Genomic DNA, 1,153,433 nt, shown 5'->3' with positions numbered 1-1,153,433 from the left:
CGTTAATGTACCTGTAAGCAAACTGTGTCACCCTTAGTGTTGGCCAGAATCATATCGGAAACAATTGGGGAATATTTCCACCAACTTCATCCCCGAATCCAGGACTGGACAAGCCCCGTGTTCATCCTGTACCTTCTTCAGACCGTTCAGGAGAATGCTCATGGAGTGGGTGCCAAAGCACAGTGTATACACCGAAGCAAACCAGGTCCCCCAGGTGGTGCAGTCAGCTAAAGAGGGAATCAGACCACTCGGCAAACTCATTGTAAGGATTTTGTGGATGTTTGCCCATCACCGAGTTAATCATGACAGGACTAATCACAAGTCTACCGCCGAGTCCTTGAGGCGGAGGAGCAGCCCTAGTCGGAACTGCCTGTGCACGTGACATAAACTGTATGACACTTCTGGTAATATGGACCAACTGTGTTTATAACAGACATAGCTCTGCGTCTGTAACATTGAGATCATCGGGATGTGGTGTAAAACCAGCCAAAACCGGCCTAGTGGCCCCATCAATAGATAAGAAGCCCATACGAACAATAGAAACAGGGTGAGGAAGGGCACCATTAAACCAATTAGTATGCTCCCAGGACGTCAACGGAACTTCAATTAATGCATAAGGATGCTAAGCTGCTGGAGGAGCCACTCTCGTATATTCATGATACAAATTATCATTCCCATCTACAGTTGAAAACGTACCCCAAGAATAGAAAACCTCAAAGCCGTAAGCTGACTCCGCCTCAACAACAAAAATGAAGGTAGCCCCCGAATTTGCGACCCCTTGTTGAGTCAAGTGTGCTGTAACCGCAGCACGGTTAGGTACCACAATAGCGATCGGTTGTGCCAAGTTTATAAAGAAAGCAACCAACAAAATGGCAGCATAAAACAGAGCTGAAACCTTTGAAAATTCAAGCTTGAACAACTTTTTGAAATAGGGGCATCCTACAAATACAGGAGGCTAATCCACCCACCACAGATGCCTCCGAGAACTGATGAGAGGGCACTGTGCACATGCACAAGTGCCACTCAGGGGTCTCATGTACCAGACCAAACGTTGGCGGCACCATGTTGCCGCGATTCTGCCCCAAAACAGAATAATGTACACGTTTATAGGACCTTTGTGTATAGGAAAAGAGTCATCCTATCACCTTGGTACCCATGAACCCAGGACCGACTAGGTATAGTGTCTCTCCTACTCACTCATAGAGAAACAAATGATTAGACACCCTAGAGCCCAACACCTCCAGATCTCTCGGCAGTCACAGTAACAAGACACACCCTTTCACTCACACTCCTTTACTTGTCCACAATAAAATCTGACAGAGACACAAAACAGTTTAAAATATTTATTTTAACTAATGTGCCCTAACATGCAGTATACGTGCCACACCAAACAGGATAATGCATAATACAAATACAATCAGCATAGCAGCTAGTCCATAAATCACGAAGGGAGATGTCATCATCCCTCCCCTAAGAAGCAGTGTTATTATATATTAGAAGATCTCTGGTCTATGTCAGCAGACCCCATACCTTAGCCTATAAAGAGTAAATCAACATCATAGGTGCTGTCTCACTCTTCTCCATAGAAAGGTCCCTCTCTAAGTGTGCGCTACCTATTTGTGTATTCTAATAAAACCAAAGTATGTTGTTGTCCAAGCAACAGCTGCATTGGTATGTTTTTTCTAAGGCCTGGCCACAACAAAATAACAAGTGGCATTGTTGTTCGACCTAACTCACAATTTTCTGTCAAAATCCCAGCAACATGCCGAGAGTCATTACAGCGATGAGTTCTCATGTGAAAACAGCCCTAGAAGTTATTGCAAAATAAAGTCATATAGCAACGTGCGCAAAGCAGGAGGCAAGCTTCAGAGTGCTCATGCTAACTTAGAGAAACAACAGTGCCCACATGGGCCATGTGACAGGAGTTTTAATGCCAATTCCACATGGAAGTTTAAAACTTCATTCAGGCTGTGGTGGCAGATGTAGGGCATGGGTTAAAGTGCTACTTAAGTGGGTGGTACAATAAGTGCTGCAATCCCACAAGTGCCATTTAATTTATACACTCTGGGAAATTATATGCTACACCACAAGGGACTTATAAGCAAATTAAATATGCCAATTGTCTATAAGCCAATTTAACCATGGTTTGGGGAAATGAGTACAAGAGCTTTAGCACTGGTGATGAGTCCTAAGGCCAATAAAAATTAGTTCAGCAAAATGGAGGAGGAGAGGCACGAAGTTGGGGGAAAAGCACCCTAAGGGCAACAGGTCTAACAGAATCTGATCATTGAAATAATAAAAATAAGCAAGTAGGAAAAAATAGTTAGCAACATTTTCCTCTGTAATATTTGTCTCATGGCGAGTTATGACTGTTAAATGCTTCTGGTTATAGGAATTGTAAAATAATTCCTCTTTTTGCATGATCACCACCATGAAAACCCCCATGTTGTGGACTGAAGGTATTGGTTTTTGGACACTGTACACTGGGTCTGCCAACCAGGCAACAGTACATGTGATGTGTCCCTTAAAACATGTTCAATTTGTTAAAATTCCCTGATTGGCATATTTCACTTACCTATAAACGTACCTATACACCCCTAGTATATGCTACTCCATGTGCCCAGGGTCTGTAAGGTAAATGGCACTAGTGGACTGCAGCACTTACTGTGACACCGTTTAAGTGACCATGTAAAGCATGACTATGGATGTGCATCAGCAGCCTAGCTGAGCAGTTTCGAAAGTGCCATTTCAACCTGTATTAGATTGTAGTATGTCACCTCTAAAGGAGACCTTACCTCCTCTAAGACAGGGTGCATAGTATTAAAAGTAGGAAATATGTATCTGATGTTTTTATATACCTTTATAGTGAAACAGGGCCAAACGTGTTTTTCACTGTAGCAAGGCTGGCAGTGCCGCAGAAAAATCTGGGTTACTTCATTTGTATTTGGACAAAATTTCAGAAATAAAATATTGTGATACAATAATATTGTATCAATAATATCAGGATATCAGAAATACAATTGATGGTTATATCATTTTTAGTGTTCTTCTCAATATTATTGTGATCAATATTGGAGTGGAAAATATTGTTGATTGTAATATTGTTTGTGTCAATTAGTAGATCTGTTTCTGTAGTGTGCTTAATTAATGTTTATTATTTTTATTTTGTGTTTTTAGTAATATATATTATTAGTTATCAAATTGTTGAAATGTGTTATTTTAGTTGTATCAATGTATTTAAATAATCATTTAGTTGTATCAATGTATTTAAATAATTGTTTAATATTTATTTTAGTAGTGGGATATTGGTTTTAAAAATTATATATATTTTCAAGTACATTTTTAGATGATAATTTTAAAGTTATGCAAATTAATATTTTAGGACATTTATATTTATTTTCATATATTAAAATGTTAAATGCATTTTAATTTCATATGAATGAAGATATATCTTAATCGTATAAGTATATTTAAAAAAAAAGAATTAATAGTATAAAAGTAAAAAATATAAAACACAATTTTTCATAGTTAAATATTTAGAAATATATTTCTGTTAAATGTTTACATTTTAATCATCATCCCTATAAATACTTTTTAAGAAATTTGATAAAATTATTAAATTATTTATTTAAATAAACATGTTTTTTAAGTTGTTTAATTATATATAGTAGTGTCTTTGATTATTTTAATATTTAAATATGTATTCATAGGTTTATAGTTTTGGTTACTGTGTTTTTAATTAACACTTTCTTTAATTACATACCCAAAATTTGTATGAGTTGGGTATTGATTCCATATTTTAAATGTTACATTTGTATTAACTTGTACAAAATGTTATATTTTGAAGTGGATGTTTTTAATTTCACCCATTTAGTGCCCATCACCTTCCCCGATGGTTTAGATTGGAGTGAGAATAGTAAATGTCACCCCTTTAGTGTCCAACACATTCCTTAAATTGGTTTTGATTAGAGTGGGAATAGTAAATGACACCCATTTAGTGCCCAACGCCTTCCCTAAATGTGTTTAGATTGGAGTGGAATGTCAACTGTTTAGTATCCAACACCTTAATCATATTGGTTTAGGTTAGAATGGGAACAGCAAATGTCACCCATTTAGTGTCCAACGTCTTTGCCAAATTGGATTTGATTGAAAATCGTGAAATAAGTTTTGTTTGGAGTGTAAATAGTAAATGTCACCCCTTAAGTATCCAACATATTACCCAAATGTGTTTAGATTGGAGTGGGAATAGTAGTTGTCACGGCTTTTGGGCCTGATTCCGATGTGGTTAGGAAGGCCTCCAACTGGCATTTGCTCCGCTCAAATCGGATCGGGATCGTGTCTTTCCGACCTACTCAGAAAGGTTTCCGACCGACTGAATATGATGTGAGTTAGGCAATAGGTATGTCCTAATCTGAACCCAATGGCATTTGGAATAAACAAGCCTTTCGGAAAAGAATCGTAAGTATCTACGGGCCACTTTTCCGAACGACCGAGTATGATACTGGATTTGGACAACCTTTTAGAATTGTCCCTTCCGACTCGAATCACCAGTCGGAATCAGACTTTGGGGGCCCATAGTGGGCCCACCTGCATCTGGAGTCTTCTCAATCGAGCCATGGGTCTCCCTTACCAGCCATGCACAGTGTGGCAGCAACCAGGGTGTTACCGGCACAGGGTGCCCGATTTTCCCCAGCCACCCCTTTCTTTAATGGTAGCCTATGCATTCGGTCAGAACAAAGGATCCTATTGAACTCAATGGGAGTCGAGCCAAATCGTATCTGGAACCATCTGGATGCATTGCACTCAGTCGGTTGGACTCTTCCGATCCAATTTGGTCAGAAACCATTCCCACACCCATTTGGTCGGGAAGCTTTCCAAAGCGCATCAGAATTGGGCCCTTAGTTTCCAACACCTTCCTCAAATTTGTTTAGAGTGGGGAGAGTAAATGTCAACCCTTTAGTATCCAAAACCTTCACCAAATTAGTTTGAATGGGAGTGGGTGTCCGACACCTTTCCAGAATTGGTTTAGATTGAGAATAGTAAATAATAACCCCCTTAGTGTCCAACACCTTCCCCAAATTGGTTTAGGTTAGATTGGGAATAGCAAATGTCATTCCTTCAATTTGTGTAGATCAGAGTGGGAATAGTAAAACTCACCCTTTAGGGTTTCATCAATACCCTTCCCCAAATTCTTTTTGAAAGGGTGGAAATAGTCATTGTCGGCCCTTTAGTGTCCATTCCTACCCCAAATTGGTTTAGATTGGAATGGGAATAGTAAATATCATCCCTTTAGTGACCAATGCTTTCCATCAATATAATTAGATTGGAGTGGTATTTTTCTGTTTTTCTGTCTCTGTGTCCGTGTCTGTCTTTGTGCTATTTTTCCTTTTTTCTGTCTCTGTGCCTGTGTCTATCTTTGTGCCATTTTTCTGTCTGTCTGCCTTTCTGTGCCCGTTTCCTGTCTTCTTTCTGCATTTTATTGTACCAGTAAGTGTACCTGTGTCCTCTGTTTTACTTGGCTGTTTTCTGTCTCCGTGCCCCATACCCTCTGTGCACTTCTTGGCGCTGCTGCCCCATGGCCCCTACCCCCTGCCAGTTCCCAGTTCCCACCTCCCAGCTGTGCCTCCCTCCCCATCCCCTACTTAATGGCAGCCACTGAGAGGGAGTGCGAGCAAGAACTCTGACCTCCTGGTCAGGGTCGCTCTCCCCCCACAGCTCTGCTGTTTAGGCCACCACTCTGGGCACTATGATCTGCTCACGCAGATAGGTGTTCAAGGCCCTGCTCCACCCGCAGGCTCCTGCCTGTGCCTCATCCCTGGTGATCCAGTGGGAGAGCCTTGCTCTTCTGCTGGCCGCTGTTGTCTGAGCCTGTCTTTGTGCTATTTTTCAGCTTTTCAGTTTTTCTGTCCTTTCGGCTGCTGCTGCCCCCGTGGCACTTCCCCCCCTGCTGGATCCCAGTTCCCGCCTCCCAGCTGGGCTTCCCTCCCATACTAAATGCCAGGCGCTGCGCAGCTGCACTGCCGGCACACCATAGGCAAGTCCTTCTGTGGCTGTACGTGACCCGACCCCGGCCAGTGCCAGGAACACTGGATTTACGACCTCCCACTGCAACAACTCGGCTGATCTCCTCGCACTCAACTCCGGAAGGAATGACAGCTGCCAGCGAGCAACGCCGAACACCAACCATGGCTAGTTCTCCTGCTGACACTGCTTACAATCCTACACCATCAACAGCCCCCCCATTGCCGTGGAACCCATGCCGAATGCCTGTACCACGAAGCCCTGATGTGCATCCTTCTCAACGTATGCTCCTTACAAAGACAAGCCGTAGAGATCTGGGACCTACTAGAAACCCTCTTGCCAGAGGTTGCCTTCTTCACAGAAACATGGACCTATGCCACCTTTGCCCCCAACATCGCCACCCCCGTCCTTGACCAATACAAGATCCAGAGAAAGGACCGCCCCCACCGCCCAGGAGGAGGACTCGCCATCATGCACAAGAGCTCCCTCCAACTCTCCACCTCCAGCACGAACAACCCCCTCTCCAGCACAGAGCACCTCCACTCCCAGATCCAGACCAGCCCCAGAACCACGCTGTACAGAACCCGTATCTACAGATCCCTGGGTCTTGTGCCTCTTCCGCCACCAACATTGCCGACCTCATCACTCCCCATTCCATCGCCTCCATGGACTACATTCCCATCTGAGACTTGAACTTCCACCTCGGCAACAGCAGTAACCCAGACTCCACCACCCTCCTGGACAACATCGCCAACTTTAGACTAAAGCAGCTCGCCACCATTCCCACACACAGAGCCGGACACATCCTCGACCCCATCATCGCAGGAGAGACAAACATCCACTTCAGCCACACTACACATGGACAGATCACCACTGTGTGCACTTCACCTTCAACACCACCACCGCATCAAAGCCTGCCACGAGGAACTGGAGCAAGGTCACAAAGGAACACCTCAACAACACCCTCTTCCATGACCCCCCCTCCGCCACGACCGACTCCAACTCTGCAGCCAAAGAACTACACAGCAGGTTCACCAGCTGCGCAGACAAGCTCGCACCCCTCTGACACCCTCTCAGACAACGCCCCCTGAAGGCCGCCTGGTTTACCAACGACCTCCAATAAGCCAGACACTCCTGCAGACGCCTTCAGAAACTCTGGAGGAACAGGAAAACCACAGAAGACGAGAACACCTAGAGGAACGCCATGACTGAATACCACCAGCGCATAAGAGACACCAAGAGGAGCTTTATCAAGAACAAAATCCACACCAACACCAGTAACGTAAAAGTGCAGTAAAGCTTCAGGGCAATTGTGTGAGTGCCTGTTCCTGAAGGGTTCTCGGAGAGGAGATTTCTTGATGAAGAGGGGTGCTGGATCCCGAAAGTGAGGAAGGAAAACGGATACTTCTGGGATGCATTTAGGGGAAGTTTATGCACAAAGAAATATAATATAGTACATCATGTCATATTTCATTGGAACATATCAAAAATATGAAATAATATAATTATTAAACGGGCATTGCATGCATTACCAACAAAACATTAAACGAGGCAAAGAAAGAAAATGTATTTTTATGCTTTAAACTCAGGTAGCAGGGTTTGACGCTCATGGGTTCGCCGGCAAATATCATTAGTGAAGAGTCAAGGGCAAAAAAACGGCATGAGTATAGGAGAACTCACATGTATACAATCACAAATGAGGAGTAATTGAAGTTACTTTTTCATTGACTTCTATGAGGTGGTGAATATTTTTTCATTTTTTACTAGAACGTGAAGTAGGAGAAATTTAGATCACAGTAAAGAAATGTGAGAAAGTCTGAATACATCCTTCATTATAATGCGCTTATCAAAAGTCTTATTATGTTTTTAATATTTTTGTTTGCCAAGCAATTGTACTTTGTTACACATATTTGGTTACCAGAAATGTAAAAATAATACATCCTTATCAGAACCTTAGTTCCCTGTGTCTGGATTATACTTTCCTTATCTCTTTTTTTAGCATTCAGTATCTTGCATTATGTTTCTTTCATCAATTGTGTGAAGGTTAAGCTGCAGCTCCGAAAAGCTAGGTAAAGTAGAGATCACAGAGAGGCGCTTGCTCCGCTTGTGAACAGCTGACTTCAGGTGGAATGAAGATAAGCCTGCGTGCTCTATTCCACTTCTGCCAACATGTGACTTCCTCTTGGTGGTTGATTGCCTCCTTGAACCGCACGGTCACATCTGCTGCAGCCTTTTTTCTTAAAAAGATCAAAGTGAGAATGCTCACTGCTGTGGCTTCTGAAGATTTTTCTACTGATGAATGGATCTTACATCAGAAGTGGAAGTCAAATAAATGACTGCCTTACGTTTGTAAATATTTTTAGAAGCAGCTATTTGGTTTGTGCGTGGTTAACGAGGAATACATCTGCAAGTAATGAGATGTTGATGTTTTCGTACATGTGTGTGGCTGATTTGTGAAATGTTCACATGTGCAGTTTCCATGTATCATTTAAATAAATTGGGTGATCATTTTAGCATGAACATTTTATGAAAGTGACAATTTATAATGTGCACTTCGTTATTTTACTTACATTTTAAATTACTTGTGTTGTTTTCAATAAAACATTCCAGCTTCCTTTAAAGTGGCAAAAAAGGCCGCCTTTTTGTGCAAAGCATACACGTTCAAAAGCTATTTTCTTTAACTCTCAGAACAAGGAATGCCCAACTGTTAGTTTTAAATCCAAAAAGAGGTACGGACACGTACAAGGTGCATGATGAACTTTAATTAGTCTGTCTCGCTTAGGCTCCATGCTTTGCACAGTTTGGTTCAACAAAAGCTATCCAGGTGGCCAGAGTTATAATTAAGCTTTAATGGAAAGTTCAATTTCCGCTTAAAAAGCACCTTTGGATTCTGGCATCCCTCCAGAATAGTACACTTTCTTATTGTTGGCTCGCATGCATGAAAATGTTAAACACCTGTGTGAGGCTTAAAGTGTCATTACCACTTGTAATTAAAGAAGTGTCTAATTACCAGAGGGAAGTAACCAGACTGGTGCATAGAACATGCATGCATTGGCCACGCTGGATTTAATAACAAGTCTTTACTAGAAAAGAAAACGCTATGTATACTCGTGCACGACAATTTACTTACTGCAGCTAGAAAATTATTTTGAAAACTCAATAAATTGTAAAGAGTGACGAATAGCTTTGGATGGATAAAAACACCGTAGATTGTAAATCTGATCTTACTGAAATTCTTGAAGTCACGGAAAGGGGCTTTATAGGGCTGATGGGTAAAAGTATATGGCACGTTTGCTGCTTGTCAACATTATATAACAATATAATGGAGGGTACAAAACGAATGTCGGTATCTGGGTAATTCCTTCCAAACAGGTAGCTGTCCAAATACAAAAATAACTTTCGAAATTAGCTCTAATGCCACTTCAATTAGCAATTTAATCATGCACTTTGAAGCCAGGCAGGTCGCCGATTAGAGGGACGTTGAAAGCTAATCGGTGTTGCACCCCCTAGAGAAAGCCATCCAGAGTAACGAGAAGCATATTTTATGTACCGACGGATAATGTGCAGAAAATCCCATTCATGTCATATCATTAGAGTTAAAAAGATTCAAAAGGGACCCTGTTCATATGTGTCCAATAAATCTGTGCTATTAGAATGGAAGTGTTCTTTTTTCTCAACATTGTTAGACGTTATAAAAAAACGTATAGCTTCAAAGGTGTGCATTTTAAAGGCTAATTCATTTATTTCTAAATTATTCAGTGGAGCTGAAATTTGGTTCATAGCTCAAGGCACAGCCTCTAAAAACTAGGGGGCATATGTACAAGGGAATGGTGAAGCATGGCATTAAACAGAAATTGCTAACGCACGCTCTGCCATTGTGCAAATGCAGGGACGCATCGTATTTACAATGATATGACGCATCCCTGCATTTTCCCTAGCACTGGCGCTAAACTCAGCTGCCTAGTGCCAACGTAGGCATCCTTGATCATAGTGCAAGGGTGCCTGCGTTGAAGGAATGATTGTTTATGTGCTGCACAGAAACAATCATTCACAGAGATTTTCTGTCTCTAAGTGTGCTGTGAAACGTTTTGCCATGTTAAGACCAGGTTTTCACTGTTAATAGGGGAACGCCTCAAAATCAATCGGTGTTGTGTTGGAACACACACTACAACACCCATTTCCAACCCCTTTCATGCAAAGTGTAGCATGAAAGTGGGTCTTAGTTACAAGGAGGCGTTAAGCTACGTTAAGTGGCTTTACGCCACCTTGAAAATAAGGCAAAGGACTGTGCGCCACAGGAATGTCACAAAAAGTGCAATTACTGTGTTGTTAAGCCGTTGTAAATATGCCACTGCGTTTGATACCAATTAGCATAAGCAATGGAATAAGAAATTACACTGAGTCACAAAATTGGAAGTGCCTGACTATTTTACAGTCAAAACTAATATGTTAACCTTCTATTTTTTCGAAATCCAAGTCAGAGGGTCATATTGTGGGAAACAGAAATTACTTAGCCTCAAGTATTACAACAGGGGTCTTTCGTTTCATGTGTTCTTAGGCCCTACATGAGACATTGGGTTGTTGGTTGACTGGGGTATGAGCCCTGTTCAAGCAACAGCCTCAATTCCAGGCAGGCTGAACCATAAAAATTCACTAAATTAGCCGTACTTTCAACCCTAGATAGTTTGCCACTAAGAGCAGTCTTGATTATTTCAGAGGCAAGGTTCAAAGAATTCATGCAGCACATAAACAGTAATAAAGCGAAAACACAACACAAGGTAAATCCCACAGAAATGTGAAAAAGAAAAATGGAGTACATTTAGATAAATAATTTGACACCTAAGTGACAAAAATCGAATCAGTAGAACCAGAATTATGCATTTGTATCTTTTGTACTAAAAACACATGCCTAAAAGATCAAAGCCCCAACCGTGGACATCTAGTAGTTCGACACCAAATCAAAGTAGAAAAATATGGCTGACTGCAATGGAGAACGATTTGGATACAAGTGGATTGGGCCAAGTCAGCGCTTACCTTTAGAAGTAAAAGAATTTTCTAGATTTTTTTTCTGAGAAGGTAAAATTCAGTAGAGCAAGGCTGCAGGTGGTGTCCGAGGAGGGAGTGTCATCATTGGGGAGCCTTTGGATGAAGTTGCTGTCACGATGTTTACATGAACCTGATCCCAGACCTGAGGCGGAAGCCGGGCTCTGGCGGTACGCGCCAATTTTAAAACTGTGATAGTTGTTTTTACTTTGTGTTGTGTTGAACAAATAACCTGCCAAACAGCTGACAAAAGTCATCCTACCTGATCCCAGACCTGAGGCGGAAGCCGGGCTCTGGCGGTACGCGCAATTTTAAAAACTGTGATAGTTGTTTTTACTTTGTGTTGTGTTGAATAAATAACCTGCCAAACAGCTGACAATAGTCATCCTACCTCTTGCCACGCAGTCGATTAAGCGCTGTCGCGGTAATTGTTTGCTTCTTGTCCAGCGACCGCCATCGCTGGCGTGCTCGCTAGCCACGCCCCCTTGAGGCCACGCCCCCTGCCCTACTTAAAGCGCCGCGTTGAAACTGACTTTCAGAACCTGATCCCAGACCTGAGGCGGAAGCCGGGCTCTGGCGGTACGCGCCAATTTTAAAACTGTGATAGTTGTTTTTACTTTGTGTTGTGTTGAACAAATAACCTGCCAAACAGCTGACAAAAGTCATCCTACCTGATCCCAGACCTGAGGCGGAAGCCGGGCTCTGGCGGTACGCGCAATTTTAAAAACTGTGATAGTTGTTTTTACTTTGTGTTGTGTTGAATAAATAACCTGCCAAACAGCTGACAATAGTCATCCTACCTCTTGCCACGCAGTCGATTAAGCGCTGTCGCGGTAATTGTTTGCTTCTTGTCCAGCGACCGCCATCGCTGGCGTGCTCGCTAGCCACGCCCCCTTGAGGCCACGCCCCTTCCTTCCCCTGTATTATGTGCCAGGGCAGGAAGCGCAGCGGACGAGCGCAGCGGGAGCGCCGTTTGCGCGCCGAAGGCGCGCCTAAGGCAAGCCCGTCTGCGCCCGTCATCGCCAGACCATCGCCTCTCGCCAGTCCCCCTGGCTCGCCCAGGCCCTTTCCACGCATTCGCTATGACGGTAAGGAACTCTTACACCTGAACCCCGACCAAAAATGCTCCAACGCCTCTGGCACCTTAGGTCTTACGCATCTTCACTGCAACCGCTGCCATTTCTCGACTCACATACCCACTAGGGTGCGGAGTGACCCTCTAAATACAATAAACCCGACATTGACGATACTTCAACTTAACTGCAGATCCCTCGTTAAACACCACCCTGAGGTGAATACGCTGCTCCAAGAGGAAAACCCTGACGTACTGTTTCTATGCGAAACATGGCTCCGAGACGGCATAACCAGCATCCCCAACTTAACGCTCCCAGATGAGTTCCACCTGGTCACCATCAACCGTGAATCCCGCGGCGGCGGCATCGCAATTATCTATAAAAGACACCTGACTTGTTCTTTCATAAAAGAACCCCTCCAAGACTGTGAATGCGCCCAATTTAAAATCAGTGTGACCCCCCAATTTACGCTATCTGGCCTTTACATTTATCGCCCTCCAGGCCAGGCCACTAGATTTATCAATGCCCTCCTCGAAACGACCACAGTGCTCATCACTAAATCCGCCAACTTCACCATCCTAGGCGACCTAAACTTGCACTTTGATGCAACTGGCGACAATACCATCACCAATCTCCTCGCAGACCTCTCGGCACTGCAACTTAACTCCCTAGTCCTCACTTCTACCCACATAGCTGGACATACCCTAGATCCGATTTTTTCCAATATACATGACGCAGCTACAGATACCCCCACCCCTTTGGGATGGATGGATCACCATCTTGTTAAACTGAGCATTCCAGCACCTCAACGGCAGATCAGAACTGAATCCAGTCAGCGTCTAAAAAGACCCTGGCACAAACTCTCCCCCCTCGCCCTACAGGAAACCCTTGGAGAGTTCCAATACGATGCGAACCAGGAAATAAATACGACCTATACCTCGTTCACCATCTGGATCAGCAACGGCCTCGACACTCTTATTCCGGCTAAGTTGACCAAAGGACGTAATACTCCTTCCAACCCGTGGTACGACGACACCCTTAGGGCAATGCGCAAGGAGTGTAAAAAAGCCGAGCGCCTATGGAGGAAACATTACGATAACCAGGACAAGGCATTTTATCTATCTAGGCTTAAGACCTACCATAAAGCTATCAGATCTGCCCGTGCTTCTTTTTATTCCAACAAAATCAACTCCAATACGAACCCATCTAAAATCATTTTTAAGCTAGTGAAAGAGCTCCAAAACCCTAGGGCGCCCCTACCTAACATTTCTTCCCATGAGCATTGTGAGCAGCTCGCAACATATTTTGTTGAAAAAGTCCAGAAAATCTATGCGTCCTTTCCGCAGATCGCTCCTGTCTGTGGAGCTCCTAAGACCACAGATCTCGATTTCTTACCTCTGTCCCAAATTTCTGCTATCACCGCTGCAGACCTGATCAGACTAGGTAAGAAAGTGAAATCTGGCTCCCCAGCGGACCCCATGAGTCCCTCCCATTTCCTGGACTCGATGGACTGTTTCCTATCCCCCATGCTGAACATTCTCAACCTTTCCTTTTCTACAGGATCTGTACCCATAGCTTGGAAGCAAGCGTGGGTATCTCCGATAATTAAAAAACCTACCCTTGACCCCTCCAAACCAGAAAATTTCCGGCCGATATCCCTTCTCCCCTGGATTTCCAAAATAGCCGAAACCCATGTCAACAATATTCTTTCGAAACATGTGGAAAACCACGGAATTCTAGACCCTTCTCAAAACGGCTTCCGTGCAGGCCATAGTACGGAGTCTGCCCTACTGGCCACTACGGAGCATCTCAGGACGATTTTGGATTCCGGTCAAAGTGCTGCGCTGATCCTTCTTGATCTCAGCGCAGCCTTTGACACGGTGTCCCATGACATCCTTCTAAAACGTCTGGAGATGACCGGGGTGACTGGTCTTGCCCTCGCATGGTTCCAATCCTTTCTCAAGGATAGATCCTTTAAGGTGTCGGCTCCCCCATTTCTTTCTAAATCCCACCCCATCGCTCAAGGTGTCCCCCAGGGATCAGCGTTGAGCCCCTCCCTCTTTAATCTATACGTCCAGCCACTTACAGACGTGGCTAGAGAGTGGGGGCTCACGCTGGTCTCGTACGCCGATGACACCCAGCTGGTTGTCACCCTCTCGGAAAGCCCGTCCCCCGTGGCATCCAAGTTTAAAGAGGGTATGACTGCTGTGGCCCGCTGGATGACGGACAACTACCTCCAACTCAACGCCGGTAAAACCGAGGTGCTCCTCCTAGGCCGTAACATCAGCCTATGGAACGAGCACTGGTGGCCGTCATCCCTAGGCGCCACCCCACTCCCCAAAAATTGCGTCAAAAATCTGGGAGTCTGGGTGGATGCCAACCTTAGCTTCCAGACCCACACTAAAAAGGTGGCAGCCACCTGCATAGGCCTTCTAAGGAACCTCAGGCCCATACTCGGGCTTTTCGATTCTAAAGCCCGCCAACTTATCGTCCAGGCCACTATTCTATCGCGCCTGGACTACGCTAACGTCCTCCTTTTGGGAGCCAACAAAGCGGAAACTGCTAGGTTCCAACGTATCCAAAATGCGGCAGCCAGAATGCTGATCGGCCTCCCACGCAGATGTTCAGCCAGAGCTACTATTCGTAAACTCCACTGGCTGCCCGTGGATCGTCGAATTCAATTCAAGGCCTTAGTCACGATCTTTAAGATCGTTAAACTAGGAAATCCCCCGCTGCTTCGTAACCTTGCCCAACCTTACGTTCCTAGCCGTGATTTGCGTTCTGCCAACCAACTCCTCCTGACTATCCCTAGGACCCGGCACTGCCGAACTGGAGGCCGTTCCTTCAGCGCTCTTGGCCCCAAGTTGTGGAACGATCTCCCCCTCAGCATTCGCTCCATTGACTCTCTCCCAGCATTCCGCAAAGCAATTAAGACTCATCTCTTCCCCGCTCCCTAGTCTCCCCTTTTTCCCCCTCTCCCCTCAATCTGTGCATCTGTTCTTAGCGCCGGGACACCCCTTTGCCGGGGTAGCTGTTGCGCTTCACCAAATCCAGAAATAGAAATAGAAAATTCCAAATGAGTCACTTTTTTGGAAGTCAAAAATATCCAGCAGGACGAGGCAATAGGGTGTAGCCGAAGACAGTTCCAGTGGATCGTACACCCCTTTGGGGAAGAACCACTGAACAGAAATTGCTGCTTTGGAGAAGAACATAAAAGGAGCAGCTGGAAAGTCAGACTGACCAGCGCTGCACCTTGTGCGGATCAATGAGCAGGTAGGTTCCAGCAGTTTTTAGACAAAATATTTCTAAGTCTCATGTCTTGGATTCTGCCTAAGTGGGCACTTTTTGCACCCCAACCAAAGGTCCAGAACTGGTGAGATACCACTAAGTCACTCAGGACTCACTCAGGCTAGGTCCACCTGTGTGTTCAAGATGGTGGGAGCCATTTATATCCCTATGGCTCTAAATAGGAGGCCAGCAAACTAGCCCTTGGAGTCACGCTGATAGTCCTGGGTTCAGGTGAAGATACAGGGCTCAAAATGCAGTGCTGGCCACTTAGGGTTCAAGGAAGGATCCAGGCAGCAAAAGTGTTCTTTCAGGTGCAGCTAAGCAGTCTTGTGGGGTGCACAAAAGGCCACAGGAACAGGCAGTCCTCTGAGAGAGACCAGAACAGGAAGCCAATCACAATGCTGCAATTCAGCATTGTGATTGGTCTGAGCGCTGTGGTTCAGCGCTCCAACTCTGACTGGGAGCCTGGGCATGTTCTCAAGCAGGCTGCATTGCTGTTTGGCTGGCATTGCGGTTTGGCTGCGCATTAATGTTTGGCTGGCCAAGATGGCCGGCAAAACATTCATGCACACTTACCACTCCCACTGTTCCTGTCGTGGGAGCTGCGCTACCGCGCTAAACTACCGGACGACAGGATAAAATAAAATAATAATAATGTGAGTTATCATAATTTTATTTTTCCTTAATTTCATTGCTAAAAAGTAGTGGGGCGATGCTCCTCTACCTTAGCGGAGGAGCAGCCACTGGTACACCCAGTCATGTGACCTAGGATAGGCTGCAGACAACAAAAGGCTAAGTGCAGGAAGATGCCAACTTTGTAAATGCATTTAACCAGTTTCATGCATCAGACACACAAGAGGCGTCCGAAGCAAATGTGCTCATGTGCGCCGAATGGCACCCACCCCACGCTTCCGATGCCATGGCACTGGAAATCCTTCTGGTGCAGGCCCCAGTCAGACTTCCATCCCCCCCCCAACAACCTCAGGAGCTGAGGAAGAGCTTCCCCGGCTCCCGAGGCTGTTCCCCTTCTTTCTCTGTGATCAATGCGCATGTCGTGCTGACTTTATTTCGGAGAAACTGAAACTAGCCGATAGGCTCATTTCAGTTCACTTTCTGCGTGCTTGTGGGGCTATCTCTGCCTCAAGCACGTAGAAAGACAGGAGAGGCATCATTGGAAAGGGGGGATCTCCACTTTTCAATGGTACCCCTCCCTAGTGGATCCCTGCTTGAGGATCGCCTCAGGACGGCAATCCCCAAGCAGGGATTCACACGCGGGACACCAGGGTGGGGGAGCCTCCCCTTGGGCAAGGGCCTTTGCTCCTTCCAAATAATTTGTGGCATATTCAGTCTTTCTGCCCAGATAGGGCCACTAGCCACCAATCTCCCCCCCAGGGGCAGCAGAGAGAGCACAAGGCACCAGGGATTTATTTGTAGGGCATATTTAGTGGTGGAGGCTGCCCAAGATGATCATGCCAATACCCCCGCAACATTGCACAGTCTTTTGGCCCCCCAGGGGGCAGAAAGCACACTAGGCACCATGGATTTTTTATGTATATATGGGTGGGGCTGCCCAAAATGGGCATGTCAATTCCCCCACCCCCCAAAACTAATTCCACAGTCTTTCTGCACCCCTCAGGAGGCAGATGGGGCAATAACCCCTGATCTGCCCCCCGGGGGGCAGAAAGCTCACTAGGCACTAGGGATTGTTTTTTTTTTATACATGGGGTGGGGGCTGTCTAAAATGGGTGTGAAAATGGCCCATCCCCTTAAAGAATTGTCAGAGTCTTTCTGCCTCCCCTGGGAAGCAGATAGGGGTAATAGCCCCTGATCTGCCCCACTGGGGAGCAGAACCAACTAGGAAAAGGGATTGTATTGGTTTTTATATGTAGGTGTGGGGGCTGCCCAAAATGGGTGTGCAAATACCCCCATCCCCCCAAAAAAAAATCCAGAGTCTTTCTGCCCCCTGGGAGGTGGATGGGGCAATAGTCTTTTAGCTGCCACTCCGGGAGGCGTAAATTCTACTAGGAACCTGGGACTTTGCTTTTTTATGTGTAGGAGTGGGAGACAGGCAGAATGGGCATGCCAGTACCCCCACCTCCCCATAAAAATGTGCCACAGTCTTTCAGCATCACCTGCGAGGCAGATGGGGGCAATATTCCCTGATCTGCCCCCTCCGGGGCGGAAAGCCTACTAGACACCATGGATTTTTTTTTTTTTTTAAGGGGTGGGGGATGTTGGGAATGGGCATGCTAATACCCCATCCCCCAAAAAATGTTCTTGCCCCCGTTAGGCAGAATGGGGAAATATCCCCTTATCAGCACCCCCAGGGGGAAGAAAGCCCACTAGGCACCAGGGATATGTTTATTGGCATGCCAGTGAGAAACAGAATAATCTCTAGGGGTAGAGGGGGTAAAGGGGTAGGTAAGGCAGCCCCCCACTCATACAGTATTCAAACAATTAGAGCCTCACCTACATGTAACTGCATCCACATAAAAGACCAACAAGAACGGGGCTACTTATCATTATTATCCCCAGGAATTTGTCCAATAACATAAATCCTTAGGTCAGGATGCGTGCTTATTATAAAATAACATAGGACCACATGCATTCCACCACAAAAAAAGAGTGAAGAATAGAGATAGTACCTCACGGTAGAACAACCCGAGGGGGTTCCCTGTTAGTAATTACCGGTATACCCACTTCTCATCATTGGCCACTCTCTCTATAAGAAAAGACAAACGTGCACTAGAAATAAATAAGTAGTGCGGATGTGAGAATAGTAGTGAAAAACACAAATAGTGACAGACGTATCAACACTGACACACACCTGTAGTGTTCAGAACAAAAGGAATGAAATGAATAAAAAGACCCCTAACCAAACACACAGAAAAATTATGATGTGTAGTAGGGTTTAGCTTGCTTTACCGTTTTTATTTTGACGCAGCAAACCCCACTTGTTAAAAATGGTTATTTATATACCATAGTGATTTTTGTCCTCAAGCCAACATGTTTCATCGCTCCACGTTTTAGCGATTTCATCAGGGCATAAGAGGGGTGAACTATTCTCAGTCTTTTCAGACAGATATGGACCTGTGTGAAGAGATAAAACAGAAAGACGCTGAAAAGCGCCGTTCAAGCCCCTCAAAATAGGGGGCATCACCAATGCAGCATGGAGATGGCACACAATTTAAGTGCATTTACCTTGAGGGTGCTACGTCAGCACATACCAGCACCACTCATTAGGAAACCATGTCAGGCATACACGTGTCCCACAATGTGACCGGAACTGGTCGCAGTCACCTGTGCAAGTTGGGAAACAAAATGAAGCGTTACGAGCTCGTGCCCTTTTGAAACAAGTAGAGGATTAAAGCTGTAATGTTACCAGTACCCAATCTTACAGTACTCAAAATATTGTTAAGCGACTAGAATGCCCCCTCGATCCAGCCACCTGCTCCCAAGATTCAGAGAGCCAAAACCGTATGCACCAGGCAGGGGTTATGCTAATTGGTAAGATTCCGCTCGTTCGTAAGGCATGTTAAACTCACAGAAAAGTGTTGGTACATTTATGAATCTGACCCGCATTTGAAGCCCGAGAGAATCATTCAGGTCCGTCCCCAGATACCCCGAGTGGACCTACGCTACTCCTCTGCACCCCTCTTACTGTTGCCGAGTCCCTCCGGCGCTTCCGACGATCCTCGCGCTGGAACTATACGCGGATCAGGAAGTAGCCGGAGGGGAACGTGACTCCACCCATCACATCGTGCGTAGCGGCGCGGCCATCTTAGTATGGGCTGGTAATGCACTAGCAAGCAGGTTCCCGGTCTTTGCACTAAATTAGATATTGAACATTGAACAATCCTAGGATTTCCATTCAATCGACGTACCCCACATAAGATGAGTCATACATATAAATGACTCGCGTTCTGGATAAAATAGTATTTAAAATAGACGAATTTTTGAAGTGATTTTTCATCCCAACTACATCCCCACACAAATACCACAAGGGTTAAGGCGAGTTCTGGATAGAGTAATTTGCAGGATGAAGAAATTGTTAGAGTGATGAAATGTTTGATCATAGTTGAATACTCACACAGATGCCATAATGTGTGTGTACAGACCCCCAATACAGTGTCAGGGGGCAGACAAGGGGGGATTCCTTAAAGCCTAATGTGAATGAAAATACCCTGTGCATGTCCCAACCAAAATGTTCATTCGTAAGACTAGGGCCCACCTGGGGGGGTATATGTAAATAGATAGAAGTGCGAACAGAGGATCTACAGTGCTCCGTATTGAGGTTGTATGGTTATACTGGTGGATATCTTCAGTACCTGGCAGCAATTGGTAACAGAGCCCTGTTATCGCCTGCTTAATCTGTTCCATTCAATATTTTCGTTCAACCCCACCTGGTCTGCCTTCTCTAGGAATATCCATTTTGCTTCTTTCCTTGCCAGAATGTTCTCCAAGTTGTGAGTTTCGCCCACCACCTTTTCTAAGACGGTCCATTTGAGATCTTTGGGATCATGCCCCGAGGTGATGAAATGTTGTACCAGGCGGGTTGTGAGTTTCTTTGCTCTAATGGTACCCAGATGCTCCTGCACTCGTATCTTTACTTTGCGAGTCGTGAGGCCAATATAGTAAAGACCACAGCTGCACATAAGTCTGTAGATAACATGTGTCGTATTGCAGTTGCTGAACCGGTTGAGGAACCAGGTTCTGCCCCCGCGTAAAGTTACACTTTTGGTAGCTGATGTAAGCCCACAAACCGAGCAGTTACCGCAAGGATAGTGTCCAGGCGGTATAGTACTAGTCTTGGCCATATTCAGATTGCGTGTGTGGACCAATTTGTCTCGTAAGTTTGGGGCTCTTTTAAATGCAAAGCGCGGGGTAGGCATCTTGTTCCCTCCTGTATCCAGTATGGACCAATTTTTTTTTATGATCTGTCTTATTTTGGTTGACAGGGGGTCAAAAGTTGTGACTACCGGAAGGCACGTTTGTTTTTCTTTAGTGTTACGCTCCAACAGCGCCTCACGTGGTGTATTAAGGGCCCTCTTCTGTGCATGTTTTATCACTTTGGCTGGATAGTCCCGTTGTTGCAATTTGGTAACTAGCTCCGAGGATTGCTCTAGGAAGGTTTCGGTGGACGAGCAATTGCGCCGATATCGTAAAAACTGTCCAACCGGGAGATTATCCCGGAGGGATCTGGGATGGAACGAGTGGTAATGCAGGAGGGAATTCCTATCCGTGGCTTTATGATGCACACTAGTCACCAACCGGGAGTCAGACACCGTGATGCCAACGTCAAGGTATACAGCCGCGCTATTGCTGACGGTCCAAGTGAAGCGAAGACTCTCATCCACTTGGTTCAACCAATGTAAGAATTCATTGAGCCGGTCCTCTGTACCTGTCCAGATACGAAGGACGTCGTCAATATAACGTCTCCACAGAGAGATATTATCTCTGTATGGATTGGACTCATGGAGGACCACATTCTTCTCAACCTGGCCCACATAAATGCAGGCTAGGCTGGGAGCAAATGTGGGCCCCATCGAAGTTCCTTAGGTCTGTAGATATAATTGTCCCCGGTATTCGAAGAAATTTTTTTGTGAGTGCCAATTCAACGCATTGCATGATGAACGTTTGTGGTGTGTCATAGAACCATTCCATCGACCCCAGGGCCCGCGAGGCTGCCACCAGCGTGGCGTCCTGGGGGATGCTGGTATACAGCGACTCGATGTCAATTGTAACCAATAATTGGTTACAAGGGTCAAAAGATGTTTCTTTCAGAATGTTTAAAATATTGGTGGTGTCATGTACATATGACTCCTGGGTGACTACCGCTTCCCTAAGAAAGAAGTCGGAGAACTGGGATAAGGGTTCAAGAATGGATTGGATCCCAGAAACAATGGGGCGCCCAGGAGGCGGACGTTGGGGCTTATGAATCTTTGGCAAGATGTAAAATGCCGGCACCCTGGGATTGTTGTTAATAATAAAGTCCGCCTCCTTGGAAGTGTTTCATTTTTTCGAGACTGCATCTGACACCATATCCTTGATGATATTGGCGATTTCAGGAGTGGGGTCACGCATCAAAGGCTGGTAATTAGTGCGGACCCCCAAAAGTTTTAGAATTTCCGTCTCGTAGTCACTGGTGTTAAGTATAACTACGGCACCGCCTTTGTCGGCTGGCTTGATGGTAATAGCCACATTCCTTTGTAAGGTTCCGATCGCCTGCCATTCTTCCTTTGTCAAGTTGTGGCCTGAAGTGGGTCCCATGGTTTGTTCCAAGGATTCAATTTCTTGGATGACACGTTGTTCAAATACCGCCACTTCTGGTCCAAGGAGTGATGAGGGTGGACAAAAATTGGAGGGCCTGCGCAGGTTGGTATCAAAGAGAGAGAGAGGCGTGCTTTCTTTGTCAGCAAAAAATTTATGTAATTTGATCTTTCTCATCATCTCTGAGATTTCTGTTCTGCATAGGAAAGGGTTGTGTCTCGGTGTTGGAACATATCCGAGCCCCTTATTTAAAACACTTCGCTCTATAGAAGTGAGTTCATAGGAGGATAAATTTACCACGATGTCATTGGTGATGGGAATTGATGGATTATTCCCTCCCCCTAGTTGCGAAATGAGCTGGCCCTGCTCCGTGTGATGCGGGGTGAGAAAGTTTGCCATGTCTGTTGCGTTCTCCCTCTGCCTTGTCCCTGTGGTTGACCCCTGCCCCCGCGGCCACCTCTCTGGGGCTGGCCTAAAAAAGACCTCAGTAGAGCTCCTAGGTCTTCGTCTGATCTATTTTCAGGGGCGAAGTTGACCCTGTTGTTTGCTGGTGCTGTTTGGCGAGCCGGGCCCTCCTCGTCCTCGCTACTCGTATTATCAAATCGCCAGTTATTGGGTGTGCGTCTATTGCCTCCTCTCTGGCCACCTCTCTGATGGTATTGCCCCCGTCTCTGATATGGTTGTGCCCTGGCTTGCTCGGCTGGTTTATCGTAGTACTCGTCCTCGATATAGGGGAAAGCCCAGGTGTGGGTGTGTCGTTCTAGATTCTTTTTTAGGCCTTTGATTTTTTGATTGACCATATATGTTTTGTATTCAGCCAAATCTCCCTGAATACGTGCTAGCTGGTCTTTAGCATCAGTAAGTGCCTGGTTGTTGTTAAGACTTTCCTCCAAATCCAATATTTCTTTGAGCAAAGCCTTGCTAAGGCGTTTTGCCATGTTGATTATTAGTATCAACCAATCACGGGTGCATTTATTTGCAATGAAGCTCCAATCTACCCGGAATTGTTTATCTTCCAGGAAGATTTTAGGCTCAAGACGAACTATTAGACTAGGAGGAGACGTGCCTGCCCGGAGATATTCAGTCATGAGCGCTCCATGCAAAGCCACACGTATCTGGCGCTTCTTTAGCGTACTCAATTTCTCCCACTCTTCTCTAGCTGTCCCTTCTGAACTGAGGGGTGCATCTGATGGAGCGAGATAGAAAACAAAATTTTGTTTAAACTCGTGAAGTCACATTTCCATAACATGAATAATAATATTAATGATTTGTGATATGTCGTGCTAATACAACTTAGATTAAACTTTACACATGGGGGGACTAACATGTGTGCTCATAAACGTGCATAATTGTTGCATCTTTTTGTTCGTGCAAAATAATAAAATAATTTATTGTTTTCGTTTTTGTCATTACTAACTGCTGCAAACATAAAAGAAGCATGTGCTTGTTTTGCTTTTCCTTGTCTGTGTAATGTCATTTCCACTATTCTAGGTGCATATAAGTCTCATGGATTATCGAAGACTGGTAGATATAAACGCTGCTTTATTTGTTTGCATTGGCTAGGTAACATTTGATTAATCGGGTGGGTTAATTAATTAGTAAATCTTGGGGTGGATACAGAATCTACATTATTTCTTACATTAATACTTTTCTTGTGTTTGTTTTATACTAGAAAGCATAAGTTGCCTGCTTTTGGGCCTAGCCTGCTCGAGCTACAAAAAAGTTGAATTTTACTTCTACAAAAGTCACGAGACGCCCATTCTGAAATAAAATGTTCGTCAAAAACTGCGTTCACAAAGCAAAAGCTGACGTGCTATCATCATTCTGTCGGACATGGCCAAGGTCGAAAAAGAACATTTTGTCAGTCCTCAACTTGGCATCCGCGGAAGTCAATTGGAAGTAATGAGACATTTGTAGCAAACCTAGGAAGCTCCTGGTTGCATACAGAAAAGACAATGGTCCTTAAGAAAAGTGACCTAATGGAACTTTTGAAATGTGGGTGACATGTCACTTGTCACTCTCAGCCAATGGGACGTCGAAGATTTCTGAAAACTTTCCTTTGCGTAGTTTAGTTAGCGTAGAAAGGTATAAAAAGTCATGCCCCTAGGGATGGGCTGGCTGCTGCTTTCTGACTTTCCGATGAGGGTGAAGTGCTGTCGGACATTGCGTGGAGCACGTAAGAATCCTCAAAGAACTTTACTTTAATTTCTATCTATTTAGTTTAGTTAGGAACTTAGGTTTTAGAAATGTTAAACTTTAAATATTCACTTTAATTTTGATTCACTTACTTAAATTGTATTTTTCTCACGTTTCTTTACAATCATGCTTGCTTTATTGCTAATAAAATTCATTTATAAAACTATCAACTTATATACCATAATTTAGTAAATAAAATCTTACTTTTGACAAACAAGCTGGTCTTGATTATTCAGGAGTGTAGGTTACTATTAGCTAGATCACGTCGCCAATGGTGGTCGTTTAAATGGTTAGGTTTTATTCTAATGTCAATATTCTTTCCGCAGATGTATAAAATTGTATATATTTTGTAGATAATGTATATATAGATTTAATCTGACCACCTGATTCAGTAGGCCCAAAATATGTCAGGTTTATAAATGGGTCCATAATTTAGTATAGAATTTTGTTTATAGGTTATGAAGTTGGGTAGCGTTGTTTATGATATATTTTCTATAGGCCGCTGGATCAATTCTCTGGTAGCAGAAATTGATGGTTGCTAAGAGTAACCAAGGTAATATGTTGGTTGCTAAGGGTTACTAAAGCGTTATGGTATGGAAATAGGATCGATGTTTTAACACATGTTGAGTTCGTTTTTCGTGCTATCTGTAAGCTATACCGGTATAGATTGTGTGGCGAGAAATTAGTCACGCAAGCCATCTGTTCTGTTTGTAGTGATATCGCCGAGTATCACAAGAGGTATCGCCGTGTACCATAGTGTTGTCGCCGAGCAACACAGTTATAGGGCTAGGTGTGAATCTTGTATAGTGAGGGTTTTCTAAGATATTAAAGCAGCATGAGAATAGGGACAAAGCGCCTTCCATAAAACTCACTGTGATAAGAGTATTAGTTATATCCGAGCTTGAGTGAAGGGTAAATTAGCGTCGGTGCATGATTATCTATAAACAGGTTAGAGTCCTGTACGGGTACATGTTTCATATCTATAAACAGGTGAGAGCCCTGTACGGATAACGTCGTTATTTTACTAACGGTGCATGATCTCTATAAACAGGTGAGAGTCCTGTACGGATTTCATGTGTGTTTGAAATTAGGGAATTTTCAGTGTGAAAGTGCGAGTTTGATTTGTATTTTATGTTCAAGTGGAACTCTTAGAACTGTCACTTCGCGGTGCGTTCAGAGCAAAGCGAGTTCATAATTATACGTGTTAGAAGGGTGGGGTAAGGGTTACTCTACTGACAATTGGATATTATCCTTAGTGTGAATAGCGCCGTCTATTCCGAAGTGTGGATACTTGAATGTATGTAAACTATCCTAAATAGTGAAACGAACAGATGTTGTCCTTATAGTCATTGTTAAGAATTAATTTACACTGAAAAGTGTTCTTAAAATGGCGCTGTGAAAAGATTTTGTGAAGGAGGGGTAAGCGCCAGGAGTGAGAAACGAGAAACCGCAGCTGCTGTGTACGTCACAGAGCCGCGCTGGGATTGGGTGACCTACGTCACAAGCTATATTCTGATTGGCTCTTGAGTCTCTGACGACCTGTAAGTTGATTGGTCCTTCAGAAAAACTCCAATTTTATTGGTTGAGCAAAAAAGTGACGTAGCTCAACTGTCATTGGCTTGTTGGTGTGTTTCGCGCACGGATTGGTTGTTTTGCGGAACATCCCGGAAATATTTTACGAACGATTTTGTGAATTAGATTTAACTCTTAAAAATGAGTTATCATTTTAAACATGTTGAGAAAAAGCCAACATTATTTCAGAAGTTTAAGAATTTATTTTCACCTGATAAGAAAATCGAAACGCGAGGTGGTAAACTACTTCATAAGTATAAAACACCTGCAGCGTATATGGAAGGTGAATATGGATATCATACTGTCTTATGGTTCGATAGTTGGAAACGCTATACTAAGAACGACGGTGTTTTAACTTGGCCTGATGATGGTTCATTTAATGTAAAAGTCTTGAGAAATTTACGAGAGAAAATGAACGCTCTTGTTCCGAAACCGAGACCAACTCAATTTGAAGCTTTAGTTGAGTGGGAAGACGAGATGTATCAGTTACAAAGAGAAGCTAGTGGAATTAAAAGACCTTCTAAAAATCCACCTTGGAGAAGAGAAACTCATGAAGATAGATTACGAATGTGGAGACAGGGAAACATGAGTGAAGGATTATATTTAATTCAGGAAATGGTAATGGGTACTCCTACAGGGAAATCTATGGAAAGTGAATCTGAGGATGCAGTTATGGAAGAAATATATACAACTGCTAGAAAGAATCAGCCTTTGAGACCTCCTAGATCATGGTCTACTCCGGTGGTTTCTACTGAAACTTCACCGAGTGCACCTCCAATTAATGAAGCTCCTAAACTTTATCCAAATAATTGTGAAATCATTGAAACTCCTAGAAGACCAGAATTTGATAATGTTCGAAATGAAGGTAGACATTTTACAATGGCCCCAAGGGCAAGAGAAGCTCCAAAAGATTATACAAGAGAGGCAAGAAATGTTGAAGATGCTGATTATAATGAATATTTAAGATCTAAAGAAGAATTAATAAAAAGAATGACAAAAGGCATGGAAGCTGTGACAGTTCCAGTAACGATTGGTCCTGTTCAGCCTGTATTTGACCAAAAGGAAACAAACAAAACAGGATTAACTATTCCTTTAAATACAGAAATTCAAAAAGCTGCTGAAAATTTTTATTCAGACTTATCTGAAATAAACTCTTCTAAATCGAGAATGCCTGATTTAACCTTTAATGAGGATTTATCTCCAAAAACACCAATGGGTGCTATATCAGATATAGGGAGTCCTGAAGTCAGGGTAACCACACCAAAACTTGATGTGGCCAAATTAAAAGCGAATATCGAAGAATTAATAATTGGAACAATCGGTCCAGATAGTTTAAATTACTATCGAGATGATGAACTACTGTTCATTTGCAAAAGCATACAATGGAAAACAAAAAATAAATATGATCAACTAGAGGATCTAGCAGCAGAACTTGAAATTGATGTGAGTAAACAAAAGAATTTTGCGAAACATTACAGATTAGACTTTTCAGAAAGTGACATTGAGAGTTTGAACTCAATGGGAAGAATAGTACATATAAAAGATTTGATTGTCTATATCAAAAAGCTAGGAGAACTGAATAAATGGAGAGTAAAATGGACGAAAAAGAAGGAAGATGAAAGATTGGAAAAATTGTCAAAACAATTCCCAATGAGAGAAATTGCAGGGGGAGGATATGTTCATGTCCCTTGGTCGAGACAGGACATTCTGTTATTTACAAATGACTTTCCGAAATTGAGGGAAAAACCAGTTGAGTGGTACAGGCAAGTCGATAGATTTATCAAAGTGTCAAAAGTTCTGTGGATTGATTTAGATGGATTTTTTGATATTGTAGTTCCATCAGATCTTTGGACAGAATGCAAGATATCGATTAGTTGGCCAAAAACAGAACCTGAGCGAATCAAAGAAACAGGTGCTCCAAATCCACTTGTAATGGATTTTTATGAAAAAGTGATTGTTTGGATGAAGAACAAAATTCCACCCAAAGAAGTCGATTGGGTTAAAATAGAAAGGACAGAACAGGAAACTAAAGAATCAGTTCATTCTTTTTATGAAAGACTACTGTTAATCTTTAAACAATACAGTGGTTATGAAAAATTAGACGAAAAAGACATGAGTCATTTTGTCTATAGATTTGTTTATGGACTAAAACCTGAAATCGGAGAAATGATCGGAAATAGCATTGTCGGATGGCAATCACTATCTGTAGATGATATTCTAAGAAAGGCTAAGTATTGCAGCGATGAAATAGAAGTAAAACAGAAGAAGCTCAAGGAGAAAGCCATGTGGGCTCAGGTAAAAGTGGCTGAGCAACAAATTGCCAGCATGGGTAATAAGAACACTAATTTTGTTCAAACTGGAAATACAAACCAGATACAAGGAAAGTTTAAAAGTAATAATTTCCCAAAGAAATTTAGCCCAAAAATTGAGGAGTTGAAACAAAGATTACCTTGTTTTAATTGTGGCGAAATTGGACATTGGAGAGACGAGTGTCCTCATCCTCCTAAAAACTTAAAGAATCCCTTATTGAATCCACAGATGCAGAATGGTGTTGACCTGCAGCGACAGCTACAGATGCAACAACAGTAGCAAAACTAATGCTCAGAGAAATCATCCCAAGGTGCGGTTTTCCAGTCACTATTGAGAGTGATGGAGGAAGCCATTTTGATAACAAACTGATGAAGTTAATTTGCGAAGCTTTGAGCATTGAGCAGAAAATACACTGTGCATACAGACCAGAGGCATCAGGAGTGGTTGAACAAATTAATGGAACAATTAAAAACAGAATCGTAAAAATGTGTCTTGAAACAGGTGTAAAGTGGACCGATGCTCTTCCACTTGTTTTGATGTCATTAAGAAGTACACCAGATAAAAAGACAGGTTTGAGTCCTCATGAAATTTTAATGGGAAGAGTTATGAGGCAAGCTTTTGTACCTGTAGGTAAACTGTTGAGCATAAATGACAGTGCTATTTTGGATTACTGTAAAAGGTTATCTGATATGGTAACTTCTGTGTCTAATCAGGTGGGAACTGAAGCACAATCAGATGAAAAGGTTTTGACACATGATCTGAGACCTGGCGATTGGGTCAGAACGAAAGTACATCGGAGAAGGAATTGTCTAGCTCCTAGATGGCAGAATATTCAGCGACAGTTACAGCAACAGCAACAGCAACAGGTGAATAATCGTCAAGACCAATTGCCACAACCACCTTTTCCGAATTGTGGGGGAGTCCAAAAATATAATCCAAACGTGGGATTTCAGGGAAGTGAACAGGTAATAAAACCACAAAAACAGCAAAGGCAGCAAAGAGTTCAAATGCAAAATGCTACACAACAGTTTTTATTAACAGAAAGTCAAGACAGCGATTCTGATGATTATTGCTGACGGTGCCCGAGAGAGGAGGAAGAGTGTGTTGCTGGAGCCACTCTTGAGGTTGACCAGTCTGGTCCTTTTGTAAACGGGAAAGTTAATGATGTAGACATCACTTTTCTAGTGGACACTGGTGCTACCCGTTCTACTGTTAGATCAGTGGAGATTGAAAACCTACCTCTCTCTGGGGATACCATCCAAGTTGTCGGAGTAAGTAATCAGCAAATTAAAACTGACTTAACTGATCCAGTACCAGTTGAAATTGGAAATTACAGAGACAAACACAGATTTGTGGTTTGTAATAGTAGTCCAGTGAATCTATTGGGCAGAGACATCCTATGTAAAATGAATTGTAGAATATATTGTTCTCCTGATGGAGTTGAGTTACAAACAATGGAGGAAGATGGTTTATACAGAATGACAATGATGATGATGGAAGCAGAAGAAACAAAATTGTTTCCTGCATTTGAAGAAAAGGATTTACCTGAAGAACTCAAGGAAACAGTGAAATCTGAAATATGGGATTTTACTGGAAATGAGATGGGTCTGATGAAAAACGTAGATCCAGTAAAAATTACATTGAAACAGGGAATAGAATTTCCAAACATTCCACAATATAAAATGAAAACAGAAACAATTGAAGGTATTACACCTATAATTGAAAAATTAATCAAGCAAGGTGTATTAAAAGAAATGGAGAGTAGTCCTTGTAATTCACCAATTATGGGAGTTAAAAAGTCTAACGGAACATTTAGAATCGTACAAGATTTGAGAAAGGTTAATCAAATCGTCGTTCCATGTTGTCCTGTGGTTCCAAATCCAGCAGTAATTCTATTCCAGATTCCACATGATGCTGAATGGTATACAGTCATTGACCTTTGCAATGCATTCTTTACTGTTCCCTTACATCCAGACAGTTATGAAATCTTTGCTTTCAGATTCCAAGGTAAGACCCTCGGATGGTCAAGAATCCCTCAGGGCTATACAGAAAGTCCTTCAATCTTTAATGAACTGTTAAAAAGATCATTAGAAGACCTAGACTTACCTGGTAGGTCTACGCTAGTGCAGTATATTGATGATTTGTTAATAGCTGCAAAGACAAGAGAAAACTGTGTGACAGACACAATAATTCTGTTAAATCGCCTTGCAGAAGAAGGACATAAAGTGTCCCCAGCAAAACTACAGTTTTGCAAACAAGAAGTAAAATATCTTGGTCACAGAATTGCAAAGGGAAAAAGACAAGTAACAATAGAGAGAATAAAAATGATTCAAGCAATGTTACCACCTAGAACACAAAGACAGGTCAGAATGTTCTTGGGAATGGTAGGTTACTGTCGACAATGGATAAGTGGATTTTCAGTAATTGCAAAACCACTACAAAGACTGACAAAGTCAGATGTAAAAGATCCAATTATTCTCAATGATGCTGAGATGGATTCTTTTGAAAACCTGAAAAAGAGCTTATGCCAAGCTCCTGCTTTAGGTATGCCAAATTATGAGAAAGATTTCGAACTGTATTGCAGTGAGAGAGAAGGATGTGCATTATCTGTGTTAATTCAGAGACACGGAAATTTAAAGAAACCTATTGCATACTTCTCTGCAGTTCTTGATCCAATTGCAAAAGCATTACCAGGTTGCTTAAAAGCAGTTGCAGCTACAAGTATTAGCCTCGAACAAAGTGAAGGGATCATTATGGGATTTCCTGTGAAAGTTTTTGTGCCTCATTCAGTAGAAATATTATTGACAAGAGGTAAGACTCAGCATTTAACAAGTAGCAGACTGACAAAGTATGAGAAAATCATACTAGGAGCAGACAATGTTTCGATTTCAAGATGTTTAAATCTGAATCCTTCTACATTACTGCCTGATTCTGAAATTGTTGATGACATTGAAACAGAACATGAATGTTTAGATGTCATGGAATTCTGCACAAAACCAAGAAAAGACATCAAAGACAGACCTTTGTCTGAATCGGATTTTGTCTACTTTGTAGATGGTTCATGCTTAAGATCCGAAGGAGGTGTCTTAAAAGCTTCATATTCAGTTTGTACAGTCACAGATGTCGAAGAAGCATCATGTCTTGAAGGAGTTCGTTCAGCACAAGTGGCTGAATTAATTGCTTTAATTCGTGCATGTGAAATATCAAAGGATATAAGAGTTACCATCATTACTGATAGTCAGTATGGGTACGGAGTTGTGCATGATTATGGACAACTCTGGTCACAGAGAGGATACATGACATCAGCAGGATCACCAATTAAAAATGCAGTTTTCATTAGGAGATTAATTGAAGCAATACAATTGCCAAAAGAAATCGCCATTGTTAAGTGTGCAGCGCACACTAAAGGAATTGATTATATTTCCAAGGGAAATGCCTTCGCAGATGAAACAGCTAAATACTGCGCAAGGAAAAATTATTCTTACAATCGGGAGAGGAGTAAAGAAACTGATTCAAATTCATTAATGCTAACAACAGTTGTAGAAACATGGCATGAGATTAGAGATTTACAAAATGAAACAGATGATGAAGAAAAAGACTTGTGGTTAAGATCAGATTGTAGACCACGTGAAGAAGATGGAGTGTGGGTTTACAAAGATGGCAGAGTAGTCTTACCAAATTGCTTGATTGCTGACATGGCCAGATTATATCATGGTCCAGCACATCTGGGAAGAGATTCTATGGTTAGACTTTTCAGAGAAACATGGTTCAATACTAAGTTTAGAACTATTGCAGAATCTTTTTGTCAAAGGTGTTTGTCATGCCAACAAATGAATCCAAACAGAAAATCAGTGGTGGGGACAGGAATAATTGGTCGAGAGGGTGGTCCCTTTACCAGATTACAAATGGATTTCATTGAAATGCCCTTACATAATTGTTTGAAATACGTGCTTGTAATTGTTTGCTTATTTTCAAGATGGGTAGAGGCTTTCCCTACACGACATTGTGATTCAATTACAGTAGCAAAACTAATGCTCAGAGAAATCATCCCAAGGTACGGTTTTCCAGTCACTATTGAGAGTGATGGAGGAAGCCATTTTGATAACAAACTGATGAAGTTAATTTGCGAAGCTTTGAGCATTGAGCAGAAAATACACTGTGCATACAGACCAGAGGCATCAGGAGTGGTTGAACAAATTAATGGAACAATTAAAAACAGAATTGGAAAAATGTGTCTTGAAACAGGTGTAAAGTGGACCGATGCTCTTCCACTTGTTTTGATGTCATTAAGAAGTACACCAGATAAAAAGACAGGTTTGAGTCCTCATGAAATTTTAATGGGAAGAGTTATGAGGCAAGCTTTTGTACCTGTAGGTAAACTGTTGAGCATAAATGACAGTGCTATTTTGGATTACTGTAAAAGGTTATCTGATATGGTAACTTCTGTGTCTAATCAGGTGGGAACTGAAGCACAATCAGATGAAAAGGTTTTGACACATGATCTGAGACCTGGGGATTGGGTCAGAACGAAAGTACATCGGAGAAGGAATTGTCTAGCTCCTAGATGGCAGAAACCTAGGCAGATAATTTTAATCACTACTAATGCTGTAAAATGCAGAGGATTGAAACGCTGGATTCATCCTAGTCATACTATTCCAGTACCAACTCCTGAGAGTTCTGATGTTGAAAGTGATACTACAGATGATTCTGATTCTGAAGCAGAAGGCGAAACAGAGAGTGAAATAATTCCAGATTCTGAAGATCGACAAGAAAGTCGACATCTGGAAACTGTGCCAGTGAATGGAAATTTGACAAGAAAAGACTTAGAAATCATTAAAATAGATTCTGAAGGTGAAGAGAATCTGTTGAAAGGAAAGATAACTGAGGATTCGGTTGTCTCTATTAAAGACAAAGAAGCAGAACAAAAAGAAGTTTCAGACCAGGAGAGTATCGAAAGGCAGAAAATAAACTCTGGAGTAAGGAACAAAAATCCGAAATCTGGGAAGTTGGGGGTAATTGAAGAAGAGGAGGAAGAAGAATTACCGAGTACCAGTGATGGAAGACAAAGTGAAGTTCCTGAAGGAGTGAAATTGCCGAATAGAGAAGTTCCTGAGTCAATTGAAATTTCAGACTACGAAACTGAAGAAAGTGACGTGGATGGTGAAAGTGAAAACAGAAAGAAAAGGACTTGGAAGTCAGAATCAAATAATTCTGAACCAAAGAAGAAGTACGTGAGAAAAGCAGACTACTGGCCTGGTGGAAGATTGAGAGTCAGATTGATCAAGAAACCAAAAGAACAAGTTGAAGAAATCAGTAGTCAAAAGAGTCCTGGAAAAGAAGTTGGAGTTGGAAGAAAAATTGAAGTGATATCGAGAAAAGGAAAGAGAATAGTAAGACCAAACCAAAAATACAAGTCTCCTGAGTGGACTTACTTAGTAATTCCACCTGTTATTGACATATATGATAGTAGTGAAGAAGAAAACAAAATCCAAGAAATTAGTGACAATGATTGAAGTACAGATATATTAAAGTGGCAAAAGGCTGAAGAAAAATTGTTAGTTGACACAAGGTCGAAGAAAAACTGTTTAGTTGAAGAAAACTTATGTATGACATAAGGTCGAAGAAATCTTGTTTAGGGTTTTAAAAAAAAAAATATATATTTTAAAAGGGGGGTGTAAATATAAATTTAGAATTTTAAAAATTTATTTTTATTTTTTGAGGCTAAACTAACCAAAAATGCCTTATGTTAAGGAGAGCACTTCAAAGTGTTCTGTTTTTAAAAGATGCTGTAAGATGACTCTGGTGTGTCTGCTCATTTTAATTCTGCTCTGGTTGATTTTAGCTGTGATTATCCCTTTAGAGATGAATAGAGAATTACACAAAGTTAACATAACAAGCAAAGCTCTGGTTAGCCAAACTAAACATAGTGCGTCTGCAAAAGTTATTGATCATCAGCCTAACATTCATCAAGATAAATCAATTGGTGATTTTTCAAGTAATACATTCACAAAGCTATTGAGTGAATATGTTAAGGTAATGGATGCAAAAGACTGCTACGTCTGCGTTAAGTTACCTGCTTCTGTTTCTGAGGGAGTAACATATAATATGCTTCCTCTCACTTATGCTGTAACATGTAGTGTGTTAACTAGTTTATTTTATCAAACTGGACGTTTAGAATATTACTATTCAAATTATGATGAAATTTTTGCAAATATTAAGATTGAAAATGCTTTAAATAAGCATAAGAAAGCAAAGCAAATGAGAGAATTTTTCCTTGTTACTAACGAACTTACTTATGAGTATGCTTATAAAAATAATCTAACTTGTAAATTAAGTGCTGAAGGAAAGAAATTTTTGAATATGGTTGAGGAAAGAAGAGCAATTTATAAGAGGAATGAATTAGTCAAGCAGACTAAGTCAAGTTTCTGGCAGAAAGAGGATGAGAAGTTAAATGGCAAAATGCTTGAAAATATTGCAATTCACATAGACAAACCAGTTAGTGGAAAGCTTTGCATTAGAAGAGATAATACACTTTTTGATAATTACTTTGTAGGTGCAAGTAACTGTGAAGATACTTATCAGATTTTGGGAGGTTGGGGATTCAAAGGTGGAAAAGATCCAATCTTTCCTGGGATTTATTTTGTTTGTGGTGACAAAGCCTACTACAACCTTCCAGACCACTGGTATGGAACTTGTTATGTGGGAATTGTTTTTCCTAAAGTGTTTCATGTTGACAGAGATTCAGAAGGATTGTTTAAAATTCATAATTATGTAAATAGAGTTAAAAGAGAAACTTTTACTGAAGTTCTGGGAGATATTTTTCAAGCAGTAATACCTTTTGTTGGTATAACCTTAAATGCAGGGAGAATTAGAAAATTATCCACTATAGTTGATAGATTATCAACTGACACAGCTGATGGGTTTCAATTAGTGAATGTTGAAGTTATTGCAATTAGATCCATGGTAATTCAAGACCGCCTTGCTTTAGACATACTCCTAGCAAAAGAGGGAGGAGTTTGTGGTATTTTACATGTACAACATTGTTGCACATATATACCTGACGAAAGTAAGAATATTGAAATGTACATTAAGAATATTACACAAATGCATTCAGAGATAATTCCTTTAGAAGAAGATGATTTTACAGAGAAACTTTCAAAAAGGTTTCAAGCAATTAAAAACTGGTTTCATGATATCGGAAGTTCAATTCTTGGCAAGATTTTGGCACCTTTGATTATAATAATATTCATTTTTATTTTGACCAAAATAGGTTGTTTGTTACATAAAAGAAAGAAACAATTGAAAGAAAAGAAAAGAATCTATAAACTTAGAAAAGAAGAAGAAAGGGAGATCGAATTACAGGAGTTACATAGAGAGCGTTATGCTAAATCTAAAGATTATGCAGAAACAGACTTTTAGGTTTACTGATACAAATGAATTTGAATCGATTTCTTAGAAATTTAAATTACCAAAATTTTGAGTGCTAGTGTGGTGATTTGTTAATCACCAGATGAGGGAGTTGATGGAGCGAGATAGAAAACAAAATTTTGTTTAAACTCGTGAAGTCACATTTCCATAACATGAATAATAATATTAATGATTTGTGATATGTCGTGCTAATACAACTTAGATTAAACTTTACACATGGGGGGACTAACATGTGTGCTCATAAACGTGCATAATTGTTGCATCTTTTTGTTCGTGCAAAATAATAAAATAATTTATTGTTTTCGTTTTTGTCATTACTAACTGCTGCAAACATAAAAGAAGCATGTGCTTGTTTTGCTTTTCCTTGTCTGTGTAATGTCATTTCCACTATTCTAGGTGCATATAAGTCTCATGGATTATCGAAGACTGGTAGATATAAACGCTGCTTTATTTGTTTGCATTGGCTAGGTAACATTTGATTAATCGGGTGGGTTAATTAATTAGTAAATCTTGGGGTGGATACAGAATCTACATTATTTCTTACATTAATACTTTTCTTGTGTTTGTTTTATACTAGAAAGCATAAGTTGCCTGCTTTTGGGCCTAGCCTGCTCGAGCTACAAAAAAGTTGAATTTTACTTCTACAAAAGTCACGAGACGCCCATTCTGAAATAAAATGTTCGTCAAAAACTGCGTTCACAAAGCAAAAGCTGACGTGCTATCATCATTCTGTCGGACATGGCCAAGGTCGAAAAAGAACATTTTGTCAGTCCTCAACTTGGCATCCGCGGAAGTCAATTGGAAGTAATGAGACATTTGTAGCAAACCTAGGAAGCTCCTGGTTGCATACAGAAAAGACAATGGTCCTTAAGAAAAGTGACCTAATGGAACTTTTGAAATGTGGGTGACATGTCACTTGTCACTCTCAGCCAATGGGACGTCGAAGATTTCTGAAAACTTTCCTTTGCGTAGTTTAGTTAGCGTAGAAAGGTATAAAAAGTCATGCCCCTAGGGATGGGCTGGCTGCTGCTTTCTGACTTTCCGATGAGGGTGAAGTGCTGTCGGACATTGCGTGGAGCACGTAAGAATCCTCAAAGAACTTTACTTTAATTTCTATCTATTTAGTTTAGTTAGGAACTTAGGTTTTAGAAATGTTAAACTTTAAATATTCACTTTAATTTTGATTCACTTACTTAAATTGTATTTTTCTCACGTTTCTTTACAATCATGCTTGCTTTATTGCTAATAAAATTCATTTATAAAACTATCAACTTATATACCATAATTTAGTAAATAAAATCTTACTTTTGACAAACAAGCTGGTCTTGATTATTCAGGAGTGTAGGTTACTATTAGCTAGATCACGTCGCCAATGGTGGTCGTTTAAATGGTTAGGTTTTATTCTAATGTCAATATTCTTTCCGCAGATGTATAAAATTGTATATATTTTGTAGATAATGTATATATAGATTTAATCTGACCACCTGATTCAGTAGGCCCAAAATATGTCAGGTTTATAAATGGGTCCATAATTTAGTATAGAATTTTGTTTATAGGTTATGAAGTTGGGTAGCGTTGTTTATGATATATTTTCTATAGGCCGCTGGATCACATCCGGAAGTAGTGAAGGGCCAGCCAAAATAAGTGCAATCTGCTCGTCAGAGAAAGCAAGACAGTTCATCACTAGAGCACAGACTAAAAGGGTGGGTAAGAATGGGGAAGTCTGCCTACGATGTGCCTCAAAGCATTAGATGTAAACCAAAAATTGTGTGGCAAAAGATTGCTGCAACGGAGAACAAAAACAAATTTTTTTTGTTTTATCTCTGTTCATTTAAAAAGGGAAGAAACCCTCACGGCTGAGCCACCGTACTTAAACAGAATAATCTCTAGGGGTAGAGGCGGTAAAGGGGTAGGTAAGGCAGCCCCCCACTCATACAGTATTCAAACAATTAGAGCCTCACCTACATGTAACTGCATCCACATAAAAGACCAACAAGAACGGGGCTACTTATCATTATTATCCCCAGGAATTTGTCCAATAACATAAATCCTTAGGTCAGGATGCGTGCTTATTATAAAATAACATAGGACCACATGCACTCCACCACAAAAAAAGTGTGAAGAATAGAGAGAGTACCTCACGGTAGAACAACCCGAGGGGGTTCCCGGTTAGTAATTACCGGTATACCCACTTCTCATCATTGGCCACTCTCTCTATAAGAAAAGACAAACGTGCACTAGAAATAAATAAGTAGTGCGGACGTGAGAATAGTAGTGAAAAACACAAATAGTGACAGACGTATCAACACTGACACACACCTGTAGTGTTCAGAACAAAAGGAATGAAATGAATAAAAAGACCCCTAACCAAACACACAGAAAATTTATGATGTGTAGTAGGGTTTAGCTTGCTTTACCGTTTTTATTTTGACGCAGCAAACCCCACTTGTTAAAAATGGTTATTTATATACCATAGTGATTTTTGTCCTCAAGCCAACATGTTTCATCGCTCCACGTTTTAGCGATTTTATCAGGGCAAAAGAGGGGTGAACTATTCTCAGTCTTTTCAGACAGATATGGACCTGTGTGAAGAGATAAATCAGAAAGACGCTGAAAAGCGCCGTTCAAGCCCCTCAAAATAGGGGACATCACCAATGCAGCATGGAGATGGCACACAATTTAAGTGCATTTACCTTGAGGGTGCTACGTCAGCACATACCAGCACCACTCATTAGGGCACCGTGTCAGGCTACACGTGGTGTCCCACAATGTGACCGGAACTTGTCGCAGTCACCTGTGCAAGTTGTGAAACAAAATGAAGCGTTACGAGCTCGTGCCCTTTTGAAACAAGTAGAGGATTAAAGCTGTAATGTCACCAGTACCCAATCTTACAGTACTCAAAATATTGTTAAGCGACTAGAATGCCCCCTCGATCCAGCCACCTGCTCCCAAGATTCAGAGAGCCAAAACCGTATGCACCAGGCAGGGGTTATGCTAATTGGTAAGATGCCCCTGCCCGGCGTTGCCAGATTCCGCTCGTTCGTAAGGCATGTTAATCTCACAGAAAAGTGTCGGTACATTTATGAATCTGACCCGCATTTGAAGCCCGTGAGAATCATTCAGGTCCGTCCCCAGATACCCCGAGTGGAACTACGCTACTCCTCTGCACCCCTCTTACTGTTGCCGAGTCCCTCCGGCGCTTCCGACGATCCTCGCGCTGGAACAATGCGCGGATCAGGAAGTAGCCGGAGGGGAACGTGACTCCACCCATCACATCGTGCGTAGCGGCGCGGCCATCTTAGAATGGGCTGTTATTGCACTAGCAAGCAGGTTCCCGGTCTTTGCACTAAATTAGATATTGAACATTGAACAATCCCAGGATTTCCATTCAATCGACGTACCCCACATAAGATGAGTCATACATATAAATGACTCGCGTTCTGAATAAAATAGTATTTAAAATAGACACATTTTTGAAGTGATTTTTCATCCCAACTACATCCCCACACAAATACCACAAGGGTTAAGGCAAGTTCTGGATAGAGTAATTTGCAGGATGAAGAAATTGTTAGAGTGATGAAATGTTTGATCATAGTTGAATACTCACACAGATGCCATAATGTGTGTGTACAGACCCCCAATACAGTGTCAGGGGGCAGAGAAGGGGGGGATTCCTTAAAGCCTAATGTGAATGAAAATACCCTGTGCATGTCCCAGCCAAAATGTTCATTCGTAAGACTAGGGCCCACCTGGGGGGTATATGTAAATAGATAGAAGTGCGAACAGAGGATCTACAGAGCTCCGTATTGAGGTTGTATGGTTATACTGATGGATATCTTCAGTACCTGGCAGCAATTGGTAACAGAGCCCTGTTATCGCCTGCTTATTCTGTTCCATTCAATATTTTCGTTCAACCCCTCCTGGTCTGCCTTCTCTAGGAATATCCATTTTGCTTCTTTCCTTGCCAGAATGTTCTCCAAGTTGTGAGTTTTGGCCACCACCTTTTCTAGGACGGTCCATTTGAGATCTTTGGGATCATGCCCCGGTGATGAAGTGTTGTACCAGGCGGGTTGTGAGTTTCCTTGCTCTAATGGTACTCAAATGCTCCTGCACTCGTATCTTTACTTTGCGAGTCGTGAGGCCAATATAGTAAAGACCACAGCTGCACATAAGTCTGTAGATAACTAGTGTCATATTGCAGTTGCTGAACCGGTTGAGGAACCAGGTTCTGCCCCCGCGTAAAGTTACACTTTTGGTAGCTGAGGTAAGCCCACAAACCGAGCAGTTACCGCAAGGATAGTGTCCAGGCGCGAGTCATTTATATGTATGACTCATCCTATGTGGGGTACGTCGATTGAATGGAAATCCTGGGATTGTTCAATGTTCAATATCTAATTTAGTGCAAAGACCGGGAACCTGCTTGCTAGTGCATTAACAGCCCATTCTAAGATGGCCGCGCCGCTACGCGCGATGTGATGGGTGGAGTCACGTTCCCCTCCGGCTACTTCCTGATCCACGCATAGTTCCAGCGCGAGGATTGTCGGAAGCGCCGGAGGGACTTGGCAACAGTAAGAGGGGTGCAGAGGAGTAGCGTAGGTCTACTCGGGGTATCTGGGGACGGACCTCAATTATTCTCACAGGCTTCAAATGCGGGTCAGATTCATAAATGTACCGACAATTTTCTGTGAGTTTAACATGCCTTACGAACGAGCGGAATCTGGCAACGCCGGGCAGGGGTATCTTACCAATTAGCAAACCCCTGCCTGGTGCATACGGTTTGGCTCTCTGAATCTTGGGAGCAGGTGGCTGGATCGAGGGGCTATTCTGGTCACTTAACAATATTTTGAGTACCTTAAGATTGGGTACTGGTGACATTACAGCTTTAATCCTCTACTTGTTTCAAAAGGGCACGAGCTCGTAACGCTTCATTTTGTTTCCCAACTTGCACAGGTGACTGCGACCAGTTCCGGTCACATTGTGGGACACGTGTATGCCTGACACGGTGCCCTAATGAGTGGTGCTGGTATGTGCTGACGTAGCACCCTCAAGGTAAATGCACTTAAATTGTGTGCCATCTCCATGCTGGATTGGTGATGCCCCCTTTTTTGAGGGGCTTGAACGGCGCTTTTCAGCGTCTTTCTGTTTTATCTCTTCACACAGGTCCATATCTGTCTGAAAAGACTGAGAATAGTTCACGCCTCTTATGCCCTGATGTATTCGCTAAAACGTGGAGCGGTGAAACATGTCGGCTTGAGGACAAAAATCACTATGGTATATAAATAACCATTTTTAACAAGTGGGGTTTGCTGCGTCAGAATAAAAAAGGTAAAGCAAGCTAAACCCTACTACACATCATAATTTTTCTGTGTGTTTGGTTAGGGGTCTTTTTATTCATTTCATTCATTTTGTTCTGAACACTACAGGTGTGTGTCAGTGTTGATACGTCTGTCACTATTTGTGTTTTTCACTACTATTCTCACGTCCGCACTACTTATTTATTTCTAGTGCACGTTTGTCTTTTCTTATAGAGAGAGTGGCCAATGATGAGAAGTGGGTATACCGGTAAATACTAACCGGAAACCCCCTCGGGTTGTTCTACCGTGAGGTACTCTCTCTATTCTTCACACATTTTTTTGTGGTGGAGTGCATGTGGTCCTGTGTTATTTTATAATAAGCACGCATCCTGACCTAAGGATTTATGTTATTGGACAAATTCCTGGGGATATTAATGATAAGTAGCCCCGTTCTTGTTGGTCTTTTATGTGGATGCAGTTACATGTAGGTGAGGCTCTAATTGTTTGAATGCCAGTGAGAAACCCCATAAGCAAGGGTTGTACCCTTTTTTTTAGGAACGCATTCAGGATGTTTCAGTGATATTTTTAATCTCATCTGCACCCAAGTGGGGGCAGAAAAAGACTAGAAACCAGCGAGAGTGTGTGTAAACTAGAAGTTGGCAGAAGGTCTGTATGTACTGACCTTTGGCTGGCATTTTGCTGGTGGTGTGTGTGGACCTGCACTTGATGACAGTGTGTGTAGATTGGTGCTTGCCTGGTGGTGTATGTGGACTGGTGCTTGGCTGGCTGTGTGCATGGATGGTGCTTGCCTGCAGGGGCAGACTGGGCTTGGAGGGTACTGGGCGTTTACTCGGTGGGCAGGAGGCATGGGAGATGGTTTTCTAGCTGTGGGGGGCGGTTTTGTCACCGCTGCCAGTTTTGCAGCAGTGCTGCTATATAGGCTCCATCAGTAACAAAAGTGGGAGCAGTGCTTTTTACTAGCACGCCCCCCTCCCAGGGCTGGTCGAGCATCAATCTGCCAGCGCTGGTTGCTGTTCCCAGTCTGCCTTGCTTTGCTGGCTGAGTGTGGTGATGGCGCTTGGCTGATGGAGTGTGTGGGTGCACTTGGCTGGTGGTGAGCATGGATAGTGCTTGACTGGCTGTGTGCATGGATAGCATTTGGCTGACGGTGTACGTGTATGGTGCTTGGCTGGCAGTGGGCATGGATCATAATTGTCTGGTGGCGTGTGTGGATGGCACTTTGCTGGCAGTATGTGTGGATGTGACTTGGCTGGTATAGGCTCTGATGGCACTTGGCTGGAAGTGTGCATGGACATTGTTGTGTGTGTACTGACGGTGTGGATTGCATGGATGCCCCAGTGTTTTCTGACCCAGAATCCCCTGCAAACCTTAAATTTACTTACAAAGTCACATTTCCCCCACATTTCTTTGTAAATAAGCTGCAGGATCAACACACAGGCACACATTTTCTTACCACACACCTTCCCCTTGGTCTCTCGTGAAAAATTATACCTCACTTGTGTGGGAGCCCAAGTAGCATCAGCCTAAAAATGTATAAACAAACTGCCCATTTGGACCTGCTTTGGGTCCCCCTCTATCTCTACACATTTTTGACCCTTCCATATTAAAGGCACTTGGCCCATCCACATAAGTCAAGTATCATTTTTATAGGGAGATTGAGGGGAATGGTAAGTGATTGGAAATATGTGCTGTGCTTCTTGATTCTTCCCTCCCTTCTAATTTCAGACCTATTTCTCTTCTTCCCTACCTTGCCAAAATTCTCGAAAGTTATGCCACCTCCTGTCTTTCTTCTTACATTGAGCAGAACCATCTCCTCGCTTCCCACCAAGCAGGCTTCCGCTCGGGCCACTCGACCGAGTCAGTGGTGCTTGCGGTTCTTGATGAGTTGAAAGCCAAGGCCGACACCAACTCCCCTCAAGCTTTGGTTCTCCTGGACTTATCCGCTGCGTTTGACACGGTCGATCATACCATCCTTCTTGACCGTGTCAGCGCAGCGGGTATTCGGGGCTCTGCTCTCTCCTGGATCACGTCCTTTCTTTCAGGACGCTCACAAGCTGTTCACCTCTCCGGTTTCTCTGCCTCCCCCCTCCCGGTGTCATGTGGGGTTCCCCAAGGTTCCTCTCTCTCCCCTCTTCTTTTCAATCTTTATATTCGCCCCCTTATTGCTTCTCTTCTCGATCTGGGGGTCTCTATGTATAACTACGCAGACGACCTCCAGCTCGTCTTTGATCTTTCTTCCTCTCACTCCTTATCTTTTTTTCGCTCCACTCTGGTTTTTATTTCCGGGTGGATGAGCGCCAATCACCTCAAGCTCAATCCAGACAAGACTGAGCTTGTCTTGACTGGTGGCTCATCCAGCCCCTGGTCCTCTGCTTTCTGGCCCCCTATTTTTGGTCCCCCTCCTACCCCTGTTCCTTTCGTCAAAACGCTGGGCATTAGGGTTAGTCATGACCTGTCAATGCACGGCCAGGTCAGTTCTGTAGTGTCTTCTTGCTTTCTTTCCCTCCGTCTGATTCGTAAAATCTCCTGTTTCTTTTCTCTTGACTCCCTCAAAATTATCATTTCGGCCCTCATTACTTCCCGCCTTGATTATGGAAACAGCTTGTTCGTGGGTATCCCTGCCTACGAAACCCGTCGTCTTCAAGCAATCCAAAATCAGGCTGCCCGATTTATTTTTCATTTTCCCAAAACTCATCATATTACTCCTGTCCTCAAATCTCTCCACTGGCTCCCCGTTTTACAGAGATCCCTGTTTAAACTAGGGTGCCTAGTCTTCCGGGCTGTTGATCACTCTGCTCCGGCGTTCATTAATTCTTTGATCTCCACTCACACCCCTGCCCGCACCCTCCGCTCATCTACCTCTGCCCTCCTCACTCTTCCCCGCTTTTGTGAATCCCGCACTGGTGGAACCAGATTCTCTGTCCTTGCCCCCCGGTTTTGGAATTCCCTCCCTCTTTCCATGCGTTCTATTCCCATTTTTTCACACTTCCACAAAGCGCTGAAAACATTCTTGTTTGCCCAGGCCTACCCCTGCTAACTTGCTCGGCCCTGTCTGTTCTGTCCAGTAGAGCTCTCAGCGCCAGGAAGCCGTTTGGCCACCGTGCGCTCTATAAATACTTTATTTCATTTCATTTCATCATCCCACAACTTTCCCACACAGATATTGGGAGAACATTTTACTTTTTAGTTAAATTTGAGGTTTGCAGTGGATTCTTGGAAGGAAAATGTGGGGGGATCAATGCAAGCCACACCTCCCTGGACTCCCACTGGTGTCTAGTTTTAAGAAATGTCTGGGTTTTTAGGTTCCGCTAGATGTCTGCAAAACTGGGACCAAAAACACAGGTGCCCACCAATCTATCACAAAACAACCTTGGTTTTTCAAGGGGGTCAGCTGCGTTTTTTGTCCCGGGCTTAGCTGCCATCTAGTGAAACCTATCAATCTCAGACATTTCTGAAAACTAGACACCCAGAGGTGTCAAGGGAGGTGTGGCTTGCATGGCTTTCCCATCATTTTCCTACCCAGAATCGACTGCAAACCTTACATTTAGCCCAAAAAATCAAATGTTCCTCATATTTATGTGATGGAAAGTTCTGAAATCTGCATGGATTCACAAACTTCCAACCACCCAGTATCCCCCAAAGTCTCCCGATAAAAATGGTACTTCACTTGTGTGGGTGGGCTATGTGCCCGTGGCAGGGAAGGGGCCAAAACATATTGTGGAGACATCAAAATTACCCATCACAAAATGACCTGGTTTTGCAAGGGGGGTCACTTGCATTTTTCCCCCTGGGCTCAGTGGCCATCAAGGAAAACCTACCAACCCTAGACATTTCTGAAAACTAGACACTCTGGGCAGTCCAGGGATGTATGGCTTGCATGGATCCTCCAACATTTTCTTACGCAGAATCCCCTACAAACTACAAATTTATCAAACCAACGTTTAAGAGCGGTGAGGGTCACAGAACTCATGTGCACAGGTGAGTATTATAGGTGTATCACTTAATGGCTAGGTATTCAAAGAAACCGCTCACTTCTGATGATCCACCACACAGAGGTCATCTAACCAAAGATTAAATCCACACAGAAGGAGGGTACAGTTATTATGAATTCATCCACAATTGATTATTGAAGTACACAAATAATCAAAACTCCAATGCCAGCTTCCTTGTCCACTTGACTTTATTGACATTTGTTCCAAACTCTTCAATACACCGATCAATCAATATTTCAATACAGCCAGCCTATGCATTTCGTCCCCAATGGCACATCATCAGGGATGTAAAAATAAAACAAAAAATAAAAAATCCATTCCAATTTAAGAGTGCACATACAAATTAAAACAAAGTACCAAAATGTTTAGAAAACATGTTCATTACCACCTGCCTATAGAACAGTCTATACTCATCTGCAAAGATATGCCCCACTATCTTTATCACATCAAAAATGTACTTGCAAATTATTTTCAACAACATACCAAAATGTTTTGATAACTTATTCATTACAACCTTCCTATTGAACAGCCTATACTCATCTGATAAGTTATGCCCCACTATCATTAACTCATCCAAAATCTACTTATATCAAACAAAAGGCAGCCTGCCTATATGAAATTTCTTTAGATCCACAATCCTATACAGTTTCCAACTTATATTCACCTATACATAGTAAATACCCATCTTTGTTCAAAATATTGTTGATCAGAATAGTACATGTGCACTGACCATTGAGGTATCATGACTAACCTTGCCTTCAATTATCAAAAGTTTTTATCAGTTTTTATCATCAGTTAGCACCAGTCCTCCTTCTAACTTATTGAAACCCTGAACACTCCACTTAAATTTAACGCGATGCAGAGAAGTAATTGAGAGAAGAAATCAGTGCTATTGAAATGGAGGAAAGATGGGGAGGGTGTAGAGAAGTGTGTCAATCATTTTTGATACGGATGATAGTCTGTCCGATGTGAAATTGAATAAAAAGCACCCTGTGAGAAAGACTGCACCAACTGGTAAGGCCTGTCATAATATTAAAGCCTGCAACACAAGGAAAGAAAAATGAATGAGATATTATATACCACCAACATGAATGAATTAATGCATGAATGAGTTTCGCAAAGTTCACAGCTAGTCACAGAGTGTCCCGACAATAAAGCTAAGGTTTACGCCCATACACAGAGGAAGTCCGTAGTCAGCAGAAGAGAAGAACCAGGCTTTCAGCCAGTGGTGTAGCAAAATGGGTGGGGGGGTGGTCTGCCCCAGGTGGCAGGAGTTTTTTTGGGGGGGCAGCCACACTTCTTACCTGTCACTGTCACAGCTGTCATCATCAAGGGATTCGTCAGTACCCTCCTCCCGCTCTTACATGCCGCCTTGGGAAGAAAACGCAGGGACCACCACGGGCGGCCATTGGCTAGCTATGCTACTGATTTCAGCCTCCTCCAAAAAACCTCCTCTGAAGAAAGCATCAGGAGGACAGGCAAGAAATTATTCCAGGCTTTAGCAGCAAAGTACAAAAATGCTTTACCTCCCCAACTCATGCGCTTAATTTGAAGCACTACCAACAAGGCGGAGGACCCAACCACAAAGTTCTGGTAGGGCAATAAGAGAAGAAGCTGTCAGGGAGATAGCCAGGACTGAACTGAAATACCATACTCTGGACCAGAGAAAGTGATTTAAAAAGGATCCTCTTCTTGATCACCACCTCATGCAGAGATTTAAGAAAGGCGGAGATCGATGTCCATTTAGGCAGTCTCAAGATGAACCTAACAGCAGCATTCTGTGCCACCTAGAGTTGATCCAGCCAATCTTCAGACACCTCTAATAAAAGAGTTTTCATAATCCAGCTGCGATGTAATCAATGCATCATCTTCCTAATATATAAAGAAAGGAGATACAGAAATGTATTGAGGGTGCGAAGGAACCCAAATCACATATTAATTACATCAGAAATCTGGGTTCACATGGAAAATTGATTGTCCAATTTGACTCCAAGTTTTTTGCCACTAGAGATAGAGAGGAGGGAGCTGGCAAAGCAGGCGGCCAAGCAGCTTCCTACCAGTTGTGGGAGCCAAAGAGGAGTAATTCATTTTTCTATGAACTGGATTATAACTGTCCGCTCTGCACCCAGTAAAAAACCACCAACATGCAATCCTTGAAGGACTTTTCTACCGAGACAGGAAATACCTGAAAACAAAGAGCAGCTGGGCATCATCCACATAGGAAATAATTTAATAGTTAAACAACTCCACCAATGAATTCAGCAGAGACATAATAACATTAAAATGAGTGGGCTCAGAGAATAGCCCTCAGACAATCCTTGCTTCATTGCCTTAATATTTTGAAGAAAAAGGCACTTCCCATCCCCTACACCAAGCCACTAACCCCCAAGTTGGTGAGACATTGTAAAAGAATTGTGTGAGGGACGGTATCAAACACTGCAGAAACTTTAGGTAAAATCAGCACATTTTTTAATTGGTCCAGCGATATCTTAATGGTCAGACAAGAAGTGGTGAAACCCTGTTTGACTAGGATGCAGAAGTTTGCCCAGCTCTAAATAGTTGGAAATGAACTGTTTCCAGCATTTTAGCCAACACTAGCAATAGAGAGATAGACCTATAGTTGCTACAAATGTTTGGCTCTAATTTAATTAATTTAATTGCGGGTTTATATAGCGCTAGGAATCGACTCCCGGAGGAGTATCTCCACGCTTCGACCGCTGGGGAACCCGTCCTGGCTCACCCTGAGAGATGGTCCCTGATGGGTATCTCTAAGGTGCGACCAAGCATCCCCGGCGGTCTGGGGGGGCCGTTGTGAAGATGAGGCAAGCTGATGCCCAGAGTTGCCGAGTGTGGTTTCTGACTAGAGTAGGCACCGAGGCGAGAATTATCGAGTCCGCTGACCCTGGTCCACGACCCTGCCGCGTCGGGAATCGAACCCTGGTCCCGGGCCGTTCTCTGCTTACGGGTCTGCCGCCTCTAACCAGTGAGCCACACTTCTCCACTCTAAGGAGGGCTTCTTAATAGAGGAACCACCTTAGCAACACAGCTCGCATAACCCTGGATGATGTAGAAACATTGAACATTTTAGCAATCACTGGATTAATTACTTCAATTGCAACTGATAACTTTGCAGGAGGCCAGTGGGATGCCAGATCTGCAGTTCAAAATAGTCTTGGCAGATTGATACAAGGAAACTGCCTCAAACTACACAAACTATTATCAATATCACCTAGCATAACAAGCTTCTGAACATCCTTCTAAATAGTGAGAGCCTTTTGAATGTCAACTATGCTAGACTCAAAAACATTTGTAAGCTCATTGCACAATTCCTGAGAAGGAGCAGTCACCCTATACAGGCCTTTGGGAGAGATAAATATAATGACCTGGAAAATTACACAAGAACTACTAGATGAAGCACCGATCTCTTCATCAAAATAAGAGAACTGTCTCTTGACTATTTGATGGCGGCATAATAAGCACTAAGGGTGGATTTATATCTTATTTTACTGTTGGAAAGACTAATCTTTACGCCAAATGTTCTCTAATTTTTTTACATGCTCTCCTTTCTGCTGCTAAAGAGGAGGAGAACCAAGGGCAGATACCCCTTCCCCCTTCTTCCCACTCCCAATTCTTCAACTGCGAAATAGGATGTGTTTTAAAAATAAAATAAAATGAAAAGTATGCTTTTAATCTTTTAAAAGTAGGCAGTGGTCCATGAGAGCACTGCCTGGTCTTAAAAATAGTTTTTACAACCATTCACCATTTACAAATGGGTTACCACCTACTTGAAGTAGGCCGTAAAATGAAAATGTTTGGTGGCCACATTCTGGTCATAAAACATTCATACATACCACTGCAAGCTGCTATTAGGAAGGGATGCCCTAAAGATGCTTCTTCCTAATGCAGAATTGCAAACCCATTTTGCGATTTGGTAATAGATTACCATATCGAAAAATAGCGTCTGTACACATAAAAATGCTTGCAGTTGCAAGCAGCCAAGTTCTGCGATTTGGACCATGTGCAAACTCGAAAAATCATACATACGTACTGAATGCAAACAACCTTGGAAATAGTTTTTTATTTTTCCTTCTCCTGGTCCAATGGTATTTGCTGTCAATTTCTAGACCTCCTGCAATTCTGATTACAAAACAGCTGAGGTTCGGGATTTATGAACTTCCCTACACACTCACAGCAGACCATAGCTTTTTTCTTAATCTATCAGCTATTGGTATTTGTAGTTTTCTCTTGTTGGAACCTAATAACCTAATTTAGGTCTCTGTATGAATACATTTTTGCTCTAGTGTTATGCTCAATATTTCAAGAAAGAAAAATGGCTCTTGAAAGTTTATATTAAATATGTATTAGATAGGGAAACTTTCAAGTCTCTGAATAAGTAAATTAAAATTCAAAATATATCTCCATGACTACTCAGGGGAGCTGTACTCATAATGTTAGTGATCTTGATATTGACTTAAGTTATAACACTGGGAAATCAATGGGTCCTGCCATTTCCTTTTTTTTAAAATCATTAATTCACCACTAGTACAATTTCCGGTCTCTGAGGCAACATTAGTCATGTCAAGTAGGCATATAGGTAACTTACATCTATTGAATATGCTTTCGTACACGTTATAGGCAGGAATAAGTCATTGGAGGTACACATAAAATCTGTCAATAAAAGTAGGGGTTGTCTCCTCGGAATTCATCATTTAAAATACCACATGTGACCTACATTGCTTCAGCCACAAGTTGCTTTCCATGTTTGCCTGTATTCTTCCTAGCCGGAGAATCAAAATATCCCAAAACATATCCTGATTCTCATTACGATAATAAACAAAATGGGGAGACGATCTTAGAATTGGCATTTCTTACTTGTAGGAAATCCAAACAAGATACACAACAGTAGCTTTCTTAGATTTCTGACAATATTCCCAAGAAGATTCTATCATTGAAACTTATGTTTGTTTAAACATTGCAAAGAAAGTGCATTTCAATGTATAGCAATTAGTTTGGATATGTTGGAATAACTAAATAGCCCCAAACAGTTTTATGTAGGAGTGGGATTCAATACCTCTAATGGACCTTCCTTACAGAGAGTTGCTTGCTGGTTTGAGTATCATATAGTGTCAAATTATAATTTGTGATTTCCCACATACTAATGGTTCAAATTTCTTGTGAGCATATTGCCAATAACACTTTTCATACTATACGTTGTTCAACCCAAAGATTTCCAGATTCCCATCTGAACACTGCTGTTAAGCCGTGTGGACATGTGGGCATGATGTTAGGGTGAAATTAAAAACTCCAAAAGCCACCCAATGCAAACTGAATGGCAAATGCATATGCATCCTCAAAGCCATACATTTGAGGTCAGCAATAGACTTGCCATAACAATTGAGGCAGACTCTTTGCCCAGAGAGTTGAGATTAAATGTAAACACCCTAAATTGTTTTTCAGTTCATTTTATGCCTTGTATTAAGTAATTATCAATGAGATTAAGTTAATATCACTTATACAAAATGAGTTCAGCTTAGACAATATCAAATTAATTGTCACCATATTTGTAAACTGGACCCTGATCAAGTCCATGATTTTTACGGGATTTGTTCAATCATAATCTCCCTACCAATTAACAAATTCAAATTTGGGCTGCAGTACAATGGCTCAAGTAATCAAAACTAAAGATGTCTATACAATCTACACTTTTAGTGGACATCTGGTCAACATTTGACTTGTTCATGGGAGAATTACAAAAATAGATGTAGCACAAACTTCACTATATGGTTTTACAAAAACATCATAATAATGGTCAACAAGGCCTGTGGTCTCTTGTTTTCTAAAATATTGGACAATATACAAAATGCAGCTCTGTACATTGCAATGTGCCACTAATCGGGTGGAAAATTGCCCATTTTCATATGAATTTGTCTCATTTACACATTTTTGAAATGCTATGAAAAGCAATTTTATCTGTATTGAATGATCTTAGACGAAAATGTTTTAAAATGTCTCTTTTATTGAAATAATTGTCCGGTTTTAATTGATTGTACAATATAAATACCTCTAACTTAATCATTAAATCAGTAGTTAAACAACGTATTACTTTTTGGTTTGTAGTGTCTTCTATTAATATTGGACTTAATCAGAAATTGCCCTGAAAACTAAGGCTTTATAACATCTGGGGAGTGGTTTTTGCAATACAAATGATCATTGTTTACATTTTCCCATGATCAGTATTTTTCTTAGTAAATGTGTTCTCTGCCCTTAAAATATGGGAAAGTGGGTGTATGAGGGTGGAGCCACTTACTGATTTGTCCTCATGGAACCACTTTTCCGCTGACCCTTCTCTGGTGTCTTGAAACGCAAAAATAATTTGGGGTCAGCATATTTTCTCGTTTCTTCACTTCTACGGGCTAACTACAGCTTTGTCATCTTTCTGTGCAGCTGTAGCATTTACCATGTCCCTTTATATGGGGAGCCAATGAATTCCACAGTGCTAAGCATGGTCTTCTCTGGCACCTCAACTCCTCGGGGAGAAATTGACAAGAATCTGGACTTTCATGATTTATTTTGACTTTGAACGTGTGCTAAATGAACTAAAGACTGTAAGATTGATTACTGAAAATTAAAGAAATCATATCTAAAATATAGTTGGAATGTTGTCATGTTTTCTCCATTATATGTAACATAGGTAAGATAATCTTTTTTAAGCCAAGCACACCCTATGATAGACATACTTTGTTCCCTGAAAGATTAAACACAATATTTTGCTTTTAGAATCAGGGATCCACAAAAGGAGAGGAGTGCCGTCTAGCTAGCTTATCTATATCTTTTTTAATGTTGTGGTTTGTTGATGCCTTAGGTAAAAGGTGTTTTTTAATCAATATATTATGTGGAACAGTAAAATAGTTTACAAGGATGCCTACGTGATTATAAATATTTATGCTCTTCTCAGTATGATCCTGCTTTACTGAAGAACACAATATATTTAAATTGTTGAGGATGCTAATACTCCCTTTTCATATCCGGTAAATGTGGCCAATAGAGACTTGTTTTTTTCTGATGATACAGTGAGGACCACTAACTTTGTAGGAAGAGAGTCCCTCAGTTGTTAAATCTTAGCATAAACAACTAATTAGCTGGCAAAAGATCAACATGAAATATTCTACCCCTGGTCCATTTGGTAATAAGCTACAGTATGAAATCCTGTCCTAGAAACGTGTTCACTTTCTTTGATATCATTCAGATCATATGCTTTAAGGAGTATTTCAAACAATAATGTGATGATAAATTAGCATTTGGACTAAATGTGGAGTACAAGATATCTGTTTGTTAACTGTAAGGATCAATTCCTGCACATCGCAGTGCGACTGATTGGCACGTCAGGCACATATTTTTTTGCACTGTTAATCACATATCCGTGACTTTTGGGACAGATCACAACATCAGTTTACATGCCATCATTTATCTAGCAACAAAAACGATTGCTAGGAAAGCTGTGCATACTATTATCTTTCCCTTTGCTGAAAGTGAGCAACTACCAGATTGCATCAAGAAATATTACAATAAATAGTCAACAAAAAAGAAGAAACTTAGAAAACAGTCAAATAAATGTATAAAATAGTAAACCAACCAGAACCTTTGTCCCATTCCCCATCCACTCAGCTTGTTGGCTCTTTGTCAAACAATTTGTCTTATTCACAGAGGAAAGAATCATTAACACCCTCCACGCTATATTGACACATTCAAATAAAAATCTCAAAATTGGAATTCAGTGTCACAAGTAGGCTAGTAAGCCGGTGACCACACTCAATGTGAGAGGATCCATACTGCTCCTACCACCTTAAACTTCCTTTACATTTACAATCAACAGCAAACAAAGAAGAAAATTCAAACATATAAATAAATTAATAAAAACTTAAATTAATAAAACAACAAACAGACCGAAATCTCTGGGCTACAAACCCTGTCCACTTGGATGGGTGCCTCTCGGAGAAGTGATTCGTTCACTTCCTGCACTGATACATCCCTGGCACACCACAGCAGGCAAGCACTTTTAAATAGCAGTCACAAAGTAGGTCTCTGTGTCATTAGCTGGTGGAAAGCCAGAGTGGGCATTGGGCAGGGACCACCTTCCTCCAGTTCCCTTTAGATAAGCAGTTTAAATAGCAGTCATAAAGCTAGAAACGTGTGTTAAAAATCTGTGGGTGGCCAAAATGGGTAATGGGAGGGTTGATACTAGTCCCACATAGGCACCACGTTTCTCTAGTCAACTTCCCTGAGCAGTGACATTGTAAGGCATCAAAACATCAAATAGGCAGTACCTTAATAACCATGTGATCATTCATAACACGCATTGCTGTAGCTGCCATATTCAGTTATTGATTGTAGGAATGGGCCTCTTTTCACATGGTGAGCCCCCACTTTTTGCCTGGTGCATGATGTGATTTTGAATTGGAAGTGCACATGGTCCTTGTTAACCAGGTTGCCAGTGCCATATCTCTTATCTTAAACTGTACCTTGACTGGCACAACTTCAGCCACACCTGCAAGTCCCCAGTACATGGTACCCCTGGTAGCTAGAATTGGGAATGAAGAGGGTCCACTGGGACTGCAGCACCAATTGTGCCAACCCATGGACCCCTCACCAAGATTTTGCACACGGCCAATGCAGACTGCATGTCTTGGTGAAGAGAAAACTGAAGAGTCAACATGGCACACATCCCTGTGTGCCATGCCACCATAAACTGCATGAGGTACAGGTAAAGTAAATAAATCCTACCCTACAGATGCTGGAGCAGAGTACCCTGGATGAGTTAAGGAGCACCCTCCTGGACTGTAAACCCGAGATCCTGGACTCAATTAGAGAAGGGGACAAGACGATCAGCTCATGGCTCAGGAGGGTGGCTGATTTGAAGTGCCCACTTCAGCCTCAACAAAGGCTACAAAGACTCTTTTAGCTCACGAGTTCACAAAGGAACTAGCTTATAAAAGAGCAGCATGCAAGAAACTAGAAAGAGTGTAGTAGCATGCATATCTGGGCTCTGATAAAGTCACGTACATTTTTTTCACTGAAATTCTGTCCTAAAAATCTTTAAAGAACTCGCAGCACCTTCTATTCTCATGACATTAAGGAGGCCGAGAATGATGGGAGGATGATTTTTTAAATTGTAGCTAATTTTACTGATCCTAAAGTTACGTGCCCCGCTGGAACCTGGTCAGTCCCAATAGGCCTGCCTGAGTGACATATTTGAGGAAAAAATCCTCATAATACATGCTAACTTGTCGGGGAGAATAACATCCTGGTAGGATTGGAGCTAGAAGAACCAGTGGATCGAATGCAGCATTTGTCACTGGGTAGCTTTTTGGTGCCATTGGTCAAGGATGTAAATGCATCCTTGTTTGCATTGCAGGTAAGGGTCCCCAATGGATCCGATATCCCCATATAGTAAAGTTAATTTTGGACAGTAGTGCTCCTGTGTATCAGCAGCAATTTGCAAGCTCCCTCGACACAGATATAATACCTGATGACTGGAAAAGAGCTGGGGTTATTCCCCTATTAAAAAAGGCCACTGCTGATCTTGAATGTTTAGCACATTTCAGGCCAGTCTAGTTGCTGCCAGTAGCATCAAAGGTGCTGGAGAAGTCAGTTAACCAGCATCTTAATACCTTTTTGACAGAAAATAGCTTGCTTCACCTCTCTCATCCAGGGTTCAGAGCCCGCCATAGAACCAAGACCACATTATTAGAGGTCTCAGAGTCCATTAAGTTCAATATGGACTCGCGCCTCAATGTGGCTCTGGTGCTGTTGGACTTGTGAGCAGCATTTGATACAGTGGATCACAACATCTTGTTGCACAGCTTAAAACACCTAGGAATATCGAGTTCTGCGCTGAGTTGGTTGGGCTCCTTCCTTGAAGGTTGCGAGCAGGTGGTATGGATAAAGCCAAATGCTTTGTGAGGGAAGGGGTAAACATCCTTTACAACGCAACATTTACCATGCAGTGCCTTAACGACGCAACTTTTACAACGCAAACCATTACAACGCATTGCGCTGGGGGGCGCTCTAGGATAGGGAATAGGTTTAATTTATTATCCAACACCTTCCCTACTATCCACGGGGACTGGAGTTGGAATAGTAAATTAAACTATTCACTATCCAGCGCCTAAATGCACTATGCGTTGTAATGGTATGCGTTGTAAAACTTGCGATGTAAAGGTAGGCGTTGTAAAAGTATGCGTTGTAACGTCATACATCCGAGGGAAGGAGTTGAAATGGGGTGTGCTGAAAGGTTCCTCTCTTAGCCCCACACTCTTTAACATTTACATGTCTCCCTTGGCATATTTGGTAGAATCCTATAATATCAAGATCATCTCTCATACTGATGATACCCAATTCCTGCTTGCGTATGTTGGGGAGCCTGAGAGGGCAAGGTTAGCCCTCACCAATTTTCTGGTTGCACTGATAGATTGGCTGCAGACCAATAGATTGCAGTGCAACCCTGATAAGATAGAAGTCCTATTATTCAGACGGAATCCCCTTCTTGGCTGGTTTGGGGTCTGGCCTGACAGAGTTCCTCTGCCACCCCCTCCAAGTGAAGTGACCGGAAATCTCAGTGTTGTTTGATACCCAGCTTTCATTTGAAGCACAAGTGTTAGCAGTGGTGAAATCCTGTTTTGGGATTTTTTGCATGTTGAGGAAGTTTCTTCAGTTGCTTCCTCATGAGACCCAAATTAAAGTGGTCAGACAACTGGTTTTATTTAGGTTGGACGGCGCTAATGTTCTGTATCTTGGTCTCCCCGAATATCTGATGCAGCATTTACAGGTCATGCAGAATATGGCAGTCCGCTTATAATACAAAATTCCGAAATACACATTGGTGTCATCTTTTCGAGGCAATTTCACTGGCTGCCAGTACATCAGTGTATTAGGTATAAAGCTTCGACCCTTGGCCCAAAGCCCTCCACAATAGGAGACCTAGGTACCTAAATGTATGTGTTGAGGCTTACTACCTGGGGTGGCTATTGTGCTCCAGCTCTGCGGGTCTTATTGTGACTCCTCGCTTTCAAAAACAGCAGAGGGAAGGTTTTTCCTTCACTGTTAAAGCTGCTATTCTGTGGAATAAACTGCTGTATTTCCTAATGCGGATCCGTGAAGAAGGAAATTTAAAAATGGAGCTGAAAACATTTTTATTCAGACCTTAGAGGGGAGTATGGGCAATGATCTCTTGTCGATTCAGCTTTGGCTGCCAAAAAGTACAGGGACTCTCTTTTGAGTAGACGTGAGCTATAAAAAATAATTACTTATTAACAAATTCATTCATACTGCAGCTCTTAGAGCCCTAAGACAATGTGAGGACATATCTGCATGAGCAGATATGACCCTATAAAATCTAAGTCCACTCTTGGATACTACAGGTCGCAGGGAATCTATAGAGAGTACATGGGCTGGATACTCATCATCTCAAGTTTTCTAATTCCACGGTGGCTTCACAGTATCCTAAGAACATCTCTTCTTAATAAATCCTCACTGATTCCAGGGTTGGATTTATTAATACATGCACACAGGGGACACCTTAGAGGGTTCTCTGAAAACCAACCAAGCACTGGTGTGGTCTCTGACTAGTCTTAGCCAGCCTGACACCACCAGACATGTTTCTGACCTCATGGGGTGTGAGCCACAACTCTCAGAGGCCAGGGACAAAGCCTGCTCTGGGCAGAGGTGCTTCATACCTCCCCTGGCTAGGCCATGGTCTTCCAAGGAAGAAAGCTTCACATGTGATGCGGCATTTAACATGTGACCCAGTCATCTCCAAATAGTTGAGGATGCCAACCCCCCTTTCCTGCTCCATATTTGGTGGAAGGACAGGTGGGAAAATTAGATAAATTGGGAGGTAAGTCCCCATTCAGCCAGCACCACCCCTAAGGTAGAGCAGGCGATGTGGAGACCACTTTTCATTTCCCTCCATCTTGGTTTGAGAGGGAATTAGCCAATTGGGTTTAAGGTAGCACCCCTTCTCACAGAAAGTGGTCACTTAGAGGTTGTAGACACCCTAAAGGTAGGTAACCCATTGGCTACTACATGTCACCCCCATTTAACACCCCTAAATTTTGTATAAAGGTGGCATGCATGGGCCCTGAATTTTAGATTTGATGGACACAGTGAGGAAAGGAACACAGAAGAGCTGTTGACCCGAGGACTGAAGCCCTTCTACAGAAAATGTGTGCCAAACGCTGCCTGCTACCTTCAGGACTTGGATCCCAGAGCCTATCCAGCCTTCTACAGATCGCTAAAGCAGAGGTGCCACGCCACTACAGCTTAAGGCACCGAACTGCAGAATCCAGTTTCATTGACTTGCTGCTTCCCGGTGACTCTGAAACAGAACCCAAACTAAAAGTGGTACATCAGCCAAGGAGGATAACTCTGTTTCTACCTGAGCCGTGCTACACCAATACCTGGTATACCGGACCCTCTGCAGCATTCACTGAGATGAAGAGTCCAATCTGGACTCCAACTGCCTAGTAAGCAAGCACCCATCAAGGGATTCCAAGATCCCTAGACCCACTTCATGAGTGGCCCAGCTATCCCAAAATTAACCATGGGCGGAGTATGCATAGTGGTGCTCCGTGTAGTTCCACAGAGTAAAAAAAACCTCAGTGAAACTACGTGGAGCTCGCTCTGCCCCGGGACCACAGTCACACAAAGCAATATATATATTTTTTTAAATACCACTTACCTTGTATTCTGTCTTCCCTGCTCCTTGCTGCTGTGTGTCCCTTCGTCCTGCATCCTCCTTTTTAATCTTACAAAATAGACCCACACTGTCACCTACTTTCATCAGCTGGCAGATAGCTAAGAATAGAGTTCTCTATATGCTATAGATCTTGGCCATCAAAACAATATACAGCTTCTCTCTGAACTGTAACTGTCTTTCATAACTAAAACAGGTGTGTAGATGCATGTTTTCCTGTTCAGAGGGAACTTGGCCTGCCAGTTCAGGCTGGACTTGTTCTATTGAAGCAAGAGGCGAGCGGTTAGCGCTCTAGCTCTCCCAGACTCAAGGGCTATAAAGCAACTCGTCGGCTCAACGCGCAGTGTTGACGCGCAGTGTGGCGCCTAATCCTGCGCCTAAGACGAGCCAAAGACCAGCCCGTCTGCGCCCGTCCGCGACAGGACGGGGCCAGGGGCAGGGGGCTATGGCGGTTACCACCATGTGCTCGGAGTCAGTTCGGCGTCCGGCTCCTTCGTATACCAGCCAGACCCTAATCGACATGGGCAGGGATGTTACTACTCTGTGCTCCCACAAGGTGGGGAGTAACTTGGAGGGACCGTTTACCTGCAGGGAATGCCTAACACAATTTACCATAAGCGCGGTAATTACCTCGCGTCAGTTAAGATCTACTTTATCTGTCACTGCTAAAGACCCTATAAAGTCGACTATCAGCCCTCTTAACGACCCCCTTTTAAACTGTAAGAGCTTATTATGTAATGTTCGCTCCTTGGTTACGCATTGCACTCAGGTCTGGGATCTCCTAACATCAGAGAAACCACATCTTTGTTTTCTGACTGAGACTTGGCTTAAGCCCCACACTGTTCTGGCTATTACATTAGGGGTGCCGTCAGGATATAAAATGGTAAGGATGGACCGCCCTATTAAAACTGGAGGTGGGCTAGCCATTGTTTTCAGGCAGGAAATGGAGGTGGTGGTTACCGAGACGGTGTGTAATCCACAAATGGAGCTCCTAATTTTCACCATTAACCCTAGTTCTAGGGAAACCAGGAAGGGAGCTTTGGTCTATCGACCCCCTGGTCCTCCTGGGAATTTCTCCGTTCATCTTGTTGAAGCTTTAGCTCCCTACATGCAGGTGAACTCAGATTTTATTCTCGTAGAGGATTTTAATGTCCACAGTGAAATAGACACCTGCGTGGAGGCACAGACATTATTGGCGGATTTGGCCACTCTTGGCTTTAACCAAATGAATCAGGGACCCACACATATAGCTGGCCATACACTGGATCTTGTGCTTCATACTTCTACAGTGATTAAATGTCTGCCTCCCACTCAAGTGGACTGGACTGACCACTTCATCATAGAGTTCCATACTCGTTCCAATCAGAGGGTAAATGGCATTCAGAGGACTATGGCGGATGTCAGAAGACCCTGGAACAAATTAACACCTGAGAATTTTAGGGGGAATTATATAGAACCCAATTGGGTTGAATGTGGCGATAACGTCACTACTGCATTAGCCAGGTTTAATGAAGCTGTAACTACAACTATAAATCATGTTGTCCCTCTTAGGACATATAAACCACGGCCTGCCCCTAAACAAGAAGTCTGGTTTACGGACGATCTCAGACAATTAAACATAACTGCAAGGAAGTTAGAAAAACAATGGAGAGTCACACGCAGGGCCGAGGATAGAGATGACTACAGGATTTCCCTAAAAAGCTACCATAAAGCTATTCGGTCTGCTCGGAAACACCATATAGCGGCCCAATTAACAGCAGCTGGGAAAAATGCTAAAGTCCTCTATCAAATTTTACAAACGTTCACTAAGCCCATAGCATGTGAAACCGAGGGGATTGAGTCCCAGGAACTCTGCAATAACATCTCACAGTTCTTTGTTAGAAAAATTGAAGGTATTTATACTAAGATCTTGACCTCAAAAACCACCCCTCATAACACTGAAACTGTTGACAGTCTGCCACACCTTAGTACAGCAGAAAACAAGGGTAACAGACTTATTGAATTCCCACCAATATCTCTGAAGGAGATAACCATTCTAACCACTCAAATAAAAAGTGGGTGCCCTTCAGATGTAATTCCAGCACGGGTCATGTCACTTTTGAGCGACGATCTGGGCGTTGGAATTCAGCAGGTCGTTAATCTATCCTTGAGTACAGGGGAAGTTCCCCTTGACTGGAAGCATGCTCTGGTGCGGCCTCTACGGAAAAACAATTCTATTCCGTGGTCCGACTTGACTAACCTGAGACCCATCTCTCTCCTCCCTTTCCTGGGGAAGCTTACTGAGAAGTTTGTAAACCAGCACTTATCTAAATATATTGAAAGTACGGGGGGATTAGATCCATCCCAATCAGGTTTTAGGCCAAGGCACAGCACTGAGACCGCCTTGCTGTCCGTCGCTGACGATCTTCATATGCTGCAGGATAAGGGTTACTCCGTTATCCTGGTGCTTTTAGATCTGTCAGCGGCGTTTGACACTGTGTCACATGAGATCATGACCTCCAGACTAGTTGACATCGGTCTGGGAGGCAAGGCGCTGGCCTGGTTAAGGAGTTTTTTCACCGAACGTACCCAAAGAGTCATACTGGGTCCCTACCAGTCTGAGGAGGTGGAGATCTCTAAGGGGGTGCCACAGGGCTCCTGCTTGAGCCCAACGTTATTTAACATCTACGTGGCACCCCTAGCTAACATCATGAGATCCCACGGGTTTATTCCCGTATCGTATGCAGACGATACCCAACTCCTCTTCCCGTTTAAAACCATGACTCCGGAAGTACGTAGCTCCTTCTCCCAAGGGATGAAAGAAGTGGCACGCTGGATGGCAGCAAATTTCCTCCAGTGCAACGTCTCCAAGACCGAGGTGATGCTCTTTGGGGAAGCCAAACGTTTGTGGACCCCTGACTGGTGGCCTCAAGACCTAGGCCCAGTCCCCGAACCCAAGGTGGTTGTGAAAGACCTAGGAGTTAAACTGGACCAGGAGCTCAACCTTAAACATCATGCCAATCAAGTGGTGAGCTCCTGTTTCCATGTAATTGGGCTACTCCGACGGGTATTCCCCTGCTACCTGATACTACCAGGAAAACTCTAGTTCAGTCGCTCGTATTGAGTAGACTGGACTATTGTAATGGTCTGCTGTTAGCCGCAAATGAGGGGATTACTGCCAGACTGCAAGTGGTACAGAACACGGCTGCCCGCCTTGTTCTCAATGCCCCGGCTCGCACTCCCTCTAAACCACTGCTAAATAAACTCCACTGGCTCACAGTGAAACAGAGAGTGTTATTTAAAACTGGCTGCATCATCCATAAGTGCATCACGGGTAATGGCCCTCATTACCTATCACAAAAATGTAACCCTTACATTCCCTCAAGATCTTTGAGATCTGGAGATCGTGAATTGTTAGTTGTCCCCAGGTTCTGGAAGACAAGACAAGGGGGAAGGTCGCTATCAGTAGCAGGCCCGAAGTTCTGGAACGAACTACCTTATGAACTTAGATCATGCAAGGAACTCTTTCCCTTTAGGAAAAAATTAAAAACTTTCCTGTTTAACTATTAGCTCTTGTTGGAACATTAATAAATTATAGGATAGGGATTGGGTGCTCTGAGATGCTGCCAATGGCGCGGAGATACTCCTTAGGGAGTCGATTCCCAGCGCGGTACAAGTGTGCAAATAAATAAATAAATAAATAAATAAGAGCAAGGCTGATTTACACAGGGTTGGTTGCTGGCTGAGATAGCATGGAGGGCAATGAATTATGGTCTGGTATGTGGCAAAAGATTTTACCAATGGCTGAGATTAGTTCAAGCATTGCTTACTTTCATAAATTACACCTTGTACACATGGACAAAGTGAGCATCAAACCTATGGGTAAAGATGCAGGACAATATGTTTTTTAAATTTTGAATGTTCTACTTTTTTGCAAATTATTATTATATTTCTCGGAATAAAATATGTTTCATTTAAATGGCATTAAGATAAACCATGCTGCATTGGTCTTTCTTTCCTGTCTAATACTAATTTGTATACGTTTAAGAAGAGGGAATTATGTAATGGTTCCATTTTATAACTAGCTGAGCTGCTTGTGCGATTTTATTGTGAAAACTGTAGATTTGCATGACCTAGGTATTATATTTTAGTAGCTCCATGACTTGTGGTTCTTATTCTGCAAGATATAAATATTAGATGACTTACACCTTTATAATTTATAGCAAGCTAAACTTAAATGTTGCTGTATTTAAATGTTTTTGCCATGCATAAAGTTACTGCCAAAAACAGTTAACCAGGCTGGATGCTGAAAAATTAACAACAAACAATATTAAGTAGATTATATGAATAATTCAGAGTATCACACATATCTCTACTAAACTCCCTCAAACACATAGGACATTAAGGTGTGCATTTCAATGCAGAGTTAGAAAAACCACAAGTGTAAAACTAAGTGAGAAACATTCCTTGTGTACCATACTAGAAAACTGGTTCCGCATTAAATATATTAGCGAAAACAGATGTTAATATCATAATATTCCCAGTATTCCTTTTCAACTCACTTATTATGGTCCACACAAACATTACATCTGTATTTTTCATGATTTGTAACTTTGTTTACAGGAAAACATTTATGATCTTGCATTTTAGAGATGATTTTAATGTGTTTTATGATACAAGCAACATGCACTATAAATACTAGTTTTCATTTTGGTGATAATATGTGTAATTATTGTAATGCAGAAATAGAAACACATGCTCAGCTGGCCACACAATGATGTCCTTACCTTAACAAACTTTAATTTACAAGAAACCTGTTTTTGATATGAGATTTGTTTTATTATGCACACACATTTTCACTGTCTTCTTATTGAAACATCCAGGTTCCTTTTTTGTACTGTATATATTATCATTCGCTCACTTAAACTGCAAAAACCTCATGTGATTTGAAGAAAAATATATTTTTTATGTAGTTAATGGAATTTGAACTTTATGCTGCTATTTTAAATCGTAGGACCTGGTTCGCAAGGATAAATGTGCGTGAAAATATTCCGCTCATATGGTTACGCCTATTCCTTGGCATAAATCTCTGCCATACTGAGTAGAAGTCAGAGTTTCAGCGCATGTATGGAAGTTCCTGTGCTGCTTTGTTTGAATGCCACTGAAAATGTGCTTGTGTCTATGAACCAGTAAGGATTCAAACCCCACACAATGCCAAGTCTCTTTATTAACTGTAGTACCAACCTCAGGATCAAACAACACAATCTGGTACCAACACAGTTTGGTACCATTTCTCTCTAGTCGAGTAGCATGCTAGTCACTGAAAAGTGCTTTAACACCTCATCAGAGGTAGCAAGCGCTATATAAATGCAAACCTTTACCTATTTTTTTTAGCTTGAAAAAGAAATGTTATTGTTTAAAGAATGCAACAAAGTTTACACAATAAATTAGGGCTTAATTTGACTTATTAACAATACATTAACTAATAGTATTATAAAAAGTCAGAAAAATCAAAATAGTTGCATATATGAGAAAGGTTACAACAACTGAAAAGAGAGAAAAAGTCAAAGGGAAATAATATAAATAGCAATATAACTTTACATAGTAATAAAAAAGCAGGAGAGCTTAATACATTTTAAACATTATCAACATTGTGAGAAGTAATGGCTTTAAGGTACACTTAGAAAAGAAAAATTAAAATAAATATTAAAATAGGACAATTCATGGGGGTTTGGGGACTTCATCCAACAATGGGCGATGTTGGGTACACTTTCGATCAGACATATCTAAGAAGATTGTTATAGGTGACCATATATGTTCTCTTTTAAGGAGAAGAGATAGGGGATAGACATATGCATGACCGAGATGATGATTGTAGCAAACACTGTACCACCAAGCCTGGAAAGAAAGTTGTTTGGGTTGCTTCCAGTTCTTTGGTATTTGCTGGAATGCAACTGCAATTCCTAATTCTACAATGGTCATGTTACATGTAAGGGCTTACCAATGCTCAGAAAGTGTGCCTAGAAAATGTTTAAAGGTGAAAATGGAAAATGAGTGTGAAACATTATAATAATTTGAGACCATACCCTCAAACAGAATTAATGAGTACAGGGACAAGAAAAAAGCATATGAAATAAATCAGCGTTTAAAGCGTTAGATCACCAGCAATTTGAGGCAATTGTAGGTTTAAATTTATGTAAGCAAGTTGGAGCAAAAATAAGTTGGTTGTATAGAAAGACAAGTGTTTGAGTTGTACTAGCCGATCTTGAGGTCTTACGAATTTTTAGCCACAGTTTATCCCTAAACTTAGTGGACCAGGAAGTATGAAATTCCTGTTCCCATTGTAATTCAATGTTGGTCTTATTTCTATGCTCTGGCTGTTTATTGAGGAACTTGTAGATAGTTGAGGCACTTGGATGGGCGCTCAATATAGGAAGGATATGATATTGAGATGTTAAAGGGGTGAAATCGAAGAAAAAGAAGATAAAGAAGAGGGCACAATTTAAGTCAAATTCTTAAATTTATTAGAAAATTACTTTGGTAGGTTATAAACAGATTGTGCTTCAGGAAAGGTAGGAAAAGTTTCATTTGAGTAAAGTTGATGAACCCAAAGCTGGCTTTTCTCCCGCCAAGACTTCCAAAATATATATTTATTGTTAATTTTTAAAAGGCGATTATGCCAAATTGAAGAAATTGGTAATTGTCTGAGAGATGCGAGATAAGCATGGTTTGGAAAATGGTATGGGTAGTCTTATGTGTAAGTGAAGATAAATAATGTGTTTTGTGAGTAAAAATAAGAGATTCTTGGATTGAAAAAGGAGAAAGAAAGGAAAGTTCAATGTCTTTTCACAGAAGAAATAGGTCTGAAACCGATTGATTCAAACATTTAGAAAGTTGTTTAAGGAGTAAGGCATAATGGTAAGATTGAAAGTCTGGGAAATGTACACCGCCATGTGACTTGTTGTCTTTAAGCATGACTAGGGACATACATGTTTTTTTATTCCATAAAAAGGAAGACAAAATAGAATACGTTTTTTTGAAAAAATTTGAAGGAATAGTGATAGGAATAGCAGAAATGGTATAGAAGACAATAGGGGCAAGCATAATTTTAATAGTGTCTGGTCTGCCCCAGCTACATAAATACAAACGATGCCATTTCCAAATGGAATTAGATAGCGTCAAAAGGATTTGAGTCATGTTTAGTGATAAGGTATGTTTTATAGACGGAGCAAACCAGAGACATAAATATTACATTTTCGGGGTGTTCCATGTAAATTTAGTAGAAATAAAATTGTGTTTAAAACATAAAACATTCAGAGGAAGGATCTCACATTTATCATGGTTTAATTTATAACCACAGAGTAAAGAAAACGCATTGACTTCTGCAGCAAGACAGGGGATAGAATATTCTGGTTTAAAGAGGTATAATAGGATATCATCTGCATAGAGAATCATTTTGGTATGAGTCGTACCATAATGAAAACCATATATTTTTGGGTTTTGTTTAATTTTAGCACGAAAAGGTTATAATGCAAGAATGAAAAGAAGAGGAAAGAGGGGGCAACCTTGAAGAACTCCTCTTTGGAAGAGGAAGGAAGCGGAAACAGATCCATTAGCAAAAATAAAAGCTTTGGGTGATGTGTATAATAAAAAACATATGAGAAATAATTTAGGGCCGAAACCAAACCAAAAAAGTGTGAGAAAAATAAAAGACCAATCCATGTGGTCAAAAGCTTTTTCTGCATCAAGAAAAATAGCTGCAAGTGATTGGGAATATTTGTTGTATTTGTGCAATATATTAAAGAAAATTCTAGTATTGTCAGAGATAGTTCTACCCCTAATGAATCTGGATTATTCTTTGCAAAGAATAGGAAGTAAAAATGGTTCTAGATGAAGTGAAAGCATTTTAGCAAATAATTTATAATCAGAATCGACTAAAGAGATTGGTCAGTAATTTTTACAAAAATAAGGGTTTCTTCCCTCTTTAGGGATCCTGGAGGCTTTAGATGAAATTAAATGCATAAATAAAGAGTGGCAATGTGGAAGGAGAGATTTAGAAAAGTGGGAGCAAAATTCGACAGGGCATCCATCCGGAACAGGTGCCTTCCCTGTTTTGATGAGTTTTAATGCATGAGAAATATCTTTTGCATAAATATCGTTCTCCAATCTTTGGGAAATTGTTTTTGTGGAATGCAAGACAATTTTGAATGTCAATAGGGTCCGGAATGATATTAGGGGTATAAAGAGAGTCATAATATTTCTTGAATTCCTCTAAAATGTCAAAATTTCTAATCACTGGAGACGAGTCGGAATTTAAAACATAATCAATATTCGTGCTATCTTTTCTGATCTTGAGATATGAGACAAGAGGTTTGCCTGCTTTATTTTGGCCTCCATAATAGCAACCACTACCTCTAAGAAGTTAGGGGTTAGTGTTTTCAGTAGATAATTTATTATCAGAAACACAGAAAGAGAAGACCAGGTCCAGGGTGGTGTGCTGTCTTGAGTGGTGAATGGGAGTCACACGGGTGCAAGTGTGAAAAAGTATTGAGTCTCGCTGGGCTAAAAAAATCCCATCAGATCACCCTTGTGGCGGCATATCATCATATAGGGGTTGATAGTCGCTCCATGCACCGCCTTTACCATCGAGTGACGGTGCAGAAATGGAGAGCGGCACACTTAGCCACAGTTGTGCTCAAAGTATAATGCAGAAAAAGTGCAGTGGTATAGAAGAAGTGCTTGCTAAAATTGACTATCTAGACTAAAGGAATTGCTTATAGAGATTAGTGTAGGTGTCAGGATTAAAAACACGCCTTGTAGTAGGTAGGTAAAACTACATTGGCGCTGTGCAGAGTGGTCGACTAGTTTCAGCTAGAAGGAATATTACTCCAGCTTTCATCAGGACCTTAAAAAAATAGGCTACTGCAACACGGTGTAAGGAGTGTACACACATAGAAAAGAATCAGTTACATCAATATCATGCAATGTACTTAAGGAAGTCATGTTTCTCCCCAAAACTTGGAACCCCAGTGTCCACTGACGACAGGAAAGAAATCTTCTTCCTGTCAGAAAGACAAAAATTGCAATGTATTCATTTACACACATGAGTCCACATAACCCCACAGACACCATCAAAACAGAGAACACCTGCAAGAACAATTTGCGTTCTGCACAACAAATAAGCATATTAGCTTCATCACAAGGAGGCATTTCCTCATAGTGATTCTCACCCAGCGTTGTGTGGGTGAAGACCTCACCTCGCCCGACAACCGCTCGGGAAATTGAGGCCCCGCTCTGGTGTGTAGAGAAAAGGACACAGTTAGCGCACAATCCTTCTGTGTCCAGCCCAATCGCTATACACACAGAACCCAATGGAAGTGTGATAGACTCCTATCTAACCTGCCAGTAACTAACCCCGTCACTTTACCAACACAGATTGCTTGTGGTAAATAGATGCCCTAGGAGGGAGAACAGAGGTGATGATAATGCCAATGACGACCATATGTTACCCCGTGACTAATACTGTGTATAGCACTGGGTACTGTGATATATAACAGCAAAAGAATGCTGCCGGCCGAAAACCGACCCAAGTCTAAAGCATTTCCCTGAAAGGCACTGCAAATACCGTAATAGGTAGCAGCAAAAGGAAGCAGACGAACCGAAAAAACCAGTCAGAAAACACTACCAAAAGATAATGTGGAGACCACTCGCTACCGGCACTGCCCATACAAGTAGAGAGTACTACAAGATAATGATTGCAAGTTTTCTAAACTTACCTATCCGTCGGTACCTGGCGCTCAAAAACGAGCGGAAGGGGAGGCACCGACGGTCCACTTGATACGTTTAAGTATCGGAGCTTCTTAACTGATCAGCCAATAAAGGCCTACACTGTAGCCATGTGATTATGAGTCACAACTATCTCAGTATGACTTAGAGAAAAAGGTGCTCACCTGCGTTGGTAGGAAGCGTGTCACTGGGAACACGGACAAGCCAGATCTTACAAGTCTGGCATTGGTCTCAACGCGCATGCGCAGAAGTGCTCGGGGATGAAATAAAGGAAGCACTATACCCTCTCTACACACGAGAGCGGGGCCTCAATTTCCCGAGCGGTTGCCGGGCGAGGTGAGGTCTTCACCCACACAAAGCTGGGTGAGTATCACTATGAGGAAATGCCTCCTTGTGATGCAGCTAATATGCTTATTTGTTGTGCAGAACGCAAATTGTTCTTGCAGGTGTTCTCTGTTTTGATGGTGTCTGTGGGGTTATGTGGACTCATGTGTGTAAATGAATACATTGCAATTTTTGTCTTTCTGACAGGAAGAAGATTTCTTTCCTGTCGTCAGTGGATACTGGGGTTCCAAGGTTTGGGGAGAAACATGACTTCCTTAAGTACATTGCATGATATTGATGTAACTGATTCTTTTCTATGTGTGTACACTCCTTACACCGTGTTGCAGTAGCCTATTGTTTTAAGGTCCTGATGAAAGCTGGAGTAATACTCCTTCTAGCTGAAACTAATGGACCACTCTGCACAGCGCCAATGTAGTTTTACCTACCTACTACTAGGCGTGTTTTTAATCTTGACACCTACACTAATCTCTATAAGCAATTCCTTTAGTCTAGATAGTCAATTTTAGCAAGCACTTCTTCTATAGCACTGCACTTTTTCTGCATTATACTTTGAGCACGACTGTGGCTAAGTGTGCCGCTCTCCATTTCTGCACCGTCACTCGATGGTAAAGGCGGTGCATGGAGCGACTATCAACCCCCATATGATGATATGCCGCCACAAGGGTGGTCTGATGGGATTTTTTTAGCCCAGCGAGACTCAATACTTTTTCACACTTGCACCCGTGTGACTCCCGTTCACCACTCAAGACAGCACACCACCCTGGACCTGGTCTTCTCTTTCTGTGTTTCTCATCCTATTCTTAGGGGCATGAGTTGACAGGTCGTTAAATTATTTCCCCTCTTGACCCTCCGCACACTTGTTTTTTCGATAATTTATTATCTTCAAATTGTTTTATATTAAGGTTATTGAAATCACCTTTAGAGTAAGTGGCAGTGTTAGAACTGGGGGTCTCTTGTTGGCTGAGGTAGGTACCTTAGTCCAGTCTTTATTCGGCTATATTGCAAGCCATAAAATAATACTTCATAAAAATGCATTTCTGATTAAAAAACACAATAAAATTAGTCCAAATAGGGACCCTTGCTTCTAGTCAGGGAAAGGAGGGACACACTCTTAGATAACCCCTGCTCACCCCCTGGTAGCTTGGCAAGAGCAGCCAGGCTTATCTCCAAGGCAATGTGTAAAGTGTTTGCAACCACACTTCCAGTAACACAGTGATAAAACCACAAATGGACACCACACTGGTTTTATAAAAATAGCGGTATCTTTACAAAAGGAATACCATGAGACCAAACAATACAAATCCAACATATGCATATTCGTAATATTTCACTTGGAAGGTTATTAGGCCAGCAATCACTTGTAGGTTCTTGCAGTATTAATGAGCAGTTCACGATGATCTAATGCAGTCCTAATTCAATGCTATGCAGTTTGTAATGCAGCTCGTAATGTAGTAATATGACAGTCCTTAATGCACGTACTAATGCGTTCGTAAAGCAAGAATAATACAGGTCGTAATGCAAGAATATTGCAGTTCGTAATGCAAGAATCAGGCAGTTCGTAATGCAAGAATAATGTGGTTCATAATGCAAGAATCAGGCTGGTTGTAATGCAAGATTAATGCGGTTCATATTGCAAGAATCGGGCAGTTCATAATGCAAGGAATAATGGGATAAGCCAATCTGCGCGGTCAACTCATGCACCTCTAAGCCCCAATAGCAGAGACAACAGGTGTAACCTTAAAGGGGTGGCCCCGGTACTGCTGGGCAGGTACGAGCCTCTCGGAGACTCAGCGCGTCTAACTCAGTGCAGCCAGGGAGAGATCAGAGCTCGCCTGTACTTCTCCTGTACGCCACACGCGCTTGCGGCTCCCGACCGGAGTCCAAGCCTTACCTGGGGGGTACGCTGCATCGCTCACTCTCTCTCCCCGCTCATTGGACATCCTGCTGGATGGTCCCGATGACTTTGCAGTTCCGTTGTTAGGCAATGCTGTAGATGGACGAGTTACAGCGCTGCCTTCTCCTTCGTTGACGATCTTTGGCAGATTTCTCTTGGTGAGCAACGATCACGATCCATTTCACCTTGCAGCTTCCTGAGCTTCAAGAAATCCTTTAGCACGTTGCGGCTCGGGCCGGCAACAGCGATACTTACTCATAGCCTCAGTTACGATGACGGCTTGGGCCATAAACAGCAAGCAGCAGCGTGGATGATGTGGGGGCAATGCGGTCATGGGGCACCTCATAAACAGCACCACATACCACACGGCAGTCTCAGGCACACAAAAAGCACATGCACCAAGCGTCGCTGAGTCACGGTTGGATACTTTGATGTTCCTGAGTTTCCGCAAGAGGGGACTAGCTCTCCTCGGGCCCTTGGAGACAAGTTACTTCAGGACACAACACACAGCAAAGTCCTATCAAGCAGGGGGACACAGCACACATCAAAGTCCCTTGCCCTCTCCTTAGTCAAGGCAGCAAACTGCAGGCCAGCACTTGAACACACAGCAAGGGCGGTCCTTCTCTTCAGTCTCTTCAGCTGTTCTTCTTTGGCAGAGGTTCCTCTTGATCACAAAGTAGTTTCAAAACGTTTTCATGCTGCATTTCAGTCTTAAATACAGGGGTTTCAGCTCTCACATATATACCCCCAAATGCCTTTGATGTCTTTGTGTTCAGGGGGTTCTGACCCCGGTCCAAACCAGACCTGGGTGTCTTCTTGCTAGTGGACACCCTCTTCCTTTGATAGTCAGGGTCTGGGCCCCAGACGCTCCGCTGGAGGTGGAGCCATCCTTTGGTGGCAGCAACACAGCCCTCTTCACATCCAGGGGCTACTCCTCCCCCACATTAAATGCAGCCCAGCCTGTTGCTGTTTCACCTGGTGTTAGGACACTTCCCAGACCCTGTCACATCCAAACCCAGACAGTCAACACACAAACAGGCAGAGGCACACATGATGGTTTAATAGAAGAAACCAGCCACTTCTAACAGCGTGGTCTCTAAACACACAATTTAATAACCATCTCCACAAAAAGATGTGTTATTAAATTCTGAATTCAGGCACACTAAACTCCATCCCTCCACATTATGCCTATGGGAAGATATGCTGGAAACATGGGACACAGCATTCCCCTTTATGTCCTATAGGAAAGATGGCCTTGCAACAGTGAAAAACTAATTTTTCAGTATTTCACTGTCAGGACATGGTACACACCTCAGTACATGTCCTACATTTCACATACACTGCACCCTGCCCAGAGGGATACATTGGGCCTACTATAGGGGTGTCTGGTGTGCATACAAAGGGAAAGGTAAGGCCTGGCAAGTGAGTGCACTTGTCAGGACAACAAGGCAGTTAACAAACTGCGCTCAGGCACTGTAGTGGCAGTCCTGAGATCTCTTTTTAGGGCTACTTGTGTTGGTGGCCCAAGTAGTGCCTCAGGCCTACAAAGTAGCATTTGCATTACCAGCCCTGACACACCTAGTGCACTTACTAGGGACTTTGCTAGTAAGACAAACATACTAATTATGGACAAACGCTTTATACAGCGAGCATATGCACTTTAACACTGATCAGCAGTAGTAAAGTGCCCAGAGTCCTAAATCCAATAAAACAGTTCAGAAACAATACAGGAGGAAGGTAAAAATTTCATGGGAGACCCTGCAAAAAGGGCCAAATCCAACAGGCTGTATAGAGCGTTTCTAGTAGTTTAATATGTTTCAGGATTTCAAGTGCTTTTTGGGAGTTACATGTTTTTTTCATAGCAATATAAGATATAATAAGTCTCTAGCTGAGGATTTAACAGCATCACACACAACAGGGAAATATAGACTGGAGGATGTGTTAAGGTTAAAGAATTCAATAATAAAGAAGTTAAGGTTTGATCAATTAATAAAGTATTAAAACACCACCTTCTGTTGGTCATAGTAATAGGGAGTAACTCAAAATCAAAAATTACTGGAGCATGGCCAGAAATCAATATAGAGCCAATATCTGCTTGCAATATGTGTTTTGATAATGATTTAGAAACAAATAAATAATCTACAAATGATTGAGAGAGATGAGTAGGTGAGAAAAATGTATACTCAAGTAGTTGTGGATTACATAGTAATTAGTTTGATAAAGTGTTGGTGCATTGGAGAAGGGACATAAAGTGATTTAGAAGTTCATTCTATGTATAGATCAACAACTAGATTACAATCGCCACGACGAAAAATAACATATGGTGTAGAAATAGACATCAATAAAGTAGATATGTGTGCTTAGTAGGAGCATACACATTAAATAAGGAAATAGGTATATTGTTAACTTAAAGATGAACAACCAACAACGCCCTTCATTATCTGAACGTTGAGAAAGGAAGGAAACATTAAGCGTTTTGTGGCAAAGAACCAATACCCCATCTCTTTGCCACTATCTGGGAGGAGAAAAAAGGTCCTACCCATTGGCGTTTAAGCTTTAAGACCTCTGAGGCAAGTAAGTGAGATTCTTGTAAAAACACAATATCTAATTTAAGATTAGATTAGTGGGTGAGAACTCTTTGCCTTTTAATAAGAGTACCCAAACCTGTAACATTCCAGGAAACAATACGTAGTGTCATTTATCAAAAAGATGCAAAGAAATTGGAAAACAATGCAGCATTGATAATAGAAAACTTTCAATACATAGGATAACAAAGAGTAATGCGCTCCAATAGAAATAAAGTGAGATATGAAATGAAGGAAGATGTAATAAAAAAGAAGGAGACAGATAAGAGAGAAAAAGGAAGCTCTAGTGAAAGGTAAAAAAATAGATAGAAAAAATAAATAAAAAGAACAATGAAACATACCAAACACTCAAACATGATTGGAGGGCACTGAGGCCACAAAAAGAAGAGGGAACAGCCAGGCAAAACTCCAGGAGAAACCACGAAGAGGGAAATATTCCAGACGAACTATACAACAATGGGTGGAACGGCGAAACAGCACCTGATAAGGAGAAATGACAATTATTCAAGAAAAGTGATAAATAACAAGAAGAAACAGCATAAATTATGTTTAACATAAAAAAAATAGAATTAATATCAAGTAAAAGTTGTTACTTCTTTACAGCTGTCGATTAATCCCTGAAGTAGAGCTGGGTCTTCATAAGTGGTTGTTTTATTTCTATAAGTCCCTTTAAAGAGGCAAGGATGGATTAGACCAAATCTGGCATTTAAGTCTCGTAGTGCTGGCCGCATGGCCAGGAATTTTTTCTGTCTGTCTGCCATGACTTTAGTATAATCCTGTGAGAGAAATAACTGGGAGCCTTGCCAGGAAATGCAACGCTTGAATTTAACTGCCTGTAAAACTTTCAGCAAGTCAGTGTATTCGAAAAAGTAATGTATTACACCTCTTGGTTTGTGCAAGGATGACGGTGCATGAGGAATATGACCAAGCCTATGTGCTCTTTGAATGTTTAATAGTGGAGATTGAGGAAAATCAAGGATTTGCAGAAGAAAGGTTTGGAAGAAAGAGATAGGATTGGAACCTTCCAACACTTCAGCTAAACCATAAATTCACAGGTTATTATCTCTGCTGTGATTTTCAAGTCTTTTCACTTGTTTTTGAAATTGAGAGATTTCTGATTTCATAGGATGAATCTGTTGAGAAGAAGTTTGCAGGGATTCAACTTGATGTTCCATTAAATTGATTTTGTTGTTAAGAAGAGACCATTTATCCTCTAAGCTTTGTAAACGTATTTTTGTTTCCTCCATATAGGGTTTGAGAGCCCGTATATCATCAAGGATTAATTCCGAGGATGTTGGTGGTGGAGAATTCGCTGGCAAAGGAGAATATTTTTTGATTCCCTTAGTGGAAGGCAGCACTGAAGAAGGTGTTAGCTTAGATGTAATCTTCCCATTTGGCAGAAGGGAAGAGGAAGCAGGAGTAGCAGTAAACATAGCTGAAATGGTTGACGCCTCCGTAAGAGAGGTGTATATAACCTGCTTCGAGTCTTCCATGTCACTTTGCAATACAGAAAAAGGATTTGAGATGAAGCAGATCCCCTAACAGGCGTGGTTCTCCCTATAGACATGAATATCACAGCAATAAAAAAGCAGGCTTTGAGAAATAATTTAGAAAAATTGCGCAGAACTGTGGTAGATAGAAGGCAGAATTGAAATAGTACGATCACCTTAAATTATGGTAGTCTTTATGAGAAATTAAGTACTCAAAGAAACTTGAATGTCTTAATAATAACTGACCCAGAAGCTATTGAGGCAGTCTACATGCTTAAATAGAGGAAAATCCAACATTTGCTGAAAAACATATATTTGGGTGCCGAAAAGCAGTCCAGGAGCATATTATTGCAAATTTTCCTTTAGAAAAGTTATTCGTTGCAAGAAGCAACGTGCCAATATCTTCAAGAGAAATATCGAAGCAACAAAATGGTGGCTGTGAATCTAGTAACGGAGAGGCGCCACTGTCATTAAAACAAAATGTGCGGTGTCGGGTTCATACCGCAAGCAGGGAAAGACATCCTGTGAAGCAGCGGGTTCTTACAAGTAGAACGCCTTGTTCAGGTCAATTGTTGAGACACTGTCACCAGACAAAGAGACGGCCCTCCCCGGGGTTCCGCGCGGAGCAGCGTCAACCAGTCGCCATCCTCTTCGACGCCAGACCATGCCCCCCAAACATTTACCTCTTCTATCCCTCCACTATCCTTCTCAATCCAAATAACAGAGTAACATATCCACCGCTCAAATTAATTTCATGTTTTACTATACTAATTAATCGCTAATCCTTTTGGGTTCCAGAGTTGTGTGGTACTTGCTAAAAAGCTATTTGACAACTTGTCAGGGGTAGTAAGCACTATATAATTGCAATTACAATACAATTACAATACCACAGAAAGTAGTGGTTGCAGAAGCTTGGATCAATCCCCTGTATTCTTGAATCTCTATAGTGGCAATGCCTGGCCTCCCAGACGCCACATTGGCCCTCCCTAAAGGCATCCTACGCACCATAGCATGCTCATCAAGCAACTGAACAAATATGACCATATCACCCCATAGCGATAGAACTCAAGGGCTCTCCTTGTCAGCCTGAATTATGTTCACAGCTAGCTGCATCATTTAGAAAGCAATTATGACTGACAAACCAGCCTGTCTGGCTGACTTGCTCACCACCTTACAGCACACATTCAGCAAGCATATGCACTCAAAATCTAGAAAACCATTTCCGTATCCATCAAAATTACCCAACCGTGCTGCAATTTCAGAAAGAGATGAAGACAACTCTTTTAAACTACTTTATGCCATGATGATGTAAAAGTCCACCTTCACTCTCAGAACCCTATGACCCATTCAGTCACTTGTCAACTGTATCTTCACGTTTAATCACGTACAACTCTCCACTACTTTTTGGCAAGTTCCCTGCTATTCAAATTTCAAATCTAAATACATTCATGCAGAAAAAAACATATTTCAATGCTTGCACCTCCAAAAGCATTCTATTTTTACTTTTGACCTGCCCCTATTTACAGATGTTCCGTATTTTCCCATCTTGTTCTTCTGCTGTATGACAACTGTATTCATATCGGATTGGAGCCTACTAGTTTCTGCCTAAAGGTGCATCCAATACTCACGCGAAACTTCCTCTTTCATTTTTATGGACAATGAAATATGCTTTCATACAAAAAGTGATACATTACTTTCTGCGGTCACCTCATACCTTGTTGATGTTCTAAACATGTGCTAGGCCTCTCAAAAGAATTAAAGTTATATTGTCAATAGTTGTGCTGTCGGCAATTAATCCAGTCCCTCTATTTTACTTACCAAATGCAGATAATGTTTTGTCCAGTTTTGTAGTCAGCAATTCATATGGGTTCTTAATTGTGCTAAATGGAATAACTTGCTTCTATGAATCTGACTGGCCCAAAAATTGTAATGAACACTGTGTTATTCCGGCAGGGGAATATAATTGGTTCCTTTTGATGTTGATGTTCTCATGGAAGACCTTGATTAGCGCTTTCTAAATGACTGGCCTAGACACAGATCTTGTAAATCGGTTACGTTTCAGTTTTTGAGAGATCAACATGAATTTCTTTACAAATAAAGGGGCATATTATCTAGGGTTGGCAATAATTATCGCCGAGTGTGCTTAGTGCACTTTTCTTTATCGCCGAACTATCTCGCCAAGCTAGCGCTGTATTACCAACGCTCAGCGCTATGGCGATAAATATTCCAGCGATAGCGGGCAAATGGCCAAATATCGCCAAAAAAACAGCGATGTCCCTCCCAAAATGGCGATGATCTTGTTGATAAGACCCTGTGGCCTTAACCCCATAATCCACCTCCCATGTTAGGTATGCCTAACACAGGAATTTAGCAGACGTTAAATTCCTGTGTTAGGCCAGAGTTAGCGCGATTAGTATCATCGCCACCCCTCCTTGCAAATATCGCGAAGCTGCCTTCCCGATATTTTCCCATGTTGTTTCTGTCAGCAAAGCCTACTTTGCATCTCATTATCGATGCGTAGCAAGTGGGGGACAGAAACAGGAGATGAATCAAGGATACACGCGCTAGCGTGTCCTTGTTTATAATGCAATAGAATTATCGCCTCTTTTCAGCTGAAAACGGCCGCCCAAGCGGCGATAATTCTCTTGATAATATGCCCCTCAGAAAGTATAAAGATAGAAAATTCCCAGAGCAAGATTTTTGAAGTGTACCCACTCAGATATTCCTCCTGAACAAGGAAGAGCCCAGTGTTTCACATGTTTTAGGGCGAAAACATGCAATATTAATTTTAGAACGGTAAAAACGCCGTTGTTAACCTAACCGGATTTTTTACTTTTTGTAAATGTTCTTCTTATACTCTTTGATAAATGTATTCAATGTGTGCAGATGTCAAGATATCTAGTGGAATGACATAAGAGGCCTTCATTGTTAAGCAGCGATTAAGATATTGCCCCAATTTTGAAGAATTTTCATGATAATGAAATTATGTCTTGAAATGTGAAAACACAAACTTGTTATTTTGTTTTCAACCAATGCAAAATTCCGATTGAACAAGTGTGTCTTGTTGCATGCAAAGAAAACGGGTGGGATTTATAAACTTTTTGGAGTGTTTTATGATCTGAGAAAGAAGCAAATGCTTCCAATGGATAAAGGAGTGCTTAAATAGAGCGTGGACACACTAATCACAGGAGTACTTCTTCTGCATACATGAATGTTTCAACATCTTGTTTACCAATAGTAAGTTATGCCAATCCGATATCATTTGGAAGAGGTTCTGTGGACATATTTCTAAAATGATCTAAAAGACGTTACTCGGATTGAAATTTGTTTGTTTGATCAAGAGCTATATGGAGTAAAGTTCAGGGCAGATCGATCCAGATCAATATTTTTATGTAACTTGGTGCTTTGAAACCCCCAAGTTCTATTAACAATTTTGTGGACTGTTAAAAACCATTGAATTATTTTTCTCTGGCACAGCTAATTGTTTGTATTGCCAGATTGTATGGTAATTATTCACCTATGCGTGCACGGTACCTGTTAGCAACAGGCAAACACCACCTGGTATTTTATTTAGCCTACAATTCTACTTAGTTTATATTCTGTTCCAAAATGTATGGATAAAATGTAGTTTTGTAAGGTTAAAATAGCAGTGCTTGAAGCTTCATGACATCAAGTCAGTAGATATCTCTTTAGATTCAAAATGGTAGCCTATGCCTTTAGCCCTTTCTCCATGCTAATTTGATAACATTCTTTTATACATCTTTCACACAAAATGCTTGGAAAACATAGTTCGCCCCACTAAAGAAAGTTTGGGTAACTTAACAGGTGTCACAGGCATCCGTCAAAGTGTGATCTCTGCAATTTGCAGACATAAACAAGATGTTCCAGTAGCATTTAATTTCAATGGTGCACATAGTCAAAATCTTGGACATGCAGTCAATGAACTTATTAAGATTTATATTAATGTGGGACACATGCCAAAAAAGAAGGATGTCCTCTCCATTGTATTTAGAGTACATAGGGGCCATGTACCCAGTTAATTGGGTGTACAGGACATCTGTCACTTTCTGAAGTAATTTATTTAGCTATTGCATTTTGCATTCTTGCATCAGAATTTTAATGACAGGGCATTTGCATGTAAATACTTATTTGCATTCGAATACACTTAACCATATCTTGGCCCTTTTCTTTTTATTCTTAACAGAGGAACTAATTCAATAAGTATTATACAGATTGGGCTAGATCAACTAGAAGTCAGCTTTAAACCAATATGTGCACTGTAGAAAACCTTGTGTCTCAGTATATTCTGCAAAAATCTCTGAAGTGCAAGATTTCCCCAAAACATTTATTACAAGTGGTCCAGAAATGATCCGACTCAAGCATTATTGCACCTCTTCCATCGCTTTCACGGTCTCAGTGTGAGGAACTTGCAGAAGTTGACAGATATTCAGCTCGGTCTAACCACACTTTGGGCAGACAAATCTCAATCAGTGAGAGAGAGAGACAGATAATCAGAACAACAATTTGGTGTCACATTTTACCAGTGATGTAAATACCCAGGATCTGGGGCATTTTCCTGCAGGAAAGTAGTTCTGGGCCCTACTGGACTCATCTCTCCTTTTGGCATTATTGCAATCAATAAAGTCTGTCTCACATTCAGATCCTCTTCCCCTGGTTAAACTGAAGAATTCAAGCCCACCCTGCTACAACCTCTGGCAGGACTCACAAACTCCTTTCTTCAGAAGGGACACATACCTAAAGAATGGAAGTATGCAGTGGTTTTAACTTTATTTAAAATAAAAGCGCATCTCGACCCTTCTAAAAGGTCCAATTTCAGACCCATTTCAAGACTGTCCATACTCATGAAAATTATGGAGAAACAGGTCCGTGCTTAAGTTACCATCTTAGTGGAGGACCAAGATGCACTTCACCTTTCCCAGTCTGGTTACAAACCAGCACACATTACTGGATCCACCCTTCCAGGAGCCACATAATGTTTCAGATGGCTCCTAGATTCGAGTGGCACAGCCACACTGATTTTATTAGGTCCCAGTGCAGCCTTTGACACTTTGTCACATGACATCCTTGGGGAAATACTGACTCAGCTTGGTCTTCTGGGGGCACCACTCGTGTGGTTAACTTCCTTTCTAACTGACTGTTATTTTCAGGGTTTTTGGGTGCTGCTGTTTCCAGCCCTCTTGCCCTTACCTCAAGTGTCCCACAGGGGTCTGATCTCAGCCCTATGTTGTTCAATATATAGGTCCACCACTAACAAGTCTGGTGGAAAGCTGTGGCCTCATCTTGTTTTCATAAGCTGATGACACACAAATCATCTTCTCTCTGTCGTAGGTTCAGGAACACAGCTCTGGGTTTTAAACTCATGTCTCTGTCTTGTCACCCTCCTGGATGAGGTCCAACTGTCTTAAATTAAATGGGGACAAGATTGGGGTAATGGCATATGGTTATAATCCCCAACTCTGGGTGCCCCAGCACTGACCCCCTACTTTAGGGGTCCTTCCCAAACCAGCCCAGAAGGTGAAAACATGAGTTATTTGGCTGGATTGCACCTTGTCCTTGAAACCGCAGTTGACCTAAGTAGCCTCTACATTATTTGGCATTAATGAAATAGTTACAAAAAATTTTTTGGCCCAAAGGTCAACCATCTAGGTCATAATCCTATCCAGATTTGATTATTGCAACATCCTCTATCTTGGGACAGACAAGACCATGATCAGACATATTCAAGTGGTCCAAAATTTGGCTTCCAGGCTTTTCTTCTGACTGCTAAAATATGCCTTGGTGCATGGCTTACTTCGTGACCTACACTGGTTTGTAGTAGATCAATGCCTCCAGTTTAAGGCTGCTTTACACACAAAATCAACTCTTGGTCTGGACCACGAAACCTGCAAAAAATGTATATCCCTATACCACCCCTCTCGTGCATTGCGCTTGAGTAATTGGCCACTCTGCACAGTCCCCACAGAGGTAATCACTCTCAAATGGGGGGTCATTCCTTTTTTTCCCTTGGCCCTTAGCTTTGGAACACCCTCTCAGACTCTCTGAGAAGCGTTTTTTCTCTAAATGTTTACCACAAGGGTCTGAAAACGTGGCTATTTTAACATACATGTCTTAAGACTACCCTTCTTGTTGCCTAGCATTGGAAAACCCTCATGGGTAGCTATGCACTTTTAAATTATCAATAAAAACAATATTATTAATAATAATTGGGCTAGTGGGATAAGTTAATGACCTTCTCCACTCTGGTGGAGGACCACATGCCGAGCTGAGATATTCCTAGCTCTTTGTTGCAGGACAACCATAGTTAAGGTGACTCCCTTTACAAGAACTAAAAGTTTGTCACGTGTAACATAGAACGGAATTCAGGGGAAAACTTGGCGGCCGGCTAGACGCGGGTCGCAGGAGCACCACGGAGTGTGTGAAAAGGAAATGAGCAGAAAATGATATCTACTGCCCAGAACTCGGTCTAAAGCGAAGTTCTCTGCCAGAGAAAATAATCAGACTACCAAAGGCAAATTTAATTATACCTGGAGGCTCCAGAGGCGTCCTGGGATTAGCAGCAAACACAGCGAGGGAGCGGTTGTGGGGAAGAGCAGCCCTTGAGTTTCACAGAGGGCGGCTCGCTGCCACAAGGATGCCCATTTGTGGGAAAGAATGCGGAGTCAGCAGCAGAGTGGAAGCTGTCAGGGCCAAGGAGCTGATCGCAGTGATTTGGACTTACGGCAAGGACCCATCTAGCCAGCAAAATTGATCACTGCTCCAGTACCAGGAAGGGGCAGAGCCACAGAACAAACAGATTTCCCTGCACTAAAGGCGGGTCCACGTAGGAAGAGGGCATATGATGGGAGAGCTTGTGTGTAGGGAGTTTCCAGATACACATTAAGGAGCACAGGGAGAGGTAGAGGTCGGGTAGATTCCGACCCATTGGTGATTGCTTTTAAGATGGAGGAGGTAGGGAGGGAGGCTAAAAACTCTGTAAATCAAGAGCTACAGTGACGGGAGTCACCAGTCCTTCAGGCTGCACCAAAATCCCCCCAAAAATAATGAAAAAAACATACCCCTGAGCTAGGATGAAGGTCACTCCATCACTTAGGACCTATTTTGAGGTTCTGCCCAAAACGCTTATTTTGGGCGAAAGTAAAATGACGGGTATAAAAAGGCACCAGGAAGGGGCAAGTAAGGAGCAAGGGGTGCAAGAAAGAACTCCAGAAGGAGAGAATATGGAAGGTATGGAGGATTGGACCAACGACATGACCCTGAATCGGTATCAAGTCCTTGCCTTGGATTCGTCAGTTCCTCTGTGGGGGGACATAATATTCCAGAGGAGATGGAATCTGACCCAGAAGGGTCAAAAGGCCCAAGCCTTAGCACCAAGGGTCCAGCGCATAACTTAAAACACTTGACAAGGAGGACCCATCTAGTGGAAATCACTTAGCAGCCCTGACTACTGAAATTTAAAGCAGATTTGAAACATCAGAGGCAAATCAGAAGGAGATAATGGCTGCCTGTAAAGTACTAGAGAGAAAGATGGATGATTTAAGCAATAGAACAACAACTCTAGAAGCCGAGGTAAGGGAGCTTAGAGAAGCAATGCAGGCCAATAGTGCTGAAATAGTGGAGCTAAAAACAAAGGAGAGGGAGCACCTAGATAGAGTAGAAAGATTGGAAAACTTCCAGAGACGGAATAACTTGAAGATTCTAAAAGTTCCAAAAGGCAGAGATGGAGACGATATTAAAACCTACATAGTCCAACTGATTAAGAGGGAGCTGCAGTTGGAGGAATCAGAGCAGGAGATTCCTAAATACATTCAGAGAATTCACAGGGACCCCTTTAGAATCAACACTAACGGGACCAAGTCCAGGAGAATATTGCTTAACTTTTTAACCTACACATTAAAAGAGAACTTCGTACACAACTCGTGGGTGTATGGGATAAAGACGGCGCTCTTATAATCATAAACATTCTTATCTTTTTCTAAATCAAATTATTTTGGTGCGTCTAAACTTTGCGAAGAGAACACCCTACTTCCCTAGACTCAAACAAGATTGACAATCCACAAAAAACTGAAGTTTTGGAGCACTCAAGTACAGATAACGTCCAAGTTGTATTCAGTCTTACAAAGCAAATTCTCTCAAAATAAACACTGGGGCTTTATGCAGTTCTTGTCTTTAATTTTGTCACATTCCAATCCCTTTGCCAACGCGCTTCGCCGTGGTTAGTTAACTTGCGGCTTCGTCAGGGCTTAGGCTTCTCAAGAGTTATATATACCTCACTGGAGTCTTTTACTGGAATTATCTTCTTCCTCTCTAATTAGATCAGGTCAGTCACTGTTTCATGGTCTGTGTTTAAATTGCATTTGGCAGTCAAATTAAATGCCCAATGAGGTCTTAGTTTAATATCACTGAAGATCTCTATTCCAGCAATTATTTTTATCCGATTTCACAGTATTAAATTCTGGTTCGTTATGTGGACTGAAAATTCCTGTGTTATGTATATGTGCCACGAGGCAGACTCCTTTGTTTATCTCGTATTGTCACACGGGCGGGACAACACGAGGGACAACACGAGAGATGCTGCGCGTTACTATCAATACGAGATAGGAGTCTGCCTCGCGGCACATATACATAACACAGGAATTTTCAGTCCACATAACGAACCGGAATTTAATACTGTGAAATCAGATAAAAATAATTGTTGGAATAGAGATCTTCAGTGATATTAAACTAAGACCTCATTGGGCATTTAATTTGACTGTCGAACGCAATTTACACACAGACCATAACACAGTGTCTGACCTGATCTAATTAGAGAGGAAGAAGATAATTAGAGTAAAAGACTCCAGCAAGGTATAAATAACTCTTGAGAAGCCTAAGCCCTGACGAAGCCGCAGGTTAACCAACCACAGCGAAACGCGTTGGCAAAGGGATTGGAATGTGACGAAATTAAAGACAAGAACTGCATAAAGCCCCAGAGTTTATTTTGAGAGAATTTGCTTTGTACGACTGTATACAACTTGGAGGTTATCTGTACTTTTGGCGCTCCAAAAATTCAGTTTTTGGTACATTAAAAGAGAAGATTCTGTGTAAGTCTTTGAGCAAGAAGTCGATTGAAGTAGATGGAGTTAAATATGAATTCAGATCAGATGTCCCAAGTGTCACTTTTAACAGGCAGTGGGAACTAGGAAAAAGGATTGAACCATTAAGGAGGTTAGGTGCCTCGGTGCAGTAGAGGTTCCCAGCGTTCTTGAAGGTGATGTTTAACAATAAGATGCACACCTTTGGCTCTGGTGAGGAAGTAGACAAGTTTATCGAACGCCTGCAGCCAGGTGGCTAGTAACTCTGGTATAGGATCCAGGCTATACATATATGATTTATGATCAGTTTTTCCTAACTTTTGCAGGGCTTTTCAAATTTCTTTTCTTTTCTCACAAATAGTCACTAGATCAGATGCACACTCTGGGGGGGACCCATAGGGCTCTAAGCCATGAAGAGTCAGGGTTGGGTTTTCAATGGGAGGGGAGAGGCCGGGGTAGCACAAATTGGGGAGCATGTGGGAGAAAACAGAAAAAAACATATCCTCAGAAGCCTTATTAACACTGAACTGGTGCCTAGTTTTAGACTTTAGAGGAAATGGATGAGCAGCGAGAGAATGTAATAAGAATTCTATTGAAGAATGTGAATGGCATTAGGGTGCGAGGAAGACGAGAGAGGATACTTCAATATTTAAAAGATTGCCCTGCTCAGATTATCATCATGCAGGAAACACAATTGATGGAGAAGGAGGGTATGGAGTTTTTTAAAGCCAAAAAAATGGATAAGCCAAGCAGTGTTTACAGGGCAATCAGCCGTAACAAAGGGGGTAGCGGGCCTGGTGCAGCAAGGGGCAAAAATCTGTATAGAAGACAGTGTCTCGGATAAAGCTCGAACATGGCTTGTGGCAAAACTGAAGATCCTGGATTGTGGCGTCACCCTGGTGGGATATTACAGTCTGAATCTGGATGACACTACCCACTTAGTGGAAATATTCACTGAACTACTCAATTTTTTGGGCCCGATTATTATGGCTGGGGATTTTAATGCTGTCTTGGATTATACTCTAGACAGATCCATATACAGCAGGGCCTTGATAAATCCCAAAATGCTGGGGCACATTAAAGAAATGATGGAGAAGCTGGGCCTGTGAGACATCTAGTGTAAGAGGGCAGGGTCGCAGAATGGGTACACATTTTACAATAAAAAGTATAGACATCAGTCAAAGATTGATTACTTCCTATTAGATAGCAGCATGAAGGATTGGGCACAAGAAATTAACCACATGGGGGTACATGTGTCAGACTACTTTGCAGTGTAGCTCCATTTGAATTTAGGCGAGGGGGCTTGCCAAACCAGATGAACCATGGATCGAACGATCTTACTAGAGGAGGAGTTATAGAGGCACAAATTATTATTATTATTTTTTTTTAATCAACCAGGGTTCTACATCAACTTGTATGATCTGGGATGCATATAAAGCCTTTTTAAGAAGCAGACTGGGTGCATTAGTAGCAGCAAAAACGCAGCGGTTTCATAAAGAAGTCTTAACATTAGAATAGCAGGTCCAATGAATAGAAAGGGAATTGATTAACCCTGGAATAGATGAGGGGGGTTGGGGAAGATTGTTACAGGGAATAACAGAAGTAAAATCCAAACTGCCTGTAGTTTTACAAGATAGGGTCAAAAAGAAGTGGGAGGTCAGTCGGTTGACCCACTTTGAATATTGCGAGGTAAGCAGCAAGCTGCTGGCATGGTAATCCAAACATGAGCAGGTGAGGAATAGGATAAAACAGGTCAAATGTGAACAGACGGGGCCCTACTTGGACATAATAAAGGGATTGAGCAAGCCTTCTACAGTTACTTTAGCAAAGTCTATCAGGAATAGCTGGAAACTACAGAAGAAGAGGTGATGACTTGGCTAAGGCAGGACTGGGCTGAACCCCTTACGCCTGATAAGAGTTGACAGCTGAATAGAGAGATCAATATGAGGGAAGTAGAACAGGTTATAGGACAAGGCCAGAAAGGGAAAGCTCCTGGACTGGATGGCCTGCCTCATGAAGTATACAAAGCCCTGACAATACACTTACACCTATCCTAGTTGAAATCTTCAATTAACTGTTTTTGACAGGAGTTAAAATGCCTGTGTCATGGAAAGATGCCATCATCACACTAATTCTGAATCCAGGCAAGTGCTCTAAAAATTGTGACTCTTACATGCCAATATCGCTTTTAAACTGTGATTATAAGATCTTCATAAAAATTATGGCTGATAGACTCAATGGGGTGATGGCTGAGCTCGTACATGAAGATCAAAAAGGGTTTATTCGAGGAAGATCGCAGAAGCAGCTGACTTTACACGTTGACTGGTTCTATAGATCTGGCTACTGCCTATGAGCTCCCACTTACGGTAGTGGCATTAGACACCACCAAGGCCTTTGACCGAGTTAATTGGGTTTATTTACAAGCTGTGGCAAAGTCTTTAAACCTTGGGACAAAATTTGCAGAGACCTGGTATGTTTTTATGCATTACCAGAAGCTAGGGTGCTGGTTAACGACTCCCTGACAAACCCTGTATGGATTTATAGGGGCACGAGTCAAGGCTGACCCTTGTCACCACCCTTATTTAATCTGTATATTGATCCCCATGCCAGGAAAATTAGGAGAGACCCAGATAGCTTACCTTTTCAATTTAAGGGTTTGAACAAGAAATTAGGTTTATATGCAGATGATATACTAATTTATACAACCTACTTACAAAATACCTTGACCTGTGTCATGACTTTAATGGCAGACTTTGGGAAGATCTCAGGCTATGATATCGACAGAGATAAGACGGAGAAAAATGGCCTAAAACATGGAGGTTGGGGATGATGCCAGCAGAGGGAATATGAGATTTGGGAGTTAAGATCCTCCAAGATATCACTAAACTAACTAAAGTTAACTTTGAAAAAGTTTGGGAAGAAGTGGGAGTCCTATTGAAGAATTGGTCTCATCTTCCACTTACCTTATTCGGACGAGTCAACATAGTGAAGATGTTAGTCCTCCCCAAGTTCACCTTTCTTTGTGACACAATTCCCTTACCCTTTAAGGAGGAATGGTTTGTGAAGATGCAAAGTCAGATTAGCAGTTTTATCTGGTCTTCCAAAGGCCCAAGGGTAGTGTGGAAGAAACTGAAAAGGAGGGCGGAGAAAGGAGGGTTCGCATTACCAGATCTGCTTTTTTTATTCTTGGGCATTCTTATTAAAGAATAGGAAAATGCTGTTAAATAGACCCACAGACTCAGAGATTGGGAGACTATTGGTGGTGATGTCGAGGCAGGACGAAGGGGTGAATGTGGCTTTATGCATAAATAATGAGGATCCCAAGTACTTTAAAAAGGTTAGGCTAAAAATTATAGGGGTTCTTGCCGAAACATGGTACAAGATCAATAAGGTCTCAAAACCTCCATACTTTAGCCTTCTCGCCCCATTTGGGATTACCCAGGCTCTCCAGAATGGAAAAAAGGTGTGATGGCAACTCCATTACGTAAGGCTGGCATCACAAGATGGGAGCATATAATACATGAAGTACACTTGACTACATGGGAAATGTGTAAACAAAGGACAGACCATAAGATCTTAATATTCAAATTCCTCCAAATACAGAGTTGGTATCATGCTCCTGGCACAATAATAGGTGATCAAAATGAGCTAGAAGATCGACTTACACAAGGGATCATTGAAAAGATGGAAATCACCATGTTGTACAGGCAGATGATCGAACTGGAGGACGCTTGCCTGAGATTCCGTTGGAGTACCAATGGCAAGTATCTGGGTCTATGATGTATAAAATAGTTAAACCAGCATACCTGAGGAGAAATCATCTTTTCACCATCCACAGGACCTACTGGACCGCGCAGAGACTTTCAAAGTTCGGAAAAGGAGGTGAGGTGGCCTGTCCAAAATGTGGTAGCATGAGAGAAGACAATATGTTTTTGCACTGTCCAGAGATCCAGATGTTCTGGAATTATGTGAGTCAGTCTTTGTCTATCATCCTGAATATCAGAATCAAGGTTTGCTGAATATTTTTGGATGTTTGGACCCACAACTTACAACTACCAAGAACCATGCGAAGTTGGTTTTCTATGCCATTTTACTGGCACACAGAGAGATCTGCAAGTGATGGGTGGTCCATACTCCTCCTAGATATGAGGATTGGCTATGTTCTGTAAAGTACATAGCCAGCTTGGATATTTCAGGACATAGAAGGCACGAGTTCTGGTCACCCCTGCTGAGGTGGTGTGAGCAACAAGATAGAGAATCGGATCAGGGGTCCAATGATTAAGCTATTAAGGTACTTTTTTTTCTAAAAAAGCAGGTCTGCTCTTAAAGAAAGTGTGATTGAAGAAGGGGGCATTTAAATCCGAGGGTGCCATCATGTGAAACCGACCTATTTTCTGTTTCTTTCCCAGAAAAAAGGGCAGGACACCTCGGTCAAGGTGCAAGGGGAATGGTGTTTATGAGGCAAATGAGGACAAAAAAAAAATACTAAAAGTTTGTCAAACAAGTGCCATGTTTAAAGTTTCACCTTGTAAAGAGGATTTTTCCTTTGAATAAAAACCAACAGCCCTCCGTGTCCTTTTGTTTTGGGGGCATTCTTCATTTACACTGACAAGGTCCACCATGCAAGGATATGAGCAGGAAATATTTTAGGACTACAGTCCTGCCTTCCAAAAGCCCGGACAACCTTGACCATCACCCATCGTTCTTACAGAATAGCGACTGCTGTGTGAGAGAGTGCTGTTGATGGAGCTAGCAGGTGCTCCTCTAATGGTATTGAAAAGGTTCTGTTGACTCCAAGCGGAGTGCGGAAATCACGATGTGCTGTGTTGAGGAACCTCTAGTTAATGGCATTCCTCCCACTTTGGGAGTAAGTAGGGCTCGATGTCTCTTTTGAAAATCAATACCAGACACCGCCCCTATGTGTTGTAGCTTACTTCTGGGGATATGCTAGAGGTAAAGCTCATACATGAAACCTCTATTTGCAATGAAAAGTAAAGTTTGAAATTTCAAAGCATCTTTAGTGAGCTGGGTTATAATTCTGCAGCAGGGAGTAGTTGAACATATTGCCTGCAGCAAAAACTAAGACTCCGATCATCAGAGTGCAGTATAAATAAATTGCAAACACAACAGTGATGGACAGAATGTGGATCAATGTCACACATTCACCCCAGTCCAAAGATCTGGGCCCAAATCCATCGTTTTTCCACTCCACACCACCCTGGGTTAGACAATGGCGATATGCAAATCAGCGCTGACCCTGTGCCCCATGGGAACAGTCCAGTCCGAACTACTAAAGCCATGTCCTTCCCAGAACGGAAACAAGCATCCGAGGACCGGCCCGGTTTCGAGGTAACACCTCTCATCAGCCCGGCTAGCTTGATTCCAGTGGTGTGGAGTGCCTGGGACTCACGTCTGAGCATCCCCAGTACACTTAGAGCGGTAATTGCAAACACAACAGTGATGGACAGAATGTGGATCAATGTCACACATTCACCCCAGTCCAAAGATCTGGGCCCAAATCCATCGTTTTTCCACTCCACACCACCCTGGGTTAGACAATGGCGATATGCAAATCAGCGCTGACCCTGTGCCCCATGGGAACAGTCCAGTCCGAACTACAAAAGCCATGTCCTTCCCAGAACGGAAACAAGCATCCGAGGACCGGCCCGGTTTCGAGGTAACACCTCTCATCAGCCCGGCTAGCTTGATTCCAGTGGTGTGGAGTGCCTGGGACTCACGTCTGAGCATCCCCAGTACACTTAGAGCGGTAATTGCAAACACAACAGTGATGGACAGAATGTGGATCAATGTCACACATTCACCCCAGTCCAAAGATCTGGGCCCAAATCCATCGTTTTTCCACTCCACACCACCCTGGGTTAGACAATGGCGATATGCAAATCAGCGCTGACCCTGTGCCCCATGGGAACAGTCCAGTCCGAACTACAAAAGCCATGTCCTTCCCAGAACGGAAACAAGCATCCGAGGACAAGCCCGGTTTCGAGGTAACACCTCTCATCAGCCCGGCAAGCTGGATTCCAGTGGTGTGGAGTGCCTGGGACTCACGTCTGAGCATCCCCAGTACACTTAGAGCGGTAATTGCAAACACAACAGTGATGGACAGAATGTGGATCAATGTCACACATTCACCCCAGTCCAAAGATCTGGGCCCAAATCCATCGTTTTTCCACTCCACACCACCCTGGGTTAAACAATGGCGACATGCAAATCAGCGCTGACCCTGTGCCCCATGGGAACAGTCCAGTCCGAACTACAAAAGCCATGTCCTTCCCAGAACGGAAACAAGCATCCGAGGACCGGCCCGGTTTCGAGGTAACACCTCTCATCAGCCCGGCTAGCTTGATTCCAGTGGTGCGGAGTGCCTGGGACTCACGTCTGAGCATCCCCAGTACACTTAGAGCGGTAATTGCAAACACAACAGTGATGGACAGAATGTGGATCAATGTCACACATTCCCCCCCGTCCAAAGATCTGGGCCCAAATCCATCGTTTTTCCACTCCACACCACCCTGGGTTAGACAATGGCGATATGCAAATCAGCGCTGACCCTGTGCCCCATTGGAAAAGTCCAGTCCGAACTACAAAAGCCATGTCCTTCCCAGAACGGAAACAAGCATCCGAGGACCGGCCCGGTTTCGAGGTAACACCTCTCATCAGCCCGGCTAGCTTGATTCCAGTGGTGTGGAGTGCCTGGGACTCACGTCTGAGCATCCCCAGTACACTTAGAGCGGTAATTGCAAACACAACAGTGATGGACAGAATGTGGATCAATGTCACACATTCACCCCAGTCCAAAGATCTGGGCCCAAATCCATCGTTTTTCCACTCCACACCACCCTGGGTTAGACAATGGCGATATGCAAATCAGCGCTGACCCTCTGCCCCATGGGAACAGTCCAGTCCGAACTACAAAAGCCATGTCCTTCCCAGAACGGAAACAAGCATCCGAGGACCGGCCCGGTTTCGAGGTAACACCTCTCATCAGCCCGGCTAGCTTGATTCCAGTGGTGTGGAGTGCCTGGGACTCACGTCTGAGCATCCCCAGTACACTTAGAGCGGTAATTGCAAACACAACAGTGATGGACAGAATGTGGATCAATGTCACACATTCACCCCAGTCCAAAGATCTGGGCCCAAATCCATCGTTTTTCCACTCCACACCACCCTGGGTTAGACAATGGCGATATGCAAATCAGCGCTGACCCTGTGCCCCATGGGAACAGTCCAGTCCGAACTACAAAAGCCATGTCCTTCCCAGAACGGAAACAAGCATCCGAGGACCGGCCCAGTTTCGAGGTAACACCTCTCATCAGCCCGGCTAGCTTGATTCCAGTGGTGTGGAGTGCCTGGGACTCACGTCTGAGCATCCCCAGTACACTTAGAGCGGTAATTGCAAACACAACAGTGATGGACAGAATGTGGATCAATGTCACACATTCACCCCAGTCCAAAGATCTGGGCCCAAATCCATCGTTTTTCCACTCCACACCACCCTGGGTTAGACCCTGGGTTAGACAATGGCGATATGCAAATCAGTGCTGACCCTGTGCCCCATGGGAACAGTCCAGTCCGAACTACATTCTGTCCATCACTGTTGTGTTTGCAATTACTGCTCTAAGTGTACTGGGGATGCTCAGACGTGAGTCCCAGGCACTCCACACCACTGGAATCAAGCTAGCCGGGCTGATGAGAGGTGTTACCTCGAAACCGGGCCGGTCCTCGGATGCTTGTTTCCGTTCTGGGAAGGACATGGCTTTTGTAGTTCGGACTGGACTGTTCCCATGGGGCACAGGGTCAGCGCTGATTTGCATATCGCCATTGTCTAACCCAGGGTGGTGTGGAGTGGAAAAACGATGGATTTGGGCCCAGATCTTTGGACTGGGGTGAATGTGTGACATTGATCCACATTCTGTCCATCATTGTTGTGTTTGCAATTACCGCTCTAAGTGTACTGGGGATGCTCAGACGTGAGTCCCAGGCACTCCACACCACTGGAATCAAGCTAGCCGGGCTGATGAGAGGTGTTACCTCGAAACCGGGCCGGTCCTCGGATGCTTGTTTCCGTTCTGGGAAGGACATGGCTTTTGTAGTTCGGACTGGACTGTTCCCATGGGGCACAGGGTCAGCGCTGATTTGCATATCGCCATTGTCTAACCCAGGGTGGTGTGGAGTGGAAAAACGATGGATTTGGGCCCAGATCTTTGGACTGGGGTGAATGTGTGACATTGATCCACATTCTGTCCATCACTGTTGTGTTTGCAATTACCGCTCTAAGTGTACTGGGGATGCTCAGACGTGAGTCCCAGGCACTCCACACCACTGGAATCAAGCTAGCCGGGCTGATGAGAGGTGTTACCTCGAAACCGGGCCGGCCCTCGGATGCTTGTTTCCGTTCTGGGAAGGACATGGCTTTTGTAGTTCGGACTGGACTGTTCCCATGGGGCACAGGGTCAGCGCTGATTTGCATATCGCCATTGTCTAACCCAGGGTGGTGTGGAGTGGAAAAACGATGGATTTGGGCCCAGATCTTTGGACTGGGGTGAATGTGTGACATTGATCCACATTCTGTCCATCACTGTTGTGCTTGCAATTACCGCTCTAAGTGTACTGGGGATGCTCAGACGTGAGTCCCAGGCACTCCACACCACTGGAATCAAGCTAGCCGGGCTGATGAGAGGTGTTACCTCGAAACCGGGCCGGTCCTCGGATGCTTGTTTCCGTTCTGGGAAGGACATGGCTTTTGTAGTTCGGACTGGACTGTTCCCATGGGGCACAGGGTCAGCGCTGATTTGCATATCGCCATTGTCTAACCCAGGGTGGTGTGGAGTGGAAAAACGATGGATTTGGGCCCAGATCTTTGGACTGGGGTGAATGTGTGACATTGATCCACATTCTGTCCATCACTGTTGTGTTTGCAATTACCGGTATAAATAAATTGCAACACAGCACTCAATCACACACAATGATCCTTTGAGGTTCCATTTTGCCCAATTTGCACAACTCCTACATTTGATTTATCAAGCCATGCAAGGCCACCTTATGTGGCCTTGTGTGACTAGATAAATTCAGTGTAAAGTGAAACAGCCATATCGCTGCATTGTGTTACTCCATTGTGTTACTCTGTCCAAGGGAGACGTTCCATGGGTGGATTTGGGGTGTTCCCACTCATCTACACACTGATGTTGGTGCATTCACTCCCAGAGTTACCATCAGTGGTAAACTTGGGAACCCATCAAAATGTTATGCCTCCTGAGGTGAGGTGAGGAGTAACAAGGAGAAATATCTTTATTTCTCCTTGTTACTTCCTATTTCTATGAGTGTGGCGTTGTGACAGCGGGAAATGCCTCAGGGGATTGTTTTTGTACAGAAAGGTGTGCTTTCCTACACAAAAACAATCCTCCTTACAACACAAGCACATTGGCACCATGGTTTCATGCTAGGAAGCCGCTTTAGCTGCAGTTTTCTGCCGCTAAAACAACGATAATTTTAAACACCCTGCTTGATAATATGCCCCTAAATTTTAAAGAGCAGACAGGCTTAACTTAGAGTAATAGTTCAAGTATTCATTCAGTACTAAAATATTAACAATGTCAAAATACAAAGCAAGAAAACCCCAATCCAAATTTTAAAAATAGAGTGAAATGTTTTTCGTTTTTACCTCGGGACACTGCCAGCCTCACCTTTGAGTCCCGGTGGGAGTGGAGTCCCAGGGCACACGCACGCCAGTGCACCTTGCATCCCAGAGGCACTGACCATCCAGGCAGGGGACTACCTGTCCCAGCGTGCCTTGCTGCCTCCACAGGTGCTGCCAGTCAGGGTGAGACGCCAGCACACCTTCGCGCATAAAGCGATGCCTTTCCCCCCGCAGCACGGGAGCACAAATATTTTCGTTTTGACCTCGGGACACTGCCGGCCTCACCTTTGAGCCCCGGTGGGAGTGGAGTCCCAGGGCACAAGCACGCCAGCGCACCTTGCATCCCAGAGGCACTGACCATCCAGGCAGGGGACTACCTGTCCCAGCATGCCTTGCTGCCTCCACAGCTGCTGCCAGTCAGGGGGAGACGCCAGCACACCTTCGCGCATAAAGCGATGCCTTTCACCCCGCAGCGCGGGAGCACAATTATTTTCGTTTTTACCTCGGGATACTGCCAGCCTCACCTTTGAGCCCCGATGGGAGTGGAGTCCCAGGGCACACGCACGCCAGCGCACCTTGCATCCCAGAGGCACTGACCATCCAGGCAGGGGACTACCTGTCCCAGCATGCCTTGCTGCCTCCACAGGTGCTGCCAGTCAGGGGGAGATGCCAGCACACCTTCGCGCATAAAGCGCGGGGAAGCCGTTTTCAAGTGTGAGGCAATTACGGAGGGCCGGGCTTTGCTCCGCCGAACAGGACCGCAGCGCCAGCACCAGCAGTAAAGGGCCGGGCTTTGCTCCGCCAGTTCCCCGGCCGGGCTTGGCTCCGCCGGGTCCCTCCACCACGTGACCTGCAGCAGTGACGCCTCTGACCAGCGCCAGGAGGCGCTGAAGGCACCGTCGGTCCCTCGTCCCGCAGGACGCGCGCGGACACGCGCCGGGAGAAGCCCGGGACAAGGGCGGGACCGTCTGTGGCTATCCGGGGACTACAGGGGACGAGACGGGCTACCCCCCTTACCAGTGATTTCACAACCTATAAGGCATCGGCGTCTACTACAAAGGTACTGTTACCTGGACTTTTTTCCTTCTAGCCATTGCTTATTGGCCCATCGGGTTAGCATAAGACTGATAGTGCTATACTTGATTTGTGCGGGACTTGTTATTTATTCAATTCCTTCCTGGTACCTAGTTGTTAATCGACCTATTATCCTGTAGCAAAAATGAGTATTCAGGGTAGGAAATCAAAATTACCAGCATCTCGCCCAAACACTAGACTTCAGGCAACATTGCCACAGCCCTTGCCAACATTGACGGCTATTGACAAAATGTTACAACAAACTATAGGGGTTGTGGCTAATGCAATTGAAAATACTGAAAGAAGATTATCCTTGCCACCCACAGTATGCTTCAAAGATCGTAGCGAGGACTGTTCAGTCATTGCGATCGACCCTACGGTCTTGGACTCTTATTTAACATCCACTTATGCTGAGTTACCTTGTGCACAGATGCCAGCTGAGACCTCAGTAGATGTTGAAATAGTACAGGTCCCAGTAGAGTCCCCTATAAACAATGAGGACCAACTCTGTATTCTGACTTCTCCCCCCCCTGTGGCAATTTCAAAACCTGGTAGGATAGGCCACAAGATGAAAAAAAAATATGGGTAAAAAGAAGCAGACCAACCATAATTTGGTTACCCCGTCTGATAATACTTTGCATTCATCTCCAGGGATTCCATGTTGGGTCACCAATATGGTGTCTGACCTTCAGGCAAGTCTGGAGCAAACTATTGCCTCCCATATTAAACCTCTGGTGTCAAAACTGGATAGACTAACCTCCCTCTTAAATAACAGGATAGTAGGGACAACGAAGTCAACAAATCCCCAAGGTAATCTGGCACCCCCTACATCTGTTGGTACTTCCACAAAGGCACCCTGTCCTGAAGTAGTTAAGCCTACTGTCCCAGCAGTATTGAATAAAAACTCAGGGATAGCAACAACTACTGCCAAGCCTGTAAACCCCGTACCACCCCCTATATCAAACACCAATACACCAGGCCATACCTCTCCCCTTGCAGGGGACCCTACTGGTAAACCTAGACCACACCCCAAGGTGGGTAAAAATCAGGGGACAAATAGTATACTATCCCTAGCTAAACCTTCTTTGCCCAAGGCAGTTTCCCGTCAATTGCCGTCAATAAATTTACCCCCGGAAGCACAACCATATGTGGTTGCCTTAGTGGGTGTCCCGGCCCTTAGTGAGGGGAAAAGAGAACATGAGGTTGATTTATATAATAAGTGTGTCCAGTGGTTGAGCCTAAATAGACCTTTACCACCCAATATCTCGGGTGAAATACTGGCAGTGAGAAGAATAGATTGGATTGGAAGGGGCCCTAAAACAGTTGCAGGAGATGTAGTTACAATTAATTTTAGGGACTCTTCCGCTGTGGACCACATCTGTAAAGCCCCTTCCTATAGAGATTCCCAAATATTCGCTTTGCACCTATCCTATTTCTATCCTACCCCTATTCGTAAATTAACCTTCCATAGTAGGCCCCAACATAACAGAAATCGCCATTCTCCTCCTAACAGGATTCACCACCGTCAGCCATTTGGGGAGGGTATCTTTCCACCTATTCCGACCTACCCGCTACAAGCCCACTGGAACAGGTTTAGTGTCCTCGAAGAGGTTGATTGACTCACCCCGATAGGCACTTCCCCACCAGAACATACCAACGGTAACCTAGCGGAGGGCTTGGCAACAAAGGAAAAGATTTTACCCTCGACTATTGGTGAGGATTCTTATCCTAATGAAGTCACAGGGGTGGGGTTTAGTGCAGAGCAGAGTTTGGATCAGGGACTCCTAGAAGAACAAGGGGATGCGCAAGGTCTAGAAAAGGTAATGGAAGGAAGTATAAAAATCCTTTCATGGAACATAGCCGGGCTAAAGAGTAAGCTACTTGTACCGGAGTGGTCTTCTTTTATGGCCACACATGACATTTGTTTGATGCAAGAAACTTGGTCCCTGGAGGAGAGTGCCAGCCCTGGTTTCGCGACCTACGATATTCCTGCAGTTTCTGGGGGGAAGGGCCGCCCTTCGGGTGGTCTTTCCATATGGGTAGGTGTACACTTAGGTGTACAGGCTACCCATGTGGACACAAATTCCCCAGATATACAATGTGTCTTACTAACGCCCGTTGATAAATCCGGAGTGGCTATTATAAACATCTACTCTAGGCCCACCATGAATGGAAAGGAATTGAGTACTATCAAAGCACTCGACCTTTTTATCCAGACACTTGACCCCACAATTTCGATCATTCTTGGCGATGATTTTAATTGCCAGTTCGAGCCCCTTGGTGGATCCGAGTTGTGCGACGACGATGAGGTCGATTCGCTTTGGCACATCCCTGCCCCAATGATTGCCCCGGTAAGGGCCTGGACTTTGTTAGTACTGCAAATAAAATCCTTTACCCTTGCAATGTCTCTGCGGGCATGCAATGGAAGGGCCAATAACGATAGTTCCGGCCTACCCACATATAATAGGACTAATCGCACTTCCATCATCGACTATCTCATGCTGGAAGCTAAACATTGGGATAGGTTCAAAGACTTTAGAGTTGTTCTAAGGCACGACAGTGACCACAACGCGTTGGTCCTGACGCTCAAGCCTGGTGCGTTTGGACTAACTAACCCTGATTCCAGCCCTAATTTGGTAGTGCCACACTATATTATAACTAATAATAGGAGAAGGGTTAAATGGCCTTCTTGTCTGGACTCTCCCACTCGCCTTTCTGAAATTTACCGGATCGCTACCCCATTTATAAGTGACATGGGGAGTTCTACCTCTCATGGGCAGGTTATAGAGATCCACAGAAAGTTAGTTGTGAGTCTAGGGGATGTATTTTACCCAGTTAGCGGTGCTAAGGCGCCTAGGACTAAAACACACCCCTGGCATGACCATGCCTGTAAAAAATCAAAGAGAGACCTTCTTGCAGCAATCAAATCTAAAGACACCCTAAAAATTCGAGCATCAAGACTGATGTACAAGAAGGAACTCATCAGGGGTAAGAGCGAGTGGGAGGAATCCAGATGGGATGAGCTGAGACAGGCACTCCTCTTAAAAGATGCTAAAACCTTCTGGTCCATCACCACCTCCACGGCGGGAGGTGAGAGAGATGCTGGTGTCTCGAATATCGCTCCCTTAGTGTGGGAGGCACATTTTAAGTCACTCTACACAAGTCCTGAGTTGGGGGCACCTGTGTGCCAAGGTCGGGCCAAGTTGTCTAAAGCGGCTTTGGTCCCTCGGATTTGTATGGCCCAGGATCTCCCGCACGAGCATCGACTGCCGGGGGTCCTGGGGTCCGGGGCTCTTCCGCGTCAAAATCAGGACACCATGCCAGTTCCTGGGATCTCTACGGCCCCAGACCCCCCGCATGAGCATAGACTGCCGGAGGCCTTGGGTCCTGGCTACCAGATAGAGCAACTGGAGGCCCACGAGAGGATCGCCACTAATAATCTCGACTCCATCTCTCTTAAGGAAGTTGAATCCGCAATTGAGAGACTGCTTCCGAATAAAGCCCCCGGCCTTGACAAGCTCCCGGGGGACCTTTTTCGCTCCCAACCAAAAATCTGGGCTCCATACCTGGCGGTCTTGTTTAATGCGGTTCTACAGGGTTCCGCATTACCTGAGACCTGGCTAGGAGCCGAGATTGTTCCGATTTTTAAAAAGGGCTGCCCGCTCGTCCCAGCTAATTACAGACCAATCAGTTTACTTGACACTACCCAGAAGCTGATGGGCCAAATTTTACTTGATAGATTACTGGGTTGGATGGAGGAGAATAAAACATTGACCACCCTCCAAGCCGGATTCAGATCAGGGGTCTCGACCATGGACCAGATCTTCCGGCTCCAGGTCCTATACTGGAAAACTGCAAGAGTAGAGGGTGGCAGCCTCTACCTTGTTTTTGTGGACCTGCGGGCCGCGTTCGATCTGGTACCTAGGGAGAGGCTCTGGACGGTTTTAGAGAAATTAGGTCTTCCCCCCTATCTATTAGACGCACTAATCAGACTTCACACAGGGAATTATGCACAGGTGAGGTGTGGCAGGAACGGGGAATTATCAGATCGTTTCCCTGTCACTCGGGGCGTACGCCAGGGCTGCGTACTGGCCCCCACTCTTTTCAGCCTGTATGTTAATGGTCTGATAGGTGAACTTAACGGTGTTAGGGATAATGATGCCCCGCGTCTGGCTACTGGTAGGGTGCCCGCTCTGATGTTCGCGGACGACACTTTGTTGTTGTCATGGACATCATCGGGCATCCAGCGGGTCTTGGACGGGTTTGTGACCTTTTGTGCCTCGCGGGGATTGGAGGTCAACTTGGAGAAAACCAAGTTTATGATTTTCAATCCCCCGAGGCTCACCCGCCCAAATCCCGCATTGAATGGAACTCCCTTAGAACGAGTTAAGACTTTTATATACCTGGGGGTCACGTTGACTGAGCACTTTGTATGGGACCACCAAGTCTCCAAATCTTCCCTGAGACTGGCGCAGATTATGGGAGGTATAGGCAGATTCCATAGAGCCTCAATTTTTAAACCAGTTACCCCTGTCCTCGAGATATACAAAACACAGGTCAGGTCTGCAGCTTTGTATGCTGCTGAACTTTGGGGACACACTAACGTATATAACTTACTGAAGGTAGAACAGGCCTTCATGCGCCACCTGGTCGGCCTTCCCCAAAGCACGCCTCTCATTCCACTACGCTTGGATTTGGGCTTGGAACCCATTAATGAACTGGCAGCTGCACGACCTCTGCTCTACTGGAGAAGGCTCTGGTCTGTGCCGGAGCTTGTATCCTTTAGAGTAGAATTTATTGCAATCTGGGGGCAGCTAAAGAACAAGAATATACCCTGGTTGGTTCATGTAAAGGCTCTCATCTACCAAATTGGTCTGCCCCAATTATGGGACACACCAGAGGACAGCTGTGCGAGGACGCAAAGGTCTGTATTAGTGGCGGCTGTAAGGTCTTATAACCTCAAAATACTGTATTGCTCGACTTCCCTGGGCAGGCTGTCTACTACTACTGATGAAAGTTGAACCCAAGACGGAGGTATTCCTGGACTTAGTGCAGCCTCCACTTGCAAGAAAACTATACATCCAACTGAGGCATGGCTCTATACTGATTGGGGCATTGACATCCAAATGGGCAAAGTCGATGGAGGCCAACTGTCCTGCTTGTAACTATTGTAGGGAAGACATTGTACATATTTTCTTTTTTTGCCCGGCATATAGTGAAATTTGGAAATGCTGGATTATCCCACTGTGTAGAAATTTGGGTTTTAGAAAATGTGCACAAGCTTGCAGAGTTTTAATATATGATACTGCCCCTCCCATTGTTTTTGCTGTCTCCCGATTTTTACATGGCATGTGGCGAAGAAGAACTGTTTTTATTAACTAAAAATAACGGCCCCTTGCTTTTTCTCTTTCCTCATCCTTGATAACTCATGTTTAATAACTTTTTAAATTGTCAGTATTTATGGTTTTATTTCTGTGCTTGTATATATTTATTGCACTTTTATGGTCACTGACCGAAATAAAGTTATCAAATGAATATTTAAAAAAATTACACAAAAACAACAAAAGTTGGATAAAGGGAACTGAAGATATGGAATTTTTTATGTTGTAAGTACAAATAGCACTAAAAAGCTCTATGTAGCAATGACTGTGTACGGGTGCAGTAGACCAATGACTAGCACAATTTCTGGCTAACTGTGATCGACCGATAGACCTAACCAGGTTTGTCCGGATCAAATATTTTACCTTCTGACTTAGGGCCTGATTTAGATTGCCGAGGACAGGTTTTACTCTCTTTGGATGAAGGAGTAAAATAATCCATCACCTTAATAAAGTTCCTATACTCCACATTTAGAGATGGTAACCAGCCTGGCAAGAATCAATGTCACAGTGGTTCCTGTCTGACGGACATCTTTGTTTAACAATACGGCTGTAAATTATTATAATTTTTTTCATCACAAAACCGCAACATAGTTATTTGTTTTTGAATTTAAACTTTTTCACTTTAGCTTACTGCCAGGTGAAAGCTGGCCATTCAACCCTCTACTCTAAATGTGTTGAGTTGTCAACTGGCCAATGGCCAAAACTGTGTTAGGCCATTGTAGGTGTAGGTCTGCGACGGAGCCAAAGTAGGGGTTTTCACTGACATACTTAAAGGCTTCCCACCTGTAAATCAGGTGGGCAGAGCAAGGTTTAGCAAAGAGGGTACTCCATCGCAGTTGCGAAGGAGTACCCTCTCCATCAAACTCTAAATCAAGCCCTTAAACTTTTCACTCCCAACTTTTCAGAGTTTCTTGCGCATTTCCTGTGCATCACTTCTAAGGTTTACAGGATCTCAGGGGAAGCACTTAGGGATCCGGACTCACTCAAGCAGAGGCCACCAGAAAGGTTCAGCTCATGTCCAGTTGCTACTGGTCAGAGGGCACTCAAGGAAAAAGGCCTCTTGCCACTTACTTTGCACCTGTAACCACATCAGAGTTCAGCCAACTGACCTTTAGTGTCCACTTCTTTGTCCTGGGTACATGTCAGAGTGGGCACAGTACTCCGGGGCTTATCTCACGGTACAGACAGAAGGGCTAGTCCACCTCTGTTCTTCCATATGGTCAAGAAATTGCTCTGTGTGGGTACCTTGGGAAGCCACGTTTATGACTACCAGCTACTGGGTGAGATTAACTCCTGGGCACTTACTAACTAATTGGATAAAAGTTCTGGGGCAACCCTACCTACTTTTTCAGCAGTTCCAGTTTGTCCTACTGCAAATGGGCCCAAAATGCAATGTGGCAAGGCATGTTCAAGATAACAAAAATGCTGGGCCATACTAAACTTGGACTCTCGGCATGTAGGGTAGTGCACTGCTGTAATCATTGGTGTCCTCCCAAAATCTAGCACTAAAATCCAGTTTGAAGCAGGCATTGTATCCACAGTAAACCCTAAGACAAATGTCTGATAGGACAAAAGTAGTGCCCTTCAGCAATTAGAAAGAGGATACACAAGAATTGTCCTGGTATGTTGCTCTCTCCCTTTCAAGTGCACCAAAGGGTTAAATGTGACTCAAAAGACCTGTCATGTAGGCTTTGACCCTGTGGTGTCAACAGAATATCCAAACACCCTACCTTGCATATTCTATTGAGCTCAGAGGAGGCTTTCTTCCCATTCAGGTCACACTATTATGTGCTTCTGGGTGAAATATCACACCTTTTTTAAAGTTACTTTTTCTTAATAATTATTAAACATCAAAATTCACAATTCAAATGGATTTGTAATATTCATTGAAATATGACTGTTATTTTTTTAAGCTGGTCTCATTATTGAGATTCAGTATAAGTATTTTAACATGTAGTCTGATTTTCTGTGTAGGACAGGTAAGCCTGCCACAATGAAAATAGCTTTTGGGGCCTGGTCACTGTGGGGACATGCTAATACGGTAAACATAATTTTATACCTGCCCCACTTTAAAATACCATGTACCCTCTCTTGTGGGCTAGGAGTCATACATATGGGGGACTTACTAATATTTAATAAGTAGGGCTATACATGTCATAAAAGGTTATTTTGATAGGTCGCGCTATAGGTTTTGCACTGCAGCAGTCAAACTAGATAGGCTAGGCCTGTAGCCATGTTTGCACTGCCCTTTTTGTAGAAGGCACAATAGGTGCTGCAGTCCACCAGAGGCATTTACATTCCAGGCCCTGGGTTGACTTTCTATACTATGTATACGGGACTAACAGACAACTATATTGAAAGCAAATTTTAACATGTTTAAAGATGGGGTACAGGCACGTCACTCTTGTTTAGCAGGTATAGAAACAAATAGAACAAAAATCATGGACATCACACAAAAGATGGCCATTTCCTAAAGAACTGTTTCAAAACTGCAGTGGGAGAGGGAGATGCCCACTCATGTCATTAACCACCTTCAGAAGATGTAATGTGTTCACAAAAATATTTAGCTCTACCTGTCATATATACACCAATGTTCAAAATTCCAGTGCTACCATATTGTGTTAACCGATGCCTTTGAAACATAATTTGATGCAGATTATTTCATAATAAACAATAGGATTACCAATTCTATTTATAGCCATATGGGAGGAAAAATATGGAGAAAGTTGGTTCTGTCGGGTAGCAAAATTGATGCTTGGTATACTCAATAATAACTAATACAAAACAACAGTACTCAAACCTTTCAGTAATAATCAATGAAAAGGAAAGAAGAGAAAGGACAAAGAACATGAATCAAAGACACACCAGATTTAAATCAATTAAAGTCTGTATTTAAGGAAAAATCCATGTATTTTACATTTTATGGTTCGACCTGACATTAAAAGGCTGTCAGAGTACGTGAACATACACTTTGTTCTAACGGCGCAAGTGTTTTAGTGAAAAAAGTGCAAACAAGTGAGCTAAATGTGAACAGGATATATACAGTGCTGTAAGAATTGTTGAAACTGATCATTCAGAGGACATCCATCCCTGGATATATGAAGCTCCGAACCGCTTGGGATTTAAATGTCCATTTCACGTGGGGGGGGAGAGAGTAGGGTCAGGATTATTGCAAGTACGTTGACGTTTCGACCCCATAAGGTGCGTGATTTACTAATAAGCACGGCTGGCCTTCATCAGGACAAGGCGATACAAGGGATATCCTGTACAATAAAAAATAGGTGGGTTTTAGAAGAGTGTGTCTGGTATATGGAAAGGAGTAGTCTGATGTAATCAGTGTAGACCTGCCAGAATTAATGGAGGAAACGTCTTCAGGGAATGGTCCACCGTTGGTTGGACTCAAGGGGCAAAAAATAAGGAAAGTTCGTAGATGGTGATAAATCACATCAAAAAAGGCAGCATAGTTATGTCGCTGACAAAGGTTAGTGTTTAATCATTTACTCAAAGCAATTCAAATACCCAAGTGGTGGGCCAGCAGTGTTAAAAAACCCACATAGTAAACAGTTTAAAGAATTTCTTAATCGCTGAACCGCTAAAATGTAAATCCCTTTCAAACGAAAAAATACATTTTTTACATTAAGATGGTGCCAAATTTACACAACCTAAGTGGAATTGGGAAAATAATTATTTCTATGCCACACAGATAAACACCTGGGTATAAGTAAGAAAGAGAAATGGATACAAGAAACAAGGATAACCTAACTGGGATGGGATATTCTTTTCTAACGATGATTTCCTGCACCCACCATAGGAGGCATGCTTCATTGTTGGGAACCTCCTCATACCGTGATAGCTATTCATTGTGTGGAGTACAACTCTTTCACTAAAAAACAGGAGCTCATATTAAGTTTTAAGAGGTATGGTAGGAACCCTACAAAGAGCTGAAGGGTAGTGATGTAAGCAGAGCATGCAGAAAGTGATGTGGGAGTTAAAACTGCCTACATGGTTTGTGCACACCCTTATTTGTGCGCCCCTGGGTCAGGAATAAAACACGGGATACTGCAGGAGTAAACTGAACCTGCTGAAGTGTGTCACCAGAGAAGAACAACATGTTTCTGCCTTTATCCCCTCTGATGAGGTGGTACTGCATTCGTCAGGATCTAAAGTAAAAGTGCTTCTGCTCCAGAAGATGTGCTCAAAAATGAAATAATAGTACAATCCAAAACTGTACAGTGATTTAGTGGCAAATTCAAGGAGGATCCACTGTCAGTCACCTGTAGCAGAATATAAACACCTAGGTTACCATTTCCAAAGCAAGGCAGCTTGTTTAGTTGTGCCACCTATCACACAAACAGTGTGATATTTATAATTGGACCTATTGTTGATACATCTAGATTTGACACTTAGAACAATTAAGAGAGATGCAATTGGAACAACTGCTGAAGTGAGTACTTAGCATATCATAACAGGTCTTTATGTAAACCCACAAAAAGGCTTACTGCAATCGTTGGGTGTGGTGCCTCAAATTGGGGGCCCCAGCATGGGGCTCAGTGTACTCTTTATCCGATAGGATCACATAGGATAGTGTGAGAAAGGAGGGGTAAAAGTTCTGTGGTATTTCAACATAAGGGAGATAGAAAGAAAAAAAGGGGTGGTCTTGTAGGCATGGATTGTGTTTAGAGTGGAGGCCAGATTGGTAAACAAATGTGTACCTCACTCAGTATTGGCCGGTACTAGGTGTACTAGGAAGTGAATATTTCCTCATTCTGAAGGACTTTGATAGAGATGTATCATTAGTTATGCCTTTTGAACTAACCATCCTGTCTCATCTTGTGAAAGCTAAGGGAAAGGCAGGGAAAGGAGGGATGGTGTCCTCATGAGCACCACCATGGACCATGGGGGAGCTTCTCTTGCAGGACCTCATTAAAACATTCTCAGAACTCTTAGCAGTGGTCAGTAGCCTAAAGTCACCCTGGAGCCTAAATTTGGCTCTCTGATGGTCAATTTTTGGTTCTTGGGAGAAGATCATAAAAAGCTCAAAAGCAGGATGCAGGATTCAGAAAAGAAGCTAGCTACGATTTGCCCTAGTGTAACGGATTGAGACACTACAGGAAAAAAGTGGTGCTCTTGAAAGCCAGGGCTGATGAGTCCGAAGACTGGTCATGCCTGATTTTCATCATGGTGGCGTGCCTTCCCGAGGGGGCAGAAGGCCAGAGTATGGATTTGTATCTGGAAACATGGGTGACAGAATCTGGAGACCTTTCCTCCCAGAACATTGTCTTTTTGGTCAAAAGAGCATCAAGGGTGCCTGGATTCCCTCCTGCACCAGGTGAGCCAACACAATTGATGTTGGAGTTTGGGACAATGTACTGCAACTAGTTTGTGCCAAAGGTCCCTGGACTGTGAAAAATAGCACTGTTAACATATTTCTGGATTACACCATGAATGTTCACAGATTACGGGGTGCATTTTGTCATGTGAAACAGTGTCTTCTACTCTGGACATTAAATATGCCTTATTATTCCCAGTGAAGCTGCAACACTTTTTTGGTACATAGATACTGTTTTTTGTGACACCCAAGGATGCATGATCCAGGCTGGAAACTAGAGAGGACCACCAACGCGCACCCTCATCTGAGAGTGGGGATACTGGCAGGCTCCAAAGGAACAGAAGTATCCATGGAAGACCTACTAATGCACAAGCAGCGATGGGCAGAGCTGAGGTGTTGACGGTGGTGGGACAATCCTCACTACTGTAAGAAGACTGAGACTCTGTTGGCAACAATAGGACTTTTTGACACAACACACCAGAGGTTGAGCTCTGAGAGGATCTGCGGGGTCGTCCACAGATCACCCCAATGACTGTGGACCTATTTCAGTGTATTTGAGAATCATATATGTTTCTTTCTTTGATCTGTCTGATCTAGTTCATGTGGGTTGGCGGGGGAAAAAGAGGGTGATAATTGAAAAGTAATTTAGGTTTAATGCCAGTAATTTAATACAAGGATAGATTTCTCTACTGTATGCCGGAGGGGACCAGGATTATGGGCTTTGATAGTGATTGAATTGGCTGGCCCCCATCATCGCACAGACTTTGTAGTAGTTGCTGGATTATTGGTGGCACTAAGTGGCTGTGATGGATTGAGGGAATGGCTGAGGTGTGGGCTTTATTGGGGATTGTTAACAATGTTTTGTGATTTGGTTTTCTTGTTCTGCTGCTCGTCCTCCCTGCTGCCTCATCCAATCCCACACTTGTGTTTAGCAATAGGGGCAGCTCACCCCACATGCTTTACATGGCTTCCAGGGATTACACCATGTTGACATGGAATGTGAGGAGTATGTTCACCTATACAAAAACACCATAGGATCTATTCATACGTAAGGCGGCGTGATATTTAGTTTGTGTGTCTCCAGTTGATCCATTTAACTGTAGGGGAACTCACTAGTCCATGTAATCACTGATGGGGCATGGTACTGGGCATCACTTACTCAGTTTACACTAGGGGGTTCTTACTCTGAGTGCCTCCTGGGTACCATTCATCCTAAAACATAGCTTAGTAGACCCGGGGCTCCTATGTTATCGCAGAAGGCACACTGGATGGTGAACCCCTTACATTTATGGTTTTATATGCCCCAAATGGGAACATATGGTTTAACACAGGTGACCCCATAATGTTAGAGAACCTATATGCAATATTTTAGAAGACAATGGTCTGCAGACAGCAGCTTCTTTTTCTTTAGCATGGCTTCCTGCTATGTTTTTCCTTGCCTCCATGCCCCAGGACTGGCCCCTCTCTGGTCAGTATATTTACAGCTGCCCTAAGTTATGCAGCCCATCAAAACAGTTGCAACCCAAAAGATTTTTTTTTTAAATGCACTACCTTTTCCTCCTAGGATTCCAGTTCTGGAACCAGGCTACCGAGTCCCTGTTACCTGCTGCTGTGGTCCTCCCCTCAGGCTGACTGGTACTGAGGACATTCAGAAAAGTCATCTTATTTGCAGTACTCCCATCATGGAGTACAGGACAAATTGTTTGTACCCACAATATGATTATCCACATTTATAGCTGAGTCATAATTGATATGTTCCTGTACCTGTACTTATCTTATTTTTCATTATATGTAGGACACTTAGGGCCCGATTATGACTTGGCCGTGCAGTGCCGGGTCTGCCCTGCAGCCGCACCACCAAAGTGTTGGTTTGAGCGCCCCGAAGATTAGGAGTTTACTCCTATATGGCGGGCTTTCATTTTGGTGTTCCCACAGCAGTGCTCTGCAAATGAGCACCGCAATCTGAACGCTAAAAACAGTTCCTCCAGAGCATGGACTGAAATGTTCATGCCATACAGAAACTGGTGTGCATGTACACAGGGCATGAGGCACCTCTCTGCCATGTTTTTCATGGCAATGGAACCTCCATGAAAACCGTGGCTGTTAGAAATGGGAGTCTCTAGTTGGCAATGGTTTGCATCTTTTTCCATGTAGAGACTCTTCTTCCTAGTCAAGATAAGGGGATACACTACTGAAATAACCCCTGCTCACCCTCTTGGTAGCTTGTCAGAGCAGTCAGGCTTATCTCAGAGGCAGTGTGTAAAGCACTTGCACATAACCAACAGTAATACAATGACAACAGTACAAAAATACACCACACCAGTTTAGAAAAATATCCAACACTTTATGTGTTCAAAGCAAGACCAAAACAATAAGAATCCACCATACAATACTTAAAAATATGCACTTTGCAAGAATAACCTTAAAAATGTAGTTCCTTGAGGTTGGTAGCTCAGTCCGGTGCTACCGCTGTGCTGAGAACAACAGAATTACACAGTTCCGTCCATCCATGCTGTTCATGGTGTTGGCAGACTCGTAAACAGTACCTTCTCATTTTGGCGATCACATTGGTGCGGGCCAGTCATCGCAACCATTGTGGTTATGGGGTGAAGTGGAGGGGTGTGTCGTGTGGTGCCCTCAAGTCACGGTGCAGGCAGCAGCTCGGTTACAGTCGTCCAGCTGTGTCGGTGAGACCAGGGCTGTGGTGCAGAGTGAAGGCAGTGCTTGTTGAGGTGTTGCCAGATCACGGTGCAGGGAGCTGGCATCGGTCAGTCCAGACTGTGGTGTGGGAAGGGGCAGTGCGCCATGAGACTTACGAGTGGTGCCACCAAGCCACGGTGCGGCCACGGGTGTTGAAGTCAGCAAGCAGCGGCAGCATCGGTGAGACCAGGGAGGCAAAGTAAAGTGAGGTGGTGCAGAGTGCAGTGCCCACAGGTCACAGTGCAAGCAGCTGCTCGGTGGCGGTTGTGTTCTTCGTCGTTAGTGAGACCAGGGATGCAGTGCAGGATGCAGCAGTGATAGAGTCAGTTGGTTGCCCCCTCTGTGGCAACTGACACCACAGTTCTAGAGGCAGGACCTAGAGCTCAGTGAAGTCTTTGCGGTCTCTGAGACTTCAGAACAGGAGGCAAGCTCTACTTCAAGCCCTTGGAGCTACTCAGCAACACATGTGAGAAAGTTCTGTCCAGTCCTTTCACTGCCCAAGTCAGAAGCAACAACTGCTGGCCTACCTAGCAAAGCAGCAACACAGCAAAGGGGCAGTAATATTCCTGGCAGTTCTTCCAGCTCTACTTCTTGGCAGGTTCCTTGATTCCAGCAAATTCTCAGAGGTCTTTTATCTCCCTGAGACTTCCAACAGGAGGCAAGCTCTACTTCATGCCCTTTGAGAAAACTCTAACTACAGGATGATGAAAGTGCAATCCTGTACTTTCCCTACCCAACACATATGCAGCAAGCAGCAGGTCAATACAGCAGAGTATGCAGCAAAGTGCAATTTCCCTCCTGACATCTTCTCCAGGACTTCTTCCTGGCAGGTTCCTTAGTTCACCAGTAATCTAAAGTTCTGGGGTCGGGGCTCCAAAATTTATACCACATTTGTTCTGTTGTGGCAAATAGTCACTCAACTCAGTCCAAACCTGTACTGCCCTCTCTGGCCCAGCTTCCCAGCAGGAGGTAGAGACAGCATTTTGCCTTTTCAGGTGCAAGGGAAATCTCCTCCCATCACTCTAAATGCAGACCAGACCTAATCAGGTTTTACTGAAACTCCTCCCACTACTCTGAATGCAAGCCAGGTCTCTTCAGCCCAGTCCTTACTCATCCAGGAAAGACAGGGCACACCTCAACCCCCCTAGTGGCTGTCTAGAGTGAATGAACATCCCCATCCCATGTCTCTCCAAAGCCAGACAGTCAATCCACAAACCAGCAGAGGCACACAGGATGGCTAAGCAAGAAAATACCCAACATAAAAATCTACTTTACATTATGAGTTCAGGCATACTGAACTCCGTTTCTCTATCTTGTCCCAATGGGAAGTTATACTTGTAAGATGTTACAAAGTACCTCCCATTCTATCCTATGGAACAGATAGCCTTTCCATCATGAAAAGCGAAATACACTGTATTTCACTATCAGCACATATCACATACACCAGTGCATGTCCTACCTTTCACAAACACTGAACTCTGCCCATAGGGGTACCTTGGGCCTACCTTAGGGGTATCCTACATGTAAGAAAAGGGCAGGTTAGTGCTTGGCAAGCGGGTGCACTTGCCAAGTCAACATCACAGTACAAACTGCAAGCAGACAGTGCAGTGGAAGGTCTGAGAACACTTTGAAAGGCTTTTTGTGTGGGTAGCACAGTTACTTCTGCAGACCCACCAGCAGCATTTGACTTACAGGCCTTGGCACTCTCAGTGCACTTTACTGGGGACTTTCCAGTAAATTGAATCTGCCAGACATGGAAACACCATTTCATAATACAATTTACATTGAGAGCATATCCACTTTATCACTGATTGGCAGTGGTAAAGTGCCCAGAGTCCTAAAACCAACAAAACATGGTCAAAAACAGGAGGCGTAAAAGCAAAACGTCTGGGAGTAAACCTGCTGAAAAAACCCAAGTCTAACAGTAGCGGAGAGGAAACTTGTAATATGGTTGGCGGGACAACTGCGGTCCGACAAGCATATTACTCCAGAACCCTGCTACATCACCAGGGAATGGCGGTTCCCTGTCGGCTGTGGTGGGCCTGTGGCTTCCTACTGCTCATATCATAATAGGGCAGGTCGGGAGACTGCCACACCCTTCAAATCTGTTGGTCTGTCGACCACCAGACTCATTATCGGGACCTTAGTGTCACCCAATTGAGGGTGTCTGCTAATACCCCAGGATCGCTTTCCCTCATACCAGGCAATTGATGTAACCATACTATATTCATACCCAACAGGCAAGCTCTTTCACACATTGGGCCATAAGCATCAACACTTTTTTCCATAGACACAGAATGGGCAAATCACTTTGATGCATCTGGCCCATTATTCTTACCTTTGCTTCTCTTTCATTTTTAGATACTGGGTGCTCTTGCTCTCATGCTGATGATGACCTTAAATTAAAATAAGGTAGGAACGCCATCAACAACAGGCCTAAATAGACACCTAACATATTTTTTAAATAACCAAAAAGGAGTCATATGTCATTTTAATTGTGATGCACTTTGTTTTTATATCTTCACTCCTCACTGCACCTTTCTTCACCATAAGCATGAGCACTGAATCTTTTCTACAAAAATGAACTTGAATGAATACTAGAAAAATAAAAAGAATAAATTAATGGAGAACAAGCATGTTTCCATTTATATCTTGTAACTGAATAAGTGGATATACTCTCAGTCTTCTACTACGAGAACCAAACAAATGCTTGAAAAGAAACATCACAATCAGAAAATGGCAGAGGAGATGCCTTCATGCACTACTTGGAAATTTTTGACTGAATGGACTTGTTTACTCTTGATTGCTTTCAATATGAGGTTCCAAGCAGAAACATTGACCATCTGCTTTGCACAACATAATAAGATAATGCTAGTAGGAAGTAGTAGAATCTCTTTGGCATGGGCAGTGCTAGACCTGACATCGTTAGTGCGATATTCTGTCAAACATTTTGCCTTCACCCCTCCTGGGTCCAGAATTCAGTTCTGTTGGCATTAGAACTCTGCACACCTAACCACTCCTAACCAGTGCTAAAGTGCTTGTGCTCTCTCCTTATAACATCGTAAAATTGTCCTACACCTGATTGCCACTTTTAACTGACTTATAGGTCCCTAGTATATGGGACTGTATTTACCCAGGACCAGTAGAAGGCAGCAGGGCTCCAAAAGAGCCTTTCCCAATTTATCATGGCTCCTATAATTCAGGTGATGTCCTTATAGCAACCCCATCTCTGTTCTGGAAAATATGTCCCTCCAGCATTCAAATCTCCAAGAAGTCTGGAGTGACAAACGTCTGGTGTAAGGGTCATTTGTGTGTGCTGGAGGCAAGCTCTTTTAAGTGTATGTGGGCAGGAAACAGCTTTCCCCTAGCCTTCCTGCCCACACCTGGTCCCCTGTTGTCACAGTGCCCAACAGCTGAGTCATTCAATTCAAGTGACCAGGAATATGGTAGTGGCACAAATGATAAGTACAGGAGAATGCCAACTTTTTAAAGTGGCCTTTTTAGAAGAGTGACTTAAGATGTGATTTTACAATAAAAAAAGATGTTAAACTGATGTGTACAGAATATTGACAAATACTATCCAAGTGAGGAAATGTACATAGGTAAGATAAAGAAATACCAGTAAAGAGCTATATCAACAAGGACTTTAAATTATAATTTAGTTGAGTCTAAATATCACCCACCTGCTTCCAATACAAATTTAGTACTCCTTAAATGTAATAAGGTAACCCATCCAATGGGTTAGAGAAAGGCCTTTCATTAGTGAAAAGTTAATTTAATGTTTTTCCCTGGCTCTCATACTTATTGTGCTATCTATGTGTATAACCTAACTTTTTCATTTGGGATATCATGGAATCATTTAAGTGAAAACTAAACATTTGTGCACAACATGTTAACCTGTCCAGATTTGTGAACTACCCTCTGTCCACTAATTGACAAAGCTGTCATCCTGTTTTAAGAACCTTCAGCTTTGCTTCTGTAGGCAATCTAGGAATCTACTAAGGGATAAAGTCCAGTTGTCTGTATCAGAACAACATCATTATGAGGTAACTACTGAAGTACCACAAAAACTGGGCCATGGCCAACCTTTCCAGCATATCCCTTCTCTCACCCTCATTTTCTAGTCCATAGTGAAGGCAATTTCTGGTCTTCAAAGCAAAGCAGTGCTTCAACATTCAAAAAGGGTTGAATTGCCACACCATTGTTATTTATTCTCAAACTCGGCTAGGTGATTATTCTCGGAGTCCTTGCACTCTTAGTATTTTCCAGCTTTTCAAATCAATCTTCCTGGGCTAATATTGAAGTCACTGTGCTATGTAGAAAAATAATCAATGTATCCATCACCTCCTTTTGCTGTAACTGTCCTTTGCTCCTAAACTTGAACTGACCCCACAACCAACCACAATGATGCTTGATAATATGACATCCAGTGTTCTCTCCAGCACCACATATTTGGCATGAAAAGTGTCCCCTGTTTTGTGCAGAAGTTCCTGAGATGCCATCACTGCCTTCTAACCTCTGGATAAGATGAGATTTGTCCTCATAGCCAACCTCTTTAAAAAACCATTGATATTCACTAAAGACAACCAAGGTTAAAGTGAGGTTGTAGCTAGGTGAAAATGTAATTTAAAAAGTAACACTTGATAATAAAAAAACACTGAAATACACCACTTATAGTTAACTTAAGTATTTTGTTTTATTTATTACTTTTTAATTTCTCCTATGTTATTTAGGTTGGTTCCAGTCATATATTTCCTTTTTTTCTTTATTGTTTCATTTTGATGAGTTGCATAAGAAACACTTGGTCTACTCTGAGGGAAACATTGCTCATACAGAGAGCCACTAAGAGTGAGTCAGCTATATATATCAGAAACCAGTTTATAAAATAGTAGATGATTATTTCCAGCTTTGGGAGAGACCAGTTGCAGCTCACATCGAGAATGTGAACTTTACTGGTGCCAAAGGGTGGAAGAGGTGATCTACGGAACCCGTGGCTGACCCCAAAAATAGGAGGATGTGTAGGGGGCCTGGTGAGAATTCAGGGCCACTGATACATGAATAAGTTAGGGAGGTAGCAGGGTAGGGTGTTGTACTCCTGTTGTACTGGTAGTTATGAGTGCCCTCTGTCAAAAACTGTGCTGTATAACCGCCATTTGTGATCGGAACTCCAACGCAACTATTGGGATTTATTGGAAAATTAGGCATTAGTTTTCAGGCCTGCACAAATAACGGGTCTACAATTGTCTTTCACTGGGAACCAAACACCCTATTGTAGCACTTGACTCTCAACAAGCATTTATAATGGAAATACCTGCTATAGTGACACATAACCCTGTCTGAGATCATATCATGCTGACCATAAAGTATACACACTTAAATCAGAGTGGCTGACAGTCTGCTTTTGTTCAACTAATGCAGAAGCAAGAATACATGTCTTAGCATCACTTGGAAAGACAGACACTTATCATATCTGGTAACATGAACAATGCATGTCAATCACAACCCCTAAAAGGCATCACATTTATAATGACATGACTATGTAATTACAACCATGCAACAGGCATATTGCATGTGACCTACAGTGCCCTTAAGGAGCAATATGTAAATGCACCGCCACAAAAGTCACCCGTATTCAAGCTCTCAAACCTCAATGTAGTCCTAAACATCAGCTTCCATCTGAAGAATGAAAGTTCCAGCATTAGGCAGGCTTAAAAACATGGCTGAACCCTTGAGGGGTTATTTCCTTTAAGTCACCAGAGTCTTAGTGTGCCCAGCAGGCCACCATCCCTGGGTGGGCCTCTCATTCCCAATGGGCTGCAAATTGCGAGGCTCATTAATATTCATGAGCCTTGCAATTTGCGATCCCATTGGGAATCACAATTGTACATGCCAAATAGCGCCTCGCAAATTGCGAGTCGCAAATGCGACGCAATTTGCGAGGTGCTATTTTGCAGGTTGTACATCTGGCCCTAGGTATATTTTGTAGTCACAATTTGGTTAGGTTTATAAGTCTGTTCTGATGGTGGGAAATATGGCAAGTATTCCATTGTTATTTTTGGGCCCCGGCATAGATTTGATCTATTGCTTCATTGGAAAGTACACCTTTATTAATCTCTTATTGGTGTGACAGGAGAAGCGGAACATCATTCGGTTCTATTTTCAGCAAGCCTGGGCGTAGAACTACGCTGCACTTGCGTAGATTGTGTAGTTTGCGCAACTACGCGCTATGTGAATTGCATGTAGCACAGTGCAAAAATGTGTAGTGTATCCGGCATGTTTTGCTTGCTCGCGGTCCTCAACATCAAGTTGGCGACTGTGAGCAAGCAAAATGACATCCCGGTGAGACTTTTTCCTCGTTTGCGATCAGCAACATCAAGTTGCCGATCGCGAGTATGGAAAATAAACCTCCCGGCGAGATTCTCAATGCGGGGAGGTCCGGTTTCTCATTGCATGTGATCCCATCCCGTATGCTTGTGACCGCTCGCGATGAGAAAGTACCAGTCCGCGTCGAGAAAACTGCCGCTCAAGTACAAATCTACTTGAGCGGAAGAAAATGACCGCTTCGATTGTTCAAGATGCCGTTTGCAATGATTGCACAGTGCGGACAAGCATCCGGAACTGTGCAATCAGTGCAAACAGCATTTTTCCTACCGCACTACGCAGTTCGCAAAGCTACGTGTAGTTTGCTCAGTGCGAAGTGCACTTTGCGTAGCTACGTGTAGCGCTACTACGCGAACTACGCCCAGGGTTAATTTTCAGTAGAATCTTTAACAATTCAATCACTTTACATACTACCCATTACTTGCACTAGACAGAAAGATGAGCTTGGGCTGTGTTGTTCGGTATCATTTCCTATTTTTATTGCAATCAAGCCATTGTCCATCTACAATTTTACCTCATAATGTAGTTAGTTATGTATTCAGATAGAGTAGGAGATTTCAGTTTTTTGTAATGTAATGTTTTCCGCTACTCTAGATATCTCGCAGGCTTGCCGTAATCATGAGGCTACTGTATGTTCGGCTGATTGACAAGATGCTTTGCTGATGCACTATTGCACGCTACCCCATATACATTCATAGTGCCCACACTCCCAGCGCTCACTCCCCTCTGCGCCCCTTCAACTCACATACCAAGGAAACCATGAGACAAATGGACCAGTGCTGGCGTGCGCGCGGAATGTGGGACTAAGATGCTGTCTTCGCTTAGCTCCCCTTCGCGTCGCGCGGCCAGCGGCATACAACATTACAGGCTGCTGCTGGAGGGTACAAAATTGTTTTAGTAAGAGGTCTTAAAGTCTGTTTTTTCCCCAGATGATCCTAATACGTATTTTATTGCAATTAAGAAAGTGTGTTTTAACATATCAATTAATCTATTTGAGGTTAATTCTCTTTTGCTGATTGGTCAAACCTTGCTACTTTGACATACCATCACTGAAACAAGGACTGTGGCAAGTGAGGGCAGCAATGTCCTCAGTATTTACCCGCATTTTTTCTAACTTCCGTTAATACTCATAATGAAAACACTGCTTGTGATGCTATACCACGGATCCCTAAAATGATGTCAGTTGGCTTGGGCAGTTTACCTATTGAAAGTAGTTGATGGTGGTTCTTGAGTCCTGCTATACTACAGTAGGGGAGGAGCTACCAATTCAGTTGTGCATATATCTGGGAGGAGACAAACCCTCACTTAATTAGCGACTTTGATGAAAAGCAACAAACCTTGATGTAATGAAAAATACTGGAAATTAACCTTAGTATGGGTTATCATATGTACCATATGTAGAAGAGATCTGTGTCTGTTATCGCCATAAAATGACATGAAACGACCTATTTTACAATGTGAAACTCATAGCAACTGTGCTACAATATATTAATCTTTGGAAAGTACTGACTTGGGTCAAACTGGCTATTAAGGAGGGCTGTGTTTCCTAGCAATAAATACGGGTAAGATATTTGCAAAGCACATTCTAAAATAAGCCTTAAACCCTTTCCTTTTTTCCCTAGGTAGAAGAGTGATAATTACATATAGATATAAGAATATTAAGGTAGTTTACGTTAGAACTTGATGATCGGAAACTAGAGCATTATATTCTGTTTTTGTGCACTGAAATGCGCTTTAATATGTCTCCTTTGAATTACTGAATAATTTTGACATGGCATCATGAAAAAATTCATGATTTGTCAGGTCAACACAAATGTATTAGTCTGCTTCTGACATTTTATTATCAAGCTCAGAAAATCGATGACTCATTTGGTTTGAAAACCCGATTGAAGGTCCTTGAATTTAAATCTTAACTTTATCTACTGCTGTTTATCACAAGTGCAACATTGCAGTTGTGATGCAAGGATTTCACATTTAAGTGTATATCCATCACATTGCAAACTCAACAGAAGGCATGGCTATTTATTGTGCGCACACATGCTTGACTAAAAAGAGGAATCTTTTTCCGCTCAGTTCTAAACAGAGGCCTGCTTTTGTCAGTGATCACATTTATTTTAGTTGTTCCTTAGCTAAGCTATTTGCAGTCAAATACCTTTAGTAACCAATACATAAAGTGCTCCTTGGGTCAGCCCTTTACTCATGACTGGATGGCTTTATTATCTATTTTACTTACCTGCTCCTGATTCAGTGACTTTCTTCCTAATTCTTTGGTTTGTCCCTCACAGCACTCACTGTCATTGTTTGGATGGTAATATCCTTCCACTCTATTTGATCCGCACCGCTATCTAATCCCATTCACTCCTTATGTCACACTCCCTTTCTTTATTAAACCCCTTCCAACTCACTGCAGCATCCATTTGCCGCCCCAACCCTTTCTGCTCTTATCATCACCTGCACCGTATCAGCAGGCATCCATCTTAAAATGTTTTTTACCTGTCAAAGATGGTCACCCATGCAGCTCCTGTGAGATGGAACTATTTTTGTTCTTTTTCTTATAGCAAAATCTATTCGTAGATAGGTGCCATGCATGTTCTCACATCTACCAGATTATGTTTAAATAGGTTTTCTTTAAGCATGATAATGTTGTGAGAAATTGGGTTCTTGATTGATGGGGGTGTGAGCTCTAGTCAAACAGCAACCACAGTACTTATCAGGGTGAGGCACAAATTAACCCTAAATTAACCTGTGCTCAACCCTCTGTTAACTTGGCAGAGAGCAGTTAGGTTTAATTTAGAGGTAATGTGGTATGTATTTGTTCAACACTTCAAACAGTAATAGATTGAAAACACCAAACACAAATGATTCCAGACCAAGTTAGAACAATAAACATTCTTTTAATACATAAAACAAAAGCAAAATCACAAAAATCCAATCAGCGGTGGAACCCAAGATAAGCAATGTTAAAGATGTTCGTGAAAATAACTCCAAAACATCACAAATAGCTAACAGCTGTCATCTGCTCGTGCTGGACCAGAACGAAGTCAAAAGCTCAAGCCAACTACAATGAAATGCGAGCCGGCAACAAGGATCCACCCTTAGGGATGCAGAATAAAGTACCTTAAATCTTGATTTGTTGAGCGTTGCGAGGTTCTCTGTCAAATATGCTTTGAGTAGCTGAAGCAATGTGTCTGTTCTGAGATAAAGGTAGGCTGTGATGTGAGGGCCTTAATCGTCAGCGAGGTACCTCTCGGCTTGCGATGCGAAGTCCAGCATCGAGGATACGTAGCCTAGTCTGGGCGATGTGTCAGTTGCAAAGAGCTGCGATGCAGGTCTTTGCAACTTGAACAATCCACACAGCAGCTGCGATGCAGCAGTTCTGCTTGGGTTTGTGCTAGGAAGCAGAGGAGATGCATCATTTCTGCTGGATCCCCAGAGGATGGCAGAGCACCTTAGACCCACTTCCAATTGTTCAGGGCTCCACTTTGCAGGTTAGACTCAGAAATGCTAGAATCTAGGTTCAGGTGCAAGGTTGTTGGAAGGCTATTGTGTCCCTGAGGCTTCAGACAAGAAGGGCAGTCGACTAGCCCTTGGAGTAACTCTGGTTCTTGTCCTCATGCAGCCACGCGAGCAGCAGGCAGCAAGTCAGTACAGCAGGGTATCAGTCCTTCAGAGCATCACTCCAGCAGAGTGGCAGTCCTTTCAGCAATACAGCAGTCCTTCTTTCAAGCAGAGTATCCACAGGTCCAGATGTATACTGAAGTGGTGGTGTCTGAGGTCCAGTATTTATATCGATTGTGCCTTTGAAGTGGGAGAAGCTTCTAGAGTCATGCCTTTGAAGTGCACAGGTGCCATGCCTTTCTGATATTGGCTCCAGATTAACTACAGGAGGTAGGCGCCCTTTGTGTGGAGGCAGGACAAAGCCTAAACACGTGTATATGGGGCTGGGTCCAGCTCCATTACCCCTTCCTGCCAATGATGGCCAAAGCAAGCACACCTAAGCTTCTCATTGTATGTAACTGTCTAGGAGGAATACACAAAGCCTAACTGTCACCCGCACTCAGTCATGTGACCCAGAGACAGACTGTAGGCGCCAAATGGCTAAGGCAAAGAAATGCCAACTTACTAAAAGTGGAGGAAAACTAGGGCCTGTGCCCTAGACACAAGGTGCACTACTGTAGTGCATTCAAAGAGTGTCTACTAATGTATATGCTCATAGTAAGCTGGTTTAAATAATGTGCACACAAAACTCAGAACAAAAACTAAATTTCAATATGCGGAAATTCATCAGTAAATCATCACTGAAACGCTGAGTTTAACTCCTTCGTATTTTCTTGTACGAACACAGGTGCTTCATAGGAAAACCATCCCACATGAATTTAGATGACAATCATGCTGTTCCAGCGTAGATAACACCAGTCACCGGCTGAGAAATCGCTGTGTGTGTTTAAATGTCAAGCCTACATTGCAAGCTCAAAGAAGGAACGCAGTCAGTCCTGTACGGCTGCCTCTCAGATAACTAATTATCCAAACAAGTACTGCAAGGTGGAAACCTCCCTGCCATCACAGGAATGACTCGAGCAAACCTCTACTGCAAAAGCTAAGTGAGACTGCAGTAAGCCTTGTGTGGCGCCCGCTGAGGAAACTGGTGTTCAAGTGTGTGAAAGCCTCCCCAACTTCCCCAGGTGTGAGCACCGCGGGAACTTACATTTATTAAAAGGAAGGTTTGGCCCTGGCAAAAGGTTTACATTGCCAGGTTGAAATGACAGTTTACACTGCACACTCAGGCTTTTCAATGGGAGGCCTGAGACATGCTTAATGGGCTACTTAAGTGGGTGGCATAACCAGAGATGCTGGCGCAGTAGTAGCATTTAATTTGCATGCCCTGGGTACAGGTAGTGCCACTTTACCTGGGACTCATAAGTAAGTTAAATAGGCCAGTTTGGTGTACATCAGTGTTACCATGTTTTGAGCAGAGAGCACAAGTACTTTAGCACTGGTTAGGAGTGGCAAAGTGTGCGGGGTCCTGAGGCCAGCTAAAACTAAGTCAGCTAATCAGGAGGTCAGAAGGCAAAATGTTAAGAGGAAACCATGCCAAGGAGACGAGGTCTAACAGCTCTCTTTTATTATTTTTCTCTCTGCTTTGCAAATGTAACACTTTGATTAAATGTATTAATGGCAACCACGCCAAGCTGCTTATTTATGCTATGCAATAAATGTTCACTTTGCTCATTCAAGTAGACAATGCATTTATTTTGAATGGAATAATGTGAATATTGAATGCTAATGCTCTGTTTCTAAGTGATTCTTGCGTTCTTTCTATAAAGATGGCTTCAATGCAATTGTAAGCCATCTAAGTACCATTTATAACCTTAGAGTACCCACCAAAGGCAGGCATCTGAATTTTGAGATTTACTGCCCCTAAGTAATTATTCTACCAGCCTGATTGTTTGTTCGTGCTTGGGGTTGAGTTAAATGTTTGCACATTCATTAATAATGATGGAATTCCCATGATTTTTCTTTCTGCAGATGCCATGGTATTTTCTTTTGTTTTAGTTAATTTGCCAGTGTCATCAAAATACTCTTTAGTTTATCAACAGAATCCTTTAGAATCCTAAATGCAAGGGTGCAATCAGGACCCAGCTCTAACTTATAAATTGCTTGTTGACTTTGGGTTATATATATTCCCTTGACTAATATGTGTCTGTATATGTGAGGTTATTATACACTTTTAGTTGGTTTTCAATTTTAAATGTGCTTCACATAAAATTTTGCTTAAAGTTGTGAGTCAAATGCATAATGAGGAGCAACTCGCACAGATAAAGGTTCTGCAGAGTTACATTTGGTATAGCGAACTCTTGCTGATACTGTTCCAGAGACACCAGACATGAACTGGTACCTGTCCCCAAAATGAATGTAAGAGTTTTTCACTACCAGAGCAGCTAGAACTTACCTGCACATGTCCCACTTTTTTAATACATTGAACCCTGGTACGGTCCAGGGCCCACCTTAAGGGTGACTCACATGTACTAAAAATGAAGGTTTGGGCCTGGCAAAAGGGCACGTTAAGTTAAGATTAACTTGTGTGGTAGTTAGTAACAAACAGTCATGCTACCAGTTGCGGCGCAAATATTAGAGATTCTAATCGTACATGAACAGCAGGGTGAGTCGATTGTAATTGTTTTTGGTTTGTAAGAGCGAGGCCCACAATGAGGTTTTGCATGACCTGAAATATGGGCAAATTATTTTAGTCGTAAGTGAGCACATAACAATGTTTTTTAATAGGGAAGCCTACAGTGTATATTGTTTTTATGAGGATGTGTTTAAACACAGAGCACATTGCATTGCAGGGCCCAAGTACACCTTAAGGTAATGAAATGGTTTATTTATGTTTATATGCATAGTTATGATGAATTCTTTCAACTGGTGGGCCTTGTTCCAATTGCAGACCCCTGACGAAGGGCTTATCAGCCCTAAATGCATTGGGTATACATATACACGGTTTCCAAAGAAGTAATATGAATTCTGACGTGCTGTAGAATAAGTCCTGGATGGGCATTCCTTAAGCATAAAAAGTGTGGATTACACTGCTTTCGTAATAACATCAAAGTATTCCTGGAATAAATATGGATTATAATGGATCAAACTGTTAAATGTGGTTTCTGAATGTTGTATTCCTGAAATTGAATGTTCTCATAGCTGTAGTGGCTTGAGTCTGGGTGGTGCCTACCCACCAGCCTTTATTGTCAATGTTTTGTTAGTGCTAGGAGGACAGAGCACGTGTCAAGCCAGCACACAAAGGGGCATATTATCAAGGACCGGTGTTAAAATTATCTCCGTTTTATTGGCAGGAAACTGCTGATAAAACGGCAATAATGGGCTTGATAATACGCCCTTGTTAATTCCCATAGAAGCCCATGTTAACATCATAACATGGGCTTCTATGGGAATTAACAAGGGTGTATTATCAAGCCCATTATCGCCGTTTTATCTGTAGTTTCCTGCCGATAAAACGTCGATAATTTTAACACCGGTCCTTGATAATATGCCCCTAAATCCTTGACATTGAGCAGTAGCCAAAAACTAGATCAAACAGTTTAAAACTGTGTGCATCCTAACACCTTGCCTATACAAAAGCTTACTTTTCCAGGTCAAAATGGCAGTTTAAAACTGATCACACTCAGACTGCAATTGCAGGCCAGAGGCATGTTGAAAGTGCTACTTAAGTGGGTAGCTCAATCAGTGCTACAGGACCTCTAGTAGCATGTAACATATAGGCACTGGGCACAGATAATGCCACTTTACTAAGTAAAATAAATATTCCAATTGGGTATAAGCTAACCTAACATGGTTTATGGAGGGAGCACAAGCACTTTAGCACTTGTTAGCAGTTGTAAAGCGTGTAGAGTCCTAAAGCCAGCAATGAAAGAAGTCAGCAAAAGAGAAGGTATGACAGAAAATGTTAGCGGGAAAACCATGCAAATGATGCCAGGTCTAACAAATGCATTTAGGGAAGACCATACAGATTCACAAACATCTGTGGTAGACATCTAGGAAAAAGTGAGCATTGCCAAAGGAAATGTTTTTCATGAGTGGCACCGGAAGGCTTGTCTCGTGTACAACAAATTATTCAGATAATAGCATTCAGTTTAGTATTTCTATGCAGTAATCTAATATTCTGGAAAAACATAGGTCCTGTTTATGGAGCTCTACAGTTTCCGATCAGAGACGTGAGTATGATACAAATATATGTGCATGTCTCCACTGAGGAACTCTCTGTAGTCTAGCGCAGTTTTATACATTTTGCATTAATTGGGAAAGAAAGAACCTCCATCATAAAATTGAAAAAAATCAACATTCATTCTGATGCATACTCACATAAATACATTCTCTACATCACTCACACCATAGGTACAGTTTAAGAGCTTAAGAGAACAAACCGTTAACTCTGAATTGACTGTGTTTTCATTAAACATTTTAAAGAAAGCATATTATGAATTATAAAACATGTTTTGAGTGTGTGGCATTTTGTCTTCACAATTATTTCCAGCTAAACAAGTACTAGAAGGGTCAAAACTTTGCCAGAGTATATGTATTTAGGTATGTATTTGTTTGTTATATAGTAGTGCAAACTTAGCCAAAGGAAGCTGAGCACTGTATAAAGTTAAATGTAAAGGTACAGGTGGTATGTTACATGGTGTTCTAGAGTTTCTGAGAGGGGAGGATGTAGTCTATAAAATTGAGACATAGTGTTCTTTGAAGAAAAGTGTCTTCAGATTGTTCATGAACTGAAAAAGGATGGAGACACTCCTTATAGGTAGGGGGTGCTCATCCAGTTCTTCAATGCCTTCATATTGGTGTATTTTGACATTGTCAGTGAGCAGAGTTTCAAGGGACTCTACTTAGAAGGTAAAGGTCATAGGCTGGATTACCTACATGCATTCTGGGAGTTCATGTAGTCTGTAAGTACCAATGTGTATAACTGATATTAGTTTGATATGTAGGAGGAGAACCAGTGGAGGGTATTGCCAATGAATCTCATTAGGAACTCCAAGGGGAGGTGAAGGTGGTATGGTCCAGAAGAACCAGGGGGTCTTCTTATCTATGCTTTATTGGTAGGCAGGCATTCCATAGATTGTATGCATGTCATCTTGTGGTCGTGTATGGAATGATTTTTAATGATCTTTCAGATGATGGTTGTTAGAAATTGGATTTTTGGCAGGTTAGGGTGCGGGCCAAGCCAGGCAAAACCCACCACTCTAGTCAGGATAAGGAAGTTACACGTCTAAAATAACCCCTGCTCATCCCCTGGGTAGCTTGGCATGAGCAGCCAGGCTTATCATAGAGGCAGTGTGTAAAGCATTTGCACATAACCAACGGTAAGACAGTACAAAGCAAGGCGGTGCGGAGTGCGATGCCCACAGGTTGTGATGTGAGCAGCTGCTCGGTGATGGCATCAGCAGGCATTGTCGGTGAGACCAGGGTCACTGTGCGCCGTGGTGGCAGTGCGCTCTGCGGTGCCAAAGCTTCAGCGTGAAGCAAGGCAGTGTGGAGTGCGGTGACCACAGGTTGCGGTGCAAGCAGCTAGGTGATGGCGTTAGCAGGCATCGTCGGTGAGACCAGGGTCACGGTGCTGCATTGCAGCAGTGCCCTCTTCGGTGCCCTCAGGACACGGGTTTGGCAGGGTCATCGTAGATGTCATTGAGTGGCGTTCTTCGGGTTGCAGGACAAAGCACACAGTCCCCAGTGCTGCAGGTCGAAGAACCTGCAGTCTTTGCTGTTCTTGAGACTTTGTGAACAGGTGGCAAGCTCTACCTCAAGGCCTAGGGGAGTCTCACCAATTCCGTTTGCAGACCAGGCCTTTCACTGCCCAAGACTGAAGCAGCCACTGCAGGTTAGCCCTGCCCAGCAAGCATGCAGCAAAGCAGTCATTCCTTTTAGCAGCTTCTCTGGCTCTTCTTCTGTGCAGTCTTTTTGATCCAGATGAGCTCTAAAGTTCATGGGTTTGGCACCCAGTATTTGTACACAAGAATCCTTTGATCTTCCAAGCAGAGGGTGTCGGTGTCCGGCCAGAACCAGTTGCGCCTTCTCTGGCGTGAATTCCAGGCAGGAGGTGGAGACAGCTTTGTCAGAGGCAGACCAGACTCTTTGAGGTGCAAGGAAATCTCCTCCCTCTTTCCCCATCGTAAGCCAGGGCCATTTAGCCCTTTTCTGACCTACCTAGACTATCGAGAGCCACCCTGCTTCCTAGCCATCTGTCGTCCAAAAACCAGACAGGCAATCCACATTCCAGCAGAGGCACACGGGATGACCGAGCAAAATAATACCCACTTTCTAAAAGTGGCCTCTATGAACTCAGAATGAAAAGGGCACCCTCGCTAAATAAAGGCTGCGTCTTTAGACGCTGAGTTCAGGCATACCGAACTTCATTAACTTATACCTTTTTCGGGCTATGTACATCGGTGGCACAATCCGTGCTGCAGGCCCTCGAGTAGCTGTTGACTCACAAGCCCCGGCACCCGCAGTGCCCTTTACTGGGGCCTGACAAATAAGTCACACATCCAATCATAACACAATTTACCACAGGCACACTAGCGCTTTACCACTGACCAGCAGTGCAAAAAGCATGCAGAAACGTTATACCAGCAAAAACAGAGTCAAAACCGGGAGAGCAGAAAGCAAAAACTCTGTGTAAGCACGCCAAAAGATGCCAAGTCTAACAATGGAAAAATAGTTTATGTGCTGATAGTTAACTAGGTTATCAGAATCTAGTGTTAGCTCTTTCTGTAGATGGAGGATCTAACTTGCATTGAGGGCCACCTATAGTCTTATGTGAAAGAGGAATAAAGGGGCGAGAGAGCTTCTGCAATTAATCCTTTGATGAAGGACGAGGGTACGATTTAATTTATGTAAGAGGTAGCATTGATGAAGTTGAGGATGTTGGGGAAAACATTTAGAAAATCGAGGTTGAAGGATGAACATTGTGGGATATTGCACAGAGGGGTAATTGATCGGAGAAATACATGGCAGTTGCATTTGATGGACTGTCAAATCTTTTATATTTTTTAATTGAAGAAGAGGTTAGCTGTGGTGCACTTTTAGAATTGTTTGATTGGAGGTTGTGGCAAATATTTGCTGCAACGCCTGACTGTATTGAAGAGCTGTCTGCTACTGGTGGCTGCTTCAATGATGACATTGTAGTAATATTTAGTTTTGGTTAATGTAATGAGTTGGTGACAAGTTGTCTGAATTTAGTTTAGCAAACTGAGGGTGTTGGGAAAACTACTGTTCCTCCATGTTATATCTTGTCTATAAATGCTGTGTTTGCTGTTAGTGAGGTCTCTGGCGTACATGGACACCCATGACATAAGATTGTTCTTGTATGTTCTTGTTGGTATGTGGATGTTTATATGAGTCTCCATGAATGAGCTGAAGCTAATGAGAATAATATTCACTTCCACTTTTGTTTGATGGTAATGGGGCAAATGTTAAAAGTGAGCCATAGAATTCTGAAATGGAAGTTCTTCATGATTCTGAAGATCTGCCCTTGTGTCTTTTTATACTATAATCTGCAGGTTGAATTTGAAGCAATGTGATGGGCATCACAATAGTACTGGTTCAATCTCAGAGGTTTGCTTTAGATCGTTCATGATGGCAAGAAGACAAGCTGGGTTTTGTATCTTTTAATAGGAGATTGTTGGGAGATATGCAAAACTAGTGCCTGTTGTTGACATTGTGTTTGTGCTGTCTGTGAGGTTCAATTCACCATGGAGGGTGAAGTGGTTGTCATGGATGGACAATATGATCCAAAAATGTGTTTATACTTTTTCTTCTTTCATGGAGGGCCACAGATGAAGTAGAAGGTAGGATAGGTGGTTGCAGAATAATGTGTGAAGCAAAATGTATGGGACTCCTTGCAATTGAATGGAGTTTGTTGACCTAAGATACAGGACCAAGAGGACTTGTAGATGATGACAAGGTCTACGTCCATTAAGAGTAACCTATCTGAAGGATGGTAGCTGTAGTACAAGGACATCTGCAATGTATGAAGAAGATAGAACAAATGTCAGCAATAACATAGTACCTCAAGGGTCCACTTTATGATGAAGTATGTGATTTCTGCAGCATGGAGTACCGTTGAGTATGCATTAATGTGCTGGTGACTAGAGTGTGTTTTGTAAGTTTGTGGTTGTGTGGCAGCGCATGTAATGGGTATATATGTTTTAGCTATGTGCTGTGCATGTATGGAGAGGATGCTAGTGTAGTTTGAGTCTGTGTGTGATTGTTGTGAAAGGTGGTGTTGTGTACTGAGTGAAGCATAATGTTGTTTAACTTGCAGGCTTTCTTTTTGCCTCTGGCTGTTCTGTGTTCGGTCTCTTGCCCCATCTAGATCCTAATATGTCAAATCAAGTCATGCCCTTGTGTTTTCTGGCCTTAACTGAGGACACTGAAGTGATGGGCTATCTATCAGGAAATGCAATATTGTATTTGTCCCAATCACCTCTAAAGGAAGGTGAAGAAAAAAGGTATGACAGTGCTTTCATGTTACTCAATCTACACAGTCTACACTGAGTAGAACGAAGTATCCCACCTGGGACCAGAGGCTGCACCAGACGTCCCTATGTCTCAGAATACTCTCTGTGGGCTTGTCTAGTGCTGCATGTGAGTGGCAGATACAATTTTGATAACACTGGCTTTGATGAATTTGGAAGTCATTGCCTCTGGAGTCCAACATTGTCTCAAAGTATAGGTGGGAGGTCTAGAAAATAGGCAGCCCCACCTAATATAGAGATAGACAACATGTCACCACCCCGAACTCTCACTTCTGAGAAGCAGCCTACCCATTGACCAACCCTCTGCATCATATTATGGGAATTTGCAAGATACTGATTTCAACAACATGTATGAAAGAACTCTTCTTTGAACCAGAATCATCCAAGCCGCACTGTTTTTTTGTAAAAGGAAAGAAAACCCCTGGGGTGGCTAATGCCAGAGTTCTGCCTGTGCTACCTCTGTCTCTGTGAGAAAAACATGTGCAGGCTTTTCAGAGAGAGATAAGCAGCTAATCAATTTATGCAGATTTCTTCCCTAGCCCTTCCTCTCCCTGGGGAAGGCTAACATTACTAAATGTGCCTTCTGTTTATGGGGAGGATTTAAACTTCTATCTGGCCTACAGAGTACTTATATCTGGCCTACAGAGTAAATCATTTGTATACATCAAACCTGAATGACATAAAGTCTGGCTCTGACATATTGCACATTAAACATTCATACGAAGATGCTTGCAGGCTAGAAATGTAGCCGAAAACACATCTATGTACCAGGAAAATGCAGAAAAAGTGTGTTATCTGCTTTTCTACATTGTGCCAATTAGTTCTTGAAAATGACTTAGTTTTAATCAATAGTTTAAACAAAGGTAAAGCACGGCAGATTAACAATTACGGTACCAAAAAAGACAATAGCAATGAGTGTCATTGAAGATAGTGCAGGCTGTGTAAAGACACCAACTTTAGTCAGCCAGCCGCCTTTCTCACTCAGCCTGCACACATGTGCGCACACATAGGCACATGTAAACTGTTCCAAGCATCTTAGTTCAGCTGCAGAGAAGCAGACCCTATCCTAAGGCTGAAACCTGTGGTCATAGCTCACGTCTACTTAAGCAGAAGCTTACAGTGCATAAGACTCTGTCATGGAGACTTACAATGGCGATCTAAAAACCAAGAGTTCAAAAAACAAAAAGTAGAGAAATTCACAATTTCAGAACTCTCTCACATACACACACACAACTGGAAAGACCTCCATTAGAGTTTCTATGTAGCTCTTTCTCCTCAAAAACCTCCCATAAGGATGTGTGAGTCCTTCGAATAATCCACTTAGCCCATCATAAAAAAATAGAAAAAATTAGTTACTAAATTGCTACTGCAGTGACTTTTTTGCTGGACACTGAAGTCTGTTTTAATCAGTCACAATATGTTTACAGATGTTGATGGATTAACCTTTAATTTCTGTCCAGTTTTTAAGTCTTTCTATGAGGAAAGTACAAAAATATATATATCTCTTTTCTGTTGGGGAGAAAGTGGTAATAATATTAACGGGCTTGGTTCTGCCCGGAGGATCGCACAGCCAGCAAGTGCGCCGCAATTTGCCCGAAAGTGAACCAACTTGAAGCTCGTGGAAGCAAATAGGGCAAGCAGGCGCTACCAAGAACGTCTATGGTATGGCTTCCCTGCAATGTCGAAAGGAGGCATGTGAAGGAGCAACAGTAACACAAGTGAAAATGGCAACAATCATGGCATAACCCACTGGAGGGCTCGAACACGTACCACAATTCCCAGAATGCTTAGTACCAATGAAAAAAAATTAACGCCCACTGGAGGGATGTAAAAAGTTTAAAATGGAAATTACCCTGTTGGTGTGGACGAGATGCCGAGGCAGATATCCTCTGAGGAAAGTCGGAGAACGGCTGAAACGCATCAGGACTGCCAAAATTAATAAATAAACTTCAAGGAAATTGACTGTTGGAGTGTGGCTCGTCTCTTTTCTGTTGGGGAGAGAGTGGTAATAATATTAACGGGCTTGGTTCTGCCCGGAGGATGGCACAACCTGCAAGTGCGCCGCAATTTGCCCGAAAGTGAACCAACTCGAAGCTCGTGGAAGCTAATAGGGCAAGCAGGCGCTACCAAGAACTTCTATGGTATGGCTTCCCTGCAATGTCGAAAGGAGGCATGTGAAGGAGCAACAGTAACACAAGTGAAAATGGCAACAATCATGGCATAACCCACTGGAGGGCTCGAAAACGCACCACAATTCCCAGAATGCTTAGTAGCAATGAAAAATAAATTAACGCCCACTGGAGGGCTGTAAAAAGTTTAAAATGGAAATTACCCTGTTGGTGTGGATGAGATGCCGAGGCAGATATCCTCTGAGGAAAGTCGGAGAACGGCTGAAACGCGTCAGGACTGCCAAAATAAATAAATAAACTTCAAGGAAATTGACTGTTGGAGTGCGGCTCGTCTCTTTTCTGTTGGGGAGAGAGTGGTAATATTATATATATATATATATATATATATATTACCTACTGGCGGTCGCCAGTAGGTATATATAGTTAGGATTTTTTCTCTATGGGTTTTTTGAAAATTCTATGTCTAATAACTTTGGCGTTTGTGGACGGAATCGGCTGAAATTTTCAGGAAAATGGCACATTTTGTTTCTGAGCAGCCCTTGAAAATTTGGGGGGGGTTCGTCCAGTGGGGGCCGAGAAAAAAGGGGGGTCCCAAAACGTGTTTTTAACATTGAGTTTTCCATAGGGCGGTTGGCCTCACTTTTAGCCCGAACGGCTGAATGGATTTGCACGAAACTTGGCAAAATTGTAGGGACTGGTAGCCCGATGTGCCTTTTGTAGGTCTCAATATATGTGCTCCAGTGGATTTTGAGAAATTAACGTTTAAAAAAAGATATATATCTGTAACAGCGGACCGGTTAGCGCTCTGGTTCGCGGACTTTTCGCGCAACGGAGCTTTGTGAAGCGAAGCTGATTGGTTCTCCGGCGTCTGTCAACATTCCAAACAGTCCGTAGCGGCCGCCATCTTGTCTCTCGGTAGGATCGAGAGACAAGAGGAGGTCAAAACAAAGGGGGAAATAACTATAAGGGGGCATAGTAGATCCTCGCTGACCCCCTAGGTTTGATGTGGAGGTTTTAAAAGGGCCCCGCGGGGCAAAAAAAAATAATAAAAATAATAATTGAACGGCTGAATGGATTTGCACGAAACTTGGCAAAATATTAGGGACTGGTAGCCCGATGTGCCTTTGCTAGGTCTCAATATATGTGCTCCAGTGGATTTTGAGAAATTAACGTTCAAAAAAAGATATATATCTGTAACAGCGCTCCGCTTCGCGTAACGGAGGTTTGCGAAGCTGATTGGTCATTCTGTCACTGGGCTATAGTTGGGCTACATCTGGCTGATATTTGGGCTACATTTGTTTTTTTGTGTGTCTGGCGGCCATCTTTGGGCTACATTGGGCTACATTGGGCTTCATTGGGCTACATTCGGCTAATTAGCAAATAGCTCATCGCAAACTAGGAATGGTAAAGAATCGCTATTTATTCCTTAAAGTTCGCTATTTAGGAAATGCAAATAACTTTGATGATACATATGGCGGTTCATCTCTAACAAGATAAGAAGCATAGGGATAGATTTATGATGACTGGCGCATCACCAGGGATGTGTTAGTCATTCTGTGCCGCTGTTCCGTCACCTATGGTGTGCTGCATTTACAATGCGGCGCATCACGGGGCAAAAACAGCACAGATGCGTGATGTATCTGTGCCGTAAAGGTGGCGCATTGCTGGAGTTGTATCGCAAGTGTGATGAAGCTCCAGCAAGGGTCGGGGGTGCCCCTGTCGCAGGGTTTCTGTTCTCACACAGAACTGTGGACAGAGGATTGGAACCTCGGCGAATTAGGGTGTCCCAAAACTCACGTTAGTAATCAAAAACTATTTAGCAAGCTAGGTACAGTGTCACATTGGATATAACAAACTCTCAATGTTTAGACAATCCAGAATATGAACTTATAGTACCTCAGGATACGTGGAACTCATGAACAGTCGGTCGTTATATATTTCTTAGAAACCAGAACATGGAGTTAAGAAGAACACATGTGTATTTGAAATGTTTATTTACTAATGCCGTCTTCTCAGGCGTAGTACCTTAGATAATAAAAGTACACATATTATCAGTAGCAAAATTACCAGCATAGTTACTAGTACATAAAAAGTGAATGGTGATAGTATGTTAACATGCTGTAAATGAATAAGAGTTAGCAACACTTATAAGCAGCCGCGGGCCGTGGAGGGAGTTACGGTGAGGCAGGGAGGCGGGGAGGGGGAGAAGCAGGGTGGAGAATACAAGTACACATATTATCAGTAGCAAAATTACCAGCATAGTTACTAGTACATAAAAAGCGAATGGTGACAGTATGTTAACATGCTGTAAATGAATAAGAGTTAGCAACACTTATAAGCAGCCGCGGGCCGTGGAGGGAGTTACGGTGGGGCAGGGAGGCGGGGAGGGGGAGGGGCAAGGTAGAGAGGGCTCCACCCTGCTTCTCCCCCTCCCCGCCTCCCTGCCTCACCGTAACTCCCTCCACGGCCCGCGGCTGCTTATATCTCACCCTCCCTAATACACATATTATATTATTTGCTAAGAAGGTCTCTTTGTGTTGGTTTAGGGCGTGCCCATACTTTAGTGTCTTAGATTTGAAGGAATCACATCAGCATACACCAGCTCTCTCTTCATGTGAACCGCATCAACTGTTGTGTATGTGTGTTCGGCAAAGCAATATAAAACCCGCCTCATGCCCAGAATTGGCAGAAGTTGCACTTATGTTATGAGTATGAAGTCGTGGAGATCAGACCTCATAACAATTCTGTATCGTGTTGTTCTTGAAACTTTAGCACTCGCTGTACAGATATAGTTTAACAAGTAAAGCAGATAGTAGACCAATAACATATTATTCTCATGTAAACCACGATGAACTACTAGGTGGAAAGCTAAAGCAACAACTAAATGTCGTGTGCAGAAGTTGCAAAAAAGGAAAAATGGCGTTTAAACCGGTAATGAGCCCATGCTAACTTAACACGGTGTAAAGATATCCAGGACCTAGATGACACCTCCCCATGATCCGGAAACGAACTGAATAAGATAATAGAAGTGCCATCTCATGAGAGCAGATTGCAAGTTTATATGTGGACGGTCCGCAAGGTAAAGCATTAAAAACTAGGAAAATTCAATGCTAAAGAAAAATAAAACAGCCAAGTACTTTATCGAGTCTTAAGCCAATAGGCAAGGTAAATAATAAAAACTTGACAATTAAGTCAATGAATTGTCAATGAAATGCTAGTACTCAGCATATGAAACATGAAAAAGGTCTATGACATAACTGTGTATGCAAAATAAGCTGCAACAGCCTCCAACAGGAAGTCACCGTCTTCATCCGAAAACAGTTCAGCCATCCAATTTAAAAGCGGAAAAGAACATACGTGCTCTCCCAGCACCGGATCCTCTATCACCATCAGAGGACAGCTCGGTGGGTTTTCAAGAAAGCTGTGTTCCAAGAAAGACTGTGCTGCCGCCAGTAAATTCCAGGGACCAAGTAGTCCATGCATCAATGCCACAGCCATAATCCTTTCGCCAGGACAAACCAACTCGTGAGTAATGATAGGAGTCATCAGCTGATTAAAGTCGACGTCAGGAGAAACCGGTCCGCAGAGACACAAATCAATGGCCCAATCGAAATCACAGGTCAGGCAGTGAAATACAGGCTGGACACAGGTGAAGTAGGAGAACCGAAAAGATAATCCATATGCCGTGCTTAATATCGCCAACGGCATTGTGCCATAATATTCTAGCATGCGATTGCGGAACAGTGTCAGCAGCTGCAGGGTCGGAGGTTGCATAGGAGGGACATCCATATTTAAAAATGTAAAAAAGCACAAGAGCGTCCGCTGGTAATGCAAGTAAAAATGCAATCCACGAACCAGAGTGGAGAAAATGGAATGAAAGGGAGCAGGGATGACTCCAAAGATTTTCTCAAATGAAGTCACGAGACCACTGGTAACAACTTTAAAAAAGTGTGCCAGGGATTTTGTGGAGGATGCGTTAAAGATAGTCGGAAACATGTTGCTGAAATTGAAAGGCAAACCTGTGTACGGGTGTTCGCTATGTGAAGTACGAAAGTTTCACGGGCCGAACTCAAGGCCACCTCTCTCTGAGACAAAAGAGCTCTTATTCTTGTCATGCCGTTGAAACGTGTCCCAAGGTTGGTATTTGTGGCCAGATTGAAAACTCCCTATGTTCATGTGTGGGAGGAAATAGAACATTTCTGCAGCAAATAACCCGTTCACTTACTGTTACGATAAAAGGAATACTTTTAATTAACTCAGAACAATCTTCATTATTGAGCATCAAATAACTACCATTTTCCAACAACTTGAACGTGGGGATGATAGCAGGAACTGGCGTGCCTTGCAACACGCAAGCCATATTTGGTCGGTGTTTGTTGCATGAATCGTGTAACTGTATGTGCCTACACATTAGTGAATGATCTGGCGTCTCAGTGCATTCCTCTCCATTCAGATAAACTTCTTGATCATCTTTGAAACATCTGTATGTGTATGGAAGCGACCAGACCTCATGAACAAAAGCACTACCTAAAGGTTCATAAAGACCTATTGGTATATATTTCATACAATTTGAAAACTTATATAAAGCAAAAGGCAGCGTTATTAAACCGTGGATAAGGCATGTTGCCAAAAAACCCGCAATCCTCTGCTGATGATGTCACTGAGCATGTCATGAATGATGTAATATGTGACATCATCAGTAGTGGATTATGGGTAATAGTATCTCTAGTTTACTCCCCTATAGCTGTCTTTCTTTTAACATAAGTGTGTGTTTCCTTCCCTTATACTTACTGTTTTTGGTTCGCTTCCAGTTCGCGTACCAGCGAGCGAACTAGGAAGCGAACTAAGAGAAATAGAGGTTGGCACAGTTCCAAATATTGTACCAATTTTTTAATAACGGGGAGGTAGTTCTGAAAAGAACTTTTTTTTTTATTTTTCTGAACATTTTTTTAATGTTTTTGAATTTTTCGGAACAGTTTTATATTTTTTTGGGTTTTTCTTGGAGGGGGCAATGAAAACGATTCATTGTAAAGGGCTCAACAGGAGCAACAAAACAAAAAAAAGAAGTATTTATTATTTTGGGCGTTTCGGACAAACTTGCATATGATAGTCAATAGCTCTGTTGATCAGAGTGATGCTTCTTTCTCCGTAGGAAATGAATCCATCGCAAAATACGCAGGTGTGTTTTACTTCACCAAATCTCATTTGTATATTTGGCACCATCTCCCTGCCCTCTGGTCCCGTTACTTCCGGTACAACAGATCTTCTGGCCATAATAGGGAGATTATCTAGGTCGTTCCGAAACTGTGCAGCACTGTAGTTGTTAGGATGCCACCTAGTCATATGGCGATGCATTGTGTAGTTTCCGAAACTGTATTTTTTGTCGGTCCCTCTGGACAGTCTATCTTGACATATAAGGCAAGTTACGTATCTTGCATTTACTTTTTTCTGACCTTTGGGAATTTTAAAAAATTGCCAAATGAAGTTTTCTTTCCGGTGAGACGTCTTGGGCTGCTCAGGCAAAAACTGCCTCTCTTCGTGCTCGTCCTCCTGTTCCTCTTCTTCTTCTTCTTGTTGAATTACAACTTGAGCAGGTGGTCCTCTCTTCCTTGGAGGTGGTGGAGGTGGTGGGGAAGCACCAGCTGAAGCTACTAAAGAAGCCATTGCTCAGTGATCACAAAGGGTCTTTCTCTCACAATGATGAAAGTCAGAGTGAGGAAAGAAGGAGGGATTTTCATCATTTGGGAAAAACAAGAGTTCTCAACCAATCAAAAGTGTTCATTTTAGATTATATGACCTAGTCTTACATCATTAGGAAACCAAAAGTGAAATGAACCAATGAAAAGTGTTATTACCAAGTCACATGACTTGCTGTGTTTACGTTAAGCGCTTTGCAGGGCCTCCCGGTTTGCTTCCAGAAACCTGCGCTTTGGCACTCGCTTCGCGTACCAGTTCGCTAACGTAGCACGTCATATGACGTATCACGCGACAACGTGGAACGTCATGCGGACGGGAGGCGTCACGATGTTGTTTTCTAACGCGGCACTTGCGGTAAAGAAACGTTTACCGGCTCGCGGTCTATTTCGCGGCATCAAGGTCAGCTAACGGGAAGCTTCCCGATTCGCGAAGCGGGAACGAAGAAAAAAAAATATTTAAAAAAAAAATTATTCATAAACATATAAAATATATTTTTGGATTTAAAGAAGAATACATTTTACAGCTACAGATATTAGCTGTTAAAAAACCAATGAAATTCACAGAAAAAACCATAGGTTATAGACCATATATAGTTAGGAATTAGCATTTACAAAACCTTGAAAATTCACTGAAAAAACCATAGGTTATAGACCATATATAGTTAGGAATTAGCATTTAGAAAACCTTATTTTACTCACACAAAACCATTGAAATTCCATATATAGTTAGTTGCACTAACTATATATCGCGCACCCGCAATCCACTGCTGATGATGTCACATATTACATCATTCATGACATGGTCAGTGACATCACTGATGACATCACTGATGACATCTCAAATGACATCACTGATGACAACATCCAGTGACTGTATGTTTCTGTAAAGTTAAAATATGTCTTAGATATTGAAGAATGAGTGGATGTATAAGTGTCTGGATGAAGGATTTAGTAGGTGCGTGACTGACTGTATGAGTGAGTGATTAAATGTGTCTCACTGAATGCATGGGTTAGTGACTAAACTGTCTTAATTTGTGCATCATTATGTCTGTTGTGATGTAAACTGCTGCATGTGTTGATCATTAGCTATACGAGAGGCTATATGTGTTATTAATTGGTTGCCCAAGTATTTCTATGGGAGATTGAGTTTGTGTGGGGGTGGCTGGGAGGTGTGTGACTCTGTGCATAGATGTGTGAGCAGTTGATTCACTAGGTGTATGAGTTCAAGAGTGCATGTGGAAAAAGCTACATGGGCGGTTGACTGTGTGCATGAGTGTATTGATGAGTGAATGGATATCTCAATGCTACATGTCATAGTAAGTACATATGTAAAACACAGTACATGTGAGAGTTGGCATATATAAATAACTGTGCATGAGAGCCACTGAATGTGTGAGTGGCTGTATGGATCATTGTGAACTTGTATCAGGGATTGTATAAGAGAGTAAATATGTGTTAGTATATGTTTGAATAAGTAAGGTGTGTATAACTGTATAGTTGAGGAAATGGAGGTGAGATTGTTTCTTTGCATGACTGACTAGGTGTGTGAGTAACTCCATGGATGAGTGACAGTGTGTGAGTGTCTGTATACACTGAGTGTATCTAAGGTTATATTAGAGTCTGAAGAGGTTTATCGTATTAGCACAAGAATGATGTCAAATGAGATGTCATCAGTGATGTCATCAGTGATGTCATTTGAGATGTCATCAGTGATGTCATCAGTGATGTCACTGACCATGTCATGAATGATGTAATATGTGACATCATCAGCAGTGGATTGCGGGTGCGCGATATATAGTTAGTGCAACTAACTATATATGGAATTTCAATGGTTTTGTGTGAGTAAAATAAGGTTTTCTAAATGCTAATTCCTAACTATATATGGTCTATAACCTATGGTTTTTTCAGTGAATTTTCAAGGTTTTGTAAATGCTAATTCCTAACTATATATGGTCTATAACCTATGGTTTTTTCTGTGAATATATATATATATATATATATATATATATATATATATATATATATATCCCGCTCCAAAAAGCACCAAGGCAGGGCACTCGCAGGCGGGTGCTTTCCACTGTGGGGGTGCACCCACAAATCAATACTCGCTCCCAATCCTGTAACTCTGGATTTCCATCCTACGGTATAAAGAAGCACTCACGGGGGTCGTTTGGGTTATTTATTGTTCACCAGCAAACAGACACTTCATCAACAGATGCGTTTCGGTACAAAACCTTCATCTATGTTTACCGATGCGCCATCTTGGACACAGTTTTATCCTCATGTGCAAAAATCGCAATCAAGGAAGGACTCAGAAATGCAAAGAATCACAACAAATGGGGCACCATCTTTAAACATGTAACTAAAGACAATCCCATTACATGGTAAATAATGCCCATAGATGGGCTCAATCTGAATTATATACACAATGTATATATAGCGCACCCTAATTGAAAATATAATATAATTTGCGCTGTGAAAAATCAGAGCTTCAGCATATCCTGCCCTAGATGGGCATGCAAAACAAGCACATAACAAATGTCAAATCTCGGCCAACAATACATCGTATATACAATATATACATTAAAGAAGAAAGAAAAAAGAAAAAGAATGTCAGAGCCACTTACGAAAGAGGTTGACCAGGAAGATTGAGGTGGAGAACATACTCACTTCCAGAAAATATATACACACATATGTACAAATATACATTTAACGTTTCAGATGCATGGCAACCTTCGCTAGTATAAATACAGTGAGTTGACATTCCTGGATCACATCGTTCACCATTCATTCAGCACATCCAGGACTGTATGTTACGCCTCAACAGTAGAATAGGACCTAGTTAATCTCCCAAGTGTATAGCAAATTCTTCACTGCTGTTTAAACCTAAAGGGTACTTCGTATGCATGTCGATGATATACCTCGACTCCAATCTACGGAGTCGTAGCAGTCTATCCCCACCTCTAGGGTTGCTCGGGACATGATCAAGCCCAAAGTAGCTGAGCAGATCCCTATTGCGTTGGTGTACTTTGTCAAAATGACGTGCAACAGGGTATGCCTCATCCCCTTTAGCTATCGCCCGCATATGCTCGAGCATTGTCATTTTCATAGGGTTGATTGTCCTCCCCACGTACCGTAGCCCACGCGGGCAGGTTAAACAGTAAACACTGTACGGTGTGGTGCATGTGAGGAACTTTCTAATCTTTTTACGAATTCCTATCTTAGGAATTTCGTAGGCCAACACTCGCTTACTAGTTATGCAGGCTTTGCATTTTCCACACGGGAAAAATCCTTGCATGGGTCCAAAAGCTGATTTAGGGGTTTCGGCCAGGTAACTATGCACAAGGTCGTTTTTTAGTGATCTCGCCTTCCTAAAAGTGATTAAAGGATTGGAGGGGAGATCTGTGCTTAATACCTCATCGGTCTGCAATATATGCAAGCTTCTTTTCAAGATCTTTTTAAGTTCGGTGGCATTCTTAGAAAATGTGGTTATAAGGCGGAATTTCCCTCCATATTTTGATGCTTGTACTCTCCTGTCTTTAGTTTTTAGAAGTTCAACTCTTTCAGTTTGTTCGCTCTTTCAAAAGAATTATTCAAAATGTCATGACTGTAGCCACGTGCCTGAAAACGTTGTAAACTGGTTTGCGCTGCCCTTTGAAACTCTTTCTCATCTGTGCAATTACGTTTGATTCTAAGGAGTTCCCCATAGGGGATACTCCTTATGAGATTTAAGGGATGGCTGCTCGACGCCTGCAGTATAGAATTGCCTGCTGTCGGCTTCCGATATAATCTGGTCTTAAATTCTCATGATTCAATGTAGACATTTATATCCAGATAGTTTACAGTGGCCTCACTTATTTCACCAGAGAATTCCAGATTGAGATCATTCCTATTTAGGATGTTAATAAATTCTTTAGCCCTCTCTGGTGGTCCATTCCATACGACGAACAAGTCGTCGATGAAACGATACCACGCCACAATCTGCTCAGTCCACTCTTTGTTTGCCTCTCCCCAGGCCACCTGCTCCTTCCACCAGCCAACGAACAAGTTCGCATAGCTGGGGGTGAAGCAGGTGCCCATCGCTGTCCCAGACAGCTGTCTATACAGTTGTTTCTGAAATAGAAAAATGTTATTGGTCAAACAAAATTCAACGAACTCCAAAACCATTGAGCTATGTTGTGCATATTTCAAAGACCGTTTGTCCAGAAAATGTTTTATGGCTAGGAGACCATCTCTGTGACAAATTGATGTGTACAGACTAGTTATATCCAACACCATCATAGTGTACCCATCTTCCCACTTTAATGTAGCCAATTTGTCCAACAAATCTGTTGTATCTCTGATATAAGATTTCAGGGTCTTCACATGTTGTATCAAAAAGAAATCCACATAGATAGAGAGATTTTCAGTGAGACTGCCTTGCAATGCCACAATTGGCCTTCTAGGGGGCATAGTCTTGTTTTTATGCACCTTAGGTAGGTGATAAAATGTGGGTATCGTGGGATTTAGACGTCTTAAAAATAGGAATTCATCCGTGTCCAAGAGTCCTTTATTATGCCATCTAGATAGAACCATATGGTAATTCACAGAACTTTGTTGGTAATCCTTGGCAGTGATCTTCATGTATGTGTCTAGGTTGTTTAGTTGGCGGAGGGCTTCATTGTCATAGTTTTGTTTTGTTTGGATGACGATTTTTCCGCCTTTATCTGCAGGCTTATAGACGACACTCCCATCATTACTCAAATTTATCAGAGCTTGTTGCTGTTTCTCCGTGAAGTTTCCACCGGAGATCTCCGATATTTTTGTTTTCGTCTAAATTGGGTAAGATCTTTCACTACCGCTTCCGCAAAGATGTCTATGGCATCCACTGCCATCTGCGGATGGAATTTGGATGCCGGTTTAAAGGACGTTAGTCCACCCAATTGTTCTGTGTCAGTCACTGCCAGTTGTTGGGTTCTACTTAGGGACGTCAGATCTTCTTCAGTTCTTAATTCCTCTAGAGCCACAATCATTTCTAGATCTTTCACAGCCAAAAGATCAGTTACAGGCGCAGCCCCGCTCTTTTTGTTGGATTTGCCAGTTTGCGGTCTAGTCTTAAAATACTTATGAAGTAAATTTGAACAAGTCAATCCGCGTTTGTGTGAATTCCATCGTTTTCTGGGGACAAAAGGTCAAATCTAGCTTAAGTACCGACTCCTCAGTACTAGTTAGTTGTTTATCCGTCAAGTTGACTATGGTAAGATTCTCCTCCCTCGTTACCATCTCTTGTTGTACACCTTCTTACTTCTCGTTGCTGGCGGGGAGACATCGTTTCTTGTGGCCCCTCTGCTCCCTCCTTGTTTTCCTTTTCCCGCTTTTTCCGGAGGTTTGCCCGCACCCCCTTTCTGCCAGGATTGGCGGATCAGTTTGAACTCCTCATGAAAAGGGGTACGGAAACGACCTGATCTCAGAGTTCCCGCACCTTCCTCTTCCGATGATTCATTTTCAGTTACCTCCGACTCCGAAGTAACTGAAGCCTCTGCTGTTCCTGTTGTCGTTTGGGTCACAGTCTTGCTCTTATTCAGCAACTCCTTTCGTGGGGTGTCATATTTTCTTGCGAATGTTAGGACCCTACCCTGAGCATAGTCAGCCCTCCCAACGCGTTTCAAAGCCTGGGCGGCTTCTTCATCAGGGGAAAGTCACGGTGAAATGGAGCTGCTGCCTGGACGAGTACTTAACCACATGCATGAATTAATCACAGGTGGAACTGGACACCACTTGTTGTGGGGCCTCACGACGGGAGAAACCTCACGGCGTATTAAAGGCAAGACGGGGAGTGAAATAATTGCAAAAACCAGCAATGTTTGCTCGGAGGCCCACTCGGGCGTAATACGGATTTTACTGGTTGCGATTGAAAGGAGGCCCACTGAGGTAATACAATTTCCTGAACACTGAACTACGTGTACCAGCATGCTTTATCAATACACACCTGTGATTAATTCATGCATGTGGTTAAGTACTCGTCCAGGCAGCAGCTCCATTTCACCGTGACTTTCCCCTGATGAAGAAGCCGCCCTGGCTTTGAAACGCGTTGGGAGTGATGTTACTGAACTTTGAACTGCAGCGCTGGTTTTAATAAAATCCTGGTGTTAAAGCCACCCTGTTTTTGTCTTGTTCCTGCATCAGGGCAACTTTGATTGGATATATATATATATATATATATTACCTACTGGCGGTCGCCAGTAGGTATATATAGTTAGGATTTTTTCCCTATGGGATTTTTGAAAATTCTATGTCTAATAACTTTGGCGTTTGTGGACGGAATTGGCTGAAATTTTCTGGAAAATGGAACATTTTGTTTCTGAGCAGCCCCTGAAAATTTGGGGGGGGTTCGTCCAGGGGGGGCCGAGAAAAAAGGGGGGTCCCAAAACGTGTTTTTAACATTGATTTTTCCATAGGGCGGTTAGCCTCATTTTTAGCCCGAACGGCTGAATGGATTTGCACGAAACTTGGCAAAATTGTAGGGACTGGTAGCCCGATGTGCCTTTTGTAGGTCTCAATATATGTGCTCCAGTGGATTTTGAGAAATTACCGTTTAAAAAAAGATATATATCTGTAACAGCGGACCAGGCAGCTCCCCGGTTCGCGGACCGGGGAGCGTACCAGAACTTCGCGTAGCGAAGCTGATTGGCTTTCCGGTGTCTGTCAACATTCTAAACAGTCCGGAGCGGCCGCCATCTTGTCTCTCGGTAGGATTGAGAGACAAGAGGAGGCCAAAACAAAGGGGGAAATAACCATAAGGGGGCATAGTAGATCCTCCGTGACCCCCTAGGTTTAATGTGGAGGCTTTAAAAGGGCCCCGCGGGGCAAAGAAAAATATTTTTTTTTTGGTTTTTTTCGTGGGTAGCGCCCGGTCCGCGAACCGGGAAGCGTTCTGGGCAGCGTACTGCAATGAAAAATGAATGAGAGACTTTTCAAATGCAGTATGTTAATTGATTGTTGGTTTTGTTGATTATTTTTTATTTTTTTTAACTTTTTTAAGCAATTATTTATTATTGTGATTGTGGTTGAAAATTTAATAACATTTCTAACATTTAACTAGTTTATTAATTACATATAAAAATGATTAAAGACTCAAACAATTTTTTAATATTACATACAATTTTATTTTTCGGATTGTTTTTCAAAATTTATTAGTACGTCTAGCATTTGACTGTCCGATATGTCCTCTTGTTGAGTGAACATAAGTTCCCACATTTACTCCCTATAGCTGTCTTTCTTTTAACATCACTCTCTGTTTACTTTCCTTATACTTACACTTTTTTTTTTTTTTTTAATTTTTTTTGGTTAGCTCCCGGTCCGCGTACCGGGAAGCTAACCCGGGAGCGAACCAAAAGAAATAGAGCTTGCCAGAGTGCTAAACATTGTAGCAATTTTTTTTGAAAGGGAAGGTAGTTCTGAAAAGAACTTTTTTTTTATATTTTTGTTGTTTTATATTTTTTTTGTATTTTTTGAACATTTTTTGTTTTTTTTGTATTTTTTGAACGATTTTATATTTTTTTGGGTTTTTTTGGGGGGGGGAAACAACAAAAAACAGGCGTTGAAAAGGGCTCAACAGGAGCAAAAAAAATTTACTGGGGGCGGTTAGGGCAATCATGGTGTTCATATGCAAGGTTGAGTGCATTGATGCTCATGTTGCCACAAGCTAATAATGCACGACAGTGCATACATAAATGTATCATATGCCCAAAATTTGGTTGGATATTTGGCACAGTTTCCCGTGCCTCCTCTGGTGTTAAAGAAACCGATGTTGTTGATCTTGCCACAGGAGTTGCTCTAGGATTGTCCATCATATCCCTTAATTCCGCCCGGCTGTAATTTAGGGGATGTTTCCTCGTCATGTGCCTATGCATGGTGTGATTACCATAACTGTATTTTTTGTCCGTCCCTCTGGACAATTGTTCCTTGCATATGAGGCATGTTGCGTACCTGGCATTGACCTTTTTTTGGCCAGGAGGGATGGAAAAAAACTGCCAGATGAAACTGGCTTTCTTTCTTGAAACCCGGGGCAACTCTTCCAGGAATTGTGGTTGTTCTCCCTCCTCATCCATTTCTTCATCTTCCTCCTCAGTGTTGGTAACCACCTGGGGAGGTGGTCCTCTCTTCCCATGAGGAGGTGGAGGTGGTGGTGGGGGTGCACCAGCTGCAGCAATCAATGAAGCCATTTTTACACAACCAAAATAGGTCTTCCAAGAAGCAAAATAGGTCTTCCTCTCACAATAATGAAAGTCAGAGTGAGGAAAGAAGGAGTGGTTTTCATCATTTGGAAAAAACAATACTTCTCAACCAATGAAAAGTGTTATTTTTAGGTCACCTGACCTAGCCTTCCATAATTATGAAACTAAAAGTGAAATGAACCAATGAAAAGTTTTATTAACAAGTCACATGACCTCTAACGCTCATGTTACGCGCTGCGGAACGCTCCCCGGTTAGCTTCCGGTTCGCTGCGCTTCGCGCCTCGGTCCGCGCCCCGGGACACTTCCGGGTGCGCTAACGCGATACGTCACAAGACGCATTTCGCGGCAACGCGATATGTCGCGCTTTCGCGCCGCGGATCGCTTCCGGGGAGTTGCGTTTCGCGCCTCGGTCCGCGCCCCGGGGCACCTCCGGGTGCGCTAACGCAGTACGTCATAAGACGCATTACGCGGCAACGCTATACCGTCACTATGTTGATTTCTTACCGGTTCGCGGACCGGATCGCGGAATCAAATTGAGCTAACGGGAAGCTTCCCGGTTCGCGGACCGGGAGCGAAACAAAAAAAATATTTAAAAAAAATTATTAATAAACATATAAAATATATTTTTGGATTTAAAGAAGAATAAATTTTACAGCTATAGATATTAGCTTTTAAAAAACCAATGAAATTCATTGAAAAAACCATAGATTATAGACCATATATAGTTAGGAATTAGCATTTACAAAACCTTGAAAATTCACTGAAAAAACCATAGGTTATAGACCATATATAGTTAGGAATTAGCATTTAAAAAACCTTATTTTACTCACACAAAACCATTGAAATTCCATATATAGTTAGTTGTACTAACTATATATCGCTCACCCGCAATCCACTGCTGATCATGTCACATATTACATCATTCATGACATGGTCAGTGACATCACTGATGACATCACTGATGACATCTCAAATGACATCACTGATGACATCACTGATGACATCTCAAATGACATCACTGATGACATCACTGATGACATCTCATTTGACATTACTGATCACATCACTGATGACATCATTCATGTGATAATACGATGAAGCTCTTCAGACTCTAATATAACCTTAGATACAGTAAGTGTAAACAGACACTCACAGACTGTCACTCATCCATAGAGTTACACACACACCTAGTCAGTCATGCAAAGAATCAATCACACCTCCATTTTCTCAACTATACAGTTATACACACCTTACTTATTCAAACATATACTAACACATATTTACTCTCTTATACAATCCCTGATACAAGTTCACAATGATCCATACAGCCACTCACACATTCACTGGCTCTTATGCACAGTTATTTATATATGTCAACTCTCACATGTACTGTGTTTTACATATGTACTTACTTTGACATGTAGCACTGAGATATCCATTCACTCAGCAATACACTCATGCACACAGTCAACCGCCCATACAGCTGTTTCCACATGCACTTTTGAACCCATACATCTAGTGAATCAACTGCTCACACATCTATGCACAGAGTCATACACCTCCCAGCCACCCACACACACACTCAGTCTCCCATACAAATACTTGGGCAACCAATCAATAACCCATATAGTTAATCATATTGCTAATGATTAACACATGCTGCAGTTTACAGAACAACAGACATAATGATGCACAAATTAAGACAGTTTAGTCACTAACCCATGCACTCAGTGAGACACATTTAATCACTCACTCATACAGTCAGTCATGCACCTACTAAATCCTTCATCCAGACATTTATACATCCACTCATTCTTAAATATGTAAGACATATTTTAACTTTACAGAAAAATACAGTCACTGGATGTTGTCATCAGTGATGTCATTTGAGATGTCATCAGTGATGTCATCAGTGATGTCATTTGAGATGTCATCAGTGATGTCATCAGTGATGTCACTGACCATGTCATGAATGATGTAATATGTGACATGATCAGCAGTGGATTGCGGGTGCGCGATATATAGTTAGTACAACTAACTATATATGGAATTTCAATGGTTTTGTGTGAGTAAAATAAGGTTTTTTAAATGCTAATTCCTAACTATATATGGTCTATAACCTATGGTTTTTTCAGTGAATTTTCAAGGTTTTGTAAATGCTAATTCCTAACTATATATGGTCTATAACCTATGGTTTTTTCAATGAATATATATATATATATATATATATTACCTACTGGCGGTCGCCAGTAGGTAGTTATAGTTAGGATCGTTTTCCATAGGAAATCTGCCAAGAATGGTTGACTTGTCGCACAGCAAAGTTTTATCTTTAGTTCAGCATATATTAATAACAGGCTAATCTAGGTAAATGAGGTCTGCAGCCCAGGTGTCGTCTCTTGTCTAGGACGACCAGTTAAATGAAACAAAAACAAGTGCCTCCAATATCTATCAGAGGCATCCCTTGGCGCTCCACTCTCAGAACAAGTTTGAAAAAATTCCAAAATAAATCTCCAAGTAATATTTTGATTTAATGTTTTTGTATTCGCGTATTTGTTATTTCGTCAAATTTCATTCATCACAAATAAACAGTTCATTAGACGGTATCGTCATACACAAATCATAGTCAAATGCATTTCGGGCTATGTGCCCTTCATCCGGGACAATCGCTAGAAGCAAGACGAAAAAAATCTATGAGTTTCCCACATTATATAAACAAATTATATACAAAATAATCACAAATCATAGCGTCATTGGTAGTACTTGTAATACACGTGCAGTGCTCCCCTTAACAGTGTATACATGCAATGAAAAGAATAAATAAATCTCACATGTTGTGCGTGAAATCCTATCGCCAGAACATTTTTCTGTAAAAAGTTAGACAGACATGAAAGCACTATTCACTTTGTATCACACCAGCAATTAGCAATATATCTGGCGCTGTAGTTTACTGTTTAAACTTACTTGCAATACGCAAAATGCGCTTGTATGCTGTTCGATAGAAAGTTAGCTCTCGGCTCTAGCGCGAAAAACGTTCAGAAATGTGTAAGCCAATCACGCTAGGTTTAATATAGACCAGTCTAAATCCCATAGTGTGACTGATTTCAATACGTTCCGTGCTCGTGTCACGTGCTTGCCAGCCGGCCAATCAGTGACAGGCATGGATTGTTTACAAATCTCATGGCGAAGGCATATCTTACCTGTGATGTTGCAAACCATGTGGGTTTTGAGCTTAAATATTGTAAAATCATAAATACGGAAAGCATGACCCTGGCAAATTATCCAATATGACTGAGTAACATTTCAGAGATAACATAAAAATTCAATGCGCTCGTTAAGCCCAAAGGGCTTGCTTGAGTTCAATAGGTAAATCCAGTGATTTTCTCTTTGTAGAAGAAAGCGATTGTTGTTTCTGCCTTCGATTTTTTCTACGGTTTCAAGTACCACAAATTGTATTTGAGAGATATTGTGGTTGGCCTCTATAAAGTGAGTGGCAACAGTAGACTTTAAGTTCTTAGTACGAATGCTTGATTTATGTTCGTTCAGTCTCGTTTTAATTTTACGTTCAGTTTTTCCAACGTATGTTTTGCCACACGGACACTTCAGCATGTAGATCAAATTCATACTATCACATGTAGCATTCACTTTGAGTCTAATTTTGTTTCCTTTCATGGGATGGGTTATATGATTGCCTCTTATGATGCTATTGCAATTCCCACATTGTAGACAAGGGCGGGTGCCTCTGTATTGTTTCTGATCCATTGTAGTGTGTTTCAGCATTTCGCCAAAGTTTTTATTTCTAGTAAATGCAAAGATGGGCGGATTTTGAAAAGATTGTTGGAAGTTGGGTTCTGCTTTTAGTATGTTCCAATGATTCTTAATGATCTTTTTGAACCTAAAGCTTGAAGTGGAGTATTTAGAGACAATTGTCATTCTGTCTTGCACTATTTTCTGTTTGACTGTTAGCAGGTCTTTCCTGTGCATGGTCTCCACTTTGTGTTCAGCTTGCTGTATCAAAGGTTCCGGGTAATTCCTGCTGCGAAATCTCTCTCCCATGTCTTTGATGTTCACTGTGGCTTTTAACGGATCTGAAGTGATGCGTTTAGCTCGCATCATTTGTGATACAGGTAAGTTCCTTTTCAGTGATTCCTGATGAAAACTGTGATAGTGAAGGGTGTTGTTCTTGTCTGTTTTTTTCCGGTACATTTCAGTTTCAAGTTTCCCTTCATTGAAAATAATTCGGACATCCAGAAAGGTCACCGATTTGGTTGAAATCTCCCAGGTGAATTGGATTCTTTCTTCTTGTCTATTCAGATCATTCAAAGCTAGTTCTAATGATTCTGAACTGGCCTTCCATAGAATGAAAACGTCATCAATATAACGTACAAACAACTTCAGGTTGTCCTGCCATTGTGCTTTGCTCAAGATATGTTGAGTTTCAAACGCTCTCATAAACAGATTCGCGTAGACCGGGGCTGCGCTGTTTCCCATGCTCGTTCCGATCAGCTGTTGATACCATGTGTTCTCATATTTAAAGTAACTGTGATAGAGCGTAAAAATAACGAGTTCCATAAGAAAAGATTGAAGTTTCAAATCATATTCAGTGGATAAGATGGCTTCTTCCATCGCCTCAATGCCTGAATTGTGCGGGATAGACGTATACAGTGATTTGACATCTGCTGTGCATAATATCAGGGATTCTTGATCATCAAGATCTAGAGCACTCAATTTGGACAAAAAGTCTGTGGTGTCCCGGATATATGTGACCATTTTTTGAACTGTAGGTTGCATTAGTCTATCAATAAACTTACCAATAGGTTCATGAAGACTTTGTCTAGTCGATACAATAGGACGTCTGCAACATTCTATTGGGAATAACGTTGGCGCCGAATGAGGGATCTGCCTGTAATTTTTCTTAACTTTGCCTCGCTGCGCTCCGCTCCTTCCCTGAAAGTTTCGGGGGGATCCGCCAAGAGGGGGCCGAGATAAAAGGGGGGTCCCAAAACGTGTTTTCCCCATGTTAATTTCCATAGGGCGGTTGGACTCACTTTTAGCCCGAACGGCTGAATGGATTTTCACCAAACTTGGCAAAATTGTAGGGACTGGTACCCCGATGTGCCTTTGCTATGTCTCAAGATATATGCTCCAGTGGTTTTTACGAAAATTACCGTGGAAAAAATATATATTGGGCTACATTGGGCTATATATATGTTAGAGCCCAAATGTAGCCCAATGCACCCCAATGTAGCCCAATGTAGCCCAAAGATGGCCACCAGAGACAAAAAAAAAAAATGTAGCCCAAATATCAGCCAGATGTAGCCCATCTATAGCCCAATGACAGAATGTCCTAGAGTGTTCTAAAGAACAACTAGAGCGCTAACAGTCTTACTTATGACAAAAGTATGGCACACCTGAAGTCATCTTGATTGGAATAAAGTGTTAACACTTAAAACATTTAATTTGCAAAGGAAAAAAATGAGGGGGTTCATTTTGCCATAGAAATTATGATTAGTGCTGAAGAAAGAAAAATTAGGGCACATTTTGAGTGACTTCTCAAATCCTCTTATATTTCATTAAAAAAATTCTGATATGCAGTCTCCCAAGATGGCCACCAGAGACAAAAGAGCCCAAATGTAGCCCAAATATCAGCCAGATGTAGCCCAACTATAGCCCAATGACAGAATGTCCCAGAGTGTTCTAAAGAACAACTAGAACGCTAACAGTCTTACTTATGACAAGAGTATGGCACACCTGAAGTCATCTTGATTGGAATAAAGTGGTAACACTTAATACATTTAATTTGAAAAGGAACAAAATGAGGGGTTTCATTTTGCCATAGAAATTTTATATATATATATATATGTATATATATATATATATGTATATATATATATATATTTTATATATATATATATATATGTATATATATATATATATATATATATATATATATATATATATATATATATATATATATATATATGTATATATATATATATATATATATATATATTACCTACTGGCGGTCGCCAGTAGGTATATATAGTTAGGATTTTTTCTCTATGGGATTTTTGAAAATTCTATGTCTAATAACTTTGGCGTTTGTGGATGGAATTGGCTGAAATTTTCAGGAAAATGGAACATTTTGTTTCTGAGCAGCCCCTGCAAATTTGGGGGGGGTTTTGTCAAGGGGGGGGCGAGAAAATAGGGGGGTCCCAAAACGTGTTTTTCCCATGCAATTTTCCATAGGGCGGTTGGCCTCACTTTTAGCTCGAACGGCTGAATGGATTTTCACGAAACTTGGCAAAATTGTAGGGACTGGTAGCCCGATGTGCCTTTGCTAGGTCTCAATATATGTGCTCCAGTGGATTTTGAGAAATTAACGTTCAAAAAAATATATATATCTGTAAGCGCGCTCCGGGCAGCGCCCCGGTTCGCGTACCTGACGCGTAACGGAACTTCGCGAAGCGAAGCTGATTGGCTCTCCGGTGTCTGTCAACATTCTAAACAGTCCGGAGCAGCCGCCATCTTGTCTCTCGGTAGGATCAAGAGACAAGAGGAGGCCAAAACAAAGGGGGAAATGACCATAAGGGGGCATAGTAGATCCTCCATGACCCCCTAGGTTTGATGTGGAGGCTTTAAAAGGGCCCCGCGGGGCAAAAAAATTATAATTTTATTTTTGTTTTTTTTGCGTGGGTAGCGCCCGGTACGCGCACCGGGAAGCGGTCTGGGGAGCGTACTATAAGGAAAAAAGATTGATAGACTATGATATTTTGAAATATTGTATGTTTATTGATTGTTCTTTTTTTTAATTTTTTTTATTTAAGTAGCAGTATTTATGATTATTAAATATAAATTTATTTTTGGGATTGTGCACAGTATACTATAAGTCTGACTTTACATTATAATCAATTTGGTACTAGTTTATGAATTACATATAAAAATGATTAAAGACGCAAACAATTTTTTAATATTAAATATAATTTTATTTTTCTGATTCTTTTTCAAAATTTAATAGAACGTCTAACATTTGACTGTCCGATATGTCTTCTTTTTGACTGAATATAACTTCCCACATTTGACCGTCCTCATATTGAAGTAAGAAATCCACAGATTCTACACATTGTAGAAGTTCATGGTCTCGTGATTCATCCATGAATTCCAAGTCAATGGGTTCAATGATTTCCTCATTGCTCATGTCTAGGACAATTTCAAAGGAAACGTTCTGTTCTCCTTGCATTTTTGTGCTGAAATTTGAATAAAAAATAATTATATCAGTAGAGATAGGGCACTGTTGGGTTTAAGTTCAGACAGGTACTTTTGAGGCGTGAAGTAGTACTATTAAAAAGTGCCTGTGAAAAAACCTAAGTAAATTCATAATTATACCACAGAAACCTAAATCAATCCATAATTATAATAAACAAGCCTTTCTCAATGTCTAACTCTTACAGAGGGATAATATATACCTATCTGAAAATGTTTTCAAATTTATAAAATAATATCTTACCTTTTAAAAACAAGTTTAAGTTGTGAGTGAAAATGATCTTGCAATGTAGTTCAGGAAGTAGTAGTCAAAATGGCTGTGTTTCTCTCTCTTTTTTATATATATTCAGGTACATAACCAATCAAATGTCAGGTAAAAAAAGTAGAAAATGAAAGTAACATTTTAATTGGTTGTCAATTCCAACACTTCAGATGTGTTTTGTGAAGTAATTTACCTCAGGGTATTTAGAGAGGTCTACAGGCTAAATGGCTAAATGGAATTCCAATCAAATTTGTGAAAATGGTAGGGATTGGTATGTAGTATGAGCTAATCTATATTTGGTGAAAGTGTCTCCAGTGGTTTTTCTGTGAATTACTTTCCCACCTTTTTTTGAGCGAGCGCTTCCCGGTGCGCGCCCCGGTACGCGAACCAGCAGCGTTACGGGAGTACCCCATTTTGTGTTTCGGTAGAATTGAGACACAAGATGGAGGGCAAATAATGTTCAGAATGGGTAGAAGGGGGCACGGTAGACGTATCCTGACCCCCTAGGTTTTCTGAGGGTGGCTGAGGAGGTCCATATGTGCGACAAAAATACATTTTTTTTTTAAAATTTGCGTGGTTAGTGTCCGGTGCGCGTACCGGGTAGCGCTCCGGGGAGCGTACTTTGGTGAAAATTAGTGAAAAAAGTTAGAGTAAAATGATAATTGTCAGTGATCAGATGTAGGGTAGCTCTGAAAAGAGCTTTTGGGTCCTGTGGCTGATGTAGGTACCTACAAGTAGGTACCAATGCACAGTCTTAAATTGAGGATGAAAATTCTGTTCCCCTCATCTGAGAAGTGAACTCCATCTCCTCTGTAGATATCTTGCATGTAGTAACGCAAGTTATGGTTGTACATGGAGCCCATTCCATGGTCTCTCATGTAAGCTGAAACAGACTTATTTACATGCTTCCTCGATTTCTCAATTTGTGGACAAAATTGGTTCGACCACCTCCATTTCTGTCTTTGGCATATATTTGAATATACCAAGGCAGTTTGAGGAAAAAGTGCCATCAATTGGTCAAAGGTGTCTTTTAAAAACATTTCCAGACCTACACCAGTCAAAGTGCCCAAGTCATTTCCTCCACAGTGCACAATTAACAGGTCAGGTTTTGGCAAATGCATAAAGGTTTTCACCAATGGTATCAATTGGTGACATTTTAATCCTCTGTGGCCAATCCACTTAATTTCCACATTTTGTAAATTGAGGTTAGGTAAATTTCTGTTATCAGCATACCTTTGAGCCCAGTAGATGTAACTATGTCCAACAATCCAGACAGAAAACATGGTGAGAGAAGGTTCTGCTGCAGTCAGATGAAGTGTGGCAATGAAATGGCAGTTGAAAAAATAAGAGTTTAAAATGAAAAAAACTGTGGAGTTTCTGTGTTAATGAAGCAGTAGCAGTGATTGGTGGATTTTGATTGCTGAAAACAGAAAGTTAGGGTGCATGGATGAGTTCTTTGAAAGATGTAATTTGAATGGTCAAGAAAAAATCATTTTATGAAAGATTGCACTGGATATGCAGGTGTACTAAGAGTTCAGAGTTCAATTGAAACATTGTTGTGTGAACTTGCAAACATCAGAGGTCTTTCAGGAGGTGGTTGCTATGCAAATAAGGCAGAAAGGGCAGAGGGGGGAAGGGTGTTGATTTGAAAAAAGTGAGGGAAGAGTTTTGATTGGGTGACATGAGAGATATGTGTGATGAATTACAGCATTTCTGTGCCATTGATGGTTGCAGGCTATGGAGTGCATACCTTTTGCTCTGCTGAAGACAAATTGGTGTGTGTCTGAGACTGTTTTGAAACTCAAAAAGTATTTGCTAAGGTGAGAAAAGATTCATTTAATTTATATAGAGAATAGTATGCTTTAGGGAGAAAATTATGAAGAAAGTTGTGTATTTAAAATGTTGCTTTGTGTCAAGTGTTTTACAAATAGACTTTGTTTCTTTGAGTTACATAGCCATGTTAAAAGTGACGCAGAAATAGTGGAAGGGTCTTACAAACATGCTTTCATGTGTCTTAGGGCATTTTAACTCACTTTCCCATGAATGTATGAATATAATTGCTTTACAAGATGTGTTTAAAAACGTTTTTTGAAATCAATTAGGTTTCTTGATATGTACTGCTAGAGTTTCATAGGTTGCTTGGGGCATAATTTCAAGGCTTTTGAGTTCCTTTGATGTCATTTTTCCCATTTTATTTTAAGACATTTCCTTGTGGTGCAAGGTCCTTGTAAATACGCCCCCATGTGTGCTTGGCAAATTTAGATTTTAATTCTTTGAGTTACATAGCCATGTTAAAAGTGACCCAAAAATGGTGCAAGGGCCTTAAAAAAACGCTTTCATGTGTCTTATGGCATTTTAAGTCATTTCCCCTTGAATGTAGGTATATAATTGATTTATATGATGTGTTTAAAAACGTTTTTTGAAATCAATTAGATTTCTGGATATGTACTGCTAGAGTTTCATAGGTTGCTTGGGGCATATTTATAAGGCCTTTGAGTCTCTCTGATGTTATTTTTCCCATTTTAATTTAAGACCTTTCCCTGTGGTGCAAGGTCCTTGTAAATACGCCCCCATCTGTGCTTGGCAAATTTAGATTTTGATTATTTGACTTACATAGCCATGTTAAAAGTGACCCAAAAATGGTGCAAGGGCCTTAAAAAAACGCTTTCATGTGTCTTAGGGCATTTTAAGTCATTTCCCGATGAATGTAGGTATATAATTGATTTAGATGATGTGTTTAAAAACGTTTTTTGAAATCAATTAGGTTTCTGGATATGTAGTGCTAGAGTTTCATAGGTTGCTTGGGGCATATTTATAAGGCATTTGAGTCTCTCTGATGTTATTTTTCCAATTTTAATTTATGACCTTTCCCCGTGGTGCAAGGTCCTTGTAAATATGCCCCCATCTGTGCTTGGCAAATTTAGATTTTAATTGTTTGAGTTACATAGCCATGGTAAAAGTGACCCAAAAATGGCGGAAGGGCCTTAAAAAAACGCTTTCATGTGTCTTAGGCCATTTTAAGTCATTTCCCCTTGAATGTAGGTATATAATTGATTTAGATGATGTGTTTAAAAACGATTTTTGAAATCAATTAGGTTTCTTGATATGTAGTGCTAGAGTTTCATAGGTTGCTTGGGGTATATTTAAAAGGCATTTGAGTCCCTTTGATGTTATTTTTTAAATTTTAATTAAAGACATTTTCCCGTGGTGGAAGGTCCTTGTAAATACACCCCCATGTGTGCTTGGCAAAATTAGATTTTGATTCTTTGAGTTAGATAGCCATGTTCCATACAGTGCTCACCTTCTGCGTAGTCTTTGATATGCTAGACTCCATCTGCACAATGAGATACCTAAGCAAAGGAAACACAGGTGATGTGATTGTGAAATGAGGAAAAGAAATTCCACATTTTTCAATTACATCACCTGTGTTTCCTAACTTTACGAATGACATTGTGCAGATGAGGTTTAGGCCTGTCCACGGACACAGAAGAGGTCTGGCCTTTGTTCAAGAGTGAAGTGGACATGACTTACTTCATTGGTAGGCCTTCACATGTATTATCTCCTCTGTACTCTTCAACAAGCGTAAATTTCATCTGCATCCCTGAGTAGGCCTCACCTCAAACAAACCTCTGGATAGGCCACACCTTATCGTCATCCTGAATCAATCATTTAAAATGTTAGGGACAGATTTATGATAGGTGTATGCCTCTTTTGCGCCACTGTGCGTCACTTTTGTGACGCAGCGGCGGTGCAAAAGATGTGCTATGTGGCGACATATTTACAACTTGATGCATCTAGGCAGATGTGTCATGCTGTAAAGTCCCGTGCCACATGAAACCGATGCAGCAGTGATGCAAAAGATGCACCATGTTGCAAGACAGACATCACTTCATCTCCAACAACATAAGAAGCTGAATCTTCTGTAAATGTCAAAATTGTTGTATACAGTGCTCAACTTCTGTGTACTCTTTGATATGCTAGACTCCATCTGTACTATGAGATACCTAAGCAAAGGAAACACAGGTGATGTGATTGTGAAATGAGGAAAAGAAACTCCACATTTTTCAATTACATCACCTGTGTTTCCTAACTTTACGAATGACATTGTGCAGATGAGGTTTAGGCCTGTCCACGGACACAGAAGAGGTCTGGCCTTTGTTCAAGAGTGAAGTGGACATGACTCACTTCATTGGTAGGCCTGCACATGTATTATCTCCTCTGTACTGTTCAACAAGCCTAAATTTTATCTGCAACCCTGAGTAGGCCTCACCTCAAACAAACCTCTGGATAGGCCACACCTTATCGTCATCCTGAATCAATCATTTAAAATGTTAGGGACAGATTTATGATAGGTGTGTGCCTCTTTTGCGCCGCTGTGCGTCACTTTTGTGACGCAGCGGCGGTGCAAAAGATTTGCTATGTGGCGACATATTTACAACTTGATGCATCTAGGCAGATGTGTCATGCTGTAAAGTCCCGTGCCACATGAAACCGATGCAGCAGTGATGCAAAAGATGCACCATGTTGCAAGACAGACATCACTTCATCTCCAACAACATAAGAAGCTGAATCTTCTGTAAATGTCAAAATTGTTGTATACAGTGCTCAACTTCTGTGTACTCTTTGATATGCTAGACTCCATCTGTACTATGAGATACCTAAGCAAAGGAAACACAGGTGATGTGATTGTGAAATGAGGAAAAGAAACTTCACATTTTTCAATTACATCACCTGTGTTTCCTAACTTTACGAATGACATTGTGCAGATGAGGTTTAGGCCTGTCCACGGACACAGAAGAGGTCTGGCCTTTGTTCAAGAGTGAAGTGGACATGACTCACTTCATTGGTAGGCCTGCACATGTATTATCTCCTCTGTACTGTTCAACAAGCCTACATTTTATCTGCAACCCTGAGTAGGCCTCACCTCAAACAAACCTCTGGATAGGCCACACCTTATCGTCATCCTGAATCAATCATTTAAAATGTTAGGGACAGATTTATGATAGGTGTGTGCCTCTTTTGCGCCGCTGTGCGTCACTTTTGTGACGCAGCGGCGGTGCAAAAGATTTGCTATGTGGCGACATATTTACAACTTGATGCATCTAGGCAGATGTGTCATGCTGTAAAGTCCCGTGCCACATGAAACCGATGCAGCAGTGATGCAAAAGATGCACCATGTTGCAAGACAGGCCTCACTTCATCTCCAACAAGATAAGAAGATGAATCTTCTGTAAATGTCAAAATTGTTGTATACAGTGCTCAACTTCTGTGTACTCTTTGATATGCTAGACTCCATCTGCACTATGAGATACCTAAGCAAAGGAAACACAGGTGATGTGATTGTGAAATGAGGAAAAGAAACTCCACATTTTTCAATTACATCACCTGTGTTTCCTAACTTTACGAATGACATTGTGCAGATGAGGTTTAGGCCCGTCCACGGACACAGAAGAGGTCTGGCCTTTGTTCAAGAGTGCAGTGGACATGACTCACTTCATTGGTGAGCCTGCACATGTATTATCTCCTCTGTATTCTTCAACAAGCGTAAATTTCATCTGCAACCCTGAGTAGGCCTCACCTCAAACAAACATCTGGATAGGCCACACCTTATCGTCATCCTGAATCAATCATTTAAAATGTTAGGGACAGATTTATGATAGGTGTATGCCTCTTTTGCGCCACTGTGCGTCACTTTTGTGACGCAGCGGCGGTGAAAAAGATTTGCTATTTGGCGACATATTTACAACTTGATGCATCTAGGCAGATGTGTCATGCTGTAAAGTCCCGTGCCACATGAAACCGATGCAGCAGTGATGCAAAAGATGCACCATGTTGCAAGACAGGCCTCACTTCATCTCCAACAAGATAAGAAGCTGAATCTTCTGTAAATGTCAAAATTGTTGTATACAGTGCTCAACTTCTGTGTACTCTTTGATATGCTAGACTCCATCTGCACTATGAGATACCTAAGCAAAGGAAACACAGGTGATGTGATTGTGAAATGAGGAAAAGAAACTCCACATTTTTCAATTACATCACCTGTGTTTCCTAACTTTACAAATGACATTGTGCAGATGAGGTTTAGGCCTGTCCACGAACACAGAAGAGGTCTGGCCTTTGTTCAAGAGTGCAGTGGACATGACTCACTTCATTGGTAGGCCTGCACATTTATTATCTCCTCTGTATTCTTCAACAAGCCTAAATTTCATCTGCAACCCTGAGTAGGCCTCACCTCAAACAAACCTCTGGATAGGCCACACCTTATCGTCATCCTGAATCAATCATTTAAAATGTTAGGGACAGATTTATGATAGGTGTGTGCCTCTTTTGCGCCGCTGTGCGTCACTTTTTTGACGCAGCGGCGGTGCAAAAGATTTGCTATGTGGCGACATATTTACAACTTGATGCATCTAGGCAGATGTGTCATGCTGTAAAGTCCCGTGCCACATGAAACCGATGCAGCAGTGATGCAAAAGATGCACCATGTTGCAAGACAGGCCTCACTTCATCTCCAACAAGATAAGAAGATGAATCTTCTGTAAATGTCAAAATTGTTGTATACAGTGCTCAACTTCTGTGTACTCTTTGATATGCTAGACTCCATCTGCACTATGAGATACCTAAGCAAAGGAAACACAGGTGATGTGATTGTGAAAGGAGGAAAAGAAACTCCACATTTTTCAATTACATCACCTGTGTTTCCTAACTTTACGAATGACATTGTGCAGATGAGGTTTAGGCCTGTCCACGGACACAGAAGAGGTCTGGCCTTTGTTCAAGAGTGCAGTGGACATGACTCACTTCATTGGTAGGCCTGCACATTTATTATCTCCTCTGTATTCTTCAACAAGCCTAAATTTCATCTGCAACCCTGAGTAGGCCTCACCTCAAACAAACATCTGGATAGGCCACACCTTATCGTCATCCTGAATCAATCATTTAAAATGTTAGGGACAGATTTATGATAGCCGTGTGCCTCTTCTGCGCCGCTGTGCGTCACTTTTGTGACGTAGCGGCGGCGCAAAAGATGCGCTATATTGCGACATATTTACAACTTGATGCATCTAGGCAGATGTGTCATGCTGTAAAGTCCTGTGCCACATGAAACCTGCGTCAGGTTTCATATAGGCGTTTTGTTGCAGGGTGGGCATTCATTTGCATGAAAGCCCTGTAAAACTAACACAGTGAAATTTAGAAGATTTCACTGAGTCAGCTTTATAGCATTGCTGAATCAAATCATTAAGCCTGTTTGAAACAGGCATAAGGAGTGATGCACCATGCAATGTGTGGCTTGCTCCTGTGCATTGCAGTAGACATGTCGCGCTTACGACGTGATTCCTGCAATGTGCTGCTTTTGCGGCACAGATGCGTGACGCATCTGTGCTGTTTTTACTCAATGGTGCTCCACATTGTAAATGCGGCACACCATGGGTGGCAGAGCAGCGGTGCACATTAACTGGTGCATCCGTGGGGATGCGCCAGTTAACATAAATCTGCCCCTTTACATTTAAGTATGAGCAGGGGACACAGAGTCGGTGAGGCTTATCCAAGGTTAAGAAGAGATGAGTCCTGTTCACTGAAAACTTGGACATAGGCTTCACCTCCTCAGCATCGCTGGACATGGCTAACTAATAGCTGCAAAATGTTACTCTTGTTAAACAATTTTACTATTATAGTCTCTGAGATTTGTCTCTTACTCTGCAACATCTCATTGTTGTTCTCTTTCTTTAAAGATAACGACAACATCAACCATGAGTGATAATGAGCAATCAGTTGATCTCGATCTTATCATTGAACTTGTCATTGAAACATCAGTGGAAGTAGATCCCTTGGATGATTTAAATCCTGAGGATGATGAAGAACATGATGAGGATGCCGATTTGTCAGAATTGTATGACATAGGGTGGGAAGCTGACCTGCTTGAGCCTATGGAACTATAAACATTTATTTTTAAAATTTACTGGAAATGAAAAGTAAAAATTTAAACCGTTTCATTTAAAATTAAACACAACTTCAAAAACAGGTTATGTGTAGTGTCTTTAATAAAATAGTCAAATATGCTCATAAAATTAGATCAGATTCACATATAAAACAGCACAGGTAAAATGTAGAAGCATTCCATTTCTTTGCTACTATTTGTGAATACTAAATTTGCCAATGCACTAAAAATTATTCTATGTAAAAATGACAAGTAGTGTGTTAAATTTTTGACGACTGTTATTGATTTACTGTTTGGTAATAGTGGTTAATAACATTTTTTATTATATTTTACCACAGATTCAACTGCAGATCATTTCGAAATTAGAGAATGCCGTCTAAGGGTAGAATCCGAAAGGCTACAAAACGTCAAAGACAGCAGCTTAATAAATTGTTGCAGCAGTCCTCTACAATAAAAACTCGTCAAGTCACCAAGAAAGCTCCGGGTAAGACAACGAAATCATTCATAAGAAACATTTGTAGAAAAAAAAGTAGTACTACAGAAAATGTTTTAGTCCAGAAAAAGAGAAGAAATTTAAACGGAAAGGAAAGGCCAATCAAAAATGTTACTGCTAGAGCAGGAGATAACTCTGTGCATGATAGTAGAAGGAAACAACAGTTTAGGGACATGCGTAGACAAATGTTCCGCAACAGGATAATTGGCAATTTGTTAAAAAATATTAAGAAAGGTCAACAGAAAGTGGTTTTTTATAAGAGAAAAAAAAAGTTGAGAAAGTTATTGATCAGGCATTTGAAATTAAGCGAAAGTTATTTATTTTGATAATCAATAGAATTAGGAAGCTAAACAAGGCAATTTATGATTTCAAAAGAAATAGTAGATGGAAGAGAACAGTTAATCGTAGTAATTTTTGTGAAGTTTTTTCAGGAGAATGGATGCATAGTTCAAGTTGTGAGGCATTTTTTAATGAGGAGAGTTATTTCCAGGATAATGATTTGGTGCATGCAGTTGACACCAGTGGTCGAGCTTATGAGGTGAAAGATGGTTGTCCAGTTGAAAAAGAAAAACTTGTGAAAACAGAGGCAGAAGAGGTGTTAGGTAATGAGGTTTTAGGAAGACGTCCTAAGGGACCTGTGTACACCTGGAAGTGTAGTAGTATTTGCAGTGTGCGACAGGATTCCATCAATTTGCTTTGTGATTTTGTACGGACATTTAATAAGAAAAGTTTGAAGCAGAAAATGATGTTGTTGCAATAATTAGATCCTTGCAGAGTGAGAGAAGTGACAGGTTTGCATGGTCATTCACTGGCTTGTCTTTCCAGGAGAGTATGCCAGAGTGTTTTTCATCATTTCAGGATGCTAGCAGTGCATCATAATAAAGTGAGGAAATTAGTTAGAATGTTGTATTATGCTAAGAGTCCAGCAATTATGCTTAAACAATTATGCACTGCTCTTTTGCATGGTTCTGAAATAGATGTGAAGAATATTTGTGAAGAAATTGAGTTTTGTTACTTTGGAAGTAAAGAGGAGAATGTTGAAATTGACCCAGAAGAAGAGGGTAATGTGGAAGATAGTGTACAGGTTTCCAGTACAGATAATTTTCAGAAGGAAATTGCCACGTTTCAGGTGAAATCAAGTGAGAGGCCTAATTTCACTTGTGTGTGTTGTCGACGCACTTATTATAAGAATCAGACTAAGTTAGTGGATTTATATGCGAAAAGTGAAAGGGAAAATAATTGTGAATGGAAGGATTTCGCAACATACTTGATGGTAGAAAATTGTTTTGATTTGGGATTGGATCAACGTGTGTGTACTTATTGTTGTAACAAATTAAATCAAAACCGGATGCCTGCTAGAGCGGTTCATAATAATCTGGAATTGGTTGAGATTCCTTCTGAATTGAAGGATTTAAATACTTATGAATCTATTTTGATTCAAAGTATCCATCCCTTTCAGGCTATTGTAAGAATGGAGCCAAAGACAGGGAAATTGCCTCCATCAGATTTACAGAGAGGATTAAAGGGAAGAGTTGTTTATTTGCCTCTAGATTTGAAGAAAAACATTAATACAATTGGAGTAGAAAAAGTGGAAGAGGAACCTCTGGTTATCTTAGTTAATGGGGTTCCGACAAAGAGTAAGAAAATATGGCAAGATTTAGTGGATGTTAGGAAAGTCAAAAAGGCAACATTGTATTTGAAAAAAAGCAATAAGTACTATAAGAATGTATATGTTGCAGAAGAGGAAGTAAGTGAAGAAGAGGATAGTGATTTGTGTGGTGGTCAAATTGAGAAAGTAGAACCCTCTAAAAGTGAAGAAATATATGAACATTATAGTGTTCATCCTTTGCATTCCAAGGAAGTCATGGGGAATGCTATTGAGTTGTTTCAAATGAAACAAGCCAAAGGGAGTCCAATTAGTGTTTGGGAGGAAAGTTTGGAAGCTCGGTGTTTCCCACAGCTATTTCCAACAGGTCAAGGAGGAAGATATGATGAGCGACCTCATCAAATTCCTGCTTCTGAATACCGGACTTTACGATTGTATGCAGAAGATCCTAGGTTTCGACAATGCATTCCGTATTTGTTTCATCTCCTGTTTGAAAGCGATCTGTCTGGACTGTCATATGCAGTGAACCACATCTTGAAAAGTGGTATACAGATGCAAAACATCTCGGCAAGTGACTTTATGGATAAAGTCAATGTGCAAGACAGTATTTTGGATTCTCACCTGATTAATCTCATGGCGTGTCAGCGTGGTACTAATGAGTACTGGTACCGTCGTCATGGTGATTTAAAATGTATGCTGAGGAACTTAGGAACTCCCACATGGTTCCTCACTCTCAGCTGTGCCGAGTATGGCTGGGAAGACTTACTTGAATTTCTACGAGAGGCAAATGGAAACATTGAAAATATCGAATTCAAGACACCCGGAGAACTGTGCTCTTTGGATCCAGTGAATGTATGCAGGTACTTCAATCATAGATTTGAAGCTATGATGTCTTTCATCATGAACAAGAAAAATCCACCTCTTGGAGAGGTGTTGGATTTCTTCTGGAGAAAGGAGTACCAAGCAAGAGGTGCTCCTCATATACATATGCTGCTGTGGATCAAGGATGCACCTAAATTTGGAACAGATCCAGAAGACTTAGTGATGAGTTTCATAGAACAGTATTCTACATGTGCTGTTCCAAACGCAAAGGAAGAGAAAAGCCTAAGAGAACAAGTTTTACGCTTCCAAAGCCATCGTTGTGGAAAGTACTGTCGTCGTAAATTCAGAAACAAGGACAAGTTCTACACCAAATGTCGTTTCGCCTTTCCACGACCGGTGATTTCTAAAGGAAGAGTGAACAGTTTGATGTCTTCGCTGCGACATAATGTGAAGAGGAAATCACCCAAAAATACATACAATTTGAAAAGGAACGAAGAGTCCAAGTACATCAACGACTACAACCCAGTGATTTTGTCCATGTGGAATGCTAACATGAATATACAGTTTGTGGCTGATAACTGTATGGCTGTGGCTCGGTATGTGACATCTTACATCACCAAAAAAGAAAAGACAGAATTGAAGGATATGTGTGAGGACATTTCCCATGAAAAGAGCCTCAGTAAGAAGTTGTACAGTTTCAGTCTGAAGATGTTGTCACATCGAGAAATCGGAGCTTACGAATGTTCTGACCGGTTATTTTCAGCAAGTCTCTATGCCAAATCCAGGAGTATCGTTTGGGCGAGTCTTGGTCTTGCTGCAACGCGTAATCGAGTTCTGAAACCTGTGCGGGAAATTGAGTATTTGGCGGAAAAGGAGCCAAACAGTACCGATATTTTGAAGACCAACATGTTGGATACATATTATCCAAATAGAAGCAGTCACCTCGAGAATATTTGTCTGTATGAGGTTCTACAAATTTACATATCAAGAGGAACATCAAAGAAGATATTGATAAAGGAGTGTATGCTGTAATTGGAAGTGAGGGATGTCTCGTCAAGCCAAGAAAATGCCACTTGGTAAACCATCGAAAATTGAGTGGCGAATCTCCTGAAAAAAAAGAGTTTTTCTATTTAGCACTTTTGCAACTTTTCAAGCCTTGGCGTGCAGAAGAGGAACTGCTTGGAGATTTCCTCTGTTATGAAGACTCTTTCAATGCCGCCAAGGAGACCATAGAATGTCCTGTTTTTCCCAAATATCTAGAAATGTTGAATGCGGAAATCGAGCAGGAAGCAACGATTGCAGCCGAGATTGCTAGAGACAGTTCTCAGGACAGTCAGAGTTCTGTTTCATTGAGTCAGGATCCACTAGGAGGACCAGTTATCGAAAATGAAGCTGCCACTCCCATGATTGAAGTGGAAAGAGCCATGGCACATGCTCAGGAGGATGCGGTTAACTTAGAAGACTTGGAAAGACAACTCAACGTTGAGCAGAGGAAAATATATGACGAAGTTACCAACCAAATTGATCATGGATTAAGTCATGAGAAGAAAGAGTGCTCATGTACGTCGTTGAAGCCTGTCCGACTGTACGTGAGTGGAGAAGCGGGAACTGGAAAAAGTTTCCTCATTAAAGCAATTTCATGTTATTTGCAGAAAAGGACTGAGTCATCGCTGTCTTGTGTTGTCACCGCTCCAACTGGACTGGCAGCACATAACATTAAAGGTATTACTTTGCATCGTTTACTGATGCTGCCAGTGGAGCATGATAACAAATTACAATACCACAAGTTATCTGGAGATGCTTGTTGTGAAGTTTCAAGAGTCTTGAAGAAAATGAAACTTCTTATCATTGACGAAGTAAGCATGGTTTCCAATGTCATGCTTGCCTTTGTGCATTTGAGAATGCAAGAAGTTCTCAAAACAGAGTATGATGTGTTATTTGGTGGCAAACACATCATTGTTTTCGGTGATCTTCTGCAGCTGACACCAGTGAAAGGACAACCTGTGTTCAAAATACTCACGCATGAAGATACCAGGAAGTGCCTAGGGAGCATTGGCAACGTTAATATATGGTTAAACTTCAATTATGCTGAACTGCGTGAAAATATGCGTCAGGCGAAGGATGAAGATTACAAGAATATTCTACAAGATGTTAGAATCGGAAAAGTGACCGAGCATGGGAAAGAAGCTTTACATGCACGATTACTGTCAAATTTGTATCCAGAACAAGACGTTGTGCCTGAGAATATTTTTCAGAAAATTACTAAGAAGAAATCTGGAATATGTTTGATGCCAACTCTTGCAGAATGTGCCATCTTCAACAACAAAATGTTGTATTTAGAAAACCAAGAGATTGTGAAACTGGAAGCTATTGACAGAGTAGAGCATATGGGATCAACAATTATTTTGTCTGAGAATTTGAAATCAAAATTGGATTCATTAGAGAAGACTATATCTAAAACTGCAGGTTTTGAAAAGACTCTGAATGTGTGCTTAAATTGCCGTATAATTTTAAGAAGGAATTTACATGTTGAAAGAGGTCTGGTAAATGGATCAATGGGTAATGTTGTTGATTTTGTGAAATACAGAAATAGAGATGGAATTGAATTTTTAAAAATTAAATTTGATGGCATTGAGGAAGTACAGCTAATTGGTCGTTGCTCTGCTAGGTTTTTGCTTGTAAAAGACTTATATGTTCGCCGTAAGTAGTTTCCTGTTTGCTTGGCATATGCGGTGACAATCCATAAATCGCAAGGTTTAAGTGTAGACAGTGCATTGGTGAATATTGGCAGTTCTGTGTTCAAGGAGGGTATGGCATATGTGGCATTGTCACGAGTTAGAACTTTATCGGGATTGTACTTGATTGAGTGTGATGTCACAAACATTTGTGCGGATCTAGATTGTGTTAAGGAATACAATAGGTTAAGAAGAGAGTATGCGCCACATTTGCCTCAATATCCTTTGTTTGAGAAACGTGTGGTAGGCCGGAAACGAAGAAATGTGACCAATAGTAGGGAGGTTGTAGCAAAAAGACGAAAAGTCGATGAACCAGAAATTATAAGCAGAAAGAAAAAGGATTTTGTTGAAGATGTTGTTGGTTTTCAATTTGAAAACAGTTCTGGTGTCAACTGCTATGCTAATGTAGTGGTTAATGTTTTGTTTTCTCTAGAAAATGTAAAACAAGAGATTGTGGTCAATTCGGATCAAAGATTTTGCAGTTTGTTGAATTCTGTGTTAGAGAAATGTAGCACTGATAGAACAAAAATAGAAAGTGTGTCTGAAATTCAAAATCTGTTAGACAGATGTTCAGGTCAAACACAATTCTCTCAAAATATTCAGCAAGATTGTCAGGAGTTTTTAATGTATATGCTTGATGTATTGCATGATGAAGGTGTAGATGTAGATCACCTGTTTGGGCTTTCTTATCAATGGCAGCATGACTGCGAGAACTGTAGGGTATCAAGTACCACCAGTGTAGACTCAGAAAAATTTATATATTTAACTTTGCCAGACAGTAAATCAGTGTCCTTTAATAAGCTAGTAAAAGCAGCTGATCACAACATGGAGTGTAGCCAATGTAAGTCTGAAATGTTGTCAACATTATTTATACGAACATATGGCCAGTATGTCATTTTAATGTTCCAACGATGTAGGCCTGATGGAATAAAATTGACAACTTTAATTAAAAATGTTGTGGCTTCGCAGTTGTCAATATCAGGAAGGACTTTTGTAACTGCAGCAATTATATATCATGACGGTCCTTCAACAACATCAGGACATTACACAGCTTATTTAAAGTCTAGAAACGGCTGGTCATTCTGCAATGATTCTGTTTTAACTTTAAAAAAAAAATTGCCTTTTGACCTTAAAAATTCTTACCTGGTGTTTTTAAAACCAAAATTTTAGGGAAGGAATCTCGGGATTTGCTCTGAGGAATTTCAAGAGGTTCTAATGGCTCCTACACTATTTGGCCTTGAGGATAAGTGTAGTACAGAGTCAAAAGTTAATTTTTAAGTTTTAAATAGTTCCTGGAAAAAAAGAAGGTTTTCTTACAGAAAGTGGTGGGCACGGATTAGTTAAAGGACAACAGAGTATTTCCCAAAGCAAACGGTGTTCTTACCATAACACTTAACGTCATGGAAAAATAACTGCACTTTGAATGAGTTCAGAAAAACTGTTTCTTTTTATAAGCTAATTCAAGCAGCCAATCAAAACATGGAGTAGAGGTAATGTAAGTCTGCAATGCTGTCTAGATTATTTGACCAAACTTTTGGTTATAATGTCATTTTAAAATTCCAACTATATAAACCTGATGAAAGTAAGTCTTCAACTTTAATTACAAATGTTGTGGCTACACAGTCGTTGATTTTAGGAAGAACATTTTTAACTGCAGCTATTATATTACATGATGGTCCTTTGACAAGATCCGCTTATTACACAGCTTATTGAAAATGTAAAAAAAGCTGCTGTTTCGTAAATGATTCCTATTTGACTACGATACAATGTTTTCTTTTTACTTAAAAATATTCTTACTTTCTGTTTTCAGAAAAGAGAATTTAGGGTAGGTAACTGGCCTATAATGATTCTAGGGGTTGATATAATTTTATCTACTGTTTTAAATTGCTTTGTGATTAAAAGTGATGTAGAGAATTAAATAATTGTAGTAGTCATAGAGGTAGTGTAAGTCTGCTTCATAGTAAGCAGTATCAGTGTCATTGGAAATGTGGAACATGAGTGAGCAAGAAGGGTGAGATATTACTAGTACAGGATTGTGAAAGTGATCTTGAACGTTTTCTTTCTGAAAGTTGCGGAAATACAAAATGACGGGATTTGCTTAGAAGAATTCCAAGAGTTATAAATGGCTCTTACACGATTTGGCCTTGTGGAAAAGTGCGGTAGAGAGCAAGAAGTCATTTATTGTATGTAACATATTTGTCAAAACGATGGAGCTTTTCATTCAGAAAGTGGCGGGCTGAAAATAATAACAGCACAACAGAGTGTAAGCTGTTCATAGGATATCCTTCGACGTCATGGAAAGTAAGTTACTTTTCAGGAGTTCTGATTTCTGATTGGTTATGTTATATGGGTTTTTTAAACACAATCATTTTGATTGTGTTTTTTTTCCCCGCTGTTATATGATGAATACCTTCAAGTCACTGTTTTTAGTGAAATTTGATAAATTCTGAGAACAGCAAAAATAAACCATTTAACATGTATAATTAGTTGTGTACTTTTTGTATTTATGATATACATTTAGAACTGTGTAGTAGGCATGGAGAAGCTGAGGCTTCTGTAAGTGTCAAAGTTGTTGCATACAGTGCTCACATTCTACGTAGTCTTTCATATGATAGACTACATCTGCACAATGAGATACCTAAGCAAAGGAAACACAGGTGATGTGATTGTGGAATGAGCAAAAAAAATTGCACGTTTTTCAATTAAATTACCTGTGTTTCCTAACATTACACATCACATTGTGTAGATGAGGTTTAGGCCTGTTCCAGGAGACAAAGGAGGTCTGACATTTGTTCAAGAGTGCAGTGGACATGACTCACTTCGTTGGTAGGCCTGCACATGTATTATCTCCTGTGTACTCTTCAACAAGCCTAAATTTCATCTGCAACCCTGAGTAGGACTTACCTGAAACAAATCTTGTGGATAGGCCACACCTTATCAGCATCTAGAAACAATCATTTAAAATGTTAAGGGCAGATTTATGATGGCCGTGCGCATCTTTTGCGCCGCTGTTCCGTCACTTTTGTGACGCAGCAGCAGTGTAAAAGATGCACTATGTTGCAAGATACGCCTCAGTTCATCTCCAGCAAGATACCGTCAGTTTAAAATGTATATAATTAGGACTGTGTAGGGGGCATGCAGAAGCTGAGGCTTCAGTAAGTGTCAAAGTTGTTGCATGCAGTGCTCCACTTCTGCGTACTCTTTCATATGCTGGACTACATCTGCACAATGAGATACCTAAGCAAAGGAAACACAAGTGATGTGATTGTGAAATGAGCAAAAGAAATTGCACGTTTTTCAATTACATCACCTGTGTTTCCTAATATTATGAATCACATTGTGCAGATCAAGTTTAGGCCTGTCCAGGGAAACAGAGGAGGTCTGGCCTTTGTTCAAGAGTAAAGTGGACATGACTCACTTCATTGGTAGGCATGGACATGTATTATCTCCTCTGTACTCTTCAACAACTCTAAATTTCATCTGCAACCCTGAGTAGGCCTCACCTCAAACAAACCTCTGGATAGGACACACCTTATTGGCATCCTGAAACAATCATTTAAAATGATAGGGACAGTTTTATGATGGCTGTGCACCTCTTTTGCGCTACCGTTGCGTCACTTTTGTGAGACAGCAGCAGTGCAAAAGATGCACCATGTTGCAAGATAGGCCTCACTTCATCTGCATCAAGATACTGTTAGTTTAAAATGTATATTTTTAGGACTGTGTAGGGGCATGGAGAAGCAGAGGCTTCTGTAAGTGTCAAAGTTGTTGAAAAACTGTTTGTCCTTCAATCTTTTCCCTTGTCTTTTCTAATTTTTAAATACATGTTTTAATATTTTTCAAATGTTTGTTCTCTCTTTCACAGATTGAAAGTATAAAAATAACAAGTGATTGAGTTAACGACAATTATAAGGTAAATGTTTTGTACTCTTTTCGTTACATTTCTATCACATTTAACTTCTATTAGTTTCACTACTTCATTTCTTTAACCCTCACTTTCCTGCCTTTGCTACTTCCCTCATTCCTTTCTCTATTACTTACTTACTCTACTCCTTCCACTCTTTTTCTCACTCCCTCTCTTCTCATACTTCCTCACTCTTGTTCACTCATTCCATCTCTATTACCCTCACTGTCTCTGACTGATCACTCTTTCACTACTTGTTCATTATGCTTTCTCTCTGTAGTTCAAGCACACTAAGGGGCATATTATCAACACAGGCAATAAAATTATCGCTGCTTTTATCGGCAGAAAACTGCCGCAAAAGTGGCTTTAGCTGCAGTTTTCTTCCGCAAAAGCGGCTTTAGTGGCAGATTTCTGCCGATAAAAGCAGCGATAATTTTATCACCTATGTTGATAATATGCCCCTATGTTATTTACATTTCTTTGCTGTTTCAATCATTCCTTTTCTGTTACTTCTTCTTTTCTGCTTTCTGTTTTTTCTCTCTGTTATTCCACATGTTTTAATCTTATTTTGAACATTCACTCACATTCTCTAAGAAACTCTTGTTTATTATTCTTCTACTCTCCTATTTTTCTTCCACTTCCTTATCTATTTTGTTTTTCACAATTATACCCTCTTCCATCTTTTCTTCGGTAAATAGATCTATTAAACAGTATCTCTGTGTTACTCCCTATATCTGTCTTTCTTTTAACATTACTCTCTGTTTCCTTCCCTTATACTTACTCTTCTTTTTTTTTTTTTGGTTCGCTCCCGGTTCGCGTACCGGCGAGCGAACCGGGAAGCGAACCAAAAGAAATAGAGGTTGTGAGAGTGCTAAACATTCTAGCAATTTTTTTTATAAAGGGGAGGTAGTTCTGAAAAGAACTTTTTTTAAAATTATTTTTGTTGTTTTATATTTTTTTATTATTTTTCTGAACATTTTTTTACTTTTTTTGTATTTTTTGAACGGTTTTATATTTTTTTGGGTTTTTTTGGGGGGGAAACGAAAATGATTCATTGTAAAGGGCTCACCAGGAGCAACAAAAAAAAAAAGATAATTTATTTTCTGGGGCGTTTTCGACAATCATGATTGTCGATAGCTCTGTTGATTAGAGTGATGCTACTTTCTCTGTAGCAAATCAACTGATTGCAACGCACGCACACTTGTTTGACTTCCCCGAACCTCATCTGTATATTTGGGACCGTCTCCCTCGCCTCTGGTCCCGTCACTTCCTCTACAACTGATCTTCTGGCCACAGAAGGAGGATTATCTTGCTGGTCACGTAACTGCGCAGCACTGTAGTTGATAGGGTGCCACCTCTCCATATGGCGATGCATTGTATAATTGCCATAACTATATTTTTTATCTGTCCCTCTGGACAAATCTTTCTTACAGATAAGGCAAGTTACGTACCGGGCATTGACTTTTTTTTGGCCCCGGGGATATTTAAAAAATTGCCAAATAAAGTTTTCTTTGACATGAGACCTCCTGGGCTCCTCAGGCAAAAACTCCTTCTGTTGCTGCTCTTCCTCTTCTTCCTCTTCTTCCTCCTCTTGCTGAATGATAACTTCAGCAGGTGGTCCTCTCTTCCTAGGAGGTGGTGGTGGTGGTGGTGGGGATGCACCAGCTGAAGCTACTAATGAAGCCATTGCTCATTGATGACAAAAGGTCTTCCTCTCACAAAGATGAAAGTCAGAGTGAGGAAACAAGGAGGGGTTTTCATCATTTGGGAAAAACAAAAGTTCTAAACCACTGAAAAGTGTTACTTTTAGGTCACATGACCTAGTCTTACATCATTAGGAAACCAAAAGTGAAATGAACCAATGAAAAGTGTTATTAACAAGTCACATGACCTGTTGTGTTTACGTTACGCGCTCCGCGCCGCGCCCCGGATCGCTTCCGGGTACGCTAACGCGGCGCGTCATAAGACGTATCACGCGACAACGCGATACGTCACGCTGACGCGACGCGTCACGATGTTGTTTTCTAACGCGGCAGTTGCGCTAACGGAACGTTTACCGGTTCGCGGACCGGGTCGCGGCACCAAACTGAGCTAACGGGAAGCTGCCCGGTTCGCGGACCGGGAGCGAATCAAAAAAAATTATTAAAAAAAAATACATACATTTTTTTTATTAAAAACATATAAAATGTATTTTTCGATTTAAAGAAGAATACATTTTAAAGCTTTTGATATTTGCTATTAAAAAACCATTGAAATTCACTGAAAAAAACATAGGTTATAGACCATATATAGTTAGGAATTAGCATTTACAAAACCTTGAAAATTCACTGAAAAAACCATAGGTTATAGACCATATATAGTTAGGAATTAGCATTTAAAAAACCTTATTTTACTCACACAAAACCAATGAAATTCCATATATAGTTAGTTGCACTAACTATATATCGCGCACCCGCAATCCACTGCTGATGATGTCACATATTACATCATTCATGACATGGTCAGTGACATCACTGATGACATCACTGATGACATCTCAAATATATATCTGTGACAGCGCTCTGGGCAGCGCTCCGCTTCGCGTACTTTTCGCGTTACGGAGCTTTGCGAAGCGAAGCTGGTTGGTTCTCCGGCGTCTGTAAACATTCCAAACAGTCCGTAGCGGCCGCCATCTTGTCTCTCGGTAGGATCGAGAGACAAGAGGAGGCCAAAGCAAAGGGGCAAATGACCATAAGGGGGCATAGTAGATCCTCCCTGACCCCCTAGGTTTGATGTGGAGGTTTTAAAAGGGCCCCGCGGGGCAAAATAAATAAATAAATAAATAAATCGAACGGGTGAATGGATTTGCATGAAACTTGGCAACATTGTAGGGACCGGTAGCCCGATGTGCCTTTGCTGGGTCTCAATATATGTGCTGCAGTGGATTTTGAGAAATTAACGTTCAAAAAAAGATATATATCTGTGACAGCGTCCCGGGTAGCGCTCCGTTTCGCGTACTTTTCGCGTTACGGAGCTTTGCGAAGCGAAGCTGATTGGCTCTCCGGTGTCTGTAAACATTCCAAACAGTACGGAGCGGCCGCCATCTTGTCTCTCGGTAGGATCGAGAGACAAGAGGAGGCCAAAGCGAAGGGGCAAATGACCATAAGGGGGCATAGTAGATCCTCCCTGACCCCATAGGTTTGATGTGGAGGCTTTAAAAGGGCTCCGCGGGGCAAAAAAAATAAAAAAATAATAAAAAATCGTTTTTTTTGGTGGGGTGCGCCCGGTTAGCGTAACGGGAAGGGGACTGGGGAGCGTACTACAAGGAAACAAGAATGATTGACTTTTAACTTATTGTATGTTTATAGACTTTTTTTAACTTTTTTTTCTGCTGAGTGACGTCTCGGCCTATCTCCACGGGATGCAGTCCCTACCATCTCGGCGTTTAAGCCCAGGGGGACCGGTAGTGTGGGAGAGATAACGTCTGTTAATGTTCGATTCGAAGGAAATCAGGAAGTGTTGAAAAACATTGTCTGCGCCATCTTGCCTTTTTTCAAATGCCACACTTTTGTCGTGCACGGCAGCCATTTTAGATGCCTTGACCAGACCCACTCTCTGCACGCTGTCGATCCTTAGCATGGCTCCCCACCCTCGCAAGCATCTCCCCCAGGCACTGGTCACCCCCGCTCTCTGTGTTATGCATGGGCAATAAACCTCCCCCCATCTGCGCTGCTCTTCCCTGAGAATCACACTCTGTGCCCGCCCGACACCTCCCTTTCGCCCTATTCACTACCGCACCCTCTGACACTCCTCTTCCTCTGTGTCCGATTGTCCAGGCCGGTCCCAGGCTATCAGGTAGCCCTGCAGATGTACTTTATGGCCCCAGCTGTAAAGAATCACCCCTCTTCAAAGGAGTTACAGTAGATCAAGGCCCCCACCCGATGAGATCCGTCACACCACACGCGTTCCTACTATCTGAAAACCATCCTGTATTGTGATTGGGGAGGGGACCGAGCCTGAAGCGGAAGATTCCAGGGATGCCTCTTTGTACATCAAAGTTTTTACAATTATGTGTCACATTGAAAATATATAGCACTCCAACAAAGTAGTAGGATTATAAAACTTTAATAACTTATAAATATAAACAACGCAACAAAAACAGTAAAAACATTTAAACATTTTTAGGAAAAAAGAAGGAACAATGGTCAGTAGCGGTCGGTTGTGCGAATAGTCCCAAGGCAGCACAACGTCCTGAGTTCTGGACGGCACCCAGGTGATGTTGCCTGGGTGCTGCACTGGTTTTGGGTATCCTACAATGCTGCTCCGAATAACGGCGTGGGGCGTCCCGGGGGGTGGCTCGTCAGTAGCGGTCTGTTGTGCAAATAGTCCCAAGGCAGCAGAACGCGCTGAGATGTGGATGGCACCCAGGTGATGTCAAGTAAGTTGCCGCACTGGTTTTGGTATCCCACAATGCTGCTCCGAATAACGGCGTGGGGGGGGGAGGGGTGAGGCGGCGTGAACGGGCCTCCCCAGGTGGAGGCTCGTCTGCTGTAGTGGGGCGCCCCTTTACCGTTTCAGTTGCCATTCCGCCCGCTTTTGGTACACTGTGTCAAAATCCGCCATTCAGCTGAGTTGCGCCCACTCTTGCGGTGCAGCGATAGGCGGCTGCCACAGGACTCTCAAAATGGCGGCAGGCTCTTTCCTTTTTGGGCCTGGTCCACTGAAATGGCCCTGGGACACCTTGGAAATCGGACGCTTGTCTGCTAGGTCTTGGACCCCATTCTCGAAAGCGTCCCCTCAGCCTTGAGGATTCTTCAAAAGTCTTGAGGGCCCCCGACTCCTGCAGGCTTCCGGTGGGGAGCGGCTGCCATGATTGCTCGCGGAATGACCACGACGGAGCCACGAGATGGTGGTGCTCTCATGCTGACGCCAGCTTCAGTCTGAAACATCCAGAAACAAGGTGGGGCTTTCATCGTTTGGGAAAAAAAAAGTTTTCATCCAATGAAAAGTGTTATTTTTAGGTCATATGATCAAGCCTTCCATCATTAGGAAACCAAAAGTAAAATGAACCAATGAAAAGTTTTATAAACAAGTCACATGACCTGTTATGCGGCATAGGGTATAAAAAGCGTAGAAAATCCGTTGGCACGTGAGGCGGCGTCAGTAGCGGACCGATGTGCGAATAGGCCGAAGGCAGCACAACGCGCCAAGATCCGGATGGCACCGAGGTGGTGTCTAGCAAGTTGCCGCACTGGTGTGGCCATCCTACAATGCTGAAAGTCGGCATGGGGCGCCCCGTTGGCCTGTGAGTTCGCGTCAGTAGCGGACCGATGTGCGAATAGGCCGAAGGCAGCACAACGCGCCAAGATCCGGATGGCACCGAGGTGGTGTCTAGCAAGTTGCCGCACTGGTGTGGCCATCCTACAATGCTGATAGTCGGCGTGGGGCGCCCCGTTGGCCTGTGAGTTCGCGTCAGTAGCGGACCGATGTGCGAATAGGCCGAAGGCAGCGCAACGTGCCAAGATCCGGATGGCACCGAGGTGGTGTCTAGCAAGTTGCTGCACTGGTGTGGCCATCCTACAATGCTGAAAGTCGGCGTGGGCGCCCCGTTGGCCTGTGAGACGGCGTCAGTAGCGGACCGATGTGCGAATAGGCCGAAGGCAGCACAATGCGCCAAGATCCGGATGGCACCGAGGTGGTGTCTAGCAAGTTGCCGCACTGGTGTGGCCATCCTACAATGCTGAAAGTCGGCGTGGGGCGCCCCGTTGGCCTGTGAGATGGCGTCAGTAGCGGACCGATGTGTGAATAGTGCCAAAGGCAGCGCAACGCGCCAAGATCCGGATGGCAACGAGGTGGTGTCTAGCAAGTTGCCGCACTGGTGTGGCCATCCTACAATGCTGCGCCGAAAGTCGGCGTGGGGCGCTCCGTTGGCCTGTGAGTTCGCGTCAGTCAGTGGGGGTTGTTTGAGGATCTGACTGCATTGGAAAGCAATGTGATGCTGTGCATCGCCCCCAAGATGAAGGTTCCTCGGCTGCAGTGGGGCGCCCCTTGGTGTTTCACTCGCTATGCAGCTGAGTTGCGTGCGCACTTGCGGCGAATAGGCCGAAGGCAGCACAACAATATTTTCTGAATAGAAGACACCACAAGGCGCTGAGATTCGGTTGGCACCGAGGTGGTGTCTAGCAAGTTGCCGCACTGGTGTGGCCATCCTACAATCCTACTCCGAATAACGGCGTGGGGTGCCCGAAGAGGGGGGGGGGGAGGCGGCGTGAACGGGCCTTACCAGGTGGAGGCTCGTCTGCTGTAGTGGGGCGCCCCTTTACCGTTTCAGTTGCCATTCAGCTGAGTTTCGGCCGCTCTTGATGCTACAGCGACAGGCGGCTGCAACAGGACTCTCAAAATGGCGGCCTGTTCTTTGGATTTGGGCCTGGTCCACTAAAATGGCCCTATGACACCTTAGAACTCGGACGCTCGAATTTTTTTTCCTTTCCTCTACATGCAAAAAAGGTAAATGCCCGGTACGTTACCTGCCTCATCTGCCACGATGTACTCTCCAGAGGAACCGAAAAAAAATATAGTTATGGTAACTATACCATGCATCGTCATATGGAGAGGTGGCACCGATTAATTATAGTGCTGCACAAAAGAGAGATTTGGAGGAGAACCCCCGACCTGCCAGTACATTCACCAAAGAAGTGGCACTGACAGCATCAGAGGCAAGGGAAACGGTCCCAAATATTTAGAAGAACTTTGGAAAGATTAAAATGACATGTTTAGATTGTGGCAAATTCATTTCATGTGGACAGATGAGTGTTACTCTAATAAATACAGCATATGAACATCATCATAGTCGATGGTTGGTAGAGACATTTTGACTATATCCTGGACCTGCCCGTCCTCGCCCAAAATGGCGCCGGAATAAATGGGACTCGTAACTCCTTGTTGTGTACTGGTTGCTGAACCTTGAAATCACGAGATACGTATGCAGTTTTGAAGCACATGGCGGGCGGGGACGAGAATTGATTGAATATTTCGACATCCCTATTGATATTAAGTTCTGATGTGTTATTGATTACTGTACTATTGAAAGTTCGAATTAACGTCACCCATGGTACTTGCCCGCAAATGTATATCTAGATAATTTTATTGTAACTGGCTCTGTCGTATTTTAATTATAAAATGTACGTCCATCGATTCCGCAACTGTTAGACACCTTAGTTCTTGCAACCTAATGGCCCGCCCGTTACGTTCCTATACAGTGTAAATGTCTACTCATCATATATGATTACAGTTTGCTCCGTGGCCGGCCCACGTGGTTATAGGCCCGTATTTGTATACTGACATTTTCACAATAAAGGTTTTTAAAAGAAAACATGGTAGTAGTATTTACATTGGTAAAGTTTTTAATAATAGTCACTGTTTTAGAATCAGTAAAAGGCAAGTGAAATAAAGCAGTCCAATTACATGAAGGGTAAAAGGTATAATACGCAGGAACGCAGTAAAGATAAATGGTCAAGGGCTGTTGTGTTTCTACTTCTGCAACATAAAGTGATCGATAAGAATCTGATATTCAGGCGTATCGGCGACTAAGACAGCAGGCCGAGCCTCTTTTGCTCAACGGCTCCGTCATGGGACGAAGAAACGCCCTTTTTCTCGAAAAAGGAATATATTTTACTTGCAGGACAGTTGTAAATTTTCCGGGAAAGTACATTAGCCTGGAACATTATAACATATGTTTAAGAAAAAATAATATTCGAAAGTAATAAAAAGCGTAAGTTTTAGGTCATATGACCAAGCCTTTCATCATTAGAATAAGAAAAGTAAAATGAACCAATGAAAAGTTTTATTAACAAGTCACATGACCTGTTATGCTTACGTTACGCGCTGCGCGCCGCGCCCCAGATCGCTTCCGGGAAGCTGCGCTTCGCGCACCGGAGCACTTCCGGATGCGCTAACGCGGCGCGTCATATGACGCATTACGCGACAACGCAGGTCCAGAATATAGTCAAAATGTCTCCACCAACCAGCGGTCGGAACACAACCCCTTTCAGCAGGCTAAATAGTTCTGTTAAATGACAACAGAAGGGACGGGCAACAAGAACCATCAGTCAAAGAGGGGAGGGCAAGTTCTTCTCTACCGGGTCACGTTGGGGCGCTACCGGAACTGATCGAATTGGTAGTCTACAGTGTTTCTGGATGTTTCAGACTGAAGCTGGCGTTAGCATGAGAGCACCACCATTTCGTAGCTCCGTCGTGGCCATTCCACGAGCAATCATGCTAGCCGCTCCCCACCAGAAGCCTGCGGGAGTCGGGGGCCCCCAAGACTTTTGTAGAATCTTCAAGGCTGAGGGGACGCTTTTGAGAATGGAGCCCAAGCTCTAGCAGACAAGCGTCCGAGTTCCAAGGTGTTGCAGGCCCATTTTAGTGGACCACACCCAAATCTGAAGAGCCGGCCGCCATTTTGAGAGTCCTGTGGCAGCCGCCTATCGCTGCACCGCAAGAGCGGGAGCAACTCAAGTACATGGTGAGCGAGACGCTGTAGTCAAAAGAGCAGGCGGTAAACAGCTGAATAGCGGAAGAGGCACAGTGTAGCAAAAGCGGGCGGAATGGCAACTGAAACGGTAAAGGGGCGCCCCACTACAGCGTGTCTTTAGGTGAAACGGATTGTGGGACAAGGTCAAGAATGGAAGAGTCACCAAAAGGCAAAAAGTTCCTCTTGACCCCGGGAGCCGGCCACCTATGTCGGGGGCGATCTCAGGCCACACCAGGGCAACACGACTTGCGGAGGGGGCCGGAGCCAAGCGCCCCCTCCGAGTCCGCGCCATGACACCGTCCCTCGGGGCCTCCGTCAAGCGGTTCAGGGTGGCACCGCATCACATTGTTTTCAAATGCAGTCACGTCCTCAAACAGCCCCCACTTACATTGAGAATAGTGAAGCTGTAGCAAGTGCAAATAGGCTTCAGACAGTGTTACAAGCACTCCTCAAAACTTTGAATTATCAGAGTGCATGAGTTTCATGCTCGATCGATTGAGCTAGCCGGATCGGGCAACAAAAAGTATAAAATAGTTATGTAAATAGTTATTTAATAAAATGTTTTACCCTGTTACTTTGCTAGTGTGTTGTATATATTTGTAATATTTGCATAGAGTTTATCGTTATTTTGGGCGGGGTGGGTGGCGGAGCCGAGCTGTCTTGCAGCCATCATGGTGTGGAGCTCAGTTCATCTCATTAGTTTCGTATTTCTCATGAGGGGTTGTTCCTAATGTTTCTATTTTAGCGAGGTCAAAAAGAGATCCCATTAGTGGCCTATTGATTTTGCTCGATTCCTTTTGTTTTTTAACACGATTTTTCACTATCTGCAAAGACTAAACAGAGTATTGCGACTCTGTGCTTGTTTGTAAATAGAGAATGAACCAAAGAGAAACAATTCTAAAACAGTAAATGCTTGGATAACAATCAATCAAATGGAGAGAGAAGCAGGCATGACGGATTACAACGGGGGCAAAGGCCTGCGTTAACTACCCTTCACTATCTGCAAAGAGAGAGTACTCCTAATAGAAATGAGGGGGAGGGGGGGCAGCATTCAAAGCAGATCAGTGTGCATAAACACGAAAATGTTTTTACTTACCACGTACTTGACATTCGACAGCTTATGATATTTGCTATTAAAAAACCATTGAAATTCACTGAAAAAACCATAGGTTATAGACCATATATAGTTAGGAATTAGCATTTACAAAACCTTGAAAATTCACTGAAAAAACCATAGGTTATAGACCATATATAGTTAGGGATTAGCATTTAAAAAACCTTATTTTACTCACACAAAACCATTGAAATTCCATATATAGTTAGTTGCACTAACTATATATCGCGCACCCGCAATCCACTGCTGATGATGTCACATATTACATCATTCATGACATGGTCAGTTTCATCACTGATGACATCACTGATGACATCTCAAATGACATCACTGATGACATCACTGATGACATCTCAAATGACATCACTGATAACATCTCAAATGACATCACTGATGACATCTCAAATGACATCACTGATGACATCACTGATGACATCTCATTTGACATCAATGACCACATCACTGATGATATCATTCATGTGACAATACAATGCATCTCCTCACACTTTAATATAACCTCTGTTACACCCAGTGTTAAATACAGAGTATAATTTTTGAAACCATTGACACACCAATACTAGTTACTACATACGCACTCACTGATTCCTATGTTTACACACACATTCACTCATTTACCCATACAATCATTCATACATACAATCACTCATCTTTACAACACTATCATATGCACTCATACACCTATACAGACTCTCACACTCTGTCACTCATCCATGGAGTTACTCACACACCTAGTCAGTCCTGTAAAGAATCAATCACACTTCCATTTTCTAATCTATACAGTTAAACATAGAGCACCTTACATTTTGAAACATATACTAATACATACTTACTCTCTTATACAATCATTGATACAAGTACACATTGATCTGCACAGAGTCACACACCTCCCAGCCAGCCACACACACACTCAGTCTCCCATACAAATACTTGGGCAATCAATCAATAACCCATATAGTTACTCATATAGCTACTGATCAACACATGCAGCAGTTTACAGAACAACAGACATAATGATGCACAAATTAAGACAGTTTAGTCACTAACCCATGCACTCAGTGAGACACATTTAATCACTCACTCATACAGTCAGTCACGCACCTACTAAATCCTTCATCCAGACACTTCTACATCTACTCATTCTTCAATATGTAAAACATATTTAAACTTTACAGAAACACACAGTCACTGGATGATGTCATCAGTGATGTCATTTGAGATGTCATCAGTGATGTCATCAGTGATGTCACTGACCATGTCATGAATGATGTAATATGTGACATCATCAGCAGTGGATTGCGGGTGCGCGATATATAGTTAGTGCAACTAACTATATATGGAATTTCAATGGTTTTGTGTGAGTAAAATAAGGTTTTTTAAATGCTAATCCCTAACTATATATGGTCTATAACCTATGGTTTTTTCAGTGAATTTTCAAGGTTTTGTAAATGCTAATTCCTAACTATATATGGTCTATAACCTATGGTTTTTTCAGTGAATATATATATATATATATATTCACTGAAAAATAAATAGGTTTCACACCAGTTATAGTTAGGAATTAGCATTTAAAAAAACCTATTAAATTCACTGAAAAAACCATAGGTTTCACATCAGTTATAGTTAGGTGGAAATTTTACTCGCATAAAACTATTGAAATTCCCACGTTATAGTTAGTTGGACTCACTATAACTTGCGCGTACAATGCACTGCTGATGAGGTCACATATTACATCACTCATGATATGCTCAGTGACATCACTCATGACATCACTGATGACATCTCAAATGACATCACTGATGACATCATCCAGTGAATGTGTATCTTTCTGAAAAATACATATTTTTTATATATGTATATCTAAAGGTTGATGGGAGAATAAATGGGTAAATAAATGTCTAAATGGATGTTTTTTTGTGTAAAATTGATTGGTTAACTGACTTATTAAATGTATCTTAGTGAATACATATATTAGCCAGTAATGTTTAAATATTTAAATATCTGTATCTGTGTCTCACTTTGTGTATAAGTGGCTGCATGGGTTGGTGAGTAGCTACATGAGTGTGTATATGGGTTATTAGTTGTTTTTTTGAGTATCAGTATCAGTGTCTGTATGGTTCGGTGGGGGATATTACTTAGAGCACAGATGCATGAATGAGTGACTCACTATTTGTATGTATTTTGAAGACAGCATGTGTGCAAGACTGTATGGGTGGATGATTGTGTGTATGGGTGGGTTAGTGAGTATGTGTTTTTATAATTGATTGTTTAAGAGAGTAAATATGTTTCCGTTTCTGTAGAAGTATGTGTAGTGGTGTGTATATAGCAGTATAATCAAGTAAATGTTTTTTGATAGTTTATTTGCATGTGTGAATTTGTGTGTGAGTAACTATATGGATGAGTATTAGTGTGTAACAGGATGTATAGGTGTATGAGTACATATGATGAGTAAGTACATGCATGAGTGACTATATAGAACCGTTGGTGAATGAGTGGATGTGTATGTAGATGTTGGAATTACCTAATAAGTTGTTGTAATTGGTATTGGTTTCTCCTTTTTTAAGAAAATGTTAGTTTCTATTTTTGAATGTGTGTGTCAAAGGTTATTTTATGCTGATAGGAGGTCTGCCACTTTGTCACAAGGATGTTGTCATCAGTGATGTCATTTGAGATGTCATCAGTGATGTCATGAGTGATGTCACTGACCATGTCATGAGTGATGTAATATGTGACGTCATCAGCAGTGCATTGCACGCGCAAGTTATAGTGAGTCCAACTAACTATAACGTGGGAATTTCAATGGTTTTATGCGAGTAAAATTTCCACCTAACTATAACTGGTGTGAAACCTATGGTTTTTTCAGTAAATATATATATATCTATATATCTATATATATATATAGATATATAGATATATATATCTATATATTATCTACTGGCGGTCACCAGTAGATAGTTATAGTTAGGACCAGGTTTCCATAGGAAAAGCGTTTTTTTCTTTTCCCTATAACTTTGGCACCGGTTGACAAATCTTCGCGAAATCTTCAAAACTAGTGGGGCGCTCCGGTCAGCTCCTGTACTGAAAGTTTCGGGGTGATTCGCCAAGCGGGGGCTGAGACAAAAGGGTGTCCCAAAGCGTGTTTTCTCCATGTGATTTTCCATAGGAAACTCTAGACACAGCTACAGCCCGAACTGCTGAACGGAAGTACACCAAATTTGGCACAAGGGTAATGCTTGGTTCAGAAAGCTTCCTTTTATAAAATGGTGTAAATCTGTTCAGTAGTTGCTGAGAAAATCAAACAATAAAAGTTTTGATTTCTAGAGGCGCGGTGGATCCGCGGACCCTCCCAACCACGAGCTTTATTCTAATTGGTTGTCAACACTCCAAACCAGGAAGTGCTGGCAGCCATTTTGTGACTCGTTTGCACAGTGGTGAAGGGAGAGCGTGGGACCTGATGGGACAATCACTCCACCAAAGCCCAAGCACTTATAAATTCACCATGCACTCTCATTGCAGCACTCTAATCATCCAGTCACTACCCATGCACTCATGTAATGACCCATGCACTAACTCATGCACTGCTACGATACCCTGAGCAGTACCAATGCACCCAGTGAGCAACATGTACTTATCCAATCACTCCGCCAAAACCCCGGCACTTATAAATTCACTATGCACTCTCCTTGCAGTGCTCTAATCTTCCAGTCAGTACCCATGTATTCATGGAGTGACCAGGCAATAACACATGCACTGCAGGGAACATGGCGGCCGAAAGCTAAGGGTCACCGTCGAGCTCCCCTGGCGTGCACAGCCAGGCCTCTCCAGGAACCATAGCGAGCACTATAATTATGATTCTTTTTGCTAAATAAGTAGTGCTGGACCCCCCTCCCCCCCCCCGTTTCACTGCTCTCGGCTTGGAGCACATTTTTATTAGAACTTTACTTACGGTCTATTTTTTTCCCTTTTTTTTGGCGGTGCTTTCTCTTGGCCGGATGGTGTAGGAGGATCAAGGCAGTGTGGCGTCCCTCGAACCTTTGTGGCTGCGATTGGTAGGTGCAGCGCGAGAGTGGAGGCTGCAGTCTCCCGGATTGCAGTTCAGGGTTTTCTCGAGCAGAGTCTGCACTCTCCAGTACGCTCTGAGGAGGAGGTATGGTGAGCTGACGCGTGGGAGAGGTTTGGAGAGTGAGCGTGAGACAGGAGTTTACTTGCGGCTTCTCTGCAGGCACGTTATCAGCTCTAACGTGGGTGAAGGAGGAGGTAAGGGGTTGGAATCTCTTTGTGGGGGTCCACCGGATTTGCCGGTTGTCTTGTCTGCCTCTGCCTTCAGGGTGTGTAGTGAGGCTGGTGTAGCGTGGAAGTCGAGCTCTGATACTGTTAGTTCAAGCAGAATTGAAGGTGAAGGTGTAATTTTGGAACTTTCTCACGATTATTTACCGGCTACCTCTAACTTATTCAGAGAGGCTCCTGTAGCGCAGAGTGGTGTGGAAGGGTCGGTTGGGACAGTCTTTGTGGGTGGGCTCCCAGAACTGTATGGAGAATTGTGGGAGTAGCACCCCCGCAGTGCCCACCCAGTGCTACCACGAACCAAACTGCAAAGCCAGCTATTTGTCGCTAAACCCTGAGTAACAGGGCTCCTAATCTGGCTCTAGATTCTGCTAAATCTACCTCTGTCTTCCCACCAGTCACAGAAATAAAGGCCACTGCCAGGCAGGGCAAAGTGAGAGTTACCACGGAGAGCACCTCCCCAGCAACCAGAAGGGGAAGAGGGAAAGCTAAGAAAGTTTTGTCCTCTAAACTTAGAATAACCCCATCATTGAAGACATATTATAAGGTGATGTCTACCACACCGGACAGGGGACAGAATAAAATAACTGCTATGGCTTCCACTGGTATTCAGTCTGGTCTCCCCCACCTAAGGAAAGCCTTCAGCACTCTGCTATGCCTTCTCCCGGGGTAACAAATGAAGTGGACACACTGTTGGGACAGCAGGTGGTTATCCATTCTCAATGGAAGTATCGAATAGATTTGCGGTCCTGGATAATCTAGAAATCAGTTCAGGCCCTCTTTCAGCAATGGAGAATGGGGATGTTCCTGTACCATCATCGGTCACTCCATCGGTTATACCGCCTGACCCTCCCTTGGGCTTGCCCCCGAATACGGTATCACCCGGGTCATTGGCTGATATCTTGTTAAGTCTAAAGGAGGATATTGGGAGAAGATTTTCAATTTCAGAGTCTAACCAAGCTGCAATCCAGACCTCATGTGAGGTATTAGCGCAAAAAATAGAAGAGGTTTTCAGACAACGGATGCTCTTGAGTCTGAGATCCCAAAAATTAAGGAAGCTTTACACTCCGCCTTGAAAATCACTCAAGAAAAAGTAATTTAAAAATATTAAATGTCCCCGAACATTTGGAGGGGGGAGATATAAAAAACTTTGGGATCTGCCTCTTAAAGTTAGCAATTCTTAAAGACTTCCCGGAACTGGATTTGGTTTCGGATATCCAACGAGTACACCGATACCCATATAGGAGGAATTTAGAAAAGCAAAAGCCAAGGAAAATTCGAGTTAATTTTCTCACATACTCCGTAAAGGAGAACATTTTATCCTTGGCTCTGAAAGCTGGTCAGGTCCACAGTAACTCCTTTTCGAGCACATTTTCCTTTTCTGTTCGGTCTGATGTCTCCAACATCACAGCAACAAAGCAGATAGGCAAAAGAATGGTAATCCTAAATTCATTGGGGGCCAAGACACAATTGAGGTTTCCCGCATCCCTCTGGATTATGTAGAAAAATCATATGCATAACTTGCACCAAATCGAGGAAGTTGACGCCTTAATAGACAAAATAAGGAACAGGAGTGGAGTATAAGTGAAATGGGGGTAAAAGTACTCATCTGATTTTCTTTTTCTCTTTTTGTGTAGTTAGTGTATAGTTAGTGTCGCTGGCTCCCTGGAGAGACTGGGTTATCTTTATACTTAAGTGTTCTGCCATGGTCACGTCCAGGGTTCCTCGCCCATAGGGCCTATGCCCAGAGGAGAAGGGGGGGTCCCCAGGGTAGTGAGGGGTCGATGGGGTTACTGGGGGGGAGGTGAAGAAGGGGTGTGGGGGAGCACGGGTGGGGTTGCAGGGAGAAAAAATATAAAAATTATCCTCCTTCTCAACTGCGTCTTAAGATGTAAGCCATCCTCAGAATGTTTGAATATAGCCCTGTCAGTAGGTAGGTTTTGCAAGCCCTAATGAGTACTAAAACTAAATTTATTTTGTGGAATATCAATGGGCTTAGATGTCCACGCAGACAAAGATTAGTTATGAAATTCCCAGGCATCTCCTCAGGTTTGTCTCCTACAAGAGACACACCTGAGCCATCTGGAATGTAGGGCCGTTTTTGGAAAATATCTCTGGGTGGAGCATTATTGCTCATCTGATCAGACAGTCCACAACAAGGGGGTGGCGATTTTAATTAGGTCAGGTGCCAGAGGCATTATTAAATTAGTTTCATCAGATCAATCTGGAAGATGGATAATAGCAAAATTGGAAATTGGGGAAACCGAGCTAACCATAGTTTCATTCTACAGTCCTAATGTCGATGATCCAGTTCATATTTACAAAATATAGGCTAAATTATTAGGAACCACTACTCCAGTAATAACCAAAGGTGATTTTAATGTCCTTCTTAATCCCCTTCGGGACAGATCTAACTACAGTCACCATGTTGGTGCCCCTCGTACTTGTCAGGCAATGATCGATATGATTCATGATCTTGGACTCGCCGATGCATGGAGGGGAAAAAAGGGTGTAGAATCAGGTTTTACCTTTCTCGGTAAGAAATGTGGCCACTCTTCTAGAATTGACTACTTTCATACTGATAGGCTGGGCCTAGAGAACTTAGATCCTAGATGGACATTGAAAAGAGCAATGATGTTTAACTCTGAAATTACTAATGCTCTTAAAGTCTCTACAACGGAATATATCACTGTCAATATAGGTTTGTCATCTTTAAACTATGTATGGGATGCATATAAAGTCCATCTGCATGGACAGTTATATAGTTTGATATGCTCTAAGAACAGGGAAGAGGCCCTGGAATTTCAGAATCTGGAAAGGGACATCTCTAAGCTGGAAGGAGAAAGAACAAGTTATTCTCAGACCCATCCTGATTACCTGACGCAGGTACTCAATGATCTTGAACGTTTGCATCAGGAATATAGGGGGAAGCTGGATCAAAAGGTAAAAGCCCAGTGGTTAGACCATAACATGCAAAACTATGAGTATGGTGAAAAGGCGGGTGCCCTTTTGCCATGGAAAGCGAGGGTTGATCGGGCCAAAAACAACATAAGCAAATTGATCCTCGATGAGAGTGGGCAACCTCTTGTAAACAGGAGGATATGCAAAAGTGCCTCCCCTCCTGGTTCTCTGAGTTATATAAAGAAGAGACAACACCCAGTCCAGGGAGCATTCAAAATTGGATGCAGAATAAGGCACTACCTGAGGGCAGTCGAACAGCTCTTGATGCCCCGATATCCGAGAGCGAGATAAAACTTTATATAAATAAGATTAAGAACAACAAGGCTGCGTGGACTGATGCTCTCCCTGGGGAGATTTACAAAGTGCTCCAGGATGAGCTAGTTCCTAGACTGTGCAAATTATTCAATTACATTTACAGTCTTGATGGTAGAGTCCCTAAATCCTGGAAGGAGGCAACAATTGTCCTTATTTTGAAGCCAGGGAAAGATCCCCTTAAAGCAGATTCATATAGACCAATCTCCCTGCTTAAGGCTGACTACAAGATCTTTATGAGCATTTTAGCGGGGAGATTGGTCAAGATAGCTCCCCAGTTGATAAATATGGACCAAAAGGGCTTTATCCCAAGGAGTTTTATCCAGGAGCAAACGCTGCAATTAATAGGAAGTATAGATCTCGCGGTGGCGCGGTCAGGGCTCTTGGCAGTGCCAGCATTTGACGCAGCCAAGGCATTCGACCGGGTCTGTTGGGTCTTCCTTTGGGAAACCCTAAAGATGATGGGATTTGGCTCAACCTTTATACAGACCCTGATTAGAAGGTACGAGGGTGCCTCTGCAGTTATTCTGTTGAACGGCATGCTAACACCAAGCTTTAATATAAAAAGGGGAACGAGGCAGGGCTGTCCCATCTCGCCCTTACTGTTTGAAATCTATATCGAGCCTCTCGCTCAAGCACTAAGATGGGATGATCTAATCACTCCTTTTCAAGTCCACCACTACAGTTCTAAGCTAGCCTTATATGCAGACGATGTGCTGGTGTATACCAACAATCCAGTCGAGGTACTCCCAAGGGTGGAAGCCCTAATGGAGGAATTTGGTCTGTATTCAGGGTACCTTGTTAATTCCTCTAAGACAGAGGTAATGTGCTGGAACATTGAAAACTTGGCCGGCAGGATAAGTAAGGAATTCAGATATCTAGGGATAATAATAGTCAAAGACCTAGATGATATCCCTCAGATAAACCTGAAGAAGGTAGCTAAAGAAATTGATCATCTTTTCTCAAGATGGCAGAATTTACCTCTGACCATCTATGGCTGGGTCAATCTTGTAAAGATGGTTGTCCTGCCGAAATTGACATATCTGTTTAGCACCATCCCTCTTGATTTTCCAAGTAAGGCTCTGAGTAAAATCCAAGGCAAAGTAGGAAGCTTTATTTGGTCTAATAAAAGTGCCAGGCTGTCCTGGAAGAAGTTAAGATGCAGACTCCTGAGGGGTGGTTTATCTGTCCCGGATTTGCTCTGGTATTCTTTTGCCTTTCAGTTTCAAAACATACGGTCATTGCTCACTATCACCGCCAAAACAAATTGGGGGAAGATCCTGTTTGAGATGGCCACTTTTGAGAGGGGGGAAGTGGGCTTCTTATCTAAGTTCGGGACTCCAAGGTTTTTTAAGAATGTCTGCCTGAAAGTTTTAAGAACAGCACTTAAAGTGTGGTATAGGGTTAGATAGAAATGGGGGATTGGCTACTATTCTGACTTTTCTCCCATCTGGGATCCCAGGTTGCCTATATGTTTGGAAGATAGTCTTGCGTTGCCTATTAAGAAGGCTGGCATCACGATTTGGTCAGACTTTTTATATCATCAGACGGAGTTCTCCCTTGGGAGGTTTTAAATAAGGATGGGCCCAAAATCCATTCCGCTCGTGGATTTTGTGGATTTTCGGCAATTTCGTGATCCTTGAATCTCGCAAAATTGCCGAAAAATGTGCGAATACGCTCGCGGGAGGATTTTGGGCAGTTGAGCACAAACTGTTGGCGTCTTCTTGGATAAATATGAAGGGCAGGGTTAATTTTGGCACAATGCTCCTGTCAAAATAAATTAAACCTCAACAGGAAGCACTTACAGATATAAATAAAGCAGGTGCCCGAGTTGAAGCTCAAATTCAGTAACGCATTCATCAGCCCAAAAACAATCGTGAGCTTTGTCGAGGCAGGGCAGGTGTTCTTTCTCTCCATATCTACTGTAGAAAATTAGCTGTGATGCTGGATAGAGGCCTTTGCGTCCTTCACTTTCACGAGCGCAATCCCCGTGCCGATCCTGTGTCCAGGAGCTTCTTTCTCCTCATCTGCTGCTCTGATCGGTTTCTGACCATTTATACACACAAGAGGCATGTGAACTCGCATAGAAAGGCGCCTGTTTGGCCCCGCCCACACACTCGCGGTGTGCACCGTCTTCCCGCCATTTACCCACTATGATGGACAGCTCACTGAAGGGACAACTGGGCCCTTCAGCACGATGGCATAGTAACACACGCATGGTCACTGGAGACAACTATTCTGGCAGAAAAAGCACTATACATTTTCCCAACGAGGTAGCACTTACTGATTAGCCAGTAGAAAGTACTCCAGTTGAGTAGAGGTATCGCACAAAATGATGGCGTATTCTTGGATAAATATGAAGGACAGGGTTCATTCTGGCACGATGCTCCTGTCCCAAAAATTAAACATCAACAGGAAGCACTTACAGATATAAATAAAGCAGGTCCCCGAGTTGAAGCTTAAATTCAGTAACGCATTCGTCAGCCCAAAATCAATCGAGGCTGGGCAGGTGTTTCTTTCTCCCCATATCTAATGTCGAAAATTAGCTGTGATGCTGGATAGAGGCCTTTGCATCCTTCACTTTCACGAGCGCAATCCCCGTGCAGTTCCTGTGACCAGGAGCTTCTTTCTCCTCGTCTGCTGCTCTGATCGGTCTCTGACCTTTTATACACACAAGAGGCATGTGATCTCGCATAGAAGCCCGCCCGTTTGGCCCCGCCCACACACTAGCTGTGTGCACCGTCTTCCTGCCATTTACCCACTATGATGGACAGCTCACTCCAGGAACCCCTGCACCCTTCAGCGCGATGGCATAGTAACACACACATGGTCACTGGAGACAACTCTTCTGGCACTTTACGCAGCTGTAGTGTAGGAAAAGCAATATACATTTATTCAACGAGGTAGCACTTACTTATTAGCCAGTAGAAGTACAGAAAGTACTTCTACTGGCTAATCAGTAAGTGCTACCTCGTTGAATAAATGTCCGGTCCGCAAATTCGCGTGAAATTGCAAACAAATACGTGAATTTCGCGAACTCGCGGATTTGCAGTTTTGCACAAAAAGCACTTACTGATTAGCCAGTAGAAGTACAGAAAGATAAGTTTTTTTCTATTGTCCTCATCGTATTTAAATTTTGAAAAGGAGCTGCCTATTTTTGGTCTTAAAACTAAGTATGGGCAAAATTTGCGGATTTGCGGTCCGAAAATTCGCGTGAAATTGCAAACAAATACGTGAATTTCGCGAACTCACGGATTTGCAATTTTGCACAAAAAGCACTTACTGATTAGCCAGTAGAAGTACTTTCTGTACTTCTACTGGCTAATCAGTAAGTGGTTACTGATTAAATTTTGCCCATACTTAGTTTTAAGACCAAAAATAGGCAGCTCCTTTTCAAAATTTAAATACGATGAGGACATAAGAAAAAAAAACTAGCACGTGCACTGCTACAATCCCCTGTGCACTATCCATGCAAACCTCTAACCACCTACACAGTACTGATTCACTCCTTCAATTACCGAGCTTGTACCCATGCACTCCAGAAATCCCTCTGTCACTACACATGCACTCCTCCAATCACCCATCCAGCATAATGTACTTATTCAATCACTCCGCCAAAACCCAAGCAGTTACCATGCACTGTCCTTGCAGCACTCTAATCATCCAGTCACTACCGATGTACTCATGCAATGACCCAGACACTAACTCATGGCGAATACAGAGGAGGTCATGCTTATTTCAGGGGTATCCCAACACATAGTGGTCCCTAGGGTACGTAGGAGTTTTCACTTGTATTCTAAGTGTCTTTTAGCTAGCACTTGCTCCGGTCCTGGTTAGTCAGAGTCAGTTACCACCAGTACCCGTCACTAAAAATTTGGGGGCACAGGAGGACTTTCTGCTCCTCTGTTGGTTCTTTCTGCACATCTCTTGTTTCTTCCTGCATTTTTCTTCATCTTTCTGGACTTCTGTTGCCTCTTTCTGCATTTGTCTTGTTTCTTGCTGCACTTTTCTTCTTCTTTCTTCACATGTCCTAACTTTGTAGGCATAGTTAGAAATTAGCATTTAAAAAGCATTGAAATTCACTGAAAACCATAGGTTTCAGGCACGTTATAGTTATAAATTAGCATTTAAAAAAACCATAAAAATTCACAGAAAAAGGCATAGGTTTCAGGGACGTTATAGTTGGACATTTCACTCATACAAAACCATAGAAATTCCCTTATAGTTAGTTCAGCTAGCTATAACTCGCGCCCCTGCAATGCACTGCTGATTATGTCACATATTACATCATTCATGACATGGTCAGTGACATCAATGATGACATCACTGATGACATCTCAAATTACATCACTGATGACATCACTGATGACATTATCCACGTGATAATACAGTGCACCTCCTCACACTCTAATATAACCTTTGATACACCCACAGTAAAATACAAACTACCATTCTCTAAACCATCGACACACCAATATCAGTTGCTACATACGCACACACTGATTCCTAGGTCTACACACACATCCACTCATTCACCCATACAATCACTCATCAATACAACACTATCATATGTACCCATACATCTATCCAGACACTCACACACCGCCACTCATCCATAGAGTTACTCACACACCTCGTCAGTCATGCAAAGAATCAATCACGCTCCCATTTCCTCACCTATACAGTTATACACACAACACCTCACTTATTCAAACATATACTAATACTTACTTACTCTCTTATACAATCACTGATACAAGTAAACACACTCATCCCTACAGCCAATCTCACAATCACTGACTCTCACGTATACTCATTTATATACTCCAACTCTGACATACATTATCTTTTACATATGTATTTGCTTGGACATGTACACTGACACATCCAATCTCTCACCAACACACCCATACACACACTCACCCGCCCATACAGCTGTTTACACATGCACTCTTAAACCCATACACCCAGTGAATCAACCACTCACACATCTATGCACAGAGTCACCCACCTCTCAGCCACCTACCAACATACTCAGGCTTCCATACAAATACTCAGGCAACCAATCAATTGCCCATATATACACTCATGTAGCTACTGACCAACATATGCAGCAGCTTACACAACAACAGACGTACTGATGCACACATTCAGACAGTTTAGTCACTAACCCATGCATATGTTTTTTTCAGTGAAAAAAAAATAAATATATATATATGTATACACACACATATATTACCTACTGGCGGTCGACTCTGAGGACCTTGAGAACAGGTCCAGGCGGAACAATATCCGGGTGCGGGGTGTTTCATCCACAGATGAGGGATCGGACCTGGTGGCCTATTTGCAGGACCTGTTCCGGGAGATTTTGGGAGAGGACACGGACTTTCCGATTCGCATAGACAGAGCGCACAGAGTGGGCCGCCAGCGCCAGTCATCGGCACCCCCCCCTGATATTCTGGCGTTCCTGCCGGACTTCCCTTTGAAGGAGCGCATTATGACAGAAGCCCGCAGGAAGCAGCCTTTAACCTTCAGAGAGCGGCCCGTGGCGCTCTACCAGGACTTGTCCGCCATCACGCTGCAGAAGCGTAGGTCCTTCCGGATCGCTACGGACTTTCTGCGGGAACATGAGACGCCCTACTCTTGGGGTCACCCCTTCCGTCTAATCTTCCGATGGAATGGAGTGTTACATCAGCTGCGCTCCCTCCAAGACATCTGCGGGGTGTTGGGACTCACAGCCACGGAAGAGGACGGAGCGACGCCCGCATGGAGACGTCCCGAGAGACGGGGCCGGCGAAGATCGAGGAGACGACAATCGCCGGCGACTGCGAGTCGCCCTGATTCCCCTACCGTCAGAGCGGAAATGGCGGAGGCCCTGAGGGCGGCGGCCGGGACCTTGCCTGAATCCAGCGGTGTGGCCATGACGGCCTAACTTCACTCCGGGGGGAGAGATTCTTAGCCTCTACGATGCTGGGTTGGGACTGGGGGGTTGGGGGGGGATAGTTGGAGGTGAGTGGCTGAACGTCCACTTGATTGATTTCTGCAGACTTGCCCGTTCGGGCTGGACTGAGACAATGGGGTGTTTTTCTTTGTTTATGGGTTTGGCTAGTTGCCGTGGGTTGGTTCAGGGAGGGTTTAGGAGTTGGTTTGTTGTTGGTGGGGTCCCGTCCGATACTGCCCATGCACGCGCGAGGCCGGTTCTGGCCTTCCCTGCACCCCTGCCCCGCGCGCCCCCTCCACTGCTCCCTCACTTGCTGCATAGCGCTTCGATCCCCTGGGAGCGATGCCGTCCTTGAAGGTGGTGACCCTTAATGTTAAGGGTCTGAACAACCCTGTGAAGCGTAGGGCGATCCTTTCCCTGCTGGAGGGGACGCAGGCGGACATTTGCCTTTTGCAGGAAACCCATTTACTTTCCAATGATTGTCATAGGTTGCGCTCTGCCAAGTTCCCCACCCAATTCTTCTCTTCGGCGGCGACCAAGACTGCGGGTGTAGCCATTCTTTTAGCCAGCTCCTTCAGGGGCGAGGTGTTGTATAAATATGCCGAGCAGAAGGGGAGGCTCCTAGTGTATCGCATGCGGCTTGGAGGTATCGCCTTCACGGTTGGCTCCGTTTACAGCCCGAATGACCACCAGGATCGTTTCCTGGAATCAGTGTTGGTGGACGTCACTGCCTCGCCCGATCGCCATGTTGTCCTGGGGGGAGACCTAAATATGGTCTTCGACTCAGCTTTGGATAGGTCTGCCCAACGCTTCCCGCAGACGGGGGAGCTTTCTCGAGCGGTGCGAGACCAGATTGCTGAGATGGATCTGCATGACCTCTGGCGCACTATGCACCCCACCGATAGGGACTATTCATACTTCTCCCATGCGCACCGCACTTATTCGCGGTTGGACTACCTCTTGGTGAGCGGACCGCTTCGCTCGGCCGCCACGGCGGCAGACATCGGGGTCTTGTCCCTGTCCGATCATGCACCGGTTTCCGGAGTCTTTGCTTGGCCGGCAGCCCCCCCCTCTAGAGGGATGTGGCGGCTTCGGGATACGCTTCTACATAGGAAGTCGGTGGTGACGCGAGTGGGGGAGGTTATTCAGGAGTACCTGGTCCACAATAGCAACTCCGACACGTCTCTAGCGACGCAGTGGGCGGCCTTGAAGGCGGTCCTCAGGGGGGAATTTATTTCCATTTCCTCGGCGGAGAACAGAGAGCGGCAATGTAAGAGAGACGAACTGACGGCGCAAGTCAGGGAACTTGAGCAGGTTCACCGCCGCACGGGGGCTATAGTTAGGATTTTTTCCCTATGGGATTTTTGAAAATTCTATGTCTAATAACTTTGGCGTTTGTGGACGGAATTGGCTGAAATTTTCTGGAAAATGGAACATTTTGTTTCTGAGGAGCCCCTGAAAATTTGGGGGGGGTTCGTCCAGGGGGGGCCGAGAAAAAAGGGGGGTCCCAAAACGTGTTTTTAACATTGAGTTTTCCATAGGGCGGTTAGCCTCACTTTTAGCCCGAACGGCTGAATGGATTTGCACGAAACTTGGCAAAATTGTAGGGACTGGTAGCCCGATGTGCCTTTTGTAGGTCTCAATATATGTGCTGCAGTGGATTTTGAGAAAATAACGTTCAAAAAAAGATATATATCTGTAAGCGCGGACCAGGCAGCGCCCCGGTACGCGTACTTGACGCGTAACGGAACTTCGCGTAGCGAAGTTGATTGGCTCTCCGGTGTCTGTCAACATTCTAAACAGTCCGGAGCGGCCGCCATCTTGTCTCTCGGTAGGATCGAGAGACAAGAGGAGGCAAAAGCGAAGGGGCAAATGACCATAAGGGGGCATAGTAGATCCTCCCTGACCCCCTAGGTTTGATGTGGAGGCTTTAAAGGGGCCCCGCTAAGCAAAAAAAAAAAAAATTTTTTTTTGTTTTTTTTCGTGGTTAGCGCCCGGTACGCGAACCGGGTAGCGCTCCGGGAGCGAACTAAGAGAAATAGAGGTTGGCAGAGTTCCAAATATTCTACCAATTTTTTTATAATGGGGAGTTAGTTCTGAAAAGAACTTTTTTTTTTATGTTTTTGTTGTTTTATATTTTTTTTAGTATTTTTTGAACATTTTTTTACTTTTTTTGTATTTTCTGAACGTTTTGAAATTTTTTTTGGTTTTTTTTTGGGGGGGGGAACAAAAACGATCCATTATAAAGGGCTCAACAGGAGCAAAAAAAAAAAAAAAGAATTTATTTTTTGGTGCGTCTCGTACAAACATTAATATGATTTTGAATTGCTCGCAAAATCAAAGTGATGCTACTTTCTCTGTAGCAGATGAAAGTGCCACATTCCACGCACACTTGCTTTACGTGCCCAAACAACATTTGGATGTTTGCAATCGTCTCCCTCGCCTCTGGTCCCGACACCTCTGGAACCACCGATCTTCTTGCCATTGGGAGGGGATTTTGTTGTTCGTCACGTAGCTGGGCAGCACTATAATTATTTGGGTGCCACCTACTCATATGCCGATGCATAGTATGATTGCCATAACTGTATTTTTTATCAGTGCCCCTAGACAATCTATCACCGCATATGCGGCAAAACACGTAACGTGCATTGACTTTCTTTTGCCCCTCAGGAATTCTGTAGAATTGCCAGATATAATTCTCCTTTCTATTGTACCTCCTGGGCTCCTCTGGCAGAAACTCATGCTGTTCCTCCTCTTCCTCCTCTTCCTGTTCTTCCTCTTCTTGCAAAATTACTTCTGCAGGTGGTCCTCTCTTTCTTGGATTTGGTGGAGGTGGTGGGCTAGCACCAGCTGAAGCTACTAATGAAGCCATCACAAAGTATCAATAAAGGGTCTTTCTCTCACCAAGATGAAAGTCAGAGTGATGAAAGAAGGAGGGGTTTTCATCATTTGGGAAAAACAAAAGTTCTAAACCAATGAAAAGTGTCCATTTTAGATCACATGACCTTGTATTACATCATTAGGAAACCAAAAGTGAAATGAACCAATGAAAAGTGTTATTACCGAGTCACATGACCTGCTATGTTTACGTTACGCGGTCGGCGCCGCGCCGCGGATCGCTTCCGGTTCGCGTACCGCTACGCTTCCGGGTACGCGAACGTAGCACGTAATATGACGTATTACGCGAGAACGCGAAACGTCATGCTGACGCGAAGCGTCGCGATGTTGTTTTGTAACGCGAGAGGTGCGCAAAAGGAACGTTTACCAGTTCGCGTACCGGGTCGCGCCTCCGGATTGAGCTAACGGGAAGCTAACCGGTACGCGTACTGGGAGCGAAACAAAAAAAAAATTGTATAAAAAACATGTAAAAAATATTTTTCTTTTTAAAGAATAATACATTGTAAAGGTTTTGATATTAGCTATTAAAAAACCAATGAAATTCACTGAAAAAACCATAGGTTATACACCATATATAGTTAGGAATTAGCATTTAAAAAACCTTATTTTACTCACACAAAACCAATGAAATTCCATATATAGTTAGTTGTACTAACTATATATCACGCACCCGCAATCCACTGCTGATGATGTCACATATTACATCATTCATGACATGGTCAGTGACATCACTGATGACATCACTGATGACATCTCAAATGACATCACTGATGACATCACTGATGACATCTCAAATGACATCACTGATGACATCACTGATGACAACATCCAGTGACTGTATTTTTCTGTAAAGTTAAAATATGTCTTACATATTTATGAATGAGTCGATGTATAAGTGTCTGGACGAAGGATTTAGTAGGTGCATGACTGAATGTATGAGTGAGTGATTAAATGTGTCTCACTGAGTGCATGGGTTAGTGACTAAACTGTCTTAATTTGTGCATCATTATGTCTGTTGTTCTGTAAACTGCTGCATGTGTTGATCAGTAGCTATATGAGTAACTATATAGGTTATTGATTGGTTGCACAAGCATTTGTATGGGAGACTGAGTGTGTGTGTGGGTGGCTGGGAAGTGTATGACTCTGTGCATAGATGTATGGATTCAAAAGTGCATGTTGGAAACAGCTGTATGGGCGGTTGACTGTGTGCATGACTGTATTGGTGAGTGAATAGATATCTCAGTGCTACATGTCAAATTAAGTACATATGTAAAATACAGTACATGTGAGAGTTGACATATATAAATAACTGTGCATAAGAGCCAGTGAATGTGTGAGTGGCTGTATGGATCATTGTGAACTTGTATCCAGGATTGTATAAGTGAGTAAATATGTTTTAGTATATGTTTGAATAAGTAAGGTGTGTTTAACTGTATAGTTAAGGAAACGGAGGTGTGATTGATTGTTTGCATGACTGTCTAGGTGTGTGTGTAACTTCATGGATGAGTGACAATCTGTGAGTCTGTGTTTACACTGAGTGTATCTAAGGTTATATTACAGTCTGAAGAGGTTCATCGTATTATCACATGAATGATTTCATCAGTGATGTCATCAGTGATGTCATTTGAGATGTCATCAGTGATGTCATCAGTGATGTCATTTGAGATGTCATCAGTGATGTCATCAGTGATGTCACTGACCATGTCATGAATGATGTAATATGTGACATCATCAGCAGTGGATTGCGGGTGCGTGATATATAGTTAGTACAACTAACTATATATGGAATTTCATTGGTTTTGTGTGAGTAAAATAAGGTTTTTTAAATGCTAATTCCTAACTATATATGGTGTATAACCTATGGTTTTTTCAGTGAATTTCATTGGTTTTTTAATAGCTAATATCAAAACCTTTACAATGTATTATTCTTTAAAAAGAAAAATATTTTTTACATGTTTTTTATACAATTTTATTTTTATTTTTTTTTGTTTCGCTCCCAGTACGCGTACCGGTTAGCTTCCCGTTAGCTCAATCCGGAGGCGCGACCCGGTACGCGAACTGGTAAACGTTCCTTTTGCGCACCTCTCGCGTTACAAAACAACAACGCGACGCTTCGCGTCAGCATGACGTTTCGCGTTCTCGCGTAATACGTCATATTACGTGCTACGTTCGCGTACCCGGAAGCGTAGCGGTACGCGAACCGGAAGCGATCCGCGGCGCGGCGCCGACCGCGTAACGTAAACATAGCAGGTCATGTGACTCGGTAATAACACTTTTCATTGGTTCATTTCACTTTTGGTTTCCTAATGATGTAATACAAGGTCATGTGATCTAAAATGGACACTTTTCATTGGTTTAGAACTTTTGTTTTTCCCAAATGATGAAAACCCCTCCTTCTTTCATCACTCTGACTTTCATCTTGGTGAGAGAAAGACCCTTTATTGATACTTTGTGATGGCTTCATTAGTAGCTTCAGCTGGTGCTAGCCCACCACCTCCACCAAATCCAAGAAAGAGAGGACCACCTGCAGAAGTAATTTTGCAAGAAGAGGAAGAACAGGAAGAGGAGGAAGAGGAGGAACAGCATGAGTTTCTGCCAGAGGAGCCCAGGAGGTACAATAGAAAGGAGAATTATATCTGGCAATTCTACAGAATTCCTGAGGGGCAAAAGAAAGTCAATGCACGTTACGTGTTTTGCCGCATATGCGGTGATAGATTGTCTAGGGGCACTGATAAAAAATACAGTTATGGCAATCATACTATGCATCGGCATATGAGTAGGTGGCACCCAAATAATTATAGTGCTGGCCAGCTACGTGACGAACAACAAAATCCCCTCCCAATGGCAAGAAGATCGGTGGTTCCAGAGGTGTCGGGACCAGAGGCGAGGGAGACGATTGCAAACATCCAAATGTTGTTTGGGCACGTAAAGCAAGTGTGCGTGGAATGTGGCACTTTCATCTGCTACAGAGAAAGTAGCATCACTTTGATTTTGCGAGCAATTCAAAATCATATTAATGTTTGTACGAGACGCACCAAAAAATAAATTCTTTTTTTTTTTTTTTGCTCCTGTTGAGCCCTTTATAATGGATCGTTTTTGTTTCCCCCCCCCCAAAAAAAAACCAAAAAAAATTTAAAAACGTTCAGAAAATACAAAAAAAGTAAAAAAATGTTCAAAAAATACTAAAAAAAATATAAAACAACAAAAACATAAAAAAAAAAGTTCTTTTCAGAACTAACTCCCCATTATAAAAAAATTGGTAGAATATTTGGAACTCTGCCAACCTCTATTTCTCTTAGTTCGCTCCCGGAGCGCTACCCGGTACGCGTACCGGAAGCTAACCAAAAAAAATATTTTTTAAAAAAAAGAACAGTAAGTATAAGGTAAGCAAACAGACAGTTATGTTAAAAGAAAGACAGCTCTAGGGAGTAAACTAAGGATACTGTTACCTACAATCCACTGCTGATGATGTCACATATTACATCATTCATGACATGGTCAGTAACATCAACAGCAGTGGATTGTGGGTAACAGTATCCTTAGTTTACTCCCTATAGCTGTCTTTCTTTTAACATAACTGTCTATTTCCTTCCCTTATAGTTACTGTTCTTTTTTAAAAAACATATTTTTTGATCAGTCATAAACAGTGACATTAATAGAAACAGAGAGAGTGAACAAGAGTGAAGAACTATGGTCCTCCTCAGCCACCCTCAGAAAACCAAGGGGGTCAAGATACATCTACCATGCCCCCTTCTACCCATTCTGAACATTATTTGCCCTCCATCTTGTATCTTGATTCGACCGAAACACAAAATGGTGGACTGCCATAACGCTGCTGGTTTGCGAACCGGGCAACTTCCCGGGAAGCGGTCCAAAAAAAAAAAATTGGGAAAGTAATTCACAGACACTAAGAGTAATAGAGATGGAGTGAGTGAACAAGACTGAGGAACTATGAGAACAGAGGGACTGAGAAAAAGAGTGGAAGGAGTTGAGTAAATAGGTAATAGAGAAAGGAATGAGGAAAGTAGCAAAGGCAGGAAACTGAGGATTAAAGAAGTGAAGCAGTGGATCTAATAGTAGGTGAATGTGATAGAAATGTAACGAAAAGAGTACAACTATTTACCTTGTAATTGCCGTTAAATTAATCACATTTTATTTCTATACTTTCAATCTGTGAAAGAGAGAACCAACATTTGAAAAAAATTAAAATATGTATTTAAAAATTACAAAAGACAAGGGAAAATATTGAAGGACAAATAGTTTTTCAACAACTTTGACACTGACAGAAGCTTCTGCTTCTCCAGGTCCTCTACACAATCCTAAAGATATACATTTTAAACTAACAGTATCTTGATGCAGATGAAGTGAGGCCTATCTTAAAACATGGTGCATCTTTTGCATTGCTCTTGTTTCAGAAAAGTGTCGCTTCAGTATGCCAATAACATGTCTCCTATCCAGAGATTTGTTTGAGGTGAGGCCTACTCAGAGTTCAAGATGAGATTTACACTTGTTGAAGTGTACAGAGGAGATAATATCTGTGAAAGTCTACTAATGAAGTGAGTCATGTCCACTGCACTCTTCAACAAAGTAGAAACCTCCTATGTTTCCCTGGACAGACCTAAACTTGATCTGCACAATGTGATTCGTAATGATAGGAAACACAGGTGATGTAATTGAAATATGTGCAATTTATTTTGCTCATTTCACAATCACATCACTTGTGTTTCCTTTGCTTAGGTATCTCATTGTGCAGATGTAGTCCAGCATATGAAAGAATACGTAGAAGTGCAGCACTGCATACAATAAATTTAACACTTACAGAAAACTCACCTTCTCCATGCCTCCTACACAGTTCTACATATACATCATAAATGCAAACAGTACAGAATTAATTATACATGTTAAATGGTTTATTTTTGCTGTTCTCAGAATGTATCAAAATTCACTAAAAACAGTGACTTGAAGGTATTCATCATGTAACAGCGGGGAAAAAAAAACACAATCAAAATGATTGTGTTTAAAAAACCCATACAACATCAGAAATTAAAATTCAGAACTCCTTAAAGTTAACTTACTTTCCATGACGTCCAAGGATGTCCTATGAACAGCTTACACTCTTTTGTGCTGTTATTACTTTCAGCCCGCCACTTTCTGAAAGAAAACCTCCATCGTTTTTAAAAACACGTTACATGCAATAAATGACTTCTTGCTCTCTACCACTATTTTCCACAAGGCCAAATCTAGTCAGAGATATTTATAACTCTTGGATTTCTTGTAAGCCAATCCCATCATTTGGCATTTCCGCAACTTTCAGAATTAAAATGTTGAAGATCATTTTCACAATCCTGGAATAGTAATATCTTCCCCTTCTTGCTCAGTCATGTTCTACATTTCCTATGACACTGATACTGCTTAATATGAAGCAGACTTACACTACCTCTATGAGTACTACAATTATTTAATTCTCTACATCACTTTTAATCACAAAGCAATGTAAAACAGTAGACAGCATTGCAGACTTACATTCCCTCTACTCCATGTTTTGATTGACTGTTTCAATTAGCTTATGAAAAGAAACAGTTTTTCTGAACTCATTTAAAGTGCACATACATCTCCATGATGTCCAATCCTATGATTAGAAGTTATGTCTCTGAACTACACTTATCCTCAAGGCCAAATTGTGTAGGAGCCATTAGAACTTCTTGAAATTCCACAGATCATATCCCGAGATTATTTTCCTAAAATTTTGGTTTTAAAAACACCAGGTAAGAGTTTTTAAGGTCATACGGCAATTTTTTTTTGAAAATTAAAACAGAATCATTGCAGAATGACCAGCCATTTCTAGACTTTAAATAAGCTGTGTAATGTCCTGATGATATTGAAGGGCCGTCATGATATATAATTGCTGTAGTTACAAAAGTCCTTCCTGATATTGACAACTGCGAAGCTACAAATTTTTTTATTAAAGTTGTCAATTTTGTTCCATCAGGCCTACATCGTTGGAACATTAAAATGACGTACTGGCCATATGTTCGTATAAATAAAGTGGACATCATTTCAGATTTACATTGGCTACACTCCATGTTGTGATTAGCAGCTTTTACTAGCTTATTAAAGGAGACTGATTTACTGTCTGGCAAAGTTAAATATATAAATCTTTCTGAGTCTACACTAGTAGTACTTGATACCATACAGTTCTCGCAGTCATGCTGCCATTGATAAGAAAGCCCAAACAGCTGATCTACATCTACACCTTCAGCATGTAATACATCAAGCATATACATTAAAAACTCCTGACAATCTTGCTGAATATTTTGAGAGAATTGTGTTTGGCCTGAACATCTATCTAACAGATTTCTAATTTCAGACACACTTTCTATGTTTCTTCTATCAGTGGTACATTTCTCTAACACAGAATTTAACAAACTGCAAAATCTTTGATCAGAATTGACCACAATCTCTTCTTTTACATTTTTTAGAGAAAACAAAACATTAATTACTACATTAGCATAGCAGTTGACACCAGAACTGTTTTCAAACTGAAAACCAACAACATCTTCAACAGAATCCTCTTTGTTTCTGCTTGTAATTTTAGGTTCATTCACTTTTTGTCTTTTTGCTACAACCTCCCCAGTATTGTTCTCATTTCTTCGTTTCCGGCCTACCAGACGTTTCTCAAACAAAGGAAACTGAGGCAAATGTGGCGCATACTCTCTTCTTAACCTATTGTATTCCTTAACACAATCTAGATCTGCACAAATGTTTCTGACATCACACTCAATCAAGTACAATCCCGATAAAGTTCTAACTCGTGACAATGCCACATATGCCATACCCTCCTTGAACACAGAACTGCCAATATTCACCAATGCAGTGTCTACACTTAAACCTTGCGATTTATGAATTGTCACCGCATATGCCAAGCAAACAGGGAACTACTTACGGCGAACATATAAGTCTTTTACAAGCAAAAATCTAGCAGAACAACGAGCAATTAGCTGTACTTCCTCAATGCCATCAAATTTAATTTTTAAAAATTCAATTCCATCTCTATTTCTGTATTTCACAAAATCAACAACATTACCCATTGATCCATTTACCAGACCTCTTTCAACATGTAAATTCCTTCTTAAAATTATACGGCAGTTCAAGCACACATTCAGAGTCTTTTCAAAACCTGCAGTTTTAGATATACTCTTCTCTAATGAATCCAATTTTGTTTTCAGATTCTCAGACAAAATAATTGTTGATCCCATATGCTCTACTCTATCAATAGCTTCCACTTTCACAATCTCTTGCTTTTCTAAATGCAACATTTTGTTGTTAAATTTGGCACATTCTGCAAGAGTTGGCATCAAACATATTCCAGATTTCTTATCAGTAATTTTCTGAAAAATATTCTCAGGCACAACATCTTGTTCTGGATATAAATTTGACAGTAATCGTGCATGTAAAGCTTCTTTCCCATGCTCGGTCACTTTTCCAATTCTAACATCTTGTAGAATAGTCTTGTAAACTTCATCCTTTGCCTGACGCATATTTTCATGCAGTTCAGCATAATTGAAGTTTAACCATATATTGACGTTGCCAATGCTGCCTAGGCACTTCCTGGTATCTTCATGCGTGAGCATTTTGAACACAGGTTGCCCTTTCACTGGTGTCAGCTGCAGAAGATCTCCGAAAACAATGATGTGTTTGCCACCAAATAACACATCATACTCTGTTTTGAGAACTTCTTGCATCCTCAAATGCACAAAGGCAAGCATGACATTGGAAACCATGCTTACTTCGTCAATGATAAGAAGTTTCATTTTCCTCAAGATTCTTGAAACTTCAAAACAAGCATCTCCAGATAGCTTTTGATATTCTAATTTGTTGTCATGCTCCACTGGCAGCATCAGTAAACGATGTAAAGTAATCCCTTTAATATTATGTGCTGCCAGTCCAGTTGGAGCAGTGACAACACAAGACAGCGATGACTCTGTCCTTTCCTGCAAATAGCATGAAATTGCTTTAATGAGGAAACTTTTTCCAGTTCCCGCTTCTCCACTCACGTACAGTCGGACAGGCTTCAACGACATACATGAGCACTCTTTCTTATCATGACTTAATCCATGATCAATTTGCATGGTAACTTCGTCATATATTTTCCTCTGCTCAACGTTGAGTTGCCTTTCCAACTCTTCTAAGTTAACCGCATCCTCTTGAGCATGTGCCATGGCTCTTTCCACCTCATTCATAGCAGTGGCAGCTTCATTTTCAATAAGAGGTCCTCCTAGTGGATCCTGACTCAATGAAGCAGAACTCTGACTGTCCTGAGAACTGTCTCTGGCAATCTCGGCTGCAATCGTTGCTTCCTGCTCAATTTCCGCATTCAACATTTCTACATATTTGGGAAAAGCAGGACATTCTATGGTCTCCTTGGCGGCATTGAAAGAGTCTTCATAACAGAGGAAATCTCCAAGCAGTTCCTCTTCTGCACGCCAAGGCTTGAAAAGTTGCAAAAGTGCTAAATAGAAAAACTCCTTTTTTTCAGGAGATTCGCCACTCAATTTTCGATGGTTTATCAAGTGGCATTTTCTTTGCTTGACCAGACATCCCTCACTTCCTATTACAGCATACACTCCTTTCTCAGTATCTTCTTTGATGTTCCTCTTGAACATGTAATTTTGCAGAACCTCATACAGACAAACATTCTCTAGGTGACTGCTTCGATTTGGATAATATGTATCCAACATGTTTGTCTTCAAAATGTCGGTACTGTTTGGCTCCTTTTCCGCCAAATACTCAATTTCCCGCACAGGTTTGAGAACTCGATTACGCGTTGCAGCAAGACCAAGACTCGCCCAAACGATACTCCTGGACTTGGCATAGAGACTTGCTGAAGACAACCGGTCAGAACATTCGTACGCTCCGATTTCTCGATGCGACAACATCTTCAGACTGAAACTGTACAACTTCTTGCTGAGGCTCTTTTCATGGGAAATGTCCTCCCACATATCCTTCAATTCTGTCTTCTCTTTTTTGGTGATGTAAGACGTCACATACCGAGCCACAGCCATACAGTTATCAGCCACAAACTGTATATCCATGTTAGCATTCCACATGGACAAAATCACCGGGTTGTAGTCGTTGATGTACTTGGACTCTTCGTTCCTCTTCAAATTGTAAGTGTTTTTAGGTGATTTCTTCATCACATTATGTCGCAGCGAAGACATCAAACTGTTTACTCTTCCTTTAGAAATCACCGGTCGTGGAAAGCCGAAACGACATTTGGTGTAGAACTTGTCTTTCTTTCGGAATTTACGACGGCAGTACTTTCCACATCGATGGCTTTGGAAACGCAGAACTTTTTCTCTTAGGCTTTTCTTCTCCTTTGCGTTTGGAACAGCACACGTAGAATACTGTTGGATGAAACTCATCACTGAGTCTTCTGGATCCGTTCCAAATTTAGGTGCATCCTTGATCCACAGCAACATATGTATATGAGGAGCACCTCTTGCTTGGTACTCCTTTCTCCAGAAGAAATCCAACACCTCTCCAAGAGGTGGATTCTTCTTATTCATGATGAAAGACATCATAGCTTCAAATCTATGATTGAAGTACCTACATACATTGACTGGATCCAAAGAGCACAGTTCTCCGGGTGTCTTGAATTCGATGTTTTCTACGTTAGCATTTGCCTCTCGTAGAAATTCAAGTAAGTCTTCCCAGCCATACTCGGCACAGCTCAGAGTGAGGAACCATGTGGGAGTACCTAAGTTCCTCAGCATACATTTTAAATCACCATGACGACGGTACCAGTACTCATTAGTACCACGCTGACACGCCATGAGATTAATCAGGTGAGAATCCAAAATACTATCTTGGACATTCACTTTATCCATAAAATCACTTGCCGAGATGTTTTGCATGTGTATACCACTTTTCAAGATGTGGTTCACTGCATATGACAGTCCAGACAGATCGCTTTCAAACAGGAGATGAAACAAATAAGGAATGCATTGTCGAAACCTAGCATCTCCTGCATACAATCGCAAAGTCCGGTATTCAGAAGCAGGAATTTGATGAGGTCGCTCATCATATCTTCCTCCCTGACCTGTTGGAAAAAGCTGTGGGAAACACCGAGCTTCCAAACTTTCCTCCCAAACACTAATGGGACTCCCTTTGGCTTGTTTCATTTGAAACAACTCAATAGCATTCCCCATGACTTCCTTTGAATGCAAAGGATGAACACTATAATGTTCATATATTTCCTCACTAGTAGAGGGTTCTACTTTCTCAATTTGACCAGCACACAAATCGCTATCCTCTTCCTCACTTACTTCCTCTTCTGCAACATATACATTCTTATAGTATTTATTATTTTTTTCAAATACAATGTTGCCTTTTTAACTTTCCTAACATCTACTAAATCTTGCCATATTTTCTTATTCTTTGTCGGAACCCCATTAACTAAGATAACCAGAGGTTCCTCTTCCACTTTTTCTACTCCAATTGTGTTAATGTTTTTCTTGAAATCTAGAGGCAAATAAACAACTCTTCCCTTTAATCCTCTCTGTAAATCTGATGGAGGCAATTTCCCTGTCTTTGGCTCCATTCTTACAATAGCCTGAAAGGGATGGATACTTTGAATCAAAATAGATTCATAAGTATTTAAGTCCTTCAATTCAGAAGGAATCTCAACCAATTCCAGATTATTATGAACTGCTCTAGAAGGCATCTGGTTTTGTTTTAATTTGTTACAACAATAAGTACACACACGTTGATCCAATCCCAAATCAAAACAATTTTCTACCATCAAGTATGTTGCAAAATCCTTCCATTCACTATTATTTTCCCTTTCACTTTTTGCATATAAATCCACTAACTTAGTCTGATTCTTATAATAAGTGCGTCTACAACACACACAAGTGAAATTAGGCCTCTCACTTGATTTCATGTCAAACGTCGCAATTTCCCTCTGGAAATTATCTGTACTGGAAACCTGTACACTATCTTCCAAATGACCCTCTACTTCTTGCTCAATTTCAACATTCTCCTCTTTACTTCCAAAGTAACAAAACTCAATTTCTTCACATATATTCTTCACATCTATTTCAGAACCATGCAAAAGAGCAGCGCATAATTGTTTCAGCATAATTGCTGGACTCTTAGCATAATACAACAGTCTAACTAACTTCCTCACTTTGTTATGATGCACTGCTAGCATCCTGAAATGATGAAAAACACTCTGGCATACTCTCCTGGAAAGACAAGCCAGTGAATGACCATGCAAACCTGTCACTTCTCTCACTCTGCAAGGATCTAATTCTTGCAACAACCTTATTTTCTGCTTCAAACTTTTCTTGTTAAATGTCCGTACAAAATCACAAAGCAAATTGATGGAATCCTGTCGCACACTGCAAATACTACTACACTTCCAGGTGTACACAGGACCCTTAGCACGTCTTCCTAAAACCTCATTACCTAACAACTCTTCTGCCTCTGTTGTCACAAGTTTTTCTTTTTCAACTGGACAACCATCTTTCACTTCATAAGCACGACCACTGATGTCAACTGCATGCACCAAATCATTATCCTGGAAATAACTCTCTTCATTAAAAAATGCCTCACAGCTTGAACTATGTATCCATTCTCCAGAAAAAACTTCACAAAAATTACTACGATTAACTATTCTCTTCCATCTACTATTTCTTTTGAAATCAAAAATTGCCTTGTTTAGCTTCCTAATTCTATTGATTATCAAAATAAATAACTTACGTTTAATTTCAAAAGCCTGATCAATAACTTTCTCAACTTTTTTTTTTCTCCTATAAAAAACTAATTTCTGTTGACCTTTCTTAATATTTTTTAACAAATTGCCAATTATCCTGTTACGGAACATTCGTTTACGAATCTCCGTAAACTGTTGTTTCCTTCTACTATCATGCACAGATTTATCTCTTGCTCTAGCAGTAACATTTTCATTTGTCCTTTTCTTTCCATTTGATTTACTTGTCATGTTATGGATTGAAACATTTTCTGTACTAATATTTTTTTTATTAGAAATATTTCTTATGAAATATTTAGAGCTCTTACCCGGTGCTTTCTTCATGGCTTGAGAAATCTTTTTGTTAGAGGACTGCTTCATTTTTTTTTTCTCCTGCTGTCTTTGACGTTTTGCAGCCTTCATCTCTCTTATTTTTGTAGGCATATTGTAATCTTGAAATGATCTGCAGTTGAATCTGAGGAAAAATATAATAAAAAATGTTATTAAACATTATTATCAAACAGTAAATCAGTAATAGTGATCAAAAACATAACACACTACTTGTCATTTTAATTTGAAGATTTTTTAGTCATTGCCATTTTTACAATACAGAAATACCAGAAAAGAAATGACATTTATATTTATGTTACCTATGCTATTTTATATGTGAATCTGATCTAATTTTATGAGCATATTTTAATATTTTATTGAAGACACTACACATAACCTGTTTTTAAAGGTGTCTTTATTTTTAAATTAAACGGTTTACCTTTTTACTTTTTATTGATTATAAATTTTAAAAATAAATGTTTATAATTCCAAAGGCTCAAGCAGGTCAGCTTCCCATCCTATATCATATAATTCGGACAAATCTGCATCCTCATCACGCTCTTCTTCATCCTCAGGATTTAAATCATCCAATGGATCAACATCCACTGATGTTTCAATTACAAGTTCAATGATGAGGTCAAAATCAACTGATTGCAGATTGTCGCTCATGTTGAGGTTGTCTTTATCTTTAAATAAAGATAACAACAATGAGATGTTATAGAGTAAGAGACAAATCTCACAGATTATAATAGTAAAATTATTTAACAAGAGTAACATTTTGCAGCTATTATTTAGCCATGTCCAGCGATGCTGAGCAGGTGAAGCCTATGTCTAATTTTTCACTGAACAGGACTCATCTGTTCTTAACCTTGGATAAGCCTCAACGACTCTGTGTCCCCTGCACATACTCAAATGTTAAAGTGCAGATTTATATTAAATGGCACATCCCCAGGCATGCACCAGTTAATGTGCACCACTGCTTTACCACCCATGGTGTGCCGCATTTACAATCAGATAGGAGAAAGCTGCTTCAAAACCCTGCGCCTGCTTGAAGCTGGCATAGGTCTTGACGCAACATTGTGGAGATGGGGCACCCCTGAGCCTTGCTGGAGCTGCATCGCACTTACGATACAACTCCAGCAATGCGCCACCTTTACGGCACAGATGCGTCACGCATCTGTGCCGTTTTTGCCCCATGCTGCGCCGCATTGTAAATGCAGCACAACATGGGTGGCGGAACAGTGGCGCAGGATGACTGTCACATCCCTGGTGATGCGCCACTCATCATAAATCTATCCCTAAGCTTCTTATCTTGTTACAGATGAACTGCCATATGTATCATCAAAATATTTTACATATTATAAATAGCAAATTTTAAGGAATAAATAGCGATTCTTTACTATTCCTAATTTGCAATGAGCAAATTGCTAATTGCAAATTACCCATTCATTTCCATAGGCTAGGAGGCTCATAGGAATTAATGTTGCAAGTTGTGATTAGCAATTAGCTCATCACAAAATAGGATTTTTTTCAAGCGTGCAGGGGTATCTCAAGAACACCCTGCTGCACCCCTGAAAAAGAAATTTGGGAGCACATGGCACACCTACATGCCCTAATGGCATGTATGGGCGTCATATGGGACCTTTTTTTTTTTTTTTTTAAAAATGCTTTTTGAAAAGAATTCGCAAATTACCACAAACTAGAAGTTGGTGGTAGTTTCCAAATCCTTAATATCATTTTTTACATATTTTTTTTTGATACATTGCATTTAAGGAATCACAAATTTTGAATTATTGACATTTTAAGTAATTTCCACATGTGCAGTGTTTTCAAAATATAATTTGAAAATCGTTTTTGGGGAAAAGTAATGGTTTGCAAATTTATGACAAGGACATAATGGTGTATGCTTCTCTATAAGGCATTTCAGTATCTCTAATGTCATTTTTCCCATATTACATTATAAGACCTTTCCCCATGAAGCACATTCCTTGTAAATATACTCCCACCTGTGCATTGCAAATTTAGATTTTGACTGTTTCAGACACATAGCCATGTTGAAAGTGACCCAAAAAATTTGCAAACGTTTTAAAAAAAAACATTCATGTGTCTTAATGACATTTTAAGTCATTTCCCCATGGACAATGTTTTCTAAGTGGCACAAAAGAGGTATACACCTATCATAAATCTGTCCCTAGCATTATAAATGATTAAATCAGGATGACAATAAGATGTGGCCTATCCAGAGGTTTGTTTAAGGTGAGGCCTACTCAGGATTGCAGATTAAAGTTACGCTTGATGAAGAATACAGAGGAGATAATTTATTGTAAAGGCCTACCAATGAAGTAAGTGATTTCTACTTCATTGCACCAGTCATCATAAATGTATCCATAAGCTTCTTATCTTGTTAGACATCAACCGCCATATGTATCATATAACTATTTTGCATTTCCAAAAAAGCGAATTTTAAGGAATAAATAGCGATTCTTTACCATTCCAAATTTGTTTGAGAAAATTGCTAATTGCAAATTACCCATTCATTTCCATGGGCTAGGAGGCTCATATAAATGAAGGTGCAATTTGCGATTAACAATTTGCTCATCACAAATTAGGAATTTATTCCAAAGGTGCAGGGGTGTCTCAAGAACACCCTGCTGCAACCCTGAAAAAGAAATTTGGGGGCATATGGCGAACATAAATTTTAACAACATTCCTTTACCTCAAAAACGATTTTCAAATCATAACTTCAAAACACTACACATGGGAAAATTACTTAAATTGTCCTTAAGACACATAAAAGCGTTTTTTGATTGGCTTTCCTGCATGGTAGGGTCACTTTTAACATGGCTATGTAACATAAACATTCAAAATCAAAATTTTCCATGTACAGGTGGGAGCATATTTACAAGCAATTTGCGCCACAAAGAAAGGTCTGACATTAAAATGGGAAAAATAACATCAGGGACAGTCAATTGCCTTATAAAGAACCATACACCATTATGTCCTTCTCACGAATTTAAAAACAATTCCTTTTTCCCAAAAACGATTTTCAAATCATATTTTCAAAAAACTGCACATGAGAAAATGACTTAAAATGTCATTGAAACACATGAAAGCGTTTTTTGATTGGCTTTCCTGCATGGTTGGTTCTCTTTTATCATGGCTATGTAACACAAACATTTATAATTAAAATTTTCATGCACATGTAAGAGCATATTTACAAGCAATTTGCGCCACAGAGAAAGGTCTTACACTAAAATGAGAAAAATAACATCAGGAACAGTCAATTGCCTTATAAAGAACCATACACCATTATGTCCTTGTCATGATTTTATAAACAATTCCTTTTCCCCAAAAACGATTTTAAAATCATAATTTCTAAACACTGCACATGGGAAAATGACTTAAAATGTCATTAAAACACATGAAAGCGTTTTTTGATTGGCTTTCCTGCATGGTTGGTTCACTTTTATCATGGCTATGTAACACAAACATTGATAATTAAATTTTTCATGCACATGTAAGAGCATATTTACAAGCAATTTGCGCCACAGAGAAAGGTCTTACACTAAAATGAGAAAAATAACATCAGGAACAGTCAATTGCCTTATAAAGAACCATACACCATTATATCCTTGTCATGAATTTAAAAACAATTCCTTTTCCACAAAAACGATTTTCAAATCATAATTTCTAAACACTGCACATCAGAAAATGACTTAAAATGTCATTAAAACACATGAAATCATTTTTTGATTGGCTTTCCAGCATGGTTGCGTCACTTTTAACATGGCTATATAACACTAACATTCAAAATCAAAATTTTCCATGCACATGTGAGAGCATATTTACAAGCAATTTGCGCCACATAAATCATAATTTTCTCCTTAAAGCACACTATTCTCTATCTAAAGTAAAGAAATATTTTCTCACCTTAGCAAATACTTTGAGTTTGAAAACAGTCTCAGAAACACACCAATTTGTCTTCAGCAGAGCAAAAGGTATGCACTCCAGAGTCTGCAGCTATCAAAAGCACAGAAATGGTGTAATTCTTCACACATATTTCTCATGTCACCCAATCAAAACTCTTCCCTCACTTTTTTTCAAATGAAAACCCTTCCCCCTCTGCCCTTTCTGCCTATTTTCCATAGCAACCAGCTCTTGGAGAAACTCTGGTGTTTGCAAATTCACACAACAATGTTGCAATTGAACTCTGAACTCTCAGTGCACCTGCATATCCAGTGCTTTCTTTCATTTAATGATTTTTTATTGACCACTCAAAATACATCTTTCAAACAACACATCTGTACACCCTAACTTTCTGTTTTCATCAATCAAAATCCACCAATCACTGTTACTACTTCATGAACACAGAAACTCCACAGTTTTTTTCATTTCAAACTCACATTTTTTCAACTACCATTTCATTGCCACACTTCATCTGACTGCAGGAGAACCTTCTCTCACCATGTTTTCTGTCTGGATTGTTGGTCATAGTTATATTCACTGGGCTCAAAGGTACGTTGAAAGCAGGAATTTACCTAACCTCAATTTACAAGATGTGGAAATTAAGTGGTTTGGCCACAGAGGATTAAAATGTCACCAATTGATACCATTGGTGAAAACCTTTATGCATTTGCCAAAACCTGACCTGTTAATTGTGCACTGTGGAGGTAATGACTTGGGCACTTTGACTGGTGTAGGTCTGGAAATGCTTTTAAAGGACACCTTTGAGCAATTAATGGCACTTTTTCCTCAGACTGCCTTGGTATATTCAAATATATGCCAAAGACAGAAATGGAGGTGGTCAAACCAATTTTGTCCACAAATTGAGAAGTCGAGGAAGCATGTAAACAAATCTGTTTCAGCTTACATGAGAGACCATGGAATGGGCTCCCTGTACAACAATAACTTGCGTTACTACATGCAAGATATCTACAGAGGAGATGGAGTTCACTTCTCAGATGAGGGCAACAGAATTTTCACTCTGAATTTAAGAATGAGCATTGGTACCTACTTATAAGTACCTAAATGTACCATAAACCCAAAAGCTCTTCTCAGAGCTACCCTACATCTAATCACTCACAATTATTATTTTACTCTAACTTTTTTCACTAATTTTCAACAAAGTACACTCCCTGGGGCGCTACCCGGTACGCGTACCGGGAGCTAACCTCGCGAAATTTTTTAAAAAAATGTTATTTTTTCGCACATATGGGCCTCATCAGCCACCCTCACAAAACCTAGGGGGTCAAGATAAGTCTACCGTGCCCCCTTCTACCTATTCTGAACATTATTTGCCCTCCATCTTGTATCATAATTCGACCGAAACACAAAATGGTGGACTCCCGTTACGCTTAAGGTTCGCGTACCAGGGCGCTCACCGGTTCGCGTACCGGGTCGCTTCCTGGGAAGCGCACCATCAAAAAAGGTGGGAAAGTAGTTCACACAAAAGCCACTTGAGACAATTTCACCAAATATAGATTAGCTCATACTACATACCAATCCCTACCATTTTCACAAATTTGATTGGAATTCCATTTAGCCATTTAGCCTGTAGACCTCTCTAAATACCGTGAGGTAAATTACTTCACAAAACACATCTGAAGTGTTGGAATTGACAACCAATTAAAATGTTACTTTCATTTTCTACTTTTTTACCTCACATTTGATTGGTTATGTACCCGAATATATATAAAGGAAGAGAAGGAAACACAGCCATTTTGACTACTACTTCCTGGTGTACATTTCAATAGGATTTTCATTAATAACTTCAACTTCTTTTTAAAGGTAAGTTGTTATTTTTAAAACTGAAGTATATTGTGCACTTTAAGTTAATATGGCAAACTTTTTCTGTTAGTTATATACTATCCCTCTGTAGTACTTATAAATTTAGATACACTTTTTTATATTCCTACTTCCACTCTGATACTATACACTGCCCAAAGATAAATTCTCTGTTAAAAACTGCCTATCTAAAATTAATCCCAACAGTGCCCTACCTCTACTAATATATATTTTTTTTATGCAAATTTCAGGAAAAATGGAAAGTGAACAAAACATTTCATTTGAAATTGTCCTTCCAGAGTCCAACACAGAAATCATTGATCCAAATGAGATTGAATTTATGGATGAAACTTGGGACCAAGAACTACTGCAATGTGTACAAGCAGTAGATAACCTCCTTGCAAATGAGGACATTTTACAACCTCAGAGACTACAATCTATATTCCATGATTATGAAATTTCTGACAATGAAATGTTAGAAAGTTTAATAAATTATGAAACACAATAAAAAAAGCTTAAAAAAAAAAAAAAAAAATCAACAAAACCAACAATCAATTAACATACAGCATTTGAAAAGTCTATCATTCATTTTTCATTGTGATACGCTCCCCAGAACGCTTCCCGGTTCGCGTACCGGGCGCTAACCACGAAAAAAAACAAATTTTATTTTTTTATTTTTTTGCTTAGCGGGGCCCCTTTAAAGCCTCCACATCAAACCTAGGGGGTCAGGGAGGATCTACTATGCCCCCTTATGGTCATTTGCCCCTTCGCTTTTGCCTCCTCTTGTCTCTCGATCCTACCGAGAGACAAGATGGCGGCCGCTCCGGACTGTTTAGAATGTTGACAGACACCGGAGAGCCAATCAACTTCGCTACGCGAAGTTCCGTTACGCGTCAAGTACGCGTACCGGGGCGCTGCCTGGTCCGCGCTTACAGATATATATCTTTTTTTGAACGTTATTTTCTCAAAATCCACTGCAGCACATATATTGAGACCTACAAAAGGCACATCGGGCTACCAGTCCCTACAATTTTGCCAAGTTTCGTGCAAATCCATTCAGCCGTTCGGGCTAAAAGTGAGGCTAACCGCCCTATGGAAAACTCAATGTTAAAAACACGTTTTGGGACCCCCCTTTTTTCTCGGCCCCCCCTGGACGAACCCCCCCCAAATTTTCAGGGGCTCCTCAGAAACAAAATGTTCCATTTTCCAGAAAATTTCAGCCAATTCCGTCCACAAACGCCAAAGTTATTAGACATAGAATTTTCAAAAATCCCATAGGGAAAAAATCCTAACTATATATACCTACTGGCGACCGCCAGTAGGTAATATATATATATATATATGTATACACACACATATATATATATATATTACCTACTGGCGGTCGCCAGTAGGTATATATAGTTAGGATTTTTTCCCTATGGGATTTTTGAAAATTCTATGTCTAATCACTTTGGCGTTTTTGGACGGAATTGGCTGAAATTTTCTGGAAAATGGAACATTTTGTTTCTGAGGAGCCCCTGAAAATTTGGGGGGGGTTCGTCCAGGGGGGGCCGAGAAAAAAGGGGGGTCCCAAAACGTGTTTTTAACATTGAGTTTTCCATAGGGCGGTTAGCCTCACTTTTAGCCCGAACGGCTGAATGGATTTGCACGAAACTTGGCAAAATTGTAGGGACTGGTAGCCCGATGTGCCTTTTGTAGGTCTCAATATATGTGCTGCAGTGGATTTTGAGAAAATAACGTTCAAAAAAAGATATATATCTGTAAGCGCGGACCAGGCAGCGCCCCGGTACGCGTACTTGACGCGTAACGGAACTTCGCGTAGCGAAGTTGATTGGCTCTCCGGTGTCTGTCAACATTCTAAACAGTCCGGAGCGGCCGCCATCTTGTCTCTCGGTAGGATCGAGAGACAAGAGGAGGCAAAAGCGAAGGGGCAAATGACCATAAGGGGGCATAGTAGATCCTCCCTGACCCCCTAGGTTTGATGTGGAGGCTTTAAAGGAGCCCCGCTAAGCAAAAAAAAATAAATTTTTTTTTGGGTTTTTTTCGTGGTTAGCGCCCGGTACGCGAACCGGGTAGCGCTCCGGGAGCGAACTAAGAGAAATAGAGGTTGGCAGAGTTCCAAATATTCTACCAATTTTTTTATAATGGGGAGTTAGTTCTGAAAAGAACTTTTTTTTATGTTTTTGTTGTTTTATATTTTTTTTAGTATTTTTTGAACATTTTTTTACTTTTTTTGTATTTTCTGAACGTTTTTAAATTTTTTTTGGTTTTTTTTTGGGGGGGGGAAACAAAAACGATCCATTATAAAGGGCTCAACAGGAGCAAAAAAAAAAAAAAAGAATTTATTTTTTGGTGCGTCTCGTACAAACATTAATATGATTTTGAATTGCTCGCAAAATCAAAGTGATGCTACTTTCTCTGTAGCAGATGAAAGTGCCACATTCCACGCACACTTGCTTTACGTGCCCAAACAACATTTGGATGTTTGCAATCGTCTCCCTCGCCTCTGGTCCCGACACCTCTGGAACCACCGATCTTCTTGCCATTGGGAGGGGATTTTGTTGTTCGTCACGTAGCTGGGCAGCACTATAATTATTTGGGTGCCACCTACTCATATGCCGATGCATAGTATGATTGCCATAACTGTATTTTTTATCAGTGCCCCTAGACAATCTATCACCGCATATGTGGCAAAACACGTAACGTGCATTGACTTTCTTTTGCCCCTCAGGAATTCTGTAGAATTGCCAGATATAATTCTCCTTTCTATTGTACCTCCTGGGCTCCTCTGGCAGAAACTCATGCTGTTCCTCCTCTTCCTCCTCTTCCTGTTCTTCCTCTTCTTGCAAAATTACTTCTGCAGGTGGTCCTCTCTTTCTTGGATTTGGTGGAGGTGGTGGGCTAGCACCAGCTGAAGCTACTAATGAAGCCATCACAAAGTATCAATAAAGGGTCTTTCTCTCACCAAGATGAAAGTCAGAGTGATGAAAGAAGGAGGGGTTTTCATCATTTGGGAAAAACAAAAGTTCTAAACCAATGAAAAGTGTCCATTTTAGATCACATGACCTTGTATTACATCATTAGGAAACCAAAAGTGAAATGAACCAATGAAAAGTGTTATTACCGAGTCACATGACCTGCTATGTTTACGTTACGCGGTCGGCGCCGCGCCGCGGATCGCTTCCGGTTCGCGTACCGCTACGCTTCCGGGTACGCGAACGTAGCACGTAATATGACGTATTACGCGAGAACGCGAAACGTCATGCTGACGCGAAGCGTCGCGATGTTGTTTTGTAACGCGAGAGGTGCGCAAAAGGAACGTTTACCAGTTCGCGTACCGGGTCGCGCCTCCGGATTGAGCTAACGGGAAGCTAACCGGTACGCGTACTGGGAGCGAAACAAAAAAAAATAAAAAAATAATTGTATAAAAAACATGTAAAAAATATTTTTCTTTTTAAAGAATAATACATTGTAAAGGTTTTGATATTAGCTATTAAAAAACCAATGAAATTCACTGAAAAAACCATAGGTTATACACCATATATAGTTAGGAATTAGCATTTAAAAAACCTTATTTTACTCACACAAAACCAATGAAATTCCATATATAGTTAGTTGTACTAACTATATATCACGCACCCGCAATCCACTGCTGATGATGTCACATATTACATCATTCATGACATGGTCAGTGACATCACTGATGACATCACTGATGACATCTCAAATGACATCACTGATGACATCACTGATGACATCTCAAATGACATCACTGATGACATCACTGATGACAACATCCAGTGACTGTATTTTTCTGTAAAGTTAAAATATGTCTTACATATTTATGAATGAGTCGATGTATAAGTGTCTGGACGAAGGATTTAGTAGGTGCATGACTGAATGTATGAGTGAGTGATTAAATGTGTCTCACTGAGTGCATGGGTTAGTGACTAAACTGTCTTAATTTGTGCATCATTATGTCTGTTGTTCTGTAAACTGCTGCATGTGTTGATCAGTAGCTATATGAGTAACTATATAGGTTATTGATTGGTTGCACAAGCATTTGTATGGGAGACTGAGTGTGTGTGTGGGTGGCTGGGAAGTGTATGACTCTGTGCATAGATGTATGGATTCAAAAGTGCATGTTGGAAACAGCTGTATGGGCGGTTGACTGTGTGCATGACTGTATTGGTGAGTGAATAGATATCTCAGTGCTACATGTCAAATTAAGTACATATGTAAAATACAGTACATGTGAGAGTTGACATATATAAATAACTGTGCATAAGAGCCAGTGAATGTGTGAGTGGCTGTATGGATCATTGTGAACTTGTATCCAGGATTGTATAAGTGAGTAAATATGTTTTAGTATATGTTTGAATAAGTAAGGTGTGTTTAACTGTATAGTTAAGGAAACGGAGGTGTGATTGATTGTTTGCATGACTGTCTAGGTGTGTGTGTAACTTCATGGATGAGTGACAATCTGTGAGTCTGTGTTTACACTGAGTGTATCTAAGGTTATATTACAGTCTGAAGAGGTTCATCGTATTATCACATGAATGATTTCATCAGTGATGTCATCAGTGATGTCATTTGAGATGTCATCAGTGATGTCATCAGTGATGTCATTTGAGATGTCATCAGTGATGTCATCAGTGATGTCACTGACCATGTCATGAATGATGTAATATGTGACATCATCAGCAGTGGATTGCGGGTGCGTGATATATAGTTAGTACAACTAACTATATATGGAATTTCATTGGTTTTGTGTGAGTAAAATAAGGTTTTTTAAATGCTAATTCCTAACTATATATGGTGTATAACCTATGGTTTTTTCAGTGAATATATATATATATATATATATATATATATATATATATATTACCTACTGGCGGTCGCCAGTAGGTATATATAGTTAGGATTTTTTCCCTATGGGATTTTTGAAAATTCTATGTCTAATAACTTTGGCGTTTGTGGACGGAATTGGCTGAAATTTTCTGGAAAATGGAACATTTTGTTTCTGAGGAGCCCCTGAAAATTTGGGGGGGGTTCGTCCAGGGGGGGCCGAGAAAAAAGGGGGGTCCCAAAACGTGTTTTTAACATTGAGTTTTCCATAGGGCGGTTAGCCTCACTTTTAGCCCGAACGGCTGAATGGATTTGCACGAAACTTGGCAAAATTGTAGGGACTGGTAGCCCGATGTGCCTTTTGTAGGTCTCAATATATGTGCTGCAGTGGATTTTGAGAAAATAACGTTCAAAAAAAGATATATATCTGTAAGCGCGGACCAGGCAGCGCCCCGGTACGCGTACTTGACGCGTAACGGAACTTCGCGTAGCGAAGTTGATTGGCTCTCCGGTGTCTGTCAACATTCTAAACAGTCCGGAGCGGCCGCCATCTTGTCTCTCGGTAGGATCGAGAGACAAGAGGAGGCAAAAGCGAAGGGGCAAATGACCATAAGGGGGCATAGTAGATCCTCCCTGACCCCCTAGGTTTGATGTGGAGGCTTTAAAGGGGCCCCGCTAAGCAAAAAAAAAAAAATTTTTTTTTTGTTTTTTTTCGTGGTTAGCGCCCGGTACGCGAACCGGGTAGCGCTCCGGGAGCGAACTAAGAGAAATAGAGGTTGGCAGAGTTCCAAATATTCTACCAATTTTTTTATAATGGGGAGTTAGTTCTGAAAAGAACTTTTTTTTTTATGTTTTTGTTGTTTTATATTTTTTTTAGTATTTTTTGAACATTTTTATACTTTTTTTGTATTTTCTGAACGTTTTTAAAATTTTTTTGGTTTTTTTTTGGGGGGGGGAAACAAAAACGATCCATTATAAAGGGCTCAACAGGAGCAAAAAAAAAAAAAAAGAATTTATTTTTTGGTGCGTCTCGTACAAACATTAATATGATTTTGAATTGCTCGCAAAATCAAAGTGATGCTACTTTCTCTGTAGCAGATGAAAGTGCCACATTCCACGCACACTTGCTTTACGTGCCCAAACAACATTTGGATGTTTGCAATCGTCTCCCTCGCCTCTGGTCCCGACACCTCTGGAACCACCGATCTTCTTGCCATTGGGAGGGGATTTTGTTGTTCGTCACGTAGCTGGGCAGCACTATAATTATTTGGGTGCCACCTACTCATATGCCGATGCATAGTATGATTGCCATAACTGTATTTTTTATCAGTGCCCCTAGACAATCTATCACCGCATATGCGGCAAAACACGTAACGTGCATTGACTTTCTTTTGCCCCTCAGGAATTCTGTAGAATTGCCAGATATAATTCTCCTTTCTATTGTACCTCCTGGGCTCCTCTGGCAGAAACTCATGCTGTTCCTCCTCTTCCTCCTCTTCCTGTTCTTCCTCTTCTTGCAAAATTACTTCTGCAGGTGGTCCTCTCTTTCTTGGATTTGGTGGAGGTGGTGGGCTAGCACCAGCTGAAGCTACTAATGAAGCCATCACAAAGTATCAATAAAGGGTCTTTCTCTCACCAAGATGAAAGTCAGAGTGATGAAAGAAGGAGGGGTTTTCATCATTTGGGAAAAACAAAAGTTCTAAACCAATGAAAAGTGTCCATTTTAGATCACATGACCTTGTATTACATCATTAGGAAACCAAAAGTGAAATGAACCAATGAAAAGTGTTATTACCGAGTCACATGACCTGCTATGTTTACGTTACGCGGTCGGCGCCGCGCCGCGGATCGCTTCCGGTTCGCGTACCGCTACGCTTCCGGGTACGCGAACGTAGCACGTAATATGACGTATTACGCGAGAACGCGAAACGTCATGCTGACGCGAAGCGTCGCGATGTTGTTTTGTAACGCGAGAGGTGCGCAAAAGGAACGTTTACCAGTTCGCGTACCGGGTCGCGCCTCCGGATTGAGCTAACGGGAAGCTAACCGGTACGCGTACTGGGAGCGAAACAAAAAAAAATAAAAAAAAAATTGTATAAAAAACATGTAAAAAATATTTTTCTTTTTAAAGAATAATACATTGTAAAGGTTTTGATATTAGCTATTAAAAAACCAATGAAATTCACTGAAAAAACAATAGGTTATACACCATATATAGTTAGGAATTAGCATTTAAAAAACCTTATTTTACTCACACAAAACCAATGAAATTCCATATATAGTTAGTTGTACTAACTATATATCACGCACCCGCAATCCACTGCTGATGATGTCACATATTACATCATTCATGACATGGTCAGTGACATCACTGATGACATCACTGATGACATCTCAAATGACATCACTGATGACATCACTGATGACATCTCAAATTACATCACTGATGACATCACTGATGACAACATCCAGTGACTGTATTTTTCTGTAAAGTTAAAATATGTCTTACATATTTATGAATGAGTCGATGTATAAGTGTCTGGACGAAGGATTTAGTAGGTGCATGACTGAATGTATGAGTGAGTGATTAAATGTGTCTCACTGAGTGCATGGGTTAGTGACTAAACTGTCTTAATTTGTGCATCATTATGTCTGTTGTTCTGTAAACTGCTGCATGTGTTGATCAGTAGCTATATGAGTAACTATATAGGTTATTGATTGGTTGCACAAGCATTTGTATGGGAGACTGAGTGTGTGTGTGGGTGGCTGGGAAGTGTATGACTCTGTGCATAGATGTATGGATTCAAAAGTGCATGTTGGAAACAGCTGTATGGGCGGTTGACTGTGTGCATGACTGTATTGGTGAGTGAATAGATATCTCAGTGCTACATGTCAAATTAAGTACATATGTAAAATACAGTACATGTGAGAGTTGACATATATAAATAACTGTGCATAAGAGCCAGTGAATGTGTGAGTGGCTGTATGGATCATTGTGAACTTGTATCCAGGATTGTATAAGTGAGTAAATATGTTTTAGTATATGTTTGAATAAGTAAGGTGTGTTTAACTGTATAGTTAAGGAAACGGAGGTGTGATTGATTGTTTGCATGACTGTCTAGGTGTGTGTGTAACTTCATGGATGAGTGACAATCTGTGAGTCTGTGTTTACACTGAGTGTATCTAAGGTTATATTACAGTCTGAAGAGGTTCATCGTATTATCACATGAATGATTTCATCAGTGATGTCATCAGTGATGTCATTTGAGATGTCATCAGTGATGTCATCAGTGATGTCATTTGAGATGTCATCAGTGATGTCATCAGTGATGTCACTGACCATGTCATGAATGATGTAATATGTGACATCATCAGCAGTGGATTGCGGGTGCGTGATATATAGTTAGTACAACTAACTATATATGGAATTTCATTGGTTTTGTGTGAGTAAAATAAGGTTTTTTAAATGCTAATTCCTAACTATATATGGTGTATAACCTATGGTTTTTTCAGTGAATATATATATATATGTGGGAGAGCACCTTCCACCGCAGTGATCAGTAGCCTTACTGCGGCCGAGGCAGCGTTTCCAAACAAGTTGGAAACGTGAGCACAGGACTCCCGTGATGATTTTCAGTGTGCCAAACCACCCGCAGCCTACTATAGGCAGTTTAAGGATACATTCAATTCCTAAAGACACTCAACTTAATTGGATATTGCACTAAAACGGACTACAAGTCCCAAGAATCTTGGTATAAAGCTGGACTACACACGCCCACCAAGGGACCTGTATTAATTGGTTCATCCGTAAATATGGTGTAAATACGAGTGCTTCTTGGTTGTAAAGCCCCTGACGACGGGTGAAATTCCCAGAAACGCGTTGGGCTACAGAAATGCCAGGTGGGGAGGCGCATTGCACATGAAGCCCGGAGGGGAGGAGGACTGTCGTGTGCCTCCCGAAATAGCTTCAGGCACATTGGGAAACATATATATATATATATATATAGAAGATTCACAAGTATTAAATTATCACAAAACATCTTCATTCCACTGCAAGGATGAATAGAATTATTGATATTATTGAAATGCTTTTTAAAACTCAAACTATGAAGACACAGAAATCTGTTCCTACTTTGCTATTCTCTGTACACACTTATGCCCCAGGTTTTTTTGTAACCTGGTTTTTGTGATTAAATCATCATCAGTTCTGTTTTCAATAAGTTTCCAATTTATTAAGGTCTTTTTTTGGATCCTTTTTATACTGGGATGTAATAATGAAACACATGTTGGAGCATTCCCAACAGATTGTGCTTACTTTTAAGCAATGTTTTGTATTCATTTGAAATATTTTATGAATTGATTCTTTGATTTCCTTCTGGGCATGCATGGATAAACTACATTTTTGTCATACCATTTATTTCTTTTTTAAATATTGTTTCTTCTTAAACTATCCTCTTTAATCTCATGAATTGAGTAATTCGAAGGTTGTCTTTTCGAAGTTTAATGGTGAAGCTTTCATAGCGCAATAGATGTTTTTGAGGAGTATATTGTATATATACCCTTGTAAATGAACCATCCATTTATCATTATACTCTTGACATACAAACATTTTATTTTTTTGCACATATTTTGTGTGTATTTAAAGCTATTTCTACTTAGTTCAATTATTCAATATTTATCTTTAGTTTTTCTTCTGTGGGTTTCCATAATAGACAACACTTATCAATATGCCAAATATAGCCTAGTAGAATACATTTCTACTCAACATTGTTAAACACAATTGTTAGAAATGGGATTTCTGGTTGGCTAAGGCTTACGCCAAAGTCAGGCAGAAAGCACCACTCTAGTCAGGGCAAGGGAGTCAACGCCAAGATAACCCCTGCTCACGCCCTTGGTAGCTTCGAACGAGCAGACAGGCTTATCCCAGAGGCGATGTGTAAAGCGTTTGCGCGTGCATCCAGCAACAAAACCCAAGGCCCACCACAAAGGAAACTCCACACAGGGTTATATATAAAAATAGCCTTTGTATTATACCAAACACATTAGATAATAAACACACACTTTACAATGTGCCATAGGCACGGGCATAATTTACAGGGGATTATGTACATGGGACAGGGCCACAGGGACCACTGTCAGGAATAAGCACTTGGTAGAACTAGCACTTAGCACATATAATAACTGTAGAACCAAATAACAAAGGTAGCACACAACCAGTAACCAGTGGTAAAAGGTAAGTACCACCTACGCAACACTACACACCATAGGAAAATATCACTCAGGGAACCACAAACTCACTAGTATCACTATACTAGGGAAAACAACCTCCTAGGCATAAAAATACATTTAGGGGTACAGGCATAAAAGCATTGCATATGTCATTACAATCACATTAGGCAGGAAATCGCATCTGCGCAAAACATCACATGAAGCAAAAACAGGTACCCCACGATAGGGCACAACACCAGAACTGTCCCCAAGGCCAACTGGCCTCTCAGGGGCTGAAACGCCCTGTGTCCACAAAGTCAGGGCAGGCTGTGCGGGCAGCCAAGGAAGAAGGTGTAAGGGCCTAAACATAGCAGCTGCTCACTAAGTGCTGGGCAGCGGGAGGACTGAGCCTGGCACCAGCGTGCCTCCTGGCTCTCTTGTGGGGCTCTGAACAACAATGGGGTCCAAGGACACGTGAGAGCCTCATGGGCTCAAAAAACAAATGCCTCCTCACTGGGGGGAGCGGCCCGCTGCCAGCCGAGGCCGCTCTATCCTCCAAAATGCCCCTTTATTATTGGAGTCCCTCTCGGGGGACTCGAAATCAATAAATGCCCCCAGGAGTGATGGAGCCTCTCAAGCTCTGAATAACCGTACTCCTCGTTGCGGTCCCGCTCGGGGGACTCAGATTCACAAAATGCCCGGGAGCCTCTCGGGCTCTAAAACAAATATGCCCCTGTCGTTGGAGTCCCCCCTCTGGGGGACTCGGAATAACAATGCCCCCGGGAGCCTCGTGGCTTCAAACAAGAATGCCCCCAGACGTTGGAGCCTCTCAGGGACTCTAAACAACTGCACACACGGAGCCCCACTCACAGGTTGTGGGACTCCTCGGGCTGGTCCTCTCCTGGGCCCTCGCGGGTGGCGGCGGCACGAGAGCTCCCGCTGCCTCGGGGCTCTCTCTTGGAAATCTTCCTTCGCTCTCCGGGGCTCTCCTTCGCTCTTGGGAGCCTGGGGGGGGGGGAGAAGCCGGCATTCCTTCTCCGGCGCAGGAGCACGGGGTAGGCTCCTGTCTGCTTCCTGCTTGGGGCAGCCAATCATCGCGCGGGTCACCCGGCGAGCCTCCCGCAGCCTCAACCAATGGCAGCGCGGCTCTCTGAGTCACGTCAGCGGCGGCTTCCTCGGCTTGATCTCTGCCCCGGCGCTGCGGCAGTGATCTCTGGGGTCAAAACGAGAGGTAGTCTCCCTCGAAGGAATATAAATGTAGCGCTGCAATTTCTGCAGGGTGGGCACCTGCTAAAAAAAAGGAGTACGGCAAATAAACGGGGTGGGCTCCCGTGTAGTTACAATGTCCCTGGCGGGGTGGGCACCCGTCAGGGGTCAAAACTCGGCATAGATGCGGGGAATCAGAAGCGCGGCCCCTCAAGACAGCGCAATCCTCTTTAGGCAACACAAAATAAAGCGCTCCCCTGGAGGTAAAGATTCAGCGCTCCCCAGGCGCCGGGATGAAAAGTAAAGCGCTATTAGCAAAAGAAGTCCAGGGAACGTCCTTTTTAGACTGTAGGCAACGGGGGGCAAAGGCTGGGCCCAGGGGGCAGCTCACAGGGCCCTCCAGGCAGGGAGGCTGTCCCAGTGGCGGTCCTCCTGGTGCCCAGCAGCAGCAGGCCCCCCTCAAGACAGGATCAGGAAGAGAACCCTTGTATGGTGTCACAGCCCCTTCTTATACCAAGAAATCCTTTGTCAACAAGGGTGCAGGCAAGGGGCAAACCAGATACAACTGGTTCCTGAGCACTTTGTTTTGCTCAGCCCCTCTGCCTATTCACAGGATGGGTAGGGTCATCAGTCGCACCACAGGGGCCGGAGCCAGCATTGTGTGGGGGAAAGCCCAGCTCTATTCAGGTCCCAAGGGCACCCCTCCCTGCAGATCTCTCCAGTCACCACAGGGGCAGACCCATCCTGACTCCTGGAGCCAGGCTCACCAGCCAGCTCCAGCCAATCACAAGCCAGCCAGTCATTTCACATAAATTACACAGACATGCCGACTTCTAGAAGTGGCACTTCCACACTAGACACACGGACGCTGCACACATCATCGCGCAACATTTAATCACACGAGTCCGCACATACCAAACTCGAGCCTGCACACCCCACGCATCAGGAACTAACATGGACACATACATTCCCCATGCATTCTTATGGGAAGGCAGGCCAATCTCACTACACGCACGCACTTTAGCCTGGGACACAGTGGGAAAGTGCACAGAAGCCAAAAATCACTAACACCAAGGCTCAATAAAAAGCAAAAGTTTAGGGGTGAACCTGCCAGAAGGGCCAATTCCAACAGCAATGTTCTTGAAATGTGTTCATAAAATGATTTGCACAAGCAGTTGCTCCTTGGAGAACCTATTGACGTTTTTGATATTTGAAGAAAAAAGTCTCCTTCACTTTCAAAATGCGTAATATGAAATAAATTGTAAAAACTATAGCAATAAACTAGATTGGCACATTTAACCCCGAGCAATGAAATGACCCATTCTATAGCTTCCATCCCTACCTTATGAGAAACAGAGGTGTATATAGATGCCACATCCATCATACACATCACTATATCTTTGATGTTTTTATTAAAGAGCTCCAGCAATTTATTAAAATATTCTTTTAAATCTTTATTTAATTTGAACAGCCAAAAGAAGAAAGAAAATGTGTCTATGCACATTTCCAATGGTTCAGGTTCTGAATTTATAGATGATATAATACACATACATAGAGGATCAAAATGACCATTCATGTGGCTTGGACAAACGATATAATCTAAGACATTAGTCATTCTTGTGTGAAATATTGAGTCATTTGTTTCTGTCATCGAATCACTTGCCAATTGTGGTTATGTTGGATTGGGAGTGACACCTAAAGCGGTAAAAGTTTACTGCCCTTTCCAAAGACTTAAGTAGCCTGAGAGTGGTGGTGGCCGCATACTGTGTTTTTATAGTTGTGATCTGTAAAGTGAACAGACCTTGTTGCCTATGTCTCTGGAGTAAGGATTACAAACCCATTCGTGTAAAATTCCACTGTGTTTGACTCACCCTTGACCTACATGTTGCTCACATGTAGCATTGTGCAGCACACATGTGCATGTGTAGGCTGTGATGTATGTGTCCCGTTGAGTGGTATAATGCATTTAGGCCTATACTTCCATATTAGGAGAGCAGAGTATTGAGGAAGGCAAATGGGGGTAGAGGAGCCATCCAGACAGATTTGTGAATTGCCTGCATTTCTGAGATGTGGGTGACACACACCCGCACACCCAGGAGTACTGGAGAGCCAGGCTCTTTTGCGAGCTTCAGAAAGGTTCTTTGATTCTGAAAAGGTAAGTGGTCAGTAACATCTGGACATATCATCTGAAAGAGATGTGTTTAATAAAGAAATCATGCAGAATAGGGGTGAGGGCCTTTGTAAACTTTTGATAGCATTATATCAGTGAAACTAACATCCAGATGTGATCCTCTACTCTCCCCGATGGCAGGTTTTGTGAGGTTATCAAGAATACAGTCACTCCTGCTGTTACAAACTGCTTCCTAAACACAGTACAGAAGAAAGGAGTGGGCATGTCAAAGAGTGCACCTAGCTTAATATGAACTTCAAAGACTAAGAAACTAAATCACCGGAGTCTCCGGAAGCCAGATTATAAAAATGGGAGTTTTAAGCCTCCCAAAATTGTCAAACTTGAGCAGGGAACAACTCAGCATGACTTTTTCTGTTGTGACCAGGATTGTGGTCTTAGGCCTGCTATTCTCCGTGATGGGGGAGAGAACATCACCCAGGGGATTCAAGAACACTTCCCAGGGAAACAGGAGCATCTGCCTGTTTACAGGGCCAGAGGGCCTGTGGGGAAGAGCAGGAGAATGCCTGGACGGAGCGAGGTCCAGTGGGGATGCTGGCAAGTGTATCCCTGAGCAGACTTAGAGTTTTCATTTCATATTGAGGATTGTTGCATTGATCGAAACTGCACATCCAAATGCTGTTGTTTGTGCCCTCTATATTCCAGGTAGGGTCACAGTGAGTATAGGGGCTATCACACTGGTGCAGTACTGTGACAAGAAGAGGGCCATCCCCCTATGCAGTGATGTATTATTACGTGAAGAGGCCATTGCCGTATGTGCACTATTCACAACCTCCCTATGCTAGGTGGGGTGAATAAGGGGCATTTGGTAAATTGGTGGGACAAGAAAACACTCCATTGCTCTGTGTAGTATTTTGACCCAGGGAGCTGCCACCCTGAGTGAGCTGTTCAGAACCCTTATTCCAGGTGGGTCCATGGTGAGGAAAGAGGGCCATCAACCTAGACCTCCTTTCAACCGTGAAGTGGAGCAGGTTGCAACCCATGGAAGCAGAGCCATGCTTCGATAAGCTGAACCCAAAATCATCTGAGACTGGTCTCTGGACTCATGAAGACTTACAGCACATTAGGAGGATAGTTGTGGGGGACTGTTGCATCACCCACAGCATCCATACTATTTCTCATTGGCATCCCGCTTATGTCCCCTGGACCTGACAAAACGTATCTTCAGCAGGTGCGGGTGAGACTTATTGCTGGGCCACCAAGCTACGGGGGAAACTTGGTCTGACTGAAGGCGCTACCATGATGAGATACTTTGGCATTTAAGAAACAATCCTGTAACTTCTAAGACTTGTGCTTACTAGCATGGCCTAACCTAAATATTGTGTCACATGAATGGAGACTAACCATGATCCTTAGACAGGGAAGTGTGACTCAGGGACTTACCCAGACAATGCTAGAGTGCCTTACAAAGACTGTGTAAATTATTTGTTGTACTTTATATTTTATTTTGTGTTCATAAGTAAATATTTCTTTTTTTCATAAAAACAAGTATCTGGCCAGACATTCATTTTTGGGATGGCTGCATGTGATATTGAGTTGTGAGTCTTTGTATGCCTTGCACCTACTCTCCTGAGAAGCCTTGGACTGCTTAAACCTTGCTCCCACTCATAGTCAAGTGCTGAAGAGATTGTACTTCGTCTAGTTGCTGGGGACCCATATTAAATCTGGCCCCAGACATTAGGAGGAAAAAGCCACAGCCACCTTTGTTGGGTCCAGGAGCTCCTCCTTGTCCTTTGGCGCCCTGAAACGAGTTTGACAACTATATTGTGTCCAAACTTGTTTGACAGTACTTGAAAAGATCTCTAATCATAACTGTTCTTCCTTTATCTGCAATTGTAGTCACAGGAGTTTGTTGTTTCTTAATTTCAGGTAGATGGTTTGTTCTTTTATAAAACACCCAAAAGGTATTAGGTTGCTTGTGTTCTGGCTCAAGGAAGGCCTTGTGTGGCAGTTCCGTCTGATTGTCCCGATTGGAGCGGAATCAAGACTCATTTGCACAAATCTCTGAGTACAAGTCAGGTAGCATTGTGGGCAAATGAACAATTGGTTGGAATGCCCAGTCATGTGTTCTGTGCTCATTATGGCACTGGAACCAAGCTCGACCCAACTGAGGAGCTCCAATCAGAGCATATCCAATGTTGGATTGCTTGTGTTCTGGTCAAGGGAAGATCTTGCCTTGCAGTTATGGCTGGACTATATATTCGAGCAACATCGGGAATGATTTGCAAATGACTGGGTCCAAACTGAAATGGGATTGTGGGTAAAAGAATGATGGATTGGAATGCTAGCCTGAGTGATTGCCAGTGGTTAGATTTATTGCAATCTTTCCTCCCATTTATTTTTATGTAATTATGTTTGTGCTTTTATGTCTTATTCCCAAACAAGGTAATGGATGGAATGCTTGAATTAGTCCCTGTCCCCCAAGCCACCTCTGTATGGTTTCAAACTTCATCTATGATGTGGTGCAAAAATAATCATTATCAGCCTGATTCATGAAAAACGGCATTTGCGAGTCTCAAATAGCGATAAAATGCGATTCGCTATTGAGAACTCGCAAATTAGAATTCATGTACATTACGGGGAAAAAAAGCGACTCGCATGCGGGTGCTAAATCCGTTAGCGACTAACTATAATCGCAGAATAATCGCTATTTCCGGCTACCTGCGTCGGGAATGCGAGTCGCAATCTCGTGCGATCGGGAATGCGAGTCGCAATCTCGTGCGATCGGGAATGCGAGTCGCAATCTCGTGCGATTGGGAATGCAAGTCGCAATCTCGCGCGATCGGGAAAATGGGAAGTCGCTTTTCGAGCACAGTGATGACATCACAACCAGGAAGCAGGCAGTTCCCACCCCCAAACACCACAGTGAGGCAAACCTCGAGGGAGCAAGTCGGAAAGCAGCAGCTAAACTAGTGATAGCGACTTTACTACCAAACTGCTGCCATGTCTGAGGAACCTGTTCCTGGCCCCAGCAACAGCGCAGGGCGTAAGAGGAAGCTGAAGTTCTCAGAGCAGGAGCTCGAGAACCTGATAGAAGGGGTGGTGGCCAACCACGACAGACTCTTCGGGATCAACTCCAGGAAGGTCCCAGAGCAAGACAAACGGAGGATCTGGCTGGGAATAGCCTCCAGTGTGAACTCCGTGGGTGTGGCCGATAGGTCATTGGAGGAGCTCAAGAAGCGATGGTATGACCTCCGAGGTCGTGCCAAGGAGAGGGTGGCGGAGCGCCTTGGAGAGGCATCGGGCACTGGAGGTGGCGGACCTACAGTCCCTCCCAACACACCCTTGGAGGACCAGGTCGAGAACACCCTTGAGAGGGAGGCGTGCGTTGGCGTCACACCTCTGGACTCCTCCCGCCCCACCCAAGACACCCAAGGTAAGTGGCATGCGACTGCGACCCTGTCCCCTATGACCGTCCCTGACCAAATAGGCTCACATAATGGCCCTTAGTCATGCCTTTGTTGCGCATCAGGAAATGCCCTGAAGCATTGTGGGAGATGTAGTATGTCCACAATGTAGTAGTACCACAATGCAGCCAGACAGGTTCCAAAGTACGCAAATCCACAGCCATCCAGGGAATGTCACCCAGCATGCATGTAACATCAGCACGTCTGGCAGTCACATGCAACTAATGAGTATCCACTTACCCTCACAGGTGGCGCAGAAAGCAGTGACAGCGAGAGGCTGCAGATAGATGAGGAGGCCCAGGAGGAGGATTCACAACCGGAAACCCAGGCACCAGCCCCTGCCGCTGCAACAACACCAGCAGCCAGGCCCCCCACCGTTGTGGCCCCTGCGTCTGCCGTTCCAGCCGCAGCCAAAGCCAGGCCCCCCACCGTTGTGGCCTCTGCATCTGCCGTCCCACCCGCAGCCAAAGCCAGGCCCCCCACCGTTGTGGCCTCTGCATCTGCCGTCCCACCCGCAGCCAAAGCCAGGCCCCCCACCGTTGTGGCCTCTGCATCTGCCGTCCCACCCGCAGCCAGAGCCAGGCACCCCACTAATGTGCCTCCAGTCCCTGCCGCACCAGCAACGCCTGCTGTGACACCACCTGCAGCTGGTGCTACGACATCTGGGCCTGCGACAGCGGCAACACAGCGGCCAGCCACTGTGACAGGCCAGCAGAGCAGGCGTGGGAGTTCTCGCCGTCACACCACAGCTCCAATCAGCAGGAGGGGCAATGGACAGCGCCATGCCTGTTTGAGCGTAGAGAGGCGCATGCTCAGGATCCATCAGCGCCAGTCACAGCAGCAAGGTGCCATACAGCTCCAGCTGCACAAAATTGGGCGCAATGTGGCGGGAGTGGGAGACCGCATGGACCGCATGACGGCGGCCATGGGCCGCATGACTGCAGCTATGGAGGCAAACACTGCTGCGGTGATCAAGCAGCGCAGTGCAGCACGCCGGCGCCACCACCAGCTCATGAGCCGGCTGGCCTCCTACAGCAGGTCAAATTATGTGGCTGCAAATGCCACCTCACAGTTGTCGCGCCGGTCACTCACACAGCAGCACCAACTAGTTCAGTGCTGTGAGGACATCACCAGGGTCCTGGAGCACCTAACCACCGCGGTAACGGCACTACACCCTCCTGCTCTACCTGCCACTGTAGGGGGTGACGATGGCAGTGAGGGGGCTTCCAGCGTTAGCAGCCAATCTGCCACACTTGTTCCGCCACTTAGGCGCAGCACCAGGGCAACGCCTGGTACAGGTGCCCTGGAAGAGGATGAGCCTCAGAGGCGCCTGGGCATAACGCGCAGTAGGCGCCCTTGACTCTGTCAGAAAAACACTGGCACAGGCTGACTATAAGCCTGCCATGTACTTTCACAATGCAGTATGAAGGGATACTGTTAGTTGTAAATAGTTGTAGTGATTACCTTTTTCTTGTGAATGAAACAAATATATTTATTTTGCAGCACACATTAGCCTTGTGTAATCATTACATTTTGCATGCAATTGTGATATGTGGGGTGGGGGAAGAGGGTGGGCTAGAAATTGTTCTGTGTGATGTGGTTGCGACGTCTGTGCCCTTCAGCTGGGTTCTCCCCGCGTGCATGGTGCGCATGTGCTGGTGGCCGGTCGTCCCCTTCTGATTCACTGCCTGAGATCTCAACAGGTATCCGGCGCTTGGTTGCAATGTTATGAAGCATTGCACAGACAGCCACAATGCGGCAGCAGGCAGCAGGACTGTAATACATGGCCCCACCTGTCTTGTGCAGTATACGGAACCTGCTCTTGAGCAGGCCAAATGTCCTTTCTATACAGTTCCTTGTCCGGATGTGCGCAACATTGTAGCGCCGTTGCTGGGGTGTGGCAGGGTTGAGGGAAGGGGTCAGGAGGTATTCCCGTAGGGCGTAGCCACTGTCACCTGAATGAGAGGAGCAGATGTTGATTGCCTGTGCAGCGCAGTGACTTCATTGCAATGTGACATTGTCGACAAAGTGTACTTACCAAGTAGGTGTCCTTCCCCAAACTCTCCCCTGAGCAGTCGTGTGTGGAGTCCGCTGTGCCTGAAGATAAAGGAGTCATGGGTACTCCCTGGGTACTGGGCGACAATGTCAGTGATGATGGTCTTGGCATTGCAGATCATCTGTATGTTGAGGGAGTGGTAGGACTTCCTGTTGCGGTACATATACTCCGTGGCAGCTGGTGGGCAGATGGCGACGTGGGTACAGTCTATGCAGCCGAGGACATGGGGAAAATGGGCTACATTGTAAAATTGAAGTTTTGTCAGGTCCAGTTCCTGTTGGCTCGTGGGAAATGTGATGTGGCGGTGGAGCTGGGTGAGCATGGCGTCAACGAAAGTGTGGAGGCAGCGTGACATGGTGGGCTGGGATATCCCCCCGGCAGCCGCTACTATGCCCTGGAAACTGCCGGAGGCCAGGAGGTGCAGGCTGCACAATACCTTCACATGTTTAGGCACCGAATTGTTTCGCCTTGTTGGGTGCTGCATGAGGGGGTCAAGTTCATGTATCAGCCAGATGATCATTTCCCCATTCAGCCTGTATTTAGCATATATCTGTTCTCTGGTTTGGCCCAGCAAGGTGACCCGCTGCCGGTAAATCCTTTCCTGCCTCATGCGTCTCCTCCGTGCTGCTCGCTGTAGCCTTCGCCGCCTCACCACCATGTACATTCCTGGCATTGTGGAACGCCTAATGCTGCTGCTGAATGTCCTTATGTGTGATTGGTCAGGCCTGGACCTGTTGGTGATTGGCCAACTGTTTTTCAAATTTTACTTAATCATGGCTTTTATGGTTACCACCTGCTTTGAGTTGTCCTTAATTTGCGCCGCGCAAAAGTGCGATTTTGGGGTTTTTCGCTATTGTATATTTTTCATGAATGCCGATAGAGAATAAATTGCGTTTCGCTATTCATTTCGCAGATTCCGTGGTTGGTCGCTATTTCCGTATCGCTAATGCTCGACTACCGGGAATCTGCGACTATTATAGCGTAATCGCTATTATAATCGCTATTCTGTGTTTGCGAATTCGCTAATTTGTTCTTGAATGCCAATTCCGTATTTTGCACCCGCAATTGCATTTTCGCAGCCATTGCGGGCGCTATTTCGCTTCATGAATCAGGCTGTAAATCACAGTGTCGTTTGCCACTCCACCTCTAGAATTGTGCACTCCTAAATTGATCTCCGAGAAAATTTTATTCCAGATCTTGGTCTAACAAGTTGGCAGACTGTCAAATTTTTGGCAAATTTATCAAATAGTGCCAGTGTATACATATGTGCACTTTTTCCATGACTCTGGAGACTGCTGCATTTTCCTCTGTACTTCAACAGTGATCATCAGGTCTCTCAGCATTTTTTATATCACTAATATGCCCGAATTACAATGTCGGTCCGACGAGCATCTAACCGACCTCTTAGTGGAAACGGGACTGCCCCACAAGGAGTCAGTGGTCCCAATTCCCATATTATGATGCAACAGCCATCTTAGTATGATGTGAGCTGCAGCACAAGCCTCAATAGCAAACATACACTTTTAAAACATCCATACACTCTGTGGCAGGCACCATGTGGTGCCTGGCATGCGTAGTATGGATGTTTGGGGGGGCACCACAGGTCTCTCACAGGCCTCTTAGCAAAGGCTGTGGAGGGACGGGGGCCTTTCTAGGGACCCACAAAGTCTATTTCCGACAGCCTTTCAGTGGGAGCCTTTCAAGGGACATTGTAATCCTTATGGTGGTGTCTGAGCATGCCTCGCCCAATTGTAGGGTTTACTTTCGGACCGCTGCCATAAAACAGGCTCTTTGAGCTCGTCAGAAAAGCAGCAATAGATCCCGCCGCCCCATTCCTCTGACCGCCACATCATAATTCAGTGGTTGGACTGCTTAGCTAGATGTCGGTCAGACCACAACCAACAACTTCGGTTGCGTTCTGACAGAGATCCGAAGGACGTCCATAATGTTTATTGAAAACAGTAAGTGAAATACTGCCATGGTATTTTTTAGCATCGTAAGTGAAATACTAGACATTGTCTTCAGTAAAAAAAAATTAATAGAATTGTAGTAGGTTAAATTTTAAAAGAAAGTTTTTTACCGAAAACTAGCATTGCTTCTTTAAATTGCATTCAAGTAAGGACATCAGAATATTCCTGTTTGCAGTACGAAATATCAACTTTCATGAATAGACTGTTGATAAATGATGCAGCTGTGATGCTAAAGCTATTCATGCAATGTTTGGCTAACAATAGGTCCTGACATTCAGAAATACCTTTGCTTTCGTGAGCAGATTGCTAATTAAGCCAAGAGTTATGGCTAATGTCAAAGACACTTAAATGTCCTCCAACAATTTTCAGGTAACAATGGACTTTGTTTACAATTTGAAAGATCCAAGGTTCATTAAGTGTTTACTAAACAAAAGGCAATGATGAAGCTTTGCAGAGGCTGTCATTTTTTTGGATGTAAATTCTGTAAAATATGGAAATTATTTCATGGTCCTTTGAAATGAGGGTTTTTATATCACTGTATTTGTTGCATTACAACACCCAAACTTTTCTGGTAACACCATATCATGGTCCCATATTGAAGGTCTCTGCTGACATCACATTTCTTTGGAAATTGTCTGTGATAGAGAATCTGTATTTTTGTTTCAGACACACTCTTATTGCAAATGTGCTTTTGTTTGTTTATGGTTAAAGCTGTTGATGAATTTGCATAAAATGTGTGACCCTGTTCCTGTAGCAAAAATGAATACGTTTTGGCATGCTAAGTTTTTATGCAAATTCATGCAGAGGAAAAAAAAGTAATAGTGGGCGAGGTCAAAAAGATGCATGTTCCATATTTGCTTATAAGACATTTACCTCTGGGCTACAGCTAAAACACTGAATGCATTGATATCAAACTAGACATCAACGTAAAAATTTAATCAGAATATTTTTTTTATTGGTGTTAATCCTTCAGTAGCCTTTGAGATATTAGTGTGTGAAAAATGTGTCTATGCACCAAGAGTTAAAATTGAAAGAAAGCTTAAAAGTTGAAGATGTGTTTTTAAATGTAACATATTCATCAGTGAGTGGTAGTTAAAAGAGGGTCAATCAATCAACATTTTTCTTTACTCAACACACATCAGCAATCATAAAAGTGCAATAAAAACAATCATAAAAGTATAATGAGCACATCAATTAAATAATTTCATATAGTTAATTCCATATGGACACAAGCATAGGCATGGTACACAACTATAGAAAATCTCAAGACATACCACAAGTACAAGTACAAGAAATGGGCTGTTGGACTTGGCCCTTCTGGCAGGTTCACCCCTGAACTTTTTGCCTTTTAATGTTACATCATTGTTGTGATTTCTGGTCTTTGCGCACTTTAGCACTGTGGCTCAGTGTAAAGTGCGTGCGCTTTCTGAGTGCGTGTGTGAGAATGGCCTGCCCTCCCATAGGAATGCATGGGGAATGTATGTGTCCATGTTAGTTCCTGATGTGTGGGGAGTGCAGGGTCGAGTTTGGTATGTGCGGACTTGTGTGATTAAATGCTGCGTGATGATGTGTGCGGCATAATTGTGTCTAGTGTGGAAGTGCCACTTCTAGAAGTTGGCCTGTCTGTGTAAATTATGTGAATTGGCTGTCTGGCTTGTGATTGGCTGGAGCTGGCTGGTGTGCCAGGCTCCAGGAGTCAGATTGGGTCTGCCCCGGTGGTGAATGGGAGATCTGCATGATAGATGTGAGGGAGGAGTGCACCTGGGACCTGAATAGGGCTGGGCTTTCCCCACACAATGCTGGCTCCGCCCCCTGTGGTGCGTCTAATGTCTCTAGCCTGGCCAGTGAATAGTGAGGGGGCTGAGCACATCAGAGTGCTCCAAAACCAGCTGTAACTGGTTTTCCCCCCACCCTGCACCCTAGAGACAAAGGGATTTAGTGTATAAAAAGAGGCTGTGACCTCTTGTAAAATGTTCTTGTTTCCTGACTTGAATCTACCAGGGGCGTGCTGCTGCTGGGGCCCAGGGGAAGGCTTGCCTCCCTGGGCCCTGCCCAGCCCCTGGATTGCTGATGGACTTGGGTGCTAGGGGCCCTTTTCTTTCTTAGGGGTCCTCCCTTGTGGGCTTGCTGGTCTCCGTGCCCCCTGGCGCCTAGGAAGCACTCTTTCCTAAACTGCCCTGTTGCTGAGGGAGCCTACCCCTCTTAATTTGATATTAGCAGGTGCCTACCCTGCATTGTGCCCGATTCTTGCTATATTTTTATTTAAGGGTGCCACCCCTTTTCAGACGTACCTTAACGGGTGCCCACCCCGTTTCTATGTTTATTTTGTGTTTTGAGGGTGCCTACCCTCATTATTTCCCCCCGAAAGTGATGCCGCGGGAACCGGAAATCAGGCGGCCGGGCGCCTGGAGCGGGGCAGGACTTGCTTCCAGGAAGTCCCGCCCGCTGCCGCGCTAGTATTGGCTGTCCGGGGCCGCCGCCGAGAGGGGGAAAGAAAAGCAAGCTGAGTGATGGCCGCCTGGGACCACCGTGAACTGGGGAGAGCCCCGGGGCCACCAAGAGACAAACGCCGAATGCAGTGGGGCTCCTATTCCCAGGAAGGAGCCCCAAAAAAGGAGTTGACCCAGAGCCTTGCGGCTCCACACTGAGTCCTGGTCCCGAGATGGGGGACCGGGTGAAGATGCCCCCGTGGCTGCCCCGCCGCATCTATCAAGAGGAGTTCCCGCCCGTACAAGTCCAGTGACTGGGGGCTTGTGTGTTTTGCCGGAGTCCGGCCCTGGGACTGTGGTGCATTTAGGGTGGTCCGGGATGGCAGTGGGCCACAACAACGTTGTTACTGAGCCTGCGGGGCTCCAACAAGGGCACCTTCGGTCACAGAGCCTCGAGTGGGCCCTCCGGCGGGCATAATGATATTAGGGGCCAGCGTGCTCCACAAGTGGTGCAATCTTTGTTTAAGAGCCATGAGGGCTCAAGCCTGGCCTCCCCCTTTTCTCCCTGTTGCCCCTCGGGGGCATGTTTACAGCCAGTGCATTCCAACCTTCTGGGGGCACCTTTATTTAAGAGCCTAGAGGGCTCCAAAAATGCGCAATGTGGATTTCCAGAGCCAGATGACTCAGTTTGGCGCAGTGGTTGTTCCTGAGGGGCCAGTGAGGGCCCCTGTCGCAGATTTGTTTCTCAGCTGCCCGGCATGTAGTGGCCAGCTGCACCATTTAGGTTTTCCTTCCCAGGGACATGTACCTTGGACTCAGGAGTGAGTCGCACTCCTTCATCCCTACATTAGCCTTCCCCAGCTGCGCAGCACTTAGTGCCAGCTGCAGCGTTTAGGCCCTTGCTATTGTCCCCAGCTGCCCAGCAAGTAGTGGGCAGCTGCTACATTTAGGTATTGGCGCAGTGGCGCAACCTGGACTTTGATGTGAGTTATGTGCTAAAGGTGATTTCTGCGCTAAATGTTACCTACACCGCTGAATGTGTTCTTATGCATCATGTGTTTTACCTACACCGCTGAAGTGTTTTTATGCGTCATATGTCTTACCTACACCGCTGAATGTGTTCTTATGCATCAAGTGTTTTACCTACACCGCTGAATGTGTTTTTATGCGTCATGTGTCTTACCTACACCGCTGACTTTGTTCTTATGCATCATGTGTTTTAGCTACACCGCTGAATGTGTTTTTATGCATCGTGTCTTACCTACATCGCTGAATGTGTTCTTATGCATCATGTGTAAAGCTTCTGGCCTATACCCCTAAATGTATTTTCATGCGTAGGTGGTACTTACCTTTTACCAGTGGTTACTGGTGGTGTGCTACGTTTGCTCTTTGGTGCTTAAAACTATCTCCAATGGCTTGGTACTGAGCTCGCCCCCTGACCAGAGTCCCAGGACTAGTGGACTCTATTGTGCCTTCCCTGGCAAGTTGCTGGGACCCGCCGCCAATTATTATATGTTCTATGTTCTAAGCGCTATTCCTACAAGTATTCTATTCCTACAAAGTGCTATTTCTAACAGGTGCTAGTTCTAAAAGTGCTTATTCCTGACAGTGGTCCATGTGGCCCTGTCCCATGTATATAATCCCCTGTAAATTCTGCCAGTGCCGATGGCACATTGTAATGTGTATGTTCCTTATCTAATGTGTTTGGTATAATACAAAGGCTATTTTTATATAACTTTGTGTGTTGTTCCTTTTGTGGGGGGCCTTGAATGTTGTTGCTGGTGGGTGCATACGCAAATACTTAACTTCCATTGCCTCCGGGGTAAGCCTTACTGCTCGTGTCACGCTACCAAAGGGATGAGCAGGGGTTATCTTGGTGTGCAACTCCCTTGCCCTGACTAGAGTGGTGGTTTCTGCCTGGTTTTGGCGCCAGCCTTAGCCAACCGGAAATCCCATTTCTAACATGGGCGAATATAATTTTGTCGTAAATTGGACCATTTAGGACAAAGGAATGCAATATGTAAAGTGTCAAGTGCAGATAAATCATCATATGGGGGTGTCTTGTAGCTCATGCCAGCCTGCTACAAGTTGCAGAAACATGTTCAAACAAAAATATGTTAAAAATCTTTTGTGATTAACCAGCATGTCCAATTTTGAATACAATTCCATCTTATCAATCGATTTCACCATAGTATTGTGTGTACAACATATTTTACTCCCTGAGTCAAGCATTCTCACTTCTTGGGTAAATTCTTGACTCCTGCAATATCCAATTTAGAAATTTGCTCTGGCAAGTCAAAAACATGCAATAGGTCCAGATTTGACAGGGTAGTTTTTATGTTGCTCAGCCATGGTATACCCAAACTATAGTTCAAATTCAAACAAGCTCTTAATATTAATCAGTTCAAATTCAGTTATTTTTTAGTCCATATAGAGCACCATAAAAGTATAGAGTGCAAGTTTATATATTCAGCTTTATAAAGTGCCCCTAGATCTTCATGTGCTATTTCTGCAAGGACATTCTGTAGGAGTCGTAACAATTTCCTTAGATATTTATTTCCTGCTATGTGTATTGAAATGTCTGATTTATATCCCCAATTTTCAGCCCCATAAGTAACAGTTGGGACACACTTTGAATTATAGAGGCATAATGTAGACTTTATGTGACTATCGCTTAAACGCCTAGAAAAATAATTGATGCTAAAAGTAATTCTGTTAATATATGAGTGTATATGTGATTTGAGTAACGCTTACCAGGATGATCTCCCATCCAACAGTATACCTAAGTAGCTGAATCTATCCACCTTGCCTATAGTATTTTCTTTGATTACATATTATTTAGTCTTAGTGCCTCTGGGTCCTAATGTCATAGTATGTGATTCAGAGTAATTCATTTTTAAATACACACTAAGGATCTGAGGTATGCCCCTAAAGATACCGTACCACTCCCTATCAATATAAGAACCTCACAAAAGGTACTTTGTCATGAAAAAAAAGTGTTTTGGTGATGGTTGCTAAATAGCAGCTACCTATGAACAGGGTGTCTATGAAGTGGGTTTAATGGAAGACCTTTTCTTTAAGGATTAGAACCTTCACGCACCCGAAGATGACATGCTTCGTCATAGGGTTCCCTCCTCACACCGGGGCCGCAAGGTCCCAGGTGTAGGGTTCAACTCTCCACCCAAAAATATTTTTGGAAGAGAAGCTGAGGTATTTTCAGTAGGGGAGACCGAAGAAGTTGGTGAGTGAGGGGCAGAGTACAAACGAAACAGGGACATGTTAAAACTGTCTCAAGGGGCCTAAAAACTTGGGGGTATATTATCAAGGGGTTTATCTCCGCTTTTTTGGCTTTAAAAGCCAAGAAAGCGGAGATAAAATTATCTCCCTATTACCAAGCTGTCGCTAACACCAGTTAGTGACAGCTAATAGGAGATAGCGACCATCTTGGGCCCCGCTTTGCATGTCAGTGATATTTATCACTAATGACATGCAAAGTGGGCGTGCCAAGATGTTAGCGACTGGAAACAGTCGCTAACATCGCTATCTCCTATTACCAACTTTTGGAGATATTCGCGCTAAGCGCGAATATCTCCAAAAGCTAACACCTGCCCTGAGCAGTTCTTCACCATGTTATCCAATGGGAGGTGGATAACATGGCTAAGAGCATTTGCTCGATAATGCATGAATATCGCTGACTTTTCAGCGATATTCATGCATTGCGGCCGTTTTTTATCGCATTTGCGATAAACCTTGCTAATAGCAAGGTTTATCTGCGATAAAAATCGCCGATGTGCGGCGATAATTTTTGTCTCTAAACAAGACAAAAATGATCGCTAGTTGTTGGTAATATACCCCTTTATTCCGTGGTAACCTCATGCAGGATTAAAAGAGGAGAGGACTAGGGGTCAAGAGCAAATATATCCCTTCCAGAGGTCAACATGTTTTTGCCCTACCACGACTCCAGCCAGAGTTCATGGGCATTCCTCAGGACCAACAGAAAAAGCAAGTCACTCTGCTAAAAAATGTATGAAAACAAAAACAAAACACAGATGATTATACTGGCGGTCAAGGTTTGTAGCCGTTATATAAGGCGGGTGGTGAATACACCGTCTCATCTGGTGGAGGGATTTAGATTACCTCTCTTCAGCCATAGGGTACCCCACATCAGGCTTGGCTGTATAGCATTCCAAGTGATACTCGCTATGGCGGGGTCGCCATATATAACCTGCCCCCAGCTCTTCATGTGCTATTTCTGCAGGGACATTCTATGGGATTCATAACAATTTCCTTAGATATTTAGTTTCTGCCATTTATATTGAAATGGCCAATTTATATCCCCAGATTTCTGCCCCATAAGTAACAGGTGAGACACACTTAGCATTATAAAGGCATAATACAGACTTTATATGACTATAGCCTAAACGCCTAGAAAAAGCATTGATGCTAAAAGTAGTCCTATTATTTGGTTGTATATGTGCTTTGGGTAACAGCTCCCAGGATGATCTATCATCCAACAGAATACCTAAGTAGCTGAATCTATCCACCTGGCATATAGTATTATCTCTCATTGTATACTTCCTAGTCATAGTGCCTCTGGGTCCTAATGTCATAGTTTGTGATGTACAGTAATTCATTTTTAACTCTAACTTTTCCATAAAATCATGAAAATGATTTAGCAGAAGTTGTAAGCCATTTGCTGTCCGGGAAATAAGAACGGAATCATACGCATACAACAAAGAGAGAACCAATCTATGTCCTATTCTCGGGGCATCTATGTAACGATCTCTTAACTCTTTAAGAGCACGTATCAGCCAAAGGCCGGCGCAAGGAATACCTCGATAGTGCTGCGCACGGCCGTTGGCCGACGCGACCCGTCCACTTAATAGAACTCCCGCACCGTGACGGAACTGCTGCGGCACTTAAGGCCTTAAAACGTATCTAATTGATTTTTATATAAAATAAAAAGTAAAGGAGCAAAAATGCATCCTTGGCGGGCCCCTCTCCCTATATAAAAGTGCTTAGTGCATTCTCCATATGGGCCAACACTTACCTTCGCTTCAAGCCCAGTATGTAAGTTGTGCAAGAACGCCACTATTGCTTTGTCCATTCCCAGCCCACAGCTTAGACCTTACCACTGTATCAAATAATTTGCTGAGGTCCATAAAGGCTAAATGTATGCTTTCTTTTTTAGCCACTGTATTCTTGTTAACTAAAAGATACCAATTCAAATTTTGTTCTATTGTGCCTCGTTCTGACATATACCCAGACTTTCTTTGCATGTGTTCTTTGTAGTTTGGGAGATGGGTTTTGTTTTACAAAAGTGCCTGTGCTGGGAATTTGAGGGAGTATGGGGCAGGCTAGGACTTTGAGCCCTAGGGGATGGAGAATGATTCAAAGAGGGACTGTAGGTTGCTAACATTAAGTCTTGTCTGTGAGACAGTTGGAGTGCTGTTTGAATGGCATCAGTTAATTTCCTCATTGGAGTGTTATTGGAGAAGTCTGAGCCTTTTCAACAGGTTTTTATTCCTTTGGGGAGGAATAAGGGGACTAGCAGGCGGTAGCTGGCAAGTTTGGGGTAACAGCACAGTATATAGAGCAAAGATTCTCTGCAATGGTTACACAGCCTACAAGTTCTTGCCTTGCCCTTGGGGGATGAAGTTCAAAATTGGTAGGGCGAGGAGACGCATGTATCAGATTTTCCTGTGTGTTGACTGTGGGGGTTTGGTAAAGGTAGGGCTGTGCTTTAACCACCATGTAAGTGCCGAAGAGATGAAGCTACAATGGAGTTGTTCTATGTCCAGTTCTAGGAAGGTTTACTTGACATGCAATGTCACTGTCTTTTTCCAAGTTAAAAATGATATGCCTGGGCGACGTAAATTGGTGACTTCAATTTTCAAGTTGTTGATTGCCTCAGCAAGATACACTTGCCATGGGGAGGCCCCTGCCTCAAATGTGTTCTCGGGGATCACAGGATCTTGGTGTAGTATTTTTGTAAGTCCGCTTGGCATTCAAGGTCCATTCTCAAAAGGTCTATCTCCAGTCTTAGCCTCGCTCTTCTAGCTTGCCGATGTGCATAGAAGATTTGTTTGTATGCTGAGAATTTGATGTTCTTTAACTGCATTACCATTGCAACAGCAAAGGCTAAGTGGCTATAATTTAGAGCTAGAATCAATTTTGCTTTGAGAACTTTTAGCATTGGTTCGACATTTGGACTTTGTAGGTGACTATTGAGGCATTTTATATATATTTAAACAGGGGGTACCCTAAATAATCCTTGGCATCTGGGTCAATACACAGATATACACACACAATAATGCCTTGGGATAAATAACCAACCCTAAGTAGGTTGGAGAGATACTTTAATTAACTCTCCCTCCTGATACTAATCTTTAGACCAAATCTGACAATTTAAAAGGAATCACTAGCCATAGGGTAACCGAAAATAAATGTCAAATGCTTTAGATAGCAAAGTGTTTATTTATTATCACTTTTCTTTCTTTCTTTTACATGTTTTAGTAAAGACTCACAAAAAAGTAATACTCTGACTTATATATATCTGTACAAAGATTTACAACACATAGACATGTATGTATACAAGATATTTAAACAACAACATTAACAAAAAGTATACAATTCACTTATTGTTTCTCGTAGCCCTACTATTTGATTAGGATGCTCTTTAAACAAAATTCCATACCAAGCATTCCTTGTACAGATTACCCTATCAATAGAGCATTTGAGGCTATCAACTTATGCCCTTATTTTTTCAACAATGCTCATGAACTTATTTCATATATTTTTTTAGATTTTATGAGCGTCTTCAATAATACTGTCTAACAGTATTATTGAAGACACCCATAAAAAGTAGCAAAACAAAGGCAATTATTTGCTCCATGTTGCTTGGTGCGACAGATAGGCTCGTGCAGTGACATTGTCGATTGTCAAGCTTGCCGTCCTAAAGCAAGATTGGAAGAATTGAAGGACGATGTTTTCTGTCACCCAGGCTTCTAGATCATCTAGCAAGGCAAGTGCATATGCCTTTGCTTCCAAGTCTAGGAGGGCATGTTAGAAATGGGTGTCTCTAGCTGTCAGGAGAAGTGATGTGTCGAAATCCAAAGATGTGTAGTGGAAACCTTAGGGCACAGCTGCAAAGCATGGTAATCCAGAGACGCTGGAGGTCGATGCGGCATCAGCAAACATGGTCTGTATTGATTCTTTCAGCCACGGACTGGTGATGCATCAATTCTTTCAGACACACAGTAGGGCCAGCATAGGAGTCAGTGCAGTGGTCTCGGATGTTGGAGACATGGTGTGATGGACTCGGGCTGTTGCGGTTCTTCGGGCCATGAACAGGTGCTGTGTCAATTTCTTCGGATGCACTGCAGCAGTGCATTGAAACTTCTCCTGTTTTGTGGTGCTATGGCAAAAGAACAGGAGAAAGAAGGGTGAGGCGTACATTTTGCAGTCTTTTTACAGCAGGAACAACCTTCCCAGGGCTCAGAACTGGAATTGGCACCACTTGGCAGGTCTGAACTCCCAGCACTGGAGTTCAGGGATGCTGCAAGTGAAATCTATAATGGCCCTGATACCAAGCACACACAAATCTTGGAGAACCTTGGAAAAGCAGGATTTTAAAGCAAAGTACAGTAGCTTCACTGCCTGCAGACAGAAGCAGCAACTACAGGCCAACCCAGCAAAGCAACATATAGCAAAAGAGCAGTACTTATTCTGACAGCTCTTCAACTCAATCCAGAAGTGTTCTAAAAGTCTGGGGCGTTAGGTCCAATATGTATACTCCTTTTGGCCTTGTAAGTAGGCATACTTCAAAGGTAAGTCTTTGTTGTCCACAAGATCCTGCTTTGGCTCCAGACACATGACAGTGGGTGGAGACAGCATAATGAGAGACCAGGCACAGCCCTATTCAGGTGTCAGTGACAACTCCTCCCACCACTCTAGCTCAGTAAGGCCTATCAGCCAGCTGATAGGCCATCAGGATATGCAGGGTACACCTCAGATCCCTTTGTGTGACTGTCTACAGTGGTTGCACAAACAACCCCGCTGTCACTCTAAACCAGGCAGGCAGATAGTGAGGCAGGAAAATGCCTTCCTTTCTAAAAGTGGCATTTTCAAACACACAATTTAAAAATCACCTTTCCTAAAATATGTGTTTTTAAATCCTGAGCTCAGAGAGCCCATACTCCATATCTCTAGCTCTTCCCAAATGAAAGTTACACTTGTAAAATGTTACAAGTCGGCTCCAATGCTAACCCGTGGGAGATTTGTTCTTCCAAAAGTGAAAAACACATTTGGCAGTATTTCACTATCAGCACATGTAAAACACACCAATACATGTCCAATCTTTCACATACACTGCACCCTGCCTCTAAGGGTACTCTGGGTCTTCATTAGGGTGCCTAAAAAGGGAAGGATTGGGCCTGGCATGTGGGTACACTTTGCAAGTTGACATGACAGTTGAAAACTGCACTTGCAGATACTGCAATGGCAGGCCTGAGACAGGTTAACACGGCTACTCTTGTGAGTAACACAACCAGTGCTGCAGGCCCACTAGTAGCAGTTGATTTACAAGTTCTGGGCAAACCCAGTGCACTTTAATTGGGACCTATCAGTAAAACATATATGCCAATTATGGATAGCATATCATAAACATAATTTAGACAAGGAGATCTTGCACTTTAGGACTGACCAGCAATAGTAAAGTGCCAACAGTGCACGAACTAGCAAAAACAAAGTCCATCATACAATCAATAATGCAGAAAGTAGAGACAAAAGATGCCAGTTCTAACACTTGTCCCTTCCAGCTGAAAGTACGGAGAACTACTAAACCTCTTGGGAGTTCTCATCAATAAGGTGGAAGAATCTGGACAGACCATCAGCATTGACGTGTTCTGTACCACAGCGGTGTTCCACTGTAAAGTCCATCCCCTGTAGGGAGGTGGACCACCTCAACAGTTTTGAGTTCTCACCCCTTATCTGCATTACCCATCTGAGGGTCCTTTGGTCTCTCAGAATCCCAGAAGTGGGTCCCAAACAAGTAAGTTCTTAGCTTCTTCAGTGCCCAGACCACACAAAAAGCTTCTGTTCTAGAACTGACCCGACACCAAGCTCTGAAGTGTCTGTCTGCACAGCATCACAAATTCCTTGGAGTGGTTGGGCGCCTTACGCATGGGTGCCATCAGGGCTTCGAAAGCGGTCTGACAGGCCTCAATCAGTGAAACTAGGAAAATTGTGGTCTAGGCCTTGATTACATCACGGCTTGAATATGGAAATGCTCTATACCTAGGATTCCCAGACTACTTGGTTACCTGGATACAGGTAGTTCAGACTGCAGCAGCCAGATAAATTCCTAATCTCACTCCACGAGCATACATGTCTCCTCATTTGAAAACTCTTCATTGGTTGCCCATCAAAAAGAAGATACTCCTTTAGACACTGACCCTGGCACACAAATCTCTCTATGGGAAAGGCGTTGGGTATCTGAGGAAGAGGATATGTGTGTATGCCCCCTCATAGAACTGTGTTCCTCCCATAGGTTCCTAGCCAGGATTCCAAACATCCCTTGGGAAAAAAATGATGGAAGGTCGTTTTCACTCCTGGGAGCAAAAACATGGAATAAACTCCAGCGAGAATTCAGGGCCACCCCAGAGCTTCAGGTGTTTAGGAAGAAAACAAAACCTGGCTGTTCCAGCAAAATAGGTACCACGATCATCCTTTTGGCAGTGGGCAGGTTTTCCTCAATGTTCAGTGCTGGGACACTCTTTTGGAGTATGCATATGCTTTACAAATGCCATTTAATGTATTCATTCAATCCATATCACTTTCCTGGGCTGCTTCCTGGAAGTCATCTGAGTCAAGGCGACCACAATGGTGCCATACTTCTTAAGAAATCTCATGTAGTAACTAGTGAGACCCAAAAAGGCTCCCATCTCAGTCCAGCTCATACGAGGGGAGGCTCCCAAGCCACAATGGTGTCAATCTTGGGTTGTAGGGGTACCACTTGGCCGCTTCCTACCTGGAGTGCCAAGTACACCACAGACCACTGCCCTATCTGTCACTTACTGGCCTTGATAGTGAGGCCTGCATTCTGGAAGGACTTCAACATTCCTCAGAGGTGGTGCAAGTGATCCTTACAACTGGAACTGAACACTGCAATGTCATCCAGGTATGCAGCGCTGAAATCCTCTAGCCCAGCCAAAAACTGATTCACCAATGTCTGAAATATGACAGGGTCGTACTTCAACCAGAAGGGCATGACACAGAACCGGAAGTGCCCCTCCACTGTTGTGAATGCGGACCTCTCTTTGGCCCCATTGGGCAAGCAGTCTGCCAATACTCAGAAGTCAAGCCAAACGTAGTGAGGAAGCTCCCAACTGATATATGAGCTCATAGGTCCTGGGAATGGTGTGTGCATCAGTCTTAGTGACCGTCAAAGGATTCCTGGGAGTCTTCAAGTTCACCATTTATATTACATCACTTTTGTGCTCCACCCCATCAAATGGCCCTGTCAACATGTCCTGTACAGCATGCTGCTCCACTGAGTCCATGTCCCTCGCTTTCTGGCCAGGCTGAAAATCAACCAGAATGGCATTCTGATCATACCAGCATTTCATAACCTCCTGGCTGGCTTCTAGGTTTACCTGAATGAGTTTCCTGAAGCAGGCAGTCTGGTTTTTAAAGGCAGCATGTAGCTAAATACATCCTGGCAGGCTTACAATGAGCTTCCTCCCAGCCTTCTTTCACCGGACTAAGAGGTCCCCTCACAGGGTGCCTGTACAGCAGTTCAAAGGTTGTAAAACCAGCCCCTTTTGCTATGACTCCCAGTAAGCAAATAGAAGGCATGGCAAGAGGCTGTCCAACGTATGCCTTATAGAGTCTTACACACCCATAGGCATGCCTTTTAGGGTTGAACCATAAAACTAACCCTTCACCTTGTGGGTAGTAGTGACTGGTGAATGTATAGGTCACCCTACACTGCTCCCACAGGGGGAACAGCGTTTACAACGCAACTTTTACCACGCAGTACCTTTAGCACGCAACTTTTACAACGCAAGTCGTTGCAACGACTTGCGCTGGGGGGCGCTGTAGGATAGGAAATAGTTTAATTTACTATCCAAAACCTTACCTACTATCCACAGGGACTGGAGTTGGAATAGTAAATCAAACTATTCACTATCCAGCGCCCCTCAACGCAAGTCGTTGTAATGACTTGCGTTGTAAAACCTACGTGGTAAAGGCATGCGTTGTAAAAGCATGCGTAGTAACGGCATACATCCTCCCACAGAGACTTCATATGTGTTGATATAATGTTGGCACCCCTGTTGGACACCACATCCTTGGGGAACACCAAACAGAAAAAGATCCCCATTAAAGCCCAGTATACCATGGTCACAGTCATTGTTCTTAGAGGGATAGGCTCCGGGTACCAGGTGGCATGGTCAACCAAGAGCAGGATAAACCTGTTGCCCATGGCTGTTTGGGGTCCAGAGACCCTACAATGTTGATGCCCACTCGCTCAAAAGAGGTGGTCATGACAGGTAAAGCTGGATCAGAGCCTTTCATATCCCTCTACTCTTGCCACTTCCCTGACAAGTTTGGCAAGTTTGGCAAGACTTTCAATGTCCATTAGAATGCCTTCACATTTGAGGCAAAAGTAGTGGGTGGCAAGCCTTTCAGAGGCTTCTCTTGCCCTAAATGCCCTGCCAAAGGCACATCATGAGCCATTCCCAGTGTGAAGGCACTGAAAAGATGGGGTACCACCAGCACACAGGCTGCTCCAGGTTCAGCAACCTTTGGCTCATTATATAGGAGATTATTCTCCCAGTAAAGCCAAGGTGATCCAGAATCCTACTCAATTTATGAACCAAAAGCAACTTTCTTTCCTCCAGAGCAAGGGGTTGATACTTCTCCCTCTCCTGTAGCCTTTGCTTCATTTCTAGCTTTTTTTATTTCCATTTCAGATTTGAGCTACTCAAGGTCCAGCTCATGCTCTCTGGCCTGTCACCTGTCTCTCAGTTCAGAATGTGTTTGTGCTATTGGGGGCCCGGCCAGGATGACCACATGGTGCCTGTACGTGGTGTGAGGATTAATACTGGTTGGGTGCTTGTGTCCAACCTTTCCTGGTTTATCAGATGGAGAGGAGTTGTCTTGCGGCCTGATCTTTGTGCAGCAATGTCTTACCTTTCCTTATTTGTTGTTGAGATTTAGATTGTTTTAGGGATTGCAGCATGTTCTTTTGTTCTGTTAATACCTTACCTGAGGATAAATATCAGGTATAACTGGTCAGTGTCACACTGCAGTTGGATTTTGATCTTTGGTGGTTATTAGAGGCACTGATCTTTTGGCCATTGTGGCCCTTTTATGCTGTTTCTTATTTTTTTATTTGCTCTCTTGGATAGTGAGAAGTCTGGCTGTGTTGGACTGGGTAGTACCTCCTATTATCCCCCCCCCCTGTTAGCTGGTCTCTGGTGCTGGGGCTACTGTCTGTGCTAGGTAGTGGTTGGTTTAGCTGAGGCATTGAGCTCTGGGTGCAGGATTTGACGGAGGACTGTCTGATGTCTTTGTAGTTAAGGTGTGAGTTATCCCTTGTATGTCTTCAACTGCCATTTCTTTGCTGGGATTTTCAGAGGGCCTGCTGTCCGGAGAAAGGTCAACTTTACGTTTGACTGTGGTAACAAGTTCCTTTAGGATCTCTGGGAGTGTGGCCAGTGGCTTGGCATTTTGTGCGGTCTTATTGGTGTCTTGAATGTCAGGTGAGGATTGTCTTGTTGAAGCCATTGTTCAGAGCAGCTTTGGCATGATCTCAATTCAGGTGAAAAGATCACGGTCGTTCTTGGGCTGAGTAAATCTGGGGAAATAGCCTGTGAGGTGGCCAAGTTGAGCTGAAGGACTTGTGTGGTAATCACTTTGGCACTTTTATCTGGAATTTCAAAGTTAATCATGTAGTGCCCCATTGCACATTCACGCACCTTGTGCCAGGCACCACACGGTGTCTGGCACACGGTGCATGAATGAACACAAAGTGCTTAATCACTCTACAGCTTGGGCTGCCACAATTTTCCAGACCTGTAGCGCAAACTACAGTGTTATGAAGCACTCTTTTGTCCGTCAGGCACATCCTAATTGGGCGGTCAGACTGCCGCCTGCTTGTCAGGTGGCCCATGAACTGCTGTGGTTTCCGGCGACAGTCCTGCTGCCCAACATCATAATGAGGACCTGCGTTTAGACCTGAAGTCTTAGTTTAGATCAAAAATCTAATGTTACTACTTTTCTGTATTCACGAAGGTAAGTTACTACTAGTAAAATTAACAATAGTAAGGTTACATGTAGCAAACAGTTGAGGGATTAGGAATTTACAATGGATATTATTATAATTTAAAGTAGAGCCTATATTATTGCTTGAAATAATATCATGCACAATAATTTATTACCTTGAATCAAATATTCTAAAATATTTTTTACTTAATAAATGGTTTCATAGATGAATGTTGCAAGTGATATATATTACAATACAATTGTTATGCAAATACCAGCTAACAATAGTTGTAAATAAATATATTATCAATTGCTGCAAAATATAACAAAATATATATTTATTTATTGACAGTCAATGTTTATTTTGGATACATAGATCTGTAAATCAGTACAACAAATCCAATAAAAACAATAAAAACAGGTGGAATAAAAGAAATAAATGCCAGCAATTACCCTAGTACAGCAATAAAACTATCATTAAAAAGGCATATTAGAATATGAGAGAAAAAAAAAACCAGTAAGACTCTAGCAGCACTCAGCATAGCCAGCAAGGACAAATGCTCCAATTAAAGATTAATGCTTGTGTGCTTGGCCACTGCACATTCAGATAATCCAGGCAACATGAAGATATTTTGTCATTGCAACGATAATTACTTCTCTGGTATATGAACGTAAAGTGCATAGTACATGTTCATAATGACGAAAACTCAGACATTTACTTATTTGTCTAACCCATAGTTTGCCTGGTCAGTCATGGGCTAGGCAGAAAAAAGCAAAGTGGTGCAGGGTTTCAAATGCCAAATTACACGAGGTATACTTGTTGGGAAGCCTAGGCGGAGTTCGCAGAGGTCTGCCACGGGGATCTCCGCGAAGTGCAAAAAACCCTCTGTGGCGCTACACAGAGCACCGCAAGCAGCGTGTCTGCACTGTGAAATCATCGCGAATGGCACCAAGCACAGAGCAAGCATGCGCTGCTTCCTTTCTGCCACTCGAGTGGATTTTTACTCGAGCAGCAGCTTTCTCAACCCGAGTGGACACTTTCTAAATGTGAGCGGTTGCAAGCATATACAACCACTCGCAATGAGAAATCTTACTGCGTTGTGAAATTTTGCCAGGAGGTTGATTTTTCACGCTCCCACTCCCCATCTTGATGTTGACAATCGCGAACAAGGAAAATTCTCGCCGGGAGGTGGATTTTCCTGGCTCACGCTCGACAACTTGATGGTGACGAACGCAACCTCCACGTAATGTGGAGTGTGGAAATCTCTGCAAACTCCACGAGTGGAGCGGAGTTCACCACCCAGACTTACTTGTTGGAGCTACATTCCTGAACGTCCAATTTTATACGAAAGCTATTCAATGGCAAAATCCCATATCTCCATTTTAAAAAAGTATCAAAAGGATCGGACCTGGAAGAATAGTTAAAAATACTTCGTAAGCAGGGGTGAGCTTGATATCTAAAAAATAATCAGTCAAACTACCTGCTTTACCAGATTTCATTTCCCTCACCCACAGGTGCTCTTTTAATTGCTCTTTACAAAGAGAACAGGGGACTTGTATAGCTATAGCAGGGGTATCCCAAAGTGAGGGAAGGGCATGTTGTACAATATTGCCTTAATTTGGGTGAACCAGGGAACCCTCGCACAGCCTGGAGTTTTTAAAAGGACCATAATCACAGAGCTATAGGACTCTAATTCAGTAGGCCATAGCTAAAGCAAGTATATTACAGGGCGGGACATAATGAGATTGTTTATGGGGACAATCCCCAAATCCAAAAACTGGGGAAGGCAAGGGGCACCATGCGGGAGCTTAAGGATGCTTCTCACAAACCTGTTCTCAGTTTTACTAAGATTGTCATTTTTAGCACGACCCCCCAATTCTACACCATACAGTGCTCTTAGTGTTAATGTTGTATATCCCCATCACAGATTCTAAAGAGCATGGAAGAGCCTGCTACAGCACCATATTCTTGTTGGAGCTGTAAAGAATATCTCCTGATATGCGCGGACCAGGTAATTTTATGATTCAAGCAAACCCACAAATGAACAAACTCATTCACTTTTCTAAAGCAACTCCTTGGGTCATAATACTTGCTCTAAAAGCTTTAAAAGGATTAACAGCTATGATGTTTTTTTCTATATTTGAAAGTTTTGTATAGCGCGAACAAGACCCTTACGGGTTTCAGAAAGCTTTAAAGGGTATTGAGTAAAACAAAACAAGCATAGAAAAATGAGGGTGCATCTCTGCCACTGCCACTGACCCCCAAGGGGGATCAGTGGCAGTGGTCCTCCTCGATTTAAGCGCCGCGTTCGACACGGTGTGCCATAAACCCTGCTGTCTCGACTAGCCGATCTGGGAGTCTCCGGAGACGCTCTTGGCTGGTTGGGTTCCTTTCTGAGCGGAAGGACCTTTCAGGTCTTCGACGGTGACTCCTGCTCCACTAGCAGACCTCTAAACTGCGGGGTACCCCAAGGTTCCTCCCTGAGCCCCACGCTGTTCAATGTGTACATGAGGCCGCTGGCTGAGGTCGTCCGACAATACGGTATCAAGATCATCTCGTATGCGGACTACACTCAGCTGGTGGTCTCTCTGGCACAGAAGAACAGCGGGCCCCCTCAATCCAACCTGGCAGCCTGCATGGAGGATGTTAGAAGATGGATGACAGCATCCTCATTAAAACTCAACGGCGACAAGACTGAGATAATGCTCCTCGGCCCCCCTACCCCCACCTCCATCGTCCAGCTATGGCCCTCCAGTCTAGGCCCACCTCCAACCCCGAAGGAGGACATTAAAAGTCTGGGGGTCTGGCTGGACAAAACCCTCACCTTTAATACTCAGGCAACCAAAACAGCAGCAACCTGCTTCGGGATTATCCGAATGCTGAGAAAGATCCTGCCGATTCTGCCCTTGGAAGCTAAGCAGGTTGTCATTCAGGGCCTTATCCAGTCCCGACTTGACTTTAATAACTCCCTGTACTTGGGAGCACCTGAATACGTGCTGCACAAACTTCAGCGCACGCAGAACTGTGCAGAACTGTGCAGCTCGTACGCTACTTCAGATCCCTCGCAGAGAATCAGCTAAGTCTGGGATCAGGGCACTTCACTGGCTCCCTGTCAGGAGAGTGCTTAATTTCAAACGGTTTTCTGCCAGCTATGTCTGCAGTTTTTAGAAGCATTGAATTGAGAGATTTGATGTCCTCAAGCGAGAGGATTTTTATAGAGTTGTGTGTTATCTGCATACATGTGATAATGGATATTCAAGGAGTTGAGAAGTACTGTGAGTGGCTCCATGAACAGGTTGAACAGTGTAGGTGAAAGGAATGATCCCTGTGGTACTACTAAGGTGACTGGGACAGGCTTGGATAGAGATTGGTTAATCTTGAGTCTTTGGGATCTATTGTGGAGGAAGGAGGTGAACCAAATTAGAACAGATCCAGATAGCCCCATTCTGTATTTCAGGAGATTGATTAGATTGATTGATTAGATGTGCTGATTTTGTTAACATTGAGCTCCAGGCCTCGCGCACTACATAAAATTATAAAATGATCAAGAAGAACCTGCAGGCATCGTGGTGTTTCAGAGATTAAAAGTGTATCATCTGCAAAAAGCAGAGTTGCAATTTTGTCAGAAACAAGTTTGGGTGCATTGTTACCAGGAAAATCAAGTGCATGAACTCAATCAATAATCTAGAGGGTAAACAATGACAACGCCAGCACACAGCCCTGTGTTACCATACCTAACTCTAGCAGTGTTGTGGGCTTTCAATCTCATGAGGATAAACATGATATTAATGGGGACACCCATTTTTTCAGAACTTCCCACCGCTTTGCACTAGGGACAGAATTAAAAACGGTCTTTAAATGTACAAAGACCACGTACAAGTGCCCGTTGTTGATCCTAACTGTTTGTCATTCCTGAACCCCACCTGGAGCTGTGAAAAGACTGAGTTATCCTTGGCCCAATCAAGCAGATGCCCCAGAATTAAATGACAGAAAGGTTTTTAGGATGTATTCATGAGGCTGAGGAGCTGGTAGTTTCCCTGGTCATGTTGAGACCCGTTTTATGGATTGAGATCTGATTGTCTGCCAACAGTTCAAACCAGGAAGTGTTGGCAACCATCTTTTGACTTGGTTGAACCCATTTAACTTTAACCCCTTCGATGCTCATGACGGAATGGTTCCGTCCTGAGCATCGGTGCCCCTGTGCTCAAGACAGAACCATTCTGTCATGAGGACAGGGGCAGGAAATCCCTCTGCTGCAGACAGCAGAGGGATTTCCTTCTCTCCCCTGTGACCTTGTGAGCTGAGGAAGAGCTTCCCCAGCTCCTTTCCTGCTGCTAAAGCGGCGATAATTGTTACGCCGTTCTTGATAATATGCTCCTAAGTTTCTATTGTTTTCTGCATAAATACTTAACATTGGGGCATATGTAGGATCGCATACGCCGGAATTCCCAGAATTCTGGCGTTTGCGAATTGCAAACGGCCTTTTGGTATGTAGGTGCCCCATATCGAAATAAGGAATCGCAAAAATTGCGATTCCTTATTTTGCTCAAGCATTTAAGGAATCGCAATTTTGCAATTCCTTAAATGCTATGCAGGGGTGCCTTAGACATTGCGATTTTGGCCTAAGGAATCGCAAAATACCACCTACTCCAAGTACATGGTATTTTGCGATTTCTTGTCACAATGCATTTTTTAAAATAATTCAAAGTGCCATGTGGCACACAGACATGCCCTTAGGGCATGTATGTGCACCACATGTACTTACAGGCACATTCCAGGGGTGCAGCAGGTGTCATTTGGACACCCTGGCACCCTTGGAATTGTGATTCTCAATTTTCTCATAGAAAATCTCAAGGAATAAATGGGACACTCATTCCTTAATTGCGATTCGGAATTTGCTAATCGCAATTAAGGAATTTTAGAGATTCGCAAAGAAATTGCGAATTATTACCTACATTCCATTTTGCAATTCTCAAATAGTGATTCCTTTAAAATCGCTATTTGAGAATCTCAAAATGTGAATTACCTACATATGCCCCATAGTGCCTTTAAATTAAGCCTGACTTGTTTTGCTCCAAACTACTGGAGGGTTAAGTAGAAGTTAATTGTGTGACTTTTTTGTGGTTTGTGGTTTTTACTGCTTGAGAAGGGTTAAAAACCACCAAAACCAAAAAACAAATTTCCTACTTTTGCAATGTGGGAATTTCCGCCCCGACTACTGAGTCAATGGGTCTGATTCACAAACTGTACCTTTGAGTATTTTTACTCTTTTGAGTATGTTTACTACTTTTCTGTGTTCATAAACTGATTTTATGTAATAAGTCAGGCACTGCAAATAGCCAATACTGTTACCATTGAAAAAATGGAGGTTGGGACTTAAAATAAAACTCCATAGGAAATATTGTAAAATTAAAGTATTTAAAATCCTTAAATACAAATACATATTAAAAATATTCTTATTTTAAAACTTAATATAAATTAATTGTACTTATATAATTCATTATACCAAAAATAGGTATATTAAATTACATTTATATTTCTGGATGTCAAATTAAAATGTATTTTAAAAAAATTATATTCAAAATAGGTTATTATTTACAAATAAATAATAAATATGTACTCTTTTTTATAGCACTCATTTATATTTTTAACTATTTTAAAACTTGTTTTATTATTAACTTGGAGTTTGTGAGTACCAAAAAGTAGTAAACTGGCTCGAAAGTGTATACTTTCTCAAAAGTGTAAATTACCTTTGTGAATCAGGCCTATGGATGTATCTACTAAATGTGCATGACGCCGATAGATAATCAAGCAATTCTATTTTGGCTTGGTAACAAACAAAGACAACTATTTAAAACTTTAGGTCAACCATAAAATTAGCAATCAGCAGCTGCGGTCCGTGCAGGTAACAGCGGTGGGGTGGTGGAACCGGGTATGGGGGGATTACAAGGGATGATGCTGAGGGAGAATGAATTATTTATTTAATTGTCCCTTGGCATCATCCCTCGAACACCTCCCTTACCCGGCCCCACCGCTGTTACCTGCACGGACCGCAGCAGGGAATTAGTAAATGCTTTTGTAATAGATGCTGCCATTTCCTGAAACAATTAGATGGCATCAATGTCTAGTGTTTAATCCCACTTCGTGACTCTCATTGAAGATTGAGAGAACTGCAAGGTTTACTTGTGGCTTCCACGGAAAAAGAGGCACACATGCCACACTGGCTTGGAAACCGCTGATTCAGATCATTAACAAATGCTAAGTCAATGATGTGGTGTATGGAAGGGGTTTAAAAAAGCTTGTTTTGTTTTCAGAATTTGTGTCTGGAAACACTCTTTCATGTGTTGTGGGAGTAGTATTTGTTTGGGCTAGAGTAGACTGCATGTCAACAAACGTCACTCAGTTTGTCATCTTTTGGTTCTAGAGAGAGCTCTCAGCTTACCTTGACTACGTCACGCAACGCAGTGCAGCAACCAAATTTTCTGCACTGCATTGCACATGGATACGGCACAGCACATCTACTAAGATGGTGCTGCAGTTGCTGTCATCCCCTGTGCTGACACTGTAATTAGGCTGTCTTGCCTTGTGATGCACAGCTTTGCATTTTGTGGCATAGGTGTAAGTACAAATTCCTATGCGTAGGTAAACTTAGAAGGAACCCATTAATTGGATGTGTGCTGTGCACTTTTCACGCATCTGGGTATTTTGGAAATGTTTAAAAAAAATCCTATCTTAAAGAGCCAGTAATATTAATATTTGGCACAAAGCATTTGTTATCGTCATAGATGGAGCTTTGTGTTGAAGGCTATGGTGTCTGCACCAGTTTAACAAAATAAAGGCCCAGTAAAACCCACTTGAAGCAAAGTGATGCAAAGTCGCACCTTTTGTAGTGAGAAAAGGACTCCTTTCCATAAATACCAATGTGTTGCTTTGTGTCACTTTATATCACTCTGTGATGGTGCAAAACCTTAGTCATTCTGGGAAACAAATAATTGACAAATCTGTCTGCTGTAAGGAGAAATAAATACATGTCTGTTCCCCAACAACCAGGAAGATGTCTAGTTTTTGACCACCTGTTTTCATGCAAAAAGAGAGGTACCAGTAGAGAACAGAAATAGGTCTTTTTTTATTAGGTCAAACAAGCACTCTAGTGCTGTTCATAGCCAAACTTGCTTTTTAAAGTTTAGGTAATTAATCTTTTTGTATACATGCAGCTAGTTGTCTGGGAGTAGTCTAATTTAGCCTTTATGTATGGTACTTACACTAGTATGGGCTTCTCACTCAGAGAACTTGCATATCCCATTTTCATTGACTCTTAGGTATTGTCCTATTCTTTTCAACAGGTCTTCTGTAAGAAAAACTCCATAGAGTTTCTGCTTTGCAGTTCAGCTTCACTCAAATTATGAACAAACGCAGGTCCCGATTCACAAAGGTAAACTGAGACAGAAGGCTAACTTTATGACTTTCGGTATTCACAAAGGGCATTTATTACACGAAAATGCACTTTGTGAATACCAAAAGTTACAAAGTTTAACTTTCGGTATTCACAAAGAGCATTTACGAGTAGTAAATGCCATTTGTGAATACCTAATGTCGTTAAGTTAGACTTTTGTCTCAGTTTATCTTTGTGATTCGGGCCTCCAAAGTGCAGTTACACTGCTATTATGCAGACTAATTTGTTTCTTATAATAAGCAATTTTGAAATAGGTGTGTCCTCCTGAGTAACTAATTTGAATGCCTGGGGCTGATAAGGAATGGTGAAATATGTTGATTTAACACTCATCTAAGAAACATGCTCTGCCTATGGGAGTGTTGAATTCATTTTCTCTCTTTCTATCACTCAAATTACATCTGCTTCCCTCCACTCATCTAGTGTCTGTTGTAATCCTTTTCCACCATCAACAGATCCTACACTTGGCAGGTGGATGAGATGTAAGCAATTGTAAAGCAACTGTAAACCTCCTCTTGAGGAAAAACATGCAAAATCATCAACACCAACCAGCTTCCCTGCCCATGGGATGTATTCATTTTGAAATGGATAGTGGTAGGATAGTTAGTGTGCACTTTTCATTTTATAATCTGGGCCTGCTCACTTCAGCATTATAAGTTATACAACTTAGTTACATCTCTGTGGCTTATTTTTATTTTTTTTAATTCATATGATGTCTGATTTTAGTTAAGCCCCATTACGATGTCGTTCGAAATACCTCTGAATCGGATTTAGCTTCCCAGATCCAATTCATAGCCTTTATTTCCCACCGAATCGTACACAAATCCAAACCTGTCCATACAATCCGTTCGGAGTCGAATCGCGCCGCGCAACAGAGCCTAACTCCAACCGAGCGAGTACGATGCACGATTCATACAGCCGCATTGACTCGGTCCAAGCGAGACAAAACAGCTGTCGGAATCATAGTTTGGGGGCCGCAGTCACGCCCATGGGTCCCCCCGATCCAAGCATGCACAGTGTGGCGAGCACCAGGGGGTGCCCGCCACAGGGTGTATGCTTTTCCCCACCCACCCCTTTTTGCTATGGGAGTCTGTGTATGCGTCTGTACACAGGCTCCCAAAGAGTTCAATGGGAGTCCGAGCAAACCGAGTCCGCAAGCATTCGGATGCATCATACTCGCTCGTTCGGACTCCCGGAGCACGTTTCGCTCGGAAAGCCCTCCGGATCCAAGCCGTACGGAGGGCTTTCCTACCGAGATCGTAATTGGCCGCTTAGTCATGAGAACTAGAATGACACCAGACTTTTATAGGATTTGCCACTGGCTGTTTCATGTTTAATGTCATTGTAGTAAATCGGTATTTAAGAATAGAGAGTTTGAGATGGAAACATTGTTGCTTTCTTAAAAAAAAACATTCTAGTTTATGAAATTAGAAACTGTTGAATTTATTGCTCCCAATGCTGAGACGACACTAGATCCTGATTGCATTTCGAATGTTCATATTTTGCTTACTAAATTAACTATTGCCTATATGATATTGGCAGGCTCTGCTGAAGATGTCATTATGATGTCATTTCTGTAAAACATGTGAAATATTTCAAAAGCTTTTTAAAAAAAATACAGGTTTTTAAAGCACTGCATTTTATGATACGACATCACCCTACCATGTCATCAGTGATGTCATCAATGATGTTATTTGAGATGTAATATATGATGGCATCAATAATGTCATTTAACCTTTCATAAGTCATGTTATATCAGACATCATAAGCAGTGCATGATGAGGTGCAATGTATGGTTAGATTATGTAACATTAGCTGGTGAATTTGATTGGTTTTACATTTTGATTGGTAACCACTCAGGTACTGAGTCTCTGAGTCCTTCAATGACAGCTGAATTTCTGTTCTCAAGTTACAGTCAGTGAGTCAGAGAATTTTGGGCCTATAACTCACCTACAGTGGAGTTGAAAGCCTATCTCAAAGTGGGCAGCTTACCCCAGTTGTGAAAACGCTTGGATCGTACTCAGTTGGGGTTAAGAGATGAGCAACAATTTCCTGTGTCCTATCCACCACAGCCAAGCATTCATGCCTGGTGCCCGATCTCCCTGCAGCAACCTACCCTGACTGGACATGGCCTTCTGCTGGGTGCTACATAGGTTAGTACCAGTGCCTGAACTGATGCAAAACCCTGCACCCAGTCTACAGCTGGTTGCCCATATCCTCTGAGTAGCTGGGGTTGTCCAAGGTTATGGTTTTTAGCCAGGTCGAGCATCCAACTGTCTACAGGCAGCTTATCTCCATTGCCCATAGATCTTCTGCCTTATACACCATATGCTGTAAGGTCTGGCCTGTGGACAATGTGATACTGTAAACAGGAATAGTATGTTATGAGGAGCCCTGTCTTCAACATTCTTCATACAATAAATGTTACAATACATATTGATTTTTGCAGTCTGACTGAGATCAGTGATCCTACCATTGCATGTGTGAATAATTCCAGTGGTGTCTATTTGTATGTGCTACAGTCAATCTGTGCGTTTACTTTATCAATTTTACATTTATCATGGGATTTCTTATCCATTTCCTATATGCTTATTGAAACCTTGCAAAAAACATTTTTTAAAATACCTGGTGTAGAACCCTCAGTAACTGATGTCCCCCTCATAAAAAAATGGAGAACTGACACCTGGAATCCTCCCACAGTCTTCCACTCTCTTCTCCTGATTTCCAATATCCTTCCAATCTAAATGCCATTCTCTAGGCCATACTCTACTGACTGTGGATTTGTGACAGCCGCTTCCGTGATTCGGCAAAGACTGATTGCTTACATAGTATACAATGTTTTATGGCATCAGAATGCCATCCACCTTTACCCACCTCTTTTGGTAGATGCCTGAAAAAATGGATTAGACACCAGGATTTGTGAATAATTAAATTATTTCTAATCTATATTTATGTTGTTTTTTCATACCATTTCATCTCACCCTTGAACACATTCAGAACATATGCATTTTACTTTAAATGAAATGCTTAGTATGATTAACTGACACCAATTAATTGCGCATTTTAAGATATAGGTGGGCATTTAGAGGTCGATGTAGCTGGGTAACCACCATTAAATTGGTGACTCATCTCCCTGTCAAATTTGCTTAGGACCCATCCTATTAAAGTTGGAGACCACATGGTTTCCACTAAGTATGGGTGAAATTTGCGAATTAGCGGTCCGGGAAATCATGTGAAATGGCAAAAAAATCCACGAGTTCGCGAATTTCCCCGCTAACTTGCGGATTTTTTTGCCATTTGCACAAATATGTGACCACGTGTGACTGTAACTTTGCCAGCGTGCCAAAAGGTGCGGAGATCCCTTGAGTGAGCTGGCCATTATAGTGGGGATGGGCGGGAAGATGTTTCATACCGCTAGTGTGTGGTGGACGGGGCCAAACGGGCGGGTCTTCTATGCAAGTTCACATGCATCTTGTTTATAAAGGGTCAGAGACCGAGCAGAGCAGCAGATGAGGAGAAAGCAGCCTCCTGGTCACAGGAGCTACACAGGGATGGCGCTCGGGAAACTCATGGATGCAAAAATACGTTTGGCACAGGACCCCAGAATCCTTCAGATGTCCAAGATAGCTCTGCTGAGCGTTTTGGTACAATGGGATTGAAAAGAACAAGGACCCCCTGAACAATAGTGTCAACAAACTCCTAGGGCAGGGTAAACAATGTGTGCACAAAATTCCTAGGCAGTACAGTAGTGGACAAACAAGTAATATAAATTGACAGCGAAAAGTAACAATCAAGAAAGTTTTTCATATAAAACAACCATAGTTTTAATGGATACAGTTAAAAATGATACAGGTTACTGACTAAACAAACCGTGTGGTAGCAAACACAATAATTAAAATTCATATAGTTAATACACAAAATGCATAAACATAAAACAAAACACAACAAGGACTCAGTATCATTGGTGTCCAAGGACAGTGGCGAATGGAACTCAACTCGCGTTTCGGCGTAGAAAACGCCTTCTTCAGGAGCCACACAATATTATCTGAAACATATATGTAAAAAAAAAAGATTCTTTTCATAATTCATTCTAAATCATAATATAAGGCAAACATTATAACTTAAAAATACATGATTATTCATCAAATTATATTCAGCAAAAAGATCCAACTTTACGCTGTCAAGATATCAATTTCCATCTTGTTTCCACAATAGACATATTAGAGCATATTTATCATGATTGTACAGTACTCATATTTAATTATATCAAACAGAGCATATATTTAGCAAAAACATACCCTAATGATGTACAAAGCAGAGACGAGGTTGATGCGCCCTACATATACTATTATCGTATCCATTTTTAATAATGACAATATTCATTTGCCTAATTTATTTGTTCATTGATAATCAATCATAGTAATTATATGTTTGTTAATACAAACTCACTGTTTAGGAAGGTTGACTGGACTTGTTTGAAGATGTATTCTAAATGTCCTCTATTCAAGGCAGAGCAGTGGCTAAAATAGATACAGTCCTAGATAGGAAAACATATATAGTGCCAGGGTTAGTAATATAGGGGCCTATTACCAAGCAATAGCGATAATTATCGCTATTGCTTGGTTAGAGAAAAAAATGTACCGCTGAGCTGCGGCGATTTTTATCGCAGATAATCCTTGGTATTACCAAGGGTTATCGCAAAAGAGATAAAAATCGGCCGCAATGCATGAATATCGCTGAAAAGTCCGCGATATTCCTGCATTACCGAGCTAATGCTCTTAGCCATGTTATCCACCTCCCATTGGATAACATGGCTAAGAACTGCTCAGGGCAGGTGTTAGCTTTTGGAGATATTCGCGCTTAGCGCGAATATCTCCAAAAGTTGGTAATAGGAAATAGCGATGCTAGCGACTGTTTCCTGTCGCTAACATCTTGGCACGCCCACTTTGCATGTCATTAGTGATAAACATGCAAAGTGGGGCCCAAGTTGGTCGCTATCTCCTACTAGCTGTCGCTAACTGGTGTTAGCGACAGCTAGGTAATAGGGAGATAATTTTATCTCTGCTTTCTTGGCTTTTAAAGCCAAAAAAGCGGAGATAAACCCCCTTGATAATATGCCCCATAGTCCCTAAGTAAACCTGCAGAGCACAACAAATTGCTGCAGTCACACGAGTAATGGATGTCACAGGAGTGCGTGAAAAACTACCTATGAGAGCGGAAAGTGGTCTCAAAAGCTTGGGTCATCACGTAAATCACAAGCTCTATACCGAACAGGCCTCCGTATCAATGTTAATAATAAAAAAGAAAAATATATCTGCAGGTTTACTTAGGGACTATATTACTAACCTTGGCACTATATATGTTTTCCTATCTAGGACTGTATCTATTTTAGCCACTGCTCTACTTTAAATAGTTGACATTTAGAATACATCTTCAAACAAGTCCAGTCAACCTTCCTAAAGAGTGAGTTTGTATTAACAAACATATAATTACTATGATTGATTTTCAATGAACAAATAAATTAGGCAAATGAATATTGTCATTATTAAAAATGGATACGATAATAGTATATGTAGGGAGCATCAACCTCGTCTCTGCTTTGTACATCATTAGATAAATATATGCTGTGTTTGATATAATTAAATATGAGTACTGTACAATCATGATAAATATGCTCTATTATGTCTATTGTGGAAACAAGATGGAAATTGATATCTTGACAGCGTAAAGTTGGATCTTTTTGCTGAATGTAATTTGATGAATAATCATGTATTTTTAAGTTGTAATGTTTGCCTTATATTATGATTTAGAATGAATTATGAAAAGAATCTTTTTTTTTTTACATATATGTTTCAGATAATATTGTGTGGCTCCTGAAGAAGGCGTTTTTTATGCCGAAACGTGCGTCGAGTTCCATTCCCCATTGTTCTTGGACACCAATGATACTGAGTCCTTGTTGTGTCTTTGTTTTATGATTATGCATTTTGTGTATTAACTATATGAATTTTAATTATTGTGTTTGCTACCACACGGTTTGTTTAGTCGCTGTTGTTGTTGTATAGCTTTATTTCGAAATATTTGTCATTTCTTAAAAGCATCACAATACAAAGCAAGTTAAAATATACAACAATTAAGCAGTTTGACCCTCTAAGACACATTATACAATACGGCAATATACAGTCATTAAAAACATAAAAATGATGGGAAACACTGCATCCGATGGCAAGAACAAGTTGAGACAGGGTGGTTGACCTTACTGGAGGAGCAATTTCCTCACTGATCTTATCCTCCATACCCAACCCAAACATTTTGCCAAACAACATGCAAACAAAGGGCAAGCATCCGATCTTAGAAGCTGTAAGGCCTCCAAGTGCGACCGGGTGCCCAGCCTCATGCAAAGAGATTTCAGCCATCTGCGGCGAGGTACAACATACGCTGGACATTCAAACATTAGATGGGCAATGGACTCAACCCTATTAACACATAAAGGACAGGACGCAATAGTTTGCCAGGGTGGTTTCCAGCTCGCTGTCCACTTTCCTAGAGGGAGGACTCCAACCCTGAATTTAAAATACAATGCCCTATCCATCGGGTTGGAGATCAGGTCCAGATAAGGTTCTCTAAAGGGGAGATCTTTAATAAGCAAAAACTCAACATCAGATCTGCAAAGTTTAGGGTGACTCGCTCTCTCAGTTGCCACCCAAGACCAGAATAATTTCTTTAACAACTGTTTAGGTGGAGATGTTCTGTTGGCCCAAGCGTCTCCCAAGCCCAATTCGCAAAGGAGGCGCTTTACTTCCGTGAGCCAACCAACCTTATGCCAGCCCGGGGTTGAGAGGAGTTCACGCAGAGCATCTGCGTAGCTTGAGAGTTCTGGTACATTCCATATTCGAGCCCACAATAAGAGGGGGCGTAGCTTTGCTTGCTCGGATATGGAGCGTGTACCTGTATCCAGCAGGAGGGGGAGAGTGGGAGTACTATGAGGTAACCTCATTAAATCTTTATGAAATTTGTTCTCAAGGTGAGTTAAGGTATCAAATTTCTGCGTACCCCAAAGCTCTGCCCCATACAACGCCGCACTCACCACCTTTGCCCTATAAATATCTAGTATCACCCCAATGGGTTTAAGGGGTGAGGCACGATGCTCCTTTAATAATGCCCCTGTGACCCTCCTATGAGTCAGAATGATTTTTTGATGATGAGCCTTCCAACTCATAGAGTCGCAGATTCGGATGCCTAAGTAATCGAATTCCCTCACCCTTTCGAGTGGGACTGAGTCAAGAGTTGGAGGGTAGACTGCCTTCCTAGGGGGATTCAAGACCAGGAACTTAGTTTTGCTTATGTTAATTGCCAAACCCCTGGAATCGCAAAAGTCCTGGAACCTTGAAAGCAACGTTTGGAGGCCTAGCGGGGTTTTCGAGATCAACAGGGTATCATCTGCAAACAGGAGAGTTGGTATCTTCCTGCCCGCCAGGGAGGGTGCGTCTGCTGGTTGTTTAAGAAGGTGCTCCACCACTCCGTTTAGGTAGAGTGAAAACAGAGTGGGGGCTAGCACACACCCCTGGCGGACACCCCTGTCTACAGAGATACGAGATGTTTTTTGGCCCTGTGCGCCCCATCTAATTTGTGCAAAATTGCTATCGTGGAACTTGATGAGCAAGGCCAGCAAATACGGGGGGATGCCCAAACCCTCTAGGACAACCCACAATTGGTTACGTGGGACTAGGTCAAAGGCAGTCCGCAGGTCTATGAATGCGAGATACAGACTGCCTTTGCCCAGTATGACCACTTTCCAATAGAGCATTAGAAATCGGAATGTCTGCTCAATGGTGCCAGTTCCCGATCTAAAACCGGCCTGAAAGTGAGACAAAACCTGATTTTCTTCGACCCACTGCAAAATCCTCCCTAAAACTACTTTGCCTGCTACCTTCTGGGTAGAATCGAGCAGGCTTATGGGGCGGTAGTTGGAGGGGTCATCCCTACAGCCTTTTTTAAAAATCAGGACGACTTCCGCACCCCTCCACGAGTCCGGGAGGCATCCACCAGACATGGCCTCATTCAGGAGGAGGGCAATAAATGAGCTCCACACCTCCGCATCGATCCGGAGCAGATCACCAGGAACGCCATCTGGACCTGCCGCCTTGTTAGGAACAAGACACCTAATTGCTCCTTCAACCTCCTTGGCTGCAAAGGTATGGTCAATGTTTGTATTAACTGCCGGCACACTGTGCCTGAGACCCCTGTTCTGACCTGGAGCCCCTGGTGAAATGGAATAGAGCTTGGAAAAATGTCCAAACCAGGCCTCCCCTGTGATATTACATGTCAACAGTGAGTCGACAGGCCTATCCCTACCTCTGAGCAAGGCCCAGAAACCCCTCGTGTCCTTTTTGGAGCTAGCGTCCATTAGGTCTCTCCAAAAGTTTGTTTCATGGGTATCCCTTGCCACTGCTTGAGCTTTTTTATAGTTTTTCCTAGCGAGTGAGATCTGGGCAGAGTCTTTATTACCAACCGCCCGGATAAGATCGCTTTTAGCTGCACGACAGGCAGAAGAGTACCATTGGTCTCTACCCTTAGTTACCGTTCTCCGAAGGGCTCTAGCCCTACCCTGTGGAACTATAAACAAATTGCTGAGGGTGGCGATAGTCTCTGTAAATGCCGTAAGGACATCATTGGCAAAATCCGATGCGCCTAGGTGGTGCTTTACTTTTGACATTATGTTCCCAGCTTGGGCCATTCTTTCCTCGTCCGCAACAACTTTCGCCCATTTTAATCGCCTACCGCAATTGGATGGTACAACTTCGTGGGAAGATTTCCAATTGGATCGGGGCAATGATGGAATCCCTACATCCCACGGGAGGGCAAGGGTTAGGACCAGAGGATTATGGTCGCTATCAGTTGTATGTTGGACTTCCATATCATGGAAATACTGCCATAAGTTATGGTTTAGCAGTATATAGTCAATTCTAGAGGTGTGACCCACCCTATTATAGGTGTGCACACCCCTAGAATCTGATTTAGATCGACCATTCGTGGCCCTAAGGCCATGTTCTAAACAGAGAGAGTTAAGATCAATGACATTCTGGGTCCATTTTTTAATTGGGTCAAGAACGAGCAAAGGAATACCTCTCTTAGCATCGTCTTCCCAGATGTCCAGGATATCCTCGCTGGCTAACGGTTCAAAACAGCAATTAAAATCACCAGCCAGGACAACGAGGGAGTCAATGTTGCAGCCACTGAGCTCCTCTTCAACTCCAGTTGAAGATAGTAATGATTTCCCCCCCCCCCCTGGCCCCCCTAAGATACAGATTAAACACCTCTAGCTTCCTGCCCCCAGGGCACTGTATAGTGAGTCTCATGAGGTCAGGAGATTGGGTGTTTATGTGTCTTATGGATAGACCCAGTGCAATACTGACCCAGATGAGAAGTCCACCAGATGGGCGGCCTTTACTGCCCTGGGGTTTGGATGCTGGCACAGAGTAGGTCGTGAAACCCACCCTGTGGAGGGGCTCCAGGCACCAAGTGTCTTGCAGGAGGCAGATCCCAAATGGGTCCACAAAAGAGTTCCAATCTGGCTTATCGATGTTTCGTGCAAGCCCTGCCACATTCCAACTTAAGATCTTCAGTTGGGAAATATCTGTGGAGCTCTTGCAAATCAAAGGGGCAAAAGCAGGGAGGTCAGTGTTAGAACCGAAAGTCCGGGAAAGCTGGAGAGGAGTTGTGAGGAACGTCGAAGCAGCATCTGTCTCGCACACGGTTGAAATGGCACTGTTAGTACCATTGGTATTAGGAGAATACAGCAAACCCTGTACGGACAAGGCCTCTGCCCCGGGATGAATAGGGGGGACAGGGCTAGACCCAGCAAGGGTAGTCAACAAGGGAGGGAAACCAACTTCCACCAGGGGTGCAGAAAGCTGAGCGGGTGATGCCGGCTCCGGGGGCTTGGACAGTCAGTTTACATCCTCAAGGCAGTCATACCTGTTTGAGGTTGTTATCCCGAGCCAGCTTCTAGTTGGATTGTGCTCTTTAGTGTAATACCCCCATCTGGGCTGATGACGAACCAAAGACCAATTGTCCCCGTGGGAATATACTTCTCGTGGTGGATAAAAGAAGGACAGTGGCCTCGGGGCAATGGATGAACCCTTATCCTCAGCAGCCCAGGAACAAATATGATTAGCCGTGTGTGAGTCTTCAAACGTCATGACTATGCAATCACCGGGTATCGATTTCCTTGTGGAACCCACCCACGATGCTCTACGTACCATTTTGACTCTACTCATCCGGCCATTAGGGATCGGTCTATACGTGTTGAGCCAATGCATGACTTTGTTCTTTAAAGACCAGTGGTTTTCATGATGGCCATTCGCTGTCTCCGGCACACCTGTCAAAACCACCACGTATTCATTGGCTTCTGGGGGGAGATCAATGTACCCCCCTCGAAAATTACTCTTGTTGTGAGGGCATAAAGTAGGACGGAGGGTAGTTTTGTTATAGGGGCCCTGTGTAGGCCGGTGGGTGGTACTACTAGAATTCTGCCTCCTAGAAGCAGCCATATTGGTGCGAGTGTGGGGTTGAGAGGAGGAAGCATTTGGAATATTAGCCCCGGAAAGGGGTGCAGGATTTGTGGTAGCGACGCCCTTGGTACGGGGTTTAGGAATAGGCTGCGTTTAGAGGCTACTGGTGCTACACCGTCATTATCAGTGCACCGAGGGGCCTGTGGCAAGATGTCATGCCTTCCTAAACTACCATTAACAGGGATGTTAGCAACATTAGGTATGTGTGCCCCCATAATTTTGGCTTTCTTGCATGAGGAAGTCGATCTAGGGGTACGCTTTCTTTTGTGCAGATTGTCCTTAGTACTAATGAATGTACCATAGCAAGTGGACGCATCGGAAGTATCTGGGGAATGGGAGATGGGGGTAAGTTGATGGTGAGGACTAACCACAGGAGTGGACAGGCTTACGGACAAAGGTAGTGGGCACAAAGGTGGCGAAGAAATAGGCAAAACCGGAAAGTCATGAACATCCGCCAGCGTTGATACACAATGTTGGTTGTCCAGACGCTTCGGCGTGATGGCTGATGCTATATGCCCTAGGGAAGATTTCTTGGAGTTAGCAAAATCCAGCGACAATTTCCTAGCAGCCGCCAAATCAAGGGAGACTCGAGTTTGAAGTTTGGTGATCTCTTGGTCTATGGCAATATTTGTGCGTGTGATAAAGTCATCCATAGGACCATTGTGAACCAACCCCCCCTTAGCAGCCCTACTACGGCTAGCACGAGTACACATAATTGAAAAGGTAGGCTACCAGCCAAAACGGGGGTAATGGACAATACCAAAGAAATGCCAAAGCTAGGATGTTAGAGAAGGGGCCCAGACCAGACCGCTCAGACCTCGAACGGCCTAAAACGGCCCGCTCTTTGCCCGGTCTTCGCCCCGGTCGCTCCCGCGCGCTCCCGCGCAGCGGTCGCGTAGTAGTTTATGACGGTAGTGACGCTCTGGGGGCGGGGCTGCAGGGAGAGCGGGTGTGAGCTATTGGCCGGGCAGGGACTCCTGGTAACTGGAGTCCCTGCAGTCGCTGGCAGCCCTGCAGCGCTTCCAAAGCTCGCCTCGGCAACAGCAGCAATCAGCAGTTTGGATCCCGGTATGGCAGAGTCCTTCCCCGCGAAGCGGGACCCGCGCAGCGGGTACCGCGAGGAGTGGGGTGGGAACAGATCCAACAACGGGGTCAGAATCCAAGGTTCAATCAGCACTGTGGTTAGGGCAATAGAACAAGCAGAAAGTCCCACAAACGCAGGGAGCCGATGAGATTATGAAGGAGGCTGTGCTCTGGGGGCGGGGCTGCAGGGAGAGCGGGCCAGGTGTGAGCTATTGGCCGGGCAGGGACTCCTGGTAACTGGAGTCCCTGCAGTCGCTCGCAGCCCTGTAGCGCTTCCAAAGCTCGCCTCGGCAACAGCAGCAATCAGCAGTTTGGATCCCGGTATGGCAGAGTCCTTCCCCGCGAAGCGGGACCCGCGCAGCGGGTACCGCGAGGAGTGGGGTGGGATCAGATCCAACAACGGGGTCAGAATCCAAGGTTCAATCAGCACTGTGGGTAGGGCAATAGAACAAGCAGAAAGTTTGTTTAGTCAGTAACCTGTATCATTTTTAACTGTATCCATTAAAACTATGGTTGTTTTATATGAAAAACTTTCTTGATTGTTACTTTTCGCTGTCAATTTATATTACTTGTTTGTCCACTACTCTACTGCCTAGGAATTGTTTGCACACGTCGTTTTGGTACAATGCCATTCTGATCCTGCTCAGTGGGTTCAGGCGCATGCAGCTGCTGCTGCAGGACAATGCCCCATCTCATACTAAACTGCCCCGTACAGGCATATGCTGGCGCTGGGCAGTAGGGTGCAGGGGCATGCGGGGTCTCCACGCCTGGTACATGCGCATACCGGTGCCAGGGGGACACACGTGTTTATTGGTGCTGTGTAGCAAGTTATGACTTTACATTTTGACTGCACCAGGCGGTGGTACCACCTACAAGGATCAGGAGCATCCAGGCACCAGACTTCATGGTGCAAGAGCATAATGGTGCTGTGCGGTATGGGTATATATGTACCGGGGGCAGGGGGGCACTTAGCACAATGTGTGCTCACACCCAGAGGGCTCCCAGCCAATTGAGCACAAATTATTTTCACACTGAGAGGGCTCCGGGACAGTTCAGCAGCGTTAATGCTCACACCCACTGGGCCCCGGGGCAGTTGAGTAGTGCGGGGGCTCACAACCCCTGGGCAGTTCAGCAGCGCGGGGGCTCACACCCACAGGGCTATCCATGCAGTTTAGCAGCGCCACCCTCTGGTTCATCACTGCCACCCACTGGTTCAACACTGCCACCCTCTGGTTCTTCACTGACGCCCTCTGGTTCATCACTGCCACCCTCTGGTTCAACACTGCCACCCGATGGTTCACCACTGCCACCCTCTGGCTCACTACTGTCACCCTCTGGTTCATCACAGCACCCTCTTGTTCACCACTGCTACCCTCTGGTTCATCACTGCCACCCTCTGGTTCACCACTATACCTTCTGGTTCATCACACCACCCTCTGGTTCATTACTGCCACCCTCTGGTTCATCACAGCACCCTCTGGTTCACCACTGCCACCCTCTGGTTCATCACTGCCACCCTCTGGTTCACCACTGCCACCCTCTGGTTCATCACTGGCACCCTCTGGTTCACCACTGCCACCCTCTGGTTCACCACTGTCACCCTCTGGTTCACCACTGCCACCCCCAGGTTCATCACTGTCACCCTCTGGTTCATACCAGCACCCTCTGGTTCACCACTGCCACCTTCTGGTTCACCACTGCCACCCTCTGGTTCAGCACTGCCACCCTCTGGTTTACCACTGTCACCCTCTGGTTCACCAATGTCACCATCTGGTTCATCACTGCCACCCTCTGGTTCATCACAGCATTCTCTGGTTTATCAGAGGAACCCTCTGTTTCACCACTGCCACCCTCTGGTTCACCACTGTCACCCTCTAGTTCATCACTGCCACCCTCTGGTGCATCACTGCCACCCTCTGGTTCACCACTGCACCTTCTGGTTCTTGACAGCATCATCTGGTTTATCACCGTCACCCTCTGGTTCACCACAGCACCCTCTGGTTCACCACTACCACCCTCTGGTTCAGCACTGTCACCCTCTGTTTCACCACTGCCAACCTCTGGTTCAGCACTGTCACCCTCTCGTTCACCACTGCCACCCACTGGTGCATCACTGCCACCCTCTGGTTCATCACAGCACCCTCTGGTTCATCACAGCACCCTCTGGTTCACCACTGCCACCCTCTGGTTCACCACTGTCACCCACTGGTTCACCACTGCCACCCTCTGGTTCATCACTGCCACCCTCTGGTTCATCACTGCCACCCTCTGGTTCATCACAGCAACCTCTGGTTCACCACTGCCACCCTCTGGTTCATCCCTGCCACCCTTTAGTTCACCACTGCCACCCTCTAGTTCATCACTGCCACCCTCTGGTTCACCACTGCCACCCTCTGGTTCACCACTGTCACCCTCTGGTTCACCACTGCCACCCTCTGGTTCATCACTGCCACCCTCTGGTTCATCACAGCACCCTCTGGTTCATCATAGCACCCTCTGGTTCACCACTGCCACCCTCTGGTTCACCACTGTCACCCACTGGTTCACTATTGCCACCCTCTGGTTCATCACTCCCACCCCCTGGTTCACCACTGCCACCCTCTGTTTCATCACTGCCACCCTCTGGTTTACCACTGCACCTTCTGGTTCATCACAACACCCTCAGGTTCATCACTGCCACCCTCTGGTTCATCACTGCCACCCTCTGGTTCATCACTGCCACCCTCTGGTTCATCACAGCACCCTCTGGTTCACCACTGCCACCCTCTGGTTCACCACTGCCACCCTCTGGTTCATCACTGCCACCTTCTGGTTCACCACTGCCACCCTCTGGTTCACCACTCACACCCTCTGGTTCACCACTGCCACCCTCTGGTTGATCAATGCCACCCTCTGTTTCATCACAGCACCCTCTGGTTCACTACTGCCACCCTCAGGTTCACCACTGCCACCCTCTGGTTCATCACTGCCACCCTCTGGTTCATCACAGCACCCTCTGGTTCATCACAGCACCCTCTGGTTCACCACTGCCACCCTCTGGTTCACCACTGCCACCCTCTGTTTCATCACTGCCACCCTTTGGTTAATCACTGCCACCCTCTGGTTCATCACTGCCACCCTCTGGTTCACCACTGCCACCCTCTGGCTCACTACTGTCACCCTCTGGTTCATCACAGCACCCTCTGGTTCATCACTGCCACTCTCTGGTTCATCACAGCACCCTCTGGTTCACCACTGCCACCCTCTGGTTCATCACTGCCACCCTCTGGTTCACCACTGCCACCCTCTGGTTTTATTTTATTTATTTATTTAGTAGATTGTAGAGCGCGCAGCTACCTCCTGCGGAGGTGTCCCGGCGCTGAAAACCATATCTCAGAGGATTCAGGGGGATGCAGTTCACCACTGACACCCTCTGTTTACCACTGCCACCCTCTGGTTCATCACTGCCACGCTCTGGTTCACCACAGCACCCTCTGGTTCATCACAGCATCCTCTGGTTCACCACTGCCACCCTCTGATTCACCACTGTCACCCTCTGGTTCATCACTGCCACCCTCTGGTGCATCACTGCCACCCTCTAGTTCACCACTGCACCTTCTGGTTCATCGCAGCATCCTCTGGATCATCACTGCCACCCTCTGGTTCAGCATAGCACCCTCTGGTTCACCACTGCCACCCTCTGGTTCACCACTGTCACCCTCTGGTTCACCACTGCCACCCACTGGTTCATCACAGAACCCTATGGTTTATCACAGCACCCTCAGGTTCACCACTGCCACCCGCTGGTTCACCACTGTCACCCACTGGTTCACCACTGCCACCCTCTGGTTCATCACTGCCACCCTCTGGTTCACCACTGCCACCCTCTGGTTCATCACTGCCACCCTCTGATTCACGACAGCCACCCTCTGGTTCACCACTGCTACCCTCTGGTTCATCACTGCCACCCTCTGGTTCATCACAGCACCCTCTGGTTCATCACAGCATCCTCTGGTTGACCACTGCCACCCTCTGGTTCACCACTGTCACCCTCTGGTTCATCACTGCCACCCTCTGGTGCATCACTGCCACCCTCTAGTTCACCACTGCACTTTCTGGTTCATCGCAGCATCCTCTGGTTCATCACTGCCACCCTCTGGTTCAGCATAGCAGCCTCTGGTTCACCACTGCCACCCTCTGGTTCACCACTGTCACCCTCTGGTTCACCACTGTCACCCTCTGTTTCACCACTGCCACCCTCTGGTTCAGCACTGTCACCCTCTGGTTCACCACTGCCACCCACTGGTTCATCATAGAACCCTCTGGTTTATCACAGCACCCTCTGGTTCACCACTGCCACCCGCTGGTTCACCACTGTCACCCACTGGTTCACCACTGCCACCCTCTGGTTCATCACTGCCACCCTCTGGTTCACCACTGCCACCCTCTGGTTCATCACTGCCACCATCTGGTTCACCACAGCCACCCTCTGGTTCACCACTGCTACCCTCTGGCTCATCACTGCCACCCTCTGGTTCATCACAGCACCCTCTGGTTCATCACAGCCACCCTCTGGTTCATCACTGCCACCCTCTGGTTCACCACTGCCACCCTCTGGTTTTGTTTTATTTATTTATTTAGTAGTTTGTAAAGCGCGCAGCTACCTCCTGCGGAGGTGTCCCGGCGCTGAAAACCATATCTCAGAGGATTCAGGGGGATGCAGTTCACCACTGTCACCCTCTGGTTTACCACTGCCACCCTCTGGTTCATCACTGCCATGCTCTGGTTCACCACAGCACCCTCTGGTTCATCACAGCATCCTCTGGTTCACCACTGCCACCCTCTGGTTCACCACTGTCACCCTCTGGTTCATCACTGCCACCCTCTGGTGCATCACTGCCACCCTCTAGTTCACCACTGCACCTTCTGGTTCATCGCAGCATCCTCTGGTTCATCACTTTCACCCTCTGGTTCAGCATAGCACCCTCTGGTTCACCACTGCCACCCTCTGGTTCACCACTGTCACCCTCTTTTTCACCACTGCCACCCTCTGGTTCAGCACTGTCACCCTCTGGTTCACCACTGCCACCCACTGGTTCATCACTGCCACCCTCTGGTTCATCACAGAACCCTCTGGTTTATCACAGCACCCTCTGGTTCACCACTGCCACCCGCTGGTTCACCACTGTCACCCACTGGTTCACCACTGCCACCCTCTGGTTCATCACTGCCACCCTCTGGTTCACCACTGCCACCTTCTGGTTCATCACTGCCACCCTCTGTTTCACCACAGCCACCCTCTGGTTCACCACTGCTACCCTCTGGTTCATCACTGCCACCCTCTGGTTCATCACAGCACCCTCTGGTTGATCACAGCATCCTCTGGTTCACCACTGCCACCCTCTGGTTAACCACTGTCACCCTCTGGTTCATCACTGCCACCCTCTGGAGCATCACTGCCACCCTCTAGTTCACCACTGCACCTTCTGGTTCATCGCAGTATCCTCTGGTTCATCACTGCCACCCTCTGGTTCAGCATAGCACCCTCTGGTTCACCACTGCCACCCTCTGGTTCACCACTGTCACCCTCTGTTTCACCACTGCCACCCTCTGGTTCAGCACTGTCACCCTCTGGTTCAACACTGCCACCCACTGGTTCACCACTGCCACCCGCTGGTTCACCACTGTCACCCACTGGTTTACCACTGCCACCCTCTGGTTCATCACTGCCACCCTCTGGTTCACCACTGCCACCCTCTGGTTCATCACTGCCACCCTCTGGTTCATTACAGCCACCCTCTGGTTCACCACTGCTACCCTCTGGCTCATCACTGCCACCCTCTGGTTCATCACAGCACCCTCTGGTTCATCACAGCACCCTCTGGTTCACCACTGCCACCCTCTGGTTCACCACTGTCACCCACTGGTTCACCACTGCCACCCTCTGGTTCATCACTGCCACCCTCGGGTTCATCACAGCACCCTTTGGTTCACCACTGCCACCCTCTGGTTCATCACTGCCACCCTCTGATTCACCACAGCCACCCTCTGGTTCACCACTGCTACCCTCTGGTTCATCACTGCCACCCTCTGGTTCATCACAGCACCCTCTGGTTCATCACAGCATCCTCTTGTTGACCACTGCCACCCTCTGGTTCACCACTGTCACCCTCTGGTTCATCACTGCCACCCTCTGGTGCATCACTGCCACCCTCTAGTTCACCACTGCACCTTCTGGTTCATCGCAGCATCCTCTGGTTCATCACTGCCACCCTCTGGTTCAGCATAGCAGCCTCTGGTTCACCACTGCCACCCTCTGGTTCACCACTGTCACCCTCTGGTTCACCACTGTCACCCTCTGTTTCACCACTGCCACCCTCTGGTTCAGCACTGTCACCCTCTGGTTCACCACTGCCACCCACTGGTTCATCATAGAACCCTCTGGTTTATCACAGCACCCTCTGGTTCACCACTGCCACCCGCTGGTTCACCACTGTCACCCACTGGTTCACCACTGCCACCCTCTGGTTCATCACTGCCACCTTCTGGTTCACCACTGCCACCCTCTGGTTCATCACTGCCACCATCTGGTTCACCACAGCCACCCTCTGGTTCACCACTGCTACCCTCTGGCTCATCACTGCCACCCTCTGGTTCATCACAGCACCCTCTGGTTCATCACAGCACCCTCTGGTTCACCACTGCCACCCTCTGGTTCACCACTGTCACCCTCTGGTTCACCACTGCCACCCTCTGGTTCATCACTGCCACCCTCTGGTTCATCACAGCACCCTCTGGTTCACCACTGACAGCCTTTGGTACACCTCTGCCACCCTCTGGTTCATCACAGCCACCCTCTGGTTCATCACTGCCACCCTCTGGTTCACCACTGCCACCCTCTGGTTTTGTTTTATTTATTTATTTAGTAGTTTGTAGAGCGCGCAGCTACCTCCTGCGGAGGTGTCCCGGCGCTGAAAACCATATCTCAGAGGATTCAGGGGGATGCAGTTCACCACTGTCACCCTCTGGTTTACCACTGCCACCCTCTGGTTCATCACTGCCATGCTCTGGTTCACCACAGCACCCTCTGGTTCATCACAGCATCCTCTGGTTCACCACTGCCACCCTCTGGTTCACCACTGTCACCCTCTGGTTCATCACTGCCACCCTCTGGTGTATCACTGCCACCCTCTAGTTCACCACTGCACCTTCTGGTTCATCGCAGCATCCTCTGGTTCATCACTGCCACCCTCTGGTTCAGCATAGCACCCTCTGGTTCACCACTGCCACCCTCTGGTTCACCACTGTCACCCTCTTTTTCACCACTGCCACCCTCTGGTTCAGCACTGTCACCCTCTGGTTCACCACTGCCACCCACTGGTTCATCACTGCCACCCTCTGGTTCATCACAGAACCCTCTGGTTTATCACAGCACCCTCTGGTTCACCACTGCCACCCGCTGGTTCACCACTGTCACCCACTGGTTCACCACTGCCACCCTCTGGTTCATCACTGCCACCCTCTGGTTCACCACTGCCACCCTCTGGTTCATCACTGCCACCCTCTGTTTCATCACAGCACCCTCTGGTTCATCACAGCTTCCTCTGGTTCACCACTGCCACCCTCTGGTTAACCACTGTCACCCTCTGGTTCATCACTGCCACCCTCTGGAGCATCACTGCCACCCTCTAGTTCACCACTGCACCTTCTGGTTCATCGCAGCATCCTCTAGTTCATCACTGCCACCCTCTGGTTCAGCATAGCACCCTCTGGTTCACCACTGCCACCCTCTGGTTCACCACTGTCACCCTCTGTGTCACCACTGCCACCCTCTGGTTCAGCACTGTCACCCTCTGGTTCAACACTGCCACCCACTGGTTCACCACTGCCACCCGCTGGTTCACCACTGTCACCCACTGGTTCACCACTGCCACCCTCTGGTTCATCACTGCCACCCTCTGGTTCACCACTGCCACCCTCTGGTTCATCACTGCCACCCTCTGGTTCATTACAGCCACCCTCTGGTTCACCACTGCTACCCTCTGGCTCATCACTGCCACCCTCTGGTTCATCACAGCACCCTCTGGTTCATCACAGCACCCTCTGGTTCACCACTGCCACCCTCTGGTTCACCACTGTCACCCAGTGGTTCACCACTGCCACCCTCTGGTTCATCACTGCCACCCTCGGGTTCATCACAGCACCCTCTGGTTCACCACTGCCAGCCTCTGGTACACCTCTGCCACCCTCTGGTTCATCACAGCCACCCTCTGGTTCATCACTGCACCCTCTGGTTCATCACAGCACCCTCTGGTTCACCACTGCCACCCTCTGGTTCACCACTGCCACCCTCTGGTTCATCACTGCCACCCTTTGGTTCATCACTGCCACCCTCTGGTTCACCACTGCACCTTCTGGTTCATCACAGCACCCTCTGGTTCATCACAGCCACCCTCTGGTTCATCACAGCACCCTCTGGTTCATCACAGCACCCTCTGTTTCACTACTGCCACCCTCTGGTTCACAACTGTCACCCTCTGGTTCATCACTGCCACCCTCTGGTGCATCACTGCCACCCTATGGTTCACCACTGCACCTTCTGCACAGCATCCTCTGGTTCATCACTAACACCCTCTGGTTCACCACTAACACCCTCTGGTTCACCACTGTCACCCTCTGTTTCACCACTGCCACCCTCTGGTTCAGCACTGTCACCCTCTGGTTCACCACTGCCACCCACTGGTTCATCACTGCCACCCTCTGGTTCATCACAGCACCCTCTGGTTCATCACAGCACCCTCTGGATCACCACTGTCACCCTCTGTTTCAACACTGCCACCCTCTGGTTCAGCACTGTCACCCTCTGGTTCACCACTGTCACCCACTGGTTCATCACTTCCACCCTCTGGTTTATCACAGCACCCTCTGGTTCAACACAGCACCCTCTGGTTCACCACTGACACCCTCTGGTTCACTACTGTCACCCTCTGGTTCACCACTGCCACCCTCTGGTTCATCACTGCCACCCTCTGGTTCATAACAGCACCCTCTGGTTCATCACAGCACCCTCTGGTTCACCACGGCCACCCTCTGGTTCACCACTGTCACCCACTGGTTCACCACTGCCACCCTCTGGTTCATCACAGCACCCTCTGGTTCACCACGGCACCCTCTGGTTCATCACAGCATCCTCTGGTTCACCACTGCCACCCTCTGGTTTACCACTGTCACACTCTGGTTCGCCACTGCCACCCTCTGGTTCATCACTGCCACCCTCTGGTTAATCACAGCACCCTCTGGTTCATCACTGCCACCCTCTGATTCACCACAGCCACCCTCTGGTTCACCACTGCTACCCTCTGGTTCATCACTGCCACCCTCTGGTTCATCACAGCACCCTCTGGTTCATCACAGCATCCTCTGGTTGACCACTGTCACCCTCTGGTTCACCACTGTCACCCTCTGGTTCATCACTGCCACCCTCTGGTGCATCACTGCCACCCTCTAGTTCACCACTGCACCATCTGGTTCATCGCAGCATCCTCCGGTTCATCACTGCCATCCTCTGGTTCAGCATAGCAGCCTCTGGTTCACCACTGCCACCCTCTGGTTCACCACTGTCACCCTCTGTTTCACCACTGCCACCCTCTGGTTCAGCACTGTCACCCACTGGTTCATCACTGCCTCCTTCTGGTTCACCACTGCCACCCTCTGGTTCATCACTGCCACCCTCTGGTTCACCTCTGCCTCCCTCTGGCTCATCACTGCCAACCTCTGGTTCACCACTGCCACCCTCTGGTTCACCACTGCCACCCTCTGGTTCATCACAGCAACCTCTGGTTCACCACTGCCACCCTCTGGTTCACCACTGCCACCCTCTGGTTCACCACTGTCACCCTATGGTTCATCACAGCACCCTCTGGTTCACCCATGTAGATTATAGGGAGAAAGCACACCTGCCTAGCCTCAACCGAGACAAAATAATTTGGGGCTGGTTAATGTGTTACTGAATTTGAGCTTCAAGTTCAGCACCTGCTTCCTAATCTGTAAGTGCTTCCTGTTGCGGTTTAATTTTTGTGAGAGGAGCATTGTGCCATGCTTGTAACTATTCTCTGACCCTGCTTCGAGGGTCAGAGCAGGGTCAGAGAATAGTTGCAAGTAGGCAGCGAACTCTGGAGACGCCGCTCAGGAAGCACTTACATGGTTACAGCAGGTGCCCAAGTTGAAGTTAATTTCTTTGTAACCATTTTGTAAATGGTTACAAAGAAATTAGCTTCAACTTGGGCACCTGCTGTAACCCTGTAAGTGCTTCATGTACTTCAGTTTTGCAAAATCCGTTCCGTTCGCGATTTTGCGGAGTTTTCTGCAATTTCGCGAGATTCGCGGATCGCGAAATTGCAGAAAATCCGCAAATTCTGCGAGCGGAACGAATTTTCCGCCCATAAGTGTCCTGCTACTCCGTGACAATGGGTCCCCAAGTTATACTGATAGATGCCTCTCATCGTACAGGCTTGAAAGTCCCAGCAGTTCCCAGCAGGCGTAGTAAGCAATGACCCCAACATGCAAGAAATAAACGTCCTGCTTGTCAGAGCTATTATTTTTTCTTTCAGTAACAGTGTCCCGCTTTTGGAGTTTGAAAAAAACTTTGTTGAAGAGGGCCTAAACGACAATGCTTGGTAAACTGCTCTGCCTTCAGAGCGTTGCCATACTGGTGATGAGAATAAAGGCAGTGATATCACTGATATGGGAGTTGGTCCTCCACCAAGGAATTTGAGACCACAACTTCTGCTTATCTGAGGGACTTTTATGATTACAGTCTGTTCTCTAATATTGATTGATAATATTTTTCTTCCAAATCAATACCCTACACTCATAAACTCAGATGGGCACCTCCTTCAAATAGAGATGAACTTATATATTGAAACGATTTAAGTTACCGTTTTATTTTTTCACATATTTGAAAATGAATTTCTGAAACCTGGTTTGTAAGCATATTTTTTATAATGCAGACTCCTCAGTTTATCACAAAAATCCCAAGATGGAATTCATTACATGATTTAATTTTTGCTATAACAGATGGAGGAATTAGCATAACTAAATTAAATAAAATGTTCTTATGTTCTTTTCATCCAAAGCACTGTCACTAATGTCCTTAGCATATTTAGTGCTGCTGCATTCATGCATATGAGAAATTGGGTTGTTGATTGAAGGGATGACCCCTGTTTAGGCAACAGCCACAATTCTTCTCAGGGTGAACCACTGAATTAACTTGTGCTTTACTTCTTGGTAGCTTGGCACAAAGGTAGTCAGCCTTAACTTAGAGGCAGTGTGTAAAGTATTTATGCAGCAAACAAACAGCAATGAAGCGAAAACACAAGACAATAAAAATCACACACGAATTCAGAAAAATAGAGTAATGTGTAATAAATTGTTTGACGCCAAAAGTACAAAAATCCAATCTGTGGAACCGGAGATATGTAATTGGAAGATTTCAGGTATGTAAAGCGCCTAATAGCACAAACAACACAAAGTGGCACTGGCGATTTTTGGGTGGTACGAGACTGTGTAAAAGTCACGGGCTCAGACCAACTGGGATGGAGCGCATGCCAGATACTGTAACAGGGTTAGTCCTGCTGAATGAGTAACCTTCAAAGTCCAGCGTGAAGAGTTCTGTTTATGGTAGAAGGGGCTACGAGGAGCAAGAAGAGCATTGCGGATTGTCGTCAAGGTAGAGTGAAGAGCAGGCTGGGCATCACAGACAGTTATCGCTGTATAGCGCAGATACTCTCAGGCATCATGGGTGGTCATTGCTAGAGTTAGGCATTGGCGATCACCACATACAGTTGATACTGTAGTGTGAAGGGCAGATTGCGCCATGCTGAGTGTTGTTGGCGGTGGCACAGTCAGTCGGAGTCGCTGGAACTTTGCATTGGCAGGCGGCAAAATCTTGGCAATAACATGCCCGTTATGTTTGCAAAGAGCCCAAAACCTCTGCATTTCTCCTTTTCTTGAGAGAGAAACTCAACTGAGGCCATCCGAAATGTCCAGGACAGAGCAGTACCTATTGGGAGTCTGGAAGTCACTACAGCAGAGTCCAGCAGCGCTCAGGGAGGTCCAGGCAGCAGGTAAACTGGGCAGCTGTACGGAGCCTCTGATCAGTCTACTGACTCTTGAATTCACTTCAACCTGGTATTAAGGCTGGAGGTCTGGACTTCCTTCTCAGCAAGCTGGGCAACAGGCTACTGAGCAGCATGTTAGCAGAGTGGCAGCCCTTCTTACAGCAAAGCAGCACAGCAGTCCTTTTCATGTATCATCCACAGGTTCAGGAGTGTACTGAAGAGTGGGTCTGAGGGTCCCCTCTTTATACATATTGCCTTCTTTGAAGTCGAAGAAGTTTCTAGAGAATTCCTTTTGAAGTGTTTGAAGTTTCCTGACACCCCTGCCCTGGCTCCAAGCTGGTTGCATGAACAATGCAGGGGTGGCATGCCATTGTGTGAAGGCACAGCACAGCCCATTCAGTTGCAAGTGGGGCTGAGACATGCTCCGCCCCACCATCTTGCCAGTTGATGGCACACCCATGGACACCTACCCCCTCTATTGTGTGGTTGTCTGGGAAGAATAAACAAATTCTAATTGTCAGCTACACTCATACTTTTGACACGGGAGCAGGCTGCAGGTGTCAAATAGGGCAAGAAAATGCCAACTTTCTCGAAGTGGCATTTCCAAATATGTAACTTAAAATCCATCTTTACCAATAGAGAGGGTTTTTAACTGCAATTTCTCAGACACCACACATGAAAAGTCTCCATTTCTCAAACAAAAGATAGCACTTATTAAATGTAAGAAGGCAACCAAATGTTATCCTATGTGAGAAGTAGGTCTTACAGTAGTGAGAAATTAGTTTAAAGGTTTTTCGCTACCAGGGCATGTAAAACTTAAAAGTATATGTCCAACATTTTAATTACAATGTACCCTGCCCTATGGGATACCTAGAATCTACCTGAGGGGTGATATTTATGCAATAAAAGGTGCGTTTAGGGCTTGGCAAGGAAGTTATAGTACCAGGTCGAATTGAGAGTTTAAAACTGCATTCAGGCTGCAATGACAGGCCTTGTACATGGTTTAAGGGGCTACTTAAGTGGGTGACACAATGAGCGTTGCAGGTCAACTAATAGGCATTTAATTTGCAGGCCATAGCTATATGGCATACCAATAGCATTTAAATTTACAGTCCCTGGGTATATGTCATACTAACAAGGGACTTATAAGTAAATCAAATAATCTAATCAGGTATAAGCCAATTTTACCTTGTTGAGGGGAGAGACCTCATGCATTTTAGCACTGGTTAGCAGTGGTAAAGTAAACCGAGTCCTAAACCACCCAAAGGCTAACAGTTTTGTTGCAAGATTAATCAATAATAGAACAACATTTTCAACCTGTTCATGATATGTACAATTTCACTCATTATTACAGAAACCTTTCTCTGAATTATTATGCAAATCCATTTGCACTAACTGCTAATTGTCTAATAGTGGCTGGGATTAAGCTGGGTCTATTATACAGCACCAAGATACCCTTCTGGGTGAATGTGCACTTTACAAATATACATGTTAGGAAATGGATTTTGAGAAAACAGATGTTGCTTTCAGGCACAAATGGGTAAATTCAATACAGTTTCCACTGAAAATTAAACAGTGTAAAACATTTTCCTCATTTATTACATTATTCAGGGAGTGGATTATTTTGTTTGATAAATCTTCAACATAAAGTCTAAATTGTTTACTGAAATATGTGAACTTTATGATTTATAATGTGGCTCACAGTACACAGCCTCCATTTTTCTACTGTTTGCCCTTTTCAAAAGAATTGCTGATGTAAATAAAGTTGAGCAAGTTTTCTGTACCAGTGAAAGGTTTATACAATTTATACAATTTGGTCTCTGGAGCATATTTATCAAAATGTCATGCAGCACAGGGCGGGGTTGCGCTGCATTTAAAACAATTTGGTGCATTCCTGCCTTCGTCCCTGGGCTCGTGCAGTTTTGGCTGCTAAGCACTACCACAGGCACCCTTGCACCACAGTGCCTGCGTTATATGCAGGATTGTTTATCTGCAGAAAGGAAGACCTTCCTGAACAAAAACAGTCCTAAGAAGCATATTCCTCTTTCTATGTGTGCTGAAGAATGCAGAATGCAGCACACATAGAAAGAGAAAGTAACAAGGAGAAATAAAGATATTTCGCCTGGTTATACCTCCCCTTAGAAGGCGTATCGTTTTGGTCTATTCTCAGGTCTACCACTTTTGGTATGTCTCGCAATGCGTCAAAAACCATAGCAGTTGCGTGGGAACACCCACGCAACGCTCATGGAATGCCTTCCCAGGGCATAGTAATGCAACGCAGTGATTTGCGCTGCATTGCTTTACTCCAAATTTATGAAGCCAGTCAGGTCCACGCCGTGGCTTCAGAAATGACATTTTAGGCATGTGTCACACTTGCAACATTGCGTTGCGTGGTGCAAACGCGACACAACCCCTTCCATAAATATGCCCCTCTGTATTTAATACTGTGAAAGGTTAACCAGCCTTCATGTTTTTAAAAGAAAAGACAAGAATGAAACAAGATAATAATTCATTTCACTCAGTTTGATAATAATAAGCAAACACCTGTGCGTGAAAACTTTAGTCATAGGCATAGTCATAGTTATAAGCTCTTGTATAGCGCACAGATCACCAAAAGGTCTCAAGGCGCTTGGCAGCAGAGGAATAGACGACAACCATGTGTAGAGGGGGCATGGGGAGAAATTAATTGGGAAAGAGCCATGTTTTTAGGCCCCTACGAAATGCCCGGTGATTGGACAGGGACAGTAGATTTGCAGGTAGCTTGTTCCAGAGTTGGGGGGATATGTAAGAAAAAGCTCTGCATCTATTTCTCGATGTCCTGGTCCTCGGCTGTACCAGGAGGGACTTAGAGCTGGATCTTAGGGTTCTGGACGGTTTGTACCTGACCAATTTCTCCGCAAGGTAAGAGGGTCCTATATGAAGAAGTGTATGTGTAAGACTAAGGATCTTATACTGACTTCTTTGGCGCACTGGAAGCCAGTGCAGCTGTCCGAGGCAGGGTAAAGAGGGGGTCCTAGGGGGCAGGCCTAGCACCAGGCGCGCGGCGGCGTTCTGGAGGGTTTGAAGCTTAGTCAACAAAGATCTTCTGCTGTTAATTCAGAAATGGCAAGGCATTTGTGAACAGTCTCTATTCCCAATTAATGATTTTATGAAAATTTGCCCAAAGCCATTGATGTTTTAGGAATTAATGTACCTAATTTCGAAACTGGCATACTCTCATACATATTGTTTCTTCTTCTAGCATACCCTCCAGAGATTACAGATTTGGAGAACAGTGGTTTGTGTGATATCCGTGTTTACGAATGTGACAGCATCAGAGTGTTTGGCCTGGGATTCAGAGATTTCCCTGATCTTCAGTGCGAGCTTACGAGATTGATTGTAAGTATCGGAAGTGCACACAACTTCGTTGGCAACAGTTTAAATAGATCAAAAGCATGAGCAGGGTAACATTCAGTCACTCAAAGGAAAGTAATCCAATGTCTGAAGTGACGTGGTTAATTGATTTATACTTTATTCTGTAATGGAAGTGTGGTAAATAAATAATTAATTACCGGTACTATTTTTCTATGCATTCAATAAACAGATAGCTCAATAAATAAGAGGCAGGATCCGGGGTATCTGAGTCGAACAGGCTTTAATCAGGCACAAGGGAAGGGACAGGATCGGAACAGCCTGAAATAGAATGGCATGGAATGGCAGCTGCAATGTTTCATCGACATTACATAGTATATATAGGAAAACATTACAATTGCATTGAATACAGTAGGCGTAACAAGTGACAAACGTAAGATAAGAACACATGGGCGTAAAAAGAAGGCGTGCACAGGGCGTGCACGAAGACATGTGATGAGAACGTCACAGAGGTGTCATAAATGGGTGGATACATGGAGGGGGCTACCTGGGCAGCTGGAACCTTTAACCTAGTGGTGCGCGCAAACGGGCCATGACGAGTAACTGGGGAGAGCTGGGGGGCTCTGACTTCTGTGCTAGAAGAGGAGACTAAAGTCTGTGATGTCAGGACGACATGTACCTATAGCATATCTGGTATCTGGTGTTTGGAGTACATGTTGATAGAATCTAAAAGTTATCAGAGCAAAGGCTACTGGACACTAAGGCTGGTGCATGCATATATTCTACATGTATTGCATGTGCTATGAATCTTCTATGGATATTAATACAGTAATTCACTTGCATGGAGACAGAAAGACTAGACTATAGCTGGAGATGTGTATGCGGTTCGTTAGCTTAGGAATGTGAAGATGGAGAGCTGAACTGATAACTAGAGGCATAACATATTCTTGGCAGACAGGCAGAGCCAGGCCGGGCACCGCGCTGCACGGCAGGAAGTAAGCGAAGGGTCAGGGATGCAGGTGGGGGCTGCATCGCTCCTCGGAGTGGGTTCAGGAAACTGGAGCTTGAATCTGGTGTCCGGGCCCTTTTGGGGCCTAGAGACGGGGACAATTCGATGAATTAACGTGCACAATGTAAAATGTTGGCAACATAGGCCTAATACTCGTTGTTTTCACAGGGACTGGAAACTGGCATACTAACGTTGGACACAACTATAATTGTGTCTTTAATCGGTCATAGGGGGAACATATGCATATCGATCATGCACATTTTACATAGGATGGGGAACACGTAGGCACACATGACAAGGCAAAATTCATTTTTCCTCATTCCCTCCTTGTGCCCTACGTTTCCATCAGGAAACATCGATATTCATGATACCATCTATCTGTTCATGGAGCATCATTTGCTCGTCTCGAATTGTCTTGAAACGGGACTTAGGACTAGGAATACAAGAGGTAGCACACAAGCCGCAAATCGCAGGGCCACATTGTAAACAGAGACAGCAACTGAATATGATCATTACTGTTATACCCAGGAATGACAATACTTTCCATCCCCAGGCAGATATTATACTCCAGAGCCAACCGGACCATGTCCAGGTGCCTGGATTCTGGTGTAACTGATGGGCAATTTTATGAAGTCTGGTTATAGCTGAATAAACAGACGGTGCATTATTAGGAATGAAAATGCAGCAACTAGATCCGATGACTCTACAAGCTCCGCCCCTATCGGCCAGTATGACGTCAAGGACGAGACGATTTTGAAGCACGACAAATCTCATAGCAGATTGTTCTTCAGTTAAGTTACCTAGGGCGGAAGTAGTCTCATTCACTACTGCTTCAAGGGTTCTGGTTAACCTACGTATTAACTTACTATTCTGGACAGGACCTATGAAGAAAAAGAAACCTTTATTGAAATCTTGGTACTGTTCTAAGGCAGTTTCAGTCTGATCGATAATTGGGGACTCGATCTCCCTTCTATGTCTGACGTGTACTAGATGTGTATTTCTGTGATAATCGGATGGGGCTAGAAAAACTGGTGGCAGTAGGAAGGCAATGTAACATGTTCCATCCCAATCGAGGGGCAGACGTACATATGCGGTCTGACCACATACAAAATACGAATGACGTGAGGCTTTGAAAGTAGATTTCCCACTGTCACTATACTTGACCACAGTAGTACAATCACTATGTCCTAGATGTACTGAACCATTCTTTCTGACACATAATTCGCCCTTCACTGGTAGAACTGTAATAGCAGGCAAATCTGGAGTAGTCTTGGACTGAACATTCAAAACCATGAAATTCGAGGAATAATTACCTAGATCATATACTTCATTTTCTAGATCTAACCCTGTTCTATGGGAAAGACCTTCCTTGTCTGGGAAACATGTTCTATTTAGAAGGGACATATCGTTTGAGGATGACGTTAACGTGGACCATGCTCCACACGAACCATTGTGTGAAAATGGATAGGGAAAGAGTGGCAGAATTCCCTTCGGTGTCTGGAAAGGGGGGAGTCAACCACACACCCAACAATTAGTGGCATTGCTAGTCTGGTGTGAATAGTGTAACATTCGAATAAAAGTATTATTGCGCATGGCAAGACGGTAGGATAACTCGTGAGGAGGCAGTTCACTAAATGTGTGCTCTACTGTAACATTAGAGGAAAAATGTACATGTGAAACAATAGGAGGAAAATATATATGTAAAACATAACTTGTGCCTGTAATCGTAAGACTCAGAAATAATAAAATTAATAGAGTAACAATGCATCGACTTCGAAGATTCTTTCGATAACGTATTCTCTTAGAGTTTTGACTAACTCTCTCACTACGTGGGTCTATCTCATACATGTCAGGAACCTGTCTAACCGTTTCACCCGAGAGGGACTTAGACAATTAAACTGGCTGACTTACTAGACCTTAATTTTTCTTTATACTCCTGCTGCGGAGTTTTCTCTAACAGGGGAAGTTTAGAGTCAGTATCTGGGCAGTCCTTGAGAACGGGACAGTCTTTGAAAAAAGTCTTTGGACGGAGTCCATGGAATCGCTTCACGTGACTGGAATGCAACCAGCCCTTGCGACCCTCGACCTTGATTGCAGTCCTTGTTGTCATCAGAACGAGCTTTGGTTCTTTCCAACGGGGCTCCAGCGGACTTGAACGATCAAAGTTCCTAATCAAAACGAGGTCGCCTGGTATGACCTCGTGCGGTTTCACTTGAGTGTTGTCGGGAAAAGCAGCGGCGACCTGTGAACGACAAGAGAGTAGTGCAGACATCAAGGAAGCCAGGTAATCTGTCAGCATATTACTGTCAACATCCGTAATTGTACGTGGTCTAGGTGTACCCCACATGTTTGGGGGACGACCGAAAACTACCTCGTAAGGGGACAGACCTGAACGGGAGTGAGCAACCATTCTCATGAAAAAAAGGGCGACTGGCAGTGCTACCATCCAATCTACGCCTTTCTCTGCGCATACCTTGGCAATGCGGATTTTCAGGGTCTGATTATGTCTCTCTACGAGACCAGCTGCTTCAGGATGTCGTACACAATGGAACTTCCACTGGTACCCTAACAGAAGGGATACTTGTTTCATAAGTTCAGAGGAGAATGGCTGGCCGTTGTCTGAATACACGACCCTAGGTAAACCATAGCGGGGGAAATACTCACGAACCAACTGCCTGGCAGTGGTCGCGGCAGTGTAATCTGGGACTGGATATGCTTCCGTCCATCTGGACAAAGCGCATACAACTACGAGGACATACTTGAAACCTCGACATCGATCCATCTGAATATAATCCATCTGGAGGACTTCAAAAGGGTGGTCAGGAGGATGGAATCCACCTTGTTCCACCGGGACACCTTTACCTGGATTGAACTGACAACAGATCATGCAGGTACGCACTTTCTGCTTGGCTGCTGCTCGTAAATGCTTGTTAAACCAGAGGTTCTGAATACTGTCTAACATGGCTTTTTCTCCTAAGTGTGCTGGACTATGTGCGGTGTTAATAATGATTTGAACCATAGAGTCGGGGAGAAACCATGTGGCTTTTCCCTTCGTCAACCATCCTTGATCTGTCTGGACCCCTCCTTGTTCAGACCATTTCTTGATTTCATCGGGAGTAGCATGTGACTGTATATCTAGTACGTCTTGTGTAGGGTCCTTAACTGTCATACAAGTAGTCTGATCTGGAACGTCTGTCTGTGTCGTGTTAACTGGAAGGTCTGGAGTCTGAGCTGTAAGCTTGGCTGTTCGATCTGCCAGGTCGTTACCCTGGGAAATGATGTCAGTGACTTTCGTATGTGCCTTGCACTTCATGATAGCGATAGCTGTCGGTAAATGTATTGCATCTAACAGAGCTTGAATGAGGGGGCCATGCTGAATCTTGGTTCCATGAGAAGTCATGAAACCTCTCTCTTGCCAGAGCACTCCAAAGTCGTGTACGACTCCGAATGCATAACGTGAATCTGTGTATATGTTTACTTTCAGGTTCTTGGCTCGTATGCAGGCTTGGGTCAGAGCGACGAGCTCTGCTGCTTGAGCGGACAGGGTGTCAATACGATGTGTTTCTATAACTTCAGTTTCAGTAGTCACTGCATACGCGGCTACTAGTTCTCCTGTACTTGTCCTCATACATGAACCATCCACATAAAGTGTCAGGTCGGGATCAGGTAATGCAATGTCTGTCAAGTCTTGTCTTGGCTTTGTCATGGTGTTAACAACTTCCACACAGTCATGTGTGGCAGGATTTGAAGTAACTGAGGGTAACAGTGTAGCTGGATTTAAAATGTTGCAGCGTCTGATTTCTATGTGTGGCTGAAACAGTGTCAGTTCATATCCTGTTAAACGTGCAATTGTCAAGTGCTGAGTCTGTGTTCGGTTTAAAAGAACTTCCACGGAGTGTGGAACTTGTACTGTCAGGGAGTGTCCTAACACTATGGAATCACTCTGTCTGATAGCTAGAGCTGTGGCTGCAACAGACTTGAGGCACGCAGGCAGAGCCTGGGCCACCGGATCTAATGTGCTAGAAAAATAAGCACAGGGCTTGTATTGTCCTGCTTGATCTTGTGTGAGAACAGATAATGCAGTACCATCACGTTCAGTGACAAAAAGTGTAAAAGGCTTACTGTAGTTTGGTGTTGCTAGAACAGGTGCTTGGCATAAAGCTTTCTTCAACTCATTGAAAACAAGTGTATGTTCTTGGGTCCAAGGGAGGACAGTCGATGTGGCTGCCTCCTGTGTCGTTAACTGTATCAGTGGTTTAGCTAGATATGCGTACTGAGGAATCCATTGTCTGCAGTAAGAAGTGAGGCCGATAAAAGCTCGTACCTCCTTCTGAGTCTTGGGTTGTGGAAGATGTGCTATTAACTGGATACGGTCTGGTGTCAACTGCCTACCCCTCTTGGACAGTAAGTGTCCAAGGTAGACCACTTGCTGGACACAGAATTGCAGTTTCGAAGGGGACACCTTGTGCCCCATCTCGGCCAGGAAATACAAAACTGTAAGTGACGCACGTTCGCAGTCACGTTCAGAACGGGCTGTGATCAATAGATCATCGACATACTGGAGCAGGGCAGTGTCAGTTGGCATGTGAATATTGTCTAGTTGTTTTTTAAGTGCTTGACTGTAAATGCTAGGACTTTCTGTGAAACCTTGAGGAGCTCGTGTAAATTTATAGCTTCTTCCATTTAAACAGAATCCGAAAAGAAACTGGCTGTCTGGATGAATAGGGACACTAAAGAATGAGTTCTTGAGATCAATAACAGTAAAGAACTCTGCTTCGGAATCAATAGCTGTCAATAGGGAAGAAATATCTGGAACCACAGGGTACTGGGGTATGATACATTTATTAAGTTCTCGAAGGTCAATCACTAATCGATAAACTGGAGGTGCATTGGGATCAGTACGTTTTAGAATCGGGATGATAGGAGAATTACATACATTGGAGTCAGTTTCTACAACCACTCCTTGAGCAATGAGCTCGTCAATAATTTTTGATAAGGCTGCTACAGCCTCAGGTGGCAATTTGTACTGTCGGATTCGTGGTAATACAACCCCTTGCTTCAGAGTAACACGATAGGGTGTAATGTGCATACAACCTACATCAGTTGGACCTTGCGCCCATAAATGCTGAGGTACATTCAATAATCTTGGATCAAAATCACGTAATACATAATGACCTTTAAAATCTCGTAAAAACAATCGCACTCCTTCAGGGGAACAGCATATAACTGCTCCTAATTCTTTCAATGTCTTGATGCCTAGTACATTTTCTGGACATGATTTCGTAAGTAACAAGTCTGTAGTTCGGGACAATGGACCAACTTCTAGGGAAACTGGTTTCGATATTTCATTAACAATAGGCTTTCCTGAAAATCCAAGGGAAACATTTCTAGAGCCTGAGAGCAGAGCCCCTGGAACCTCGTCATGACTGATGGTAGTCCTACTTGCCCCTGTATCAATCAGAAACTCTCTGTCTTTCCCTAATACTTGACTATGTACATAGGGACCCTCTTGATCTACAGGAATCTCGATGAGAGGCAAGCCAACCTCCCTCTCTAGGCTGTTTCATGAATACTGCTGATAGTCCGGATATTCTGATTGTGCATACTGGTACATCTGCTGTGTAACGTGTTGTGTGGCAGCTATAGGCTCCGGTACTGTAACTGTCTGTTGTGCATTCTGCGGTGGCTGAGAATTCTGTGAAACGTGTTCTTGTCTAGGAGGACGTGGTCTCTCTTTCGTTTTACCTGTAGCTATGTTGTGTTTCAGAACTGCACATTCGTTTATATAATGACCTGGCTGTTTACAGTAATTGCATGTCCCTTTAACGGGAGCTGTAGAATGACTAGTCTGATTCGGACCCCTCTTCTGACTGTCTTGTGGAACAGACTGTGCAACCAGTACTTTCATTTTCGTGTCTTTCATACGTCTCCTTTCATGTTCCTGCTCTTCCCTAATTCTGTTTTGGTGATACTGGAGCATCTGGAGCATTTGTGACGGAGTATTAGCTTGCCAGGTACTTTCGACTTTCAGTACTCGATTTTTAACTTGTGGTAAAGAATTCTCAACTAGTTTGGTGACAAAAAGATGCGGATACGATTCACTACTTGTTTTCAGACCACTATTTATAATGAAACATTTCTCAAATCTCGAATAAAAATCACTAGTGTCTTCGTCTTGTTTCTGTTTACAGGCTGAGATGGCATCCCAGTCTTCCTTTTTCGTGGCTAGTAATCTTGGCAAGACTTGTATTAACAACTCGGGCAATACTTTAGCTTTATCCCCAAGACCGGTACCTAGAACTCGTGTGTTATCTTCAGTCTCTAATGCGGTCCAATCTATCTTTTTCTCTCCCACCTCCCATTCTTTTTCTTTGAGTTTTTCATATATGCCCGCAGGCAACAGGACCTTTAACATTTTGATGATATCAGGATACGTGTATTCTCCCATACGGAGCATGTCTTTTAATTCACGGTGGAACCCTGCTGGATCTTTATCGTGACAGGGTATTAACTTTTTCATTTCTAGAAGTTCTATTTTCGTGATAGGGGTGTAAACAAATACTCGTTCTAAATCACCCCCCTCTCCCTTAACTGGATGTACTTCTCGTAACGGATTCTGTCTGTCTATGTAGAATGATTTTCTTTCTGGGGGTGGGACAGGAACAAAATGTGGATTCAGGAACGTCCTGTATTTGTGGCGCTGTTCTAAAATGACACTAATTAAATCGGTACCTAGACCTTTCCATCTGTTTAGGAGTAACTCGTTCAGTACATCATGTAAAGGACCTGGATCAGAATGCTGATCCTCATACAATGTAATGAGGTGCTGGATCATATACATACCCACCAGACGCTGCTCGGCAGTTTCAGAAACGTTTGGGCCACTATTTCATCTGGAAACGTGGCAGAATCACTAGTCCATCGAACGGCTGATCGGGCTAGTTCTTGTTCATGCATGGTACTAAGATCACTATAACCTATTCGTAGTTTCAGAATTTTTATCGGTGCCCTGGAATACTTGTTCAAGAGAACACTGTTCTGGTACGGGAGGAGGAAAAACTTTCTTGTAATCTAGACGTGAATGTCTGTCGGAAAATCTAGTTCTACCTACATACGCTATTCTGGCGGGATTCTCGCTGTCTACCTCTTCACTTGAAGAGTCATTCTCTTTCTCGGTTGCTCTTTTTGCTTCCTCCTTCTGGTGTATACTTATAATTTCCTTACGAATTTTCCTGTACATACTTTCTATACTACCTTGCGTCTTGTGTTTTCCCTCGGCTATATTGTCACTCCACCTAGTCAGACCTTTCATCTCGTCTTTGTCTTTATCAGGATAATCTTGTTCTCCTATTAAACAGTTAATCAAGAACTGTAAAATCATACTTTGAATCTCGGCTTTCCTGTGTGCCATAGCTTCGTGAATACTTCCTGGATTCTCCCCTGTTCGGATAAAATGATATATTCTGTCTAGATGTTCTTTCATGTCAGGCAGGGTGGCCAAAAAGTTGGCAACTCGTCTTAAACGTACTGAATATAATATCATGTGATCTTCGCCTGGAACTGAATCATATATGCAGTCCGTAAGATGTCGCTTGAGGTCTGCGTATGTTGCCACTTTTGGCGTACGCTGTAACGCTGCTTCTCTCGGCGTCAGTCGTCTTACTTGAGGCGGGGTGATAGGAGCACCTCCCCCCGCTCCTCCTGAACTGGAATCGTCAGTTAATACTGTACGTGCTGGTAGAGTGACTGGCAAAACGGGCACACCTAATGTGGGCTGGTCCGGGGGTACTGGCACATTAACGTGGTCCCCGGGACCAGTGGCTGGAGGAACAGGAATTACATTATTAACAGGGTGCTGAGGGGGAGCAGGCGGAATACGATTTGCATATTCTGGGACTGTATCGTCCAAATAGGACGAAAGAAAAATTTCAGCTGCAGTCGGTTTATGACGTAGCTTAATCGGGACCAATGGTGGTGGTAAATTACAGGGTGCTTCCGGGGTTGCCTTCGGCAAACCCTCGGCAAGAAGAGGATACATACCTTTAATAAGGGCATTTCTCCGTCTATCGGACTGTTCTGCTCTAACTCGTTCACCTTCTTCTAGAAGTTCCCTTTCTTGGGCTTTTTCTGAGGATTCCCTACTTAACTCTGCTTTTCTGAATTCTTTTTCGGTTCTTTTATGGGATTCCTTACGCCATAATTCTATGGCATCTTTCTGGGATTGTCTGGCTTTCTTTTTCCATAATGCTTCTTCTACTCGCATGATGCACTCGGCATCCCATGTACCTGATACAGGCCATCTATATTTCTCTTCAAGATTCTTTGTATAATCCACCCATAAGTCTAGATATAATATGGCATCTAAGCCATGCTTGTGATACATAAAATGTCCAGGACTGTCCCTAGGAGGGACAGGAACTGATTCTTCGAGTAACCCTTTTCTGGTTTTTATCTGACGTAATTTCGAAAACAGAGGCATAATCGAGTCGTACTTGAACTAAACACAATACACAATAATCACAGTAATGAAATGGCAAACAAATCACTCATACCACGACATAAAAAAAATACATTAATAACAGTTCGAACAGAATACTACCTGATACACTGAAAACATACTTGAATTTCTCGAGAACGGACTTACTAGAATTACTTGATGCACTGCTAAAACAGTACAGAACATACCGGTCTCATAAAGAGACACGTCATACCGTATCCACCTAGGTGAATACTTCGGACTGGATCTGTGTACCCAAACCCATCGGACCAGGGACAAACTAATGAACCTGTCTAGATACTTCCCCCGCAACGGTACTCACCGGGAAGCAGAAACTGAAGGCCTCGGACTGGACTGGACTGCTACGACGTCTGGTTGCTACGCATGCGCTTCGAACTTCGGGCTTCGGTTACAGGTGGGCCTCCGGATACCTCGGACCTTGCTCTCTCGGCTTGGGCTCTGGTCGGGAAGAAACGCATTCCTCACCGCCTCGTCTGGATGCCGGACCGCAGTCTCCGTCTCCTCCGTGGGCCTGAGGGAGACTTGAGCAGAAATATCTGCCGGTGCGCAGTAGAGGTTCTGTCACGGCTGTAGAAGGGTCAGGGGGCCTGCGTTACATCGCCGGCGCGTGGGGAAGGGGCTCGTCCCTATTCGGGCGCCATTATGTGGTAAATAAATAATTAATTACCAGTACTATTTTTCTATGCATTCAATAAACAGATAGCTCAATAAATAAGAGGCAGGATCCGGGGTATCTGAGTCGAACAGGCTTTAATCAGGCACAAGGGAAGGGACAGGATCGGAACAGCCTGAAATAGAATGCCATGGAATGGCAGCTGCAATGTTTCATCGACATTACATAGTATATATAGGAAAACATTACAATTGCATTGAATACAGTAGGCGTAACAAGTGACAAACGTAAGATAAGAACACATGGGCGTAAAAAGAAGGCGTGCACAGGGCGTGCACGAAGACATGTGATGAGAACGTCACAGAGGTGTCATAAATGGGTGGATACATGGAGGGGGCTACCTGGGCAGCTGGAACCTTTAACCTAGTGGTGCGCGCAAACGGGCCATGACGAGTAACTGGGGAGAGCTGGGGGGCTCTGACTTCTGTGCTAGAAGAGGAGACTAAAGTCTGCGATGTCAGGACGACATGTACCTATAGCATATCTGGTATCTGGTGTTTGGAGTACATGTTGATAGAATCTAAAAGTTATCAGAGCAAAGGCTACTGGACACTAAGGCTGGTGCATGCATATATTCTACATGTATTGCATGTGCTATGAATCTTCTATGGATATTAATACAGTAATTCACTTGCATGGAGACAGAAAGACTAGACTATAGCTGGAGATGTTTATGCGGTTCGTTAGCTTAGGAATGTGAAGATGGAGAGCTGAACTGATAACTAGAGGCATAACATATTCTTGGCAGACAGGCAGAGCCAGGCCGGGCACCGCGCTGCGCGGCAGGAAGTAAGCGAAGGGTCAGGGATGCAGGTGGGGGCTGCATCGCTCCTCGGAGTGGGTTTAGGAAACTGGAGCTTGAATCTGGTGTCCGGGCCCTTTTGGGGCCTAGAGACGGGGACAATTCGATGAATTAACGTGCACAATGTAAAACGTTGGCAACATAGGCCTAATACTCGTTGTTTTCACAGGGACTGGAAACTGGCATACTAACGTTGGACACAACTATAATTGCGTCTTTAATCGGTCATAGGGGGAACATATGCATATCGATCATGCACATTTTACATAGGATGGGGAACACGTAGGCACACATGACAAGGCAAAATTCAATTTTCCTCAGAAGGGAGCAATATTTGACAGACATATGATGAAAGAAAGTTGTTTAAAAGCCTCTATATATGCATGTATGCTTTTAAATGTTTTGGGGAAAAATGTGGCTGGTGAGGCAGCTAAATCTGCCTTTAGTCCAGATCTAAAAACATGCACTGTTGCACAATTGATATTGCTTTACAGACATACGTCGAAACCAGCAGGAATGCTGAAATGTGCAAGCAGATGGCACACGTTTTTGAACCATTAGCAAATACCTCTCTTGTCTTTGTAACCTTTTGGAAAATATGCACGCACCAGACCACATCAGATGCTTCCCTCTGACATGTCATTATAGCAAATGGTCTTCGTTTGATATGTTTTTCTAACCTTCTTTAAATTCCATGGATTCATAAAGAAAGAGGCGGATCACAAAGAAGATAATTGATCGTTTAACCATGGCAAACGGTATAGGCATATATATTGTCAAATCGGCTTTCTTCTCACTTTCAGGGGCATATTATCAAGGGCAATATCGCTGCTTTAGTGGCACTTTTTCCCGCTAAAGTGGCGATATTCTCACTATTAACAAGACGGCGCTAACATGCATCAGGGCATGTTAGCAGCCGATTTTCTAACGCTACGGATCTTAGCAATATACAACGCTAATGAGATGCAAAGTAGGCGATCCTTACAATTACTTCATTGAAATACGTCGCAAACACAACTTCGCTGTATTATCAATGCTAATTCGGACCCGCGTAGCAATGAGAAAAGGCGCGCTAAGCCCCCATTAACGCGTAATCCTAATGCCTGAATAAAACCTGACTTACCATTATTACCTATGGGAGGTGGATTGCATGGTTAAGTACACACTCCTCTATTATCAAGCTTTTCATTAGCGCTGTGAAATCATCGCTGGATTTCACACGCTAATGAGGATTATCGCAGTACTTCGCCTGTTAGCAGAGCGTTGCTAATACGTCGCTAACACGGCGAAGTAATTCAGCGTTAGAGGGCGATAATTTAAAACGCGCAAAACGCGTTTTGCAATATTTATCGCAGATTGTAGATAATATGCCCCTCAGTCTCTGGTTCCCTTCTGTCCTTCAAAAAAGTTGCATAATTTAAAAAAAATTGCAATGTTTATCGCATTAGAAGGAAGACATTAATTGTACTTCATATGCATTGTCCTAACAAAACATGTGAGGATCTAGATAGAAATTCCATGGATATTTGTTAAATTGATTGGTGCGTTGAACATGAGTTTGTGAAACTCAGGGCAATTTATTTTTATCTGTATTCATTCTCTCTGGAACATAATAAAGTCAGACAGGAGGATAGACAATTCTTGTTCATGTGCCTTTTTCCTTTCGTTTTGATTTTGAACAGTATGATGGTCGTGACTGGCTGCCAAGAGAGAGAGAGACTTCTGCAGGAATTTATCTGAGTTCTGAAGTTGTTGACTGCACGTTTCCTTTTGCTAATCGGACAGATGCTGAACCAAGTGGTTTCCTCACGGATAACCTGCCATTTGCAAGATGGAGTGTGAAAGTAAGATTCTGCTGCTTTAAATATATTTTAATTTTGTCTTGCTAGAGAATATTTAGTTCTGTAGTGAAGATAATTACGACTGGAACGTATCCAAACATAATTAAACGTGCATATATGTAGCTTGTCTCCCCTTTCTTACAGGATCTAATGGCTGTTTGAGGCACTGAGCTAGGAAGAGGACTGACATCTTCAACCTCTTCACAGAAGTCTCCGACAACCAATATCTAAACAGACGTTTCACAAAAGTCTGTAATGTATGAAACAAAATCAGCATTCTTATTATGGAAAGTAGGTAAAGACACGCAAGGGAGTAAACACTAAGAGGCTGATTCACAAAAACAATCATGATTACAAAAAGAAGAATTACTGAAGCATGACACCCATCTGGCTCCTTGATGCCCGTTGGGCTAAGTCGCGCATTATAAGACTGTTTTCATTCATTCATTCATTCATTCATTCATTCATCTGGGTGTGTGAGGGCCCTACATTCAAATAAAATGGATTTCCACTTCTAATTCATTCATAGTCGAGCACTTCTAGATCCCTTTAACTGACTCAGTTTTTAAACAATTAGGAACAGCATATTACTTGTTTTTCTCATAACTGTGGCGCATATGCTGGATCTTGCCAAAAGCCCATAGTACCTCTTTTGTATATCATTATTTGCCACTTCATCACACCCTGGTAAGGTGGTACTACCAGGGCAGACCACCAGGCCCGGACTGGCCGTTGCAGGCACCAGGCAATCCCCCGGTCGGCCGCGAGGGTGGGGGCCGGTTTTGGACCCCAGGGGGCCGGTTTTGTTACAGGGTCGTTTTTTGCAGCATAGCTGCAAAAAAGGCACTGTAACAAAATTGGCCAAAAACCGGCCCCAGCAAAGAGCGCGGTCGCACCCCCCAACCCCCCGGGGGGGGGGGCGGCCGAGCACTTTGCCAGGGCCGGTTTCGGTTCCCAGTTCTCTGCAGACCACTCATGGTGGTGCTGGCCTGAGAGAGTTCTTAGAAATTACTTATTTATCTCGGGATAAAACTTGGATCCATTTCAAAGTGTAAAAAATACTTACGATAATCCACAAAGTATCCTTTAATTTGGTGGTATCGTAGGTTGTTGTCAGGGGACATATGTGGTTACTATGGCCATTACGTGCTACTGACTGAACTTGCCAACATTTTTCTGCCCAATTATTTGAGTTGAGTTGTCTATGGCATTCATCAGTGCCAGGTAAACCCTTGCCAATAAACTAATAGCGCAGAGTACCAATGAAAGTATATAGAGAGGACCTACCTATCCTATAGATAAGTCACTATCACTTGCTGTGAAATTTTTTGTATGCTGACACTGTGCTGCTGCTCTAGAGCCCTGGTTATTTTACTGTTCTGGGTGCACGTTTCTGCTCATTTTGTTGTTTGTACCTAAAGCAAAATACAAATATTGATATATAAAGAAAGAAAAGTGCACAAACATATTGTAGGCTGTAGTGAGCAAAAAGTCAGAATACAATTTTAAGAGACAGTCCAACAAGTTCTTACCAGTGACATATGTAGGCTACTCTCTTGAGATCCTACTATGCTTAGGAGACCACGTGCCGATGTTTGATGACTGACAGCTACCAAGTAACTGCAGGCATCGTGTACAAAGAATGGATTAGGCAGAAAGTGGTTGCAAATTGCACATCAACTTTCACCAAATTGTAGTTGATTTTCTAAACTGACCTAGTTACTAATAGGTGGGTTCATAATTCAGACTACATCATCAATATTCTTGAGGTATGTCTCAAATTGAAACCCACTATGATTTAGGTCAGTAGATCATCATGTCCGTGGTAGGTTTTAAATTAAGGAAACTTGTATTTTTCAAATGCAGCCCACTTTCCTTAAAAGCAAATATGATGCATTTTTTAAAAAAAAGCCAAATTTATGCAAACATGGACCGACATTATCCTTGAAGATTGTTTTTGCCAGCATATACAAAGTGGAAGGGGCCTCTTGGGAAACTCCTTCCTTTTTTGCAAATGGGTTTATTTATTTATTTATTTTGAAGGTTTTGTATAGCGCAACAAGACCCTTGCGGGTATCAGAGCTCTTTACAGGGCAAATATACATGCATAAAAATAATATAGGTTAGACTAATACAACAGTCGTAACTATTACAGAGTAGCAAATATATACACAGATGTATAAAAAGTTCCAGTGAATTTAGCGAAGAGAATCGATTTCATTTCTTTTTTGAAAAATTCCATAGAAGGGTTCTGTCTTATTTCTGGGGCAAGGCATTCCAAATCCTGGGAGCCATTCCTGAGGAGGTTGAGTTGTATGTTTTCTTCTTGGTGAATTGTTGTAGTTTCAGTAGAAGATTATAGGAGCTCCTGGTGTTCTGTTACCCCCGATAGCACTAATTTTCGCAGCTAGATATCTCAGGATTTTGTGATGTAATGCCTTTTGCGTCATGCAATCGATTTTCAGATGAATTCTGGCCTCAAAAGGTAGCCAATTGAGGGCACGAAGGTTAGGGGAGATGTGACAGTTTCTTTCGGAGCCTGGGATGAGTCTTGCAGATGCGCTGATTGAGGCTCTTAGAGGGGCTGTCGTCGATCTGGGAAGGCCACAGAGAGAGACACTCTCATACTCCACTCCAGGAATTACTGGAGCGTGAACCGCCTGTTTGAAGTCATTTGCAAGCAGCAAGGGTTTCAGTCTTCTCCGGGTGTTCATCTGGAAATGTGCTCCTTTTGTCGAAGCGCTGATGTGTTTCTGATTATTTAGTTTATTGTCCAAAGTTATTCCCAGCGATTTCGCTGAGTCAATGATGAGAGGTTGACCATTAAGTACGGTTAGGTACCTCATCCACTCGAGGATGATGGTTTATTGGCTGGGGGGGGCGATTAGGAGGAATTTGGTTCTGAGGGTGTTTAGTTTTAAATGGTGTTTAGTCAACCAGGTCTGCGTGTTTTGGAGCATTGAATTGAGAGATTTGATGTCCTTAAGTGAATGAATCTTTATGTAGAGTTGTGTGTCGTCTGCACACATGTGATAGTGGACAATCGAGGAGCTGAGAAATTTGGTAAGGGGTTCCATAAACAGGTTGAAAAGTGTAGGGGAGAGGGATGAACCCTCTGGTGCTCCTAAGGTGACTGGGGTGGGTTTGGTTAAGGATTGATTGACCTTGAGTCTTTGTGTTCTATTTTGAAGGAAGGAGATTAATCAGTTTAGGACCGATCCAGATAGTCCCATTCTATGTTTCAGGAGATCTAGTAAGTTGTTGTGTTTGACTGTGTCAAACACCGAGGATAGGTCAAGCAGGATTAGTACACAGGCTTCGTTTTGGTTCAGGATTTCTAATGCATCATCTATTATGTGGGGCATGGTTGATTCAGTACTGTGCCCTGAACGGAAACCTGATTGGAATTGATCAAGCAGGTGTAAGTGGTCTACATGGTTGCTAAGCTATGTGTGAACACTCTTTTCCAGCAGTTTAGCCAAGTTGGGGATGTTGGATATTGGGCAATAGTTATTCATGTCTGCCGGGTCCCCCGATGGTTGCCACCTCCTTTGATTTGGGAGTTAAATATTAATGTTTTGCAAACAGGGTTCAGTCGCTAAACATTCATACACACATCAGGAATCAGTATTTAGAGTGAAGCCCTAAAAAAATCTTTCCAAATACAGATTCATTATTGTTTCCTCAATCCATTTAATGATTCAACAACATTTTTCTGAATCATTAATTGGGCTAATTGGGGTTAATAGATTTCAAAAATGTTTTAGCAGTTGCAGGTCCTCAGAAAATAGCACCTGAAGTTTTGCGTATGTTAAATCACTTTGTGCCATATGTACGACGAAGTGGGAGAGCGTGTTGTTAGCCTCCTTGGCTTAATGACACGCTCCACCACCTTGGAAATGCAAGGCTGCACCATATTTACTAGAATTTGGTGCAGCCTTCCATTTCCACCTCCGATGACGCTACGTTTCACAACTTAGTGCCACCGTAGGCACCCTTGCACCAGAGTGTCTGTGTGCAGGGTAGGATTGGTTATGTTTAGAATGGTGTCCCTTCTGCACATAAACAATCCTAAAATGCCATTTTGTAACGTTCATGTGTGCTGCTTCATGCAGCACACATGAAAGATATAAAAATTGCATTTTTAAAAAGGTTTTTTTATGTACAGGAAGGGACACCCTCCTGTACATAAACAAACCATGGCATTTTACTTTTTGTAAGTAGATATTTGCACTTACCACCTCAATCGGAAGCAAGCAATGTCATTTATTCCAACAAAGGCTCAAACGCTGCTTTAGCAGGGTTGTGTATAAAACGTCAGTTGTGAATCTGCGTAAAAAGTATGTCTTATTCAATCACCCATAAGAAAATGTCAGTTGTGTGATAGGGGTCCAGATTAGAAGTATGGGCTAAATGGAACTACATGCAGCCACCAAAAATAGGCCTTGTGTAGGAGCAGAGAATGCAAGGCATATGTTCCTGTCTGGTAAGAGGTCAAGAAGGATCACGCAAGTTTGATGAGATATTAAGACATCCAATTGTCAGTAATTTGTCAAAACTTCAAAAACAGATTTCTTTTCCAGACAGTCCAATACATTATCTGGATGTGTAGTAAGAAAGTGATACTGACATCCTTTTGATAATGTTAAGGTGAATGTCTATTAATTAAAAATAGAAGAGGAACTGTTTTGCTGTATGCATGAGGCACGTACCGATTTGGGTATGTGCTCAAAAGGCATGTGCAAGACACCAAGAAATATCCAGAAATTTGGAAAAAGCAATACATACTACAGGAAATCTATCCATACTCAGAGCCGGCCTAACCACTGGTGGGTCCCTGTGCGACAATGTTTGTTGGCTATGGATTGCCTCACTACCACCATTTGACAATGTCCCTCAAGTCTCCGTAACCACTGTCTCTTAGATTATTTTAGTTTTATAGCACCACTCATACCAGTTTAAGATGTAAGAACACTTTACATCACACACACTTTGCACAGAGACAATCATAGGTGTGTAAATCAGTACATAGGAAATGTTACATAAGACAGATGCCAACAAGAAGTAGGAGTCACATTTCATCCCTACTGATAGACAGTATAGATTGAGTCCTTAGACTGGAAAAGTACATATTCGGGATTTAAAATGTAATACCATTGTTAGGAGTTTTCTTTAATAATGAATTGGTTTCTACCCAAATGAACCCCTTTTGCAATATTAGGACAACAAAAGACTGGGCAAAAATATATAGCCCTAATATTTTCCTTGCAGTTTGCATGCTGCTCTTTGATGGCAGTTAATAGCTCACTGCTCTGTATTAGAGTTTTAACTTATAAACTGCAAGTAACAAAAGGATCCCCGACAAAAGCGGTGAACTATTGACTTATTTATATTATATGCACTTTGTGATGTGAATGGGATACGTTCTTTGCAGCAGGCACATTAACCCTCTGCCCTATGATGAGTCAAAACTTTTACTAGGCAAAGCTCTGGTCTTTCTTCAGGAAGAACGTTAATCACTGGAGTTGTCATTTTTATTGATGCCTGAAAATTGCTGGGACAATGTACGTGGCATCAGGGGCTTTTAACCCTATCCATGCTGCCGTCGGCCATTGGCCGACGGCAGCACTACCTCGATGGTGCTGCCCTCGGCCAATGGCCTACGCGGCTCCACCTGTTCTTCCGCAAAACGGGCGGCGCAGCCAACGGGTTAAAACGATGAACATGGCTCCCCCACCCCAAGTCAGCGCCTGGTGCAGTGCCACCGATCGCCCCGTCATAGAGCCAGCCCTGGTTATACTAATAATACTAAGTTTATTACATGGTTTATTAAATCTATTAAAATACACACAAAAATTCAATTAATTATTAAAAGATAATTTACATCATTTAAAGCAGTACAGCAATGAAAGATCAAATACAAATTGCAGTATTGGACGCTGTTGGAAATGGGTAGCGTTGTGCTGAGCAGGCAGGCCAAACTCCTGAGGACATGTGTGAAGAATCCACGCAGTACACACAGACGACACCCAAGGCACAACACAAAAAGAGACCACACCAGATTAGTTGAAAAAGAATAACGTTTGTATTGGTTCAAATATGCAATAGTAAACACAGTAGTCACAATGCTGCACCAACTGGCGCCAGGGCAATATATGCAAGGGGATTATTTACAGGGTAAATTGGAAAAAAAAGAAGGTAAGTCAATCGGTGTCACTGTTGCAATTAAAACGTAAGCATTAACATTTGGCATGACACATTAGGCAGAAACATCAGCCATAAAACCTCTTAGCAGGATGTTCACCCTAGGCCTAGAATATCAGGATGCGTAATCAAGTGGCCATTGGCATCCACATTAGGCACACTGGTGTAGGTGCAACATTACCATGAGCCTAGCACATTAGGCCTAAAAGGGTAACATGAGCAACATTACCATGAGCCTAGCACATTAGGCCTAAAAGGGTAACATGAAAACACTAGGCAGAAAAACATCCGGTTAGGCAGGAATCCTGAGTACAACGCCTGAGCCGTATCAGGGGGCCTATATAACCCTTTGCACAAACCTGTGGGCATAGTCCATTGGTAGTAGTCACATTAGTCTTGAACAGGTGGACAGGGGCAACATTTACATCAACCTGAAAGCAGTATCGACAGGCACATGATGCATTCAGATAGGCTGGAGGTATGTTAGCAGCATTCGCAAGGGCCACCTTGGGCATAAAGTAGGGACGGCAACCGGGGCATACACAACATTAGGTCCAACCCAGCCCCAATCGTTGGAGTCCCCTATTCTGGGTCTCTAAACTCACGCCGGCCCCAAACACTGTGCAGCTGCCACTGTCAGACGGGCCAGCTGTGTACAGTAATGCAGGTCAGCATGGAGGCCATGGGGGGGTCCCTCTTCAGAGGCTCTAACACGACCAAGGCCCCCCTCAGTGCAGTTCTCCTGGACCCCTACCACAATTGCTGGTCCCGGTGGTGGGCACCGACCCTGGGCCCCGGTACTCCACCCAACCACGTTTGGACCGAGCCCCACTCACCGGCTGCTCCGGGACTCTGCTCGTCTACTTTTTGGGGCAGCAGGCTTGGGCTTCCTCTGGCCCAGTTCCCGTCGCGTGGGGCTCTCCCCTGGGCCAGAGGGCCCCGCCAGCAGTGCCTCGCCGGACCTCAGCCAGTCCCCCTCCCTCGGGGACCCGGGGCTTCACAGACCATACACGGGGCTCTCCCCTTACACCGGGGAGCGCCGCTAGTCACTGGTGGCACTTTCTCCTTCGGCTGGGCTTTGCCCGGGCCCCCCTCTCCTGGGACCCGGGGCTCCGACGCAGCCTTCGTGAGGCTGCAGGCCTCTTCGGGCTGCTGGGCCAGCGCGGGGTAGGCTCCCGCCTGGCTCCTTTGTACACACGGGGCTCCCTCGTCACCACGGGAGCCCCGCACCGCCGCCAATGGCTTCTGTCGTCTTCCTACCTCCCGAAAGTGGCTTCTGTCGTGTGGGCCCTGCCCTTCTCCAGGCGGCTCGTAGGTCTCCTTGGTCGCCGCAGGCAGAGCGGCGGCCCCAGCAACTCCATGGGTCACGGCGGTGATACTCCCTCAGCACAAGTGCGGGGTAGGCACCCGTGAAATTAAATGAGCATCACGTCGCGGCACACACGCAGGGTAAGCACCCGCTTATAAATTATTCCTGAAGCTGGGTAGGCACCCGCGAAAGGGGGCATTAAAATGCAGCAATATGCGGGGTAGGCACCCGCCAGCATCCATTGGTCAAAAGTCTACCAAAACGTGGGGTAGCCTCCCGCAGCGCTTTCAAAGGGTTCAGAGGCGGCAATGACACGGGGTAGGCTCCCACAGCACTTCGCTATCAAACAGTTCCTTCAGGCCAAGCAGCGCTTCTGCAGCACAGCACTTTGTGGGCACAGTCCTCTTAATACAGCGCTTAGGCCTCAGCTCCTCACCTCCTGACCATGTAGGGAAAGGGGCCCACGTCCTCTTCTTCTGGCCAGCACAGATGCAGCGCTCCTCTCCATGGGCAATGACAGATAGCCCTTCCGAGGCGCTCGGGAGCAGGCAGCAGGGCACAGGCCAATCCAATATAGCGCTCTCTCCCTCAGGCAATAGTCAGCAGAGCAGCAGGCACTGCTGGGCAAGGTCAGCAGTCAGTGGGTACTCACCAGGACAGGGCGGTAGGCTTTCACCATCCTCCACTGTAGCGTGGCACTCCTCCTGTACAGCAGCCTGTACTCCTGCAGTGGGGCTTCCACTAGCCCTGTGGACAGCAGAGGGGTTTCAGTTGGGTACAGGGTCCAGCACACAGGTCCAAATGGTGGTACCTCCTGGCAGCAGGTCCCCTCACGTTCCTGTCCCTGCTCTGTCTGAGCACATGGTGGCACAGCCCCCCTATTTATGCGCCCCTCACCCCACCTTCCAGGCAGTGCCAGAAGCTTCTAGAAGCCTCTGGGGAACTGGCTCTAACTGGCTCAGGGGTTTGAGTAGAGCACCTTGGGTGCCAGGCTTTCCATCCAAAAGCTGGGGTGGCTGGGAACCAAGCATCTAGACCGCTAACCTACTGCAGTCAGGTGGCACAACACACAGCCATGGCATCCATTTTAAAAGCGTCATTTCAGTAAGGTGCATGTTTACATTAGGGGTATTACAGGTGCGCACACCATTGCTTCACATTTACCATGGTGTCTCACACCACACATTGCCTATACAGTTTTCTACATTTGGGGAGACATCCTAAAATATGGGGGTGAAAAGCGAAAATTTTTGGGAAAAGGGGCCAAGTCCAACACGACTCCCCCCCAGCCAAAAGCCAGGGTAGACCAATCATTGCCTTGATTGGCTTCCCTGCTTGTGGCGAGAAAAGGTGGACGCAGGCCCGCAACTGCAGGGACATCTGCAGGTTCTTCGCCATTCTGGAACCCGATGGTTCCCTCTCTCAAACCTCCCTTCACCAAACAAACCACCAAACTGGAGTTCTCTAGTGGGATGTGGCCAGGACTGGCCACTAGGCCATCCAGATGTCTCTGGACCTTGCTCTCCCACAGAGTGGGGGTCTTTAGCCCCAGGCCCGTAGTACCCGTTGACCACTCTCCTTCTCCGCCTTGCAGCTCCAAACTGCCACTGGTCCTCCCACCTGGGGTCCGAACCCTCAGGCTGACCAGCCACCAGGGGTGAGGCTCTCCTCCCCCTACCTCTCCTTCTGGGGTTCCAACCTCTCCTCCTATGCGGGACACCCTCAGGACACCACCCTCTCCTTAGTCCCGTGCCTTGACTCTGCAACGGTTCCCCAAACTAGAGTCTAAACCCTTAGGTTGAACTGGTGACAGGGGCAAGTCCACCCTCATCTGCATTCCCTCCCAGAGTTCCGCACACTCCTACCTGGAGTAGTACCCCTGGAAAACAATTCCGGGGGGACACTGTTTATAGACGTCCCACCCGCCAGGTCAGCAAACCCCTGAACCTGGCATCCCTGCCCAGGATATAAACCCTGCGACTGAGCTGGTGTCAGAGGAGAGACCTTCCTCCCTCTGCACCCCCTCCTAGAGTTCCGCACCCTCCCACCGGGAGAAGTACCCCTGGAAGTCAAACCAGTAGGAACCTTGAGTACAAGTGCCCCTCCGTCCAGGTCAGGCAACCCCTGAACCTGGCACCCCAGCCCAGGATCTAAACCCTGTGACGGAGCAGACCCCCGAAACTCTGGAGCTCCGATTACAGATGCTCTGGGTTCTCCTAACACAAGGGGATCCCTTTCACTGGTCAGCACATCAGGACAGCCTAGGCTCCCAACCTGGGATTCCCTTCTGAAACTCTCCAGGCCCTGAGACTGTGGTTGGGGCACCTCAGGACACCTCCACGTCTCACTCCTTCCTGTAGATAGGATGTGAGGCTCTACAACCCTCTCACTTCCCTGGGGCCTAGCTGGGCTATTCCTCACCTCTTCCGCCCCGCTGGGTCAAAAGATCCTTGCACCACTCCCTTCAGGATCACTCCCCAATGCCCTCTCTGACTCTCTGGCACTCACCCAAAGGTCTGCCTCCCGTGCAAGTTCCCTGGGGTCTGAGAACCCACACTGCAACAGGTAATGACGCAACCTTTGGAAACAATTCCTTAGCATGAGCTCCTTGATAACTACATGGCACAGCCCTTCCCAATCCTCCACTGAGCTACTCATCACCCAATCCTCCAGTGTAGTCCAACACTCCTCCGCAAACTCCCCCCAGGACTGGTGGGACAGTTTTCCCCTGCCACTGAACTCCAACCCGTCCACCTCTTCCTGGGAATCAGGCACCCTCTCCTGGGCTCAGGGAGTGGGACTCCCTGCACTGGAACCACTCTTGCTGCCACCACTGAATCCCAAACTCACTGGTGAATCCAGACCACAGAAACCACTCTCAGGGGGCAACCTACCCACCTGAGCTAGTCTCTTCCTTGTAAAAGGCCCTCTCTGCCTCCGCCATCCTCTCCTGCGCTAGGACCTTCTCCGTCTCTAACCTTTTCTCCTCCACCCTCAGCTGCGCTAACTCTTTGGCATGCTCCAACCTGAGCTTCTCCAGCGCCAGCTGATGTCCCTTTCTTCCCTCCCATCTACCCACTCTTCTGGGGACAGGGAAAGGGATGGGGCAGTGCCCCCGGGACTGACCCCAGCACGGGACTCCCTATCTATGGTGTCTTCATTAGCTACTGGTGTCTCCGCCCTATCAATTTCTTCCTCCTCATCACTATCACCACCCTTCAGGGTTTTGGACCGGGGACCCTCACTCTGGTCTCCATCAAATCCACCCTTTAAATACGTGGAGGGGTAATCGGACAGGTCCCCACAGGGCTCTAAGCTTTCCCCCCTCTTGAGGGCCTCATAGAGAAACAGCTTCCTGTGAATGTCGCCTACTGGGGGTATCCCTCGTTTTTGGCAGAAATACATCACTTCCTGCTTGGTGTACTCCATGAGGTAATCCTCATCGTAAACCAACCCCATCCTGGCAAGGTACACCCGGGACACACCACCCACAGTGCAAAAGGGGAACACAATTCAAAATCACTTTTAGGAGGAAACAATAATAAGAAAAACAATAATACCCAAAAAAGACTGATTACATTTCAACACTATATTTGCAGTGTAACCCGTTGCCGCTGCGGTACTGCGCAAACACAAGTCCTATCCCACCGCTCGACAACAATGTCAGAAATGGGTAGCGTGGTGCTGAGCAGGCAGGTCAAACTACTGAGGACATGTGTGAAGCATCCACGCAGTACACAAAGACGACACCCAAGGCACACCACAAAAAGAGACCAAACCAGATTAGTTGGAAAATAATAACGTTTGTATTGGGTCAAATATGCAAACACAAATAGTAAACACAGTAGTCACAATGCTGCACCAACTGGCGCCAGTGCAATATATACAAGGGGATTATTTACAGGGTAAATGGGAAAAAAAAGAAGGTAAGTCCATCAGTGTCACTGTTGCAATTAAATCGTAAGCATTAACATTTGGCATGACACATTAGGCAGAAACATCAGCCATAAAACCTCTTAGCAGGATGTTCACCCTGGGCCTAGAACATCAGGATGCGTAATCAAGTGGCCATTGGCATCCACATTAGGCACACTGGTGTAAGTGCAAAATTACCATGAGCCTAGCACATTAGGCCTAAAAGGGTAACATGAAAACACTAGGCAGAAAAACATCAGGTTAAGCAGGAATCCTGAGTACAATGCCCGAGCCGCCCCTTGGACATATCAGGGGGCCTACATAACCCTTTACAGAAACCTGTGGGCGTGGTCCCATTGGTAGAAGTCACATTAGTCCTGAACTGGTGGACAGGGGCAACATTTACATTAACCTGAAAGCAGTATCGACAGGCACATGATGCATTCAGATAGGCTGGAGGTATGTTAGCAGCAGGGCGTCACACCTAGCATTCGCATGGGTCACTTTGGGCATAAAGTAGGGACGGCAACCTGGGGATACACAACATTAGGTCCAACCCACCCCAAACGTTGGAGTCCCCTATTCTGGGTCTCTAAACTCACACCGGCCCCAAACACGGTGCAGCTGCCACTGTCAGACGGGCCAGCCGTGTACAGTAATGAAGGTCAGCATGGAGGCCATGGGGGTCCCTTTTCGGAGGCTCTTAGACGACCAAGGCCCCAGTTTCCTGGACCCCAACTGTCGTGCAGCCCTCAGCCAGACCTGCTAGTGCAAGGGGTTCGCCCTTCTCTGCACGAACTCCTCAGACCAAACAGAAAGAAGTTGGCACAGAAACTGGAAATAGAAAATGTAACATTTATTACACCTCATGAGGTGATGCTACGGTTCAAATAGTACCCTTTGGCATTGCAAGAAGTAGCACCCCGAGCTAAGAATGCATGGTTTATTTATACCCACACAGGGGCTCAAAAGAAGGCGGTACAAAGCACAAGAGCACATTTTATGTATATATAAGGTAATAACGAGAGGCACAATCGATCAGTGGGAGGAGCTAACAGTCTTGGGGGTTCGGCTAACACATTCCAATCTAGAGCTAATCACTACCAGATGTGAACCCTAACGGTCAGCGGCAAAACAAGGGGACGCTAATAATAGCCTGTTGCTGGGCAGATTCAAGTGCCATGAACAGGAAGATAGGACAGAGCACATGGTCGGCACAAGGTAGCATGCGGCAGTCAAAATGGCTGCCATGAATACAAAATGGAGTCCGTTAAATGTCAAGATAACGGCTAGAACTAAGATGTCTTTCGCTAATGCTCAATCTAATCGCTGTTAAATTACAACAGATGACCCTTTTAGCATTAGCTAAAGACATACGCTCTTTTGGGATAATCTAAATACTCATCCCGTATATCTATACGCATCATATCAATTACTTCTTTATCCAACGTGTGCTGTGTTTTTACAGTATTCCTTTTGGATGGTATACAAGCAGTTATGCACATAGAACATAGCATTGGGCCACAGTGGATACACATACAACAGGTGAAAATCATTGCAATTGCAATACAGAGAATAGTCAGTAATTTCCAACCCCAAGCAGAAACTAGAGCCCAAAACCAACCAGCAAAAGTCCAGGTGCCGTTTTTAGTATGAATATCTGCAGCTATCTTGTGTAGTTTAATTGCATCATATACTGAGGGTGAATTATCAGGGATGAAGACACAACAACTTCTACCGATAACTTTACATGCACCTCCTCTATCTGCTAACATAACATCTAATACCATCCTATTTTGGAGAGTTACAATTCTAGCAATTTGTAATTCCTCAGTAATATTGCCAAGGGCTATAGCAGTTTGATTAGTGACAGCTTCTACGACTCTAGTCAATCGTCGTATTTTTCTGTTATTTAATGTAGCACCCACAAAAGGAAACAAACCCAAATTAAAGTCAACATATTGCTGCAGACTAGTGTCTGTTTGGTCCACATCATCAATTCTTATTGTCCTTTTATAATGATTCATTGAAATATTTCTAAACAGTTTAAAATCTCGGTGGTGTGAAGCAGGTGCCAGGAAATCAGGAGGCAAAAGAAAAAGAAACATAACAGGCACCTGACCACCCTACTGGTAGTCTATGATATCCATGGCTCCCACATACTAAATATGTGTTGTGTGAGGCCAAAAACGAACTATCATTCAGTCCATCCATATTTAGTACAGTAATACAATCACTAGTTCCAACTGGATTTCATCCAGTACTTTGTACACATAAGTCTGCTTTAGTTCTTGTAACAGTGATTACAGACTGGTTGCTTGTGGTAGAGTCTCTCGTATGGGTGAAAACACATGGTGTAGAAGCATTGTCCGGTCGGTATTCCTCCCATTCCCATATAGTTCCATTTGCTTGAGGATACCCATGTTCATCTTGATAACACTCTTTATTCAGACGAAAAAGAAGTCCATCCACTGTAGGTTTCCTAGTTGCAAATAGAAGAGTGTACCAGGCTCGACAAGAACCATTATGCGAAAAAGGAAGTGGAATAAAAGGTGTTCCACCTTTCTTTTGATGTGCTGGAAGCATACCACATATCCAACAATTAGTGGTATTCGTAGCGTGGGTGTGATGGAGCATCTGGACAAACGTATTATTAAGATAGGATTCTCGATGCTTTTGCTCATGATACGGAAGAGTGAAATGCTGATACTCTTCTGGGACTGGAGTACTAGGAACCAGAATAAACTCATGGGCTGGAATCATCATTTCAATAGACCAGGTGATCACTGCTATAATTGTCAAAGCAGCAAAAACACCTATAACTCCTAATACCTTTTTCTTAGTGGTTATCATAGCAACAAAATCAGCTTTCTGAAAAATAGAACAAAACAACAAAAACTAAAATTATTGTAGGAGCTCTTCTCTCGTGGGTAGACGTTGTTTTCTTCACCGCAGATCAAGACAGGTGTCACTACACTATGCAGGGCTGATCCCCCTCCCTTGTCATATCGGCATTCCGTTTCCACTACCCAGGGCAGTTGCTCAACCTGTCTCTCTCAAAAAACTGTAGACTCTTTCCTCGGTCTCAAGTTGTATCGCGTTGCTCCAGGAGTCGTCTGGTCCGGGAAGAACTCCGCAGATTCGTCAGGTGATGCAGCAGGGCCTTTCTCCGTGGTCAAGATCTCTCGGTGATTGGTCAGCACAGCAGGTTCCACCAAGGTCGACCATACCTTTCGACAATGGGTGCTATGCACCCAATTTTTTTGTTGGTGACTCGAACCGCTGTTCTCGTGGCAAGGAGCACCTGTTCTGGTCCACGCCATCTCAGCTCCAAGCTGCTTGACCTCTCAAACGCCTTAACCATCACAAGGTCGCCAGGACGGAGCTCATGGCCTTCACCTGTAGATCTGTCAGGAAGTGCTTCTCGAACCTGTTGATGAATAGAAACAAAACTGTCGGTTAACTGTGCCAAATAGTCACTCATCAAGACACAAGGTACATCATACACAGAACTCGGTTTTGTAACTCCCCAAATATTCATGGGTCGTCCGAATACCACCTCGTACGGGGTGAGACACGTTCTAGAATGTGGTACTTATCTGATGGACAACAATGCCAATGGCAACGCATCTGGCCAAGTCAAGTGTGAAGAAGCTTGAATTTTCGCAATTTTCAGCTTTAGAGTAGCATTATACCTTTCCACCAATCCTGATGACTGTGGATGGAACACTGCATGGAACTTCTGTTTAATTCCTAATCCCTTCAAGACACACTTGACAACGTCCCCAACAAAATGAGGTCTGTTATCATTCCATAAAAGTCTGCAAACACCAAACCTCGGGAAGAATTCCTTCAGTAGCACCTTAGCGGTAGTAATAGCTGTATTGTCCTTTGTGGGGTACGCCTCAATCCATTTACTGAAGGCACAAACCACCACTAGAACATACTTTAAGTTATTACAACGCTCAAGTTGGATGTAGTCCATTTGCAAGACTTCAAAAGGTGTGAGCAAAACCTCCAGATGGAACTCGCGTTCCTTTTCCAGGATTGTATTGTAAACAGATCAAGCAAGACTGTGCTACTCTCTTAGCTGTGCTAGCAATTTCTGGATGCTCCCAAACTTGCGTAAGCATTTTCGTTATTGCGGAAGCTCCAACATGTGCTAGCCCATGTGCCATCTGAACCATAGGTTGTACGAAAGCTATAGGCAGCTTCCATCTATCCATTTGCTTATTCCTCCAACAACCTTCGTCATCTAACTCTCCTTCTTTAGACCACTGTTCACGTTCTTTATCAGAGGCTGTCCTCTGTATCTCTCGTACTTCTTGCCTAGCATCATGCCATCTCTCAGCTTGTGACTTCACTACATACATAGGAGTAGTGTTTCTTTGCTTTGTAGTTTCACGTGCCACGTGGTCTGCAAAGGCCTTACCTTGTCCAATCTTGTCTGTCACTTTCCTATGCGCGCTACACTTCACTGTGGCTACTTTCTTTGGGCATGTCAATGCGATCAAAAGATTATGCACTAATTCTCCGTGCATTATTTGCATTCCGTGAGATGTAAGAAAGCCTCTTTCCTTCCAGAGTAGGCCAAAATCATGTGCTACTCCAAAAGCATAGCGGCTATCTGTGTAAATGTTCACACACAAATCAGTAATGAGCTCACATGCTCGTGTCAGAGCTATCAATTCAGCTGCTTGGGCCGATTTCTGTGGTATGCGAGCTGTCTCCACTATTGTTTCAAGCGTGGTGATTGCATATGTGGCTGAGGTCGTACCATCTGGTAATTTCAAACAAGACCCGTCAACCCATAATGCACCATCCACATCTGGAAGGGGCGTATCTTGCAAATCAATGCGACCCATTGTCTGTTCCTCAGTCAGGAATATACAATCATGCGTTTCTTGTGACTGAGGCTGAGACACCAGATACGGCAACAAAGTAGCTGGGTTCAAAGTTGCACATCTCTTCAAAGTAATTTGAGGAGCTAGCAATGTCAGTTCATATCCTATCAGACGAGCGCTAGTTAGGCGCTGCGTCTTTGTCTGATTCAAAAGGGCATCAACCGCATGGGGTACCAACACTAACAGTTTATGTGACAAAACTATTCCCTCACTCTGTCGTATTGACACAGCTGTTGCTGCAACTGAGCGAAAACACCCAGGTAATGCTCTAGCTAAGCACAAGGACGTTGCTTATCGCCATGTAACTGGACTAAAACTGACAATGCACATCCATCTTTCTCATGCACGTAAAGTGTAAAAGGCTTCGTATAATCTGGTGTGCCTAACACTGGTGCTGAACAAAGGGCTTGTCGTAACTGTCGAAAAGCACTTTCACATTAATCTGTCCATGGAAGGGGTACGGGAGTGTCTTTCATCAAAAGTGCTAACAAAGGCTTAACAATGTATGAAAACCCCAAAATCCACTGCCTGCAAAAGGAAGTAAGACCCAGAAATGCACGTACTCCTTTCTTTGTGGTAGGTAATGGCGTGTCTAAAATTGCTTGTATACGATCTGATGTCAATGCACGTCCCTCCTTAGACAAAAGGTGACCTAAGTAGGTTACCTTTGGTCTACAATATTGCAGCTTCTTTCAAGACACTTTGTGATGATGTGAAGCAAGAAAAGAAAGCAAAGATAGAGTACATTTTTCACACTGTTCTGGGGTGTCGGCTGCCAGCAAGATGTCATCGACATATTGTATGAGAGCTACACCTTCAGGCAATGCGAAAGAATCAAGTTCTCTTTTCAATGCTTGACTGTACATACTCGAACTCTCAGTATAGCCCTGAGGAACTCCACAAAATCTATACGATCTATTATTCAAAGTGAAACCGAACAAGTATCGGCTGTCAGGATGAATAGGGATCGAAAAGAAAGCGTTCTTCAAGTCTATCACGGAAAATGTAGTAGCAGTCTGGGGAACCAAGGTAAAAAGTGTGGTGATGTCAGAAACCACAGGATACTGGGGTACGACAATCTTGTTTACCTCCCTCAAGTCTATGATGAATCTGTAGACTCGTGCATCAGTATCTCTTTTCAGAATTGGAAGAATCGGGCTGTTGCAAACATTAAATGGGACTTCCTCAACAACCCCAACTTTGATGAGATCGTGTACAATTAGTAGGAGTGCTTCTTCACCCTCCTGTGCAATCCTATATTGTGGCAAACGAGGTAACACAGCTCCCTCCTTGACACTAATCTGAACTGGTGGCATAACCATTTGACCCACATCAGTGTCTGAGGTAGCCCACAAAGTTTTAGGAAGCGAAGCCAATGCAATATCCTCTTTAACAAAACAAATTCTTTCAGGCTCGGAATGATTATCATTCAAAATGACACGCACTCCTTCAGGGGAACATCGTATTGTGGCTCTGAAATACTTCAGCATGTCAAGACCCACAATATTATCTGGTGTGTTTGGGGAAAGCAAAAAAATGGACATGAAGCACTAAATTTATCGACATGGAATGCAAGTGGTTGTGACAATGGGCTAAGGGAAGGTGTTCCATCGAAACCTATCGAAGAAATAGTTACGCCAAACAGGGGAGCCCTCGGAACCAATTGTTTAGACAAAGCGCTACGAGTAGCTCCTGTATCAACCAGAAACCGATCATTGGAACCCAAAACATGTGCTGTAACATGGGGACCCGTCTGTTCTACTGGAACTTCAACTGATTCCTTACCCCATCCTAGGCAATCCTATGCATGAGCAGAATCGTAAAAGTCAGGCTGGACATAATCAGACATCTGATATTGGTTTCGTCTATCAAAAGTGTTTTGGCCATGCTGTGTTCGTACATTAGTATCAAATCGAACACGATCATTCGTATTTCCCCTAGGCCCTGAAAAACCTGAATGATTTATCATTGGTCCCCGCCGCCGTGAATTCTGTTGGGCACGCAACACTAGAAAATCAGCCATCCAATGACCAAACTGCTTACAATACGCACATTGATTGATAGACAAATTCGCACGAGTATAGGGGGCATTGAAAGATCCACGTCCGCCTCTATCGTAACCTCTATCGTAACTTCTATCATAGCCTCTAGAGGGCGGGCCATAGACTTGGGCTAACATAATTTTCGTTTTCAAATCTTTGGATTTCTTTTCCTCGCTACCTTTCGCTTCTAATTCTTGACGCTCATAATATTGAGCCATCGTCAAAAGGGATGCTGGAGAAGATGTAGTCCAAGAACTTTCACTAGCTTTTAAGTGGCTAGCTATCCATGGCAACAGATTCGTAACATATTTGTCGACAAACAGATGTCTGCCGGTATCATCCGTCAAAGACTGACCAATAAAATCCTGAAAAGCTTCCTCAAAGCGCGTAAAGAAATCAGAAACCGATTCATCAGCCTTTTGTTTACACGATGCTAGGACAGTCCAATCAATCTTTTTAGGGGGGATAACTTTTTTAAGCTTAGTTAAAATTGCTGCAGGGAGATCTAGTATTAATTGATGTGGCTTTTGGGCGGGCTCTCTATCCAGATCCAATCGTTCTAAATCTTTCCATTCGGCACCAAAGCTAGCACGGTCATCAATTTTGCGGACAGTCCGCCACATATCTGGTGGTAAAATTAAGCTGAAAAATAAATCTATATCACATAGAGTCATAATACAGGAATTTAAAGCGCCTTCAACTTCCTCATAGAAAGGGGCTGGATTTTTACGCGGATCGGGTTGCGCTGCTTTAAGCACCATTACATCTGCTCTATTCCAAGGAGTGTACACCAAATTATAAATGAAATATCCTTTAGCATTAACAGAATTTTTATCATCCTCGTCACCCGTTCCTTTAGGGGGGACATACATGGGCGCGGCTTCCCGCATAGGCCTCATTTCGGCTGGCATTATCTTATCTGTTCCGAAGATAGGAGACTGCGACACTCCGGACGGATTGGGCTGCGCAGCTGCGTCCGTACGCTTTTTCTGCTCCTTCAAGTGGAACGCCTCAACTCGAAAATTGACCAACCGTCTAATCGCGTCGTCCACCTGAGAAGGAACAAAAGAACCATCACGTAGCTGTTTACGATCAGCTGCTATATCATCAGGCTCTAACACTGGAGAGTGTTTTCGAAACAATTCTACAACTTCAGCAGAAAATGTCTCAACAAAACATAACTGCCCCTTTTCCGACCAGTCCTTTATACTAGCTAAAAGAGCGGGAGCAGAAGCAGCATTACGGAATGCTATACGAGCAGCTTGTCTAATCTCGGTTGAACGCACAGCAGTCAACATGGATCGAGTGTCCCGCGCTTTTTGTTGCTCTGTGTCAGAATCCTCGTCGCCGTCAGCCGGAGCGGACGGAACAGCATGCGGAGGTGGAGGTCGATCTAATAACAGGCTGTCGGACAGGATATTGGCCAGATACCTGCAACCTATGTTCTTTCTCCTCTCTCTCTTTTAACTCTTTCACTTCTTTCTTTCTCAACTCCAGCGCTTTCTCATACAAATTCTTTCGCTGCTCTTTCTCAATCAACGCTTGCTCATGCTTCTCTTGCTGTCGCACTTCTTTTTCCCACATACGCACGCATTCAAACTTGTCACGTCTAGACCTTCGCTCAAACATACATCGCTCCACATACTCAATCTTTCGTGCATCAAATGACCCATTCAGTGGCCACCGTAACTCAGGATCCTTTTTGGTATATTTATGCCACAACGTGCTGTACATTATGGCAGAAAGACCACATTTCACATACATAGTTCTATTAGGCGTCCCCTCTGGGGGAGCCGCCTGCTATTCCTCGAGTCGTAGACTGGTACCATTACAAAAGCAGCACAACCTTCGAAGTGCGGTAAAAACAGGCATGCCAGAAATAATGCAAAATATGCAGTATTGTACACAAAGTAGCACTTAAAGTACCTTTAGTACGTTGCGCCGTTCAAATCAAATAATTGAAGAAAAATCTTCACTTTGCCTGCCTATATGAGTTGCAACACATATATATACCAAATTCCAAATACAAATATGCCACAGTAAGTGTTCCTAAAACTACCTTACCATACAAGGGCATCCAAAACCCACAATAGGTGCCGCAAAATGGCTGTTACCAAGCATAGGGTGTCCAGATTCCAACTGCCAAGTTCTAAATTCGACCAAACGGTCAGTGCACGGCGAACCAACAGAAGAGATCTTAGTCGAGGACCGGCGCCACCTGGATGGTCAGATCGGAAAGAAGGGAAGAAACGCCTTGGGTGCCAAGACTCGGGTCTCTTCTGGCAGCGATCGCGTCCTCAGCGAGATTCCAAACCTTCGTCACGACCAATCCTTCGGGCATCCGAGTCGCCGATGACCCCCACGTGTCGGGCGCCAATTTGTCGTGCAGGCCTCAGCCAGATCCGCTAGTGCAAGGGGTTCGCCCTTCTCTGCACGAAGTCCTCAGACCAAACAGAAAGAAGTTGGCACAGAAACTGTAAATAGAATTTATTACACCTCATGAGGTGGTGCTACGGTTCAAACAGTACCCTTCGGCATTGCAAGAAGTAGCACCCCAAGATAAGAATGCATGGTTTATTTATACCCACACAGGGGCTCAAAATAAGGCGGTACAAAGCACAAGAGCACATTTTATGTACATATAAGGTAATAACGAGAGGCACAATCGATCCGTGGGAGGAGCTAACAGTCTTGGGGGTTCGGCTAACACATTCCAATCTAGAGCTAATCACTACCAGATGTGAACCCTAACGGTCAGCGGCAACACAAGGGGACGCTAATAATAGCCTTTTGCTGGGCAGATTCAAGTGCCATGAACAGCAAGATAGGACAGAGCACATGGTTGGCACGAGGTAGCATGCGGCAGTCAAAATGGCTGGCATGAATACAAAATGGAGTCCGTTAAATGTCAAGATAACGGCTAGAACTAAGATGTCTTTCGCTAATGCTCAATCTAATTGCTGTTAAATTACAACACTACCACAACCGCTGGTCCAGGGGGTTGGCACCGACCCTGTGCCCCGACACCCCCCCCAACCACGTGTGGACCAAGCACCACTCACCGGCTGCTCCGGGACTCTGTTTGTCTCCTTTTCGTGGCGGCAGGCGTGGGGAACATGCAGGGCTTTTCCAGCCGGCTTCCTCTGGCCCTGTTCCTGTTGTGCAGGGCTCTCCTCTGGGCCAGAGGGCCCCGCCAGCAGTGCCTCACCAGACCTCACCCGGGCCCCCTCCCTTGGGGACCTGGGGCTTCACAGACCAAACGCAGGGCTCTGATGCAGCCTCCGCGAGGCTGCAGGCGTCTTCGGGGTTGTTTGGCCAGCGCGGGGTAGGCTCCCGCCTGGCTCATTTGTCCACACGGGGCTCCCTCGTCACCACGGGAGCCCCACACCATCGCCACTTGCTTCTGTCGTCTTCCTGCCTCCCGGCAGCGGCTTCCGTCGTGCGGGGCCCGCCCTCCTCCAGGTGGCTCGCAGGTCTTCCGGGTCACCGCAGTGATCTTCCCTCGGCGCTAGTGTGGGGTAGGCACCCACGAAATTAAATGAGCACCAGGTCGCGGCACACACGGCGGGTAGGCACCCGCTCATAAATTATTCCTGAAGCAAGGTAGACACCCGGGAAAGGGGGCATTAAAACACGGCAGTACGCGGGGTAGGCACCTGCCAGCATCCATTGGCCAAAAGCGCGCCAAATCGCGTGGGTAGGCTCGTGCGGCACTTTCAAAGGGTTCAGAGGCGGCAATGACGCGGGGTAGGCTCCCGCATCGCTTCACAATCAAACAGTTCCTTTAGGCCAAGCAGCTCTTCTGCAGCACAGCGCTTTGGGGGCACAGTCCTCTTAATACAGCGCTTAGGCCTCAGCTCCTCACCTCCTGGCCATGTAGGGAAAGGTGCCCACGGTCCTCTTCTTCTGGCCAGCACAGATGCAGCGCTCCTCTCCACGGGCAATGACAGATAGTCCTCCCGAGGCGCTAGGTAGCAGGCAGCAGGGCACAGGCCAATCCAATATAGCGCTCTCTCCCTCAGGCGCTAGTCAGCAGAGCAGCAGGCTCTACTGGGCAAGGTCAGCAGTCAGTGGGTACTCATCAGTACAGGGCGGTAGGCTTTCACCATCCTCCACTGTAGCGTGGCACTCCTCCTGTACAGCAGCCTGTACTCCTGCAGTGGGGCTTCCACTAGCCCTGTGGACAGCAGAGGGGTTTTAGTTGGGTGCAAGGTCCAGCACACAGGCCCAGGTGGCGGTACCCCCTGGCAGCAGGTCCCCTCACGTTCCTGTCCCTGCTCTGTCTGAGCACATGGTGGCACAGCCCCTTATTTATGTGCCCCTCACCCCACCTTCCAGGCAGTGCCAGAAGCTTCCAGAAGCCTCTGGGGAACTGGCTCTAACTGGCTCAGGGGGAGGAGTTGAGCACCCTGGGTGCCAGTTTTTCCCTCCAAAAGCTGGGGTGGCTGGGAACCAAGCATCTAGACCGCTAACCAACTGCAGTCAGGTGGCACAACACACAGCCATGGCATCCATTATAAAAGCATCATTTCAGTAAGGTGCATGTTTACAATAGGGGTATTACAGGTGCGCACACCATTGCGTCACATTTAACATGGCGTCTCACACCACACATGGCCTATACAGTTTTCTACCATGGGGGAGACATTCTAAAATAGGGGTGTGAAAAGCGAAGAAATTTGGGAAAAGGGGCCAAGTCCAACAGACGCCCAGCAGTCTTCCTTTAAAAAAACATGCAATCATGCTCGAACCACATATTATGTATATTCTTTACACTATACATTAAAATTGGGATGACAAAAAGCCTGGTGATTCCTTTCGGTCAGTTGAGCAAAGTGATTGGCAAGGCCAAACATGTCATTTTGGTAGCCAACATGAACTTTACCAAGCCTGACAGTACCCAGTTCGTCATTGCAGTTAAAATGTGTTTTGTTAGCCTCTTTGCAAATTCGCACACTCAATCTAACATATACATAACATGTACATTTGTAAAGCGCACATATCACCTAAAGGTCTCAAGGCACTGAATAACAGGTGTATATTGTTACCCAACTCAATGGTACTCATTTTATCGACCTCAGATGGTAGAACGGCTGAGTGGACCCACTGGGATTAAGAACCTGTGACCATGAGGTCGAACACAGACCCCGACAGTGGAGGCATTTGTCCACTCCGCCACCAGACCCCGGCTAAGCAAAGCTGATTAGAAAAAAGTTGCTTGTTCTGCTTTTTTGGGCCGGGAAGAGGATGTAGAGAAAATTAGACATTTCATTTACGGCAATATTACACAAAATACTTGATTTAGTAGTATTGATCTTCCAGCTCTACTCAGCTTACTGAACTTAACCAGGATGCATCTCAGTTTCAATTTATCTTTATTATTGCAAAGGTTAGGCAGGATTGGAGTCTGGGTTTTGTATAAGAGACCACAACCAGGTTTAACAACCTGCGAATATTAAACAAAATGCTATTGAAGTGACTATTAGGGGGCCTTATCTCCAAGTTGGGACTATCCGTAAAATTGACTTGGGCTTTTTTTAATGACTGACACCAACTGTTGGGAGCTACTTTTGCACTATTTAACTCTTCACATCACAATGAGTTTAAAGTTCTGTCCCTACAGCATAGAACAATCCCAGGGTTAGCCCAGGTATTGGTCTATCAGGCCAACTTTAAGCTGATATGTACTGGGAAGGCAAAAAGGGAGGTAAAAACAGGAGCCTGAACAGTTTGAATTGGGCTAAATGTATCAAGGATGTGAAAATTGGAATGTTGAGGGCAAATTCGAAGTCAGTCGGAGTGCTTTTTGCTTCTAATGGCTGGTAGAAGCCCGGAGCATCAACATTCCAATGTTTGTTCTCAGCTGTTGCTGTGAACAAAGGCCTTACGGAGCCCTAGGGGCGGAATGTTCTAACAGCCTTAGAGACCTCCTTAGCAGTCTCTACTGGCCATTAAAGCCCACTCCCTTGTTAAATGCTGGAGCGGGCCTTTAATGGCTGGTAGAACCTGCTGCGTCGGGCTCTAAGGCTGTATGATAACTTATCCGGAAGGCTTCATTTTCTTAAACCAGGGTTGCAGGGAATTTAGCTTTTATGAAGTCTAAAATTGTAGAATAAGACGGGCCAGAAAGTTTGCTTGCTAAACTATGTAGTTAGAATGAGAGCGATACCGATTTTAGTTTTTAGGGTGGATAGATTGAGAGGATGACCTCCTCTCTCATGAAACCACTTTTCAAGATATGGCATTTAGAATGGAAGATCCCTTGAATGTCCATGTACCAATCCTGGCTAACAAAATGTTGCTGCCACTGTAAGTCTCCAGAGCCCTCAGCAGAGATTGGAGACCAAAACCAGTCTTGTATCATCCTTGTACTACAAGGCTAGCACTGACATTCTTCCTAGCCTATGGGGGAAACACCTTTTATTGCAGAGTGCTGTTACAAGGTTTGTCATACTGATTAGGGAGTGTGGTTACCAGTTCACAATCCTGACTTAGGCCCTGATTTGTACTTATCGGATATGTGATGTGATTGACCATCCCTAATTTGACGCAAACTCCAGTCTCATGATACAATCGCTGTGTTGTCCTCTCTTAGTAATAATTGACGGATTCCCCATATGTGCAGCTGTCCCCATAGAATATTTCTGTTGATGCGACCAAAAGCTGTTTGAAAGTATATCAAGCAGGTGTATAAGGGGGAGATGCCGGGTGCAGAATGAGTTTCCATCATCATGCACTGTTAAAATCATTGCAGACAAATAGTTAGGCTGTTGACAATTTTTAAATGTTACTGACACAAAACTGCACAGTTTACTGCCGATAAAAGGGCAATAATTTTAACACCGGTCCTTGATAATATCTCCCTGTGTCCGTTAGACATCGATGGGATGTTCCACCCTGAATGAAATACTCAGTCACCCAAACAAATGGTCACCTCCATAGAGTTCTACGGGCTCGCTTTCTAAAATCACTCAAATTCACCATTCTTTCAGACTCAAACCTGCTTCATAGAACGTGCCTGCAAATTCCATCCCATGAGGCCCATTATTTAGCTACCTTCAGGCTATTAATAAAAATAGGAAGTGATAAAAGCAAAAACTGTCTTTGTTCTCAAAAACAACAATCAGAAATGTTTTAATAAGTCCAAGGACATTGGTAAGCAAACTGAAAATGTACGTGTGTTTTTAGCTAAAGGGTTTCGGTTTTCAATATGAAACTTTCTGGAGAATAGCATTTGAGTCATACTATTGATTAATGTCCGGGTTAAGGAAGCATTGGAATGTATTTTTTCAAACGGATGGCAATATTATTACTTAGTAAGATGTTTTTATATTTTAGGTTAGCAATGATGGATTTTTATACAGCAATGATAAAATACTGACCATCTACGATGCCATTTGTCAGGTGTGCGACCCTCACATAAAAGGACTTTGCAAGTTAAAGGTAATTTGGAGATAAACACATGTATCGAAGTAGGTATTAATGTTCTATTGTTGTTTTACTGAAAATGCAAACAATAGTCTAAAAATATGATGGTTCAAAAACCTCGCGAAACCTTTTTCTTGTAAATAGTGGCATCGATCGGATTGCAGAGCCTTCACTGGTTGTTGCAAAGGTGTGATTTGTTACAATCTGCCCCATTTGCTTTTGCTCGTAATTAAACATTGCCTTTGATTTATGTTTTTCTGGTTGTTGGTGCTAAAAAGACTGTGATGTTCTACTGTCACTCATTGAATGGAAGCATGTTTATCTTCATTAAGGTATTGATATGCTCAGGGAAGGCTCCTCCGTGTGGGTGGAGGAGCGTCGCCCCACTGCTTTCTCGCAGTGCAAGAGGCGGAAACATAAAATGGTATTATAAATACCATGTTATGTTTCTGCCTCTTGCACTGCGAGAAAGCAAAAGGGTTTGGTTGGTCCTTCTCTAGGGCAGGTGAGGAGTGGCTTGCCCACTCTGAGGGCCGTGACTGTTTGGTCGGCCCCATGGCCAACCAAAGCAGGGATACGCACTCTTCGCATGCAGCCTACATCAAGAAAATGGCGTCCTCATTGACACATGTTCAGTCGGCGTCCCAACCAATCATAACGCTGCCATTGCAGCATTGTGATTAGCTTTGGGAGGGGAGGGAGGCTGCCTGCTTCCTGTGAGGAGCAGGGAGAGAAGCAGATGTAACTGAGGACCGGACCGGGCCGTTGAAGGTAGGTTACATTTTTTTTTTATTAAACCAACCACCCGCGCGACCCTCTCCTTGCGCAACCCCCCGCTTCCCCACCGGCGAGTAATGCTGGCCACGACTGGATGTGCACAATTAATGGGTTGAGATTTCACACAGTTTTGCCATACGTAAAACAAAAGTACACACAGGAGGAAAGTGAAACCAGTGTCTCCTGGTCTCACATCGGCAAGAATCTCCCTCTTGTCAGCTTAATGCCTTTATACCTCCTTCAACAATGCTGAGATTTTTCAAGGTGATGTTGAAGCTGGGCGTAGCAAGGCACGATTCCAGCAGTAGTAGGTGATAACTACCAATCCCACTGGAGCCTCTTGGATTTGGTACCTCCTCCAAGTTTTACGATTCTAGGCCTCACGTTAAAAGAAAGGACGAAAATAGGAGAACTGTGGAGGTGTGTTAAACATTTCACAAAGAGCCAAATTACACCAAAAAAAGAGCAATTCACAGGAAGCGGCCTGGCAACACAATGTAGAAAAGGGTAACCTATGTTGTACAGCAGATTTTCATGGCAATATTTACCAGATAGCAAGAAATTGTGTTATTGGTTGAGAGGGATGGAAGCCCATTCAGGCAACAACCATAATCCTTGTCACGATGAACCACAAAAGTCACTAAATTAACCTGTGCTTAACCTTCTGGTAGCTTGCAACAAAAGCAGTCAGATTTGACTTAGAAGCAATGTGTAAATTATATATGCAGCACACTGGAGATATGTAGGGGCAGATTTACAAGCACCTTGCGACACTTTTACGCTGCTGTTGCGTCACTTTTGTGACGCAGGGGTGGCGTAAACCATGCATTACATTGCAACTTAATTACAACGTGATACATCTAGGCAGATGCGTCACGTTGTAAAGTCCTCCGCCACATGAAACCTGCTTTTTTTTTTAAATGGGGACCCCTATATATCTAATAGACTTGCTATACATAGGGGAAATAACTAATTTGAGTAAAGGTTTATAGCTAAGTCAGTCAGACATTTGACAACAAATACATGAAAAGTTCTAGGTTGATAAAATGATTATCTAGATGATTATATCCCACACATATAAGACTTGTCACACATAGGTGATAGAAAAAAATATATTCATTTTATTTATTAGTATTTTTTTGTAGTTATAAAAATATAATGAATCATCACTCTCTGTGTTGACTTAATTTTATGTATAGATATACAAATTTGATCTCGAAGATTGATATTTCATATATATTATCTCTCAGGTGTATTAAGAACAATCAGGATAACATGAGACTCAAATAGATGTAGGAAGTGCGGTAGATGAAAACTATGCGCGTTTCGGCATGTGGACCTTCATCAGGTCACGGTCTATTGCACTGAAACTGAATGAAAATAGACAAGTTCTTGTAGATGGCTCTGAGGAATAATGAGACCAGTTCAAGCTGGGTAGGTTACGCCTACCAGACCAATAACAGGGGATTCTAAAAAGCGGGGGCCACAGAAATAAGTGGCTGGTTAAGATTGGATGTGGACCTAAATGTGTCCACGTGGTGAAGATAATTCCAAAGACAGATAGCTGATAGTATCAGTGGAATATGTAGTCCTTCGAGTCTGTCTGCAAACGCTTTGGAAACAATAAGTTCACACTACTTGAACGCTGTCTTCAAGTGGGCTGTATATGATCTTTAAACGCTGCATGGAGGGATACCTAATTTCTGGTAGTGAATATAACGGCAAGCATAGTATGTAAATTTGGTCGCCGGGGGCCTCAGATGGAATGCTAGATCATAAGCGTATACTATATGGGGAGACACCTAATATTGGGTGAAGATGCACCATTCACGGGGTTCTATCGATGTATACTTCAATTAGACGAGAAAATAACGCCATCCGCCATGGAACACTTTGCCTGATTGTTAATAAGATATCACCGTGACGGGGGTTCTCTCGGCTGAGGCCGTGGACCGGAAATTCAAATGACCGTTCTGACGCAGGGTGGACATTCCCTCGCAGGAAAGCCCCGTAAAACTGACGCACGCAGTGAAATCTACAAGATTTCACAGAGTCAGTTTTTAAGACGCTGCTGCGTCAAACCCTTATGCCTGCTTGAAGCAGGTGTAAGGAATTACGCACTACGTTACGTATGGGCGGCCCCTGTGCATTGCAGTAGTTGCGTCGCGCTTGCGATGTGACTCCAGCAATGCACTGCCCGTATACCACAAGATGCGTCATGCATGTGCCCCTCCTTGCACCATGGCGCGCCGCATTGTAAATGCGACGCATCCGTGGTGGGGCAAGGGGGGATTGCGTGACACATCTGTTCTGGAGTATCCCTGCTGATTTGCAGAGATGTGCCAGACATTGTAAATATGCCCCGTAATTTCAAAGTCTTAGATAAAACAAGCCCAAAGTGCCGAGATCAATCCACCAGACAGTGTACTTGGTTGCAAGGTCCTCTGTCACATGGTGTCAAGTTGCGTCAGTTTGGATGTGAAGGCCGATTGGGAGCTGTGAATCGCTGCACTGAGTTGTGTCATATTTCATTGGTTTGGATGAGGCAGCTGAACAGTAGCTGTGAGGGGCTGCTATGCGAGGTCCTGCATCAGAGGGGCAAACTATCAACAAATGCGAGGTTCTCTGATGGGTGGTCCTGCATCGAGATGTGTTGTGCTGCGCCAGTTCTGAAGAAACCAATTGGGCCAGGAGGACTACATGCTAATGCCAGCCAAAGATCTGGAACCTGGGGGACCTATGGGGATCAAGATAGAGGCCAGCAACAGGGCACAGGCATGTCCATTTGAGTCTGGGAAGATGCAGGATAGGTCTCTGGAGCTTGTTATGTATCTGTAACTCAGGACAGGAGTCCATCCATCTAGCCCTTCGGGTTCCGATGGTGGTTCTGCGTTCAAGGAGCAGGTCAAATCTTCCTTCCTCAGGCAGTAGAGCAGTAGTGCAGTGGTTCTTTTAGCAAGGCAGCAGCACAGTCATTCTTTTGAGTCCTTCACAGGTGCCAGCTTTTGATTTGGGGGAGGAACACCTATAAAACTCCCACAAATGGTTCCGGAAACTTCCTCCCCCTGTCCAGGCTACAAGTGGTCTGTGGTCATGATAGGCTGGTGTCAAGTCCCTTAATGTGTGTGCTGGGGAAGCCCTTTGAAGTGTAATGGAGTAGGGAATAACTCCTCCCGCAACCATCTTGCCATGATAGTCCGTCTTGCAAACAACTTGTCCCCCTTTGTCTGACTGTCTGTAAAAAAATACACAAAGGCCAACTTTCAATTACCGCAAGTCATGGTCATGTGATCCAGGACAGTGGAAGCAGGCGGCAAATGAGTAGGAAAATAAAATGCCAACTTTCCTAAAGTTACATTTTCAGGGTGTGACTTAGAATCTGACTGTATCCTTAAAGAGAGTTTTAAATTATAATTCATTTGAGTGTAACCATTATTTTCCTACCTGTTCCCAAACTTATCACTTATTGAGTGTAATAAGGTAGCCCACTATCATCTTTTGGGAGAGATAGGCCTTACAATAGTAAAACACTTCTAACAGAGTTTTTCACTAGCAGGGCATGTAAAACTGAACCCACATGTCCTAATTTTTAAATACAATGCCTCCTGCCCTGTGAAAACTTAGGGTCTACCTTAATAGTGGCTTATATGTATTTAAAAGGATGGTATATGCGGTTTAGTTTGCAAGGTTTAAATGGCAGTTTGAAACTGCACTACAGGCTGCAGTCTTAGGCTTGAGACATGTTCTAAAAGGCTACTGTAGAAGGTGGCACAAGGAGTGCCGCAGGCCCACTAGTAATGTTTAACTTACAGGCCATTGTACAGGTAGTACCACTTTGCTAGAGAGTTACAAGTAAATAAAATGTGCCAAACAAGTGTAAGCCAATTGTATCATGCCTTAGGGAGAGTACACATGCACGTTCACATTGGTTAGTAGTGGTAACGTTCACCAAGTCCTAAAGCTAACAAAAACAAATTTAGCAAAACAGGATGAGTTAAGGGAAACTGTTTGGCGAACTACTGCCCAAGGGTGTCGGGCCTAACAGTGCATATCTGCAAAACCAGCATTGAGCATGTGCTCTGTGAAGATCAGGCTAAGACAACCGTCAACATCACACACAATGCTGCCTTTCACCCAACTATTTAGTGCCTTGACCGGTATAATCCACAAAATCTAGCCAAGATTGGGTAGGCAGTATATGAATGTCCAGGAATCTGAGCGCATACTTTTGTAGGGTAAGACCAAGCTTGGTGATAAGTTTGACTATCATAGGGGCATAGGCCATCTGGTAAGCTATCTCCAGGGACTGGAGGGTATCCTTAACAAAATGGGAATTCTGCTTCCATAGACTAGCCCCTAATGTTCCTTAGGCACACTATGCATATGCATGGCTACCTCATAAGCTGCCACCCATTAATCAAAATCATTCCTGTTGGAAATTAGGTTGTTGATTGAGCCCAAGTCTGACAGCAACCACAAACCTACCCTAAATTAACCTTTGCTCACACTCTGGTAGCTTGGCACAGAGCAGTCAGGTTTAACTTAGAAGCAATGTGTAAAGAATTTGTGTGCGAAGTAACAAGAATAGAGAGTGAGAAATTTGCACTGTGGGTGGTGATGCAGGCTACCGGCTGATCATGCCGTAAGCCACACCCCCCTTTCACTTACGGATGCTTGCAGGGACGCCACAGAAAAGCCACGCAACAGAGCGGCCAAGGTGGATTGCATGAACGGGAGTGGGAGGCTGTGAAATTCGAGCATTTTTCACAATCAGCCCTGCAGAACTCTGCAATTCCATATTCAAAACAGAAAACACACACTAAGCTTTAACTCAACACAGAGGTATTCTGAGCATCTATTTGGGAGGAAATTTCTTTCACTCCTTCCTGGATATTTTATGGCCGGCACCTGGACAGCGGATACTTGACCAGGAAGAGACGGCAGAATTGCCGGTCTGGAAGCCCCCTTAAGGACACAGCTGAGGAGACTGGGCAAGGCGGGATATGCCTTGAGCGCTTTTTTTTCGCCACACACTATAACTTTCAGTCTGTAGTTCCTTTTGTCTATAGTCACAGTACAACCTGTGGGAGCCTTATTACTCACTAAGTTCAGGGACCTTTTTTCCAGCGGGGCTGCTCTGGCATAAATACTGAGGACATCGAGGTTGCATTAAGAATTCTGGTACGTGCTGCACCTTCTCTCCGAGTATTAACAAGCTTGCGACTTCTTGAGACTGGCTTTTTGCTGTGCCATCTGGTACCACCAGGTTTCTTGCTAAGGGGGGTAAATACATGTGATTTTCTGCCTGTTGGTGCATGGGGGCTTCTTGTACTACTTAGTTGAGGGTCACTGGCGGAGTTCCATGCGCCAAAGCCCTTTTTCACCTCATTTTGTAACGGCTAATATGTCACGGGAACTGCAAAAGAAACTTCTTGGCAACTTTCAATATGCAAAATCTCTCTAGAACCACTGCTGCCACCCATCTTGATTCCTCAGCTCTGGTTCAATGGGTCAAAAAATGTGTAGGACCTGCAGCAGCCCGGAGAAACTGTGCCGCTGCCTTGAGGAAAGTTTTGGCACAGCTTTCAGAAAATTCTGAGATGGCCACCACAGAGCTTTCCAAGCAAGATTATCCGGGGAGGACCTCCACTGATCTGGATTCGAGTACCAGACCCGTCCCTAGTGTTTCTCCCAGGGCTGGTCCCTCTACTAATCAAAATCTGGTTGATCCAAAAATGATGACCCTCGGGTGGACGCTGAGGCTGGTGAACCAAGGAACTTAAAAAATATCCTCTATTTTTTAAAGCAAAATCTGTATTAACATCCACTGCAGAGGGGGCAGAGAGTGTTCTGCCTCCTGACTCTAGTAAGAATGGGCATCTCTGTGACGGCAGTAGTCTTCTTCCACAACTTTCTGCACAACCTTTGCCTTTTCCCGGGCGGAGCCCATCTGGACTCCCCATCCCCGACGACAATGGGCTGGCTGTACCTGATAAGACCGCATCCTCTGTTGCGTCAACAGTGCAATCCGAATCCGGGTTGGGGTTGATTCGGGAAAGTTGCTCTCAGGACGATAGATCCTTCACTTTGCAATGGGACGCCAAGAGACTCCTCAACTTAATTCTGGAGGAGATCAGAGAACTCAAAATCTCTCAATCTGCGGAAATTGCTGCCATCCACGCCTTCCTCCCGAAAATCGAAAACAACATAGCCCGGGTCCCAGAGCGACTCCTTGAGGCAGAGACTAGAATCTCGCAATTGGAGGATCAAGTTTCGATCATGAATGATTAAGTTGCAGCTTATCAGAGTCAAAAATCGGCAATGGAGTATAAACTGCAGGGATTGGAGAATCACTCTAGACTCTCTAATCTTCGTATCCTCGATATTCTGGAAAGCCTCGAGGGGTAGCAGACATTACAATGGGTTAACTCTTTCATTTAAAAAAATGTCCTATCGAAATATAATGAAGATTTTACTCTTGTGCGAGCCCATCAGGCGCCCAATGCCAAATTCACGCGGACAATCCTTGTTAATTTTGGGGACTACAGGGTCAAGGAACAAATTCTAGCTAAGACCATAAAGCAGTGACAGTTAATCTCTTCGGAGGTTCCACTTTGTCGTATTTTCCCTGACATGTCTGCCTCCGCAGCCAAAAGGTGGAAAGAGTTTGTTAAAATGTTACACTTTTTCAACGAACAGGGGGCACAGGCAAAGATTGCACATCAGAGCAAACTAAAAGTGCTTGTAAAAGGCAAATTCCATGTATTTTGCAATGTCCCCAAAGCATAGGAATGACTGCAACAAATCTCTTCAAACAAGTCCTGATTGCTTCGATGAGGGCTTGTAAAATAGCAGATATAAATACTTGCTTATTTATTTCTTTATCGGTCTTTCTTCTTTTTTGAGTTTGCGCTCTTTCCTCTCAGATAGCTTCTGGGGGTTGATATTGTTATTTCCTCTTATTTTCCTTCTTTTTCTTTTTTTTCCCACTGGGGAGGGGTATGTTGGCCGGTAGTACCTGGCACAAAGTCATGGTTCCAGTTATGGAGAGTTGGAAAGCCAGTCAGGTGTGAACAGGGACAGTGGACTGCTCACCGCGGCTTTGAGGGGAGGGGGGCAAGGGGTGGAATGGGAAAAGGAAGGAAAAAAGAGGTCCATTTGTAAAATCTAGATTCATCCAATTACTATCCATAAATGCATATTCTGTCAGGGCAAGGGTGGGATTAATGACAGATTCTGAATTCCTTCAGGAAACCAGAGCCTATTTCGGAACCCCTTTAGGAGTATATCGTGCAGTGTGCTAATGTTGTTGTAAAGCTTTTATTCGACACTTTGTCATAAAGCCAACACACAATACATACATACATAAGCATAATTAAAAGTTTGTTTACAATTGAGCTAATGTATAAAAAGGAAATTCTAAAGGTGTTCTCGTTTAATGTCAACAGTCTTAACAATAAAAAGAAAATGTGGGCTATTGAATCATGGATTAAGCCAGAAAATCCAGCTGTTATTTTAATTCAAGAGACCCATATATCTAAGGGGAAGCTTGTAGATTTTTTTTATGTTTAGGCCCTGGGCAGCATACCAGGGCTTCTCCTCCTCCTCTGCATCACATCGCAGCACAGCGATCTTCTTGGGCAAAACAATTTAAGCCGAGATGGTTAATTTTGTAAGTGATCAGAGAGGAAGGTGGTGTTGGGGCGACCTGCAATGTAGGGAATAGACTTCTAACCTTTGCTAGTATCTACGCCCCAGTAGATGATAATCCTGTAATATATGAAGAGTTATTTCAATCTCTAATACAAATTCCCGTTCAAGTGATTATAGGAGGAGATTTTAATTTTTTAGTGAACCCTAAAGTTGATTGCTCAGCCATTTCTAAATAACAATGAAAACCTAAGACTATTTGGGGCATATTCACAAGGAGCTATTGCCGAATTACCTGCACTTTAACGGAGCCAAAGTTGTGATAAATGTATCTCCCTGTTCACAAGCTGATGTTAACAGCCCACTGCACCAGTTTACCCGCGATTGCAGTCGCAAAAAACATCACCACGGAGGACCCCCGCAACTATCGCTAATGAAATGCAGAGTAGGTGCTCCCATGCTAAAAGCTGTTACAACACTATACCACAACACTCACAATGACCAGACAGAACCGCGATAAGAACACAAAACAGGAGATAAGGCGCGTTAGCAGCAGGAAATTAACACCTGCCCTGACCTGGTGTAAAGTTGGATCACAGTCTGCACCACAAAAGGGAGTACAGCCCAGAGCCACACATGAAGAACAACAGATGCACCTGAGCAACTCTTCATGCAGCACCAATATCCAAGAGGGTCACAACACCCACCGCCACCACCCCAGGACCCCAACCCCCACCTGGAACACACCCCCGGACCACCACAGAGGCATCGCAGACAGAGAGAGCAGCCCCCAGTTTACGCACCTTTCTCACAGACCCAACATCTGACAATGTCACTGTCCGCTGTAGGCAGAAAGGGCAACCAACCTATGCATCTTGACCAACATCACCTAACAGGCCTACGGCAGCAACACAACGGACCACTCATCACCAACATCCCACCGGTCACCAAGCTGCTGGCTCTGCTGCACATGTTGGCCCCGGCACACCCCAACCAACACCCTCCAGAGTCGGATGAGTCTCACAGCCAGCCACATCCAAGTCCCCCAAGCCTGTCCTGGACACCATCACCCTGGCACCCCAGTCTTTATACGTCCAACACAATGCGCAGGCATTGCTGGAGAACAAGCAAGGACCATACGCCATAGCCGGATGCACGCATGTGTAGGGGGCAATCCACAGCAATCATGTCCTACCTGTGCCCCCTGGTGACACAGCACACAATCACCGCAACGGGAAGCACACATCACACATCAATGTGCAGGCAACATCAGAACACGGTGGGACCTTCACCAATGTCGCCTCCAAATACACAGCCAGTGTGCATGATTCCTTCATCCTCCGACAGTCCATCAGCAACCAGCATTCCCAGGATGACACCAAGGGAAATGCACAGCCTCTTGGCAGGTTCCAAGTTAACACCCCACTCACCTCAAATACACAACCATGCAATTCACAACTCTGGTAATGCACACATCACAAAACCCCCACCAACATGCACAGCAACATGCCCGCCCAACTAATAGTTGCATTACTAACTCGGTACTGTGATGTGCCCGGAACCCCGCTTGGCGTTCCTGGAGAAGATGGTGTGACTCCAGGAACGAAGACAGGGATTTCTGCACATGTTGTTCCAAAATTTTGGACAGAAAAGGCAGCTGGGATATTGGCCTATAGTTCTTCAAACAGGCCGGGTCCGCCCCTGGCTTCTTTATCAGGGGTTTGACGCGAGCCTCCTTGAAACTAACTGGTAGGAGACCTGTGTCTAGGGAGTTGTTCAAGAGGCAGATAATATGCTCCTCTAGGACGGGAAGCGCCAAGCAGAAAATTCCGGGAGAGCAGGGGTCTGCAGGGGAACCTGACTTAGTTGTGCCCATGAGCTTGGCCAGGATTTTTGCGTCTATAGCTGGAAATCTAGAAATAGTAAATTGTGGGGGGACTCGGGGGGCCTGAGATATCCCAGAAATGTTAAGAGCGTTCTTCTCGATGTCAGATAAAATATCTGTCACTTTCTCTAGAAAGTATCTTTGGAAGGTGTTACAGTCTATTGTTATGTCCACCTTTCCATCTTTCTTGCTCAGTTCTTTTAAGATTTTAAATGTTTCTTTCTGTACATTTGTTGCCTTATTTATACGTGTTTCATAATATTCCCCTTTCTCTGATATTATGAGTTTTTTGTAAGCATTCAGCGATATTTTATAGAGTTCTCGGTCTCTGCTATCTTTTGTCTTCCTCCAACATCTCTCAAGATGGCAAAGTTTTCTTTTATGATCTCTTAGCAGCGGGGTGAACCAAAGGGCCCTTTTCCCAGCATCCTTTATTTTCTGTACCTTTTCCGGGGCTATCTGGTCGATGGCTTGTTTAAGGCTCCCCACTATAGAGTTATAGTCTTGATCTAAATTTCCAAAGGAATTCCATGATTGAATATATTTGGGGAGAGCATCTGATAGAGTTTTTGAGTCTATTTTTTTCCAGGAACGCACTTTTTTGGTTTTAAGAGGTGGTTTCATCAAAGTGGTTTCCAAAGTAATATTACACAGAAGTAAATAATGATCTGACCAGATACAAGGTGTAATGCTCGTAAGGGCCACCTCTGGCATAGAGGTCCAAATCAGATCAAGGGTATGACCCTTGACATGTGTTGGGGCTTCCACAAGTTGTTCCAGACCTAACGAGGTCATAGACGTCTGTAGTTGACGAGTTAGTAAATCTTTGTCTGTACTATCCCAATGGACATTACAATCTCCTGTCACCAAGACTTTTTTATAACGTGTGCAGATATCAGATACAATAGGGGAGAAGAGTTCATTAAACAAAGAAGTACATTGTGGTGGACGATAGACCGCAATAGCGATAAGACAGGAATTGTTCAGGGTGATTTTTACTCCAAGTATATCAGCGGAGTTTATTGTTTCTGCTAAGATTTTAACCACAATTAGATGTTTTTTAAAGATAATTGCTACTCCCCCACCTCGGACATTATCTGGACGGTTGTGCCAAATCATGTCATAGCTATTTGGAAGGGTGGCTATGATATCTGGGGAAGAATTATCGCCTAACCACGTTTCCGTAAGGGTTAGAATGTCGATAGATTCATCCTGTAGGAGGGTAAAAATTTCTAGGTGGTGTTTCTGAAGTGACCTTGTATTCAAGCTGGCAAGCTTTAAAAGGGGCGGGTGAGGCAGGTCATTACAGCAAGAGGAACGTAAAATATTAGTTTCCTTTAGTATAGACAGCGTCCTAGGGTCTAACGGCTGCTCACCTAAGTCAAGTGAGAGTAGATCTCCAGTAGAGTATTGCAGTCGCCTACCAAGAGTCCTGACCCCTGGGCCCAGTCGAGCACGGACGGGCACAAACGGGCAGGACTATGGCACGACTCCGGCGCAGGTCCTGCGCGTCCGCTGCGCGGAGTCATATCCGTCTTATTTATGCGCTGCTAGAGCGCGTCACCCGCCTACTCCTCACCCAATATGGCCGCCAAAGAACCGGGAACCAGCCCTCGGCGTCGATACTCGGCCGAGAGCGGTCCAGAGGCAGAGGGAGGGGGGGAAAGGGGCACAGAGAGCAGGGAAGCGCTAAGGAAGTCTCAGGCTTATTAATCAAGCAGTTTTAAAAATACGAGTAAAACGTAATACGAGTAAAATTGCACTTCAATGCAAAACTAGCAAAGTGAGAGAAGAGAGACCTCCCGGCTTCCGCCTCAGGAGGGGAAAAGTTGCTACTAATAGTTGTCACTCGAATACACAGAGCTATTCCCTTTTTATGCGCTGCTAGAGCGCGTCACCCGCCTACTCCAGACCCAATATGGCCGCCAAAGAACCGGGAACCAGCCCTCGGCGTCGATACTCGGCCGAGAGCGGTCCCGAGGCAGAGGGAGGGGGGGAAAGGGGCACAGAGCGCAGGGAAGCGCTAAGGAAGTCTCAGGCTTATTAATCAAGCAGTTTTAAAAATACGAGTAAAACGTAATACGAGTAAAATTGCACTTCAATGCAAAACTAGCAAAGTGAGAGAAGAGAGACCTCCCGGCTTCCGCCTCAGGAGGGGAAAAGTTGCTACTAACATGTGCAGAAATCCCTGTCTTCGTTCCTGGAGTCACACCATCTTCTCCAGGAACGCCAAGCGGGGTTCCGGGCACATCACAGTACCGAGTTAGTAATGCTCTCGGTGCTGGATGAACTTAGATGCATGGCTGACAGTAAAAAACCAAGGGCCCGATGTAGGTAATTCTTATTTACCACTTCTTAAATACCGAATTTTACCGATTCGGTATTTAAGAAGTGGTAAATATGAAGGGGGGAGATGTAGGTATTTCCAGATGTGTAAATACCGAATCTTTAAGATTCGGTATTTACCGAATCTGGAAATACCGAATCGGTATTTCCTATTGATTCCTATGGGCTGTGAAGCCCATAGGAATCAATGGGCAATACCGATTCTGTAATTACAGAATCGGTAAATACCGATTTTAGCAAGGGTGCAGGGGGTGTCACTTTGACACCCTCTGGCACCCCAAAAATAGGCATGTGCGCCATGTGGCACACAGACATGCCCTAAGGGCATGTCTGTCTGTCACATGGCTAGGTGTGCATGCACACATGTGCATGCACACCTGAATTCGGTATTTTAACACCCAATTGGATTGGGTGTTAAAATATCGAATCTGAAAGGCCTGCGACACTCAAAGATGTGCTACCTACATATGCTTTTACAGACTCGGTATTTTTACCGAGTCTGTATTTACCGATTCGGTAATTTTACCGAATCTGTAAATACAGATTCGGTAAAATACCGATTCTGTAAAGCATGCTCCTACATCTCAAAATCCAATTACCGGTCGGTAATGGCCGAATTCGGCCGTTACCGACCGGTAATTGGCCACCTACATCTGGCCCCAAGTGCCCTGATGCTTTTAGATCTTTCAGCGGCATTTAATACTGTCAGCCATGCTCTACTTTTGGACAGACTGGCCGCATGTGGGATAGAGGACCTGGCCTTTCAATGGCTAAAATCTTTTTTATCAGGGAGGACCCAGAGAATTCAATTAATTGATGAGATATCGGAAGTGGGTGTCCTTGAGTGTGGAGTCCCGCAGGGATCGGCACTATCACCACTCTTATTTAATCTCTACATGCAACCATTGATAGACTCCCTGGCAAATATGGGCTATAGGATTTTTAACTATGCTGACGATACCCAGCTGCTGCTGAGTATAGATAATACGATCTCGGCTCAGGACCAGGCCCAGAATATATTGAGGTTTACTGTAAGTTGGATGACAGCAAACTCACTGAAAATAAACCCTGAAAAACTGAGGTTTTGGTGGTCTCAACCGCGAGTTCGCCTTGGGGCGATTTGTTCTGGCCCGAAGAACTTGGCCCTACTCCAAATCCGTGCCCTAATGTAAAGAGCCTCGGTATAAAAATGGACCACGAACTGACGATGAATAGCCAACTATCCTCTGTTGTCGGAACCTGTATTAATCTAATTAGGCAATTGCACAAATTAGTCCCCCTGCTCTCCTTGAATATGCTTCGAACCATTGTTTCGGCAACTATAATCTCAAGGATTGATTATGGAAACGCATTATATTTAGGTCTGCCAAAAAATGTGATTAACCGCTTACAGGTTGTCTTGAACGACGCAGCACGGTTAATCTTTAGATTACCCAGACAGACCCATGCTTCCCCACTGCTTCAGAGACTACACTGGCTCCCTGTAAAGCAAAGGGTGGAATTCAAGAGTCTATGCATCGCCTATAAGGCAATCTATGGGAATGCGCCTGTTTACATAAAGGAACGACTTAACATCTATAAACCTAATCGGGTACTGAGATCCTCTAACGCCCAATTGCTGTCATGCCCGCGTTTTAAACTGGCAACAAAGGGTGGGAGATCCTTTTCTACCCAACTACCACAGATGTGGAATAAACTGCCAGAGATTCTTCGTAGAGAAGTTAACTTGCTTCCCTTTAGGAAATCCTTGAAAACTTTCTTATTTAGGGAAGCCTTTTGTTCTATTTGAGACAGTGTTTTGCCGGTACTTTTCTGTATATATACTTACTTGTTGTTGCTGTATTTTTGTCAGGAGCGCCCAGAGACCTGCCGGTGATTCAGTGCTATACAAAACCCAGTTAACAATAACAATAACAATAACAGACCCGACAAAACAACTTACAATGGTAACCTGGGCAAGCCATGAACATGAGCCATCAATGGCATGGCACCTCAGCCATACAATAGCCGATTGTGGGGAGAGGTGGCAACCAGGCATGTTTGAAGGATGCAGTAGAACCATAATTGGGAAAGTACACAATGCCAAGAGTGGCAGCGATGTGCTGGACAGACCGCAGTATGTAGCACACACCCATATCCATGGCGACATACACCTCTGGTTTATGGAGTGTAGTGGATGGTGGACGGAACCATGTCACCCCTGCCAGTGGGGGTCCTTGTGGAAATGTTGCCTGTTAAGTCCCTCCATAAGCGTGAGCAGAGAGGGATGGCCCGGCATACGCCAGGCCAGCGTATGGGTGTGAATAAAAAGCACGTAGCTCTGGTTGTGGTCCACTTTCAGAAAGCCCAACGTCTCTGCCAGGGTGGCACCGCTCATCCTGCCATGAGGCCAACACAGTCCTCATGAGCGGAGTTGCCTGCTATCTTGTACGCCTGCCGTACCCCGGCCCGCTGGACCACGAACCAGTCAGGCCTGCCCCTGCACAGCCAGGCCACACTGATCAACTGCCGACACTGGCATCTGTCAAGGAGGGCCCACTACATGCCTGTGCAAGCTCCATGCCCGAGGCCCATGAGCCAGCCAGCCTCTCAGACCATCACTGGCCCCCGACACTGGCCCCCATTACTCCTTCCTCATTCACATACTACACCAGCGTCCTCTTCGGCCCAGTAGATCCCATATGTGAAACTATGTCCTGGGTCCTGAATGGCAGTGACCCCAAATCCAGGGCAGCTGCCACATCACCAGACCCCCCCAATCCGTGTGGCATAGTTCTATATTGGCATCTTGCGACACGTGATGCCATGAACCCCGTTTAACACCAGCCAGCTACTTGTGGTAACAGTAACCCGGTGGTCGTAAGGAGAGGAGTAAGAGGAAGATTTGGCTCAGTCCGGACGAAAGCCGGGTCACAGTCACAGAGGTGACCGAACACGTGGTGCCACTGAACCTGAACTATGCAGGCCTGTGCGGCCACTAACCTATGCCGGCGACACTCGGTGAATGGCCCGTGCTGACCGCTGCCTCTGGCCTACACTGCTCTCGGCCTAGACTGCGCTCGAGTAGGTCACAGAATTGGAACTGAACATCAATTATGCAAAGGCAGATTACATATCATTGCACGCAAGGAGAGAAGTTAGAGGATGATGCCTTGCATCTTAGCGGAAAAAAGGATCATCGTTGCGGAGGTGATCGAACACTACCGACAACTGCCCAAGTGTCACTAACTCGATGCAATGCGAGCCAATGATACGTGGCTGTGGGCCACTGCTAACCGCTGCCACTGGCCTACACTGCAATCCAGTAGGTCACAGAGTCATTATTTAGCAATGGTGGAGTTCATATAAGTGTACCGGCATCATGGCAGACTGCTTCCCCCCTCCGCCCCAGTGCCACTAAGTCTGTTCCTCAAAATTCATGGACACTCACTGGTCGTACATTGGTGGCATCTGAGTCTATTGACTAGGGGCTAGTTTTCATCCTCATGTAGCTAATATCGAAATGGTGGTGAAAACGAGGCTTGCACTTTCCACCGAACTGTCTGCTGCTTCCGGATAAAATCAATCCTTCCGCATCATGCCCTGGAGGACACCTACCACTGTCCCCCGCAACCCTCTATAACATACACCTCGGACATTGATGAGGACCCACTCAGGTCGCATGGCCCATCTGACTGCACCGCAAGTCACCGTCCCGTGGCTGGGTGCCTGTGCTGGCCGCAGTGCATCCGGGGCCACTAACTCTGTGCTGGTCAGGTCCGGGACCCCTTCATCTGAGATATTTGATGGCACCTGAAGCGTTGGACTTGGGGTCATCAACTCCATTTCTCTCTGGCCCTGTGCTGTGCGCAGCCTCCGGGCCCAAATGCGTCCGACCAGGGCTCACACACCAAAGCGAGTCTAGACCGGCCTGGACGTCGCATCACCGCGGGAGGCACACACCACCACCGCTAGGACGACCTCCAAACGCCATCTGACAGAGTCAAAACGGTGGTCCTGCCAGACTTACAGAGTTGTGCAGACCTGTTGTGGATGCCATCATCGGCCTGATCACCTGCTCAGCACTCCAGGTGCCAGTGATTCAGTGCACCCCTGAAACATTGATGAGGATGGGGAAGATGATGTAGGTATAACACACCCCAATGCATCTGCATCAGGAATATATCAAAGGGACACAATCCAAGACTTTTTCTTCACATAAGCGCACTTATCTCTAGTGTCCCAACCCCAGTGCACTGCAACTCACGGACACTTCGGTTTACATGTTGGCTGTCCTCTGAACTTTCTCCGGCTCAGCAGTTGACTCTGTTATGCAAGTTTTTTCTGTTTCGGTTTCACTGGTGTCCAATGTTCAAGTGGTTGCCAGCACCAGACATTCCGTGCGGAATAGCTTAGACTCACCGCACACACATCCAGCACAGGCGTCACTGTACATGTGGCTCTGCCAATAAAGAGGCCAGGTGCATATGCCCATAGCCATTTCAGCATTATATATGCGTGTGTCCCTGTGGTCTTGTTGTATGCATGAGGGCCCTGGGCCCTACAACATTACATTGTGCTGTGTACATCGGACGCAGACATGTCAGCGGAGGCAGCGGGTTGGAACTTGGGCATGTAGCTTTGTCGTTACCCACTCAATTTGTAAGGGGAGTGGCCACAGCCGTTGTACGCAGAGCCAACGTCGGTGTATGACTGCTATTTGAGCGCCCCTGGGCGTGGTTCTGTACTGTAAATGTGCATCTGCATGTGTCTCTATGGTGGTGTGGGTCTCCTTAGTGGGTGTGGGTGGTCCCTGAAGGGTGATAGACACCTCCATATGTGCACTGGTTCGGCCCCCACCCACACCTGTTGGGCCACCTTCTTTTTGCTGTGCTTCCACATGGCATTGGAGTGCCATGTGTGGGTGGGTGAAGTGTTGTGAGCCAGCTGTGCTTGGGGGTGCTTCCTCCAGTGTGGTCTGTTGCAGGCTCGTTGTTCTCCTCTGAGTGGTGTGGCTGTCCGGGTCCTGGTGGGCAGTTGCGCGGGATACCCACGGGCTGCTGTAGGGCATCTGTGTCGACGGTGTGGTGGTCCTCTCCGGCATTACAGATGTGTTGTATTCTGTGCTTTGTTGAAAGTGTTGAGCGGCCCTCTGCAATGTGAAGGGGAGATGCATGTTGACATTGTGTTGACATGTATGTTGGTGCATTGTGCTGGTTTGCATGCAGACTGTTTGGCAATGTACATTGTGACTGTTTGGGAGGTGCTGGAGTCTTCTGCGGGACAGTGTACATTTGGACTACATGATGGATGTGAGGTCGTACGCGTATATTTTATTTCACAGTTTCCGGCTCTGTCAGATGTAGTAGGCATGTTTCTGTGCATGTGCTGAGCCAGTTGTGTCCTCTGTTCTGCAGTGTCAGCTATGCGCATTGTACCATGCTGTCATCAATGTGGGTGTGCTGTTCTTGCTATGTGTGTGTGCTGAAGTGTGCCAAGGGGATCTGGGACATCATCCTGGGTAATTGTGGGTGTGCAGTGTGCAACACCTCATTGTGCATGTGTGCCATTGTGGCCATCTTCACGTGACCCCAGTCCCTATTCGTTGCACTCCCTGTTGATGTTGTGTCAGGTCCTCTCGAGCTGTGTCCACACTCCCTACTCCTTTCGTCGTCTCCACACTGATAACTGTGGCCTGGGTTTCCTTCAGCTCCTCCTGTTGCGTGGGATTGTCACCTCCTGTTGCCGTTGCTTACTTCCTGTTGGCAGCGGGTTTGTGCCTGGTTTAGGTTGTCACGTAATTCCGGCGCCTATTGGCCTCCTCAATTGGCCTCCTCGGCACTCTGACTGCATTCCAGGTGGCCTGCTTGTGGGTCAGTTGCTGGTAGTGTTCTGTAACCTCCATGATGCTGGTCTTGTTTTCCTGCAGTCTGCACCCCGTCTTCCTCTCCCTCTTCTCCTTGGCCTTCCCCAACACCATTGTTCCTTGCTGGTGGTCTTTGGGGGTTGTGGGGTTCGAGTTGGCCTCTGCACTGGGTCAGTGTGCATCCACATTGCTACGTGCTTTGGCTTGTTTCTGGTGTGTTGTTTCTGTGGGTTTTATGGTGCATTGTCCAGCCAGACACTTGGGATTTGCAGGCCTGTGGCTGGTTTTCGCTGTTTTTTGAACCGCGGTTGGCATCATCGCATGTTTTTTAGCATTCGCGTATCACATTTGTTTGCTGTGGCGTTGATTTTCATGTGGACATTTGACGTGTTATCTGGTGTCTATCGCATGCTACAGCCACTTTGTGAATTCGATGTTGAGACAGGGTTATTTTCCTGCAATAGGCTGCGATGTTGAAAGTTGCGTTACGCTACTCTTGCGTTAGTTATCACACTTTCTTGTGAATATACCCCCTAGAGTTATTCCAAATTATGGGAAAACTTTGGATATAACCGACCCATGGACGGCAGTATTTCCGACTAAGATTGCATACACTTGTTTTTCAGGTAGATTTCGTACCTCCTCATGTATTGATTTCTTTCTCATATCTAAGACACTGACTTTTAGTCAGCAGAGAATTCTTCTGAACGAATTCTCGGAACATTCCATGATCATCCTAGAGTTAGAGTCAGGCAAAAACATCGCTCATTCCAAAAAATGGACTTTAAATAGGCAATACCTATCGGAAGAAAACTTGGTGTTACTCTGCAAAACAGAGATACAAGAGTTTCTCCTGAGAAATCACGGTGCAGCATCTCTTCATATTGTCTGGGATTCTCTTAAGGCATATATTCGTGAACTAGCCATAGGGAAAGATACTGAAAGCTCAAGAAAAGTAAAGGAAAAAAGCTAAGCCTAGATCAGAAGGTGCAAAGGTGCTGTGATATCCTGTTTAGTGGTCCCCTCGGCCCCCAAATAATGAAAACTTGACCAGGCAAAAAGGGATCTTAGCGAAGAGTATTATGTTAAATGTGAATCTTCTCATAGTATTCACAGGCATAAGGTATATGAAAAGAGTAATTATACCAGGAGGTTTCTTGCATGGCACACCAGGGAGCAGGCTGCAGGCAACCAGTTCAGTACATTGAGATGCCCTGCAACTGGTATCCACGGTGAAGATCCATTGGTCATAGGGGATATAATGTCATAACAGTACAGGAATATTTGTGGCTAATAACAGTCTATTGAAAATGCATCCCTTGACAAATTTCTCCAGACATAGGAAATTCCGGTACTCTCGGAGATCGACAAAATTAGAATTACGTGCCCTTTCTCCAAAGAACTGGGGGATGTCATAAAATACACCCTAATGGCAAAGCATGTGTCCCAGACGGTCTGAGCTGAGTTTTTAAAAACCTTTTTGGGTTGCATTTTAGAATATCTTTTGTTGATTGCTAATTCCATTTTTAGATGGCAGCTAAATACCACCTTCATTTGAAAAAGGGAATATAGTTTGTTTTTTTTTAAAAAGGGGAAAGGATGTGAAGATCCTATTTCATATTGCCCTATCACACTTTTAAACTCTGACTATAAAATCATTACTAAACTTTTAGCCAACAGATTCAATGTAATAGCCTCGCACCTGATCCATTCTGATCAAAATGGTTTTATTGCAGGGATGCAGCTTGGGACCAACACGCATTATTTAGCAGAAGCACTGGATTATTTCGAGACCCAGAAGATACCAGCTCTGATCCTTCTTTTAGATGCCGAGAAGGCATTTGACCTCCTGGTCTGGGAGACTTGCAAGTTTTGGTATATCTCCCAAAATTACAGGGCTGATTCAGAGAATGTAACAATGCAGAAGCCAACATGATTGTTACTGCCTCTTAGGCAGTACAAATTAGTGTGAAACGGGGGACCAGACAAGGTTGTTCACTGTCCCCCGTGTTATTTGTTTTTTTTATTGAGCCCTTGGCCATTATGTAGATATTCGTCCCCCTTTACCAACTATAGGGAAATTAAAATTGTATGCGGACAATAGCATGCTAATAATTAAAGGGGGTAAGGAGGTCCAAGCGAATGTTTTGAGATTTTTGAGCAGTTTGAATTGATCAGAGGATCTAAAATTAACCAAAAGAAAACACAAATAATAATCCCAGTGTGGATGAAAGGCTGATGTTTTACATGCTGACATTCTGTCCTGTCTAAATCCCAAACCAAAAAGCTATCTGGGGGTTTATTTTTCGTCTCAAATCTCTGAACAGTATGACTTACTTTTCATTCTGCTTCTGCTGAAAGTAAGGAAAAATGGAACTCGCTCTCGTTAACCATCATGGATAGGGTCTCACTGACCAAGCTGTCCGTTCTCCCGCGGCTTTTTAATTTTTTTATTCTGAGCAAATCTGTGTGTTTGAACAGCACCTTTCTTTGCTAAATTAGAGTCCATGTTTACATCCTTTCTCTGGGGTAAGAAGACCGCTCGAATTGCCAAGAGCACTTTATATGAGGAGTTGGAGAATGGCGGGTTAGCTCTCCCTAATCTTAAGGATTATTATTTTGCATACTTTGAACAATATATGTCAAGGTTTAAGTCAGAATCATAAACAGGACTATTAGTAAATTATTTTATGAAGTTGACTTGTAAAGAGAATCAGATACACTGCCCAATAAAATTCTTGAAATCCCCTAAATCTGTGCGCTACAAGTGTATGCAGTGTTTTTTTTACAAACGTCAAGATTTTCATAGAGGATATTCAGTGACCGTAATTAATTCCTTAACCCGTTATCTGAGCTCACTTCAATTTTTGGGATTAGAGATTCAACTGAAATCATTCAAAAATGGGCTAAAGAAGACTTTCCGAAAATCTCTATTTTCTTAAGGATCGATAGGTACCTGAATATTGCTGAAATGCATGATTTAATCCCAAATTATTTCTTTCTCCTCAGGTCATATAATATTCTTATCAAGTTCCTAAGTAATCTGGACCTGAAACAGATTAATGAATGTAAAAATCTGGTGTATGCGTTACTTGAAGAAATCATAGTTAAGAAACCCGGAGAGTGGAAAATATTTTTAGCCCCTATTAAGGCTATAGATCTTGCAGAGAAAGCAATAACAAAATGGAAAAAACATGATGATTTGGAAGTTACAGCGATTATGCGGTCCAAATTAAATAAACTCAATTTTAGCATGTTTAGGGGTGCTAACTGGCACCGGATAATATTCTTTAGCAAATGGCTTCTTATAGAACCCCCATTTTGTATTTCAGGTCTACCCCAGCCAATCCAGTCAGTATTTCTGCTGTTTGAATCATCCGACGCACTTCATATCACAGTGCCCTCTTAATCCAGAGGTTCTGGAATTATATTTTTCACCATTTGGAGGCAGAATGTTTAATCACAATAGATTTTAATATTCTATTGAAAGTCCTTAGAGCTATGACCCTACTCTACATTTTCCCAAGAAGTTGGTGAAACTATTATATATTGCAATGGCGGTAGCCAGGTCACTTGTGCTTCAGAGACGTGATCAGATCTTCTACCAAAAAAATGCGAGTGGGTTTGGAAAATGTAGCAGGTTAAAAAAGTGAGCACTTGTACGCATTGCGAATTGGGGGGATTAAGAAGTGCGAGAATGTCTGGACTGACTATTTTGATTACATTTTTAAACAAAAGCTTACATTTTAGGAGGTAGTACTATTATGCTGGAATTGTATCTACTGTTGCATGTGTTGACATAACTATATACCTTCTTACACTTTTTTGCACTATAGACACCTTTTTCTTAGCACCTTATTGCACTTTAGACACTTTAGCTTCTTTTTATAAGCATCTGAAGTTGTTTTTACATGATGTAATATTATTTATGGCACACATGTTGACATTTTTGCATATTTTAATGTACCTAATGCATAATTGATATTTTAGCTCATTTTAAAATAGGCATGCAACGTCATATCTGATCTTAAAAAACCATTTGCTGCATCATTAATGGCTACACTTATAAGTTTTACTTGCACTTACATTTCAATGTATTATGGGAACTTCACTTATTATATTTTCAATGATGATATGATATTGTATCTGGTCTCTAATGATCTTCCTAGTCCTAGGTCACCTTGGATTTTGGTCTGCCAGTTCAACTTTCCTGTATTCAATCAATCAATCATTTGTAAAGGGCACTACATACCCGTGAGGGTCTCAAGGCGCTGGGGGAGGTGCTACTGATCGAACAGCCAGGTCTTGAGTATCCTCCTGAAGGTTAGCAGGTATTGGTCTGTCATAGGCTCAGTGGGAGGGTGTTCCATGTCTTGGTGGCAGGGTGGGAGAAGGATCTCCCACCGGTGGTTGTTCTTCGGATGCGCATGACGGTGGGGAGTGAGAGGTCGGCGGGGTGTAGCTGGCGGTTGGGGATGTAGAAGGAGAGCCATCTATTGAGGTATGCTGGGCCAGTCTTGTGGAGTGCTTTTGTGCGTGGGTGAGGAGCTTAAAGGATATCCTCTTGTTGACGGGAGGCCAGTGCAGGTTCCTCTGGTGGGGGTTCATGTGGCTGTGGCGTGGTACGTCGAGGATCAGTCGTGCTGAGGTGTTTTGGATGCATTGTAGTCGTTTGATGAGCTTGGTCAGGGCTCCCGCATAGAGGGCATTTCCATAGTTGAGTCTGCTGCTGACGAGGGCCTGGGTGACTGTCTTTCTTGTATCTGTCAGGATCCATCTGTAGTTCTTCAGGAGCATACGGAGGATGTTGAAGCAGGAGTAGGATGCGGCATTGACTTGCTTGGTCATTGAGAGCGTTGAGTCGAGGATGATTCCCATATTGCGTGCGTGGTCGGTGGATGTCGGAGCTGCCCCTTGTGCTGTCGGTCACCAGGAGTTGTCCCAGGCTGAAGGGTTGGAGCCGAGGATGAGGATCTCCGTCTTGTCCGAGTTCAGCTTCAGACAGCTGGCCTTCATTCCTTCGTGAAGGTTGGCTTTGGCGGTGATGGAGTCCTTGGTGAGGGAGAGGATCAGCTGTGTATCATCGGCGTAGGAGATTATTTTGAGGTTGTGCTGTCGGGCTAAGTGTGCGAGCGGGGCCATGTAAATGTTGAACAGTGTCAGGCTGATGGAGGATCCCTGGGGTACACCGCAGATGATCTCGGAGGCTTTGGAACAGAATGGGGGGAGGCCGACTCTCTGGGTTCTGCTGGAGAGGAAGGAGGTGGTCCAATCCAGAGGCTTGTCTTGGATCCCTGCGGCGTGGAGGCCTGCGCGTAGTGTGCGGTGGCAGATGGTGTCGAAGGCTGCAGAGAGGTCTAGGGGGATGAGTGCTGTGGTCTCGCTGTTGTCCAGCAGGGTCCTGATGTCATCGGTGGCGGCGATGAGGGCAGTCTCGCTGCTGTGGTTGCTGCAGGACCCTGACTGGGAAGGGTCCAGGATTCTGTTTTCTTCAAGGGTTAGCTGTCTGTTGACAGTGTTCTCAATGACCTTGGGGAGCAGAGAGATGGGCCGGAAGTTCTTGAGGTCTCATGGGTCTGCCTAGGTTTTTTGAGTAGGGCGTTGATCTCGGAGTGTTTCCAGATCTCTGGGAAGGTCGTGGTCTCGAGGGAGAGATTGATGATGTTGCACAGGTGGGGTGCGATGGAGCTGCTTGCTCTGTTGAAGATGTGGTGCGGGAATGGGTCTGACGGAGAGCCGGAGTGGATTGTGCGCATGGTCTTGATGGTGTTATTGATGCTCACGCTGGCCCAGGCTAGCGGGGGGTCGTGGTCAATGATGTGCCGAGGGTCTGTTGTGTTGCTGTCTGTTGGTGGCGAGGGAGTCGCACAGGGCTTGTGACAGCGGGATGTCGTTGGTGTTGTAGCTGGGGTTGGAGTGTTCCTTCACGATGTTAAAGAGCTCCTTGCTATTATGTGTGTTGTTGTCGAGGCGGTCTTTGAAGGAGGTCCTCTTGGCTGCCCTCATGAGGTGGTGGTGGTTGCGGATGATGTCCTTGTGTGCTGCATGGCTGTCCGTAGTTTGTTCACTGTGCCATTTCTTCTCTAGTATCCGGCAGGCTTGCTTGAAGGCTAGGAGTTTTGGGGTGAACCAGCTGGCCCTCTTGCTGGTGTCTCTGTGTGGGGGGTTTCTTCAGCGGGGCGAGGGTGTTGGCGCAGTCCTTGTGGGCTGAGAGCGAGGTTTGTGTGTAGTTGATCTTTGGTGATTTTGCTCCGGCAGCGGCGGGGGATCTGTGTTGTGCGGTGGTGTGTGGTGGGCTTCTGGAAGGCAAAGTGGATGCAGCGGTGGTCAGTCCAGAGGAGTTCGGTGTTGTGGCTGACGGAGACGTGCGGGCTTGAGGAGAAGACGGGGTTGAGCGTGTGGCCGGCGGAGTGGGTGGGCGTTGTGACGAGTTGCTTCAGTCCGAGATTGGCGAGGTTATCGATCAGGGTTGTGGAGTTGTTGTCGTTGTTGTTCTCAAGGTGAAAGTTCAGGTCTCCGAGGAGGATGTAGTCGGTGGAGGTCTGGACGTGCGTGCTGATCAAGTCGGCGATGGAGTCGCTGACCTGGGGGCAGGATCCGGGGGGTTGGTAGACGAGGGTGCCTCTGAGGGTGGAGTTAGGGTCTTTGTGGAACTGAAAATGCATGTGTTCGGCGGTGTTGAGCGCATCGTCAGTGCTAGTCGAGAACCTTATGCTGTTCTTGTGGACAATGGCGATTCCACCTCCGACTCCGTTGTCGCGGTCTCTGCGGGTGATCTTGTAGCCGTCTGGGATGGCTATGGTGATGTCGGGTGCGGAGAACTCGTTAAACCAGGTTTCTGTCAAGAAGGGGACGTCCGGGGATGTTGTGTCAAGCAGGTCCCAGAGCTTGACAGCATGCTTGTGTGCTGAGCGGGTGTTCAGTAGTATGCATTGGAGGTGGTTGGGGTCTTTCTTGGCAGTTGGTTCGTCAGCTCTGAGGCTGGTGTAGCTGCAATTCCGGCAGGTGAAGGGGCCGTGTGTGCGTTTTGGGGCGGCTTGAAGCAGGTGTGGCTCCGTCCGGAGTTGCGAGCATGCAGAGTGCTGGCGTCGTAGTGGCAGCGGTCATCGTGGTGGGTGCGGGGGCCAGGGGTTCTGGCACTGGGCCCGGTCCAGGCAAGGACGGGCGCAGATGGGCTTGCCTTAGGCGTGCCTTCCGCGCGCCAGTGTCCGGCATATATGGGGAGGTGGGAGGGAGGAGCAGCTGGAAGGCGGGAGACAGGGGCAGCGTATGAGCAGTGGGCCGTCAGAGGGGCGGGGCTGCAGGGGACACAGCGGCGAGGACGGTGAGAGACAATGAAGGTAACAGAAGGAAAAAGGGGCACAAAATCGAGGGAAAAACGATTGGCACAGAAGGCAAAAGGGCACAACAAATGATTGGAACAGAAAGCAAAAGGGGCATAGAAACAAGGGGAAACGAGTGGCACAGAGGGCAGAAGGGCCCAAAAAACGAGTGGAACAGAATGCAAAAGGAGCAGAAAAACAAGGAAAAAACGAGTGGCACAGAGGGCAGAAAGGCACAAAAAACAAGTGGAACAGAGGGCAGAAAGGCACAAAAAACAAGTGGAACAGAGGGCAGAAGGGCACAAAAAACAAGTGGCACGGAAGGCAGACGGGCACAAAAAATTAGTGGAACAGAAGGCAAAAGGGCACAGAAATACTGGAAAAACGAGTGGCACAGAGGCAAAATACAGAACACAGAAATACAGGGGCAGCTAAGAACAGAAGGCAGAACTGGCAGAGAGGCACTGAGGCAGTGAGGGGAACAGAAGGGAAAACCAGGCAGAGGCACGGGGGCAGCGAGGGGTACAGAAGGAAAGATCAGGCAGAGAGAGCAGAGGGACAGTGAGGGGAACAGAGGGAAGAAAAAGGGGCACGGACCACGTACAGGCAGTGGGGGAAGACAGACAACAGCAGTCACAGACACAACAATGAAAATACAGGCAATACAATAAAAGCAATAAAGCGGAGGATGAACAAACCTACCTACGGCCTACCACTGGCCACCAGGGATGAGGCGCAGGTGGTAGCCTGCGGGTGGTGGAGGGCCTCGAACTTCCTTAGCAGCGGCAGCTGGGGCAGGGAGACACAGGCGGTGCTGTGCGGAGGAGGAGCGACCTACCTGGTGGGGCCAAGGATCCCCACGCTGTGTTGATCAGCTTTATTATTTGATATTTTTAATGAGTCATACGGATTAATTTATAAAAAGGTTTTCTGATGGATCTCAATAACAAATAAAAAAAAAATAGAGAGTGAGAAAAGTGCCTGCTCACTTTCCCTTATTAAATGCAATAATCAAAGAAAAACAAGCTCATTACCGCGATCCATACCCCATTTTAGTTTAATAACTGTTTGGCACAAATAGTGAGTTGAATGCAGAAAAACCTAAATTACACTCAGACAAGACTGAGGTGCTACTAGTTTGAAAAAACACCTCCTTTTGGAACACCTCCTGGTGGCCTCCCAACATGGGCACATTCACTCTACCAGTGCAGAAAGCCAAAAACTAGGAGTCCAGTTTGATGGAAAGCTTTACTTCTCTGACCAGATCAATCAGGTTATATCCTCCTGTTTCTTTCTGCTCAGAATTCTGAAAAAGATATTTCCCTTTATCACCCCAGATTTGCAGAAAATGGTAATCGTTCCGCTCGTCATCTCAAGGATAGACTACTGAAAATCATTGTACGTTGGTATCCAGCAGTGCATGCTCTAAAAATGTCAATCCCTTTAAAACGCAGCAGTCTGTCTGCTCATGAAAATTCCAAAATGGAGTCCTGTCTTCCAAACCATCCTTAGCCTTCACTGGCTACCAGTCTGTGGGAGAATTACATTCAAAGTTGTTTGCTTTGTCCATAAAGCTCTTCATAAGACTGACCCTGAATACTTCCAAAAGATCCTATGCTGGCATATCACCAGTTGTAACCTTCAGTTCAGCTTTGCTGAGCTGGTGGCCCTCCCAGAATCAACAAAGCCCAATGGGGTGGTAGGAGTTTCTCCTATTCTGCCTGTACATTATGGAACTCCCTACAATTTCAACTAAGATCCCCGTCAAATTACCTACAATACAGTAAAATTCCAAAAACCTGGCTCCTCTCACTATCTCCCAAATAGGTGTCTGTTTATGTTGGCTTTCTTTTGGATGCTAGCGCCAAGGCGACTCCAGGCATTCAGACGCTCTACAAGCTTTTTACTTACTAACATATTTTAGATGCCCTTCTCACATCTGTTTTTGGGAAAACCTCTTAGGTTTTTTAAAAGCACACTCTCTAGTTAGTGGCCTGCTTTATCATAGGGTTCCCACCCGAGATGCCTAGTGCATCTGGATGTGCTGTGATGCCTGATTAAATTGGAGCGGGTTTTGTTTGGTGAGTCTCAATTGAGTTGGAGAAGTGCTTTGAAATTTGCCTCTAGGTTACCCACCAATGAAGGTAATTTTAATGACAGTAACCTAGGGCAAGGTATAAAAACGGTGATAGACATTCGCTGAGATGGTGGTGATCTCCCAGACCCCAGGTTTACATGTATCACCCATTGTAAGTTTGAATGACATTAGGTCATATATGACTTTCTTCAGGACCAGTGACGCTTGCTCTGTAAGGCATACAGTATTTATATGACAGTTCTAATTCCTATTTTTTTGGTCACTTTTCTTGAGTTTCTCTGATAAATAAAAAAGATCATAGTTATATGGTAGTCTTTGGGTATGTGGAGCATGGTCTATACACTAGCAGTGTGTTTAAAACATGCACTGTGCTCCCAACATGCTGGAACATCCACATTCCTTTGAGAAAGATCTAATTGACTTTCTTACTTCCTCAACACAATGAATTACATGCAGTGAGTTCAGTTGTGTTATATTGACAATGCAGAATGCAGGCATCTCTCCGCATTAAGGGGCTCATTAGGATGGCGGACGGACCTGCATCCGTCCGCCACCCTAGAGGAGGAGGGACCGTCCGCAGGGGCAGGGGCGGTCCCTCTAGTGCAATTAGGATGTGACCGCAAGCCTGGCGGTCACATCCGCAATATTTAACATTGCGGCGGGTGCTGCTTGAAGCAGCACCCGCCGCAAGGTTAAATATTCATGCTTAGCATTTGCATGCACAAAGCGGCAGGCACCGCGCGGTGCCTGCCGCTTCGTGCACCCAAATGCAGGGGGGTACCATAGGTACCCGCCATGTGCAACCCCCACCACTCCCACTCACCCTGGGGGCCCGCAACAGGCCCCCAAAGAATTCACCGTATGCCTTTCCACGGCGGAGAATCCGCCGCGGAAAGGCATCTGTTTTTCGCCATACTCATATGGCTGGAGGTGTCTGATAGACACCGCCAGCCATGTTAGAGCTTTTCCGCCGCGGTCGGAAGGCGACCGCGGCGGAAAAGCAGCGGACAGATTTTGAGACCCACCGCCATCCTAATTTGGCGGTGGGTCTTTTGTGCCTCCCCAGCGGTTTTCACGCATCCTCCGGGCCGGCGGTGGCTTCCGCCGGCCCGGAGGATGCGGAAAACCGCGATCGTAATTGGCCCCCTAGTCAATATACACATTCTTATTGGCAGCTCAATGTGTGAAAAATGCATTGTGTGAAAATGTTTAGGCTTAAAATGTACATCAGTAGACCTACAAAAATGGTGGTGTGGAGAAGCGTAGCATTACCTTAGTGTTACGAGTGTATTGGGAATAGCAATTATCTTGAAATACATACTTGTTATGCTGTACTTCCTCACAAAATGGAAACTCAGAGGGAATGACCCTTGTAGTCACCCACTGGTGGGGCACAAGTATAATCAGACAAAGCCCTAGTCCCCCGGGCATCAAAGCTGATGGGTAATGCCTTCTCTTACTTTGTCAATGGTGCTCACCCGCTAGGTGCCTACTTCAGGTCCTCGTCAGTCCCGTATCTGACTTCACCCCCAGTCGTGCCCAAATATATACTATCATTCGACAGTGGTGAGGGAAGCTTCCGGGTTCGCATCATGCTGTGAGCGTGTTGTGCATTTGCCTATGTTCATTGGTCTATGGGTATGGCTGGAGATGCTAGTCACCCCTCAAGGGGAGTGTGTATGTTAAAGTGATACTTAATGTACCACACAGCATGAACAAAGAAGGTGCTTTAGAAAAACACACATTTAATATTAAGCTGCACAACAAAACATGGGTCATTAAAGCTGTATAAGTAACGTGTGATGTGTGAAATTACTGTGACAAATTACAAAAGAATGCCCCTGAGGTCTAAAATTGTCGCAGGAGACCTTGTCTTATAATGCTGTGGATACGTTGCAAACAAATTTCCTTTGGAAAAGACCTAAAACACAAAAACACTGTCACTGCAAACTAAGCAAATATCACATATATCAAATGAAGTATCACAGCTCCATGAAATTAAAAGCCTAACACATAAACTACAGTAGTACAAAATATTTCTTTAATTAAAATCACATAAATACCATTGAATTGATCCCACACATTTTTTTACATTAACACATTGCATAAACTCTATAAAATTATTAAAACATATGTTGCATCATTTCATAAAAATACAAACACAAATATACGAGAAAACACAATTTCAGACCCCTACATTAGTCATTTACATGGACATATCATCTGATTTGGTGAAATTATGGTCTGGTTATACTTCTGTTTGTAGAATACCAAGACCAACAGCCTGATTCATGTAGCCATTAGCGCTCGCAAAAGGGCCAGATTCTGAGAATCTGGCCCTTTGCGAGTGCGATTTTTGCATTTGGTATTCATGATACCAAATGCAAAAATCGCTATTTAAGAAGTCGCAAATATGCGAGGAATAGCATTTAAGGAATCTCTATTAGAGATTCCTCAAATGCTATTCATGACACATCAAGAAATTGCGATTTAGCACTTTTGGGGCCGCTATTTACCGAGAGGTCAGACCTCTCGGTAAATAGCAAAAACTCAGAGAAATGCTTTTAAAAGCATTTTTCTAAGTTGCATGTTGCACACACACATGTCCTTTGGACATGTGTGTGCGCAACACCTGTTCAAATGTGCTTTTTAGGGGTGCAACAGGGTGTCCTTTGGACACCCCTGGCACCCTTAAAATCGCTATCTTATTTGCGAGTAGCAAATTGCTACTCGCAAATAAGGGATATTCCCCATTCATTCCTATGGGCCTCTTGGCCCATAGGAATGAATGGGGAGTTTTTGCGAGTAGCAAATTGCTACTCGCAAATAAAGAACATGTAGGAATCGCTATTTAATTAGCAATTCCTACATGAATGCCGTTTTGCGTGTCCTCAATAGCGAGTCGCTATGATTCGCTATTAGGGCCACGCAAAACGGATTGTACATGAATCAGGCTGCAAGTTCCCTTCAAGATTATGTCAATTAAAATAGCGTTGACGCGTTTCGATGGTTTTATTCAATATACTCCCATCTTTATTAAGACAACCAAATTTCTTAGGTTTTCTCTATTTCTTATTTCCATTTGCTCAATAATCCTGTATGAAAACAAATATAAATACAAAATAATAATTACCTCTCTGTTTTCGCTACATTCTAATGCTTGCGTTTTTTACATACAGAAGGCCAATACAATATCATTTCATAACTTCAGTCATTTACATGTACATGAATATCTATCTACATTGTACGCAATCTCTTCAATTCCTTAAAGACATGTTTTACAAAATAACAATTGGGCTATTCCAACCATTATTGTCTACTGCCCTTGCCTCATGCCTATTGTGCATATTTACACTGTGTCTTATGTCTCACGACCTCTGTAGTGCCTCCCCATGTATAAAGGTCAATACTGTTAAAAAAAACTAATTATCAGTGTATGTGACCTATTGCATATAATTTAAGAATTACCCTATTTATATCCAAACTAACCTCATATCCTAAAACAATTTTTTTAGGCCCATTTTGTTTAGTAAAGTTCATTCTAGGTATATCTGTTCTATTGTATACAGTTTTAAAACTCTCCTCTTACTATTACAGGTGTTGAAAGTTGAAAATATAATCGTACCTTTTCAAAAAGAATTATTTGTTGACTTTAGTTTTGTATAAACAGTTGAGAAATGAGCCAGGTTTGTTCGTTGAGAATGTAACATTTCTGGAAACATGGACTCATATTGCCAATCGTTGTAGCCACGATTGGCTTATATTAATTATAGAAACAGCTCAGGAATTGATTGATATAGAGAAACAACAAATAGAGGACATGGAGAAACATTTCTAAAAGAGCTCGATTCTACAGGAAGCCAAGAAGAAATTGGAAGAATAGAGGCTAATGGGTACCGGGAATATCTGTCTATCAAGAAATTGGAAAAGCTGAGGAAAAATGTAGAGAAGTATAGTGCAGAAGTTGTATATCCATACCTGGGGAAAGACTATTACACCAACAAAAGAGATCAGAGAGGGAAACAATATCAACCTCAGAGACCAATCTATTCCAGGGGAGGGAATAAACTTATAACTTTCTCGGAAACTCCAGGATCCAGCAGCGAGGAAGAGTATACTAGTGAGGCGAGGGGTAGAACAGGACCATCTTTTGAACATGTTTCTTTTTTTTAGGCAAACGCCAAAATGAAGGCCACAACAGATACAGAAACTTTCACTGGGCAGAACCTCAGAGAAATCAGGGACAACAGAGGAACCATAAACCTCAGGGATCTGGGGGACAAGATTACCTTGCAACCAGGAACAAACGGTATTGGAAGTAAAACAACTTCCAATCATCAATATATCCAACAAAGACATGACCATAGAGGAAAGGGAAGTTCTCAAGTGAGGTTTTAGCTTTTTCCCATCTGCCCGCCTAACAACTTTGGATTAGAGAATGATTTGAAAAGTTTTTTAGAAAAATTAGACTAAAACGTTTTTCTTTAGGAAAAAATCTACGAGCCACAACACAATGTATCAGGTTTTAGACCCAAATCCATCTTCACCCCAAGCTTGGCCCAAATAGACAAGAATGTGGAATTATTTGAAAAAGTTGTTGAGATTGAACCTTAGTAAGAGGGTGATCAGATATGACAACAACCTGCCGCTCAGCCAAAAAAAAGCATTGAGATCTTTACAAAATGATGACCAGTACGTAATTAAACCCGCAGATAAAGGGGGCGGTGTTGTAATATTCGATACCGAGGATTATGAAAAAAGGATGAGGGAACTCCTCAATGTCGAGGAACATTACAAAAGAATTAGGTTATCAGCTTTAGGAGACTTAAATAAGGAAGTGGGGGACCTCTTAACATTTGGAAGAAATGAAGGTCGGATCTGTGAAAATGAGTACACATTTTTACTTAATATGCAACCGGTAACCCCTGCCATCTACAGGTTACCGAAGGTGCATAAAAGTGTGATTAATCCACCAATACGCCCGATAGTTAGTAGTTTGGGGTCAATACTGGAACCATTGAGTAAATACATGGACCACTTTTTAAAACCCATGGTACATAAACAAACGTCCTATCTGAAGGACACGGCGCATACCATTGCCATGTTCAAAGGTCAGGGCTTCAACAGGGTGACCCAAATTTCGGTCACCCTGGACATTAAAGCCCTGTACACGAATATACCGCAGGACAATACTATTAGGGTGATTGCATCCATTCTTGAATTTGAAGAACTGAATGGAGCCAATAAGGATTTCATACTTGCATGTATTGAGCTGGTGCTTAAGACAACATCTTTTTACTTAAGGGTGAATTGTACAAACAGATTAAGGGGACCTGCATGGGGGCCACGTGTGCCCATAGTTTGGCCTGTTTGTATGTGAGTGCTTTTGAGCAACTGCATATATCCAATGAAATGTCACCCTACTTTGAGAACATCCCATGCTGGCACCATTGTATTGATGATATTATATTCATTTGGAACAGTGCCATCTGTGAATTGGAGTCCTAGGTGATCCCAATTTGAGATTCACAGCCCATTATAGTGATGAGAGGGTTGAATTTCTGGACATTTGTGTCAAATGTTTTGAGAATGAATTACAAGTGGAACTATATACTAAGCCCACTGATAAGAATACCTTACTGCAATATAGCAACAACCACCCCAATTCACAGAGGGATAATATTCCCTTTGGGGAATTTTTAAGTCTAAGACGGAATTGCACCACCCTGTCGGATTTTTATAAGCATAAGCATGCTGAGAAAACCAAGAAAAAATTAAGTGACAGGGGATATCCTAATCAACTCATTAAAAATATTTTAAAAGAGCAAGTTTCTACAACATAGCTTGTCTACTAGAGATCAATAAGGAAAAGAGAAAGCAAGAACTATATAGAGTTGTCTTTGTGAGTCAATTCTCAAGCATCAGCAACAAAATTTAAAATATAGTTAATAAGAATAAGAAGATTCTAAATCATGGAGCAGCAATAAAGCTACAAAAGCCTTTATTTTCTTTCAGGAGAACTAAGTAAATTAGGAATTCCTTAGTTAAAACCTACCCAACAAAATCTGAAAGTCAACAAACTCTAGAAGGACAAAGAGCGGTAGAGAATTACGGATGTGGATTTTGTTCCATATGCCCGCACTGTATTGAGTCTAAAAGCATAGAAATTGCAGGTAAAACCATAAAGGCGACTACGTTGAGTAACTGTCAGAGTAAGAACATTATATATTTGATTATGTGTCCCTGCGGTCTTGGATACATAGGAGAAACTGGTCGGGAGTTGCCTGTACGTTTCCTTGAACACACATCTGCTATCAGAACTGGAAAGGAAAATGCCCCCTTGACTGAACATTTTTCTAAAACAGGGCATAGCTGTGACCAACTGCAGTGATTTATCCTAGAAAAAAATAAGCATAAATAGAAGAGGGGGTGACCTCGAGATCAGAAGGAGAGTGTGATAACAATGGTATATATGCCACTTGAATACAGTAGAGATGGGTCTCCATTCCAGGGAGGACTGGATGAGAATCATAACCAACTAATATTGGTGCTATGTTATAACTGTATATTACATAACATTTCATTTAATGTAAAAATGGTTGGGTATCTAAATAGAGAAATTGGGTCTAAGTCAGGAATATTTACCTCCTGTCTAAAGGCTGCGCGAGTCTCTATTGAACTATCACCCAAAGTGGGGAGAAGGACAATCAATATTTATGGTGTTACAATCCCCTGACGTGTAACATTGCCCGAACTGAACCGGCACACAAAGAGGAAACTAAGAACCCGAGTAGGGACAAATCAACGATAAGTGGGGGTAGCAGCTGATTTTAACATACTCATAAATGCAGGAACAGAGTATATAAGGGAATACGATAAGACGCATAGAGGATGGTGCAGACGGTTAGGTGCTTCGCGGTCGAATGCGGTAGGAAATATGTATAAGCCTGAGCACTGTGGCATGGCTTAGACTATTTGAACCTGGACCCATTTTCTTGAGACTTTGGATTTAGTCCCAATAGAAGAACCTGATATTTACATCAGTTCACTTGCTTCTTTTAAAGGGAACGTTAGAATGCAAGTTGAAAATGAGACGGTGTCTCGGGCTAGATGTTGTATGTGCGCTTCACCACCGGGTTAAGTTAGGCAGTGTCAGTACAAGAAAACTACCAAACCATGGCCAATTAAGTCCTGATGTCATCGGTGGCGGCGATGAGGGCAGTCTCGCTGCTGTGGTTGCTGCAGGACCCTGACTGGGAAGGGTCCAGGATTCTGTTTTCTTCAAGGGTTAGCTGTCTGTTGACAGTGTTCTCAATGACCTTGGGGAGCAGAGAGATGGGCCGGAAGTTCTTGAGGTCTCATGGGTCTGCCTAGGTTTTTTGAGTAGGGCGTTGATCTCGGAGTGTTTCCAGATCTCTGGGAAGGTCGCGGTCTCGAGGGAGAGATTGATGATGTTGCACAGGTGGGGTGCGATGGAGCTGCTTGCTCTGTTGAAGATGTGGTGCGGGAATGGGTCTGACGGAGAGCCGGAGTGGATTGTGCGCATGGTCTTGATGGTGTTATTGATGCTCACGCTGGCCCAGGCTAGCGGGGGGTCGTGGTCAATGATGTGCCGAGGGTCTGTTGTGTTGCTGTCTGTTGGTGGCGAGGGAGTCGCACAGGGCTTGTGACAGCGGGATGTCGTTGGTGTTGTAGCTGGGGTTGGAGTGTTCCTTCACGATGTTAAAGAGCTCCTTGCTATTATGTGTGTTGTTGTTGAGGCGGTCTTTGAAGGAGGTCCTCTTGGCTGCCCTCATGAGGTGGTGGTGGTTGCGGATGATGTCCTTGTGTGCTGCATGGCTGTCCGTAGTTTGTTCACTGTGCCATTTCTTCTCTAGTATCCGGCAGGCTTGCTTGAAGGCTAGGAGTTTTGGGGTGAACCAGCTGGCCCTCTTGCTGGTGTCTCTGTGTGGGGGGTTTCTTCAGCGGGGCGAGGGTGTTGGCGCAGTCCTTGTGGGCTGAGAGCGAGGTTTGTGTGTAGTTGATCTTTGGTGATTTTGCTCCGGCAGCGGCGGGGGATCTGTGTTGTGCGGTGGTGTGTGGTGGGCTTCTGGAAGGCAAAGTGGATGCAGCGGTGGTCGGTCCAGAGGAGTTCGGTGTTGTGGCTGACTTAGACGTGCGGGCTTCAGGAGAAGACGGGGTTGAGCGTGTGGCCGGCGGAGTGGGTGGGCGTTGTGACGAGTTGCTTCAGTCCGAGATTGGCGAGGTTATCGATCAGGGTTGTGGAGTTGTTGTCGTTGTTGTTCTCAAGGTGAAAGTTCAGGTCTCCGAGGAGGATGTAGTCGGTGGAGGTCTGGACGTGCGTGCTGATCAAGTCGGCGATGGAGTCGCTGACCTGGGGGCAGGATCCGGGGGGTTGGTAGACGAGGGTGCCTCTGAGGGTGGAGTTAGGGTCTTTGTGGAACTGAAAATGCATGTGTTCGGCGGTGTTGAGCGCATCGTCAGTGCTAGTCGAGAACCTTATGCTGTTCTTGTGGACAATGGCGATTCCACCTCCGACTCCGTTGTCGCGGTCTCTGCGGGTGATCTTGTAGCCGTCTGGGATGGCTATGGTGATGTCGGGTGCGGAGAACTCGTTAAACCAGGTTTCTGTCAAGAAGGGGACGTCCGGGGATGTTGTGTCAAGCAGGTCCCAGAGCTTGACAGCATGCTTGTGTGCTGAGCGGGTGTTCAGTAGTATGCATTGGAGGTGGTTGGGGTCTTTCTTGGCAGTTGGTTCGTCAGCTCTGAGGCTGGTGTAGCTGCAATTCCGGCAGGTGAAGAGGCCGTGTGTGCGTTTTGGGGCGGCTTGAAGCAGGTGTGGCTCCGTCCGGAGTTGCGAGCATGCAGAGTGCTGGCGTCGTAGTGGCAGCGGTCATCGTGGTGGGTGCGGGGGCCAGGGGTTCTGGCACTGGGCCCGGTCCAGGCAAGGACGGGCGCAGATGGGCTTGCCTTAGGCGTGCCTTCCGCGCGCCAGCGTCCGGCATATATGGGGAGGTGGGAGGGAGGAGCAGCTGGAAGGCGGGAGACAGGGGCAGCGTATGGGCAGTGGGCCGTCAGAGGGGCGGGGCTGCAGGGGACACAGCGGCGAGGACGGTGAGAGACAATGAAGGTAACAGAAGGAAAAAGGGGCACAAAATCGAGGGAAAAACGATTGGCACAGAAGGCAAAAGGGCACAACAAATGATTGGAACAGAAAGCAAAAGGGACATAGAAACAAGGGGAAACGAGTGGCACAGAGGGCAGAAGGGCCCAAAAAACGAGTGGAACAGAATGCAAAAGGAGCAGAAAAACAAGGAAAAAACGAGTAGCACAGAGGGCAGAAAGGCACAAAAAACAAGTGGAACAGAGGGCAGAAAGGCACAAAAAACAAGTGGAACAGAGGGCAGAAGGGCACAAAAAACAAGTGGCACGGAAGGCAGACGGGCACAAAAAATTAGTGGAACAGAAGGCAAAAGGGCACAGAAATACTGGAAAAACGAGTGGCACAGAGGCAAAATACAGAACACAGAAATACAGGGGCAGCTAAGAACAGAAGGCAGAACTGGCAGAGAGGCACTGAGGCAGTGAGGGGAACAGAAGGGAAAACCAGGCAGAGGCACGGGGGCAGCGAGGGGTACAGAAGGAAAGATCAGGCAGAGAGAGCAGAGGGACAGTGAGGGGAACAGAGGGAAGAAAAAGGGGCACGGACCACGTACAGGCAGTGGGGGAAGACAGACAACAGCAGTCACAGACACAACAATGAAAATACAGGCAATACAATAAAAGCAATAAAGCGGAGGATGAACAAACCTACCTACGGCCTACCACTGGCCACCAGGGATGAGGCGCAGGTGGTAGCCTGCGGGTGGTGGAGGGCCTCGAACTTCCTTAGCAGCGGCAGCTGGGGCAGGGAGACACAGGCGGTGCTGTGCGGAGGAGGAGCGACCTACCTGGTGGGGCCAAGGATCCCCACGCTGTGTTGATCAGCTTTATTATTTGATATTTTTAATGAGTCATACGGATTAATTTATAAAAAGGTTTTCTGATGGATCTCAATAACAAATAAAAAAAAAATAGAGAGTGAGAAAAGTGCCTGCTCACTTTCCCTTATTAAATGCAATAATCAAAGAAAAACAAGCTCATTACCGCGATCCATACCCCATTTTAGTTTAATAACTGTTTGGCACAAATAGTGAGTTGAATGCAGAAAAACCTAAATTACACTCAGACAAGACTGAGGTGCTACTAGTTTGAAAAAACACCTCCTTTTGGAACACCTCCTGGTGGCCTCCCAACATGGGCACATTCACTCTACCAGTGCAGAAAGCCAAAAACTAGGAGTCCAGTTTGATGGAAAGCTTTACTTCTCTGACCAGATCAATCAGGTTATATCCTCCTGTTTCTTTCTGCTCAGAATTCTGAAAAAGATATTTCCCTTTATCACCCCAGATTTGCAGAAAATGGTAATCGTTCCGCTCGTCATCTCAAGGATAGACTACTGAAAATCATTGTACGTTGGTATCCAGCAGTGCATGCTCTAAAAATGTCAATCCCTTTAAAACGCAGCAGTCTGTCTGCTCATGAAAATTCCAAAATGGAGTCCTGTCTTCCAAACCATCCTTAGCCTTCACTGGCTACCAGTCTGTGGGAGAATTACATTCAAAGTTGTTTGCTTTGTCCATAAAGCTCTTCATAAGACTGACCCTGAATACTTCCAAAAGATCCTATGCTGGCATATCACCAGTTGTAACCTTCAGTTCAGCTTTGCTGAGCTGGTGGCCCTCCCAGAATCAACAAAGCCCAATGGGGTGGTAGGAGTTTCTCCTATTCTGCCTGTACATTATGGAACTCCCTACAATTTCAACTAAGATCCCCGTCAAATTACCTACAATACAGTAAAATTCCAAAACCCTGGCTCCTCTCACTATCTCCCAAATAGGTGTCTGTTTATGTTGGCTTTCTTTTGGATGCTAGCGCCAAGGCGACTCCAGGCATTCAGACGCTCTACAAGCTTTTTACTTACTAACATATTTTAGATGCCCTTCTCACATCTGTTTTTGGGAAAACCTCTTAGGTTTTTTAAAAGCACACTCTCTAGTTAGTGGCCTGCTTTATCATAGGGTTCCCACCCGAGATGCCTAGTGCATCTGGATGTGCTGTGATGCCTGATTAAATTGGAGCGGGTTTTGTTTGGTGAGTCTCAATTGAGTTGGAGAAGTGCTTTGAAATTTGCCTCTAGGTTACCCACCAATGAAGGTAATTTTAATGACAGTAACCTAGGGCAAGGTATAAAAACGGTGATAGACATTCGCTGAGATGGTGGTGATCTCCCAGACCCCAGGTTTACATGTATCACCCATTGTAAGTTTGAATGACATTAGGTCATATATGACTTTCTTCAGGACCAGTGACGCTTGCTCTGTAAGGCATACAGTATTTATATGACAGTTCTAATTCCTATTTTTTTGGTCACTTTTCTTGAGTTTCTCTGATAAATAAAAAAGATCATAGTTATATGGTAGTCTTTGGGTATGTGGAGCATGGTCTATACACTAGCAGTGTGTTTAAAACATGCACTGTGCTCCCAACATGCTGGAACATCCACATTCCTTTGAGAAAGATCTAATTGACTTTCTTACTTCCTCAACACAATGAATTACATGCAGTGAGTTCAGTTGTGTTATATTGACAATGCAGAATGCAGGCATCTCTCCGCATTAAGGGGCTCATTAGGATGGCGGACGGACCTGCATCCGTCCGCCACCCTAGAGGAGGAGGGACCGTCCGCAGGGGCAGGGGCGGTCCCTCTAGTGCAATTAGGATGTGACCGCAAGCCTGGCGGTCACATCCGCAATATTTAACATTGCGGCGGGTGCTGCTTGAAGCAGCACCCGCCGCAAGGTTAAATATTCATGCTTAGCATTTGCATGCACAAAGCGGCAGGCACCGCGCGGTGCCTGCCGCTTCGTGCACCCAAATGCAGGGGGGTACCATAGGTACCCGCCATGTGCAACCCCCACCACTCCCACTCACCCTGGGGGCCCGCAACAGGCCCCCAAAGAATTCACCGTATGCCTTTCCACGGCGGAGAATCCGCCGCGGAAAGGCATCTGTTTTTCGCCATACTCATATGGCTGGAGGTGTCTGATAGACACCGCCAGCCATGTTAGAGCTTTTCCGCCGCGGTCGGAAGGCGACCGCGGCGGAAAAGCAGCGGACAGATTTTGAGACCCACCGCCATCCTAATTTGGCGGTGGGTCTTTTGTGCCTCCCCAGCGGTTTTCACGCATCCTCCGGGCCGGCTGAAGCCACCGCCGGCCCGGGCCGGCGGTGGCTTCCGCCGGCCCGGAGGATGCGGAAAACCGCGATCGTAATTGGCCCCCTAGTCAATATACACATTCTTATTGGCAGCTCAATGTGTGAAAAATGCATTGTGTGAAAATGTTTAGGCTTAAAATGTACATCAGTAGACCTACAAAAATGGTGGTGTGGAGAAGCGTAGCATTACCTTAGTGTTACGAGTGTATTGGGAATAGCAATTATCTTGAAATACATACTTGTTATGCTGTACTTCCTCACAAAATGGAAACTCAGAGGGAATGACCCTTGTAGTCACCCACTGGTGGGGCACAAGTATAATCAGACAAAGCCCTAGTCCCCCGGGCATCAAAGCTGATGGGTAATGCCTTCTCTTACTTTGTCAATGGTGCTCACCCGCTAGGTGCCTACTTCAGGTCCTCGTCAGTCCCGTATCTGACTTCACCCCCAGTCGTGCCCAAATATATACTATCATTCGACAGTGGTGAGGGAAGCTTCCGGGTTCGCATCATGCTGTGAGCGTGTTGTGCATTTGCCTATGTTCATTGGTCTATGGGTATGGCTGGAGATGCTAGTCACCCCTCAAGGGGAGTGTGTATGTTAAAGTGATACTTAATGTACCACACAGCATGAACAAAGAAGGTGCTTTAGAAAAACACACATTTAATATTAAGCTGCACAACAAAACATGGGTCATTAAAGCTGTATAAGTAACGTGTGATGTGTGAAATTACTGTGACAAATTACAAAAGAATGCCCCTGAGGTCTAAAATTGTCGCAGGAGACCTTGTCTTATAATGCTGTGGATACGTTGCAAACAAATTTCCTTTGGAAAAGACCTAAAACACAAAAACACTGTCACTGCAAACTAAGCAAATATCACATATATCAAATGAAGTATCACAGCTCCATGAAATTAAAAGCCTAACACATAAACTACAGTAGTACAAAATATTTCTTTAATTAAAATCACATAAATACCATTGAATTGATCCCACACATTTTTTTACATTAACACATTGCATAAACTCTATAAAATTATTAAAACATATGTTGCATCATTTCATAAAAATACAAACACAAATATACGAGAAAACACAATTTCAGACCCCTCCATTAGTCATTTACATGGACATATCATCTGATTTGGTGAAAGTATGGTCTGGTTATACTTCTGTTTGTAGAATACCAAGACCAACAGCCTGATTCATGTAGCCATTAGCGCTCGCAAAAGGGCCAGATTCTGAGAATCTGGCCCTTTGCGAGTGCGATTTTTGCATTTGGTATTCATGATACCAAATGCAAAAATCGCTATTTAAGAAGTCGCAAATATGCGAGGAATAGCATTTAAGGAATCTCTATTAGAGATTCCTCAAATGCTATTCATGACACATCAAGAAATTGCGATTTAGCACTTTTGGGGCCGCTATTTACCGAGAGGTCAGACCTCTCGGTAAATAGCAAAAACTCAGAGAAATGCTTTTAAAAGCATTTTTCTAAGTTGCATGTTGCACACACACATGTCCTTTGGACATGTGTGTGCGCAACACCTGTTCAAATGTGCTTTTTAGGGGTGCAACAGGGTGTCCTTTGGACACCCCTGGCACCCTTAAAATCGCTAACCTATTTGCGAGTAGCAAATTGCTACTCGCAAATAAGGGATATTCCCCATTCATTCCTATGGGCCTCTTGGCCCATAGGAATGAATGGGGAGTTTTTGCGAGTAGCAAATTGCTACTAGCAAATAAAGAACATGTAGGAATCGCTATTTAATTAGCAATTCCTACATGAATGCCGTTTTGCGTGTCCTCAATAGCGAGTCGCTATGATTCGCTATTAGGGCCACGCAAAACGGATTGTACATGAATCAGGCTGCAAGTTCCCTTCAAGAATATGTCAATTAAAATAGCGTTGACGCGTTTCGATGGTTTTATTCAATATACTCCCATCTTTAATAAGACAACCAAATTTCTTAGGTTTTCTCTATTTCTTATTTCCATTTGCTCAATAATCCTGTATGAAAACAAATATAAATACAAAATAATAATTACCTTTCTGTTTTCGCTACATTCTAATGCTTGCGTTTTTTACATACAGAATGCCAATACAATATCATTTCATAACTTCAGTCATTTACATGTACATGAATATCTATCTACATTGTACGCAATCTCTTCAATTCCTTAAAGACATGTTTTACAAAATAACAATTGGGCTATTCCAACCATTATTGTCTACTGCCCTTGCCTCATGCCTATTGTGCATATTTACACTGTGTCTTATGTCTCACGACCTCTGTAGTGCCTCCCCATGTATAAAGGTCAATTCTGTTAAAAAAAACTAATTATCAGTGTATGTGACCTATTGCATATAATTTAAGAATTACCCTATTTATATCCAAACTAACCTCATATCCTAAAACAATTTTTTTAGGCCCATTTTGTTTAGTAAAGTTCATTCTAGGTATATCTGTTCTATTGTATACAGTTTTAAAACTCTCCTCTTACTATTACAGGTGTTGAAAGTTGAAAATATAATCGTACCTTTTCAAAAAGAATTATTTGTTGACTTTAGTTTTGTATAAACAGTTGAGAAATGAGCCAGGTTTGTTCGTTGAGAATGTAACATTTCTGGAAACATGGACTCATATTGCCAATCGTTGTAGCCACGATTGGCTTATATTAATTATAGAAACAGCTCAGGAATTGATTGATATAGAGAAACAACAAATAGAGGACATGGAGAAACATTTCTAAAAGAGCTCGATTCTACAGGAAGCCAAGAAGAAATTGGAAGAATAGAGGCTAATGGGTACCGGGAATATCTGTCTATCAAGAAATTGGAAAAGCTGAGGAAAAATGTAGAGAAGTATAGTGCAGAAGTTGTATATCCATACCTGGGGAAAGACTATTACACCAACAAAAGAGATCAGAGAGGGAAACAATATCAACCTCAGAGACCAATCTATTCCAGGGGAGGGAATAAACTTATAACTTTCTCGGAAACTCCAGGATCCAGCAGCGAGGAAGAGTATACTAGTGAGGCGAGGGGTAGAACAGGACCATCTTTTGAACATGTTTCTTTTTTTTAGGCAAACGCCAAAATGAAGGCCACAACAGATACAGAAACTTTCACTGGGAAGAACCTCAGAGAAATCAGGGACAACAGAGGAACCATAAACCTCAGGGATCTGGGGGACAAGATTACCTTGCAACCAGGAACAAACGGTATTGGAAGTAAAACAACTTCCAATCATCAATATATCCAACAAAGACATGACCATAGAGGAAAGGGAAGTTCTCAAGTGAGGTTTTAGCTTTTTCCCATCTGCCCGCCTAACAACTTTGGATTAGAGAATGATTTGAAAAGTTTTTTAGAAAAATTAGACTAAAACGTTTTTCTTTAGGAAAAAATCTACGAGCCACAACACAATGTATCAGGTTTTAGACCCAAATCCATCTTCACCCCAAGCTTGGCCCAAATAGACAAGAATGTGGAATTATTTGAAAAAGTTGTTGAGATTGAACCTTAGTAAGAGGGTGATCAGATATGACAACAACCTGCCGCTCAGCCAAAAAAAAGCATTGAGATCTTTACAAAATGATGACCAGTACGTAATTAAACCCGCAGATAAAGGGGGCGGTGTTGTAATATTCGATACCGAGGATTATGAAAAAAGGATGAGGGAACTCCTCAATGTCGAGGAACATTACAAAAGAATTAGGTTATCAGCTTTAGGAGACTTAAATAAGGAAGTGGGGGACCTGTTAACATTTGGAAGAAATGAAGGTCGGATCTGTGAAAATGAGTACACATTTTTACTTAATATGCAACCGGTAACCCCTGCCATCTACAGGTTACCGAAGGTGCATAAAAGTGTGATTAATCCACCAATACGCCCGATAGTTAGTAGTTTGGGGTCAATACTGGAACCATTGAGTAAATACATGGACCACTTTTTAAAACCCATGGTACATAAACAAACGTCCTATCTGAAGGACACGGCGCATACCATTGCCATGTTCAAAGGTCAGGGCTTCAACAGGGTGACCCAAATTTCGGTCACCCTGGACATTAAAGCCCTGTACACGAATATACCGCAGGACAATACTATTAGGGTGATTGCATCCATTCTTGAATTTGAAGAACTGAATGGAGCCAATAAGGATTTCATACTTGCATGTATTGAGCTGGTGCTTAAGACAACATCTTTTTACTTAAGGGTGAATTGTACAAACAGATTAAGGGGACCTGCATGGGGGCCACGTGTGCCCATAGTTTGGCCTGTTTGTATGTGAGTGCTTTTGAGCAACTGCATATATCCAATGAAATGTCACCCTACTTTGAGAACATCCCATGCTGGCACCATTGTATTGATGATATTATATTCATTTGGAACAGTGCCATCTGTGAATTGGAGTCCTAGGTGATCCCAATTTGAGATTCACAGCCCATTATAGTGATGAGAGGGTTGAATTTCTGGACATTTGTGTCAAATGTTTTGAGAATGAATTACAAGTGGAACTATATACTAAGCCCACTGATAAGAATACCTTACTGCAATATAGCAACAACCACCCCAATTCACAGAGGGATAATATTCCCTTTGGGGAATTTTTAAGTCTAAGACGGAATTGCACCACCCTGTCGGATTTTTATAAGCATAAGCATGCTGAGAAAACCAAGAAAAAATTAAGTGACAGGGGATATCCTAATCAACTCATTAAAAATATTTTAAAAGAGCAAGTTTCTACAACATAGCTTGTCTACTAGAGATCAATAAGGAAAAGAGAAAGCAAGAACTATATAGAGTTGTCTTTGTGAGTCAATTCTCAAGCATCAGCAACAAAATTTAAAATATAGTTAATAAGAATAAGAAGATTCTAAATCATGGAGCAGCAATAAAGCTACAAAAGCCTTTATTTTCTTTCAGGAGAACTAAGTAAATTAGGAATTCCTTAGTTAAAACCTACCCAACAAAATCTGAAAGTCAACAAACTCTAGAAGGACAAAGAGCGGTAGAGAATTACGGATGTGGATTTTGTTCCATATGCCCGCACTGTATTGAGTCTAAAAGCATAGAAATTGCAGGTAAAACCATAAAGGCGACTACGTTGAGTAACTGTCAGAGTAAGAACATTATATATTTGATTATGTGTCCCTGCGGTCTTGGATACATAGGAGAAACTGGTCGGGAGTTGCCTGTACGTTTCCTTGAACACACATCTGCTATCAGAACTGGAAAGGAAAATGCCCCCTTGACTGAACATTTTTCTAAAACAGGGCATAGCTGTGACCAACTGCAGTGATTTATCCTAGAAAAAAATAAGCATAAATAGAAGAGGGGGTGACCTCGAGATCAGAAGGAGAGTGTGATAACAATGGTATATATGCCACTTGAATACAGTAGAGATGGGTCTCCATTCCAGGGAGGACTGGATGAGAATCATAACCAACTAATATTGGTGCTATGTTATAACTGTATATTACATAACATTTCATTTAATGTAAAAATGGTTGGGTATCTAAATAGAGAAATTGGGTCTAAGTCAGGAATATTTACCTCCTGTCTAAAGGCTGCGCGAGTCTCTATTGAACTATCACCCAAAGTGGGGAGAAGGACAATCAATATTTATGGTGTTACAATCCCCTGACGTGTAACATTGCCCGAACTGAACCGGCACACAAAGAGGAAACTAAGAACCCGAGTAGGGACAAATCAACGATAAGTGGGGGTAGCAGCTGATTTTAACATACTCATAAATGCAGGAACAGAGTATATAAGGGAATACGATAAGACGCATAGAGGATGGTGCAGACGGTTAGGTGCTTCGCGGTCGAATGCGGTAGGAAATATGTATAAGCCTGAGCACTGTGGCATGGCTTAGACTATTTGAACCTGGACCCATTTTCTTGAGACTTTGGATTTAGTCCCAATAGAAGAACCTGATATTTACATCAGTTCACTTGCTTCTTTTAAAGGGAACGTTAGAATGCAAGTTGAAAATGAGACGGTGTCTCGGGCTAGATGTTGTATGTGCGCTTCACCACCGGGTTAAGTTAGGCAGTGTCAGTACAAGAAAACTACCAAACCATGGCCAATTAAGCATAAACCAAAGAGAGGGCTTGCTGCTAATATTTAAATCGGCAGCCATGGGGACCGTGTTGTCGATGGGAATTACGCTACAGCTGTTACTGAGAGGAACGAAGGCTGCATGAGAGGAGGTGAGAGCACCGGGATACACGGTTGAGGAACAAGGACTCGAAGTAGTGAGTTTGTCACACTGCTCCAGAAATGGGGAATGTTAAGGTCCCTTAATAGCCATAAGCAAGGTGGGACGTGGGGGGGTGCATTCAATCGCCCACGGGTATCGTTCAATGCTATGTTCCATCAAATTGAATGATAATAATCCACCTAGATGTTTGAGGGGGTAAGGCCGAAACCGAGAGTTGGATTAAGCTGTTAGGATTCACCAGGGCAAGGTAAAGCTGCTTGGTTAACAAAATAGATAGCATTAAAACATTACATAAAAATGCATTACGGACATATTGGAAATGCTCACATAAGTGTTTGTAATCTTTGTTTCCAACAGTAAAACTGGAAAAAATTACATGCTCCTAGTTTGTGGATGGTACAACGAAAAGTGTATCCAAAAGTGCGTTCCACCCCAAAGCGAGATAAGGTATGAAATCTTTGAACACATTGGTTTTGGTGTTGATTTACAAGCTTACAGTAAGGGTGAGAAGCTTCGTAGGCTCATGTGCTTTTGTATTCCAATACAGGAGACTAGCAAATTACCAACAAGAGGAGCCAGATAGAACTATAACGCTGAAGATTAGAGACTTTCAATGAGATAATAAGGAACAAGGTAACTCTCCAGCTATCTCCGTGCGGTATAAATTGCAAAAAAGATTTCAGACATGAATATCTAACAATGCGTCTCTATCTTTATCCTCTGACTGTTATTAGACGGCAGGTCTGCTTTTTAAGATTGTATCTTTGGGTCTCAAGTATAGGAATTCCACTCGACTGTTTATACAAAACTAAAGTCAACAAATAATTCTTTTTGAAAAGGTACGATTTTATTTTCAACAACTGTAATAGAAAGAGGAGAGTTTTAAAACTGTATACAATAGGGCATATATACCTAGAATGAGCTTTACTAAACAGAATGGGCCTAAAAAAATTGTTTTAGGATATGAGGTTAGTTTGAATATAAATAGGGTAATTCTTAAATTATACACAATACGTCACATACACCGATAATGAATTTTTTTAAACAGAATTGACCTTTATAAATGGTGAGGCACTACAGAGGTCGTGAGACTTAAAACACAGTGTTAATTTGTACAATAGGCATGAGGCAAGGGCAATAGACAATAATGGTTGGAATAGCCGGATTGTTAATTTTGTAAAACTATGTCTTTAAGGAATTGCAGAGATTGTGTACAATGTAGATAGATATTCATGTTCATGTAAATGGCTGAAATTATGAAATGATATTGTATTGGCATTCTGTATGTAAAAAACGTAAGCATTAGAATGTGGCGCAAATAGAAAGGTAATTATTATTTTGTATAGATACTTGTTTCCATACAGGATTATTGAGCAAAAGTAAACAAGCAACGCAAGAAATCTGGTTGTCTTGATAAAGATGGGAGTATATTGAATAAAACCATCGAAACGTGTCAATGCTATTTTAATTGACATAATCTCGAAGGGAACTTGGTCTTGGTATTCTACAAACGGTGCACAGACATAATATCGACTCCAAAATATCGACTGGAAAGAATATCGAGTTTTAAATATCGTTTGGAGAAAATATCGACTAGACAGAATATCGACAGTCAAAATATCGTTTTTAAGGTAAGTGAAGTAATATCGACTGTAAATAATATAGACAGTGAAAATATCCAAGTATATAATCTAGATAGTAAAAAATATAGTTTTTTCAATAATATTTAATTATTTATAGTGTTTTTATGTTATAATATATGTGAAAAGTGTCATTTTTTTTATAATTATTTTTAATTAATAATTTTTTTTAATTATTGTGTAATTTCATTCTGTAGCGGGTTGTGGGTTTATAGGGGAATAGGGTGGGAAGTAATTTAATTATAATAAATTAAATATGTAAATTTATTAATTGGTAGTAATAATTAATTAATTGGTAATTAAATAATATATGTTAATTATTTACAATTTAATTGGTAATTAATTTAATTTAATTGATTAATTGCTAATTATGTAAATTAAAATAATGTATTTTCTGTAGCGGGTTGTGGGTTTATAGGGGAATAGGGTGGGAAGTAATTTAATTATAATAAATTAAATATGTACATTTATTAATTGGTAGTAATAATTAATTAATTGGTAATTAAATAATATATGTTAATTATTTACAATTTAATTGGTAATTAATTTAATTTAATTGATTAATTGCTAATTATGTTAAATTAAAGGGGTATTTTTAGGGTTCAGGGTCAGTTTTCAGTTTTTGGGCAAAGGGGTATTTTTAGGGTTCAGGGTCAGTTTTCAGTTTTTGGGCAAAGGGGTATTTTTAGGGTTCAGGGTCAGTTTTCAGTTTTTGGGCAAAGGGGTATTTTTAGGGGTCAGTTTTCAGTTTTTGGGTAAAGGGGTATTTTTAGGGTTCAGGGTCAGTTTTCAGTTTTTGGGTAAAGGGGTATTTTTAGGGTTCAGGGTCAGTTTTCAGTTTTTGGGCAAAGGGGTATTTTTAGGGTTCAGGGTCAGTTTTCAGTTTTTGGGTAAAGGGGTATTTTTAGGGTTCAGGGTCAGTTTTCAGTTTTTGGGTAAAGGGGTATTTTTAGGGTTCAGGGTCAGTTTTCAGTTTTTGGGTAAAGGGGTATTTTTAGGGTTCAGGGTCAGTTTTGGTTTTTGGGGTACATATACAATATTGCCTATTATTTAATTAAATTGTGTTACTATATATATATGTTTTAAGAAATATGATGAAAAAAAAATTATTTTTTTACTTTCATTAATTATTTAATTATTAAAAGTTATTTTAAGTATTGTTAATTATATTTTAGTAATTAATTTTTTATATTAATGTAATTAAACATTGTTTTTAGTAAAGTCGATATTTTCTCAACGATATTTTGGGTAGTCGATATTCTTTCAGTCGATATTCTTTCAGTGATCCTCTACAAACACAAGTATAACCAGACCATGCTTTCACCGAATCAGATGATATGTCCATGTAAATGACTAATGTGGGGGTCTGAAATTGTGTTTTCTCGTATATTTGTGTTTGTATTTTTATGAAATGATGCAACATATGTTTTATTAATTTTATGGAGTTTATGCAATGTATTATTGTAAAAAAATGTGTGGGATCAATTCAATGGCCTGTATGTGATTTTAATTAAAGAAATATTTTGTACTACTGTAGCTTATGTGTTAGGCTTTTAATTTCACGGAGCTGTGATACTTCATTTGACATATGTGATATTTGCTTAGTTTGCAGTGACAGTGTTTATGTGTTTTAGGTCTTTTCCAAAGGGAATTTGTTTGCAACTTATTAAGAGTACCTCATCCCTTTGGTTAGAAAGGGGTCTCTGTCAGTATAATATATATTATAATGCTGTGGGACAGAGCATTTAAAAAGTCACTAACCCCTCTATTGGACGTAATTGTTACTAGATATATTTAATACATGCCGTAGAGGGTTTTTTGATTGCCATTGGAACTAACAAGTAGGTCCTATCATAGTTCTTTGGAATTCCAGGGGATATTGGCATTCAGCCGGGTCTTTTGTTTGGACAACCAGCATATCCAACTCTGTTCTTTTTCAAATAGTAATCTCTGTGTGCTGCCTGAATTGTTCTCCCGCTGCTCTATAATGACCCATGTGATATCATTGGTAGTGTGGCTTTCCCTGAAGAAATGATCAGTCACTTTTATGGTATAGCATCTGCTCCGGATGTTGCTTTGAAGTTCACATGTGTGAGTTTTTATTTTTCTAGTAGTCATTCCTCTGTAGTGGAGACCGCATGGGAAAGTTATTCAGTAGACCACATTTGTTGAATTTCAGTTTGTGTGTTTCCTTTTCGTCCGTACCCTCCCAGGTTCCAGATTCAGCGTTATTGTGTCAGAGGTCAGGTGGCAAAAGCTGCAGTGCTAAAATGTTTGTGCTTTCTCCCCTTAAACATGGCAATATTGGCTCATCATCAATTGGCATATTTAACTTACTTATAAGTCAAAGTGAAGTGCACTCCATGTGTCCCTGGGTCTGTAAATTAAATGCTACTGTGGGGCCTGCAGCACTCATTGTGCCACCCACTTAAGTTGCCCTCAAACCATGGTTGAGGCCTGCTATTGCAAAGCCTGTCTGTGCAGTTTACACTGTTATTTTGACCTAGCAATACGCCTTCTCTTTCTATACACATAGGTCGCTACTAAGGTAGGCTCTAAGATTCCCAGAGCGCAGTGTGCAATGTATTTAAAATACACCACATGTACTTTTAGCTTTTACCTGCCCTTGTAGTAAAAACTTGCACATTTGTTTTTTACTACTGCAAGGCCTATCTCTCCCATTTAATAACATTGAGATTACCTTATTACAGCTTTTAAGTATAATTCCCAATTGTGAAGAGATACCTCTGATGCCTCTGGACATGCATTCCCTATAGACAGTGTTGGACTTGCCCCTTTTTGCAGGGTTATCCTTGAACTTTTTACCATCCTCCTAGTCTTTTTTCTGACATGGTGTTGGGGGTTTTAGTACTCTGGGCTCTTTAGCACTGCTGTCCAGTGTACAGTGTGTGTGCTCTCTATGGTAAACATGGTAAGATTGACATACACCTGTTTGGCGTATTTAATTCACATGTCAGTCTCTTGTAAAGTAGTATCTCAGATACGCAAGGCCAGTAAATTAAATGATACTGGTGTGCTTGCAGCGTTGCTTGCACCACCCACAAAAGTAGCCTTTCAAACATTTCTCAGGCCACTACCATTGTAGGGCCTGTGCGCGCAGTTGCCGCTGAGACATGGCACATAAAGTGAGTGCCACGTCTGTGACCCTTCTTTTACTGCATGTCAGTCACCTCTAAGGTAGGCCCTAGCTAGCCCTATGGGCCGGGTGCATTGTAGGTAAAACATAGGACATGTACCTTAATTGTGTGACATGTCCTGGTAGTGACAAACAGCCATTTTGGTTTCTCACTGCTGTGAGGCTGCCCTCTCATAGGAATGCATTGGGGATTCCCTGATAAATGTTTCAGTGGTAGTTCCTGATCTGAGAGGTGTAGAGTGGTCACGTTTGGTATGTATGGAATAGTGGTAATAAATTATGGGCAATGGTGTTCGCAGATTTATTATCACTATTTTAGAAATGCCACTTTTGGAAGTGGGCATTTCTATGTGCTATGTGTCTTTGTGCCTGATGTGTATTACATGTATGGCTCTCGAGTGACAGGGGCTGGGTGAGTCAGCACTAGGCTGAATAGCCCTATCTGCATTCAGAGTGCTGGGAGGAGTAGCACCTAGGAGTGAATGGGACTGTTCCTGCCTTACACAACGAGTCTCTGCCCCCCTGTTGTATGTCTTGGACCAGGGCCTACACTGACAAAGCGGATGGGGGTGCACCTTTAGAAAAAGGTGTGAGTACCCCAAGAACTGGACTGGACTGGGCCCAGAACCCTGTTGCAGGGGGAGAACAAAGACACTAAGGGGTATAAGTATTGGGGCTGTGACCCCACAAAAAGTTGTTGTGCTGCTGGGTGCTTACTTGAAGGCTGCCGCCGGCAACAGGACCCGCCATCTGGACTTTGCCTGGTGTTATGATCTTGAGCCTGCTGGGCCACCTTCACTGAGGGTCCCTGACGTGCTGGCCTGCCTGCCTGCTATCCCAGTGCAGGAGTCTCCAGTACCCCTGAGAGAGAGGGGGGATCCTGCTGCTTGAAGCACCCCATGTAAATGTAAATGTAATTGAGCTTATATAGCGCACAGCTACCCGCAGTGGGTTTCCCGGCGCTTGCTTAGGGAACCCGTCCTGGTATTCCCCTGTGAGATAGCAGGGTATCCACAAAGTGAAAGTCAGGCATCCCGCCCCGAGGGGCCGTTGTGGAGATTAAGCAAGCTATTGCCCAGAGTCGCAGAGTGTGAACCCGTGAGTCGAGGAGGCACCGGGGCGAGAATTATCGAGTCCGTGGAATTTTTAGCCCAAGACCCGCCGAGGCGGGGAATTGAACCCTGGTCCAGGACCGATCTCAGCTTCCGGGTCTGCTGCCTCTAACCCCTGAGCCACACTTCCCATGATTGCTTTACCTTTCTTTAGTTGTGTGCTCTTAGGTTCCCTTGAAACTCAAGGAAGGGAGGCTCTTGCTTCCAGCACATCGTCAGCCCTTTGCGAAAATCATCAGGCAGCTGTTACCTGACTATCAGAGGGGCAGAGGAGAGCCCCATGTGTCTCCTCACAGCGGAAAGTGAGGGGCAGAGAGTTGCTAACGGTGGGAGGAGCTGTGCTAGAGGAGTGCTCCCCCTCCCTAAACCCCAGCGAGTGTGGGTGATTAGGGACAAAGCAGCCCATGGAATTCCAGCAAAGTTGTGGCTTGTTGATAGGTGGGGCTCCCTAGATGATGGGGGGAGCCCTGCATGTCTGCCCAAATGTAGTGGAGGAAGGGAGACCCCCACGTGTGGCCACAGTGAAGGAGTCCGGGGGACCGCAGCGTGCGCGGCCGGACCCGACACCAACTGAGAGGGGGTTCATGGAAAGAAGCTGGAGAAACTGAGGCTGGCAATGTTTTAGCTCCGCGTCCTGCCCCTTCTGTGTCCCTACAACTGAGGAGTTCCCTCCAAGCCAGGCAATGTCGGAGTACAGGAGGTCAGTCTGACCTTGCACGGAGCTCCCGTGTGAGAGGGGAGAGGTCGGAAATCCATCAGAGTTGTGGACGGGGCCAAAGGAGGTTACGCTCTCTGCCCTGTGAGCCGCAATCAAGGAGCCGGGTGGGAAGCTCCGGCTCATGCTTGTTGAGGCCGTTACCGGGGACCAGTGGATGTGGTCTTCTCCTCAGAGGAAAAAAAGGAGGATGGAGACGTGAACCTCGCCCGCGTCCAGGCCGTGAAGAGAGAGCTGCTCAGCCCTACCTCAGGTGGGAGGCCATGTGAGAGGTTGGGGTAGTTTGGCTCAATTCCCCTGCAGTAGCAGCTGCTCCGAGTGGTAGAGGGCAGCTGCCTTGACTAAATCAACGCACCGGTACCATTGTTGGTGAGACAGGGAGGGTGAAGTAGCCTCCCCGCTGGTTGTGCTGGGCACCGGAGCTGTTTTTGTGAGGCAGGAAAGGGGTGAAACCTCGATGGAGGCCCCCGCTGCATGTAATGAGGAGCACCCAAACATTGTGGTACTCCCCAGGATAGGCGCGCAGAGTCTTGGGCCCAGAATGGTGGCCTGGTGATTACGGACTCCTGGTGGTGCCTTGATGTAAGGGCACCTTGCCAGTTACTAGATATTGCCTTATTCACAAGTGTGGTGTCCTAGTTATGGTGGGGCACTGGTGCTATTGTGATGATGTATGGATAATGCTCCTTACCAGGTTACATTGGTAATTGTGATGCTCATGATTTATGCGTAATGTATTTACCTAATGTACCATGCCCTGTTGATGAGGTACAGGCCTAAGAGGGGCCTAATGGGATTATTATGTTTCGCATAATATGTTGTCCTAGGTGATGCCAGGATGCTATTACCTATTGTGATTGATGCATAATAGGTTTATGCTGAGTGTACCCTTACCAGTAGTTAAGGGTTACTTTCGCTACCTGAGCTGTGTTGTTATGACAGTGGCCCAATTGGCCCTGTAGTGTATATATGTCCCCTGTAAAGTATTGCCTAGTGCCAGGTGGCACAGTGTATATTTGTGATTAGGATATAATATGTTTATGGATAATACAAAAGCTATTTTAACATAACCTTGTGTGGCGTTTCCTTTGTGGTGTGCCTAGTGTGTCGCTGCTGTGTGTGTGTGTTGCGCAAATGCTTTACACATTGCCTATGTGATAAGCCTGACTGCTTGTGCCAAGCTACCAAGGGGTTATCTTAGGCTTGTAACTCCCTTGCCCTGTCTAGAGTGATGGTTTCTGCCTGGCTTAGGCGCTTGCCCCAGCAAACCAGAAATCCCATTTCTAACAGATAGAGACACACAATGTGAGGTTAGGTGTGACTTGATGGGCCATCCACATCATCATGGTCCATCCTGGGCCAGATGGGAAGGAGGAACTGGGCACAGTCTCATACTTACACCTGAATAGGCTGTATCCTGTCTCCCCACGAAGGGCTGCATAGCCCCCTGTAGTGAGTCTGGAGCCAGGGCACTTCTGTGTACTTCAAAGACCTTTCGTTGACGTCTCCCCCACTTCAAAGGCACAACTGGGAATATGTTTGTAACCCCTGAAACATCACTTCAGTACACTTCTGGACCTGTGAAGACTATGCCTGGAAGAGGGACAGCTGTGCTGCTGAAGGACTGTCACTCTGCTGGACTGCTGCTTGCTGGACTTCTGCCTTACTGTGCTACCCTGCTTCCTGCTGTTCCCCTGCCTGGGTGAGAAGTACTGGACCTGCATCAATTGAACCCAGAGGGACTCCAAGGGCTTGCTGGCTTGCCTCCCGATTTGAAGTCTCAGGGTCATAAAATACCTCTATCCATCCTGCTTCTACACCTGGACTCTGAAATCTGTGAGTCTGTCCTGCACAGACTCCTAAAGCCAGAAAAAGCAAGGTCAGAAAAATTGAGAAGTTAGGCAAAAAGTTGGGGCGTAGACCACCCTAAGGCTGTCAGGTCTGACAAGTGTCCTCCCCTAGCTGAAAGCTGGGAGAGCTGCCAACCTCCTTGGGAGTTCTCTTCATTAAGGTGGAATAACCAGGAGAGACCATCAGCATTGGAGTGGTCTGACCTCGGATATTGTTTCACCATAAAGTCCATTCCCTGTAGAGAGATGGACCACATCAACAAATAGGGATTTTCGCCTCTCTTCTACATAAGCCATCTGAGGGCATGTAATCTCACTGAACCAGGAAGAGAGTCCCAATCATGTATGGTCTCATCTTCTTCAGTGCCCAGGCCGCAGCAAAAGCTTATCTTTCAATGGCACTCCACCTCTGTTCCAGTGGAAGTAGCCAGTGGAAGTAGCCTCCTACTAAGGAAGGCTATTGGTTGGTTTGGGCTCTATTCATTTACCTGTGCTAAGACTACAGCTATGCCATGCTCTGAAGTGTCCTTTTGCACAACAAATGCAGGTGCTGGGCACATGTCTTCTTTGAGGAAGGCCTCTGTCTAGATCACTAATCTGGATTGCTTCTTAAAAGCTAGATCAGTTAAGCGGGCAACAATGGTGCCATTACCCTTAACAAATCTCCTGTAGTAACCTGTGAGGCCTAGGAAGGTTCTCATTTCTGACTGGGTTGTAGGTGGTTGTTAGGTCAGGATAGTCTAAATCTTGGCCTGGAGGGGCTGCACCTTGCCCCCACCTACTAGGTGTCCCAGGTACTCCATTGAACCCTGCCCAATCTGGCACTTACTTACTGGCTAGGTTCAGGTGTTGCTCCCAGGTGGAATTAAAGATAGCAATGCCATCTAGGTAGGCAGCACGTGATGCCTCCTTACCAGCCAGAACACTGTTTACCAACCTTTAGAAAGTAGCTGTCACAATTTTCAATCCAAAGACATCACCTGAAACTGGAAGTGGCCCTCTCGTGTTGAAAATGCAGACCCCTCATTCAGAGTGAAGTGCCAGTATCCTGGATTCATTGCATCGCCTAGTCAATCAATTATCATATCAGCTCGGGGGATGGCATGGGCATCAGTCTTGGAGACTGAGTTGAGTCCTCTGTAGACTACACAGAACCATAGTTCTGGTGTGATGCCCAGTGGGGAAGATTAGGCACTAGAACCACAGGGCTGGATCAGGGACTGTTAGATGGCTCAATCACTCCTAATTCCAACATCTTGGAGACTTCCTCTTTGATGCTGGCTATTACCCTGTCTGACACCCTGTAAATGTTGTTTTTCACAGGCGCCAGTTTCCCCTTTTCAATATCATGGATGCACAGATGTGTGAGTTCAGGACTGAGGAAGAACACTGAGGCAAACTGTCCCAGCAAATGGTAACAGTCACCCTGTCATTCTGCGTTCAGGTTGAAAGACACGTTGAAACCCTGCATTAACCCATCGTGTTCCTGTACAGAGAGGAGGTCAGGGAGATGTTCACTATCCTCTACCTCTCCCTAAACTGTCACAGGGAGCATGCTCACTTAGATCTCTCAAACTGAGGCTTAACTCGGTTGACATGGAGCACTCTTAGAGCGTTCCTAGATATCTGGAGGTCCGCCAAGTAGGTGGCCTCCCCTGTATGCTCCTTGGCTTCGTATGGGCCAGTCCAGCAGTTCGGCAGAGCCCTGGGCTCTACTGGTTCCATGACCTACACTTTCTGGCCAGGTTGAAATTTCACCAGAGTGGCCTTTGGGTCATACCAGAGTTTCATGACTTCTTGGCTGGCCTCTAGATTGCTTTTGGCCTTGTCCAGGAGTAATACATCTGGTTGTGGAGATCATACAGACATATTCAGGCAATCCCATCATCTCCAAGTGAGACCTGAGCTCTCTCTCCTTCAAAGCAGTGTGCTCCAGATCATTGCCTAGCAAACAATCAGGCATGTTAGGGCTCACAACAACGGTCAGAGAACCTGAGGCCCGGCTACTTAAGGAGAACCAGAGCCACCAGTATATGGCTCTCACATTTGTCGGTGACTACGACTGGGTGGAATATGTTTGGCAGTACCTGCTCTGTAGATACTAGCTGACACTTTACAGTTGTCATGCTGGCTCCTGTGTCTTGCAGAGCCTCTACCTGTTGCCCATTAATGGTGACCCACTGCCTATACTTTTAAGTATTTGCAGGCAGGTGGGCTTTTGTCACCATTTCTTTATCTCCCGGGGGTACTAGGGTCACCTCTGTCTGTCCCCCCAAGCTAACTGAGACCACCTCCTCCCTGAGAGCTACACTCGCCGACCCAAGTGTCTGCCCACCTGTGGAGGGCTATGCCCTCTTAAGCCTTTTGTAGTCCCCCTTGAAGTACCCATACTTGTAGCACTCAGTACATTGGGTACACACCTCTCTGTTTTATGATCAAAGAACCCCTTCTTCTTAGGATCAGACTGGAACTAGTAACCACCACTCATTTAGTGATAATATTGCGGGCCTTTGGAGACTCCTATTTATTTTGTTGGGAACCCCGACCACCTTTGTGGGAGTCCACCCCCAGATACCTTTTTGGACACTATGGTGCTAGCCCAGAGGTCTGCCTCCTCAGCAAGCTTCTTGGGGTGAGTTAACTTACTGTCCACTAGTAGCTATCTGCACCTACTCCAAAGTTATCACTTATTAATTGTAATAAGGTAACCTAGTGTTAGTCAATGGGAGAGATAGGCCTTAGAAAAATGAAAAACAACTTTAGAAGTTTTTCACTGCAAGGGCATGTAAACCTAAGTACACATGTCCTACATTTTAAATATAGTGCACACTGCCTTATGAGCCTTTAGGACTAACCTTAGGAGTGACTTATAAGGTGTTAAAAAGGAAGGTTTAGGCCAGGGAAAAGGTTTATTTTGCAAAGTCGAAATAGCAGTTCAAAACTGTACTGCTGGTTGCAGTGACAGGCATGAGACATGTTTTAAAAGGGTACTTTAGTGCGTGGCACAATGAGTGCTGCAGACCAGCTAGTAGAATAATTGAACTTGCTGGCCTTGGGTACATGTAGTGACATTTACTAGTAAATTATGTGTGTCAATGAGGCGTAAGCCAATGTTACCATATTTGATGGAGACAGCACCATCACTTTAGCATGGGTTAGCAGAGGTAAAGTGTACAGAGTCGCATGCCAAATAAAAAAACAAATTCAGTAAAACAGGAAGACTGAATGCAAAACGTTTGGGGGTGTATCATGCCAAGGATGTCAGGTCTAACAGTGATCATGAAACAATAAAGACATTGTACACTGCACTACACAAAGTTTATCTCATCTAGCAATTTGATAACACTCTGTGAGTTGGAGACACTGCTGCTAAGCTACCACCATTTTCTTGTCCCAGCAATCCTGGAGTGAAACTGTCAGGGTCCTGCACCATGCACACCTACCCTGTTATGAACATTTCTGAAATGTTAACATCAGTCCTTGTCAAGCTGAAAGTATAGTGGTGTTACAAGCAATGTTCCCTCTAATTTTTTTCCTCTGTGTGCGGCAGTGGAGGGTCTCTGTGTGCTGCAACCATGGCTATGTGCGCCAGGAACCGAACCTCGCGTGTCTGCGGCACCAAATGCCACTTGTTTTTGGTGCCCTCCTGCCCTCTGTCCCACTCGTTTTTTGTGCCTTTCTGCCCTCTGTCCCACTCGTTTTTTGGTGCCCTTCTGCCCTCTGCCCCACTCATTTTTGGTGCCCTTCTGCCCCACTCGTTTTTGGTGCCCTTCTGCCCCCTGTCCCATCATTTTTGGTGCCCTTCTGCCCTCTGCCCCACTCGTTTTTGGTGCCCTTCTGCTCCACTCGTTTTTGGTGCCCTTCTGCCCTCTGTCCCATCGTTTTTGGTGCCCTCCTGCCCTCTGCCCCACTCGTTTTTGGTGCCCTCCTGCCCTCTGCCCCACTCGTTTTTGGTGCCCTTCTGCCCTCTGTCCCATTGTATTTGGTGCCCTTCTGCTCTCTGCCCCATTGTATTTGGTGCCCTTCTGCTCTCTGCCCCACTCGTTTTTGGTGCCCTTCTGCCCTCTGCCCCATCGTTTTTGGTTCCCTCCTGCACTCTGCCCCACTCATTTTTGGTGCCCTTCTGCCCTGTGCCCCACTCGTTTTTGGTGCCCTTCTGCCCTTTGTCCCATTGTTTTTGGTGCCCTTCTGCCCTCTGTCCAATTGTTTTTGGTGCCCTTCTGCCCTCTGCCCAATAGTTTTTGGTGCCCTCCTGCCCTCTACACCACTCGTTTTTGGTGCCCTTCTGCTCTCTGCCCCACTTGTTTTTGGTGCCCTTCTGCCCTCTGTCCCATTGCATTTGGTGCCCTTCTGCTCTCTGCCCCACTCGTTTTTGGTGCCCTTCTGCCCTCTGCCCCATCATTTTTGGTGCCCTCCTACCCTCTGCCCCACTCGTTTTTGGTGCCCTTCTGCCCTCTGCCCCACTCGTTTTTGGTGCCCTTCTGCCCTCTGCCACATCGTTTTTGGTGCCCTCCTGCCCTCTGCCCCACTCGTTTTTGGTGCCCTTCTGCCCTCTGCCCCACTCGTTTTTGGTACCCTTCTGCCCTCTGTCCCATTGTTTTTGGTGCCCTTCTGCCCTCTGTCCCATTGTTTTTGGTGCCCTTCTGCCCTCTGCCCCATTGTTTTTGGTGCCCTCCTGCCCTCTGCCCCACTCGTTTTTGGTGCCCTTCTGCTCTCTGCCCCACTCGTTTTTGGTGCCCTTCTGCCCTCTGTCCCATTATATTTGGTGCCCTTCTGCTCTCTGCCCCACTCGTTTTTGGTGCCCTTCTGCCCTCTGCGCCATCGTTTTTGGTGCCCTCCTGCCCTCTGCCCCACTCGTTTTTGGTGCCCTTCTGCCCTCTGCCCCACTCGTTTATGGTGCCCTTCTGCCCTCTGTCCCATTGTTTTTGGTGCCCTTCTGCCCTCTGTCCCATTGTTTTTGGTGCCCTTCTGTCCTCTGTCCCACTCTTTGTTGTGCCTTTATGCCCTGTGTCCCACTCGTTTTTGTGCCTTCCTGTCTCATTTTTGTGCCTTTATGTCCTGTGTCCCACTCGTTTTTGTGCCTTTCTGTCTCGTTTTTGTGCCTTTCTGTCTCATTTTTGTGCCTTTCTGTCCTGTGTCCCTTCTGTTCTGCTCGTTTCCCCAACAGCTGTGGCCTTTTGTTTAAATATTGCTGACAATCAGAGCCCCTTCACGGGCTCCGATTAACAACAATACTTAAACAAAATGCCACAGTCTGCCCCGGGCTTTACTAACAAAAGCGTAGACACTTTCCAAACACATCGTGTGCTAAAGTACACGCCGTGTTTGGAAAGTGTCTACGCTTTTGTTAGTAAAGCGCTTGGCAGACTGTGGCATTTTGTTTAAGTATTGCTGTTAATCGGAGCCCGTGAAGGGGCTCTGATTGTCAGCAATATTTAAACAAAAGGCCACAGTCTGCAAACACCATAATCGCCACCAGCCCCCCGTGCCTCCTTACCTGCACTCCGCACTCCTCACGCCCCCCGCCACCACATACAAAAGTGCCTCATGTTCGCGCCGGTCGCCTTTTAAAAGCGGCGGGCGGAGCGACTCTCTCCCGCGACGTCCTGTATGCGCGCTCCACGCTAGGTGGTGCGCGCTGACGTCAGGGAAGGTGCGCGCGCGCGCGTGCGGCCTAGAGGGAACAGTGGTTACAAGGCAGTCCTTATCCATACTAATATAATAAAGAGAGAGCCCAAACCTTTGAGGCGGGTAATCTCATGAACCACAGCATCAATCACAACACCCAATACAGCGTTGGAAAGGGCAGTTGCAGCAGAAGGACATAGGCTATGCAGACACCCACTATATACATTTAAAAGGTAAAAGAAGCGTGCCAGCAAAGTAGTCCCTCGTGGGCATGTCTGCGTTGTGCTGTGGGCGTGTGCTGGGGGCGTGACAAACGCTGGGGGCGTGTGGTACGTTCCGCACTTCATGCCATGTCTCATATCGTGTGCTAATCCCACCCTGCTCCCTTTAATACCCCTGCACCCCATAATCATAACCCACCCTTACTCCTTAAAATACCCCAACACCCTTAAACACTAACCTAACCCTATAAATATACCCTGTACCCCAAAACCCAAACCTATCCCTAAACCCTAAAAATACCCCTGTACCCCAAATTCCAAACCTAGCCCTGAACCCTAAAAATACCCCTGTACCCCAAAACCCAAACCTAGCCCTGAACCCTAACAATACCACTGTACCCCAAAACCCAAACCTACCCCTGAACCCTAAAATACCCCTGTACCCCAAAACCCAAACCTAGCCCTGAACCCTTAAAATACCCCTGTACCCCAAAACCCAAACCTACCCCTGAACCCTAAAATACCCCTGTACCCCAAAACCCAAACTTAGCCCTGAACCCTAAAAATACCCCTGTACCCCAAAACCCAAACCTAGCCCTGAACCCTTAAAATACCCCTGTACCCCAAACCCAAACCTACCCCTGAACCCTAAAAATACCCCTATACCCCAAAACCCAAACCTAGCCCTGAACCCTAAATATGCCCCTGTACCCCAAAACCCATACCTATCAAAACTACCCCTGTACCCCATAACCCAAAACTCTATCTGAACTCTTAAAATACCCAAACACCCCAAAACATATACCTCAGTACCCCAAAACATATACCCCCTATACCCATACTTACCTTATCCAAACATTAAAAAAAAACATGGTTTTACCATTCATGCATTTACAACGAATTTCGTTGTAAATGTATGCGTGGTAAAAGCATATAAAATGTAATGCCATGCGTTATAATGGCATTGCGGAGTCATGGTACCTTCCTAATAAAAGTATGCGGAGTGATGGTATGCGGAAAGAAAGTTGTGGAATAATGGGTGTTTACCCTCCCCCGGTAAGTACATTGGTGGCACGGCGGCCCACATCTCCAGCAACATACTCATAATTTTTCACCACCCATATGAAAAATGCATAGGTCTCTCTCATTGATTGCCAGCACCGACATACACTTTTAGACCCACCTCCCGCCACAAGTTCTAGAATTGCGAACTTTAGAGCTGGGGAGCTACGTTCGAATCTCGGCATCAGCTCAATATCCTGTGATTCCAGGCAAATCGCTATGTCTCCCCGTCCCTACCACAAATGAATGTGTTCTTCTGTAATGTAAATTGTGCTCATGCCATGTTGTCGAGTTTGCGCTATATAATATTGCAAGGAAAAATAAAGTAGGGAAACTCGAGTTCACACACTACTGAACGCGCACTCTTAAGTGCATCAGCAGTGCACTGTGAATCGGAGCGTTTCACAGGCCTGTCACAGATAAGAAATGCTATCAAAACGAAATCCTACAAAATATTATACTCCTGGCCGGCAGCAATTCATACCCGGACAACGTCGGGACGGGCTGCTAGTTACAAGATAAAGTGAAGACTTGAGTGATGTGCTAGACCCGGTTCTTTTATAAACTATTTATTATGCTTTTCCTTTTAACTTTTATGCTACTCACTTTGAAGAATCACAGTACCTGGTGTAACAAGAATCCATCCTACTCTCACCATGGTGCACCATTGGTGTGATTCCGGACACTATGAAGAGGGGTTCCATACCGCAGGATCTACACAGTCTGCCAAAGGGCTCTTACAAAGTTTGCTACAATCTTTAAGACCCTATTATGTAAAGTCCTTAACAATATCCCCACTCACCTTGCAACATTCTACTTCCTTTCTTTTTCTGCCACTGCATTACTGAGCTTGATCCCTCCTCTCCTACCTGCTGGCCAGAAGCTCAAACAAAAATTATGCTCTATGAACTATTGCCCAAGATGTTGAGATACTGGCACTTGGGGAAAGACCACTGAATCAACTAGCCGTGTGTTCATTTCTTCTGTCTAGTCTCTTACTTTCCTCTCTCTTAGTCACTCGTTTCATCATTCCTCTGTGCCCCCCCCCCGCAGCTACGATCTGGCCTTCAGGGGTTGTTTGGGTCACATGCATTAGCACAGGGTTCTCATATTTAGAAGGGATATGTTACGATTAGTTCTGGACAATCTGGAGGATAAGTGCCCCGAAATTGAATAAAGCACTGCAGCTTTAATTGAGATGACTATCAACAAACCAGCAATTATTCACTAGTAGAATGCAAAATCTGGGCCTCTGTGAGTATTATTGTTCACCTTCTCTGTATAGGAAAATACTATTATTTTAACAGGTATATATTGTCTTTCTTCATCACTGTAGGACAGTTGAGTGTATTCTTCATCCCACATTAATGCCTTAATGTGTGATTTGTTACAGGAAAAGGCATGCATGATCAACGGGTTGTGTTACGGAGAAGGAGAATCAAGCCCTTCTAGTCCATGTCTCTTGTGCGAACCCACGATTTCCAGATTCACATGGTCTATTAAACAAAGTAAGAATTGAAATCCGATTGAGGTTTATTGTTTATTGTTTAAGAATCAGATTTCTTTCACCTTTGTTCTCTTGCAAACATACAAAGGAATATGATGATGGCAACCGAATTAAGAATGGTCTGGAATGGTCCAGGCAAACAGCAAGGGGCATATATACAAGCCCCTTACGCCACCCGTACGTCACTTTTTATGGTGCACCAGCAGCGCATTTCACTGCCACGTGTTTATAAGGACAGGAAAAGCCACCCTGCATAACTTTCCTGTCCTTGTAAATACGGCCCCTTTACACGCAGCACTTTGCGTGAAAGGGGCATTGCATGGGTGTTGCTGTGGGTGTTCCCACTCAACACCCATGGAACCACACACATTTCCAGATTTATGAGGAATCGTATACCTGAAAATGCATCAGAATGCTTCACCACCCTGGTGTAGCGAGGCGCAATTAGGAGATAAGTTGTCATTTCTCCTCGTTTTTTTTCTCCTTCAATGCATGCTGCATTCTACAGCACGCATTGAAAGAGGAAAACGCCTCTATTGATTGTTTTTGTGCAGGAAGGTGCCCCTTGCTGCAAAAAACCAATCTCCTCATGACATAGACATTCTTGCACCATGGTGCACGGGTGCCTGGACCGGCGCATTGGCAGGTGTTTGTGCACCAGTGCAGGGAAAAGCACAGGAATGCAAAATACTATTGTAAATATGTCGCATTCCTGTGTTTTGAAAGTGCCGCAGCCAAAGTGCTTGTGGTGCCACGCTTGTAAATATGTCCCCAAATTTGTTGTTTCTTGGTTGAGTTTTGTAGGAACAACCTGTCCAGCAAAAGAAGGAGGCTTACGGTTATTTTTTATATGTTTCCATACTTAACAGATTTTATGCTTTGCAATATTTGCTATACTTTTTTAAATATTCAATTCAAAATCTCTTTATTTGATTCAAAGAATCATTAAAGCATTTCAAACACATATTTAAAAACATTGTAATAATATTCTAACTAGCACAAGAATAGTTTTAAAACAAAAACTAAAGTGCAAAAAATGTAAACAATTCGAATTTCCCATTTTTAACATGGTACTAAAGATCATACCTCAACTAGAAATGTTGTAGATACAAAGTGCAAATGCTTGTTCAATTAGCCCATACCTGTGCCTGCGTTAATGAAAAATGAAGGTAAAATAAGTAAATCCTAGCCTAGTTCACAATAAAAACGTTCATACTATTTTCCTTTATCTCAACATATGCTGTACCATTAATTCAATTATTGGATAAGCGAGCAATCAGTGCAGCAATGTGTATAGTGTGTTTACATTAAAAGAATGTAAAAATTTTGCCCTTTCTTTTTCCTTATCTAACTGGCGGCTGTTAAAACTTTGCTGATATCTAATACAATAAGTTATGAGCTATCTGTTTTTAATATTCTAAGCATCTCTAAATAGCTTCTGGTATTCAACCTTTTACACAATGGCTTAATCGATTTACGTCTGGGGTTTACGTAAGCCGTACAGAAGAATAAAACATGCCCAATATCTTCATTTGCACCGAATGAGCATAATGTACATTTGGAACACCTTAATTTCAGTTGAGGCTTTGCCCATTTAACTGTAAAGACATTTGACTGAAGTGTCTTGTATCTGAATTTCATATAGAGTGTCTTTGCTAGTTGCGGTTCAATTTCATCTAGGAAGGGCTCAAAGCTTTGGATCATTTTAAAAGACAAGAATTGGGTAGTGAGTCTCCCTAACTCGGGGTTTAAAGTGACTTTGTGCAAGATAAAATCCCCAAAAATATACTTGATCTCTCTCTTTAATTCAGGAATCAGCAGGCTCGTATTTACCCAATACCTGTTTAGACCTAAATCACTGAGCCCTTTTCGAATATGGGCCAACAAAGGAAAAGTAACATGTACATCCATATCTAATAACTCATTCAGGGTCTGTCTGTTGGTCTCTAAGTCCACAGTTGTCCAAATTCTGACCCAATATGCCAATAACCTCCATACAGCAAGATGTTCCAGCCTTTTTATCCCAATGTTGTATGTAAGTGGAATCATTGGGGTATTTTTGGGGAGACACATGAACATGCTCAAGATGTTATTATCACCTACAGTTAGAGGTTGGAGATTTTCACCACCCCAAAGCTCAGATCCATAGAGGGTGGCATATTGGGCTCTGGGTTTATAAACTTCCAGAGCAGGAATTACAGTCATATATCGTTTCTTCACATTGGGAATAGAGTTTTGCATAAAAATAATTTTTGACTCTTTTATTTGTGGCTTCCATGAGAGTTTTGAATCCAGTATAACACCTAGGTATACAAAGTTGGAAACAAACTCCAGGGGCACCCCATTCAAAGTTAATCTTTTTTGGAAGTGTTTGTGTGGTTTAATAGCCATGTATTTGGTTTGTGAGGGTTTATCTCGAGACCTGTTAATATTGCAATAGTTATTAAGGCTATCGAATAGATTTTGTAAACCCCTGGGTGTTTGGAACAATAGAATTGTATTGTCCGCAAATGTAAGGGCACAGATATGAGTGCCTCCAAGTTTAGGTGTATCATGCGAGGCTAATTGCAGTTGCTCAACCATATCATTGACATGTAATAAAAACAAAGTTGGTGCCAGGACACAGCCCTGGCACACTCCTCTCCTGATTTGAATTTCATTTTTTAATTCCCCTCCTGCACCCCATCGTAGCTTGGCATAGTCTCCAACATGTAGTCTTATAATTTGATTTAAAATTTCGTCTGGCACTCCATGGTCCTGTAAAGATTTCCATTAGAGATCTCTTGGAATAGAATCAAAAGCTGCTTTCAAATCAATGAAAGCCACATATAAATGTCCCTGTTTTAGCTTAGTATACTTCCAGGCTACGCTTAAAAGTCTGAAGACTTGATCGATTGTGCTTATTTTCTGTCTGAAGCCAGCCTGGCAGGGTGAGAGTATGTTTTCATCTATCATCCAATTGTTTAACTTAGCCAAGATGTGTTTGGCAAACACCTTTTGAATAATATCTATCAGGCTTATAGGCCTGTAGTTGGCTGGCTCCTCCCTATTGCCCTTTTTTATAAGTGGGGACTATCTCAGCCCCCTTCCAGGATTCTGGTATGGGCTCTCCCCTGGCTATTGCATCGCATAGTTGATTCGCATACGGAACCCACACGTCTGGAGCATATTTTAAAAGGTCACCAAGGATATTATCTGGGCTGGGCGCCTTTGCTGATTTAATAGTAGCTATAGCTTGAGCGCTATCCTCTAAACTAAATTGCTGAGGTACAGTTTGTGCTGTCAACTGGGGCTCTTCATTAAGAACAAGCAAGTCTGTAGCGGGCACGTCTGGTGCAGCATAAAGGCTAGAAAAGTGTCTGTGCCATATGGAGGGGTCTAAAAAGTGATCAGTAATCGCCTTGTTCCCTTTGCTCCCCCGATCTATTATTTTGCAGAACGTAAACCTATCTCTGACTTTTGCAGCTAATATGAGATCATGCTAGCTTGTGTCCTCCCAGTTCCACAAGGCTATCTTCCGCACTTTTTTATATTCTGTTCTTTCAATTCTAATCTGAATTATATTTTCAGATTTGAGAGCTCCAAGGAGTCTACGTTTGGCTGTTGCACATTCCTTATTAAACCAGGAGTTCAAGGGCTGTGGCCTTGATCTGGATTTATTTTTACCCCTCTGGATTTTGGTTAAATTAATTTTTATAATCTCCGCCATTCTTTGATGGATTTGGGTGAAGGGTGTGGGCCACGAGCTTGACTCCACATAAGCTGTTAGGAGGTCACAGAAGTCGTTGTATATAATGCTAATGGGCTCCACCTGATCTAATATTGTTGGCCATTTAACTGATCTCCCGTTATTACTGACTAATGGATGTCTATTCTCTTCCCTCTGGTTTATTGAATAAATTGAATGTCTAGCTGGCCTGATCCCTGACAGATCTAACCATAATGGGAAGTGATCACTCTCACCTCTTTTATCGATTTTAAAATCCTGAATATGGTCCCAGTGTGCTATACTTATCATCACATAGTCAATACAGGAAGTGGTAGTTCCTCTGGAGAAGGTATTAGAGCATTCAATGTCTGAGGGAAATCGTCCATTGCATGCCCTTAACCCTCTTTCTATGGTAAAATGGAAAATATGCATTGCTGATGTGGTGCACACCACCTTTTTGTTTGTATCAAGAAGAGGAATCCCCCTAGCCAAGACTTCCTCTTGGAAGATCATATCCATTCCAGTCATCGGTTTTAAAAAGTTTTTTAGTAGTGCAGATCAAGTGTGTTGATGCAAATATATCAGTTATCCTAAAGAAGACAAGATACATTTTTTTAATGAAAATCACATTTAAGTAGACAAAAATATTCATATACAGGAAAGACCATAGCACATATTCATCCATATTTTCCCTTTGACATAGACAAGAAAATGTTTCACAAGAAAGCACATAAACCCCCAAAGTGTGTGCCAAAGCGTATGTTTGGCTATTAACCAACCCCTTCATATACCAATGCTGGATGCGCTATTTACCAAGTCCAGTATATATGTCCTTTTCCAATTATAACTCAGAAATGGACCATGACACACCGCACTGAATTCCGCATATGTCAGTAAATTACAAAGCATGTTTCACCAGGTAACTTTTCATTGCAGTGATGGATAGGAAACATGGCATTACAACATGTGCCCTAAATCGGACTGGTGTCGAATTGTCTTTCCTCTCAAGGCCCCTACTCAGGCCAGCCAAGTATTATGCATCAGGTGTGACTCTAACGCATTTCAGTATGGTGTTCAGCATCACCGCACTGAAATGCATTGTCACACATTTGTAATGCCACTCTGAAACTGGCTACACCAGGGTGCTAGCGCGCACGCACGCGCCTGTGACACCTGTGTGCCAGGCTCTGCAACTCCCCGGAGACTGGCCAGAAGCTGGCTCAGTTAATAAACAGTTAAAGATCTTGTCTGCTCAGCTCTGGCTGAGAGTGCTACAATATTACAAATATTCCCTGCTGCCTGGCTTCATATTTCCATCCCCCGGCAGTCAGTCACTGATTTACACTGCCGAATTACCAGACCCGGTGCGTGGCCTGCCCCCAGCAGTGGTTGCTACTGGCTGTGGCACCGTGGGGGGGATTATCTAGATGTGACCTATACCTCTGTCACGTCCTGGAACACAGGAGGAAGGAAGTGAGGGTGGTCAGAAGTGTCAGGGGACTCGAATCTGAGAGTCACGTCCTGGTGCGCTGCTGTCTGCGCATACATGTATACCCGTTGTTGAACCGGCGGGAGGCCGGCATCGACCAGTGACTCTCTCTCTCATTATGGCCGCCGTGCATCATGCTGTCCTTGCTATAAAACACTTACAGAGTCTACTAACTCTGATCAAACAAACTCTCTGCCTGACTGGTGAAAATACCCTAAAGTTAAGGAGCCTATCAGGTGATGTGTCACAGTGTTCTCCTGTCAAACCAATTAATCTGATCCAGCAGACGGTGCGTGCCCGCAGCCTCTCGTGGAACCGGGAGGCGGCGTCTTGCCTGCTTTTCTGGAAAGGCCTCTGCCCCACAGTTAACACGCGTGCGGTGCCATAGGCAGACTGACAGGAAAGATGCAGCTTTGATTTTCCTTGACGAGCCAACCGCCACAAGCCAGAGTAGCACATTTTAGTCCACAGCACCCGGCCCACACGTGTACCCGGTGTTTTGGAGATCATGGAGGCAGTCACATTCAAGACAGTGGCAGGATGACGGAGTTTGACTGCTGTAAACAACACATCGAAGGCTATAAAGGTAGTTAAATCGGGTGGTGGTTGGTGCACGGGTGCTGGGGATATGTCAATTAAGGTATAGATAGGAATTAGCCGCGGATGTAGGAACTCTCAAATTTCCCAGTTCCAATCATGTTTCCTGTGCATGTAAGATTTGTACTTCTGTCTATAATTAATCATATAGTTAATTAGGAAAAAAAGCAAAACTACAAATGTCAAAGGAAACTGCATGGATTAGGTGATAGCCTTGATAAGCTTTCAGCAGATCATGGCCTGTGCAACACATTATGTGTGTCTGTTTGCCATACTTTCTCTTTAAAAGGGGATATTTGAAAGGACACATTTATGAAGACAATACTAGCTCCTCTTTTACACTTACCAGAGGCGTCAGATATCTCCTTTATGAGAACTTTGGATTCCAGCATAAACCACACCTTTGCAGCTCGTGTGGACTGGAAGAAAAAACAAAAATGAATGTTCCCTTATGTAATGTAATTGGTGCTCGTGTAAAGCGCTCCAATACCTTAGTATCGAGTTCACAGTATATTAACCCCTTCCATGCTGATGACGAACCCCAGCCGTCACGCTCCACGGTGCTCGTGTGCTGGTGACGGCTGGGGTTCGTCACGGCCCCGCCTTGTTCGTTTGTGTACCGCACAGCGGCGGAATCGGCCCAGCATGGAAGGGGTTAAAAAAAACTTTATAAAACAAAAAAGTGATCCAGGCTAATTTTGGGTTGTCCCAGGTGCATTGACCTACTTTGCGTGGCTATTTAGAGTAAGAATTGAACTGCACGTGGGTTAGGTACCAGAACGTCCAGCTTACACTTGCCTCACAATTAAGTGCCTTTGGTCCTCATGGTGGGTTTTCCTGACTGAACCTGCCTGATCCTGTAGAAGGACAAAAGTAAAGGGATTTGCTGGCCTTATTTAGCAAGCCAGCTGTGTTTTCCGGAAACTTTACACAATACCACACATTTCACCATGATTTATATGGGGCGCGTTTAAGATTATGAACAAATACTAGATGTAGAATAAGAAGAATGTAAATAAGCACATACCAACCACAATTGGTGAAATGTGATTAATGCAAATGCAATACGTATATACCCAGAAGGGAAACAACCTTTACAACGCAACTTTTACAACGCACTACCATTACAACGAAACTTTTACAACGCAACATCCATTACAACGCATGCATTTACAACGCAACCATTACAACGCATGACACTACGATGCACACCACTACAACGCATGCCATTACAACGCAGTCATTACAACGCATACCATTACAACGCATAGCATTACAACACATAGTACCCCTACACTATCCAACACTTACCCTACTGTTGCACCCCCTGGAGTTAGAATAGTAATTTTTACCCCTACACTATCCAACACGTACCCTACTGTTGCTCCCCCTGGAGTTAGAATAGTAATTTTTACCCCTACACTATCCAACACTTACCCTACTGTTGCACCCCCTGGAGTTAGAATAGTAATTTTTACCCCTACACTATCCAATACTTACCTTACATGCAATGTAATGTTATGCGTTGTAATGGTATGCGTTGTAAAGGTAGTATGCGAAGTAATGGAATGCGTTGTAAAGGTAGTTTTTAAATATTCGTTGTAAATGCATGCGTTGTAATGGAATGCGTTGTAATGGATGTTGCATTGTAAAAAATGCGTTGTAAAGGTAGGCGTTGTAAAAGTATGTGTTGTAACGTCATACATCCTACACAGAAGAGCCTAATCAGGTTAAGCTAGTATTTGACATTGGTAGAAATGCACAGATCTTCCAGCCAATGAGCCATGGTATTTAGCTGCCGCATGGTGGTTGGTCTCAGTGCCACAGACTGTGCAAATGGTTTCAGATAGAACTTTAATTGTACCACCCATCTTCGAATACTCTTTGGATAAAGGAGCAGGGGCCAATTGGCGCTAGACCCGGCCTAGTGGTGTTGCAGAGAATCAGAGGTGTCCTCAATATTAAGTTAGTGACTATTTCATTTTTAGAAGTTTTTCACCAAAGAAGCACGTTTAAGATGTTTTTCTCTTTACATCAAAGCTATTGCTTGGTTTACTCTTGTTAAAATATCGCACAGTCTGCTTCTGGTTAGTGTCCTTCCATTGCTGGTGCTTTGCAGCAGTTTTAAGCTCTTAGAGTTTCAGTCAGTCAGTCAGATAGGTTTATTTCGATAACAAGTATCATAAAAGCATCATCATCATCATTCATGCAGTTCAATATTAAAAATGGAAGTTATCATAAAAGCATTATTAATTAGAAGGTATTTAACACCTTCCATGCTCATGAGTAGCTGAGCTTGTCATGAGGCACGGTACTCCAGTGCTCATGACGAGCTCAGCTCGTCATGAGCCGTGGAATGCTCACACGCGGGGATAATTCCCCTGCTGTGCCGAGCGTTCCACGGGAACGGGTGCAGCTGTGATGAGCTCAGCTCGTCATGAGCACCGGAGCGCCGTCCCTCATGACGAGCTGAGCTGGTCAAGAGCATGGGGGCGCTGTGCGCGCCCCCCTGCCCTCCAGCACAGCAGGGGAATTATCCCCCGCAGCGAAGGGGATAAAATCCATCATGGCATAATATATTAACAGAGATTCTCAATGCTCAAATTTGTGTAATTTCTCATGTTTATATGTTTCGCTCGTCTTCATTGCTTGATTTTGCTCACGAGAAAGTGTCACTTATAATCGTTGAAATGTTACTCATAATTACATTGAAATTATGAAAATGTCACACACAGCAATCTGAAACCTTGGCTGCTATGCCTACATCATTGGAAGGTTTGAGAAAGTTAAGGTCCGCCCGTCTCTAAATGAGCAGGGATGAGAGAGGGTTTGGTGGGCAGGGTATTTTGTTGCATTTGTGATGGAGTGCACTGCTCACCAAACACTAAATCAGGCCTCTTGGCTAAGGTGAATTAGGGGGCTACATTGTTTACTCTATTTTTACGGAAAAGAAGAATAGCTAACCCTGGCTGAGCTCAGAACCTTGGATGATTGAAGGGCAGATTAAGGATGCAAATTAATGATAAATGTTTGTAAATTGTAATTGAAAGGGCTGCATAAATTAACGAATGACCATATCCCTCTGATCTAATGCCGTTCTGCGAGAGATTTTGTTCTAGGGAAGTGCAAAACATAAATCTCACTGTGACACGAAAGCCATCTTAAGAATGATATTCATAATGCGATGTCTTTTTCCTCGACCCTCAACAAGTTTAAATTGGTAAAGGATGAAAACAACGGATAACTCCGAATTGTTGAGAGAGGCTTGGTTCGGGCACTCGACATTTATTTTATTTTTTTTAAATCATAATACATCTGACAAAAAATAATTTTGGGAATAGTGCACTGCCTTTTTAAGGTTACTATTTCTTTAATATTTTCTATTTATTGTGTCAAACGTTTTGAGAACGATCATTTTAAGCATTGGAAAACAGTAGAAAGAATAGGAAAAATTCAGTTAAAAATGTGCTATTTGGTGAAGATTTTCACATTTATCTTAAAATTAAAATCGCCCTCAATCTCCCAAAACTGAAGAGAACGTTGGATTAGTTTTTTACACCACTTGTTACTTTTAAATTAGGGCCGGTCTTTATGCCCCAAGCGTTTCAAAGTTTCCGGCACACAGTAATTAATTACCCTGCTGTCTGTATGTTTGCATGCATTTTTCGAGGAAGTGTGTATATTAGACTGCAGAATGCACAAAACACATTGTGGCAAAATGTATTCAAGCAAAGTTAAGTACAATAAGCATACAACATGATCCATTACTGAACTAATTGACAAAACAATGTGTTTATTTGAGTAATTCAGGAGTTCTTATTCAGGAAAGTTCAATTGCCCTTTACTAACCTGATTAACTGTTCAAAATATAAGTGGAGAACATTTTATCATTTCATAATATAAATGGCTTTTCAGAAACTCATTTCAGGGGACTAAGTAGATTTTACAAAATCAATAAAATATGTATTATGGAGTTATTGTGAACATTTTGTCTCAGTCGATATCTCCCCAAATGTATATTGCAGTGGGCGGCCACGTGAATTCATCAGATACTGGGCAATAAGTAGAGCTTTGTGTGTACATATTTCAGGAAAATGTAGCTCTGCTTTAACTGCCACATTGTTTGTTGTTTTTATTTCCTAGACCACCTAGCTCCTGTCTTCCAAGCCCCTTCAAGAAAGTTGAAGACATTTTTTAATGAGAATTTTGTTTATCAGTTATCAGCAATGGATCCTGAAGGAACAGCTGTGTTGTTTACCTTGGAATCAGCACCACAGGGTGCCTCTATCTCCCCTGCTGGTCTCCTCGCGTGGAAAGCCAATTCTTCCGAATCACAGTTATTTGAATTCACTGTGTCAGACGAGTGTAATGCCAAGAGCCGACACCTCGTTGAGGTAATACGTGATTAAAATATCGTAGCTTTTTTGAGTGAAATTTAATGTTTGTGTGCATTGCATAAGCTTGAAAATGTAATATATTACTTAGAATTGTATTCATTGGAAAAACGTCAGTTGCAGTGAGAATTCAGTTCAAATCTCAATCATCAACATATAATTTGACCAGGTGAACGCTTGGCAGTGCAGCATCCAGATAGACAACGTGCCTATAATCAAAACATTTGTGCTTTTCCTGGCATTTGTCATATTTCCAGAATCAGGCACAGACGTAAAAAGGTCTGGTCAGACCAAGAGATCTGTAATGGCTTAGCCCAAATGCATGTGTGTGTGTGCGTGTGTGTGCACACCTGTGTGTGTGTGTATGTGCACACATTATATAAATTGCCTGGGTGTGTGGCTCGGGAGATGTGTGGGCATAACCTGGAAGCAGTTGGTTCAAATGTAGTGATAATAGACATATGTGAATCCATGGCAGAGCCAAAATGATAGAAATGGTGGCTAATTTACTGAATGTTGTGCATTTTTCAAACAATTTGATGGGGTTTTAACAAAAGAAAACATGGAGTATGCACCCGTGAGTTAAGGTTACTATGTTGAAACATAAAATCCAGTAGACGTCGGATAGTATATTACTATTACACATAAATTCTGCTCAACAAGTCAAAGGCATTTGGAAAGTATTCTAACCACTGACATTTTCGCCTGCTTCTTCGGGCTTTGGATTTATGAATGAAAACCTCAGCTTCTGGCATTTTGGGTAAACTTACCACTAAACGTTAGGGCTCAAGTCCGGCAGAAGATTCTTATTTGAATGAACTTCAAATGAGAGTAAACTGTTTAAAATTTTAAAGAGCTATTGAATGATGTTACAGTCCCTGAAGCAGGTTAATATTAATGGTGACTTGTGGAATCTTTCAGATAAATATTACTAATTGTTGTGGCACAGTGATTGACACATGAATATTACATGCAAGGAATACCCATCATCGTACTTTAGCTGACTTCGCCACCTCATGTTCACAGGATCAAGACTGATTTGCAAATAGCTGGGTCTGAACAGGGATGGCGAAGTGAGCTAAAGAACAATGAGGGATTCAACCCAGATCAGTGACTGGGGGAGAGTGTCTGAAAAATTCAGGGCTCCGTCCAGCATCTGTTTGTGTTTGCTTTGTTTGCCCTAAGTTGGCAGTGTATGCCCAGACGTGGGTCCCTTGCTCACTTTGCCACTGGGATCAAGCTAGCCTGCCTGATGAGGGACGTTACCCTGAAATGGTCCCAGGATACTTGTTTTCGGTTCAGGGACGACCTGGCTTGGCAGTTCGGGCTGCACTGGTTCCATGAGGCACAGGGTCAAGACTGATTAGCATATACCTGGGTCTGAACTGGGGTGTTCAATGTGAGGTATTTATTATTTATTCATTTAAAAGTTTTATATAGAGCTAGCTTGACCCGTGGGTATCAGAGCACATTACATACACACAGGAGAGAAAAAGAATTGCATTACATAGTAGGATCTAAGGAAGCAAAAAGACATAAGTAAAACATAATAATTAAGCAAACAGTGAAGGGGAGGGAGAAAAACACATTCAAGGAACCACCTTTCCTTGATGGTCAAGTGAGAAGGGAGTCAGCTAGCATATAGAAGTCTAGGGGGCATATTAACAACAACCCCCAATAATTATCGCAGAACGCACTTAGCGCGTTTTTAATTATCGCCATCTATCGCCGGATTACATCGCCCTGTTAGCGTTGTATTAGCAACGTTTTTCTCACATGCGTTGTAAAATCCTGCGATAGACGCGATAAGCATCATAAGTGTACGTAATCCAGCGATATGAGAACTGCGCTAATGAAATGCTTGGTGATCGGGAGATGTGGACTTAACCTTCCAATCCACCTCCCATTCATAGTATGGTTAAGTCAGATTATTAGCAGGAGTTAAATACCTGCGAAAAAGGGGGCTTAGTGCTACTTTTGACATCGCTTCACGGAAAAGGTGCAGCGTTGTAAATTATGCAAAGCTGTGGTAGCGAGGGTTGTCATGTAGTACTTCTAAGGTACGCCCACTTTGCATGTCATTAGCGATGTCTATCGCTGACATGCAGAGTGGGGAAAAAAGGCTGTTATCGCAAGGAAACTCGTGCTACTGCATGGTAGCGAGTTCTTGTAAATTGTGCAATAATAAAATCGCCGCTTTGTCGGAGCTATGTGCTGAAAAAGTGGCGATACATCTCTTGATAATATGCCCCTTGGTTAGGTGACGTTGGTCGGTAAAGTATAACCCTGGGTGTAGTTTGCGTAGTAGCGCTACGTGTAGCTAAGGGAAGTGCACTTTGCACTACGCGAGTTACGCATAGCTACGCGAACTGCCTAGTGCGGTAGGAAAAATGCTGTTCGCACTGATTGCACAGTGCTGGATGCTTGTCCACACTGTGCAATCATTGCAAATGTCATCTTGCACAGTGGAAGTGGTCGTTTTCTGCCGCTTGAGTAAATTTGTACTTGAGCAGCAGTTTTCTCGACGCGGACTGGTAGTTTCTCATCGCGAGCAGTCACAAGCATACGCGACCACTCGCAATGAGAAACCTGACCTCCCCGCTTTGAGACTCACGCTGGGAGGTATATTTTCCATGCTCACGATCGGCAACTTGATGTTGCTGATCACGAACGAGGTAAAAATGTCTTGCCGGGATGTTGATTTTGCTCGCTTGCGGTCTCCAACTTGATGTTGAGGACTGCGAGCAAGCAAAAAATGACTGCTACGCTACGCGTTTTTGCACAGTGCTACGTGCAATTCGTGTAGCGCATAGTAGCGCAAACTACGCATGCTCCGCGAGTGTAGTGTAGTCCTACGCCAAGGGTTAGTAAAGTATTTGTTGAAGAGATGGAGTTTCAGTTCCCTTTTGAAGCAGGAGAAGGAGGGGTTGCATCTGAGGTCTCTAAGGAGTGCGTTCCGCATCCTGGGTATGTTGCCGGAAAAGGATACGCACGCTAAAGAGAGATGATGGATTCAACCCAGATCTGTGACTCGAGTGAGTGTCTGAAAAGTTTCAGCGCTCCTTCCATCATCTCTTTGTGCTTGCTTTGTTCGCCCTAAGTTGGCAGGGTATAAGTTTTAGCGCTCCGTCCATCAACTCTTTGTGTTTACTTTGATGGCCTTATGTTGGCAGGATATGCCAAGACATGGGTCCCTTTCCCACTTTGCCACTGGATTCAAGCCAGCCTGGTTGATGAGGGGTGTTACCCCGAAACTTATCCCTGGATGTGTGTTTCTGGTCCAGTGAAGACCTGGCTTGGCAGTTCTCGCTGGACTGTTCCCATGAGGCACTGGGTCAAGAGTGATTGACATATGGCTGGGTTCAAATTAGGGTGGCGAACTGAGCTAAAGAACAATGTTGGATTTAACCCAAATCTGTAACTGTGGGTGAATGTCTGAAAATTTTCAGGGCTCCGTTTGTCATCTCATTTTGCTTGCTTTGTTTGCTCTAAGTTGGCAGGGTACGTCCAGATGTGGGTGCCTTTCTCCCTTTGCCACTGGATTCAAGCTAGCCTGGCTGATGAGGGCTGTTACCCCGAAATTGGTCACAGGATGCTTGTTTCAAGTCCAGGGAAGACCTGGCTTGACAGTTCAGACTGGACTGTTCCCATGAGGCACAGGGTCAAGGCTGATTGGCATATTGCTGGGTCTGAACTGGGGTGGCGAAGTGAGCTAAAGAGAGATGGTGGATTCAACCCAGATTTGTGAAAGGGCATGAGTGCCTGAAAAGTTTCAGCACTCCGTCCATCATCTCTTTGTGTTTGCTTTAGACTGTATTAGTAACAAAATATTTTCCCGACTTACCTCCTACTTTCAATCATTTGCCAATCATCTGAGTCCAAAGAGATGTTGTTATGGCTACAACTATATCAGTCTGCCTTTTAATGGGAGAGTTAAGGTTATTATATACACTTCATTTTACGTGACCAGAAATGGTGCAAGGATGTTTCATACTCCACACAAAACAGTTTGTTGCTGCTGCATCACTCTTCATACACAAAGAAAACTGAATTAATGTTGTGCCTTTTTTACTTAATTTAGGATTTCTTAGTGGATGACATATGGCAGCTCCATCACTTAGGCTTATCAGTGTGATGGACCTGACCCTGCCATCTTAAACCACCAACAATTCAAAAAGTAATATTTTGCAGCCCTTTAAAGTAAGACATTACCCTTGTACAACATAGTCAATTTGGTAATCAAGATTACATGCAGACACATACATGTTCAAATGAGTGACATTTGGTAACCTTGCCACTTTTTCCAATAGAAATAAATGTCAAAACAGTGCCAATCTGACAGTTTTAATAACACATAGCAGCATAGAGGAAGGAAGAAAGCATTTCTCAAGCCTCAGTCCGGCTCTCCTATACACAAAAACACTGGTGTACACCCTGCACAAGTAGATCTATTCATGTCCATTGTACACATGACTGTAGTTAAAAAAGACCACACCTAATGCCACAGCAAAACACACAAAAACAGTGTTGAAGGAAGTTTGCAGATAAGATCCTTTAGAGCAGAGGTCTTCGAACATTTCTTTTCTAAACCCCCCAATAAAATGTTTTGCGCAGAGCCCCCTTCCAAACCTTTTTGACAAAGATTGGGGGAGGGACAGTACCGAGTATAAAGAGGTGCAGCAGTCGGAGTTGATGTTATTGTATAGTTTATTAAGTACATAAACCATAGACCCACCGGAGCAGAAAGGCAAACATCCCAACTCTTCTCAATCCAACCGTTTCTCCCCCACCAGTCACCAAAACCCTATAATTCTATAATTACATCATACTATTCTATGAATGACATAAACACATTCTAAATGACCTAACCAAATGTACAATCTAAGACAAACATAGAAGAAAGGCTATAACCTACTACCACATGTATCTTTTTACAAAATGTAACAAAATAAAATAAATTAAGTATCCAAAATATAATCATCAAATTTCTTAGGAATCCTTGAAACTCTTTTGTGAGACAAAGGATTAACTTGAAGAGAAGATTCAATTAACTCCTGCTGATTAGAAGCAGAAACAATGGATTCCTCAAGACAACCCTCAAGGACATTTGAATTCTCAGGACAAACATCATGTGCAGATTCATTACCTAACACATCACTGGAACAAAACTCTTTTTCTTGAATAACATCATTCCAAATGTAGTCACCATCCTCATTTTTAGCAAAAAATAGTTCTTGCCCTGGTTTAAGAAGAATAACTGAACCTTTGCTCCACCAACCTTTCTCAGAAAGAAGAACAGCAGAATCAGTTACTCTTTCCACTCTAAAAAGATTGGAAAACTTTGATTAACCTTTGCAAATCAAGGTGGGTTTCAAGACACGTACCCAATCAACCACCTTAATGGTTTTATCTTTGGATTTATGAGAGACATCATGATAAATTATACCTGCAATGCGTGACTCTTGAATGTTCTGCTTAACTTCCTCAATTACACTTTTCATGTCAACATCATCCACCAAATTTTTAATAAACTCAGGTCTTAAAATAGATTTTGCCTGTCTGCCTCTCATAAGTGAATATGGAGAAACACCAGTTGAAGAATTTGGAGTTATGTGATAACTCCACAATTTTTCCTTTAAAAATTCCAAAACATCTAATTTACTCTCCAACGCAGCCTGAATCCCCTCTTTAATGAATCTACTGGCCCTCTCAACTTGACCATTTGCCCTTGGGCAATATAAGGGAGTGGTTTCAGACTTGATACCAAATTTTTCCAAAAACGATTTCATTTTCCTCGAAACAAATTGCACCCCATTATCTGATAAAATGAGATAAGGAGCACCTTTTAACCTGAAAATGTAATCCAAAAATTCAATAACAGCATCAGTATTTGGATGTTCCACAAAGGTGTAATAGATCGACTTCGAAAAATTGTCTATAACTACAATAGAAAATCTTCTTTCCCTACCTAAACATTCATAGGGACCTGAAAAGTCAATAGAAATGTTATCCCACGGTCTAACTGCCCCTTCTCTAAGAGACAAAGGTTGGGTCGAAACCTTCCAATGCTTTTCAGCTCTTAGACAAACAGAACAGTTGTCAATCATTCTCTCAATACCCGCATCTATGCCATGCCACCAATAATGTTTTTTGAGAATCTTCTTAGTACCCGAAATACCTGGATGACCAGAATGAGCTAACTTAATAAGTTTATTTCTCAAACTCTCAGGAGGTACAAATAAATGTTGTCGTAACAAAATATCACCCTCAATGCTAAGTTCATCAGCAATCTGAGCAAAACTCTTCAAACGTTCTTCTAAATTCTTAATGGGAGGCCAACCTTCTTCAACAAATTGCTTAACCCTCAACAAAACTGATCCAGCACGCAAAGCAAATGTTATAAAGGTCTGAACAATGATATACAAATTTCAGTTTCAACACAATGATATTTAGTAGCAGAGTCGTTGGATGTTTTTGGATGTTCAATCTTTAATGATATCTTCAAAACATGTAGCCAACGCGTTTCGTCCTCCACGGACTTCTTCAGGGCTACAAACAATATACATACATACACAAAATTAATATATGTACAGTATATACACTAAATTACAATTTAAAAAACAATTTGTCACAGTTCTATATGTTAAAAAAGGATTGCTTAAGAGACGATCCTAGTGAAAGGCTCTAAACAAACTAGAGAGTACACCTATTTGTGACCTGTTGTCCTCTTGTATTACATACAAAAATTTACAAAAATTTACATTTGTTCGAAGTACACCCCTAAGTATGAAAGAAACCTTATGTAAACTTTCCTGAGCCAAGCTCTGCTACTTTCTTCTAGTTAACTTCTATCTTTATTTAGAGGAATCTTGTTGCAAAGAGAGCGAGTTGTGAAAGGATTTGGGCTATTCAACTTCACATTCTCTGAGAAAGTAGCAGAGCTTGGCTCAGGAAAGTTTACATAAGGTTTCTTTCATACTTAGGGGTGCACTTCGAACAAATGTAAATTTTTGTAAATTTTTGTATATAATACAAGAGGACAACAGGTCACAAATAGGTGTACTCTCTAGTTTGTTTAGAGCCTTTCACTAGGATCGTCTCTTAAGCAATCCTTTTTTAACATATAGAACTGTGACAAATTGTTTTTTAAATTGTAATTTAGTGTATATACTGTACATATATTAATTTTGTGTATGTATGTATATTGTTTGTAGCCCTGAAGAAGTCCGTGGAGGACGAAACGCGTTGGCTACATGTTTTGAAGATATCATTAAAGATTGAACATCCAAAAACATCCAACGACTCTGCTACTAAATATCATTGTGTTGAAACTGAAATTTGTATATCATTGTTCAGACCTTTATAACATTTGCTTTGCGTGCTGGATCAGTTTTGTTGAATTACAAATTAGAGCATAAAAGTTTTCTTTTCTGTTCATGGAGATTGAGGGGTAAAAGAATCTCCGATCCGTGTCACCAAAAAATTGACAAGGCGAGACAAACGATAGGTGCAATCGTGCATATAACCCCTTTCCCCGTTCTATTTGTAAAAAATTGCTTAACCCTGTTAATCACCAAATCCTTGTCCATGGCCTCTATCCAATCTTTCTCTGAAATACTCAATTCAAAAGAGTTCACCGCATCAACCAGAGCTACAACACATTCATGCTCATCAATGATCTCATTATTATTTTCCTCAAAAGGTGGAAGTCTTGACAAACAATCCGCTGTGTAATTTTTCCCACCAGGAATGTGTTGTATTTCAAAATTGTATTCTTGTAGTCTGGCTATCAACCTAACAAGTCTAGAAGACGCTTTACCATTCCCGACACCATCCATCATAAAAACAAGTGGTTTATGATCTGTAACAAGGACAAAAGGCCTACCCCACAAGAAACTTTTGAACTTCTCCACCGCCCAAACACAGGCTAAGGCCTCTTTCCCAATTGTACTATAATGCTTTTCAGCACCACGAATTGCCCTGGAAATAAAGGAAATTACTCTTTCCCTGCCTTCAACGATCTGAGTAAAAACCGCACCAAGGCCAATGGTACTTGCATCCACCGTGACAAAAGACTACCTTGGGGATCAAAGGTCTTAAGACCAGGAGCCTTAGAAATGAGTTTTTCAACAATGTCAAAAACTTCTTCATGAATCTTATTCCAATTAAATTGAACACCCTTTCTAAGTAACTGTCTAAGAGGTTCTACCACCAAAGCATATCCTTTCACAAATCTAGAATAGTACTCCCCTAACCCCAAGAATGAATGCAAAGAATCCTTATCCTTGGGTGTACTAATATTATCTAAAGTATTGACCAAATCCTCTTTAGGAAAGATACCATTAGCTGTAATCCTGTGTCCTAAATAATTTAGTTCTTCCACTAAAAATGTACACTTTTCGTTACTCACAGTCATGCCCTTTGAACCAAGAATGCCCAGCACCTTATTGAGAATAATATTGTGTTGTTCACAAGTTTCAGCAAAAATTAAAATATCATCCTGAAATGATTGTACACCAGTAATACCATGGAACAAATTCTCAATAAGCTTCTGAAACACGCTGGCAGCTGATGCCAGCCCAAAAGGCATCCTCAAAAATCTGTATAAGCCAAATGGTGTAATAAAAGTGGTAAGATCCCTTGAAGATTCATCCAGAAGTACCTGATGGTAAGCAGATTTGAGGTCTATAACCGAAAAAAAATTTGCACCATTTACAGCTGACAACATATCTTGAATACGAGGTAAAGGATATGTGTCAACCACAATATTCTTATTAAGAGATCTTAGATCTACACATAACCTCAGATCTTGATTCTTTTTGAGTGCTAAAACGATAGCCGAAACCCACTCCAAGCTATCTGTTGATTCAATAATTCCTTCTGAACATAAAGTATCGAGATGGGCCTTCAGTTTCTCTCGCATACCCAGCGGTACCATTCGTACTTTATGTTGAATAGGAATAGCACTCTTTTTCAATTTAATTTTATTCATAGTCTTTTACTTGACCTACCACATTTTTAAAAACATTTCCATGTTTTTTGAGTATCATTTCTAGACTAAACTTTTCCATATATACATTGTTGATGTCAAATTCTCCCAATTGCAAAGGACGTTCAGAACCAGGTCACAAATTTATACCCAACCTACCTAAATCAAACCACCCAACTATATTCTTTCCATCAATAGCAACGTAAATCTTTGTAAAGATTTTCCTAGTTTCAAATTCTAACGAATCTTCACAATAACCTAACATAGTAATGTCAAAGTTACCAAATGCTTTAGGATTAACATTGGACTTTTTGAGCTTAATATTTTTCCAATTTTCCTTGAAAAACACATCGGACAAAATGGTAATCGGCGAACCTGAATCAGCCATGGCTTGAAAAGATACTTCGCCAACCAACACAGTGCCTAACGGTGCTTTGAAAGGCAGGTTAACGTTGTTCACAGAATAGTCAAAAACATTATCATAGATGGTCAATAACATATTATGCAAATCTTCTCCCATAACATCTATATTATTAACACTTGAATTCGAAGAAGTTGAAGACTTTTTAGGTACATGGCAAACTGAAGAAAAATGGCCAACCTTACCACAATTTACACATTTTCTCTTAATAGCTGCACAATTGGCATTATTGGCTAAATGTGTTTTTGCACCACATCTATAACAGGATAATTTATTACCCTGTTTGAAACTTGGTTTAACAGACCCTTTGTTTAAAAATTGCACTGCACAGACAGGTGAAACAGCAGAGGAATTTAAGGGGTATATTACCAACAACTAGCGATAATTTTTGTCTCTAACTTGTTTAGAGACAAAAATTATCGCCGCACATCGGCGATTTTTATCGCAGATAAACCTTGCTATTAGCAAGGTTTATCGCAAATGCGATAAAAAACGGCCGCAATGCATGAATATCGCTGAAAAGTCAGCGATATTCATGCATTATCGAGCAAATGCTCTTAGCCATGTTATCCACCTCCCATTGGATAACATGGTGAAGAACTGCTCAGGGCAGGTGTTAGCTTTTGGAGATATTTGCGCTTAGCGCGAATATCTCCAAAAGTTGGTAATAGGAGATAGCGATGTTAGCGACTGTTTCCAGTCGCTAACATCTTGGCACGCCCACTTTGCATGTCATTAGTGATAAATATCACTGACATGCAAAGCGGGGCCCAAGATGGTCGCTATCTCCTATTAGCTGTCACTAACTGGTGTTAGCGACAGCTTGGTAATAGGGAGATAATTTTATCTCCGCTTTCTTGGCTTTTAAAGCCAAAAAAGCGGAGATAAACCCCTTGATAATATACCCCTAAGTTCTTAGAATCCTCTGCAGAAATAACTTTTGATGATAATATAGATCTTTCAATCCCTTTGGCCAAATCAACAGCTTCACTTAACGTGGGATTGCGACACGCCAGAAGTCTTTCTTGAACTTTCTTATCCTCGCATTCAAAAATTTATTGATCCCTAATACAATAATCAACAGTTGCTCCATAGTCACAATTGGCAGCTAAAACTCTTAAGGCAGCAACATATTCTTCAATAGTCTCGTCAGGAAATTGCTTTCTTTTATGAAATGCATGTCTTTCAATTAAAACATTAGGCTCATCTTGAAAGAGTTTCTCAAGTCTGGCTACAGCTTCTTTATAAATATTCCAACCTTCACCTTGACCACCACTAGGTGGCACAATTGGAATTAAATTTTTGAAAATCTCAATTGCTGCAGATCCCCAAAAACTGAATGAACTGGCTTTTAATCTTTCAGGAGAAAATTTAGATCCGTCAATAGCTACAATATAATTCTCAAAACTTTCAAACCACTTTTTCCATTCCAATTTAGGCTTACCTGGAATTTGTAGAAAAACTGTGGGTTGATTACAAATGTGTGCATTATCCATATCTTGACTCTAAATAAAAAAATTTAAGAAAAGTCACTAACAAAATGACTAGAAGTAACACAAAACTTTTCCAGATGAATAAATAACTATTAAAATGTGCAAAGGTTTACTGAAAGTGTGCACATAACTGAAAAAGAATAGCTTTACCACAGCACAGTACAAGTTAAATACTGCTTCTCAGCCTGGTTTAGAAAGAACTTGACCTCCGATGTTCATAAAATGAGAAAAGGAGTGTGCGCATCACAGAAAAAGCGCAAAAAATTGGAAATTGATGAAGAAAACTTTCAAATGACAAGTGTGCGCACCACTGAAGATGCGCTTAAACTTTCAATTCAAAATGCTTTCGAAAAAATAAGATTAAAGATGAGTGTGCGCATCACTGACGTTGCGCTATTTCTCAATAAAAAGATTTCTTCAAAACAGGAAAAAGTCTCACCCGCTTTCCATATCAATCGCGTTATGTATGACAGGTTGGAGCAAGTAAGCATAATAGAAGTACGCACAAAACACAACAGGGTACTTTAAAATGGGCGCCCAAACGTAGACACGCTCTGATGTCACTGGAGAGCAGCGTTGTTAGCAGAGATTTCCTTAAAATGGCCGCCCAAACGTAGCCACGCTCTGATGTCACTGGAACGCAACGTTTCAAACCAATGGAACGCACAAAGTGGAGACGTGATTTGACGCACTTCAAACACTCGCTTTGCTAAGCAGCTTCACGTGCTGGAATTCCGTAGCTGGTTTAAAATAACGGATTCTTCTTGAACTCTACAGAACTCACAAAGGTAATAATATAAAATTACAGTACCTTAGATCTCGTTTAGTAATCAAACGAAGACGAAAATATTAAGTTTTAAATCACTGAAGAGTTTTTTGGCTTAAATTTCGGTTGACCAGAAATGTTGAATCCTCCGAAAATTCTCAATTTGCCGAATTATCCAGTGGGTCTTCCTTCAAAGTCCCTCGTCGCCAATATAAAGGAGTGCAGCAGTCGGAGTTTATGTTATTGTATAGTTTATTAAGTACATAAACCATAGACCCACCGGAGCAGAAAGGCAAACATCCCAACTCTACTCAATCCAACCGTTTCTCCCCCACCAGTCACCAAAACCCCATAAATCTGTAATTACATCATACTATTCTATGAATGACATAAACACATTCTAAATGACCTAACCAAATGTACAATCTAAGACAAACAGAGAAGAAAGGCTATAACCTACTACCACACCGAGCATAGGAAAACTAGCCCCCATACACTTTTAATAAAAGAAATACGTAATTGTAATGCAGTGGTCTTTTCAGTCCCCTGGATCCTACTGCCACTGTACCTGCTTCGCTGATGATACCTACTGCCACACCAATTGGGATGTCTCCTCTGCCTTTGTTAAAACACATAAGCTCCCACTTTGCCCCAATCCCTGTCACTGTCATCTTTCTGATGCCCAAAGCGAGGTGTCTCCTCTCCTACAATTTTCCCCACCCATGGATCCTTCATTACTCAGAGACTTAAAGCCACACTGTCAGAGCAAGTAGCCATTGGGCCCTAATGCAAATTAGTAAGAATAGTGAAACAGACATGGGTTTAGCTGCCCCCCTCAACTACTGGGACCTGGTACCACAGCACCAGCTGCACCAATCATAACTATAACTCTGCAAAGCAGTCTGGCTGCTCTGCCTACTCCACTAGTCGATCACACCTAGGCCTAAGACAAAAGCAGGCTTTCTGCCCCTTTGTGTAAAACAAAATATCTAATCTCTGCTGCCTGTAATCATAATGTGTGCAATTGTTTAATCACTAAATATAAAGGGGGGCGTGGCTTGCGCGCCGCTTCAGCATGGCGGATTGCGCTTGAGCTCCGAGGCGAGTTCTCCCGTCGGGCTGATTTCTCCGTTACCCGACTGCCCTTGTGAGCGGAACAAGCAGCCTTCAGCAGCAGAATATGAAGGGAACTTTTTTAATTGTTTTTCCTGCTGTTTTGGTCACCGGCTGCATGATTTATGTCTGATGCTCGTTTTCCTCACGGACGGTCGCCATTTCCTGCTCCTGACGCAGTTGGCATTTTCTCCTCAGGAATGCCGTTTTCGATACAATGTTTCAGGTCGTGGTGGCTGTCCAGGATGTTTCTTCGATGATGCCTGCACTTGGTAACATTTTTTCCTTTTTTCTGCTTTTTTCTTGCTGCTTGGCTGGTAATTAAGTTGCCCACGCGATATTTTCTCTCAGTGCAGTTATCTAATTCAGGTGTGGATCTTTTTCCTGCGAACTCCGTGCTGTGCCTTCCTGAATTACTTGTAGTTATATCACCTGTTAGTTACCTGCCTGCCCTGCATATAAGCCCGCCGCTACTATCTTATAAGCGCTCAGTGAGCTCAGTGTGCTATATCTCTTATTTTGGGCTACAGTCTGCGCAGTTTTGCTCTTCTCTTTCCTTCAAGTGGTATATATTTTTTCTTCGTGGTTACTCCTTCATGGCTACAAGTATGGGTCGCTCCACGAGTAATAAAGACTCTAAAGATGTTGGCACGTCACTGAAAAGACTTAAGTCGGTGTCTCCTACGCCTGAGTCTGCTCAGTCAGACACTACCTCCACGCTGGACACCATATTAACGCGCCTTAATGAGGTGCATGATATTGCGCAGTCAACAAAAACTAATACAGATTTGCTGCAAGTGGAGGTGTCTGCTATCAGGAATGATTTTAAAGCCCTCTCTCTTCGTGTATCTGCTACGGAATCACGAATCAGTTCTGCAGAGGATGGTATGCAGAAACACTCCAGATCCATCAACCACATGGAGCGCTCAATGGCGGCATTGCGAAGAGATCTCACTGCGCAGGAAGATCGCAACCGTCGATCTAACCTACGCATTTTTGGCCTGCCGGAAGATTCTGAGAAATCATCTTCATCTATGATAGAGTTCTTGTCTCATTGGATTCCGGACACCTTACAAATCTCATTCCTCAGAGAGTTTGAGATAGAAAGAGCACATCGTGTTCCAACGTTTCGGTCTAAATCGGCAACCCAGCCAAGAGCAGTTATTTTTAAGCCATTACGACACCAGCATACAGCAACAGATTCTCTCTCATATGCGCAAAGCTAAACAAGTCATCTGGGATGGTCATCGGATCTCAATCTCTCAGGACTTTGCCAGAGATACGGTCATAAGGAGAAAGGGCTTCCTTAATCTTCGGACACGTCTTTCTGAAATGGACATTCCCTTTTCGTTTTCTGGTCCATCGAAGTTCCGCATTACTTATAAAGGATGTTCTAGAATTTTCGATGAACCGGCCGATTTATCTACATTTCTGGACAACCAATTGGAGATAGAGATGGAGATTCAGAAAGCGACTTTGCAGTCTTCTGGTGCCTCGGGCACTTGAATTATTTTCTTCTTTCCTCTGGATGTATTCTTTTGCATGCCTGGATTTCTCTTCTCTCCTGTTGAGCTTTTACATCGCTCTTGACCTCCAAGGTTGTTTGATGGACTTTTTCTGTTCTTCTGGTGTTCACACTGCTTCCTGTTCTTTCCTTTATTTCCAGAGTCATACTCTTTAGCTTGTATTCTGTTTTTTTTGTTCTTACTTTCTGTCATTGTTTATTTCAAGTCATTTTTATCTTTTCTAGACGCTTATCTCTTACTAGTTACCTTATTTTCTCTCATTTCTGTATTTTTTCTGTCTTTCTCTTTTCTATCTATTTTACTATCTTTCTTCCTTTCTTTCCTTCATAGTTATATGTTCCGTTTTTTTCTACTTCAACTATATCTTATTACTATATACAGTTATAATTTGTTCATTAACCATATTTTTATTTTTAGGTTATGCATTTTGTTCGTCAGGTATTCATCTACTGTTCATGAGTTACCTCAGACTTTTGTTTTTCTAATCAGTTTCTCTGATAGTATTAAATATTTTTGCTATATCTCCTGACATTAGACTAATAACTAAATGTCATTATACATTCTGCTTAGGTACATTATGCCTATTCACGTTATCATTATATGTCGGGGTTAACTTCCAAGGTTATTTGATCACCTTTTTCAGCTCTTCTGGGCCCTTACTGTTTTCTGTTCTCTCCTTTTTTCCGAACTCATGTTCTTTGGCTTGTATTCTGCTCTTCCTGCTCTTACTTTATGTCACTCTTTATTTCAAGTCACTTTTCTCTTTTCTCGACGCTTATCTCTTACTAGTTACCTTATTCTTTCTCATATTTGTCCTTTTCTATCTTTTTCTTTTCTATCCATTTTACTGTCTTTCTTCCTTTATTTCTTACATATTTGTATGTTCCGTTTTTTTCTACTTTCACTATATATTGTTATTATATACAAGTATAGTTTGTTCATTAACTATGTCTTTATTTTTAGGATGTGCATATTGATCGTCATGCATTCATCTATTGTTCATGAGTTGCCTCTGGCTTTTGGTTTTCTAATCAGTTTCTCTGATAGTATTAATTATTATTACTATGTTTCTGTTATTAGACTGTGGACTGAATGTGTTTATACAATTTTCTTAGTTACATTATGCCTATTCACATGGTTATGCAGCTTTGCGTTGCTAATTTTGTCTGTTACCAGTTCCTATTTTACTGCTATCAGCTTGTTATATTTTGGGGCTATTGTGCTCGATTACTTTTCCTCCTAGTACGGGACCCGTACTCGCCTTTTCCACGTTCTCCCTAGTATGATGTTGGTCTTTTTTAGGCCTTCCCTCCTGCTTCCCCTCTCCCTCCTTTCTTTTCTCTTTTCTTCTCTTCTTTCTTTTGGATTCCCCACATGGATTCTTCCTCCGTGTTTCCCAGGAGTGAAGATTTGTTCCGTGTTTGTGTGAGGTTGCTTCTTTTTTTGTCATCCATGTCGTCTTTTCTGTGTTATTCTGTATTTCCATGCCGGGTTTAAATGTCTTATCCCTTAATGTTAAGGGTTTGAATCATCCGGTGAAGAGGTCGAAAGTCTTAGATTATTGTAAATCTCTGTCTTCTGACCTGGTTCTTTTTCAAGAGACCAAGGTCACTAACAGAGAGGCGTTGTTTTTGAAGAAGGAATGGGTTTCGGATGTTTGCTGTTCTGATGCCTCTGGTAAACGAAATGGGGTCATTACATTAGTTTAAAAAAATTCTGGTTTATCTATACTTTCTTCTGATCATGACTCTCAGGGTCGCTGGCTGTTATCTAAGTTGTCGGATGGTCAACATGAATTGTTTGTGATGAATATCTATGATCCTAACGTTGATGATCCAGCCTTTTGGAAATCGGTTACCAAAAAATTAAATGACACCCCGCACTCTGGCAATCTTATTGTTGGCGGAGATTTTAATTTACCAATGGACCCTCTCTCAGACAGGAACTCTGCTTTTCAGTTTCGTCCTCCTAAATCTCACAAACAAATGCTTAATATGTGTTCCTTTACTCGTCTTCAAGATTTATGGCGACTCCATAACCCTACTGGTAGTGATTTTTCTTTCTTCTCTTCGCCTCATTCTTCCTTCTCTCGTATTGACTATCTCCTGGTTCATTCTTCGCTTGTTTCATCTTCCTCTTCTCCGCTTATACATCCTATTTTGATTTCCGATCACGCGGCGGTCACCTTTACATTGTCCTCCTTTGCCCCTAAATTGCGCGGTCGTTCATGGAGATTGAATACCGAAATTTTGCATGATGCTTCTCAGGTTGATGAATTTTCTAAAGCTATAGATATTTTTTTTCATGAAAATGAAGGCTCAGTCTCTTCCCCAGTCGTTCTATGGGACTCATTTAAATGCACTTTCCGTGGTCAAGTGATTAAGTGTATGTCCAAACGGAATTCTGATATTAAAAAGGAGCTTACAGATTTGTCATCTCAGATTAAAACTCTGGAAGCCACCTTTAGACAATCTAAAGATTCATCTTGTTTACAACTAATAAAACAACTAAAATACAAATATAATACCATTGTTACTAAAAGAGCTCATATTGGAGTACAAGCACAGAAATCCAAGAAGTTGTTGTTTAAAAATCGTGCTGGGAAGATTTTGGCTGCTACCTTAAAATTTCAGGATTTCTCTTTTAAGTCCTCGCAAATCTCTTCTATTACTGACCACACAGGTTCTAAAAAATTTCAAACAGGGAAAATACTGGAAGTTTTTCGGGACTACTATAATAAACTGTACACTCCTTCTAATGTTTCCTCTTTTGACCGTTGTCAGGCTTTTTTAACTTCGGTTCCGATTCAGTCGGTCTCTGATGATGATCGTACTTTTCTAAATAAGCCTATTTCCCCCCGAAGAAATTATTTCGGCAATTAAAGTTACTCGTTCTGGCAAGGCTCCAGGCCCTGATGGTTATCCAATTTTATTTTATAAAACTTTTCTACCTACGCTTGTTCCCAAATTACAATCTCTCTTTGACTCTTTTGTTAAGGATGGATCTGTTTCTGGTACGGCTGCTGAGGCTACTATAGTAGTGATCCCGAAAGAAGGGAAAGATCATTCAGATCCCAAAAACTTCCGTCCTATTTCTCTCCTTAACATGGAAGCTAAGATTTTTGCTAAAATTCTGGCCAAAAGATTAGAATCCTTTATCCCTCATCTTGTTCATCCTTCCCAAACTGGTTTTGTGAAAGGCCGTCTTGCGCGTGACAATATACGCACTTTTTGTCATGTTCTCGGTGCTGCCAAAAGATCTCAATTCCCTGCCGCGGCCTTGGCCCTTGATGCGGAAAAGGCCTTCGACAGGGTCTCTTGGCCATTTCTTCGTGCTGTTTTGAGCGCGCACAATCTTGGCGACTCTTTCATTAATATGATAATGTCTTTATATTCCCAACCTAAAGCTAACATTAGAGTTAATGGTGCTACGTCGTCATTTTTTAATCTTCGTCAGGGCACTAGACAGGGGTGTCCTTTATCCCCACTTTTATTCTTATTATCTATTGACCCTCTTCTTCGACTGATTGAGCTACACCCTGATATTAAAGGTTTTTGTTTCGGGCCTCACTGTATTAAAACTGCTGCATACGCAGATGATGTTCTCATTTTTTCAGACGATATTGCTCTGGCAATCCCTGCTATTTCCAGTACCATTTCCCTCTTTTCATCGGTTTCAGGGTATACCCTAAATAAAGATAAGACGGAAATGTTCCCTCTGAATGCCTATTGTTTCCCCTCTCATATCGGCTCAGCGGGCTTTAAGTGGCAGTCTACACACCTGAAATACTTAGGGATTTATTTCTGTTCTACTCTCTATGCTACAACTGCCTATAATGAATCCCAGACCCTCCTTAAAGTCCGTCGTCTTTTGGATACATGGTCTCCGAAGCATATTTCATGGTGGGGTCGCCTCCAGACTCTCAAAATGATGATTACACCGATTATTAATTTTGTTTCATCCATGCTTCCGGTTAAATTATCAGATTCCTTCTTTCGCGAAATCGATGATCTGACTTCTAAATTTCTGTGGAACGACAAACGTGCTAGACTTGCATACAAATTTTTGCGTCGTCCTTGTGATATGGGAGGTTGCAATTTTCCTGATTGGGAAAAATACCAAACTGCATTTCTGGCCTCTCAAGGTGCCTTATGGTTCTCTCCTCCATCTCTTCATGTTCCCTCTTGGTTGCTCATAGAACAAGAATTGGCATCCCCTTTGCCTACTGCTTCTTTTTGCACGACATCTAGTTTACATATCCTGTTTTCTCGTTCTATCATTATTGATACAATTGCTGCGGTCAGAAAGGTAGACAAGAAGGTGGCAATCCCTTTACACAAAACTAGGTGGTCATCTATCTGGCGGAATTCCAAAATTAAACTCAACACTACTCCCAACCTTATGTCCTACTGGGTAGATAAAGGGATCTCTCTTGTTAAACATCTCTATGATGCTTCTGATCAACCATTACCTTTTTCCACCTTGGCTCAGAAGCATTCTTTAACAAATCTTGGGGTATATTATCAAGGGGTTTTATCTCCGCTTTTTTGGCTTTAAAAGCCAAGAAAGCGGAGATAAAATTATCTCCCTATTACCAAGCTGTCGCTAACACCAGTTAGCGACAGCTAATAGGAGATAGCGACCATCATGGGCCCCACTTTGCATGTCAGTGATATTCATCACTAATGATATGCAAAGTGGGCGTGCCAAGATGTTAGCGACTGGAAACAGTCGCTAACATCGCTATCTCCTATTACCAACTTTTGGAGATATTTGCGCTAAGGGCGAATATCTCCAAAAGCTAACACCTGCCCTGAGCAGTTCTTAGCCATGTTATCCAATGGGAGGTGGATAACATGGCTAAGAGCATTTGCTCGATAATGCATGAATATCGCTGACTTTTCAGCGATATTCATGCATTGCGGGCGTTTTTTATCGCATTTGCGATAAACCTTGCTAATAGCAAGGTTTATCTGCGATAAAAATCGCCGATGTGCGGCGATAATTTTTGTCTCTAAACAAGTTAGAGACAAAAATTATCGCTAGTTGTTGATAATATACCCCCTTGATTTTTATACTTTTCTAAAAATTAAAGTAGCCCTGGCTAAAGTCCGTCTTCATCCTACCTCTTTGCTCATCTCACTTTTTCATATTTGGATCAAATCTGGGCACGTCGCTCCCAAAATTTATAAATTTTTGTCATCTGCTTCTCTACCCGCACAGACGGTTGCTCAGCAAAAATGGTTACACCACTTTGATCCTGCTATTACAGATCATATTTCCTCGGAGACTTGGCAATTAATTGGTAAACTCTCTCTTCGTAATAAAATTGCACCATCTTTAATGCAATCTAAGTTTTTCTCTACCAATCTCCTCCATTGGACGCCTGTGCGTCTTCACTCGCTAAATCTTAAAGATGACAACCTATGCTGGAGTTGTGGTTTATTGCCAGGCGATTTTCACCATATGTTTTTTGGTTGCTCTTTGCTTCAGCCTTTTTGGGACCTCATCCATAAACATCTCTCTCTTATTTTTGGTATTGAGTTCCAACTTTCTTTCCCTTTAATTTTATTGGGTCCTTTGGCTGCCCCTACTCCTCTCCCATTGGATCCACTGGAATTACAGCTATTAGATCTTCTCCTCTCTATTGCGGTGAAAATCATTCTTATGGAATGGAAATCCTTTTCTTTGGTTTCCTATCATACATGGTGGGCCTGGGTTTCCTTTTTACTCAGTGCTCATACGTCGGTTGATCAAGCTCACCTTTCTCCATCTATTTCTAGTGGGGTTTGGAAAGCTTTGGATGATTATATGGAGTTGTCCTCAAAAGGGTTGGTTCCTCAGTTTCCTTTTGATATGTCTGTCTAAGTGTTGGCTTATACTTTTCTGGGCTGGTTGGTCCTGTGGGAATCCTTCCTCTTTTTCTTCTTCTTTCTCTTCTCTTTCCTGTCCTCTACTCCCTTTCATCCTTCTATTGCTCTCTCTCTTCTTTCCTCTCTTCTTTTATTCTATTTCCTCCCCTGCCCCCATCTCCATATTTGATAGTGATACGTTTGCTTAGTACCTGGCTGGTAGCTTTTCCCTAATTGAATTCTATACTTTATGCCTGGCTACTTTTAATTTCATATGCATTTACTCTGATTATTTCTCACGATTAGCCCCTGATTGTACAGCTCTCTTGCATTGATGTATCACTTGAATTGTACTCTGATCCTTCTACTTTATATCACTTCTTTATCAATAAAATTTTCTTGAATTCCCCCCCCAAAAAAATCACTAAATATAAAGAGAACTGGGAAGTTAACTGGAGGAGTCACTTGGAGCTCCAGGGTGACAAATATTTATTCTTCTTGAAAGGTAATGTGATGGTGTTAGAAGGTGAGCTCCGCGGTGTATTATTTCAATAGACAATTTACAAAATTTGCTGCGGTATAGCCTGATTTCCCACCCATTGATTTAACAAGCATTTTTATTCGTTTAACATGCCTGTTATATTATATGTGCTGCAAGAAAGTGAAAACAATCGTTACATAACATGTTGCTGTTTTTAGCTATTTCTTTGACCCTGTCACCCCACTTATTTACCCTATGCCATGGCACTCAGGATCACAGGTCTTACACTTAAAACAGACAGCCTGTAAGTGCGCCAATTAAACAAAATTACACTTCAGGGCCATCTTCATTTACAAATAGTTGAAAACACTTTGGCGCCTCAGTGAGAATGCAGCCACGGCTACCCAGGGTGGCGCGCCCCACAGTTTGATTACCTCTGCTTTAAAGGCATGCCAATTACCACATCAGTTAAGCTCCCAGGGGCATATTATCAAGGGGGTTTATCTCCGCTTTTTGGCTTTAAAAGCCAAGAAAGCGGAGATAAAATTATCTCCCTATTACCAAGCTGTCGCTAACACCAGTTAGCGACAGCTAATAGGAGATAGCGACCATCTTGGGCCCCGCTTTGCATGTCAGTGATATTTATCACTAATGACATGCAAAGTGGGCGTGCCAAGATGTTAGCGACTGGAAACAGTCGCTAACATCGCTATCTCCTATTAACAACTTTTGGAGATATTCGCGCTAAGCGCGAATATCTCCAAAAGCTAACACCTGCCCTGAGCAGTTCTTAGCCATGTTATCCAATGGGAGGTGGATAACATGGCTAAGAGCATTTGCTCGATAATGCATGAATATCGCTGACTTTTCAGCGATATTCATGCATTGCGGGAGTTTTTTATCGCATTTGCGATAAACCTTGCTAATAGCAAGGTTTATCTGCGATAAAAATCGCCGATGTGCGGCGATAATTTTTGTCTCTAAACAAGTTAGAGACAAAAATTATCGCTAGTTGTTGGTAATATACCCCCCAGTTCTTTGCTTTTTTGTCAGCCGAGTGTTGTTTTTTTAGTTTTACATTTGCCATATGTATGGCCTCACAAGGCTTCAGCACTGACTGAAAGGGCCACACAAGGAACGTGCACTAAAGGCAGTATTTTGTGAATATGCACTCTGAAATAGGCAAAAAGATGCTGCATCTAAATGGAGGCAAATCATATCTTCCTCATTCAAATAAAGCTCTCATGCACATGTTCCCGTTTCGGAACATCAATAATGGAGATTTAGAGTATATAATGGGGAAGTTAATTCCCCATTAAATTACACTGGAGTCATGTACGTTTTAGGAGGGTAAAAGCTAATATAACATATTTAGTTTAAAGAATGTGGAGTGTCCCACCAGGTTTCGGAGTGTAGGCATGTGTGATGAGCCATATGGAACCAAGCACCACTAAAACCAAAAGAAGGCATGTAATCAGATTATGAAAATCACTAGAAAATGGGTGTACTTGAGACTTTTGAAAACATACTCAAAATATCCACATTGGAATGCACGACTAATTTGTAGATGCCCTCACTTAAATATTTCTATTCTAATGAAAATAAATAAAATAGGGTAGAGTTATCAAACACCTACGTTAGTTTGTGCATGGCAGAAACGTGCGAACACAGGGTGTCATTACGGGGTCATGACGATGATGGGCGGACTTCAGTCCGTCCGCCACTGTTACAGTAGTGGGACCAGCCACCTATGAGGCAGACAACCCACCAACCGCATTAGGATACGACCACCACGGTGGCGGTCGCATTGCCTAGCTACTGTATTGTGGCAGGGATGCGGTTAGCAGACCCTGCTGCAATGCAAAAATAAATGGCAGTTGCATATTCCTGCACTACGTCGCAGGCACCATGCAGTGCCTGCCACATGGTGCTGGGATATGTAGGGGGGCACAATAGGTTTCCCCCAACGCCCTTGCCCCAGACCCAGAGAGGAAGGGGGGCCACTACGGGCCCCAAAATCTGTTTCCGCCTGATGTTTCGTGGCAGTTTGATCACCGCAAAATGACCGGCGAACAGGGATATCATTATCCCGTCTGGGCAATGCAGCTGCTGCGATAGGCGGTCAGAAAATGACCACCTGTCGGAACCATGGCGGTTGGTCTTTCTGACAACCACGTATCCGACCGCCAGTGTAATCTGGCGGACGGAAAATGCATCTCAGTCGCGGTCCCTCCGGCATCGTACATTGGAGGGGATTCTGTGAAACTTTTCAAGCAGCATGGCATCCAAATGGTAAGTTGAGTGAAAAATAAAAAAGAGAGCACCCAGACATCAGTGGAGCCCAGCTCAGAGATACAATTGAAGCATTACTGGTTCTCTTATGCCACATTCCTTAACATCACAGGCCCATGCCTGATGAAAAGGAGATTATGTTTTAAACCTCGCGCTGCCCTTCTGAACATGGGACAGCGAATATGGGTATTGCTGTCCCCTGTTTCCCCATGTACCTGTCTTTCTTCAAACACTTCTTCAGGACAGCAGGACTTACAGTATCCCATACCAGTTAGACTTAGAGACCTATAGATTTTAGTTTTACTTTTCCAAAAGGCCTTCGGATTGCTCTCAGTCATGACCCAGGGAAGGTTTTCTCGCTTGACATAATATCGACTGACAAAATATCGACTACCAAAATATCGAGGAAAAAATATCTACAGACAAAATATCGAGTTTGTATGTCCAAACAGGTAAGTACAAAAATATCGAGTACAAAATATCGTTTACAAAAATATAGTTTTAAAAAATATCGACTTTATTAAAAACAGTGTTAAATTAAATTAACATTTAAAATTAATTACTAAATTATACTTAAAAATACTTACATTAAATTATAATAATTAAATATTTAATAAAAGTTATAAAAAACATTAACAATCATATTTGTTAAAACATATATATATATTAACATAATATAATTAAATAATATCCAATATTATTAACGTACAATAGCAAAATGTAAAAACTACTATCCCCACTCCAGTGGGTGCAACAGTGAGGAAAGCGTTGGATAGCGTAGGGGTAAAAAATACTATTCCCTCTCCAGTGGGTGCAACTGTAGGGAAAGCGTTGGATAGCATAGGGGTAAAAATTACTATTCCCACTCCAGTGGGTGCAACAGTAGGGAAAGCGTTGGATAGCGTTAGGGTTAAAATTACTATTCCCACTCCAAATAGTGCAACAGTAGGGAAAGCGTTGGATAGCGTAGGGGTTTAAATTACTATTCCCACTCCAAAGAGTGCAACAGTAGGGAAAGCGTTGGATAGCGTAGGGGTTTAAATTACTATTCCCACTCCAAAGAGTGCAACAGTAGGGAAAGCGTTAGATAGCGTAGGAGTTAAAATTACTATTCCCACTCCAGTGGGTGCAACAGTAGGAAAAGTGTTGGATAGCATAGGGGTTAAAATTACTATTCCCACACCAGTGAGTGCAACAGTAGGGAAAGCGTTGGATAGCGTAGGGGTAAAAATTACTATTCCCACGCCAGTGGGTGCAACAGTGGGGAAATTGTTGGATAGCGTAGGGGTAAAAATTACTATTCCCACTCCAAATAGTGCAACAGTAGGGAAATCGTTGGATAGCGTAGGGGTTTAAATTACTATTCCCACTCCAAAGAGTGCAACAGTAGGGAAAGCTTGTGATAGCGTAGGGGTTTAAATAACTATTCCCACTCCAAAGAGTGCAGCAGTAGGGAAAGCATTGGATAGCGTAGAGGTAAAAATTACTATTCCCACTCCAGTGGGTGCAACAGTAGGGAAAGCGTTGGATAGCGTGGGGGTAAAAATTACTATTCCCACTCCAGTGGGTGCAACAGTAGGGAAAGTGTTGGATAGCGTAGGGGTAAAAATTACTATTCCCACTCCAGTGAGTGCAACAGTAGGGAAAGTGTTGGATAGCGTAGGGGTACAAATTACTATTCCCACTCCAGTGGGTGCAACAGTAGGAAAAGTGTTGGATAGCGTAGGGGTAAAAATTACTATTCCCACTCCAGTGGGTGCAACAGTAGGGAAAGCGTTGGATAGCGTAGGGGTTAAAATTACTATTCCCACTCCAAACAGTGCAACAGTAGGGAAAGCGTTGGATAGCGTAGGGGTTTAAATTACTATTCCCACTCCAAAGAGTGCAACAGTAGGGAAAGCGTTTGATAGCGTAGGGGTTTAAATTACTATTCCCACTCCAAAGAGTGCAACAGTAGGGAAAGCGTTAGATAGCGTAGGAGTTAAAATTACTATTCCCACTCCAGTGGGTGCAACAGTAGGAAAAGTGTTGGATAGCATAGGGGTTAAAATAACTATTCCCACACCAGTGAGTGCAACAGTAGGGAAAGCGTTGGATAGCGTAGGGGTAAAAATTACTATTCCCACGCCAGTGGGTGCAACAGTAGGGAAAGTGTTGGATAGCGTAGGGGTAAAAATTACTATTCCCACTCCAAATAGTGCAACAGTAGGGAAATCGTTGGATAGCGTAGGGGTTTAAATTACTATTCCCACTCCAAAGAGTGCAACAGTAGGGAAAGCTTGTGATAGCGTAGGGGTTTAAATAACTATTCCCACTCCAAAGAGTGCAGCAGTAGGGAAAGCATTGGATAGCGTAGAGGTAAAAATTACTATTCCCACTCCAGTGGGTGCAACAGTAGGGAAAGCGTTGGATAGCGTGGGGGTAAAAATTACTATTCCCACTCCAGTGGGTGCAACAGTAGGGAAAGTGTTGGATAGCGTAGGGGTAAAAATTACTATTCCCACTCCAGTGAGTGCAACAGTAGGGAAAGTGTTGGATAGCGTAGGGGTACAAATTACTATTCCCACTCCAGTGGGTGCAACAGTAGGAAAAGTGTTGGATAGCGTAGGGGTAAAAATTACTATTCCCACTCCAGTGGGTGCAACAGTAGGGAAAGCGTTGGATAGCGTAGGGGTAAAAATTACTATTCTCACTCCAAAGAGTGCAACAGTAGGGAAAGCGTTGGATAGCGTAGGGGTCAAAATTACTATTCCCACTCCAGAGAGTGCAACAGTAGGGAAATTAAATACTTCATATATTATTTCAATAAATATAAATTAATATATATAAAAAATGTATTAAAATAATTACGGATTTAATATAATATAATAATTAAAATTACAAATTAAATTAAATTATTACAATTATTTAACTATTAATACAAATTAATTACAAATTAACAATTAATAATTTAACATTTAAAAATTAATTTACAATAAATTCAAATTAAATACAATAAATTGAAATTGATTAATTTAATTAATTATAAATAAATTACCTCCCATCCTATTCTCCTATAAACCCACAACCCACTACAGAAAATGAATTATTAAATTGACCTAATTAGCAATTAATCAATTAAATAAAATTAATTAGCAATTCTAATTTAATTAATTACCCATAAAAAATGAATTAACAATTAATTCTACAACAATACCAATAAATATGTTTGCATATTTAATTAATTATAAATACATTACTTCCCACCCAATTCCCCTATATACCCACAACCCGTTACAGAAAATAAATTAGAAAAATTTACATAATTAGCAATTAATCAATTAATTTAAATTAATTGCCAATTAAAATTTAATTAATTACCAAATATAAATTAATTAACAAATAATTAAAAATTAATAACAATAAATAAATTTACATATTCAATTCATTATAATTAAATTACTTTCCACCCTATTCCCCTATAAACCCACAACCCGCTACAGAATTAAATAACGCAAAAATAAAAAGATAAAAATGTCATTAATTATTATTATTTATAACATAAATACACACTTTTCACACATATAATAACATAAAAAACACTATAAAAAATTAAATATTATTAAAAATTCGATAATTTTAATAACCTATATTATATACTTCAATATTTTAACTGTCTATATTTTTAACAGTCGATATTACTTTACTTACCTTAAAAACGATATTTTTGTTGTCTATATTCTGTCCAGTCGATATTTTGTCCAGTCGATATTTAAAACTCGATATTATGTCCAGTCGATATTTTGAAGTCGATATTTTGACTGTTCACCATTATGAACTTACTCTCATAAACATCTGTACCTGTCATAGACAATCTAGTCTAGCTTGGAGAAATTAAAAGTCAGTCGGCTCTCAGGCATCCCTGTTTCATAATTAGATACTTCAGCCAACCCTCTGTCTCCAATAACCACCCACAGCTGGACTTTAGTCTCTTTCAGATGGTCCTTACAGAGTCTCTGCATACCTTGGAACTCCCCTAGCAGCCCCACGGAGAATGACAGTCTGTCCCTACAAACCTGATATGACCAGTCCACTCTCCTACACCACTAGGTAGCCATCAGAGACCCTCAACAAAATCATAAGGGAGTGTCCACAACTTATGGGGGTCTCTTATCCAAACCTGATCCTCCCAGGCAAACCTATTAGCTTATTTTAATGACTCACCCACCCCACTGTGTTTTCAATCCAATGGCATGCTCAGTGAATGTTTATCATATTCAGACCTCCTCAGGAGACCCTTAGTGGTGCTTATCTGTTATGTGGTGTAGTTATTTGTACACCATGCAATTACCTAAAAGATGCCCTGGCACTAGAAAAGGATAATAAAAGGAAATTGGAAAAAACAAGGGACCCGGGAGCTAGGGAGCAATTACGTTTTTAGAGCCAAGTGAAATGGAACAAGCTGTATGTCTGCACAGAAGTCGTCAGTAAGTAAGTTTTGTAGCCTAGTGTCAAGAGTAGAAAACGTACTCCCTCCTGACCTACCACGGTGATGGCTTAGTACATGCAGGAATTATGCAGAAGAAGACATTAGAATGCATGATGGCTGAGAGTGAATTAACTTTTGCAGAAGGTAAATTGATCCGTGATGACGAAATGTCTTCAGAACAAAGACATCCATTTGAAAGCGATTCTTGGTGTGACTGGAAATAAAATAAGGGACTACAATGCTTTAGAAGCTGCTTCTCTGATAGGCAGATCATTTAGATGGCGGGTAACTGAATTCTATATGCAACAAAGACACTGATTTATTCAGGCATGAGAATCCAGGAAGAGAAAGTTACAATAATATATGTGATTTTAGATAGTTGCTTAGATCACGAGTCATGGTAATGGAAAAAGGTAATAGTTATTCTAAAGTAGAGGAGGTGCAGTCAGGAGAACATCCACAGTTAAACATGAAGACTGTTTCCTTCATGTATGCAGGTCATACAACATGTGACAATATATTGTTGTTATACTTTCCATACAGTACTGATTTTGGTATCTGCTATCAAATGAAAAGTGCACAACCACATAGCACTGAATGCATTGGAAAATACACAGGGGCATATTTATCATACTTTCACTCATTGTAACACAGGAAGCCACCTTGCTGCGCTGTGCTGTGTGAAAGGGCGGGAATGTGCCGTATTTACCATCATATCATGCGCTCCTGTCCTTTTCTTGCACTGGCGCACTTTTGGCTGCCTAGCGCCTACACAGGCACCCTTGAACCAAGGTGTAAGAGAGGCTGTGTTGTGAACCGGATTGTTTTTGTGCAGGAAGAGAAACGCTCATCCACAAAAACAATCCTTGGAGGAATTTTCCTCTTTCTATGTGTGCTGCGCTGTGAGGGTGAATATTAAAGGCCACATTTGTAAAGCGCACAATCACCCGTAAGGGTCTCTAGGCGCTGGGGGCCGTCGGGAAGATTAAGCGAGCTATTCCCCAGAGTCACATGGTGCTGGGCTAACCTGCCGCCGGAGCCGGGGATCGAACCGTGGTCCCCAGATTCCAGCGTCAGTCGCCCTCACAGAATATTATCTCACAGTGCCCTGAGTTGAAAAGCCATCAAAACCTAACCTAAAAAAGGATCAATTAAAATGATGCAAATTCTTCCAGCTATTTTTTAAAAAATTTGTCAACCTTTGATTTTTTTTGCTAGTTCGCAAATTTAGTACTAGCTAGAGGAGAACTGGAAGCATGGTACTACAACATGCAGAAACACTAATACATTTGCACAGCTTGAGAGTGTCTGGATATGTGTCGCGAATACATAATATCTTTAAGCAGGTTGGGCAGATATCCAGTTCCTAATCAAGAAATTTTGGTAGCCAGTAGCCCAGAACTCACAGAATGGAGCATTTGCAGTGACTGTTTTTCTTCAAACTGTCGTAATCAATCCCTTATGAAAATATTTCAAATCAACACCTTATTAAGTAGTTGGGTGATAATTATTGATGGTTGTACGCTAACAGTAAAATTGACTTCGACCAACCAAGTAGTTTCCTCAAATGCTGACAATGGAAACACCTGCGTTAGTGTTCCGCTTGAGCTGGCACCTGAACATCAGCAAGACTGAAGGCCCATATTATATGTACTATTGTGTTGCATAGCACCTGGATTCAAATTAGTACATCCCAGGTAGTTTATCAGACCAGATCCTTGATCTTATTGGTGATCAATGTGAGTCAGTGACTATAATTTGAAATATTTTTTGGGGGATAGGATTGAAGATCAAGAGTAATAACATCAACGCGATCATACAGGCAGATGGTTTAATAAAAGAAATAGAGTAATGATATACTATTTAACCTAGACTATTACAGTTTTTCGACACCGCATTGCAGTGCTTTTCATTACGGCCACATACCATTGTTGTAGACGTGGAATGTGACAAATGTCCAACTTAAGCTGATATGTGCCCTTCTTTTCATATTTCTAGATTATAGTGAAGCCTTGCAGCTGTTTGAATGGAGGAAAATGTGTAACCAGCGTAACCTCACCTGCAGGAAGTGGCGAATACCTGTGTTTATGCCCTCTTGGATTTAGGGGCAACTTCTGCCAGGAGAACATTGACGACTGCAAATCCAACCCATGTGGGAATGGCAAATGTATTGACAATGTGAACAGTTATACATGCAAATGCCCTACTGGTTTGAAAGGTAATATATATATGGCAACTCCAAGCATAGATTATTATGCTGCAGGATTAATGAGAACTCTTCTCCAGCTAGCTGCAGTGTCCAAGAAAGTCATGTTATAATTGATATTATTGCTTGTGCACATAACCCCTGCTTATGCTTCATTGCATTGACTGTGACTAACTTCATTGCGTAATATTTGCCCACTACAGCATAATGCCTGGTTACTTACTGGTAAGGTTCAGTACTCCGAGTTTATGTCCTCAACGTCACAGACCTTACATCAATGAGTGTCAGCTCCTCCCAGCAACCTTAATCAAGCAAAACCAAAGAAAACCCCATTCAGCTTCCATATCTTCCTCTAGGCCACACCCACATCCTGTGGGATCTAAAACCTCTGACCTCACACCCAGAAATCCTGTAATCCAAAGCCAATGAAGCCGAACACAGGGAGGGAGGGATGGGAACCAATCCTGCGATGGGGAGGTCGTAGATTCGGAGTAATGAGTCCTTACCAGTAAATAACCAGGCATTACCCCCCTATTCCGACCTCCCCGTCACAGTCCCTACATCTATGAGGGGATACCCAAGCAACCATCAGCTTCATACACCACCGGTGCAGAAACAAAAATCATCACAAATGCAGAGCAGCACTAAAACCTGCAGAAACCTCATTGCCCACCACCAATCTGAAATGCGACAGAAACGGTATGGGGAACTCCAAGAGGCGCCACAGTAACCTGCTGTGGAAGCACCCCACAATGTACACAAGTAGCAGCCACCCTTCCTTTCAAGGGACACCGAGCGGAGCCAGGCACAGACACACCCATGAACAAAAAAGCAGCAACAATAGCCCTTAACAACCACCAACTGAGAGTAGACACAGAGGGCTTCAGACCCTTTCAAGCCAAACCAGAAGGAGCAGCAAGTGAAGCCACACCATGAATGGAAGAGCACGAGATAGAGACGCCCAAAGGCCCAGCTTACATCCAAAACTGTGCCAAAGAACAAAAAACAAGCAAACTCAATGCCAACGAACAATGGCAACCAGAAGGCACCCAAGGAACAAATAGAGGAACTGGCCCCAGAACCACCCTATCCAGACAGAGTGACACCAATGATTTTGAACACAGCAAGGAGCCCAACATTCCAACACATCTAGCAGAGGAAATAGCCATCAGAAGTCACCATAAGGGCAAGAAACAGATGAGAACTTCAATCACAGGCTCAAAGGCACCTAACCCAAGGCCTGCAACAACAATGGCACACCCAAACAAAGAGACAGTGACCGCACCACCGGGTCCAAAGCAAACAAATCCGCAAGGGGCATACCACCAACAGCATCATATGCATACATTCGGAGCTCCGAAAGCCCATCAGCCGCCCACTGTGCACACGATGGGGAAACTGCTAAGCCAAACAAAACCATCTTGAAGAAAGTCCAAGAACATAATCATGGACACAGGAAGAGCAGACAAACTTATCCCAGAACACCATCTCCGAAAAGCAACCCCAATCCCGGAAGAAGATAGCATAGCCGATTTCCAGGAATACAGATTAAAGAAAATAACTTCAGGAGAACAATCAAAAGATACAAGGTCCAGTCTTCCAACAGCCAGCTTGCCAAGTGTAACCTGGTGAGACCCCCCAGAGACAGACTGGGAAAGCACAGCGGACACAGGGGAATCCTCCAACTTGGGAACACCGCCAACCGCAACAATAGAGGGAACCAAGGCCCTCTTCCACAGCCCTCCTCCACAGAATCATCATGCCTGAGAAACCATAACAGAACCCTCAGAAGCAATGGAAATGCAGGAAACGTATACATCAACCCTCACAGTGAAATGACAATGCCTTCACCAAACAAACCCCACTCGACAGAATCAAAGAGTAAAATTAGGCCCACAACATTAGCCCTTGAGTCACGAACAGAGCCACCACGGGAACCCCAAACAAAAGCACCAGGACCCCAAAAACTTCCTTCTCTAATGTCAACCTGACCAACAAGACAAAACTCAGTACAAACACCAGCGTACAGCACCACAGGAAGAAGAACTGCTCTCAGAGATAGCAGATACCGTTCAAAGAAGCCACTCTGGCATTCTCCTGAAGATATGAAGCATCACACTCAAGAGACAACCAAACTCAACAGAACTTCATGTTGCACCTCCACTGAAAGAAATGAACCAGCGGCAATGGCAGCACCCAATGCTCACCGGATGAAAGACCACTGAGTCACCTGGACATACCAGAGAACTGGAACCGACCTGTGAGTGACAACAGCCCCACAACTCAGTTTGCTGGCATCCGGTGTCAAGACCACACATTGCAGGTGCACAAACTGAGAACTGTTCTCCAGATTCCCCACATCCAGCCACCAAGTTAATGCTTGCAAGCACACATGCTACCCCGAATTAACTTGTGTAAATGTGCGACCAGGGCGACCAAACCAGGAGGATGTGCCTTAAAAAGGGAAACAAAGGCAACTAGGCCCAAAGAATGAACCTGAAAGGAGCAGACATGAACCCGTGAAATTTCAACCAAACCACTCGCTGTGTAAGCAAAGGAGACCAAGATAGTCTTCAACACTGACATAAGAGACATCCCTGTGTCGCACAAAAGGAAACACTTACCCATCCATTGTATGGAAGACCTCATCAAGAAACAGCAGTTCCTGCACGGGAATCAAGTAGACTCCACCAGGCCTATCCACCAACCAAACCATGGCAAAAAAACTGCAGACTAACAGAACACAGGCCTGAGCTGTAGAAAAGAATAGGAACAGAACAACCAGTCAACAAAGAAAGGGAAATCCCGAATGCCCTAAGCAGGATAGAAGCCCACTAAAAGGGCCAACACCTGTGCAAACACTCCAGGAGAACTAGAAGACCAAAGGGCAAGAGCCGAAATGGACAATGGCCCACACCCAAACAGAACCCCATAAATGTTAGCGAAACCTGGTGAACTGGCACACATGAAAATGCGCCTGCAAATTCAGATTAGCCAGAAAAATCCCCACCGACAGAAAAGTGAGAATTATTGGTAAAGACACCATCATGAATGAATGTAGTGTTCGGCACACATAAAGGCACTGTTTATAAATCCAACACTAGCCAGGGAACCCCAGTTGGAGCTCACTCCACGATCTAAGCTACACCATATCCCATACAGCAATAGATGTACCCGTAACCGCCTCTGAAGCACCAGGAGAACCTTGAAAAAACAGACAAAAATGCAACTACCTTCCCAAAATAGCAAAGGGCTCAAAGGGATCATAATCACAAAATATCTGTCTGGAAAATTCAGACAGGCCTTGACTACCATATATCTCGCAAATGCAGTGGAACAAAATGCAAAATTAGAAGCTGCGAACGTCCCCAATGAGGCTTGTGTCAGCCAATCACCAAAAGCACTGTTTGATATTTCACCTCCTTAGGAACTTCGACAGCAGTGGCAGGAATAGAACACGTGAGAGCCTGTGCCACCAGTCAATCAATCAATCAAACAGAACATTGGTAAAGCACACTACTCACCCTTGATAGTCTCAAGGTGCTGGGGGGCACGGGGGTGCTGCTACTGCTCGAATAACCAGGTTTTGAGTAGCCTCCTGAAGGTTAGTAGGTCCTGGGTCTTCCGTAGGAGGATGGGGAGGGTGTTCCAGGTCTTGGCGGTGAGGTGGGAGAATTATCTGCCACCGGTGGTCGCTCTTCGGATGCGGGGGACGGTTGCAAGGTCGGTGGAACGGAGCTGGCGGTTCACGGTGTAGAAGGTGAGTCGTCTGTTGAGGTATGATGGTCCGGTGTTGTGGAGTGCCTTTTGTGCATGGGTGAGAAGCTTGAAGGTGATCCTCTTGTTGACGGGAAGCCAGTACAGGTCTTTTAGGTGGAGTGTGATGTGGCTGCGGTGAGGGATGTTGAGGATCAGGCGTGCAGAGGCATTCTGTATGCAATGTAGTCGTTTTAGGAGTTTGACCGAGGCTCTTGCATAGAGGGCGTTTCCGTAGTCCAGCCTACTGCTGACAAGGACCTGGGTGACCGTTCTTCTTGTTTCAGTGGGGATCCAGCTATAGATCCTGTGGAGCAGGCGTAGGGTGTTGAAGCAGGAGGACGAGACGGCGTTGACCTGCTTGATCATGGAGAGTGTTGAGTCGAGGATGACCCCTAGGTTGCGTGCATGGTTGGTGGGTGTTGGTGCTGCTCCCAGTGCCGGCGGCCCCAGGAGTTGTCCCAGGCTGAGGGGGTGGAGCCGAGGATGAGGACTTCCGTCTTGTCCGAGTACTGCTTCAGACAGCTGTTCTCCATCCACTCGGGGACAGCTTTCATTTCTTCGTTGAGGTTAGTTTTGGCAGTTAGGGGGTCCTTGGTGAGGGAGAGGATCAGCTGGGTTTCATCGGTGTAGGAGATTATGTTGAGGTCATGCTGTCGGGCAACATGGGCAAGCGGTACCATGTAGATGTTGAACAGTGTCGGGCTGAGGGATGAACCTTGGGGTACGCCGCAGGTGATCTCGGTGGCTTCTGATCGGAAAGGGGAGGCGGATGCTCTGGGTTCTGCCGGAGAGGAAGGAGGTGGTCCATTCCAGTGCCTTGTCTTGGATCCCTGCGTTGTGGAGGTGTGTGCGTAGGGTGCGGTGGCATACAGTGTCAAAGGTGGCTGACAGGTCCAGGAGGATGAGGGCAGCGGTTTCGCCATTGTCCAGCAGGGCCCTGATGTCATCGGTGGCGGCGATGAAGGCAGTTTCTGTGCTGTGGTTGCTGCGGAACCCGGACTGGGACGGGTCCAGGATGTTGTTCTCCTCAAGGTAGCGGGTTAGTTGTCTATTGACGGTCTTCTCGGTGACCTTCGCCGGGAACAGGAGCAGGGAAATGGGTCGGAAGTTATTGAGGTCTTTTGGATCAGCCTTGGGTTTTTTGAGTAAGGCGTTGATCTTGGCATGCTTCCAGCTCTCCAGAAAGACCGCGGTCTCTAAGAAAATGTTGATTAAACATGAACAGTAACTCCAAACCGCTCACGGATTATGCAAATTTTTGTTAAATCCACATTCCGTGAAACACTCAGATTTGTTTCTTGTAGCAGAATCAGTTAGTAAACTGCATCCACAAATGCTTTGATAAACCAACTTTACATGCTTAAAAGCATATAATCAATTCACAAAAATGAACTATGGAAATGATAAACATAAGACAATGAGAGAGGTGATGATTTTGGGGTCCCCTCTAACCTAGGGGGAGGACCAAGCAGATGCCTTGAGCACACAGAGCATCTCATTCTGAACAATTCAGTGGTGGTCCCATTCTCTTAGAACGACCCCAAGCACAGTTATGGGCAAAAACACAACTAAAAGCTCCTGCAAAGCATTATGGGATAAGATTAGCATCATTATTAGCATTCATGAAAGGGTTTCAAAGTTTTTGAATTTTAGTCATCAGGGACATCTTGGGACGACTAGGTGAACTGCAGCTTGATGTATAATATTTTAAATGCTATTGCATTTGCCTCATCAGGGACATCTAGGGACGACGAGGTGAACTGCAGCTTGATGTATAATATTTTAAATGCTATTGCATTTGCCTCATCAGGGACATCTAGGGACGACGAGGTAAACTGCATCTTGATGTATAATATTTTAAATGGTATTGCATTTGCCTCATCAGGGACATCTAGGGACGACGAGGTGAACTGCAGCTTGATGTATATTATTTTAAATGCTATTGCATTTGCCTCATCAGGGACATCTAGGGACGACGAGGAGAACTGCAGCTTGATGCATAATATTTTAAATGCTATTGCATTTGCCATATCAGGGACATTTAGGGACGACGAGGTGAGCTGCAGCTTGATGTATAATATTTTAAATGCTATTGCATTTGCCTCATCAGGGACATCTAGGGACGACGAGGTGAACTGCAGCTTGATGTATAATATTTTAAATGCTATTGCATTTGCCTCATCAGGGACATCTGGGGATGACGAGGTGAACTGCAGCTCTTTGTAGAATTATTTGTATACTATTATATTCACTTCCCACTGCTAATCTCGTCCCATAATGTTTTGCAGGGGCTTTTAATTGGGACTGTATTTGTGTCCATAACTGTGCTTGTGGTAGTCCTAAGAGGATGGGACCACCACCGATTCGAATCGTTCAGCAAGATGTGCTCTTTGTTTTGAAGGCATCTTCTTGGTTCTCCCCCTAGGTTAGGGAGGATCTCAAAATCATCACCTCTCTCACTGCTTACTAGAAGTTTAATTTCACTTTTGTGAAATGATTAAATGCATTTTAGCATGTAGAAATAATTGTTAATTTAACTTGAAAATATGAGGTTTTTTTTTAATAATTGGAAATCTGACAGAACGAATTTGCGAAATATGCAGATTTATTGTACCAAGTTCTTGAAATCTGATTTGGCAGGCTCAGATGCTGGAGAAGCTGCAGCTTTGGCAGGAGAATGGTCCTTGGGTGTGCTTCGAGCGGCCAGGACGCAGGTGTGTGATCGTCTGGTATTGCGTGCGTGGAGGGTGCTGGCATCTTAGCGGTGACGGGGTCGTCGTGGTGTTCGCAGGGGCCGGCGGCTCTGGCGCCGTGCACAGTCCAGGTGAGGACGGGCACAGACGGGCTTGCCTTAGGCGCGCCTTCAGCGTGCCAGCGGCACACCTGCTGAGCGTGGCCACACAGCGGCCGCAATATAAGGGGAGGTGGGAGGAAGGAGCAGCTGGGAGGCGGGAGTAGGGTGGCGAATGGGCAAGCAGGGGGGAAGGGCTGCAGGGGGCGCAGCAGCGGGAAAAATGAGAGGGAGAGCGGGCGGGGGGATACAGAAGGCAAAGAGAGCAGAAAACAGTATAACAGTGCAAAAAGATGGAATAAAAACGAAATTCAACTAAATACAACTAAACACAATACAGGGGCAGAGGCACAGTTGCAGCAGTGATGGCAGAGAGAAGGGGCAGATCGAGCGCAGAGAGCTGCGGTCTCAAACCTACAAGCAAGAAGCAGCGGGCTACGGGCGGCGACACACAGGTAGTGCTGTGCAGCGTGGGGAGTGACCTGCCTGAGGACAGTGTCATGGGTCGCTAACCAAGAGTTACCAATGAGCTACAGCTCCTTGGCTGCTCTAAAACAAGCAACAACGAAAGCTGGTGAGTCATGCTGCCAAACACCCAAGCCCGAGTCCACCAAGTGAGATGCACAGCCCCCCAAACGCTTCCCCAAACCAGAGATGCACCAGTGCCCCCACCAGATAACTGAGACATACTGGCTTTGATACACAAAGCCCCAAGCCAACAACACGATTTAGGAGCCGGTCATGCTAAAGCAGGAAATCTGATGCCCCAGGCAACCCCAAACTAAAAAAGGGAGCAAATGCAGGCCCTTGGCCATAAAATCTTTGGGACTGCTCCTAGCAACAAACACTATCAGAAAGCCAACCATACCAGTACTCCTTTAACCAGCATGACACCTGGGGCTGAAGGGACTGCATCCCAGACACGAATATACTTTGAGGTGTTAACCCAGCCATTAGTGTATCAACCATGAACAATGAAGGCAATACCTCCCAAAAAATCCTGAAGAGCCAGAAAACTCTGCAAGGCATGTTTGGCCATCTTTTCACTCACCCTCCAGAACCTACTGCACAGATAAATTTAAAGGAAGAGACACAAGCTTCCCCTGCCAGTAGGTAGCAAAGAATTTCCATGAGTCCACTGCACCCAGGGTGCCTAGAAATGCCAAAACATGCGGCAAGAAACCTTAAAGCTCTGAGCCCTGAATAACCGTTCCCTTACCTCCTCCTCAGAATCACCATCAAGATACGTAGGCCCAGGGGAATACAACCACAGCGTTCTAGGAACCATGGAAACTAAGGAAACAAATTTTGGAAAAACAGCAGCTCCAACAATATTTTTCACATCCCTAAAGAGGAGGCAGCCTGCAGAAAGCAACTGATACTCCAGCGGAGGCTCGCACAGCCCAATCACTGTGCAATCTGTAAAGAGCCTTGTGCTCCCCCTGGGCCCTGCCAATGCTGCCTGTGTATTGCGGCTGAGCGCATGGAATGAGACACCACACTCATGTAAGGTTGGGTGCCAACTGACCACGCATGGTCATGCCCCCTTTAATTGGCGTGCCCCGCCCTCTCGGTGTGAGTGCATGGGTGCAACATCCAGCATGTGCCGGGGCAGTCAGCTAGACCACAGAGTTATTATATCCCATCCCAACTCAGTCATTTCTTTTTTCCAAGGGAGATGCAGTTCACTTACTTGGCATGCAAAGTCCATTAGTCGGGTGCTCCATTGGGGGTTTCCCCTCAATTCACACCTCGGGTGGCAGCCTCGGGTGCTGGACAGTGGTTCTGGCAACCTGAACGTTGGCGCCGCCTCTGGGGTCTCAGCTGCCGTCACCTCTTGGGGTGTGACAGGTAAGGGTGGGCGTAGTGGGCGTAGTGGGGCTTCGTGAAGCTACGCAAAGTGGGCAAAACACTACGCCCACCCACGCACTTCGCGTAGCCCCACTACGCGCCACCCGCCTCCCTCCCGCCCTCCCTAAATGCTTACAATAATTTATGAAATAATTATAAAACCACTTACCTTGTCCTGCCGCGTCCCCGGGGCTCCCGCTCGTCATTGCGCCGCGGCCGGCGCGCGCGTCCTGGATGCTAATGCACATGCGGCCGCGCATTCGCATTTCTCACGAGAAATGCGCATGCGCGGCCGCCCGCGCATGCGCATTAGCATCCAGGACGCGCGCGCCAGCGGCGCAATGACGAGTGGGAGCCCCGGGGATGCGGCAGGACAAGGTAAGTGGTTTTATAGTTATTTCATAAATTATTGTAAGCATTTAGGGAGGGCGGGAGGGAGGCGGGTGGCGGACAACTTCGCTACGCCCACAAAGTGGGCGTAGTGTTGCCTGCTTTGCCTACTTTGCAAAGGGCGAAGTAGGCAACACTACGCCCACTTCGTGGGCGTAGCAAAGTTGCCCGCCCACCCTTAGTGACAGGCGGCGGTTATGCTGGCTGGCTCTCGCAGGACTTCTCCAGTCTTGCTCTGATGTCCTCCCACTCTTCAGGGACCCAGTTTGTTTAAAGAGTTTTATATAGCACTGGCTAGACCCGGAGGTATCAGAACGCTTTACATGAGAATCAACAATGTAACAGAAAAAGATCAACAATTACACAATAAATCCCCAAAAAAGAATAGGCAATACAATTAGGAGAGGGGAAAAAGGAGAGAGAGAGGCAGTGGAGGGGGCAGGGGAGGTGAGAAAGGGAGGTAAGGAGAAGAGACAATATGGAGAGACGAAAAGAGATCTGTCTAAGGACCGACAAGGTAAGGTGAAGACCAAGGAGAGAATCCACAGCCCATCGCACCTATAGCTAAACCAGGTAGCTCCATCAAGCATCAGACATAAAAAAGGTTTAGTCTCAATACATTGAGAGAAGGGAGAAGGAGAGACATAAAAAGAGGGAGGATGCGGGAGGAGACAGCAGGAGGGACGAAAGGAAGTGCAACAATGTGGTTTAACAGTATAACAGAAAAAGATCAACAATTATACCTTACAACGAACAGTCAGCAATACGTTAGGGGAGGAGAGAAAGGAGAGAGAAAAGGAGTGGGGGGTAGGTGAGGTGAGAAAGTAAGGATAAGGGAAGAGACAACCATAGAGACGAGAGGAAGTCTGTCTAAAGACCGACTGGGTAGCTGACGACCAAGGAGGGAATCCATGGTCCGTCTCCCCTATAGCTAAACCAGGTAGCTCCATCGGGCATCAGACAAAGTAGTTCGGTCTCAGGTGTCGAGGGAAGAGGTTCGCAGAAAAACAGGATGGGAGGGAGATACAGCAGAAAGACGAAGGAAAGTCTGCCCAATGACCGGTTGGCTAGGTGACGGTCAAGGGGGAGTCCCAAAACCCATCTCCTCTATAGCTATCAGGTAGCTCCATCGGGCTTTGGCCAAATAGCTTGGTCTCAATAAGAAACAATTTAAGGAACATGGATGGCAAAATAAATAGAGCGTAGAAGGGAGGGGACAGGGAAGGTAAGAAAGGGAGGATAGGGGAAGAGACAACAAGGAGGGAGTCCACGGCCCATCTCCCCTATAGCTAAACCAGGTAGCTCCATCGGGCATCAGACAGAAAAGTTCAGTCTCAATACATTGAGAGAGGAGAGAAGTAGAGCTAATAAATAGAGGGAGGAAGCGGGAAGGGATGACAGGAGAGACGAAAGGAAGTCTGCCTAAGGACCGACTGGGTAGGTGACGTCCAAGGAGGGAATCCCCGACCTTTCTCCCCTATAGCTAAACCAGGTAGCTCCATCGGGCATCAAACAGAATAGCTAGCTCTCAAATGACACGGGAACATTCACAGGTAAACAGGGTGGGGACTAGGGCCAGGACAGGTAAGGGCAGAAATCAGTAGAAGGAAAGTGGAGAGGAGTAGAGCGGGGAGGGGTAGGGGGTAGGTAGTTCAGTAAAAGTTACATGATTATAAACAGTTACTGGATGTCTTGGCTGAGGACCTTCCGAAGTTGGTTCCTGATCCGTCAGAGGCTCGGGTACTTTCTTAAATCACAAGATGTTTCGTGTTACTGTTTCTCCTCCTTTCTCGGCCGCATCATGGTCCCTTTTAGGCTGACTACTGAACAGTGACCCGGGTCGAAACAGGTCTGCAATTTCCCTCCTGGCCTCCTGTCCTTCATTATGACGGTGTCCCCTATTTGCAACTTTCGGGACGTTGCATTCCTTGTCCGGATGCAACCTAGGTTTTGTCTTACTCTCTGGCTCATGGCGTCTGCTTCATTGTAGGGGGGTGGCACCCACCCAGGGCTGGTGGGGAGCGTGTCGAGGTGGGCTCCATTGAACATGAGCGCCACGGAGCTTGGCATGTGGTACTGCGGGGAGAGCTTTGGTATTCTCGTAGGAAAATCTGTAGGTGCCTTTCGGGGTCTACATTTCCGGCCACTGCGATGCGGAGTGCCTTGTTGAGAGTCCTCATAAATCAATCAATCTCCCCGTTGGCTTGGGGCCACTGTGGGGTAATGTGATGGTGTCATATTTCATGATGTTGCAGGAACTCACGGAATACATGGCCCTGGAATGGGGGTCCATTGTCGCTTATAATTTCCTCTGGACACCTGAACATTGCAAAGATCTTCTCAAGTACAGGGGCGACTTGGCAGAAGGTTGTGGAGCTGATGACTTCTACAATGGGGTACTTGGAGTAGCTGTCGATCAGGGCCAGAGTTGTTCGGCCGTCTGGGAAACTCCCAAAACAAGGCTCCCCTTCTTCCATGGGACCTTCCTATATTCTTCTGTCTGGACGGGCGCTGGGCTTTTAGATGCACTCATCAACTGGCAGGCGGGGCCTTTTCTTACAACTTCCTCTACCCGGGCTTCCGGTCTTGGAAACCAGACCTTTCCCTGCATGCTGGCTTTTATTCTTTCAACTCCTTGGTGTCCCCTATGCACTAGCTGGGTTGTATGGTGCTGTAGGGCTACCGGGATGACGATCCGAGCACCTCTCAGCAGGATTCCTCCTTGAGTCACGCTTAGTTCACTCTGGATCTTCCACATTTGCATGAGACCTTCGTTCTCGGGCCCTGTCCATGTGTTAACGGATTGCAGAAAGTGGGGCCAGTGCCCTCCTTGAACAGCAGTACGGACCTTGATGATGGCGGGATCCCCTTCTGCTGCTGCGGCCACGTATTTCAGCATTAGTGCCTTTGGGCAAGTGATGGTGGAAATCATGTTTATATGGGCCTTCAGCTCTTCTGCTTCCGGCCCTTCTCCTTCACCACTTTGTGGGGCGGGGTGTCTTGAGAGGAAGTCAGTTGGGTTCTTGGTGCCCGGTCGATACGCCAAATCCATCTCGTTCTGTTGGAACCCAATGTCCCATCACTCAATCAGTGGGGGCGGATGTGGTGCTGACCCTTTGAACAGCGGTACTAACAGTTGGTGGTCTGTGATGACCCTGAACAGTTGGCCACAGATGTATAGGTGAAAATGGCTGCATGCCCACTTGGTGGCGAAGGCCTCTCACTCAATTTGCGCATAGCGCCTTTCAGTCGGTGATAGCGCCTTGCTGATGTAGGCTAGGGATGCCCAACTCCCTGGCTCTTGTTCTTGTGTGAGAACTGCCCGAGGCCTACGGGGCAGGCATCAACCAGTATGTCTGTTTTGCAGGGACAAAATACACCAGCGTGGTGTGGTCAAGGAGGGCATTCGTGACTGCTTGGAATACTGTTTCCTCCAAAGTCTACCACTGCCACATGGCATCAGCATGTGTGAGGTTCCGTAGGGTTCCGCGATGGTGGCTAGATCGGGGTGAATCGGCCACAATATGTGGCCATCCCCAGGAAGCTTCTGACTTCTGATATCGTCAGTGGGGCTGGGGCATCTTTGATCACATGGGACTTCCTCTTGGTTGAAGGTGTTCCTGAAAAACTCTATTTGCTTCTGGAAAAGTAGGCACTTTTCTCTGTGGAGGGTGACACCATGTTCTTCTTGCCACTTCAGTGTAGCTCTCAGGTGTATGCAATACTCAACCGCGGTTCTTGAGTGAATGAGGATGTCATCACTTACGTTCAGTACTCCTGGCAAACCGGTTAGGATCGCTTTCAAGATGTCTTGGAATACTTCGGCTGCTGATGAAATGCCAAAGTTGAGGTGTTTGTACCTCCGCAGTCCCAGGTAAGTACTGAACGTAGTAATGTAGCGGCTTTTCTTTGCCAGGACCAGCTGGTGGTAGCCGGCATTCAGATCCAACTTGTAAAACCAACGGGAGCTGTTAAGGTAGGCCACGATGTCGTCCATCATTGGCGTGATGTGGCGTTCGTGATGGACTGCCTTGTTGCGGAGGCACATATCTATGCACATCCGGATCTTTCCTGGCTGTCGGGGCTTTTCCGCAATCACCATGGGGGATATCCATGGCGGGGTCCCGAGACTTTCTCAATGACCCCTTGGTCTTCCAGCTTTTGTAATTCCTGTTCCACTAAAGGCCTGAGGTGGAAAAGAGATCTGCCTGTGTTGTAGTGCCATCAGGGTGACAGACGGTCAATGTTCAGCTTGATTGGAGCTTTCTTAATCCGTCCTAGGCCTTCAAACAAGTGTGCGAATTGGCTGAGTAGTTCCTTTGTTTGGTCTGCTTGCACACTCCTCATGAACATCACCAACCTGAGGTCTTCTACCCTGTGGCTGCTTAGTAGGGTGTCGGCCTTTTGACTTATGATGTGGATGTCCATAGTGATTTAGTTTTATTCAGACCGTATGGGCACAGTTATCTTCCCTCGGAGTGGCAGGGGTGAGTCGCTCCCATATGCAAAAATCTTTGTCTTGGAGGGTCTGAGATCCCCATTACGTTAACCTATGCTTTGGAGTCGATCACAGCGCTTACTTCGGATCCAGCAATTTGCGCGGTGCATGTAGGTTGGGGCCTTTGCTTTTTGAACGCTTGTGCGAAAGAAAGTAGATACGTCTCTCCTTCTCGTCTGCCTGATAGGTGGCCCACTCATTCTTTCTACCTCCTTGGGTGGATGCGAAGGAAATGCTTGACAGCTGTCGCACTAGTTTCCTCATGGGCTTTGTTCGTCTTCTGTCCTTTCACTGTACTTTCCTCTTGCACATGGACGCAAAGTGATTTCGAATTCCACAGCTGGAGCATGTATTCCACCTTGGCAGGGCATGATTGGGGCGGGTGTTCCTCCTGCCCATTGTAACCGCACTGGCCTCTTGGGGTTTGGGGCAAATGGTCTCTTTGCTTGCTGCCTCTGTCACGTGTCTTGACAGCATTGGTTCGTTCTACTTTAATGGTGACATTCTTCTTGGTTGTGCGTGTCAATGCTAGGTCCATCTCGTCTGCGCGAACTGCTGATAGGTCGTGTGACCTGGCCATGTCTAGTATGTCATTCAAAGGTATGTTCGTCTGCCGTAGTATAAGTCCACACAGCACTTTGCTGCGTATTCCTTGGATGAGCTGGGCTCTGATTTCTTCTGCCGTTCTTTCATCCTCCAGGTGTGTGCTGGCTAGCTCCGTCAGCCTCACGGGGAAGGTGGTGATGGATTCCCCTTCCTTTTGCCTTGCTTGTCGCAATTTTAACAGCTCAAAGTCCGGGTTCAGTTGGGGGTCAAAATGCGCATTGAGCGCTGCCGCCGCTGCCTCATAGTCGTTCAGGGGTCCAACATTTGGGAGGTATTTGAAGAGTAAGTACACTTCTTCCCTGGCGTAGTGGAGTAGAAGTGACCTCTTGACTGCCCCGTCTGTCTCTCGGGTGGCTATAAAATAGTTCTTGAGACGGCAGAGCCACGTCTTCCACCTGGGTGATGCTGTGGTGGGTTCAACTGCCTCGCTAAATGGGGGTAGGATGCCTCTGGGAGGGTGCTGTGCAACAACAGGGAGTGGGGCTTGGTTCTCCTCTGCGTTGTCTCCCATCTTATGTTGGGGTGGTGTTCCTGCCCCCCATTGTATAGGGTCTGCACGGCTGGGTCTGTGCACCCTCTGTGGTAGTAGTGCTACTTCACAGGGCTCCGCTGGTATGCCCTTGCTGGACGCATGTGCAAGTGTCTCCTCTTCGCCGGCACAGGCGTTGCCCAACTGGCTGCCTGGGTGGTCTAGCAGGGGCTCTGCACTGCATGAGGCCTAACTGGTGGGTGCTGCGGCCTGTGTGGGGGCCTGCTGGCATACCAGTACTTGCTGCTGACTTGGGCATGGCTGGTGGGGTCTGTTAAACCCCCTGTCTCCTCTCGTGGGTGGTGCGCACCTTTGGGGCCACTCACGGCACTGCCGCCACCGATCCTGCGCTTCTGGGTCCGCTTCTGTTTTTGGTTTGTTTTCTTTTCTTTTTATATTTTCCAAGGTTACCTCTGCTGTGATGTACCGGAGCGTGGATTCGGCTCCCCTCCTCGTAGCCAGTGTAAAGAGCTTTGCTCTCTCCCTGGGCCCTGCCGATGCTGCCTGTTTATCGCGGCTGAGTGCATGGAACGAGACACCACACTCATGTAAGATTTGGTGCCGACTGACCGCATGTGGTCACTCCCCTTTTTATTAGCACGCCCCGCCCTATCGGCTTGAGCATGTGGGTGCAACAACTGGCATGTGCCGGGGCAGTCAGCTAGACCGCAGACTCATTACACAAGCTACACAACACAAAGAATACCACCGGAATATTGTCCAAATACAGACCAAATTCAAGTCACCTGGAGACCCTACGCCAAACAACCAACGTCAAAAGGACGACCTAAGAACACTTTGCTTCCAATTAACTGATTACACACAGCCATGGCCTTGCCACTAAGCCAGAGCTTTCCAAAGTGTGTGCCGCGACACCGTACTGTGTCACCTCCACTCTGTGGGTGTGTCGCGTGACAATGACCCCCCCCCTCGTGTGTGGCAGCCTGGGCTCAGACAGCTCCCAGGCACACACACAGCCGCATCCGAGCACTTCAGAGATCATTAAAAGACCGTGTGTTTGTTAAAGAGGCTTTGTTGAGGTTTCACCCCTTCTAAAAGCCCCTGCAGCGCAACCCTACCTACTGCTAAACATTTCAGCCCCCCCCCCCCCGAAATGTGGCTCTAGTTGCGCCTCTGCGCTGGGGGGTGTCTGCTGCTGTTAATATGCTCTGTAGCGCCTCCCTCCACCCTGGGTCCTGCAGGCACCAGTCTCGCCTGCCAAGCACCAGCCTTAGCCCGGGGCACCGGCTGCTGCGAAGATGATTCCTACTCCTTGACCTTGTCGGACACCTGGCAGTGGCAGCTTCCGAGCAGTTTCGAAAGGAGTCTCTGCTTGGCGCACTGGTTCAAGGCGCTGCATCCTATTAATGATAAAACTCAGGCGTTAGCAGAGAGGTGGGGACTCTGGGCTTTTTATCTTATGACCTCCGCATTTATTTATAAACATTACATCATTGTATTTGTCTATTTTGTTGAATTTATTTCTCAGTAGTTGCATTTAATAATAATATCACAACCATCGGCTCCCTGTAATGCACAAACAGCAGAGGCAATGCATTTCCAGGGGCGGCTCACGCGAGAAGTTCCTGAGAGAAGGGGAACGGCGAAAGGGTGCTAGAGAGATAGAGGGAATGATAGAGAGGGAGAGAGCGAGAGAGCGGGGAGAGGGAGAGAGAGAGGAGAGAGAGATACTGAAGGATGGAGGGACGGGGCGAGAGACATACCGATGGAGAGAAACACAGAGAGAGAGAGAGGGGGAGAGACTGAAGGATTGAGAGAGAGAGATAAAGAGAGATAAAGAGAGAGGAGGGATAGAGAGGGGGGATAGAGAGGGGGATAGAGACTGAAGGATGGAGAGAGAGGGCGAGAGAGATACTGAGGGAGAGAGCCAGAGAGAGAGAGGGAGAAAGAGAGGGGGAGAGAGAGAGACTGCAGGGAGAGGGAGAGGAGGAAGAGGAGGGAGAGAGGGAGAGAGGGAGAGGGGGAGAGGAAGAGGAGTGAGACTGAGAGGAGAGAGAGGGAGGGAGAGGGAGGGAGAGGGAGAGGAGGGAGAGGAAGAGGAGGGAGAGAGGGAGAGCAGGGAGAGGAGGGAGAGGAAGGGAGAGGAGGGAGAGGGAGAGGAGTGAGAGGAAGAGGAGTGAGTGGGAGACGTAGAGGGAGAGGAGACAGAGGAGACAGAGGGAGAGGAGGGAGAGGAGACAGAGGGGGAGGAAGAGGAGTGAGAGGGGGACGGAGACGGAGAAGAGGGAGAGGGAGAGGGAGAGGGGTGAGAGAGGGAGAGGAGTGAGAGGAAGAGGAGTGAGTGGGAGACGGAGAGGGAGAGGAGACAGAGGAGACAGAGGGAGAGGAGGGAGAGGAGACAGAGGGGGAGGAAGAGGAGTGAGAGGGGGACGGAGACGGAGAAGAGGGAGAGGGAGAGGGAGAGGAGTGAGAGAGGGAGAGGAGGGAGAGGAAGAGGAGGGAGAGAGGAAGAGGAGGGAGAGAGGGAGAGGAGCAAGACAGGGAGAGGAGTGAGAGGGAGATGGAGAGGAGAGAGAGGGAGAGGAGGGGAGAGAGAGAGGAGGGGAGAGGGAGAGGAGTGAGAGGGAGACAGAGAGGAGAGAGAAGGAGAGGAGGGAATGGAAGAGGGAGAGGAGGGAGAGGGAGAGGAGTGGGACGAAGAGGAGGGAGAGAGAGGGAGAGGAGGGAGAGGAAGAGGGAGAGGAGGGAGAGGGAGAGGAGTGAGACGGAGAGGAGAGAGAGAGAGGGAGAGGATGAGGAGGGAGAGAGGGAGAGAGAGGGAGAGGGAGAGGAGGGAGAGGAAGAGGAGTGAGAGGGAGACGGAGATGGAGAGGAGGGAAGGGAGAGGGAGAGGAGGGAGAGAGGGAGAGGGTGAGGAGGGAGAGAGGGAGAGGGAGAGGTTGAGGAGGGAGAGGAAGAGGAGTGAGAGGGAGACAGAGAAGGAGAGGAGGGAGAGGAGTGAGAGAGGGAGAGGAGGGATAGGGAGAGGAGGGAGAGAGGCAGAGGAGGGAGAGGGAGAGGAGGGAGAGGAGTGAGAGGAAGATGGAGAGGAGAGAGAACCTCCTGTAGGAGGTTTGGCTCTCTCGCTGCGTGCGCTCGCATTAGCGTGTCACAAGATGAAGATTGTCGAAAAGGTGTGTCACCGACGTGGAAAGTTTGGAAAGCTGTGCACTAAGCTGTTGCTCCTGGCTCCCAGCACAAGACACCCAAAGAAGACAAAGGAGAGGCTTGCTCTGTTGTAGCCAATTCCAGCGCAGCCTTCCGACCCTGGCCCCATCAAAACGCACCGGCAGCCACTGCTGTGCGCGGCGTTCGCTTAGAGCACAGAGCAAAGCGGGCCCCATCAAATAGAGCTCAAATGCAAGGACAACCGAAACAGAACTGGTCCTGCTAATGCAGGGACTCTGACACCCTGCAAATTCCGGTCCCACAACTAGCCGCTAAGGCAGACCACTATATACTCACCTGCATATCCGGTAGACATGCAAAACCACAAACCTGCCTGATGACGTAGTGCAGAAAAAAAACCAGGATTTTGGTTTTGCTTGATTAAAGCTACGGGGAGTAGGTGACACTCAAAGATGTAAGGCCTGTGACTGAGAGGTCGGAGGAGGAGGTAATGTTATTTGAAAATAATTCCCACCTGAGGCCTGGGGAGTGGACTTTTCAAAGGGTTTTCGATTTTGGAAGTTTGAAAACTTGCAAAAAAATCTGTTTGTGGGCATTGAAACCACCAGCACTTTCTTACCCTTTTAACATTCTGACATTTCCTTAAGCCAAAGATAGTAGTAAATCTCTTTCAAGGGTGAAATCGCCCGCATGTCATTGGCAATCTTTGTGGGGCTGCAGGGGCTGTGGACGAAGGAGATTCTCCTTGGGGATTTTACCCATCGAAGAAGAAAAAGAAGAAGAAAATATTTAAATTACATACAGGTGCTGGCATTTGTCATTGTGCCATTATACTCCGTACAACTGCACATTCACATACGAGCTCCTACATAAAAAACAGGATTCACCAAACTATACAAGCATGACTCTTGTCCATGCACCTTTAAAAAGTTTTGTGAACTCCTGAAAAGTGTAAAACTACGTCCTTGACAAGAAAGATCTCTGCACAGAGTTTTATGCTTCTGAAGGGGCTTCCGGCCACTTCCTTTCCAGTCCTTACATTTCAGGACTCAGGAGTTTCTAACCTACTCACAAAAAGTACTTTGATCCTTGTAACATAACAAAGGAAGTTTACGTTGCTGAGCCCATTCAGAGGGGCATTTAAGAGTACGCAAAAGAGTGCTCATGCATGGTTGGGTGACTAGTAAGCATGGGCGGATTTTGCGGATCCACGATTCACGGATTTGCATATTCACGGATCGTGGATTCGCAAAATCCGCGGATTTTGCGGATTTGCGTATCGGCGGATTTGGGGCGGGGCTTCTATGCGAGTGCACATGCATCTTGTGTGTATTAAAGGTCAGAGACCGATCAGAGCAGCAGATGAAGATACAGAAGCTCCTGGCCACAGGAACAGCACGAGGATTGCGCTCGTGAAAGTCAAGGATGCAAAGGCCTCTGTCCAGCATCACAGCTGATTTTCGATGGTATATTTGGGAAGAAGGCACACCTGCCCAGCCTTGACAACGCTCACGATTGTTTTTTGGGCCGATGAATGAGTCACTGAATTTAAGCTTCAACTAGGGCACATGCTTAATTGATATCTGTAAGTGCTTCCGTTTGAGGTTTAATTTTTGTGCCAGGACCATCGTGCCAGAATGAACCCTGCCCTTCATATTTATTCAAGAAGACGCCACCGTTTTGTGCCATACCTCGTTGGGTAAATGTATAGTGCTTTTACTACACTACAGCTGCCTAAAGTGCCAGAGAGTTGTCTACAGCGACCAGGTGTGTGTTACTATGCAATCGCGCCGAAGGGCGCAGGGGTCCCTTGAGTGAGCTATTATAGTGGGTAAATGGCGGGAAGACGGTGCCCACCGTGAGTGTGTGAGCGAGGCCAAACGTGCGGGGCTTCCATGCGAGTGCACATGCATCTTGTGTGTATTAAAGGTCAGAGACCGATCAGAGCAGCAGATGAAGATACAGAAGCTCCTGGCCACAGGAACAGCACGAGGATTGCGCTCGTGAAAGTCATTGGATGCAAAGGCCTCTGTCCAGCATCACAGCTGATTTACGATGGTATATTTGGGAAGAGGGCACAGCTGCCCAGCCTTGACAATGCTCACGATTGTTTTTTGGGCCGATGAATGAGTCACTGAATTTAAGCTTCAACTAGGGCACATGCTTAATGGATATCTGTAAGTGCTTCCGGTTGAGGTTTAATTTTTGTGCCAGGACCATCGTGCCAGAATGAACCCTGCCCTTCATTTTTATTCAAGAAGACCTGCCTGGCCTGTTGTTACTGTTTTACGATGGTGCCGGCAAGCTGCCAGCGCCATCCTAAAATAGTTACTAAATTAGCTTCAACAGGAAGCTCGAATAGATAAAATAAAGCAGATGCACGAGCGCCTGCTTGATTTTATCTATTAGTGCTTCCTGTTGAAGCTAATTTAGTAACTATTTTACGATGGCGCTGGCAGCTTGCCGGCGCCATCGTAAAATAGTTACAACAACAGGCCAGCAAGGCTTGAACTTTCGGCCTCGGAATCCGCCGCTCGTGGATTGCGAATTTTCGGTAAATTCGCGAGAGTTCGCGGATCGCGGATTTACTGAAAATTCGCAAAATCCGCGAGCGTAGCGGATTTTGCGCTCATGCTTAGTGACTAGGCCTCATGTTTATTTCAAATAGAATAATAGAACTATCAAACCTCAAAATAATTATTTGTAAATGGAAAGTCTAGGGCTAGAAAATGTGCTTCTTCAAGAAAAGAACTCCTACAAATACATTACAGATGAGTAAAAATAAATATAATATTCAACATTTAGCTACATGTGATTACTATCGTGTACGTTTTAGTTATAGTTCTTAAATGCTATCTTCAAATGTTTCAAATATACACCTGAGTTAGCAGTCTTTTGCTGGTCAGTTAATGGCGTCATCAAAAAGGACCTAAGGAAACTGCCATAAGCAGGAATGTAATTGCAGACCCACTTGCTATTTGCAGCTCTGGGAACATTTCTCTGAAATGACATGTTGCTTTCAAATTGTTTGAAAAATGTACGGCTCTCATACATCCCTGTAGAGACCTAGATAAAACTAGGTCTGACTGGGAGCTCTCCCCTTGTCCCTTGGGTTTCAGGTTATTTCATCAGATTTATCACAATTGTAGTCCCCCAATTTTTACAATCAATAAACAATAATACAACTGCTTTCCGGTAATACTTAAAGTTTACTATTTCAAGCCTTTCATTTCAAAAATGGTTCAAAAAATAAATTCAATCTGAACATAAGTGACTTGATGAAATGAACTATACTCTGTACATATGCCAACAAATATCAATTTAGACAAAAATGAAAGAACAACAACATTTCCCAATGCATTTCGGGTCATGTGCGACCCTTCTTCAGGGGAGTATAATTTTTATGACTAAACAAATCCTTAGAATTCAAAATTTCTTCTGATAATTTTCACATCGGTCCGTTTCCGGGCACTGAAAAAAATATGTTATTTTACATTATTTAAAACTTTATGTACATGATTTGATAATTAGGATTAACACTATTTTCCAAGAAAGTTATGGAAAATGTGCAAGATGTAAAATGATATAATGTGTATTTTCAAAGATGTGTAAGATGTAGAATAATAATATTATGTGTGTCAGAAGACTACAAAGCCCAACCGTATGTGAACGCTAAGACGCAGAGTTCCGCCACCAACCAAGAGTGATGATGAAACCCGGTCAACTGTAAAACAATGAAGCGAAGGCACTCGCCTACTGATGGTGTCCCTTATTGAGTATCAACCTTACTATCCGTGTGACCAATTCCACTCTAATAACAAACAATCATCGACTCACACTTACCCTATCCTTGTAACTCCAGCAAAGAAACGTGAATAATTACCGGGGCTTTTGCAGACCCCATCTGAAAATAACATTTATGAATCAAAGTTTAAACTGGGGTTGTGAAGTAAAGTAAAAGACACTGCTGTAGTAGCTAGTACTGCCACATGCTTACCCAGATCTGGTAGTAAACGTTCCGTATGCTCTATTTCCCTAGCTGCCACCGTGATTCTAAATCTTCCGAGTACTCCCACTTTAAAAATAAGTGAAATAATAATCAAAAACTGTTGAACCGCTCTTCCTCTCAAAATACGTTCACTGTGTCAGAGATGGTAATGCTAGTTCATAGACGCCTACCTCGCTCAAACGGCGTGCTTCGACCTCTGACCCGTAAACCACTACCGGCATCAACATCCGGTCCGTCGTTGGTTTCTATTTATAACGAGGCGTACAGAGCGTCCGAGAGGTTATTTCAAATCAACCAAAGTCCTTCCAAAAATAGTTATAAAAGTGCTCTCCCGCAGTCTATATTGTAAGATAACGGTAACATTAATACCAATGTGTAACAAGTTACAAAAAATGGGAAAGTTGATTTATGTGTGTGATGGAAAAATGAATACATGAAAGGATTAAAATAAAATCGTGTTTAGGACGCATAGGAACTTAGTGTCAATCCTGTACATTATGTTGCATTTAATACAAGCAAAAATGCTAATAGAATGGAATCTATTCAAACAATCATGAAACTTGAATACCATCCAGGTTATTTGCATCTATTAACGATATTGGTGCTGTAAACTGTTAATTTACAAGGTATCTCCGATGTTATTATACTCATTATAAGAAGAATGACTTTTCCTACTGATCGTTGAGCCCACCCGGTGTCAAGGTGCATTGAATGCAAATAAAACTACTGTTAAAGTGGAATCTATTCATACAATCATTGAACTTGAACAAGAATACCTTCCAGGTTATTTACATATACTAATGATATTAGTACTGTAAACTATGAGTTTACATGGTGTGTCCGATATCATCTGACTCATTATAAGAAGCATAACATTTCGTACTGGTCATTGAGCCCACCCGGTGTCAAGGTGCCCAATCTTTTAATCCAGAAGGTCTCCCTACGAGATAATGCAATGTTATGGTCTGTGCCTGTGTGCTTCTCTACCAGTTCTAGCACTGTGAATCTCAATTGTGGTATGGTGTGAGATGCCTTAATCCAATGAGTTGCTATGCTAGATGTAGAGGATCTGTTACGTATTGTGCTTTTGTGTTCGATTATACGAGTTTTTATTTTTCTGGAAGTTCTACTCAAGAACCCACGAACAATTCGAGCAACCAACTTCAAAGGGATGCGAAAATGCCACAACTGTGGTCAATGTAACAATGTCATAGTGAGCAAGGTGTTTCCGCATCCTCACACTGGTAAAGACATTAATCTCAAACACAGTGCTGACTGCAACTCCACAGGTGTGATTTATGCGATTCTTTGCCCATGGGGCTTGACTTACGTGGGAAGAACTTCCAGAAAAAATAAAACCTCATATAATCGAACACAAAAGCACAATACGTAACAGATCCTCTACATCTAGCATAGCAACTCATTGGATTAAGGCATCTCACACCATACCACAATTGAGATTCACAGTGCTAGAACTGGTAGAGAAGCACACAGGCACAGACCATAACATTGCATTATCTCGTAGGGAGACCTTCTGGATTAAAAGATTGGGCACCTTGACACCGGGTGGGCTCAATGACCAGTACGAAATGTTATGCTTCTTATAATGAGTCAGATGATATCGGACACACCATGTAAACTCATAGTTTACAGTACTAATATCATTAGTATATGTAAATAACCTGGAAGGTATTCTTGTTCAAGTTCAATGATTGTATGAATAGATTCCACTTTAACAGTAGTTTTATTTGCATTCAATGCACCTTGACATCGGGTGGGCTCAACGATCAGTAGGAAATGTCATTCTTCTTATAATGAGTATAATAACATCGGAGATACCTTGTAAATTAACAGTTCACAGCACCAATATCGTTAATAGATGCAAATAACCTCGATGGTATTCAAGTTTCATGATTGTTTGAATAGATTCCACTCTATTAGCATTTTTGCTTGTATTAAATGCAACATAATGTACAGAATTGACACTAAGTTCCTATGCATCCTAAACACGATTTTATTTTAATCCTTTCATGTATTCATTTTTCCATCACACACATAAATCAACTTTCCCATTTTTTGTAACTTGTTACACATTGGTATTAATGTTACCGTTATCTTACAATATAGACTGCGGGAGAGCACTTTTATTACTATTTTTGGAAGGACTTTGGTTGATTTGAAATAACCTCTCGGACGCTCGGTACGCCTCGTTATAAATAGAAACCAACGACGGACCAGATGTTCATGCCGGTAGTGGTTTACGGGTCAGAGGTCGAAGCACGCCGTTTGAGCGAGGTAGGCGTCTATGAACTAGCGTTACCATCTCTGACACAGTGACCATATTTTGAGAGGAAGAGCGGTTCAACAGTTTTTGATTATTATTTCACTTATTTTTAAAGTGGGAGTACTCGGAAGATTTAGAAGCACGGTGGCAGCTAGGGAAATAGAGCATACGGAACGTTTACTACCAGATCTGGGTAAGCATGTGGCAGTACTAGCTACTACAGCAGTGTCTTTTACTTTACTTCACAACCCCAGTTTAAACTTTGATTCATAAACGTTATTTTCAGATGGGGTCTGCAAAAGCCCCGGTAATTATTCACGTTTCTTTGCTGGAGTTACAAGGATAGGGTAAGTGTGAGTCGATGATTGTTTGTTATTAGAGTGGAATGGGTCACACGGATAGTAAGGTTGATACTCAATAAGGGACACCATCAGTAGGCGAGTGTCTTCACTTCATTGTTTTACAGTTGACTGGGTTTCATCATCACTCTTGGTTGGTGGCGTGACTCTGCGTCTTAGCGTTCACATACGGTTGGGCTTTGTAGTCTTCTGACACACATCATATTATTATTCTACATCTAACACATCTTGGAAAATACACATTATATCATTTTACATCTTGCACATTTTCTATAACTTTCTTGGAAAATAGTGTTAATCCTAATGATCAAATCATGTACATAGAGTTGTAAATAATGTAAAATAACACATTTTTTTCAGTGCCCGGAAACGGACCGATGTGAAAATTATCAGAAGAAATTTTGAATTCTAAGGATTTGTTTAGTCATAAAAATTATACTCCCCTGAAGAAGGGTCGCACATGACCCGAAATGCATTGGGAAATGTTGTTGTTCTTTCATTTTTGTCTAAATTGATATTTGGTGGCATATGTACAGAGTATAGTTCATTTCATCAAGTCACTTATGTTCAGATTGAATTTATTTTTTTAACCATTTTTGAAATGAAAGGCTTGGAGTGAAATAGTAAACTTTAAGTATTACCGGAAAGCAGTTGTATTATTGTTTATTGATTGTAAAAAATGGGGGACTACATTTGTGATAAATCTGATGAAATAACCTGAAACCCAAGGGACAAGGGGAGAGCTCCCAGTCAGACCTAGTTTTATCTAGGTCTCTACAGGGCTGATTCACCCGACATTGTGGGCACAATTCACAACTGGGATGCTCCCAACACAGGTTTACATTATCTTACATTTGATTTAACAGGATTCTTTAGGGTGTGCAGGCTAGATTCTTACATAACGGCTTACATACATGCCTGAAAGATGATTGAATTGTACATATTTAAGTGTTTCACTATTTAAAATGAATGTTTCTTCTTCCCCCACTAAAAAATATGGTTAAAATAAAATTGCTGCTGTTTGATCACTTTATTATCATACTGTAAAATTAATCGTGGCATAATTAAACGGGATTTTTAGCTCACATCCCTGTCTATGAAACCTGCTGATAAAACTATATGACTACTGGGAAGGTAAGGTCTATTTTTTAATCTCTCAAGATGTAACCAAGGTTCCAGAAATATAAATATGGCCAAGTACAGTAGCTTTGTGCTCAAGCATATCTTTAACACTTGCGACCTGCATAAAGCCTCACATCAGAGGTTTCGAATGATGATTTGGCAACATAATGTCTGTTGGGAATATGAATTCTAATCGCAGGGAAATGTGTTCTTTGATGTAGTGAAATGCCTGTCAGAGCTGATGGTAAAATTAGAACAGAGGGCGAGTGATTAAAATATTGCATTTAGTTAATTGACAGAATTTCAGATATTGCATATATAAATGCCACTGTGCAGCCCCGAGGTAATCCTTGGGACTCAGGAATATGTGAATTAAAAAACACAGTACTTGTTTTGCTCAATTATAACTTCACATGTGTCACACCTGCAGACTTCACACGTGGAGTGTGATACATAATATCTGTACAGGCTCAATATAAAAGATCTAGATTATGTTTGGAACGGAGCCTACTTATCGTAGCCTAAAAATGAATATTTTATTTTCATGAAACCCTCATAGTTCTAGTCTGATAAGAAAATGAGTAAGCAAACGGGACTGACACTCATGAGGGCTTAGTTATTCGAAATGCTCACCTCAGAAAAGAAGACCCAGTGAGTTTTCTTACACTGTAAATGTTTTGAACTTGATCACATGTCGAATGGGGTAATATCTCTGTGGGAGATATCACTACACTTTCTTTAAGGTCCCTTACTTACACCACACCCACACATAATAATGTGAAATTGCTTTGAGTGGCACCAGGCAACATATGATAGAAAATAGTCAAGTAATGAAAGAAGATATACGTACACATGTTAAGTAAACCCACCCCTTCATGTTAATCCCCATTAAAAGCTCATTATCTCATAATAGCATGTTGATGATGGAATATAGTACATTAGTATCAGTACCTCGCCTCACAATTACTCTAGTGGCATACAGTGGTGTGGTGGGCAGTGCAACAGCTAACACTAGAGTGGGGTGGAGTGATATAGAGTGTAGTGGCATAGAGTGGAGTGGCATACGATGGAGTGAGGTACAGTGTAGTGCTGTAAAGGGGAATAGCATAGACTGGAGTGGTATAGAGTGCAGTGTCGTAGTAGAGTGGCAAAGAGTGGTTTAGCGTAGAGTGGAGTTGGTTAAAGTGGAGTGACGTATAGTGGAGTGGTATAGAGTGGACTACTGTAGAGTGGAGTGTTGTAGAGTGGAGTGGGATAGAGTGTAGTGAGATAGACTATATTTGCATACCATGTAATAGAGTAGAGTACACACAGTGGAGTAGTGTAGAGTGGACTGTTATAGAGTGGAATAGCATCAAGTGTAGTGGCATAGAGTGGAGTTGCGTACAGTGTAGATTGGAATAATGTTGAGTGTAGAGACGTACAGAGGAGTGACGTAGAGTGGAATAGGGTAGATTGGAGTGGCATACAGTGGAGTGCCATTTGGTTCAATACCACAGAATGTAGTAGTGGAGACTGGAGTAGCATACATTGAAATGGCGTACAGTGGAGTGGTGCAAAGTTGAGTGGCGAACAGTTGAAAAGCATACAGTGGAGTGGCATACACTTGAGTGGCGTCCAGTGGAATGGCAAAGAGTGGAATAGCATAGTGTGTGTTGTAGAGTGCAGATGTGTACAGTGGAATAGTGTCAAGTGGAGTGGCGTAGAGTGGAGGGGCGTAAGGTGGACTGGCATAGACTGGAGTGCAATTGAATGGAGTGGTGTATATTTTAATATCGTACAATGGAGTAGTGCAGAGTGGAGTGGTACAAAGTTGAGTGGGTTGGCATCCAGTGGGTTAAAGGTAGAGTGAAGTGGCGTATAGTTGAGTGAATAGAGTGGAGTTGTGTAGAGTGGAGTGTGGTACTTAAAGCTTCTGCACACCATAATGTATAATCCTGCTAAATTTCATGTAAATCCATTCAGCCATTTTTGCACTACTTCCAATAGAAAAGTCTATGAAAAATACATTGGTAGAAAAATGTTTTTGGGACCCTGCCTTTCATCTTTGCACCCCCTTGACCAATCACTGCAAACCTTTGCTTCCTTCACCAATGTAGAAAAGCTATGGTCTGAAATGTTTTGTGGAGATTCATCAAACAGAGGCAAAGTTATTACTTAGCAAAAATCTTAGGAATTACTATACCTGGGAATGTTATGTTATGTTAAAATCATGTGCAAAGCGTACTTACACCAAGCGGTTCCATGGCGCTGTGAACGGGGTGCAACAGTGGGATGGTGATAAAAGCTTACTCATATGCCTGAGAGAACAGATGGGTTTTAAGGAGAGTTCTGAACTGAGTGTAGGAGGTTACTAATCTGTATTCCACGGGGAGGGAGTTCCAGAATTGAGGGGCCAAAAGGGAGAATCTCAGATCGCCATGTTTCTTCCGTTTGACAGAGGGGATGATAAGCAGGTTCAAGTGAGAGGAACGAAGTTCACGGACAGGAGTATAACAATGTATCAAGGAAGAGATAAATGCCGGTCCATGGCCGGCCAGGGCTTTGAAGATAGTGCATCCCAGTTTAAATACGCAAAGTTTAGCCACCGGGAGCCAGTGAAGGCTATTCATCAAAGGGCGGACATGTTGGTATCTGGGTTGATGGAAAATGAGCCTGGCTGCTGGGGTTTGAACCAGTTGTAGGCAATGGAGCTGATATGCTGGGATGCCACCATAGAGTGAGTTGGCATAATCAATGCGGGAAATGACCAGAGCAACCGTGCCGATCTGGGATTTCATAGACAGGACTTTGCTTATTATAACCCCTAGACTTTTTACAGATTCAGCTGGACGAGGGGTGTTGCCTAGGCAAGGAGGCCAAAAGTTAGAGTACCAAGGATTGGAAGTGCCTCCGGTCAAGAACAGCTCAGTCTTGTCAAGGTCGAGCTTAAGTTGGCTGGCATACATCCAGTCGCTAATGAGATTCATGGTGGATTGAAAGATGGAAACTGAGGTGGTAGAAGAATCAATATCAAACACCAGCTGAAGGTCATCAGCATAATTGAAGGCAGCAACTTTACTGTTGCGAAGAGACCGGATCAGGGGTGACATGCATAAATTAAAAAGAAGGGGCGAAAGAGAAGCCCCCTGAGGAACTCCGCATGTCAGCTTAACGTTCTCAGCCGAGAAGTTGCCAAGACGAACTGCCTGAAAGCGCTTGTCCAAGAAAGTCCCTGGATGCCAGCATTATTGACACGATCGATCAGGAGATCATGATAGACTGTGTCAAAGGTAGTAGACAAATCCAGGAGTACCAGAGCCTGGGTGGTGTTTTGATCGGCCCCCTTCCTATGTTCATCCTTGACTGCTAGGATGACCAGCTCCATAGAGTGTGCTGGTCTAAATCCTTCTTGCTGAGAGTCAAGAAATTGTGAATGTTCAATAAAAGAACTGAGGCGGTTAGCTACATGAGCTTTTAAAATCTTACTAAGGTAGGGAAGTAACGAAATAGGACGGAAGTTGCTCAATATTAGAGGATCGGCGTTGGGTTTCTTCAAGATGGGAAAAATTTCAGCGAGTTTGAAAATATCAGGGACAATGCCTCGTCTGAGAGAATTATGGAGGAGTGCAAGTGGGGGGTCTAGGCAGATGGAGAAAGCTTCTCGTAAAATATGTGGGGGGCAGCAATCTGTAGGGGAGCCTGAATCAATTTTTTTTAGTAGGGCTAGGAACTCCTCTCTAGAGATCAAAGGTATTTGATCCAGCGTCTGAGAATTTTTAAACGGAGAGGGAGAGGTTGTTGAAAGGACAGGGGGAGGAATACTGCTTTTTATGGTGGCAATTTTCTCCATGAAATACGAATTTAGAGAATCACAGAGTGTTTGTGGGGGGACAGGTCTAGTTATCACTCTGTTTGGTTGTGAAAGTTCATCGACTATGGAAAAGATGTCTTTAGTCTTTGAAGCAGAGTTTGTAATTTTCAGGAAAAAGTATAATATCTTTGCCTGAAGAATCAAGTTTTTATAATCTTTTAACAAAATAGTGTAGGTGACTTTTTTTTCTGGGACATAATCTCGTCTCCATTTGCGCTCAGCTTGCCTGAGTGCTAGTTTCTTAGTTTTAGTTAGGGAATCCTAACTATAACTACAGAGTGGCTACCGCCGTCCTATCATATATAAAAAAACAGGCTCCAGATTCACCCTGACCACTGGGGAGGTGTAGTCTAAAGGCTGAGGAGTGCACTAGTTTATAAATCAAATAAAAGGTTGCTGCACTTGTAAGTGGCTACTCAAGCAGTTTGATGTTAAAAAAATTAATTTCAATGAGACAGAAGCTCATTTTTGAGCTTGTGTCTCATTAAAATGTATATATTTTTTTAACTACACCTCGTCTGAGTAAGTGCTTACATGTGCATATATATAGACTGATGTGGGCTGTAGAGGCAGCTGAGGCCAGGCGGGGGCTTGGAGTGACCCTGTAGCCCCATCATAGTGTTTTATGTGTGCCCTGAGTGGGTAACGGGGCACTGATCTGATGGAATGGAGAATAGGACCACTGGGACCACTATTGGCTTGAGTAAGGGGGGCACACAACCCCTTCCCTTTAAAAAAAAAACAAAGGCCTCATGGGATGTGGTCCCCAGGGCCTAAAGTAGCTCAGGTAGGGGGGATGTGTGTCCACCTCCACTTTAAAAAACAAAGGCATCAAGCGATGGGGTACCAGGGCCAGAAGTGCTTTGGGGAGGGGGTTGTACCCCTCTCCTCAGAAAAACAAGGAAAGAGGGAATGGGGTCCCCAAGGCGGAATGGGCTTGCGAAGTGGGACAATATGCCCCCCTTATCTTATTAAAAAAGATAGGCCCCAGGGATGGGGCCCCCGGGACCAAAGTGTCTCAGGGAGGGGTGCTGCATTGTGGGGGTTGCTGTACATACCTTATGACCAATGTGGTATTATCCTTAGTATGTAGTAAATAAATAGAGCATGTCTGACCTTTAAAAGAAATAAGTTATTTTAATCTCAATAGACATGCTAGTGATCAGTGCATTGCAGTGGTGCAATAAAATGGTGCCTGCTCTGGGCTGTGAGAAATTGAGTTGTTGGTTGACTGGGGAAAGAACCCTGGACCAGCAACAGCCACAATCCCTTGCAGTATGAACCACAAAAAGTCACTAAATTGGTCTGTGCTTGGCATAAAAAGCAAACAGGCTTAACTTACAGACAATGTGTAAAGTATTTAAACAGCACACAACCAGAAATAAGTTGAAAACACAACAAAACAAAAATCCCAAACCAATTTTAATATTACACAAAAACCACAAAATGTCAATCAGTAGAATCGGAGGCACGAATGTTTAAAGATTAAACTGCAAAATAGCACCTAAAAAATAAAAGTGCCAAACGCAGACATCTGGTTGCGCTAGAATGGGGAAAAGTCAAACACTAAGGCTGACCGCGATGGAGTGCATGTCGGTTACAAGAAGTCGATAGGACCCGGTCAGAGCTCACCTTCAGACTTATGGAATTCTAGAAAAAAAGTGCCTGTGAAGATAGAAATTCAGCTGGGCATGGCAGCAGAAGTGTCCGATGAGGGAGCATCGCCGTCGGATAGCTGTGGAACGAAGCTGTGGAAAGGATTGTAACCTTTGGAATTAGCTGTCAAGATGTAAGTCAAAAATCTACAGTGGGATGAGGCAGGAGGCTGTGGCCGAACACAGTTCCACAAGGTCAGATACCCCTTTGGTGAAGGACGGCTGAAATGGATTTGCTGCTGCGGAGAAGAAGATAGCGGGAGAAGTTGCAATGTCAATCCGACTGGTGATGCACTTCGGTCAGATAGGCAAGCAGGTTGGTCACTGTCTCCTCCAGGTTTTCAGAATAACATGGCCCCCAGATCCTTTATTGTCCATGGAGCCCCATCCCCTGGGACCTCTGGTGGCTCTCAGGTATCACTAGATTGGGGGCCACTGGGGAACCCCAGGGCTCCTGCGGCCCTACCATGCTACCCAGCCAGCATGATAATGGGTGCTAGCAGGAGCTGGCTCCTTTCATTAGTTACCACCTGGGCAGGATCAGCATCTTCCTAGTACTCTCACTGGACAAGAGCATATTGGAGTTCCCTACCCAGGAGAGTATGAGCAGGGTATGCCCGCACTCTTCTGGACAGAGAACCACAGTGCTCCTGGGTGGGTGTCCCAGGACACTGTGTAATATTCCCCAGGAGTTGAGCTCCCTGGGGTGGATACCACCATGGGGAAGGGGGTGCATGACCCACTCCCATTTTTTTAGAAATGTTTTGACCCAGGAGATTGGGTCCCCAGATATTATTAGTAATATGCGGAGAGCACCACTGCATGCTCACAAGAGTCCCTCAAACTCAAATATACAGATATGGAAATAGTTTTCATCCCTAATTTCTAAAATTAGCTGAATGGATGTACACCATATCACAAAACGCACACTTCCTACACCAAGATCTAGCATCCTTTCAAATTTGGTATAAGTCCGTTCAGCCGATTTTGCGGTAGTTCTGCCTATAAATCTATGGAAAATGCATGAGGAAATTTAGTTTTGAAACCGCTTTTTTTCTCTGACCCCATTCGACGTATTAACCCAAAACTTTCTAGGAAGGAGCCCAGGTGGATAAACATTGTTTTTGATAGTTTTGTGAAGATATGTCATACAGCACAAAAGCTATTAAAAAAGCAAAAAACGTTCTTCCTATGGAAACACAGACCTGACTATAGCTTCCCTGTCATTTGAGATGTCATCAGTGATGTCATCAGTGATGTCACTGACCATGTCATGAGTGATGTAATATGTGACATCATCAGCAGTGCATTGGAGGGGGTAAGTTATAACAGCTGTAATTCTCTGCTTTTCTTTGAGTGAAATGTCAGCCTATTATGTCCCTGAAATCTGGGGTTTTTTCAGTGAATATCTAAGGTTTTTTAAATGCTTATCCCTAACTATAATGTCCCTGAAACCTGTGATTTTTCCAGTGAATAGCTAAGGTTTTTCAAATGATAATTCCTAACTATAATGTCACTTAAACCTGTGTTTTTTTCAGTGAATTACTAAGGTTTTTTAAATGTTAATTACTAACTATAACATCCATGAAACCTCTATTTTTTTTACTGTGAATATACACACATATATGTATATATATATATATATATATATCCACACACTTTGGCTCCATCGAGTCAAAAACGGCAAGCACACTGATATCCATTTCACGAATTGTTTTATTGAAAACCCCTCACCCCGACAAAAAAAAAAAAAAAAAAAAAATATATATATATATATATATATATATATATATAAATTGCTGCTCCTGCTTGAACGTTGAATTGGGAAGCACTCAAACACCACCAAGGCTCCAAGCAAAAGCCCTTTATTGCAGGTATGGAAACGGTTCACTGCATCCTTTAACAGTCATTGCGCCACTGCCGACGCATTTCGATTACTCTTCTTCAAAGGCTTGTGGTCGAATGAAATGCACAGCCCGGTCACTGCCTGTCCCAATTCTTCCTTTGATTGCACGCCCCTTGATGGGCTACTCTGTATGAGATGTGCTGAGGATTCTGGGAGTGGTAGTGCCGATGCATACATTACGTGCAAAATGTTCTGCTGGACAAAAAGACCCTGGATGGGCCTCCGCAGTTCACGTGTCCTAAATCCTATAGGGTGGTGCCCCACCGTGCGGCTGGCAGATGACAGCCCTTGTTGCCCCCAGGTTCCCGGGGTGGTGCAGTCCCGGTGGCACGGACACCGCCTAAAACTGGCAGTGGCGCAATGACTGTTAAAGGATGCAGTGAACCGTTTCCATACCTGCAATAAAGGGCTTTTGCTTGGAGCCTTGGTGGTGTTTGAGTGCTTCCCAATTCAACGGTCAAGCAGGAGCAGCAATATATATATATATATATATATATATATATATATACATATTCCAACAAGATCCCAAAGCAATGAGAGAGCACTCGACAGTGATCAGCCATCCGGCAATTAATATGCAGCTTGCTTCTTGCTCCGACAGATTATTCAAAGCCAACACGTTTCACGAGCTCACGCCACTTCTTCCTGGGCTGCTCCCAACATTCAAAGAGGCACACATTTTTTTCTTTCCATTTCCGTTTATTTTATTAGCTTGCTCACCGCCAATGTGCGTGCGCTGAAAAGCGCTCTTTTATAGTGCATGCTGAGATGATGAGTTACCCAAATACGTGCAAACAGTCCCCTTTTAGCAAGTTCAAAGTATGTTGGATTTAGAGCAAATTACGTGGAGAGAGCACCATCATCAGCTGGGAAAGAAGGAGCTGACTGAGGCATTGATTTTGAACTGCTCGTTGTCAGGAAAGCACAGCACTCTATATGCAAATTGAGCTTGCATAATTTCCCCGACGCCTACTATAGGTTTAATAATGTGCTCTAAATCCAACATACTTTGAACTTACTAAAAGGGGACTGTTTGCACGTATTTGGGAAACTCATGATTTGGGCACTCGGGAACAGGCGGTCAATCAGTGGCAGCAGCACCGGCTGCGGCGGCCCGGGCTGGTGGTGGCGATGACTCTCATCGTGCAGCTCCGTGGTGGGCTCACAGTGGCAGCAGCTCTCTATTAGCTGCGGCGACCCACGAGACGATAGCGACAATCCTCAACAAGGGTGAACAAGGTGTGGGCTCACAGCGGCAGCAGCTCTCTCTCAGCTGTGGCGGCCCACAGAAACAATCCCAAGAATGCAAAATTGCCAAAGGTGCAGGCGCTCAGTGGCCAAAGCTCTCTCTTAGCTGCGGCGGCCTATGGGGCAAATCTCGATGATGCAAAGTAGCAAAGCGTGCGGACACTCAATAGCTACAGCTCTCTCTTCACTGCGGCGGCCCACGGGATAAATCACGATGATGCAAAGTCGCGAAGGGTGCGGGCTCTCAGCAGCTACAGCTCTCTCATGGCTTTGGCGGCCCACGGGACAACTCACGATGATGCAAAGTTGCAAAGGGTGTGGGCACTCAACAGCTACAGCTCTCTCTTGGCTGCGGCGGCCCACAGGACAAATCACAATGATGCAAAGTCGCAAAGGGTGCGGACACTCAGTAGCTACAGCTCTCTCTTGGCTGCGATGGCCCACGGGACAATTCACAATGATGCAAAGTCGCAAACGGTGCCTGCACTCAGCAGCCAATGCTCTCTCTTAGCTGCGGTGGCCCATGGGACAATTCACAATGATGCAAAGAAGCAGAGGGTGCGGGCACTCAGCAGCTACAGCTCTCTCTAGGCTGCAGTGGCCCACAGTACAATTCACGAAGATGCAAAGTAGCAAAGGGTGCGGGCACTTAGCAGCTACACCTCTCTCTTGGCTGCGGTGGCCCACGGGGCAATTCACGATGATGCAAAGTAGCAAAGGGGTGCGGGCCCTCAGCAGCTACAGCTCTCTCTTGGCTACAGGGGCCCATGGGACAGAGGATGGTCTCGTCCAGGCTGGCACAATGGTGGATGCTCAGCGGCTACATCTCTCTCTTAGCTGCAGCGGTCCACACAGGTTCAGCAAAAGGTCTCGAAGGTGCGGATTCTGGTGGGCTCTCAGCAGCGGCAGCTTTCTCTCTCAGCAGCAGTGGCCCACATGGATCCAGGGGAAGAATTGCAGGACCAGATTTAGGCAGGCTCTCAGTGGCAGCAGCTCTCTCTTAGCTGCAGCGGCCCACACAGGTTTAGCAAAAAATTCAAATGTTCAGAGTTAGGCGAGCTCTCAGCGGTTGCAGCTCTCTCTTAGCTGCAGCGGCCTGCACAGGTTTAGCAAAAAGGTTCAAAGGTTCCCAGCCCGCAGTTCTCACAGTACAACTAGAGACTCCGGATCACGCAACAGAGGTCTCACCTGCAAGTAGAATTCCTCGCACAGGAATTTCGATGGCTGGCGGGGTGAAATCTAATGTCCATGAGACTTCTGCAGGAGGCGCTCTTGATTTAGGCCCTCAGGTAGTTTCTTTGGCAAGCTTGGTGAAAGTTTCAAAGTCCTTTCCTCTGTTCACTCGGACAGAGTTTTATCTTGACATCCCGAAGGAACACACCTGGCCAAAGTTCCAGCGCAGGATTTTATCCCTAACATTTCTTTGTTCTCTAATCAGAATCAGTTTAGTGGGGTTGGGGAGCACATGGTTTAAGAGGCGACATCCTTCCGATTTGGACCGAGGGGGTCTGCTGTCAGACACCTAGTGGGAGGTGGTGTCATCATTCAACTTGCCAGGCACCGCCCTGCTCGGATCAAAGAGTCACCCATCCCCACGCTCTGTATACCAATCTCTCTCTCCAGCCAGGTCTGACCTAGCTGGCCCTGCTGCTCCAAAACCAGACTGCCAATACACATACTCGTGACAGCCTGCAGTAAAGCTTTAGGCTAGAAACTACCGCGCTTTCAGGAAAGGCATTTTAAAACATGTGATATATAAAAGGTTCTTATTAAAAGGTGGCCCTAAATGGCCTGAGCATAAATATATCAAACTCAAAGTTCCTATTGGGTTCCTAGGGCCTGATAGGGTGATAGAAAGTAATCCTTAACGACAGGCTACACAGATAAAGGCATCAGGGTTATCCTTATTCACATAGTCATTATATACAGGGAGCATTCGCGCTGTGGCACTGATTAGCAGTGTCACGGTGCCCAGAACATCTACAGCCAGCCAACGTACAAGGCAGGAAGAGTAGAGGGGAAGGGAGACCCACACCAATGATGCTGGTGTAACAATATACTGTTGTGCATTGCAGTTTCTACCTCATTCACAGCTATTGCTGCCTTATTTTTGATAAGTGGTTGTCCCAGTGGATCTTGACTTAGTGGACCAGAATTTTGACTATCTTGAGAACCTTCTCTAGCCATTCCAGCTGCAATAGTACTTTCTTGTTCAATCTCACCATTTAACATTTGCAGATATATAGGGAAAATTGTGTACTGAATACTATCTTTACTTGCATTAAAAGAATCTTCATAGCAGTCGAAATCTCCAAGTAATTCTGTTTCACAACGCCAAGGCTTGAACAGTTGCAGAAGTGCTAAATAGAAATATTCACTCTTATCTGGCCTTTCACAACTGAGTTTTCTGTGGTTTTATAGAATTTCATTTACCAAACATCCGTCACATCCATTTATTGCACATTTTTTTTCTTTTATATTTTCTGTAACTTTTCTTTTAAAGCTGCAATGTTGCATTATTTCTTAGATACATAGGTTTTCGAGATGTGGACTACTTTTGGGATAGTATGTATCCAGCATATTAGTTTTAACAAAATCTGTACATTCTGTGCTAAGTATTCAATTTCTTGTAATGTTTTCAATATTCTGTTTCGTGGGGAGGCAAGACCTAAATGTACTCAAATGATTCCTCTTTACTTTGAATATAAACTGGCAGAGCTCAAGCAATCTGAACTTTCACAGGATCCAATCTCTCGATGGCAGAGCATTTTATGGCTAAAACGGTGCAATTTCTTGCTAAGATTCTTCTCTTGTGAGATTTCTTCCCACATTTCTTTCATCTCTTTCTTTTCAAATTTGGTCATATATGGTGTAACATAGAGAGCAACAGTAATTGAAACATCTGCAACATAGTGGACATCTATGTTTGCATTCCTCATTTTCTAAATAACTGGATAGTAGTCATTAACATACTTTGAATCTTCATTTCTTTTTAAGTTGTGTGTATTCTTCTGTGATTTCCAAGTTATTGAATACCTTACTGCGGACAAAAAACTATTTACTCTTCCTTTAAAAATGAATGGGCGTGGGAATCCAAAACGAAATTTTGTATAAAATGTTCCTTTAGACTTGTATTTTCGTCAACAGTATTTTCCACATTGATGACTTTGAAACCCTAAAACTTGTTGCCTAAAGTTCTTTTCTCTTCCTTATCTTGGAATGGCACAGGTAACATACTGTTCGATGAAAGACAAGACAGTTTCATCAGTATCAGTTCCAAATTTTGGAGCATATTTTATCCATAATAGCATGTGTATATGAGGATCACCTCTGGCTTGGTGCTCCTTTCTCCTCAAAAAATCTGTTACCGATCCGAGAGGTGGATTATTTTTATTGCAAATAAATGACATCAAAGCTTGAAAGCTATGATTAAAATATCTGCACAAATTGTCAAGATCCAAGGCACACAGTTCTCAGCTGCCTTCAATTAAATGTTTTTAACATTTGAATTTGCTTCTCGTAGATATTCATGTTAATCGTCCCACGCATATTCAGCACAGCTAAGTGTTACCAACCATGTAGGAGTACCTAAGTTTCTTAACATACATTACTTTTTTGTGGATTTGTGAACCCATCACGAGTCAGCAAAACAAAAGCACAATTTCAATGTAGTACAACACAATACACTTTTCAAGTTTAACTTTATTTATTTTTAAATATTACTAACTCTAACAAATGTAATGTGATTATTTACTTCAAACTCACTTACACTATAAAAAAAAGTTCAGAAATTCAACACTACCTTCTAAATGATATACTATTTAATTATTATTTAAGGTAGATCCTTGAATCCACTGCAACGTTACACTGGGGGGCCGCACTGAGAGCCGCAATGGGGGTGTGACTCCTATGATGAGAAAAAAATTATAATTAATGCCCCCCTGTTCCATTACCCGATGTAGGCCCCGGGGACCCCACCCCTCAGGGCCCATCAAAAACGTATCTATGGAAGAGGGCTGCGTGGCCCACCTTCCCTGGATCTCTTTTGGCCCCAGGGACTACATCCCCAAAGGTTTGCCCAGCCTTTATTTTTTAATTAATTTTCAAAGAGGGGCCGCGTGGCCCCCCTCCTCAAGCCAATTATGGCCCCGGGATCCCATCCCCGGGCCAGCCTTACCATTTTTCTTTAAAGTGACTTGGCCCCGAGGACCCCATCCCCCTGGGCATGGCCTCTATGTTGGAGACCACGGGGGAGCCCGAGGCCCCCACGGTCCCTGCCGGCTCCCAGCCTCCTAGGGAGCCGGCATTGCTTTTGGACAAAGGGAGCTGCAAACATGCAGCTCCATTTGCCCAAAATCAATTCTGATTTGTTTCATGGAAGCGAGAGCAGTTTTCCTGCTCTTGCTTCCATGAAGCCAAGCAGGAGTTTGCCATAGAATAGCAAACTGCAGTGTCCCAGGGAGGGCACACCGAGACATTGCTGGAGCCCACCCTGTGGGGTGGCGGTCCTCAGGGCCAAGGAGGGCTCTATGAGGTGGCCCCCAGGGAGGTGGAAGTCCCTGGGGCCGGGTGGGCCGTTATGAACCCCGTATGTTAATTACTCAATGTCCCGGTGAGGTGGTGGTCCCCGGGGCTACGTGGGGTATGAGGCCCACCCAAATTGAAACATTAAAGCCCCAGGGAGGTGGTGGTCTCAAGGGCTTGGGGAGCCCGCAAGGCCCCCACTATAATTAAGGAGGTCCCTGGGGTAGCATGGGGCAGTACCCCTACCACACATTTCCATTATTAAAAAGCCCCAGGAGTTGGCAGTCCCTCGGTCAGCGGAAGCCCACGCATCCCCTGCATATATTTTAAACATTTCCCCCAGGACCTGGCCCAACCGGGGGCTAGATTAAATGAAGGGCAGGAGACATTGCTTTTTTTTGTCCTGGGGGAGCCCCTGAGCAGGCCTAGGAGGTTAGGGTGTTTCTATCCCGCCCCTTTTCTTCTTTTTTATTAATCCTTTTTTTACCTTTTTGCTTGTGACTTGGTTCAACCGAGTCACAAGATGGCTGCCAACACTTCCTGGTTTGAAGTGTTGGCATACAATCAGAGTCACGCTCATGCTCTGGAGGGTTCTCGGATCCACCATGTTCACCAGATATCCATATTGTCTTTAAATGTTAATTTCTCAGGAACTACTGAAAGGGTTTACACCATTTAAACCATGAGCTACCTCTCTGCCATATTTGGTGTAATTCCGTTCAGCAGTTCGGGCTGTAGCTGCAACAAACGTTTCCTATGGAAAATAACATGGAGAAAATAAATTTTTTGACCCCCCAATTTGTTTCTTATCTCCCTCTTGAGGAATCACCTCAAAACTTTCAAGACAGGAGCTGACCGGAGTGGGCCATTAGTTTTGAAAATTTCGCGAAGATTCGTCAAAAGGCACCAAAGACATTGGCAATAGAAAAAACAGTTTTTGAATAGAAACAAGGTCCTAACTATAACTACCTACTGATGTTCAGTGCTAAAGTACAAGTGCTCCTGTTGTAAATTGTTATTATGGATTGGTGTTGCCATGATTGGTTGATTTGATTTACTAGTCAATCCGTAGTACAGTGCACCCAGTATGTCCAGGGCCTGTAAATCCAATGCTGCTTGTGGGCTTGCAGCATGGGTTATGCAACGCACAAAAGTAGCCGGTAAATGTAACCCTGGCCTGCCACTGCAGAGCTTGTGTGCAGTCTGGTAATATCATGTGAACTTGGCAAGTGCACCCACTTGCCAGGCCCTAAACCTTCCCTTTTCTTACACGTCAGTCACCCCTAAGGTAGGCACAAGGTACCCCTATGGCCAGGGTGCAATGTATGTGAAAGGGAGGACATGCCCTGGTGTGTGTGGCATGACCTGTAGTGAATTACTGCCAATTACGTTTTTCTCTATTGCAAGGCTACCTGTTCCCAAAGGACAACATGGGAGTTTGTTTATAACATTTTATAAACATAACTGACCCTGGGAACAAGGTAGAGAAATACAGTTTAGTATGCCTGAACTCATAATCTAAAGATGCATCTTTTAGTCAAGGTGATTTTTACATTCTATGTTTGAAAATACCACTTCTAGTACATCCAGTGTGACTCTGCTGGATATGTGGTTTGCCTGTCTAGCTTTGGGGTGAAAGGGGCTGGGGAGGAGATGTGACTCCAGAGAGTCTAGATGAGTCAGGGATGGGCTGAATAGACCTGGGCTGCATTTAGAGTAGGGGTAGGAGATTTCCTTTCACCTGAATGGGCCTGGTCTGCCTCTGACAATGCTGTCTCCACTTTGCTGAATGCTTTGCTGTGTTAGCCTGAAGTGCCTGCTTCTGTCTTGGGCAGTGAAAGGACTGGACTGAACTCTCTACAAACTTCTTTAATGACTTTCTCCAAGGGATTGAGGTAGAGCTTGCCAATTGTTTAAGAAGTCTCAGGAACAGAAAAGACTATACGTTCTTCTGCCCTCAGCACTGGGGACTGTATGTTTTGTTCTGCATTAGAAGAAAAGCAACCCGATGCCATGTACGACGTTGCTGCTGACTTCGTGTCCTGAAGGTATCACAGAAGGCACCACCACAATACCACAGTGCAACCCTAGTCACACGGATGACTCCACCTGAAGCCGTCACCGAGCCACTGCTTGCGCAGTGTCCTGTGGGCACCGCACCCCACACCGCCTCGCTATCCCCAACACCACTGTTTCACGCCGACTTTGACGTTGCTGCTTGCACCATTGTTCAAGGGCATCACTTGTAAGTTATACAATGTACCATCTTCATCCCGCACCACAGCCTTGGCCTACGGGCGCCATCGACTCCAGTTAGTCAGCCGACAACAGCGATTCAGCGATGACGATGCCTCTGCTTGCACCGTGACCTGCCAGTACCGCAACAAGCACTGCATCACGTCCCACCGCAGGCCTGGTCTTTCTGACCCCGCTGGATGACCGTCACTGAGTCGCTGCCTGTACCGCAACCTGAGGGCACGGCATGCCGATCAGCTGTACTTTGCACCGCTGCATCCAACGCCTGCCGCGCCAGTGCTCCTGACTTCAACTGCGAGGAGTTCGATCTGCAACGCATGTGACTTCAAGGGGCCAACGACTCCTACACCGACCTCCGGAACCAACGACTGCAGATGTCATGCTTTCGAAGCTTAATAAGAGGTCGCAGATGCCCTGCATTTCTAAAGGTACTGTTTTGCGGGTCTTCCTGACACTGCAGCTGGCCCTTGATACCGCGGTCAGCGAGAACTGTTTGGATGTGTTGTTCACAATGCCATGATAACCCCTGACAGAGCTATTGACATCAAGGAACTTTATTTCAAGTTTATTTTTATAACTGTAGATTTCTAAGTACTGCATTGTGGATTTGTATCATTTTGGTGTTGTCTTAAGTATATAAAAATATTGGATATTTTTCTAAACTGGTGTGGTGTCCTTTTGTAGTGTTCACACTCTATTACTGTTGGTTATGTGCAAATGCGTTACACATTGCCTCTAAGATAAGCCTGACTGCTCATGCCAAGCTAACAAGGGGGTAAGAAGGGGTTATTTTAGGACTACAACTCCCTTACCCTGTCTTAAAGGAATGGTCCTTATTTGGATAAGGTGCAAACCATTGCCAACTACAAACCCCCATTTCGAACGTTGGTGGCAGCGGTGGGATAGGACTTGTGGTTGCTCTTGTCTTACAGTGATTGGTGTGCACTACTACCGTATCGCAGACCATTGCATACCACATACTCGTTTTCTTTCTTTTTGGCCTATGTTTTGGTCTTGCAAGTTTTTTCTGAGAACTTGAACTTGTTACTTCACCATGCCTGAATCAAGAGCATCATCTGCGGCATCTTTGGAAGTGGCCTTTGATGAGGGTAGGTTGGAATCCTACTATGTGAAAGAATTGAATGCTATTTGCAAAAACCTAAAGGTCCAAGTCAGAGGCCTCACCAGGAAGGAGGAGCTACAAAAGGCGCTGACCGCCTGGATAGCAGACAGACATGCCAGTGGGCAGTCTGGAGATCTCAATGGCGTGGTGGATGAGCCTGTTGCAAGGGTGGATGTGCTTTTAGGAGGGGTAACCCTCCAGGCCAGGCAGCAGTGGCCTGTCCCCAGAGGAGCTGGAGGACAGGTGGGAAGCAAGGAAGTTCGAGTTGGAAAAACTCAGGATAGAAAATGAAAGGGAAGACAAAAGAATAGCCATGGAGGAAAGGAAGATGATCTTAGATCATGAACTAAGTCTTAACAATCTGGAGCTAAAGAGTAGAACCGGCTCAGATGGTAGCAGCAATTCGTCAGGGCAGTCATACAGAATTCTGCATATCCCCAAGAATGTAGGCAATGCATTCAGGAAGGGGGATGACATACAAAGGAGGTTGTAAATGTAAATGTAAATGTAGTTGAGCTTATGTAGCGCACAGCTACCCGCAGTGGGTTTCCCGGCGCTTGCTTAGGGAACCCGTCCTGGTATTCCCCTGTGAGATAGCAGGGTATCCACAAGGTGAAAGTCAGGCATCCCGCCGCGAGGGGCCGTTGTGGAGATTAAGCAAGCTATTGCCCAGAGTCGCAGAGTGTGAACCCGTGAGTCGAGGAGGCACCGGGGCGAGAATTATCGAGTCCGTGGAATTTTTTTAGCCCAAGACCCGCTGAGGCGGGGAATTGAACCCTGGTCCAGGACCGATCTCAGCTTCCGGGTCTGCTGCCTCTAACCCCTGAGCCACACTTCTCCACTTTACAGAGGTATGAAGCATCTATTCATATGAATGGGGTCCCGGAAAGGAATTGGGGGGCAGGGTTGTTGCCTCTCTTTCCAGAAGAAGCTCGGATACTCTGATAGCTTTTGTAAGGGGCAGAACCTCACCTATGCTGATATGAAGGAGACTCTCCTCCCCAGGTATGGTCTCACTCCTGAGAAGTACAGGGATCAGTTTAGGTCCAGAAAGAAAGCTGATGCCAACACTTGGTTGGAGTGTGTAGATACTTTCTGCAGGTCTCTGGATGGCTGGGTGAAAGTCAGTAATGTAGCAGATTTTCAGGGGCGCTACAATTTGGTTGCATGGGAGCTCTTGTCTAGTCTATGTTTTGTAGAGCTGCCCTAGCACCTGGTTGATATTAAGCTGACTGACCCCCGGAAGCTTGCTATGGAGATGGACCGCTAGGCGAGTACGGGAGTCCACAAGAAAGCATTTGGGGGAGACTCAGCCAAAGGTGAGCAGGGTCCCCAGCCGAAAAGTGGGGGGGACACAACGATAAAGCACAAGATTTCTCTAAAGGGTCTCATACTAACACCCAGGGTAAAGGTTCACATTCCCCAGGAGATAAGAAACAAGGGGTCTCTTCAAGAAAGCCTGCTGAGACCAGCCCCACAAGTGTTTCGCATGTGACCAGGTGGATCACTTGAAGGGGGACACCAAGTGTCCCAAGAGGGCACAGACACCCACTGGTGAGCAGACCAAGGTGTTGGCGAGTGTAGCGCTTTGGGAGGAGGTGTGCCTACGGGAGGGTGGGGATAAAGCAGAAATGACCCTTGACTCATTAGGAGAGTATGAGATGGTCCCAGGAAACCAGGTGCCCCTAACACAAAGAAATATAGCACCTAGGTGACCATCAATTGGAAAAGGGTGGAGGCTCTTAGACATACTGGAGCCAGTGTGACCTCAGTCCAGTTTCACCTGGTCTCTGGGGAGTGGTAGTCCCAGGGCATTCCACTAAGTAGTTGCTGTAGACAACTCAGAGCACCAGTGTATGGTGGCAGAGGTTCCCTTTGAATGGGGAGGTCTCAGGTCCCTTGAGGGTGGCTGTGAACCCTACCATGCATTTAGATTGTCTGCTAGGTAGCGACCTTGAGCAGTCCTTGTGGAAGGATGTTGAGCTCAGGTCTCACTTGGAGATGCTTGGGTTGCCAGAGTGGGCATGCATGTCCACTCTGTCAATGGCATCCAGAAAGGGTGATCGGAAGGACCTGGAGCCAGAAACAGTGGCCCAGGTCCCTGCCAAGAGAAAGGGCAGGGGGCGTGGGAAACTGGCCCCTAAAGTTCCAATGCACCGGGAGGAGGCTGACCGTGAAGGGATGCCTTGGTACCTGCAGGGGAGCAGTTAGCTGAACTGGGGGACATCTCCGAGCTGTCCCATTGGCAGCAAGTAGATAGTCTAGCCAGGGAAGACATCTGCATGGAGCAGAAGGAGTACCCTTTTCTGGAGGGTCTGCGGTGGCTAGTTGCAGACCAGGCAGCTGGTGATCAGTCTGGATCACATTGGATCTATTGGAAGAAAGGTCCCCTCTATAGCGAGCCTAAGGTCGCTGAGCCTGAGTCAGCCTGTTTGCAAGTGATACCCTAGTGCTTCAGGACATTCCTTCTAGGTCCGGCTCACAACATGCCTTTGGCAAGACATTTGGGGCAGGACAAGACTTTTGACAGGCTTGTCACCCACTTCCTCTGGCCCCTAATGTGAAGGCATTCCGATGGACATTGCAGCGGTTGCCAAACTTGCCAGGCAAGTGGTAAGAGTGGGAGGAAGGTCAGAATTCCTCTGTAACCTTTACCAATTGTTGGAGCCCCTTAGCAAGGGGTAGGGATGGACATTGTGGGACCACTGGATCCCAAGACAGCCATGGGCAACAGGTACATCCAGGTCTTGACGGACCATGCCACCTGGTACCCGGAGGCAATCGCTCTCAGGACAACGACTGCTCCAGTGGTGGGCCAGGCGTTAATGGGGATCTTTTCCAGCATAGGTTTCCCCAGAGAGGTGGTTTCTGACCATGGGACCAATTTCATATCAAAGTGTATGACATCCCTGAGGAAGGAGTGAGGTGTAACCTACAAATTCACCACTCCTATCCACCCACAAGGTTACGGTTTGGTGGAGAGATTCAACCAAATCTTGAAGGGCATGATTAAGGGTCTAACAGAACCATGAGGCTTAAGTGGGACGTCCCCTTGCCATGCCTTCTCTTTGCGTATAGGAAGGTGCCTCAGAAGTCTCTTGGGTTCAGTTCCTTTGAGTTTCTGTATGGTCACCCTGTGAGAGGACCGCTGAGTATGGTGAAGGAAGGCTGGGAGGTAGCTCCCAGTAAAACTCCTCAGGATGTGTTTAGTTACAAGCTGGCCTTCAGAAACCAGACTGCCCACGTCCGGAAACTCGCTCAGGCAAACCTGGGAGAAAGCAAAAAACACAAGAGGTACTAAAAGTCTAGAAATCAGAGAACTACTGGAACCTAATTGTGTCCCATATTAATGTTCAGACCACACTGTTAATCTAAACAAGTGACAATGTCATGCCAGAGAAGTGAGACAGAGAAGATACAAAGTCTGAAAGACTAGAAAAAGTACCCATCAGCCCACTCAAAAGTGGAATCTCGTCATCTGGGTTGTTCAGTGTTGGAGACAGGTGTCCTGTAGGCTCCTCCTCAGGGAGAGTCTGAGGTTGCCTAATGATGGACCCTGGGATCAAGCATCCAACCAACAGAAGACAGTCTGTGAGCTGAAGGGGCAAAAGTTGCAGTGCTCAAAAGAAGAACAGAAAAGGAAAATAATCCTAGTGATTTAAAAATACCTACTTTGATGACATAAAGAAACTTTATTGGGTCTGACCATCAAAGTGGTATTATTAAAAGCAGTATGCTGATAGCGTGCAAGGAATTGCTATCTACCATGAATGTTAGTTGGTCGACATGTTTCAGCCTAGAGCGGCTTTCTTCAGGACCTATGATTTGCTACTGCAACACTTACTTATCGTGTTATAAGACGTGATTTACAACCATTCTCCAATTGATTAAGAGGAAAGATGGTATATCTTCTCCTGTGTATACAAATGTGGGAGACAAAAGTAAAACAGTATTAGAAATATGCATATCTGTAGCATACACTTCACAACTCTGTACAAGTGAAAAAAATATAATATGAAAAATGTAGTTCTCACTCACCCTCATTGTGGGGAGAAAAAACCTCACCTCACCTGGCGACAGCTCAGGTTGGAAGGAGGCCACGCACTGTAAATAAGCGCATGGATCTGAAGTTAATTTCAGGGCAACTATTATGTCACACAAAACATTTAAAACATTTCATTAGTGATACTATTGAGGCAAAAAGGCAGAACTAGATTTAGAATGTACACAGCTATGGAGAGCGTCCAACTGGAATGTTCCATTAGGCCACCTCGCTAGCTGGTCAAAGTAACCAAGTAGCCATAACACAAGGGAACCAAGACGCTTTTCCATTAGTGCTTGGGTGAATAATTAGTACTCAATGAAAAAGTACCACACCTCCAGTACTCTGTCAAAGACAGAGAACAACCGCATAGTAAACCACCATGACTCACCTCTCCGTCGTTGCCTCGGATTGAAAACTGAGCCGAGGGGGAGGTGAAGTACTGAGTTGTAAGCGGTGTTTTATTAGTAGGTGGCGGACCTTAGAGGGAACTCTCAATGCGAGCGTTTCTATTGGCTTGCTATCTGCACATAACATGAGCCAATGGTGGCAGTTCGGGCCTCCGTGCTGGGCTATAGGAAGCGATGAACTGTCGGCCAATGGAGGGCCATAACGACAAAGTTAAGTCCGTTAGGGTGGCGGACCTTGTTGGAAGCTCATACGCGGAGTATTCCCATAGGCTGGCTGTCCTGGCCAATAGGAAGTCTCAGAGCAGAATACCACTCGAATTCAGTGATTGGTTAAATGTAGACCAATTAGTAGGTATCGGGGACATCAATGGGCAGCAAATTTGCCCCGAGCCTGGCGAATTTATATGTCCACCATTTTGAGACCCAACATGTACTTAATAACACCAACCCACATCATCAACAACTGATGATGTGGAAGCGGTACATTGACGACATTCTAGTTGTTTGGCGAGGGGACATACAATCCCTCTTGCTTTTTCAAGAATGGCTGAATGGACAGAACCCCTATCTCAGGTTCACATCGGAGTACAGTAGAACTGAACTCCCTTTTTTGGACTTGGTAATTTTCCCACAAGAAGGACATCTGGCCAGTTCCTTATATCGAAAGCCAATGGCACGAAACTCATTGCTGAGATTTGATAGCCATCATCCCCGTTCCCTCAGAGAGAACCTCCCGTTTGGGCAGTTCCTGAGGGTACGGAGGAATTGTTCCAACCCTACAGATTTCCATACTAAAGCCAAAGATCTCTCCACGAAGTTGAGAATGCGGTGCTACCCGCACACTCTAGTTCGCAAATCTTTAAAACGCGCTGCGAACAATCATCGAGAGGCCCTACGGGAGCCTCCAGTTGAGAAACCACCTCTTGGGAGGTTGGTGTGTGTGACCACATACAACACCTCTTCGTCTAAAATACAGAAAATCATTAGACAGAAATGGCGGATTCTGAATAGCTCAGGAGAACATATTCCTTTGCCATTGCTCTCTTTCAAGAGAGGTACTAATTTGAGAGACGCACTGGTCCACACGAGACCTCGAGAAGAAGTTGTAGAATCCACTTCCAACCTGTGGAACCTTCCTCCGGTGCAGGGACATCATCCCTGCGGGAACTGCTCAGTGTGTGCACAAACCAGTAAGACCCTTGCAGTAGACATTGGCACTACCAGACCTTGGCTACTTAAACGCCACACGAATTGCAACAGTGACAAAGTCATCTATCAAATCACCTGTCCTTGTGGTCTGAGGTACATAGGGATGACGACGAGGAAAATCAAATTGCGCATACAAGAGCATAAGAGCACAATTAGACGCAATAAGCAGGCTACCCGCCTCACCTCGCATTTTTTAGACAAAAATCACAATCCCGATGATTTGAAGTGGTTAATCCTTGAGCAACCACATATACCCAGTCACGTTACAGATATTCCACTGTTTCTCCTCAGGAAAGAACAAAGATGGGTCTATAAATTACGCAGTGACACAGAAGGTTTGAACGACGACATCCCGTGGATGCAGTTGTGAGCCTGAACTCAGTATGACTTAGCTGATAAGCTGTATCACCCCATTGACATTATTGAATGACACACCTGGCATATAAGTATTGATGCTCCTGATTGTTTGGCTATAATGTCATATACTACTGACACATGCCCATGCATTAGATAAACCACCTGGCTCCACATACCATGTTGACCGATAGGCACTGCCTTTTTCGCGAGCCATTTCTAAATGTTTTCTCTAATGTTGTTTCCAAATGTACATTGGCCTCACTATCTACTTTGGTCGCGTTGGTCTTTGGATATATCGAATCCACACTGCATCATATGCATGTCGCATTAGATCGTGTGGTCATTTGATTCTGTCTGAGTTTCTCTTCATCGTACTTCGGGTCTGCCTTCCGTTGTCGGCAAGATCGATGTTGTACGAAGGATCGACTGCCCTTTGCACTGACATATTGAATGTTAAGGTAGCTGTTTAGCATTCAGGCTGACCAGTACATGCCTTTAGTCAAAATGAACTCTGTTTTGGCCGTATTATACCATTCTTTCAACTGTTTTCCCTATTGGTCCGCGTCCAACCTTTGACGTTATTGCTGTTTGGCATTGGCTCAAATTTAACCACATTCTTGAGTCTGTGCGCTAGCCTGTGACCCACATTTGCAAGCGAAGGATTTACTACAATTCTGCTATTAATTTTCTACATAATGCGCTATTTCTTCGGAAATGACTATGGGAATGCAGCTCTCTTACGAATGGAAAGGCGGCATTTAACTCTCCTTCCCATTCACCTTCCCAATTGGTCCGCGCAATACTGCAGACGTCACCCTGGTTTTGCACGCATAACAACACTTCTGAAACCAGTCTTATACACAGTCCGCCATCCCCTTGGACAGAACCACGGAAGTTGAGCTCTTCCGTGATTGGTCTACATTTAACCAATCACTGAATTCGAGTGGTATTCTGCTCTGAGACTTCCTATTCGTCGGGACAGCCAGCCTATGGGAATACTCCGCGTATGAGCTTCCAACAAGGTCCGCCACCCTAACGGACTTAACTTTGTCGTTATGGCCCTCCATTGGCCGACAGTTCATCGCTTCCTACAGCCCAGCACGGAGGCCCGAACTGCCACCATTGGCTCATGTTATGTGCAGATAGCAAGGCAATAGAAACGCTTGCATTGAGAGTTCCCTCTAAGGTCCGCCACCTACTAATTGGTCTACATTTAACCAATCACTGAATTCGAGTGGTATTCTGCTCTGAGACTTCCTATTGGCCGGGACAGCCAGCCTATGGGAATACTCCGCGTATGAGCTTCCAACAAGGTCCGCCACCCTAACGGACTTAACTTTGTCATTATGGCCCTCCATTGGCCGACAGTTCATCGCTTCCTATAGCCCAGCACGGAGGCCCGAACTGCCACCATTGGCTCATGTTATGTGCAGATAGCAAGCCAATAGAAACGCTCGCATTGAGAGTTCCCTCTAAGGTCCGCCACCTACTAATAAAACACCGCTTACAACTCAGTACTTCACCTCCCCCTCGGCTCAGTTTTCAATCCGAGGCAACGACGGAGAGGTAAGTCATGGCGGTTTACTATGCAGTTGTTCTCTGTCTTTGACAGAGTACTGGAGGTGTGGTACTTTTTCATTGAGTACTAATTATTCACCCAAGCACTAATGGAAAAGCGTCTTGGTTCCCTTGTGTTATGGCTACTTGGTTACTTTGACCAGCTAGCGAGGTGGCCTAATGGAACATTCCAGTTGGACGCTCTCCATAGCTGTGTACATTCTAAATCTAGTTCAGCCTTTTTGCCTCAATAGTATCACTAATGAAATGTTTTAAATGTTTTGTGTGACTATAATAGTTGCCCTGAAATTAACTTCAGATCCATGCGCTTATTTACAGTGCGTGGCCTCCTTCCAACCTGAGCTGTCGCCAGGTGAGGTGAGGTTTTTTCTCCCCACAATGAGGGTGAGTGAGAACTACATTTTTCATATTATATTTTTTTCACTTGTACAGAGTTGTGAAGTGTATGCTACAGATATGCATATTTCTAATACTGTTTTACTTTTGTCTCCCACATTTGTATACACAGGAGAAGATATACCATCTTTCCTCTTAATCAATTGGAGAATGGTTGTAAATCACGTCTTATAACACGATAAGTAAGTGTTGCAGTAGCAAATCATAGGTCCTGAAGAAAGCCGCTCTAGGCTGAAACATGTCGACCAACTAACATTCATGGTAGATAGCAATTCCTTGCACGCTATCAGCATACTGCTTTTAATAATACCACTTTGATGGTCAGAGCCAATAAAGTTTCTTTATGTCATCAAAGTAGGTATTTTTAAATCACTAGGATTATTTTCCTTTTCTGTTCTTCTTTTGAGCACTGCAACTTTTGCCCCTTCCGCTCACAGACTGTCTTCTGTTGGTTGGATGCTTGATCTCAGGGTCCATCATTAGGCAACTTCAAACTCTCCCTGAGGAGGAGCCTACAGGACACCTGTCTCCAACACTGAACAACCCAGATGACGAGATTCCACTTTTGAGTGGGCTGATGGGTACTTTTCTAGTCTTTCAGACTTTGTATCTTCTCTGTCTCACTTCTCTGGCATGACATTGTCACTTGTTTAGATTAACAGTGTGGTCTGAACATTAATATGGGACACAATTAGGTTCCAGTAGTTCTCTGATTTCTAGACTTTTAGTACCTCTCGTGTTTTTTGCTGTCAAGTTGGGGGACTAGGTACTCTCATGGTCTATAAACAAACTCCCCTAGGACCCTCCACCACTCCTTTTGTCTTTTTGTTAAACCTGGGAGAAAGCCAGGAAGAAATGAAAAAGTGGTATGACCAGAATGCCATCCTGGTCAAATTTCAACCTGGCCAAAAAGTGTGGGTCATGGCCCCAGTGGAACCTTGTGCTTTGTAAGACAGGTGGACTAGGCCTTTTAAGTTGGTGGAGCGCAAAAGTGATGTCACCTACCTGGTGAATTTGCAGACTCCCAGGAACCCTTTGAGGGTACTCCACGTTAACTGCCTCAAGCCCCACTTCGAGAGGTCCAAAGTGAGCATGCTCCTGGTGACAGATGATAGGATGGAAGAGGAGAGTGAGCCTCTTCCTAACCGCCTGTCCAGAGAGGAGTATGATGGGTCAGTGGAAGGTGTGATACTCTCCCCTAAACTGAAACCAGAGCACCAGAGAAACTGTCACCAGTTGTTGGGACAGTTTGCCCCACTGTTCTCTCTGACCCAAGGTGTTACTCACTGGTGTACCCATGATGTGGACACTGGTGACAGCCCTCCTGTAAAATACAAGACTTACAGATTGACTGACCGGGTCATGACCAGCATCAAAGAGGAGGTCTCTAAGATGTTGGCGTTCTGCCTTAGTGAAGAGAACTCCCAAGAGGTTGGGTAGTTTGCCCTACTTTCAGCAGGTGGGGACATGTGTTAGACTTGACATCTTTTGGCGTGTTTCCCTTTGACTTTTTGCTTTCTGACCTCTCAATTTTGACTCTGTTTTTGCTGGTTTAGTGTCTCTGCACAATTTCTCACTGCTGTTCAGTGCTAAAGTCCAAGTACTCCTGTTGTAAATTGTTATTAATGATTGGTGTTTCTATGATAGGTTGATTTGATTTACTAGTCAATGCACCCTGTGTGCCCAGGGACCTTAAATTAAATGCTGCAAGTGCACTTGCAGCACGAGTTGTGCCACCCACACAAGCAGCTGGTAAATGTAACCCTGGTCTGCCATTGCAGAGCCTGTGTGCAGTCTGGTACTGTCATGTTGACTTGGCAAGTGCACCCACTTGCCTGGACCCCTAAGGTAGGCCCAAGGTACCCCTGTGGGCAGAGTGCTGTTTATGTAAAAGATAGGACATGCCCTGGTGTGTGTGGCATGTCCTGATAGTGAATTACTGCCAATTTTGTTTTTCACTATTGCAAGGCTACCTGTTCCTAAGGACAGAATGGGGAGTTTGTTTATAACATCTTATAAACATAACTGGCTCTGGGAACAAGGCAAAGAAATAAGGTTTAGTATGTCTGAACTCTATGTTTGAAACTGCCACTATTAAAAAGTAGGTATTTTCTTGCTCAGCCATCCATTGTGCCTCTGCTGGGTTTGTGGATTGACTGTCTGGCATTGGGGTGAAAGAGGCTGTGAAAGAGGCTGTGAAGGAGCTGTGGCTCCAGAGAGTCTAGACGGGTCAGGGATGGACCTGGCCAGCATTTAGAGTAGGGGGAGGAGATGTCCTTTCAACTGAATGGGCCTGGCCTGCCTCTGACAATGCTGTGTCCACCTCCTGCCAGGAAGCTGCACCAGCGAGAACAGAACTGGCTGTTGCTGGGCACAGACACTCTCTGCCTGAGAGGACAGATGATTTGGGGCTATAAAATTTTTGACCCAAACCCCTAAACCTTAGAACTTTTTTGGACCAAGAAGACTGCCAAGAAGATCTGGAGAAGCTGTGAGGAGGAATTACCACTTTGCTAAGTGCTTTGCTGTGTTGGCCTGTAGAGGCTGCTTCTGTCTTGGGCAGTGAAAGGACTGGACTGAACTCTCTACAAACTTCTTTAATAAGTTTCTCCAAGGGCTTGAGGTTAAGCTTGCCCCCTGTTCAAAAAGTCTCAGGAACAGCAAAGACTTCAAATTCTTCTGCCCTCAGCACTGGGGACTGTGTGTTTTGTGCTGCAACAGAAGAAAAGCAACCCCGCGCCGTCTACGATGCAGCTGCCGACTCCGTGTCCTGAAGGCACCGGAGAGGGCACCACTGCAACACTGCACCGCAACCCTTTTTTCACCTAGGACCCCACCCTACGCAATGCTGTATCCGGCGAAGCAAAAATCACTCATCATGACTCCCATGGCTGAACCCATAACAAGCTGAAGACTACCTCCGGCACCACCGTCGTTCAGCCACAGCAGATTCGGAGGCTGGGCGTCGGTCCAGATCCCCATCGCCTGTATCAGGACCCGCTTGAACGGACTTTCTTTTCACTGTCCTGCTTTGAGAACCAGGGACTACGCTGGTGATGTATACGTAACATTATATTTTTGATAACTGTTAGGCTCACACACTTCCCCCGTCCCACAATCACTTACCGCTGCTCAAGCGGGAATGAGGGCGAGTGAGAGTATGGAGGAGAGAGGGCGGGCCGTGCACCCCTAGTGTGACCCAGAGGTGGCATTCCCCCTGTAGCTATCTTAAAAGGACGAATGGTTATCGTCCTAGGTTGGTCTTCCAGGGTGGGAGAGGGATTTGTTCTCGGCAAGTTGGGGGCGCCGGTGTGGGAGGTGGGTGGGATGTTCTGGGAGTTTGTTTTTGTTCTGCAGCAAATTGTCCAGGGCAATACAAATAGAGCAGCACAGTGATATAGCATGTCTTCTATACGACTGTATGTTGCCAGATACGCAAAAGGCTAACAATATTGTGATAGCCTCCTGGAATGTGCGTGGTCTCAATGACCCGAGGAAAAAACAACATATTTTAGGCTATTTGGATAGACATCGCGTTACAATCTCCATGTTGCAAGAAACACACTTGAACCCGGCCACGACTCACCCCTTTGCCTCGAAGTGGGCATCGCATCGCAGCTTTGCATCCTATTCCACCTATTCCGGGGGGGTGGCCATTTTGGTTAAGAAAGGTGTTGCCTTCCATCCAGGAGGGATGGAGAGTGATCCAGAGGGTAGATATTGTTTGCTATGGGGCAGGTTGCACTCTCACGATATCCTTTTAGCCAACTACTATGGTCCGAATGTAGACAACCCACGGTCGCTACTCTGCCTTTGGAGCATACAGGAGATAGGCATCGCATATATCATCTGGGGTGGGGACTTTAATACAGTTATGTTTCCCCACATTGACAGTTCCCACAATTCCTCTGTACACCACACCGCTGCTCAACGATCACTACAAGACATTATAGAAGGGCACTGCCTCTTACACTCTTGGAGACAACTGCACCCCACGAAGAGGGAGGGCACACACGTCTCTGCGTTTCATGCCTCTTTGTCCAGATTGGATTATATATTTATCTCCACGGGCATGGCTCACTGGCTGACACGGGCGAATCACCTAGCTCGCACACACTCGGACCACTCCCCTGTTGTTGTTGAATTGCTTATACCTGTGACACAACCTCCCTATAGTAACTGGCGCCTAAACCCGCTACATCTCAATGATACGGCGTTCCGAGCAGAGCTAGAACAAGACATACAGGACTTCTTTGAGCGCAATGTCGAATCTGTACCGAGTGTCACCACAGTTTGGGAAGCGTTTAAAGTCACGGTGTGTGGCTGGTGTATTGCTAAGGGGGGAGGCATTCTTAAGTCTGTACGCACCAGTTTGTCCGCGCTGGAGAAGGAGCTTAATCGCTTGGAGGATGAGATATCCTCCTCTAATAATGACGCTGATCTTAGAGCCACTATGCATAGCAAACTGACTGAATACGAAGACCTTGCTGAAAGGGAATGTAACTTTCGGGGGAAGAATCATGTGGCCAGAGTTTACAGTGAGGGAGACCGCCCGGGTAAAGCTCTGGCATCTGCGGCCAGATTGCCCCAATTACGTGACAGAAATTCAAGATGAAGACGGAAACTTGCACAGAAACCTCCCTGACCAATTACGTACACTGACAGCCTATTATAGTACTCTATACTCCTCCCACAGAGGTACCCCGTTGGACTTACCGTCCTATTTTGAAGATACAGCCCTAGCCTGGCTGGGTGGCACTCAGCAGAAATTTCTCAGTCTAGATCTGGAACTGGACGAGATAACTGAGGCCATTATGCATGTGACTCTGGTCGTGCCCCGGGGTCGGACGGTCTACCCGTCAAATTCTACAAAGCGTATGCCCACATCTTGGCCCCTATACGGAAGGAGGTCTTTTATTCAGCGCTGGAGGAGGGCAGTTTGCCCCTAACGATGCACAAAGTGGTCATTACTTCTCTATTAAAACCAGGGAAGCCCCCCCATAACTGCCATTCCTACCGGCACCTCTCCCTCCTAAACTGTGAAACGAAAATCTTGGCCAAGGTCCTAGCAACCCGCCTCAACCTCCTGATGCAACGTCTGGTACTCCCAGACCAAGCAGGCTTCATTCCAACGTCTGCTCTCCCTTCCAAAATGCAAAGCAGAATGCTTTTCCAAAGGGGGAGCTGCATATTAGCAGCTCCCTATATGGAAAAGAAATGCCGGCTCTTGGAGGACGCGGGGAGCCGGCTGGACCGTGGGGGCATTGGGGCTCCCCCCACGGTCCCCATCATTGTATATAAGCGTATTCGTAAATATTGTTATAACAAATTAGACAAAAATAAAATGCCCTCTAGAGCTGTCCATAATAATCTATAGTTGGTAGCTATTTCCCCAGACTGATAGATTTAAATACGTGTGAGTCTATTCTGATTCAATGTGTGCAGCCATTTCAAGCTATTGTTCGTATGGAGCCTAAAACAGGTAAATTGCCTTCTACATATTTACAGAGAGGATTAAAAGGAAGAGTTGTATATTTACCTCTAGATTTAAAAAAAATATTGGAACTATTGGTGTAGAGACTGTAGAAAGTGAACCACTAGGTATTCTTGTTAAAGGTGTTCCTACTAAGAGTAAGAAAATGTTGCAAGAATGAGTGGATGTTAGGAAAGTGCAAAAGGCAACATTATATCTGATAAAAATCAATGATTACTACAAAAATGTGTATTTGGAGAAGAAGAAATACTTTTAGGAGATGATACTGAAACGTCAAGTGGTCAAATTGAAAAAGTGGACATGTCCAAAAGTGAAGAAATCTATGAACATTATAGTGTACATCCACTTCATTCGAGAGAAGTGATGGGGAATACAATCGAATTATTCCAAATGAAAAAAGAAAAGGGTACTCCCATGAGTGTATGGGAAAAAAGTTTGGAAGCTTGTTGTTTTCCGCAGCTGTTTCCAACTGGAAAAGGTGGACGATATGATGAACGATCAGTGCATATTCCTGCATCTGGATATCGGACAACAAGATTGTATGCAGAAGATCCAAGATTTCGACAATGTATTCCATAAATATTTCATCTTTTGTTTGAGAGTCACTTGTCTGGACTTTATTATGTAGTTAACCACATATTAAAAACAGGAGTTTATGGAAAAAGTACATCAGAGAGACAATCACTTAGAATCTCAGCTGATTAATTTTGATGGCATGTCAGCGTGGTACTAATGAGTATTGGTATCGCCATCATGGAGAACGTAAATGTATGCTAAGGAACCTAGGATCTTCTACATGGTTTGTTACCCTAAGCTGTGCTGAATATGCTTTGGATGATTTACTTGAATTTCTTCGAGAGGCAAATTCAAATCGAAAAAATATTGAATACAAGACACTTGGAGAATTGTGCTCTTTGGATCCTGTTAATGTATGCAGATATTTCAGTCATAGGTTTGAAGCTATGATGTCTTTTATCTGCAATAAAAAGAATCCTCCTCTTGGAGAAGTAGTGGATTTTTTTGGGAGAAAGGAGTATCAAGCTAGAGGTGCTCCTCATATACATATGCTAATATGGATAAAGAATGGAACTAAATTCAGAACTGATTCGGATGAAACTTTTTTGTCTTTTATTGAAGAATATGCGACATGTGCTATACCAAAAAGAACAGGTGAAAACACTGTAAGGCAACAAGTCATCGATGTGGAAAATACTGTCGACGAAAGTACAAGTCTAAGGAAAACCTGTATACCAAATGTCGTTTTGCATATCCATGTCCTGTAATATCCAAAGGAAGAGTAAACAGTTTTATGTTATATTCCAAAATCAGAAAAGACGGAGTTGAAAGAAATGTGGGAAGAAATTTCTTAAGATAATAGTCTTAGTTCAAAATTGTACAGTTTCAGTTTGAAGATGTTATCCCATCGAGAAATTGAAGCTTATGAATGCTCAGATCGGTATCATCTGCAAGTTTATACTCAAAATCTAGAAGAATCATTTGGGTGAGTCTAGGTCTTGCTGCAATGCAAAATCGAGTACTTAAATATGTACAAGAAATCGAATATTTAGAAGAAAAAGAACCGAAAAGTACAGATATTGTCAAAACAAACATGTTGGACACATATCATCCAAATAGAAGTCATCATCTTGAGAACATATGTCTTTATGAAGTGCTGCAATATTTCACTTTTTCTTTTTTTTAAAATCTTTTTATTGACATTTTCAAGACATAGCATGTCCAAAAGAAACAAACATACAGACCATCATGCTACCACCTCCCGCATCCCGTAATAATAAACCTTTACATGCTCATTACAGACAAGATACCACTCAGTGCAAATATTCAGATAAAAACAGGTTAAAGAGTGAAGTGCAATATAGAATTAGTCAAGTGGGTTATTTTGTAAATATGCAACCAGATATAACCAGTAGTCTCTAGGACATGATCCAGATGGCAATTCCTCTTCGTAGGTGGTAAGAGTGACGTGACAGTATGCCATGTCGTGAGGCCATTGGGTGTGTTTTTACTGTCCCAACATAATGAGATTCTTTTTTTAGCTAAAAGCAAGGAGATCATACAAAATTTGCGCTTAGTAGCCCGGACATTGCACAATAGTCTCAAAACACATGTTCGTATTGAACAGTGAAAAGACATCCCCACCATATCGCTCAGCATTTGTGTAACCTGTTCTCAATATGCCTGTATTTGCAAACAGTACCATGCAAGATGTAAAACGTCTGCGGAGTCAGTTCCGCATCGTTTTGCATCGCGAATCTGGATGAAGACTATATTTATTAAGTCTGTCTGGTGTATAATAAGTTTGGTGCAAGTATTTATGATGCAGGATTCTTAAGTTACCATTAGGCGTCAACAAGTTACCTTCCACTCCTCTTCCGTAAGCGGAGTGTCCAGTACCTCATTCCATCGTGTCCATGCCTTATGTGTCACGTCCGCTATCTCCTCTTGAAGTGTAGTATATAGAGGTGATGCTAATCGTTTATTATTAGGGGAGGTTATTATAAGTTGAAGAGCATTCAGTTGCGGAGGTTCCGCCGGATATGTAGGGTAGTGTTTGATCGCTCCTTGGAGCCTATGATAGGTAAAATGAAATAGCAGTGTTTGATTACGGACATAATCAAAATCTCGTAATTATTTAAACATCGCATCATGATAAAAATCACCCATTGTGTCAATCCCTACCTGCTTTAGTAGCCTCATTCCCACCTCTTCTTGGGTAACAGATAAGTTTGGATGGTGTGGTAACAAGAGGGCAGGTGCATATAGCTGAAGCGTATGTGCCAGCTTGACTGTTTGATGCCACTCAGCATTAGTAGCGTCTACCGTATTTATATCTTTGGCGTGTAGTGGGGGTCTCTGATGAGTTATCACTGCACAATGGAATAGGTAATGCTTCACCTTCCTCTATTGCCGTATGCGTAAGGTAAGGGGTCCTATGGTACCAATGGTGAGCATACTGCGCCTGTGCACATATATATATATATATATAAAGTAATAGAGGCAGAAATCAGGGACCTTGAGGCCACCTCTTGAATATGGTAACGTTAGAGCATGCAGTTCAATTCTGGCCGGTTTGCAGCCATTATCCCGCATTTTTTATCCCGCGGACTTTCAGTCCGCATACCATTATCCCGCAAGGTCATTGACCTCGCATACCGTTATCCCAGATGTTTTTAAAATGCATGTGCATTTATCACGCATGCCTTTACATCGAATTATGTTTTAAAGGCATGTATGGTAAATGCACGTGCGTTGTGAAAACCACGATGACGAAAGAGGTAAGTGGGTTTGGGTTAATTTTTTCGTTGGTTAGTGATTGTGTAGTGTAGTGTTGTGTAGTGTAGTGTTGTGTTAGTGTAGTGTACAGTTGTGGTGGTTGTTTAGAGTAGGGTCATGCTGGGGGTAGTGTTTTAGGGTTATGGGTAGTGTTGTAGTGTTTGCATAGTGTAGGGTCATGCTGGGGGTAGTGTTTTAGGGTTTAGGGTAGTGTTGTAGTGTTTGCGTTGTGTAGGGTCATGCTGGCGGTAGTGTTTTAGGGTTTAGGGTAGTGTTGTAGTGTTTGCGTAGTGTAGGGTCATGCTGGGGTAGTGTTTTAGGGTTTAGGGTAGTGTTGTAGTGTTTGCGTAGTGTAGGGTCATGCTGGGGGTAGTGTTTTAGGGTTTAGGGTAGTGTTGTAGTGTTTGCGTAGTGTAGGGTCATGCTGGGGGTAGTGTTTTACGGTTTAGGGTAGTGTTGTAGTGTTTGCGTAGTGTAGGGTCATGCTGGGGTGTAGTGTTTTAGGGTTTTGGGTAGTGTTGTAGTGTAGGGTCATGCAGGGGTATTGTTTTAGGGTTTAGGGTAGTGTTGTAGTGTTTGTGTAGTGTATGGTCATGCTGGGGTGTAGTGTTTTAGGGTTTAGGGTAGTGTTGTAGTGTTTGTGTAGTGTAGGGTCATGCTGGGGTTAGTGTTTTAGGGCTTTGGGTAGTGTTGTAGTATAGGGTCATGCTGGGGGTAGTGTTTTAGGGTTTTGGGTAGTGTTGTAGTGTAGGGTCATGCAGGGGTAGTGTTTTATGGTTTAGGGTAGTGTTGCAGTGTTTGTGTAGTGTAGGGTCATGCTGGGGTGTAGTGGTTTAGGGTAGTGTTGTAGTGTTTGTGTAGTGTAGGGTCATGCTGCGGTGTAGTGGTTTAGGGTTTGGGTAGTGTTGTAGTGTAGGGTCATGCTGAGGGTAGTGTTTTAAGGTTTAGGGGTGTAGTGGTTTAGTGTAGTATTGTAGTGTTTGTGTAGGGTCATGCTGGGGGTAGTGCATTAAGGTACTGTTGTAGTGTTTGTGTAGGGAAGTAAAGTGTTTTATGGTAGTGTTGGGGGTTCGAGCTGGGTAGTGTAAATGTAGAAAAAGGACTGTGTCAAGGGTGGGTGGTGCAGGGGTACTACATTAGAGTGTAGGGTAGTGTAGGGTAGGGTAGTGTACTTTTACTTACCTTTACAACTTTTACAACGAGTATACCTTTAACATGCATGCCTTTAAGGCATGCATGTTAAAGGTATACTTTTACAACGAGTATACCTTTAACATGCATGCCTTTAAGTATACCTTTAACATGCATGCCTTTAAGGCATGCATGTTAAAGGTATACTCGTTGTAAAAGTTGTAAAGGTAAGTAAAAGTACACTACCCTACCCTACACTACCCTACACTCTAATGTAGTACCCCTGCACCACCCACACCACGTTGTAAAGGCATGCATGTTAAAGGTATACTCGTTGTAAAGGCATGCGTGCTAAAGGCATATTCGTTCTAAAAGTTTTCGTTCTTTTAATTTGCGGCCTAATAGTACATGCGGGATTATTTTTGCGGACTGATGGTATGCGGTCTGTTTGTCTGCGGGATAACGTCATACATTCATTCTGGCCTGCTTACCCGCCCAAATAAGTTTGATCAATAAGGAGCATATTTGACAAAACAATTCCAGTGGGGAGGGGGGACGGGGATATTGTTATAGAGCTAAAGGAACTTTGGCAGCACTACCATATTTACGTTTGCCAATGTATCAGCCAATGATAGTAGCAGTTGGATCCAGCGGTCAATTTTGTTGTTAATAGTGCTAATAGCTCTGCCATAGTTTGCTCGAATGACAATTTCGGGGTCCCAATGATTCCATACTCCCAAGTACCTCACTGGCTCAGATTGCCTCTCTAGGGGGAATTCAGTGAGGTACGGACCCGTGGAGTCTGTTAGGGGGATGATAATAGATTTGTCCCAATTTATTTGAAGACCAGAATGCCTCCCCAATTTAATGTATTCCCGCAACAAGGGGGGTAAATGTGTTTCCGGATCACGAACATATAATAACATATCATCCGCGTACATAGAGATATGTAACGGTTGCTCCGGAAATTGTAGAGCAGAGGAGCGATGCCCCTGTCTAATTTAGCAAGCTAAGAGTTCCAGTGCCAATGCGAATGATAATGGGGACAGTGGACACCCTTGCCTCGTCCCATGCGCTATAGGCATAATGTCAGAGATATAGTTATTTATTCGAATACGGGCAACCGGTTTGGTATAAAGTAGTGAACCCACTGCTGGAATATCGGGGGAAAACCCATTCTTTTAAGGACTGTCAATAGTTATGGCCATTCTATGGAATCAAATGCTTTGGCCGCATCCAACATAACTGCTGCCGCTTTGGTAGTAGGTACCATGTAGTGGGATAGCGCAAACATCGACCTGGTATTGTGTGCTGTTGACCTGGTCGGTATGAATCCGGACTGGTCCGGCAGGACCAGTGCAGTCATGAGGGGTTGCAGTCGCACTGCCAGCAGTTTGGCTAGTATTTCAGTGTCTACATTTGTAAGTGACAGCGCCTTATGAGATTCACAGTATACGGGGTCCTTTGCTGGCTTTAAAAGGGCCACCAATACAGCTTCTCGCAAAGTGGGAGGGAGAATTGATTCATCAAAGGCATCACCATTCATAGCAACCAAGCGGGGCGCTATCAAATCTACAAAAGTCTTGTAAAATTCACAGGTAAACCCATCAGGGCCCGGAGCCTTCCCATTAGGGAGCGATTTAATGATCTCTGTGACTTCTTCTACGGTAATCGGCAGGGAGAGATACTCTTGTTGGGTGTCTGAAAGCCAGGCAATGGCAACATCTTCCAGATACTGCATAATCTCCTCTGGGGGGGAAGTGTTGCCTGATTCATACAATGCGCCATACGTGCTCACAAATTCCTGCAATATACCCTTTGCAGTGGTCTGTATTTCCCAGTTGGCACCTTGGATCTGTAGGACAGTTTGTGGAGCACAGCCCTCGCATATTTTAGACGCCAATATACTACCAGATCTACATCACTCGCCAAAGGCCCTGGCTTTAGCGCGTTTCATCCTGCATTTAAGTTTGTCTTCAGCTAGGGCTTGATATTCGGTCAACACAGTCCTGATATCTCCCAGTGTTTGCGAAGTCTGTGACTGCTCATCTTCACGCTCTAGGGATCTTAACCGACTCTCGCATCGAGATAATTGTCTGCGGATATCTTTCAGAATACCCGCAGATGTGCTTATGCATACCCCACGTAATGTGGCTTTAAAAGCCTCCCACAGCAGACATGGATCATCAGTGGTAGGTTCATTAAAGAGGAAGAATTCAGAGATGGCTTTTGTGATCGTGTCCGTGTATACTTTATCAGTTAACGCCTTCGCATTAAAGCGCCCGCTGTAGGGGGGGTGTATAATGGGGGATCTGAACAGATAAAAGTATGGGGTTATGATCCGATAGTGTCCTTGAGAGGTGTTTAATAGTGGTAGCCCAGAGCAGGGTATCTTTTGAACCTATCCAATAATGAGTCCGAGACCAGCTGTTATGTGCGGCTGATGTATAAGTCGCTTCTCTGCAAGTTGGATTCTTAGTGCGCCATACATCATACAATTGTAGTTCTGACATAATATCAATCATTTTATTCATAGCTTTCCTATGTGGTTCAGTGGTAGACCCTGACTTGTCGAAATGTTCATTCAATACCAAATTGAAATACCCTCCCCAGAGGATTGTCCTATCTGCCACCTCGTGCAGTTTCTGCCAAACTTCGTGAAAAAAATCAGGGGCATCCGTGTTCGGATCGCACGTATTTATAAGTACCATCAGCAGTCCTCTGAGTGTGCCTACGAGAATGACGTACCATCCCAGAGCATCTATTATAGTAGTATCAATAGCAAAATTCGTACCCTTTTTAATCAGTATTGTAACCCCCCTATAATATGATGAGTACGTCGAACTGTGAATAGTTTTGGCCCATTTATGCCCCAATTTGGTACCAGATCGTGGGGCAATATGCATTTCCTGGAGCAATGCAACGTCAATATGCAACCGATCAAAATAAGCAAACATGTGGCGAATTTTTTTAGGATTATTAAGTCCCCGCACATTCCACATGAGGAGATTTAGGGTGGCAGGCCTCAATTTATCTGGAACCATGACGCCAGTGAGTAAACATAACCCAACATGATATAGAGGTCAGAGACCCCACCCCCCTCCATAATACAGTGTATGCGGAGTCACATCTGTTCGACATTGTGTAGCATATTTATCCTGGTTTGCGGCGTTGGATCTCAAGCACTTTGGTCTGTCGAACATTACCTCGTCCACCCGCTCCCCCCACCCACTTTAGCATCCCAAACATGCCAAAGCCAAAACCCCTCAATAAACCACAAACCAACCATGAACAACATGGGGAATACCCACTTGAAGGTCCGCCATGGACAAACAACACCATCCACAGTAGTGGATGTGGTCAGGTTAACAATGTGAATGCAGTGCGAGTTTAATCAAATATAACAGGAATAGACTTGGCTTTAATTCAAGCGGGGCACAGGATAAAGCGGTTCAGAACAGCTATTAGCCATCATCATATTTATACCGCTAGTAGAACTACCGGGACGCCCTAAAGAGTCAGTCAACCTGTGACGATGCACCTCAACACCCACCTCTAACCAACCTATATTTCTAAAATTAGACCCACAAATCGTACCTTGGTAGGGACTTTCAGTTGTCGCTCCCCCTCAGCTGTGATTCCATGCCGGACCGTCACTAGACAGTGAGGACCCCCATTGCGTACATATAGGCTGGGTGTTTGGGGGCCATAACAATTATCTCGCAGTGGGTCAAAAATACAGACTACAATGATTATATCCCCGTATATCCCCCAATTCGGAAGCAGCACCACCATACATTCAGCCTATAATCATGAGTCATATTCTGCAGGTGGAAGGTACATTAATGCATTGGGACCCACCAGGAAGACACAATGATGACTCTCCTGCCACTACATAGGGTGGGCCTCCGGAGCAGGAAGAGCCACACTATCCCTGCATCACGGTATGTCTAGTCCGTTAACCTGCAGTGGCCAGATAGCTGCAAAGTAAACACTTTCATATTAATCTCAACATAAAACAGTAATGAATGCAGAATGTGCTCATGAATCGTTGATACTACACTGGAATTCCTGGAATTAAAGTACAACGCAGTGGTATCAGTCCACGAGGCAGCTCCCTGCAGAGAGCCACCACATCGCTGCTCCGCTCCACGCCAATCCACCTCATGAGTCACATAGAACGGTTATCCGTCATTAATTTCCTGACCTGTGGAATGGTAGCGTTGTGCAGGTTCAATCTGTAAGGCACAAATCACACAGAGTTGTTTCCCAACTGTAAAGTGTGAACAATTCCTGTATTGTTCTCTCTGGTCAACCTCGCCATTGCATAAACAAGACATCCTAGTCAGAGTCTGGGGGTGGTTCATCACTCCGACGATCTTTACGTTTTTAAGTGATTTTCTTGATGAATTCCTGAGCGGCTTTCGGGGTTTGTAGTATCGTCGATCGTCCCTCCCACGTTAACTTCAGCTGAACCGGATAGAGCATTGCGTATTCCACTTTAAGTTCACGCAATTTCACTTTGGCCTGAACGAATTCTCTACGAGCCTGGGTAGTATTCCAGCATATTACCCTGGTAGGTTATCTGCTGCTTCTCTCTGGCTAGCCTCAGGGCAGCATCTCTGCCCCTATAATTTAATATTCGAGCAATGATGGGGCGTGGGGCCGCGCCTGGGGGTGGACGTGGTGCAAGGGACCTATGCGCACGTTCCACTATGAGGACTGGGAGAAGTTTTCCTCTCTGAACACTGACCAGAGCATCTCCTCCACATACGTCTCCAGTCGGCCAGTATTTGTAGTTTCTGGAACGCCTGCAATTCGAATATTATTCTGGCGGGATCTGGCTTCTAAGTCCTCCGCCTTGCTCTTTATAACTTCTAGCACCTTCTCCATCCCAGTACATTTGCTGGTAATGGGATGCGCTTCGTCCTCGACAGCTGCAATGCGAGTTTCCGTGCTGTCCAGTCGCTCACCTTGTTTGTCCTGTTTTGCAGCCATGCTGCCACTCGCTGTGTGAGGTGGTCCAACTTCCCATTAATGTCCTGTAGGCTTGACTGGATTTCTTTAAGAATCGCCTCCTTAGCCCCACCAGGTGCAGATTCCGATTTCCAACTCGGTGTCTGAGTGCGATGCAGTGCCTTTCGATTTGATTCAAAGGTACGTTTAAGTTGCTGCTTGTCCGGCTTGCCCATGTTGTTAGCGATGGTTGCACTCAGATCTAAAACAGATTCGACTTCAGTGTGGGTCTGTGCAATTCCGGTCCGTGTAGCCACGCTGTCCAGAGTAGCCCTCCAGCCAATGTTATAATGACAGGTGTTCAATTGCGTACTTAACAATGTCAGAGAGGAGTGCTCAGGAAGAGGTGCTGAGATTGTCCAGAAGCTAAATGGCCCATGAGGAGCGAAGTACTAATATCCGGAAAGTATGCCTCGGCGCCACCACAGACGTGAGGGCAATGGATTTGCATCTGTTTCCATTGCCTGGATCAGACGGGCCTCCGCAGTACCAGGGGCTTATATGATGAAATGTCTTGTTGGTATATTCTTAGAGATGGCAATTGTTGCAGTGAATTGAAGCAGGTCGTCCCTCACCGTGACAACCTTGCTCTGGCAATCGCCGCTATTTTGCACTCAATTTGAGTTTACAGCCTGGCGCGCCGCGGCAATGTTGATATTCCTGCCAAGGATTAATTCAGTGATACCCTAAAATCATGCCACAGCGCTGTCAGGCATGTGGGAGTAACAGATCGCCTTCCATGTCAATTCCCTGGACTGGACAAGCCTTTACCGATCTGGGAGCCCCATGAAGACAGCGCCCTTCTAATCACCGCCATTTCGCGCTTGATCCAAATTGAAAGCCTGGTGCCCCATGGTTATGTCTTCTTTCTTCCAGGTAACAGCGGGTAGAGAAAAAAGCGACAAGGACACTATCAGACAACCATTTAACTCTCCATGTGCGCTATATGAAGTTGGATTATGTTTGGTTGTGGATTGCTTCAGAAAAGAGCCTGTGCAGCGGACAGCGCCATTAGGATATATACCTCTCTAATCACCGCCATTTCGCGCTTGATCCGATTTGACATCCTGGTGCCTTATGGTAATACCATCTGCCTTCCAGGCAATAGCGGGTATAGGCAATAGCTATAAGGACACAGTCAGATGCGCATGTAACTCTGCAAGTGCGCTATATGAAGTTGATTTGTGGTGTGTGGACTGCTTCATAAAATAGCCTGTGCATTGGGCGCCGCCATTTTGTCCCCCGGGAGATATGCGGTGTACCGCCAATCTATTTCTTAAACTTGCCGCTACTCAGATAGCGCCCTCCGTCCGCATTGGTAAAGGCGGTTAATCCCAATTCCGTTACACTTTCCTCCAGTCGTGGTGCACCCGTCCACCTCCGCTTACCACAGCATCATTTTCCGGCATCCCGTTGGCTGGGGGGTACCGCTGTGTCATTCACCACCGCAGCGATGTACACGAACCGGCATTCGCGTCCGCACATCTGACAACAGTTTAAGCCGAGTGCCTGCATATCTCTTTAGCAGCTGCAGTTTCACTATCCAAGCGCCACCAGATAAGCTCACCAACGATCCCTGGGCAGTCTCGTGGTTATCCGCCACCGAGCGGCTGCCATGTTGCATCAGTCCGCGATAGTAGGGACAGTCCGAACGTAAGCAATTTTTACGTCTCCCACGCCTTGCCACGGAATGCAACTGCTCCCCAGTTAGGCACCACCACTTCCAATGTACATTCCAGCCAAAAGTCAGAAATTAGCAGAACTGCAACCGCTTCATTATGACCAATTTGTGTGCCTGACCGGCGGAGCTGTCTCAGCAGGCAGCCATTCTGTAGTGCGCCCTGTAGCGCCCCCGCAATCTTACACTTTTAAACGGAATACTACAATGCAGTGATAGGTTATGATGGATGTTTGGCGAAACAAAGGAAAGGAAATTCAATTAATCACAGAAAAACTGAGTTGTGATACTCCTGATAAAAGGGAATTTGCCTATTTAGAACTTTTGCAAGTCTTCAAACCGTGGCGTACAGAATTGGAATTACTTGGAGATTTTCAGAGCGATGAAGATTCCTTCAATGCTTGTTAGGATACCATAGAATGTACTACTTTTCCAAATTATCTCAAAATGTTGAACAATGAAATTGATCAAGAAGCTACTATTGCAGCTGAGATTGCTAGAGATACTTCTCAAGTCAGTCAAAGTTCTGCTCCACTGAGTCAAGATCCACTAGGACAACCAATTCTTGAAAATGAAGCGGCAATCTTAATGAATGAAGTGGAAACAGCAATGCATCAAGCTCAAGAAGATATGATGGACTTGGGAAACTCGGAAAAAAAACTAACTGTTGAAAAGACAGAAATGTATCAGCAAGTGAGACAACAAATTGACCATGGATTTCCTCATGAAAAGAAAGAGTGCACATGTACATCATTTCAACCTATCCGAATGTATGTCAGTGGTCAAGCTGGAACAGGAAAAAGTTTCTTCAATAAAGTAGTGACCAGTTATCTACATAAAACAACTGACTCACATTTGTCTTTTGTTGTATCTGCTCCAACTGGATTGGCAGCACCAACATTAACGGAATTACATTGCATCGTTTACTAATGCTACCTGTAGAGCATGAAAACAAATTGGAATATAGTAAACTATCAGGAGAAGCTTGCTATGAAGTTTCAAGAGTGGTAAATACAATGAAACTTCTGATTATTGATGAGGTAAACATGTTCTCAAACTTAATGGTTGTTTTTGTGCATTTAAGAATGCTGCAAATTCTTAAAACAGAGTATGATGTCTTATTTGGAGGAAAAAATGTCATCGTTTTTGGAGATTTACTGCAACTTACTACCGCAAAAGGACAACCAGTATTTAAAACACCAGAAAGTCTTTGGGAAGTGTTGGAAACGTTAACATTTGGCATATTTTGAATACAAAGAACTTATTACAAATATGCAACAGGAAGATGATGTTGCTTATGGAACTATTCTTCAAGATATAAGAATTGGAGTACTGACAAAACATGTCAAACAACCTTTGCAAAGTCGACTACTTACAAACTTGTTTCCAAATGAGAATATAGTTCCTGAAAAAATATATATGAAAATTGTAGAAAACAAATCTATAACACTGTGCAAGTGTTCTATATTCAATTAACAACTTTTCAAGCTAGGAAATGTACAAATAATAAAATTGGAAGCTATTGATAAGATAGAGCATGAAGGAATCACTAATATTTTGACGGAAAAATTGAAAACAAAATTAGATTCTTTAGAAAAATCTATATCTAAAACTGCTGGTTTAGAAAAGAATCTATATGTATGTGTAAACTGTCGAGTCATTTGGATGTGGAAAAAGGTTTAGTGAATGGAGCAATGGGTAAAGATGTTGATTTTGTTATTGATCAAAAGAGAGATGGAATTGAATTTTTAAAATTCAAATTTGATCAAATTGAAGATGGAAAACAAATTGGCCGTTGTTCACTTTGTTTTTTGCTTGCTAAAGATTTATATGTCCGTAGAAAACAGTTTCCACTTTCTCTGTCATATGCAGTGACTATTCATAAATCTCAAGGTTTAAGTGTAGACAGTGCTTTGGTGAACATTCGATGTACCGTGTTTAAAGAGGGTTTGACATATGTTGTTTTGTCCCGAGTTGGTACTTTATCTGGATTGTATTTGATTGATTTTGATGAGAGAAAGATTAGTGCAGATACAAACTGTGTAAAAGAGTATAATCGATTAAGAAGAGCGTATGCTCCTAATTTAGGTGAATATCCTGTATTTGAAGAGCGTGAAGTAGGTTGAAAAAGAAGATATGTGAATGTCTGTAGTGAAGTTATAGAGATGGAAAAAAATCAAGAAGTTGAGATTGCAAGCAAAAAGAAAAAGGACACTATTGAAGAGATTGTTGGGTATCACTTAGAAAATAGTTCAGGTATCAACTGCTATGCTAATGTAGTGGTCAATGTTGTTTTTATTCTAGAAAGTTTGCAACAGCAAATTATGGAGAATTGTGAAAAAAGATTGTGTTCCTTGTTGCATTTTATTGATAAAAAATTGAGAAGTGATAAAAGGAAAATAGAAAGTGTTTCTGATATTCGTAATCTTTTGGATGTATGTTCTGGTTCTACACAGTTTACACAGAATGTCCAACAAGATGCTCAGGAATTTCTAATGTATATGCTTGCAGTATTGGAAAATGAAGGAATGGAAATTTAAAAGCTTTTTGGCCTTGGTTATGAATGGGAACATGATTGTGAAAATTGTATGTTTACATGTAGCACTAACATAGATGTTGAAAGATTTATATATTTAACATTACTAGACTGTAAAACAGTGTCTTTCAAGAAACTAGTTAAAGCAGCAAATCAAAACATCGAGTGTAGCCATTGCAAATCAGAAATGTTATCAACATTAGTTATACAAAGATTTGGACAATATATAATTTTAATGATACAAAGTTGTACAGCTGATGGAAGAAAATTGGAAACTTTAATTAAACATTTTGTAGTAAGTCAAGTATCAATATCAGGAAGAACTTTTGTAGCAGTAGCAATTATTTCCATGATGGTCCTTCTAAAACATCTGGTCATTACACTGTCTATTTAAAATGCAGTAAAGGATGGACATATTGTAATAAATGCTCAATTGGTTTCTAAACAACGTTTACCTAACGAATTACCAAATTCCTACCTAATATTTTTAAAGTCAAAGTTTTAAGAAGATAATTCGGCCTATGAGGAATATATTTACATTTATTAATACGATTACTATTGGACAATTTAAGTATAAAGGATTTCAGGTGTACTATTTGGCCTAGAGGAAAGGTATTAATTTGAATTAAGGACTTTTTGTTGGACATATTGACAGCATATATTTTTAAAGAACATAATTTAAAGTGTATGGAAATTAAAAAGAATAGTTCATTGTATTATTATTTCAGTTCTTTCATATTCAAGTAAGATAATTCTCTTAGAAGGAAGCATTTTATATATAATTGATTCTTATTATATGGCATGTTATTGAGGATGTTGTTTTTATGGAATGTTGAGAAATAGTTAAGTATATTGAAAATATTTTTGACATAGATTTGTTTTTTTAAACAATCTTATTGATTGTTTTTTTGCGCACTGTTATGTGATGAGTAACATTGAAATCACTATCTGTAGTGAAATTCAATATATTCTGGCAATAGCAAAAAAGGCAAACAAAATAATTTACATAAAGTTAAAATTATATTGTGTTGTAAAAAATATTTTATATTTTAAGAAATTTTAATTGTAAAAAACAAGTAAAAAATGTAAAGCAGGGGGCGTGGCTAGCAGCCGGCGATGGCGGCAGCAAACTAGAGAGGCTCCCGGAGTAAGGCGGCATCCCGCATCAATCCGCAGGTTTATCCGCTTATCAATGTTCCCGAACGGGATAGCCCGGGTGCGGTGACCACACGGCCCCCAGCTGAGAAGTTTCGGAGCAGCGGCGAGCCCGGAAATGGCGGAAAACACGACTCCTGAAAGCGGCCTGGTGTCGCTCGGAAAGCAGCGGGCGCTGGTGGCAGGGGCATCCAGGCGGAAGTGAGACCCGAGCGGAGTGCACCGACCGGAAGTGCTCGCATTACGGCGCGACTTGCGAGACGCTGTCGTTGAGCTACCCGACATTCACACAGTCCCTCCGGAGGTGAGATGCTCCGTCAGCGCCGACCTTAGTGCCATAGACATTGACCGAGCGGTCTCAAAACGGACCCTGAACTCGCTGCGTCATCGCCGCCATTTCTTGTATCCCGCGCCACTTCGGACAAGAACTTCCCGCAAGTCTAACCAGGCCTACTAGCACAGTACCCGAAGGGGAGCTCATCACTCGTCCGACACCGTGACCCAGTCGCTCCCCACCTCACGGACCCTTATCGGAGGCGCACACAAACGACCACCCTCCTGGCGCGCGATGGCGGGCAGGGGTCCCAAGCACAACTCCACCCAGGCCAAATTGGACAAATTTGCTTATGAAAAACAATCTCTCCCTGCGTCGGAGCAACGGAAATCAATGACCAAAGGGACGGAGGGCGACGGAGTGAAGAAAGCCACGCTGGAAGACGTTCTCAACGCCCTGGCCCAGGTGCAAGCGACGGTGGGAGCGATGGCAACGGAGGTAACGCTCATTCGGGCTGACCTCCAGAAAATGAGCGAAAGGGTAAAGCAGGTGGAGGTAGTGGCCAAATCCCTGGTGGAGGACGTGTCCGATCTGCAGAGGGATGTAGAGAGACTGCAGGCGGACAACAAGGTACTTAGGGGGAAGCTGGATGACCACGAAGGGCGCTCCAGGAGGAACAACGTTCGCATCCTGGGAGTTCCGGAGTCTGAGACGAAAGGCGCCATGGATCTGTATGTGGAAGACCTGATCAAGAACCAGCTTAACCCCAAGGGCCTCTCGAACTTTTTTTCTGTGGAAAGGGCCCACAGGGTGCCAGGGGGCCAGCCGAAGACAGGGGCTGCGCCCAGACCGATTCTGGCGAGACTTTTCAACTTCCGGGACCGCGACGCCGTTTTGCAGGCCGCGAGGGTGGCCCCGGCCATCCAAATCCAGAACTCGAGAGTATCCTTCTTCCCGGATTACACGGCCAAGGTTTCGCGTCGGAGGAGGACATTTCTGGAAGTGAAAAAGACTTTGAGAGAGAAGGAGCTTCCATACTCCATGCTGTTCCCGGCTCGGCTTCGAGTGGTCGCCGACAAAAAAGTATGGTTCTTTGACTCCCCGGAGGTGGCTAGAGACTGGCTTGACGGCTGGCGCACCGCGGGACCTCCGCGTAGGTCCAACAGAACAAACCACGGACATCGCGATGACAGCCGAGCTGGGTCGCCGTCGTCGGGCAGAGGGGAGCCCCACAGATCACCGTCCAGAGACCTGCCAGAAACTGAATGAGGGACTAGCTCGGACACTTACCTGCATAATGAACGCTGACTCCTTTGCTTAATTACCTTTACATGAAAGTCGTGATTGGACGCTGGCCGGGGTGACCCTGATGGGAGCAGGGATGCCGCCTGCCAAGGGAGACACTCTCCCCCAACGTGCAAGTATTCTAGTTCTGGGATGGGTAAAGCGCTCTGCTCAGTTGGGGAGGCGGGCAGTTGAAGGTCCGTTAAGCAGGGAGGCAGGGAGGGGGGGATGTTGGTTGTTTGTTTGGAATTCACAAAGATGGTCGAGAATTGGAATGTTCCGGATGTTTGCTTTTTGTGGGCTCGAAGGCCTTATGGGTTCGGGTCTTTAACCTGGATGCACTTCACTATACCCATAGATTGACCAATGGCAGCTGGCCCGACACGTAGCCCGGGTGAAGCCGGGCTGAACTCCTGCGGCTCCTCCCTGCGCTTGCTGACGTGGAATGTACGGGGATTGGGAGATAAAGTGAAGCGTGGCCTGGTATTGACAGCTTTAAAGAGGCAGAGGCCCAGCCTGGCACTGCTACAGGAGACACACTTAACTGGGGGGGGCCACTAGGGCCTTAGATAGGAGAGGCTATAAAATGTTGGTTCACTCGGAGTTCTCTTCGGGATCCCGGGGCCACCGGCATCCTGATTAAGAAATCCTCGCACTTCCTTCCCCTGGGCACAATGACCGATGGACAGGGCTGCTTTGCAGCGGTACAGGGACGGTGGGAGGGGCGGCTTCTTAACGTGGTGTCTGTCTATATCCCCCCGTCGCTTCACTCAGTAAAACTCCAGGCGCTGGGCGACTTCCTGCTGACCCTTCCCGAGGGTGATGTCATTATCGGGGGGGATTTTAATGCTATACTTGATCCACAACTTGATAAATTCCCAGTGTCGGCCCCGTCAGGGGGTCCTTCCCGGTTTCAGAGCTTTCTAACGGCGATGGGTCTGGTGGATGTTTGGCGATACGTCCACCCTCGAGCCAAGCAGTACACATATCATTCCACAGTCCACAACAGCTTATCCCAGATAGACTTCTTTCTGTCACTATGTGACGGGATACAACATGTAGATACCATTGACATATGCCCTAGAGGCATCTCTGATCACTCTCCGATATCCCTCACGATCTCCACACAGGTTAAGTCCCGTAGACGTATTTACCCCATACAAGCTTCGTATCTCAAGGTTCCTAGGATCAGGAGGGCCCTCCGTAAAGCGACCACGTAGTACTTTGAAGAAAATGTTGACTCGGTGGAGTCCTCCGGGATCCTGTGGGAAGCATACAAGGCGGTCCTACGTGGGCAGGCTATAAACTCAATCACGGGCCATAAAAGGGAAGGGGCTGCAGAGCTGCACAGACTTGAACTGGCTCTTAACGACGCCACGACACTGCATGAAGCAAACCCGACATTAGACATGGCACACACCCTCTCATTACACCAGCAGTTGTATACGGATCACCTCCGGCATCAAGTGAGGGGCCAAATAACAGACTCGCAGAACAGGGTCTACGACGTTGGGGATAAGGCAGGTAAGATGCTGGCCTGGTTAGACAAGAGAGGGGGTAGCGCTAGGGGTATCCAGCAAGTGACGGACAGTCAAGGCGTATTACGGTCGAACCCTGCACAGATTGTGGAGTTGCTCGCTGACCACTTCGAAGGGGTGTACACCCCCGACAGGGAGGTATCCTCCGATATGGCGGGTGCAGCTCTGGGTCAGATAATTACTCCGATCCTGACTCCGGAGGCACAGTCCGAGCTGGAGGCTGACATAACCGAAGAGGAGATTAAGATGGCTATCCGAGCGCTGAAGCCTGGCAAGGCGCTCGGTCCCAATGGCATTCCGGTGGAGTGGTACCAGGCTGAGACAGACAACCTCAGCGGCCACTTGTTGGCCATGTATAAGGACTGTTTAGAACAGGGGGAACTCCCACTGGACCAGAGGATGGCCGCTATAGTAGCGATTCCCAAACCTGAAAAGCCACGGGAGGAATACTCCTCATACCGCCCTATTTCATTGCTGAATGCGGAAGTTAAAATCCTGGCCAAACTCCTGGCCTCACGGCTAATGTCACACCTGCCAGACCTTATACATCCGGATCAGTCTGGATTCATGCCGCACAGGAACACGGCGATGAACCTCCGCAGGGTGCACGGAGTGCTGGCAGGGGCGGACGAGGTCCCAGGACATGCGGTCATACTGGCCTTAGACGCCAGGATGGCCTTTGACCTAGTTGAGTGGAATTATCTTTTTGAGGTCCTGGCTCACATGGGCTTTGGCCCCGTTTTTATCTCGTGGGTCAAATTATTATACACGAAGCCGGTTGCTCATGTGGTCGCTAATGGACATATCTCGCGGACGTTCCCCTTGGGGAGGGGCACCCGCCAGGGTTGTCCCCTCTCCCCCTTGCTCTTTGCACTCGCCCTGGAGCCTCTGGCAAACCTGATACGTCAGACCCCGCTACTCAAAGGCATACGGTGGAGGGAGGGATGGGAAGACCGGCTCTCCCTCTATGCGGATGACATGCTGGTGTACTTAACTGACCCTGAACAAGGGGTGCCGGCTCTTTTAGACCTTTGTAACGCTCACGGCGCTGTGTCGGGATACACGATCAATTGGAATAAATCAGAACTGTATGTTCTGAGAGGCCCGCTCCCTGAGTTGGGCATGGACTGTCCACTATGGATGGCTGGCTCCTCCTTCAAGTATTTGGGGATCCACGTAACAGGGGATCCTGTAGAGTTTGCGCGTATGAATCTAGCACCACCGCTGGAACGATTGAAACAGGACATCAAATTCTGGGCGGGATTGCCTTTGACGATGCTGGGCAGAGCGGCGCTCTATAAGATGATGTCGCTTCCCCGTTTTTTATATATATTGGAGAACACGCCGTACCTGGTGGCTCCGGGTTACTTCAAGAAGGTGGCGGCCCTGGTGTCCGGATTGTTATGGAATAACCGGCCGGCGCGGATTGCACAGACCAAATTGCATAGGGGATGGTACGACGGTGGGATAGCGCTGCCGAACCTCAAGCTGTACTATTGGGCAGCCCATCTCAAGCCCATCAATCAGTGGATTCATGTCTCCCGAGCCGACCCGGCCTTCCAGGCTGACTGGGCTCAACTGGGCACTGATGGTATGTTGGCCCCGCTCTATGACCAACGTCAAGGGCGGAAATTACTGGGACCAACAAGACTCACCGTGGCATTGTGGCATTCGGCACTGGCAACGCTGGGTTGGAAAGGAAGGCTAACACTGCTCACTCCGCTCTGGGATTCCCGTGCATTGGGAAACCTGAAAAATAGCAAGGGTTTCTCCCAGTGGGACGCCATCGGAATATCAACGGTAGGGGACCTATGGGACAAGGGAGAAGTTATACCGTTCGACCGTCTGAGGGCGATGTACGAGATGGGAACACGGGAGTTGTACAGATACGTACAGATCCGACATGCCCTACTTGCCGCCACGACCCCGGGGGAAGAGGTACCAGAATCGTCCCCGCTCGAGGATCGGCTCCTTACCGATTTTATGGCTGAGCGGGCGACATCGTTGACTTACCGCAAACTCATTAATAACTTACCTGACCCGATGACTCTGCTGAAATCTAAATGGGAGGGAGAGATAGGCGAGATGGACGAGCATGAATGGCAAGAGGCGATGGCGTCCCCGCGGGAGGTGGCCGTCTCTGCTCGACTGAGACTAGTGCAACTCAAAATTCTACACAGAGTGTACTACACCAGAACGACATTACACCTCATTCACAGAGCACAACACCCCTATTGTCTTCGAGGCTGTGGGGAAGAGGGTTCATTTTATCACACTATATGGGACTGCCCGCGCCTACAGGAATATTGGAGGCAGATAATGCGCATAATCTCACAGACCCTTGGGACCTCCATTCTCCCTGAACCGCTGGTTTGTCTGTTAAATGTATGGAGTCCGAATGATTTGTCCAGAAGTGGCCAGCTTTGGGTCACTTTGGGTGTGATGATGGCAAAACGTGATATTGCGCAGCGTTGGGGGGTGGCAGACTTACCGACGAAAACACAATGGTGCAAAAATATGGATAGAACAATGGTGACGGAGAGGGCAGTGTACCTGGGCCGAGCGTGTCCGAGGAAATGGAATAAAATATGGACCCCCTGGAATGTATACCGGGGTGACATCTGTGAGCCATTACCGGAGGAGGACCCCATGGTTTCCGATGATGAAGGGGAGGAGGGCTGATTGGACCTGAGAGTGGATGGTGGGTATGCTCAGAATGTAGTGGAGTGAATGGCCCGGGGTGGGGAGGCCCAGACCCGAGTAGAGTGGGGTGGGTCCCGTAGATAGCAATGTGTGGGAAATGCCTGGCGATTTCCAGACCTTTTTGAGCCGACCAATTGAAATGTTGTTGATTCCACGATGACCACAATGTGATTTCCTAGTTGTTTGTTCTTTTTCTACAAAACAAAAAACGAAAACCTTTTCTGATCCGTTTCTTTATCCTTCGTACTGTCCCTTTTCATTTATCACTGATTTGCCTTTTTCTGTAATCAATAATTTACACTGTGAATGACCCTGCTCAGGGCAGACTGATTATCAGTACATGATGGCGGCCGGCCCGGAGGGTTGTAGGCCAACAGCTGTGTATTACTGCGAGGTGCAATAAAGGTTTTCTATAAATTAAAAAAAAAAAAAATGTAAAGCATTTTTTCATATGTACTACTGACAAGGTAAGATTAAATAATGCAAACACTATCAATGCACTACTACATTCAGCTGTGCACTATATATATAAACCTCTAACCAAGTACTAAGTGAAGTAGTACCTGTGCACAATACGCTGCGTTTGCACACTGGTGAAAAGAGGGGAGGGGCCTGAGGTGACATGTGTGCAAACACACTCTGTGACCGTTTTAAGTTAGGGGATACAGTCTACTTGAATCCTGAGGGTCCCTGTGGGCCAACTAGTCCACCAGGTATGTCCAATAAGTGCCACAGAGTTGCATTGCAGAGAGGTGTAAAATGGGGCATAGCCTCAGACATTCACGAGAGAGGCTGTCACTGGCACTTTGAGAACATTAGGAGTGCCGAGCAAAGGGCTCCTAAACATACTAGTCTGTGCTACTCTAGGCATTACTTTTAAAAAAGATGTTTTGGCGCTTGGTGCTCTTTACCTGATCTTAATTAAAATCGGTGCAATTGTGCTTTTCTTTCACTTACTGCCTTTCTGCATGGGGTCCCTGGTCCACCGCCGATTCTTCGGTTTGTGTGGAGGGACGGTCATGTGCTAGAGGAAGGGGCGGTCACTTCCGGTGCACGCTCTAATCAGCTGCTACCAGCTGATTACCTGGCACCTTTATATCCTGATGCATCGCGCTACGTGCAGCGGACACGCACAAGAGAGGCTGTCACTGTTACTTTGAGGACTTTAGGAGCGCCGAGGAAAGGGCTCCTAAACATACTAGTCTGTGCTACTCTGGGCATTGCTTTTTAAAAAGATATTTCGGCGCTTGGTGTTCTTTACCTGATCTTAATAAAAATTGCTGCAATTGTGCTTTTATGTCACTTACTGCCTTTCTGCACGGAGTCCCCGGTCCACCGCTGATTCTTCGGTTTGTGTGGAGGGATGGTCACGTACTAGAGGAAGGGGCGGTCACTTCCGGTACACGCTATATTCAGCTGCTACCAGCTGATTACCCAGCACCTTTAAATCCTGATGCATCGCGCTACGTGCAGCGGAATACTGTGTATCAGATTGTTACATGGATGATGCCATCAGTGATGTCATTTGAGATGTCATCAGTGATGTCATCAGTGATGTCACTGACCATGTCATGAATGATGTAATATGTGACATCATCAGCAGTGCATTGCGGGCGCGCGAGTTATAGTTAGCAGGACTAACTATAACGGAGGAATTTCTATGGTTTTGTATGAGTGAAATGTCCAGCTAACTATAACACCCCTGAAACCTATGGTTTTTTTCAGTGAATATATATAGTATACACTCCAAGATGCATGCAGGCACCATGTAGAGAGAACGGACTTAAATTAATGTTGCAAAGCGGTCAAACATTTAAAATATATATATATATATATATATATACATATATATATATATATATATATATGTATATATATTACCTACTTTCGGTCGCCAGTAGGTAGTTATAGTTAGGACCTAGTTTCCATAGGAAATCCACAACATTCTATTTGGAATAACTTTGGCGCCGGTGGACGAATCTTCGCAAATTTCTCCAAGAAAATGGCCTGCTTGGGTGTGATTCGTCAAGTGGGGGCCGAGAAAAAAGGGGGGTCCCAAAACGTGTTTTCCCCATGCAATTTTCGATAGGGACCTTTAGCCAGGGCTACAGCCCGAACGGCTGAACGGAATTACACCAAATTTGGCAGAGAGGTAGAGTTCGGTTCGCAGAGTGTGCTTTTTGTTAAATGGTGTAAATCCTTTCAGTAGTTCCAGAGAAAATTATAAGTAAAAGCATAGTGATATCTAGAGATGGAGTACAGCACGCGTACTCCGTACAATTACGAGCACGAGCTGCATGCTGATTGGCCGTCAACTGTGCGTGAACACTCCAAACCAGGATGTGTTGGCAGCCATCTTGTTCGTCGCTAGAAGCGACTCCCAAGAAAACAGTAAAACAAAGTTGAGAAATAAGGAAAGGGGGCAGGGAATAAACATCATGACCCTCTAGGGTTGCTCAGGGGGTCATACATGGATCTTTAGGCTCAATTTTTATATTTTTTAACAATAAAAAATCTGGGGGTACGCGTATGGTATACGTACGCGGTGGATAAGGTAAATAAAAAAATTCATAGTGGGGGGTTGTAAGGTGCCCTGAGCACCAGGGAACGCCACCCCTCTGTGGTTTTATTTTGAAGTATGCGGGGGGGGGGTTACGATCCTCTTCTCCTCAGTCTCGGGGACCGTCACCCAAACGAGGCTTTTTTAAAAAAAAAATTTTAAAAAGTATGTTTTCAGATCTCCCTCTCTCTCTCCCCGTACATGTTGCGGGGACCGCCACCTTTATGGGGCAGTAATATGTAAAATGACCTTCCAGCCCCGGGTACCTGCACTCCCCGGGGTTTTTTAATGTTGGGAGGGGGTCACGCTGCCCCCCTCCTGGAACCCTTGGTGGCCCTGGGGTCCACCATCTCCCAGGGTCGGTTCTTGCAGTGTCTCGGGGTGCGTACTTCTGGGACACTGCTGTTTGGTATGGTAGGGCGGTACCGTCGCCGCTTTTACTTTACCACAGGAAACCGCTATCCTATTTGAAAAAGAGTGCAAGTTAATCTGTTCTATCTTTCAAGAAAGCAGATTGTTTTTCGAAAGAGAGAGCAGCATATAAGGTGATGTCTCTGATAAAGCAATGCAGGCTCACGAAGGAGGCGGGAAACCGTGTGCAATCGTGGGGCCATTGGGGCTAAAAAAAAAAAGTTAGTTTTAAGAACTAACTTTAGTGGTCAAAAAAAGAGCTATATTTCTTTGATAGTATGTACAACTTTCCGGAATTTTTTTTGTGCACCAGTTGTACTCTCTGCGCATGTGCAGCCTCGTTTCCAAGCCCACGTTTTTTTATTTTTCTTTAAATTCGCGAACCTCTCCTCATTTCAGGTATTAAATTTGCCGCTTTCTATTCCCGGGCCGTGTGTGTCATCCGCTGCTATACTTTTGTAATATATTAATAAACTTATTGTATCTATAGTTATTTGAAATGTAGTGTTGAGGTGCCAAACGTTGATTACATACTCCGTCCAGCGCCATTTTAGTAGTTTTCCTCCGTTATTTTTATTATACCTGTTACTTTCATTTTACCCTCTGCATATTTACTCTGTGATCGATGAGATTTCCTGCCACAGACTCCACGGTGTTTGTCCTTGGCCTCCGATCTCATCAGACTTGGTCGCACGTATACCTAGAAACTAATTTGATGCACGTACTCTCTACGCATGCGCAGCCTTGTTTCCAAGCGCACGTTTTTTTCTTTTTCTTCAAGTTCGCCAAGCAAACCTCTTCTCATTTCAGTTATTAAATTTGCAGCGTTCATTCCTGGGTCACGTGTGTTATGTTATGTTATGTTATGTTATGTTATGTTATGTTAACTGGTTTTTTGTAGAGCGCACGGCTACTCAAAAAGAGTGTCCCGGCGCTTTTAATTGAAGCAGGCTGCAGTAAACTAACATAACACCTTTAAGAGAATAAAAAACGACAAAGTGAAAAACAGAAAACAGCACACAAAGAAGGCCTACTGGACAAACAGCCAGGTCTTAAGGTCCTTTCTGAAGGATAATAAGCCAGTGGATCCCCGAAGTGAGAGGGGCAGGGAATTCCATAATTGAGGCGCCAGTAACCCAAAGGAGCGACCACCCATCCGCTACTATACTTTTGTAATATATTAATAAACATATTGTATCTATATTTGTTTTAAATGTAGTGTCAAGGCGCCAAACGTTGATTACATACTCCGTCCAGTGCCATTTTAGTAGTTTTCCTCCGTTATTTTTATTATACCTGTTACTTTCATTTTACCCGCCGCATATTTTCTCTGTGATCGATGAGATTTCCTACCACGGACACCACGGTGTTTGGCCTTGGCCTCCGATCTTATCAGACTTAGTTACACGTATACCTAGAAACTAAGTTGAAGGACATACTTTCTACGCTTGCGCAGCCTTGTTTCCAAGCGCATGTTTTTTTTCTTTTTCTTCAAGTTCGCCAAGCAAACCTCTCCTTATTTCTGGTATTAAATTTGCCGCTTTCTTTTCCCGGGTCATGTGTGTCATCCGCTGCTATACCTTTGTAATATATTAATAAACATATTGTATTTATATTTATTTGAAATGTTGTGTTGAGGCGCGAAACATTGATTACATACTCCGTCCACCGCCATTTTAGTAGTTTTCCTCCGTTATTTTTATTATACCTGTTACTTTCATTTTACCTTCCGCATATTTTCTCTGTGATCAATGAGATTTCCTGCCACAGACACCACAGTGTTTGTCCTTGGCATCCGATCTTATCAGACTTGATTACACGTATACCTAGAAACTAATTTGAAGGAAGTAAGCCACAGCCATTACAACGCGTGTTCATCAACACAAAGACATTATTAAGATTATGCGTTTATCATGCGTGGTAAATGCATACTAGTTGTAAAAGCATGTGTGGTAATGCCATATGCGTGCTAATGGCTTTGTGGTGACGATCAGGCGTTGTAATGGCTGTTTCCCCCAGGACATTGCAGAAACCAGGGTCTGGGCGTGGTGGACTCCAGGCATCAGGCGGAGGGCCACGCAGCCCCTCTCATACAATATAGAAGTGTTTGTGGGGTTATTGTTTCCGTGGTTTGAGGGGTGTCATTGAGGCACACACACTTAATATTGTAGGGGGGTAGGGATTGCATGGGGAAATGTCGCAAGAGGTTTGCAAATGTGGTACACATTGTTTCGTATTAGTTTGATTTCTTTACCATGTTGTAGTGTATCCAGAGAAAATATAACTCAGTACTTTTCAATCCTAGTCTTGAACATCTTACTATAGTACTTCAACATTTTAAATATTATTTTTATTGTGGATCTTCACCCCCCCACAAAGAACAAAGTAGTATGTACTTTTTTAAAAAGTTTTATTAAAAGAATAACTGTAAACAAAACTTAATGATAACTATATAATAAAGAACTAGAAAAATAACTTTAAAAAAACAATAGTATAAACAAATTGTGTAGTTGACTCCAAAAGATGTACGATTGGTAATCTGCAAAACAAAAAAGAAAATTAGACTTCAGAATTATGTAGATGTGACTAAATGAGCTGAAGCATTATAAGGCAAGGTAACACTACAATTTTATGTGTGCACTGTGCCTGGTACGTTTCACTTCTGTTCAAGTGGTGTCTATATGGAAGTGCCTACTGCGTCACTGACACAAAAGTTGCACAACGGGATTGTAAATATGGCGACTTATTTCTAATGCATTGTAATGAAGGCATTGTATATCTAGGCCTCTTGCTTACCATTGTATAAACAGTGCGGCCACCGAAGTTCACAACTTGAGTTCAACTGTTGTTCAAGGCGTCAAAGCAGATAGCAGTGTCTATAAGTTTAAAAGAGAAATAGAAATTATGTCACAGAGTGAGAGAGAGAAAGAAAGAGAGAGAAAACAACATTAAAACTGTCTCGCAGAGCCTGAAGTTGAGATTTTTCCTTGAAAAGTCAGACGTAGATTTACAAGCTACTTGCGTCACTATTCCCATGTTAAAAGTGACACAAAAGTGGCGTAATAAGCTTGTAGATCGGTTTGTCAGACCTATGTGTTTTCACTGCTCTGAGCTAATTTAACCTTTTAGACAGTGAAGCTGGTGCACACTACCCACTCACTCCTTTCACAGATAATTTGTTGTTGTTTCGGAAACAAAATTGTTTGTCACCTAGTGCCATTGGCATTATTGAAACATGGTGCTCTACATGTGGAAGAACCCTTCACTGTAATCAAGAGAGTTATCATTGCAATTCAGATAAGGTTGTATACAGCAGAGTGGAGATTACAGCGTCCAAATCTTTAAAAAAGAAAGAGAAATGATGTGAGAGAGTAAGAAAGAGAAAGGGAAAAAAGGATATTAAAACATGGGAGAGACACACACGACAGGGGAGAGGTAGGGGAAGCCAGAGGCGCAACCAGTCAAAAATAACGGAGGTGGTGGGCTAGAAAAAATTTGGGGTGGGGGCTTTAGTTCAAGCAAAAAGAAGAGTGGAGCTGCAGGGGCTGTAAGCAGGGGGATTAGCAAAGCCTCATTACCAAGCAAAAGGTCTTTAAAATACCTGTCACGTACTCGGGTGCGAGTGTGTGTGGGCCCAGGAAGCTATGTCATCCTTGCTGAAGCCAATGTTTTTTCTGCGCATGCTGCATACTACATATTCTCTCCTTTGACAGATAACTTGTCGTTGTTTCAGAAACAAGCTTGTTTGCTCACCTTGTGCTATTGCTGTTGTCCGTGTTACATAATCCATCCTGTAGCTGTACATCTAAAAGATATTAAAAGAAAGATGTTATGATTGGTAATTCTTGCTATAATAATTTGGAGTTAGATAACATCGCGCTTTTATAGACGTTTGATTGTCGGATTTCAACAAACTGTTTGTATTGTGAATATATTTCGGACATTTCAGCAATTATAAAAACGTTACTGCTATTGGGGAAAAAAATTAAACATATAAATTAATACATTATGTAGCAGTGCGTTCGTCTAAAATACTAAGTCGCATTTTGTATGTAGTCAGCTACAACCCTTTGACTCCTTGCGATGCATACTCAAGTCTCACTGCTCACCTTTTCGTGGAAAAGACACCTTCTTCATGAGGTAGTTCCGATCTCCAACAAAGAAGTCTCATACATTGTGCCGAGTCTTGATATCTCTAAGGCTAACGATATATTCGTGCTCCCAACATCATCATCGCAGGTTCTTCACCCGCTCAGTGCTTCGAGCACCACTAACTCAGTGACCAAAGAGGCCACGCATGTGGTAGTAGGCCCCTTGTTCGGTGCTTTGGGAACAACTCAAAATTGGCGTAGAACACATGCGCCCGTTTTTTTTATACTTAGGGTCACGTGTGTAGTGACAGATGTGCTGGATAGGTGTGGTGTGGTTGTATACCAGCCATGAGAGAGTGTGTGTCGATCTGAAACTAAGAAATCACTACAATGGAAATCTGGGCTTTGTACTGTTGTTGTGTTTTTCTGGTAGCGTAAGCGCAGTAGGCTGTTCTAACGTATTCAGTCTCGATTAATTTACCACCTGCCCCAGGGGATTTTAAATGTTGGGAGAGAGGTCAATAATTATGTTGACTTTTCTTCTTTAGTGTGCAGTGCTATATTGTTTTATAAAATGTATAAGTCTTCAAACTATCTTTACTCTTACGATGTACGTGCGATATTTCCGCTTTTTTACAGTTTAAACAAACTATTTTAATGATTATCCCAGATAATATTTTCTCTTAATATGTACATTAAATACATAAATATATGTTGTTGAATAATTAGAATCTTACGTGGAGTATGTGTATGGGGCGCCGTATATGACGTCACGCGGGATATATATTTTTTTTATCAAAAAGACGCAGGGTACGCGTTTTGGGTGAAAAAGAAAAAAAATCCTGAAGCCCGCTTTATTGTTAATTAGCCTACGGGGGTTCAAATCTCTGGGGATATTTGTTTTTCATAATGGGGGGCCTAGAGGGTCTCCCCTGCGTGGGGAGCGCTACCCCCCTGGATGTTTAACTATATGTATGCGGGGGCACTCGTGGCCCCCCGGAGTTCCGGGGACCGCTTTCTCCTCCACTCGATTCCCTCCCCCCTCTGTCACCTCCGGGGCCTCTTTTTATTTAAAAAAACTGTGCAAAGGTGTTGCAAATGTGGTATTTTGGTTTTGTTTCTGTCTTGTAGAGCAGTGGTTCCCAAACTTTTGACTCCTGAGGACCCCATTGAGTCACCACAGGAAGCCGGGGACCCCCAAGCAATTTGTATGAGTTAAATTTCAAACATTAAAACAGTAATTAAAAAAAAAAACACACATGTGCACACAAAACAAATACTCAAAGTACTAAGGATTTTGGGGCCAGATGTACGACCATTTCATTTAGCGCCTCGCAATTGGCGACACATTGCGAGCAGAAATTGCGAGTTGCTAAATGAAATGTACAACAGTGTGTTTAAAACTGTTTGGGATTCCCAATGGGGTCGCAAATTGCGAGGTTCATTAATATTATTGAGCCTCTCGCAATTTGCGAGCCTATTGGGAATGCCAGCCGTCCCAGCGATGGTGGCCTGCTGGGCTCTGCAGGCCACCATGTCTCGGAATGCTTTTAAATAAAGCAGGTTTTAAAAAAAATGCAGCCTGTTTACCAGGCATTTAAAAAAAAAAGAAAATGAAACGTTTTCGTTTCATTTTCTAAGGGCAGGCAGAGGTCCCTGGGACCACTGCCTGCCCTTAAAAAATAATTTTGCATGCATTTGCTAAGGGGAAAGGTCCCCTGGGGACCCCTTCCCATTTGCGAATGCATTACCATCTACTTGAAGTAGGTGGTAATTGTGACTGTTTTGCGACCGCAAAACATTTGTACATGGTTTTGAGACTCGCTATGTGGAAGGGAATGCCCCTTCCAAATAGCAAGTTGCAAAACCTATTTAGAGAGTTGCAAACAAATTGCGACTCGCGAAATAGGCTATGTTCATGGCCCAATAGATTTTTGCATGCGCAAACGGGTTCGCGAACCCGTTTGCGCATATAAAAACAGATCGTGCATCTGGCCCTTAGTATTTTATATTGAAGTAATAGCCCCTCTGTCACATGTATTTCATTTGTTTTATAGCATCTCTCATACCATTGTAGGATGTCAGAGCACTTTACATCACACACATATAGAGACATAGAATCGTACATGTAAATCAGTGTTTATATAAAAAGTTTAAAGAGTGCTCGGTCTGGAAAAGCACAAACTCAGCATTCAGAACATAACACAGTGGCTAGCATTGACTTTAACATTAAAAATGTATTTCCACCCAAATATATCTTTTTAGCAGCATCAGGATAATGAATAACTGGGACAAAATATAAGTTACTAACTGGTAGCATGCAGTTTGCAAGCAGCTCTTTGATGACAGTTTATAGGTCCCTCTGCTAGATTACGATTGTCACTTATGAAATGCACAGTAACAAAAGAATCTCTGTGACAAAAGCAGTAACCACGAACCTAGGCACATAAACTACTGCTTTTTAAGATACATGTTACACGTTCTTTGCAGTTGGCACATTAACCCTCTGTGCTACATTAGTTAAATCAAAGCTGCCACTGAACAAAACTCTCCTCGCTCTCCAGCAGGGACATTAATCACTGGCATTCTCTTGACACTTTTATTGTTGTTGGAAAGCTGCTAATTATACAAGAAATGTTTCTGTGCTTTTAAAACTGTTGCCTACGGACCCCCTGGGAATGTGTCACGGACCCCTGGGGGTCCGCGGACCACAGTTTGGGAAACACTGTTGTAGAGGATCCAAGGGAAATATTACGTTTTTTGTAGAGCCACTACCTTTCTGCCAGTTACCATAGTAACAGTTCATGTGTCACTTGCGTGAATAGAGAGGTTAGAAGTTCACCACAATACGTTGGTAATTGATATACTTACTGTGCTGAAGATTTATACTTATTTTTTTCATAGGAACCATTAGTCGTAGAAGAAGTTTGTGGAAAAGTTTTATTAAGGATTCCTTCCTGTTCGGGGAGTATTAGGGTAACGTGCTCCAAGCGGGACTTTTAGAAGTTTAATGTTCATTGGCTGTAAAGTATTAAAAGTAGAAGGTTTGGCAGTCATTCCTTGCTCGTCTTTGGAGAACATGGACATTATATTAGCTAAAGAGTTCCGAACACAAGTTTGCTCCTTATTGGGTGGGAACGGTAAAGTAAAAAGTAAAGTCCACATTTGTAAAGCGCACAATCACCTGTAAGGGTCTCTAGGCGCTGGGGGGCCGTCGGGAAGATTAAGCGAGCTATTGCCCAGAGTCACATGGTGCTGGGCTAACCTGCCGCCGGAGCCGGGGATCGAACCGTGGTCCCCAGATTCCAGCGTCAGTCGCCCTGGCCGCGGCGCCACACCTCTCCCACGGTTAACTGTTGTCAGTGATATTGTGATGCATTTTCCAAAGGAGTATGGGGAAAGAAAGTAGTAGAGGGTAAGTTAGGAAAACTATTAACTGTGTACAGTGCCCTTAAGGTGGTGGAGAAGAATTATGAGGTAAACAATTTTTTATATATGTTTCAAGGGCCATTTATATAATTGCCGTGTGGTGTATAAATCAAGGCGGAAAAATGACAGTGTTTTGCGCTGTTTTCTTTTATCGATTGATTGATTGATAAAAAATGTATAATGCGCAAAACAATAACCCGCAGGTATCAAGGCGCCTAACAATAACATCTAAAAAAGGAAACATGCATCCTTACACATAGGCTTGCAGGAAGAGGCGAGTTTTAAGGGCACTTCAGAATTTCTGTAGGGAGGGTAGGGACCTGAGATCCAGAGGGAGATCATTCCACCATTTAGGGGCCAGGGTAGAGAAGGCCCTACCACCCCACTTGGCTCTTCGTATGCGGGGAACTGTGAGGAGCAGTTTCCTGGAAGAGCGCAAGTCCCTTCCAGGAGTGTAGTGGGAGATGATGGAACCAACTCCCGTGTCGCTGTTCTTTGCAATGGCTCTATAGGTCATGCATAGGACTTTAAACCGTACTCGGTGCTCTATCGGTAGCCAATGCAGCGCTTTCCTGGCCAACGTGGCCGAGGAGCGTCTGGGAACATCCAGAACAAATCTGGCCGCGGCATTCTGGACTACCTGCAAGCGCTGCAGCAGGCTCCTGTTTAGCCCCGCGTACAGCGCATTACAGTAGTCCAGTCGTGAGCCGATAAATGCAACAGCTATTTGCTTTCTGGATTGCTGAGAGAGCTATTTCCTAATTCTTCGCAGGGTGGGAATTAAGCCCCAACAGGTGGAGATGGTTCTACTAACCTGTCTGCCCATATCTAGGGCAGGGTCTATCATCACCCCAAGATTCTTAGCAGATGTCGTGGGGGAAGGGCATTCTCCTAACGAGTCAGGCCACCAGCTGGCTGACCAGATGTTCTCTTTCCCTCCAAACACCATCACCTCAGTCTTCTCCCCATTTAGTTTGAGTGAATTCTGGATCATCCACTGACCAACCGCCTCCATGCAAGATCTAAAGTTGGAGGCAGTTGGTACATCTGAATGGGAAAGAGAGACGAGGATTTGGGTGTCATCTGCATAGGAAACTACCTCCATCCCGAAAGTTCTAATTAGTCTGGCTAGTGGGGTCACGTAGATGTTAAATAGGGTCGGACTAAGAGCCGACCCTTGCGGGACCCCACACAGCACCGATCGGGATGGAGATAGGAACTCCCCCAGCTTGACTCTTTGTTCCCTTCCGTCAAGGAAGGAGGTCAGTAGATCTAGAGCTGCGTCCTTCACCCCCACTTCCCTCAGATGAGATGTAAGTACTGAGGGGGAGAGGGTATCAAAGGCCGCAGTTAGATCTAACAGGACCAGGAGGGTGGTCTGGCCCCCATCCACTTTCGTGCGGATCTTATCAAGCACAATAGTGAGGGCCGACTCAGTGCTGTATTCCCTCCTGAATCCGTGCTGGGAAAAGTCCAGACAGCCCGAGTCTTCCACGAAGGCAGCGAGATGCTTGTTTAGATGTGCCTCAAGCATCTTCGCAGGGGCTGGGAGCAGTGAGATCGGACGGAAGTTTTTTAGGACCTCCGGATCAAGGGAGGCCTTCTTTAGCAGGGGTTTCACTACTGCACTCTTCCACTCCGAGGGGAAGACACCGTCTCTCATAGCTAGATTCATGATTTCTAGCAGAGGCGGTAGGAAGGTTTCCCTACACTGCTTAATGATTTTCAGTAGGCAGGTATCTAGGGGGGAGCCAGATTTGGTCTTATTAAGCAAGGTCTCCAGATCTTGTAAGACCAGCGGGGGAAAGGAGTCCAGGGTGCTCAGAAGGGAGATGTCTGTGGTGGTCATATTCATCTCAACCCGAGCAGGGGGCCCCCTGATAGATGCTCTTTGTTCCTCAAGAGCCAGATAGATATCCTGTATGTTGGTGTGAAAGAAGGAAGCAATTTTATCACTTAGATCTTGCGAGGGTACAACAGGGTCAGGAGTTTGTAGGTTGACTAAGGAGTCAACGATTCTGAAAAGCTCCTTCGGCGAGGAGAGCGAGGTTGTCATGGCCACAAAGTAATCTTGTTTGGCCCGCACAATCTCAGCCTTGTATTTCCTGACCAGGAGTTTGTGAGCTTCCTTGTTCTTAAGGTCCCAGCCTGAGTGCCAGAGCCTCTCCATCCTCCTCACTTCTTGCCTGAGGAGCCTGAGGGATTCAGAAAACCATGGGGCAGATGGTCTTTTTCTGGCTCGGCGGCGGTTCTGTACTGGGGCCAGTTCATTCAGGGCCTCAGTAATAACCTGTTCAAAATGACCAACCGCGGTCTGAACACTGTCCATGCCAGTGATAGAAAGACTGACAGCCCATGGCGCAAATTAGTCATTGCTGATATTCCTAAAATTTTGGCAGTTTCCACTGAGTGTTTCCCTATTTTACTTCCATCCATCCTATGGTATTCCAAAAGGAAAGGGACCGCAAGGTGATCGGACCAAGACAGATACACCGGATCCTTGACGGTCAGACGATGGTCATTAGAAAAAATACCATCTAGTGTGTGGCCCGCACGATGGGTAACCCCGCTAACTCGCTGCGTGAGTCCACAGGACGCCAAGGCCTCAATAAGACATGAAGTATCAGAAGAATCATGCCGTTCTAAATGGTAATTAAAATCAACTAAAATGGAAAAAAATTCTCGACCAAAATAGCGTTCCAAGGACTGGAGGAGATTGTGCGTGAAATCGGTCCTCGGGCCAGGAGGTCGGTACAGCAGAATTCCGTTGAAAAAAGGGCATTGCACTTCCTTTATGGTGAAATAGAAAGCTTGAAAGTTATCGGGAAAGTCGGGTATAGGTATTGTGTGGCATTGCAAGTGGTCTTTGAAGAGGATTGCTATACCCCCTCCCACTCGTCCCTGTCTGTCCAGTCTGGCCAGGCAGTACCCTTCCGGTACCGCTTCGATCAGATCAGGACCAGATGAGTCTTTAGCCCAAGTTTCAGTGATGAACACTAGGGCAGGTTTTCTGTCTAAGACCATCTCCCTAAACATTATCTTGTTTTTGACAAGGGAGCGGGCATTGATCAAAATGCCTTCTACTCCCACTGTCCTGGGTCTACAGACAGCGGGGTGGTCAGAGGAAAGGTGACGGGGAACAGGACTAACAAGCCCACGCGTGTGGTAGCAGCCACATCGTAAAGGGAAATGAAGTTCGTCAGGTTCATAGGAGTGCGAGCACCACAAACTTCGGGGTTTCAGGCGTAGCATCTCCTGAAGAGAATATCTACCCGAGGAGGCAGAAGCTTCGTCTAAGTCCAGAGTCCAGCCGCCCAGCGCGTCCTCAGCGCGGACGGGCACAGACGGGCTGTACTCTGGCGTGACTCCGGCGTCACCACAAGTTTGTAGGTGACATACTTCTTAGTACTACTATTTACTTATAATGTGGTGTTTACTTTCATGATGGGGAGGTGTGGTTGCGCGGCAAAAAAATCAGTCTAGGTTTGAAACAGTTTTGATTAGGCAAATACGAATACATTTTCTTCAGAAACTGTTGCAGTATATATGAAAGGGGTGACAATTAAAAATGGAATTTCATATAATATCAGTTAAGCGTGGCTATATAGTTCATTTTTGTGCTACAGTTTGTAAAAGTGTAGTCCCACATTCTTGTTGATGTAAGAGGGCATCAGTTACTTTTAGATAATGTAGAATAGAAGTGCTACAACAAACACTCCCGCACTACATTATCTCAGATCAAGAGAACAAGTTAAACAGTAAAATCTAAATTGTTTCATATTACATAGAAATGCATGCATTATTATTTTTAAAATTTGTATTCTGTACAATTCAGAAACATGCTGTCGTAGTGTTTACAAGTTGCAGACTGTTCCGCTAATAAATCACATACTCGCCAAAGAATATATAAAATGTTACTCTTACAATATATAGTACAGGTCCCATATATTTTTTAGGGAGGTGAATAGGAATCACAAATAAGAATAGAAATTAGAAAATAACATTCAGAAATGTAGGGTTTATAAAATATTTAAAGTAAGAAAGTATGCATGATAGCTATATTTTAATATATATAAAAATATCTGATCAAGTTTTTATACATATTTGATAATTATATTACAGATTGCGCTGAAAAATCTCCCATTCCTCTTCTGTAGCAATAGGACAATCTATTATAATATAACGATTGATACCAATGTTACAGTAAAAAGAAAAGGAAAATAAAGTTATGTACTTAACAGAACATCCATAATGAAATAGTTTTGAGCGGTAATTATTTACTGAACTTCTTTTCTCCAGGAGGTGAACAAATTCGATCTTCGTGGCGACGGGTCTCCTCTTAGATCATGCCGGTGAGAATAATAATATGTATATATTCTCACAGCATATGATCACTAGGGTAAAATAGACTGAAAGCTGCAAGTCGGTAACGTTGCTTACTTATCGTTACTCGTTGTGATGATGGATCGTGAACTCCTCTAAGATCACCAAGACTGTTAATTTTATAATATACATATTAACAGTATGTGATCTCTAGGGCAAAACACAATAATAAGTGGAAGATGGTGACATTGATTGTAAATGTTTAGGGTTTGCGTTGACGGGTCACCAACACCTCTCGAGCGAAGTACAGTATCAATATTATAATTTAAAAAGTCACTATATATAAGGTAAAATGAGACAGAAAAGGAGTAATATTTGTTATAATATATCTGTTTCTAAGAACAAGGGGCTGACGTTAAAGAGAAAAAGGGAAAAACATGCAATAACATTTTTTTCTACATATAAATGTTTAAATATTGACAAATAGTCACAATTTATAACTAAGTACTATGCCTATACCATCTTACAACTCCGGAATATGTTTGTTGACGCAAAAAGAGAATCTGATGCTGGAGAACGGAACCTGCAACAGAGACTGGCGATTTAGAAATATCTCGGGAAAACTAAACTAATTGCACAGTAGGTGTGGTTTATATATTTTTTTTGTTTAGTAGTCTATGGAAGGAAGATGTGGCTCCGCCTATGTAGATTGCACGTTTTGCATTTTACACGTGCTCACGTTTTAACTGTTTTTCGTCTGTACGTGTTCGGAAAAGTTTCAAACTGTGAAGCTGTAAAGGTTTCTATTTTGATAGTAACACCTATAAGGTATTAATATCTACATACGTTGGAGAGTTTAAAAAGTGTTACTCGGTAAACTGTGTTCTTTGCATTTTCATGATTAAAAGCATTTAAATAGAAGACATATAAAAAAATATTTTTATCATTAGAAGAAAAAATAAAGGTTTAATATTTGTTATTTTTATGGTTCTTAATTTAAAAAATGCTAGCATTTGTAGATCGTAATCCTACCCTCGGAAAGGTGTGCTGGCGCCTGGGGCTTTGGGAAGGTTATTAAATAATAAATGCCCTTTTCTATGCACCTGTAGACTTGGCTTTTAAACTTTCAATTGCCTAATCTGTATATTTACACTTCCTCCAATCATTTTGGTACTGCTATTTTAGTATTGCAGTGAGCCATTCAACAGTATGTGTTTATGTATACATTGTTCAAAAAGTGAAGCTGCTGTGCATTTTGCCAGACACTCTCCTTGCAGAGATGTAATAATTCAGCCAGTACCCAAGTAGTCATGGTGCAAAGTGGGCCTTAGGGCATGGACTGCTTCAAAGTCCTATACACTATGCATGCACTCTTCTATGCACGGGCAAACTTGTCTTTGATAGCTTTTATTATCCAGTCTATGTTCTTACACTTCTAGCAAACTCTTTGTGATTGCTGATTCAGTATTGTAGTGAAGTATTCAGCAGAATGCCCTTATGTATGCAGTGTGCTAAAAATGAAGCTCTTCCAAAGACAGACACTCTTGTTGTAGAACTGTAATTATCCCATCAGTACTCAACTACTTTGCACCAAGTAATCATGGTGCAAAGTAGGCCTTAGGCCATGTACTGCTTTAAACCTGTATAGAGTATGCTTGCACTCTTCTATGTAGGTGTACATTTGTTTTTTATACATTCAATTGTCCAGTCTGTATCATTAGACTTTCACAATCACTTTCACTCTACTGTTTCAATATTGTAGTGAGCCATTCAGCAGTATTTCCTTATATATGTACTGTGGTAAAACTAAAGCTCTTATAAATTCAGTCATGCACTCTCTTTGCTGAACTGTAATCATGCAGTCAGTACCCAAGTAATTATGGAGCAAAGTAGGCCTTAGTATAAGGACTGCTTCAAACTCCTATTTACTATGCATGTACAGTTCTATGCACCTGCAAATTTACCTTTTATATTTTGAATTCCACAGTCTCTATCCTTACACTTCCAGCAAACACTCTGTCATTCCTCTTATAATTCTGCAGTGACTCATTGATCAGTGTGTAGTAATCCATTCTCTACATTGAAACAGTAATCAGGAGATGTACACTAAGTGGTACATTCCCAGATATTTAGCAGTTACTGTGCACTGTGATAGCAGCACAATGGATGCACCGTATTTACAATGAAGTGTATTATGGAGCAAAAACGGCACTAATATGTGATGTATTTGAGTTGTGAAGGTGGTGCATTGCTTGACTTGCGTTCAAAGTGCAACGCAGCTCCAGCAATGCTCTTGGGGTTCTATGCTCACAAAGCTGTGTCAAGCCTTCCACATGTTTCAAGCAGGAGCAGGGTTTTGATGTAGCATAGCACTAAAATTGACTGAATGAAATATTATAGATTTCACTCAGTCACTTTTAGGAGGTGCTCCTATGCTAGAACACTTGCACCCCCCCCCCCTCTCTGCGCAAGAAATTCTCTTTCTGGTGCAGGGCTTTAGAATATGATGCACCTTCCATATGCATCACATTGTAAATATCAGGTACTATGGTACATCTTTTGCAACACCGCAGCATCACAAAATTGACGGAAAAGATGTGCAAAAGAGGTACAAGGGGGCTGTAAATTCGCTCCTAACACATACAAATTCACCCAGGCAGTTTCACTAGCAGTGCAAAGTGAAGTGTAGACTTTTAACATATTTATATGGATGTGTTACATTGAAGTGCTTCAGATGTACTACAGTATAGTATAGGTTAACACCTTATACATTTATGCTGTAGCACTCCCTTATACTTTTTGCACTTTCACATTCACCATACACTACTAATTCATTCGTTTATTTATGCACTACACATTCATTCTGACAACGTTTTACACACTAATATAGAAATATAGTTCTTTTTTAAGCCAGTGGAGGTAGTTCTGAAAAGAAGTGTTTTTTTTCTTTTTAGTTTTCTTTTTTTTTGTATTTTTTCAGGAAGTTTTTAGTTGTTTTTTTTTTTTTTTAAACCAAAAAAATGAAACTGGAAACTAAAGAACTGTGGAACAGGAAGAAAAAAGAAAAAATATATATTATTGTTTTGGGCAACGGTGCTCTTCTTTGCTCTTCACAATGAGGTGAATAGACTGCTCACCGTAACAAAGGAGTTCTCTGCAAAATTTACAATGAATTGTAAGATTTGCAAACTGAGGCACAATATTAGGATGCGGAATGTTCGGAGGAGGTGATGGTGCTTTTGAGGTAGAAGGAACTGCAGGTTGAGGATTTTCCTCAAACCTTTTTGTTGTCATCCTTCCATAATTATTTGGATGCAAATTTTTGACATGGTGAACCATTGAGGCTGTCCCAAAAGAGTACATTTTAGTGGGGTCAGCCCTTGAAAGTTTAACCTCACAGATCTTGCATGTTACTTTCGGTACATTCACGTTTTTCTGTCCCTCTGGAAATGAAGAAAACTTCCAAATGAAAGCTTCTTTTTTCTTTTTCTGAGGTGGCTTAGTAAAAAAAAAGTTTCTTAGAGGAATGTACTGGTGAAGACTTTAAAAGAGCAGCCATTGTATAGTCTGGTTGTAAAAGACTAGAGCTCCACAGAATAGATGTTTTTCCTGGGAAAGTCAAAGTAGGATAATCAAAATGAGAGGGGTCTTTCAACAGTTGGAATAGGAAGTATTATGAACTAATCAAAACTCTCCTTTCATGGTCAGATGACTTTGCGTACGCTTACAGTGCTCTTACAGTGCTCTTAAGATGCGAGTATGTACGACGTACCTTTGTGATTTGGGTAATTGCTTTTAATAGTAATAATATTAAAAGTAAAAAAAAAGTATTTTCATATTTGTCCTAGATACTGTCTTCCCTTAATATGTACATTAAATACATAAATATATGTTTTTGAACAATTAGAAACTTTTGCACCGTATGCTTATGGGGCCCCGCATATGACATCACGCTGCAGCGTTGATGCGATGCGCAATGTCAAAGTGTATCTGTAACGAGTGAGTGGCTATGCGCAGAGGACCATTTGCCGTACAAAGTGTTGGGTGATCGCTGTACGCGTACGGTGTGATTATCCCCAAAAATATGAAAAAGGAATTATAGAGATTCTAATTGTAAAAAATGGAGAAAAAAATGTGGGAGTTAGTTTTGTTAATATTTTACATTAAGAATATGAAATATAATTTAAAAAATAAAATTAATATAAATATTTTTCATAAAAATGTAAGAAATTAGTATAACAAGAAAGAAATGTAATAATTTATACATTTAAAAAATATCATTTACTAAACCTTTGAAATTCACTGAAAAAAACATAGGTTTCAGCCAAGTAATAGTTAGGAATTAGCATTTACAAAACCTTGCAAATTCATTGAAAAAAACAAAGGTTTCAAACATTTTATAGTTAGCTGGAAATTTCACTCATACAAAACCATTGAAATTCCCCTGTTATAGTTAGTTCAGCTAACTCTAACTCGCGCACCCGCAATGCACTGTTGATGACTTCACATATTACATCACTCATGACATGGTCAGTGACATCACTCATGACATCACTGATGACATCTTTAAATCCAGGATCTTCTAGCTGATATATTAACATTCAAGTCCTCTAACTAGTTCAGATGCTTTCTTACAATTCAATATGGGCTCATATTGAATAGGAAGGAGTTAATTGACAACACATGGTTCAGGGAATTTTACTAATGTAATGTGATTTAGAGATGATTAATTCTTTTTTGATTTGCACTTTCTCGGGGGGTCTGTAGCATCAACATTGGATAGCATCAGCTATACTAATGTTAGTTGCATAACGACATTAAGTTATTGGGCATGCACTGCTTTGCACATACATAGTTTTCTTTATTTTTTTTGTATAAAGTGTTGTTACACACTAGGAGTGACTAACACGATCAACTCATGTCGGTACAACAAGAGCTAATGCCCACTGGGGCTTTATCAAAGGAATACACATGACTCTGGCAAAAACATCAGAAATTATAAAAGTAACCAGCAGGACATTGGATATTTATGTGTCTAATTACAACACAACAAGTGGGTTTATACACCGGATCGGCCTGGTGGTTTTTATATACATACCAACTATGGTGAACCATAGCTCTCCAAAAAAATTAAGGGAAAGCGGAATCACTTAGCGATGTGTTGTAATCCAATAGGACAAAAGGATGTTTTTATAAAACAAAACATTCCAAACAGTCTCCTTTTTTAATATGTTATATATTTATTTGCATATGTATATATTTATTCATAATATTGCATGTTTTTAACTTTATTCCATGCTTGCTATATTTTGCACATTAAGTCAATATTCTGCTACTATACTATATGCTGCTAGGAAAATATTATGTGTATTTTGTAAAATGTTGCACTGATATATGCTTATTTTGCACAGTTCTAATGCACTACATTGTTCATAGTAACTCGTTACTGTCTATGATGGGCTGTGCGAAGGGTCATTTCCTGCGTGTGCACTTTAAAATGCCTCCCCTCCTATGACTACGCGTCTTGTGATCAAGACCCGATAGGGGGTTGAAACGCGTCATGGCAGACAGGCTGGTGAGACAATAAAAAAAATTTGATTGGCACCAAATACCTGGGTCCACTTTCGTCTTCTTGCCTATCAGTGGCACTTCAAAGCGGCGTTTGTGAATACATATATAGGTCCAAGGTTCAGCCATGGGCACTTGCTTCTCCCCTAGCTATGCGAATCTGCATATGGGCTGGTGGGAGGAGCAGGTACTATGGGTACTGCACAAAGAAATTATGACAAACAATGTGGTTGTATACAACAGATTCATTGACGATATATTCATTCTGTGGGAGGGCAATGTGGAGAGTGCTGTGAGTTTCACAGAACAATTGAATGAAAATGGTTTGAATCTGAAGTTTACTTGTAACACTAGCACAGAAACCATACAATTTCTGGACATAGAGTTGTTTGTGGAACATGATAGGATTCAAACACGCACCTACCGCAAACCAACTGCTGGTAACGGGATCTTGCATGCCCATAGTTTCCACCCTACTTCTCTCAAACAATCAATTCCATATGCAGAATGCCTTAGGATGACACGTAACTGTAGCACAACTGAGGGTCTCGCAAATGCTAAAAAGAATTTATTCTCGAGACTCCAACAGAGAGGGTACACACCAGAAACATGCAAGAAAGCAGAAGTGAAGTGTAACACCAAGACTCGACAGGATTTACTATTCCCGGTGGCAAAGGAAGTCGTTAGAGAGAGCCAGGCGAGACAACCCCATAGACTCATAACAGGCTATAACCGGTACCACTCGAACCTCCGAAAAATCCTAAGAAGGCACTGGCCATTAATACACAATGACCCTACCATAGGGAACGAGGTAGGCGAGAGTCCCTTGATATCATTCAATAAAGCAAAATCAATGCGCAACACCCTGGTGTGTAATGCACCCGTTCTGAAAAAGAAAAAGAATTGGCTACAGTCCCAAAAGGGTTTCAAAAAATGCATGAAATGCAAAGCCTGCAATCATGGCATCAACACCACCGAGGTCCAACTACCATTCAGAAGGAAAAAGTATTCCATAAGGGAACACTTCACATGTAAAACAGAGTTTGCTGTGTACGTTTTAATGTGCCAATGCGGCAAAAGATATGTAGGGTCTACCATTCACCCCGTCCATGTGAGGATTCTGCAACACTTGAGGGCAATTGCCAATCTGGACCAAGCGTATCCAGTGGCACGACACATTCATGAGTCCCATGGGGGCAATGCAGATGGTCTAACATATTTTGTTATAGACAGCATCCCCAAGAGCCCAAGAGGTGGGAATCGAAAACTTGCGTTACGCCGCCTGGAGTCAAGATATATCATTCTCTTGAACTCCAAGATCCCTTCAGGTTTGAATGCGGATGAAGCCCTTAGTGTCCACATTTAAGTAAACACTCCTGAGCGCTTGTTCCGCCTCTCCTTTCCCAAGTACCCTGGAACATTTGCATCTGACCGTATCACTGTAAATACACTGCGCACGTAATTGTCACTATAGGGTGATGACACTAATATTGCACCGAACATATCAAGTTATGCCAGGCATGAGGCACCTCCCGTTACCAAGCACTACCTAAGTATGGCATACTCTAGTGGTAGGTCCGCCCGCTATCCCAATTTAGAAGCAGGATCGTAATCCTTAAATACATTAGTTATGCTTCGGCTAGAGAAGGGTTCAACAGGGTGCATGTACCGTTATTTTAGAACTTACCGAGTCAGGATGAGGAGCGTGTACATCTCACTTCAGAGCGCGCCCAGGGAACTCGCAATAATGAAGTTACAGCGCCAAACCAATCACTGTGCTTATATGAGCAGGCATGTTCGGACCGATTGTAGGAACACACGGGATTCGTTTACACTTGTGCTGACACATATGTAGTGTTAATCGGTGTAACGAGGGAGTTTAAAATGTTCGTTTTGACACAGTGTTAGATAATGATATTCACAGGTTATAATTTAAGCACAATTTGAATTGTTGAGAGATGTCGCAAATTACGTTATATGTGAATTTAACAGTAACAGTAAAAAGACTGCCATGGTGTCATAATGTGCAAGTCATGTAGGAGGCAGCGTCATCACCTTGGGTGTAACCATGTAACCATAGTAACTGCCAGTAGAAACAAGTTGAACTTACCTAATCAATGACAATGTGCTTAGGTATATAAAGCTTTAATGTTAGTATGCATATGTTAGTGAACAAGGCGGGAGCAGGCCGCCGAAACGCGTCTGAGCAGAAACTGAGCAAAGAAATAAAACGTTTGGATTGAAACTCACGGAGTCAGCGCCTTCTTTCATCAGAAGTTTGGTATGGTAAAGAATATATATATATATATATATATATATATATATATCCAACTAGAATGGCCCGGGCAAGGGCTTCCGAGCGCTCTCTTGGCGGTGCGTGGGAAATTGCAGCAGGGCCCCGCTGCCAGTAATTCCATCCGGTTTCTGCAAAAGCAGAGGTTCTCCCGCACTCCCGGTTTCAAGTACGACTACACCACAATTTTAGTCGTTTAAATTTCCATTTATTCCACAGCTCGTTACCAGCATACTCCTCGACGCGTTTCGCGGCACCAAGCCGCTTTCTCACGAGGCAAATTTACATTTGTGTTTTTGTCATTACGTTTTTATAAATAAAGTATTGCATTCACTTCTAAGGGAGGCGGAAGGGGGTGTGGTGGGAAGTGACGATTTACAAGTGACTTCCTGTACAAAGTGCAGCTAGGCATTATGGTCTATGTAGTGCTTACTCCAAAGAATTCATATTTTAATTGTTAAACAGTCCCCTCTTTTACTCTTAAATGTACTTTTGCTCATGTGTTTCTGGTGGCTTTTCATGAGAGTTCCTTGTTTGCAATCCCGCTTGCCAAACATTTCAATAATGTCATTATTATCCCTCTGGTGGGCATAATTTACTCAATCACTCTGGGTGAGCATCACTCATTTCCTCCAGTGGGTTTCCATGAGAGTTCCATATTTACAATTCAGCTGGTTACTCATTTTAGTCATTTCATTATTGTCCCTCTGGTGGGCATTGATTACTCAAGGGGGTGCTGTATTTCCAGTTTTTGTGAATTCAATAATCTGCACTATTTGCATCTAGTCAGCTAAGTGCGTGAAGTGAAAAAGGTGCAAAATAAATCATAAATAATATAAAAATTGTGTGACAATAGAGAGAAGGACAGAAAAGGTTTTCTTTTGGACAGTTAGTTACACTTTTGGAGCATCAATTTACAGATGATAATGGAGTTCCTCATCCTGGTTCAATCCATGAGGGGTTAATGTTCGGAACTTTAGGATGAGTTTTGATTCCTTTTGTCTTAGGATTCTGATTCGATCACCACCGCGTGGATTGTTGATAACGCTTTCGATAGCATAGAATTTTAATTTCTTCCAGTCACTGTTATGTTCTTTTTCCATATGTCTTGAGATGGCATTACTTCTATCACAATTTATTGTTGCCCTCACGTGCTCAAGAATTCGTTTTTTCAATTCGCACTTCGTGCTTCCCACGTATTTTAAGGCACATGGACATTCCACTATGTAAATGACGTATTCACTTTTGCAGTTAATAAGCTGTGTTATTTTCCAAATTCTATTGTTTGCCATTATGATTTCCTTTTTCTTTTCCGCAATGGCACACACCTTGCATCCTGAACATTTAAAAAAAACTCTCACTTTCGGCCACGCTTCTGGTTTTTTTGGCATTTGGAAATGGCTGTGTACAAGTTTGTCCCATAGGTTTTTTGCCCTTTTGTACGTCACTTGTGGATGATCCCCTACGATCTTTGCAGTTGTCTGGTCCATGTGTAGAATATGCCAATTTTTTCTCAAGATGGTTAGAACTTGGCTGTTGCTGGTTGAATAAGTTGTTATCAATCTTATTTTGTTCTCCTCGCTTGTTAATGTTTTCTTTTCAGCAATTAAATCAGTTCTTGATCGCATTTCAGTTCTCTGTAAGGCAGACTCAATTGCACTTTGGTTGTACATCCTCTTTTTAAATCTTGATGCCGCCTTTTGGCGGTGTTTTAGCCATTCTTCCTTTTTGGAACAAATTTGTTTTATACGGAGAAATTCCCCGTACGGAATGTTCTTGATCAAGCTAGTCTGATGAAAGCTCTGTGCATGCAGCACCGAATTTGTGGCAGTTGTTTTGCGATGGAGCGTTGTGTGTACCTCGCTATTTAAATTTGAGATTATAGTTTGAATTGTTCAAGATGTTAAAATATTCAGTGAATTCTTCTTCTGTGCCATCCCATACTAAAAGCAGGTCATCGATATATCGAAGCCAAGTTACTGTTTTGTTTTGGAATCTTTCATTTTCAATTCTCCAAGCCCATTCTTGTTCCCAGAGGCCCATTGTCAAACAGGCATACGACGGGCTGAAGGAAAAGCCCATCGCTGTGCCTTTAACTTGTTTATACATTTGGTCCCCAAATAAGAATGCATTTTGTTCCAAGCACAGCTTAATCATCTCCTTTAGCATCTTGTTGTGACTTGTATATTGTATGTCTCGATCTGCCAAGAATTGTTCACATGCTCTCAGGCCAATGTCATTTTGTATATTAGAATACAGAGACACCACGTCCATGGTTACTAATTTGTACGTGGCCTGCCACGGTGTTTCCTGTAAATGTCTTAAGAGATCCCCAGTGTCTTGGAGGTATGATGTTAGACCCTTCACATATGGTAACAAGAAAATGTCTAAGTAATTTGCAACGGGCTCCAGGAGAGATTCCTTTGCGGAGATTATAGGTCTCCCTGGTGGTTTCGTGGGGTGTTTGTGTAATTTCGGCAAGAAGTAAATAGTAGCCATTTTGGGGAAAGGTGTTTTGAGGTATTGTACTTCATCGTCATTCAACAAATGTTGAGCTAACCAGCCATCCAATTTGATGTCTAATTCTTCCCTCCATTTGCTCATGGGATTGCTTGGAAGTTTCATGTAATATTCTTTATTTTTGAGTTGGGAATGTGCCTCCTTCATATAGAAGTCTTTATCCAAGATGACGACATTGCCGCCTTTATCGGCCATTTTAATCTCTATGGTCATGTCTCCTTTTAAATTGTTGAGAGCTTGTCTTTCTTTTGTTGAGAGGTTGTCCTTTCTTTTCGGTTGTGATAGATTGTATAGATCTTTTATGACACTTTATGAAAAAAGTCAATTTTATTCCCTGGGGGTAGTTGTGGATAGAATTTGGATGTTGGTCGCAATTTGCTACACCCAGCTCCCATTTGGGGAACATGTTCTTCAATGTTTGCTGGTTCTCCTTGATCCTCCTGTAGTTCAATTAGTGTCATAAGACCTTGTGCATCTCTTGAGGGTAGAGTCAATGTGGATTGTGGAATTTGTCTTTCAAATTTGGCCATTTTGGGGTTTTCCACAAATAACTTTGCCAATTTTATTTTCCTTACGAATTTATAAAGGTCGATTCTGGTCTCTGCTCGCAAAAATTCGCGAGGCGGAAAGTCGGAACTATGTCCAACTTGGTTAGCACAGCGGAGCCCAGCACCTACTAAGGAGCACCTCGTGATTACATACCTACAAAGGAATAATCTGCTGAAATGACTATCTCTTGGAACCCACTAAAGGTTAAAATTAATTCTCTTAGGAGCACAAGTCCCAGCGTGCATTCCTTTCACACGGCACACCAGGTGCAATTAATAAATCACGCACGCAGATAAGAGACCTTCAAGAGACGAAGAGTAAAGCTGCCTGCCCCTGATGAGAGGTATGACGACCTCGAAACACGTAGGGCGAAGAAATATGCTGCAACACGAAGGAAATGGGGAAGCTGTCATGTGCCTCTCAAAAAGCTTGGACCCTTGTTTGAAAAAAAATAAAATATATATATATATATATATATATATATATATATATATATATATATATATATATATATATATATATATATATATATATATATATATATATTACCTACTGGCGGTCGCCAGTAAGTAGTTATAGTTAGGACCTATTTTCCATAGGAAATCCGCAATATTCTATTTGTAATAACTTTGGCGCTGGTTGACGAATCTTCGCGAAATTCTCAAAACTCGTTGGGTGCTCCGGTCTGCTCCTATCCTGAAAGTTTGGGGTGATTTGTCAAGCAGGGACCGAGAAAAAAGGGGGTCCCAAAACGTGTTTTTCCCATGCAATTTCCCATAGAAACCTTTAGTCGCAGCTTCAGCCCGAACTGCTGAACGGAATTACACTAAATTTGGCAAAGAGGTAGTCCTTGGTTCAGACTCGTGCCTTTTTGGTAAATGGTGTAAATCTGTTCAGTAGTTTTTTAGATATTAAAGGAAAAATATATATATATTTGAGCAGAGCCTAACCACACATCTCATCTTGAGATCTGATTGGCTGTCAGTACTTCATCCCAGAAGTGTTGGCAGTCATATTGGGACCAATATACATGATAGCACCTCATTAAAAAGCTTTGCGGTTAATAGAAGGTGTTAAGACTTTAGTTACATTATAAATCATTTGTTGATGGTACCATACTCACCCTTCTGCTAGGATATCATGAATCATGTTTGAGAGAAAACTATTTTCTCATGCTTTTCCCACAGAGGTATGGAAGGTGATCTATAAGCTAAACTAAGAGCATTTCTTCTGTAAATTCACATTGTCTTTCTCAGCCATGTGAGAATGAAGTATAACATTCTCAGTAAAACATGTACATCCAACAATGGCAGAGACTGTCAGTTGATTCCTTTGTGTTCCACTGCTGCTTCCCAAATTGTTCTAAAGAACAACTAGAGTGCTAACAGCCTTACTTATGACAAAAGTATAGCAAACCTGAAGCCATCTCGATTGGAATAAAGTGGTAACTCTCAAAACATTTAATTTAAAAATGAACAAAATGAGGGGGTTCATTTTGCCATAGAAAGTATGATTAGTGCTTCAGAAAGAAAACTTAGGGCACATTTTGAGTGACTTCTCAAATCCTCTTCTATATCATTAAAAAAGAAATCTGACATACAGACTGAAACCTGCACTTTCAATACCAGCTGCAGACTTCCCTGGTGAGCAGTAGATTTACTACAGTGATCTAATGAGCAACTAGAGTGCTAACATTCAGAATTTATGGCAAATGTGTGACCCATCTGAATGCCTTCTTGATGGAACCAAGAGAAAAAACTGAAAGTATTTCCTACTGAGGAGACTGTAGTAAATGAGGAAATTAGGAAACTTCATAACAAATAAGTCTCCCAAGATGGCCACCAGAGACAAAAGAGCCCAAATGTAGCACAAATATCACCCAAATTTAGCCCAAGTATAGCCCAATGACAGAATGTCCCAGAGTGTTCTAAAGAACAACTAGAGCGCTAATAGTCTTACTTATGACAAAAGTATAGAACACTTGAAGCCATCTTGATTGGAATAAAGTGGTAACACTTAAAACATTTAATTTGCAAAGGAACAAAATGAGGGGCTTCATTTTGCCATAGAAATTATGATTAGTGCTGCAGAAAGAAAAATTAGAGCACATTTTGACTTCTCAAATCCTCTTCTATTTCATTAAAAAATTCTAACATGCAGACTGAAACATGCACTTTGAATACCAGCAGCAGACGTCCCTGGTGAGCAGTAACTTTACTAGAGTGATGTACTGAACAATTAGAGTGCTAACATTCAGAATTTATGGCAAATGTGTGACACATCTGAATGCCTTCTTGATGAAACCAAAGTAAAAAACTGAAAGTATTTCCTACTGAGGAGACTGTAGTAAATGAGGAAATTAGGAAACTTCATAACAAATAAGTGTCCCGAGATGGCCGACAGAGACAAACAAGCCCAAATGTAGCGCAAATATCACCTAGATGTAGCCCACATATAGCCCAATGACAGAATGTCCCAGAGTGTTCTAAAGAACAACTAGAGCGCTAACAGTCTTGCTTATGACAAAAGTATAGAACACCTGAAGCCATCTTGATTGGAATAAAGTGGTAACACTTACAACCATTCATTTTTCAAAGGAACAAAATGAGGGGCTTCATTTGGCCATAGAAATTATGATTAGTGTTGCAGAAAGTAAAATTAGGGCACATTTTGACTTCTCAAATCCTCTTCTATTTCATTAAAAAATTCTAACATGCAGACTGAAACATGCACCTTGAATACCATCAGTAGACTTCCCTGGTGAGCAGTAACTTTACTACAGTGATCTAATGAGCAATTAGAGTGCTAACATTCATCATTTATTGCAATGTGTGACACATCTGAATGCCTTCTTGATGGAACCAAAGTAAAAAACTGAAAGTATTTCCTACTGATTGAGACCAAATGTAGCACAAATATCACCTAGAGGTAGCCCAAGTATAGCCCAATGACAGAATGTCCCAGAGTGTTCGATGGTTGCACTGCGCAGCACAAACTGCATCCACCGACTGCTCACCGTAGCATAGAAGTTTCTCACACTTCAAGCAGTGTAGCTCGAGAAAGGCGAATTCTGGACTAATGTCCATTGCAGGTGTTGCTGACGAAGATCTAGACGTACTTGCCACAGCAGGTGAGGGGTTCAAAGCAGCTTGCCTTGAAGGACTGGACTATTTAAGGCCCAGCGGTGCCAGGGGACAACACCTGAAACCTTCGTGGGTTACCTGTTTTGGCGCACAAATGACAGAGACACGGGACACTTCCTTCGGCGTCAAAGATCAGCGTTTATTACTGCAGGGAGGCAAAAGTCACAAGAAGTACAACAGCGTGTTGGTTCTGAGAGTCTGCTTCAAATTGTAAATGTGGATCGCTCCTTTTATACACATTTTCGTTCATTGAACAACATGCAAACAAAAGGTTACAACTCAGTTCCCACAGTAAACTACAAAAGGGCTTCTTTCATGTTTTCAGAACCCCGGAACATAATTACAGTAACATTGCCGGTTCCCAACTGTAAAAGCACATCTTCTCACCATTAGGCACATTCCACTCTAGTTGTAAACGAGCAAGAGAAAGAGACAAGAACAGCTGCAAGGAAGACAGACATTCGTAGAGAAAAGAGTTTGAGGGTAATATCGGAAGCATGATCACTGGATCAAAGGATTCGATCCTAGCACATGCACAGCTGAAACAATAGACTTGCACGGCAAGATTACCCTCAAGCGGAGCCATCTGCCTATGCAGTGTCATTCCCCCGGTCATAAAAGACGCATGAAAGGAATATGCGTCTTCCGTAAGACTTGGGAACTAAAGGGTCATGAGGCGGACAGTTGCCTGCTCGCTGACTACGTGAGGGCAGGAACCAAGATGGATGCCGTATCTAAAATGGAACCCGAGGGTTCAGATGAAGAAACGCGTGAATAAGGCGAACCCCTCCAAGTAGTGTAGCGAAAACGCGTACACTTACTGAACTCGTCATTTACGGTTCATAGATACCAAACTTGCCCATATTCGGTCATGCCCAAAACATCGTAACGATTCTCACAGAACCTCAGCCTCATTTCCTCCCGAGCAAGAATGAGAGAATGTGTGGACTGGAGATGCTTGTACATAGAAGCAGTCCCACAAGAGTATTTTTTTTCACTGCCTCTTGACATGAATCAGTCACAAATTTTGCACGTCACCTTTCTCACATTTATAATCTTCTCTCCAGGTGGAAAAGTAAAGAATTTCCACACAACAGATTCCGACCTCTGTGGACGTGGTGCCTCCTGCAGGAATTCTTCTTCAGAAGATACTTCCTCCTGCTGCTGCTGCTGTCCAGATGCCACTTTGTTTGATATTTTTGGAAAATACCAAACAAAAAAACAAAAAGTGTTCTTGTAGGAACAGAGATATCTCTCTAAAGATTCTCCAACAAGAATGATTAAAATGGGGGTGGTCCTTTACTAGTTACATTTACATTTACAAATGTTATGAACCAATGAAATCTTTTCTTTGAGGTCACATGGGATTCACGCACTCTGCGCTCACGAAGCACACACCTGACACGACTTCCCGAAAATATATTTAAAAATAATATAAGTTTATTATAAGTACAAATATATTCTTTTTATGAATGTCTTAGATAATCTCTTGCCCTAATATGTATATTAAAGACATATACATATCATTTTAGAACACAAAAAAAAATTGAGGGAGTCATGCACCCAGCGCGCCCCAGCACATATATGACGTCACACGAGACCCGCCACCGCGCAAGCGTCACATACCGTAATGCGCATGTGTCGCATACCAATCGTGCACATCACTTAATATTCAATGTATATGATGTAACTGAAAAACACGCAGCCATTAACACCGTATGCGGATCCTTCATGACTTTTCTAAAATGGCGGCTAGAATCCGTGCACCCACCGTGATGTGTACGCTTTGAATGCATGACTCAGAAAAAAAATCAGATTTTTTTTTAAAAGGAAAATAATATAAATATTTTACAAGAAAAAAAGAAAAGAAAAAACATTAAACAATATTTCAGTTTGATTTAAAAAAAAATATATCATGTTATTTAATTATTAAAATATTTATAGATAAACAGTAGAAAAAAACTGTAGAAAATCAGTACAAAAAATAGGTATAACTATTATTACACTTAAAAATTACCGTTTCAGAGACGTTCTAGTTAGAAATTAGCATTTAAAAAAGCTTTGAAATTCACTGAAAAAAACATAGGTTTCAGAGATGTTATAGTTAGAAATTAGTATTAAAAAAAAACCTAAGAAATCCACAGAAAAAACATGGGTTTCAGGGCTTTTATAATTAGTAGGACATTTCACTCGTACAAAACAATAGAAATTCCTCCTTTATAGTTAGTTCTGCTAACTATAACACGCACGCTGGCAATGCACTGCTGATGACGTCACATATTACATAATTCATGACATGGTCAGTGACATCACTGATGACATTATTGGTGACATCTCAAATGACATTACTGATGACATCACTGATGACATCATCCACATGACAATGTGACACACCTTATCATACACCAGTATAAACTTTCATCACTCACTGTAAAATATAGAGTACCATATTTGAAACCATGGACACACCAATATCGGTTACTACATACCCACTCCCTGATTCCTAAGTCTACACACACAAATACCCATTCAACAACAGAATCACTTATACATGCAGTCACTAATTATTATAACACTATCAACTGCACTTATACATATTTATATAGACATTGAAACATCAGCAGTCATTATGCAGTCATCCTACTCATAAAAAAAAATAATGACACTTACATTTACTCACTTACACAATTATACACACAACACCTCATTTATTCAAACACATAGTAACTCATAGTTAATATGTTAAAAAATCACCATTACAATTATACACTCATTCATGTAGTTACTCTCACAATCACTGACTCTCACAAATACTTATTTATATACACCAACTCTCACAAACAATGCCTTTTATCTTTTTACTTTGTTGAAGATATACAACTAAAACGTATATTCGCTCACCAACACACAAATAAATACACTCAGTCACCTAAACAACTGTTTCCACATGCACTCTTAAACCTATACACCTAGTCAATCAACCATTCAAACATCTATGCATAGAGTTACACACTCCCCATCCATCCACACACAAACACAGTGTCCCATACAAATACTCACCCAACTAATCAATAACTAATATACACACTCATGTAGTTAGTGACCAACTGATGCAGCATGTTATACAGCAACAGAGACAGTGATGCACACATTCACATAGTTTAGTTACTAATCCATGTATTAAGTGAGACACTTTTAATTTCTCACATAAACAGACAGTCAGACAGCTAGTAAATCCTCCATCCAGACCGTTATATATCCACTCAATCTTCAATAGAGATTGGTATATATATAATACATATTTACATTTCAAACTAAACCACATTCACTGGATGATGTCATCAGTGATGTCATTTGAGATGTCATCAGTGATGTCATCAGTGATGCCACTGACCATGTCATGAATGATGTAATCTGTGATATAATCAGCAGTGCATTGCGGGCGGGCGTGTTATAGTTAGCAGAACTAACTATAACGGAGGACTTTATATGGTTTTGTATGAGTGAAAAGTCCAGCTAACTATACCACCCCTAAAACCTATGTTTTTCCTATATATATATATATATACATATTACCTACTGGCGGTCGCCAGTAGGTATATATAGTTAGGATTTTTTCCCTATGGGTTTTTTGAAAATTCTATGTCTAATAACTTTGGCGTTTGTGGACGGAATTGGCTGAAATTTTCAGGAAAATGGCACATTTTGTTTCTGAGCAGCCCCTGAAAATTTGGGGGGGTTTCGTCAAGGGGGGGCCGAGAAAAAAGGGGGGTCCCAAAACGTGTTTTTAACATTGATTTTTCCATAGGGCGGTTAGCCTCACTTTTAGCCCGAACGGCTGAATAGATTTGCACGAAACTTGGCAAAATTGTAGGGACTGGTAGCCCGATGTGCCTTTTGTAGGTCTCAATATATGTGCTCCAGTGGATTTTGAGAAATTAACGTTTAAAAAAAGATATATATCTGTAGCAGCGGACCGGGCAGCGCTCCAGGACGCGTACCTTTCGCGCAACGGAGCTTTGTGAAGCGAAGCTGATTGGTTCTCTGGCGTCTGTCAACATTCCAAAAAGTCCGTAGCTGCCGCCATCTTGTCTCTCGGTAGGATCGAGAGACAAGAGGAGGCCAAAACAAAGGGGCAAATAACCATAAGGGGGCATAGTAGATCCTCCCTGACCCCCTAGGTTTAATGTGGAGGCTTTAAAACGGCCCCGCGGGGCAAAAAAAAATAATTTTTTGTTTGTTTTTTTGCGTGGGTAGCGCCCGGTCCGGGAACCGGGAAGCTTTCTGGGCAGCGTACTGCAATGAAAAATGAATGATAGACTTTTATTTTTTAAGGATTGTTTATTGTGTTTAATAATTTATTAAACTTTCTAACGCGGCGCGTCATATGACGCATTACGCGACAACGCAGGTCCAGAATATAGTGAAAATGTCTCCACCAACCAGCGGACGGCACACAACCCCTTTCAGCAGGCTAAATAGTTCTGTTAAATGACAACAGAAGGGACAGGCAACAAGAACCATCAGTCAAAGAGGGGAGGGCAAGTTCTTCTCTACCGGGTCACGTTGGAGCGCTACCGGAACTGATCGAATTGGTAGTCTACAGTGTTTCTGGATGTTTCAGACTGAAGCTGGCGTTAGCATGAGAGCACCACCATTTCGTAGCTCCGTCGTGGCCATTCCACGAGCAATCATGCTAGGCGCTCCCCACCAGAAGCCTGCGGGAGTCGGGGGCCCCCCAAGACTTTTGTAGAATCTTCAAGGATGAGGGGACGCTTTCGAGAATGGAGCCCAAGCTCTAGCAGACAAGCGTCCGAGTTCCAAGGTGTCGCAGGCCCATTTTAGTGGACCACGCCCAAATCTGAAGAGATGGCCGCCATTTTGAGAGTCCTGTGGCAGCCGCCTATCGCTGCGCCGCAAGAGCGGGAGCAACTCAAGTACATGGTGAGCGAGACGCTGTAGTCGAAAGAGCGGGCGGTAAACAGCTGAATAGCGGAAGAGGCACAGTGTAGCAAAAGCGGGCTGAATGGCAAATGAAACGGAAAAGGGGTGCCCCACTACAGCGTGTCTTTAGGTGAAACGGATTGTGGGACAAGGTGAAGAATGGAAGAGTCACCAAAAGGAAAAAAGTTCCGCTTGACCCCGGGAGCCGGCCACCTATGTCGGGGGCGATCTCAGGCCACACCAGGGCAACACGACTTGGGGAGGGGGCCGGAGCCAAGCGCCCCCTCCGAGTCCGCGACATGACACCGTCCCTCGGGGGCCTCCGTCAAGCGGTTCAGGGTGGCACCGCATCACAACAGCCCCCACTTACTTTAAGAATAGTGAAGATGAAGCAATTGCAAATAGGCTTCAGACAATGTTACAAGCACTCCTCAAAACTTTGAACTTTCAGAGTGCATGAGTTGGGACAGCGAGGGGTGATTTGGTTTCTCGGATTTGGTTTCTCGGACTGTTTTTCTGGTCTCTCACCACTGGCATAGTTTAACGTTTTCTTGTTTCTAGGACATTAATAGGTTTTATCATTACGTTATGTTATCGTTTCTTTGTTTGTTGTTTAATAAAAGTTCATGTTCATCAGTGGCCTACTGATTTTCGTTTTCCTATTTTTTTCTTTCCAGGTTGTTTCATGGTAAAGTTTCTGTTAACAGGATACAGTGATCACTTCGTTATTATTGCATATGTCCTTTTCACTAGGGGTGCTCTCTGGTCGGGCCAGATGACGTATCTCTAGTAAATGGTCCGGGTGAAAAAGGTGCATCAATCAGTGGGGAGTAGATAGGCATGACAGATTACAACGGGGGAGAAAGGTCCGCATTACGTACCCTTTCACTACTTGCAAAGATTTTCCTACGTTTATATGCAAACAGGGAATACCTCCAAAAATAACTAATTCCCAAACAGTCAATGTTCGGACAATCAATCAATCAATGAGGAATGAAATAGGTACGACGTGTTAAAGGCTTGCGTTACCTACCCTTCACTATCTGCAAAGGGAGAGAGAATATTCCTATTCTTCCTCGTTTGCAGGTAGAGAAGATCCTTAAGAGAATTAACTTCGAACAATTCAATGCTCGATTGAAACAATCAACAAGGGGTACTGTGAACACAAATGAACGCCGCTTATGTACATACGCATTGCTATTTTCAACAGGTTGTTCCTAATGTTTCTATTTTAGCGAGGTCAAAAAGAGATCCCATTAGTGGCCTACTGATTTTGCTCGATTCCTTTTGTTTTTTTACACAATTTTTCGCTATCTGCAAAGACTAAACAGAGTATTGCGACTCTGTGCTTGTTTGTAAATAGAGAATGAACCAAAGAGAACAATCAATCAAATGGAGAGAGAAGCAGGCACGACGTATTACAAAGGGGGCAAAGGGCTGCGTTAACTACCCTTCACTATCTGCAAAGAGAGAGTACTCCTAATAGAAATGAGGGGTGGGGGGCAGTATTCAAAGCAGATCAGTGTGCATAAACACGAAAATGTTTTTACTTACCACGTACTTGACATTCGACAGCTTATGATATTTGCTATTAAAAAACCATTGAAATTCACTGAAAAAACCATAGGTTATAGACTATATATAGTTAGGAATTAGCATTTACAAAACCTTGAAAATTCACTGAAAAAACCATAGGTTATACACCATATATAGTTAGGAATTAGCATTTAAAAAACCTTATTTTACTCACACAAAACCATTGAAATTCCATATATAGTTAGTTGCACTAACTATATATCGCGCACCCGCAATCCACTGCTGATCATGTCACATATTACATCATTCATGACATGGTCAGTGACATCACTGATGACATCACTGATGACATCTCAAATGACATCACTGATGACATCACTGATGACATCTCATTTGACATCATTCTTGTGCTAATACGATAAACCTCTTCAGACTCTAATATAACCTTAGATACACTCAGTGTAAACAGACACTCACACACTGCCACTCATCCATGGAGTTACTCACACACCCAGTCAGTCATGCAAAGAAACAATCTCACCTCCATTTCTTCAACTATACAGTTAAACACACCTTACTTATTGAAACATATACTAACACATATTTACTCTCTTATACAATCCCTGATACAAGTTCACAATGATCGATACAACCACTCACTCATTCAGTGGCTCTCATGCACAGTTATTTATATATGCCAACTCTCACATGTACTGTGTTTTACATATGTACTTACTATGACATGTAGCATTGAGATATCCATTCACTCATCAATACACTCATGCACACAGTCAACTGCCCATGTAGCTGTTTCCACATGCACTCTTGAACTCATACACCTAGTGAATAAACTGCTCACACATCTATGCATAGAGTCACACACCTTCCAGCCACCCCCACACAAACTCAATCTCCCATAGAAATACTTGGGCAACCAATTAATAACACATATAGCCTCTCGTATAGCTAATGATCAACACATGCAGCAGTTTACAGAACAACAGACATAATGATGCACAAATTAAGACAGTTTAGTCACTAACCCATGCATTCAGTGAGACACATTTAATCACTCACTCATACAGTCAGTCATGCACCTACTAAATCCTTCATCCAGACACTTATACATCCACTCAAGACATATTTTAACTTTACAGAAAAATACAGTCACTGCATGTTGTCATCAGTGATGTCATTTGAGATGTCATCAGTGATGTCATCAGTGATGTCACTGACCATGTCATGAATGATGTAATATGTGACATGATCAGCAGTGGATTGCGGGTGCGCGATATATAGTTAGTGCAACTAACTATATATGGAATTTCAATGGTTTTGTGTGAGTAAAATAAGGTTTTTTAAATGCTAATTCCTAACTATATATGGTGTATAACCTATGTTTTTTTCAGTGAATTTTCAAGGTTTTGTAAATGCTAATTCCTAACTATATATAGTCTATAACCTATGGTTTTTTCAGTGAATATATATATAGATAGATATTACTCAATCTCGCTCCCAAAGAACAAGGGTGAGCCTGTGGTGGGTGAAGGCTTTATTTTTTCCGGCGTTTTCCTAATATATTTCGGTCTTCCCAGACCTTCTTCAGAGGACAGCCGCTACATCACAGGACCCCAAAGCGCGACCACATGATGCTGACAGCGTTAACAGACTATTTATGCCCCCTGGTTTGCTCCTTGACAGTCAGGATAGATGCATGCTGGTAAATGTGGTGCGTTAGGGTTACATGGTTCTTAACCTTCTGTGGGCGATGTTGCGCTTTCACTCTCCCATAATCCTCAAGCGAACAGTCTTTTATGTTTATATATATATATATATCCAAAAAAAGAGGTTGCCCCAAGTGAAGCCATCACACATGCAGGGGTGAGCACACATACGCCTCAGGTGGTTGCAGACACAGCGCTCCTGCCGCGCTTCTCCTCAAAGCCAAACGCGTTTCGAGCAATAAGATGCCCTTGTTCACTGGCAGGCATTCGTTCGTGCAAGGCAGCAGCAACTCATTTTTGGGACACCATTTTATTGATAATCAAGCTCCGCCCCCATAGGTGTCACATGGTTTGCGCCAAGGCTTTGTGTATAAAGTAGTCCATAAGTAAAAGCCAAGCTAGTAGTCTTAGTCAAACCCAAGTGGGTATTTGCACAGTCCTTTAGTGTACCAAGCACAGTTCAAGCATTAATCTAAAATAGATAAAAAAGCACAGTCCAGGCTCACTGTGGTACATCCAATATATACCTGAGGCTCTGGTCCCCGCATTCCATCTCGAGCTCGCGTTTGTGGGACTCATGGATCCGCCTCTTCTGGCGGCAGGACAGCTTCGCGGCTGGACCAGCTGCATTAAATCCAAAAAAAAGAGGTTGCCCCAAATGAAGCCATCACACATGCAGGGGTGAGCACACATTTGCCTCTGTGAGTTAGTATTTCTAAGGGACGCCTAAACATGCCCCTTCCAAAAACTGAATTGCATAACCAAATTGTGATTTAGTAATAAGTTACCAAACACAGTTTGTCTTTTGTACATAAAAAAATTCTTTTTTGCGGTCGCAAATGGCCTCATTCTGTAAATCAGGCTGGTTGCGATCACCAAAAAAGTTTCATACTTGAGGCCCTAGAACCCTTTCAAACAACATTTACTTGATACACTGTTTGCGACTGGAAAGCCATGCAATTTGCGATCCCTTCAGAAGAAGGTCCTTTAATTTTTTGTAACTATTTTCAATCTCTTATCTTTTTTTGTTGGCATTCTTATCATCTGCTGTCACTCAATGATAACGTTACTTAATTTACCTATTTAGAGCTTTATTTAGTGTATCTTCTCTTCTAGGCCTTTCAGTTTATAAGATCCTGTCTGCTCTGTTGGTGCATTGATTATTTTGTTTCATAACAAATTAAAATGTGGTCTTATTTAATTCTGCTCCCCAATTATTTTTTAAGGTAAGACTACCCCTTCACCTACTGGAAAACGAGATACTGTGTTTTATGAACTCTCATTTTTTGATTACTATCAGTTTCTGATTTTCTCTAGATGCAAATTCTGGCGGGTCTAAGTTAATGAGTGTGTAATACAGCATGGTCACTTGCTGGATCCATTTTCACCAAACGCAATATGTAATAGGTAGAAGAAGTCATGCCCTTTGTTAGAATGGTATTTTCCTTTACAATTTGGTGTACCGCCTAAAAGAAAGAAAGTATTAGAATATCTAGCTACTGGATCAAGCCACTTGCACATATATAGCAAGGCATAGCTCATGAGGCTAAAATCCATACTACAATCAGTCAGTCAAAAAGCTTTATTCGACGATTGTCATAAAAGCAATGCATTATAACATTTCATGCAATAAAAATAAATAAAATTCACACAAAGATAATACAAAAGCTAAAATTAATCAGAACGGGAAAATGTCATCAAGAATGGGGAGATCAAGGATCATAGGGATAATCATAACATTACTTATCCTTTAGAAGGTTTACTTCTAATGATTGTCGTAAAAATAGAACATTAGACAATTCATCCTATAAAAATAGTGATAAAATTCTCTTAGAAATACTACAAAAGCTAAAATCCATCCATATAGTAATGTTTCATCAAGACTAGGGACATCATGAGTCATAAAGTTGATCGTAGGATTACTTATCCCTTTATACATTTGCTTCTAATGACCCATGCCCATCCCAGAAATTTTGCAACTGCTATGTAAATTAGGGGGCTGGGATTCGTACAAATGATTCTAAGGGCCAGTAGTCCACTCCTAGTGCCCAACAACTTGGCCATTGGGCGCAACCAAGCTCTACGCGGGGGAGAGTATGCTTGACATTCAAAGAGTAAGTGGCTAATTGTTTCCCTAGAATTCGGGCAAAATGGGCATAAGGGATTACCACCACTAGACCACCTGGATGTAAATGCTCTGACAGGAATACTGCCAAGTCTCAATTAAAAGTAAAGCTTTCTATCCAGCGGTTTAGTTATATCGTCCCAGAATGGCTCAAATGATGTCTCGTCCTTGAACTCCATAAAACCCCGGTTAGTGAAAGTGGGGGAGGTAGACCTAAACAGTTTGGAAAATATCATTTTAAAATACATGCCCTTTAGAGCATTTTTTGACGGAAAAGTAGCGTTCGCCGGGTCCTCCCATGTCTCCAGCAGACCCAGCTCTCTGAGAATCGCTCCAATTCCAGAGAGCCGCCTTATCTGGTGAAAGACATCACTTTTATTATTATCAAGGAGGCCTCTTGCAAATATTTCCAGTTCCGGTGTTACCCATATTTGCCTCCAGTATAATACCGGGCGAAGGTTTGCAATGATTTTTATCGGTATCAAACCTAGGTCCTGGAAAACAGGCCCCATGGGGGTACTCTGTGGCAGGATGGTAAGTTTACGCAAAAAGCTGTTTTCAGAACATGTTAGTTTGCCTAGGTTTCCTTGCCCCCAAATTTCTACACCGTAAAGGGCGGCACCCATAGCCTTCGCTTTGTAGACCATAATTGCAGGGGCCAGTGGTTTGGTCAGGGACCTAACATGTTCTCTATTCAATACCCCGGCAAGTTGCCTATGTTTTAATACTGCAAGGTCTATCTGTTCATTCCATCGCAGGTCATGCTGGATGGTCATGCCCAGGTATAAAAATGATTTTACTTGTTCCAGGGGTTGTTTATTCATTAGTATTTTCCCTTTAAATGTCTTGTGCTGGTTAAAAGACATGAATTTCGATTTTAAAACATTAATTTCGAGCCCCTGGTCAATACAGAAGGCTTCGAAGATTCCAAGTGCTTTTTGTAAGCCACTCGGAGTCTTTGAAATAATAAGGCAATCGTCGGCGAACATTAAAATAGGTATTTTGGCGCCTGCTAAAATTGGAGCATCAACACTTGCCTCGATCAAGGCCTTTGCCACATTATTAATGGGGCACACCTCTCTCTACTGGGAACTGGTTGGTGACACTACCACGGGGTCCCCATCTTATTTGGGCATAGTTGTGTTCGTGTAATTTCACAATCATGGATAGTAGGGTGGGAGGCATGCCCATATCTTTCAATACAAGCCAGAGATTTGTGCGCGGAACAAGATCAAAGGCGGCCCTCAGGTCAATGAAGCCAGCATACAGACTACCCCCTCCCAATTGGACAACCTTCCAGTGGAGCATGGCAAAGTGTAGGACTTGGTCCACTGTACTTAAGCATGCCCTGAACCCTACAATCAATAATGAATATTTTGACTCTTTTTGTGCTCCATCTTAACATTCTTGAAGCTGGTGTTGGTAGTAAAACATAGTACAGCAGAAATAATCTTTTAAAAATCTGAGTACTGTCTCTTCACTCGATTGTGTTTCTAAAACAAAAACAGACACAGGTATTTCAGTTCTATCTCTGTTCCCATTTTTACAACAACAAAAATAGAAAAGTTAGGCTATTTTAAATAATTTTCAACTGCATTTCCACAGTTTCTAAGTCATGTTTTGGTTTCATCACAGGCGTTTTCTGCAAAGAAGATGTGAATGAATGTGAAGAAAATGTTTGCTTTGAAGATGTGCCTTGCATCAACACTTTCGGATCATATAAGTGTGGCTCGTGCCCTAGAGGAATGGTGGGTGATGGCCACATTTGTAAGCGTAAGTTTTACTTTAAATTAAAAATAGTGAATTTTGCATGGTAGATCATATCCTTTATTTAGTATATTCTCAAATTGCCACCATTTTTGGACAGGAATGCACTCTGTACATGAATAGTCATAAAGCACTGATTTCCTCTACTTTACATAAGCCAAGCACATCTTGAAGTGCAGAAATTATACATTTTGAGAAAAGCACAAGGTCTGATGGAGAAATATTTTGGAAATTGAGGTCAAATATGGGGGCATTATCATCCTTCTTGAACCACTTGACTCTGCTCCATTGGGTAATTGAAGTTTCTGCCATTTATACAAATCAATCTAAAAATTATTTTAGGAGGGAATTTGAATTGTTTATCATGTTGTCATGCCTCTGTTTAAAGTTAGTCCTACACACTTTATGTTTGGCACGCATAGACTTCGTTGTGGCTACCATTTTTGAGAGTGCACACTTGTTGGGTACTTGATCAACAGAAGTATTTCTCTAGTTTCCCCAATTTCTAGAAAGAGAAGGTTATAATTTATGTAATTATGCCCATAAAGTTAATTTCTCATTTGTCATATAATTGAGAAGGAATCTTGTGGACATAATGCATCAGAACGGATTTAATCTGCTTGAATAAACTACACTTAATTTGCACATACCTTGGAGTACCCATCTACTCACTGCTACCAAACTGTTGTGGATATTAATGCGTGGAATTGTTCTCATAACTTATAACTTATGTGGAAATGACTACTTTTCAGCGATACTGGGAACTATATATATCATGAGAAAAGGGTGAACAAGTGCACTCCATGTGTTCCAATTCAACAGTTCATCCAGTACAGCTGGCCCCAATGAAAACCATATAATATAAGGGGAAAAAAACATAATGCAGGATTAACAGAAAGGAAACAATAATTGAATCCATTGTGCTTTACACAAATGGTTTTGTATCCCGTCTTTATTACCATCAAAAGAACATGGCATGTAAGGGTGTCAGAGGAAATTTCTTTCTCACCAGCAACACCTGCCTCCATACAGCAACTCTCATCCTGGAACCCAGCACCAACATTGCAATATACCCCAAGATTCTATCTTAAGCCCACAACAATCATAACAACTTCAACATCAGGGAAATAGTAAATAAATAATAGGACTTACTTGGGTGAGCAGAGCACTCAGCAGTGGTAGTGGTGGTCGGCGCCTCCTGACCAGCTTTTTCAGGACCCACAATAATGTCTCTCTTCTTGCCCAGATCAGTGATTTAGTTAATCTTCACAAAATGGATATGACAGGAAAATACAGTCATTTAATTGTACTTCTCTAAAACAATTCACTTAAGGTAATGATTTTGATTCTATCGTCTATCATTGAGTTACCCATACAAATCCTTAAATACCTATCAACATTTACTAAACAAAAACTACATTTACAAGCAATGCATTACAGTGAATAATCTTTGATTTTATTCTCATTTCTCAATCTCAAGTTCAGCCCCCTTGATGGAACAACTCAGTCTCCCTTTTTTGGAATGCATAGATGCATACTACACATCGCTGTTAGCTTGGGACTGTATGAGTTACATAAACAGTCACAGAGAGAACACTAGCTCACTGCTATCACTAGTTCATGATAGTGACAAGTGGACAGTCTGAAATGGCTTCTTAATTAATAGCCAATGGGAGCGCCAATGATGAGTACAATTAGTTAGCACTGCTGAGCACCTGCCTAGCATAAACTAGACACTGGATCACATAATGGAGGATATTATCAAGAACTTGCAATAATTATAGCAAAACGCGCTTAGCGCTTTTGTTTATATAGCCTCCTATCGCTGGATATTTTTGCAGACATAACATGCTATTAGCAAGGTTTATTTCCACTGTGATAAAATATCCAGCGATAGCGGCTAAAAGCCTAAATATCGCTGGAAATCCAAGGATATTCATGCATTAACGCCATGGTGGACTTAGCCTGAAAATCCACCTACCATTAAAGAAACAGGTAAGTCGTGTTTTCAGCAGGTGTTAAATGCTAGCAATAATCTCGTTTAGCGCAACTTTTTTATCGCTTCACTTGCGTTGCTAATAGGGGGAAGTTGTGTTAGCGACTGTTTTCAGTCGCTTCTAGTTGGGAACGCCTACCTTGCATGTTGTTAGCGATAATCATCGATGGCATACAAAGCAATAGGAAAACCGGAAGCTATAGCCAGAAAGCTGTCGCTAATGCCTGTCAGCGACAGCTTGCTTATAGGGCGATACAAAAATCACCGCTTTAGCACCAATAAGTGCCTCTAAAGCGGCGATAGAGCCCTTGCTAATATGCCCCAATATTCATAATGTAAACTAAATGTAACTTGATATGAGTATGGGCTGCGATTAGGAAATAAAATGTTGGCATTGTAGAAACAGCGCCAATAATTAATACTCATGAAGCTTAGGAATCTCGACACCGAGCAGGTCAAGCAGGTCCTGTTCCTGGCCCAGAATATCCATCTAGCAGTGAGTCAGCTTCTAGAGAGTGCACCGATCCTGGCTGGTGCGCCATATTCACCGGAACCTCCCCCAGCGCAGCTGACACGCCCACAGGAGGTACTGAATGCTGGGCTTGCCGCCTGCTGCCAGCATGGAGGGAAGGTGGCTCTGCACAAGACAACTGAAGCTGCCACCTCCTCCTCACTGAAAATCATCTGGGGGTTGCACACTTAGGCGGCAGTGCCACCTGCAAGGTAGACAACCTTCTTCCATGGTGCTGTGTTGTGGTAAAGAAAGAAGAGAAAAGAAGGAAAATGAAGGAAATGAAAGACAAAATAAGTAAGGAAGGGGAATAAAACTAAATACAAAAAGTCCTCAAAAACACAAACAAAATGACAACAAAAACGTAAAATACACAAACACAAAGACAGACACTAATATAATAAATACAAATGAGGGGTAGATAAGTTTAATTGGGGGAGGGTTAAATAGATTAAAGAGAGATTATAAATAAGGCCCAACACCCTAACTGAGTAGAAAAACAAGATGGCCATGACCATGCAAAGCACGTGGTGCCATATGCGCATGATTTGGAACATGAGGACGCACATGAGAACCGTGTGGTGCCATTCATGCACAATTTTGAACGAGAGGATGCACAGGCACGCAGGCAAACTCCGCCTGCCCCCGGAACTCTGCATAGCATGCTGGAGTTTTTAGCCACGCCGCGCAGTAGTGCTTATGCATCTCTGCGAACTCTGCCCAGGAAACAAACAAGAAGTAAAAAAAACTGCCAACTTTAACACTCCACCAAAGCTGTAGGTGAAGGTGTAAAGGAGGTGAATGACTTAAACTTAGGGGAATGGTCTAGTGTGGCCACTGCAAAAATAGTTTAGATAAAGTCAAGAAAATGACATGTGTAGACTGTATCAGGCAAGTGGTTAACCTTTATTTTTTTTTGTTTAATAAGTTTTTATTGAAAATTTTTGAAGATAAAACAGAGTACATGCCATAAAATAGACACATATGAACAAGAATAGGGAGATACAATCAGGCATAATATTATATGATAAAATACAGCAAAAAGGGGAGATGCAGAGGAAGGGAGGATAAGATAAAAGGAGAGAAAGGAAGAAGGAAAGAAAAGAAAGAAAGACGAGAAAGGAGAAGAGAGGAAGAAGAAAGAAGAGAAGAGGAAAGGGTAGATAAGGCTTAGTGAGATAGAGTAGTGGAGGAAAGATAGGAAGTAAAGGGGAGCCATAGAAGATCATTTTACATTTTTTGAGAGATGGATGAAGAGGATACAGTAGAAATTCTATGTTCATCACAAATAAAGTTCCACCACATGGATAAAGATATTTTAGAATTATCTTTTCATGATGATAGAATGACCTTAATGGCTAGAGCAATAAAAAGGTCAAACAATTTAGATTCAGATGAAGATATATCGATATCAGGCGAAAGGGAACCTAGAAAAACCCGCATGAGAGATAAAACATTGTTAAGGAAGAAATCGTAGGACATTCATATAGCAAATGGAGTAACGTTCCTGGAGCATTAGAGCAAGACCAACATAGGGGAGAGGAAGTAGGTGAAAATTTACAAATGCTAACAGGAGTAATAACCGCTCTACAATATACAAAATAGAGAGATTGAGTCACACGGGCAGCTGCAGAAACTTTAAATAACTTTGCCGAAATTTTCTCCCACAAATTAATAGAAAGAGAGACAGATAAATCATTTTCCCACGTAAGTTCAACAGTAGATTTAGAACGGGTTTGAGCGTTAGATAGCAAAATGTTATAAATAAGAGCAGCCTTAGGAGTGTGAGTAGAGAACAAAGGATATAAAGGGGATGGAGGGATTACAACGGGAAACTCAGTTGGAAGTGTGAAAGTAGCTAAATAGGACTGAAGTCACAATAATATTGTATTCGCCAAAACAATTATCAGAGAGTTGGTAACGTATTTGTAAATCTTGGAAGGGAACAATATTAAAATTATGAAAGAATTGATATACAAATGATATATTCTTCTCCTTCCAATATTTGTAGTAAAAAGATTTACCCTTATATTTGAGAAATTTATTGTACCAAATAATAGAAGATAAAAAACATTGCAATGGGTTTACATCCTGAGAAAAGGTATTAAAAATAAGAGATTGTGAATATTTCAAAATGGGGAATAGAGATATAAAAGAACAGTTGGACATAAAAGCAATCTGTTTAAAAGGAAAATCCTTCAAAAGGGAACGTTCAAAAAGAACCCATTTGGGGACTGGCGTGTTTTGAAAATCATATGCTAATAAAAACGATTGTTTAAGTAGAAAAGCTGAGTGGTAGGCCTTAAAAAGAGGAAAACGAACACCGCCTTCAGTTTTAGGACAAGTAAGTTTAAGCAAGGCAACACAAGGGTGTTTATTATTCCAGAGGAATTTAGTACAGATAGAATTTATACGGGAGAAATATGCATTGGGGATTTTGATGGGAAGCATGGAGACTGTATACAACACATGGGGAGTAATCATCATTTTAATAGTGTCTAATCTGCCCCACCAGGAGAGAAAAAGTGGGGACCACAGGAGGAGAAGAGCTTGCAGTTTCTGGATCAAATTATTAAAAGTATACTTGAGAGTATCCCTAAGAGAAGATGAAAACCAAATACCCAGATATTTAATTTTGGAGGGACACCAAGTAAATTCAGTATCAGCAAACATGTATTAGGAACAATCAGAATTCAAGGGCACAACTTCAGTTTTGGATAGGTTGAGCTTATAGCCAGAGATGGAGGAGTAAAGTTTGACTTCATTCATGAAATGAGGCAATGAATCAACAGGGTTGGACATGTAAACTAAAATATCATATGCAGAAAGTTTTGTGTGAATAGAGGAGAACTTAAAGCCAGTAATCATGTCATTAATGCGGATGCGCTCTAGGAAAGGTTCAAGGCATAGGATAAATAATAAGGGAGAAAGGGGGCAACCTTGCCTTGTACCACGGGATAATGAAAAGTATTTGGAAAACTGATTATTGACGAAAATACTGGCATGGGGGCAGGAGTATAGTAATTTAATATAAGAAATAAAGGAGGGCCCAAAACCAAACCATTGGAGGGTCTGAAACATAAACTGCCAATTAAGTCGATCAAATGCATTTTCCGCATCTAAAGAGAGAGCGGCAAGGGGGTCTTTATATTTTTTACTAAGGGAGATAATATTAGCAAACATACGTGCATTGTCCGAAGCAAGCCTACCCTTTACAAAGCCAACTTGATCTGTTTTAATCAAAAGGGGGATGATATGATCAAGGCGGGAGGCGAGGATCTTGGCAAAAATTTTACAATCATAGTTAATCAGGGAAATAGGGCGGAAGTTTTTACAGTGAGAGTGGTCCTTATCAGGCTTGGGGATAATTACAATTAACGCGTCCATAAAGGACCCTGATGCCTTGGCTTGAGCAATAAAGGAATTGAAGAGTTGTAAAAGTTTAGGAGCAAAAATCGAGGAGAAAGTGGAATAAAATTCGACAGGGAGGCCATCAGGACCAGGGGCTTTAGATCTTTTCAAAGCATGAATGGCAGAGATTACTTCCTGAAGAGTAATATCTTTTTCTAAGGAAGCAAAGTCGTCAGGAAGGTTTGGAGGGGGAGGAAGGCCTGAAAAAAAAGAGTCAAGGTTTTGGGCAGAGGGGGAAGTGTCATCTGTCATCTGGTAGTAGTCATGAAAAACATCAGCAATATCTTCATCAGATGACACCAATTTGTTAGTGGATTCATTAAGAATAGGACCAATGGTTTTACGCTCAGATTTAATTTTGAGATAGTTGGCCAACATCTTGCCTGCTTTGTTTTGACCCCCATGGTACTTAGATTTGATTTTAAGTAGTATGTTACAAGCTTCAACAGTGGCCAATTTATTAAGTTCTGTCTTTGCAGCAATGGGGGCGGTAAGGGCAGTGGAGTCTGTAGAGGTAAAATAAGTGTTTTCTAGATGTTTGATATTGAGTAATTGAGCCTCATATTTAGCTTTAGCATCCCTTTTCTTCTTAGAAACAAAAGATAAGACAAATGCATGCAAAATAGCTTTGAAAGCATCCCATGTGTTGGGAATGGAAGTATCCAAGGGAACATTAAAAGTAAAACATTCATTAATGAAGGTGGTAACATTTTTGACTAAAAGTGGGTCAGATAAAAGGAATGTATTAAGTTTCCAACGGCTACATTTCAAGGAGGTAAGAGAAAAATCAAGTGAGGCATAAACAGGGGCATGATCTGAAATAAAAATGGAGCCAATTTCTGATTTCTGAATAGAGGGGAGCAAGGATTTACTGACCAAAATATAGTCTATTCTAGATCTGGTGTGATGCATGTTGGAAAAAAAAGTGTATTCAAAGGAGTCAGGGTTACACATTTTCCATACATCAAAAAATGGACGACAGGTAACGGCCGATTGAAAAGCTTTGTGAGTCTTGTCAGGTTGGAATTTACACTTGGATAGTCTATCAGAGTAAGGATCTAACTATTGGTTGAAATCCCCGGCAACAACAATGTTAGGGCAGTCAGTAGAAGATAGGAGAATTTTGATATCCGACCAAAATTTGGGATCAGGGCGAACAGGACCATAAATATTCAATAAGACTAGCCTCTTATTCTGGAGTACAATCTTTGCCATTACCCATCGTCCATCATCATCATGTTCAGTAGAAATAATTTGAACAGACAAAGCTTTATGGAATAATATAGCAACATCACCTTTCTTATTAGAGGCAGGTGAAAAGACAACCTGCCCCACCCAATGTCGTTTTAACTTTAACGATTCTACGTCAGTACAATGAGTCTCTTGCAGAAATGCAATCTGAGATTGAAGTTTAGACAAATGGGACAATACCTTTTGACGTTTAACAGGGTTTCCAAGACCACGGACGTTCCACAAGACGAGGTTACACATGATGAAGGAATGGAGTCATGGAAAACAAATAAAGGGCAAACACTGCAGACAGGAGACTACAAAATAAAACGTAACAAGGAGAAATATTAAAAAAGGGTAAATCTACATAAGGAAGCACAGAACTATGACATATTATGAAACAGTTCACATTAATATTCTCAACATAATATGCATAGTATACATTGAGTCCTGTATATATGTCTAGTTGATCCACTTGCGCTTTGCCTGTGTCTCATATCACCAAATAAAACATCGCATTTATATCATCTCGCTGATATCAAGATTGTCATGGCGTAAAAACGCATACGTTTTATCCCTAAAAACGCACTGTGATTTCTTTAGGTATATTCTTAGTTGCTCTAACATTACGCCATCTAGCAATGTGACTGCTATATCGCTTACCGTTGTCTCAAAAACTCCATAAAACTGGTTTGGCTGCAACTCCGCTAAACTCCGACCTGAACGCACAGAGCCGAGGGTGGGAAAGTTTTGCTCGCAGGAATCTTACCATCTGTGTTTAATGGTTAGGGATGCTGGGAAATGTATTTCACCGGTGATTTAAAGGGGCAGAGGATAATTTCGGTATAAACACATCACAACGGGTGCGCAGCTTGATATATAAACGGATTGTGGTGCAATGCGCTAAATTAATAAAGTTACAACAGACCTGAAAACCAAACTGTCAAAAAAACATATTAAGAATACATATTAAGAATATAGGTGACGCAAAATGATCAACACGTAGTTCCATGACACAAAATTCATAAAGTTCAAGATCTTCAGTTTATAAGTAACATAAAAATTCCACTCTCTCATTTAATCCTCCCGGTTTCAGTGTTCTCAAATAATAAATCCAATGGTTTTCTCTTTTTAGTAATTGTGATTTGTTGTTCAAACCATCGTGTCTCTGTACTATTTCAAGAATGCATGCTTTCAGATCAGTTATATCATGTTTGGCCTCCATAAAGTGCATAGCTACTGTTGATTTAAGCATCCTTGTTCTTATATTGCTTTTATGCTCATTTAATCTGATCTTCAGTTTCCGTTCTGTGTGGCCCACATAGTAGAGATTGCAAGGGCAGCTTAATAGATAGATAATGTTCATTGTATCACACGTGCCATTGACTTTTAGATACACTTTTTCTTCGAGGTTTGGAGGACGTAACTCATTACCTTTCATGATGTTAGGACAATTATGACAATTCATACATGGTAAGGTGCCCTTAAATTTAATCACATTCTTCCTCTTACTGCTTGGTTTTAACAGTTCACCAATATTTCTAGATCGAGTATGGGCAAACAACGGTTCCTCTGCAAATGCTCCTTTGAAATCTGGCTCTGCACGCACAATTGACCAATGTTTTTTAATGATATTTTTGAAAGCTTGGCTAGCTGTAGAAAACTTACTGACGCAAGTAATCCGTTGATCTTTAATGGTAGGTTTATGTGTCAAGAAATTACGTTTAAGGAATTTTTTTGATAACGTTGTGACAGATAAAGCAATTGTTACTGAAGATCAGCTGAAAGGATTGAAAACAAAAAGTACCTATATGGCTCCAGTCAGCCACAAAGCCATTGACTTATTTGAAACACTCTGTAAACAGGATATTCAAAAATTGGAATTGAAGTATAAAAAGCATCACGCAAACACATCATTCAATGAGATTAAAACCATCAAGAAAATAAGTGAAGATGAATCTGTTATATGTCAAAAAGCTGATAAGGGCGGTGCCCTGGTGATACTTGATCGTAACTACTATGAGACTCAAATACAAGAACATCTAGCGGATGAAAATCTGTATATGAAATTACAACAGAACCCGACTAAAGAAATTCAAAATATACTCTCACAAATTCTGGATAAAGCAGTAGAAAATGGAACCATCAAAGATAAAACCAAGCAATATCTTACACAAATAGAACCAAAAAGCCCACAGTTCTATATGACACCTAAAGTTCACAAAGACTTAAAAAATCCACCATGTAGACCAATTGTTTCAACCTGTAACAGTATACATGAGCCCATAGGCAAGTTTTTGGATAAATATCTTCAACCTTTTGCGATGGAAGCGAGCTCATACATTAAAGACACCACCGATTTTTTAAAGAAGCTCTCCACTATCAATATTACGGAAGAACAACCATTAGTGATGGCAACCATCGACGTGAAGGCGTTATACACGTCTATTCCTCATATGTCAGGCCTGGAGGCAGCTGAAAAAGTTTTACTGAACAGCGAATATGATGACCTCATGAAAGTCTTTCTAATGGAACTTTTACATTTCACTCTCATGCACAGTTATTTTAGATATGGTGATGAATGGTACATGCAAAAGAGTGGTACAAGTATGGGAAATGCGGCTGCTCCAACATACGCTAATATCTTTATGCGTGTTTTTGAAGACACTCATATACTAAACCAGGACTCATGGAAGAAACACATAAAGCTTTATGTTCGATTCATCGATGACATTTTTATTGCTTGGGAAGGCACCACAGAAGAACTATCACTTGAAATCTTGACATTGAACCAAATTGATGACCGCATCCAGTTTACCTGGGAGATAAGTGAGAAGCACATTAACTTTTTGGATGTGGCAATAACAAGAGAAGGCAATAAGTTCACTACCTCTTTATTCAGGAAAAGCACGGATCGCAACAATTTACTTAGATACGACAGCCATCACCCACCATCACTGAAAAGGCACCTACCCTACTCACAAATGATGAGGGTCAAGAAGGTCGTCTCGGAACCCGATAATGTAGAGGAACAACTCAATGAGATGACAGAACGATTCCACAAAAGGGGTTACCCCCTATCCATACTCAAAGAAGCTAGACAAAGAATTGATACGGTTACGCGAGAAGAACTCTTGACACATAAACCTACCATTAAAGATCAACGGATTACTTGCGTCAGTAAGTTTTCTACAGCTAGCCAAGCTTTCAAAAATATCATTAAAAAACATTGGTCAATTTTGCGTGCAGAGCCAGATTTCAAAGGAGCATTTGCAGAGGAACCGTTGTTTGCCCATACTCGATCTAGAAATATTGGTGAACTGTTAAAACCAAGCAGTAAGAGGAAGAATGTGATTAAATTTAAGGGCACCTTACCATGTATGAATTGTCATAATTGTCCTAACATCATGAAAGGTAATGAGTTACGTCCTCCAAACCTCGAAGAAAAAGTGTATCTAAAAGTCAATGGCACGTGTGATACAATGAACATTATCTATCTATTAAGCTGCCCTTGCAATCTCTACTATGTGGGCCACACAGAACGGAAACTGAAGATCAGATTAAATGAGCATAAAAGCAATATAAGAACAAGGATGCTTAAATCAACAGTAGCTATGCACTTTATGGAGGCCAAACATGATATAACTGATCTGAAAGCATGCATTCTTGAAATAGTACAGAGACACGATGGTTTGAACAACAAATCACAATTACTAAAAAGAGAAAACCATTGGATTTATTATTTGAGAACACTGAAACCGGGAGGATTAAATGAGAGAGTGGAATTTTTATGTTACTTATAAACTGAAGATCTTGAACTTTATGAACTTTATGAATTTCGTGTCATGGAACTACGTGTTGATCATTTTGCGTCACCTATATTCTTAATATGTATTCTTAATATGTTTTTTTGACAGTTTGGTTTTCAGGTCTGTTGTAACTTTATTAATTTAGCGCATTGCACCACAATCCGTTTATATATCAAGCTGCGCACCCGTTGTGATGTGTTTATACCGAAATTATCCTCTGCCCCTTTAAATCACCGGTGAAATACATTTCCCAGCATCCCTAACCATTAAACACAGATGGTAAGCTTCCTGCGAGCAAAACTTTCCCGCCCGCGGCTCTGTGCGTTCAGGTCGGAGTTTAGCGGAGTTGCAGCCAAACCAGTTTTATGGAGTTTTTGAGACAACGGTAAGCGATATAGCAGTCACATTGCTAGATGGCGTAATGTTAGAGCAACTAAGAATATACCTAAAGAAATCACAGTGCGTTTTTAGGGATAAAACGTATGCGTTTTTACGCCATGACAATCTTGATATCAGCGAGATGATATAAATGCGATGTTTTATTTGGTGATATGAGACACAGGCAAAGCGCAAGTGGATCAACTAGACATATATACAGGACTCAATGTATACTATGCATATTATGTTGAGAATATTAATGTGAATTGTGACGGTTAAACTGATGAAGATGTATAATATGATGTATATAGTGGAGGATGGCACAGTGGTACTAATTAACTTCATCCTTGATTTACAGATCCCTTGATAAAGGCGCGCTGACGCCGAAATGCATTGGGAAGCTACTTTAACGTACGAATTTGAATGTACAATACAATGAAATCACTGTAAATATTATCACATGAGTGACATAAAACTCAAATGGATTAATGACATGGAAAATGAGAAGTATAATAAAAACTTTTGAAATTTGAAAAGAAAACAAGCATTGAAAATGCAATAGGTCTCGCAATAGAAGAGTTTGACATTTTTCGTTTTGCATATAGATGAGTGGCGTTGCGTGGATGAGTGGCGTTGCGTGGATGAGTGGCGTTGCGTGAGTGAGTGGCGTTGCGTGGGTGAGTGGCGTTGCGTGGGTGAGTGGCGTTGCGTGGGTGAGCGGCGTTGCGTGGGTGAGCGGCGTTGCGTGGATGAGCGGCGTTGCGTGGCTGAGCGGCGTTGCGTGGCTGAGTGGCGTTGCGTGGGTGAGTGGCGTTGCGTGGGTGAGTGGCGTTGCGTGGGTGAGTGGCGTTGCGTGGGTGAGTGGCGTTGCGTGGGTGAGTGGCGTTGCGTGGGTGAGTGGCGTTGCGTGTGTGTGTGGCGTTGCGTGTGTGTGTGGCGTTGCGTGTGTGTGTGGCGTTGCGTGTGTGTGTGGCGTTGCGTGGGTGAGTGGCGTTGCGTGGGTGAGTGGCGTTGCGTGGGTGAGTGGCGTTGCGTGGGTGAGTGGCGTTGCGTGGGTGAGTGGCGTTGCGTGGGTGAGTGGCGTTGCGTGGGTGAGTGGCGTTGCGTGGGTGAGTGGCGTTGCGTGGGTGAGTGGCGTTGCGTGTGTGAGTGGCGTTGCGTGTGTGAGTGGCGTTGCGTGTGTGAGTGGCGTTGCATGTGTGAGTGGCGTTGCGTGTGTGTGTGTGGCGTTGCGTGTGTGTGTGGCGTTGCGTGTGTGTGTGGCGTTGCGTGTGTGTGTGGCGTTGCGTGTGTGTGTGGCGTTGCGTGGGTGTGTGGCGTTGCGTGGGTGAGTGGCGTTGCGTGGGTGAGTGGCGTTGCGTGGGTGAGTGGCGTTGCGTGGGTGAGTGGCGTTGCGTGGGAGAGTGGCGTTGCGTGGGTGAGTGGCGTTGCGTGGGTGAGTGGCGTTGCGTGGGTGAGTGGCGTTGCGTGGTTGAGTGGCGTTGCGTGTGTGAGTGGCGTTGCATGTGTGAGTGGCGTTGCATGTGTGAGTGGCGTTGCATGTGTGAGTGGCGTTGCATGTGTGAGTGGCGTTGCATGTGTGTGTGGCGTTGCGTGTGTGTGTGGCGTTGCGTGTGTGTGTGGCGTTGCGTGTGTGTGTGGCGTTGCGTGTGTGAGTGGCGTTGCGTGTGTGAGTGGCGTTGCGTGTGTGAGTGGCGTTGCGTGTGTGAGTGGCGTTGCGTGGCTGAGTGGCGTTGCGTGGCTGAGTGGCGTTGCGTGGCTGAGTGGCGTTGCGTGGGTGAGTGGCGTTGCGTGGTTGAGTGGCGTTGCGTGTGTGAGTGGCGTTGCGTGATTGAGTGGCGTTGCATGTGTGAGTGGCGTTGCATGTGTGAGTGGCGTTGCATGTGTGAGTGGCGTTGCATGTGTGTGTGGCGTTGCATGTGTGTGTGGCGTTGCGTGTGTGTGTGGCGTTGCGTGAGTGGCGTTGCGTGTGTGAGTGGCGTTGCGTGTGTGAGTGGCGTTGCGTGTGTGAGTGGCGTTGCGTGTGTGAGTGGTGTTGCGTGGGTGAGTGGCGTTGCGTGGGTGAGTGAATGGTTAGCTGTTGCTTATGCGACGTATAGCACTTAATACTAAAGTAGGCAGACCTTCTTAGCCTTTGTGAGAATAATAGCAAAATAAAAATAAAAACCAGATCAAGTCAAGGACGCAAACGGCACCATGCTATTGTTTATTTACTCAGATGATTTGCATAAAAATGTAACTTGTGAGCACGTTTCTCTAACTCTCCAATAATCCCATTACAACACTTTGTACAAATGAGATTGGGACTCATCCTTCCGAAGTCGAGAAAAATGTGCAACGCTGTGTTGAAGTTAATTTTTTTAATTAACAAAATGCAAATAATGTGGAGAGATTTCAAGTGATTCAGGAATGGGCGCCCTTGTAAAGAGAAAGTACGGCCGGCCTGGGCAGTGATAGGGGAGGAGGGAGGAGAAATGCGAGTCACGGCAGCAGCAGCCTTTGATGTGCCTGCCGGCCGGCCGTGAATAATTAGGGGGTGAGAAATGCGCTCGGAGGGCTGCCTTTGATGTGGTAATGCGAGGCAGGCAGGCAGGCGGCTGGTGGCATTGTGCACGCGCTTTTTAGGGCTTGCGCAAGCGCAATGACCTAAAAAGCACATGCACTTGAAGGAATCGCCAGTGGAATCGCCAGTGGATAAACACTGGATAAGCCCCTATAGAGCTTCGCCAGCTATGCGCTGAAGCGCATCAGCAGGCGAGCCCTAAAAACGTAATTGGAGAGATTTATTTGCTGGGGTTCCAGCTTAAAACTTGTGCCCAAGGAGTCAAGCCAAATCACGTCTTGCCAGTATTTTATGTTTATCGCTTCTCCTGAGTGGGGAGAAAGCCTTGGAGCACAGTAAATTACATTGAATACATACCTATGAACCTAAGCAGTGCACAAACTAAGTTCATTCTTTATATTATGAAACAGACCACAAGTAATTAAGATGAAACAGAAAAAGGAAAGAAAGGAGAGAGAGGAGATAAAATGAAGAGAGAAAAAGAAACAAACAGATCAAAGCAAAGCAGCCAGATCTGAGAGAGATAAAGAAGACAATCAAGATGGAGCATAATGGCACAAAGCAAGGCGGAGCACTGAAAGAGAATTAACATAAGATGAAAAAAGAGCCAGAAAAGAAGTACATTTTTATAGAAGAAAAGTAGGAAAAGGGTAGAGCAATAGGACAAAGTGAAAGGCAAGAAATTTAAAGTGATAGTTACGAAAAAGAAGGAATGGAGCTAAGGAAAGAACTCCGGACAATCAAACAGATATGAACAAGGAATACAAATGAGAAAGGAAATCAAGCGTTAGTGTCCATTCCAGTGGAAGAGAAGGATTGAAGAAAAAGTTTACGTTTTCCAGGATCATCAAAGGAACGAGATCTTCCATCATGAATGATCTTGCAGATACAGGGATGGAGTATGCCATATTGAATGTTGAGGTGTCTCATCTGAGGATGTAAAGCCAGGAATTCTTTCCGACGAGCATTGGTTGCATTGGAGACGTCTTGTGAAATAAAGATGTTATGACCGGACCAGACGAGATGGCGTTTGAGTTTAACAGCTTTCAGAACAGTCATAAGTTCAGTGAACTCCAGAAAGAGCATGATGATACCACGAGGCTTAGCAGGATTGAGAGTGAGATGACCCAATCGGTGAGCTCTTTGTATGTTAAGGGGCAATCCAGAAGCAGGAAGATTAAGGAGCTCGGAAAGGAATTTCTGGAGGAACACGACCATATTGGGGCCTTCGATATTTTCCGGAAGGCCATAAAGGCGTAGGTTGTTACGTCGATTACGATTTTCCAAGTCCTCGGTGTGAAGTTTCAGTTTATGAATTTCCTGTTCAAGTGTTGGAATCTTATTGGAAACATCTTGTAAATTACTAACACGTTGCTCCAGTTCCACAACTTTATTCTCCATAATTATCCACCTATCTTCTATTTGTTGTAATTTTTCATTAGTGGCAGTCATGAAGGGTTGAAGGCCTCTCACTTCATCCAAAATAGAGTCCAGGACAGGATTCTGTGAGGATGGAATGGGTGACGGTGGGTCATTCTTGTGCCTTTTAGGTGTCGCACCCTTGGAAGAAGTCCTAGCAGAATGGAGATCCGTGGCCATATTAAGAGAGAAAATAGGGAGCAGCGGACTAGGAGCAGAATGTGTTCCTCAAAAGAGAGATCAATTGTATTCAAACAATGAAGTTCATAAAGGATGTAGGTATAGAAAAAATAACAGCTCTTCGTGTCTGTTCATGTTCAGGTAAAGTATGAAACTCATGTGGAGAAACAGTAGAAAAAGAAAGAGTAGGTTGGGAGGTAGATGTAAGTGGCAATTGTGTGACATAGAAAATCCAACCCACACAAGCTAACGTAATATTCACAAGCATAAGGAAACACATTATTAAAAAACATTTGCTACGAACCAATGTACACATTTTCATTTTGAAACCACTTTTCTCAACACCTTTCTCAGACCCAAAAGACTCCATCCTCTAACCGTGCTGTTCGCGGCGGTTGGGTGTTCCGTGCTAAGGAATGCGTCTGTCAGTCCAGGGAACGCCCTGAGACCAACCAGAACCTCGACCTTGTGTCTTCGGCTTGCACTCCCAAGTCTTTACACCGCGACCTTACAGCTGAGTCCGGATGGTGACTCGAAAAAGGAAAAAGCAAAAAAAAAAGTCTCTTGATCTGACGAGGTGTAATTCACTATATAAAAAATTCCAGTTTCAACTTTATTTGTCCATATGTACAGTCTTTTGCGGTCTTAGATCGTAAAGTTCTTTATTAGGTACAGTTGGATCCTTAAATAAAAGTTCCGGATTGGTGGTGTCAATCTTTAGATGAGGAGGCACAGCAGCTTGCAGAACATCATCATCCTCACGTTCTGACCGTGTCCATGTCAAATGAGCATCACTAAAGGGCATGAATCTGGGGACTTTCTCACAATCTGTGTCAGCTATACCATCCCTCACCCACTGATCATACAGTAAAAGCAAAGGAACTTTTTTACAGTGGGTGGCACGCACTCAGTTTTTCTTGACAGCTACTCTACTTGCCAGGGATAAGCAAGATCACAGAGAAGGTTGTTAATCAGCAGCTATCAGCTTTCCTTGAAGCCAACAACCTTCTTCGCCCTTCCCAAACTGGGTTCCGCCCTGGTCAGGGGACCGAGACCGCCCTTTTACAAGTGGTGGAGGAATCCAGATGCATCTTGGATTCAGGGGGATCAGTGTTACTGATCCTCCTGGATCTAAGCGCTGCATTTGATACGGTTGACCATGAGATCCTGATCCAGCGACTGTCTAACTCAGGAGTAAGAAATATGGCGCTTTGTTGGCTCGCCTCCTTCCTTAGAGACAGAACCTTTCAGGTCTGCGAAGGTAACGAGCGATCTGATTTTGTCCCCCTCCAGTGTGGGGTCCCTCAGGGCTCTTCATTGAGCCCTACACTATTTAACACCTACATGGCCCCCCTGGAGGAAGTGGTTACCCCCTTTGGGATAAAAACCATCACATACGCTGATGACACCCAAATGGTGGTCTCATTCTCGCTAGAAAGTGTCCAACTCAAAAACATTCACGACTGTCTCAAAGGGATTTTCCAGTGGATGTGTGACTCAAGACTGAAACTGAACGGCTCTAAAACCGAGCTTATGCTACTGGGACATCAAACATCTCCTCTCCCTAGCGCTATGTGGCCATCCTGCCTGGGTACCCTTCCGCAACCCAAGACTGAGCTTAAAAGCCTGGGTTTTTGGCTGGAGCGGGACCTTTCATTGATAACCCAGGCCAAAAAAACTGCGGGTACTTGCGTAGGCCTACTCCGTTCGGCCAGGCAAATCCTCTCTCTGCTCCCAGCACCTTCTCAAAAACTTCTCATACAAGGTTTGATACTATCGCGGCTAGATTATGGCAATGCCCTCTTTCTGTCAGCCCCTGAAGCAACTATGAACATCCTGCAGAGAACTCAAAATGCAGCCGCAAGGCTCCTGACAGGTACCCCCCGTAGAACATCAGCCAAACCAGCCTTGAGGGCACTTCACTGGCTGCCGATCCGTGAAAGGGTCAAGTTTAAGGCCTTGTGCATAACACACAAGGCTCTACAAGACCAGGGTCCCTCGTTGCTCAAAATCATGCTCTTCCCATACAAACCCAATAGGTCTCTGCGTTCCTCCCATGGCAACTTGGCCACGGTTCACAGAATTAAGAAGGCCCGAACTGGAGGACGCCGTTTCTCAGTTGCAGCTGCAATATCTTGGAACACCCTCCCAATCCATCTACGTGCTGAACTTAATCATAATAAATTCCGCAAGTTACTCAAAACTCACCTTTTCCCACAATAATTGTGCACACCCATCCTTTTCTCACTGTTCTGTTTCTTTTTCCGTTTCCCTCCTCAGTTGTTAGTACAATCCCAGCGCTGGGACGCCCCCGGGCAGCCATGCGCTTTACAAATCCCGTTTTCATTTCATTTCATTTCATTTCTAACAGCAGTTTGAGTCACTAACAAAACTAAATGCGGTCCAGTCCACCTCGGCTCCAAATTCTTTGTTCGTTGAAAATTCTTCGTGAGAATATAATCGCCGGGTTGAATTGTGTGACCCACAAATTCACTCCCATACAATTCTCGGCAAACCATACCTAGGGAAGTACTCTCTCAGCAAAACCTTGGCTGTAGACAAGGCAGTATTATCTTTTAGGTGGTAGGCCTCTATCCACCTGGAAAAGGCACAAACAACCACATGGACATACTTCAAATTATTGCATCTCTCCATGTGAATGTAGTCTAACTGTATCACTTCAAACGGATACGTTGGAGGAGCAAAATGACCAGCTGGAGTTGGAGTTCCCTTACCAGGATTATACTTCAGACAAATCATACAATGTTTCACCACGTTCTCTGCACATTTCGGAATTCCAGCATTCTGCCAAACTGGAGCCAACAACTTGCATATTCCCTTCGAACTTATGTGAGCCATTCCATGAGCCATTGTAACCACTGGGAGCACATACGCATCAGGCAACAACCATCGCTGGTGTTCTGACAACTCAACCCAACAACCTGTCGAATCCAACATACCCGTAGTCTCTCTACAAACACTCACTTCTTTCTCAGTCGCTTCAGCCTGAATCATTTTCACACTTTCTATTGTTTCTTCACACATTCCACCAGCCATAACCCAATTAGCTGGGCCTGCAACATACATACGGATCATCATGTATTTCGCCGTTTCCTTCGCAACTTCATCTGCAAACGCATTCCCTCGACCAACATCGTCCACAACTTTCTTATGCGCACTACACTTCACAATTGCAATCTGCTTTGGGAGAGTGAGAGATTCCAAAAGTTCATTCACCAACTGCCCATGCTCTATTTTTGTCCCATGCGAAGTAAGGAACCCACGCTCTTTCCATAAACGGCGAAAAAATATGGGCAACATTAAACGCATACTGACTATCGGTGTAAACATTCACTCGCTTTTCTTCTGACAACACACACGCTCTCGTCAATGCAATCAACTCTGCTGCTTGCGCAGAATTCTGTGGTATGCGTGCTGTCTCAACAACTGTATGTAAAGTTGTAATAGCATACGCTGCAGTCGTTTCACCATTCGGAAGCTTAAAACACGAACCATCTACCCATAGGGTACCATCAACATCCGTAAGGGGTGTATCCCTCAGGTCAACTCTAGCTTTCGTTTCTTCCTCTGTATGAAGAAAACAATCATGTTGTTCCTGAGGATCCGTCTCTGTAGAGATCGGTAACAACATAGCTGGATGCAGCACAGTACATCATTTAATGTGAACATGACTAGCCAACAATGTCAACTCGTAACCTGACAGACGTGCACTAGTAAGGTGCTGTGTCTTAGTCCTGTTCAATAAGGTATCCATCCACTGCATGTGAGACCATCACAATCAACGTATTGTCCAATACCAAACCAGTAGACTGTCGAATAGAAACAGCCGCTGCAGCTGTAGCTCTCAGACAACTCGGCACCGCCTTAGCAACTGGGTCTAACATTGCTGAAAAATACGCGCATGGACGCTGCTTGTCCCCAAATGGTTGTGTCAACACTGACAACGCACAACCTTCTCTCTCGTGCACGTACAACGTGAAAGGCTTACTATAATCTGGAGTACCCAACACAGGAGCCGAACACAATGCATCGCGTAGTTCAGAAAAACTTTTCTGACATTCGTCAGACCAAGGAAGAGGATGCGGAGTATCTTTCAGAGTCAATGCCAACAGTGGTTTCGCTAGAAAGGAAAAATTGGGGATCCACTGTCTACAATATGATGTAATACCTAAAAAGGCACACACTTCTCTCTGTGTGGATGGTACATTCATTTGCGCAATCGCTTGAATTCGGTCTGGGGTCAATCTCCTTCCCTCCTTCGACAAGAAATGACCTAAGGAGGTCACTTCCTGGCGACAATATTGCAACTTTGACGGTGACACTTTATGATGAAGGTCAGACAAATACCACAACAAAGAAAGAGTAGCCTCTTTACAAATCTTTTCATCATCAGCAGTAATCAACAAATCATCGACTTACTGAATAAGAGTAGCACCAACAGGTAACACAAAACCGTCAAGCTGAGTTTTCAACGCCTGACTATAGATGGAGGGACTTTCACAATAACCTTGGGGAGCTCTCTTAAACCGGAAGCTTCGGCCTCCTAATGAGAAGCCAAAAATATCCCTACTCTCCTCAGCAATAGGAATACTAAAGAAAGCATTCTTCAAATCGATGACAGAAAACCAAGCTGCCGAAGCAGGAATCAAAGTCAACAAAGCAGTGATATCAGGTACCACAGGAAACTGTGGCACAACTATCTTATTGACCTCTCGAAGGTCGATCACAAACCTGTACACAGGTGGCTGAGAAGCATCAGTACGTTTAAGGACGGGCAAAACAGGACTGTTACACACATTACCTCTCGTTTCCTCAACTACACCCTTCTCAACCAGATCATAGACAATCGCTAAAAGAGCTCTCTCACCATCACTCTTGTATTGGGGAATACGAGGTAGCCTAGCATTTGACTTAAGGGTGACAACATAAGGTGGAATCTGCAAAAGACCAACATCATTTGGACCTGTGGCCCAAAGTGTATCAGGAAGAGAACGCAATTCCAGTGGCAAGCAATCCTTAGACAAATGAAAATCACTTTCTTACCAAGGGTAAGTTGTACCCCCGAAGGAGAACAATGCAATGTCGCATACAATCTTTTCAGCAAGTCCAAACCCAACAGATTCTCACCACAACCAGTCGCTAAAATAAATGGAGCTTCCAATTCACAAGGGCCAATGGTAAGGGACAAAGGACTAGAAACCGGATTACGAACTGGGGCGCCTGAAAATCCTACTGAAACATTGGTCAAGCCAGACAAAGGTGCGCCAGGAAGTTTAGAGTGCATAATAGAACTCTTCATCGCACCAGTATCCAAAAGAAAAGGTTCTACCACACCTGATGTAATCACTTCAACATAAGGTCCACTCTGATCTACTGGAACTGACACTACTCCCTCACTTTGTCCTTGGCTGTCCTAGCAATCATTATAACCAGCACTCTCACCTTCGACATAGTAATCCTCAACATAATACTGGGCAGACTGATCACTCGGAACATTCTGTCTGTCAAAATAATTCGCAGAATTCTGTAGGGAAGAGGAACGCTTGTTCTGGGGAAACACACCACGTCCCCTACCCCTAGGAGCTTGCTGAAAACTACCACGACCTCTCTGACCAGATACACCATTTGCACGCTGTAACAAAGCCGGGCAACTATTCTTGTAATGAACTTCCTCTCTGCAATAAGCACACTGATTAGGGCCAGGAAAGAATCGCTGAACATAGGGCTCAGGCTTCTGTAACAATCTCTGAAATTGTGGAGGTTGCTGAAACTGAGGCTGATTCTGACGAGGCGGATAAGCTTGCTGCAAAAGAACTTTCGTCTTTAACTCTTTCGTTTTCTTCTCTACTTTATCCTTCCCATCTTTGTCCCTGTTCTCGTAATATTGTGCAGTAGCCAATATCTGGGCCGACGAAGAGACAGCCCAAGAACTCTCAGAGTCCTTTAACTTATTAGAAAGTTCGGGAAGCAAATTAAAGACAAATGTATCCACAAACAACCTTTGACCACCTTCCGTACTCATATCCTGACCACTATGATCAATAAACGTCTCTTCAAACCTAGTGAAGAAATCAGATACACTCTCATCATTCTTCTCCTTACATGCTGCTAACTTATCCCAATTTGCTCGTAATACTTTTGTCAACCATACTACCCAGATGACGATACTCCGCTATTGAGCGGGCTGATGGGGATTTTCTCTAGCACCTTTGGGGCTTTTTCCTGGTTCTTTTCTTTTCTCCTGCGATCACACGTCAATTTGGATTGTGATGACCTGTACATTAACCTGTTGGTTTTGTTTTACAGAGTGAGTACTATTTAGGCTCCTGTGTACAGACTTCTGGTATCTCTCTTGTTGTTTATTGCTTAGTTGGGGGACAAGGTACCAAAAGAGTCTTTAAATACTTCTCCCCTCAGGCCCTCCCCTACCTAGTTTGGTTTGTTTGGACTACATTACCCATCAACATATCGATGTCAGCTAAATTCATAATACACGCTTCAACTGTCTGGGACAACTCCTTGTAATAACCAGCAGGATTCTTACGAGGGTCAGGTAAGGTCTGCTTAAGAGCCAAGACCTCTGCTCTCTTCCAAGGGACATGTACCCATACTCGCTGAAAATGAGCCGGAGCGGCCTGAATACCCTGATTTACATTAGCCTGAACTGCTTCTTTCCATACCGGAGGAACTTCTCTCATGGGATACTGTCTCGCTTTTTTTCTAACAGAGGAATCAGGTTTGTACAATGTCTGAGGCGGAAGGCTAGATCTAAAACCCAGTATCGTCTCTACGGCATCTGTAATATCAGATTCCACTATCATCCCTTTAGCAAAATCCGACTGAACATCAAGTAGTTAATGTGGGATCAAACCCAAATCATTATCTTCCCATTCCTGAAGCAAAAACATACACATCACATTAAAAACATACCTTTGCTTAGGCGGCTCCCACTGAAAGAAAACATCCATAACCGCTGGCAAACTATACCTTGAGGCATTTATAATCCATTTACGAGCCAACAAATCCAACACAGCCCGTTCCTCGGAACCAGGAAGCTGACTAAGACTCTGCTTACGCTCCAAAACAGGGGTCATATTCAGTGACCCAAACAATGGTGACAACAGATTAAAAACAGTCTTGGTCATTCGTTTTCAAACAGAAGGGGAAGAAGTAGACATAAGAACATGAGAATAAGTATTCTGAGGCAAAGAAGGTGTAGGGACAAGAACAGTAGAAGTCAAAGATGCAGAAGCAGAAGGCAAAGGAGTTTGAGGCAAAGCTGGTAGCAAGGCTGGCAACCCTAGAATGGGTTGCGCAGGAGGAGGCAAAACCATCTGTGGAGCACCGGGTGGCTGAACAACAGCAGGAGGTTGAACAACAAAGGGTGGAACAACCGGGGGTAATAGAGGTGCAGTAGCACCCTGCACATAGGGAGGTGGCAATCTCAGTAAATGAGAGATCAAAGGATCTTTTTCAAGGTCTTCAATCACTTTTGGAGGAGAAGATGGCAAGGCCGGATAACATTTATCCATGGCCATACAACGCTGTCTATCTAAAACTTCACTCGCACGCTCTTCTCCATCTTCCTTAAACTGTCTAGCAGCTTGTAGTACTGACATATTCTTATCTTTCCTATCTCTTTTTGCTTGTTTAATTTCTCTCTGTTTGGCTTCCTTACGCCAAAGGCGGAAAGAGTCAAACATTGCCGGCCGGGCTTTCTTCTTAAACAGCTTAACTTCTAGATTGTCTAAAATCTCTGTTTCAAAACTACCATGTGGGGACCATTGCAAAACACCATCCTTTTGTAGTGTAGTGGACCCATACTTCATTATAAGTAATGGGGCCAACTCCGTGTTTAGAATAGAGCTCTTAAGTCGGAGTTCCAACCGGAGGTATCGTACATGAATCCTCCAATCGGGAATCCCTGTTAATACCACAAACAAACCAATTACCAAATTTACCAAGACCAGGCATCTTGCTCACTAGTCTGGTTTCAAACTTCAAAGGGAATCAAAAAATGATACACTCGTAAATATACAAGCCCTTCGGCTTTGGGTACTGCAGCAACCAAATCAAAACCAAGGAACCAAACAAAGTCATGGGAGCGACCCACTTATACTAAACCAAATATCTGTCACGCCACCAGAAGACCGTCTATCGTCTCGCTTTACAAACATCCCTCGGAGGGTCCAAGACAAGGCGACAGTCAGGGCAGCAGTCCTTCGTAGCCGTTGGAAAGCGGGAAGCCTTGCAGAAAAGACCTTTGGTCCACGTCGACATGCAGGGGTCGATGAAGTGGGGGCCCTCCTCCAGAGTTTCCTCACGTGGCTCCTCGCAATTTTCGGGCTTGGACCGGTACCACTGAAGTCGTCCCGCGTTGGCCGCGCCAACTGAAGAACTGGGATTTCAAGTACCCAGCGGCGCCAGGGACACGCCCAAAGTCCTCTGGGTTCCCTTGCCTTGGTATACAGAGACACGGAATACTTCTAGGTGGCGTCAGAGATCAAATTTATTAGCTGCAGCAAGTAGCAGAAATCCCAGCAATACAACACAGTGTACAACTCAAGAAACTGCTCAATTTTACTAAGGCGAGACATCCCTATTTATACACAAAAAGGTACATTTAAAATGCACGCCCCTGCACCAAAATTCAACTAATAGAAAATACATGACATCACACAGCATCATATAGTAAAGCTCATTTTACAGTGTCCCAACCCACAAGTTAATATTTAGGCATATCTAAATAATAATCTGTAAGGCCCGGACAAACCCTTAATTGAAAGCGTAACCCATGAAATGAAGAAACAGTAAAGAAAAGTAGCTTCAGATAATGTGCAAGATAACAGAAACGTAAAGAAACTTAAAAGTTAACAAATGTCTTGAATGGTGATTGGGAAAGTGGATAACGATCTTGCAGGGAAATTGGCTTGGCAGCTTCAATTCCAGGTGAAAGACCAGCTTCTGAAATTAACTCCAGCGCACGAAGGAAACCTTAGTTAATGTACACATGACCCACAAAAGGTCAGACTGCTTTGCTCGCAGACTAACTTCTGAGGCCTACGTAAAAGGCAACACCAGATGGCAGTCACGACGCATGGCAAAAACCCATGTTTAGAAAAGAAAGTCGTGCACTTTAAAAGCACGCAAAATCTCAGAAGCTCACCACTCCCTGTCCTCCTCGTCCGACACGTTCCAGCTTCCTTTCAAAAGAGGTTTACATTAAAATCCCCCCCAACGATTACGTTAGAGGGCGAATAACGACTTTCCAATAATTCTTCCAGAAGCGATAGAACCTCAGATTTTCTATAAACATAAACTGGTACATGATTTGGAAACTTAAGACTTAGTACCTGCAAATCCCAATGATTGGTGGATATAGTTTTTATTGCTACCCCAAGGTCCTGTCTTATCCAGATCGTTAGCCCTCCGACTGGTCTCCCCCTCCCTTCCTTCACTGCAGGGATACTATAATTTAGATAGCCTGGAAAATGCAGTTTGTCCATTGACCAGGTTTCCTGAAATAGGCATATTTCATGTTCTCTAATAAATAGTGCCCACTCAGGTAACTCTAATTTAGACTTCAGGCCAGCTATGTTCCAAGAAAGAACTGACCCAGGTTTGCCGGCACTAAGCACAGGGCTGGCTTGCCCTGCAAGCTCTAGGTTGGTGTCAGGGGGAATAACCTCAACAGATGAGCAAGCTGGTAATATTTGTTTTTAAGAGGGTTTACAGTAATACCATTAAGTTCCTGACCAGTTATTTCACTATTAGCTACTTCGTTGGATGTTTCTATTGGGACTTGCAATTGAAGTCAATCATTGCAGTCTAGTCTCGAGCTTTCCCTATGTAAAGTGTCATCCTGCTTCCCTCTTATAGACTTCCAGAATTGCGGGGGAGTTGCTCTCATCTGGATCCTAGAATAATCCGGAGAGCAAGATCTAAATTCTAAATTTAATAGTTCTCCGGCTACCATTGGATTTTTTAAAATAAGTTCTATACAATCATAGGCATCACCCTGGAAAGTAAGCCTACTTGCACGGAGAATGTCCTCCCTAATCACCGACCTACAACCCCTTACGTGCCTAATCCAATGGATAGCTTTGTTGGTCAGAGTATCAGGTGATTCACCTTCTCTGCCAACAGGGAGCTTGGGTATATTAATCAAATATACTGGTGGTGACTTATTAGTATTTGAATTACATTTAGTGAGCCCAGAGTTTAATGGAATAGAGCCCACTTGCTGCCGGCTAGATAAGGGATTGTGGTCAGCCTGGTTTCACCTGAGAGGTCGTTTGCCTCCCGATTGCCCCGGTACGCCACTTGTTGGAATTATATCAAGGCCCTGGGATAGGTGTTTCTCTACAGACACTAAATTCCCTGATCTGACCTCCTCACTAGTTCTAGAACTTTTAGGTGCAGCAACACCTGATCTAGGCTTTTTGCTTAACAAGGAGGGAGCATTTCCTGCTTGGCCTGATACGCCTACCTGATTGGTGCTAGGGGCTTTGGATGCTACAGGAAGTTTGTAATGTTCCACCTTTAGGTTGCTAACAACCTTAACTTGCATACCCTTTATTAGATCACATAAATGGGTTACCAGTTTAAACAGAGGGTTATCAGATTGGTCAACTACCTCAGGAGCTGCCTCAAAAGTGTTTTCTGCTGGACTTAGACCAGGTCCTGTCATATCCAGCCCCTTTTCTAAATTGAAATTTTCGATTTTGGCTAAAACAGCGAACTTATTAGTACAGGGTAGATTTAAAAGGTTTTCAGGGCTCTGGTTCGCTTTAGGTCCACTCTCATCTGACTTATCCTTGCCATTTTTAAGTAATAACGGTTTATCCCCTGAATGTGGTTTACCCATAAGCATTTCAGGTATAACTGCTGGCCCCCTTATTTTACTCATTCCGCCCTTTGCGCCCCCTGAGCAGACTACCTCACAGTCATCACCCCCTAGGTTGGGGGTGGCTGTTAGCAAATCAGTGTAGTCTAGGACCAATTCATCAATTCTGTCGATTACATAATTTCCCCCTCCATGGAGCTGGTGCTTTCTAGCAGACTTGCACTTCTGCCTCTTTGGATGCTTTCCTCCCTTGGTAGCCCCTCCAACAACGTCAATGGGATCCTCTGGATTTTTCTTTTTCCCCATTGTTCCAGACCTTTATGACCAGAGACAGTAGACCGACAATAAATGTACAGTACCTTTGCTGATGGGTGTAAGGGGGGGCCCAGCCCTGCCTCCTCCTGCCCCGGGCGGCCACAGACGGCCGGCCCTTTGTCCGGGCTTCGTCCGGCTTGTCCCACGCGCGTCCCGTGCCACGTGGGCCGGATGGTGTTAAGAAGAGCTGGGCGGATTGTGGGCTGGCCTCCGTGCAGGTAAAATCACGCACGGACTCCTGGACCCTGGAGTCCCGTGTGGCGTGCCGGATTTGCCCCCACAGGTGAAGAATGTCACTAGTCCCTGGATGTAAAGCCCCTCCGGGTGCATCAGCAGCTCTGCTATCGGGGTCCCGAAGGAAGCAAAGCAGGATCCGCGCCAGCGGGTCCGGCGAGTCGTTAAGAGGAGCTGGGCGGCTTGTGGGCGGGCCTCCGTGCAGGTAAAATCACGCACGGACTCCTGGACCCTGGAGTCCCGTGCGGCGTGCCGGATTTTCCCCCACAGGTGAAGAATGTCACTAGTCCCTGGATGTAAAGCCATTCCGGGGGCGTCAGCAGCTCTGCTGTCGGCATGCTGAAGGAAGTGAAGCTATCACCTGCACTCATTGTTGGATCTCCAGCAGCCATCCACCCACATCCCCATCCCCATGCAGACACTAACAAAGCTCTCAACAGTCAACACCCCCTCCCAATACATAAATAATGCCTAAACCTCCACCCTACAAGACACACCACAGCAAACCTGAGCGTCAACACCCACTTGCATGCATGCTTCTCAACATACGATCACTCAGCAAACACACATCTTAAATATGGGACCTGCTGAGTAGCGATGCATCAAACATCCTTTTCATCATGGAGACCTGGCTAAACCTGTTATCCACTCCTGACATCACCACAGCAATCCCAGAGGGCTACGAGATCGCTCAAATGGACTGCCTTCACAAGCGAAGAAGAGGACTCGTCCTATCATCTAAAAGGAATCTATCTAATAGACATCCAGATAGAATACCACCCATTTGTGCAACACCTGCACTTCAAGTTGCAAATCTCTTAAAAAATCACCCTTAATGGATCCCTCATCTATGACAACCTGGACCACAAGCTAACTTTGCCAACCTAATCATCAAATGTGTCACTCCTGCACACCATCGACTCAAGTGCATACACTCTCCTCAGTGACCTCAACTTTTATCTGGAAGACCGAATTACCCCTGCTCCACAGCATTCCTCAAAAGCCTGAGCAACATTGGACTCACCCAGCTCATCCCAGAACCAACACACACCGCTGGACACATACTGGACCCCATCTTCACCAAGAGCATAACATACAACTCAACCACAGCACTCACATGGACTGACCACTCCATCGTCCACTTCCAAATCAACACACATCAAGTCAGCACCCCATCCAAGTTCAGCATTCCAAGCCACAGCTGAGGCAAAATCCTAGAAGCAGACTGGCTCAGCGCCCTAAGCACAGATCAACCTAGCATCACAGACAGCCTCTACAAGTACCTCAACAACTGGATAAAGAGCTGCGCTTACCCGCTCACATCCATCAAACCCGACAAGCATAGTAGATCAAACAAGCAGACCATCAGGTACATAGAAGTACTCTGAGACACCAACAACAATTTAAACAGCTAGAACTGTAATGGAGAGCCAGCTGCCACACCTCAGACAGAACTACCTACAAGGTTGCACTCAGACGTTATCACTAGCAATTACAAGAAACCAAGAATATAGCACTAGTGAACCACATCAAAGGAATATCCTTCAGCTGCAAGGAGGCTTTTCCACTTTTAGCTACTGTCAACAACATCCCTGCCTCCCAACATCTCTGTGATAACCTATCCAACTTCTACAGTAACGTTGCCTACTAATCCAACTCCAGAGAACTTCCTGCTAACCTATCCACCACCAACAAAGAAGGCCACCTGACCACATGGACAACCCTAACCAGAAACAATACAGTGGCAATCATGTGGACCATCCACTTGGGTCTCCGATGGACCCATGCCCCCACTGCCTCTACAATCTGGGAACATCATCAATCAGCACCAACTTGGACTATATCATCAACACCTCAGCCACTTTTCTGGAGGAATGGAAAGTTGCAGAAATCATCGGTATCCTCAAAAAGCCCACACCAACCTCAATCAACTGAGCAACTTCCGGCCCACCTCCCTGCTCCCCTATCTAGCCAAAGTGATTGAGAAGGCCATCAACAAGCAACTCACAACCCATCTTGAACTTCATTATCTTGTAGACAACACTGGATCAGGATTCAGAAAGAACCACACCACCCAAACAGGACTCATCATGCCCATTGATGACATTCAAATCATCCTGGGCCAAGGTGAAACAGTGGCCCTCATCCTGCTCGATCTCTTTACAACATTCCACTCTGTCTCCCATAACACCCTCATCAGAAGACTCCATGAGAGGGGCAGACAAGGATCTGCTCTCAAATAGATATGTTCCTTTCTCATGGGAAGAATCCAAAGGGTCAAGCGGTGGCCCTATCTATCACATCAAAGACCAAGAGATTAATAAGCAGAGTCACACAGAGATCGTAGCTCAGCCCCACCCGTTTCAACATATACATGAAACAGCTCACCAACATCATCCAATCACAAGACATCACCTACATCTCCTACGCCAGTGACACCCAAGTCATACTCTCCCTGACGGACAAGACAACCACCATCAGGACCAACTTCACAAACTGCATGTCCATGGTAACAGACTGGATGTGAACCAACTGATTGCAGCTCAACTCCTACCAGATGAAATTAGTGGTCAATTGCAACAAGACCTCCCCACGGAACTCAACCTGGTGACCTTCGAAGGTAGGCCCAACACCCACATCCACAGTCAACGCAAGAAATTTAGGGACCATCCTAAATGACAAGCTCAACATGGCAGCTCAGGTAACTGCAGTGTGCTCCTCCATCTTCCACATCCTATGCACGCTCCATAAGGTCTTCAAGTAATGCAATAATGCAGTAATAGCAATCTGTAAAAAAACGAAGATAACCCAAGACTACACAATCTGGAAAAGCCCTGCTTAAGTTTAAATGAATTGAAAAGAAACTATAGCACATCCCTATTCAGATAGAGAGTTAAAAAGTTTCCCTCAGTTATGTATCATTATTTTCTAGGGCTCTCTTCATTTTTGTACGGATTGCTATTACTAATCATTGTTTTGAATTTTTTCCTACATCCATAATATCATATAAGGGTAACAAGGAATTATGTTTTTGTTTAGATATATGTATAGTTCTTGTTGTTTTTTGTATATATAATTCATGCATAAATAATTGTTTGTATTGTCCTACTCCAAAAAGTATATATACAAATATTTGTTTCGGACTACTCCTGAGAATTGTTTTTTTTAAGTAAAAAAAGTTATTTGACATTAATTTAAGTCATTGAGAGGGATTAATTAAATTCGTCCTCCAGAAGTTATTTTCTTTTTGATGTATTTTGCTGCATCACTATTATTTTCCTATTGTCCCATGGACTGGCACCAACTCACAGATACTTCAGCACCAAGTTACTAACCCTAAAACCCGGAAGCCTCAGCCTCCTCTGCTGCCACCCACCCCCCCACTCCTCAACAGTATCCTTCACTTGCCAAAATTGCTACCTCTCCTTCAGGGTCAGCTCATCCTCAGGTGAGTCTCTGCCAACCTCTAATCAAAGCAGAAAAAATTCAGTGCCTCCTGATCAACAGATGATCACTCCACAAACATACCAGTGAAATCTGGAACAAAATCTCCGTCATCCCCGACATCATCTTCCTCACCCAGATTATCACCGACCCAATGCACATTTCATGACACACGCTGGACCCCATTTTCACAGATAACAACTGAACCATGTACAGCTGCTCATCAGAAATCACCTGGTTGGACCACTCCATCATCCACTTCACAATCTCAACAAACCCCTATATCCCAATAACCAGACCAGCACTCTCCACAGGAGTTTGAGCAAGATCACAAATACCCAATGGAGCAACACTCTCAGCGTGTCCATCCCAGACAACTCCTTCACCGTCGAGGAGGTTGTCAACAACTTCAATCCCTGGATCACCAACTGCGCTGACAAAGCCACATCCCTAAAATCTGCCAGAATGATTAGAGCCCTCAATAATGCCATCTGGTTCACCCCTGAAATCAGAGACACCAAACACAACTCAAAATTACTCGAGAGAATCTTGTGAACCAGCAAAGTGCCTCAGGACCAAGTCAGCTTCAAACTGGCCATTAATGAATACCACGAACACCTGAAAAATGCCAAAGAAGAACTCACTGACCACTTGACTCAATGCCAGTTCCAACCACAGCAAGGAACTTTTCGGCATCATCAAAGAGTTCTCCAACCCCTCAGCATCTGAGAACTTCCTCACCCCCTCCTAGGACCTATGCAACACCCATGCAGGCTTCTTTTACATCATAATCACCACCATCTGCAAACACTTCAACCCCCAACGGCCATTGCCAGCATCCACAGCCTCCTCATCCTTGCCAACAACAATAACACAATGGTTACTATGTTGGACCAACTCAACACTAAAACCTCCACCTCCATCATGAGCTCCATCTACTCAGGAGCACCCAAAGTCTCTTGGTCCCACCAAATGCTCAACAGTGGAGCAACACCATCAGCAAGGAACTCACCTCAATCCTCAACTCCTCCATCACCTCTGACTACTTCCCAGAGGCATGGAAACACATGGAGGTCAAATCACTCCTCAAAAAGCCCTGTGCTAGCCCAGAAGAATACAAGAACTACCAGCTCATCTTTCTGCTCCTGTTCCCCACAAAAGATCTGGAAAAAGCCATCAACCACCTACTCAACTGTCATCCAGAGAACAACAACCTCCTGGACTTATCCCAATCTGGATTCCACTTACATATCAGCACAGAGACTGCCATGATCATGGCCACCAATGACATTCGGTCCCTATTTGACCAAGGACAATCAGTGGCACTGATCCTCCCCTCTATCTCTCTGCAGCCTGCAACACTGTGTAACCTCCTACAATGACTTCACCAATTGGGGTCCAAGGGAATGCCCTCAAATGGATAATATCCTTCCTCACTGGGAGAACCTAGAGCTTCTGTCCCCCACCCTACACCGTGGTCCTGAAAAGCATCATCAGCTGCATTCCAAAAGGATCTTCACTCAGCCCCACACTTTTTAACACATACATGGCCCCTCTTGCCACCCTGGTCAGAACCTAAGGTATGAACATCATATCCTACGCAGACGACACTCAGCTCATCATGTACCTATTAGCGGAACCCACCAACACCAAAGCCAATTTCCACAGGTGCATGACCAACCTAGCCATCTGTATGTAAAACAACTGCCTCCAATTCAACACTGACAAAGCAGAATTACTCATCTTCGGGAACAATGCATACCAGTGGGACAGGTCTTGGTGGCCAGAAGAACTGGTCCCCATACCCACAGAACACACAAGGAACCTCTGCATCATACTCAACAGCAAGCTCATAATGAGGAATCAGGTAGACAATGTGTCTCTGTCTGCTTCCTCACTCTCCATATACTCTGGAAAATCTTCAAATGGATCACGATCAGCACCAGATGCACAATCACCCAGGCCCTCATCACCAGCTGCCTGGACTACAGCACCACTAATAAGCAGGAATCACTGCACAACTCCTCATCCGACTTCAGACCATTCAGAACACGGCAGCAAAGCTCTTTTGCGACCTCCCAAGGAGGACCTACACCACCCCTCACATCAGAAGTCTCCATTGGTTCCCTGTCCACAAAAGGTGCCAGTTCAAGATGCAATCCCACACCCACAAAGCCCTGCATGACAAAGGACTGGCCTACCTCAACCTTAGGGCCAACTTCCACCTCTCCGTAGGTAACTGCACTTCGCCTCCCTCTCCCTCACCCACACTCCCCACATCCATCAAAGCAGGAGGGTCATGCATTCTTCTACCTGGCAGAAAAAAACCTGAAATGGCCTCCCCCTCCACCTCTGGACTTCATCCATCCTCCAAGACTTCACAAAAAGATTAAAAACCTGGTTATTAGACTGACCTCTCCTAATAGCTGCCCCTCACAGGTGATAAGTAGCGGTTTACAAGACTGTTTTGATTGATTGATTGATAGGACAGGTACTTTTAAGTTTTACCTGCCCTGGTAGTAAAAAACTATTACATTCATTTTTAACTAATACAAGGCCCATATCTCCCACAGTAGAGCTTTGGAGTTGCCTTTTTAAATTGTATAAGTGATATTTCTAGATGGAAAGATAAAACCGGTGTGGTGTCTGGAATCCTAATTTTCAATCCTAACTTATGGTGAATTTTGATTTTATATTACAATTCTGAAAATGCCAATTTTAGAAAGTTCGAATTTTCTTGTGTTAGCCATTTGGTGCCTGCAGCCTGTCTCTGGTCACATGACTGTCTGTAGTGAGCAGTCGGGCGTTGTGTATTCCTCCTAGACAGCCATACACAATGGAAGCTTAGGTATGACTTGATGGGCCATCCTGGCAGGATTGGAAGTAGGAGTTAGGCACAGCCTCACTTAGACCTCAATAGACTGTTTCTTTTCCTCACACAAAGGGCTGCATACCCCTCTGTAGTAAGTCTGGAGCCGGGGAGGGACGGCATCAAGTGCACTTCAAAGGCCTGTCTTTGAAGTCTCTCCCACTTCAAAGGCACCACTCGGTATAAGTATTTGACCTCCGACAAGACCACTTCAGTACAGTTCTGGATCTGTGGATACTTTGCCAGGAAGGACTGCTGTGCTGCTAAAATGACTGCCACTTTGGTGCACTGCTATTCATCTGGACACCTGGTTTGCTGTGCTGACTTTCTGCCTGCTGCCATCTTGCCTGGATGAAAAGGACTGGATGTGCAACTCTTGAACCCAGAACCCAGAGTGACTCCAAGGGCTAGTTGGCTGGCCTCCTGATCTGAAGCCTCATGGACATAACAGACTTCCAACAACCTTGCATCTGCACCTGTAATCTCCCATCTGTGAGTCTACCTTTCCAAGTGGTGCCACCTCAGTCCTAGAATCTGGAAATGGGCCTACGGTGCTTACCAGTGAAACCTTTGCATCATCTCTGCTGAGCAGTGCATCCCTGAGCCGTGCCAATGCATTCCTTGGCTGAGCAGCGCATCCTCGAGCTAAACCAGTGAACCATCAAAGTTGTGTAGAGAGGACCCAGTGCAGAAGGCCCGCATCACCCTCACAGTCTTAGGGAATCACGCTTCCCGGAAGATATGACACATCACCAGCCCGGGTCCTCGCATCTCTCATTGATGGCAGCTTCAATGATAACTTTGGAGTCTGTGTTAAAGACTCACTGCTCTTCAGAGCCAATGCATTGCTATCTGCGCTCCACATCCCTCACACCAGAATTTGACATAGCAAGCCCTCTCTACAGAATCCCCAATGACAAAGCAACATGACCTAGCCCCTCACCATCACTGCATCTCGGGACTGATGCATCACCTCGGCTGCGCTGCACTTGTCTTACACGGATCCATGCAGCACTCAGCAACCAGGCATTATGGTCCATTGTTCAGTGGTCCTGACTTAATCCCTGTAGTCGGTCTGAGCTGCATCGTGGTCAATCTGAATGGTGACTTTGTAAATGTCTGATGCAACCATATATCCCTTGTTTGTGCTTGATGTTTTTTGGTGCTATTTCACCTTAAAAATGTTAAATGTATTATCCCTGATTTGACTGACTGTTTTGTTTGTTGTTTTTGTCCGGTTTTATTTATTTAAAATAGCTATTTTTTTCTAAACCTAATGTTGTATATTTGTGTGTGGTGCACTGTTGTGCTGTTTAAATACTTTACACATTGCCTTCAAGTTTAGCCTGACTGCTCTGTGCCAAGCTAACAGAGGGTGAGCATAGATTCATTTGAGGTTTGCTTGTGCCTCACCCTAACTAGAATTGTGGTTGCTGCTTGACCAGGGCTCAAGCCTCAGTCAACCAGTTATCCAATTTCTAACATGCACTATGAAAATCAATGATACTTAACATAACATGTCATGGCATCAGTCCACATGGCAGTCGCCTGAATTTTCAGTAGCTCCTACTACATTCTTCTCTGCAGCAGCAAATCCTGTTCTGCGACATCTGCGAGTGACAGTATCTGGCCTCATGGAGCACTCTTTGGCTACAGCTTGCATCTTTGTCCTGCTGGAGGTTTCCGACTTCCCAGAAATTGTCTAATTGGAAAGTAAAAATCCTCACTGGGGTCGACAACAACAACAGGCTCCATGTTGATAACAACAACCTCCATGGCCTGGAAATTCACTTCACCTGCTCAGAGCTTCTACCTGTCACCATGAACGGCTTTGTCAAGTGCTCTCTGACAATGATGACTCCTCCTCAGACACTGCCTGCTGCCTTGCGCCGCTGACCCTTACCTTCCGTTGGACTTTCCTTCAGGATTTTTCCACAGTCTGAATGTAAGCCTAGACTGGGCCCAATCTATCTCGTTTATAATACCCACACTCAATTGCTGTCAGTCTTAACTTATGACTTTGCCATGATTTCGCTGGTTGGCATTTTGATTTTTTTGTGCTAGATTTCACTAAAAACTTTCATAACTCAAGTTCTATTGCATGAATGTAATTTGTTTTGATGTCATTTTATTTATTACATGTTTTTCTGTTGTTCTAAATTGGTGTATGATTTTTCTTGAGTTGTGTTTTCACTGTATTTCTGCTATTGTGCTGCATAAAGGATTTACAGAATGCCTCTAAGTTAACCCTGACTGCTTTTGTGCCAAGTCACTAAAGGGTTAAGCACAGGTTAATTTAGTGACTTATGTGGTTCACCATGGCAAGCATTGCCTTTGTTGCTTGAGGAGCTTGTCCACCCTCCTCAATCAATAAACTAATTTCTTACACTGGTATAAAAACCAACTCCGGTACCACTCGCTGGGCTTTGATATCCAGCCTCTGAATAAAGTAGTAGAATGGCACTTGTGCATTGGACAAGCACTGTCAGTGCAAATGGCAGTCCATTCACAAGCGTGCAATGTACATTTGAAAGCAATATTTTTTAAATGGTTTACAGTTTAGTAACACGTTTCATTTGAGATTATTTGAAGCTCTCTTGCAGAGGTATGTTTATGTTTATGTTTACATATGCTTGTAAGGCACTCGAACGCTGAGGCGTCTTGGCGCTGTGGTGTGTAGAGGGAGTGGCTGGGGGGGGTGAGATCTTATATCATTGTAAACAGCCAGGTCTTTAAGCTCCTTCTGAAAAGCTGGAGGTTGGATTGAGTCCCCAGAAGGAGTGGCATCTTGTTCCAGAGTTTGAATGCGCAATGCGTGATTGATCTGCCCCCCCATCTTGCCCGTCTTATCCTTGTGGTATCGATGAGGCCCTGGTTGGCTGATATGAGTGGAAAAAGAGCTTGGAGATCCTCAGCACCACCGCCATAAATTGCTTTATGTACCACAGTTAGAGCTTTAAACTCGACACGCTGTTTGAATTGGCAGCCAATGCAGGATTTTTATGCCAGCCGAAGTTGGCTGACCTCTGGGAATACCCAGTAAAAGTCTTGCTGTGGCGTTTTGCAAAGACTGCAGTTTTTGCAGCTGGTACTTGTCAATTCCCAGAAACAGGGCATTAAAGTAGTGCAGTTTTGATAATAGGAGAGTGACCATCACGGTCTTTTGGAGGTTTTTAAGAATGTATGGGAGTATTTTCCTCAAAGTTTTTAGGAGAAAACAGCATGATGAAATCAAACTGTTTAACTGTGGGCCAAATTTCAGTTTGGTATCAAAAATGATACCCAAGTTCCTGACTGGAGAGGGGCAGTCTCCTGCCTCCAAGGGCCATCAGGACTGGTTCCACAGTGATTTTCCCGGCTCGAACTCCATCACCTCTGTTTTGTTGGTGTTTATTTTCAGATGGTTCTGGCTCATCCAGGTCATGATCTCGGAGGGGCAGATGTGAAAACCGGCTGCTATGGTCTCTGGCCGATCACTTATAGAAATGACAAGTTGAGTATCATCGGCGTACGAGACCAAATCAAAGCAATGCCTTCTGACAAGGTTTGCCAGCGGGGTGACGTACAGATTGAACAGGGTGGGGGAGAGGGAAGAGCCCTGCGGAACACCACATGGGAGGAAAAAACTGTCAGATTTTAAATCATCCCAAAACAGCCGCTGCTCTCTCGCCTCCAAGAAGGAGGACAGGAGGTCTAAGGCGGTCCCCCCTATCCCTATGTCTCCCAGACGTTTTACCAGAGTGATATGATTCATGGTATCAAATGCGGCTGAGAAATCGAGGAGCAAGAGGATTGCTCTCCCTCCCTTATCCACCACCCTGCAGATTTTTTCTGTGGCAAGGATTAAGGCGGATTCAGTGGAATGGTACGAACGAAAACCATGCTGGGAGTGGTCCAGTAGTTTGTTGTCATCCAGACGTTTAGTTAGAGCCGTATTTAAATGTTTTTCAAGCACTTTGGCCACCATTGGCAGGCCGGCGACGGGTCGGTAATTATGAGGGTCAATGGGATCTAGATTAGTTTTTTTAAAAAGAGGAGTAATAGATGCTGTCTTCCAGATTGCTGGGTAGCAACTGGATGTTATAATATGGTTAAGGACCAGGGTGAGGTTTTCACAGACTGTATGGGCTGCCTGGTGCATAATGGAAGGTGGGAAGGGATCTGTGGGCTCCCCAGATTTTATAGAAAGTAGAAGTTTATGCGTTACTTCATTTGTAGGGGGCTGAAAACATGTCAATATACAAGGAGGATAAAGAGAGGTGGGGAACCCAATATACCCTTGCGAGCTTGGGCAAATATTGAAAATATTGAAAGTTAAGAAGATGCCAGCAAGGGATTTTGCTTGAGAGAATAATTGGCGGATTACAGATTTGCAATTTATTGTCTATATTTATCTGTTCCAAATAAATCGATATCTGATCAAAATTTTAATTGTACGTTTATCAATTGGACAAGAAAACCATTTGAATGAAATAGAAGCAACACAGGAAATCTTTTTATCGAAAATATTTCTTTTATATGTATACTGAGCAAAAATTCATAGGGTACATTTCAGCAGTTAAAACTGATCATAATGCTATCAAATGAAGAAGAAATTTAGAAATTATTCCTATAATTAATCTGAACAAAAATTCCAAACCAATACATACAAAAAATAAATGACTCTTATTTTTCTTAAAGTAAAGGTCACTTGTGTAGTTAATAGTGGATGAAGTAATGGACTCAGCAGTCGACGTTTCGGTCTTTGGTGGTATAACTCCTTAAGACCTTCCTCAGGACAAAACACATAAGCATATATCTGTGACCCCCTAAAAAGAAATAATGTAAACCATTACTTATATGTCCCAACAGTTTTAAATATTTCTATTCATATCGGATAACCCGTGTGCAGTAGACAACCAAAATGTCTCTAAAGATATCATATTTACATAAACTTAATCACAAAACAAACAAAATTCATTATAACCAAGTAGTTAACTGAACTACTCTTTTTTTAGAGATTCATTCGTATTAAACCAATTGTTTTATAAGCCAGCTTACTTTTTAGATTCAATCCTGTCGTGACTTTAAGGTCAAGGAAACCTTAATCGACTCTTGGCAGTAGTCTTGATAATCTAGGAATAAAATTCGGCATGTCAAGAGATTATGACTCGAAATGCAGGCATTCATTGCATCTCCTAATGTTTGACAGTCATTTACCTGAATGATTTGTGTCTTATAGATTAGTATAAGCTCGGAATTTTTCTTTTATCACAAGCAGTCGTTTCTTTTAATCCTTTTGATTTATTGAGCTTGTGTTCCAATGGCCAATCTGAAAAATCAGAGTTAAAGTGCTCATTTAATATTCAAGCGTGATACGTCACAGCAGCTACATAGTAGACGTGGGTGAGTAAAAGATCTTGTGAAATATCATCTTTAAGCCTAAGGTCAATACAGCATCGGTATATTTAAAACAGATACATAGCTTTATTTAGGAATTAATGGGCCACAATGTATTTAAAACATATGGGCTATTTAAACAATTTGTGGAGTATCAGACACAAATGAGTACAAATTCTTCATTTTAAGGCTCGTCGGTTTAGCCAGATATACCGCTTTCTAAACGAGTTACTGGACTGCGGTATTTTGTGGATATAAAGTCTTTTTCGTCAATTTGTAGTGTCTCACAAGGACATAAAGCACATGATGCCAATATCAAACATGCGCCTTATCGATGTATCATATATTAAACAGAGGCATTGCCCCGTCAGTGGTTAAACGAGGTACGTACTCGCAAAATAATTTAACGTACTGCAGTGATAATCATGTACTAAGTTCAGCCACTTGCTAAACCATGCATCTCACAACTGTACAACGTTAGATTTTTTAAGGGAACCGTGGGTAAACGGTTACCATTAACAACTAACTGATTTAGTTAAACTTAACTGGTGAAGACAGGGTGTTGGTCTTTGGTTGACTTACTTGCAGGAATGAATTGCCCGCAAAAACGTGCAGACGCAGAGATCTTCCCGGTAGGAACGCACGAGTCTTGCGCAGTCACGTGAAATCAGGCCTCAATGTGTCTCCGGTGTGTCTCTCTTTTTAAAGGTCACACCCCCCAATGGGAGCCTCTCTTTACTCGCCATTTGATGTCGGCCATCTTAGAATGTTTTATTTATTCAATCGTTCATACTCCAAGTGACGAATATAATAACCTTCGTGGCAAGCACTATGAGGATAAATATCTATTACTTAGTCAATGCGTCGAGGCATATTTAACCCCAAAGAGTCCACGCAAATTGTGGATGATTTAAAATCTATCGACTCATAGTGCTGAATCTCTTAATGCATAAAAGATGTATAGTTATACTTACAAGTAATCAACAAACTTTGAAAAGGTAAATCTCAACTACAGCTCTATTATTGATTGAGCCCGAGAAAGGTGGCTTGAAAAAGATGTAAGTCGATGTCCGCCATCTTAGATGAATATGACTAATACGATTTTGACCGTGTGACAGTTGCTTACTGTCACATCAGTGTGATCTTGGCGGTCGCTCTATGGCTTCCTTAATATATATAATATTATGATCTATATTATTACTCTACGGATTGAGTTTCAATATTGGTTAAGCCCGAAAAAGTAACTCTAAAAGATAGAAATGAGTTTCTGCCATCATAAACGATCAAATCAAGCTTATACAGTATATTAAAAATAACATGATGGTTGATGTCATTTTGTCCATATGAAAGTGTCTGAATATACATCAGTATACTTATGGAGCTTATACTGTTGCTGTAAAAATGCGCTGACACTACCCCAGGTGCAAAAGTATTATTATCTTTAAGGAAGTTCAAAAGACATTCAGTTAAAACATTCTATGTCACCTGCAGAATGCTTACAATCTGACTTGAACAAGAATGGAAAAATTGAGTTCCTGACTTGGGATGTTGTATTTAAAGAAAAATCGTTACAGATTCCACGCACCTTCTGTTGAAAGTATTTGGCCAATCTGTTACAGAAAGCTTGATCGGACTTGAAAGTATTTTCTTGTTGTGGTTTAATTAACATGTTGACTGATTTGAATAATTCTTTTGTGGAGTTTCCCGCCTCCTTGATTTTAATAGTAAAGAATTGTTTTTTTGTGGCAGTGATAGCTTCCTTATATTGAAAAATAGTGTTGTTATATAGAAGTTTTTTTTGGTTATCATAGTCCTGTCTCCAAAGACGTTCTGTGGCCCTGCAACAAATCTTTAGACGCTTAAGCTCAGGCGTGTACCATGGCGATGATCTTTTAGCCTTTTTGACCATCACCAACTTTTCTGGTGCATCCTGATCTGCAGCTGACAGCAGCCAGTTGTTAAACTGCAGGGCAGCTTCGCTATTGTTGTTTCCCGAAAAGGCGGGACAAGGATCAAGTGCCAACTCAAACATACCATCTTTCAAATATCCCCACCGTCTAGTTCGTATCTTAAATTTTTTAATTGTGATCAGAGTGTGGCTGTTCCACTTTGAGACCATAGTATATAGCTTCATGGTCTGTCCATGGAAGAGCCGTCAAACTAGAAAGAATGATGTCAGGGCTGCTTGTAAAGATCCCGTCTTGCGTGTGCCCTGCCAAATGTGTCGGTTCTTTTACAATCTGGCTGAGGTTGAAGGCCTCTAAGTAATCCACCAGTCTGGTGGTGTCAGAGTTATCTTTAGATTCCAGATGATAATTGAAATCCCCCAGAATTATAAAGTTCTGGGAATCAATGTATGTTTCCAACAACGCCAGGAGGGCTTGGGGTACAGTTGTTTTGGTGCCGGGTGGTCGATAGACAGGAATCCCTTGGAAACTCTGGAGATAATTTGGTTTTATACAAAAATGCAGAGCCTCAGCAGGAAGAGTGGTAATTTTGTCTGTCTGCACTTTGTAGTGATCCCGGTAGATGATAGCTAGCCCTCCCCTTTGCCTGTCCCTCTGTCCTGTGATAGGAATGCGTACCCGGCTGGTATAGCAATGTTCCAGTTGGGCATGGAAGTGATATCTGTCCATGTCTCCGTTATAAAAATGAGATCAGGGGAGGTAAGTTGGATTGAATCCTCCAGCTCATGTTTATGCTTGGGTATCGAGGGGGCGTTAAGCAGTAGGCCCTTAATGTACTCTTTACTCGTGTGACTAGGGGTCCTGTGTTCCCTTTCGGCATCCCGAAATCTGCTGCCACGTTCACTGTTTCCCTCTTTAATGGGATTTATACCATTTCGTCCTTCTCCGGTATTAACTGCAGGCCAAAAGCCCGAGCGTGTTTTAGGGTAGATTGTGAACAGGCATTTCTTACATAAAAACTCGGTCTCAGTGATGTCTTGAGGCGGTAAGCAGTGGGGAACACACCTGTCTGGACGTAGCTCTAATAATTCGAACCTACCGTATGCGTGTGAGGTAAGTTGACCAGGGGTGCTGGCCTTGGGCCTGCTCCGGGCGCCGACGGGTGCAGACGGCTTGCCTTTGGCGCGCCCGATGCGCGGCCACCCCACCATGTCTGAAATAGTGGTGGTGGGCGGGACAGCTAGAGCGTCAACCCAAGTGCAATGCGGACCCGGCAACTTCCGGGTACCGCAGGGGCCGAACGCGGGGAAGGCAAGGGTCACGCTGAATGAAGACTGTGCAAAAATGAGCAGGTGAGAGCTGATATTTAAAAACGCATTGTCGGAAGTTAAGCAATTTAAAACACAAACTTAATGTTTTAAAATAGAAAACACCGCTAGGAACAAATATTCAGTGTCCTGGCAGAGCGCTAGTGCAAAATATAACAAGTAAAAGTTTCGGCGATAGCACCAGGGCTAAAGCCTTACCCCCTACACACTGCGCGGCCGCTCCAGCATGTCTGATATAGTGGTGGTGGGCGTGACAGCTAGAGCGTCAACCCCAGTGCAATGCGGACCCGACAACTTGCGGGTACCGCAGGGGCCGAACGTCGGGAAGGCAGGGGTTGCGCTGAATGAAGACTGTGCAAAAATGAGCAGGTGAGAGCTGATATTTAAACACACATTGTCAGAAGTTAAGGAATTCAAAACACGACCTAAATGTTTTAAAATAGAAAACGCCGCTAGGAACAAATACAACAAGTAAAAGTATTGGCGATAGAACCAGGGCTAAATCCTTACCCCCTTATGTAGCCAAGATACAGCATTAGTCAAGACTTTCAAAGAAATTGCTCGTTTTGTTTTCCTTTCTATGACTCCATTTGATTCAGACTTAAGAAGGTTGAGAATCAAAGTGCAGCTAGAGCCTTCACAAGTGGTTTTGAAGTGAATACCCATCCTTGGTTGGTGTACCTCCTTCAATTGCTACAAAGCACAGTTGGGCTTCTATGATTTGACAAATCATCAATGATGTCTCTTCCAATCCTTGCCAAAGCAAGCACGTAGGTTAAAATCAATTTATGTATATTTGTAATGAATGACCCAGAGAAGAGGCCTAATGTGACCACGATGTAGTACATTAAAGGGTCCACCACTTTAGTGAGAGTTATGTATAACAGCCTTGGTATAGTGGATGCGTTATTGTGCTGGCAAGTCCTTCACTGTAAAAGGTATTCTCTAGTATATTTGTGCATGAATGACCACCAATACCACTCTTCATAGAGGAATACAAGTTTTTTTGGAAAGAGCATGGGCTGACCTCCTTTGTGCACTAATTTCCTTAAGTCCATTCAGGCTGATTCATTGGAAAAATGACATATTATATGTCAAATGCATCCAAAGAGTGAAAATATCAGGCTGGAAACCCCAAGATTGTCGCTTGACTCAAATGCAATATTTGTATTGCTAGTCTTGACCTAGTAATGGTTAGAGGTGGGTAAAATATTCTATTCCGCCGGTGGAGGTCATGGAGTTTTGGCCACTCCGCATTCCGCTTGGAACATAGAGTTCCAGCAAAACTCCACTGTTAGAAATGGAAGTCTCTTTTTGGCAATGGCTGGTGCAAATGTCCAAATAGAGACCCTTTTTCCTAAGTCAAAGCAAGAGGGCTTCCCCCTTTGACAACCCCTGCTCAATCCTGTGGTAACGTAGCAGGAGCAGTTAGGCCTATCTCAGAGGCAGTGTGTGAAGCATTTATGACTATGCACATTAAGGCAGTAACGACGCCACAAAAGGACACAACTCGTGAGTTGAACATTACTTTCCATGTAGAATACTATGTGGTGTGTATGTAATGGGTTAATATGCAGTGTATGCAGAATAGAATGCTGATTCTGAAAACTATGGTGAGCTTAAATTTGTTTGGTAATTGTATCTCCGTGCACTCCTGTGTATATGTCTGAATGTTTAGACGATTTTAGGCGCGTTGCCTTGTCGCACTGTGCCTGTCGGTGCCTTACGTGATAGTAACAAAGTGTGATTGGGAAATCACTAAAGGCGCGCTTGTTTTACATGAAACGATAAGGTTTCTTCATTGATTTAGTGAAGCTTGATTGTCTTTTCAAATGAAAACGATCATATCATTCTTGAGATCATCATGTATTTATTCGTTTTCAAAACAATATTCTTTGTCAAAATTGATTGTAAATATTCATCAATCGTGAACAATTCATTACATTACTTCATGCTCGCCCAATGCATTTCGGGTTAAGTAGAGTAACCCTTCGTCAGGGGCCTAGAAAATGGAAACAAACAGGACCTTAGCGTTCAGCGTACGAACCTTATGCATGCTACAAAATGAAACTTGTTACATGAACGATTGATGAATATTTACAATCAATTTTGACAAAGAATATTGTTTTGAAAACGAATAAATACATGATGATCTCAAGAATGATATGATCGTTTTCATTTGAAAAGACAATCAAGCTTCACTAAATCAATGAAGAAACCTTATCGTTTCATGTAAAACAAGCGCGCCTTTAGTGATTTCCCAATCACACTGAGCTTAAATTTGTGTCACATTCCAAGTGTATGCTAGATGTTGACTGAGTGGCTGCCACTTCAATAACTAGATTACATGTATTATTCTGTAAATACACGGATTCTATGTTTTAGGGTAGAACCCTTCCATACTGGTTGAATGTCTATCTGACCAGTCCTTGCTTCAAAATCAGAGCTATTAACTGGTGCATGTCTTACACCATCTCTCTATAATGTGGCAAGAAAATAACCCAGAGAAATGGGATATTTAACATCCTCATCACTCTGACCGAATGGTAACATTGTACAAGTGTGGTACTGTTTATATCAGAAAAAGTGTGAGAACACTGGAAGGCCTTAATCACTACATACAGGCCTGTCCGCTCCCTCAGGTCCACAGGCACTGGCCTGCTGGTGATCCCCAAAATTAAAAAAGCCCGCATGGGCGGTAGATCGTTCCGGCTCCTGGCAGCTAGGAGCTGGAACAAACTTCCCTGTGAGCTGCGTCTGGAACCTTCGGGGGCTAGGTTCAGAAGTAAGCTTAAAACCTTCCTGTTCCTTCAATAAAATGTATGCGTGCTTGTTGCACAGGAAGGGGTGGGCTGCCTGCAGCATAGTGGGGGGTATGGGGCTTCTTACTCACTACAGCGCGGGGACACGCCGGTGTGCGTAAGCAGGCGCTTTATAAGTTTCCTTATTATTATTATTATTATGGTAGCAGGGCTGAACTGACTACCGGGCAGTTTGGTATGCTGCCAAGCTGGGGCTGATTTCACTGCGGTGGGGGCTGAATTAGTTCATGGAGACCTGCGTGTGCTTTGAAATAATTACAGCAAAACGAATTTTGTTTAGTACACGCAGGTCTCCATGAACGAAATCAGCCCCCAGCTCGGCAGCATTACAAACTGACTGGTAGCCAGTCCGACCCTGGATGGTAGAAATATTAGAGATCCATGTTGAATCCAGAATTTTCCATCACAGAAATGTGGGCAAAATACATATTTTGGACCAAATTTAAAGGTTGTGTCGTATTCTGGATCAGAAAATGTTCTGGCAGCCACACAACACCACCTTGAACTCACCTGTATGTTTGTTTTTTCAGATATGTCAATGTTTGGTATATTTCCCTGGGTGGGGTACGAGCCTTGGCCTGAACACTGCTGCAGCCAACACGATCAAAAGGGGTACATTTACATGGAGAAAATGTAATGTCTCCATGTTGCAATTTATTGGCCTATCATAGCATTTGAAATAGGCCTAGCTATGAAACTGGGGCGGCTTTTTTGTAGGGGGAAGTGTGGAAATGCTGATTGGTAGTGATATTGTGTCCCTGCAGATTTCTGAACTTTCACACAAAGGAATGTTAGGAAATTTGTGTTTCCTCCCAAAGTTTGAGGTTTGCAGGAAATTCTGGGAATGAAAACTTCATGGGATCTACACAAGTCACGCCAACCTGAACTCCCCCACATGTTTAGTTTTAAGAAATGTCTGGGTTTATTATGTTTCTCTGTTTGACAGCCAAGACCAGGCCCTAATAGTGCTGCTATCACATTACCAAAATGGGTCATTTGAATGTGAGGGGGGAAGTGACGTATATACCGTGACGTGTGCGACAAGCAATGTACAGCGAGCAGCAAGCCATGGAGCTGCAAGATCTAGCAGAGAGCCAAGATCTGCTTTGATCCGCAGTGACCCGAGTTGGGTCCTGCACCAACCACACCAGCCAATCAGAGACCCCCTGTGACTCACGTCACATTGTGACACTTTGGACACATACTGCACTGCTCCTGGGTACTGTCTGATGAGTGTCAAGTGTCTGAGCATCCGGGGAGACTGTAGCCGGGAGCCAGGTCCCAAGTTCCCCATGCATGCTGCCCAGTGCTGGCTCCAGGTGTTGCAGGACTGTGGCAGGATTGAGAAGCTGGCTGGGGAGACACCAGGTATGAAGAGTGCAAGTGGCAGGGCGAAAGGATGATCAGTGGGCAGGAAGTCCAGGTTGAGCAGGGAAAAGTGGAGGAAGTCGGCGAGTGTGGGCACAGCAGCGTGAGCCCGCTCTTTGCCTCCTCCCAAGGATTTCCAGCATCTGTGGGTTGTGAGGGCCATGCCAGGGTATAGCCGCATAATAGCGAGTCAGTGAGCTGATGGCTAGAGCCACAAGTACCCTCATGGCTGTACAGTAGTGGCCAGCGTTAGGCCGGTGTGGATTGCGTGCCTGGGAGAGCCGCCACCGCTCACTCCCACACAAGCCCATGCCTCGCCACGTCCTGCACTACCTCCGCTCCACCCAGCCCTGCCTTGCTCTTCCAATCACATTAGCAGCAGCTGTGGGAGTAGTGCAGACCTGCCAAGCCTACAAGTCCGTCTATCTCTGACACCAACTCTGGCCTCAGCTCCAGCACCAGCCTGAGCAGCATCAGACCACCACTTGACGAACCCGGGGGCAGACAAACTGTGAGAGTGGTGTAGATCTGCTAAGTCTGCTTCCTGACCTAGCTCTAGTTCCAGCTCCACCTCCAGCTCCACCTCCACTTCCTGCTCAGGTTTGCTGCCCTGCCTAGCTCTGGTCCCAGCTCCAGCTCTGGCTCCAACACCAACCTGAGCAGCACCTGACCACTCGAGGGACCCGTCGGCGTACAAGCTGTGAGAGTGAGGCGGACCTGCTAAGTCTGCCGCATCGCCTTGCTCCAGCTCCTGCTCCAGCTCAAGCACCAGGTTCAGCTGGTGTGCCTTCGCCACTGGCTGTGAGTGGCCTGACAAACTACCCTCAGTCCTGGTGAATCCGCATTCAGACATCTGTGCATAGGCGACCCCAACCAGAACAAGCAACCATAAAGACCAGTTCGGACATCCTACATCAGTCAAAATAGCAAGAAACAAGTGAACAAATAAATAACAGAAGGAAAATCAGATGGTGGCCTGTGACTCCAATAAAATGACAAATAAACGTGAAAGCAGCAAAATGAGATCGGGGAAGATTAGGAAACAACCAGCACAAAAAAACTCAAAAGAAAAGAAAATGTCAAAAATTGCCAAAAACCTCCGGGAAAGTACAATAATACCTCCACAAAACCCTGGTGCAACACTAATATCACCAATACATTCAATCTTTGGAACAATGAACCCTAGTGGGGAATTTACCTTTTTAAAGGACCCAACCACGGCCATCTACGCAACATCAGATAAAATCGTGGACTTTCCCAAACCACTGATGCCGGAAAAGCTTAGAAGCGGCCTGGAATAGAACATAACCCCCAGTGTAGAGTAGAAGGGATCCAAAGCACATCAGAAAATTCAACTTTAACGGCAACTGTAACCTAGCAAGAGGATGCAAAAATAAACAACTTTGGCAACAACAGGATAATTGTGTGTGCCCAATTGCACACTAATAACGTAACTCACTCCACCATCATAACGTTGAAAACCTTAAGGATTCCTGGTTTGAATCACTCTCAATCACAAATAACATGGATTTAATGCAGGCAATGGAAAATATCACAAAGCACCTGGATTGTACACCAACCATCATTCCACTGACAAACTAACTGGAAAATCGGCAACAAACAATATTCAGAATGTCCAAGCAGTGATGATAAGAATCTAGCACACAAATATCAAACTAACGACGAACAGCAAAATAAATTCAACCAAGCACACATTAACCCTGGTACGTCCAACAGAACTGTTTTAAGGGAATCAACTACCATTCTGCAGTTGAAGAGCCAGGAGGATAAATCAGATATACGAACAGAAGATCTTGTCCACCTGCACACGACGTTAATAAACATCCTGCAAACCTCAATCAGGGTTTTAAACATGCAGTTAGACAATCTTGACACTCAGAATAATTTTTTGAATATTATAGCTGCACACATCTCGTGCATAAACTCAAAGCTCGAACCATTGCTGGGATCAATAACTGTGAAAAACAACACGCCCATCCCTATGATAGCAACTAATTGCGCTTCTGGCCCAATAGTTGATACACTCAGTGAAGTTGCAACTATCCTAATGTACATGTTGAAAGAGGGTAAACAGATCAACCAGACCCCAGTACGACATAGAACAGTGATGAATGTCCCATCAAATAGGGAAAAAACAGCAAATCCCTCAGATCACCACAAATTCTAAATAACAATGCTCCCGTGCCAGGACAACCCATGCAAGTGCCAGGTAAAAAATACTTAATACCTACTAGAGAATTTCCAGCTTCTCCATTTAACTTGTCAGTCGATACAAATCCAGACCCAATCCAGCAACCAACAAACACCCAAAATGAGGAGCGAATAAGTTTGCCCTCTCGCAAACAAAAAGACAGAGGAAGCATGCCAGGGAGGCCAGAAAGGCTCAACAGCCCTACAAAATGATAGAACAACAGACGAATAGACCTTATCCAATCTTTGACTTTAGGAACATAAAACTAAATCCAATAATCTCAGTAACAACTCAAGAACGCAAGGAAGACTCCACAAACACCAACGAGTATCCCACGATGTTGGACTCATCAGATTATTCGTTAGTAGAGCCTACGAGTACACATGGTCCAATAAAGCAAAAGGCAAGCGCTCGAGCAGAGGGCCCTGAAGAAAGATAATGCTAAATGAGCCAACAAACCCCACAGACGATAGATCATGGTCGACATTGAGCAATATTAACTTCACTGGGGATAACACAAATAAATACCATATCGGTTTGGAAAAATTGTGCCAACAAGTGATTAAGCACGTAAATGACGTACACGTTAACAAAAAAAAAACTGTTATTGGGCTAGTAAAGCCTTACAAAAGTATCAACCCACACAGAGGAAAAAGGGAGGTCATGCTACAGAGGTGTGAGCAATCAAATAAAGAACAGCTGGAGAGGATACTGATAAATGTCAACTCACATCATAGCAACACAAAGCGCCTAGACTTGAACCAACAACCTGAAAACTCAGTGCCCAGCTCGTCTCTTGCATTTCTGACCAGAACCGATGACCCTAAAAAAAAAGAATCCAATGACATCTTACTAACCCCCACATTACATATCACAAGGGCCACAGGATTACCTAAATAGAGGACACGTCCTAAATCTAATGGCACCTATCCCAACGTTAAACCATCTGTCCTCGCTGTATCTGCTAGAAATTGAGTGCATCAATCAAGGGGACAATAACCAAAACAAAAAAACACTCTCAACCTGGTGAACTGCAGAAATAGTCTTACTAATTCTAAATGCTGCACTGCAGTTTGTGACTTGGGGTGTAACACTCTCAAAACCCACAAAGCAACAGTACCATTTACCTCTGCTACACCGACAAAACACCAAGGATGACAACCTCAGCGTAACCCGAGTACATTCAGTATTACAAAGTGCAAAAGGTAAACAAGGTGTGACACATTTATTAAAGGAAACCCATCAAACCAACCAGCCTAGACCCATGAAGAGGGTCATGACAAACATCTGAATAGAACAGCTATGAGCCTAAGAAAGCATCTAAGAAGAGCAGTCAGATCCACAAGGGGCACCACTGCTTCAGAAGCCATATGGGTACAAATAAAATAAACTAAAGAAGCAGTATAAAAAGCAAATTTGGGAAAACAAAAGAACCCAAACAGATAATATATGGTCAAAGCTTATATTCAATTCTAAAATATCAAACACAAGAGCATTTTGGGAATTATTAAATGGCCTCACTAGACCTGCAAAGGTAATAAACAACACCTGCGTAATGGAGTAAACCTGGACATGCTGCTTTACTTCCACCTTTGATATACAATTTGCAAAGGGGGTGAAGCTCTGGACAGATCTAACTACTCCCACCTCAAAGACCATAGTACACTGATACAGCCACTACCAACACACTTGACCGCACCTACATCATCCAAAGAAGTAGTTAACTAAAATAATCAGTCCAACCCATTATACACAACGGTCGGGTCATCCAAAGTACTAGGAACCACTTTAAAACGCACAATGGCAATAGAGCAACCAGTACCTCAATACACAGAAGAAAGAATTTCTAAGGTCATTAGTGCAGGCAGAATGGATGGGGCACCTGGTCCACATGGGATCCCTCAAGCTATTTGCAAACTGGATCCTAATTTCTGGGCTGTCTCACTGTCTTGTCTGTTTCACGAGGTGGGCAATACAAAAAGACTCCCAGAGAGTTGGAGAAGCTCAATAATTATTCCAGTATATGAAGGGGGGTCAGAGCAGATCCAGCCAATTACCGAATGATCGCCTTATTAGACTCCGAAGCAAAAACCATGCTTCACTTATTCTTTCCGACTTGTTATACTGATCTGAGAATAATAAAAAAATCCCTGTCAACCAGTCCATATTCCGTAAAGGCGTTGGTACAATTACTAATAATCTCACCCTAGGATTAATGGCAAACAAGAGCCTACAGCAGTGAAATAACTTGTACCCATGTTTAATTGGTTTTAAGGTGGCGTTTGATCAAGTAAATACAGGCCTACTATGGCATAAATTGAGGCTGTGGGGTCTCCCGTAACCAATACTTAGAGCCATACTACAACTATATACAAACACTTGGATGTAGGTCAAAATAGCTGATGGCAAAAGGCTTACTAGGAAAATTCACACAAACGCCGGGGTAAAACAAGGTTGTGTTCTGACCCCAGACCTGTTCAAACTCTTTATGGCTGACCTCTTTTCAAGGTTAGATGAGGTGAATTCACGTCCACCACGCCTGGGTATTCTACCCATCACTCACCTATCCTACACTGTCGACATAGTGCTATTAAGTTACACAAGAATAGGCCTTCAAAGGGCGATCAATGAACTGGGAGAATTCGCCAAGGTAAACATGCTGGAAGTAAATACAACAAAAACAACAGACATGATTATAAGTCATCGCGCCCAGAAACAACTGCCATTTAAATCAGCAATACAAAATTGGAAGTGGTCAGCAGCTACAAGTATCTAGGTGTACTTATGGACAACGACTCACTTTACAAAAACACAATGAGACCCTAACAAAAAAAGGAAATGGACTGATATTTGCCTTTTGCGGAATGACAAGGAACCTAAAAGGCCCATCATTTACTGCTCTGTTAGCAGCTATTAAAGCAAATCTCCTGCCAGCAGTGGCCTATGCAAGCGAAATCCAGTACAGGAAAAATGCGGCAATCCTGGATACCTTACAAACACAGACCTACGAAACAGTATTCGCCTTACCCCGTAACTCATCACCAGCGCAGACGAGGTTGGAATTTGAGCAGCAGCAGCAGCACCTACATAGAAGATATGTAACAATTAAAATATGGTACAAAATCTGGTCTAGCTGGCAAAACCCAATTAATAATGCGCTCTGGAGGGCTCTAGACAATGACCCCCAGTTTGTTTGTACCAAGTACTTACAATCATCTTTAAAGCTCACACATACTACCGGTCTTTGGCAACTGAACCTCCCATTCTCTTCTTTTCAACAAACACTGAAGAAAGAGTCCATAAAGCACTTGTTAATGGTAGATAAAACAAGATTAAGTAAGCAAACCCACGCATGGATGGTCTTGCAATCATACGCTAAATTGCAACCGGCAACATATTTGGGTCAGACGTACTCCCCCTATTTAAAAATAAGGGGGCATATTACCAAAAACTAGCGATAATTATCGCTATGTTGGCTTAGCGTCAATATTTTTATCGTCGAGCTGCGGCAATTTTTATCGCTTAGGAACCTTGCTATTATCAAGGTTTATCTCCTAAGCGATAAAAATCGGCCGAAATGCATGAATATCGCTGAAAAGTCAGCGATATTCATGCATTACCGAGCTAACGCTCTTAGCCATGTTATACACCTACCATTGGATAACATGGCTAAGAACTGCTCGGGGGCAGGTGTTAGCTTTTGAAGATATTCGCGCTTAGCGCAAATATCTCCAAAAGTTGGTAATAGGAGATAGCGATGTTAGCGACTGTTTCGGGTCGCTAACATCTTGGCACGCCCACTTTGCATGTCATTAGTGATAAATTTCACTGACATGCAAAGCGGGCCCAAGATGGTCGCTATCTCCTACTAGCTGTCGCTAACTGGTGTTAGCGACAGCTAGGTAAAAGGGAGATAATTTTATCTCCGCGTTCTTGGCTTTTAAAGCAAAAAAAGCAGAGATATACCCCCTTGATAATATGCCCCAAAGTTTTTAGCACTTTTTCTCAGATCAATACCATCAAATGCAGATCAAGCAAGATGGCAATACAAGGGCCCAAAGTCATGCAATCTTTGTGGAGCACCAAAGCCGGACTTCATCCACTTAATATGCATCTGCCCAATTTTAAAGCCTCACCGTCTTCTACTGCTGAAAAAACTATTCAACACAAGGGGCATTCGTACATGTAGATCTGCAAAACTAAAATGTCTCTAGATGAATAATCCACAGCTTAACTGTAATCAACTCACATTTTTAACTGTGTACGCAAAAATACTAAAGCATGGACTGAGGTTAGACACAAAATAGCACTTTTGAGGATATGCCTCACAAAATGGCCCATCTATTGCGCTGTTCCCATTTTATTGTATTATAGCAATTTTTAACAAGCATAATTAACATACGAGAAAAGCACAAAAGCTTCTTTCGAGACTGTGTCTCACAAAATAGCTTGTCTACCTAATAGTTTCATTGCATCATATCACAGCTATTTTTAACATGTACTTTTTTGTAACGCAATTAGTTTTATGCGTATATTGTTATGGTTTAAACTAACTGAAACAATAAAGAATATTTTGATTTGATTTGATTGGGGCTTTTCCTGTCATTACTACAGCCAATATCCAAAGCGGCTTTAGCGGCAGTTTTCTGCCGATGAAGCAAGCGATAATTTTATCGCCTGTGTTGATAATATGCCCCTAAATGTTGCTCCAGTTTTGGTCTCCAAAAGAAAGCTATTGTGCAAGAAAGAACACTTTTTGAAAAATGCCTTCTCAATCACATGATAATATGGGTAACCCTATACTAATAACTGCACAAATAAACATGATTTTTAAGCTCAGTTTCCTGGGCTCACTCAAAAATATTTATAGACTTCCTTCCAATTCCCATTTTTCATTCAATACATTTTTGCATTTAAGTTGCTGCGTAGTTGGAACACAATGAGAGATCCTTATTAGATGGGGTCAAACTAATTTGCATATGACCATGTCTGAACTGGGGTGACAGAGTGGGCTAAAGAACGATGATGGATTAAACCAAGATCTGTTGACTGGGTGTGAGTGTTTGATTGGTTCAGATGCTCCGTCCATTACCACCCCCTTTTGTACCGCTTTGTTCACCATAAGTTGGCAGGGTATGCTCAGACGTGAGTCCCTTGCTCACTTTGCCACTGGATTCAAGCAAGCCTGGCTGAAGACGGCTGTAATGCCAGAAACCGGTCCTAGGAAGCTTGTTTCCGGTCCAGGGAAGGCATGACTTGGCAGATCGGGCTGGACTGTTCCCATGAGGCACAGGGTCAGACTGATTTGCATATGGCCATGTCTGAACTGGGGTAGCAGAGTGGGCTAAAGAACGGTGATGGATTAAACCCAGATCTGTTGACTGGGTGTGAGTGTTTGATTGGTTCAGATGCTCTGTCCATCACCACCCACTTTTGTACTGCTTTGTTCGCCATAAGTTGGCAGGGTATGCTCAGACGTGAGTCCCTTGCTCACTTTGCCACTGGATTCAAGCAAGCCTGGCTGAAGACGGCTGTAATGCCAGAAACTGGTCCTAGGAAGCTTGTTTCCCGTCCAGGGAAGGCATGGCTTGGCAGTTCGGGCTGGACTGTTCCCATGAGCCACAGGGTTAGACTGATTTGCATATGGCCATGTCTGAACTGGGGTGGCAGAGTGGGCTAAAGAACGTGATGGATTAAACCCAGATCTGTAGACTGGGTGTGAGTATTTGATTGGTTCAGATGCTCCGTCCATCACCACCCCCTTTTGTACCTCATTATATTGCACAACGCGATTGACACATTTGACTTGGGATGAGAACAGCTCCTTCGATACGCCACACCTGCTGCCACCAAACGAGGATCTAGGCAAAATTCCCTGAGGTACTGGAACCTTCTCAAACACTTGTCACTCTGCTGATGATGACAGGAGGTCAGAGATTCATCACTCACATATGCTGAGCCCTCCGAACAGACAGGCCACAACACCCCTTAAAGATCGAGGACACATGATGCCAGAAATCTGACTTTACCATCACATCTGCATAATGGACTAAAATGTACAGAAGAGTGCAGGAGATCTGACTAAATTCTCAATTTTAGCTAATCCAAAACAACTTAATACACATTGCGTTCCTCTACCCCAAAACCCTACATGCTATTTTCCCAGACAAAGACCATGGGTGTGTGTGCTGTGGACATAGAACAGATGACTTTTTCCATGTTGTGTGGTATTGTCCCTAACTCACACCTTTTGGAGAGGAGTTCTTGCAACACATGCACAGAACCTCAGACTGGACGATCCAGAGGGAACTGAAACACTGTCTATTGGGACTAGTTGCCACAAGGAAAAAACAGAAACTTAGCAGACGATTTTTAATATTTTTTTTTTTACAAGACCTTTATTGACTGGTTGCAAAGGTGGCCTAACAAGGTGCCTACATCCCATTGGTCCGGCACTGCATCTCATTCGGATCCACAACAGAGAGGGTAGGGGGTTAAGCACAGCAAACCGCCTACAACCCATCAAGCCGGCCGCTTGAGGAAGGCATGCCTTTTGTTCAGTCAACTCTTCAGGTCTCTAACAGAACATACTAATCCCAACAGCGGGAAAAAACAACAGATATCTTGCCACTGATCTTCCTCCGGGTTGATCACCCCTTCTCCGGTCCGCTACCATGTAGCAGCACCCCACATCATCTCTGCTCACCACCCCACAAAGTGTCCAGCACCTGGTAAACCACCTCTTAATGCTATTCATGATTCTACCTCTCCTGAGTGTCCCACCATCTCCCCTCCAACCTCCTCCTCCGAAAGCTGATCTGGATGTGTGTCAGCAGTGTCAGTGTGTTTCAGGAGGTACGTCTGCAGAGGGCCTCAAATGTCCCGTGGGCGAGATGTAGGTGGCAGAAGTTCAGCGTAAATATGTAGCTGATCCTGAAAGTGTGTGAGAACATTCACCCATTCTTTAACTTTTGGAGCCCTTCCTCTCCCCCACCGGCATGCGATCCTTCTTTTTGTCAACAAAAGAGCTATTGATGCGTATTTTCGGATCATAACAGGCAGTTGCTCAGTGTATCCCAAGAGCAACACAAGGGGGGTATCAGGCACGTGAACCTCTGTCATTTCGTCCAGTGCGCTAAGGACCTCCCTCCAGAATTTCCAGATCAGTGGGCAGTTCCAGGCCAAATGTCTGAACCCCGCTCTTTCCACCCGCATTGGTCACACCGGTCAGTATCGCGCAATCGGAGACGGTGCACTCGGGCAGGTGTGTAATAAAGTTGATGCAAGTATTTAAAATGTATGAGTCGTAGTCTGCTATTAGCCGCTATTTCCCCAGTCTGCCAACAGCAGAATGACCACTGTTCTTCCGTGACGGGGTGCCCTAAGTCCTCCTCCCATCTGACTCGGGCCGGGGCGGGATCCGACTTACGCTAGAGGGCACCTGACTATGCAATAGTATGATTTACTATTCCAACTCCAGTCTACATAACAGTAGAGAAGCTGTTGGAATAGTAAATCATACTATTCCTTAGCTTAGAGCGCCATCCAGCGCAAGTCGTTGTAACGACTTGCGTTGTAAGACCCGCGATGTAAACATACTGCGGTGTAACGAGCACATTGTAAAAGTTGTTCTCCATACACATCACTTAGTGGGTCCCCAGACCAAGTGGTGGACATGGTAGAGGCCCCTGAAACGGAGAACCTGGAGGACCCTGTGACCAAACAGGAAATAATGCAAGATATCAACTCACTTAAAATGGCGAAAGCCACAGAAAGGGATGGTGTGCATGCTGACCTATACAGAGCATTCCCTAGAGACAATGGCCGACAAACTGTTACAAGAGACCCTGGAGGCCTTCACACATGGTATAGACCCGATCTCCATAAAACATGCCCTGGTAGTGCTGATACCTAAACCTGGAAAGGACCCAATGGACGCTACCGCCTATTGCCCCTTGGCGCTTCTGAATATAGATTAAATTACACTCTGACAAATCCTGGCAAAGCGTCTATTCCAGTTTCTTCCAAAGTTGATCCACCCAGATCAGTTGGGATTCATCCCCTGCAGAAACACCCTCTGCAAGCTGCGATGATTGTCACACGCACTTCACATGCCCTGTTTAGATCAGGATCATTATGCTCTAGTCTTTTTAGATATCGGAAAAGTCATTCAGTTCAGTCTGCAGGGACCACATGTGGTGGGTGCTCACTAGAATAGGAGCGGGCCCCAATACACAACTTAGGTCATATGACTGTACACAGAGCCAACGGCAAGAACCAGAACAGGACGCATAGTGTGGGAGGGGATTCACTTACACTGGGGTACATAACAGGGTTGACCCTTGTCCCCCTGTTATTCCCCCTGGTGATGGAGCCGGTGGTGTGTAAATTACACCAGGTATTATGCAACTGGGGGATCCAGGTGCATCTGACAGCACATGTAATGACATTATATGTGGATGACACTATGGTACATTAGGCCAATCGGACATATCGACCCCTATTATGTCACATATGCTTAGATGTTAGCAGAGCTCAGAGGATTACACATGAATCACTCAAAGTCTGCATTCTTCCCAGTGGGGCAGCTGAAGAGGATGGAGCCCAAGTTGCTCACCAAAGCGGACCTCGCATAGAGGACATGTGATGTCTGATTATGCACATAGTGCACGGAACACACAAGTCTCACACACTTATCATAGATCACGTATTTGGCAACTTCCACCCGTCCATTTCATTTTGAAAACCCTCCTGCTCCTTAGTGGCAAAAAAAGCACTGATTAAAATGGTTGTACTCCCTTGTTGTCTTTATGTCCTGCAGGGCACTATGTATGAGATCCCCACAGCGTTTTCCAGAAACTGGACTGCCTTTTGTAAGACTTGCTCTGGGCAGGGAAAAGGCAAAGGTTGAGTTTACCCACACTTAAGCTAGAATGGGAAAGAGCGGGCATGAGGTGCCAGACCTAGAGATGTACTATTTGACATCACAGATACAGCACGCTATTTAGTTGTTTGATGCCAACCCAAATTGTGAGTTATCCCTACTTTCGGTGATGTACGGTGATGCCGACTTGTTAGCCTTACTCATGTGCAGAAATCATATGCCTGAGACTATGCCTCATGTGATCAGATAGGTATGGAGAATCTGGAAGCAGCCATTGTGGGGGGGTGCTTTGTAGAGCTCCCTATGCACTGAATCTGGAAATATGGAAAATCCCGCCGTTAACACAGATAGCAGAGTCGATGACCATAGACTGATGGCGAGGTAGGAGCTATGCCACTGTAGATTATTTATACCCAGAGGGTCACTTCATTATATTGCACCACAAAAGGGGGTGGTGATGGACAGAGCATCTGAACCAATCAAACACTCACACCAAGTCAATAGTTCTGGGTTTAATTCATCACCGTTCTTTAGCCCACTCTGCCACCCCAGTTCAGACATGGCCACATGCAAATCAGTCTGACTCTGTGCCTCATGGGAAGAGTCCAGCCCAAACTGCCAAGCCATGCCTTCCCTGGACCGGAAACAAACTTCCTAGGACCGGTTTCTGGCATTACAGCCGTCTTCAGCCAGGCTTGCTTGAATCCAGTGGCAAAGTGAGCAAGGGACTCACGTCTGAGCATACCCTGCCAACTTATGGCAAACAAAGCGGTACAAAAGGGGGTGGTGATGGACGGAGCATCTGAACCAATCAAACACTCACACCCAGTCAACAGATCTGGGTTTAATCCATCACCGTTCTTAAGCACACTCTGCCACCCCAGTTCAGACATGGCCATATGCAAATCAGTCTGACCCTGTGCCTCGTGGGAACAGTCCAGCCCGAACTGCCAAGCCATGCCTTCCCTGGACAGGAAACAAGCTTCCTAGGACCGGTTACCATGAGGCACAGGGTCAGACTAATTTGCATATGACCATGTCTGAACTGGGGTGACAGAGTGGGCTAAAGAACGATGATGGATTAAACCAAGATCTGTTGACTGGGTGTGAGTGTTTGATTGGTTCAGATGCTCCGTCCATTACCACCCCCTTTTGTACCGCTTTGTTCACCATAAGTTGGCAGGGTATGCTCAGACGTGAGTCCCTTGCTCACTTTGCCACTGGATTCAAGCAAGCCTGGCTGAAGACGGCTGTAATGCCAGAAACCGGTCCTAGGAAGCTTGTTTCCGGTCCAGGGAAGGCATGACTTGGCAGATCGGGCTGGACTGTTCCCATGAGGCACAGGGTCAGACTGATTTGCATATGGCCATGTCTGAACTGGGGTAGCAGAGTGGGCTAAAGAACGGTGATGGATTAAACCCAGATCTGTTGACTGGGTGTGAGTGTTTGATTGGTTCAGATGCTCTGTCCATCACCACCCACTTTTGTACTGCTTTGTTCGCCATAAGTTGGCAGGGTATGCTCAGACGTGAGTCCCTTGCTCACTTTGCCACTGGATTCAAGCAAGCCTGGCTGAAGACGGCTGTAATGCCAGAAACTGGTCCTAGGAAGCTTGTTTCCCGTCCAGGGAAGGCATGGCTTGGCAGTTCCGGCTGGACTGTTCCCATGAGCCACAGGGTTAGACTGATTTGCATATGGCCATGTCTGAACTGGGGTGGCAGAGTGGGCTAAAGAACGTGATGGATTAAACCCAGATCTGTAGACTGGGTGTGAGTATTTGATTGGTTCAGATGCTCCGTCCATCACCACCCCCTTTTGTACCTCATTATATTGCACAACGCGATTGACACATTTGACTTGGGATGAGAACAGCTCCTTCGATACGCCACACCTGCTGCCACCAAACGAGGATCTAGGCAAAATTCCCTGAGGTACTGGAACCTTCTCAAACACTTGTCACTCTGCTGATGATGACAGGAGGTCAGAGATTCATCACTCACATATGCTGAGCCCTCCGAACAGACAGGCCACAACACCCCTTAAAGATCGAGGACACATGATGCCAGAAATCTGACTTTACCATCACATCTGCATAATGGACTAAAATGTACAGAAGAGTGCAGGAGATCTGACTAAATTCTCAATTTTAGCTAATCCAAAACAACTTAATACACATTGCGTTCCTCTACCCCAAAACCCTACATGCTATTTTCCCAGACAAAGACCATGGGTGTGTGTGCTGTGGACATAGAACAGATGACTTTTTCCATGTTGTGTGGTATTGTCCCTAACTCACACCTTTTGGAGAGGAGTTCTTGCAACACATGCACAGAACCTCAGACTGGACGATCCAGAGGGAACTGAAACACTGTCTATTGGGACTAGTTGCCACAAGGAAAAAACAGAAACTTAGCAGACGATTTTTAATATTTTTTTTTTTACAAGACCTTTATTGACTGGTTGCAAAGGTGGCCTAACAAGGTGCCTACATCCCATTGGTCCGGCACTGCATCTCATTCGGATCCACAACAGAGAGGGTAGGGGGTTAAGCACAGCAAACCGCCTACAACCCATCAAGCCGGCCGCTTGAGGAAGGCATGCCTTTTGTTCAGTCAACTCTTCAGGTCTCTAACAGAACATACTAATCCCAACAGCGGGAAAAAACAACAGATATCTTGCCACTGATCTTCCTCCGGGTTGATCACCCCTTCTCCGGTCCACTACCATGTAGCAGCACCCCACATCATCTCTGCTCACCACCCCACAAAGTGTCCAGCACCTGGTAAACCACCTCTTAATGCTATTCATGATTCTACCTCTCCTGAGTGTCCCACCATCTCCCCTCCAACCTCCTCCTCCGAAAGCTGATCTGGATGTGTGTCAGCAGTGTCAGTGTGTTTCAGGAGGTACGTCTGCAGAGGGCCTCAAATGTCCCGTGGGCGAGATGTAGGTGGCAGAAGTTCAGCGTAAATATGTAGCTGATCCTGAAAGTGTGTGAGAACATTCACCCATTCTTTAACTTTTGGAGCCCTTCCTCTCCCCCACCGGCATGCGATCCTTCTTTTTGTCAACAAAAGAGCTATTGATGCGTATTTTCGGATCATAACAGGCAGTTGCTCAGTGTATCCCAAGAGCAACACAAGGGGGGTATCAGGCACGTGAACCTCTGTCATTTCGTCCAGTGCGCTAAGGACCTCCCTCCAGAATTTCCAGATCAGTGGGCAGTTCCAGGCCAAATGTCTGAACCCCGCTCTTTCCACCCGCATTGGTCACACCGGTCAGTATCGCGCAATCGGAGACGGTGCACTCGGGCAGGTGTGTAATAAAGTTGATGCAAGTATTTAAAATGTATGAGTCGTAGTCTGCTATTAGCCGCTATTTCCCCAGTCTGCCAACAGCAGAATGACCACTGTTCTTCCGTGACGGGGTGCCCTAAGTCCTCCTCCCATCTGACTCGGGCCGGGGCGGGATCCCTCTCCCATTCCTTTTGTGTAGTGGAGTATAGTCGTGAGACTATATGCTCTCGGGTTTCCTGTTGTAGCAGGACATGTACGGGGGTCATGATGGGCGGTACGAGTGGGAAGCATGGCGTGAGGGCCCGAACATCCCGCCTGAGCAGCACATAGTAGAAGCGTTCCAGTGGGGTGGTGGAGGCGACTCCAAAGAACTCGTCGTTGGTGCAAAAAGTCCCTTGTGTATACAGTTGACCCCAAGTGAGCAGAGATAACTTCTGTAACATCAACAACAACAAAGCGCTGCGAGGCCTCCGGGTGGTTATGCGCTATATAAATGGAATTTTCAATTCAATTCAATTCAACATCCTACAGCACCCCACCTCTCGTGTAACAGGAATATCGAGCCATCCCCTCAGAGTCACTGCGCTAGGTCATGACAAGCACGAGTAGTGCACTGGACGGTATTAGCAGCCAGGTGTCTAGGCACCGTGGAGGCACTCAGATACACCGAAGAAGGAGTGGGTTTCATGTACCCATCCTCCACCACCAGATGAGGCATGTACGGGGGGATGTATCCAGTAGGCCGCAAAGTCAGCCTGGACGCAACTAAATTATAACTCCATGTCCAGGATCTCCAGACCCCCGGCATCAAAGGGACGCATAAGGATCTCTCAAGCTAGTCTAGGCTGTTTCCCGCCCCATGTCAATCTGATCAGCTGCAATTTGATGCTTTGAAAAAAATGGCGGCTCGGACAGTAAGGAATGTTCATGAACAGGTAAAGAAGTTTAGGTAAGATCACCATCTTAAATAACCACACTCCGGCAGCCATGGATAAGGGCATCGCAATCCATCTAGTTATTTTGTCCGTCAATTGATCCAGTACCTGGCCATAATTGTCTCTCATCAATTCTTCCCGGGACCGAGAGATGCGGAGACCCAAATATGTGACCGAGTCTGCACACCAAGCCAGGGGATAGTCAGGCATGAAACGCAGGGAGGAGTCAATTAGGGAGAAAATCTGTGATTTCCCTCAATTCACTTTTATTCCCGACAGTCTACCCAACAGTATTAGTACTCGAAGAGTTGGGTTAAGGCTTGTATCGGGGTCCTTCAGGTACAGCGTCAGGTAATCCGCGTACAGTGATATTAGAATTTGCCTCTCCGGGTAGACCAGGGCGTGCTCTTGATGATGTTGCCTGATTTTGGCCGCTAACCGTTCAATGGCTATAGCAAAAAGTAGGGGTGGCAAAGGGCACCCCTGTCGGGTGCCTCTTGTGATCGCGAATGGGGCCGACTGCACTCCGTTAATGAGGATCCGTGCCTGCAGCCCTGAATACAATAGATTAATGCAGGCCAGGAAGGGGGGGAACCCCATGCGTTGCAGCACGTAGGCCAGATACTCCCATTCCAGGGAGTCAAACGCCTTAGTGGCGTCTAGGAATATTGCTGCAGCGTTTGTCCATGGCTCTATATCGTAGGAGCGCGAATAGTGTACGCAAGTTGCGGGATCTACTTCTAGTTGGCACAACACCTGACTGGTCCGGGAGGACCAATGCAGTCATCAGAGGGCTAATGCGGTTTGCTAGGATCTTCGCATCCACGTTTATTAGGGAGAGGGACCTGTATGAATCACGATATTTAGCGTCTTTGCCTGACTTGGGTATGGAGATAATGTGCGCCTCCCGCATAGAGGGGGGAAGGATCCCAGACTCTCTAGCCTCTTCAAATAAGTGTCTCAAAATCGGGATTAATAGGTGATGGAAGGTCTTATAGAATTCCGCCGGGAATCCGTCCGGTCCTGGCGCTTTCCCAGACGACAGATGCATTATAGCTGTAACCATCTCTTCATCCTTGTGATGTCGTAAGAGAAATTTCCTTTAACCGTCCCCCAACCATGCTATTGCTGTGTCCTCAAAAAAGGGGTCAAACTCAGCAGAGTGATCTCTTTGAGTCCTGTATAGACATTTATAGAAACTGTCGCGCCCTAAAATACTTTCCCCTGAATTTACATTCACTTTCAGCAGTGTCTTGGTACTCGTCCAGTGTACTTCTAAACTGCGGCTGCAGCTCGGGCGTTGGGGCTGTCTGTAATCCGGTTTTGATGTGTTTAAGGTCGCCCTCCAGTCTACTCAACCTGGCACTTATATCTTTCAGGATTCCTCCGCTCTTGGCAATGCATAATCCACGGATGGTGACTTTAAATGCCTCCCAGATCGTGGCATAGTGCACAACCGAATTTTCATTTTGTGGGAAGAATTCTGCGATCTCCTGTTCTAGCTCTTGTTTAAAGACTGGATCAAGCAGAGAAAGTGAATTAAGTCGCCAGGATAAGTACGGAGAGCTTTCATTCGGTGGGGTTAGAACAATGTGGACCGGGGAGTGATCAGAGTAAGTGCGAGGAAGATGAAGAGCATGTGTCATCCATGGAACAAGCCCTTTAGTGATCAGCCACATATCTATTCTCAACCAGGAGGCTCGAGACCAGGAGGTGGTCGAAAGCATGGTCAATAGTGACGTTTAGGTCCCCCCCCCATAGTAGGTGTGTAGATCCTATTTCCAGGATTTTACCCCAGAGTACTCTGAAGAACTCTGGGTCATCAGAGTTGGGCCCATAGCAGGAAACAAGTGTGTGTAGCTAATCTGCCCCAGGCAATGGAATATCGGCCCCGTTAATCTTCCAAAGAGCCTATAGGAGTGTTGTGGGAGAGTCTTCCTCACAAGAACACACGTCCCTCGAGCATAGGAGGAGTAGGACGAGAAGCATGTATAGCTGGCCCATCGGGCTGCAAATGTGGGGGTAGCAGTAGGGTTAAAGTGTGTTTCCTGCAGCATTGCACAATGTATATTGTGGCGATCCAGATAACCCAGAATATATATCGGCGCTTGCGCGGATCTCCCAATCCTTGCACATTCCATGTGAGGAAATGCTAAATCGGATGGGTTGGGGGTTCAGTCACAGAGGCAGACATGGCATTTCACATGTGTCAGCAAGTTTGTTGGGGTGATAGTTGCAGTGTAGGGGCATAGCCAGGATCTTCTGACCAGTGTCACGTGGCAAGACATTAAAATGCAAGATTCTGTAATAACAGTAAACTTCCCTCCTCCCCCCTCCCACATCAGCAGCCCAATCCTGCCGTGGCCCCCTTCTCTCCCTCCCCCCCAACCTCCTCAAGTCAGTAAAGACATCATATCAATGTTCCAAACATCAAGATTGAGGGAAAACAACAAACATCCCAATCTCTTCATCCCCAGTCAAAATATGCTGAAAGCAATGAGGGTACACTCAATGGGTGGGTTCTAGAGAGCAACCAATACTCTTCGCAGTAGCAAGGGCGTTCGGGCAATAATTTAGGGTAAACTCGCAATAAGTCACTTCTTAAGTGTATGGTTTGCTGAGTGACCATTGCAAGGATACAATCGTAGTACAGGATCAAGTCATTACCAGCTTACAGGTCACAATGTTAGGACTGAGAACCTACCGGTCCCATCCCCTCTCGAGAATCTCCTTTGCCAGCAGCGTCGATCAAGGGGGGAAGGCACTCAGCCGGCATCCATATGCACTACACGGTCAGTGCCTGTAGCATATTTCTTCCCTCCACCGCCATCCAGTTTGGTCATTTATAACACATCCAGTGAGGAGGCAGGTGGACTCAGCAAGAGCCCAACCATCATCAAGGGAGCAGTGCAGGGTCAGCTCAGCGTGTCTTTACTCTATATCTGAGGCCCGACCGTTGTCATTCAGGGGGCGGGGTGAAGAGGCGCGGGTCGCCGGCTGCTTCGATACATTTTTTAGAAAGTCCTGTGCTTGCTGTGGGGTATTAAAAAACTTCTGCTTGCCCGAATGCGTGATCTTGAGTCATGCCGGGAAGAGCATAGCATAGGGCAGATTGAGCTCCTACAGTTTCTTTTTGACTGGATGAACTTCCTCCCCTGTTCCTGCACTACCATAGTAAAATTAGGGTAGAGGGAGATCTCCATACCTTCAAATCGGAGCTGTCCATGCTCCCTGGATAGGCGGAGGGCAGCGTCGCGGTCTCGATAATTAAGGAGTCTGGCGATTATCGGGCGCGAGTGGCACCCGGGACCGTTCGTGCAGAGAGGGAACGGTGAGCCCGTTCCACCACCAGAACAGGCGAGAAGGCCTCCCTCCCAAACAAAGTTATAAGAAGCCATTCGTCAAAGTTCTATATTCGCCCTGTAGCAGTCGATTCCGAAGCACCGTGGATTTAGAGGTTGCTGCGGTGAAAGCGGGATTCCAAGTCCTCATTCTTGGCTGCTATTACTTTAAGGATCTTCTTCATGCCAGATGTTCGGGACGTGGTAGCAGTGGCAGTGTCCTCTACGTCTGAGATGCGGCGTTCCACCTCCGTCAGCCGGTCTTCATGCTTGTCCACTCGATGCGCGACACAGTCGAATCTCGCGTTCATGGAATCCATGTTAGATTCAATGGAGGTTAAGCTAGATTGCATGACAAGCAGGAGTTCCTTCAAATCTGCAGTGGAGGGAGGCTGGGGTTCTGCGTGGGCCTCTTCCTGCTCCGGTTGAGACCGGGTGTTTTTTCGTGCCTCAAAGTTCAGCTTCGGCTGGCGTCCGTCCGGTTTCCCCATCTTCAAGGGTTGGGGTTCATGATGCTATGTTTAAGAGAGAGGGAGGGGGGGTCCGTCCGCCAATGTCAGACTTCTCCGTTCCAGACCTAAGGCAGGCAATCACTCCGATCGTAGGGCACAAGTCTTGACTCCTAAACCAGGCCTCCACTAGCCAATCGGTGTAGCGTCTCATCAGGCCGGGCTTCTTCCTCAGCAAGGCCTGTGTCCTGCTCTCCCAAGCAGTCGTGCACCTCCAGTAGCAGTGTCGGTTCAAGCAGGGCGAAGTACAAGACAGTCAGCGTCCTCCACCCCGCACCACCCCAGCAGGACAAATATAAATCCCGGGCAGGAGACTAAGCCTGCAGCAGCAGTATAAGTAGGGACCGGGCCCTCTCGTAACAGGCAGGGGGGGGGCGACGAGGGTAGTCGCCAAAAACTCAAGCAAGCAACTATATGAGATCACTAAGACACTGTCAGGCAATGCCCCCGATCTTACCCCCCCCTTCACAAGTAATGTGCGACGCCTTGGCTAAATTCTTTTTCACTAAGGTGGACGACATATACCAAGCCTTCACCTCCAAACCACTTACGGTTAACGCTACCTCCCCTAGCATGCCTCCGGTAACTGTTTTCACCGGCTTTCAAGCACTCACAAGTGACTATATAAGGACCGTTGTTTCAACTATCAAAACAGGATCAGCTCTTGATCCTTGTCCTTTCTCAGCCCTTCTACCAGTGATGGACTCCATCATTCCAGTGCTTACACAAGTCTGTAATTCCATACTGCTATCCGGGACATATCCGAATTGGCTAAAAAATACCTTTTTGAAACCCGTACTAAAAAAACCTAACCTTGACAAAAACGAATTAAAAAACTACAGGCCTATTGCTAGTCTCCCTTTCTTAGCTGAAGTGGCCGAAAAGGCCATGAATTCTCAATTATCGGAATATATTGAGAAACACCGGTTGCTGGACGACACACAATTCGGCTTCCGGAAATATCATGGGACCGAAACGGCCCTGATTAAAGCCGCAGATGACGTCAGAGCAATTCGGGACTAAGGTGGGACAGCAATTCTATTTTTGCTTGACTTATCTGCAGCTTTCGACACGGTCAACCATAAGATCCTGGTCGACCTTGTCGGAAAGCTGGGCATCTGTCACTCTGCCATAGACCTGCTTGCATCCTTTTTGGCTGACTGAACACAAGCGGTTACCTTGGGACCTTACCAATCGGCACAACTCTCGCTGCCATGTGGGGTCCCTCAAGGCTCATCCCTTAGTCCGACACTATTTAACATCTATGTGTCGGACCTTGCTAATGTTATCAAAGCACATGGGATGAGCCTAACCTCCTATGCGGACGACACGCAATTGGTACTGGCCATTAAAGGTGACGGAGGAAAGGTGGCACAAGGCTTCCAAAATGGAATGCTGGAAATCGGACACTGGATGGCAACAAATTGCCTTAAGCTGACCTCAGAAAAAACTGAGGTAGTTATTTTTGGACCCCTCTCACCAGCTTGGTCACCATGCTGGTGGCCATCAGCCTTTGGAACACCTCCCACGCCGACAGCTAAGGTCAGGAATTTGGGAGTCATATTTGATGACGGCCTCAATTTCAGGGATCACGCAAATAAAATAGCAACCACTGCCCATTATAAGCTTAGAATGATTAGAAAAATCAGCCCCTTCCTCCCAGAGACAGCAACCAAACCTTTGGTCAGCTCCTTAGTTCTATCGTCCCTCGATTATTGTAATGGCCTATTCCTTAACGCCCAGGTCAGGGTCACGACGAAGTTACAGTCAATACAGAACGCCGCAGCACGCCTGCTTTCCGGAACGCCCAAATTTCAGGCCATATCCGAAACTATTAAGGAATACCACTGGCTGACGATCCGGAACAGAATTAAGTTCAAAACACTCTGTATAGTGTATAAGGCACTCAACAATCAAGGACCTCACTTTCTGAAGGACCAACTGAAACCCTACACACCTTGTAGACAGCTCCGCTCTACCACCCTAAACCAGTTAGTGATCCCACAAACCAAAACAATGTCTTGGGGTGACCGACGCTTCTTAGTGGCAGCACCCAAATTATGGAATACGCTGCCTAAAAACATCAGGGTGAGCCCTTCACTCCTTCAGTTCCGAAAACAGCTAAAGACATGGCTGTTTGACCAATAACTTTCATCAATTCCTTCAGCTTTTAACACCCACTTGAAGTCTGCGAATTGCTTTGCGCTGAGACGCCTGCGGGTATTTGTTCGCGCTTTATAAATGTCAAAAATAAATAAAAAATAAATAAATAAACTTGCCAGGGCGTCGCAGGTCATCGCGGCCCAGCGCGGCTGATATCAGCGGACATCCACAAGCGATTTCCACCAGTGCCCAATACCGCCTGGGAGATCACAGCGGATCGTCGCAAGCAATGCGACACCCTCCCCCAACATCCACGGGTACGGGTCAGTCACTCCGCATCTCACTATGCCCCCATTCAGTACAGGCAGTACAAAAGGGGGTGGTGATGGACGGAGCATCCGAACCAATCAAACACTCACACCCAGTCAAAAGATCTGGGTTTAATCCATCACCGTTCTTTAGCCCACTCTGCCACCCCAGTTCAGACATGGCTATATGCAAATCAGTCTGACCCCGTGCCTCATGGGAACAGTCCAGCCCGAACTGCCAAGCCATGCCTTCCCTGGACCGGAAACAAGCTTCCGAGGACCGGTTTATGGCATTACAGCCTTCTTCAGCCCAGCTTGCTTGAATCCAGTGGCAAAGTGAGCAAGGGACTCACGTCTGAGCATAACCTGCCACACTTATGGCGGCCAAAAGCGGTACAAAAGGGGGTGGTGATGGACGGAGCATCCTAACCAATCAAACACTCACACCCAGTCATAAGATCTGGGTTTAATCCATCACTGTTCTTTAGCCCACTCTGCCACCCCAGTTCAGACATGGCTATATGCCAATCAGTCTGACCCTGTGCCTCATGGGAACAGTCCAGCCCGAACTGCCAAGCCATGTCTTCCCTGGACCGGAAACAAGCTTCCCAGGACCGGTTTCTGGCATTACAGCCTTCTTCAGCCCGGCATGCTTGAATCCAGTGGCAAAGTGAGCAAGGGAGCAAGGGACTCACGACTGAGCATACCCTGCCACACTTATGGCGGCCAAAAGCGGTGCAAAAGGGGGTGGTGATGGACGGAGCATCCGAACCAATCAAACACTCACACCCAGTCAAAAGATCTGGGTTTAATCCATCACTGTTCTTTAGCCCACTCTGCCACCCCAGTTCAGACATGGCTACATGCAAATCAGTCAGACCCTGTGCCTCATGGGAACAGTCCAGCCCGAACTGCCAAGCCATGCCTTCCCTGGACCGGAAACAAGCTTCCGAGGACCGGTTTCTGGCATTACAGCCTTCTTCAGGCCAGCTTGCTTGAATCCCGTGGCAAAGTGAGCAAGGGACTCACGTCTGAGCATACCCTGCCACACTTATGGCGGCCAAAAGCGATACAAAAGGGGGTGGTGAGGGACGGAGCATCCGAACCAATCAAACACTCACACCCAGTCAAAAGATCTGGGTTTAATCCATCACCGTTCTTTAACCCACTCTGCCACCCCAGTTCGGACATGGCTATATGCAAATCAGTCTGACCCTGTGCCTCATGGGAACAGTCCAGCCCGAGCTGCCAAGCCATGCCTTCCCTGGACCGGAAACAAGCTTCCGAGGACCGGTTTCTGGCATTACAGCCTTCTTCAGCCCGGCTTGCTTGAATCCAGTGGCATAGTGAGCATGGGAGCAAGGGACTCACGACTGAGCATACCCTGCCACACTTATGGCGGCCAAAAGCGGTGCAAAAGGGGGTGGTGATGGACAGAGCATCCGAACCAATCAAACACTCACACCCAGTCAAAAGATCTGGGTTTAATCCATCACTGTTCTTTAGCCCACTCTGCCACCCCAGTTTAGACATGGCCATATGCAAATCAGTCAGACCCTGTGCCTCATGGGAACAGTCCAACCCGAACTGCCAAGCCATGCCTTCCCTGGACCGGAAACAATCTTCTGGGGACCGGTTTCTGGCATTACAGCCTTCTTCAGCCCAGCTTGCTTGAATCCAGTGGCAAAGTGAGCAAGGGACTCACGTCTGAGCATACCCTGCCACACTTATGGTGGCCAAAAACGATACAAAAGGGGGTGGTGAGGGACGGAGCATCCAAACCAATCAAACACTCACACCCAGTCAAAAGATCTGGGTTTAATCCATCACCGTTCTTTAGCCCACTCTGCCACCCCATTTCAGACATGGCTATATGCAAATCAGTCTGACCCTGTGCGTCATGGGAACAGTCCAGCCCGAACTGCCAAGCCATGCCTTCCCTGGACCGGAAACAAGCTTCCGAGGACCGGTTTCTGGCATTACAGCCTTCTTCAGCCCGGCTTGCTTGAATCCAGTGGCAAAGTGAGCCAGGGAGCAAGGGACTCACGACTGAGCATACCCTGCCACACTTATGGCGGCCAAAAGCGGTGCAAAAGGGGGTGGTGATGGACGGAGCATCCGAACCAATCAAACACTCACACCCAGTCAAAAGATCTGGGTTTAATCCATCACTGTTCTTTAGCCCACTCTGCCACCCCAGTTCAGACATGGCTATATGCAAATCAGTCAGATCCTGTGCCTCATGGGAACAGTCCAACCCGAACTGCCAAGCCATGCCTTCCCTGGACCGGAAACAATCTTCCGAGGACCAGGTTTCTGGCATTACAGCCTTCTTCAGCCCAGCTTGCTTGAATCCAGTGGCAAAGTGAGCAAGGGACTCACGTCTGAGCATACCCTGCCACACTTATGGCGGCCAAAAACGATACAAAAGGGGGTGGTGAGGGACGGAGCATCCGAACCTATCAAACAATCACACCCAGTCAAAAGATCTGGGTTTAATCCATCACCGTTCTTTAGCCCACTCTGCCACCCCAGTTCAGACATGGCTATATGCAAATCAGTCTGACCCTGTGCCTCATGGGAAGAGTCCAGCCCAAACTGCCAAGCCATGCCTTCCCTGGACCGGAAACAAGCTTCCGAGGACCGGTTTCTGGCTTTACAGCCTTCTTCAGCCCGGCTTGCTTGAATCCAGTGACAAAGTGAGCAAGGGACTCACGTCTGAGCATACCCTGCCACACTTATGGCGGCCAAAAGCGGTACAAAAGGGGGTGGTGATGGACGGGGCAGGCAGTCCCAGTATCAACAAGCGCCGAAAGGCTGCCCGGGGCGGCGTACTCCGGCCCGACGTCCCCTCCGCCTCAGAACCGCAACTATTGGGGGCCAGATAACAGGTTCACAGCAGCCACCCGGGTAAATATGGAGGTTGCAAAATTGGTTACCAGGCACAGTCCTCAAATCCCCGCTTCGGCGCAGTCAGTATCAGCAGGAGTCCGCTGGCAGTTCACGACAGTGCCCAAGGCCGCAGGGGACGTCACAGCGGGGTCTCATAAGCTCTGCAGTCACTCCCTTCCGCAGGTTCGGGCCTGCCTCGCACCTTCTCCCCGATTTCGACGTTAGCCTCAGGTCTGATACTGGTATGCAGCGAGGGCCAGTCCCGAGGGGGAACGCCTCCCGCTCAGGCCGTCCCCCGTCTCCAGGCAGCAGCGTGCGCTCAGCCGGGTCAGCGAAGCATGTGTTGAGCGCTTACCTCAGTCTCCCTGCGAGTTCTGGCTAAGCGCTCCCCGCAATGTCTGCAAAACAAAAGTTGATGGACAGAATGCAGAACAATGCCATACAATCACCCCAGTACAGAGATCTGGGCCTAAATCCCTCGTTTTTTTGCACTCCACACCACCCCAGTTCAGACATGGCCATATGCAAATCAGCCTTTACCCTGTGCCTCATGGGAACAGTCCAGCCCGAACTGCCAAGCCATGTCTTTCCTGAACCGGAATCAAGCATCCTAGGACCAGTTTCTGGCTATTGTCAAGAACGCTGTACCTGAACCTCCTGAACTCTGTGGGGGCGATCTGAAGAGGGTCTTCTAGACGAGAATTTCCCAATTCCCAAACACCCCTGGTCCCAGAGCACTCTGAGCCCAGGAATGAGGGGGAAAGGGGAAGTGGATCACAAACAACAGAGAGACTGCCACACCCTGGTGTCGTCGACTTTCTGGCACCTGTAAGAGTAACACAAAATTAATACATTCCCACAAACTGGGCATTCAATTTCTGTCTTTTCCTTTATCCAAGAGACGACTTTGGTATACCTGTGTTGGATGTGGAATGTGCCACTCTCTTGCTGAAGTGAGGATAGAACGGTTGACCAAAGGAGAATACAGCTTCTCAGAGTTGAGGAAAATTGAATAGTTCTGGTAGATGACAAGTACTACACTAAGGTGAGTAAGAGAATATAACTACATGCGCATATAGATATCCCCCTAAACACTTCCTTGACAGCAATGTCCTGTGTAGTGTACTTTACTCAATTCTCAGCTCTGGATACATTTCCATGCGGTTAAGAAACTATTCAGGACTGATGATCAACGAACAAGATTACAGTTGGTTTCAGTCTTTACAATTCCTCAAATAAACGCTGGTTTTAGTCACAATGTCTTTCAGGAGAATAACTCGTAGATAAGTACTTCAAGAATGTCTAAGCGGGAATAGAACTCGACTTCCACAAGAATGAGCGTTGCTCAAAGAACCCGCTTCACAGTTAGAAATATCAAAGATGCAAAAGTGGTCAAAGGCTTACCGTACTCTCGAACCTACTGCACGGCATATGAGAGAGAGAACGGATACTAGACCTTTTGCTCACGAAGTCTTACAAACTGCAAGTCGGTAATGCTCACGAAGAATTCATAGTTCTCAGGTTCTTCTCCAAATTACTCCGGAATCTTCTTTTGACGAGCCGAGAATAGGAAGAATGAGACGCCTAGGAAGAGGCTCTCAAAGACGTTACCGGCTCCGTCAAATACTTCAGTTGAAGTGCGCAGCACTCAGGCAGCGCGCGCACAAAATGGCGGAACTGCTGCAAAAGACTAGAACGCTAACCTAAGGACAGTGTTCAGTTAAGCAGATGACTGGAAGCTCTCAGCCTAAACTGCGCCACCAATTGACTCCAGCTGGCAGGAGATGGGAGATGTGAGCAACTGTATCTCAGTCTTGGTAAAGACAAAGGAACCAACAGCCTAGACACCAGAGCGGGCTTGACAGTACCCCCCACCAAAAACCCCTCCCCAGGCCTCTGCGGGTAAGTTTTATGAAATGCAGTCACCAACCTGGGAGCGTGAACATTACAGCTTGGTTCCCAAGATCTCTCCTCTGGACCGAAACCTTTCCAGTCCACTAAATAAAACAATTTTCCTGCTCTTATCTTGGAATCTAGGATTCTTTTAACCTCAAACTCTTCTGAAGATTGGACTTGAATGGAGTTTGGTGGAGTCTTCTGTCTAAGATGGGGGGGGCTTTTTCTGACCAAAGAGACATGAAAGGTTGGATGTATCTTCATGGTTTTCGGAAGGATGACTTCAACACTAACTGGGTTGATCATCTTATCTACAGGGAAAGGACCCACAAATCTTGGTTGAAACTTGCGATTTCCACGCAAGCGCATATGCTTGGTGGAAATCCAAACCTGATCCCCAGATTCAAAAATGGGACCTTCCCTACGCTTACGATCTGCCTGTTCCTTGTAAGAGATCTTGGCCTTGGAAAGGTTGGATGATGCTGCCTTATAGGATTGTCGCAAATTTTATAACACCTCCTGGACTGCAGGAACTTCAACCTCCACCTTACCAACCCACATATTAGGATGCCTACCAGAATTCAAAAAGAATGGGGAGAAACCTGTAGCCGAATGAACGGCATTACTGTAAGCAAACTCCGCAGTACTAAGCAAGGAGGGCCATTCGCCCTCTTGATCCATTAGATACATACAAAGGTATTGCTCAAGATCCTGGTTCACACGCTCCGTCTGTCCATCAGTCTCTGGATGGAAGCTGGTGGACAAACGAGAATCCACACCAATTCCTTTCAGGAAAGACCTCCAGAAACGGGACACAAATTGTGGTCCACGATCTGAAATCACAACCTTCGGAATTCCATGAAGCTTCAAATGTGCTGCACAAATAGAGTGGCCAACTGGGGAGCAGTAGGAAGGGCTTTCAAAGGAATGAAATGACTCATCTTGGTAAATTGATCCACCACCACCCAGATGACTGAGGTACCTTGACTAGAGGGCAAATCCACAATAAAATCCATAGATATGGTATGCCAAGGGGCGGTGCTACTGGCAACGGCTGAAGTAGACCCTGTGGAGACTGCCTTACACTTTTCCCCTTGATGCATTGCTCGCATGTGGCTATGTACTGTCTCACCTGAGTGTCCATGCCCGGCCAAATAAAGTCTCTCTTCACCAACTCCAAAGTCTTAGCAAAGCCCTTGTGTCCGGCCAACATATGATCATGAGACAATTGGATAATTTCATTTTGCAGATCTTCATTAGGAACAAACATTTTTCCCTGGAGATAGGGCTTCCCATCCTTGACCTCCCGATCTGGACCCTCAGTCTCCCAGTCTTGAAACTCCTCTTTGGCAAACTCTTCACGAATCCTATGTCCAAATTCATCTTCAACAGAAGTGGCAATAATGTTTTCTTCCGGAATGACAAAATGCACCTTCTGTTGTTCAGCTTCACTCCCCATTTCCAGCCGTGATAGGGCATCTGCTTTAGCATTAGCTGCTCCAGGTTTGTAAGTCAAGACAAAGTCATAGTCGGCAAAGAAAAGTGACCATCTCAGTTGTCGAAGAGTGAGCGTGCGAGCTGACTTTAAAAATTGTAAATTTCTATGATCCGTAAAGACAGTTATAACATGTTTGGCTCCCAATAAATAATGTCTCCAAACCTGAAAGGCATCCTTCACTGCCAATAATTCTTTGTCAGCGATTGAATAATTTATCTCTGCTGGAGACAATTTCCGAGAGTGATATGCAACCGGGTGGAGCTGTCCAGTATTCTTCTGTCGCTGCGACAAAATTCCCCCAATGGCCAAATTTTAAGCATCCGCCTCCACAAAGAATGGTTCATTCAAATCCGGATGTTGTAACACTGGAGCCGTCGTGAAGGCCTCTTTTAACTGCTGAAATGCCTCCTCCGAGGCGGGTCCCCAAACAAACTTCTCATTCTTCTTTAGCAAGCGAGTTATTGGACTCACCTTGCTAGAAAAATTTAGAATGAACTGCCTGTAAAAATTGGCGAAGCCTAGGAAACTCTGTATCTCTTTGACTGATCGAGGAGCTGGCCAATTCTTTATAGCTTGAAGTTTTGAATCATCCATAGATACACCTTCTGGGGAAAGTATGAAATCTAGAAATTCCACCTTGGATGAATGAAAAACGCATTTCTCCAATTTCACAAATAATTGATGTTCAAGTAACCTCTCTAAAATAGCACGCACATGAATCACATGTTCTTCCAGATTGTGTGAAAAAATCAAAATATCGTCAATGTAGACCACTGCAAAACGATCTAGATACTCACGAAGGATGTCATTCACGAAGTGCTGGAAGGCTGCCGGGGCATTACACAACCCAAAGGGCATTACCTGATATTCAAATAATCCCAGCCGGGTGCGAAAAGCAGTCTTCCACTCTTCCCCTTCAGCCATGCGCACCAAATGGTACGCACCTCGCAGATCCAATTTGGTGTAAATATGAGCCTCTTTTACTTGATCCAACAACTCAGATATGAGTGGCAACGGGTAGCTATTTTTTTTGGTGATTAAATTCAGCGCCCTATAATCAATGCAGGTCCTCAAGGTTCCATCCTTCTTCGGAATAAAGAAAAGAGGGGAAGACACTGGAGACTTGGACGGTCGAATGAAACCACTGGCTAGATGTTGATCGATGTATTTTTTCAAATGCAAATTCTCCAGTTCCGATAAAGCGTAAATGCGACTGCAAGGCAAAGCAGCACCAGGTTCTAACTCAATCCGGCAATCATAAGGCCTATGTGGAGGAAGCTTCCTGGCTTCTTTTTCATTGAATAATTCCTTCAAATCCAAATATTCACTTGGAATTTCTGGAACTTCAAGAGCACAAATGGTTTGAGTCTGATTGGCTAAACTGGAAGACATCGACGGCATGGCAACCCCGGAGGAGGTCTTGAAACAATGCTCATGACAGAATTCAGAGTTCATCTTCAAGGTACGTGCTGCCCAATCGATACTTGGATTGTGCTCAGTAAGCCACGGCAACCCCAAAATCAGCTGAAACTGAGGGGCATCTATTAGGTTAAAGCGCACAAAACTTTTATGATCTCCGGGACCATACAACGTGATGACCTCGGTATCTGCAACTATGGGGCCAGATGATAAGTTGGTGCCATCCACTGCACGAACCGGCTCTGGTCTCAACTTCTTTTCAAAACGAATTCCCATGGACTTAGCAAACTGGATGTCGCAGAAATTTCCGGTTGATCCTGAATCAATCATTATGGAGATGCCATCATTCTCAGTTTATCCAAAACTAATTCGACTGGATAGGATTAAATAAGGAGCTGAATACTGTAGAGTATTAGCCAAGGATTGTAAGGCAGGAGTTGACTCAGATTCAGCTTCCACCAGAGCAACTCCGTCTACTGGTGGAGCCGATCTTTTACCAAAACTGATGATTTGGGTTTCCTAGGACATTCTCGGACAAAATGACCCGATTGGCCACAATACATACAAAGCTTGCCTGCTCGTCTCTTTTCTCTCTCCTCTTTACTCAGAGGACCTCGAACAGTTCCAATTTGCATTGGTTCTTCGCCCGGGCTCCCTTCTGAACCCTTACTCCCTTCCAATCAAGCTCGATCAAACCTGGGTGGAAGTATTCTAGAATCCTTTCGACGTTCGCTGCGTCTTTCATATTGACGTTGATCAATTTGCAAGACCAAATCAATCAGTTCAGATAAACCAGTAGGCCTCTTCGGAATTTGGGCTAGACCATCCTTTAATTCATCCTTGAGCCCACGATAAAAGATGGCCGCTCTCTTTGCCGTTGGCCAACTAGTTTCCACAATCAACTTATTGAATTGAGCGATGTAAGCCACCAATTCCTTGTTCCCTTGCTTCAAATCCAGTAACTCATTGTCTGTAGTTTGCGAGATGGTTCTTCTGTCAAAGATTCGTAAAAATTCTGCCTTAAAATCTTCATACTTGTACAACACAGGATTGTTGGTAGAGACCAAAGGCATCGACCATGCCGCAGCATCACCACTCAGGTAAGACAGAACAAAAGCCACTTTGGATTGATCCTCCTTAAACAAAATAGGTTTGCATAAAAAATGCAATGCACACTGCGTGAGGAAAATCTGGGCCTTATGGGGATCTCCCTGAAATCTTTCCGGAGGGGCCAAAGGAATAGTGGGAGACATAGCATGCACCACTTGTGTAGTTAACTCAGACGAAGAAGGGGATGGGGCAAAACCTTGAAACTTACTTCTTTCAAAACTGGGACTGGGAGCTGCTGCTATCTCTTCCATTCTCTGACGTAGATAACTAGTCTCTAAATTGGACTTTTTAACCTCCTCCCTGGTTTCACTCAACTGTTTCTGCATACTTTCTAGGATTGAAGTCAAAGCCTTAACATCAAAACCCTCAGCCATCTCGCCCAGACAGAAGGCACTATTTTGGCACTTCAATCTGTCAAGAACGCTGTACCTGAACCTCCTGAACTCTGTGGGGGCGATCTGAAGAGGGTCTTCTAGACGAGAATTTCCCAATTCCCAAACACCCCTGGTCCCAGAGCACTCTGAGCCCAGGAATGAGGGGGAAAGGGGAAGTGGATCACAAACAACAGAGAGACTGCCACGCCCTGGTGTCGTTGACTTTCTGGCACCTGTAAGAGTAACACAAAATTAATACAATCCCACAAACTGGGCATTCAATTTCTGTCTTTTCCTTTATCCAAGAGACGACTTCGGTATACCTGTGTTGGATGTGGAATGCGCCACTCTCTTGCTGAAGTGAGGTAGAACGGTTGACCAAAGGAGAATACAGCTTCTCAGAGTTGAGGAAAATTGAATAGTTCTGGTAGATGACAAGTACTACACTAAGGTGAGTAAGAGAATATAACTACATGCGCATATAGATATCCCCCTAAACACTTCCTTGACAGCAATGTCCTGTGTAGTGTACTTTACTCAATTCTCAGCTCTGGATACATTTCCATGCGGTTAAGAAACTATTCAGGACTGATGATCAACGAACAAGATTACAGTTGGTTTCAGTCTTTTCAATTCCTCAAATAAACGCTGGTTTTAGTCACAATGTCTTTCAGGAGAACAACTCGTAGATAAGTACTTCAAGAATGTCTAAGCGGGAATAGAACTCAACTTCCACAAGAATGAGCGTTGCTCAAAGAACCCTTCTTCACAGTTAGAAATATCGAAGATACAAAAGTGGTCAAAGGCTTACCATACTCTCGAACCTACTGCACGGCATATGAGAGAGAGAACGGACACTAGACCTTTTGCTCACGAAATCTTACAAACTGCAATTCGGTAATGCACACGAAGAATTCATAGTTCTCAGGTTCTTCTCCAAATTACTCCGGAATCTTCTTTTGACGAGCCGAGAATAGGAAGAATGAGACGCCTAGGAAGAGGCTCTCAAAGACGTTACCGGCTCCGTCAAATACTTCAGTTGAAGTGCGCAGCGCTCAGGCAGCGCGCGCACAAAATGGCGGAACTGCTGCAAAAGACTAGAACGCTAACCTGAGGACAGTGTTCAGTTAAGCAGATGACTGGAAGCTCTCAGCCTAAACTGCGCCACCAATTGACTCCAGCTGGCAGGAGATGGGAGATGTGAGCAACTGTATCTCCGTCTTGGTAAAGACAAAGGAACCAACAGCCTAGACACCAGAGCGGGCTTGACAGCTATCAGCCGTCTTCAGCCAGGATAGCTTGACTCCAGTGGTGTGGAGACCATGGGACTCACGTCTGAGCATACCCATCCCACTCAGGGTGACAAATGCAAAACAACAGTTGATAGACAGAATGCAGAACAATGTCATACATTCACCCCAGTACAGAGATCTGGGCCTAAACCCATCCTTTTTTTGCACTCCACACCACCCCTGGTCAGACAAGGCCATATGCAAATCAGCCTTGACCCTGTGCCTCATGGGAACAGTCCAGCCCGAACTGCCAAGCCATGTCTTTCCTGAACTGGAATCAAGCATCCTAGGACCAGTTTCTGGCTATCAGCCATCTTCAGCCAGGATAGCTTGACTCCAGTGGAGTGGAGAGCATGGGACTCACGTCTGAGCATATCCATCCCACTCGGGGTGACAAATGCAAAACAGCAGTTGATGGACAGAATGCAGAACAATGTCATACATTCACCCCAGTACAGAGATCTGGGCCTAAATCCATTGTTTTTTTGCACTCCACACCACCCCAGGTCAGACATGGCCATATGCAAATCAGCCTTGACCCTGTGCCTCATGGGAACAGTCCAGCCCGAACTGCCAAGCCATGTCTTTCCTGAACCGCAATCAAGCATCCTAGGACCGGTTTCTGGCTATCAGCCGTCTTCAGCCAGGATAGCTTGACTCCAGTGGTGTGGAGAGCATGGGACTCACGTCTGAGCATACCCATCCCACTCGGGGTGACAAATGCAAAACAACAGTTGATGGACAGAATGCAGAACAATGTCATACATTCACCCCAGTACAGAGATCTGGGCCTAAATCCATCGTTTTTTTGCACTCCACACCACCCCAGTTCAGACATCGCCATATGCAAATCAGCCTTGACCCTGTGCCTCATGGGAACAGTCCAGCCCGAACTGCCAAGCCATGTCTTTCCTGAACCAGAACCAAGCATCCTAGGACCGGTTTCTGGCTATTAGCCGTCTTCAGCCAGGATAGCTTGACTCCAGTGGTGTGGAGAGCATGGGACTCACTTCTGAGCTTGGCAGTTCGGGCTGGACTGTTCCCATGAGGCACAGGGTCAGACTGATTTGCATATGACCATGTCTGAACTGGGGTGGCGGAGTGAGCTAAAGAATGGTGATGGATTAAACCCAGATCTGTTGACTGGGGGTGAGTGTTTGATTTGCTCAAACGCTCCGTCCATCATCCCCTTTTGTATCGCATTGTTCGCCCTAAGTTGGCAGGGTATGCTCAGACATGAGTCCCTTGCTCACTTTGCCACTGGATTCAATATAGCCTGGCTAATGAGGGTTATGAACCCGAAACCGGTCCCAGGATGCTTGTTACCGGTCCAGGGAAGACAGGGCTTGGCAGTTCGGGCTGGACTGTTCCCATGAGGCACAGGGTCAGACTGATTTGCATGTGGCCATGTCTGAACTGGGGTGGCAGAGTGAGCTAAAGAATGGTGATGGATTTAACCCAGATCTGTTGACTGGGGGTGAGTGTTTGATTTGCTCAAACGCTCTGTCCATCATCCCCTTTTGCATCGCCCCGCAATGTCTGGGCTGCGATAGGCTGCACTCTGCGGCCGGCCTCGAAGTCCGGGGCTCCCTCCACAGTGTATGGGGACAACTCGTCCAGTCAGGTCGTCCTGGTCGCCGCCATTTTGTGGGTGAACAATCCAGCAGCCTATGGTAGTTTTCGAGTCGTAGCAGCCTTTTACGGTTCTTCTAATATTCCTACTTCATTGCCGCTCTGTCTGTGCAGCCATATAAGAGTTGTTTCAGCCGTTTTACCTGCGAGATGACCAGGATAATCGGCGGATGAGGTCCCAAACAGCAAGAGCCACACACCAGTGCGGCCATCTTGCTTGGCGCCCTCTAGCACCCACCCGACGTTTTTTAATACTTGACACTGGCTAAGTAAAGCATAGCCATTAGATGGCTAAGTCCTAGACCCCCCTTGTCAGCTGAATTGCTGAGAGACCTAACGGAATGCTGTGATGGAAGAAATCCATATGAATTAGGTGAGATGTGACCATAGACTGGCTGATGTTTTAGTTGCATGGGGGGCTAAGGTTCAGGACATGACCGCGGATGACAGCGACGGAGGGAGAACCTCCTGGTACTGAAGGCACACAAACAAAGTGACCGAACAATATGTTCTACGATGTGGGATGGGCGTCCTATTGATGGGGTGGAGGGCTCTTTTCCTTACTGTCCTGACAATGAAGCAAGTGGATGTGGCGCTGCGCACAATGGTACTGAATCAGAGTGTGGGGGGTGGGGTATCACTTTCTTCAAAATGTTGTTAATTTATATACTTATTTCATTGTATCTCGTTATATTTCTTGGAGTGATCCTAGCATATCAAACTATAGATGCTCTGACCTTGAAGTTGTTACAATTGTCAAACTATGAGGTGTAACAGTATGTAAACAACCTTGACCCCGCATCCATCAGCCTGCATGTTGTTACAACACGGTTGTTACATCCAACACCTTCCCTACTGTCCGCACAGACTGAAGTTGGAATAGTAAATTACACTATTCTAACATCCAGCGCCCGCTCCGCAAGCTGTTGTTACAACTTGCAGGGTAATGGTATGCGTTGTTACAACGCGGTCGTTGTAACAACCACGTTGTAACAATATGCGGGGTAACTGGATGCAGGGTCAAGAGGCATATTTGTAACTGTACATTGTATGCAGTGCATTGCTGATGTATCTCCTGTACCATTGTAGTCTGCTGAAATGCCAATGAAAATGATCTAGAAAAAAAGAACGATAGTGGGATATGTCCCATGTTCCTTTTGAAATTAGCTTATACACTTTGAGAAATATGATCAAATAAGTAAGCACACTTCTGTATGTAGTCCATTGTGGTGGTGTTGTACATATTCAGAGCAGTAGGTACATTGTCTTGATTCTGTGCTTATCTTGTGGCCTAACTCATGTGTTATTCAAACTAGTCAAAAGGGAATCTCATCTTCCTGAACATGGCAACTACTTAGTCAATTAAATAATATTAACAGATCAATAAAATGAATATGAACAAAGAGGCAACATGTTAAATTGAACATTTTGAAACATTCTGTATATTTGAAGGAATTCGAAATTGAAGGCTGAATATAATGTTCGTATCCTCAAATAGATTAGTAGGAACAGCGCATGTGCATAGTATGGGCAATGAGTGACCTCAATTGAATTTAGAAAAGCTATAACATTCCCATTACCTGCTAATGCTGACTATGTTCATCCAGGTAATATTAACTCATGGTGTTCGAATGGGTCATACTGGGCAAGGTATTTAGCAAATGGATATAATGTAAAAAGCATTATACTATGATCCACCGTTGTCCATTATTAATGTATTTGAGTAGTGAACATGAGTTCTGCCACTACCGTGAATATTATTTTTCCAGTTGTCTGTGAGAACCTTCTTCCTTTTAAGTGGGTTATAAGCAAAGAGTGCATTTTCTCAGGGATGCAAACTTCATCATGCATTGTTTACATAAACGTTTGTACTGATCAATATTCTCCTTTGCCTTTTGGAGGTTTTAAAACCACACCGGAAAAAGAAGACACCTTTCCTGATCATAACGAGAATTTATTAATATCTTCGGATGTCTCTAATGCAGTATGAGTGTGTAACTGGAAATTATGGCTCTGTTTCTTAGTGGCTTGAACTCAACAGTGAGTCCTCCTGTTTTGCTGGAATAGGTTTTCTGGTACAGCTGACATTTTGAGTTCCTTAGCCTTTTGATGTATGTATATAGCCAGGTATTTGAGGACAAAGGGGAATGGGCAGACATCTCACACCCCTCACAGTGGGCTACTGACATTTTGAAAATAGACATTTGGTTGTGTACAGCCCTGCTGGGTGATTTACAGGGAACAAGGCTGCCACCTTTCAAGACACACCAGAAAAAAACTCTCTCACAAAATAGGGAATAATATTATTTGGGAATTTTTCTAGGTAACAATGCGGAACATAAGGATTAAAAATGTCATGATAGTAATGTAATTACTAATAAAAAGAAATATAATCAGAGGAAAAACAATGTAAAACTTATTTAAAAGTTTGTTATTAGCATTCTTAGCCAATAATTGACAATCTATCCCAAACCTTCCCTGCATGTGATTGGGTTACTGGCTTATCAATTGAAAATGTCCTTGGACTCGAATGGCTTAGGCAGCTGAAATTTCCACTTCAAAAGAAGAACCATAAAAGCTGGACTTTGCATTGCTAGCCAGTCCTGTTCCATTCCCAGATGTCCAATCTATGCCAAGTGGTCACTTTTAAACATCAGTCCTACCTTCCTGATGCTACAGGCCAAGCCATTGTCTTCCTGAAGGAGGGTTGTTTACAGTGAGGCAGGGATATATATTCAGGTCCTATGTCTGCTCATACCAGGCATAAGGAATGACACAGGGCTTTTACGATGGGACTCACTTATGTGTTCTGATGCATTGCTGGATTTGCATCAGTTTTACCACTAACTAAAGCAATGCATCACTTTTGCGCCAACGGATGTATCAGAATTTCTGACACATCTGTTAATCCTTGCGCCATGGAGCCCTGTATTGCAAATACAGTACATCCATGGTGTCGTAAGGACATTTAGCGCAGGCACAAGGAAGCTGACGCATCAATGCTGATGCATCAGTTTCTTGTAAATGAGGCCCCCAGTCTTTGGAGCTGGACTATGAGGAAAATCGGTACCAAGCCAGCTTACTCTCAGGCACCACAAAGTACAGTTTTATAAAGTTACTGTACCATTAAAGTTAATGAAAAAAATACTTTCACTGCGGCAATATATTATTTACTCAAATTAAAAATATTTGTTATTGATCGCTTTAGCTCTTTCCTAAACCAAGATAGGATTTATTCCCAACTAGGCCTGCTCATGGAAAGTTCAGCTTTAACTACATAGTGAAATAAGCTTTCAGAAACTGTTCACCATGTGAACATATTTTTACCAATATATAGTATGCTTGCTTATATAACTTGTGCACCACGCCCTGTTGGCTTACAAGGCACATCTTAAGGTTGACTTAGTATATAAAAGTAGGATTTTCTACACGGCAAAGACCATTGCCATCTAGCACTGCAGGACTTTGAAGTTGCAGCCCATCCAGAGCACATTAGCAATCTGTGAAATAAATGGGTGCTGTAAATATATAATACAGTCCACATTTGACATTTAACTTCCACACTAATGAAGGATTTGTTCACCATCTACCAAGGCCTTACTCGAAAAGTAATATCTCTTCTACGACAAATTTCTGCATTGAAAATGAGATATACATATTTAAAGGTATATAATGTATAAAATCTTGCATGCTTTTCCTCTTTTCTGGACCTCTTCTCTCAATAAAGTTGCTAGTTTGACCTAATGAATTCTCTCATGGCAAAACATCTGGTGTGTGATAATTATCGCATAACACTGAACGTCAGTCCCTGCATAATCTCTTTGCAAAGGGGTGAAATGTATCCCCCAAATCACAAAAAGGGGCTTAGAATAATGGCCATTTCAAGATGGACAGTGTTGGAAATCACATAGTTATCCCAGTAACAAAGATTTGCTATTGACAACAGTGCTGCTACTTGGGCATGTGAAACCCACCTTGCTAAATTGCCCTGTAACCTCACACCCATGACAACTGGCTACAATACCCACCCTTGGGGTGGGGGGGTTTTATACTGGCAAGTGATTAATGGGATGAAAGATCATTACATGCCCAATAGCTGTCTTTTGAAGGACACAATGTGTGAGTTACTTTGGAATATATGCTATTTGTTTCTGAAATTAATAATATACACACTAGCTGGCATGGAGTTTTCCCATGTAATCCGTGAAAAATCAGAAATTATATTTGACAAAGATGATGATGGAGTAATAATAATATGACCATTGTTGTTCCTAATGAAAGACACTAGAGATGAAAGCTATTTTTTTTTATTTCAGAGCACTTGAAGTAAACCCTTCTATTGTAAAGCGATTCTAATTCCATGCACTATGGGAATTTGTTGTGAATTCTCATAACATCCCCAAACAGTATTTTATCATGTAAGGGTTACTTTTCCTCATTAAGACTGTTGATTTTCTGAGTCCCGTAAACAATTAAATTAATCTTTCCATAATAATTCTCACGTCCCTAATATTTGAGAAATAGCTTCCGTTCTCTGCTATGTATACATAATAAGGTATATTGTAATCAGTGCCTCCCGGCTTATCATTATTATATTTCTATTATAAACTGGTTTCTATTTTCCTTAAATGATTGCCTTTGGCTATTTTAAATGCCTGTTTAGCTTAGCTATTTTGACTCATATGATATTTTGGCAATGTTTAACAACTGGAAAAACATGCCAATTAAGTAATTCTGCAGAGTAGTGTTCAAGTAGCTTTCAATTAAGCTCATCCAAACATTTAACTGCGTAATGCAAACAAATGCATCTGTTTGAAAAATAAGGTAGGGAACAGGAGTTCTTGCTAAGTGAGTCCTGGTAAAATTCCCAGACATAATATTGAGTTTTAAGAAGTGATGCTTTATCAATTAGGTACATATAGGAAAGTGTACGCTAGGAGAAATTAAACATTTAATTTTCAAATTAGACAAGAGCAATAATGAAAAGTAAATATTAAGACGCAATGTAACTACGCCTGAAATGCATTTTATTACTTTCGAATTGATGGCATCACGGATGTCAATGCTCTGCAGTGCCAGGCATTAAAGCAAGGGAGAGGAGTGAAACTACAGAAACTAAACATGGCTTATGGTGATCCAGGGTTGGAAGGCCAGTGCTTTGCATAGGAAAAGGCAAAACTGGTGTGGCAGATGCTATCTACTGTGACCTCCTAGTTGAGGGATCACATATAAACATTATACTACCACGATATGCCCTACAAAGGACATATGCCCAGGAAATGGTACACATTTCAACTCATGCTCATCAACTCTCGTCCTACAGTGGTCCACACACCAGACATCACAGACCACACCCCCGATCTCAAGCTAGGCACCCTCTTTATCACAGAAACATGGTTCACACCCACATTGTAGCATATCCTAGATATCCTTTGTTGGAAAGTCATCCTGTGCCCTGGGCACCCCACAACTTTTTGCTGACTGATACTGGTGGTAACTGACTCTGACTGGCCCTGGGCTCTGCCTAACCAGGCCCAGGGCCAGTGCTATGCTGAAAGAGACATATTATAATACAGTTAAAATACCTACATACACTAGGGTATGGTGTGGTACCCCTGTGATTTGCATGGCCTCCCCTACAGGCTACTAGCATACAATAGGACTGGGGATTGAAACTACCTAGAAGTCCCCAGTACCCTGCGGCATGGCAGTTTAGAGGCCAGCAGCCTTTTTCTGCACTTGCATGTGTGCAATGCTGAAGCCTGAGGTCAGTTTAAAAACAGCCCTGGGTGCCAGGACTGCTTTTAAAAAGTAAATTGTGCCCAAACTCGACTTTGGTATTTACGGCACTTAAAATGGATAATCTACCACTTTTGGCATATTAGGGACCCCCAGGGTCTCCCCTAGGTATCCACTGGGTAGGGGGTCAGGTATTTATAAGGTACACCCTTATAACATGAGTTTTTATATGCCTGGGTAAAGTGACATTTCACATTTTACTCCCCATATTGTAGTAAAGGCTGCTCAAATTCGGCTTTGATGATAGCATCGCTGTGAAGGGAGAACCGGCAATATTTCTACAGATTCAGAACCCCTAATGTCTCCCCTAGTGGCACATGGGGTGGCGTTCCTGTAGATATAAGACAAATACTTATAAAATATTGTTTTGTAAGTCCTGGTGCTGGAAAAATGACCAAAGTCATGTTTCCCATTGCAAATCTCCTGTTACATAGGTTAACATGGTAGGAAGTTATTGATTAATAACTCTTGATAGGAGAGGGTTAGAAATGCCATTCAAAAACTTTCCAGAATGGTATTACTAAAACTAAAAATATCGTATTGTTGAATTTCCCTTAAAGTGTACATAGAAGAAGTTTTGAGACTTTCTTGTTTGTAGGTCTATATTCAGCCTTCCAGTGGTCTGCCCTGATTGGTCAGAGTTAAGTAGATTAGCAAGGCTGCCTTGATGAGGTGATAAAGAGCCCCTGGGGTTAAAAAGCCCTTCTGGCAGGGAAGTGTGCTGCTTCATAGGAATGCCAGGCCAGGGGGAGGAGTCATATACTATGTTGTTCAAAGAGGAGAACAGAGACCAGTGTCATTTAGAGCTCCAGACTTCCCACCTTAGGCAGATGGTAGGATTAAGGAAGGTATGAGCAGATGCAGGGGCGAGAGTCTAAACAATTTGCCATTCTAGGGGTGTGTTTAGCCAGCTCTTACCTCCTTGCTGGAAAATCAGCCATTAGGGATTTGGAAGTTTTGATGCACCCTGGGACAAAATAATGCCATACTCTACAGATGTGGTCATGTATTGGAGGAGTTATCCTGCTCCCATTGGTCAGAAATGACCTCCTGCTTGACCCAGAGAACTAAGAATGAATATCTGAGAGGGGCATGGCCCTCCAGACCTGCTGCTTGAAACTTACTGAAGCAAGAAGTGCCCTGTTGAGAAGTTTTGCTGTGCAAAGATTTCTAAGGCCTGGCCTCTGAAGACTGCACCATCTGAAACTACAGCCCTGTGGGTTATCTTGCTGGAAAGGACTAATGAGTGGACTCCCTGAAAGCCACAGGTTAAAAGAGCTCGTTCATCTGGATCACCACCAACTAAATCTACACCTTGGAGAACCATTAGTGGATTTGTAAGGGTTTTGTACCAGTGGATTGTGGTAACTGAAGTCCTCAACTTTAAAGGACCATCTTGTAGCTTCCAGAACCTTGGAGTGAGTTTGAGACATTTTGAGACCCCTTGAGGAACTTCTGGAAGAAGTTCAAGAAGTTTTGAGAACTTTGGACTAACTTTAAAAAAAAGTTCAATAGAGAGACCGACTCAACCTGGTCAGCCAGGCAGCCTGCCTTCAAATGCGAGCCGGCCAAGCCAACCAGGTTCGTCCCGCTAAAAGCTCCATCACTCCAACTTCCAGAGATTGACCGGGACTAGAAGAAAAATGAAGCCAGCGAACCCTCACTGGATCCGGCTACATGAGGAGCATCGAGAGCCCCCACAAGAAAAAGCTCCAGAAAAGTTTCTAAGTCCGCTCGGAGAAAAGGTGACCAGGAGCAACGAGAAAGCCAAGCCTCCTGCCTTCCATCGCGTACCAGCCTGGATTCCTGGGTTGCCCTGCTGAAGCGATCATGAGAAATTTTTTAAGTCCACTCCAGGGAAGTTGACCGGAACCTCATCGCAAGTCAAGCCGGTGCACCCTCACCAAATCCGGACTGGCTGGGAGCTTTGAGGGGCCTCAAGGAGAAAAGCTCCAGAAAAGTTTTGAAGTGTGAAGGTAGAAACTGAGACTGCAACCTGTCGCGAGCGGTAGCCGCTCAGGGCTCCATCGCGCTAGGCCTGAAACTTTCACTTTGCACCAGTCTATCGCGAGCAGGTATCACAATATGGTGCTATAATCTTCTAAGTGCTATATTTTATTAAATCTTTGAAAATTCATATCTCCGGTTCCCTACATTAAAGGTTTGTCATTTTGGTGTCATTTTAAAGATAAACATATTTCCTATAATTAGTGTAGGATTTTTATTACGTGTTGTGTCTTAATTATTTACTGAAATTGTGTTTTTAAATGCTTCACATACCTGTCTTTGAAGTTAAGCCTGTCTGCTCGCAGCCACGTTACCAAGGGTTGAGCATGGGAATACTTTTCTAAGACCTATTCTGAGTCCTATCATGTGTTAGTGGCCTTATTGCCAGTGGCAGACCTACATTTGCCCCTACCAATAACCCACTTTCCAACATCCTTCATTCCACATCTATCCTTTTTGACCATGCACATAGCAAGGGGGGAGGACTCACTGACATACATAAGTCCTCCTAGTCATTCACCCTAGGCAAGCAAGTAATATCCATTCCCATGGACCTGCAGGAATGTCATTTCCTAGTCTCTACAACTCACATCATCACCTTCCATCTCATCGACAGGCCTCCTGGGCATAACAAGGACTTCACAGATGAATTCTCAGATGTTTTCGTCAGCTCATCTATGCGACATGCCCACACGAACAGCCCTCTTCAGTGATGTCATTGTCCCAGACAACACAAGCTAAAAAAATAAACAAGAGGCACTCTTTCCAACTTCATTGATGCACTCAACATTATACAGCGTGTCACACTCCAAACCCCATATCCTTGACCTTGTCTTCTCAATGTCACCAGCAATCTAATGGAAATCACTGATACTCCTGGACTGGACCAATGACTTTATCATACCCAGCTCCATACTCAGCATCCTACCAAACGTTCTGATTCTTCAGAGCTCACCATAGGCAACCTATGGCTTGAGCTGATCTCTCATCCTATCAACACCACGTTCAACATAAACATCATTTTAAAAACAATAACAATTTTTTGGAAGGCTCTGTGAAACTCTATATGAAATACATACTGCACTGCCCTGCATCACAGGGAAAGGGCAAGAATGCACTGTAATAACTAATATGGCACATTCCTGTCCTCTTCCTTTGCACTGGCACCGTTTTGTTAGCCTATCACCAATGCAGGCACCCTTGCACACTTGCACCTTGCAGGGACATCTCCCTGCACAAAAACAATCATGAGAGTCATTTTCCTCTTTCTATGGTGGTGCAGAATGTAGCACACATAGAAAGAGGAAAAAACAAGGAGAAATAAAGATATTTCTCCTCGTTACTTCTCTCCTGGGAAGGTGTAAGATTTCGGTGCATTACCATTTTTAGAAGTCTGTGCACATCTGGGATTGTGTCAAAATCCATGGGAGTTGCGTGGAACTCCTCCCCAGGGCAGAGTAAGGCAAGGCAGTGATTTGTGCTGCAATACTCTACTCCAGATTTATGAAGATACGCAGAGCCATGCAAAGTGACTTTATTTGGTTTCCTAAATATACTATAGAGGTTTATGTCATGCTTGAGCCACATGGCATGGTACAAGCATGACACAAACCTCTCATAAATATGCCACTTACTCCTCAAGCCGAACAACCCATTTTAGGAGAAAACTAGATACAGCTCATTGATTTATGTTTTATTGCTTAGCTAAAAAAATATTGTAATGCTCTGTAACATGTACATTATTTCAGTGGTATATCGTAAAATTATGCCCCCCCCTGCAGAATGGACTCAATGGTGGTCCCCTAAACAGTGGTGCCCTCCCCACTCTTCAGGGGCCTGCTCAGTAAAGCAGAGTGACTTTCCTGAGCATTGAAATATTTTTTATTCCATGCCATTGCTCGCATTCTGCAAGGCATGTAATCGCATGGCTTAGATGGTGAAGCCCCCCCTCCAAAACAAGAAACCCTGTCCCCACCCCACCCCGCAGAGTTGGAGCTGCGAGGGGCCTCCTTTAAATCCCTGCGTCATTCTTTAAACAAAGAGAGCCTCATTTATGAGGCTATGCGTCACTTTTACGCCGCTGGGGCGTCACTTTTTGTGACGCACCAGTGGCGTAAAAAATGCGCCTTGTTGCGCCATATTTACAAAGTGACGCATCTAGGTAGATGCGTCACTTTGTAAACCCCTGTGCCACATTATACCTGCGTCAGGTATAATGTATGCAAGGGGGGCGTATTGACGCAAGAAAGGGTCGTAGAAGTGACGTAGTGAAATCTATGAGATTTTACTGCGCCACTTCTAGGACACCAATGCGTCAATTTCTTACGCCTGCCTCACAGGAGGTGTAAGACTGGCACAAGCCCTTTCACATGGGGCTTGCCCCATGTGAAAGGACACATGGCTGGAATTGGTCACTTTTGTAGCACACTCCAGCAATGCTTCACTTTTGCGCCATGCAGATACATCAGAAATACTGACTTATCTGTAACTCCTTGCGCAATGATGCGTCATACTGTAAATATGACGCATCATTGGTCTCGCAAGGAGGGCGCAGTGAAAAGTGACGCATCGCTGTTTTCACGCAGCGATGCGTCACTTTTCATAAATGAGGACCAGAGTACCTTAACATCGTTAATCAAAAGGACATATACAGTGAAAAAACATATCTTGTCAGCAAATGTACTTTTTCAAACCAGCATGAACTGCATATGCCTTGTGCCATTTAGAGCTAGGAACTGAAAAATTCTTAGCGTTATATTTATTTGAAATACCCCTTCTGAAGCGGTCCTTTAAATACCGTTCTTAAGGACGAAATGTTCACATGACACAGATTAACTTTAAGGTCATCCTAGGCTATAGGTAAATAAGCAAATGAGCATGTTACTGTATCAGATGACAAACACTGTCGCCATTGTCTTTATTTTAGTACTACGTGCGACATTTCCTGTTATACTTCCACTGTACCCTTGTGCACTGACTACAGTGATAAATGTGCGTTCCTGCAGCAGATTCCAAAATATTTGCTCTTAGCAGGTGAATGGAAGCTATGGGCACCTCTTTATTTGTGTAATCCTTTTTAAAGAATGGTAATTTATGGTAGATTTTTGGAACCACTACCATCACTACATAATAGTTTGTTACAGGACTGGTAGCTAATGTTGGTATATTTTTAGTTTACAACACGTTTCATCTTTTGGACACAGGGTTCATTTTGTATACTAATCTCTTTCTGAGTTAGTATCTTGGTGAGGTGATTGATTTGTGACTGTTGTAAAAGCTTCATATAGCACTAACCTGACCCTAAGCTATCAGAGCTCTTAAAATGAGCAGACCTGCGTTACAGACTGACCCATTCATTTTGTTAGGCACAGGGATTAAGTGATTTGCCAAGAATCACAGTATGTTGAGCGCCTTCTGCGACTCCAACCCGGTTCCTCAGCTTCAAGGTCGAGCGCTCTGGCCGTTAGGCCACATCCTCTCCCCTGCCCTGTGACAACATTTCCAAGATCCTGCTACATATTTGTGATGATGATGAGGGTTTATATCCTGATTTCTATCTCAAGAATTCTGTGGGGCCCATATGCTTATTAGGTACTTGGTTTAGACCTTTTTACACGAAAATATTCCTCGTCAAAACAGCCCATGCGACGTTATTCTTTGTTGTTTATCCTACTGGCTGGCTTAGCGCAGTGGGTGTTGGAGAGCCGCATCTTCATATTGGGGTATATGTTACTACTTCCTATTTAATGATGTTGAGTCTTTTATCTATTTGACCTTGATGGTCTTTATTAGCACTTTTTATTGCTAACATGCTTCATCAGTTTATCCATTCAGTCATCTGGTCACTTTTCGCTGCTCTCTACTGTTTTTTTATTTCAGAAGGCCTGTTTGAGGCTTTAGGTTGATGGCAGATCATTTCTACTGGTATGTTAAGATTAGCCATTGTGATCACTTTCAAGACTCTAAGGTCGCGGTGGTTCTTGAATGAATCAAAATCTACGCTGAGTAAGAGAAAGTAGTTTATTATTAGAATTGCTCTGCAGTAGGTGAATGTGGGCATTGTTAGCGTTTTGAGCTGAACTATATTCAGGGTAGGCGCCTCCCGGTTTCTGCCTCGTTGATATCAAACCCTGCCTTTAAAATCGGTGCTGTGCAATCATGCAATGGCTACAATTTTTATCTCGCATATGCCTTCATTGCAACCCCTGCCAATCCATCCTCTTATAATAAATACTGGAAGGTGCGTGCTGCAACTGCCTCTTATTCTACGTATAGCTAAAGGAGAAAGGTTTGCGACTTTAATCTCTTTACGCACAAATGTCAGGCTAGAGTGCAAATTTTAGCTGCGTCATATCATGATAGTTGAAGATAATGTGAATAATTGTAAAGCTATAGTATGATGAATTTACTGGTGTAAAATTTCCCTCAACGATTTTGTACTACTTGCGGCTTTAGCTGTATATTTTAGTTCTCATGGCTTTACAGAATGACACCAACGTGTCCATCGGGTCCACGCTGGCCTGTATCTCTTGACTGTGGTGTCCGCCCAGGCCTGGTCAAGGAGGTTCTGAGGCAAGTTTGAAAGTCCTGGGACCGACCATCATCCCCAGTAATTCATCACGCCATCAGGGTGAGGGCGCAGTCAAGGACTAGCTGGTGGGGAGCCCTGTCCGGATTGGGAAGGAGATGAGGAAACTGGGGAAGTTGGATTGGAGAATCACAGAAAAGTTCTAGAAGAACCAGAAACCACACTTGAGATCTACAAATCGGCGTGCTCAAAATCACCATCTCCCGCTGGCGTCTGATCTGAGCCGTTGTCCGAGTAATCATGGCAAAGGGTGGGAAGGCATATCCCTGTTTCTAAGCCTAATCCTGCAGAAAGGCATCATTGTGGCCGCCAGCGGGTCTGGTCTCCAGCTGAAGAACCGGGACAGCTGATGGTCCAGGCGGGATGCAAACAGGTTCACTGAGAATGGGCCCCGTCTTGCATGTAGACTAGCAAACACTTCCGAGTCCACCTTCCACAAGCTGAAGTCCCTCAGGTGGCAGGAGTGCCAATCTGCCACCTAGTTCTCCTGACCCGGAAGGTATTCCGCTGTCATGGAAATCTGATGCTGTAGGCAATATTGCCAAAACCCTTTCACATGGTCTGTGAGGTCTTTGGAGCATGTACACCCAAAATGGTTGGTGTACCTGATGGCCGACACATTTTCCATCTTCAGTAACACGCAGGACTGCGATCTGTCCATCGTCCAACATCGGACCGCAAAGGAGCCCGCTAGAAGCTCCAAACAGTTGTTGTGTAACGATTGTTCTTGAGGAGACCATGATCCTCCTGTGGAACAATTGCCATGTTGTGCATCCCAACCGGATCTGCTGGCGTCCGATTCTATCACAAGGTCCGGGACAGAATGGAAGATCGCTCTTCCATTCCATGCTTCCATGTGTGAGAGCCACCATGAGCTCTCTTCTCTCACCTCGTCCGTGAACTCTTCCATCTGGGAATACATTAGACCCTTCCAGAGATGGGTCGCCTTGAGTCATTGCAGGGCTCGATAGTGTAAGGGTCCCAGGAATATGGGCTGGATACAAGAGGATAGGGGACCTACAAGGCGTGCAATCTGCTGCAGTGAAGTGCAAGGTGTGGCCAACGTGAGGCATAGCTCATGTTTTATTTTTGCCATTTTCAGAGAAGGTAAACTGAGGGTGGAAGTTGCGGAGTTGATCTTGAAACCCAAGAAGGTTGCTGACTGGGACAGGACCAGAAGGGATTTCCCTTCTGTTAGACCTGGGGGTCGCTAGTTGCCTGAGGTAGGTACCTTAGGCCAAATAGTGACCCGTGCTTCAACGTCAGGGAAAGGAAGGACACCTTCTCAGATAGCCCCCGCTCACCCCCTCGGTAGCTTGGCATGAGCAGCCAGGCTTATCTTCAAGGCAAGTGTGTGAAGTATTTGTAACCACGCTCTCAGTAACCCAATGATGACACCACAAATGGACTTCACACGAGTTTCATAAAACAAGTATAAATTTACATATAAAGATATACGATGACACCACACGATATAAATCCAACATATTCGTATTTGTTATATTCCTCCTGGACAGTTATTAGGCCAGCTAGCCCTTGTAAGATCTGGCAATGTTAATGAGCAATTATAAATGATCCACTGCAGTCCTAATGCAATGCTATGCAGTTCGTAATGCAAGAATCAGGCACTTTGCAATGTAAAAATAAGGCAGTTCGTTATGCAACAATCAAGCTGTTCAAAATGACAAAATAATGCAATGCATACCGCAACAATCTGGCAGTTCATTATGCAAACTTACACAATGTGTAATGCAACAATCAGGTAGTTCGTTATGCAAAAATAGTGCAATGCATAATGCAACAACCAGGCAGTTCGTAATGCAAAATAATGCAATGCGTAATGCAACAATCGGGTAGTGCATAATGCAAGAAATAATGAAATGCGTAATACACGAATCAATAGCTTGCAATGCAGAAATAATGCAATGCGTAATATGACAATTAGGTCGTTTGTAATGCAGGAATAATGCAATGCGTAATACACTCCAGCACCGATCACGGTGCCATAGGCGGTCTCTCCTCCACTCGTACTGACACGTGGTCTGCTTCCGTCAACAGATGCGCCCAACATGGGTATGGTGTAAACCAAAGTGCAGCTCCGCACTCTGGACATGGTACTGCCACTCCTTGGCAAGTATGGCCCGCGATACGAGCCGATGCAGAGGCTTGCGCTGTGGAATGGGAGAGGCAGAGAGCGTCTTTCTCCCAGCCCGCATCCCGCCCCAGGCATCGATACGCATTACCTGGGGGGTGAAACCTCGCTCTCCTCTCCTATTCCCGCGACTTGGGCCTCAGATGCAATGCTTTGAGTGTTCTGGGCAGTGGAACTCTGGCCCTCCCTCGACGGGGTTGGTTTGAGGTCCTGTTCTGGCAACCGAGGGCTCGGGCTGGCAGCTCAGCTCCTCTGGGGCTGCCGGTCCAGGCCGCTGGTGATACAAAGATCTCAGGCTGCAACAGGGCGCACACACACAGCATCACTGAGACTCACTTGATCTCCGGGTGTGCACGATCACAGGGCACTCCTCACAGAGCTCTCAGGCTGCACGAAGCACACACACACACAGCGTCGCTGAGACTCATTTGAGTTCCGGGTGCACACGATAACAGGGCAATCCTCACAGAGGTCTTAGGCTGCACAAAGCACACGCACACAGCTTTGCTGAGACTCACTTGGACTCCGGGTGTGCATGATAACAGGGCAATCCTCATGAAGCTCTCAGGCTGCACAAAGCACATGCACACAGTGTCGCTGAAACTCACCTGGACTCCGGTGCACACGATCACAGGACAATCCTCACGAAGGGCTCAGGCTGCAAAAAGCACACGCACACAGCATTGCTGAGACTCGCTTCGACTCCAGGTGCCCACCATCACAGGCAGTAGTGGAATTATTATTGCGCGCACTGCATCACCACATGTGATGCAGTGCGCGCAACAAAATTCGTTTTATTTATTTAAATGTTTACTTACCTGTAAAACTCCGTAATCCATACATTACTACCCCCCACCCTGCCCCTCCCCCTGCTCACGTCACCGCCCTGCAGTAACTCCTACTGCCAACTGCTACTGATCACAGGGCAATTCTTACAAGGGTCTCAGGGTGCAAAAAACACACACACATAGCGTCGCTGAGACTCCTCTGGAAGTGACACCTTCTTACTTTGGTTAGTGGGGTCTGGATTCTCAATCACTCAGCAGGAGATGGGGTCATTGTTTTATGGCAGCAACCTAGGCCTCTTCACCTCCAGGGGCTACTCCTCCCCCCTACACTCCAGATGCAGGTCAGCCTATTGCTGTCTCAGCTCCTCCCCTGGGTCAACACTTTCCCCAGATCTTATCACTTTCAAATCTAGACAGTCAATCCACAACCAGGCAGAGACACACAGAAATGTTAGAGCACAAATCCCAGCCACTTCTAAAAGAGTGGTTTCTAAAACACACAATGCAAAAACCAACTTCATAAAAATATGTATTATTACATTGTGAGTTCAGGCACACAAAACCTCACCTCTCCATCTTAAGCCTTTGGGAAGATAGGCTGGAAAATATATTACACAGCCTCCCCAATCTGTCCTATTGGCTAAATGGCCTTTCAACAGGAAAAAATTAAATGGAGAGTATTTCACTGTCAGGACATGGTACACACCTCAGTACATGTCCTTCCTTCAATATGCACTGCACCCTGCCCAAGGGGTACCTTGGACCTACCATAGGGGTGTCTGATGTGCATGGAAAGGGAAGGTGGGCCCTGGCAAGTGGGTGCATATGTCAGGGCAGTATGGCAGTTTTACAAAATGCGTGCAGGCACTGCAGTGGCAGGCCTGAGTTCTCTCTTCAAGGCTACTTGTGTGGGTGGCACAATTAGTGATGCAGGCCCACTAGTAGCATTTGCATTACCAACCCTGGCACATATAGTGCACTTTACTAGGGACTTTACTAGTAAGGCAAACATATCAATCATGGACAACCAATTACCATTACACAGGGAGCACTTGCACTTTGATACTGATTAGCAGTGGCAAAATGCCCAAAGCATCTAAGTTGGCAACACCATGTCATAAAAAAGGTCTAGGGGGAAAGCAAAAAGTTTAAGGAACTTTAGCCGAAAAGGGCCAAGTCCAACACCTTCATTTATTGCAAACCTCAAGCTCTCTAAGAGGTCTACTGCAGGTGGCACGACAGCTGAGTGAGTGACTGTGCCATGATAAGCATGTCGTCCCGATAAACGATAAGGTGAAAGCCTCAGGCTCAAAGGTGCTCCACAACAGGCTTGAGAACCTTGGTGAAGCACCAGGGACCTGAGGACAATCTGATGGGAAGACTTAAAAATTCAAACGCCTGCTGGCGCCACAGGAACTGCAGGAAACGTTGATGTGGCGGAAAATGGGTATCACCAGATACGCATCCTTGAGATCGAGGCGGGCCATCGAATCGGAGGGGCGTAAGACATCCTGCAGGAGGTGGATTCCCTACATTGTGAAATGGCTATATACCTGAAGTTCATTGAATTCATTTATATTTATCCCAGGACATCGACTTCCGTCGGCTTTGTCCACTAGGAACATTTTGCTGATACACCCCCGGGGAGAATTGGATTGGAGGTGGCCTCTTCCTCGGGTATGGATTTCCATAAAATTCTATATGGAATCCTTACGTGATTTGCAAGACCCAGGCATCTGACGTTAAATTGCGCCATTCTCTGGTGAAGCAAGCTAATCACCCCCCCCACTTGAACCCCGTAAGAAGGTTACACACTCACCGGCAATATGGTTGGCGGATTGTCCCGTCTGGCCTCTTCCTCGGAAGCGCTGCCCCCTGGTAGGGTAGGAGTTTGCAAAGTGCGTTTGTTCTTGGTAACCATTACCAAACCTGGAGCCTTGCCCTCTGGAGTAGGATTGGGGGGTACCCCGTCCAGCCGAGCAGTCCCTGCCACGGCCAGCCCCTTGGAAAAACAGGGGGGAGAAAAACGGATGCCTCAGGCTCAAAGGTGTTCCACCACAGGCTTGAAAACCTTGGTGAAGCACCAGGGAGCTGAGGACAATCTGATGGGAAGACTAAAAATCAAAACACCTGCTGGCGCCACAGGAACTGCAGGAAATGTTGATGTGGCGGAAGAATGTGTATCACCAGATATGCATCCTTGAGATCGAGGCGGGCCATCCAATCGGAGGGGCGTAAGACATCTTGCAGGAGGTGCATTCCTTCCATTTTGAAATGGCAATATACCAGCAATTCATTGAATTTGTTTAAATTCATCACAGGACATCGACCCCGTCAGCTTTGTCCACTCGGAACATTTTGCTGATACACCCCTGGGGAGAATTGTATTGGACGTGGCCTGTTCCTATGGTATGGATTTCCATAAAATTCTATATGGAATCCTTACATGGTTTGCAAGACTCAGGCATCTGATGTTAAATTGCGCCATTCTCTGGTGAAGCAAGCTAATCGGGCCCCCCACTTGAACCCCATAAGAAGGTTGCACACATACCGGCAATATGGTTGGCGGATTGTCCCGTCTGGCATCTTCTTCCTCTGTAGTGCTGCCCCCTGGTAGGGTAGAAGTTTGCAAAGTGCGTTTGGTCCTGGTAACTGTTACCACACCTGGAGCCTTTGCCCTCTGGAGTAGTGTTGGGGGGGTACCCCATCTGGCCGAGCTGTCCCTGCCACGCCCAGCCCCTTTGAAAACCCGTGGGGAGAAAACCTTTTTTACAGAGGTCTGGGCCTTATCAAGGGAGGTAAATGAATTAACAAACTTTCCAAGCTCCTTGATAAAATGTCACCCTGGGCGGGTAACTCCACTCTCCCAGCAGAGTTTGTGGCGATTTGCCTACTACGCGCTCCGTCGCGAATGTGGAGGTAGACAAAACTCCACCTTCGTGGCGGAGCGGAGTTAGCTGCTCGCTCCCTCCCCATCCCAAATTATTTAAAAAGGATAAAAGAAGGCACTTACCTGCATTTCTGTCACCTCTCCTGCCTGGCTGCTCTCCTTTCTGCTCCTCTTGCGTCCTTCTTCATTAAAAAAGCACTGCGTTGTACTTCTTGCGAATGTGCATGCGCAAGACGTTCAACGTACATTTTGGAAAATGAACCTCAAGATCCAAAAGTATGGTTTTATATGCATTTTCCTATTTTCTCCCATTTCTATGGTGCATAATTGCACACAAGTGTGTTATTTTGCGAACTTTTAAAATTCATATCTTAAAAATGACTTACCTTAGAATGAAGTTCTTGGTCTGAAAAATTATATAAAAATCAATGTTTTATTTAAAATCTGGTCTCAGATTTATTCTTGAGTGTGTGTATCATTTATTGTCTCTGTGAGTACAACAAATGCCCTCTGATAGCACTACCCTCTGATAGCACTACCCTCTGATAAGCCTACCTGCTTGCCCAAACTACCACAAATAGAGTGTTAGTCTTATTTATTTTTGCCTCTGTATACCATTCTGGAACCACCGGAGACGTTGCACAGTGTATTTCCTTTTAGTGCACTGTATGGAGTGCCAGCTTTCAACACCTGTGCTCAGCCCTCTGGTAGCCTGACACAAAAGTATTCAGGCTTAACTTAAAGGCAATGTGTAAAGAATGTATGCAGCACTCAAACAGTAATAAAGTGCAAACTCAAGACAAGAAAAATCCTACACCAATTTGGAAAAGTAAAGTAATAACTCATACATTATTTGACTGAGGCACACAGTCCGGTGACCACCCTACCAATAGTCATGTCCACGAATCCCTGATTGTCAGTGGCTATGCTAATCCCCAGAAAGTGCACACCCTCTGGACTTCACAGCAGTACAAACTCCGGAAGCAACCCGGGAGCCACTGCCCCCAGACCTCCAAGCTATGACTTCTGGGTGTTAACTGAGAGTCCAAGTGCCCCTGCAAACTCTGACAATGCCACCAACAATGCTGGCATCACTGCGGTTGGATCTCACAATTACACCAGGGCATCAACAGAGTAGAGTGAGATCGTATTTATGGTGTTCCCTACTGAGATCCCCCAGGCAGTTAGTCTTCGCCGCAACAGCACCACTAGTAGCTCCATCGCAAGCACAAATAGCAGCGGTGACAGATGGCAACCCTGTCTCATGCCACGGTATAATGAGAAGGCCGCCGAAAAGCCTGGTGCTATATTTGAAGTGGAAGCGATATCTGGAGTTTTCCCCCACATAAGTGTCTGGAATTTCCTGCCTTCCTGCCCTGGTCACAGGCCATTTACAGTCCCAATAGGCTAGTGTGAAGGTCTTTGTTTGTGAGATGAGGTAGTGTCTTTGAAGTTCAAGTTTGGCCTGTGCACAGGTCCGCCACCCATCCTGTTTGGATGGCCAGTCCTCCCTATACTGTGTGGCTATCTGTGAGGAGTACACAAAGTCCAACAGTAAATTACACAGTCATGTGACCCAGGAACAGGCTGCAGGCACCAAATAGTTAGGATAAGAACATTGTAGCTTTCTAAAAGTGCCATTTTCAGGATTGTGACTTAAAATCCGATTTTACTGTTAAAGAGGTTTTAAATTACAATGAGACATCACACAAAATGTATACCTACTTCCAAACAAAAGACATCACTTATTAAATGGAATAAGGTAACCCAATGGAGCTTTTTCAATACCAGTATATGTAATAGTTAAAGTACATGTCCAACTTTTAAATGTAATGCACCCTGCCCTATGGGTTGCTTAAGGTCTACGCTAGCAATGCCATATGTATTAAAAAGGGTGTTTGGGGCTTTTCAAAGGCTTAGTTTTTCAAGATGAATTGGCAGTTTAAAACTGCACATAGGCTGCAATATCATCCCTGAGATATGATTAAAAATTATATTAGTGTGGATGGCATAATAACAGTTGCATTACCAATAGTATCATTTAATTTGCAGGTGCTAGGTATTAAATCTGCCAATTTGGTGTAAACCAAAATTAACATGTTTTAGGGAGTGATCACAAGCACTTTAGCAGTGGTTAGCAGTTCTAAAGCACACTTAGGGGCCGGTTATGATGGCGGACGGACCTGAGTCTGTCCGCCACCATAGAGTAGGAGGGACCGTCCGCAGAGGCTGCGGCGGTCCCTCCGTGCAGATTAGGATGTGACCGCACATGGGGGGTACCATAGGTACCCCCCTTGTGCACCCCCCACCCCCCCCTTCACCCAAACATTATTTGTTGATGAGAGACATTTTCAATAACATTCCATAAATACATATCTATTACTTTCATTAAAAACCCTAGCATTTTTCACAGCGTTTGAAATCTTTTTTTCTTTCCATATATTTTACATGGATAAAATAGTATAATAATGCTGTCACATAATGTGTTTCATAACAATGTATACTTTGCATTTTCTTGCTGCATAAATTAGTCAAGCATTCCTCATAATTTCGTTCACTATTGCTGCCTATTTGCAAAGGCCCTGCTTAAACATGTTCAAAGTTGCATCTCCCTATAAGTAAGGTTTGGTTAACACAGACATTTTCTTTGAAAAAACAGGTTTAATGTCACATAATCATGCATTCAAATGGTTCTGCTGTTGTTTTTTGGGAAGCCAAATGTGACTAAAAATGGCACTGGGTACTTTTGTGCTTTATCAACAGTGTACCTAGAAGAGAACACTTCTTGTTGGAATAAGTTTAAAGCAAGTGATTCATACACATTTCTATATTGCTCATGACTTTTGTTTCTGCTACTCTCAGGATTCTACTCTCGTCATTGCGGCATGAACGTTGTTTCAAATATTCATTGTTTACATTTATCAATTCAATTTCATCACGAAATTTAGACAGGCAATGGCATCTATTTTTTTCCTTGTGTAGAGTCTTCCATGTCATGCCTTGGCTGCCGTCAGCTGGATGTCCTGCTTGTTGATACTTTCTTTCATCTGATCTGTCAGTACAGTCAGGATGACAATGTCCCAATTGGTAGTCTGTGAACTCAGGGGCATATTTACAAACCCCTATCGCCACCACAACGTCACTTCACAACGGTGTGGTGGCGATGGGGACCTCGCCTTATTTACAAGGTGGCGTTAAGCCACTTAACGAGGCTTGATGCTGCCTTTTCTATGAGACCCCCTTTCACGCTACAATTAGTGTGAAAAGGGGCTGGTGGGCATTCCACTGCAACACCCATTGATTTTGACGCTGCCCCATATATACAAGGGTGGCGTAAATTGAGGCAGTGCCAAAATTAAGACCAGTGATAACATGGTCTTACCCTTGCGCAATGAGGAGACATGTTTAATTTCTCCTCATTTTTACGGATTCCATGTCTACTGCATTGTGCAGCACACATGGAAACAGCAAAATGCCATTGATTGTTTATGTGCAGGAAGGTGTCCTTTCTTGGACATAAGCAATCATTCACAAAAATGACGTTTTGCAACTTCTATGTGTGCTGCATTATTCAGCACACTTAGAAGTTACAAAACACCATTTAAAGATTGTTTATGTGCAGGAAGGGACACATTCATGTACATAAACAATCTTCCCCTGCAAAGCAGACATCCTTGAACTATGGTGCAAGGGTGCTTGCATCGGCACTAAGCAGCTAAATTTAGCACCAGTGCAGGGGGAATTGCAGGGCTGCACCATATTGTTGTAAATATGGTGCAGCCCTGCATTTCAGAAGTGGCGTTAAGCCAAGGAGGCCTTTTGCAGTGTTCCACCACTTCTATTGCAAATATTCCCCAAAGTTTAATTTCCTTAACCCCTTCCGCGCTGATGACGGAACTGCTACGTCATCAGCTGCGGTAGCACTGTGCTGATGACGGAGCGGTTCCGTCATGGCCCGCTCGACGCGCCTGTGCGCCGCTGATTTCGCGCCTGCGCGGTGCGTTCTATTGAGCGGGCGGGGCCATGATCGAACCGCTCGTCATGTGCACAGCTCAACCGAGGCTGGTGACGGAGTGGTTCCGTCACCAGCATGGGCGCGCCGTGCCCCCCCCCTGCCCCCTTTGCGCTGCGGTGAAATATCCGCCGCAGCGAAGGTGTTAAACTGTGAAGTCATGGACCATCTTGAAACAAGGCTCTTCTCTCATGGCTGTTTTTCCGCTCAAATAGACCCTGGTCTTCTGTCAAACAGCAGCTTTCTCTGCATCTGATTGTTTTCCCATCCTCAGAAACTGGTTGAACAGCAGACCTCCAAACTCTAATAGACCCCAAAGAGAAGCAAGCTGCCGCCCTGCAGTGTAGAGGATAAACCAGCCCAGCTGGGCAATTAATACATAGGTTACACTTCATATGCAGGGATGTTGTAACAGTTGATGGAGGCACCATTTTCCTTGCATTCCTCGTTGCATATTATTGGCATCAACCCAATATCTGTTCAGGACCCTGACATTCTGCAATTCATGTCTTAAATAAGACGATTAATATAAGTGCATTACATTCTGTTTCACGTGTTGTTTAGCTCCTTATCGCAGCATTGCTCTGTAAAACATGAAGCGCATCATAATATGCCAACACTGCATGTCCCTGTGCTAGTGCATTAAACTCAGGCACAATTGCATCCATATTTTCAGGACACTGTTCTTACTCAGCCAACCACCACATGGTTTCTCTGGTCCCGACAGCTACGTCCCCAAAGGTATTCACAATTTCAATCTCAAGTTTACGACCCTGCTCTTTCCTAGCTGCCCATTTAATAGCGGACTGGGCCACGACAGGCCATGCCTCGGAGTCAGGAACGGGGGGGCGTATGCTCCAGGGGCTCCCTCAGCACAGTACACTACCCTGAGAGCTCCTGAGAAGCCACTTTCAATCCCCTCGAAGGCTCTAAGAATCTCACGTTGACATTAATTCTTCACCATAATAGGTGCACATGTTGTTTAGCATTTTGCACAGTTTTATCATAGAACTGTGCTAGTCTGAGTGTACATTAGAAAGCCGATTTTAATTGAATTTTAGTACGGTAGCTCTCCTAAGAGTCACTCCCTGCAGTTCAGTGGTTTCTTCATTAAAGCTAATTGTTCTCAAGGGCGTACAGCGTACATGCTCTGAGAATAGACAGACTGAGCTCAGCTAGGCTACTTACTATGCGACTGCCCCCTTTTTCTTTCTATCAAGTGTGATACAATTCCCCCTTGAGGTAACGACATTTCCTTACTATGATGTTTTTGCAGAACCTTGGAAAGCTTTAAGGTGACCAGCGAAGCTTTGCTCAAATGGATGATTTTAATTAAGTAACTGTGCTTAATCATTTTTGTTATTGCTTTGGTAAAATGTTTTAATATAATGCCCCTACACAACAATAGTGAATATGGGCAAAATGCAGAAATTTGAGTTGCTTTGTTTTTAAAATATTCTAAAATATAGTGGTAAAGTCACCTTCCCTTTATAATAATCCCATATTAGTCATATTTTCCTGGACCCGATTTTTTCTAATATTAGTGCCATTCAGTGTCCTGATGTGTGTATTCTGACTCTAATTTGGTAATATGAATATTTGCTTGACCCTATTGGTCTATATTCTTCGCTGTAAATCCGCAGTAAATGCTCATCAAATGCATCAATGGCATGGAACTTAAATGTCCTCCTCGAGCTGCAGTGTATACAAATACCGACATATAGGACAGACAGCTATTGGTGCCATCTGGCTGAGATGTGGTTTAAAAACCCTGCAGTGACACTTGGCAGGGTTAAGTGTCCATCTATTTTGATGCACTAAGCATGTCACCCAAAAGAGTGTCCTGCAAGCCCAACTGACTGACTACCTAAGATATAAAAAATGGACATAACCCACATTGTGAACAGTGTGCCATCACAGTGAACAATGGTCCAGAAGTTGTTTGGTGAGGTATGGTATGATTGTCCAAAAACATACCTAGAAGTAAATAAAGTCAGTGTTTTACATATCCGCCTATGATACGAACATATGAGAAAAGTGATTCATTCTTTTTACATAGTTTAGAAAATATAATCCAATGTTGAAAATATTTTTTGGATGACGTAAAAAAAAAAAGAAAAAGTAAAATATAACGTAAACTTGACCCAAATCGGGTATCAGAGCGCTTTACATGAGGACCATTCATTTTGGTTGGGCATGGGGAGATTAAGTGAGTTGATCAGAATCACAGGATGTTCAGCGTCATTGCTGAGACTCGAACCCAGTTCCCCAGATTCAAGGCCCTAGCCTTAAGGCCAACTCCTCCCCCCTCTCCTTTATTGAAACCTAACTTCTTAAAAGTGAACTTTGTGCTGCCTGAGAGAAAAATGGATCACAACCTGCTTGATTGATTTAGTTTGCCATTTCTAAGGCACATGCTGAAAGATTGGGCAGCAGTACTTAGGAACAAAAGAAGTCATCTATATGGTAAATAGATATGTTTTAGTTGCTGAAGCAAAGTAGAAAAAATTGAATTTCTTTGAGACCCTAAGAAAGAGCATTTTCTGCCTTGGAGATGAGGTAAGTGAAAGATCTGGTACCTTATCAGGTAAATTGGATGAGAGGAATACAAATGAGATTAGCTGACCATGGAGTACTGATCATGAGAGGCATTTTAACATGAGGAAAGGCACAGGGTGTAAGGAGTTCTAACTTGATGTAGTGCACAATGACAAAAACAAAGCTCTTTGAATATACATCTTGTTTTGTGGGCAGTCAATGAATAAAAAAATAGATGGCTAGAAATATCCATGTACCTGTGATGTTCAAAATCAAGCAGACAACCACATTCTGAGTGATTTGCAGTCATTGAATGAGGTAGTTAGACCGAGAAAAAATAATACGATAGTTCAGCTGGGCTGTAATGGTAGCCTAAACCACAGGTTTATAATTATGAGGAGGAAAAACACAAATAAATTTGAAAAAGAAAAAAACATATAGAGTAGAGTTTGTTGATGGGCAGTGTAAAATTCAATTAATAGGTAGAAACAATGCTTTAAGGTATGGTCAAGAATGGAGTTTAATGGAATAACAAATGGTCCCGTCCATCCAGCAGGCTGTGTCAGGTACAACTGACAGTAACAACATACAGAGTCCTCACACCAGGTTCTATTACCATGGTGCTACTCAAACATATACATGACAGGTGTAAGTTACATGACAAGAAAATGAATAATAATACAAAGTGCAATACTTTCCCTTTGGGATGGCAAATAAACTTAACTACATCATCACAAAGTCTTTAAATTTGGATGGCTGTCTGACAAACCTTCTCTCTCTTTGACTTCTCACGTTCTTTTCACCATCAACTGTAGATGATTTGGTGCAACCTGAAGATGACGAGATCAAAGATTTACTAACACCCTCATTGGCTATTAACTTACTGTTCTTGATGACGACCACTCTGTTAAGATTCCAAATGCGGGAATACTCACTTTGTATGGCATTGGTTAACATTTTAATGACCTTGTGTGGTTTTTTAAACAAGCTCGACGCTTTCTTACCAAAAGGAGCTCTAATCATAACATAATCACCCACTTTAACTGGACTGAACTTGACAGCTTTTCTGAGATCAAAGAACAATTTGAGCGCATTTATCCTACCATCCTTCTTCAGTTTCCAGTTGTCGTCAAACGAGCTTAGAAATAGCCTCATTAACCCAGAAAGGTGCATTCATTGTTTTGGCACTTCTACCCCTGTGCGCCCAGTGGAGGCATGAGGAGAGTTCCTGTCAATTTCCACCTTTTTCAAGATTTCCTCTTTCCAGTCCATACTATCTTGTTTGGTCATGGCAATTGTCTCTTTCAATACATGTTTGAAGCGTTCCACCCTACCATTGGTCTCGGGATGATATAGTGCATACAGTTTGTGTCTGATGGAACACTTAAGAAGAAATTCTCCCATCTCTTTGGAGACCAATTAAGTACCATTGTCTGTCAGGATGACTCCAGGCAAGCCGTCCCTTCTAAATACCTCCCTGGGAAACGAGATGATTTGTTTAGTATCAATACTTCTAGTGACTTTAATTTCTGGCCACCTGGAATACACATCTATGAACACTAATACATAACTTTCGCAAACTTTACCTTGTATTGTCCCCAAAATGTCAAATGCTAATTCTTACCACGGCCCTTTAAGACGCTCCCCGATGACCATAGGTTAAACTCTGGGTTTAAGACATTTTTCACTCATGCAACATGGTATACAATCTCTTACATGACGCTCAACCTATGGTCAAAACCTGGCCACCAGTAGCTAAGTCTGATTCTTTCTTTTGTTTTAGACATACCTTGATGTCCTTGATGGGCTGGATTTATAAGTTCTTGACGAAAGATGACAGGCGGAATCAATCTGGTTCCTTGAAATACAACTCATCCTTCACATGCCAATATTTGGCACAATCTCCTTTAACATTACTGTCCCATCCATCCTTAAGTAATGAAGCTAGCTCAAGACACTCTTCACGCCATCTGCTTTCCTTCATGCCATCACTATCAATATTACAAACCCATTCAATGAATTTGTCCTCATCAGGAACAGAATCACTTTCATCATGTGGCACGAGTCTAGACATTGCATTGGCTATGCTATTCTTACTTCCTGGAATGTACGCAACTTCAAAATCATACCCTTAGAGTTCCACCACCCACTTGGAACTTCTACCTAAAATGGCATCAATACCTTTCTTGTTAAAAACCTGACATAAAGGTTTGTGATCCGTCCGAACAACAAATGTCAAACCCCACAAGAGATGCTTGAGTTTCTTCATGGCCCAGTGTACAGCAAGGGCCTCTCTTTCTATTACAGGATATCGCAACTCAGCCCCTCTAAGGGTTTGTGAAAGAAATAAAATCACATTTTCAGTATCTCCATCTTTTTGCTGCAGAGCTGCTCCTAGACCTTTCATACTGGCATCAGTGATGAGAACTGACTTCTTAGATGGATAAATACTCTTCAACTTGGGAGTCCTTTTGAGCATTGCTTTAACTTCTTTAAACTTATCTTCACACACATCAGACCAGACAAAATCCACACCTTTACATAAAAGCTTACGTGTATTTACACACTTCTCAGCAAACCCCTTTTATAAATTTGCTGTAGTACTCAGCCATCCCAAGGAATTTCATAAGTTCCTCCTTGTTGGTGGGTGAAGCTAAACTTTGTATTGTGTTTACTAACCCACTTTTGGGTTCAACACCTTGACCTGAAATGGTGTGTCCTAAATAATCAATTGAGGATCTCTTGAACTTGCATTTATCTAACCTGAAAGTAAGATTGTTATTTTTAACACCTTGGCTGCTCTTGAGGATCCTCTGCTGTGCTGGGCCATAATGTTAATGGGTGTGGTCATGACGAGCTCAGCTCGTCATGGGCACCCTATAGGTATACCTGAGCATCGAAGGGGTTAAATCTCCCAATAACTTCCCTAAATCTCTCATCATGTTCTTCCTCATTCCTCCCATAAATAAGTACATCATCTTGGTGTATTTTGACACCCAAAAGACCTTTTAAAACTGTCTCCAGAACTCTCTGAAACACCGATGCTGCTGACACCAAGCCAAAGGGTAATCTTATAAACCTATAAGTGCCAAAGGCGGTGATGAAAGCAGTAATGTCTTTGGAATCGTCATCAAGCATTATCTGGTGGTACGCTGACTTAAGATCAACGGTGGAAAAGACCTTGGCTCCTTGAAATAACATAAGCATATCTGAAATTTTAGGGAGGGCATATTTGTCAACAATGACCTCTTTGTTGAGCTCTCTCAAGTCAATGCATAAGCGAAGATTCCCGTTGGATTTCTTAGTGGCTACAACTGGCGCTAACCACTGGGTCCCTTCCACTTCCTCAATAATTCCCTCAGCTTTAAGTTTCTCTAACTCTCATTGTATTTCATCTCTCACCGAGATGGGGACACAACATACTTTTCCAGCTATTGGTAAAGCCCCAGAAATCAATCTCATTTTGTGGATTTATCCTCTTAAGCAAACTAACTCGTCCCTAAAAACGCTGGGAAATTGATCTTTGAGAAAGGTATTGAAATCATATTCAGAATTCTGTGTAGAAATAGCACTCACCAGAATTTATTTATTTTTAAATGGGGAATCATTATTTGGATCTAGCATCACTCCCAGGTCTGTCTGATGAAACCAGCTCAAAATGCTGTCACCTTTATGCAAGACATAAATCTTACCTGTTGAAAACCTTCCATTGTATTCAATCAACCCAGAAAAGTAACCCAAAAGAATCCTAAAAGAACTTTCATGGTTTTACCTTCAACTAATATATCATCCAAGAGACCCTTTTTGTGGTTATCATAAACTCTTGACACAATTTGTCCACAATCAAATTCCGAGCAGACATCACTGTCAATGTCATCAGCGATTACATAAACTTTACCTTTGTTTTTCTTGGCCTTACATGCAGTGGTAAAGTGTCCTGTCTATTTACAGTAAGAACAAGTACTCTTAAGCACTGGGCATTTCTTATCATTGGCTAAATGACCTTCACCATTTTTAGTTCATTTGTGATTTCAACTGGATACCTTTTTTTATACTTTTTTCCTTCAAGCTCCCTTTCACCAGCAGGCACTGCCTTCTTTCGTTTCACGTTTTGATATGATATCTACACATTTTAAAGAATGCTCAATCAGTTTTGAAATGGTAAGAACCTCGTCAAGAGATGGTTCATCTTTCTGCCATGAATCACTTCTGACCTTCTCAACATTTACAACCTAACATAAAATGGTCCCTTATCCTCTCATCAAGTAAAGCCCCAAACTTACATAAGGATGCCAATTTTCTCAAAGAAGTGACATAATTCTCAACAGGTTCTCCATCGTTTTATGTTCTGTGACCAAAATGATCAAGGATGGTGCTAACCTTCGGTAAATATTGTTTGTCTAATTTCAATATGCATACCTCATATTCATTTAAACTCTTGTCATCAATTTCAGGCAGATGTTCAAAAAAATTCTTGCCCTTGTGACCCTAGGCAATGCAGAAAGAGAGTGGTTCTTCATTCTGCGCTGAGGTTTATACCACATACTTTTGCATATCTTTTGAAAACCTTTTTCCACTTTTGCCACTCAATTGGCGGATCACCAGGAGATGAAAGGATAAATGGAGGAGTTGTCAACTTTTGCATGGTAAAAGCATGAAGGTTTTTTTTACACTATTCACCTAAAGTAAAATTGAAGTGAGCCAGAGTTTAAAGTAGTTCAATAAGTCATGTGCCAGTAAATGATTACCATGCCACAAACACAACAACTCCAACATATATAAATATACTTTTCAAGCAAATATTAGGTGGCATGAGAACACATATATTAATCAATAAAGGTTGAGAGAAGAAAAACTAAATGTTTTTTGTCACAATGAAAATGTTAAAAATATGCAGTCACTTCCTTACTTAATGAAATTCAAAAAAAACAAACAAACATGTTTACTTGTGCCTTGAAAGATGATAGTGGCCACCACAGTCAAAACGTGCAGTGAAAACGAAGATCAAACAAAAGTATTCATTTCCGAGGATGAAAGATTCCAGATGAGCCAATTTAACACACTCCAGAAAATAAAATGTCTGTCATGTTACGCATTCAAAACCAAATGCGCAACATAGCATTTTGAAGAAAGAACTCTAATACGTACTCAGAGACGTCACCGTAGGAACGTAGCTTGAAGCAGGAGATTGTCAAGCTTGACTCAGGCGTCAGAGATCAACAACGGAATGAGAGGCGAATCCATAGAGCGAGATCTGCGGGTGAGCTTTCGTTAGCGTTTGAATACAAACGTGTTTTGTGCATCCCGTTTGAATGAAAACAAAGACGCGTGTATGGGCATCCACTCTGTAACAGCCAGTCAATTAATGGTATTTCACAGGCGCATACTATAGCAACACGCCAGAAAGTAAATAAACAGGCCCCAAACCCTCTATTGATAAAAGTTCAAGGTTATGAAGTTAAACAAACGTTTCTCCTTGGCATGAAAGACAGCTTAAAGTTTCCTTTAAGCAAGGTATCAATCACAGACAAACCTCCCAACCCTGGAAGCAAAAGGGTGAGGTATTAATTAACAAGTGTATTGTATCGGAATGACTCATACCAACCGTTTCATGTATTTCTCAAAAATAAATAAAAAAAAACCAACCAAGTGTTAGAAACTTGGAGATGAAACAGAGCCTGCACTGGAGCATCACAAACCACAGAGGCGTGCAGCAAATGCTCAAGGAATTTAAATTGCATAAAACACAGTCAAACCTCCCAAACTCAGAAAGCAAAGGGCATGGTGTTAGCTGACTAATGTTATAAACTTCAAAATAAACACAACCAACACTGAAACCTCCCAACCAAAAGAGGTGAGGCAGGCGGCGAATGCTTTAGATGTTTAAACTCACACTAGACCTCATAGTTCAAAGACCAGGAAGAGATGTTGGTGGAGTTCTTTAGAAGATTGAGCAGAGTTGTAAAAGAAGCGAAAATGTATATAAAAAATTACTTACGTGAAGGTTGAAGTCTTTTGACAAGCAGAGAGTGGCAAAGGCTTGTGAATTTTTTTTTTAAGCTGTTGGGACCAAAAAGTGTTCTTTTCTATCTTGATGCGCAAATATTCGCTCCACAGCTCGTTGCCAGTGTAAAAATCAAGTTAAAGGTAGAATCAATGCTTTAAAGTATTGTCAAAGATGAAGTTTAATGGAATAACAAATGGTCCCATCCATCCAGCAGGCTGTGTCAGGTACAACTGACAGTAACAACATAAAGAGTCCTCCCACCAGGTTCTATTACCATGGTGCTACTCAAACATATACAGGACAGGTGAAAGATACATGACAAGAAAAGGAATAATAAAACAAAATGCAATATTATAGGGAGCTGGCATGTGACGCTAGAGACAATGATGCCCCCCAAATTTCAGGCTGATGATAGGGAGGGCATATCCCACATGTGAAAGGCCACCAATTTATATTCCAGAGAGAAGTACCAAAGAATACTATTTCAGTTTTTGATGACTTAGAGTAAAGAGAATTATTATCCATCCATCAACAAGGAATAGATGACATACAGTTCCTATCCTGGACTGGAGAATATTAGTGTCTCCATCCTGTCTCAAAAAAAGTTGTGCGTCATCGCATACAAACAAGTAATACTAAAGGAATTTGTCAAAGATACAAGGGGTGCAACACAATGATTAAAATTTGTTGGGCTAGGAACGGAACACTGATAGACCCAACAGTACATTTTCTTGTATTTGGACTTAAGTGGATGTAAGGAGAACTACATGAGTATGTTCAGAAATAACGGAAAAAAACAGTTTAGGGAATTTCCCTCCACCAATGCCTCCTTTAAATGAGAACATAGAATGGAGTGAGAGACTGTGACAGTCACTGCAGAAAGACACAGCTGCATCATCACTGCTTCATTTCCAGAGCGGCAAAGGCCTGATTGATGGTAATCCAGAGAGTTGTGAAATGTATGTCTGAAAACGGCTGTGAACTGACAAAAGCGTCGACAATTTTTGAAACTGCTGATATGAGGAAATGGACTAGTAGTTAGCAAAAACTAAAGATTCTAGCAAAATAGTTCGTTAAATAAGGGAACTATAAAGTGTGGCTTCCAAGTTATAGGGACATAACCATGAACAATAGAGAGATTGTATGGTGTGGTGAGTTGGGGCAATTAAAGGTGTCCAACATTTCAGGTATCTGATGGGACAAACTTCTAGTAGATATCCAGAGAATAAAGATTTGAATTTTCTAATTGTTTTAGTGACTATTGGAGAAAATGTGTCTAGCATATATGAGTGAGTGTGAATAGCCGAGAAATCACAGGGACATGAATTTGTCAGGAGGCACGGATGACAGGAGCAGGTTAAATCTTTTGTCCTTGAAGAGGCCAAAAGGCTAAAACACTGCATTTGGTATGAAAATTGTCCCTCTTAGCCATACGCCGTAGGCCCAATGCACATTCCTGGCTGTCTGTTAACACTCCTGCACCGTGATAATAATAGCTTGTTATCAACATAGCTTAGTGGGAATCAGACATCTTTAGAACTTTTGATTTTGGTTTGGTGATGACAAATGGGTCTGACAGGAACTGCTCCTGTTAATTCCCAGGACACTCTTCAGCCTAGACTTTCTGGCTCTATCCCTGCCCTCATGGTAAACTAGTTTGTGCCCTGCCAAAGGGGGGTGGAAAAGGAGGGGGTAGAGTCTCTTCCACTAAAGGAAACTGTCATCTTGGGGTTTTGGGCTTCTTGGACTTTTTGCAGACATCCAAAGAGGAAGTGCTAAAAAAGTAAGTGGAGAATTCAATATAATAGTCAGGTTTGTGGCTTGAACATTCCTCGATCAGCAAGTGAATAGGAGAGGTCAACTGGCCTCTTCAGAATGTTGTTGGAAATAGGGAATAAAACATCTTGAAGGCAGAAGACTGTTCATGACTGTTGGAAGAAGACAATTCAAAGACCCCTACATCCTGCTAGCATCCAGGGACTAGACCTGCTCTCCAAGGGTCAAGTGAGTGACCTCCTGTTTGGCTCTTCCAGGGACACAAACAGGAACTGCATACTTCAACAAGACTCAGCTGCCTACCAAGAATTTAACCCCGCTGGAGAGAGTCCTGGTGTCCAGGTTACTATGCTTTGAGAACCTCAGGGATGCAGGATTGATCAAAAGGAGCTTTCTGAGCTGGAGGAGAGAAGTGAGGCTTAGTGCCTGATTAAGAATTTACCGGTTGAATTTAGTAGATGGGTTACTCCATCACAAATGTGACAGCTATCCTGTCTGCCTTGTTGCAAGTGCCACAGCATATAATGCACTTATAATAAGGCAGACAGGATAACAGTCACAATTGCGATAGAGTAACCTTGCCTACCAAACTGTAAATCAGGCCCTTATTTGTTTTTTACACCTCTAAGAGACCAAGATAAAGTGCTGAGACTTGTGCATGGAGATTGCACATTTTGCAGGCAAGATTACTAGGTTTATGCCACCCGGTGAGCTTTCTGCCATACTGAAAAACAGCTATGGGGACATTAAAGCAAAGGTTTTCAGTTTTGCAAAGTCCTGGATATTTACAAGACCAATCATGCCTAAATATTGAAGGTAATACCTTGTCATCGGTGGGAAAGCAAACTTATCACAGTAGAAAAGTGAACTGAGCAGCTATAAAATCTAGCTTTGCTCTGCTTGGTGTTTTTTATTCCAAAACCAACAACTTCATTGGGAGATCAACAATGACCTATCTGTCTTCAAGTGTCCCTCACAAACTAAAATTCTCTGACCTTCAAAAGAAGACTATAGTCTTCCTAACCCTCAGCTTGTCCCTTTTATTCTGTGTTCTGCAGACCATCAATTTTCTGAATGAAATATCCCCTCTGGCTATGTTAAGTAAAACATTACTCCAGTCAATGGATTGAGTATGGACCATCAGAAAAAAAGGACATTAGATCAGCTGACCTATTTAAAGGGGATGGTCTGATGTACTTGTTTCTGTCTGCCACTACAAAGAAAAACCTGGCAGCCATGAAAACTCTCAGGCTATGGGGGATATAGCAAAATTCTTCTTTTTGAATGATCATCCTGATTTTTGTTTTGCACTGATGCTGCTGGTTTTGTGACTCTATGCACTGGGACTTTGATAACCAAGAGCCAGTCTATGTATTATGAAACATCACTATTTTTAAAAATCTTATAATTCTCCTTGGCATATTTAAATTACCTATACATGCCTAGTTAATGGTACAAAGTGTATCCAGGGCCTGTAAGTTTATTGTCACTATTGGACTGCAGCACCAGTTGTACCACCCATTACAGTGACAGTGCAAACATGACTGCAGGTCTACCACCGCAGCTTGATTGTGCAGTTTTTAAAACTTCAAATAAGGCATGCCAATTTGACCCCTTTTGACAAACTTAAACCCTCCTTTTAAATATTAATATCATCCCTAAGTTGGCTTTGATGTCCATAAAGCAGGGTACATGTTAAAAATGTTCCTCTAGAGAAACATCCCCATATTTTCACTGTAGAAGGGTTAGTTGTACTATAGAAAGCATTGGGATGCAATATTATATTCAATGCTGTTATCGTTTTGCAAAATAAAGCTACAAGGTTTTTCTTGGACTTTCTAAAATATTTATTACAAGACCAATTCATCAGTATAGTCAGAATTGTAATAAACATTTTAGAAAAGGTAGTTTTAGAAAGTTTGCTTTTCCCTGCCTAAAACCTCTGGAAGCCCATTTGCACAAACTTCCAAACGTCACTCAGGACCCAAAAAAGCACCCTTGATGAGGTATGAGGCAGGAGGACCATCAATGGCTGTGCCCAGGGAATATGACTAACTTCAAAGAGACCTTTCTCCCATAGACACATTTTACCTGACATGTGGGTGTGTCTACCTAATGAACCAAAAACGATTCCCAGTGGTATAGGACTTGCCCCTAAAATTAGTTTGTGGAGAGCGCAAAGGAGGGGTAACTAATTTCCCTGGCTATACTTCAGAGGTGGGCCCAAAAGCTCTGCGCAGGGGAAGGAAGGTTGTCATCTTTGATTTTAGGTTCTGGGGCTCTGTGGGATTATTTATATTAAGGCACACAGGAACTGCTGCAAAGGTGGGTAGGGTTGCCCCTGGGAACATTTTGCCTACTCATTGGGCAGGGGCCTTGAATTATTCCCACCCATATGCTACTACCAGGCATAAATATGGCGTCCCTGGGCACCCACTTCAGAATACTACTGGCCATGTTGAAGACAGAAAAAGTACCACACCTAAAATACTGGTCCTGCTCCCACTTGTACCCAGTCAAAGAAGTGGAATCTATGTGTCAGTTGACTAAAATGATGTTAAGCTACAGGGACACAACAAGCTGCTAGAAGCTCTTTTCCTGCATAGTGCAGCTGACCAGCTCCACCTGGATCTTCCCTGCTCCCTGTTGATGGTGTATACTGTAGTGTGTCTTGACATCAAAGTGCTATTCCTGAAGTCCTGGATCCATTGGCTCTGTCGAAGTGCATTACTCCTAATATCCTGAAAAACTCAACAATTGAAACAGTTTTGACTCCAAAGACCATTGGATTAATGGGATAAATCTGGCAAGTCAATTTATTGAAGGAGCGTTGTCACTGAGTCAAAAAATCAAGTTGCTCAGGTGGTTTCCACAGCAACAATTTTGTTTTAGCAGGACGTCATGGAAGGGCTATGGGCCCTGTGGAGCACATGTTAGCTATAGCTTGCAGTTTTGCCCTGCTGAAGGAATCCAAGCTCCAAACAATGACTGAGACCAACTGTAGAAGGTGCCAAAAGTATCCAGGCTGTCAGGAACCTTATTTGGGCACTGTTGGAATTCCTCCCACTCAAAGCATTCCCATTAAATTTCAATGGCTTCACCCTGATCTCGTCTGACGGTTACCCTGCATTGTGGAGGCTTTCTCGGTCACAGCCAGAAACCTTGCCACAATAGGATTTTTCAGTTCAAGTTCATAGTCAAAGTCAGAAGGTGAAACTTGTGACCAGGATGAACCCAGTTTCCTTATCCGAACCAGACTCCATTCACCCTTAAATCGAGCCTATGTCCCAGTCAAGCCCAATTAGATGACTGCAGTAGAGATTAACACTGTTTGGTGCTATTTTTAATAAAACATTCATATCACTGGTTTCCCTTATTGGATGTTTGTTTTTTTGGTCTCATTGTGTACATTAAATTCTTACATTATTCTTTATTTTTATAAATTGGAGTGATGTTTATTACGTTGTGTTTTTGACTTATTGACTGTTTTGATATCGTCAAATAAACACATCACATGTTAAGCCTGTCTGCTCAAAGCGATAACTACCAGTATCTCAGGTTTAAATTACTAAAACTTTTATTGGACCTACCAAGAATTGTGACATTATTACTTGTGGTTGACTACCATCCACTCAAACTACTATCCCACTTCGTAAAAGGGTTAATATTTTTTTCAGAAACTAACTCCTGCTTTTTTGTGAAAACAAAAAGTTTGCTGCTTATCCACCTATCAAATGGCGTCCGCACACCAAACTTTCAGTGCCTTCAGAGGAGCCTCCGAAAGCACAGAGTTCAAAGCAGAGCTGGCAGTGGTCTCATAATTTGGTGGATGGCGGTCCAGCTGGGTCTGCAGAGGAGATGACCTCCACCACCTTCATGAATAATTTGGTTTCCACCAGGGTAAACATCAGGTCCAAAGTCCCAAGGTAAAACTTATGAGCTCAGTGACACACTTGGCTTACTAGACATACAATCCATCACAGTCACCCAAAAATCATTCCCAGGTCTCAGGCAACTTCATAATGATAATTCATCTTTTCTAGGCTTTTTTGCCTTCATTTAAAAACGTGTATCTCCTATTTCCCATTCTAATTTTTAATGATGGTGTGTCATTCTGTTCATTTCATTTTACAATCTTTTTCAATTTTTATTTGTGGATTTTATTATGATGTTTTCTTGACTTTAAAATTGTTGGTACTGCTTGCACTTGACAAATACTTCTGTGAGGATTTACCTACAGATTGTGCCACAACTGAGTTTCAGCCTAATCAGGATGTGTGTATAAGGTTGGTGTGGGTGCCCCTCCCAAAATTAATATCAAACTTTCTGACAGGTCATTTTTATCTTATCTGTCTGTATGACCAGCACTGCGGGTAATGTTAACCCATTTTATATTTATATGTTTTAGGTTTTTTATCAAAACGAGTTCCCCTGTGGTAGGGTTAGCTGCTCCCAAGTGACTCATCAGGCCATTATTTACTCATCTAAATGTGCTCATGCAGATGCTGTGGTACTGCTGCAGAGTATGCAGTGCTGGTGAACATTGGAGTATACACTAGGGCACTGTGAGGGAGAGGAGAGAGAGGTGTGGCGCCGCGGCCAGGGCAACTGACGCTGGAATCTGGGGACTTCGGTTCGATCCCCGGCTCCGGCGGCAGGTCAGCCCAGCACCATGTGACTCTGGGCAATAGCTCGCTTAATATTCCCGACGGCCCCCAGCGCCTAGAGACCCTTACGGGTGATTGTGCGCTTTACAAAAAGTGGACTTTACCACAACTGTACGGGTACTGTGATAGGAGTACAGCTCTGGCATATTGACTGAGACTATTCCTTCCCACCTCCTAACTAAACTAGGAGCTATGCAGCCATTCAAAGGTCAAAATTGCCAGCGATGGCAGTCTAATAGGGCTATACCCCAGTGTGTGAGGCCGGAGCGGCCAAAGGACCTTCATTGTTGTGAAAGTGAATTGTAGTAAGTAACACCTACTGAAGATACTGTGGTGGGGCTCAAGAACCTTTGCATAAATTGTGTCGATGGGGGAGAAAGATGTTCCCTAAAGACTTGCATACCAAACTCTCAAGCTCTAAGGCCAACAGAGCATCAGTATGGCTTATATGAGTCATCAGGAGATAACTGACCTTGGAATGGCCTCCTGATGGGAAAGAAGCTTCCCTTAGTAGATGTTTGCTACAACTGAGAGGGGCACTCAGAAAATGGCATATCCTAAATGTATTCTTCCTGTCTGTCATTATGCTAATCGTTATTGCATTGCGTGATGCTTTTTGTTTTATGGTTGCTGTCATGCTTGGTTTTTAACATTTTTCAATCTTACCTTTGGACTGATGTGCAACTACACCATTTTGTGCTAACTTTCTATGTCTGGAAGCCTTCATCACTGAAACATGGCTCAACCCTTCCTCAAAACCCAACATCCCCACGGCTACATGATACACAGAGACCACACCAACAAACATGGCAGAGGCATAGCCATCATCTTCAAGGATATCACCATCGACACCCCAATGCCTCGCATGGAACACCTCAACTTCTGATTCCAGGCCAATGTTAAGACCATCATAAGAGGCAATATCGCTTACAGACCCCCCAGGACGCTGACCTGCCTTCTGCGGTGCCATCTCCAACCTCATCACCCAACTCAATCCCCTCCAATACATACTACTCGTTGATCTCAATTTCAACAAAAATAATGCCAATCCCACCTCCCTCCTGGAGAACCTTAACTACATCGGCCTCACTCAACTAGTCACTAAACACACGCATAAAGCTGTACACCCGCTTGACACCATCTTCACCTCCAGCGACAGAATCAAGTTCACCCACTTCACTGAACTCACCTTGTTCGATTACGCCATCATCCACTTTACCATCTCCGGCACCCAGCATACCATTTCCAAGCACCCCGGAGCCACCCACCAAAGTTGGGACAATGTAACCAAGACCCAGTGGTCACAGGCCCTCAGTAACACTGAACCTGAAACTGCAGCAGACATTGACCAGGCCATCCAGAACTTCACTGACAGGATCACCAAATGCGCTGGCACAATCACCCCACTGAAACCAGCAAAAGCCAACAACACCTCCAAACAAGCCAGATGGTACTCCTCAGAGCTCAGAACCACCACTCACCGCTGCTTTAGGCTCGAGAAGCAATGGCAAGTCACTAAGGACCTCTCTGACAGATCCACTTACAAAGCAGCCCTCAGCAACTACCACCTTTGCATCAAGGAAGCCAAGAGAGCAGCAAAAACTGACTGCTTCGACACCTCAGCCAACCACACAAAAGAACTCTTCAAAATTGTCAAAAAAATCTCCAACCCGACAGCCACAGAGAACACCATCCACTCCTCCCAAGATCTCTGCAACAACTTCACAGACTTCTTCCACAGCAAGCAGCAACATTGCCACCATCTACAAAAACGTCGACCCCCCATCCCACCACTGCCAGCCTCAACAACCGCAATCAACCAGCGAACAACAGCCGAACCATAACCACCTGGTCTCTGATCACCACAAAGACTATGATATCCATCATGCCTACCATCTACTCTGGGGCACCCTCCGACCTGTGTTTCTCCCATCTAGTCAACTTCAGAGCAAACCCAATAAGCACAGAAATCACCAGCATCCTTAACAGCTTCATCTCCACAGCAACCTTCCCAGATGGAAGGAAACATGCAACGGTCAAACCCCTCCTGAAGAAGCCCTTTGCCGACCCATACAACCTCATGAATTGCAATCTGATCTCCCTGCTCCCCTTTCCAGCCAAGGTACTAGGCAAAGCTATCAACCAAAAGCTTACTGAATACCTGGAACTAAACCACCTACTCAATGCCTCTCAATCAATATTCCGTGTCAACCTCAGCACTGAGACTGGGCTGATTGCTCCCACAGACGGCATCAGAACCCTCCTCAACCACAAAAAAACTGTGGCCCTGATCCTCCACGACCTCTCTGCTGCATTCAACTCCATCTCCCACCTCACCCTCATCAACAGACTTCACAACAGCAGCATACAGCAAAACTCCCCCAAGTGGATTGCTTCTTTCCTTTCAGAATGCACACAGAGCATCTGTCTGCCTCCCTTCACCTCCACACCCAAGGATCATATGCGACATGCTTCATAACTCAGATCCATCTTTATTCAACATCGACATGGCCCCCCCTCACTGACATCGTCAGATCCCACAACCTCAGTACAGTCTGCTATGCTGATGATACTCAACTTATTCTCTCGCACACCGAGGACCCCTCCAACGCCAAAACTAATTTCTGCAATGCAATGACCAATCTAGCTAAATGGATGAAAGAGAGCTGCCTCAAACTCAACTCTGACAAAACAAAAGTACTGATCTTCTGGAAGAACACTTCTACATGGGAGCACAGCTGGTGGGCAGAATGCAACCTCATGAATTGCAATCTGATCTCCCTGCTCCCCTTCCCAGCCAAGGTACTAGGGAAAGCTATCAACCAAAAGCTTACCGAATACCTGGAACTAAACCACCTACTCAATGCCTCTCAATCAATATTCCATGTCAACCTCAGCACTGAGACTGGGCTGATTGCTGCCACAGACGGCATCATATCCCTCCTCAACCACAAAAAAACTGTGGCCCTGATCCTCCAAGACCTCTCTGCTGCATTCAACTCCATCTCCCACCTCACCCTCATCAACAGAATTCACAACAGCAGCATACAGCAAAACTCCCCCATGTGGATTGCTTCTTTCCTTTCAGAATGCACACAGAGCATCTGTCTGCCTCCCTTCACTTCCACACCCATGGATCATATGCGACATGGTTCATAACTCAGCTCCATCTTTATTCAACATCTACATGGCCCCCCTCACTGACATCATCAGATCCCACAACCTCAGTACAGTCTCCTATGCTGGTGACACTCAACTTATTCTCTCGTACACCGAGGACCCCTCCAACGCCAAAACTAATTTCTGCAATGCAATGACCAACCTAGCTAAATGGATGAAAGAGAGCTGCCTCAAACTCAACTCTGACAAAACAAAAGTACTGATCTTCTGGAAGAACACTTCTACATGGGACCACAGCTGGTGGGCAGCAGAACTCAAACCAACACTCACACTTACAGACCATGCACGCAACTCAGCATCATCCTTGACAGCCAACTGACCATGAAATGACAAATCAATGCAGTAACCTCCTCCTGCTTCCACACTCAGTGAATGCTCTAAAGAATCTTCAGATGGATTCCAATCAACACCAGAAAGATCATCATGCAGGCCCTTGTCACCAGCCGCCTTGGATATGGCAATGCTCTCTATGCTGGAATCTCAACCAAGCTCCTCAAAAGACCCCAGACCAAACCAAACACTGAAGCAAGATTCATCCTGGACCTCCCCAAAGAGCCCCATATCACTCCTCACCTCAGAGACCTCCACTGGCCAACCATCCAGAAGATTTTCTAGTTCAAGATTCTCTCGCACACATACAAAAATCTACGCAGCCAAGGACCATCCTACATCAACTATCGACTGTACTTCCACCTGCCTGCAAAACTCCTGTGCTCTGCCTCTCTTGCTCTCGCATACATCCTCTGCATCCATCACAGCTGCAGTGGGTGCACTCCTTCTCCTACATTGTTACCAAGAACTGGAATAACTGTCCCTCCACGTCCGAATAGCACCCTTGCTGGGAGACTTCAGAAAGAAGCTCAAGACTTGCCTTTTTGCCATAGACACAGCACCCTCATCCCACAGATACGCCTGGGGCTGACAGTGCTATGCTATACAAAAGCTGATAGATTGAAATCTCGAGGTGGTGAAAGAACCGTACTGATATCAAGGAATGTCTTACATGAGTAGCTTCCTTCATAGACTAACAACATTGAAACAGTGGTGAAAGGCCTCAGTGACAGAGTACTACAATTGAAGCAATACTTTGATACCACTAGTACAAGGTGTGAGTGCTTGGGGTTCAGGTCTCTGTGGCTGAGGCTTCCATCAATGACTATATTACCTTTCAATATAAAGAAGTGATCTCAGAGGCAGATTGTTGTATTTTATAACCTGTTGAGTCAGCCCACATCAAGGTTGCAGATGTTTCACAAAAAGCCATTCCTGCCTTGATGAGGAAGGCACATGCTCCTTTTTTCCTTCTAGAATTCAGCGTTTTGTGTGACTTGGTAAATATGACCTTTAATATGCACACAAGGTCGCAAAAGGCTGAAACTATGGTTGGAGGCATGGTGGCGATAGTAGTTGAGTCTACAGAAATTAGGTATTGGATCTTGAAATTGAGCTGAAGAAACTGGCAGTAATACGAAGAAAAAGTTGCCACTGTTCTGGTCAGATCTAAATCCTAACCTTTTGGCAAGGAAAAAGGTCCTGACTGCTATCAAGCAGTAGATGTTGTGAAACAGAAATGGTTCATAATCCAAAGACATTTGGCTTTTTCCAAGTTGATTTGGCTAAATTCTTTCTTCATATTTTGACTTTACTCACGATGACATGGATTTTTGGGTTGTTCCTGATGTTCTTGGAGTGCGAATTTTGGGAAGATGTTTGTAGGCTCACTGGTTGACAGGGTGCTTGTCTATTGAAAGCTGGAAATTTTAAGTGGAATCCCTACAGCATTTTATGTTTCCTCTTGTCTCCTCGCTTTACAGTTCCTTAAGTTGCTCTTATGGGAGAAGAGGTTTTCTATGTGACTTTACTTTTGTTGAAATGTGTAATTATATATTATTGTTAAGACTCACATGAGAACCCCATACTCAACAGATATACCAATGGCATACTTAGATTTCCTACCACATGGTGGGGACGGGCAGGGATTAGTGGAGTGGTTTGTGGCGGGATAATCTATGGTGGGTGACTTATTCAGGTCTGAGGCACTACCTCCCTTTGAAGAATTCCAAACGGAGCATGATTTGCCTAGAGGTCATTTCTTATTACACAGAGTGGTGACGAACGTGGTGCGTAAGCACAGATGAGGGGACGGGGGTGGTGGAGCTACCAGATCATAAGACCTGCCAGTATGTTATCACATCATCTGGGACATTTAAGGCTGTAACTTGCTTTTATAGATTAATGCTGCCTCTGGCTACTCTCTGGACCAAGTGGTAAGCAGATTTTGGTGACCCCATAGCATACAAGAACTGGACTGAAATACTGGAAAGGGTACCCAAACTTTCTAGCAACACTTGCATTAAACTGATACATTTTTAAGTGATTCACTGCCAGGTGTCCAGGATGTTGAGAGGAGGAAGCAGACTTTCTGCGTATGTTCTGGTCCTGCTTGATGCTTACATCCTGTTGAAAGGAAATTACTGCTATGCTTGCTGATATCATTGAAAGGGAGGTCCCATGCACCCCACAAAATTACCTTCTGGACTGGTTCCCGCACACTGCTAGAAAAACAAAGCTAAAAGCTGGTTTCAGGACCTGGCATTCCTACTTACAAATCTGGAGATTACCCGCAGTTAGAAAGCTCAGAATGGACCTGGATGGGAGTAATGTGAAGGGAACTTGTGAGATGGGCTGGTTGCAAAGGGGCAGTGCTTCTCAGAAAATCTAGAGGAGGCTGGGGTTAAGTGGAAATGGTCAGGGCCTGGGACACATTAGTGGATAGTCTGGCGCAACCAGGTCCCTCTCCACCGGGAACACCAGCTGGACCTCCTAGAATAGCAGACACTTATCTCATGGATTATTGGTACCGCTGCCACAATAATTACTATGCCTGTTGATAATGGAATAGGCCCCCACTGCCTATAGAGGTCTTTGTTGGTTCCCAGGATTACCTAAAAACAGTAGACCACATCTTGCCTATGCCACCATCATACATCGATACCAGGAGGCAACATGGGAAGGTGCAGGGGGATGTTGAATGAATTTGTACTGTTTAAATGGTAATGATAGAACTGCAATAATGACTGTATAACTGAATGTCTCAAAAGTACTATAACTGTTTGCTGTTTCATACCAAGGAAAATCAATAAAACATATTTACAAAAAAAATAATACTGTTGTTGACATCTATTTCCTAGAAGTTAGTGCAAGCTGTACTCAGCACAGATAGCAAACCTAGAGCAGTGGTTGTCTTCCTCTGTTTCTTGTTGTCTTCACCTCCTGAACTAAATTCCCTGTGAAATAAATGTATATAGTGCTTACTACCCCTGATGAGGTGTTGATGCAATGGCAAAAAAACAGACTGAGGGTTGTGAATGGCACAAGTGTACACATTTATGATACTGCTGGTAGACTGTGCTCCTTTAACAAAAGTTTCTTCAATCAAAGTTTCTTCAATCAAAAGATGCCTTCTCATTTAACATTTGTTTTCAGATATAAAACTGAGCTAATTATTTAAATTAAGATTTCTTGCAGCTACTGTGATTCATGTATACTATCTGCTCAAAAATTCTTATATCTAGATGAGTAAGGTTTCTTGTCAACAAAACAATTACTTGGAACGCACTCTGCTGAACATCTCATTGCTACTTGCTGTATGATAATGAAAAGATGGTAAGCTCGTTTTAATTCCCAAAACATGAGGGGATGGATTCATGAAATGATTCTGTCACCCTTGCATCACACAATGTGAGTCGCTGCCTTTTGTTACTCTGCCCTGGGAAAGTTTTCCATGGGTGAAGTGTGTGTGTTTTCAAGCATCAACCTATAGATTTTGGTGCATTTCCAGATTTACTATGAGAAGTAACCCTGGGAATGCATAAACAATGTATGCCTTCCCAGGGGAGGAGGAACGAGGAGAAAAACTTTCTGCAGCACACATATAAAGAGGACAAAACCTCTAAGGTGTGTTTTCATGAAGGGAGGAGTCCCTTCATGCACAGAAAATAATCCTGTCTGTAATGCAGGCACTGTTGCAACATAGTGCACGGGTGCTTGCATTGGCACAAGGCTGCACTGTGGGTGCAAGTGTAGGGAGAGATCAGGAATGCACCATATGATAGTAGCTGTGGTACATTCCTGCCCACTCCAAATTGTCTGGCTGCATTGTGCCACGTCACATTTCTGTAAATCTGGCCCCAGGAATATAAGTAAACTTATCAAACAGCATAGAATTATTCAAATGCTCACTTTGTTAACTTTTTAACTCTTTTGATGAGTAAACTTTCTATGCTGCTAATAGTAAATACCAGGCTGCCAAAATGGAAATATTGCAATTAGATGCCTAATAAATGTATACCTAATGAAATACAGCTGATGTAAAGTGTTGTTTTCCTTCAGGCGATCGGTGAAATAAGATTTCATGAGATTTTATGGTAATCACATTTCAAAAGAAATAAAAGTAGAACTTAGCTGAGTTTATTTATTTTCTTCTCTACTTATAGAACACTTTCCATTACAAAATAATAATGAAAATCCTCTTGCATCCTTTTCTAGGTCATATATCAGCAAAACTCACTACCTGCACAGATAGACCTTGTTTCCCAGGAGTGCTGTGTGTTGATCGTAAACTTCCCTATGTTGGATATGCTTGCGGCCGGTGCCCCGCAGGCTTCCTTGGAAATGGAAGAACGTGTACAAAGGTCTCAAGACCAGGTATATTCAAAAGTTCCAAAGCATAGTTAATGTTTCTTGTTTTCAGTTTTATTCTGTACACGCAATTGTCAATAAACAATAGATTCAAGGCACACTTATATTGTACGTGTTCATAGCTTTAAGATTGCTAGCAGAAACAGTTACCTTTTCAGCACCTTTGATTTGTAGGGTTTACAATAAAGATCAGAATTTTCAGATCTTAAACTTGTGGCTGTTTGCTTAAGATCGCACACAGCTGGTATAGATAATTATGTTCCAAACATCATTTATCAAAATGAAATATGATGGCAACTTCAAGCAACCAATTTACATTTTGGGTGAAATATATGGGGCATATTTACAATAAACTGGAGGAGTGTGGCGTAGCTCCAAAATTACTAATGCAGCACTACATCAGTTTAAAAACGCAGGGATGCACAGTGTTGACAAGAAGGTGGCACATCCCTGTGTTTCCCCAGCACTGGTGTTAAATCTAGCTGCTTGGCGCCAATGCAGGCACCCTTGCAATGGTGTCTGCATTGCAGGGAATAATTGTTCTTGTGCATAAAGGTGACACCTTCCTGCACATAAACAATCCATAATGATGATTTATAATTTCTATGTGTGCTTCTTCATGCAGCTCACATAGAAGTTGCAACTCATCATTATTTAATGATTGTTCATGTGGTGGATGGGAAACCTTCCTGCCCATGAACATACACTAGTGTCGATTTGCTATTTCTATGGGATCTGCATAACGCGGCACACATAGAACAAGGAGAAATTAAACATTTTGTACCAGGGTAAGACCAGGTTTTCCCTTTTTTTCCTGATCTTCTTTTTGGCACTATGTCATATTTACGCCACCGTTGTAAATAGGGAACAGCCTCAAAACAAATAGGTGTTGCGGCAGAACACACACCACAACACCCATTTGCCTCCCCTTTCACGCTGTGTGAAAAGGGTCCTTGTTTAAAAGGTGGGGTTAAGACACTTTCCAGTTAAAACCCAGCCATATGCAAGTCAGTCTTGTGAACAGTGCAGCCGGAACTGACAGGCCGGGTTCTCCCTGGACCCGAATCAAACATCCTAGGACCAGTTTCAGAGTTTCATCCCTCATCAGCCAGGTTAGCTTGACTCCAGTGGCTTGGACAGCACGTGACCCACGTCTGGGCATACTTGTCCTACTCTGGGTGACAAATGCAAAAATAACAATTGATGGACAGAATGCTGATCAATGTCAAACTTTCTCCTCAGTACAGAGGTCTGGGCCTAAATTCATGGTTTCTTTGCTTCCCATGCCATTATAGTAAACCCTACCATATACAAATCAGTCTTGACCCTGTTCCTCATGGGAACAGTCCAGTCTGAACTGCCAGTCCAGGTTCTCTCTGGACCATAAACAAGCATCCTGGGGCCGGTTTCAGGGTTTCATCCCTCATCAGCCAGGCTAACTTGATTTCAGTGGCATGGAGCGCAATGACAGAAATAGGTATATTGTGCTGCCCATGCTGTGATTTACCGCTGGGAGTGCATTTCACACTGAAAAATCAGACTGAACAGCACCACTCAGCAGGGCAGAGGGTACAGCTTCTCAAGTTGATTTTGCTGCTGCTCGAATAGATTTTCTACTTGAGCAGCATCTTTCTGACTACGAACGGGTCCTCCTCGTGACTGGAAATTGCACAAGGGGACGCCAAATCCTGCTTGTGCTCACCACCTTACCATCCTGGAGCCATGCATGAGAAAAGATTTTGCCACTCACCGATTAGTGGAAGTTGGCTGGAACTCTGCATTACAAGAGTAATGTGGAGTCCCCAAAATTCTCCCCCTAATAACAATAGTATACAAAAAAAGAATTCAAGTAAAATCATAAACTACATTAATCAATTCAAAAACACATTTCCAAGACAATAATAAAAACAACCTACCTTATCCATTCGGCAAAATTCCACATGGTCATAAAAATACCGATCACGATTTGTGACAAATATTTTGTTAACAGTATTTTGTACGCCCGTACCCTAGTGAGAAATGACCCATCTCACTGGGCTGGGCGAAATTGTGTCTTTTTTTCTTGGTACATTTCACGAAAGTCCAGGAACTTTTCATGAAATTTCACTTTGCCGGTATCTCACATCATTGTCTTCCCAAATGTGCCTCTAGCAGTAAGAAGCTTCATGAGATTCCACTAGGAAACTGACTCAAATATAAAATGACTCATCAAGCCATCCTTGGTGTAAACTGTGTGCCTGAGCCATTAATGTCTTTCTGTGGTCTGCACTCAGGGATTTATATAGAGCCCTCTTTTAGAAAACATTTTAGTACTTAGTGATACATTTTTTCAACTTAGAATGTAGGTTCTTTTAAAGGTGCAATATTGCTCATATAATCTTTAACAATGTTTGGCCAATATTCAGTGTAAAAAGTTGGGGATTAACTTGTAAAAAAGACAGGTTTCTCACTGATAGATCGTTGGTTTTGCACATTTGCTGTGATTTGATACTACCTAATTCAGTTTAATGCCCCAATAACTCTAGAGTGAAATGCTTGTACCTGAAAGCTCTAATGCATATCTATTAAAATGAGATGAGGAGCTCTGTGCAGGGTCTTCCTGAACACATTCTCAAACAAGTAGGCCCACATGCAGGGGTAAGGAGGGAAATGTTTGTTTGATTCCCCCTGCACATAGGTAGCAGTCTGACAGATGGGGCCCAGACTAAATGTAATATGATTCCATTGGTGATCAAGCAAGATGGCATCATCCCGTTTTGGGTATAGGGTAACATGGGTAATGATTTTTCTGAGCACAGGCTAAATTGTGTTTTCTAGTATATCGAGATTTGCTTATGGTGCAAAGATTATAGTTGCAGTCTTTTATAAAAGTTATTGTGAACAAAATCCAAATATTTGATCCTTTTGGACATATCTTGATTACGTCATATATTTCATGGCTTGACATATTTACATGAGAAGAAGTCAGAAGATATACGTGCTTTGAGCTGCTTGGCTGGGAGATTTAGTTGGTCCCCTGCCCAGGGAGCAAATATAAGACCCTGACCACCATAGGCTTATTCCAGAGGGATTAGGCTTGAGTGGTGGATTAAGGAGGATAAGTATGAGTCATTACAGTTGTTCACAGCAACTGCTGTCAATTAGTTTGAAGGATGTCCCCACATGGTACAACATGGCAGGCAGAACATTGGCTTCAGCCATCACAGGAGGTTTTAGTGTAATCTTGGAGCAAAGACAATAGGTCAGAGAGGACGTAGCATGACTAAAAGAAAGAGCTATGCTATTGTTAGACCTGTAAGCCTTGGGGCATCTTGCCCCAAACTATTTGCCTACAATCCTCCTATTTTTGCTGATCTAATTTTTCTTGGAATTATAACTCTGCTAACCAGTGCTAAATTGCTTGTGATCTCTCTCCTAAACATGGTAGAATTGGCCTATACTAAATTGCCACATTTAATTTACTTGCAAGACCCTTGTAAAGTGGTACCCCACATACCCAGAGCCGGTAAATTAAATGCCAGTAGTGGACCTGCTCCATGATTATGCTCCTCATATAAGTAGCCCTGCAAAATATGTCTCAGGGCTGTAGTTGTAGCCTGTGTGTGAAGTTTTAAACTGCCATTTTGACCCAACATCATAAATCTTTAACCAAAAACAAAGTGCCAATACTGCTGCTCATTCAGACTCCCTAATTAGGCCAACAGCCAGACGATCTGAACACTCTGGTCGAAATGAAGTTGAATTTTATTTTTCTTTATCAAATATTTTGTTTTCTTTGTATTGAAAAACATTTGCTTTTAAAGAGTTCAACAATATAAATGAAATGCAATTATAGACATACATTGAAGACACAACAACACTTAATACCAAAAGACACACAAATGTGATACAACAATGTTAAATCTATATACAATTGACCAATTATGTGTACAGCTCATGTTCTGTACATATTTTGACCTTCACGTGTTTAGATAGACAGTACCTCTGATTCTTTTTAATTATATGCATAGCATTTTTGATTTTTAATTCCGAGGCCAAATCCAAATCGTGGAGATACCAGGCTCATTTAGTCTTTTCAAAATCTATATACACCTAATCAATGGTGAGCACCATGTGGTCTACCCATCTCAGTGGGCACCTATTTGGTTAGAAATAAAAACAGTTGACGCGTTTTGAACCCTTAGGACATGAATGTCGGGTTGTCCTCAGGACGTAGAACATCAAGCTAAAAAACAGAAAATCATACTGTTAGAGACATTCAAACATACCAATTTTTTTAATGCATTAACTAAGGCTCCTTCCACTACGTTTACTTCAATCTTGAATTAAACGAACACCAATCTCCTTATTCGCAAGCAGGTGAAAACAAGTCTCCAAAACCAACCTTCAGAGAAAACCCATGTCAAAAGATGTATTATTACAAAAGCCATCTAGTGGATATAGGTTTTTGGTCAGACAAATTTAATGACTTCTTTGCTTACTTGTATATCTTTAAAGTAGTGCCCCTTCTCCATTCCACTTGTTTTGCTTTAGTGTTATTTTTCAAATTATCTGTTAGTAAAAATAATGTGTGTCAATATGCTGCCTTTTGCCAAATTAGTGAAATCAAAACGTTTCAGAGCAGCATTAAATCTCGGAGAGCCTGTCGCAAGAATGGCCCTCATTTCTCTCATGTTTCCTCCGGGGAAATTCTCCTTTGTCACCTGAAAAAATCAAGTGATGCAGCCTCCCTGCTTGTAGCGATGTAAATGTGTGTGGCTCATAAAACAATTTGCCCCATTTGCCCCTTTACTCAAAGCTGTCGTCATGGTAAAGTTCCAATGCAATACGGCATACTTGCTTAATCCATTGTGACTTGTGGATGTTAGGTATTGCTATAGGGTATTTGTTAAGTGCATGGCTACTCCGAGGAGTGTCCCAGCGCTATCTTGACCCCAGAACAGAGCAAATGAAGGAACAGCCAGCTGTAGCTAACTAGTCTGCACTACTATTGAAAAAGCAAGGTTTTTAAACTTTGCCTAAAGCTGAGGGATCACGTTTTTTTCTAAGGGAAAAGGAGAGACTATTCCATAATTTTGCCGCTACCACTTGAAAAGAGCGACCTCTTTTGTAAGAATGGCAGAACTTAAGCACAATTGTCAGTTGCTGGGATGATGATCGCAGAATTCTGAGCAGTTTATCGGGCTGAATTTTATTCCTAATGTACGGGGCCCGATATTATTTAGGGCCTTAAAAGTTAGACCCAGACATTTAAAAATTACCCTTTGTCTCACTGGTAGCCAGTGCAAAGCCCTAAGGTGGGGAGACATGTGTGACCTGGGTCCGACCATGAGTACGGCACTAGCTGCTGCATTTTGAACTACCTGCAGGCGGTTCTATAAGTAGTCCGAAAGGCCCAGGTACAACACATTTAGGTAGTCCAGCCTTGATATGATCAGGGCCTGGACCACGGTTTTACTGTAAAGGATAAGAAGCAAAGGGAGGAAATCCCTCATCATTTTTAAAAGTCCAAAACAAGTGCCAGTAACCGATTGAACCTGGGACTTCATAGTCATGTCGGAGTCCAACTTCACTCCTAGGTTTTGTGCAGTGGAGACTGGTCTCTCGGGTAGAGATAGATTTTTAGGCCACCATCGATGCCACTTGTTGCCTGGAGTGTGTCGAAAAAAGATAATTTTCGATTTGTCGTAGTTGCAGAGCAACTGTTTTTGCCTAAACCTGTCGAACACCTTGGTTAGGCAAACATTGACTGCATTACCATTAAGCACCTCATCCTTCTCACAGGTGAACAGCAATTGTGTGTCATCTGCGTACCATATCATTTTTGCCCCGTATTGTTCAGCTAAAGGAGCAAGAGGGGCCATGTATATATTAAACAGGGTGGGACTTAAAATGGAACCCTGTGGGACCCCTACATTCAGTGGAGGAATGAAGGCTGAAAAAGGAGGAGCCCAAACTGATTGCTGGCAGTTATCCAAAAAGGAAGTAAACCATCTGAGCACCGTGCCCCCAATGCCGCTCTCTCTCAATCTATGAAGGAGGCGATCATGTGGCACGGTGATGAAGGCTGCTGAAATATCTCTGAGATTTCCAATAGAGCTGTTTCTGTACTGACGTTTGCTCGAAAACCTGACTGACTCAGGTAAAACACCTGGTTGACCTCAATACAATCTATGATGATGGCATTCACATATTTCTCCAAAGCCTTGGAGAAATAAGGTAGAAACGATATGGGTCTGTAATTGCTGGCTACCAAGGGGTCAGCTAATGGGTTTTTTAGGAGTGGAAGAATATTCCCATGCTTCCAAATTTCTGGCATCCTTCCCAGGAATAGAGAAAGATTCAATATCCTATTGACAGCTGGATTTATTACCTCAGCAATCGATGACAACGTTTTTGCTGGGCAGGGGTCGGAAGGGGATCTGGATTTTAGGGCCTTCATGATTTTAAGTGAGGTAGCCATGGACATAGGCGAGAACTCCAGAAGGATATTCTCCATAGTGGGGCATATGGGGAGAAGCCTATCAGTACTGCTGTTCCCATCCTGGCGGGGGCTACTCAAGGAGTCCTGTATGGTTTGGATTTTCCTATAAACGTATTGTGCAATTTAGTTTGTCCATGCATCAGTAGGGCCAAAAGAGCTTTTAGAAGCATTAGGTGCGGAGAAATCCTTAACAATCTTGAACAATTCTTTAGCGCAGTTTTCAGCTTGTTCAATTTTTTCAGCCAAAAGCTTGTTCTTTTCCACTCGAAATTTTACATAGTGGGTATTCAAAGCTGCTTTATATGTAAGTTTATTTATAGGATCGAAATTCTTCCTCCATAGGCGTTCTAGATTTTTAAAAGCACTTTTCCTTTTCCTTAGGGGCACAGTAAACCAAGGTGCGGAAATTCTGCCTTGTTTGGCCACTCGTAATTTAAGGGGGCTAGCTGCATGGTACACTCCTGAGGCCATTCTTCCAAAGAAGATACATTCCCCCAGATTCATCAATGTCCCGATTTGCGAGTCCTTAATAGCGATTATTAAGAAATCGCTATTAAGGACTCGCAAAACGGGATTCATGTAGAAATCGCAATATTATTTGCGATTTCTACAGCTTTCTTATTTGCGATTAGCAAATTGCTAATTGCAAATAAGAAATGACTCCCTATTCATTCCTATGGGCCTAAAGGCCCATAGGAATGAATCTGGAGTCATTCCTTATTTGCGATTAGCAATTTGCTAATCGCAAATAAGGATGCGATTTCAAGGGTGCCAGGGATGTCCAAATGACACCCTGTAGCGCCCCTGAAATGTCAATGTAGACTGATGTTGCGCGCACACATGATGTGTGTGTGTGTAACACACAACTTAGAAAAATGCACTAAAGTTTTCGCTATTTACCACGAAGTCAGACTTCGCGGTAAATAGCGGCAAAAAATAGCGAATTCGCAATATTTAAAAGGTTCATGAATAGCATTTAAGGAATCTCTAATTGAGATTCCTTAAATGCGATCGCAATTTGAGAAATCGCAATTATTTGTGATTTTTCAAATTGCAAGTTCATGAACCATTGATGAATCACAAATGCCATTTTTGCGGGCGCAAACGGACGAATTTTGCGATTCGCAACGTTTGTGCTCGCAAAAATGCTTGATGAACCTACCTGATTGTGTTCTAAATTATTGTTGACTGGTATTGGATGTTGGCTAAGCATAGCAGTTAAAACCTCAGATGTTGTTTGATCGAAAGATCTGAAACTTTTCGACCGATTTTTACAGTAAGACTGAAACTTGGCCTGAACCTTTTCTATCTTAAAGGTTAGCAGAACATGGTCTGACCAAATGATTGGCACAGGAACCATTGGTTCTAGTGCAGTTGTTGAAAAAAAGTGGTCTAAAATGTGACCTTTTTCATGAGTGGCAATACATATGGTGTCAAATTGAAAATGCTCAATAGTTCACTGAGTTTCATAATCTCAGAATTGGTCGTTTGGTCGAAGTGAATATTTAAATACCCCAATATCAGGCAATGACTGTATTTGGACACATTGGGCGTAAGAGCATGGCCCAGAGATTCCCAAAAACTTCCTGCTGGTCCAGGTGGGTGGTAGATTAATGCACCCATGATAGATTGATGAGCTGAGACCGTCAGATGGAAGCCAAGGGGAAACAACCATTACAACGCAACTAAAACAACGCACTACCATTACAACAAAACTTTTACAACACAGGATCCATTACAACATATGCCATTACAAAGCAGCTGCAATTACAATGCATGCCATTACAGCGTAAGTATGGGTAAGTATTTAATTAAATTTTAACCCCTACACCATCCGACACTTACCCTACTATTACGCCCCCGTGGAGTTAGAATAGTAATTCTAACCTCTACACTATCCAACACTTACCCTACTATTACACCCCCTGAGGTTAGAATAGTAATTTTAACCCCTACACTATCCAACACTTACACTACTATTACATTCCCATTAATTAAATAAAAAAAAAATACTTACCGATACTTACGTTGTAATGGCATGTATTGTAATAGTAGCTGCGTTGTAATGGCATGCGTTGTAATGGCATGCGTTGTAATGGATCCTGCGTTGTAAAAGTTTTGCTGTAATGGTATGCGTTGTGAATGTATGCGTTGTAACGTCATATATCCGAAGCCAAATCCCTCTGCCCCTTCTAGTTCTGTCAAAGGTATTAATTGGCAGGAGAGTGGGTGTTTATATATAACCACCACCCCCCCGGGCCCTACCGCCAGATCTGTCCTCCTTAAGTATCTTATAGTCTGATGGGAGTGCACAAACAATGGTAGGGTTGGAGCCATCGTTGAGCCATGTTTCTGTTGCAAACATGACATCTGGCTGTGTCTCTGTAAGGAGGTCGAAAAGCTGGTGTTCATGCCTTTTCGTAGATGTAGTATTAATAAGGATGGATTTCAACTTACTCCCACTCCCCCCAACCCCAGCCCTGTCTTACTTAAATAACCTACTCTATCAGACTGTAGGTGGAAGCTCCAATTACACTCTTTACAGATGAGTGGCTCTGAATTTAGTGATAAAAGGCGTTGGGAGCAAAGACCAGTGCCTCTACCAAACATCAACAGTTATTCTCTGCTGTATAATAGTGTGGGGTTATGAGTGTCAATGTTACCTGGTAAAAACTTGGCACATAGCCAACATAGCTGGCGCCGGTTGCTTCTGAGTCGCAGATGGACACAGACGGGCTTGCCTTTGGTGCGCCTTCGGCGTGCCAGCTGCACGCCCGCTGCGCACATCCACTGTGCCCTCGCGCAGGGTCTCTCTTTATGTGTTCCTGAATGTAACACTTGACCGCACCCCGCTCCAAATGGGAGTGTTGAGTCAAGGAAAATTCAGGGTTTGAATATCACCAGCCCTCTCAAGTTTCAGCTTATTTTTAAATTTCCCCACAGAGTAAATAAAAACAGATTTTAAAACAGCAGAGCGCCTAAAAACATCAGCGTTCACAATTCAAATCAATCAAGATGCTCTCCGTAACTTTCTCTCAGTGCGGTACCCGATGCTTAAGCTTAAAACGTACTTGTTTTTTCTCCTTTAAGTACTCGGTGTACAAAATGAAACAGCACCTAAGCCCGTGGAATCACTTCCGGTGCATTGACAGCACGTACCTTCCGGGGTGAAATTTTACCATATTTTCAATGAATCGGAGAAACTTTATTGACAACTGCTGACAATTTGTGATCATTCCTATTTCTGAACGAGGATAACTTTATGTTTATAAACAAAGGAATGAGAGCGCTCATAGAGGCCCTGTGGCAAGCCATTGATGTCATAAACATGAAAGTATGATTTTGGCAATGCGATGGCAAAACGTCAAACCTCAGCATTGTGAGGTATCTTTAATTCAACTATAAGTATTTAATGACTCTTTAGTCTGCACAGGCCAGGAGTGTTGTTTTTTGGAGGCACTGTAGATGTTAGGTGGGTGTTAGAACCGGTTTGAGGTTCAATAACAGTAATTTCAAACACCGAAAGTAAGGAATTTGGCATATGAATGTTTGTCCAAGATACACAAATGTTAAGACATGTAAGCACATGCAGCAAGGATAGCCCGGTGCTCACAGGATCTGTACTTCTGTTTGTTCATTTAGCCCATTTTGGTCTGTATTGAATTTAACGATAAGGAATGCCTCTCATTGGTTCAATTTTCACTCTAGGTCACCTCCTCATTCACCTACTTCATATGAGGATATCACCATCCATCTTAGATCTGTTTCAAGGTGTTTGTGTTCTTTCCAATGAGTGACCAGAAGTGCTGTTGCTATATGTTTCCGTATTCTTGATTTGTGCTGACAAATTCGTTGTCATACCTCTTGATTTGTCTTCCCGATATAAAGTTTATCGCAAGGACAGATTATACCATATTCAAAGTTTTTTGTTTTACAGTTTGTGAAAGTATCATGTTTCCAGTTTATTGATCTGTGGGAAAACAGACTCCCTTCCATCGTTTGACTGCAACATAATCATAAACCTTCGGCCACGCTCAAAACATCCTTTTAAATGTTTTCACTACTGCAAGGTCTATTTCTCCCATAGGATAACATTGGGTTTCTTCAATACATTTACTAAGTGATAACTTTCAATTGGGGGTAGGTTTAAAGTTCAAGTTTGGTGTATAAAGAATTGCAATTTAAAGCCCTGTTTAATGACATAGATTGATTTGAAATCACAATCCTGAAAATGCCATTTTTTTTTAATGTGGCATTTTCCTGTCCTAAGCATTTGGTGCCTACAGCCTTACTCCTGGGTTCTATGACTTAATGTAGCTGTCAGTAGGTTCTTGTGAATTGTGAGACAATGACTTATTTTTTTTTAAGTTCAAATCATATTTTTATTAAACAATAACAGAAATGATAACAGAAATGATAGCGGCAAGAAGGCATCAGAAGAATTACAGTCGTGTTACAAAGATACCGCAATCAAACATGGATTATTACATAAAACAATGCATATACAGTAAAGGAAAATAAAGTACCAACATTGCATTTTCACATTTGTATATAGTTCCGTAGAGCCCTCCGTCTAAATCAAGCCATATAGTACCATTTATACTTCATCGTTCCTGCTTTATGGTTCTAAGATTGTCAAGCCCGTGAGCACAAGATATAGCCATTACAGTTCATGCAGCATGCACCACACAATTCACTGAGCATAGGCCTCATCAGTTAGAACTTCAGGGTGGGTCAAAGGTGAAGGAGGCCTGGTCCAATGAAGACCATAATTTTTTGTTGGTGACCTGCCATGGTGATGAGTGTAAAGCGGGATTGTCAGTGCCCCTAATGCAGGACAGCCATTCCCTCCATGCATTGAAGGAGACCTCACCCGTTGATTTCCAATTGCATAGGATCACCTTACATGCTAATGTTAGTAGAAGGTCCAGGAGCTGGCGGTCATGGTCCCCTTTTAATGATGGATCTAAGGCTCCTAGGAGAATGTAGATGAATTCCCTTGCAGGATGTATGTCGAACGTGTGTCCAATGTAGTCAAAGATTTTTGCCCAAAAGGTGTGGAGCATGGGGCAATCAAACAGCATGTGTGGAAGGTCACCAATACCAGAGGAGCAGTTCCAGCAATTCGGTGTATCCCGCAGGCCAACCTTAAATAGTCTCTGTGGGGTCCAAAATGCCCTGTTAATAATCATATATTTGGTCTGTGATAGTATCGGTGATACCTTGTGTGTGAGTGCTGATGCATGTATCCTGACCCAGTCTATACTTATGCCAATGTTATTTGTTTCTGATTCCCATTTTATCTCATTGCGCCTCATCGACTTGTTGGCCGTTGGCGCGAGTAGTTTATATATTTTTGAGACAAAATGTCCAGAGGATTGAAAGTGGGGTAGCATAGCTTTTAGCCAAGGCATCACTAGCTTGAATGTTCTAGTGGATAAGGCTGACTTTAGTTTCAGGAAAGCATAAAAGTCGATCGGTAGCAGGGAGTGTCTAGCCTGTAGAGTCGAGAATGGCAGTGGCATATTATTTTCGTATAGATCAGAAACCACATTAATACCTTTATCAGACCAGTGGTCCCATATGATGGGTGATCCGCCAATTTTAATGGACGGGTTACGCCATAAAGACGCAGAGGAGGAATTGTGGATTCGTTGACCAGTGATGTGAACGCGATCTATCCGCAGAAGTGCTGTCTTGGTATTGAACATGATGTATTTAGAATTCGTGAGGTGTGAGAGGTCCATTGTTAGGACAGCGGAGAGCGGGGCTTTGCCTATAATGGATTTCTCAATATTGACCCATAAGGGCGTGTAGACAGGGTCTTCGATAAACCAGGAGGCTCCCTGCTTACAGAGAAAGGCGGTCTGGTAGTTTCTGAAATTTGGTAATCCTAATCCCCCTTTAATCTTTGGAAGTTGCAGTTTTTTCATGGCAATTCTCGGTTTCTTCCCCTTCCACAAGAAATCCGAGATCAATTTCTCAACTCTATGTAAAAAGTCCTCCGTGAAGGTCATGGGGAGCATACATGCCATGTAATTTACCAAGGGACTGATCATCATTTTTAGTGTTTCGGCCCTACCCCACCACGAAAGGAATTTAGGAGACCAGCCGTCTAATAGTTTTTGTATTTTTTTGTAGAGCAGCTCCTCATTAATTTTTAAGGTGGATATCAAGTCCTTTTCAAATTCCAGTCCTAAATATTTAAAACTCTTCGACTGCCAGGTAAGCCCGGAGTCGCCCAGGATGTTTTTATCACACAGGTTATTCAATGACTTCACCTCAGTTTTATCCTTGTTCAAGGAGTATCCAGATACAACTGAGAATTCTTCTATTGTGGACATTAGCGCCGGGATAGCCTTATCAGCTTGTTCACTCATGACCAACACGTCATCTGCATAAGCCGTGAGTTTAATTGTACAATCAGCGAACCGGATTCCAGCGATGTCAGGGTTCTCCCTTATGTAATACAGAAAAGGCTCAATAGCCAGGAGGAATAAGGACGGGGATAATGGACAACCCTGTCTAGTGCCCTGTTCTAGACCAAAGGGGGAGGAAAAAGCGCCGCCAGCTCGTACTCTAGCAGAGGGACAGGTATAGAGGGACATGACTAATTTAGTGAATATGGGACCCAGGTCGAATTTATGTAGTACAGCATTTAAGTAAGCCCAGTCTACTTTGTCGAACGCTTTCTCAGCGTCTAGTGTAATGGCAATGGTAGGTGTGGCTAAGAGTTTCGCTTTTTCAATGACATGAGCCAGGATTCTCGTGTTATCGCTCGAGAGCCTGTTCTTCAGAAAACCCGCTTGCGAGGGATGTATTAGAGACGGCAGGACTTTTTGAATACGACTCGCTAAAATTGATGCTAGGAGCTTACAATCTAAATTTATCAGTGAGATAGGCCTGTAGTTTTTGGGGAGTTTGTGGTCTTTGCCTTCCTTGGGTATTACTGCAATTACAGCCTCTGCCATAGTCCCCTTAACTTCACCTGTGTTGCTAATTTCATGAAAGACCTCTAGGAGAGGAGTTGAAAGAATATGGGCAAAGGTCTTATAGAATTGTGCTGTATAGCCGTCAGGCCCAGGGGCTTTCCCCTTTTTGAGGGATTTGATCGCGCTAATAACCTCCGACTCAGAGATTGGCTCATTCAAGGAGTCTCTTTCTGCGGCCGTAGGGAGTGTGCAATTGGAGAGGTATTTCTTCATTTTCTCGCTGTCTACGTGCATGTTCCTAGCATAAAGTTTCTCATAAAAGTCTTTGAAGATATTCGCAATCTTAGTGGGATCAGAGTTAGGGGTCCCATTTTCGTCGAGTAAGGATGCAATGGTATTCTTTTGAATTTTAAATTTAAGATAAGCCGCTAGCCCTTTCCCTGCTTTGTTCGAGTCACAAATTTTGAAACGCTTCCTCCTGTCTAGCCAAATTCCCGCCTTTTCACTAATAAGTTTGTTATAGGTGTATTTCTGATTGGACAGTTCAGTTAGGACCTCAGGGTTTCTACTCCTCAAGTATGTGTGCTGGAGTCTTGAAATGTCCTCCTCTAATTTCAACAAGGCTGCAGTGCGGTTCTTATTAATTGCAGACGATATTTTTATGATAAGTCCCCTTATGGTGGATTTCAGTGCCTCCCACCGGGTGGTGTCTGAAGTGTCTCCCCTCTTGTTTAACAATAAGAAGTCTTTAATGGCAGTGTCAAGGGTTTCTTTGTGTTTTGTGTCATTAATAATGGTGTCATTGAATCGCCACATAGATTGACGGGTGGTTGGTTTAATGTTAGATAATGTAAGGGAGATGCAGGAATGATCCGAGACTAATCTGGGAGCGATGTCCGCTTCCTCAACTCTTGCCACCGCGTTATTAGATATGAGTATGTAGTCGATTCTCGAGAATGAGTCATGTGGTGGGGAGTAGAATGAGTAGTCTCTACCATCAGGATGCATCAAACGCCACGTGTCCACCATATGAAATCTACTGCATAGTTTCATGAACGCCTTATGGGCTCTTCCCGGGCGAAAGACGCATTTAGAGTCTCTGTCTAGTATTGGGTCGTATGGGAGATTGAAGTCGCCCGCCAAAATATGGACTGCCGTGTCAGGGATGGAGTTTATCTGCTTCGTTAGGCCTACACAGAAGGACGGATCATGTGTATTTGGGGCATAGATAGTCGTGATAAAGAATTCAGTGTCATCCTTGAGTAGTCTCGCGGAGACCCATCTACCTTTTGTATCTGCTGCACTAGAGACTATTTCCACATTTGCATTCTTGGCCACTAGCATCACCACCCCATTCTTTTTTGAGATTGCCTCAGAGCCTATCACTTCGGTATAATACTTATTGCGCAGTGTGTGAAATTGCTTTGACTCCAGTTTTGTTTCCTGCAGTAAGGCTATATCTCCACGCTGCCTTCGTAGATAGTCAAGTGTCTTTTGGCGTTTAACCGGCTGGTTAAGTCCTTTCACATTCAACGATAGTATTCTAAGGTTAGCTATAGTTGTCGTCCCTATTGGAGTATCTATAACAGGAGCCATCAATTATGCAGCCAGTAATATCGTCCCATAACACATGTGTATGCATAAGGATTGGGTCGTGGAAGCAGTCTCATACCCCTGAAAAAACCAGCAGCATCTTTTATCACGTAGAATGTGGGGCTAGCACAGTATGCAGGAAACACAAGGACAGAGTATAAGCTTCGGAACGTAATGTGGTACAGTGGATGCAAGCTAGGATGCAAGATGGACATAACTAAACAAAACCATATGCAAAATGTCAAAACTTCCCTATCAACCTCCCTCCGCCCCCCTCCCTCACCCACAGCCCACCCCTCCCTCCCCAATAGTAGAAACAACAGAACATGGCGACTCTGGAATGACGACCACGCGGCCGCCTCCAAGCAGCTTACTCTTAACTAGCAATTCTTTGGGCTGCAACCCTAATTCTGAGGAAAATAGCCCAAATGTGTAGGCAACAATAAACAACGATGGTGCCAGAACATTAAACACAGGAAAGTCACTGCATTGGCTTCAGTGTCGTGACCAAATATATCAGTACCTGCAAAAGAATTATCGTAAGCGCATTCAACAACAGGGAGGAGTGCTACAGATCAACAGTACAGCATAGCGCCTATTTAAGGTCCATAAGGGACATGAGCAATATCATGGTAGCATGGTATCATGGTAGCATAGGTATGGTATCGTGGGTGTGGTAGCATGGATAGAACCATACTGATGCAGCTTTTTAATGATACAGCTTTCAAGTTAAGGGTTCATGAGATCGTTCAAGGGATCGTTCTAATATAGATCCGGAATCAGATGATTTGCTGGTATAGGGCCCAAGGGTACAGAGTACATTACCGTGTCATTACCGGCCCAAACCAGTCGCGATCGCCAACCAGGTATCAAGTCCAAGACAAGGGACCCTCATATCAGATCCAGTTCGGATAGGCACTTCTACAAGGATCCTGGAGTATGAGAGTGGTAGTACAAAATCTCCAGACCAGAGTTTATCCTAGGCCAGACGCAGAGGCTCCTTGTTGAGCTGGAGGGGAGACTTCCATATTGCCATCTCCACGGTCTAACAGGAGCTGTCGAAGTTTTCGTGGGTCTGAGAACACATGAGACACACCTTGTATAGTTACTCTAAACTTTGTTGGACCAATAAAGCCATACAGGTGACCAAGTGACTTTAGTTGGGGTCTCAATGCAAGGAAGGCTTTCCTGATCTCCATTGTTTCCTTACTGAAGTCCTGTGAGATGAAGATTTTCTGGCCTTTCCATAGCACGTGGTTGTGTTTGCGAGCGAAGGTGAGTATCTGTTCTGTGTGCTGGTACCTTAGTGGTTTGCACACAATCGCTCTTGGGCCCTTTTGGTCCTTTGAAATTCGTCCTGGCACTCTATGTGCTCTATCAAACTCCAGTGCCTGAGTGAAGGTTAGATTTGTGGCCTGCGTGAACCACTCCTCGAGGAAGGGTATGCATGAGTCATGGTTTTCCTCAGATTTCTCCGGCATACCAAAAATTCTTAGATTCCCCCTTCTGTTTCTGTCCTCCAACTCCGCAACCTTCCTCACGAGATGGTCAGAGCATAAGGAAAGGTTCTTGATAGCTCCACATGTTTTATTTTCAAAGTCTTCCAATTTGCTTATCCTGGTTTCAGTCTCCGCTAATCTTGAGTTGATGTCTTTAACCCCTTTAGAGCTTGTAAATAAACCTCCCCAGTGCTGCGCTGTCCATTGGAACTAGTGCTGAATGGACGTCCAACGGTCGTGCGCAGCACTGGGGAGGTAGTGGCCGTGACGACCGTTGGCCGACGGCAGCAATTAAGGGGTTAATATCTTGGCGGATAGCAACAACCTCATCTTTGGTGGACTTGGCCAAGTCTCTGACTTCTTCTAGCCTGCTCAAGATTGTTTCCATGGCTTCCTCCAATTTTTTGTTCCCTTTGTTCCCTTTGATCGGTGTCGGTGGGTTAGATTTCAGGCGTTTAGAAGCTGTACCATTTTCTTTGTCTCCCATACTTTAGACGTGTGAAGGGATGGGTTGTGTAGATGCCTTGATGTTTCCCAGGCATGTAGCGCTGAAAACCAATCTATGTTTTGACCGTGCAGGGCAGCAGATTATACACTTCTCCCTTTATTTGAAGGTGATTTTTACAGTAGAGAGCTATGTATGCATTACCAACTTATGAGTTGCATTCCCTTTAAAAGCACTCGGTATGCGTCGCTATTTTTGTATAATGTAAATATCACTCCTTGTAAATATCAGTTCGTGAGGGTAATTACAGCAGTAGACAAGCAGTAGACAAGCACCTAATTCGCTTTTTACGACTGTCGTGGCAACATACGTCAAGGCTGTGTGCGTCGTGGGTCACATGGCACATGGCACCAAAAGTTCAGGGTGATTCAAGCTCGGTGTCAGATGCGCTGTGGAGCCGCTGTGGGGTCGCCAATTCGAAACAGCAAATTCTTGCCCTCTATCCAATGCTGCACACAGCTTTCACTTCACTTCACTTCACTTATTTGCATGCATGTGGAAGTTTTAGGCGTGACTGGTTTCTGGCACAAATTCTTGCCCTCTATCCAATGCTGCACGCAGCTTTCACTTCACTTCACTTATTTGCATGCATGTGGAAGTTTTAGGCGTGACTGGTTTCTGGCATTAGTAATTATCACGGCATCCAAGTGCAGGGTGACTCAATCACGATGTCAGACGAGCTGGGGAACCGCCATTTTAAACAGTCAGTCCTTGCATTCACAGATTCTAGCAAATTCTGTTTGCAGCGTTATTTTCAAAAGCTGTGCCTGAACGTTAGTTTTAAATTGTCTGCACTACTTCGCCTATTGCAGAATCATAGGCACAATCGAGGACACGGCATCAGAGCAGGGTGATCTAAGCGTGATATCAGGCGCGCTGGGTGGCCGCCATTTCAAGCCGGCAGCGCTGTCTTCCACATTTTGCACATTTGCACGCACTCAACAGCCACACTGCAATCTCCGTTTTACTCACGACTCACGACTCCGTCGTAACGTGTGGGTCCATGACCCTGCTCCGCTTTGGATGAGCATTATCAGCCAGTGTTGTATGACGTTACTGGAGCTCCGGGAGACCGCGCGGTCGTGTCCGTGAGCGGGCTCCATCATGTAGCGCAGTTCTCTCCGGTCAGGGCAAAATGGTCAGTCAACTCCTCTTCCCTCGGGCGGATCCGGCTCTAACTTTCCTCATCGTCTGGTCTGGTGTTCCGACAGCCAGGCACCCGTTTTGGCCAGGATTAGAGTTAGGTTGCAGCTCTTTTCACTGTAATTATTCACAGCCGCTTGGAGGAGGACAGAATTACGCCGCCATTTCTCCGGCGTCCAAGCCACGCCCCCTCGTGAGACAATGACTTATAAGGAAGATAGTTGGAAGGATGGTGCACTCTGGCTTAAAGAGGGGGCGGTGCTTTCACCTACCAAACTTGCATATCAAAAACGTCCTGCCTGAACACAATCACAAAGGGTTTATCACTAGTCTTTTGTTTCCCAAGAAAAGCTGGACCACAGCAGGGCAGAAGGGGATGCCTCACAACTCTTGGGATAGAAACCTCCGGTACTTCTCTATCTTCAAAGTAGGTGCAAAGTATAAATAATTGACCCTTAGCACCAAGTCTTCAATACAAATGTGGAACTGTCGAAGATACAGAGGAAGGGCTGCTGTGCTGCTTCGCTACAGGAAGGACGGCCACTCTGATGCCCAGGTATGCAACCATGCTACCCTCCTGTCTGAGTGAGAAGGACTGGACCTCCATCTTGAAACCTGGACCACTAGAGTGATTTCAACTGCTAGTTGGCTGGCCTCCTGATCAGAGCCTCAGTGAAGGAACAGGCTCCAAAAACCTTGAACCCAGCACCAGGACTCTGCCAGCTTTGAGGTGCCACCCCAGTCCCCGACACTTCAAAGTTATCCTAAAGGTGCTCTGCCAGTCCACCTGTGGTCTCAGGAGCACTGACGCTGCTCAATGGATCACTTCCCAAAATTCTGCATCACAGCAGCAAGGCAACTTGTTGCCTCACAGAACTCCAAATCAGAATCACTGCGCTATACATGCCACTCACATTGAAGCCTCAGGACTGCATCTGCATGATGCATGAAGCCCCTCATCGACTGTATCCTTATTGATGACCGGCTAGTACACAACGCATATTGGATGCATTACCTTGCATCACCAGCCCATTATCCTGGATGATGATGCAGGACCTTGCATTGCAGCCTTGCAGCTTCTCAAAACCAATGCTGTGTGATGCATCGCCATACCAGGACCTCACATCACCTCAGCTGCACAAAGCATCCTGAACATGAAACCTCACAGAGCTCCGCAACCAGGATTTAAGGTAATCTTGTGCAGCTGGCCTAACTTGGTCCCTGTATCCAGCCTGGGCTCCATCACAGACTGCCTGAGCTTTTGACTTTTCCCCACCCGGTACGACCAGATAACCACATTTGGCGCGTTGTGCCTTTTGGCGTTATATTCACCTAAATCTTCAAAATGATATATCTCTGGTTCTACTGATTAGGTTGTTTTGATCCTAATAAAGATTTTATTAAAATGTACTTGATTTTTCTAAATTGTGTGGGATTTTTCTTGTGTTGTTTCACTTTATTTCTGTTTGAATCCCTGCTCAAATACTTTATACATTGCCTAAATGTTAAGTCTGACTTTTCTGTGCCATAGTAGAAGGTTGAGCACAGTTTAATTTGGGTGGTTCCCTCTTGAGTAGGGTTTCACCTCTCTTAACCAGTAACCCACTTTCTTACATTCATGTTCAGTGGTGAGGATTAGGACTTGTGTTTGTGCAGTGCCATTCAGTGATTTAGTGTACACTGAAAATCCCAGAAAAGTAATCTTAGAACAATTTGATCCTTTTTAAATTCTCCCTACTTTTCCGATTGATTGTTTTACTTCTCTTAAATGTAAGTTCCCTACCTCTGTGCCAGGTATCATTGAGATGGCGATGCTCAGTGTGGATGACCTCAACAGGCCTGAGCTGCATAAACTCTACAAGGAGAGAGAGCTGTGTGCAGGAAAGAAGGTCACAAAGCTGGACCGTCAGATAGCCCTCCATGCCTAAGAGGAGGTTACAAGGATGCAATCCAATCCTGAGGAGTCTTAAGAATCTCTAAGCAGGAGCTCGCAGAGGAGGGAAACCATCTGCCAGATGAAAGAGAGCCCACTGTGAGGACAGAGGGATGTGTGCCTTCAAACAACCTCTTCCTAGAAGAATTGAAGACAAGAGGCCAGAAAGAGTCCAGCAACTTTGGTGGCAGCTACCTGGAATATCTGAGGGAGACAAGAAAGTCAACATCCCTGAAGATATGATGCCCAGTTTTGTGGTGGGAGATGATATAGACAAATGGCTTTCTGTCTATTAGATAGCTCTGACTGTACACATGGTTCGAAGGAGTACTGGAGGGGTAGTTTTTCAAAGCACATGCCTACAGTGGGGAGGGATACACTTCTCACACTTTCAGTAAGTGACCAGACAAAATATGTCCCATGAAAACCATATTATTGCTAAATTTGGGCAGACCCTCTGAGAAGTACCATATGAGATTCAGGGACTCTCACAACTTCTCACACCAGTCTTGGGTGGATTTCCAGCACTATTCCAGAATTTACTGACTAGAAGACTGCAAGAGGGGCGCAATTATGTTGGGCTGTACAACCTAATTTGTAGGCAGCACATGCTCAATACTTGTTTTACAGAGCTACACCAGCACCTAGTGAATAGCAAGCTGACTTATCCTAGGAAGCTTGCTGAAGAGGCAGACCTCTGGATCAGTACCAGAGTGTCTAAGAAGGGATCTGGGGGACTCCCAAAAGTATGGTCAGGGTTTCCTCCAGAAGAAGGAGAGAGAGATAAAACAAACTGAAAGAATTTTGACAAGGCCCCCAAAACAGATGACAGGGGAAAGGTCCCATTCCCAATTTGGCTACCAAAAGAAAGGTTTTGCAGAAAAAAACACTGGTACGTTTGGCCTCAGTGCTACAAGTGATTCCAGCATGAGCACACAAAGGGAGATCCAAGGTGTCCTAAAAGGGGACATCCCCCCACTGGTGGATAGTCCTAGGGTTTGGCCACTACAGCGCTTGGGGAAGAGATGTCCCAGTCAGTGTGGAGAGAGCAAGCAGTGGTTTCTTTAATATCCCTGGCTGACAGAGAGATAGTGCCTAAAACCTACATGTATAGGCTCTGCGTCACCATCAATGTCCAAAGGGTGGAGGCTCTGAGAGACACCGGAGCCAGTATGACTACTGTCAGGGCTCATCTGGTGTCCTCAGAGAGTGTGATACTAAATAAATATTAGGAGATTGTAGTAGCAGACAACCAAAAGAGCCACAACTCCGTGGCTCTGCTTCCCCTCGAATGGGAGAGGCTCGGGTTCACTTAGGGTAGCTGTGAGCCATGCCATGCCTTTGTATTGTATGCTTGGGTCTGACTTGAAGCACTCTGCCTGGAAGCAAGTGGAGCTCAGGTCACACCTGGAAATGTTATAGTTGCATGAGTGGGTCTGCGAGACCACTCTTTTCATGGATGCCATGGAGGTGAATAAAGAGAGCCTTGAAGAATGGCCCAGGCAGCTGCAAAGAAGGGGTAGAACAAGAGGCATGGTAAACTAGCCCCTGAAACTCATGTGGTGCCGGCTCAGTTTAGTCAGAGGAAGTCCCCCGGAGCCGACCGGGGAGAATATTGCCTCTCTAGAAGGTCTTACTGAGCTTGCTGGGTGGGAAGCTGACAGTGGACCTCCAGGGAAGAGTTCTGCAGGTGCAGAGAGAATATTCAACATCGGTGGGTGAGGTTGCAAGACAAAGTCTAGGCAGCTGGTCACAACTCTGGAGATCACCTTTTTTCTCACAGAACAACATCTACTTCAGTCAGTCTAAGACACCTGTGTATAGTGCAGCACATGTGTGTGCTGGGGGTGCCCCAGTGTTACAGGAACTTTCTACTGGGTCTAGCTCTAGAGATACCACTGACAGGACATCTGGGGCAGGACAAGACATTTGCAGGCTTGTCAACCGCCTCCTTTGCCATCAAATGAGGACAGCCTCAGATACTTACTTTAGGACTCGCCTCACCTGCTGAGCCACTGGGAAGGCTGGGAGGAAGCCTAAGGATCTCTTGAATCTGATGCTTGTCATTGGACCCACTTTCAAGAGGGTGGGCATCGACATTGTTGGGCCTCTGGATCCCAAAGCACCAAAAGAAGGTGATCTTGGCAGAGGGCCTGTCAGAAAGTCTTTGATTTCCTCAAACAGCCCATGTGTACAGCCCCTGTAAAAAGGGCCCTGATTTTTCCCAGGAGTTCATTGTTCAAAAAAATGCTTGAGAGCATGCCATAGGCACAGTGTTATTACAGTTAAATGAAGATGGCTGAGAAAACCTGTAATCTTCATTAGTAGGAGATGACTTCCCCAGGAACAGAGGTGGAATGCTATTGACAGAGAAGCCTTTGATGTGGTTGGGGTACTGAAGACACTGAGACCATACCAGATTGGGACGCACTTCTGGAGTCAGACATACAACAGACCCTCAAATTTTTGATGCAGATGAGGGGTCAGAATCCGGAATTGTTGAGGTGGTCCATCTCTATACTACAAATGGACTTTATGATGGAACGTGGTCCTGGGTCAGACCGTGCCAATGAGGATGGTCTCTCCAGGTTTTTCTGCCTTAGTGATGAGAACTCTGGGGAGGGAAGTATATATTACATTTTGCACTATTCTTCTACATTGCCGTGATATTTTCCTTGTGTTGCAAGTCACTTTGTTACTATTTGACTCACTGCATAAATGCTTTACAACTTGTCTTTAAGTTACGCTGGAATGATCTGTGATAATCTACCAGAGAGTTTAGCATATGTTAATTTTGGGGTTTGCTTGTGACGTTATCCTGACAAGGATTGTGGTTACCACTTGAGTAGGGTTTTCTCTTCATCAACCAGTAGCCCAATTTCTTACAGCCATATTTGAAGAGAGAGCTGCCGTCCTGAGGTTACAGCAAACATATTCCGAATTTCGAGGCCCCATCTTTGTTGAAAAGCCCACTAGGTAAAGAGGGCACAAAACAATTGGTTTGTGGAGCACGTTTGGTGGTTTGACATTGAAACTAGAACCATACAGCTAGACAAAAGTCTACATAGAAGGCTCGTTCATCATACTGCTCAACATCTTGACAGTTCCAAATTGATGTTTCACTATACCATATTTACCTTCCCATTTATCATGCTTTTGACAAGCTCAGATTCTTTATAGTCAACCTGTCACCTTGTCAGTCCAGGGTCAGAAGCAAAAAGGTCTGAGAACAAGTGCAATAATTGTTGATATCCCATCTGCTAATCAGAAATAAAAGCAAACGTTTCCAATCACCAATTAGTTTTTCTTCATGCAACAGATTAGGAAGCACCTCATAGTTTTCAACTTCATCTACAGATGCCTCATGAAGCAAGACGATGCCCTCAAAGTCAAAGAAGATTTTTTTTATTTTCTTAAATTGACCTACATAAACCTTTGGGGTTCATTCCAAAGAGGTTACTCATATTGTCTATTTTCTCTTGCATTGTACAGGGTGCACGCCAATCTGCTTTGTTTGGAGAAACCTGTTGTATGCATGTTCTTTTGCAGGTTTGCATCTTTCTGGGTCATTTCCTAATCATGTCAGGGTGTCATCAACTCCTGAGGGACATCCTTGTTCTTGGCAAGGCTTTTAACATATTGGACTGCTTTGGACCTGAGGCATAGCATGCAGTCTGGCATGGCAGGTGAAGGTGGATAGGGATTTATTTGCCAACCCTCTCTCTGTTATGACTAAATGAATTTTATATTGCACGCACACAGAAGGGATGAGTGTCTTATTCTTCATGCCTTCAGTAACACATCCCTGTATGAGAAAAAACATCATGAAGAAAGATATCTCACTTCCACTTCAGTGATCATTTTACATTCCTATTAAAGACCTGTAAGTAAACCAGGTTTCATCCATCAAGGCATTCAGTTACACTAGTGTGATGGTAATCCCTGCATCTGAGGATTGTTCCTCAAAAAACCTCACACCTGTGAAAAGGGCAATCAGAGTCCAGGCTACCACAAAGCTAAACACATTTTGTATGTAAAGTTTGCAGGCACGACATACAAGCACCATGTGTTTGTTCTTAAGGTAAGTGGGATTGTCAATGTCAGTCTCTACGCTTTCAAATTATCTACATCACTGTTCAGAATATAAGGGATCCCCTAGGGCCTGATTTATATTTTAACGGATGGGTTACTCCATCACCAACATGACAGATATCCCGTCCACCTTATCACAAGTGCATTATATCCATGGGCACTTGTAATATGGCAAACTGAATGTCTGTCACATTTGTGAGAGAGTACCCCATCTGCCAAACTGTTAATCAGGCCCTCTGCCACGACACCAATTTCCATCAACTTGAAATGTCAGGAAAGAACAGTTGGAATATTTTACCGTCTCACCAATTTGAACCTGTGAAAAAGGGTACCCAGAATACCTTAAAGTCAACATTTTGTACTGCCGTAATACTTTCACTTGTCAAATCCAAAACACACCTCTTTTACATTAAGGTATTTAAACTGTTCAAGTAGTTTAAACGTGGAGTCGTTCATCCACTATATTTTAAATGTATCCAGGGTTTTGTCCTATAAGAGGTCATGGTTTCTCTTGTAAATCCTTTATTGGTGGAACACTGCTGCCATGCCATGTCAACAACAGCTTGGTCTAGGAGTCCTCAATATGGCAACTGAGTCACTTCAAACTGATCCTACTGGACAAAATGAGATCTTGAGCCAACACAACACAATACAAGACAGGCATACCTAACCCCTGAATTGATTTTCCCCCTATTTATTTCTATTATGATATTTACTCCCCTCTCTTCTAAAGGACAAAACTTTTAATTTAATTTTCTCTTGAGTTACAGGTTGGAGCCTCGTAGTTATTGTTCCACATTGAATTTAGTAGATCATTGTCAAAATTAAAAGAATATTGTCAATTGTACAGATCATTTGAACAATGTCCTTTATATATAAATTCTATGTTTTTTCAGTGTAATAATTTGTGGCTTCCATAGAGTCATTTTACAAGGAAGTTTTTGTTTCTGAAAAACTACTTAGGCTTCATCAGATTCACTTGCAGCAGTTCTAGATGACATGCCTATGTCAAAGTGGAACCTCAGAGATGCCCAGTTGTACAAGTGCGTCTTATTTAAGTGATGGTATAAGCAGGGACATAAGCTAGGACCTCAGGATTATCCTGCCTCTGGTTCATCCCTGAAATGTCTTCCTCCCACTCATCAATAGTTACCTGTAGGCCTAAATTATTAAGCTATAAACCCTATCTTGTGAGTGAGGTCTTTAAAGTTCCATGGTGGCCCATGGAACATTTGAAAATGCCCTTTTTCCCTCCCTCCGAGGCTCACTTCTTTGAGTTCTGAATTTTGAGACCACTTTACTCATTTGGACATTTAATTGCTTCTGCATTTCAGGTTGCTATTCTGGATTTGACCCAGACTTCTGTTGCTGTTTCCTGCATCGTTCTATTCAAACTCTTGTTGGCATGTCTATCAGCCACATTTACTGAAACCTCAGGACATTTTCACTTTATATAAAACAATTTTGCTTTATAGTTTCTGCAGCAAATAATCAATGCAAGCCCTATGGTTGGTTAACATTATTCAACAATTCGGTGATTTCAGTGCAGTAGCAAATCATGCATTTCATGCCCTGTTACCCTTGCTGATCCCGTCTGCACATGCTTACCAAAAAATGTTCCTCAGTTACACTAAGCTTTCTTAAAAGAACATCCTCAATGTGCTTATCAATTTGATTTCTCTGTATACATGAAAATGATTTCTTTACTCTGTGGAGGAAATATACTAATCATATTCCCATGTATAAATGTTCTAATTAATTTGATATGTAACTCAACTCCATTATAGATGATCTGTCCATGAATACCTTGACTGCTACAAAGATGTTCTGTACAGCTTTATTGAGGTGGAACCTAAGCTTTGGCTAGTTGAGGATACCCTTTTCTATTGTCTGTTTCCTTTTTGTAGGACTGTTGACCTTATTTGTTAGTAACAGAAGGTGAAGCTGAGTCTGTCTCTCTGTAGGGATATTTGATCTCTAGTAATCTGATGTTTAAAATATCTGACGGTTTGGATGTCAGACTACTGTTGTTTTTTTATGTTTAATTTCTCCCACTGTAACTCTTCTGGTGTGATACATTTCAAAGAAGCCATACTATTGACCTTAGAGTGTTCTTTTCAGAGACCTTCTTGAATACTCCTTGGGAATAATGAATCTGACTCATGAGAGCATGTAGTTCGGTAAAACTGGTGGATCAGGGCCTGTACAAGAGATACTTCCTGACTTAAAAGTGTTGTGAATCTAAGAGGAGTGTCCTTCCACATGTATTATCAGACATTTCTTATTTTCCAAAATCACATGTACAGGTGCAATGAACATCAATTAAATCATGGAGTACTTTCACAGTATTAATGTGATGGTCATTCAGTTCACACAAAAATGTTTCTTTCACAGTGCTGTTATGAATATATGTTGAATGTAAAATGTATTTCAATTTCAATTTCAATTCATCTTTATTTTGGCACAAATTGAGCCATAAAAGATACATGAATCAACAATACATGATAAAATCATTTTCACAATCACTTACAATAAAAAACTATACACAATGTAAAATGCAAAAGAAGGAGGGGTAGGAGAATCATATAATGCGATAAACTATTGGTTGCATGATTAGAAACATATACAAAAGAGATATTACGGTCAAGATATCATGTATACTACAATAGACCAGTTTTACAGTTTACAACCATTCCTTTTACGAGTAAAGTTTATAGAAAGTAATAATCTACTGTTGCAAAAAACAATCGTTCTCCTAGTATCAGATTTGACAATTCTAAGAGCCTCCTTGCAAGTTCTTACACCAAGAAGGTTACATAGAGGCTTAATCCATTTTCTCCTTGCTGACGCATAAGCGGAACAGAAGAAGAGAATATGTTGATCGTCTTCCTTAGAATTGTCCTGGCACATAGTGCAAACATCGCTTGGCATTGTAGCATTTTGCTCTACATTACACTCCCCGGCCCATCTGGTCAAAGTTAAATTGTGCATAAGGTTGCCATACCTAAATTTCATAAATAAGCTTTTGGCTAAGGGTGGTTCGATCGGTCTCGAAGCAAGGACTATCCTTGAAGGTCAAAAAATTATTAGTTAATGTTCCACCCTTATGCTCATTTGCCAGGGTATGTGCAATAAAGCCCGAAAAAACTGTCTTAAGTACTTTTTTAGTGTTTTTGAGTAAATTTTCCGGTGCATCCCAATATTCAGGCAGACCAATTTTCTTAAACCAGAGACGGACATGCTTAAGCCAGGGATTAGCGTTTAGCACGTCCAGATTCATTAATTCAGTTAGGCCATTCCTATAGTCTATAAGTTCTGGTATAGACCAGATCCTCAACCAAAAAATTAGGGGCTGTAGGATGGTAAAATGTTCTGTACGTTTCACATTCAAATCCATCATCAATGGAACTAAAGGGGTGCCATTCGGCATCTTCACAAGGTTTCTCAAGAATTTATTTTCATTAATTGCAAATGCATTCTTGGACATTGGCCCCCAAATTTCTGCCCCATACAATGCTGCAGATTGGGCCTTGAATTTGAATATTTCCAATGCTGGTGTTACAGCTTTACTAATGCTTTCACCATGTTTTTTTTTTTATAATTGGAATTGTATTATGTGTAAACATCAATTTGCTCTTCTCTACTTGTGTCTTCCATGTAAATTTAGAATCAATGGAGACCTTCAAGTAAATAAAACTCTGGACTGATTCTAGTTTTTGGCCATTGAGTACCAAGTTTGCCATTTGGGATTTATGGGGATTTAGGACCATATATTTAGTTTTTTTTAACATTTATCTCCAACCCCTTTTTATCGCAATACTGTTTGAATTAGTCTAGAAGTGCCTGGAGACCTCTGGGAATTTGTGGAATCAATATGGTGTCATCCGCGAATAGCAACGCTGGAACCTTCTCACCATTCAGTCTGGGGAAATCATTAGTACAGCCTAACTGGTGTGCGGGGATATCATTCACGTACAGGGAGAATAACGTTGGAGCCAACACACAGCCCTGTCGAACGCCACGTTCAATTGGTATATTCTGTGTAAGTTCCCCGTTTAACCCCCATCGTACCTTTGCATAGTTCTTAGCATGCAGCTTTATTATCTGATCAAGCAAGGAGGACGGTAACCCTTGCGCATGCAGAGAATCCCAAAGGAGATCTCGTGGGACCAGGTCGAATGCTGCTCTAAGTCCTACGAAACCAACATAAAGGTGACCCTTCCTTATGTGCACGTATTTCCAATAGAGACAGCATAGTCTAAAGACCTGATCCACCGTACTGACACTACTTCTAAACCCTGCCTGGAACTTGGTAAGTATCAAATTGGCCTCCATCCATATATTCACTCTGGCTAAAATATGTCTAGAGTAAATTTTCTGTAATATGTCCATTAAGCTAATTGGACGATAATTGAATGGATCAGACCGTTCTCCCTTTTTAAAAATTAAAACAATCTCCACACCCCTCCAACTATCTGGAAAATCGACTCCAGATGCCAATATATTACATAAATAATTGATATAAGGTGCCCAAATGCTTAGCTCGTGTTTGTACAAATCGCCAGGAATTTTGTCAAGTCCTGGTGCTTTGCCATTTTTAACAGTATTGATAGCTGATTCTGTTTCCTCTAAGCTGAATTCAAGTTTAGTTTCGGAAGGAATAAGCCACGGGGCGTCCTCCCTGGCAGCATTAACAAGGTTGGGTTTTTTAAATGGCTCAGTAAAATGGGTAACCCAGGTAAGTTCATCTAAATATACATCTTTTGCTACTTTTCCTACAAGGTTCCCATTTGCCACCAATCTCCAAAAGGCAACATTGTCCTTTGTCTTAGCAGCTACCAACAGATCAGCCCAACTAGCTTCTTCCCAGGCTCTTCTTTCAGCCTTCTGAATTTGCTTGTAATCTTTTCTCACCTGCCTGATTTCGACCGAAGTTTTTGTTTTTACTGCCATTAGAAGGGCGGTTTTTGCTTGTCTACATATTTTGCCATACCATGGCTTACTATGGGATAAATTGGTTAGCTTTTGGTGAGCTTTTTTAGGCATTGTAGTGACTAGCGTTTTTAATAATACAAAAAATTCATTATGTGTATCCCTAAACCTAACAGAGTTTATAGCCTCCAAAGGAAGAGTTACGTAGGGGGAAAACATGTTAGCAAAAAGTAGGTAGATTTCCGCCAGAGTTGCACCATGCTCCAATATATGAGACCACCTTAGAGCACGCCTATTGTTACTTACTAAATTTTCCTCACACCTTACAGTTTGACTATCTATGGAGCTGCCAATGTCAACCCTGTTAAACAAACTGGAGCCAAAAAATAGGTCCAATTGATAGTGATCACTATTGGACCTATTCTTGACCTCCATATCAGCCATATATTGCCAGATGTCCAAAGAAACAATTATGAAGTCATGGTTACTTTTTGAATAATTTCTCACGAAAGTAGGTCTTTTTGCTACGTCTGCAGGAAGGCGGCCATTACATGCCCTTAAGCTGTGTTTCGCACACAGCTTCATTATTTGGACAGCCAAGACTGAACAGTATACAGGATCTACAATGACTAGCGAAGGGATATTATTCGCTCTGTCCTCCTCTTCAAATACATCCTCTAGGCCTAGGATTGGCTCGTAACTACAATTCAAGTCCCCGGCTATTATTACTGATTGTTTATCCACCATTCTATTAAGAAAAGAATCCAACTCCCCCAGAGTCAATGACTCTTTTGATAATGCAGAGGGTCGGTTATAGACATTGATTAAATATAACACCTTCCCATCATGTGTGCTGACCTTGAGTGCCAGAATATCCATAGAGTTGGCATCCATTACTTCAATGTTTATTTTCAGGGTAACACTTACCCAAATAATAAGGCCCCCTGCGGGTCTGCCTCTTGTGGATGGTATTGCATTCATTCCAAAAGTCTTGTATCCTACTCTGTGGGGACTATTAAGTGACCAGGTTTCTTGAAAAAAGCAAAGTACACTTGTCTCTATGTAGTTAGACCACTCTGGATCACTCAAGTTTTTCTCAAGCCCAGCAATATTCCAAGATATTATTTTCATGTTTTGTGCTGGACTATTGCAATTGTTGGGTCGGCCCTGGTTTTGTAAATCGTCCCTCCCAGCCATGGGTTCTGTACATATATTACCAGGTAGGCCCATCTCAACTGGAAGGTTTAAACACACGCCTACACTATTATCACATGGCACCGTTACTATGCCTAAATCTAAACCCTCCATGTTTGTTCGCCTCTCTCGGTAGTTAGCGTCAGTGGACACAATATATCTCTGCACGCAATCTGCCCACGACCTAACCCCACCGGAATCGACATATGAATGACCATGCTCTCCCAAAGGACCACGGGGAATAATATTGCCTTGATCATAGTTTCCCACTTTGGCCCCTTCAACTTTAGTATCATATTTGATCTTAGAATTTTGCAAGCATAGGCCCCTATGACTGCCAGTTATGTTCCCCTTGGTCTGCTGTAGTCAATCTACTGATTCTAAATAGCTAAACCTGTTAGCTATAGGGGCCCCACCCCAGCTATTAGTATACCCATGGCCCCCATGTTCCATCCCACCTCTTGTACGGTGGGTAACCCTGGTCCAGTTCCCTCCACAGTCAAATTGCTCCTCCGGCATATACAAATATGAAAGTGGTCTAGTTGCTATAGCACTCCCATTGTTTTGAGGACCCCACGAGCAGATGTAATTCACCGTTCGTGGATCCTCAAAATTCACAATCACACAATCCCCGTGGGAAGTTTTCCTATTATACCCCACCCAAGGTACCCTACGTACCATTAGAATTTTACTCATTACGTTTGGTGGTAAAGGGCGGTTGGTATTGAGCCAGTGGAATATCTTGTTTTTCAATGCCCAAACGGGTTCCGTAGTGGTTTTATCCAATTCCAGAACCCCTGTCAGGACCACAACATAAGGGCAAACTTCCGGTGGAAGATTAATAATACGTTCACCCTTTAGTGCCCTTTCTACCGAGTCCTTGTTAGAATTTAGGGTGGAAGTATTAGGACCGACAGTTTTTTGTCTTTGGTGGTCGGTGGGTAATAAGGATTTTTCTATTGGATTATTCCCAGAGACCTTTAGGGGATTGGAATTTGTTTTTTTTGCTGGTTGCAAACACTTGTTCGATACCTGGACATGGGGTTTGCTAGCCAATGGCACTTCTGAGGGCACCGTTCCCATCCTGACACTTGTCGAAGTTCTTATACCCTTCTCCAGATCATGAAGCTGATTTTCGATACATTGTAACCTAATTTCCAGGGGTGTAACGAAAGTCTTAAGTAGCTTCCTCAAGATATTTACTAGCAGACTAGCCGCTTCGTCCATTTCACCCGGATCATTAGTTACAGTATCGTCTATGGCTCTTAGGGCAGGGGTTTCAATCGGTATATCTACCCGCACTACATCCTGCCTAGTCTTAGAGACGTAACCTCGATCCCCTTCTTTGCTACAAATATCGCTATTGCACCCAGCTTTAGCAACGTTGGCTTTTCTAGTACATGGGGCATTATTATTAACTAGTTTACGTTTTGGGATCGCTCCCTCCCGTCTCTCCCGCAATTGTCTATTATTTGATCCCTCTTGCACATCTACTGTTGTAGTTTCTGAAATAACTTCTGGGGAGATCAAGGTGAGGGAGTCTGTAGGAACCAATATTTGAAAATCTAATGGATCTCTAGGGATGTCGTGGACTACCACTTGTGTCTGTATAAGATTTGGTCTATTTGTATGTTCGGGAGTACGTGCGGATGCAATATGACCCATTGATAGGGCTAAGTCCTGGGACACCCTGCGTTCCATTAAATTGATACCCTGGTCTATAATAGAATTGGCCCGTATGATAAAACTATCCAGGGTACCTATTAGCTGTGGCCCTCCCAATGCAGCTTTGCTCCTACTCTCGCGTGTAGACATTTTCTTAAAGCTCAAAACAATATCACCAAATGTACTATAATGTGGCAGGTTTACAACAACCTACTTACATACATACATACAGTTACGAGTTGACAGATGAAAGAGGGGGGGCCTGGTCCGGTCTTAATCGGTCTTTAACGGGCTTAAATGGGCCCGCCCTTGGCCTGGGCTTCGCCCGGCGCACACCCGCGCGCGTCCTGCATGCGCGGTGGGGGACATGCCAAAGTAGAGGAAAGAGGAGGGGCGGGAAGAGAACACAGGTGCGTCAGGTCAGTTAGCCACAAAGAGCACTGGTCCTCGCAGTCCTGCACTGCAGTCTTCGCCCCAATTCGGCGTCAGTCCTGGCAGCAAACAAAGCAAAGGTTTCTCCAAGAGTTAATAACAGCAGAAGATATCCAGGCAAAAGTTCCGACTACGAGCGGCCCCCGCTAAGCGGGGGCCGCGAGTCGTCGTAAAGCACAGGGAGGAGGGCAGGAAGAGAACACAGGTGCGTCAGGTCAGTTGGCCACAAAGAGCACTGGTCCTCGCAGTCCCGCACTGCAGTCTTTGCCCCAATTCGGCGTCAGTCCTGGCAGCAAACAAAGCAAAGGTTTCTCTAAGAGTTAATAACAGCAGGGGATATCCAGGCAAAAGTTCCGACTACGAGTGGCTCCCGCAAAGCGGGGGCCGCGAGTCGTCATAAAGCACAGGGAGGAGGGCGGGAAGAGAACACAGGTGCGTCAGGTCAGTTGGCCACAAAGAGCACTGGTCCTCACAGTCCGCACTGCAGTCTTCGCCCCAATTCGGCGTCAGTCCTGGCAGCAAACAAAGCCAAGGTTTCTCCAAGAGTTAATACAAGCGGCACAATTATATTGGTAATTCATGCCAAACATAATTAAAGAGCTTCAACTGATTGTGCTAACACACACACATTCACACTCTAGCAAACTGAATGGAGTATTTATCTGTCATGCTTTCATTCAGTGAGCACATTTGTGTGAAATTGGGATGTTGGATGAGGGGCTGAAAGTGAAACCTCAATCAAGCAACAGTTACAATCTGTGTCAGGTGAACCACAAAAAGCTACTAAATTAACATGGCTTACCCGTCCGGTAGCTAGGTACAATAGCATTAAGCCTTAGCATGGAGGCAATGTGTGAATGATCTATGAGGCACTTAAACAGTAGCAAAGAGAAAACACAACACAAGAAACATCACACACCAATTGAGTAATTTTTTAAAAAGTATTTGACACAAAAAAATAAATCTGATCAGTAGAACCAGAGTTATGAATTTTTACATTTTAAAGTGAAAATATTCGCTAAAAGATCAAATGTTGAAAGTTATGTTGACCATGATGGAGCATGGTTTGGATACACAAAGTGGATTGGGCCTGGTCTCTCCTGATCTTTGGACTTAAGAGAAATTTTGAAGAGAAATATCTGAAATAATAATGTTCAGAGGGGCAAGGCAGACAGCGGTGTCTGAAGAGGGGGTGTCAGCATCGGGGAGCCACTGGAAGAAGTTGCGATAAAAATTTCTACTATCACACTTAGTCTCCGTTTTGAAAGCTGAAAATCTCCAGTGGGAAAATCTCCAGTGGGACGAAGCTGTAGACTGTAGTCGACGAGGGCTCATTGAGGAGCAGTAAAAGAAGATACTGCAAAGTTAGGCCGACCGGTGATGCACCTTGGTTGGATCAGTGAACAGGTAGGTCCTCCTCTCCTCTTCTCACAGCACTTTTTGGCTGAACATTTTTAAGTCCCAAGATTTTCATTTGGGCTATTTGGGCACCTTTACCATCACTTACAATTGTCCAGGACTAGAGGGGCACCACAACTTGGAGAGTCAAGAATAACTCAGGCTGGGTCCAGGTGCAGGTTCAAGATGGTTGGAGCCTTTTTCTGTCCCTGTGGCTATGAGCAGGAGGCCGGCCAATTGGCCCTTGGAGTCACTCTTGAAGTCCTGGGCACAAGCAGAAAAGCAGCTCTCAAGCAACAGGCATTTCTCTGAGGGCACAAGGGAGGCTTTAGGCAGCAGGCCACTCCTCTTGGTGCTGCAGAGCATAGGCATCAGCGAAGTCCTCTGTAATTCCTCCGCAGGTCCTGAAGTGAACAGAAGAGTAGATCTGAAAATCCAAATGTTCTACCTAGTGCCAAATTTGAAGTAGAAGAAACCTTTGGAGATTTTTCCCACACAGAAGTGTCTGGAACCACCTGCATTCCTACCCTTGTACCAGGACATCTGAGGCACAAAAGGCTAATATGAAGTTATTTTTATGAGGGCTGACGCAGCTGCTTTGAAGTGCAAGTGTGCTGTGCACAGCTTCACCCCCCCCCATCCTGCCAGGGTATCCCATCCTGCCAACATCCTGTCTCCCAATTGTGTGGCTGTCTGGGGAATGCATAAAATACAACTACACCTAGTCATGTGACCCAGAAATAGGCTGCAGTCATCACATGTTTAGGACAAGAAAATGCCAACTTTCTAAAAGTCAAAACACAAAAAGGTAACCTGGTTCCGTTCTGTCTTCAACTCCTATTACTAATGAAGTAACACACAGACTACTCTCTTGTCTGTTCGAATGGAATTTTTATTAAACCGTTCTTTTTTTTTGGGAGTCTTTAATTTATTCAAAAAAGTTTGTAAATGACTGAGAATACAAGAAAGACTTATTTCTCAAATTGACATACAGGACACAACATATATATTAAAAAAATTCACAAATGACTGCGCTCATAAACATCAATAGACATACACACCATAGAACATTTTTTCCTTTCAACAAATTACAATAGACAAAAATCATTAAATTGCAATGTATATTAATTCAATGCCAAAACATGTATAAAAAGCATCATACACATGAAAATACAACTAATAATCATGTAATTATCCAATTTTATGGACCAAACCTATTTTATCAACGGGGATATTTTGTGAGTGTCTGGATAATGTATTAACCAAGGACAAATTCCCTCAAACACTCCAATAACAAAGTTCAAATGTATACAAATTCCTCCGTATCTCGAAATATTTGAGGGAATTTGTCCTTGACTTGCACTCACCCACATTGTTACCCCTTAGTTTAACTCTTACTATAAAAGTAACCCTAATTTTAACTATGAGAATGACTTTAACTCGTAAAATAAACAGTGCCAATAAATAAAGCCAGGTTGTGGGCGGTACTAGAGGACATGGGTGTCCCTGGAGATATCCTCCAGATTCTCATTAGGCTCCACACAGATAATTATGCCCGGGTAAAATACGGAAAAGGAGGTAGGCTTACAGATAGGTTCCCTGTCCAACGCGGGGTAAGACAGGGATGTGTGTTGGCGCCGACCCTGTTTTGTTTATTTAAGAACGGGGTGATAGAGCACCTGTGTAGGATCCCCAACATGGATGCGCCGCAATTGAACAGCAGTAGGGTGCCGGCGATTATGTTCGCGGATGACACCCTGCTGTTGTCAAAGACACCAATGGGGCTACAAAGGATCCTGGATGGATTCTTGGACTTCTGCAATAAAAGGGGATTAGAAATAAACCCAGCGAAGACCAAATTTATGACCCTGAGCCACAAGCATAAAAGTTGCCCAAATCCACGCCTGGGATCAACACCTCTGGAGAGAGTTCAAGTGATTGAGTATCTGGGCATAACACTCAACCAAAATTTAACCTGGGTGCCACACAAAACAAAAGCAACCACTAAACTAATCCAGAGGGCGGGCGCAATCACAAGAATCGCAAAAAAATCCCCCCTTCGTCCATTAGCACCAGCAATACAAATTTACAAGGCCCAAGCACGAGGAGGCATTACCTATGGGGCTGAACTATGGGGACACACACCGCTTCACTCTATACAAGTGGCCGAGAACAACTTCATTCGACACTTGACGGCCCTTCCCTCGAGCACTCCACTACTTCCGTTGAGAATGGACTTGGCATTGTGCCCAATCAGCGAAGAACTGAGCCTCAAACCATTGACTTATTGGAGGCGCTTGTGGAGTAGTCAAGATTTGGGCCACTATAGAAGTGAACTACAGGAGCTCCTCAGAACGATACAAGTGTCCAAAATTCAATGGCTCAAGTATATTAGAGACATGTGTATGACCCTTGGAGTCCCAGAGCTATGGATCTACATGAATATGGGACCCCCTCTAATAATACTTTACTGGTCGGGGAAAGAGGGGAAACAAAGTAATATCAAAAAAACACAGACATTCCGTCTCGACCTACTAATTTTAACAAATTACAACATTGCTACTTTCAAGAAAATGTATCAACACAAGGTGAACATTTTTTTCTCTTTTAGAGTATTTTATTTTTTTATATTCTCATTTTTTTGTTTTTTGTTATTGCTTCGTATTATTCTTATTATTTCCCAGAGCTATGGAACAGTCCTGAACTAACGTCTGTAAGGCTTCCCCGGAAAGCACTCTCTAAACTTTTCTATGATTTTATGTTGCAAAGTTCTATCAGTTCAATCCGGGAGGGCTCTCTAACTGATATATTCACCAAAATAAAAGACTTTTATAGTTTCGAATATGTCCTTGATGCAATGTCCCCTGTGCACGTTAGAAATGTTCCTACAATGGAGATACAGCTCTCTACCGCTGAGGTCGCTCACCAAAAACTGGGATGGTAACCTGGCCTCACCCAACTGCCCTGCGTGTAATTACAAGCTAGAAAGTGACGTACACGTGGTCCTATTTTGCAAAGCTTACTGCAAAATTAGGAGCTACTGGCTCATCCCGTACTTAAGGAACTTGGGCTTTCGAACTTATGCCCCAGCCTATAGAGTCCTTAAAACTGACCTTGCATCTCCAACAGTGTTTGTAATGGCGAAATTTCTGACGGCAATGTGGAGAGTTCGCGCAAAAATTATAAGGGATTCTACCGTGCCACGAACAATTTGTCCCTAAATTTAGTCTAAGAATGCACTTTTGAAACCTTGAAAATGATTTTAGTTTAAAAATGCACTTTTAAAACCCAGAAAATGATTTTATGGATTTTAACACTGATGAATTATTTTTAACATACAATTTTATTGTTAATGGTCTAATGTTTGTTTACCTGTACATCTTTTATGATCTTAACGATCGTAATAAAGATTGTTTGAATTGAATTGATAAAGCCATATTCCTATATAAAATGTAAAGCTAAAACCTCAACCTAACCTTAAAAACATGTCTAACCCTCAAGGTAACCACAAACCAAACACTTAACATAACCTTGGATTTATAATGAACCTTCCACAAATCTAAATAAAAACAGACCTTACCCTAATCGTAACTCTTAGCTTAATAATACCCTTTGTGCATATCATTTTGCTCTAACAGTATTCTCAGATGTGGGATCTATTGAAGTAGTGCCTCTGATGTTATTGTGCACCTTGATTATGATTCTCAGTAATACGGTTGAATCCTCAGGCAAATGCTGGATAGCTCTTTGCCTGGATTGGGCCTGAAATCTATCATCCAAAAATGGGAGTTGTTCGCAGATGATCTTGCTGTGAAGCATAATATTTCCCCTAAGCTTTTGCAGATTCCTTGATGCAGGTACATTATGCTGTTTGAGACTCCAATGACTTTCTTAAAGGTGCATAGCATGCAAAACAAAAACAAAAATATATATATATATATATATATTACCTACTGGCGGTCGCCAGTAGGTAGTTATAGTTAGGATTGTTTTCCATAGGAAATCTGCAACATTCTGTTGGGAATTACTTTGGCGCCGAATCCGCTCCTTCCCTGAAAGTTTCGGGGGGATCCGTCAAGCGGGGGCCGAGATAAAAGGGAGGTCCCAAAACGTGGTTTCCCAATGTTAATTTTCATAGGGCGGTTGGACTCACTTTTAGCCCGAACGGCTGAATGGATTTCCACCAAACTTGGCAAAATTGTAGGGACTGGTACCCCGATGTGCTTTTGCTATGTCTCAAGATATATGCTCCAGTGGTTTTTACGAAAATTAACTTTGAAAAAATATATATTGGGCTACATTGGGCTACATATATGTTAGAGCCCAAATGTAGCCCAATGTAGCCCAAAGATGGCCACCAGAGACAAAAAAAACAAATGTAGCCCAAATATCAGCCAGATGTAGCCCAACTATAGCCCAATGACACAATGTCCCAGAGTGTTCTACAGAACAACTAGAGCGCTAACAGTCTTACTTATGACAAAGTATGGCACACCTGAAGTCATCTTGATTGGAATAAAGTGTTAGCACTTAATACATTTAATTTGAAAAGGAACAAAATGAGGGGTTTCATTTTGCCATATAAATTTTATTACCTACTGGCGGTCGCCAGTAGGTATATATAGTTAGGATTTTTTTCCTATGGGATTTTTGAAAATTCTATGTTGAATAACTTTGGCGTTTGAGGACGGAATTGGCTGAAATTTTCTGGAAAATGGAACATTTTGTTTCTGAGCAGCCCCTGAAAATTTGGGGGGGGTTCGTCAAGGGGGGCCGAGAAAAAAGGGGGGTCCCAAAACGTGTTTTTAACATTGAGTTTTCCATAGGGTGGTTGGCCTCACTTTTAGCCCGAACGGCTGAATGGATTTGCACAAAACTTGGCAAAATTGTAGGGACTGGTAGCCCGATGTGCCTTTTGTAGGTCTCAATATATGTGCTCAAGTGGATTTTGAGAAATTAACGTTTAAAAAAAAGATATATATCTGTAAGCGCGCTCTGGGCAGCGCTCCGGTCCGCGGACCTTAAGCGTACCGGAACTTCGCGTAGCGAAGCTGATTGGCTCTCCGGTGTCTGTCAACATTCTAAACAGTCCGGAGCGGCCGCCATCTTGTCTCTCGGTAGGATTGAGAGACAAGAGGAGGCCAAAACAAAGGGGGAAATAACCATAAGGGGGCATACTAGATCCTCCCTGACCCCCTAGGTTTAATGTGGAGGTTTTAAAAGGGCCCCGCGGGGCAAAAAAAACCAACATTTTTTTTTGTTTTTTTTGCGTGGGTAGCGCCCGGTCCGCGAACCGGGAAGCGTTCTGGGCAGCGTACTGCAATGAAAAATGAATGATAGACTTTTCAAATGCTGTATGTTAATTGATTGTTGGTTTTGTTTATTATTTTTTATTTTTTTAATTTTTTAAGCATTTTTTTTTATTGTGATTGTGTTTCATAATTTATTAAACTTTCTAACATTTCATTGTCAGAAATTTCATAATTATCATTGAATATACATTGTAGTCTCTGAGGGTGTAAAATTTCCTCATTTTCAAGGAGGTTATCTACTGCTTGCACACATTGCAGTAGTTCTTTGTCCCAAGTTTCATCGAAAAATTCAATATCATTTTCATCAATGATTTCTTGGCTGCTCTCTTGCAGGACAATTTGAAATTCAACTTTCTGTTCGCCTTCCATTTTGCCTGAAATTTAGATTAAAAAAATATATATTAGTAGAGATAGGGCACTGTTGGGATTAATTTTAGATAGGCAGTTTTTATCAGTGAATGTATCTTTGGGGAGTGTATAGTATCAGAGTGGAAGTAGGAATATAAAAAAAGTGTATGTGATTTATCGTAAGTAATTTCATAATTATACAAGAGAAACCTAACTCCATCCATAACTATAACAGAGAAGTCTATCTAAATCTATAAGTACTACAGAGGGATAGTATATAACTATCAGAAAAAGTTTACCATATTAACTTATAGTGCACAATATACTTCAGTTTTAAAAATAAAAACTTACCTTTAGAAAGAAGTTGAAGGAATTAGTGAAAATACTATTGAAATGTACACCAAGAAGTAGTAGTCAAAATGGCTGTGTTTTCTTCTCTTCCTTTATATATATTCAGGTATATAACCAATGAAATGTCAGGTAAAAAAAGTAGAAAAAGAAAGTAACATTTTCATTGGTTGTCAATTCCAACACTTCAGATGTGTTTTGTGAAGTAATTTACCTCAGGGTATTTAGAGAGGTCTACAGGCTAAATGGCTCAATGGAATTCCAACCAAATTTGTGAAAATGGTAGGGATTGGTATGTAGTATGAGCTAATCTATATTTGGTGAAATTGTCTCCAGTGGCTTTTCTGTGAACTACTTTCCCACCTTTTTTGATGGTGCGCTTCCCAGGGAGCGACCCGGTACGCGAACCGTTGAGCGCCCCGGTTCGCGAACCTTAAGCGTTCCGGGAGTCCACCATTTTGTGTTTCGGTCGAATTAAGATTCAAGATGGAGGGCAAATAATGTTCAGAATGGGTAGAAGGGGGCACGGTAGAGTTATCTTGACCCCCTAGGTTTTCTGAGGGTGGCTGAGGAGGCTTATATGTGCGAAAAAAAACCATTTTTTTAAAAAATTTCGCGAGGTTAGCTCCCGGTTCGCGTACCGGGTAGCGCCCCAGGGAGCGTACTTTGTTGAAAATTAGTGAAAAATGTTAGAGTAAAATAATAATTGTGAGTGATCAGATGTAGGGTAGCTCTGAGAAGAGCTTTTGGGTTTATGGTACATTTAGGTACTTATAAGTAGGTACCAATGCACATTCTTAAATTCAGAGTGAAAATTCTGTTGCCCTCATCTGAGAAGTGAACTCCATCTCCTCTGTAGATATCTTGCATGTAGTAACGCAAGTTATTGTTGTACAGGGAGCCCATTCCATGGTCTCTCATGTAAGCTGAAACAGATTTGTTTACATGCTTCCTCGACTTCTCAATTTGTGGACAAAATTGGTTTGACCACCTCCATTTCTGTCTTTGGCATATATTTGAATATACCAAGGCAGTCTGAGGAAAAAGTGCCATTAATTGCTCAAAGGTGTCCTTTAAAAGCATTTCCAGACCTACACCAGTCAAAGTGCCCAAGTCATTACCTCCACAGTGCACAATTAATAGGTCAGGTTTGGGCAAATGCATAAAGGTTTTCACCAATGGTATCAATTGGTGACATTTTAATCCTCTGTGGCCAAACCACTTAATTTCCACATCTTGTAAATTGAGGTTAGGTAAATTCCTGTTTTCAGCGTACCTTTGAGCCCAGTGAATATAACTATGTCCAACAATCCAGACAGAAAACATGGTGAGAGAAGGTTCTCCTGCAGTCAGAGGAAGTGTGGCAATGAAATGGCAGTTGAAAAAATGAGAGTTTAAAATGAAAAAAACTGTGGAGTGTCTGTGTTCATGAAGCAGTAACAGTGATTGGTGGATTTTGATTGCTGAAAACAGAAAGTTAGGGTGCACGGATGAGTTATTTGAAAGATGTATTTTGAATGGTCAATAAAAAATCATTAAATGAAAGAATGCACTGGATATGCAGGTGCACTGAGAGTTCAGAGTTCAATTGCAACATTGTTGTGTGAACTTGCAAACACCAGAAGTCTTCCAAGAGGTGGTTGCCATGCAGAAAAGGCAGAAAGGGCAGAGGGGGGAAGGGTTTTCATTTGAAAAAAAGTGAGGGAAGAGTTTTGATTGGGTGACATGAGAGATATGTGTGAAGAATTACAGCATTTCTGTGCTTTTGATAGCTGCAGACTCTGGAGTGCATACCTTTTGCTCTGCTGAAGACAAATTGTGTGTTTCTGAGACTGTTTTCAAACTCAAAGTATTTGCTAAGGTGAGAAAATATTTCTTTAATTTAGATAGAGAATAGTGTGCTTTAAGGAGAAAATTATGAATTATGTGGCGCAAATTGCTTGTAAATATGCTCCCACCTGTGCATGGAAAATTTAGATTTTGAATGTTTGTGTTACATAGCCATGTTAAAAGTGATACAAACATGCTGCAAAGGCAATCAAAAAACGCTTTTATGTGTCTTAAGGACATTTTAAGTAATTTTCCCATGTGCAGTGTTTTGAAATTATGATTTGAAAATCGTTTTTGAGGTAAAGGAATGTTGTTAAAATTTACGTGCGCCATATGCCCCCAAATTTCTTTTTCAAGGGTGCAGCAGGGTGTTATTGAGACACCCCTGCACCTTTGGAAAAATTCCTAATTTGCGATGAGCTAATTGCTAATCGCAAATTGCACCTTCTTTCATATGGGCATCCTGGCGCATGGAAATGAATGGGTAATTTGCAATTAGCAATTTGCTCATCGCAAATTTGGAATGGTAAAGAATCGCTATTTATTCCTTAAAATTCGCTATTTTGGAAATGCAAAATAGTTATATGATACATATGGCGGTTGATGTCTAACAAGATAAGAAGCTTAGGGATACATTTATGATGACTGGCGCAATGAAGTGGACATCACTTACTTCATTGGTAGAGCTTTACATGTATTATGTCCTCTGTATTCTTCATCAAGCGTAACTTTAATCTGCAATCCTGAGTAGGCCTCACCTTAAACAAACCTCTGGATAGGCCACATCTTATTGTCATCCTGAATTAATCATTTAAAATGCTAGGGACAGATTTATGATAGGTGTATGCCTCTTTTGCGCCACTTAGAAAACACTGTCCATGGGGAAATGACTTAAAATGTCCTTAAGACACATGAATGTGTTTTTTTAAAGCGTTTGCAATTTTTTTGGGTCACTTTTAACATGGCTATGTGACTCAAACAGTCAAAATCTAAATTCACCATGCACAGGTGGGAGCATATTTACAAGGAATGTGCTCCATGGGGAAAGGTCTTATAATGTAATATGGGAAAAATGACATCAGAGACACTGAAATGCCTTATAGAGAAGCATACACCATTATGTCCTTGTCATAAATTTGCAAACCATTACTTTTCCCCAAAAACGATTTTCAAATCATAATTTGAAAACACTGCACATGTGGAAATGACTTAAAATGTCCTTAATTCAAAATTTGCTATTCCTTATTTTGCGATTGCACTGAAGGATTTGCAAATTTTGCGATTCCTTAAATGCAATGTATCAAACAAAAAATATGTAAAAAATGATATTAAGGATTTGGAAACTACCACCAACTTCTAGTTTGTGGTAATTTGCGAATTCTTTTCACAAAGCATTTTTTTCCAAAAAACAAAAGGTGCCATATGACGCCAATACATGTCCTTAGGGCATGTATGTGTGCCATATGCCCCCAAATTTCTTTTTCAGGGGTGCAGCAGGGTGTTCTTGAGATACCCCTGCACGCTTGAAAAAATTCCTATTTTGTGATGAGCTAATTGCTAATCGCAAATTGCAACCTTCATTCCTATGAGCCTCCTAGCCCATGGAAATGAATGGGTAATTTGCAATTAGCAATTTGCTCATTGCAAATTAGGAATGGTAAAGAATTGCTATTTATTCCTTAAAATTTGCTATTTAGGAAATGCAAAATAGTTTGATGGTACATATGGTGGTTCATCTGTAACAAGATAAGAAGCTTAGGGATACATTTATGATGACTGGCGCAATAAAGTGGACATTACTTACTTCATTGGTAGGCCTTTACATGTATTATCTCCTCTGTATTCTTCATCAAGCGTAACTTTAATCTGCAATCCTGAGTAGGCCTCACCTTAAACAAACCTTTGGATAGGCCACACCTTATTGTCATCCTGGATTAATCATTTAAAATGCTAGGGACAGATTTATGATAGGTGTATGCCTCTTTTGTGCCACTGTGCGTCACTTTTATGATGCAGCGGCGGTGCTAATTTGCAATTAGCAATTTGCTCATTGCAAATTAGGAATGGTAAAGAATTGCTATTTATTCCTTAAAATTTGCTATTTAGGAAATGCAAAATAGTTTGATGGTACATATGGTGGTTCATCTGTAACAAGATAAGAAGCTTAGGGATACATTTATGATGACTGGCGCAATAAAGTGCACATTACTTACTTCATTGGTAGGCTTTTACATGTATTATCTCCTCTGTATTCTTCATCAAGCGTAACTTTAATCTGCAATCCTGAGTAGGCCTCACCTTAAACAAACCTTTGGATAGGCCACACCTTATCGTCATCCTGGATTAATCATTTAAAATGCTAGGGACAGATTTATGATAGGTGTATGCCTCTTTTGTGCCACTGTGCGTCACTTTTATGATGCAGCGGCGGTGCAAAAGATTTGCTATGAGGCGACAAAATTACAAATTGATGCATTTAGGCAGATATGTCATGGTGAAAAAAAAACGTACCACATGAAACCGATGCAGCAGTGATGCAAAAGATGCACCATGTCGCAAGACAGGCCTCACTTGGGGCCATATGTATCAAGCTAATTAGCATTCGCAAAGATCAAAATTCTACGAATTTCGGCCTTTGCGAATGTTAATTAGACAAATGGTATGTATCAAACAAGTTTGATGCAAAATAAGGAGTAGCAAAATTTGCTATTCCTTATTTTGCGATTGCACTGAAGGATTTGCAAATTTTGTGATTACTTAAATGCAATGTATCAAACAAAAAATATGTAAAAAATGACATTAAGGATTTGGAAACTATTGTGGTAAATTGGTGGTAATTTGTGAATTCTTTTCAAAAAGCTTTTTTTCAAAAAAACAAAAGGTCCCATATGACGCCAACACATGCCCTTAGGGCATGTATGTGTGCCATATGCCCCCAAATTTCTTTTTCAGGGGTGCAGCAGGGTGTTCTTGAGACACCCCTGCACCCTTGGAAAAATTCCTAATTTGTGATGAGCAAATTGCTAATCGCAAATTAAACCTTCATTCCTATGAGCCTCCTAGCCCATGGAAATGAATGGGTAACTTGCAATTAGCAATTTGCTCATTGCAAATTAGGAATGGTAAAGAATTGCTATTTATTCCTTAAAATTCGCTATTTAGGAAATGCTAAATAGTTTGATGGTACATATGGCGGTTCATCTGTAACAAGATAAGAAGCTTAGGGATAGATTTATGATGACTGGTGCATCACCAGGGATGTGTCAGTCATCCTGCGCCGCTGTTCCGCCACCCATGGTGTGCTGCATTTACAATGCGGGGCATCATGGGGCAAAAATGGCACAGATGCGTGACGTATCTGTGCTGTAAAGGTAGTGATTGCTGGAGTTGTATCGCAAGTGCGATGCAGCTCAAGCAAGGCTCAGGGGTGCCCCATCTCCACAATGTTGCGTCAAGATCTATGCCTGCTTAAAGCAGGCGCAGGGTTTTGACGAAGCTTTCTCCTATCTGATTGTAAATACGGCACACCATGGGTGGCAGAGTAGTGGTGCACGTTAACTGGTGCATGCCTGGGGATGTGCCATTTAACATAAATCTGCCCCTTTACATTTAAGTATGTGCAGGACACACAGAGTCGGTGAGGCTTATCCAAGGTTAAGAAGAGATGAGTCCTGTTCACTGAAAAATTAGACATAGTCTTCACCTGCTCAGCATTGCTGGACATGGCTAAATAATAGCTGCAAAATATTACTCTTGTTAAACAATTTTACTATTATAATCTCTGAGATTTGTCTCTTACTCTGCAACATCTCATTGTTGTTATCTTTCTTTAAAGATAAAGACAACATCAACATGAGCGACAATCTGCAATCAGTTGATTTTGACCTCATCATTGAACTTGTAATTGAAACATCAGTGGATGTTGATCCCTTGGACGATTTAAATCCTGAGGATGAAGAAGAGCGTGATGAGGATGCAGATTTGTCCGAATTATATGACATAGGGTGGGAAGCTGACCTGCTTGAGCCTATGGAAATATAAACATTTATTTTTAAAATTTATAATTAATAAAAAGTAAAAATTTAAACCGTTTAATTTAAAAATAAAGACACCTTCAAAAACAGGTTATGTGTAGTGTCTTCAATAAAATATTAAAATATGCTCATAAAATTAGATCAGATTCACATATAAAATAGCACAGGTAACATAAATATAAATGTCATTTCTTTTCTGCTATTTCTGTATTGTAAATTTGCCAAGGACTAAAAAATCTTCTATTTAAAATGTCAAGTAGTGTGTTAAGTTTTTTATCACTGTTATTGATTTACTGTTTGGTAATAATGGTTAATAACATTTTTTATTATATTTTACCACAGATTCAACTGCAGATCATTTCAAGATTTCACCATGCCAACAATAGAAAGACAGAGAAAGGCTGCAAAACGTCAAAGACAGCAGGTGAAACAAAATAAGCAGCAGTCCTCTAACAAAAAGATTTGTCAAGTCACGAAGAAAGCACCGGGTAAGAGCACAAAATATTTCATAAGAAATATGTGTAGTAAAAAAAATATTACTACAGAAAATGTTTCAGTCCATAAAACGAGAAGGAATTCAAATGGAAAGGAAAGGCCAATCAAAAATGTTACTGCTAGAGCAAGAGATAACTCTGTGCATGATAGTAGAAGGAAACAACAGTTTAGGGAGATTCGTAAACGAATGTTCCGCAACAGGATAATTGGCAATTTGTTAAAAAATATTAAGAAAGGTCAACAGAAACTGGTTTTTTATAAGAGAAAAAAAAAAGTTGAGAAAGTTATTGATCAGGCATTTGAAATTAAACGTAAGTTATTTATTTTGATAATCAATAGAATTAGGAAGCTAAACAAGGCAATTTATGATTTCAAAAGAAATAGTAGATGGAAGAGAATAGTTAATCGTAGTAATTTTTGTGAAGTTTTTTCTGGAGAATGGATGCATAGTTCAAGCTGTGAGGCATTTTTTAATGAGGAGAGTTATTTCCAGGATAATGATTTGGTGCATGCAGGTGACACCAGTGGTCGTGCTTATGAAGTGAAAGATGGTTGTCCAGTTGAAAAAGAAAAACTTGTGACAACAGAGACAGAAGAGGTGTTAGGTAATGAGGTTTTAGGAAGACGTGCTAAGGGTCCTGTCTACACCTGGAAGTGTAGTAGTATTTGTAGTGTGCGACAGGATTCCATCAATTTGCTTTGTGATTTTGTACGGTCATTTAATAAGAAAAGTTTGAAGCAGAAAATAAGGTTGTTGCAAGAATTAGATCCTTGCAGAGTGAGAGAAGTGACAGGTTTGCATGGTCATTCACTGGCTTGTCTTTCCAGGAGAGTATGCCAGAGTGTTTTTCATCATTTCAGGATGCTAGCAGTGCATCATAATAAAGTGAGGAAATTAGTTAGAATGTTGTATTATGCTAAGAGTCCAGCAATTATGCTTAAACAATTATGCGCTGCTCTTTTGCATGGTTCTGAAATAGATGTGAAGAATATATGTGAAGAAATTGAGTTTTGTTACTTTGGAAGTAAAGAGGAGAATGTTGAAATTGACCAAGAAGAAGAGGGTAATGTGGAAGATAGTGTACAGGTTTCCAGTACAGATAATTTTCAGAAGGAAATTGCGACGTTTCAGGTGAAATCAAGTGAGAGGCCTAATTTCACTTGTGTGTGTTGTCGACGCACTTATTATAAGAATCAGACTAAGTTAGTGGATTTATATGCAAAAAGTGAAAGGGAAAATAATAGTGAATGGAAGGATTTTGCAACATACTTGATGGTAGAAAATTGTTTTGATTTGGGATTCGATCAACGTGTGTGTACTTATTGTTGTTGCAAATTAAATCAAAACCAGATGCCTGCTAGAGCAGTTCATAATAATCTGGAATTGGTTGAGATTCCTTCTGAATTGAAGGATTTAAATACTTATGAATCTATTTTGATTCAAAGTATCCATCCCTTTCAGGCTATTGTAAGAATGGAGCCAAAGACAGGGAAATTGCCTCCATCAGATTTACAGAGAGGATTAAAGGGAAGAGTTGTTTATTTGCCTCTAGATTTGAAGAAAAACATTAACACAATTGGAGTAGTGGAAGAGGAACCTCTGGTTATCTTAGTTAATGGGGTTCCGACAAAGAATAAGAAAATATGGCAAGATTTAGTAGATGTTAGGAAAGTTAAAAAGGCAACATTGTATTTGAAAAAAAATAATAAATACTATAAGAATGTATATGTTGCGGAAGAGGAAGTAAGTGAGGAAGAGGATAGCGATTTGTGTGCTGGTCAAATTGAGAAAGTAGAACCCTCTACTAGTGAAGAAATATATGAACATTATAGTGTTCATCCTTTGCATTCCAAGGAAGTCATGGGGAATGCTATTGAGTTGTTTCAAATGAAACAAGCCAAAGGGAGTCCCATTAGTGTTTGGGAGGAAAGTTTGGAAGCTCGGTGTTTCCCACAGCTTTTTCCAACAGGTCAGGGAGGAAGATATGATGAGCGACCTCATCAAATTCCTGCTTCTGAATACCGGACTTTGCGATTGTATGCAGGAGATGGTAGGTTTCGACAATGCATTCCTTATTTGTTTCATCTCCTGTTTGAAAGCGATCTGTCTGGACTGTCATATGCAGTGAACCACATCTTGAAAAGTGGTATACACATGCAAAACATCTCGGCAAGTGACTTTATGGATAAAGTCAATGTCCAAGACAGTATTTTGGATTCTCACCTGATTAATCTCATGGCGTGTCAGCGTGGTACTAATGAGTACTGGTACCGTCGTCATGGTGATTTAAAATGTATGCTGAGGAACTTAGGTACTCCCACATGGTTCCTCACTCTGAGCTGTGCCGAGTATGGCTGGGAAGACTTACTTGAATTTCTACGAGAGGCAAATGCTAACGTAGATAACATCGAATTCAAGACACCCGGAGAACTGTGCTCTTTGGATCCAGTCAATGTATGTAGGTACTTCAATCATAGATTTGAAGCTATGATGTCTTTCATCATGAATAAGAAGAATCCACCTCTTGGAGAGGTGTTGGATTTCTTCTGGAGAAAGGAGTACCAAGCAAGAGGTGCTCCTCATATACATATGTTGCTGTGGATCAAGGATGCACCTAAATTTGGAACGGATCCAGAAGACTCAGTGATGAGTTTCATCCAACAGTATTCTACGTGTGCTGTTCCAAACGCAAAGGAGAAGAAAAGCCTAAGAGAAAAAGTTCTGCGTTTCCAAAGCCATCGATGTGGAAAGTACTGCCGTCGTAAATTCCGAAACAAGGACAAGTTCTACACTAAATGTCGTTTCGGCTTTCCACGACCGGTGATTTCTAAAGGAAGAGTAAACAGTTTGATGTCTTCGCTGCGACACAATGTCATGAAGAAATCACCTAAAAACACATACAATTTGAAGAGGAACGAAGAGTCCAAGTACATCAATGACTACAACCCGGTGATTTTGTCCATGTGGAATGCTAACATGGATATACAGTTTGTGGCTGATAACTGTATGGCTGTGGCTCGGTATGTGATGTCTTACATCACCAAAAAAGAGAAGACAGAATTGAAGGATATGTGGGAGGACATTTCCCATGAAAAGAGCCTCAGCAAGAAGTTGTACAGTTTCAGTCTGAAGATGTTGTCGTATCGAGAAATCGGAGCGTACGAATGTTCTGACCGGTTGTCTTCAGCAAGTCTCTATGCCAAGTCCAGGAGTATCGTTTGGGCGAGTCTTGGTCTTGCTGCAACGCGTAATCGAGTTCTCAAACCTGTGCGGGAAATTGAGTATTTGGCGGAAAAGGAGCCAAACAGTACCGACATTTTGAAGACCAACATGTTGGATACATATTATCCAAATCGAAGCATTCACCTCGAGAATGTTTGTCTGTATGAGGTTCTTCAAAATTACATATTCAAGAGGAACATCAAAGAAGATACTGAGAAAGGAGTGTATGCTGTAATAGGAAGTGAGGGATGTCTGGTCAAGCAAAGAAAATGCCACTTGGTAAACCATCGAAAATTGAGTGGCGAATCTCCTGAAAAAAAGGAGTTTTTCTATTTAGCACTTTTGCAACTTTTCAAGCCTTGGCGTGCAGAAGAGGAACTGCTTGGAGATTTTCTCTGTTACAAAGACTCTTTCAATGCCGCCAAGGAGACCATAGAATGTCCTGCTTTTCCCAAATATGTAGAAATGTTGAATGCGGAAATTGAGCAGGAAGCAACGATTGCAGCCGAGATTGCCAGAGACAGTTCTCAGGACAGTCAGAGTTCTGCTTCATTGAGTCAGGATCCACTAGGAGGACCTGTTATTGAAAATGAAGCTGCCACTGCTATGAATGAAGTGGAAAGAGCCATGGCACATGCTCAAGAGGATGCGGTTAACTTAGAAGAGTTGGAAAGACAACTCAACGTTGAGCAGAGGAAAATATATGACGAAGTTACCATGCAAATTGATCATGGATTAAGTCATGATAAGAAAGAGTGCTCATGTACGTCGTTGAAGCCTGTCCGACTGTACGTGAGTGGAGAAGCGGGAACTGGAAAAAGTTTCCTCATTAAAGCAATTTCATGCTATTTTCAGGAAAGGACAGAGTCATCGCTGTCTTGTGTTGTCACTGCTCCAACTGGACTGGCAGCACATAATATTAAAGGAATTACTTTACATCGTTTACTGATGCTGCCAGTGGAGCATGACAACAAATTACAATATCACAAGCTATCTGGAGATGCTTGTTTTGAAGTTTCAAGAATCTTGAGGAAAATGAAACTTCTTATCATTGACGAAGTAAGCATGGTTTCCAATGTCATGCTTGCCTTTGTGCATTTGAGAATGCAAGAAGTTCTCAAAACAGAGTATGATGTGTTATTTGGTGGCAAACACATCATTGTTTTCGGAGATCTTCTGCAGCTGACACCAGTGAAAGGGCAACCTGTGTTCAAAATGCTCACGCATGAAGATACCAGGAAGTGCCTAGGCAGCATTGGCAACGTCAATATATGGTTAAACTTCAATTATGCTGAACTGCATGAAAATATGCGTCAGGCGAAGGATGAAGTTTACAAGACTATTCTACAAGATGTTAGAATTGGAAAAGTGACCGAGCATGGGAAAGAAGCTTTACATGCACGATTACTGTCAAATTTATATCCAGAACAAGATGTTGTGCCTGAGAATATTTTTCAGAAAATTACTGAGAAGAAATCTGGAATATGTTTCATGCCAACTCTTGCAGAATGTGCCAAATTTAACAACAAAATGTTGCATTTAGAAAAGCAAGAGATTGTGAAACTGGAAGCTATTGACAGAGTAGAGCATATGGGATCAACAATTATTTTGTCTGAGAATCTGAAAACAAAATTGGATTCATTAGAGAAGAGTATATCTAAAACTGCAGGTTTTGAAAAGACTCTGAATGTGTGCTTGAACTGCCGTATAATTTTAAGAAGGAATTTACATGTTGAAAGAGGTCTGGTAAATGGATCAATGGGTAATGTTGTTGATTTTGTGAAATACAGAAATAGAGATGGAATTGAATTTTTAAAAATTAAATTTGATGGCATTGAGGAAGTACAGCTAATTGGTCGTTGTTCTGCTAGATTTTTGCTTGTAAAAGACTTATATGTTCGCCGTAAGCAGTTTCCTGTTTGCTTGGCATATGCAGTGACAATCCATAAATCGCAAGGTTTAAGTGTAGACAGTGCATTGGTGAATATTGGCAGTTCTGTGTTCAAGGAGGGTATGGCATATGTGGCATTGTCACGAGTTAGAACTTTATCGGGATTGTACTTGATTGAGTGTGATGTCACAAACATTTGTGCGGATCTAGATTGTGTTAAGGAATACAATAGGTTAAGAAGAGAGTATGCGCCACATTTGCCTCAGTATCCTTTGTTTGAGAAACGTGTGGTAGGCCGGAAACGAAGAAATGTGACCAATACTGGGGAGGTTGTAGCAAAAAGACAAAAAGTCAATGAACCTAAAATTACAAGCAGAAAGAAAAAGGATTCTGTTGAAGATGTTGTTGGTTTTCAGTTTGAAAACAGTTCTGGTGTCAACTGCTATGCTAATGTAGTGGTTAATGTTTTGTTTTCTCTAGAAAATGTAAAAGAAGAGATTGTGGTCACTTCTGATCAAAGATTTTGCAGTTTGTTAAATTCTGTGTTAGAGAAATGTAGCACTGATAGAAGAAACATAGAAAGTGTGTCTGAAATTCGAAATCTGTTAGACAGATGTTCAGGCCAAACACAATTCTCTCAAAATATTCAGCAAGATTGTCAGGAGTTTTTAATGTATATGCTTGATGTATTACATGCTGAAGGTGTAGATGTAGATCAGCTGTTTGGGCTTTCTTATCAATGGCAGCATGACTGCGAGAACTGTATGGTATCAAGTACTACTAGTGTAGACTCAGAAAGATTTATATATTTAACTTTGCCAGACAGTAAATCAGTCTCCTTTAATAAGTTAGTAAAAGCAGCTGATCACAACATGGAGTGTAGCCAATGTAAATCTGAAATGATGTCCACATTATTTATACGAACATATGGCCAGTATGTCATTTTAATGTTCCAACGATGTAGGCCTGATGGAACAAAATTGACAACTTTAATTAAATATTTTGTAGCTTCGCAGTTGTCAATATCAGGACGGACTTTTGTAACTGCAGCAATTATATATCATGACGGCCCTTCAATAACATCAGGACATTACACAGCTTATTTAAAGTCTAGAAATGGCTGGTCATTCTGCAATGATTCTATTTTAATTTTCAAAAAAAAATTGCCGTATGACCTTAAAAACTCTTACCTGGTGTTTTTAAAACCAAAATTTTAGGGAAATAATCTCGGGATGTGCTCTGTGGAATTTCAAGAAGTTCTAATGGCTCCTACACAATTTGGCCTTGAGGATAAGTGTAGTTCAGAGACATAACTTCTAACAATAAGACTGGACGTCATGGAGAAATACGTGCACTTTGAATGAGTTCAGAAAAACTGTTTCTTTTTATAAGCTAATTGAAGCAGCCAATCAAAACATGGAGTAGAGGGAATGTAAGTCTGCAATGCTGTCTACTGTTTTACATTGCTTTGTGATTAAAAGTGATGTAGAGAATTAAATAATTGTAGTAGTCATAGAGGTAGTGTAAGTCTGCTTCATAGTAAGCAGTATCAGTGTCATAGGAAATGTAGAACATGACTGAGCAAGAAGGGGAAGATATTACTATTCCAGGATTGTGAAAATGATCTTCAACATTTTAATTCTGAAAGTTGCGGAAATGCCAAATGACGGGATTGGCTTACAAGAAATCCAAGAGTTATAAATGGGTCTGACAAGATTTGGCCTTGTGGAAACTTGTGGTAGAGAGCAAGAAGTCATTTATTGCATGTAACATGTTTCTAAAAACGATGGAGATTTTCTTTCAGAAAGTGGCGGGCTGAAAGTAATAACAGCACAAAAGAGTGTAAGCTGTTCATAGGACATCCTTTGACGTCATGGAAAGTAAGTTAACTTTAAGGAGTTCTGAATTCTGATTTCTTATGTTGTCTGGGTTTTTTAAACACAATCATTTTGATTGTGGTTTTTTTTCCCCGCTGTTATATGATGAATACCTTCAAGTCACTGTTTTTAGTGAATTTTGATACATTCTGAGAACAGCAAAAATAAACCATTTAACATGTATAATTAATTCTGTACTGTTTGCATTTATGATGTATATGTAGAACTGTGTAGGAGGCATGGAGAAGGTGAGGCTTCTGTAAGTGTCAAAGTTGTTGCATGCAGTGCTGCACTTCTGCGTATTCTTTCATATGCTAGACTACATCTGCACAATGAGATACCTAAGCAAAGGAAACACAAGTGATGTGATTGTGAAATGAGCAAAATAAATTGCACGTATTTCAATTACATCACCTGTGTTTCCTATCATTACGAATCACATTGTGCAGATCAAGTTTAGGTCTGTCCAGGGAAACATAGGAGGTTTGGACTTTGTTCAAGAGTGCAGTGGACATGACTCACTTCATTGGTAGACCTTCACATATATTATCTCCTCTGTACTGTTCAACAAGTGTAAATCTCATCTGCAACCCTGAGTAGGCCTCACCTCAAACAAACCTCTGGATAGGAGACATCTTATTGGCATCCTGAAGCAATTATTTAAAATTTTAGTGTCTTGCGACACTTTTCTGAAACAACAGCAATGCAAAAGATGCACCATGTTTTAAGATAGGCCTCACTTCATCTGCATCAAGATACTGTTAGTTTAAAATGTATATCTTTAGGACTGTGTAGGGGGCCTGGAGAAGCAGAAGCTTCTGTAAGTGTCAAAGTTGTTGAAAAACTGTTTGTCCTTCAATCTTTTCCCTTGTCTTTTGTAATTTTTAAATACATGTTTTAATATTTTTCAAATGTTTGTTCTCTCTTTCACAGATTGAAAGTATAAAAACAAAAAGTGAGTAATTTAACGACAATTATAAGGTAAATATTTTGTACTCTTTTCGTTACATTTCTATCACATTTAACTACTATTAGTTCCACTGCTTCATTTCTTTAACCCTCAGTTTCCTGCCTTTGCTACTTCCCTCATTCCTTTCTCTATTACCTACTTACTCAACTCCTTCCACTCTTTTTCTCAGTCCCTCTCTTCTCATAGTTCCTCACTCTTGTTCACTCACTCCGTCTCTATTACTCTTAGTGTCTTTGACTGATCACTCTATCACTACTTGTTCATAATGCTTTCTCTGTGTAGTTGAAGCACACTAAGGGGAATATTATGAACACAGCCAATAAAATTATTGCTCTTTTTATTGGCAGAAAACTGGTGCAAAAGTGGTTTTAGCGGCAGTTTTCTGCCGCAAAAGCAGCTTTAGCGACACATTTCTGCCAATAAAAGCTGCAAAACTTTTATTGCCTATGTTGATGATATGGCTCTATGTTACTTACATTTCTTTGCTGTTTCAATTAATCTTTTTCTGTTATTTTTTGTTTTCTGTTTTCTATTTTTTCTCTCTGTTATTCCTCATGCTTTAATCTTATTTTGAACATTCACTCACATTCTCCAAGAAACTCTTCTTTGTTAATGTTATACTCTCTTTTTTTTTCTTTCACTTCGTTATCTATTTTGTTTTTCACAATTATACCCTCTTCCGTCTTTTCTTCGGTAAATAGATCTATTAAACAGTATCTCTTCTTTACTCCCTATAGCTGTCTTTCTTTTAACATCACTCTCTGTTTACTTTCCTTATACTTACACTTTTTTTTTTTTTAAACATTTTTTGGGTTAGCTCCCGGTCCGCGTACCGGGAAGCTAACCGGGGAGCGAACCAAAAGAAATAGAGCTTGCCAGAGTGCTAAACATTCTAGCAATTTTTTTTGAAAGGGAAGGTAGTTCTGAAAAGAACTTTTTTTTAAATATTTTTGTTGTTTTATATTTTTTTTTATTTTTTGAAAATTTTTTGTTTTTTTTGTATTTTTGGAACGATTTTATATATTTTTTAGTTTTTTTTGGGGGGGGGAAACAACAAAAAACAGGCATTGAAAAGGGCTCAACAGGAGCAAAAAAAAAATTACTGGGGGCGGTTAGGGCAATTATGGTGTTCATATGCCAGGTTTATAGCATTTATTCTCATGTTGCCACAAGCTAACAATGCACGACAGTGCATACAAGAGTGAATCATGTGCCCAAAATTTTCTTGAATATTTGGCACAGTTTCCCGTGCCTCTTCTGGTGTTAATGAAATTGGTATTCTTGGTCTGGCCACAGGAGTTGGTCTTGGATTGTCCTGTAAATCCCTTATTTCCGCCCGGCTGTAATTGAGCGGATGCTTCCTTGTCATGTGCCTGTGCATTGTGTGATTTCCGTAACTATATTTCTTGTCCGTCCCTCTGGACAATTGTTCTTTGCATATGAGGCAGGTGACATACCTCGCATTGACTTTTTTTTGGCCACGAGGGATCGAATAAAACTGCCAGATGAAACTGGCTTTCTTTCGGGAAACCCGGGGCACCTCTTCTAAGAACTGTGGTTCTTCTCCCTCCTCTTCATCCATTTCTTCCTCTTCCTCCTCAGTGTTGGTCAGGACCTGGGGAGGTGGTCCTCTCTTCCCATGAGGAGGTGGTGGTGGTGGTGGGGGTCCACCAGCTGAAGCTACCAATGAAGCCATTTTCCAACAAGCAAAATAGGTCTTCCTCTCACAATGATGAAAGTCAGAGTGAGGAAAGAAGGAGGGGTTTTCATCATTTGGGAAAAACAATACTTCTCAACCAATGAAAAGTGTTATTTTTAGGTCACCTGACCTAGCCTTACATCATTATGAAACCAAAAGTGAAATGAACCAATGAAAAGTTTTATTAACAAGTCACATGACCTCTCACGCTCATGTTACGCGCTGCGGAACGCGCCCCGGTTAGCTTCCAGGTCGCTAAGCTTCGCGCCTCGGTCCGCGCCCCGGGACACTTCCGGGTGCGCTAACGCGGTACGTCACAAGACGCATTACGCGGCAACGCGATACGTCGCGCTTTCGCGACGCGCCGCGGATCGCTTCCGGGGAGCTGCGTTTCGCGCCTCGGTCCGCGCCCCGGGGCACTTCCGGGTGCGCTAACGCAGTACGTCATAAGACGCATTACGCGGCAACGCGATACCGTCACTATGTTGATTTTTTACCGGTTCGCGGACCGGGTCGCGGCATCAAATTGAGCTAACGGGAAGCTTCCCGGTTCGCGGACCGGGAGCGAAACAATAAAAATATTTCAAAAAAATTATTAATAAACATATAAAATATATTTTTGGATTTAAATAAGAATACATTTTACAGCTATAGATATTTGCTATTAAAAAACCATTGAAATTCACTGAAAAAAACATAGGTTATAAACCATATATAGTTAGGAATTAGCATTTACAAAACCTTGAAAATTCACTGAAAAAACCATAGGTTATAGACCATATATAGTTAGGAATTAGCATTTAAAAAACCTTATTTTACTCACACAAAACCAATGAAATTCCATATATAGTTAGTTGTACTAACTATATATCACGCACCCGCAATCCACTGCTGATGATGTCACATATTACATCATTCATGACATGGTCAGTGACATCACTGATGACATCACTGATGACATCTCAAATGACATCACTGATGACATCACTGATGACATCTCATTTGACATTACTGATCACATCACTGATGACATCATTCATGTGATAATACGATGAACCTCTTCAGACTCTAATATAACCTTAGATACACTCAGTGTAAACAGACACTCACAGACTGTCACTCATCCATGGAGTTACTTACACACCTAGTCAGTCATGCAAAGAATCAATCACAGCTCCATTTTCACAACTAAACAGTTATACACACCTTACTTATTCAAACATATACTAAAACATATTTACTCACTTATACAATCCTGGATACAAGAGCACAATGATCCATACAGCCACTCACACATTCACTGGCTCTTATGCACAGTTATTTATATATGTCAACTCTCACATGTACTGTAGTTTACATATGTACTTACTTTGACATGTAGCACTGAGATATCCATTCACTCACCAATACAGTCATGCACACAGTCAACCGCCCATACAGCTGTTTCCACATGCACTTTTGAACCCATACATCTATGCACAGAGTCATACACCTCCCAGCCACCCACACACACACTCAGTCTCCCATACAAATGCTTGGGCAACCAATCAATAACCCATATAGTTACTCATATAGCTACTGATCAACACATGCAGCAGTTTACAGAACAACAGACATAATGATGCACAAATTAAGACAGTTTAGTCACTAACCCATGCACTCAGTGAGACACATTTAACCACTCACTCATACAGTCAGTCATGCACCTACTAAATCCTTCATCCAGACACTTATACATCCACTCATTCTTAAATATGTAAGACATATTTTAACTTTACAGAAAAATACAGTCACTGGATGTTGTCATCAGTGATGTCATCAGTGATGTCATTTGAGATGTCATCAGTGATGTCATCAGTGATGTCATCAGTGATGTCATTTGAGATGTCATCAGTGATGTCATCAGTGATGTCATTTGAGATGTCATCAGTGATGTCATCAGTGATGTCACTGACCATGTCATGAATGATGTAATATGTGACATCATCAGCAGTGGATTGCGGGTGCGTGATATATAGTTAGTACAACTAACTATATATGGAATTTCATTGGTTTTGTGTGAGTAAAATAAGGTTTTTTAAATGCTAATTCCTAACTATATATGGTCTATAACCTATGGTTTTTTCAGTGAATTTTCAAGGTTTTGTAAATGCTAATTCCTAACTATATATGGTTTATAACCTATGGTTTTTTCAGTGAATATATATATATATATATATATATATATATATATATATGCAAGGTCCACAGTTACCCAAAGGTGCGGGGCTCACTCTCCCAACAGCGCGTTCAATTTCAAGCAAGAAACAGGAGCATCCAGCGCCAGCAGTGCCTGACGCGTTTCGGGCTACGCCCTTCTTCTGAGGCTTTACTGCTTACTCAATGACTGCCAACAAAAGGACTCCAGAAATACTCCCATATTTATTCAAATATTGCACTCAGGTGAGTATAATAACCACAAAGCCTTCTGGGACTGGTAGTCCTTAACATGAAACCCCAGTGGGTTGCTAGCAGACATCAGGTAAAATATGGTTCCAATACACGGGTGCTTCTGCTCAGTTCTCACCCTTACAAGTAGACGCCAGTTGTATCTGCAGCGCTGATCGTAGACCAGCAGCGGAACTGTTTGAATCCACAGCGGTGCGCCCCCCGGCCGGGTCGGCCGTAATTTATGCAAGGTCCACAGTTACCCAAAGGTGCGGGGCTCACTCTCCCAACAGCGCGTTCAATTTCAAGCAAGAAACAGGAGCATCCAGCGCCAGCAGTGCCTGACGCGTTTCGGGCTACGCCCTTCTTCTGAGGCTTTACTGCTTACTCAATGACTGCCAACAAAAGGACTCCAGAAATACTCCCATATTTATTCAAATATTGCACTCAGGTGAGTATAATAACCACAAAGCCTTCTGGGACTGGTAGTCCTTAACATGAAACCCCAGTGGGTTGCTAGCAGACATCAGGTAAAATAAGGTTCCAATTCACGGGTGCTTCTGCTCAGTTCTCACCCTTACAAGTAGACGCCAGTTGTATCTGCAGCGCTGATCGTAGACCAGCAGCGGAACTGTTTGAATCCACAGCGGTGCGCCCCCCGGCCGGGTCGGCCGTAATTTATGCAAGGTCCACAGTTACCCAAAGGTGCGGGGCTCACTCTCCCAACAGCGCGTTCAATTTCAAGCAAGAAACAGGAGCATCCAGCGCCAGCAGTGCCTGACGCGTTTCGGGCTACGCCCTTCTTCTGAGGCTTTACTGCTTACTCAATGACTGCCAACAAAAGGACTCCAGAAATACTCCCATATTTATTCAAATATTGCACTCAGGTGAGTATAATAACCACAAAGCCTTCTGGGACTGGTAGTCCTTAACATGAAACCCCAGTGGGTTGCTAGCAGACATCAGGTAAAATATGGTTCCACTGGGGTTTCATGTTAAGGACTACCAGTCCCAGAAGGCTTTGTGGTTATTATACTCACCTGAGTGCAATATTTGAATAAATATGGGAGTATTTCTGGAGTCCTTTTGTTGGCAGTCATTGAGTAAGCAGTAAAGCCTCAGAAGAAGGGCGTAGCCCGAAACGCGTCAGGCACTGCTGGCGCTGGATGCTCCTGTTTCTTGCTTGAAATTGAACGCGCTGTTGGGAGAGTGAGCCCCGCACCTTTGGGTAACTGTGGACCTTGCATAAATTACGGCCGACCCGGCCGGGGGGCGCACCGCTGTGGATTCAAACAGTTCCGCTGCTGGTCTACGATCAGCGCTGCAGATACAACTGGCGTCTACTTGTAAGGGTGAGAACTGAGCAGAAGCACCCGTGAATTGGAACCATATTTTACCTGATGTCTGCTAGCAACCCACTGGGGTTTCATGTTAAGGACTACCAGTCCCAGAAGGCTTTGTGGTTATTATACTCACCTGAGTGCAATATTTGAATAAATATGGGAGTATTTCTGGAGTCCTTTTGTTGGCAGTCATTGAGTAAGCAGTAAAGCCTCAGAAGAAGGGCGTAGCCCGAAACGCGTCAGGCACTGCTGGCGCTGGATGCTCCTGTTTCTTGCTTGAAATTGAACGCGCTGTTGGGAGAGTGAGCCCCGCACCTTTGGGTAACTGTGGACCTTGCATAAATTACGGCCGACCCGGCCGGGGGGCGCACCGCTGTGGATTCAAACAGTTCCGCTGCTGGTCTACGATCAGCGCTGCAGATACAACTGGCGTCTACTTGTAAGGGTGAGAACTGAGCAGAAGCACCCGTGAATTGGAACCATATTTTACCTGATGTCTGCTAGCAACCCACTGGGGTTTCATGTTAAGGACTACCAGTCCCAGAAGGCTTTGTGGTTATTATACTCACCTGAGTGCAATATTTGAATAAATATGGGAGTATTTCTGGAGTCCTTTTGTTGGCAGTCATTGAGTAAGCAGTAAAGCCTCAGAAGAAGGGCGTAGCCCGAAACGCGTCAGGCACTGCTGGCGCTGGATGCTCCTGTTTCTTGCTTGAAATTGAACGCGCTGTTGGGAGAGTGAGCCCCGCACCTTTGGGTAACTGTGGACCTTGCATATATATATATATATATATATATATTCTCTGAAAAAACCATAGGTTTCACACCAGTTATAGTTAGGAATTAGCATTTAAAAAACCTATTAAATTCACTGAAAAAACCATAGGTTTCACACCAGTTATAGTTAGGTGGAAATTTTACTCGCATAAAACCATTGAAATTCCCACGTTATAGTTAGTTGGACTCACTATAACTTGCGCGTGCAATGCACTGCTGATGACGTCACATATTACATCACTCATGACATGGTCAGTGACATCACTCATGACATCACTGATGACATCTCAAATGGCATCACTGATGACATCATCCAGTGAATGTGTGTCTTTCTGAAAAATAAATATTTTTTACATATGTATATCTAAAGGTTGATGGAAGAATAAATGGGTAAATAAATGTCTAAATGGATGTTTTTTTTGTGTAAAATTGATTGGTTAACTGACTTATTAAATGTATCTTAATGAATACATATATTAGCGAGTAATGTTTAAATATTTAAATATCTGTATCTGTGTCTCACTTTGTGTATAAGTGGCTGCATGGGTTGGTGAGTAGCTACATGAGTGTGTATATGGGTTATTAGTTGTTTTTTTGAGTATCAGTATCAGTGTCTGTATGGTTCGGTGGGGGATATTACTTAGAGCACAGATGCATGAATGAGTGACTCACTATTTGTATGTATTTTGAAGACAGCATGTGTGCAAGACTGTATGGGTGGATGATTGTGTGTATGGGTGGGTTAGTGAGTATGTGTTTTTATAATTGATTGTTTAAGAGAGTAAATATGTTTCAGTTTCTGTAGAAGTATGTGTAGTGGTGTGTGTATATAGCAGTATAATCAAGTAAATGGTTTTTTGATAGTTTATTTGCATGTGTGAATTTGTGTGTGAGTAACTATATGGATGAGTATTAGTGTGTAACAGGATGTATAGGTGTATGAGTACATATGATGAGTAAGTACATGCATGAGTGACTATATAGAACTGTTGGTGAATGAGTGGATGTGTATGTAGATGTTGGAATTACCTAATAAGTTGTTGTAATTGGTATTGGTTTCTCCTTTTTTAAGAAAATGTTAGTTTCTATTTTTGAATGTGTGTGTCAAAGGTTATTTTATGCTGATAGGAGGTCTGCCACTTTGTCACAAGGATGTTGTCATCAGTGATGTCATTTGAGATGTCATCAGTGATGTCATGAGTGATGTCACATGTGACGTCATCAGCAGTGCATTGCACGCGCAAGTTATAGTGAGTCCAACTAACTATAACGTGGGAATTTCAATGGTTTTATGCGAGTAAAATTTTCACCTAACTATAACTGGTGAGAAACCTATGGTTATTTCAGTGAATATATATATATATATATATATATATATATATATATATATATATATATATATATATATATATATATATATATATATATATATATATATATATATATATATATATATATATATATATATATATATATATGTGTGTGTGCGTGTGTGTGTGTGTGTGTGGGATTGTATCTTTTCCCTTAACCGAGTTGTAGGATGCCATCTTGAAATTGTCTTTAGTGGACTGAAGCTAGATATCATGAGTACTTGGGGAGTGTGTGCATAGGGCCATGAGTGGCCTGGTAGGGCAAAAGACCTATATCTATGACTATGCAACACTTTGAATACCCAACCTCCTTTGCCCTCCCCCTGCCTCCAGGACCAAAAGTATGTCATCACTCTAAAATCCAAGTAAGTATTTGGAGCCTGCATTGATGAATGTGTCCTACATATTGGTTGAAAGCTTTATTCGATATGCAAAGACATCTTACAAGCATGACATATATTTAAAAAAGCAACATTTACAAAAGATACAATTATGTCATACATTTTTGTTAAAAAAGATAAAATTTTAGAGATCACCCTATTATAAATTAACTAAAAAAAGGATTAAACCGAGATAGACAGTCTATTGCAACGAATTAACCAAGAACGTTTTAAGAATTTGGAGACGCCACAGACTATGAGAGGAGAGGTATCAGTCAATAAAATTCGGAGAGCCACCGAATGCAAGCGTGTTCCCAGGCATTTGAAAAGGGGTTTCAACCAGTATCTTCTTGGATGGATATAGTCTGGGCACTCAAAAAGTATATGTGCCACCGTCTCCGACCTGGTTGGGCAGCAAGCACAATAGGGGGATAAATGGGCGTAGGTCTTCCACTTGGATATGGTTCCTCTTAGCGGAAGGGTACCAACTCTAAACTTAAAGTAGAGGGCCCTGTCCGTTGGCATAGTAATTAAGTCCCTGTAAGGTTCATATAATGCCACATCCTTTATTTTAAGGAACGCTGCAGTCGCGTTGCAATGGTGTGGATTCCCACTTAGGTGGCAAGAGACCCAGTCCCAATATAGTTTTTTAAGGACTGCCTTAGGAGGAGCAGATCTCGTAGTCCAACAGTCTCCTAGGTCCAGTTCCCCCAGAAGGGTTTTAGTGTCCCTCAGCCACTTGATCTTGTTCCAGCTCCCCATGTTTATTATTTCTGACAGTCCATCCGCATAGGATTTTAATTCCGGAACCCTCCATATGCGGGACCATAAAAGCAATGGGCGAAGACGGGCCTGGTCTTTGATGCTTTTGCAGCCCAAATCCAAGAGCACTGGGACTGTAGGGGTGCTCGAGGGAAGAGCTAGGAGGTCCTTCAGGAACTTGTTTTCAGTCTTGGATAGGGAGTCCAAATTGCAGTGGCCCCATAGCTCTGCGCCATACAGGGCAGAAGTAACCCCCCTTGCCTTGTAGATCTCGATTGCAGGAGCCACTGTAGATCTGGGGGATGCGTGATATTCCTTGAGTAAAGCACCCCCTACCCTTTTGTGACAGAGGACCATCTTATTGATATGTGAAGACCAGCTCATTTTATCATTCAAACGTAGACCCAAGTAATCAAATTCTGTCACGTTCTCCAAAGGGACCGAATTCAAAATGGGAGGGCGACCTAATTTCCTTGGTGGACGTAGTACCAGGTATTTAGTTTTTTCTACGTTTATCACCAGCCCTCTGGATACACAGAAGTCCTGAAAACGGGTCAACAACTTTTGGAGCCCCTGGGGGTGTCTTTGAAATAAGGAGAGTGTCGTCCGCAAACAACAATGTTGGGATGCGTACACCCCCCAAACATGGTGCATCCGCAGGTTCCTGTAGCAGATGCTCCACCACACCATTTACATACAAGGAAAAGAGTGTGGGAGCTAACACACACCCCTGCCTGACACCCCTACAGACCGGGATCCTATCTGTTGTTTCGCCGTTTCTCCCCCAACGGACCTGTGCAAAATTGTTCATATGAAGTTTCCTGAGAAGAAACAAAATTTACAGGGGGAGGCCCATTCGATGGAGAACCCTCCAAAGTTCTTCCCTGGGAACTAGGTCAAAGGCAGTCTTCAAATCAATGAAGGCCAAATAAAGACTGCCCTTGCCTAGCTCCACCACCTTCCAGTATAGAAGTAAAAGCCTGAAGACCTGCTCAATTGTGCCTGTACCTGAGCGAAAGCCTGCTTGGAAATCTGATAGAACCTGATTCTCATCCGCCCATTGAAGGATTCTCCCCAGGATGACCTTTCCAGCTACTTTTTGGGTAGAATCAATCAGGCTTATAGGCCTGTAGTTCCCTGGGATGTCTCTACTTCCCTTTTTGTAGATGGGGACTACCACTGACCCTCTCCATGACTCAGGGGTCGGGCCGTCCTCCAAGATGGCATTCAGGAGGGCCGAGATCATTAGGCCCCAATCAGATGAGTAGGCACGCAGCAAATCCCCTGGGAGCCCGTCTGGGCCAGCAGCCTTCAGTGGGACCACGGTTTTGATGGCATTCTCAACCTCCCTTGGTGTAAACAAGTCAAAAGTACTATATTCCATTGAAAAGGAGAATACAGCTGGCTCGCTTAGGGGCTCTTCTATCACTGAATATAAGGCCCTGAAATGATGGAACGAGGTCTGGGGTGGAATAGTGCAAGTTCTCAGGGTATCGTCGGGTCTATTACGAGAGCATAACAATTTCCCAAAACCCCTAGCATCTTTATCTTTACTGGCAGCGAGCAAGTCCGACCAGAATTTCTCCTCGCATTCCTTCTTTGCTAACTGGATTGACTTGGAGTAAACCTTCCTTGCCTCCCTTATCCCAACTTGGGATTTTGCTTCAACCGCCTCAACTAAATTTTTCTTCGCCTCCCTGCAGTTGTGGGTGTACCAGCCGTCTCTTGTGTTGGCCCTTACTTTCGCCCCACTATGCCTCTGGGGCACAGTAAGCAAATTTGTCAAGGCCCCAGTTAGGTTGCAAAATACTTCGCATGTCTCCCCCAGACCCCCATCAACTGTGCCCAGTTTCTGATGGGCTAGGGCCAGAAGTTGGGACACAGCCTCCAGTTTGCCGGCAGACAAAAGAAGTTTTGGCCACTTCAGGCGTCTACCGCAAAGGGATACCTTCGACTCGCCTAGCCCAACTGTGGAGCTAGGTACGGGACCACCACTACTAACAGACCACCAATGGGCTAGGGTGAGGGACAGCAGATTATGATCGCTTTCAACTGAAGGTACTATTACCATATCCCTCACTGAACTCCATAAGCACACATCGTGCAAGATGTAATCAATTCATGATGTGTGATTGGGCCTATTATAAGTATGGGCACCCCCCTTATCCGAGCTTGTCCTTCCATTTAAGGCCCTAAGGCCATGCTCTATACTGAGGGCATTTAGCTGCAATGCCACCTCCGACCATTTTTTGATCGGGGGCAGCTCTAGGACTGGTATCCCCCTTCTACCATCCTCCTCATCCTGGTCCTGGGTGACGTCCGAGCCCAAAGGCTCGAACGTACAATTGACATCGCCTGCAACCAAGCTGCAGGCTTTATATGGCGTTGCCACTAACAAGTCCTCCAGCAGTGCAATTGTAGGTGACTGCCTCCCCCCCTTGGTGCCGCGGGCATATACATTAAATATATTCAAAACAGCGCGGCCCCTGACATCTTTCAATGTGATGTTAAGCAAATCTGGGCTATTGGTCTTAGTTTCCACTACCCTACAAGTAAGGGATGAAGCTACCCAGATGAGAAGTCCCCCCGAAGGTCGTCCTCTACCTGAATCTGGGGAAACAGCTGGAACGGCATAAGCGGAGTACCCCACCCTATGTACTGGCTCCCTGCTCCATGTCTCCTGAAAAATGCATATGGAATACTCTTCTACTAATGCATTCCAGTCGGGTAATGCCAGTTTTCTAGTTATTCCAGCAACGTTCCAGCTGAGGACCTTTAGGAGTTGGTCCGTCACAGCAAGAGCGTCGCGGGAAACTATCTCTTGGCATGGAGCCGCCCCATCCGAACCTGGCAATACTCCCCGATAATCACCAGAGACTTGGTCCCCCAAAGGGTCCAAAGTAGCCGGTGATGTAGTTTGGGTTTCATTAAGAGGGGGAGAGATAGATAACATTGCAGTAGCGTGTGAGGGCTTGCCCAAATACCCCCTTTCAAGGCCTCCCGCTGCCTCAAGTCAGTGGCTCATAAGGCCACAATTTTGGCCAAGCCACCCAGTCTGTGGATAGAAAAGGGGCTCGAGCATACCATTTGTTCCACCAATAGCACCATTGCTCATTTCCCCCGACACAGGCCTAAAAATGGTGTAGCTTGCAGGCCTCCGGTAGAAATAAGTCAAGTCCACTGCACTAACCCCAGTGCTTTCCACCGCTTGATCTTGGCTGCAAATCAATCTGGCCACTCTATTATCCTGGAAGTTGATAATGACGCAGTCCCCCTCCAGCTGCTTCTTGCTCTTCCCAACCCAGCTCACCCTACGGACACCGAGGATTAGTCCATCTACGCCCGCAGGGAGGGGTTTATTTGTTTTTAGCCAGTGGATGCATTTGTTTTTTAAAGCCTGTTTGGTCTCCAGTAGGTTATCTTTCAAGGGTGGAACCTTCACCAATACAGCAACATAAGGGTGACAATCCGGGGGGAGATCAGTGTTGGGAATACGAGGCAATCTCTTCAGGGCAGGTGCAGCTGAAGCAGAAACTGCCGATTGGGTTTTGGCAGGATTATCTGATGGAACTACCCCGTCTCCCTTTGTTTTGGCGCTATTTAAGGGTAAATGCTTAAGTTTAGAATTAGGATTGCACCCACCCATTGGAGGTTTTGGTTGCGTTGCTAACTTTTGCACTTTAGGGACGTTAGTGAGGTTCCCTTGCGGTGGATTAGAATGTGGGACAGGACCTGGTTTGGCCGTGGATGGGGCAATATTAATAAGAGTTGCTGCCACACTTGGTTCTATTAAAGACACCGTCTTCTGCGGGACTAGGTCCTGTGGCAGGGCAGCTGCAACAGCTGCTCCTTTTCCCAACTTGCCACTTGTGGGGTCCTGACTATTCCTAGTCTGTTGTTTAATCAGAGATTTAAGTGAAAAGAAGTTATCGAGAGTCGACTGCTCAAGACTATTTACTCTATCCTCCACCCTCTTTATTTGGTGTATGAGCGGTGTCAATGAGCGGTTAAGCGCATTGACGAATTGTTCCAAGGAAACTGGGACTTGGGTTGGTAGTAGCTTGTCATTAATGTCGAGTCCCGTTTCCTGGGATATGGGTTCTCCTAACCCGTCCATATGCTCTGGGCTCTGACCATTACCTAATTTTGCACCTGTGGCCCTTAACCATTGTTTCCTGGAACACTTGTAAAGTGTGGGGTAGCTACCTTTACGTGTACTCGCAACTCTATTCCTCTTGGCACGTTTCGAAGCACCCTGAAACACGCAAGGCTTTGTGGTACCCACCGGAGGAGCAGGGTCTGGCAACGGGGAGTTTTGGGTAGTGACAAAAGAAAATGAAGGTGAGTCGGACCCTCCCATAGCTTCATCACTAACAACACCTGGTGTTGACTGTGCTGCTAAAATCTCTAACCTATCAATACTTTCACTTATTTCGGACACCCGGGAATGCTCAGGCACTACTACAATGAGTGGTGGTGGGGCCGTAACTGTGGGGGGTGACAAGGCCTTGGCTGCAGGGCCAAGAGAGGATCGTCTAGCTGGAAAAAGATCCCCGGAGAGTCGACGTTCCGTCATTGCAATCTCCTTCTCTATGACTGCCGCTACTCTTGTTATAAACCTATCCATAGTTCCTATCATTGGATTCCCCCCAGCCCCTTCTCCTCCAGCCCTAAGAGGTTTCCCTGAGCGAGTGGACATGGTCGTGTTGTGCCTTGTTTTAAATGTCACGGTACCATTCAGGGCCAGTATAGAAGATGTTGGGGACCTGGCCCAGCCCAGCCTCTGTCAGCCCCTGACTGCCACGGACTGCCCGCCCTTTGCCCGGGCTTCGCTCGGCGTCCCGCTGTGCGACAAGGATCCAATTAAATAGTGGCCGTTGTGGGCGGGGGGCGTGTCTCGCTGGGGGCGCGGCCGTGCGCACCTGAGCGTCGCAGGGACTCCTGGTCTTTCGAGTCCCTGATTGTGCACGCCTTCCTCCTTGCCACCTCCTCAATCAGCAGACAGCCTTTCAGCCTGGCCCCTCGCTGCAACCCGCGAAGCGGCACCTGCGACGCGGGTGCGGTGAGCGGTAACGGGTGACGGGAGCAGCGGTATCTGGAAAGATAAGGGCAACAGGTCCGCCCGGGGGTCCGTGAGTCCTTCTCCTCTCCTCTCCCGGGTGGCAAACAACAGATGAGGCGTCCTACATATATGATGTGTGTAGGACTCTATAAAGCTTGCTGGTTACAGTTTAAAGTGGCATCTCTGTAACTTCTTGATTCATGGTGTGCAGAGTTAATGGCGGCTTCTACGACAATGGATTACCATTTATGTTGTAGAAGTCTCCCTGGAATGTTGTTTTCCTTTGTAGGTCTAAGTAAATGCAAATATAGACGCTCATATTATTGAATTGTGTACATATTGCGATGTTTGCACTTATTTGATAAGCATGTTTTTGCACAATATTGTCCCTTAAACTTTTTTGAGCGATATTTTGCATACTAGAATACGATGCGTTATTTGCACATCTGGTTAATATGCTTACTTTGCACAGATATTAATTAATATGGACTACAACAAATATTCTGAATAGAAATTTGTTTGGTCAAATGCATTTATGCTGCTATTTGAAAAGGTCTCCCTTTTTTTTGTTTATACATTGTTTTAACATTTTCAATGTATATTCATTTGCTCTATTTCCTGCATATCAGAATTCTAATGATGTTGATTTTTTTATTCTGTTTTTGCACCATGCACTTTAAAATGTTTGGAAGAGGTACCCAATATGGTTTTCTCTGAGTAGTGTGTCCTCACTTTTCATTTATACGTGGTTGAAATGAAAAAAGAAAAAAATGCCTCTGTGAAAAAAACTGTGGAACAAGTACTATTTAAGTAATAGATATATCATTTACTGACTGTCTGTGAGCAAGGGCGGATGCCCGAAACGCGTCAGATTTTGGAAACTCCTACCTAAATAAACTTCGTGCCAAAAGGAACGTTGGACTTGTGTGGTTTTCTCTGTCATGGCAATTGGCGTGTTGAGAGACTGCAGCTGTTGAATATATATATATATATATATATATATATATATATATATATATATATATATATATATAGATATAGATATATATATTAGATAAAGGATTACGATACTTGTGGGATTGTTAAAAGTTCTTTATTCCGCCGCCGCCAAACGCGTTTCGACTGCCAAGCAGTCTTGCTCACTGGAAAAACTATAGGTTTCACATCAGTTATAGTTAGGAATTAGCATTTAAAAAACCTATAAAATTCACTGGAAAAACCATAGGTTTGACACCAGTTATAGTTAGCTGGAAATTTTACTCGCATAAAACCAATGAAATTCCCACGTTATAGTTAGTTGGACTCACTATAACTTGCGCGTGCAATGCACTGCTGATGACGTCACATATTACATCACTCATGACATGGTCAGTGACATCACTCGTGACATGGTCAGTGACATCACTCATGACATCACTGATGACACCATCCTTGTGACAGAGTGACAGACCTCTTTTCACTGTAATGTAACCCCAGATGAGACAAGTCACCTTGTCGCAGTCATGCTGCCATTGATAAGAAAGGCTAAAAAGATTTTTTATATCTACACCTTCATCTTCCAATACATCAAACATATACATTAAAAATTCCTGACAATCCTGCTGAATATTCTGTGAACATTGATTTTGACCAGAACATATGTCTAGAAGATTTCGAATTTCTGAAACACTTTCTATGTTTGCTCTATCACTGCTACATTTCTCAAACACAGAATTCAATAAACAGCAGAATGTTTGATCCCGATTTTCAACAATCCGTACTTGTAAATTTTGAAGAAAAAATACAACATTAACCACTACATTAGCATAGCAGTTGACACCAGAACTGTTTTCAAACTGAAATCCAACAACATCTTCAACAGAATCCTTTTTCCTTCTGCTTACAATTACAGTTTCATCTACTTTTTGTCTTTTTGCTACTACCTCACTGCAATTATTCTCATTTCTTCTTTTTCGGCCTACCACACGTTTTTCAAACAGAGGATATGGAGCATACTCTGTTCTTAACCTATTGTTTTCTTTAACACAATCTAGATCTGCACAAATTTTTGTTTCATCACACTCAATCAAGTACAATACTGATAAAGTTTGGACTCGTGATAATGCCACAAATGCCATACCCTCTTTAAACACAGAACTTCCAATGTTCACCAAAGCGCTATCTACACTTAAACCTTGAGATTTATGGATTGTCACCGCATATGCCAAACAAACAGGAAATTGTTTTCTGCGAACATATAAGTCTTTCACAAGCAAAAATCTAGCTGAACAATGACAAATTTGTTCTATTTCGTCAATGCCATCAAATTTAATTTTTTAAAATTTCAATTCCATCTCTATTTTTGTAATTCACAAAATCAACAACATGACCCATTGCTCCATTTACCAGACCTCTTTCAACATTTAAATTCCTTCTCAAAATGATACGACAATCTAAACACACATTCAGAGTCTTTTCAAAACCAGCAGTTTTAGATATAGTCTTCTCTAATGAATCCAATTTTGATTTCAAATTTTCAGACAAAATAATTGTTGCTCCCATATGCTCTATTTTATCTATAGCTTCCAGTTTCACTATCTCTTCATTTTCTAACTTTAACATTTTGTTGTTGAACATGGAACATTCTTTCAGAGTTGGCATCAAACATATCCCAAATTTCTTCTTGTTAAATTTCTTAAAAATATTCTCTGGAAGAATGTTTTCATTTGGGTACAAATTTGAAATTAATCGTCCATGTAAAGCTTCTTTCCCATGCTGACTTACTTTTCCGATTCTTACATCTTGTAGAATATTTTTATAATCTTCATCCTTTGCCTGTCGCATATTTTGGAGTAGTTCTGCATTTTTGAAATTTAACCATATATTAACGTTTCCAATGCTTCCCAGGCACTTCCTGGTATCTTCATGCATGACCATTTTAAACACTGGTTGTTCTTTCACTGGAGTCAATTGCAGTAGATCTCCAAAAACAATAATGTGTTTCCCTCCAAATAACACATCATACTCTGTTCTAAGAATTTCTTGCATTATCAAATGCACAAAAGCAAGCTTTAGATTTGAGACCATGCTTACTTCATCAATGATAAGAAGTTTCATTTTCTTCAGGACTCTCGAAACTTCGGAACACGCATCTCCAGATAGCTTGTGGTATTGCAATTTGTTATCATGCTCCACTGGCAGCATCAGTAAACGATGTAAAGTAATCCCTTTAATATTATGTGCTGCCAGCCCAGTTGGAGCGGTAACAACACAAGAAAGCGGTGATTCAGTCCTTTTCTGCAGATAAGTTGCAATTGCTTTAATCAGAAAACTTTTTCCAGTTCCCGCTTCTCCACTCACCTACAGTTGGACAGGCTTCAATGATGTACATGAGCACTCTTTTTTCTCATGACTGAATCCATGTTCAATCTGTTCTGTGACTTTGTCATATATCTGCTTCTGCTCAAGGTTTAGTTGTTTCACCAAATCTTCTAAGTTAACTACATCATCTTGAGCTTGTTCCATAGCTCTTTCCACCTCATCCATGGCAGTGGCAGCTTCATTTTGGATAATTGGTCCTCCTAGTGGATCCTGACTCAATTAAGTAGAACTCTGACTGTCTTGAGAACTGTCTCTAGCAATCTCTACAGCAATTGTGGCTTCTTGCTCTATCTCTTCGTTCAACATTTGCAGATAATTCGGAAAAACAGGACATTCTATGGTATCCTTGGTTGCATTAAAAGAATCTTCGTAACAGAGAAAATATCCAAGTAGTTCCTCTTCTGTACGCCATGGCTTAAAGAGTTGCAAAAGAGCTAAATAGTAAAATTCCCTTTTCTCTGGATTTTCGCAACTCAGTTTTCGATGATTAATCAAATGGCCTTTTCTCTGCTCCACTAGACATCCTTCACACCCAATGACAGCATATATTCCATTATTGATATCTTCTCTGATGTTCCTCTTATAAATATAGTTTTGCAGAACTTCATACAAACAACTGTTCTCAAGATGACTACTTCTATTTGGATAGTATGTATCCAACATGTTTGTCTTCAAAATATCTGTACTGTTTGGTTCTTTCTCCGCCAAATACTCAATTTCTTGTACAGATTTCAAAACTCGGTTTAGTGTTGTAGCAAGACCTAGACTTGCCCAAATAATCATTCTAGACTTGGCGTAGAGACTTGCTGATGATAACCGATCAGAACATTCATATGCTCCAATTTCTCGATGCGACAACATCTTTAGACTAAAACTGTATAATTTTTTACTTATACTCTTTTCATGTGAAATGTCCTCCCACATTTCCTTCAGTTCTGTCTTTTCTTTTTTGTGATGTAAGACGTCACATATCGAGCCACAGCAATAGAGTTGTCAGCAACGAACTGAATATCCATGTTAGCATTCCACATGGACAAAATCACTGGGTTGTAGTCGTTGATGTACTTGGACTCTTCGTTTCTTTTTAAGTTGTATGTATTTTTTGGTGATTTCATCGTCACAGTATGTCGCAGAGAAGACATCAAGGGCCCGATGTAGGTAGCCAAATACCGGTCGGTAACAGCCGATTTCGGCCGTTACCGACTGGTATTTGTAGATGGAGATGTAGGGGCATGTTAAAATACAGAATCGGTAATTTTACCGATTCTGTAAAATACCGAATCAGTAAAATGACCGAATCTGTATTTTGACATGTAGGTAGCACTTAAATCAGTGCTACAGGGGTTTAAGAAGTCGTTATTTACCACCAACTAGAAATTGGTGGTAAATAATGAAAACCCTTTCAAAAGCATTTTTTTGCTTTTAAAACGGTGCCATGTTGCAGACATACATGCCCTAAGGGCATGTATGTGTGCAACATGTGCACCCATGCACAATTGAGGGGTGCAACAGGGTGTCAAAGTGACACTCTGCCACCCTTCAATGTTTCCCCCAATTATCGAATCGGTATTTACCGATTCGGTAATTGACATTCATTCCTATGGGCCTACAGGCCCATAGGAATGAATGGCAATTACGGAATCGGTAAATACCGATTCGGTAATTACCGAAACTTACCGATTCGGTAATGAAATCGGTAAAATGACCTAAATCCCGATTGCCAGTTCTTAAAAACCGAATCGGTATGATTCGGTATTTAAGAATCGGTAATCTGGGATTACCTACATCGGGCCCCAAATTATTTACTCTTCCTTTAGAAATCACTGGTCGTGGAAACCCGAAACGACATTTTGTGTAGAACTTGTCCTTGTTTCTGAATTTCCGACGACAGTACTTTCCACAACGATGGGATTGAAAGCATAAAACTTGTTGCCTTAAACTGTTTTCTTCTGTAGTTTTCGGAACAGCACATGTTGAATACTCTTCAATGAAGCTCATCACTGTCTCATCCGAATCTGTTCCAAATTGGGGTGCATCTTTAATCCACAACAACATATGTATATGAGGAGCACCTCTCGCTTGATACTCCTTTCTCCAAAAGAAATCCAAAACCTCTCCAAGGGGAGGATTTTTTTTGTTGGTAATAAAAGACATCATAGCTTCAAACCTATGATTGAAATATCTGCATACATTCACTGGATACAAAGAACACAGTTCTCCAGCAGTTTTGAATTCTATATTTTGTATATTTGCATTTGCCTCTCGTAGAAATTGAAGTAAGTCGTCCCATGCATACTCAGCACAGCTAAGAGTGAGGAACCATGTAGGAGTTCCTAAGTTTCTTAGCATACATTTCAATTCCCCATGACGACGGTACCAATACTCATTTGTACCACGCTGACATGCCATGAGATTGATTAGATGAGATTCCAAAATATTATCTTGCAGATTGACTTTCTCCATAAAGTCCCTCGCCGAAACATTTTGCAGATGTGCTCCACTTTTCAGTATATGGTTTACTGCATAAGAAAGCCCAGACAAGTCACTTTCATACAGTAGATGAAACAAATATGGAATGCATTGACGAAACCTTGGATCTTCAGCATATAATCTTAAAGTTCGATATTCAGATGCAGGAATTTGAAGTGGTTGATCGTCATATCGTCCACCTCGACCTGTTGGAAATAAATGTGGAAAACAATGAGCTTCCAAACTTTCTTCCCATACACTAATGGGACTTCCTTTTGCTGCTTTCATTTGAAACAAGTCAATTGCATTCCCCATTACTTCTTTGGAATGCAAAGGATGAACAGTATAATGTTCATATATTTCTTCACTTCTAGACACATCAACTTTTTCAATGTGGCCAGCTGAACAATCACTGTCTTCATCTGCAGCTGTTTCCTCTGCTCCAACACATACATGTTTGTAGTACTCATTGTTTTTGACCAAATACAACGTTGCCTTTTTGACTTTCCTAACATCCACTAAATCTTGCCAGATTTTCTTACTCTTTGTCAGAAACTCATTAAACTAGAATAACCAGAGGTTCCTCTTCCACTTTCTCTATACCAATTGTATCAATATTTTTCTTAAAATCTAGAGGCAAATAAACCTCTCTTCCCTTTAATCCTCTCTGTAAATCTGAAGGAGGCAATTTCCCTATCTTAGGCTCCATGCGAACAATTGCCTGAAAAGGATGGACACATTGAATCAAAATAGACTCATATGTATTTAAATCCATCAATTCAGGAGGAATGTCTACCAACGCAAGATTATTATGAACAGCTCTAGCAGGCATTCTGTTTTGATTAAATTTATCATAACAATATTTACAAATACGCTGATCAGAACTCAAATCAAAAGAATTCTCCACCCACAAATAAGTTGCAAAATCCTTCCACTCATATTTATTTATCTTTTCACTTTTTACGTATAAATCAACTAATCTAGTTTGATGCTTATAATGAGTTTGTCGACAACACACACAAGTAAAATTAGGCCTTTCGCTTGATTTCACCTTAAACCTGGTAATTTCCTGGTCAAACTTTTCTATACTTGAAATCTGTACATTGTCTTCCACATTACCTTGAATTTCTGTGTCAATTTCTACACTGTCCTCTTTTTCACCAAAATAACACATCTCAATTTCTTCACAAATCTTCTTCACATCTAATTCAGTTCCATGCAAAAGAGCACTGTTTAATTGTTTAAGCTTAAGTGCTGGACTTTTTGCATAATACAACCTTCTCACTAATTTCCTCATTTTGTTATGATGCACTGCTAACATCCTAAAATGATGAAAAACACTCTGACAGACTTTTCTAGAATGACAAGCCAGTGAATGCCCTTGCAAACCTGTGTTTTCTCTCACTCTGCAAGGATCTAAGTCTTGCAACATCTTCATTTTCTGTTTTAGACTTTTATTACTATATGTACGTAAGAAATTACAAAACAAATCGATTGATTCCTGTCGCACACTACAAATACTACTACACTTCCAAGTGTACACTGGACCCTTAGTACGTCTCCCTAAAACTTCATCAGTTAACCCCTCTTCTGGTTCTCTAGGCACAAGTTTCTCTTTTTCAATCGGACAACCGTCTTTCACCTCATATGCTCGACCACTGGTGTCAACTGCATGCACTAATTCATTCTCCTGGAAGTAACTCTCCTCATTAAAAAATGGCTCAAAACTTGAACTGTGCATCCATTCTCCAGAAAAAACTTTACGAAAATGTGTCCGATTAATTACTCTTTTCCATCTACTGTTTGATTTGAAAACATCAATTGTCTTGTTAAGTGTCCTAATTCTATTGATTATTAAAATAAATAATTTTTTCTTAACTTCAAAAGCCTGATCAACAATCTTCTCTACACTTTTCTTTTTCTTATAAAAAGCAGCTCTCTGTTTACCTTTCCTAATGTTTTTTAACAAATTTAAAACCACCCTATTGCGAAACATTAGTTTACGAAAGTCCCTAAATTGATTCTGCCTTCTATTCCTATACATATTATTCTCTCCTGCTCCAGTAGTAAAATTTTTGGGGGGCCTCTCCTTCATTTTCACATTTGCTCTCTCCTTCTCTTTATCCACATTTTCACCAACATTTTTTTTGATCTACATATGTTCCGTAAAAAAGACTTAGTTGTCTTACCAGGAGCTTTTTTCCTGTTTTTTTAAGTATTTGTTGTACAGGAGTGCTGTAATTCCGTTGCTGTTTTTGATTTTTTCCGCTTGGCATCTTTCCTTCTCCCCTGCCTTGAGGGCATATTTCCTTACTATTGAAATCTTGATTTCAATCTGTGGTAAAGAAAAAATAACACATTATAGACCGCTATTACCCAACAACAATGCAATGACAATAGGCAAATGATATAAACACTAGTTTACAACATATCTAAGTTTATATCACAGCAACTATGTAACTAGGAGTAAGACAGAGAAAAAGAGCTAGACGAACTAACACAAAAAGACAAAGAGACTCAGACAAAGAAACAGGTTGAGGGAGTAAAACATAGAGAAGGAGAAAGATAGATAGAGTGTATAATATGTTATAAGACAGAGAAAGAATGTAATAGGGAGAGGGAGTAAGTCAAAGAAAGGGATAAAGGGAGTAAGTCAGAAAAAGGGTGCAACAGGGTGGAAGAGAGAGAGGGTGTAAGAGGATGTAAGACAGAGAGAGGGTGTTAGAAGGTGAGAGGATGTAAAAGAGAGTAAAAGAGAGAGAGGCTGTAAAAGGGAGAGAGAGAGCGTAAGTTTGAGAGAGGGTGTAAGAGAAAGTAAATCAGAGAGAGGATGTAACAAGGAGTATGTCAGACAGAGGGTGTAACACAAACAGAGAAAGAGAATAAAAAAGTCAGAAAGAGGGAGAGAGGGTGTAAAACAGACAAAAGGTGTAATAGGGAGTAACTCCGGGAGAGAATGTTACAAAGAGAAAGGTTGTAAGACGGAGTAAATCGGGAAGAGGATGTAAGAGAAAGTAGGACTTACAAATTGCTGTAAAAAAGAGAGAGAGGGAATAAATTAGAGACAGGGTGTAAGAGAAAGTAAGTCAAAGAGAGAGTGTAACAGAGTGTAACACAGAGTCAGGATGTAAAAAGGAATAAGTCAGAGAGAGGGTGTTAGAAGGGGACAGGTGGAAAAATAGAGTAAGTCAGGAAAAGAATATAATAGAGACTAATACATTGTTGATAATCTTTGGTAAATAAATGTTAGTGCATAAAGGATTTGTATTGTCTAAATGAGTGAGGTTTCAGTAGTGTAATCAAATGCGTATACATATGACCTATGCTCTGTTTTGTAAATGTTATTTAAAAAAACATTTCAGGCACATGAATTGGTTTTACATTATTGACAAGCATTAGATAGTATCTGCATGATTAAAAAAATATATTAGCACATTTCACAATCATGTTACCTGTGTTTCCTCAGATTAGTAAGCAGATTGTGCAGATGAGGTGAGGCCTGTCCAGGGGTGCAAAGGAGGTGAGACCTGTGTCCATGAGTGCAGTGAAGAGGACTGACCTCCTCTGTCCCTTGGACAAGCCTTACCTCATCTGTGTCCTCTGGACAGGCCTCAATGTATTGAGTATAATTGATGGTAACTGGGTGCAGATGAGATGGTGTGTCCAGGGGTGTAGATAAGCTGAGGCCTGTCTACGGATGCAGATGAGTTGAGGTCTATTCAGGGTTGCACATGAGGTGAGGATTGTCCAGGGGTGCAGAGGAGGTGAGGTCTGTGTTGAAGAGTGTAGTGGATGAGAGGTCTGTCCAGGGGTACAAAGCAGGTGAGGCCTGTGTCTAAGAGTGCAGTGGGGGGATAGACTTCATGAAGTCTAGTCCACTGCACTCGTAGACACAGGCCTCACCACCTATGCTCCCCAGGAAAGGCCTCTCTCCCACTACAGTCTTGAACACAGGCCTCACCTCCTCTGTACCTCTGAACATGCCTCACCTCATCTGCACAATCTACTTCCTAATCTGAGATAACACAGGTGACATCATTGTGAGAGGTTCAAATATATTTATTTAATCATGCAGACACTATTTATTCCTTCTCAAAAATGTAAAAGCCATTGATTTGCCTCAAAATAGTTTTTTAAATAACATTTTAGAAACAGAGCGCAGGTCCTATGTACAAGCATTCAATTTTATTACTGAAACCTCACTATTTCACAAAATACAAATCCGCTATTTTACAAATGTTAATACCAAGCATTATCAAAAAGCATGACACAAACCAACACCAAAAAAGCTCAATGTGCTTCCTAATCTGAGGTAACACAGGTGACATCATTGTGAAAGGTTCAAATATATTTTTTTAATCATGCAGACACTATTTATTCCTTCTCAAAAATGTAAAAGCCAGTGATTTGCCCCAAAATCGTTTTTAAAATAACATTTTAGAAACAGAGCACAGGTCCTATGTACAAGCATTCAATTTCACTACTGAAACCTCACATTTCACAGAATACAAATCCTCTACCTTGCAAATGTTAAACCAAGCTTTATCAAAAAACATGACAGAAACCAACAGCAAACAAACTCAATGTGCTCCCTAATCTGAGGTAACACAGGTGACATCATTGTGAGAGGTTCATTGTTTGTGTATAAGAGTGCAGTGGGGATAGGCTTCATGAAGTCTAGTCAACTGCACTCTTAGACACAGTCCTCACCACCTATGCTCCCCAGGAAAGGCCTCTCTCCCACTACAGTCTTGAACACAGGCCTCACCTCCTCTGTACCTCTGAACATGCCTCACCTCATCTGCACAATCTACTTCCTAATCTGAGGTAACACAGGTGACATCATTGTGAGAGTTTCAAATATATTTTTTTAATCATGCAGACACTATTTATTCCTTCTCAAAAATGTAAAATCCATTGATTTGCCTCAAAATCGTTTTTTAAATAACATTTTAGAAACAGAGCGCAGGTCCTATGTACAAGCATTCGATTTTATTACTGAAACCTCACGATTTCACAGAATTTAAATCCTCTACCTTGCAAATGTTTATACCAAGCATTATCAAAAAACATGACAGAAACCAAAAGCAAAGAAGCTCAATGTGCTTCCTAATCTGAGGTAACACAGGTGACATCATTGTGAGAGGTTCAAATATATTTTTTTATTCATGCAGACACTATTTATTCCTTCTCAAAAATGTAAAAGCCATTGATTTGCCTCAAAATAGTTTTTTAAATAACATTTTAGAAACAGAGCGCAGGTCCTATGTACAAACATTCAATTTTACTACTGAAACCTCACTATTTCACAAAATACAAATCCGCTATTTTACAAATTTTAATTCCAAGCATTATCAAAAAACATGACACAAACCAACACCAAAGAAGCTCAATGTGCTACCTAATCTGAGGTAACACAGGTGACATCATTGTGAGAGGTTCAAATATATTTTTTTAATCATGCAGACACTATTTATTCCTTCTCAAAAATGTAAAAGCCATTGATTTGCCCCAAAATCATTTTTCAAATAACATTTTAGAAACAGAGAGCAGGTTCGATGTACAAGCATTATATTTCACTACTGAAACCTCACTATTTCACAGAATACAAATCATCTATCTTGCAAATGTTGATACCAAGCATTATCAAAAACCATGACACAAACCAACAGCAAAGAAGCTCAATGTACTTCCTAATCTGAGGTAACACAGGTGACATTATTGTGAAAAGTTCAAATATATTTCTTTAAGCATGCAGACACTATTTATTCCTCCTCAAAAATGTAAAAGCCATTCATTTTCCCCAAAATCGTTTTTCACATCACATTTAAGAAACACAGCACAGGTCCTATGTACAAGCATTCCATCTCACTAATGAAACTTCACAATTTTACAAAATACAATTCCTCTATGCAGTAAAAACTTTTTACCAAGCATTATCAAAAAACATGACGCAAAGCAACATTAAAAAACCACAATTTGCTTCCAAATCTTCTCCATAGAGTATACAAGTCTCTATCTGTATTAAATGAATCATTACTCACCTTTACAAATGCTTTGGGAGATTCAGAACAGTGTCAGACACACACACCAATATTTCTTTAGCAGAGCAAAAGGTATGTACTCCAAGCCCTGCAACCATTAATTTGGCTCAGAAAACCTCTAATTCTACACACATATTGCTCATGGTAACCAATCAAAACTCTTCCCTCTCTATTTTCAAGCCAACACCCTTCCTCCCTCAGCCCTTTCTACCTGTTACCATAGCAACTCCCTTCTCACTGAGCTCTCAGGTTTAAAAGTTTATTCTACAATGTTGCAAATGAACTTAGCAAGGATGATTGACCTCTCAATACACCAGCTTATCCGCTGCAATCTTTCTTTCAATGACTTTTTCTTAACCATTCAAATTACTTCTTTCACAGAACAGAACCATGCACCCTAACTTCCAGTTTTCAGCTATCTGAATCCACCAATCATTGCTTGTGATTCAAGAGCACTGAAACTCCACCGTTTTTTTTTTACAAACTCCTACTGTTCCAACTGCCATTTTATTCCCACACTTCATCTGATTGCACCAGAACCTCCTCTTACCATGTATTCTGTCTGGATTATTGGACATAGCTACATCCACTGGGCTCAAAGGTATGCAGCTACCAGAAATTTTCACAACCTTGATTTACCAAATGTAGACATGAAACAGATTGGCCAAAGAGGATTGAGATGTCATCAATTGATACCATTGGTGAAAACCTTTTTGCATCTGCCACACCCTCACCTCATAATTCTGCACTGTGGTGGAAATGACTTAGGCACTTTGACTAGGGTAGGTCTGGAAATGCTTTTAAAGGACACCATTGAGCAATTGATGGCACTTTTTCCTCAAACTGCCTTGGTATATTCCAATATATGCCAAAGACAGAAATGGAAGTGGTCCAACCAATTTTGTCTACAATTTGAGAAAGCAAGGAAACATGTGAATAAATCTGTTTCTGCTTACATGAGAGACTATGGAATGGGTTCAATATACAACAATAACTTGTGTTACAACATGCAAGATATCTACAGAGGAGATGTGTGCACTTCTCAGATGAGGGGAATAGAATATTCCTCCTGAATATAAGACTGTGCATTGGAACCTACTTGTAGGCACCTAAATCAGCCACAGAACCCAAAAGCTCTTTTCAGGGCTACCCTACCTCTGATCACTCAAAATAATTATTTTTCTCTAACTTTTTTCACAGTTTTTCACCAAAGTACGCTCCCCGGTACGCTCCCCGGTACGCGTACCGGGCGCTTCCCCCGCAATTTTTTTTTTTAAATTGTTTTCTTGGGGCCTATATGGGCCTCCTAAGCCCCCCTCAGTAAACCTAGGGGGTCAGGGAGTGTCTACCGTGCCCCCTTTTACCCATTCCCAACGTTGTTTGTCCTCCATCTTGTGTCTCAAATCTACCGAAACACAAGATGGAGGACTCCCGTAGCGCTACTGGTACGCGTACCGGGGCGCGCACCAGTAAGCGCTCCCAAAAACATTAGGAAGTTAATTTACATAAAAACCACTGGAGAGACTTTCACCAAATGTAGAATAGGCCCTACTACATACCAGTCCCTACCATTTTCCCAAATTTGGTGGAATTCCATTGAGCCATTTGAGCTATAGCCCTGTCTAAATATCCTGAGGTAAATTACATGACAAAAACACATATGAAGTGTTAGGATTTACAACCAATTAAAATGTTACTTTCATTTTCTACTTTTTTTCCTGACATTTGATTGGTTATGTACATGAATATAAATGAAAAATGAGAGGGAAACACGGCCATTTTGACTACACCTACCTGAGGTACATCTTGAAAGAATTTTCTCCATTTATCTTCATCACCATTTAATAAGGTAAGTTGTTAATTTGTAAGGGGCACTTTAAGTTAATTTGTAAAAACGTTTTCTGATAGTTATTTACTGTCCCTCTGTTATAGTTATAGATTGAGATAGGCTTCTCTGTTATAGTTATGGATTGAGTTAGGCTTCTCTGGTATAATTATGAAATTACTTAGGCTTCTTCACATACACTTTTTTGATATTTCTACTTCCTGCCTGATACCATACACTGCCCAAAGATAACTTCACTGATAAAAACTCAGAAGTACCTGTCTAAACTTAAACACAACACTGCCCTAACTCTACTGATATATTTATTTTTCATGCAATTTACAGCAAGAAAATGGAAGGAGAAGCAAATATTTCTTTTGAAAACAATCCTGAGGAAGACTTTGACTTTATGGATCAGTCTCTTGACGAAGAGTTAGTTAATTGTGTGGAAGAAATGGAATCATGGACTCGAAATGAGTACATTCCTGACGATATAATGTTGGAAGTGTTATTAAATTTTGAAAAATCAGAGCAATACATTTTTATTTAATAATTAAAAATTGTTCTAGACATTATTCTTTTTTATATGTAATTCATGAAATAGTACCAAAATGAATATAATATAAAGTGAGACTTATAGTATACTGTGCAACTTTTTTGTGCTACATAGTAATTTTGCTCATAGTTACTTCCTTTCTCCGACTATATTATCTCCAATGTGTATTTGACATCTCTTTTTCATCTCCTGCCTCCATGTTGTTTCTGCTTTCCTGACAGACTATGGTATAGATTTCATATACCACAATAACTTCTGTAACAACATGCAAGATATCTACAGAGGAGACAGTGTACATTGAATTTAAGACTCTGTATTGGTACCTACATGCTGGTACTTAAATCACCCACACAACACAACAACTCTATGCAAAGCTACACTACCTCTAAGCACTTTAAATTATTATTTTACTGTTTCACTGGGTTTTCCCCTTGGTACGCTCCCTGGTACGCTCCTCGGTGCGCGCCCTTTTATGGCCCCCACATCAAACCTAGGGGGTCGGGGGGTCTTCCCTGCCCCCTAATGGTCATTTCCCCCTTTGTTTTTTCCACCTCTTGTGTCTCGATCCTACCGAGACACAAGATGGCGGCAGCTCCGGACTGTTTGGAATATTGACAGACACCCGAGAGCCACTCAGCTTTCCGCGCGCGAACTTGCGTTACGCGCCGGGTACGCTCCCCGGTACGCGTACCGGGGCGTGCTTATAGATATATATATTTTTTTTAACCTAAATTACTCAAAATCCACTGGAGCACATATCTTGAGACATAGCAAAGGCACATCGGGCTACCAGTCCCTACAATTTTGCCAAGTTTGGTGGAAATCCATTCAGCCGTTCGGGCTAAAAGTGAGTCCAACCGCCCTATGGAAATTAACATGGGGAAAACACATTTTGGGACCCCCCTTTTATCTTGGCCCCCGCTTGACGAATCCCCCCGAAACTTTCAGGAAAGGAGCGGAGCACAGCGAGGCAAATTTAAGAGAAATTACAGGCAGATCCCTCAATCTGCGCCAAAGTTATTCCCAATAGAATGTTGCGGATTTCCTATGGAAAACAATCCTAACTATAACTACCTACTGGCGACCGCCAGTAGGTAATATATATATATTTATATATATCAGCGCAAACTCCAAAAACAGCCACTAATGGTTCTTGTGAGAATCAGAACCCTCCAGGCAATCAGGAGACGGACCACGAACTGGATACACAGCTATTTTATTGTTCAGGGGTTGAAAACAGCGAGGGCAAGACGCGTTTCGGGCTATCAAAGCCCTTGTTCACATGCCATATTTATATATATATATATATATATATATATATATATATATTACCTACTGGCGGTCGCCAGTAGGTATATATAGTTAGGATTTTTTCTCTATGGGATTTTTGAAAATTCTATGTCTAATAACTTTGGCGTGTGTGGACGGAATTGGCTGAAATTTTCAGGAAAATGGAACATTTTGTTCCTGAGCAGCCCCTGTAAATTTGGGGGGGGGTTCGTCAAGGGGGGGCCGAGAAAAAAGGGGGGTCCCAAAACGCGTTTTTCCCATGTTAATTTCCATAGGGCGGTTGGCCTCACTTTTACGGCTGAATGGATTTGCATGAAACTTGGCAAAATTGTAGGGACTGTTAGCCCGATGTGCCTTTGCTAGATCTCAATATATGTGCTCCAGTGGATTTTGATAAATTAACGTTAAAAAAAATATATATATCTGTAACAGCGCTCCGGGTAGCGCTCCGGTTCGCGTACTTGACGCGTAACGGAACTTCGCGAAGCGAAGCTGATTGGCTCTCCGGTGTCTGTCAACATTCTAAACAGTCCGGAGCGGCCACCATCTTGTCTCTCGGTAGGATCGAGAGACAAGAGGAGGCCAAAACAAAGGGGGAAATGACCATAAGGGGGCATAGTAGATCCTCCCTGACCCCCTAGGTTTGATGTGGAGGCTTTAAAAGGGCCCCGCGGGGCAAAAAAAAAAAACAACGTTTTTTTTGCGTGGGGAGCGCCCGGTACGCTTTTGTGCAATGGGCGGTGGTAATCTAAATGATGGGGGGGTGGGGCAGCGTTCAAAGCACATCAGCGTGCATAAACACAAAAATGTTTTTATCTACCACGTACTTGACATATCTCTCTGAGATGCATTCCCTTGTGTTTCGGCAATGGTAGTCTGTTCATTACATAGATCGCCCGAGGGCGGTAGTACAGACCGCGCGTAGGAAAGGGTCAAAAGCCAGGGGTATAGGAGTATGTAACAAGCGAGCCATTTAATTGAAAAAACTAAACGTGACAAACGGTTGCAGGATCAGTGAAGGTTGATTTCATAATTGAAAGTATAACAGGATCAGTTACAATAAAATCGTCTTTACGCACACCATGGGCGAGTATCATGGGTAACATTACTTCGAAGCTTTATTAATACAATAATCAATAATGAAAAATCTACATCAATAGGGTTGTCCGTATGCCAAGTCAGTACCCTTCCCCTCCCGCCATGTGCACAAAGACCGCATACATCCCCCATAACGTCAAGGCTAAGTAACTAGAACGTCATAAGGAGTTGCAAGTCGCTCCCATACTGGCGCCATTTTGGTCGAGGCCAGGCAGGTCCAGAGTATAGTTCAATGTCTATTTGCACAACGGTCCTCCACCCCTAGGCCGCCACCTATGCTATCTCGACAAGAACAGCGTCATGCATTTGGATCGATGTTGCAGCAGGCTGCCATGTAAATAGTTATTTAATAAAACGTTTTACCCTGTTACTTTGCTGGTGTGTTGTATATATTTATAATATTTGCATAGGGTTTGTCGTTATTTTGGGCAGGGTGGGCGGCGGAGCCGAGCTAACTTCTCTTATTTAGTCAGCACATAAATTGACTTACTGGTGCGCATTATTTTGGGTGTACATTTGGAATATCGGTTGGGGTCGGGTTCGTCGTACTGAAATAACCCTTCAAGTTTCTGGTGTAGGCTACTCTCCCATTCACTAGCTCCAGAGAGAGTCGTTCCTAAGTAAGGAAAGTGCTATATTCTTTTTCGTCCTTCACATGCGGATACCATGTTCGGGCGTATTTTTCTCATTCCATTAACCGTTCGATCAACGCCTCAGTCATACAAAAAGCATTCTTTTATTGACCCAGTCGTGCGCCACACATACGCATTCATACCGTACAAATCAGGGCCAATGCGCACATTCATACCATACAATCTTTCGCGCTCCCAGAGATAGCTCGTACATGTACCGTCTCACAGAGCTAGCCTATTTTTCCTCGCGTGGAACACGGTGCGGTTTAGGTCTTCTCCATACTTTAAATTCCAATGTAACCTGCAGAAAAAGAAAAGAGGGGGGGGCATCGTTCAAAGCACATCAGCGTGCATAAACACGAAAATGTTTTTATCTACCACGTACTTGACTTATCTCTCTGAGATGCATTCCCCTGTGTCTCGGCAATGGTAGTCTGTTCATTATATAGTTCCCCCGAGGGCGGTAGTACAGACCGCGCGTAGGAAAGGGTCAAAAGCCGGGGGTATAGGAGTATGTAACAAGCGAGCCATTTAATTGAAGAAAATAAACGTGACAAACGGTTGCAGGATCAGTGAAGGTTGATTTTTTATTCAAAAGTATAACAGGATCAGTTACAATAAAATCGTCCATACGCACACCAAGGGCGAGTATCATGGGTAACTTAATTAATTGTGGAACCTCCTGAGGCTCAGCCGGGAGTAGAATTGTTGTGTTATCGATTTTAAGATCACTGAACTGCTTTTTAAAACTTCACTTACTCGCTTCCTGGCACCAGACACTCTTGGGCAGGGCTCTTTGTTTCACAGCGGATTAAGCGCTGTAAAGGGAATTCTCCTGACAATATCACCGCCATTCTCCTCGCTAAGGCAAGGGACACGCCCACTTACGAGGCCACGCCCCCCACTACAGGTATAAAGCGCGCTGAATACAAGCGACGCTTGATTAATTGTGGAACCTCCTGAGGCTCAGCCGGGAGTAGAATTGTTGTGTTATCGATTTTAAGATCACTGAACTGCTTTTTAAAACTTCACTTACTCGCTTCCTGGCACCAGACACTCTTGGGCAGGGCTCTTTGTTTCACAGCGGATTAAGCGCTGTAAAGGGAATTCTCCTGACAATATCACCGCCATTCTCCTCGCTAAGGCAAGGGACACGCCCACTTACGAGGCCACGCCCCCCGCTACAGGTATAAAGCGCGCTGAATACAAGCGACGCTTGATTAATTGTGGAACCTCCTGAGGCTCAGCCGGGAGTAGAATTGTTGTGTTATCGATTTTAAGATCACTGAACTGCTTTTTAAAACTTCACTTACTCGCTTCCTGGCACCAGACACTCTTGGGCAGGGCTCTTTGTTTCACAGCGGATTAAGCGCTGTAAAGGGAATTCTCCTGACAATATCACCGCCATTCTCCTCGCTAAGGCAAGGGACACGCCCACTTACGAGGCCACGCCCCCGCTACAGGTATAAAGCGCGCTGAATACAAGCGACGCTTGATTAATTGTGGAACCTCCTGAGGCTCAGCCGGGAGTAGAATTGTTGTGTTATCGATTTTAAGATCACTGAACTGTTTTTTAAAACTTCACTTACTCGCTTCCTGGCACCAGACACTCTTGGGCAGGGCTCTTTGTTTCACAGCGGATTAAGCGCTGTAAAGGGAATTCTCCTGACAATATCACCGCCATTCTCCTCGCTAAGGCAAGGGACACGCCCACTTACGAGGCCACGCCCCCCGCTACAGGTATAAAGCGCGCTGAATACAAGCGACGCTTGATTAATTGTGGAACCTCCTGAGGCTCAGCCGGGAGTAGAATTGTTGTGTTATCGATTTTAAGATCACTTAACTGTTTTTTAAAACTTCACTTACTCGCTTCCTGGCACCAGACACTCTTGGGCAGGGCTCTTTGTTTCACAGCGGATTAAGCGCTGTAAAGGGAATTCTCCTGACAATATCACCGCCATTCTCCTCGCTAAGGCAAGGGACATGCCCACTTACGAGGCCACGCCCCCCTCCCCGCCCTACCGCCTCATCCCCTCCTATAAACATGTGCATTCACCGGAAGCGCAGCGGACGAGCGCAGCGGGCGCGACGATTGCGCGCCGAAGGCGCGCAAAAGGCAAGCTCGTCTGCGCTCGTCCGCGCCGAGGACGGGCCTAGGGCCACCCCCCCTATATCACCCCCTCCCGGGCGCACTCACAACTCGGTGTTACTGACTTATACCGCCGCTCAACTTCTAAGCATCAGATCGAGTTTAGATGAAGTTCACATTCGGCCTTACTTTATCTATACCAATCTCGATATACAACCACTCAACTGTCCCATGTGCACCCAAAACATTCCTGTTTCCACCACAACCTCTCGCCCACAGGTATCAGCAGCATTAATAAATGTACGGTCTCTGCCAAAACATAAATACGAAATCGCTGATTTCATTGACTCACAGAGTCTAGACATACTATTTGTTACTGAGACTTGGGGAGACGAATCTTCTGGTCCTGATTTCAAAGAGGCTACACCCAGCAACTATTGTGTCCACAAGCTTGACAGACCAAAAAGGAAAGGAGGTGGTATAGCTATCATATACAAAGATCAATTTAAAATTGCCACTACAGAGTTAAAGGACGTCGAGTGCGAGGCACTCCTCTTTAACGTAACCCTCTCAAATAGATCATCAGTTAAAGGCATTTTAATCTACCGCCCTCCAGGACCTAGATCCAAATTCCTTTTGTCCCTAGACACCATCATTGAGGTCTCAGTAGGATCACCCCATTTCACCATCTTGGGGGACTTCAATTTCCATCTTGAAGTCGCAGATGATCCGGATACTGTCACCCTAATCAACGATCTAGAGGCAGCTGGTCTTCCTCAATTAGTTAAAGAGCCCACACATAAAGCAGGACACACTCTGGACGGACTATTTACCAGTAACTTAAAGATTGCCATCACCAAGGTCATCCCTCTAGTCTGGACAGATCACGCGGCCGTATGTTTTTCCATTCCGACAATCTCCAACAATCCTCTGTCCACTCCATCTATACCCATGAATTTCAGAGATTGGAAAAACATAAATCTGGACCTTCTCGCACAAACAATGCGAGATAGCCACACGCCGAATGAACAAAATCCCGTGATAGCCTCCGATTCTTACCTTAACAAACTAAAGACAGCCTGCAATGTGCTAGCACCCAGCAAAATTTCTCACAGAAATAGGAAAATTCCATCGGCTCCCTGGTTCACCGAGCCTCTCCGACTGCAGAGACAATACTGCAGGAACCTAGAAAGGCAGTGGCGTCGCCATTTCACTCCCGGTGAAAAGATCATATACAAAAATGCTCTATCACATTACAAAAAACTTATAACAGCGGAGAAAACCATCTATTACACCAACCAAATCAATCAGGCTAAAAATAGTACAGGCAAACTATTTCAGGTAGTTAACTACCTATCCAACCCCCTTGCTCCTCGCCCAGAAGGATCACAGGCTCTCACAGATGCCTTGGCCAACTTTTTCGAAGATAAAGTTAGAACTATCTTCACTACCTTCTCTCCCGATCCATCACTCACCTTCACTCGGCAAGAGACCACTGAAACTGATCCAGTTTTTCCAGCTTTTCAGGCCACCACGCAGGAACTTGTCCAACCCTTAATAGCCCAAACCAAATCTGGCTCACCATTCGATCCTTGTCCTCCGGGCGTTTGCAATCTTATCTCTGAAGCCATTGCACCGTCACTATCCTCAATCTGCAATGCAATGTTTGCCACGGGCGTCTACCCTTCTGTATGGAAGGAGGCTACCATCAAACCTCTTTTGAAAAAACCTACTTTAGACCCCCTTCTTCCTGCTAGCTACAGGCCCATCGCATGTCTCCCGTTCCCTGCTAAGATTTTCGAAAAAATCATGAACATCCAGCTGTCAACCTACATACATAACAACAACTTGTTGGACGATACCCAATTTGGGTTTCGACAGGGCCACGGAACAGAGACTGCGCTCCTAAAAGCAGCGGACGAGATTAGGTCCACTATGGACAATGGAGGTTCAGCAATTCTGATACTCCTAGATCTCTCCGCAGCATTCGACACGGTCGATCATGTCACTCTGATCGACCGTGTCGCGGACATAGGAATAAAGGACAAGGCTAAAGATCTTCTTGCCTCATTCCTATCCAACCGTCCACAAACAGTGAAGATGGGCAATTATACCTCCCAGACGTTCTCCCTACCCTGTGGAGTACCGCAGGGATCCTTGCTAAGCCCGACACTTTTCAATATATATGTGTCGGACTTGGCGAGGGTCATAAAATCTCATGGAATCTCACTGACGACATATGCTGACGACACTCAACTAGTGTTGTCCGTATACAATGACGGCGCCTCTGTAGCAGCTAATTTCCAAAATGGAATGAATGCAATAAGCTCCTGGATGTCATCCAACTGTTTAAAACTGAATTCTGATAAAACAGAAGTGATGACATTCGGGAGGCTGCATCCCACATGGTCTCCGCAATGGTGGCCTGCTCAAATGGGACAACCTCCAGAACCTGTGAGCAAGGTACGAAACCTAGGCGTTATCTTTGATACAAAGATGTCCTTCCAACATCATGCCAATGCAGTGGTTTCCTCCTCCTTTTATACTCTAAAAAAGATTAAAAAACTAATTCCTTATCTCCCCCCATCAGCAGGCAAAACCTTAGTCAGCACACTAGTCTTTTCAAAAATAGACTATTGTAATGCCCTCCTACTGAACGCACAACAGAGGGTTCTTAACAGACTGCAAACGGTGCAAAATGTTGCAGCCAGGACACTGCTATCCATCCCTAAGTTTGCACCTACTTCCACTTACATCAAACAACTGCACTGGTTACCAGTGAGAAGTAGAATTAAATTCAAGGCTCTTTGTATAGCATACAAAGCTATCCACAACCAAGGCCCTCTATTTCTAAAACAAGCGTTTCAGCCACTCGAACACCTCAGAACTCTACGCTCATCCACAGCTCACCTACTCAAAGTTCCCCGAACACGAAGAGCTAATTGGGGAGACAAACGCTTTTCTGTTGCTACAGCCAGGTTGTGGAACACGCTCCCCCTCCACATCAAAACCGCGCCCACACTCCTCAACTTCAGGAAACAACTAAAGACATGGTTGTTCTCAGCCTGATTACTCCCTTGACCCATTGGAAGTTCTGCAACTCAGCACCGAGACACCGTTGAGGTATTTGCGCGCTCTAAAAATTGCTCAAATAAATAAATAAATAAAATAAACATTACTTCGAAGCTTTAATAATACAATAATCAATAATGAAAAACCGACATCAATAGGGTTGTCCGTATGCCCAGTCAGTACCCACCCCCGCCCGGCATGTGCACAAAGACCGCATACATCCCCCATAACGTCAAGGCTAAGTAACTAGAACATCATACGGAGTTGCAAGTCGCTCCCATACTGACGCCATTTTGGTCGAGGCCAGGCAGGTCCTTTTAAGTGGTGTGGGACCTGCCTGGCTTGGGGAATCTTTCAAGTGATGTGACTGAGGAGCAAATTGTGGACCTCTTTAAAGACTTCAACCCACTACATGTCAAGAAATGTCAAAGCGGAATGAAATGCTTTGCATTTGTAGACTTCAGTTTGGTGAAGACCCAGCAGAATGTTATAAGTAAATGTCATGGCACGAAGTTCAGTGGGCGGTCTGTCATTGTGAAAGCTTCAATTAAGTTGAATGGCTGCAAGAGCCCCGATTACACCAGCAGCCCTGTTAATATGCCGATCTTGGAAAAAGTTCCTCTGTTGGATTGCAATGGCTGCAGTGATGGTCCTGGGAAACTGCTTCCGAAAACTCTAAAGGCCACGAAAGCTTGCTATGCTGTTTCTTTGGAAATGCGGTGCTGGGTGATGGAAGTTATTGAAGAGTTGGCAGTGGTGTTTTTTGTAGATTTTGGACGCTCTGCCACAGTCCTGGCTTCGTCATTACGAGCACTTGAAAACAAGCCATTCTGGGCAATACCACCCTTGACGCAGCCCTTTATGCTACAAGATGGTGTCTTCCATACAGAAAATATTGTTGGCAGCATTTTGAAAGGAAAGATAAACGGCCGTTCTCCTAGTGAGTCTCACATTCTTACATTTATGAAGAATGTTGAAGAGTAGTATGTTGAAAATCTGAAGCCATCGTTCTACAAACTCTCAACCAGCCTTGGATGGAAAAATCCTGAAGAATGTACAAACTGAAAACCAGTTTTTGTCTGCATAGCATCAGCAGCAACACTCGAGTCAGCTTTGTGTGAAGCCGCCATCTTGATCCAATCAATACCGTCCCCCCGCACACATTCAGGAACCAGGCCGCATTGCGAGGGCACCGCAGGACGTGTCTTCAGGTCAAACGGATTGTGGGACAAGGTCCAGAATGGAAGAGTCACCAAAAGGCTAAAAGTCCCGCCGGACCCCGGGAGCCGGCCGCCTATGTCGGGGGCGATCTCAGGCCACACCAGGGCAACAAGACTTGGGGAGGGGGCAGGAGCCAAGCGCCCCCTCCGAGTCCGCGCCACCACACCGCCCCTCGGGGGCCTGGAACAGTCGCCCGGTCCAGACGTGAGCCATGAAGAAGGGCACCAACCGCCATCTTGATCCAATCAACACCGTCCCCCCGCACACATTCAGGGACCAGGCCGCATTGCGAGGGCACCGCAGGACGTGTCCCCAGGTCAAACGGATTGTGGGACAGGGTCCAGAATGGAAGAGTCACCAAAAGGCTAAGAGTCCCGCCGGACCCCGGGAGCCGGCCGCCTATGTCGGGGGCAATCTCAGGCCACACCAGGGCAACAAGACTTGGGGAGGGGGCAGGAGCCAAGCGCCCCCTCCGAGTCTGCGCCACCACACCGCCCCTCGGGGGCCTCCGTCAAGCGGCTCAGGGAGGCACCGCAGGCAGCGGTTCTTCAGATCAGTGGCTCTCACCGGCAAGGCTCCCCTCCATCAACAGCGATCGTTGGCGCTGTGGTTGCGGCCGGAGGCCCCGCCTAGTCAACGCCCCGGCCTCTCCATCTCGTAGGCCGCAGAGTAGTCGGGGAGAAATCCCGGGAACGGCGGCATGCATTACACATCACTAAGATGGCCGGGCCTGCGACCCTGGGTTTAAGAGTCTCATGCTCGTTCGATTGAGCTGGCCGGATCAGGCAACAAGAAGGTGGGGGGGGGTGGCGGCATCAGCAAGGCATCCCCCCACACAACTTCCTGGACATCATCTCTGGGTGTATTGGGGACGAGCCTTGGCGCGTGGTGTCGCCCCCGGGCTATTTGCACAACGGTCCTCCACCCCTAGGCCGCTACCTCGCCGGCTGATTGCCTTTGTAGACTTTCTAAAGCCCACATCCTACTAAAAAGTAGCCCAAAGTAGCCCAGCATTGCTACTTTAAGGAAGGAGGGACAGGAACAGCGTCATGCATTTGGATCGATGTAGCAGCAGGCTGCCATGTAAATAGTTATTTAATAAAACGTTTTACCCTGTTACTTTACTGGTGTGTTGTATATATTTATAATATTTGCATAGGGTTTGTCGTTATTTTGGGCGGGGTGGGCGGCGGAGCCGAGCTGTCTTGCAGCCATCATGGCGTCGAGCTCGGTTCCTCTCACTAGTTTCATATTTCTCATGAGGGGTTGTTCCTAATGTTTCTATTTTAGCGAGGTCAAAAAGAGATCCCATCAGTGGCCTACTGATTTTGCTTGATTCCTTTTGTTTTTTCTAACGATTTTTATGTTATAGTTTGCTTGCACGATACAGCGGCTAGTCCGCATTTTATATATATGTCCTTTTTATTAGGGGTGTCCTCCGGTGGAGTCGGATGATCTACCTCTAATAAACGGTCCGGGCTGAACCAACTACCAACAAACGGGGCAGAGATAGGCATGACGGATTACAAAGGGGACAAAAGTCTGCACTACATATCCTTCACTATCCGCAAAGACTAAACAGAGTATTGCGACTCTGTGCTTATTTGTGAATAGAGAATCACCCAAAGAGAACCAATTCTGAACGATCAATTTTCGGCCAAACAATCAATCAAATGAGGGATAAAAATAGGCACAACGGATTACAACGGGGGCTAAAGCCTGCGTTACCTATCCTTCACTATCTGCAAAGACTAAACAGAGTATTGCGACTCTGTGCTTGTTTGTAAATAGAGAATGAACCAAAGAGAACCAATTCCATAACAGTAAATGCTTGGATAACAATCAATCAAATGGAGAGAGAAGCAGGCACGACGGATTACAACGGGGGCAAAGGTCTGCGTTACCTACCCTTCACTATCTGCAAAGAGAGAATACTCCTAAAAGAAAAGAGGGGGGGCAGCGTTCAAAGCACATCAGCGTGCATAAACACGAAAATGTTTTTACCTACCACGTACTTGACATTTTAAAGCTTTTGATATTTGCTATTAAGAAACCATTGAAATTCACTGAAAAAACCATAGGTTATAGACCATATATAGTTAGGAATTAGCATTTACAAAACCTTGAAAATTCACTGAAAAAACCATAGGTTATAGACCATATATAGTTAGGAATTAGCATTTAAAAAACCTTATTTTACTCACACAAAACCATTGAAATTCCATATATAGTTAGTTGCACTAACTATATATCGCGCACCCGCAATCCACTGCTGATGATGTCACATATTACATCATTCATGACATGGTCAGTGACATCAATGATGACATCACTGATGACATCACTGATGACATCTCAAATGACATCACTGATGATATCACTGATGATATCACTGATGACATCTCATTTGACATCAATGACCACATCACTGATGATATCATTCATGTGACAATACAATGCATCTCCTCACATTTTAATATAACCTCTGTTACACCCAGTGTTAAATACAGAGTATAATTTTTTAAACCATTGACACACGAATACTAGTTACTACATACGCACTCACTGATTCCTACGTCTACACACACATTCACTCATTCACCCATACAATCATTCATACATACAATCACTCATCTTTACAACACTATCATATGCACTCATACACCTATACAGACACTCACACTCTGCCACTCATCCATGGAGTTACTCACACACCCAGTCAGTCCTGTAAAGAATCAATCACACTTCCATTTTCTAATCTATACAGTTAAACATAGAGCACCTTACATTTTCAAACATATACTAACACATAGTTACTCTCTTATACAATCATTGATACAAGTACACATTGATCTGCACAGAGTCACACACCTCCCAGCCAGCCACACACACACTCAGTCTCCCATACAAATACTTGGGCAATCAATCAATAACCCATATAGTTCCTCATATAGCTACTGATCAACACATGCAGAACCACTGACGTATAGTTCCCGTAAAAAGGGCCAGATTGGGGGACATCAGTCGTCTTACCTGTCCTTTCTTTCTCAGCCAATTAAGTTCCATTATTTTACAGAAAGGAGAGGTAGTAGTGTGGCAAAATACGGTCGTTTTGCTTCTGATAATTTGTTCGAACCCTGTCGAGTTTAAGCCAATTATACATATACCGAGGAGGTACAGTGTCGTTACTTATTTAAAAGAGGGCAAGGGGCCTTCAGCGAGGAAGAAAGAAAGAAAGAGAGAGAGAGAGAGAGAGAGAGAGAGAGAGAGAGAGAGAGAGAGAGAGAGGGAGAGAGAGAGAGAGAGAGAGATAGAGAGAGAGAGAGAGAGAGAGAGAGAGAGAGAGACGTGCGCATCAAGTAGGCTATTTGGTACACGTACGACATAAAACGAGGGAGAGAGAGAGACAAACGTGTACAATAATAGGCTACTTGGTGCACACACAACATAGAGCAACATGGGTCAGGTTTACGTACAAGAACACAAGCTGAGGGAAAACATAAATTCAACGTTCACGTACACACAAATACCGGAGAGGGTGTGACAGTACATACATCAAACGCAGAAATCTAAGACAAAGACACAGAGCTATTTTGGGTAAGGGGACCTTTCTTTTCCTTTCCTTTTTCTATGCGTGCTGCGTATTTTCAGTATTGTCCGTAATTCTTTTGGGGGGGGGTTGGACTTTTCACTCCCCTTCCTTTCTGGGCAATTTTGTTGGAGGCCTCATTTAAAAAAAATACTTACTCCTCTTTTTCCGGTCGGACATTAGTCCAGTCGTGCTTATACTCACGGTGGAGCCTTCCAACCTCTGGGCAGGAGGTGATCAAAAACCGGGACAGAGGAGGGGTATCGGTCGGGCGTTCAGTGGTACACATCTTATTTTTTTTATGTGGTGAATCTAAAACATGCCAATATCCCCAACTCCTGGACTGAGGGATAGTTGTTTCTTCAGACGAGGAGTTACCATATTCGGGCTTATTTCCCCATCCCCTTGATCGGTAGACTAGCATTTCAGTCATACAAAAGACGTTCTCTCCAACGACCCGGGCATATGGAATACATACACATTCATACCATACAATCAGGGCACGTACGCACAGTCACACCATACAATTTTTCACGTTCCCAGTGATGGTCTGCACTCCATGCAATATCTCACAGCGCTTGTCTATGTCTTTCCCTACATGGAGCACGGTGCGGTCCATGTCCACTCCATTCTTCAGTCGGAACTCCGATGTAACCTACAGAGGAGAAAAGAAAGGGGGGGGGATACAGCATTCAGAGCATGTCAGCGCGCGCAAACACGAAAAAGCATCTACTTACCATGTATCAGACTAGCTGCAGGAACGTGTGATACAACAGATCTTGGCTATCCCTTTCGCATTATTTTTCTGTGTAACATATCCTCCCCTTCTTATGATGCCAAAATTTTTTTCATTTTGTTTGTTTCTAAATTCGAGTTCCCTCTTCGTGTATTTGTTTCTCAATTAGTCGTATTTTATGGGACAAAATACCACACCTTACATTCGGCAGATACCTTAAGCTACGGTCGACCATTTTCTAACAATTCTGGAAAAAGGGCAGGTGTGACGGATACAAATTTCAATCAATCCAAAATTCAGGCAAAGGGTCTGCATTATCTGTCTTCTATTGTTTGGGAATAACAGCCATTATTCAAAACCCCTACCAACCTAGATGATTGTTATGACGCTGATTCCATAGTTCCTTCGAAAACTCTTTATTGCAAAAATGTCAGTATACAAATACGGGCCTACAACCACGTGGGCCGGCCACGGAGCAAACTGGAATCGTATATGATGAGGGGACATTTACACTGTAGAAAAATGTAACGGGCGGGCCATTAGGTTGCAGGAATTAAGGTGTCTAACAGTTGCGGAATCGGTGGACGTTAATTTTATAATCAAAGTACGACAGGACCAGTTACAATGAAATTATCTAGATATACATTTGCGGGCAAGTACCATGAGTAACGTTAATTCGAACTTTCAATAGTACAGTAATCAATAATACATCAGAACTTAATATCAATAGGGATGTCCAAATGGTCAATCAGTACCCGTCCCCGCCCGCCATGTGCTCCAAAACTGCTTACATATCTCGTGATATCAAGGCTGAGCAACCAGTACACATCAAGGAGTTGCGAGTCTCATTTATACCGGCGCCATTTTGGGCGAGGCCGGGCAGGTCCAGAATATAGTCAAAATGTCTCCACCAACCAGCGGTCGGACCAGAACCCCTTTCAGCAGTCCAAAAAGTTCCGTTAAATGACAACAGAAGGGACAGGCAACAAGAACCATCAGTCAAAGAGGGGAGGGCAAGTTCTTCCCTACCGGGTCACGTTGGGGCTCCACCAGAACTGATCGAATTGGTAGTCTACAGTGTTTCTGGATGTTTCAGACTGAAGCTGGCGTCAGCATGAGAGCCCCACCATCCCGTGACTACATCGTGGCCATTCCGCGAGCAATCATGGCAGTCGCTCCCCACTGGAAGCCTGCGGGAGTCGGGGGCCCCGGTGACTCTTGTAGAATCTTCAAGGCTGAGGGGACGCTTTCGGGAATGGGGCCCATGCCCTAGCAGTCAAGCGTCCGAGTTCCAGGGTTGCCCAGAGCCATCCTTGCAGGCCAGGCCCAAGTCTGTGGAGCCGATCGCCATTTCGTAAGCTCCGTGGCAGCCGCCTGTCGCTGTACCGCAAGAGTGGGTGCAATTCAGCCAGATGGCGGGTGAGACGCTGTAGCCGCAAGAGCAGGCGAAACTCAACCGGCCGAGTGAGGCACTGTGCCGCAAGAGCGGGTGAGACTCAGCTGGCCGAGCGAGGCACTGTGCCGCAAGAGCGGGCGAAACTCAGCTGGCCGAGTGAAGCGCTGGGGGGCAGCTGAGGAACCTCCACCTGGGGAGGTGGGGGAGGCACGTTCGCGCCGCCTCTCCCTCCCAGTGCACCCCACGCCGTCTCCTGGCGCAGGTATATGTGATGGTTGGACCAGGCAATAAGAGGGGGGGGGTCATCAGCAAGGCATTCACCCCCCCCACCCGTGGCTCGCTGGATGCCACCTCAGGGTGGACGAATAGGAAGGCCAGTACAACAACATCGTGGCCGTGGTGCTTCCGGGCCATCCACCCAACGACCTCTTCGGCCGATGGCTGCCAGCAAGGCCCCGCCCTATACGTGCCAGGGGCCTCGTCTTCCGGATGGGCGTAGCCGCGGACCTGCTGCCCAAGGAGGGACAGGAACAGCGTCATGCATTTGGATCGATGTTGCAGCAGGCTGCCATGTAAATAGTTATTTAATAAAACATTTTACCCTGTTACTTTGCTGGTGTGTTGTATATATTTATAATATTTGCATAGGGTTTGTCGTTATTTTAGGCGGGGTGGGCGGCGGAGCCGAGCTGTCTTGCAGACATCATGGCGTCGAGCTCGGTTCCTCTCACTAGTTTCATATTTCTCATGAGGGGTCGTTCCTAATGTTTCTATTTTAGCGAGGTCAAAAAGTGATCCCATCAGTGGCCTACTGATTTTGCTCGATTCCTTTTGTTTTTTCTAACGATTTTTATGTTATAGTTTGCTAGCACGATACAGCGGCTAGTCCGCATTTTATATATATGTCCTTTTCATTAGGGGTGTCCTCCGGTGGAGTCGGATGATCTACCTCTAATAAACGGTCCGGGTTGAACCAACTACCTACAAACGGGCAGAGATAGGCATGTCGGGTTACAAAGGGGACAAAAGTCTGCACTACCTATCCTTCACTATCCGCAAAGACTAAACAGAGTATTGCGACTCTGTGCTTATTTGTGAATTGAGAATCACCCAAAGAGAACCAATTCTGAACGATCATAGGCTATTGGCAGTGGGCAGAGAGGCCAGGACACACAAAATGGCTGTCACTTACGTGCATGATGGGGCCTAAAAGGGACTAGATGGTGTGGCCACTGTTTCGCGACTTTCACTTTACTTTCAACAGTGGCTCTGATGAACATAAATGAACGCCGCTTATGTATACCTAATTTTAGTCGAACGAACTTTAGCTTTATTCGATTTTCAAGTATAAAATCATAAAAGCACATTACAAAATGTATGCACCATTACATTTCAAATCATATCAGAGTAAATGACCTTATGACATAAAATAAAAATTTTAAGATCAAATCAATTAAATATCACATCAGAATCTGAATATTAAGAACCCCTCACCCCGGAGCGATTTTGGCCCATCCAAAGGATAGTCTCTTCGATGATCTTGTATGGGGGTGAAGTGATTCTCTGGGATAAAAGTCAGATAAGCCCCAGGTGTGTATGGGTCCATCTCCTATCTGTGGTTTCCAAGACTGGAGGTAAGGGACAACATTGCTGTTTATGAACTTTATCAGCACCGGATCACCGGATCTCTCTTTTCGAAGCGGACCCAACCATCCCACCCTTCTGACACATTGTATTTTACCGTCAATATCTGGGGGTAGGGGTCTATTCTTTGTTAGCCAAAATAGTGCCTTATTTCTCAGGTCCTGTTCACTTTCAGTTTTTCCCTTTGTGAGTTCAGGCACCCCAGAAAGGACACCCACAACCGGGCAGCCTCCGGTGGTAAATGAATGTGATTTGTTTTTCTTTGCGTGTTCATTCTCTTGGGGAGTGGCGCTTTAGGAGGCGTAGTTACTTTGTTCAGCCCCGATTTAAAGGAACAGCTGTGTGTAGGTTTTATTTTCATGGGAGCTTTCTCGCTGGATTGAGTTAGCATAGCTGATGTTGCCCGTCGGAGTTGAAGAACACTACTTTGTAAAGTTGGTAAAGGCTTTACAATGTCGTTTAAAGGTTGTGATTGATTAGGGTCTGCCATGTTTTTTAGGAGTAGCGAGTTTGTCATGGTCATTTCCTCTATTGCCGTAATCCTTTCCCCAAGATCGTTCATTCTTTCTATTAAAGGGTGTAATGCGGTGTTAAACATAGATTGTATCTGAGCCAAGAGTGTTGGTGAAATTGGGGGTGCATGCAATTTATTGTCCATAACTTGGGTGCCTGTATGTTTGTCCGCTGGTCGATTTCTTCACCAGAAAGGTCCTGGAAGAACATTATGGGGTTTGTGTTACCTGTTTCAGGTGGGCAGAGGGGGGTACCCAAGAGGTTTCCATAAGGTGAGGATGATGAACTGGGGTGGGGGCTTGTGATGACTATAGGACAAAAGGAGGCATTAGTGTGCTCAGATGTCGACTTAAAGGCCGCGTACTCGGATTTGCATAAACTATTAAGTTCCTCCAGGAATGATAGGTTTGGAGATGCGACGGCAGACTGGGGGGGAATGATGTCACTATAGGAACAGTCAGTGGACAATCGCTCTCGTGCTAATCTTACAGGTTGTTGGACAGTAGACGGTGTTGTCTTGATTAAGTAATGGACCATCGTCCCCTTGGCCAGGTCCCTGGTCCCAGTACGAATTTTCGAGGCCCCCTTAGAAGACATGTTGTGAGTAGCAGCAGGTACCTACAGTGACTTGGAATGACTTAGCACAAGATGTCTTACCTATTTTAGATGCACGGCCAGGGGGGGTGGCCCGACCCGGCCTCCTCTGGCCTATGATGGCCTTAGATGGTCCCGCCCTTGTCCCGGGCTTCTCCCGGGCGCGCCCGCGCGCGTCCCGCGGGACAAGGGAGCAAGAGTTCCTTGCCTGCGCGGCGGCGCCGCGTCGTCCTTGCCGCAGGGGGTGATGGGAGTTGTGGTTTGCAGGTCGGCGGAGCCCAGCCCGGCCACAGGATACACAGCGGAGCCAAGCCCGGCCCTCTTGTCACCAGGACGCAGGTCGCTGGTCGGCAGAGCCCAGCCCGGCCACAGGACACACAGCGGAGCCAAGCCCGGCCATGTGTGAGTCCCTCCGGTATTTTCGCCTCCCACTAGCTCCCCTCGCAAGAGCTCCTTTATGCGCCCCCAGGCGCTTCCTGCTTGCCTGCGCGGCGGCGCGGCGTCGTCCTTGCCGCAGGGGGTGATGGGAGTTGTGGTTTGCAGGTCGGCGGAGCCCAGCCCGGCCACAGGATACACAGCGGAGCCAAGCCTGGCCCTCTTGTCACCAGGACGCAGGTCGCTGGTCGGCGGAGCCCAGCCCGGCCACAGGACACACAGCGGAGCCAAGCCCGGCCGTGTGTGAGTCCCTCCGGTATTTTCGCCTCCCCGAAAATTTTAGTCATTTTCCACAAAAAAGCTTTTGATATTTGCTATTAAAAAACCATTGAAATTCACTGAAAAAACCATAGGTTATAGACCATATATAGTTAGGAATTAGCATTTACAAAACCTTGAAAATTCACTGAAAAAACCATAGGTTATAGACCATATATAGGGGGTCATTATGATGGCGGATTTTCCTCATACTCCGGGCCGGCGGAAGCCACCGCCGGTCCGGAGTATGCGGGAAATCCGCCGAGGAGGCCTGAAAGACCCACCGCCAAATCGGGATGGCTGGTGGGTCTCACAATGTGTCCGCCGCTTTTCCGCCACGGTCGGAAGGCGACCACGACGGAAAAGCACTAACATGGCTGGCGATGTCTATCAGACACCGCCAGCCATATTAGGATGTAGGGAAAGTAATGCTTTTCCGCGGCGGCTTTTCCGCCGTGGAAAAGCATACGGACAATCACTTTGGGGGCCCGTTGCGGGCCCCCTGGGTGAAGGTTGCGTGGGGGGTGCACATGGCTGCCTTTGCGTGCACGAAGCGGCAGGCACCGCGCGGTGCCTGCCGCTTTGTGCATGCAAATGCACAGCTTTTGTTTTTTACATTGCGGCGGGTGCTGCTTCAAGCAGCACCCGCCGCAATGTAAAACATACAGGATGTGACCGGCAGGGTGGCGGTCTCATCCTAATTGCCATGGAGGGACCGCCGCTGCCCATGCGGACGGTCCCTCCTACTCAGGGGTGGCGGACGGACGCAAGTCCGTCCGCCATCCTAATTGGCCCCATAGTTAGGAATTAGCATTTAAAAAACCTTATTTTACTCACACAAAACCATTGAAATTCCATATATAGTTAGTTGCACTAACTATATATCGCGCACCCGCAATCCACTGCTGATGATGTCACGTATTACATCATTCATGACATGGTCAGTGACATCACTGATGACATCACTGATGACATCTCAAATGACATCACTGATGACATCACTGATGACAACATCCAGTGACTGTATGTTTCTGTAAAGTTAAAATATGTCTTACATATTGAAGAATGAGTGGATGTATAAGTGTCTGGACGAAGGATTTAGTAGGTGCATGACTGAATGTATGAGGGAGTGATTAAATGCGTCTCACTGAGTGCATGGGTTAGTGACTAAACTGTCTTAATTTGTGCATCATTATGTCTGTTGTTCTGTAAACTGGTGCATGTGTTGATCAGTAGCTATATGAGTAACTATATGGGTTATTGATTGATTGCCCAAGTATTTGTATGGGAGACTGAGTGTGTGTGTGGCTGGCTGGGAGGTGTGTGACTGTGCAGATCAATGTGTACTTGTATCAATGATTGTATAAGAGAGTAAGTATGTGTTAGTATATGTTTGAAAATGTAAGGTGCTCTATGTTTAACTGTATAGATTAGAAAATGGAAGTGTGATTGATTCTTTACAGGACTGACTAGGTGTGTGAGTAACTCCATGGATGAGTGGCAGAGTGTGAGTGTCTGTATAGGTGTATGAGTGCATATGATAGTGTTGTAAAGATGAGTGATTGTATGTATGAATGATTGAATGGGTGAATGAGTGAATGTGTGTGTAGACGTAGGAATCAGTGAGTGCGTATGTAGTAACTAGTATTGGTGTGTCAATGGTTTCAAAAATTATACTCTGTATTTAACACTGGGTGTAACAGAGGTTATATTAAAATGTGAGGAGATGCATTGTATTGTCACATGAATGATATCATCAGTGATGTGGTCATTGATGTCAAATGAGATGTCATCAGTGATGTCATCAGTGATGTCATTTGAGATGTCATCAGTGATGTCACTGACCATGTCATGAATGATATAATATGTGACATCATCAGCAGTGGATTGGGGGTGCGCGATACATAGTTAGTGCAACTAACTATATATGGAATTTCAATGGTTTTGTGTGAGTAAAATAAGGTTTTTTAAATGCTAATTCCTAACTATATATGGTCTATAACCTATGGTTTTTTCAGTGAATTTTCAAGGTTTTGTAAATGCTAATTCCTAACTATATATGGTCTATAACCTATGTTTTTTTCAGTGAATATATATATATATATGTGTGTGTGTGTGTGTGTGATTGTATCTTTTCTCTTAACCAAGTTGTAGGATGCCATCTTGAAATTGTCTTTAGTGGACTGAAGCTAGATATCATGAGTACTTGGGGAGTGTGTGTGCGTGTGCACCTGAATAGTGTGAAGAGTGTGCATAGGGCCATGAGTGGCCTGGTAGGGCAAAAGACCTATATCTATGACTATGCAACACTTTGAATACCCAACCTCCTTTGCCCTCCCCCTGCCTCCAGGACCAAAAGTATGTCATCACTCCAAAATCCAAGTAAGTATTTGGAGCCTGCATTGATGAATGTGTCCTACATATATGATGTGTGTAGGACTCTATAAAGCTTGCTGGTTACAGTTTAAAGTGGCATCTCTGTAACTCCTTGATTTCATGGTGTGCAGAGTTAATGGCGGCTTCTACGACAATGGATTAACACTTATGTTGTAGAAGTCTCCCTGGAATGTTGTTTTCCTTTGTAGTATATAGTTAATGGTGATATGGTTAGAAATATGGAATTAGTGCACTTGTGTGACTTGCCAAAATGCCGTGCAATGGGATGGTGGTAAGAGAGCATCACTGAATGAATACATTTTTTGTGGAGATTTGCCATAAGTAGTAGTTACTGATGCTGTCCATGACTAGTCAGAATCCAAGCTGATATTTCAACATGTACAGTCACTGAGCGTTCTTTTTCGAATATGATCCTTTGGACATCTATTCTTGTGACGTCTCTGACGAATGTCCTCTCCTTTGCCAGTTTGAGAGCACTGCCATAGCTTTTCTAGGTCGGGTGGCAAATATGCCACTAATTATGGTTTGATTACCTCTGGGCTTTGGCAGAACTAATAATGGCCTGTAAGAGTCTGCACTCGCAGGATGTCTGCCTCTATGAAACTCCCAATATATTGGCAAGCTCACTCGAGCAGAACATAAAGATTAAGTTGCTTTTTGACGCATTTCAAATTAATCCCCCCCTCCCCCCCTTTAATTCAGGCAGTTAGGTTTCCGTGAGAGTTGGCAAATAACTTATCTCCTCAACCACTAACAATGTCTACGTAATGTCAAAGGCACTGTTCAATAGCAATTTGGTGGTTTTTCTGGTAGTCGAATCGCGAATCACATGTTCAGGTGTTGTATGGTAAAAAAAAAAAGATCGACAGAAAACAAACAAATCAATTGTCTTCCTATTTCTTTCCTCAGATCAGATTAAGTTTAAGGGTCTTTAGTGGTAGAGCCGGGGAAGAACCCAACAATAATGAACTGTTTTTCGGCTTTTGTAAGACTAACAAAGGGAGGCACTTTCTAGGTTGAGAATGTTTACAAAGAGACCACAGTGTGCACTGTGTGTGGTGAAGACTGGGAGAGCTGTTGCGGGGAGATACGGAGTTCTGGCAGAGAAAGCACGCTTCCGTGCTGTGAACGAAGCAGTGTCTGGAAAATGTGCAGTAGTGCGTGTTAGGGCGAGAGAAGGCACAATTAATCTGCACTGCAGGGCAAGCATACTTGTTTTGTTTTTTTACCTGGGACCAATCAGAATCGCCTGCAGGGAATGGAATTTCGACTCGAAATCAAAACTGAGTGCCTGCTGAGAGAAAAACCGGATTTGGAGAGCTGGAATGTTTGCTTTGGCCTTTGCCTGCCGTGGTTCATTGTTAGTGTCGACGCCAAAGCGCGTTATTTTGAATGCTTATGATTAGCCTCGACGTCCATTACATTTAGGTCTAAAAAGTTAAGAAACTGATTCAGGTTACTGATTTCTTTGTAAAACATAGCTTTTAAATGTTGAACAAAAGACTGTCTGCCACTCCAATCATTTATAGTCACAAGGTTAGTGGGTCAGCATTTACACGGGTAATGTAATAAGGAAAACAAGAATACTGTGAGCGAATAAAAGCTATAGACATTTAACAAGCTGCTTAGACTGTGATTTAAAAGGTCAAACGCAGATCCAACTATTTGATGAAATATAAGACTGAAAAAAACCCAACTATATTGGCCTTGATGCAAATAAATTGCTCATTCTAACAAGATTTTTGCTGAACACGCTTGGATGTAGGAACAACGTTCACCCTAAGAAATTTATTTGGATGGGAAGGTGCGTGTTAAATTCTGACAATACTTAATTCAACATGAATGTTTCTGAAGAATATTTAAGGAATGTTTTTATATAGAATTTTTTTTTCAATAACATTTTCCATTCCTCAAAGGCCTTCCAGGTACCTAAAAAATCAAGGCAAGACTAATATGTGATTGATTCACACAGCCAGTAGGCCTATGCCAAGACCAGAGATCCTTGATCTAGCAATGCAGTGTTACCAAATATTTCCTTGATTGACTGTACCCTTGTTTTGAACCTCTGCTGAAGCTTTTTACATTGATTATTGCCTAAGACAAAATGGGCCGTCTTGGATAAAGTGAACAGTCAACCTGCTTATATAAGGCTAGAGGACATATCATATCATTTAAGATAGGGTCTGTGCCAATGGCATGAATGGTATGTGAGCTGGAGCAGGGCTACATTTCCATCTTAGCTGCAGAGGCCGGTGCAGGTAAGAGCAGTGGGGTGGGGCGGGGCAGGAGGAAGGGGGGGAGTCAACAGACGATAGAATAAGGGAAAATCAAATAAATAAATAAATTCTATTCCGTCGTCTGTCGACATTCTGCCTGCCTAGCCCCGCCACACTGCGCTTACCTGCACTGACCGCCGCTACATCTTAGACAGTTGTTAAGGGTTCCTTGTCACAGGACTTGTAAAGGCACATTCTGCTTCTGGCCCAAGATGTTGTGACACTTGTTCAAATATCCAAAATACACAACACAACATAACACAAAAACATAAACAAAGAAACACAACAAATCAATTAATGCAAAATAGGGCACAACATCACAAATAAGTAAAACATGAATGCAACACAAGATCCACAGTACAGAAACACAACAAACAGCAAAAGACATCATCACCACATCAAAATGTCACACACCCAATATATACAAACGCTCTTGTCACACATTACCACCTCCGGGATCCTGATTTCATTGTAACGTGGTGAAAGGTGTTTATAGCAAGCCCTGCCTTAGTAACCAACAGAGCTATAAATTAGCCCCGGTGAAAAAAGTTTTAAGATCAGGCCCAAGGTCACCGACAGACTTTGGACTGACTAGAGTCTTAAATTGAAGGACAGGAGCTGAGGTAAACTACAACTGTAGAGTGTATTTAAAGGGTAACTGTCACTGGAACCTTTATCTTTCTTTTTATTTCATATTTAAAACATAAAAAACATAATCTTAACGATGTCCGTTTCCGTTTCATAAACTTTATTCGACAGTTAAGTCATAAAAGTATCGCATAAACATCAAAATATTTTCAGGATAAAATACATAAATAACATTTCATTGCACTTCAAAGTACAATTATAAAAATATTTTAAAATGTAATTAAACTATCGCATAAGTATCGTCGAATACACTGTCAGCATAAAACCATAATATCACATATTTATATTTTTAAAATCACAATCGCTACTTAATGATCCATAATTCATTATAAAAATGCCCTCATATTCAATTTTATTAGTCTAAGGGGATCAGGATAGAGCACCATTTAATTTTACTATGCTTACTGCTTCAGGCGGATAACCCACGCCCATTTCAAAAACTTTGCTACAGCTATAGCAATGGGTGGACTTGGATCTGTCGATAAAATTCTCAACGCCTCTTCATGTCGGCGGATTCCAATTAATTGACAAATAGGTTTCACCCACTTTTGTCTGGGTGCTACATATAGTGGGCAGAAAAACAAGATATGGCTTTCAGATTTTTGCTCTTCCCTGCACCTCGGACATTTGTCATCATTAGTTATTCCTACCATCTTGCTGTAAATAGCCTTGTCGGTAGGGTACCCACCCTGAATTGAAAGTAAAGCTTGCGGTCAACTGGGTTTTCTATGGCATCCCAATTTAATTCCAACAGTGGTCAAGGTTTAAATTCCAGAAATCGACCCGTGAGATGAGAAGAGAGACCCTTAGTACATGTTGTTAGGTTGATCATTTCCCAATATCTGGCTTTCAATATTTTTTTAGAGGGAAATACTGCATTTGGTGGATCATCCCACAATTCTCTCATCCCCAATCGCACTAGCAGGGATCTAATTTCCTTCAGCCGGGTTAATATTTTGAAGGAGTCCTTGTCAATAATATCTTTTAAGCCCTGGGCATAATGCCGAAATTCCTCTGTAGTCCATACTCTACGCCAATACAATAATGGACGTAGAGTAGCTAAATCTTTAACCGCTTTCCTCCCAAGGTCCCACAGCAATGGTATTAATGGAGTGCTTTGCGGGACGCCTGTAGCTTTGCGCATAAACTAATTTTCGGCCAGTGTCAAGTTCTTCAGATTTTCGAATCCCCATAGTTCGGACCCATAAAGAGCCGAACTTAATACCTTCATCCCATAAATCTCCATGAGGGGACTTATGGGTTTAGTTGTTAAAGCTTTAAACCTTTTCAGAAGAATCCTGACTGCTGCTGGTGCTTTAATACAGCCAAATCGAGTTGGCTGTTCCAGCGCATGTCCCTCTGCAGGGTCACCCCCAAATAGGTGAAGGCATCTACCTGCTCTAGTTCATGTATATACTTCCTCTAAATGGTTTTAGAAGCTTAGAAGGTTACGTTCATTAAGGGACATGAACTTTGTTTTTGCAGTATTTACTTCTAATCCATGCAGCAAACAAAAGTCTCCAAACCGCCGAAGAGCCCGCTGAAGGCCACTCGGTGTTTAGGAGACTATCAGCGTGTCATCCGCGAACATGAGTATTGGAACGCGGTTTCCTGCCATCGTTGAGGCATCGGTGGGGACCAGGGAGAGGTAGTCCACCACCCCATTCACGAAGAGTGAGAACAAGGTAGGTGCCATAACGCACCCCTGACACACTCCCCGCTCAACGGGGAAGGTTTCTGTAACCTCTCCCCTCATCCCCCACGAACCCGGGCAAAGTTATCCTCATGTAGGCGCATAACCAAAGTCAACAGCTCCGGGGCCATTCCCAACCCCTCCAGGACTTGCCATAGTTTGCGACGTGGCACTAGATCAAAGGCTGCCCTCAGATCCACAAACACTGCATACAGTGTCCCTTTTCCCAGGACCACCGTCCTCCAGTAAATGTAAATTGATACTTGTATAGCGCACTACTCACCCGCAAGGGTCTCAAGGCGCTTGTACGAATACCGCTGTGGAACCCATCCTGGCTTTCCCTGTGAGGTGTCCACTCCTGGGCACCCCCAAGGTGGAGGCCAGGCATCCTTAGCGTTGTGGGGGCCGTTGTGGAGATTAAGCAAGCTATTGCCCAGAGTTGCAGAGTGGGACTCCATGATTGGAATAGGCACTGAGGCGAGAATTATCAGGTCCGTGGAATTTTTGAGCTCAAGACCCGCCGAGGCGGGGAATTGAACCCTGGTCCCGGGCTAGACCTATGCATCAAGGTCTGCCGCTCCAACCATTGAGCCACACTTCTCCACTATCCTTCTCCAGTAGAGGATAATAAACCGAAAAACTTGATCAATCGTATTTGTTTTGGGACGAAAACCTGCCTGAAATGGACTCAAGATGTTATTATCCTCCATCCAGGTCTGTATTTCCCCCAAAACAAGATGACCCATTATTTTCTGAATAGAGTCTATAAGGCTAATGGGCCTATATTTGCCTGCTAAAGATTTATCTCCTTTTTTATACACAGGTACAATTTCTGCTCCCTTCCAAGACTCGACCGCCATCCCTTGTGCTTTTGCATTTGCTAAATAGACAATATATTGTCGCCAACGTTGCTTGTCATTTAAGAACACGTCTGCGGGCATGCAGTCCATACCCAGTGCACGCCCCTCAGTGCCTGCAAGCATCATTATACCATGTCTCAGGTTTGTTCTTTAGTTTTTTCCTAACTATACTAGGCTTACAAAAATAACTTTTAAGGTTAGTAAATAGATTGGAGTGTACATCCATAAAATCAGGGTTCATTGTCCCATTACTCTCACCCGCCCGCACAGTTTCCAATGCCTTGTCCACTTCGTTCTTTATAGCAGTCAAGGCATCGGAATCCTTGATGATGTTCCACCACTTAAGGTGGCATTCATCTTTTGCCAAGGCGATTTCTGGGGCTAATGTGTCCCGAGTACCTGTTCCAACACCATCTAATCCAAGCATAAACAATGCAGTCAAGGGGTTATGGTCGCTCTATATGCGCGTCCTTACCTCCATGTCCACGAGAAAATACCATAGATCTAGGAGGACAAGTAAATAATCTATACGACTAGACATTGTGTCGTTGCCATATGTTCTGGCACCTATCTTATCTTTCAATGTTCCACCATTAGCGGCCCTAAGCTGATTCCCCAGACATAGCCATTTCAATTGTATTGCGGCCTCTATCCATGTTTTCATGGGTTTCAGCTCAAGTTGGGGAATTCCCCACCTAGAGTCTTCCTCTTCTGTTAAACTCAGGTCATCTCGCCCTAATGGCTCGAATGTCGCATTGAAGTCTCCCGCTATTAAGGGCAACATATTACTTGGCAGGGCCTCAACTAAAGCTTCCAAGGCGGTTATTACTTCTGACTTTTCCCACCAGGTAAACCCGTAGCATAGACATTGAATATAGCAATATTCTGAGTGGAGGGGGAGGTAAGGCTCACGGCTATAATATCACTATTTGAAACAGGAAGAAGCTGGATATTACAATTTAGGTCTTGCTTTACCCAAATAACTAGACCTCCTAATGGACGCCCTCTATGCATTTTTACAGCGGGAACATAGAAATTAAGATAGCCTAACCTAAATACTGGTTCAATTGTCCAGGTCTCTTGAAAGAGACAGACATCAAAGCTATCAACAAAATCTAACCAGTGTAGGGAGGCAAGTTTTGGGCCCATGCCCGCAAGATTCCATGACATCAATGTTATTGAACGTGTTTCTTTGGAAGCGCTATCAGTATTCTCAGCCCCCGTGATAAAGAAATATTGCTGGGATAATACATTCCGGCTAGAGGGTGGTTGAGAATTATCCAGACTCGGTACATTTAGTGGTAGCACCTCTCTGTCTTGCTCATTCGATGTAACACTCCATCCATTTTGCATAGTTTCAGATTGCTTAGAGCACGTGCCATCCCCCATCAGGCTTACATTCACATGTTTTATCCTCTTTGCTGCATCATAACCATGAGAGGCCCCTATAATTGACCCCCAGCCACAATTACGTATTCGCCGTCAGTCGCACTCTTCCAACCCTGATAAAGCATCAAACCTATTTGCTAACAATATATTCCCTGGTGCACACCATTTTGCTAATCCCACGATGTCACATTGGGGCTTAGATGTGATGCTTAGACAAATAAAAAATATTTTATTTTCAAACATTGTATCAGTTATTGTACGAAAGTAATAATTCTAATGCATTGCCTATCTCCAAGTAATTCATATTTAGCCTAATCCCTTTAAAATGTACATTTGCACTGGAATGTGAAAGGAAACTGATGCATTTCGATGGACAAGCAGCAGCATTGTTGACGTCACTAAAGTAACTAGGGTGCTCAGCACAAACGATAGTAAAGGAAAGCAAAACAACAATGGATGCAAACCATTACAGAGTACAACATAACAAAAACAGCCACAGCAGACCAGAACATGACCACAATACAACAATAATACAATGAAATAACGCCACACAAAAACACATCACAAACAACAACATAGCACACCCCCACCTCAGCTTAGTGTAACACCGTAACACAAAGCAACATACTACCCCAATAACACAGCAATACAACCGGAAAACGTACCCCGTCACAAGATATAACTATGCACTACAAAATAGTACAATAGCATAACACAAAAATAAGACAGTAACATGTTATACAACATAGTATTCATACAAGAAAACAGAGTGGCAAAATAAATGTTGTAGCAGGATGCACAGCCATATAAAAGCACACTTCTTAGAGCTGTCCATGAATGAATTAAACATGTACGTAAAAACCTAACAGAAAAAAGACTCAACCACAACACAGCAGAACAACACTGTATAACAGCATAACCACAGAAAAAAGATAACAAAACCATAAGGCAATTGCAAGTCTATGCTGTTGTGGTTATTTTATTGATGTATTATATATTGTTAAGGAAAAGCTGCTCACACTCCGATTGGAAGTCTGCAAATATCTATTAACTAGAGAAAAAATCAATCTGGGAGCTACAGAAATCTGCGACAAGCACACAAAATGATCATAAAATGTACCGATTCACAACAATAGGTTTCCGTTTGCAGGTTTCCAATGTGGATCATATGATGAAAATGAAACAAAGGGATAACAAAGGGACAGTATATGAAGTAACAGGACAGTTTGCAGACAATCTTCATCATCATACAGATATGGGAATGTACAGCCTGATTCATGTACGGGCCGTTTTGCGAGCCCCTAATAGCGATTCATAGCGAATCGCTATTGAGGACTCGCAAAACGGTATTCATGTAGGAATTGCTAAATAAATAGCGATTCCTACACATTCCTTATTTGCGAGTAACAATTTGCTACTCGCAAATAAGGAATAACTCCCCATTCATTCCTATGGGCCAAATGAATGGGGAGTATCCCTTAATTGCGAGTAGCTTGCTCAGCGCAGAAAGACTACCAGCCTGATTCATGTAGCTAAAAGCGCTCGCAAAAGGGCCAGATTCTGAGAATCTGGCCCTTTGCGAGTGCGATTTTTGCATTTGGTATTCATCATCCCAAATGCAAAAATCGCTATTAAAGAATTAGCAAATATGCGAGGATTAGCATTTGAGGAATCTCTATTAGAGATTCCTCAAATGCTATTCATGACACATTAAAAAATTGCGATTTTGCACTTTTGGGCCGCTATTTACCGAGAGGTCATACCTCTCGGTAAATAGCAAAAACTTAGAAAAATGCTTTTAAAAGCATTTTTCTAAGTTGCATGTTGCACACACACATGTCCTTTGGACATGTGTGTGCGCATCACCTGTTACAATTTGCATTTAAGGGGTGCTACAGGGTGTCCTTTGGACACCCCTGGCACCCTTTAAATCGCTATCTTATTTGCGAGTAGCAAATTGCTACTCGCAATTAAGGAATGTGTAGGAATCGCTATTTATTTAGCAATTCCTACATGAATACCGTTTTGCGAGTCCTCAATAGCGATTCGCTATGAATCGCTATTAGGGGCTCGCAAAACGGCCCGTACATGAATCAGGCTGATTGTCCCTACCTCCATTATTTTCAGTGGTCTGAAATAAAGCCAAAATACAAAAGATAAGGGTAATTTCCTCTTTTAATTTCCAGAGCAATGTACAAGAGAACCATCCGGGAGAAGCTCTGCAACCTAACTGACAAAACAGATTGTCATGGAATTCCATTCGAGTCACATATTATAACACATGGGAGCGACCCTTGACCCTGTTTCCAGGCAGGTCTCTCCCCAAGCTGCACAGCTCCACCTGACTGTGCCTGTGTTCCCACCCTCGCTGCTGCCGCAAGTTCGAGCCATCGGCACCATGTGTCCACTCACCCTGTCCCTTTTCTGATTGCCTGCTTCTGCTTGGCTGCTGTTGTCTGCTTTTTTCTGCCTTTATCTGCTGTTTCCATACTTTTGCTTGGCTTCTGCCTTCCTCTCTCCTTTTCTTCAGTAACTCTCTCTCTTTTTTCATTTTGCCCTTCCTGCTGCTGCGTCTCTTGTGGCCCCCTCCTCCGCTCGCCCATTCGTCCCCCGCTCCTGCCTCCCAGCTGCTCCTCCCCTTCTTAATGGCGGACGCTGCGCGGTGAAGAGCTTAACCCTTGACTGTGTTTTTAGCAGGTGCTCCCCTCGCTGCATAGCTCCACCTGAGTGTGGCCGTATTCCCACCCTCGCTGCTGCTACGAGTTTGAGCCATCAGCACGCTGTGTGCACTCGCTCTGTCCCTTTTCTAATCGCCTGCTTCTGATTGGCTGCTGTTCTCATTCGAACCGCCAAAGGAAACTCCTTCAAGGAGCACATTAACAACAACGCGCGCAACAGCAAATAGCTCTTCAACATCGTGAAATAACTCATCAACTCCAGCTCCAGCTCTAACGACATCCGGCCTACACAAGAACTCTGCGACTCCCGAGCCACCTTCTTCCACCGCAAATTTGCAGACATCCACAACATCTTCAACACCCAGACACACCAGACAGCCGCAGACACTTCAGACCCCCCAACTACACCAGCCTCCTGCTCACCTGGAACCACATCAATGATGATGACACCATCAAAATCATGAACACCGTCCACTCTGGCTCACCATCAGGCCCCTGCTCTCACCACATCTTCAATAAAGCAAGCTCCATCATGGCACCCCACCTCTGGAAGATCATCAACAGCTCCTTCGAGACTGAGGAGAGCTGGAAACACGCCAAGATCGACGCCCTACTCAAGAAACCCAAGGCAGACCTAAAGGACCTCAAGAACTTCCGGCTAATCTTCCTGCTCCTGTTCCAGGCTAAAGTCATCAAGAAGACGGTCATAGTGCAACTGACCCACTTCCTCGAGGAGAACAACATCCTGGACTTGTCCCAATCCGGATTCTGCAGTAACCACAGCACCAAAACCGCCCTCATCGCCGCCACCGACGAAATCAGGACCCTGCTGGACAATGGGGAAACCGCAACCATCCTTGACCTCTCAGCCACCTTCAACACCATCTGACCCTACGCACACGCCTCCATGACGCAGGGATCCGTAAGCCACCAAGATCATCTGCGGCATACCCAAAGGACCATCCCCCAGCCCGACCCTTTTTAACGTCTACATGGCACCGCTAGCCAACATCGTCCAATCCCATGACCTCAACATCATCCCATATGCTGACAATACCCAGCTGATCCTTTCCCTCACCAAGGACCCAGCCACCACCAAAACTAACCTCCACGTCACTGAATGGATAAAGAACAGTCACCTGAAACTGAACTCTGACAAGACGGAGATCCTCATCCTCAGCTCCACCCCTCTGCCTGGGATGACTCCTGGTGGCCGGCCACACTGGGAGCTGCAACAACGCCCACCAACCACGCACGCAACCTGGGGTTCATCCTGGACTCAAAACTATCAATGGCCCAGCAAGTCAACGCCATCTCCTCCTCCTGCTTTAACACCCTCCGCATGCGTCACAAGATCTACAGGTGGATCACCACCGGAACCAGAAGGACAGTCACCCAAGTCCTGGTCAGCAGCAGGCTGGACTACGGCCACGCCCTCTATGCGGAAACCACGGCAAAACTCCAGAGAAGACACCAATGCAAACAGAACGCCTCCGCGCGCCTTATCCTCGACATCCCTCCAACAGCCACATCACTGCCCACTTGAGAGACCTGCACTGGCTCCCCATCAACAAAAGGATCTCCTTTAAGCTCCTCACCCACACTCACAAAGCACTCCATAACACCGGACTGACATACCTCATCAAACGACTCACTGTCTACACCACAAACTGCCAGCTTCGCTCCACTGACCCTGCCCTCGCCACCATTCCACGCATCCACCGAACGACCACCGAAGGCAGATCATTTTCCCATCTCGCCACCAAGACATGGAACACCCTCCCCATCCCAGGACCTGCTGGCCTTTAGGAGATTTCTCAAGACCTGATTGTTTGAACAGTAGCAGCACCCCCGCCCCACTTCAGTGCCTTGAGACCTTCACGGGTGAGTAGTGTGCTCTACAAATGAATGATTGATTGATTGACATGGTCATTTGTGGACTAACCCCAAGGCTAGGCTGGAGTACATTTAACACTACTTTAGGACCTTTCTGACTGTATTAAATTTAGAAGTGCAGTTTGTGAGATACAATGGGCTTACATTTGTGAGAGGGGGGGCTTTGTTCATGAATATGCCTTTCTAACACCCGCCATGAAAGTGTAAATGATCCCAATTTTCCATCCACTCCAATTTCAACTTAATTTTAATGATATAGATCCCTTACGAGATCAACAATTGTACATAGTTAAGTTTATAAACATAAAATTATTGTATAAAATATTTTAAACTTAATATGCAATTCACTCATATTTGAAACAAGAATAAAACGCATTTCAGAAATGTGTACAATTTATAGCACACACATTCATTTGGTGGATTTAAAAAAAAGAGCGATTAGAATCCACTCCAAATTCCTCTCTACATTTTCTACCAAAACCAATACCTACATTTGTAGAGTTTTCTACACTTGTGGCAGAATTCTCCCCATAGAAAAGATAGGCAAAATGGAGATCTCCACACCTACGTTTATGGATTTAATTTTGTATTACTTGAGGAGTACTACTGTAATACTATTAAACACAGTACAAAATGCAGTTTGTAAACAGGCTTTCCAGTGTTTATTTCATTACTCATAGACTGGGCTTGAGAGACCCAAGTCAGAGTAAATCAGAGCCAGGACACTATTGTCAACCTAAATAAAGCAAAGCTCTTTGAAAAAGAAACAATGGGCCATATTTATGTTAAAAAAAGGTGCAGCACAGAAAGTCACCTTGCTGCACTGCATCACTGGCAAAGGAAAGGAATGCACTGTATTTAAGACAATATGGCTCCTTCCTGTCCTTTTCCCTGCCCTGGCGCAAAATGCTCTGCCTAGCTCCAATGCAGGCACCCTTTCTGCACAAAAACAGTCTTGAGAAGCTATTTCCTCTCTCTACGTGTACTGAAGAATGCAGCAAACATAGAAAGAGGAAAAAGCGAGGAGAAATTAGCATATTTCTCCTTATTACTTCTATCCTGGGGAAGCTTATCTTTTTGGTGCATTCCCAGGTTCCCTGTTCTTGTAAATTTGGGAATGCTTCAAAATCTATGGGCACGCCCACACAATACCCAGGAAAATGCCACACTGGTGCAGAGTAATACAACAGAGTGATTTACATTACTCAAGATTTATGAAGCCACACAGGGCCACTCAAGGTTGCCTTGTATGGCTTCATAAATCTCATTTTCATTTGTATCGCTTTTGCACCATGTTGTGTGGTAAAAGAGCGATGCAAAGGGGCTCATAATTACACCCACACAAAGCTAGGTCCTCAGATTCGCATGAGGCACAGTCTCCGCTTTAATATATATAGATTGCTCCATGCATTACATAGCACTGAGTTCAAAGATTTTTGCAATGTTCTCAGATTGGTGTTAATGTTTCCATTGCTAATATTTTGGATGACATTTGAAAATCCTCATATATGTCACTGATTCAGGATTTAGTATCTACAGTAGGAGTGTCACTAATTCTTCTCAGAAAGGTTCTTTCAGAGTGTTTGGTACATTATTTTGCACATTACCAATCCCTTTTGGAAGTTCTCAAATTTCTTGCAAAATAGTCAAACCAGCTGAAGAAAGATTACCTCGATTCAGTTAACAAGAAACAACAGGTATACCTTTATCAAATACAGATCAGACCAGAAAGCAGAGTGTTACAACAAATGGCCTTGTTGGTACGGATCAACATTACAACACATTCTGCTACAGCTTCTAGTTTAGATAGAGGTCTTATTAAAATATCAACGCTGTCTATCAGATTGCAGAATTAACAGCATGCTTCCACTATGGACCAACACCCACACCCACACCCACAAACCACGCAAGGAATCCAGGGATCATCCTAGATGACAGGCTCAACATGATGGCTAACGTTAATGCCGTGTGCACCTCCTGCTTCCTCATCCCACGCATGATGCCTCAGAACACCAGACAGACCATAATGCAAGCACTCACCACCAGCAGGTTAGACTACGGCAGCACTCTCGGTGCCAGAATCTCCAAACAATTCCTACATTGACTCCAGTCCATTGAGAGTACTTCTACAAGACTCATTCTCAACTTCCCATGTTGCATCTACTTTACACTTCAACTTAGGAACCTTCACTGGCTCTCCATTCTCAAGAGTAGCCACTTCAAACTTCTCATACACACGTACAAATCTCTACACAACACAGGAGCAACATACCTGAACAACCACCTACATTTTTAACAACCCACCAGACACCTGCACTCTGCCTCACTCTCACTTGCATACATTCTCTACAAAGGCAAAAAAGGAGGCCGCTACTTCCCTACATCGCACCAAAACATGTAATGACCTCCCTCAACACACCAGAGCCACTCACTTTATCAGTTCTGAAGGAAGCTGAAGACCTGGCTCTTCATATAAGCACAGTGTGGACCACACACATACTCAAGTGCCTGAATACCCTCCTAGGTGATTAGTGCACTTTACAAACCAACTTAAAATAAATTTGGCATATATAAAAAATAAAGTATTGCGTGTGCACTGCTATTTTCCAGAATTACCATCTGCCTTGACAAGAATAATTTTTTATGCAAAGACAAAGAACATAGGTGATTATTACACTAGCATATGTTCAGATGACGTAATAATGTATGTTGCGCAAAACAAAATATCTGGGTGTTTGTGAGAACTGCCCTACTGTCTTTGCAGCGATAAGCAAAATAAATGAAATTTAACTTTTAATTATAGATAGGCAATAGAAGTGCTGACTAGAAACACAAAATAAAGATGCAATGACTATAATTTATTTGAGCAAGAAATCCTGAGCAACTAAGTGTAGTTATGCCATTCTCAGAATCATGCTGATGATCACATAACATTATATGCATGTTAGAATATCTTTGAAAACTTGTGGTGGTGTTGAGGTATAGGCTTTGTTGCTACAATAATTGAGTTTATCTTTTGACACAAAACAGTGATACCTAGTGATGCTCCTCCTCACTGTGGCTTGTTGGTGGGGATGTGCACAATCAAAACACTGGAAGAGTACAATTAAATAGAACTGGTGAATATGGGACTGTTTGATATGCGGTTGAAGATATGGTACCAAACAGTAGGGAAGAACAGCCAATCAGTTGTGGGATATGTCAGAGTTTTGGGCAAAAGTGGATCGACTTATAGAGTATGTACAAAGCAATTAGAGTTAAAGCAAGGAAGACAATGAAGTGCAGATTAGAGAAAGACACAGAGGCGTGTGTACCTATGTATAGTTTCCCAGTACAGATGACAGGAGTTGGAAGATATATGATATTTAGTTGTATGGACAGTGTGGAGGATGCAGAGAATTGATGAAAAGACTGAAATAAATGTGTTGTAGCAGTAAAATACAAAGGACACTGGTTAATACAGGGAATGGGGTAATATAGGTCAGTTCAGGGGACAGGACATTGTGACTATTGAGAGCGAAAGGACACGAGACAGGAAAAACTACTTATATCAGATGGAACAAATATGACCAGTGATAAATTGCTGTCCCAACATGCCTTGACTATGCTGAAAACAGGAAAAAATTGGTGTTTTAGTGTACAATATAGATATGTACAAATATCAGCAAGTCATCTCAAGGAAACACAGCATTAACAGCCTATAATGATGGTTTTCCTCCTTTTTGATTTGGAAATATGCAAATACATTATTCATATTCTAATTCTGAAGGCATACCTTCTATATGAAATGGAAACCACTTAAAAAAACTGCCTTATTTGTCCTTCTCTCTACATTGGTTACATATAGATGTTACCTGCAACTCAGTAGCTGCAAGCACAATGAGAAAAAAGGCACAATGGCATTCCTAATAGAGCCTGTACTGCTACCATCCTTTCTTTTTCATTAACATTGGACTGAATTAAAAAGCAAGATCTGGAATCTTCAGGTTTGATATGACTGATATGAAACAGCCAAACTGTTTGTTGATCTTAATGCCTGTAGGAACAACCATGGAATGGCAAAGAAAGAAGTGTAAAGTGCAGAGTAGACTATCAAAGTAGCAGTAAAAGGAAGGATTAGAAAAAGCAGCATCAAACCTCATACCTAACAGAAGTAAAGCTGAAGAGACGTGATGGAATTGGCTACTACTCTAAAATGATGGTGTGGTACTGACAAGGAGGGCACTTATATGGAGGGTTAGGCCACAAGTTAGACATGATATATTGGGTCAAATCTATTTAACATTATAGCCTTAATCACAAGGTGGTATAATTAAATGTCAATAGTCTCAGAGCCAATTTATGTCATATTGACCCGAAATACTTCATTTCCAGTGCCACACTATCATTTTGGAGTAGTAGCCTGTTCCTGGACACCCTTCAAGTTGCCTAGAAGTGCAGTGGGAGCCCTCAAAGCAACACAGCTAAACAAATCATACTTTGCATAGCATGGACCCCTTACAAGTCATGAACAACCAGACTCACATGCTGCATGTGGCTTTGGTTGGTAGCGCTGCCCAGTAACCAATTCACAAGTGAAGCAGCTCTGGCAGAACTGTCTGCATCCCCGATGCCGCTGACACTCTCAGGCTCAATGGTAGACTCCACGAGCAGTTCCAGCGCAGTCAGTGCAGCTGCTCTATTTTTTCCTCCACCTGTCAGGTTTGCTTGCTTTTTCCTTTCAGACATCCTCTTCTTCGCCATACTCCTGAGGTCATACCACCTCTATTTTAGGTTGTCCACGTCATGGTGGGTCACACCTATGGCATTAATGAGGTCCTGGATTCCAATCCATATTTTTCTTTTTTGTGACTCTGGCACTTGTAGTGATTATTTACCAAATAGCTTCTTTTGTTCCTTTGCCACCTCCTCAATTGAGATCTCCAGCTCCCTCTCACTAAATTTCATTTTTCTTTTCCTTTCTGTACCATCAGTTCCCCTGTCCTGGCTGTCCATTCTGGTGTTTGATGTCAGGTAGTAAAGTTTCTCCTGTTTGTCTTTCTCTGCTGCCTGCCTCTCCAACAGCTTCTGGTTCAGTGCAGCTGCTTGGGTGTGGCCACTTCCTTGTTGGGAGTAAATAGGATGCACAGGATTGGCTGATTCCTCAATTGCAGGAATTTTGAATTACCGATTCGGTATTTACCAATTCGGTAATTCAGAATCGGTTATACCAATCGGTATTAACGATTCAGTATTTTTTTCCAAATAGTACCGATTCGGTAAAAATTACCGATTTTTTACCTACATTGGAAATACCGATTTCTTAATACCAAATCGGTAAAATTCGGTATTAAGAAATCGGTATTTCACATTTACCTACATCTGCCCCTATGTTTATAAGCATGCATGTGTGTGCATGTATGTATGTGTTATGTATGTATGTATATGGTATTTCCATAACACAATCGTAGCCAAATGGCAGCAGGGAATTGTACACATTGAAGGACATGCAAAAAGTCAACCTGTAATTGCAGAGGAAGATAAGTTACGGATGGTTAATTCATTGTGTTGTAGTGTTCTTTAAATAGATGAGTATTCAACTCTATCTCAATTGAAGCAGTTGTGGATGGGGCTTATAGATAAAGGGATGTTATTACAGATACTGGGTGCATAAATAGAAAAGGCCCTAGTATCTTTTTATACTATTTTACACATCTCAGTCAGATGGTGTCTTGGTTGCAGCTGTGCCGAAAATCACCAGAAATGATGAGCTTGTCTGCAAGATAAGCAGGTGTGATGGGCATGATGGCTTTTGCAAATGATGCAGATGCTTTTGAACAATGTGAGGCTAGCAATGGGGGTCAGTGAATTTCCATCAGGATGAGGGTGATGAGGGTGATCCTTTAGGCTCTGGATGAGACATGTTGCAGCATGTAGGATGTCTCTAAATGGTGTGAGTATTGTGGCTTGGAAAACATGAAGTAGGGCAATGTGTTCCTTGAGAGTGAAGAACATGTCAGGAACTCCATGGTGTTGAGTGTTACTTGCTTGCTTAGGGCACAGGACCGGGAGGACCTATGGATGACAGTGAGGCCTCCTCCCTTCTTATGTGTACGCTCCACATGAACAATGCTATAGGAAGAAGGATGTGTGGATGTCCGAAGATGTGGAACTTGTGATAAGTGATGAACTCTGTGATATATGGTGCACTGAGTATTGCATAGTGAGACTTAATGAGAACGAGATGGAATGTATGTTCTGTAGTTTGAGGGTGTGTGGTAGTTAGTACCACGTGTACAAGTTGGGTCTATATGTTGCGCAAGTACTATGTAAGGGTCCGGGTCACTAAATTCATGAAGTGATATTTTCATTATTGTACTGTATACAAGCATGCTCATAAAAATGTATTCGTTTTTCCTATACAAAAAACAAATAGCTCTTGCGCTCAAAGATTTCTCCCTGTGAGAGGGTGTCATTTAGCTTTTTAATGTTCTTGGTCTGCCAAGTATCACATAGTAGACACAAACAGGTCAAATTAGTGAGGTTTGCCCAGACCTTAGTAGGGTCATTTTTACTGTAACTTACCTGCCACTTGGAGGATCGCTGTCTGGTTAGAAGTTTACTCTGAGAGAACCTCTGCTAAATACAACACATATTGCAACTCTAAAACAGAGCAAGAAACCATAAGTTAAGTGTAATGGAAACACCACCAGTTTATGGCAGAGCTCCTACGTTAGCAAATGATGCTAAATGAACTCATAATCACAGGAAAGACACCATCCCCATGACTACCAAAGGCAAAGCGTGCATCTCCAATCAATACCTTAAAAGAAAGGTCAATGTCTAGACCTGACATATATGGCATGGTATTCCCCCAAACTTTTTATTCTTTGCCCACTTATTTTGTTGGCATTAGGACTCTGGCCACTTTAGCCCTGCTAACCAGTGTGACAATTATTGTACTGTCGCCTATAAAACATGATAAAATTGGCCTAAACCAAATTATCACCTTTAATGTACTTGCCTAGTAAATGGTGCAACCTGTAAAAAGGGTCTCAGGTCTGCCATTGCAACTTTCAGTGCAGTTTTTAAATGCCTTTTTGACCTACTCAACCTATTTCTCAGCCTAAAGCATCATTTTCAATATTTATAAGGCATTCCGGGATGGGCCCTAATGTCTCAAAGGGTGGTGTGAATTGTATTTAAAGAATGGGACATGGGTCTTAAGTTTTTTCCCTGCTGTTTGAACCTATGTGAACAACATTAAATGTGCTGTGTGACTATCTTGTACAATGATGAATATAAACCGTCAAGGACAACCAAAACATCAACCTGCAACTCTCCAGGCAGTAAAAAAACTCCTAAAGTCATTTTCACTGCTGTAAGGCCTATCTCTGTCTCCACTAACACTGGGTTACCTTATTACCCGTAATAATTAATAACTTCAGATTGGGAGCAGGTAGAGAAATGTTTTTTACACTTAAAATAATTAAAATTTGAAGTCCTCGATGATGTTAATGTCAGACTTTAAGTTACAATTTTGAAAATGCCACTTTTAGAAAGTTGCCATTTATCTGCCTATACCTTCTGTACATTTGTGATAGTGTACCAGATCACTGGGCTGTGACTGTAAAGGACCTTCCTGACAGGATGGCTTGGGAGGGTCTGTACCCTGCCCTGATTGCACTCCAAAGGGCCCTGCCTGCAGCACACCCTGACACCAGTCCTTCTCTTGCCTTTGTCACCCTAGACAGATTGGAGATAGGACCAGGGGGAGGGGAAGACGTTATCACCACCAGTTTTCGATAGAAGAAAGTGGATTGCACCACATAAAGGCTGGCACTAGGTATAAAAAAGAAACCTTGGTACCCTTTTATCAGAACACCCCTGTACCTATATTCAGAAGAAGAGAGACTTCCCTTCTGACTGAAGAAGAATTTTACCTGATTGCCTTTAACCCAGGCTACCCGTAGTGATGTCAAGGGTCACGTGGCTCAAATCTTTTATGAGCTACAGGGAGACATCAAGCTTACAGAGGCCTTCCTACAATGTCCCACCTGACTAGCACCAACTAGACCTGCATGGACCTAACTGAGCTCTGCTGCTGGACCCTGCTGGCATGAGCCCTGATCTCCAAGAGGTGCCTCCTGGGCTACTGGCTGGCATCTATATGAACTCCTCCTTAAAGAAACGGCAAAGCTACAGATGTTTTGTGTTCCTCGCAACTGCAATGTGATTTACAAGAAGCACCAAGATACACCAAGAATCGACCACCCAAAACAACCACCAACATGAAACTCCAGCAGGACCTGCTCTTCACGCCAATAGCAACCATACTTGATGAACATCAATGCGAGAACGGCAATTCGCACTTACTGTGACCGTTTGTGATAATGAAACAACGCAAATCTCCAGGGATGACAGGCTCTTTGTTGCACAGTAATGACCATCCACGGTGCTTGACCTGCTCATCCCACCCACAGCCTCCCTATCAGGGCCAACGCAAACGGAACTCTTCTCACAAACTTTGAGAAGTTAACTCTTCAGCTGGACTAATCTGGTCCCTGTATCTGACCCACGCTCCATCGTGGTCAGCCTGAACTTATAGCTGTCTCCTGGTTTAACACAACTAGATAACAGTGAGGGGCAATTTGTGCATCTTGGTGCTTTTTTCACCTAAAACGTTAAATTCTCATATATCCAGTTCTATTGATTCAATTTAGATTGCTGTGGTGCCATTCTATTCATTAAAATTAACTTTTTACTCTATTATTTTTAATTGTTGGTGATTTTTCTTTTGTTGTGTTTTCACTTTATCACTGTTTGAGTGCTGCATAAATACTTTACACAGTTTGTTCAAGTTAAGCCTGACTGCTTTGTGCCAAATAACCAGAGGGTTAAGTAAAGGTTCATTTAGTGACATTTGTGGTACACCCTGACAAGCATTGTAGTTAATATTTGAGTGGGAATCCCTCCTGTCTCAACTAATAACCCAATCTCTTACATTAATGTATCTTCTCTGAAAGTCATTAGCCTTACGCTTCTATCTGACAAATTTAAATTAACAGGCTAATGTTGTCATAGATAGAAATGTCCATCTTTACAATGGCATGAATTGACTGACCTGTGCACTGATTTTAGGTCATGCCATGCTGCAATGGGCTAATGACTCCACCATTCATTACTAATTCATTGATTCTTCTGCAGGTCAGTGATCATCAATGTAAAAAGATAAATAGTAAATAGACTGAAATGTATGCGGGTGTAAATATCAGAAACGTTATAAGCAGAGATTCTTAAATTGTATTTTAAATTCTGGCACTGTGAATTTGTTTAGAAGGCCCTCCTTTGAAAGGAATGTCAAAGTAGTATAGTTGAAATCCCAGTGTGCTTGGCCACTAAACAAATCTCTTCTATCCATCCATTTTATGCGCTCTAAACATTCTCAGAGACAGATCTAGAAACAGAGCTGTACCCTGGCTTTTCAAATGTGCTTCAAAGCATTGTATTGAATAACATATTTAGCAACCTTAAACCATGTAGGGAGCAAACAATCTACAGAAGCAAATGGTTTTACATAACAATGAATAGGTTTTTGATATAAAAATGGGTAACAATTAAAAACCCAGTAACTTTTGAAAAATGTTCACCGTTTGCTATATCTTCAATTTTATAGTTACATTTCATTTGATGGTATAGAGGCTGAGACAGTAAGTATGAGCCATATTTCACATAATGCCCAGCACTAAATTATTCTCTGAGTGTATAAAATAGTTTCGGAGGAACCCTTCAATATTATTAATATATATATTTTTTTTTTCGATGTTAAGCCGGCAATTAACCAGCGGTGTCCTGGTGCTTAAAAGAAAGTGAGATAAAGAAAACAACCCACATTATTTAAACAGGACTGTTTTTCGAGCCTTCCTAGACTTTAGATGGTTCAGCTCAGTCCATAGCTCAAAAGGGGGTTTATATTAAGCCGGAACACTGACCACAGAAAAGGCACGACCCCAAGTCTTACATTATGAAGCTTAGATGACATAGCTACTAAGTTAAGAGAGGCTGAGTATAGGGATCTGGTAGGGTATACTTTAACAGGTTTGCACGTTTGTTAGGATGCTGCATCTGAATGATATGTCTGTGACAAAGGCACAGAGCCTTGAACCTAAATCCTTCCCAAACAGACGTCAATTTTAAGTAAGTTTCCTAACATACATGGGGATTTGTTCAGATTTTCCAAAACCAAGAATATTCTTGCAGCTGCATTCTGGATTAGTTGCAATTTTTGTATGCGAATTCCTGGAAAACCAACATGTGGTGCATTACAATAATCTAGCCAGCTTAAAATCAAGGCCTGGACCAAGAGTTGGGGGTTAGGCAGGAGAATCATTGTTACTTTCTTTATAGTTATGAAACAGGAAGTTTTCTTTTTTTCCGTGTGAGTTAAATGACAATTTAGTATCAAATACAACCCCCACATTGCAAGCAGTAATTGCCTGGTCGGCACAAGGCCAACAAGCAGAAGATCTACAAGGGAAATATCAAGCTCAATACCTCTGTTTTACCTGAGTTTAGCCAGAGAGAATTTCCATTCAACCAGCTAGCCACTTGCACGAGACAGTGTTTAAACGGATCTTGTAAAAGGCTCAGATTCTATTTCATTAGGATTATCATTTAGGTATCATCTGCATACCCATAGAACTGGAAGCCAAAAGAGGCAGTCAAATCAGCTGATGAAGTAACATAAATATTAAAAAGAGTAGGACTAAGAGCAGATCCAGTACAGCCTGTGTTCTTTTCCACAGCATGGGGAAAGCTACTGGCATACCAGCATGCAGTGCTTTTTAAAAAGGCCCTAAAGACCTGAAAGCTTCCTGGGCATACCTATGCAAATCTCGAGTATTTTGTAAAGATTTTACATAGCATGGAATACACTGTTTGCAAAGGTCCTTTATCACTTTTTTGATGATAATATCATGGTGTCAGGTTGGCCCTAAAGTATAGTGGACCAGTTGTGATATAGGTTATTATTATTATTATTATTGAAGCTTGTAGAGCGCGCGACTACCTCTAACGGAAGTGTCCTGGCGCTAGCAGCGCGTCCAACCTGTGAAGAGTAAGCAACAGTAGGCAAAGAGCTCTATGTCAGGCCCAAAAGCCATGTTTTTAAAGCTTTCCTAAACATAGTTTCTGAATTAGTCTTCCTCAGATGCTCAGGCATAGAGTTCCATAATGTGGCGGTTTTCACTGAAAAAGCACGGCCATCGACCCTGGCCTTTGCAAAACGGGGCGTCACCAAAAGATTCAGGTAATTTGATCTGACTCTAGTCTGGCTGTATTTCTGAAGTCACAGCTTCAGATATTGGGGACCAGTATCTCTCACTGCTTTATGCGCCAAGGTCAGTGCCTTTTACTCTATTCTTCTTTTTACAGGCAGCCAATGTAAACTGCGCAAATGGGGGGTAATGTGATGTCGCAGTTGCACATCCCTATAAGCCTGGCTGCTGCATTTTGAATAATCTACTACCTCCTAAGCAAATACTCAGGGAGACCAAGGTAAAGGCTGTTTGCATAGTCGAGTTGAGAAGTGACTAATGCATGCGCCACTGTCTTCCTACAGTCCATAGGCTGGAAGTGAAGGAATCTCTTCAGAGTTTTCAAATTCCAGAAACACAGTGAGACATGAGCAATTTGCGCCTTGCCAGTAAGTTGAGAATCAAACTTAAACCCTTGATTCCTGGCAGAGGCAACTGGCAAAGAAGGCAGATTTAGCTCCGTTGGCCACCAGAGTACATACCGAGGGGGAGTGGATTGATTAAAGAACAGGACCTCCGTTTTGTCAGTATTTAATTTTAAGCAGCTATCCATCATCCACGAAGAGATATTTCGAAGACACTGCTTAAAATTGGCGAATACTGTCTCGTTGTGTTCCCTAAATGAGAACACCAGTTGCATATCGTCGGCATACAAGACAACTTTCACCTGACATTGCTCAACAATCGCCACACGGGGAGTAAGATAAACATTAAAAAGCGTTGGGCTCAAAGCCAAACACTGAGGGACCCCAAATTTGAGGGGGCTGGAACTAGAGACATGGGGGTGTAGATACACTTGTTGTGAGTGACCCTCAAGAAATGAGCGGAACCATGCCAAGACAGTTCCCGTCACTCCTAGATGTTCAAGCCTATTTAGTAGAATCCTGTGTGAAACCTTATCAAAGACTGCAAACAGGTCCAATAGCACCAGCATTGCGCAGCTGCCCTGATCTAAAGTTTCACAAATCAAGTCTGCAACTTCAAGCAGGGCTGTCTCCTTTCTATAGCCCGATCTAAATCCTGACTGGGAGCCGTGCAGATGGTTATTCGACTCCAGGAAGCCAGAAAGTTGTCCCTGAGCTTCCTTTTCAAGAATTTTGGCCGGCACTGGGAGGAGAGAAATTGGCCTAAAATATTTTAGCTCTGCTGGGTCAGCGTCCTCTTTCTTGAGGATTGGCTGGACATATGCTTTTTTCAGCTGGTTGGGTAGGCCCCAGTCTCTAACAAGGAATTCCAGATCAAGGAAAACACACCTATTTCCAGCATCAATATTCCTCAAGAGAACATTGATTAAAAAGAAAGAACTGGTTCTTTGAAAAATACAGTCATGCCTCAGGGGTCATGGCAAAAGCACTGTGACTGCAAACAAGCAGGGTAATTAAACTACAATCTCCAAAATGATAATTAAATACAAAAACAAGAAATCCATACCAGTGCAAAGGATTGGCATATCTACATCAGAGTGACAGAAAGAGGGCAATTAGTGGGGGAAGTATACAAACCTCAATTGAGTTTTGTGTTGGAGTTCCTTGTGGGTGTCAGAGTTTCAGAGTGAAAAGGGCCTGTTTGCAGTCGCAAAGAGTCCAACTTCAGAATTCTCGTTTTTTTCCATTTGGAAGAGCTTCCACTGATGCCAGCTAAGAGAAAAGGTATGCTCAGTGAGGGAGTTGGGTGAATATGATCAAAAGCTAGGTATGATAATGAGATCTTACTTTGCAACCAATATAAAATAACTGGAATTACCAATGGTTTAATGTGTTGAGAAGGATAAGCCTTGAGATAATATAAAAACTCTTGTTTTCAAACAAAATAATACTGAAGTTCGTCACTTATAGTTTAGTGAGTTAATTATAATGTGCACCCCCTCCAAGCACTGCCTTTGAGCTCACATATTATATCACTCAATACAGATTAAATGGCATCACTGATAACATCTCAAATGGCATTGATTACATCATTGATGGAATTACTGAAGATAACAATTCAGTTATGAAAGTAAGTATTAACTGGCACCGAATTATGTAATGCATAAATTATCCTTCAGACAAACAAACTCTCTTGAAGCTCCTCCAACACACAACTTTCTCCTTATACAAACACTTTGAGTCTGATTGACTAAGCACCTCCACCGTGGTGGTGGAGGCTCTGCTGTTGTGGCAAAGACTCCACCGTCATGGCAGAGGTTCTGTAGTTGTGGTGGAATCTCCACAATGAAAGTTCTCACTGCTGAGATTCCACCTAGACTGCAAAGCCTCCACCACAACTCCACAGGCTATTGTGAATTGGGTCCGTTGTGGATATCCGACCTCATGTGTGCAATTAACCAGACAAGAATGGTCAAGCCACTGCTGCACACAGTCTTGACACTGTGAAAAAATCTTCATGAAGGACTCACTCTCTCCAGAAACTCAAGCCCCAGTACGTGGCCAAGCGCCCTACTATGCAAAGCCTTAGTCTTGCACCGAACCCTATGTGGATAGGCGACCTCTTGTGAGCAGTAGACCACCCATATGTAGGAAAGCACCTACTACAAACAGGCTTCAACCTGTTCACAATCTTTCCAGTTAAAACATAACACTTTAAACAAATAAAACACTGACATTCACCGGCTAAAGTTATCTCAAGTAACTATAACTCACGCCCTAAAGTAACTATAACTTCTGCCCTCGCCATAAACTTCTAATTAACTCACATATTAAACCACTCTTGGTGTACTGTGACACCATTTATGACATCATTGAAACATCTGAAATGACATCATTGATGACAACATTATACATGTTGTGGGTGCCTGTTATAGTTAATTTTAGGGCAAGAGTTATAGCACATGAGATACCTAGAACTGGTGAATTTTAGTGGGTTTGTTCATTTAAAATGGTATGTTATTTATATATATAAATATTCCCTACTGGCGGTTGCCAATAGCTAGTTATAGTTAGGACCTAGTTTCCACAGGTGATGCATTTTTTTATTTGCTAATAACTTGGGCATTGTTTGACTAATCTTCATGAAACTCTCCACAGAAAAGGTCTATCCAGGTCAGCTCCTATCCTGAAAGTTTGGGGGTGATTAGTCATGCGGGGGCTGAGAAAAAAAGGGGTCCATGTTAATTTCCATAAGAAACGTTAGCCAAGGCTACAGCCCGAACTGCTGAACGGAATTGCACCAAATTTGGCAAAAAGGTAGCACTTGGTTCCGAAAGCGACCTTTTTCAAATGTTGTAAATCCGTTCAGTAGCTCGTGAGAAATTAAAAAAATAAAAGTTTTGATATCTCCAGGAAACTTTAGCCTAGGATACAGCATGAACTGCTGAACAGAATTATACCAAATTTGGCAAAAAGGTAGTGCTTGGTTCAGAAAGCGACCTTTTTTTTTAATTGTGTAAATCCATTCAGTAGTTGCTGAGAAAATCAAAAAATAAAAGTTTCAATATCTAGGGGCGCAGTGGGATTGCGAACCCTCCCGACCACGGGCTTCATTCTAATTGGCTGCCAACACTCCAAACCAGGAAGTGTTGGAAACATCTTGTGACTCGGTAGAACCGAATCACAAGAAAACAGTAAATGAAAGTGAAAAATGAAGAAAAGGGGGCAGGGTAGATACCCCCTAACCCCCTAGGCCTGCTCAGGGGGTCTCACAAGGACCCCCCAAATGTTTTTTTGTTGTTTTTTTAAACGTACGAATGAGTGCTGGGTGCGTGAATCCGGATGAAAAAAATAAAAAAAATAATGAAGCAGGGGCTACCCCACTTCACTTAAATGAGCCCCCAGGTGGGGGGACAATCGTATAATTATACCTCCAGCTCCTCTGGGCTATGTAAATTAGGTGCAGGAGTCCACATGGCCCTCCTGCAGCCCGGGGGACCACTACCAACTGTGGAAATAGAGCGAGGGGGGCCGCGCTGCGCCCCTCCTGGAGCGCTTGATGACCCTGGGGACTGCCACCCCCATGGCCGGCTCCTGCAATGTCCTGGGGTATCTACCCCGGGACATTGTCGTTTGCTATGACAGGGCGGGAGCATGGCTTCCACCTTCTGATAGCAAACCCTGGTTTGCTTTGTTGAAGCAAGAGGAGGAAAACCTCCTCTTGCTTCAATAAAGGAAAGGAGAATTGCTTTTGGGCAAGGGAAGCTGCATGTTAGCAGCTCCCCTTGTGGAAAAACAATGCCGGGTCCCACAGGAGGCTGGGAGCCGGCGGGAGCGTGGGGGCAATGGGGTTCCCGCCACGGAGAGGCCTGGCCCCAGGTGATGGAGTCCCCAGGGCCAGAAGTGGCCAAGGAGGGGGCCATGTGGCCCCCCTCCCCGAAAAAATAAAATTAAAAAGTAAAGGCCGGTCCTGGAGGATGGGGTCCCCAGGGCCACTAGGGGCCTCAGGAGGGGGGCCACACAGTCCCCATCCTTTTAAAAAAGTCGAAAAATGTGGCCAAGCCCCGAGGGATGGGTCCCCTTCCATGTTTTTTTTACATTTAAAAAAGAAGAGCAGACCCTGTGGGATGTGGTCCCCAGGGCCCCCCAATTAATGTAAAAGAAGGGGGGTCACACAGCCCCCACTTGTAAAATAAAATAAAGAAAAAGAAAGCCGGCATTGCTGCGGAGGCCCTGCCCCCTAACTGCAGCACTCAGCAAACGCGCCCCCTGGCGCATTGTAAATTAGGGAGTTCATTTTCCTTGAATACTGAGGATCCCTGAGGGCCAACTGGCCCACCAGGTACCTCCAGAATGCGCCAAAGGAGCTGCGTTGCAGAGAGCCATGCCCCTTTTTTACACCTCTCTGTATTGCAGCTCTGTGGCGCTTACATGAGGTACCTGGTGGGCTATTTGGCTTATAAATACACCATGCACTCTCCTTGCAGCACTTCAATCATCCAGTCACACCCATGCACTCATGAATTGACCAATGCACTAACTCATGCACTGCTACAAAACCCTGAGCACTACCCATGCAGTACAGCCAATGCCATGTCACTATTCATGCACTCCTCCAATCACCCAATGAGCACCATGTGCTTATTCAATCATTCTGCCAAAACCCAAGTACTTATAAATTCACCATGCACTCTTCTCACACTACTCTAATCTTCCAGTCAGTACCCATGTAGTCATGGAATGACCACATGCATTGCTACAATCCCCGGACCACTACCCATGCAGCCCAGCCATTTCCCTGTCACAGCCTATGCACTCGTCCAATCACCCATTCACCACCATGTAATTATCCAATAGCTCTTCTAAAATCTAAGCATTTATAAATTCACCATGCAATCTCCTTTCAATATTCTAATCATCCAGTCAGTACCCATGTACTTATGCAATGGCCCAGGCACTAACACATGCACTGTTACAATCCCCTGTGCACTACCCATGCAGACCTCTAGCCACCTACACACTACTGATTCACTCCTCCAATTACCCAGGTAGTACCCATGTACTCCAGCAATCCCTCTGTCACTACACATGCACTCCTTCCTTCAACCATCCAGGATCATGTACTTATCCAATCAGTCCTTCCAACCCCAAGTAGTTATAAAAACACCATGCACTGTCCTTGCAGCACTCTAATCATCCAGTCACTACCCATGTACTCATGCAATGAACCATGCACTAACACATGCACTGCTACAATCCCCTGAGCACTACTGACGCAGTCCAGCCATCTCCTTCTCACTACCAATGCACTCCTCCAATCACCCAGCCAGCACCATGTACTTATCCAATCACTCCACCAAAACCCAAGCACTTATACATTCACTATGCACTATCCTTGCAGTACTCTAATCATCCAGTCAGTACCCATGTACACATACAATGACCCAGGCACTAGCTCATGGCAAAATCAGAGGAGGTCATGCTAATCACAGGGGTACCCACAACAGATAGTGTTCCCTAGTATGTAGGTGTTTTCACTGTATTCTAAGTGTCTTTTAGCTTAGCACTGGCTCTAGGCCTGATTAGTCAGAGTCAGTTACCACCAGTACCCGTCAGCAAAATGTTGGGGGCACAGGAGGACTTTCTGCTCCTCTGTTGGTTCTTTCTGCACATCTCTTGCTGTTCCTGCACTTTTCTTTGTCTTTCTGGACTTCTGTTGCCTCATTATTCAATTGTCTTTCTTCTTTCTGCGCTTTATTTCCGCTTTCTTCACATGTCCTACGTTTGTAGGCATAGTTAGAAATTAGCATTAAAAAAACCTTTGAAATTCACTGAAAAAAACATAGGTTTCAGGGACATTATAGTTAGAAATTAACATTTAAAAACCTTTGAAATTCACTGAAAAAACATAGGTTTCAGGGACGTTATAGTTAGAAATTAGCATTTAAAAAACCTTAGAAATTCACTGACAAAAACACATGTTTCAGGGACGTGATAGATAGTTGGACATTTCACTCGTACAAAACCAGAGAAATTCGGCCGTTATAGTTAGTTCAGCTAACTATAACTCGCGCCTCCGCAATTCACTGCTGATGATGCCCCATATAACATCATTCATGACATGGTCAATGACATCATTGATTACATCACTGATGACACTGAAAACAAATGTTACAGGGACATTATAGTTAGGCTGACATTTCACTTGTACAAAACCAGAAAAATTCAGCCATTATAGTTATATAGTTACCTGAGTTAACTATAACTTGTGCCCCCGCAAAGCACTGCTCATGACCACACATATTACATCCCTCATGACATGGTAAGTGACATCACTGATGACATCTCATGACAAAAACACAGGTTTCAGGGACGTGATAGATAGTTGGACATTTCACTCGTACAAAACCAGAGAAATTCGGCCGTTATAGTTAGTTCAGCTAACTATAACTCGCGCCTCCGCAATTCACTGCTGATGATGCCCCATATAACATCATTCATGACATGGTCAATGACATCATTGATTACATCACTGATGACACTGAAAACAAATGTTACAGGGACATTATAGTTAGGCTGACATTTCACTTGTACAAAACCAGAAAAATTCAGCCATTATAGTTATATAGTTACCTGAGTTAACTATAACTTGTGCCCCCGCAAAGCACTGCTCATGACCACACATATTACATCCCTCATGACATGGTAAGTGACATCACTGATGACATCTCAAATTACATCACTGATGACATTCATACATACAAATCTTCATGGGGGTAGAGGAGCATCTCTGCGAGCGCCGCATAAAAGTGAAAATGAATATGGAAATTATTTCATTGCCATTTTATTTTTACCGATACATGCCTACCCTCTAGGCTGGGAACAATACAGGCGTGTCCTCTGCAGATTGACACCATGCCCGAAGGAGTCAGGACTGGAGCAATTGCTGGCCGGGTGCACTAAAATGTGAATGTCAGTTTGGCTGGCTGTCTTACAATGGCCAGCAAGACGTGCATTTTAATGCGCGCCGACCTGAACTGTCTTAGACAGCTGAGTGAAGAGTAAGCACAGGCCTCCAGGGCCTAAAGGAGCATTCAGCTAACTCACTCCATTCAATCCTGGTGCTGCTCTCATGCAGCGCCAGGATTGGTTAGCGAAGCTCTTCCACAGACTGTTTTCACAAGAACACAGAGAACGATGTACATGGTGCAATCCGTGGGCAAGTACCTTATAAGTTAATATTATATATTACAAATGTTATCGTATGCATGTCAGTGTAGTGTGTGTTTATGTTGCATGATGCTTTTGGAGGATGGGATTGTTTAATTTGTGTTTTGGGGTTTCGTTTGGAATCTGAAGTGAAATCCACAGTGTGCATTTTACCTCCCAGGCTGGGATCTGTAAGCTAAGAGATAAGCGACTCTGAAAGGCTCTGCTTAGAGTGGGGGATTAGCCTCAGAGGGCCCAGAGTTTTGATGATCTGTGGCACTTTGTTTGTGCTCAGAGAATTTGTTAGAAAAGTGCATCTCTCTCTAGTTTCTTTCAGTAGAGATGGTTGCGCATCAGAGCAGCATCATTGGGAACACCCATGCATCTTCGAACTACCTGTCTTTCAGCTTTGTCCACAATATGCAGCTCTCGCTATACTTTTTTGCTCTCATAATCACAAAGGCTTTTATTTCTTTCTAACTCTGCTTACCTGCTCTGTGTGTTTGTCTTGCATTGTCTTCAGCAGAGCTACAGAACTTGTCATGTCACCTTGCCATCTACATCAGTTGGGAACTTATCTTTCTCCCTGTCCATCTGTCTAAATACATTTATCTTAGATATCTGTATGTATTTACCTTTTGCTATCTATGCACCTCTATATTTGTGTCTATCGATGTGGCCATCAGCGCATCTGTCAGTTTCTGTTTGCCTGTACCACTCCATTATGTTTCAGGGTTTCCATGCTGTCCCCAAGCACTAAAATGTAGCAGTCAAGGCGAGATTGCATGGCAGTGCCCATGAGTCCAGCGGAACCCCTCGCTGTGCCTCTCTGGAGGGGTGAGTGTGACTGTATCAAATGTGCAGGTTAGCAATGAAGCCTTGTACAACCACACACTATGAAGCTCTAGATTTTTAGTTGTTCATTAAACAATGATTATTACCAAGTTTTCCCGCTCACTCACACCTAATTAGGATTTTGTCTATAAATACTAACTTAAGCCAAAATCCGAACTTAAGACAAAATTCTATTTTAAAACAAAATACTAACTCTAGACAAAATCCTAATTTAAGACTATATACTAACTTAAGGCAAAACCCTAACTTAAGACAAAACACTAACTTTTCTACTACTAAATGCCTTCTGTGAATACCAGTTTAATATTTTGTCTCAGATTAGTTCTGTGAATCGGTCCCAATGACAATATTGACCAGAGCCCTCTAAATGTACAGAGCTTCAAAATGTAGATTAGAGCACATGGGTGGACAATAGGACATTGCTTACTATTATCGTAAAAGTAGCATCTACATAACACCCCTCAACCCACCCAAAAACCCTGAAAATATTTGTTAGACAACAAGTGAAATTGCAATTTCAGATTCTGCTACAACAATTACTGATTCTAAAATCGGTGGTTGGTTTATGTAATATGCGAGGCGGAGCCCGATCCTAGCACAAAGCTGAACCGAGATCTGCTGAGTTGCAGTGGCACAGCATCAGGTGCTATGATTTGGAGCAGGAAGCAGAACCCCCTGCAGCTTGTAGCTGTGGGGGGCAGGGTCAGGGCTGAATTCCAAACCCTGAGTAATCCTGATGGTGGAAGGCTGATGGCAAGGTTCCCTCGATCCCCCAGCCAATCCACATGCAGCATGTGGGCCACATAGAACAGCTCCTGAGCACCTTTTGATTAGTGCAAGAGGCCCCCAGAAGCTTGGTATTTGGGCAGCATTCGCAGCATTGGGCAACATTCAGCTAAATCTGAGTCACAGAGCTGCAAGACCTTGGCAGCAATTTGAGGTGTGTGGTGAGGGCAGACTAAGACAGGTTGCAGGCAGGTGCTCTCTTGGAGTGGTAGACCCCGGGACCATTAGGTGTGAGCAGCACAAGCATGCAGAGTCAGCTGGTTTAAGTGGAGTAGCTTGGGCTCAGCATCCTCTCCACCTCCATTATCCCTCCTCCAGCAAGTCAGCTGGTCTGGTTGGACTAGAAAATGAATATAAAACTTAGTAAAAACCTGGTAATCTATTCTATACACCTAACGACAAGTGTCAATGTTTCTCCACCATTGTTGACTGGATTGGAGCATGATTGATTGTCCTTATAAATACTTGTGATAGATGTTCCTTGTTGCATTTTCCCTCTCTGCCCAGATGGCCAAAATCAGCTTTTGGAATACTGCACCATACAGTTTACACAGTTTGGAGAACAATAACAGTTTACTGTAGTTGGTAACACAGCTATTGTTGAGTTTAGCGTGGCTTTTGAGCTGATGCCACAAGCTGGGTGATTGTAATCTCTAGCACCATCTCCACCAACTTTTTAAAGCTGTGGCACGTACCGTAAGTAACTTTTTCTTCCCAAAAGTACCTCACTTGTGGAGGTGATAAAAACGCGAGGCCGGGGAGGCCGGAAGCTGGTATCCTGCTGTTCAAAATCTATCTGAGTGTGGCGGAGAAAATCAAAGGGGAATTAGCCCATGGTCGGCCAGGTGGCCTAATTCAAAGAAGCAGCTTCATAACTATCTTTTGTACTTTGTCATGAACAGCGCTTGTGGCTCCTTCATCTATTCAAAGAATATTATGAGGTTAGGGAGAATTTGCACCGACATTGCATCTTTAACTAAGCAGAGGAAGAAAAGAAGGGCTTTAACAGGTTAACTTGAATGTAACAAGGGTCCCTGCTCAAACAGAAAATCGATCTCTTCTGCTTCATCTTTTTTTATCACTATATTATCAGCAGAGCCATCCCAAAATACAGGAGTTTCATTTATTAATGAATGTATCTCCGGAGGTTGACATTTTTCAAGCTATTTTATCTATAAATAAAGGGCACAAACAATGGGCCTTATTTATGAAAGCCTTGTGACACTTTGCAACACTGTTGCGTAATTTTTCATGCCACAGAGGTGGCGTAAACAATGCACCACATTATGCCACTTACAAAGTGATGCATCTAGTCACCTTGTAAAGCCCTGCACCACATTATACCTGCATCAGGTATAATGTATGCAGGGTGGGCGTTCCCTCGCAAGAGAGCCTCATAGAAGTTTTGCAGTGAAATCTATAAAATTTCACTGCGACACTTCTAGGTTCCCAATGCATCAAAACCTTATTCCTGCCTTATGGTTGCGTAAGGGTGGGGCAATGCCATAGGCACAGGCATACCCCATGCATTGCTGGAGTTGTGTCACGCTTGCGACACAACTCCAGCACTGCGTGACTTTTGCGTTGACAGATACGTTAGAAATCATGACGTATCTGTCTTTCCTTGCAACCTAGAGTGCATTGCATTAAATACAGCGCATCCATTGTGTTACAAGGAGGGAGCAGTGACAACTGTTGCATTGCTGTTTTCTTGCAGCAATGCGACGGCTGGTGGATTTTATAAGTGGTGGGGCTGGCATAGCGGACCTTCAGGTTTTTGGGCCCTGGTGCCACTGCACCTGCTGCAGTTATGGGCTTCTTGCCATCATAGAAGATACCATTAGATTAGTAGCAGCAGAAGTCCCCAATCGTCACCTCTTGCAGGTAGATGTTGCTGTGGTCTATATGTTGCGTGCTGGAAAATATATTTGGACTTTTTTTAATAGCAGAACTGCAAGTATAAGTATAGAACTGTGCAACAAAACACCAAAATTTGGCGAGCTGCTCTTGCATGACTTTGAAGTGCCTGAGAGCTATCTGCTGTGCAGCGCACAGTGTTGGGGCATGTTTGTTACATGGCTGCACCAGTGCAGGCAGTTTCTATTTATATATACATATACTTTACATGGGCACCCTGGCAGTAACACTCAAGGTTGTATTTGTTTCTCTTGGGGGGTGTGGGGTGGATACAGGAGATTAAGTGATTTGCCCAGAATCACAGGAGGCTGAGCAGTCGCAAGGACTCGAATCTGGTTGAAGGTAGCTCTGGCACTTTGTATCTCATTTGGGATTTGGTGTTTAAATGGGAGTTGAGGGATTCCAAATATTCATATGTGAAATAACATATAAACACATATTCCATACTGCTAATACTGAAAGGTCATAGAAAAAATAGCTCCCCCTCTTTATGTGGAGAAGTGTGGCTCAGGGGTTAGAGGCAGCAGACCCGGAAGCTGAGATCGGGCCGGGACCAGGGTTCAATTCCCCGCCTCGGCGGGTCTTGGGCTAAAAATTCCACGGACTCGATAATTCTCGCCCGGTGCCTCCTCGACTCACGGGTTCACACTCTGCGACTCTGGGCAATAGCTTGCTTAATCTCCACAACGGCCCCTCGCGGTGGGATGCCTGACTTTCACCTTGTGGATACCCTGCTATCTCACAGGGGAATACCAGGAAGGGTTCCCTAAGCAAGCGCCAGGAAACCCACTGCGGGTAGCTGTGCGCTATATAAGCTCAACTACATTTACATTTACCCCAATCAACATTTGGCAGCAGCAGTAGCACAACCCTAAATCCGACCCTGCTTTACAATACACATGATTTGGCAGGGTAGGGATTTAGCTTGCGGGATGCTTTAGGGAGCCTAGTGGTCCACTGAGGTAGGTGCAGACAAACAACTGTCTCCTGAGGCAGCCTTCCCGTTCTGCTTCAGAACAGTCTCACAGTCATAGGCGGCGCTATGAAAATAATGACCTGAAGTTTTCCAAAACACTGCTTTTTTGTCTTTTTATAGTGCACCAACATAAACGATTTAAAAAATCACAAACAACTGTAGCGCTTTAGGCAAAACTCAGAACATTATTTTTTATGCTACAACCTCAAAACAGTAGCTCACAGGGTACTGTATAGTGGACCCTGGCGTAGGCAAATAAAATGAGGATGTGGCGGTTTCATTTTCTGTGAAAGTTAATACAACATTTTAAAAATGAACAATAATGCCCCAAACACCATGTACATTCAGGGCAGTGCCGATTGCAGCATGCACTAGGCCTAAGCTTGGAGACCTGACTGCTCTGAAAAGTACCTGCTTTACGCACCGATTCAATCCTCTTGGCTGCACTTGGTGATGAGACAGCACGTGAGGTAGGGGAGTCACTTCAGATGGCTGAAGTCTGCCTGTGGTTTTTGGGGGTGCCGTGAGCTGGATTATGTGTCAAGCAGCACTGTAGGAGGAGGGACAGACAGGGACTCGGTAGGGTGCTTCCTGGGCTTCAGCACTCTGCAGTGCAGCAGATAGAGAACACTTGGTGTTCCCGCCTTGTACACTGGTTCCTTCCTCCACGTACACCCAGGATCGGTTCATCTGCCCAGCACAACAGTAAACGTGCACTGTCTGACAACAAAACCACCAGTGCAGACAGGACAGCAGGACTAACATGGTTCACAAACATTAACCAATGACATGGACACACTACTCTGAGGAGTATAGAAGACACGCTTCACCGTTAATAAAGCACACAACTCCAAACACCGGACCGCCATTTCCTGTCTAATAACAGCATTTATGCACGCATGACGTCCACGCACGGCACCTCATTGGAGAAGGAGTTTCTTCGATATACAAAGGGCGCTTTCCTAAAGGAGCTTCACTATTGTTCTACAAACGAAGATTGTATGTGACCACAAATGTACATTGCGCATTAATCAGTGGTAACGTGATGGCTATTTTCATTTTTTTTTTTTACTTGTTACCTGAGTCTTGGTATGGTAGACACAAATGATGTGAAGAGAAGTAGTCAGAATCAATTTCTGCGGGGACTCTGTCTGAGGTTCGCAGCAACCTGTTTCCTTTTATCATGCAGACAGGTCCCTTCGTGGACAGCCAGCCTCGTGTTCACTGCAAACCTCTTCCAGAGTGGGGTGGGGTCATGGAGGCTTGTTCCCACCCCACGCTGTGACGAGTTAGGAAATGGGTGGGCAGTCCTGCCAAGTGTCACGCATCACGCGTGACACTAATGCATTTCGTTTAGGTGTTCCGCAACACCGCACTAAAATGCATTGTCACGCACTTCCCCACTCTCTGCTGGCACACTAAAAGTTGGCTAAATTAACACCATGGTGCTGACCACATGACAGAGTGAGTGTTCACGTTAGGAGACTCACCCTGCTGCCCAATTAAATTACCGGGAGAGGCAGGCGTCCGAGGCGCATGTCAGTCACCCCGGCCGTGCGGCTTAGTCCTGGGCTCACCACCGTGGCTAGCAGCCAGAGAGAGAACCAGTTGAACTGCCGTCTCAACATACTCAGTAACTTACTAAGTAAGAAATGTAGGTACTCCTAACGCTCGACACTTGACAGATTCTGTGTCTGAGAGGCAGGCTGCTTACAGTCACGTGGCTCAGTGCTGCCAGTCTGAGACTAACTGTGTCGTGTTTGTTGTACTGTCGTCGGAGGGCAAACCTTTGGTGTTGCTGAGCGGTGCTGTCTCTTGTCTGTCACACAGCTGCACGCACTGTCCCACCAGATCAAAATGTGTTAGTCACTGAGTGACTCACACATTTGATCTGGTGTGACTTACAGTGCGCCGGTGCCCGTGGTCATTGGTGGTGTTTTCTTTTGCCAGAAGGGCTCTCTCTCATCTGTCAGGAGGGAGCAATAAGGTTAGCACCCTTCCTTTTCTGACTCTCTGGAGCAGTTTCAAAAACTTCTTGGAGATTCTTGTTGCTCAAATGGCTATAATTTCTGATGTTAAGAAGTTTCCCTCGTCTTCATTGAATGATTTTTGCTTGCAAGAAAGTGTCACTCATTGTCGCTGAAATGTCACTCATAATTTAACTGAAATTATGGAAATGTCACACAAAGCAATCAGAAACCTTGGCAGCTATGGGTGGGGTGCAGTGCTACACCCTCGCTGATTGACAAACAGACTTCGAAACCCAGGGCTTTTGCTTAAAGCGCCCAGGCTGTTTTCAATCAGCGAGGCTGTAGTGCGTCATAAGGGGGCAGTGGCTCACAGTGTTATCCGCCACCGAGGATCAGGGCTGAAACCAGGTAAGCCCTCCAAATCCTGCGACGGCACATCCGCTTTAGCACATGTGCCTATATTGAAAGTACCCGAGTTTGCCTGACCCTCGTCACACTCTTTTGAAGTTTAACGGATTAACTGTTTGTTAAAAATAAATAAATAAGAAGGCAATTGATGCAGACATTGAAATGGGGGCGGAGCCCTGCTGCCCTAATGAAGAAACCGCCCCAAATGAGGAGCAATGTGTCTTTATTGAATTTATTAGGGAATACTGATAAGGATACGCCACAGGCTTGAAGCAATGAAATTCTTCACATAACTGATATGTCAGTTCTCATGACCTTGGAGAATCAGTCATCTCCAGGATTTTTTATTTATATTTCCTCACCAAAATGTTGCATCTCCATGGAAGACAGCGATAAAGTGGCATACACAGTGGCATGTTACAAAGGTCAAGGAGACCCTTTCATATGGTCTAAAAGTCTCACAGCAATTGACACTACAGTTAAATCCCTACATTTTCAATCAAATGAACTGGAAGCCCAGATTGAAAGTTTCTACATCAAATCGCCTCACTTATGGTGCAATCAATAGACAACTGGACGAATTAAATAGGTTAATTCATTGAACAAAAACAGAGTCCTCGGAACTGCCCAGTACATGCCCTTGCTCTCCAATAGTATCCAACTTGGAGTCTCGCCCTCTTGTATTAAATGATTAGGTTTAGGAAGTTAGAGAAGTAAAACTGTCAAAAACGAAAAACTGCCCAGCAGTCATCCAGATGCAGATGTTAAAGTGGGGGAGTGAAAAAAAACCTGTCGGGATTATTCAACCATTTGAGGAAAATACATCTCAATTGAAAATCATCCACAATTAGGGTCTGCTCGGGGGGGAAAGGCAGATTCTGAATTCGAGCTTATACCACAACTAGCTTCAGTGCATAATGCAGCATAAAATTGTGAAATTCCTCTCATACAGAATCCTGGGTGACCTTTTAACAAGACCCACGGAAATACGAAGAATGTGTTATCTGTGCAAGTTACCAAGATAAAGGCCTAAAACTGTTGACCAAACGGGAAGAAGGAGGATGACAAAAGCTAGAAATAATCAAGGGCACTCCAACCAAAACAATTAGGTCCACCAAAACAAGTCTCCAAAGTCAGCCAGTTCCCAGCAAAAATATAATCAAACAGAACTACAATTAACTTCTGCAGCTCCAAGTGTGAACTCCACAAGCAAGCAAGAGGGGCAGACTATTGTGAATGTAGCTAAAGATTCCACTCAAAAGTATGAGCTGACTCCACGGTACATTAAAGTGCAGTCTGCTTCAGAACGCTGGAGAAACAAATCACCCTCAATTCCAAATCAAGTGCAACAGTCTCAAGAAGCAGCCAATTTGATAGTAACAAAAGAAAAAGGAAGTAGCCAATTTGATACCAACACAATCTAATACTGCACAAGTGACGTTGAATAGCAGTACCAGCCAAATAGAGTTTCCAAAAAACAGTCTGAGATCTTGAGCTCATTCACTTTTCAATAATGTAGTAAATTTAAGATCAAACATTATCTTTTTCCCACATACAAATCAAAGGGGCCATTCAATACATTGAACAGAGGCACCATCATTGAGCAGCTATTGGTGGAGAGGAAACCTGAACACCTTAAATCATATAATACTAGAAAAATACATTTCCCACAGCGTGACAAGAATCATGTCAACTACAATGGTGACCTGGGATTCTATCACAACTTTGCAGATGGTAGTGAAAGAAAAGCAGAGTTTACCTGACTGGGGAATTATAATAACCTCTTTAGATCCAGAACTTACCTAGATGTTTTGAACCCTGTGCGTGTCAATTAGCAAACGGGCGATATATCCATATCCGGTATGCAGGGACGTAATGATTCAATCACACAAGTAACACAATATGTGCTAAAAAGCATAACAGACAATAATACCAGCATATTTATAGACATCCAAAATCAAAAGCTGACCATAAGCTATTCCACTGGCTCTGGTAGAAGCTTTAGAGTGGCAATTAGCAGATCGCAGGAAGACAAGTAGCCCTGGATTCCAACAGAGCAATTAAATCACATGTAACACTGCTCAATTAATATCGCCTTCCAGATTTGATATATGTTCCAGGAATGGTAGTGGATTAGCTAATATTGTACATGAGGAGAACCCAGTGAAATTCTGGCAATCTTTTGATAATCTCATCTTTCAGGAAACATGCCGCGAAGATACGTCTCATTCATAGGAGTTATCAAACAGCATCGATTAGCTACATTTGATAGAGGATATAAGAGGGAGGTTTGGTGATCTATGCCTCAGTTTACCTGAATTGTAGTATTATACCACTGAATCTTCCTCAAACCTGGCTAAATGGAATATTCATATAACTTTGAAAAGAACCAAAGTTGTATTTGTTAATTGTTCTTAACATATATCAGCATCCTGAGATAGCACAAAAATAGAGAAATTCAAAGACTTGACTTGGGATCAAAAACTATCCACATGCTAGTAGTCTTCTAACTGGTGACTGTAATCTTAGTCTGATTTCCTCTGGGGTTGACTCTGAAAAGGTGATAATTTTAAATGAAATATGGAAAGTTTCACTGCAGGTTGGATTGATTATAACCAAGGCAAGTTAGTATAAGCACTGTTGGTTACTATTCCGCAATTTAACTTCCGTGTCCTAAACAGGCAATGTAAAGATGATCAAACAGCATCTCCCACTCACATTATTTCAAAAGTAAAGTCAGTTCTGGATTATACAAAAGACACAAAAAGGTGGATTTGCTACAATTGACCTGCACATCAAATAGTATCCCCTTATTTATACAAGCTATGTCCAAATATTAAATTCAACACATCAAATTTTGAGTGCAGCTTTGGCGTTTGATGCACATCCTCCTAGGGCATCAGCAAGACATCCCACCTACAACAATTGTGGCAGAATGCCACAACATCCAAGACAATACACTGGTGCCCATCACATATGGTATCTTATATCCTCTGTGCAGTCAGCACTATTCTTCCATTAGTATTCTTGTAGGAACACTCATTATTATTCCCCCCAAAAAGCGTTGTGTAGCCAATTAAAATTTGTATTGTTCTTAAAAGACAATGCTTCACAGCCGATGTGCCTTTCGCCATATGCAGGCTTCCTCAAGGCTTGATCAAAACGTAATATGTACTACCCTACTAAAATCACAGGTTTGGCAGTATACGTAGTTCTTTATACAAGATTCACCATTTATATAGTCCAACTTTGTCAATCATTAAAGATATATATATTCTTGTCCTCCGTGTTACCAATAATCATAGAGCCATGATAAGTTCCATCATACAAATTCCAAACTCCTCAATCTAGTTCTGGATTATACTCTTGGAAGTTTGAATATTTTTCACACATTTTCTGGGAGGGCTACAGAGCTCGTGGATTTTCTCTACGTGGAACGGCGAAGAGTTACCCAAAAACTCGGCCAAATTCCAAGGAGTTCCGCAAGCAGACAGAGTAATGCACAGCCACCCATTATTTGTGAGTGCAGGCTAGCGGAGATTACAATGTCAGTCGTGTGGTCTGAGGACCCTTTACTGTAAACAATGCACTAGTAACAGGGCCGTTCATAATGTGGAAGTGGGCAGGAAAAGGTTTGACACCCATAATGTCTGGGGTCTGCGGTAGACACCCCGCAGGTATTGGAGGTGGACTCACATGGTGTGACCTGGCCTGACATTGCCATTGATGATCTGCTCTAGTGTGAGTGGGAGAGCGAGACCAGGGCTTCCCGTCGTGAGGCCTCTTCCTGCTTCCTAACAAAGCAGTACCTTTAGAATATATTGTTTGCTGTGCGTCCCACACTCGATCATTTCCTCTCAGCGTCGACCCAGCCTAAGGCAGCTGGAAACACTTGTATATCGGCCATGTAACGGGGACTGCTGCTGGAAACAGTCTGTACCCTTTTCAGCCCACTTCTCCTTTCCCACCAGCATGACATGCTTCCACCAACGAGAACCACCCGACACTTCATGTCATGAGGGCGTCACTCCGTATGGCTGCCTCCCTGGTGTCCTACGGTTCAGAGAAATAGATTTCTGCCAAACGCCCACCACCCTGTTGCAGCATCACAAGCAGCGGCAGCGTGTTATAGACTTCTGCACTATATCTCTCTGTCTCCCCAGTGAGCGTGGTTTGTTTGTTTATGAGCTTCAATGGTATAGTACATGGCTCATAACAAGCATGCACTATTCGTAACAGAACTCTCTTCCTGTAACCTCTGAAGGAATGCGCTTGAATTACTGCTTGCTGAATTATCATTAGTCTGTTGGCTGTGTGCTGCGTCTGTTTATAAAACACAAGCTTTCGAAATCACGGACAAAGCAAAGACTTTCTTTACTTACCCCAATGCCCGCCTTTGCATAATATTGCAGCCAAAACCTCGCATCATAGGGACTGGATGAGCGTGAGCACACTTCAGCACCGGTAAATGCCACTCCACCAGCAGCTAGCGGAGAGTTTTTGCCGAACTCACTGCGAACTCTGCCGGTGGAGCGGAGTTTACCACCAAACCACAATTTTCTAGGTTCCAAATAGGCCCAAAAATGGAGAGTGGTCATCTCTACAATTAATACTGATGACATCAAATGATGCACAAAAATCTTGGAACAAGCCTGAATCAGCTCAACCCTATGCTTTCTCACTAAAATCAGTGAAGTGGAAAGAAACAGACATAGTCCATATTATAACATATTCAAAATAGTTTTTTCAAATATGGTCACATTGAGAAAATGCCCCAGGGATGTTGGTAAAGGCTTGGTTCTCTAACACGGGAAGGCTTTCGGAAAGATTTACATCACCAACAGTCCCAAAAGCCTACAATTTCTGTCTTGCTAACAGGAAAAATGAATGGTTTACTCAGTTGTTGAGATGTGAAAAACATATTCTCAACAAGGAAATAAGATTTTACTGGAAACTTTCAATATCTGCCGGACAAGTCCAGTTTCAAAATTTGTGGATAATCAGGACAATGTTCAAGAAGGCCATAATGAAAGCCAAACATGACTATGGAAGTCAAAATCGCAAACACTATAATATATATATGTAAGCGGGGAAATCCAAAAGCCTTTTGGAAGTTCATTATTTGGGTTAACCTATGGGGGACATGGGGCACATGCTGCAAATTAAGAATTAAAATGGTCAAAACATGTAAATCATCTTTATAGGTCAACATTTTCCGAGAGCTGCCCACCTGTCACCAAATATTAATTTCCCTTCATACCACAAAACAGACACAACATAAGAAAATATCATTAAAGGAGCCAAGTCTGATGGGAGACCTGGCACAGATGGTCTTCCATCAGGATTGTATAAAGCAGATCCAAACTTCTGGTCAACTAATCTGTGCATGATATTTAGTACTCGTCAGACTACTAATGTCATTTCAGATTCCTGGAGAGGTACTATACTTCATCCTATCTACAGAAGCGCTAAAAGAGGTGATCTGGCCAATTATAGGCAAATTATCCTTAATAATATAGACACCATGTATTTTGCTAGTCTTTTACTGCAGGACATAGAGGAGAGGGTTTCAGTGAGATCATTGATACCACAAAGGGTGAGACCTCAATTTGAAATATGCCTTCTTTGTGGACCTAAAATCAGCATTTTCAAGGTCTCACAGAAGGAAAGCTGGGGAAAATTAAGTAAACGGGGGATACCCTCAACATTACTCAATGTCATTCTGCTGTTATATCATATCAAATCACCTGGGTGAGAGTAAGCTTGGGTGATGGTCTAACAACAACAAACAGGATCCAAACAAGTGATGGTCTCAAACAAAGCTGTGCCCATGTCCCACTGTTATTTAACTTATTAAAAGCAGACCTCAGTGATAGTCGGAAAAAAGTTAACGTAGATCCTCCACCGTTAGCTCTAACTCCCCTCCATAACCTTCAATATGCTGATGACAAAGTTCTTCTCAGCAAAACTCCTATAGTTCTGAAAAGTTTGATTATGATATCTGCAGAATATACCAAGAAAAATGTATCGGAATTCAACTGCTAATAATGAAATAATGCGAGGCAGAGACAGTAACCTATTAAAATGTCTTTTTAGACTGCAACCAAGTACAACAGGTAAGTAAACATATAAATAAATAAAACAAATTTCATTGCGTGCACTGCATCGCATTTGGGGATGCAGTGCGCCCAACAACATTTGTTTTCTTTCACACCAACGTTCTTAGAAGCATGGGCAATGTTGCATTTAATACAATTTGCAATGTGAGTCTAACCTCGTAGAGTAACCCCCCAGAGATATTAAGAGAATCCTTCTCAGTGTAGAAACAGAATTACTGAAGATGCAACAGCGAAAATAAAATCCAAATCCATAGATTAATTATATAAAAAGTATTGCAAACACGAATTCATAACATAGAAACCACCTTACGGCAAAAGGACACTCTTAACACTGAATTACAGTCAACATTTCACAGTACATTCACATTCACAATACTAATGAAGAAAGCCTAACATACAAGGCATGGAAATTGACTCAGATAAATGCTACAGTCAACGAGATTCACTTCCTGGAACGGTAGGGAAAAGTTTAAACAAACAATAGAACAGGTGTAGATATCCCAAATGCGAGGTACTTTCTGTCCATTTTATAAATCTATACACTGAAATCCCCACAGAAAATGTCAACGAGGGCCATGAAATACCCCTTGTGAAAATGATTACAGTAGTGTAGAGCCTCAGATATAACTGAGTACCTTTGGGCAGGGTCACTGGAATTATCCGATGGGGGAGGGCCAAATTATGTGGCATGGTTGAGTGAATTATTTGTCAAGAAAAGGCAAATTATGTCGCGTAGTGTGGTACATTTTTTATTAGTATTCATTATTTAGTTCTTTTTACACTTGTTAGCACTGTATGGGCATTGGGCATACCTCCTTAGTGCCAGTTTAACACTCAAATATATCAATAATCAACAGAAAAATAACCAGTCAAGATTTGCACAGGGCCTTCCACTAAGCGGCAACACATGTACCTGAGTTTTTAGTAATGTTTGAGCCATTTGAGCTAGAAACAAACTTGTTTTTTTGTTAAAATCTGCAGATCATGCAGCAGATGATGAATTATGTGACAAATGTGGCTAATCTATAATTATGCAAAAATATCCACGGCAGCCTAATCGCATAATTCCAGTGGCCCTGCCTGTGGGCGGGGGAATTATTGCATGGCTGTCTATAATGATGTAAAACATGTTGCATCCTTCATTACGACTTGAGGGCTTTGTTGCAATATGTGTGGTAACTACTGTTTCAGGAAATTTTGGAATTGCAAGTATTGTGATAAAAATCTGTATCACTTATAGGAATTATTTTGGCTTATCGATCCTGCTGCTATTTTTGAAAGAAATGCCTGGTTAATACCATTATCAGGGAAAAGCTTATAATTGGTGGTACTCATTGTAGTAGCAATATAAATATAAATATAAATATAAATATAAATATAAATAAATATAAATAAAAATATAAATAAATATAAATATAAATATAATATAAATCGCTCAAAATCCAGGCAACTCATAATGCGAGATCAAATGAGATTATCAAATGTGCCTCAACCAAATTCCATAAGCAATAGTGACTCTTTATAGTATCATACTTTATCCTGACCACTTCCCAAATAAATTGTCTGAATGGCTGGTTTTCAGGAAGCAAACTAACGGCAGCAGTTTGAAATAAGGTTCCCTTTCCAAAACACAAAGGGCCTGATTACGATGTCAGACAGACCGGAGTCCATCCAAAATCATTTGGGAACTAGAACCAAATGACCGCATGTCATTGGTTCCAGCCCAGCAAGTAGGATGTGACTGAACCCTGTTCATTCTCAATCCTATTCTTAACAATGGGAGCATAGATTCCGAACAGAATGCATGCTCTCATTGTTAAGAGCAGAGGTGCAGTTCATCCGTGCCTGCCACTGGGTTCACGGATCAACAGGGGGGCATAATAGGTCACCATCCAGAGGCCTTTCACCCATTGGGACCCTGTGGGATTCCCACAGCCTTTTTGTTTTGGAAAGGCTGGCACAGAAAGGCTGTAGTAATTTCCCATTGTAATCCCTCAGCTGGAAAGAGCCGCTTGGAGGCCATTCGGAAATCCGGTTCGGATTCCTTTCCTACCAACCCCATCAAAATGGATTGGTTGGAAAAGAATACGAACAGGCCATTTGAGTGCGGTTGGAACGGCTCCCACCGATGGTCGGATCCGGTTCTGACTGCATCGAAATTGACCCCCAAGTCTATCCTAAGGCCAGAAAATTACCATGCACCTGGGTGAGAGACTACTCGGTTAGAAAAAGGGAAAGGATAAAATATGACTGCAATAATATAAGTTATGCATTAAGTGTTCTCTGCAGACCAGTGCTTGGGCAGTCAAGAACAGCATTTTTGTTTGCATATTGCAGAACTGCCCCGGGAGTTTAGAAAAAAAAACCTTAGAAATTGTTAACAGTCTTTTAGTTGTCAAAATGTATTTGAACCCAGGTGTCACTATCAGGGGCTTAAATTACTTTAAGGAGTTTGGAGTTAATGCCCCACCTCTGCTGTTTACTCCACACCAAACACCTGTCCCCACCTTTTCTAAGCTATGTTGTATTGAAACAAAAAGCTTGGGTCAGAGAAGTGGACATAATGTCGGACAAGAAAGAGCATTGCCAATAAGGGGTCTAATGTGCTGCATTAGGTACAAAATCTGATTTGAAAGGAAAAATTATTTTAACGGCCACTCATTTTTTAAGTTCTTCAAACAGACATTTTGAAAAGTCTTTGTCTTTGACATCCAATAAAGTCCCCAGTTCATAGTTTCTCATGTTCCCTTTTTTGGAAATTGGATGCAAGAATAAGACCTTACAAGCTCTCAAAATAATTGCTGTTTCAAAGGCTACATTCAATCGGAGGGGTAAGGGCTCGCTCATTCTCATAATTATGTGTCATTATTAAAAATTGTCTTTATAAGTCCTGTAGCTCCTAGACCCCCTATTAATCAGCAGTCACTCATGACATTTAGAAATATTTTATTTTTGGATCCAAACTATGGCAAAGACATTTCAGATCTTTCTGTGGTGGAAGAATCTTCAGGAAGTTTTGGGTTGTGACCCCAAATGAGATAGAGCCACTGAATTTCTCTGTTGTTTGTTGCGAACCCTAACATTTTTCCACACCCATCTAGGGGATTTTAGACCTCTATTCAAAGCTATGCTTATCTTAATTGATCTACACGTTGCAACTTATACCTTTGTCCTAGCCTATATATCGGCTGTCGTCTTACTTCGCCTGTACTTTTCGACTTCTCCTAAATGGAGCATACCATGATTTTCTTCATTTTACTAAAAAGGGCAATCTTTGCCAAAATATAACTACTTTTCTATTTTTTGTTTCACCTTGCCTCTCCAAGCATGGATACTGTCTACTATTCTTGTACTTTTAGGCTCTTATGCAAGAGAAGTTGTTGATGATTTTGTTTTAATTCACCATTAAACCTTACTTGAAATATTTGGCATGGTGCATGATAGAATAGTTACTTTCACCTTATTCTTATTTTCCTTCCTAAAAGTGTCTTTATAATTTCATACATTATGAATGGAGATTAATGCTATTTATAAATGTATTTTTTATAATTATTTTCACCTACAACAAGTTGAGCAAGCCCTTACGCAAATTCATTCCAATCTCAGCTAAATAGTCAAATGGGTGCCTAGTTAAAGACATTACATGCACACACAAAAGTGATGGATGGAATGCATAAATTAATCTCAGCCACTGGTAATTACTCAGGGCTGCATCACCGTCCATCATTATTTTGCCTCCTCAGTTTGGACCCAGCCATTTGAAAATCAGTCTTGACCAATCCCCAATGGAAACTATCCAGCCTGAACTGTCAAGCCAGGTCCTCCCTGAATTGAAATACTGGCAACACAGCACCAGCAACACAGGAGGTTCCAGTGTCACAGTGTGCATGGGAGTCACGTCTGGGTATACCCATCCCACTTTCGGCAAAACACTAAAGTATACAAAAAAGTGATGGATGGAATGCTTGAATTAATCTCAGCCACTGGTGATTACTTGGGGTCCCCTACCAGTCCATCACTATTTGGCAGACCGTGGCACTTCAGTTTTGACTCAGCCATGTGCAAATCCATTCCAATGGGAACAGTCCTGCCCGAAATGCCAAGCCAGGTTCTCGATCTGCAACACAAGCATCCCAGCACTGTTTTCGCCCTTGTTAGGCCTTATCAGCCAGGTATAGCTTGTTTCTAGTGACACAGTATGCACGGGACCCACATACTTTGGTGCTGGGCATCATTGACATCATCTATCTCCTCTCTTTCAAGCAGGAATGCCAAATCATCTAGGGATGCTATAACTATGTTGCTGGCATCTAATTCACATAGGCATCTGAACATATTAGCCAGATATGCCTAATTCAACTACTGCTAAGTTAGGCTTTCAAAAGTAGAAAGGAAATGCATTCCTGGTCATATTATTTTTAAAAAGACGGGTAAAAATTATTATTATTATTATTAATAATTTATATAGCGCTGAAACACCCCAAAGTGGTATCTCTGCGATTAGGATGGAGTGCTGCAGCCAGATCCGAGGGGATCAGAAGATATGAGTTTTCAGAAGCTTCCTGAATTGAGAGAGGCTCTGGCAGTTGCGAAGCTGGAGAGGAAGCTCATTCCAGAAAGCAGAGGCAAGGTGTGAAAAAGCTTTGCCACCACTGCGCGCTTTTTTAATTCATGGGGTGCAAAGGAAGTACTTGGAGCCCGATCTAAGAGGCTGTGAGGGGGAATACTTGATAAGTTTAGCAGATAGGTGGGAAGGCCCATGTTCATTTAGGGCTTTAAAAACAGTGCAGCCTATCTTAAATTTCACCCGCATTCTCACAGGGAACCAGTGAAGTTATTTGAGGAAGGGAGTGGAACCCGTTTTAGGAGGGGCGTTAGCTACCAGACAGGCAGCCGTGTTCTGCACAACTTGTAGCTTGTTTAAGGAGGCCTCATTGGCTGACGCTAACAGTGCATTACAATAGTCCAGTCGACTTATTACTGAAGCTTGCATAAATGTTTTTTTGGTAGATGAAGGTAACAGGGGGAGAATTCTTCTAAGTAAACTGAGTGTGTAGAAGCAGGTGCCTGCGGTAGTATTGGCGTGAGTGTCAAGAGTGAGGTTCCGGTCAATCCTAATGCCTACATTTTTTACCACTTCCTTAGGGGACGGGGCATTGCCCAGCTCCTCTGGCCACCATCTGGGGGTCCAACTTATAGCTGCTCCTCCAAACAACATGATCTCCGATTTCACGGCGCTCAATTGGAGGAAGTTAGTCCTCATCCAGGCAGCAATAGTCTTCATGCCTTCAGAAAAGATGAGTTGTATATCAGGTCTGTTCTTATCAAATGAGAGAGGGAGCTGGGTGTTGTCCACGTATGAAATGGGAGTGAACCCTAAGTTCCTCATAAGTTTAGCCAAGGGGCTAGCATAGATGTTAAAAAGAGTGGGTCTCAAACAAGAGCCCTGCCGTACCCCATTGGTAACTTTGGTGGTTTTTGATCTAAAGGTCCCCAGAGTGACCGTCTGGGTTCTATCAGTAAGGAAGTCCGTCATACACTTCAGTGCAAGCCCCTGTACTCCAATGTCTCGAAGTCTCTCCAGTAGGATCTGGTGTGAGATGGTGTCAAATGCTGCTGACAGGTCAAGCAGCACCAGATGTTTGCTAGAATCATGCTGGTACACCATCATCCTGCAGCCTTTTACAACTTGAACTAGGGACTTGTAGTCTCTGACAGATTAGATATAGAACCCAGCATGATAGATAGAAGGACGGCTATTAAGCCCAAAGTAGGCACTATAAAGTGAGGTGAGCACATGCTCAAATAATATGGAAAGAGAAGTTTGAGATAGACCAGTTAGCTTTGGGTAACAAAGGTTTCAGAGTGAGTTTAAAAAAAAAGTATTGTGATAACATTGCTCTATAGATATGGGTGTATGTTATGTTATGTTATGTTATGTTATTGCGTCTTGTATAGCGCACAGCTGCCCAGTCAAGGGGTGTCCCGGCGCTGCCAGCTACGAAGTACCAATACAACACAGCAACCTGCAACCATGTCAGCCGCCATACCACCGTAGGCTAAACTAAAGGAAAGAGAAAGGTTGTAATAGCTTTCCTGAAGGCAAGTAGACAATCTGTGCCGCAAATCTGCTCCGGCACAGAGTTCCACAGTCTAGCTGCAAGGTAACAAAATGACCGTCCAGCCACACGGCTGCCCTTAACCCGCGGAACAACAACCAGATGCTGCCCCGCCGAACGCAGACCGCGGGAGGGAACATATGGAGTAAGCAGATTACTCAACAAGTTGGACCTAGCAAATTTCACTATCTTAAAAGATAGACACAATGCCTTAAATTGAATACTCTTCTCCATAGGAAGCCAGTGCAGCCTCCGGATAGTGCCGGCAGCAGAAGGGGATCACGGGAGACCTACCAAGATTCTGGCTGAAGCATTTTGGACATGTTGCATCCAAACTATTTCAGCCTTGTTTGCCCCAAGTTGAAGGGAGCTTGCATAGTCCAGGCGGGATAGAATTGTCGCCTGAACAACCAGCTGATGTGTGGCAGGATCAAAAACCTTCATAAGGGGCTTAAGACCCAGCAGAAGGCCGAAACATGTGCCAGCCATTTCCTGGTGTGGTCCTGAAAGCTAAGAGATGAGTCTATCCACACCCGAAGATTTTTTAGCACAAGTCTTTGGCGTGGGGATATCACCCAAGACAGTTGGCCACCAATGCCCCCTCCACATGCTAGCGTTCTTCCCGACCAACAAAACCTCTGTTTTGTTGGCATTTACTTGCAGGCAGTTAGTAGCCATCCATTCGGCTACAGCCAGCATTCCATCTCTAAACCTAGAAGCATTCGAAGAAGACCCTGTTACAACCACCCGCGTGTCATCCGCATATGAGACCATAATAAGGTCCCATTGCCTGGCAACAGCTGCAAAAGGTTGAACGTAGACATTGAACAACGAAGGACTCAGTGCCGAGCCCTGAGGTACCCCCTGGTCGATGGAATGGACCCAAGAGAGAAACGGGGGAACGGACACTCTGAACGATCTTACTCCTTTACTGATTGAATGGCTAAAGTGATGCATTGATGAACACAAATAAGGTGCTAAAGGACAAGGGCCAATCTACTAACAGTGAGGAGAATAACTAAGAATGTGTTGAAGTGGGTTGAATTAGACAATAAAAGTGTTGCAGATATTCAAGTTTGTATAGTTTACTTGTTATATTTTAGGGGTTGAGGGTAAATGAATGGCAGTTTTGAAATCATCCAATACATTAAAAAACTCTATGGAGATGCTTGGCAATTTCATGAGGCTGGTTCCATCTCTTTCTGTATGAGATGTGTGTTATTAACACTGGAGCATTATGACATACATGTGTGCTCCTGGTATCTGGGAGTGGTCTGCACAAATTGTGATTTTGACTTCCTATCTAACATGGAGATGTCTTTGGGTTTTTAATAATAGCCACATCATTGAATTATTGGGCTAGAATGGTGTTGCATACTGCAAGGTTAGTGAATGCATCTGTAATATTAGGAGTGCAGGTTTAATGGAGAATTTGCTAGGACAGTTCTTGAGTGGGGGTCTGATTTAGAGGACCCTTTGAGGTTACTGGATAATGGACATATGATCATGTGGATGACAATTACAAGAGGATTATATCAAGGATTGATAATTGGTTACATTATTTAAAGTACCATGTGCAGCTTTATCAGTCACATCTAAGATGTAACACTTACAGTCTGTGGATCCTGAAAACTATCTGGTAGGTATATATAGTGTTTTAATTTATATTATGAATGTGGTGGATGAAGAGAAGCTGGATTATGAATTTACTTAGTTGGATTGCTGTGGCTTGCAAAATGAAGAGAGAAGTATGGAATTGTGTGAGTAATACTTGAAATGTCTAGAGGTATTGTATTTCCAGATATTATGCTATAACATCAATCCACATTCTATCGCTGTTGGGTGAGATTCATTGATAAAGACAATGGCAACTTGGTGGCATTTTTGTTGGGGATGCAACAGGTCTCGTATATAAATCTGGACCCTGATTAATAAACACCAGGTACCCAGAGTGGGGTTAAGACTAGGTATGCTGGTGCTGGAATGACTAGTTGGCTAATTTTTTACTTGAGCTGCCATCTTGGATGCTGTATTAAAATGGTTGGGTAATCCATAGTCAATGGTGAATGGTGAACAATTAACATAATATGCATATATACTATCCTGAGGCAACTCTGTTTACTTCACATAATGTCTACTAGCATACTATGTTCATTTTAAAACATAATTCACTCTTTACGCAACCATTCTAACATTCACAACATAAAATCACACAAACTCACACGCTACACCCATGTTCATGTGCAAGATACTAAAAAAATAAAATGCTTATATTAATTAGACAAACAATCCCATTTTTTGTTATTAACTATCACATTTAATTGCTTTAGGTGCATACAGGCTGTCTCCCTCTGGTATGCAGATGGTTCCCTCTTGCATGCAGATTTTCTGCTTTGACTGTGAAGCCTTCCTTCCATACACAGGGCAAAGATTCTGCACAGCAACCAAACACTGACATACAGAAAGAGGAAGTCATTCACACTATTATCCTCCTCCATCCTGTTGCTCCCTGCAATATTCTTGTCCCCAGCATGGCTGAGGGAATTGAATAACAGGCCCTCCCCTTTCTCTAAAGGCGAATTGGATATCATTAGCCTGTGGGTCCTCCACAAGTACCCTCACCTTTTTGGGGGTCCAAACACACAGCTGAGTAGTGCATATATATAAAGACATTGCATCACGCTGCAGTGCAGTGGGTGACCACACCAGGCAGGGGAAGCCGTGCCACATCATTGGGAGGACTTCATTGCTGGACCCAAATTAAGGCCAGTACATTATGGAATTGTCTTTCCAGCAGCATTCACTTCACCCCCTATGACACCACTTTGATGGAAGATCTGAAAGCTGTCTGGCTGACCCTCCATGTTCAGCTGGGATGGGTCGAGCAGCAAAGAGACTGTAAATGTGTATGAGCAGTAATCACTTGCACAGGTGTTTTGAGAGTGGTGTACTGCCATATATTCACTGTGAACTTTATTATAACGTTCCATGTTATATTTATTATTTTTTGTGGTATGAAAAGTTTGAAAAATATACTTTCCTAACATGCATATTTAGAATTTGTTTAGTTTGGATTGACTAATCATCCAATTTTGACATAGTGGAATTCTTTCAGCATAAATATTTAAATACACATTATACGTTTGGAATTCGTTACATCTCCATTTTGCCAATTATAGTTTAGGTGATGCTGACATTGTGTACCTTTACCTTACTTTCTAACCACAATATAATTTTTACCTTTCACTTTCAAAGTTCGCAATAAATAATTAATACTTGTGGAACATTTGATGCTAAAAAATGTGCAGAATATGTCAACATTATTTACGATGCTTTGTAGCCATCTTTAAAACTCTCTCCCCTCAGATAACCAATATGTGGGACCTGCATTTTCACGGTTAAATAGATGTTTTCTCAGCTCTAAGCTGTTACTATCCCTTTCTTCTCCTTTGGATGGATGATCCACAGATATTTAAAGAGGTTTCCCTTTTAACTTTTTGTAACTACCAACATTTGAGTATAAGAAAAAAACAGAGGCTAGTGACAGGGTTGGTCCTGACTGGTCATGAAAGTGCACAGCAGGATCAGGAGCAAGAATATAGATCCTCAGCTCAAAAGTGTGCACAACCACTTGACACCAATAGTGAAGAGCAGGAACCCTCCACTAGCAGAGCAGAGCAGTGTGTCAGCTTAACGACTAACACAAACAGACACCGAGAGATTCCAGGCAGAGGCTAATCAGACACATGGGGAGCCAGTGGATCTAGACATGAAAACGGGATCTAGACACCTGAAAAGAAAAGGAAGATCTTGAGTCTCCTTGTGGGCTTGAGCAAGACCAACTTGTATTTTCCCAAAATAGGCCAAAACACCAGCCCTGCACCCAGCCCCTCCTTAACGTCTAAGGCCACAATCCATATGGTCTTCCAGATGCACTCCTCACACATGCATAACCTTCTCTCCCACTGTGCAAGACCAGAAGAACAAGAGTTGAGGGACACTTATGCCCTGAAGACTTAAACCCCTCTTGCACAGCCAAATCTCTTACCCTGGAATATATGTCAATGAATGCACTTAAAGAGAACCTGAGGCCCATTGAAGAGGTTCCGGGAGCAATCTCTTAGGATAATTGAGACATGGTTGCCTAGGTCTGGGTGCCCTGAGAGAAGGTCAGAGAGCAGTTCTGAAATTGATGTGGTCAAGGACCTCCTAGATAGCAGGTCTTATGTCTTGTCTGCCTCCCCAACACCTCAAGTAGCCCCACCTCCCAGTCTGTCTATGATCCCTTTTTTCCCTGCTGCCCCTCTGCAGTGTTCTTCCAATTGGCTGCTACTACCAGACATTTGATGTTCATGTTTGAGGGGGATCTGAACATTTTTCTGAAGTGTGAAATAGAGAATGGCCATTAACATTTTACCCCAAACCTGAAACATGTTGTGGAACAAAAGGCGTTTTACATATATAGCAGTTACTGCTCAAAAAACAATCTCTTACTTGCATAAACAAACATTACTGTATAATGCATTGTATGTCAGGTAAAATAAATATTTAGTTAGTTAAAATATGCTTTTATATATCATAATTTACAACTCAGACAACAATCTCCTTCTTGCATTTACAAATGTTACTGTATAATGCAGGGTATGCCAGATAAAGCAAAATGTTTGGACAGATTTTCTTTTCCCCTAAGCATATTTGTTATTAAAAAATGTTTTTCTACCACACATAAAACTTTCCTATGTAGAAAATATAATGGTAAACATTCAACTCAGATGAAATTACACATTTTGAATGCACAGTTTTGTATTAGTTAAAAACGCTTGCAGTCAATGTAATCATGAAAGTAATAGATGTAATAAATTAATGATAAGATACAAACAAATAGGGCATCATTAAGATGTTGGATGATCGGACTGCCATCCGGCATCACAGCAGTCCAGGGACCGCCCAAAAGGCAGGATGCCGTCTGACCACCCAATTATGATTTTAACGCCATGGTGGCAGTCGGAAAAGTACACTGTGGCTTGTATTGCAGGCCAAGAGAAGGGACAGAGCACAAGCCACGGTGGGAGAGATCACTTTGTTCACATCCGTGCACTGTGTGCTGTGCACTGTACGGTGCATATATCTGGATGGGGCACTACTTGTGCCCCCTGGGACATTTTGAAGTGGTCCACGAGTTAAGGGGAACTGTTTGGGGCCCCAAATTCCTTTTCCAAAAGTCTTTTCATGGTAATGGGACTGCATGAAAAGGCTGTGGGAAATGCTCATCATAATCCAGATGGCAGTGCCTGCCTCGGTACAAATGCACTTCAAGGGATACGAGTCTGACCGCCCCTACATAGGATCGTAGATCCTGTTGGAAGCGGCAGTCTTCCCCCGATGGCTTCAGTTTGTCCGCCTGCATCATAATGCCGCAGTCCCACCGAGATTATAATCAGCCCTTAAGATCATAGATGTACAGGCTTATTTCATAGGTGGATGGCAGAGAGCCTAGAAGCAGCTGCCAGTGATTACCTGACATTACTGTGGTGGATGTCCTTAAGGTGGACACCAAGGGTGGTTTTATGACAGAAACTGACAGGCGAGAGAGGCATACACATTGGAGTAAGTCATTGAAAATAATATAAGTTGATGTTAGGTATAAGGCTTACATACTTATTTTGAAAGCCACAATTATCCTGTGAGGTAAAATAAGGTCAGCCAGGTGTTTAATTGTAATACTTTTACATTTCCAAATTGAAGGCTACATTTTTAAGACTGAATATTATATCTGAAAAATTTGAATAATTTAGTCACCCCCATTTTTTTGTGGACTGATGCTGCTGGTGTTTTGACTCTATGGCATGGGAAACTACCTTCCAGGCTCCAATGCATATGCGCTGACCCCTAAAACATGGTTAAATTGGCTAACTCTTAAAGGACTTAATTAACTTTCTTATACAGCCTTCGAAGTGGGTGTAGAAAATACACCAATGATATAGTAAGTTAAATGTCACATATGGACTGCAGCACTTATTGGGGCTAACCCCATGTGTGACAAGGGAAACCTAATGTTACCATGGCCCTGCAGTGGCTACCCCCCAAAGCTATTTTAAGAGTGGAAGGCTCTAGCTGTCATATAGGATATCTGGAAGTCAGATTTAAATATTATTTCTGCTATCTCACATTTGAGGTCTGCTAGAAAATGAGTTAAACCATTGGCCTTCTGTAGGTGCAATGACTTATGCCCCAGCTGAAGCAACCAATCTACTTGAAATAAATGCTACATAAAAGATTATTATGATCAATATTAGCACAGCATGCATGAATAAATAGGGCCTCTATTACATGATATTTAGGAGGGGAAAGTATGTGATGTGTGACTAATGATGCAGGTATTAGTGAAGGACAGATATGGATGAATGCTGATTGGTTTGGTTTTTGAGAGAAAGAGAGAGAGAGTTGGCAGGATTATTATCTCACATGACACGGTGTTAGTCTTGTCTGTAAGAGGCGGTCCGAATAGCGGGTCGGGATGCATTGTAGAGAGGTCAACCTTCTCGAGCGGGGGTAGTCGCAGATGGGCTCCAATTGACTCGCTAGCCACAAATTCTGGTGAGGGAATCTTTGAGAACTTATCCTTACTTTGCCTCCTTTAACCGTGCCACTTTTTAATATATCCCTAATGTTGCGGGCCTCCTCCCCTAATGCAATAGCGAGTTTGTGACCTCATGCCATAAGACTGCTCTGTTCCAATGAGTCTAAATGGAGGCAGCCCATGTAGTTGTTGATATTATTTTGCTACCAATGTCCCTACAAGGCCGTCTCCTCTTGTAGTAAAATGTCAGTTCCTCTTCTAGTGACTTGTGGTCTGACTGGTATGCCTGAGTGTGGTGGGCTGCAGTATCCACATTGCACTGAAAAGGAAAAAACTAGGTTATAATGTTGTGTAGTGCCTACAAGTCTATATAGGATCTGCATGTTTAGACAATCCCCAACAGATATGTTAATCTGTTGACCAGCTGGCTCACAGTGCCACTATAAGCCCCTCAACCTTACCAAGGAGCGAATAGTTTCTGGCAGCTATCGAGCATAACAACCCTGACCCCTCAGGGATCGTGGAAACAGTACAGTAATTTTCACTCTGTCAGTCGTGCTCACTTTGTTTCAGAGAGATTCACAGAATAAACTGTGGGGATATTTTCAAGAAGTATTTATTGAACCAGCGTCAAGTGCTGCAACAACCATAAGACCGAAATAGACAATTACGAGCACCAATAGAGTAAATAAAAGGCAGACTTCTACCAGAGTGCCAAGACAGTGAATATATGCAGGTATATAGATACATGACAGTAAAAATGAGTATTCCTACGATGCAAACCCTAACTAGATGTTCCTAAGTGGACCTAGCATGTATGTAGGTGTATAGCCAAGAATGCTCATAGGAAAGAGCCAACCCCATACCTCATGCGAGAGAGCGAAGGACCTCGGGTTGAACACCCCATGAGGGATGTCAGACCACTGCGTGCTGGAGTGTCTGCGTAGAGGGACTTCAGCGCCTCGTGTCAGCATGGAAGCCTTTTTCCCTCTCGTTTGCCCAGCAAAAATGTTGTACTTACATACCCAAAAAGAACCCTCAGGGGTTCTACTTAGGTGTGTAAGGGTATTATGGGCCTGTCGTCCAAGGATGACAATAGCGGTGACCCTTATACAGAGTTAATATGTAGAAGATGGTAGTCCTGCTGTGATACTAAGAATCCTCATGAATAATAAATGAGGCCAGATTTCGGAGAAAACCACACAACATTTATTCAGCACCTAACTAGGTAAAAGGTCGGCGCCAGAACCGTTATGTAGAGCAAGGTAGGCCAAATATAAGTAAAAGGTTGTGCAACTTCCTAGGCCTATATTCAGTAACTTAGGGTTCATAACGCTAAGGAGTGGACAGTGTTTATGTGGGTATAAGGGAATGTTTGTCAGATGTGTTTCATTTCATCCAAGAGTGTATAATTTTTCTATTCCCTTCCATGTAAAGGTATCCAATGTATTAGCATGTGAGGGGTTCTACTGAAAGTGTAAAGATCTGCCAGGAGTTTGGAAGTTCCATCATATGTAACATACAGTTGTAAGTTACTAGTAGTAAATATATGGTCATAAAATAGGTTTAGTCTGACTTCATGATTCTGAATCCACCCTGTTATTTATTATTGTGGTTCTAGTACCAGGGTCATGCCATATTTACTTAGGCTGTTAACAGACAAAAAACCTTGGGATTTCTATGTAATGGAGTGTAATTGTAACAAAATGATTACATATAAAATGTTTTCTAAATAAAATATTTATCTTCCATTATTTTTATGCGCAACTCTGTTCAATATGATTGTGTAATTTTTCATTCAGCAAATCATTCTTCTAACATCATGAGTTGTGTCAAGCACAATTAACAAACCATTAGATAATTACTATCGTATTAACAATCTACCTGTGCCCTATTCTTGATTTATTTGCCACATTGGATGTGCATCCCTTAGAAATAGAATTGCACATGCTCTAATTTTGATCCTATGTTAATTTTTCACCCCATGCATCACAAAAATTATGTTCTTCGAGGAAATGTTGCTTAAAAAAACAAGGAGATTACATTTCTTACATTGTCAGAAATCTGCAGGCTCACTGCTTCTTTCCCTAATCCACAAAAAAATGTCTCTTTCTTCTTGCTTTAGCGTCACACATCATCAACCAGTAATATCAAAGAAGGGAAGTTGCCCAAGCCTCATTAATTTATAAATTAGTTAGTTATTCAATATGGCTTTCTCATTTATGTAATTTTTAAATATGTTGTATGAAATTCCCAAATCACATTTTGTAGAAAATACTTACTGCAAAATGCAACTTACAAACCCACAAGTGTAAATTTCCACATCTCCTATCTTTTCTATAGGAAGATCCTAATACATGTAAAATTACTACTTAGTAGTATATGTGGGAGGGACTAGATGGAGTGGCTGGGAAAAGGGTAGTATTAAATGTACTCTGACCTGGAGTAAATAGAGCATCACATTTGGCTAGCCACTGGTACTACAACCAAATTGAAAATAATGTTGAAAGAGACTGCAAATAAAACCCCATATTACATACTATTAAATTAGGTTACATTAATGTATTTAAAGTATTTAAAAAATAAATATATTTTTCTTCAATTTTATAAAAGTTATCCCAAACTGAATCAAATTCATAATTTTATTTTAAAATATTTTCATATAATATTGAACATTAATTTTATTAAAATGCAATGATATTACTTTCAATTTATCATTAATTATATACATTACTTTAAATGTTTATAATATATAATTAAAATATGAATTTTGACTTTAGATATCACTTTTTTCATTTAGAACTAAATGTGATTTATTTAACATATTCAAATAAAGTGAATAACATTAGGATCATAGTTTTTTGTGTGTTCTACATTTAAAATAATATATGAAAGTGTGTTACAATAATTTTGAACATAGAACTATTTTTTAATTTTGTATTCATATTTAGTAAACTTTTTTTGTTTTCTCAATACTTTACAATAGTCAAAACTGCACCAGCTACTTTCCCTAAAATTAAAGCAAACATATTGTTTTAGCCAATGCATGTTTTGATTACCAGACTCACACTATTTATTTTCAGACTCACACTATTTATAACATTTATAACATTTATAACTATGTATAACATTAATAACATTTATAACTATTTATAACATTACCAGACTCACACTATTTATAACATTTGACATAGTACCGGTTCAACTCAGCAAGAAGGCGCCGACTTCCTCATCTACAATATCTCTTCGCTCTCTCAACATGCCATTATTAATCAAGCGTGACTTCTGCTCCAAAACTGAAGTGTTGATATATTACTCTATATTTTATTGATTGTGTCAGTTTATAAAGAAAAAGTAATTTTCTTAATGAAATAAGTGAATAGCAATTCAGAGTCTCATACGATCTAATAATCAAAGTATGAATTAGGTACACAGCTTCTAATGAGATGTGCAGGGGTAAACTAGTTGCTGCCTTGTGTTGATTGGAAATCAGTCTTCTCAGAAACATCTAAAATTTTTAGAGTATGTCGTGAGAAAGTCCCTCTTTATGCCTGGTCACCCCCAATTTTTGGGGTATCTGATACAGCGACTTTATAACTCTGCAAACTGAGGCACTGTTGTAAAGACCCTAGCGTATGTGTTCTTACCCATAAAATATGGTGAGATTGGCCAATGCCCAACTGGCATATTCAACTTTACAGTAAGATTATAGCATTTGGTGCAGGATAATTAACCAGCGCCGTGGGAAGTTACATGTCTCCTGTGGAATGCAGCACTTAATATGGCATCCACTAGAGTGACAAAGATAACATGGCTTCAGGCCTACCAGTCTGACTCCTGCAGCTTTTTAAACGTACTAGAGAACCAATGAAAGTTATTTCCACTGACAAGAAAGAACCCTGCATTTAAATATAAAATAAGTTACCCGTAAGTAGACCTTATAGCCCACAAGATAGAGTGCTTGACATTTAGAAGTGATACATTCAAGAATTTATTGTTGGCATGTGTCGTAATTTGGCAGTACCTGAGTTAGCGTTTAGCTCAGCTACACGAGTTTTCGCTGTTAACTTGACCAAACGTGCGGGGGCCATTTTGTATTTGGAGGTTTCCATTTTGTATGAACATGCGGCCTCGTGGTCAGCGTGCCCTTTCGTCCTTCCTCCATGCCAATGAACCTTTACCCTGCCCAGCAACAGGCTATTTTTAGCAATGGTCAGTCTCGTGCATGCATACATCTGATCTCTGGACTAACGAGTGGTCACTCCTTAGGAATGTTCCCCAAACTGACCAGTGGTATTAAGCCCCTCCCACATGTTAGCTGTGTTCCAAAAATTTCCTTATATGTACCTAAAACTGTTCAAATGTATACCGCCTACCTTTTATTGCTGTTAAACTGTATAAAAGAGGTCGCGCACCGATGTTCGGTGTGATACTTCTTGCATTGCCGAAGGGTGCTGTAGGAATGTACCACCACCCCATGGGGTCCTAATAAACTAGTCTTTTGCATTTTCAGTTTCCGTGCCAATTTCCATTATATGGTGTTCAAGAGTTTTTGCAGAGTATGTAGGCCTGTCAGAACCCGATACCTCAATTGGCGACCACGAAGGGACTCATCGGCGACTCGGATGCCCGAAGGAGAGGTCGCGACGAAGGATTGGAAACTCGCTATGGACGCGTACGCTGCCACTGAGTGCCCGAGTCTTGGCACCCACGGTGTTTTTTCCTTTCCTTCTGATCTGACCTTCCAGGTGGCGCCGGTCTTCGACTGAGATCCTGATCGTTTGGCTTGTCGTGTAGTGCCCGTTTGGCTGATTCGGTTACGGAACTTGGCAGTTGGAATCTGGACACTTTTAAAAGTATTTGGTAAGCTTATGTTTGGTAAGGTAGTCTACTGACACTTACTGTGGCTTTTTGAATTTTAATTTGAATTTGTATGAGTTAGCTAACGTTTGGACCTATGATTTGAACTATATGTGGAGTGCACCTCACATAGGCAGGCATGTAGGGATATTTCTCTGATTTTGAATTTGTTTGAACGGCACACCGTGCGTAAAGTACATTTAAGTGCCATCTGTTGTAATATCGCGTTTTCGTGATATTTTGAACATGCCTGTTCTCAGCACACTCCGAGGAATGTGCTGCTTTGGAAATGGTACCAATTATCGATTAAATGAATCTCAGCCGGCTCCCCCAGAGGGAACTCCTAATCGTGAAATGTACATTAAATTTGGCCTTCCTCCCATTATGTATAGCACATTATGGCACAAATACACCAAAACTGATTGTGAATTGCAATGGCCACTACATGGGTCGTTTGACTTACGAAAAGTTCAGTATGTGGAACAATGTTTGTTTCAGCGCAGGTCTAGACAGGATATGTTCGATTGTGTGCGTATGTGGGAGAAAGCGGTGCGTGAACGAATGAAGCGTGAAGAAGCCTTGGCGGACAAAGAGCAGCGAAAGGCTGCTCGGGATAAAGCTTTACAGCTGCAGGAGAATGCATTGCAGGAACAGAAAGAGAAAGAGAGTCGAGAACGTAATTTACAAGTTAATGGTCAGTTTCCTATTCGACGTCTTCTTTATCCTGTCCTTACTAATGAATTAGATGATTTTTCATTGTTAGATCGTTGCCCGCCTCCGTATGTTCAGCCTACGGCTCCGGATGAGGACTCGGACGAGGATAGTCGGGATAAACAGCGTACCAGGTTACCTACCAATCGTATGACGGAATTGCGTTCGGTTGCTCGTAAACTTAATATCAATGCTATAACTGTTTCAGGGGTTGATGATCTTATGAGTAAATGGTCTGACAAGGAACAATTGTATTTTTTAGATCATTTTGCAGATGAAGTTGTTGACCGGTTTAGGAAGCAATCTCCTGAGTTGGAACCTAAAGATATATCAGTTGGTCGTGAGAATTTTCGTCAAGGTATTTTTGTTCTTTCAGAGGCGGATGAATTTTTCCGGCGGTTGATTCTGCTACGGGATGAGGCGACACGATTGCGAGCAGCGAAAAAGGCATTGGATCCATCAGCGTCTGGATCGACGGAAAATTCCAGAGAGTGCCCTATTTATGGATCAGATAAGAGTGTTGCGGTTAATGTTATGCCTATGCAGGAAGCTGCGCCTTTGTATGTCCCTCCTAAAGGGGATGGTACGGATGATGATAAGACGTCTAAAGATGCAAAGGGCTATTTTGTGTATAATTGGGTTTATACGCCATGGAATAGAGCAGATGTTATGGCACTTAAGAATGCTTTGCCTGACCCCCGTAAAAATCCAGCAGCTTTCTATGAAGGTGTGGAGGGCGCTATTTCTTCGTGCATTATGACATTAGTTGATATTGATCTTTTCTTTGGTTTGATATTGCCTCCTGATATGTGGAGGGCGATTCGTAAGTTTGATGATCGAGCGATTTTAGGTGCAGAGTGGAAGGACATAGCTAGAGCTGATTTAGAGAGGGAACCTGCATGTAAGCCATGTCAATTGATTTTAGATTTACCGACGGCTATCTTAAATAAATTAAAAACGCTTGTTCCCCCTAAGAAAATTGATTGGACAGTATTGGCGTCTTTTAAACAGAAGTCGGACGAATCGGTCTCTGATTTCTTTTCCCGTTTTGAGGAAGCATTCCATGATTACAGTGGTCAATTATTAACAGAGGACACGGGCAGGCATTTGTTCGTAGATAAGTATGTGGCTAATCTCCTACCGGAGATTGCAAAACGGTTAAAGGCTAGCGAAAGTTCATGGACCACTGCAACGCCCGCTTCTTTATTAACTATGGCTCAGTATTATGAATGACAGGAATTGGAGGCTAAAGAAAGTAGTGATAAGAAAGTGAAGGACTTAAAGACGAAGGTGATGTTGGCTCAGGTTCATGCTACGCAATCGAGAGGGAATGATAGGGGTAGACGAGGATCGTATGTTGCGTCTCCCCCTCGTTCTGACATTTCTGAGGATCAGTGTGCATACTGTAAGCAGTTTGAACATTGGGTTGCAGATTGTCCGGTACTTCGTGAACAGCGTAGTCAGAGGGGTCGAGGAAGTGGAAGGTCACGGAATAGTTATTCAGGACCGAGAGGTGGAGTGAATGATCGTGGTAGGGTTGAAGAGAGGGGTCGTGGACAGGTTGAACATAATACTTTTGATCGGCGGAATCAATATCAGATAGCTGAATGAGAGAATACTGAGTCTCAGGATAATAGATATGCATAGGATTGCGTAGGATGGGGTGTGGAATCGGTTGAAGTACCAGTCGATCAAAGGGGTCCATATATATCAGCACATGTTTTGGGTTCTACTGATCAGTTTCTGGTCGACACAGGAGCTACTCGCAGCGCTCTGTCCAAACACTTGGTTCCAAGGGCTCCCCTGTCTGGCGAAACAATCACTGCAATAGGGTTCGATGGAACACCTTCTCTAAGCCCATTGTCTCAACCCCTTACATTTCACGTTGATAAATTCATTGCCCCATGTCCGTTTCTATTATCTCCAAATACACCAGATAATATTATGTGACTTGATATGCTAAAGCATTTTCGTGCAACAATACGCTGTGCCCCTGAAGGGGTGCGGGTTATTTTGAATGAGAACTACCCAGAAATTGAGAGATCGCGACTCATGCAGGAGGCCGATGCATTAGCTTCCCTTCCAAGCACGTTATGGGCTACTTCCGATACTGATGTGGGACAAATGATTATTCCTCCTGTACGCATTACTGTAAAGGAGGGAGCGGTTTTGCCTTGTGTTCCTCAGTACAAGATTTCCAGAGAAGGCGAAATAGCTTTGACACACATTGTGAGTGATTTGATACTGGCAGGGGTGGTAGAGGAAGTTCCCTACAATATTTGCAACAGTCCAATTCTTCCGATCCTGAAGAAAGATACAGATATTAAGATCTATCGTTTCATTATTGATTTGAGGGAAATTAATAAGATAGTTGTACCCCAGTATCCAGTAGTGTCTGACATTACCACCTTACTTACTTTAGTTCCACCCACATCTACTACATTTACGGTGATTGATTTGAAAAATGCTTTCTTTTCGATCCCCATTCATCCTGACAGCCGATATTTTTTCGGTTTTACACTAAATAATAAATCTTATAGATTTTGTTGAGTTCCTCAAGGTTACACAGAAAGTCCTAGCATTTACAGCCAGGCTTTGAAAAGACAGCTTGATTCTTTTGATTTGCAGTCTGGGGTGGCGCTTATCCAATATGTCGACGACATTTTGCTCGCGGCAGACACACAGGAACAATGCGAGGAGAGTACACTCTCCCTACTTTCTTTCCTTGCTAAAAACAATCACAAGGTTTCACAAAAAAAGTTACAATATTGTAGACCAAAGGTGACCTACCTCGGTCATCTTTTGTCTAAGGAGGGACGTGCATTAACATCAGATCGAATTCAAGCAATTTTAGATACACCAGTCCCTTGCACTCAGAAGGATGTTCGCGCTTTCATAGGTTTGACGTCCTTTTGTAGGCAATGGATACTAGGATTTTCGTACATTGTAAAACCTTTGTTAGCATTGCTGTCCAAAACTGCACCAATTCCCCTTGAAAGGACGGATGATTGTCAGAATGCTTTTGAACAATTGAGACAAGCTCTTTGTTCTGCACCAGTGTTAGGTACACCGGATTATACAAAGCTATTTACACTGTACGTACATGAGAAGGATGGGTGCGCATTGTCAGTCTTAGTACAGTTACACGGAGACAAACAGAGGCCTTGCGCATACTTTTCAGCGGTACTCGATCCTGTGGCTCGAGGACTGCCTGGATGCCTCCGAGCAGTTGCAGCAACAGCAGTAGCTATACGGCAGAGTGAGAGAATAGTCTTATCGCACAAATTGCTGGTGTTAGTTCCCCATGCGGTAGATGCGCTATTGAACCAAACGAAAACGCAGCATCTAACCAGAGCCCGTTTAACAGGATACATGTTAACATTGTTGGCGCCACATATTACATTGAAGAGGTGCGCCACTTTGAACCCTGCTACTTTATTGCCATATCCTGTTACTGAGACCCAGGAGGAAGAACAACATGATTGTGTTTTTCTGACTGACGAACAAACAAAGGGTCGTGTCGATTTACAGGACACGCCACTTCCAGATGTAGATGGGGAACTGTGGGTTGATAGATCGTGTGTGAGATTGCCAGATGGTACGGCATCCGCAGCCTATGCGATCACGACACTCAAAACAGTGGTAGAAACAGCACGAATACCGCAAAAATCGGCTCAAGCAGCTGAATTGATAGCCTTAACGAAAGCATGTGAGTTAAGTGCTGCTCTATGTGTGAATATCTACACTGATAGCCGTTACCCTTTTGGAGTAGTGCACGATTTTGGCCTACTCTGGAAGGAACGAGGGTTTATGACCTCACACGGAACACACATCATGTATGGAGAGTTGGTATGTGACCTCCTGAATGCACTATTATGTCCAAAGAAGGTTGCGATAATCAACTGTAGTGCACATAAGAAAGTGACAGACAAAATAGGGCAAGGAAATGCTTTTGCAGACCGCATAGCGAGAGAGACTGCCATGTTGCAAAATGACTCCCCTATGTATGTGGTGAGATCACAAGCTGAGCGATGGCATGATGCTAGAGAAGAAATTCTAGACATACAGAAGTCAGCATCTGAAGCAGAACTCGCAAACTGGGTAACAGAAGGAGTACTGGATGATGAGGGTTGTTGGAGAAGTAAAGACATGGAAAAATGGAAATTGCCTGCTGCTTACTTGCAAGCAATGGTTCAAATGACACATGGGCTGGCACATGTTGGAGCTCTTGCAATTACTAAATTGCTTACACGAGTTTGGGAGCATCCTGAGATTGCCAGCACGGCTAGGAGAGTAGTGCAGACCTGTCTGATATGCCTACAGTACAATCCTGCTAAAGGGACATATACTCCTAAAGGAGGGTTTGTTCCACCTACTGCACCATTCGAAGTACTACAAATGGATTACATCCAGCTTGAGCGCTGTAATAACCTCAAATATGTCCTAGTGGTGGTGTGCGCCTTCAGTAAATGGATTGAGGTCTACCCTACGAAGGATAATACAGCATTGACAACAGCTAAGGTGTTACTCAAAGAGTACTTCCCGCATTATGGTGTTTGTAAATTTTTGTGGAATGATAATGGTCCTCATTTCGTTGGGAAAGTTGTGGAGCATGTCCTGAAAGGGTTGGGAATAAAGCAAAAATGTCATGCTGTATTCCATCCGCAGTCAGCAGGTCTGGTAGAGAGGTACAATGCGACTCTGAAGCTGAAGTTAGCGAAGATCGTGGCATCCACGTCTTTGAAATGGCCGGACGCTTTGCCTTTGGCATTGCTGTCTATCAGATCAGTGCCACATTCCCGATCTGGCCTCACACCCTATGAAGTGGTGTTTGGAAGGCCCATGAATATTTGGGGAGTTCCAAAGCCTCGTTTGATACATGATGTGCCTTGCATAATGATGAACGATTATTTGGCACGATTAACAAATGATTTACTTTCTATTCATCAACAGGTTCGAGAAGCGCTCCCCGACAATTCCATTGGAGAGGCTCACAATCTTCGTCCTGGTGATCATGTCATGATCCGAGTGTTTGAGAGATCCAGCAGTTTGGAGCCGAGGTGGTGTGGCCCTGAACAGGTACTGCTGGCAACGCGAACGGCTGTGCGCATCACGAATAAGAAGCGGTGGATACATTCAACGCACTGCCGACGTGTCTCTCCGGATCTGGTGACCCCTACTGTGTTGTCTGACTACCGAGACATCTTGGACGTGGAGAAGAGCCCAGCTGTTAGGCCTCACGAGTCGGAGGGAGCCTTCCCGGACCACACTGTTTATGGTGGAGTCAAGTACAATCTGCGGCCAAGGAAATAATATATATATATTTTTGTATTTTTCGTGACTGGTTAGTAACCGTTCCGAGGTTTGTGAAAACGGAAGCCGGGAATATCAAGGGGGGGGGGATCAGTTCTGCCCAGTGTAGCGACACCCGTCTTGAATCTCGGAGAAAAAACCAGCGGCAGCCTCGGTTCTCAGCACTATATTTTTATTTTTTAGTTTGGTTTTTGAGACTTTGTTCATTGTACTATGGCACCTATGACATTGAGAAATAGAAGAATTTTGGGTGCAGTTCTTTTTGTTACGACAATAGTGGTAATAGCAGTAATAGCTTGGACTGTAGAAAGACTGTTTCCTGCACGGGACTATTTACTGCCTACCACTCCAATTCCATCCGAACATTTCCATTTTACCTTGCCCTATCATGAAGAGAGACATAGACAGACTTATTTGAATAACAGTTTCATTCAAATTTTACACCACACACACAATATGACAAATACCTCCAATTGTTGGGTATGCGGGATGTTGCCTGGACATCAGAAGAAAGGAGGAACTCCACTTATTCCTCTTCCTTTTTCTCACAATGGTTCGTGTAATGCTTGGTACACTCTTCTCTTTACATTAAGATGGCCAACAAAAGGTGGACTACTTTTCCGATTGAACAAGGTCTGTTACAACGATCGAGATGGCTATCCACAAGCAGAAGGAACTAAATTTGAGTGGGAAGAATATCGACCGGACAATGTATCTAAACCTCGTATATTCACCAATCAGAGACTTACGAATATGTCTAGTTTGCATGTGATTACAGTTATTGATACAAAAGCAGATCTTTGCATTAGAAATAAAGGAACAATTCCGGTAGGGAGGAGTGAATGCAATATTACTCTCGCATTTGATACACCCAATGGTATTTCTTTTGTGGCCTTACGAAACACTTACTTTATTTGCAGTAATAAAGGTTATCATCGTCTTCCTCTTGGATGGTTAGGCACATGTTATATATCTTTTGTATTACCCCCTGTGTTTATTGCCCCGCCTATGTACCATAATGATTTTGTATTGTATCACGATTTTGTATTGAATAGAGTTAAGAGAAGGGACGTGAAATAATATTGCCCAGGAGCCCCGACCCGTGAAAGAGCTTACCTCGCCCCCAGCATCTGCCGTGGACCCTGGACCCTGGTGCCTGCTTGCCTACCTCGCCCCCAGCATCTGCCGTGGACCCAGGACCCCGGTGCCTGCTTGCCTGCTTGCGTCCCCCTCCCGCCGCCGCAATTGACATCAAATAGCGGCCGCCGAGCGGAGGGGGACACTGAACTACATCTCCCGCCAGGCTTTGCGCCGGGAGACGCCAAGCACTTCGCGCCAGGCGGCGCATAAAGACAGCGTCACCCCGGTGGAGCGGGTGACGCGAAATAATATTGCCCAGGAGCCCCGACCCGTGAAAGAGCTTACCTCGCCCCCAGCATCTGCCGTGGACCCTGGACCCTGGTGCCTGCTTGCCTACCTCGCCCCCAGCATCTGCCGTGGACCCAGGACCCCGGTGCCTGCTTGCCTGCTTGCGTCCCCCTCCCGCCACCGCAATTGACATCGAATAGCGGCCGCCGAGCGGAGGGGGACACTGAACTACATCTCCCGCCAGGCTTTGCGCCGGGAGACGCCAAGCACATCGCGCCAGGCGGCGCATAAAGACAGCGTCACCCCCGCGCTGCAGGAGCGCGCGGGAGCGCCCGGGGCGAAGCCCGGGCAAAGGGCGTGCCCTCTGTGGCCCTCGGAGGCCTGAGGAGACTGGACTGGGCCGGAATCCCTGCCTATTCGACTTTCATACTGAACATCTGAGTAAGTCCTTTATTGCACAAGCTTTATAATAAAACAATATCTACAACGGCCCTAAGTCCCGAGATTGTTATTGCTGTAAAACCTGGGAGTCTGACAAACGGAACTCTGGACAATTATTTCCATAGAACTGGTCCTGAAACCCCCAAAGTAAAAGAACCAACTCTAGCTGAGAGGCGGATACAGCGTCGCCGTTCGATTGAAAGCATTAAGAACAGGACTTTGCCTGAGCCTACCTTAGTGGTTAATATTACCACTGAGGCGAGCCAGAATGGCAACGACGACATTGTATCCCTGGATAGTATGCCTCTCCTATTTCGTGATAGCATGTTAACACCGAATACTTGTCACACACAAGATGTAAGCTGCACCTTACCTCCTAATCTTAATCCTATTAGCTTAACCAACATAACTGAGATGCAGACTACACCGAACCCCATATCATGCAAAACTGCACGAAACCTGACTAAGAAAACAATGCAGCACAATATCTATGGCCCACCCCCAACTAAAAAAAGACGTAAGAGGGTTTAACCAAATAAACCTAAGCTGAGCCATTCCGATTTTGGGAAAAAAACCAAGCCTATCATTATCAATGAACATTGTACTATATCCATTAATGATAATGAGGGATTAGTTATGGAACCTTTACCATCTCAAGCAATTATACATAAAGATAGGGAGGATAGAATTGACATAACATCAGCTGACATTGCGCCACAACCAGCGCATACCAGCGTTACATTAGACAGCATTGAGTACATAATTAGAAGCTATACTTTAGCAATTGTTGAGAGACTAAAGAGGGTGGAGGAAAGACTTGGGAAAATAGAGCTGGAATTGGGAAGTAAGGAGATCCATACCAGGGCAATAACAAGTAACGCTGTACAAGCGATTCCATTGCCTATTGAAATCAACACATGTGCCCACATTCCTCCATCTAATCCGACAATAGCAGTTCCAAAGCCCTCTCAAGATATAAATACTAAACAACCCAAACCATCTTTTACGAACTTGATAAGCAAGACTTATCCTACTCCTGTCATTCCAGTTAGTAAACCATCAAAGGGTCTGGGAATACCACCTTTGGAGACAGCTGGAATAGAAGGGGGAAGTATTAGGCACACACGGGGGATACAAAAGAGGGGCCCATTAACAGAACTGCCACCGGAAGCAGTGCCTTTCGTGGTGGTTCTTACGGGTGTGCCAGAACTGGAAGCGAATAAGCGGGAGGGATACGCCCAGCTCAGGAACAAAATCATGCATTGGCTGAGTATATACAGGCCAATTGCTAGTAACATCAACGGCGAAATAGTACATGTTCTCCGTCTTCAGTGGTTGGGTAGAAGACCTAAGGACATCGAGGGAGACGTGGTGGTAGTCAATTTCAGAGACCAGAATGCTGTCCACTACATACTAAATTGGCCTACTGGTAATGCCAACAACTGCATTACCCCCCGTCCCCTAACGTATTTCTACCCACGATCTATAGTGTTCCCGCCTCAGCATCCACATAGACAATCTCATTTTTATGATTATTTTCCCATCACACAGAATACTAGGAATCCTGCATTTGTGCATTACCCAGTTCCTGCCCCTGATCCATATGGGTGGAATATTGTACCCCCTAGATTCAACACAACTGCCCACAGGAGAATGGACCATCTAAAGCGCTTCACGCCATTGGAGGCAATAAATAGGTTCAGTCTATTAAATGGATTGGACGATTGTGATTGAAGTCTACAGAACAGATGGGATGGGGCAGTGGAATACTTGTATCTAATATGGAGAGCACTAATGTGGAAGATGAGGCAGAGGGAAACTACAAGGCTAATAGTATAAGTTGTGCAACAGGTATATCTATGGGGGAGACTAAAACAGCCGTTCATCTTTGGCCAACATGTGGCACTTTAGGATTACAATACACAGATGCAAACTTATGTCAAGCTAACTTTAAAAATACAGAGATAGTTACGGTCTCAGGGGCCAATTTGTGTGATACTAAAGTAATGTTTGACCCAAACACCGATTTAACAAGAAAGGGAGAAAATGATGCTGTCTTATCCAAACACAGAGTAGGCAATACTAACCAAAACAATTGTCTCATGGGACACATAGAAGTAGTTGCCAGGGGTTCACATGTTAATCCTCAAGGAACCACGGAGTCTATTGATCCTAAAGGATCATTCACTCTTTCTGGGGAACCATGCTCCGAGTGTAATCAGGCCCAAAAAGAAACAACTAATGTCCCGGGTGGGCAGTTCCTGGTATCATGGAAAGTGGCAGGTCTTAGGAACAAGATGGCCTCACGGGACTGGACTGACTTCATTGATAACTACATGATAGTCACCATGCAGGAAACCTGGGCTATCGAACCCCAATACAGACTAGGCTATTTACAATTTGCGATAGCCGCAACTAATTTTAAAAAGGGAAGGCCTATGGGTGGTCTGACAACCTGGGTTAAACAGGATGACAGATATACAACAACTCAGCTAGTAACCAACTCTAAAGATATATTGGCGATAAAGTTAAAGTCTCCTGAGTTTGGTGAATTATTAATTCTTAATGTATATGCTAGGGGAAAACCGGGAGGGAAATCGTCAGAGACAGTCGAGGCATTGGGCCATTATGTGAGAACATCGAGGGGAAATGCAAACGTTTTAATATGTGGTGACTTTAATTGCTCTTTTGAGCCCTTGGATCAAAGCGATTTAGAACTCACCGAGGCAGAAGATATCTGCTGGCAAATCCCCTCACTTAATATACCCCCAATAAAGAGGTGGACCCAAGCAGCTCTCCAACTCAAGACTTTAAGTCTTGAGTGCGGGCTCAGAGCTGCAAATGGGAGAACACAAGGGGATAGGCAGGGCAATCCCACATTCAACAATAGTCTGAGCACAAGCAGAATAGATTACATCCTAGTGAATCTAGAATTTTGGTGGTCCATATGTGATATGACCATAATTCAAAGAATAGAGAGTGATCATAACCCACTCAGCCTAGAGATACAGCTCCATAAGGGCCCGGGAAAAGATGAAATTGAAACACCGGGCGATATTGTTCAGGCAAATGACTCAAGGCGGCTGAGATGGGCTGAATGTTTGGGTAATCCCGACTCTATTGTAGAAATGGACACCCTGGTAAAGGCTGCTATTGCTGACTTACAGGGCTATTCATCCCAGGACGATTATGAGACTAGGGTAACTGATGTCCACACGACCCTTTTTTTAAAACTCGGCACATTTTTTATCAAGTCAAGTAAAAAATGTATGCGTAAAAGTAGTCGGAAACCTGATTCTTGGTACGATAAAAATTGTAAGGTAGCATAGAAGTCTTTAGCACTAGCGGTGCGAACCACTGACAGAGAGAAGATTCAGGGCGCTAGACGTCACTATAAACAAATACAGCAAGAGGCAAAAAAAGCTTGGGACAACAATTATGGGGAAGAACTATATGAGGCCAGTAAGTCCAGAGACATGATTGGTTTCTGGAACTTAGTGAGATGGGGTAAGGGGAATCAAAAATCGCAGCCGGCTAATTCTGACCCTCCGGAATGCTGGATATCGTATTTCAAGGCCCAGTTTGCCAACACAAATAGTGTACTTACAGATGCCCCGGAATCTATCAGTAATTGTCTACCCACAACTGTACTAGTGTTTAGTCAGAGAGATGTTGAATGTGCTCTCAATTCAATACCAAGAGGAAGAGCACCCGGCCCGGACAAAATCCCAGCAGATCTTTTTCTACACTGTAAAGAGGTCTGGGTCCCATATATTGAACTGCTGGCAAACGCTATTGCCAGGGGCTCAACCTTGCCGGAACTATGGAGGGGGGCCGAAATTATACCTATTTTTAAAAAAGCCGATCGGGCAGATCCTGCTAACTACAGGCCGATCAGTTTAATAGCCTGTATTCAAAAGGTAATGGCCAGGATGGTCCTTTTTAGAATTCAGAACTGGATAGAGGGTTCGGGGATTATGTCTACGTTTCAGGCTGGCTTCCGCCCCTTTACCAGTACAGTGGACCAAGTTTTCAGGTTTTCGACTATATACTGGAAATGGGGGATTCTTGGGGGTGGTACATTATATGCAGCCTTCGTCGACTTAAAAGCGGCATTTGACCTTGTGCCACCAGACAGGCTATGGCGAGCGCTTTATAAACAAGGCATGCCGCCTGAACTCCTGACTGTCCTGATTAAATTTCATGAAAACAATTACGGGCAGGTCAGATGGGGAACTCAGAGCCAAGTCACAGACAGATTCCCAACAGACAGGGGTGTCAGACAAGGGTGCGTATTGGCTCCAACACTATTTACGCTATACATCAACCGGGTTACAGATTATTATAGTGATGCACACACAGATGCTCCGAAACAAAATGGCATTCCAGTTCCCCTCCTAATGTTTGCAGATGACACCCTTTTATTCTCCAAAACACAGGAAGGGCTACAGAAAGCATTAGGGTGTTTTGAAAAATTTTGCAACGACTATGGCCTAGTAATAAACGTGTCCAAAACAAAATTTGGTGATGCACAGGCACAGGAGGATTAAGGGCAGAGTTTCCATGAATGGTGAATTGCTAGAACAGACAGACAGCTTTAGTTATCTGGGCATTACACTGGGATCACGGCTAGAGTGGAAGCCCCACATGTCTCACTTAACAACTAAGCATGCACAATTGGCAGGTGTATTACTGAGAGAGTTTAAGTCCTCAGTCACAAAACCAATAGCCCCTGTACTCAAAATATATGACACAAAAGTGAGATCTTCTATGTTATACGGGGCGGAATTGTGGGGGGTTTCCGACGTCACAGCCTTAAAAAATGCACAAAATAAATTTTTAAGATGCATAACAGGGCTCCCACAATCAACACCAACTATACCTTTGTATATGGACCTGGGCTGTTATAAAATAGAGGACATATGTAGTTTCAGACCTATTGCTTATTGGAGGAGACTTTGGGTTACACCTGAACTGTCCCACTATGCTCTAGCACTTCTAGAAACAAGAAATATGGACTCAGGAGCGAAAATACTGTGGTTCAGGAAGGTCAAATCCTTATTTAAGGCCTTAGGAATGGGGCATTTATGGGAAAAACCTGAGGAGAACATCTTCCCATCTAAAAAAACTCTGAAAGAGGCTTACTGGGCACATGTAACCCAAGAGGAGTTTCAGAAACATACAGCTCCATCGCTTACAGGAGTCTTTTTGGAGCAAAAACATATTCCTATGTATGAGAGCTATTGGGACTTCATTACAATACCATATGACAGAAAACTGTTCCATAAGTTCAGGGCAGGAAACCTTCCTATTAAAACATTCACTAGCAAATGGTCTAGTAATACAAACGATCAAATGTGTCCCTTCTGTTCAGTATATCCAGAAAACATAGCCCATCTGTTGTTTGTGTGCCCACTATACAAAGCTCCTCGCCATAAATGGATCAGGCCGATCTGCATACAAAAGGGAATCCAGTGTGGGACAGAAGCACTTAGAATTCTCAAAACTGACTGCTCAGAAAGTGTGGAGGTTGCGCTTGCAAAATTTTTAAAGTGGACGTGGCTAATAAGACGGGATAAGTTGAAAGAATTGTAGCCCCCATATATATAATCTGACATCTACGCAGGAAATTAATTGGTTTTAAATTTAATGATTTTATCAAACACATTACTTATTTATTTTTTTAACTCGTTGTGTCGAAGTACCTAATGTCTGGATAACAATAATTGGATGATTAAGTGATGAATTCCCTTGTAAACATTTTATGGATGTAATAATGATGAATTGTTGTTTTAATATGTTTATGTATGTCTTTCATGACTAAAAGTCGAAATAAAGACTAATTTGAATTGAATTGAGAACATTGGACATTGATGACGTTGACCAAACTGATACCTCACTACAACAATATGTGGATTTTAATTTAGGCCTGTTCTCTTTTGTTGGTGCTGCTTTAAACAGCAGGAAAATAAGGCGGCTAACACGTGTTGTGGAAGCAGTTGCTAATGAAACTGCCTCTGCTCTAGGGAATATAACTGAAGAACTCCAGATTACAAGAATTGTTACGCTTCAGAACCGAATGGTTCTGGACGTAGTGTTAGCTGATCGTGGGGGTGCATGTCGCATCATCGGAAGTAGTTGTTGTGTTTATGTCCCTGATAATTCACCATCTGTGTATGATGCCATTTCTAAATTGCACAAAATTGCTGCTGAAATTCACACTGACAATGGTACTTGGACTTTTTCTGGTTGGTTTTGGACTCTGCTCAGTACATGGGGATGGAAAATGTTAACGGTTCTATGCGTGATTATTGGGATATTTTTCTTTTGTTGTTTATGTATTCAATGTGGCCCTACTTTATGCTCTGTATGTGTTACGGCCTGTATCCCATCCAAACGAGCTATTGCTAAAAATGTACAGATGAGTAATGTCGAAGTAATGAAAATTATGATGATCGATATTGACGATGAACATCCGGATTACTTCCATTATGAGGTAGCTTCATCTAAACGCTAAAAGGACCGTCTGTCGTAATTTGGCAGTACCTGAGTTAGCGTTTAGCTCAGCTACATGAGTTTTCGCTGTTAACTTGACCAAACGTGCGGGGCCATTTTGTATTTGGAGGTTTCCATTTTGTATGAACATGCGGCCTCGTGGTCAGCGTGCCCTTTCGTCCTTCCTCCATGCCAATGAACCTTTGCCCTGCCCAGCAACAGGCTATTTTTAGCAATGGTCAGTCTCGCGCATGCGTACATCTGATCTCTGGACTAACGAGTGGTCACTCCTTAGGAATGTTCCCCAAACTGACCAGTGGTATTAAGCCCCTCCCACATGTTGGCTGTGTTCCAAAAATTTCCTTATATGTACCTAAAACTGTTCAAATGTATAGCGCCTACCTTTTATTGCTGTTAAAGAAAGAGGTCGCGCACCGATGTTCGGTGTGATACTTCTTGCATTGCCGAAGGGTGCTGTAGGAATGTACCACCACCCCATGGGGTCCTAATAAACTTGTCTTTTGCATTTTCAGTTTGCGTGCCAATTTCCAATATATGGTGTTTGAGAGTTTTTGCAGAGTATGTAGGCCTGTCAGAACCCGATACCTCAGATGTACCTACATTGATTTGCTCCCAAAAAAGATTTTCACCGTAAAGGGAATTAGCTTTCTTAGGAGAAACACAGAAGTTCAAATAAAAAATAAATATGTTAACTATGGATTGGGATAAGCGACAGATTCCCATAATCTGCCCCTTTGCGACCAGTAATTTTGCATTTGGGATGCATCATCCCAAATGCAAAAATCGCAATTTAAGGAATCTCTAAATTGAGATTCCTTAAATTGCTATTGCATTTAAGGAATCCCAAATTGAGATTCATGGTAATTTGCAAAAACTTTGAAAAATGCACTTTTGTGCATTTTTCAAAGTTTCATGTTGCGCACACACATGCCCTTAGGGCATGTGTGTGTGCAACATATGTGCACAGATCAATTTCAAGGGTGCAACATGGTGTCATTTTGACACCCTTGTACCCTTTAAATTCCATGATCTCATGCAATCTCCACTTCATTCCTATGGGCCTGGAGGCCCACAGGAATGAATGGGACAGCATTCCTTAACTGCAACTCGCAATTTGCGAGTAACAATTAAGGAATGTGTAGGAATCGCTATTTTTATAGCGATTCCTACATGCATAGGCGTTGCGATTCCTAAATAGCAATTCCTTAAAAATCGCTATTTAGGAATCGCAATTCCTTCTGTTGATGCATGTTCCTGTACGACAATTACCACTACTTGTAATATTTGTTAAAAAATCAGTTAATTGGTGAAATGGAATACTTTGTAAATAGTTATAAAAGTAATTGTTAAAAAAATTTACACTTTACCTTCTTGAGCCTCCAGTTGGCTAATTAGAATTAGCCTGCTGGTAGATGGCCCTGCTAGTGCTTTACCTGAGTGGGGTCTTAAAATGGCTCCCAGAGGTGATCAAATTGATTAGGCTGAGCTGAAACAATGGCTAAGACTTTTTGAAAGAACGCCTGGGTATGTGACAGATATTATCTAATATTAGTGAACTGTGGGATTGCTTGCAGTAAGTCAAACAGGATGTTCTGCACATATGGGAAGGGTGAGCCATAGGAAATGTAAGGAGTGTCCAGGAAAAATGCATCCACTGCCTAGTCAAACTTACAAAGCTGGCACCTCACTACCAGCTCATCAGAACACTTTCTGGACCTGAGGTAGTAACACAAGAGGACTGGTAATGCTATTTTAGACCTCTGTGGAGACCTGAAGGCTGGACATGTTGGACATTCTCCCACTTATTCCTAGGGCTAAATATTGAAATCCAGTTTTCAGTTGACTGACATACTGTTTGGCTACAGGAACACAAAAATATCAAAGTGAACTTTTATCTGTAGTGCCTAACTGACTAGTAGCAACTGGAAATTAACTGAGCCCTGCTGCTGTCTTCTGCTTGAGTGATTCCTGGCCCCTAAGTGTTGCCCTGAGGGGCCTGTGTGCCTTAGAAATGGCAAATAGGAGCTGCTCCAGAATCTTCAGGGAGACCTTGCAATACCAGTCTCTGATTTCAGAGGACTTCATTGTATACAACCTCAGACTTGCTCCACTGCAGGATTGATTTCAGGCTCCTTAAAAAAAACTAGGGGGCAAATTAGCAAGGGCAATATCGCCGCTTTAGATGGACTTTCTCCCACTAAAGTGGCAATATTTTTATCGCCCTATTAGCAAGCTGTCGCTAACAACAGTTAGCGACAGTTTTAGGCGATAGCTACAGGTTTGGGACCCGCTTTGCATGTCAGCGATATTTATCGCTAATGACTTGCAAAGTGGGCGCACCCAAACTGTTAGCGACTGAAAACAGTCGCTAACACAGCTATCGCCTATTAGCAAGGCAGGCGAAGCGATAAAAAAAGTCACGCTAAGCGCGATTATCGCACCCAAGAGCCACCTCGCTGCTGGTGGAGCAAAGCTGCCGACGACAAGCTGAACACCACCCTCGCCCAGAACCCCCCCACCTACCCTACCAACGCAGACACCGCAGCCCACAACCTCAGACAGTGGATCGAAGACTGCGCAAACACCCTCGCCCTGCTCAAGAAACCACCCAACAACCACACCAGCAAAAGAGCCACCTGGTTCACCGACGATCTCCAGACCTCCAAACGCGCATGCTGGAAATTGGAGAAGACATGGCTACACGATCGCACACCGGACAACTACGCAGCCCACAAGGACGCCACCCACAGACATCACTACATCATCAGACTAGCAAAGAGATCCTCCTTCAAAAACCGCCTAGACAACAATGCACACAACAGCAAAGTGCTTTTCAGCATCGTAAAGGAACTCAGCAACCACAGCGCCAACACCAACGACATCCCGCTCTCACAAGAACTGTGTGACTCACTAGCCATCTTCTTCCACCGCAAGATCGCTGACATCCACGACAGCTTCAACACCACGACTGCCCCCACCACGCCAGTCGCCACCCCCCCTGCGACCACCACCTGCACCAACCGCCTGACCTCCTGGGCCAACATCAATGACGACAAGACACGCAAGGTCATGAACTCCATCCACTCATGATCCCCGTCGGACCCTTGCCCACACCACATGTTCAACCAAGCAGACGCAGCCATCGCACCCCAACTACGGAAGGTCATCAACATCTATTTTGAAACAGCGACATTCCCGGAAAGCTGGAAGAACGCCGAAAACAACGCCCTCCTCAAGAAGCCGAAAGCGGACCCCAAGGACCTCAAGAACTTCCGGCCCATCTCCCTGCTCCCGTTACCGGCAAAGGTTGTAGAGAAAATCGTCAACATGCAACTGAACCGCCACCTGGAAGACAACAACATCTTAGACCCATCCCAATCCGGATTCAGACACAACCACAGCACCGAGACAGCCCTCATCGCCGCCACAGACGACATCAGACGCCAACTAGACAACGGCAAAACATCAGCCCTCATCCTCCTGGACCTGTCGGCCGCCTTCGACACGGTCTGCCATCGCACTCTAAAAACATGCCTCCTAGAAGCCGGAATCCAAGAAAAAGCCCTGGCATGGAACACGTCCTTCCTCTCCGGCAGAACCCAGAGAGTCTGCCTCCCACCCTTCCGTTCCGAAGCCACCAACTTCATCTGTGGCGTCCCCCAGGGCTCATCCCCCAGCTCGAAGCTGTTCAACATCTACATGGCCCCCCTCGCACAAGTGGCCCGCCATCACAAACTCAACATCATCTCCACGCTGTTGCTCACTGCTGCGGTGACTTTTATTTTAAACTTCCTGTGCCTTACTTCAAGCTGATTACTAGCTTTGTGTGTTTTTAAATTGTTACCCTACCTTTCTTTTGCCGTGTCTTCTCCGCTGGACTCCCCGTTCCACCGCAAGTTGAGTAGAGCTTGATTGATGTGGAGGGAGCCCATTGGCAGCGACACTTCCTGGGGTTTCAGGCACTTCCGGTTGGAGGAGGTGAGCGGTCTAGCGCTCCTACCGTCCTCTCTTTAAAACCTGACTCAGGGAGGACGCGCGCTGGACACGCTGTTGCTCACTGCTGCGGTGACTTTTATTTTAAACTTTCTGTGCCTTACTTCAAGCTGATTACTAGCTTTGTGTGTTTCTAAATTGTTACCCTACCTTTCTTTTGCCTTGTCTTCTCCGCTGGACTCCCCGTTCCACCTCCAGCTGAGTAGAGCTCGATTGATGTGGAGGGAGCCCATTGGCAGCGACACTTCCTGGGGTTTCAGGCACTTCCTGTTGGAGGAGGTGAGCGGTCTAGCGCTCCTACCTTCCTCTCTTTAAAACCTGTGCAGCCGACAATGCGCAGCGGACGCGCCAGCGGCGCGCCAAAGGCAAGCCCGTCTGCGCGCGCCCGTCCACGCCCGTCCGCGCCCGTCCGGGACCAAGGGTCAGTCCCCCTGTTGGGCGCCCTTCCATCTGGGTGTACTCTGCGGAGGAGTTGCTTTCCCTTCGCGGTCCAGAGCTCACTCCTAAGCCCCTCTCAGACAAACACAAGTGTTCCTGCCTAGTGCAACATTCTCTGTCCCCCCCAACTGTTGCCGCCGTGTTAAATGCTGACTCTGATCCGGTGTCATCGCAATTCAATCCTCCAATTGACTGCTCGGTCACTAGGCTGGATCACTTGTCTATCTGGTATCTAAATATTCGCTCGCTGGTTAAACACCAAGCGGAGATTTTCTACCTTCTAGACACCGTAAAACCTGATATACTATTGTTGTCCGAAACCTGGCTCACATTAGATTCCACCCCTGATATCTTGGCTGCTGTCCCTGATGGTTATTATATCCTCCAAGCTAATCGCACTCAGGGGAAAACGGGGGGGGGAGTGTTGCGGCCATTATTTCCCACTCCCATGAATCCAAGTCCCTTACCATGCTTCCCATACCGTCAGTGGATTATGCAATTTTTAAACTTGAGTCAGATATTCGCCCTCTCACATTTTTCCCTATTTTATCGTCCTCCCGGTCAGTTGCCGGCCTTCCTCCATCATTTTGGAAGTGTGGTGGCCGAACTGGCAATAAATCATGCAAGCGTCCCTATAATAGGAGATTTTAATTACTGGCCTAACGCCCAGCATGAAAGTGCCCCTTCCAGGGAGTTCACCGATCTACTAACAGGACTTAACTTTCTCCCGCACATCCATGCCCCTACTCATGCCAAGGGCCATACCCTGGACCAAATGTGGTCCTTAAACCAGGACGTTTTAAGTGTACACATTTCCCCATGCGCCTGGTCGGATCGTTTGTTATTTCTTTTATGTTGCCCATAATCCCAGCAGTTAAAGCTTGCCTTGACAACTCCCCACTGGTTCGCAATTGGGGTCGGGTGGATCTTTCCTCGCTCTGTCTCTCGCTAACCACGATGACCCCCTCTCCTTTTGGGGTGGCAGGCCTTCCTTTGTCTGTCCATGCTGAGGCTGACAATGTTCATACCTGGCTGGCAGAAGCTCGCGACTCCTTTGCCCCATTAAAGAGAATTAGGATTGAGCGCCCCCATGATGCCCAGCGCTGGTTTTCTAAGGACTTATCTGATATGAAGCTTGCCCTTCGCCAAGCTGAGTGCAAGTGGAGGGTTGATTACTGTCCTCTTAAGAAGACAGTCTTTTTGACTGCCCTGAAAGAATATAAATCAGCAATCCTTGCGGTCAAAACTAAGTACTTTTCGCAAAAAAATCTTAACTCCTCTAACAAATCGAGGGAGATTTTTATTATAGTTGATGAACTTGTTAAACCTGATAGGGTTACAATGACCTCCCCCTCCTCTCAGCCTCTTTGTGATTCTCTCAACAATTACTTTGTTGAGAAGATAGCTCTAATCAAAGCAAGTATTCCCAAATCTGATCTGGGAGTTGACACTGGGCATTCCCCTATAAATCCCCTCTCATTCCTGAATTTCCCCCTGATCACAAAAGAGACGTTCCCCTCACTACTTTGCAAAGTTCGCTCAGGTTCTCCCTTAGACAGTTGCCCTGCCCACATCGCTCGCAAGATCTTTCTTAGTCTTCCTGATGTGCCCGTTTCCCTGCTCAATAACTCCCTCGGACTAGGTGTGGTCCCTAGCTAATTTAAATCGGCTATTGTAGCACCCATCCTTAAGAAACCTGGGGCAGACCCGACGACCTTGAGCAATTTTCTCTGCTCCCCTTTCTGGGAAAATTACTAGAGGCCCATGTCTCCAGCTGCCTTCGCCCCTTCATTGAAAGCTCTAGGTTCCTGGACCAGCACCAGGCGGGATTCAGACCCCAGCACTCCACTGAGTCCGTCATAGTGGCAGTCCATGATGAACTCAGAAAGGGGGCGGACCAAAACATCTCCCAGGCTCTGGTGCTCCTTGATTTGTCGGCGGCGTTCGACACCGTTGATCATTCCATTCTTATTCAACGGGTCGAGAACGCCGGCATCAGGGGCACCCCGCTCAGGTGGCTTGCATTATTTCTGCAAGACCGAAAGCAAGCGATTCGGCTTGGTACCTTTATGTCTGAGAAGAAAGACCTCACTTGTGGGGTCCCACAAGGTTCCGCCCTCTCCCCTTTATTATTTAATCTCTACAGCCTTCCTTTGATTTCTATGCTAAGGGAGAAACCAGTGGTCATCTTCAATTACGCGGATGACCTCCAACTCATTTTTAATATCGACTCCTCCCCCGCCTCCATCGAAAACTTTCAGTCGACAATGACGACCATCAGCTGCTGGATGAACGCCAACCAGCTTAAGCTGAATCCAGACAAGACCGAGCTGGTGCTTACTGGCCCTACGGCCAACCCATGGAACCCCAGCTTTTGGCTGCACACTCTGGGCTGTGCCCCCTGTCCGGTGAGCTCGGTCAAGAGTCTGGGAGTTACCATTAGCAAGGATTTGTCTATGAAACCTCAAATTAAATATGTGATGTCGGTCTGTTTTTACCATCTACGCCGCATCAGAAAGATCAGCCGATTCCTTACTCATGATGCCTTGGTTCATGCTATTTTAGGTCTAGTGGTTTCCCGTATTGATTATGCGAATTCACTATATGTAGGTATCCCTCTTTATCAGTCCCAGCAACTTCAGCTTGTTCAAAATCAAGCAGCCAGACTGGTCTTTCGGCAGCCAAAGACCAGTTCTGTCAAACCCCTTTTGAGGAGCTTGCACTGGCTCCCTGTAGTCCAGCGCTGTCTCTTTAAGGTGGGCTGTATCACTTACCTGGCCCTCGCTAACCAAGGCCCTTCTTACATTTCTTCCCTTCTCCCCTGATACATTCCTTCCCGAGTTCTCCGCTCGGCCGGCCTTAACTTGCTATCTTCTTGTCCTTTCAGGCGGAGAAGGCTTGGAAGAGTAAGATTTGCCTTCCAGGCCCTGCATCTTTGGAACTCCCTCCCACCTGAACTCTGTCTCATTCCCTCCTACCACTCATTTAGGAGAGCCCTGAAGACGTGGCTGTTTTTGCAAGCTTTTGAATAACTGTCTCCTCCGCAGTCTGTTTTCTGTCTGTCCTAAAGCGCCAAGAAGCCGATGGTGAACGTGCGCTGTATAAATGTCTTTCTCATATCATACCATATCATACGCCAACGACACCCAACTCATCCTCTCCCTCACCAAGGACCCACCCACCGCCAAAACCAACCTCCAGAACGGAATGAAGGCCGTCGCTGACTGGATGAGGAACAGCCAGCTGAAGATGAAATCGGACAAGACGGAGGTCCTCATCCTCGGACCCACCCCCTCAGCCTGGGACGACTTCTGGTGGCCGACCACAATGGGAACAGCACCAACACCCACCGACCATGCACGCAACCTAGGCTTCATCCTCGACTCCTCCCTCTCCATGTCGAAACAAGTCAACGCCATCTCCTCCTCCTGCTACAACACACTCCGCATGCTCCGCAGGATCTAAAAGTGGATCCCGACCGAAACAAGAAGAACGGTTACACATCCCCTCGTCAGCAGCAGACTGGACTACGGCAACGCACTCTACGCAGGAATCCCAGCCAAACATCTACGCCAACTACAACTCATCCAAAACGCCTCCGCCCAACTGATCGTAAATGTCCCCCGCTGCAACCACATCACCCCCCACCTGAGAAACCTACACTGGCTCCCCGTCGACAAGAGTATCACCTTCAAGCTCCTCACACACGCACACAAAGCACTCCAAAACTCCGGACCAGCCTACTTGAACAGCAGACTCAGCTTCCACTCCCCCACCCGCCAGCTCCGATCCTCCAGCCTCACCCTCGCCGCTGTCCACCGTATCCATTGCACTACCTCCGGAGGCAGATCCTTCTCCTACCTCACTGCAAAGACCTGGAACACCCTCCCTACCCACATACGACAGACCCAAGACCTACTCGCATTCAGAAGACTCCTCAAGACCTGGCTCTTCGAACAGTAGCAGCTTCCTCCCCCCCCCCAGCGCCTTGAGACCATCACGGGTAAGTAGCGCGCTTTACAAGTGCTTTGATTGATTGTTTGATTGATTGCTATAAACTAACGCCTGCTAAAAAGTTGACTTACCTGTATAGTCAATGTGGGTTGGATTATCATATTAAGCCCCCATTGGCGTTAATGCGCTGGATATTTTAGCACAATGGAGAAAAACGTTGCTAATAGCATGTTTTCTCCGCTAAAATATCCAGCGATAAAAAAAAGTCGCTAACCACGTTTACCGATAAATATCATTATTTCTTGCTAATAGGCCCCTAAGGGCCTGATTTAGTTCAAGGTGGAATTGGTTCTACCTCACTTTTCTGTTCTTCTTCCCGTCTGCCTACTTGAAGGTCCACTTGCCCAATTTAGATCTTAGCGGGTCCATAGATGAAAGACCAGTATGGTCGGCTGCGACTGCCAGGAGATATAGATGCGTTGATGGCAAGATTGGCAAAGGCAGCTGTCGGAGGGTGGACTGCCAATTTACCTGCCAGTCCAATCACTATGCACCTCCCCACCGACGTGACTGTGGAAGTCAAACCTCCAAACCTGAGTTGGCGGAATGAAAGGCTGAATCTCACCTTTTCTCTCTTTCACCATGGATCCGATCTAACAAGTCCTGCCACTGCTGCTTGATGAAGAACAAAAACAACTTCATTGAGGACGCACTTGACGGTAAGCTACACTGTTACCTGTTACCCATTGGCTTGTCTGCTAACATTTGCACAGGACTTATGAATTTAGAAATTGCTCTCACAGGTAAAGCATACCAATGTGCAATGCATGCCTGTAATGTTGACGCCTGAGAAATGTAAAGAAACACACCTATATCAACACATTGTATGTATGAATTTGACGCAAGCTCCCTTCCATAAAATGGACATTTGCACAAAAATAGGATATCCAAATGAAGATCTAAAAGTCACCATACAGGTGTGTCTAAAGACATTTTGGAAATCCCAACATTAAAAACATCATACCTGATAAATGTAAAGTAACACAATGTCACAATTGCACTGGACAAGGTGTTACCTTTCGCTTAGAATGTAACAGTAAAATTAATGTTAGTCATGGAGTAATAGTAATACACATATACATACATGTAACATTACCCCTTGTCAAGTAGAAGTCCTGTACTGTATCCAATATCAATAGGAACAATCGAATTTTGAAGGTGTTGTGCATAGGTGCTCATACTGATCAGTAATCACTGTGAAGCAAACACACCTGACGTAACATATCCCAATAAATGTGTAACATCAAATAGTTGGTGCAAGTGGCCATTGTTTGTGATGAATGACTGCATCTAATTCAAATGACCATTACATACAATGTTAACCACTGTATGCACTTAACAAAGTAGACATTAAACAAATCAGTTGTATCATCTGCCATCATAGGAAAGATAAAAAGTACTTTACATTTTACTCAGAAACATTGGAATGAATAAAACTATTGCTATGGTAAAATAATACCAGGACAAACTTAGCGAAACGATAAATCATTATTTATTTATACCAATGAGAGTCTCTATATAATAAAAATAAGGCAGATGCCAGTCCATTCCTTGTCCCAAAAGTCTTGGGAACTGTTGTGCCATGGCATTTTGCTTGCCTCCTACATACCTACCAAAGGGGACCTCCTCTGGAAGAGGCATCTAGTGGGCAGAGCAGGCCTCTTAAAGATCTTATAAGGGAGGTGGGGGTTTATGAGGGGCATCACTGGGTTTGGGAGGGGTGTCCTTAGGTTTGAAAGGGGTGCCTTTGGTTTTGGGTGGGGTGTCCTTGGGTTTGGAAGGGATGACCTTGGGCTTGGAAGGCCAAAACTGAGATCTTCCATGGTTAAGTTGGTAGGCTGTTTGGGGGGAGTGGGTCTTGGGAGGTAGATGGAGTGGCAGTGTCTGATGTGCATGTGTGTGTGTTGAGGGTGTATGCGCGTGGGGGTCTGGTGTATGTTGTGTTATTTTCAGTATGTGTTGTGTGGGACTATGCACATAGCTAATATAACTTTCAATTGTTTTTAACACAGTACATACATTTCTCCAGGTGTATATCATGTATTTACCTTTTACCCTGATGTTATTTAGCAACTTATTACAAGTACATCAAACATATACATGCATAGATATCTACATGTACATCTATTTGAATCGAGGGATTTAAGCACCAAAACCATATTGATGGTGTTGTTTATTTTACATTGGACAGGGCCTACAAATCCTTAACATCATTGCTCTTTGTAAGGACCACATTAGGTGACACTTAACATCAATCACTACACTCACTCTGGAACTCAAAGGGGCATGTAGACTGAGTACATGGAAATGTGCCAGCTAGACAGATTCACATATGTATTCCAGATATGTGCCTGTTCTTCTGGTGAGCTCTAGACATTGCCATAAAGGGAAAGGACCTCCTTTGTCAGCAGCTCCAGCTCCTCTGGTATGAAGGCAGGGGATCTCTCAACTGTTTTTGGCATGGTTGCTCCCAGAGGTGAGGCACAGCAGCAAAAGTTGATGAGGTCTTGATAGCAGCAGTGCTGAGAGGCAAGTGAGCATTTTTTTCCAACTGCCGTGCAAATGTATGTGAAAAATATGATCTTCAGCAGAGACGGACACTGCCATTGGCCTTCTACCATTACGTTCACCAACGTTAGCCAATGGATGTGTTTGTCATGGAGTTTACTGCCCACTGAGCGGCAGCTTCCGCCACCTTTATTCCAAATGTCCTATCGGAGAGGTCAGGCACCCGCCATCTTAGGACTTTAAACTAGTTTGTTAGTGACTGTAAAGTGTGTCACTACCACTCCAAATGTGGGCTAGTTTGTTCATATTTTCACGTTTTTGAAAATAAACATTTATGCGGGATGCAGAACTGCAATATTAGCGCAGTGTTGTGTACACCTCTGTTGCTGGTATTTTGGAGGGAAAAAAACTAAATATGTGTAAATAATACATTTGAAGTGGATTATTTACAAATTTATTTTTAAGATCCATATCAAGGCCATGCATGTAATTTGTGATGGTTAAAGGACAAGAAGCAGATGTTGGTACAAAAAAACATAGTAAACCACTTAAATATTTTCAAAATAAATGCATTTTGTTTTACTCATCAAATATGTTGCTGTAGATAATGTAAAAAATGTTCACATTTTGTTCAAGTGCAGACCTATGAGCCCTGGGAGAATGAGGAGATGACAGCCTCCGTTGCACCACCCATTTCCAGGCCTTGCCACCATGAAAGAAAGGGAAATAATCAAGAAGTTCAGGTTAAATAGGCAAACTATACTGGTTTTAAGTTATCAGCTGCAGCCAGATCTTTAGCCTCACAGAATCCCACATGTATTACACTAATTGTCAAACTTGTGTCAGTATTTCATTTTGTGGCCACAGGATCCTTTCAATACACTGTTGCAGTGTCTGGTGGCATGCCCCAACCAACTTTCAATTGTGTGATAGAATAAATTATGTCTTCAATGATGAGACATCAACAGTTTCAACCTGTTTCAAAGGCAGCAGGAGTGAGCCATTGTGAAGGGTGACTTCTACAGTTTGGGTCTCCTACCATATGTGGTTGGAACAATTGATGGCACACATATTGCCTTAGTGCCACCACACGCCAGAGAACAGGTATACTGGAATCAAAAGAACTTCCATTCAATCAACATGCAAGTTGTCTGCTTCCCGGATTGGTACATAATAAGCATCTCTGCCCATTTTCCTTGGCTTTGTTCATGATTTGTTTATACTACGGAAGAGCCCCATACTCTTGCAAATGTCACAACTTGGACCTGAGAGGGCCTAGATGGTTCTTCAGAACAATCTTTCTTTTATTGTTTGGGGTATTTCTAGTTACGTAAAATGGAACTGCATTACAGTATTTTGGCCCTGTTTTTGGCTTCCATCTAGGAGACTCAGTTTATCCCAATCGACCGTGGTTGTTGGCACTGCTGAGAAATCCAAGCATGGCAGGGGAAGTCTGCTTCAATGAGGCCCATGGAAGAACACAAGAGCCAGTGGAGCAGGCGTTTGGGCTCGTAAAGGCAAGGTTTTGTTGTCTGAACAGAACTGGTAAAGCCCTCCTCTACTCACTCGCGAAGGTGTGCCAAATCACCGTGGCTTGCTGCATGCTCCACAACATCACCCTGCAACAGCACATCCCTAACATTGCAGAGGATGGAGACCATGGTTAGGCTCTTGGTGACGATCCTGATATGCCAAATGAAGATGATAGTGGTGAAGAGGAAGGAGTTGACATACGTCTAAGTGTCATTCACAACTCCTTCTCATTAGTGTAAGTATATTGTGACATGTCATGTTTTTCACCATTACACCAACTATTGATGTGGTGATGAGAGAAGTATGTGGTGGGTAGGGCAAGTTCAGGGGAAAGCAGGTCAAACCTGTTAGTTGCTCAAAGTCACTCACAGTGACTACTGTGTTCAGTTACATTGGTTATTCATGAATTGTTTATGAAACTGTGTACTCCAAAAGTTGACCTTAATGTGGTCAACATGCTTTGTATGATTGGTAATGTTTATTTCTGATCTGTTTTAGGTTCCTCCACCATGTCAAATTCATTTGGACATTTCAGAGTTGTAACATTTGCAGGTATATGGTACTGTTTCTAAGTACAAAGAGAACCTCGATTGAGCCTAGGAAAACAGACACAAACTTTAGATATACAAATCTTGTACCAAGGCAACTTGAATTGTGATTTAATGGGAGATTGGAAGATTACATTGGACTCGTTCTCTGTTGAGTATTGGCACTAAAGCAATATATGTGCCATCATTTGCTCAAAAAACATGTGGTAGTGGAGCCAAATCATGATAATCTCCCTTTTCATTGGTAAAATACTAATTGTGTGTAGGTGTTGATGTATCACATCATTGTGGGATATACGTCTTGTGGCACACCACTGAAATGTGGTTGTGACATTCCAACAGATACTAGAACAATGGATTGTAATGATCCTGTGTCTACATAATGTAGTGATACAATGGTTTTGTCTCTTGGTGTTATTGATGTGGGATTCCTTATGTTAGCCAGAAGAAATGGCTACAGCTGATTACATGAAGCAATGATAATGTGCCTATGCTATCTTCTTGCTTTGTATATATCCCCTTCTTCCATGTTGGCAAGGTCTTGAACTGGAAATGTGCAAACTGGCACTGAGTAGTAGTTTAATTTATGGATTGTTATGTTAGTGTAAATGTTAACAGACACGTTTTGGTCAAATGACAGTATTTGATGATTGAACGGTATGACGTTTTCAGGAGTCATGTTTGGGAACTTGAAGTTAGCATTGCCCAATTGCAAAATATTTATATTTTTACAATCTTTTAATGTGTTGTCATTGTCAAGTTATGATGGAATAAAACAAATGCATTGATAGAGTTGAGATATAAAACATCAGTCTGTGACTTTTTTGCTTGTAAATGTATTGTAATAAACGTGATGAAATTAAAAAGGATGAACATCACAGAAGCAGAGCAAAAAGTTAAGTACAGAATGGTGTCGTTCAATGCCATTATATTGAGAAGAAAGGTTGGTTTGGTTTAGTCTGCCAGGAGATTAAATGTTTGGTGAGACGGGCATCAAAGAAAGCTAGGTGATGCCCAGGCAGCGCTGTATCTCAGGAGTTGGTCAAGATTAAGTACCAATACAAGCGGCTTGTTAACAAGAAAAACGCCTCTTTTTATCATATTAAGTAGGATACGATGCAGGAAATAATTCTCTCAGGGGATAAACAAAAGTTCCTGACAAATGTTAATGAACCTAGTGGCCAAAATAAGGGGAGCTTTGTATGTTCGATTCATGAAGATATATGGGCAACCTATCTGACAGATCTCTATGGCAGCCGTTCGGTCTCAGTTAGGCCCCATGGAACTATCAATAAGAAGCTTCTCCTCTCTTGGTTCTCAGTAAAAAATGTAAGAGCAGTCATTGATCGAAAAAAGCTTTCAAGGACCATCAGCCCAATAACATTCTGGTGTTAATTAAATCAAATAGTGATCGAGTGGGCAACGGGCCACCATCCCCCCTCATGGAATGGGTTAATAGTAAAGCCCATCTTAAAGAAAGGGAATAGCTCAGATCCTACACATTATAGACTGATTAGCCTTGTGGACATCTCAGTTAAGGTTTTTTCAAAATTATTCTATCTAATTCGGAAGACTGGGCCTCTGAATCTAAGATCATCTCAATTGGGCAAGGGGGCTTTTGAGAAGGCTATTCGACTATAGGTCATTGTTTTGCTTTTATGGGCCATCATTCAGAAGGCTCTAGATGTGAATGCAAGGTTGTGTTGTTGTTTTGTTGACTTTGGGACCGCTTTTGTATCAGTGGACAGGGAAAGTCTATGGAGAAAACTTGCTGTTTTGGAGCTCCCTCTGAAACTCCTTATAATCCCTAGACACCGTAAAATGGGCCCAGGTGGAGCTGGATATATTGGGGTGGCTATCCCTAGAAACCTCCATTAAGAATGACCTTTGGCAGGGGGTGTTTATGCGCCCTTGCTTTCTACTTTATTTCTAGCCCACTTTCATATCTCAAACAAAGTCCTTATCTACTGAAGTTGGGAATCAGCATATTGCCTGTCTGCTTTATGCAGACAATCTGATGCTGTTGGACTGCATCCCAATTGGTCTGCAGAAGAAAATATACGCCCTCAAAACATATAGTAAGCAGAACGAGTTTAAAATTAATTTAGAGAAGACTATGGTATTGGTCTTTGGTCAAAGAGTAAAACATGTTTGCTGGTGTTTATACACCCGGGAGGTGGAGTTACTTGATTACTATAAATATTTAGCGTTGCCTTTTAAGAGGAGCTTAAAATGGGACACACATTGGGATATTAATCAGAAGTCATTTCTGCAACCTAGCTGTTTGTCCAAATATAATTGAAAATTTGGAGAGTTGTCTTTTATTCCTTTATTGAAGGCCTATGAAGGGAATGTACCCCCTCAGCCTGTACAGTGCCAAGGTCTTTTCCCTCGATCTCTCCTGTGAGTGGGACCGGTTAGAGGCGATGGTCTTAGAAGGCTTCTGTCGCTTCCATGAGGGACCATGGTCCAGGACATGAGGAGGGAGTTGAATCTTACCTCCTGGCATTTGTTGGTATTTTCCTGGGCTTTAAGAATTTTTGACAGGCTCTCGGAGGATGGTGCAGTGATAAAGGTGTCTAAACTCTGCTGGTACGATATCCAAGGTAGCAAAAGAAGGTGTACAAGGGAAGTAAGGAATAGATTAGGAGGCATAAGAACCTTCATTATGAGTGTGGTACAATGTTGTCCTGGTCCCCTTTTCCAGGTAAACAAGTATTGAAATACTCTGCAGCAAAGGTTGCCAGGACTCTTGACCTAGTCTACCTGAGTCAGAAACCTTCGGTTAACCCTTAAGTACACTCTCTATGTCTGGATACAGTTTTTCTCTACCTGGCGCAGGTACATGATCCAGGCCTGCAGAATTAAATTCGAAGGGTAAGAATGGGATTCAATCCAAACTACTCCTCCTGCTCCTGTTGGGCTAGAGTCCAGGATAATAATGGTCTTTTTCAATGCCCCCTGAATGTAAAATGCTCTTTGTTGCACATACTTATGTACTTGTGTTTTATCGAACTGGATTAAGGGCCATATGTATCAAGCTAATTAGCATTCGCAAAGGCCGAAATTCTGCGAATTTCGGCCTTTGCGAATGCTAATTAGACAAATGGCATGTATCAAACATGTTTGATGCAAAATAAGGAATAGCAAAATTTGCTATTCCTTATTTTGCGATTGCACTTAAGGAATCGCAAATTTTGCGATTCCTTAAATGCAATGTATCAAACAGAAAATATGCAAAAAATGCCATTAAGGATTAGCAAATTACCACCAACTTCTAGTTGGTGGTAATTTGTGAATTCTTTTCAAAAAGCTTTTTTCCAAAAAACAAAAGGTGCCATATGACGCCCATACATGCCCTTAGGGCATGTATGTGAGCCATATGCCCCCAAATTTCTTTTTCAGGGGTGCAGCAGGGTGTTCTTGAGACACCCCTGCACCCTTGGAAAAATTCCTAATTTGCGAATAGCAAATTGCTAATTGCAAATTGCACTTTCATTCCTATGGGCCTCCTGGCTCATGGAAATGAATGGGTAATTTGCGATTAGCAATTTGCTAATCGCAAATTAGGAATGCTAAGGAATCGCTATTGAAAAGCGATTTTGTACATACATACCGTTTTGCATTTCCTAAATAGCGATTCCTTAAAATTCGCTATTTAGGAAATGCAAAATAGTTTGATGATACATATGGCCCTAAGTTCCTAAGAACGTAGTTTTTGAATGCAGAACAGCACTAAGGATAAAGGTGGTGGAGTTGCTGTTAGAAATGAGTTGCCTAGGTGTGGCGGTAAGAATGGCTCATTCACTACATTCTGTTAAATAGAATTTCAACAATGTGTTACTGTAGGGTGGGGGGTGATGGGTCGGCCTGATGGGTTTTAAGTCAATTTTCAACTGTATTAAAAAAAAATATGAACATTTGTCCTAATAAATTTGTTTTCAACCTACCTACCTGAATTTATCACGGGAAAATTGCGAGGGTATGATAGTTATGTCACAGCTTACAATTCTACACCTCTTCACACAGGATCGGAAATTAGACCCACTCTTTTAATGAAGGCCTTACTTGTTCAAGGATGTATGTCTTCTTTTGTCTCCCCTATAATGCTCACTGATAACTCGTCTCACTACGTGTGAAGTGCACATGCAGCTCTATTGTTTCACTGTATCTGTGGTTCAATTTTATTTTATGTGCATTTTCTTGCCTCATCCTACACCTCTTACTTAAACATGCCACATCAACTGTTTGTTCTTTTCTCTTCACCCCTATGTTGTAGGAATTTCGCTATGGCTTAACAACAAATTAATTTTATGAAAGCTTACAATCCGTGAATCTTCTTCACTATATTTTTCTGTTTTGGAGTGTCTTCTACCTCATATGTTGCCCCTTGGAGGGGGAGAAGCAACCGGCCAGTGAGGGGCAGACATACCTGCGGGGAAGACGCTCGCCGACGCGCTCCTGGGGCCCCAATGCTGTAAGTCTCGCCGCCTCTGCACGCCATCCTGCGGCTGGAGACTACAGCTCCCAGGGAGCTTAGCGGCCACTTCCTGCATCCGGCCACAGCGCGCCCGGAGGCGCTACTTGAGCAGGACGCTCCCTCGGTGGAGCGAGGGGGAGAAGCAACCGGCCAGTGAGGGGCAGACATACCTGCGGGGAAGACGCTCGCCGACGCGCTCCTGGGGCCCCAATGCTGTAAGTCTCGCCGCCTCTGCACGCCATCCTGCGGCTGGAGACTACAGCTCCCAGGGAGCTTAGCGGCCACTTCCTGCATCCGGCCACAGCGCGCCCGGAGGCGCTACTTGAGCAGGACGCTCCCTCGGTGGAGCGAGGGGGAGAAGCAACCGGCCAGTGAGGGGCAGACATACCTGCGGGGAAGACGCTCACCGACGCGCTCCTGGGGCCCCAATGCTGTAAGTCTCGCCGCCTCTGCACGCCATCCTGCGGCTGGAGTCCACAGCTCCCAGGGAGCTTAGCGGCCACTTCCTGCATCCGGCCACAGCGCGCCCGGAGGCGCTACTTGAGCAGGACGCTCCCTCTGCGTCGCGGGACGCGCACGGGTCTGCGCCGGGATAAGCCCGGGCAAAGGGCGGGCCCTCTACGGCCCTCATCGGACCGAGGAGGACGGGGACGGGCCACCCCCTTTGGCTGTTGAGAGGTAATTTCCGACTTTTACCTTCTGTAACTATGCCGAAGCCCAAAACAGGGGACATGTCAGACAAAATCCTGGAAGATATATTTTCCCATTCTCCATCTAGTTTTCCATGGCTGGATGACTTAAATTGCCTGTGTAAGGCTAAGTACGTCTCAGCAGCACTTTCCCCTATGTTAAAATGCTGCAGTTCATCACCACATCCAAGGGAGCTGAAATCCTTCCCTGATACCCATGAAATACCCCCCAGGGTTACACCTCCCAAAAGGATGATCGATGGGGATAAAGACATTGGGAGTCTTCCTAAAACACAGAAATATGACAAACCTTTTGTAAGTCCTATACCATCTTCAATTAAGTCGCCCTTTATTGCGTGACCTGTTGTTAACTTGAACGATTCACCTATACCCTCCCATCAGGCTCTCCTGACTATGATCGAGAATTCGATCAAATCTTTAATACACCCCTTGATGGGCAACATTACTACGTTGGGGGAGAAACTGACGCGGTTGGAGTTCTCCGTTGAATCTCTCATGAAATCCTCAATCCACGTTGCAACAACTCATTGTCCAACTCATTGTCCGCCGACAATCGCTCTTTCAAATCTACCTAATCCGATTACTCCTTATGAAGGGGTGCCTGTTCAACTGCCAACTCCCACCTCCTTGTTGCCTACCATTCCCAAGGCCCCTCCGGAACTGACAACAGCACACCATATTCCAACTAAACATGTGCGCACCACTCATATTCACTTACCTCCAGAAGCAGCGCCTTTTGTAATTGTTCTCTCGGGAGTCCCTGAACTAACTAAAGGTAAAGCCGAGAGACACTATGAACTTATGAACAAGGTTAAGTTCTGGCTATCAAAAAACAGACCTCTGCCCTACCATCTTGATGGCCGAATAATAAGTGTTCGGAGGGTGGGTTGGCTCGGACCCCTTAAAAAAGATATTTTGGGTGATCTGATCTTGATACGATTTAGGAGCAGACACATTGTGCCATATATACAGACATGGATATCTCAAAATGGCGATGGCCTTATTTCCACCTGGAACTTACATGATTTTTATCCTAAAATGTCTTACATGCTTTTCCCTACTTCCCGGGGCATTGTCAACAACCCAGTGGGTAGAGGATCCCATTTAAGTAATGGCAATAGTGTTTCGGTGGCTTTTAATCGACCTAAGCCGTCGTACAACAGTTTCATGTATTGCAATTATTAAATTTTTCAAAGTACTGTTACCTACTACGTCGCTTAAGGTCGTGTAAAGCCTATTTGCACCCTGCATTTTGCACATCCATTTTTTAACCTACGTTGTTATTTGTAAATATAATGAAAGAAAATAACTAGGAGTTTAAGTATTTTCTGCCTGCATATACTGAGCTGTAGAATCCAGTCTTTCCCCAACAATCACCGGTTGACATTGTACTTTGCACTTTATTAAGATGGTCTACCAACCAGGATTTATGCACTATGCACTTTATAAAACCGGCACCCCAAATAATCCTGCTAAAAGATCTAGCAAGAACTTGCTTTATTTGAAGCACCAAATATCTGGTAATGACACCTCGTACTTTTTTGCGGTTACCGTTTTAATAAGGAAATATTTAGCAATATTACTCATGTTAAATGTGATTTTTCTTTTATCCTGTTTATGTATGTAATTATGTGTGTACTTTTATGGATAAGTGTATTATCCGAATAAAGTTATTAAAGTAAAAAAAGTAAAGTATGCCCCTTGTTCCTGACATTTTTCATTTTTGTTTCAAAAGCCTTATATGTTTTATTAGATTTTGCAAAACCATATACATGTTTATGACTTTTTATAAAATATAGCTTTTTTCGAGCAGGTACTAATTCATAGATATAAAATCTTAGATAATCTTCATACTTGCCCATGTTTTAGAACTCAATAATGTAGACAATTCCTAATTAATAAGTACAATTTCTGATTAGTGAGTATAATTCATAATAATGTTTTGAAATCCCCTGACAATCCATTTCATCTACTCTGTCTTAATGTCATATTTGCTATTAAATATGGTTTATCTAATATAATTAGTCACTGTATAAATTACCAATGTCTCTAGTGAATTTAACAGTATGTGTTGGAGCTGTGTTTTATTACACCGTTTGTATTCCACAGAGGTTTTGACCACTTAACACGCTCTTTCCTCGGTTTTTGACAAAAGTAATGTAATAATTTCCCCTACTTGTTTTATTACAAATTAATGGTTTTCATGTGGAACTCTTTTATTTGTAGCATTTCCTTATGTAACAGTGCAATAGACTTAATGGGAAATATGTATAATTATTTCACGCAACGCAACAAAGAAAGACACCTAGCTGTGCTGCACTTTGTGAAAGGGAGCGAGCAGGAATGCACTATATCTATCTTCGGTGCATTCCTGCTTTTTGCCTGTGCTGGTGAACAAACTGCTGCCTAGCGGTAATGCAGGCACCCATGCACCATGGTTCAAGTGTGCCTGCGTTACTGGCAGAATTGTTTTTCTGCAGAAAGGGACACCTTCCTGTACAAAACAATCATCTGAGACTTTTTTCACTTTCCGTGTATGCTGCAGAGTACAGAACAAATAGAAAGCAGAAAAAAGTAGAAGAAATAAAGATAGTTCTCTTCATTACTCTTTCCCAGGGAATGCCTAGCCGTCTAAACCATTCCCTGGTCTTTCCGTATTGGTGAATCCGGGAATGCTTCAGAATCCATGGAAGTATGTGTGTGAACACCTTTCCTGCACCCACAGCATGCCTTCCTGGGAAAGAATAATGCAAGGTGGCAACTTGTGCAGGCTTGCATTACTTTAGATTTCCGAAGCCATGCAGGACCACGCAGGTTAGCCTTGCCTGGCTTAGTAAATCTCATAACAGGTTTGTCTTTTCCTCTGACCCCTTGCGTAATGCAAGAGCGACTTAAAAATCTTCATAAACATGCCCTAATGTACTTTCTAGGAAGCTTTTAAACATTTGTACCATTTTATGTTGCCTCTACATGTGTAATCAAGATAATGTTTTTACTTCTCTTCCCAAATATTGACTACCTAAAATATTTTCTGTGCATCATTAACTTTCTACTTTTTATGTTATTATAAGTAGCATGCCTGTAACTAAGGGGCATATTCATCAAATATTCATGCAGCACAACAAGCCACTTTGCTGCACTGTGCTGAGTGAAAGGGAAATGAAAGTAACACACTGTATTTAGCATTATACAGTGCATTGCTGCTCTTTGCCTGCGCTGGTGCAAAATCTGGAGACTAGTGCCAACACAGGCACCATTGCACCATGGTGTAACAGTGCCTGCATTGTAGGCAGGATTATTAGGCAGAGGGTACTTCATCTTTGTATGTGTGCTGCACAATGCAGCACACATAGGAAAAGGAAAAAACAGGGAAAAATATGCATGATTCTCCTCCTTACCCCCCCAGCATTCCCAAGTCTACCACTAATGATAAATCTTGGAAAGTGCCAAAATCCATGGGTAGATGCATGGGAACACCCAAGCTCCACCCATGGAACATCTCCCTTGGGCAGAGTAATACAAGGCAGTGAATTCTGCTGCTTTGTGTCACTTCACATTTACCAAGCTATGCATGGTCATGCAAGGTGGCCTTGTGTGGCTTGGTAAATGTCATTCTATGTTTTGCGTCACCCTTGCATTCTCTTGCGTTGCACAAGGACAATGCAAAACCATGATCAACATTACCCTAAGCCTCACATTTTCTTTCTGGATACTGCATTATATGCAACTATCATTTTCATGCAGTCATATTTTTAGCTTGGTAAATGTGGAGTAACACAAGAAAACTGAATGCACTGCCTTGCGTTACTCTGGCCCAGGGAGGATATTATTTGTAGGCGTGAAAATATATCCCAGAATTCATTTTCTAGAATAAGTGATTTAGGAGGACTGATCTCAGACATTATAGCATTCCAGCCTCCCTTTTCACTTTAAGAGCTTTCAAAGTTGCTTTGATCATGTGAGCAGAATAGATAACAGTAATGCACCTACATCTTCATACTGCATGTTTAGCTCTCTTTACTTTATTGTGAGCTTAGCAATTAAAGGCTCAGTACATAACTAATGCCCAGAAAATGATACTGTGGACATCTGGTCAGAGGATCCCAGGTCAATCATAAGCTACTGTACCCCAAATGTGTCACCTGATGTATTTTGTTTCTTGGTGGTGCTCTGGGGCCTTTTACTGCATACAGTTAAACAGGGAACCATATACCCCTTTTTAGAACTTTACTGCCAGGATAGCGAAACAGACGAGTTAAAGTTTGGCTCAGGGAGGATCTGTGAGCAGTAAACGTGGATACAAATATATCAATGCCCAATCAAGACCCTATTAAGGGTACAGCTCCTGGTGACGGCTCGACCACCGTCACAATGGCAATCCACCTGCCTCTAATATGAGTGTGGAATTCAGAATGCCATGATACCACTGGCTCTTCTGGGATCAAGGACCCTGCTGCGTCGTTGGCCTGGAAATGGGGAGCAAAATGCTGGTGGTGCCACTGTGGCACCACCGATTATAATCTGTCTTTCATTTCCACAGGCATTTTCATGGCTGTGAGCCCACCCAATTGTGCCCCCCCCTGGAATTGCACCACCCATTCATGCATGGTGTGACATGATTGCCACACTGTGCAGGAGCCTGCTGCAGGCGCTGTCACTGTGGTGGTCTGCTGTTAAGTCTCTCCTATGAGCCTAATAGCCCACTACCATGACACCACCACAGCACCACCCTCCCACCATGGATTACACTCATAATCAATCTCACTACGTGCTTGAAGGTCCTCCTGTCGGCACAACAGTGGTGGGTTGACCGGAGGACAGCCAAACTCATTATCAGACCCTTAGTGCTTTTGTGCAAGATGGAAAAGAACTTACATGCAAAACTAAAACACTATACACAAAATGACTCATATGTTCATAATGGCACATGGGAAAACCAGTGGGGATACCTTCATAAACTATATGAGATGAACACTAAATGAAGTCAACTAACTCTGTAAATGCAAACTATGTCCCATAGATCGTAACGGTTCGATCAATACCAGACCGTAGTCCCTACTTATTACCTCCTTACATGCTTATTTCAGATCATGTGATATGCAATTACAAAAATTCTGGCCAATTGGCTTTGTGACAGGTTTGTGGAATGCAATCAACAACGTGAATTCGAATATTTCCTCCATAAGCCCCAACAATCACTTCAACGACCCTCTCCCTTCAAATTGCCTTGCCTCTGTTTCTCAGGCTATCATCCCATCCTGGACGACCATAATCAAATCCTCTCTCCTACAGGGATCAATTTCTGACTGTCTCAAAGCCGACCAGGTGGTCCCCATTCTCAAAAAACCCACTTTAGATCCGGCCTCTCCTGACAATTACAGACCAATCTCTAACATCCCTCTCCTAGCTAAAGTGCTGGAAAAATGTGTTCAGCAATAGTTAAGCCAACACATCTCTAACCTCCACCTTCTAGATGACTTGCAATCTGGTTTCAGACCTGGGCACAGCACGTAAACCACACTCCTCCACATTGTCGATGATGCCCTTCAAGCCCTTGACCATGGCAAAACCTGCCTCTTGATCCTCCTTGACCTATTCTCGGGTTTTGACATGGTTAACCACGAAATTCTCCTGAATCACCTCAAACATAGGATGGACCTGGATGGCACGGTGTTGGCTTAGTTCCGATCCTTCCTCCAGAACCACTCGCAGAGAATCCTGATCAACTGCAACCTATCCGCCTCCTCTCCAATCACAGTTGGAGTCCCCCAAGGATCAACCTTATCCCATACCCTTTTCAATCTGTACCTCGAACCGCTCTCAGAGGTGCTGCGCACTGCCAATATCTCCTACCACATGTATGCCGATGACACACAGCTCTACATCAATATCTCTTCTCCAGAGAATATCCGTTCCCTGAATGAGGCCTTAAAACTAACTGTTCACTGGCTTACACCCAACCAGCTCAAACTCAACGCCAAAAAAACAGAGTTTCTCTTAATCTCGCCACCTAACGCCAATAAAGACATTTAAGCTTGGACCAAGGCTATCACAGTGCTAAACTGCTCTCCTACCATCGTGCTAAATCCCTGGGAATTACCTTAGACGGCAACCTGAACATGCGGGCCATATCAACACGATGGACAAAACCGTCAGATTTCACCTGAACTACCTACGAAACTTGGAACCTTTCCTCGACCCTCCTGATCTAAAATCAGCTATCCAGGCCTTAGTCATCTCTCGACTAGAATATGGTTGCTCCACTCTCGCAGGCCTACCCAAGACCTCTCTGGCACCCTTGAAAGCCTGCCTCAACGCCGCCGCCAGACTCCTAACTGGCTCTAAGAAGTTTGCCCACATCTCGCCCCTCCTTAAAGCTCTAAACTGGCTTCCTCTCGAGGCTAGAATCCAATTCAAACTGGCTTGCATCACCCACAAGGCCCTCTATTCCAAGTCCCCTGCTTTTCTCGCACAGAAACTTGTATTATCTGGAGGAAGCAGAAACTGCCAATCCGCCAGTGCCCTTTTACTCCAACCCGCACGCTTCAAGAAAAAAAGAACATACATTCAGGCTTTCTCTGGGGCCGCTCCAAGAATATGGAACTCACTCCCACCCACCATTAGAAGGATACCGTCTCTAGCCCACTTCAAAAAAGAGACCAAATCTTTCCTAAGGGGCAAATTCCTCTCCTAAATCACACACTACAATCAACCCCTCAACCTGACTTTACCTATCATCATTGCACTTTTCCGTGGCTGCCTTCCCTATGTTACCCACCCTGCACACCCTGCACTTCGAGCAATCCTTCTGGGTGATGAGACTGCTTTTTTAGTTTATCGCATCGTTTTTGCTCCTATCCCTTATAGTAGTCGATTATTATGATTGTTTTGTTTTACCATATACGGTTTCTATTTCCTCCCTTATCCCTGGACTCTCCTCACCCCCTGTTATATATTCCCCTGATTCCACTGAAAAGCGCTCTGATACTCTCACGGGTCTGGTTCGCGCTCTATAAAACAATAAATAAATAAATAAAACTGTCAATGTATAGTGCAGTCTTCTTACATAATCATAAAAGCATTTCACCCTTCAAGATTAAAAAAAAGAATCTACTGACTGACGTATGTGTTGTCTAAGGAGCTTTGCAGAAGATTTTGGAACTTTTGAAGCAACAGTAAACTATTTACAGCCCTCAGAATCATGATATTGGTTTTAGTTTTTTTGTGTTTTCTAAACATGACCATGTGCTACATGTGAATGCATCTGTGTTTTCAGAGGACTCATGTCTCTTAATGTACATACTTTTAAACTTGGAGGAACTGTTTTGTTTTAGTGCCCAACAACTAAATCACAGGCAAATCATGGTGTTTATAATTTTTTTAATTTTATGTCCGCAAACTGCTTTACATTCTAAGAGCATCCCGATGTATGAATTCAATATCTCCTGATCTCTACAACAGATTCACTTTACTTAATGATTTTTATGCTACTAGTCTCTCTACATTTTAACATTTGCTGTGCATTTTATCTGCTTTCTTAATAGTGATGTTGTTTTAGTGTTTCAGGTCATGTATCACAATCAGGTTTCTTTGTGTAATGTCATTGCACGTGTCCCCGGAATCCCTGGGAATGCTTGTGATTTCTCATAGAATCCGGTTTACTTTTAGAAGTCACATTATTTTGTCTCTGAGCCACAGTTCTTTTTAAGACTGCGGTCAGTCTGCCCAATAGTCCAGAAATCTGTTTTTCTAAATTATGTCTGCTGTCAGAAACTATAACATCTCTGTAATCTAAGCAGCACTTCTGTGCATGTAGGATTTTCTTTAAAACATAGATTGTAGGATCTGTTATAGTATTTCCCCCCATCAGAAAAAAAGAGGATCCAAAAAACGGGTTTGCTACCAATTTGTTTTCCATAGACTTTGAATTCTAGCATAACAACCAATGTTTGAAAGAATTATAAATGATGTTGTGCAGCTGATTCCTTTTAGTAGTGCAGGAAAGTAGAGTAAGAAATTTTAAAGTTATAAGGTATTTCAACTTAGTGATGTCTGTTGTTGCTGTAGTTTCATAAAATTTTGTGAACGTACTACAGTACACGTAGATGACAAGGCATTGTGAAAGGCTAATGACTGCCTTTATAAAAACTGGAGGCAGCCATGTTGTTTAAATTACACTTTGGCTGTGTGCTGGGTTAGTGCTTTTGAGATAGGTATTAGTTTTTATAATTTCTCATTACCTATTTCCACTTTATTAAAGTGATAATAGGTAGGGAAACATTGATAACAATCAATCAATCAATTAGAGAATTGTGAAGCACGCTACTCACCCATGAGGGACTCAAGACGCTGGGGGTGGGGGTGCCGCTCCTGTCAGTCAAAGAGACAGGTCTTTTTTAATTTTTTTTATTTTTTTAAAGAACCTTTATTTCCATTAGCAAGAAATTACAAACACGGGCCTACAACCAGTGTGGCCGGCCGCTATTTAAATCGAGCAGAAATTAAGTAAGAATTATCACAACAATCCGGTGATTAAAAACACAGCCTCATCCAGGATACAGCAGAGAATCAAGCTAATGCGTGATAACAAGGATTAGCAACGGTTCATTTTTAAATAACCAAAAATTAAACAAAAATCGATATCGCATTGTCATTCCCGCTCCCAACACAGTCAGTTAAAACACATTATCACTCCGATGGTGAACATAGATTGAATGGGAAAGAAGAAGAGTACCAAAGTCAGGATAAATGCAATAGTAACGTACCAAGCATGGCATGCGAGCCCCACCCATAAAGGGAATGTACTATGGGAGACATGAAGACGACGAAATCGAGAAAGGAAAGGGCAAAGGGCCATAGAAACAAAAAAGAAGCAGAAAACAAACTCATCCCCCAACCTCCCACCCTGCACCCCTGCAAAAGGCTACGGCCTACCCCCCCCAGCAGCGTGCCTGTCGTCCTAAATAAGAGACCCGAAATATAGAAAAGAAAAGAGAAAAAGAAGAAAAAATGTGAGGAGAAGGGCCGGTGATTCGGTTGCCCAGTCCCTCCCACCCCCGCATACTAAAATCGTATAAACAGAAGCAATGGAAAAGTACAAATATCAGCAAGCACATAAAACGCAATCAATTACAGCCCCACTAAACGTGCCCTTGAATCACCATTAACCAGAAAGAAGTCCCTCCAAGTCCCAAGCGAGGTCACCCCTGGCCACTTCTGGCAATAGTAGCAATGTTAAACAGCCTTGCAGTCGGGAGACAATTCGATACAAAAGGTTCAATCGTTCCAGGCAGACCAGGTAGCGCCGCCGCCCAACATGGTCCTTGCCACCGAGAGACAACTGACGATGCATGGTGGAGGCCGGAATGCAACAATACCCAGACCACCAACAGTTCCAAGTCCAAAAACAGGTCCGCCAAGCACGGAAAGGAAAGCACAGGATGTGGGAAGCACCGCAGCACAGTCCGGGCCTCATGTACCATGGATCGATGTAGCTTCTCCACTTGCTGGTCAGAAAAAGGCTCGATGAGACAACCACTTGCGGAACAGGTGTGACGACAATAAACTCAGGAACCAAATCTATTCGCGCCTCCAAGACTGTAGACTCATCCAGGGAACATGACACTGCGGCAGAGGGAGACGCATCGGCACAGACTCGGAAGCAAACCACTCCGCTACAAAATGGCGGGTCAGCAATGGCGGCGATCCTTCCTTCCAAGTCCCGGCCTCCCCGGAGCAGAGCAGTCCGCAAGGTTGTCAGTGCAGCCATTACGTGGCTACGCGTAAGCGTATCCCCACGCAGCCGAACTCCGGGGGTCTCAAGTTCAGCGGTTTCTCTGTCCCTGGGAGGGGTGCACTCCGAGGCGCCATCCGCCATTTCAGCCATCTCGTTCTCCTTAACTTCCCTTACACCTCCGAGCCCCGTCCGACCACTAGAGTCAGCAGGTCCCAGGGCTGGACCTCGACAGTCGGCGCTTGCTGCAGAAAGGAGAGTCACCAAAAGGTCAGACGTGTTCCCCGCAGCTCGCCGGGAGCCACCCGCTGGTTCCCGGACGGGACTATTAACATGGCCGGGCGTCTCACCCAAGGGGAACCGGGCAACATGGGCTCTTTCCGGCTCAGCAATATCTCGAGGTCCGGGGCAACCCACTATTGGGAGTGGGTTGGTACCAACTCTCCCGGCTCGCGGCTCTCAGGCTCCCATTGACCGGCTTCTCATCCCGACCAGGGCCGCCAACACCACGATCACTGCCGGGCAACCTCTGCACTCGAGGCCCCGGCTTCAGCGCCACGAAGGCCGGCAAGCAGACGGGGACAGTTCTTCTGATCTACTGCACGGTGGAGCCCCAGAAACAGACGGTAAGTAATCGCTTCCTTCAACAACGTAGATCAGCAAACCTCGCTCAGGATTATCCTCAGGATAGACGTGTGGGGAGAAAGGGCCCTCGGAGCCAAGCGTTTATGCGACTGTTCCGATCGCCATCTTGGCTCCTCCTCAAAGAGACAGGTCTTGAGGGTCTTCCTGAAGATGTGCGGAGTAGGGGCATGTCTGATGTTGATGGGGCTCTAAGGCAGTGAGCTCATTCAAGGTATTTGCCGCAATGTAGGAGAAGGCTTTTCCACTTGTTCTGGCTCTGCAGATGTGTGGGGTTTTGGTGAGGGCGAGGTCAGCGGATCAGAGGTTTCTCTTAAGTGTGTGGAAGGAGATTCTTTTGTTGAGATATTGGGGTCCCGGGTTGTGAAGGCTTTTGTAGGCGTGGGCCAATATCTTGAAGGTTACTCTCTTCTCGACGGGGAGCCAGTAGAGGTCTCGCAGGTACTGGGTGATGTGTTTGTGTCAAGGGATGCAGAGTACGAGTATGGTCTGGAGCTGGCAGAGCAGGGATTTGTTGATCCCAGCATGGAGGGCATTTCTGTAGTCCAGTCTGCTGGCTATGAGTGCATGGGTGACGGTCTTTATTGATTCAGTGGGGATACATTTGAAGGACTTACGGAGCATGCGGAGGGTGTTGTAGCTGGTCGATGTAACAGGGTTGATCTGTCGGGTCATGGTGAGGGACGAGTCAAGAGTGATGCAGAAGATCCCGGCGTGATTGGTGGGGGTCAGGGGGAAGCCGAGGGCAGTTGGCCACCAGGTGTTGCCCATGCAAAGCGGGAGGGTCAGAGGATGAGGACTTCTGTCTTCTCTGAGTTAGGCTTCAGATAGCTGCTGCTCATCCAGGAAGCAACGTCCTTCATTCCTTCCTGGAAGCTGAGTCTTATGGTGAGGAGGTCCTTAGTGAGTCAGAGGATGAGCTTGGTGTTATCGGCCTAGGTTACTATGATGAGTCCATGCTGTTTGACGATTGCGGTGAGGGGGGTCATGTAGATGTTGAAGACCGTGGGGCTGAGTGACAGTCCTTGGGGTACTCAGCAGTTGATCTCTGTTGGTTCAGAGAGGAAGGAGCGAAGTCTGTGACTCATTGGGTTCTGCCGGTGATAAAGGAGCGGATTCAGTCAAGGGCACTTCCCTGAATATCAGCGTCACAGACTCTGTCAGGGAGAGTGCAGTGGGAGATGGTGTCGAAGGCTGGCGATTAGTCAAGTAGGATTAGTGCCACGGTGCGGCCTTGGTCGAGGAGGGTGGGTATGTTGTCTATAGTGGCGAGTGGGGTGGTCTCAGTGCTGTGGTTGCTGCAGAATCCGGATTGGGAGGGGTCGAGGATGGAGTTCTCTTCAATAACTTTTGTTAGTTGAGCATTGACGATCTTCTCGGTACCTCTGTCCGCAAAAGGGAGGAGAGAGATGCGTTGGTAGTTCTTGTGGTCCGTCGGGTCTGCTGAGGGCTTCTTGAGGAGGGGTTTGACTTCTGCGCATTCGTCCGGGAATGTGTCGGCTTACAGAAGGTTTCTAGCATGGCTGTAAAATGCTCTGACATTCTGAAAATTCTGAACAAAATCTTGGGCCTCCTCCCTGAAGCAGCTAGGAAATCAATAGTACAGTCACTAGTTTTATCTAGGCTGGACTATTGTAATATGCTGTATTTTGGTATATCTCAAAACAGAGCGAGTAAACTTCACAGGTTGCAGATTACAGCAGAGCATAGGCTGCTCAATCTCATTAGGCACTCATCCATGTGCGCTGCCTTCACCAAACTTAATTGGCTTCCAGTACGTAATAGAACTGCTTTTAAAGCTATGTTTTTCTGTAACCAAATTCTACATAGGAAAGGACCCCAATATCTGGCTTCATTGGTGAAACCATATCAGCCTGGAAGAAAACCAGTTGTTTTATATAGATCTAGTTCTTGAGATGTTGGAGCAGATAGGATCCTATAGCCAGAGTGAGAATCCTTAACAAAGGGACATTTCTAATGGAGTAACCAGGGGCTCCTGGTGCTTTACAATTTATTCATCAAAAGTGAATGTCTAGCTAGCTCTCCATGCCTATGAGAGGTTTAAAAGATACAGTTTAACCCGAAAGAGAAGGAGGAAGTGGCTTTGAGAAGGAGGAAGAGGGGAGTCTGGCTATAGACCCTGAGTTGCAGCCTGGTGAGGAGGAGTACCACTTGATTACTGAGATGTACTCCACTGCCAAAGCAAGGAGCAGTGAGTTCTCCATTGGGACGATAGAAAGGCTGAGAGGGAATTCAGGCAGCAAATGGCGAAACTACAAATGGAGGAGAGAGAGCATCACCCAAGAGGGCCCTGGATGGAAAGAAAATAAACCACTGCCTAATCTCAAAGAGCTGGACATCTGAGCCCAAAAACATTTAGTCCAGGAAAATGGTGGCAGAGTGCACTCTGTTTCCACTGGAGAGGTGATCGTCTGCATCCACCGGGACCTGGTGCCCATTCATGTAGTAGGAGATGACATAGACAAATGTTTTTCTGCCTCCGAGGTAACTCTGAAGATGCACAGGGTCCCAGAGAAGTATTGTGGGGGATAGCTAATTGAAACTCATACCCATGGTGGGGAAGGGCACCCTTGTTACATATGAGGTGGGTGACCAAATGCAGAATGCCCCTATTGAGGCCAATCTTATATCTAAGTTTTCATTGACCCCTGAAAGGTACCACCTTAGGTTCAGGGAGATACACAAACTCCCAGACCTGTCTTGGGTGGATTTCTTAAAATAGTCCACCAAGGCACTGAATGGAATGATGAGGGACAGTAAGGTCAATGTCTATATTGGGTTGTATAATCAATTTCTGAGAAAGCACATGCTCAATACCTGTTTCATAGAGCTGCACCAAAACCTGATGGGTTGTAACCTAACTGACCCCAGGGATCTTGCCAAAGAGGCAGACCTCTGGGCCAGTACAAGAGTGTCCAAGAAGGCATCTGGGGGAGACTCCCAAAAAGGTGGCCAGGGTTCCCACCAGATGAAAGTGGGAGAGATAATGCGGGTGTACATTTTATGTTTATTCAACCCCCTCCTGCCACAAGAGGATAGTGGTCGAAATAAACAAGGTTAAGAAAAAGCAAGGGCTGGGTTTGTATCATTATGATCGCTACAGTCTGCATACAAGAGCCCCGACCTCTGGTGCTTGCCACCTGAAAGAGCACTGACTGTCTTGCAATTGGGAGTCATTCATTCCACAGCAGCCTGGACCCACAAAGTAGTTGCTAGTGAAAGAAGGCAAACCTCCAGGCCAGTACCAGAGTGTCCAAGAAGGCACCACCAAAAAAAAGAGGGGGAGATAAAAATAGAAAGGAGTTCTCTCAAGGCCCCAAAATAGTTTGCTAGTTTGCAAGGGAAAGGTACCCAGCCAAAATCTGACTGCAAGAAAAATGGGTTTGGAAACATTAGCAATGACAAGTTTGTCCCCAAGTGCTATCAGTGTTACTGGTTTGGGCATGCAAAGTGGGAACTCAAGTGTCCCAAGAGAGCACAGCCCTATCCCCACTGGTGGAAAGACCCAAGGGCTGGCCAGTGTAGTACTTGTGAAGAAGATGGTCCCAGATAGTAGGGGGGAACAGATGAGGTTATCCTTGTACCCCTGGGTGACAGGGAAATGGTGCACAAACTCTACATGCCTTTCAATACCTCAAAGGATAGCTAGCCGGTCACCATCAATGGGCAGAGGGTGGAGATTCTGATGAACACAGGAGCCAGTAAGGCTATGATAAGTTATCATTTGGTGTCCTCAGAGCAGGGGATACCAAATACATTCCAACAGGCTGTAGTCAGGCCCGGGCAGAATTGTAATTTCACTTGTGATATGGGAGAAATGTGGGTACTCCGTGTATGGCATCATGTTTTTCTCGTTCAAGCAACATAATGACAACGGGAACAACAGAGGGTTCCTGAAGTTGAGCTGAGAGAGAAAGCAAGATTTGCCATCACCCTAGTGCAATTAACAGTCACTAAGAGGACTTCTTGCAAGATTTTCATTTGCAAGTGGTTGCTAGCCTTTGTGGTCAGTGTTACAAAAGGGGGAGGTGATGGATGGAGCATCCGAACCAATCAAACACTCACACCCAGTCAACAGATCTGGGTTTAATCCATCACCGTTCTTTAGCCCACTATGCCACCCCACTTCAGACATGGCCATATGCAAATCAGTCTGACCCTGTGCCTAATGGGAACAGTCCTGCCCGAATTGCCAAGCCATGCCTTCCCTGGACCTGATTCAAGCTCTCTAGGACCGGTTTCTGGCATTACAGCCATCTTCAGCCAGCCTTGCTTGAATCCAGTGGCAAACTGAGCAAGGGACTCACGTCTGAGCATACCCTGCCAACTTATGGCGAACAAAGCGGTACAAAAGGGGGTGGTGATGGACGGAGCATCCGAACCAATCAAACACTCACACCCAGTCAACAGATCTGGGTTTAATCCATCACCGTTCTTTAGCCCACTCTGCCACCCCAGTTCAGACATGGCCATATGCAAATAAGTCTGACCCTGTGCCTCATGGGAACAGTCCAGCCTGAACTGCCAAGCCATGCCTTCCCTGGACCGGATTCAAGCTTCCTAGGACCGGTTTCTGGCATTACAGCCGTCTTCAGCCAGGCTTGCATGAATCCAGTGGCAAAGTGAGCAAGGGACTCACATCTGAGCATACCCTGCCAACTTACGGTGAACAAAGAGGTACAAAAGGGGGTGGTGATGGACGGAGCATCCGAACCAATCAAACACTCACACCCAGTCAACAGATCTGGGTTTAATCCACCACCGTTCTTTAGCCCACTCTGCCACTCCAGTTCAGACATGGCCATATGCAAATCAGTCTGACCCTGTGCCTCATGGGAACAGTCCAGCCCGAACTGACAAGCCATGCCTTCCCTGGACCGGATTCAAGCCTCCTAGGACCGGTTTCTGGCATTACAGCCGTCTTCAGCCAGGCTTGCTTGAATCCAGTGGCAAAGTGAGCAAGGGACTCACGTCTGAGCATACCCTGCCAACTTCTGGCGAACAAAGCGGTACAAAAGGGGGTGGTGATGGACGGAGCATCCGAACCAATCAAACACTCACACCCAGTCAACAGATCTGGGTTTAATTCATCACCGTTCTTTAGCCCACTCTTGTGGTCAGTGGGATGCTTCGTGAGAAGATTTCCTACTAGATTTGCAGCAAAATTAACTTGAATGGCTGTGTGCTCTTGGGCACCCGTGGTGCTGTTCTCACTAAAGTTTCAGGGGGTAATGCGCTACCAACACTAAAATTGAAGCAATACATACATTTTTTACCACTTTGCTGGAATTCCACGAAATTCCACAGAATCTCACTGATTTTTATGTAATCCTGCAGAATTCCACGGAGAGAGATTCCACAAGCTCCATCCAGGCCAAGTTGTAGTAGTAGACAACAGTGAGAGTCCCTATCAGGTAGCTATTGCTCCCTTAAGTGAGTCTTAGGTAAGCTATGAGCCCTGCCATGCTTGTGGATTGTCTGGCAGGGGCACTGGAGCACACTGCCTGGAAGGAAATGAGGCTCAGTTCACACATGGAGATGGTAGGGTTGCCGGAGTGAGTCTGCATGACCACACAGGCCATTATTTCCCAAGAGGGGGGTCAAACAAGCCTGGTAGCTGCACCTGGTAGCTGCCAAGAAAGGGAAGGTCAAGGGGCATGGGAAGCCAGTCCTAAAATCTCCGTTCGATGGAACAGGTTGGTGGGGTGCTGGAGGAGGCTGCCCCGGAGCCTACTGGGGAAACATTGCTGCCTTTCAGGAATGCCTGAGCTAGCTGAGTGGCAGGCTGAGAGTGAGCCCACCAAGAAGGGGGTTTTTAAGGCACAGAAGGAGTCTCCTACCCTTGAGCTCATGAGGCAGCAAATTAAATCCCAGGCAGCTGGTGATACCTCTGTAGATCACCTCATATATATTATATATTATAGGGGTGGGCATAAATAGCGTATTCTCTCTAACATCATTACTCATAATTAGCACAAAATTACTCACAGTTATGCATAATTACATGAGAAGAGTAGTCCAGAATTTTGCCCTATTGTCTCAATGCAAAATGCACCCTCTTGTCCAAAATGGGAGTGGGGATGCATTTTGCACAAAAACAAAAGCACTAAATGTACAGGATGCAAACTGCAGTAGCCAGCAGCCACTCACTCTCTCTTAGTTCGTAGTTCCTGTGCTCCTACAATTGGAGTTTTTGCCACAGATTACTATTAATTACTCAAGCTGGCGTAATCGCCTAATTTTGGTAATTTTGCATCAGAAGAGTAATGCGTAATTACTGAAATTACTCTAATTACTCTTGCATAAATGAAAATTCACATTGGCCTACCTCATGTATAGTGAAACTTAAAAACCTGTGCATGGGGCAACATCCGTTGGTGGTCCCCCAGGTCTACAGGGCCTTCCTACTGGTTATAAATGTTGAGCAGCTCTATCTCCATTGTGGCAAAAAGAAGGAAGGGAAACCTACATTTAGAAAAGGGAAAATAATTGGCAATCACAAATTAAGGGTGAATTTTCACTTGTTTACTGTTTAAAAGCTGCATAAATACTTTATATATTGCCTCTAAACTAAGCCTGACTACCTTTGTGCCAAGCTACCAGAGGGTTAAGCACAGGTAATTTTTGCGACTTTTTGCGGTTGACCCTGACAAGGATTGTGGCTGTTGCTTGAGTAATGTTGCAGCCCCTCAACCAACAACCCAATTTCTCCCAGGGGGCATTAGGCATCCCACCACATTCCAAATTATGGCCCCTATGTTAGAACCGGGATTCTTGATTGGCTGGGTTATGCACCAAGGACAGGCAGAAACCACCACTCTAGTCAGTGTAGCTTGGCACAGAGTAGTCATGCTTATCTAAAGAGTCAATGAGTAAAGTATATGTGGAACATACACACACAGTAACACAATGAATACACAGCAAAAAGATGCCAGACAGGTTCAGAACAAATTGTTATTATATTCTGAATAGAACAAGACCAAAATACAAAAAATCTAATGTATAACATTTTAGATATAGAATTTCAAAAGAATAAGTGCGCAAATAGCGCATTGGGGTTACTTGAGTTGGCACTGACTTGGGCAATGTCAAATTTCCGGCTGGCTGCAATGGTGCGCCAGCTGGCTACAAGACCATGGTGAACAAAGTACCTTTCCTAGTTACGACAGCATGATGCATTGTGAGCGACAATCAATGGGGGTCCCGCAAGTCAAGGATGCCTTGATTTTCTCCACATGCTGATGGCGATATGTCGGTTCCGTAGATTGGTGCCTGAGTAATGCGCCGGGTTTCTCTAACGCAGTCGAGGAATTATGTTGATCTCTTCAAGCTGCAGCCGCAGTGATATACTGTCTTATGTGTCAATCTCAGGAGTCAAAGCTCTGGTTCCACTGTGATGGGCCAATTGTACTCCTGCAACCGGGTTGATGTGGAGGTTCTGCTACACTTAGACAGGAGATGGGTAGACGTCCAAAATGCAAGTATGTTGGCCACTTCCAGTAGGCCGGGCACAGGATCAGGATCAGGGGAAGAGATATTTATAGCCCTAAGTCTCAAACAACAGGAGGCAAGCCAACAAGCCCTTGAAACACACTTGGAGGGAACGCAGAGTCCAGCTCTCTTTCAGCAAAGTATTTGAGAAGCAGGCAGCAGGGCAACAAGAAATAAAGCAGACCTTTGAGATAACCAGTCCCCTTGAGCCCTTTAAGCAGCACAGCAGTTCATATCGCAGTTCTTCAGTGACCAGTTTAGTAGTGTCTGTTTTTAGGTTCAGTGACCCAGTACTTATAACCAAAAGTGCTTTTGATGTGAGGGTGATTTCAGATAAGCTCCTTAAAGTGCAGAGGTCCTCCTTTCAATCCAACCCTGTCTGCCAGGCTATGGAGGGTAAATTAGTCCTTTTTGTGGGAACAGGACACTACCTATTCATTGAAGTGTTAGTCCCTCTCTTCCGTCCTGCCCAAAGCAGTGCCATCAGAATGCATATGTATGTAGATGGGTACTCAGATGCAACTATCCTTCCTGTGTTTGCTGCTGTCTAGCGGAAATGCGCAAAGAGTATCTGTCACCCACCCCAGATGTGTATTGGAGACAGGGTCCAAGGAACAATAAAACAAATCTCCCCCTATCAATTAATTAATGTATAGGTAATACATTAAAAAATTAGAATAACATCATTGTCCCGCAGAAAGAATTCTTTTCTTAATTTATTTTATCAAAAAGTTACTTTTTTTGGAGTTATATATACAAATTCAGTTATAACAAATCTGATTATTCCTATACATAAAATCACTAAAGCAGCCCCACCATGACATAATACAAAATACTCACAGACATAGCAACACCAAACACACCAAACATACCTCAAATAAAGAAAAAAGAACAATACATCCAACAGACAATGATTACAAAAATCCCGCAATTAATATTTTAAATCATCAGTTACAATAATCACACAATAAATATTTCAAACCATCAATATACAACGACAAACAGAAAGCGTTGACGCGCGTTTCTGAGTGGACTTTACAACTAACAGTTCCCTCGTAAGGGCGCAGAAAGTACAATTCATGAGGTGGCCAGATCTCAAAAAAGGTTTCTCAAATATATTTATACAAAGTAGTGTTGGTGGCTCCTTTATCACAATGTATCTAAGTACATAAACACAATTTGAATAGCACGGGCTAACAGGAAGAAACCAAAAGACTCATATATCAGATTGACTTCAAAAAGGTCAGAAGTCCAATGCAATGCAGATAAGACCCGTCCATCCAGCTCCATGATATACCTGTAAATTATGGGCAACATGGGTGTCTTCAGACATTATGTCATAGAGAAACTGTATATCAATCGCTGAGGGCAGAGGAAAAAACGTAATGCATTTAGGAGTATGTTGCCACAAAAAGCACTGGAGTTAAATAAGGACCGTTCGATATAGATGCTTCTCAGGTTGATAAATATCAGGGATGGTAAGTCCTTCTAGAGAGTAGTAGCCGGGGGTCTGTTTGCTTTCAAGGGAATCAGTAACAGGGTCCACGGAACACAGAACAGTAAGTGCAGCCCACTGTCTAAATGTAACATTTCTAAAAACACTAATGTCAAATCCAACTTCACCAGTAAGGAGGAGTTTTCATTACCATTCCAAAGAAACAAAACATAAAGCAGCTACTCCTTTCTGATCAGGAATTAGCACTCAAAAGTGTATAACAGGAGTAGGGCTCACAGTAATAAAAAATAAATGTAGCAGGTTTTTTTACGAGGACATGCAAAACATGAACGTACGTGAGCTATCTTTTGCTTACATAGCACCCTGCCCTCAGAGCTACTAAGAGCCTCTCTTAGGGTGAAATATGTAGTAAAATGGGAGGTTAAGGTTTGGCAAGTAGTCTTAAATGTCAAGTCGAAGTGGCAGTAAACAGCTCACACATGCCCTGCAATGGCAGGCTTGAGATGGGTTTGAAGGCTTAAGTGTGTGTGAAAATCAGTGCTGCGGGCCCACTAGTAGCATTTAACTTACATGCCCTGGGTATATGGTATACCAATTTATAAGAGAAATGGAGGTAAATCAAATATGCCAATCAGGTATACACCAATTACACACATGTTTAGAGAAGAAGCACATGCACTGTAGTACCAGACAGCAATGGTAAAGTGATCAGAGTTCTAAGGTCAACATAAAGATTCATCAAAACACGAAGGTCAAAAGCAAAATGTTTTGGGATAGACCACCCTAAGGATGAAAGGCCTAACACCCAGGGACTCCACCCAGAGGTCAATTACATACTTGTGTCCTGCCACTCTAAACAAAATACAGAAACCGTTACTGGATGGCATGTTGCCCACACCCCCTGCCCATGTCTGGGGCAATGGGGTTTTCACCAGCCATAAAGCTCTCTGCTATTCTTTGGCACGGGCAGGGAAGGCATGTGAATAGTGCTTTTCTCCCACTGGTAGGAGCCAAAAGAAAAAGGTGTCAAAATTGATGTAAATTTACACCACAACACATGTATATTCAAAAACAAGATCAAGTCACTGTTGTCGAAATCTCCTGAGATGACCTCTCCATCAACACTGAGTAGAAATAAGTGGTCTGGCATGCTCTGCGATCTATGCCTGAGGCTAATTATTGACAGATCACAGGTGGGGTGGCACATTACCAGCCGGACTAACACACAAACAGGAAAAACCCAGATTAGACCCATAGAGGCAGCAACACCCCAATTGTCCCAGGAGACTTTCCCCAATAAACACACATGGCCATAGGGGTGTTTGTATTACCAAAATACCATAAAGTTAGATGCCACCTGAAGTTCGGAACACTTAGCTCATCAGAGCACAGCACACACAGTACACACACCAATCCCCATACCAGACATCTAGACACGTTACCCACTGGCCCTCATAGTGTCCATGCAAGGTCGAGACCCACCTGAATTTATTATCAGATGGCGTGATTTACAACCCCATGACTAGGCCTACATTCCCTTCTCTAAAAAATGATCGAAATTGGTTTATAATACTCCAATGACTGTATATGATGGTTCTCAGAACAAATATATGTTGGGACAGTCCACACTACCATTTCTGTGGTTGTTTCCCGGCTGAAGCTTTAATTAAACTAACTGTTCCTGTTTAGCCATTTTCCTCTTGTCTTTAGTTTTTTCAAGGTAAATTCACATTCTAGCAACAACAGTGCTCCTCTCCAGCGGACACAGAAAGATGATGCTAGCTCCCTTGCTGCCCAGATGGCTGGGGTAGTGTGTGGCGAGTTGGCAGGCCAATCGGGCCTTGGTCTCCCCCATAGCACACAATAAAAAAAAAAGTGGCGGGTTTTCAAGATGGAACTAGGACATCAAAGAAAATAAATAAGCAATGCTTCTTGAGGCATCTAAAATGAATAAAGAATGATCGGTGGGAGTCACTAATTTATTATTCACTGGTCACAAGAAAGAGTGCCTCATAGTGCCCTTCGGGAACTCATTATGCTATGTGGTGCCCCTATCTGGGCATGCTAAAGTATACCAAAAAAAAGTTGGACAGTGTTGGAAATGGCCTTATCTGTAGAGCCATCTCCAAATTGTTTGCTTTCTATCCTCCATTTTTGCTGATTTTGATTTTGTTGTGCTCTTTCCCTAAAACTTGGTAATATTGGCCCATACTCAATCAATCAATCAATCAATTAATCAAACAAGCTTTATTCGATTCTATTGTTTTACCAAAAAGGGGTAACCCTGTGTCCCTCAGAACCTGGGTAAGTATGATTAAAAACAAAAATGGTTCTGTCGGGTGAAGGAATAAATTGCTTTTGAGTGAAGGCTAAGTTAGCTCATAACACAATATAACCAATGAAATTGATTAAACCTCTCTGACAACAGATATAGTTCAAAACTTTTATATAAGAAACAAAATCACATTTAAAACACCGGAATTACTTCATTCCATTTCAATTTCAAACACATGTGAAAAGTGACTATTGGTGAGCAAAGTGAATGGTGCAACAAATTCAGTGACAATTATTTACAAATATATACAGTTTTATACACGGGAAAAAAGGGGGGGGAGGGGAAAGATTTTGAGGGTCAGAGTTCTGAGTTAATGCTCCAAGGAGACAGATGGTTACTGTGCCCGTTCCCGGAGGTTTCTTGACCAGTATTGTGCGTCACTGAATTGTCACTGAATTTGTTGCACCATTCACTTTGCTCACCAATAGTCACTTTTCACATGTGTTTGAAATTGAAATGGAATGAAGTAATTCCGGTGTTTTAAATGTGACTTTGTTTCTTATATAAAAGTTTTGAACTATATCTGTTGTCAGAGAGGTTTAATCAATTTCATTGGTTATATTGTGTTATGAGCTAACTTAGCCTTCACTCAAAAGCAATTTATTCCTTCACCCGACAGAACCATTTTTGTTTTTATTCGAATCTAGGCATATAAAATCATAAAAGAGAACAGTTAAAAACATTTCATCTTACTTCTAAAAAGTACATAGGTAAATATAGATAAATACAAAATGCATGAAAACAGTTCATTTAGCTATAACTATCTCTGGTACATGGAAATACAGAATGTTTGGCAGCTATACTTGTAATATTACCTTGAAGGTCTAAACATTTATGTGTTTCCTTGATCTCAATATACTCACTTTGCATATTTAAATTACTTATCAGTCCCTAGTAAAGTGCACTACATTTGCATTTGACCTGTAAATTAAATATTTATAGTTGGCCTTCAGCACTGATTGTGCCACCGACGGAAGTATCCACTTTACACATGCCTCATGTCTGCCTTTGCAGAACCTGTGGGTGCCGTTTTAAACTGCCATATTGACTTGGCAAGATAAACCCTTTTGCAGGCCCAAAACCTTCCTTTGTAATACATATGAGACAACCCTAAGGCAGGCCCAGGACAGTCCCAAGGGCAGGGTGCAGTGTATTTAAAAAACAGGACATGTACCTTTAGGTTTTACATGTCCTGGTAGTGAAGAACTGCTAAACTCGTTTTACTGCCAGGCCTATATCTCCCATAGGTTAACATTGGGATGATCTTATTACATGTTATGTGTCATTTCCATATGGGAAGATTTGAGTAGTTCATGTTTGGTGTCTCCGGAATCTTAATTTAAAATCCTAATGAATAGCAAAGTCGGATTTGAAATTACAATTCTGAAAATAGCCCTTTTACAAACTTGGCAGTTTCTGCCTTAGCCATTTTGTGCCTGCAGCCTGTCGCTGGTCACATGACTAGGTGCAGTTGGCAGTTGGGCTTTGTCTATTCTCCCTAGACAGCCACACACAATGGGAACTTAGACTTAATGCACCAACACTGTCAGGATGGGAGGGAGGAGCAGGGCCCAGCCTCACTTATACCTGAATAAGCTGTGTCCTGACCCCACACAAATGGCTGCATACCTCCTGTAGTTCGGCTGGGTCCAGGGCTGGCCAGGCAGGCACTCCAAAGGCATGTGTCTAAAAGTTTCACCCCACTTCAAAGGTACAAATGTGTATAAAAGGAGGACCCCTGACACTATCACTTCAGTACACTTTTGGACCTGTGGATCCTCTGCCAGAATGAAGAACTGATGTGCTGCTGAAAGAAAGTCCAGTCTGCTGGACTGCTACTCTGCTGGACTCCTGCTCTGCTGTGCTGATCTGTTGCTCTCTTGCCTGGCAGAGAAGAACTGGGCCTCTCTCGCTTGAACCCAGAGTGAGTCCAAGTGCTTGTTGGCTGGCCATCTGATCTGAAGCCTCAGGGAAATAAGAGGCTTCAATCCGCCCTGCACTTGGGCTCTTCCATCTGTGTGTCTACTGTGCCAAGTGGTGAAACCCCTGTCCTGGACCCTTGGAAGTAGGCCTAGGGTGGAGCTGACGCATTTCCTCTGCTGAGCAACCCGTCCAGAGCCGGATTAACGTATCTCCTCCGCTGAGCAGTTCATTGTCGAGCAGAAATGATGAATCGCCGCTGATGTGTGGATTGGACCCGATGCAGAAGGCCTGCATCACCGTCTCAGTCCCTGGAACTGACGCATCACCAAAGGTGAGGGCATCCCTGTCCTAGGTTCTAACATTTCTCATCGACTGCAGCCTCGATGACAATGTCAGACTCAGCATTGCTGCATTGCATCTCCTCGTAACCACCACATCACCACTTTCCCACTGCATCCCCAACTTTGGACTTCACTTCACAAGCCCCGCCAATGGGATCCTAATTGATGATGAAACAGGATCCACACCACAGCCTCGCCACATCTTGGAACTGATGCATTACTTCGGCTGTGCAACAGATCCACACAGTGCTCTGCAACCAGGATTTAAGGTAATTTGCTAAGTGGGCCTAACCGTGTCCTGTAGTCAGTCTGTGCTCCATCGCTGTCGGCCTGAACGTGTGACTTTGTCTCGGTCCGGCATCCCTTTTTTTTTCTCTTTGTGCTTTTTAATGCAATTTTGATCTAAAACATTGAATGTCTCCAATTCAAATAATTGGATTTTTGTCATTTTGGTCCTCTTTATAAAAAAAATCCCTTTTTTTACTAAACCAGGTGTAGGAAATCTTTGTGTGGTGTAGTCACTGTTTTACTGTTTTTTCACTGTTTTACTGTTTGAAGAATTGCACATACATACTGCCTTTAAGTTAAGTCTCTGTGCCAGGTTTCCAGAGGATGAGCACAGTATATTTTGGGGGTTGTCCTGTGCCTTAAAATGACTAAGATTGTGTTTGCTGCTTGACCAGAGCTCACCCCCCTGGCAACCAGTAACCCAATTTCTGACAAACTGGTATGCCCTGACGTGGCAATGGAACCAGAATTTACCTAGCTGATGAGCCTACCTAGGGCAAAACTGGTCATGGGTTGTTTGTGTTCCTCTCCCCCCTGGCAACCAGTAACCCAATTTCTGACAAACCTGTATGCCCTGACGTGGCAATGGAAGCAGAATTTACCTAGCTGATGAGCCTACCTAGGGCAAAACTGGTCATGGGTTGTTTGTGTTCCAGTTCAGGTAAGGCCTGGCAGTTTTAGCTGCTCTGTTCCGACTGGAGCAAAGGGCAAGACTGATTTACATATGACTGGGGGGAAACTGCGATTGCATGGTATGCAAAATAACAATGGACCAGGATCAGGCACGAGTAATTACCAGTGGCTGAGATTAAGTCAAGCATTCTGTTCATCACTTTTTTGTATACTTTATTGTGTCATCCTAAGTACGACAGGTATACCCTGACATGGGTCCCGTTAAGACTTTGTCACGGGAACCAACCTATACCTGGCTGATGATGCCTAACTAGGGCATAACCGCTTCTAGGTTGCTTGTTTTGTGGATCAGGGAGGAACTGGTCTGGCAGTTTGGGCTGGATTGTTCCCATTGAAACAGAGTCAATACTGAGTCAAATATGGCTGGGTCAAGAGTGAGGTGTCACGTTGTGCAAAATATCAATAGACTGGGATGCAGCACTGGGTATTTACCAGTGACTGAGATTAATTCAAGCATTAATCCTTCACTTTTAGTATACTTTAGTGTGTCGACCTAAGTGGGACAGGCATGCCCACATGTTGGTCCTCTGCACACTGTGTCACTGGAACAAAGAATTACTTGGCTTATGGACCCTAACTAGGTTGAAACCGGTACAAGGTTGCTTGTGTTCTGGTTCAGAGAGGATCTGGCCTGGTAGTTGAAGCTGGACTGTTCCCACTGGAGAATGATTAAGACAGACTTGCATATGGATGGGTCCAAACTGTAGTTGCATGCTGGGTAAAAAACAATGGGCTGGGATGCGGCCGCAAGTAATTACCAGTGGCTGAGATTAAATCATGCATTCCATCTACTTCATTTTGGTATACTTTGTTGTGTTGCCCTGAGCTGGGCAGGGGAAATACCAACACATTAACAAATGTTTGGGCACTGCTGGTAGTGCAGCTGCCCATCAGATTGTAGGTTACAAATTAACACTCTGGGGGATATTCACAAGGAAGTGGTGGAGAGAGGCATTAGCCTTCTCGGCTTAATGCCTCTCTCCACCACTTAGGAAATGCAGGGCTGCACCCTATTCACAAGGATAGGGTGCAGCCTTGTGTTTCCTCCTGTGATGGCGCTAAGTTTCACAACTTAGCGTCAATGCAGGCACCCTTGCACCAGAGTGCAAGGGTGGCTGCAAGCAGGGAGGTTTGTTTATGTACATGAAGAAATAAAGCAGTTCTCCTTGTTTCGTCAACTTAAGACCAGGGTTTTACTGATCTTAAATTTGGCACTACCTCCTATTTATGCTGCCCTTGTGAATAGGGGGCAGCATCAAAATCAATGGGTGTTGCAGTGAAACGCGGAACACAACACCCACTGCACGCCTCTTACACGATAAACACAGTGTGAAAGGGGGCCTTATACGTTAAGTAGCTTAATGCTGCCTTCTGAATAAGGCGAGTACCCTATCGCCACCACAACGTCACTGAAAGTAACATTGTAGAGGCGATAGGTGCTTGTGAACATGCCCCTCTATTTGCTGGTGTCTATAAAACATTACCTCAGGAATTGTTTAGGACATTTTCCAACATTCCCTGAGCTGGAGCTTTTGCTATTCAGATTGGAGTGCAGGGACACTTGGAGTTGTTCTTTTTGTTACATTATGTGGCCTGAGTAGTGTGAAAGAAAGACTCTGGCACAGTTGAATTATGTTTTGAAGTTAAATGCTTTCTTTAACCCCTTCGTCGTGGAGTGAATTCTGACGTGGTGCGAGGTGGGGGCGGGTGCTGCCGTACCCTTGACAGCGCCCAGCCGACATAAATCACAGTGGGCGTGTGCTCATGACGGCCAAGAGCCGTCAGAACTCGGCCCACTGATTAATTCTCTCGCACAGGCAGGAAATCAACACCGCATGGGCGGAGCGGCAACGTTTTGACGGCTCCAGGCCGTCATTACAACCGGGAGCCGCCATGAGCCGTCATGAGCACCGATGGAGCACCGAAGGAGCACCGAAGGAGTTAAAATTGTAGAGATAAACATTACAATGCTTCTTACTAATGATGGATCTATTGGCTATAATGGTAAATCTTCAGAATGTATTAATATTGTATTACAGTGATGATGCCTTTACAAAGCCTCAAGGGTGTGGTCGAACAGCTAGATTTATTTATTTATTTATTTATTTATTTATAACACTTATAAAGCGCGCTAATACCAATCGGTGTCCTGGCTCTGAATCGCTAGATCGTCGACCTCAAAGCTGGGGAACTGAGTTTCAGTCTCAACTGGGACGCTCAACTGTGGTTCTGGGCAAATCACTTAATTTCCCAGTGCCTAACAAAATTTATGTGCCCAACTGTAATGCAAATGGTGCTCATGTGAAGTGATCTGATACCTTCAGGTCGGGGTTGCGCTACATAAAACTCCCCCAAGAAATAAAAAATACAGTGATGTAGGGAAAAGGTTTGTCTTGTTTAATGATGAAGTCAAGCCTGCATTTTATTTATTGACATTCTGACCCCTTCAGAAAGGAGTGACAACTGCCTGCATGGGGTTAGAAGCACTTCCGAGTCTTGCGAAGAGTTGGTCACAGGGCCTGGCCAAACCCCATTCTGGGCACAATGCAGAGTTGGCTACCCATGAGGTGTTTCAATTGCACGCCACAGGGTTTAATGCCATGGAGAATTAGGCAGAGGTCTATAGGTGGTGACGGTTTAGCATAGTTAGGGAAGCTAAATAAAACTTACTTTTAATTAAAAAACCGTAGAAATTCAGTGATAAACCCAAAGGTTAAAGCGATGCTATAGTTAGTTGATAATATCAGTTCAAACATAACGTTTAAACCTAAAAATAATTGAAATTAAAAAGTTAATGTTAACAGAAGAAACTATAACTTGCCCTATTGCCATAAACGCATAATAATTCATGACACCCTTAAAAACATCACTGTGAAACTTGAAAAGGCATGATTCATGACAATAGTGTGCATGGCGGAGGCGTGAGTTATAGATACTTCAGTTAACAATAACTGGTGAATTTCAATGTTTTTTTTTGTTTAAAATGTTGTTTTTGGGAATTGTGCTGTAAATATTCATATCTTGACCTCTTTCTTTTACAATTCTAGTCTGTGATCCACTAAAGACATTGGGGCTTATTTACAAGCCCCTTGCGTCACTTTTGTGTCATTTTTAACATGGGAAAAATGACGCTAAAGTGGCGCAGGGGGCTTGTAAATAAGCCCCAGTGTTGTGAGGGATGGTGGAGTCATGTCTCTTACTTTAATCACTTGCAGCAATATTAACCCTGGGCGTAGTTCGGAAAGTAGCGCTACGCGTAGCTACGCGTAGCTACGCGAAGTGCACTTCTCACTACACGAGCTACACGAACTGCGTAGTGCATTGTGCAAAATGCTGTTCCCACTGATTGCACAGTGCCGGATGCTTTTCCGCACTGTGCAATCAGTGCAAACTGCATCCTGCACAGAGCAAGCGGTCGTTTTCTGCAGCTCGAATAGATTTCTACTCGAGCAACAGCTTTCTCAACGTGGACTGGTAGTTTCTCATCGCGAGCAGTCGCGAGCATACGCGACCACACGCAATGAGAATCCTGACCTCCCCGCATTGAGAAGCTAGCTGGGAGGTTTATTTTCCATTTTGCTTGCTCGCTGTCACCAACTTGACGTTGAAGACCGCAAGCAAGCAAAAAATGACCGCTACGCTACGCATGTTTGCACTGTGCTACGTGCAATTCGCGTAGTGCGAAGTAGCGCTAACTTCGCAAACTACACGAGCGTAGCATAGTGCTTTGCCCAGGCTTACGCAATATGGCGTTAATTTTGTTGGGGACCCTCATTTAATACTTCACAAGTAGCCACTGGAATCTGCTCTTGTAAAATAATAACAATGCTAACAATAATAATAACAATAATAATATTATAATTGCTTCCTCATTCTTCTAAATATTAGGTTATTTTTCTTTGGCACCTCCACTGATACTCGTAGAAGCATACACACAAATTACTCTCTTTTCGCTTTGCTCTCTTCTCATGTAAAATACGAATATTTTGTTATCAGGACGGACTTGAAGCAAAAATGGAAATGCCTATTAAATTCCAAACTGTGCCAAGTCAAGTCATATTTTTTTACAAGTCACGGTAACAGTGAAGTTTCCTTCTGCTTCTTGATAGCAATACTCTTCTCGAGAAAATGACGAACCCAGGCATAAGCAGAGAGGCTATTGCAATTTTGCTGTTATTGGGCTTTGTGAAGCAAACTTTTCTGCAGTCATTGATAAGCCCTGTGTGCGGAAATCAATTGGCACTGGAATATAATTTGTTACTTGTAGTTGCTGTTGAGCCAGAAATTGAAAAATTGCTGGCAGAAAGACAACATCGGGTGTCATATTAGTCACTCCATGCACAATATCCGTGAAGCGTTGGCTACTCATAATATGAAAAGTTTTTTTTTAAAGTATTTTTTAAGTTTAATGTTTTAAGGCAAACCGTTGCAACCATGGTACAGATTTTAGTGCAGACATGTCTTTAGCGAGCTTACATGTTTTATTTTTTACACACTTGCACTGCTATATGCTGTCTATTTTTAAGTTAGTATTTGCATCCAACAACACGTTTGATATGGGTTGCATAAAAAATAAATATTATTTATTTGATTATATTCACATCTTTGTGACAAACCTGTAAACATGTACTAACTCTAAAGAGGGGACTGCATTTAAAAATGTGTAGCAGAGAATATAAAAGTGTGGGTTTTTCTTTGAAGAGATATGGTTTCTAATTTTTATATCAGCCTTTCGATGTAAATGAATGGACCACTATTATGACATCTTCTGTACACTCTAGATTTGATAAATGGTCTTTTCTTCCTCAAAGTGCTGCGCTGTGTCCCTGTGGCCTGGGCTTTAATTATTATATAAGTGACTGCAAAAAGACAGAAGAAGGACATTTCCAAACTGCAAGACAAAGTTTGATCCATTGATTAAGTGTATGATAGAGTTAGTGATAAAAGAGCAAACCAGGTGGGTTAAAAGCTGTTATAAGAAGCATATGTAATTCCTTTCCTTAAAGGAAGCTAACGGTTGATAATGTAATGGTCTTCTACTAGTAGAAGACCATGAGGCAGTGTCATCTGTACAATACAGTACATTTAGGTTAAAGCTAAATACATACCATTTACAATAGTAGCTTGATGTTAAGTTGGAATATTATTGCCACCATGTAGAATGCAGGCGTCGGCATGTTTCTGTCAAGCACAGGACCTCCATACTGGGACTGGAGGGAATATGTTGACGCCTACAGACCTTAAAGAAAATGGTTCAAGTACAAGCAGCAAAAGCATTTTCTTTCATAACATCAAAGTTGGGACACAAGGGAAAATCTTCCCTCCTCTCCTGAAAATCTTCCCTCCTCTCCTGAATTTAATTTTTTTTGACTTGCAGTGCGCGCAACGAAATTCGTTTTATTTATTTAAATGTTTACTTACCTGTAAAACTCCGTAATCCATACATTACTACCCCCCACCCTGCCCCTCCCCCGGCCCACGTCACCGCCCTACAGAAACACCTACTGCCGACCGCTACTGAAAATAAGTGTGTGGGGTACCCAATGAGTCATTGGGCCTCCCGTTGGCCTAAAGCATCCTTATGACAAACAAGAGGTAAAGGAATTGTTTTGGCAGCAGTTTTGACATATGAGGTGACCAGAGATGGAGTAAATCCCAATTTCATCTTATTTGCCATGGTGAATACAATTTGGGCTCTGGGTCAGCTACCAATCAGAGGACCCTGTAAATTCCGGCATTTCTGAAACCTATGGACCCGGACAAATCCAGGATGCTGTGACTTGAACAGACCCTGCTAAGCGTTCTCTTACCCAGAATGCCTTGCAAACCTCAAAGTGTGGTGGCACTGGATCGTAGGAATTTTGTGGATCGTCACTGAGTCAAGAACTTTCCCTCAAAGCAATGAGAGTAAAATTACTGATTTTAGCAAATGTTTGACGTTTTTGTTGTGGGTAAGTAAACATAGTGGTATCCAGCAAGTCACTCCAACATGGACCCCTATTTTTATCAATGTCTGAGTTTGGTGTGTTTCCTTGGTTAGTGACCGAGTCTGAGCCCATATTCTGCAGGTACCCAAAGTTAAAAACGTTCATTTTTCATAATAAAAGTGAGATGAGCAATTGGATTTCCAAATGTAAACCAGTGTACAAGAAATAACTATTTTTTTCAATGTGTCTTCTGGATCACAATAGTATGGGTAACCCTAAATTTAGAGTTGTACAAATAACCACTATTCCTAAACTTAGTATCTTGTCAATGTTTCTTTCAAACTTATCTTACATTCTTTAGATTTTACCATGTGGATTGTGGCCTGATTGATAGACAATAAAAAATCATGTAATCTGTAGCGTAGTTGTTGCCTCTGGGTATTGTCAGGGCCAGACTGACTACCGGGCATTTTGGAATGCTGCTGAGCTGGGGGCTGATTTTGTTGATGGGGAACTGCGTGTACTGAACAAAATTCGTTTTGCTTTAAATATTCCGAAGTACACGCATGTCTCCATGAACGAAATCAGCCCCCAGCTCGGCAGAATTCTAAAACGCCCGGTAGTCAGTCCGGCCCTGGGTATTGTGTGTGTTTTTTGACAACTAACAAACACAACATATCCTGTGACCAGAAGGATCTGATGAGCATAATGGAATATTACACGTACATTAGTCATCATTCCAAAGAATGTGACTAACTGCAATGTATTATTAGTTATTTTTGTTATCTATGATTTTTTTAGCTATGAGAGATCTTCATAAATGATGCCTTGCTGAAGTTTGACTTTTGTGTAATTTTTAGAAATGTATATCTTTCCAGATTCACTCAAGGGTTTCACACCTGTTTCCCCAATGAACTGCAATTTGGTTGAAACCACAAAAAAATTAAAAATGGACTAAAATGGACTCCCACCTGCAAAAATGCCAAAACTATGGCAAACCATTGTTTGGTTCTACATCTATTCTTGGTTCTGAAAACTGGGTAGAAAAAATCGGATGCTTTTTGGCATAGTACTATATTTTCTTTCAAAATAATGAAATATACTAAATCTGAACAAAACCTTTATAGCTTTGCAATCCTCAAGATGTGAAACAGAGGATGGAAATTTGACCTTGGTATCACTTGTGGAAAGAATTATGGAGGCTTACACGTGAAGTACTACAAGCAGCGAAAAGACTCATCACTTTGGGGAGATAAGTCTCAGGAGCTAATAGGTTAAGGTTTAGAGACATGCAAACAATGGAGTGTAATGGAACTGTGATACCTTGTGAATAAAAAATATTATATTCTCCTCCTAGGGAAATATCAAGGTGAATTTTGGTGGAATAATAGCTGAAGAATACACATGTTATCTTTATTACTGAAAGCTGTAAATAGGAGGGGCATTAAAAGTAAAATAAAAATTACCAAAGAATCTGAGAATTTAAAATGGGTATCTGTCAGATTCCCATATAGATGTTAGATGGGAACATATCTCACACATATAGGTACTGCATTATCTTGTTGTAAATATTTTGAGGTTACCTTCCCATAGGCATTAGGACTGGAAACTTACCAATAAGTAGTTCACTTTTTGTTTATATGTAGCATTAGCTCCGTTTCACATGTAGTTAGGACCTCTGTGGTTGTCTTATGAAATTGAAAATATTACATTTTAAATAAATGTGGAGTTAAATTTAAGTTAAAAACAGGAATTATCACAGGCAGAAATAACATTAGCATAATAATGACAGTTAAAGTTTGCCATATTTAGGCAAGTGTGCCTGTGCAGCAGAGAAGTAGTAGACCATCTGATGAAATAACCATATATAGTGGTAATTCTACTTGTAGAATAGGTTAAATGTTCAACTAAAAACATTTAATAAAGGCCTCCATTGCCACTGGTGGACTACCATATAGATAATACATCATACAAAGGTGTCCCTGTGCTACAGGTTACACAAAGGAATATCATCAGTATGGCAAGAAATGTTATGTGATATATTGTTCACTCAACAGTTTTTGACACTAGCAAACTATTGAGACTAATTCTTTTTCATAAATATGAATTGTTTGTTATAATTGCACATGATGGTTAAAAGAGGACATGATGTTTTCATTTTTTTCTCGTATGGCTTTTATGCAGGAAAAATCTGGAGAAAAATCTACTCATGTTTAGGAATATTTTGTGGTATTGTTTAAGTGGATGTAGCACCAACATATTCAATACATTTTTTAATATTTATAACAGAAAGTATGGCAAACCTAATGGTGTAAACAAGTCAGGTCCCTAACATTTTTAACAACTTTAAATTGACCATTGTAATTTGCACTTCTCTATGTGAGTCCCTATGTTTTGAAAAGTAGAAGGTAAAATTCCTAAAAAGCATTCACAGACTCACCAAATACATATTGACATAGGGCCTCATTATGAGTGTAGCAGTGTTACTGTAACTGTCCTCTTCAGAGATAGCAATGCTGATGGTTGAAATTGCCCAGTTTAACCATGTAGCATATCTTTATTCAGGATAGTTGTGTATTACAAGTAAACAACTCTGTATGTGGCAAGCCTTTGTCCAAAAGAGACATATTTTACATTGTGGCTTCAATATTTGACACTTACTTCAATGCAGGACTGCTTTATCTATGGGAGAAGCTCATCACAAAGAATCCGTGCAAAATGTTGTACCTCTCCATCCCTAGGTACTCCTTGCAGACATAAATTCAACCATGCAGCACCATATTGCACATGAGAAAGGGCTCATATTGATACCCAATGAATCATGCAACATAATTTCATGTAGAAATGATGTTCCATGCAGGTGTAGTTCTGAAGAACTATAAATTATTTTAGGAGAGGATTGAAATATAGTTCCAAAAACATTGTTCTTAGTTTTCTCAGCAGGAAGTGTGCCGGGAAAGATTTACACTCACAATCAGAGTAGGTACTCATGAATGGAGAGAACCAAGCATGTAACACTGATTTTTTCCCAGGATCAGAATATAGCATTGTGAGTATCAGTCAAGAAAGGTTAACAGCACAAACACAGTACCATCAAAATAGCATCGCCTTGGCAAGGAGAAGAATTCACTATGGTCAAATATTCCAACAGAAAAAGCTGTATCCCACTTTCCACATCTGGTTAGACAAGGGAAGAAGCTGCCTTTTGAAACCAGATTAAATTCGTTTTACTCTAGATACCATAGATGAAGTTGCAACAGCATTAAATATGGAAAACACTACTAAATCCCTGTGACTAGACCAAACCAATTTGACCACAGGAAACAGAATCTCACATTTAGGTTCCTGTACTTATTAGAATAGTTAACTCAGTATGTATTTCTCTGAGCATTTACCTACTCCTGGCTTGAGACTGAGTTGGTCCTATTTTGTAAAATAAGAGATGGTGTACGTACTTATGCTGAGCAAAACTAGCAGAAAGGCAGCAGAGCACTGTGGGTGGTCAAAGGCAGAGATTCGACTGAATCTCCCTTGGGATGCTGGGTTTACAGAGACATAAACTGATTATTGTACTGTGATGTGGTGTTCTTTAATTAAGTGTGTCTTAATCTCTTTATGATTCATGTGCACTGAAAGCATCATCAAATGGCCATCAAGCAAAAACAATTCCAATCGTTTTAGATGAGCCATTGTTATGAAAAAATAAAGGCACTAAATATTGAGTTGCATTTAAAACGCATTCTTGTACTCTCACTTGGACCTTTGATATTGGCTCCTAGGCTAGCCATATAATAGGAACTTGTTTTACCAATTATTAAACCATGTTGGCCTATGACCAGCCAATTCCTGGATTTGTTGGTAAACTAATCCAAACAAATTTCTAGGTATATCGCCTGGATATTTTACTTGAAAGCATTGTTGCACTCCAATACAAGAAACACATCTGATTGATTATGATGTTTTCTGTGTTTCTGCCTCCTCAAAGCATCTGTGGCATTTGTACATGAACCTAATGTGAATTTTGTAATACATATGCAACCTGGTATGTGGTTGTTAAGTGTGAACCCAGGCTCTAACCAATACCATGCCAATAACTCTGCAATAACACTACATTGTCATAGGCAAGCACATTGTTTGCTAACTTTTGTCTAAGATCAAACAGTACACATACATGGAAGATAGGTGATACATATATAGGAATGCTACTGCAACTTCTTAACTAAGCTGGTACATGATGTCCCACACCAACTGGAAACAGAGTGGAGTATGTCTGGATAGAATTAGAGATCGTGTGCAAAATTTGACAGGGTTGTTGCTTAAGACAGACATACAGTAAACAATTGCGGTTCAAGATAGTGTACCTAAACTGGCCATAATTATGTGTAGGTGGGCAGATATTCAGTAGAATATTAAAAGTGAGATGAGGTATCATAAAAGCAAAGGATCACCCAGCAAAGTCAATCCAAGCGACATCATTGTAATAGATTAAGTGATCAGAGACAAATTAGCAATGTGCAGAATAAAAGGACAGTATTCACTTACACCATACCAATGTGAATGAGTAAATATTCAATGAGCTGTGAATGAAAGGCATCTTGTCATGTCTTTGAGGGAAACAAAATGTGTTAATAAATGGTTGTGAAAAAAGTTTTCAATGGTAACCTCCATGACCTAGTGAAAGTTAAAACAACCCACCCTAAACTTTTAATGCAATATTGTTGACATGTCTGTTTCCTAATCAGAAAATTCAGCGACTATGTTTGGGTTTCATGGAGTGTGGCAGCAATTTTCAAGCAGACAGAGCATGCCTGTTCACAAACGATAGTATGTTTAGTACCCCCAACATTAATACTACTCACATTCTACAAAATCCTCTTCAGCAAGCTACGTGTGGAGCCCTCTGCTCAACTTCTCTATATTTTCCATGCAAGACCTCTGACCTCCTGGTCAGGGAAACTGCTGTCAGCTTATGCGGCTCCATGATTGCACCTCTGCCTCCTGCACTTCCCTGGTTCCAGGTAGGTGTTCGAGGCTCTCCTTCACCCGCAGGCTCCTGCCTGCACCTCATCCCTAGTGGTCCAGTGGGATGGACATGCTCTTCTGCTGGTCCGCTCCACCAGTCCCCTGTTGTTTCTGTTTGTTTTTCTTTGTTTTTGCCAATTTCTGCCTTTTTTGTTTTTGTCTATTTGTGCCTTTCTGTTTTTGTCTGTTTGTGCCTTTTGTATGTCCGTACTGTTTTTTAAGTTGCTGCTTCAATGTTTTCCTTTTTGTTTCTGAGTGGCTTTTTTGGTGCCTTTCCTGCCGCTGATGCCCCGTGGCCGTTCCCCCCATATGTTTCTGCTCCCACCTCCCAGCTGCTCTCCCTCCCCTTGACCCCTACTTAATGGTGGCCGCTGCACGACCAGGTGTGTAAGACATCTGACCTTCTGGCCAGGGACACTACTCTCACCTTGCACAGCTCCGCTGGTGCGCCTCTGCCCCCTGCACCTCTCTGGTTTGAGGTAGGTGTTTGAGGCCCTTCTCCACCATCAGGCTCCTGCCTGCGCCTCATCCCTGGTAGTCCAGTGGGAGAGCCTTGCTCTTCTGCTGGTCCGCTCCACCATCCTTCTGTTGTTTCTGTTTGTTTTTATCTTTTTTTGTCTATTTGTGCCTTTCTGTTTTTGTCTGTTTGTGCCTTTTGTCTGTCTTTACCGTTTTTTCAGTTTCTGCCTTCAGTTTTCCTTTTTGTTTCCCCATTGCCTTTTCGCTCCATTTCCTGCCGCTGCTGCCCTGGTGGCCCCTTCCGCCCCACTTGTTCCCACTCCTGCCTCCCAGCTACTCTTTCTCCCTTGACCCCTTCTTAATGGCGGCCACTGGGCACATCCGCAACCCAACCACGACCAGCACTCAACCCTGGACACAACAACAACTGCTGGCTCGCTGCACTGAGCATCACCCAAGGCCCGTTTCCCTGCCGACACTGCAGCAAAACTTTCCCCACCTCCGGACTCGGACCACAACAGCTACCGCCAACACACCGGACACAAGTGCACCTAAACCCCTGAGGTGCATCCTCCTCGATGTAGGCTCCCTGCACAGACATGCAGTAGAAATCTGGGACCTCATCAACACCCTCTCGCCAATGTCGCCTTCCTCACAGAAACCTGGAGCAACACCAGGTCCACACCCGAAATCGAAACCACCACCCCCGACGGGTACAAGATCTAGAGGAAAGACCATCCCAACCACACTGGAGGTGGCCTCACTATCATCCACAAAAGCTCACTTCGACGGACAACCTCCATCTAGAACGACTCTTCGCCCCCTATGGGACACATCCACTTCCAGATCCAGGTGAACCCCAGAACATTTCTACGTAGTACTCTCGCCTACAGACCTCCTGGACACCGTACCCCATTCACTAACACCATTGCAGACTACATTGAACCCCACACCCTCGCCTCCACGGACTACGTACTGTTCGGATACCTGAATTTCCACCTAGACAACCCCAGCAACCCCAACTCAACCACCCTCTTAGACAACCTCGCCAACCTCATGCTGAAGCACCACCCCCAACCACAAGGAAGGAAACACCCTCGACCCCATCTTCGCTGGAGGAATCAACATTCACTTTAGTCAGACCACGCAACCCCTCTGGACGGACCACCACTGTGTTCACTTCTCCTTCTGGAAACCCACCACATAAAAAACAACGCCACACCCCCGGCACAGACACTTGACCGATATCACTGAAGAACACCTCACTACCCCCTCAGTCACACTTCTCCACCCACCACTACCGTGCGCCAACTCTGCAGCCGAAGAACTCCACAAATGGATCCACGAGTGGGCCTACATGCTCGCACCCCTCCAGTACTCCAACAGGCAACACACCATGAAAGCCACCTGGTTCTCCACGGAACTCCAAGAATGCATGCCAATCGCTCAAGCAAAAATGTAGGAACAGTAAATCCCCAGAAGCACACACCCCCCCTACAGGACCACCACTACAGCACACCACCAACTCATCCAATCTACAAAGAGGAACTTCATCCAGGACAGAATCCTTTCCAACTCCCGCAACTCTAAGGGACACTTCAACATCATACAAGAATTTACCAGACCCCCCAGCGAAACCTCTGATGTCCCTCCCTCCCAGAAACTCTGTAACAAACACAGTTCTTTCTCCCACCACAAGATCAGGATGACAACTTAGATGAACAGAACCAAGGCCCCGACTCTTCGCCTTCCAATAGCAACTACACTCAGCTGACCATCCTTGCCTGGTCCCCTGTCACCACAGAAGACACCACAAAGATCGTGAGAAGCATACTATCTGGAGCACCCAAAGACCCCTGCCCGCTGCACATCTTCCACAGATTTGCCTCCGCTATAGCTCCTGAATGACGACATACTATCAACTGCACCCTCGAAACAGGCACGTTCCCCAATGACTGGATAAATGCGCAGAAGTCAAACCCCTCCTCAAGAAGGCTCCGCAGACCCGACAGACCTCAAGAACTACAGACCCATCTTCCTTCTCCCCTTGGACGCCGGGTGTCACAGGCAGTTTCTGTGGCGTGAAGAGTCAGGTTTAGAGGAGCTTTGTATCGACGGGCAGAACAGGCAGCAAGATCTTGGCATGAACAAGCCTGTTCGCAGTTGCGAAGAGCTCAGAACTTCAGGATTTCGCCTTTTTTTGCAGAGGAGCTCAACTGATGCAACACCAAGTTTCCAGGACCTGAGAGGCACCTCTTTGGGGCCAGGAACTCACATCAGCAGAGGCCAGCAGGGCTCGTGCAGGTTCAGTTGCAGGTCAAGGCATGAGGTCTGTTGGGTAGATGCAGGGAAGCCCCTGGAGCTTGTTTTGGCCTTGTTGCTCAGTACAGGAGGGCAGTCTGCTGGCCCTTGTAGTCACTTCAGCCTGAGATGAATGGATTAAATCCAGTCTTCCTTCTCATCAAACAGGGCATCAGAATAACAGGACTGCAAGGTAGCATTCCTTCTGGCAGCAAAGCAAGTCCTTCTTCTGTAGTAGCCCGAGTCCAAAAGTGTACTGAAGTTTCCTTCCTCTCCTATTCTGGCCCCAAGCTCGCTGCATGAACCATGCAGTGGTGACAAGTCCTTTTTGTGAAGACAGGGCACAGCCTATTCAGCTGCAAGTGGGGCTGTGCTCAGCTCCGGCCCCCATCATGCCAGTTGAAAGCCTTTCCAAGCACACCTTATCTCTCTATTGTGGGGCTGTCTGGGAGTAATAACCAAAGTCCAACTTACAACTATACCCAGTCGTGTGACCCAGGAACAAGCTGCAAATGGTTATCACAAGAAAATGGCAACTTTCTGAAAGTGTCATTTTCAGGATTGTAACTTAAATTCTAGGGGTGGGTGGAATTTGCGTAATCGCGTTACGCAAATCTCTGTGAAACGGTAAAAAAATTATCCGCGAACACGCGGAATTGCTTCTTCGCAATGCTTTTTTACAGTTCGCACTCGCTGTTTGCGTGCTTGGGGGGAAATATCTCCCGAACACGCATTTGCGAACGCAAACAAGCAAAAAAATTCGTGAAGTCCGCGAGCGGAACGGAATTTACTGCCCAGGCCTATTAAATTCCACTTTACCATTCAAGATGGCTTTAAAATAAAATTCTTTTGATGTCAAACTCGACCTGTCTACTTTGTTGCAATTGAATGTTAGTACCTACTAATTGTAATAAGATAACACAATGTTATCCTATGTGAGAGGTAGGCCTTTCAGTAGTCAAAAACGAATTCAAGAGTTATTCACTACCAGGACATATCAAACTTAAAAGTGCATGTCCAGCCTCTTGAACACAATGCACCCTGCCCTCTGGGCTGTTTAGAGCCTACCCTAGGGGTGACATAAGTATTAAAATGGAAGGTTTAGGACTGGCAAAAGGTTTATTTTGCCAGGGTGAACTGCCAATTTTAAACTGCACTTGCATTACAAGAATTCTTAAGTGGGTGGCTGTTAGACCTGGCATCTTTGGCGTGGTTTCCCCCTATCTTTTTGCCTCTACCTCCTGTATTTTTGATGCTGTGCTGGATTTCGTTTTTGCTGGTTTAGATGCTTTGGACACTCTGCCACTGCTGATCAGTGCCAGAGTGTAAGTGCTCCCTATGTAAAGTGTTATTCTGATTGGATATACATGTTTGGCATATTTGTATCACCATGAAGTCCCTAGTAAAGTGCACTGAGTGTGCCAGGGCTGGTGATGACAAATGCTACTAGTGGGCCTGCAGCACTGATTGTGCCACCCACAGGAGTAGCTCTAAAATGGTGTCTCAGGCCTGCCACTGCAGTGCCTATGGGCAGTTTAGAACTGCCATGTCCTCCTGGTCAGTGTCCCCACTGACCAGGCCTAACCCTTCCCTTTTTGTACACATCAGTCACCCCTATGGAAGGCCCAAGGTACCCCCCTGAGCAGGGTGCGGTGTATGTGAAAGGTAAAGCATGTACTGGTGCAGGTAACGTTCTGGTAGTGAATTACAGCCATTTTCGTTTTTCACTATTGTAAGGCTATCTTGCTCCATAGATTAACATGGGGGATGCTGGCTACAGTGGTTAACAGCATTTCTTCCCATAGGAACAAGATAGGACATAAGTATCTAGTATCCCTGAACTCATAATTTAATAACACATCTTTTAGGAAAGGTTGTTTTTAAATCCTGTGTTTGAGAACAGCACTTTTAGAAAGTTGCTGTTCTCTTGTCTGACCCTTCTGTGTGCCTGGGCCTGTTTGTGTATTGACTGTCTGGTTTGAGAGTGACAGGGGCTGGGGAATTCCCCAGGAGGCTGGATGAGTCAGCACTAGGCTGAATGACTGCATTTGCAACTGGAGTGGTGGGAGGAGTTAGCACCTGGGCTGAATAGGGCTGTGCCTGCCTTCCAAAATGCTGGGTCCACCCCCCTGCTGGGCGGCTGAGGACCCTGCCCCTCACTCTGAAAGGAAAGAAGCAGCCAGCAAAACAAAGTACTCAGGAACCACCCAGAACTGGTTCAGACCGGGCTCAGGGCCCACATGCACCAAGAGAACAAAGACTTTAGGGGTATAAGTACAGGACCCCTGACAACAGAAAATTAGATCATCCTGGAAATCAAGAAGGAACCTCTGCCAAGGAGAAAGCTGAAACTGAAGAAGGAAGATTGTCCTGCTGTTGCTCTGCTGGACTGACCTGTTGCTTTGCTGCCAAGGAGAGGGGAAGGACTTTGCTGTGTGCTGTGTCCCCTGTCTTGAAGGAATCTCCAAGGGCCTGAGAAGAGCTGGTTCCCTGTTTTGAAGTCCCAGAACAAAAGGACTTCACCCCCAGCTTCCCTGAACTCTGCTGAGAGAGTTATGTCCCTCCTAGAGTGCTTGATCCAGTTGTGGGGCCTCTGGAGGTTGTACCTGTGCTGGGAAGCTTGAGATTAAAGCTTGAGAGACTTTTGAAACTGAAAAGTGTCGCATTGCTCGCTTGCGGAGCGCATCCCCGACAGTGCGAGAAGTTTCCCGCCACTACGAAGGTCGAGATCGTCGCAGCGCCTGACTCCGCTGCCAGAGACGTCGCATCCTTCGTTTGCGGGACGCACCAGACCGGTGCGGGAACATCGAACATCGCTGCGAGTGTCGGCGCAGAGCCTGTCATCGCTGGGTGAGATCGCCGCAGCGGTTGCTGGCGGACCGCATCACGTCGCTGCGAGTGTCGTCTCAGAAACCATCGCATCGAGGACCTGCGAGAGAGAGGATCACCGCTGGACCGCGCATCGTCGCCCCAGAGATCACCTTTGCGAGAACAGACTTCCTACGGAACCTACGCACCGGAATCCATACAAGTGGCCTTCCTCCCCATACAGACCGGATTCGTCGCAACACGCCCGCTGCTGCAGCGGGGTTGTCGCATCGCCTCCCCAGGGTCTCAGGAGCAACACATCGCTTGTTTTCCACCGCACCAGCTTCTGCTTTTGGAACTTTGTTGCAACTAAAAGGTACTGTGAGTAAACGTGACGCAACTGTGAACTTTTCACGCATCTGTAGAGAATTCTATCGCAACGTAGAGAATTCTATCGCAACCTAAAGAATTTTAACGCAACCTTAAGAACTCTTTTTGAAACCATATTCTTGAACTGTGTATGTTGGATTTTTGTCGTTTTGGTCTTGTGTAGTTTAGATTAAATACCTTTATTTTTCTAAAACTGTTGTGGAGTCAGTTTGTGGTGTTTTCACTGTGTTACTGTGAGTGTTGGTACAAATACTTGACGCATTGCCTCTGGTTAGCCTAGACTGCTCGTGCCAAGTTACCTAGAGGGTGAGCAGGGGTTATCTCAGAGGGTTATCTCCTTGCCCTGACTAGAAGCAAGGGTCCCTATTTGGACAGTGGTACCTACCTCTGCCAACTAGAGACCCCCAGTTCTAACAGTGGCACTATCAGCTCTGCAGGCCCACTAGTAGTATTTAATTCACAGGCCCCGGGTGCATATAGTTCCGCTTTACTAGGGTTTTACAGGTGAATTCAATGTTCCAATTTGGTATAAGCCAAACATAACATGTTTAGGGGAGAGAGCATAGCACTTTAGAACTGCCCAGCAGTAGTAAAGTGCATAGAGTCCTTAGGCCAAGAAAAACAAATACAGCAAAAAGAGGAGGGGTGAAAGCAAAATATTTGGAGGGAAGACCACCCTAAAGATGGCAGATCTAACAATTTAACTTTGGTAACAGGGCAACCAGGGAAGCCTTTCTGTTCCTCTGAGTCTTTCAAACTACTAGTATAGTCCTTTGAGTGATACCTGAACACTTATTTTCAACAAAATTCCTGTGAGGCGGGAGGCGGTCTGGGCAATGTCGGGGCGGGCGGGGGCTGGGGGCAACATTTCAGGCTTGGGTGCACTCCCGCCCCGCGCAACGCTGCCGCAATCCGGAAATGCTGCCCCCAGCCCCCTTCTGCCCCAGGCAACGCTGGGGCGGGCTGCTAGTAACCTTATAAAGGAACTCTGTCTTCTGCCTCGTTCCTCTAGATAATGATGAAAAGCATTGGTGTCTTGCAATATCTGTATAAAGTGCGGCAGAGGTTATTTCATCTCAAATATTAGAGAAGTTAAAGAGCCATGTTTAAAACATTCACAATTCACAGAGGTCTCAATATCGGTAATACTGAAACCAAGAAAAGATCCCCTAGAATATGCATCTTATCAACCAATCTAATTGCTTAACAACAACGCTAACATTTTCACAGGCATCTTAGCAGCGCGCATCAACCCGTCCATGCCGGGCCTCATTGACCCGGACCAGGCCAGTTTTATCCCGACTAGTGAGTGCAGGGACAACACGAAATTCTTCGTTGATCACTCCCGGAGGGAGGCCCTCCTGCTATCTGTCGACGCAGAGAAGGCCTTTGATAGGGTCCATTGACCCTTTCTAACGGAGACGCACCGTGGGGACAGATTTCTTGGGTGGCTCGGTTACATATACAAGACGCCAAGAGCATCAGTCAGGGTCAAAGGATTCTCTTCACGGCTCTTTCCAATATGTAGGGGGACTCGACAGGGGTGCCCGCTCTTCCCCTTACTGTTTTCCCTGTATATGGAGCCGATGGCTCAGAGGATCAGGGACAACCTAAGAATCTCCGGAATTCCCCTTGGGACAGACACACATACTATCAGCTTATACGCCAACGATGTGATTTTGTCACTGACGAACCTGGCGACTTTCCTAGCGGCTTTAGTCGACGAGTTTTCTTGCTTCAGCGCTGTCTCTGGATTCAAGGTAAACCTACAATAGTCCCAAATTCCAAATCTATCCACATCCCCGATCACTGAGGAGGTGCTAGCGAAACAATTGCCATTCTCCTGGGCCAACCAGCACATACCATACTTAGGAATTCTCCTGGCTCTCATCTGGGGTGGGAAGCAGCTGCGTCTTAGCTTCACACAAGTCGTAAATAGGAAATCCGACAGCGGGATGGAGGTCCCAGTGGTTTCGCAATACTTCCAAGCTTCTCAGCTGCATTTTGTTTTAGAGTGGAACCGCCCTTAGACAGAGAAACATTGGTTGTTTATGGATCAAATGATAGCGGGCAGAAATATCTGGTGTGAACTCTGGCTCCCACGGAAGCACAGAGCTTGGGGTCTGTACTCTTCTACTGTCACGGCGACAACTCTAAAGGCGTTGGATGCCACAGCGATCCGACATGAGCTTACCACTTTCCCCTCCCCAATGACCTCTCTGGTTGACAACCCGGATTTCCCACTGGGGTGTGATTCTGAAACCTTTCAGCGCTGGCGTGAGATGGGATGTACGAAGATATGCTCCCTTTTTGATCAGAGGGGGACTTATTCCTTTCGCTCAGCTCCAGGAGGATTATGCAATCCCAGCAGCGGACTGCTACATGTACCAACAAGTGCAACACTGGGTAAATGTTATATTGCACTAGTGCGTCACCTGCTTGGCTGGATGATGCTCTTCTATGATGTACCTGATGTTCCATGTGCTGATGTCATTTTCTGGTGGGGCAGTGACAGTTAAGCCAGCTGCGTCTGGCAGGGGATTGTTAGGGTTTCTCCTGAGAATAAACTTCACTTGAAGTTGAACGTGATTCCAGCTTTATTTACCCACAACATTTTGGCGATGAGGATGTTCAGCTGCGAGTGTGTTTCAACGACTGATGTCCTCAATTCTTGCAGGTGTGCAAAAAGCAGTTGTTTTTCAGGATGATGTTTTGGTGTTCGGAGCGAATGAAGATGATCATAATATGTCGTTAGCAAAAGTTTTAGGTTGTATAGCCAGAGCAGGTTTGCCGTTGCGAAGGGAGAAATGTACGTTTTCCACCAGAGAAGTAGAGTATTTAGGTAATTTGGTCACCAGTGAGGGAATTAAACCAAAGGAAAATTTGGTGAGTGCAATCGTCAATGCCAAGACCCCACATGACAGAGACACATTGAGATTGTTTATGGGTCTTGTTGAATATTATGCTAAATTTGTGTTTGATTTTGCAAGAAAGACTGAGCCATTGAGATAGATGTTGAGACGTGGAAGAAAGTTTGTTTGGGAGGTTCAACAACAGAAAGCCTTTGACTTGATTGAACATGATATTACACATGCTGAGGTGTCAACTTCATTTAAGTCTGGCATTAAGTCTATTGTAACAGTGGATGCCAGTGCTGTTGGAGTTGGCGCGGTATTTGCACAAAGACATGGCAAAGTGGAGAAAACAGTTGCTTTTGCGTCCAGATCGTTGACTGAAGTTGAAAGAAATTATGCAGTGATAAAAAGGGAGGCATTGGCAGCAGCTTGGGCTACCAACTACTTTAGAGTGTTTTTGTGGGGAAATCCATTTACATTGCGCACGGACCACAAACCGTTATTAAAGGTTTTGGGTCCGGTTGGGATAAAGAATTGCTCTGGGCGGCTGTGAAATTACAGGAGTTTGATTGTAAGTTAGAATATGTGCCAGGGTGGCGTAACAGGGTGGTGGACTGTTTGTCGCGCTTACCTGACAAACAAGCATTGGTAGAGGACTTAGCAATGGAAGAAGTTGTGGCGAATGTTGACGATGCTTTGGAGGCTTATGCAAATGCTATTCAGAAGAATACCTGGTATAAACATATGGAGGAGGATGCTGTTTTGAGTGGTGTGGTGCGAATGATGAAAGATGGTTCTCGGAGAGAAAGCAGTCTACCAGTGGGTGTCACACCTTTTGTGAAAATTGTGGATGAGCTGTATGTGACTGCTGATGGTATTGTTATGCGCAATGATAAATTTGTTCCACCTTCTGGTTTGCGATCCAGATTAATTAGTTTGGAACATGAAGGGCATCTAGGACAGACATTGACTGTGAAGAGATTGAAGGGAATTATTGGTGGCCGAACATGGATGCCGAGGTAAAGGATTGGGTGGAGCGGTGTTTGGCTTGTAAGGAGTCTGAGAAGAGATTGAGGGTAGGTTTAGGTGCCTCTAAAGAGCCGCAGCATATTACTTCAGCAGACAGTATGTGGGAGAAAGTCTGTTTGGACTTTATTGGTCCATTTACATTTTTGCCAGAGAGTCAGAAATATGCGTTGCTATGAGTAGATTTTAAGTCCAAGTGGATTGAAGTAGCCTTTATAAGTTCGATTACCACGAATGCTAATATTGGTGTTTTGTCTGAGGTGTTCAAAAGAGAAGGTTTTCCATCAGTTCTTTTGTCCGATAATGGCACGCAGTTAACCTCTTCTGAGATGAAGGTGTTCTTAAATTCTGTTGGTGTCAAACACTCATGTTGTTCTTTATACAACCCACGGGGAAATGGGTTGGTGGAACGTTAAATAGAATGGTGAAGGATACTATGCTGTTGGCACATAGTGGTTGCTTATGTAAGTGGAATGTTGTGGGCTTATAGAACAACATTAAACGGTGGTTTTGGTGTGAGTCCTTTTGAAATGATGCGTGGAAGGCCAGCTGGTACAAAGTCACTCCCATCATGAATGCGGGATGGTTTTGGTTCTCAGCGTATGCAAAATGTTTTGTCTGAAGGGAAAAGTGAAAAGTTGTTCATTAATGTGGGAGATTGGGTCAAGGTTAAGCCTGGTCTTACCACCAATTTTTTGCATAAGTTCAGAGGCCCGTTTAAGGTTAAAGCTGTGGGTAGAAATTGGGTCAAGTTGCTGAATGGGCACACATGGAATTTGAGGCACGTTGCTCTGTATCAAAGGAAGAATGGAAAGTCCAAGGTGAGTTTGGAGTTGGAGACTGATTTGTCTGGGTCTTCAACTTGGATGTTGATGGATGATCATGAATTTATGAAAGGTTGTATTGTTGGTGGTTCAGACAGGTGTGTGCGTGATGGGTTGGTTGGGGAAGGAGGTGATGGAAGAGGAAGAGATGGGTTGGTGGGTTCATATCGTGTTTTGAGGGAGGCGGGGGAAAGAAGAGCACCAGCGTACCTGAGGGATTATATTGCTACTGTTTGAAACTTTGTAGGACTGTCTGTGATTAGGTTGACTGAAATGTTATATGGTGCACCAACTTTATTGCTTTATTTCCTTGCTGGTTCATCAGATCACATTATTTCTTTCTTTCTTTCTTTTCTTTTATCTTTTCTTAGGTTGTTTTTCCTTTTATTGTAATGCAAGATGGGGAGATATGTTATATTGTACTAGTGTGTCTCCTGCTTGGCTGGATGACGCTCTTCTATGATGTACCTGATGTTCCATGTGCTGATGTCATTTTATGGTGGGGCAGTGACAGTTAAGCCAGCTCCGTCTGGCAGGGGATCGTTGGGGTTTCTCCTGAGAATAAACTTCACTTGAAGTTGAACGTGATTCCAGCTTTATTTACATCACCAGCAATGAGACCAGGGGTCTCACGAAGGTTAACACCATTTGAAAAGTGGCTTGTCACGAAAGATGACAAGCGCCTAATATGAGAGCTCTACACATTCCTTTCCCTGGTCACTTCTTCTGCAAAGGCTAAGGGACGGTTAAGGTGGGAGGAGGAACTAGGCAGACAACTCAAGAGCAAAGAATGGCAGGACATCTTTTACAGAGAGCACCACACAGCACACATGTCAGGCACGGAGGCAGCATATAAGGTGGCCACATATTGGTATCTAACTCCAGCACAACTTAATCACTGGAAAAAAGATCGCCTGGCATATTGCTGCCGGACCTGTGGTCAGACTGGGTCACTAGTACATCTTCTATGTCAGTGCCCCAAAATAGTGCAATATTAAGATCTAATTCTACAAGATATCAATGAGGCTTTCGATACGGACATCCCACGCTTCACTGCATACACGCTGCTAGGCCTCCCTAACCAATTGACCTTCCCTTTGTGTTCCCTGAGAGGAAGACAGGTAGCCATAGCATTGAACGCCGCACGCCTTGAGATGTTAGCTCACTGGGGGTCTGAGAAAGTCCCAGATCACTATGCCTTGCATGGACGATTATGGATGGTGTTGGGCATGGAACGGTTATCGTTGGTGGTGGACAACAAAACCGGCGTTTTTCAGGAAATATGGGCTCCCTTTATAAACATCCTCAGTAATCTTCTGCAGGTTTTACACCCCACTGACATAGAACAGCTGCATACGCCAAGCTGGATAGCAAACAGGGACTCTTAGGCAGCCACGGCCGGTAGTAGGTGTAACTGCAGGGCGGTGACGTGGGGAGTGGGAGGGGCGGGGTGGGGTGTAGTAATGTATGGATAACGGACTTTAACAGGTAAGTAAACATATAAATAAAACTAATTTCGTTGTGTGCACTGCATCACCAAATGTGATGCAGTGCGCGCAACGAAATTCGTTTTATTTATTTATATGTTTACTTACCTGTTAAAGTCTGTAATCCATACATTACTACACCCCACCCCCCGTCCCCACGTCACCGCCCTGCAGTTACACCTACTACCGGCCGTGGCTGCTCTTACGTAATTTCCAAGTGGGGAAAAGCCGGCGTGCGGAGGAGAGTGGGTGGGTGTGGCAGTGGGGTACTGTTTCTCTTTTGTCTTTTCATCCTCTTTCCTCTCTTCTCTTGAAGGCACTCCGATAGTTCTTATACCTGGGCAAGTGATGAGCTTTGTTAACGCAGGGCTCGAGCTAGCTCGAGAGTTTGAAGATTATAGAGCATACCCCAGATGAGTAGACTAATGTAGCCCTTAGCCCACGCTGTCTCCCTCCGGATTGTTGGCTTATAGCTGTGTTAATTCCATGAGACTGGTGTCTACACTGTTGGCTACTAACAATATTTGAAATTTGATCTTCTCTTCTTTTGATACTGTGCCTTGGTGGAAACCAAGTAAAAGATGTATTCCATAAAACATTCACAATATAAATTATAATAGTTATGTATTACTGCGTTATTTAAATGTATGTATTTTATATACATATTCTGTACCTTGTATTGTAACATCAATATGTTTCTTGCACGATTTTTTTTATATATACTCTCTTAAATGTTTATATTCATAGCTCTCTCATCGAATTATCATGAAGATGGAGTGTACGCAGAAGGGTCTCTTTCAAGAGAGGGAAGTGCTTCCAATCACTCAACAAGTGGCCCAGACACCTGGGCTCTTCCTTCCAATACAGTGAACGCAAGTCATAAATCTGACGCACTGATGGGATCATATGATGCTTCCAGACACACACCAAACGTATTTCCACGTGGAAAAGACGACCCTGACCACACAATGCCATCCTCAAATCAAGCTCCATTGTTGCCAGCAAAGGGCAGGCCGAATCAACAACTATGGGAGCCTGGTGCACCCAACAACAAAAGTTTATTTATGCTAGCATCGGGGCTGCTTTTCATAAATTCTACTGTAGTGAACGCAAAACGAAATGTTTTCCCCTCATTTCGGAGGAGACCAAACTATGCGACCGTTGATAATCATGCATGGAAGCGAGTCGGCAGAATACCACTGTTTAGACCAAACCCAGCTGTTCTTGTGAGAACAGGTTATCCAGAGGCGTCATCTATATCGTCACTCGAAACATCACTACGTTCAGTATCTGCACGATCTGACGTAGTTTCCGTAAATACTAAAATAACGAGAAGAGCCTCCACGCAACATGAGATCCAAGAATTGATTGGGAAGAAGAACACTTCTTCAAAAGGTCAAACATTCTTGTCCAAAACCCGATTCCACCCAGGGCCCCAAACTGCAGAAAATAAATGTGCGGGCATGATATGCTTTCCAGGTGTTCCATGTGAACTAACACAAGATGGCGGAATAGGATGTGGAAAATGTCCGATTGGATATTTCGGCGATGGAATTACTTGCCGAGGTAAATATATGAAGGGGGTTAATATTTGAAGCATATATATAATATATACGAATGTAAATATGCGTGGAAAAAAATATGGGTAAATATATTAGGCAAGTGATAACCATAATGCTCGCTTGTTAATTTTGTTTTATTTATGGATCATTGGCGATGTACTATATTGTACACCTTGTATCTGTGTCGATTTCTAACACTAAATTGGCTTGAATTTTTTTTACTCGGTAGGTCACATTGTACAATATTCTGCTGACACCTTTAATTCCCAGAAAATGATAGATCTTGTTTGTCCAAGCCGCAATCAATAGGAACACTCTGTTTGCACAACGTTTATATTCAGTGATAGTTCCAGACTTTGCAGTCTGTTGACCTTCTGTTAGTCTGTACGGCTTCTTCAAATTCCTCTGTATCAGGAGGTGCGAAGTATTGACCTTGCATGCAAAGGTGGGTGTTTGTATCTCGATATTTGCGGAAAGTCAAGTGTATAAATGTCGTTTTTACAATTTGAAAAACCCTACATAGGATACAGCTTTGTAAACAGACTGTAAGAAGCACTACAATGTTGTACTCTTTCATCGATCTCATCTTGCAATGCATTTTTACATGAGAGTTGTTTGTTTTGAGAAAGAAGCGTAAAGAAATGGACATTCGATCGAATAAAACGGAATGTCCTCCAAAAAAAGAATACATTTAGATATATAACACAGTGTAATGATATAAGGTGGCATTGCATCTCACCGTGTGTACAGTAACCACGGACACACCCGAGTATTGTACCAGTATTTAGTCTTCAGCTCCTTTTGTTAATATTGAACTATGCATAGCAACTCCAAGTTTACAAAAAGAAGCTGATGAACTGTGCTCCCATATCGAGGTGTGGATATGATGCTGCGTGTGGGGCACTTGAAAACATTCAATTTAAGGTGATGGTAACTTTCATTCAATGTCAGTAAAGCGTCTAAACTATTCCATTTTTTGACAAAGCACATCGAGGCGTCTGCCAGGACTCTTTCTACTGTTTGTTATCACAGTTACTTTCTCTGCAACCTAGTGTTTATGGAATCCCGAGCTCATGCTGTTGTGGATGGATGAATGCACATGTAAGGTACCGTACATGGACACGGAAACTGCTGATGTGGAGGGTAACTCCGCTACATGTTAAGAAAATAAGAACAGGATTCGTTTAGATCAGCCGTGAACAGCTGGAAAAATGCTTTAATGAAGAAATATACAATTTTATAGGCGGGCGGATGGTCCACCGGCCCTCTAGTGCAGTGCAGGCTATGGCCACCACTGCCCTGCTGATGGATCTCTACCCAGGCATGGAAGTACCTTCCTGACAGGTGGAGAGCCACTGGGGCAGCGCCACTGATAATAAGCATTTGCAATGCACTTGGTCTCGCATTTAGGCGTGTTTAAGCTATTAGCATTGTAAATGACAATGCCTTTTATTTAGGTTATGGTTTTTAAAACGCATTGTCATTTACAATGCCAATAGCTTAAACTCGTGTGAATGCGATACCTATTGCATTGCAAATGCTTGTTGGGGACTGGTGCTGTGTTTTTCATCATCAGACATTTATCAAGAGAGGAAAAACACAAAGTGGAAAGATGGAGGAAGAGAAAGATGGAAAGACTGTCTCAAATGGAGAAAGCAGGAAGCTGCAGGAGTGAGAACAAGGGGGCATATTACCAACAACTAGCGATAATTATCGCTATGTTGGCTTAGCGGCAATATTTTTATCGCCGTGCTGCGGCGATTTTTATCGCTTAGGAACCTTGCTATTATCAAGGTTTATCTCCTAAGCGATAAAAATCGGCCGAAATGCATGAATATCGCTGAAAAGTCAGCGATATTCATGCATTACCGAGCTAATGCTCTTAGCCATGTTATCCACCTACCATTGGAAACATGGCTAAGAACTGCTCAGGGGCACGGGTTACCTTTTGGAGATATTCGCGCTTAGCCCTGCGCTTGCCATGCCACTGGATTCAGGCTACACTGGTGGATGAGGGGTAATATCCCGAAACCTTTTCTAGGATACATGTTTCTGGTCAAGGGAGGACCTGGCCTGGCAGTTCGGGCTGGACTCTTCCCATGGGGAGCAGGGTCAAGACTGATTTGCATATAGCTGGATCTAAAGTGGGGAGGCATGTTGAGCACAAAAAATATGGATTTAAGTCCAGATCGCTGTACTGGGGGTGAGTGTTTGACATTGTTCAGCATTCCGCCCATCAATTGTTTTTTTAGCACACTCTTCCTGTTGCCCACTTGAGGAGAAAGGAGCCCCCCACTGCCCGCAATGGGTGTGGGACATCACTAGTTCCACACTGTTTGCTGCCCCTGGAGTACACTGGACTGGTGTCCTGCCTGAGCTCTGGAGGACACTGCGATACCTATTGCTGCCTGTTGTGGATGTCTACCATATGAGCAAATACATTACTGACCCTAGTAATGCACATTCCCTGGCCATGATGGTGAAGCCTAAAACAACCAAACTGTCCACTGTCCCCCATTACAGGGGGGCTCCTCTGTGCACCAGGCATCAGGCAGGGGCACACTAGGCCAACTAGAAATGACTTTGGAAGAACATTGAATGGCTCCTGTTGGCCATCCAAAATACTAAAACTGCGCTGGAAGCAAAGGTCAATACTGTTGCTTTGGAAATGTCCCTGCTACATGCTGAACACAGAAGTTATCGGAGAGGGTTGAAGATGCTAAGTCGAACCTCGGGGCACTCCGACCAATAGCACAAGAAACACTGACTCAAGTGTGCCAGCTAAAGAGGGATGCAAACCTCCTGCAGTAATGTGCTGAAGATGTGTAAGGCTGCTCCAGGCATAATATCATCTGACTACTAGTGATTCAAGAACATGCAGAAGGCCTGAGTGTGGAACCTTTCCTGGAAAATTGGCTAATGGAAACAGTACTGGCTAGTAAATCCCCTCAATTCTTCCCCATTTAACTTACACTATACATCCCGGGGCACCCGCCACAACTGTGGTCAGCGCCATGCCCGATATTTGCACATCTGTTGAATTATAGGGACATGGCTGTGTTCCTGCAGTTATTCTGTACCTTGGGTGATTGGTGTCATGCTTCATCATAGACCAGTCCTCACCCTATAAAAACTCAGTTTGATAGAGGGCAGGCATGCACCTGACGACAGGCATGCACTTCTAAACTAAGTGGGGGCCCTTACAGAAAAAAGTGAGTTTAACCCCTTGGGCACGGCCGCGATTCTGCGCCTGTGCGGCCGTTTTAATGAGTGGGTGGGTTCATGACGGCCCCCAGCCGTCATCAGCACACGCCCACCGTGATGCTTGACGGCTGGGGGGGCGTCATCAGCATGGAAGGGGTTAAAAAGCCATTACAGATGTCAAATTAAATTTTAATATTGCTGGCATCTATATGGAGTTTAAAAATAGGGTAATCGGTTTTGTTGGGGATGTTTTTGTCATCAGGACCTAAGTAAAAATGATGAATGCCGGGAACGCTACTGGGCCACCTGGCAGGGCCACCTGGCAGAAACATGTCGACCCTATTGCCATTGGTGAGGGGACAATAACATCCTCACCACACTGATTGTTCTATTTTTAAACATCATATAGATTCCAGCAATATTAAAATTTTATTTGACATCTGTAATGGCTTTTTAAACTCACTTTTTTCTGTAAGGGCCCCCACTTAGTTCAGAAGTGCATCCCTTTCGTCAAGTGCATGCCCGCCCTCTATCAAATCGAGTTTTTAGAGGGCGAGGATTGGTCTATGATGAAGCATAACACCAGGTGGTGTGTGAGACTAGTCCTTCACTTTTTGTGAGATGTCTGCACTCACGAACTAAGAAACATTTGCACTTAGATCCCCCCACTGGGAGCAGCTCTGTTGTGTTTAAACTCCACTTACCCATCTCAGGGAAAGCTACTTGGAAGTGGAGCGTACTCAACCTTAATCTTGTTAGATAAAATCTATGTTGTACATTTCTTGTAAAAATAAGATACAGTTGTATGCCTACAGAAATCAGTCCTTCACAGTAAGACATAACACCTAACTTTGTACTGAGCTACCCTCATTTTTTCTCTAGATTTCAGGAATCTCCTGTTGAGCTCCACTTTACTATAAGTTTGTATGCTCTCGGGATCTTTAAAGTTAGTTACCATTTAACACTCACTTAATAATCTACCGATATAATGTAACCATGGTATATTCCTATAGTAATCTAATTTAGGGCAATCCAGGATTATATCTTTAGTAAAGTGTGCTTTGTCTTTTGTCCAAATTCGATGCCACAATGTGAGGGCAGCCACATTGATCAGATCAATCATATATGGTGCATCTAGCTCCTTGTGGTCTATATAAATGGCTGTTGAGTTTGGGACCGATAATACCCTTCTAATGAATTTATTCTCAAGGGTTTGTAATGGAGAGATATCAGCCATGCCCCACATTGCTCCACCATAGCAACCCCCTGTGATACACTTGCTCCCATTTATCTTTAGGATCTCACTTGTCGGTTTATTGCCTATTTTCTGGGAGAATCTAAAGCAGACGCAGCCCGTGAAGGGAGTTCTGAGGGGCAGGGAGGCGGTGCAGGGGAGGGGCAGGGTGGGGTGTGGTAAACAACGGAATATGGATAATTGCAGGTAAGTAAACAATTTAATAAATAAAACGAATTTCGTGTACCGCTTGCAGAGTCCAAAATGCTGCTTCACGAGTCTTGCTTAGGCTCCCTAGATTTTGCTCTACGTCAGGCGCCATTAGGCGACTCCATTGGCTGCCTGTGCAAAAAAGGATTGAATTCAAAGCGCTCTGCTTAGCTTTCAAAATTTTCAAATTTTCATCCCCAGAAATTCTATCCAAACTACTGACCCCATATGTCCCCAACCGACAATTACGCTCTGCGGAGCAGCTGTTGGCAGTGGTCCCCCGTGTGAAACGTGTTAGAGCCGGGGGGAGGTCTTTCAGCCATTTGGCCGCCAGGCTGTGGAACCAGCCGCGGGCCGTAGAGGGTGTTACGGTGGGGCAGGGAGGTGGGGAGGGGGAGGGGCAGGGTGGAGAGGGCTAAAAACCGGCACATGGATAATTACAGGTAAGTAAACAATTTAATTAATAAAACGAATTTCGTAGCGCGCACTGCATCGCATTTTGCGATGCAGTGCGCGCTAGGAAATTCGTTTTATTATTTAAATTGTTTACTTACCTGTAATTATCCATGTGCCGGTTTTTAGCCCTCTCCACCCTGCCCCTCCCTCTCCCCGCCTCCCTGCCCCACCGTAACTCCCTCCACGGCCCGCGGCTGTGTGAAACTCTCTTCCTGCTCAGATACGCCGTCTGGATGGGCTTTTTCCCTTCCGTAAAGCCATTAAAATGTTTTTGACCCCAGATAATAGCCTTTCTAACTTTGTTTTTTTCCCCTAGCGCCGGGACGCCCCTTTGCTGGGGCAGCTGTGCACTCTACAAAATTACTTAATAATAATAATATTAATCTCCTTTTGGTTTAGACCCACGGATCTATTTGTTACGGCTCCCATTATAATACATTGACAGGTACCCACCCGGTTTTCCAATTTTGCTACAGTCGCCGCCAGAGCAGATAATTTAAGCATAAGTGGATTCAAGAGGGCTGATACAACTGTTTCTAACATCTTCCAGAACTCCATTTTATCAACCTCCTGACTTAAAATAGGGGCTATTTGAACAGTGTCCTTAGTTGCCGTGGAATATCCTGTACAAACCTCCTTCTCCACAGCATTATGTTTAAATCCCATAGATTTGGAAGGTGGAACGTACTGTTATTAGAAGGAGGTGCTGAGTTTGTCCCTTGACTGATTTTAACTTTCTGGCCCCTAGTGACTACATTTGGTCTCGTAGTACTATCAGATACTTCAATGCAGTCAACAATCTCTGAATCTGATGCTGATATGTGATGGTCTGCTGGTATGGGGCGGTTACACGTGGGATTGATGTTTTCAGAGGGAGCATTTACACTTACATGGCAGGGGGGACATCTTGGATCTAATGAAAGGCTATGCGGAGTCAGGGCAATTTCATGAATTAAAGCAGTCAAGGTGCTGGTGGTGGCTGAGGTGTCGCACTACCACAAGAACCACTCTAGCTGCTGGCACTGGAAAGAGACTCAGATTCTGAAGGGTGTGCCAGCAGGTCAGCGATCTCAAATGAATTACAGCAGCAGGGCCCAGCTCTGACCCCTTGCCCAGCAGATGACCTCTATGGCGCACTGTGTGAGACCCTCCCAATAATGGCAATGGTGGCAAGGACTGGGGTAATAAAAGAGAGGGGATGGTTACAAAATATGCCTAAACTTTAGAGTGCCTGGTTTTTCAGGGTGGCAGAAGTTAGTACAGGATGCCCTTGAGCCTGATTCCCAGAGCACAAAGGATCAGGGCACTCCCTGCATTGACCTGTGGTGAATCGCAAACCTTGTTGCACTATGTACACATTTGTTATTTGTATGAATACAGCGTCTAAACTTCTCAGTCCTAGGAGAGGGAGTTGGGGATGTTATGGTAGAATACATTTTTTTTGTTGCCATGAATTGCAGTGGGTTGAGCCAGAGGTAGTACTTCTAGGTTGGTCCCTATTTGTGCAGTGATTTTGTGGAGACGTCCAGCCATAATAGCATATTTTCTATGAAAGTCATAACATGGAATGTGCAGGGACTTCACTGTCCAAGTAAAAAAAGCCAATACACTGGCATCTCTGAAGTGATGGAAAGTATAGGTGGCATACCTACTAGGGACTCATATCAATAAATTGGAGGGACGGGCATTACATAAACAATGGAAAGGTGGGGTGCATTGTATGATGTATTCAGCTCATGCTAGAAGTGTGTTGTTATGGATAAGACCAGGGGTCCCTTTCAGTCCTCTTATGGAGGTGATCGATCGTGGAAGGGTTGCTAGCAGGCCAACCGGATGGTCAGGATGCACATATATGCCCCTAATGTGGATAAATATGCTTTTCTGGATACATTGGCCCCCTTGCTAGCTAAAGTTATCAATTATTCCCTAGAGATGGGAGGGGACTTTAACTGTTAAGCCAATTCACTCTCAGATACATTACATCCTTCATACTCCTCCGCCCCTGTTCACAAATGGCCTGATTCACAAATGTAAAGTTAGACTTGTGGTGTAAGTTTAGACCAAAAGTCTAACTTTACCACTTTTCTGTATTCAAAGTGGTAAGTTACAAGTGGTATCTTTAATTCTGCAGTTGTTGTGGAACCTCCACACTAGGGGCACAACTTGCAGAGATTTCACTCCAGGTGCAGAGTGCAGTGGAATCTCCAGACTCAGGCTGAGATGCTGACCCCAGAGCAGAGATAGTGCCTGAGTGCAAAAATTCCACCCTGAGTGTGGATGTAAAGATGGTACTCATAAATTACCTTTGTGCTTTGGACCCAAAGTTCCCAATGTGTTTAGAGACTGGGTGCGGCACTGGGGCTTAGGGGACATTTGGGGACTAGGATACCCATCACAGAGGCTGTACTTATAACATTTATTATATGTGCATTCAGATATGGTTCTTTGCAACACACCATTACAGTGTAGGGTCTTAGCTGTGGAAAACCTAGCTAGAACGCATTCCAACCTCAATGTACTGCTGGTAACATTTGATTAGAATGCAACTAGGTCCAATATCCCAACATGGAAACTTAACCCCCTGTTGTTGGAGGACCCAGTTTTTCATGGCATGATGGAAGATGCTATAGATCATTACTTTAATGAAAATGAGAATGGACTCATCCAAATTGTAGAAATGGGAAGCCTTTAAGGTCGTGTTGCAGAGGCATGGAATTGCAATGGCAAGCGGGGTCTAAGCGCAATGACTTCCAGTTACAAGATGACCTCCCGCACTGTATGGAAACCCCACTGCTGAAAATAGGTTGTGCAGGGAACGAGATTCCTTTACAGCGCAGATTGAGCAACTGAGAAGATACAATTGTCAATCCTAGCTTATCAAGGCTCATGACAAGCACAAGCAAGATATGTCTGGCCACTTACAATCGTGGCTCATTAACTCCGAAAGGAGGGGGTTACCAATACTGAACATTAGAACAGCACAACATTAAGTTGTTCACTTACAGGCAGAGATTAAACATGTGATCCTCGAGTTTTACAAGCAATTATATGAACCGGGCAATAAGTGTAGCATGCAACAGCTCCACATTTACATCCTCCAGGCCCAAATGAGTCGATTGAAATCGCAGGAGGCAGGCCAGTTGGGTGGGGATATCTCCAACCAGAACAGGAGGCCAGAGGGGCATTTAGGGCCATGTCATGTGGAAAAGTGCCAGGGTCACCAAATTGAGAGTTCTATTCTACTTATTCAGATCACCTGATCCCTCAAATTACTGCTATGCTTATTGCAAATAGGAAGCAGTCTGGCAGTATGTGGGAAGCATTGATCACATCACTGAACAAACCATCTTATGATGCAGAGTGGGTGGGATCATACTGACCTGTGCAACACATTTCAAAATATCGGGCATCTCATTAAAATATTGAACTGCCCGGCAGAACTCCCTCCAACTGCTATTGCTGTTGCCATTGAAAACGCTTTTGAATCCCTGTCCAGGGATTCTCTATAAGAAGTGATGAAAGGCATGCAATTGGGCAGCAGATTAATTAGCTGGACCAAACTACTTTCCAGAAACCCGACAGCCAGTGTAAAGACTGGTACACTTATTTCAGAGAGTTATTAGGTGGGGAGGGGTACCCGGCAGGTCTGTCTGTTTTTAGGGAAACCGAATGAACCTATTCATTGTCTGAATAACTAACATTGGAAAGAGACCTCGGAAATTAGAGTCAGTCCATTGCTTTTATTGAATAGTCTAAGGCATAAATGAATACAGGAACATAATGAGTAGCAAAAGAACGGAAGTGTCTACTCTTACCTGAGATACGATATGTTAGAGATGCTTTGCCCACCAAAAGGTGAAGGCACATTGGCCTTTCCAGTAATATTTTACTTTTATATAATCTGACTCTATTGCTTTGCCCAGAAACCAGAACCTCTTAATTAAACAATAACAATAATAGTCTGAAAATGTCGATACTTTGAGAATGTGGTCAGTCTGAGGAAGGACAAGTAAATCTGACTGACACCGACCAAATTTAGCTCCTCAAATATTTCATATAGTTCCTGAAATTCCTTCCATGTAATCTGTTTCACTGGGAGAATTATTTTTATCATGAACACTTTTCACTGAAATCTTCACTGAAGTATTTTTTGGGCACTTAGGAGCCTGTGTACTATGTTGTTGCACATGAAACAGCAATGCAACTCTGGTGAAAGGTAAAACACGTATTTGCCTTTCAAAGGGGCTATCAGAAAATGTTAAGCAAATTTGTACTTGATTGATAGGGTGGATTTGTTAATACTTTTACTGCTCTATGTGAAAAATAAAAGAAAATATTCCATATGCCAAAAAGTATAATGAAATAATAGCAATATCAATCCTAACATTCCCTTTTGCTCTAAAATCTCACCAGAAACACAAATTGATAACCTATCCTGAAAGGAGCAACTCGATTCACAATGTTCAGAAATCCATTATTCAAGTAATGGTTTTGTGCATAGAAAAGGTACATAGGCAGTCTTTGATGAATTTCAAACTCTATGGTTTATTTAAAAAACATTTCAAATTGTTAGATCCACACAATATAGTAATAAATCAATCAGCTAACGCATTTCGTCCACACTTAGACATCATAAGGGATCCAAATTATGTATTGATAGTCTGCTCCGAATTTCCTGTTCCATCCATCCCATTAATGAGGAAGTTTTCTGACTAGTAGCGCATTCAAATCCAATTCGCCTTCTCTCCCGGCTGGTTTGATAAATTCTGCCGTGAGGCACTCCTTTCAGGATAGGTTATGAATTGTTGTTAACTAGTAGCCCAGTGGCGGTGGGACCATTGAAAGTTGAGCGTGGATGAACTACCTAATTGACTAGCTGGTATTACAAACCAGTGTGCACACCTCCTAGCTCTCACCAACTATCGATTTGGATGACTCACCAGAAGCATGTCTACTAGTACTTTTGCTCATTGTTGCAGTGGTATTTCTTGTAATTGTGGGTCTAGATATAAAGTAGGACTGGGCAAAATTATTAATTCTGCTGACTATGTCAGAGGAATTTTGTAATTATGCGTTCCTCTTGTAATGTGGAATTACTAATAGATTCTGCTGCTCCACCGGCGGAAATCTTCTGTAATGCTTGATTTTTTAAAAGGGCCAGATGAGGGAACAGTCCCTCAATGTTTAAATGGCACTGTAGAATAAAGTTTTAATCTGCAGTAATTTTATAATATAAAAGGACAGCTCTCTATTCTGGCCCTGTTTAGTAACCACTGTTTGAACTTGACAGGTATTCAGTACAGTGCATTCCTCTCTTCGAATGTTCATACTCTGCAGTAACTACTGCAGAGTATGTAAGGGTGCTGAGGGGTATGCAGAGCATATACCCCTCAGCACCCTCATACACTCTACAGAAATCATGGCATAGTATGTAAGGGTGCCAAGGAGTATGCACTACAGTGCATTCCTGTCAGCTCATTTACATACTCTGCCCTGATTACTGCAGAGTATGTAAGGGCGCCAAGTGCTTACCTCTCAGTGCCCTTACATACTCTGCAGTAATCACTGCAGATTATGTAAGGACACCTAGGAATATGCACTCATAACACTGTGGTGCAGTTTGCATTTGGAAACGCTATTTCTTATCACTAAGGGCATCCTCACATCTATTTTTGGACATGAGGGTCATTTTGAATATATGACATTACAATGCATACCGTAACAACGGATAATTTTACATTGCGTTTTTTTAAACGCATGTTCATAGGGTTATATTAAAACTACCATTACAACATGAATAATAACAATGCATACTAATACAAAGCAAACTATTACAACGCATAATAAGTCTACAATAGAAAATTAAAAAATTATGGTTAAATATTTTTTTCCATCAATCTTCTAAGACGGGATGCAAGAAAAACAGGAGGTTTGGGGGGGAGTGAATTAATACCCAGGTATTCATTTGAATACTCATGTATTAAGTCAAGTACCGAAATATTCAAATACATAGGTATTAATAGTTTTCATAATTTTGTTTAATTTGATTTCACTTTTTTTTAAATGTGAATTTAAAACATATATGCACAAAGCCGTTTTTAAATAATACACTCTACAGTCTGTGGCATAAAAGTAATCTACATACAAGGCACACAAAGCAGAGAAAAGGGGAGTCCTTCAACTATTTTCATTACAGCCCCTGACCTATTATTGACTCAAAATGGCTGAAGTTCTGAAACAGAACGTATAAACCAACTTTTCATACAACACATAATAAATATACATTCTGTCAGGTTCTGATTCACACTATTGTTTCAGAAAACATATTTTCATACAAATTCTTGTTTTCCCCTAAAAAACATATAAAAGAAACCTTTCACCATTTTATGCTCAGTGGTGCACTGACTTCCATGGTGACCACATGCAGCAGGAGTGGGAGTAGACTTCATGAGATCTTCAAGTTGTACACTGCTATCAACTGACTGAAGTAAGTGTAACTTTAACACAAAACACATTCTAAACTGAAAACAAATAATTTGAGCACTTATAATTTATTTTAAAATTATTTACAGCACTTCAAAATCAGCCCCAAGTCTACAACAGCCAAACCAGAATATATATTTCTGTTCAAAAAGTAAGTGGATATCAAACTACATCTATTTGTATAATAAACCCCAAAATCGGAAAACATTATATCTTTTTTTATTTTTTAATTTTCAGCAGAGATTGATCATACACCAGCAACAATTACAAATTTGGAAAAACAACCCTTTGGCAAATCAATTGTAAGTAAACTGTATAATCTATTTCGCTCAAATAAAATAAAATATTTAGCTTTAAGAATTTCACAATTCATTTGGCAGGTACTGGTCAGTGATGGGGGGCAAAATTACTATTCTATTTTTGCCAGGTGTTTGCCTCAGGAAAGGTGCTGGACAGTGGTGGGGGGCAAAATTATTATTCTAACTCCACTAAGGGGCCTATTTCGATGTCGAATGGTCAGCCAGGAGCTGTACCCGACGGACCTGCTGTCGTCTGTTACAGCCCTTCTAGTACGATGCGACCGAACAGGGTTTGGTCGCATTCGTATACTTAACAATGCAAGCATGCATTCCAAACGGAATGCATGCCTGCATTGTACAAAGCAGGGGTGCAGTTCATCCCAGCACCCTGTGGCTGGCACCCCAAGGTGCCTGCAATCGGGGGGATTGATCAACGGAGGGGCACCATAGGTGCCCCTAGGCTGCCATCTGGCGGCCCCACACCCAAGGGGGCCCTGCTGGGGGCCCCCAGAACAGCTTCCGACTGCCTTTTCATGCCAGACAGACTGGCACGAAAAGGCAGTGAAAAGCTGCCATCGTACTCCCTCTGTCGTAAAGAGGAGACCGGGGGAGTACAGTCGGATTTCCGGACTGCGGACCGGCTCTCCGAGCCTGTCATTCGCAATCCGGAAATCCGAGTCGGATTCCTTTCCGACCGAGCCCATCGGAATGGCTCGGTCAGAAGGGCTCCAACCATGGTTCGGATCCCTTCCGGCCGAAATCGGAATCGGCCCCTATGTGTTTTCCTCAGGGAAGGTGCTGGACAGTGGTCGGGCACAAAAATATTTTTCGGCCTCGGACTGGTGATTGCCCCAGGTAAGATGCTGGAGAGTGTTGGGGGGCAAAATGACTATTCTAACACTACCAGGTAATTGCCTCAGGGAAGGTGCTAGACAGTGGTGGGGGGGGTGCAAATTATTATCCTGACTCCACCAGGCGTTTGCCTCAGGGAAGATGCTGGCTATTCTAACACGTAAAGGTTGGCTCTGGGAAGGTGTTGGAAAGTGATGACGTGCAAGATGATGGCCAGGTGCTGCTTAATGCAACTTAATCATTTAACAGTGTAAAATATAATCAATAACCTTTTTCACAGGTTTTTAAATCTGCAAAATACAACAAGTTGAACATAACCAGCAACTGAACTTCCACCCAATCTCATCAGCACTTCCTCAACAAGCAAAAGGCCTCTCTAAGAGGTAAAATATTTGAAAACCCTAACGAAACAGCCAAAACTAACTAGAACTTTCCGCTTTAGTATCCAAATGGCAAGACTACCAAAATCACTGTAAACACTAAATGAAAAAATTGCAGAAGCAGGCTAACCAAAGAATATTTGAAAGAACTCCATTAATTTCAACTTTTTCTTTCAGACATACCCAACATCAACCAGAAGGGAGTTTACAAAATCACTCCAACCACCAGAAAAAAGTCCTAGACCACCAAATGGACGTGCACATAAATCGTAAATCATACGTTCTTATATAGCGCCTTTTCACCGTAAGGTCTCAAGGCGCTTGCTTTGGGAACCCGTCCTGGCCTTTCCCTGCGAGATTACCCCTACTGGGCATCCCCAAGGTGAAGACCAGGCACCCCATCCCGGTGGGGCCGTAGTGGAGATTAAGCAAGCTATTGCCCAGAGTTGCAGAGTGTGAACCCACGATTCGAGTAGGCACCGAGGCGAGAATTATCGAGTCCGTGGACATTTTGAGCTCAAGACCCTGCCGCGTCGGGGATTGAACCCTGGTCCCGGGTCTGACCTCTGCATCAGGGACTGCCTCCTCTAACTGGTGAGCCACACTTCTCCACCTAGCCTAGCCACCCTTCTCCACATAAACAAGAACAACCTTAATAAGGTGAATACAATTACATTCCACATATTCAAAGCCTAATTTTCTTTTTGCAGGACTGAACTACGAACCATAGTATGGAATCTTAGCTTGCAATACTAAACAATCTAATAAACAGCATGTCATTTGATAAGTCAATAGGCTGTCAAAAAACTATTAACCACATTTTTTATTCCACATGTTGCAATCAATACAAATTGTCAAATAACTAACACATAAACACTTTTTAAATTCTTTTTTTTTCAGAATAAAAACAAGAAAGCAACTGGAAGACAAGCAACATACATGAAATCCAACAGAGGCAATAGGTCATTGAAGTACAGTGGCTACATGTATTGTAAGGAGAGATTAACGGAGCCCAGGTATCATTGATGGTGCGTGTAATATTACTCATCCCATTGCACAGGCAGAGCGGTTACTCTTGGTGGTACTGTTGAAAGGACCACAAAGCATAACATCTCTGCCTCTGCAATGGAGAGTGAGGTTAGAGAAAACATGAATCAAATGAAAGACCTTGCATCCACCTCCAGTGAACCCTGTGGTGCAGTTTTGAGGGAGGTATCCCAAAACATTCCTATTCATGTAGCAAAGTGTATGGCCACAATCCCAAACTTATGCAGAATTATACAGCGAAGAAAACAGCAAGTAACCCCCTATGTGTACCACCCCAGACATTAACATTCCTCCTGAACTAAATGTCTCTGATACAAATGAAACCTTTCTTTTGCATGACAACAAAAAACCTAAAAAATGTAATACTAATCTTTAGCACACCCCATAACCTTGTGAATTTAGAGACTAGTGATATTTGAATGATATATGGGACATTTAAATCCACACCACACTCATTTACCCAAATATACACTATTCATGCCTACATTAACAACACAGACGTTCCTGTGGTGTACAGTTTATTCCCTGTTAAGCAAACCTCAAAATACTCTGAATTTTTAAGAGTAAAAGCTAAAACCCTGAACAAAAGTCCTTGAAAAGTATTAATTGACTTTGAATTACCCATGATTAACACCATCACCAAAATGTATCCAGACACCCAAATTCAATGATGTTTTTTTCACTTTTCACAGGCATATTTGACAAAAATTCAAAAAACATCCTTAGTTGAGGAATATACATCAAACAGTAAACTGCAATTCGTGTTAAAAAAAACGAACAGCCCTTTGCTTTGTTCCTCCTGACTGTGTAGATGAGTACTACACACAAGGCTCTCCACGACACGGGCCCGAAATACCTCAACAGCCACCTCACATTCTACACACCCACCCGCCAGCTCGGATCCGCCAGCCTCGCCCTCTCCTCTGTCCCACGAATCCGCAAATCCACCGCCGGAGGAAGATCCTTCTCCTACCTGGCAGCCAAGAAATTGAACTCCCTCCCCACCCACCTTCGGATGACCCAGGACCATCTCTCCTTCAGAAAGCAACTCAAGACCTGGCTGTTCGAGCAGTAGCGACCCCCCCCCCTCCAAGCGCCTTGAGACCTTAGCAGGTGAGTAGCGCGCTCTACAAATTTGCTGATTGATTGATTACTGAATCTGATTATTTTACTGCAAACAAAGAATTGGCACCCCTTCTAAATTACTTTGAGGACACATGGATTGGCCATCTAAGCAGGAGTAAGCCACGATTTCATGTGAAGTGGTGGAACTGTTACACGACCTGCTTAGAGGGAGGAGCAAACAAAAATAATGCCATGGAGAGATGGCACAACTCCTTCAACAAATCAATTGGACTGCTAGCACCACGCGCATTCAATTTTAATAAAACCTTTCCCTTGAATGTGCCATGCCTTTTTCGATGAGGAGGAGGTACTGGTCTTGTGTGTTGTCAGCAAGCGGGTTGCTGACTAATGGCACACCCTCTCGGTCTGGTGCACCGTGTTGAGACAGGCATTCTTTCTTTGGACATTTGCACGAACTGCAAAAACACGGAGCCCCCCCCTAGCAGCTCGGAGAGCCATCTTGGCAGGATACGTTGCATTGGGGAGAGAGGAGGCAACGCTGTTCGCCTGATCAAGGAGTTGGGGTGAGAGGCTTTTTGGTCGTCCTGCTGGGAACTCAAGCTGGAATACAGCCTATATCCAGCAACTAGACACACAAATTGATGTGAGGAGAGGCTCTGTCACTGTACAGGCACCCTTATGGACTGCATCTACCAGCATGCATTGCTTGGCAGGCTGAAAGCGCGAGTGGTCAAGAAACCGCCCATTGGAGGAGGAGCATGATCACAGCATTAAGGAGCACTTTACCACTCACCTGCACCTCATTTCAACCAGCACAGAGAGCGCAGAGACCCAGGAACAGGCACTGATGAGAGCCTTGAAACACGTCTGTCTTCGCGTTTCAGGGGGACTGCTAGCACCACGCGCATACAATTTTAATAAAACCCTTGCCCTTGAACTCCGGAGTGTGCCATGCCTTTTTCGATGAGGAGGAGGTACTGGTCTTATAGATTATATATATATATATATATATATATATATATATATATATATATATTCACTGAAAAAACCATAGGTTTAACACTTGTTATAGTTAGGAATTAGCATTTAAAAAACCTTTGAAATTCACTGAAAAAAACATAGGTTTCACACCAGTTATAGTTAGCTGGACATTTTACTCATACAAAACCATTGAAATTCCCACATTTGACTCACTATAACTCGCACGCCCGCAATCCACTGCTGATGATGTCACATATTACATCATTCATGACATGGTCAGTGACATCACTGATGACATCACTGATGACATCTCAAATGACATCACTGATGACATCACTGATGACATCTCAAATGACATCACTGATGACATCATCCAGTGAATGTGTGTTTCTGTAAAGTTAAAATATATTTTACATATTGAAGAATGGGTGGATGTATGAGTGTCTGGTTGAAGGATTTAGTAGGTGCGTGACTGACTGAGTGATTAAATGTGTCCTACTGAATGCATAGGTTAGTGACTAAAGTGTCTGAATGTGTGCATCATTATGTCTGTTGTTGTGTAAACTGCTGCATGTGTTGATTAGTAGCTATATGAGTGGCTATATAGGGTTATTGATTGGTTGCCCAAGTATTTGTAGGTGAGGGTGAGTGTGTGTGGGGGTGGCTGGGAGGTGTGTGACTCTGTGCATAGATGTGTGAGCAGTTGATTCACTTGGTGTATGGGTTTAAGAGTGCATGTGGAAACAGCTGTATGGGCGGTTGACTGTGTGCATGGGTGTGGTGGTAAGTGAATGGATATCTCAGTGCTACATGACCAAGTAAGTACATATGTAAAACACAGTGCATGTGAGAGTTGGCATATATCAATGACTATACATGAGAGCCTGTGATTGCGTAAGTGACTGTATGGATCAATGTGTACTTGTATCAGTGATTGTAAAAGAGAGTGAGTATGTGTTAGTATATGTTTGAATAAGTAAGGTTATGTGTGTACTGTATAGATGAGGAAATGGGAGTGTGATTGATTCTTTGCATGACTGACTAGGTGTGTGTGTAACTCCATGGATGAGTGGCAGTGTGTGAGTGTCTGTATAGGTGTATGAGTGCATATGATAGTGTTGTATTGATGAGTGACTGTGTGTATGAGTGATTGGATGGGTGAATGAGTGGATGTGTGTATAGACTTAGGAATCAGTGAGTGCGTATGTAGTAACTGGTATTGGTGTGTCAATGGTTTCTGGAATGGTAGTCTGTATTTAACACTGGATGTATCAAAGGTTAGATTAGAGTATGAGGAGGTGCATCGTAATATCACATGAATGATGTCATCAGTGATGTCATCGGTGATGTCATTTGAGATGTCATCAGTGATGTCATCAGTGATGTCATTTGAGATGTCATCAGTGATGTCAACAGTGATGTCACTGACCATGTCATGAATGATGTAATATGTGACATGATCAGCAGTGGATTGCGGGCGCGCGAGTTATAGTGAATCCAACTAACTATAACGTGGGAATTTCAATGGTTTTGTATGAGTAAAATGCCAAGCTAACTATAACTGGTGTGAAACCTGTGGTTTTTTCAGTGAATTTCAAAGGTTTTTTAAATGCTAATTCCTAACTATAACGAGTATTAAGCCTATGGTTTTTTCAGTGAATTTCAAAGGTTTTTTAAAAGCTAATTCCTTACTATAACGAGTTTGTAACCTACGATTTTTAAAGTGAATTATTACGTTTTTTTATAGCAGTTTTTTATAACTATTAATTATATTTTTTATAAAATTATTATTTTTTATTTGTATCTAAAATAAATTTTTCAATGTATTTTTACAGTTTATTTATTTTTTACCATTTTACCTCAGAGCGCTCAGGGTGCGCACACCCGTAAACGCACCCGTACACGTAGCGAGAGCGCTATTCCCGCGTGCGAAAAAATATATAATTATGTATTTAAAGTAAATAATAATGCAAGACATTCAGTGGCATACTTATAAAAGTAGTATTTTTGATTTTTAATAGTCGGATTTTAACTTTAAACGCATTTCCTAAAATCTAACAAAACGTCATTCAGGCACGCCGCGTAAGCGCCCCAGGAAGCACCTACGTGCCGCGTAACCACCCCCAGAAGCGCTCCGGTGCGCGTAGCGTAAGCGTGTCAAGTCATGTGACCTTAAAATAACACTTTTCATTGGTTGTTAACAGTTTTTTTACAACTAATGAAAACCCCACCCATTTCCTTCACTACCTCTTTCACTTTGGAGAGAGCAAGACCTATTCCCTTCTTCTCTTCAGTTCTTTGTAAAGAATGGCTGCAAGACCACCAAGCAGCTGATGAGTTTCTCCAGGAGGAGCCTCCTCAGCCAAAAGTGAAGGAGCACTTCATTTGGAAGTTTTTTAGTATTCCACAAGGAGAAAAGAAGGTAAGTGCTCCAAAGGTGGAGTGTAAGATATGCCATGCTATTCTTTCATGGGGTGACCCCACAAGAAAATATAGTTTTGTGAACTCTACCATGATAAGGCATGTGCAAAGGAGGCACCCCCAGAACTATGCCCGGGAAAGTGTCAGGGACCTGGCACGGAATCCACCGAAAGATGGCTCCTCGACTTCCACCGGAGGAGCAACATCATCGGGGAGAGGAAGAGCAGTCGAGCTGATACCAAACATTCAGCCTGTTTTTACTGACATTACCATTAGGTGTAAGCAGTGTGACAAACTGCTTTGTTATGGGGAGCAGAGTATCCTACTAATTGTTCGAAAAAGAGAAGAACACCGCTGCCCTCCCCAGCCCTAATTCCCTATTTTTTTTTTTGTTCTGAAAAAAAAAAACCAAAAAATTAAAAACGTTAGGAAAAAGTAAAAAAAAAAAAAAACTATAAAAGAAGAAAAAAACAGTTATTTTTAGAACTACCTCCAATTCTCCAAAAACAGCTATATTCTTTATATATTGTAAAGGAGTGAGTGAAGTGGAGTACAGTGATAGAGGAAAGGAAAATGAGTGCGGGAGCAAAGAAAGGGACGAGACGTGAAGGGAAGTGAAGTAGGGGGATTGAAAGAAGGTGAGCGTGGGAGGTGAGTGAAGGGAAGGGGAGTGAACATGGGGAATGAGGATAAGTGAGGAAAGCGGAGTAAGGGAACGGGGTGAGGAAGGGTAAAAGAAGAGCAGTGAGGTTGAGGAAAGAGTGGTGATACAGAGTGGATAAAGGCAAGTGAGTTTGAGACAAGGGGAGTGAGGGAGTGAGGAGACAGAGGAAGTGAAGGAAAGAGTGAGAGAAGAGGACTGAGTGAGGGAGCAAAGAAAGATACGTGAGGGAGTGTAGGTGAGTTATAGGGAGTAAGTATGACGGAAGAGAAGTGAGAGAGTGAGGGGACGGAGGTAGTGAAGCTAAGAGAGAGGGAGTGAGGGAAGGAGAATGAGGATATGACAGGACAGAGATAGTGAGAGAAAGAGTGAGTGAAGTGGAGTAAGGTGAGTAAGGTAAGGGGGAAAAGTGAGTGAGCGAAGGAAGGGAAGAGAGGGGAAGAGGACTGAAGCATAGGTACTGAGAGAAGGTGAGTGGGGGATGAAAGTAAAGGGAAAAGGAGAGAAAGATATGGAATGAGGGGTAGTGAGGGAACCAGACTAAGAGAACGGGAGTGAAAGAACGGCAGAGAGCATGAGTGTAGAGGGATGAAAGAGGGTGGATAAAAGTGAGTGAGGGTAAGACAAAGGGAGTGAGGAAGTGAGGGGATAGATGTACTGAAGGAAAGAGTGCCAGAAAGGGACTGAGTGAGGGAGCAAAGAAAGATAAGTGAGGGAGTGTGGCTGAGTTATAGGGAGTAAGCGTAACAGAAGAGGAGTGACAGACTAAGAGGATGGACAGAATGGGGGTAAGTAAGAGAGAGAGAGGGAAGGGGGGTGAGTAAGTAAGAGGACAGGGGGTGTGAGAGAAGGAGTTACTGAAGTGGAGTAAGGAGAGTAAAAGAAGGGAAAAGAGTGAAGGAGCGAAGGAAGGGAAGAGAGAGGAAGGGAAGTAAAACAGGAGAGCTGAAAGAAAGTGAGTGTGGGAGTATGGATGAGTTATAGGGAGTGAGCGTGACAGAAGAGGAGTGAGAGACTAAAAGGACGGAGAGAATGAGGCTAACAGAGAGAGAATGAGGGAAGGGGAGTGTAGAAGTAAGAGGACAGAGGGAGTAAGAGAAGGAGTTAGTGAAGTGGAGTAAGGAGAGTAAGGGAAGGGAAAAGAGTGAAGGAGCGAAGGAAGGGAAGAGAGAGGAAGGGAAGTAAAGGAGAAGGTCTGAAAGAAGGTGAGTGTGGGAGTGTGGCTGAGTAATAGGGAGTGAGCGTGACAGAAGAGGAATGAGAGACTAAGAGGACGGAGAGAATGAGGCTAACAGAGAGAGAATGAGGGAAGGGGAGTGTAGAAGTAAGAGGACAGAGGGAGTAAGAGAAGGTGCTAGTGAAGTGGAGTAAGGAGAGTAAGGGAAGGGAAAAGAGTGAAGGAGTGAAGGAAGGGAAGAGAGAGGAAGGGACGTAAAACAGGAGATCTGAAAGAAAGTGAGTGTGGGAGTGTGGATGAGTTATAGGGAGTGAGCATGACAGAAGAGGAGTGAGAGACTAAAAGGACGGAGAGAATGAGGCTAACAGAGAGAGAATGAGGGAAGGGGAGTGTAGAAGTAAGAGGACTGAGGGAGTAAGAGAAGGAGTTAGTGAAGTGGAGTAAGGAGAGTAAGGGAAGGGAAAAGAGTGAAGGAGCGAAGGAAGGGAAGAGAGAGGAAGGGAAGTAAAGGAGAAGGTCTGAAAGAAGGTGAGTGTGGGAGTGTGGCTGAGTAATAGGGAGTGAGCGTGACAGAAGAGGAATGAGAGACTAAGAGGACGGAGAGAATGAGGCTAACAGAGAGAGAATGAGGTAAGGGGAGTGTAGAAGTAAGAGGACAGAGGGAGTAAGAGAAGGAGTTAGTGAAGTGCAGTAAGGAGAGTAAGGGAAGGGAAAAGAGTGAAGGAGTGAAGGAAGAAAAGAGAGAGGAAGGGAAGTAAAACAGGAGATCTGAAAGAAAGTGAGTGTGGCTGAGTTATAGGGAGTGAGCGTGACAGAAGAGGAGTGAGAGACTAAGAGGACGGAGAGAATGAGGCTAAGAGAGATAGAATGAGGGAAGGGGAGTGTAGAAGTAAGAGGACAGAGGGAGTAAGAGAAGGAGTTAGTGAAGTAGAGTAAGGAGAGTAAGGGAAGGGAAAAGAGTGAATGAGCGAAGGAAGGGAAGAGAGAGGAAAGGAAGTAAAGGAGAAGGTCTGAAAGAAGGTGAGTGTGGGAAGGGAGTGAGGGAAAGGGGAGTAAACATGGGGATTGAGAATAAGTGAGGGAAGCGCAGTAAGGGAACAGGGGTGTGGGTGGGTGAGAGAAGAGTAGTGAGGTTAAGGAAAAGAGTGTTCAGAAAGTAATGCTTTGGAAGATTTAGAACAGTGTCAGTCACACACACCGGATTTTCTTAAGCAGAATCTCTGAATAATGCTTCTGTCACTGCAGCCTCAGAATAATGGCAGAGATTCCCTCTCATTTTAGACCAATATTCTTGTACATAACCAATCAACATTCTACCCACACAAATTCAAAACCAAACTGCACATTTTATTTGGTTGTACATTTCAACACTTTGAAACTCACATAATATTCACCCATCCCCCCAGTGCTCATTCACCATGTTACCATGGTAACTCCCACCTAACTCAGCACACAGTTGAAAAGTTCATCATACTATTTTGCAAAAGAATCCAGCAAGGGTGTTTGACCACTCAATGTGCTAGCTAATCACGTGCAATGTTTCTTACAATGTTTTTCTCTCAACCATTAAAATGACTTCTTAAAAAAAAAAGCATGCACCCTAATTTTCAGTGGTGAATTTTAAGAAAGCACCAATCATTTCTTGTTTTTCAAGTGCACTGAATCTCAACCACTTTTTTCATAATTCCTACTTTCAAACTGCCATTTCATTTCCACAACTCATCTGAATACAAGCACATCTACCTTCAAGATGCCCAAAGTCTGGTTTGTGGGTCACAGCTTTGTCTACTGGAGTGAAAAATTTGCAAGTGACAGAGGTATTTACAACCTTGATTTACTAAATGTGGACATTGTGTGGATTGGACAGAGAGGATTAAGCAGTCACCAATTGACACCATTGATAAAATCCTTTATGCATCTACCACACCCTGACCTCATAATTGTGCACGGTGGTGGCAATGACCTGGGCACTTTGACTGGGGTAGGTCTGGAAATGCTTTTAAAGGACATCTTTGGGCAATTGATGTCACTTTTTCCAAAAACTGCCTTGGTATTTTCTAATATATGCCAAAGGCAAAAATGGAACTGCTCCAACCAATTTTGTCCACAGATTGAGAAAGCAAGGAAACATGTGAATAAATCTGTTTCTGCTTTCCTCAGAGACTATGGTATGAGTTCCATTTACCACAACAACTTGCGTTACAACATGCAAGGCATCTATAGGAGAGATGGTGTACATTTTACAGATGAGGGGGATAGAGTCTTCCTCTTGAATTTGAGACTCTGCATTGGTACCTACTTGTAGGTGCAAAAACACCCACATAACACAACAGCTCTTTTCAGAGCTACCCTACCTCTAAGCACTCTAAATTATTTTTTTACTCAAATTTTTTACACAGTTTTTCCTCGTTGTGCGCTCAGGGTGCGCGTATCGGTGAGCGTACATGGAAACGCACCCAGCGCTTACCCCGTGAAAATTGCAAAAAAAAAGAAATAGTTTTTTTGCCCTTCAGGGTCCTTCTAGGCTCCCCTCAGAAAACCTAGGGGGTCAGGGGGTGTGTACCCTGCCCCCTTTTAATCATTTCCCCCTTTTTATTTTCACCTTTTGTGTCTCGATTCTACAGAGACACAAGATGGCGGACTCTCCGAACTGTTTAGAATGTTGACAGACATCCGACAGCCAATCAGCTTTCTGGTGACCGCTCGGAGCATTCCTATAGATATATATGTGTTTTTGAAGTTAATTTTCAAAAAAACCACTGGAGCAATTTTCACCAAATATAGCAAAGGCACATTTGCGTACCAGTCCCTACAATTTTGCAAAGCTTGGCGTAATTCCGTTCAGCGGTTCAGGCTGTAGCCCTGTCAATTCGTCCTATGGAAATTAACATGGGGAAAACACGTTTTGGGACCCCCTTTTTTCTCAGCCCCCACTTCATGAATCCCCCCGAAACTTTCAGGGAAGGAGCGGAGCGGAGCTGGCCTGAATTTTGGAAAATTACACGCACATTCCTCAACCGGCGCCAAAGTTATTCCCAATAGAATGTTGCTGATTTCCTATGGTAGCTAGGTCCTAACTATAACTACCTACTAGCGACCGCCAGTGGGTAATATATAAATATATGTATATATATATATATATATATATATATATATATCCAAGAGCAATGCGACACGCGCTTTTGGGAGGGCTCACTGCGACACACCAGAACCATCCGGTTTCTCTCTTGTCCCCAACAGCCTCACAGCCTTTCACCTCAGGTTGCACAAGGTCCGACGCGTTTCGGGGCATACACGCCCCCTCTTCATGGACAGAAGCACAGAGGCACTGTGACTCAAACAGAGCGATTCAAATGCCGTTTATTTGAATCCGGGCCGCCCTAAGTGGGTGTGGCTCAAAATACTCTCCTGCCAGGAATGCTGGTCATTGTAGTTGGTAGATGAGTCATTGTATAATCCATAAGTAGGTGTGCCTACTCGTGCCGATTGAGTCTCAAATAGTTCCTTAAGTAGGATGTTGGTGAAAACTGCGAGGTTGCATTCATTAAAATGATGTGTCGCACTGGTAGGCAAGAAGCAGTGTCCTCGCCACAGTCTTCGCCAGTTTCAGCATTTCTGTGTGCCTGGCGATGCGGAGCCCCTCCCTCGGTCGAGGCCAACCGAAAATATGTTCAAGAGCAATGCGCCACGCGCTTTTGGGAGGGCTCACTGCGACACAACAGAACCATCCGGTTTCTCTCTTGTCCCCAACAGCCTCACAGCCTTTCACCTCAGGTTGCACAAGGTCCGACGCGTTTTGGGGCATACACGCCCCCTCTTCATGGACAGAAGTACAGAGGCACTGTGACTCAAACAGAGCCATTCAAATGCCGTTTATTTGAATCCGGGCCGCCCTAAGTGGGTGTGGCTCAAAATACTCTCCTGCCAGGAATGCTGGTCATTGTAGTTGGTAGATGAGTCATTGTATAATCCATAAGTAGGTGTGCCTACTCGTGCCGATTGAGTCTCAAATAGTTCCTTAAGTAGGATGTTGGTGAAAACTGCGAGGTTGCATTCATTAAAATGATGTGTCGCACTGGTAGGCAAGAAGCAGTGTCCTCGAGCCCTCCCAAAAGCGCGTGGCGCATTGCTCTTGAATATATATATATATATATATATATATATATATATATGTATCGTCAAGGGACATATATGTGGAGTTATATATAGTAAAACTGTGCTTGCCTATAGAAGCCTACCTTCACAATATTTTTGTCCTCAATATTCTTGACACGATAATTTGTGCACACCATATTTTTCATCCAATATTCTGTACAAACACCTGGGCAGGTAATGGGGGATATTGGCTGGTCCGTCATTACAATTCCTTTTTTTTACCACAAATGATCAAATGTGTTCATCTGTAAAACACCCCATGCATGTATCCCCCAAAAAGAGACATTTACAGGATGAAATATGAAACCATGGCATTTGTGGAATTTTCCAAAATCATTCCACAACAAATTAATGATAACCTTAGCCAACCAAACACAAAAGGGGATTCCTCCTTCAAGAACCATGTTGTAAGAAAAAGCAACTTAAGATGCTTTCAAACATATCAGCACAAGTTGTTGCATGTTTATAGATGACCAAGTAAACAGTGTGGATACCTATAGTGTGTGCTGGCATGCATGTGTGTGTGTGTGTGTGTGTGCATCACATCTATTACATTGGCATTGACTTGAATCCGACTCTGTTCTGCTCCAACATCATGACACTTCTCCCATCTGTGTTGTGTCAGTGTATATTTCCTTTAACAGTATCCTTCCTTTCACTGTCCTCGGACTTCAACATCGTCAGCGTTCTCTCAGCCTTTTCTTACCAACCCTATGGCATACTGATCTTTCCTCTAAAAGACAACTTTCAGCATTATTGCCCTCAGTATTAGTGGCCTGGATTATGTCCCAGTTAAGCAAACACCCCTCACCCAGAGTTACCAATACCATGATGCCTGAGGTTCTCTTGAAAAACGAATAACTACCTGAGTAATTGGTAATTGTGGGTCCACTTCCTGTGATAATTCCCCATTTGCCTAAGGAGTTTCGACTGGAGATCAAAAGCTTGAGGTGAAATGAATCAGATCAATGCTGTTTCCACAATCGCATAGGTTCGATGGGGCCAGTAACTGCTGTTTCTGACCCCATTAACATTTTGCGAGCACCTTCATAATGAAGGCCTTTTTGTCCTAGCACCATTTTAGGACCCAGGACCGTACATTTTCTTTCAGAACTGCCCTTCCAGTGCTACAATGTGAGTTTTCTCCTCTGACTGTTTTGACATTCTCGAGGGAAGCTTCTTCATTATCTGATGCATCTCTAAAAATGACTTACCTAATTTGGCTTTTCTTTCTCTCTTTAGAAGAAGAGCTAAGCAACATGGAATTCAGAAATCAGACTTGCAAGTCTCAAATTATTAAATAATAAAGCTACCCAATGCTTAGGGAAACAAAATAAATGCAGTTTAGATATGAGATCATTATTCTGCTGAACAATTAAAAATGTCAACTGTCTGAACTAACGATCACATTATGGGTGGGGTGCTAGAGGGCGCACGGCAAGATGGCCGCACTTATGTGAGGCTCTGCCAGACTGAGCCAACATCTGCTAAATATCCGCGATATCCAGCGTCATCTAGCTACATAATCAGTGGTAATCTACTCCTGCTGACCTGCGGCGCGGATCTGTGTGGTTTCCTGGCAGCAGCGCACTTCAACGACGTATTGCGGCGCCCATACTCTTCTGCTGCGGGCCCCGTCGCATGGCGGCTGTGTCAGGCCCGGAGCTGCTGGAGCTTGCCTGGTGATTGGCGCGGAGGTCCGGGGTCCGTTAGCCTGAGGTGAAGTCACGACTCCGGTGGCTGGCGGAGGTTGGACGGTGGAGGTGCCAGCTCCGACCTGCGGCGCCTGATTCCCACTTGATCGGCCAGCTGCGGAAGGCCTGCGGCTCTGCCGGGCCAGTTGCGGTGAGTGGGGCTGGAGGCTAGGGGAGGCCGAGGCTGCGGAGGTGGCGTGCTGCTGACCTGGGCCCGGCCGTGCGAGCTGTGGCCGGCGAGGGCGGAGTGTTGGCTGGAGCGACTGGATTGTGCCGGGGTGCACTGTGTGCTGCAGGGAAGCCTTGAATGGAGACAGCCCCTCTTGCTGGAGTGTTTCTGGCCTTTGAAACGTGCAGGCCAGTAGGCAAGACGCTGATAGCCGGCATTTGCTGCACCAAGGCTTGAGCAACGTCAGGGCCCGCATTGAGAACGGAGGCCTGACTCATCTGGATTTTGTGTGGACTGAGTTAACGGTCGGCTGACCGGGGAACCTACTCTGCCCTGCTGCTAACACTTGATGCGGATTTTGGTGGGGCCCACGCTATATTTTGCGGTGTTAGGTTGCTGCTAGTGCTGCCGGGGGACTGTTTACCGGCAGGACTGTTTACCGGCGTAATATACCATCAACCGCCCATATATTGTGGCCTGTACTTTTATATAGTCGCTTCCTGTCTGCATTGGTGAACGGCGACATGGGCAGGCCTGAGCGTAATCTACCAAAGCTGAGCTTTGACACGCGCAAAACTGCAATGTCATCCTCACAAGCCGAGTCCACTGTGGATTCACTAGGAGCATCCGGGGGTGCGCCGAATTTGGAGGCCACGCTCATAGCCATGCAAAAAACATTACATTCCATAGAGGGTACCATGGAGGCCGTAAATCATAGGCTGGAGCATATGTCCACACAATTTGAAAGGCAGAACGAGAGGATGGATGAAGTGGAGCAAAGGGTGTCAGCTACGGAGGACGGCCTCACGACAGTCACTGACAAAGTCTTCAGCATGGAGCGTGTGCTGGCGGTCATTCAAGCTAAGAATGAGGAGTTGGAGGGGCAGTCCCGGCGCAACAACATCCGCGTCACGGGCTGCCGGAGTCCACGAACGTGGGTAAGATGGAAGACTTTATGGAACGATTGTTTCCAGACATCTTCGGGTCGGACCAGCTCTCCAAAGTGTTTATAGTGGAACGCGCACACCGCTCCCTAGCGAAAAAGCCACAGCCGGGTGCACCAACGCGCCCCATAGTTGCCCGCATATTAAACTACAGAGACAGAGACACACTGCTCCGCCTGGCACGGGAAAAGGGCACCATCGACTATCAAGGCAACAAATTGGAATTTTTTCCTGACTTTACTGTGGCTGTGCAGACGGCGCAGAAAGTATTCAATGGCGTCAAACAACTTCTCCGCAAAGAGGACATACCGTACGCCATGTTATATCCTGCCCGGTTGCGGATAGGTGCACCATCAGACAATAAAATATTCACCTCGCCGACAGCTGCCATGGCCTATGCCAAAACACAGAAGAAGCGTAAGCACAACTCGGCTATGGTGCAGGAAGATGATGATGAACTAAATGAAGACGGCCGATTGTAGGTCCACACATGTAACGAGGGTTTATGACTGCACCGATGGTCCCTGGAGCCTTTACAAGTAGACATGCTGTTTTTCACGGCGGGGTTCGCCTTACTTGCACTAAACTATTGCGAATCATATGCCCTGCTGGGATTATTGACTTATGATGACCAGTATTTGAGATTTGCTGCAGTGCTGAAAATGTGCTAGTATGGACTTGGTGTTTGGTCCCCCAAAACAGTGTTATGACTCTGATATTGGGAAAGCAGTGTTCAGTTGTGGGACTGGTCTCTAGTCCTCTATTTACGATGTTTTGAATATACATGCGGGGTGCAGGTTATTGGTGGGTGATGTTGGATGCTTAATTTTGTGGCTTGGTCGCCTCCCGTATTTCTGCATACGGGAGATACACGCCTCTACGCCCCCACGTATGGGAGTACCCCACACACTAATTGTGGTTGGGATGGGGAAGGTGGGACGGGGGAGTTGGGGATGGCTTTGGCAGGTTGGGGATGCTGAAGTGAGTGGGGGGATGACGGGTGCAGACAAGAATTTTCAAAAATGTTTTGAACCTATGACCGGAGTGGGTAAGGGGGGACATGAGGGTAGGGGGTGGCTTTGGCAAGTTGGGGGTGCTGAAGTGGGTGGGAGTTCGGGGTGGATGGCTTACGGGACCCAGGGATGTCAGATGACATGCTTTGGAATACACAAAGGGCATGGTGACTACTGTTGCAGTGTATTTAAGTTTTGGAGTTGGAAGACGAATGCCTTGTTTAATTTTTGTAGGTTGAGGAGGTATTCACTGACTGTATGGCAGGATTTACATACTATGGTTCCCTATGGATAAAGGAGGCAAAGTAAATTGGCTAACTTGGAATCTGCGGTCTAAACAGACCACAAAAGACCAGGCAGGTGATAGCGTACCTGAATAGGCATGAAGTGCAGGTAGTCTTCCTACAGGAGACGCACCTTTGGGGGCAGGTGGCAGAGACGATAGCTAAACAGTGGGCGGGGACAAGACAGGCGTCTTCGTACTCTTCATACGCCAGGGGCGTAATGATCCTGGTTAAAAAGAACATTCCGTTTGTGAGTCTTCATGAGGAAGTAGATAAAGAGGGTCGCTATATTATTTTGCATGGCAAATTGTGCGGCACACTAATAACAATGGTCAATGTGTATGGGCCGAATATTGATGACCCTGATTGTTATGTCACTTTATGGAACAAGGTGTATGCCCTACCTCCCTCTGCACTTATCTGTGGGGGAGATTTGAATGTGACGTTGGATCGCGCCTTGGATAGGAAGGAGGATCGACAAAGTGCGGCGAAAAGAGCGAGTGGAGCAGTGAGGGCTGGTATGAATGTGCTGGGTCTGGTAGATGTGTGGCGTCTTGGACATCCGGGTGTGAGAGAGGGTACCTGCTACACGTGTGCGCATGATACTTGGTCACGTTTGGACTATTGGCTGGTGACAAGAGATGTATGTGGTTGGGTGCTGAAGACCGAACATTTGCCTCGCACGTTGTCGGATCATGCTCCTGTGTTACTGGAAGTATGGATGCCGTCGCATGCACCGGCACCATTTTCGTGGCGATTGCCGCCTGAGGCGTTGTCAGATCAAGTGCTGCATGAAGGTTTGCGTGAGATAATTGAGGACTATTTTGACAGGAATGTTGGCTCGGTGGATGATGCGTGTATTGTTTGGGAGGCCTTTAAGGTGACGGTGCGTGGGGCATGTATTGGATTGCAGGCTGGGGTACTCAAGTCGCTCCGGACCTCCATGGATAGACTGGAACGTGAGTTGTTGAGACTGGAACGGCACTGCGAGCAGGACCCGGCCGAACCTTTATTGGCTGACATGCGTTCGAAAGTTACGGAATACAATGAATTGGCGGAACAGGAGGTTAAATATTTTTCCAAGCGCACTAGGGCACGGTACTATGGGGAAGTTGGTCACCCGGGGCGCGGACTGGCAGATAGACTTAGGGAACCATGGGCCAAACACTGCGAAATACAAGAAATTAGGGATGGAGATAGGACTGTAACGGATGAAGATGGCATATTAGATCGTTTTGTGCAATATTACACACACATGTACGAATATAGGGAAACGGCGGGAGATGAAGAGATAGCGCAATACTTGGAAGATATAGCGTTGGTCTGGCTGTCGAAGGGGCAACAAGACTTTTTAATGCATCACATCACAGAAGGGGAACTAAGGGATGCGATCGCGGCATTACCAAATGGTAAAGCAGCAGGCACCGACGGGCTTCCATCCGAATTCTATAAAGAATATGTGGACTTAATTTTGCCTCATTTGGCGACTGTGCTGGAGGAGGCTCTAGAACGGGGACAACTTCCAGCAATGATAAGAGAGGCCCTCCTAGTGGCTCTACCGAAGCCCGGTAAACTGCAGGACCGGTGTGAATCATATCGCCCATTGTCCCTAATGAATACAGATGTGAAAATACTCGCCAAAGTATTGGCTACGCGCCTGCGTCTGATCTTACCCGATATGATACTGCCTGACCAGTCTGGCTTTGTACCGCTGCGCTCCACGACACACAATGTGAGAGTGTTGTTTGCGATTCTTCACCTACTTAAGCCTGATCTAGCTGCGGTGGCGGTCCTTCTAGACGCCGCCAAGGCGTTCGATTCTGTCGCTTGGAAATATATGTTGGCGGTGTTGCATCGCATGGGTATGCCTTATGCATTCACGTCCTGGATCACCTTACTCTACACCAATCTGATTGCACGTGTGCGGGTTAATGGTCGTGTGTCGGCGCTCTTTGCTATACAGAGAGGTACGAGGCAGGGATGCCCACTCTCGCCTTTATTATTTGCTATTGTTTTAGAACCCCTGGCCTGTATCTTGAGGCAAAGACAGCGTCAGCTTTACGATTCCATCTCCGATCATTGGCGGTTTCCATGTATGCCGATGACATGGTGTTATATATCCGTGAGCCCGATAAATATCTTGAAGGGGTGATTAGGGAATATATAAGATTTGAACGCTTTTCTGGTTTATCCATTAATTGGGATAAGTCAATATTGTTACCTTTGACAGACATTACCCTACCCTTTCCTTTGGAGTTCCCCTTGGAATGGGCCACAGAGCCTGTTCGGTATCTGGGGATATGGGTACATAGAGACTCCCAAGAAATAATTAGAGCTAATTATGGAACAGCGATTTCGAAACCAGAGGATCAGGTGACGCGCTGGATACGTTTACCCCTTTCGTTTGCGGACCGGATAGCTCTGATTGAAATGGTGGTTCTCCCTAAGTTTCTGTATTATTTTGTAAACATTCCTCTTGCCCTCACATCTCATTTTTTCGCAACGCTTTAATCCTTGTTAATCACCTTGGCCTGGGGGGGAAGAAACCACGTGTGAAGTGGGACACTCTGACTAAGCCCTATGAGCTGGGCGGGTTCGCTGTGCCGGATATGAGATTGTATTATCTATGTGCTCAGGCTTGTACTGGATCTCGGCACCGCCATATACACCTCATGTTGCAATTGAGGCTGGAGCGATCTATCCGCTGCCTTTGAAGGCGATGATAGTAAATCCACATTCGGTATATCAGAAAGGTGAAGTAGACACAGTGCAGTGCACTGCGAAAGCCTGTCGGGATCTGGGGAAGCGTTCGGACCGCTTGCCGCTGTACGCTCCGGCCATGCCTTTATTGCATCATGCACGCATCTCAGTATCAAGTGAAGTGGGGACATTTCAGCTGTTGCAAGGTGCGGGAATACAGACCATGGGAGATGTGTTTCCCGCGGGCAAATTCCTTGCGCTACAGAGCTTACTGGATCATACAAATAACGGAACTATGGCTACATTTGCTTATGTTAGGTTACGTGCCGCGGTACGCGATCTTTATCCGTCATTTCCAATGGAACCGCCTACGCTTGGTGCTTTACAGTTGCTGTACACCACGACTTCCCGTGTGAAGATGATTTCGCAATTATACCGGGCGTCACAGGAAGACGAAGGAGGGATGAATGTGGTTGCAAGGGCTAGATGGGACGCTTGTTTGCTGGAGCCGCTGACGGATGAGGAATGGTCAGAATGCTGTATTATGACTGGTAATTTTGCAGCTAACGGTAACTTTAGACTCATTCACTACAAAATTTTACAGCAATTGTATTACACTTTGGAGCAGCTTTATAAATATGGGCTTCTTGACTCGACCGCCTGTGTACATTGTGGGATGATGGGGCCAACTTTATCCACTTAGCTTGGGAGTGCCCTCGAGTGTTTGCATTTTGGATGGCTGTGACGGAAGTGTTGACTGAAATGACACAGGGGTCGATTGATATGGATCCCCAAATATGTCTGGAGTGCCGCTGGGTATGAGACGCTTGGTGACATTGGCGCTACAAATTGCCAAACAGAGTGGCAGCTTGCTGGGGAGGGAGACGGGCACCTGATGTTAAAACCTGGCTACAGGAAATGGCATATTGCCGCGATCAGTTGATATGTTATTATGAAGAACTCCCATCTGTCTCGTGCCCACGTGATATTTGGGGCCCTTACACTGCCTATATGTTGTCCAAAGTTACTGACGATGATTGATATTGCTCTTTCTCTCTGACATGCCCCGCTGCCTTGCACTTGTAGATATGGTCTTCATGGGCTACTCACTGCCGTGTTGTGGGCGTTCTTCTGTTCAAATACATTCAGGGATGGAGCGTGACGCGTGTCACTTGTTCCTCCGGATGCACGACATTCCATCTGCTGTACTTACTCACTGCCGTCCTCCCGCACTGGAGCTAGTCCCCTTTGTTTTTCAGGGATGTTTCAGGTGTACGTATACTGAGGTATCAACATGGCCACATTTGAACTTCCGGCTCATGCGTTTTCCCGATCATTTTGCTTGCTCTGTCTTCCGCAATCAAGGTTACTGTTCAACTAGGGTCCTCTGGGGAGAGGGGAGTTGTTTGTTGATTTGTTGTATTGGACATACGCTACATAAAAGACTGAAGAGATATCCTGAATTGGTACTACAAGTTCTGGGTATGTTTTTTTTATATATTTTTCTATTGCTACGCCGCCGGACTTCTGGATGTCGGCTGAAGGGCCGTGTCAAACAAACTAAATAACCGTGTATGATTCGTATTTGCGGCCGGCCTGATGAGGTTGTAGGCCAGTAGCTGTGTTCTTTTGTAGAATGGCATAATAAAGGTCTTTAAAAAAAAAACAAAAAAAACAAGCTGGTAGGTGAGGTGTGTATGTATTGAAAATATAGGTCTGAGACCTGCTTATAGCAACGTTTCGAGACTCATTGTAATTTCGATTCTCTAATCTTTTGTCTGTGGGTGCCCCAAAGTCAGATACCAGGTTTGCAAAGCCAATTTGTGAGTCTGTATGTAATAACACAGTTGTCTACACAAGTCACTGGACTGAATGAATGTTTCAGGATCAACTTTCCTTGTAACTGGAAATTTAATTTGGTGATCTGTTGACAAACAGTGCCAATTTACATGCAGCAAAAACACAATAAGTATTAATAAAAACAAATTCGTATTGTGAAAAAAGGAAAAAAAAACATCACATTATGTGTTGGGCTTTGATTAATTAATTATATCATCTTTTATGGCACTACATACCTCACGTCTTTTAAGTGCTATAAAAACCACATACTATTACTGGAAACTTTATGGCAGTAAATGTACACACTGAGGTGAGTGGTATTTACTAGATGCCTAATTTGCCCACGATTTCCACGATTTCCAACCATGGAACGGAGGAGACTGTGCTAATAATGTGTTTCTCATTCCAAGCTCAACAATCTCACACTGTGTGCCCAGTGTTGTTCATCTGCTGGGCGGCCCTATCAGCTTGAAAAGACCAGTATGTAGGCTGTTCTTTTATTACTTTTTTAACCCTCTCACAACCTATTGGATAAAAAAGAAAATTACCCATACACTGCCTTTTTCAAGCTGGTCCGTCTGGCAGTGCCCGAAAGCACAACTGCCCAATAAGCTATCCAACACTGTGCATCATATGCACAAGGAAATGGCGGAGTGAGGAGTTAGCTATCATGGCTTAACGCCTCACTCTGCCACTTCTGAAACTCAAGGCTGCACCATATTTACAAGGATATGGTGCAGCCTTGTGTTTACCCTGCGCTGGTGCTACACTTAGCAGTGTAGCGCTAACGCAGACACCCTTGCACCATAGTGCAAGGGTGTATGTGTGGAGGGGAGGATTGTTTATGGGTAGGAAGGTGTCCCTTCCTGCACATAAACAATCATGACATGCCATTTTGTCACTTCTGTGTGTGCTGCTATGTGTGCTGCTTAATGCAGCACAAATTGAAGTTATAAAATGTCTTTTTGTATGGATTGGTTATGTGCAGGAAGGGTCAATTTCCTACACATAATCAGTACAGGGCGTTTTGCTTTTCCATGTGTGCTGCCCAAGGCAGCACACATGAAAAAAGCAAAAACAAGGAGAAATAAAGCATTTCTACTTGTTTTTGCCAACTTAAGACCAGGTTTTCCAAGTCTTCATCTTAGCGCTGTCTCCTATTTACGCTGCGCTTGTAAATAGAGGGAATTTGGTATTTGGCAATGGGTATTGCGGTGCAACGCCCACCGCAACACCCACTGCCCACCCCTTTCAAACTAAGCATAGCTTCAAATGGGGGCTTATTTACAAGGCAGCGATAAGCCAAGTTAAATAAGGTGAGGCCCCAATCGCCACCAGAACGTCACTGAAAGTCACATTGTGATGGCGACAAGGGGTAGTACATATGCTGCTATGTTTGTTTTCCAGATGTGTGCTAAGTTTCACCTGTGGAAAAATATGACGATAAACACCAGCATTGTGCATTAGAAACAACAATCTCAATTTCGGTGCATATAACAGTTTGTGCCTGGAATAGGCACTTGCGCAGGCTCTTAAATGAGCAGCTAACACTGAACAGACATAGGAGTCTGGCCTTGGGATCTGTACAGGCAATCTTGGGCCTACGTTTGACACTCACGCTGTGTTGCTGCCAAGCTGTGTCACTGGTCATGGTTGAATTTTCCACCTCAAGTTTCTCCTTCTTCCTTTTCTTATCTGATGAATATGTTTTTTAGAGTGCCATTTTGATAGTTACAGGTAGTACACCGTATTTCAAGCTTTTCCATTTCGAAATTTAATTAACATCTCTGAGACTATTGTCAGGTTCTTTTTAACAACTGCATAATGTAGACCAGTGTGCAGGGAGATCACAGCAGGCTTGCTGAAGTCAAAGCATGATGAGGCGTATTCCACAGTTTCCTGCACTCCATGCAGTATGCTCGGATAGTGATAACGTCTGAATGGTGCTACATATTGGAATAACTAGTACTCGTAGGTAACATGGCCTTTCCGGCTGCCTTCCATTTCTCATTATCCTCTTCTTTTCTACTCATCAAACAATATCCATCCAAAGGCTTTAGATTTTCCCCTTGACGGATAATACAAAAATTTGCATTTTCAAAGCAAACTGTACTTCCTGCGGAGTTTTTCCTGTGGCATAAAGAGACAATGTTTTGTCATGCCAATTAAAGTAGTATAATGTACTACACTTGAACGGAATAATGTAATTCCACTGCATCCTATTATTCTCACCCATGTAGCAAAAAAGGACCAGCCATGGTAATTTTTAGCACACTAAACTCGGACCGGAAATTGCTTCTTCATCAGGTGTGGATAATTATTATACTGTGCCGCGGATTTGCCCAGAAGGCAGCCGTAATGCAAATTGGAATATTGCTGGGCTTTTAAGTTTTGCATTCAAAGTTCAAAGGGAGCCCGAATCATTTGCCTCGTTGACATAGCAGACATTAAATGATTCTACTCCGCAGATTTTTGTTTTCTGGCTGTGCTTTGATTAAATTGATGTTTGTGAAATTTTGTGCTGGCAAGACAATTCTCAGCTCAATCCCTCTTCTGAATCTATGGATATAATTATCTAAAATGCGGCCTTTCACCTCCGAGTACTGTCTCCCCCTGTGTATAATTAAATAAGCATATGCATGTTTTTTCTTAGTGCATCTGATATATTAAATATCCATATTTATGTATTACATTATTGTCGATATCCGAGAGGGAGCAATACGGAATGTACAGTCCAATGTCCAAACCAGGGTTGCTGTAAGGATAGATGCAAATGTACATGTTTTAAATGTCATACAGGAAAGGCTGTTTGCATTTTTTATTGTTTTTAAAGCTTTTTCAACACACAGTTGTAACTCTCTTTTCATACAGATTATTTCCTACATATATAGATATTCACTGAAAAAAAGCGAAAAAAGCTGTTATAGTTAATTATGGTATTAACAGCTAATTTTGCGTTAACAAAACTTTACACCAAAAAAGAAATAAACAGAGGTTAAAGGGATGTTATAGTTAGGTGAAAATGTAATTTAAAACATACTGTTTTAAACAAACCAAACCAGCAAATTCACCTGTTTAATTTACTCAAGTAACTGTAACTGGTGCCTTAAAGTAACTATACCTTGCTCCCCTGCCATGCGCAGTGTTGTCATCAATTATACCATTTCAGATGTTGCAATCATGTTACCATTGATGTCATGGATGATGAAATGAGGGATGTAATATGTGGGGTAAATAGCAGTGCATGGCTAGAGTGCAGCCCTTTCCCTTTATTTCTTATTAGACTGTGGGGGATGGGATTCCACTGGGGCTTCATTAAGGTACTGGGAGGGTAGTCACTTGTCCCATCCCCTTATTAGTTGTCCTCAAAGGAAGGGGGTCCCTGAGACCTCATAGAGACTCTGGAAGAGGGGCTGCATTCCCCCTCAGCCAAAATATATTGATGTGCCGCCTCCCCGGCCATTTTCCTCCTGTTGGGATATTTTTTATATTTGAGCTGGTGTTTTTTTTATTTTTAATTTTGCAGTTGATTTGCGGATCCACTGCAAATTTACTGCAACACTTTTTAAAAATGTGTGTTTTTGGTCCCAGGAGCCTCTCTTTAGGACCCCCGCTTACAAAGTCCTATGGAGTAAGGTATCCACATCCTTTCCCCTCATATCTTTTGTAAACTATTTTCCTAGGAATCTGGACTGAGTCCTGTGTCCTAAGATGGCTACTGCCACACCGTTGTTGATGTGGGGGCAGCCAATCAGACCTCATCATCTTTCGGCTCCCAGGATCCTGCTCTACATAAAGTAGCTGAGGTTTTTTATCTTTAATTGCTCAAAAGCTACTGAACCGATTTACACCAAATCACAAAGTGCCATGCTTTCTGTGCCAAGATCTAGTTTTCTGCCAAATTTGGTGTGAATCCATTCTCGAGTTTGGACTGTAGTTGTGTCTAAAGTTCATATGAAAAAATGTATGGGCAAAATGCATTTTGAAACCTCCCCATTTTTTGGCCCATCTTGACAAAACACCCTGAAATTTTTCAGGTAGAAGCTGAGATGAAACAACATTTTTTGGGAAATTTCTGTGGAGATCCATTAAAAGGCGCCAAAGTTATAAGCAAACCAACAAATGTTTATACATTTCTAAATATAACTACCCAGCTACCCTGTGGTGATACAGAGTACCTCCGCCATGCACTGCTAATTATCTCCCATATCGCATCACTCATGACATGTTCAATTACACCATTAATAACATAGCATCAACTTCTGAAATTACATCATTATGACAACACTATGAATTGCATGGGTACGAGTTATAGTTGCTTTACAGCAGGCGTTACAGTTACTTGAGATAACTATAAATAGGAAATTTCAAAGATTTTGTTCTTATAAAATGGTATGTTTTAACTGACATTTTCACTGAACTATAACAGCCCTTTAGCATTTGTGTTTTTACAGTATCTATCTATCTATCTATCTATCTATCTATCTATCTATCTATCTATCTATCTATCTATCTATCTATCTATCTATCTATCTATCTATCTATCTATCTATCTATCTATCTATCTATCTATCTATCTATCTATCTATCTATCTATCTATCTATCTATCTATCTATCTATCTATCTATATCTCTGTCTGTCTGTCTCTCTGTCTGTCTGTCTGTCTGTCTGTCTGCCAGTTAACCCCAGTAAGAAACACACAGCTGCATTGCTGAGAGGTCAGCAGAGGCTATGCCCTCTTTTTCCACCACTCTGCAAACGCATTTCCTGGTGCACTACTGCTTTGAGCACCCCGGGACATTGCTGGAGCTGGTCCTGGGGGGTGATGGTTCCCAGGACCATCTAGTGCCCCTCCCATATTCAAATTTGCCACAGGGCGGTGGCGGTCCCTGTTGGCCAGGGTCCACAACGGACCCCGGGGCTGCGGGGGAGGCCATACGGCCACCTCCACATTACTTAATACAAGAAAGTACTTTGGGGAGATGGTCGTCCCCGAGGCAGGGGGGTCTGCAAGGCCTTTCATATTGTTCAAATTAGCCCAGGGAGGTGGCAATCCCTGGGGCAGGGGGGGCAGCAAGGACCCCCACCCACACATAAGAAAAAATAGCCCCAGGATGGTGGTGGACCCAGGGCTGCAGGTTTCTCCAGTGGACCCGCCATCATAAATCCGGTGCTTGCTTTTTTTTTTCTTTTTTTCCCGCAAATTCCTGAATATCGCAATTTCACAGTAATTCATTTTTTAAAATACTTTTTCCTACCCCGTCCCCTTTTCTTCATTTTCACTTATTTTTAGGGGGACTCGGTGAAGCCGAATCCCAAGATGGCTGCCAACACTTCCTGGTTGAAGTGTCCATAGCCAATCAGAGCAGTGCATTTCTCTTCATAAACTCGTCTTTGTTCACAAAGGCTACGCTACCAGAGATATCACTATAATTTTCAGTAAAAGGCACTTCCTTAAACCAGCTTCCAGCCCCCTGACAAATTTGGTGTAAGTCGGTTCAGCAGTTTTGGCTGTAGGTGGGCAAAAGTTTTCTACATGAATTAATATTACAAACGCTCCCTTAATTTGCACACCAAATTCTCGCCCCCCACTGCACAGATCATCCCCAAACTTTCCATGGCATCCAGAATCTACATTAAAAAAAATTGAGAAACTTTCATGTGAAAATATGCTTTTCCTATGGAAACTAGGTACTAAATATAACACAGTGTTGGTCACCACTGGGGGATGTATGACGTTATAACGCATACTTTTACAACGCCTACCTTTACCACGCAATTTTTACAACGCAGGATCCATTACAACGAAGTACCATTACAACGCATGTATTTACAACGAATATACTTTTACAACGCATACCATTACAACGTAAGTATTGGTAAGTATATAATTTTGTTAAAATGTAAATTAATTAAAATTATTATAATTTAATTTAAATTAATTTAATTTAATGTAATGTAATTAATTTAATTTAATGTAATTTAATTTAATTAATTTAATTTAATGTAATTTAATTTAAATTTTTCTTAATTTTTATCCTGGACCCCTGTACCCCAAAAACCCAAAACTGACCCTAAACCCTAAAAATACCCCTTTACCCAAAAACCCAAAACTGACCCTGAACCCTAAAAATACCCCTTTACCCCAAAACCCAAAAGTGACCCAGAACCCTAAAAATACCCTTTTACCCAAAAACCCAAAACTGACCCAAACCCTAAAAATACCCTTTTACCCTTTTACCCAAAACTGACCCTGAACCCTAAAAATACCCCTTTACCCAAAAACCCAAAACTGACCCTGAACCCTAAAAATACCCCTTTACCCAAAAACCCCAAACTGACCCTGAACCCTAAAAATACCCCTTTACCCGAAAACCCAAACCTTGCCCTGAACCCTAAAAATACCCCTTTACCCAAAAACCCAAAACTGACCCTGAACCCTAAATATACCCCTTTACCCAAAAACCCAAAACTGACCCTGAACCCTAAAAATACCCCTTTACCCAAAAACCCAAACCTTGCCCGGAACCCTAAAAATACCCCTTTACCCAAAAACCCAAAACTGACCCTGAACCCTAAAAATACCCCTTTACCCAAAAACCCAAAACTGACCCTGAACCCTAAAAATACCCCTTTACCCAAAAACCCAAAACTGACCCTGAACCCTAAAAATACCCCTTTACCCAAAAACCCAAACCTTGCCCTGAACCCTAAAAATACCCCTTTACCCAAAAACCCAAACCTATAATATTTTTAATAAAAGTATATACTTACCAATACTTACGTTGTAATGGTATGCGTTGTAAAGGTATCTGCGTTGTAAATACATGCGTTGTAATGGTACTTCGTTGTAATGGATCCTGCGTTGTAAAAATTGCGTGGTAAAGGTAGGTCGTTGTAAAAGTTGCGTGGTAATGGTTGTATACCCCACTGGGAGTTTAAAGTTAGACTAGAATTTCCATAGGAAATCCCTTATTGTTTTGCTTATAACTTTAGCACCATTTAATGAATCTTCATAAAACTTTTCCAAAAAAGACTTTTTTTTTGTCCAAAAACACAAATCCACCATGCACTTTCCATTGACCTTTTTAGGCAGCACAAGAACAAAAACTGGAATTACACTAATTTTGGCTGGAAGCTATATCATGATACAGAAAACATGCTTTTTGTGATGTGGTGTAAATCTGTTCAACAATTTATGAGAAATTAAGGTTTAAAAATATATGGAGAGCCAATTCAAAAATAGAATTTTTTGATTGGACCAAGGAAGCTTTTTTCCCTTGTGCCATCTCGCTCCGGCAAGAGTCAGACTACCATGGGAGTGAGCAATCTAATTGACTCCCAGCAACATGACAAAAGTGTTTCTGAGAGCCATTAGAGTACTCAGGGACTTAATCCCCAGTCCTGAAGTTTAATAAAAGACAATGATATAAGGTGGCAGGTTAAGAATACCATGCCCCCCTAGGGTTCATGGGTGACCAAGGAGGACATGTCCTGGTGCAAAAATGTAAACAAAATTAGGACATTTTGCTGCAATCCTGCAGCTGGTATTTTCTAATATATACGGGAGTGCAGTTGGGCCTCCCTCCCTAGCCCATTTAGGATCCAGGGACAACATCCCCCAGGAGCAATATTGTGAAAAAGGGGAAGGGGCTGGGCATTCTCCCTCCCTGTGACTCCCAGGCAAACTTGTGGAAGTTCCACCTCCAGAGCTTTCCAGTGGAATGAACCAGGGATCCAGACTGGCTCACAGTTGAAACTGGGTGGCTTGGCTTTGCTGGCTTCAGTTTCAGCTTACTCCCAGTCAAACTCTGGAAGTTGGACCTCCGGAGCTTTACAGCGGGATGAACCTGGACAGCAGGCCAGCTCTCGGTTGAGGGTTGCTCGCTTGGCTGCCCAGGTCTGCCCCTCTCAGAAACTTATTTCAAGTTCTCTGGGTCAAGCAGGAGGCCACTCCTGTCCAATGCGATGCAGAGCAAAACCCCTGGGGATGACCACATCCTCCAAACTGTGGCACTATTTTCGCCCAAAGAGCACCATTTCTCCAAAATTCATAATGGTGAATTTTCCAGCAGGAAGAGAAGAGCGGGCTAAACACACCCTCAGGGTGGTTAATCTCCATAGTCTCTCTCCCTCGCCTCAGTTTATTCCTTCCTTAATCCCACCATGTGGCTGGGTTCAAAGAGGAGAGGTGTAAATTGAAACTGACTACTTCAGCCTGTCTTCTCTTTCCATTGAAGAATATGGTTTGCTACCCCTCCTCATGCTCTGGCATTACTATGTAGCAGAACCCTGCCATTCCAGAAGAGCTGACTAACCCTAGGGGCTATTTATCAGCTCATCAACGGAGCCTGGTTAATCCACTTGACTCTGACGAATCAGGACAGACCACTGGAAGGCTGATTTTTGGCTTACAGACTAGAAATTCTTATAGATTTAGGAGAAATTCAACAATACCTTATTGTTGGATTTATCTATACCATTCTAGTTGGAATTATTAGTTAATAACTTCTTGTTATATTAACCTATGTGGCAGGGGATTTGCAATGGAAGAATGTCTTGAGCCATTTTCCGAACACCAGGGCTTATGAAACATCTTTTATAAGGGCCATGCCTATATCTACAGGACCCGACACCCCTGAAATACCCAGGGGAGGCTTTAGGAGTTCCGAATATGCAACAATATTCCAGATCCTCACTCCACAGTGCTCCTAGCACAAATGTCGATTTTGGGAAGCGCACTTTACAACAATGTGGGGAGTGAAATGTACAATTTCACTAAACCCAGGGCATATAAAACACTTTTTATAAGGGTCCTCCTTATAAAGGCCTGACCCCCCCACCCCTTGAAAACCTAGGGGAGACCCTGGAGGTACCTAATATTGTCAAACATTGCAGTTTTTCAATTGTAAGTACCCCAGGCACCAAAGGTTAGTTTGGACACAATTTATATTTTAAAAGCAGTCCTGCAACACAGGGCTGCTTTTAAACTGACCTCAGGTTCAGCAGTGCACACATGTAAGTGCAGAAAGGGCTGCTGGCCTCTAAATTGCCATGCCCTATTTTATACAAGGGACTTAGAGGTAGTTTCAATCCTCTTGCCCTATTATGTACTAGGGCCTTGTAGGGGAGGTAATGCCAATCATAGGGGTACCCTAACCTGTAGCATACCCTAGTGTATGTAGGTGTTTTCACTGTATTCTAAGTGTCTCTTTCGGCATAGCACTGGCTATGCCTAGGTAGAGCTTAGGGTCAGTCAGAGTGAGTTACCACCAGTATCAGTCAGCAAAATATTTGGGAGGTACCTAGGACACAGGATGACTTTGTAACACCCTCCCCTTAGATTTTGGTTCTGGGTGGTAGGGTCCCCGGGGCCCAAGATGGCTCGGGAAGCGGCCCGCACAACCTCCCTCCTCCCCTTTTTAGTTGTATTAGGCCCCAGGGGATGGGGGGCTACTAAGGCTAGGATAGGGGGCTGCACAAACCCCACTCCTTAGATTTTAGTCCTGGGGAATGGGGTCCCCTGGCCCAAAAATACTTGGGGAGGGGTTGCACACCCCATCTCCTGTTTAAGTTTATTTGGCCCCACAGGATTGAGTCCCTGGGGTCAATTAAGGCTCAGGGAGGGGACTTAACAACCCCACCCCTCAATATATATGTTTGGCCTCAGGGATGGGGTGCCCAGGGCACAAAGGCCAACCCTGCACCATGCACGCCAAAGGGTGTGTGCGGCTTGGGGTTGGTAGCTTGCTGGTGGGCAACCCCCTGCTACTCTCTGGGTTATTCATACGTATGCTATTATCAGAACACTTTTACAATTTCAGCGTCTCATTGTTATCAGTGTGGTTAACATAATCACTATAGGCATTGTGAATTTACTGCACGTCTTGCTTCTATTTTTGCTGAATGATGTTGCTATGTGATGCCTGAGATCAGCAATTGTTTGAATAAAATGCAATAGGATCCCAACATTTCATAACTGTTAGTGTTCGCTTATCCTCTATGAGGACTCCCTCACATGCACACATGTATGCACTCACAAATATGGGCACACGCAAGCACATGCACAAACAAGTACACACACATGCACACATACACACATAACATGGTTCTGTTTTCATACTGCATCTTAGTGATCAAAATGATATTTTGAATATACATCTTTCAAAAAGGCCTATCTTTTTTCATGTGACTTTTGCACATGATCGCACAAAACATTTCTGCCCTTGCACAAAATGCACTACTTCTGTGAGCACAATTTGGCACTGTGCAAGAATTGTGCAAGCAGACATGCTGTGTTTTTTGCCTTCACAGAAACTGGGTAAAAAAAATATTAAACCAAATTTACTAAACGGAACGTGGGTGAATATGTTCTATGTTTAACCACAATGGTTCATTTGGTTACATTTGTACATAAAAATTAAACTGATGAACTATCACAGAGTAAGGTACACCCCTTCCAAAGAGAAGGTTCCTTCTCTGACCTGCACTCAGCCTTAGTGAACACTTAGTGATGAAGCATATAAGGGAATATGTTGCAGGCTCTTTGTGTCTCCACTTATCTACCTATAGATGTCAATAGATTCTTGTAAACATTGTTGGGTATCTCTGTTTGAGGGGAGAACCTGAACAGTTAATAATCTCCTCCTCCACTACCACACCAGTTTGAAAAGAAATTAGAAAAAAAAATATTTCTTATGCCTTATATACTTGCTGTCTCTACAGGAGTTAGCTTCTCTTCAACATCTATAGAACCAAACACTCTATGGAAGATTTACACCTGTTTGTTAGTGATATGATAATTAGTTATGTAGGGCCTAATTTTGAGTTTGTTGGACAAGTTACTCTGTAGCAAATGCAATAGAGTACCCTATCCATGTGAAAGTCATGGTCCTCCTGCATTATTTAGAGATGGGTGGGCAGTCAGCTTTGCATGAGTCGAGCCCACATTGTGTTCATCAACAGAAAACTACCTCTTATGGCTGGACAGAGCAGGCCATCAGAGTAAAGCCATCACACCACCCACTCTATTATTTAAAATGAAAGGTCTGGTGTGTTCTTTTGATCTTTTATGTCTATTACCACCAGACACAGAAAAATAAATAATGTTCCCAACACCCTCCATCCTCCAAGGTTTAATTCAAGACCTTTGTCAACAGCTCAAAAAGATGTAGTGCATGGCCATCCCTATTTAATGCTTCTTTCCCGTTAGCTCAACATTATGGTAAACAATATACTTGTACTCCACAATATGCCATTAGTTCATGGAACTAATCTAAAAAGGAGCTAATTACAGTGTGATCATTCATTGCATTAAACTATTTGCACAACAACAAGGAACAAAGCTTATCCCATTTTTCCAATTTTTTGGCATTTTACGGAATAATATATTTCTCAAACAGATTTTTTCTGCATTGTTGAAATGTGGAAGATGAAACTAAGTATGAGGCATACTGACTTTACTCCATTTCATATTCAAAAAGCTAAGGGGCTTATTTACGAGGATCTTATTTATGGACATCTTGCTGCACTGCGCAATGCTAAAGTGAAAGGGCAGGGATGCACTGTCTTTAAGCAATACAGTGCATTCATGTCCTTTCTCCTTGTGCTGGTTCCATTTCAGCTGCCTAGAGCCAACACAGGCACCCTTACACCTTGGTTCAACTGTGCCTGTGTTGTCAGCAGGATTGTTTTTGTGCAGGAAGGGGCACCGTGCTGCACAGAAAAAATCCTAAGTGTCTTTTTTTACCTTATACGTCTGCTGCAGAATGCTGTACATATAGAAAGAGGAAATAATGAGGAGAAATAAAGACATTTCTCCTTGCTAAGCCTCACCTCGAGAGGCATAGGGATTTGGCACATTCCCAGGTTTACATGATCACGTAAATCTGCTGCAGTGTCAAAATATATGGGTGGTGCGTGGAAAAACCCAGAGCAAAACACACTTGGAATGCCTCCTGAGTGCAGAGTAAGGCAAGGCAGTGTTTTGCGCTGCCATGCCTTATTATATATTTATGAGGCCATCCAATGCCATGCATAGTGGCACTGCATGGCCTCATAGATATGAGTTTGTAATCTGCATCGCTGGAGTGTCACAAAAAGTGATGCTCTGGCGGAGGAGGATTCTTGTAAATAAGTCTCTAAATATTCGCAGCGATGCATGACTGTTTACCCGTTTTTCTTTAAGACAGTGTGCTGTCTAAATCACAGATGCATGAGTCTGAGGGGCATATTCACAAGGGCATTGTGCCACCAGAACATCACTTTTCTGGACGCCCCGGTGGCGCAATGCCCTGCTCCATATTTACAAAGCACCATTAAGACACTTAGGGCCAGATGTAGGCAATTCCGATTTACCTACTCTTAAATACCGAATCATACCGATTCGGTATTTAAGAGTAGGTAAATTGGAAGTAGGCAGATGTAGGTAATTTATATTTTACTATTACCGATTTTATAAGATAAGGTATTTACTGATTCTGTAAATACCGAATTGGTATTTCCCATTGATTCCTATGGGCCTTGAAGCCCATAGGAATCAATGGGAAATACCGATTCGGTATTTACAGAATCGGTAAATACCGAATCCTGGCAGGGGGAACGGGGTGTCACTTTGACACACTGTAGCACCCCAATTGCAGGCTTGTGTGCCATGTGGCACACATACATGCCCATGGCATAGGTGTACATGCACATATGTGCATGTACACTGGAATTCGGTATTTTACCACCCAATAGGATTGGGTGGTAAATTAAGGATTCATAAGGGCCTGTGGCACTGCAAACTGTGCCACCTACATATGGATTTACAAAATCGGTATATTTACCGATTCGGAAAAATACCGAGGCGGTAAATTTACCGATTCAGTAAATATACCGATTCTATAAATTCCGGCCCACCTACATGTCAAAAGCCAAATACTGGTCGGTAACGGCCGAAATCGGCCGTTACCGAACTGTATTAGGGCTCCTACATCTAGCCCTCAGTGTGTCTTAAAGCTGCTTTGTAGATAATGTCCCCTTTCCCACAGGTATCTGCGTGAAAGAGGTGTGCACTGGGTGTTGCTCAGGCCGTTCCTCTGCAACACCCATTGCTTTTTGATGCTTCCCCAGATTTACAAGGATGTGAAGCAGCCTCAAAAAACGAATGACACTGAATAGCAGACGTTAGAATGGCGCAATGAGGAGAAATACTTTATTTCTCCTTGTTTTTGCTCTTTCTGCAGCACACATAGAAAGAGCAAATCGCTTTTCAAGATTGTTTATGTGCAGGAAGGTGTCCCTTCCTGCACAGCACATAAATAATAATCCGTGCAATACAGGTGCCTGTGCCTATAGGCAGCTTTTATTAGCGTCAGCGCAAGGGAATATACAGCAGTGCGCTATATTCTTGCAAATGCGGTGCTTCCCCGTGGTTTTAAAATGACGCAGAGCGGCACAGCTGATTTGCTTGCAGAGCCCCAAGGTGCAGTTTCTTTGTAAATATACCTCTGGAAGCCTCTAACGCAGTGTTTGAGATGCAGCCTGAGGCTCTCTTTCTATTTCCAAGGTATGCTGTGTACAGCTCTCGCCCAGATAGCCTTTAAGTTAAGAATATTCACTTTAGACAGTGTAAAGTCTCATAAATGAGTGCGTAGCTCTGCTTCAATTTTAACAAACTTTATTAATGTGTTAAAATGAATGTGTTAAAGATGCTTTTAGACTTGTAAAGGGTCTAATAAGCATCAGATATGCCACTCAGTTTCAAAACAGTTTGTATATGCGGTCCCATTATGAGCGAGGGTGGTTGGTGCTCACACAAAGGCCCCACTGCACAAACACATTTCTCTGAGAGGATGAGCTGCAGACATTACTGTTTAGAAACAGCAGTGATTGAATCTTTCTGATGCAAAGTTGTGCTGTCTGTAGTTCATGCCCTATCGCTTAAAAATTTGGAGTTAAACGTATGTGCATAGTGCAATCGCATTAAAACTGAAGCGCCACTGTGCCCTGTGCAGTTGCACAAGTTATTCTTGAATCCGCTGTTTTTCTCTATTTTGCCTGGAACAACAACTGGCATACCTTATGGACTGGCAAAACCACACATTATGTAAGGAGCACTAACAGTGTAACAGCATTTAGTACATTTTCTGCAACAGTGCTAATAGAACAATATAAACCAATAGTTAGCTCCCTGAAAAGGGCCAGAAATACGTAGGGGCAGATTTACAAGCCCCTTGTGCCTCTTTTACGCCGCCGTTGTGTCACTTTTGTGACGCGGCGGCGGCGCAAAAGATGCGCCATGGTGCGGGGTATTTACAACGTGATGCATCTTGGAGATGCGTCACGTTGTAAAGCCCTGCGCCAGAAGGAGGCGTTCCTGCACAGGGGGGGGGGGGGGCGTTCCGGCGCAGGAACGCCTCCTAAAAGTGGCTGAGTGAAATCTACAACATTTCACTCAGTCACTTTGGGGCCCATGCTGCGTCAAAACCCTGCGCCTGCTTGAAGCAGGCGTAAGGATTGATGCAACATTAACAAGATAGGGCCCCCCACAGCATTGCTTGAGCTGCATCGAGCTTGCGACGCAACTCCAGCAATGCGTCACTTTTACGGCACAGATGCGTGACGCATCATGCCGTTTTTGCCCCATGGTATGCCGCATTGTAAATGCGGCGCAACCGTGGTGGTGGAGGCATGGCACAAAATAAGTGGCGCATCCCTGCTGATATGCAGGGATGCGCCACTTATTGTAAATCTCAGAGCTAACACAGAAAGGTTTTTTAGTGTCAGAGAAGCACTGGGCGCTCTGCCAAAAGTAAACGCATAAGAGACTGTATCTTGGAAGCTATATATTGGTGGTGCAACTGAGTGAGTGGAAAAACCCTAACAACCACTCGAAGGTTAGCCAGCAAGCTGGATAAACAAAAGGTTCAAAGGAAGAATACCCTATGCACACACATCTTATATCAAAAACAAAGTAAACAGATAAATATACACAAATTCAGGGATCTCCTGTACAGTATTAGTTCATATGGGTTCTTTAATTTCCTTTCGCAAGAAAGCAGCCAGCCGACACGTGTTCCATCGCTTCTGCGAATCCTCAGGGCTCCAATCGGCTGTGTCTAAAAAAAAAAAAGGTCGCTCCGCCGGTGATACTTCCAACCCGGTAGGGCCCGTGACCAGTTCAACAGAAAGCAAGGTAGTAGAGACGGCACCCTTTATGGTGGAAATTCCTGTATCATGGAGTTGTGTCACAAAACCTATATGTTAAGGTCGGATGATGGCGTGTATCATCATCTCTGAGTCTGCCGAATGAATAAACGCGGGCAGGGAGCCCAGGAGCTATAGACGCAGAGAGAAAGTTGAGCGGATAACTCAACGGACTCACAACCGAAGTTTGTGATGTAAGATAGGAGAGGTGCTGAGCATGTCACTCAGAAGTCCCTCTTTCGTGAAAAGCGCCGTGCGCTAAGTAGAAGTTGCTCCTGGGTCGCCGTTTTCCTCGTTGTGGACCTGAATTTCTGCAGCCTTATTTGCTACTTTGGTATATTTATCTGTATACTTTGTTTTTGATATAAGATGTGTGTGCATAGGGTATTCTTCCTTTGAACTTATTGTAAATCTGCCTGCTAGTGCCCTCGAATTCACTTTAAATAAATTAACTTTCCCAACTTTTTTTTTCTTCTTGGCATGCTCACACTTTCTAACACTCTACAGTATAATGCCGTTAATGATCCAGGAAACTCGATTTTGAGTCTGCACTGTATTGCATATCCATTACCCTTGGGTCATGTTCATTTTAAATTTAATTGCCCTATTAAAAGAAAGCATATACTGTATGCTTCATCCTATATAAAGTCCTTGCAGACACATCCGCTGAGATATATGTGTGTGCATTCAATGAAATCGCACGCAGCATCTTTGGTACACACATGAAAAGCTGCATTTCACAGAAGTCTAAGCGACTTTTTTTTAGCACGGGGCTTAACAATCAGGACATTTAATAAAATGCAAAGAAAAGTACCAGGCTGACTGACTTAATTAGGAACGGAGGGACAAAACGTCACGCTATTGTCTCCAGCAGATATCCCTATAGACCAGAATCCAGATGGGAACTCATTGTCGATGCAAGAATAGGTAACGTTTCCTTTACCACTGTAGCTTTTGTGTTGCCAATAAAACAGGGAAAATAAACTATTACAGGATTTCATGACCTAGATTTACTTTGCATTTGTAGAGAAGGCCTTGAACAAAGTGATCTAAGGTTTTCAGAAGAAGTCCATTCATTCCTGTGATATGTGAAAAGAGATTTTGCAGAACAATACAAATTTAATAGTACACCTTTTTGCAAAAAAGACCACTCAAAATTGTAAATACGCCCGTCTCAGAAATTAACTTGCCTGTGCTTCGTTTCCCTGAAACTTGAGTCGATTGTTGTGTTTGATTCGTTGGGGAGGTTTCCCGTAATTTTCTATTGTTTCATTGAGTACTTGTTATTTTTTGTATAAATGTAATTTCATCAGTAAAGGGTGTTACAGCACACTCACCAATTTAATTAATATTGTACCTATGCATCGTTTTTTTGCATTGCTTGCCAATGGCTTCTCCACGTATGCGTTATACGCTACAAAAAATATGTTTGTCATACATGTTTCCTGAACACATCTTGGCTAATTTTCTATATGAATAGGGTTGGTTTTAAATATTTAGAACGATCTAATGTTTATCCAGCCCCGATCAGTCCAAATTATTGAACTATCAAACACAAATTTGACTTAGGGCCTGATTACGAGTTCGACTGCCGAACGCTTACTGGTGGTCACTGGACTGCCAGACTAGTGGTCCGCCTGCCTTACTACGAATACTGCGTAGGCATCATCACAGGACCGCTGCAATCCCCTAGGATCATGGATACTGTGGTGGTGGCGTGGCAGTCAGAGGCCCTAATATGCTTGACAGGGTCGCTGTGGCACATGCAGAAAAGGGCTTAGGCGTTCCCATTGTGGTGCCTTTTTAATAGTTACCGCCACAGGAACACCAAAGGACCACCCGCCAGACCTGGAGACCTAATCTGGTGGGCGGTGTGAATACGGGTTTGGAGGTCCTGGAGCAGGGCGCTGGTGTGGCGGCCCGCTTCAGGACTTCCAAACTTGTAATCAGGCCCATAATCCTTATTAACCAAAAAATAGGCAAACATGATTCAGCAGCACATCAGAAAAGGCTGTATACTGGCCCTGTTTATATTCATTTTGATACTTTCCATATAAATGATCTGGAGAGACTCTCTGTGCGCCTGTAAAGATATCCCACAAGCTGGTTCATACTCTATCTCTACACTTTTGTATGCCGAAGATGAAGCTTCTGTTATTCAGGACTGCGGTTGGCCTCCATCTTATGCTTAATTCATGTGTTAGTTTTGTGATCAAACTGGATTCATGTACAAACTTTAGCAAATCCCATAATATCATGGTGGGGAGAGGAAGTAAGGGGCAGATGAATTATACACTAGCGGGGCAAGATTTCCAAGGTAAAAGCTTTTCCCTACTTTGGGGTTCTTTTTGATAAAAAGGGTTCATGGACACCCCTACTAAAAGTTAAAAGGAATGCTATGGCATGGGCCATGGCCTCTATGTCTGATTTTGCTAGTCAGTTGGGGGCCAAGCCAATTAAAGCACTGATTAAAATATACCAGTCGAAATGCATCGCCCAGATCTCATATGGCAGTGACATCTGGGGCTATAAAGAGGCCTCTGACATACCGGTAAATGAGAATACGTTTTTATGATGTCTCCTTACTGTGTCCCAAACTATGGCCTCCTTTGTGGGCTATAGCTCAGATTTACTGGCAATTTTCCCTTTATTAAAATGGATATCAATATGGTTAAACCCAGAACTGGAGTTAAAAAGGGCAATTCTGAGGGATTGTATGCACATTGATAAGGCTACATTTATTCCATGGTTAAACCACATTCTGGGATTTGGGTCACCTGGATTTATATGACCGCTCGTTAGCATTGTAAGAGGTGATCATGTTTGCGTAAAAAAAATGTTTGTGCCGCAGTAGAAGCACCTAGGGAGAGCAGAGAGTTAGCTAAGCTTTCTGTTCATGCACTTGTCATCACCAAAACCTGTGGGTTTATTGAGCCATATCTCACTTTAGTCACTAACCCCCAACATCAGTTCTTGTTGACTAGATTCAGGCTGACTTTATTGCACTGGCTTCTGGCAGGCCCTATAGATTGGAATAAAGTTGAGAACTTGGCCACATGCAGTTTGACCATTTGTCTGGCCAAGACAACAGCAGTGGCTCCTCCGCTATGGCGGGGGAGTATCTCCCCACCTGCCAGCAGTCGAAAAAATGAAAAATAAAACAATTAAAACTGTTGTTTATGATTGTTTTATTTTTCTGTCAGAGCCAAGGCTTAGTGTGGAGCCAGGGAGGGGAAGGTTGGAGTGGGAGTGTTGGCACAGCCTTCACTGCGCCTGGGGGTTTAGCTGGCCGTCTCAGGCTGGCCAAACCCACATGCTCTCTCACACCCCAGCTGTATTGTTGGGTTAGCAAGAGCAGGCACATGCTCACATTCTGTGGGGAGAGTACAAATCGTCATCTCTGTGGCCAATCCTGATACTGCTTTCTGGATTGACTGCTTTGCACTCTGAGAACCTGTGCCTAGAGAAGTGAGTAGCGCGATGCGGACAGCAGGTAAGGTATTTCGTTTAATTTCTCTCCCCCGTCCCCACCTCTTTATCAAGTCGCCGGCCGCTACTGTAGATCAGCAAACACATCTATGTTGGTCAGAACCAACTTATTTTCCTAAGATTCTCTTGGATAAGGTTTGTGCATTCCTAAGATTCTCTTGGATAAGGTTTGTGCATTTTATAATTGCTGACAACGTCTGCGTCTGGACACCACGCTAGGAGCGGCTTAGTTAGCAGCTAGCGATTGCAAGCGCGACTTTTAAAACATTTCCCCGTTGTGTCATAATATTATTTAATTTAGTCATTTTACCCTGCTTTTAAATTTAGAATTGCACATACTTGCACTATAATCGTTTTCTCACCGCTGTTTTCACGGGTCTTTAGGAAGCTTTACTTATCGCTGCCTTCTTGGGGTTAGGTAGGGTCGTGCTACTGGCGCCTTTCTGCAGGCGCGTCCCCTACTTAAACCTGGCATGGAGTCGCACAGCGGTGACGCGCAGCGGGAGCGCCGTCTTCGCGCCGGAGTCGTGCCAGAGTCCTGCCCGTCTGCGCCCATCAGCGCTACGGAAGCGCAAGGCGCTAGGAAGGTCTCCCCTTTATTGACAGGAGGTCCGTATACGAGGAATGAGTTGCTGAATGTAAGACAATTGCTGCCTTGTTGTAAGAGTGGCCCTTTTGACCCGTTATGTGGTCCTTTTAGCTGTCCTTGTGGTAATTTTTCCTTTAGTCCCCCTACTCCTATCTTAGCGTTTTCCGAGCCTCTCAATGCTGCTCCCGCTCAGGTGAGGCCCTCTGTCCATCGTGAACTTTGTGTTTTACATTTGAATGTGCGATCGATGGTTAAAAATCACGCGGCCATCCATGACCTCATTCTGGAGCAGGCTCCGGACGTTCTCCTTTTGACCGAAACGTGGTTGTCGGATGAGGCTACTGCCATAGTCAATCTGACACTCCCGCAGGGGTTTTCCATTTAAACCCACAATCGTAGTTCGAGGGGAGGGGGTATTGCTATGGTAGTTAAGTCGTGCTATCCCTGTGTCTGGAGGACTTTGAATCTGGTCGGCTGTGAAAGCGCTCACTTTACGGTTATGATCAGCCATCAGTTCTCCTTTTCTGGACTTCTGGTATACCGCCCGCCTAGCAATGATACTGCTTTCAGGAAAGCTTTTCCTGAAGCAGTTAGTTTTCTGGCTATGAGCTCAGCCAATTTTAGCATTTTTGGAGATCTTAATCTCCACCTGGACTGTCACATCACCCATCGATTAACAGCTTTACTGCAGATATGGAGGCTTTACAGTTAAGCCAGCTGGTCACCCATCCTACACATGTAGGTGGCCATATACTGGACCCCATATTCTCCAATTTGGTGGGGGCCAAGGTGCTGCAGCCATGTCTGGTCGCCTGGTCCGATCATTTCCTGGTGAAGCTGTATTTTGTGATTGGTGACTCTCCTTTTAAACCTTCGGATAGGGTCACTTTTAAGCGCCCTTGGAGAAAAATGAAGCTGGAGGATTTTCATCGTTTTCTTGATGATAACCCGCTTGGGACATTCAATGAGGTGGAGCTTGGTTATGAAAGCCTTTGCGCTTGGATAAACCTGGCCTTGGACACCCTGATCCCGGCTGCATGGAGTAAATGTCGTTCCTCTGAAACTAGTCCTTGGTACGAGAGTGCTCTGTCGCTATTAAAGAAGGAATGTAAACAGGCTGAGAGGGCCTGGCGGAAAACGTATGAAGTTGGGAGAAAGGCTGTTTATCTTGCCAAACTTAGATTTTATCATAGAGCCGTCTGTAGAGCCCGTTCGGCCTTTTATTCTGAGGAGTTTAAAAATAGCTCGAATGCGTCGAAACTGATCTTTAAAGTCCTGAAAGGTCTGACTGGGAAAAGAGCGTCTACAGCAGAAATTTGTTCTGAATCCCACTGTGAAGATTTAGCGGTCTTCTTTTTGGATAAGGTTCAGACCATTTATTGCTCCTTCCCCTCTTCTACTCTCTCGATCGAGACGTCTAGAGCTATTTTGCCCACGCAGACTGTGCTCTCTACTCTTACCTCTTTATCAGAGGAGGATTTGAACAGACTGGCTATTAAAGTAAAATCTGGCTCTCCCGCGGACCCTCTTAGACCGGTGCAGCTCAGGGAATCGTCCATTCTTCTTTTCCCTCCCCTGCATCAGCTCATCAACCTGTCACTCTCCTCGGGTACTGTGCCAACCAAATGGAAACAGGCGGTAGTCACCCCGATTCTAAAGAAACCCACGTCAGACCCGGCCAAACTGGAGTACTATCGTCCCATCTCCTTGCTGCCTTGGGCAACAAAGGTAGCAGAGGCCCATGTCAACAGCCTGCTGTCGGAGCACCTCCATAGGGCCAAAATCTTAGATCCTACCCAGAATGGTTTTTGGACAGGTCACAGCACCGAGACGGCGCTGCTTTCCATGACTGAACATCCGCGGTCAGTGTTGGACTCCTGGCGGACTGCGGCACTGGTGTTTCTGGACCTCAGTGCCGCGTTCGATACGGTTTCACACTCGATCCTGCTGCATCGTCTGGAATGGGCTGGTGTCTCCGGCGCTGGTTTAGACTGGTTCCGGTCATTTCTAGCTGACCGTTCATTTAGGGTAGCGATTCCGCCCTTTGAGTCCAAATTCCATGCTCTTGAACAAGGTGTGCCTCAGGGGTCGGCACTGAGCCCCACTCTGTTCAATCTGTATGTGCAACCGCTGGCTGCAGTCGCAAAGCGTTGGTACATGAATATTGTCTCCTACGCTGACGATACGCAGCTGGCGGTGACACTGAGTGGTAGTGCTGGCCTCGAAGCCCCTAAGTTTCGGGCTGGACTCTTGGCAGTGGCAGGCTGGATGACAGACAACTGTCTCCAGCTGAATGCTAAGAAGACCGAGGTGTTGATCTTGGGTAAAGAGAGCAGCCTTTGGGGTGATGAATGGTGGCCTCCGGAGCTGGGTGCTACTCCAACCTTGGTGACGGAGGTAAAAGATCTGGGTGTGTGGGTGGACTCCACTCTTAGCTTCGATAATCATGCTAAAAAAGTGGCAGCCACTTGTTTTGGAATCTTGCGACGGCTTAGGCCTATTCTAAAATTCTTTGATGCCCCCACCAGGCAGCTGGTCTTGCAGGCCACTATCCTATCTCGGCTTGATTACTCCAGTTCACTTTTGTTGGGGGCTAACCAGGCTGTTATCACTAGGCTGCAGCGTGTTCAAAACGCTGCCGCTAGAGCCTTGGTCGGCCTTCCGAGGTTTTGCTCTGTGAGGGAGACCATACGGTCACTACATTGCCTGCCTATGACACAGCGGATTGAGTTCAAAACCCTGTGCCTGTCTTTTAAGATTCTTAAACAATCTTCCCCCCAAATATTGGAGAATTTGCTTATCCCTTATGTACCATCATGGGCTCTTAGGTCCTCGGGCCAAAACTTAGTTGTGGTTCCGAGATTTAAGCTTTGCCGAGCTGGGGGATGCTCCTTTCGAGTTCTAGCTGCTAAGCTATGGAACTCGCTTCCAGTCCAAATTCGGGCACTGGACAATCTGCTGGAGTTCAGGAGAGTTATAAAAACTCATTTGTTCCCTTCTGCATCTTAAGTTCTCTGATTTCTGTCTCTTGGTTTCCTGATGTGTTGTTGTGTTATGCTTTTACCTGTCCTAAGCGCCGGGACGCCCCTTTGCTGGGGCAGCCGTGCGCTATAAAAATTTATATAACATAACATAACATAACATAACATTAAGATGGAGAACACGGAAGTCATATTTTGTGTGCTAAAGCCCCCTTGTATTTTATTGAATAGTGCTGCCATATTAGACATGCACTTTATGGTGAGAAACGGTGAATATAAGACTAAGTAGTGAGCATTGTGGAAACAGTATGCTGCCATTAGATGATGTTGTGTTGGCTGGCCTGACCACCGATAATTCTAACCTCATGTGACAAACAATACACAAATTTCCCTTCATCATTTGTTAAACAGAAATATCAGTCAGCAATCAGAAACCCTATGCAAACAGAAGTTGTAACATTTCTAATGAGTTGGATAAAGCCAAGTAAGCATCATTTTCAATTATAAAAACTACAGTAATGAGTGACATACCCTGAATGTTTGTTGTTCTTTGGATTTCCATACACTGTAAAATAAAACATCACAAATACCTTGGTGAACTGAATGCTGCCTCTGCTTGGTGTGCTCTCTCCCTTACTTCACCAACTTCCATTATTTTCTATGTATTTCATTGACCATGTTGCTGAGACAATCCATTACCCAGATGGCTTGTCAACTTGCTGCATTGAGAGAGGTCTTAAGAGGAGCCTTTTCTGTTTCCTTCCTTCCATTTCTGTGAACCACATGATGGTCTTAGCCCCTTGGTCAATGAGGCTGCCTCTCCAAGTGTGGTGCCTCTGAACTGAAACCTCCAGACGCCCTCCGTAGTAAGGGACTAACATTTTGGCCAAACAACTGTATTAACACTAAGGGAGGTTTACCTCTATTAAGTCAAACTTCAAGAAACTCCCTCTTTCCTTTGCAAGTGACCAGGTACACTGTAAGTAATTTGACATTTTGTATTCTGTTCCTTCTTTGTTTTTCAATATTCACTAAGTTATTGTTGCAAACAGGAGAGTGTCCTGACTCATAACTAAATCAACAATTTTGTGGGGGGATTGTGCATTCTCCACTTTGAATAGTTCTGATCATGGTTAGCCAGTGGTAAGGTGTACCTATTGTTTATGAAAACTGTCTAACCCTTTCAAAAGTCCGTTTTTGAGGTACAGAGCACTTTTTTTCAGGACTGCGCTGGTAGCCAGGGTCCCACGTTTTACTGCAACATTGTTTTATAGTATTGTTTCATTGTTCATTGTATACTGTGTATTGTGGTGTGTACTTTACATTTTCTTTTAAATATATTACATATTACCAAATTATTATAAAGTGCGGGGTAACACAAATTTTATCTGGACTTTGAAATCATTGTTGCAACTGAGATAATTGCATTGTAAGGTACCTAGAACTCACCCTACATGACCACCTTTTAGATGTTCTTCGACTGATTATTCATTCCTATACAGAGAGTCAAGGAGGTGTAGTAGGGCTACTTTCGGCTGCCGACCTGAATTATTCAACTTTGCTGCTAGGGAGCCTAGGCAGCCTCAATATTTTTGCGTTTGGTTGCCTCTGTAGTTGCCAAGCCCAGAGAAAATGCCCAAAAAAGTATGCGTGGGGTTAGTGTATTGTTTCATGAAAGATGTGGTTCCTTGGCCTGGAAGTATCTTATTTCAGTAGAATTAAAGATTGTAAGGTATTTCTTAAGGTTAGATGGTAGTCAAAAGTCTATTGTATCCCATGTCTAATACATGTCTGGATAGAATTAGCACGGCTTGCAATAGGGGAGGAATAACTCTTTGTATCCACCTCCCAGGATGAATCCAATTCTAGTAGGTAGCCTGTGTCCAGAACAATGAAAAAGGACTGTGGACAAGGCATTGTCACTGCTGCACACCTAAACAAAAGGGATGGGTTCCCTGTCTGGTCACTATATCTTGTTTCTTAATTTGTCCAAGAAGCAAAGAACCAGCAAGTTTTCCTGATAGTTAAGAGTTTTTTAGCTTCATTAAACACAAGAAGTTGGCATTAGTGGATCCCATTCATCCCCAATGAAGCTAAAGTGATGGTACAATCTTGCTATCTGTTTAAAGTACTTGTTTCTTAATTTGTCCAAGAAGCAAAGAACCAGCAAGTTTTCCTGATAGTTAAGAGTTTTTTAGCTTCATTAAACACAAGAAGTTGGCATTAGTGGATCCCATTCATCCCCAATGAAGCTAAAGTGATGGTACAATCTTGCTATCTGTTTAATATCAAACTGTCCAAGACCTATAGAAAATATGCACTTTTAATGATTGGTTCCCTCTGAATGTTTAAGGTTAAACGTGAACCTGAGTGGCTAGCTGGCTAAGGCCAAGTGCTACTGTTTCTGGATACAAGGTAACTTTACATTGCAGTTTAAATGTAATCTTTTGACTTATCAAAGCTGTATGTACATTTTCAGAAAATGGACTGGTTCAAAGGTTGGATTCCTGGATCTGCCACCTGATGAAATGCGTTGTATATGTTACAGGACTGATTAAAAGAGAGAGCAGCTGCATATGTTAATACAATTACTCTTCAACTAAAATAGATCATTTAGTTATAGAAAGGGCTTCGGATCAGTAATAAATAAAAAAAATTATAAACAAATGAACCTACAATTTTAGACCTATAAACTTGACCCCCAGCTGTGTTCACTGACCTATATGAGTGAGTGTGTTTATGGGCCCAGATGAGTATAGAGTGATAGATGTTGGCAGGTTAGAAGCCTCCTGGATCAGCTGCAGACTCCGCACCTTAGCATGCTCAGATGAAAGTTCTGCAATTCAGGTGCTGTCTCGATCTCTTCCCTGGAAATTTCCCTCTCCAAGTGTGTTGTTACCTTTTCTGTATATAGCGATATGACAAAGTACGTGTTCACAAACTACAGCTGCATTTGTGTGTTTTGTCGAGGCCTGACCAGAACAAAATAACAAGGAGCATTGTTGTTTGACCTTGTCTACGGTGTTCAGACTAAATACAAGGAAAGAACAGAATGCGAAAACAATGGCAGGTTCTGTGTGAAAGTACAGAGTGGCACAAATCAAAATGCATTTGTCTAGTAACGTGGGGAAAGCAGAGGGCATACTGCAATGTGACTTGATTCAGCCCTCTATTCCACACATAACTGCACCATGCTCATCATGTTTGATTGCTACACTTGTATCTATTGATGGTGGGGGAGGCAGATGAGATGGCGATGATGGTTGTTCTGCTGCTGTACCTTTCTCATACTACATCTGATTCCCCATGATGACATGTTCCTGAAAATTGAACTTCTGATTAGGGTGAGGCATGTACACACAACAAAACACCTTTACTCCCCAAACTGCCTGTCCACTCTCACTAAGTTCTGCTTGTTACCTGGACTCCCCAAACCCATGGTGTTAGACTTGGCACCATTGTTGGGGTCTCCTTTCCATTTTTTATGCTGTTTCCTCCTGTGCTTTGGTGGTCTAGATTTTTTGGGCATGTTGCTACTGCTGTTCAGTGCCAAAGTGCAAGTGCTCCCTTTGAAAATTGTTGTTGTGGATTAGTGATTCTGTGATTGGTTTATTTGTCAGACCCTAGTACAGGGTACCATGTGTGCCCGGGCCTGTAAATCAAATGCTACTGGTGGGCTTGCAGCACTGATTGTGCCACCCTCAGAAGTAGCATGTAAAATGTGACCCAGGCCTGCCATTGCAGAGCCTGTGTGCAGTCTGGGACCGCCATGTTGACTTGGGAAGTGCACACACTTGCCAGTCTCTAAAACTTCCCTTTTCTACATATTAGTCACCCTAAGATAGGCCCAAGGTACCCCTGTTTGCTGGGTGCAGTGTATGCAAAAGGTAGGACATGTCCTGATGTGTGTGGCATGTCCTGATAGTGAAATACTGCCAATTTCATTTCCACTATTGCAAGGCTATGTGTTCCCTTAGGCCAGAATGGAGAGTTTGTTTATAACATCTTATAAACTTAACTGCCCCTCGGAACAAGATAGGAAAATAAAGTTTAGTATTTCTGAACTCAGAATGTTAAAATGCCTTTGTTAGTAAGGGTGATTTTTACATTCTGTGTTTGAAAATACCACTTTAAGAAAGTAGGTATTTTCTTGCCTAACCATGCAGTGTGCCTCTTTTGTATTGCATGTCTGGCTTTTGGATGACAGGGGTTGGAGAAGGGCTGTGGCTCCGGAAGTCTGATGAGTCAGGACTGGGCTGAATGGACCTGGGTTGCATTTAGAGTAGGGGGAGGAGATTTCTTTTCACCTGCCTGGGCCTGGTCTGCCTTCAGCAATGCTGTCTCCTCCTCCTGCCAGGAAGCTGCACCAGTGAGGACAAAACTGGGTTTAGCTGGGTACAGACACTCTCTGTCTTCAGAGAACAAATGATTTGTGTGTATAAACAGTGGGGCAGAGACCCCAGACTTTTAGATCACTTCTGGGAAATCAAGAGGAAACTTTTTCCAAGGAGAAGAGCCGGTGAAGCTGAGGAGGAATACTGCCCCTGTGCAGTTTGCTGTCTGGGGTTGGCCTGCAGTGGCTGCTTGCTGCCAAGGGAAGGAGAAAATAGACGTTGCAGTTTGCTCTGTCACCTGCTTGAAGAAAAGATCTCCAAGGGCTTGAAATTGAGCTTGCCTTCTGTTCTGAAGTCTCAGGAGCACAAAGACTTCACCAATTCTGGCTCCCGGCATCTGGAACTGCTGTTTAAGCTGCTACAGAAGGAAATTACAGCCCCCAATGCCGGCAAGCCATGTTGTAACCTGTTTTTGTTTAGCTAAAGATTACTTGTTTTTCTAAACTTGTGTGTTGTCCATTTGTAGTTTTTTTACTGTAATACTCTATGTGTTTACAAATGCTTTACACACTGCCTTTGAGATAAGCCTGTCTGCTCATGCCAAGCTACCAAGGGGCTGAGCAGGGGTTATTTTAGGAGTGTATCCCCCTTATCCTGACTAGAATCAAGGGTCCCTATTTGGACAAAGGTGCCAACAATTGCCAACTAGAGACCCCCATTCCTAACACATGATATATGGTGTTCATAGTCTTACCCAGGTACCGTCAGCATCCAGTACTTCCACCAACAACATGCAAGATGCAGTGTCCTTTTTAAGGCAGGTAAAACAACATTGCGTCCACTTCTTATAATATTTGCATGACAGATTTTCTTGCAGGTTTTAATTGAAGCATAAGTGAATGGCACTAGCCCTGTGGCAAGTCCCACGGGGCTTTGCCAGGACCTTGGTTGTGTAATTGAACCCAAGCAAAAACGTGTCTGTTAGTATCCCACCAACAATGAACCCATTATGATTACACCTCAGTATGATGCAGCAATATATGGCATCAATTGTAAATTTACCTTGTGCCTGCTGAGTGCTTACACTTTCTACACCCGACTTGTTAAATGTAACTGGGACCTTCTCTTCCATGACCTAGGGTTCATTTGACATTGGGTGCCTCCATCAGTAGGAAAGGTTTAACTGAAATGTTAAATGGTGATGTTCTGAACTCTCCTCTTCAACTTGTTTGATTTCTTTTTGCATTATAGGCCTCTTGTAAGTAGGCCACCATCATGTTCACAATGTCGGTGATGCCCTACCACAGCATGAAATTCAGCTTCCTAATCCATAATGTTTATCCCCTGATCAGAAATGTTTAGGTTCCTCTCCCTTCTGGATGTCATTTTGCACTGAAGATGGCCAAATAAATCTAGAAGTGGTCAACTCTGCTTGGGGAGAGGAGTTGGCCTAACGGCTAGGGCGCTCGACCTCGGACCTGGGGATCTGGGTCCGAGTCTCGGTAACGACGACAAAACCTCCTGTGATTCTGGGCAAATCACTTAATCTCCCTGTGCCTAAAATGAATGTGTGTACGTCTTCATGTAACGTAACTGGTGCTATGTAAAGCGCTCTGATACCTGATTCGGTTCGGGTCTAGTTCGCGCTATATAAAACTCTGCAAATAAAATAAATACAAAATTCTCTCTTCCTTTCTTTTGCCAAGGGGAGGAGGTAAATGTCAGCCCTATGGTGTTCCGAAAGTGCCCCAAAGATTGTTCAACCAAGCCCCAGCATATGTTATCAGTTATGTCAGCTCACAAATGTGATTTTCTTTGGGTGTTTCAGCATGCATCATGATCTATGCAGTAAAATTACCTGTGCTAGTTTTGCATGTGAAATTAGCACACTCACTTATTTCCATAGGTAATTCTGAATTTAGTAAATACATACAGAAACATTGTACGTGGTACAGATGCAACACAATAAAATAGATATGCTCAATTGTGTTTATAATACAGCTTTTCCACAAGCTATTGTTATGTTCTTATAAGGAGTCACATAACAACCCATAACTTGTCTTAATGTTTTCCTGTAATTTTCTGGTCAACTCCTCATGTTTCTAAAATGAGGTTCTTCTGTTGCATTCAAAAACCGCATTCAATAAGACTGGCATACAGGTGAAAAAGATACACTAGGCTGCATGTCAAAGGTGTGCATAATTGCAGGCTTTTATATCAGTGTATGCATCGAATTGTTCCGGCATGCAATAATCTTGGCGAGCATCTTGGAATGGGCAAATAATAAAAGTCGCCCCCTGTGTACATGCCATGTTCCCCCAAGACAATGTACTCGGCTGAATGGATATCAGCACTTGGAATAGGATAGGTGATGTGTGTCCAATATCTGGCCCCCCAGTACTCTTTTTTTCTTACTGTTGTGCTGGGACATATACCCACCTTGCAAATACTCTTTCAATAATAGCTTCAAAAGAGGCAGAAAAGGTCAAACACAGGAGTATATCTAGCCACAAACAAAGCTATATCATAACCAATACAGAAGAGTGTATTTGTTTGGTTAAGACATTGATTAAATAAGGCCCTGTCCCAGTGTAATGTCAGACAATGTTGCAAATTGTCACTTGACACAATATCAGGATCACTTGGTGATACCAGTTTACTAAACTTGCAGTGCCACAGGCCTGTCATCTAACTATCAGTGCTTTAAACAGTCTGGCAAGAAACTGATCTACCACAAAGTATCAGAAATGAAAATTGCAGTGTCCAAACTTTTTTTTCCCTTGTAATAAATTGGCCATTTGTGATTGCTGAAAACCATTTTGCGTAAATATTTTTATGTGAAAATGAGACCCCAGTTTCTGCTTCTCCACATTTCGGATGCTAATAGTATTTAGAGAGTCAGAATTTATGAATGGGATATTAATGGTTATTCTTTGTGCATAACATTTTTATACCTTGTCAAAAATGAATAGCATATTCTATTTTTTATTTGTTACAATAATATCACTTTCTCTTTGTTTCATTGTAAGCAATTTGCAAGCCTGAGTGTCATAATGAAGGAAAATGCATTGCACCAGATATCTGTGTCTGCCCACCTGGCTATGATGGAGCCATATGTGACAAAGGTAATGGATTAACTTTGCTTATTTTCATAGACATGTGCATGGAAAGATGAACACTTTAAGCTGTATCACAAAAAAAAGACATCAAATAAACAAGAAGGAAACAATGAATCACATTTATGAGAGTGCAGTTTATGGGACATGGAAAGGAAACTGACACACATTGGCTTCTGATGCTCCAAGATCCTATAGATCATCTTGTAACTGATGGGACGGGGAACATACCCCTTCCTTGAAAAGAATGAAACACTGTTGCTACAGATCACAGCCACCGTTCCTGATTTGTGACTTTAGTCTGGTTGTGGATAGAAATAAAGACAGAATGTCTGTTCAGGTCTTGGGAGACCGAAGGGCAATCGTTTTCTTACTAGTGGTGTGGACGCAATGGAGCTCGTGCATGTGTGGAGATGGGCACACTTATCCTTTTATTCTTGAATGTGTGTCTCCTAATTCAGGGTTAAACAGAGCCTAACTTGTTTTAGCATAACCCAAAGGTTTATGTGTACAGTCTTTGTAGCCTCAGGTCACCCTTTATATGCAGGGAACAGGTCCCAAGCAACAGGGGGTGAGGTTGGGTTTCCTCTGCCCCATTTATTTTGCACAAGGGGGCAGCAAGAGGAGTCGACAGAGGAGTAGTCATGATTTGGGTTGAAGGTGCAGCGACATGAGAGCCAGGGGTGTGAGGGACCAAATAAACCCCAATTAATGTTGTTTACCTATCACTCCTTCTATTAGACCCAAGTGAACCATTGCTAAGCCAGTGTTGTTTTTAGCCTTGGACCAATGGCCCTGGATAGGGGAACATTGAAAGTGAGGAAACACCTTATCTTAGGCTTTAGAGAAGGCAGGTAATTGGGGCAATATGAAGGGCCATGCTCTGAACAAGAGTCAGAGCAGACTGAACACTTTGTAAGGTAGTCACTCTCATTAGTGAAGCAGGTCCACGGTGCTGTGACCCAGGAGTATGAGGGTCCTACTGCATTTCAATTATGACTGCCTTACTATACAAAAGAGACATTTAGGCTCATATTCCTTGCTAGCATTAGGGTCGAGGGTACCTGGGACTTCATATTATTCTGAAAGGGATAGAGGATCGGGTTCAAGATTATAGTGATGGCCAGGCATGATGAGAAAACCACTTACCTTGAGCTGTGGCGAGCGCAAGGTAAGTGGTCTTATTTTTTAGTTTATTTTCCATTGTCTGTTGATTCCCCCACCCTGCTCCACAGATCTTACCTGCATAGGCCGCTCCTTAAGGAGGCAGACTCTTCACTAACGTACTCAAAGATACTGCAGGGCCTCATTTATGAGGCCATGCGTCACTTTTACGCCGCCGGCGCGTCACTTTTTGTGACGCACCAGCAGCATAAAAAATGTGCCTTGTTGCACCATATTTACAAAGTGACGCATCTAGGTAGATGCGTCACTTTGTAAACCCCTGCGCTACTTTATACCTACGCCAGGTATAATGTATGCAGGGGGGCATTCTGATGCAAGAAAGGGTCATAGAATTGACGCAGTGAAATCTATAAGATTTCACTGCGCCACTTCTAGGACACAAATGCGTCAATTTCTTACGCCTGGCGTAAGACTGACGCAGGCACTTTCACATGGGGCTTGCCCCATGTGAAAGAACACATTACTGGAGTTGCGTCACTTTTCTGACACACTCCAGCAATATGTCACTTTTGCGCTATACAGACGTATCTGTAACTCCTTGCGCCTTGATGCGTCATACTGTAAATATGACGCATCATTGGTGTCGCAAGGAGGGCGCAGTGAAAAGTCACGCATCGCTGTTTTCACGCAGTGATGCGTCACTTTTCATAAATGAGGCTCCGCAGAATCTAGGGTTGACAGCGGCAAGACAGGACATCACAAAGCCTTGGGTAAGTCATGAGATTCTGAACTTCACCTCACGGTGTGGCAAAATGGACTGGTGTTTGAGGCCGAAGGAACTACACATAATGCGTGAACCTGCCAAAAAATTGTGATTAAATAGGGAATCTGTGGTGCTAACACTATGGTCTAGGTTGAGGTAATGTTTGATGACAAAAAAAATGTGGTTACTTGAATGCTGAGATCTAAATAGGATACGGTATTTTCCTTCCATGCAGGTTGACGATCATGTTGTTTTTACTGTTACTTGTACTAATCTTATACTGTTGCTTCTTGCTATTAATGGCCATAAAACGTTTTATAAAATAGAGAATACATTTTGGTATGTCTGCTAAAAACATGGCTGATAAATTGCTTGAAATCCTACTTTCGGGATTGTATATTTTTCAAATGAGTTTTCCTTGCTGCTATAACATTTATTAATAATAAATCTATACAACATAAATGCAAAGAAAAGAATCATTAACTGTTTTTCATACTGTTTCAGTTATTGCAAAAAAAGGAACATTTAGGAAAATGTTCACGATTAGTTTTTAACTTGGAGCAATGAATCATCGTTTTGTTTATGAACACTTTCGCACAGAACAGGAATGCAAATCTCTGAGGGGCAAAAAAGCAACATTGTGTGCATTGTGAAATGCTTTTATCGTGTTTTCTCATCTCCATTGTTTCTTCCAAGTCAATGGTATTTGACATTAATTATTTTTTTTTACGCACACTTACAAAGAGAGTGAGCGAGAGCAAGCGAGTGAGACAGATAGTCAGTCGGGGAGCCTCAGAGAGGCACAGAGAGCGAACGAGGGAGAGAGAGAGAGTGAGAGAGAGGGGCAGCTGCTACTCTAGAGCCATCTGCTGACTGACAAACAAGATTGGGATTGCTTTGCAGAACTGCAGATGGACTGTTCGACTGTTAACATGAGGATTGTCTACAATGTTCTCACTTAGATGCCGAAAGCTCTATCATTCATTCTGACCTTTTAAAATATTGTACTCAAAAGGTGATAATCCCTCAAATGTTTCAGGACACGGCTTTGGATGTGGTTGCCACATTTTTCAAGTGGAAAAAGGCTGCTCCAGTCTCATGAGAGTTCATGTTTTTATTTCCCCTCGTTTTTTGCACTTACTTAGTCTGCTGTGTTCTGAAGCACACTTAGAAAAAGTAAAACGTCTCTAAAGATTGGTTTTGAGATGGAGGTTGTCCATTCCTGCACAAAAACAATCCTGGGTGTAACACAGGCACACTTGCACCATGGCGCAAGGGTGCTTGCATTGGCACTTCGCAGCCACACGTGCACCGGCGTAGAGAGGGAGAGCAAGAATGCACCTTATGTTAGTAAATATGGTGCATTCCTGCCCTCTCCAATTGATGCAGCAAATTGTCTTGCCGCATTGCTCTGCGTGAAACCTTGATAAATCTGGCCCAAAGCCCCATAACATTTTGGGGAAAAGAGCCGGGCCCCAGTGTGCAGGATAATTGTGCCCTGACAGGGAATAAACAAATGTAGGTAAAGGAGTACCTGGGCAAGGTAAATAATAATATACGCGGGCAACACAATTTCAATTCAACTAAACCATTGACAATCAATTACCAGATTTTATATTAAAATAGATACTTTTTTGATAAAATGATATATAGAGTGAACATATTCATACATATATATTTTTACACTTTTCTTTGGCATATGTATATATAGTCAATCAAGTTGATTTTATATGAAAACATACATTTTTTCCCCAATCATTCAGTATGTTGAAAATCAAGGCAATTTCACAAGTAATTCATTAATGTTAGGTACATTATCAATATACAACAATTTGTTGACAAATAGACACAATGATCAGGAACTGGTGGTATGTTCTTGTACTACGTGCGTTTCGGCACAGCCTTAATCAGGGTTCCGTCTCAAACAGTCACTGAATGAAAACACATAATCACATTATCCCATATTGAAATTGGATGCCCGCTAATTGCATGTTGCATAATTGCATGTTTATCGTTATTGACGCTTCTTTTAATCTATTTATATACATATACATATATAGTCCCAAATCCAACCATTATGTGTAAGTTAAACATGCAACTGGTGTGGATTATCTCCAAGGGAAGAGAAAGAGTAAAGATCTTATATTCTTTGTGCATAAAAGGATTACACATTTATTTACAAGAAATGTATAGGTTAGTCCATCTTAATTTAAAGATATAGTCATGCATGAACAAGGTCCACTCAACATTTGAATTTTCTTACCAACCTGTGTAATTGTAGTCCACTTAATAAATGGAGGGTTTCTGCTGGTCGTAAGGTAAGGGTGTTCAGGGTAAAAAGGTGGGACCATACATTAATGGCTCAAATTTTTCAGAAATGTCTTATTCTGAAAACGGAGGAATGCGAAAGACATAGAAGGAAAGATAAAAAATATAAGATAATAATCGTCTATTTATCCATATTTCAGAACATGTAGGTTGGCCAAGTCTATACAATTTTTAGAATTACCTCAAAAAGAGGAATCCTTATCTTTTGTCTGGAAATGGAGGGAAGTCTTTTGCTTATATAGCAGATTCACAAAAAAAAAATGCTATATTCTATATAAATATAAAGGGCCTCAAATATTATGATCTTATATAGAGAGACACACTGTGTTTATGTATACTATAAAGAAGACTTGATGTACACCCGTCCAATCAAGTGGAACGACAAAATGAATAATGGATTTCTATCCAGGATGAACTGTGTGGTTGTATTGCCTACATGGCACTATGTAGCACCAGAATAATGACGTTTTTTCCCCCCCAAAACTAGACTCTAGAGGGAAAGAGAACGTATGATAGAAAGGGGTCCTGAATTGGTGTACAGCTTGCAAAAGCTAACTGCAGAACCTCATTATCTCAACTGGTATTCTGCTTCCTTATCATTACCTGATGTTATATTATGTGTACTTGTAAAGTGCACTGTCACGTGCGAGTGTGTCATGTTCTTTTTATTATGCTCTTTAGGATTTTGACTTGGGCCAGCTTGAGTTTTGTTTGGTCATCCGTGTCGGTGCTGATGCTGATGCTGGGTAAGCAGGGATCAATGAAGATGATGGCTCACTCTAAAGTTACAGTTATTTATTACAGAAGTGTAAGGGAATAAGATGTGACACACAAAAAGTGATGTTGCCAATGTGCTGAACAATGAAGGCAAGGGGGACATATCTGTGATGGATTGTTTGGATACAATGTGAGATGTATGAACGCAAAGTCTGTGTTAGGGCCTCAATGTGGACACATACAACACATGTTAACAGACAAATAGCGGGATATGTGATGTGTTTTCTGTATTGTGTAAATAAGTGTGATGTATGCACAAAGGTTTACTGGAAAGATTGACAATGGAGACTATATTGTGAGCAGTTAGGTGGCAATTAAACATATCCTATGTTGATATGAGTCATATTCTCAAGCTGCACTGTGTTGTACATTTTTTAGTTCTTCAACACATACTACAAAACATACTACAAAATATTTTACCTATACCTATTTGTGTGGATGTCCCCATCCTACTGCGGAGCCTCCGCACAAGTAAATATACATGTTAGTAATAAGTGTCAGAAAGCACAGAGGAGTGTGTGGGAAGAAGCCATAAACTTACTACTAAAGGAAAAGCATTAGGGAGGAGTAAGACAAGTGCAGGGAGGGTCAGAGAGGAGTTTCAGGTGGGATATCACCCACCCACACAAAAATAACCCTATCATTTTACTCTGGTGGTGGAGGCATGTAACTTACACTTTTGTAGTAAGATTTTCACTCAGAGCATGTAAATAACGAAAGTAATACACTTACTACAAAGTGTGAACTTACTTGAAAGTATAACTTTGTGAATGAAGCCCAGTGAATCTTGGTATAGCAGCAGATGCTTTTCCTCCTCTAACATGAGCCAGTCAGCAAAACACTGAGGCATGAAGTGCTGTAGTGTATTTATATTTTAGCTGACTGGAGTCTCCTCACTTGCATCACACTGTTTGTGTGGGATATGAAATAATAGTTAGTGACTCGCAGCATGACAGAAATCCTAACAGATACTAACAGACTGACTAAAGTGCTAGCACATATTTCCGTGTCACCCATTGATATGTTTACACATACATACTCAAGGTGTACTGTGACACCTTGGGCCAAGTTCACTAGGTTATCACACAATGCGGCACAGCAACCAAAGTTGCAACGCTGCATTGAATGAGACGGTGAGATCCGAACAGAGTAATATTTACTAAGATATGGCACTGTCCTCTCTCCTTCTGTGCTGGCACACTTAAGGCTGCCTTACTCCATCATTTACACCCCTGTACCATTGTGCAAGAGAGTGTGCATGATGTCAAGAAGAGATTTTATACTGGAAGAGGAGGCTTCTAGTACAAAATTCTATTCATTGTCATAGTTTAATATGTTTAAACTTTGTAGTTGTGCAACACATAGAAAGTTGGAGGAGAAGCATTTTTCTCAACCATAGTGCTTAATTCGAGGAGGCATGACTTTTTGTTGTAAATCCCTCCCTAGCTATTATTGTTAGTAGATAGTAATTTGCATTTAAACTCATGGATGGATGCAAGGGAATGCCCCTGTACTACTGATGGAACACCCCCATATTGCAAAGTAGGCTACCTTCCAACACTAACCAAGATTTGCCTTGGAAAGTAAATCTTACTATAACACTTTGCTGATGGTTAGTGTCACTTTTGTTATGTTATCCATACTGTTTGCCACTCAGAAATGTAACACACAGAAGAAGAACTATGATAAATGCCATTTTTATCATGGTCCTCCCAACTAGACTCTGATTGGGCTCTGCCGGCCAAGCTTGACAATCCGCTAAAATCCAGCTGCCATCCTTACCCTAGCTGCACACCGACGTTGTATCTCAACTCCCCTTCCAGTGAGGCACTGATCCATCGCGCCGCCGCCTCACGACTGGATCTTGTGGTGATGCTAGGCCATTTCTGACAGACGCTGGGCCTGCGGCCTCAAGATCGCGAGGTTTGGCCTTCCCCGCCCCGGACTGAAGGGACTGCTTAGTGACGTGCGCGCCAAAGACTCTGCCCGGGGACTCCGGCTGTCCGCATCGGGTGAGTAGTGCCACCTCTGCGGCCTTGCTGGTGGGGTTGTGGGCCCGTGGGCTGTTCTGCCTGGTCTAGAGTGCTTTGGCTGAGGTGCGGCCACTTTGGCACTCTTTCGGCAGTCTCAGGTGGCTGCCGTGGCACCCGGGCCCAACGACGTGAGCGGCGGGCTCCCCACAGCTCCCTGCTCGTTCTGCCGCATTTTGGAGTGTGCCCCCCCTCCCCGCCGGCTGTGAACCTGTTTTGCCGTGCGGGCGCTGCCTGTCGCCACTTGGTTCTGCGCTTGTCTTTTCCACCAGCACTTCCCTCCTACGGCCAGGATCAACTCCTGAGAGCTGTACTCTGGAGAGTGGGCCTTTGTCCTGACGCTGCCTCGCGGCCTTGTGGATCAAGAGGTCTGCCTGTGTTACACCAGTTTGACGCCGCCGTGGCTCCTGCTTGCCTTCCTCACTCACCTGTCGCCACGTCGGGCACCTATTCCTGTAGCATTACTGTCAGCCACATCACCTCCTTATACTGGCTGCCCATTGTCTCACATATTCTCCCAGGTGCCTCTTCTCCGAACTTTGATGGCCCCCATCGGGTGGGTCTGGTTTGAATTCCACTACCTCCCGCTGCCAGCTGCCTGGGGTCTGTGTGCCCCTGGCCGTATAGACTGTCTTTTGCCTTGCATGGACCCCTTTTCTGCTACCAGGGCATCTCATAATGGGGAAAACCGACCCCAAACAGCCCAAGATTGCTTTTGAGCTCTGAAGGTCCTCTCACCAGGACAATGCCAGTTCCGAGGGTGCTGACTCTGCTGCCACCATGGATGCCCTCTCTACTCGGGAGGACGATCTCAAGGCCATCATGCTGGACATCAAGTCGATGGTGACTGGTATAGTGACCCAGCTGGACCAACTCTCGGCCCAGCTGGACACTGTGAAGCCCCGCGTCGATTCCCACAAGAACCGGTTGCTCCATGTAGAATCCAGAGAGTCGGACGTCGAGGATGCTGCTACTCAAGACCATCAGAAACTACTCCAGATGGACAAGATCTTGGGAATCATCCTGGGAAAAGAATGAAGATTTGGAGGCCCGCTCCCGCCAAAGCAACCTCTGCATCACAGGTCTTCCGGAGTCCACCAACATTTTGACGCTGATCAAGGAACTCTTCGGGGACGTCCTTTCCTCGGTCTTCATTGTCGAGCGTTCCCACCGTTCCCTTGGTCCACGTCCCGGTCCCGGGCTGCCTTCACGCCCCATCAATTCCAAAATCTTGATTTACCGGGATTGGGACACCATCCTTTGTGCTGCACGAGACAGGGGCACCATCAACCACCAGGGTAACACACTCTCCTTCTACCTGGAATACACCCTCACTGTCCATGCAGCCCGGAGAGAATTCCTCCGTGCCAAGCACATTCTTCAGAAGCATGAGGTCGCATATTCCTTGGCTTATACAGCGAAATTGAGGGTTCGTAAGGGCGCAAAAATACTTGTCTTCCCCGATCCAAGTGAGGCCCTTGCATTTGACAAGAAACTGGACAGAGATGCCTGCTCCGCCCCTCCTAAATCTCAGCCCAATGGCGCAGACCGCCTCAGCGACAACGATTGACTGTGCAGACATTGTGGTCTCTTTAACTCGCTTCCACTCAGAGACAATGTTTGCGATCGTCTCAGTGACCATGATTGAAATGCTCTAATTGGTTGTACTTTTTTTGTTCTGAATGATGCCTAACACTGCCTAAGCTTGGCCACCCTGCCTTGCTGCAGGGAAGTACGCCTAGCCCTGCCATGGCCCCACGGGATGATTCCCTATACTGCTATTTTCCTCCTTTTTTCCAGTTGTTTGTTCCTGGGGTGGGGTGGGTGGGTTACTCAGCCTGATTGTGGGGTAGGAGTGAGTGCGGCGTTGGTGGGTATTCTGCTGCTTTTAATGGGATGTTGGGTTTGGGGGGCAAGAGGGGCCAGGGTTTGGGGACTGTTTTGTCCACTTTTGATCAACTCCTGCTATATCATGACAAATCATCCCTATTGGTAAGGGGGTTGGTCGGGGTTGGGATCATGTTGAGTTTACTGCATCCCTTGCTGTGTTGGGGTTCGGGGGAGGGGATGGTTTATGGTCAAATTTACCTTTGTGAATAGGACCAACAAACTTCGTAGCATTTCTATGATGAATTCCAGTATCAGAATATTTCATTAAATTTACAGGAACTATAGTAATTTGTGGGGAAGAGATTACCTGACATTGATGCCCTACTATTACAGCCAGATACACAGAAACTACGCAGAGAAGACCATGTTTGATACTCTTGGAATAAAGTTGGTGCAAATAAAACCTCAATGTCCCAGGTATAAAGGAGTGAGGATAACTCTTTTTACATCAAGCCACTGTTCTAATCCAGATGTAAAAAAACAGTTCATCATTTGAATTTACGTACCCACTGAAAAATAACTTTATAGCAATTAATAATGATCGACTCTGTTGCCATAAGAGGTTATGAAGACCAGCTTTATAAATGTATAATATAACATAGCGTAACTAAGGAAAGTTGCAGCACATCTTGATTAAGGAGCATCATGCCCTTGCTGCCAGTGCAGCAATGGTGAAAAATAAAATGGTAATGACATGAACTACCATTTTATTTTTCACTGCTCCCAGTCCAAGCACTGTTTGAGGGCATGGTTATTGCTGCTGACTGACAGCAGGAGAGTGGTGCTCATTCCAGTTTAAAGTGCGTATCTCACTTTGGCCAGCTGTCTTGCGATGGCCAGCCTGTCATGGGCACTTTAAACTTATCTACCCAGCTGTCTTAAACAGCTTGGTGGAGTGGAGGCACAGGCCCTCAGTGCCTGCTGGAACCTCGAGCCAATCCAGGCACTTCTCTCATGCTGCTTATCTGCAGCATGGAGCTGCGTGTGGATTGGAAAAGGGAGTTGGCTGAGACTCCATGAGGACTTGCGCTGATGGAATTCAAGATTCAAGAAGAAAACATGGACGGAGGGGAAGCGTAGGTAAGAACATTTTTATTTTGTTGCTATCTTTTTGGCCCTCTGACAGGCCTCCGAGAAACTCACATTGCTTTGAGCCTCTACTCCAGAGCTCTCAATCACAGGCCGTTATAAAAAACACTCTGTTAATCAGCCATGTTTGAGAGCATTTGATCCTAAAGCCAATGTGATTTCTTACAATGCCTGCCACTGGATTTGGCTCTCGTTATGCTCGACGCCCTTTCACTGTTGAGGGTCACCACCCCCCACTGGAACTTTCATAATTATATTGTCATTTGGTGTCATTTGTGATGACTCATTTAGGAGGCGCAACATGGTTTCAAAGTATTTGCATGAATATGCTCAGAAGTTACTGGTGATAAGAACACTCATGACAGAAATCTTTTTCAAAGGCCAAGCTTGACAAAACTCACAAAGTTTGCGAAAAATGGATAGGCTAGTAATCGGTAACTCTGTGAGAGTAGACCAAAATGTAATACACTTCTAAACATAGCATCACATATAATATGGCATATTAAAGTAACTCATGATAATTATGTCAGTCTTTTTGATGTTAAGTATGTTGCTTCTTCTCTTTTCATATGTAGAAAATGAAAATGTTGTTCAGTGAGCAATGATATTTGGTATTAACCCGACATATCATATTTGATATAATCAGTGTGGAAATATCTGTACATTTGTACTTTATTTCCGGTGCAAGAATGATAAACAATATGCTTAAACACATCTGCTGCATAATAACTATCCGGCAAAGCATTGCAAGAACTAAATTATGTTGTTCCATTGTTCATTGTTTCCAATCTGTGGCTCATTTATCATTCCAGTGTTTCATTTCAGAATATATATTCCGATCGATGAAGACATTCTAGAGAATGCTTTCACTGGATCTGCTCTAAGAGGAGAAACCATTAAAATGTTGACAACATTTCACTTCTAAGATGAATAATTATGCATACGTATAAAATGTACTAAATTCAGAGCCATCGGAAAGCAGATTTCCTAGGCAGCAAAAGACCTGGCTGTTTGTGAAACCGGAACAAAGACAAGAATCGGTTAAGGGCTATACTACGCGGCCGGTCTTGCCTTTGGAAGCCGCATCTTCTCAGAGTCCTCTCTCAGCACGGGGACACACCGGTGGTATAACCATGCGCTCTACAAATAAATAAATAAATAGCTAGGAGATTGCTAACAGATAATCAGATAACACATTTCTTAATCAAGACAGTACAGATCCTGCTAGGCATTTACTGCCATCACTTGATTAGTTTTAGCAATGTAAAGTGTCTCTGGAAAAGTTAACAAAATAGAGGATTAGCCCCATCACAAACTGATTGTAATCATTAAGGACTGATAGCAAAACAGGTTATGTAAGGGTGAAAAACCTCAGTGAATTGTTGAAGTACAAGAAAAGTTGGATCTCACAGTATACAGCTGTCTCCAAGATAAGCAAGGGAACAGATTTTTCTGGTTTACAGGATTTAGGGGCACATGCATCAAGCCTGGATTTTGTGAATCCCAAATCGCGAATTTTACTGATTTGCTATTTGGGATTCGCAAAATGCTTTTCATGTAGGAATCACAAAAAATGGTGATTGCTTAACATTACCTAATAGCGATTTGGCAAATAGCAAATCCCTATTAGGTAATGTGACTCTATTAATTCCTATGGTATTCCATTAGCATATTGGTAATCGCAAATAGCAAATGCAAAGCCAAAGCTGCCCCGTGTGCCTGAGGGCCCCCTGAAGCACCACGAAAAAAATGCAAGTGTGCACATGTAAAGCACACACATGCCCTAAGGACAAGTGTGCACTACATGGTACTTTGAAAATGCATTTTTGTGCATTTTCAAAGTATGCACATATTACCATCAACCTGAAGTTGATGGTAATTAGCATTTCTTAAATGCACAGTTCGCAATAAAGAAAGGCTTAATTTTGTTCGCCTGCACACTATAAAACACTCCATTTCCGACCATGGTCCTTTGCCATTCCACTGCACCCCAACATTTAGCAGCAGAACTCTAGCCACTTAAGTTAGGATTTTGTGGGGCCTTCTTTGTTTCTTGTCCCTTATTTCTTCCCATATTTTTTGTTGTTGTTGGGTTACAACATTTATACAATTTTGTTTGTTTCATAATGGCATGGAGGAGCAATCCACATTTTACAGAGAGAGAATTGGATGAAATATTTAGAATAAAGCCACAATTGTTTGGAGCCCGGGTACAAAATTAAAAAATATCTCAGGAAAGGCAAATTTGGGCCTTAATAGTTGAGTGAATGCTGTAGCACACAACCAGCAAAGACATGAGGACATTAGGAAGAGGTGGAATAACCTGAGGGGGAGAGTGCATTTCCTGGCCTCAACTATCACCTGGATGCCCAGAGGACTGGTGGTGCATCTCCCAGCCCCCCTTACACCTTTGTCCCTGGGAGGAGAAGGTCTTGAACATCCCACATCCTCAAAGCTTGACAAGAATCCTTGGTGGAATGGAGACTGGTAAGTTGCACTTTACAATGTCTCACTAAACCTAAATCTTGTTTTCATTTTCAATTAACTGTTGCCAATGTGTTTTGCACCTTTTGAAAACATACGTCTTTAGTTGTCTTGTTTGTTAGGTGAATGTATTTTATTGAATCTGAGTTTACAGGTTTCAATGTCCATAATATAGCACTTGATTCAATGTTGCTCATCAGTGATTGTTTTGCCAAATAACATAATGCATATATGTTTTTATATGTTGTAAATGTCTCTCTTTTTCAACAGCATATTTTCACTAGATATGTTGAACATTGAAATGACTACAACTATTAAAATTCCTTGTTTTAGTTTTGTGAAAATCTGATTGCAATGTTATCTTGCTCATTCTCTCTTTCCCGTCATATTTCACATATGTCAAAGTGTTATGTATAGATCAATCTCTAGATCAGTGGTCTTCACATTTTTTAATGCTGCATCCCCCCAGCCGAAAAAAGAGCATTGAGCTTGACAGACTTTTTCACAATTTTTCTATTAAATTGTATCTACAAAAAATACCCACAGTCTGTGGCTGGGGATGATAAAGACTATTTGCCAAGTACTCCCAGTTACGATATAAATGACAAAAGATAATAGTGATGGTCCATTACATAGCATAATGCTTCTTTTAGCCAGAGCCTGGAGTCCCCCTTGGGTTCGCCTGAGGCTCCTCGAGAGAGGCCCGCCCCCAGTTTGAAGAACCATGCTCTAGATCATGCTATGTTTTGAAATTGTTTTGTGTTTTATTTAGTATGCTGACCTATCCCTGTAATTTGATGCAATTGATGTTATTTGTTTTACAAATCAGTTTATTTACAAAAAAAATGTAATGTATGTAATTTTGTATGCTGAATATAAGTAGCTAATTTTGTGAAAATGTACTCTGCAATGTTCGTATGATGAATAATGCTTTATATCCTTCTAAGTTGTGTAAAGGAGAGAATTGTAGCCGCTAAGACGTAAAATGGTTCATTTCACATTTAACCACTTTACTGTGTTGTGTAAAATGTTTGGTAATTCTGGGCATACTTTCGAATCATCTTATTGCTTTTCGGGACATCTTTTCACTTGCTTTTTTGAAGAAGTTTGGTGTGCATGTTAAAGTTTGAAGTAAGACAATCAGAAACAAAGAGACAAATACATTACTCGGATGAAGACCCAAATGAGTTATTCTAAAGGCCTATGATGCTATACAAAATCAATTTTCTAGCAAATTCTTGTGAAATTTCAGAAGTTACTAATATTTATAAGAAGCTTTTTAACACTACAAACTAGAAACAAATATGATCTCTAAATCACAAGATTTATATAACACTTTGTTCAATTCTTTTAATCTAAAGTTTAACAAAATCTGGGACCAAATTAAGTCTGAGCGACCACCAGATGAGACCTTCAGAATCTAGTGCATTAACTTTCAGGAGACCAGAATTAAAACTAACAAGTGTTAAAGCTAACCCATTTTCCTTTAAAGAACTATAATGTGCTGATGTAATTTTAACATTGAGAATGCATCACACCTAGGTTCACTTGAAGATCCCTGTTTGGTAGCAATCATGACACAGATAGCCATTCTAGAAAAATATTTTTCCTTATTTAATCTATGTTTAAAGGAACAAGTAGTCTCCATTAGCTTTAAAAATTCAATGATAAAATATCTATTGAAATAAAATCCACATTGTCTGTATTAGACCCTAACAACTACCATCCAATTTCGCTACTGCATCTCCTGGCAAAAATTTTGGAAAAAACAGCCTTCAACCAATTTTAGCTATTTGTTGAAACACAATCTATTCTTCATTTGCACCAAGCAGGCTTTAAAAACAAGCACAGAGATGGTATTTCTATAAGGGCTGCATGATCTGAGACAAAAGACAAACAGATGCACAGCAGAGGCTCTAGTCCTTTTAGATTTATCTGCAGCATTTATTACTATTGATCATGCATTATTCGGTAATTGAACAAAATATCAATTATTAAATAATTAGTTAAAACATATCTGAAAAACAAGTATTGTGATACAAAAATATCATGATGCAGAAATATTGTTGTCAGGAATATTGTTTAGGTAAGTAATATCTTTTTCAATATCCTTGTTGTTATTAGCGTTTTAAATGATATAATTGTAAAGAATATAATTTTTCAATTATCTTTATTTTTTTAGTTCATATATTATTTTTATATGTTAAATATTGTCTGTATAATTGTAAAAACTATTTTTGAATGTAGGTTGCAGTTTGACGTGATTTATAATTTTTAACTTAAATGCTGGTAGTAGTTTATAGTGTAATAGCAGGCTCTGAGGTATTTAGGGGTACGGGGTAAAAGTTAATTAAGCATATTTAATTAACAGCTAAATAATAATTTATTATTAATTATTTAATGTATTAATATTTATGTATATTATATAATACTTCTATTAAGTTATATATTTTAAGTGTGGACTGTTGAATTTGTATGAGTATAGGGTGGGAAGTTCATTAAGAAATTAACAATTAATTATTACATTCTTTGTAAAAATGTAATTGATTATCAATTATGTAAACTGTACAAATATGTTATTTTTAGTTATATATTAGGTATTTGCTGCTGGGTTTGTGGAGGTATAGGGTGAGAAGATCATTAAGTAATAATGAACAAAAAATAATATTAAGTTATTTGTACTAATTTAATTGATTTTTAATTATGTAAATTGTGCAAATACTATATATTGTAGTTATGTATTAGGCATAGGCTGCTTTATTAAAGTATAGGGTGGGAAACAATTCGGTACTAATAAATTACCAATTAATTATTAATGTTTGCATTTACTATTAAATATGTAAATTGTGCAATAATTATATTTTTATTAGATATTATGTGCGGATTGCTGGGATTTAGGGGCATAGGGTGGGAAGGTATTGATGTAATAATTAATTAACTGTTAATTATTAACTTATTCTTTTTTACATTATTGATTAGTAATTATTTTAATTGTGTTATAATGATGTATTTTAGTTATATTTTAAGTGTGGACTGCTAGGTTTGTAAAGCTATAGTGTGCAAAGGTAATTAAATTATACATTGATAGCATTTCTAATTGATAAGTAATTATTACTTTTTTTAATAAACATACATTTCCTAATTGTTTTTCATCTGCTATATATATAATCTTACTATTGAGAATTGTATATTTCTTATAAACTAATAGGGTTATTCAAAAACGTTATGTGTTTGAAATCAAGAACTTTCCCTACTGCTTTACAGACTGGAATGGGAATAGTGGATTTAACCACTCCTAAGTCCAACACTTTCCCTACTGGTGCACAAACTGGAGTGGGAATAGGAAATGTAACCCCTCCGAAGTCCAACACTTTCCCAGCTGTTTCACAGACTGTAGTGAGAAAAGTAAATGTTACCTCTCGGAAGTCCAACGCTTTCCCTACTGTTGCACATACTGGAGTGGGAATACAAAATGTTACCCCTCCCAAGTCCAATGCTTTCTCTAGTGTTGCACAGATGAGCGGGGATAGTAAATGTTACCCATCCAGAGTCCAACACATTTCCTACTGTTGCACAGACTAGAGTGGCAATAGTTAATTGAACCCCTCTGGAGTCCAATGATTTCCCTACTGTAAATGTATGTGTCTTGTAAAGCGCACTGCTGCCCTGAGGCGTCGTGGCGCTGTAGAACGCTGGTGAACCCGTCCTGGCTATCCCTGTCAGATGGTCCCTACTGGGTATCTCCATGGTGAAACCAGGCATCCCCGGCGAATGTGGGGGGCCATTGTAGAGATGAGGCAAGCTAATGCCCAGAGTTGCAGAGTGTGATCCCTGGTTAGAGTAGGCACCGAGGCGAGAATTATCGAGTCCATTGACCCTGGTCCACAACCCTGCCGCGTCGGGAATTGAACCCTGGCCACGGGCTGTTCTCTGCTTCCGGGTCTGCCACCTCTAACCAGTGAGCCACACCACTGTTGCAAAGACCGGAGTGGGAATTGTAAATGACACCCCGCTGCAGTCCAACGCTTTCCTTATTGTTGCACAGACTGGAGTGGGAATAGTAAATTTTACCATGCCGAAGTCCAACGCTTTCATATACTGTTGCACAGACTGGAGTGGGAATAGTAAATATTACCCCAAACTGGATTGTGCATCTTTGGGAGGAGCCCCTGAACTGTCTATGGCCTAAAAAAAGATATTAAAGCTAATCTTTTGGGCTTACATTCAAGATAGCTTGTCCCATGGTTCAGCCACAGGTACACTAACAATAAGATTCCTTTCAATGAAACCAACTTGGAATTTCGAGTAATTCTTGGACGAAGTGCAGCCGCAGTTAGCAAAATCTTTATATCTGAAACTTCAATACGGTGTATTACAGATAAATTCGAATACATCAAAATGGGCCCCCAAACATGGGGATGAAAGTACTAATTGCAGTACCTTATGCCATACGAGTGCAAAAGAAAATGAATTACATCTGCTATTCTTCTGCCCAGCTTACACAAAATATAGAAGTAAATGGATCAAACCCATTGCCAGCTATTGGGAACAAGATCCTGTTATGAGGCAGAAAGAATACTTAGAACAGATACATCTCAAGTAGTGGTTTTCAGTGTTAGTAGGTACCTGTTTGATGTAAGTTTGATAAGAAAAAAGGAAGGCTTGAAATTTCAGTCTAGTATACTTGAAGTACACCGGCTTTTGCATTGGCACTTTACTTAGTACATATAGAACTCAATGTCAACTATTAACTATTAATATTATATTAGTCCTGTATTGTACTGAAAAAAATGTGTTATTTTTTTCTGTATGTTGTATATATCTTGTATCATGACTATTTCAAAATATTTTATTAGAGTCGTAAACCATGAAATTAATTTTATATGCCAGAAATGATACCTTAGACTTGGTAACCTACAATGAGATTTGCTGTAACTCCTCAATGTCTTTTAAAATTTAAAATTTAGCAATTTTACCTATATTTTCTTTTTTAATGGCTAAGAAAGGTCTTGTATTGGAAATAAGATTCCTAATAAGTATGCATTGGTCTAGCGGTACCTTTTTTGGAAGGTTATTATATGAAATGTTTTTACTGTAATGCGTAATGTATATCTTTCCTTTTTTTTTACCAAAATGAAGATTTGTGAATGGTATATCTATTATTCTCACACTCCAACACTTGAAATATTTGTTTAAATATATCTAATATTAATATTTGTTGGATTTATATTATGTGATATATATATATATATATATATATGTATATATATATATATATATATATATATATATATATATATATATATGTATATATATATATATATCCACCAACAAGTTGCCTGTAAAAGAGGTGCCCACAACTTGAGATTCAATTGCCATCAATCTTTAATGGGGGAAACAGCGAGGACCCAGAACATGCAGCACCAGAAATGATGTCCAGCCTGACGCGTTTCATGCAAAAGCATTTCCTCAGAGGCATCGGACTTCTAAGCCAACAGCACAATGGTATCCGGCAGCACTTTTAAATGATGAGTTATGCCCTTTGTGGGCCTGGCCACTCCCTTGGCCTTGTGGAACTCGTAGAGCATAATGTTACTCAAGTGAACTTGTGCTGAGACTCCAGTGTTTCAAAAATAATATATATATATTTTCAGCAAAGGTGGTTCAAAAGCGGCGCACACTTGCTGCCGGTGCCGCGTTAGGGGAAAACCACAGTTCCCAAAATGTCAATGTTCAACAAAGGGCACTGCACTCCCGGAGGCTTGTAAATTGCATTCATTTCATTTGAATTAAAAACTACTAGAGAGAAATATGCACTGAGCATTAAATATTCAATTGAACTAACAACACTACATTTCCCACCATGCCATGCTCAGGTACTTAAGGCTGGGAACTGCAATCACTAATGATTACCACTTGAAGAAGACAAGACTGTTGAAACACGTTGTGGTGTGCCCTGCTGGTCTAGTGCAAATGAAATAAATGCAATTTACAAGCCTCCGGGAGTGCAGAGTCCTTTGTTGAATATATATATATACATTCACTGAAAAAACCATAGGTTATAGACCATATATAGTTAGGAATTAGCATTTACAAAACCTTGAAAATTCACTGAAAAAACCATAGGTTATAGACCATATATAGTTAGGAATTAGCATTTAAAAAACCTTATTTTACTCACACAAAACCATTGAAATTCCATATATAGTTAGTTGCACTAACTATATATCGCGCACCCGCAATCCACTGCTGATGATGTCACATATTACATCATTCATGACATGGTCAGTGACATCACTGATGACATCACTGATGACATCTCAAATGACATCACTGATGACATCACTGATGACATCATCCATTGACTGTGTGTTTCTGTAAAGTTTAAATATGTTTTACATATTGAAGAATGAGTAGATGTATAACTGTCTGGACGAAGGATTTAGTAGGTGCGTGACTGAATGTATGAGTGAGTGATTAAATGTGTCTCACTGAGTGCATGGGTTAGTGACTAAACTGTCTTAATTTGTGCATCATTATGTCTGTTGTTCTGTAAACTGCTGCATGTGTTAATCAGTAGCTATATGATTAACTATATGGGTTATTGATTGATTGTCCAAGTATTTGTATGGGAGACTGAGTGTGTGTGTGGCTGGCTGGGAGGTGTGTGACTCTGTGCAGATCAATGTGTACTTGTATCAATGATTGTATAAGAAAGTAAGTATGTGTTAGTATATGTTTGAAAATGTAAGGTGCTCTATGTTTAACTGTATAGACAAGAAAATGGAAGTGTGATTGATTCTTTACAGGACTGACTAGGTGTGTGAGTAACTCCATGGATGAGTGGCAGAGTGTGAGTGTCTGTATAGGTGTATGAGTGCATATGATAGTGTTGTAAAGATGAGTGATTGTATGTATGAATGATTGTATGGGTGAATGAGTGAATGTGTGTGTAGACGTAGGAATCAGTGAGTGCGTATGTAGTAACTAGTATTGGTGTGTCAATGGTTTCAAATATTACACTCTGTATTTAACACTGGGTGAAACAGAGGTTATATTAAAATGTGAGGAGATGCATTGTATTGTCACATGAATGATATCATCAGTGATGTGGTCATTGATGTCAAATGAGATGTCATCAGTGATGTCATCAGTGATGTCATTTGAGATGTCATCAGTGATGTCATCAGTGATGTCACTGACCATGTCATGAATGATGTAATATGTGACATCATCAGCAGTGGATTGCGGGTGCGCGATATATAGTTAGTGCAACTAACTATATATGGAATTTCAATGGTTTTGTGTGAGTAAAATAAGGTTTTTTAAATGCTAATTCCTAACTATATATGGTCTATACCCTATGGTTTTTTCAGTGAATTTTCAAGGTTTTGTAAATGCTAATTCCTAACTATATATGGTCTATAACCTATGGTTTTTTCAGTGAATTTCAATGGTTTTTTAATAGCAAATATCATAAGCTGTCGAATGTCAAGTACGTGGTAAGTGAAAACATTTTCGTGTTTATGCACACTGATCTGCTTTGAATGGTGCCCCCCCCCCCTCATTTCTATTAGGAGTACTCTCTCTTTGCAGATAGTGAAAGGTAGTTAACGCAGGCCTTTGCCCCCGTTGTAATACGTCGTGCCTGCTTCTCTCTCCATTTGATTGATTGTTATCCAAGCATTTACTGTTTTAGAATTGGTTCTCTTTGGTTCATTCTCTATTTACAAACAGACACAGAGTCGCAATACTCTGTTTAGTCTTTGCAGATAACGAAAAATCGTGTAAAAAAAAAGAAAAGGAATCGAGCAAAATCAGTAGGCCACTAATGGGATCTCTTTTTGACCTCGCTAAAATAGAAACATTAGGAACAACCCCTCATGACAAATACAAAACTAGTGAGATGAACTGAACTCCACACAATGATGGCTGCAAAACAGCTCGGCTCCGCCACCCACCCCGCCCAAAATAACGATAAAGAGCGGCTGCCATGATTGGTTGCGGAATGGCCACGACGGAGCTACGAAATGGTGGTGCTCTCATGCTAACCCCAGCTTCAGTCTGAAACATCCAGAAACACTGTAGACTACCAATTCGATCAGTTCCGGTAGCGCCCCAATGTAACCCGGTAGAGAAGAACTAGCCCTCCCCTCTTTGACTGATGGTTCTTGTTGCCTGTCCCTTCTGTTGTCATTTAACAGAACTATTTAGCCTGCTGAAAGGGGTTGTGTTCCGACCGCTGGTTGGTGGAGACATTTTGACTATATTCTGGACCTGCGTTGTCGCGTAATGCGTCATATGACGCGCCGCGTTAGCACATCCGGAAGTCATCCGGGGCGCGACGCGCAGCGCGTAACGTAAGCATAACAAGTCATGTGACTTGTTAATAAAACTTTTCATTGGTTCATTTTACTTTTCTTATTCTAATGATGAAAGGCTTGGTCATATGACCTAAAAATTACGCTTTTTATTACTTCCGAACATTATTTTTTCTTAAATATATGTTATAATGTTCCAGGCTAATGTACTTTCCCGGAAAATGTACAACTGTCCTGCAAGTAAAATATATTCTTTTTTCGAGAAAAAGAGCGTTTCTTCGTCCCATGACGGAGCCGTTGAGCAAAAGAGGGTCGACCTGCTGTCTTAGTCGCCGATACGCCTGAATATGAGATTCTTATCGATCACTTTATGTTGCAGGAGTAGAAAACACAACAGCCCTTGACCATTTATCTTTACTGTGTTCCTGCGTATTATACCTTTTACCCTTCATGTAATTGGTCTGCTTTATTTCACTTGCCTTTTAATGATTCTAAAACAGTGACTATTATTAAAAACGTTACCAATGTATATACTACTACCATGTTTTCTTTTAAAAACCTTTATTGTGAAAATTTCATTATACAAATACGAGCCTATAACCACGTGGGCTGGCCACGGAGCAAACTGTAATCGTATATGATGAGTAGACATTTACACTGTAGAGGAACGTAACGGGCGGGCCATTAGGTTGCAAGAACTAAGGTGTCTAACAGTTGCGGAATCGGTGGACGTACATTTTATAATTAAAATACGACAGGGCCAGTTACAATAAAATTATCTAGATATACATTTGCGGGCAAGTACCATGGGTGACGTTAATTCGAACTTTCAATAGTACAGTAATCAATAACACATCAGAACTTAATATCAATAGGGATGTCGAAATATTCAATCAATTCTCGTCCCCGCCCGCCATATGCTTCAAAACTGCATACGTATCTCGTGATTTCAAGGTTCTGCAACCAGTACACAACAAGGAGTTACGAGTCCCATTTATTCCGGCGCCATTTTGGGCGAGGACGGGCAGGTCCAGGATATAGTCAAAATGTCTCTACCAACCATCGACTATGATGATGTTCATATGCTGTATTTATTAGAGTAACACTCATCTGTCCACATGAAATTAATTTGCCACAATCTAAACATGTCATTTTAATCTTTCCAAAGTTCTAAATATTTGGGACCATTTCCCTTGCCTCTGATGCTGTCAGTGCCACTTCTTTGATGAATGTACTGGCAGGTCGGGGGTTCTCCTCCAAATCTCTCTTTTATGCAGCACTATAATTAATTGGTGCCACCTCTCCATATGACGATGCATGGTATAGTTACCATAACTATATTTTTTTTCGGTTCCTCTGGAGAGTACATCGTGGCAGATGAAGCGTGTAACGTACCGGGCATTTACCTTTTTTTGCATGTACAGGAAAGGAAAAAAAAAATCGAGCGTCCGAGTTCTAAAGTGTCCCAGGGCCATTTTAGTAGACCAGGCCCAAATCCAAAGAACAAGTCGCCATTTTGAGAGTCCTGTTGCAGCCGCCTGTCGCTGTAGCATCAAGAGCAGCCGAAACTCAGCTGAATGGCAACTGAAACGGTAAAGGGGCGCCCCACTACAGCAGACGAGCCTCCACCTAGGAAGGCCCGTTCACGCCGCCTCCCCCCCCCCCCTTCGGGCACCCCACGCCGTTATTCGGAGCAGTATTGTAGGATGGCCACACCAGTGCGGCAACTTTCTAGACATCACCTCGGTGGTAACCGAATCTCAGCGCCTTGTGGTGTCTTCTATTCAGAAAACATTGTTGTGCTGCCTTCGACCTATTCGCCGCAAGTGCGCACGCAACTCAGCTGCATAGCTTGCTAGACACCACCTCGGTGCCATCCGGATCTTGGAATCTCAGCGCCTTTTAGTGTCTTCTCTTCAGAAAATATTGTTGCGCTGCCTTTGGCCCCATTCGCACATCGGTCCGCTACTGACGCCATCTCACAGGCTAATGGGGCGCCCCACGCCGAGTTTCAGCATTGTAGGATGACCACACCAGTACAGCAACTTGCTAGACATCACCTCGGTGCCATCCGGATCTTCACATCTCAACGCCTAGTGGTATCTTCCATACAGAAAATATTGTTGCGCTGCCTTTGGCCCCATTCGCACATCGGTCCGCTACTGACACCATCTCACAGGCCAACAGGGCGCCCCACGCTGACTTTCAGCATTGTAGGATAGCCACACCAGTGCACCTTACTAGACACCACCTCAGTGCCATCCGGATCTTGGCATCTCAGCGCCTTGTGGTGTCTTCTATTCAGAAAATATTGTTGCGCTGCCTTTGGCCCCATTCGCACATCGGTCCGCTACTGACGCCATCTCACAGGCTAATGGGGCGCCCCACGCCAACTTTCAGCATTGTAGGATGGCCACACCAGTACAGCAACTTGCTAGACATCACCTCGGTGCCATCCGGATCTCGGCGCCCCACTGCAGATGAAGTGCCTCTCAACTATGAAACCACCACGGTGCCATCCGGATCTTGGCGCCTTGTGCTGGTTCCGGCCTATTCACACATCGGTCCGCTACTGACGCCATCTCACAGGCTAATGGGGCGCCCCACGCCGAGTTTCAGCATTGTAGGATGACCACACCAGTACAGCAACTTGCTAGACATCACCTCGGTGCCATCCGGATCTTCGCATCTCAACGCCTAGTGGTATCTTCCATACAGAAAATATTGTTGCGCTACCTTTGGCCCCATTCGCACATCGGTCCGCTACTGACACCATCTCACAGGCCAACAGGGCGCCCCACGCCGACTTTTACCATTGTAGGATGGCCACACCAGTGCCACAACTTGCTAGACACCACCTCGGTGCCATCCGGATCTTGGCATCTCAGCGCCTTGTGGTGTCTTCTATTCATAAAATTTTGTTGCGCTGCCTTTGGCCCCATTCGCACATCGGTCCGCTACTGACGCCATCTCACAGGCCAACGGGGCACCCCACGCCGACTTTCAACATTGTAGGATGGCCACACCAGTGCGACAACTTGCTAGACACCACCTCGGTGCCATCCGGATCTTGGCGCGTTGTGCTGCCTTCGGCCTATTCGCACATCGGTCCGCTACTGACGCAAACTCACAGGCCAACAGGGCGCCCCACGCCGACTTGCAGCATTGTAGGATGGCCACACCAGTGCTGCAACTTGCTGGACACCACCTCGGTGCCATCCGGATCTTGGCGCGTTGTGTTGCCTTCGGCCTATTCGCACATCGGTCCGCTACTGACGCCGCCTCACGTGCCAACGTATTTTCTCCGCATTTTATACCCTATGCCGCATAACAGGTCATGTGACTTGTTTATAAAACTTTTCATTGGTTCATTTTACTTTTGGTTTCCTAATGATGGAAGGCTTGATCATATGACCTAAAAACAACACTTTTCATTGGATGAAAACTTTTTTTTTTCCCCAAACGATGAAAGCCCCACCTTGTTTCTGGATGTTTCAGACTGAAGCTGGCGTCACCATGAAAGCACTACCATCTCGTGGCTCCGTCGTAGTCATTCCGCGAGCAATCATGGCAGCCGCTCCCCACCAGAAGCCTGCAGGAGTCGGGGGCCCCCAAAACTTTTGATGAATCCTCAAGGCGGAGGGGACGCTTTCGAGAATGGGGTCCAAGACCTAGCAGACAAGCGTCCGATTTCCAAGGTGTCCCAGGGCCATTTCAGTGGACCAGGCCCAAAAAGGAAACAGCCTGCCGCCATTTTGAGAGTCCTGTGACAGCCGCCTATCGCTGCACCGCAAGAGTGGGCGCAACTCAGCTGAATTGCGGCTTTTGACACAGTGGACCAAAAGCGGACGGAATGGCAACTGAAACGGTAAAGGGGCGCCCCACTACAACAGACGAGACTCCACCTGGAGAGGCCCGTTCACGCCGCCTCCCCCGGGGCGCCCCACGCCGTTATTCGGAGCAGCATTGTAGGATACCAAAACCAGTGCGGCAACTTACTGGACATCGTTCTGCTGCCTTCGAACTATTCGCACAACAGTTTGCTACTGATGACCCACCCCCCGCGACGCCCCACGCCGGATGCCGAAATCAGTGAAATCTGGACGTTGTGCTGCGTTGGGTCTATTCGCACAGCCGACCACTACTTTGTTGTTTTTCCCTAAAAATGTTTATATGTTATTACTGTTTTTGTTTTCTTGTATATATTTATAAGTTATTAAAGTTTTATAATCTTACTACTTTGTTGGAGTGCTATATATTTTTAATGTGACACATAATTGTAAAAACTTTGATGTACAAAGAGTCATCCCTGGAATCTTCCGCTTCAGGCTCGGTCCCCTCCCCAATCACAATACAGGATGGTTTTCAGATAATAGGAACGCATCTGCTGTGACGGATCTCATCGAATGTGGGCCTTGATCTACTATAACTCCTTTGAAGAGGGGTGATTCTTTACAGCTGGGGCCATAAACTACATCTGCAGGGCTAGCTGATACCCTAGGACCGGCCTGGACAATCGGACACAGAGGAAAAGGAGTGTCAGAGGGTGCGGTAGTGAATAGGGCGAAAGGGAGGTGTCGGGCGGGCACAGGGTGTGATTCTCAGTGAAGAGCAGCGCAGATGGGGGGTGGTTTATTACCCATGCATAAGACAGAGAGCGGGGGTGACCACTGCCTGGGGGAGATGCTTGCGAGGGTGGAGAGCCATGCTAAGGATCGACAGCGTGCAGAGAGTGGGTCTGGTCAAGGCATCTAAAATGACTGCCGTGCACGACAAAAGTGTGGCATTTGAAAAAAGGCAAGATGGCGCAGACAATGTTTTTCAACACTTCCTGATTTCCTTCGAATCGAACGTTAACAGACGTTGGGGCATATTACCAAAGTTAAGCGATATTTATCCCTAACGATGCTTAGCAACAAATTTTTTACCGCTAAGCATCTTCAGAAATTATCGCAGATAAACCTTGCTATTATCAAGGTTTATCGCAAATACGATAAAAAACGACCGCAATGCATTAATATCGCTGAAAACTCAGCGATATTCATGCATTACCGAGCTAATGCTCTTAGCCATGTTATCCACCTCCCATTGGATAACATGGCTAAAAACTGCTCAGGGCAGGTGGTAGCTTTTGGAGATATTCGCGCTTATCGCGAATATTTCCAAAAGTTGGTAATAGGAGATAGCGATGTTAGCGACTGTTTCCAGTCGCTAACATCTTGGCATGCCCACTTTGCATGTCATTAGTGATAAATATCACTCACATGCAAAGTGGGGCCCAAGATGGTCGCTATCTCCTACTAGCCGTCGCTAACTGGTGTTAGCAACAGCTAGGTAATACAGAGATAATTTTATCTCCGCGAAGCGGAGCGCTGTTACAGATATATATCTTGTTTTTGAACGTTAATTTCTCAAAATTCACTGAAGCACATATATTGAGACCTAGCAAAGGCACATCGAGCTACCAGTCCCTACAATTTTGCCAAGTTTCGTGCAAATCCATTCAGCCGTTCGATTATTATTATTATTATTTTTTTTGCCCCGCGGGGCCCTTTTAAAACCTCCACATCAAACCTAAGAGGTCAAGGAGGATCTACTATGCCCCCTTATGGTCATTTGCCCCTTCGCTTTGGCCTCCTCTTGTCTCTCGATCCTACCGAGAGACAAGATGGCGGCCGCTACGGACTGTTTGCAATGTTTACAGACGCCGGAGAACCAATCAGCTTCGCAAACCTCCGTTACGCGAAGCGGAGCGCTGTTACAGATATATATCTTTTTTGAACGTTAATTTCTCAAAATCCACTGGAGCACATATATTGAGACCTAGCAAAGGCACATCGGGCTACCAGTCCCTAATATTTTACCAAGTTTCGTGCAAATCCATTCAGCCGTTCGATTATTATTATTATTATTATTTTTTGCCCCGCGGGGCCCTTTTAAAACCTCCACATCAAACCTAGGGGGTCAGCGAGGATCTACTATGCCCCCTTATGGTCATTTGCCCCTTCGCTTTGGCCTCCTCTTGTCTCTCGATCCTACCGAGAGACAAGATGGCGGCCGCTACGGACTGTTTGGAATGTTCACAGACGCCGGAGAACCAATCAGCTTCGCTTCACAAAGCTCCGTACCGCGAAAAGTCCGCGAACCGGAGCGCTGCCCGGTCCGCTGTTACAGATATATATCTTTTTTTGAACGTTAATTTCTCAAAATCCACTGAAGCACATATATTGAGACCTAGCAAAGGCACATCGGGCTACCAGTCCCTACAATTTTGCCAAGTTTCGTGCAAATCCATTCAGCCGTTCGGGCTAAAAGTGAGGCCAACCGCCCTATGGAAAACTCAATGTTAAAAACACGTTTTGGGACCCCCCTTTTTTCTCTGCCCCCCCTTGACGAACCCCCCCCAAATTTTCAAGGGCTGCTCAGAAACAAAATGTGCCATTTTCCTGAAAATTTCAGCCAATTCCCTCCACAAACGCCAAAGTTATTAGACATAGAATTTTCAAAAATCCCATAGAGAAAAAATCCTAACTATATATACCTACTGGCGACCGCCAGTAGGTAATATATACATATATATATATATATATATATATATATATATATATATATATATATATATATATATATATATATATATATATATATATATATATATATATATAATATATATATATATATATATATATCCGTTTTTCTCTTTCCACCAACCGTCGCTCCTCTCACAACCTCGGGTGCCTCCTTACCGCACAGTGGGGTGAGTTACTATTTCAAAAACACACGATCCTGATCCCTCGTACTGCCAAGCCGTATTACATAGTCTTAAACGCCATATTTATTTTCAGCGCTGCAAAAATCAAGTCCAACAAACGCGTTTCGGCGTTGCCGCCTTCGTCAGCGACACTGATATTGGAATACCCTGGAGCTACATAAAAACTCTGTGAGATTCTGTGAGCAGGTGGAATTCAGCACTTTGCTTAGATTTTTAGTGCAGGGAACTTGTTTCATGCTGTATAATCTGCACGAATGGCACCATGCAGAGGGTGCTGCTACTTTCTGGCACTTGAGTAGATTTTCTATTCGAGCAGCAGTTTTCTCAACGTGAACAGTTGCGACCTGCTGGGACTACCCACATTGAGTAAAATCTTGCAGAGAGGCAATCTACCATCTGAAAATCGCAGTAGGGGATGCACCTTCTTGCTCGCCAACTTAGCGCTAGCGAGCTGTGCTTGAGAAAAAACATTGCCACATAGTGCTCGGCAGAGTTTTGCTGGAACTCTGTGATATTCGTGTAGCGCAGAGTGGGCAAAACTCCTCAAACTCCACCGGCAGATAAGACATGTCCACCCACCACTAGTATTTTATAGGTTTGGAGTTCCTACAGGGGATAAACTGCATGCAGTGGGCTTCTGAAATTTTAAAAGCCAGGTGGTCACAAGTGGCACTCCTTGGATAAATGGAAACTACAACCAAATAGTTTCAACGGATCACTGACATAATATCGAGGGACATAATATCGACTATGAAAAATATCGGCGACAAAATATCGTCAGAGAGAATATCGACTTTGTATCTACAAACAGGTAAGTACAAAAATATCGAGTAAAAAATATCGTTTAAAAAAATATAGTTTATAAAAATATCGACTTTATTAAAAACAATGTTAAATTAAATTAATATTAAAAATTAATTACTAAAATATAATTAAAAATATTTAAATTACCTTATAATAATTAAATAATTAATGAAAGTTATACAAACAATTTTTTACAATCATATTTGTTAAAACATATACATATATAGTAACAAAATATATTTAAATAATATCCAATATTATTACCGTAGCATAGCGGAAGTGTAAAAATTACTATTCCTACTCCAGAGAGTGCAACAGTAGGGAAAGCGTTGGATAGCGTAGGGGTAAAAATTACTATTCCCACTCCAAAGAGTGCAACAGTAGGGAAAGCGTTGGATAGCGTAGGGGTAAAAATCACTATTTCCACTCCAGGTGGTGCAACAGTAGGGAAAGCATTGGATAGCGTAGGGGTAACAAAAACTATTCCCACTCCAGTGAGTGCAACAGTAGAGAAAGCGTTGGATAGCGTAGGGGTAAAAATTACTATTCCCACTCCAGTGGGTGCAACAGTAGGGAAAGTGTTAGATAGCGTAGGGGTAAAAATTACTATTCCAACTCCAAAGAGTGCAACAGTAGGGAAAGCGTTGGATAGCGTAGGGGTAAAAATTACTATTCCCACTCCAAAGAGTGCAACAGTAGGGAAAGCGTTGGATAGCGTAGGGGTTAAAATTACTATTCCCACTCCAGTGAGTGCAACAGTAGAGAAAGCGTTGGATAGCGTAGGGGTAAAGATTACTATTCCCAGTCCAGTGAGTGCAACAGTAGGGAAAGCATTGGATAGCGTAGGGGTAAAAATTACTATTCCCACTCCAGTGGGTGCAACAGTAGGGAAAGCGTTGGATAGCGTAGGGGTAAAAATTACTATTCCCACTCCAAAGAGTGCAACAGTAGGGAAAGCGTTGGATAGCGTAGAGGTAAAAATTACTATTCCCACTCCAGTGGGTGCAACAGTAGGGAAAGCGTTGGATAGCGTAGGGGTAAAAATTACTATTCCCACTCCAAAGAGTGCAACAGTAGGGAAAGTAAATACTTCTTATATTATTTAAAAACAGTATCAATTAATATCTATAAAAAATTAATTAAAATTAATTACCAATTTAATATAATTTAATAATTCATCAATTAAAATTACAAATGACAATTAATTTTTATTATTAGTTACCTATTCAAATGAATTGCAAATTGACAATTATTTAATTAACAATTAAAAATTAATTAACAATTAATTGAAATTAAAAACAATTAAATAAATTGAATTATTTAATTAATTATGAATAAATTACTTCCCACCCTATTCCCCTATAAACTCACAACCCGCTACAGAAAATAAATTAGTAAAATTAACATAATTAGCAATTAATCAATTAAAATAAATTAATTGGCAATTAAAATTTAATTAATTACCTATAAAAAATTAATTAACAATAAATTCTAAAAACATAGCAATACATATTTTTACATATTTAATTAATTATAAATAAATTACTTCCCACTCAATTCCCCTATAAACCCACGTGTTCTTTGTCTTCACTTGTTGAAATTGGTTGAAGTTCAAAGAAAAGCAGAGGAATTCAGGTTTTAAGACCTCCGGGCGGGAGGTGACTACATGTATAAGGGGAGCCTCTTTGACCGCATTTCCTTCTGGCGCGAGGACTGCCTTAAACTTCAGCCCGTACCTCGAGGGCGCTAGCCCTTTCCATCACTGTTCGCGACACCCGCTCCGCGGGTGCCGCTCATTTGCTTCCTGTGGCTGCCTGACCCTGGTGTGAGCAGCTCCACAATTGGTGGAGAGCACACTCGCTCCCAGGAGAGTCCGGCCCAGGTTGAGGGTACCTTTGGACATAGTGTGCGTGGAGCCTACCGGGGGACTGCGAGGACCAGCATCCTCCACTCTACACAGCTGGTGCCTCTTCCCCCGGCGGCCACGCCCCCAGCCTCCTCCTATTTAACAGGCGCATCCATCACCGCGACACGGGACGCGCGCGGGACAGAGCTCGGGGCGAAGCCCGGGCAAAGGGCGGGCCGTCTGTGGCCGTCCGGGGTCGTGCGAGGACGGGACGGGCCACCCCCTTAACATCTGTAACCAACGCTCAAAGGTAGGAACTCAACACCATGGCATCAAATCGTGATAATTCCAGTACTGTGGGGACTTCCAAAAAAACACTAGAGAATTACTTTACTAGGGCCTCTGTGGACTTGGACAAGGATGATTCACTAATCGAGCGCAGGATTGAACGCCGCCGCTCTATTGAGTCTTTGAAAAACAAACCACTGATTGATCTTGCGCTTACACCCACTCTCCCGGATACTATCACTGATACCCCCAATGAAGATCCATTGTCACTGAATAAATTCCCCCTACTCCTCAGAAGTACTCCATCGCCCTCCGGCCCAGTATCTATTGACTCCTCACCTAATGTTTTGCCCTTATGTGCTCCAATTCTAGGTCCAAATGTAGAAAATGTGTCCTGTCTTCCAGCTAGGGAGTTGCCTAATAGGTCGGGCAGGTTACCCCACACGATTAAAGCTCTCGGACCACCTCCAACTAAAAAGAGGAGGGGGCTGGGTGCTCCCCAGAGGGGCAAACTTAGCCATTCCGAGTTCGGCAAATCACTGAAAATTAAGACTACTGGCCCAACTGCAATTAAGGCCTCTGTACCGACTGATATAGCGTCTATAACAGTACCTATCTTAAATCCAACTGTTACACTGCTTGCTACCAATGAAGGGAGGGGAACTGGGGTTGCTTCCACTCCACGCCAAGAAATCTTTTCCCTTCCTGATACTGAGCGGAACTCCGTTGACCAGTTACTTAGGTCTTTCATGCTTCCCATACTGGATATTTTAAAGAGGGTGGAGCATCGACTAGGTAATCTGGAGGCACTGTTTGCTGACAAGGATAGGACAAGCCCTCCTATTACCATCTCAAGGTCCTCCACCTTGCCGACAACTTTACCCCAGATTCCAATCGTCAATGCTCCTACCCAGACTGCCCCAAATGGTTCCAAAACTGGCAACACAGGAGCTAATAAATCCTCTGTTGACAATACATCGAGAACTGTAGATCCCCCCAAGAGCTCTAGCAAGGTCAATAATGTAACTAGTAAGCCTCCTGGTAACATTCTGCGGAAAACCTGGCTCCCCAACAGGTCCAGGCTCCCATGGCAAGAGCGACAAAATCTACAGTCCAGGCTATAAGAGAACCCCAGAAGGGTGGTGTAAATTCCAGTACTAAGAGCCACCAACCGGAAGGGGAAGGTTGAGTTTGCCCACTAATAACAAACCGCAGGGCAATAATGTTGAACTACTCCCCGAGGCCCTACCCTTTGTAGTCGTACTCACAGGTATCCCCACTCTAGAAGCAGGCAAAAAGGAGGGGCATCCCCAGCTAAAAAACAAGATCCTGCACTGGCTAGGGCAATATAGACCACTCCCATATTATATCGATGGGGAGATAGTCCACGTCAGGCGTCTGCCCTGGCTGGGCAGCAGGGAAAAAAACATAGAGGGAGATATTGTTGTAATTAATTTCAGGAACCCAGAGGCAGTTAGATGTATACTAACAGGGCCATCTGGGAACCTGAATACTGCTATAGTCCCATACGACCTAACTTACTTTTACCCAAGATCGTATGCGACTCCCGCCCTCTTCCCTGGAGGGTTAGTAGAACCTCACCGTACCAGGAACGTGTACATGCCCTCCCATAATAGCCACACGAGCCATTTCCCCAGGCCTCTGCTCACTGGGAACACCTCGGGGTGGAACATAGTTCCTGTCAGTGGCCGCAGTATGCCTCCAGCGGGGCTTGACTACTCGCATGGGAACAGGAACATGGAGCACTTGATCCCTTTTACCCCACTGGAAACCTCTAACAGATATGGTGTCCTTTCCTGTTTTGATGGCTGCGATTGACTTCCCGCTTTTATTACCCCTCCTCCAACCGGTACAAGGCTGGGTGGAGGGGAGCTAGGTAGGGAGGATGCTTTGAGTGGGTCAAGGTTCTTATCCACACCCTCTCATTCTGGCATCCTCCCCTCTAGCTCACACGAGGCCAATCGCCCCATATCTAGCCACGATACCTTTAAGGGACAGTCGAGCCTTGAAGTGGGCGACCCAACTATAGATTCTGTTGTATCCTTTAATCAGTTAATTGACCAACCGACCAGCAAAAATAGATATCTAGCACTCCTATCATGGAATGTGGCGGGTCTGGCTGCAAAACTAGACAGCATTGATTGGTGTGTCTTCGTGGATAACCATGGTATCTGTATATTCCAAGAAACATGGGCCATGACTGTCCACCATAGAATGGGTTTTGCTACTTATGCCGAGCTTGCAACCAAGGGACCCAGAGGTAGACCATCTGGTGGTTTGACCATATGGGTGGGTGTTCACCTCGGGTTTTCGGTTAAAAGGATTAATACTAATAACCGTGACATACTATGCATTCTTTTAGCTCGCCCAAACACACCCAAAATAGCAATCATCAATATCTACTTACGCCCTGTCCATAGGGGAGGCGTATCACAGACTCTAGAGTCCTTAACCGATTTACTGAATAACCTCCCTAGCGAGACTAAGGTGTTAATAGGGGGAGACTTCAACTGTCACTATGAGCCACTTGGGGGGGTTTCCCAGATAACAACAGATGAGGATGATGCCTGCCAGATTCCATTCCCTGATGCCTACCAAACCAAATCTTGGACACCCATGGCCATTCACTGACGTACACTTTCTCGCTCAGAGCCTGTAATGGTCGCTTCCCGGGGGATAGCCCAGGAAAGAGTACCTATAATGGAATGGGCCATTCATCAATAATAGAGTACCTCATGGCTAGCTTGTCCCTATGGCCACTGATCCGTCAATTCCATGTACATGATCGCACGGAAAGTGATCATAATCCCTTGGTAGCGGACCTGGATTTGCTACATCCCGATGGGGCGCACCAAGAGGCTGATATGGTCTCTAGTAACATCAGAATCATACAGGGTGGTAAAAGAATCCGATGGGCCTCTATTAAGTCCTCGCCAGAAAATCTGGCTTCACTGTACAAAAGTGCCATCCCTCACCTTGAGCGGCTGATAGCACTACACGAGAGCGTCTCAAATTATCCCAAAGGCGCTAAAATCCTAGCCATCCACAAAGAACTAATAACGGCCCTGGCAGGCAGCTTTCACAAACCCTCTAATCAGCGCCATCGCCAGATACGGGACTCCAATCCCTGGTACAACCAGTCATGTAGGAGGGCGAAAACCACCTTAGTATCCGCTCTCAAAATAGGCAATAGAACCTCTATTATGACTGCAAGGAAGGCCTATAAGAACCTCCTTTCCCATGCAAAATCCGAATGGGAAACTGAGAGATGGTATGCAATCAAACAGGCACTAATTGCGAAAGATGCCCAAACCTTTTGGAATCTGGTCCACACTGGGAAGGCAGAGGGCAAGACAAAGATTGACCCTAACATTGCTGAGGAAGTCTGGTGTGCCTATTTTAGCGACCTTTACTCTAGTCCTGCTTCCCAAAATAAAGACTTACTAAGCTCACCCCTGAGAAGGGACCCTAGTTGGCACCCTTCTCTATTTACCTTGTCGGAAGTCACACTAGCGGTACAAGCATTGAAATCTAATAAGGCCCCAGGGCTGGATAGGATCCCTGGCGATCTTTTTAGAGATGAGTTGAAGATCTGGGTCCCCTACTTGACCGTCCTATTTAATGCCATTCTTGACGGACAAGAATTCCCTAGTACCTGGGTGGGGGCCGAAATCATCCCGATTTATAAAAAGGGCTCCCCGCTGGCCCCGTCAAATTACAGGCCAATAAGCCTCATCGATGTCACCCAAAAAATGTACGCCAGATTGCTCTTACAACGCTTGCAGGATTGGATCATAGAGAATAAGATCCTCTCCCACCTGCAAGCAGGGTTTAGAGCCAAAACATCAACTATCGACCAATTACTACGGCTCCAGGTACTTTACTGGAAGCATGTGGTATTGGAGGGGGGCAGCCTGTACCTCACATTTGTGGACCTCAAATCCGCTTTTGACATGGTGGACAGGAATCAACTGTGGAACATACTATTTACAATGGGGACTCCTCCCTACTTGTGCCACCAATTTACAAGACTCCACGAAGGAACCTTTGCGAAGGTACGATATGGTAAATCTGGCCAGCTGACACGAGCATTTCCAATTGAGAAGGGAGTTAGGCAGGGGTGTGTACTTGCCCCTACCCTATTTTCTCTCTTCTTAAATGGTCTCGTAGATGATCTAAATAGTGTAAATAATATTGACGCACCAAATTTAGCTGGCGGTAAATTCCCTGCACTAATGTTTGCGGACGACACCCTGCTACTTTCAAAAACATCAATGGGGATGCAGCGGGTGTTAGACCAATTCTCCGAATTTTGCAAGAAAAGGAATTTGGTGATCAATATAGATAAAACAAAGTACATGGCGTTTAATGCCAGCACAACTAATTGCCCTCGCCCGAAAAAGGATGGTCGTCCGCTGGAAAGGGTAAATAATTTTGTCTACCTAGGTCTGACATTGAATGACAAAATGGGGTGGGAAACCCAAATGTCTAGGGCAAATTTAGGGCTCTCTCAGTCCGCGGGGGGGATCCTAAAAGTGCAGAAATCTTGTGTGCATAAATTAGTGAGTCCACCGCTGGAAATATATAAGGTTCAAGCCAGATCTTCCACTCTCTACGGGGCGGAACTCTGGGGGCACCGACCAGCGAGTGAGATTAGCATAACTGAGAACAATTTCATTAGACAGTTACTTTCTTTACCAAAAAATACACCACTAATTCCACTAAGGCTGGACTTAAACTTGAGGCCAATTGTAGAAGCAATTGCCTCACGTCCGCTTCTCTATTGGCGTAGACTGTGGAGTGTCCCAGAGCTTGAGTGCTATAGAGAAGAACTGAAGGTTGTGATGGCCAGTCCGGGCGCAGGGAGGATTAAGTGGTTATCATTCATAAGGGGGCAGGCGTCCAGGATTGGCATGGAGAACTTGTGGTCTAATCCGGAGGCCGCGTGCCAAGTTACCTCGAGGCGAACCCTGGCTGAGACCATAAAACACCATAATCTACACGAAGCTCTCCGATTAGTTAGGCCCTCCAGTCTCACCGATAGCTTTTTAGATTTTAAGAATGCTTACAGCTTTGAGAAGGAATTAGATATGATTGAACCGGTTTTAGCAAAGAAACTGTATTTACAGTTCAGATACGGTACATTACCCCTGCACTCATATACAGATAAATGGAAAGCGGGTTCAGCCCGCCTCTGCCCGGGTTGCGAGGACCCAAATGAGACCCCAATACATGTGATTCTGTTTTGTCCTGCCTACTCCATTAGCAGAAAGAAATGGATCATACAGTTATGTCTGAACCTAGGAATCAGGAACTATTTAGAATTTTTTAGAATTTTAAAATTTTATACTAATGCACTAATAGTTACAGCTATTGCTAAATTTCTGTTTTCCATGTGGTTAACAAGACGGAGAATGATTCGGAAGCATCAAAGCTCCCTGGTTGTAGATAGATAATTTGTTCCAGGATAACTTTGGGCTTCTATTGTATTCTAAAAATTGTAATCTGTTCATATATAAATTATTGTCTTAGTATTTTAACTGCCACTCCATAACCATATGCAAACCTATTGTCTGTACATATGAAAATGAGATGTAACTTGTGTATTAGCTTAGTGTCTTAAATGTATTTTTCCTTTTTTGTTGTACTTTTATGGTTCATAAACAAACCGAAATAAAGTTTAAACGAACGAACGAATAAACCCACAACCCGCTACAGAAAATAAATTAGTAAAATTAACATAATTAGCAATTAAGCAATTAATGAAAATTAATTGCCAATTAAAATTTAATTAATTACCAAATATAAATTAATTAACAATTAATTAAAAATGAATACCAATAAATACATTTACATATTTAATTAATTATAATTAAATTACTTCCCACCCTATTCCCCTATAAACCCACAACCCGCTACAGAATTAAATTACGCAAAAATAAAAAAATAAAAATTCATCAATTAAAATTAATTATAACATAAATACACACTTTTTACACATATAATACCATAACAAACACTAAAAAAATCGATATTACTAAAAGTTTGATAATTTTAATAACCTATATTATATACTTCGATATTTTAACTTTCTATATTTTTAACATTCGATATTACATTACTTACCTTCAAAACGATATTTTTGATGTCTATAGTCTGTCCGTTCGATATTTTGTCCAGCCTATATTTTGTACTCGATATTATGTCCATTCGATATTTTGTAGTCGATATTATGTCTGTTTACCAGTTTCAACCTGTACATGGCCTAAGGTTTCTATTGTTGGATGTCAGACATCCCTTGCCCTGATTCGATGGCTGGGAGAGTATGGTAAACATGGCATGTATCTGACTTGTAGCAACATTTGTCTAAAACACTGTAATTCCCTCCAGTTTTTCTCAGGTGTGAAGTTATTCCTGCCAAGGCTTTACCTGCATCTCATTTCATCCATCCCTGAAACTACAGCATAAAAGGATTATCACTCAAATCACAATCTAAGAACAAGGCAAATATGTTCATTGTAACATTGTTGCAGCACAGCCGTTTATCGTATGCTCTATTGTAGATGCCTGACCTTAAGATCGTGCTTACTTATCTGCAGACCTCAAGGTACTCATTGTTCTGTTCACTAAATGGTGGAAGTTTGACTGCCTTGGGTTGATCAGCTCCTTTCTCTAATCGACTGCTTCACATCTCCAACATCCTCAACAGAGGCCAAAGCGCACATGCAATCACAAGACCTATTACAATTCCAGATCAAAACCCTGGACATTCATCTTCAGTCCAACCTTGTTAAATTAGTCCTTTTCTGTAGAACCCCTGCGTGTACAAGCATCTGCTATGCTTGGCTGACAGTATCTCAGTGCCGATGTTTCATTTGAAGTTAGACACGTAAGCCAGTGTGTCCCTCCCACTGTTCCTAGAGTGCGCTTTCTGATAACCTTTCCTTCTTATGCCCCTACCGTTACCTGGACCCGCTCTCTACCGTCTTCCCCTGTGCAACCTATGGCTCACAGCTGCTGGGCTTTCCTGCACCCAGTCTATCTTCCCACACTGCCTGCTCCCAGTTTCGACCTAGCCCACCACATCTCCTTCACTTGGCCTTCCCTGGTTTTCCCACCCATCCTACCACTATGGCTGGATCTGACCTGATTGCTACTGGGTGCAACTCCTTCACTATCGCGTACCCTCCGAACCTTTCCAAGTCTGCTGCTAAATCCTTCAAACACTCCCTTCTGAGAAGTCACCCGGAGACCCTGATGTCAGACCTGTACTTCAACGTCGACAGGGGCATCGTCACCAACGACCTATTCTTCTACTCTAGGAAAACGGCGCTATGGCGCACTACCATATTTAACGTGCTCAACGTTCATAATGCCAGGAACATCCCCCATGGTTCCAAACTCACGATCGTAGCATCCCATACCCTTAAAGCCGATCTAATCATTACCGCCTACAAAAACAGCACCATCTTGATGCAAGCTTCAGTCTCTGATCTCAATAAATTCACTGACTTTTTCCCACCCTTAAGAAACTAGTTCTTAATGCCTCTATGCCCCTGCTGGACCTGACACCGCATGACTTCCTTTGCAGCGCCAGTGTACTCAACTCCAACCCCAAGAGTAAGGGCCTCCCACCTAGAACTCCTAATGCTGCCACTTCTCCCTCTTCCACACCGTCTCTCCCGCCCTCTGGTTGGATTGGCACAAACCCTCCCATCGTGCTCCCCACTCAGTCCATATCTAGATACAGCCTTTCTTCTATGGTGTTCAGAGATCTTCCCTCCTCCTTCCCCAACTCCTAGCATCAGCCACTAGGTTTTTGCCTCCACCGCCCGCTATCCAACCTTACTCCTTGCCCTCTCGCCCAGCAACTAAAAACCACCACTCCCTCAGCTCACCGACCCTTCCCCGCAACAGTAATGGATCCCCCTCCTCTCAGAGATTGCCTAGCCCTCCTCTCTCCTGGCCTCCTGGTAACCCAACCATAGGGGGTCGAGCTCCCTCACCAAGCCTCCCGTACTCTTCAATAGCCTCTGTGTTGACCCCCGGGTCCCCTGCCCGCAAGCACCTCCCGTACTCGCCAATAGCCCCTGTGCTGCCCCCGGGGTCCTCTTCCTGCAAGCTCTACCCTGACCCTTACACTTTGAAACCCTGAACACCAGAGCATCTATCCTAGTTCAGAGAATCCTGAGATCCCTTTCGGATCTGAAGAACATCCTTCTCCTCACTGAACACTTTATTGCCTCCTCAAAGTCCTCTTTTAACTCTGTCCCCCCTTCTCACCTCACCCACTCTCCAGCCCATGCCGCTCTCCAGTCGACACCTTTGCCCTCGCAAACTTCCTAATCACCTCTCGGAGGACGAGACCCTAACCCTCCTCTCACCGTACTTGAACCCCCCCTGATTCCCCTGTCCTCCTGAACTTGACTGCCTGATTCCCACTATCGCAATCAACACAACCCGGTTATCATCCCTCCGTAACAGAAGGGTAAGCAGTAACAACTTAACAAAAGTTCCCTTAACTTCACCATCTCACAACATCCGTTTCGATTCCCCACTCTCCGGCCTCCTTCTTAACTGCCGGTCAGCTGCGAGACACACCTCAGAGATTGCCGCTCTCATCCTTAACCACAACACCGATGTAGCTATCCTAACTGAGTCATGGCTCAATGAATCCTCATCACCGCACCTTAACCTATTGTTCCCGCCCAACTATAACATCACCAGATTTGACAGACAAATTAAGAAGGGGGGGATTGCTTGCATCTACCGCTCAGACCTTCTTGTCACAGAACTCCACGCCGAGCCTACAGATTCTTGCGAATATTTTGCCCTCTCCTTTTCTAGTACCACCTTTCAGCTATGCAAACTGCACATCTTCTACCACCCCCAGGCAGGAACGACACTTTCTTGGACCTCCTCATGGAAATCATCACTGCTAAGGTCTCGCCTCACTCCAATGACATTTTCCTCGGTGACTTTAATATGCACTGGAATGACCCCAATAACTCTCAGGTCAATTCTGTCAAAGTTTTCCTTGCCGATCAATCACTCACCCAGGCCTGCACCTTGAATACCGACACAAAAGGCGCTACTTTGGACTGGATTATCACTAAGGCTTCAGCGGTCATGCTGAACTTAATAGAGCCATGTGATTGGTCAGACCACCACATCATCACCTTCACTATACCTGACCACCGCCTGAAAAAACTGGAACAACCGGTGTAACCAAAACGCTGGCTCAGAGACTATAAGAGCCTGGATCTCAAGAAACTTACTGCCCGCTGTGAGAATGAGCTCCCCCTGAATCTATCTAAGGTCCACGACCTCACAGATCACTACAACTCGATATGACTAACATTTTGGATGATCTGGCCCGCTTAAGTTCAAAAGGTCCCAAATCAAAGACAAAAACCCTTGGTTCAGTGGATCCCTCAATGATGAAAGGAGAGATCTCCGTCTGAAAGAAAGGAACTAGAGACAGCACCCCTCTGCCTCCAATCTTAAACTCCTCCGTCAGGCCAGAAATACATACAGCAAGAATATCCTTTTGTATAAAAAAGAATTCATCAAGTCAGAGCTGGAAAATGCCAAACCAGATCACGTAAACTTTTTGAAATAGTCAAACTTCAATCAAACAAACTAGCAAAATCATCAAAAGAAACCACAAAATCCACAATCACCTGCGATGAGTTCTCCTCCTTCTTCAAAACCAAAATCTACTTGCTGGGTAACAAACTCAAGGCCTCCTCAAACTCCCCTCCTTCTCCGGCTGGGACCCTTCTATCCTCTCGTCCCCACCAAGCAACACCAAAAAACAAGGTTCACTGGTCCAAATTCGATCTTTATGATGACCATTCCATCTCAAAAATTCTATACTCCTTAAAACCGAATACCCACTTTAACAACTCCCTCTCTGCCAACTGCTTGGCAGCGACCACCTCACTCATAACTCCCATCTGGACTACCATTATCAATGCTTCCCTTCTCCAAGGGACCATACCTGACTCACTGAAAACCGGGCAAGTCATCCCCATCCTAAAAAAAACCACTCTGAATCCGGAAATTCCAGATAACTTCAGACGCATCTCGAATATCCCTCTTCTTGTGAACGTACTGGAGAAATGTGTGCAGCTACAACTAAGCCAACACATTGCCAATTTCAATCTACTCGACAAATTCCAATCTGGGTTCAGGCCTGGGCACAGCACTGATACTACTATTCTTCACATCGTTGACGATGCTCTCCTAGCCTTTGACCACGGCAAAACCTGTCTTCTGATCCTTCTGGATCTCTCCTCTGCATTGGACACGGTCAACCACGAGAAACAACATGAACACCTTGAACACAGCATGGGCTTAGGAGGTACTGTCAAGAAAGGGTTTGGTTCCTTCCTCCATAACAGCACACAGAGATTCCTTGTCAATAACAACCTATCTGATCCCTGCCCGATCTCCGTTGGTGTCCCGCAAGGCTCCAGTCTGCCCCCTACTCTCTTTAATCTCTACCTCAAACCTTTAGCTGAAATTCTCCACTCAGCCAACATCTCCTTCCACATGTATGCAGATGATACCCAGATCTACTGTAAAATCTCCTCTCTTGAGGAGATCACCCATCTAAATGACACCCTGAAACTGACTGTCCATTGGCTTGCCAACAACCAGCTCAAACTGAATGCCAAAAAAACTGAGTTTCTTCTCATCTCCCCCCCCAAAAAAAATCTGCTGACATCCTAGAATAGACCAACTCCATCACAGCACTAAACTGCTCCGCTACCATTGTGGACTCAGCCAAATCACTTGGGATTATTTCGGACAGCAACCTTGTAGTGTAGTTCCTATAGTCCCAATAGGCTCTGCGCATTGGAATAATATCTTCAGTAGTTTAGACGTGGGCCAAATTTTTCCCTCCCTGTCTGGAGTGTCGTTGGGATACAATACTTGCATACAGCAAGTGACCCTGGAAGTTACGCTTACGAGATAAGCTTTTCCTGGCACCAGGCCACAACATCTGTGGTCCACTATTAGAATGTAGCTCCCGTTTGAAAGCCGTCTAAAGAATGGCTCTATTCGAGTTGCAGGCCCCATGTAGATTTATACCATTACACAGAAGTGTACCACTCAGTGATTGTTCACAATTATCACCACTGAGAAATACATTCTGTCCTTTTTCAGTATAACATGTGTGAGTGTAAGGCAATTTCCATGATGACTTGATGTATCCTTTACCCAACCTTTCATACTGGCCTGCCTGTATATACTGTTGGCAGTATCGAAATTGGAAAGTTGTTATCGGAATAGCTATTATCCCGTGTATTATCCATTCAATGACAGGTCGTTCTGACATTGTTAATGGTAATCTCTCAAGTTTTTCAATGCTCAGAATTGTATATTCCGCTCCCTTTTGTGCCAAGCTGATTTGTATATCAGTAAGGTTAAAGATAGAGAACAGTGACGTTGTGTTGATTAGACGCCAAGGCACGTAGCCTGAACGCAGATTTTGTAACGTCCAGCCAAGCTGTACAATAGAACGCAATTGGGACTGACCATGTTGTAACATTAGCATGTCCTGTTCTATTATATCGATTGCAGATGATACAATACTGTCTAGTGAATATATTCTGGAAGACAGAGTCATTAACCCATTGTCCACAACAGAAAGTGATTTTTCCAAATTAATACTGTCAATTTCCCGTATTTTCTCTGCTGTTTTAATTTGAGTTTCTTTCCAAACTTCGTAATAAGCTGCATATATAGAGGCCGCTATGAAACGTTTTTGACGCTGTTTGCGTGGTCCCATAATGAAATCACGCAAGTCAGCACCTTCTTTAAGTAAAATTAAGTGTTGCTTAATTTCTGCCAGTGTGGATGTATGCAGCCATTCAAGGCATAGTTTACCCACACTGTATGTTGTTACAATCCCTGGATGTTGTCGCTGGGAGTATCTAGGGTCTGGCCTGGTCAATATGAACCCCTGTATTTTGTTCAGGAATCTATCTTGACAGTTATTTGTGTCTGTGGGCCAGATCAACCATTTCTTCCAATCAGGATGTGTTCTGTTTTGGTTAGAAATATGGGATACGTCTATCTCAACATCTGTAGTGCTATTACTGTCATGTGTTGGCTTTGGAATAGACGGTTTGTTTAAGTCTTTAATTTTGGCTAGGCCAAGACAGGTTGTTTGTTGAATTGTGTCATTCAAAAATGTAATTTGTTCTGGGATCATGCAGGCTCTGAATAATGATTCTATACCTTGGACCTGCCAGTCTTTAGTACCCCAGATTGTTTTCGTTTCAATGTTATTTTTCCAAAAATCAAAACCAACTGTATTCATTTTTTCATAAAATGATTCTGAATACATTAATTTTGTATTTGTTAGCATGGTTTTCATTCCTGTCTTATTTAACAATATGAAATAAAATGTTTCTGCTTCACTTGTGTTAAACCCTGAGAAGTATGGGAATTTCTCATAGAATGTTTTTGAACTACCTTTTGGTGGAGTTGCACAATGTTCCCATTGATTATAATTTAAAACATTTCTAGGTTGAGCAGATTTATGCAAATAATAGTTACCATAGTGGTTGTAGCAGTACATCTGTTCATAATTTGATGAACCCTGTAAATAATCATGTTCTGTAAATTTTGCTGACATAACTAAGTCTGACATCATATCATTAATACTTTCAAAGTCCCAATCATCAGAGAATGTACTCGGTTTTACAAAGTCACTTAATGAAACCTTAAATTGATGAGGATACTTCAAGAGCTCGACCGGGCCATATATATTGTAATCTGTTTTGTCCCATGCTACCCCACCGGGTAATGGATTGGCTGTGAAGTTTACTGAAGAAAGTTCTCTTTTCTCGATGTGTGAAGACTTGTGTGGCTTTATGACCAGGTTGATGTTCTGGCTTGCTGTGTCCATTGTAACATATTTTCCCTCAATGAAGTGTCCCAAGCATAGCACCATGATGAGCCAAAGCAGGAGGAAAAGTACACCTAGCACCACCCAAAATTCAATCCAAGGGGAAATTAGATAGGTTTCTTTTAGTTGATGAAAGAGTTTTTTAGTCTTGTCTTTAAAAGTTGTTGTTGATGTTGGCTGTTCCTCAGGTTCACTCGGATCCTCAGAAAAGTCATCGAAGTTGATGAAGTAGCCTGATGCAGTTCTGTCAATTATTGGAATTGCTTCTGGATTTTTCTTTGTTTTATTAGCACAGTCTGTGGCTACATCGTTGTAGACAGGTGTTTCTTGACGAATTGTTGTAATTTGGGTTTCAAGAGGCATAAGTTCCATGGCTTTGTTGCATAGTCCTTGTTGATTCACTGTAGGTTTATCATATGTGATTAGTCTCTCAGTTTGAACCTCTTGATTTGTAGCAAACTTTGGTGTTCTGCTACTTCTTGGGAGTCCACTTGGCCTACTACTTATTATTGGCCACATGATTGTGGTTTAACCAGGTCGATGGATACAACTCGGTTCTCCTTTTTACCAGCAAGGGGCGGTAGTACAACTGATCTTGTTCCGTTGACAGCTAAGACCGGTACTGCTTTTCTGTAAGAAGGCCCAAATTCCTTCTTCACCGCGATTTTCTCTCTGACCAGATCCCCAATCTTTGGAATCCAGACAGACCTTGCTGGGACAGGTGGTTTCTCTTCAGTGGTTGTTGGCTGTTGTTTCAACTTTATGTTGCTCAGGTCTTTTCTTGTTTCGTTTAAGTCCTGTAAAATAGCCAAACGATCTTTGATATCAAAGCATTTTCTTTCTACCACTGAAGTTTGACTATCGAGGTCCTGGATATGCATTCTAGTTCCGAACAATAGTTCGTACGGACTGAAACCTTTTAGAGATTGTTAAGACTACGTTGGACACTTATTAAATGTTTGACCCACCCAACACCCGAACCTAATACCTTTGCCGGTATAGATTGCTTTATGTCTCGGTTTTTTCTTTCCACCATCCCATTTCCCTCAGGAAGGAAGTGATAAGATTCCCGCAATGCAATGCCCATGCTGGTCATGGCCTCCTTATAAGCTCGAGAGCTAAAAGCAGGACCCTGATCAGAATGTAGCATGCCAATTGCGTCTATGCTGCTATAGACTCGCATATCTTTTTAATAACAGTTCAGACGTCAGCCGAGAGCTGGGGTCTACATTTTAAGTGAAAGTAGTCTCAAATAATAATATTAATGGAACGCATTTTTTCTGGGTATTTTGTATTGGTATTTTTGTGATCTCTAAAAGGAGGGCATTGGTAGTACTCCGGGCATTTCGCCACTGCGGTCTCTGTTGCAGTTTTTACAGTAAAATGCAAATTTGTAGTTTTGCAGACTCATTCCCCGCCACCAGTATACTGATTGTAATTCTTTCAGAGATTCCTTAATCTTAAGGTGTCTTAGACCCTCACCCATATGTGCGTCTGCCACTAATAAGTTTGTCCTGTTCGTGTTTGGAATCACTCTATCCCCCACTCCAGGGATTTGAGAAAAAGGAACGGAGTTTGCATCGATTATGTGTGTATAATTGAGTGGATAGTTGACAGGTAGCGCTGAACAGTCGCCTTTTGATGACGTTTTTACTGCCAGCATCGTTTCCCCTTCTACGTATTTTCCTGAACATTTTTTTGTAGCTACGGAAGCCGGCTTAGTTGCTTCCGCTGTGGCTGTCTCAGCCAATGAATTCCCTGAAACGTGAACGCCATCACGTTCATGACTCAATGAATGTATCACGTGAGTCTTTGGTAGTTCTTTCTGTAAAAGAACTACTTGTTCCGAAAGCGATTTTTGCTTTATTGTGGCACCTGTGTCATCTTTGTAACCGTTTTGAACCCATTTCTGCAAGTCGTTATTGTATGATTTGACGCAGTAATACGAATCGCACACTATTAGTGTCGGGAATTCGTGATCGGCATCATCTAGCGCCATTTTTAACGCTATTACTTCAGTTTGTTTTTCTGAATTATTTTCTACAGAGTGTGATTTTGTTACCAGAGGTCTCAATTTACCTCCGCGCCACACGTATTTAACAATCTCGCATGTGGCGTTATAGGCTTGTTTTCCCCAAACTGAGGGTTGTGCATGTCCGTCTGTATATATTACACAGGCGTACTGTTGTATGGGCAGAATGTCGATTGGCAGAGGATATTCTCTTTCATATTCTAGATTTTTTAATTTTTTCATTTCCGGGTCAAAATAGTATTTCACTTTGTCTGTAGCAAGAGAATTTTCCAATTGTATCCATTTTGGATTTAATGCCACAGTCTGTAAATTACATGGGCTTGTTAATGCCTCAAAGGCTGATTCTGCTGTTCTAACAGTAATCTGTCTGCCGTCAGCTTGGTCTCTTTCTTTTGCTACAGCTGTTTGAACCGCATGTACAATGTTTTCCTTAATACTGAATGTTTTTTCAGCTTCTGTGTACAAATGTGATTTGTATGCTATTGGTACCGTTTCTCCCTCATTTGAGGTCAGGTATGTGAATCTGCATCTTCCTGGGATGACTCGGATTACAAGGTTGCGTGTGTTATCGCGTGTTTGCAGTTTTGTTTTAGCTAACATGTCTGTTTGCAATGATCTCAAAATTTCTGTGTGTTTTTGAGTCCAATTGATTGTTTTAAAATCTGGTTTTATTATTTCATAGAGAGGTTTAACCCTCTGTGCATAATTTAGAATGTAAGTTCTTCCGAAATTCAGGAAACTTAGAATTGATTGTAAGTTTTTCAGCGTTCTTGGTGCTTGGATTACAGCACATTTCTCTAAGAAATTGTCTGCCAGGCTTTTGCCTTCACTTGATAATTCATATCCTAAAAACAGGACAGTTATATGGGCAATTCGTGACTTTTTAAAGTTGAATTTGTAACCCTCTGCTGCGAACCCAAGTATTATGGTGTTCACTCTTTTCAAGTGAGTATCCAAGTCATCATCTGTTAGATAGATGTCATCGACATAAGATAATGCCTCATCATCATACATTTGTAGTAACTCTGTTACTCTTGCTGAGAATAATCCTGGGCTGTTCTTGAACCCCTGTGGGAGTCAACAGAATTTTTCTGCGAGCCCATTATTGAGAAAGCGGTGAAATACCTGCTTTCAGGTTCTATATTTTGACAAATGAATCCATTAGAGATGTCTAATGTTGTTTTGTACTTTTTGCGCACAATGTTATTCATTAGTGCTGCACTATGTGAGTTTTGTACAGGCTCAGCGCATTGGAATAATATCTTCAGTAGTTTAGACGTAGGACTGAGGTTAACTAGGTCTCTACTGACTATATTAGACTTAAGTTTTTTGCCAGCTAGCTCAGAGTTCACTAGAAACTTTCTCGAATAAGCTAGGAGGAGTTCAACCTCCCTGGATAGACAAGAAGGGATTTAGTTTCTGACAACCATAAAACATGACAACTTTGCTCTCCCTGAATAAGAGTATATCTCTAGAGTCGTGTGAAAACAAAAGACAGCTATTTCACTCAGTCAAAGGTGTGTGCTTAGTTTCACCAGATTGCAGAGAAAAAGAGAGATGGGCGTTTTCAATAAAAGATGTTATTTATTGAGCAGTCTCTTTCCTCATACCAGTGAAATGAATTGCTACAATTGCAATACTTATAGTTAAGTAAAGTGCATACAGTAAAAGCAGGATTATGAAATAATATTTTAAAAGCATTGATATGGTTTCTTAGCCATATGATACTTTAAAATGGATAAAATAGATACATACATATATACATTGACTAATCGTACTCAACTGGTGCTTCTAACTACGCCTACCCCGGTGTACCTGACCTAAGCCTAATACATGGGAAGGAGTAAGTAAGTAGCAGTTTTATTTAAGTTTGTTTTGCCAAGAATCTGACTCAAGAATTCTCTGTAAGGGTTTAGTCAGTTCAGTACCTGGGTATTAGAAGGCAGGAGGGCTGGTATCTCTCTCTCAGGACTCGGTATCCCAGTCACCCGCAAGGGTAGGCTGGAAACGCCGGAGGCTGGATTTCTCGGCAAGAGAAAAGACAGCGTCTTTCTCAGCGCGTCAAAAGGGATGGGCAGCGTCCGTGGGCTCTCGCATCAGCTGGGCTCTTCGGAAGTAGATAGCTGCACTGCTCCAGGATTACCACCGTGTGTTTGCTTAAGGCAACGTTGGTATATTTATACCTGAAAGGTGCCGGGTTTGACGTAAGGCTGGACATAAGACGTCAATAAAGATGTCACTAAGAACTGGTCGTTCTTACAGTGCTTTACAGGAGTTCTTCAGGCGAAATCAAAACAAAGCAGCGGGGATTTCCCAGGTTGCTGGAGGCTTGGATTTGTTTAAGAACTCGGTGTGCTTTCTAGGGGACTGGAGGAAGAGGCTTGCTTAATGTGACAGCATGCGCTATGACTGAATTATGAAAAGGGTTTCAATCATTGTTGGAAGACTACTTGCAGAATAACTATTTTAGGAAGCAGAAAGATCGAAATTTTATTTTCACTCGGGGGGCTTTTAAATTGATTTTAAAGTGGGTCATTGATTTAGGAACACTGACATTTCCTCCACACGCCTGAATTCCTCTTCCTAACCTCGCCTTGCCGCTTTTTGTGTATCGGTGCTGGCGGCGGTGGGCGCCATTTTAGGTGTGGCTGGGGGTGCGCTCTAGTCGCGCCGGCCTCCCGCCCTCCCAGGCTATTTAGGGCTGTTAATTCACGAGCACGCTGCCTATCAGGAGCTCTCCCTAGCGAGAGACACTAGGGCTGCGAGCTCATTTTACTGGAACAATCATTGTTGGAAGACTACTTGCAGAATAACTATTTTAGGAAGCAGAAAGATCGAAATTTTATTTTCACTCGGGGGGCTTTTAAATTGATTTTAAAGTGGGTCATTGATTTAGGAACACTGACATTTCCTCCACACGCCTGAATTCCTCTTCCTAACCTCGCCTTGCCGCTTTTTGTGTATCGGTGCTGGCGGCGGTGGGCGCCATTTTAGGTGTGGCTGGGGGTGCGCTCTAGTCGCGCCGGCCTCCCACCCTCCTTATTTCCTATATAATGTGTGTCATGGCCAGACGGCGCAGCCGCGCCAAAGCCAAGCCCGTCTGCGCCCGTCCGCGACCGGACACGGCCCAGGGCCACAACCCCTGTCCCTGATGGCAGAATCACCTGGATTTCCCAGGTTGCTGGAGGCTTGGATTTGTTTAAGAACTCGGTGTGCTTTCTAGGGGGCTGGAGGAAGAGGCTTGCTTAATGTGACAGCATGCGCTATGACTGAATTATGAAAAGGGTTTCAATCATTGTTGGAAGACTACTTGCAGAATAACTATTTTAGGAAGCAGAAAGATCGAAATTTTATTTTCACTCGGGGGGCTTTTAAATTGATTTTAAAGTGGGTCATTGATTTAGGAACACTGACATTTCCTCCACACGCCTGAATTCCTCTTCCTAAACTCGCCTTGCCGCTTTTTGTGTATCGGTGCTGGCGGCGGTGGGCGCCATTTTAGGTGTGGCTGGGGGTGCGCTCTAGTCGCGCCGGCCTCCCGCCCTCCCAGGCTATTTAGGGCTGTTAATTCACGAGCACGCTGCCTATCAGGAGCTCTCCCTAGCGAGAGACACTAGGGCTGCGAGCTCATTTTACTGGAACAATCATTGTTGGAAGACTACTTGCAGAATAACTATTTTAGGAAGCAGAAAGATCGAAATTTTATTTTCACTCGGGGGGCTTTTAAATTGATTTTAAAGTGGGTCATTGATTTAGGAACACTGACATTTCCTCCACACGCCTGAATTCCTCTTCCTAACCTCGCCTTGCCGCTTTTTGTGTATCGGTGCTGGCGGCGGTGGGCGCCATTTTAGGTGTGGCTGGGGGTGCGCTCTAGTCGCGCCGGCCTCCCACCCTCCTTATTTCCTATATAATGTGTGTCATGGCCAGACGGCGCAGCCGCGCCAAAGCCAAGCCCGTCTGCGCCCGTCCGCGACCGGACACGGCCCAGGGCCACAACCCCTGTCCCTGATGGCAGAATCACCTGGAGCAGGAGTGACTTAGAAAGTTTCTCCTCACATACTTGCACCCCGGGCCTCCACAGTATAAGGGTTGGGGAGATCGTAGGGTGTAAACACTGCCAATTTCACTTTAACACAACGCTTGATGACCACAGGGCTGGTGTCTCCTCGCTGTCCTGCGGCCTAATCAATGCCAGGTCGCTCAGCTGCCACAAGCACGATGTTTATGACCTCCTCATTGACAAACATCTCGATCTGCTGTTCATTACTGAAACTTGGCTAGATGCCAACTCTGATCCTGATGTTGTCCAGGCCTTACCAGACGACTATCAAATGGTGCGCCTGGACAGACCTGTAGGCAGAGGAGGGGGAATTGCGATCGCCTTTAAACAGCAATGGGCCTGCAAACTCGAACGAGTCAACTTGACAGGATGCGAGGCAGGTGTTTTCAGCATAAACATTGATGGGAGCACGACGATCAAGGGTCTGCTAGTTTATCGCCCTCCAGGACCTATGTCCAGATTCAAAGGCAACCTTTTAGAGTGTGTTACTGAATCAGCGATCAGGAGGGACAAGTTTCTGTTGTTAGGAGACTTAAACACACACCTGGATGACTCCTCAGATAAAGGAGCGGTGGAGTTCCGGGATGAACTTCACACCCTACAGCTGGAACTAAAGGGGCTGCTTCCTACAGACAATCGTGGGCACTTGCTTGACCCAATATTTGCTAACTGGGAGGATGTCTCAGTTGCTCCCCCAGTGCCCCTGCCTTGGACAGACCATTTCTTGGTCCCATTTGCCATCTTCCTGCCCAAATATAAAGCTAACGCCCCCACCCCTCTCAACTATCCTCGGCGCAGGTGGGCAAGATTCTCCCTGCAAAAGTTTAATACAGCCCTCACCGCGGAAGGTCCCCCAGGAGGCAATGACGTGAATACAGCGAATAGGTTGCTCAATGACCGTATTACTGCTGCTCTGGACTGCACAGCCCCGTTGGGACGACCCACCACAGGGGTTCAGAGACAAAGAACGGCTCCCTGGTTTGGCGAGGCGATGCGTTGCGCCAAAAGGGACTGTAAACGTGCAGAAAGGCAGTGGAGAGTGGCATACGACGACCGGATGAAAGAGGCCTATCTTGTTAAGAGACGCTCCTATCACAACAAGATCCGGATAGAGAAGGCCACATATTATGCTGACAGAATCCACGAGGCAGAGAACTCGGCTAGGGAACTGTTCAGCATATATAAAACTCTGGCCACCCCAAAAACCTCTATTTTAGAGGAAGATCACTCAGTAGCAGCATGCAACCGCATTGCGAACTACTTTGGGGACAAAGTGTCTAAAATTTACTCTGCTTTTCCCCACATACCTCCTGCAGCGGAAATGCCTGCAGACTTATTGAGTGATGAAGCCGACCAAAATCGGCTACTGAATTTCACCATCCCTTCACCGGGGGCTTTAGTCAAAATCTGCAGATCTGTTAAATCTGGCTCCCCTCGGGATCCCGCCTCCCCTAAAAGGCTGGGAGACAGTCTGGAAACACTAGAACCCTATATCAGACACTGGTTGGATATCTCCTTCCTATCCAGCTCCATACCAGAGGATTGGAAACAGGCTGTGGTGCTCCCCCTACGTAAGAAGCCCAACATTAGCTTTGAGAAGTTAGATAACCTTCGCCACATCTCCTTGCTGCCTTATTTCTCCAAGGTAGCGGAGAAGGTGGTAAATAAGCAGCTAATGAAATTTGTGGAAGGAAACAACCTCCTTCATCCTACGCAATTCGGGTTTCGGCCTCGTCACTCTACGGAGTCTGCCCTTCTTAGGGCCACCGAAACCCTTAGACAAGGTGCTGACGAGGGACAAACCATGGCCTTAATCCTCCTGGATCTCAGTGCGGCGTTCGACACTGTAGCACATTCCATCTTGCTACAGTGTCTGAGCAAAGGTGGGGTTAGAGGGGCAGCATTGAAATGGATTTATTCATTTCTTGCAGGCCGAGGCTTCCAAGTAAGGCAAGGTGACCAGTACTCTGAACGCATCTCTTTGGATCAAGGGGTGCCGCAGGGCTCGTCCCTGAGCCCAACCCTTTTTAATCTTTATGTTGCCCCGATCGCTACCTTGGTTGAGAGTTACGGCCTCCGAATGGTGTCATACGCCGACGACACGCAGTTGGTCATCTCCCTGTCACGTGCGCCCGGCCTTTCGGCGGACATCTTCAGAGCTTGCATGCAAGACCTAGCAACCTGGATGTCCGCTAATTGCCTCAAGCTCAACGGAGGCAAGACCGAGGTGCTGGTGGTGGGGGGAGACCAATCGGCGTGGACGTCGGCATGGTGGCCGCCGTGTTTAGGTCCAGTACCCACCCCTTGCCAGAAAGCAAAGAACTTAGGCATCTGGTTTGACTCTGACCTTACCTTTGGCCCCCAGATCAACCAGGTGGTTGGATCATGCTTCGGGACCCTCAAAAGTCTCAGGAAGGTATTAAAATTCTTACCTATCAGAGCCCGCCAAACCCTGGTACATGCACTAGTCACGTCAAAGATGGATTACGGCAATCTTCTCTACTTAGGAACTCTGGAGAAGAATCTGAACCGTCTACAGGTTCTTCAGAATGCCGCTGCCAGACTAGTGCTTAGACTACCCAGAAGAGCGAGATCCACAGCGGCCCTCCGGTCTCTGCACTGGCTCCCGATCCGAAGCAGGGTGGAATTCAAAGCCCTGTGCACGTGCCACAGGATTATCAACGGGAGATCTCCGCTCCCTTTGAAAGGACTTCTGACACCCTATGAGCCGTCTCGCTCCCTGAGATCTTCTGGCTCAGGACTCCTGGCAATTCCTAAGGTGTCCAGAGCTCGGATGGGTGGAAGATCTTTTAGGCTCCTCGCAGCATCAAGATGGAACAAGTTACCTATGGCGCTGCGATTAGAACCTTCAGAACCAATTTTTAGAGCCAAGCTGAAGACGGCTTTATTCATACAGTAGTTCTTTCCGCACTTGTGAGTTCCAGTAGGTGATTAGCTCTTTAGCGCGGGGACACGCCGCCGTGCGTCACCAAGCGCTCTATAAAACCCCCTAAATAGAAAATAGAAATAGAAATGCCGTTGTAGGGATATTATTGATTTATAACCGGACAAGGGCAAAGAATAGGATATTGATTCAGGTACCTAGATAAAACACACTACAACCTGAATATGATGGAACACATCCAAGCGATGGCAAAAACTGACATATTCCAACTGAGCTACTTGAGAAAACTAAAACCCTTCCTTGGAACCGCCGACCTAACAACCGCTGTGCAGGCGTTAGTTATCTCCAGAACCAAATATGGCTGCTCCACACTATCTGGCCTACCTAAGACTTTGACTGCCCCCTTAAAAGTGTGCCACAATGCAGCAGCCAGTCTCTTATCTGTTTCAAAAAAATTTGACCATATCTCTCCACACCTGAAGGCCTTGAACTAGCTTCCCCTTGAAGGCAGAATTCATCTCAAGCTGACCTCCATCACTCACAAAGCCTTGTACAAGTACTACCTGGCATATCTCAAACTCGTGGTATCTGGGAGATCCAGAAACTCCAGATCCACCAGAGACTGTGTGCTCCAGTCACCCCGCTTCTGCAAGGCAAAAACATACAATTGAGCATTCTCCGGAGCTGCACCAAGAATATGGAACTCGCTTCCTTCCTCCATCAGAAGAATACCGTCTCTGGCGCTCTTCAAAAAAGGAGCTAAAACCTTCTTAATGAGCAAATTCCTCCAATAAGGTCCCCTTGGTGTACTTGCGTGTGACCTACTACCTGTAACAACTCTTACTCCTTCCAATGCTCCCTGTTCCTGTGTTTGTACATATCTTTTTCGTCCTATTGTAATCAATCAATCAATCAATCAAACAGGGCATTTATATAGCGCACTACTCACCCAGAGGGTCTCAAGGCGCTAGGGGAGCGGGGTCCGCTACTGCTCGAACAGCCAGGTCTTGAGTTGTTTCCTGAAGGCGAGGTGGACCTGGGTCAGGCGGAGGTGGGTCGGGAGGGAGTTCCATGTCTTGGCGGCGAGGTAGGAGAAGGACCCTCCCCCTGTGGTGGCTCTTCAGATGCGGGGGACGGTGGCGAGGGCGTGGCCGGTCGATCGAAGCTGGCGTTTGGGAGCGTAGAAGTTGAGGCGGCTGTTGAGGTATCCTGGGCCTTGGTTGTGTAGGGCTTTGTGTGCGTGGGTGAGGAGACGGAAGGTGATTCTCTTGTTGACCGGGAGCCAGTGCGGGTCTCTCAGGTGTCCGGAGATGTGGCTGCGACGGGGGATGTCCAGGATGAGTCGTGCTGAGGCGTTCTGGATCCGCTGGAGTCTCTTCTGGAGTTTGACGGCAGTTCCGGCGTAGAGGGAGTTGCCGTAGTCCAGACGGCTGGTGACGAGGGCCTGGGTGACCATCTTCCTGGTCTCGGTGGGGATCCACCGGAAGATCTTACGTAGCATGCGCAGGATGTTGAAGCACGACGAGGAGACGGCGTTGACTTGTCTGGTCATGGAGAGGGAGGAGTCCAGGATGAAGCCCAGGTTGCGTGCGTGGTCTGTTGGTTGGGGTGCGCTGCCTAGGGCGGGGGGCCACCAGGAGTCGTCCCAGGCGGAGGGTGAGGATCCCAGGATGAGGACTTCCGTCTTGTCCGAGTTCAGTTTCAGGCGACTGGTCTTCATCCATTCGGCTACCTCTTTCATCCCTTCGTGAAGGTTGGCTCTGGCGGTGGCGGGGTCGTTGGTGAGGGAGAGGATCAGCTGGGTGTCGTCGGCGTAGGAGATGATGTTGAGGTTGTGCTGGCGTGCGATGTCTGCGAGGGGGCTCATGTAGACATTGAAGAGGGTTGGACTGAGCGAGGACCCTTGAGGAACGCCGCAGATGACTTCGGTGGCTTCAGATCTGAACGGGGGGCGGCGGACTCTCTGTGTCCTTCCGGCGAGGAAGGAGATGATCCATTCCAGTGCCTTTTCCTGGATTCTGACGTTGCTGAGTCGCTGCACTAGTGTACGGTGGCAGACAGTGTCGAAGGCCGCGGAGAGGTCTAGGAGGATGAGGGCCGCTGTTTCTCCGTTGTCAAGCAGTGCTCGGATGTCATCGGTGGCTGCGATCAGGGCGGTCTCGATGCTGTGGTTGGCTCGGAAGCCAGACTGCGAGGGGTCGAGGGATCCGTACGTCTCGAGGAAGGCGGCCAGCTGCTTGTTGACGGTCTTCTCGATGACTTTTGCAGGGAACGGGAGCAGCGAGATGGGGCGGTAGTTCTTGAGGTCGGTGGGGTCGGCTGATGGCTTCTTTAGTAGAGCGCTGAGTTCGGCGTGCTTCCAGCTCTCCGGGAAGGTCGCGGTGTCGAAGGAGGTGTTGATGATGTCCCGCAGGTGGGGTGCGATGACAGTGTCGGCCTTGTTGAAGACGTGGTGAGGGCAGGGGTCGGTCGGAGATCCGGAGTGGATGGAGTTCATCGTGCGGACGGTATCCTAGGTGCTGATCGGGGTCCAGGCGCAGAGGGTGGTGGTGGGGGGCGGTGGTTCGGTCGTGGCGTGCGTCGGTTGAGTGCTGAAGCTGTTGTGTATGTCCGTGATCTTGTTGTGGAAGTAGGAGGCGAGGGAGTTGCAGAGGTCTTGCGAAGGGGTGATGTCGCTGTTTCCGGCGTTGGGGTTGGAGAGCTCTTTGACGATGTTGAAGAGTTCCTTGCTGTTGTGTGCGTTGTTGTCCAGTCGTTCCTTGAATGCAGTTTTCTTGGTTGCGTGGATGAGTTGGTGGTGTTTTCGGGTGGCGAGCTTGAGGGCAGTCATGTTGTCATGTGTTGGGTCTCTGCGCCAGGTTCTCTCGAGGGCTCGGCAGTTCTTCTTGGAGCTCTTGAGTTCGTCGGTGAACCATGGGGCTTTCTTGCTGCCGGGTCTGCTAGGCGGGGTCCTCAGGGGGGCCAGGTCGTCTGCGCAGTCGCTGATCCACTTCGTGAGGTTGGTGGCCGCTTGGCTGGGGTTTGTTGCGCTGGTGGGTGGGTTCTTGCTCAGGGAAGTCGCGAGCTGGTCGGCTGTGATCTTGTTCCAGCTTCTGGGTGCAACCTGTTGCTGTTGGTGGTGGATCGTGGTCCTTTTGAAGCTGAAGTGGATGCAGCTGTGGTCCGTCCAGTGGAGTCCGGTGGCGTGGCTGAAGGCGATGTCCTTGCTGGATGAGAAGACTGGGTCGAGTGTGTCCCCGGCGTAGTGGGTGGGGGTGGTCACCAGCTGCTTGAGTCCGAGGTTTGCGAGGTTGTCCAGCAGGGTGGTGGTGTTGAGGTCGTTGTTGTTCTCCAGGTGGAAGTTGAGGTCCCCGAGGAGGATGTAGTCAGCGGAGGGGAGGGCGAGCGGGCTGATGAAGTCGGCGATGTCTTCGCTGAATTGTGTGCGTGGTCCCGGGGGTCTGTAGATGAGGGTGCCTCTGAGGGTGGTCTTGGGGTTGATGTGGACCTGGAAGTGGAGGTGCTCGGCGGGTGCGAGGGTGTCATCGGTGTTGGTCGTGATGCGGAGGGTGTTCCTGTGGATGATGGCGATGCCTCCTCCGGTCTGGTGGATGCGGTCCCTTCGGATGATCTTATAGCCGTCTGGGATGGCGATGGCGATGTCGGGCGCTGAAGAGGCGTTCATCCAGGTTTCCGTGAGGAAGGCGACGTCTGGTGAAGTAGTGTCGAGCAGGTTCCAGAGCTCGACAGCGTGTCTGTGGACGGAGTGGGTGTTGAGCAGGATGCATTTCAGGTGGCTGCTGCTGTTGCTCGTCTTGGTCTTGGTCGGTGCAGGAGTAGTGCAGGTCCGGATGCAGGTGAACTTGCAGGAGTGGCAGCAGAAGGGTCCGTGGGTGCGTCTCGGGGTGGCTCGGTAGTAATCAAATCACTCGCCGATCTTGGAACTGTATTGACCCATATATATTTCCACGGCTTGTCCTACTTTTGTCATTTCCCCAACCCCCATCCTTGTATTTTGCCCACGCCACCCTGTACTTGGACCTGTACCATTTATTGTACATATCTCCTCCTTTTGCCTTATTGTACTCAAGTCATCGCGAATTGTAGAACTATATTGACTCTTGTATATAGCCACGGCTTTGTCCCACTATTGACTTTTCCCTATCCCCCATCCCTTCACTTTGCCCTTGCCTTCTTGTACGTATCATGTCTTTCCTTGCAAAGCGCTCTGTTATTCTAACGGGCCATGTTCGCTCTATATAAAACTTCAAATAAATAAAAAAATAAAAAAAATAGAGTTATATTTTCACTATCAGCAAATCATAAGGGTTTATCGTTTGATGTCAGACTTCCCTTTGCCTTGACTATGTGGCCAGATGAATGCACTGAATATGACAATCATTCCCACTGAAGAACTTTTTTCCCAAAACATGATATTACACTTCAGTCTTAATTGTACAGGAAGATATCATTGCCAAAGATTAACCACTATATGTGCTCTACTGGACACCTGAACATGAAGGAATCAGAAATGTCTGAGACATGTTTCTATGTGTGAGAACTAGGAGCCTGATTCACAAAGGTAAATTTACACTTTTGTGTAAGTTTAGGATTGGTTGCTATTCACAAAAGTATTTTATGAGTAGTATCTTTATGACTGTGGAGACTCCGAAAAAGATAGGACTGTCCTATGGTAACTGCTAGGCAGATTTATCAATCAGAGCCTCCAATCTATTTCACTAAATACATGTACTCCTATAATGTCATAACTTTCATTTTGGGGGAGTAGGAGATTTCACACTTGTATGATGTGGCAGCTAAGTTCGCATTCTGGCACCATTTGCCACTAGCTCCACTTACTTTGCTTTTAAGCCTTATAGCTCTGATATAAAGTCTCCCATAGTTGAAAAAGCATTGTGTGGGGCCACTTAGGCTTTGGTACTATAGGGGCATTTGCCAAAAATGGACAGATGTCCTTTCCACTTAGCCTTTGCATACCACATCTCATGTAGATGTTGGGTAAACCCAGTTATCCGGGTGGCAGACTTGCTGCAAACTCTGTAGTCATTAAAACCCTCACTAAGGGAAATCGAACAGATTACATGATTTATAAAGGATTGTACTTCTGAACCTCAACCCCTAGAATGTTGTGATACAAGAATATTGGGGGACAAAATATTGAAAGATGAAAGTGTAGATTTATTATTCCTTTCTCCAAGATCTTGGGGATAAACTTACCGGATATATTTGCATATAGAGAAATAGGTTTAGAAAATCTAGACCTACTAAACTGTCAATATCTGTTTTGTATATTTTCTCCATGATATTGTCACCCATCGATATTCAGGGTGCACACCTTACATAAGGGTTGTATTTTCTAGGCATCCCTTCCATGGCCAGATCATGTGCTTCCTTTGTTGAAGTCTACAACGACCATCATTCTGGTCCTAGACAGGGTAATAACAGAAAAACACCCATATGATTGGTTAAAAACTCTAAATGCATCGAGGACATTGTTTCTTTGGAATTCTGTCTTTGGAAAATTAAATAAATCACACCATCCTGCCATGCCACAAAAAATAACAAAGGCATACCAATCTGTCAAGTCTGTGCAGATAGCAAAAAGACTGCACCCACACCTTTGCAACTTTCCTTCCCGAAAGTTTAAACCATACTCAGACATAGGCTCTTTCCTATTAATAATGCAATTCATTCCCCTGGCAGTTAGTTCTATTCTTGACTCATCTGTACTAGCTACTAAATATTCACCTTCCTCACCTAGTGTGTTCCAGTATAAAAATAATCCTGTCCGTAATGCAGGCACCCTTGTACCATGGCACAAGGGTGCCTGCATTGGTGCTAGGCAGCAAACAGTATGCAAGTACTAGGAGGGAGCAGAAGAGAGCCAAATCTTAGTAGACATGGTGCAAAACTGCTCGATCCATTTCACGCAACGCTGCACAGCAAGTTCCCTGCTGTATTGCCTGAAATTTTAGTAAATCAGGCCCTTAGGTTTCTTCATCTAGGGACATCATTATTAATAGTGGCCCGGGGGGCAAAACAGGAACTTACGAGTAGCTTTTTGTGACCTGAGCACCTTCCTTATTACAGTAGGTGCTGCTGACGCTTGTGAAGTCCCTTCTGTAATAACAAATACAACAGTGCAGATATTGTGCTAGTGTGATCTCAAGTGAAGGTTCCCTCATGTGCATGGAGCATAGTTTCATGCAAAAGAGAAAACTTTTTGCCTCTGTGCCTGTGCTCTATGATAAATGCAGACATAGAGGCAAAGGTGATGTTGGAGGCTCACTGAGGGCCTCATTTAAGAGGCCCCTTGCGCCCCCGGAACGTCACTTTTTGAGGCATTCTGTGGCGCAGGAGCCTGCTCCATATTTATGAGGCAGCACTAATCCACTATTTTTGGCTTAATACTACCTCATAAATATTATTCCTTTTATTGCAGTTTTCTATGTTAAATGGCTGTGCAATGGGTGTTGCTGGGGGCGTTCCCAGCACCATCCATGGCTTGGTGACACTGCCTCCCTGGGAGGCGTAAGAGAGGAACAACGGGGGTAAATATCTTGATTTCTCCTTGTTTTTCCTTTTTCTATGTAAGCTGCATTATGCAGCACCCAAAGAAAGAGGAAAAGCCTCTTGTGATTGTTTTTGTGCAGGAAGCTTTCTTTTCCTGCACAAAAATAATCATTCCCCTAACGAAGGCACTCTTGCACCATGGTGCGAGGGTCCCTGTATTTGTGCACTGCAGCCCTTTGAGCGCAGGGGACAGGAATGCGCCGTATCTGATAGATGCAGTGCATTACTGCCCTATACTTTTGACCATAGGGCAGCACAGCAGGAAGGCCTGTGGCACTGCACTAAGACAAAACCTCATAAATTAGGTCCTGAGTGTGCAGCACCAACAGATGTCACATGGTCAGTTTGCCCCCTGAGGCACCATTTGGGAGAGGATGAATGGGATGTATGGGCACTCTTTCACATCCTCCTGCAGGTGGGTGTAGTCACTCACTGCATTCATCTGATGGGGGATCCTTGTCCACTTTTTGCCCCCCTGCACAGTAAAATGCAAACCAATAGTTGCAAAAAATGTGTCCATCTTTCACTAAATTTGCTGTCCAAAGGCAGATGTGAGTTCCATGCTGCGCTGAGGGCAGCATATTTATTTTGTATTTCTGCATTAATCAGATTTACACCTGGCACACATGCACCATGTTGCAAAGCATTGTAGTGCACCTAACCTATGATATGTACCCAGAAGCATTGTTTTTTCATTACTGTAGTCAAATATAGCTCCTGCCTTTATCCAATTGGATAACACCAGTTTAGGTATCTCTTCAAAGCTGAAATAAATATTTATTCCTACCGAGTTCATTTTTAACAGTGAGAAATGTGTGCTTCAGAACAAATTGCAATTTTCTATTCTCTAATTACAATGTTAAAATACATGTTTTGTGTCTTAATATTCAGCTCAGAATCCACTTGCAAAACAGCTCATTTTAAACGTAAGTTAATTAAATCAGAGTTTCTAAAATAAAATCCTAGCAGACTTGAAGAGGAACTTTTAAAAATAGAAAGGAGCAAAATAAATCAAAATTTTCTTTAAAAGATTATCTTTCACATAGCCAGTGTTAACACAGGACACACCGCATGAACTCAAAAGCATTAATGCATAAAAGTAAAATGCAGGTGATAGATAATAAATATATTGCCTGCTTTCTGCAGGTAAACTTTATAATATTTCCTGAATGTAGCTAATCAGTGGCCTCTAGAAATCTAGTTGGTACCATGGGTGGGCAGAAAACTCCGCTCTGCCTGTGTAGTGGATAAAGCCAGCCACCCCTGCTCCCCGGCCCAGTCCCTGCTTCTGAAAGCAGCCAGGTCGGGGAGAGCCTCCCCGGGCCCCAGTGGACCCCCGTCCTCAGCACCCTGACCCTCGGCTGGTTTACAGGACAAAGAGCTTCCACACCCTGGGGCCCACCAGACGCAGAATGAGCCCTGGGCCCGGTCCTAGCTTCTGACCCTAGCGAGGCCGGGGAGAGCCTACCAGGGCCCCAGCAGACCCCCGTCACCAGTGCCCGGACCCTTGGTTGGCTTGCAGGATGGGGGACTCACGCACCACAGGGCCCGCCGGATGGAGCTCAAGCCCTGGGCCCGGTCCCAGCTTCCAAACCCTAGCCAGGCCGAGGAGAGCCTACCCGGGACCCTGGGGACCCCCGTCCTTAGCACCCGGACCCTCTGATGGCTTCCAGGACAGGGGGTTCACGCACCAAGGGGCCCCACGGACTGAGCTCAATCCCCGGGCCTGGTCCTAGCTTCTGAACCCTAGCCAGACCGGGGAGAGCCTCCCCGGTACCTGGTGGACCCCCATCCCCAGTGCCCAGACCCTCTGATGGCTTGCAGGACATGGGCTCACGCACTCCGGGGCCCACCAGACGGAGCTCAAGCTCCAAGCTCAGTCCCAGCTTCCAAACCCTAGCCAGGCGGGGGATATACCCAGCCGCCGGCCCGCAGGGCCATCTGGTCAGCCGGCCTGCAGGGTCATCTGGTCACCTGGCCCGCAGGGCTATCTGGTCGCCCGGCACGCAGGGCTATCTGATAGCGCAACCAGATGACCCGGGATGACCCAGCGCCTGGATGGCCTGGGAGGGTGCCATACGCAGTCGCCCTTGCAGTCCAGAAAGGGTGGCCAGGAGCTCCAAGGCAGCTGCTGGGAATGCACCTTCCCTGGTGCTGCCACTGGTCGCCTCTCTGCTTGCCTTGCCCGGTAGCAGGGGGAAGGGGAGGCCCAGCCGCCCAGGCCATCTGGTTACCCTGCTGACCCCAGCCGGCTTCTCCAGAATCATTTGCGTTACCACACTGGACGCAGCAAGAGCGCCCGTCTCCGCCACTCCGGGTTCAGGGATCTGAACCTGACTCCCTTTCCATTGGACGAGGGCAGTGGAGGCCATCACCCACCCTTCCGTACGGGGCTCGCCCATCTCTTAGGACCGACTGACCCATGTTCAACTGCTGTTCACATGAAACCCTTCTCCACTGCGGCCTTCAAAGTTCTTGTTTGAATAGTTGCTACTACCACCAAGATCTGCACCTGCTGCGGCTCCACCTGGGCACTCGCCCCGGGCTTCCATGCTCACCGCAGCGTCCCTCCTACTCATTGCGGCATAGCCCCTGCGGCTCTCAGCGACGGTGACGACCGGATATGGGCCAGACCCTCCAGCGCCATCCATTTTCAGGGCTAGTTGATTCGGCAGGTGAGTGGTTACACACCCCTTAGCGGATTTCGACTTTCATGGCCACCGTCCTGCTGTCTATATCAACCAAGACCTTTTCTGGGGTCTGATGAGCGTCAGCATCAGGCGCCTTAACCCGGCGTTTGAGTCATCCCGCAGCACCAGTTCTGCTTACCAAAAGTGGCCCAACAGGCACTCACATTCCATTCCTGGCTCCACGCCAGCAAGCTGGGCTTCTTACCCATCTAAAGTTTGAGAATAGGTTGAGATCGTTTCGGCCCCAAGACCTCTAATCATTCGGTTTACCAGATAAAACTGGGGGCTCCGAGCACCAGCAATCCTGAGGGAAATTTTGGAGAGAGCCAGCTACTAGATGGTTCAACTAGTCTTCCGCCCCTATCCCCAGGTCGGATGACCAATTTGCACGTCAGGACCGCTACGGACCTCCACCAGAGTTACCTCTGGCTTCGCCCTGCCCAGGCATAGTTCACCATCTTTCGGGTCCTATCACACACGCTCATGCTCCACCTCCCCAACAGAGCGGGCGAGATGGGCCGCTGGAAGCGCAGCCGGATCCCACCTCAGTCGGCGCTCGCCGGACCTCACCTTCATTGCGCCACAGAGTTTTGCTCAGCCCTCCGAATCGCGCACGTGTTAGACTCCTTGGTCCGTGTTTTAAGACGGGTCGGGTGGCTAACTGACATCACCGCAGACCCCTGGTGGCCGGCATGGGCCTCCCCGCCCGGTGGCGCAACGTGGTCAGGGCGCACTGAGAACAGTTTACCCCAGTCGACAGTTACGCCGAGAGCAGGGGGCCCCGTCCCCCCTTCCACCGCTCCGAAGGAGCGGCCAGCAATGGGTGCCAAGGGGAGGGCGTGGAAGCGGTCGAATCTCCCTCGGCCCCGCAGACACGGCAAAGCTGCTGCCATTGGGCTGTAACATCCTCCGCCGGAGTGGAGGGCCACCTGCCACCCCGAAGCCTTCCCAGCCGACCCGGAGCCGGTCGTGGCGCACCATCGCAGGGGAAATGCGTCCTGCGGGGGCCGTGTAGGGCTCGGGTGCCGGTCCAGCAGAGATTATCCGGAACTCCCAGGCCACAGACTTTCCCGCCGTGTTGAATACTCCGGGCGGACTGCACAGACCCCACCCGTTTACCTCTCGATGGTTTCACACCTTCCTGAACTCTCTTCAAAGTTCTTTTCAACTTTCCCTTACGGTACTTGTTGGCTATCGGTCTTGCGCCCGTATTCAGCCTTAGATTGAGTTTACCACCTGCTTTGGGCTGCATTTCCAAGCAACCTGACTCTGAGAAGACCCGATCCCGGCGCACGAGGGCCACTACTAGCCTAACACCGTCCGTGGGGTGAGCCTCGATCAGAAGGACTTGGGCCCCCTGAGCGATGCCAGGGAGTCGGTCTTCTGTACGCCACATTTCCCGCACCAGCCGTCGGGCGGGGATTCAGTGCTGGGCTCTTCCCTCTTCACTCGCCGTTACTAGATTTTGGAAACGTCAATCTCTAGAGGAAGCTCAAAAAGTGTCACATTGGTGTAGTGAGGAAATGCAAAACAGCAACATGAGATGGGCAGTGGAGGCCAAAAAGAAGTTAAAAGAGACAATTTGTTGCCTAGATGTGGGTACAACCCAAAACCCCTTGGAAGTAGTCTTCACAAAAGTGTCACTTAGAGCACAAGGAAGGGAGCACTCGAGAATGCAGGACCTAGGTTATCTAAGAAACAAAAAATCGGTAAAAAACATGATAGAAGTATGGGAAACCGACATAGGATATCCATACCTAGAAGCACTCCCGAACTATGGATTTAGGTGGGATATTTTAAAAATGAGAATTGGCATTAACCTCTGGCGAGTGGAGGAGAAAGTCACGGCAGAAATGATGTACCCAGATGGTTTATGCAAATGCGGTATGGGGACTAAATGTGAGATCATGCACATTCTTCTTGATTGCCTCATGTGTGTGGAAGTGAGAAAACGGATCCTGCGACCCATATTCATAAAATATGACACAAGAGTGAGAGCCCAAGCAATCGATTTAATGCTAAAAATGGAATATCTAGAAATATCTATAGCTCTGGGTTACTACCTGAAAGAAAGAAATCAAATGATCAGGGGAAAACTCAAAGAAGTGCAGTGAGAAACCCCAGTTACCCTGCATATAATAAAAAAAGAAGAGCAATTTAGGCGGGACAAGTCCTATGGGTATTAATATCTTTTAAATCTCCATACTGTAGTGGCGCACTAATGAAGATAACAAATAGCCTTGATTTTAAATGTCGAAGACGATTTAGCTTTTAAGTAGAATGTTTTGTACATTTTTATACCTTTTAAAGATTTTAACAAAGCTGTATATTGTTTTTCTAATAACTAATTTTGTACAATACCTTGAATTTTACTCGATCGGTTTTAAAGACTAAGGTCTAAATAAACAGAGTTTTCTCTCTCTCACTCGCCATTACTGGGGGAATCCTGGTTAGTTTCTTTTCCTCCGCTTAGTAATATGCTTAAATTCAGCGGGTCGCCACGTCTGATCTGAGGTCGTAGTTGGAAGAATGACGTCGTAGCGTCAAAGGGGGTTGCCGGGGAAGGCCCCTTGCCAGAGCAGGGGCCTGGCATCCCGGCAGCGCGCACCCTATTTCCCCAGATCAGATCTGGAGGGATTTCACCCTTCCCAGGAAGCCGGCTGCAGAAGTGGGCGCCCGAGGCGGGTGCGCACGGGCAGTCAGTGGGATATCACAGACAGTCACGCGAGGCACGCAGCCAGGTTCCCCGGGATGGGCTCGTGGCGGACCGGTCACCAGGTCCCTTTCTCGGGGGCCAGGCACGCCGGCGGCATACCTCAGAGGCAGGACCCGGTGAGGGACCCTGCCACGGGCGATTGGGGGGTTTCACCATGTGGGGGGGACGAAGGAGAAGAGGAGCTAACCCTGCGACAGCCCCAGCCGCATCCCGGGAAAGCCCCAGGGAGATTGACAATCGAGCGACCCTCAGACAGGCGTAGCCCCGAAAGGAACCCGGGGCTGCAAGGTGCATTCGAAGTGTCGATGATCAATGTGTCCTGCAATTCACACTAATTCTCGCAGCTATCTGCGTCCTTCATTGACGCGCAAGCCGAGTGATCCATCGCCAAGAGTCACAGGCAACTTTTAGAAAACGTTCGCCCACCTGCAGGTGCAGGAGAGGCGGGAGGAAGGGGACGCCATCTGTCTACTGCCCATGCGGCGAGACGGCCCAGGCGCCCTGTTCAAGGCTTCCCCTTGCCAGGCGCTCGGCCCGGAGTACCCCCCGCCCACGAGTAAGGAAGGGGGCTCTCGGTGCGACAGGACAAGGCAGCCCTGCAGCCACTGGTCCCTCACAGGGTAATCGGGAGAGTGCATGAGTCTTCAAACCCCTCGGCCCAGCCGCACGGGACCGGATCAAACCGGGTACCTGGCATCGAGGGAGGGTCGCCCCACCTGCACCTCAGCCGTCCATTGCCGGGCAGCCCCGAGCTGTGCACCAAGCTGGCTTGTACAGCCCACCCCACCTCTGCCTGGGCCAGAGGCGCTGGAAGGGAAAAGCCAGGCAGCTCCCCATCCCGCATGTCTCCCACCGAGAGGAGCCGGGGTCCCCTCGCAGGCCCTAGGCCCCTTCTCATCCAGGCTGCCCTGCCACATGAGGAGGGCCCTGCCTCAGTCGCCCAGGTCTCGGTCAGACCGGGACATTGGGTGCAGGAGGGCCCAGCCAGCCAACAGCAAGTCCCTCTCGGGGGGGGGTCCCAGCCCACTGCTATTCGGTTTCCCCCACCGCGGGGGTGGTGCTGGGTGAGCTTGTGTTCCATCTTGGGAGGGCCTACCGCTGTGCCCCTCCTAGAGTGGGCCAGGAGACGGGGGTCACCTCCATTCCCGGTCCCTCACACATCGGTCGAGCCCTCTCCAGTGGGAAGAGGCCCTCCGAAGTCCCGGTCATCACCCGAGTGCCCCATGCGGCCATGGACCGCTCCACCAGCCGGGGCGCGCCAGGGCAGGGCCGGGCTCTGTGGCTACGGTGTGTGCTTTCACTGGGCGCCGTTGGTCACTCGGGCCGCTCCGCCGTTAATGATCCTTTCACGGGTTCACCTACGGAAACCTTGTTACAATTTTTACTTCCTCTAGATAGTTACGTTTGATCGTCTTCTCTGTGCTCCACCAGGGCCGTTGCCGACCCCGGTGGGGCCGATATGAGAATCTCACTAAACCATCCAATCGGTAGTAGCGACGGGCGGTGTGTACAAAGGGCAGGGACTTAATCAACGCAAGATTATGACCCGCACTTACTGGGAATTCCTCGTTTTTGGGAAATAATTGCAATCCCCAATTCCTATCACAAATGGGGTTAAGCGCACCTGTCGGCGAAGGGTAGACACACGCTGATCCGTTCAGTGTAGCGCACGTGGAGCCCCGGACATCTAAGGATATCACAGACCTGTTATTGCTCAATCTTGTGTGGCTGAACGCCACTTGTCCCTCTAAGAAGTTGGACGCTGAGCACTGGGGGTCGCATAACTAGTTAGCATGGAGGAGTCTCGTTCGTTATCGGAATTAACCAGACAAATCGCTCCACCAACTAAGAACTGCCATGCACCACCACCCACAGAATCGAGAAAGAGCTATCAATCTGTCTATCCTTTCCGTGTCCGGCTCGGGTGAGGCTTCCCGTGTTGAGTCAAATTAAGCTGCAGGCTCCACTCCTGGTGTTTCCTACCGTCAATTCCTTTAAGTTTCAGCTTTGCAACCATACTCCCTCCGGAACCCAAAGACTTTGGTTTCCCGTACGCTGCTCGGCGGGTCATGGGAATAATGCGCCGGATCGCTAGTCAGCATCGTTTATGGTCGGAACTACGACTGTATCTGATCGTCTTTGAACCTCTGACTTTCGCCCCCGGCCGTCCCTCTTAAACATGGCCCCAGTTCTGAAAACCAACAAAATAGAACCGGAGTCCTATTCCATTATTCCTAGCTGAAGTATTTAGGCGACCTGCTTTGAACACTCTAATTTTTTCAAAATAAATGCTTTGGACCCCCAGGACACTCAGTCATGAGAAGAAGGGGTCGCCGAGAGACAGGGGCCTGGACAGGTGGTAGCTTGCCTCGCAGCGAACCGCAAGCTAGATCCCAAGATCCAACTACAAGCTTTTCAACTGCAGCAACTTTAATATATGCTATTGGAGCTTGAATTATCGCGGCTGCTGGCACCAGACTTGCCCTCCAATGGATCCTCGTTAAAGGACTTAAAGTGTACTCATTCCAATTACAGGGCCTCAAAAGAGTTCTGTATTGCTATTTTTCGTCACTACCTCCCTGAACCTGGAGAGGGTAATTTGCGCGCCTGCTGCCTTCCTTGGATGTGGTAGCCGTTTCTCAGGCTCCCTCTCCGGAATCGAACCCTGATTCACCGTTACCCGTGGTCACCGTGGTAGGCACAGAATGTACCATCTAAAGTTGATAGGGCAGACATCCGAATGTATTGTCGCCGTCACGGGGACGTGCGATCGGCCCGAGGTTATCTAGAGTCACCAAAGCGGCCGGGCAAGCCTGGATTGGTCTCGGTCTGATAAATGCACGCATCCCGGGAGGTCAGCGCTCGTCGGCATGTATTAGATCTATAATTACTACAGTTATCCAAGTAACCGATGGAGTGAACAAATGAACCATAACTGATTTAATGAGCCATTCGTAGTTTCACTGTACTGGCCGTGTGTACTTACACGTGCATGGCTTAATCTTTGAGACAAGCATATGCTACTGGCAGGATCAACCAGGTAGCCGCTTGCCCATCTCCCCGACCGGCAACTGTCGCGCATCCCTCCATCTTTCGGGAGCCTGCCAGGGGAAGGAGCCCGCCAGCCTAGGCAGGAGGGCTCACTGGAGTGGTGTGGAGCAGTGCAGTCCAGCCATCTCCCCCGGGAGGGAGAGACGGGCCGAGGCACAGCCTGAGCGAGACGCAGGGGTGTCGGAGCCTGGCAGTGGGAGCACCCCTCAGAACAGTCGTTACGAGCTGCTGTAGAAATGTGCTGGGCAAAGGGGGTGACAGTGTGGCGCGCGGGGCCTACAGACCTGCTGGGCAACAGCATCTAAGGGCCTGGCGCCACCCGACCCCTTCTGCTCGGGTCAGACCACTGGGGAGCACAAGCTGCTGGGGCTACTCGGCCTTTGCTCTGCAAGGTAAAGGGCCTCCCACAAGGCGGCAGGCCTCTGAGTTGGACAGTCCATGCGGGGTGGAAGCTCTTTGCTTGAAACAACAGCTGAAGCTGGCCAAGCAGTCCATCCCTAAATGGACCGAGAATAGCCAATCGATCAGAGTACAGCGGGGCATCCCCTGGGAGGCCACCCTGCGCAGGAGGGTGTGCTGGCTCAGCATCCCCTGCCTGGCTGAGGGGATCTGAGTGACCAGATGGCCGAGGGGATCTGAGTGACAAGATGGCCGAGGGGATCTGAGCAACCAGATGGCCGGGCACGAAAGAGAAGCCATCTGGTCACTCTGGGCCAAAAACAAAAGTGTGAGCGGGTGCCGGGGCATGGGGCACCGGAGGCCGATGGCCCCAGCTAGGCCCCAGCCATGGAGGCTGCAAGGGGGACCCGCCGGGCCCTCTGACCCGGGGCCCGTTGATACCTTGACAAGCAGGGGAGGCCTGCACGGGACTGACGGACCCCTGTACTGGGCCCTTGGTGGAGCAGCAGCCCAAGGGACTGGGCCCAGGGCTAGAGCACCTGACCCAGGGCCCGGCGGGGTGCCTGGACCTAGCCGGGGCTCCCAGGCCCAGAGGTGCAGGGGAAGCCACCCCGGGCCTGCCGGCACCATCCCGGGCACCCTGCCAGCGGCAGGACCGAGGACAGAATCCGGGGTGGGGAGGCCACCCTCCCTGGGGCCATTAGGGGCCCCGGATGGAGCTCCTGAACCCAGCCAAGCAAGGGGAGGCTCCCCGGGCACAATGGAACCCTGTCCTGGGCCTTTGGCAGTGCAGCAGTCTGGGGGACAGGGCCCAGGGCCGGAGCACCGGACCCGGGCCGGTAGGGCCCTTGGAACCAGCCGGGGCCCCCAGGCCCAGAGGCACAGGGGAAGCCTCCCCGGGCCTGCTTGACACCATCCCGGGCACCCTACCATGCGGCAGGACACAGGAAGGAGCAGCATGACTGAAGACAGGGCCCGGAGTGGGGAGGCCTCCCTCCCCAGGGCTCTTAGGGGCCCCGGCTGGAGCTCCTAAACCCAGCCAAGCAAGGCTCCCCGGGCACTACAGAACACCGTACCAGGCCTCTGGCAGTGCGGCAGGCCGGGGGACTGGGCCGAGGGCAGGAGCACCTGACCCGGGACCCGGCAGGCCCCTAGACTCAGCCAGGGCTCCCAGGCCCAGAGGCGCAGGGGAATCCTCTCCGGACACCCTCCCGGGCACCATGCCCGGGAGGGTGTCCGGACGAGGACGGAGCCCGATGTGGGGAGGCAGCCTCCACAGCCCATCAGGGAGAGTCTCCCTGGGCCCACTGGACCCCATCCAGGGCAGCTTGCCACGAGACAGTCTCAGGGATAGACAGGGCTGGGGCGGCATCCTGGCCCGTCCAGCTGCCGGCTGAGGACCCCTAGGCCGAGAGGGGTCCCAGAGTACCTTGTCCCTAGTAATCCAGAGGAAGGCTACCCCTCTTTCTGGGAACCTTTGCACACCGTGAGGCTTAGGGGACCCTAGGCGCGAACCTGCCCGACGTCCTGGACCCTTGCTGGGATCGGGGAGGCAAATTGTCCCTCATCTGTATTTCCAGGGAAGCCCGGCCATCTGGTCGCCCCATTGGAAAGCATTGGGTGTGACCAGAATGACGAGGGGGGCAGGTGCCACCAGATGGCCGGGACCGAAAGGACTCCCATCTGCCAGCCCTGAGCCTTCCCGCCTGCTCACGCAGGGCTCAGGGGGCTCTGCTTCCCGGGGGATCGGGGACCGCCGGCTGGGCCTCAGACACGGGGAGGACCACCAGAGCTCTCAGGCCTGGACTCCCGAGGGATGACTGCCCGGGAACCATGGAGCCCGCCCCAGGCACTTTGCCATGCCATTGACCTGGAGGAGGGATCCCCAGACGCCTAGGGAGGTGTTGTCCAGGCATAGCCCATCTGGTCCCCGGCAGAGAACCGCCAGTCTGGGAGGGGTGTCCCAGCATACCCTGCCCCTAGTTATCCGGAGAAAGGCTACCCCTCTTTCTGGGAACCCGCGCGCACCGAGTGGTGGAGAAGACCTCCTGGAGCCCTTGCTGGGATTGGGGACACGAATGGCCCCTCATCAGGACTTCCAGGGAAGCCCGGTCATCTGGTTGCCCCATTGAAAAGCATTGCTTGCGGCCAGATGGCCGAGGGGAAAGGGGCGACCAGATGGCCGGGACCGAAACAACGCCAATCTGCCTGCCCCCAACCTTCGCAGGAGGGCTCCCGCCTGCCCTTACAGGGCTTGGGGCTGCAGGGCTCCGGGTCTGCAGGGCACCGGGGCTGCAGGGCTCCGGGGCTGTGGGGCTCCGGGGCTGCAGGGCTCAGGTGGGGCTCTGAAATCCCACACTGGGCCTCAGGCACGGGGAAGACCACCGGAGCTCTTGAGCCCGGATGACCGGGGGAGGACTGCCCAGGACCCATGGAGCCTGCCTGGGCACTTTGCCACACCGTGGGATGGAGCCCCCCTGGACGGAGGAGAGGTGTTGTTCCAGCATAGCGCATCTGGTCACTGGCAGAGAACTGCCAGCTCGGGAGGGGTGTCCCGGCAAACCCTGCCCCTAGTAAACCGGAGGAAGGCTACCCCTCTTTCTGGAAACCTGTGTGCACCGAGTGACAGAGGGGACCCAGGGCACGGAGGCGCCCGACCTCCTGGAGCCCTAGCTGGGATCGGGGAGGTGAATGGTCCCTATGCAGGACTTCCAGGGAAGCCCGGCCATTTGGTCGCCACTTAGGAAAGCAATGTGTGTGACCAGATGGCAGAGGGGAAATGTGCGACCAGATGGCTGGGACCAAAATAACGGCAATCTGCCTGCCCCGAGCCTTCACGGGAGGGCTCCCGCATGACCTTGCAGGGCTCAGGAGCTGCAGGGTTTGGGCTGCAGGGCACCGGGGCTGCAGGGCTCCGGGGCTGCAGAGCTCAGTTGGGCTCTGAAACCCCACCCTGAGCTTCAGGGACGGGGAGGACCACCGGAGCTCTCGGGCCCGGACGCCCGGGGGAGGACTGCCCGGGACCCATGGAGCACGTCCCCGGCACTTTGCCACGCTATGGGCCGGAGCCCTCCTGGACGGAGGAGAGGTGTTGTCGCAGAATAGCCCTTCTGGTCACTGGCAGAGAACCGCCAGCCCGGGATGGGTGTCCTGGCATACCCTGCCCCTAGTAATCCAGAGGAAGGCGTCCCCTCTTTATGGGAACCCGTGCGCACTGAGTGACGGAGGGACCCAGGGCGCAGAGGCGCCTGACCTCCTGGAGTCCTTGCGGGGATCGGAGAGGCAAATGGCCCCTCATCTGGACTTCCAGAGAAGCCCGGCTATCTGGTCACCCCAATGGACAGCATTGCGTGCGACCAGATGGCCGAGGGGAAGGGTGCGACCAGATGGCCGGGACCAAAATAACGCCAATCTGCCTGCCACAAATCTTCACAGGAGGGCTCCTGCCTGCCCTTGCAGTGCTTGGGGGCTGCAGGGCTCAGGGGCTGAAGGGCTCCGGGGCTGCAGGGCTCAGGGGGGCTCCAAAAACCCACGCTGAGCTTCAGGGCACCAGGGCTGCAGAGAACCGCCAGTCTGGGAGGGGTGTCCTGGCATAACCTGCCCCAGGTAATCCAGAGGAAGGCTACCCCTCTTTCTGGGAACCCACACGCACCGAGTAATGGAGGGGACCCAGGGCTCGGAGGTGCCCGTCCTCCTGGAGCCCTAGTTGGGATTGAGGAGGCGAAAGGCCCCTCATCAGGACTTTCGGGGAAGCCCGGCCATCTGGTCGCCCCATTGGAAAGCATTGCGTGCGACCGAATGGCCGAGGGGAAAGGTGTGACCAGATGGCAGGGACCAAAATAACACCAATCTGCCTGCCCCCAACCTTCACAGGAGGGCTTCCGCCTGCCCATGCAGGGCTTGGGGCTCCAGGGCTTGGGGCTCAGGGGCTTCAGGGCTCCGGGGCTGCAATGGTCCGGGCTCAGGGGGGCTCTGAAACCCCATACTGGGCCTCAGGCACTGAGAGGACCACCGGAGCTCTCGGGCCGGACACCTGGAGGAGGACTGCCCGGGACCCATGGAGCCCATCCCGGGCACTTTGCCACGCCGTGGGCCAGAGCCCCCGGACGGAAGAGAGGTGTTGTCCCAGCATAGCCCAACTGGTCACCAGCAGAGAACCACCAGCCTGGGAGGGGTGTCCCGGCATACCCTGCCCCTAGTAATCCAGAGGAAGTTCGACCTCCTTGAGCCCTCGCTGGGATTGGGGAGGCAAATGGCCCCTCATTGGGACTTCCAGGGAAGCCATCTGGTCGCCCCATTGGAAAGCATTGCGTTCGACCAGATGGTCATGGGGAAGGACCGAAATAGCGCCAATCTGCCTGCCCCGAGCCTTCGCGGGAGGGCTCCCGCCTGCCCTTGCAGTTCTCGGGGCTGCAGGGCTCGGGGGCTGCAAGGCTCGGGGGCTGCAGGGCTCCGGGGCTGCTGGGCTCAGGAGGGCTCTGAAACTCCACGCTGGGCTTCAGACATGGGGAGGCCTGAAAGCGCTCCTGGGACCCAGCCACCCGGGGGAGGACTGCCCGGGACCCATGGAGCCTTGCAGGTCTTCGGATCTCTGCACCAGGGGCAGATGGACTCTTGCCAGGCCGCAGGACGGGGGCTCCAAAACCCAGTGCCTGTTTTCCAACCCAGCCAGGCCGGGGAGCCTACCCAGGCACAAGGGACCCCTGTCCCGGGCACACGGACCCTCAGGACGTGCCCTCCTTTTCCACACATTTTTTCCCAAATTCTGCGTAGTAGCACTACGCAAACTATGCCCAGCCCTAAGTGGTACCTGTCAGGGAGCCAAATGAGGAATCCAAGTGACAGGTGATGTGATGGTTTGAATTAGTATATGTGTGAAAGCTGGTTATTGAGTTTTGACTCAATAACTCATTTGAGTTAGTTTCTTTAAAAAAGAGTATGCTCAAAAGTGTAATTGGTATAGCATCACAAAAAGCCTGTTTTCAATATTTCTAAATTAAGGGTCTCCAACCTTTTCTGGAGTGAGAGCTACTACTGATCCGTGAAAATCATTGTGAGCTACTTAAGGCCAAGAAACACAGGCATTGATTGCTTTTTTTAACAATGTGCTTTTTATCTTTTGTGTTTTTGCTGATGATATTTTAGGAACAGCCCCTGTTGTCAGCACATCATAAAGTATTGATAATAAGGCTTTTACTGCATGTCATCCATGTTAAATGAATATAATCAAATAAATGAAAGAGAACACACACTGTAATTCCAACAATTGATCCCTATACTCTGTTTGTAGCGTGCTATAAAGGGTCTCACTCTCTGATCATGGAGCGTGTGTAACAATGTCAAGTAGCCATTTCCCCTGTTAGGGTCCCTGCACTTTAGTTACTCAAATGCCCCTAGATCCAGTGGTTGTTTGAAAATGATTAAACTTAGATTAAATTCAAATGCAATGTGTTAATTTTGTCAAGGCAATATTCAATGTTCATCCGCCTTGTCAAACATCAAATTATTTTGATAAATCATAATTTTCCCATAATTATATTTTTCATCACATTGCATTTTGGTCCATGGCCCTCGGTCAGGGGATTTTAATTCTGTAAATACACATAATAATCCATGAGGAAAGCAATTTCTGTATCTTGGATTATCTCCCAAAACCTATAGGTGAAGTGATCAAGTGAATGATTCTAAAATGGTGGCGTAAACATAAACGTGACTCCAAACTAATGCACCTAAGTGAATCACCATGCAACATAATCTGCATGATTGTCCCTAAAGATGTGAAAATAAATAAAAAACAGTCACCGTGTCTCATGCGTAAACATCCTGAAAAGAATCAAATCAGTGACGTTCAAGTCATGCCTGTGGCCTACACGTTCAAACACTGGTTACACAAACTGCTGTATCTTAATGGAACCACTCTGTGAATACCATGAACTGTTAATGAGTGGATTCAAATTCAAACACTTAAATGAATGCCGCTGCGTGATCTTCACAATTAAAACAAGTTCAGACTGGTTACCCAAGCCATTGTGACTTTAAGGGACCATTCCGCGAATGTCATGCATTATTAATAAATGACTTAGGATTCAATTGAATGAACAGCGTGGTGCAGTCTTCACCAATATACCAGGAATTCAACCATGAGTAGAACAAACTACCATGAGTCGAGTGTGGAACATTACTGAAATAAGGCCTAAGTCTCGATAATAACGCATTTACTGCATGTCATCCATGTCAAATACCCAGCACATGACGCCATTTTTATTTTACAGGTGCTGAAAGATGGGCTGCTGCCACAGTACACACTGTGCACAGATATATTATTCTCATTAGCAAGAACTTAAAAATCAAGGGATAGGATATAAACCAGATTTGACGGGAGCAATATGTTTCCAATTGAGCACAAAACCGTACTTGTGGCAGGCTCCTAATCTAAAAGTTTAAATCAACTTTTCAGAAAACGTGGGATCAAACTTCTAATTGCAGACAATTAAAAAAAAAGAGCTGCACAATATCAGTCCTCGAGTGTGGAACATTACTGAAATACCAAGGCCTAAACACTTTCTTTTATATAGTCTTATCGTTTACTTTGCTTGGCGATCCGTTTCCTTCGTTCGAGGTCACTCGGATTTTACTTCTGCTTAAATCTGTGCTCCAAACATTGGCATCAATAAGGGTGTTGTTCAGACTCAACACCTTTTCTTTTCTATCCACAATGTACACACAGGCCTGTCATCACTGCTTATCATTTGCGCAACACCGAGAGCACCACTTATTTCATTTAAAACTTAGGAAAACCTCAGAAAACGCATCTCAAGACTATTCTAGGCAGTATTAATTGAAAAGATGTGTTCAGACCATTTTGGTATGATATTGAAGACATCCAGAGTGGTTTCATTACCGGAGGTTAGGTAATTTGTCATGTGTATTACATAACTTGTGCAAATATGGCAATCCACATGAAAAAAACGCAATGTGCTAGATAAAGTTTAGCATCACCTTTGCGTTACCGGAAGCAGATGCACCCATTACAGCCTTGATTGGCTCAGTTAAGCCAATCTGAGCAGCTGGTTTGTGTGAGGGGAGAACGTTGCCTAAAAAAGCCTAAATACTATAGCAATGTTGGTAGGCTACTAAATTGAGACCTTACCGGTGCAAGCTCCTCACTGGGCCTTGGCGAGCTACCAGTAGCTTGTGGTCGACTGGTTGGATACCCCTTTTCTATATGCATATATACATCTTTAGATGTGTGCTCCCTGTATAAATGTATTGATCAATGTAAGGGGTTTGAATCTTGTATGTATTATCTACAATGTCATCCTATAGATATACACAATCACACTTTGATGCTAAAACAAATGATGCTTTTCTGTCTACAGGAGAATATTTTTCTATTTGAATAGACATTGTATCGGCAGAGGTCCGGCATGGCTATGGGCACCTGCTTCACCCCCAGCCTGGCAAATTTATTTCTGGGCTGGTGGGAGGAGCAGCTGTATGGACCAATGCCGATGAGAAATATACTGAACACGTACCATTGTGGCTGAGATACATCAATGATCTCATTATCATTTGGGATGGAAGTTTGGATCTGGCCAGGGAGTTTATCAATGTCTTGTCCACCAATGATTTAAATCTGAGTTTCACACATTCCATGAGTGAAACCTCATGTGATTTCCTGGAGATTAGGGTCACTGTCAATAAGAACGGACTTGCAACCGCCCTTTTCAGGAAAGACACTGCAGGCAATGCTCTATTACATGCACAAAGCCACCATTCCACTTCTCTGATTATTGGCATCCCCTATGGTGATCTATTACGCGCTCGTAGTAATTACTACACAGAGAAGGGCTTCAGTGCTGAAAGTAGCAATATGATCAGAAGATTTGAACAACGTGGGTATACTGACAAAATACTGAACAAGTAAACTGATAAATTGGGCAGTGTTAAACAAACTGATGTCCTGTTTGGTAACAGTGATACTTCACGCAAAAGAGACATGTCAACCAGCAGCCCCCGCATAAGTACCACATATAAAGCGAACTCTTGTAAACTCAGAGCAACGATGAAAAAACACTGGGGCCTTATCATGGCTGATCTAGTGATTGGCAACAACGTGGGGAATCGCCCACGATAACTTATAGGTGACCCATGTCCTTAAAGCATAGGTTGGTCCAGAGTCATCAACATATTCAACCAAACCATAACTTGGTTACAGTTGAAGGAGGGCTTTCACAAATGTAACTCCTGTAAAGCCTGTAGATACACAACTAGCTTCAAAACGTTCAAGGCAGGGATAGAACTATCAAAAAATGTATCATATGCACAACGGAATATGTAATATATATGTTGGAATGTTCATGTGGCATGTGATACGTAGGAAGCAGGAAACATTAGCTCAAGAGACGCATCCTAGAACATCAAAGGGCTATAACCAGCATGGATTTCCGTTATCCTTCGACACGACATTTCTACAACTCACATATTTGTCTCTGATGCCAGGCCTGGTATGCACAATTGTGTCTGTATCCATGTTTAATCTGTATCTCGACCATCTGTCCATTTAATTTTTTGGAAGCATTTCTTATCTGTTTTCCTCCTTATATCAAGTTTGCCTACTTTGTGGTAGGGGATGTAGTTTCCCCTGTGACAGTATATTTTTATAAATTGGGTGCACACTCACATTGGTTATGACATGACTTGGGTATCACCTTATATCTTGACATTTGTCCTGAGTTATGGTTTCAATTATATGGAGATTTTGAAATGTTGTCTGATCTGTACACGTAATGATGCTTTCACATTTGGGCATTCGCCCTTGATTAGGAGGTAATTATTTAGGTTCCTCTTTCTGTCCTATCGAGGGCAATAGCGTCTATATACAATGTTTCTTTAACTTGTATCAGATCAGAAACATATGTTTCGTAGTTATCAACGTATGGTTTCATCAGGCAGCTATCCGATCATTTGTGTTCGTACTTTATTTCTGTCACTGAATTATTAATTTTTCATGCCAATGCGACACTGCTTTCTTTTTGTCCAGAGTGTCCAGAGTCCAGAGTGTTTCAATAAGGATTAAAATGTATATATGTAATATGTGGCAAATGTTACCCTTTGCTCTATGACCGTACATGAATCCAGGAAAGGTGGTGTGACACCTAGACCTCTGGTCTAGTTCAGCACTGTCCCCTGCAGCTCCGCGTGTTAGGGCAGCGTCCTAAGCCCTCCTGCAGCCTGGTGTTCGCGCCTGAAGCTCACACCCAGTGGTATTTTTCCTTCAGTGCCCCATGTGGTTCGGTGGCCCCTAGTGCCCCAATTTAATTTAATTTAACTCTTCCTCCATTGGTATTGTATTCTTTTCTCTCTGCATTGTTTTAAGTGCCCTGCTACTTGGGCCTTGCGTTGTATCTCTCCCCTTCTACCGCCACTGTTCCCTGCGGCTCTGCCCCCAACTCAGCCCCCGTTTCCCACCTCCCTACCAACTATCCTGCCCCCCTCCCCTACTTAATGGTGGACGCTCATGGTCATGCAGATGATGCACGCAGCGGGCGCGACGCTGGTGTGCTGATGGCCGGCCTAAGGCATGCCCATCTGCGCCCATCCGTGACTGGACTGCAACCAGTGCCAGGACCCACAGGTACCCACGAGCACCACAATGGCAGACGCCGCTACAACGCCAACCTCCTCCACGCACTCAACACCGGCCGATCTACCGCCTGCTTCCAGGCCACCCCAAAGCACACCCACGCACCATTCACCTACTGAATCTGCAGCTTCACCAGCCAGCATACACCAGCATGTTCTGCCATCCCCAATAAGGCAGACAACAACCACCTCAGATGCATACTGCTCAAAACCTTCTCCGTCCAGAGGCACGCCATCGAACTCTGGGACCTGCTCGACTCATCCTCCCCGGACGTCGCTTTCCTGACGGAGACCTGGATAAACACCTCATCTGCACCCGACATTGCCAAAGCCATCCCGGATGGTTACAAGATCCCCCACACGGACCACACCAACAGACCGGGAGGAGGAATCACCATCGTCCACAGAAACACCCTCAGAATCTTAACTAACACCGAAGACACCCTCAGCACCACAGAACTCCTGCACTTCCAGATCTACATCGATCCCAATACCACCCTCAGAGGAACCCTCCTGTACACACCCCTGCCACAGTTCATCGAGTCCATCACAGATGCCGTCAGCTCGCACGCCCTGGCCTCCACAGACTACATCCTCCTCGGAAACCTGAACCTCCACCTCGAGAACACCAACAACACCAACTCCACCACGCTACTGGACAACCTCACCAACCTCTGCCTCAAACAGCTCGTGACGACACCCACCCACTCCGCTGGACACACGCTCAACCCAATTTTCTCCGCCATCAGCCACGTCTCTGTCAGCCACACCACAGAACTCCACTGGACCGACCACCACTGCATCCACTTCTCCTACATGAAACCACCACACACAACCACCAGCAAAGAATCCCCCACCGCAGCTGGAACAAGGTTACCGAAGACCAGCTAATCACCACCCTCAACTGAGACCTACCAACCGACCATACTAACACCGACACAGCCGCGCGCAACCATAGGAAATGGATTAACGACTGTGCCAACACTCTTGCCCCGGTCACGAAACCCTCTAACAGACACACCGAAAGAAGAGCCATCTGGTTCACCACCGACCACCAGACATCTAAGCAGACCTGCCGAAGACTAGAGAAGAAATGGCGCCACGAGCAAAAAAAGGACAACCATTCAGCCCTCAAGAATGCCAGCCGCAGACACCCCCAACTCATTCGAACAGCCAAAAGGTCCTCCTTCAAGGAACGCATCGACAACAACGCACACAACAGCAAAGAGCTCTTCAACATCGTGAAGGAACTCGCCAACATCAGCTCCAGCTCCAATGACATCCCGATGTCACAAGAGCTCTGTTACTCTCCAGCAACCTTCTTCTACCGCAAGATCGCAAGAATCCAAGGCAGCTTCAACTCCCAGACCTCTCCCACAGCCGCCGACACCCCAGATTTACCGCCCCCAGTCACACCGGCCACCTGACCTTCTGGAACCACGTCAATGATGAAGACACCATCAAGACCATGAACACCATCCACTAGGGCTCACCATCAGACCCCTGCCCCATCACATCTTCAACAAAGCGAGCTCCTTCATCGCACCCCAACCCTGGAAGATCTTCAACAGCTCATTCGAGACCGCCACCTTTCTAGAAAGCTGCAAACATGCAGAGATCAACGCCCTGCTCAAGAAACCCCAGGTAGACCCAAAGGACCTCAAGAACTTCTGGCCCATCTAACTGCTCCCGTTTCCGGCGAAAGTCATAGAGAAAATTGTCAACAGACAACTGACCCAATTCCTCGAAGAGAACAACACCCTGGAATTGTCCCAATCCGGATTCTGCAGCAACCACAGCATTGAAACTGCCCTCATAGTCGCCGCCACCGACGACATCAGGGCCTGCTGGATGACAGCGAAACCACGGCCCTCATCCTACTGGACCTCTCAGCTTTCAACAATGTCTGCCACCACAACCTTCACACACGCCGATCCATGACAAAGCCCTGGACTGGATCACCTCCTTCCTCACTGACAGAACCCAGAGAGTATGCCTCCCTCCATTCCGATCTGAAGATCACCTGTGGCGTACCCCAAGGATCATCACTCAGCCAGATCCTCTTCAATGTCTACATGACACCACTCACCAACATCGTCCGATCGCACGACCTCGACATAGTCTCATATGCCGACGGCACCCAGCTGATTCTCTCCCTCACCAAAGACCCCCCCACTGCCAAAACCGACTTCACGAAGGGATGAAGGCCATCGCCGAATTGATGAAGAGCAGTTGCCCGAAACTGAACTCGGACAAGACTGAGGTCATCATCCTCGGCTCCACTCCCTCCGCCTGGGACGACTCCTGGTGGCCAGCCTAGTTGGGAACGGTGCCGACACCCACCTACCATCCACGGGGTTCATCCTGGACTCGTCTCTGTCAATGACCCAACAAGTCAACGCCGTCTATTCCTCCGCATGGTCCGCAAGATCTATAGATGGATCCCCACTGGAACCAGAAGAACGGTCACCCAGGCCCTCGTCACCAGCAGGCTGGACTACGGCAATGCCCTCTATGCGGGAACCATGGCCAAACTCCAGAAGAGACTCCAACGCATACAGAACGCCTCTGCACGCCTCATCCTAGACTCCCCCCGCCACATCCACATCACCAACCACCTGAGGGACCAGCACTGGATCCCCGTCAATTAGAGTATCACCTTCAAGCTCCTCACCCACAAAGCACTCCACAACGCTGAACCAGCATACCTCAACAAGCGACTCACCTTCTACCCCCCAACCGCCAGCTCAGCTCCGCTGACCTTGCACTCGCCACCGTTCCGTGCATCCTCCGAACAACCACCGACGGCAGATCCTTCTCCCACCTCGCCGCCAAGACATGCAACACCCTCCCCATCCACCTACGACAGACCAAGGACCTGCTGACCTTCAGGAGACTCCTCAAGACCTGGCTGTTCGATCAGTAGCTGCTCCCCCCAGCACCTTGAGACCCTCATGGGTGAGTAGGACGCTTTACAGATGATTGATTGATTGATTGGACCTACAAATTGCTAATGAATTGAAGATGGGATTTAACATGCAATATTTAATTGAATTTATTTTCATTTCTCATATACATGTACATACATTCATCATTTTACAGTATTGTGATATTTATTGTTTAAGTTTATTTTCAAGTGTCATCCATCAGGCTAAATTCTTTTCATGGAATTATGTGATGAACTACATAATATTAGACTAATTTATCTATGTCTATGGCAATGTAGAGATGTGCAACATTTATTTATTCATGTATTTAATTTATATGTTCATATGTTTTTTATTATTTTTATCATTAATTTTGTGATTACGATATTTATCATTGTATAGCATTCAAAATGGTTGTTTAGGAGGTCTGAACCCTTGCACTATCCCTGATGAATTGTGAGTGACAGGGTAACTTTTCTATTTCCATCATGATGTATAACTATTTAAATGTTTACCTGCTAGCACTCTGGTAACTTGACAAAGGCCTCCATGGCTGAAACACGATTAAACACTCGTAATACTTGGTCGGTGTGCCTCCTCATTCCTTTGGTTTGACTACGTTTCTTGTGGCTGACCGCGCCATGGTAGGCACTGGCATGTACTGGCAGGCGTGCAGCATTGGGCGGAAACTTTCTTTGGCCATGTGATCAAGCTTCAGTGGAAGCGAAACGCGTTATGGCAGCTGGCTGGCTGAAAATAAATCACTTTGATTAAGCACTGATCTTGGTCTGCTCTTCGTCATTCTTTAAGGCAGAAGCCTTCTTCGTGGTGACGACTTCCTTGCATATATATATATATATAAGGAACTACAGGTTCGAAACGCGTAGGCTTCTACAGATGTGAAATAAACTAATTGGATTTACCAAGCGGAGTGCCAAGAGTATTTTTCTTTGTGTGGGATAATATACGAGACCCTGTCCTGGTCTCGACTCTGGCACCAACTAAAACGCGCTCCCTCTGCGACAGGACTATTGGTGTTGTAGTATATATATATATATGTAGCAAACAATCCTTCAAAATGTATGTATATATATATAAAACTATATATATAAATAAATATTACCCTTTGGCGGTCACCAGTAGGTAGTTATAGTTAGGACCTAGTTTCCATAGGAAATCCGCAACATTCTATTTGGAATAACTTTGGCGCCGGTTGACGAATCTTCGCGACATTCTCCAAGAAGATGGGGCGCTCTACTCTGCTCCTATCCTGAAAGTTTTGGGGTGATTCGTTAAGCAGGGGCCGAGAAAAAGGGGGTCCCAAAACGTGTTTTCCCCATGCAATTTTCCATAGGGACGTTTAGCCACGGCTACAGTCCGAACTGCTGAACGGAATTACACCAAATTTGGCAAAAAAGTAGTTTGGTTCACAGTTCACGCTTTTTGTTCATTGGCCACGAGCTTTATGCTAATTGGCTGTCAACACTCTAAACCAGGAAGTGTTGGCAGCCATCTCGGTTGCGAAAAACAAGAAGAGGAGGCAGGGTAGAAACACCCTGACCCCCTAGGCCTGCTCCGGGGGGCCCACAAGGACCGCCAAGGCCCCTAACTTTTTTTTTTTTTAAATCGCGGGATACGCATAGGATACGCGTATCCCGCGAAAAAAAAAAAACGTAGCCTGATGAATTTGTAATTAGCCCCTGGGGGGGCCAAATCCTGGGGGCAATGTGCATAATTAAAATGGGGCCCCTCTGGGGACCACCACCCCAGGGCTTTAATGTTATGAATGCGGGGGGGCTCAAGGCCCCCCCACAGCCCCGGGGACCACCACCCCGGGGCTTCTTTTTTATTATAAATATGGGGGCCCCATGGGGCCCCGGGGGCCGCCACCCCGGGGCTTTAAAATTATGTATGCAGGATGTAATGAGGCCACACCCCTTTTTACACCTCTCTGCAACGCAGCCCCCTGGTGCATAATGGACGTTCCTGGTGGGCTAGTTGGCCCCCAGGGACCCCCAGTATTCAAGGGGAATTAGTTCCCCCTCTGGAAACGTGCCAGGGGGCTGCATTGCAGAGAGGTGTAGTGAGGCCATGCCCCTTTTTACACCTCCCTGAAACGCAGCCCCCTGGCGCATACTGGAGGTTCCTGGTGGGTTAGTTGGCCCCCAACTTAGAACATGCTACGGGGCATGTTTGCACAGTGGTGAAGGTAGGGGGCGGGGCTTGAGGTGATATGTGTGCAAACATGTACTGTGGCGAGTTTTAGGTTGGGGAATTAATTCCTCTTCAATCCAGAGGTCCCCTAGGGGCCAACTAGCCAACCAGGTACCAGTATTGTGGGGTCAGTATATCAGCAGATAAAGCAGTGTTTCCCTGCCATGGGACCCACTTGGGAATTATTTTTAAACACTAAGCCTGAACAGCATCCACTATGGTAAATGAAGGACTACACACCCCACAATGCAATTTTGGCAAAGTAATGTCCCACTTGGGTGGGGTTAGTAATTAATAGTCCTCACAGCTGCTGGGACTTTGTTTGTTGCAGCCAGTGAGCAAGGGCATGGAGCCCGATACATGTTTGATGTTTTCTGTGGTGGGGTGCTACCTGTTTTTCCTCGCTGCCCACAATAAATGAGGTGATATGTCTAATTGTGATGGCGTCTCCATGCAAGGTGGAACTGGTTTTTGTATATATATATATATATATATTGTATATATATATATATATATATATATATATATATATATATATATATATACATATATATATATATATATATATATATATATATATATATATATATATTCACTGAAAAAACCATAGGTTATAGACCATATATAGTTAGGAATTAGCATTTAAAAAACCTTATTTTACTCACACAAAACCAATGAAATTCCATATATAGTTAGTTGTACTAACTATATATCGCGCACCCGCAATCCACTGCTGATCATGTCACATATTACATCATTCATGACATGGTCAGTGACATCACTGATGACATCACTGATGACATCTCAAATGACATCACTGATGACATCACTGATGACATCTCAAATGACATCACTGATGACATCACTGATGACATCTCAAATGACATCACTGATGACATCTCAAATGACATCACTGATGACATCACTGATGACATCTCAAATTACATTACTGATCACATCACTGATGACATCATTCATGTGATAATACGATGAACCTCTTCAGACTCTAATATAACCTTATATACACTCAGTGTAAACAGACACTCACAGACTGTCACTCATCCATGGAGTTACTTACACACCTAGTCAGTCATGCAAAGAATCAATCACAGCTCCATTTTCACAACTATACAGTTATACACACCTTACTTATTCAAACATATACTAAAACATATTTACTCACTTATACAATCCTGGATACAAGTGCACAATGATGCATACATCCACTCACACATTCACTGGCTCTTATGGACAGTTATTTATATATGTCAAGTCTCACATGTACGGTATTTTACATATGTACTTACTTTGACATGTAGCACTGAGATATCTATTCACTCACCAATACAGTCATGCACACAGTCAACCGCCCATACAGCTGTTTCCACATGCACTTTTGAACCCATACATCTATGCACAGAGTCATACACCTCCCAGCCACCCACACACACACTCAGTCTCCCATACAAATGCTTGGGCAACCAATCAATAACCCATATAGTTACTCATATAGCTACTGATCAACACATGCAGCAGTTTACAGAGCAACAGACATAATGATGCACAAATTAAGACAGTTTAGTCACTAACCCATGCACTCAGTGAGACACATTTAACCACTCACTCATACAGTCAGTCATGCACCTACTAAATCCTTCGTCCAGACACTTATACATCCACTCATTCTTAAATATGTAAGACATATTTTAACTTTACAGAAAAATACAGTCACTGGATGTTGTCATCAGTGATGTCATCAGTGATGTCATCAGTGATGTCATTTGAGATGTCATCAGTGATGTTATCAGTGATGTCACTGACCATGTCATGAATGATGTAATATGTGACATGATCAGCAGTGGATTGCGGGTGCGCGATATATAGTTAGTACAACTAACTATATATGGAATTTCATTGGTTTTGTGTGAGTAAAATAAGGTTTTTTAAATGCTAATTCCTAACTATATATGGTCTATAACCTATGGTTTTTTCAGTGAATTTTCAAGGTTTTGTAAATGCTAATTCCTAACTATATATGGTCTATAACCTATGGTTTTTTCAGTGAATTTCAATGGTTTTTTAAAAGCTAATATCTATAGCTGTAAAATGTATTCTTCTTTAAATCCAAAAATATATTTTATATGTTTATTAATAATTTTTTTTTAATATTTTTTTTTGTTTCGCTCCCGGTCCGCGAACCGGGAAGCTTCCCGTTAGCTCAATTTGATTCCGCGATCCGGTCCGCGAACCGGTAAGAAATCAACATAGTGACGGTATCGCGTTGCCGCGTAATGCGTCTTATGACGTACTGCGTTAGCGCACCCGGAAGTGCCCCGGGGCGCGGACCGAGGCGCGAAACGCAGCTCCCCGGAAGCGATCCGCGGCACGAAAGCGCGACGTATCACGTTGCCGCGAAATGCGTCTTGTGACGTATCGCGTTAGCGCACCCGGAAGTGTCCCGGGGCGCGGACCGAGGCGCGAAGCGGAGCGACCCGGAAGCTAACCGGGGAGCGTTCCGCAGCGCGTAACATGAGCGTGAGAGGTCATGTGACTTGTTAATAAAACTTTTCATTGGTTCATTTCACTTTTAGTTTCATAATTATGGAAGGCTAGGTCAGGTGACCTAAAAATAACACTTTTCATTGGTTGAGAAGTATTGTTTTTTCCAAATGATGAAAACCCCTCCTTCTTTCCTCACTCTGACTTTCATCATTGTGAGAGGAAGACCTATTTTGCTTGTTGGAAGACCTATTTTGCTTGTGTGAAAATGGCTTCATTGGTTGCTTCAGCTGGTGGACCCCCACCACCACCTCCACCTCCTCATGGGAAGAGAGGACCACCTCCCCAGGTGATTACCAACACTGAGGAGGAAGATGAAGAAATGGATGAGGAGGGAGAAGAACCACAATTCCTGGAAGAGTTGCCCCGGGTTTCCAGAAAGAAAGCCAGTTTTATCTGGCAGTTTTTTTCGATGCCTCGTGGACAAAAAAAAGTCAACGCGAGGTATGTCACCTGCCTCATATGCAAGGAACAATTGTCCAGAGGGACGGACAAAAAATACAGTTATGGTAATCACACCATGCATAGGCACATGACGAGGAAACATCCCCTAAATTACAGCCGGGCGGAATTAAGGGATATGCTGGACAATCCTAGACCAACTCCTGTGGCCAGACCAACAATACCGGTTTCTTTAACACCAGAGGAGGCACGGGAAACTGTGCCAAATATCCAACAAAATTTTGGGCATATGATACATTTATGTATGCACTGTCGTGCATTATTAGCTTGTGGCAACATGAGCATCAATGCACTCAACCTTGCATATGAACACCATGATTGCCCTAACCGCCCCCAGTAATTTTTTTTTGCTCCTGTTGAGCCCTTTTCAACGCCTGTTTTTTGTTGTTTCCCCCCCCCAAAAAAACCAAAAAAAATATAAAATCGTTCAAAAAATACAAAAAAAACAAAAAATGTTCAAAAAATAAAAAAAAAATATAAAACAACAAAACTATTTAAAAAAAAGTTCTTTTCAGAACTACCTTCCCTTTCCAAAAAAATTGCTACAATGTTTAGCACTCTGGCAAGCTCTATTTCTTTTGGTTCGCTCCCGGGTTAGCTTCCCGGTACGCGGACCGGGAGCTAACCAAAAATTTTTTTTTTTTTTTTTAAAAGTGTAAGTATAAGGAAAGTAAACAGAGAGTGATGTTAAAAGAAAGACAGCTATAGGGAGTAAAGAAGAGATACTGTTTAATAGATCTATTTACCGAAGAAAAGACAGAAGAGGGTATAATTGTGAAAAACAAAATAGATAACGAAGTGAAAGAAAAACAAGCATTGGCATAGCGAATAGGTCTCGCCTTTGGGACCTTCTAAGTATTTAGTTATGCAGCATAATATCCTTGGTGCAGCAACATCAACTGTTGCATGGCTAAACACGTATAAGGTCCCAAAGGCGAGACCTATTGTCTATGCCAATGCTTGTTTCTTAAGTAGTGTTGCAATACGTCTGACTCTTCCATGTGAAAAGATCTTATCTTGTGCTCTAAAGATTGCTAAAGTCTCGACAGAGAACAGGCTAGGCTGTAAGTAGGGTAAATTGCGCTTGGTGATCTGTTTGAGGAAGCGTCTGCTTTGCCTGGTGTCTTTGGAGAGCAATTTTGATTTGTATACTGGACAATGTTAGTTTTATTGGTCCAGTAGACAATTAAACTGCTGCATGACCACACTGTGTGATCCCGGGCACACTTTACAAATCCTACCTACCATCCAGCGGCTGAAGTGCAAATTGTAAAACCTGATAGCTGGGCACAATTACAGTGTCATTGCAGGCACACCCTGTGTGATCTCGGACATTTATCACATCTCAAAGTACTTTTAAATGCTTGAGCTTGGGATAAACCCTAGAAAAATACTCTCATGCATTTGACCTACCCAGGTGTTTGCTGCTACGTGCTTGATAAGAAATAATGCAACACACAATTGCAACTTCTGTGCCCCTTCCAAATAAACACTAGAAATCAGAGTTGTAATTAGTCTCTAGAATAAGTAAGATGCCCTCCAGCCTCCACTTGAAAGCAGGGGTGTATAGTTTGAGGGGAGTGAGGGGGGGGCGAGGGACGCATGCAATACTTTAACGCAGGTAAAAGTGTCCAAAGTCACACCATCTGCCCACTAAAGAGCGGCTCGCAGTGGCCGGCTGGCCCGGCTGATTAGGGGAGCTGTTGGTGCCGAGCCTGGTGGGGCAGGTCCCAGCTGTGCTCTGCCGGGCTGCAGGCAGCTCAGTTATTAGGCAGCTGGTGGCGTGGGGACCACTGCTATTCCGTCTGTAATGTGCCCGAGCCTCCCGGCAGGCGGGGGGGATCACAAGAGCGACCGCTCCCACCCTCGGAGGCTAATTAATTGGCAGAACAAGAGCGCATTAAGGCGGATATAGGAGGGAGCCCTGTGCTGGCACCTTCTGAGTGTATGAGCTAAAGGCAGGTGGTTGTGTGTTTCAAATGCCTCTCAGACTACAAAACGCAGCGAATGCTACGTCCAAATCTGAAATTAGGAGTGCTCGTGTGCACGTGCCTAGGTATGTCTATCTAAGTGTGTGTGCTTCATAGTAATAGTCTATGTGTCACTGCATCTTAGACTGTGTGCCACTTTAAGCATGTAACAGTGTGAGGGTATGCACTACTGCGCTTGTGAGTCACGCTGTTTGCGAGTGGGTTTGTACCTGACAATTACTGACCTTGCAGTTGTGTGTGACTCACTCTGTGTCTGTGCCACTTTATGCGTGTGCATTTAACCTTGAGTGCCTGTGTATGTGGAGCGTGATGTACTGCGTGTGTGTGCGCGTGTGTGTACAGCGAGTTACTGTATGTGGCCTACTGTGAGTGTGCGTGTGTGAGCCACTGTGTTTGTGTGCGTGTCCCACGCTGTGCTGTGTATCTATCTATGTTTGTTAGTGTGTGTGTGCTGCTGTGTAGGTACCACTGTATGTGTAAGCGGGTGCTGGAGTGTATAGACAAACACACGTGAATCCTCAGTTTGTATGCAATGTACGTCACACGTAATTTACGGTCCTGTTCCGCTTTATTTTATTTTGATTGCAGTATGAAAAATGCTTGTTTATATTAGACTGGGGAATACAAACAGGAATCTAGTCTTCAAAGGGAGAGCTGCATGCCAATGTAGAACAAGCACCGGCCGGCTTATAACCCTACTCTGCGATGTTCTTGACTCCCATGCCATTGTTCACCATTTGAGTGAAGTCATGACCCCGCCTACCGAGCGGGGTAAGAAATGCTGTTCACAAGTGTGGTTGTAGCTGTCTGGGCACTTAAATATGTTGCAGCTGTCACGTTACTTAAAAACATTGTGAGAGCCTAAGTAAAACTAGAGTGAATTATCGCATGGCATTTTATGTACAGCCCTAATGCTGCTGTGGCAGAATGGCACCATGTCCTGGAAATACAATAACAGAGACCAGAGCGTCTGTAAATGTCCATGAATCGGGCACCACGCTGAGCCAGGGAAACACTCGAACAATAACAAGTAGAAACACGAGAGATGGCCTGCGGCCGTCAAAGTGAAAGTACGGCCGGCGGAGGAGAAATGCGACACGGCGGGCAGGGGAGGGGGCGGAGCGGGGAGAGCGGCATGAGGGTGTGAAGCAGCAGGGGCCTGAGACGAGGCCGCCTTGCCTTTGATGTGGTAATGCGAGGCAAGCGGCTGGTGGCATTGTGCACGCGCTTTCACGTGCACTGGAAGAAATCGCCTGGGAATCGCCTGATCTCGGTAAGCTCTGTTTAAGCTGCAATAGATCGAGCTCCCGCTCTCAATGCGCTCATGCGCATTGAGATAGGTCGCTCGACCTAAAAAAGAGAGTATAACATTAACAAAGAAGAGTTTCTTGGAGAATGTGAGTGAATGTTTAAAATAAGATTAAAACATGGGGAATAACAGAGAGAAAAAATAGAAAACAGAAAACAAAAAATAACAGAAAAAGATTAATTGAAACAGCAAAGAAATGTAAGTAACATAGAGCCATATCATCAACATAGGCAATAAAAGTTTTGCAGCTTTTATTGGCAGAAATGTGTCGCTAAAGCTGCTTTTGCGGCAGAAAACTGCCACTAAAACTACTTTTGCACCAGTTTTCTGCCAATAAAAACAGCAATAATTTTATTGGCTGTGTTCATAATATGCCCCTTAGTGTGCTTCAACTACACAGAGAAAGCATTATGAACAAATAGTGATACAGTGATCAGTCAAAGACACTAAGAGTAATAGAGACGGAGTGAGTGAACAAGAGTGAGGAACTATGAGAAGAGAGGGACTGAGAAAAAGAGTGGAAGGAGTTGAGTAAGTAGGTAATAGAGAAAGGAATGAGGGAAGTAGCAAAGGTAGGAAACTGAGTATTAAAGAAATGAAGCAGTGGAACTAATAGTAGTTCAATGTGATAGAAATGTAACGAAAAGAGTACAAAATATTTACCTTATAATTGTCGTTAAATTACTCACTTTTTGTTTTTATACTTTCAATCTGTGAAAGAGAGAACAAACATTTGAAAAATATTAAAACATGTATTTAAAAATTACAAAAGACAAGGGCAAAGATTGAAGGACAAACAGTTTTTCAACAACTTTGACACTTACAGAAGCTTCTGCTTCTCCAGGCCCCCTACACAGTCCTAAAGATATACATTTTAAACTAACAGTATCTTGATGCAGATGAAGTGAGGCCTATCTTAAAACATGGTGCATATTTTGCATTGCTGTTGTTTCAGAAAAGTGTCGCAAGACACTAAAATTTTAAATAATTGCTTCAGGATGCCAATAAGATGTCTACTATCCAGAAGTTTGTTTGAGGTGAGGCCTACTCAGGGTTGCAGATGAGATTTACACTTGTTGAAGTGTACAGAGGAGATAATATCTGTGAAAGTCTACCAATGAAGTGAGTCATGTCCACTGCACTCTTCAACAAAGTACAAACCTCCTATGTTTCCCTGGACAGACCTAAACTTGATCTGCACAATGTGATTCGTAATGATAGGAAACACAGGTGATGTAATTGAAATACGTGCAATTTATTTTGCTCATTTCACAATCACATCACTTGTGTTTCCTTTGCTTAGGTATCTCATTGTGCAGATGTAGTCTAGCATATGAAAGAATACGCAGAAGTGCAGCACTGCATGCAACAACTTTGACACTTACAGAAGCCTCACCTTCTCCATGCCTCCTACACAGTTCTACATATACATCATAAATGCAAACAGTACAGAATTAATTATACATGTTAAATGGTTTATTTTTGCTGTTCTCAGAATGTATCAAATTTCACTAAAAACAGTGACTTGAAGGTATTCATCATGTAACAGCGGGAAAAAAAAAACACAATCAAAATGATTGTGTTTAAAAAACCCATACAACATCAGAAATCAAAATTCAGAACTCCTTAAAGTTAACTTACTTTCCATGACGTCCAAGGATGTCCTATGAACAGCTTACACTCTTTTGTGCTGTTATTACTTTCAGCCCGCCACTTTCTGAAAGAAAATCTCCATCGTTTTTAAAAACACGTTACATGCAATAAATGACTTCTTGCTCTCTACCACAAGTTTCCTCAAGGCCAAATCTGGTCAGAGCCATTTATAACTCTTGGATTTCTTGTAAGCCAATCCCGTCATTTGGAATTTCCGCAACTTTCAGAATTAAAATGTTGAAGATCATTTTCACAATCCTGGAATAGTAATATCTTCCCCTTCTTGCTCAGTCATGTTCTACATTTCCTATGACACTGATACTGCTTACTATGAAGCAGACTTACACTACCTCTATGACTACTACAATTATTTAATTCTCTACATCACTTTTAATCACAAAGCAATGTAAAACAGTAGACAGCATTGCAGACTTACATTCCCTCTACTCTATGTTTTGATTGGCTGCTTCAATTAGCTTATAAAAAGAAATAGTTTTTCTGAACTCATTCAAAGTGCACTTATTTCTCCATGATGTCCAGTCTTATGGTTAGAAGTTATGTCTCTGAACTACACTTATCCTCAAGGCCAAATCGTGTAGGAGCCATTAGAACTTCTTGAAATTCCTCAGAGCACATCCCGAGATTCTTTCCCTAAAATTTTGGTTTTAAAAACACCAGGTAAGAGTTTTTAAGGTCATACGGCAATTTTTTTTGGAAAATTAAAACAGAATCATTGCAGAATGACCAGCCATTTCTACACTTTAAATAAGCTGTATAATGTCCTGATGTTATTGAAGGACCATCATGATATATAATTGCTACAGTTACAAAAGTCCTTCCTGATATTGACAACTGTGAAGCCACAACATTTTTAATTAAAGTTGTCAATTTTGTTCCATCAGGCCTACATCGTTGGAACATTAAAATGACATACTGGCCATATGTTCGTATAAATAATGTGGACATCATTTCAGATTTACATTGGCTACACTCCATGTTGTGATCAGCTGCTTTTACTAGCTTATTAAAGGAGACTGATTTACTGTCTGGCAAAGTTAAATATATAAATCTTTCTGAGTCTACACTAGTAGTACTTGATACCATACAGTTCTCGCAGTCATGCTGCCATTGATAAGAAAGCCCAAACAGCTGATCTACATCTACACCTTCAGCATGTAATACATCAAGCATGTACATTAAAAACTCCTGACAATCTTGCTGAATATTTTGAGAGAATTGTGTTTGGCCTGAACATCTGTCTAACAGATTTCGAATTTCAGACACACTTTCAATGTTTCTTCTATCAGTGCTACATTTCTCTAACACAGAATTTAACAAACTGCAAAATCTTTGATCAGAATTGACCACAATCTCTTCTTTTACATTTTCTAGAGAAAACAAAACATTAACCACTACATTAGCATAGCAGTTGACACCAGAACTGTTTTCAAATTGAAAACCAACAACATCTTCAACAGAATCCTTTTTGTTTCTGCTTGTAATTTTAGGTTCATTGACTTTTTGTCTTTTTTCTACAACCTCCCCAGTATTGGTCACATTTCTTCGTTTCCGGCCTACCACACGTTTCTGAAACAAAGGATACTGAGGCAAATGTGGCGCATACTCTCTTCTTAACCTATTGTATTCCATAACACATTCTAGATCTGCACAAATGTTTGTGACATCACACTCAATCAAGTACAATCCCGATAAAGTTCTAACTCGTGACAATGCCACATATGCCATACCCTCCTTGAACACAGAACTGCCAATATTCACCAATGCACTGTCTACACTTAAACCTTGCGATTTATGGATTGTCACCGCATATGCCAAGCAAACAGGAAACTGCTTACGGCGAACATATAAGTCTTTTACAAGCAAAAATCTAGCAGAACGCCGAGCAATTAGCTGTACTTCCTCAATGCCATCAAATTTAATTTTTAAAAATTCAATTCCATCTCTATTTCTGTATTTCACAAAATCAACAACATTACCCATTGATCCATTTACCAGACCTCTTTCAACATGTAAATTCCTTCTTAAAATTATACGGCAGTTCAAGCACACATTCAGAGTCTTTTCAAAACCTGCAGTTTTAGATATACTCTTCTCTAATGAATCCAATTTTGTTTTCAGATTCTCAGACAAAATAATTGTTGATCCCATATGCTCTACTCTGTCAATAGCTTCCAGTTTCACAATCTCTTGCTTTTCTAAATGCAACATTTTGTTGTTAAATTTGGCACATTCTGCAAGAGTTGGCATCAAACATATTCCAGATTTCTTCTCAGTAATTTTCTGAAAAATATTCTCAGGCACAACATCTTGTTCTGGATATAAATTTGACAGTAATCGTGCATGTAAAGCTTCTTTCCCATGCTCGGTCACTTTTCCAATTCTAACATCTTGTAGAATAGTCTTGTAAACTTCATCCTTCGCCTGACGCATATTTTCATGCAGTTCAGCATAATTGAAGTTTAACCATATATTGACGTTGCCAATGCTGCCTAGGCACTTCCTGGTATCTCCATGCGTGAGCATTTTGAACACAGGTTGCCCTTTCACTGGTGTCAGCTGCAGAAGATCTCCGAAAACAATGATGTGTTTGCCACCAAATAACACATCATACTCTGTTTTGAGAACTTCTTGCATGCTCAAATGCACAAAGGCAAGCATGACATTGGAAACCATGCTTACTTCGTCAATGATAAGAAGTTTCATTTTTCTCAAGATTCTTGAAACTTCAAAACAAGCATCTCCAGATAGCTTGTGATATTGTAATTTGTTGTCATGCTCCACTGGCAGCATCAGTAAACGATGTAAAGTAATCCCTTTAATATTATGTGCTGCCAGTCCAGTTGGAGCAGTGACAACACAAGACAGCGGTGACTCTGTCCTTTCCTGCAAATAGCATGAAATTGCTTTAATGAGGAAACTTTTTCCAGTTCCCGCTTCTCCACTCACGTACAGTCGGACAGGCTTCAACGATGTACATGAGCACTCTTTCTTATCATGACTTAATCCATGATCAATTTGCATGGTAACTTCGTCATATATTTTCCTCTGCTCAACGTTGAGTTGTCTTTCCAACTCTTCTAAGTTAACCGCATCCTCTTGAGCATGTGCCATGGCTCTTTCCACTTCATTCATAGCAGTGGCAGCTTCATTTTCGATAACAGGTCCTCCTAGTGGATCCTGACTCAATGAAGCAGAACTCTGACTGTCCTGAGAACTGTCTCTGGCAATCTCGGCTGCAATCGTTGCTTCCTGCTCAATTTCCGCATTCAACATTTCTACATATTTGGGGAAAAGCAGGACATTCTATGGTCTCCTTGGCAGCATTGAAAGAGTCTTCGTAACAGAGGAAATCTCCAAGCAGTTCCTCTTCTGCACGCCAAGGCTTGAAAAGTTGCAAAAGTGCTAAATAGAAAAACTCCTTTTTTTCAGGAGATTCGCCACTCAATTTTCGATGGTTTACCAAGTGGCATTTTCTTTGCTTGACCAGACATCCCTCACTTCCTATTACAGCATACACTCCTTTCTCAGTATCTTCTTTGATGTTCCTCTTGAATATGTAATTTTGAAGAACCTCATACAGACAAACATTCTCGAGGTGAATGCTTCGATTTGGATAATATGTATCCAACATGTTGGTCTTCAAAATGTCGGTACTGTTTGGCTCCTTTTCCGCCAAATACTCAATTTCCCGCACAGGTTTGAGAACTCGATTACGCGTTGCAGCAAGACCAAGACTCGCCCAAACGATACTCCTGGACTTGGCATAGAGACTTGCTGAAGACAACCGGTCAGAACATTCGTACGCTCCGATTTCTCGATGCGACAACATCTTCAGACTGAAACTGTACAACTTCTTGCTGAGGCTCTTTTCATGGGAAATGTCCTCCCACATATCCTTCAATTCTGTCTTCTCTTTTTTGGTGATGTAAGACGTCACATACCGAGCCACAGCCATACAGTTATCAGCCACAAACTGTATATCCATGTTAGCATTCCACATGGACAAAATCACCGGGTTGTAGTCGTTGATGTACTTGGACTCTTCGTTCCTCTTCAAATTGTAAGTGTTTTTAGGTGATTTCTTCATGACATTGTGTCGCAGCGAAGACATCAAACTGTTTACTCTCCCTTTATAAATCACCGGTCGTGGAAAGCCGAAACGACATTTAGTGTAGAACTTGTCCTTGTTTCGGAATTTACGACGGCAGTACTTTCCACATCGATGGCTTTGGAAACGCAGAACTTTTTCTCTTAGGCTTTTCTTCTCCTTTGCGTTTGGAACAGCACACGTAGAATACTGTTGGATGAAACTCATCACTGAGTCTTCTGGATCCGTTCCAAATTTAGGTGCATCCTTGATCCACAGCAACATATGTATATGAGGAGCACCTCTTGCTTGGTACTCCTTTCTCCAGAAGAAATCCAACACCTCTCCAATAGGTGGATTCTTCTTATTCATGATGAAAGACATCATAGCTTCAAATCTATGATTGAAGTACCTACATACATTGACTGGATCCAAAGAGCACAGTTCTCCGGGTGTCTTGAATTCGATGTTATCTACGTTAGCATTTGCCTCTCGTAGAAATTCAAGTAAGTCTTCCCAACCATACTCGGCACAGCTCAGAGTGAGGAACCATGTGGGAGTACCTAAGTTCCTCAGCATACATTTTAAATCACCATGACGACGGTACCAGTACTCATTAGTACCACGCTGACACGCCATGAGATTAATCAGGTGAGAATCCAAAATACTATCTTGGACATTGACTTTATCCATAAAGTCACTTGCCGAGATGTTTTGCATGTGTATACCACTTTTCAAGATGTGGTTCACTGCATATGACAGTCCAGACAGATCGCTTTCAAACAGGAGATGAAACAAATAAGGAATGCATTGTCAAAACCTAGCATCTCCTGCATACAATCGCAAAGTCCAGTATTCAGAAGCAGGAATTTGATGAGGTCGCTCATCATATCTTCCTCCCTGACCTGTTGGAAAAAGCTGTGGGAAACACCGAGCTTCCAAACTTTCCTCCCAAACACTAATGGGACTCCCTTTGGCTTGTTTCATTTGAAACAACTCAATAGCATTCCCCATGACTTCCTTGGAATGCAAAGGATGAACACTATAATGTTCATATATTTCTTCACTAGTAGAGGGTTCTACTTTCTCAATTTGACCAGCACACAAATCGCTATCCTCTTCCTCACTTACTTCCTCTTCTGCAACATATACATTCTTATAGTATTTATTATTTTTTTTCAAATACAATGTTGCCTTTTTAACTTTCCTAACATCTACTAAATCTTGCCATATTTTCTTATTCTTTGTCGGAACCCCATTAACTAAGATAACCAGAGGTTCCTCTTCCACTTTTTCTACTCCAATTGTGTTAATGTTTTTCTTCAAATCTAGAGGCAAATAAACAACTCTTCCCTTTAATCCTCTCTGTAAATCTGATGGAGGCAATTTCCCTGTCTTTGGCTCCATTCTTACAATAGCCTGAAAGGGATGGATACTTTGAATCAAAATAGATTCATAAGTATTTAAATCCTTCAATTCAGAAGGAATCTCAACCAATTCCAGATTATTATGAACTGCTCTAGCAGGCATCTGGTTTTGATTTAATTTGCAAGAACAATAAGTACACACACGTTGATCCAATCCCAAATCAAAACAATTTTCTACCATCAAGTATGTTGCAAAATCCTTCCATTCACTATTATTTTCCCTTTCACTTTTTGCATATAAATCCACTAACTTAGTCTGATTCTTATAATAAGTGCGTCGACAACACACACAAGTGAAATTAGGCCTCTCACTTGATTTCACCTCAAACGTCGCAATTTCCCTCTGGAAATTATCTGTACTGGAAACCTGTACACTATCTTCCACATGACCCTCTTCTTCTTGCTCAATTTCAACATTCTCCTCTTTACTTCCAAAGTAACAAAACTCAATTTCTTCACATATATTCTTCACATCTATTTCAGAACCATGCAAAAGAGCAGCGCATAATTGTTTAAGAATAATTGCTGGACTCTTAGCATAATACAACATTCTAACTAATTTCCTCACTTTGTTATGATGCACTGCTAGCATCCTGAAATGATGAAAAACACTCTGGCATACTCTCCTGGAAAGACAAGCCAGTGAATGTCCATGCAAACCTGTCACTTCTCTTACTCTGCAAGGATCTAATTCTTGCAACAACATCATTTTCTGCTTCAAACTTTTCTTATTAAATGACCGTACAAAATCACAAAGCAAATTGATGGAATCCTGTCGCACACTGCAAATACTACTACACTTCCAGGTGTACACAGTACCCTTAGCACGTCTTCCTAAAACCTCATTACCTAACACCTCTTCTGCCTCTGTTGTCACAAGTTTTTCTTTTTCAACTGGACAACCATCTTTCACTTCATAAGCACGACCACTGGTGTCAACTGCATGCACCAAATCATTATCCTGGAAATAACTCTCCTCATTAAAAAATGCCTCACAGCTTGAACTATGCATCCATTCTCCAGAAAAAACTTCACAAAAATTACTACGATTAACTATTCTCTTCCATCTACTATTTCTTTTGAAATCAAAAATTGCCTTGTTTAGCTTCCTAATTCTATTGATTATCAAAATAAATAACTTACGTTTAATTTCAAATGCCTGATCAATAACTTTCTCAACTTTTTTTTTTGTCTTATAAAAAACCAGTTTCTGTTGACCTTTCTTAATATTTTTTAACAAATTGCCAATTATCCTGTTCCGGAACATTCGTTTACGAATCTCCCTAAACTGTTGTTTCCTTCTACTATCATGCACAGAGTTATCTCTTGCTCTAGCAGTAACATTTTTCATTGGCCTTTCCTTTCCATTTGATTTCCTTCTCGTTTTATGGACTGAAACATTTTCTGTAGTAATATTTTTTTTACTACACATATTTCTTATAAATTCTTTTGTGCTCTTACCCGGTGCTTTCTTCGTGACTTGACAAATCTTTTTGTTAGAGGACTGCTGCGTATTTTTTTTCACCTGCTGTCTTTGACGTTTTGCAGCCTTTATCTGTCTTTCTATTGTAGGCATGGTGAAATCTTGAAATGATCTGCAGTTGAATCTGTGGAAAAATATAATAAAAAATGTTATTAACCATTATTACCAAACAGTAAATCAGTAACAGTGATCAAAAACTTAAGACACTACTTGACATTTTAATTAGAAGATTTTTTATTCGTTGGCAAATTTACAATACAGAAATACCAGAAAAGAAATGACATTTATATTTATGTTACCTGTGCTATTTTATATGTGAATCTGATCTAATTTTATGAGCATATTTTAATATTTTATTGAAGACACTACACATAACCTGCTTTTGAAGGTGTCTTTATTTTTAAATTAAACGGTTTACCTTTTTACTTTTTATTAATTATAAATTTTAAAAATAAATGTTTATAGTTCCAAAGGCTCAAGCAGGTCAGCTTCCCATCCTATATCATATAATTCGGACAAATCTGCATCCTCATCACGCTCTTCTTCATCCTCAGGATTTAAATCATCCAAGGGATCAACATCCACTGATGTTTCAATTACAAGTTCAATGATGAGGTCAAAATCAACTGATTGCAGATTGTCGCTCATGTTGAGGTTGTCTTTATCTTTAAAGAAAGATAACAACAATGAGATGTTGCAGAGTAAGAGACAAATCTCACAGATTATAATAGTAAAATTGTTTAACAAGAGTAACATTTTGCAGCTATTATTTAGCCATGTCCAGCGATGCTGAGCAGGTGAAGCCTATGTCTAATCTTTCACTGAACAGGACTCATCTCTTCTTAACCTTGGATAAGCCTCACCGACTCTGTGTCCCCTGCACATACTTAAATGTAAAGGGGCAGATTTATGTTAAATGGCACATCCCCAGGCATGCACCAGTTAACGTGCACCACTGCTCTGCCACCCATGGTGTGCCGCATTTACAATCAGATAGGAGAAACCTGCGTCAAAACCCTGCGCCTGCTTGAAGCAGGCATAGGTCTTGACGCAACATTGTGGAGATGGTGCACCCCTGAGCCTTGCTGGAGCTGCATCGCACTTGCGATACAACTCCAGCAATGCGCCACCTTAACGGCACAGATGCGTCAAGCATCTGTGCCGTTTTTGCCCCATGCTGTGCCGCATTGTAAATGCAGCACACCATGGGTGGCGGAACAGCGGCGCAAGATGACTGGCACATCCCTGGTGATGCGCCAGTCATCATAAATCTATCCCTAAGCTTCTTATCTTGTTAGAGATGAACTGCCATATGTATCATCAAAATATTTTGCATTTCCTAAATAGCGAATTTTAAGGAATAAATAGCGATTCTTTACCATTCCTAATTTGCGATGAGCAAATTGCTAATTGCAAGTTACCCATTCATTTCCATGGGCTAGGAGGCTCATAGGAATGAAGGTTTAATTTGCGATTAGCAATTTGCTCATCACAAATTAGGAATTTTTCCAAGGGTGCAGGGGTGTCTCAAGAACACCCTGCTGCACCCCTGAAAAAGAAATTTGGGGGCATATGGCACACATACATGCCCTAAGGGCATGTGTTGGCGTCATATGGGACCTTTTGTTTTTTTTAAAAAAAGCTTTTTGAAAAGAATTCACAAATTACCACCAATTTACCACAATAGTTTCCAAATCCTTAATGTCATTTTTTACATATTTTTTGTTTGATACATTGCATTTAAGTAGTCACAAAATTTGCAAATCCTTCAGTGCAATTGCAAAATAAGGAATAGCAAATTTTGCTACTCCTTATTTTGCATCAAACTTGTTTGATACATACCATTTGTCTAATTAACATTCGCAAAGGCCAAAATTCGTAGAATTTTGATCTTTGCGAATGCTAATTAGCTTGATACATATGGCCCCAAGTGAGGCCTGTCTTACGACATGGTGCATCTTTTGCATCACTGCTGCATCGGTTTCATGTGGTACGTTTTTTTTACACCATGACATATCTGCCTAAATGCATCAATTTGTAATGTTGTCGCCTCATAGCAAATCTTTTGCACCACCGCTGCATCATAAAAGTGACGCACAGTGGCACAAAAGAGGCATACATCTATCATAAATCTGTCCCTAGCATTTTAAATGATTAATCCAGGATGACGATAAAGTGTGGCCTATCCAGAGGTTTGTTTAAGGTGAGGCCTACTCAGGATTGCAGATTAAAGTTACGCTTGATGAAGAATACAGAGGAGATAATACATGTAAAGGCCTACCAATGAAGTAAGTAATGTGCACTTTATTGCGCCAGTCATCATAAATGTATCCCTAAGCTTCTTATCTTGTTACAGATGAACCACCATATGTACCATCAAACTATTTTGCATTTCCTAAATAGCAAATTTTAAGGAATAAATAGCAATTCTTTACTATTCCTAATTTGCAATGAGCAAATTGCTAATTGCAAATTACCCATTCATTTCCATGGGCTAGGAGGCTCATAGGAATGAAGGTTGCAATTTGCGATTAGCAATTAGCTCATCACAAAATAGGAATTTTTTCAAGCGTGCAGGGGTATCTCAAGAACACCCTGCTGCACCCCTGAAAAATAAATTTGGGGGCATATGGCACACCTACATGCCCTAAGGGCATGTATCGGCGTCATATGGGACCTTTTGTTGTTTGGAAAAAAATGCTTTTTGAAAAGAATTCGCAATTTACCACAAACTAGAAGTTGGTGGTAGTTTCCAAATCCTTAATATCATTTTTTACATATTTTTTGTTTGATACATTGCATTTAAGGAATCGCAAATTTTGAATTAAGGACATTTTAAGTCATTTCCACATGTGCAGTGTTTTCAAATTATGATTTGAAAATCGTTTTTGGGGAAAAGTAATGGTTTGCAAATTTATGACAAGGACATAATGGTGTATGCTTCTCTATAAGGCATTTCAGTGTCTCTGATGTCATTTTTCCCATATTACATTATAAGACCTTTCCCCATGGAGCACATTCCTTGTAAATATGCTCCCACCTGTGCATGGCGAATTTAGATTTTGACTGTTTGAGTCACATAGCCATGTTAAAAGTGACCCAAAAAAATTGCAAACGTTTTAAAAAAACACATTCATGTGTCTTAAGGACATTTTAAGTCATTTCCCCATGGACAATGTTTTCTAAGTGGCGCAAAAGAGGCATACACCTATCATAAATCTGTCCCTAGCATTTTAAATGATTAATTCAGGATAACAATAAGATGTGGCCTATCCAGAGGTTTGTTTAAAGTGAGGCCTACTCAGGATTGCAGATTAAAGTTACGCTTGATGAAGAATACAGAGGAGATAATACATGTAAAGCTCTACCAATGAAGTAAGTGATTTCTACTTCATTGCGCCAGTCATCATAAATGTATCCCTAAGCTTCTTATCTTGTTAGACATCAACCGCCATATGTATCATATAACTATTTTGCATTTCCAAAAAAGCGAATTTTAAGGAATAAATAGCGATTCTTTACCATTCCAAATTTGCGATGAGAAAATTGCTAATTGCAAATTACCCATTCATTTCCATGGGCTAGGAGGCTCATATAAATGAAGGTGCAATTTGCGATTAACAATTTGCTCATCACAAATTAGGAATTTTTCCAAAGCTGCAGGGGTGTCTCAATAACACCCTGCTGCACCCCTGAAAAAGAAATTTGGGGGCATATGGCGCACATAAATTTTAACAACATTCCTTTACCTCAAAAACGATTTTCAAATCATAATTTCAAAACACTACACATGGGAAAATTACTTAAAATGTCCTTAAGACACATAAAAGCGTTTTTTGATTGCCTTTCCTGCATGGTTGGGTCACTTTTAACATGGCTATGTAACACAAACATTCAAAATCTAAATTTTCCATGCACATGTGGGAGCATATTTACAAGCAATTTGCGCCACAGAGAAAGGTCTTACACTAAAATGAGAAAAATAACATCAGGGACAGTCAATTGCCTTATAAAGAAGCATACACCATTATGTCCTTGTCATGAATTTAAAAACAATTCCTTTTCCCCAAAAACGATTTTCAAATCATAATTTCAAAACACTGCACATGGGAAAATGACTTAAAATGTCATTAAGACACATGAAAGCGTTTTTTGATTGCCTTTCCAGCATGGTTGGGTCACTTTTAACATGGCTATGTAACACAAACATTTAAAATCTAAATTTCCCATGCACAGGTCGGAGCATATTTACAAGCAACTTGCGCCACAGAGAAGGTCTTACATTAAAATGGGAAAAATAACATCAGGGATAGTCAATTGCCGTATAAAGAAGCATACACCATTATGTCCTTGTCATACATTTAAATCAATTCCTTTTCCCCAAAAACGATTTTCAAATCATAATTTCAAAACACTGCACATGGCAAAATTACTTAAAATGTCCTTAAGACACATAAAAGCATTTTTTCATTGCCTTTCCTGCATGTTTGTATCACTTTTAACATGGCTATGTAACACAAACATTCAAAATCAAAATTTTCCATGCACATGTGGGAGCATATTTACAAGCAATTTGCGCCACATAATTCATAATTTTCTCCTTAAAGCACACTATTCTCTATCTAAATTAAAGAAATATTTTCTCACCTTAGCAAATACTTTGAGTTTGAAAACAGTCTCAGAAACACACCAATTTGTCTTCAGCAGAGCAAAAGGTATGCACTCCAGAGTCTGCAGCTATCAAAAGCACAGAAATGCTGTAATTCTTCACACATATTTCTCATGTCACCCAATCAAAACTCTTCCCTCACTTTTTTTCAAATGAAAACCCTTCCCCCCTCTGCCCTTTCTGTCTTTTCTGCATGGCAAGCACCTCTTGGAAGACTTCTGGTGTTTGCAAGTTCACACAACTTTGTTGCAATTGAACTCTGAACTCTCAGTGCACCTGCATATCCAGTGCATTCTTTCATTTAATGATTTTTTATTGACCATTCAAAATACATCTTTCAAAGAACACATCCGTGCACCCTAACTTTCTGTTTTCAGCAATCAAAATCCACCAATCACTGTTACTGCTTCATGAACACAGAAACTCCACAGTTTTTTTCATTTTAAACTCTCATTTTTTCAACTGCCATTTCATTGCCACACTTCATCTGACTGCAGGAGAACCTTCTCTCACCATGTTTTCTGTCTGGATTGTTGGACATAGTTATATTCACTGGGCTCAAAGGTACGTTGAAAACAGGAAATTACCTAACCTCAATTTACAAGATGTGGAAATTAAGTGGTTTGGCCACAGAGGATTAAAATGTCACCAATTGATACCATTGGTGAAAACCTTTATGCATTTGCCCAAACCTGACCTGTTAATTGTGCACTGTGGAGGTAATGACTTGGGCACTTTGACTGGTGTAGGTCTGGAAATGCTTTTAAAGGACACCTTTGAGCAATTAATGGCACTTTTTCCTCAGACTGCCTTGGTATATTCAAATATATGCCAAAGACAGAAATGGAGGTGGTCAAACCAATTTTGTCCACAAATTGAGAAGTCGAGGAAGCATGTAAACAAATCTGTTTCAGCTTACATGAGAGACCATGGAATGGGCTCCCTGTACAACAATAACTTGCGTTACTACATGCAAGATATCTACAGAGGAGATGGAGTTCACTTCTCAGATGAGGGCAACAGAGTTTTCACTCTGAATTTAAGAATGTGCATTGGTACCTACTTATAAGTACCTAAATGTACCATAAACCCAAAAGCTCTTCTCAGAGCTACCCTACATCTGATCACTCACAATTATTATTTTACTCTAACATTTTTCACTAATTTCCAACAAAGTACGCTCCCTGGGGCGCTACCCGGTACGCGAACCGGGAGCTAACCTCGCGCAATTTTTTTTAAAAATGTTTTTTTTTCGCACATATAAGCCTCCTCAGCCACCCTCAGAAAACCTAGGGGGTCAAGATAACTCTACCGTGCCCCCTTCTACCCATTCTGAACATTATTTGCCCTCCATCTTGTATCTTAATTCGACCGAAACACAAAATGGTGGACTCCCGGAACGCTTAAGGTTCGCGAACCGGGGCGCTCAACGGTTCGCGTACCGGGTCGCTCTCTGGGAAGCGCACCATGAAAAAAGGTGGGAAAGTAGTTCACAGAAAAGCCACTGGAGACAATTTCACCAAATATAGATTAGCTCATACTACATACCAATCCCTACCATTTTCACAAATTTGATTGGAATTCCATTTAGTCATTTAGCCTGTAGACCTCTCTAAATACCCTGAGGTAAATTACTTCACAAAACACATCTGAAGTGTTGGAATTGACAACCAATGAAAATGTTACTTTCATTTTCTATTTTTTTTACCTGACATTTCATTGGTTATATACCTGAATATATATAAAGGAAGAGAAGAAAACACAGCCATTTTGACTACTACTTCTTGCTGTACATTTCAATAGTATTTTCACTAATTCCTTCAACTTCTTTCTAAAGGTAAGTTTTTATTTTTAAAACTGAAGTATATTGTGCACTATAAGTTAATATGGTAAACTTTTTCTGATAGATATATACTATCCCTCTGTAGTAGTTATAGATTTAGAGAGACTTCTCTGTTATAGTTATGGATGGAGTTAGGCTTCTCTTGTATAATTATGAATTTACTTACGTTAAATCACATACACTTTTTTATATTCCTACTTCCACTCTGATACTATACACTGCCCAAAGATAAATTCACTGATAAAAAATGCCTATCTAAAATTATTCCCAACATTGCCCTATCTCTACTAATATATATTTTTTTAATCCAAATTTCAGGCAAAATGGAAGGCGAAAACCAAGTTTCTTTTGAAATGGACCTGCAAGAGAGCAGCCAAGAATTGATTGATACAATTGATCAAATTGACATTGAATTTTTCGATGAAACTTGGGACAATGAACTACTGCAATGTGTACAAGCAGTAGATAACCTCCTTGCAAATGAGGACATTTTACACCCTCAGAGACTACAATGTATATTCCATGATAATTATGAAATTTCTGACAATGAAATGTTAGAAAGTTTAATAAATTATGAAACACAATCACATTAAAAAAAATGCTTAAAAAATAAAGAAAATAAAAAATAATCAACAAAAACAACAATCAATTAACATACAGCATTTGAAAAGTCTATCATTCATTTTTCATTGCAGTACGCTGCCCAGAACGCTTCCCGGTTCGCGGACCGGGCGCTCCCCACGCAAAAAAAACAAAAAAATTTTTTTGTTTTTTTTGCCCCGCGGGGCCCTTTTAAAACTTCCACATTAAACCTAGGGGGTCAGGGAGGATCTAGTATGCCCCCTTATGGTCATTTTCGCCTTTGTTTTGGCCTCCTCTTATCTCTCAATCCTACCGAGAGACAAGATGGCGGCCGCTCCGGACTGTTTAGAATGTTGACAGACACCGGAGAGCCAATCAGCTTAGCTACGCGAAGTTCCGGTACGCTTAAGGTCCGCGGACCGGAGCGCTGCCCGGAGCGCGCTTACAGATATATATCTTTTTTTAAACGTTAATTTCTCAAAATCCACTGGAGCACATATATTGAGACCTAGAAAAGGCACATCGGGCTACCAGTCCCTACAATTTTGCCAAGTTTCATGGAAATCCATTCAGCCGTTCGGGCTAAAAGTGAGGCCAACCGCCCTATGGAAAACTCAATGTTAAAAACACGTTTTGGGACCCCCCTTTTTTCTCGGCCCCCCCTGGACGAACACCCCCCAAATTTTCAGGGGCTGCTCAGAAACAAAATGTTCCATTTTCCAGAAAATTTCATCCAATTCCGTCCACAAACGCCAAAGTTATTAGACATAGAATTTTCAAAAATCCCATAGGGAAAAAATCCTAACTATATATACCTACTGGCGACCGCCAGTAGGTAATATATATATATATATATATATATATATATATAATCACATGCTCCTTTTCAGGGGAGAGATGAAGTCACACTCACAAACTGTGATTTTCCAAGTATTTATTTTCCAAATTTCTCCAGGTTGAAATGCCAAACGACGCATTTCGTTCTCGCAGAGAACTTGACACGGTATGAAATGACACAGCTTATTTCAACCAATAAAAAAGCTTTTAAGTGACATGTGACTCTAATGTTAACATCAATCCCATTTTAAGGCCTTGTGGTAGTTGTAGTGCCTTAAAATTCACCAAGTGTATCTATTGTGTATTTTATTTTACATTCCTTTTTTTTAAAATTGTTATAAACGTATTGTTTTTTGAAAGGAGGGGGGAAGGTGTTCTGTGGAGTAGTTATCATTAGTCCGGGTCTCTATGACCACGGACCATGATTCCTCTCCAAGTCCTTTCATCCTTCAATGGGGATATTCTTCAGTTCACTATGATCTGTTTGCAGTGATCGTGTGTTGTGTTATTAATTCTGCCTGTTTCACTCTACTCAAGAATAGTTTCTTCTTGGCACTAGTTCCTGGTACAACACATGCCTGCACACTTGCTGCTGCCAGATCTCTTTGATCTTCCTGGATTATTCCAAGGATTTTTTGTTATTGTTGTCTTTTACATTCCTTTTTTTGGGGGACTTGTTTCCTTTTATTTTCCATTTATATTTCTCCTTTTTATGCGGATTATGCCCTTTAGTGGGCTTACTCATTCTTGTCTTTTGAACAGTGACTAATGGTTCAATTCCTTCTTACTCAAATCTTTACCCCTTCTTTCTATTTTTAAGTGTATTTGCTCAACTCTATTCCATGTGAGTGTTCTTTTAGGTATTCCATTTTGGTTTATTATTGTTATTTCCATTTATTAGTTGTTTTTTTCTTCTTCAGTATCCTATTTTCTTCAGGAAATTGTAGTTTTGTTTCTGCTGCTACACATTCCATTCAATTACAGATGCACGTGTAGTTCTTCACTTTGTTTCAGCCCCCTCGCAGTATTTTCTCACGGTTGCCTCCTCTTATACTTTCCGGTATTGTTTCAATCACGTAAAACATCAGCAATTTCCAGTTTCCGTCATGGTGTGACTCCATATGTTTCGCTACAGCGTTTCCTCGATCCTTGTTTGCCGTCGCTCTTACACGTTCGAGGATCCTCTTTTTCAGCTGACTTATCGTGCTCCCTATTTATTTTAAGGAACAAGGCCACTCAATTACATAGACAGCACACTTGCTTTTGCATGTTATCATGTCTCTTATTTGCCACATTTTGTTGTTCGCCATCTTATCTTGTGTGGTGTTTTTGGCTATCTGGCAGACTTTGCAGTTGTGGCACTTAATGAAGCCCTTTGTTTTCAGCCATTGTGTCCCTTTTTCGATTTTTATATGAACTTTGATGGTGACTGTGAATTACTTTGTCTCTGAGGTTCTTTGCACGTCAATATGATATATTCGGATGGGTTCCCATGATCCTTCCTACTGTTGAATCCAACTACAGTATTTTCCAGTTCTTTCTCAGAATGTTAGTGACTTTTTTCGCGTCAAATGAATAATCCATAACTAGTCTCCCTGGTTCTTGATTTTCTTCACTGATTGCTTTTGGAGTGTTTTTCAGGATATCTTCCCTTGATTTCTCATTAGATCTTTACCAACACCTATTAACAACATTTTTCTTGTACCCTCTTTGTTTCAATCTTGCTACTGTATTTGTGCTATGTTTCTTCCATTCGGATTCCTCTGAGCACATTCTGCGAATTCTAAGGAATTCTCCATATGGGATATTTTCAATGACTGATGCTTTATGAAAACTATTGCCATGTAATGTGGCATTTGTCAATGTTAATTTCCAATGCAGAGTTGTCTCAATTATGTTTTTGGTAACATAGATTTCAGTATCCAAATATACAACTCTGTCTTTGCTGATGGTATATGTGAATCTCACATTTGCGTCTGTTGAGTTTAGGATTTCAAAGTACTCTTGAAATTCTGATACTGTTCCATCCAATACATTAGCAAGTCATCTCTATAACTTAGCCACATTGCTGTTTTCTTTACATATTTGTCATGGTTGGGGTGCCAGGCCCGTTGTTGCCCCCACCACCCCATTACCAGACAGGCGTATCCCGGTGGGAGCAACAACGGGCCTGGCACCCCAACCATGACAAACATTTAAACAAAACAACAATGTGGCTTGCCTCTTTCTGCACCTCTCTTGCTTCTTTCTGCACCCTTTTTTCCTTTTACTGCAACCGTCTTGCTTCTTTCTGCACCTTTGTTGCCTCTTTCTGCAGTGCACTTGACTCTTTCTGCACTGGCTTCCCTCTTTCTGTACCTCTTGTGCTTCTTTTGCACTTATCTTGCCTCTTTCTGCACTGCTCTTGCCTCTTTCTGCACTCCTCTAGCCTCTTTACGCACCTCTCTTGGTTCTTTCTTCACTGCTCTTGCTTCTTTCTGTACTTCTGTTGTAAAGTTCTGCACCCCTCTTGCCTATTTCTGCACCCTCTTCCCTCTTTTTGCAATTCTCCTGCCTCTGTCTGTACCCCTGTTCCCTCTTTCTGTACCTCTTTTTTCTGTTTCTGTAACTCTCTTGCCTCTTTGTGCAGTTCTCTTGCCTCCTTCTGCACCTCTGTTGCCATTTTCTGCACTGCTCTTGCTTCTTTTTGCACACCTCTTGACTCTTTCTGTATCCTTCTTTCCTCTTTGTGTATCTCTCTTGCTTCTTCTACACTTCTCTTTCCTCTTTCTTCATCCCTCTTGCCTCTTTGTGCACTTCCGTTCCTTCTTTGTGCACTTCTCTTGCTTCTACCTTTTGGTACACAAATTTACAGAGTATGATGTTTGAAACAAAGGTATTCAAATATTTGTATGTTTATGTTTATGTCGATAAAAGCAGAGACACACGCATGCATACCTTCACAAACTTGGTCAGACTTAGGATTGCTGTTTTATACTTGGTAGGTCTAACATTCTGAGCAGTCGATGAATAGTGAACCTTTAAGTGAAAAGTAAGCTGTAAGACATCTTGGGAGACAGATTATTGATTAGGCTACTTTGCATGAGTCTGTTGTAAGATACAGTCAAAGTAGGCCTCTTTCTGTACCTCTGTTGGTTCTTTCTGCACATCTCTTGGTTCTTTCTGTACCTTTCCTCTTCTTTCTGCATCTCTCTTGCCTCTTTCTGCACTTCTCTTGCTTCTTTCTGCACTTCTCTTGCTTCTTTCTGCACCTTTCTTCCTCTTTCTACACATGTCCTACCTATGTAGGCATAGTTAGAAATTTGCATTTAAAAAACCTTAGAAATTCACTGAAATAACTAGAATTTTCAAGGAAGTTATAGTTAGGGATTAGCATTAAAAAAACCTTAGAAATTCACTGAAAAAAACACAGGTTTCAGGGAGGTTATAGTTAGTTGGGCTTTTCACTCATACAAAACCAGAAAAATTCATCCGTTATAGTTAGTTCGGCTGACTATAACCCGCGCCCCCAATGCACTGCTGATGAAATCACATATGACATCATTCATGACATGGTCAGTGACAACACTGATGACATCTCAAATGACATCACTGATGACATCAACCACGCAATAATCTGATTCACCTCCTCATACCCTAATATAGCCTTTGATACACCCACTCTAAAATACAGCCTACCATTTTAGAAACTATAGACACACAAATACCAGTTACTACATACCCACTCACTGATTCCTAGGTCTACACACACATCCACTCATTCACCCCTACAGTCACTCATATATGCAATCACTCACCACTACAGCACTATCATTTGCCCGCATACACCTAAACAGATACACGCACACCGTCACTCATCCATAGAGTTACTCATACACCTAGTCAGTCATGCAAAGAATCAATCACACTCCCATTTACTCACCTACACAGTTATAAGCACACCATCTCACATATTCATACAGATGCTAACACATACTTTCTCTCTTATGAAATTTCTGACACACTCATCCATACAGCCACTTTCAAAATCACTCTCTCACATGTAGTTAATTTATATAGTCCAACACTCACATATGCTGCCTCTCGCATATGTTGTTACTCTCACACGTACCACTGAGGCATCCATTCACTCACCTACACACACATACACACACACACACCCACACAGCTTCTCACAGATGCACTCTTGAACCCATACACCCAGTGAATCACTCACTCTCACATCTATGCACAGAGTCACACCCCCCACCCAACCATACAGATACTCAGACAACCAATCAATAACCCATATTGACCCTCATGTAGGTACTCACCAACCCATGCAGGTGCTTACACACCAACTGACAGACTGATACAGACATTCACACAGTTTAGTCACTAACCCCTGCATTCAGTAAGACACGTTTAATCACTAACTTATACAGTCAGTCACACACCTACTAAATCATCCATTCAGACACTCTCCTCTCTGACGAGCCGAGTGGTCGCTCCCAGTGCCTCTGCTGAGACCTGGTATCGTAGCGCTGCATTGCCTCACAAGCTGCTTTTCACCTGTCTGCCTGTGCCTAGCTAGCGCTAAATATCTTTGTCGCTGTATTTTATTTAACTGTGCTGTGTTTTACGTGATCTGCGCATCAGCCTTCAGCGCTCCGCTCATTGCCTGCAAAGTTGCTTTTTGTCTTGCCTGCTTGTGCCCAGTTGCTATTGGACTCATTGGCGCTGTGTTGTGATAGTTTCTGCTGTTTTATCGTGGTTTGCGCGTTGTGCTCCGCTCTGTTCCCCCCCTCCGCCTCCATTTTGTTTATTTGTTGTGGTCGTCGTCCTCGTGTGCCCGCCCCGCCTCCCAGCTGAGACGCCCTCCCACTGACCAGAAGTAGCGCTCCTCACCCTTCGCTCACCGTGACTCGCTCCTCTCTGACGAGCCGAGTGGTCGCTCCCAGTGCCTCTGCTGAGACCTGGTATCGTAGCGCTGCATTGCCTCACAAGCTGCTTTTCACCTGTCTGCCTGTGCCTAGCTAGCGCTAAATATCTTTGTCGCTGTATTTTATTTAACTGTGCTGTGTTTTACGTGATCTGCGCATCAGCCTTCAGCGCTCCGCTCATTGCCTGCAAAGTTGCTTTTTGTCTTGCCTGCTTGTGCCCAGTTGCTATTGGACTCATTGGCGCTGTGTTGTGATAGTTTCTGCTGTTTTATCGTGGTTTGCGCGTTGTGCTCCGCTCTGTTCCCCCCCTCCGCCTCCATTTTGTTTATTTGTTGTGGTCGTCGTCCTCGTGTGCCCGCCCCGCCTCCCAGCTGAGACGCCCTCGCCCCTCCCCCTCCCCCATCCATATATGACAATAGTTCCCGCGCGCAGCGTTTACGCGCAGCGTTCGCGCCCAATCCGCGCCGAAGGTGCGCCAAAGGTAAGCCCGTCTACGCCCGTCCGCGCCTGGACCGCGCCCAGCGCCAGACCCCCTGTCCCCCGTCCCTCCCAGCCCCCCCGCATTACCTACGATGCCGCCACCCTCCTAGCCCTTAACCCCGGTCGCGCTCCCAACTGCGTCCGAGCCACCCCTGGCCAAACCCATGGACCTTTCTCCTGCTACTCCTGCAAATTCATCGGCACCGACAACATCTCCGCCACGACCACACCACAGATTCCTGACCCCAACCACCTACAATGCATCCTTCTCAACACCCGATCAGTCCACAGGCACGCCATTGACCTATGGAATCTACTAGACACCATCTCTCCAGACGTCGCCTTCCTAACAGAAACATGGATGAACACTTCCTCCGCCCCAGACATCACCATTGCCATCCCGGAAGACTATAAGATCACTCGCAAGGACCGTACCGGCCACACAGGAGGAGGAATCGCTATCGTCCATAAGAACTCCATCCGAATCTCTACCAGCTCTGACGCCAACCTCGCCAACTCCGAACACCTTCACTTCCAGATCCACATCGACCCCAAGACCACACTCAGAGGCACCCTCCTCTACAGACCACCAGGACCCCGCGCAAAATTCAGTGAAGACATCACGGACTTCATCACTCCTCATGCGCTCCCCTCCAAAGACTACATCCTTCTGGGAGACCTCAACTTTCACCTCGAAAAGATCAACGACCACAACACCGCCACCCTCGTGGACAACCTCGCCAACCTCGGACTTAAACAACTAGTCACTTCCCCCACCCACATCGCAGGTCACACACTCGACCCCATCTTCACATCCAGCAACCATGTCTCCTTCAGCCACACCACGGACCTCCTCTGGACTGACCACAGCTGCGTTCACTTCACCTACAACAAGCCGAAACCCATCAACCACCCCCAACCTACCCTGCAAAGAAACTGGAACAAAATCACCACGGACCAAATCTCCGCATCACTCCATCGAAACTCCCCAGCCCTCTCTTCTAACGCCAACGAAGCCGCCACCAACCTCACCCTATGGTTATCCAACACCGCCGACACCTTAGCACCACTGAAAAAACGTCAAAGAAAACCTGGCAGCAAGAAAGCCTCATGGTTCAACGATGATCTCAAGAAGTCCAAGAAACTCTGCCGCTCCCTAGAAAAGGCCTGGAAAAAAGACCCAACCACCAGCACCAAGGACGCCTTCAAAAGCGCCATCCGCACTCACCACCAACTGATCCGAAAAGCCAAGAAAACAGCATTCAAGGATCGACTTGACAATAACGCCCACAACAGCAAGGAACTTTTCAACATCGTCAAGGAATTCTCCAATCCCTCGGCCAACTCCAACGACATCACCCCCTCCCAAACCCTCTGTGACTCCCTAGCCTCTTTTTTCCACAACAAGATTGCAGACATCCACAACAGCTTTGACAACCTTCCCGGAAACCAACCCACCCTACCATCTGCTGACCATCTTCCCCCCGTGAACACCCTTCACGCCTGGAATCCAATTTCCACTGAGGACACCATCCGCCTGATGAACTCCATCCACTCAGGATCCCCCACAGACCCATGCCCTCACCACATCTTCAACAAAGCAGACTCCGTCATAGCACCGCACCTCCGAGACGTCATCAACTGCTCCTTCAACTCCGCTACCTTCCCAGAAATCTGGAAACACGCTGAACTCACCGCCCTTCTGAAAAAACCAACAGCGGACCCCACCGAACTCAAAAATTACCGCCCCATCTCGCTTCTTCCATTCCCGGCCAAAGTCATCGAGAAAGCCATCAACAACCAGCTCGCCGCTTTCCTCGAAGCCAACAAATCCCTCGACCCCTCACAATCGGGATTCAGAGCAAAACACAGCACTGAGACCGCCCTCATCGCAGCAACTGACGACATTTGAACTCTACTGGACAATGGAGACACAGTCGCCCTCATCCTCCTCGACCTATCTGCTGCATTCGATACAGTCTGCCACAGCACCCTTCTTCAGCGCCTCAGAAACATCGGAATACAAGGAAAAGCACTTGATTGGATCACCTCCTTCCTCTCCGGAAGAACACAAAGAGTCCGCCTCCCACCATTCAAGTCCGAGGCCACTGAAGTCATCTGTGGCGTACCACAGGGATCCTCACTCAGTCCCACCCTCTTCAACGTATACATGAGCCCCCTCGCGGCCATCGCACGCCAACACAACCTCAACATCATCTCCTACGCTGATGACACCCAACTGATCCTATCACTCACCAAAGACCCCAACACCGCCAAAACTAACCTACACGAAGGAATGAAAGAAGTTGCCGAATGGATGAAACAAAGCCGTCTGAAACTGAACTCAGACAAAACAGAAGTCCTCATCTTAGGTACATCCCCCTCTGCTTGGGACGACTCCTGGTGGCCGGAAGCCCTCGGAAAAGCACCCATCCCGACAGACCACGCACGGAACCTAGGCGTTATCCTGGATTCTTCACTCTCAATGAACAGACAAGTCAACGCCGTTTCCTCTTCCTGCTTCAACATTCTCCGCATGCTCAGAAAAACATTTCGCTGGATCCCCTCCAAAACAAGGAAAACAGTCACCCACGCTCTGGTCACGAGCCGACTGGACTACGGAAACACCCTCTACGCAGGTACCACCGCCAAACTCCAGAAGAAACTCCAACGAATCCAGAACGCCTCAGCCAGGATCATACTAGACATCCCACGCAACGAACACATCTCTGGTCACCTTAAAGACCTACACTGGCTACCCGTCAATAAGAGGATCACCTTCCGACTGCTTACCCACGCACACAAATCACTCTACGACATCGGACCAGATTGCCTCAACTCTCGACTGTCCTTCTACACCCCCCCCGCCAACTACGTTCTTCCAGCCAAGCCCTCGCCACTGTACCTCGCATAAACAAGACCACCATGGGAGGCAGATCCTTTTCATACCTGGCTGCTAAAACATGGAACTCACTCCCCGCTTACCTTCGCCTCACCCAGAACCACCTAGCGTTCAGAAAGCAGCTTAAAACGTGGATATTTGACAAATAATCCTCCTCCCCTTCCTAAGCGCCTTGAAACCCTCTGGGTATGTAGTGCGCTATACAAATTTTTTGACTTGACTTGACTTGACATGCACCCACTCATTATTCAATACACCTTGGCATATATATATATGTATATCAAGCATATTTAAATTTTAAAGAAACACACAGTCACTGGATGATGTCATCAGTGATGTCATTTGAGATGTCAGTGATGGCTTCAGTGACCGCCAGTAGATAATATATATATATATATATATATATATATATATATAATATATATATATATGTATATATATATATATATATGCCACCAATCCTGTTAATCACAAAATAACAGGCGCTGACTCCGTGGAGATTTACTACAGGATTTTTTTTATCCAAAACTATAGCCTTGACGCGTTTCGACGGCAAGCCGCCATGTTCACAACATCAGGTGCCATGAAAGTACTACAAGATATAGGAAAATCCTCTGCCAGGTTGTCACAGCAACCATGTGTCCCAACATACATAGAAGTAAGGTACATGCAAGTAAAACAATACAGGGATAAGATTGACTTCTCTGCCAAGCTACCAAGGGGGTGAGCAGGGTTATCTTGTGGATGTAACACCCTTACTTTGACTAAGAGTGGTGGGTTCTGCCTGGTTTAGGTGTATACCCTAGTCAGCCAGGAACCCCATTCTGATATATAGACAGAGAGAGTGAGAGTGAATCATATGAATATTGTACAATGACATGTATATGAAATTATAAAATGCTATGACCAAACCATTATGAAAAGCAGAAAATGGCATCTTAAAAGCTCAAATTGTGCTTAGTAGATCTAGAAATAATAACAAAATAAAGTTACAACAGCTGATGCTGGCTTTGGACATTTTTTTGCACAATATGCATTGGTATAAAAACCCATATTTCACAGAAACTGTGAAATATGTCAAATACTTCACAGTTCTCCATTAATTTCGGGTTTGGTCTCGCAATCAGAATGAAAGCCCCTATGCCACTCTTAAAGCTTTAACATTGTCAGGGATACTCTGATTATTCTGTGTACAATTATCTAACTTATGCAGCAAAGAATGGTAATTATTGGGCACATTTTCTGGCAGCATTAGTTTCATCCATTTGACCTAGAAATATATATTTTGGTAAATTTGCAAATGATGTGGAAGATGATGTGGTAAATGTGGAAACTTATAATTATGTAGTAATGTTGCAATCCTAGAATAACAGAATAACATACACCTATTGATCCTCATCATTGTTCATTGGTTTATCAAAAATGTACTCGTGAAAGTTCAATATTACAATTCTACTTCCAATCAGGGCCCACTGTTGGTACACTTTGATGAAAACATATTTTTCAAGTTAACAACCCCAAGTAAAAGCATGCAATGTAAACATTTACATAACAGCAATATGTGTGATATTGTCCTATATTGCCATCTCAGGGTTCTAGTGACATTCCCACATATGTACCATCACCACATAAATCAAACACCATCATAAACCATACAACTATTGTGAAATACAAAACAAGCAATATCATACTAAAGTACACATACCATGAATTAGGAACACTCTAATGTGATATATGCATGCCATCATTGCCTCAGGATAAAGTATTGTGTTTTATTTCAGTTCACACAGTAGTCAGGAAACTAATAGTTTTCAATGTTCAACCTTTCTTTCTTAATGCAGTAAGTGAAAACATTTTTTAGAATTACGTATGCTAAACATGATACTTTTTAAAATGTATTTCTATACATTGATTTCTATACAGCTGTGTGCGTGCCTCTTTGTTTAAACCAAGGAGTCTGTGTTCGTCCCAACACATGTTCCTGTCCTCGTAGATTCTATGGATCACATTGTCAACATGGTAAGAATTTTGAAAGATAAATTACCAAATATGCCATCTACTAAATCAATCCAACTATTAGTGAATATATCCCATTTGCAGTCATTTTACTTTAAGATTGTTTGTGTACTATGCTCCTCATTATCCTGTGCATAGCTCTACTGTCTCTTAAAAAGTCTAAGATGTGTGTTTTATCACTTTATATTCCTTAAATCGAGTGCTTTATGTTGCCCCAAAAGTACTTATTGTAAAAGAAGGTAGTTGAAAGAGATTATAGGACCACAGTTCAAATGTGTTCTTTCAGACCTGTTAATGCCCTACTTAGTAGTAACCCATAGAGTACAGATTTGTGCAATTTACCTGCGCGAGTTGTAAATACATTTGACGTTTCCCTGTAATCACTGAGGTTTGCAGAATTTTTTAAAGGCTCGTGTTTGTCTATTATTATTGGCCCTTGCTACCGTGTCTGAGTCTGAGGATACCTGCTTATAGGGAAGGCTGGCTTATTGTTCTTCAGGCACTCTCCAGAAGATGTAGTTGAAGGGAGATGGGCACAATGGATTTATTTCACCAAGTGACTGTGATTAGCTCATTAAATTCATTTTACAGGCGGAAGAAAACTTGTTATTGATAATGTATGTATTAATTTGTGATGTTAATATAGTGCGAACCATGTTGAATTTTCACCTCATCAAGGAATTATGACATCCATTCAACTATAGTTCCAGTACATAGTAGCAAGATAATGTCAGGCTAGATATACACATAAATGCGAGAGAACACTGAAACCTCGCCATAATACATGGAAGCTAATTTTCTCCATGACTACTTGGTGCCTTGCTCCCATGCATCACATTTGACATTCTGGATTTCAAGAGTTCCCTGAACCCATAAAAGAAATGGGGGTTGTCTTTCTCCAGTGTTTCAGAGCCTGGGGACATAGGGGCACATGCATCAAGCCTTTATCCATTTGCAAACGGGCCGATTCGCTTAATCCATCCATTTGTGAATGGAAAAAGGCCTTTTCTTATGCATGTAGGTTTTTGCAATCGCTATTTAGAAAATCACAATTTTTTGTGATTTCCTAAATTGCAAATGCATTAGGGAATTGCAATTTGCTATTCCATCATGCCGATGCACGTAGCTTTTCCTAAATGCGAACTGTGCATTTGGGAAACGCTAATTACCATCCACTTCAAGTCGATGTTAATATGTGCATGCTTTGAAAAATGCACAAAAATGCACTTTTCCAAAGTGCATGTGCACACTTACATTTTTTTGTGGGGTGCTTCAGGGGGCCCTAGGCACCCGGACACCCTTGGATTTGCATTCACAATTGTGATTACCAATTTAGTAATCACAATTAGCGAATACAATACCATTAATTCCCATGGGCACATTACCTGATAGTGATTCACAATTTCCGAATTGATATTACGTAATGTTAAGGAACCACAATTGTTTGTGTAATTCCTACTTGCATAGTATTTTGAGATTCCCAAATAGCGAATTGGTAAAATTAATGTGCCCCATAGTTCGACCATTGCCATGTTGCATTCATTTCTTGGTCAAACATTGAAAAGGAGTTGCTTAATGTGGTGGTAAATGATAAGTGTGTGTTTGGGTAGTGACATCGCCATGAGGAGAGGATGTGGTCGCACGGCTACAGCTATGCACTTTGGAGCTGGGGAACCAGTTTGAACCTCGGCATCGGCTCAATATCCTGTGATTCTGGGCAAATCACTTAATCTCCCTCTGCCTACCAAAAAATGAATGTGTCCTTGTGTAACATAACTGGTGCTCATGTAAAGTGCTCCAATACTTTTGGGTTGCTATATCAATCTGCAACAAAAAGAAATGAGTTGCAGGTGGGGCCAGTGCCCCATTTTTAAGTATCCTGCCTCTTCCTTGTGCCATACCACAATGATAGCCTCAGCCATAAAATTAAGGCACTGCCATCTTGGCCTGAGAAAATCTGTGTTGCTGTTAACATTTTGAGTTTAATGTACTGTTTCGTTTCCTATGAGTATTTTATTTTTCCAGAATGGTGTGCTTCTTTAGTTTACTTTCATGCTGTACTATTAAAAGAGTCGCTTCTATTTGTTCTGCGTGAGTCTAGGTCATGGAACGATATATAATTATATAGTTGGGGGTGAACGCAGTACAAATACCTCACTGCTTGTCAGTGGATCAAAAAACAGTTTGGAAAGCATGTTTATCAAATCCAATTCCTTTTCTCTGCATAATCAATGACCGAAATCCTGGTTTTGAAAGGGTATGACATAACCTCAAATTCTGCTATAACCCCAGAGTTTTATTTTTGTGCAACAACCAATTTGTTGCTCTTATATGATTCTGGTTCTTTCTGTTGTTTTTATAGAGCTATTGACTTCTTGCATATTTTACCTTACTTGCATTGGTCTTTAGAATGGTCCCGGGCACTTTTTCATCTCAGGTTAGTCACGATAAATTGAAGGTTGGACCAGTGCTGTTTCTGTCCCCATGGCAGGTAAGAGTTGTGCTTTCACTGTGGATTGGTATTTCCGTGGAATAACCCATCAACTAAAGGAATCTGTCTTTGATTGACCTCATGGTCACAAGGTCACAAGTTCAAATCCTGGTACATCCACTCAGTCTTTCATCATTGGAGGGATCAGTGAGTTTGGAGGCAACAGCCTCTCTTATTCAGCAAAAAACGTCCTCTTGAAAGGGATATATGCTGGACAAAACACGTCATTTTTTTCACGAGTGGATGAAAAGTACCGGTCTGTGGAACAATCTACTCTTTTACACTGATTTGTGTTATTAGCCTTGACAATTTTTTGCTTATTTTCCTTGTATGTACATTGCCTACTTATATGTCAAATGTTTAGTGTTGTGTACATTTACTTTTTCTTTATGCACCTGCACCTCCTGCAAGGCTACACCAAACAAATAACGAAAGGTGATGCTAAATTGAGAGCTCATATTGACTTTCGTCTATGACCTCCGCATTGAAGATGGTAAAGCAAAGATAATTTTTTTTCTCATCCACTAAAACCCACGGTACATTACATTTTTTTGGTCTAAGTGCCCAAGAGTGTATTGAACATTATTTGAGGGGCTTACAACTCTCAGATGTTAGTGGTCCCCGCCCATTTTTCCCGCCGCTGCGTCCCTGCGGCCCCACCCACCTGCAATCCCATTCGCTGCCCCGCTCCTGCCTCCCAGCTGCTCCTCCCTCCCACATTCCCTCATATGGAAGCCGCGCAGCGGTGAAAGGAGCGACCTATGACCCTCCTCACAGGCAGGTCGCTCCCCACGCTGCTGCATGGCTCTGCCTGCATTTTTTTTGCCTAATTTTGTATTTTTCCCCTGTGCCTAACTTGCTTTCTTGCCCAGACTTGTTTTTATTCCCCTGTGCCTGTACTTGCTTTCTTGCCCAGACTTGTTTTTATTCCCCTGTGCCTGTACTTGCTTTCTTGCCCAGACTTGTTCTTATTCCCCTGTGCCTAACTTGCTTTCTTGCCCAGACTTGTTTTTATTCCTCTGTGCCTGTACTTGTTTTCTTGCCTAAACTTGTTTTCCCTTCCTTTGCCCAGTTCTCCCGCGGCCCCCGTCCATATTCCCGCCGCTGCGTCCCTGCGGCCCCGCCCACCTGCAATCCCATTCGCCGCACCCGCTCCCGCCTCCCAGCTGCTCCTCCCTCCCACATCCCCTCATATGGAAGCCGCTACGCGGCCGCGCGCAGCGGGCACGCTCAGCGGGCGCGCTGCTGGCACGCCGGTGGCGCACCTACGGCAAGCCCATCTGTGCCTGTCCGTGCCTGGACCACGCCCAGCGCCAGGACCCCTGGACACCACGAATGACACGACGCCCGACACCGCTACGATGCCAGAACCCTCCACGCACTCAACACCGGACGATCACACACCTGCTTCCTGGCCGCCCTGAAGCGCACCCACGGAGCTTTCACCTGCCGGAACTGCAGCTTCCCAAGCATCCGCCATACCATGCTGCCGACCAGGAAAGAACCCAACCACCTCAGATGCATCCTTCTCAACACCCACTCCGCCTGAAAACATGCCGTTGAATTCTGGGACCTACTCGACTCAACCTCCCCAGACGTCGCCTTCCTGACATAGCCATAGCCGTCCCGGAAGGCTACAAGATCACCCGCAAGGACCGCACCAACAGAGCTGGAGGAGGAATTGCCATCGTCCACAGGAACACTCTCAGAGTCTCGACCAACACCAACGACACCCTCAGCACCGCCGAACACCTGCACTTCCAGATCCACACCGACCCCAACACCACCCTCAGAGGAACCCTTCTCTACAGACCACCCGGAACTCAACCACAGTTCAGCGACTCCATCGCCGACTTCGTCAGCACACACACCCTCGCCTCCATGGACTACATCCTCCTCGGGGACCTGAACATCCACCTTGAGAACAATGACGACACCAACTCCACCTCCCTGATCGACAACCTAGCCAACCTTGGACTCAGACAACCCGTCACAACACCCACCCACTACGCCGGTCACACGCTAGACCCCATCTTCTCCGCAAGCCCCCACGTCTCCTTCAACCATGCCACCGAACTCCACTGGACCGACCACCGCTGCATCCACTTCACCTCCAAGAAACCCACCACGCACCACCGGACCCAACAGATGCCTCACCGCTGCTGGAGCAAAGTCACCGAAGACCAGCTAACCACCACCCTCGCCCAGAGCCGACCATACCGACCCCAACATCGCCGCCCGCAGCCTCAGACAGTGGATCAACGACTGCGCCAACACCCTCACCCCGATCAAGAAACCCTCCAACAATCATACCAGCAAGGAAGCCAGCTGGTTCACTGAAGACCTCCGGTCCTCCAAGCAAACCTGCCGAAAGCTGGAGAAGATCTGGCTCCGTGAACGAACATCGGACAGCCACGCCGCCCACAAGAATGCCACCCGCAGACACCATCACCTCATCAGATCCGCCAAAAGGGCCTCCTTCAAAGACAGCCTAGACAACAACACTCACAACAGCAAAGAGCTCTTCAACATCGTGAAGGAACTCTCCAACCCCAGCTCCAACACCAACGATGTCCCACCCTCGCAAGACCTGTGCGACTCTCTGTCCACCTTCTTCCACCGCAAGATCACAGACATCCACGACAGTTTCAACGCCACGACCGCCCCGACAACCATTGAGACCTCCACCCCCACGACCACCATCCGCACCAACCGCCTGCTCTACTGGACCAACATCAACGAAGATGACACCATCAAGATCATGAACACTATCCACTCCGCATCTCTGTCAGATCCATGCCCACACCACATCTTCAACAAAGCCAGCACATCCATCACACCCCATCTCCGGAAAATCATCAACACCTCCTTCGAGACAGCAACCTTCCCGGAGAGCTGGAAGCACGCCGAGATCAACGCCTTACTCAAGAAACCCAAGGCGGACCCCAAGCACCTCAAGAACTTCCAGCCCATCTCCCTGCTCCCATTCCCGGCAAAGGTCATCGAGAAGACCGTCAACGAACAACTGACCCGTTACCTCGAGGAGAACAACATCCTGGACCCTTCCCAGTCTGGGTTCCGCAGCAACCACAGCACCTAGACTGCCCTCATCGCCGCCACCGATGACATCAAGTTCCTGCTGGACAACGGAGAAATAGCGGCCCTCATCCTCCTGGACCTGTCAGCCGCCTTCGACATGGTCTGTCACCACACACTAAGAACACGCCTCCACAACACTGGGATCCAAGATAAGGCCCTGGACTGGACCACCTCTTTCCTCTCTGGCAGGACACAGAGCGTCCGCCTTCCCCCCCTTCCGCTCCGAAGCCACCGAGATCATCTGCGGTGCACCCCAGGGCTCATCTCTCAGCCCACCTCTGTTTAACATCTACGTGGCACCGCTCGCCCACATCGCCCATCGGCACGACCTCAACATCCTCTCCTACGCCGATGACACCCAGCTGATACTCTCCCTCACCAAGGACCCCCACACTGCCAAAACCAACCTTCACAAAGGAATGAAGGCCGTTGCTGAATGGATGAGGAACAGCCGACTGAAGCTGAACCCGGACAAGACGGAGGTCCTCATCCTCGGATCCAACCCTTCGGTCTGGGACGACTCCTGGTGGCCGACTGCACTGGGAACCGCTCCGACACCCACTGACCACGCACGCAAACTAGGGGTCATCCTCGACTCCACCCTCTCCATGACTAAACAGGTAAACGCCGTCTCCTCCTCCTGCTTCAACACCCTCCGTAGGCTCCGTAGGATCTACAAGTGGATCCCCACTGAAACGAGAAGAACAGTCACCCTGGCCCTTGTCAGCAGCAGGTTGGACTATGGAAATACCCTCTACGCAGGAGCCTCGGCCAAACTCCTGAGACGGCTCCAACGCATCCAGAACGCCTCTGCACGCCTGATCCTCGACATCCCTCGCCGTAGCCACATCACACCCCACCTGAGAGACCTGCACTGGCTCCCGGTCAACAAGAGGATAACCTTCAAGCTTCTCACCCACGCACACAAGGCACTCCACAACACCGGACCAACGTACCTCAACAGACGACTCAGCTTCTACACCCCGACCCGCCAGCTCCGCTCCGCCGACCTCGCCCTCGCTACAGTCCCCCGATTCCGAAGAGCGACCTCAGGGGGCAGATCATTCTCCCACCTCGCTGCCAAGACCTGGAACACCCTCCCCATCCACCTACGGCAGACCCAAGACCTGCTGACCTTCAGAAAACTCCTCAAGACCTGGCTTTTCGAGAAGTAGCAGCATTCCCAACCCCAGCGCCTCACGGGTGAGTAGTGCGCTTTACAAATGATATGATTGATTGATTGATTGATTGGTCTTCCACTTTGATTTAAATATAGCGGTTTGTACTGTATACAACCAGAGTTTTTTAGGATTTAATCATATGTGAAAATATAGCATGACAAAAGTCAGCTAAAGGGGTACTGCGGCTGATACTAATTGCATCTGTTAAATTGTCATCCAAGTTCCAACAAAATTCTGAATGTACTGAAGCAGCCTGGGTTGACAGTAATATTTATACACGCTCTTATGATGAGCTCCCATGTGGGTAAAGAGTGGAAGAGCTGTACGCATTGCTTGTTCATCTTTTAGTTTCCAAGTTTGATTCAAAATTGATGCCATTGTCAATATAGATATTTGGAAAACTGTACTAAAAATTATAAGCTAATTTCAATTTTGAGTTGCCTTTGAAATGATGATTCATATGCTTGTTCAAATTGCTACTTGTGGGAAAGTCATTCTTTTTGCCCTGGTGCCCTGATCACCCCCATTTTCTGAATGACTTTGAATCTGCCCTGGGCTCTGCTAACCAGGCCCAGGGCCAGTGCTCTACTGGAAAGAAATATAGTATTTAAGTGTAATTACAATTGGTTCAGACGACCTACGTGCAATATGGTAATATGTAATATGGCAGGTCATGTAGGTTCATAGACTCCCGTTGATTTCATGCACTTAATTGTGCACTGTTATGGTGTCTGCTTTCATTTTAAAGTAGCCATGCCGAGCAGGATGGTATAAAAAGAAAAATATCCAAATACGCCTTTGGAATTAAAAATACTTCCAAAGTCTAAAACTATGATTATATTACATATACTTCACCACTAATGTCTGCCCTATCCGTCCCAGAATATGGTGCCTTCTAATTCAAAGCAAAAACATTATAAATTATGTTTTATTTGCCCTGATAAGGGAAAAACTGCCAATTTAGTTTTTCCCATTGTAGTGTTGCTAGCTCCGTAGGATAACATTGGAATGTTTTACGAGAATGTTATAACGTCTAACTCTTGACAGGAGAGAGATAGAACAATAATTCAAAAATCTAATTAATAGCTGCAATAAGTCCAACAACATGCCACGGTCTGATTTAATATAACTATTGCTTGAAAGTAGTTTTAGAAACTGCATTCCTGAAGTTAGCCAAAGCAGCCCTGTAGCAGCCTCATCTGATTGGCCACCCTTTGATAAGCTGAGCCAAGCTGATCCCGAGTAAGAGTGGTAATCTAACAAAAGAGGTATAAATATAAGCCTTATTCTCCCTGTCAGTGCTGACTGACCCCTGTGGAAAATAAGTCACTTTTGCAACAGTTAACAACGTAAATTCACATCTCTAGCATTTAATTATTCATAGAACATTGTAATTGTGCTTTCAGAAAGGGATGTTAAATATCAGAACTGTCTCTCTGTTTAGGAAAAAAAATTAACACAATTTGAGTAATGGATCTCCTTTTTAAAAGAACTTGTGAAATATGGCTCTCCTGCCCCAATGGCTAGTCTACATTAAACGTATCCCTTTTCTTTAAGAGAGATTTTAAACATTGGAAAGAATATTCTATGTGTTCATTAAGCTTCAGAGGTGACATTGTTGTACTTAGCTGGCCTTTTAGAGTGCAGTCTGAAGTAAATAGTGATCAACTGAACTGTCAAAGAAAAGCGTCAAATTGTTATTGTATAATGGGACCCAGCTCTTACATGGCATGGCATGCATCTGAGACATACGAGGATGCCATTTAAGTCCCATTTTTCCCTGTGATCACCCTAGTTGCTTTTTGCAACAGTCATCTCAAAGGCTGTTCTTGCTACTGTCCATGTGTAAAGAACACATCCTCATAGGTACTTTGAAAAACTTGCTATTATTGCTATTATTGACCTGATGTCTTAAAGCGTTACCATTTTAAGAAAACAATTCTGAAATTGTGTGACCAAGTTAAGGAACTCCTCTATTGAACTTTTTGGACATTTTGGATCCTTCAGTTGTAAAAGGACAGGTGAGCACAGTGTACATTAAATGGCAAAACAATTGAATACTTAAACAAACTTTCCTGTTTTCTTATGAGCACTAATTTCATAAAAGCACATTTTGAATATGGCAGTGAACCTCCATGAAATCACTCTTTTCTGGTTCATCATGCAACAATACAGGAACTTTTGAATTCTTGAACTAGAGCACCATCTACTTAGGCAGAATTTGCCTGTGTAAAGATCTACTCTTCTCATGTAAACCTTATGGGTCAAATTCACAAACTGCACTTTGTAGTATGTAATTAGTACTTCAGTAGTCCTACTCACAAACTCCAAATGCTATTAACAGACCTACCGCAGCAGACCTCTGCCTCTGTCTCTCTTAACTTGTCTTTTTTGTGCTGAGATTGTTCTCAATTGTACATGAATATTAGCGAAAAAAGGGAAGCGGCTGGAAAATGGGGACCCTCACCATTCGCTGCTTGTACCATCACACATTACATCACTCATGACATGCTCCTGATAACACCCTAATGACATCTGAACTTACAACCTTGATAACAATACTGTTCATGACAAGGGCGCAAGTCTGTCTCAGAGATGAAAAATTCATGTCCAGTTTGCACCTCTCATTATTTCGTGAGTTACATGTAACACACATATAGGCTCTATAATACAGATGACAGAAGCCAAGTTAGAGTGATGCTATAAATATTACCTTCAGGATATTATCTGAGTTGACAGCCTTCACACATTGAATGCAGTTTTACACAAGTTTGGTCAAATAACAGCAAGGAGATAGCACAGGTATACAACCAGAAATATTGTCCAAACTGTGTTGTACCTTTTATAGCTTTAACTAATCTTTACCAGAATTATAGATGCAATATTCTCAATATGGTTTTTTCCAGGAAAGATAGTAAAATAGCTTCAAGTGACAAAGTCCTAGGATAAAGTAGAATGAAATTCCATTATTTTAAAAAACGTACAATATATTTAAATATTTACTCCAAGCTTTACAAGAATCAACAAATCTACAGAACAAACATATTTCTCCCCGTCCGTTATCAATATTTTAGCTGATCTGTTTTTCAAGTGAATATTACCTAATGTATTACTGTATGCTTAGTAATGCATTAGCATATGAGACAATACAACGATAGGCAATATTTGAGCCCATGCATGACCTTATTAATACCAGTGGGGTAGATGTACAATCTACACATAACTGGTGCCTTGGAGCATTGTATAGATATAGGAGATACATTGGCCAAACTACAGCACTATCAATAATGCAGGGATAGACATACTGATGTAAACTGTAATCAGTTTATGCCTAAATAACTGACCTATTGTTGTAAGTATCAAGTCTTCCAGCACAAAGACCCTTTTCATTTCAGTTTGAAGACATATGTTAAATAATCTAAGTGTATAAGCCAAGGTAACCAGTAAACTCTGCTCTATGTCAATTTATTGCTGTAATGGATATCAAGAGACTTGCATTCTTCTACATCCTTTAATCACAACCTTCCACAATCCTTATATAACTACATTTGTATCTGCCGAAGATCAAAATCTGCTAGTGTCAAAATCAATTTTCAGCTTGTCCCAATAAACATAGCATGCCAGAGAATCAACAATTCTATCCAATCAAAGTAAAATAAATGTACACAGTAACAGATCATCAGCATAGTATAGCACAAAGAGACTGGAAGACGACATGTTGAATGAATTTAGTATAACACATACATTGCTTAAATTGATATTAAAAATAGTGGCTGCTACAATGCAGATTTGAAAAGTTCTGGTTAATGTGGGGTGTCAATGTCGGCAGAACTACTGACATCTGAAGTCATTTTGATACAAGTGTTTAAAGAAAGAATATTTAAAGCCCCAGTAGGCACCAAAGTAAAACAGCATCTTATAGATCAGGGTTTTATTGATGCTGTAACAAGCCTGAGAGAATTAACAGATGTGAGATTCAATATGTCTACATACAATGAAAAAGGTTGGCTGATCATGATCATACATTCCTTTTGATAGAGCCAAATCTTCAATACATATTAAAAACCGTGCTATAGCATTATGCAGATGTAATTAATATTGACTACCCCATAGTTGCATACAAAAAAGCTGTGCAAAATCACAGCCACTATGCAGGAAATGGAAATTATGCGATTGACATTAGAACCTGTATTGCATAATGTGAGCACTCAAGCACTAAGTTAAGATTCTATTTCTGCCACAGTTTTCGACTGACTTGTGTCTTCAATAGTTGAAGAGCAGGAGCAGTGCTATTTTACCACATTAGAGAGTGGTAAATGGTAGCTTGTCACAGAATCATTAAAGGCAGTGCTGCACTTTGCATTTATTAGAACAGAATTTCGGAATAATATCAATTAACAAAATTAAAACATAACAGGGCACATCACAAAAAAGCAGGCTAAACAGAAAGCAACACACCAACTGCAGAATAAAGACAACACCATCACATCACAATAATGCATTACAAAAACGAAGCAGCACATAAATATGAGAACACATCATCACCACAAAAGAATACTACACAATCAATGTACACACACTTGTTCTTGCCACCTTCAGAATATGTTTTTGATAATAGAGTGGTAAAAGGTGTTTCGAGCAAACACTGCCATGTTTTGCCACTAAGGAGATGCAATGGTGGCAGTAAAAATAATCGATTATGTCCCTTGTTTTAAATGAGAACATGTTCTGCTACCGGGCAGGCGAAAATCCTAGCATGCAGCCACAGCCCATGGAGGGAGTGCCGGCGGGGCAGAAAGGCGGGCGGGGGAGGGCAGGGTGGGGGTTGCTAAAAACCGGATTATAGATAATTGGAGGTAAGTAAACAATTTTGTTAATAAAACGAATTTCGTAGTGCGCGCTGCATCGCATTTTGCGATGCAGGGTGCGCTATGAAATTTGTTTTATTTATTAAATTGTTTACTTACCTCTATTTATCCATATTCAGGTTTTTAGAACCACACACCCTGCCCCTCCCCGCCCCGCCTTTCTGCCCCACCGGCACTCCCTCCACGGGCCGTGGCTGCTAGCATGCCCTTAAATGCAATGAATTTAACTCTTGCCTTTTAATCATGTGTTAAGACTTTTTTCAATGCTTGACACTTTTTGTGATGGTAACGACTCTAACATTTAGTGACCTTTTCTCACAGTACATTCAAAACGTCATTATTTACAAATCTCTGTGCGAGAGAAATGCTCACCAGCTCAATAGTATGTCCCAAATTCACAACGTTTTTGCCTCGATTTGCATTACATTTTTTAACACTAGCCTGACCCAAATGCCAGGTTAGTATTTACAAACCAAAACAGAAGCAGGGTTTGAGTGGGTAGGTAGGAAGGTGGCGCCTGCCCAGAGTGCAGTGCTTGTTACTATTTCATATGTAGTGGGACAGTGCGTACAGGAAGGTGTTAACCTTGAACCCCTAGGAAAAAGACCAGAGGTCTTGTGATTGTGAGAACGAACCTGTGCACACGTTTTAAAGATTTAAAGCAAAGTAAGTACTTTGTCTATTTGGGGTCTAACAACACTTATACAGAACATGTATACACTTTATGCCATGCAATAAACGTTCAACATTTGCATTTTGTTCTTCTTTTATTCTTGAGAGAGTGCCCAGCAGAAGAAGCATCTTCTGGTCCCAGACGCTGCGATCGTGTGTGTGGACCAGCGTACTCGCTTGGTCAGTGATTTCCCTATTCACGCTTTGGAACCCTCATCCAGTTTTCTTCATTTTACTCCACCTCCTTGCCAGCCAGGACGGAAGTACAACCGGCAGAGAGATAGCAGACCTTCATTATTTGCCTAAAGCCCTAAAGAAGTCTAGGGTTACACATCCAGACGAAACACGTGTTGGCTGGGCAATCTCTCAAGAATAAAACAAGAACAAAAGGCAAAATTTGATCGTTTATTGCGTTGCATAAAATATATACATGTTCTGTATAAGTGTTGTTGGACTCCAAATAGACAAAGTACTTTGCTTCAAATCTTGCACAGGTTCGTTCTCATAGTATTTACAAACCAACTCAAATTGTGATTTGTAAAGTTTTGTCACCAATTGTAAATCAATGCAACACATTGCATTGGCACATAGCTCCTGATACTGTGCCCGCATAGGCACAGAGCAGAACTGTGCTACTTCTTTGTGTGTATGGAACATACTTGCTCTCCCCAGTTCATACAACGACGTTTAGCAACTTTGCTTGCTGTACTATGTTGCATAAACTCTTTGTAAATCTGGAACTATATTTTTGTCTCATCTATTCACTGCCTCACATAGTAATATTTTTTTACTTGTTTGATAATGCAAAGGCAGATGTACAACGTGTTTTAATATTGCCTCCTAGAATACTACATCAAGTTCTTACAGACACTCTTGACAGCCAGCAGATTGCGTGAACAGTGCTGAATATCGTTAATTAACACTATCTGATAATTGCTTCCTGAAAATAGTGTGTAAGGCGTTCTGTTCTTATTTCACTACTTGTAAAGGTCAGATTTATGTGAGCCATTAATTGCAATTTTCTATTCATTATGCATTAAAGACATTTTACATTTTTGTACAATTTTCAATTTTGCATCTGTTAAATCATTTTGTTAAACAAATACTTCAGAAAATACACTTGCCTCTCAAGAGTCATGAAAAAAATAATGGCCTAAGCTGCAAGGCCATTTGGTATTGGAAGTCTGTTTAATTCAGCTAGAGAATAAAAGGACAGTAACAAAAACTACGACAAGGTAAGCATGTAAACTACCCAGAAGATTGCAAATTCTTCATATTTGTGCATAATGTGATGGGGATAGCACATCATTCCATTACTTGTCACTTTGTTATTTCAAAGATTCCATCCAGATACTCTATTTGGAGTTTTATTTCGTGATGGTTCTAGAAGAGTTTCATTGAAGGTTACTTATGGAGTTTGGTAACTAAAATGGAGGGGGGAGCTCTGTCTGTAAATGGTTCAGTGACGTAACGACATCGGCCACATGCATCATCTTATCACACCCAGATGTCAGTTGATCCCAATAACATAAAACTTAACCATTATTTCCCTCAAACTGATAATGTTTTGAATGTCCGGAAGTGCTCATTGTGCTTTCATAAGGGACTGGCCAAGGGTTGAATGCAACAGTTAAAAAGCTGAGGTTCCACCCATGAGTTAAACTTGAGGCACACTCAGCCAATATGGCCTACGCAAGTAGAGACTGTCAATACAGTGGCTACTAAGAAACCAGGACAGAAAGGAAGGCATCGAGAGACAAGGGAGGATGTAGCCTAATGGCTATGGTGGATGAGCTCAAATCTGAGGAACCAGAAGGGGGTTTATCTCCGCTTTTTTGGCTTTAAAAGCCAAGAAAGCGGAGATAAAATTATCTCCCTATTACCAAGCTGTCGCTAACACCAGTTAGCGACAGCTAATGGGAGATAGCGACCATCTTGGGCCCCGCTTTGCATGTCAGTGATATTTATCACTAATGACATGCAAAGTGGGCGTGCCAAGATGTTAGCGACTGGAAACAGTCGCTAACATCGCTATCTCCTATTACCAACTTTTGAAGATATTCGCGCTAAGCGCGAAGATCTCCAAAAGCTAACACCTGCCCTGAGCAGTTCTTAGCCATGTTATCCAATGGGAGGTGGATAACATGGCTAAGAGCATTTGCTCGATAATGCATGAATATCGCTGACTTTTCAGCGATATTCATGCATTGCGGCCGTTTTTTATCGCATTTGCGATAAACCTTGCTAATAGCAAGGTTTATCTGCGATACAAATCGCCGATTTGCGGCGATAATTTTTGTCTCTAAACAAGTTAGAGACAAAAATTATCTCTATTGGTTGGTAATATGCCCCCAGGTTCGAATCTTGGCAATGATGCTTAACATTCTGTGATTCGAGGCAAATCACTTAATCTCCCTGTGCTTAAAAAAATGCGTCCCCTTGTGTAACCAACTGGTGCTCATGTAAAGTGCTCTGGTACTTTTGGGTCAAGTTGTCGCTATATAAAACAAAACAAAAAAAGTATTTTCCTCTCCATAACTAACTTCATTCGACAACACTTGACCTTTCCCTCCGCTAATGCACACCAACAGCAAAAAGGCCATATTCTGATGGTTTTCATTCACGCAGGACACCTCTGTGTACCTTCTTTTAAGCAAGTACTCTGCAAAGTGAGTACCTGTGACTTAGTATTTCTTCGAGTTAATTGATGTATGTACTCCAGATAGCACAGCTGGGAAACAGAAAGAGGAATTCTGTGTCAGGGTTTTCGACCTTTGCATTCAGCAGCGCACGACTAACTCGCAGTCATTGAGTAATTCACACACAACTGTGTCCTGCATGAATGCACACTGGCATGTAATGTCTACAGATGCGAATCAGGAATATGACAGAAACTTTGCAGTTGTATCAAAAAATATTCCAAAATGATTTGCACCATTTTTACAGCTTGTATAAAACACCTCAGATTTACTCATGATTTGCAACCAGTTTGCATCAATCCGAAGCAAACCTGGATTTGTGCTGGAAAATTTACCAACGTAATGCAACATTGCACTATGTGCTACGTTGCACTACTTTGCATCTAACAGGCATTCCATGGGTGGGACATGGACATTATCATGCACTCTCATCTACATTTTGAAACTAATCCCTATCTACTAACAGGTATAGACATGGATTTCTGCCAAAACCTTTTTCCTCCTTGAGGCAGGCATAACAAGGACAAATGTTTCTCCTTATTTATCCCACTTTACATATGTACTTCATTGTACAGCGCCCATACAAAGTGGGATATATCCTAAAGGCTCATTTTTTGTAATGGATGGGACTCCGCGTCCAGTACAGAACGTGCTTTGGAGAACACACGTTCCCGTGATATATGGTGTGTGTGTTAGCACTGAGGGAGAGAAGAAATGCCCCAAGCCTTAGCAGATAGGGTGCATTTTATCTCTCCCTTTGACACAATTCTGCGCAGCATCTCGGTTGCTGTGATGCCTTTCGCCCAATATTTTTCCAATATTAGTAAAATGGGCCTACGTTTATGGAACTGAACTGTTACAACAGAGGGATACCCAGTAAACATATTTCATGCCAGGTTGACTGCATTTACATGATGAATGTACAAATAAGCCCTACATATTAAAAATAAAACCTGGTACTACATTTGAGGAAAAATCTGCTTTATCATTTATATTACTTAAGACGGAATCCGTTTTCTTAGATTTTTAAGTAGGTTTTTTAAAAACGAAAATGGACTTCTGTAAACGATAAATCAAGGAAAGTGGCGAGTACAGCTTCTTTCCTCTATCATCAGACGCACCTTGGAGATGAAACTGCAAACATAATGGATACAGAAAAAAATTGAAATGAGGGATTTACCTAGGAAATGGACACCAATAAGTGGAAACAACAATGAAATGGCTATCATCGTGTGCCCACGGCAACAAACATGTTTGAATGCTCACTGATAAACAACTTTAAAAAAAAATATGCGGACACAAATAAAAATGAGTTTGAAACCCTATAAATGGCATAAAATCATTTTAGTACATGGGCCCAAAATGTTTACTTTCTGTAAAAATATTAAAAAAATACGGTGACATCACAATAGCAATAGGCGCTGCCACTGTAGCAACCTTTAGAATAATATGCTTCCAGTGATATGCTGGTAGTAGTGGGCTATATCGGGCATTAACAACCCCCTTAGTGCATATAATGGCACTGAAGGAGATGAGTTAATACCTATAACAAAGGTGTAGGTCTTTAATGGCTGCCATAGCCCAATATGGTGAGCTATAAGGCTATTCAGCTCCCCGAGTGAATATTCTAATAAGAAAAAAACATCCTCAGGGTAACCCTAGGGGGTTCCTGACCACTGGGGCTCTGAAGCTTTAATACCTTTGTTGCACAGCTACTGATGTGTATGATTAACAATTACTGCCTCACTCAGGCCATGGCAACAATGTTCAGATATGAATAGAAGGGGCGGGGAAAAGATGCTGAAGTCAGCTCCTGATTCTCCCTCTGATCTACCACTTTTTTTCTTCCTTTGACAGAGTTAAGGGATGAGCAAGAGCAGAGAAGAATTCCTTCTTTCACCTTCTATGGCTCTAGTGACGCTGTGAACCACAGGCAGGAGTGAGGGAGGAAAGCTCTCTGTTTTGCTCTGCCAACATTTTCTGCCTGCTCTTAATACCCTGTATGATACATATACCCCGGAGACACTGCAGAGGGAGAGCTAGAGGAACATTAACAATGTTAATGGCAGCGGGCCTATACCGGTGTTTATTACCCACTGTGTTCAATGAATCTGACAACATTCCAATTTGCTAATGTGTAATACACACTGGAAAATAATTCTGTATATTCTCCGAATAAAATTCAGAGATATGGAAAATGCCAGCAACTTCAATTTAAATATTTATCTGGCAGTGCAAGGCATGCCGAAGTTAAAAACACAAATTTGAGGTTATGACAATCCATTGTTGTGGAATCCCCAGTCGTTATTCAATAGCTGCCTTTTTGTTTCCTATATGTTATTGTTGACCCAATGTTTAATACATGAAGTGGTATTTCAGTCGTTCATTGCACTTAGTACTGACATTTAACGTTATGTTATGTGCCAATCAAAACGATATAGAATTGGTGAAAGTGGGTTTTCCCTCCATTCTGCAGTAGTGCACAATGTCTGGGATAGAGCACTCAGTGTGCCTTGAACAATGAGAGAAGGAGTCGTATGTAATCTGACATATTTATCTGTCTGTGGCTAATCAATGTATGAGCATGTGACAGACTCCAGGATGAAACTGTCCGATTATGGAGAGGGGTGTTATCCTTCCTGGTGCTGGGCAGATTCTGCTTACCTTTAGGAGGTTGCCGTAGAACTTTGACTTTGTGTCATCTTGGCATACATTATAGCACAGTGAGCTGTCCCCTATTTTATATTTATATTGTCCATCGTCGATATCTGCTGTTTCCATACATCTAATAGTTGACATTTTATAATACGACCGGCCAACTAGAACTGAGGTTTTAAAGGAAAATCAATAAAATGTTGATGTTGAATACTTAGGCTTTAGAATCCACAATGTAATAACAAGTCCTCGCTTTTCTGCTTAGCATTTAATGTACTACTATGTTTATTTTGTTAGCAGTTTGTTATCCTCCTTGTGAAAATAGTGGACGTTGCCTGAAGAACAACACATGTTCATGTCCTATCGGATACATAGGAAGAAGATGTCAAAAAAAGTAAGTCGTACAGATATTTTACCTTAGAGAATGCTCACAGAGTGATGGTGAAAAATGTTTAAATGGGAAATCCAGCCATTAATAGGATTGCCAATTACCTATTGTTAAGACGTTCACATATGCCTCCCGTGGCTATATTACCCTGTCATAAAAGTGAAATATGAGAAGTGAGAATGTATCAGTGAGTTTAGGAATGAATTTAAGATTTTTGCAAGTTTAAGCAATGCCTTCAGTTTTTCAAGCATTGGAAAGCGTTTTTATGGATGATCACAGTTTAGATAATTGCACGGAGAGACCGCTTTCTAGTTTTTAATTTTGTCCTGAAGGACAATGCCTAGCTCATTGTTTTCGTAATGATTTATGATCTTCCATAACCTTCTTGTCTGAAACAGGCTTAGCAGTTCAAATTATGTAATTAGAGCACTCAAATTTGAGACAGGTGTGGTGAAGGGCAGCGTTTGACCAAAGTCAATAAAAAAGGTTCACACTATATTTCTATGCATGTTACCACATGAGATATAGCACACACAATAACATCCGTCTTAACAATGTCTGAAAATTGAACTTCCTCGATTTAAAATGTTTGTACCCAACATATTTACTCATGCAATATCTGCTTGGATTACCATGAGAATAATGTACGGTTTGCTACAGTATTTTAGAAGAAATGTAACTGATGGTGAGGTAGGCAAAACATTGTTAATCATGGTAGATTTTACAATTTATTATTTCTTAAAAATATATAATATCAAGTTCATGAAACTAAGAGAATTTATAGTTTCTTCAGTTTAACTCAAGACAGCTCATTAAGCAAGATGTTAATGAAAATCAGAAGATTGGGGACCATATTACAGAAGTGTCCTGGGGGCGCAACGGGCATCACCACCCACTTTGCCAGCTCCCTGGGCACTTTGGTATTACACAAGGGGCCACAGACTCCTATGCGGGCACTTCTGTAATACAGATAACACTGGTGCACATTTAGCTCTATCGCTATCACCAGAGGGTGTTCATGCATTTGCATGGGGCTATGGACCTATGCAAATTATGGAATCCCTTTGCACCTGCTCCCTATTATCGACACAAGCTCAGAGGCAAAGAAGCTGTCAGGAGGCACACTGACAAGAGCCACCCAGAAGGTGGGGCACAGTCAGTGTGTTCCCTAATGGCAGGTCTCTGGAGGGGGATACAGGGTCCTATGGACCCACCAGACATCCTCTTCAGTCACTGCACCCGCTTGTAAGGGGGTCTCTAATCCATCTTAAAAAATCAGGCAGGTTTCTACCTACACAGTGGAACACGGAGCGGCTGCTTTAAAGTTGCTTTGTTTTTCTCTTAAATGCGCTGCCCGCAGGGAAGCACAAGTTTGCTGTTGTTTAATTGTTTCCAAATCTTGTAATGCTTGATCTAATGCTGGTGATAAGAAGAACATAGTAAACTTTGTTTTTACTCACTTTTTCACAGTTTTTTAAACCTGCGCTGTATTAACATTGTTCTTCTACACTTCCTGCCTTCTATCACCGCCATTTGACCCTGGTCCGTCACGGCTTGTGCAGCTTGAACGGAGGGTCGGCTTTCGGCATCACTCACTTCCGGTTGTACGACCGGAAGCCTAAACTTTCGTCCTAGTTCTCCTCGCCCATCTCCTACTTAAACAGGAGCAGGGCGAAGACGCCAGCAGCGGCGCGCCAGGACCCTTGCATCTTTTCCTTCTGGTAACACATCTTTTTGCTTCATTTTCACACATCTTAAAACATGACCAGTCTCAGATATTCTAGTAAAGAAACACAAAAAATAAACCCCCTCTTGATCAAACCTACTTAGGCTTTAGCAGTAGAAATAGCTAGATTTCCTGAAATTTCTCGTCTAGCCGTTCCTTTCGTTCAGATTGAGACTCTTGCATCCTCCAGTCCCAATCTGCCCAGCACTTGTAAATACTCCGAACAACTTAATGCTATATATTTTAACGCCCGCTCAATCCCCAAACATGTACTAGAAACGTGGCGCCTTCTTGACCTAGTAGCTCCGGATATCTGTTTTGTCGCTGAGACCTGGCTGCACGAAAACGCCACTCCCGACGTACACACTGCCTTCCCGCCAGAGTACAAAATAGTACGACTTGACAGGAAAGAAACCAGTGGGGGTGGATTACTAATTGCAACCACCCAAAATGTAAATGTTGTTAGTCTGGAAAACCTTGTTTTTAACCAAATAGAAATCATTGTGTTCAAGATTGAGGGATCATCAAACAATGTCTGGAAAGGAGCTCTAATATATCGACCCCCCGGTGCCAAAGGACATTTTGCAAATACGTTACTTGAGATCATTGCACCACATGTCCCAGCCTCTGATAAATTTCTCCTGATAGGTGATTTCAATTTTCATGCGGAAATACAATCTAACCTGGACATTGAAAATTGAATCTCCAATATGAACACTCTGGGTCTCGTTCAGAAAGTCATAGGCCCTACACATCGGGCTGGTCACACGCTGGACCTCCTCTTTTCGAACTCCCCTGATATCACGGTAGACCCTCCCATCCCATTACTTTGGACAGATCACTACCTATTGAAATTTACCTTTCCCATCACCATAACTAAAATGGCATTGGAAAGTGAACTTATATTACGCAGACCCTTGAAAAAAATCACATTGCCCATGTTTTTGAAAAACTTCCACCCAGATGTACTAACTCCTACTATGAGTGCAAGTATAGCAGCACAACATATTGACAATGCCATAGAGACAGCATTGGACAAAACTGCTCCTTTGAATAAAATCAAGTGTAAGATTATAACTGGCCCTTGGTTTACAGAGCAATTCAAAATCACGAAATCTCTATGCAGAACTGCTGAGAAAAAATGGCAGAAAAGCAAAGATCAGGCTGACCGAAAAACAGATAAAATATTGCACTCCAGCTATATGAGTGACATAAAGGCGACAAAGAGAGCATTCCTTATGGAGCGGATAAATAAAGCTGAAAACTTCTCTAAAGAACTTTACCAAATTCTGAAAGAATTTACTATCTCCAGAAACCCGTCAGCAATACCTAATTCCCAAGAGTGGACCGACGCTCTTTCGAAATTCTTTGAGGATAAAATAACTGCTGTTCACCTCTCTTCTCCTCTTCACCAAAATATAATGCAGTCTGAAGCTCTGGCAAACCTGTTGCCTGACCCGCCACATGTAATGAATGATTTTGTAAAATTTGACTGCGATGCGACCATGTCAGTCGTGTTGAAAATAAAGTCTGGGTCTCCATCTGATCATTTCTCCCCCAAATTTTTCTCTATATTCGCCCCGGCACTAGTGGAACATCTGACTAGCCTTTTCAATACATCACTCTCGGACGCAGACTTCCCTATAATATGGAAAGGAGCAAGAATTAGACCTATCTTAAAAAAGCCCATGGCCGACCCTAACATCCTTTTAAATTATCGACCCATCTCATTACTTCCATATTTTGGAAAAATGCTTGAATCCTTTGTCAACAAACAGCTTGTGAGCCCCCTTGAAAATCACGGACTCCTGGACCCTTCACAATCTGGCTTTAGGGCATTACACAGCACGGAAACAGCGTTGGTCGAGGTTGCTGATAATATCAGACTGGCTTTAGATAATCAACAATCAACCATCCTTGTCCTGCTCGACCTGTCTGCGGCCTTCGACACCATCTCCCATCGCATCCTAATTCAATGGCTGTGGGAGATTGGTGTCAGAGGAAACGCCCTAAAATGGTTTTCCAGCTACCTATCTGATTGTTCAACAGCTGTCCAGATTGACAAAAACATAGCAGGCGAAAGACCGGTTTAAGATGGGCGTGCCACAGGGCTCTCTCTTGAGCCCAATGCTTTTTAACGTCTATATGACACCATTGGCTAGAGTGATCAGAGCCTATGGCTTTGATGTTCTGTCCTAAGCCGACGATACCCAGATTCTAATCGCACCGGGCCCATTTCCAAATGAAACAAAACAGCGTTTCAAAAACTGCCTGACCCATGTTGAGAAATGGATGAACGCCAATCATCTTCAGCTAAACGGCAGTCAATCAGAAATTATGCTTTTTGGCAAAGTGGCAGAACATTGGACTCATGATTGGTGGCCAACTAAATTAGGCAGTTGTCCAATGTCCAAGGAGTCAGTCTGGAACCTGGGTTTTTACATGGATAACAAATTACCCATGGAAAACCAAATTAATCACATTGTGGGCACTTGCTTTGGGCTATTGCGTAGTCTGAGGAAAGTCTTTATGTGGATCCCCGTTGAGGCCCGGAAACCCCTAGTTCAGGGTTTATACATAAATAGAATGGACTATGGGAATGCGCTTTTATTCTCCATAAATGAACACTACTTGAACAGGCTCCAGGTCCATCAGAACACTGCAACCCGGCGGGTTCTCAATATTCCGCGAAGATCCTCATCAGCCCTCTGCTTAAAAAGTCTTCACTGGCTTCCGATGAAAAAACGAATTCTTTTTAAAACTCTATGCTTGTTCCACAAACACATGTATGAAATGGTCCAAGAGATTGGTCTAAAAAGCTAAGATGGTATCAGCCTCAAAGAGAACTCAGATCTAGCAATGAGTCTCGGCTGACGCCCCTGAGAATACAAACTTCCAGAAACGGCGGTCGGGCGTTTTTTTTTCTCGCCCCGCCTCATGGGACAAAATGCCCCTTAATCTCTGCATTATCCCTGAATACAGCTGCTTTCGAAAGAAGCTGAAGACCTGTCTTTTTGCAAATTAATCCATCCTGATTCTCTTGTCAGAGCTGTCTGCAAGCGCCATGAGACTCTCCAGATGTCATTTGTATGCGATACAAATGTCCCTGACTTGACCTGACTTGACTGGGGGCAGCATATTTAATGTAGTTTGGCACCCTTTCCCTGATTGCATCCAGTGCACCTGTTTTAAGGTGCACTGTGGCACGAACAGGGAAAGTTTGCCCTATCTGTAATACCGCCCTGGGTATGCATAGTAAAGTAAAAGAGCTAACTAAATGAAAGAGACAATTTTAGTAGTGTAATATATTATTACAAATGTGTTTAGTCACTCATTTATGTGTCATTTATTTTCACAGTACATTAATAGAAGTGGGAAACAGATGGCAACCGCATAAGCAATAACTTTAAGACATTTTGTACAAGTTCAACTACAAGAACCTGAGAATGTTCAATTCAAATTAAGACTGATGACACTGGAAGTGTTCCAGGAAGAACAAATGTTAAAATGTGCACAATTTTTAAGAGATGAGAAGACGACAATTGCCAGCGATTCATCTTAGACCTACAATGGAAAGTGTTCTCTGAACTGAAAAGGGGAATTTGCACATTGAAATATTGTTGACTGACATGTTTTATTTTAGAAGAAATGTCCCGGTCATTAAGTCTAGATAATGGGCAAGTATGTATGGAAAATATAATAGTAGAAAATGTAGGCCCTCCTAGGTTTGCATATTCCTATATTATTTGAGAAACATCTGAGCACAGATTTCCAGCTTCAAGCACTTTGCATAGTGGCCTACCTTCAAGATCTGACAAAATCTAATGTAATGTACTATTCAGTTAATTTTGTATACCATAGCCTGTAAAAGTGCATAAGATTGCATGAGTAACTACATTGGGGCAGGAAAATAAACTTTTTTAGCTTGTGTTTTTATATATTAAGTGTCTTTTATTTGAATGGTGTCATGTATTTAAACCAGTGATATTAAAGTTATTCAGCGGAAAAGTGTTTAGCTATAAAAAAAATAGGGGTACAGTGAGAACATTTCCCAGGTTAGGTGCCTGCTTGCCTAGTCATGCCTGATTTTTATTGGATAAGGTTGGGTTTATAGACCTAGAAGGTAATAAGTACTCATTTTAAAATAGCACAACATATAAACTAGGGGCCTGATGTACAGTTTGGAAGATGGCATACTCCATCACAGATGAGGTATACCTGCATTATCAAGGCTAAGTAAAAATGACAGATACCCCATCTGCCATATTACAAGTTCATTATATCCAATGGCACTTTTGCTACGGAGAGCAGGATTTAATTCATGTTTGTTATGGAATATCACACCTACCAAACACTAAATCAGGACCCTTTGGGGCAGATTTATGAAGGCCTTGCGCCACGTTTACGCCGCTGTTGCGTCACGCAAGGCGGCGTAAACGTGGCGCATCCCTACGAACGATTTACAACGTGACGCATCTAGGCAGATGCGTCACGTTGTAAAGCCCTGCGCCGCTTGTGGGCGTTCCAGCGCAGGGTGGGCGTTCCGGGGCAGGTGCGCCTCGCAAAAGTGGCTGAGTGAAATCTATAAGATTTCACTCAGTCACTTTCAGGCCAATGGTGCGTCAAAAGCCTGCGCCTGTTTGAAGCAGGCGTAGGTCTTGATGCAGCATTGGTCAGATAGGGCACCCCCGAGCCTTGCTGGAGCTGCGTCGCGCTTGCGACACAACTCCAGCAATGCGCCGCCTTTACGGCACAGATGCGTCACGCATCTGTGCCGTTTTTGCCCCATGGTGCGCTGCATTGTAAATGCGGCGCACCATGGGTGGCGGAGCTGTGGCGCACTGTGGCGCACATTAACTGGCGCATCCCTGGGGATGCGCCAGTTAACATAAATCTGCCCCTTTGTCTTTTAAACCTCTAAGACACTTTCCACAAAGGTGGAATCAACAACCTGCTGACAACCACATCAGAAATTTCCATTCATTGGTTTTTCATAAAAAATCTCTAATTAATCTCTATGATTTTAAGACTTTGTCATTGAAACAATAATTGTAAATTTCAGATTAATTGATTTGATCACACTTTGAAAGAAAATAAAGATTTACTATGAAATGTCAGCATCAAATTTCGGTTTGATCTTGAAAGGTTTTTTGAGGTTGACCATGACAGTATTGTAATTAAATGGCACAATTGTTGCTATACAAAATGCTGGTGAATGAAGCAGTGACATTGATTTCCAACATGTTCTCAATATGAGTGATGTGGTGGTGAAGCCAAGGATGAGGCAGTAACAGGCTTTCTTGCTTCTTGCAGTACAACGTTAGGACTGTTTTTTATTAATTTTAATCACACGGGTGGTTTGTTGGTAGGTATTGTTGATACTACAATAAGCATATCTATCCCCAAATTGTCCACAGCCAACAATTTCTACAAACCTTCCATTTAAAATCACATGATTGTTACGATACTTACTGAAATGAAATGGTGGAAGCAATAGCAATGGCAAACACTGGAAGATCTACGCTTATCCCAGTCCCAAAGAAATATCGAAAAACATTTTGTTTGCAAGAATGTAAAATGTAATGTGTTAATTGGGGTTAAGGGGATGTTTTACTTGGTGATCTACTCTGTAAATGATGCAACACTCATATCTATTAAGTAGACTACACTACATTCTACCATTCACATCCTTACCATTCTCTGACCCAGCCAAAATTGAACAGTGCTGTCTGAATTGGTGACCATACGCAACCATCTTTGTTTTGTGCTGTCCCATCAATAGAAGACTGGGGGAGGTAAGAAATCGATTGCTCATTTAATGTTAGATTCACATTAGTCCTAGTTCAACATGAAATGAATTTGAGTATGAAAAATCATGGGGGCATATTTACAAGCCTCTATTGCCACAGTAAGGCCATTTTTTATGAGGTTCCTGTAGCGATAAACCCTTCGCCTTATTAACAAGGCTTTGTTAAGCCACTTAATCTGACTTATTGCCACCTTGTTAATAAGTCCCCCTTTCATGCTACACTTAGATGGTGGGGTAAATAGGAGGCAGTGCCAATATTAACACCAGGGAAAACCTGGTCTTAACATGGCAAAAAGATGACAAATGCTGAATATCTCCTCATTTTTCTCTTTATATGCTATGTGTGCAGCATTGTGCAGCACACATAAAAACAGCAAACTGCCATGAATGATTGTTTATGTGCAGGAACACCTTCTGCAAATAACAAATCAATTACAAAATGAAGATTTATAACACCTATCAGTGCTGCACAATGCGGCTCATATAGGTGTTATAAATTGCCATTCAGGATTGTTTCTGTGCAGGAAGGGACACTTTCTTGCACATAAACAATCATTCCCCTGCACGCAGACATCCTTGCACTATGGTGCGATAGTGCCTGTGTTGGCTCTAGGAAGCTAGATTTAGCGTCACTGCTAGGGGAAACGCAGGTGTGCACCACATTCTTGTGAATACGGTGCATCCCTGAGCTTCCAGAATGCCAGAGCGTGGCGTTAGCAATGTATGCTTAATGCCACGCTTGCCATTTCCTTGTAAATATGCCCCATGTTGCTTTAGATTGATCGTACACTACATTTGGCTAACAGATGCAGGTGCTCATCAACTTAGTTGCATGAGTCTCAATGTCACAATTGGTAGTAGTTGATGTTGGGCCCAGAAGCGGAAGCACATGCTTTGTTAGAGTAAAATCTTGTCATTTTCACTTATGTACTGATTAAAATGAGGATATTATTTAGCAGCTGTGTAAATTTTGTATTGGATTTTCCATATGTGCACTACATTTATAAGTTTTCCTGTGTTCTCAAGAATTAATGTTTTATATTCACAACGTTTATCTTTTGTATGAAGTGTAGAAGCAAATTAAGATTACTGTGTGTAATAAACTCTTGAGAAGGTTTGTATATAACTGAGACATGGCCTTGAATATGTCTCTACTATGATATTTATCTTCGCACTACTATAACATACTGTTAAGTTGTTCCTGATAACACCATAATCAATAATAATGTTAACTTAGTGATCAATAGTCTTCACCTTAGCTGTCATAACCCCTGGTAGACAAGCAAAGATGTAGAGAAAAAGGGAAGAAAACATAAAGGAAACATTGGTGACCCTGAGCTATATTCACTAGTCGCATAATTTTCCAAAATTATGACAGTATTGTAAATTTTATGTAAAGCAATGCATTGCAGCATGTTGGGGATTTCTGTCAGCACTTGAGTGATATAACCTGCATGTTCTAAAGTGTGTCTTCTATATCACACTTAACATGTGATGGGACTCACACCCAAATAGTGCAGATGATTCATGATAGTGTTCGCTCTTCCAACATTGCATAAAAATATGTGAGATGAACGTCTGCACCATACATCAGTGGCTTATTATAAGCATCGTGTTGGATAAAGTAATTATCATCTCCTCTCAATACCTTCAACAATGGTTCTCTAATAAGAATGGAAAGAAATATGTTGACTCCCTTGAGAAGTAAGTGTATTTATAATAGACCATGCTAAACATTAGACAAGTGTCACAGTAGGCCTATAGTCCTTAAAAATGTATCCTTGCCAAGTCAAGAACTACATGAGCCATGAAGATGAACAATTGATATATAATGTTTCAAAATATTTCTGCTTACAGTTATTAGCCTTGGTAATGCAGGCAGACCTCAGTTCTCTTATGTGGGCATACTCAGTTTCAGAAATTGGATTGAAGGACGTTGGGTAGTCATAATGGTGCAGGGACATGTTAAAGTCTTCTCAAGTTCATTTGTGAACTAGTGACTCAAAGGATTCTTTAGCTGTTGTCTAAATGTACTGCATTTGTAATATTTGTTTTACTTTTATACTTGTTTGTTTGTTGTGTTCACAGTGGTACATCTTTTCTATGTTCAACATGTCTGACCCTTTGTGACATACAAAAACAGATAGAAAATTCTGTGTCTTAACTGCTCAATCAGAAGAGTTGTCTATAGATACACAGCCGGTTAACAGGAGAGAGCATGGGGAGAGGATGTAGCCTTACGGCTAGAACAGTCGACCTTGAAGCTAGGAAACCGGGTTCGAGTCTCGGCAATGACGCTCAATATTCTGTGATTCTGGGCAAATCACTTAATCTCCCAGTGCCTAACAAAAAATATGAATGTGTTCTTCTGTAACGAAACTGTAAAGCGCTCGAATACCTGATGTCAAGGGTCTAGTTCGCTCTATAAAAAAACAAAAAAACTCTAACAGGCCTCTACATTACATTTATTTTATTACCACTAGAACATTTCTTATCCGGGAGCCCTTAATACTCAGTGCAGCTGTGCTCTGGTCATTCAGTAACAGAAAGCTGATGCATGAGCTGCCAAATCCCACAGAGACAGACAATGTAGTGAAGTGAAAGGAAGGGGTGGAGAAATTGCTGATCATGAGTAATATTCATAGGAAAGTAGTCACCTTTCTGCAGCCTCTAACTTTACCTGGAAATCTACAAACACATTGCTGTACTTCTGTAACTAGCCAAATTGCACCCCTTGAATACCTTGCACCTGCTCCTTGTTGCTTGACCAATTCAACTGACTCCTTTCCAAGACATTCCTCAATCTCCAGATTTCCAGGCAGCAGAAAGGGGACTCCTTACCTGTGCGGTCATTATTTGTGGGAATGTTTATGACTGATGAATATGCTTCTAAAGAAGTTCCAGTAGATGAGTTTTGTGCGGGCAGCTGTGCTTCGCGAAAGAGAACTAAAGTATGTCTGCATTCAGAGGAGGAAAATGTCCCCTGGTATGCCTCGCCTGTTCACTCTGCTGGCCCTTGGATGGAATAGGTACAGAGACAGGATTGACAAACATACTCTAGTTCATCTGGTGGCATCTTTATGCTTCTTACCATGCTTAAATAAGCTGCAGTTGGTGGTGGTGGACACACAGTTCATACAAGAGAGTTGCACCGATATGGGCCACCTATTTGACGAAGATTTGTTTCCAACATTTGATCTGACATGGGTACATTAGTGTATACAATAAGGACAATTTGTAGGTTATTCTTTCTAGGCTCTCAAATTAAAAAGGTTGGAGGTCAGTCAGCAGCCACAAGAGTCAACGGTCCTGAGGGAAATATTGAGTTTGATATCTAGTCATCATGAAATTTTATTGCACCTCTACTAAAAATAAACTTAAGAACAAAAGGATTCATTTAATTTTCCATTACTTTTATTTCTTGTCTATCTCAGTCATTGCATTTAGCACAATGCATTGACTCTTCAGGATGTTGGGATAGGGATAGGTCTAAATAAGAGGAAGACTGTAAGAGCTAAGGATCCTGCTTAATCTCCATTTACTTCTACGTTAAGCATTATCATTTATCTCTCCCAAGTCAATGTGTGACCTTGATGTTGCTTGGAAGGCACATAATTCATACTTATAGTTATGCAAAAGGATTTAATTCATTGGAAGATGTGGCATGGGAGATGAAGGGGGTAGTTGATAACATGGTAGAGATCCACATTGAACTTTGTACCCTGAGATAGACAAGAAATAAAAGTAATGGCAAATTAAATGAATCATTTTGTTGTTAAGTTTATTGTTAGTAGAGTTGCCTTACAGTGGCTGCAGTCCATGAGCCTACATGTCGACAGATGGTGTAAATATGTATTGTAATGCATCATGGCTGGAAAGCTGTGTATTCTCAATGCAAGGTCCGATCCAAAAGATAAAATTACCATGTTCAGAGACTTCATCTACTCATAAATAATATCCTGATATTAGCATATGAAGAGATTTAACTGACAAATGATGGGATATTCACAGGTGCATTAATGTAATGTTACTGCTTTCATAGGAAGTGTCCTCCTTGTCATCCTTGATCTATATGGTGACATGTTCAAGTGAAGGCCCTGGTGTGACATAATGATGTTTTTTTTATTAGTTTTTAGAGAAGATGAACACAAATGGTTCAAAAGAGTAAAAACATTGAAGTAATCTCCTTTGAGGTTTAGATTGTGTAAGCCAAATTGAACCTAGTCTCTGTACAGAAGACATGGCTACAAGGCCACTGGCTCTATGTCAGACCATCCTTCAAGATTTCCTGCTCTCAAAACCTTCACATCCACATGTTTGCCCCTTCACTTGCAGCCCTAACTTTTTCTGTGGCCTTTCACCCCTATTAATCCTCCATTCAAGATATCAGTAATAACCCATGTTATTGTGTATTTACTGTTTTTCTCCTATGTTATACTTGGCTCCTGTAACTGATGTAATTTTGTAACTTGTAACTCACTGATCCCCATGTAAAGCGCTCTGATACCTCCAGGTCTAGGCAGCCCAATATACAACTCTGCAAATAAAAAAAATAAAAAAAAAATCTCATCCAGACACTGAAGCAATATGATTACAGCACCCTTATCCTAATGGAACTGCACTGGCTCCCCTGGCAGGCTCACAACATCTTCAAAACAAGATGCATCAATTACAAAGCTATCCTGGCCAACACTCTCACTTATCTTGCTGTAAATCTAATTATTTGTGGTGGTTCTCAGCATATCTGTAGCCAGGACACAATCAAACGGAAGACTCACACATGTATAAAAGAAAAGGCAAGGCAGCAGGCCTATTTCATCTATCCACCAAGGATCTGGACCAAGATGCCTGAATCCATCAAGAGGGCCTCAAAGCTGTTCCAATTTAGGAAAGAGTTGAAAACCTACCTCTTTAAAGAACACCACATAACAATGTACGAACCATCCAGAACTATGGCTAGGTGTGTGCCAAAGAATCACGATAAATGTAGATACAATTATACAAATTTAGCTTCCCTAAACAAATGAAAAAGTTTAATGGGTATTTAACACAGCGTTTCAACTTTATTTTGATGTAAATTGAAAAAAAAGCTTTTACTATGAAAGTGCTGCTTTTTAACATTAATCAACAAATCTGACAGACTAATCCATGATGGAAGCATCTACTAAGGAATTTTCTCCAGAATGTGAAAATACATATTGTAAATGCAGAACCCTGTCAGTAAAAAGTTACTCTGTCACACATTTCACTTTATTTTCCACTGATATAGCTTGTTGAATTACTTCAAGTCCACAAACTCCATAGGATGCAGATAGAATGTCTGGATTATTTAATCAATAATGTCCTTTGAGATAGCATCAGTGATGTCATATGCATTCTATTAGTGATGCAATATGTGAGGCCATAATCGGTGCACGATGAGGTGCTCAGCTATAACTAGCGACTTTCAGCGTTTATCTGTTTTTACACATTCATTTTATCTAATTTCAACACCTAACTGTAACATCACTTTAACCCTTGACTTTGTCAGTCAATTTTAGTTTTTTTTTAACAGAAGGTAAAATCTTAATACCATATTTAACTATAATGTCACTTACATTTTTGTTTTTTTTGACAAATTGCTGTTATTTTATCATATTTAATTGTGAGCATATGCCCAATCCAAATGGGCAAACTGACATCAATCCGCCCTCTGCGGTGACCTTAGCAGTGCACATCAGGGGGCCAAAATCAGGGCCTGGCCTCCCTCACCAATGTAAGAAAGAAGGTTATTAGTTTGAAATGTTGTGAGTCCTTCTTGAGTAATATGTACGTAACATTTCTTCTTTTGGGAATCAAGCACCCTCTTGCTCTTGACTCCCTGGGTAGCAAAGCAGACCAGTTCAAAGCCTACTGGGGGGGATGTAAACTAGTGCCCCAATCTCAATCTGCAGGCATGCAATGAACAGCTACCAATAAATCATTGTCCAGTTAGTGCTTTTACTTATGAAATCAGAAGTACTTCAGTATACACACTGCTCAATACTATGCATTAATTTATGAATATGTACAAGTAGGAAGGTGGAAATTCCTATGGTGACACCCTCGTAACAGTTCACAACCTTAGCGTCCAATAACCACAATGCCCCTGTCCCCACAGTATACTAAAAATAATTCAGTGGGTGTAGTTATGAGGAGACAGGACTTTGTAAAGGTCTCACCGCATTAATAAATGTAGTACTATGTCACCATTACAAGAATGCTCTAATCTTCAAATGACGTTCATTAAGGCATGCAATGAATCACTGTTTATCATCATGTGTTCATAAATACATCTTTTCAAAGATCTTCATTAAAACATATAATGATTTGTTGTAACTTTATCATTGTCGATAATGTATTCAAAATATGTACATGAGTCTTTTTTATACTTTCATCTTGCTGCAAATACAGACTTAGGACCCAACCACAAGGCTCCACACACTTCTGAGCCTTTAGAGAAAAAACACCAACTCTGAGCACTTAAAGCATTGATAATGTCTCTTGCAGTCATCAATTGGACCAGTAAAACACTTAGCATGAACAATACAAATTAGCATTGAGGCTAAAATGGGGCTGCTACAGTGATAGAAAACCTGAAAATTATTTTCTTTTGGTTAGTCTTGTACGTAGCATCTCTGGAAAATATATGCACATTTTCAAAGCACGGCAGAGGCTTCTGAGATGCTCAGTTCTCCACTGAGCTTGCGCCTCAGGGGCCTATGAGAGCGATTCACAAACTCTGTAGCTATTGTTCTCCTTTGTGTTTATATTTAAAACAGTCTCACGTCACAACCATGGGCCTGGATGCCCCTGCTTTTCCATGGTGACTTGGGTCTCTGGCCTCCCATGGCCATGTTGGGAGCAAAAGACTGCACGTTCATGCCAGTACCCTACTTTGCCAATGCTGTACAGTGCTGGTGCAGGAGCTGGTTTCCTAATGTTCCCACCTGCTTAAGTGTGGTTGAAGTGTAAGCTGCACCGCTTCCCCTGCCCGCCCCAGACATGGGCATGGAAGCCAGAGGAAAAACACCACCTTGCCCCGGGGAGATGAGGACCCTTTCCATTCTTCATCATCTGAGTCCATGGGAAGATGGGGACCCCCAAAGACGCGTTTTAATCACAAAGGGGACACATGCACATGCCTCCAGGTCATTTTCTGAGATGAGGACCCCAGGTCATTTTCCTGGGTATGGCGGAAGGACCCCACCTGGTCCCAATCACAGCCAGTCTCCCTGGGGCCTGGTGGGTCAATTCTTAAGCTTTTGGTGTCTGTTTGTTCCTAGGTGTCCACTCCTGCTACCTGGATGGTTCTATTTAGGCTATGTGGCCTTCCCCAAGGCCTGAGAAGAGGTCACCACCCATAGGTTTGTGAATAGCATTTTGTAGTACGGTACGTGAGCAGTAATACCATAGTACTACTAAAAGTACTACAACATGCAATTTGTATAGTTGTTCTGCAGTAGGCGTCAGTGTACTGCATAACATAGCATCTGAAAGGTATTTCCTTAACTAATGCTGCTGAGATTTACATTTGTTTTGCTTCGTCTGCTATAGTTCTATTTGAAAGGGTCTATTTAAACTGGCTAAGTCATTGACTTAAGGGCTATTTCCCTTTCATGAGTGTGCACATATTGCACGGTTTACATTCTAATGTTTATGCTTGTGGATTTGTATTGACGGTAATACAATGAGTAATAATTTTGAATAACATGATGTAAATGTGTCTTACTGTGATAATCACGCCTGTAACGTACACTAATCCCTCTACAAATGCATAGAACAGTAAAGGGCAAGCACTGGAGGCCTGGAAGGTTAGACAAATATGTACTTTATTTATAAGTGTAATTGCTAATTCCAGATCGCGACTAGCAGTCTTTGTTCATCTCAGCAGTGCTACTAATTCGTCAATTAACATGAATCATCTCCTGAACAGTTACGGAAAAGGAGGAACAAAGCAGATGCCTCGATCAAGAAAAAGGTCAAGGTTATTATCTACCTGCAATGCAGTGCAATGCTACTGATTTAAATGCAGTTCTGCACTGTGGCACTAACTGTTTTCTTTCTTTGAAGATAACGTGTAAATTCCCTTGTAAAACATGATTTGATATGTGGAGCTAAGAATTCGCACACATCCAACTGGTAAAGGTATCTGTATCAAGTGAGCAAATCTCAATCTCATAAGTAAATAATATTTTTATGTATTGGGTATTTGCTACACTTGTAACTTTGAAACAGACTACCTTGGTTTGCAGTTTAGCAATTTTCTAAACATATGGAAAATACATTCTATACGTGCCCTACTGCAAATCGTTCAAAGGAATCCATATTTTATTTTATTTTTCATTTGGATGACGCCCAAATCAACCGAATAGGTATCAGCGTGTTGTCCTGAAGAACAGGTGGGTTAGAAATCCCTTTGCATAAAAATACCAAGTAACCACTAAAGGCAAAAGGTTGAAAAGATGATGAAACCAGTTCAAGTCAGTGACAGTATTGTTCATAGATTAAACAGTACAGTTGGGGGGCATGGTGTTTCTAAAATATCACTTGAACACGTTTTCCTCGATACCTCCTTTGGAACAATTGACGTAAAATTAAATCAATTAAAGCCCTAGCAGTAGGTATCATTTCATCAATCACTAACCCACCTGAATCATGTACGTCAATATAGACCGAAGGGAATTTGTTTATAACCAGGAGTGTACCATTCCACAGTAACAGCTCTATTCAGTCACTTTTCTCTCGAGCCAGCATTTACTAAAACTGACAACAAAATAAACTATGCACATTTTCAGCGGTTAGTCCTCATGTCTTCATAATTCCTCACACGGTCTCCCAAATGTTGTTAAACTCTTTTTTGTAATGTTCTAACCTGTCCCTCGATGCTCTAATGCTGCTGGTATTAGACAAACCAACAAAGTGGTATGACCCTTGACAACTTTACAGGCAGCTCATTCATGATACAAGTTTCAAGCCAGCGTTTCCTAATCTTCTGTCTGGCAACCTATGTGCTCTAGCAGAAAGTCTTTGGGACATATTTACTGTACTCACATGTTTGATGTCTAGGTAGTACTCTTCAGCAATTTGAAAAATAGGAAATCCGACATAAAATCCCCTTTGAACTTTCATACACTCCTCTTTTTAATTGTATATGTAACATTCTTTGCTGTGGAATTCTGGTCTCACATTTGTACATTCAGGGGCAGATGTACAAACATTTTGCACTGGATTTGCATCACAAAAGTGCCACAAATCTGCGTAATATTTAGGTGATGGTTCTTACTGCATTCAATGAGGGATCACTGTCCACCTAAGCCCATGGGTAAAGGCACAAGCTCAAGGAGAGCTTTCAAATAATGAAAAACCTCTCCTAGGAGACTTAAGGCAGCTTTAAATGGGCACTTCTTGGAGGCTTCTGCACTCTCTGCAGCCCCCACAGAACGCATTCCCAAAACGTTGGTTGTGCCCCTGTGCAGCCACTTTTTCTTTCTCAACTAGTAGCTCCACAAAATGTTTTTCTTTCTGGGTGCGCCAGCCCCACTCTTGACACCCACATCGCTGAGTCTTATTGGGTGTCACTGGGGAAGTCCCCAAGGTACTGTGGCCCCAGTCATCTCCACAAGCACACCTCCTGTGAGCCACGCGAGAGCCGGCACATCCTTTGTTCGGCTTACCCCTGGCGGGATTAGTTTATTTGCAGGTTGGAGATATGCACTTCTCCTGCTTATGAGGAGAATAGGCCCCCAGACACAGGCAGGGGGATGACGAATGGCAATGTGTGAAAAGCAAGTCTCCTTCTGGTTCCTGCTGGATGGGGTCCCGGGGCTATTTACCATGCCAAGGCCCCTGGGGACATGGGGTCCTAGGGACAGAAACAAGTTCAGATGAGAGGGTCCTATGCATGCCTCCTTCCCATTGAAAAATAAATTAACATTGTTGCACTGATCCCTAGTGGCTTTGCCCTCCCTGCAGTGGAGCGCTAGGCACTAGATTTTCCACCTGGCTCCCAAGGGACCAGGCTATATCTCAGACCGTGTAGGGCCAACTTGCATGCTTTTGGGCTAATTTCACTCCTGTAGGCCAGCCCTAGCCACAAGGAGAATATTTGCCAGGTCTTCTGGTTTCTAGAAGGGTCTTTTTGTATTGGGATCTGGATGACATGGCTCCCTGTGCCAGCCCTGTCATCTGCCTGTACTCCTGAAGCTCTCTCCCATTTGTCTCTCACCACTGCACAGCTAGCAAGCAGAACAGCCTCCCTGCCACACTCCTCAGGTACCATGGCCTCCAGGGCATCTTGTAGGGCACCTGTGTGTCAGCTGTGAAGTCAAAGGCCAACCAAGGTTCCCCAGCAGGTCCATTCCCCCAACTGTTCCTTAGCACACATAGGGGGGTCAGAACGGCAACACAGGAGAGACTAATTTTAGCCCTGGAGGTCAGCTGAACGTAATGTCCTTCAGTCCTGTTAGCTGTCACTACCTGGGGACAGAGTTTGGCATTTCCAACACCATTTGAAGTGCAATTGTTTTGTATTTTTGCGTTACACTTCCGTCTGTTGTTTTTCAGCTTGAGGCCACGCTGCTTTGCTCAGTGTGTGTACTGTAAAATCACACACCATGAAGTTGTTGCTTGCAACATTTACAGTAATGGAACATTAGAGCTTAATAATATAGTAGTTAATGCCAGATTTTCTTCCTCTGTTTACGATCTCCTCTGTCCAAGGTAAGATAGTAACTTATCATTGCCTATTTTATTCAATGTTTTTTTCCTCTGCTTTGAACCTTTAAAATACGTTTTGTTTGTCTGTTGCTTGCTCATTGGACACGCTGGTTTCCCTTCTTACCCTGCCTCTTTCTTGAAGATTCAGTCCTCGAATTGCCCTGTTACCTGTCCTGGCTTGGTGAAAGTTTTATTTAGCTGCATCCAATTTATGTCCTTCCTTCATGCTTGGCATTTGTTGCTTCTCTTGACTACATGAGACAAATATGGAATCTGAGGTTGCTTCATAAAGTGGGCAGCCCTTTCCTCATCTCAAGAAGAGTCTTGAGCCATCACCTAAAAGACCTGCACTTGACATGGCCATCCTTGCAGGGACATCAGAGGGCTTCTCCTTCATGCTGGGCATTCTTTCATTATTGCCGCTTCCAGGCCCAGTGTCTCATCTGTCTCTCTATTGTGCCAGGGTTTTGAAGTGGGAGGGAAAAGTTGTATTAATAAGGCACACCTGGCCAATCTTAGGGTGCCACATCATTAATTTTTTCTGAACCAACCTTCCTGTAAAGAATCCTGGGGCAATCCAATGTGGCAAATTGAAGATGGGTGCACTCATATGTGCTTCAAATTGTGTGTGCTTATGTGTTCATGAATAACCAGGCCAGGGCCTCTTAACATTAGCTGCACAGCCACAGCCTTAAATTGAAAGGCAGAACATGGCGGTTAGCACTCTGAGCCCACTTACAGTGAGTTCACTGTAAGTGGTACACAGATAGCAAGGTTCACTCACAGTAAAAGTCCACAAAAGGTGGTTTCATAAACCTTCCCTCACACAATAGGCTAAAATAAGAACTTTAAAGAAAACAAACAAAACAAAAAACTTAAGAAAATGTGGAGCCTGTAATAAGTACAGTCCCTTTGGCTCAACCTTTTTAAGTACAGGCCTTGCATGCATAATGGAAGTCTTTGTGCATTGGGAGGGTTGGATGTCAATGGAAGGTGGAGACCAAGGCCTGGCACCCTACTCCCACATGCATGGCCTTTAGCCCCTTTTGTCTCACTTTACTGCACAAAATTGAAGACAATGTACTGTGGAGGTTGGACACCTGGAAGGAAGTGTTGCAAGGTCTAGCCATAGCTCAGGCCTTATGCCCAACAAAGTAGTTCACACATTCAAAGGATGCCTGTTGACACTGGAGCTCAGATTCTGGCTTGCAGTATCCTATGGTCTACCGATGCTGCATGGAGAAATGGTCTACATATCTGCATCGTTATTGTATGTACAAGGACTTAGCATAAATCATGATATTTAGTCAACTGATGGTAGAGAGCCCCAACTATTCAAAGCCAAATTGCGTGAGCCATAAACAAGGCCACATTCACAAACCACTGAAGGTGGTCAACATACTTTACTTAGCCACTCCCCTATGCACAAAGGACCGACAACCATATCCTAACAATACTGTCTCTGAACTTTCTCTCCAAAAAGGAATTGTACACAGGTGTACTGCATCGCATGGCCTCCAGCCATGTGCAGTGGAAAGCCAAGTTGCCAAGCACTGCGAACGATTCTTCTTTGGTAAAAAAAAACAAAAAACTCTACTCTGTAGTGTCTTCATCCATAACAGGATGTTTTCTTTCCATGGCTTGGTCATGTGCCAGCCCCCTACAGGTAGAGGATCCTACTCTGCACAATCTTTGTTAGTGTATTGTAGGCTGGCAACAATCCTAAGCTTTAAGCTAAAACCTGCATTTAAATATTTAATAGCCACCAGCTTACAATAGCGTTTAACATATGCAGCAGGGATTTCTGTGTGTGCCCAAACCTTTATGTATAGCAAATCCCTGCTACAAAGAGTCTTTAGCCAACAGATAAGGGTGGTTTCAGGACTTGGGCTTTGACCAACCTTTGCCTCCACTTCATTGCATGCTACCAAATTAGGCAGTATGAAAAGTAGGTCAAAGTGTTCCTTTCTTGTTTTATATATTTTATCAGAGTTCATAGAGTACTATGAACAGCAGTGTAATGGATCAAAAGACCTTGTGAAAATAGATATTACTCATATTACATGTGAGATAAGTAAATGAATATGTCATTCACATTATTAATAAAAAATTAACAATGTCAACACCATTGATGTGATCAGTGAAGTCATCAGTCATTTCACATGTTAATAGTTTTGTCCACAATAATGTAATTGAACTTGTCATGTGTGATGTAATATGAGTGCATGGTATGGGTGCAAGTTATAAATAGGTAAGTAAAATATAACTGGTGATTTTTTTCCCTGCTTTTTAACAGTTATTTTTGATATTATTTTAAGACCTGACTATAATGTTACTTTAACCTTGGTTTTTTGTGAGTGTTTAGAGTTTTTTTAACCATAAGCTAAACTCTCATTGCCTTACCTAACAAAACCTTCACTTTAAACGTAGTTTCTTTTAGTGAATGTAAGATTTTTTTTTTACTTTTATCTTTTTATCACTATATCTAACTATAATGTTACTTTAACCTTTGGTTTGTTTTAGAGAAGTTCAGATGTTCTTGATCATTTCCATCCAATTCTTTAACTGAGCATAGCTCTAGGCCATGATTTGCATGGTGTTGGCCCAAGGACCTGGCCAATGGCCAGGCCCAGCATCCAACATCCCGTGACCAGCCAAGCTGTTGCGTGCGTTTGGCTAACACCATGGGGTTGTCCACAGGGCTTGGCTTGTATCCGGGCCCTGTGCCCAACCCTAATCTTTGCATCGCCCCATGTTCAACTACCCACAGGCAGGTGCCTCTGCGGTAGTCCCACGGTACCACTGTTGAAGTGCTATCCGCCTGTAGCGCAAGATTGCACAGGCTTCACTTGTGTGGACTCATTTTGGCATAGCTCCTATTAGAGTTCTGCAGTATGACATGAGGGGGCCATGCTGGGACACCCCCACAATCAACAGGGGTTCAAGGTATCCCTATCCTGCCCCAAACCATTTTACTTTTTTCCAAAACTCAGAATGCAGGACACCGGAACCAAGGGCCAGATTTAATTTTCGACGGACATGTTACTCCGTCACAACTGTGATGAATATCCTGTCTGCTGAAATATAAATCCTGTGGGATTTATATTTAGGAGGATAGGATATCTGTCACCATTGTGTTGGGGTAACCCATCCACAAGATCTAAATCAGGCCCCAAGTCCTAACATGCCATCTGCTACATTTCTGTTCATGTTGTGGCCAGCCAATTAGATTGCTTGGTCAGTCTCCTGTGACCATAGTGACTAATGGGAAAAAAATCTCTCACATTTCTTTTAATTTGTAGTACCGTAAGAGTATCACCGGATTCCTATCGGATCAACTGTTCAGATATCACTGTATCTTGAACCTTAATTTCTCAAAAACGACTCAATGGATTTACACTAAATCACCAAAAGTATGCTGTCTAAGTCCAATATAGTTTAATTCTGTTCAGCTTTTTTTCTCTACCCTCTTTTTCCCAGCCCCCACTTAACATATCAACCCAAACTTTCCATTAAGGAGCTGAGGGAGATGAACTTTAAAAATGTTAATGTAACTACCACCGTATGTTTTAGGTACTAGCACGGTATTGCGTACATTTTTCTAAAAATATATATCTAAACATGAATGCATTTCCCTACCTCTTCACACTGTGAAAATAGGTAAAGAACAAACTACATGGCTGCATTTTACTTTTGTTCTTCAATGCTTTATGATTGGCATGTTCAGCTGTACACAGCAAAGTTCCTACAAGTTCTTCACCAATTTACACCAGTACCAAAAATTACCCTTACCACCCCAAAATATTTATTCCTGCTACATTTTATCAGCATCTATTCATCCACTTTCACACTTTCAAGTGTCTTTAAACTACACTCTACTACATGACAAGCCGCATCACTCTACACCACTACAGTCTATACTACTCTCCACTCTACTACAGTCTACACCATTCCAGTCTCCTCTGTAACTCTGTGACTCCACTCTAACACACTTCTCTAAACCACTCTACTGTATGACACTCTAGTCTATGCTATTCCACTCTATACCACTTGTCTTTATGCAACTGTCTGTCACTCTTCTATATTCCAATCTACTCCACTCCAGACTATGACACTGCACTCTACAGCCCTCCAGTGTATGCTACTCCATTTACACCAATCTTTTCAATGCCAATCCACTATATGCTTTCCCACTCCAGTCCATTCTATGTCACTCCATGCTACGATATTCAACTCTACGGTACTTTACTCGTGCCACGCCACTGTATACCACAACACTATACGCTATTTCACTATGTACCACTCCAATCAACATCACTCCACTCTATGCTATTCCACTGTGCGTGACTGCACTCTACAGCACTCTACTGCATCCCCCAGAGCATGCCATTCCAGTGTACGCCACTCTACTGTACGCTACTCTACTCAATGCTATTCCACTATACGCCACTCCACTCCATGCCACTCCACTGAACACCACTCCAATGAATGCAAATTGACTGTACGCTAATCTACTGTATGCCACTCCAAAGTACAACACTTCACTGTATGCCGGTCCATTCTGTGCCACTCCATGCTACACTATTTCACTGTTCACTATTCAACTCAATGCCACTGCACTCTGCACCATTCTTTGCCACTCCACTCTACGCTATTCCAATCTACATCATTCCGCTCTATGGCACTCCACTCTATGCCACTTAACTTTACACCACTCCACACTACACTAATCTGGCACTTTTTACAACTTTATTGTACACCACTCCACTCTTCACTACTGTATGCCACTCCACTCTCCGGTACTCCAATCTACACTGCTGCACTCTATCACACTGAACTCTGCAGCGCTTCACTGTATACCACTCCATTGTACGTGACTCCATCTATGCTATTTCACTCTGTTCCACTCCACTGAGTTCTAAACAACTCATGCTACAATATCTCACTCTATAATAGGCCCTGGTGGTAAGCTCTGCCACACTTGCAGAGTTTGCGGAATTCGGGCACTTAGCGCTGCATGGTTGAGCATGGAGTTCCTGAAATTGCCGCAAATGCACCAATTTAGATCTCACCGCAAATGCACCACTCAAGCACCTTTTGTGCTTGAGAAGCAGCTGAGAGGCTTTTCAAGTGAATTGTCTTCTCTAACATTGCCTGCCACACTGTGAATGGTTGTAAAGATGGGTCCCAAGGGTACCCCCACGGGCCCCATTTGAAGGGCCCGAGTAAAGAGGGGCCTGCTATGGGCCTCCAAAGTCATATTCTGACAGCCAATCCATGCCAGAACATTCAGAAAGGCTGTCCAAATCTGACATCTTAATTGCTTGGTCAGAAACACGGTTGGTAGACCTCTACAATTCGGCTCCGACTGACTTGGTTACTCCAAATACCATTCAGAACCGAGTCAAAAAGTCAGAGAGGTTTCCAACTATAGGATTTGGTTATTCGGAAGTGTCCGATTCGGTCAGAAAGGCGGGTTCCGAATTGGATTTGCACAAACTTAATGCCATTGGAGGCATCGGAGCCTCTCCGAATCCATCATACTCGACCCTTAAATGTTTTTCTTGCTTGTCTGCTTTCAAGTGCACAAGAGAAGAGACATCACCTGCAGTATTGCCGAACAGAAGGCCTGTACAGTCACACAGTAGTCTGGCCCCAAAGAAAGGTGCTTCCATGAAAGTGGTCAGGGAGAAGAAGCAGTCTTCCACCAGTGGCATGTTGCCCCAAATCTTTTTTGAGCCCCCAGATTGTGTGCATGCCACACCGGCCTCTGGGGAGCACCCCAACCTAAGCTCAGGACCATGTCTATAAGCCAATGCAATCCTGACGATGCCAATGAACAGTGACACTGAATTAGATTTTTCCCTTCTGCAAAGTAGTACCCAATTGTTTCAGGAAACAGAGCAAAGTTGTCAGCAGCTGCAGCCAGCAATAATATATGTTCCTTTTGTTGGAAAAGAACAGGAGGTTGAGCTTCCTTCTGAGCAAGAACTTCATCTTTTTGAATCACTGACTCCAAAATCTCCAGCAAGGAAAAGAAAGAATACTTCTCCACTAACTTCTCCAAGCTACACCTCTGATGAGGATAGAGACATGGAGTGGACACAGGGAGAATCCAGGAGACAGCAGTAGAGGCAAGGGAAGAGACAAATTATTGGAAGCCTTAGTTGTATGAAAGGTGATAATGAGGGGATTGCTATTTAACCAGTTGTAAGGGATGTGGCACGTGTAGCATCACCAGGTCTCATATTTGCAAGCCCGGGCTGGGACTTGCACCAACCCCTACAACAGGAGAAGTATTCACTGCAAAAATGCAACTGAAAACATGCCCACCTACCTCCACTTCTTTTTCGGGCATTGGCACAGTAAAAAAGTACTCCTCCTGAGTTTAGAACTTTTTTACGGTTAGCACAGAGGAAATGCACATTGCAGTGTGCAGCTTTTGCAGCACGCATGCTCATCAAGGTTAGCCTGGTTCACATTATGGTACTGGTGGCCAAACAACCCATATGAAAAAACACCGCTCAATCTGGTGGAAAAGAAATGCTGAACAGGGTCGTGGTGGTGAGGAAAGCCAGAGAACGTCAGCTACAAGTCCAATCACAGTGGGAGGTGATAATGAGGAAGAAGAGGGTGACATCTTCAGGCGAATCAGTCCATTTGACATAAGTGTGCCAGCAGAATCACCCACCTCAGCGACTTAACAATGGCAAATGAAGACTCAGAATGAGATGGAGCCACAACGGCATACAGTGAGTGCCCCATTACGAAGGACATTGAGTCTACCAACATCTACTTCTCGAAAGATGCCTCTGTCAGTGGCCCCAAAAAAGTAGAAAATCCAGTCTTCTATTGCGGGAATGTTTAGGCAGGAGGGGTCCTACAAGTGGAACCGCACATTTGTCCAATGCAAAGCAGGCAAAACTGTTAGCGCTGGACCTCTTTCCTTTTCCTTTTGTGGAATGAATGGGATTCTTAGAATTTGTGGCAGGCATCTGCCCAAAACGTGAGGTTCGAAGTCAGACTTTTTTTGTCAGAGTTACTGTTCCCGAAAAAAACAACAAGTGATGGACTGAATGTGGATCAATGTCACACACTCCCCCAGTCAAAAGATCTGGGCCCAAATCCATCGTTTTTTTGCACTCCACACCACCCTGGGTCAGATAATGGCTTTATGCAAATCAGCTCTGACCCTGTTGCCCCATGGGAACAGTCCAGTCCGAACTACAACAGCCATATCTTTCCCAGACCGGAATCAAGCATCCGAGGACCGGACCGGTTTCGAGGTAACACCTCTCTTCAGCCCGGCTAGCTTGACTCCAAGTGGTGTGGAGTGCCTGGGACCCACGTCTGGGCATCCCCAGCGCACTTAGGGCGGCAATTGCAAAAAACAACAAGTGATGGACTGAATGTGGATCAATGTCACACACTCCCCCAGTCAAAAGATCTGGGCCCAAATCCATCGTTTTTTTGCACTCCACACCACCCTGGGTCAGATAATGGCTTTATGCAAATCAGCTCTGACCCTGTTGCCCCATGGGAACAGACCAGTCCGAACTACAACAGCCATATCTTTCCCAGACCGGAATCAAGCATCCGAGGACCGGACCGGTTTCGAGGTAACACCTCTCTTCAGCCCGGCTAGCTTGACTCCAAGTGGTGTGGAGTGCCTGGGACCCACGTCTGGGCATCCCCAGCGCACTTAGGGCGGCAATTGCAAAAAACAACAAGTGATGGACTGAATGTGGATCAATGTCACACACTCCCCCAGTCAAAAGATCTGGGCCCAAATCCATCGTTTTTTTGCACTCCACACCACCCTGGGTCAGATAATGGCTTTATGCAAATCAGCTCTGACCCTGTTGCCCCATGGGAACAGTCCAGTCCGAACTACAACAGCCATATCTTTCCCAGACCGGAATCAAGCATCCGAGGACCGGACCGGTTTCGAGGTAACACCTCTCTTCAGCCCGGCTAGCTTGACTCCAAGTGGTGTGGAGTGCCTGGGACCCACGTCTGGGCATCCCCAGCGCACTTAGGGCGGCAATTGCAAAAAACAACAAGTGATGGACTGAATGTGGATCAATGTCACACACTCCCCCAGTCAAAAGATCTGGGCCCAAATCCATCGTTTTTTTGCACTCCACACCACCCTGGGTCAGATAATGGCTTTATGCAAATCAGCTCTGACCCTGTTGCCCCATGGGAACAGTCCAGTCCGAACTACAACAGCCATATCTTTCCCAGACCGGAATCAAGCATCCGAGGACCGGACCGGTTTCGAGGTAACACCTCTCTTCAGCCCGGCTAGCTTGACTCCAAGTGGTGTGGAGTGCCTGGGACCCACGTCTGGGCATCCCCAGCGCACTTAGGGCGGCAATTGCAAAAAACAACAAGTGATGGACTGAATGTGGATCAATGTCACACACTCCCCCAGTCAAAAGATCTGGGCCCAAATCCATCGTTTTTTTGCACTCCACACCACCCTGGGTCAGATAATGGCTTTATGCAAATCAGCTCTGACCCTGTTGCCCCATGGGAACAGTCCAGTCCGAACTACAACAGCCATATCTTTCCCAGACCGGAATCAAGCATCCGAGGACCGGACCGGTTTCGAGGTAACACCTCTCTTCAGCCCGGCTAGCTTGACTCCAAGTGGTGTGGAGTGCCTGGGACCCACGTCTGGGCATCCCCAGCGCACTTAGGGCGGCAATTGCAAAAAACAACAAGTGATGGACTGAATGTGGATCAATGTCACACACTCCCCCAGTCAAAAGATCTGGGCCCAAATCCATCGTTTTTTTGCACTCCACACCACCCTGGGTCAGATAATGGCTTTATGCAAATCAGCTCTGACCCTGTTGCCCCATGGGAACAGTCCAGTCCGAACTACAACAGCCATATCTTTCCCAGACCGGAATCAAGCATCCGAGGACCGGACCGGTTTCGAGGTAACACCTCTCTTCAGCCCGGCTAGCTTGACTCCAAGTGGTGTGGAGTGCCTGGGACCCACGTCTGGGCATCCCCAGCGCACTTAGGGCGGCAATTGCAAAAAACAACAAGTGATGGACTGAATGTGGATCAATGTCACACACTCCCCCAGTCAAAAGATCTGGGCCCAAATCCATCGTTTTTTTGCACTCCACACCACCCTGGGTCAGATAATGGCTTTATGCAAATCAGCTCTGACCCTGTTGCCCCATGGGAACAGTCCAGTCCGAACTACAACAGCCATATCTTTCCCAGACCGGAATCAAGCATCCGAGGACCGGACCGGTTTCGAGGTAACACCTCTCTTCAGCCCGGCTAGCTTGACTCCAAGTGGTGTGGAGTGCCTGGGACCCACGTCTGGGCATCCCCAGCGCACTTAGGGCGGCAATTGCAAAAAACAACAAGTGATGGACTGAATGTGGATCAATGTCACACACTCCCCCAGTCAAAAGATCTGGGCCCAAATCCATCGTTTTTTTGCACTCCACACCACCCTGGGTCAGATAATGGCTTTATGCAAATCAGCTCTGACCCTGTTGCCCCATGGGAACAGTCCAGTCCGAACTACAACAGCCATATCTTTCCCAGACCGGAATCAAGCATCCGAGGACCGGACCGGTTTCGAGGTAACACCTCTCTTCAGCCCGGCTAGCTTGACTCCAAGTGGTGTGGAGTGCCTGGGACCCACGTCTGGGCATCCCCAGCGCACTTAGGGCGGCAATTGCAAAAAACAACAAGTGATGGACTGAATGTGGATCAATGTCACACACTCCCCCAGTCAAAAGATCTGGGCCCAAATCCATCGTTTTTTTGCACTCCACACCACCCTGGGTCAGATAATGGCTTTATGCAAATCAGCTCTGACCCTGTTGCCCCATGGGAACAGTCCAGTCCGAACTACAACAGCCATATCTTTCCCAGACCGGAATCAAGCATCCGAGGACCGGACCGGTTTCGAGGTAACACCTCTCTTCAGCCCGGCTAGCTTGACTCCAAGTGGTGTGGAGTGCCTGGGACCCACGTCTGGGCATCCCCAGCGCACTTAGGGCGGCAATTGCAAAAAACAACAAGTGATGGACTGAATGTGGATCAATGTCACACACTCCCCCAGTCAAAAGATCTGGGCCCAAATCCATCGTTTTTTTGCACTCCACACCACCCTGGGTCAGATAATGGCTTTATGCAAATCAGCTCTGACCCTGTTGCCCCATGGGAACAGTCCAGTCCGAACTACAACAGCCATATCTTTCCCAGACCGGAATCAAGCATCCGAGGACCGGACCGGTTTCGAGGTAACACCTCTCTTCAGCCCGGCTAGCTTGACTCCAAGTGGTGTGGAGTGCCTGGGACCCACGTCTGGGCATCCCCAGCGCACTTAGGGCGGCAATTGCAAAAAACAACAAGTGATGGACTGAATGTGGATCAATGTCACACACTCCCCCAGTCAAAAGATCTGGGCCCGAATCCATCGTTTTTTTGCACTCCACACCACCCTGGGTCAGATAATGGCTTTATGCAAATCAGCTCTGACCCTGTTGCCCCATGGGAACAGTCCAGTCCGAACTACAACAGCCATATCTTTCCCAGACCGGAATCAAGCATCCGAGGACCGGACCGGTTTCGAGGTAACACCTCTCTTCAGCCCGGCTAGCTTGACTCCAAGTGGTGTGGAGTGCCTGGGACCCACGTCTGGGCATCCCCAGCGCACTTAGGGCGGCAATTGCAAAAAACAACAAGTGATGGACTGAATGTGGATCAATGTCACACACTCCCCCAGTCAAAAGATCTGGGCCCAAATCCATCGTTTTTTTGCACTCCACACCACCCTGGGTCAGATAATGGCTTTATGCAAATCAGCTCTGACCCTGTTGCCCCATGGGAACAGTCCAGTCCGAACTACAACAGCCATATCTTTCCCAGACCGGAATCAAGCATCCGAGGACCGGACCGGTTTCGAGGTACCACCTCTCTTCAGCCCGGCTAGCTTGACTCCAAGTGGTGTGGAGTGCCTGGGACCCACGTCTGGGCATCCCCAGCGCACTTAGGGCGGCAATTGCAAAAAACAACAAGTGATGGACTGAATGTGGATCAATGTCACACACTCCCCCAGTCAAAAGATCTGGGCCCAAATCCATCGTTTTTTTGCACTCCACACCACCCTGGGTCAGATAATGGCTTTATGCAAATCAGCTCTGACCCTGTTGCCCCATGGGAACAGTCCAGTCCGAACTACAACAGCCATATCTTTCCCAGACCGGAATCAAGCATCCGAGGACCGGACCGGTTTCGAGGTAACACCTCTCTTCAGCCCGGCTAGCTTGACTCCAAGTGGTGTGGAGTGCCTGGGACCCACGTCTGGGCATCCCCAGCGCACTTAGGGCGGCAATTGCAAAAAACAACAAGTGATGGACTGAATGTGGATCAATGTCACACACTCCCCCAGTCAAAAGATCTGGGCCCAAATCCATCGTTTTTTTGCACTCCACACCACCCTGGGTCAGATAATGGCTTTATGCAAATCAGCTCTGACCCTGTTGCCCCATGGGAACAGTCCAGTCCGAACTACAACAGCCATATCTTTCCCAGACCGGAATCAAGCATCCGAGGACCGGACCGGTTTCGAGGTAACACCTCTCTTCAGCCCGGCTAGCTTGACTCCAAATGTGTGACATTGATCCACATTCTGTCCATCATTGTTGTGTTTGCAATTACCGCTCTAAGTGTACTGGGGATGCTCAGACGTGAGTCCCAGGCACTCCACACCACTGGAATCAAGCTAGCCGGGCTGATGAGAGGTGTTACCTCGAAACCGGGCCGGTCCTCGGATGCTTGTTTCCGTTCTGGGAAGGACATGGCTTTTGTAGTTCGGACTGGACTGTTCCCATGGGGCACAGGGTCAGCGCTGATTTGCATATCGCCATTGTCTAACCCAGGGTGGTGTGGAGTGGAAAAACGATGGATTTGGGCCCAGATCTTTGGACTGGGGTGAATGTGTGACATTGATCCACATTCTGTCCATCATTGTTGTGTTTGCAATTACCGCTCTAAGTGTACTGGGGATGCTCAGACGTGAGTCCCAGGCACTCCACACCACTGGAATCAAGCTAGCCGGGCTGATGAGAGGTGTTACCTCGAAACCGGGCCGGTCCTCGGATGCTTGTTTCCGTTCTGGGAAGGACATGGCTTTTGTAGTTCGGACTGGACTGTTCCCATGGGGCACAGGGTCAGCGCTGATTTGCATATCGCCATTGTCTAACCCAGGGTGGTGTGGAGTGGAAAAACGATGGATTTGGGCCCAGATCTTTGGACTGGGGTGAATGTGTGACATTGATCCACATTCTGTCCATCATTGTTGTGTTTGCAATTACCGCTCTAAGTGTACTGGGGATGCTCAGACGTGAGTCCCAGGCACTCCACACCACTGGAATCAAGCTAGCCGGGCTGATGAGAGGTGTTACCTCGAAACCGGGCCGGTCCTCGGATGCTTGTTTCCGTTCTGGGAAGGACATGGCTTTTGTAGTTCGGACTGGACTGTTCCCATGGGGCACAGGGTCAGCGCTGATTTGCATATCGCCATTGTCTAACCCAGGGTGGTGTGGAGTGGAAAAACGATGGATTTGGGCCCAGATCTTTGGACTGGGGTGAATGTGTGACATTGATCCACATTCTGTCCATCATTGTTGTGTTTGCAATTACCGCTCTAAGTGTACTGGGGATGCTCAGACGTGAGTCCCAGGCACTCCACACCACTGGAATCAAGCTAGCCGGGCTGATGAGAGGTGTTACCTCGAAACCGGGCCGGTCCTCGGATGCTTGTTTCCGTTCTGGGAAGGACATGGCTTTTGTAGTTCGGACTGGACTGTTCCCATGGGGCACAGGGTCAGCGCTGATTTGCATATCGCCATTGTCTAACCCAGGGTGGTGTGGAGTGGAAAAACGATGGATTTGGGCCCAGATCTTTGGACTGGGGTGAATGTGTGACATTGATCCACATTCTGTCCATCATTGTTGTGTTTGCAATTACCGCTCTAAGTGTACTGGGGATGCTCAGACGTGAGTCCCAGGCACTCCACACCACTGGAATCAAGCTAGCCGGGCTGATGAGAGGTGTTACCTCGAAACCGGGCCGGTCCTCGGATGCTTGTTTCCGTTCTGGGAAGGACATGGCTTTTGTAGTTCGGACTGGACTGTTCCCATGGGGCACAGGGTCAGCGCTGATTTGCATATCGCCATTGTCTAACCCAGGGTGGTGTGGAGTGGAAAAACGATGGATTTGGGCCCAGATCTTTGGACTGGGGTGAATGTGTGACATTGATCCACATTCTGTCCATCATTGTTGTGTTTGCAATTACCGCTCTAAGTGTACTGGGGATGCTCAGACGTGAGTCCCAGGCACTCCACACCACTGGAATCAAGCTAGCCGGGCTGATGAGAGGTGTTACCTCGAAACCGGGCCGGTCCTCGGATGCTTGTTTCCGTTTTGGGAAGGACATGGCTTTTGTAGTTCGGACTGGACTGTTCCCATGGGGCACAGGGTCAGCGCTGATTTGCATATCGCCATTGTCTAACCCAGGGTGGTGTGGAGTGGAAAAACGATGGATTTGGGCCCAGATCTTTGGACTGGGGTGAATGTGTGACATTGATCCACATTCTGTCCATCATTGTTGTGTTTAGAGTTACTGTTCCAGCACTGCATCACAATGTGCTGCAGTTGGTTAGACAAGCTTTGCAGCAAAGTTTTGTTCACCTGACGACAGGCATGTGGACCAGTTGTCAGGCAGGTGACTGAATACATGTGCATCACTGCACACTTGATTTCTTTTGCTTGAGTAGAGCTAAAGATATTTGCATGTATTGTGCCTGAAAAAAGTTTTAAGAGTGTACCGCCATGGGGAAACCACATACAGCTGTAAACATCTTGAATGAAATCAAGAGCAAGGTGTATGAATGGATTTGACCCAGAGGTCTCAGAACTGGATTTGTTACCACAGATAAAGGCAATAACATAGTCAAGGCCATGTGAGATGTTGACTATTTCAGGGTCCTGTGTTTGACCCATTGTATCAACCTGGTGGTGCAAGACTTTCTCAAAAAAGAAGACATAGTAAGCAACGTACTGACCACATGCAGAAGAATCTGCTCTCATTTCAGGCATTTTGTAAAGCCCGGAAGCAGTTGAAGATTATTCAGCGTACTAGTAGAGCACCAGTTAAAGCCCTGACACAGGAGGTGCCAGTATGTTGGAATTAGACCTATTACCTGTTGTATAACTTCTGTTTTAGGAGTACAAACTGATCAATGACGATGTCATTCAAAGAGGAAGGGATGCAGTTAAAAAAGCAATAACCATGGATGCAGACAAATGGGGCCTAGTCAAATACCTGACACTGATGTTCCTCCCTTTTGAAGTTTTCATATGGGAAGTTAACAAGGAAGATGGGCCAAGCTATGTCGTTGCTGCATCTGCTACAGCACCAGTTAAAGAAAGTGTCTGAAAGGTTCAACCCTTGCAATTGTGACTAAAATAACAAAGTGCATGCCTAGGTTGATAGCTTACTCTTTCACTTGGCTTGTAATGGAAGGCCGTAAAATGACATAATCGTGTCCAAACAGTACATCTGAACCACAAAACTTGATTCATGTTACCAAAAAATACTGCAGACTTTCATTCCTTTTTCTGAAGGAGATGTTTCAAAATACTGGAGGTGGATTGTTGAGCAAGCCAGAGACCTGGAAGAAGAAAGGCTGGAACTTTAAGTCTCATCCCGCAGTTCTAGGTTGCTGCCTTCCACCTCCAGAGAAGTAAGTCTTGTCTCACAGCAGCCAACATCATCACGCAGAACACCGGCAACAATAGCAACAGAAGGATGAGACACAACCTCTGCACCTTATTTTTTTTCAATTGTGAGGTAGAGTGCCGAGGCGATGGCAAAAGAGTTTTAGAAAGTGGAAGCACCAATGACCATTCATAGGATGTTCCAGGAGTATCTGGATGATCCAAAAGGTATAGGAAGATGTGCCAATGGCCATAGCTCAGCAGGCTGGAAATAAAGTAGGTGCCTTGCCCTGTAGTCAGTGTGTCTGCTGAACGTGTATTCAGTTCAGCTGGTATAGTTGTTACAGTTAGAAGAACCAGTCTCTCACCTCAAAACGTGGAGAGATTAACTATGATCAAAATGAACCAACATTTCATACCACACAATTATACCATTTCTGAAACAGCACAGAAGGAGGAGTAGGATGATTGGTTAGAATCAAGTGTGTTAGCTGAACAACCTCTGGATGAACGTCCTGAGTTTGAGGAGGAACTAAACATCCCAGACTGATAATGCCAGTGCTCCCATGGAAGAGTTTAATTATTTCTCATTGAATTTCTATCTTTGCAAAAAAAGTAGCTAGTAGACCATTATTACTTTTGCGTTAGATTTATGTTGCCCAAAGAAGCCTCCACAACACTTTCATGACATTTGAGACAATGTTTGCCCCCTCACATGCCTAGCTTTTTTTGCAACACTTAGCACTAGGAGGGCTGCCTCAGAAGATCGTTGATTTACATGAGTACTAATATCAAATTCCAATGAGCTGCCTGCATTACAGAAGAATTGTGTACCTACTACCTAAGCTACCAGTGCTTGGATTGGAAGAGGTAACTAAAACTATTGCAATGGCGAGTGAGTGATTGTGTGAGTGACAAGTGATGATTCATGTGGTGACAGACAGTGAGGGAGCATGTTGAACTGTGATTTGAGAACTTGCAGGAGATGATTTGCAATGTTTGGGGCCTGAATGATGGGCGAACATTTATTCCCTGGAGGTGATTGGCCCTTTCACACGTTTACTTGCAGGGTCGTCTTCTTATTGCTGGTTCTGCAGAGACCAGAACAACTACTTTACTTCACAAACAAAAATCTATTTAAAGTACTGCAATTCTGTTTCTCAACATATTCAATTCAATAGCAGTGCACTACACGGCTCGCGTCATGACTGATCTGAGACAGAATTAATCAAATTAATCGGAGTCAGGAGCGGGATTGAAGAGCTTACCACGGGAGATGCAGGACTACCTCATCAACAATTAGATGCAAGAAGCTATCCAATTCAAATGGAAACCATGATTACAGTATAATATTTCTTTTAACAATAAAATTTCGAGAACTGGGTGGGTGGGTTCACTCTCTAGCTAGAGGACAGAACATTTACATATCTGAAAACTTGGGTCTCGGGGGCAGAAGGACTGTTTGCAAAGCATTTAACTATACTGTGTCATACTTATTCCTTTGTTTTCTTCCACAACAGATTGTTGATGAATGATGTGCTGCTCATTGCCCAGATGAATGTTGTCCTTATTGAGTGCTTGTCTTTGTCAAACCCTTCCCCAAATCCCCTTGCCTATTCATCCATCAAACCCCTAATCCTCTTCTCTTGTGCTGTGCAATTTATTGAGATGTGACTTAATTTATACCATCAATGGGTCAACCAATTGGTGGGGTGGATGTAGTGAAAGCAATACCAACTTACTTCAGGATGTGCTCAGCAATACCCCACACTGGCCCCATTTACCCACCCATGCATAAAAGTGATCCATCTTTTTGATAAAGAGCAAAGAACATCAGTCATCAGCATCATCATTCCGGCCTTGTGTTGCGTAGCCATAAATGCGCAACTTAAGATTGTCTACTCCGGACTTTGAGTCCAATTTACATGACTCGAGTATTTTGTAAATGTTAGTAGCTCCCCATTGCTCAAATTACTACTATTGCTATTGTTTTGTTATTTGATCACTATCAGGAATTCTTTTTGTGTCATCATGTAGTAGTCTGGTCTCAATTAATTTAAGCTTTCCTGTAACCCACTAACTCAGTGTTTTTAGTTCTCTTTAGTTGCCTGTGATGGATAATCCTTGTGGTTAATACTACAGTTGGAACTCACCTGGGAGGATGTGGGACCTTGCTTGTAAAGTTATGATGCCTTCCCTGTTATTGCTTCTTCTATATTCAGGTAGGACAACTATGGAGTGAAGTGAACTAGTTAATCTAGTAAGTAATAAACTAACTGCTACTGCAAGTAATCATTTAGCTAGGTTGTTGTAGACAATATGAGTCATGGGCAAGATAGTTAGAGAGGTACAACTCTATAACTAAGCAGTATATTACACTCATACAAGCACATAAACAGTGCAAATTCAAAGATAAACCAACTGCTTCAGGCATAACTTTTCCATTTATTTTTTTACAAACACACCCACCTTCTTCACCCAAAATAGGTCCACCATTTTCTCCAAACAAACTGCACCAAGCACCAATGTCCAAAACTCTGAAATGTTCAATGAATAAAAAAACCTGGTCCCAACTCCCTTCCCACCCTCTCCACCCACAAAAAGTCCATACAACAAAAACAAAAAATGGGTCCTGAGCCGGTAAAGGCAATGCTCTATCCCGACGAGCCAGGACTTCATACCGTCCAGTCGCTTCATGATGTGATGCAGTAATGGCCTGTATGAGCGGGGGGGGGGGGTGGCAGCAGTTGTGGTCAGCTGGAGCTGGTGCTGACGATGGGATGGCAGGGAGTGTGAGGATGCCGACTGCACTGAGGCCTGGCTGATGGTCAGTCAGATATATCTGCCACGTGTCCCTCCAGGACCACAAGTCACCTTATTCATACTAAATATGGTCCAGCCTCGGCCGCCGTAGATGGGCCAGTATCTCCTGCCTGTTGGGTGGTATGGGTGGACAAGCAGGAGTAGCTATATTGAGAAAAAAAGCATAAATAGTGAATAATGCTCTCCACAAACACTTGTGTTAAATTAGTGGCTGGCACAGTAGCAGTGCATTGCTGCCCTCCTAGGTAATTTGATTTGATTATGATTAGGAGAGTCACACTGCCAATTCCAAGTTTTACCCACACATGCCTCAACCATGCCTCACATAAAAAAGTACTGCTTTTGTGTGAATAAGAATAACACCTTCTAAAAAAACAGTAATTTATTTATTTTTCTTCTAAAGCTTTTTGTAAAAAAACTGTCATTTCTTTATTTTTCTTTTAAAGCTTTGTAAGTAACTAAAAATATAATTTGAGTTAAAAAATAAATTTCCTCTCATTAATGAGTAGGGCACAAGTTGTATGCTGTGCTAAATTACCAGAGCCATTCTCATTGCTAGTTGGCTCGTCTGGTTATTTGCTGCCCTGCCCAGTTGGCTATTATTTATCTTTGATTCCCGTAGCCCTGCTCTTCTCCAAATGCCTTTCTCTTTCTACCCTCACTCCAAAGAGAAAGATGAATAATAAATAACTTACTACATCACACACCTCACATATAAAATGCAGATGTTATCCTGTCTGTCATAAGTAGGTGTTGGGGAAAATGATGCACTGCACTACAGGAAAATAATTGGCTATATGGATTGTATTTGGCACACTTGTCACACTGTATCCCATACACCAAACTTGACATCAAATCTAGCGCTTACTCACACTTTTCTCACTGCCCTTGCCCACCACCACATATTATTTCCAGCAAATTCATTCGCTGAGCAGTAAGGAAAGGGAACTTGTCTTACTCTACTGCAGGGTAGGGTAGAGGGATTAGGTGGGTAGGGTAGAGCCTTTGGTATAGAATAGGAGGGTCACTACACAGATCATAGATTTGTCATCTTTGGCTTATGCAGTTATTGTACCAGTCAACGGAAGTCGGAAGGGAAAAATCTGAACAGGCGTTAAATAAATCTGTCATGTGAAACCATGAAATATACTTTGGAATCACTTCACATGGCTATAAACACAGGTGTGAAGCGCTAATAAGTGACTGACTGGGTATAGGGAAACACACCTTCGTTGCTTGGTTTGCAATGCATTGAAAAGTTTTAAATGGCACATTAACTGAAGCAGACACTGCAGTCCCGAATCGACCATACTGCACTTATGTAATTGGTGGCAAAATACCATGGGTGTTGCGGGTGTTAATTGTCAGTATTTTTTTAGGGTAGAGGCCCCCCTCCTCAAGACATAGATTGCCCTAAGCGACCCCATCACCCATGGGCCACTCTAAACAGTGTCCCGGAGGTCCCAATCCACTATGACACTGCTGGTTCCAGCCCAGAAGAGTATGGGTATTCCCTGCCTGCACTCCATCATGCAGAAAACACAAATCTGGCACTAAAAAGAGATTCTCCTGCCTGGGCGGGAGCAAATCAATGGAGCCTGCTCTCACTGGGACCCACAAAGATTTCTGGCTCGGGAGTAGGTTAGGGCTCCCCTTATGGCCCCCAAACATGAATTCATTGTGGGTGTCTCAGATGGGCACCAGGGCACCCACTGCAAGAAAATAGGTGCCTCCTGTTGGCACCTATGCCCTCGCTATGCACTGCAAATTACCTGTCATATTACTTATCTCATGAGATGTTCAATGACATCATTGATAACATCTAAAACGACAACACAGATGACAATGTTGGAATCGCAGGTGCGAGTTATAATTAGAGTAGGAGCTACATTTACTTGAGACAACTATAACTGGTGAATTTCAGCAAGTTTTGATATGTTTCAACTGACATTTTCACCTAAGTTTTTTCAGTGGATATATCTATATCTATATCTGTATCTAAGAATGGTGCCACCGCAGGTGCCATCAAAATGCCATTCTACCACCCAAACTCATATGAGAGAGCCAGAACTTGTAGACAGGAGACGTTCAACCTGTTTACTATATCAGGCCACTCCAGACGCAGAGAGCAGAGAGATGCATTTCAACTGTGAAACCGCCTCTTTAACAACATCAACATTCTTATAATAAACATCATTTTGTACCAAGAATTATGTTGTATTTCTAACTTTACTAATATCTACTAACTCTTGCCAAATTGTTTTATTCTTTGTTGGAACACCATTTACTAGATTAACTAATGGTTCATTATCTTGTCTGTCAACACCAATAGTTTTAATATTCTTCTTAAAATCTAAAGATAAGTACACAACCCCTCCATTAATTCCTTTTTTAAGTAAGGCGGCATATTATCTGTCTTAAGCTACATACAAACTATGGCCTAGAATGGGTGCAGAGATTGGACAAGAATAGATTCATAAACATTTACATTTTCCAGAAGTTGAGGAATGGATACCAACTCTACGTTGATATGTGGTGCTCTAGTTGGCATTTTGTTTTCTTCTAATTTGTTGTAACACTATTTACATGTAACTTGATCAGTGGACAAGTCAAATCATTCTATAAATACCAAAACAGTAAATTGTTGCCACGTATCACTCTTTTCTTTTTCACTCTTTAAATATAAATCAACATTAGTAGTTTGACCTGTGTAGTGATTGAGTCAACAACAAATACAAACATAGTTTGTTTTGTGAGTGGAAACAATGTTAAAATTTGTAGTCTCATCTGAAAAATTAGCAATACTAATCTCTCTGTCTTGTTCTACTACACCTGCACCTACCTAGACCTCAGTTCCCCAACACTCTTTTTATGGACCAAAGAAACAAAACTGAACATCATCACAAATGTTTCATAGGTCTGCAACTGTACCATGCAAAAAAGCTGTATTTATTTCTCCTAAAAATAGTAAGCGAGTTTTTACTTAGTAAAGTCTCTTAACTAACTTCCGTATTTCAGAGTGGTGGACAGCAAACATTCTGGAATGATGAAAGGTGCTTTGGCACACTTTCCTTGATAGACAAGCCAGAGAATGTCCCTGTAAATCAGCACACTTTCTCATCTTACATACAACATAATAATCTTCCTTTTGATATTTCTATTTGGGAATTCATTTAAACATTTTCATGAAATATCAATAGACTCTTGCTAAATACTACAGATACGGCTGGATTTCTACTTAAATACAGGAGCCTGTCTATGTCTTCCCTGTACTTTTTCAGCTATCACTTCTTCAACATTCCCAGCAACCATCTTCTGTTTTGTAATGAGACTGCCATCCTTCACTTCTTAACATAAACAACTTGTTTCAACTGCATGCACTAAGGTGTTCTCTTGTAAAGTGCTATCTTCATTAAAGAAAGGCTCATTGCTGGAAGTGTGCTTCCATTCACCAGGGAAAATGCTACAAATGTTTGTTTTATTAACACGATTTTTTAATCTTTTTTTTCTTCTTAGAAAGCACAGTTGTATCCAGTTCTTTCTTATTCTGTTCAGTTCAATGTGGAGAAGTGTGGCTCACTGGTTAGAGGAGGCAGACCCTGAAGCTGAGGTCAGACCCGGGACCAGGGTTCAATTCCCGACGCGGCAGGGTCTTGAGCCCAAATATCCACGGACTCGATAATTCTCATTTCGGTGCCTACTCGAATCACGGGTTCACACTCTGCAGCTCTGGGCATTAGCCTGCTTAATCTCCACTACGGCCCCCCCGCGGCGGGATGTCTGGCTTTCACCTTGGGGATGCCCAGTACAGGTATCTCACAGGGTAAAAAGCCAGGACGGGTTTCCAAGGCAAGCGCCGAGATGCCTACGGGTAATCGAGCGCTATATAAGAACGCATAATAATAATAAGTATTCAGATAAATAGGTTTTGCTCTAACGTAAAATCTTTATCTACTATACTTTCTATGTGTTGTTTTTGCTTATAAGCTGCTGATCTTCTCTTATACTATTTTATGCTTTTTACTAAATATTGTATTACCCTACTTCGAAACATTCTTTCTTCTTAAATCTTTATACTGTTTCTGCCTTGCTGTTATATGACTTTCTTTTTTACATTTCTTTGTAGTTTGAACATGAGTTATTCCTTTTTCTTTCTGACTTGTTGGTAAAGTTTTCTTTTTCTTCTCATAATTTTCCACATTTTTCATTGTTATTAATACTGTTTTAGGAAACTGCTTAGATTTCTTACCAGCGGATTTGTATTGATGGACAGTATTTTGTCTATTGTTCACTTATTTCTTTTCAGTTTTGTTGAAGTAGTTTTTGTGTTTTTCTCTTCCATTCCTCTCTTGTCATCTTTTAATCTTTCAACTGAACCAGATATCTCAAAACAAAATAGATTTCTTATAATATGTTCTACAATTTAATTAAATACCATTATAGATAAATCATTATTTTACTATTTAATACCAATGTGCTGCTCTGACTTGTTCACAGCCTATTGAACCAATAATTTCTATATACTCCACAAAAAAGTGTTTTTCATGTGTCAGTCCCTAATGGATTATCTAAATAACTGTATCTCTGCCTTTATAAGCACTACATACATTACAATGTTTATGTCCATGGTATCGAACTAATTATCAATATAGAATGGATTACTTGTACCTCTGTAACCAGGCTCTGATATTCTGTCCGTTAAAAAAATATATATCTCATTCAATTCAATTCAATGTATTTATTAAGAATTTGGATCTCTAATGAGGTCCACTTAAAACGTACATAGATAATTAGATAATCAGATAATCATATAAAAAAACAGAAATAGATATAAATACTTCATTAAAACCATTATATCTACCTTGTTTACATCAGTTTATACAAATTTAAATCATCAAAAGACATAAAAGATTTCCAAAATTGACTCTAGGAGATTCTTTAGGCAGCATTGGGGCCCTCCAATAGAGGGAAGCTAAAAATATATCAATGTATAATTCAAAACGTATGCAACTTTGATAGAATAATATAAAAATGCAATTTTATCCAGCGGCCAGTTATAAAAAAAAGGATCATAAAGCATCAACAACTGCAAAATACTAAGCAACATACATCAAATGGCAGCAACAGCATAGCAGCAATCGTAAAGTTACCTCCTATACTGGAACGATAAAAGATCAAATCTTGAGAGGAATAGGAATAAATACAATAAAAATAATTATCCTACCATAGCAGCACCATATACTTTATATAAAGTGCATCTTAAAGAAGCAAAATTTTTTCCCTTAGGACTTATAAAACCTAGTTTAGTGCAAACAGTACTGAGATAACAATAGTCATGGGTATATGTTTTCCACAAAAGAAAATAAATACAACAGGTTGAAGAAACAGAAAGCTTGAAGCTTTAAAATCAGTATAATAGGAAAACGAATTAAATGCATAGCCAAACATACTCGGACACTAATTAATAAAAGTTAAAATATATTTAGAAACTCCCTAAAAAGTCAAAACATTTTATGCATACTGTTTAATTTTTAGGACAAAGCAGAAATTTTCGAGCCGACGATACATTTTGAAAGCCATTCTTGATGAACATTGGTCAAAGCCACTTAAAACGAAATGAAGTCAAAGCCGGACATACAAACAAAATATGATCAAGGTTCTGAATTCCCTGAGTACAGAAGTTGCAATTTTTTCCACCTTTGCTATTAGGAGACCAATGTACAGTTAAATCATTCAGTGGTTACAGATTCCTACAGCTGAGAGTAAGCCACCGGCGGGTGCCATGGCTTAAGTTCCGGTAGAGGTACTTTTGGGAAACTCTCGGGAAAGAATCCATAACTATTGTTTCTAGTCTGGCCCTCGCTCTGCATATAATAACGTCCTTCTGATGGCTAATTATGCTGCTTGAGATCTTTTAAAAGGATTTCATTTCTGTGAGGGAAAAAGACATCACAAGATCCTCTTGCACATTAAAATATTGCAGTGCCAAGTAGAAATCACTAAAAGTAGCGTATTTATACATTTGCCCTAAAAATATTTTCTGTCGAATAAAACTCCTCAATGAAGAAGGATCGCAATTCTTTAGCTGGTAACTCCAACATATTACCCTAGCTAAACCTTTTAAAAAAGAACTTACCAAGCCAAATTCTAGCCTAAGGGCGGCTGTTGGGACAAGGGTATTAACATTACTTAATTTATGGAAGATTTGGGCTTCAATCTTATCCAAGAAGCACCATTCACTTACTGGTATTGATTCAATTGCATCTAACAAGGTGGGAGGGGTTTTGGTTTTAAAAGCTAAAAGCAGATGTAAAACAATTCCTCGACCCATAGCACTATAAAATAGACGTAAGCCATTCGCATGCGATGTCGCTTTACAAGAGCTAAGTTCAGTATGGGGACTACTCCATGTATTACTAGAAATGACTTTCTCCAGATAAAGATAAGAATCTACAATCTCCAATTTTTCGGAACTTATTCTCCAGTTAAAATTGCAAACTTTCCTGTTTCATAACCAAAACCTTACTTTTAGAAACATTTATCTCCAGAAATTGTGCGAATGTATAATTCTGAAGTTGTATCAATTTTTTGTTTAAACCAATATGGGTCAGGTCCATAATTACAATATCATCTGCATACATAAGGCAAGGGAATGAACGGCCACCTATCTTTGGTGCATCAACTTCAGATTAGGAAAACCAATCTGGTAAATCTCTTACATATTGAGAGAGCAGTAGAGGTGTGTGGTAATAGTCTTCAAGAAAATCCAAGAAGAGGTCGTAGTACTGTAGAATACAATTTATTAAAGCAAGAAGAAATACAGAGACCCCATCCAGTAGCTGAAGATGAGTAACTGCTTCACCGTTCAAGTGGTGCTAAGCAACCCCTATTTTATAATTCCCTAAATAGACTAAAAATTTAATATTGTACCACTAAAAGACTAATCTTTGAAACGAATAGGAACACGTTTCAAACAAAATGGTCTTGAAGCAATCGCAAGAGCAACTGAATCATTTCGAACTGGCCATGAAGTGGAAGTTGCTCTACGTACTGAATTAGAGATATGACATGTAGCAACTCTATCTAATTTCCAAATTCTGTGAGCAGAAGTTTTAATTGCATTCTTAAACACTTTGATCACTCCAATAGGTTGACTGTATTTTGACACACCAGAATTTTTCCTAGGCAACCTGATCTTGACAAAATCACCAACTCTAACAATCGTATTCTTTACTGCTTTTCTCAAATCATACCTGACTTTCCTCTTCTCCAATAATATTGTTCTCTTTTACTTTCCAGCCATCAGCGCAATCCACATCTTGATCTACTCTCCTTTCCGACAACCATGCAGGAGCTAACTCCACATTTGCCATACGACCGTTAAATAGCCTAAATGGAGATTTACTTGTTGAAGAATGAGGAGTAGAACACTACTCTCTCACTTTCTTTCTTACAGCAGCTTCCCAACAAATACCACAGGATCTGGCTTGTTGTATAGTTTCCTTAAGTACCTTTATGAACCTTTCAACAACTCCATTCGTTTGAGGATGATAAAGGGAGGACTTGTTGTGCTTAATGCCCCTTGTTGATTAAAAATCCTCAAACAATTGAGAAGTAAACTGTACACCATTGTCAGACAACACTGAAAGAGGAAATACTTCTCTCTCAAATAGTTAATCTAAGAAGTCTATCACAACAGAAGATTCTACTGAATTCACTACCTGTATCTCCGGCCACCGTGAACAAATGTCCAAACACACAATGACATAGCGATCTTGAGACTTGAACTTCACAGGACCCAAAATGTCCAAACGAATTTCCGACCAAGGAGAAACCGCTTGCTCTCTAATAATCATAGGCTGTGTCCTACACTTGATTGACTTATCACAGTTTGTACAATCAGAACATTCACGCACTATCCTTTCTATAAAAATGTCCATTGCACGCCACCAGTACACATCCCTAATCTTTTCCGTAGTCTTGGCTATCCCCATATGAGAAGCATGAGCATTTGCAACAAATTTCTCCCTGAGTACAGAAGGTGGAATAGGTTTGGTTCCACGCATTAGAAGATTGTCCACAACTGCCAATTCCTCTTTCACGTTAGAAAAACCTTTCAGATTGTAATCACAGATGTGTTTTTCACACCAACCATTATTCACTCTATCAGTGACTTTTTGTAGAGATTGATCAACAGAATTTTCTTCCATTCATCTTCTAAAATTACTCCTTCGCTGATGACACAAACATTTACAATCTCATCCATAACCTCACCAGCAAAACATTCCTCATCCTCATTCCAATCATCACTTTCTCCACTAAATCTCGACAGACAGTCAGCTAAAACGTTGCTGGACCCCGGTAAATATAAAAGAACGAATTCAAACTCTTGGAGAGTGACAACCCATTTCCGAATGCGATGTGAAACAAAATCTATCCCTTTCTTCGAAAAGACTTCTTTAAGCGTTTTGTGATCAAAAAGGATTTTGAAACTCTTTCCCCACAAAAAATGTCTTAATTTTCGTACAGCCCAGAAAACCACTAGTGCCTCCTTCTCTATGACTGAATAGTTGCATTCTGCACCCCGCAAAGGTCTAGAAATGAACAGAATTGTGTTTTCCACATCACCTGCTTTCTGTAGTAAAACAGCTCCAAAGCCAGTCGAACCTGCATCAGTCATGTTATGTTATGTTAATTAATTTTCTAACGCACACAGCTACTCCAAGGAGTGTCACGGCGCGAGCACATGGGGACTGAGAGCACAACACAACTAAACAAAGAGATGGATTTTTAGAATTTTTTAAAAACCACAGGATTTTCAATATTACGATGTGCAAGTGGCAAAGCGTTCCAGGCCTGGGCCGCCAAAACAGCAGGAGAACAGCCACCGAGCCTGTGCCAATAAAAGCAGGGAACCTTAGCCAAGCAGAGAGCAGAGGAGTGTAACAGTCTCCCCGGAACTTAAATGAGAACCGTTTCTGCAAGTAGGATGGCCCAAGGCCATGTAGGGCATGATGGGCAATAGTAATAGATTTAAATTTCACCCGGGCCACCATAGGAAGCCAATGAAGGGAGCAGGCTACTTCTTAAACAGATCTCTCCCAAAAGCCGTGCCGCCGCATTTTGCACCACTTGAAGCTTATTAAGAGAGTATGCAGGAATCCCCACATAAAGTGCATTAGCGTAATCAAGGCAGGAGAGATTGAGCGCATGGACTACTGTCTCTTTCACCGCCTGTGGGAGAAGTGGAAGAAATTTTCTTAAGATTTTAAGGAAGACAAAGCAGCACCCAGGGAGCCTCTTAACCTGGATGGCATAAATAAATTATCCTCAAACCAGACTCCCAAATTCTTAGCGATACTGCTGCTGGAAGATGGTGGCGGATACTCAGATGGCCAGATTAGATCACTAAAACCAGGGGGAAAGTTATCAGGAGTATCTCTGACTTATCATCATTGCATTTTAATTGGGCGCCCGCAAGCAATTTAATACCGAAGACAGGCAGAATTGAACAGGAGCCACAGATTCCTCGTCCTTTTTCCAGGTGAAAACTAACTGGGTATCGTCAGCATAAGCGATCACCTTAGCCCCCAAATCCTCAGCCAATATAACTAGAGGAGTGAGATAGATGTTAAACAAAAGGGGGCTAAGGGACGACCCCTGT

General features: G+C 43.6%; 2 protein-coding genes, 1 non-coding gene and 2 pseudogenes across 3 annotated transcripts in view; 2 read left to right on the top strand and 3 right to left on the bottom strand.

Annotated features, from left to right (window-relative positions):
- Positions 1–393,324, top strand: part of LOC144824297 (von Willebrand factor D and EGF domain-containing protein-like) — an 899,901-nt gene extending 506,577 nt beyond the window's left edge. Inside the window, exons 9-13 of the mRNA XM_078683422.1 lie at positions 280,997–281,133; positions 293,791–293,952; positions 319,662–319,766; positions 383,007–383,121; positions 393,059–393,324. Of these exons, the coding sequence (XP_078539548.1) occupies positions 280,997–281,133; positions 293,791–293,952; positions 319,662–319,766; positions 383,007–383,121; positions 393,059–393,324 (785 nt within the window). The remainder of the gene's footprint in view (positions 1–280,996; positions 281,134–293,790; positions 293,953–319,661; positions 319,767–383,006; positions 383,122–393,058) is intronic.
- Positions 393,325–421,966: 28,642 nt separating this feature from the next.
- Positions 421,967–1,140,665, top strand: LOC144824296 (uncharacterized). The gene is made up of 10 exons (XM_078683421.1): positions 421,967–422,056; positions 422,709–422,928; positions 539,755–539,892; positions 664,570–664,728; positions 910,131–910,949; positions 973,847–973,942; positions 1,089,762–1,089,857; positions 1,107,817–1,107,913; positions 1,129,660–1,129,741; positions 1,140,453–1,140,665. The coding sequence occupies exons 1-10, from the start codon at positions 421,967–421,969 to the stop codon at positions 1,140,663–1,140,665; spliced, it is 2,010 nt and encodes a 669-aa protein (XP_078539547.1).
- LOC144825571 (28S ribosomal RNA) lies at positions 1,035,071–1,037,179 on the bottom strand (annotated as a pseudogene).
- On the bottom strand, positions 1,038,618–1,038,771 carry LOC144825689 (5.8S ribosomal RNA). The gene has a single exon (XR_013609510.1). It is a non-coding gene; the product is annotated as a 5.8S ribosomal RNA (ribosomal RNA).
- LOC144825430 (18S ribosomal RNA) lies at positions 1,039,711–1,041,418 on the bottom strand (annotated as a pseudogene).
- Positions 1,140,666–1,153,433: the final 12,768 nt, after the last annotated feature.

This window comes from Lissotriton helveticus, chromosome 3_1, assembly GCF_964261635.1.
Source record: "Lissotriton helveticus chromosome 3_1, aLisHel1.1, whole genome shotgun sequence".
In the NCBI taxonomy this organism is placed as follows: domain Eukaryota; kingdom Metazoa; phylum Chordata; class Amphibia; order Caudata; family Salamandridae; genus Lissotriton; species Lissotriton helveticus.
The sequence above is the reverse complement of the archived record's forward strand: the minus strand, read 5'-3'. Positions and strand labels throughout refer to the sequence as shown.

Coding starts and splice junctions, on each gene's coding strand:
- LOC144824296 (XM_078683421.1), top strand. CDS start 421,967: ATGGTACTACAACATGCAGAAACACTAATACATTTGCACAGCTTGAGA. Junction 422,929..539,754: donor ATGCCCTACTGGTTTGAAAG/GTAATATATATA, acceptor GTTTCATCACAG/GCGTTTTCTGCAAAGAAGAT. Junction 1,107,914..1,129,659: donor GGAAGAAGATGTCAAAAAAA/GTAAGTCGTACA, acceptor TCTTTTTCCCAG/CCCCCACTTAACATATCAAC.